This window comes from Nycticebus coucang, chromosome 15, assembly GCF_027406575.1.
Source record: "Nycticebus coucang isolate mNycCou1 chromosome 15, mNycCou1.pri, whole genome shotgun sequence".
Lineage (NCBI taxonomy): Eukaryota > Metazoa > Chordata > Mammalia > Primates > Lorisidae > Nycticebus > Nycticebus coucang.
The window spans coordinates 15,769,358-16,918,760 of record NC_069794.1 but is presented as its reverse complement, the minus strand read 5'-3'; the positions used below and the strand labels follow the sequence as shown (position 1 = coordinate 16,918,760).

Below are 1,149,403 nucleotides of genomic sequence, written 5' to 3'. Positions count from 1 at the left end.
GTGGTGTCACACAGCTCACAGGAACCTCCAACTCCTGGGCTTAGGCGATTCTCCTGCCTCAGCATCCCAAGTAGCTGGGACTACAGGCGCCCACCACAACGCCCGGCTATTTTGTTGTTGTTGTTGCAGTTTGGCCGGGGCTGGGTTTGAACCTGCCACCCTCGGCATATGGGGCCAGCGCCCTGCTCACTGAGCCACAGGCGCCGCCCTCTGCTTTAGTTTTTTAAAGGCGTTTTGACAGGCTGTGGTCCAGATCAAGGGTTTAACATCCGTTTCTTTAAGAGCCCTGTATGAGGGATTTGTTATTAATCCAAAGTTTGGGATCAAGATGTGACAGAAACCTGCCATTCCTAGGAACCTGCACAGTGGCCCTGGGTTCCCTTGTTAATTTGGAATCCCAGGTAAGTAAACTCTATCTGCAAATCTGTCCAATCGAAGGTTCTGCAAGTCCCCCACTGATCTCCATCAAACAGGGAAGGAGAGTCCTTTTAAACCCCTGAGGCAACACAGTCCAGCAGCACAGTGAGGCCACCCAAGTCTCAGGATCCTGCCATTCAAACGTGATGGAGTGGCACCCATAGTCACTTGTATAGTATCATTAATGGCATGTAGATCCTGCACAAATCTGTACTCAGTGTGTGGGGAATTTAAATTCTTTCTACACATTCCAGGGTCCTGTAGGTGTATGGGGCCTTATTCACCTTTGGTAACTTTCTTTTTGCAAATTCTGCAATGATGTGCAGCTCTGCTGAGGCCCCAACGACACAGCAAACTGTCCTACGGTGGCAGCCTCCTGCATGCTTCATCAGGTCCTGGTATACATCCAGCAGGAGTTTGGCTAACCCCTCAGAAGTAAGCTTCTGCTATTTCTGGAACATCTCTCGTTGCTCCCACTGCTCACCCTGGTCCATGGGTCCAGCAGTGAAGTGGTGGTGGGAGCAGCTCCAGGAGCAGCTGTGGCTCTCCAGGGTCCTTCTTCTGGGCCCAGTGTGGTAAGGTGCTCAGCTGCCACTTACTTATGGCTGCCTCACTGCTGCCTGGTTTCCCTACACTGTTCCCTGCCCATCTCCTGGGGTATGGTATTGGGCTGATGCTGGTGTTGGAACCACAGCCAAAAGGGAGGGCCCTGGACTGCTTCTGTCCATGCCACCTAGCAACAATCGAATCCCCACTGTCAACTGCTCCCAGGTCTCCTGTGGGAATATTTTCACTGTAGCCACTAGTGAGGCATGGGGGGCTGGGGCCCCCATTCTTCATTGTCTGAATCCTGACTTGAAAAGAAACATCTGCTGTCCTAGGGGTTTCTTGTTACCTATAGCCCTTTGCAATCTTGGGCAGTGTCCCTGAGGACACCTCAGAAGAACAAGAACAAGTAGAGAAGGAAAGGGGTGTTTATTAATTTGCCAGCAAATAATGAATATGGAAAACTTGTATCTTAAAGTATCACAATCCTATCAAAGCAGAATTATGGAGCTTTTAATGAAAAGATTTTTATCTTCAGGTTATTGCTATTTCACTACAGTTGATGGTTCTGATCCATGCCATCTCTGGAGAAGACAATCTTGTGATTTCTGCCTGGAAATTCTGTTCAGGAATCTCCTGTGGTACAAAGAACAAAGGACACTCCCCACTTTCTCTGGTTACTGGCCTTGGGTGGGGATGCAGGTTTTAATTCTCAAAAAGAGTGGGGAGTGGTTTGAAGAGACAACTGGTAAAACATTTTACCCCTTTTCAGGCCATTCCCTCCCTTACAAATATACACTTCCAATGTATTGATTTATGACTTTCCATGTAATTCCTTCCTCCCTAAAATGTATGAATCCAAACTGTTACCACTTGCTCAGGGCTTCTTGGGTGTAGCTCCAGGCCATGGTCACTCATACTTGGCTCAGAATAAATCTCTTTAAATTATTTTACACAGTTTAGGATCTTTTCCATTGACATGCTTTAAAGAGAGATCATATGTATATGAGGCATTGCAAGGGAGGTAGGGGCAGATTTTCTCAACCTCAGCACTAGGGCCATTGAGTCAAATAGAACAGATGGAATTTGAGAAACAAGAAGATAACTCAATAGCATCTAGATCAGGGGTTCTCAACCTTCCTAATGTCATGACCCTTTAATACAGTTCCTCATGTTGTGGTGACCCCCAACCATAAAATTACTTTCGTTGCTACTTCATAACTGTAATTTTGCTAATGTAAATATCTGATATGCAGGATGTATTTAGGCAATTCCTGTGAAAGGGTCATTCGACCCCCAAAGGTGTCACAACTCACAGATTGAGAACCACTGATCTAGATGGACAGAACCATCACAATGATCCAGTCCTCAACTTTTCTCTCCACTTCCCTTCTTCAACACTCCATCTGTTCTAAGAAAAGCATTTGACCAGTGCAGAGCAAGCCTGTAGTCCCAGCTTGAGACCAGAAGCTCAAGTCCAACTTGGGTAACACAGTAATATCCTGTCACTACCAAAAATTAGCTGGGTATGGGGACACTTACCTTTAATTCCAGCTATTGGAGAGGCTGAGGCAAAAGGATCACGTAAGCCCAGAATTTTGAGGTTGCAGTGAGCTATGATCACACCACTACACTCCAGCCTGTGTGATACAGTCAGACCTTGGCTCTAAAAAAGTATAAAAATAAGGCTTGGTGCCCGTAGCACAGTGGTTATGGTGCCAGCCACATACACTGAAATTGGCAGGTTTGAACTCAGCCCCGGCCAGCTAAAACAACAATGATGACTACAATAAAAAATAGCTGGGCATTGTGGCGGGTACCTGTAGTCCCAGCTACTTGGAAGGCTGAGGCAAGAGAATCACTTAAGCCCAAGAGTTGGGGATTGCTGTGAGCTATGATGCTTTGGCACTCTACAAAGAGCGACGTGTAAGACTCTGTCTCAATAAAAAAAAAAAAATTAAAAAGTATAAAAATAAAATAATTGACAAAACACTTTTTGTTACAGTTTTTGGCCAGGGCTAGGTTTGAACCCTCCACCTCTGGCATATGGGGCTGACACCCTACTCCTTTGAGCCACAGGCGACACACAACAAAACACATTTAAAAAAAAAAAAAGTTCATTTCTACTTTTCTATAGTTGTTGATGTACATTCTTGGAGAGTCAAATTCTAACCAAGGGATTAATTGACTATCAGCCAGACAGTGTGTTTGCAGGCTTATTATTTTTAACTTAATTTTTTTTTTTTTTTCGTAGAGACAGAGTCTCACTTTATGGTCCTCAGTGGAGTGCCATGGCATCACACAGCTCACAGCAACCTCCAACTCCTTGGCTTAAGTGATTCTCTTGCCTCAGCCTCCCGAGTAGCTGGGACTACAGGTGCCCGCCACAACGCCCGGCTATTTTTTGGATGCAGTTTGGCCGGGGCCGGGTTTGAACCCGCAACCCTCAGTATATGGGGCCGGAGCCTTACGGACTGAGCCACAGGCGCCGCCCATTTTTAACTTAATTTTTAATTAAATCATAACTATATACATTTATGGGGTACAAGATGATGATTTGAAATACAAGGTGCAATGTTTAAATCAAACTAATTAACATAACCATCACCTCACTTACTTATTTTTGTGGTAAGACATTTTTGAATAAGGGAAGTGTAGAGATTTGGACAGCAAATCCTGAGAAGTGATGGAGTAGAGAGAAGACTCTGGAATTAAGTTATAGAAGGCCAGTGGCCCACACCTGTAATCTCAGCATTTCAGAAGGCCTGGGCAGCAGGACTGCTTGGGGTTAGGAGTTCAAGTCCAACCTGGGTAACATAACAAGACCCTGACTCCACAAAAAGTACAAAAATTAGTCCCACCTAATCAGCAGCTCTGATGCTTTGGAACTCTCTGAGATAGGAGAAAAGTTTCAGCCCAAGAATTTAAGCTTGCAGTGAGCAATGACTGTTACCACTGCACTCCAGCCTGGGCAACAGATTAAGACTTAGTATAAAAAAAAAAAAGTCATTGGGTCCAGTAGCTCACACTTGTAATCCTAGCACTTTGGGAGGCCAAGGCAAGTGGATTGCTTGAGCTCAGGAGTTTGAGACCAAACTGAACAAGAATGAGACCCCATCTCTACTTAAACTAGAAAAACTAGCTGGGCATTCTGGCAGGTGCCTCTAGCCCCAGCTACTTAGAAAGCTGGGGCAGGAGGAGTGATTGAACCCAAGAGTCAGAGATTGCTGTGTGCTATGACACCACAGTACTCTACCCAGGGCAATAGAGTGAGATGCTGTCTCAAAAAAAAAAAAAGTCACTGCCAACAAGGCTGTACTGGTGAGGGCTACACTTGTCCTGTCTCCTCACAGTCAGCCTATCTTTAAAGGTTCCTTTACTTTCGTTTTACTATGCCTCCTCCTTGATTTTTTACACAAAGAATAACAATTCTCTGTCCCTTGTCTGCCAATGAGAACTATTATGAGGACTGGTGAGGTCCCAATTATGAGAACTCTTCCAATAAAAGATCCTGCCATTCTTTCTCTACCTATAGAATGCAGTTCTCTGTAAGAAAGGAAAGGTTGTGTTTTTCACCCCTATGAAGGAAAAATAGAAACCATAGCCCTTTTCAAATCAAAGTTTAGTTCCTGAATCAAAGTCACCTCCTGAGTCTGCTGCCAAGTCAATGAAAAGTCTTTGTTTGATTATCTAAAGCTATCAGAGTTCATAAAGGTCATCATTTCATTCATACTGAGTGGAAGAAAGTGTTCCTTCTCTGCTTCAGACGTGCTGCTGGAATTGAATGCTAAGTTTTCATCTCATTTCTATAGGCCCGTACTCTTTTATTCCTGACTTAATGAATATAGTCACTCAGAAGGTAGTGGTCAAGCCACAATCTATTTTAAATAAAAGTGTCATCATGTTCATAATCATGTAAGCGCATCAATACCAAAAACTGAACATCAGGGCGGCGCCTGTGGCTCAGTCGGTGGGGCGCTGGCCGCATATACCGAGGGTGGCGGGTTCAAACCCGGCCCCGGCCAAACTGCAACCAAAAAATAGCCGGGTGTTGTGGCGGGCACCTGTAGTCCCAGCTACTCAGGAGGCTGAGGTGAATCGCTTAAGCCCAGGAGTTGGAGGTTGCTGTGAGCTGTGTGAGGCCGCGGCACTCTACCGAGGGCCATAAAGTGAGACTGTCTCTTGAAAAAAAAAAAATTGAACATCAGTTCTTGTTTTCAGGATCAGAAGGCTGCCACATATCCATAGGCCTCCTGATTTCTCCCCTGGATGGAGGTGGCTGTGAATCGTGTGACAAATAACCCGGCCGGAACCCAATCGCACACATTCTCACTTCATAGTGAGCAGAGGACACTTTTGTTACCATAGATTCTAATTAATAAATGTATAAGAGATGACAGAAATTTAAGAACCACCTTGTGGCAAACATTACAGTAATAATAGTTGCAGGCAAGAATAGCTGCTAAGCTTAGTAAGCAAAAGTATAAAGACAAACAGGATATTTGCATAGAATCAGAGTATAACCCCACAAGATCCTTAATAAAGTCGAAGGGAAAATAGTAAGTTCACAGCAGAGAAATCTGTGGTGGGGTTAGTATCACCAATATTGAAACATATCACGAATCTTCTAATATGATATATTACCAGGACACAACATTATTTCTGTGATGTTGCCCAAAACTCATAACCTTGAACTAAATCATGCAAAAACATTAGATGAGCCCCCAAAGTGACTTTTGTTAAAAGAAAAACTTCAGATACATTAAGTGCAATGGAGGCTAATTACAGGACGTTTGGAGAATCTGGTAGCCCCGGAACCAGAATCTGCCTGGGGCTGTCACATGGTTGGACAGTTATTTATTTATTTATTTATTTATTTATTTATTTTGTGTGTGTGTGTGTGTGTGTGTGTGTGGTTTTTGGCCGGGATTGGGTTTGAACTCGCCACCTCTGGCATATGGGACCGGTGCCCTTCCCCTTTGAGCCACAGGTGCCGGTTGGACAGTATTTATGGCCAGAAAAAGGAAAGTGATATACAGAAAATCAAAGTGAGGCACAAGAACAGCTGGATTGGCAGGATCTTATATTGGACGAATTCCAAATCTCTTCTGAACATAGTTTGAACAGCTGCTAGTGATTGGCCGAAACTGTGATTGGAACAGGAGTAGATGACAGCCTGTTTATACGTCCAGTAAGTTACAGTTCATGATGTAGGGAGAAAACTTTAAGTCGAATTTGCAATATGTGAGCAGGCAGTGTTAGGTGTTGAGGGACCAGGTATCAGGTCTCCATGTTCCCAGTACAGAAGAATGGTTACTGGTACCAAGTAGACAGAATGAATGAGCAGAGCAACCAGGTGCGAGCTGGCAAAGCACCAAAGTTTTATTTATTATTTTTATTTTTACTTTTTTTTTGAGACAGAGTCTCACTAGGTCACCCTCGGTAGAGTGCCATGGTGTCACAGCCCACAGCAACCTCAAACTCTTGGGCTTAAGCGATTCTCTTGCCTCAGCCTCCCAGGTAGCTGGGACTACAGGTGCCCGCCACAATGCCCGGCTAAGCACCCACGTTTTATTACAGCACAGCACATTACAGAGAAGGAGCAGGCCAGGACACCGGGTTTGACAAGATTTCTCCTTTTATTCTGATTCCCTAATTTTATGTTAAGTGGGGGGTAGAATATTCAAGATTTTTCTTAGAAGAGGGTAGAGAATTCCTGGAATTAGGAACGCTTACCTTTTTTATCCTTGTAAGGCAATTTCCAGGGGTTGCCATGGTACTCGTAAACTGCCGTGCACTGGTGACTTTTATATTTTTTTAAAATTTCTTATTATCATAAAGGTGCATATGATTGGGTTACATTGTTTGTGTCAGTTAGATAAAGTCCAAGTTATAGCTGAACCCTTCACACAGGAAGCATATACATACCCCTACACTGTGCCCCTTGGTGAGAGCTTGATTTTTACATGTTAATGAGGGTAGGTCATTTAGGAACACTGTCACTTCGACTGTGCACATGCTCCAACAACTCTCTACAGAGGCCTTGAGGATATCTCTGCATTGCAGGTTCTCTACCTCTGATTGGTCAGTCGTTGGAGACCCTCTATTGTAGACTAAATATCTGGTCAGTCCTTAGGGACCCCTGGACATGTCATCTGTTCTTTCTTGAGAGTCCCCACCCTAGGGTCCTAATCAGGCTGTTCCCAAAACAACTCAAGTTGGTATGACAACTCTCTGGCCACCCTCACCTCTAGCTAAGAGTGGCCATGTGGCTATTTAATGTCCCAGGGTCTTTCTGGGACATTGATTAGCCTGTACCTCAGGCAACCCACCTGCAAGGTCCCACACTTTCTGGGCCTCCATCGGCTCCATTCCCATGACAATTCAGGCCAGCCTCACTCAAGCCAGTCCAAAATTACATCCACCATGCCCCCTACTCATGCCTAGCTAATGGCCTAGTGTAACAGCAGCTTTAGACTAAACTTAATTTGATACCTTCATATTGCCAGATTCAATCATCATTCCTCAATCTGCCAGTATTATATAATATTGTTAAGAAGTCATTCTTTTATTTTTCTTGAGACAGGGTCTCTCTCTGTGGCCCAGGCTGGGGTGCAGTGGTATCATCATAACTCATTGCAACCTTGGACTCCTAAACTCAAGTGATCCTTCTGCTTCAGCCTCCCAAGCAGCTGGAAACTGCTTGGGAGGCTGCACCACCATGCCAGGCTGCACCACCATGCCATGCACCACCATGCCAGGTCTAATTTTTCTTTTCGTTTCTTTCTTTTTTTTTTAAGAGACCGGGTCTTGCTATATTACTCAGGGTGGTCTTGAACTCCAAGCATCAAGTAATCTTCCCGCCTTAGCATCCTGAGCATTTCTGGCTACAGGAGTGCTGTAACAAAAGTAAGAGCCTGATAAAGGGCAAAATGTATTACAAATTATCTCTTAAAAATAGCTCCTCTTGTGCTCACTTGGGCAGCACACATTCTAAAATTGGAACGATACAGAGAAGATTAGCATGGCCCCTGCAGAGAAGATTAGCATGGCCCCTGCGCAAGGATGACATGCAAATTCGCGAAGCGTTCCACATTTAAAAAAAAAAAAAATAGCTCCTCTTTTGGGGACTTAAAACCTGCATTCCTGCCCAAGGCCAGTAATCAGGGAGCTAAGAGAATATCCTTTGTTCTTTGTACCACAGGAGTTGGCTCAAGGGAAGTGTATCAGAAGAAGTCAGGAATGATCTTCAACCAGGTTGCTATAGTTAAACACCCATAGCCCAAGGGTATTTGAAAAGTCCCTTGAAAAGCTCTGATCTCTGAAGGGAGAAGAATGGTACTTTAAGAGGATAGTCAGACATTCTCCTCATTTGTTGGCAAGTTAATAAACTTCTCTTTCCTTTTTCTCAAATCTTGTCCTTGTTCTTTGCTTGGCCCCAGGGACAAATACCAAACTTTCTTTTTTTTTTTTTGAGACAGAGCCTCAAGCTGTTGCCCTGGTTAGAGTGCTATGTCATCATAGCTCACAGCAACCTCAAACTCCTGGGCTCAAGTGAGTCTCCTGTCTCCGCTTCCCAAGTAGCTGGGACTACAGGTGCCCACCACAATGCCCGGCTATTTTTGGTTGCAGTCTCATTGTTGTTTGGCGGGCTGGGCTGGATTCGAACCCACCAGCTCAGATGTATGTGGCTGGCGCCTTAGCTGCTTGAGCCACAGGTGCCGAGCCCAAACTTTCAGTAACAAAGCCAACAGTTACATTCTCCTTCAAATCAGTAGGAATGAAAAAGGGGAGGACAAGCCCCCTGCTGTCATACTCACTTTAATGTAACCCTTTTGCTTATATTTCACTAGTGCGAATGGGTCACATGGCTCCTCTTAGCTGTAGGAGAGGGTAGCCAGGTGCCAAGTTGCACACAAAGACTCTATTATTATTGAATAAGGGAAGAACACACATTGGGAAATAACTAATAGACTCTTCTAGGAGTGGTCATTTTTTTTTTTTTTTTTGTATAGATAGACAGAGTCTCACTGTACCGCCCTGGGGTAGAGTGCCGTGGCGTCACACGGCTCACAGCAACCTCTAACTCTTGGGCTTACGCGATTCTCTTGCCTCAGCCTCCCAAGCAGCTGGGACTACAGGCGCACCACAACACCCGGCTATTTTTTTGTTGCAGTTTGGCCGGGGCTGGGTTTGAACCCGCCACCCTCGGCATATGGGGCCAGTGCCCTACTCACTGAGCCACAGGCGCCGCCCAGGAGTGGTCATTCTTATTACGCCCCCAGGGTAGTCAGTGGACCTGGAATAGAAATAGTGGATTATGGCAAGTGGAATCAGATGAGAACTCTAATAACGCTAATCACAGATACTGTTATAGATATTATTCTTTGCTAGAGAAAAGCTGTGCCGCCTTAGCTACCTGTTTGCAGCTACTGAGCTGGCACTTCATTCCTCTAACCCGATAAACAGAGAACATAACAGGCAGTCAGTTCTTTTTTTTTTTTTTTTTGGCCGGGGCTGGGTTTGAACCCGCCACCTCCGGCATATGGGACTGGCGCCCTACTCACTGAGCCACAGGCGCCGCCCAGGCAGTCAGTTCTTATCTGACAAGGTCATAGCCTCTCTTCATAATCTCGTAACAGTATGACACATTTTTTGCCACTGTTTTCAGAGGCCTTTATCGGTTCATTATGATGCAAGACTTTGGTCTGGTCCAATACCCAGATAATATCATGCTGATAGGACCTGGGAACAGGAAGAAACAGGCTGTGTGCAGAATGCTTATCTTAGGGAGAGGTGAATGGCTATGGTATTTATCAGCCACTTTGGGGAGTAGAACTGAAAGAGTTGATGAAAAACTCTTTTGTCCCTGTGGGCAAAAATTTGAGTGATAAAAATGTATCATTACCCATTTTGCCTAGAAGCATGGCCCGAGGTAAAGTTCTATGACATTTTCTTCCCTCCCTCCCTCCATCTCTCTCTTCCCTCTTTCCCTCTTTTTCTTTTTATGTTTGGACTTACTGATCTTACCTTGTACTCCATGACTGCTAAGCAGTTGGTCTTAAAGAAATCTATCAGGGCAGTGCCTGTGGCTCAAAGGAGTAAGGGCACTGGCCCCATATGCTGGAGGTGGTGGGTTCAAACCCAGCCCCAGCCAAAAACTGCAAAAAAAAAAAAAAAAAAAAAAGAAATCTATTGAAAATCTAGTCATGTCCTCAGTTAGAGGCACCATGCATGCGCTGCAGCATTTTTTTTTTTTTTTTTGAGACAGACTTTCACTCTGTTTGCCAGGCTAGAGTGCTCTGTGGCATCAGCTTAGCTCACAGCAACCTTAAACTCATGGGTTCAAGTGATCCTCTTGCCTCAGCCTCCTGTGTACCTGGAACTACTGGTACCAGCCACAGTATCTGGTTCTTTTTTTTATTTCTAGTAGAGCCAGGAGTCTTGCTCTTGCTTAGGCTAATCTCGAACTCCAGAGCTCAAGGGACCTTCCTGCCTCAGCCTCCCAGAGTGCTGGAATTACAGGCACGAGTCAGGTGCCAGGCCCAGGACAAATGGTTTGAGAAGGAAAAAGTTTATTAATTTGCTGGTAAATGAGGGGAGGGAGACCCCTGTCTAAATGCCATCATCCTGTACATTTGCCCTCAGTTCTAGACTATTTGTCCTTCAACTATAGTTAAGGTTTCTAATGTGCTCAGTCTTTGCAGAATATATAGCTGGTGACCTCTAGCCACCTGAGAGCCCCACCCACTCAGACGCACAAAGAACAAAAGAGTTAGTTCCCCTGCCCGTCTAGACCACCTACCCCAGGCAGGGATGGGATGCAGGTCTCAGGTCCCAAGAGTGGGGAAAGTTTTAAAGAGACAGAAAACCTTTTGTGATTTTTTTCCAGGCCATTCCCCACTCTCAAGTATATACTTCTTAGCAATGGGAGGAGGTGTCGCAGCCCCTAGTGGCCCCTATGGCCCTGGACTCGATCACCACAGGAAAGAACCAGGCGTGATGCAGATTAGAAGTACAAGCTTGCAGGAGGTAGGCTACCCTTGTTTGCAGAATAGCCCCGAGCAACCGCCTCAGTAGCCTTTTATTGACACAGAACCAGACTGGTGAGGGGAGTATTACATAATGATTGCGTGCCTAAGGATCACCATGGGCTCAGGCTCTTTCTCCGCAAGGAGCACCTGTGGACAAATCAGCTGAGGGTCCACCTCGCAGCTGCAAATCATCTTGCTTAGAGGTCGTCTGGCTCTTGGCATCCTCTACAAGGGGGAGCAGCTCCTCTGCTACAAAATGGGCGTGAGGCACAGAATCAGCAAACTGGTGTTGGCCTTATTGGAACACAGTTTTGAACTGTTAGTTGGCCACCTATCATTGGCTAAAACTTTTGAGTGGTACCAGAGCAGGTGGCAGCCTGTTTACACATCCAGTTGGGTTGCAGATCACTATGTGACACAGAACCTTAAAATAGGAAGCAGCTTTCTATTACACCTAATAATACCAAGCACTCTTCAAGATACCGGGGACACAGAAATAGATGAGAGAAACAGGATTCTTACTCTGATGGAATTTCTGTGCTAACAGGGAAAAACAGACATAGACAAGTAAACAAATGATACCTTCGGATAATGGGGAGCTGTGAAATAAACACAATAGAGGGGTCAGATAGTATATTCAGTTTCTGGGGCCACCAAAACAAAGTACTACAGACCGGGTGGCTTTAAAGAACAGAAATGTATTTTCTCATAGTTCTGGAGGCTGGAAGTCAGAAATCAAAGCTTCAGGGAAATACCCTCCTTTGCTCCTTTCTAACTTCTGGGGGTTGCCAGTGTTGGGGAGAAGGGAAAGCTTCCCCTTCGCCCCGAGAAGGTTCACTGAAAAGTCAACCCACAATAAAGCACATTAATAAGAGAAAAGCTAACAAATCTATCTCAATGCATATCTGTGAGAGCCCTCAGAAATGAAGATTTAACCCCTCAGTGAGGTTTCTGTAGAGGGTGTCCCCAAACTCGTTTCTCGGCTTTTAAGCCCCTACTCCTGAGGATGTCTCAGAAGTCTTCATACACAGGAAGAATCGCATAACATCAGACATCTTGGAACGTGTGGGAGAGAAGGCTTCCTCTGTGTGTGTGTGTGTGTGTTTGTGTGTGTGTAGAAAGAGGTGGCCACCACGTGGAGAATATTTTGTAAAATTTTGCAATGAATATTTTGTAAATAAAGGTGCATTTAGCTCCAATGTCCTATTTTCTCCATGTATGGTGACATTTGGGACACTTTGTAGTTGTGGGCTGATTTTAAAAATACAGGTGGGAATATAAGGTAGAAATAACATTGCTTGTGTGTTGGCAAACTATCTTGAAGATTCCATGAATTATGCATTCTTCAATACTTGAAACACAGCTGGGTGGACCTGTGGGTTTTTTGTTCTTGAGACAGAGTCTCAAGCTGTCGCCCTGGGTAGAGTGCCTTGGCGTCACAGCTCACAGCAACCCCAAACTCGTGGGCTTAAGCGATTCTCTTGCCTCAGCCTCCCAAGTAGCTGGGACTACAGGCACCCACCACAACACCCAGCTATTTTTTGTTGTTGCAATTGTCATTGTTGTTTTAGCTGACCCAGGCTGGATTCCAACCTGCCAGCCTCAGTACAAGTGGCCAGCGCCCTACCCACTGAACTTTGGGCCACCTGGACCTGTGTTTCTAAAAGGGCCAAAGGTCCTCACTGCTTGGATTAACACTGGGCTGAGGACTAAAGAAACCCTCACCTCTGTTTGCAAAGACCTTTCTGTGTCAGGATCCTCTGCTGAGGAGTTCAAAGTCCTGCCTGCCTTCCTAATCCTGCCTGTATTTGCTTTTCTACCTTCCAGACCTGTTTTTGTCCTGATAAAAACCCCGGAAGTTCTGGTCAGCCAGCCCACAGTTTGCTCAGGCAACTATGGAGGGCTTTCTGGAATTGCTGGTTGTGGGACACTCTGTGTCCCACTTGAAAATATCCAGGTGGTGGTGGGAGGGTTAATGAGGCTCAAACCCCACCTCCCCCAACATACTCCTCTCTGGCAAGTTGATTATTAGTTCTTTGGAGAAGCTGATGGCAGAGAATAGCTCTGAAAAGCTGTCCTTTGGGGTTTTTTTAATTTATGTATATTTTAGAAAGTGCCTAATGACCTAAAAGCTATCCTTTTGTAAAGCAAATTGATATCTACAAAGGAAATTTTCCTCAGTAAAGGCACCTGCACCAGGGAGAAAGCTGTTTCTAAGGCAACTTTTATCACCTGCAAGACTTTTATCTCGGGCGGTGCCTATGGCTCAGTCACTAAGGCAACGGCCCCATATGCCGAGGGTGGCAGGTTCAAACTGCGAAGGCCCCTGCCAAATTGCAACAGAAAAATAGCTGGGCATTGTGGCAGGCACCTGTAGTCCCAGCTGCTCCGGAGGCTGAGATGCCACCGAGGGCCATAATGTGAGACTCTGTCTCTACAAAAAAAAAAAAAAAAAAAGACCTTTATCTGCCTAATAAGGCAACCTTTATTCACTTTACATTTCCTCCCCTCACTCTCCCACAATCTGTCTCCACCCCCAGCCCCAGCATCCACCTCCCCCCAATTCTCAAGACACCATTCCTCTTCGCAGTTCAGGATGTCATGTAAGTGTCAATCCTCTGGTCCTTCTTTGAGACTCATGTTTGTGGGACTCCTGATCACACACATGTAATTAAAATGGTTTTACTCTTGTTAATCTGTTGCATATGGGTTCAATTCATAGCCCAGGCAGGGGTCCTCAAACTTTTTAAACAGGGGACCAGTTCACTATCTCTCAGACCATTGGAGGGCCGGACTATAGTTAAAAAAAAAAAGTATGAACAAATTTCTATGCACACTGCACATATCTTATTTTGAAGTAAAAATACAAAACGGGAACACATACAATTCACATCGCTTCATGTGGCCCACGGGCCGTAGTTTGAGGACCCCTGGGAGTCTCATTCTGTTGCCCAGGCTACAGTGCAGTGGCCTTGTCATAGCTCGCTACAGCCCCAGCTCCTGGGGTCATGCCATTCTCCTGCCTCAGCCTCCTGAGTAGCTGAGACTACAGGCATGGGCCACTGTGCTCAGCTAGACAGGCTGAGTTTTGAACTCCTGGTCTCTAGTGATCCTCCTATCTTGGCCTCCCAAAGTACTGGAATTATAGGCCACTGTGGCCTATTTCTCTGGTTTTTATTTTGTTGCTGTTCTTCCAGGTATAAGGGTAAATCCAGTATCTGTTATTCCATCTTGATGGGAAGCAGAAATCCATCGAAGTTATACTTTTAAAAATTAAATTTTATTCAAAGGTGATAATAGGCAAAAATTAGTTTCCAAAAAAATTTTGGAAAGTGAATCATCAGGCTTCAATATATCTTTCTTCTAAACCCTGAACTTTAAAATGTATGACACATTTAAGACAGGGTAGTAACCTTGTATGAGAAATATTAAAGATTACTGAGAGCTGAGCATGGTGGTGTGTGCCTGTAGTCTCAGCTACAAGAGAGGCTGAGGCAGGAAGATCCCTTAAGCCCAGGAGTTTGAGACTAGCCTGGGTAACATAGCAAGACCTATCTCTAAAACAATTAAAAAAAAATTTTGTAAAGAAAAGATTATTCAGGGCAGCGCCTGTGGCTCAGTGAGTAGGGTGCCGGCCCCACATGCTGAGGGTGGCGGGTTCAAACCCAGCCCTGGCCAAACTGCAACAAAAAAATAGCCAGGTGTTGTGGCTGGCGCCTGTAGTCCCAGCTACTCGGGAGGCTGAGTCAAGAGAATCGCATAAGCCCAAGAGTTAGAGGTTGCTGTGAGCCGTGTGACGCCATGGCACTCTACCCGAGGGCGGTACAGTGAGACTCTGTCTCTACAAAAAAAAAAAAAAAAGAAAAGATTATTCAAAATCTGAATTAATGAGGCCAAGCACAGTAGCTCACACCTGTAATCTTTGCACTCTGGGAGGCCGAGGCAGGTAGATTGCTTGAGCTCAGGAGTTTAAGACTAGCCGGAGAAAGACCAAGACCCCATCTCTACTAAAAATACAAATGGGGAGGGGGGAGGAGACAAGATGGCTGAATGAAGCCAGCTTTCCACAGAGGCTCCCGTCCAGAAGGAGAATTAAAGGACAGAAATTTAGCAAGTAACCTGGAAGATTAGAGCAGCACCAAGAGAGAAGGTTGAAGAATGCACATCAATGCTGCTGAGGCAAGCTGCGATCCCAAGGATAGAAACAAAAGGTACAAAATCCATCACCAAGCGGATGGGAGTCCCCTCCCCCATGAGAATGGCTCGGAGTACCCCATAAACAAATGAGCACAGTTCAAAAGTCCTCCCATTAGGGCGGCACCTGTGGTTCAGTGAGTAGGGCACCGGCCCCATATGCTGAGGGTGGCGGGTTCAAACCCAGCCCTGGCCAAACTGCAACAAAAAAAAAATAGCTGGGCGTTATGGCGGGCGCCTGTGGTCCCAGCTGCCCGGGAGGCTGAGCAAGAGAATCGCATAAGCCCAAAGAGTTAGAGGTTGCTGTGACCCGTGTGACGCCATGGCACTCTACCCGAAGGCGGTACAGTGAGACTCTTGTCTCTACAAAAAAAAAAAAAAAAGAAGAAGAAAAAAAAGTCCTCCCATTATACTCCATGGGAGAGACCCTCTAAAACTGGACCTACTTCCCCTACTAGGGTGCAATGGCACTCTGCTGCCAGGCATAAAACTGTATAAAACTGTATATATTCTCTACCTGCAATTCTGAACTCCCAGCACTCCCCCCCACTCTCACTCTGAGGTCTCGAGGCCTGTCCCTCAGGAGTCCTGATTCTTGGGTGACTTCTCAAGGGGTGTGGACAGGGCCTGGACTGTAGCTGTCAGTGCTGATTCTGCAGCACAAGAGTGAGGAGAGGACAGCTGGCTGAGAGGGAGCTACACCGGAGTGGCAGTGCCCCAAGGTGCAGAACAGCAGCCATTTTTGGCAACAATAGGGCTCACCCCTGGATATTCTGGAGTCACACCCCCTGTCTCTCTGGGCAACCAGAAGAGGCTGGGCATCTTCTCAGCTGGCAACCAACAGCAGAAGATCTGGGACGGAAATGCAGGCCCTGTGAGTAAAGGGTTTACCTGAGGTGGTACCGGCCTGGGTGGAGCGCGGGACTAGAAAATGCACACGCAGTGCCAACTGAGTCCCAGGGTGGGACTGACACAGAGGTCCGCTTTACTGAGCCTAAGACACACCCCACCCCCTGGGGATCATCTGCCTAGACAAAGGCGGGCAGGAGGCTAGGACTTATAGCTAACGGTGCTGCGAACACAAACCTGCAGTTGCAAAGACAGAGCCTGAGGTTCAGGTTCTGTGAACTTAAAACAGCTTCTCTTCTGCAGGAAATTTAGCCAGGACAGAAACAAATTCTGCAAAGTTGTTCTGTTAAGTCAGTAATATCAATCAGGGGCAGGGCTGGAACTGAGTTAACACCCCCCCCACACCAGCCTCCATCAAGCCCCAAAGGGTGTCAGGCCTCATCTCCCCCTGCAAGATAGAGGCAGAGAGCAGCGGCCTGGCTGAGGAGACATAGATTTCTTTGTGATTCAGCTGAGACTTCAACCCAGAGTAACTGTTTCACTAGGATTGGACAGAGATCAGCTGAAAACAAGACAGAGACACTTAGCCCCACCACACCAAATAGGTCCCCAGTTTCTCAGGCCGTAGCACTGTATGGGTCCTCGGCAAAGCTCCAGGGAAAAAGTCAAATGGTGTAAAATAATCATGGGGCGGAATCAGCAGAAAAACATTGGTAACATGAATAACCAGAGCAGATCAACCCCCCCAAGGAAAGATATGGCAGATGTAACTGAAGATCCCATTCATAAACAGATAGCCAAGATGTCAGAAATCGAATTCAGAATTTGGATTGCAAAAAAGATTAATAGAATGGAGGAAAATTTGGAATTAGAAATTCGAGGAGCAATTCAAAAGTTGGAATTAGAAATTCGAGGAGAAATTCAAAAGTTGTCTCAAGAATTTAATGAATTTAAAGCAAGCAAACAGCCCTCAGAATGGGAAAAGATATTCGCAGGTTATGTCTCCGACAAAGGTTTAATAACCAGAATCCACAGAGAACTCAAACGTATAAGCAAGAAAAGAACAAGTGATCCCATCGCAGGCTGGGCAAGGGACTTGAAGAGAAACTTCTCTGAAGAAGACAGGCGCACAGCCTACAGACATATGAAAAAATGCTCATCATCCTTAATCATCAGAGAAATGCAAATCAAAACTACTTTGAGATATCATCTAACTCCAGTAAGATTAGCCCATATCACAAAATCCCAAGACCAGAGATGTTGGCGCGAATGTGGAGAAAAGGGAACACTTCTACACTGCTGGTGGGAATACAAATTAATACATTCCTTTTGGAAAGATGTTTGGAGAACACTTAGAGATCTAAAACTAGATCTGCCATTCAATCCTATAATTCGACTACTAGGTATATACCCAGAAGACCAAAAATCACATTATAATAAAGATATTTGTACCAGAATGTTTATTGCATCCCAATTCATAATTGCTAAGTCATGGAAAAAGCCCAAGTGCCCATCGATCCACGAATGCATTAATAAATTGTGGTACGTGTACACCATGGAATATTATTCAGCCTTAAAGAAACATGGAGACTTTACCTCTTTCATGTTTACATGGATGGAGCTGGAACATATTCTTCTTAGTAAAGTATCTCAAGAATGGAAGAAAAAGTATGCAATGTACTCATGGCTCTACTTTGAAACTAATTTATGGCTCTTATATGAAAGCTATAACTCAGTTATAACCTAAGAATATGGGGAAGAGGGAGAGGGAGAGGAGGGAGGGGGGAGGATGGGCAAAGGGAGGGTGATTGGTGAGATTACACCTATGGTGCATCTTACAGGGGTACATGTGAAACTTAGTAAATGTAGAATATAAATGTCTTAACACAATAACTAAGAAAATGCCAGGAAGGCTATGTTAACCAGTGTGATGAAAATATGTCAAATGCCCTATAAAACCAGTGTATGGTGCCCCATGATCATATACAGCTATGATTTAATAAAAAATAAATAAAAATAGAAAAAACTAGCCAGGCATAGTGTCAGGTGCCTGTAGTACCAGCTACTGGGGAGGCTGAGGCAAGAGGACTGCTCAAGCCTAAGAGTGTGAGCTTGCTGTGAGCTATGATGATGCTACAGCACTCTATCCAGGGGAACAGAGTGAGACTTCGTCAAAAAAAAAAAAAAAAAAAATCTTGATTAATGAGTAGCTGGATAAGCCAGAATAAATTGCATTGAACTTTCCAAACACATTTTTTATTTTGGGGGTTGGGGGGGTGGGCACCAGCCACATGCTCTGGGCTGATGACTTTGAACCCGGCCCAGGCCTGCTAAACAAACAAACAAATAAAAAACTAGCCAGGCATTGTGGTGGGCACCTGTAGTCCCAGCTACTCAGGGGGCTGCTTCAAGAGAATCACTTGAGCCCGAGAGTTTGAGGTTGCTGTGAGCTATGATGCCACAGCACATAGGTGACAAAGTAAAACTATCTCAATTAAAATATATATATATATATTGCTATGAGCAATCTTTATAATGATACTCCAAAATATATCTTTTTCTCCATTTTAGAGAGAAAGAAACAAAGATACAGAGAGTTTAAGAAACTTGTCCAAAGTGACACAATTATTAGGAACAGAGCTGGGATTCAAACCCACTTTGGAATAAATCCCAAGCCCCCACTTTCTCCTGCATTATACCACCTTCATGTTAAGTACCACCCTCAACCTAAAGGCTACTGATACTTTAGAATTTACAAGTGAAAGGATATTAGAATCACTGGGTGAGAAAGCTGAGCATGAGGAACTTGTCTACAAACTACCCAGCTAGCAGAGAAGGGCAAGAAACTGAGAAGTGACTCTTCGGTTCATGGATGTTCTGGTTTGGAGTCAAGGACCTGTACTGTTCGCTGGAGCTTTTTCAGTCAACCCACTTAACCCTGGACAAGTCATTTAATGTTTCTGGTTTTACTTTCTCCCATCTCTAGCTGCAAACACAAATCTGCTCAGTTGCATTGCTTTGAGAATAAAATGTGCTTACCCTTCCACTTTAAAAACTGCATTCTTTTTCCAAATGATGAAATCATTATTCTGTACTGTTCAATTGACACCAATGTCCTAGGCCTCACCTCAAAGGTTAATATTTAACATTTTTTTATTGCCCCTGCCATTTGTAGGAGTTAAATCGTGGACATTGTCCCTGTATTGACTGAGCAAATAAAAGCAGAGCCCACGAGGTAGGACCAATTGTGCCATATTATTAATAATCGAAAACTGAGTAAATATAAACAAGGAAGAATTGAGGCTTTTCTTTCCCAAACAAACAAAAAACTCTGCTACTTTGATTTTAGTAATCCATTTTAGACTTGCTCCCTGCTAGCCATTTATTACTTTGTGGGTTCTGTTACTTAATTTGTTTGAAATCTATAATCGTAGGCCTCAGGGGTCAAAGAGATGACCGACCGGACATATAAACTCACTTCTCCATCGTCCCTCCGGCACCATGTCCTTTAAGATCACAGGGCTGGGAAGGGAACGTTATTGATGGCTTTTGTCTGCAGAGCTTGAAATCCCACTGGGGTGAAATCCCACTGGGGCAACAGTATAAACTTGTAGGAAGATAAATAAACACATGCTAAGCACCGAAAGCTGGCAGAGACATAAAGCACGGGAGCAGCTTGCATGGAGGAGCCGCCTGCATGGCCTCCCTGTTGGGAGACAGATGGTTTCAGACTACAATGGGATCTGCTTCATCAAGTCCAAGTACAAATATAGTCATACCACTTTCATTTTTCCATCAAAAACGTTTGAGTCCCTTCACTCTTCATTAACCAGAAGTCCACATCCACGCCCCCAGCTCCTGCTGCAGTGCAAAAAAACCATGTGCTTTGCCGACTGAGTCTGATCAGACACAGCTGCCAGTTCTCCCCCTGCTAGATGCTATCACCTGGGACCGTGGGAAGTAGGACCACAGAGTGTGACTGCCAGAGCTGCTCCAGGTCTCTCCCGGACTCCACAGTCCACCTCCACTAAAGGTGTGTCCATCGTGCTCCAGCATTGCCCCCAAAGCACATCACCAGAGTGGCTGGAACGTGGCATGCTCCAGAGCTCCTCAGGTCCTCGCACAGAGCCAGGTCGCCAGAGCAGAGTCTTCTTTCCTTTCTTTTCCTTTCTTTTTTTTTTTGAGAGAGAGTCTCACTATGTCACCCTCGGTAGAGTGCTATGGCATCACAGCTCACAGCAACCTCAAACTCTTGGGCTCAAATGATCCTCTTGCCTCAGCCTCCCGAATAGCTGGAACTACAGGTGCCCAACACAACACCTGGCTATTTTTAGAGACGAGGCCTGGCTCAGGCTGGTCTCGTGAGTTCAGGCAATCCACCTGCCTTGGCCTCCCAGAGTGCTGGGATTACAGGCGTGAGCCACTGCTCCTGGCCTATCAATAGCAGTTTAAACAAAGCTGAAAAGTGAATTAGTAAATTGGAAGAGAAAATAGGCAGATTACAACACAGAGAAATGATGAGATGAAAAGTTTTTAAAAATGAGTAAGAGAAAAGGAGAATAGAATGTGTGAACCTGAATGAAAAGTTAGGGACCATAGTGAAGAAAAGTAAGAGCCTATATACCAATACCTTAAAAAGGACATTAAGGGCAGCGCCTGTGGCTCAACAGAGTCGGGCACTGGCCCCATATGCCGGAGGTGGCAGGTTCAAACCCAGCCCTGGCCAAAAACTACAAAAAAAAAAAAAAAAAAAGGACGGGCAGCGCCTGTGGCTCAAGGAGTAGGGCGCCGGTCCCATATGCCGGAGGTGGCGGGTTCAAACCCAGCCCCGGCCAAAAAAAAAGGACATTAAGTTATTGTAAATAGAATGGATAATATATAATACGTATAATATATGTATAATACTCACCAATCATAAAAATAATTTTCAGATTGGACAAGAAAACATTATTGAAATACACGCTATTTAAGCCAGGTACAGTGGCTCACACCTGTAATTCTAGCACCCTGGGAGGCTGAGGCGGATGGATTGCTTGAGCTCAGGAGTTTGAGACCAGCCAGAGAAAGAGCAAGGCCTCCTCTCTAAAAATAGCTGGACATTGTGGCAGACGCCTGTAATCCCAGCTACTTGGGAGGCTGAGGCAAGAAGATCTCTTGGGCCTAAGAGATGAAGGTTGCTGAGAGCTATGACACCAAGGTACTCTACCCAGTGTGACATAGACTCTATTTCCAAAAAAATCAGAAAAGAAATGTATGCTATTTATAAGCAATCCACTCAAAGGATAATGAAATAAAATGAAGGAAAATTCTATACCAGGAAAATATTTTCCCAAATAAAATTGTAGTAATGGTTTTAAATTTGTGCACTAGGTCAGGTGTGGTGACTCACACTTGTGATCTTAGCATGTTGGGAGAATGAGGAGCTTGAGGCCAGAAATTCCAGATCAGCCTGGGCAACATAACAGACTCTACTCTATAAAATAACTGGCATGTGCCTATAGTCCCAGCTACCTGGGAGGCTGAATTAGGAGGATCAGGATTGCCTGAGCCTGGGAGTTGGAGGTTGCAGTGAGCTATGATGATGCAACTATACTCCAGCCTGGGTGACAGAGCAAGACCCTGTCTCAATAAATAAATAGTTAGGGACTGAATGTTTGTGTCCTCCCCAAAATTTATATGTTGAAGCCCTAACACCCAATGTGACTATATTTGGAGATGGGAACTTTATAGTTGTAACTAAGGTTAAATGAGGTCCCAAGAGTTAGGTCCTAATTTGATAAGATTCGCATCCTCGTAAGAAGAAGAAGAGAGACCAGAGTGCTCCTTCTCTCTCTCTCCCTCCTCATTCACAGAAATAAGGCCACGTAAGGAAAGACCACACAAGGACAGACAGAGAAGCAGCTGTCTACAAGCCAGGAAGAGATGCCTCACCAGAAACCAACCACGCTGGCCACCCTGATCTCAAGCATCCAGCCTCCAAAATTATGAGAAAATAAAAGTTCTGTTGAAAGTTTACCTGATTCTAACAATAGATTAGAAAAACCATTCAATAATACTCAACACTAATCTATTATCAAGTCTCTCCATCCATCCAAAAACGTAATCTGTGGTTAGGAAATAAATTCTTAACTTATTAAAGGGAACTTACAAGAAACCTGTATCAAACACCATCTCTAGTGGTTAGAAAAGAGAAGATGTCTCTTCAAAATCAGGAACTAGAGGATGGCCATCATCCGCGCTCTATTGAATATCTCCATCGTTTTGAATAGCATGGGGCTGTAAATCTTTAATGCAGGGAAGACTTACTGAACCCTCAGTATAGATACAACTATGCTTTGACAAGAAGAAAAAGGGATCCAAAAGGAAAAAGTGGAATCCAAGAAGCAACAAGAAGGAACAAACATCCATAAAAGTATTTATCCGAACATGAAGGAGCAAGCTAAAAAAATTAAAAGAGAGCGAGAGAGGGAGAGAAGGAGGGAGGGAGAAAGGAAGGGAGTTCAACATTTTAGAAATGTGGGCAGGAACACAATCACATTTTAATTTTAAACCTTAGGCAATATATTTCACTTACTATTTTGTTTTCAACAAACATTTGTTCATATCCAATCACAGGAACTCTCTCTTTGTATTATAGAAATTTTCTTTTTTTTTTTTGTAGAGACAGAGTCTCACTTTACTGCCCTCGGTAGAGTGCCATGGTGTCACACGGCTCACAGCAACTTCCAGCTCTTGGGCTTATATGATTCTCCTGCCTCAGCCTCCCGAGCAGCTGGGACTACAGGCGCCCGCCACAACACCCAGCTATTTTTTTGTTGCAGTTTGACGGGGCTGGGTTTGAACCCACCACCCTCAGTATATGGGGCCGGCGCCCTGCTCACTGAGCCACAGGTGCCGCCCAACAATTATTAACATTCTGTCCATCCTGTTTTATTAATCACTCCACATTTATATTTAACGCAAATACCAGATACATGTAATTTCACCCTTAGATATTTTAGTATGTGTCTCTAAGAGATGAAACTTAAAATGGCTAGGCACTATGGCTCACACCTATAATCCTAGCACTCTGGGAGGTCAAGGTGGGAGGATCTCTCAAGTTTAGGAGTTTGAGACCAGCCTGAACAAGAACAAGATCCTGTCTCTACTAAAAACAGAAACATTAGCTGGGTATCATGGTAGGCACCAGTAGTCTCAGCTACTCTGTAAGCTAAGGTAGGAGGCTTGCTTGAACCTAGGATTTGAGGTTGCTGTGGGCTAGGCTGAGGCCATGGCACTCTAGCCTGGGCCTCAGCGTGAACCTCTATCTAAAAAAAAAAAACAAAAACAAGAAACAGAACTTAAAAAGAATAACCACAGTAAAATATCACATCTAATAATCAGTGTAACATCATCTACTACCCATTATCCTGGAGCTAATATGGGCAGAGGCAAATACCATATATATAGATATGCACAAACACAGATATGTATATTTATAAATATATGTGTTCAATACTACATATATTCTCAAGAATATCTTGAGAAACTTTTGTTAGATGCCTGCTAAATTTCTTTCTTTTTTTTTTTTTTGAGACAAAGTCTCACTTTGTTCCCCTTGGTACAGTGCTGTGGCATCATAGCTCTCAGCAACTTCACACTCTTGGGCTCAGGTGATCCTCTTGCCTCATTTTTTCATTTTTAGTAGAGATGGGGGTCTCATTTTTGCTCAGGCTGGTCTCAAACCTGTGAACTCAAGCAATCCACCTGCCTTGGCCTCCCAGAGTGCTGGGATTATAGCATCAACTGTAATCAACTACCGTACCCACTTTGCTAAAATCTTAATATAGAATCTCACTACAGTTTTTTTCTAGTCCATCAGCTTTTTAAGCAAATGCATTAACGTGCCGATGTATTTATTTATTTATTGAGCCCACAAGGTTATCCCAAAGACTTCCTTTTCCTAATCTTCAAAAGCCATCAGTTTAATGATGCACACTGGAAATTTACATGATGAGAGTTTCTGGAAAGATTCTTTTCTTCTCTATTAAACATTGGAAAAATACCTTCAGTCTTATCTTGATACCACTCTTTTTCTTTCCTTACTGATATGCAGTTGCTTAATCAGACAGCTTTCCACCCGACATTTTAAATTGAACAATTGATACTAATTTGGAATGGCCGCCTGGTAGAAGGGCTGCACCATAGGCAACATGTCACAATTTGGCGGTGGGGGGGGAGATAGGGGTTACGGGGGAGGGGGGTTTGTCTTTGTTGCACACTTCATACCCTAAGCCCTATTTATTTATTTAGAAACAAATTCTCATTCTGTTGCCCCAGGCTAAGTGCTGTAGGGTCAGTCTAGCTCACAACAACCTCATAACCTTAAACTCCAGGGCTCAAGGGATCCTCCTGCCTCAGCCTCCCTAGTAGCTCCCACCACAATGCCCTCCTATTTTTAGAGATGAGGACTTACTCTTGTTCAGGCTGATCTCTGAACTCCTGAGCTCAGATAATCCACCTGCCTCTGCCTCCCAGTGTGCTAGTATGAACAAGTGTGAGTCACCTTGCTCGGCCTCAAGGAATGTACTTTAAACCACATGTAAGTTTGCTTTAGAATAATTGTGAGTCTGAGCTAGAACTCTGGAGAAGACCTGAATGCAGTTGAGCACAAGCCCAAGGTCACAACACCAGGGCAGATGGGGATAGAAGAGCTGAGAGGATGGCAGATGGAGGCAGCGGGAGGTCAGCCGGGAGCACTGGAAACTCTCATTCACACTCTTTTTATCATCTTCTCTGTGTCTTGGACGTGAGCCTGCCCAGACACAGAGCGCTGGTTATGGAGGCAGAGCAAGCTTCCTCTTTGCTTCAGGCTGACTCTTCAGGCAAGGGGATGGGAGATTCCCTCTATCTCTGTAGAACAAGGGTAAGGATGGATTCCTCAAAGTTAAGCATAGGCCTTGGAGAGTTTCTTTTCTCCATTTTGCTGCACCTGCCAAAACTGTCCTTGACAGGTCCTTCTGGACCCTGAGGTCAAGTTCTTCATTTGTTTGAGTCTCTTCCCTGGGGAGCATCACTGTTCAGATTTTTTTTTTTTTTTCAGACGAAATGAATGATTTATTAAGGGATGGCTGGTGCTCGCTCAGGCACAGCAGTCCAGATTTTTCTTTAACTTCATTTCTCCATGAGAAGTCCCTATACCCTGCCAAATTCTCCAAGAGTCAACCTGGGCAAAGACCAAAGTGGATCTTTAGTTAATTCTGTCCTTTTCATATTCCTTATTTATCACTGAAGTCAAGATCTCTTTTCCATATAGAAATCGGAAGCTCTGTTATTATGAATGAAAACAGAAAGGGCTTGTTAACAACACCAGTTCTTAATGACCTGTTCTTTATTTTATTGCTTGGCAAGCTTTCCTGAAAAAGAAGAAAAAAGACATCTCTAGAAAAGGGGAAAAAACCTAGTTCTCTCAAAAGCCCTGACATGTATTTGGCTGTGAATGCTGGTCTTCTTGGGCATGAAATCATCTGCGCTACTCGCTTTACACTGGCTGAGCTCAGGATAAGGCACCACGGGGACTGGCAGGTGCTTTAAGTGGACAGAATGTAATGCCCACACCTTGTTTTCTTCCTGCTAGTTGATATTTTCTTTGCTACCTATAAAGTGTCTTATCTAGGGTTTCTGGAGAGTCTCCACAGATTTATTTTTTTCTGTTCCTTTGTAAAAAACAAAACAAACAAAAAACTGTAATAAAATTACATCATGTATAAATTTCCATTTTAGCCATTTTTAAGTATATGTTTCAGTACATTTGCTGGTTGGGCAACCCACCATCACTATCCAGCTCCAGAACTTTTCTTTTCTTTTTTGAGGCAGAGTCTCACTATGTTGCCCTGGGTAGAATGCTGTGGTATCACAGCTCACAGCAACCTCAAACTCTTGGTCTAAAGTGATTCTCTTGCTTCAGCTTCCCAAGTAGCTGGGATTACAGGCGTCCACCACAATGCCCAGCTATCTCTTTTTTGTTGTAGTTGTCATTGTTGTTTAGCTGGCCTGGGCTGGGTTCAAACTTGCCAACCTGGGTGTACGTGGTGATGCCCTAGCTGCTGAACTACAGGCACTGAGCCCCCGCTGTGGTTTTGATTTGCATTTCCCTGATGAGTAGTTGAGCATCTTTTCATATGCTTGTTTGGCCATTTATCTGTCATCCTCAGATTTTTACATCAACCCCTGAGTTTTCCTGAGCTTTTCTCTTGTCCTTCACTTTCATACATCCATACTAACAACAGATGAATTTGTTAATGAAAAAATCATTCTTGGCTCGGTGCCAGTAACACAGTGCTTACAGTGCCAGTTTGAACCCAGCCCAGGCCAACTAAACAACTGCAGCAAAAAATTGCCAGGTGTTGTGGCGCGCACCTATAGTCCCAGCTATTTGTGAGGCTGAGGCAAGAGAATCGCTTAAGCCCAAGAGTTGGAGGTTGCTGTGAGCTATGATGACACAGCACTCTCTTGAGGGCAATATAATGAGACTCTGTCTCAAAACAAACAAACAAACAAAGTACTCGTTCTTATCAAGGTTAGCAAGAGACATGAAGATTAATAAAAAAGCATGTTTGAGAGGGGAGCTAGTAAAAGAAGGCAAGTCAAAAAGGTTGGAAAGCAGAGAGTATAGCAGCAGAAACAGAAGGATCAGCAAAGCAGAATGGGAGGTGACAGAGAGGGACACTGGCCACCATGTCCCCAAGAAAATTCTGATGCTGAAGTCTTTGTCAATACCTGTGTCACCTCCAAGCACCTGAAGAGCAGAATTCCCACCCTCTGCTGTCATCACAACTCTATATAAATCTTGTGACCAGCTGGTTAGAAATAAGTTAGGCCTGAAGTCCTGGGCTCACTCAAGATATGCAGGTGTCATTCCCAAACTGCCCAATACACTCTCCGGTGTGATCCAGTTCCATCCTCATCATTCCCAAACCCAACCATTGGAGCTCCTGGAATACCCACTCTATGTCCAGGGAACATTTGTACTCACCCACCTTTTCTCTTGCAGAACCCCCCAGCCCTTTTCCAGGACAAGCGCTTCCCCCATAAGCCTCTCAATAGAGTCTCTTTATTTTCACTCACATACCTGGTAGGCTCGGCACCCTTCCCCCTGCCCTCTAGACTTTTCTCCCTTTCCTTGTTGCAAAATGATGCCAGCTCCCTTATGCTCAACCCATCAGCCCATATGCCCTCTACCATTCCTGCCTTCTGTATCAAGTGACTGAGTCACCCACATTCTGTAACCTTTTTGTGCTAGCCTGTCCTATTCCTAACCCTCTTGGTTATGCAACAGTCACCTCCACCCCATCCATCTAAGTCACCTATCCCATGGCTAAACCTTGACTCTTGTAACCTCCAGCAAGTCCGACACCTCCTCTCCAATCCCATCTTCTCCCTGTGGTTAGTCAGCTCCAGGATGCTCAAGGAAACAGCTCTGGAGCCCCATGGAGACTACTGTCTAGGGATCCCATCATCTCATTATCCAGTGTCCTGCAAGGACGCCCCAGCCCAGTGCTGTAACCAATCCTTGACAAACACTCTCAACTTTCTCTTTATCCCTAATCCTAAATAACAGCAAGCCTGTCTTGTCTGTTTCTCCAGCTGAGCATCACTGCAGAACTGGCCCACATGCGCTCACTGACCTTATTTAGAGTCAGGATCACAAACTTCACATGGACTATAAGTAGCCAGAAATCATAACACGTTTTGCTAATAAGTTCACTCTCCTGCTCCCTAAAATAACTCTCTCAGGTCTTCTCTTCTCCAGCCTTCACACACACCTCCAGCCTTGCCGTACCCCCTTTTCATGACGTCTGTGACTCACACTGGAAAACTCTGATATTACCATGATCTCCTGCACGTGCCTGCTGCTTAAGCTTCATTCTGAGTGTGGTTAGTAACGTGCCTCCTCCCAGGCACAGGGGTTCAACCTTGATTTGGGGAGTGTGAGGAGCCCTGTGGGGAGACAGGTTCACATGCAGGCACCAAGATACACTCTGCTTGGTCTCCAGAAGTTGCACAGCCTCAGATCTCAACACCCCTGCCAGGGTCATCACCACAGCCCCTAGATCCATGCATTGCCTGGGCACTTTCATTCCTGGGCCTTGCCACCCTCCCTCCCTCTCTCTCTCCATGTATCATTGCTCTTTTCGACTGATCACAAGGTTTAAGTGAACCATGAGGGCAGAGACCCCTGACTCTGAAGATGAGTGAAGGTTCTATTCTTTTCCTTACACTGCTGTAACAAAGTACCAAAAATGTAGATGGCTTAAGACAACAGATACTGATCTCACAGTTCTTTCTGGGGGCTCCAAGCCTGAAATCTGGGTGTCAGCAGCAACATGCCCTACTGAAGCCTCCAGGAGAGGATCCTTGCCTCATCCAGTCCTGGGCAGCCATAGTGTGGCCGCATTGCCGGGTCTCTGCCTGCCCCTTCACGTGGTCATCTTCTTCCATCATAATCTTTGAGACACACCACCCCCCCATGGGTATGCACCTGTTGAAAGTGATTCCCTAAAGTATAATTTACCAATTTTATTGTTTTTTAATGGATTATACATTTTTATTTATTTTTGTTAAGGTAAGTATAGAACAGGGGGTGGACACAAGATGGCTGACTGAAGCCAGCTTTCCACTGAGGCTCCCATCCAGAAGGAGAATTAAAGGACAGAAATTTAGCAAGTAACCTGGCAGATTAGAGTTGTGCCAAGAGAGAAGGTTGAAGAACACATATCAACCCTGCTGAGGTGAGCTGCAACCCCAAAGATACAAACAAAAGGTAAAAAATCCATCACCAAGTGGATGGGAGTCCCCTCCCCCATGAGAACAGCTTGGAGTACCCCATAAACAAATGTGCAGTGTTCAAAAGTCCTCCCACTATACTCCACGGGAGAGACCCTATAAAAACTGGACCTACTGGACCTACTTCCCCTACTAGGGTGACATGGCACTCTCCTGCCAGGCATAAAACTATATAAAACTGTATATATTCTCTACCTGCAATTCTGAGCTCTCAGCACTCCCCTCCACTCTCACTCTGAGGTCTGGAGGCCTGTCCTCCAGAAGTCCAGATTCTTGGGTGTTTTCTCAAGAGGTGTGGACAGGGCTGGACCGCTGCTGGTCAGTGCTGATTCTGCAGCATGGAAGTAAGGAGAGGACAGTTGGCTGAGAGGGAACCATGCTGGAGCAGCAGTGCCCCAAGGCTCAGAGCAGCAGCCCTTTTTGGCAACAATAGGACTCACCCCTTGATATTCTGGAGTCACACCCCCTGTCTCTCTGGGCAACCAGAGGAGGCCAGGCATCTTCTCAGGTGGCAACCTCCGGCAGAACAAATCTGGGATGGAAATGCAGGCCCTGTGAGTAAAGGGTGTACCTGAGGCGGTACCAGCCTGGGTGGAGCGCAGGGACTAGAAAACACACGCACAGTGCCGGCAGACTCCCAGAGCTGGGCTGATCCAGAGGACTGCTTTACTGAGCCTAAGACACACCCAGCCCTGAGGGGACCATCAGCCTAGACAAAGGAGGGCAGGAGGCTAGAACTGACAGCTAACTGTGTTGTGAATACAAACTACCAGGCAGCAGCAAAGACAGGATCTGAGGTGCAAGTTCTGTGAACCCAAAACAGCTTCTCTTCTGCACGGGAATTTAGCCAGTACAGAAACAAATTTTGCAAAGTTGTTCTGTTCTGTCAGTAACATCAATCAGGGGCAGGCTGGAAGTGAGGGAACAGCCCAAACCTCCATGAAGCACGCGAGGTTGTCAGGTCTCACCTCCCCCTGCTGGATAGTGATAGCAGCAGCCTGGCTGAGGAAACATAGATCGCCTTGTGATTCAGGCAGGTGCAAACCCTGGAGTATCTGCTCATTGGAGGCAACTGGGTCATAGCCCTGTGGGGTTATCAGTGTGACAGAGGTGCAAGGTGGGAAGGAGGCATGAACCTTCCCAGACTAATTTATTTGCTGGGTGAATCCTCCTGACCTCACGGAGCACTACAGCAAGTCATATTTGAGTTGTCAGCAGACCCCTGTGATCTACTTGCCAAAGACCTTTTAACTCTCCCACCTGAGACAGGTGCTGACTGAGACAATTGATTTGGACCTTGTGAACTGAGCCAATTGCCCAAGGACTATCGAAGTGGTGCCCTGGGTGTGTGGTTTAGAAAGGTTTGATTTTCCTTTTCCAATTGTTGCCTGTGGGGGGCAGGGTGACTTAATTGCTGGTATTTCTCCACAGCTGAGACTTCAAACCAGAGTAACTGTTTTTAGGGTCAGACAGAGACCAGCTGAAAACAAGAAGGAGCCACTTAGCCCCACCACAGCAAGCAGGTCTGCAGTTTCTCAGGCCATAGCACTGTACGGGTCCTCAGCAAAGATCCAAGGTAAAAGATACAGACACCAGTCCCAGCTTTTGGGCAAAGGGCTGATTAATCACTACTTATGGAGCCCCAAACCCAACATTTCTTTATCCAGTCATCTAGTCAAACAGTGTAAAATAATCATGGGGTGGAATCAGTGGAAAAACTCTGGTAACATGAATGACCAGAGTAGATCAACCCTCCCAAGGAAAGATATGGCAGACGTAACTGAAGATCTCATTAATAAATAGATAGCCGAGATGTCAGAAATCAAATTCAGAATTTGGATTCCAAACAAGATTAATAGAATGGAGGAAAAGTTGGAATAAGAAATTCGAGGAGCAATTAAAAAGTTGGAATTAGAAATTCGAGGAGAAGGGTGGTGTCTGTGGCTCAATCAGTAAGGCGCCGGCCCCATATACCGAAGGTGGCGGGTTCAAACCCGGCCCCGGCTGAACTGCAACCAAAAAATAGCCGGGCATTGTGGCAGACGCCTGTAGTCCCAGCTACTCGGGAGGCTGAGGCAAGAGAATCGCTTAAGCCCAGGTGTTGGAGGTTGCTGTGAGCTGTGATGCCACAGCACTTTACCGAGGGCCATAAAGTGAGACTCTGTCTCTACAAAAAAAAAAAAAGAAAGAAAGAAATTCGAGGAGAAAGTCAAAAGTTGTCTCAAGAATTCAACGAATTTAAAGACAAAACCACCAAAGATTTTGACACATTGAAGCAAGAATTTGCAGCCCTCAAAGATCTGAAATATATAGTAGAATCCCTCAGGAACAGAGTGGAGCATGCAGAAGAAAGGATTTCTGACATTGAAGACAAAGCTTTTGAACACTCCCAAACTCTCAAAGAGGAAGAGAAATGGAGAGCAAAGCCAGATCCTTCTCTCAGAGATCTCTGGGATAATTCAAGGAAGGCTAATATCTGCCTCATTGGAATCCCTGAAAGCAATGAAGTGGCTTCACAAGGCACAAAGGCCCTTCTCCATGAAATTATGAAAGAGAATTTTCCAGACATGCCAAGAGATTCTGAAATTCAGATAGCAGACAGTTTCAGAACCCCAGCACAAATCAACCCAAATAAGACATCCCCCCAGGCACATCATAATTAACTTCACTAAAGTTAATATGAAGGAGAAAATTCTGAAAGCGGCCAGACGTAAGAAAACCATAATCTACAAAGGGAAGAATATTGGAATGACTGCAGATCTCTCTACTGAAACCTTTCAAGCCAGAAGAGGGTGATCATCGACTTTTAATCTCCTAAAACAAAATAACTTTCAACCCCAGATCCTGTATCCAGCTAAACTGAGTTTCATTTATGATGAGAAATTAAATACTTTAATGACATTCACATGTTGAAGAACTTTGCCATAACCAAACCAGCTCTTCAGGATGTTCTCCGTCCTATCCTCCATAATGACCAGCACAATCCTCTACCACAAAAGTTAACTCACTCAGAAATTTTTTGATCAAACTTCAACTTCCACAGTGGCAAAAGGATTAAAAGTGTCCACTGGACTTTCAAAAAACTTGATACCCAAAATTTTACCAGACTTATCAATATTCTCCATTAATGTGAATGGCTTAAACTGTCCTCTAAAGAGGCACAGGTTGGCTGCCTGGATACAAAAACTCAGGCTAGATATCTGTTGCATACAAGAATCTCATCTTACCCCAAAAGATAAATATAGACTCAGGGTGAAAGGATGGTCGTCCATATTTCAGGCAAATGGTAATCAAAAAAAAGCAGGTGTTGAAATTCTATTTGCAGATACAATAGGCTTTAAACCAACAAAAGTAAGGAAGGATAAGAATGGTCACTTCATATTTGTTAAGGGTAATACTCAATATGATGAGATTTCAATTACTAATATTTATGCACCCAACCAGAATGCACCTTAATTTATGAGAGAAACTCTAACAGACATGAGCAACTTGATTTCCTCCAGCTCCATAATAGTTGGAGATTTTAACACTCCTTTGGCAGTGTTGGATTGATCCTCCAATAAGAAGCTGAGCTGGGGACAGAGGGTGTCCCAGCCAGCGGGGAGGGAGAGCCCGTGGTTGGGGGATGTGGGGGGCGCAGGAGGCAGGCTCCCAATTCAGTTCCATCCAGTTCTCCCACTGCCCCTGCCACGGGTTTCAGCAGCCAGGGCGGCGGGGTTGCAGCAGTGACCAGGTAGCCCAGCTTCGTGAAGGCTCTCAGCACACTGTGGCCTGGGCCAAGATGTCAAAAAGGAAGGTCAGCTCTGCTGAAGGAGCGGGGTAGGAATAGCCCAAGAGGAGGTCAGCATGGTTGTCAGCTAAACCTGCTCCTGTGAAAGTGGAAACGAAGCCAAAAAAGGCAGCAGCAAGGGATAAATCTTCAGACAGAAAAGTGCAACCGAAAGGGAATAGAGGAACAAAGGGAAAGCAGGCTGAAGTGTCTAACCAAGAACCAAAAAAGACTTACCAGCAGAAAATAGAGAAACTAAAACTGAGGAGAATCCAGCCGGCAATGAAGCAGGAGAGAAAGAAGCCAAGTCTGATTAATATCATAATGTCTTATCGGTGGTCCCTGTCTCCCTTCTTGTACAACACAGGGAATATTTTTATGAACTATTTTGTAAATGCAAGTTTTTTAGTAGCTCTAGAAACATTTTTTAAAAGGAGGGAATCCCACCTCATCCCCTTTTTTAAGTGTAAATTGCTTTTTTTTAAGAGGTGAAATCATTTGCTGGTTCTTTATTTTTTGGTACAACCAGAAAATAGTGTGGGATGTTGAAGTAATTGGAGGCTTTGACTGTCTTGGGTGTGAGCTTAACATTCCATAGATGGGGGTTAGTTTTTATATCCTGTAATACAAAGCATACTAAATGGCAGTATGGAGTCCCAGTCTTGCATTTAATCTGTGAACATTTTTAATTACTTCTCTTCCCATGTTGTTTTGTACTAGAATTGTTTCCTAAAGAAAACCACTCCCGTGATCATGGCTCTCCATGTCAAAACCGTGTACACTCTGTAACATCTTTGGTTGTGGTGCTCCTGTTTTCCTAATAACTTTGTTACTGTGCTGTGAAGGACTGAAAATCTAAGCATGTAGCATATATGGTAATAAAGTGTGAATTGGTGGGACTTACCTAATAGCTTATCAGCATTTGAAGATACTGGCAGTTGGTATCCTCTTAAGGAAAATTTGCCTCCAAATTTTAATCTGGAAAGTCACTGGAATAACTGTTTAAAAAAGAATTACAATAAATGGCTTTTTAGATTTTGGGTACATATGTTAAGAATTGTGTATACAAATTGAAAAGTCTGTACTGATGGTCAACACAACCAATAAAATCTCAACTACAAAAAAAATTTATACATTGCTAGCTCAAGTTATATGCAAATTTAAAAGCATACAGAACAAAAAAAAATTGGGTCATTTGGAGAAAAAGTAGTTCTAGGGCCTTAAGTTGTGTCTCATTTTATTTGCAAAAGCAATGGGCTACAAACTACAATGAAGTTTGAAAATAGTTCCTAAGGCATAGAGGTAAACTACTTAAGACCTCCTTATTTTCTGATATTTTGAACTATCTACTAAAAGCCTTTCCTGAGATATTTCCCTCTGAGTTCGCAAATCAATATGTTTACTCTTTCATCCTCAAGTCCAGGTATTTACAAGGGACATTTAATTTATTTTAACCACAGTTACATGTTTACAATGATTTTAGGTTTTCTGTGGTGAAACATTAATAAAATATAGTGTATATTTAATAATCATTACTGTGTCATCAGACATTATATAAATTGGCTCACTTTACAGTAAATTTGTCACTTTACAGATGACAAAACTGACACTCCAAGAGCTTCATTAATGGCTAAAGTTCACTCAGGGGAGTGGAGCCAGAAAGTCAACCTGGACCAGTTTCACTCTAAAGCTCAAACTCAAGGTCTTCACCACCGATCTACTACAATTCTTGTACTCCATATTATTGGCTGCATACCAGTGAGGGGGGTTTAGTGACTATGAACCCTGTGTTTTTTGTATCATCTTCCCTTTGTGCTTTCACGTGTCCAAATTTCCCTCTCTGTCCACAGATCCAGTCATATTGAATTAGGGACCTCCTCCCCCACTGTAAATCATCTCTTCTTACCTGATGACACCTGCAGGTGATAGGCAGTTAGTTAGACCTGAGGAGGGCCAGGGCAGAGGCAATTAGGCCATTTTAGGCTGGTTTGGGTTGAGCTGACCTGAACTATTATGGGACTGGGGCTAGTCCAGACCCCCCGGGCGGATTGCCTCAAGATATGGAAGTGAGGCTAGTGAACGTCTTATAGGTGGGTTGTCTTGAGATAGAGGCTGATTAACCTTCTAGGAACATTCTGGTGCTGTCATACTGATCTAGTCTGTTTTGGAAACAGAGTTGATTGAAACTCTGGGAGACTTCCAGGAAATAGCTGGTCCTCTACCCCAAAGTTGTGTACAAACTCCAAAACTGCACTTTCCACGGAGCTTGCAGGCACTAGCCCAGGGCTGGGCTTGCTTTATGAGCCATTAATAGTTAAAAAACCTTCCTTTGCTTCTCAAAACTTGACTCATTCTTTTCTATTATTTTGGTGACTACCTGAAGCCACCACTACTGGCTCTAACACAATGACCCTATTTCCAAATAAAGTCACATGGACATTCTGAGGGCTAGGATTTCAATGCATCTTTCTGAAAGACACAGTTTAACCCAATACAAAGGCAAACTCACTCTTGAAGTGCATATGTGCATTCAACTATAGTCAGGGAAAGCAAAAGAATGAACTTAGCTCTATTCTAGGACTGGGTGGAGCTCAGCTCAGAGTGAATCAAAAGAACAGGATTTTGGCTCAGAGCTTGTGGCTCAGCAGCTAGGGTACGGCCACATATACAAGGGCTGGCAGATTTGAACCCGGCCTGGGCCTGCTACACAATGACAACTAAAAAAAAAAAAAAAAAAAGCCAGGCATTGTAGTGGGCACTTGTAGTCCCAGCTACTTGGGAGGCTGAGGCAAGAGAATCACTTAAGCCCAAGAGTTTGATGTTGCTGTGAGCTGTGATGCCATAGCACTCTACTGAGAGCAACATTGTGAAACTCTATCTCAGAAAGAGAAGCAGGATTTGGCAAAAATGCTCAGTAAATATCTAGTAATCCTAAGTCTCTCTTTGGGGCTTCTTCTGATATCTACCACTGGGCTCAAAGGTGCCAGCACAATTGTTAAAGTGAAACACAGGGAGATATTTATATATGCATTGAACATCTATATTAAAAGGGTGTTGGTATTAAGGAATAATTAGGCTCCATATCTTTTAGCCATTACCATAATATAATTCATAGACGACACCCATTGGCATGCTATTAAATGTTATCACAGGGCTGCAGAAGAGTGGGATGGATGCGATCTTCTCTTCTTTGAATGATGCCTGTCAAGTCTGTGTGGAAAATAGCAAGGCAGTTGTGTGAGTTATGCGGCTGGAGCAGGGTCCACAGTAGTAGCTCTGACCCTTCTGGGATGCCACCTGCTTAGGCTGGTCTCAAACTCCTGAGCTCAAGCCATCTGCCCACCTTGGCCTTCCACAGAGCCAGGATTACAGGCCTGAGCCACCAAGCCCAGCCCAAAAACAAACTCATAAAACTACAATCCTCTTTGATCAATGGCGTATGTCTGTTGCTTTTTCCAGAAAAGCTTTTCAAAAGATTAGTCTTGGGCGGTGCCTGTGGCTCAAAGGAGTAGGGCGCCAGCCCCATATACTGGAGGTGGCAGGTTCAAATCTGGCCCTGGCCCCAAACTGCAAATAAATAAATAAATTAATTAATTAATTAAATTAAATTAAAAAAAATAAAAAGTCGTCTCCACTGACTCTTTCTACTTCAATTTTTAGTCACACATGATCGGTCCACTTCAATCTGACTTCCATCTCCACAATGCCATAAAATCTACTTTTGCTAAGATCACCTGGTAACCTCCATGTTGCTAAATTTTTCAGTCTTCTTTTTTTTTCTTTTTTCTTTTTCTTTTGAGACAAAGTCTCAAGCTGCCACCCTGGGTAGGCATCATAGCTCACAGCAACCTCCAACTCTTGGGCTCAAGTGATCCTCTTGCCTCAATTTTTCTATTTTTAGTAGAGACAGGGTCTTGGTTTTGCTCAGGCTGATCTTGAACTGATGAGCTAAAGCCATCCACCCGCCTTAGCCTCCCAGAGTGCTAGGATTACAGGCATGAGCCACCATGCCCAGCCTGCAGTTGTCTTCTTTTTTCGCTCAGGCTGGTCTCACCTGGTGCTGGTGCTCCACCTGCCTCTGCCTCCCAGAGTTCTAGGAGTACAGGTGTAGCCACAGAGTCTGGCTGACATTTCTCAGTCTTTCTACATTGGCCTCTTCACAGCATCCAACGCTTTGTTGATGCCATCCACTGAAATGTTCTCTTCTAGCTTCCTTGACAACACTCTCTCGAGGTTTCCGTTACCTCTCTGGCCACTCCCTTCAGAATCCCTGGTGTCTTCTCTGCTCTGACGCTTCTATCCAGCTGATCATTTGACACAGGCCCTTGGATGTGGAGCAGGCATTTCAAAGTCTCCTTAGATTCCAATTAGAGTCCTTGGCCTCCTCCTAGACCTCATTCACCACCCTGCTGCCTCATATCAATAAGTGGCACTTCCGTGTACACAGACACGCATTCCACACACTCAGAACTTCACGGAGGATGATTAGACAAGACACAGAGAAACCGGTAGATGTTCTACACCCTTCTTCTCAGGGGAAAGGGAGATGGGGGAGCGTGGATGATTTGGGGGTGGCTAGTAAATGATTTTTAGGGGAATTCAATGGGTATGAGGAACATACGATGCCCTATGACAAAAATCTGTTGAGACCACAGAGCAGACAATGATTTGTGACAAAAGTGTGCCCATTTACATGGACAGGCTTCGGTCTTTCTTCCTGTGATACGAATTCAGTTAAAGAAAACTCAGGGAAGAGATCAGAGGTGCTTTGGGATTTTTGTTTTGTTTTGTTTGGGCAGGACTAATCTTCATCATGTGCCTTGCCGGAGACGAAGGGTCGGACAGAGGCAGGAGGCAGAGGAAGGTCAGAGTGAATTGGAGGCTTGTTTGGTGAAGCATGTCAAAGCGCCATATTTTGGGGCTCCCTCCCTGGAACCATTTTATCAAAATAAGCCAGCCATTAGACTGATAACCAGCAAATGGGGCAACTGCCCTCAAGTGACTTTCTATTCTCTTTAATAAAAGATTAACCACGTGGGTTCAAACCCCGTCCCGGCCAAAAAACAAAAAAACCCCGAAGACACAGCACAGTAATCGTGCATGACTTATTGTGATAGTAGCACTTTTCAGAAATATATAGTATTGTGACCTCCCCGTATATATATTCCCCATTTCAATAAAAATCGATGTGAGACAGTGATGACCAACTCCCAAGTGTTGTTGTGGGGCAGGGGAACTCCCAGGTGTTGTTGTGGGGCAGGGGAGACCTAAACCCCAGTCTTCAGCTATTGTGGGGGCTCTTGGTGAATTAGTACCTAGCCCAGCAATGCTTTATCCAGCACTGCTGCTGACAGTGGAAGTTGAGAGAGTGAGGGAGAGAGAGAGGGCAAGCAGAGAAGAGGGACACATTTCAAGGGGCTTCATCAGCTGGCTCTGGATAAATTACTTCAATGGATCAAATAGGGTTTTCTTTCCTCTTCCTACAAAATGAGAACTTTTAGAAATACCAGAGCTAACAGACCCTCTGTCTATACAAAGTCTCACTGTGTTCCCCATGTTCTACACCCCCACGTGTGTTTAGTGCATGTGGGTGCTGTGCTGGGTGCTCAGAAGCATAATTCTATTTATTTCCCATCAAATTACCTACTTCCAAGGCAGGCCCACCTCTGACTTTGCCAATAAGAAAGTAAAAACTAGGGCAGCGCCTGTGGCTCAGTGAGCAGGGCGCTGGCCCCATATGCCGAGGGTGGCGGGTTCAAACCCAGCCCCAGCCGAACAGCAACAAAAAAATAGCCGGGCATTGTGGCAGGTGCCTGTGGTCCCAGCTACTCGGGAGGCTGAGGCAAGAGAATCACCTAAGCCCAGGAGTTGGAGGTTGCTGTGAGCTGTGTGACGCCACGGCACTCTACTGAGGGTGATAAAGTGAGACTCTGTCTCTACAAAAAAAAAAAAAAAGAAAGAAAGTAAAAACTAAACGGCCTAAAGCCAGGGGGCTGGGAGGTGGGACTGGGAAGGAAGTTGTTGGATCCCCAAATCAACATTCTTAACCCCATTCTACAGTCCCTTCATGTTCTTAAGGCATCTTTCGCTTCCTCTGCTTCACCATCCTGTTCCCTTCCCCTCAGCATCCCCATCACTCCACCTGACCTTTCTGGGGCGGACCCAACCCTGCAGAACCACCTGACACGCCCCAGCCCCGTGTCTTACTGGTGCACGAGCGCCACCTCGTGGCAAAATCGGGCAACTATCGGACTCGACGTTACACTTATTTGGAGCGCATCAGTGCTTTGTTTTCGGCACAGAGTTCTCCAGCAGATCCCCACCGGCTTTTCTTCAAATAAGGCAACATTAATTTACATCTGCTCAAAATAATTCATGTTCCTATTACAGCTAACTCACCTGGCAGGAACAGGAAGTGCACGTACCAAAAGAAATAGAAAGGCAGAGGAGTGCAGGAGCAGAGATGGGTTCCCAGGGGCATTTTATCACCAATGCGATAGGCATGCCTTTTTTTCAGCACTAGAAAGACACAGCAGAGGGCGACGCCTGTGACCCAAAGGAGTAGGGCACCAGCCTCATATACCAGAGGTGGCGGGTTCAAACCCTGTCCCGGCCAAAATATGCAAAATAATAATAATAATAATAACAAAAAACGAAGACACAGCAGAGTAATCGTGCATGACTTATTGTGATAGTAGCACTTTTCAGAAATATATAGTATTGGGATCTCCCCAGATATATATTCCCCATTTCAATAAATGTCAATGTGAGACAGTGATGACCAATTCTGGTTTCTAACTTGTACATCTGATAGGATTCTATCATTCCTTTGTAGAAGTGACAGCTGACTTCTCCATCTGCGATGACTTCAGGACACTATTAGGGTGCTTTGTTCTCCCCGTAAGTAAACAAATTGTGAAATATACTCAGAACTAATAGGACATGTTTGATATAGTTAGTAAGTACATTGGTGAGCTGTAAGACATGTTAAGATAAATAGAATAAATATAATATATAATGAGATGGTCAGAATGTTTCTCATAGAAAGATCAAGTCAGCTGTCAGCTCTGTGACGTCAGGTCTGAGTCATGCCGCCCAGTGTGGTCCCATTCTGGCCCCACACATTCTCTGTCCAAAAAAAGTGAGATAAGTGCAGAGCTGCTCAGCTGGCCAAGTAGCCACGTGGCAGGTGTGCACGCCCTGTGTTCTGACGGAGCAGGTGGTGAGCAGGTGGCTGCATCTCTTACCCCACTTCCTTGAAGTTCAACACCAGTCCTCATGTCTGTGCTGCCAGGAGGCTGATGCAGCAGAGAGCCAGCCAGTCCCCCTGACTTCATCAATAAGAAAGCGAGAAAGTATGTGTGTGGGTAGGGGGGAAGAAAGTGATAAAGTGTGACCCAAATTCAGGCAGGATGCTCCTATTAGCCCATTTGCACTCTGTCCTAAGCCTGCTAATCTTTTTTTTTTTGTAGAGACAGAGTCTCACTTCATGGCCCTTGGTAGAGTGCCGTGGCCTCACACAGCTCACAGCAACCTCCAACTCCTGGGCTTAAGCGATTCTCCTGCCTCAGCCTCCCGAGCAGCTGGGACTACAGGCGCCCACCACAACGCCCGGCCATTTTTTGGTTGCAGTTTGGCTGGGGCTGGGCTTGAACCCGCCACCCTCGGTATATGGGGCCGGCGCCCTACCGACTGAGCCACAGGCGCCGCCCTAAGCCTGCTAATCTTTAGGACTGTGAGCCTTTCTATTCCAGGACCCAGGAACATCTCACCTCAGTGGTGATTTGGAGCTCCCACTGCATCTAGGTAAATTTCCACAAAATAAGAACAGGCAAGTGTTGAGCTGTTGGGGCACCAGAAATTCTATGCAGGAGGGGCTTAGGGACAAGAATTTGCTTGGAGAAAGAGGCTCTGGAATAGCCTTGAAGCTGCTTTGCTTCATGTATTAGTGCAAGCTGCCCCTACAAAAGGCCACCCAAAGCCACAGACTGGGTGGCTTACACAAAAGGAGTTCATGTTTTCACAGTTCTGGGGACTAAAAGTCCAAGATCAAGATGCCAGCAGGGCTGATGTCTGGTGAGGGCTCTCTCCATTGACTGCTGATGCTTCTTCTTACCGTGTCCTCACATGCCCTCCCCTGGGGGAGTATGGGTAGAGAGAGGGAGAGGAAGGAAGTGTCTGGTGTGTCTGCTTATGGGGCACTCATCAGCATCGTGAAGGCTCCACCCTTTCAACCTCATCTGCACTTAATCACCTCTGAGAAGCTGCACCTCCCATCAACTTCACCTAAGGAGTTAAGGCGTCAACAAATAACCTTTGGGTCAGTAAGATTCAGTCCATAGCACTTAGCAAACATACTATTTATTAAGATCACAGAGATAGGAGGGGCAGCAGCGTTGTTCACAATAGCCAAAAGGAGGACGTGACATCAATGTCCTTCAGGGGTTGAATGAATAAACAAAACGTGGCACAAGTGTACACACACTGAAATATTATTCAGCCTTAAGAAGAAAGGACATTCTGACCCAAGTTGCATCATGGGTGAACCTTGAGGACAGTGTGCTCAGTGAAATTAGCCAGTCACAAAAGGATAGCGCCCAATGGTCTTGTTTCTCTGAGGTCCTCTACAGAGAAGTCAAATTCACAGAGCCAAAAAGTAGAACGGTGGGAGCCGGGGGCTGAGGACCCGCAGGGGGAGTTAGTGTTTAATGGGCACAGAGTTGCAGTTTTGGAGATGAAAAAGTTCCAGAGATGGATGATGGTGATGTTTGTATAGCCATGTGAAAGTTCTCAATGCCACAGAATGCTGCACTTAAAAATGGTTAAATTGGCCGGGTAATCTGGCCTGTAATCCTAACACTCTGGGAGTCTGAGGCAGGTGGATTGTTTGAGCTCAGGAGTTCAAGACCAGCCTGAGCAAGAGCAAGACCCCATCTCTACTAAAAGGAGAAAAACTGGGCGGCGCCTGTGGCTCAGTGAGCAGGGCGCCGGCCCCATATACCGAGGGTGGCGGGTTCAAACCCAGCCCCGGCCAAACTGCAACAACAACAAAAAATAGCCGGGCGTTGTGGCGGGCGCCTGTAGTCCCAGCTACTCAGGAGGCTGAGGCAGGAGAATCGCCTAAGCCCAGGAGTTGGAGGTTGTTGTGAGCTGTGTGATGCCACGGCACTCTACGGAGGGCAATAAAGTGAGACTCTGTCTCTACAAAAAAAAAAAAAAAAAGGAGAAAAACTAGTCTGGCACAGTGGTGGGAGCCTGTATTCCCAGCTACTCAGGAGGCTGAGACAAGAGGATCTCTTGAGCCCAAGAGTTTGAGGTTGCTATGAGCTGTGACACTATGGCACGCTACCCAGGGTGACTGGGATTCTGTCTCAAAAAAAAAAAGTTTAAAATAATACATTTTATGCTACATGTATTTTACCACACTTTTTCTTTTCTTTATTTTTATTTATTTATTTGAGACAAAGTCTTGCTCTGTCACCCAGACTAGAGTGCAGTGGTTTCATCACAGCTCACAGCAACCTCAAACTCCTGGGCTCAAGTGATTTTCCTGTTTCAACCTCCTGAGTAGAGGGACCACAGGCACCTGCCACAATGCCTGGCTAATTTTTCTATTTTTAGTGGAGATGGATGGGATCTTAAACTCCTGAGCGCAAGTGATCCTTCTGCCTTGGCCTCCCAGAGTGCTAGGATTACAAATACAAGCCACTTACCTGGGCCACAATTATCCTAGAGCTATAACAAAAACAAGCAAACTTGTCTTACATCACACCTGCTGGCAAGTTACTGGCCAATATGTCTTTGCCTGGCTCCAAAGTACCCCCTTGCTCCTTATCACCACCAACATCCTCTCCTTAAAGGCATTGGCTGTCTTAGGCCTCATGGCAGAAGCAGAGGGCTGACAGGGCTGGATCTGTCATTTCTTTCTGTTCACCTGAGTGTCCTCAACCTCTTGCTCATAGTTCCTTGCTGGATGTGCTTTGACAGCGGGACCAGCCTCAAATGGCAACTCAACTCCAAATAAAATGTACTTAATGTTTTTAAATTTCAGGTTAAGCTTTGAATCATTGCAAAATAATCAAGAAAAGGCAGTTGTAGCGCAAAATGATGATATAGTTATGAAATTATCCTTTAAAATCCTGTCTAGAATTGATCACATTCCATTGTAATTCAGAAAGATGTGGAAAGACGATGAGGTTTCGACAAGCGATCCGGGGATGAGGAATCATTCTGGAAGCAGCTGTCGAGAGGTATAAAATACTGCACTAGCATAAACCTTTGCTTCAGATGATATTTAATCTTCCTAAAGCAGCCAGAAAGTTTTTTAAGAGAAGTTAGGGAGGTTTTCTGTGGGCCAGTTGGGGAGCCAGGCTGAGGTAAGGCCCAATGATGTGTCAACCAGTGACAATAAAGGATTCTGGAGGAAAAATCTGGAGTGTGTTAAAAACAAAAGTTAAGCCTAGACTTATAGAGAGAAACAAGAAGCCAACTTCCTGGGTCAGGTAACTAATGCTCATGAAGAACTGTGTGGAGGTGATGGTCAAAGGAGACCAAGTTTCTGGAGATAAACAAGTTCTGGAGATCTCCTACAGCTAACAACATCATATTGTATGCTTAAAATTTGCTAGGAGGGTAGATCTTACGTTAAGAGTTCTTACATAGGGCGGCGCCTGTGGCTCAGTGAGTAGGGCGCCGGCCCCATATGCCGAGGGTGGTGGGTTCAAACCCTAGCCCTGGCCAAACTGCAACAGAAAAATAGCCGGGCGTTGTGGCGGGCGCCTGTAGTCCCAGCTGCTCAGGAGGCTGAGGCAGGAGAATTGCGTAAGCCCAAGAGTTAGAGGTTGCTGTGAGCCGTGTGACGCCACGGCACTCTACCCGAGGGCGGTACCGTGAGACTCTGTCTCTACAAAAAAAATAAATAAATAAATAAAGAGTTCTTACATACACACCCACAAATAATAATAATAATAATAATAGTGAGGACAAGGGAGGGGCATCACTTGAGGACAGGAGTTCAAGGTCAACCTAGACAACATAATGAGACAATAGAGCAAGAACCTGTCTCCACAAAATAATTAAAAATTAGGCTGGGTGCAGTGACTCACACCTGTAATCCCAGCACTATGGGAGGCCGAGGCAGCTCAGGAGTTTGAGATCAGCCTGAGCAAGAGTGAGACCCTGTCTCTACTAAAAATAGAAAAACTAGTTGGGTGTTGTTGTGGGTACCTGTAGTCCCAGCTACTCAGGAGGCTGAGGCAGGAGGATTTTTTAGCCCAAGAGTTTGAGGTTTCCGTGAGCTGTGATGCCACAGCACCAGGGCAACAGAATGAGACTCTGTCTTAAAAAAAATTAAAATTAGCCAGGCTTGGTGGTATGCACTTGTAGTCCTAGCTACTGGGGAGGCTATTGTTGTAGGATCATTTGAGCCTAAGAGTTTGAGGTTACTGTGAGCTCATTGTACCACTACTCTGCAGCCTGGGTGACAGAGCAAGACTCTATCTCTAAAAAAAATAGTCATTATACTAGGAGTGGAAGTTAACTTCAGGAGATGAGAGATGTGTATATGTATAGCCTTGGTGGTGGTGATGGTTTTACCAGTGTATGCTTACCTCCAAACTCATCAAGTTGTAGACACTAAACATGTACCACTTTTCACACTTCAGTCATACCTCAATGAAGTTGTTTAAATTTTCTTAATTTTTTTTTTTTGTTTGTTTCTTTGAGACAGAATCTCCGTCTGTCACTCTGGGTAGAGTTCCTTCCCATCACAGCTCACAGCAACCTCCAACTCTTGGGCTCAAGTGATCCTCTTGCCTCAGCCTCCCAAGTAGCTGGGATTACAGGCACCTGCCACAACACCTGGCTAATTTTTCTATTTTTTAGGAGAGATGGGGTCCCTCTCTTGCTTAGGCTAATTTCAAGCAATTCACCCTCCTTGACCTCCCAGAGTGCTAGGATTACAGGTGTGAGACACCCCCTTGCCTAAATTTGTTTTTTAAAAGAACTATTTGGAAATAGACATGAAATTTGAAAACAAAGGTGTAAATACAAGGCAGCAGGCCATCAATGGGGATTAGCGCAAAGGAGCTCTCCGAGTGGGAGCAGCTGGGACTAGCAGTAAGCAAGCGTTCATGGTGCAAGCTGTGTTTTGGTTAGTCTCCCCCAAGTGTGTGACCTTTCACAATCAAGAGAAGGAGAGTGTGTTGCTTGAGCACAACGACTGGGGCTGGGAGTGTTGATAATGCTGAGCTGGATCTTCCCCATGTTGCCGTTCAATTAGGAGCTGAAGATGAAGGCTGAGGGCTGATTTTCGTTTTTGTTTTTGTTTTTTCTACAAGACACTATTGAAGAGATCTGATGGTTGCTGTTTTAATGTTCTGCCTTCTCTGAAGTTGCAGGGTGGTTATGTTAATGCTGTGGTTTGGGGAAGGAAGCCCGAAATGTCAGCAAAGCTCCTGGGTCCCACCCACCTTCCTCGGGCTGCACAGAAATATACCAGAAGGGTCCAGGTTCTGTGCATTCCTGGGCAGGTTTGGGCAACTTCAAACATCAAGAGAACCAGCGAAGCTCGCACTTGTCTGGACCTACTGAAAGCTCTGTCTGTATTTATGGCAAACAAGAGTGCTTAGAACAACTGCTGCTAATTTTGTTTGTTTATTTATAATATGAGTAGAGAGGCATGAGTCTACCATGCTGGGGAAGAGCCAAATCAGGCAATTTGATTCAATACTCATGGGGCCCACTGGCCAACTTGAAAATAGGAAGTAAGAATTAGGAGAAGACAACGGCTTTCTGGAAAACTCAGTTCAAATCTGTAAATAGGAACATTCTGGTTCTTCCTGTGTGCCTAGAACCACATATCCGATTATTTGATGAATAATTCGGTGGCACTTTTTTATACCACCTCAGTCTTGGATTGGGTTGCTTTGTTAATTTACCCCAGTGCTGGTTGCCTTAGCAGACCTCTGTGCAATCTACCGCCTGTAATGAGTCCATTATACACACGGCATTTGCTTTGAAAGCCACTTTAAAATGAGTGTGCCAAAGTGAAAACACATTTGGCAAGGCAATGCATTTCATAATTTCCTGCAGCAAAACTATAATCATGACTTGTGATTACATTAGCATAATATCAGAGAAATGTATTCAGGGCAGCAATACCTCTCGATGTTAGATACTTTACAGTGACACAGAGCAAGACACACAGTTCCTGTTAATGATGAGTGCCTCTAAGGGAGGCGTGGGGACGTGCCAGCACCGCTTTACCTCTGTGATAGGGGGAGGATGGAGTCTCACTCTGCAGCTGGAACTATAGGTGCCAACAACACGCTGGCTAATTTTTCTATTTTTAGTACAGATGGGGTATTGCTCTTGTTCAGGCTGGTCTTGAACTCCTGAGTGCAAACGATTCTCCAATCTGGGCCTCCCAGAGTGACTCGATTACAGGCGTGAGCCACCGTGCCTGGCCAAGATTTCTTTTTTCTTTCTTCTTCTTCTTTTTTTTAACCAAAATCCAACCACAATCAAGAGAAGAACTTCTATTTCTCCAGGTAATTCAAGACTTATTATTATTTTTTTTTTGTAGAGACAGAGTCTCACTTTATGGCCCTCGGTAGAGGGCCGTGGCATCACACAGCTCACAGCAACCTCCAACTCCTGGGCTTAAGCGATTCTCTTGCCTCAGCCTCCCGAGTAGCTGGGACTACAGGCACCCGCCACAACACCAAGCTAAATTCAAGACTTATAAATGAAAACTTATGTCTAGCAACTTACTTTCTTTCCATTTGTATGGTCCATCTTATTGATGCTCAAAAATGCTAAAATTTCACTGTGTGTGTTAGAGCATTATTGGAAAGTGATAGCCAAAAGGGAATGCCTTACAGGTGTTTTCTTGGTGAATTTGGAGTGTGTGACCCAGAACGAGATTTCAGGAGGCAGAGGGATGGATGGGTAAAGATGGAGCAGTCAGGGAAGAGCTTGGTGCTAGGATTTTGCGCTGAACTAGTAAAGGAGCATAGGGGATTCTAAGCCATTCAGTGCAAGGATGCTTCGCAGAAAGTTACCCTCCCAGGCTTTCCTCGGCTTCTCAGTGGAACTCAGAGCACAACAGCATAGCCAAGTTGTTGTGGTACTACGTACACTGGGGCCAAACTGGGACATCTCTCATCTGTATCCACTTGTCTTGATAGCAAAAGGCAAATTTCCTGAAGTCTCTTCTTGAGCAGAAGCAAGATCCTACATATAACTTTCAAGGCACCCAAACACTTTCTTTGGATGTCCTGAACCCCTCGAACCCTGACCAAAACTAACCATCTCACAAATGTTCACTCTGTTTTAAAAGTTCTGAGCATCCGCTATATTATTTGAACAGCAAACTATGTAAATAAACATTCATTCAACTTAATTTTTTGTTTTGTTTTGTTTTTTTGAGACAGAGTCTCAAGCTGTCACCCTGCATGGAGTGCCACGGCATCCCATCTTGCAGCAACCTCTAACTCTTGGGCTCAAGTGACCATCTTGCCTTAGTTTTTCTATTTTAGTATAGAGAGGGTCTCGCTCTTGCTCAGGCTGGTCTCGAACCTGTGAGCTCAGACAATCCACCCACCTTTGCCTCCCAGAGTGCTAGGATTATAGGTGTGAACCACCTCGCCTGGCATAAACTTAATGGTAAAGATAAATAGAATTTCACACAAAATTAATCTTCTGCGTACTTAATGATTGTTGAAATTGAGGGCAATAGTAGAAAACTCACATAGGAGTAATTGTAGCGTTTTACAGTCATACTACAAATTTGGGAGGTCAGAATAAATAATAAGGAAAGGAAAAATTAAGCAGGAAAAAAAGCTACTTAAACTTGACTCTGAAAATCCAAGAAAGCCAGAGGCTAACAGGTTTCTCTGTGTTTAGGACAGAAACTGCCTGCATAGGTCACGTGGCTAACATGGCAAGGATATTAACTGTTCGCAGTGAAGTTGTTGCAATTTATTTTTTTTAACAAATAAAAGTTTTCCAGCTTAATTTGTGAAGTTCATGTAATTTTTTTTTTTTTTTTTTTTTTTTTGAGACAGGGTCTCACTCTGTTGCCCAGACTAGAGTGCCAGGGTATCAGCTGAGCTCACAGCAACCTCAAAGGTTCAAGCCATCCTTGCATCTCAGCTCCCCAGAGTGCTATGATTACAGGTGTAAGCCACTGGCACCCAGCCAAGCACATGCAATCTTCTTTACAAACCACACAAGGAAATATGGGAAAAGAAAAATTATAGCCCCACCTCACATTATTACACATGTGGATATAAAATTATTCTGTATGCTGTGGCACATCTCTATAACCCAGCACTTTAGGAGGCCAAGGCAGGAAGGAAAATTGCTTGAATCCAGGAGTTTGAGATCAGCCAGAGGAACATAGGGAAACCTGTCTCTACAAAAAAAAATTAGAAAATAAATAAAAAGAAAATGTGTCAATATAATCCATCACTTCAATGGACTAAAAGAGAAAAATCATATGATTAATTCAACTTTTCCAGGACAAACAATTGATAAAGGACATAATTGATGATTTCAAAAAAAGAAACCAAGAACAAACTAAAAACTGAAGAGCATCTTCATAACTCGGTGGCTGGGTGTGGGGGCTCATGCTGGCCAGCCTCACACTTTAGGAGGCTGAGGTTGGTGGCTGGGTGTGGTGGCTCATGCTGGCCAGCCCTACACTTCAGGAGGCTGAGGCAGGAAGATTACTTGAGGCCGAGAGTCCAAGACCAGCCTAGGCAACATAGTGAGACCTTATTTCTCTCTCATAAAATAAAATAAAATAAAATAAATAAATTAGTTAGACACAATTCTCAGCATGCATTACTGTTTCCATGATTTTTTATTTCCCCCCAAAATTTTATTTTTAAAGTTTCCAAACCAGAAAAGTTAAAAGTATAAAGAACACGCAGCCACCTTTGTCCACATTCATCAATTATCAACAACACATTGCCATCTTGGCTTTATACGGACTTATTTTTCCAAACCATTTGAAACTAAGTTGATAATGTCTTGACTCTCCATCCCTAAAATGAATCACCTGTGAACAAGGACATTCTTTCCACATCACAACAACAGTATTATCACACCCGAGGACTTTGACGCTGCTACACTGACGCTATCCGTACAGCCAATATTTAAATCCCCCAATGTCCTAATAATGTCATGTATAGCTTTCAAAAATAAATCAACCCTAGGGGGATGGGGGTCACGGTGTATGACACACCTCTTGGGACTGGGACACAAGTATAAGAGGGACTTTAACAAATGCAACCAATGTAACCTAATTCTTTGGGTCCTCAATGAATTTCAAACAATAAGAAAAAGAGAAAAAAATAATAATCAACCCCATTCAAGATCTAATCAAGAATTATACACTGAATTTAGTTTTCATATCTTCAATTTCTTTTCGCCATCAGAAATGTGCATGAAATTGGATCTGATGTAATTTAAAACAATTTTATGTCTTCAGAAACTAAAGAAAAATTACAGTAAGCTATGATTGCTCCACTGAACTACAGCCTGGGTGACAGAACAAGAAGCTGTTTTAAAAAAAAATAAAAGAGGGGGCGGCACCTGTGGCTCAGTTGGTAGGGCGCCAGCCCCATATACCGAGGGTGATGGGTTCAAACCCAGCCCCGGCCAAACTGCAACCAAAAAATGGCTGGGTGTTGTGGCGGGCGCCTGTAGTCCCAGCTACTCGGGAGGCTGAGGCAAGAGAATCGCTTGAGCCCAGGAGTTGGAGGTTGCTGTGAGCTGTGTGAGGGCACAGCACTCTACCGAGGGCCATAAAGTGAAACTCTGCCTCTATAAAAAATAAAAAATAAAAAAAAATAAAAGAGGGCAGTGCCTGTGGCTCAGTGAGTAGGGCGCTGGCCCCATATACCAAGGGTGGCAGGTTCGAACCTGGCCCCAGCGAATTGCAACAACAAAAAAAATAGCTGGGCGTTGTGGCAGGCGCCTGTATTCCCAGCTACTTGGGAGGCTGAGGCAAGAGAATCGCCTAAGTCCAGGAGTTGGAGGTTGCTGTGAGCTGTGATGCTATGGCACTCTACTGAGGGCCATAAAGTGAAACTCTGTCTCTACCAAAAAAAAAAAAGAAAAGAAAAGAAAAAATAAGAAAAATATCTACAATATAAGAACAACTCTGTCTCTACAAAAAAAAAACAAAAACAAACAATTCTTTGGGCGGCGCCTGTGGCTCAGTGAGTAGGGCGCCGGCCCCATATACTGAGGGTGGCGGGTTCAAATCCAGCCCTGGCCAAACTGCAACAAAAAAATAGCCGGGCGTTGTGGCAGGCGCCTGTAGTCCCAGCTGCTCGGGAGGCTGAGGCAAGAGAATCGCGTAAGCCCAAGAGTTAGAGGTTGCTGTGAGCCGTGTGACACCACGGCACTCTACCGAGGGCAATAAAGTGAAACTCTGTCTCTACCAAAAAAAAAAAAATTCACAAAGAAATAAATGACAAACAATTTCCTTATACGTTTAAGAAAACATTGAACATTTTCTGTAGGAAAAGGCTAATAAATAGCCTTTGCACCACTATTGTGTGCATATGTGTGCATATTGGCTAGACAGAATCCAGTGGCCACTAGCCAGTAGGCTGAAAGAAGAGACATTTTAAAATATTTTTCCCATGAGAGGCTGTGGGAAATAATACCTAGAATAGCACATCAAGTGTACTTTTGTCTTTGAGCATTGCCGTGAACGTATGTTGCTTTAGAAGACATTATCTTTAGCAAAAAGTAATTGATAAATAGGACCAAATGTTCCTATAGTTCTGAAACATGTTGAGAAAAGTTTCACTGGATCCATCCATGCCCCAATCTTGGCTCTTTGATTGCCAAACTACAGTTCTTCAAGATTCAATGAAACAAAAGTATGGAGAGGAACAGAAATACCATGATGGAGTGTTACTGAAAAGATTAAGGGAGGAGAAGCTGATGAATATTCACACAGAAAGAATGATTATTATAAACAAAGCAGCATTAAGGCCTGTCCCCTACGGCCCCACCTCAGTCCTCTGTTTCCTGTAGAACTTAAGCTCCATGAGGACAAGGATTTTGTCTTGTTTTCTGCTTTGTCCACAGTGACTAGAACAATAAATAGTACCTAAGAGGGGCTTGATGACTATCTGTAGAACAAATGAATGAATGTTTCTCATGCATCAGATAAAAGAAATGTTGGATCCAGGAATGAAAACCAAAGAAAGAGAACTTCCTTGCTCCTTCAGTGACTCTTGTGATCCTTGACTTTTTTCTAATGTATGCCATCCATTCATCCATCCATCTGTCCATTCCTCTGTCCATCCATCCATCAATCAGTCCATCTATACATACTTACGTACACACACACACCCATACATACAGTTATTCAGCATGTTTCCTGAACATCTCTTGTTTTCCTGGCACACTGCTATTTGTTGGGTTTACAAAGATGAAAAGGAGAAGGTATGAGGTTTTGAAGAGCACCTAATCTCAATACGAGGAGAGGATTCTAAAGAAAGGTAACAAGAGAAGGGAACGGACTCATTCCAAGTATGAAAAATAAAGCTAGCAGTGTCTCTGAGAGGAAGGAATTATCAAGAATAAAGGTAAGTGAGGTGAACTATGACTTGACTGAGGTAAACTGTTCATCACAGAACAGGTCAAGGAGCAGAGAGTTCTAATTGTACTCCCTCAATCCTCAGAGTCAATCCCCATAATCAATCCCTGGAGTTGAAGACTATAAGTAAGACTATCCCCAAGCTGTAAGAAGTCCTAGTGAGACACAAAGTCATATGAGAAGGAAGCCAAAGGACAAGTCTGATAACTAGTGGAGATGGAAATATCTTCTCTCTTGCTCACTCTCTGCCTTCTGCACTATTATGTCATATCTGACATAGGTAAAATACTATGGGGAAAACAAATTAGAGATTGGATGTTGGGAACCAGTGCAGCAAAGGGGAGTGAACCAGAGTGGAATTGGTGGGGAATGAGGAAAACAGCACAAAAGAAGACACGGAAACAAACGATGGGACCAGGAAGACCGACTGAGCTGATGGCTGCAGACAGCCCCAAAGCACAAAATCAGCTTTATTTTATAGTATCTGTACAGGGTTGTCCAGGGGGAAGTAGCATAGACAAAATGGGGAAATAGCATAAATAAAAGACATAGTTTTGGTCTTACAGTACAACAGGAAAATGTAAATGACTTTAACAAAGACAAACCAACTTGTTAATGGTTTCTGCTTAACTTCATTAACATATGACAAGAAGTAAGAAGGACAAGATCACAAGGATCTCAGCATAGTTGACAAAGCAAAGGAAGAAACCTAGTGGTTACTACTTAACTTCGTTAGCATATGACAAGGAGAAAGAAGGGAGAGATTTCAAGGATCTCTGCCTAGTTAACCAAATAAAGAAAGCGCTATGTGACTTCTGGCCTAGGGAGCATGAAGAAAGGAAAATGGCTGTTTTGGGAACAGAGGAGAAGCAGTTGGGGGTTCATTCTCTGAATGTTCCACAGGCTGTGAGGGCTCTGCCATCTCATAGCCTGCTCTCTACAGTTGGAAGCTGTCAGTTCTGGTAGACCAGGGAGATAAAACATATTCACCCACAACCAGTGTTGTACCCAGGCTCACTTGTCCTAGTTCAGGAATTTTGCATGCTAGGATTTTAACATAGCCATTTAAAAATACATAGTATGTAAACGTAGAATTAGATAAATTATACTGAAAACCAAGCTAACAAATACTCAGACCTCACCACTTCCTAAATTATTATCTATGTTCTTGAGGCATTTAGGTCCATTATATCTATATAATGATGTGCTACTGTGCAATCTCCCTGACTCCACATTCAGTACATCATATCGGTAGCTTCAAGTTGCTATGGTAGCAGTATTTACACCAAGAAATGGGCAGATGCCACAAATCTAGATTTAATTTATTTTTTTCTGTTTTCTAGACTTAAGAAAGAATGGAGAAAATATTAAAAATGCAGATCAAACTTTAAAAGGTGTCTTGCCTATAGCCATTACACTGTAACTAATGTAAAAATTGAGGAAATACTCCTCCAATATTCAAAACTATTATTGAGTACAGCCAAGAAGTCATTCATGTCATTGACTAGGAAGTGATATTCCAACATATGTCTTCATTGTTTTGCTTTCATGCAATTTGTAATATATTTGCCAGCAATCATGTTGGATTACTGGCACCAATTACAACTATTAGTTGGCCATGGATACAAAAATTCAGCAAAAATCAATAAAAACATTCTGTGAAAATCTTTGGCTCTAAGAAATTTATGATAAAAATATTGTCCATTTTATTGCAATCAGCTATTTGCTTAAGAACAGGGATACATTCCCCAAAAATGTATCATTAGGTAATTCTGTCATCATCTGATCATCCAGAGTGCACTTCCACAAACCTAGAGGGCACAGCATAGTACACCTAGCCTGGATGGTATAATACACATGCCTTTTATTGAGCACTGGTTGTTAAGCATCTATTGACCCATCACTGTCCAAAATCATAAAACAGGGTGACAAGGAAGGAATGAACACCACCAAGAGTTGCTTGGGATATGGAAGCAGGTGGACAGAGGAGCAGATTCCCTAGAAGATGAGGCTTCCTGGAAGGGATGAGAGCTGGCAGAAGAGGCCTGAGGTGGAACCATTTCCTTGGAGGCCCTTGGCTTTGCTTGTTTAACCAGTCCCTGGGGAGGACAAAAGTGGCCTCCTAACCTGACAATGAGCCCACTGCCTGACTGCAGTTGTCACTGTGGTCCACCTCCTGGGGACCAGAACCAGAATGTGGCACAGGATCTGTAGAAGCATGAAAAGATTTAAAATAAGCTGGGATGACCCCAGTCCTCATCAAAGCTTCCAGAAATGGCACCGTTCCTCTTCTTGTGTGAGTTCAGGGCCTAGTCAGTATAGAATCCACCATAGAAAGAATGTTTTTTTCTCCTAGCAGAAAAAAAAAGCAACTAGCCAGGGATTTCTGCTAAAGGACTTTTTTTTTTTTTTTTTAAACTAAATCTGAAGCTTGGGATTCAAATGGAATTGTGAAGAGAGTGGGGGAAGCAGGCGCCACACCTCCCCCAAATGCCTAGTTCCATTTATGAAGACTTGGACACACCTTCACCCTCCACATCTCTTCAGATTCACAAATTTTCACATGAGCCAAGGAGTTTTCTGGAAAGGCCCAGGACACTGATATCACTGCCACCCCCACTGCCGCCACCTGCCTCGGACTTCTAAGGAAAGGAGAAGGCAAGAGTGGGTAGAAAGGACAACACTTTCCTTCCCACTCTGCAGTCAACCCTGTAGCAGGGTGAGGCTGGAGGGGAAGGGGGCGGGATGGGTGACACATCTCAGCACCAAGCTTCGTCAAGGCTGGAGAGCAGTGCAGGCTCCAGCCCAGTGGCTCCCTGACCCCTGCACTAAGACATATCCTGACTTGGCCATTCTGCCTGTGGATGTATCTTGTGGGAAACACCTGCCTATAGATAAATTGAAAATGTTCTCATCTTGGGACCTTCGGAGGGAGAGAAACAGAGGAGGGTAGAGTCAGGGCTATCAAGGCCAGTCTGGTGGGAGGTGACTTGGAAGGGGCGACAGCAGCTGGGGAATCCTGAGTGCAAACAGCTTGCACACAGCAATGGTTCCCAGAAAGATGTATGCCTATGGGTCTTTTCTACAAGCAATGTTTGCACAGAACACACAGTTTTTACTCTCCACATGTGTTTATGGGAAGCTGATGAAGTTTGAGGGTGGGGTGTTGTGAGACGAAAACCAGCCTAACCCTGCATCAGAGAGTGAGTTCTCCCCACAGATATGAGCAGGGAGGAGCTGAGGAGACAAGGTCTAGGGAAGCTGAAAGGTGTTTAGGGAGGGAACCCCTGGGAAAGTCTGGAGTTTGTGCCTAGATTCCATTTCAATTGGGCCATAGACATGAAGATGATAGCACTTATTCCCACAGGCTGGTTTAATATAGACCATAATGTTTACACAGAGGAAAAATAGAATAAAAGGCATAAGGCATAAGAGAAAAAAAAGAAAAAATAAAAAGAAAAAAGAAACAGTGCATGCTGATTAAGAGAAGAATCAACAGTTACAAATAGGAAAAGAAGACCTATAAATTGAAGTTAATAATAAAAGGTAATTACAACTATTTTAAGAAGCTAAGGAAGTACAGTTGAGTTGGGATGTGTGTGTGGCTGCGGACAGAGTAACTTAGAGAAATCCTGATGGGAAGAAAATTCAGATAGGAAATAACATTGTTAGAAAATTATTTCCACTTCTCCTCTCAACCATTTGAGTTTAAAAAATAAATAAATAAAGTAAGACACCTGAAAGAACAACTATTTCCAAACCAATCATCCTCGGATCCTCCGACATGTTTTGTCATACAGATAAACCAAATGGTACCAGGCTATCTGGAAGATTATGGCTCGTAATTTAGTCTGCCTTCAGTGAATGGCAGTTTCTGTTTACCTTGCACTTTCCCTGAATTGCTCATAACATTCAGAAACTTGAGCCCTCATAGAAATGTCCATGCAGCCTGGCCACTTTCCTGAATCCAGTAGATGATGAACCAGAGAGCTATTTTTTTCTCCTGAATCCTCATGTGTGGTCGGAGGATTTATGGACAAGACCAACAGCTACTACCTCCATATTGTAAATTCATTAATTACCAAGAGAGGGACTCAGCCCAGAATCGCTTAGAGGATGGAAAAGTCCTCAGAGAATGAATCTGTTCAAACAATCAGAAGAATCAGAGGATTAAAGTACACACACACACACACATATACAGGGTGGATGTAAAGTTCGTGTGCAATTTGAAAATAGTTTAACATAGTAAATTGCACACGAACTTTATGCCCACCCTGTATGTATAGGTGTGCTTGTGTGTATGTGTGTACACATTCTACTATTATCAGGGGCAACTTTCAAATATGGGCTGTTTTCTACTAGCAAAAGGGAAGATCATGAATGTTGATTGAGATTTTTTTATAATGTTAACATCTTAATGTAAAGACCATAGAGTGAAGGAAAACAAGACCAAGAAGAAAACCAGGGGTCAAGAAAATGTCCCAAATTTCAAAAGGGTTCCTTTCATAAATTGCCATTGGTAAGCTTGGTAGCAAACCACAGATGAATTTCTAGAATGGAAGATTGAAGACATGGTGTTTGGGCCCTTAGAGTAGCAAGAGGGTCCTATGGAGAACCAGAGTGAGTCTCTAAGAGCCAGAAATTTGTGTGAAATATTTTCTCTTTTGATAAGCTTACTAGAATGCTTTGCAAAATCTATTACACAACCTTCAACGAACATGAAACAATAAAACAACCTATCATACTATGGTTTTTTTTTAATTTCATATTCATATGGAGACACATACAATTAGGTTACATAGTTTGCTTTTGTAAGATTAAAGTTCAAGTTATAGGAATGTCCTTCACCCCAGAAGTGTGCAACATACCTGTGCAAGGTACCTGTTGGGTGGGAATTTTACACAACTACCCTACTTGAATTTCACTGAATTTTTCTCTTATTTGATCATATAGGTTTTAATCCACTAGTTCCAATTTAGTACTGAGTACACGTGATGCTTGTTTTTTCCATTCTCGTGATGCTTTACTTAGGAGAATGGTCTCCAATTCCCACACTACACTTCTAGACAAGAGGGTGGAACATGAAGGTGACAACCATCCAGACAGACTCAATAATGGCACCAAGGAAGGCAAGCATGGAAAAGGCCTCCATGCCCCATGGTCCACTCCTTCCTGTTATCATTCCAACTCAACAAATAGTCATTCACTAATTCAACATACACTTACAGAGCATGGATTTTATGCTGGGTGCTCTTCCAGGTAAAACATAGAAGTCATCAAGTCCCTGCTCTAACAGCATTTATAATCTAGTGGTGGCAAAGGACAAGTACACAAGGAACCTTAGTGCAAGCCAGATTTTGTGATACACAAAATCACAGTGACAGAAGTACCAGGTGGCATGAGGATTAATGGAGACCCAGGTCCCTCCTGGTCAGAAGATTTTAAAAGGCTTTTCTCAATGCTGTGTGTAGAAACTTTAAGAAGAAAAAAGAAAAAGAAGGGAGAGAGGGAAATAAAAGGCTTTATGTGACAGATGGCATTGGAGTGGAGTTTGAAGGAAGAGAGAATGAAGAAAGGCATTTGTCCCAAACAGCATGAATAGAGGCCCAGAGAAGAAAAAGTTAAGCACAAAGTCCAGTGTGACTTACAAAGGACAATCAGGACTGTTCTGACGCATTCTTCTCACTGGGAACTGGCATTGCTGGAGTCCCTGGTGGGTAGGCAGTAACTTACACAGGACTTTAACACTCTGACATTTGAATCCTGCCATGACCAGGACACTGAGCAAGTTATGTCCTTTATCAAAGCTCTAGTTACCTCCCCTAAAAATTAAGCATGAGTATAGCTCCCCGGCAAAAGGGTCATTTGGGGTCAGTTGAGATTATACATGTGTGTGTACAGTGGTGGGTACAGGGAGTAAATGCTCGCTCAATGCCACAGAACAAAGCCCAGAATGAAAGTGGAAGAAGCTCTGCCTTTGGAAGTCCTGCTTGGCAGTGCTGCATGCCTTGATTCGAGCACGTGGAATATGTTTTTTTCCAGTGTTTGATTCCGATCTAATCAGGCAGTGAGAGAGACCCTGGAAGCGGGAGGCAGGGCAAAACTCCCTCAGGGGAGAATGGGAGGGATGAGCAGTGGGATTCTGCAGGATTTGGTGCTGGCCAGGCTGTGAGGACCAAAGAAACAGCAGGCGGGCCCTATGTGACTCCAGGTTTCCAGCCTGGTTGACCAGGTGACTAGAATAAAGCTGGAAATTCAGAAGCGGGCTGGAAGGAAATGGAAAACAAACAGCATGGAATTCAAAAGAAGAGAAAGCCTGGGGTCAGCAGTCTGGGAAACTTGAGGAGGAGAAGAATGCAGCTGGGAAAGGGAGAAATGGCTCAACCCCCATGGAGGAGTCCTGCAGAGACCTCAGGGTGTATACACAAAGTCATACTCAAAGCAGCCTTGAAAGGCTAGAATTGTGAATTGGAGCCAATGACATCAATAGCTAATTCATGTTTTAATTAATTTGCTTTCTCATAGGGAGATACTATCATAAACCTCATTTTACAGATAAGAAAACTGAAACACTGAGAAGTTAAGTAACAAGGCCAGGGTCATTCACCTGGTAGCAGCAGACTTGGATTTGAACAGGATGTCAGTGATTGTGTTGATATGGTAACAGGATATTTCCTTTCAAGTTAATTTCAGATAGGTAAAATGAGGTAATGGGGAAACTAACAGATACTAGATTGTGTACGTGACTAGAAAGGTATAAAATCAAAACCTTGAATAAAGAATTTCACTACACGCCATCCCATCCCATGTAGTCTGCTTCTTGACTGAATAATTACAGGAGCGGGTTTATACCCACGACAAAGCTGCTGTTCGTTTGCGTCTCCAGTCATGCAACAGTATTCATTCATCTACTGGCTTCATATTAGTATTGAATGAACTGGATACTTGCTTTTCCATTCTTGTGATACTTTACTAAAGAGAATGTTCTCCAACTCTATCCAGGTTAATACAAACAATGCAAAATCTCCATCTTTTCATGGCTGAATAGTATTCCATGGTATACTTGTACCACAGTTCATTAATCCACTCATGGGTTGATGGGCACTTGGGTTGATTCCACATCTTAGTGATTGTGAATTGAGCTGCTATAAACATTCATGTGCAAATGTCCTTAAAATGATTTTTTTTTCGACATTTATTACTTTAACTTCCTTTCTAGGCTGTGAACATCTTCAAGGCAGAGACAAGGTATTTTTATTGCTATGTTCTCAGGTGACCCCAAATTTTGAAGCCAACATGCAAATCAAGAATATTGATTTTATTTTAACATTCCTCGTTCTTTTTATGTGTACATAGAACCTTAGGTCTCACGTGCTTAGATCTCATGACTAGATAACCTAGTCTGTCCTGCCAGCCAGTGCAGGGGTTGCTTCTAGAACCTTTTTAGCAGATGATCACCAACCTCTGGGTACTTCCATCCAGTTCTTTGTGAGATAGCCTGTTCCATTGTGGTAGACCAGTGGTTCTCAGCCTTGCTAATGATGCAGCCTTTTAATATAGTTCCTGTGGTTCATGACCCACAGGTTGCAAACCGCTGTGGTAGACATTTCTGATAGACCTTTTTTATTCAGAGTAACCCTGAATCTGATTTCCTAATGGCATCCACCCAATGACCCTGGTTGTCTTCTTCCACTACCTGTCCCCTGTATATCTTTCCTTTCTTTTAGGTGAAACAATGCCTAGGTGAACTCATTTTAAGACCTCTCTTCCTCCTTAGTTACCCTCCTTTAGAATCAATGAGTACAGTTTATGTTCATGTCCATTAAAATATGGTGTGCAAGGCTGGGTACAGGGGCTCATGCCTATAATCCTAGCCATCGGCGAGGCCAAGGCCAGAGGATAGCAAAAGAGGAATTCAAGACCAGCCTGAGGGTGAGAGTGAGACCCTCTCTCTACTAAAAATAGAAAAATTAGCCCAGTGTGGTTATGTAGTGAACCTGTAGTCCCAGCTACTTAGGAGGCTGAGGCAAGAGTATCACTTAAACCCAGGAGTGTGAAGTTGCAGTAAGCTATGATGATACCATGGCACCATAGCAATCTACTCATTCAAGACACAGTCTAAATCCCTCTGTAGAGCTCACAGTCCATTGTCAACTCCTTTTATCTGCATTTGCAGCTCAAACCTCACCCTCCCCATGTAGACGCCTTCTGTATGTGTAATTCCACTCATGTACTTGCTGTTCCTGATGCACTCTGCTCCCTCCTGCTTTAAGGCCTATGCTTGTAAGTGCCAGGTACTGAAATAAATGATGGACACACTCTTTTAATCACCCTGCAAAATAGGTGACAGTCCCATTTTACAGGTGGGGGAATTCAAACGGTAAGCCTTCTGCCCAGAGTCATGCAATTAATAAGTTGTAGAGCTGGATGATTCCCATAGCCTGAAATGCCCTCTCTCCCTTTCTCCTTGGCAAACTTACAGGAACCGCAGGTTCAGACATTTGGTGTATGTGTTTGGCTGAGGAGCCAATGGGGCAAAGTTACCATCTGTGGGATTGTGACTGAACGCCTCCTTGGCAAACTTCTATCCATCTTTCTAGACAGTTCAAGCACAAGCTCTCTTGTGAAGTCTGCCTGCTGTCTGAAATTAGTGGTCAGACAGCACCTTCACTCTGGGCTTATTGTTTGCTAAATGATTGGCTCTCTCTGATCAGTCTTCCTCTGAAGTGAGGCCTACAGTCCTCAGAATTCCAGGGACTGCCTTCTGTACCAGGAACCTAGTGAATGCTCAAAGGGACTCATTAATAAATGAATGAATTTAACTATTTACAGTGTTCCTTTTCCAGCTGCAATATAGCATCATAGCAATTTGCCAAACTATCATCCTTTGATAATCAGTATTTACTGCAACACCCAAAAATCTGGCAAAAGGTTCATTGCAGACCACCTGGGTTGTAAAAATCAAGCCAGTTAGCCAAAGTTGACTTATGAGCAATGTAGTTTTCTATAACGTATATTACCTAAAAATGCATAGTGGCAGGAGTTTTGAAAGGAATAAAGGTGGCATAGTGATTGCTCAGAAGATGTCCTTTGAACATATCATCTCCTTCAGGATGAGATTTAAGTTATGAGTGGGAAGCGAGGTCCATCTGGCAGAGACAGTGGGCTTGACTTGCCGCATGGCTGGCCAGATGTACAATGAGCAGGAGAGGGGCAATACATCCTGTGAAAGATAAACTTGAACCTTTTATACACTAAATCTTCCCCAGAAGAAAATCACATAAGACTGTAACATCCTAAAGGTGAGAGGGAACAGAAAACCCCATACCTTGCTGCCCTACCTATGTGTCAAGGGAGCCAGCATCCCCATTGTATGAACTCTCATTTTGTTTTCTGTATTCTTGATCTTTGGGCATCTAGGCCTTTGCTGACTAGTGGGGGACACAGCTGCCAGACAGTTAGCCAATTCATAGAGACAACAAATGGCCCCCTACAAGCACATCTTTTGTCTGCCACCAACCAGCTCAAGGTTCACCGGCCCCATCCACCTTCTTTCTCAAGAGCTCACACATCAGGCAGATCCTCCCCTACCCTAATCACCCAGGGCACGCAACCAGACATCTTGGGACAGTCCCTACACCCGTGAGCCTGCTCAAACTGGGCAATCCTACACATACTTAGACAGATTCCTCACCACAAAAAACATAATAAATGTTCTGTTTCTAGGGATCTACAAATATAAAAACTTCTTTCTGAGCCGGACATGGTGACGGGTGTCAGTAATCCCAGCTACTCAGGAGGCTGAGGCAGGAGGATCCCTTGAGCTCAGGAGTTTGAGGCTGCTGTGAGCTAGGCTGACTTCATGGTACTCTAACCTGGGCAACAAAGTGAGACTCTGTCTCAAACACAAAACAAAACAAAACAAAAAAAGAAAGAAACAGAAAAAAGAACATGGTCTATAATTTTTACAATAGCTATGAATGCTCTTTTCCCAAAGACCTACCTCTTTAAGAGATGTAGTCACTGTTAATCCAAAGGCTTCCCTGAAAAGCTGTGGGTACCCTGGGGCGTCCCAGAGGGTTTGCTAAGAGAAGATCGTACTCCAGCAATGAAGTTAAACAACCATGTGGGCGGGGATGGGGGAATACTCTGACAGTTTAGAAAGATTTGGTGCTTTTCTTTCTAAGATATGGCCTAAATCTAAGATAATTTGTCTCAGAGGTATAATGTAAGTTTATATGGTTTATTATTTTAAAAGTTGATATAACCATTTTTATTCTTCATTGACTTCTGAGTTCTTTCTGCCACTTACAATTTGTGCTTTTTTTTTGTTTGTTTTTATGTGGTTGTTGTTTTTGAGACTCTGTCTCACTTTGTCACCCTCAGTAGAGTGCTGTGGCATGATAGGTCACAGCAACCTCCAATTCCTGGGCTCAAGTTATTCTCAAGTCTCTTGTCTCAGCCTCCCGAGTGGCTGTGACTACAGACACACACCATAATGCCTGGGTATTTTTTTTTTTTGCAGTGTATGGCCAGGGCTGGGTTTGAACCCACAACCTCTGGCATATGGGGCTGGCACCCTACTCCTATGAGCCACAGAAGCCACCCCTGCCCGGCTATTTTTAGAGACGGGATTTTGCTATTGCTATTACTCAGGCTGGTCTCGACACATTGAAGCAAGAATTTGCAGTCCTTAAAGATCTGAAAAATACAGTAGAATCCCTTAGTAACAAAGTGGAGCAAGCAGAAGAAAGGATTTCTGACATTGAAGACGAAGCTTTTGAATGCTCCCGAACTCTCAAAGAGAAAAGAAATGGAGAGCAAAAACGGATCATTCTCTCAGAGAGCTCTAGGATAATTCAAAGAAGGCTAATATCCGCCTCATTGGAATCCCTGAAAGTGATGAAGTGGCTTCGCAAGGCACAGAGGCCCTTCTCCATGAAATTATGAAAGAGAATTTTCCAGACATGCCAAGAGATTCTGAAATTCAGATAGCAGACAGTTTCAGAACCCGAGCATGACTCAACCCGAATTAGACACTTCCCAGGCACATCATAATTAACTTCACTAAAGTTAATATGAAGGAGAAAATTCTGAAAGCAGCCAGACGTAAGAAATCCATTACCTACAAATGGAAGAATATTAGAATGACTACAGATCTCATTGCTGAAAACTTTTCAAGCCAGAAGAGGGTGGTCATCAACTTTTAATCTCTTAAAACAAAATAGCTTTTAACTGCGCATCCTGTATCCATCTAAACTGAGTTTCATTTATGATGGAGAAATTAAATACTTTAATGACATTCACATGTTGAAGAACTTTGCCACAACCAAACCAGCTCTTCAGGATATTCTCACACGTATCTTCTATAATGACCAGCCCAATCCTCTACCATAAAAGTTAACTCACTCAGAAACTTTTGATCAAACTCCAACTTCCACAGTGGCAAAAGGATTAAAAATGTCCACTGAACGTTTGAAAAACTCGATACCCAAAATTTTACCACACTTATAAATATTCTCCATTAATGTGAACAGCTTAAACTGTCCTCTAAAGAGACACAGGTTGGCCGACCAGGTACAAAAACTCAGGCGAGATATTTGCTGCATACAAGAATCTCATCTTACCTTAAAAGATAAATATAGACTCAGGGTGAAAGGATGGTTGTTCATATTTCAGGCAAATGATAATCAGAAAAAAGCAGGTGTTGCAATTCTATTTGCAGATACAATAGGCCTTAAACCAATAAAAGTAAGAAAGGATAAGAATGGTCACTTCATATTTGGTAAGGGTAATACTCAATATGGTGAGATTTCAATTATTAATATTTATGCACCATACCAGAATGCGCCACAATTTATAAGAGAACCTCTAACAGACATGAGCAACTTGATTTCCTCCAGCTCCATAATAGTCAGGTATTTTGGGTGGCGCCTGTGGCTCAAGGAGTAGGGCGCCGGTCCCATATGCCAGAGGTGGCGGGTTCAATCCCAGCCCCGGCCAAAATAAATAAATAAACTTTAAAAAAAAAAAAGAAAGAAAACAACATCAAAAAAAAAAAAAGTCAGGTATTTTAACACTCCTTTGGCAGTGTTGGATAGATCCTCCAATAAGAAGCAGAACAAAGGAATTTTAGATTTAAACCTAAATATCCAACATTCGGATTTAGCAGACATCTACAGAACATTTCATCCCAACAAAACTGAATACACATACTTCTCATCAGCCCATGGAACATATTTCAAAATCGATCACATTAGGTCATAAGTCTAACCTCAGTAAATTTAAAGGAATAGAAATTATTTCTTGCATCTTCTTGGACCACCATGGAATAAAAGTTGAACTCAGTAACAAAAGGAATCTGTGTACTCATACAAAAACATGGAAGTCAAATAGCCTTATGCTGCCTGATAGCTGGGTCATAGATGAGATTAAGAAGGAAATTACCAAATTTTTGGAACCAAGTGTCAATGAAGACACAAATGATTGAACCTCTCGGATACCACAAAGGCAGTCCTAAGAGGGAAATTTATAGTACTGCAAGCCTTCCTCAAGAGAATGGAAAGAGAGGAAGTTAACAACTTAGTGGGACATCTCAAGCAACTGGAAAAGGAAGAACATTCCAACCCCAAACCCACTAGAAGAAAGAAATAACCAAAATTAGAGCAGAATTAAATGAAATTGAAAACAAAAGAATTATATAACAGATCAATAAATCAAAAAGTAGGTTTTTTGAAAAGGTCAATAACATAGATAAACCTCTGGCTAACCTAACCAGGAAAAAAAGAGTAAAATCTCTAATCTCATCAATCAGAAACGACAAAGACAAAATAACAACAGACTCCTCAGAAATTCAAAAAATCCTTAATGAATATTACAAAAAACTTTATTCTCAGAAATATAAAAATCTGAAGGAAATTGACCAATACATGGAAGCATGTCACTTTCCAAGACTTAGCCAGAATCAAGTGGAAATCTTGAACAGGCCAATATCAAGTTCTGAAATAGCATCAACCATACAAAATCTCCCTAAAAAGAAAAGCCCGGGACCAGATGCCTTCATATCAGAATTCTACCAAACTTTTAAAGAGGATCTAGGCCCTATATTACTCAACCTGTTCCAAAATATAGAAACAGAAGGAAGACTACCCAACACATTCTATAAAGCAAACATCACCCTGATCCCCAAACCAGGAAAAGACCCAACAAGAAAAGAAAATTATAGACCAATATCACTAATGAATATAGATGCAAAAATATTCAACAAGTTCCTAACAAACAGAATCCAGCAACACATGAAACAAATACATCATGACCAAGTCGGTTTTATCCCAGGGTCTCAAGGCGCGTTCAATATACGTAAATCTATAAATTCAGCACATAAACAAATTAAAAAACAAAGACCATATGATTCTCTCAATTGATGCAAAAAAGCTTTTGATAATATCCAGCATCCCTTCATGATCAGAACACTTAAGAAAATTGGTATAGGGCGGCACCTGTGGCTCAGTCGGTAAGACGCCGGCCCCATATACCGAGGGTGGTGGGTTCAAACCCAGCCCCAGCTGAACTGCAACCAAAAAAAATAGCTGGGCGTTGTGGTGGGCGCCTGTAATCCCAGCTACTTGGGAGGCTGAGGCAAGAGAATCGCTTAAGCCCAGGAGTTGGAGGTTGCAGTGAGCTGTGTGATGCCATGGCACTCTACCGAGGGCCATAAAGTGAGACTCTGTCTCTACAAAAAAAAAGAAAAGAAAAGAAAAGAAAAATAAAATGGGTATAGAAGGACATTTCTTAAACTCATAGAAGCCATCTACGGGAAACCCACAGGCAATATCGTACTGAATGGAGTTACATTGAAATCATTTCCACTCAGATGAGGAAACAGACAAGGTTGCACATTGTGTCCACTGCTCTTTAACATGGTAATGAAATTATTAGCCATCACAATTAGGGAAGAAAAGGTGATCAAGGGTACCCATATAGGGTCAGAAGAGATCAAACTTTCGCTATTCGCAGATGATATGATTGTATATCTGGAAAACACCAGGGATTCTACTCCAAAACTCTTAGAAGTTATCAAGGAATACACCAGCATCTCAGGTTACAAAATTCATAAATCAGTTGCCTTTACACATACCAAACAATAGTCAAGCTGAAAAAGAGTTAAGGACTCTATTCCATTCACAGTAGTGCCAAAGAAGATGAAATATTTGGGAATTTATCTAACAAAGAACGTGAAATATCTCTATAAATAGAACTATGAAACTCTAAGAAAAGAAATAGCTGAAAATGTTAACAAGTGGAAAAACATACCATTCTCATGGCTGGGAAGAATCAACATTGTTAAAATGTCCATACTACCCAAAGCAGTATACAATTTTAATGCAATGCCTATTAAAACTCCACTGTCATACTTTAAAGTTCTTGAAAAAAAATAATACTTTGTTTTATATGGAATCAGAAAAAAACCTCAAATAGCCATGACATTACTCAGAAATAAAAACAAAGCAGGAGGAATCACGCTACTGGACGTCAGACTATACTATAAACCGATAGTGATCAAAACAGCATGGTACTGGCACAAAAACAGAGAGGTAGATGTATGGAACAGAATAGAGAACCAAGAGATGAACCCAGCTACTTACTGTTATTTGATCTTTGAGAAGCCAATTAAAAACATTCAGTGGAGAAAAGATTCCCTATTTAACAAATGTTGCTGGGTGAACTGGCTGGCAACCTGTAGAAGACTGAAACTGGACCCACATCTTTCACCATTAACTAAGATAGACTATCACTGGATTAAAGATTTAAACTTAAGACATGAAACTATAAAAATACTAGAAGAGAGGGCAGGGAAAACCCTTGAAGAAATCGGTCTGGGCAAGTATTTTATGAGGAGGACCTCCCGGGCAATTGAAGCAGCTTCAAAAATACACTCCTGGGACCTGATCAAACTAAAAAGCTTCTACACAGCCAAGAACACAGTAAGTAAAGCAAGCAGACAGCCCTCAGAATGGGAGAAGATATTTGGAGGTTATGTCTCTGACAAAGGTTTAATAACCAGAATCCACACAGAACTCAAACGTATAAGCAAGAAAAGAACAAGTGATCCCAGCGCAGGCTGGGCAAGGGACTTGAAGAGAAACTTCTCTGAAGAAGACAGGCATGTGGCCTACAGACATATGAAAAAATGCTCATCATCCTTAATCATCAGAGAAATGCAAATCAAAATTACTTTGAGATATCATCTAACTCCAGTAAGATTAGCCCATATCACAAAATCCCAAGACCAGAGATGTTGGCATGGATGTGGAAAAAAGGGAACACTTCTATACTGGTGGTGGGAATGAAAATTAATACATTCCTTTTGGAAAGATGTTTGGAGAACACTTATAGATGTAAAAATAGATATGCCATTCAATTCTATAATTCTTCTACTAGGTATATACCCAGAAGACCAAAAATCACATTATAATAAAGATATTTGTACCAGAATGTTTATTGCAGCCCAATTCATAATTGCTAAGTCATGGAAAAAGCCCAAGTGCCCATCGATCCACGAATGGATTAATAAATCGTGGGATATGTACACAATGGAATATATGCAGCCTTAAAGAAAGATGGAGACTTTACCTCTTTTATGGCCTGAGTTTTTGTATCCAGTCAGCCAACCTGTGTCTCTTTAGAGGACAGTTTAAGCCATTCACATCACTGGAGAATATTGATAAATCTGCTAAAATTTTGGGTATCGAGGTTTTCAAAAGTTCAGTGGACATTTTTAATCCTTTCACCACTGTGGAAGTTGGAGATTGATCAAAACTTTTGAGCGAGTTTACTTTTGTGGTAGAGGATTGGGCTGGTCATTATGGAGGATAAGTCTGAGAATATCCTGAAGAGCTGGTTTAGTTATGGCAAAGTTCTTCAACATGTGAATGTCATTAAAGTATTTAATTTCTCCATCATAAATGAAACTCAGTTTAGCTGGATACAGGATCTGCAGTTAAAAGTTATTGTGTTTTAAGAGATTAAAAGTCAATGACCACCCTCTTCTGGCTTGAAAGTTTGCAGCAGAGAGATCTGTAGTCATTCTAATATTCTTCCCTTTGTGGGTTATGGTTTTCTTAGGTCTGGCTGCTTTCAGAATTTTCTCCTATTAACTTTAGTGAAGTTAATTATGATGTGCCTGTGGGCTGTCTTCCAGTTGAGTCATGCTGGGGTTCTGAAACTGTCTGTGATCTGAATTTCAGAATCTCTTGGCATGTCTGGAAAATTCTCTTTCATAATTTCATGGAGAAATGCCTCTGTGCCTTTTGAAGCCACTTCATCACTTTCAGGGATTCTAATGAGGCAGATATTAGCCTTCTTCGAATTATCCTAGAGCTCTCTGAGAGAATGATCCATTTTTGCTCTCCATTTCTCTTCCTCTGTGAGAGTTTGGGAGCGTTCAAAAGCTTCGTCTTCAATGTCAGAAATCCTTTCTTCTGCTTGCTTCACTCTGTTACTGAGGGATTCTACTGTACTTTTCAGATCTTTGAGGGCTGCAAAATCTTGCTTCAATCTGTCAAAATCTTTGGTGGTTTTGTCTTTAATTTCGTTGAATTCTTGAGATAACTTTTGAATTGCCCCTTTTTCTAATTTCAACTTTTCAATTGCTCCTCAAGTTTCTAATTGCAACTTTTCCTCTATTCTATTAATCTTATTTGAAATCCAAATTCTAATTCAATTTCTGATATCTCGGCCATCTGTTTATGAATGGGATCTTCATTTACATCTGCCATATCTTTCCTTGGGGTGGGGTGGGGTTGATCTACTCTGGTTATTCATGTTACTAGAGTTTTTCCACTGATTCCACCTCATGATTATTTTACCCCGTTTGACTAAATAAGTGGTTAAAGTAAAGTTGGGTTTGGGGCTCTAGGAGTAGTGATTAACCAGCCATTTGCCCAAAACCTGGGACTGGTGTCCGTACCTTTTCCCCTCGAGCTTTGCTAAGGACCCGTACAGTGTTACAGCCTGAGAAACTGGGGACCTGCTTGGTGTGGTGGGACTATGTGGCTCTGTCTTGTTTTCAGCTGGTCTCTGTCCGACACTAGTAAAACAGTTACTCTGGGTTGAAGTTTCAGTGGTGGAGAAATACTAGCAATTAAGTCACCGTCCCCCCCACAGGCAACAATTGGAAAAGGAAAATCAAACCTTTTTACAACCACACACCCAGGGCACCACTTGGATAGTCCTTGGGTGATTGGCTCAGTTCCAAAGGTCCAAATCAATTGTCTTAGTCAGCACCTGTCTCAGGTGGCAGAGTTTAAAAAGGTCTGTGGCAACTAGATCACAGGAGGATCTTGAAAAGTCAAATATGACTTTCTCCGGAGCTCCATGAAGTCAGGAGGACCCACCCATTGAATAGATTAGTCTGGGAACGTTGATGCCTCCTTCCACATCTTGCACCTCTGTCACACCCAGTCACTGATAACCCCAGTTGCTTCCAATGAATAGATACTCCAGGGGTTTGTACCTGCCTGTATCACAGGGAGATCTATGTCTCCTCAGCCAGGCTGTCGCTCTCTGCCACTATACGGCAGGGGAAGGTGAGGCCTGACAACCTTGGTCGCTTGATGGAGGCTGGGCTGTTCACTCAGTTCCAGCCCTGCCTCTGATTGATGTAACTGACAGAACAGAGCAACATTGCAGAATTTATTTCTTTCCTGGCTAAATTCCCCTGCAGAAGAGCTGTGTTGAGTTCAGAGAAACTGCACCTCACGTCCTGTCTTTGCTGCTGTAGGTTTGTATTCACAGCACGGTTAGCTGTCACTTCTAGCCTCCTGCCCTCCTTTGTCTAGGCTGATGATCCCCTGAGGGCCGGGTGCATCTTAGGCTCAGTAAAGCGGTCCTCTGTGTCAGCCCCGCCCTGGGAGTCTGCCGGCATTGTGCATGCATTTTCTGGTCCCCACACTCCACCCAGGCTGGTACCGCCTCAAGCAAACCTTTTACTCTTGGGGCCTGCGTTTCTGTCCCAGATGTGTTCCACCAGTGATTGCTATCTGAGAAGATACCCGGCCTCCTCTGGTTGCCCAGAGAGACAGGGGGTGTGACTCTGGAATATCCAGGAGTGAGCCCCATTGTTGCCAAAAATGGCTGCTGCTCTGTGTCTTGGGGCACCACCGCTCCCGTGTGGTTCCCTCTCAGCTGACTGTCCTCTCCTCACTCCCATGCTGCAGAATCAGCACTGGCAAGCATCAGTCCATGCCCTGTCCACATCTCTTGAGAAAATACCCAAGAATCTGGATTCCTGAGGGACAGACCTCCAGACCTCAGAGTGAGAGTGGAGGGGAATGCTGGGAGCTTAGAATTGTAGGTAGAGAATATATACAGTTTTACACCCTTTTATACCTGGCAGGAGAGCGCCATGGCACCCTGGTAGGGGAAGTAGGTCCAGTTTTTAGTGGGTCTGTCCTGTGGAGTATAATGGGAGGACTTTTGAACTCTGCTCGTTTGTTTATGGGGTACTCCAAGCCGTTCTCATGGGGGAGGGGGACTCCCGTCCGCTTGGTGATGGATTTTGTACCTTTTGTTTATATCCTTGTGGTCGCAGCTCCCCTCAGCAGTGTTGATTGATGTGCGTTCTTCAATATTCTCTCTTGGCACAGCTCTAATCCGCCAGGTTACTTGCTAAATTTCTGTCCTTCAACTCTCCTTCTGGACAGGAGCCTCTTTTGAAAGCTGGCTTCAGTCAGCCATCATCTTGTATTCTTGCCAAGAGTATTGTCTGTTTTAAGTCTTGTAAATTGGAGAACACACTATTCCCTTGTTTCACTGTGTTTGTTATACAAAAAAAAAAAAAAGGAAAAACTGCGAATATTTAGCAAGGAAATCTTCAAATTTTTATCGAACGTTAAAGTGACTAGAGATGTTAACTTCTCTTTTGCCAAATCAGACATCCCAATTTCTCAACATCATTTCAAATTGCCAAGGCGAACTATTTGGAATTAAGGAAGCTGATTGCCAATGTCCTTCCCCTTGGCATGGTTACTACATTTGAAAGTAGCAGTAAAACTATGACACTGCTTTCTTATAGTCATTTTGGACACAGTAGGACAGGTTAAAGCAGAATGTTAAGAAAACCTCATGAGGGCTTGGCACCCATAGCTCAGTGAGTGGGGTGCTGGCCACATACACTAAAGCTGATGGGTTCAAGCCTGGCCTGGGCCTGCTAAGCAACAATGACAACTGCAGCCCAAAAATGGCCAGGTGTTGTGGTGGCACCTATAGTGACAGCTATTCAGGAAGCTGAGGCAAGAGAATTACTTGAGCCCAAGAGTTTGAGGTTGCTGTGAGCTATGACACCATGGAACTCTACCGAGGGCGACAACGTAAGACTCTGTCTCACAAAAAAAAAAAAAAAAAAGAAAGAAAAAGAAAACCCGATGAGAAGGAATCAGTTGATTTTCATATTACGACAGTGCATGCCAGAGTAAACTTGGCTGGCACAACATCAGGTATTAATTTCTGTATATTGAGTGGGGAAACGGAGAGAGCCCCTGGATAAAATGGATTTCTACTGAAACACGGAATTTGGGATAATCTACATGGCTTCAACTGCCAATGGTGACACAGGCATCCCTCCTAATTCCTCCATTGTCACAAGATCAGCATTGTCTACTCTGGTGTCTTCCACAAAAACTTTTGTTCACATGGGCAAGATACAGCATTATGTGACTTTTGGAGGTATAGTGATGCCAGATGAAGAAGGCCTGATGAGCCAGACTTCCAGGATGGGATCATTCACTCCGTTGCTGTTGGAGGGAACAGCCACAGGCGGATTGTAGCTGCATTCTGGGTCCAGCTCTGTGCAGCCCTGGACTCCACATGCACACGCCACACAGCCACACAGCTATGCACACGTCTGTGCTTTTGCCTCAAGCTACACGTGAGCCCTTCAGCTTGGAGGAAGCTGCATGAACCATCCCCACAAAGTTAAAACTTGTTTGATTTTTTTTTTTTTTTTTTTCATTTATTTATTTTATTTTATTTTTTTGTAGAGACAGAGTCTCACTTTATGGCCCTCGGTAGAGTGCCGTGGCCTCACACAGCTCACAGCAACCTCCAGCTCCTGGGCTTAAGCGATTCTCTTGCCTCAGCCTCCCGAGCAGCTGGGACTACAGGCACCCGCCACAGGACCCGGCTATTTTTTGGTTGCAGTTTGGCCGGGGCTGGGTCCGAACCCACCACCCTCGGCATATGGGGCCGGCGCCCTACTCACTGAGCCACAGGCGCTGCCCAAAACTTGTTTGATTTTTACAGACCATGTGCAGTCAGCTCTTGCTTATCTAGATGTGGATTCTTTACTGCGTGGCTGAGCTGTGGAAAACTTTGCAGAAAGAATGTGGCATCTTAGCTCATAGCACTCTACCCAGGGTGATAGAGACTCTGTCTCAAAAAAAAAAAAAAAAAAAAGTGGTATAAGTAAATTCAGGAAATTCAACAGATGCAACTCCATCATCAATTATACATTTTTATTTTATTTTCTTGGTCCAGGATCACACAATGCGTTGAATTGTCATAGCTTTTACGTTTCTATCTAATCTGAAACACTTTCTAAACTTTTAAAGGTCAATGACATTTTTAAAGAGTACTGGTCAGTTGTTTTGTGGAATGCCCTCTATTGGGGTTTGTCTGATGATTTGATTCAGGTTTTGCGTTACTGAGGGGTGGACGGGAATATCACAGAAGTGGTATGTCGTTGTCATTGTCACACAAGAGACGGGGTGTCAATTGTTCCCACTGTTGTTGATGCTTACTCTAATCACTTGGCTGGGATGGTTGGTGTCTAGATTTTTCTACAGTAGATACAATTTCCCCCTTATTGATTAATGGGAAGATACTTTCTGTCCATACAAATACACTGCTCCCTCCCAGACATTCACTCGACATTCATTTAGATGCCAATGTTGAATTTAGTCTGGGTTATTTATTCTGACAATGATGGATGGCTTCAACGTGGCACCTTTTCTGCCACTCTTTCTATATGTATTAGTTGACACTGTACTGCAAAAAGACCTTTCCCTTCCATTTCTCCTTCTATCAATCCATCTATCCTTTTACTTGCATATCTACCGACCTGTGTATCTATCCACCTAGTCTTTCCTTATTGTTATCAGTGTGCAATTATAATTATTTTTAATTCATTGTTATAAAATGGGTTTTAAAAACCCTCAATCCTCTTTTGACTCTTCCGGTTTTACTTAAAAGGCTCTACTGTGATATAAGCTCTGTCTTATACTTATTATTATTATTTTTTTTTTTTTTTGTAGAGACAGAGTCTCACCTTATTGCCCTCGGTAGAGTGCCGTGACGTCACACAGCTCACAGCAACCTCCAAATCCTTGGGCTTAGGCGATTCTCTTGACTCAGCCTCCCAAGTAGCTGGGACTACAGGCGCCCGCTACAACGTCCGGCTATTTTTTGTTGCAGTTTGGCCGGGGCTGGGTTTGAACCCGCCACCCTCGGTATATGGGGCCGGCGCCCTACCCGCTGAGCCACAGGCGCCGCCCGTCTTACACTCATTTTAACTTTTGTCTAAGTAATCTACAAAATTTAATTTTATGTTTCTTTTCCACATAATATCCTCCAAAATAAAATATGATTAACTTTTGGGTCAAACACTGTTTTGCAGTACCCACGACTTCCATCTATTGTGATGGATGACTGTGAGTTGTTTAGCTTTATGGTTATGCTTGCTGAGCTAAAGATAGGAATTTACCTAGAACTTTCCAATGTAAGCTTTCTGTAAAATATTCTTAGTGTATCTAAGTCTTAATCTTGGTTCTTCTCAAAAAATCCTACAATGCCAATATTGACCCCAAGGCAAGTTAGAAGGGCCTGGTGTATAAATGGAGATCTCACAGGGCCAGGGCATGTTAATCCCTTATTTATTTTTTTTAGTTCTAAATTTAAATAAATGTGTTTATCTCAGCTTTCAACTGAGATTTTAGTTCTGAGAAAAGGGAAATATTCTCCTTAGAAAATTAAATTTAAGAAGCAAAAGCTCAAAAGCAGAAAGAGGGACTGAGGGAGGGGGGTGGGGCGTTGGTGTGTGTCACACTTTATGGGGGCAAGACATGATTGCAAGAGGGACTTTACCTAACAATTGCAATCAGTGTAACCTGGCTTATTGTACCCTCAATGAATCCCCAACAATAAAAAAAAAAAGAAGCAAAAGCTCAGTGAATTCACATTCTTTCTGCTTTTACAGGAAAATCAATAAACAGCCTGTACATAAGCCCTGATGTTCTCCACTTTTACAAGTGGCCTGATGTGTTCAATATCAGTATTAACTGTCTTCAATATCAGTATTATGCTGTTAATTGACGAATATAGTTGATGAGAACAAATGCACAGTATCATTTTGCTTTTAAAATATTGTTAGACTTGGCTTGGCACCTGTAGGTCAAGTGGCTAGGGTGCCGGCCATATACACCAGAGCTAGGGGGTTCGAATCCAGCCCAGGCCTGCTGAACAACAACTACAACCAAAAAAAATGGCCGGGCATTGCGGCGGGTGCCTGTAGTCCTCGCTACTTGGGAGGTCGAGGCAATAGAATCGCTTAAGCCCAGGAGTTGGAGGTTGCTGTGATACCATAGCACTCTACCCAGGACAATAGCTTGAGGCTCTATCTCCAAATATATATATATATAAAATATATATTTTTTAGACTTAAAAAGTTCCTAAATTGGCGGGGTATAGTGGCTCATGCCCATGTCCCAGCACTCTGGAGGCTGAGGCAGGAGGATCAGAACCCAGAACCCAGGAGTTTGAGGTTGCTGTGAGCTATGCAGAGGCCATGGCACTCTAGCCTGTGGTCATAGAGTGAGACACTAAGGGAGAAAATTCCTAGTAGATATTGAGCAGAATCTTAGCTTATAATGCTATTTAAAAATATTGCTAATGCCAAGATGTGGAATCAATGCAAGTGCCCATCAACCCATGAATGGATTAACAAACTGTGGTATGTGTATACCCTGGAGTAATATTCAGCTCTAAGAAAAGATAGAGACTTTACATCTTTTACGTTTACCTGGATGGAACGGCAGCACATTTTTCTCAGTAAAGTATCTGAAGAATGGGGAAAAAAAATATCCAATGTACTCAATACTAATATGAAGCCAATATATAAACAACTGCAAGTATAGCCTAGAGGGGAGTAGGGAAGACGAGGGGAGGGACAGAAGGAAGGGTGCTTGGGGGATCTCACCTGATGTGCACAATGTGAGGGTGTTCAGCACGCCCCCTGGGTGAAGGGCACAAGCACGACTTGAACTTTACCTTAGAAATGAAAACAGTGTAACCTAAACATTTGCATCCTCCTATCAATCTGAAATAAAAAAATTAAAATATTGCTCATATACATTTTGAAAGCCTAAGTGGTCTAATTTTAAACGTAAAGATCACAGGATGATTTTTCCCTGATGGATAAGGAGGCTAGTGTTTATTGAGTGAACCATATGCAAGGCTTTGTTCTAAAGTGGTGCTTCTCAACTCTCTGGGGTTAAAGAATTGGTTTTATTTAATTATTTTTAATTTTCAAGCCATTGCAAACTATTATAGTCAGCGGATCTACTGTGCATGGCTAGTGTGCCCCACGTCTCACCATCCAAGCTCAACAAACTCTGGTCTGCTCGGAAGGAGTCTACCAATCATGAATGTGGATGTTATGGCAATATCAAGGAGCTGTAAAAGTTTCTACATACTTTATTGAAATTCCCATACTTACCGTGGGCTGGTACAAACTGGTGACTGACCTCTGAACCCGGGTTCTGCTACCCCAACCTGCCTCTTAAACTTTCATATTAGAAAGGTTAGAAGGTTTATCCTCAGTGCTTATTCACTCAGTGAACACTTACCGAGCACCCATGAATTGACCCTGTGCTAGAAGATGTAGATTAAAATATGAACAGGGCACGGTCTAGTCCTCAGAAGCTCATGGTTCAGTGAGGAAACATCCACAAATACTTACAATGAGGACAGACTACATAATTTACAGGTCCCAGTGCAAAATGGAAAAGCAGGGTCCTTTGTATAAAAATTCAGAATTTCAAGATGCTAAAAACAGGGCATTAAACCAAGTACTGGGCCCTTCTAAATGGGGGCCCCATACACTGCAGATGATTCAGTGTTAATACAGGAGGGGCGCTCAAGGTATCACAGAAACACACAGGGCTACCCAATCTGAAGACTGATCTTAAGAACACTTCCTAGAAGAAATGAAACAGTGCTGATTTTAGACAACAAGGATAATGAGGATATTTCTCAGACACGGACCTTCTCTTCTGTTCTTCAGATCAGGTTATTGAGGACACTTAATTAGTCATTTTGATTTAAATGCCAACTGCCAAGAGTCTTCTGTCACTGGACACTCCAGTAACTATTTACCTCTGGAGCTGTGACACATACTAGGTAGACATGGAAATGTGTGCTAGATTTCTGTGTGTTTCTTCATGAGTTCTTTATGTTCTATGGTGCTGGTTCTGAGACTTTATGTTCTATGGTGCTGCATGAGAATCAACCTTCAGGCTTTTGAACACACCAATTACTGGTCCCCACCACCAGAGTTTCTGACTCCGCAGATCTGGGGCAAGGCACAAACATTTGCATGCCAAACAAGTGCCAGGGTATGGTATGCTGCTGGCTCAGGGACCAGACTTTGAGAATCAACATTCTAGTGGGTTACATGTAGCGGTGACAGATGTTTCCTATCAGTTTTGGACAAAGACATCTGAAAAGACAAAAACACAACCCCAAACGTCAACCATTTAATACTTAGTCAAGCCTGAGGCACAAATTAATACTCTCCCTTCCTGGACTTGGTAAAATAGCATCTGCTTTGATCAGTCTGAAACCTACTGAAATCTGTTTGGACTATTTGGTCCATCCAATTGGCCAAGAAAATCAGTGGATTATGAAAGTTAATTTTTTGAGCTCTTTTTTTTTTTTGATCTCAGGAGAACTCATTAGCTTTCATCACTAAGGACCTGGGTCAGTAATCCCTCCAAAAATTGAAGTAGAGATCTCTGAATGGTGATAAAAACTGTCATTTATTTCAAGTGAATTTTGTTTCATTAAAAAACCCTGTAACGTTAAACAGAAATGAGATAGAAACATGTTTATATGATAGCCTTTCCCCTCTAAAGACCAAATAAACATATGCACATTATAAATATGTCTAAAGTTTGAACAATCATTATTATGATTGGCATTTCAGTTGCCTACAATACTAATCATGACTATTCACAAATGCCTTATTGTGTGTGGTTTATATGACTGAATGGTAACCAGATTTCTAAATACAAAGAGCTGAACAGCTACTACACTCGATATATTTTGGTAGTTAGCTGCGTGTGCTTTTCAAGTGCTCATTCTATAAAGTATCTGTTTCTAAAATGCCTGCCACATAAAGGCACATATATTAATATATGCAATTTGAGGATGGTCACCCCTTATTCTGAGAGGTCGTGAGAATCCACTTTAAACCGTGACAGTAAAACCTTTAGTAAACTGACCTCAACATACCATAGCCACCACCATCAAGAAAAACTAAAAACCCATAGTTTAAAAAAGTACAACAGGTCCTAGGAAATATTGCAGTTTGTTGATTCGCTAATTAGAAACCTTAAAAAAAAACCCTGCTATTAGTGGTCAGAAGTAAACTAACGTGGACAAACTCATGAAAGTGAACCTTTTGGATCATCCAATACCATCCTGGGAAGGTATTGCAGAATTACAGTCAATGCTTTTCTTAATCTGGCTCAACAAAAAAGCCAATGCATGCAATTTAGAAAGGATTTCCATAAAGGCAAAGCCAAAGGGCTTATAATCCACAGAGGGTTAACCTTCTGAAAGCCAGAATTCCAGTTAAGAATACGACCACATATTTTTGGAAATTACAGTTAAGAGTTTTGGCCTTTGTGGAAAGTACCATCACGCTGAGCCCAAAACTTCAACACAGTCCCCCTGTTAGAATCTTACAAATGTAAAAGATGAGGGATGGTCACATCGGTGCCAGTCGGTATCAAATCTACCTATAAAGGCTCCCATTTTGAGAAACTGTTACATTCCCTTCTTTTCTTTTTTAAGAACATACGACCAAATATTGTCCTTGTATACTTTAATCTTGTATTGTTTTTGTCATCCTACTATGATGTCACTTAAACAAAAAAGTATTTTTTGTTTTTCCTATTGTTTTTATCTGTACTAACCAGAGGCCTTTGGGGGAAATAATGGATCCCACTTATGTAAAAGAAAATGTGAGACAAAATGTCAGCTTCATACTGTCTTCAAGTAAATAGAATCCCTGATATAAATGGAAATTAACGCGTAATTTGGGGGCAGTAACACACACAAATCCAAACCTGTGACAACTTTTTCCTGTTCCTTAAAGATGAGCTTTGGCTCTGGAGTTTCTTAAGGCACAAAACCTGATAGACAACTTTTGTGGGTGGCCTGCACCTCTCATTAAAAAATAACCACAACAATAACATTTAAATAAAAATAAATCATTTTTTGGTAGAACTTCATACCACTGAATAAGGTGGGGGGGGAATCCAAATGAGCTAACATCATGTCTGTATAAGTATTTGTTGACAGAGTATAAAAGTACAATATAGTTTACACAGTGCAAAAACTATTAGAAAATGGAATAGATGTGACATCTTGGTAGAATCACAGCGCTGTCTCAAAAATAGTTAAGGCTGAGGGTTGTCCGTTGGAAGTGTTCCCCACATGGTCAGTCGGCATAATTTCTGGATAATTCTTTTTGAAGTACACCTGTTCAAAAAAATAGGCAAGGATAAAAAGAATAGGCTTAAAAGTTTTAAAGTCTTCCTAAAACAATGACATTTCTATGTCCACTTCTTCATGTGAAGCACAATTTAAGAAGAGGGATATTCAATTCTACGGAGGAATTAGTCCCACTGAAATCCTCTCAGTGGGGCTGTACCAAAAGCCAAACTACTTTTTGATCGCTCTGATTCATAGATATGTTTTATCACTACATTAAATTGGTAAGCAACAGCATTTTCCCGATTCAAAACCTGGAGATAAATTAAAAACAGGGCGACAAAGGGGCTGGGAAATCCAGTGTCTGCAGGAGAGTTTCTCATTTTCACACATAAAATGAGTACAATAGATTTCGATGTTAATATCAAGTTGTAATCCCTATATTTCATAAACTCTGATTGACAAGCATTGAAATGCTGGCGTGTTATGTATGAAACACCTTGGCGTTTAATTTGTGCAGCAAAGCAGTTATAGGGCCTACAGAAATGTGGTCTCTGGATAGTGGCCCACAATAATGAAAAGAGAAGCAAAAGCTTTAACAATGACTCTACCAAGCAACTTCTCTAAAATGTAAGATGATACCAATAGGACAGTTCCTTGCCAAGCCTTTGAGTTCCTGAATTCTACCAATTTCTAGCTGAACTAGGAGAGATACAGGTTTCCTGATAAATGTACAATAAGAACATAAAGGAAATGAAATGCTGTCAAGTTTCTCTGTTCCACAATCATCAGCTTTTAGTAGCTGTATCGTATCTTGGTTCCTTGACAGATGCGCATTACAAAATGAAATAATGTCAAGACTTGTAAGCTCTTATCTCAAAATGTGCTTGGGTGAAAAAGGACTTCAAATGTAATTTTTTTTTTTTTTCAAAGAAGAATGTGAAAAGTTTTGCTTGAGTCTTTAAAACAGAAAATGTACCATCTATCTGAGGCTGACATGTATCATCAGCTGGGTCTCTTAGTCATATGATTCTGGATCTATTTTATAAAACCTGGCTCCAAGTATATTTGTGGGTACTATCAACAAAGTTATCATTTGGAGATAATGGGCTTCCTGTACAAAGAAAAGTGCCGAGATGTCTACCTACATATTAAGCGTGCTGTGCTTTCTTTTTTCTCTCACTGCCTGAATACCTGTTACTCCAAAAACATCATTATATATAAAACACTATATATTAAAATGGTTAAGGAACATTAGGAACAAATTAAGGAACAAATAAATTGTCCAGTGATGGTTGGATGAAATCTGAGGTTACTTCCATTATAATGCAAGTATTCAAAAATAAGAGTTTTGGGAGGTTAGTTTTCATATGATCTCCACACTTTTTTAAGCTAGCTATACTTTGTGTGGTTAAAAATATATGCACCCCAAAAAGGGCTATTTCTTACTGAAACTAAAAAGAGCCAAAAGGACAAATGGGCATATACTTCACTTTCTACTCCTCCCCCAATAAGCCAGTTCCTTCCCCAAAGCCCTCTCACTGTAATTCTTTATAAAGAAAATTCTGTCATTGCCAATTTTTAAACAAAATGGTCTTAGTTTCATGATCTGAACTACGTTGTTGAAAATAAGCTTCCTGTGCACATAATCCTTGATTTGAGCTTTCTCTTTCTCATCTGTTACCACGTTCTGTAATACACTGTGGATGGGGCGGTGCCTGTGGCTCAGTGAGTAGGGTGCCGGACCCATATGCCGAGGGTGACGGGTTCAAACCCAGCCCCGGCCAAACTGCAACAAAAAAATAGCCAGACGTTGTGGCGGGCGCCTGTAGTCCCAGCTGCTCGGGAGGCTGAGGCAAGAGAATCGCGTAAGCCCAAGAGTTAGAGGTTGCTGTGAGCCGTGTGACGCCACGGCATTCTACCCGAGGGCAGCTGAACAATCTCAGGCAGGGTCACAGGCTAAGCCTAGGATGAAGAGGTCCAATCCCAGCTCTCTCCTGGGAATCCTAGAAAAATTATATAACCACTCTCCATGCTGGCTGCCTCATCTGTACAAGGAGGTAACAATGGTTTATGTCATAGGAACTAATTAATGGCTACGAACTGCAGGTTGAAGACATGCCCAGTTAAGTGCTGGTTGTGATCACGACTGCTACTCAGAGAAATGGCCCCTTAGTACGTGGAAAGTAGCAGCATCACCTGGCTTGAAAGATGAAAACAAAGCAGCTAGCAGCCCCTTTTGTGGGTCTTTTGATTTTCTCTTTACAGAACCCTAAAGCTGTGGTTGAGACGACTCTACATGAGTGAATACCATATCCCAGGAGGCAGGAAGGTAAAGTTGAAAGTTGGAGCATCAACACTTCCTAACTGGTGGCTTTGAGAGGTTACCTAGGCTCTTTGCCCCATTTCTTCATGTGTCAAAAAGGGACAATAATGCCAGATCAGAGGGACTGTGAAGCTTAACGGAGACGGTGCCATATGAGTGCTGGGTATCCTGTCCCTTGCCTTCCTGCTCTTGGTTTGACTCACTCTAGATCCTCTAATATAGGTTAAAGCTGAGTTCAGTATTTAAACTCTGGCTCACCAACCAAGCCACCATAATGATTTCATTCATTAGTAAAGGCAACAAAACAATATAAGCTCCCTTGAGTGGACAAAGGAGAACAACCAGGCTTTATCTGCGTTGCATTCACAAAACACCATTCAAGCCGGGTGCTGTGGCTCACACCTGTGATCCCAGCACTTTGAAAGTCGAGGGGGGTTGATTGCTTGAGGTCAGGAGTTTGAGACCAGCCTGAGTAAGGGTGAGACCCCATCTCTAGTAAAAATAGAAAAACTAGCTGGGCGTGTGTGTGGGGGGGTGCCTATTGTCCCAGCTACTCAGGAGGCTGAGGCAAGAGATTGCCTGAGCCCAAGAGTTTGAGGTTGCTGTGAGATATGAAGATGCCATAGCACTCTATCCTGGGTGACAGAGTGAGACTCTGTCTCAAAAAAAAAAAAAAAAAAGAAAAATTAAAGACACCATTTAATATCTCTACATTGAATTCTAGCCAGAGACTCTGTCAATTCATCCTTATTGAACTGTATGGCCCTAGTTCTCTCAAGGTCTCAAATTCACTCTCGTTAAAGCAGATCTAATTTTGGTGCACGTAATGTACATCATCAAAGTTAAAGAGAACTGAAGTGTCAGACAGGGTTTCAGCTTTTGAGGCAATAATGAATTTTCTCTCCGTATCTTTTCAGAAACCACAAAGAACGTCGAAGATACTGAGAAATAGAAAAAATAAATCAGACCTTTGATAAAACCGGGAGTCAAAGTCCTGAATGGCAAAATACGTGGAAAGGCTGTCATATGCAATTGGATACAACAGGGCCAGGATAAGATAAAGGGAAAGAGAATGCCTACGGGAGCAGGCCTCAGCATGCGGGAGAGCACAGTTCAGCAATTAACTGGAGAACTCTAAGGTCAATAAGAAATCATACAGAAACCTATTTGCCTAAAGTACGCACATTACTGAGGTCATAAGAGAAGAGACATTTTGAAATACAGGCATCACTGTAACTGCCCATCTCTGTAGACAAAGGAGGATGAAAGGTTAAGCAAACATGCACTCCTAATTTCTCTCCCTTGCTCAAACTCTCCACCACTCTGACCTCCACTCATAAAATACTTCCATATTAAGAAGAGAGAACTGTATTTAGTGTAAAACACTATCCTAAAAGCTACTATCCTGCAGATATATGATGTAGGAAAAACTCACTGTATTTATGAGTGAGAAGCAGGAATAATAATTTTTTAAAAGTAGTACAGGATCTGTAAAATACACCAACGAAAGGAAAGGAACAAGACAGTGAACAGATGAAAGACACGACAGTGAACAGATGAAAATTATTAAAAAAAATACATCCAAAATAAATGTTATCAGAACAATCAAACCATGTATAACAGAGATGAAAGACCACAGAAAAATGGGGCAAAACCACAGGAGATACTGAAACATGAGTTGATAGTAGCCGAAGGCAAAACAGAAGAGAAAAATGGAAATACCAAAGAAAGGCACCACAAAGAAGATGAGCCGGTGCTGAAAAAAACAATGTGAGACACACTGAACCTGGTGAAGAGGACTGATGAGTAAACATAATAACTGGAAATTTATAAAGTATTAAAAAGAATTCAAAAGAAGATAGTTCAAGGATGGAGCTGGAACATACTATTCTTAGCAAAGTTATCTTAAGAATGGAAGAAAAAGTTTCCAATGTACTCAGCCCTACTATGAAACCAATTTATATCTTTCATATGAAAGCTACAACCCAATTATAGCCTAAGAATATGGGGAAAGGGGAGAGGGAGGAGAGGGAGGTGAGTGAGGATGGGTGGAGGGAGGAGAGGGAGGTGAGTGAGGATGGGTGGAGGGAGGGTAATTGGTGGGACCACACCCTATGGTGCATCTTACAAGGGTACATGTGAAACTTACTAAATGTAGAATATAAATGTCTTAACATCAGAACTAAGAAAATGCCGTGAAAATGCCATTAATCCACTCACTGTAATGACATTAATCCATTCATTAGGGCAGAGCCCTCATGGCCTCATCACTGCTTAAAAGTTCCATCTCTTAACACTGTTGAATTAGGGATTAAGATTCTAATACAGAACTTTGATGTTAACCAGTTTGATGAAAATATTTCAAACTGTACATAAAACCAATACATTGCACCCCATGATTGCATGAATGTACACAGCTATGATTTAAAAAAAAAAAAGATTGTTTTATAAAATAGTTAAGGGACATACAACATACAAATGAACTGTATTTGTAAAGAGGTCAATGCAATCAAATAAAAAAATTTAAAGATAAAAATTAAGTAAACTTCCAGAAACAAAAGAAAACTTGAGTCTAAAGTGCAAAAGAGGGTGGCACCTGTGGCTCAGTGGGTAGGGCGCCAGCCCCATATACCGAGGGTGGCAGGTTCAAACCTGGCCCCGGCCAAACTGTAACAATGCAGCCCACTTTGACAGCCCTGCCAACCCCACCCTCCATAGTGGCACTAGGCTGCTCCGTCCACTCCCATAGGATTCCAGATCCTCCTGGATTGGAAACCTGCGCACCTGGCAGGCCCAGGCAGGAGAGTGTGGAGGCGCCAGGAGGCCCAACCTCCTCCCCAACTCCAGAGCATACTACCCATGTATAAGGCACACCCTTATTTTTCCCTCAAAAATTTGGGCAAAAAAAATGCATATTATACACAGCAAAATACAGTAATTAATAAAGTATATTTAATTAAAAGTTGTTAAACTCTATACTTCAAATAGACAATATTCCACATTTTTAATGTCCAGAGAACATTTAACAAAAATTGCTTATATACTAGGACACAAAAAATTATTAATAAATTCCAAATGGGTAGATACATTACAGATGACATTGCAATGAAAGCAAAACTGATCACTAAAGTAGAAAACAACACCTCTCAGAAAAAGTTTTAAAAATCTCTCTCTTAAATAATGTCTAACCCACAGAGAAAAGGCAAAAACAAAATTATATATAAGCAGTTGCATGTATATGTAAAATGAACTATAATGAAAGCCACTATATATCAGAACCTATAGGATACAGTTAAAGCAGTCTTCAGAGGAAAATTCATAGCCTTAAAATGTTCACATTAATAAGAAAGAATGGATACAAGTGCATTTAAGAAGCAAGCAACAAAATAAATTCCCAAATTAAGGAATTAACAAAGACAAATGTAGGAATTGATTGAACAGAATATAAGAACTAGTAAATAAACCTGAAAGCTCATTCTTTGGAAAAAAAACATAAAAAATACAACAGCTAATTTAATTGGAATGTTAAAACAGGCTGTAGAGATTTGAGAAAGTATAAATACTAGGTAGCCAGTAAAAATGAGATAAATATATGTACTGCTATAATCTGAATATAATATTAAATGAAGCAAAATAAAAAATAGATATCATTTGTTCTTGAAGAACAGAAAGACCATATATGGACATGGTCTTGTTTAGGCACTGAATATTATCAGCAAAACTATAGAAGATGATTTTGGGTTTGAACCGCCTTGCAACCCTAACCCTCAGGGGCAGAGTGAGACCGGTTTTGGCACACTGAGTAAGTGGATAGCCACTTCAGTAGCGATTCCAGCGAGAAAGCTGGGAAAGCTTCTGCTCAGCAAGTTTACAAGTTCAAAGTGCCTTTTAAGTAGGCTGAAGAGAGATTTAGGGTGTCTACCTGCTGGGGTTTGAGAAATCAGCAGCCTCCAGTCGTATCAGAACTGTGACTAACATCTCGTACCCCAGAAGACCACGTGTTGCCCAGACAATATTCAATAACATATACAAACTGCTTTGTTTTTGGTTGTGTATTTTTTTCTTCTTTTTTATTTGGTTTGGTTGTTTTTTTTGTTTGTTTATTTTGACGTTGCTGATGTTCTTTTGTTTTTTTAATTTCAATCTTTTCCACACAGATCCCTTTTTCTTTCTCAATTTTCCTAGTTTAATTATAATTTCCCATTGCTGCCTTTTTTAATAACTTCAACTTCATTTTTGCTAGTGTTTCTACCGATATAATTTGGTTTTTTCACCCAATTTTATCCCCGTAAAGTTTTCTGTTTGCTTCTTTTGGTTTCATTTATAGCATTTTTGTCTTTCCTCTCTACTTGGTGGAGGTGGGGTACTGTGTCTGATCAGGTTAGCAAAGAGCTGCTGACCTCAAGGGAACCACGCAACTGGGCACCCCCAGAAGGTGGGGTTTTTTAAGGTTGTGTCAAAGTACCCTACTGTACACCTATATTGCCCTGTCTCCCTCTTTCTGTGCCTCTCTTCTTTTTGTCAATATTCCTTATACCCACCCCCTCTCCTTTCTCTATCTTTCTTTTTTTCTTATCACTCGGTCCTCCTTTCTTTCATCCCCTTTTTTTGCTCTTCAACCTTCTCACCCTTCTGGTCCTGTAACCCTTAGTCCACAGGCACAAGAACTTAAAGAGCAAGAGGAAGTGAAAGGAAAATTAGGGCAAGGAAACAGATAAAAGAAATCACTCATGAGGAAGAATCAGCAGAAAACTCCAGGCAACATGAAGAACCAGTCTAGAACAACCCCATCAAGGGACCATGAGGTAGCTACTGCAGATGATTCCACCAGTATAGAAATGTTAGGAATGACAGAAAGGGAATTTAGAATACACATGTTGAAAACAATGAAAGAAATGATGGAAACAATGAAGGAAATTGCTAATAAAGTGGAAAATAACCAAAAGGAAATCCAAAAACAGAATCAAATAAGAGATGAACGATATGAAGAATCTAAAAAGGATATAGCAGACCTGAAGGAACTGAAACAGTCAATTAGGGAACTTAAAGATACAATGGAAAGTATCAGCAACAGGTTAGACCATGCAGAAGAAAGAATTTCAGAGGTAGAAGACAAGGTTCTTGAGATAACTCAGATAGTAAAAGAGGCAGAAAAGAAGAGAGAGAAAGCAGAACGTTCACTGTCAGAATTATGGGACTTTATGAAGTGTTCCAACATACGAGTTATAGGAATTCCAGAAGGGGAAGAAGAATGCCCCAGAGGAATGGAAGCCATACTAGAGAATATTATAAAAGAAAATTTCCCAAACATCACCAAAGAGTCTGACACACTGTTTTCAGAGGGATATCGGACCCCAGGTCGCCTCAACTCTAACCGAGCTTCTCCAAGACACATTGTGATGAACCTGTCTAAAGTTAAGACCAAAGAAAAGATTCTGCAAGCTGCCAAGAGTAAGCGCCAGTTGACTACAGGGGCAAATCCATCAGAGTTACCGCAGACTTCTCTAATGAAACTTTCCAAGCAAGAAGACAATGGTCATCTACCTTTAATCTACTTAAACAGAACAATTTTCAGCCCAGAATTCTGTACCCTGCTAAGCTAAGCTTCAAAATTGACGGAGAAATCAAATCATTTACGGATATACAAACATTGAGGAAATTCGCCACAACAAGACCAGCTCTACAGGAAATACTTCAACCTGTTCTGCACACTGACCACCACAATGGATCAGCAGCAAAGTAAGAACTCAGAAATCAAAGGACAAAACCTAACCTCCACACTGATGCAAAAGATAAAACTAAGCAATGGACTCTCACCAAATAAGACGAATAGAATACTACCACACTTATCGATTATCTCAATAAATGTTAATGGCTTGAATTCCCCACTGAAGAGACATAGATTGGCTGACTGGATTAAAAAACACAAGCCATCCATTTGCTGTCTGCAAGAAACACACCTGGCCTCAAAAGACAAATTAAAGCTCCGAGTCAAGGGTTGGAAGACAATTTTTCAGGCAAACGGAATTCAGAAGAAAAGAGGAGTTGCAATCTTATTTTCAGATACATGTGGATTTAAAGCAACTAAAGTCAAAAAAGACAAAGATGGTCACTTTATATTGGTCAAGGGAAAACTACAACAAGAAGACATTTCCATTCTAAATATTTATGCACCCAATTTAAATGCTCCCAGATTCTTGAAGCAGACCTTACTCAGTCTGAGCAATATGATATCTGATAATACCATCATAACAGGGGACTTTAACACCCCTCTTACAGAGCTGGACAGATCCTCTAAACAGAAATTAAACAAAGATGTAAGAGATTTAAATGAGACCCTAGAACAACTATGCTTGATAGATGCATATAGAACACTCCACCCCAAAGATAAAGAATATACATTCTTCTCATCACCCCATGGAACATTCTCCAAAATTGATCATATCCTGGGACACAAAACAAATTTCAACAGAATCAAAAGAATTGAAATTTTACCTTGTATCTTTTCAGACCATACGGCACTAAAGGCGGAACTCAACTCTAACAAAAATGCTCAAGCCCACCCAAAGGCATGGAAATTAAACAATCTTCTGTTGAATAACAGATGGGTGAAGGAAGAAATAAAACAGGAAATCATTAACTTCCTTGAGCATAACAACAATGAAGACACAAGCTACCAAAACCTGTGGGATACTGCAAAAGCAGTTTTGAGAGGAAAATTCATCGCTTTAGATGCCTACATTCGAAAAACAGAAAGAGAGCACATCAACAATCTCACAAGAGATCTTATGGAATTGGAAAAAGAAGAACAATCTAAGCCTAAACTCAGTAGAAGAAAAGAAATATCCAAAATCAAATCAGAGATCAATGAAATTGAAAACAAAAGAATCATTCAGAAAATTAATGAAACAAGGAGTTGGTTTTTTGAAAAAATAAATAAAATAGATAAACCATTAGCCAGACTAACTAGAAATAGAAAAGTAAAATCTCTAATAACCTCAATCAGAAACGATAAAGGGGAAATAACAACTGATCCCACAGAGATACAAGAGATCATCTCTGAATACTACCAGAAACTCTATGCCCAGAAATTTGACAATGTGAAGGAAATGGATCAATATTTGGAATCACACCCTCTCCCTAGACTTAGCCAGGATGAAATAGACCTCCTGAACAGACCAATTTCAAGCACTGAGATCAAAGAAACAATAAAAAAGCTTCCAACTAAAAAATGCCCTGGTCCAGATGGCTTCACTCCAGAATTCTATCAAACCTTCAAGGAAGAGCTTATTCCTGTACTGCAGAAATTATTCCAAAAAACTGAGGAAGAAGGAATCTTCCCCAACACATTCTATGAAGCAAACATCACCCTGATACCAAAACCAGGAAAAGACCCAAACAAAAAGGAGAATTTCAGACCAATCTCACTCATGAACATAGACGCAAAAATTCTCAACAAAATCCTAGCCAATAGATTACAGCTCATCATCAAAAAAGTCATTCATCATGATCAAGTAGGCTTCATCCCAGGGATGCAAGGCTGGTTTAACATACGCAAGTCTATAAACGTTATCCACCATATTAACAGAGACAAAAATAAAGATCACATGATCCTCTCAATAGATGCAGAAAAAGCATTTGATAAAATCCAGCATCCTTTTCTAATTAGAACTCTGAAGAGTATAGGCATAGGTGGCACATTTCTAAAACTGATTGAAGCTATCTTTGACAAACCCACAGCCAATATTTTACTGAATGGAGTAAAACTGAAAGCTTTTCCTCTTAGAACTGGAACCAGACAAGGTTGTCCTCTATCACCTTTACTATTCAACGTAGTGCTGGAAGTTCTAGCCAATACAATTAGGCAAGACAAGGAAATAAAGGGAATCCAAATGGGAGCAGAGGAGGTCAAACTCTCCCTCTTTGCTGACGACATGATCTTATACTTAGAGAACCCCAAAGACTCAACCACTAGACTCCTAGAAGTCATCAAAAAATATAGTAATGTTTCAGGATATAAAATCAATGTCCACAAGTCAGTAGCCTTTGTATACACCAATAACAGTCAAGATGAGAAGCTAATTAAGGACACAATTCCCTTCACCATAGTTTCAAAGAAAATGAAATACCTAGGAATATACCTAACGAAGGAGGTGAAGGACCTCTATAAAGAAAACTATGAAATCCTCAGAAAGGAAATAGCAGAGGATATTAACAAATGGAAGAACATACCATGCTCATGGATGGGAAGAATCAACATTGTTAAAATGTCTATACTTCCTAAAGCTATCTACCTATTCAATGCCATTCCTATCAAAGTACCTACATCGTACTTTCAAGATTTGGAAAAAATGATTCTGCGTTTTGTATGGAACCGGAAAAAACCCCGTATAGCTAAGGCAGTTCTTAGTAACAAAAATAAAGCTGGGGGCATCAGCATACCAGATTTTAGTCTGTACTACAAAGCCATAGTGCTCAAGACAGCATGGTACTGGCACAAAAACAGAGACATAGACACTTGGAATCGAATTGAACACCAAGAAATGAAACTAACATCTTACAACCACCTAATCTTTGATAAACCAAACAAGAACTTACCTTGGGGGAAAGACTCCCTATTCAATAAATGGTGTTGGGAGAACTGGATGTCTACATGTAAAAGACTGAAACTGGACCCACACCTTTCCCCACTCACAAAAATTGATTCAAGATGGATAAAGGACTTAAATTTAAGGCATGAAACAACAAAAAGCCTCAAAGAAAGCATAGGAAAAACACTGGAAGATATTGGCCTGGGGGAAGACTTCATGAAGAAGACTGCCATGGCAATTGCAACAACAACAAAAATAAACAAATGGGACTTCATTAAACTGAAAAGCTTCTGTACAGCTAAGGACACAATAACCAAAGCAAAGAGACAACCTACACAATGGGAAAGGATATTTGCATATTTTCAATCAGACAAAAGCTTGATAACCAGGATCTATAGAGAACTCATATTAATCCACATGAAAAAAGCCAACAATCCCATATATCAATGGGCAAGAGACATGAATAGAACTTTCTCTACAGATGACAGACGAATGGCTAACAAACATATGAAAAAATGTTCATCATCTCTATATATTAGAGAAATGCAAATCAAAACAACCCTGAGATATCATCTAACCCCAGTGAGAATGGCCCACATCACAAAACCTCAAAACTGCAGATGCTGGCGTGGATGTGGAGAGAAGGGAACACTTTTACACTGCTGGTGGGACTGCAAACTAGTACAACCTTTCTGGAAGGAAGTATGGAGAAACCTCAAAGCACTCAACCTAGACCTCCCATTCGATCCTGCAATCCCATTACTGGGCATCTACCCAGAAGGAAAAAAATCCTTTTATCATAAGGACACTTGTACTAGACTGTTTATGGCAGCTCAATTTACCATTGCCAAAATGTGGAAACAGCCTAAATGCCCACCAACCCAGGAATGGATTAACAAGCTGTGGTATATGTATACCATGGAATACTATTCAGCTATTAAAAAAAATGGAGACTTTACATCCTTCGTATTAACCTGGATGGAAGTGGAAGACATTATTCTTAGTAAAGCATCACAAAAATGGAGAAGCATGAATCCTATGTACTCAATCTTGATATGAGGACAATTAATGACAATTAAGTTTATGGGGGGGGGAAGCAGAAAGAGGGATGGAGGGAGGAGGGTGGGGCCTTAGTGTGTGTCACACTTTATGGGGGCAAGACATGATTGCAAGAGGGACTTTACCTAACAATTGCAATCAGTGTAACTGGCTTATTGTACCCTCAATGAATCCCCAACAATAAAAAAAAAAAAAAAAAAGAAGATGATTTTGGGAGAACGCGGGACAAGAGTGGGAGAATGACTTACTTTTTACTTATAAAAGTTAAAGAAAAGGCTTGCTGCCTGTAGCTCAGCAGCTAGGGTGCCAGCCACATACACCAAGGCTGGCAGGTTTGAACCCAGCCTGGACCTGCCAAACAACAATGACAACTACAATAAAAAAATAGCTGGGAATTGTGGTGGGCACCTATAGTCTCAGCTACTTGGGAGGCTGAGGCAAGAGAATCACTGAAGTCCAAGAGTTTGAGGTTGCTGTGAGCTGTGATGCCATGGCACTCTACCAAGGGCGATATAGTAAGACTCCGACTCAAAAAAAAAACTATATTATTTTTTGAATTTTGTAGCATTAGTATGTTTTAAGAAGATATATAAGCTTTAGTCTCTCTCAAGGCTGGTATTTTTTGTTGTTGTTGTTATTGTTGCAGTTTGGCCAGGGCCAGGTTCGAACCTGCCACCCTCAGTATATGGGGCAAGAATCCTACTCACTGAGCCATGGGTGCCACCCCAGCATTAGTATGTTTTAAATGTTAGGCTGATTACTAAAAATAATTTTGGGCTAGGAATGGGAATGACAGCTCACATTTATAATTGTAGCACTCTGGGAGGCCAAAGTGAGAGGATTAGGACTCCAAGACCAGCCTGAGCTAGAGTGAGACCTCATCTCTACCAAAAGTAGAAACATTTAGTCAGGTACCATGGTGGTCAACTATAGTTCCAGCTCTTCAGGAAGCTGAGGCAGGAGGATCGTTTGAGCCCATGAGTTTGAGGATGCAGTGAGCTACGATGACACCACTGCATTCTACCTGAGGCGACAGCATGAGATTAAAGCTACTTAGAAGAACTCTGAATACTACTTTTTTTTTTGTAGAGACAGAGTTTCACTTTATTGCCCTCGGTAGAGTGCCGTGGCCTCACACAGCTCACAGCAACCTCCAACTCCTCGGCTTAGGCGATTCTCCTGCCTCAGCCTCCCGAGTAGCTGGGACTACAGGCGCCCGCCACAACACCCGGATATTTTTTTGTTGCAGTTTGGCCGGGGCTGGGTTTGAACCCGCCACCCTCCGTATATGGGGCCGGCGCCCTGCTCACTGAGCCACAGGCGCCGCCCTGAATACTTCTTTTGTTATTATTGGGAGCAAGTCTACAGCCTTTAAAAAATGATGACACTTTTATGGTCAATGAGTACAATTGGCTTGTATTTGTAAAACACTTTACATCTCTCTAAGCCCTTAAACATATACTACTTTCTCTAAACCCCATGCCTATGAGGAAGCCAGGGCAATGCTGCAGTCCCTGCACTACAGAGGAGAACCAAGAGGCTCCAAGTCCTCAGGTGACGTGTACAAGGCCACTGGCTGCCAAGTGCCTTCTGCCCCTACCCAAACAGGTCCAGATTCTTAGAACCTACAATGTCAGGATTTCCTAATTTCTGAGTTGTATCGGGGATTCCACAGATGGATGTGCTCTGTGGAGCAAGGGCGTGTTAGAAACCTCAATTAAGTCTCCTTTATCAGGAAAGAGCATGACAGGCATTATTCACCCTTTGTTATGGGGTGAATTATGTGCCCTCCCCAAATTTCTAAGTTGCAGCTCTAAACCCCAGCACCTCAGCATGTGACTGTATTTGGAGACGGGGGTCTTTAGAGAGGTGATTAAGTTAAAATGAGATCATTGGGTGGCCCTGATCCAGTATGACCTGTGTCCTTATGGGAAGAGACAATTAGGACACAGACACAGAGGAAAGACCATGTAACTAAGGCAAGGCTGGAAGGTGGCCGTCTACAAGCAAGAATAGAGTCCCCAGAGGAATTCAGCCCTGCTGATATCTTGATCTCAGACTCCCAGCTTTTAAAACTGCGAGAAAATGAACTTCTGTTGTTTAAGCCACCTTGTCTGTGTCACTGAGTTATGGCAGCTTTATGTATCTACAAAGTACTTCCTCCTGAGTCACCTATAAAGGTCAATCCCAGGGATTCATCTCGCCTGCACCATTTTCAGATCAGCAACTACGTGGTCAAGGACACGTGACTTAGAAGTTCCTTTTCCCAGATGTTGAGTTTTCTTTTCAAACAGATGAATTCTAATCTGTTCGAGTGAAAAGCTTGTTGGTTTAGACTAATCCTCACAGTGTTACAGTTTTGAATGATGCATTGATATGTGATGTTTGTACATTTAAAAGGTTGACAATCTGACAGCTCGTTCTCCTAAGAGGACCAAATGTATGTGGAAAGATATTCGACTCGGATGAGAGTCAAGGTATGTGTTTCCTTGTGTCTTTCTGTAGAGGTGACCTGAGGCAATGTTAGGCAGGACAAAATCCAGGAGGGATGTTCTGCTGCCCTGTGAATTTGGGTGACGGCCTAACCTTAGATACCACAGGAAACAAGGAGCAGTGTTTTCAAACACGGCAGAGAATGTGGTAACCAGGGCAACACATCAGCCTCGCCCAGTGATCTGCCTTCTGTTCCCTGACCGGCTCTGGGCCAATATTGTGACAGCCCTTCACAAAACAGCCTGATCAATAATTTTTTTTTTTTTAAATATAAACTAAAAAGAATTTACAAAAGTAAGGTATTATTAATGATATTGAATTAGATGAAAGACTATTAGCCCAGGAATTAAGAGATCTCTAATTCTGTGACCTATGTGCTTTTTTGCATGTATGCTACACTTGAAGTAAAACAGAAGAAAAGATTTCTACAATGTTAATAACACTCTTTCTGTTGTAAACGAGTCTAACACGAGGTCACCTCATTTCGTGGGAATAAACTATTTCGTAGTTTCCTCATCTATAAAAAAGTTAGAGCCATCTAAAATTCAAACATCCGCTTTTCTTATTCAATGCCTTGGTAATATAAAATACAACTTTAAAATGGGGACTCTGACATGTAGGTGGGGACACACGTTTGCTGTGAAATGCCTGAGGTGTCAAAGAACAAAAAGGGTTTTGAAGATTCCTGGCTGTTTTATAACTAGATTATATACGGAATGGCAATTGATTGATCAGGTTTTATGAGGGAAGCTTTGGGAGATATTCTAGAAGATAAAAAGTATTCCATAAATTTCAGGCATAAAAAAAATATAGTGCTTCAAATACAGCTTCCCTCTTCATTGATACATGAAGTGATTCTTACGAAAAGTTCAGACACAGACTCTGTCCTCCCTGATCCTAGGAGTGAACCTGGACTCTGCCAATTATTCAGCCAGCTATGAGGTCTTGGGCACTTCCCTCCTTCCTCCAAACTTCAGCCTCTTAGACAGGCATAATGAGAAGAGGACCTTTATCATAGCACAGAGCATGGCACGTCAGTCAGCCTCACCACAGTCAGGGACTCAACATATCAATCTGTGCTCATCTCTCTCTTCCTTCGTCCATGTTGTCAATGACTCCAGGCAGAGCTTACACACCTTCTAGAGCCCAGCATGTGATTGTGTGCACACAGGCATTTACTGAACACTTTTGAGGACGCGAGTAGGAACCAAGGAAATATCCTACAGGCGGTAGAAAGCACAGCTCCTTCATTCTAAGGAGGCACGAAATAAAACAGTGATGGAAGGAAACCTAGGCTATATTTTACATATAGCTTTCATTCAGAAGGACCGTTAAATAATGAAATATTTCTTATTCTATTGTCTTTAATAGATATTTAAAATATTACACAAAACAAGCAATTTTATTCTACTCATGGTATTGAAAATCTGGTAAACCCATACCCATATTATAATGCCTAGAGTTAAGCAGCTTTTACGATGAGTGTCACCATGTGCCCTTGGAAATCTCATCCCACCCTCTGTCATGCATATTAAGACTTTCCCCTTCTTCCATCCATGCAACTCCTACCTCACAGAATTTAAAGAGAGAATTAGAGGTGGCCGCATGAAACTGGCTAACTCCCTAAACCAGACTACTGTTATCTCGCCTGTAGAATGAGCTAGTTCTACATCACCACTGTTGGAAAGATATCACAAAACCTCAACATCCTTGATGTTAGGTCAACCTTTAAGCACTATTCAGACGATAGCCTTAAGGTATTATAAATTCTTGATTTGTCCTGATAACAATTTTATCTTCTAGAGGAAGGTAGAGGAAGCATAAAGGGGTATTTAGACCTAACTCTCGAAAACAAAGAACTAGAGAGAAACCGAGGGAGAAAGTGACAGTATCATACAGGAGGTTTCTTTACAAATTATACACACAACAAAACTCAAAAGCGATCCACATTTTTCCCTGGTAGATCTTTCTAGATGAATATTCCCCACCTTTTTCATAAACTTTCAAGTTGTCTGGATGTATCTCAACAGCATTTGCATCTCAAATGTGCTAAGCGCATTGGGTAACAATAAAATGCAAGGGTCTGTAAAATCTGTTGTGTGCCCTATGCCATTTTATATGAGAATCTGAACCCAGAGAGTCTCACTGTGTGAAGAGTCCAGTCTGCCGTCTCACTCGCTCGTGGGCGCACCTGCTTGCACATGTTTGTATGTGCACACTCCACCCCCCGCCTCAGCAGACACTTCGCAGACCTGACTTCAGCCTGGGACATATTGTTAAGGCCCAGTCACGAAGCTTTGGCTCTGGAGGCTTGTAATTGAAAAGGGCACACAGTGCTTGTTACCATACCCATGGTGCCAAATTGTGAGGAGTGAATTGTTGAGACAAACTTTAATTACAACTCCTTGGAGCATGCTCACCTGTTTTGCTGTTTCAGTGAGGGCAGCGGCTTCTGCCTTGCCCAGTTGTTGTACCATCTTGTAAAATAGGCTGTCTTCATTTTGCAGCAAAACATATGGCTCATCATATTCTTTCAATCTTCCTGAATCCAAAACCTGTTAATCAGCAGAAAGAAGCCCATTGAAACACAATTTTTTGCAGTAACACATTATAACTCAGACAATATTTCAGAAAAGGCCAGGAGAGGGAGAATACAGACCATCTATTTGGGTGGTAAGTCTGCGTGGTGTTTAAGTGGTTTGATTACCCAATGATATGAAGCGAACAAAGGCCTAACCTGACCTTTTATTATTATAATGTTATAGGAAAGGAAGAAAATGAAAGTTTTAGACTGTGATTACGGGCACTTGGCTGTCCTGTGACATTTGGGGTTGTTATCAGTTGGCGCTTTCAACTAACTCTCAGATTCTCAGCATTAAGGGCTCATTCTACATATATTCAGAGTTGGAAATGTCTTGATTTGAGAAAATCAAACTCCATTTAACTAAAATGAAGGGTTAAGATCATAAAAACCAGATGGCCAAGACTCGACAGCAAATTAATTGCCAAGCGGGTCTGATGTAATCTGACCGATATTTGGAAGAGAATTAAATGCTTCTGGAATTTCTGTAGGACCCTAGACTATGTCAGCTGCTAAGAAGACTGAGCCTTGTCAGTGAGGTCAAAGTGAGTCCTGAAGTGGGTCCTGGGTGGAGTCTATTATTCCAAGAATGAAATGCTAGCCAGAAGAGCTGCCACCTAAGCTGCTTCAGCATAACCGCTCTCTGCACAGAAGAAATCTCTAGAAGCCCAGTTGTCTCTTTGGATAAAACTAAAGAAGCAATTAAGAAACTGAGCTCCAAATTCCACTGATCACAGGCCCACGTGGCTGGGGGGCAGCCCAATCTGCACTGCGGAGGGTCTGAGTATCTGTCTCCACAATCATCTCTGCCTGCCTCCTTCTCTCTTTCTTCAGCGGCCTGCCTTTTAGCCACTTTATTGCTCATTAATATGTCCACTGGAAACTGAAAGAGAGAGAAGGGGCTCTTAACTCTGCATTTCTGCTTATTAGTGGCTTTGGTTAATGGTTTCAGAGGGAAGAGCCTGAAACAATTGGCCCAAATGACGTACCTAGGAAAATAGTTCTGATGTTAAGTGGTACTTAGTTCTTTACTTAGGCCGTATTTAGAGTAAATTTATCTTAAGAGAATAGGCTGAAACTCAAAGCAGGCCACAGGTTGTTTTTCTACATCTAGATATTGTAGTTAATTCTGAGACTTAATTTATTAAGTCTCATAAAGGGCATTTTCCTGTTAATCTTTTATTTACTACTGTGAATCACTGCAAAGGGCTGCTTTCTCCAAAGAGTGCAAGAATAAATGAATCTGTCCCATCCACACAATAATTAAAATGTCCTATAATTTGGCATGCCAATTTAGGTGCCCCGAATGTGTAATTTTACTTAAGCATAGCATTAGAGGGCATAACCATTCCTCCTGATGTTGAAGGAAAAATAAAATACTATTTTAAAATACAGGTCTCTCTCATGCTAACGACTAAGTAAATAAGTAAACCAAATTTATAAAATGTGAACTTTAAGTCTGCAGAAGCAAAAAGTAGAATTTTAAAACCTCAAAATTGGTAGAAAGTACATTCTTTAAAGGCTTTTTCCATTCCATTTTGAATGGGGAAAAAGTACTACTAGTATTTTGTTCTTGTTCAAATTTCTACTAAATTTATTTACATTTAAGTGAAAAGTAAATCTTTCCAATTTCCCTTATATGTCTGAAAACACATCACAGGTCACTGAAACCGAGAGTTGTCAGTATCGACCTGAATCTAAAAAAGGCAGACCCACAAAAAATTAATGCCCTCAATTAACAATATAAGCCACATGGGCGGTGCCTGTGGCTCAAAGGAGTAAGGCACCAGCCCCATATGCCAGAGGTGGCGGGTTCAAACTCAGCCCTGGCCAAAAAGTACAAAAAAAAAAAAAAAAAAATGTATATATATATATATATATATATATATATATATATATATATATATATATATATATATATATATATATATATATATATATATATATATATATATATATATATATATATATATATATATATATATATATATATGCCACAGAAAGATCATTTTGCTCCAAATATTTTTAAACCTTTTAAGTGTGAACAATGTAATGATTGCATTTTAGTCTGTTAGAAGAGCTTTCCCTTTTAAGGGTGACAGAACTGTGATCATTTGTTACAATGCTTGATAACTTACTAGAACTTCAATTTTAACTTCTATAAGGTAACATTTAAAAAATGCAAAACAAAACAAACGTCTTTATTACTGTTTTGGTATGCATTAAAACAAAACACAGTTATCTTAAAATGAACTGGACTGTCATAACCCCAATGGATTCACTAGGTTTGAGGATGGCATGCCCAGGCACATACCTGTAAATATGATGTAACAAAGAATATAGCTGCCATAAGATCCAGGAAATCACCTTGTAAATAAAATACTAGTTTTTAAACTTGAAAAGAAAACTAAAAATGGCTATGGGTTGAACATTCTCTGTTTTCGTGGTCATCACTCTTAACCCTGCAAGCAGAGCAGACAACAAGACGGATAATTTCCGTCCTCCCTTCCATTGACTCCTCCTATGTCTAAAGAGTACTTAGAAACAAAGCACTGTTTTAGGACCGGGAGATTAAAAGATGAGCAAAAAACAGTCTATCAAGATCCTGATAGCCAGAGATAAGGGCTGAAGTGCAGAGAAATTAAATGACTGGGCCAGGCTACATATGTCAGGAGACAGCAGAGCTGGGATTCGAACCCAGATCTGAACCTGTCTTCTTTACACTTCAGCTTAGTCCCAGATACACACTCTTAGTTTATTAACTATCATTAGTGGGGCGGCGCCTGTGGCTCAGTTGGTAGGGCGCTGGCCCCATATACAGAAGGTGGCAGGTTCAAACCCGGCCCCGGCTGAACTGCAACCAAAAAATAGCCGGGCGTTGTGGCAGGCGCCTGTAGTCCCAGCTACTCGGGAGGCTGAGGCAAGAGAATTGCTTAAGCCCAGGAGTTAGAGGTTGCTGTGAGCTGTATGATGCCATGACACTCTACCAAGTGTCATAAAGTGAAACTCTGTCTCTACAAAAAACAAAACAAACAAAAAAAAACTATCATTAGTAAAATAAGGGTGATAAGAACTTGAAACATGTAATTTTCTAAGATACCTTTCTGTTTGGATAATATACAGACTCTGTGTAACTTTAAGAAAACAGGCCTGTAAAAATAAACATTTCCCCCGTTCTCGTCCCACTGCAATTTTGTTATAATCAGGACTCAAAATTATTTACTGTATGCCTAGTATACTCCCAGAAAAAGAAAATCAATTTGATTAAACTTTGAGGATTAAAAATAAAGAGCAAGTCTCACACAGCCAAAAAACATGGGAGGAAAATTTTCAGTGAACTTTCATGAATTCCTGAATTTGCTCAGCACACGTTTATCACATAATTAACTGTAGTCATGTCATGCTATTCAGCAGGGAAGAGGCAGAGATAGCTAAGTCCTAGCCTCTGGCTTTGAAAGCCTATACTCAAAGCCTATACAGAGGGAAGAAAATATTCAAGTGATTGTAATGCAAGAAAAAAGGCAAAACCAGTAGAAGTTTAGCCACAGCAGAGGTCGCCTCTGGCCAGGGGTTCTGAGAAAGAGCATATAGGGTAAGCAAGCCACAAACGGGGAGGACTTGGCAGAATAGGCAGCTTGGACCTGCAGAAATGGGGGTGGAGAACGGTGGTCATCCCGGACATGAGACAAACAGGGGCCAAGAGGCCTGGAGGCAGGCCTAGCCCCGCTCAAGGCTTCTCTTGTTCACTGGTGCAACTCCAGCGCCGGGGATTATGACCGACAGGTTAGCAGGTGCCCAATGCATAGAGGCTAAAAGTTTAATACAAAGGAAGATAAAGCTGGGGTGTGCCTGGGTGACAGTCCTCACTGGTGCAGTGTGGCAAGACTACAGGGTGATACCAACTGCCTTGGGGAACAGATGGGGAGGGAGTACAAGGATTATAAATGGATATTAGAGTTTAGACTTGGGGGACCACATGCCCCAAGATACTGGCTACGGTAAAAGAAAGAAAAAGTGAGGAAGAAAGAGAGCAGACATGGGGGTCCAGGCTTGAGACTCATTTTTATTAACTATTGGAAAAGAGAAGAAAAAGCTGGAGCAGTCAGATGCCAGAAGACCCAATTTAGGATGCATGGAGAAAAGACACCAGCGTAAGAATTTTACCCATTTACCTTTTCTACAGGTTGAATATCCCTTACCCAAAATGCCTGAGGCCAGAAATGTTTCAGATTATAGCACATGTGTGTAAGTGCATGATATATACTTACCAATTCATTATCCTTAATTTAAAAATCCAAAATACTCCAGTGAGCATTTCCTATGAGTGTTATGTCAAAGCTTAGAAAGTTTCAGATTTGGGAGCATTACAGATTTCAGAGTAGTGACACTCAGCTTATATTCACTGACCTGATCAGAGATCACAGGTCTTTCACAACAAGTAAAAAGACAGAGCAACTCTGGAATTTATTATTTTTTTGTACAGAAAAAGAAAAACATAGATATAATTCATTTTAATCTTAATATATTTCTTATCTATAGGAAAAACCTGAAATCTCCCTCACTCTTCCTGTAACCACCTAAAACTATAAATTAAACCATATTTAGTCCCTGGGCCCCAGGATCTCTCCAGGAATGCCAACCTCAAACTGCTCGCTGCGCTGTCTAATAGGCTAAGGAAAAATATATTATATTGGATGAGTCAGCCAGTGAACTTCCTCAGTGAAGATGTGGTCTTCAGGCCTGTATATCTGCAGATATTTGAGGGAGCTGTCCTGGATACAAAATTAAATGGTTGACCTACAAGATAATCCGTGTTAACTGGCAGAATGCCATCAGCTGTAGTAAGGGGGCCTCCCAGAGAGGTGATGGGCAGGACAGGGTGGAGGAAAAGCCTGACCATAAGAAAAGAAAAGTCCAGGGTGGCGCCTGTGGCTCAAGGAGTAGGGTGCTGGCCCCATATACCAGGGGTGGCAGGTTCAATCCCAGCCCTGGTAAAAAAAAAAAAAAAAAAAGCCCAGAACAGCAATGAAGGGAGACTGCAGTTGGAGACAGGGAGAGAGGTGACAGGAGGATGTGACTTTCAGATCTGCTTTGGACCATCAGGTGACAAAAGGGTATATACACAGTCATCCAATCTTGGAGATTGGGTCCCTCATTGGTAAAACGAACGCCTATGGTTTCTCTGTGACGAGATGCCACAGTATGTAGCAAGTATTACTCAATGTCCTTCCTAGGTCTTAAACAGTAAATCACTCTTCTCCCCTGGGAAAGGTGAAGGCTAGGTTGTGATGACCTACGTAGCCACCCTCAAAGATCCTGCTCTTGCATGTACCAGCTCTTTCGTGAAGAATCTCTGTAAGAGGCGGCGCCTGTGGCTCAGTGAGTAGGGCGCCGGCCCCATATGCCGAAGGTGGTGGGTTCAAACCCAGCCCCGGCCAAACTGCAACAAAAAAATAGCCGGGCGTTGTGGCGGGCGCCTGTAGTCCCAGCTGCTCGGGAGGCTGAGGCAAGAGAATCGCGTAAGCCCAGGAGTTAGAGGTTGCTGTGAGCCGTGTGACGCTACGGCACTCTACCAAGGGTGGTACAGTGCGACTCTGTCTCTACAAAAAAAAAGAAAAAAAAAAAAAGAATCTCTGTAAGGTGACACCCAAGTGACTGTAACAAACTGGTCAACATATGGAGGTGGTCAACATAAGGAACTAGGCCTGCTGTACTGATACATACGTGTGGTGCGGGTCTGTGACAATTAGGTTAGGCCGGTGATGGAGGGTCCACTCCACTCCTTCTCCCAGTTAGTGTCTTTGACCTTCAGGTTAGTTATTTTTCTCCCTGAACATTTGAACTAAATCTCTCTGCATATTTTTGAAGCAGTATTTTTTGTTCTTCCTAAAATGATGTAATTGTGGCCAGTGCAAGCTTATTAAGATAAAGAGTTCCATGAAGGTGAGAACAAGAATTTAGGTGAAACTTGTGAGGTTTGGGCTGCCCTTGTGCTTTTCCAGCTGGGTATGTTCTAGCACTGTCTAGTTTTGTTTTCTTTGGGGAATGACTAGAAAGCGATGGAAATTTAGAAAGAAAGACAAAGATTATAAACACACGAGGTGGTCTATAATCCGTGTGTCTCAGCCTTGGTTTGGTTCTCCAGAATTCATTCAGAAAGAATTCAGAACTAGATTCTCTTCCTTGTCCTTTGCTTGGGCCACTGGGGAAAATCCGGAGTGTTGTTATGATGAGGTTGTGCAGGGATTAGAGGCCGGCTTACTGGAAAGGAAAACAGGTTACGAGTAACCAGCTAATCCTAAAAACTCCAGGGAAGACTTTAATGTAGGTGTATCAGTGAGTATTAAGAAAAAGAGGATTTCTAATTTGTCTGTCTCGCTCTACTGTTTTGTGGGAATTGAGCAAATGAGGAAGATTAAATTAGCTGTCATTATGCCTACACCATGTTTAATAAAGTTAAAATTGAGAGAACATCTTTATACAACAGAATTCTAAGCCTAACATATTAATGGCGCTTAATGAACCAAAACTGCGTAAATCCCTTTGGAGAGCTAACACATAAACAAAGTTATTAATTAGGTCACAGTTGTTTCTCAATAAGCCTTTTGTTTGATTTACTTATAGTAAACAAACCTGTATCCATCCGTCTTTGTGGAGAAATATTCACCAGTGCAGCAAAATGCAATTATTACACCTCACAATTAAAAGACTTTATGATGACAACACTGGTGGTTATGACCATCATTAGCACCTGTCACTACCCCAGCCACTCCCTGAGCCTGGCTGCTGCCCTTCGGAGCATTAAGCTTTATGGCTGATTCATGTGTCTTTATGTTCTCAAAGCTTCTCAAAGCTTCAGAACAACAGAACAGAAAATCCCTGGCTTTCTGGAAAGGAAATGAGTATTTCTAAAGCAAGCTGAAAGAACATAACTGCTTTTGAAATCAATGGTTTGAGAGAGAACATTATTCGTGGTGTTTCCCTGAATTAAAAGCCAGTGGATGATCACAAAATCTAGAATACAATAGGAAGTGTCAACCAGGGATAGAGGGAGTACAGGCAACTGTCTGTCTCTGAAGCTATGAAATTCATGTCTCTTGGGTCCCCTGAGGTTGAATCCTTCCACTCCCTATCAAGAGAAATTAGAAACTAAGTAAGAGTTGTCACAAAGAATTCAGAGCTCAGTATCAAGATTCATTATTATTTAGAAAGGAGAAGGAAGGGGGGGGCAAGGAGAAGGGAGAGACGGGGAAAGGAGGGAAAAAGAGGGGAAGGGAAAGAAGTGGGAGGGGAGGGGAGGGGAGAGGAAGAAGTCAAAAATAAAAGATAGCTCAAGTCTGCACCTCCTGGTGAGACTTCTGTGACGTTACTGAATAGATGACCCTGTGGCCAGGGAGCCCCAAACTGTAGATCTCCCAACACTGAAGCTGGGAGTGGGAGGGACAGCCATATGGAGAAATGCAAGGTCAACTTCATCTCAGTCACATGCTTCCAAGAGAACTCTTGCCTCTTCCTTCTCCCCGGGACTTCCCCATTCATCCAGATGCACAGGCCTCACCCTAGAAATTGGCACTGACTCCTCTCTCCTGGCTCACATCCCACGTTCACTCCATTGCACAGTCCAGCTGCTCTACTTTGCTGGTCACCATCTCCACTGGGCACGCCTGAGCCTAAGCCACCACCGAGTGGTGGGAAGAGAGGACACACACTCCAGGGTGAGAGTGAATGCTGGACTTGAAGACCGGATCACTGTGGCTTTCACTGTTAAGGAAGGGGGAGGGAAGAGTGGCGCAAAGACAGAAAGACAGGGAGGGGCTCAGTGTGAATTGCTTGGTAGAGCCATGCTAAGGGTTTAGACCAGGGGTCCTCAAACTGCAGCCCGCAGGCCACATGCGGCCCGCAGAGGACATTTATCCAGCCCATCGGGTGTTTCTGCCACAGCTGCCTGTCTTGCTTAGCAGCCAACTGGTCCCGGCCCACCAGGTGCTTTTGCCGCCCTGCCTGTTGTGCTTAGCAGCCGACTTGTCCCAAGCCGCACTGTGCAGGTGTGGAATGTGCGCCAACTCTCTGACTCCGCTCCTTTTCTCTGTCTCTCCCTGCCCCTCCTTCTCTCTGTCTTTCCTGGCTGGGTGTTTTTGCTCTTCTGCTTAGCAGCCCACTAGTCCCGGCCCACAGTGTGCATGTGTGGAACGTGCCCCACACTCTCCGACTCCCCTCCTACTCTGACTCCTCTTCTCAGTCTCTGGTGTAATCAGAGGAGTCACCAGGTTGCCTGTGCAGAGACTGCTGCTGCCTAAGGACTGAGGTAAGAACAAGTTAGGATTTATTTATTTATTTTTGAAGTTAAGAGGTCTTTCTTTTCTTTTGCAGATAGGGAGCTCCTTTTTTTTTGAAGTTAGGAGAGCCTTTTTTTTTTAAGTTGGTTAGTTGGTTGTGGGTGGTTTCTAGGGTGGTTGTATTACAGTGATAACGCAAATAGTCAGTGCTCAGTGCTAATGCAAATTGTCAGTGCTCAGAGCTAATGCAAATGGTCAGAGCTCAGAGGTAATGCAAATAGTGCTCAGTGGTAATGCAAATTGTTAGTGCTCAGTGTTATCCCAAATAGTCAGCGGTCAGTGTTAATGCAAATGGTCAGTGCTCAGTGTTATCGCATGGGGGCCCCAAACTGGTAATCTGCCTAGGGCCCCATGGGAACTTAATCTGGCTCTGCAGACAGCTGAGGAGTAGGAAACCCAATTTAATTGACAGTAAGTGCATTTATATTCTGATTGCTATTCAGTTGTGTATGATGTTTTATGTTGTGTGCTGTGTAAACCCCGGTTCACACTTTTGTGATCTCTGAGCAGTGCGAGTTCAGCCATATGCTTGTATGGCTGAACTCGCGTTAGACTTGGAAGAAAAAGGCATATATATGCCTTCTTTTTTCCTTCAGTGGAATCTGATCGCATGGGTGCGGTTCTCACAGGGTAGTGTGAACTGGAAAGGTGGTGGAGGAACCGGCTCTGTAATTGTGCCTGTTCCCATACTGCACCAGTGTGAGCCTGAGGTAAAAGTGGAGTTCGACAATATGGGCACTGGTGAGGTTGAAATGATGTGAACTGGCAAGGCTGCATTGATGGGCACTGATCAGACTGCATTGATGGGCAGTGCAGTCTATATGTCTCTGTGTGGGCAAAGTTATTGCTGGTATATTGTTTTTGGAGCGCTGTATATATATATTGGTATTTTACTAATAGCAATTTGGAATTCCTAGGAAACAATGATATCAAGAAAGAGAAAAATTGGGTGGCACCTGTGGCTCAATAGGTAAGGCGCCGGCCCCATATACCAAGGGTGGCGGGTTCAAACCCGGCCCCGGTCAAACTGCAACCAAAAAATAGCCGGGCACTGTGGCGGGTGCCTGTAGTCCCAGCTACTCGGGAGGCTGAGGCAAGAGAATCGCTTAGGCCCAGGAGTTGGAGATTGCTGTGAGCTGTGTGAGGCCACGGCACTCTACTGAGGGCCATAAAGTGAGACTCTGTCTCTATAAAAAAAAAAAGAAAGAGAAAAATTGACTCAGAGTATAGGCTATTCAAAGAACAGTAGACTTATGATTACTTTTTCATGCAGTACAAGGAAAGAGCTGGGTGTTTGATATGCCAGAATATAGTGTCTGTGTTCAAAGAATACAATTTGCGTCGACACTATCAAACGCAATATAAAGATAAATATGACTGTTTTGTCAGAGAAGTCAGAAAAGATAAAATATTAAAACTGAAATATACATTGACAACTCAGGAAAATACTTTTGTGAAGCAGAAACAGCTAAATACTTCTTCACTGCGAGCAAGTTTTCAAGTTGCCAAGCTAGTAGCGTGCACTGGCAGACCATTCGTGGAGGGAGAATTTGTTAAAGAATGGCTTCTTTCTGTTGCCAAAGAGATGTGTCCAGAGAAGGCTGATTTATTTAGTACTGTGAGTCTTTCAGGACCCTCAATTACACGAATGAATGAAGAAATGGGAGACAATTTGCATCAGCATTTGCAAAACTCTGCAAAAAAACTTTCCTATTTTTCCTTGGCACTCGACAAAAGTAATGATGTTCATGATTCTGCACAACTTCTAATTTTTATTTGTGGGACGAATGACTATTTCAAAGTCACAGAAGAGCTTGCTGCACTGCAAAGCATCAAAGGAACAAGTACAGAAGAGGATATCTATGAAAAGGTTTGCCAAACTGTGAATAGTTTGGAGCTGGACTGGCCAAAACTAGCCAGTGTGATAACTGAAGGTTCTCCTAGCATAGTGGGGTCTAAGAAAGGAGTAATTGCTCGCATTAACCAAGAGATGGACAAACATAACCATTCTCATCCAATAGCCATACACTGCCTCATCCACCAACACACACTGTGTAGTAAATCACTGAAGTGGGACTCTGTTATGAAAACTGTGGTATCTTGTGTTAACTTCATTAGAGGTAATGCACTAAACCACAGACAATTTCAGGAATTTCTGTCTGAGCTAAATGTTGCCTGTGAAGATGTTCCGTACTACACAAAAGTCCGTTGGCTGAGTCAAGGGAGAGTTTTGAAACATTTCTAAGACTTACTTCCACAGATTACAGCTTTTCCGCTTTTAAAAAACAAAGAAGTACCAGAGCTCAATGATGCAGAATGGAAATGGCACCTTGCCTTTCTGACAGAGGTAACAGAGCTACTCAACAGTTTTAGTGTGCAACTTCAAGGAAACAGGAAGCTTATCTGTGATATGCAATCACATGTGAAAACATTTGAAGTAAAATTAGGCATCCTCATCAAACAAGGAGGAAAATTTTTGCCATCTCCCCACAACTCAAAATCTGTTAGCGGAAAATCCATTGGTTGCATTCCCAAATAAAACATGTGTGGATTCACTGAAGAAGTTGCAAAAGGATTTCCAATTTAGATTTAAAGAGCTTCATCTCCATGAACAGGACATACAGCTTTTCCATAACCCATTTTCTATTGACATTGAACTTGTGGATACGATTTACCAAATGGAACTGGCTGAACTGCAGAATTGTGACTCTCTGAAAGATGCATTTAAGTCAAGCAGCCTTCCTAATTTCTATGCATCTCTGCCCCCTAAGACATATCCTAATAACCATGCACTCAAAATGGCAACCATCTTTGGCAGCACTTATGTCTGTGAACAGACTTTTTCCAGAATGAAACATCTGAAATCTCCAACCAGATCTAGACTAACTGATGCACACTTGCATCACTTGTTATGACTAGCAGTGACAAATATGGAACCAGACATTAACCATCTCATTAGCCAAAAGCAGGCCCATAGTTCCTATTGAAATACTGGTAAGTTTGTTGATTTAACTTTACTTGTTCTGCATTTTAAATATTGTATTTGTTCCCATTGTATTTTTACTTCAAAATAAGATATGTGCAGTGTGCACAGGAATTTGTTCATAGTTTGTTTTTTTTTTTAAACTATGGTCCGGCCCTCCAAAGGTCTGAGAGACAGTGAACTGGCCCCCTGTTTAAAAAGTTTGAGGACCCCTGGGTTAGATAAAGATACCAGTAAAGAGAGAAAGAAATTAATATTGTTATGCAAAGCATTAAACCAATGGACACATTTCAATAACTGCAACAGCGTGTATGGGTCAAGGGGATGCTCGTAAACTAGACATTCATACCTGTGGGTCAAATGCTGATAGATCAGTTTTAGAAGCAACCAGCTGCCAGATCTGCCAAATTCTATCCTTCCTTGCTGTCTACCCAACCAATCATACATTCTAAGTCGACAGTATTTCCAAGCATTAGATGGTAAAAGAAGTCACTAGTGTCAATGTTGCAATACTAAAACCCACAAATAAGTCTATGTGGTACATTTAGGAGCAAAGATTTTGTTCTAAACAGGTTGACAACTGAGCGGAAGATTAAACCATCTTTCTGCTGACATATGGCACCTGCTGGAGTACCCTGCTTCCTACTAAGCTATTGTAGCCTGGAAGACTAGCCTCACTGCTTGAAGCTGGCAGCACCTGGCAAAGTGCTTCAAGCAGGGGAACTTTATGGGACCATTTCTTTATTGTGAAAGCAGGATGCTTTCGGGACAGTCTGCAAAATGTAATGCAGAGGGACAAGAACAAAAAGTGACAGGTAAAAAGAAATGAAAGTACAGGTGAGTTCTCTGGGTAGCCTTGGCCTGACCCAGTTCTCCAAACTCAGGCATTGGTGATGCTGCTGCCCAGGGTATGGTGGATGGAATGTCTGGCTCCTTCAACCCGTTACCCTCCAGACCGTGACAATCCTCACTTGGGCCTGGTTTTTAGTGGACCTGCTTCACAGATAGGTTATTTTTCCATTTACTGCCCTGGGCAGGCAAAGCAAAGGAATAAAGGGCTAAGGATGCTAAATGCTAAACAATGCTTTGGAATCTAAGAGTCAGTGTCCTATAATCTGAGATTGTCGCCCCTTCGCTCACAAATGCCTGCTGGAGTACCCTGCTTCCTACTGAGCTATTGTAGCCTAGAAGACGAACCTCACTGCTTAAAGCTGGCAGCACCCTTTTGGTTGGTACGGCCCTGCTCCTGCCGTGAAGCACACCAGAGCTCCCATCCCCATAGACACCCAGCTCTGGGCACTGACAAGGCCAAAGGTACCACCTCAACGCTGGCAGTCTGGTGTTCTCAGATGTCCCACTGGTGATCCCATCTGAAAATGAGACAGGGTGGGAGGTAATACTAACGAAACTGCCCAGGAAGTCAAAAGATAGCACCGTTACTGCTGGACATAAGAAGTCCAACATCCCAGTGTAGATTGCATCTGTCACTCCTCATGCAGTACTATGCAGACCTTCTTTAACCTATTTCCTTCCTTGTTATCAATCAGAGCACCAGTGGACGCCAGAGGTGACAACGGTTAGTGTCTACAAGGTGGATGGAAATCAGCCAAATGCTGAAAATAACTCGTGTGCCTTTAGGCTTATTTGTAGCCAAAGGTTTTTCCTTTGAGGGGTGTTTCCCTTATCATTTGATAAAGCCACATCCTAGGATACACTGAAACTGGTCAAACAAACAGAGAAAAGAGAAGGGCCAATGGGAGAGAGAAGGGTTGAATTAGAAGGGCAAGGAGGGAGGGGAAAGGAAGAAAGAAAGAAGAAAGAGGAAGAGCCAATCAAATCTGGAAGGAAGATACTAGACAGACATTCCCGCACCAAAGTGTGCAGCCCGTGATGTGTGCAGCTTCAAGAGCCGCCCTTTACACCCTCATCTGTGCCGCTGAGACGACTCACTCAGAAGCTCTATGGCCTGTTGGCTCTGTTAGGTCTTGTCTAACTAGGGAGTGTCAGGGGAGACTGACGGTGGGCCCCAGGCAAGTGTTTGCCTGGTTTCTGCTACTCTGGCCAGCACCACCAAGCCTCTACTTCCTTTTTTTTTTTTTCTGAGACAGAGTCTCACTTTGTTGCCCTTGGTAGAGAGCTGTGGCCTTATAGCTCACAGCCACCTCAAATTCCTGGGCTCAAGTGATTGTCTTGCCTCAGCCTCCCAAGTAGCTGGGACTACAGGTGTCTGCCACAATGCCTGGCTATTTTTAGAGATGAGGTCTCACTCTGGTTCAGGCTGGTCTTAAACTTGTGAGCTCAGACAATCCACCTGCCTCGCTCTCCCAGAGTGCTGGGATTACAGGCATGAGCCACCGTGCCCACCCGCCTAGCCTAGCCTCTAACTTCTATCAGCACATTAGAAACCTGCCTCATCTTACTCTGTCATTACAAGTGGGCTGTCCCACTGGTGATCCCATCTGAAAATGCAGGTGAGACGTTCACTTTCCTGGCTATCCAATACTTAGGTAACAATTTCCTATGTTAAATCCTTTCTGTTGGAATCATTTGCTTTTGTGATGAGGCCCTTTCTGGAAATAATTTGTTAAGGGTCTTCTTGTGTCCTCCCCTCTGACCACACACATCTTGTGAACGTCCCAGCAGCTGAGAAACTCTGCAACCTTACCCAGCAACATCCTGGCAGTTTAAATAAAAGGCTTAATTGTGGCCCAAGGGACTCCAACAGGTTCAAATAACTGAGTCTGACAAGCAGAGTGTTCTATGGCTCTGTGAAATGACACTTAGCATCACAAGTTGTATCTGAGGTTTGGGATATTTTCAAACATTTGGAATATTGGCCAATGTAAAGAAAATGACAATTCAAAACAAACATTTAATATAAAAATATGCAAAGATATGCCAGGTATGTTATTTAATAGCATTGAATATGTAGAAAATATGCTGAAGGGAAAAATTAACAGAAATAGCCAGTAAGTTAATTTTCTACCAACTTTTACAAGAAGGGAATTGAAAAACTGAATAGAAATGGAAGCAACTAGAATTCCACAAAAGACTCACCATTATCTTGTCACTGTCAATAATGGTGTTCAGTCTGTGCGCAATGGTCAGCACGGTGCAATGGGCAAACTTCTCCCGGATTTTTTTTTGTATTAACTCATCGGTTCTACAATCAAAGAAGTTTAATTCCATAAAGATGGGGAAAACAGACTTAGAAGATCTAACACACAATGGAGATTTGGAGAAAAAAATCTTAAAAGGATTATATTTTAATAATGCTTTAAAAGTCAATATTTTAAGACATAATCTTATTCTTAAAAAAACTAAATATAAAAAGTCTACTTTGAAATTGACTGTTTTTAGTAAAGCAATGGAAACTATCTTCCCTCCAAATTGTTTAGACTATCAGGAGAACTTAGGAAGTCTAGCTCTCTAAGAATGCGTAATAATGTCATTAACACTATAAAACATGTTTTGGATTTCAGAATTAATGTTATCAAGCTATCTTTGGGACAAACAACATGTGGACACCTTTCTCAGTATCCTTCAATGTTTCTCATTTACCACATTTAAAATCTGGATCCAACGTTACATGGACATCAGCTCTGTACCTTGGATCCACATTTGCTGTCGCTTCGTCAATAATCAATATCCGATTCTTCCTGAGAATTGCCCGGGCAAGGCACACCAATTGTCTCTGTCCAACACTAAAATTGGATCCTGATTCTGCTAATTCAGTATCCATTTTACCAGGAAGATCTTCAATGGCTTCCTTGAGCTGTACCTGTGGATATAAAAGGAAGAATGATATTATCTTAAACTACTACCAAAGTAGACGAACCTTTATAGAACTCTCACGTCCTTTTTCTCGGAAGCTGTATCTTACTTGTACAGCCACGTTATGGCTGAGTTATTTCTAGATAATGCCAAATGAGAAAGATGGTGCATCCAACTCAGACAAAAACCATCCTAACTTAAGAAACTTAATGCAAACCAAGATGCTTCTTTGTCACCATTAATAAGCACAGTCGCTCATGCTGGGTCATGTGTTAACTAACACTGCCTGTGCCGATTTCATTAAGAAATACACAGTAGGTTTCACTCCCGTAGCACAGCGAATATGGCACCAGCCCCATACACCAAGGCTGGTGGGTTTGAACCAAGCCTGGGCCAGCTAAACAACAACAATTGCAACAAAAAATAGCTGGGCCTTGTGGTGGGCGCCTCTAGTCCTAGCTTCTTAGGAGGCTGAGGCAAGAGAATCACTTAAGCCTAAGAGTTTGAGGTTGCTGTGAGCTGTGATGCCATAGCACTCTACCGAGGGTGACATAGTGAGACTCCATCTCAAAAATAAAAGAAAAAAGAAATACATAGTAGGCTACATAAAATTATCCTATTGGTAAAACATGGAAAGACCAGAGACGTCCCTTCTTAAAAGCAGAGTGGTAGTGGCCCTGGGGCAGGAAATTCCTTGGGGTCATAGAAATGTTCTGACACTGGATTGCTGTGATAATTGCACAACTCTACAAATTAACTAAAATCACTGAATCCTACTTACAAGGGGAGCATTTTCTGGTATGTATAAAATTTTGCCATGTATAACACATTTCCATACATAATGCATATCCAATGGTTTTTTCACAAACTTGCAGGAAAAAAAACTTGTAATTTTTTAATTCAAGTTTGTAAGGAATTTTAACATTAATTTTTAAACATATTATGGTAAATTTTATCTAACAATCAATTACAAAACAGATACAGGGTACAAAAAATCTTATGTACTGGTAACAGTACTACCCATGTATAAAATGCATCGTTATTTTTCTCTCAAAAATTTGTGCAAAAAAGTGCACATTACACACAGGAAAACATGGTAAATTATACCTTAATGAAGTTGGTAAAAAAAAAAAAAAAAAATCATCTCCATGTCCCCCAACATTGGAATTCCTTGGTACATTACATCCACCAAGAATCCTTCTCAGGAACTTAACGAAATCTGTCAAAAAATGAAGCTCTTTATATCAATGTAGTTTCTGTAGAAAAGGTCAAAGGATCTTTATGGTTGAGTCACGTTTTCCAATGCATATTTTACACAGGCATCAGTATACTAAAGGGAAAGTTAAAAGAGAATATTACTGTAGGGAGTATGGTTCTCCGAAGATACAAGGGATTTGGCCATTTTGGAAGGTTTTAATCAAATGGAAAAATTAAAAGAGTAAAAATTCAAATAATGGGAAAGAGTACCCCAAGGTGCTAGGAAATCTGGAGCCTATTTTGGTGAAAGTTCTTTTCCAAATTTAATCCCACAGTGCTAAGGCAGTCAAGTGCAGTGCTTCAGTCTCATACACGTTTTGTAGTGAACAAAAACTCATGGAAACCGGAACACAATATAATATTTTCTTACCGAAGACTATGGGGGATAGATGGTGTATTAACTCATTAATTAGTTATAAGATGATCTGAGACTACATTGAATAGAGGTTCAGCTCAATTACTATTTGTGCTGAGGAAATTTTACACAACGAGAGCCGAACTCAGGCTATGTTTCAGACCTATAGAGGAACAGAGAGTCAATACGCCTCAAAGGAAGAGAAGAGCAGGTTGACGAGTGAGGGCCAGGAAGCAGGTATACAGCATTACAGTGTCAAACAGCAAAAAACTAAGGGTAAGTGGGCAACATTGTCATGGCACCCTAACTACGGAAGTGCTTCTATGGATGCGATATTGAATTGCACTCATGATGTAAGTCCAACTCAAACAAATGGGAATTCTGAATTAGGATTAAACATAGTATTGGTATTTAGCATAAGCATGTAAGGTAGGATTATGGTGCGAGACTCTGAACTGATAATTACAGAATATCAACCAAGCCTTTCCAATCATAGAGAAGAAGACTTAACAAGTACTCTTTTTTTTTTTGTTTTTTCTTTTTTGGAGACAGAGTCTCCCTCTGTCTCCTTGGGTAAAGTGCTGTGGTGTCAGATTCATAGCAACCTCAAACTCTTGGGCTCACGCAATTTTCTTGCCTCATCCTCCAGAGTAGCTGGGTCTACAGGCACCTGCCACACACCTGGCTATTTTTAGAGATGGGGTCTTGTTCTTTCTTAGGCTGGTCTTGAAGCTGTGAGCTCGGGCAATCCACCCACTCCCAGAGTGCTAGGATTACAGACATGAGGCCCTAACAAATATTCTTTTAATGAGCCATATTTATAGATCCATACCCAAAGTGATGGAATATGTCAAAAGGTGAGCGTGGCCAGGTGTTTATGAGCTTTTTCTACTGAATTGGTACACACGAATACATCTTTTCTTGAGATAACAGGCGGGCTTTGCCCATGACTAAGGTGGAATCTCATCACCTCTTCAGGGTGCCCGTATCTACCTGAAGGATAAGGCCCTGAGATGAAGAAGGAGAACGACGTTTTCCAGAAAACGGATTTCTGAGACTCTATCTTCATTTATGAATCAGGGATAGTTATGAGAATGATACAAATGAGAAGGCCCTCTACCAGTGTTATCATACATTAGAGTTGTGATTAAGTATTAGAACCAAGAAAAAGACAATGGAGGCAGCAGAACTTAGTGAGGACGTTTGGACATATATTAGAAGACGGCATTACAGGTCAGATGCTATGGCTCATGCCTATAATCCCAGCATTTTGGGAAGCCCCGAGGAGCAGCCTGGGCAACAGAGTGAGACCACATCACCACAAACAATTTTAAAAATTAGCCGAGTATGGTGGTAGTCCTACCTACTTGTGAGGCTAAGACGTGAGCATCACTTGAACCCCGGAGTCTGGGCTGCAGTGAACTATGATCATGCCACTGCAGTCCAGCCTGAGTGACAGAGCGAGACCCTCTCTCTAAAAATTAAAAAAAAATTAAACTCCACTGAAAACACTAATACATTACTATTAAATTTCTTGGGGGAGATAACTACATTATGTTATATAGGAGATAGTGCCTGCTATTACGAGGTATGTATCAACTCATTTCAGGGTGAGTTGTAACTAAATGAAAATGTCTACAACTTACTTTCAAATCATTTGGCAAAATATAGACACAGACTATAGCAAAGAGGAAGCAAATGTGACAAAATACTGCATTAACATCTGGTGAAAACAGGTAAAGGGCATTTTCATGCTCATTGTACTATTCCTTGGACTTTCTACACTTGATCTTAGCCAAAAGGCCAAGAAGCAATGCCTCTGACTTTCTGTGATACAAAGATTTTAAAATAAAAAAACTGGGACCTTGAAACCAGACAGCGAACGTGGGCTTCAGTCCTGCCTGGCTCTGCCAATTGAAGCAAATTCCTGAACTTTCTCTATCCCAGGTTCCTAACTTGAAAATAAGGTCATAATTCCAGCCTGAGCAAGACTGAGACCCCATCTCTACTAAAAATAGAAAAAAATAGCAGGGCATTTTGGTGCATGCCTGTGGTGCCAGCTACTCAGGTGGCTGAGGCAAGAGGATCTCTTGAATCCAGGAATTTGAGGTTGCTGTGAGTTATGATAGCACAGCACTCTACCCAGGGCAATGGGGAGGGAAAAATCTTAATATTATTATAATAAAGATGTCTATTTTGTAACATTTTTGGAATATACAATAAGCCAGTACATATAGTGCTTAGAATAGTGCTTGATATAAAATAAGAGATCAAAAGATACTGCCCATATTAATAATACTGTCATCTAGCTCTCTTTATGAAGGACTGTATTTTTTCATTGCATTTATTAGTACCTAACATTGTATCAAATAAGCATTTCTTTATTTTCTATCTTCTCTATAAGAATTTATGCTTTAAGAGGGTAGTGACTTTATGTCTCCCGATGACTGCCATGTTGAGAATTTATAATACCTATATAAAAAGTTCCCAATAAATATTTGACAAATGAATTCACGAAGTCACAGTATATCTCATTTTTTGATTTATCTGCTCTTATAAATTAGAAAATAAATCCGTATAGATATAAAACTTACATAATACATCATTTAATTATTAAATGTTATTACAAAAAGAACATTCCTCATAAAAATTAACTGGTTCCAAGATAGCATAACACTTTAATATATAGAAAACTTCATGTTTGCTACATTTTTAAACATTTAGAATTTTAGATAAACTGATGAAATACTATTCAAAATCACATTATCTCGGTATAGAGTACTTCGGATTATTTTTAAGCTTAGGACAATAGTAAACTATAGAAAAACTGAAAATAAGAAACTGAATTTATAAGACCACCCCATTTCTATCAACATAGATGTGTTCAAAGAAACCTGCTATGTGCACTATACCTCCCAGGTGCCTGTGCCCCTCACTGGAGGTTCACCTGGATGTCAGAGTCTATGACTATATTTTTCTGGAACTTTCTTTTTAAAAGAAAAGTGTTTTAGGGTGGTGCCTGTGGCTCAAGGAGTAGGGTGCCGGTCCCATATGCCGGAGGTGGCGGGTTCAAACCCAGCCCCGGTCAAAAACCACAAAAAAAAAAAAAAAAAAGTGTTTTGGGCAAGATTGAAATATAATCAAAGCAAATCAACAGATGGGGGCCAGGTTTACTAGAACAAAGCCAGGAAAGGGAGAGCCCATTCCCAGGAATATAAGGCCTGGGGGAGATGGAGGTGGCAGGTACAGAGGACAGGAGGCCTAGAGGACATATCACTGCTTAGGTGCCGATTTCTACAGCATGGTTTCCTGTACACAAGACATACTTATTTCCTAACACAGATGCTATTGAAGCTGAACATAATTGGATGATTTCTTTACTGCCTTGACATTACAGAACCCACTCTTTCTTGATTGTATATCCCAGTATTAAAGTTTTTTTTAAAAAAACAGAAATAACATGGTGCTGTTTTATTTTCTTGAGTTTTATCTACTGTGATCTTTTGACCTTTTTTCTGATGAACTACTTCAAACTTTAGTCACTGCTTCCACATTTACAAAACCGTCTTTACTTTTTAAGCAACCAACTAACACTAATTCTAGCAAACTTTCTTAAGTTCATAGCTAACTATTTTTCAGTAGTCAAGACAATTTTAAGAATATTTTTACAAGAGCTCACAATAAGTTGAGTAACATCTATAGGACTGTCTCCCTTCTGGATGGAAAACTTCCCTCTCTATCTCAGAAACCACCTGCTCTGAGGAAGAATGGAAAGGAAGAAATAAGAGAATGTTAAACCAATGAAAAGAACCTTTTTATTTGAAGTTGTTAAAGAAGAAAAACAAATATTGCCTTCTTAATGAATCTCAAGCCAACACTATTGAGTTTAAGCTCCTCCTTCCAGTTGGGCATCATGTATAAACTATTTCACTGTGGTTTTCAGACCATGTTAAAGGGACTTTCCAAGTAACAACAGGCCCTCTACTACCCATGGAATGCAGGATGGGTCACTGATAGGGTTTGATGTCTGGTCCCTCTAAATCTCATATTGAAATTTGGTCCCCAGTGTTGAGTGTGGGGCCTGGTGGGAGATGTTTGGGTCATGAGGGCAGAACCCTCATGAATGATGTATTGCCCTCCCCAAAACAGAGTGATTCTTGTGTTATTTGTCCCTGTGAGAGTGGCTTGTCTAAAGGAGCCTGCCACCACCTCCTCTCTTCCCACATCACACGCCAGCTCTTGCTTTGCCTTCTACCTTGAATGGAAGTTGCCCAACGTCCTCACCAGAACCAGATGCTGGTGCCATGCTTGTATAGCCTGTCAAACCATGAGCCAAACAGAGCTCATTTCTCTCTTTTTTATTTTTTTGGAACAGTCTCACTCTGCCCCCCTGGGTAGAGTGCCATGGCGTCATCATAGCTCACAGCAACCTGCATCTCTTGAGCTCAAGAGATCCTCTTGCCTCAGCTTCTTGAGTAGCTAGAATTACAGATGCCCGGTTAATATTTCTATTTCTAGTAGCGATGGGGTCTCGCTGTTGCTGAGGCTGGTCTTGAACTCCTGACCTCAAGGGTTCCCACCTGCCTTGGCCTCCCATAGTACTAGGATTACAGGCGTGAGATACCATGCCTGGCCCATTTCTTTACAAATTACCCACCCTCAGGTATTTTCTTTATAGCAATACAAATAGATGAATGTGGTTAACACTGCCCTGATTCAGATATAATGGAAAGCAGAATGCCCTGGAGACAGTAGATCCGCAGACTGTGACAGAGAAATCCAGAGGGACCTGAATGGTGCTAGACTGGCCATGGTGAATCCTTTGACTGATGTCTCCACAGATAAACACACACACACAACTTAATATGTACAGTTCCCAGGGATGAAGTTCTGACACACTCCCCTGAGGTGTCCAGGACTGAGGGGAAGAATCCCTGATCTATCAGAATGATACCAGCCTGCATGCACCTGTGCTGATGAGACTCCAATCACTACTGTGAAAACTTCAGTGTTCCATCTGCTACGAGCGTGCAGCCTTTTCAGTCCATGCAGATAATAAAAGGAGAGAAGTGCACTAGGGAAAACTTTGGAAAATTCGGTAAAACCAAAGGAAAAAAACCCACACCATTTATTGTCTTATTATCCCTAAATAAGTAATGTCTGGTGACTTTCTTAGGTGTAGATTCCAGAATACATCTGTGATTAAGAACAGCTAGAATCACAACATAACCACAAAGTTGTTTAAACCTCACCAAATCCTTCATTGAAAGACCTATAAAGTCATAAGGAATTCCAGAGAAAGACAATGATGGGATCGTCTCTCACTTCTAAGAGGTACCACTAAATCTCTGAGGTCAATTCCAGAGCACTACGTGGAAACCACTGCCTACACTCTGCAGCCAGGCCTTAGAGCACATGCTCTGTTGTCTCCATTGCCAGAAACCTCCCAGTGCAGTCTAAATAAAGGTGCACCTCACCGTTCATTATCTACCTCCATCGCCTCGTCATGTTCAGCATTCTGAGAGGTGATAAAATTTTAATTTTGACTGCCATAGATGACATAAGTGTGAGCCAAGTTTCTACAACGCCTTTTAATAGAATTGTCTTCCAATTAACATTTCTTTACTGTCCACGGTCCGTGGAACAATGTGTTTCTAAGGTAATTTTCCTATCTGAGAATCTGTGGTGAGAAATTTGAAGGTCTGAAGCAAATAGAAAAATACTTTACTAGTAATTCCTGTTCTTTTAGGGTATATCACAATTTCACTATTAAACTTCTCCATCTGTGAGATCAAGTGAAGTGGGTCAAATTATCTTTCCTCCTATTGGATGGTTAATTGTTTTCCCCCTTCTTAACTTTCAGAATTTCACTGCAGAAAGACTCACATGGAATAAAAGGTCAACAGACATTCAAGTACAAGTAATTCACACAATTCAGGAATATAAACTCCCCAGCACTGCTGCAAAGCAGGGTGGCTGTGTGAGGACCTGGCACTGACATGCCTTCAGAAACAAGAATTGATGGCAGTAAACTGTCAGGCCTACAAATCTGCTTGCTCACAGTCACAACTCATCCATAAATTAATGATCGGAGGGAAGGACAACAGTGACAATGACATTGAAAACAATAACAATGGTGAGGAACTGGTCACTGTGGCTGTGACTGTTACTTTTTTTTTTTTTTAAAGAAATAAGCAAAAAAAAAAGGAAATAAGCCACAATTCTCTGAAACGAAGAGATCAACCAATCAATATATGTTTATTTTACTTTTTAAAAGTATAAGACTGAGCTAGGACCTTGCAATAAGGTTTCCATCATCAAGTAGCTGAAAATTTAATTCACAGAAGTAGGGTGAGCATGAAAATTCACCAGTGTCAAATATACAAACAGCACCTTAACAATCAAAATCCTGTTCATGCAGAAGCAAAGAAATTCCAAGAAGTGGCTTAAAGCGAATGATTACACAAATAATAGAAAATCCTCTAGAAATCAATGTATTGGCATAAAAATCTAGCAAAGCCTACAGGATTCTGTTATCTGCATTCACTCTGAATCATTAAAGTTATTTTTGCCAGTTAAGATTGCCAATTGTCACATTCTAAGTGTATAATTTACCTTTATAGAAACACTTCCTTAGGGCGGCGCCTGTGGCTCAAGGAGTAGGGCACCGGCCCCATATGCCAGAGGTGGTGGGTTCAAGCCCATCCCCAGCCAAAAACCGCAAAAAAAAACCAAAAAAACAAAAAAAACAAAAAAAAAAACACTTCCTTACAAAACTTCAAAGCATTTCATAAATATGATCTCGTTTACCTTTCAGTTAATAATGAAAAACTATTATTGTCTTCACTTATGAGATGTTTCCTAAAAAAGAGCTACAAAATCAATGTTGCAGGATAGCATAGTAACCAAAAGAATTTGCCCATGAATACAACTTCTAGTTCAGCATGCTATGGACAAGTAAGAACATCTCTGGCTGTTTTGGAGGAGATATAGAAAGAGAATTAAAATGAGAATGGTTTTCAATATCATCAATATACACACTTCATGTATCTGTATCCTCAATGTTCTCTGGTAGTGAACAGAGTTAGTTTAATCAGTAAGCTCCCCTTAATTACCTACAATGCTATAAATGTACATATACATATGCTAACAAAGTAAAGATAATTATATTTTATAAATTACCTCACTTAAGGCATTCCAGAGTTCCTCATCTGTGTGCTCATTAAAGGGATCCAGGTTTTTCCTCATTGTTCCAGTAAACAAAACAGGTTCCTAAATGCCCAAAATGGTGAATGTCATTACCACAGCCTCTTCATTTTATTCCAATGCTAACTTTCAGAACAGAATTAAAAGACAAAAAACCAAAATTCACAATAATCATTAGGTTATAGAGTTTCAAATGCCTGTTTACAAATTAGTTTTCTATTTTACAAAGTATGCATGAAAATATCTTCTGGGCCATTGAACACTAAAAAAAGAATCTGTTGCAGTGAGCCATCTGAAGAAGGAAATGGGGAGAAAAAGACTTGACTTGTACAAATGCTTTCCTGGTATTATCTGCTTAAACAGGACATACAAGGATGTAATTATTTCAGAAAGTTTTTATCAGGAGAGCTACAGAAACTGTCAGCGCTGATGTGATATAGGAAAATACCAACAGCATGTTTAGTTGAAGTTTGTGCTTCAAAGCAAAATTGTTAAATAGTTTCCAATTTGTACTGAAGAAGAAAATAAGGTATTTTCTCCACAAGTAAAACGGTCCTATAGGATTGGGGATCTGTCCACCCATAAAAATGGGACATTCAGATCTTTGTCCAAAAAAGATATAATTGAATGGGGTCAGTGGCACCTCTATTCATGGAAGGACAGTCACTGTTTTCACATCACCAATTCCTCACGGTATCTTGTCCGTGCAACAGGGTCACATGCCTCATAGGAGATTACGTAACTAAAAGTGCAGTAACCTGATACCGAGAAGCACATCATAATAAAATTATTTTAATTCAAATAGCTGTTCCTATTCCTCCTTTTAAGGAGCCCACAAATGAATGACTCTTGGCCTCCTGATTTCAAGAGAGAATCCTATAATTGGCTTATGCAAGATGTATAAATGTTTTCTTTTAGAAGGTTCCAGCAACACAGACCACAAGGACATGAGCTTTATCTTGCCCAACCAACTATGAAGGTGGCAGGACCATGGGATGCCCAGATGTGGGGAAAAAAAGATGTGACTCTTCCACAGGTGCTGGGATCTTACCTGGCCCTGGGGCAGAACTGTTCCTCCTCACTTCTCAAAGCCAGAGAAGATAGATTAAGAAGAAGGCTCTTCTCTAGCCATGAAGAATGAGACTTATTATCTCAGTTTTTTCTTTAGACAGAGTCTCACTCTGTTACCCTGGGTAGAGTGTCATGCCATCATAGCTGACAGCAACCTCAAACTCTTGGGCTCAAGACATCATCTTGCCTCAGCCTCCCGAGTACCTAGGACTGCAGCCCACCACAATGCCTGACTAGTTTTTCTACTTTTATTAGCGATGGGGTCTTGCTATTGCTTAGGCTGGTCTTGAACTCTTGAGCTCGAGCAATCCACCAGCTTCAGCCTCCCAGAGTGCTCGGCATGAGCCACCACTCCCAGCCTTATTATCTCAGTTTTAAGACTAGTGAAGAGAAAATGGACATAGTAAGTACACAGTGTGACACCAAAAAATACATATCTCTTGGCAAAATCCAAATATTAGAAAGATACTAAAATGGGAACTTTATTTGCACATAGTTGATGAAGAGGCCCATATGCCTAAGAAGCACTGAAAAAAAAAAATTGCTAAGTCACATGATGTTTCCAAATGATGATGGAACAGAACTGAAACATTTAAGGTCTCCCATTAAAATTACTGAATTTAAGATCAACGTCTGAAGAATCATCTAAGCAATGGTGGGAAATTTCAGGGGTGGTGACCATGGGGAATAACCATCATTCCACTTACTCCAGATTTAAAAAACATTAGTCTTTGCAATGATCAACTTAAATATTCCAACTAGCTGGGGAGTTCTCCTCCTGTCATTGTCTATACAAGGTTCACAGGAGCAAATGGCCAGGTGAGGGAAGGCTGTCACCCAAGACACTCACTGTCTTTCTCTCTCTCCCTCTCTCTCTCTCTCTCTCTCAGGCTCCTTCCATCTCCTAAGAGGACTCTAACTGTGGGAAGTCTTCTCTGAGACTCTCTGAGGGGAGATGTTTCAGGAGATAAAGGGGACAAAAGTGAATAGGTTAAGAAATGAGCTTTGAACCCAGCTGGAGCCATGAGAGGTGGTGTCTTCATTAATTTTAATGACAGGTCCAAGCTGGGCAACATGGCCAGCACCTGTAATCCTAGCACCCTGGGAGTCCGAGGTGGGAGGACCACTTGAGCTCAGGAGTTCAAGATCAGCTGGGCAAGAGTGAGACCCTATTTCTGCTAAAAAAAAAAAAAAAAAAAATTAGCCAGGCATTGTGGTAGGCTCCTGCAGTCCCAGCTACTCAGGAGGCTGAGGCAGGAGGATGGCTGGAGCCCAGGAGTTGGAGGTTGCTGTGACTGATGATGATGACATTGTACTTTAGTCCAGGAGACAGGGCGAGACTCTATCTCAGAAAAAAAAAAGACAGGTCCATTTCCTGTCTACGACAGCTTATATCACCTGAACTTTTTTCCCTTCAAGTTCTGTTCATAGAGCAGAATCACACCAGGTAACAGGTCTAGGGTTTGACAGAGTATCTACCTGGCAGCTGGGCTTTCATATTCACTCTAGCGAGATGATGCGCAGGACAATCTCTGAAAAAATTCCTTTGCTGTTTAAAGAATGACCATTCTTCCTTCCCAAAGCAATTAAAGAGGTTATAGTACTGGTATATGTAGGAATATTTGGGAAGCGTGGCTTTGGTGGCTCAAAAGAACACCAGAAGAAGAATACACACTCTAATCCCGTATCCATGACCCAGCCCTCACCTGTCACCTTCCTCACCTTGTTCCCTTTAGCAAAAAGACAAGCCTCTCCTTATCTCCAGAACCTCCCCAAAGACTGGGAACTAAAGTGAGATTCTTCACGTAAGCCTGATTTGCTACTTCCGAGCCCCACCGAGTCTGCGGTGCTTAAGGCTATGCTCTGAACTCTGACCTCGGGCGCTCTGCGGGCCCCACACAGCTTCTGCTCAACATTACCAAATCACTGCTGACCGCCACAAAAAGATAAAATTTAAGTTTCAGCATTTCCTACTGCCATAAGGGTCCCCAGTTAAATCCAGGCTGTCAATGTAAAGGGAAATTATTAGGCAATTACTTGTGTTTATATAGCAGCATTAGACTGAAGAGTTTAGTAAATAAGAGTATTCTTCTTTGTATGACATGCCAGATATACTATATTTCATAATGAGTAGAATGTTAATCAAAACTTGTTGAATGAGGAGAATGATTTAATAAAACATTAACTGACTGAAGCTATATTTTTCTTTAAACCATCAGGCAATTTGTTAACAACGTCTGTTTTTAATATGCCAATGGGTTTTATACCAGGTGTTCGTTTTGGTTTCTGCTCGTCTACTTTCCATTCCCTTGCCAATTAACAAACCATTATATTAGCTCCAAAAGGTAGTAAGAGCGCTCCTAGTGGACACATACTGCAAGAGCAGATAAGAGTCAAATTAATTATCACTTCTGATAGACATTATTAGTTAAAGTACCCACCTCCATGCAATGGAGTTAATAAACTAATCTTATAAATTAAGTGTTGCAAAAATGTTTGCAGGAAGAACAATTCAGAGTAGAGATTTATGGTAGGACATACAACCTTCATGTAGACAGACACAAAATTTACTAGACTAAGTATATTTCTTTTGAAGGTACATATTTAAATCTCATTTAAGAACAGTTTTATTTTAACCTCTAGTGAGCTGGCATGGTACAGTCGGGGAAACAAATGATCTTGTGGAATGTAATATATTAAATGTGGCACTAGGATCAAATCTAGTTTTTGTTTAAAGTTTTTTTGTTTTTTTGTTTTTTTTTCAATATCCTTGTGCCATTTTCCTCTGTTGCTAAATAACAGAAGTTCATATTAGGCAGGTGACCCAGAAATGTTCATTCTAAATAAAAGTATTTAGTGTAGTAAATTGATAATCCCTCAATACAGCAGCAAGACTGAAAACTCCAGTCTTGCGAGAGCTTTTGTATACACCATTGGAAGACAAGCCTCTCCTTATCTCCAGAAGAAACTCTACCCACAAACCTTCAGACACTTAAGACGACCTGGGCCCTGGGACTCGGGACCAAGACACAAACCGTCTGAATAGTTACAAACAGGCGAGATAAAGCGCAACACTCCACTTCACTCTCATCTTTTGGGGTCCCAAACCAGGAAACTTCTATTTCCTAAAATATATATTCTACCATACCCAGTACTGTCATTTTCCAGTGTCCAAAGAGCTTCAGTTTCACTTTCAAAACTTGAGAATCTTATGAATCCCCAAGAATAAAACAAAAACAAAACCTTGAGAATCTTTAATAAAGGCAACTCATCTCCCTATCTCATGATTAAGGGAATCACCTAAAGTCACTTTTAAATCTTGGTTTCCTTCTTTTTCCTTTTTTATTTTTTTATTTTTTAAATCCTGTGGCCTTCAAATGAACAGATCATCATCCATTTTTCAAAGAAAAGAACATTGTCCACCAACAAAGGAAAAGAATTTAGTCAAGTAAAGTCTTCTTTAGATACAAAAAGGTCAGCAGCTCCAGGGAGCAGCTCCATGGGCTTTAATGAAGATTCCACTGTGCAGAAACAAAGGCCGAACTGCATTAGGCTGGAATCCAATTGTATTTCTTTACTAGTAATGGCATACCTACTTCTTTTTCTCTTTGAGTTTTGTTCTCAAAAAGAAAAAGGAAAAAAAAAAGAAAAAGAGAGCAAGAAAAAAATCAAGTAATAAAAAGAAGTCTCAAGAGACACAGCTCGGGTTAACCTTTTCAACCTACTAAAGAAAACTCAGGGAATAAAAATACAAAAACAGCAGAAGACTTGTAGCAGTGAGGGGATGAGAAAGTACAAAAACAATTAAGAAATAAAAATAAAACAAATAAATTACAAATCTATTAAACTTACAAAATTAATCTATTTCATGATAAGAGATTATAGCTGTTGCCAACCCTTAGGATGCTACCAAGAATATTGAATTTCAATTCAATTTTATTGAATCCCATTGAGAATATGGAATTATTTCTCAATTGAAAACATTTTCTTTGTGCCAATGGGATAGGGGCTCTAGATGTAAAATATCCATTCAAAAGTTCTGAAATTCGACTTTTCAGATCTTTCCAGATTAAGCAAGATATTTATTTTCTGACCACAGAATCACCTCAATGTTGGCTTTGGGGACTGCATTTAACCAATTTGGGTGATGTGCCTGGAAGAAGCGTGGATTTCAGCCACCTGCTCTGCTTTCCTCCTTCTTGACATTTTAAACACAAATTGAGAAGAGTACATACTTAAGGAAACAGAATTTGCTTTTTAAAGTGACTCCAGAACTGGCCCATGTCTGGTGCATGTCACAGTTCCTGTGCCCACCCAAGTCTGTGCTGCTACCACCTACCCTTAATTCTGAATTGTGCGTTGTGGGGTTAAGAGGTCTGGCATACTCTGAACCATAACTTAAGGGGATGAGCCTGGGAAAAGGAGAACACAGAAGCTGCTCCACCCAGGAGAGAGCAGTCGCAGGCCCCACTCACCTACCCCTCAAAGAGACAGCACCTGTTGTCCCTCTTACTGTATTTGCTTCAAACTTCCTAAGTCCCCTAAATTAGGGTATGACACAGGCAACCCTGCTTCCCACTCAATACCAGGAAGAGGGATGTGCACTTTCTGCACTGCAGAGCAGTAACCTTCAGGCACCCTAACGTCTGCAGAGTTCTCCCACCTCTGCAGCCAGTAAGACAAGACAGACAAAGGTCTGTGAGCTCCCGCAAGGTAAGGCTTGCACTGTCCCCTCTAGACGCTCATTAGGCCACAGAACATAAGTGAATAGACTGTTTCTAAAATAATTTTATTTTAGGGATATGAATGCCACTTGAAGTCTTTGGCAAAGAAAAACATAAAGCGATTTAGTCTTTCTAAACCACCTAACATCCAAATGAGGGACGCAAGCTGTAGGTCTTGGGACTTTGTTCTGTGTTTATTCTCTTTATTGATGGCTTTTGGGAATGTCTGTTAAGTGGGGTAGACAGAAAACCAGCGGGTAGAGGGCTGGGCACACTTCTACCTTCGTCTCAAGCAGCACAAAGCAATCCATGTAACCTCAACATTTGTACCCCCATAATATTCTGAAATATAAACAACAGTGGGAGGAATATCTGATGAGATGTCATTTTGCTCAACAGACATTTACTGAAAATAATACTTGGAGTCTTGATAGTCCTGAGTTTTGCTTCTAATACTTACTCACTGTTTGCTTTAAAGTAAGTTACAAATCTCTCCAAGCCTTGGTTTCTTTCTTGGAAAATGAGTCTATACTACCCATGTAGCGGGCTGCCATGAGAATTGTTAATATCCACAAGGCTCTTTGCATGGTGGGGCTGACAGAGCAGGACCTGAGCCAATTAGGACAGGACAGAGAGGCACGTGCAGCGTTTTGTAAACTGCAGGTGCAACCAAGGGATCATGAAATCAATTTTGAGGCTTATGGCCATCATCCTGTCTTTTTATGAACTAGAATTGAACGGTTATAATAGAAAACACTAGAGCACAAAAGCACAGGGTAATGCTGTTTTGTGAAATTTTTGTTTCTGTGTGTGTTCATACGCCCATGTGGAATCACATTGCAAAGTTGGGCTGTGACTGCAATTCCTTCCCGCCAGCTAAAGCAGTTTCCAAGTCCCTAGCTGAGTGTGCAGAAGCTCAGGACCTGGAGTTGGGAATCTCCCTGCGTTCACTCCATCTGAATCCTGGTTCTGCTGCTTAGGTGGTTAAGTGTGGTTAAGCCCTGTGGGCCTCAGTTTTTACATCTGTTACATGAGGATGAAATAGAATTGCTGGGGGAATTAAGCAAGAGACGGTAGAAAAAGAAGCTAAAACATGTTAAGGGTTCCAAAAATGTTAGGATTATTACTACTTGTGTAACTTCTACGGGACTGCAACAAGCACCAGGACAACAGAAATGAGAGTGACAGCCTCTGTCTCCACACTGGCAGAAAGGAGCAAGGGATGTGGGCAGCTGCCTGTGTGGAGGACTGCAAGGTATTAGTGGGGCTCAGAGCAGCAGCCAGGTGCATGGGTTAGACCACAGTGGCCCAGAAGCCAGAAAACAGCAAAGCAAAGCAACAGTCTCACCTTTTGTCCCTTCTGAGAAAAACATTAGATTTCTTTCTTTATGTCTCTCCCTATTTTATGTTTGGGTTTTTTTACTGCTTCATTTTTTAAATTTACATAAATAACTTGCTTTAAAGAAAATGACGAAGGATCACAAAAACAGAAATGGAAATTAACGAGCAAAGTCTTCCAGAATGTGCTACCATTTTTACTTAAGGAGTAATAATACCTGAAGTCCTTGATAAGAAAGTTACTATTTATTGAGCATTTATTCCTAACAACCAGGCACAGAGCCACAGACATTTTTCATCCAATTAAACTTTCGCAATGAACCTATGAGGTAGGAATTACGAGACCTGGTTTAAAGATAAGGAAACCGAAGCTTTGGAGGCTAAGTGACTTCATCAAGATCACACACTTCCCCCAGGCAGCATGGAGATAAAAATGTGGGTCATACTGACACTCAGTGTCTGCTCTGAAAGAATCTATCCCAGGCTGCTGCCTGAGTGATTTCCTGGGACACTTTATGCATTGCACAGTCACTCTACACTATGATTCTTTTATCAAGCAACATTGCAACTGGGGACATAGAAATACTATAAAGTTAAAAAATAAAGGTTCTGTGTTTATAAGACTTGGTGACCTTAATCCACGTGCATGCAAAGCTTAGCACTATTCTGTAAATACTCTGTGGAGTATATACACAGAGCATGTGCTCAAAAGCAGGGTGGAAACTTATGGAACAGGACCAAAACCTGGTGATGTCAAGGTATATTTAGTCTTTGCTCAGATGTGCTTCCAAAACATTGCTGGAAGAGCCAAGAATCGTCTAACGTTACTTCTCTATTTAGAGTTCTTTTATGTACACAAGCACACAACCATTTCTTATTAAGGAGCATTAAAAGTAACGCAAGGCCCTCCACATCCTTTCATCCAAGGATATGAAAGTACTTTACAGACACGCCCATTACCTCTACAAAATCTCATTTGGCCCATTTTTGAGATGTGTACAACTTGGGAATATAAACTCTCATTACCTACTATAATCACTAGGTCATGCTTCTAATTGTCAGAGGGAATTCTACATGTTGAAAATCTCTTCTTTCTTTTGTTCCTGAAATGGGTATCTTTAATTGTTAAAACCTGGTGGTAAAAGACATACAGCTTAAAATGTATCACTTTAACCATCTTAGAGACCCTTCAATGGTATGAAGAAGATTCCCATTGCTTCCTGGTCATCATGACCATCCATCACAGGACTTTTTTCATGTTAATGAACTGAAGCCCTGAACCTATCAAACAATGTTAACTCCTCATCCCCACCTTCCCTCAGCCCCTGGTGAACAGCCCTCTACTTTCTGTCTGTGTAAATTGGACAACTCTTCATATTAATGCATCACCTCCCTGCATAAGATCATTTACTAACAGCTAGATTCTAGAAGTTTCCCCAAAGTATCTAAAACCACCTTCATTCTCACAGCTCTGTACATTCCCATAAAGTTCTCAATGGAGATAATCATCCTTGAAAAGGTAGCTTTATTTCCTATGGCAAAATTCCATCAAGACACTTAAAATCTGTGTTTCTCTACAGAAACCCCTTGAGTGCTAAACAATTTATCATTTTGTTCTCAGAATTATGTGGTTATCAGTGGATAAAACTGTGGCACCTGGGGAGATCTGAGTCCAGAAATCCATCTGGGTAAGTTATTATTAAATCAAATACACACATGAAAACAAATAAATGAACAAGGCAACCCTGGTATCTGCTAAAAATATGTTCTAGTGGGGGGGAAGATGAATCCTTTCATTCCAAAAAAAAAAAAAAAAAAAAAGCAATAAAATAAAAGCAATTAAACGTAGCCGCCCTTATAAAAGAAGCACACGATGACACCCTGACTTACATACCTGAGGAATGATGGACATTTTCTTCCTTAAATCGTGAAGTCCAATCTCAGTTGTCAAGATCTTATCAATCCAAATTTTCCCTTCAGGTTCTGACAATCTAAAAAGGGCTGCAATGAGGGAACTTTTTCCAGCTCCTGTTCTTCCTACAATGCCAACCTACAGAGAAATACAGAAGGGGAGGATTAAAAAACAGCAGTAAGCAACAAACTCAGGAGGAAAACCTCCGATTTTTGACAATGAGTGACGTCTAAAAGAGTTTCTTGACCTCAGCACTGCTGCTGTTGTGGGCCGGGTAATTCTCCGTAGTGAGGGGCTACATTCCGTGCATTATGGGGTGTGTGCCACATCCCTGCGCTCTACGTACTTCACGCCAGTAGCACAACCCCCCCTGCCCCCCGCAAATAGTGCCAACTAAAAATGTCACTGAAAAATGTGTTCTGAGGGCAAAAATGCCCAATAGTGCAGATACAACAGGCCAAAGAAGAGTTAAAAAATGACAGAATCAACCTACTGCCAGTTAATAGCCAGCACTACATGGCTGATGAGGAGGCAGCTTTTAAAGGAGCTTTACTTCTAGGGCCTGGGTATTTTGAACTTTGAGAACTTCTCAGATCATTTCACAGGGATCATTTAACAATTCAAATCGGAAGTGTCATACTTAAGTTTTCCTTTTCCCAGACTTGTATCATTTCAGATGAATTAGCCTTTGGCAGACAAACCTTGAATATTAAATACCTCGTTATGTTCTGTCTCAAAAGGAAACAAACATCTTAAAATTCTCAAATGCAAGTCTCAGTGCCTTAAACGTAACCAGTAGCCAAAATATACACAATGAGATTAACAATAACAACATAAATAACATTGGCTGTTTATTATGGGGCCTTTCATCTGAGCAGTTCAAAAGGCGTTTTACAAACCAATTAATACTTACGATTGCCCCCTTGGGAAACATTTATGTCAAGTATCATTTCCCTTATTAAAGTTAAAGCAGAAAGAAAAGGAAGTCCCCTAACAATAAGATCAAAGAATCAATATAACACAGGTAAAAAGGTGGTTGGGAATGAACCTGCACTGCAGAAACCTGCTTGCAGAAGTGAGCATTTAGACCCACCTGCACGACTGGCCTTTCTACCGAGGACCTTCCTTCCTCAACTGCAAATTCCCTGGCAGGAGCTTCCCAAGGGATGGCCGTTGTTCATAAGTGTTATATTTAAACAAAATGAGTTTAATATGAACATATTGTAATCTGTTTTCACTTACTATTTCAGAAAAAAATATTTATTTTAATGGCCACAAAATAGTGCAGTACACATAATCATTTACTTAACAAATCCCCCGTTTGTGGGTGTTCAGGCTGTCTCTAATATTTTGCTATTATAAATAACACCATGTTAAATAGCCTTGAGGCTAGATCTTTGTAAACAACCTTAATTATTTCCTTAAGATAAATTCTTAGATGTGAAATTGCTGAGAAACAGGTACGAACATTTTCAAAGGAGGCTATTAAGTCCTGCCAAACTACCCTCCAGAAACATGATACCAGTTTCCACTTCTACTTGTTTCCCTACATATTCACCAACCTGGGTGTTAGTACTTTGTTTTAACTAACACAAGTTTGATGCTAGAAAGGGAAACAGTTTCCCCGTTACTAAGAGTACTCCTGGCTTGCTGCCTATTACATCTTCTCTCTGGGATCCCTACACATTCAATTTTTAGAATAAATGTCAAAGGATGGCCCTGTGCCTGGTGTCCTCTAAAAAATGGTACCAGTTACCCTTTCCAACCTCAGCTCCATGACTCTACTTCCTTGGGGTAACTGGGTGCTATGAGGACTGACCATGAAAATGTATGCTGCCTATCTAGAAGGATATACTCCTGTGACATCTACAGTTGTCTAACTCTTCACCCCATGGGACCGTGGCATCGTCCCGTAGCTCACGGAGATCTCCACGTGAAGGCCTTTCACATGCACCTCTACCTGCCGAATTCCTAACCACATATTACAAAGTCTGGTATAAATGCCTAATTCGGTGACAGTGCACCACCTGTTCCCTCATGTGGGTATCTCCCAGCTCTGATGGGCAGCATGTCACTTTTTTCTAAGCATCCATAAAACTGGAGACCTCCTTCTGTGTGGAGCAGCAGTTATATATGACTTTGTTTTTACTGCTGGGCTGCATGTGTGGAGGGCAGGGTCTATACTAGATTCACTTTTATATTATTCGTATCACTTATGATGTCTTTGTGAACAATAAAGAGTTTTATAGAGTTGAAGATTTGATTCAGTCTGGAAAATTTAACAGGAAATCTACTACCATACTGTTCAGATACACAATAAACTAAAGAAAAGACAGGTGTGGCAGAAGAATCTCCTAACCACAAAAAGACTACAAGTGGCCCACCACTTGTTTTCCTGGGGGCTACAATTTATGTATGATAAGGGGTGAAGTTCACTGAATGCCCCCATGATAATGACAGCTGGCTTTGATCAAACATTTGTTTGTATTGGTCATTATGCAGGACGTTTTACACCTGGCCTTGTTCAAGTTACATAACAACCCCAGAGGTTTCTCATTTTGCAAAAGAGAAAATTGCGGTTTAGTGAGATTAATTAACTTGTCTGAAGTAACTCAGTCTGTAAGCAGTAGAAAAGTACTCAAACGCAGGCCTATCTACCTCTCACCTCTCCTGCTGACAGCCTCCCTATCACGCAGATGGGCACCTGCTCCCTGTCCAGCTGGAAGGAGGATGGAGGTGGGGGCAGTGTGCAGGTGCGGTTGCATGAACTATCCTATCATACTGGTCCCACCACCAGGCATTTAAAGTATGCTGTGGATGCAGAGAAGGACAATGTGGTATGTGAGACAAGAACCCCATAGATCTGAGCAAGGAGGGTACCTGTCTTCAGGGGAATCAGTTGTCAAAAGGAAGAACTGACATGCTAAACAGAAACCAAGAGAGAAATCTGTAGCTACGTGGGGCATAGGGTAGCCAGAGAGACCTAAAGCCCTGTTTGGGGCAGCGAGGCTAACTGTGAACCTGTCTGGCAGTGACAGGAACTCAAAATCATCGCTGTGCTGCGCCGGCATGGGGTGATGCATGACCTCAACCTCAGGCTGTCCAAGGAAACTTCTTGGAAACCGTGATTATCCATCATCAAAATTTGCTTATGGGAGAGAGATGACTTTACAAGAGGACCTTGTTCAATGGCGATTCTGACTCAAGAGGGCTTGGTGGGCCTGAGAATCTGCATTTCCAGCAAGGTCCCCCAGAGATGGGCACTGCTGGTTTGGGCCCCACAGTTGCAGCAGCCAGGATGGATGAGCGGGCAGAGCCAGTGGGACCTTCTGGGCTCGGGGGGTGTGGGTGGTGGATGCTGAGAAAACATTATGTAAAAAAGGAGAAATGCAAGAGACTAATATATTTTGCACATTATAGGAAGGTCTAGCACACATCTGTAAAAATGTATTATCCAAGTAAAAGCTCTGAGGAAGAAAAAAAAAAATAACAAACCAAAATTAATCTACTGCTAGAGCTGGAAAAGGCTTTAAAATGGCCCAGTACTCTCTAAAATGATCAAATCGACCACAAAATCATCTAAATGAATATGCACCTAGTGTTTAGACTCTAACCTGGAAGGCCACGGTGGTATTTACCTCATTCTGGTTCTTTATTTTTTCTTGCTATTTCATCCATGAATTAGAAACCTGCTTAGTACTGATTACATTTTCCTATTTACTATAATATCCAGGAATCTGAGCAGAGGAGAGGAAGGAAAGAGAATAAAGCCTCATTTCTGCTGTGTTGACACATCCCCAAGTCCTCGCCCGTAACAGTGCCTCTCTCTGAATGGGGTCTGACACCAAGCGGCCTGTAGGAAATGCTGCGACAGGCGTGGAGGAGATGCAACCCGGTACACGCAGGCAGAGGGAAAGCATTTCAGGATGACACTGCCTGGATACAATGTCTAAGTACATACGTGGAGCTAACGGACAGACTGCAAGTGAACAAGACACGAAAGTCAAGTTGTTATAGTTACTGTCATTCAGTCTTCACATTTAATTTACTTTAACGCCCTTTAGATCTCAAGTAAATACATGATTTGGGGGTTTTAAGATCAAACAATGATATAAACCTGCAGTTAGAGGTTATGTTTTCTAAGTTGTCTAACTGAGTTCTCTACATAATTCATACTTTATGGCTTCTAGGATGTGTGCAGATTAACAGAATTAAACTGACAGTGTTCAATCTAATACAAACATTGTGAGTAAGCAGACATCCCTTCTGGTGCTGTCAGGAACAGAATTTGAAAGACACTGCTTTCACCAAGTGCTGTAATTAGTGCTGTCCACGCTGCAGTCCTCACCTTCTTCAGACTCACAGGGAAACCATGGAAATAATTAGGTGCTTCCCTGGGCCAAGCAACTCACTAAAGCTATTCCCTGAGCACCATTTAGGCATGAAGTTGTACACTTACTGTTTCCATGGCATAAGGGTTATGGCCAGAGTCCATTAAATGGGTCTGTGGTGGAAACAGTTGCAAAGAGCACATTTACCACTTCCACCTATGTAACGGGCTGTCTGCAATAGCTGTGTATGCACATGTTTTTGTTACTGGTCACTGGGGCGTGGACAGGGTTGCTGCAGCAGCTAGCAGAAATAAATAATCTGCAGTGGAAGGGAAGCAGTTAGCAGAAATAAATGGTCTGCAGTGGAAGTGTAGGAGTTAGCAGAAATAAATAGTCTGCAGTGGAAAGGTAGGACCTAGCAGAAATAAATAGTCTGCAGTGGAAGGGTAGGAGTTAGCAGAAATAAATAGTCTGCAGTGGAAGGGTAGGACCTAGCAGAAAAAAATAGTCTGCAGTGGAAGGGTAGGAGCTAGCAGAAATAAATAGTCTGCAGTGGAAGGGTAGGAGCTAGCAGAAATAAATAGTCTGCAGTGGAAGGGTAGGAGTTAGCAGAAATAAATAGTCTACAGTGTTAGGGTAGGAGCTAGCAGAAATAAATAGGCTGCAGTGGAAGGGTAGGACCTAGCAGAAATAAATAGTCTACAGTGTTAGGATAGGAGCTAGCAGAAATAAATAGTCTGCAGTGGAAGGGTAGGAGTTAGCAGAAATAAATAGTCTACAGTGTTAGGGTAGGAGCTAGCAGAAATAAATAGTCTGCAGTGGAAGGGTAGGAGTTAGCAGAAATAAATAGTCTACAGTGTTAGGGTAGGAGCTAGCAGAAATAAATAGTCTGCAGTGGAAGGGTAGGAGTTAGCAGAAATAAATAGTCTGCAGTGGAAGGGTAGGAGCTAGCAGAAATAAATAGTCTGCAGTGGAAGGGCAGGACCTAGCAGAAATAAATAGTCTATACAGTGTTAGGGTAGGAGTTAGCAGAAATAAATAGTCTACAGTGGAAGGGTAGGAGTTAGCAGAAATAAATAGTCTGCAGTGGAAGGGTAGGAGTTAGCAGAAATAAATAGTCTGCAGTGGAAGGGTAGGGCCTAGCAGAAATAAACAGTCTGCAGTGGAAGGGTAGGAGTTAGCAGAAATAAATAGTCTGCAGTGGAAGGGAAGGAGTTAGCAGAAATAAACAGTCTGCAGTGGAAGGGTAGGAGTTAGCAGAAATAAATAGTCTGCAGTGGAAGGGTAGGACCTAGCAGAAATAAATAGTCTGCAGTGGAAGGGTAGGACCTAGCAGAAATAAATAGTCTACAGTGTTAGGGTAGGAGTTAGCAGAAATAAATAGTCTACAGTGGAAGGGTAGGAGTTAGCAGAAATAAATAGTCTGCAGTGGAAGGGTAGGAGTTAGCAGAAATAAATAGTCTGCAGTGGAAGGGTAGGGCCTAGCAGAAATAAATAGTCTGCAGTGGAAGGGTAGGAGTTAGCAGAAATAAATAGTCTGCAGTGGAAGGGTAGGACCTAGCAGAAATAAATAGTCTGCAGTGGAAGGGTAGGAGCTAGCAGAAATAAATAGTCTGCAGTGGAAGGGTAGGAGTTAGCAGAAATAAACAGTCTGCAGTGGAAGGGTAGGAGTTAGCAGAAATAAATAGTCTGCAGTGGAAGGGTAGGAGTTAGCAGAAATAAACAGTCTGCAGTGGAAGGGTAGGAGTTAGCAGAAATAAATAGTCTGCAGTGGAAGGGAAGGAGTTAGCAGAAATAAACAGTCTGCAGTGGAAGGGTAGGAGTTAGCAGAAATAAATAGTCTGCAGTGGAAGGGTAGGACCTAGCAGAAATAAATAGTCTGCAGTGGAAGGGTAGGACCTAGCAGAAATAAATAGTCTGCAGTGGAAGGGTAGGAGTTAGCAGAAATAATCAGTCTGCAGTGGAAGGGTAGGAGTTAGCAGAAATAAATAGTCTGCAGTGGAAGGGTAGGAGTTAGCAGAAATAAATAGTCTGCAGTGGAAGGGTAGGAGTTAGCAGAAATAAATAGTCTGCAGTGGAAGGGGAGGTGAACAAAAGGGGAGTGTAGGTTAAAGTCAGACGAGAAAGACTAAGTGACTAAGTAACGGGCCAAGGATGGAGGAGGAGAAGGGCTAGAATGGAAGCTGCTGCAATGCAGAAGAGACAGACTTGGGAAATACAACGAAGAAAGGGTTGATACAACTAGACATGGCAGTGTTAGGGATGAGGAGCCAGGACTGACCTCTCGGGCATACCATGAATAGCTGTCAGATGCAGTATTGTGGGTCAGGACAAATTCTAGCCCTGGAGTCCAGGGGACACTAACCACCAGCTCACAGCATGAATAAAGAAATTATGGCACCCACATTCCACGGTCATTAGCCAGGACAGATTTATTTACATTATCACTAATCTAATTTGCATCTCCAGAAGAACAGAAAATCCCCCTGATGTGCCCATAAGAAAGCAAACGAGCAGATATGGTCCTGAATTTTAGCTGACGTGTTAAAGAGGCAAGATGGTTGAAACGAACCTTTTCCTGTGATTTGATGAGGGCTGTCAGGTGCTTGAGTACCACAGGCCCGTCTAAACTGTACATGAAGTTAACATTATCAAAGATGATCGTGCCTTCATGGGGCCAGGATGCGGGCGGGCGTTTCTGGGTTTCCCAAGGTGCTTCTTTTTCAAGATTTGTATATTCAATAACCCTTTCTACAGAAATCATCTGAAAGAGATAGGGCACCCATATAGGTTAGTAATGGATGGTCTCGTTTATGAATGTTAAGAGACTGTCAATGAAATGGTCACCTTTTGTACCCAGCTGGTTAAGAAAAACTCAGGTCTTTACATCCCAAAGGAGAGGAGGAGGAGACTGCTTAAGACTTAATTTATTCTCACTGTATTACACGCTCACATACAGCTACTTCTCTCAACATTACATTAAAACTAAAAGCATTACAGAAATGAATGTTTGGATTTCATTTATCCACTTTTCACATCTGAATAAAAGGCAAAGACTTTGTGAAAGAAAGACATACTTACAGCCACCGATCAAAATCTTTTGTTATAGAAAGGCCACCTGCTATATACACCAGTCAATTTGGGACTGGGTGCGGTGGCTCACACCTATAATCCTAGCCCTCTGGGAGGCTGAGGTGAGAGGATCGCTTAAGCTCAGGAGTTTAAGAACAGCCTGAGCAAGGAGAGTCTGTCTCCACTAAAAATAGAAAAATAAGCCAAGTGTGGTGGCCTGTTCCTGTAGTCCCAGCTACTTGGGAGGCTGGGTCAGGAGGATCGCTTGAGCTCAGGAATCTGAGGTTGCTGTGACCTGTGATGATCACACTGTACTCTACTTGGGGTGATAGAATGAGACTCCATCTCAAATAAACAAATACATAAATTGGAAGGTCAGCAAACCTTACTATAACCTTCTGCTCTATGAGAAAAGTAAACTACAAAGATTTCAGTTTCATTGTTCTTCTCCCTTTACAAATATTTAAAGTGCTGATGACGCCGTCCTACACAGCCATAACCTGATGCCTAGGACTAGAACACTCCAAAATGGGGCTTGCCCTACCAGGACAGCCTCCTGCCTTCCGTTCATCACTTAAGAGAATAAAAGATAAAACTGGGAGGGAGCTTGTTTACTAATTAAACAAACAACCTCAAAATACTGAATTCCACTTTTACCAGGAATGAGGAAATACCCCTTAAGAGACAAAAATAAAAAGCCTCTAAGAAATTAGCTCATATCCTCTCTAGAATTTCAGAACCTCCCTCCTACAGAGACATTTATTACATTTGAGGACAGCTTGTGAGGAATATGAAACCTGCTGACATAGCACACACAAGGCTGAGAAGAAGATGTATATATTTTATGTTACATTAACTTTAAACAGATGGAGGAAGGATCTTAAAGAACTGTTAGCTACGATCTAAAAATACCAATTTAATATATTACATAGGAATCGCTTTTATGCATTCAGCAGCAAAGAGACTTGAAAGGGCTAAGAATCTTAAGATAAACGTTACCATATTCTCAAGTTCAGCGCTTTGTCTAACACCCCACTGGAACATCCCCGTGAGGGTGAGGGCATAGGACAACACCAAGCCAACCTGCCCAGCATCCAAAGCTAAAGGAAGAAGAAAGGAAAAAAAGTCAGCCTCATTCCAAGCCTGAGCCTGCTCCCTCCAACACACCACCCAGAGGGTCCCACCATAATGATTGGTCCCGCCAATACTTTGCATATAATGAGAGTAAGAATTATACTTTTACTTTCTGTTGGTTTAAATCATGATGCAATGAAAAAATAGCAATTGTAAATTCAGAAAGATTATTGAGCTTACGAATGCCAATTAAGATAAAAGTACACTTACAATAACAGTATAAGATACACGAAGACTAATGTCATTATTCAGACAATCGTCATTATGGTTTCAAAGACTGTGATGTAATTCCACATTCTACCCAATGCAACCACAGCTGGAAACCACTAAAAACAAGGCAATAGGTCCTAAGAGCCAATTATTTTTACGATTAAAATGCTACTCTCATTGTTCCATCATTAAATATGGTAATTCAGTGTTATTACTATGGAAGAGTTGGGGACGGGGAATTCATGCCACGCACAACAGCACCTGTGTTATCTGGTACCCTGTGCTGGTAATGATAATGCCCTTTCTTGCTGAGACTCTTTCTCAACCTAATGCACCAGGTAACTACAACCAACAGATCTAAGTAATCCAAAAGGTAAATCTCAAAGCCCTAAGATGGACAAAATACTTAACAGCAAACAATTCCCAGCCACCACCAGAAATGCTCAGAATATGATTTGAGCATAGTTCAATCCACTCAGAGAAAGATGAAATTAACTCAGCAAGATCCAAATGACTCTTTTAAATGGGTCACACTGCTGAATCATAGCCAAACTGAAAAACAATAAATATGCTGCAGTAGAGCCAAACAGTATATTCACATAATACCAGACAAAGTGGCTACAGGTGGGTGAATTTAATAACTGTGAACCCAGCTATAGTCTATGTGTGGTGTGATCACACCACACACAGTTATTCACATGTACTTACTTTTTGCCAGAAGCAGACAGCCAAAGGCAAGAGCGATCACAAAAATGGTACAGATGGCATCCAAACGCACGGCGAACCATCGGGATGTTGTCAGAAATAAGAACCAAGCCTCTGAATTTGTGAACCATAATAAGCAGGATGAATAAATACAAAAACCACGTTAACTGCACTGAACATAAGGGAGTATTCTACTCCATTGAGCTACAGAGTAGGACAGCAAAGTTGCACACCCAAGCACACGGCAGATTCCAGAGAGCTGAGCGATACAAAGGCGATGCACGGCACATGGAGGACAGTGCCGTGCTCTGAGGAAAGATGCATTTGATGTGCAACACGGAGGCTGTACACCCAAACAGGATCGTGAGAAGCAACACGGCAACGCTCTCATAAGTGCATCTCTTCAAGGTCCTGGGCATTACTGTGAAGTTCACCCACTCACAGAGCTGACTGCTCCCAATTCTCCAACTGCAAAGAGTTTAGCTTCCAATTTACTTTCACCACCTTCTGTCCATACTAAAGGGCCCTGCACACAGAAGAAACTGCTTAGGGGCGAAATCTAAATAACTACCTCATTAACAGGTCTGCATGTGATTTTAAAGTGTCATGTCATCACCAAAATACAATAAATATTGAATTAAAAAGATGGGCCAGAGATTTGTAGATTTAGAAAAAATTCCCAAGTTTCCAAAAGGAAAAAAGCCTTTACAAGTGCCAAGAATAATGGACATTAAGTGGGTGGCAGATCTGACCATTGGGGTGTTGATTTCCTCTGCCACCTGTATGCTCCAAAGTAAAGATTTTCAACCAGAGTTCCATGGCACAGTGGTGTGCTATAAGAGGCTCATAGGTGTGCAGTGAAAATTTCTAAAGATCGTTAATTAAATTATGTTTGAAAGAAGTTCAAAGCACAATAAATATATTCCTTTTTTAACTCTATTTTTGGATGAACATAATTTAAGTGTGCTGCAGAAGTTTAACTTAGAGGTTCAAACGTTCTGTGAGATACAAAAGGTTGAAAAACACTGCTCTAAAGCAAGGCTCAACAAACTATAGCCGATGGGCTGTCACCTGCTATTATAAGTAAAGTTTTATTAGAACACAGCCATGGCCACATGCTGGTGTATCATCTATGCCTGTTTTGGTGCTACAACAGCAACGGTGAATAGCTGTAACACAGACGACATTGCACACACAGGTTAAAACATGTACCAGGTGGCATTTTGCAAGAAAGGTTTGCTGACTCCCTGTCAGGAAGAGACCGAAAGCGACAGGGGGCAGTGATGGCAGGACCACACGAGCCAGTCAGCAGGAAGGAAGCAGGAGAGCACAGGTGCTGGCCTATGAAAGCATGTGCAGAAATGGTACCTGAGTGTAAATCCTGATGTGCATCAAACAGCTCCTGAAGCCTCTCTTCAGCTTTGTATGCCCGAATGATCCAGAGCCCCTGGAGAGAAGACGATAGGTGGGAAAACACCGGACTCCGTGCTGCAGAAGGAGACAGACAAGAGAGAAAACAGAACGAGCTCAGTGAGGCCTCCAAGCTCTGCGGTATACTTCCTGCCACGGCTTCCTAGGGTTTTGTGTTTTGAGAAAAATGTTCCCAGGGGCCTGGAGGGAACCTTGACTGTCTAACCTCAAACTCATCATCAAACCACATTGCACTTTTAGGACCTGGAAATGAAAGTCTCTGTTAGATTGTTGTTCAAATTCGGATCTAGTTATAATTCTCTTTTTGATGACTGATCCTTCAAGGTCCTCCCCTCCATATTCTTACCTGACATCTCTTAGGGCACAAATAATTCCTCAATGATTTTCGAGCCAGTAGCATTTTTAAAAATAATTGTTAGAGTACTCACCATATTGAATTCTAATTAGCCGTTCATGTGTCTGTCCCCATCTTAGGTGATTAATTCCTAAGGGGCTGGGATGCAGCCGTTGCAGCCCAGTAACTAGAATAGCACCTGGCACGGGCAGTGCTCGGTAAGTGAGCTGAACGGACAAGTGGTCACCTCCCTGCATCCAAGGGACTCTGGTGTGCACACTTGTTCAAGAAGTCCCATAAGATCACCTACACCTGCCATGGCACTGCTTTTGTGCTCTCAGGACCTGCCCAGTCAAGACACCTTTGAATGGTGCAGACTTCAGCTCCACGAACCAACAGATGTTTTTATAACCGCCTTGCTGAAAACTTGTCCTGATGTTTGCAGGTGACTGTGGCAAATGCCATCTGTGGCATCAGTGGCTTCAACGACCTCATAGAATTAAGAAGGCTCTTTTATGTAACTCTGTTTTGGCTGACGCCTGATGTCCCATGCTTGGTCATTTGTTTTGAGCACACTGTTTTAGGACCACCTGGCGTACATCCCTCTTGTGGATCAGGGAGATGTGCAGGGCTGGGATGGGCCCTGAGGTGTCAGTCTCCACCATGACAGAGGGTATATCCCAAGGAAGGGCCACACTGGGAGCAGCTGACCCAGCATATCGTCTTTAACATTCTCACCCAGGTGAGTAACTGGGGATGTGAGTAGGAAATGCTGATGTGTCACTTTGTGCGACTCTCAGAGAAGACTGATTAGCAAACCACTGAGGATTTGGGAGAAGGGAAGATTATCTTATAGGAGGCTGTTTATGTTTGATAAAGTAACAGAGGGGAATGAGAAGACCAGGGGAAAACCTCCAACTTATTAGCTTAGTCCGGCCCCTGGGTGCGACACTGGGTCAGTGTGGATGTGCTCACTGTGCACACGTTCGCGGGCGCTGGAGTCCGGAGAAACAGCTTCATCATACCCAGTACCACAAACAAGGAGAAGGCCAGCAGCCACGCAGGACATCCTGGGCTTCCAAGACGGTGGGAAGCCCCGGGGTGAGGAACAAGCCTGTGCTGTGGGCCCACTGACCATCTCCCCTCCTTGGGGCTCTTCCATCAGTAGGATGTCTGACCTGGGAGACTAATTCTGTCCTATGACACTGCTTTAAGAAACAGGACCTTCCCTGAGTGCAAATTCACCACCAGGACACAACCTGACATTTCCCTTGTATCCAATTCAGCCGCTCTAGAGTGGCTCTGCATGCCCGGCTGCATGCTGGTGGTCTTCCTGCGGCACCCACACCACCCTCTCTCTGCAGTTCACTCAGTAACCGTTTCTTTCTTTCTTTCTTTTTTAAGACAGTCTCACTTTGTTCCCCTGGTAGACTGCCATGGCATCGTAGCTCACAGCAACCCTCAACTTTTGGGCTCAAGTGATTCTCTTGAAGAAGGTGTCCACCACAATGTTGGGCTACTTTTAGAGACGGGATCTTCTCTAGCTCAGGCTTGTCTTGAACTCCTGAGCTCAGGTAATCCGCCCACCTCAGCCTCCCAGAGTGCTAAGATTACAGGCGTGAACCATCCCACCTGGCCTCAGTAATGGTTTCTTACTAGTTACTTTAGCTTCGACTTTGCACTTCTGAGACGGCAGGAACGCAGTGAAAGGCCTGATCTCATGCTCCCAACAAGAAAGCCCGCGAGCTCTGCACAGGCCTTTAATTCACACATCACAGCAGATACTCCACCCTGCTCTGGACTTAGAAACAGTGTGCTTCCAGGGACAACCCCAGAAAACTCCAGGCCCCATCACCTGTACCAAGAGTCAGCTCCAAACAGCTCTGGAAACTCACTAGAACTATGTTCTCACTCCCAGCAGGGCAGTTTCATGCCATAAACACTTTTATCACAGACAATGCAACTGTGAAAGGAGATGTGAGGATCATCAGGCAGAGTTCTTGAAGGAAGTTCTACAGCTTGGCTATTGTCACTTGTTTTCCTTATCAGGAGACTCAAGTCGCCACTGTTATCTCTGGCTAAGTTTCAGGGCAGGGTCAGCTGGGATTACAGGTGCCTGCCACAATGCCCTACTATTTTTTGTTGTTGTTGCAGTTTGGCCAGTGCTGGGTTTGAACCTGCCACCCTTGGTATATAGGGCTGGCACCCTACCCACTGAGCCACACGCATCGCCCAAATAAGAACTATGCTTTTATTTTGTTTGTTTATTTTGTGAGACAGAGTCTCATTATGTCGCCCTTGGTAGAGTGCCGTGGTGTCATAGCTCAGAGCAACCTCAAACACTTGGGCTTAAGCAATTCTCTTACCTCAGCCTCCCAAGTAGCTGGGACTACAGGCGCCCACCACAATGCCTGGCGCCATAACCACTGTGCTATGGGTGCCTGGTTAAGATTTCTTAAATGAGGTTGGCACCCTGACTTAACACCTATAACTGTGGTGCTTCGGAAGGCCAGAACAGGAAGATCACTTGAGCTCAATACTTTGAGGTTACATGGTTGGTTATAATCATGCCACTGTACTCCAGCCTGGGTGACAGAGCAAGCCCCTGTGTCCTTAAAAAAAAAAATAAAAGATTCCTTAAATGTCTATGGTTCTTTTTCTTTTTTTTTTCCATTTTTTCTTGCCAGGGTCGGGATTGAACCCTCCACCTCCAGTATATGGGGCTGGCGCCCTACTCCTTAAGCCACAGGCACCAACCAACTGTCTATGATTCTATAGGTAGCTCGGCAGCAAGGCTTCAGTAGGCGTTTAAAGCACCAGGATAAGGTAGGATTGCGACTTCTCCCCATAGTGATCAGACATCTTTCTCTTTGTTGGTCACTCCAGTAGTGGATCAAAGAGGCATGATCAACTGCAGCTTGGAAACACAGAGGAATTGTTACTCATGGCAGCAGCCCCCGACCTTTTTGGCACCAGGAGCTGGTTTCATGGAAGACAAGTTTTCCATGGACAAGGGGAGGGTGAAGGGTAAAGAGGGGGACGGTTTTGGTATGAGTCTGCACGCAACTGATTTATTATAGTCTCTGTGCCGTCAAACGTCTCTGTAGTGATAACCTGAATTGGCTGGCACTGCCCAGTGCTAGCCTCAGCTCCGCCTCAGATCAGGCATGAGACTCTCACCGTGAACGCACAACCTATACCCCGGGTGTATGTACACTCTACAGTAGGGTTCCTGCTCCCCTGAGAATCCAATGCTGCTGCCGATCTGATGAAGGCAGAGCTCAGGCAGCGATGTGAGTGGTGGGGAGCGGCTGTGAATATAGACAAAGCTTTGCCTGCTCCTCAGCTGCTCACCTGCCGCTGGGTGCCCCAGTCCCTAACAGGCAGTGAACTAGTACTGGTCTGCAGCCCAGGGGTGGGGATCACAGATTTAAGGTACAAATATACCACCCAGAAGGATACAACAGAGTTCTAATTAACTGGCCACCAAATTTGGCTACCTGGGGACATGGAAAGGGTAATATCCACATTGAAGTTATTGTTATAGCAACCAGGGTGCAGGAACATGTTCCACAGGAACCACGACAAAGTTGTTAGAATTTCCAGATCGAAATGTTCTCAAGGGCTGGGCACGGTGGCTCACACCTGTAATCCCAGCACTCTGGGAGGCTGAGGCAGGTGGATAGCTTGGGCTCATGAGTTTGAGACCAGTCTGAGCAAAAGCGAGACCCTGTCTCTACTAAAAATAGAAAAAATGACGCAAGAGCATCGCTTGAGCCCAAGAGTTAGAGGTTGCTGCGAGCTATGATGCCACAGTACTATACCCAGGCGACAGCTTGAACTATCTCAAAAAAGAAAAAAAAAATATTCTCAAGCTTTAGATGTGCTAGGATTCAAGAGAGGAACTCTTACACTGCTTCTGGAAAAAAGCCTTAATGCATGGGAAGTGGCCCTTTTACACACAAAAATCTACACCAAGGTGCTCCTTCTGGACCCTTCCTTGAATGCACCCTCCTTTCTAAAATGACTGAAGAACTCATTTCATGAGTGATCCTGAACAATAAGATGTCTGTTGACTTGTTTACATAGGAAACAGGCTGGTACCAACAGAACACATGAAGGAAGGTTTCCCAGCAACCCTGATCAGTTTGCTCCACCTTCCCTATAACACATCAGGTCATCAGAGGGGATCTCGCTATTTCCCCTTCCTGCTGGAAGACCTCACAAACCAAACCCAACGGAAGTTTAGCTAGCTCCCATGAGGACTGGAAAAATTTTTTCTGAAACTGCCACTACTCTCCTTTATGTAGACGCCTATAATAAATACTTCTTCAGAGTTTATTGGAGAAAAAGAAACAAATCCATGCCACAGCAATAAACTTATTTCCCACAAAGTAGATACTGAAAGAACCACGGGACTAAATATGTTTCCTTTCATGGCTTGGCTTCCAGAAACCTGAGCAGGTATTCATTTGCAGTAATTGTCCACAAGTTTTCTGATACAAGCATCTTCCTTCTTTACTTTTTGGCTCTTGTCCTCTCTGGTTTTTTATTTTTTGTTTTTTTCAGTTTGGGGCCAGGGCTGAGTTTGAACCCACCACCTCCAGCATATGGGGCTGGCGCCCTACTCCTTTGAGCTATAGGCACCGCCCTGTTATTTATTTATTTATTTATTTAAATAACAATTCTACTCTCCTCATGATTTTTTTGTTTCGGTAATAATATGTTAATGTGGGCTTCATAATGAGATGAACTGTAGATAATTTCATCCTCTGTGATTACATGTGGAATAGAGTGATTAATCATAAAATGTTTTCCCCATTATCCAGAAACTAGGAGGTCAAATAGAGTAACAGACTAAATGCAATGCAAACTCACCTCTCTCTGAAGGAGATGAACAGCCTGTGGGATGGAGGGTGACTTCAGAATGTAAAATTCCACCAAGTACCACTGATAATAAAGGGGAACAGATAACAACAACCCTTTCCTAGTCAAAACATTTAATGACTGCAATTAATTAGCCATTTTTTCAGTGCACAAAAGTAATATATTTCCCAAATACAGTAGAACCTCTGTAAGTTGACTACCCAAGAGACTATAACAAACTGGTCAACATACAGAGGTGGTTAACATAAGGAGCTAGGCCTGCTGGACTGATACGCACATGTGGTCAACTTAAGGAGGTGGTTGATGTACGGAGGTTGTCAGCTATGGAGGTTCTTGTGTATATTGCTTCTGAAATAAGTGTACTTCTGACCCTTCATTTCCTGTCTGTAAACATTTTTTTCCTTTTCTAGCACCTTCAAGGACAGCAACCTATCTTGATCATTTCCCTTTAGTTCCAATATAATGAAGTACTCTATTTCTCTGAAAAAATGCTGTCAAGTGCCTGCTTTGTGTAAAGAAGGATGCCATGAACAAAACACCTCCCCAGTGTTCACATTACTCTCCTTCATACGCCCTTCACTCCTTCTTAGCTCTAAACTGTAAAGTTGCACCTGGCATGCCCCAGGGGCCACACTGACTCATGGGAGCCAAAATACTCAATTAGCTACTATCAGAGAAATTTTGGAAGATAGAGCCTGCAGAATTTCAGGGGGATCTTTCTAATGATGGCATGAATGGAAGCCAGCTGGCATTGCCACCAACCTAAGAATCTCCATACTCACTTGCAGATTCCAGGCGTTTGACATCTCTTGATGTTTCTAAGAAATACTGCCGAAGAAAAATGAAAGCGATGCCAAGAGGAACCAAAGGTATTGCCATCCAAGGAATCACGGCCACAGACATGGCAATCACACCAACCATTTGAAGAAATATCTGAAATCGCAAAAGTAGACACAGGACCTCCTCATCAAGAATTCTTTCCAAAAATACCTTAACAAGTTGTTTTGTTAGAATTATGCTGTCTTCCTCGAAAGATGTTGAATAGCAAGGAATGCTGTTCCATCTGAAGAAATAGCCAAAGTATAAGTGGTCCTGAAGATATTTATCACATGTGTGCCATGTACAAACACTATGATAAGAATTTTTTTTTTTTTTGCAGTTTTTGGCTGGGGCTGGGTTTGAACCTGCCACCTCTGGCATATGGGGCCGGAGCCCTACTCCTTTGAGCCACAGGCGCCACCCTATGATAAGAACTTTTTAGGGATCATTTCTGTGGAGGCACTAGCCCCATACTTAATGGGCAAGAAAGCTGAGACTCCCAGCAGGACTTGAATCTCTCATGAGGTAGTAGATGCTACCAGGGAAATAAGTGAGCAGGTATCACAGATGAGGAGTCTACAAGCCTCAGCAATATGTAGGAGGAAGACGTGGCTCATTGCAAATTCAGTGCTCAAAAGAGAAGGCAATAATTTAAGTCTTCACCATTGGAGATGGGGAGACCTTGATCTTGATTTCTACCTGCTGTTAACACTGACCAAGGAACGTGTATCTAGATGTATATTAAAGATACTACATGTACCAACTCATTTCAACCTCACAACCCCCCTATGCAGTAGTATTATTATCTCATTTCACATATGGAGAGGCTGAGACACACGGGGAGGAAAAGTAACTTGGAGATCACACAGCATTAGTGACGGAGCTGGGGAGTCCCCATTTCTGGCCATTAGATTTAAGCAAGCGCCTAGTATATGGCCAAACTTTGGTTGTCAGGGTAAAACTTCTCATTTTTTCAGGAAAAACTTTGGACACCTTTGGGTATATAAATTGTCTTCAATTTTTCCACTAAAAACCCACACTTAAGGAATTACGGAGTCTACCAATAAGCTCAATAAGGAAAAGAGAAATGTGATGAAACAAACTTTTTATATTCCTCAGAAACCTGAAGAAGAGTTTTGATAACAAGAAACAACTAACAGGCTCGGCCCCTGTAACTCAGTGGCTAGGGCGCCGGCCGCATACACGGAGGTTGGCAAGTTCGAACCCGGCTGGGCCTGCCAAACAACGACAACCGTAACAAAAAAACAGCCAGGCGTTGTGGCGAGTGACTGTAGTCCCTGCTACTTGGGAGGCTGAGGCAAGAGAATTGCTTAAGTCCAAGAGTTTGAGGTTGTTGTGAGCTTTGACGCCACGGCACTCTACCAAGGGCTACAATAAGACTCTAAAATAAATAAAATGAAATAAAAAATAAAGAAACAACTTACAATGTCTAAAAGGGTTTCTATCTAAATTTTTATCATGTGCATATACATTGCATTTTCTACCACTGGGATAAATATTTGAAATGTTTATTTCAAAGCCACATGATGGTAACAGTAGCAAATAACATTTATCAAGTGTTTCTTGAGTGTAAGGCACTGTGGAATGGCTCTATGAATATTCACTTAATCATCTTATCCTACCAGATGATGTTTTCTTGGGAAATTGCCTTAGTTTGAAAGATTAAAACACCCAAAAAAAGGCAAGCAGAAAAGAAACCCAAGTCACTGGACTTAAGTAACCCTCTCTATGAGGAAAAACATGATATAATGATCTATGGCTCCAGCGATAGGAATGCAACTTAAGCTGGTGTCAACTTGCTGTGAAAGCACAATGCTCACTTCTTGAAAATAGAGGGAATGGTAGGACCATTTGGATTTATACGATGTGATCCAAGGACCCCAAGTTTACAATTTTACATAAAAATACATGACGTCAGTGGAAAGCACTGCTATGAAGATAAGGCAGGAATGTATAAACACTTATTAGAGGGTTCTAAAAAGGACTTATGACATCATTTCACGGGCTGGTTTAACAGACTATCAGAAAGAGCAGCATACATAATCACTGGCTGGGGGAATCACAGGTAGCTTCCCTGGGGGAACACAGGCCATTCTGTGTTCTCCGTGGCATTAACACCTACCCCCTCAGCCCAGTGCCCTGTCCACTGGCCTCTCCCATAAGGTGACCAGGCCCAGATTCCTAGCAAATTAGGGAATAACAGCCTGCTCAGCTCAAAAAGGAGAGGTGATCATCACAAAGGTCTTCAAATTCTTGCAAATAGATCATACTGACATATGTGGATTTAAGAATTACTGTTTGAATTTGTAAAGTTTCATAAAAAGTCTAAGCCTAGAAAGCAAAATAACTTAGGAAAAAAGAGCTAAATTTAATTTTAATAAATATATAAAACATCAGGACAAAAAATAAGGCTGAATACTATACATGTTTAATATCTATATTTGAATGGTGATAAAAACATAAAAACTATTCTTCTAGAATTATCTAATAATATCATAACCCAATATTATGAATTGGAACATAATCTTTTCACAAATGTAGTTTTAAATAGGTCTTGTTTGCCTGTTTGGAATTTAATGGCCAAACCTACAGTCCAATAGGAATTTTTTGCCATCTACCCACAATTTTCTTTAGATCCAATTCTGTGAAATTCTCTTCCTGCTTGTCTTTGTGAACTTTCTGCCAAAGAATATGTTTTCTATAAACAGCAATCAAAATGTTATTTTAATTTTATGCTAATCAATATGCCATCCATACTTTAGACTGAATCCATTCCTAACTTGAACCCTCTCTCTCCCTCATCCTTGAACTAGGCAGAAAGTGAAAAATGTATTTAATCATGAGCCCCCTTAATCAGATGGTACTTTTATTATTTGTCTATGGTATTAAAACATAACAACAGAATCATTAAGACTTCTAACCCTTTGGAGGAACTGGTAAGTTTTTAATTCTGATGTTACTCAGATTCTTAGGAATTATGTTCCAGGTTTTGATAAGTACAAATCATCCAGATTGCTTTAAACCATTATTGACTTTGCAAAATAGATGTCTTAAGAATGAGAAACAAAATAGGATTCTTGTCCCAGCAAGAAAGCACAAGATTTTCTTTTGATTAAGAGAAGACAAAAATTGATGCCCAGGTTTTGATAAGTAAGCTATTTACTGATGTGGGTGTAGAAGAGATTCTTCTACCTATTTATTCTGGAAACACATGAGATAAAAAAAAATTACCTTGATATGAAATGACTATCATAACAGACTGTGCTGCCGGTTAATACAGGATCCTGTGGAGGCATTAACATTCCTAACAGACTGTGACTATAAAAACCTCTAAAAGTATTAAGAAAGAAGCAATGTGTATCAATCCTTCTCATTACCTTTAATTGTATGATAGAATGAATAGAAGCAAATGGAAAATATGGAAGGCTCTTCTGTGTAAGCACGTAAGCCTTCAAACTCACAGCATCAGCACTTATTTCCCAGATGCAAGTTGCATCCTAACAAGACACCTTGTAAGACTCAAGGAAGTCAGAGGTCAAGTCTGGATTCCAGGTCTATTGTCTTCATAGGACCCACGTCAGGAGATCTCTCCTTTATCACCTGTTTCCTTTGACCTCACACAACTCCGTTAACTGTTGAATTAGAACTGTATAGTGTTGGTATTAATTTATTTGTATGAAGACATCTACACAGAAGTTCTCTAAGGTCAAGCTTTCCTAACATTGTCCTTTCCTTGTAGACTAATCAGTCCTTTCAGCCCTCATTTGGATGATGTGATCCTCTCACATGCACACCATCTCTGGGACCTGCGTTATTTTTCAGTTAGCGATTAATCCTGCATCACAGACAGCTAACTGCACTGAAGAGTCAAGAGTGTTTGGGTTACAATCTGGTTAGAAGACAATAGGAAGCATCAGGGGAGAGTGGTACGCCGCTTCCTCCCTCTGCGGTCAGAACACCTCAGTGAGAAACAGCTTCCTTTCCACCTGTTCTCAGCGTCGTGGATTGTGGGCTATGAGGCAGCAAGGCCCCCACAGCCTGAGGAGACGTTCAACGACCCCCAACTGCTTCTCCTCCTTGAACAAAAACATTCTTTTCTTCTCTGCCAGAAGTCACATAGTCCCTGCAAACTTTCCCTTTAATCTTTTGCCGGAAAGCACAGTAGCTTTTCTTCCCTAAAATTAATCTTCATTCCACGTACTAGATTCATGTCAATTTCCCTCTAGTAAGCAACTTTGTTTAAGTAAGTGACCTTGTTTAGATACTACACAATAAAGCTGTTTTCATAGTTCAGTGCTAGCTCCAGTCTCAGCTGCTCCAGTCCTCCTCATCCCATCTTTGTTTCTTGTGTGTTTTATTTCCACATTCCCCATCATTCCCACTCTGGTTTGTCCCCTCCCGCACTGGCTGGTGAAAAGTGTTAATGTTCATCATGAAATTCAGACCTGGAGTCCATGTATACACTACTTTTAAAACACAAGCCTTAAAAATGAAGGCACGTAGGGGCGGCGCCTGTGGCTCAGTGAGTAGGGCGCCGGCCCCATATGCCGAGGGTGGTGGGTTCAAACCCACCCCCGGCCAAACTGTAACAAAAAAATAGTCGGGCGTTGTGGCGGGCGCCTATAGTCCCAGCTGCTCGGGAGGCTGAGGCAAGAGAATCACGTAAGCCCAAGAGTTAGAGGTTGCTGTGACCCGTGTGACGCCACGGCACTCTACCGAGGGCTGTACAGTAAGACTCTGTCTCTACAAAAAAAAAAAAAAATGAAGGCACATAAAGGTGGAAATGAGGGTTGGGAAAAGGCATCCTATGAAAACTTTAACCAAAAGAAAGGTGGACTGTCTGTCTCTAGTACTATGAATATGGAAGCTTTAACTTAGCAAGGATTCCTACAGATGAAAGAAACATTTCATAAGAATAATGAACAAAGATGGAGACTTTAAATCTTTTACATTTACCTGGATGGAGCTGAAATACATTCTTCTTAGTAAAGTATCTCAAGAATATAAAAATAAATATCCAATGTACTCCATACTAATATGAAATCAATACATAAACAATTGCATGTTCCTAAGAACAATAAAATACTATTATAGTCCAGTTTCAGGGTAGAGGGAAGCAGGGTCGGGGCGAGGACATATGGCAGGAGGAGGGAGGGCATGAGGCGGGATCTCACCTGCTGTGCACACTGTGAGGGTGGGTGGTACGCCCCCTGCTGAGGGGCTCTTCTACAAATGGAACCTAAATATTGTACCCTCATATTAATTTCAATAAAGTTTAAAAAAATAAAATAATGGTTCACATTACCCAGAAGATATGAACAAAAAATAAACTTTGATAAAACAAAAAACGTGAGTCCTAAATATATGAAGGAAAAGTTGACAGATTTCTGGAGAAATAGAAAAATCGAAAATCATAGTGAGAATTTTAACTCACTTATTTAAATGACTGGTAGGATAAGCAGATTAAAATTTTCCAGAAATTAGAAAGCATGATTAATAAGTATGACCCAATGGCTACAACAGTATACACATGAGTAACTATAAAATAAATTCTCTTCAAGTGCATCTATACTGTATCACAAAGCAAATACCAAAAGTACCCAAGAGACAGAAATTATACAGAACATAGTCTGTATGAGAATTCCAAAGGAAATCAGTAAAAAGGAACTAGAAAATTATTAAATATTAGAATAATTAGCAATATAATTCTAAATAACACTTGACTTGAATAAAATAAAATTACAAAGTATATTTCAAATGTGAAAACGAGAAAATCTAATGACATTAAAATTTGGGGCCTAAAACTAAAGATGTCTTTAGAGGAAAATTTATAGCTTTACTTTTTTTTAAAAAAAGAGAAATGCTAAAACCCAAGAACATTTAAAAAAAAAAAAAAGCCTCAAATTTTTTTTTTTAAAAAGTATAGCATATTAAACTAAAGTATGCCAGGAATAGATATTAGACAAAAAAAAAAAAAAAAAAGAAATAAAAAACTAACTTAAAGGAGAAAAATCAATGAATCCAAAGTTTGCTTCTTTGAAAATGTTAATGAAAGTAATAAACTACCAAGACTACTTAAGAGAAAAAGAGAGGAAAAAATGCAATTATCATCAATTAACGGGTGATGACACAGGGGTAGCAGAGACATTAACAAGAGGCTGCACTAGAGAATCAGTCACCCCCTCTAAAGAGTCATAATTTCAGATTATTAAATCTGAGAAGTATAAAAATTTTACGAAGAATATAATAAACAATGGGCCAATACATTTAAGTTTCATCATACAAATTTCTTGAAAAATGACACAGGAAAATGACATAAGAAGAAACAGAAATCTGAATGGTTACACACCCACTTAAGAATCTGAATTCATAAATCAAAAATTCCTCAGAGAAAAAAACTTTAGGTTTAAGTGGCATTACAAGCTAAGTTTGCAAAAAAATTTTACCAAACTTTTCTGGAGAATTCAAACACAGCAATATCCTGATATAAAAACCAAGAAAGTTAAATAATAAACCAAATTATTTTAAGAAGACTAAATAACACACCAGTAATCTGAACCTAACAATATAAAAAAAGACAACACTCCCCGAACATTATTCCAAAAGTACAAGGCTCATTTACGATTTCACAATTAATAAATTAATGTTAGAGATTAAATTAACATAATAAAGGAGAAATAATAACATGGTCATTTCAACAGTTGCTGAAAAAGCATTTGATAAAATTCAATGATCACTGACAATTTTTAAAATTACTCCTAGAAAGAGAAGAAAAGAAAGACATTTCCTTAATCTGACATAAGGCATGTGTGAAGAAAAGTCTACTGCAAACCTTATATTTAATGCTGATACAGCAAAATTTTTTCCTGTTGGTCTGGCTGAAAAACGACAATGTTTGCTACCACTAACTCTATTTTTTAAGAAGTACAAGCAACTCTGGCCAGAGAAATAAAGCAATAAAAATAAAATGAAGGTACAATGAATGGAGTGGAAAAAAATAAAGCTTACAGTTCAAAGATACAATGTTTATGCATACAAATAATCTGAAGAGATGCATAAATTAGGAAAATAAAAATTTTTAACAGGGATACTATAGAAAGTAAACACACCAAATGCTAATGTAGTTTTATATCTTTTTATTTTTAATTTTGCTTTCACTCACCTTATTTCAAGTTTTGTTTCTTTTAATTTTGTTTTTTTTCTTTTCTTTCTTTCTTTCTTTTTTATCAAGACAGAGTCTCACTCTGCGGCCCTGGGTAGAGTGCCATGGCATCATAGCTCATAGCAACCTCCAACTCTTGGGCTTAAGTAATTCTCTTGCTTCAGCCTCCCAAGTAGCTAGAACTACAGGCGCTTGTCACAACCCCTGGATTTTTTTTTTTTTTTTTTGTAGAGGTATGGAGTGGGTGGGTCTTACTCTAGCTCAGGCTGGTCTCGAACTTCTGAGATCAGGGCAATCTACCTGCCTCAACCTCCCAGAGTGCTAGGATTACAGGAGTGAGCCACCACGCCTGGCCTTAATATCTTAATAATAAACCACAGCAAGGTGAAATTTTTAAAAACATGCTGTCTGCAGCAACATCAAGAAACATCAAATTTGAGACTGTCTCAAAAAAAAAAAAAAAAGAAACATCAAATGCCTAGAACATACCTAATGAATAATATGCCAACCCCTTTTTATAGAAAACTATAAATATTATTGAAAAGATTTAAAGACCTATAATAAAAGAAATAGCATATTATATTGGAAGACTCAATAGTGACAAGTGATCTGTATGTAGATTCAATATAATCTCAACACAAACCAAGTATGTCTGTAGAAACTGACAAGAAAAATTTACATGAAAAATACAAAGGGCCAAGACATATCGTAAGTCTACAATAATTACTGTACGGCATAATATTATCACAAGAATGGACTAATTCTGGGAACAGAAAGGAGTCCACAAATAGATGCTGCTTCAAGAATTGCTTAAACTGCAACCACAGAGACACTGGGGGAGGGAGGAATAATACATAAATTAATAAAAAAATACAATACATAAATTAAAAAATAAATTAATAAAAAAATAAAAAATATTGGTTCAATGGAATATGCAGATGAAAAATGAATGCTTTACTTGGTGCAACAACCTAATAATAATGATGACTGACTGATCATCAGAACCAATGGACGGAACAGACAATGAAGTGATATATTTACTGTGATGGAAAAAATAAACCTAGAAATCTTGTTTCTGTTGGAAAATAAAGACACGCTCAGACGGACCAAAGCTAAAGAAATTTGTTTCCAGCAGACCAGCCTGAAAAAAAGTTCTCCAGGCTGAAGGAAAATGGTACCAGATGGAAGCCCACACTTCAAAAAGAAATAAAAAGCACTGGAAAGGATAAATGTGTGGATAAATATAAAACACAATTTTTTATAATACAATATGCACACACGTACACATATGTATGTATTTCAACTTCTTTAAAAGTTATTTTGTATTCATTGCTTAAAGCAAATCAAGAGCAAAATATTGTGATGGGGGTGCTGAGCATAATAACTAAAGAGAAACGTCTAGCGATCAACTCTACACAAACACCAAATTCAACAAACTTCCATTCAAGCAAGCTCCTTCAGAAGAATCAAAATTCCAGTGAGCAATCATACTACCTGGTTTTAATACTGTATCAAGGAAAGAGACATTAAAGAGGGCAGAAAAGACAATCTTGCATTGCCCACCCCAGTCCTACTCCATCCCCTGGCATCTCCAGTGGAGAGAGAAATCTGTGTGTCCAGGGCAGGGAGAGTGAATTAATTGTGGGACTTTGCATTGAAACTCAGGGATACCCTGGCACAGAACACAGCACAGGGCAGAATTCTTCCAGTTCCCAAGTAGGGGATATTCAGACCAGCCTGGCCTGAGAGAATCCTCACCCTGGAATTGAGTTCTAGCTAGTCCCATCACTGGCTAACATAAAGCACCCCGGGGCCTGGACTAAATCCGTAAGATAGTCAGGGCATAAGGGCTACAGTCCTTGGGCAATTCCTGCGGTTGTGCTGGCTCAGTGGACCCAGTACTGTGGACAGAAGGAGCAAGTGGCCCAGTGAGACACCAATGGTGGTGAAGAAGCCAGTGCCTGTGTCACTCTCCCCTCCAACTATAGGTAGTAAGTACAGCTCAGGGAGTCTACCTCCACTTGGGGAAAGGAAAGAGAAAAGTTATGAGAACTTTGTTTTGGAACTTGGGTACCAGCTCAGCCACAGTGAAATAAAATACCAAGCAGACTCCTGACACCCCTGAGTCCAGGCCTTATGTCCTAGAAGGCATTTCATGGTGCCCTGAAGGGAAGGACCCAGTCCTGACAGAATTTACCTCTAAGGAGACACTCGGTTTTGAGTAAACATCAGAGGTAGCCAGGCCGCAGTAATGATGGCTTTGGATGAGAATGGGCCAGCTTCAGGTGTGACCATGTCACTCCTCTCCCAATTCCAGCAACCCAGAGAAATTTAACAAAGAGATGAAAATAATAAAAAATAATAATTAAGCAGAAATTCTGCAAAGTAAGAACTCAATTCCAAGTCTCTCAACAGCAGAATTGACCAAGCAGACGAAATACTTAGTGGGCTTGGAGACAGGCTTTTTGAAAATACACAGTCTGAAAATAAAAAAGAATAAAGAAGAATGAAGCACACCCACAAGATCCGGAAAACAGCTACAAAGGGGTAATTCTAAAGTTTTTGGCTTTAGACAGGAGAGGGGAGAGAGAGAGAGATAGAGACAGAGAGACTGAGGCAATAACAGAGAACTTTGCAAACCTAGAGAAAGACATCAATTCTAGTATAAGAAGATCGTAGAACACCAAGCAGATTTAACTCAAACAAGACTACATTAAGGCATTTAATAATCAATCCCCTAAAGGTCACAGATAAAGAAAAGGTCTTAAGGAAAGAACGAAGATAAAAATAACACATAAAAGACTCCTATATATCTGGCATCAGACTTCTTAATGGAAATGTTACTGGCCAGAAGGGAGTGGCATAATATCCTAAAACTGTCCAAGGATAAAAACTTTAACCCTAGAACATTATATCCTGCAAAAACATCCTTCAAACTAAAGAAAAAACAAAGACTTTCTCAGACAAACAAAAGCTGACAGAGTAGCTGTATTTACATCAGATGAAATAGATTTCAAGACAAAAACTGCAAAAAGAGACAAAGAAGGTCATTATATAATGACAAAGGGGATAATTCAGTAGAAGATGTAAAAATTCTAAATATATATGCACTCACCACTGGGACACCCAGATATACAAAAGCAAATATTATCATAGCTAAAAAGTGAGATTGACCTGAATACAATAATTACAGTCTACCTTCAGCATTGGAAAGATCATCCACACAGAAAGCCTATGAAGAAACATTATGTACTTAATCTGCACCATAGACCAAACGGTCCTCATACATACTGACAGATCATTTCATCCAACAACTGCAGAATACACATACTTAAGTACTGTAATGGGAGACGTAAATCCAACCAGATAAAAAAGTTACATTACATATACACGGATTAAATGTTCCAAATCAAATGGCAGAGATTATCAGATGAGATTTTAAAAAAAGACCCAATTAGATATATAGTGAAAGTAAAAAGGTGGGAAAAGATATACCATACAAAACACTAATTATAAAGAAGTCAGTGTAGCTATATTAACGTCAACCAAAATATAATTAAAGACAAATTACTATACAGGGATATTTTATATTGATAAAAGGTCAATTCATTGAGAAGACATAGCAATGTTAAAACATAAAAGAGCTTTAAAATAGATAATGAAAATAATGGCACATATAAAGAGAAAAACAGAGAAATTGCTAATCACAATGGAGATTTTAACACCCCTCAGTCAGTAACTGATCAAACAGTAGATAGAAATTTAGTAAAAACACTAAAGATTTCAACAGGTTGACCAGACACTTTCCGGACACTATACTCAATATCTACAGAATGAATATTCTTGTCTTTCCACTGCATGGGGGGGTGGGGCGGGGATGCTACCTTAGGTAGACTGACTGTTGGACTCTATAAAGAAGTCTTAATTAATTTCATAAGAGAGAGGAAATCTTACAGAATATTTTCTCTGGCTACAACCACATTAATTAGAAATCATAACATTAACTTTTTAAGGAAATCCTCAAATCTTTGAGAAAGAAGGCACATACTCCTTAGTAACTCATTACTAAAAAAGTGACATTAAAAAGTCAACTCAAAAATATCCTCAACTGAATATGTCACATAATGAAAACAACATATAAAGACCTGTGGATGCCTGGCGGCGCCTGTGGCTCAGTCGGTAAGGCACTGGCCCCATATACCGAGGGTGACGGGTTCAAACCTGGCCCTGGCCAAACTGCAACAAAAAAATAGCCGGGCATTGTGGCGGGCGCCTGTAGTCCCAGCTACTCGGGAGGCTGAGGCAAGAGAATCGCTTAAGCCCAGGAGTTGGAGGTTGCTGTGAGCTGTGTGACGCCACGGCACTCTACCAAGGGCCATAAAGTGAGACTGTCTCTACAAAAAAAAAATAAAATAAAATAAAAAGGGTTTCTTTAATAAAAAAAAAAAAAGACCTATGCATGCCATTAAAGAATATTTAAAGGAAAATTTACAGCCTTGAGTGCCTACATTAGGAAAAAAAAAAAAAACAATCTAACATTCAATCTTAAAAAGCCAGAAAAGGAAAAATCAGAACAAGTTTTAAAAAATAATATAAGACTAAAGTTTAAAGATCAGAAAATCTACAGAGAAAAATCAACAAAAACAAACATGACTACATTGAAAAAAATTAAAATTGAAAAACTCCTAGTAAAATTCATTGGGAGGAGATAAACTACATTATCAGTGTCAGAAATAAGAGAAGAAATTTTACTGTAGATCATACAGACATATTAAATGGACAAATATGAACCTATGAATAATTTTACGCAAAAAAACTCTATAGTAAAGACCAAGTAAATTTACTAAAAACCACAATATATAAAAACAGAAAGAGAAAATCCAAATTGTCCTGTATCTATAAAAGAAATTAAATGTACAATAGAAAGTCTTCTCACTAAGGAAATTCCAGGCCAAATAGTTTCATGTAGGTCAATTCTATGAATCATGGAAATAATAAAGAGAGGAGGAGGTCAATGCTAGAGAAGCAGAACTATTACAAGATAAATATTGAGAGACTTATTACAAGAAATTAGCTTATGTCATTTTGGGGGTAGGTGAGGCAAGTTCATCACCCAAAGTGCAGGGTGAAAATAAAGCAGAAACCGAATCCATTATTCACAGGCAAAATTCCTTTTTCCACCTGAAAGATCTTAAGGAATTTTGATGGACTAAAGCAGGCTCACCTTACTGAAAATCAACTGATTATGAACGAAATCCCTTCAAAGCAATACCTGGATTACTGTTTCAGTAACTGGGAACTGTGGCCTATTCAAGCTGGCATATAAAATTGACTATAATACTTTGCAACTCTGACCCTATCCCTTGGGTCATTTTCAGGCAAATGTTGGGCGGTGTTTCTGTACACAGCCGTGGTACCAAGAGGCTATTTCTTTTCTCTTTTTTTCTTTTTTGAGACAGTTCAAGCTATAACCCTGGGTAGAGTGCCGTCCAAGAGGCTATTTCCTTGGATACATTGAGTGTGGAGTGGAAGGGGGAATCAATCGTGAGGGCAAATGGTAACCAGGCGCTGGCACTTACTGTGATGCTTATGCTATACTATCTATTTCATTACTAGATGTAAGTGACAATAAGAGAATGCTAAATAAATGAACCCAAAAAGAAAGGGCCCCAAGAAACATGTGAACTCATAAGCCAGAGACAACCATAGAACAGTATAGCTTACGATCACCATGTTCCACATCAGATTTACATATCCATCCACATATAAAATAACAGGTGTAAGATTTTAATAAAACTAAGGCAAGTTCTCCAGTGTACACTTTCTGGTTCATTGTGCCAAGAAAATTCATTAGGTATGTAAACAAAATTGAATGGTACCAAGAATAGCACATGAAGATTCTCCAAAGGTCCTTATCTAAGTAAACATAGAGAGATTTTCCTCTCCCTAAGAACTGTCCCTTTTATCATTACTAAGGTTATAAGATGACAAGGAGAGAAAGCCCTGTGAAAAGCCACTATTGTTCTGCAAAGGACGTAATGAGTAAAGCCAGAATGTAAAGTTCTACGCTCTGCCGAATACCGCCATGCTAGATAAAATTGAGATCCTTCAATTTTTTTTCTTTCAGTCTTAATTAGCTTCTTGGAAAAAGACAAACACTATCATTGGAGCACACATGCTGGGACAAATCGGAAACACGGGTTGCCAGCCTAGAAAGCCTGGGAGGCTCCCCAGTGATTAACTGTCACCATGTTGATGGTGACGGTGCTGCTTTCCACGTGTGCTATCACACTGGAAAAAACCCATCTCATCTGGCACTTAAAAAAAACAAAGGGAACGAATTGTAGGAGTGGGCCTGTGTAAATCCTATCATCTTGATCTCAGAAATCTGAGGGGCGAGTGTTGTAAATATTCCCAGTAACTCCCCTCATCAACTCTCCTGTCCATTAACAAGGAAATCCACTCTATCTTGGCAGTGGCATCCATCATTATCTCCGGGGCTGGCATAGTCACAGACGAGTCCATCCTTGTAAATGCACTGACTGAAACTCTTTTGTTGACTTTGAAAGCATGAAAACACTGCGATTCAGTGAAAATGGATGAGTTTACTTTGAAAGAGTCAGTGAAACAGAGATCTTTCAAAATGAGGGCAAGAAGACCCAACTAGCAATCTCTTTTGTCCAATGGGGATTTGAGGGTGGGAGTGGGGGAAGGGGTGAACAAACCGTAGAAATCTCAAAATGACAAAGTCATTGTTCGGTGTGCTTTCTACACACTTTCCCTGACATCTCCACACAATGAAATGCAAGGATCAGTGGTACTGAGACAAGGCAAGGCAGTTCCACTCTTTTGCTTCTATAAAAGCGAGTGACCCAACCGATTCTGCAGAGTCTTAGGGCGGCTTTGTTCTCCACATCCAGATGCAGCAGCGTTTTCTCACTCCCCTCATCCAGCCCCCTGCACCCCTCCAGCCCTGGAAGGAATGGCTGAGGACACCCCCTTCACATTTTCTTTTTCTTGGGCATTTTCACTTCATAAAGCTGCAGTCAGTGTGTTTTGTGTGTGGGGAGGTGGGACTGACACATTCAGGGGTGGTCTCAAGAAGCCTCAGGATTAGCCCTTTGTGTCCCATGAAAGGATATGAAAAGTCAGTTATTTAAGCTCAGTCAAGCTGCTGAATTTTGGGGGAGGTCAGGGGTGAGGGGATGAGGGGTGGGTAGGGAAGAAAGGTTTTGCAATTCAGTTTGCCTCAATAAATCACAGCATTTTGCAGCTATGTGCAAGTTTGCACACTTGGAGCAGTCCCAAATTAAAAATAAAATTAAATAAATAATTAAGATGTCTAAATCTCATCTCTGCATCTCACCTTCATTTTCATTTGTTTTGCTAGTACAAAGATTTCTGGGAAGTGACGATTTGAACTACAAGAATCCTAGATGATTGATGTTATCAGGGAAGAAGGAAGTTTCAAAACTAGTATGAAATATTCAGGGTTCAGTGGTCTCTTCCGAAAACAATTGATTTGGATACTGTGATTCCAAATGGGAAAATATCCATTAAAATCTTCAAGGACAACAAACCCAGAATCTGGAATACACACGAAGCAGGTGATATTTATGGGATCACCTGAGTACAACATAATGTCATTATCGGAATGTTTCTGATATTTGAAAATGTGCTATTTTTAAAACAACTACCTGTTGTTTAGTGCTTATGGTATGCTTACATATAATTTTGAATTTTGTTGAAATGACTTCATTTTATCCTCCCAACACCCTTAGGAGGTAAGTATGATTTTCTCCATTTTTACAGATATAGAGCATCTGACTTTTTCAGGACAGTAAGTGGAGGGTCCAGGATTAAACTTAAAAAGGAGAGTTCCAAGGCTTTCCACTCCACCCTACCACTGCATTTTAAATTTATTTACTTATAAATAATATCCAGTCACATATAACCACACTTGTAGCAGCACACTCAAAACTTCATGCCATTAAATCATTAAATCATGACGCTTCTTCTAAAGAACAAACAGCAATGGCAACAGCAATTTTCAGGACTCTAAAATCCCCAGGTAGAATCACACTAAATAGAGGAGATGAATTAGATTTTTTTCTGCTACCTTTCTCCTTTTTGTTGGAATGCATAACAGCTTCAAATTTCCCAAAAACTATAATTTGATGGGAAAGGCAATATATCTCTAAGACATGTTTAAGAGTTGACCCAGTAAAGCATCCATGATATGTGCAAACCTATGCCTGGTCCTCTGAATGACACACATCTCAGGGGATCAACTGTGCTCAGTGAGGACCGACTACTCAGAACCCCGAGTTGTCATGAGCCACAGGTGGCATTCCCACCTGGATGTCCCAAACAGAAGTATGTCCAAACCAATAATCTTTGTCCTCCCTGTGTTGGCACAGCCCCCTCCTTCCGGCCGTCTCCTGTTCCTCTCCTACCCAATAAGCCAAATCTAAAGTTTTGGGATTGAGACACAGGCTTCCCTGTGATCTGGCCCATCGGCTCTCCCCGCTTTTTCTTCTGTAAAGCCTTATCAGAACCTTCACAAATATCCCGTGCTCCTGGGCTCTCTGCCTGGGCCTCCTGCCACATGTGCCACATGCTTCCCTACATGTGGCTCGGGAGTCACTAGGAAGCAAAGCCTTCCCCATCATCCCCTGGCAGGGATACAGAAGAAGCCCTCTTAGCTGGTGCGATCTAAACTTGTAGTTGACCAGCTCAGAAATAAAGAACACAACACCTTAGAGTTTTAACTGAAAAACACGTACAGGTAAGATTCTCTTGGCCTTTCTTCCACAAATCATACCCATAAGGAAGGAAAGGAAAGGAAAGCTCTCAGTACAGAATTCTCTAATATTTGTCTAATTCTCTGTGCTCCATTTATTGTTCACATCCACACTTAATTCGTTAGCAAAAGATTGGGGGTTTTTTGGTTAAAGTGAAGTCTTAACTATTTCTTTCCAAAGGCTTCACCTTGTCAAACAACTCTTCCATCTGACATTCCTGTTTTATTGGTTTTGATGTTAGGTACCGTCATTGTCTAAGTACAAGGATGAGCAGCATGAACACGTTTAGAAGAGTCACAGCTGACTTGGGAGAAGAATAACAAGGCCATGGATCAGAGCAGATTCCCCCAGGGGCAGTGGCTCATTTGAGGAAAGCATTATGTAATTCAGGAACAGGTGAAAATGACTGGATGAAACAAAAAGAGCAGAGACCTTATCAGCAAGGGAAATAAGAACTTAGTAAAGGTTAGCCTTTACCCCTGGGAGTTCAAGGACAAGTTTGGAGTTAATATCTTTCAGCTTCACTGAAATACGTATGAAGATCTGTTAGTAATGTCATTGGGTTCACTGACTTCATCATGAAAGCCTCAAAGAACAAATCTGATCCTGAAACACCGTCAGGTTTCTAAGGACAGGTGTTTAGTTAATAAACCTAAGTGCCCCAGCACTTCTTGGCAATGAATTGAAATGGGGCAAGCAAGCCAGGCATCCGGGCTCATGCCTATAACTCTTAGCACATAGGGAGGCCAAGACCGGAGGATCACTTGAGGCCAAGAGTTCAAGACCAGGCTGAGCAACATGAAGACCCGTCTCTATTAAAAAAAAAAAAAAATGTATATATATATGTGTGTGTGTGTGTATGTATGTATGTATTAGCTGAGTGCAATGGTGCACAACTTTAGCCCCAGCTACTCAGGGGGCTGAGGCAGGGGAATAGCGTGGGCTCAGGAGTTTGACGTTGCACTGAATTATTATCAGGACCCAGCACTCTCCTGGCAGAGAAAGAACCTTTCTTTAAAAAAGGGGGAGGGGAAGAGGAAGAGAGAGGGTCAGGGGAATAAGAAAGGAAAGGGGAAAGGGGGCAGGGGGCAGGTATTACCATCACTGTGTAAGTACAAGGATGAGTAGCATGAACAAGTTTAGGAAGAATCACAACCAACTCTGGAAAAGAATAACAAGGCCAAGGAGCAGAGCAGAGTCCCACCAGGGGCAGTGCACTGGCAGGCTCCTCTGAGAAAAGCATCATGTAATTGAGGAATCAGAGTAAGGGACAGGGGGATGGGTAGAGGGAGAGAGAAAGGAAAAGAGGAAAGGGGTCTAAGTGGAGAGTGAAAGGCCAAGAGAAGCCACTCTGAAGCACAGCATGGAACAAAGTGGCCTTCTGTCCATGCCCCGGATGCTGACACAGAAGCTGACAAGAGGAGGAATCCTCTGCCAGGAAGACTTTTTCAGAAGTCTACAAATTGCAAAGAAAAATCTGAAAACAAGACCCTTTTTAGGAAACAACCATGGGCACAGTTCAGAAGACAACCACCATAGGTGCGACAGGCCCAACAGATTATTAGCCACGCTGTCAGTAAAGCCCATCAACTGAGAGTAACATCTTAAAGGACACATGCGCGCACGCACACACACACACACACACACATACACACACACCCCTTTGTTATCCCTTAAAACTACACGATGCGTTGCCATTGACCTCAAAGACTTTGAATGGGTCCAACTGCCTTCAGGTTCAACTATAAATTCCTCAGACATGTTCTTGCGACTGGATGAAATGTGGATTCAGATTCACCTAGAGCCCTACATAAATCATACATTTTAAAAGTAAACAACATTTTCCTCCATTTATAGTTTAAAATGAGCATCAAGCTACTTGATTTGAAGGGTTACTATTGACAACTGAATTGATCCTTGGGGGTATGTATGTATTTAGGTAAATATATATATGCATATAATAAAGGACTGATAAGCTTTGTTATCTGACATCAAATATATCAGACCTATTTTCACAGAAAGGATCTTATGGCCTAGAAAATGAAATCAGGGGGAGGAGGGTGTTAATATCTTTTACTGATAGTTTGGGAGAGTATTCGAAATTTAAATTGCTATGTGAACATGCCATTTAATTAAATCATTTGAGTTTTTGTTTTTACCTAAAAATGATAGATTTATTCTGTGTAGTTTATACAGTACAGCATTCATTTTTAACATTTAATTTTTAATGTTTGTAAGGCTAGTCAATAAATTTAACTTTTAACTGCCGCACAGTTATGCAGTTTTCTAGAAGGAATGCATTTCCAATACACAGTATTAGTATAGTACAGAATCAGCTCTTGTTCATGCAGTTTTGATATAAAGTTAATTTAGATTTTTTAACAAAACCTGGAGAAATGTCGGGCATGGTGGCTCAAGCCTGTAATCCCAGCACTCCGGGAGGCCAAGGCAGGTGGACTGCTTCAGCTCAGAAGTTTGAGATCAGTCTGAACAAGAGCGAGACCCCACCCCCCACCCCATCTCTAAAAAAAAAAAAAAATAGCCTGGACTTATGGCAGGAGCCTTTACTCCCAGCTACGTGGGAGGCTGAGGCAAGAGGATTGCTTGAGCCCAGGAGTTTGAGGTTGCTGTGAGCTATGATGCCACAGCACTCTACCCTGGGTGACAGAGTGAGACTCTGTCTCAAAAAACCAAAAACAAAAACAAAAGAACCGGAGAAATACGCATTTCCTTTGGTTGCAGCCAATTCCTCTTCCTTGTTTACACAGCACTACAGAGTCTTATCCCAAACAAATATGTGGCAAAATACTATACATGTAAATATAATATCCTCTCCCTCCTGAGCTTGCTGGTGCTAATACCTAAATCATAGTCATAATTTTTCCAGTACCCAGGTTTGAAACCAAGCTTGTCCCAATAGCCAAGGAGAAAGGTTTTAGATAGTGGTAGTTGCTAAATGTAGAAATTTAAAAATCTACCCAAAATGTCCAAAAGTATTTTGGGGGGAGAAAAATATGTTTGTCTACCTTTGATTCTAAACACAGAGACAAATAAAAGGCCAGTACACAATTTCAAAAACATTTGCACTGAAAACAACATGGGTCATGTTTTAGGAACACTCGTGTGACATTTGCTGAGGGGGAGAGTGGGCACTAGGTAATGTAAAATTTAACTAACATAAAGACTCCACCTGGGGATTCCCTCAGTGAGGATACTCTGGTGTAATCAAACACAGGAACCTGCCCCCAGACTGTCTTCGCATCTTATTTTTCGAACTCAGTGTCACCTCGTCCCTGACCACCTTCATCCAAATGGTCTCCCCAGTCACTGTCGCTTGCTGAAGGCACTAGCAGTATTCCAGCTGAGCTGCTCATCTGCCTGTGTGCCTCTCCTGCAGTAGAATATCAATTCCTGGAAACCAATACCAGTTCACTGATCTATACTTCTAGATCCTGGGAAGTGCCTGGCAGATAGGAAACACTCAGTAAATACTGGCTGACTCAGTGGCTATGGGTGTAGTTTAAGTGAGATGAGGCATGTGAAATATGCCCAGCACTGTCCTTGCCTGGCGTCCTATGATCCCTTCTTTTACGTAGGACACAGATTGTCTTATTGCAGAAAGGAGTGGCTGAGAAAGTGTCACGAGTGGGGAAGAGAGTCTTCTGCTGGTAAGAGGAAACATTTGAGGATGTGTTAAGGTGTGCAAACACATACACGTGCACACTGGGGGGGCACCAGCCAGAGCAAGCACACAGTTTCTTTCTAGGGGTTGGAGAGAGATTAGATTTTAAGGGCTAAAAAAAGTTGGATTTTGCTATCAGTCCTTTGTTAACAGATATCACAGGCAAAGCAAAACAAATCTATTCGGCTATATTCTAAGACAGGCAGCACTGTGAGAACAGGGTTCAGAGTCCCTGCTCCAGGACTGGGTGTTCACAGCTGGCCTCAGAGGAAGCTGGGATCTGATTATGATTATCCCTTGGAGAGATTTCCCCTTACAAGACATGCTAAACTCTCTGGTTCAGGGAACAAAATATAATTAAATAGTGAAATCAGCAAAGATGCTGGCATTTTCAAGCAAAGAACAAGGGAATCTGCTGATTTCAGAGGACTCTGGGCAGGTTAATCTCTACGTCCCAGGATTCATGAGGCAAAGGCAGAAGAAATAGCAGCAGACAGGTCCTTCCTTGCAATGACAACATGCTACATAAACTATCTGAGATTTCATTGAAGGGCCTGAGAACAAATTAGCTGAAAAAAAGAATACTGAATAAACACAACAGAAATGATACCAGTGAAAATGACCAAGTGCTTTCCGGATTTCTCAAGTATACCCAGGATGAGCAGAATCACGTAGAGAGTCAGAATGCCCAAGATGTGTTTTAAAAATAGAAACAAAACAACTGCCCGCCAGCTCCTGCCACATCTTGTCCCCACTCACAAATGACAACTGGAAAGAGTGGTGACAAGTGGGAGTGTCAGGCCCACGTGGCCCCACCACCCACAGGGCCTGCCTCATCCTCCAAACTCCTGGACGAGGCTCCCCGACAGCCTCATTTCAGCCTCCTGGATTTCATCAGTGGCTCAAACTCCTGAGGGGAAGAATTTTTTTATGTCTTAGGGGGACTCCCAGCGTACCCCAGTGCATCTGAGGCCCTTCTTTCTCATCCCATGGTTGCTGAAAGGAGGCAAAGACAAAGCCTTCCACCCTCACACTCTACTACTCTGGACCTCACTCCTTCCTCTAAACATATGTAAACCCACCCCACCCCACCCCCACACCCTCCCCCCACCCCAGCACCATTCAAACACTGCACACCCCAACGTTTCTGATGGGACTCTCTCTCCTCTGAGTCAAACTCCTTCAAAGTCTCTGCCGTCCCCTCCACTTCCTCCAGCTGCTGGCACTGGGCTCCCCTTTGCTTCCACCTGCTTCTGCGCACTTGGCACCTCCCAGTCACCAAATGGAAGGGACAACTTTCCTCCTACGCTTCTCCTCCTTTGCTTTCCCCAACACATATCTTCCTCTCTCTTCCTCACTGTTCATTCTTGGCTCGGGTACTCTCTTTTCTTTCTCTATAAATACCAAAGTTTCCATCAGTTCTGACCATGGCCCCTACAAATGCTTTATTCTCTCTGAGTAACTTGGTGCATCTTCACAGAATCAACTACCACCTGCTGGGTGAAGAATACACCAGCTCTACACTCACCCCAAGTCTCCCTCTTGAACACTAGACTCTTATTTCCAACTACTTATAGGACACTTCCTCCTAGAAGTTCCATAACTTCCAAGATAACTAAAAGAGGCAAAGTGGGATTGGGAAGTTGCCTCATGCTAAAGCTTTAAGCACTATCCTACCCGGTATCCCTTCTGCCACACCTCACCACCCCACACAGTGGTTGCTGACTTGCTACATGTCTCTCCCAACAGAGTGCCTCACAGAAGACAGGAATTCAATCCCAGCACCATAGCCCCAAGTCCAGCATGGAGCCTGGCACACCAGAGACACTCAACAAATGCTTGTTGACTGAATGAAGATAAAGGCTGTTCTTCACCTCTGCATACCCAACACATGGGTGGAGCTCTACAGCAGACGGGTGAAAATAATCAAAAGAAAGGCATGTTATAGTAATGAGAAATACTGGAAAGAATTACAGTCTTTCAGTATCATAGGTTTATAGTAGAAACAATATTTTCCTTACGTGAGAAGCTTCAAGGTTTACTATCCTATATCTATTTGCAAGTAAGTCACAAAACAACACAGCTGCCCAAGTATTACAAACATATTTATATTAAGATCTAATTCTAACCATTGATACAATTACATTTTTTTTTTGTAGAGACAGAGTCTCACTGTACTGCCCTCGGGTAGAGTGCCGTGGCGTCACACAGCTCACAGCAACCTCTAACTCTTGGGCTTACGCAATTCTCTTGCCTCAGCCTCCCAAGCAGCTGGGAGTACAGGCACCCGCCACAACGCCAGGCTATTTTTTTGTTGCAGTTTGGCCGGGGCTGGGTTTGAACCCGCCACCCTCGGCATATGGGGCCGGATACAATTACATTTTTAATAATACTGTTAAAATAATACACATAGTATTTAGAGACTGTATCTATGAACTAATCAAATAACTGCTTTAGGAAAATGGGGGGACTAGATTCATGCTGCTGGTATTTATCCTGATATTAGGAAGTCATCAAACACTTAATAGTGTGAATTTTGATCACCATCTTTGTTGGTTTACCCAAATACATTAAGATTGGAAAGTCAAATTCCTATTCAAAGGACACAAAATCTAGGTGAATGAATTTGTTATTTGTATTTCAATTATTATTTTCATAGATATTTTAGTTCAAATCTATTGATGAGATCTCTTAAATCTTAGCTCTCTTGATAGTCAGAGCTGTTATGATTTTTGAAAAAAGTAAACAAAACATGTCTGAACACCTTATAAGCCAGATGTGCACTGCCAGGGGTGGCTAACTTATCTGATCAGCCCATGGCAACCATAAGATACTATGTAACCTACAGACTATCATTTTATTCTCCATTGCTATTTATGTTCAATGACAATCTTATTGCCTTATGATATATTCAAAAAATTTCCTAAATTCTAGCCTACCCTGCCAAACAGCCTCGTCATTTAAAAACTCACCTGTCTTTATTCAACACTGTTCCCCACCTAGGCCAACCTGGGCTTCAACGTCCTACCAACAGCATCCTCACCACCCCTCTGTCGATAGAGAGCAGCAGTAAAGGACACCCAGTCTTAAAATAGCTGTCTCACTGTTTCCTATTAGCATGGATACCAGTATATAAAGACAGGCAAATGAAAATCCATAAATATAAATCTTCTGTTGAAGTCTGAGAGACGAATGAGGTAAATAACCTCTACCTGGCCAGCAAATGTTCTCACATTTTACGCCATTTTCCTTATCTCAGCCATTTCATCAGCAGAACAAAAAAATCTGTCCCTGATTTCTGACTGGCTTGGGTAGCGCCTACACTCCAGGCATACGCTGGAAACGGAGAGCAGTGGGGGAATGTGCTGTGGGTCTCTCCCCTCCTGGACTCAGCACCAGACTCTATTGGAAACAATTCAGTTCTAACCCAATGATCCACAGTTCTGAACTCTAACTTATAAAACCAACAAAACTATTATTATTTTAAAGAAAAGGCAACCAAACATGCAAGGACTGGATTAAAAAGTTCACATGGATAAGTGTAATTACATTCTTTATTCCTATAGCTAGTCAATTTTTAATTCTCCAGAAAAGCACAACCATGTCCATATCTTTTGTAAGAAAAAAACATTAGCATGGCAGTCTTAGTCTGAACATTCTGGTAAATGGAAAGCTTAACTCTTCATAAAGATAGCTCAGCTTGTGCTGGATTTTGATTGTATTTGTTACTACACATCCTCCCAAGTTCTCTGTAGGTCCGCATGTGTCACCTACAGACGGTACGTGGCTTCCCCCCAGACCAGTGACAGCTCCTTCTCCTGCTGGATAACGTCAAGAGGAACGTCCTCACAATTCCCAGTCCTTTTAAACACAACTGCTTCCATCAACTTCAGCTGTTGGGTTGAGAGGACTGTGCTTCCTGTGAGTTTCCCTGAGCATGGGAGGTATTGAGAGTCATCCTCACTATTACCCATAGAATCTGATGAGAGCCATTAAAACAGATGGAGGGAGCCCTGATGCCAGCAGCAGGATTTACTAAGGGGATTCAAAACAAAGGCAGGCAGGAAATTTTCTACTATCTCAGTTTTGAAAGGCAGCCTTTGATGACTTGATGAGCTAGACAAGAGGCCTAAATGTCAACTCCATCTGAGACAACCATGCAATTGAGAGAGTTACCAGATGAAGAGGGTCTGGTCACCTGTCACTATCAGCCATTATGCAGAAAAGGGATAGGTCCACCAAACTTTGTCAGAAGGCTGGCAATTCTGGAGAACAATCAGAGTAACCTCTCCAAGACTGTTCTGTTCTTCCATTTCCAAAATTACAGTTTTATACATTAAAGTTCAAAGTAAAAGCCAGGCTAACCCTTACCTTAAACAATAATCAGCACAACCCATGACCCATATGAACAATAATCAGCATAACCCATGACCCAAAACAACATTCCAATTTAAAAGTTAATCTCCTAAATCAACTGTCCTAAAATACTCAAGAAATACACTTTTTTTTTTTTGCAGTTTTTGGCCGGGGTTGGGTTTGAACCTGCCACCTCTGGCATATGGGGCTGGCACCCTACTCCTTTCAGCCACAGGTGCTGCCCAAAGATATACATTTTTAGTTCAAAACAAGAATGGGCGACATGAGGTAAAGGCCAGGCAGGACCTAAACCAACCAGACCAGCTGCGTCATGTTGGCCCTGGCCTGACCGACTCCATCTTATATTCGCCATATGTGCTTTCAAGAGAGGTCTGTTATTCACACAGATAACATTCAGGCAACCTGCATGGTTTACCTAACCACTACTCAATTTTTTCAAATTTATTGGAAGATGGAGTCAAAGTAGATACAATTTCCTTCGAAAAAGATCCTGCCCTGCCAAAAAAGAGATCAACTACTTAAGCAAAGCCCTTGAGGTGAGCGAAGCTGATTGTCATTTTGACCTTGCCTCCATCTAACTCAGGAGACTGCTTAGAAATGTACTGAGCAACCCCTCACTCGGCTCAGCTAGCAGAGCTAATAGGCTTCTAATTAATTTCCAGAAGATTGCTGTTATAACTAACAGGTTTTAAACATTTGGTTGATTGGGGAAAATGAATTGAATATAATGTATTTGATTTGGAAAATTAGTTTTCATTCTATGTGCTTACCATAATAGTGTTTATTCTAAGTTGACATGATTCTATTAAGAGTCCCAGAACACCACTGGGTTGTTTTCATACTTACAGAGTCCTATGCAACTTAAAAAAAAAATCAATTTACATTTAGATTTCTGTTGCCCTTTATTGGAGGGCAGGTTAAGTTCATTTTTGTGGCTTTAATAAAAATCTTCATTTGCTAATATAGCAATAAGACAAATACTACAAAATGATCTCAGTGATACCACAGTCAAAAGCCCACTCATCGAATGCAAATCCTCTCGGGAATGGCTCTGCTCACAACATAAGATGAACCAGTTACTGCATTGTTTATGAAGTTTCACTTGATTCCTCCTGACAACCACTTAAACAATGAATGTTGAAAAACGTCCCTCCAAGAATCTACAATAATGGCAGAGATCAGAGCTTTTATATTTAGCTAATACTATTTTTAAAAGGAGAAAATATTTCTTCCTGAAGGGATTGTGGGGAGCCTTATTAAAGGCATCTGCAAACAAAAACAAGTGACAATAGACCTTTATCATAATTGATAACTGAAGTTATCATTTATACAATATAAAATTCCTTTCTGGGAAACATTACGGTTAACATTAAGATTTAACCTTTGCTGTAGATTCAAGAAATCAGCTAACTGGGACCAGCAATATTCAAGAATGATATGTTTACCAAGATCACATGAGTGGATAATACAAAAGACCCTTTTCTCTCTGGTGAAACAGAAGTACAACGAGACTAGAATTTTCTCTCCTGCTGCTGAGAATGTTTTATATTGAAATCAAGTAGCATCTATCCTTGTCCCTCTGTATGTGCCACAAAAACACATGATCTAATCATGATGGCTCACTCTGCTAAGCACACAGTGGGCCAGCAGCTTACAGTTGCAAAGAAAAAGAACTTTCCACAAAATTTTCTCAAAGTCAATAACAATCAATGCCAAAAGGTGGATTTACAGTCATCTGCATTCTATGAAAACCATAAACCTGTTTCGGAGAAAGACTGCTTCTGGGGGTAAATAACATAGCTAAACTCAGCAGGACACATTTTGGAAACAAGTTTGCAGCAGCAAAAACAAATAAATAAATAATTAAAAAAAATTTTTCAGAGGCCTTTGTTTGCAGCAAAAATACCCTGTCTATGAGCTTCCGTCAGTAACTGTCTTTGCCCATGGGCTACTGTTTGCAGTCAAATCGTCACTGCTTCTTCTCTGTACAACGAACAGGAATTCCTGTAATCATTTCAGGCCTAAGACTGATTTTCCTGACATAGCTGATTTTGCAAGTTAAGTAATGTGGCTCCTTTTATCACAGTAGCTCAGAGGGGATCTAAAGCTTTCACATGAAGAGCATTTGACCACTGGAAAACAAAAAGGGGGCAGGGGACACAGATCCCAATGTTAGCATTTCTTCTTCTTGGCCTTAAATTCAGTTCACGATGGAAGCTACCCCGTTTCCCCGAAAATAAGACATCCTCCAATAATAAGACCTACTTACAGAAAAGATAAGACGTCCCCTGAAAATAAGACCTAGTGCATCTTTGAGAGCACACCTTAAAATAAGACACTGTCTTATTTTTGGGGAAACAGGGTAGTATAAACCAGAACTCAAGGAAAGTAAAAGAGGTTCAAACTGGGGTTGGCGGCTGTGGCTCAGTGAGTAGGGTGCCGGCCCCATATGCTGAGGGTGGCGGGTTCAAACCCAGCCCCGGCCAAACTGAAACAACAACAACAACAACAACAAAAAAAAAAAATAGCCGGGCGTTGTGGCGGGCGCCTGTAGTCCCAGCTGCTCGGGAGGCTGAGGCAAGAGAATCGTGTAAGCCCAAGAGTTAGAGATTGCTGTGAGCCGTGTGACGCCACGGCACTCTACCCGAGGGCGGTACAGTGAGACTCTGCCTCTACAAAAAAAAAAAAAAAAAAAGGTTCAAACTTATATTTTGTATAGCCTTTGGTAGATCCATTCCATTTCCAAAATAAACAGTTGGAAAAAAAGAAAGTTCCCCAGCCAGAATCAATGAAATACAGACAGAATTAAACAAGGGGAGGGGGATCAAACCCCACATGAGCAGCAATAATGAACGAGGAGATGAGAGATGAGATGACCCAACATTATTCTTTAGAACCTCAAGTTCACAGAGAATACAGATGCTATAAAGAAAGTAAGCTGAGAAAAAAATGAAAAAGACATTTTCTGAGATGACTTTGATCTTGTACTCAAATTGGCTTAACCATCCCTGCCTTTAAAGTCTTTGTATCTGCAATAACTGCTCACTATTGTCCTTGTTAACAAAGTATTATTTTCACCTTGTTATTACTAATCTTTGCTTTGTAAGTAACCATACCTGGCTTTATCCCCTCAAAAAAGGTGAGGTAAATATTTGCTCTTTGTGGTAATACAATGCATAATTTAGTTAATCTAGGCTATCTTTCCGTGAGAGGTGATTGTTTCTGTATTATGAAATCTGTTCACAGTAAAGTGAAATCCCTGCCAGATACCTGGGAGGCAGACAGGGAGGGCCACTTACCTAGCAAGTAGCTGCTGCCCGAGTGTAGCCACTCCCACACACGGGCTGTTACTCACGCTAACTTTGCCTCCAAATCACACCACCACCTTTCTTTGACAAACATGGCCTTTCACTAAGTTAACATTACACATTGCCAGTGAGAAACCCCACTCCCAGTTGCCATGAGAAGGACTTAAAAAAATAAGAACTTTGATTGTCCATGAGTAAGAACTTGTTAACATTACCTGGACAAAATCTAAAAATGTCATAGGCAGCAAATCGTCCAAATGTCCGATGTCTTTGGAGAAACGATTTAAAATTCTTCCTGCAAGAACAGGATATGAAAAATTACTCATTTCCCCACACATACCCTTGAAGAGAAACAATACACGAAACCAATCAAAACAATATTTTCATTGCATATGTGTTTAATATATTATGCATTTATATGAAATAAGCTGATGTCAGTGGTAAAGACAAAGAGAACAGGATGATACCTAAAGAGAAACAAAAATACCATCAAGTGGCAGTGGGCGGACAGTTAAATGTGGCCCACAGCTTGTAAAGAATAGGTGGGGACAGTATAGGAAAGGTTTGGCGTGTTCTAGAATATTTCCCCCTAAACACACAATAGGTAGATGAACCACTGCATAGTACATAAAGTAATCCAACGCATTTCATTAATTTTGCTCTAATTATCAGAATTCATTTTGTTAAGTGGTATACTACATATGATAGTAATCTCTGTATCCCCCACACTCCCCAAATGGAAAAGAATTTCCACTATTAAAAAATAAGCGGAAACTTATTTTTTACTTCTTTATTTTTGAGACAGTTTCACTTGTCACCCTGGCGAGAGTGTTATGGTGTCATCATAGCTTACAGCAACCTGAAACTCTTGGGCTCAAGCGATCCTCTTGCCTAGGCCTCCTGAGTAGCTGGGACAGCAGGCGCTGCCACATCACTCAACTAGTTTTTCTATTTTTAGTAGAGACAGGGGTCTCGCTCTTATTCAGGCTGGTCCGGAACTCCTGAGCTCAGGCCATCGGCCCACCTCGGCCTCCCAGAGTGCTAGGATTACAGGCATGAGCCACTGTGCCCAGCCAGAGCCTCACATTTTTAGGAAAACTTAAAAATCCTGAGATTTTCAAGCTATGAGTTTACTATCGGGGTAAAGAAGTCATTGTTTTTCACAAGTGTACCAAGAGTGACAAACACGAGCTTTTTCTTAACCATCTAAGAAGAGGAATGTACACAGGAAAACAGAAATATTACTTAGCCATTAAAGGCCACTTTTCATCATCAGTTTTTTTTTTTTTTTGGCCAGGTCCAGGTTTGAACCTGCCACCTCTGGTATATGGGGCTGGCACTCTACTCCTTGAGCCACAGGCACCACCCAAGCCCAGTTCATCATCAGTTTAATTTCCCCTCTCAGAATCCAAGAAAATAGTATGTCACAAAGGGCTCAGAAACATTAGATCAGAACTGGTTCCTAAAATATCTAAGACACACACACAGTCTGTTGTGCTGCAGAGCATCCCTTCACAGAGAGGCTCCACTGACCATGCACGGTCAGGCTGAGAACTGAGCTGCCTCTGCGGTCCTCCCGAGGCCCTGGGCTCTGCCAGGAAGTACAGGGTGGGCAAGTCAGAGCTGGGCCTCAATTTTCCTGTCTCAAGTTGAGGACATACAGGCTCCAGAAAGTGTCTTTAGATGATATCTCTGGCAGGTCGGGTGACAGCTTTTCTGGGACTCCAATGACACTTCCTTTAGAGGATTTTCCTGTGGATTAAATGGGCTCATGCCTGTGAAAGAGCACAGTCCAGTGCCAGGTACTTTTTAACAGGTGCTCAACAATAAAACAAACAAACAAAGGAAAGGTGAGATAATGACTGTTCCCCAGTTTCCCCAGCACAGCCTCCAGGGAGGAAGTGCGCCTTGTTCAAATGCAGATTCTGATTCAGCCGCTCTAGGGTGGAGCCTGAGTCTGCTCCCGGGGTGCCCCTTCTGCTGTTTCCCAGACTCTCTCTGCAAGGGCAGGGATTAGGTTATTATTTAATCAGTTGTCATTAAGGAACATTAAAATGAGATGGGCAATTCTTCCACATATTCTCAGGAATTTTGTGGCCTGTCAAGTTATTTTTCTACCTTCTCAAAGTATAATACCAAAACAAGGAAAATACATGTTAAAAAATATCAAAGGCATAATTAAAATGGTTGCTGTTCCCGTAATAATGGAAAAGTTACAACTTTTCAACATTGCGAAAATTCAGAAACATTACAAATACACGAGAATCTTAAAGTCTAGAAGACCAAGGGTAGGCAAACCATAAAATACAAGGAAAATACAAACCAATGAGAAAGGCCATATCCTCACACAGCTTGTCCAATAACCTAACCGAACGTCAAAGATCACCCAAAACCTAACCTCTCATTCCCTGATGAGCTGAGTGCTTAAAATGTGGGATTAAAAGTTCAATAGGGCCTGGCGCCTATGGCTCAAGCGGCTAAGGCGCCAGCCACATACACCTGAGCTGGTTCAAATCCAGCCTGGCAAGCCAAACAACAATGACGGCTGAACAAAAAATAGCCAGGTGTTGTAGCGGGAGCCTGTAGTCCCAGCTACTTGAGAGGCGGAGGCAGGAGAATCCCTTAAGCCTAGGAGCTGGAGGTTGCTGTGAGCTGTGATGCCACAGGGCTCTACCCAGGGAAACAACCTGGGGCTCTATCTCAAAAAGAAAGTTCAATAGGTACTTCCTTCCTCTATGAAACAAGAGGATGACTGAATGGTGATTGCAGAAAGTATTTTCATCAGGGTTTGTGAAAGACTGTCACAATCAGTACAGTTACTTTAACTTCACCGCTCCACAGTTGCTCCACAGTCATTTTCCCAGAGGAACCCAAATCAAACCTTTACGATGAATTCCACAGACATCAACTCTTCATCCAAATGGCATCTGTTGTCCTGCGGGAATATCTCCAGGGGGGTAGGGAGAGGAGGACTTGCTATTTCCTGGGGGAGCCCAGTCCATCCTGGGATGGTCTATTACAAAGGGCTTGCTTAACACTCCACAGAACCCTGCCTTCCAGGAACACCTGACCATTATTGCTTATTCTGCATTTACAACCACACAAAGTCAATCTAATTTCTCTTGACATGACAGCTCTTCAAATACTTGAAGAAAGTTAATGATAGGCTTTCCAGACTTCTCACAAGCAACTGCGCCTCAGGTGCCTCAATTACCCCTTGTAAGACACATTGTCCTGCACTGGCCATTGGCTCAGCACAGAGTCAGGTAGCCAGTCTCATTCGATGCCTGGTGCCCAGGATTAAAACCAATAGCCCAGGTGCTGTCTGTGTATCTCAGAGTGCAGTGGTAACACCATCTCCCTGCTTCTGCACAGAGTATATCCAATGACAAAGCCCATAATTGCAGTAAATTCTACAGCCAGCTCCTATTTTGGACTCAGACTGCATGAAAATCCACATCACTCCAATCCTGCACTGTACAGATAGATGTGGGGAAACAATTGGGTAATATGGATAAACAACTCATCGTGAATCCAAGGTCCTCCTGACTCGTCTGGTTCGCACTTTTCTTTTTTGTCTACAATATAGAATACTACAGAAGACAGTTACTGAAATTCTTGTCAAAATACAAATTCAAAAAAGAATAGTGTTTTACAAACTGATTCTAGAATCTAATCTGAAGTTATTGTCACCTCTAGAATTCTGACAACTCTCCCAGAGCCAAGATGCCTCAGCTTGTTTATGACCAAGACATGATTTACAACCTGGAAATTGGTACATCTGGTCTCAGACTCATTCTTTGCTTAAAAAAATATGTATCCATACATATAAAAATATTGAGATATATTTGACATGTCATAAAATCCACCCATTTTAGGCATACAATTCAATAAATTTTGATAACTTCACTGAGTAATGCAGTCGCCACCAAGAATAAATTTCAAGGCCTTTTTATCTCTCCAATAAGATCCCACATGCTACCCCCTGAACCCACTCCCAACTTCAGGCAACCACAAATCGTCTCTATCAATTTGCCTTTTCAAAACCTTTCATATACATGGAATTATACAATGTGTGGTCTCTCATGCCTGGCTTCTTCCACTTAGCCCATCACTTTTAAAGTTTATCCAAGATGTCACACATGTCAGTAGTTCCTTCCTTTTGAGCCCCATTCTTTTTTTTTTTATAATTTTTTTATTATTTTTTTATTAAATCATAACTTTGTACATCGATGCATTTATGGGGTTCAGGATACTGCTTTGATATACAAAGTGAAATGTTTACATTGAACTAAGTAACACATCCATCACAATTATACTCATTTCTTAATAGTTTTGAAATGTACCATTGCATCATGCACATTAGGTGAGGTCCCCCCAAATACCCTCCCTCCTCCCATATCCCCCTCCCCTCCCCTTCTCCTTTCCCCTTCTACTTTCTGGACTACAGTTATGTTTTCCCATTCATATGAGTATGTAGGTGATTGTATATTGATTTCACAGTAGTATTGAGTACATTAGATACGTTTTTTTTCCATTCTTGAGATACTTTACTAAGAAGAATATGTTCCAGCTCCATCTAGGTAAACACAAAAGATGTGAAGTCTCCATCTTTTTATGACCGTATAGTATTCCACAGTGTACGTATACCACAATTTGTTAATCCATTCATAGGTCAATGGGCACTTGGACCGTTTCCATGTCTTGGCTATTATGAATTGGGCTGCAATAAACATTCTGGTGCAAATGTCTTTGTTGTAAAATAATTTTTGATCATCCGGGTATATACCTAAGTAGAGGTATACAGTAGAGGAATTGCAGGATTGAATGGTAGGTCTACGTTTAGTTCCTTGAGTGTTCTCCAAACTTCTGTCCAAAAAGGTTGTATTAGCTTGTATTCCCACCAGCAGTGCAGAAGCGTTCCCTTCTCTCCACATCTATGCCAACATCGGTAGTTTTGGGATTTTGTGATGTAGGCTAATCTTAGTGGAGTTAGATGATATCTCAAAGTGGATTTTGATTTGCATTTCTCTGATGATTAAGGATGATGAGCATTTTTTCATGTGTTTGTAGGTCATGTGCCTGTTTTCATCAGAGAAATTTCTGTTAAGTCTCTTACCCACACAGAAATGGGGTTATTTGTTCTTTTCTTATAGATTAGTTTGAGTTCTCTGTAGATTCTAGTTATCAGACCTTTGTCAGAAGCAAAATCTGCAAAAATCTTCTTCCATTCTGAAGGTTGTCTGTTTGCTTTACTTACTGTGCTCTTGGCTGTGCAAAAGCTTTTTAGTTTGATCAGATCACAGTAATGTATTTTTGGTGTTGCTTCAATTGCCCGGGGGTCCTCCTCATAAAATATTCTCCCAGACAGATTTCTTCAAGTGTTTTCCCTGCACTCTCTTCTAGTATTTTTATAGTTTCATGTCTTAAGTTTAAATCTTTTATCCAGTGAGAATCAATTTTTGTTAATGGTGAAAGGTGGGGGTTCATTTTCAGTCTTCTACAGGTTGCCAGCTAATTCACCCAGCACCATTTGTTAAATAGGGAGTATTTCTCCCACTGAATATTTTTGATAGGTTTGTTGAAGATCAAATGACGATAAGTAGCTGGGTTCATCTCTTGGTTCTCTATTCTGTTCCATAAATCTACTGCTCTGTTTTTGTGTCAGTGCCATGCTGTTTTGATCTCTATAGATTTATAGAATAGCCTGAAGTCTGGTAACGTGATACCTCCTAATTTGTTCTTATTTCTGAGTCATGTATTTGTTATTTGAGGTTTTTTCTGATTCCATATAAAACGAAGTACTATTTTTTCAAGTTCTTTAAAGTATGAAAATGATGCTTTAATAGGGATTGCAGATTGCTTTGGGTAGTATGGACATTTTAACAATGTTGATTCTTCCCAGCCACGAGCATGTTTTTCCAATTGTTTTGGAAAATTGTTTTCCAATTGTTTTCCCAATTGTTAACATATTTAGCTATTTCTTTTCTCAGAATTTCATAGTTCTCTTTATAGATAGATCTTTCATGTCCTTTGTTAGGTAAATTCCCAGATATTTCATTTTCTTTGGCACTATTGTAAAAGGAATAGAGTCCTTGACTGTTTTTTCAGCTTGACTATTGTTAGCATATATAAAAGCTGCTGACTTGTAAGTATTGATTTTGTATCTTGAGAAGCTGCTGTATGCATTGATCACTTCTAAGAGTTTTGAAGTTGAGTCCCTGGGATTTTCCAGGTATAAGATTATATCATCAGCAAAGACTGAGGGTTTGATCTCCTCTGACCCTATCTGTATACCCTTGATCATCTTCTCTTGCCTGATTGCAGTGGCTAGGACTTCCATTACTATGCTGAATAGCAGTGGAGACAGTGGGCATCTTGCCTTGTTCCTGACCTGAGTGGAAATGTTTTCAATTTTATACCATTCAATATGATATTGGCTGTGGGTTTGCTGTAGATGGCCTCTATCAGTTTATGAAATGTCTCTTCTATGCCTATTTTCTTAAGTGTTCTGATCATGAAATGATGCTGGATATTATCAAAGGCTTTTTCTGCATCAATTGAGAGAATCATATGGTCTTTGTTTTTTATTTTATTGATGTGATGTATTATATTTATAGATTTGTATATGTTGAACCAACTCTGTAATCCTGTAATAAAACCAACTTGATCATGGTGTATAATTTTTTTGATGTGTTGTTGAATTTCGTATACTAAGATCTTATTGAATATTTTTGCATCAATATTCATTAATGATATTGGTCTATAATTTTCTTTCTTTGTTGGCTCCTTTCCTGGTTTGGGTATCAGAGTGATATTTGCTTCACAGAATGTGTTGGGAAGTATTTCTTCTTTTTCTATGCTTTGGAAAATGTTGTACAACATAGGTACTAGTTCCTCTTGAAAGGTCTGATACAATTCGGATGTGAAGCCATCTGGTCCCAGACTTTTCTTTTTTGGGAGATTTTGTATTGTTGATGCTATTTCGGTGATTGATAGGTCTAAGATTTCTATTTCTTTCTGGTTGAGTCTAGGAAGGTGGCGTGCTTCCAGGTATTGAGCCCCATTCTTTACTATGGAAATAGTATAAGACACTACGGACCTATTGCACCGTGCCACACCTGACATTGAGGGTAAAAGTGGATGTGTTTGGTGAACGCTTCAATATTATAAGCTATTTTATATGTACCCACATTTATCTTCACTGATGGTCCTATAACCTAATTTTTAAGATAAGAATTGGCCGTTAGTTTGACATCCCTGCCGCAAGTTAGAAGCCAAAAGTGCTGAGTTTGGGCTGAGAACCATGCTGGTGTGAAGGTGGACTCTCAGGAGCCCCACAGCTGATATGCGGCATGTTAAAGAGGCAGCAGGAGGGTCACAAACAAGAACCACCATCCTGCTGGGCCCAGTGGCTCACATCTGTAATTCTAGCACTCTGAGAGGCCAAGGTGGGTAGATCACCTGAGCTCAGGAGTTGGAGACCAGCCTGAGTAAGAGTGAGACCCCATCTTTACTAAAAATAGAAAAAATAGCCAGCGTGGTGGCAGGCATCTGTGGTTTCAACTACCTGGGATGCTGAGGCAAAAAAGTCACTTGAGCCCAAGATTTTGGGATCAATGTGAGGTATGATACCACAGCATTCTACCAAAGGCAACAGAGTGAGACTCTGTCTCAAAAAAAAAAAAAACAAAAAAAAAAAAACCAACCAAACCTTCCTGTTGAGAAGCAGAATCTAGATCCAAGCTTCTCTCCCAAAGAGAGCTGAGTCCATCCAGAGAAACAGAGAGAATGGACTTCTGTGTTCCATACCCCAAGGCAATGCCAAATGGTAGGGCAAAGACTGCTCCAGAGGGGAGGGTGTTGAGTGAAGCTGGAGATAGCTGCTGGGCTGAAAAGGGACCGTGTGTGTGTGTGTGTGTGATGCCGCAGGCCTGAGAGGGAGAACGTCTATCAGGCAGCTGGGTGGCCAGGACTTTCAGAACTCACTCACAGACTAGCTGCCAGAAACTGACTCAGCTTAGACCACTGTGAGAACAGGCACAGGGACCGGACAGGTCGGCAATTACATACTTCTGGTCAGAACTGACCCCCAGCATGGTGGAGACTCACAGAAGGATGTCATGAAAGAGACAGCATGGCAGAACAAGGCACCACAACGTCCTCGTTCTCCTCTGACACTCAGGAGCAACAGGATTCAGGAGACTCACCCAGCCCGTATTGCAGCTTAAATTCTTTTTTTTTTTTTGTAGTTTTTTTTTTTTTTTTTTGGCTGGGGCTGGGTTTGAACCCGCCACCTCCAGCATATGGGGCCAGTGCCCTACTCCATTGAGCCACAGGCGCTGCCCGCAGCTTAAATTAATTCTTTATCAAACGGAGATGTTAGTATTTGCATCAGCTACTTCGCAGGGTCAAAGGCCCTGAGGATAAAAGAGACCATGCTTACGGACGCATCCCCTATATTCTAAAATAGTGCACATGAGTCAGGCGTTATTCATGTTATTTTTGCAGGATTCTTGATCTTGAAGGGGTGTGAAAGATCACCAAGGCTATAACTGTCAATCTGTCTTGTGAAGATTCTGAGATCAAACCTTCCAGGATCAGAGGAGGAAGTGGGACTGAAGCCGAACTCCAAACACCTGGCTCTTCTCCCCTCCCTCCCCAAACACTCTCAAACTCCTCACATCCACTCAGAGGTAAAGAAAGAAATTGCCTTGGAAGAAATGTTTCTGCAGGCAACTGAAATACTCACAGCACTTTGCAGACCAAGTTCTTCATATTAGAAATGAGAAGACAAAGACCAAACTTGCTCAATAGATGCAATATGGTATAATGTGGGGGAGCTACCAGCCAAACCATGCTAGAATCTTTACACATAGAAAGAAGAGGCAGGGGTAACCCCACTCTTCAGGATAACTTCCTTCAGTATTCTTTCCTGGCTCTTATTTTTGCCTAGGACCATTTTTTATTTTTCTGGTTCTCTTCCTGAACTTTTGTTACAAGAATTTCCTGTTTATGAATCCAAAATCTTAACTCTACCCCTGACCTCCCAACCTGGAGCTTATACAGACTCTCACTTATCCGATAATACAAAGGGAGCTCAACATGTTTAAACTAAACAGAATCCTTTGAAACTGACCCACAACCACCAAATCAAACTTCTCAAAATCTACCTTAGCCCTATGCATAAACACCCAGCATGAAAACTTGTAAATCACTATTTTTTGTAAATCACTTTTTTAAATCACTTTTGACTTATCTTCATCTGACGTAAGTACCAGTATGTCTTCGCTTTTCATTTATCTCATTTGTAACATCACTTATCATTCAGATAAAATCTATCAACTTTACAGGAACAGTGAGGAGAGCAGTTATAGAAGACAGGTATCTGCCTGAGCTCCCATCCACTCCTGACCCTGCCTCGGGGTTCAGATGTTGGGGGGAGGGGCGGGGGGGAACACAGGGTTCTCTCTCCTCCATTCACCTGCCTTAAGGTCCTCACATCCCTTATCGCCCCCAAGGAGCCTGATCTCAGTCTTAGCCCTTTCTCCTCCATGAATCTACTGCAGATCCTTGAACTGCCACTCACTTAAACTTCTTTATCTGCATTGTGACAGCTTACTGAGAACTGTGCTGCCCTCTGTAGGAATCCTCCAAAGCCCTGGCCACAGCTAATGGACCAAAGGTGCCCAGAGCAGCTGGACCAGACATAGCTGCCAAATCCTTCAGCTAGGAGAGTTCTCCATTCAATAACACTCAAATAAGTCCATGAGGTAAGTGGAATATGGAGCAAAAGTACCATCCAGAGCAAAGAACGGAGCAAAGAGCCATGGGCCATAGGCCATGCCCAGCTCTTGCAGGGACCAGCCATTGCCAGCTCCCGTTCCCAGGAGGGTCAGCCTTGCTTCAGCCCAGTGAGATGCCTCCACTGTCTTTTAATCAGCCCCTCCTTATATGAAATGATTTGAGAGGATTCTGCTTCTAGCAGCCCCAAAACCTTGACCAGAACAATATCACGTGTGCAACAAGATGCTGAGTTAATAAAGTTAGTTGGAGAAATGATGACTTTCATAAAGTTAAAACACTGATTTACTAATTATTGCTTTTATGAAAAAAAATAATTTTAAATATTTTAAACTGGATGTGGTGATGCACACCTATAGTCCCAGCCACTCAGGATGCTGAAGCCGAGGGACTGCTTGAGTCAAGGAGTTGGAGGTCAGCCTCAGCAACAGAGCAAGACTCATCAGTTAAAAACAACAACAAAACCAAATTGCTTTGGTCAAGCCCATGTCATGGAATTTCACAGTTCTGACTGTACATAAGTACATCTTTTCTTGACAACCCAGAACTAATATTTTAAGGATCAGTAGTTCAGCTGTTTTTAAACAAGGCCAATTCCTTAGAAACTGCTAGGTGAGCCTGCTTGCTACTTCCATTTTTACTTTTAGTGATACAAAAGGAAGAAACCATACAACTAAATTGTTTTTTTTTTTTTTTGTTTTTTTTTTCATTAAAAAGTGAGTTGAGACTGTGGTTTATTTCTGCTGTCTACAGTTCTTTAAGCCTGATGGGGACTTAGCGCCTGGGCTGGGCCATCCCAGGTTTTCAGCTCGGTGAATGCTTGGGGATTCATCCAGAAATATCCCATGGTCTTCCCTCTTTTTACTTTTTTTTTTACTTTTTTTCTTTCTTTTTTTTATTGTTGGGGATTCATTGAGGGTACAATAAGCCAGTTACACTGATTGCAATTGTTAGGTAAAGTCCCTCTTGCAATCATGTCTTGCCCCCATAAAGTGTGACACACACTAAGGCCCCACTCCCCTCCCTCCATCCCTCTTTCTGCTTCCCCCCCCATAACCTTAATTGTCATTAATTGTCCTCATATCAAGATTGAGTACATAGGATTCATGATTCTCCATTCTTGTGATGCTTTACTAAGAATAATGTCTTCCACTTCCATCCAGGTTAATACGAAGGATGTAAAGTCTCCATTTTTTTTAATGGCTGAGTAGTATTCCATGGTATACATATACCACAGCTTGTTAATCCATTCCTGGGTTGGTGGGCATTTAGGCTGTTTCCACATTTTGGCGATTGTAAATTGAGCTGCAGTAAACAGTCTAGTACAAGTGTCCTTATGATAAAAGGATTTTTTTCCTTCTGGGTAGATGCCCAGTAATGGGACTGCAGGATCAAATGGGAGGTCTAGCTTGAGTGCTTTGAGGTTTCTCCATACTTCCTTCCAGAAAGGTTGTACTAGTTTGCAGGTCCCACCAGCAGTGTAAAAGTGTTCCCTTCTCTCCACATCCACGCCAGCATCTGCAGTCTTGAGATTTTGTGATGTGGGCCATTCTCACTGGGGTTAGATGATATCTCAGGGTTGTTTTGATTTGCATTTCTCTAATATATAGAGATGATGAACATTTTTTCATGTGTTTGTTAGCCATTCGTCTGTCGTCTTTAGAGAAAGTTCTATTCATGTCTCTTGCCCATTGATATATGGGATTGTTGGCTTTTTTCATGTGGATTAATTTGAGTTCTCTATAGATCCTAGTTATCAAGCTTTTGTCTGATTGAAAATATGCAAATATCCTTTCCCATTCTGTAGGTTGTCTCTTTGTTTTGGTTATTGTCTCCTTAGCTGTACAGAAGCTTTTCAGTTTAATGAAGTCCCATTTGTTTATTTTTGTTGTTGTTGCAATTGCCATGGCAGTCTTCTTCATGAAGTCTTTCCCCAGGCTAATATCTTCCAGTGTTTTTCCTATGCTTTCTTGGAGGATTTTTATTGTTTCATGCCTTAAATTTAAGTCCTTTATCCATCTTGAATCAATTCTTGTGAGTGGGGAAAGGTGTGGGTCCAGTTTCAGTCTTTTACATGTAGACATCCAGTTCTCCCGACACCATTTATTGAATAGGGAGTCTTTCCCCCAAGGTATGTTCTTGTTTGGTTTATCAACGATTAGGTGGTTGTAAAATGCTAGTTTCATTTCTTGGTTTTCAATTCAATTCCAAGTGTCTATGTCTCTGTTTTTGTGCCAGTACCATGCTGTCTTGAGCACTATGGCTTTGTAGTACAGACTAAAATCTGGTATGCTGATGCCCCCCCCAGCTTTATTTTTGTTACTAAGAACTGCCTTAGCTATACGGGGTTTTTTCCGGTTCCATACAAAACGCAGAATCATTTTCTCCAAATCTTGAAAGTACGATGTAGGTACTTTGATAGGAATGGCATTGAATAGGTAGATTGCTTTGGGAAGTATAGACATTTTAACAATGTTGATTCTTCCCATCCATGAGCATGGTATGTTCTTCCATTTGTTAATATCCTCTGCTATTTCCTTTCTGAGGATTTCATAGTTTTCTTTATAGAGGTCCTTCACCTCCTTCGTTAGGTATATTCCTAGGTATTTCATTTTCTTTGAAACTATGGTGAAGGGAGTTGTGTCCTTAATTAGCTTCTCATCTTGACTGTTATTGGTGTATACAAAGGCTACTGACTTGTGGACATTGATTTTATATCCTGAAACATTACTGTATTTTTTGATGACTTCTAGGAGTCTTGTGGTTGAGTCTTTAGGGTTCTCTAAGTATAAGATCATGTCATCAGCAAAGAGGGAGAGTTTGACCTCCTCTGCTCCCATTTGGATTCCCTTTATTTCCTTGTCTTGCCTAATTGTATTGGCTAGAACTTCCAGCACTATGTTGAATAGTAAAGGTGACAGAGGACAACCTTGTCTGGTTCCAGTTCTAAGAGGAAAAGCTTTCAGTTTTACTCCATTCAGTAAAATATTGGCTGTGGGTTTGTCAAAGATAGCTTCAATCAGTTTTATAAATGTGCCACCTATGCCTATACTCTTCAGTGTTCTAATTAGAAAAGGATGCTGGATTTTATCAAATGCTTTTTCTGCATCTATTGAGAGGATCATGTGATCTTTATTTTTGCCTCTGTTAGTATGGTAGATAACGTTTATGGACTTGCATATGTTAAACCAGCCTTGCACCCCTGGGATGAAGCCTACTTGATCATGATGAATGACTTTTTTGATGATAAGCTGTAATCCATTGGCTAGGATTTTGTTGAGAATTTTTCCATTAATATTCATGAGTGAGATTGGTCTGAAATTCCTCTTTTTGTTTGGGTCTTTTCCTGGCTTTGGTATCAGGGTGATGTTTGCTTCATAGAATGTGTTGGGGAAGATTCCTTCTTCCTCAGTTTTTTGGAATAATTTCTGCAGTACAGGAATAAGCTCTTCCTTGAAGGTTTGATAGAATTCTGGAGTGAAGCCATCTGGACCAGGGCATTTTTTAGTTGGAAGCTTTTTTATTGTTTCTTTGATCTCAGTGCTTGAAATTGGTCTGTTCAGTAGGTCTATTTCTTCCTGGCTAAGTCTAGGGAGAGGGTGTGATTCCAAATATTGATCCATTTCCTTCACATTGTCAAATTTCTGGGCATAGAGTTTCTGGTAGTATTCAGAGATGATCTCTTGTATCTCTGTGGGATCAGTTGTTATTTCCCCTTTATCGTATCTGATTGAGGTTACTAGAGATTTTACTTTTCTATTTCTAGTTAGTCTGGCCAATGGTTTCTCTATTTTATTTATTTTTTCAAAAAACCAACTCCTTGTTTCATTAATTTTCTGAATGATTCTTTTGTTTTCAATTTCATTGATCTCTGATTTGATTTTGGATATTTCTTTTCTTCTACTGAGTTTAGGCTTAGATTGTTCTTCTTTTTCCAATTCCATAAGATCTCTTGTGAGATTGTTGATGTGCTCTCTTTCTGTTTTTCGAATGTAGGCATCTAAAGTGATGAATTTTCCTCTCAAAACTGCTTTTGCAGTATCCCACAGGTTTTGGTAGCTTGTGTCTTCATTGTTGTTATGCTCAAGGAAGTTAATGATTTCCTGTTTTATTTCTTCCTTCACCCATCTGTTATTCAACAGAAGATTGTTTAATTTCCATGCCTTTGGGTGGGGTCGAGCATTTTTGTTAGAGTTGAGCTCGACCTTTAGTGCCTTATGGTCTGAGAAGATACAAGGTAAAATTTCAATTCTTTTGATTCTGTTGATATTTGTTTTGTGTCCCAGGATATGATCAATTTTGGAGAATGTTCCATGGGGTGATGAGAAGAATGTATATTCTTTATCTTTGGTGTGGAGCGTTCTATATGCGTCTATCAAGCATAGTTGTTCTAGGGTCTCATTTAAATCTGTTATATCTTTGTTTAGTTTCTGTTTAGAGGATCTGTCCAGCTCTGTAAGAGGTGTGTTAAAGTCCCCTGTTATGATGGTATTATCAGATATCATATTGCTCAGACTGAGTAAGGTCTGCTTCAAGAATCTGGGAGCATTTAAATTGGGTGCATAAATATTTAGAATTGAAATGTCTTCTTGTTGTAGTTTTCCCTTGAACAATATAAAGTGACCATCTTTGTCTTTTTTGACTTTAGTTGCTTTAAATCCACATGTATCTGAAAATAAGATTGCAACTCCTCTTTTCTTCTGAATTCCATTTGCCTGAAAAATTGTCTTCCAACCCTTGACTCGGAGCTTTAATTTGTCTTTTGAAGCCAGGTGTGTTTCTTGCAGACAGCAAATGGATGGCTTGTGTTTTTTATCCAGTCAGCCAATCTATGTCTCTTCAGTGGGGAATTCAAGCCATTAACATTTATTGAGATAATTGATAAGTGTGGTAGTATTCTATTCGTCTTATTTGGTGAGAGTCCATTGCTTAGTTTTATCTTTTGCATCAGTGTGGAGGTTAGGTTCTGTCCTTTGATTTCTGAGTTCTTACTTTGCTGCTGATCCATTGTGGTGGTCAGTGTGCAGAACAGGTTGAAGTATTTCCTGTAGAGCTGGTCTTGTTGTGGCAAATTTCTTCAATGTTTCTGTATCTGTAAATGATTTGATTTCACCATCAATTTTGAAGCTTAGCTTAGCAGGGTACAGAATTCTGGGCTGGAAATTGTTCTGTTTAAGCAGATTAAAGGTAGATGACCATTGTCTTCTTGCTTGGAAAGTTTCATTGGAGAAGTCTGCAGTCACTCTGATGGATTTACCCCTGTAAGTCAACTGGTGCCTACTCCTGGCAGCTTGCAAAATCTTTTCTGTTGTCTTGACTTTGGACAGGTTCATCACAATGTGTCTTGGAGAAGCTCGGTTAGAGTTGAGGCAACCTGGGGTCCAATATTCCTCTGAAATCAGTGTGTCAGAATCTTTGGTGATGTTTGGGAAATTTTCTTTTATAATATTCTCTAGTATGGCTTCCATTCCTCTGGGGCATTCTTCTTCCCCTTCTGGAATTCCTATAACTCGTATGTTGGAACGCTTCATAAAGTCCCATAATTCTGACAGTGAACGTTCTGCTTTCTCTCTCTTCTTTTCTGCCTCTTTTACTATCTGAGTTATCTCAAAAACTTTGTCTTCTACCTCTGAAATTCTTTCTTCTGCATGGTCTAACCTGTTGCTGATACTTTCCATTGCATCTTTAAGTTCCCTAATTGAGTGTTTCAGTTCCTTCAGCTCTGCTATATCCTTTTTATATTCTTCATATCGTTCATCTCTTATTTGATTCTGTTTTTGGATTTCCTTTTGGTTATTTTCCACTTTATTAGCAATTTCCTTCATTGTTTCCATCATTTCTTTCATTGTTTCCAACATGTGTATTCTAAATTCCCTTTCTGTCATTCCTAACATTTCTTTACAGGTGGAATCATCTGCAGTAGCTACCTCATGGTCCCTTGGTGGGGTCGTTCTAGACTGGTTCTTCATGTTGCCTGGAGTTTTCTGCTGATTCTTCCTCATGAGTGATTTCTTTTATCTATTTCCTTGCCCTAATTTTCCTTTCACTTCCTCTTGCTCTTTAAGTTCTTGTGCCTGTGGACTAAGGGTTACAGGACCAGAAGGGTGAGAAGGTTGAAGAGCAAAAAAGGGATGAAAGAAAGGAGGACCGAGTGATAAGAAAAAAAAGAAAGATAGAGAAAGGAGAAGGGGTGGGTATAAGGAATATTGACAAAAAGAAGAGAGGCACAGAAAGAGTGAGACAGGGCAATATAGGTGTACAGTAGGGTACTTTGACACAACCTTAAAAAAACCCCACCTTCTGGGGGTGCCCAGTTGGGTGGTTCCCTTGAGGTCAGCGTTTCTTTGCTAACCTGATCAGACACAGTACCCCACCTCCACCAAGTAGAGAGGAAAGACAAAAATGCTATAAATCAAACCAAAACAAGCAAACAGAAAACTTCATGGGGATAAAATTGGGTGAAAAACCAAATGATAGCAGTAGAAACACTAGGAAAAATGAAGTTCTTGTTATTAAAAAAGGCAGCAATGGGAAATTATAATTAAACTAGAAAAATTGAGAAAGAAAAAGGGATCTGTATGGAAAAGATTGAAATTAAAAAAGAAAAGAACATCAACAACGTCAAAATAAACAAAAAACAACCAAACAAAAAAAAAAGAAAAAAATACACAACCAAAAACAAAGCAGTTTGTATATGTTACTGAATATTGTCTGGGCAACACGTGGTCTTCTGGGGTATGAGATGTTAATCACAGTTCTGATACGACTGGAGGCTGCTGATTTCTCAAACCCTAGCAGGTAGACACCCTAAATCTCTCTTCAGCCCACTTAAAAGGCACTTTGAACTTGTAAACTTGCTGAGCAGAAGCTTTCCCAGCTTTCTCGCTGGAATCACTGCTGAAGTGGCTATCCACTTACTCAGTGTGCCAAAACCAGTCTCACTCTGCCCCTGAGGGTTAGGGCTGCAAGGCGGCTCAGACCCCACCCTTAGGCTACTTGGTTGCTGGGTTACCAGCTCCCACCCGTTTCTAGCTCTGCGACCCTGAGGGCGGAGCTTGCCGGGGCAGATCACTGACAATGGTTCCGTGTGACCCACCGCCAAACGCTATTAGCTCCGTCTGGCTCAGCGGCTCAGATTGGGGCCCTAGACAACGGCCAAAGTTCTCTGCACTCCCGCTCAGGCTCTCCCCAAGGCAGTTCAGCTGAGTGCCAAGTCCAAAGACACCAAAACAGTTCACAGGTAAGGCCTTTCTGGTTTGCAGTCTCGCTGCTACTGAACTTACAGTTGTGGGCGGGTTTAGACGGATTGAACTACGCGACCACTTGCCGGTTTTCCACTGTTTTAGTCCTCCTCTTGGGGTCCAGAAGTCTCTCGCTGACTCCCTGTATCCTCATAGGAGTGATGATAGGCAGTTCCCACCAGCCAGAGATGCCTGGAGTCCTATCTCCCCAGACTCACAGTGCCCAGATGCAGGGAAGCTGTTACTCGGCTGCCATCTTGCTCCGCCTCCCTCCCATACAACTAAATTGTTAAAACTGGGCCTGGGGATGGGCACAGTGGCTCATGCCTGTAATCCTAGCATCTGGGAGGCTGAGGCAGGTAGACTGCCTGAGCTCACAAGTTCGAGACCACTCTGAGTCAGAGTGAGACCTCGTCTCTAAAAATATCCGGGTGTTGTAGCAGGCACCTGTAGTCCCAGCTACTTGGGAGGCTGAGGCAAGAGAATCGCTTGAGCCCAAGAGTTTGAGGTTGCTGTGAGCTATGATGTCACAGCACTCTATCAAGAGCCACAAAGTGAGACACTACCTCAAAAAAAAAAAAAAATGTAAATACAAGGCCAGGCATGGTGGCTTTGTGGTTCATGCCTAGCACACCGGGAGGCCAAGGGAGGTGGACTGCTTGAGCTAACAAGTTTGAGACCACCCTGAACAAAAGCGAGACACATACCACACACCCCCATCCCTACTAAAAATAGAAAAACTGAGGCAAGAGGATGCTGGACTCCAAGAGTTGGAGTTGCTGTGAGCTATGACACCCTGTACTCTACCCAGGGTGACAGCTTGAGACTCCGTCTCAAAAAAAAAAAGAAAGAAAGAAACAGGCCCAAAGTAAGACTCAAGTGCACTCTCAGCAACAATGCAGGCAACGTCATGTTTTAAGGCACAGTTTTTCTGACATCTCGCTCAGTGAGAGACGAGTCTAACTTGCTTCCTGGTTTCCCTCGAGTCAGTGTGTGTTCTTTTTTTTTTTGGTAGAGACAGTCTCACTTTGTAACCCTCGGTAGAGTGCCGTGGCGTCACACAGCTCACAGCAACCTCCAACTCCTGGGCTTAGGCGATTCTCCTGCCTCAGCCTCCTGAGTAGCTGGGACTACAGGTGCCCGCCATAACGCCCGGCTATTTTTTTTGTTGCAGTTTGACCGGGGCTGGGTTTGAACCCGCCACCCTCGGTACATGGGGCCAGCGCCGTGCTCACTGAGCCACAGGCGCCGCCCAGTGTGTGTTCTTGTAGCATAATCTAGTGAGCAGCTTACCTGGAGGTCACGTACAGTTGACCCTAGAAAAACAGTGGTCTGGACTGTGCCTTTATACCTGGATTTTCTTCCACCTCTGCCACCTGAGTCAGCAAGACCACCCTTCTTTCTTGTTCCTTCTGTTCCTCAGCCTACTCAACATTGAGAAGGAAGATGACTTTTACAATGACACATGTCCACTTAAAAAAATAACATTTTCTCTTCCTTATGATTGTCTAGTAATAGTTTCTCACACCTGTACTCCTAGCTCTCTGGGAGAATGAGGCGGGTGGACTGGTTGCGCTCAAGGGTTCAAGGCCACCCTGAGCAAGAGCGAGACCCCATCTCTAAAAATCACCAGATGTTGTGGCGAGCACCGGTAGTCCCAGCTACTGGAGAGGCTAAGAATTTGAGGTTACTGTGAGCTATATGACACCACAGCACTCTACCAAGGGTGACAAAGTAAGACTCTGTCTCAAAAAAATAATTATTAAAAAAACAGTTTCTGGGCGGTGCCTGTGGCTCAGTCGGTAGGGTGCTGGCCCCATATACCAAGGGTGGCGGGTTCAAACCCGGCCCCGGCCAAACTGCAACCAAAAAATAGCCAGGCGTTGTGGCGGGCGCCTGTGGTCCCAGCTGCTCAGGAGGCTGAGGCAAGAGAATCGCTTAAGCCCAGGAGCTGGAGGTTGCTGTGAGCTGTGTGAGGCCACGGCACTCTACCGAGGGCCAGAAAGTGAGACTCTGTCTCTACAAAAAAAAAAAAAACAAACAGTTTCTGGGGCTCACCAGACGACCTGGAAGTTGTACTTGCACCCACCCCTTTCCTCCTCCCACAATCCCTCACGTTCTTTCTTTCCAACGTGGGCCCTGCAGAATGTCTCCCGCAAAGAAGGGTGGCAAGAAGAAGGAGGGCCGGTCTGCAATCAACGAGATGGTGACTTAAGAATACACTATCGATATTCACAAGTGTATCCATGGAGTGGGCTTCCAGAAGCGTGCCCCTCGGGCACTCAAAGCGATCCAGAAATTTGCCATGAAAAAGATGGGAACTCCAGATGTGTGCATTGATACCAGGCTTAACAAAGCAGTCTGGGCCAAAGGCATAAGGAATGTCCCATACCGTATCTGTGTGTGGTTATCTAGAAAACGCAATGAAGATGAAGATTCACCAAACAAGCTCTATACTTTGGTTACCTATGTACCTGTTACCACTTTCAGAAATCTACAGTCAACGTGGATGAGAACTAACTGATCATTGTCAGAAACATCAAATAAAATTATAAAATCACACACACACACAAAGTTTCTTTTCTGTAGCTACTCACTGTATAAATACAGTACATAATATACATAACACACAAACTATGTGCTAATTAACTATTTATGTTATCAGCAAGGCTGCCAGTCAACAGTAGGTTATTGGTACACATATTAAGTGTCAGGGAGTCAAAATGAATCCAAGCATCTCAAAGAAGGAAAAAAGCAGGTGAGGAAAGACGCAGCCCCAGGTGTTGAGGGGGGTGGCAGATGGCAGATAAAGGAGGGAGGTTTGGGTGTGCAGCCCGCAGACCCCGGGAAGCTTCTGAGCAGGGCAGATAAGCAGATGCAGGGACAGACAGGGGAGGAAGTGCAAGGCCCGGATAATTCAGAATATCATGCATGATCCGATCCAGAGGTTACAACCTAACCATGGCCTAACCTAGGAACTCTTCCCCAGAACCTAATGAGAAAGTCATATAGAAGAAATTTTATTTAAATGAAGAATCCAAAGGGTACATCCTACCCATTTTATTAACACACTAATGCTGGCACACTGTGCTGAGGAAGAGGCCTACTGTCCCCCAGACAGACCCTCCTAGAGGCGTCCTTTCTTGTCACAGCAAATACATGTTAAGGGGGGGAATGACCTTATGTTGCTTGTCTTTCGCTTCCTACCTCCCGCCCCAGCTTACATGCCAAAGAAAGCCAGAACTGTGTTCTAGGTGGCAGGGCCTGGCCATGTCTCCTGCACACTCCAGCGACAGCAGTGTGGTAGGAAAAAACACACAAACTGATTTGTGGGAAAGAAAAAGGTGGGGAAAGCCACAGACGGGCTAACGGATTAAGAGACACAGGTCCCCGATGTTAGGGCCAGGGGGACATCTAACATTTTGGAGTCTTTGTATCTCTTGGGAGTAGAGACAGAAATCCCTGTAGAAAAGCAACCAGGGATCTTAGTTCTCCTATGGCCACATGAAGGAACAATTATGCTGTGTTTGCAAAATCTGGTAGCCTCTTGCCTTTTCATATAATTAAGACATATTAGGAACAGTACTTTCAATGTTTTTATTACACAACAGATAAACTAGAGAAACTATGTTTTGTAACGTGTATGTGTGTGTTCTTTCCTTTTCTAATGAGATGTTTCTTATTTTTTCCCCACCAAGAAGATACCAGGTGGGACCGTTCAAACTAGATGACTTATAAAAAGGCAAATGCCTTCCAGGTAAAGGGCAACCTCCTAATCTGTTCTCTACATCCAGCTTTAAGTTCTTCTTCTAGGTAACACCATTCTCTGACTTTGAACTCATTCTCTCCTGCTCACCAATTAGGCAAAACACCTTTAACCCCTTATCAGAACTTGCTATTTAGAATCCAAATTTGACTTCTTTGGTGAGTTACAATGGACTTGGGTATCTTTCTGCTATTCTATAATCTATTACAGTGGTAGGACCTTAATAGGCTACAAGTAAGTGAAGACACCGTGCACAGTGACACATCACAACGTGAGCACCCACCCAGCAGCTCAAATTAGAGGCATGGGACACACATGAGACGGGTGGCACTGGGGCCGGCACAATAGCAGGGGGCGTTCCCAGTGATATGAGTTGTATGGATCAGCCCTTTGGGGCACACACAGCCTAAGAATTTGGAAGGAGGGCAGAGAATGCATGGATGAAGGGCACAGAGTTTGTCCAGAGAGATGACATCCAGCAGGACTAGAGGGGGGAAGAGGACAAAGGAATGACAACTACATGTCTAGCTGGCAGGAAAGGCATGACCCACGGTGTGCAGAATAGGGGGAGGGTGCAGTGTTGCAGGGCCTTTCAGTGTTGCTGAAAATGCCCTTTCGTTGTGGCTCTTCAAAGCCGTGCCTGTCAGGAGGAAGCATCGAGTGTGGGCAGAGGGACTTTTGCACGTCTGACCTAGGCTGGATGTGGAGACACACCCTGCCCAGCCTCTGTGAGCACAGACGGACCCCCACCAACCCGTCACTGTGCCTGCACTGCAGGCAGCAGAGATCCAGACAAGCTTTGTTTCTTGTGGGCCTTCTGGTCTCTCATGCATGGCTGTCAAGGAGAACATTCCACATAGCACTAAGGAAGTAAGAGAAACCATGTTCAGTACAGCACACACATCACCTCCAAACCGCAGCACAGAGATCACTGCCCTATTAAAAAAGAGGCAATTGAGCCTCGGAGGTACGAAGAACTTAACTCAAGGGCACCCAGCTGCACAGCAGCCAAGCTGGGACTCACACACAGTCTTAAAAAGATTCGGAGAAGGGTGTTGATGTCCCACATGTCTATGACATGGAGCTACATTACTGGAAACATTTGCAAATTGTATGAAATATCTATTAATCAGGATAAGCCAACAAAGTTCCAGGCAGGGCCAGTATCAGGCTGGCACAAATGGCTGTGGCCAACCCAGCCACAGCAGCCCAGGCTCTCTGATTGGCTAATGCCTGCTCTACTGGGTGCCAAATCTTTTGAATTATCACTCCTGGTTAGAAGAATTTCCAGGAATTCTCTCTTGCCTAACATTAATTAAAGTAAAACATTTAAAAATAACCCCACCTCAAAATTAAATTACTTGAATTACTGTCACATTGCCTCAGGAAACCATTTTGCTGGAGCAGCTATAAATGCTTCGTCACAAGAAGCCCAAATGCCCAGTGACTCACGAATGGACTAGCAAATTGTGGTGCATGTATGCCATGGAATATTATGCAGCCTTAAAGAAAGATGGAGACTTTACCTCTTTCAAGTTTACATGGATGGAGCTAGGACATATTCTCTTAGCAAAGTATCTCAGGAATGGAAGAAAAAGTATCCAATGTACTCAGCCCTACTATGAAGCTAATTTATAGCTGTCACATGAAGGCTATAACCCAACTATAGCACAAGACTATGGGGAAAGGGCCAAGGAAGGGAAAGGGAGGGGGGACGTTAGGGGGGAGGGAGGGTGATGGATGGGGCCATAGCTACGGTGCATCTTGGAATGGGTATAGGCGAAATTTACTAAATGCAGAATACAAATGTCTACATACAGTAACTAAGAGAATGCCATGAAGGCTGCGTTGAACAGTTTGATGAGAATATTTCAGATTGTATATGAAACCAGTACATTGTGCCCCTTGATTGCACTAATGTACACAGCTATGATTTAACAATGAATAAATAAATAAAAATAAAAATAAATGCTTCGTCACAGCAAGTGATCATTATTTTATATTTCCTAAGCATCAAACGGAAAAAAGTTAGGAAGACAGGCCACTTCATTAACCCACAGATCTCACAAATGGCTTAATACCATGCAGAAGTGAGTCTAGCTCACTCCTGACATATCTTCAGGGAGGGTCAGACCATTGCACAGGCATAGGGATGGGGTCTCTGACACGGCAGCTCTGAAACACTGCCAGGAAGGTCAACGCTACAGTCTGCTAGAAAATGCCCACAAATCAGTTTGTGTATGATTTCAGGAGATTCTTAAACCAGGAACCACAGGAAGTCGAGCCCACAAGCTCCAGTTAAGGATCTCTCATGCTGTTCCCACCTAATGTGCACAATGTAAGGGTATATGGCACACTTCTTGGGAGCAGGACTCAGCTACAGAACAAATGAAAACACTGCAACCTAATTGTTTGTGCCTTAATATTAACTGGAAATTAAAAAAAAAAAAAACAAACTCTCATTCTAAAAGAACAGGAAAATGACGATCACTTGACCTCTCCTGCCATAGGAATGTTCTCCTCTCTCTAGCACTCCTCCACGGAATTGATGACTAAATGCTTACAGAATTATCGCTAGAAGAATGAGTATTCGGGGGTGGGAGGGGGTGGGGGCCAGGGGTACAAAGGCCTAGAAATATGCAGCAGTCTGAAGAATGTCTTCCCAGAGTCCAGCAGCAATACCTATGTGTACAGCATTCATCTTAACAATGAATTCCCACTTCCACAAAGACAGAAATCAGACTCAACAACTGAGATTATGCTGAATGGAAACGAATACCATTCATGCGAAATCAGCTCCTTTAATCTCCACTCCACATCCAAGGATACTTAATGTTCAAAAATAGGACAGCAAAACACGTGTATGAGAACGTGACTGAACTGGAAAACAATGGGCCCTCCCGCTCCCCACCCTATGTAACAGGTGCACTGCAAACAGATTAACCAACACCCAAATCTCATCGCCAGTTCCATCTCCAGGGCATCGTTTTAATATCTGGGAACAGACAGTGCACCAAACTGGCTAAGCTGTCTAAAATATAAATTCATGAACCTTTGTTGCAATTTTTTTTTAAGTACAGCAATAATAAGCAGGAGGGGGGGGGCTAAACATTTTCAACTACTGTACTACTTCATTAAAAAGGCACATGAAATTTTAAGAACTAGAAACATTACTGTAAGTGCTACAGTCCTACTTGTCCTGTCAGTTATAAAAAGCTAACGATACATATTATCTCTTATCATGCCATCCACCTCCTCTTACAGGGGATCATAACCTGTTCAAAGCCCTTCCAGGTGGGCTCCAGCTGCTCTCTGCACCAGTGTTCACCAGTCATCTGTTTCTAAAATGAAAAGCCCATTTGTCCCCCATCCTCATAGATCTTGATTTTTCCTGTAGCATCTGACCCTGCTAATTAATTGCCCTCTATTTGAAATGCTCGTGTATACTGGCTTCTGGTATACAATTATTTTCTAATACCTGCCTTTTTTCTTTTCTGCTACCTTGCCCACACCATCCACACAGGTGCCTCCCACTCATATTTCAAATCCCCCTCCACATGATGATCTCATCTCCACTTACACAACCCCTGTCTTTCTTCTCCCTCACCCTTAATTTTCAATGTGTCCAACAGGTTGACCTCACCCCTTGGGTGTCTCTGACACAGGTGAATGTGTAACACATTTCAACTGGGAACTGAGGACGCCTCAATAACTCTTGCCATTTTAAAATAGTTGATGAAATAACTAAAAATGGATTTCAACACTTAAAAAAAAAAGTTTTACAGACCTATGCTATAATAAGTTTGAGTTGTCAAAGCTCTTTTTATATACTGAAAAGAAGGCAAAAGTCCAGGATGTGTCTCGGTTTTAGACATAGGGGACCTCCCATGCGGCACTGTTGGTAACAAGGTGTCCTAAGGACTGAGCTGACCTTCCCAGCCCCATGCATGTTATTACATCAAATAACTTAATCAGAACACAAACTGCTCTTAGATTTCTGCAGAGGTAATTAAATAACAATTTGATGCCAATTAATCACAGTCAAATAAGAGTCCTTCAGAGAAGAACTCTATACACACTGGGGACTATTTAATGGTCAAATACTTGGCAGGATCTTAGTTAAACAATGATTCATTAAACCTCCTCTGCCACACAATGGCTAGGCTAAACTCAACGTGAAAGAATCCAAACTCTTTTGTTCTGCCATAAAAAGACATCAAACCTCTGTGCGTGATATTCTTTTGTCCTGCACTTAGCAGCCTGCTCAGCTGCATGATTCAGCATGTGCTCAGCTGCTCCCATGCACATAGGCATCTGCAAGTCCCCTTTGGCTCTCAACACTGTAGCTATGCAACTCTTTTCTTCCCCACTGACAAAGTAAAGAGCTGGTCAGCTGGCCACTCCCACTTAAAATATTTAGGGGCCACACCTACGGTGCATCTTAGAATGGGTACAGGCGAAACTTACTAAATGCAGAATACAAATGCCTACATACAGTAACTAAGAAAATGCCATGAAGGCTACGTTGAACAGTTTGATGAGAATATTTCAGATTGTATATGAAACCAGCACACTGTACCCCTTGATTGCACTAATGTATACAGCTATGATTTAACAATAAAAATAAATTAAAAAAATATTTATTCACTCTGAGCAGAAAAATGAATCACAGACTTACCTTCTACTCCAAAGGCAAGCTGAGGCCATTTCCTAGCAGCAGACGATTACTCCCTCTCAAAACCTCTGGTCTGCACAAGTTGTCTACCCAGCAAAAACTCCTTCACAATCTGGTTTCCTGAACCCACCTTATAAACTTGGCTCCTTTAAATTAAAGGTCCCTTTATAACACAACTCCCCCTGAAAACCCAGAGATCCACTTTAAGTTCCACTGATAATTCCCAAAGACTTTTAATCCTGCTTCTCAGAAGGACTATTACCTTCCTGCAAGTTCATTTCTTCCACCGGCAAAAGAATTAAGGCAACCGGGATTGCTCTCTATGGCTGGTTTTTTTGCCTACACTAGCACTACATGCATTTCTGTAGCTTCACTAATGCTGCTATTTTTTTTTTAAACTATGATTTTTGCACTTCATAGTGTATTCGAATCTGAATTAGAAAGAGCAGAAGGAGCTGAAAATGGGCTCTCTATGGAGTTATACTGCACATGTTGTAAACCATTATATTTGCCCCCCACCCCCACCCCTCCTTTTTAGACAGAATCTCACTAGGTTGCCCTGGCCAGAGCAGCCTGGCATCATAGCTCATAGTAATCTCAAATTCTTAGGCTCAAGCAATCCTCTTGCCTCAGCCTCCAGAATAGCTGGGACTATAGACACTGCCAGAATGTTCGGCTATTTTTAGAGATCAGGGTCTCGCTCTTACTCAGGCTGGTCCTGAACTCCTGAGCTCGAGCAATCCACCTGCCTCAGCCTCCCAGAGGGCTAGGATGATAAGTATGAGCAAATGAGCCTGGTTACTTGCCCCTCGTTAGAGCAGGGTTACTATTAGCTTTGTTAAATGCTGGGTTGTAACTATTTTTATCATTCATTCAAAAACAAAAATTTGAAAAGGAAATAAATAAAATTAATTGTATTTCTCATCATTTAAGAAAATTTGTTCCAGGCAACATTTTTAGAAGTGGAAGAAATATTTGGTAAAAAAAATTGTAAGGATGAGCTGTATATATATATAAGCTCCCCCTCCCAAACGTATTATACTAGATCAAAGCTAAATATATATGGCATTGTTTTGATTAAACACTTAAGAAACTTCATGGGAAACACATTGGCAAAATGTATTTTATCTCTACTCATACACGGCAATAGGAAATAAAGATTCTCTATTATTGGGTCTTACTGGACAGAAAATACAAAATTCACATGCATACTAAACAGTGAGTGTGAAGATATATTCTTTATTGACTATTTTAAAAGTATATCTAAGCGGTGTATCACAACTGCAAAAAATACAGTAGCAAAAATAAAATATTAAAGAACGGACTTTAATTACCAATATCGAACCTATTTCTATGATCCCTCCGTCACAACCCCCACATTTTGTTTTCTGCTGCTGTGACTGTACAGGATGCTAACTGCCCTGGTGTAGCTATTTCTCAATTACACTATAACATAAAATGATTTTGCGGGGGGAAGTCACACTGAGTCTGTACATAAACATACCATGGCAAAACAAATTTTCCTGCAAATATAAGCAGTTTTACAGTCTATCAAAGTGGTGCCAAAGTAGATTTATTCGCATTAAGTGCTGACAGGAACGAAACATTTCAGCGGTAATAAAGTACATTGTAACCCATCGTCAAATCAATAAAGTCATTAAAATAGACTGCATTCTTCAAGGAAATGGTGAGTTTAGGGGGGAAAAAATCTTTGGTCTCCATAGAGAATGTGTCTCCACACACAGCTTGACAATCACCCATCTGGCCTATCTCTTCCCCTGTGTGCCTACAAAGAAACGTTGGGTCCCTTATCTTTCTCCACGTGTGTTTAGCCGTGTAAACTGCCACGCGGCATTTCTAGCTTCCCCACAGGCAACCTATAAATACAAATAAGAAAATACGTCCCGGTTTCTTCTTCTCCTTCTAGTCCCCAAACTGACAGAATGTTATCACTTTTATAGACTCTTGCAAATCAGTGTGGTCATGTTGGCAGAAATGTGCTGATGTTATAATATCCATTTATCTAAACTGCCAGCATGTAACAAAATTCAGGTGGGGTGCTTGCCACCTAAATTAATTTACTACTTGAAAAGGACTTCTTATGCCAAGCCTGTCAAAAGGAAAACAGGAAGAGAGTTAAGAAACTGTAAATAAATCTGAACGCAGGTTAGCGTTTGATCTAATTTTCAAGTGTAGGATTAAAAAAAAGGAAAAGAAAAGAGGAAGCAGGCCAAGGAAAGGCGACAAGAGGAGACAAGCAACAGAGAAGCCGGCGCTGGGACTCGGGGCTCAGGATCTGCACAGGCTCCTGTGTTCAGAGAAGTGTTGCCCGACGGTGCCAGGGGACATAACACTCCCTGCTACCAACAACTCAGGGTTACCCTGTAGACCTTACTGATTCGAGAAAATAAAGGATTTGCTCACCATCTCTCCCCCTGTAGGATGGCTGCTTTCAAAAGAATCAGAAAACAAGAACTTTTATGGGGAATGTGGGGAAACCAGAACCCTTGTATATTCTGCGTGGGATCAAGTGCAGTTATGATGGAAAACAGTATGGTGGTTCCTCAAAATATGAAACAGAATTCCCATAGGATGCAGCAATTCAACGTCTGGATATATGCCCAGAAATATGGGAAGCAGAGAACTCGAAGAGGTATCTGTATACCCATGTCCACAACATTATTCACAGTAGCCAAAAGGTGGGAGAAACCCAAGTATCCAATCGTGGACAAATAGATAAAATACGGTACTGCTGGCACTCCTGGTAAATGAGGAGACTGGGCCTAGCACCACCTATGGATACTAAACTCCAAAATGCTCAATCCCCTTATATAAAATGGTACAGTGTTTACATATAACCTACACACCTTCTCCCACATTCCTTAAATCATCAAACTTAACATGAAATATCTAAATACAACGTAAATGCTATGTCAATAGTGTTTATATTTTAATGTGTTCATTTGTCTTATTTTTGCCCATTGTCATTTTTTATTTTTTATAAATATTTTCCAACTATTCTATGATACAGAACTTACAGAGGGTTGACCACATACATAAGATGGAATATTAGCCTTAAAAAGAAAAGAAAATCTGGAACATGCTGTGACACAGATGAACCTTAAGCACCTTATTCTAAGTGAAAGAAGTCAGTCATCACGAAATAAAATATATTATAGGATCCCGTTTATATGAGGCATCCAGAGGAGTCTAACTCATAGACACAGAAAGCAAGTTGGTGGTACCAGGGGCTGAGGGAGGGGTGTAGTGAGTATTAACAGCTACAGGGTTTCAGTTTGGGGAGGTGGATGATGACGATGGTGGTCCAGCAACGTCAATGCTCTTAATGCCATCACACTGTAATGTGTGCTATGCTCTAGTGAAAAACGGTGCAGATGGCAAATTTTACGTGCATTTTGCCACAGTTTAAAAACATTTTTGTAAAAGAAAAGAGAAGATTCAAACTTTACACCTATCCTTCCATCAGAATCCATCTCATCCTATCCTGGAACCACAGATCAACTGCAGTTCCACGAGGACACTCAGAACCCAACATGCGAAGGCCACAGAGGATGAGCCTCGTGAGGCAGCTCAGCCGCCATACCAGGTGACAGAGATGAGACAGTAACAGCACTTGGTGGGAACCAGGAGGTTGCAGAGCCCTACCCAGCCCTCAACAACGAAGGACTCTGTAGGGGAAGGAGAGCAAAGTGAAGGAGGGTAACGTCTAAGGCAGAGACTGCCTGCTACTGGCAGAGAGGGACACTGAAGGAACACAAGGGCCACCTGCCGTCAGATGAAGAACAGAGTTAAACATTTTACTCTGGCAAGAGATAGGCTGACTTTGAGAAACACTGCAGTGTTTTACCTTTCTCAGAATTCTCTATCAATACTCTTTACCACCCCCAACTTGCCCCATCGACAATGCCTTCAAAAAACTTTCATGTTACAACATAAAGGAAGAATATAAATGGAATTCCAGCCTACCAGATGGCACAGCCCATCAACACAACTACTGCTTCATTAGAGCCTCCTATTCTCCAATTCAAGTCAAGGAGAGGCCCCATGAGAACCTAACAAATAGCTCCTCCATCAGTCACCAGTGCCCAAAGCTATGGCTGAGAGCCTGTCGTGGCATTTATGGTCCTCTCCCTCTATGAGCACACTAACTTAAGAGCAGACAACTAAAGGGAAGATGGAAAAATGCTCCCCTCCAAATTTTTTTTTAAGGTGGCTCTAGATGGAAGAACATAGTGAATATGAACCTTGTCTGTTCTTTAAGTGGGATGTGTTTTAAAGGGGATGTGTTAATGATAACCTTTTACCATTGCAACAAGAGCAAAATTTCATCCAAATGAAAATTTCACATCTACCATTAAAATTTTTTTTTTAATTTAATTTTACAATGTATTTTTTTCTAAATCCACCAGTAAAAAAAGTAAATAATTCATGACCTCTAAATGTTCTGGGCCAACTAGGCTTCTCTTTGGAGTACTTATTTGAGCTTCTGTTTTGTAGAAGGGATGAAGTCCTGCTAATAGATCTAGAAGGGGTGGTAAGATAAATGCCTGCATGCTGCTCTAAGATTAGGTACCCAAATCCCTGAATACTAAATAAATCAGCAAGAAGAGAAGCCTACAGGTCTTGGCCATGGAGACACTGGTTAACTATAGACACAAGCGTTCGTAGACCTGTGATAACAAAAATGCACTCCCACTTAATGCTCCAAATTTTATGACTGTAGTTTTCAAAGTAACTAGCAAAGAAAAACAACCTTATAGCTATTAATAGTACACACATCTTCCAATCACTTTCTAACTACAGCTATAATCAGAATATACATTTGTGTGGCCTCTGCAACTTAAAATTCTCACACAGTGCCGGGACTAAACAATATGAGCTGTATAAATCTATAAAACATGCTTTAAATGAGAATTATCTTATTTAATCTTCACAACAATCATGTGAAACAGGAAGGACAGCAGTTGTTATTCCCCCAACCCCCCAGGTGAGGAAACTCAAGTTCAGAGATGCGGACGGTAGCAGCACTGTGGCTAACCTCATTAGGCACTGACCGTGTGGCAAAACACTATTTCAAGCACCAAGGATGTATTAATTAACCTATTTAATTCTTAAAATATTTTGATATCGTGAGTAAGAATAGTAGCTCCATTTTACAGATAAGAAAACCAAGGTACAAAGAAATAAAATAATGTACATGAATATGAATGCAACTATAACCAGCCAGCACTCGCACCAGGACTGAAAAGAGGCAGAGGGCTCTGGAGTCCACACTTTGAACCATAACATGTGAGCTGAGATTTGCCTGTCTAATAAGATCTCTGTGCTTTGGCCTTTGTCACATAACTCAGTCAGCGGCCACTTCCAAGGCTCCTCTAGTGATCCATCTGGGTGACTTCCTGCTTCTGTAGGTCCTATCAACTACCATCTGCACAAAGCAAGCCACCCCGGGCCACACAAGTCCACTCCACTGGCCAGGGTGAGATGTATGGTGATAACCAACTATGCACAGGAACCCAGGTCAAAGACACTAGTTTCAGATGCAAGACAAGGCCAAAGGCCCTCACCACCTTGGCAAAGCTCCAAAGCTAGACACTTTTATAAAAGGTGGTGTTTACACTGTATCAACATTGGATTTTAATTAACTCTTAATATCATTTTAAGGAAACCTCACAGTCAGAGTACATACAAGAGTTCTCAACTAATTAAACAAATACCACAGCCTGTCTCACATTAAAGGGCATTCCAGGTAAGCTCTTTCACACAGGTGACATAGCCTCACACTATGTAAATACAGCCAATGTTTTATGCCATAACATTTAAACATGTTTACACAGAATGTGGGGCATTTTAAATGCCTCGCAACAGATTCCTAAATCATTCTGCACAGTGCACATCAGTTCCCCCCCCCCACATAAAATGGAATAAGATTATATGCCCCCTATATTCAGATTTTCTCTGCTAGGAGAAAAATATTAGTGATGCTTCTTATAGGAAATGAATCAACATGCACAGTGATTTTCTTCTAGGCATTCCCTCCATTTTCAGAGACTGAAATGTAATCAGATCTTAAATGTGTTGTTAACAAGACATATTTACTCAAAACCTTGGCGTCTGACTTACCTATCGGATTTCTATCAAAGAATAATACAGGAGCTTTCAGAACTGACTCAAACATTCTGTTGTGCAATGTTTGTGAAGAATTAACAAGGACGTAGAATGACAACAGAGATCTTGCTATGCCGAAGAGGACGGTAGCTACCGTTAAACCTGAAAGAAAGAAATATCACTCAAGACCACAGCGCATCTCTGCATTTTCTTCAATAATGCAAAAGCAAGTCAGGCAGTTTATAAAGATAGTATTTTATTCCATAAAGCGTCTGGATCCTACAAAAGTAGAGGTATTTGCAGAATATATCGATAAAGAATTAAAACAGTTCATTTTTCTCACTGAGAGGAAACTACACAGATAAGAAAAAAAAAAAAAAAGATGTAGAATACAATTTGATTCCAGGCTTTGCTAATTCCATCAAAAGTTTTATTAAAAACTCAGAAGGAAGATAAGCAACCAAAAAAAAATAATGATTCGTCTTCTCCATATTCCAAAACTTATTTTTTACATGATGCCCCATAATCTAAAACTGTAGTATGTTTCGAAACCAACATGTGTTATTAACAGAAAACAGGAGAAATGATTCGCATTTTCCTGGTAGATAATGCCCACGTAGCTTTAAAGAATTTAAAAATACTATTTTAAGTTGTGCGTGAAAAACCTCTTAAATAGTTGAATTGCAAGAAAATACACATTACATTTTAGGATAATCTAAAGAAGCAACTAATCCCCACTAAATATTCTGTACCAACACAAGGCAAATTTAAATAAGTATAATAGTCTACTCTAAATTATAATGTTTTTCATGAGATAATTATATATTTTATTAAGACATGAGAGAGTGCCCACTGGGCACATGAAAATGAAAAGAGCTTTCCAAACGTCTGAACTGACGATGCTAACTAGAGCACAGTAACGTCTATGATAAATATTTCAGCTACAGAAGACATATCCCTGTGGTTTAACTTCCAGAAGGAACTCAAATTCTTAAATTCTATCAACAGGCATTTTCTTTAGCCCACCATCGCAGAACCATTCTCCTCCCCCTGAGTCTTCACATAATCCACCAATTCAGGAGGTAAACAGAATGAATTTAGATTTCTTCGCAAGTGATCAATAAAAATACCAAATTTCAATGAGCGGGTTCTTATAAAGATAATTCACTCTATGTCTGAGGAAAGCCTGTCAGAGCCTTTCCCGTGGAAATATTTAAAACCTGAGATGAAGATTTCCTTTAAACAGTATGGAATGTTACATATATTCCAAGCACTCTTGTGAAAACAGAGAACAGTGTTAATATTAGCCTGGCCAGCCAAATGTAAATTAATCACACAGTTGGGGATGCAATTAACATTCTGATTTCAAAGTCAGAAACAGAAGGAGTCCTAATTCCCAGACACTGCACCTTTCCCGGCTCAGCATCCCTCTTCAGTAATTAGTGAAGCCCGAGAGCTGAGTGGTGTGGTGAAGGGAGCTTTGCATACCTGTGAGGGAATAATGCTTTTATTTGGGGGACCTTGCTGCCAGAGGATTTCATCCAAGTTCAATAAAAGCCAAGGTTTATTCAGACAGACTTGGAACGATCCGAACCACAGGGTGGGGATCCGTTTCTAATCCCCTTGCCCATCCATATAATGATAGAAGATTTAGCTAAAGCAACCTATTAGAATAGACAATAGCCACATATTTCCAGTGGCTGATTTTCCGAACGCTCAATCCCGGTTTAACTTTCAAAATCCAGTACAGAGCAAATAAAGAGTCTTCATTTAATCTCTTTCTTCTGGTAGATTTTCAAAATAATTATTCTAATTAATTCACAGAGTAAATGTGTCTGAGACTCCTAATCTGTTAAGACATTACTGAATTACTCCTGGAAGCCCTAGTTCCTCACACAGGCTCATTGTAAGCACCGCAGCCTCTCACAGAACAGACCAAATGATTAAACTTTACCTGAGTAAATTCCTAAGTACCAGTTAACATCTAGCTTCTCAGTTACGACTTCTCCTCCATTTACAGTGACGTTCAGCATACTCTGTTTGGTTGCCCTGTGGAACAAGGGAGAAAGAAAATACTGTGCTATCGATGGAATTTAGATAAATACCCCCAAAATGCACCTCTACATGGAGGAAATGTTTAATGCCGGGGATGACTCCAGCTCACACAGTCCTGAGGATATCTACTTCTCAGAACCTCAATTTGAATCCTGACTTTCATTTCTCAAAATTGTATACGAAGATGAGGGTGAGGGTCAGGCGTCGCTAGAGATGGTTATGGGTTACACTCCACCAGCAAGGACTTTCATTTTTAAGAGAAGGAGCCACCAACTCCACTTCACCCCCAACTCTGTGGAAGAGGGAGTCCTCATACAGACTGTACAGTACTTCCCACGTCAGACGGGAAGTAACTCACCAGTAAGAAAGCCACCAATCCTGGAGAATATAGGCAACCTGGAGGGGAATAAGAGGGGAAAACAAAAAAAGAAACCGAATGTTCATCACTTAAGTGCACATATTGAAGGAAATCTCAATGAAAACCACTCTAGGGGAGAGGGGAGAACAGATAAATTTATATCTCTCAGGTACAGGGCACAGTATCAGAGTGAAGGGCACACTCACTTGCATAACTTTGACTTAATCTGTTCAAAAACAAAGTACACAAACAAAACATGGGTACCCCTGGGCGTCGCCTGTGGCTCAGTGGGCACCTGCCACATATACCAAGGCTGGCAGGTTCAAAGCTGGCCTGGCCAAACTGCAACAACAACAACAAAAATAGCCGGATGCTGTAGCAGGTGCCTGTAGTCCCAGCTACTCAGGAGGCTGAGGCAAGAGAATCGCCTAACTCAGGACTTGGAAGTTGCTGTGCACTCCACCGAGGATGATAAACTAAGACTCTGTCTCTACAAAAGAAAAAAAAAAGTGTACCCCTAACATTCTGAAATTAAAAAAAATTTAAAAAGACACCAGAAGGTTTTAAAAAAATATCTTAATCAGTGAAAAGGATAATCAATAGAAAGGCTTCAGGCCGGGTGTGGTGGCTTACCTGTCATCCTACCACTCTGGGAGGCTGAGGTGGGTGGATTGCTTGAGCTCGGGAATTCGAGACCAGCCTGAGCAAGAGCAAGATCCTGTCTCTTCTAAATATATAAAAACTAGCTGGATGTAGTGGCACCTGCCTGTAGTCCCAGCTAATCAAGAGGCCGAGGCAAAACGATTGCTCAAGCCCAAGAGTTTGATGTTTCTGTGAGCTATGATGACACCACAGCACTCTACCCAGGGTGATAGTGAGACTCTGTCTCAAAAAAAAAAAAAAAAAAAAAAAAAGGCGTCAGAGAAATGAGATGGTGGTTCCAGGTCAGGTCTGTGCCAAGCCTAACCTCCCAGATAACCACAGATTAAGAAAATGCATACTTGGAGGTGGGGATCATGATGTGTCACACACCTCTTGGGGCTGGGACACAATTATACGAGGGACTTTACCTAATAAATGCAAGCTGTGTAACCTGCTTCTTTGTATACTCAATGATTCCCCAACAATTAAAAAAAAGAAGAAGAAAACATGGATTTGAAGCAGGCAGTCTAAGGCCACTACTGTGCTCCTGCCCACAAGAATTAAACAGGGGATCCATCCCCAGCCCACAGACTGCATTTTCTGACCATACTGATCCTATGTAGCTGCTGGGATCTCTGCAATAAATCTTCATATTAACAACCCCCCCAAAGGAAAGAAAAGAAAATGCATATTACATTCAGAAATCTTTAAAAGCAACCCCATTCCCCCTCCCCCGAGGAGCTCTTTGTAGTTTACATGTAACACCAGGAAGCACCCCTCAAATTTTCCCCCAGAAATAACACAGTTCAACACACATCCCAAGTGATCTGCAAAATGGAATAATATCATAAACAAGGGCGCTGAAAATATAAACCTGAGGGTAACAAAACAAATGTCACTATTTACGTGAGCTGCAATGTTTAGGAGAATAAGGAAAATGATGACTGTCCAGTGTGCACCAGCTTTCAAGTAATTCTTATAGGCCTTAAAACCAACTTTTCCTTCCAATCGGTTCTCTTCCGGTAGTGTTGCCTGTACATTGTCAGTCTAAAAGGAAAAAAAAAAAAGGCAGTTAAAAGACAAAAGAACATATAAAAACCGTTTCAAAAGCTGAACATTGTATTTTGTTTAAAAAGCTGTGGCAAAGGGCGGTGCCTGTGGTTCAGTGAGTAGGGCCCCGGCCCCATATGCTGAGGGTGGCGGGTTCAGGCCCAGCCCCAGCCAAACTGCAACAAAAAAATAGCAGGGCGTTGTGGCGGGCGCCTGTAGTCCCAGCTGCTTGGGAGGCTGAGGCAAGAGAATCGCGTAAGCCCAAGAGTTAGAGGTTGCTGTGAGCCGTGTGATGCCACAGCACTCTACCCGAGGCCGGTACAGTGAGACTCTGTCTCTACAAAAAAAAAAAAAGCTGTCGCAAAACGGCAGCACCAGTGGCTCAGTGAGTAGGGCGCCGGCCCCATATACCGAGGGTGGCAGGTTCAAACCCAGCCCCGACCAAAAAAAAAACAAAAAAATAGCCAGGCGTTGTGGTGGGCGCCTGTAGTCCCAGCTGCTTGGGAGGCTGAGGCAAGAGATTCACATAAGCCCAGGAGTTAGAGGTTGCTGTGAGCGGTGTGACGTCATGGCACTCTACCCGAGGGCTGTACAGTGAGACTCTGTCTCTACAAAAAAAATAAATAAATAAAAAGCTGTGGCAAAACAGGCCCATCTCATACACTGCTGGCAGGAGTCCAGAACGGTACATGTGGAGGAGGGTATGGTGTATCCAGCTGAACCCTGCGTGCATTTACCCTTTGACCAGCTGTCCCACTTCTAAGAGTCTATTAGGTGACGCTGGCTTTGCTTGACATATGACATCAAGTTTTCAGCAGTTTCCTAGCATACCCAAGTTCAAGTATAAATGCAGAAGCTTGTTCCAAAACCAGATACAAAGTGATGTGGAACTCGTGTCACTCTAGATTGTACTCTGGAAACAGTAAACAGAGGAGAGAGTCAAATGTTACCCAAATACAGTAACTGAGGTCACTCCGCCAGTTTCAGTAATGAGAGGAAGGGATAGCATATGACCCAAATCTATTTGGTTCCTGAGTTTTAGAAATTGATTCCTGAGGTTAATCAGAATACTTATAAGAATCAATCAGGCTCCTGGACCTAGACAGTGAGGGTTTGCATGGCAGGGTATCTCTATCTATATTTTCAAGGGAAATATATAGTTAGTGGCATTTCTGCCTTGAGGACTTACAATGCATTCATTACACAGACCCAAGATCTGAGGAAATACTTGGCTCTATGCTGACCAGTGGGCATTTCAAGATGATTAAGATGTAGATGATGATAAGATATAGAACATTCCAATGCCTAGGAAAAGCAGCTGACTGAATGTGATCCACAGTAGACTCTCCCTAAGAGTGTTTTCAAATTAAGCCTCTGAATGCAAAAGAAAAGCCCAGGGCCACAAGAGCAAGTAGGATTTATCCACAGCAAATTTAAGGGCTGTAAAATCAGCAGGAGCCACACACACTGTTGGGACTTCCAGCAGCAAAGGCACCCACCACTGACCTCTAAGACACTGGCCAACACATAAAGATGAAGTATGACAACCAGGCTTGTTTCTCTTGTTCTGTAACTACCAAGTCTAGTGAAATAGGCCATGAAGCCATTGAATCTACTTTGGGACAAACGATGACATCCTGAGAAGAATGCACCAAAAACACAAGAGGCCACTAGAGGTGACCATGCCAGCACGTGCTGTAGCACCAGGTGAACTCACATCTTGAACTCCCTCCAGAGCACCATCCTTCAATGAAGGTCTAGATGACTGCTGAGACCAAATCGAAGACTCTGAGAAGGTCCGACTCCTCAGCGTGAGGGTCTCTGACACTGAGGGCTGTTCGGCATCCTCATTTTCCTTCTTCAAAAGGGAACCAAAATCCACCCCAGATTTTAGAAACTCAGTGTACGTCCCCTTCTGCACCATTTCACCCTAAAATAAAAATTAATAATATCAGAGGAATACATTTGTGGGTAATAATGCCAACCTAATAATTCTAATCAAGAAAAGCTGATTGGTCTTAAATTATAATTATCTGTAGATCTGAAAGCCTGGTTGACAAATCCAGTGCAATTCAACGGCACATCTGACTGACCCTTCTGTTCTCTGCCAGCCCCTGTATTAGGTACCCAGGATATAAAAAAAATGAAATGTGTACTTGTGCATTACAAATGGAGGTCATTTAAGCCAGCACTATGGGCATTTAAGAAAGCAAAAGAGGCTTGGCACCTGTAGCTCAAGCAGCTAAGGTGCCAGCCACATATACCACAGCTGGTGGGTTCGAATCCAGCCTGGGCCTGCCAAACAACAATGACAACTACAACCAAAAAATAGCTGGGCGTTGTGGGAGGCGCCTGTAGACCCAACTATTTGGGAGGCTGAGGCAAGAGAATCACTTAAGCCCAGAAGTTGGAAGTTGCTATGAGCTGTGATGCCACAGCACTCTACCCAGGGTGACAGCTTGAGGCTCGGTCTCCAAAAAAAAAAAAAGAAAGAAAGAAATGCAAAGAGCAGATGTTGGTGGGCATACAAAGTAGTCTTTATAGAAAACATGGAAATTAACCTAAGCCTCATGTGGTAAGAATAAAGGAACAGAGTAAATTGGGGAAGATATTCCAGGAAAGAAACTTAGAGAGGATAGAAAGGTGGGCATGCACAAGTTCACACCTACAGGAGTCAGTCAGCCACACCTCTGCTGGCCGAGCATCGTGTGCCCTGCTGGGACCAGGCACATGGGCACCAGCTGCAGGTTCATGGTCTTCACTTTAAAACTGACCCACAGAGTGGGGGCACAGTGGCTCACGCTTGTAATCCTAGCACTCTGGAAGGGTGAGATGGGTTGATTGCCTGAGCTCAGGAGTTCGAGACCAGCCTGAGCAAGAGCAAGACCCTGTCTCTAAAAATAGCCCGGCATTGTGGTGGGTGCTGATAGTCCTAGCTACTGGGAAGCTGAGGCAAGAGGACCACTTGAGCCCAAGAGTTTAAGGTTGTTGTGAGCTATAACACCATGATACTCTACCAAGGGTGACAAAGTGAGACTGTCTCAAATAAATAAATAAATAAAACTGCCCCACAAGCTCAGGAAGTTCCTAAGTGAAAATTTAACATTCCAGAAGACAACTTTCTGCAGTTCAAATAATGTATAATGTATAAATATCTTTACTATTTTCTCACCCCATGAAATGAGACCATGCTAATTTACTCAAGCAGCAACAAACAAAATACAGTATTAGGTAAAAATCCTAAAAAATCCCCTGGTGCCCATGTGCCTGGTCCCAGCAAGGTAAAATCCCAGGATACAAAATAAATCAGGGGAGCATCTCAGGCTAAGGCAGGACAGGTGGGGGAAGGTGGCCCAGGACCTCACCTGTCAGCCCAGTCCTCCCACCCACCCCCAGGTGGTGTTCTGAGAAGAATCCAGTGATGCCTTTGGGCTCTTTGAAATAGTTTGATAACTAGAGAATGAAAAAATGTTTCATGCCCAGGCACAGTGGATCGTTTCTATAATCCTAGCACACTGGGAGGCCAAGGCAGGAAGATCATTGAGGTCAGGAGTTCAAGATCAGCTGAGCAAGAGCAAGACCCCATCTTTACTAAAAACAGACAAATTAGCCAGGCATAGTGACACGTGCCTATAGTCCCAGCTATTCGGGAGACTGAGGCAGGAGGATCGTTTGAACCCAAGAATTTGAGGTTGCTGTGAGCAACCTAACCTAAGCAACAGAGGGAGACTCTGTTTCAAGAAAATAAAGTTCCTTTATTATGATATGTTGTGGCTTTTTCCACCTAGGAGGGAAAATTCACACACTTTGCTTAATGATATTACCACTCTTCACTTAGTATCATGGGACACACGAGGAAACTGCTATTGGTTGAGCCAAGTCCTGACAAGAAATTCCAAGTGTGCTGAGGGGGTGAGCCACCCCCCACTGAGCAAGGATGGACCCCAAATCATCCAGAAATTCCCAGAATAGAAAAATGTTTTTTTCAAAGTACTAAAATTGGGGGAACATGCCTAAAATGTACAATATAGGAGCCCCAAAACATCTGGGGGCTGGTGAAAACGTTTCTCTACCACCTACGATTTGGTAGCCAGCATTTGGGTCTTACCAAATGAAGGTCTTTCAGCCTCCTGCACACAAAATTGTTTTCAAGTTTGAGGGACCTGAGCTTCCTATCCTGGGAAAGTGGGGAACAACTGACATATGAAAGTGCTTTTGAAGGGGCCACTGTTCCTTCTGAATCCTCCTGGGGCAGGAATTCACTGGACAGAGCTTCAGCAGCAAGGAGGGGCAGTGAGGGGGCTCGTGAAAAACAACTGGCGAGCATTTTGCTATCGGTGTGTATCCTGTTTGTGGCAGTAATGTGAAATTTATCTCTGAGAAGGGCACACACAGATCTTGCGAACTTTAGTTAATATCCATTATTTGTTATTCCCATCATTTAACCAAGAAATTACAGGAGGGGAAACATCTGAGGGGCAGAGAGGGTTTCAGAACCACAGTAAGGGATGGGAATCGGGACCTACTGACACTGACAAGGGCTAACTGAAGGGGTGCTCAGTCGTGGAGACAAACGAGCCTCAGAGTGACCATCAAATCACCTGAGGTCTGAAAAACTCACGAACCTTCACCTGCCCAACCATGTGGGCTGCTGTGGGTTACGTGGCAGACCCCAAAAGATACATTCAAGTCCTAAATCCTGGTACTTGGGAATATGCCCTTTTTTGGAAACGGGATCTTTGCAGGCCTAATCAAGTTAAGATGAGGCCATACTGGTGGGCCCTAAATCCAGTGGGACAGAAGTCCTTATAAGAAGAAACCCTGACAGACACAGAGACGAGGCCATGTGACAACGAGGCAGAGATCGAAGTACCACAGCTGACAGTTCTGAACACTAAGGACAAACAGCAGGACACCAGCAGCCAGGAGATGGGAGGAAGGATCTTCTTCCCAGGGACTTCAGAGCAGGATCAGCCCTGCTGACAGCTGGGAATCAAACACCAGCAGCCAGGAGATGCGAGGAAGGACTCTCCTCCCAGGACTTCGGAGCAGGATCAGCCCTGCTGACAGCTGGGTTTTAAACCCGCAGCCTCCAAACTGTGAAACAATAAATTTCTGTAGTTTTAAGCCACAGGATTTGTGATTCTTTGTTCTGGCAGCTCAGGAAACAGATACATGAGCTGAGGCCCCTGTTTTCTGAACTACTAAGAATTCAGACTGCTTTTGCCATAGCTCCTGCAGCAAACATCAAGAGAAATCTTTTAAAACCACAAATGACCTCATGTCAGTCCTGCCCTGTCCTGTTCTTTGGCTTCTGTCCCAATTCCAAGCTTACTGCCCACCACTCAGAACCCATCTCCTGAGTCTAGGTTCTCCTTGACACACTCAGCTCTAGCCAGGCAGCCACCCAGTGTTTCCTGCAAAAATGCCAGGTAAATTCCTTCTTTAGGACCCCACCATCAGCCTAACTGCCTCAATCTCCTCTCCCAGGTGACAGCATGGCTGGCACCTTCATGCCCCTGTCCCTCTATCCCCCTCACTGGTATCTATCCTGAGGAGGAATGGAAGCCCCAGACAGCGAGGACTTTGTCCTTTTGCTATGAAGGCTCTCACCCCAAACAAGTGCTCAAAAATACCTGTACAGTACGACGAACCAATCACTATACCAGGAAGGAGGGTGCTTGGACCCCCAGGGGGCTGCTCAGCTACCCAACAGTCTTTCTGTTATGAATAGAAGATGCTGTTTAGGCAAATGATGTATGACAGTCACATGGATACAAAACAGGTCTTAGCATCTGTAACATCCAAATAATATACTTTGGCATAGGTCATGGACCAGGGAAGCAAAAAGTTCTAACTAAAACAGCATCATTACCTGTAACAATTTCACTAGAACATTTAAAAGTCAGTTATTTTGATGTAGCAATTTGACACACTGTAGGGTAATATGGTTTAGAACATAACAGTGACATGCCCATAAATCCTATGAATTTATCCTCAAAGCATGACTCTCAGGGCTGAGAAGAAACTTAAGATTTAGGAAGAAGAGGGAGTTTCTCAGGAAGCCCAAGCAGGGCGACCTGCTGGGAGACTCTTCATTCAACACACCTGGGTATCAGAAAGTTCAGGAGACCTCTAGAAATTACTCACATCTTTTAGTATCAGGATCTGACTTGCAGCTTTGAGATACTGCAACTGATGAGTCACCAGAATTGTGATCTTCTCGTGCAAGGTTTGACAAATACACCTGTCAATTGTAAAAGGTACCGTATGAAGAAAAAAAAAACAAAAAAAAACACACCACATAAACGAGGTGCTCCAAATTTGAAAAACATTCATTTTGAAATCATAATGAGATAAAGACAACACAGTAAAGATCTGTAGTTATACAAATACAAATATAAAACAAAGCTGACCAGTTCCTCAAATGTATTAGCAGCAAAGCTATGTCTTGCTCAGGCAAGAAACTCTAGTCTACTGAAGGAGGTAGTGCCTGCATAATTTTTTCCTTATAAAACACAGTTTAACGAGTGTGTATTTCATGATAAAAAAAAAAACAAGTGAACAATAGTGAGATTTCAAAACCTGACTCAACTAAAATACTAATTATGTTACCACTGAATAGAATAGGGGAAAGAGAGTGAGAGAGATAAAGAGATCAAAGTCATGTAACAATGTGGTCGATTTTCTTAGATGTTTCCTAGGTGATTATTTATAATGTACATATTCACCCCCCAAAATGGAGGGGGCTTAAATCCTTGGAAAATTCTGCCAGAGTACATTTTCCCAGATCCCTCTTCCAAAATAATAGTGGATAGAAAACCAAATTCTAGTGAGGCATCAGTTCCCATGATACTTCCAATCTGATCTAAGAAGGAAAACTTTGCTCATTAGGACTAATGAACCTTGAAATACGAAATGAAGAACAGAATCCAAATGGACCAAATCATAGTAGAACTCCACCTCAGAGCACTTTTACAGGAACCCTGCAAGAGCTCCCACACTGTGAAAACAGCCCTGGAACCAAGCCCACTCGCCTCCTACAATGGTCTGCAGGTCCGCAGATGAGTGAGCAGGCAGGTAAGGGGTCTGGGATTCACAAGCAGGAGTCCCAGCAAACACTGGGTTCCCACATCCTTGCAGGGAGCAAATTTCATGAACCTGGCAAAGACACGCCCTGCTGAGGTGAGTCAGAAGAATTCTGGAGAAACACAGGATAGAATTTAATCCTGCTCTGCCTCTTCCTGGCCTGACAATGCTGGTGAATTACTGAATGTCTCCGAACCTCGGTTTTTCATCTCAAAACAAGGCTCATGTCAACTAATATGCATGTTCTGAAAAGCAAAAGCACTACTCTGATAACTCATGCTCAATAAACCAGTACCATCCTCAACTCTTCCCCTTAACCCACAATAAGCCATTAGCTTTCAGAAAGTCAGGGCTTAGAAGTCATAAGGGGGAACACTGACACTTCGCCTATGATCAGAACCCAGACCCCAGCCTGCAGATGTATATGTTATTACTTCATTCTTACCATCCAAAAGGATTAAATTTTCCCTTTTGACAACTCTTAGTTTGGCTTCTTTCAAACCTAAGTTTCTTAACCTAGTGAACCATCTACAGGCTTAAAACTAAAGATTTTAATGGAACTGTCTCTCCTTAATTCAAAATTGTATGCTCCTAATCCCTTTGAAATAAATACCTGAAGGAAGATGTGCCCAATCAAATCTAATGGGTTTGCAAGACATGAATGCAAGAGGGATTTTACCTAACAATTGCAATCAGTGTAACCTGGCTTATTGTACCCTCAATGGACCCCCAACAATAAAAAAAAAAAAAAACTAATGGGTTTGCCATGTCCGCGATCAACCAAACTCCAAAAGCTGCAAGATGTTTTCTTCCTATCATCTTCCATCATAGATGCCATAGTATAAATAATTACATTACCACTGCAATTGACAGCTTTAAATTTTCCCTAAATTATGCTTTCTATCAAAAATCTTTAAAAAAATACTCTGTAAATTTTTAAGAAAAACCTTCAGTCATACGCAGTGGCTCATGCCTATAATCCTCGTACTCTAAGAGCAGATTGGAAGATCACTCAAGCTTTAGAGTTCAAGACTAGCTTGGGCAAAATGGGGATCCCGTCTCTACTAAAAACAGAAAAAGTAGTCAGGTGCAACGAGCAGCGTGTGCCTGTGGCCGTAGCTACTTGGGAGGCCATGGCAAGAAAATGGCTTGAGCCGAGGAATTTGAAGTTGCAGTGAGCTATATTCATGCCAATGCATTCTAGTCTGGGTGAGACAGAGTGACTCTGTCTCCAAGAAAACAAATGAATGAATGAATGAATGAATAGTTTCAAGTCACTCCACAAAACCAAAAAAAAAAGAAAAGAGATGGATTCCATAGCAGTTATTTGACTCTCGTCCTATATATAATAGATGATATATACAGGGGCAGAGGTGACACAAATAAGGACAGAGTCACCACCTGCACTCATGCTGTCAACACGTTAGTCAAGCAGCTGCAAAGTGCCGGGCACTGCTCCACATGCTGAAGGTACAGCCCCTGGTCAAGTGACAGACAGCATCCTGTGTCGTGTAGAGGAGACACACCACATTAACACAGACAACCCGCTGTCGGGTGGTGATGTGAGCCATGAAAAGGCCAGGGGAGGGCTGCGAGTTTCAAGGGAGTGGTCAGGAAAGGGCTCTGCAAGGAGGTGGCATATAAGCCAAGAACCAGCATGCGTTTCACAGCCCAGAGATGGGTGAGGAGGGGAAGGAGCGACCCATTGCGGGCAGTGGGCAGATCGTGAAAGGGCATGGGGCACCCTGGGGGTACAGGAGGGAAAGGCAGGCAGGCAGTTTTGCTTTGCAGCCCCCACCAGGCCCTCAGACAGAAGGGACGAAACTCACAGAGTGTGGCAGAAGTGAGAACAGGCAGGCTGCATTCAGGGTGCCCCACAGAAGTCGGCACGGATAGAGCACCTGGTTTGTGCAGGGAAGTCCTAGAAAGGTGGAGATGGGGGGGATGGATGGCAAAGAACTATTCACTATTCAAGGACCTGGAACCGTACCCACCAGCGGCAAGTTCTGTGAAGGACTCCAAGAGGGAAGGGGAACTAGAGCTGTGGTCTGAACGTCTGTGGCCTTCCCCAAATTCATGTTGAAACCCAACAGGATGATAGTAGGAGGTGGGGCCTTTTCACGGGAATCTGCCCTCAGGAGTGGCATTAGCATTCCTAGGAAAGAAGCGTGAGGGAGCTCCCACCCCTCTCCCCTGAGGTCGCAGCAAGAAGATGCCCAGCTGGGAACCGGCCACAGTGAGCCCTCAGCAGCCGCCAAACTGCTGCTGCCCGATCACGACTTCCCAGCCTCTAGTACTAGGAGAAATAAATTTCAGCTGTTTATAAACCATCCAGTTTGTGGAATTTTGTCACAGCGGGCCAAGTAGGCAAAGATAAGCAAGGAGGCCCCTGTGTAGGAGATATGATTAGAATAGACTTGGAGTACTAATTATGCAGATGGCAGAAGTCTGAGAATTGGGGGATTTCTGAAATATAATACAGCAAAATCCATAGCTTGCAATAAACCAGACTGGCATCAGTTAAACTAAGGCTCCTCACCTCTTACATGTGATAGAATCCACTTAAGACACAAGGCCTCACAGGGCCCTTCTGACCGAGACAAGGCACGTGTTAAGTCAGAGTACACACAAAAATGATTTCAGAGTTGTGGTACCTCAACAGCTAAGGAAGAGCCAAAGAAAACAAATTCCAGAACCACCAAGTGAGATCCAGGAGTTAAGCCAGAGTCTAGACAACTGCTTTCAAACACAACCCGACACATCCATGAATCTTAGGGGTTAATTCTAGTCAGAATCCATGAAGTAACATTAACCTCCTAAAGCCGTACTCTAATACAGAACAAATCATTCTTGAGTTTTAGACTTTACTATTTCCAAACTTCCAGATTAATAAGCATTACCCACTGACTTTCCAGGAGAGTCCGGTGTTAGGACTGAAAACCTCCTTTCCAACGTGCCATCCGCGAACGATACAGGAAAAGAACCAGCAGCCCAATAAATTCCAGGTTGCCAAATCCCACCCTTCAATGTAAGATCTGTATTATCAGCTTTCTTATCCCTGGAGTCTGAATCCATTGGCAGTTTCTGGGTTATTGATCACAAGTAGCAGGTAGAAAAACTTGCACACTTTGCTATGTGCTTCTTAACTCTCTGAAGCATGAACTCGACTCACTTCAACTCGGTGACATCACCTTCTGTATTTTCCTTGCTTACAATTACAAGGTGATCATCGTACAAAAGTTCTCCATAATGGATCCTTGTGGGGAGTACAGGGGCACAGGACACAAGCTCAAGAGAAGATGAATTTTCAGAAGCTGCACAGGCTTTCCTGAGCCAAGTGGCCCAAACCAAAGAGTTCTTGGAAAGGAGAAAGGACAAAACATACAAAAGAAACTTACAGGTCAAACAGATGCTTGCCAACTTCTGCATCTACTGCACTGAGGGGATCGTCCAGGAGGTAGATGTCGGCGTCTTGATACACTGCTCTATAAAATGTGTAAAGAGGCATCAGAAGGCATCACACTTCTAGGAATCGTATCTGTGTTCAACACCTTGGATGGTCGTTCCAAGTGGCAATGGAACACTCGAAGGTAGGTGCTTTCCATGGAACCCAGCCCACAGCAGGTAGATTCAGTATGTTTACCCATCCTAGGGGCACGAAAGACACCAGCAGAGTGGCTGCTGAACTTGGACTTACCTTGCGAGGTTCACACGTGCCTTCTGCCCTCCACTCAGCATGGTTCCCCTATCTCCTACCACCGTCAGATCCCCATCCTCCAGAAGCTGTAAGTCCTACGAGGGGAAAAATAGGGGGGGGAGGGGAAGGCTTAAAATGTGTTCTACTGTCACCCTAAATTTTGCCCATCAATCCTTCAAAAGCATACATGGATTTAATCAAAGCAACGGATGTATTTCATTCATAGTAACTACATTTTAACACTGACCCTTTTGAAAAGCAAAACTCTTGAGGTGTTTTTTCTATTTTAATGTTGCAGTTTTTCACAGCACTTATGTGCTTAACCATTTTAACAGATATTTATTGAGAAATGACTATATATGTCAGGCCTTGTTCTGGACACAGAAATTTAGCAGTAAAGAAAGCAAGAAAACAACATTCCTGGAATTTTCACAGTAGATGGCTGACAATAAAAAGCTACTACGAATGCAAATGGTAAGTAAGTGCCAAGAAGAAAAAGGAACCTGACCTGGGAGGACAGAGAGTGAGGGAGACACAGTCCTTATCTGGGCAGCAAGAGGTCTTTTAAGCAGAGACCCGTTGGCAGGTGGAGTGAGAGGAACACTCTGCAGAAACTCAGTTCCACAAAGATGAGCGAGGAAAAGCCACGGGGCCGCCACCTGACAAGGTGTCCATGGAACCTTCACAGCAGCCACGGCATTCACCTTCACAAGCACTGTCCACAGCAAAGACCCTGTTACAGATCAAGCTTTCATTTGTCATTGTTTTTTCATTTGTTTCTATGCTGACAAACCTGGGGACAAAGGAAATGGCACATTGGGATCTCCATGACAATCAAGTGCTTCAACCTGCCTAAGATCTCATTTTTCCACATCTACAAAATATCTCAGAGAAACAAGAATTATTACACTCAAAGGATGCTGAGAGAATCGCAAGAAAAAAGTGTGCAGGAGGCGGAGCAAGATGGCAGCCGAGTAACAGCTTCCTTGCATCTGGGCACCGTAAGTCTGGGGAAATAGGACTCCAGGCATCTCTGGCTGGTGGGATCTGCCTATCATCACCCCTGAGAGGATACAGGGAGTCAGCAAGAGACTTCTGGACCCCAAGAGGAGGACTAAAACAGTGGAAAACCGGCAAGTGGTCGCGTGTGTTCAATCCGTCTAAACCCGCCCGCAACTTCCACAGGCACGAGAACTTAAAGAGCAAGAGGAAGTGAAAGGAAAATTACGGCAAGGAAACAGATAAAAAGAAATCACTCATGAGGAAGAATCAGCAGAAAACTCCAGGCAACATGAAGAACCAGTCCAGAACAACCCCGCCAAGGGACCATGAGGTAGCTACTGCAGAGGATTCCACCTATAAAGAAATGTTAGGGATGACAGAAAGGGAATTTAGAATACACATGTTGAAAACAATGAAAGAAATGATGGAAACAATGAAGGAAACTGCTAATAAAGTGGAAAATAACCAAAAGGAAATCCAAAAACAGAATCAAAGAGATGAACGATATGAAGAATACAAAAAGGATATAGCAGAGCTGAAGGAACTGAAACAGTCAATTAGGGAACTTAAAGATGCAATGGAAAGTATCAGCAACAGGTTAGACTATGCAGAAGAAAGAATTTCAGAGGTAGAAGACAAAGTTTTTGAGATAACTCAGATAGTAAAAGAGGCAGAAAAGAAGAGAGAGAAAGCAGAACGTTCACTGTCAGAATTATGGGACTTTATGAAGTGTTCCAACATACGAGTTATAGGAATTCCAGAAGGGGAAGAAGAATGTCCCAGAGGAATGGAAGCCATACTAGAGAATATTATAAAAGAAAATTTCCCAAATATCACCAAAGATTCTGACACACTGCTTTCAGAGGGCTATCGGACCCCAGGTCGCCTCAACTCTAACCGAGCTTCTCCAAGACACATTGTGAAGAACCTGTCTAAAGTCAAGACAAAAGAAAAGATTCTGCAAGCTGCCGGGAGTAAGCGCCAGTTGACCTACAGGGGCAAATCCCTCAGAGTGACCGCAGACTTCTCTAATGAAACTTTCCAAGCAAGAAGACAATGGTCATCTACCTTTAATCTACTTAAACAGAACAATTTTCAGCCCAGAATTCTGTACCCTGCTAAGCTAAGCTTCAAAATTGACGGAGAAATCAAATCATTTACGGATATACAAACATTGAGGAAATTCGCCACAACAAGACCAGCTCTACAAGAAATACTTCAACCTGTTCTGCACACTGACCACCACAATGGATCAGCAGCAAAGTAAGAACTCAGAAATTAAAGGACAGAACCAAACCTCCACACTGATGCAAAAGATAAAACTAAGCAATGGACTCTCACCAAATAAGACGAATAGAATACTACCACACTTATCAATTATCTCAATAAATGGTAATGGCTTGAATTCCCCACTGAAGAGACATAGATTGGTTGACTGGATTAAAAAACATAAGCCATCCATTTGCTGTCTGCAAGAAACACACCTGGCTTCAAAAGACAAATTAAAGCTCCGAGTCAAGGGTTGGAAGACAATTTTTCAGGCAAATGGAATTCAGAAGAAAAGAGGAGTTGCAATCTTATTTTCAGATACATGTGGATTTAAAGCAACTAAAGTCAAAAAAGACAAAGATGGTCACTTTATATTGGTCAAGGGAAAAATACAACAAGAAGACATTTCAATTCTAAATATTTATGCACCCAATTTAAATGCTCCCAGATTCTTGAAACAGACCTTACTCAGTCTGAGCAATATGATATCTGATAATACCATAATAACAGGGGACCTTAACACTCCTCTTACAGAGCTGGACAGATCCTCTAAACAGAAATTAAACAAGGATATAAGAGATTTAAATGAGACCCTAGAACAACTGTGCTTGATTGACGCATATAGAACACTCCATCCCAAAGATAAAGAATATACATTCTTCTCATCACCCCATGGAACATTCTCCAAAATTGATCATATCCGGGGACACAAAACAAATTTCAACAGAACCCAAAGAATTGAAATTTTACCTTGTATCTTCTCAGACCATAAGGCACTAAAGGTGGAACTCAACTCTAACAAAAATGCTCGACCCCACCCAAAGGCATGGAAATTAAACAATCTTCTGTTGAATAACAGATGGGTGAAGGAAGAAATAAAACAGGAAATCATTAACTTCCTTGAGCATAACAACAATGAAGACACAAGCTACCAAAACCTGTGGCATACTGCAAAAGCAGTTTTGAGAGGAAAATTCATCACTTTAGATGCCTACATTCGAAAAACAGAAAGAGAGCACATCAACAATCTCACAAGAGATCTTATGGAATTGGAAAAAGAAGAACAATCTAAGCCTAAACTCAGTAGAAGAAAAGAAATATCCAAAATCAAATCAGAGATCAATGAAATTGAAAACAAAAGAATCATTCAGAAAATTAATGAAACAAAGAGTTGGTTTTTTGAAAAAATAAATAAAATAGATAAACCATTGGCCACACTAACGAGGAATAGAAAAGTAAAATCTCTACTAACCTCAATCAGAAATGATAAAGGGGAAATAACAACTGATCCCACAGAGATACAAGAGATCATCTCTGAATACTACCAGAAACTCTATGCCCAGAAATTTGACAATGTGAAAGAAATGGATCAATATTTGGAATCACACCCTCTCCCTAGACTCAGCCAGGAAGAAATAGAGCTCCTGAACAGACCAATTTCAAGCATTGAGATCAAAGAAACAATAAAAAATCTTCCAACCAAAAAATGCCCTGGTCCAGATGGCTTCACTCCAGAATTCTATCAAACCTTCAAGGAAGAGCTTATTCCTGTACTGCAGAAATTATTCCAAAAAATTGAGGAAGAAGGAATCTTCCCCAACACATTCTATGAAGCAAACATCACCCTGATACCAAAACCAGGAAAAGACCCAAACAAAAAGGAGAATTTCAGACCAATCTCACTCATGAATATAGATGCAAAAATTCTCAACAAAATCCTAGCCAATAGATTACAGCTTATCATCAAAAAAGTCATTCATCATGATCAAGTAGGCTTCATCCCAGGGGTGCAAGGCTGGTTTAACATACGCAAGTCTATAAACGTTATCCACCATATTAACAGAGGCAAAAATAAAGATCACATGATCCTCTCAATAGATGCAGAAAAAGCATTTGATAAAATCCAGCATCCTTTTCTAATTAGAACACTGAAGAGTATAGGCATAGGTGGCACATTTCTAAAACTGATTGAAGCTATCTTTGACAAACCCACAGCCAATATTTTACTGAATGGAGTAAAACTGAAAGCTTTTCCTCTTAGAACTGGAACCAGAAAAGGTTGTCCTCTGTCACCTTTACTATTCAACGTAGTGCTGGAAGTTCTAGCCAATACAATTAGGCAAGACAAGGAAATAAAGGGAATCCAAATGGGAGCAGAGGAGGTCAAACTCTCCCTCTTTGCTGACGACACGATCTTATACTTAGAGAATCCCAAAGACTCAACCACAAGACTCCTAGAAGTCATCAAAAAATACAGTAATGTTTCAGGATATAAAATCAATGTCCACAAGTCAGTAGCCTTTGTGTACACCAATAACAGTCAAGATGAGAAGCTAATTAAGGACACAACTCCCTTCACCATAGTTTCAAAGAAAATGAAATACCTAGGAATATACCTAACGAAGGAGGTGAAGGACCTCTATAAAGAAAACTATGAAATCCTCAGAAAGGAAATAGCAGAGGATATTAACAAATGGAAGAACATACCATGCTCATGGATGGGAAGAATCAACATTGTTAAAATGTCTATACTTCCCAAAGCAATCTACCTATTCAATGCCATTCCTATCAAAATACCAACATCGTACTTTCAAGATTTGGAAAAAATGATTCTGCGTTTTGTATGGAACCGGAAAAAAACCCGTATAGCTAAGGCAGTTCTCTGTAACAAAAATAAAGCTGGGGGGGCATCAGCATACCAGATTTTAGTCTGTACTACAAAGCCATAGTGCTCAAGACAGCATGGTACTGGCACAAAAACAGAGACATAGACACTTGGAATTGAATTGAAAACCAAGAAATGAAACTAGCATTTTACAACCACCTAATCGTTGATAAACCAAACAAGAACATACCTTGGGGGAAAGACTCCCTATTCAATAAATGGTGTCGGGAGAACTGGATGTCTACATGTAAAAGACTGAAACTGGACCCACACCTTTCCCCACTCACAAAAATTGATTCAAGATGGATAAAGGACTTAAATTTAAGGCATGAAACAATAAAAATCCTCAAAGAAAGCATAGGAAAAACACTGGAAGATATTGGCCTGGGGGAAGACTTCATGAAGAAGACTGCCATGGCAACTGCAACAACAACAAAAATAAACAAATGGGACTTCATTAAACTGAAAAGCTTCTGTACAGCTAAGGAGACAATAACCAAAGCAAAGAGACAACCTACACAATGGGAAAGGATATTTGCATATTTTCAATCAGACAAAAGCTTGATAACTAGGATCTATAGAGAACTCAAATTAATCCACATGAAAAAAGCCAACAATCCCATATATCAATGGGCAAGAGACATGAATAGAACTTTCTCTAAAGACGACAGACGAATGGCTAACAAACACATGAAAAAATGTTCATCATCTCTATATATTAGAGAAATGCAAATCAAAACAACCCTGAGATATCATCTAACCCCGTGAGAATGGCCCACATCACAAAATCTCAAAACTGCAGATGCTGGCGTGGATGTGGAGAGAAGGGAACACTTTTACACTGCTGGTGGGACTGCAAACTAGTACAACCTTTCTGGAGGGAAGTACGGAGAAACCTCAAAGCACTCAAGCTAGACCTCCCATTTGATCCTGCAATCCCATTAATGGCATCTACCCAGAAGGAAAGAAATCCTTTTATCATAAGGACACTTGTACTAGACTGTTTATTGCAGCTCAATTTACAATCGCCAAAATGTGGAAACAGCCTAAATGCCCACCAACCCAGGAATGGATTAACAAGCTGTGGTATATGTATACCATGGAATACTATTCAGCCATTAAGAAAAATGGAGACTTTACATCCTTCGTATTAACCTGGATGGACGTGGAAGACATTATTCTTAGTAAAGCATCACAAGAATGGAGAAGCATGAATTCTATGTACTCAATTTTGATATGAGGACAATTAATGACAATTATGGTTATGGGGGGGGAAACAGAAAGAGGGAAGGGGGGGTGGGGCCTTGGTGTGTGTCAGACTTTATGGGGGCAAGACATGATTGCAAGAGGGACTTTACCTAACAATTGCAATCAGTGTAACTGGCTTATTGTACCCTCAATGAATCCCCAGCAATAAAAAAAAAAAAAAAAAAGAGGGACTTTACCTAACAATTGCAATCAGTGTAACCTGGCTTATTGTACCCTCAAAGAATCCCCAATAAAAAAAAATAAATAAATAAAAATAAAAATAAAATAAATAAATAAATAAATAAAAAAGTGTGCAAACACCCTCTGATGGATTAGTAAGCAGAAAAAAGATATGAATTTGTTGAAATTTGCTATTGGTGAAAGACACAAATTTTCTGACCCACCCAACAGTGAAATCCCACATGTAGCATGAACCCTGTTAGCAAAGCACACCGCCAAAAGGAAAAAAGAAAGAATATCTCCATCATCACTGCTCCCTGATAGCCCCCAGAGGCACACAGACAGAAACAGGGATCCCTCCACACTCAAAGCTGAACTGGATTGCATCAAATGAAAGGCAACAATTGCCCTGTTGAGAACATTCAGTATTTCACATTATCTCTTTGTTGAGTTCAGAAGTTAATACTGTCTCTTGTTTTCAGTTTCCTTGAAAAGCAATGCACCGTTTTAAGTTCCAAGCCTTTCATACACACACACATACAGTGCACTTGGCTTCCAGTTCACCGCTGGCAGTCCTTTTAATGGATTCTGTCTAGGTTTTATGCCTTGATTTTACGTCATTTGTTTCCTTTCTCAAAATAGCACAAAGCTGGAAGCACAGCAACCTTAGCCATTTTCCAGAGAAGGCATTCACACTCCCACTCTCTCTTTTCCAGTCAGGGAGAAGGAATGGGCTCTGAGTCTGGTGACAGTACTGTGAGTGCTACGACTTGGAGTGTTGTTGACTCAGCAAACTATTTGTGGACACACCTCAGACAGGGAAAATATTTCAAAGGATCTGAAGTAAAATCTGAGTCAGGCAAATTTCCTAGCCATAACTTCTTAGTTTGGTTAAAGGGAAAGCGTGAGTTGAGCAGAAATTATAAACACTCCCAGTGAGAGGAAGGTATTTTCACTCATGTTAATCACAGGCCAGTAAAATTGGCCAATTATTTCATCCACAGAGTGTTTTCACTGGGCAGCACACACACAAACTGGGGGAAACCAAGAAATGGTTACCAGGGTTTGACACATGGAGCCCATTGGATGTCCATTAACGCTGGTGACCCTGAAGGTGACATACCATTGAGGAGACTGTTAGCCAGTTCAGGATGGCCAGTTCTGAGGCCCTGCACAGAGGGACAGTTCCAGAGTCACAAAGCCTGGCCCTGACACCTCTTTGGCTGCATCTTGGCTTCCATTTGGCACTGCCCTACCAGGCGTAGCCTGTCAAACCGACCAATTTTCCAGGACTGGTTCAAACTCTCTCTCTTAGGACATCACTCCTGCATTCCCCCAGTCACAAACCATTTCTCTTTCTACTAGGTTAAGGTTTGGTTTGTATTTCCCCTGCAGGGCCCAGTTTATTCTGCCTCATAAAGTTCACATGTATGCCCAGATTATCTCCCCCTGGGTCAGCTCCTGGATGGCTGAACTATGCACCAACCAGCACTCTAGACGTCTGGAATTATCTCTAACCCTCACAATGATCCACACAGCAAGTACTGTCCCACCTCACAGATGAGGAAACTGAGCCTCAGTGAGGGCATGGCACTGCTCACAGGACTCCCCACCATTAAACGGAAGGATCTGGAAGATGAACCAAGCTCACCTCAGTTCACAATCTGCTGCCCTTTTGCATAATGCTGCCCCAAGAGGCTGCTTAAAGATACACTTAAAACAAAGGCAACAAGAAAACAATGGAGCACTTGAAGGCACTCGGGAGGCTGAGGTGAGAGGATTGCTCAAGCCCAAGAGTTTGAGGTTGCTGTGAGCTATGATGCCACAGCACTCTACTCAGGGTGGATGGAATAGGACTCTGTCTCAAAAAGATAAAAATAAAATAAAGTAAATTCATGATCAAATTTCATCCTAAATAGCTGTATGAGGTAGATAGTACCACTGTCTCCCTATCACAGATGAAGAAAATGAGTCTTTATAAAGTTCAATCAGCTAAAGTGACACGCCTAGTTAAGAAGATCTGAGACTCTAGCCCAGGCTGGTCTGACTACAGGCCTCACAGGGTGAGCAATCCCAACAACAGACCCAACGCTGCTGCTTGGCTTCTGGATGGACATCTGGAAACTCACTGCAACATCAACTGCAGTGAATATGCGATCAGCCTGAATTGATGCTGCTGGATAAATGCGAATCACTGCTTCCTATCTTGTTATCTCATCTCAGAAGTGATCCTAGCCCAATGAACTTAGAAATTTACTTCAATCTGATCTAGTACAATATATCCAGTTGTTATCTAAATATCGACCATGAAAAATTTTGCTTTTTACTGTTTTCCTCTCCAGGATTTGGGGAAGTGGAGAAAGGCAGGGCACGGGGAAACTCTAAGGAGAAATCTTTGTTTGATTTATCTGATCAATTTATTTAGAGCAGTGGTTCTCAACCTGTGGGTTGCGACCCCTTAGGGGGTCGAACGACTCTTTCCCACGGGTAGCCTAAATACATCCTGCATATCAGATATTTACATTTCGATTCATAACAGTAGCAAAATTAGTTATGAAGTAGCAACGAAATTAATTTTATGGTTGAGGATCACCACAACATGAGGAACTGCATTAAAGGGTCGCGGCGTTAGGAAGGTGAAGAACCACTGATTTAGAGGAAAGGGCTACAACAGTGACAGTTGCTGCTCTTTACCAAAAACCTGGCATGTCTACAATTCCGCAGTCATTGCCTTAGAATCACCTCATATCTTCCCCCATTTAATAAGAAAGATGGAAGCAAATGCCTGCAGCTCCCCAGTACTGTTTCTGTCCGACAGCCAAGTCTTTTCACTACACACGAAGCCTCGTATCTACAGGTCAAAATAATTCTGGGAAGCGCCTGTAATCAATGGCCATCCGGTACCACAGTTTTATGGCACAAGATGCCATTGACACATGGATTCAAAAAGAGCAGCAAAGCATCTTATTAAGTGTCTTCCTGGTTCTTAAAAAGTCTTACTGATCTCCTGCAAAACAGAGTCATAAATGATTTTTCAAAACTGCAGCAAAACCTCTTGGAAACCATCTAAGCCAATGTATTCATTTTGCAGCAGAAACATCACGAGCCCAGAGAGGTAACATGATGCATCCAAAGTGACAATAAGCAAATGACAAAGCCAGGCCAGGACTTCTGCTTGTCTGACTTCTCCATCCCGGGGCCTACCATTCTGCCAAGGGAGGGAATACACACAGGGAATACAAACCAAAAAAAATCACCATGCAGCCCAGCCAAGGGCCCCCCATTCCCACTGGAGTCAGCCGCCATGCAGGAACCCTGAGGTGGCTGGAACCCAAGTCACTGTCCACACTGCTGACCAGACCCTCACAGGTGGCTGAGGAAGGTACAGAGTGGCAGCCACTGAAACCTTGTTCTCTTTCAGAGACACTGAGATGTGGAGAGAATGGCAGGGCTGGGCTGACCTCAGAATCAGGAGTCCAACGTGGGTACCAGAAGCTAACCCTGACTCAGCTAAAAAGAAAATGTGTAAGCACTGGTGTTTTTTAAATTCCATCTTCATTGATCACCCAATTTTATTGGGAAGTGGTGCAGCAGAAGGGAAAATGGAACCTGGAGCCATTAAGATATGGGTTTCAACTTGATCTGCAAAAGGGTGGGTCATTTCATCTCTTTAAACCCCCCCATCTCACCAACTATAAAATGATATAAACATTGAAGATAGCAGAAATTGTAACAAAAGATTAAAAAGTCATAGACCTTCTGTGTGCATGTGTTTCACGTGTATGTATGAGAGAGAAATGATTAACACACAGTGCAAGCTATTATCTAATCTATAGTTTTGCTTTAATTTTTTTCTTATATACTGTGAATACTATTTAATACAAATCTAGCTCATCCCTGCTAACTGAATGTCATTTCTGAAAAACACATTAATGATAACCCAGGAGAAAGCAATAAAATCTCTTCAAACAAGCAATTTTTTTTTTTTTATCAACTTCCCCATAAAATGCTACTGTTTGTGCAAAAAATTACTCCTTTCTCCTTAAGCTGCTGGGAAGCCTTCAGCATCCCTACTTTGACATCAAGGGGCAGCCTTCTCCAAATAGTATAAAAGAACAGTCGGCTGTCCAGGCTGCACTGAAAAGATCCCAGGGAGAGCCCTTTACAGCCATTATTTGGCGATCTTCTCCGACCCAAAGAGGGTAACATACCTCTTCAGTTATTACCTACCTTTTTGCTAACTTACATTCTATAGATAAGCTCAGTTTTTTTTTTTACCAATCATCCAGTAACTTTATTAAAATCTCAACGTATAATTAAACATTTCATCGTCTCATTTCCTGCAAAACTCAAATGTCACTTTGGAAAACCATCTCTCTCCTAGTGAAATGAGGCGTATTATAAGGAAATGCTTAACATTCATTTCTCTTAGAAATAAACTGCAAGTCAAAATCGAAGTGGAGAAAGAAACTGATGGTCTGAAAAGGACCTAAGTAAGAACGTCAGCCAGGCACCAGGAGCAGATCTCATCTGCAGTCTGGTTCAGCCCGAGGGGTCTTGGTGGGATAACTAAGGAACTGTGAACACTGAGTCCACAGCTAATGACAACAAGGAATTGTGGCCATTTTAGGTATGATGTATAGTGATGTTTTTTTCAAAGAAGTTCTTATCTTCTAGAAATAAAAAAATGTAATATTTATAGGTAGGACACAATACAGTCCAGGCTCTACTTCAGAGGAATCTGGGTGCAGGTGGGGCTGGCCGACATCAGGGGGCAGATCTGGAGCCAGACGGGCCACAAGTCCACCATGGCTAACGCTGAGCAATGGGTTCTGGAAGCTTTGATGCACTGTTCTCATCACTTTTGCATGTTTTTTCAATTGTCCGTTTAAAAATAAATGTTATCAGTATATAACATGTCACAAACCCAAACCCAACTCACACAAAATTATCCTATGAATATTATTATCACATTAGAATGAAAACAACAGAGAGAGAGAGAGTATGTACCTGGAAGACTGGCTTAAAGTATTAATATTCCAAAATCTTTCACAATTTAAAAAAACATATAAAATTTTTCATAAAATGTAGTTTAAATGAACACTGATGTTAACTTGAAATTCAAAAGTCATCACTCACCTTTTTCAGAGCACAAGCCTTTATGACTTTGTCGTATCGTTCCCTTTCATATTTCTTCCCAAATAAAATATTACTTCTTACAGTTCCTGAAAACACCCAGGGCTGCTGAGAAACATAGGCAATTCTTCCATGCATGCTGACCAGCCCCTGACTCGGGGGCAGCTCCCCAAGCACAGCACTCAACAGGGATGACTGAAACAGATTATACAAAGCACATGTACACAGGACACTCGGGACAGTAAAGGCTGCTGCAATACAGCTTTGCCCCGCCCTGGTTGGATAAACATCATTCATCCTTTCATTTAAAATAAGAAAAAGCACAGCACTGAAAGCCATAATTAAAAAAATGAAAATAATAAATAATGCTACTGGCCTATACCTAAACTAATGACTTCTAAGGAATCTTAACAAAATGCAGTGCAACAATCTGCTCTGTCCGAATGAGTTTCCCCCACATGAAATGGTTCAACATATAAGGAACAAAGAGTAATTAATAATGTTCATAGCAACAGAGCAGCCCGGCATGATACAGTTTTCACTTAGCTGATATTGAATGTAGTTGTTCTAGCATCCAGGTTTCCTTTACTTGACAAAGTACTTGGTTCCAGAAAAGGTATGCATAAATAATACATTCTGTGCACTAGGAAAGACTTTTATTTAAAGGACTCTGGGATCATATTTCTGGAGAGCAAAATTCAACCATAAAGGAAATAATCACCCTATCGGTTATATATATTACATATTGAGGTTTCTGTATCAGGTTGTTTAAGAAAGCATGAGACTAAGGGTGCCAGCACACTCTTCCAAAATCTTCTACCACAGACATAGTGAGATGCCCTTGTCTACCTTTACCAACCTTACAACACTGAACTGTAATCACGTTTGCAGATCAGTCTCACCCCCAGAAACCAACAGCTTCTAGAAAGCAGTGGCATCTGGGTCTTCCTCATATTTTTATCTTTTTCCCCTACACAGGGCCTGGCTATTTATTTACTAAATGTGTGTTGATGTGACTTGGAGAAGTTATATGCAGAAATGAGCCTTCACAGGTTGCAAGTGTCCTGCAGCACCCAGGGCCTCTTCTGATGAAAGAAGTCCCCACTTCCTCAGCCATTCTATCCTGAGTATCTCCCATATAAATAATTTCCTTCACCAAGATGTACAACTTCCAAACAAGGAGTTCTTGACCGTGCAACCTTAAGTACGAAGGAAAATACAATTTGCACTACACAGATTTATATGGCCAGGACACCATCTTGCAAAACTGATGTTTCATGGGACATAGTGAGAAATGCCGTTCCGGGTTTGCCCAAGCCAACATTGCGTTACAGAGCTCTAGGTTCAACCCCAAGAATTTAATGTGGGATTTGGTGCTGCAGCCAGCTGCCAAAAGGCATTATCATCACTTACCTTCCCTGCTCCCACAGGTCCAATCACTGCTAACAATTCACCAGGTCGGACAGTGAAAGAAAGGCCTTGTAGGGTTGGGGTTTCTGCCTCCTACAAATTAAAATTTATAAAAATGTACACATTTCAATAAAGCAACACAAATCACTTCATAATTGCAGGACTGTAACAGTCATTGATATATGAACATAACCCAAATCTTTCTCCTTTTCATCCATCATGGTTCTTGGCAGAGTCTGAAGCAAGTTGGTAATTTTAGTATTTATAGATGGCCCATTCCCTCTTTCCCAATTGCCACCTGAACATAGCTATAATGTCCATAGAATTTAGGTAATAAAAACAACAAGACAACTTGCTTGAAATGGCAGCTTCTTGGTTTACATCAACTTACTAAAACAATTCTGTTACTATATCAATAATATTCGTTTCTGTAAGTTTTCATTATAACCCTTGGTTTTAATCTTCCATTTCATCAATCTCCACAAGGTGGCAGCATAAGTACACAGCACGCCCAGCCCTCAAACAACTTTGAGATCAACAATCTCTCCCAATTTCTTTTGACAAAGAATAAATTTCAGTATGCTCAGCAAGGAAAAAGGCATGTCACTCTTGGCAAATGAACTACAAATTATGGTCAATTCTGTAAGTGCGGCTCTAGTTAAGCACAAAAATAGGAGATAAAGAAATCAAGTGTAAAGTCATGGGTCAAAATCTCAGCATCACACCTGCAGCATGCAGAACCCTGGTGAACAAGGACAACACGGCACTTCTCCTATGAACACCATCGGTGTACACACAGCAGCATACAACTCACCGCAAGGACACGGGGAGGATAAGTCCTCATTATACATACACTATCAGAAATCATATTCCTGGATCATCGGTATAAACTCTTAGATAAAGAGATTTAACAGTATATGGATGTGTTTGACTATATTAAATTTCAAGAAAACAATAACTGCTGATGTTAAAAGTATGTTTTTTAATAGTTCCATTTTTTCTTTTAGAGATAAACCAAATTCATTTCTTCTTCAAAGAACTTCCAGGTATAGAAAATCAATTGAGAGGATTAAAGTGCATTGGCGGGAGAGGAGAGAATTTAGCAGAGCATGGTAAACAAAAATGAGGTTTCCTCTTCCCATTCAGTGACAATCAGTACTTTGGATTAACTATTCTTTTTTTATTTGGGGGGGGACATATTTTCACTCTGTCACCAAGGTAGAGTGCCAGGGCATTAGCCTAGCTCACAACAACTTCAAACTCTTGGGCTCACGAGATCCCCCTGCCTCAGGCTCCCAAGTAGCTGGAACTACAGGTGCCTGCCACAACACACAGATAGTTCTTCTATTTTTAGTAGAGACAGAGTCTCACTCTTGCTCAGGGTGGTCTTGAACTCCTAAGCTTAAGCAATCCACCTATCTCAGCCTCTCAGAATGCTAAGATTACAGATGTGAGCCATCCCATCCAGTCTGAATTAACTATCTTGGTATATAAATAAGGAGAAGGGGTGCTTACAAGTTCACAAAATAAAACCTCAACAGTGATCATCACCTAAAAGAACTTGTGTCCCAACAAAGATATCAACACTTTCAGATAAAAGTTGATAATAACTATTGAAAATAAACAGACTTGCTATTTGAGGATTAATTCTTTCCTCTCATAGTTCGGATCTGAGAGGCTTGACCATGCATTCCTAATGGCACAGGATCTAGCAAATTTATTTGAGCCTCAAACCCATTTCTTTTTTTTTTTTTGTAGAGACAGAGTCTCACTTTATTGCCCTCAGTAGAGTGCCACGACGTCACAGGACTCAGAGCAACCTCCGGCTCTTGGGCTTCTGTGATTCTCATTCCTCAGCCTCCCGAGCAGCTGGGACGACAGGCGCCCGCCACAACGCCCAGCTATTTTTTTCTTGTTGTTGCAGTTCGGCCGGGGCTGGGTTTGAACCTGCCACCCTTGGTATATAGGGCCAGCGCCCTACTCACTGAGCCACAGGCGCCACCCCCCAAACCCATTTCTAAAGGACACTCGTTAGGGGCTATTAAGTCTTCACAACATGCTTCGGGAAATACTCTTCAACAGCACTGAAAATGATAAGAGTAAATCAAAGGCAATACAGCCTACCTGAACTCTAGAAAAGAATTCTGAATCTGGAGTCCCTCAAGGGCAGAAGGACAAAAGCTAACCCAGGCCACAAGCATCTGGACCTTCAACTTTCTGGACACACACTCAGAAACCTCACTCCACATCTGAAGTGGGAATAAATGATTACTAATATGCCCAAAAGACGCAGAGAAAGGAAAAAAGGTCTACATTACCTGTAAAATGAAGTATCTCTCTGGAAATAAGTGGATGGTCACATACAAAAACAATCACAACTATTTTTATAAACGGTCACATATCAAAAAGTCTGTCTATATAAACTGACACCTTATAAATGCACCACATTATAAAGTGATCACAGGTCAATCATAATTACTTTCAATTGCAAATAAACTGGCCCTAAACTTTACAGGAAATTTTTCTTCTTTTTTTGAGATACGAGTCACACTCTGTTGCCCTGTGTAGAGTGCCTTGGCATCATCACAACTCACAACCACCTCAATCTCCTGAGTTCAAATGATCATCTTGCCTCAGTCTCCCAAGTAGCTGGGGCTACAGGCACCTGCCACAACATCCAGCTGATTTTTCTATTTTTAGTAGTGATAGGGTCTCACTCTTGCTCAGGCTAGTCTTGAGCTCCTCAGTTCAATGGATCCACCTGCCTCAGTCTCCCAGAGTGTTAGGATTACAAGTGTGAGCCACCGCACCTGGTCAAGAGCTGTGTTTTAATAGTTGAGAAACATTTTTTTAAGTTTCTCTATTCCTGCCTACTTGCTGAACAACTATTTCCAATACTGATACTTTACTCAGTTGTGACTGCAAGAAAGTGAGCCTACTACAAAAGCCAGCTGGCGGTCACAGCCTTCAGTTTCTGGTGGGGACCTTTCTGCCACACCAGGTGGCTACAGACCTGGCACTGCTCTACTGTAACCAGAAGGGAGCAGCACTTGAACTCTGGGAGGTTCAGCCCCTTCCATCCTGGTCATCCAGGCTATTCCAACACTGAACCACCATCACTGAGCCCCGACTCTGAGCCAGATACTGTGACAAGACTCAGAGATACAGCAATAAACAAAACAGATCAATATCCCTGCCCCCCTGGAGATGTGGGGCTCCCACAAGGCCACACATTTTACAGCTAGAGACTGAGCCCTAGTTCATTTTATAAATGAGACCCAGCTTGATGAGAAGACCTTCCTCCAAATACCTGCCTAACTGTGCCTCAGAGCTACTACTACAGCCGCTATCTTTCTCTTAGCTCCTGGCCCCACATGCTCTGTCTTCCACCTTAGTTTATGTCCCAAACCCCCAGTGTCTGAGCCCCTCCCCACAATGTGCCTCACCAGACATGACGTCACGATCCCCTGGCATGGGGCATGATCACCCCTCTGACCAGGCCAGGGGCTATGTTACAATGCAAACTATAAAAGAAGTCTAACATGCTAAATTCTTAGAAGAACAACAACACAGCCCATTTTACAATGTTGCAGAGTTTGCTACCAAAGAAATCTGGCAATGAGTCCTACGAAGTCTGAATTAGCTAATCCAGTGCTCACGGCAGCGTTCATTGCATTGCGCGGTGTTCACCTGAGTGAGGGCTTTCACCGAACGCTAATGCTGTTTTCTAGCAACACTTAAAAGTGTACTGGGGGCCGGGAGTGGTGGCTCACGTCTGTCATCCTAACACTCTAGGAGGCTGGGGCGGGTGGAGGGCCAAGACCTTGGACCTTGTCTCTAAAATAGCCCGCATTGTGGTGGGTGCTGTAGTGCCAGCTACTTGGAAGGCTGAGGCAGGAGAATTGCTTAAGCCTAAAGAGTCTGAGGTTGCCGTGACCTGTGACGCCACGGGACTCTACCCACAGTGCCATAGTGAGACTCTGTCTTAAAAAAAAAAAAAAAAGTGTACTGAGGTGGGAGGTGCCCAGCTGAGGGGGGACAGCTAGGGCAGGCAATGCACCTAGGGCACAGGTGCAGTGGCGGGATTTTATATACATGGGAAGGAACGCATTATTGTTTGGCTGGTAGAAACACGGAGGACGACTTCAGAACTGGGCAAGCAGGATACAGGGACTCGGCACTTAGACTTCAGGCACGTAAGGAGAGGAAGAGGCACTCCTCTGTGTGCGGAGTGTCCTGTTTTCCAGCCTAACCCAGACTGAGAGAGGGTGATCTGCACGGCACACTGGATGCCGGGGAGGATGGCCCTGGAGTTGTGTGGATAAGCGGGGGCTCTGAGCCTGCGAGTCCGCACGCGTCTCCAGGGTCACCCCTGCTGCTTGTCCTGTCTGCCTGAATGTCAGAAGTACAGCAAGTGATGGAAATCCTTGTGGCCTTGCCAGTTCTCCTTGTCTGCTTGCAACCCAGTGGAAACCCCATAGTCAGGAACCCACCAGGCTTAGGATGCTGATTGCCGCCAAAACAGCTGGGACAACCCAGACGATTCTCATAGGGGGCCCCCACCCCCACCCCACAGCAAAAATCCAAATCATGGGTTTTTCTCATTATGTAATAAGAAAATCTAAAAGCATTAAGGTAAAAACACACTGACACCCCTAAGTCTCCGTACCATTTTATAACGTGCATGTTAGCTAGCCCGCCCACACTGCACCCCTACCTTGTCCTGTCTCAGCCAAACATTACCAGTAACCTCCATGTAGCTGAAAAGGAGGGGACGTTTTGAAAAATTTTGGAAATGACATAAAGCACAACTTGTCAAACACCACAGTTTATTTCAGCCTATTTTCTGTTCATTGCGAACCTTACTCCTAAATTTCAGAATTTTTTTTTTTTTTGTAGAGACAGAGTCTCACTGTACCGCCCTCGGTAGAGTGCCGTGGCGTCACATGGCTCACAGCAACCTCCAGCTCTTGGGCTTACGTGATTCTCTTGCCTCAGCCTCCTGAACAGCTGGGACTACAGGCACCCTCCACAACGCCCGGCTATTTTTTTTGTTGTTGCAGTTTGGCCGGGGCTGGGTTTGAACCCACCACCCTCACTCAGTATATGGGGCCGGCGCCCAGGCGCCACCCAAATTTCAGAATTTTTATAACATGACTTTCAGTAAATAAGCAAGTCACATTTCACATCATATGTATAATCTAAAAAATCTCTATTAAATTGATGTCAACCCATTTTCTTTCAGCAGTAATAATCTTATAATGGTGGATATGTTACCTTATCCCAAAAAGCAGTAAAATCTTGCACGTGGACTATCCTTTTACGATCTGATAGAGGGTCAGGGTTGCGTTTTGATATTTCATCAAGTAATAGAAAGTCCTAAAAAAAAAAAAAAAGACAAATTGTTTAAATTGCAAAAACAACAACAGTACAAGCAAATCATTATTTCCATGAAATTTGCTATATAAGCCTATAGATCATTTTAACAACTGGCCACTGTAATTTTTTTTCCTGAGACAGGGTCTCACTCTATTATTCAAGCTAGAATACAGTGGCACAGTCATTGCTCACTACAGCCTTCAAATCCTGGATCTCAAGCAACCCCCTCACCCCCACACCCCACCTCAGCTTCCTGAGTGGCTGGGAGTATAGGCATGTACTCCCATGTGACATCATGTGCGGCTAATTTACATTTTTTTTTTTTTTTAATAAAACAAAGTCTCACCATGTTGCCAAGGCTTATCTTGAACTCCCAGCCTCAAGTGATCCTCCTGCCTCAGCTTCCCAAAACACTGGGATTAGAGGTGTAAGCCAGGCTCATAGCCATGAGGCAACCATCTCTACCTTTTTTTTTTTTTTTTTGACAAGTATACTGCTTCTTTTCTAAAGAGAAAATAATGCTCCAAAGCTGAACGTATTTAGAACCTGGACATCTGTATCGGTTCTAGGGTTACTAACAGTAAGCTTGACAGTTGGTAGGAAATGACCCATGAACACTGACTGAATCCTGGTCATGTGCCGAGTAGGGCCATTCCCAGGCCTTCTGGAATGGAGCTGGTGCAGAAACACAGGCAGACAGGGAATGCAAGGCCAATGGCAGGGACCCCCGACAGGAAGCCCCAGCTCAGCCTGTCTGTGTCCTGTGTCCTCGGGCCTTTCTCCTCCCAAGTGCATGTCAAATCAACATATCAATATTATTAACTATCACTTGTTATAGTTCTAAAAAAGAAATGCTTGTATTATATTAAGTTTCTATCTCTTAAAAGCATCTTTTCACACCCACTTATCTTCTTTCTATAGGGAATGCCGTGGGCTTGACAGCAGGAGCGGCCATATTGCCCTCTCCTTGCTATTTTCCACATTAGACAGCAGCTATCCAGGCAGTTTAACTGGGTAAGACCAAGTCCTGCTCACCATTACAAAGCTGAGCTAACATTTTAAGGGAAAACTCCCTAATCCTCCTCAAACGCTACATATATTTCAATAAGAACAGTTACAGGGGTTCAGAAATTGAATAATCAACCCAGACAACACTTCCGACCCTGAAATTTTGATCATGTGGAAGAAACAACATTGGTTATCCTCAAATTTGCCCTCAATCTTTTGTGGTTAATAAACCCCTTCCCCTATTTCTAGCTGGTTGGTGACAATGTGCAACAAAGACCACACTTCCCAGCCTGGCATGTAGCTGGGTGCAGCCATGTGACTCAAATTCCAGCCAATGGAAAGAGATCACATGGCTCAGGCCTTAGAAGCTGCCATTCAGGAAAAAAGGGAAAAGGAATTTGGGTCTCTAATGCTAAGGAGCATCACACAAGCCATGGTATGACTGGCCTGTGTCCCTCCAATCCTATGTTTTCATCTGTCTCCTCCAAAATGCAGGTGCAGTGGGTGGCTCCTGTGGCTCAAAGGAGTAGGGCGCCAGTCCCATATTCCGGAGGTGGTGGGTTCAAGCCCAGCACCAGCCAAAAACTGCAAAAAAAAAAAAAAAAAAATCCAGGTGCGGAAACTAACTTAATGGCCAATGTGATGAGGTCTTTCGGAGGTGATTAGGTCATGAGGGCTCCTCCCTTATGAATGGACTGAAGGAGCTTATAAAAGAGGCTTCATGCAGCATTCAGCTCCTCAGTCCCCCACTTCTGCCACCAGCAGACGCAGCGTACCTCCCTCCCCCCAAGACAAATGCTGAGACAAGAAGCCACTAAGGAAGCAGAGAGCAGCCCTCAGGAGGCAACCAAACCTGCTGGTCCTTGAACTTGGACTTTCCAGCCTACTGAACAGTAAGAAATAAATTTCTGTGATGTTTTGTTATAGCAGCATAGACAGATTAACACAATTAATGAAATCCACCCCCCCAAAGATAAAAGTTCTAACTTGTACCTTAAAATACCACTTTATTTGGAAATAGGACCATTGCAGATACAATTAAGATGAAGTCACACTGCATTACGGGGGGACCTAACTGCAGCGTGACCAGTGTCCTTGCAAGAAGAGAGACCAAGAAAGAAAACAAGTGATGACGGACACAGACGGAGGGGGCAGCTGCAAGGCAGGGATGCCCAGGACCGCCAGCACCCACCAGAAGGCAAGAGAGGTGAGGAAGGACTCCTCCTTACGGGTTTCTGGAGGAGCATGCCCCTACCAACACCTTTACTTCAGACATTCAGTCTCCACAACTCTGAGAGATGGGACTTGCGTTGTTTTATGCCACCATGTTTCTGGGACTTTTTTCCAGCAGTCCTAGGAAACTCACACAGAACCTTACAAGGATTTTTGCATGACAGCAAAATAAACTATTGTGTGAGTAGCCAAAAAGAGAAGTCCAGGATTTAGAGACAAAATGAAATCTATAAATAGATGGCTTCAATATACAGGCTAAGCCACATGTTAGGACAAACAAGAGACGGGGATTGGGCAGCGCCTGTGGCTCAGTGAGCAGGGCGCCGGCCCCGTATGCCGAGGGTGGCGGGTTCAAACCCAGCCCCGGACAAACTGCAACAAAAAAATAGCCGGGCGTTGTGGTGGGCACCTGTAGTCCTGGGAGGCTGAGGCAGGAGTATCGCCTAAGCCCAGGAGTTGGAGATTGCTGTGAGCTGTGTGACGCCATGGCACTCTACCGAGGGCAATAAAGTGAAACTCTGTCTCTACAATAAAAAAAAAAAAAAAAAAAAGAGACGGGGATTAAAGAGTATATGACACTTAATTTTACATGTCACTGTGGCCAGGCCACAGTAACCAGACACTTGGTCGAACACTTTGAGGTGTCAATGTGCAGGTACTTTTTAGAGATCAGCGTTTCCATCAGTAGACTTGCAGGGGTGTCCAACTTTTTTTCTTTTCTGCTGCCCCTTCAAAGAATAGTTGTCTTGAACCACACATTAAATACACAAACACTAACAAAAGCTGATTAGCAAAAATACAAAGCAATCCATGCACACTTTTCATGATACCCAACACCACAGATAACCAAAACACAGTCCTCACAAAAGCAGCATGTGGCACACTGGCGGCAGGTTGGACACTGACTGAGAGGAAAGCAGACTGCCCTACACAATGGGACTGGGCCTCAGCCAATTAGTTGAAGGCCTTTAAGAAGAAAAAGACTGACCTCCAAAGAAGACTTCTGCCCCAAGACTACCCTGAAACTCAGACTCCAATATCAGCTCTTCCCTGAGTCTCCAGCCTACAGATCTGGACTGGCCAAGTCTGCCAGTTTTGTCAGCCAAGTTCTTAAAAAACCATTCTATCAATCTCTCTCGGGATCCCCTACTCACCCCCCGTCAGTTCTGTTTCTCTGGAGAACTCTAATATACAAGGCTACCCCAATAAGTGAGGCAGCATGGCAAACGCCCTCTGAGATAACCAGTGCTACCCCCAGAGTTAGAGACAAGAAAACTGAGGCCCTGAGCGGCAGTGAAGACCCCAGGTCCATGCACTCCCCTTCCCCAGCGGGAGCTCCTTTCAAGGGTTCTCTGTGGTGTCTCTCATGGAAAGTGGCACCTGCACTTCAGATACACAGCCGTGACACCGTGTGGGAGTGCACTCTCGAGACACAGACTGCCCACGTGGATGCCCCAGAAAGCCTTTTACTGGCTATGAAAACCTGAAGGTGAGACCTAAGCTCCCTGTGCTTTAGTTCCTCCATGTGTAAAATAGGAATAACAGGGTAGCAGTAAAATTTAAAGGAGCAAATACTCACAAAGTACTTGGACCGCTGCCTGTTACATGCTAAGGGCTCACTAATTATTACCTGTTTGCATAAAGCCCCGTGGTTTTCATCTTCATTTATTTCATGATGGCCAGTAAGACAGTCAGACTAATTTTATTCTAACCAAGACTTTCGATTTCTCTACATGGCCCAAGGAAAGCCCAGCTATCTTCACTGCCTGGGAGCCAGACCAGCAGAGTCTAAATTAGTGCTGGGCACAGTCCCTCTCTTTCAAGAGCAGATCCACCCAGTCTGCCCAGATTTCAGGTACACAGATGGATGCAAAGAACAAGAGGACAACTCAGACTGAGTCTCACTCTGGACAAGATGCCGCTCCCCTGAGTTGAGACACCCCCCACACCAAGTCCTGGTCTTCCGGGAATGACCCATTCGCATCTGCTTCCCCCATCACTCAGCCTTCCTCTTGCTTGTGCTACAGGATGGGCAACCCTGGGTCTCTGCTGGCTCCCAGCCCTCTCCGGTGACTGCTGTTCTGTCAATTCAGTACTGGGTGCCGTGACATGTCCAGAGTACCTCAGCTGCTGAGAGTCTTACTGAGAGCATCCTGGGAGTGGCCAGAGGCCCTGGAAGCATTTAGTTAAATCAAGCACAAAAAGGAAGAATCCCCAAAGGGAAAGACCCAAAAGTAGGATGAATGTAACACAGGCACAGTCCCCCTCCCAGGGACAGGGTATGTGCTGGGAAACACACAACATGACCAGGTGAGACTTCATCTTAGATTTCAAAAACTTGAGTCCACAGGAAACAGAACCTTTGAAATTTTTTGGAATAAGATGAGATGATTAAGCCTGGGCTCAGTGGCTCACACCTGAAATCCTAGCACTCTGGGAGGCCGAGGCAGGTGGATTGCTTGAGCTCAAGAGTTTGAGACCAGCCTGAGCAACAGACACCCCATCTCTACGAAAAGTAGGAAAACTAGCTGAGCATTGTGGTGGGCACCTTTAGTCCAAGCTACTCAGGAGGCTGAGGCAAGAAGATCGCTTGGCCCAAGAGTTTGAGGTTGCTGTGAGCTATGACACCACAGCACTCTACCCAGGATGACAGAGTGAGACTCTCTCTCTCAAAAAAAAAGAGATGACTGAAATAACACTTAAGGAAATATTCCACATGTCAGAATAGGCTCCAAAGCACTAATATTAGAAATCAGGGCACTGAGCTAATTCCTAGTTCTGCCATTTACAAGCCCCGTGAAGATGGGCAAACTGTTTAGCCTATTACAGGGGCTATTTGCTTCGCTGTAAAGGGAATATGTTCATCTCATCCAATTGTTGTCAGGATTAAATGTCACGGCTGCCAAGAACCCTGGGCCATCAGACACATTGGCAGCTGCTATCAAAGCAAGTGGCAGCAACAGTGACAACAAAATCACAGCAACACAATGTACCCATGACACTACCGTCCATAAAAGCTGCGGTGTACAGTTAGGGTGACACTAACGTCACAGTACATTCCTAATTGCTTTCAAGACGCAAAAACTCCATCAAACACGTTTTACTGAACTGCATGGAGCATCTACAACGACGCTGCCCAAAGCCACTGTCAGAATGATAAACTCAGGGGAGCAGAACCAGCCCCGGACAACTGATCTTTTTATAGGTAATTTTTTTTAATAACATAGAATCTTTAGAGTTTGCTTTGGCAGCACATATACTAAAACACAGAATCTTCATCATAAAAAATACAGCACCTTTTCTGACAAGGCAAAAAAAGAAAATCACATCTACTGTCAGCGAACTTCACTGGAATCTCTTCATCGGCATCTATCTCAATTAAGAACCAAGAATAGGCGGCGCCTGTGGCTCAGTGAATAGGGCGCCGGCCCCATATGCCGAGGGTGGTGGGTTCAAACCCAGCCCCGGCCAAACTGCAACAACAACAACAACAACAACAACAAAAAAAAGCCGGGCGTTGTGGTGGGCACCTGTAGTCCCAGCTACTCGGGAGGCTGAGGCAAGAGAATCACGTAAGCCCAAGAGCTGGAGGTTGCTGTGAGCTGTGTGACGCCACGGCACTCTACCAAGGGCAGTAAAGTGAGACTCTGTCTCTACAAAAAAAAAAAAAAAAAAAGAACCAAGAATAAAACAAAGTACATGTTTTTAATGCCTGGAAACCCACCTTCTTGCCAAGCCTCTCACAGAGCCAAGTCCTAATTTAACACCTAGTCATGAACACACACATACTTGAGCACCTAGTATGTGCTAAGCCCTTACCTTGGTGAACACATCATTTGTCCCTAGCAAGTTAGAGACAGCTAATGGGAACAAGTGACAGTGGGTTTGGTGGGTGCTGTGATGTGAATGTATATACCCCCCTCAAAATTCACAGGTTGGAACTTAAACCCCAATGGTAGAGTACTAAGAGTGGTGCTTTTAGGAGGTGATTTGGCTAGGAGGGAAATGCCCTTGTAAAGAGAATTAGTGCCCTTATATCCTTATATCCCTGGCTGGAGGGAACTAGCCAGGCCCTTTGTGCCCTCTGTCCATTCTGTCCTAGGAGGACACAGCATCCAAGGTGCCAGCTTGGAAGCCAAAGCAGCCTTCACCAGACACCTGGACTTCCAAGACTCAAAAATTTCTACTACTGATAAATTACCTGGTCTCAGGTTATTTTCTTATGCAACACTAACAAACCAAGACAATGGAAATCAACAAATTAGACAGAAAGAGGCCTGTCAAAGACAGGGTCAATGACAGGAAGAAAAACTGAGACAAGGACAGGATGTCAAGGCAGAGACACAAAAGGGGCGGCCAGAAATTAATATGAGGACAATATCTAGGGAGAAAAGCACTCATTTTTATAAAGGGGATGACTAAATGGAACTGAGGCCACTCTTCCTGCCCAAGGATCAAGGGGCCTTCTAGCATTTTCCTTTCTAGCCCCAAGAGGAATCCTCCTTGACCTAGGAACTCACAAACTCACAACCTGCTCATTAGGAGATAAAATCTGTTTCCTTCCCCCCGCTTTAGACATTTTAATCACACCTTCAGTTACCACCTGGATATCCACAGCCCTGTGGCACTGCAGTTCACACTGCGGTCCCCAGATGACGGGAATTCTCACATTATTGTCAGCACACACCATCTCGGAGAGTGAAGGAAGCACAGTGTTTGGAATAACTGCACTCTGGTGCTGGGAGACTTAAGCCTCACTAAACTTGAACACAATGACAAGTATTATTTGACTTCGAATCCACCTACAACTCTTAAATATCATTTGACACCCCAAACCTGGATTCTTTGGATGCTGACGATCGACTCTGACACCCTCTCAATGGCAGAGGGGAAGAAGAGGGTGACTGTCAACCGCAAAGCTCCATACAGCGACACTGCCACAAACACTTGGCTGGCCGTGATCACGTTGCCAAGGAGCACATAGCAGGTGAAGGTCACAAACACGATAATTTTGCTTGCACTGAAAAATGATGCCAAATTCATCCCTCTGAGGTAGGAACTTCTCAGTATCTTGGAGATTTCCTTTCTGAAAAGAGAGTGAGTAGAGGTTTTAAAGGAAGCATCAACATGAAAGTCGTGACTTCAAATGCCTGTTGCATGTGGTCCCTTTCTAGGTAGACATAAATTAAGATAAACTGTCTCTTACATCATAGAAATATTTGACAGCTCACCCCTGGGAACAGCTTTAATTCTAGGGCCAGGCAAGACCACTAAATAACCACTCTACTCATAACAGGAAATCATGTTTAATGTCAGGGCTTGACATTTTGGGTAAATCAGACTGGGTTTGAATAATCATTCCAACAGATTGATTCAACAAGAAGCGGTAAACTCAAGTCCTATGCCAGGTCCCTCACTGATGAGTAAGACACAGCCTGTCCCCTCCAGGATCTCTGGAGCTTATAGGAGAAGAGAATAAGCAACCTCCAAATTGTGAGACCCTCAAGACTAGATGTAAGTAGCTGGCACAGTGTCCCAAGGGATCACAGAGATGAGGTGGGTGACGCAAAGTGCCAAGGTCAGGGAGGGTCCCAGGCATGGTAGAGGGCAAAGAAGAAGAAAGAGCACACCTCTGAAACAAAGGGAGGTGCACCTGCAAGGTGAGAGTGGGCCGGGTGCCGAGGAATTCTGAGAAGAACCGTCTGCTGGAGTATAAAAACTAAGCAAACATAATGTATTTAGACCAAAGCCAAATAAATAAAAATAAAAATTCTAAAAATGTAAAGCCAAACCAAAAGTAACAGTTTTAGCACAGCAGTCTAGAATGAGTATTGATTCATATAGTTTGGCCCAATATAGGTATAACCAATCTCTATAATCATACCATTTGTCTACTTCAACATAAATTATAATTTCTACTACTTTGGGAGGCCCAGGCAGGAAGTACACTTGAGGTTAGGAGTTCAAGACCAATCTGAGTGAGAGGCCCTATTTCTACAAAACACAGAAAAAATTTGCCAGTGGCACAACCTTGTGGTCCCAGCTACTTGGAAGGCTAAGGAAGGAGGATCACTTGAGCAGTCTGGGGTTGCTGTGAGCAAGCTATGATGATGCCCCTGTCAGATAGCCAGGGCCAGGCAGATAGCCAAAGTCAGCGCAACAGAGCAAGATCCTATCTCCAAAAAAAAAAAAAAAAAGGCTTATAGAATTGCTAGCATCTAGGCATTGTCAGGGATTTAGGACATGGAGAAATAGGTGGAATTTCATTTTTATATTAATAAAGAAACACATATACTTTCTGCCGTAAGAACATGGAAAATGGAAGACCCGCCTAAAATGATGTTCTATAGGGCGGCGCCTGTGGCTCAGTGAGTAAGGCGCCAGCCCCATATGCCGAGGGTGGTGGGTTCAAGCCCAGCCCCGGCCAAACTACAACAAAAAAATAGCCGGGTTTTGTGGCGGGCGCCTGTAGTACCAGCTGCTCGGGAGGCTGAGGCAAGAGAATCACCTAAGCCCAAGAGTTAGAGGTTGCTGTGAGCTGTGTGATGCCACGGCACTCTACCGAGGGTGATAAAATGAGACTCTGTCTCTACAAAAAAAAAAAAATGATGTTCTATACCATTCTATTTAACCCCCATACCACATGCAAGGGTAGGTCTCACCAAAAGGTTGAAAACATAACAAGAATTCTAAAACCATTCAGTGGAAATAGGAAACAGAAAAAGTATAACAATAGGGTATAACGTATACAAAAACTTACCTTCTCAAATTGGCAATAAGGTCTGCAAATGGCTTTTCCCAAGCATACATTTTAATTATTCTTATGCCAGTTATAACTTCATTCATGGTCCTGATCCTGGCGTCTGTGAAAGCAGCAGTTTTATTCCTAAGAGGGAAGGAACATGGAGATGAACCATAGGGATGACGGCCTAACTTTCCTTATCAGAAATAGGCACAGGCAGACACCACGGATCAAATGATTCCCTACAGCTCTTTTGCTCCAACACAGACAGGTCCTACTCAAACCACAATTGGAAAAGGACTTCAATTATAAAGTCAATAATTAATCCCAACTCAGTAAGTATTATGGAGAATTTGCAGTATCTGCTCAGGAAGACATGAAAAAGAGTCAGATACTATCTGCCCCTAGAGGAGTTCAAAGGTGGGCAGGAAAGACAGAAAAGGACCAAAATCTAACAATAATACAGTTGACAGGGGTAGAATAAAATCAGAATAAAGGGCTTCTAATTCCATTGGACAAGAAGAGAAGCAAAAGGGCTCCAGAGTACTGGGAGCATCTCCAGGGATAAGGTACATTTGGAAGATGGCAAAGAAGGGAAAAGAAATTCCAAGTAGAAGAAACACTATTGTCTACCACTGGGATGTTGAAAAAGAAAAACACTAAAACAAGAGTCTAATATAAAGAAATTAAAGTGCATCAAAGAGCAAAGCTCCATCTACCTGCCAAGCTTGAAAATGATTCACTTCCATTTCTTTTTTTTTTTTTTTTTAATTAAATCATAGCTGTGTACATCAATATGCTCATGGGGCACCATACACTTGGTTCATAGACCATTCGACACATTTTCATTACATTAGTTGACATAGCCCTCCTGGCATTTTCTTAGTTACTTTGCTAAGACATTTACATTCCACATTTACCAAGCCTCACATATACCCTTGTAAGATGCACCACAGGTGTGATCCTTTCAATGCTCCTCCCTCTACCCACCTCCCCCCTCCCTCCCCACCCTTTTCCCCTTTCCCCTATTCTTAGGTTGTAACTGGGTTATAGCTTTCACGTGAAGGTCCTAAGTTAGTTTCATAGCAGGAGTGAGTACATTGGATACTTTTTCTTCCATTCTCGAGATACTTTACTGAGAAGAATATGTTCCAGCTCCATCCATGTAAACATGAAAGAGGTAAAGTCTCCATCTTTCTTCAAGGCTACATAGTATTCCATGGTGTACATATACCACAATTTATTAATCCATTCATGGATCGATGGGCATTTGGGTTTTTTCCATGACTTAGCAATTATGAATAGGGCTGCAATAAACATTCTGGTACAAATATCTCTGTTATGATGTGATTTTTGGTCTTCTGGGTATATGCCCAGCACAGGAATTCTAGAATTGAATGGCACATCTATTTTTAGATCTCTAAGTGTTCTCCAAACATCTTTCCAAAAGGAATGTATTAATTTGCATTCCCACCAGCAGTGCAAAAGTGTTCCATTTTCTCCACATCCACGCCAACATCTCTGGTCTTGGGATTTTGTGATATAGGCTAGTCTCACTGGAGTTAGATATCTCAAAGTAGTTTTGATTTGCATTTCTCTGATGATTAAAGATGATGAGCATTTTTCATATGTCTGAAGGCCGTGCGCCTGTCTTCTTCAGAGAAGTTTCTCTTCAAGTCCCTTGCCCAGCCTGCGATGGGATCGCTTGTTCATTTTTTGCTTATACGTTCGGGTTCTCTGTGGATTCTGGTTATTAAACCTTTGTTGGAGACATAACCTGCACATATCTTCTTCTATTCTGAGGGCTGTCTGCTTGCTTTACTTACTGTGTTCTTGGCTGTGCAGAAGCTTTTTAGTTTGATCAGGTCCCAGTAGTGTATTTTTGAAGCTGCTTCAATTGCCTGGGGGGAGGGGGGGTCCTCCTCATAAAATACTCGCCCAAACCGATTCTTCAAGGGTTTTCCCTGCACTCTCTTCTAGTATTTTTATAGTTTCATGTCTTAAGTTTAAATCTTTAATCCAGTAAGAGTCTATCTTAGTTAATGGTGAAAGGTGTGGGTCCAATTTCAGTCTTCTACAGGTTGCCAGCCAATTCACCCAGCACCATTTGTTAAATAGGGAATCTTTTCCCCACTGAATGTTTTTAATTGGTTTGTCAAAAATTAAATAACGATAAGTAGCTGGATTCATCTCTTGGTTCTCTATTCTGTTCCAGATATCTACTTCTCTGTTTTTGTGCCAATACCATGCTGTTTTGATCACTATCGATTTGTAGTATAGTCTGAGGTCTGGTAGCGTAATTCCTCCTGCTTTGTTTTTATTTTTGAGTAATGTCTTGGCTATTTGAGGTTTTTTCTGATTCCATATAAAACGAAGTATTGTTTTTTCAAGATCTTTAAAGTATGACAGTGGAACTTTAATAGGGATTGCGTTGAAGTTATATATTGCTTTGGGTAGTATGGACATTTTAACAATGTTGATTCTTCCCAGCCATGAGCATGGTATGTTTTTCCATTTATTAACATTCTCGGCTATCTCTTTTCTTAGAGTTTCATAGTTCTCTTTATATAGGTCTTTCACATCCTTTGTTAGATAAACTCCCAAATATTTCATCTTCTTTGGCATTACTGTGAATGGGATAGAGTCCTTAATTGTTTTTTCAGCTTGACTATTGTTGGTATATATAAAGGCTACCGATTTATGAATGTTGATTTTGTAACCTGAGACGTTGCTGTATTCCTTGATCACTTCTAAGAGTTTTGTAGTAGAGTCCCTAGTGTTTTCCAGATATACAATCATATCATCTGCAAAGAGCGAAAATTTGATCTCTTCTGACCCTATGTGAATACCCTTGATCGCCTTTTCTTCCCAAATTGCGGTGGCTAAAACTTCATTACAATGTTAAAAAGCAATGGAGACAATGGGCAGCCTTGTCTGGTTCCTGATCTAAGAGGAAATGATTTCAATTTAACTCCGTTTAATATGATATTGGCTGTCGGTTTGCTGTAGATGGCCTCTATCAGTTTAAGAAATGTCCCTTCGGGCGGCACCTGTGGCTCAGTGAGTAGGGCGCCGGCCCCATATGCCAAGGGTGGCGGGTTCAAACCCAGCCCCAGCCAAACTGCAACAACAAAAAAAATAGCCGGGCGTTGTGGCGGGCGCCTGTAGTCTCAGCTGCTCGGGAGGCTGAGGCAAGAGAATCACTGAAGCCCAAGAGCTAGAGGTTGCTGTGAGCCGTGTGATGCTACGGCACTCTACACGAGGGCAGTACAGTGAGACTCTGTCTCTACAAAAAAAAAAAAAAAAAAAGAAAGAAATGTCCCTTCTATACCAATTTTCTTAAGTGTTCTGATCATGAAGGGATGTTGGATGTTATCAAAAGCTTTTTCTGCATAGACTGAGAGAATCATATGGTCTTTGTTTTTTACTTTGTTTATGTGCTGAATTACATTTATAGATATACGTATATTGAACCAGCCTTGAGACCCTGGGATAAAGCCAACTTTGGGACTTGCTTCAGGTCTAATTTACTTTAGTGTGATAAGACCTTTTATCAGAAGTGATTTTCTGATAACATAAACACTGCTAAGACTATGGGACTTCATAAAGGTATCAGGAAACTCAACTTGGCCCTTGGGAGCTTGTACTTTAGAGAAATATTGAATTAGGAACAAGAAGCACAATGCGTGCATGAAAAGAGCTCTCACACAAGCATAACAGAAATACATGCGGCTAGAATTAAGCCAATAAAACACGGCAATTTGTTATTACTTAGTAACTTCTGCATATGTACTTTCTGCTTGAGGACACTCTCCTTATGGAGAATCCAGCACCTACAAGGCCTGGGGGGCACCCTGGAGAGCCTTCACCTTCCCCCATTAAAGGGGGTGATTTTTTTGCAGTTTTTGGCCAGGGCTGGGCTTGAACCTGCCACGTCTGGCATATGAAGCCACAAGCGCCACCCCTAAAGATCAGTTTTCAGCTAAAGGCTGGAGTCCTCCCCGCCCCCGAAGGCTGAGAGCCTATAGCATATGCAATAGATAATAAAAGGCATTTATTTCGTTTCTTAAAAAAAGCATAGGGCAGACTGTAGATGTTGCTAAATATATACAATGCGTTTTTTTTTCCTAGACAAAATGAATGATTTATTAAGGGATGGCTGGTGCTCGCTCAGGCACAGCAGCCTCTACAATGCTTTTTAAACCAGTATTTCTCTTACCGCAGTGATGAGAACAACTTCCCGATACAGCTTTGCAAAGGCAGAAGAATAATCAGAACTGCCATCCCAGCAAGACACGATACTCCTATCTCCATCCAGAGAAGAACAGTCACTGCAATAGCTTGCAGTGGTCCTGCCCACAGAAAGTGTAAAAAGATTGTGACCTTCAAAGAAAAAACAAAGTATAACAAAATCGGTAAGAAAAAGTATCGAAATAATCTACCTGTAAAAAGAATCTGTAACATAAATGATTTTATAGTAGGTTTTTAACCCGTTAAAGCAGAAATCTAAGTATATACCAGAGAAAGCCATTCTGGAGAAACAAAGGCAGGTCTGGGTACTTATAGAACTTGACTGGCACCATCAGAGGCAAGTTCTTGATCTCATCTCACAGATCAGCTGAGCACTTTCCAGAACTATCTGCCTCAAAATTCTGTCCCCATCTCCCCTGAGCCTCCCTAGCACTCCAGAAAAGTCTTTATTATGTGCCTACCACATTCTCCAGTAAGTACTTGTGAGCAGCCAGAAAGCCCTGGATACCATGATATATCCATTAAGTAAGTGTAAAAGAAAAAAAAAAAAGAATGGTAAGATCAAGGAAATTGAGTTATTTATGACTGGGAATACCCTATCTGGCATTATTTGTCAAAAATCTTCTATGTATGAGGCATTGTACCGGGCAGAGGGAAATAATTATAACCTACCAGGACCTCTTCATCTAAAGGAGAAAGACCATTCAGTTCACAATCCCACCACCATGTGCTATTACGTTAAGAAGGGGCACCCAATTTGTGGACAAAGACGGGTGCAAAAAAAAAAAATAATAATAATTCTCTTTTGCAACCCAGAATTCATTGTTCATTGTGAGTTTTGATATATATAAGAAGGAATATGGCATTCCCTGAGATAGTTTAAAGTGATAGAGGTTGGCAGAGTATAAGTGATTAACAGCAATAATCAGAACCTTGGATTTCCCACTTGAGGCATTTCCCACTGAGTGCCTGTAATCCCAGCACTCTTGAGAGGCCTATGTGAGAGGATCACCAGAGGCCAGGAGTTAAGACCAACTTGGGCAATGTAGCCATACACTTAGCTCCATAAAAAATAAAATATCTACTGAGATGTGGTGGCATGTGCTTTCTATAGTTACAGAGGAGGCAGAGGCAAGAGAATTGCTTGAGCCCAGGAATTTGGGGTTACAGGGAGCTATTAGTATTCTGATTTCATGCTGATATATCAAGATAGATTATTTTCTTTTTTAAAGGCCATTATCTTGTGTTGAAGGTATAGTCATAACCCTCTAATCTGTACTATTCTTGAGCATGATGGCATAGGAACTAATATAATTTGAATGTATTTGTTTTACTAAGACGGTGCAAACTAAGATAGATCAACTTAAAAGACCCTAAAGTAACTTGCTTAAAGAAATTAGATCCCAGAGATTCTTGGTAGGCAATTCAAATTTTCATCAGTATGTCCATATTCAAGTGGAGATGAAAGAAGCCAAAATAAAAGAAATAGAATCATGGCAAGCAACTTTTGGGCTTACAGGACAACTGTGGATTGAGGATCTATTCTGTTAAAAAGGGCTCACTTGAAGGTAAGTCCCCAGTGACTCCAGCCTCTGAGGCACTAAGAGTACCCTTGATGGATGGCAGGAGGAATCGCATGTGAAATTCCTCAAATAAAATTTATTAATTTTGCCTAATGCCATAACAACTCTTTTAAAAAGGCGGGGGGGCACCCAAAGAGTATCAGGTACATTTAACCAAGTTAAGCAAGAAGACTGCTGTCTGTGTGTTTATTACTGAAGTAAGCTGTATAAGACATTAGAAAAAAAAAACTCCCATCTCCAGGCTAGACACATTATTACAACTAAATTGCACAAGGAGGAAGTGAGATTTGGATAAAAAGTACCCTTCTCTGAGGTCTTCAAAGGAATCTTGGCCAAAACCAAAAACAGGCACCGGATATTCCAATAAGGTAAAGTAAATCAAAAGGACCTGGGATGGAAAAGAACCCCTCTCAGAGGGGGCTTACCTGATCAAACTTGTTCACATCATTGGACAACAGATTGACTATCTGGCCTGTGGTTGTCTTCCCCATGGCCATGTTACTAAGACAAAGTGCCTGAAATAAAAAAGGGAAGGAAAGAGTGTTATTCCTATGAGGACACTACGTCATGATCAGCAAACAGCAGGCTCAAGACATTTCCACAGGGTCTTGTGATGCAAAGACCAGGCTGACCCAGCAGCAGCGCTAAGGAACAGCATTTCTCCTTCAACATCTTACCCAGCAGGGACTGTGCCCTGCCAGGACAGCAAAGAGAGAAGCAGAAAAGCCCCCAAACTCATTTTTAAATAAATTTGGACCTGCCACAAGTATAAGAAGATTTACATTTATACTTAAGGACCAACCAAAGGAATTTTGAGCCAAGTTAGATAGATGAGAGTAGAGAGGCTGTCAAAGGAATAAAATGAAGAGACTAGGATTCCAATCTGGGGTCAATCATTGACTGTGTGACATCACTTAAACACATGGGGTCGGGAGGAGGGGCAAGATGGCCGACTGGAGCCAGCTTTCAACAGAAGCTCCCGTCCAGAGGAAGGGATGATGACCAGAAAGCACCCAATAAAACTGAAGCCTGGGAGCCAAGCTGAGATAGAAGAGTGATAACTGCACATCACCTCTGCTGAGACAAGCTGCGACTCCACGAAAGCAAATTTCAACTGAGACTTCAACCCACAGTCACTGATCCACTAGGATCAGACAAAGACCAACTGAATACAAGACAGAGCCACCTAACCGCAGCACACCAAGCCAGTCCCCAGAGCCTAAAACTGTAATACTGTATGGGTACTTTGCAAAGCTGTAGGGGAAAAAGCTACAGTCACCAGTCCCAGATCCTTGGTAAAGGGCTGGTTAACCACAACTCCAGGAGTGCCCAATCCAATTTCACCTTACCTGCCCATCTAGCCAAACGGTAAAAAATAATCATGGGGCGGAATCAGTGGAAAAACTCTGCCAACATGAATAATCAGAGTAGATCAACTCCCCCAAGAAATGACAAAACAGACACATCAGATGATCCCATTCATAAACAAATGGCTGAGATGTCAGAAATCGAGTTCAGACTTTGGATAGCAAATAAGATAAACAGAATGGAGGTAAAGATGAAATTAGAATTTCAAGGAGTAATGCAAAAGATGTCTCAAGAATTCAATGAATTCAAAGATAAAATCACCAAAGATTTGGACCCACTGAGGCAAGAACTTGCAGCCCCCAAAGATCTGAGGAATACATTAGAATCCCTCAGTAACAGAATGGACCAGGCAGAAGAAAGGATCTCTAACATTGAAGACAAAGCTTTTGAACACTCCCAAATGCTCAAAGAGGAAGAGAAGTGGAGAGCAAAAACGGACCATTCCCTGAGAGAATTGTGGGACCACTCCAAAAGAGCAAACATTCACCTTATAGGAATGCCTGAAGGAGAAGAGGTTGCTTGAAAAGGCCCAGATGCTCTACCAAAAGATAATAGAGAACTCCCCAAACATGGCAAGAGATTCTGAAATCCAGATAGCAGTTTCAGAACCCCAGCACGACTCAATCCAAATAAAAATCTCCTAGACACATTATAATTAACTTCTCCAAAGTTAATATGAAGGAGAAAATTCTACAAGCAGCTAGACGTAAGAAAACCATAATCTACAAGGGGAAGAACATTAGAATGACTGCAGATCTCTCTGCTGAAATTTTTCAAGCAAGAAGAGGATGACCATCGACCTTTAATCTCCTAAAATAAAATCACTTTCAACCCAGGATCTTGTATCCAGCTAAATTCACCTTCATTTGTGATGGAGAAATTAAATACTTTAATGATATTCACATGTTGAAGAAATTTGTCATAACTAAACCAGCTCTCCAGGATATTCACAAACCCATCCTCCACAATGATAAGCACAATGCTCTATGACCAAAGTAAACTCACTCAGAAACTTCTGATCAAACTCCAACTTCCAAAGTGGCAAAAAGGATTAAAAACGTCCACTGGACTTTTGAAACACTCGATACCCAAAATACTACCAGGCTTATCAATACTCTCAATTCATATAAATGGCTTAAATTGTCCTCTAAAGAGGCACAGGTTGGCTGACTGGATAGAAAAACTCAGGCCAGATATCTGCAGCATACAAGAATCTCATCTTACCTTAAAAGATAGAGACTCAGGGTGAAAGGATGGTTGTCCATATTTCAGGCAAATGGGAATCAGAAAAAAGCAGGTGTTGCAATTCTATTTGCAGATACAATAGGCTTTAAACAAACAAAAATAAGAGAAGGGAAATACTAGAGATGGCCCAGAACTGGCCTGGCTTTCTGCCTGGGGGCATTTTCTGCCCCAGCTCACCTGAAGCAGAAAATTGCCTGTTTTTTTTTCCCCAATATTGTGGCCAGCTGCTTAGTAATGGCACACCTATTTTCATGATTACATAGTCTCAAACTATTCATCTCTGTTTTTGAGAAGAGTACCCAAGAACTGGCTAATACCTTCCTTCCCCATGAACTTGATGGGTGAATACTCCACAAAGTTAGTCACATCCCTCCTATGGTTATGGAGAAGAAAAGAAATTCAAGGAAATAAAAAACAAAGCCCGCAATAACCTGCTGTTCTCTATAAGCTGGCAGTTCCATTAACTTCTGGGGTGTTTTTGATTTTGTTTTGTTTTTGCCTTATTTTTCATGGCCGGTATGCAAGTCAGCAAAGCTATAAAGAAAATACTGTGGGGCGGCGCCTGTGGCTCAGTGAGTAGGGCGCCGGCCCCATATGCCGAGGGTGGTGGGTTCAAACCCAGCCCCAGCCAAACTGCAACAACAAAAAAATAGCCGGGCGTTGTGGCGGGCGCCTGTAGTCCCAGCTGCTCGGGAGGCTGAGGCAAGAGAATCACATAAGCCCAAGAGCTGGAGGTTGCTGTGAGCCGTGAGCCGTGTGATGCCACGGCACTCTACCGAGGGCAGTAAAGTGAGACTCTGTCTCTACAACAAAAAAACAAAAAAAACAAAAAAAAGAAAATACTATGAACTCTGAAGGATTTGCCATTTACCTCCTGAAGTTACCCCGAGCTCTTTTTTAATCTCTGGCCTCCTTTGACCAGCATCCCACTATTGACCCATTGAAGTCAAGAGGCCAGAAAAACATGACCAAAAATATTCTGAGAACATTAAAAAAATAAGTAAAAAATACTACAAATGAAAAATACAGTACAACTATTTATATATTATTTTCATGGTACATTAGGTATTTTGAGTAATCTGGAGATGATTTAGTATAAAAGAGGATGTTCAGAGGTTATATGCAAATACTATGTACGCTATTTCATATCAGGGACTGGGGCACTCTTGAATTTTGGTATCTGAAGAGGTTCCTGGAACCAATTCTCCTCGCATACCAAAGAATGACAGTACAGAGTTTGATAAGCCAGGTCTGGTCCTGTAGGTAAGTGCGTCTTTGGGCGTAAAAACCGTAATTTTAGAACCTAAGAACCATTCCAAAAAAGAAGGGCTGCTCTGAAGTCAGGTTGAGGATCAGAGCTTACAGATTCAAGAGACCTCAATTCATTTGGAGGAGTTTATCCACATTCCCTGACCTCACCCCATCAGCGGACCAGAGAGAGCACTTGTGTAAGCCAGGAAGCCTTCAGTTCTTGAGGCTGGCTTCTCCAATGCCCTGGGAATCCAAAGGGTCCCTCTACCTGGCTGGATGAATGACAGAGTAAGGTCCCGTAACCTCACAGCTTGCTGGTAAAGATGCCAAATGAACACCACCACTCCCCACCATGGGAGCAAGAATATACTCGGGAACGCTTGTTTTTTTTTTTTTTTTTTTTGAGATAGAGTTCGCACTATGTCACCCTTGATAGAGTACTGTGCCATCACAGCTCACAGCAACCTCAAACTCTTAGACTTAAGTGATTCTCTTGCCTCAGCCTCCCAAGTAGCTGGGACTACAGGTGCCTGCCACAATGCCCGACTATTTTTTGTTGCAGTGGTCATTGTTGGTTTAGCTGGTCCGGACTGGGTTTGAACCTGCCAACCTCCATGTATGTGGCTGGCACCATAACCACTGTTCTACCAGTGCTGTGTTTTTTTTTTTTTTTTTTTTTTGAGACAGAGTCTCACGATGCAGACTTAAGCGATTCTCTTGCCTCAGCCTCACAAGTAGCTGGGACTACAGGTGCCTGCCACAACAGCCAGCTATTTTGTTATTATTGTTGTTGTAGTTTCATTGTTGTTTAGCAGGTCCGGGCCAGGTTCAAAGCCACGGGCCTTGGTGTATGTGGCCAGTGCCCTAACTGCTGAGCTACAGCTGCCAAGCCTCATACTCGGGAACATTTAGAAAACCTGATCATAGCACTGAAAATAGGTCATTCAATGAGTGAAGAGTAGTTAACATATATTGTAAGTAGACTACTACAATTTAATGAATACCCATGGAAAGAACATGTAACGAGACTTGATAGCATGTCTGGAAAACCCAGATTCTTCCATCACTGATTTCTTTGTTCACAGATGCAGCCCCGTCTAACTGCTACACCAACCCACAGGGGGGAACAGAGAGACAAGATATAACTGAGAGGTCAAGAAGAAGAAAACAAATACGCAGAGTGTGAAAGCCCATGAGCCCGAAAGAGGGGAGTTCAAGGACACGGTGCGTCCAAACACATCTTAGGCTTAGGTGAGAGAAGGTTGTCTCAGTAAGAATATAAATGAAGTATAGCCAGGATAGAAGGGAGGGAAAAACAAACCCAATTTTTCAGAAATACTTTTTATCGTGTTTTTCTGCCTTCTGTTTCTAAAAGAAGTCTTTATAACAACTACAGTCACAACTATTTTGCCTATGAAGAAGTTTTTCACTATTTTGCTTAGCACATATGGGCCCTCTTTCAGACTAAGGGTGCTACTTGTGGAAAGCAATATGCCCTCAAAAGACTCACCACTGCACACAATTTTACTGAGAATTAGTCAAAACGAAAATATTTTACTAATGTGGTTTTCCTTTTTTCCTAATGTAAATGTATTAAAAATTCAACTTTAAGAGGTTGGGTACTCAGTAATCCTCAGGTACCAGTCCACCCATTTGCAATACTGCAAAATTAGTTCCATCATTCACTCCCTTTTGAATATGTATTACCTTTGAAGCTTTAAGAAAATGAAGAGATTTGGGCCACAGAAAGAAAAAGGCGACAAAAAGTCCAGAAACACAGTCTACATAATGATTTATTTCACCACATCCATTTTTAGAGCCAAACTTAACCAAAGTCAGCAATGCCCTAATGTCTTGTACTTATGAGTACAAAGGAATCAGGAGAAAGGCCCACAGAGCAAGGAGACCGACACTCCTCACCACGGCCCTGCCTCCACTCTCCATCCTACTTTCTCCACTCACTTGAGCGAAACAGTAAGCATGTCACACGGCAGCTGGGACCTGGCAGAGACGCCCAGAGCAAGACGCCCTGCTCCTTCAGCTAGTGGGTCCCAGAGACAGTAGAAAGGAGGCGATCAAGAGAGAGGTGTTGCTCAGAGCAAGGAGCCAAAAAGGGCAGAGTCTCTAACATTCCTCCCGTTTCCTCTACAGTTAACTGAAGGGTCATCGCCACAGAGGAAGTTCTGGGGAGCCGTAAATTCATCCCCATATATTGAGAAAATAGGCGACCGAATCCCATTCAGAAAATTAAATTAGCCTTGAGGGCATTATACTAAGTAAGAGGGTCACACAAGGACCAGTACTGTATGATTCCATTTACAGGAGGTCCCTAGAGTTGCCAGATTTGCAGAAAGTAGAATGGAAGCTTCCAGAGGTCGGGGGAAGGAGGAGTGGAACATCAGTGATTAATGGGTATAGAGCTGCAGTTTTTCAAGATGCAAAGAGGTTTGGAGATGGATGTGCAGGTCATGTCTGTCCAGTGATGTGAATCTACTTAAGGCCAATGCACTGCATATTATTCAGCCTTAAGAAGGAATTAAATTCCAACATATGCCACACCATGGATAAACCTTGAAGACATGTTGCATGATACAAGCCAAACACAAATGACAGACACTTGACGATTCCACTTACACGAGATGCCCAGATTCACAGGGAGTTAGTGTCTAATAAGGACAGAGTTTTAATTGGGGGAGATGAACAAGTTCTAGACAGGGATGGTGGGGACGGCAGCAAAACAATGTGAATAAGCTTAATGCGTCTGGATTTTACAGTGTGCATATACTACAATTAAGTCAAAGACGAAAAGCCAAAAGCACTTTTACCAAAGCTGTGAGAAGCTAAAAAATGACAAGTCATTTTCTTTTTTTTTTTTTTTTGGCCGGGGCTGGGTTCAAACCAGCCGGGCCTGGGTTCAAACCCAGCCCCGGCATATGGGACCGGCACCCTACTCCTTGAGCCACAGGCACCGCCCGACAAGTCATTTTCATACAGGATACAATCCACAAGGTCATTCAATCCCACAATCTGCGAGTACGAGTTCAGTAGTAATTCCACTGGTGTCACCCACCCCGACTTCTGCCAGAACCAGCGATCACGAACAAAACTGTGATGCTGTGGTACTGGAGGGGACCTTCAGAGCCATGTGGCAGTGCCAACTTCCGGCCTAATGAAGCAGCCCGCCTGTGATAAAGAAGTGTTTGATTTCTGCACTTGGGCAGGTTTCCAGACACAGGCATTGCATAAGGATGTTCATCTTTCCCACACTCCTGGAATTTCAGGTTCTGTCTATGGTTTAACTCAAGCAATTCAGGACTTTGTAAAAAAGACAATTCTTCCAGCATAATCAAGTTGGCATATTAATACCTTTGGGAGATGTCTGCATTCAAGTAAGCAAATGTACCAAGTTAGATCAGATTTCCCAAAGGTTGCTTTCCAAAGCATTAGTAGAAAAGATGAAAAAAAAGCCCAGCACAATGGCTCACACCTGTAATACAAGCACTCTGGGAAGCCAAGGCAGGTGGATTGCTGGAGGTCAGGAGTTTGAGACCAGCCTAAGCAAGAATAAGACCCTGTCTCTACTAAAAACAGAAAAACTAGCCAGGTGTTGTGACAGGCACCTGTAGTCCAAGCTACATGAGAGACTGAGGCAACAGGATCACTTGTGGCCAGGAGTTTGGGGTTGCTCTAAGCTATGATGCCACAGTATTCAACCCAGGGCAACAGAGTAAAACCCTGTCTCAAGAAAAAAAAAAAAAAGAAGAAAAACAGGTGAACAATAACTCCCTTACGCAAAGAGCTTTGTTTTGTGGACCTACCTAGTACCTCAAATCTGACTTTAGTATTTAAGGTTTTCACAGTGGAGTGTTAGTGAAATTTCCTATGTATTTGTTGTAACTAAGGACAGTCTGGGAAGGATAAAAAGCTAGCTAATTTATACAGAAACCTGAGGGCTCTTCTTCCTAGATTGTACAAAGAAGTGCAAGAGAATAACAAAGATGATGATGAGGAAGAAGAAGAAAGAAGAGAGGAGAGAGAAGACCCATTAAGGAGCTCATAGTCAGTTACCATTCTCACATCACAGGACCAGAAGGAACCTGGGGGTGTTTGTTATAACCTACCCTGGACAATACAATACTAGGCCTCCAGGATACACATGACTCCAAGATTAATAAGACTCTACTAAAAGGAAGACATGAAGAGAACTTGCATTTTGCCAAGAAAAGTATTCACAATGGTTTGATTTCATTTTTAAATAAGGTTTAAATGAAAAAGAAGAAGAAAAGAAAAAGATCCAGGGCAAAGAGATACCAAGGATGGCGTTAAATACTGCCAACTCCTTTGTAAAGACATTTGAAGTCCCACTCCTTACAGATTAAGGAGTTAAGACCACAGAAAGTGATAAAGTGATAGTATAATTAAACAGCATTTCTCAATACAAAAAACACTTACTGACCACGTCAAACCAGGTTAATAAACCAGGGAAATAAAATACAGTTGGCCTTTTATATCTGTGGATTCCACATCCCTGGATTCAACCAACTTCAGGTTGAAAATATTTGGTTTTTTTACAAAGGTGGCTGTGACTAAACATGCAGATTTTTCTTTCTTGGCATTATTCCCAAAACAACCACTATTTACATAGTATTAGGTACTGTAAGTAATATAGAGATGATTTAAAGTATAGGGGAGGATGAGTGTTTATGTGCAAATACTACACCAGTTTATATAAGGGAATTAAGCATCCTTAAATTTTGTATCCAAGGGCAGTCTTGGAACCAATGCCATGAAATACTGATAGACAAATATTTTATGCAAAAATTTAACTTCAATAAAAGCAACACAAAATAGAAAAACTAAGAGCTCTCCAAGATTACTAAACCATCTCAAATGAAAATGTTACCCCAAATATCCAACTATCTTCCTTAAATACTATTAAAACAATCATTGTTAGGGCGATGCCTGTGGCTCAGGGGGTACGGCGCCGCCCCATATACCAAGGGTGGCAGGTTCAAACCCGGAACCAGCGAAACCGTAATAAATAAACAGCCAGGCATTGTGGTGGGCACCTGTAGTCCCAACTACTTTAGGAGGGTGAGGCAAGAGAATCGCCTAAGCCCAAGAGCTGGAGCTTGCTGTGAGCTGGGTAACACCACAGCACTCTACCAAGGGTTATAAAGTGAGACTTTCTCTCTACAAAAAAAAAAAAAAAAATCATTGTTAGATTAGGAATATAAAGATAGCCTATATTTATTATGGATTCCATTCATTCCCTTTCTCAAATACATTCCTCCAAGATTTAATTTTACAGATCCAATTTTACTGAATTCTATTTTTAAATGCAACTTTAATGTAAACAAAAGCTTTTAATAAACAAAAAAATTTCCATAAAGACATCTATAAGATTGAGGCACTGCCCCACAAAAAATTATTTTTTAATTACATTTCATTATAAATTTAGTATTTTGCAACAGCCTATTATCAAAGGCAGTCATGACCTAATAAATAGCACTAGAAAACTTTTATTATATATTGAGAAAGTTTGTATAAGAAAAGAAAATTAAGTTGATGCAAATAGCAAGTTTACTTAGTAAAGTTTACATGGGGGTGTCCAACCTTTTTTCCTGTCTACCATATATTGGAAGTATAAGAGTTGTCTTAGGCTACACATTAAATACACAAACACCAATTAAAGCTAATAAGTAAAAACAAGGGCCGTGAATACTTTCTGCCATATCCCAAAGCAAAACAGGCCTCAAACAACCTGCACGCAGCCCAAATGCCAGACAACAATCACCTGTAGTTTAAATGATTCTATTTACATAATTTTTAATTTACATAAAACTTTCCCCAAAACTTCTGATGCTTTCTGGTAAGGTACACAATTGATGCTGAATGTCACTTACCTTCCGATAAATCATATGGCACATGGCTACTCTTAACCTCATCCCAGCACACTGAACGTGATAAAAATATAAGTGGTGCAGTATGGCCAAAATCAGCGCGCAGATAGTCAGTCCTGTGGCATAGGCATAAGCTGTGTGCAAAGCCACAGTATCCGTGGGATCATAATTTTCAAAATAATTAATCATTTTCCCCAAAAATACAGGCTGAATTACTCTGGTGCCTTCCTAAAAGAAGAAAAAAAATACCTTAATTAGACATACAAATCATACTAATTTTTCTTAGCACAAGCTTCACTTTTATTAGCATATCTAAAAGGTATTTTGACAAAGAACAGTTTTAACCTGAAGTCAAAATTGTAGGTTAAAAGATAATAAGCTTTAGTACATTGTGCTTGGGGCACTGTGAATACTCAATAAATATTACAAACAGTACTTTAAAACTTACATGGCAAACTACCAAATAAGACATGGTCTACGGAGAATGGGGGGGGTGGGGGGAATGGCCAAACAAGGATAAGGAATTTGCTTTCATATGGACAGCCCAGCCCTCACTCTGACCATTTCCTCTGTACTCTTGATATCCCAGTCCTAACGACAGTTAAGGTTCACTGCAGGGAGAAACACTCTTGCCATCTCCTTGTCCTTTAAGAGACTTTATGAATTGAGATAGTGGCATAAACACAGGTAAGAAAAGAGAATCCTCCAATCTTCAGGATCCCAAACCCCACATTTCAGTAGATCCTAGGGAACCAAGTCCAGCTTCTGTTGGAATATTCCAAAAGGAATCCCCAATCTGTTGGCCACAGAGGACATTGCATAAACACGTTTCTACCTTCTAGAAGCTGAAATGTACTAAGTACGACTGCCACTGGGGCTCCAGTATTCTGGAGTCAAAAATTAAGCGCAGCAGGAGTTTGCTAAAAAGACGTCATCATCAGTGGTTGGCTATCAGGCGCATGTTGGAGGTTCTGATTTTGCAGCAATATTAATGATCACCTGTTTCCCAGGGCAAAAATTAAAATCCCATGCCAGTGAACAGGGAGATCTGGTGACTTATCTTCTGAATAAGATGTACTTAGGAAAAGCAATTTTATTCCCCAAAACTAGAGGTAAGGAAGCAGCAAACTCCTGCTTACACCATGGCATACAACAGGCCACGTGGCCCTGCCCACCAAACGGTTACTCCATCCCCAAACCTACTTCCTCTCCCTGGGAACCCCTAGTAAGGGACTATCCTCCCCACCAAAGAAAACCAAACAATCCAAATCACCAGAAGTAAACACACAGGCCCTCACTATCATTTCCTCCCATCTTCTCAAAGAAACAAAATGTCGAACAGTTGGAGATCGTTCAAGAATTCACCTTTGAAATAAGCTTTCCCTTTTATTAGTGGAGACATGGTCAACACTTTACTGGTTTGCCCTTGACAGCTGTTTTCTATCTATCTGAAGTGAGGGAAAGAGAATCGATGAAAACCAAAATGAAACAAAACACACACACATTTTCTTCCCAACCAACTAGTGCCCAATTAAGGTATTTACACACATCTCTTGACCCTCAGATGGGTTAGGATATTAAATCCCAATGCTCCTTTCTCACTGGACACATACAGGCACACACAAACTCTCAGGCTTCTCCAACCACACTGCCTTCTGTGAGGTCATGGAAGTTTTCACCTATTATACGGAAGAAACTACTACTTAGTTGAAGAGTTCTGAGTAATATGATCAGACACCGAGGACGCAGCACAGAGGCTTGCTGTTATACTTCCAGCACGCCCGAACATTCACCCCGAGACGTATAAAGATTTCATGGAAGAACCCCTCTACCATGGGCCACCATGGACTGTTTAGGGTTACTGAGATGAAAATGTGGACGGAGGCTTACACAGAGAAGCAAGAATGCCAGTGTACAAAGGCAGCCCCAGCGCAGGAGCAGCCACGGGCACCCAGGTTGGCAGCGTGCAAACCTGGGCAATCAGCCAGAGGCCCAGGAGTAACTCGTGCCTTCCTGCACTTCCCTGAAACTTCTGATGGTCTCTGGGAGTCCCTGTTGCGTATTACACAGTTCTTCATTTTAGTCTTACATGGGTGTGATTCAGACAGAAAGGAAGAGTGATAAGACTTCCAAGTCCAGCTAAAAAGAGTGCAAAATGCAGGCAGGTCACTACCACCTAACTGACTAAAATCTCCTGCTGAGAGATGGCATTAAATAATCCAGTCCAGCCAACGGGCTCAGTCATGAGTGATGCTGGTTTGCGGCCCACACCTTCCTGCACCGAACCCTCCAAGAGTGAGAAATGAAATAAGGAGAACACTCATGATCAAACTTACAACTAACTAAATTTAAACTTTCTGGTAACAGTAACAAGATTAAGGTCACTCACATAAAACCTTCATCTTGGATACCTAGTGGAAAGCCTTTCCACAAACTGAGAATATTGTCCCTACTCCTTCACAGGAACGCGCAACTGTGAAACCACGAGGGACTTTTAACAGTCCAACAGGATACACCCCCATAGCCACAGTTCAAGGTCCTACCAGAGCCTCAGAGTATTAGAAGGCAGATGCTTCCCAACGGAGTATTCGGTACTCAGCCTCATGTCATTTGAGCCCCATCCTTGCTTTTTGGAGTAACAAATTCCATGGCTCCAAGCTAAATGGTCCCCAGTGAGCACAGGGCCTCTACCGTATCCCCCCAGGCACTAGAGACACTCCTTGCCCAAGACCTGATGTGTGAGGAGGAAGGACAACACAGAAAAGATGCTAGCAAAGAAAAACGCGATTGTATGAAAAAGACAAGCAGAAGTGAGCAGATACGGAAAATGAATGAACAGTTTTAAGAATGAGGGAACAGGCGATAAAGACAGAGTTGAGAAAGATCCAGAAATAAGAAAGAAAAACAGGCTCAGTGCCTGTAGCTCAGTGGCTAGGGTGCCAGCCACATACACTGGGCCTATCAAACAACAATGGCAACTACAACAAAAAAATAGCTAGGCATTGTGGTGGGCACCTGTAGTCCCAGCTACATAGGAGGCTGAGGCAAGAGAATCTCTTAAGCCCAAGAATTTGAGGTTGCTGTGAGCTATGACACCACAGCACTTTACTGAGGCCTACGTAGTGAGACTCTGTCTCAAGAAAAAAAAAAAAAAAAAAAACTTAGAAAAACAGTTACAATCTGAGGAAATAATAACCATGAAGATTCCAGATAAGCCTAAATTCCTCAGAATCAGTGGTCTTTGTCCTGACTGTGTGTTAGAATCACCAGGAGGTTAAAGCACTCACTGCCCATAATTCCCATCCCCCAGATGTAGATTCAATTGATTGGAGTGGGGCCTGAAGATTCTGAAGTGCTGGAAGATTCTGGACTGCAGAAACAAACTCCAGATGGGTGAAGCTATCCTCCTCTCCTGCACATCCCTGAGTCAAAGTCTAGAGGGGCTAGGGACCTGCTGTAAACCACAAAAACCACCCAGGGTTTTATCAGAGCTGCTGCTATACAGCACACTTCTAAGAAAAGTCCTTAGGAAAATGTGATCCCGAGGATTCAATGATAAAACTAAGACCCTCCCTTCACACAGTAGGGGAAAGTCCATGTTCAGAAAAGACCACATTTACAAAATGAAAGGATGAAACAAAGTAAAAGGGACAAAGGACAATAGCCTTCTTTAAAAACAACTTCTGGAGATTTGAATTTGGAGCCATAAAAACATTATACACAATTATGTACATAGTGTAATTTTTAAAAAGCAATTCCTAGAACTTGAGTGTAAAGCAAAACAAATGGCCCTAAATATATACATACCCATCCGGTTGTTGGGATAACCACACACAAAAAGGAACTACTGAAAGTGGTTTTAACTGAAATAATTTGAAAATGCAATCTCTGTGGAGGATAATATGAACTGCAGAAAGTAAAAATAAAAACAAAAAGAAAATATTCAATCATGTGCAGAAGTCATACTATGGGAGACAGTGTTGATACTGCAAGGTAGACCAAAGGATTAAGTATGTTGACATCATGAGACCTGGGAGTAGGCATGGGAGAAAAGAACAGATGAAGGGAGGAAAAAGGAAACAGACGTTAAGAGTAGAGAGATAAAGGAAAAACGATGGTATTATGAACCTGTTTTGGAAACACCCACATGCACTCAGAATATCTTTGTCTTTTTTTTGGCCAGGGCTGGGTTTGAACCTGCCACGTCTGGCATATGGGGCTGGCACCTTACTCCTATGAGCCACAGGGGCCACCCAGGATATCTTTGTCTTTAAACACATCTACATTCTTTGGCTTTGCCAAAAAAAAAAAAAAAAATCTAACCAATCCTGCAGCAATACGCACCTCTGGGCCCAGAATACAGTGTCCAGGTAGCATTTCCCATGAGAAAGAGTCAGGGCTGCCTAGAGAAATGGTTGACTCCACAGCTGGGGTAGAAACTGTTCGAGACAAGCCCACAACATTTTCTCACAGCAGAAAGCTAGCGAAGACTACTGGGGCCTGTGCACAAGACTCAGGACCCAACCTCAATAAGACTCCCACTGGCCAAAGATGGCCAAAGATGGCCCAAGTCTGGTATCAGGATAGTAACTGGAATAGACCGAAGCACCTCAGAAGTATTTAAATATATTAGCTCATACTGATACTCATAAAAACAAATAACAAAACTCTTTTTAACACAAGTCATTTGTGTGTCCAAAAACAAACAAATTCTTTAGCCCCAGAGGAAAATGCTAGAGAACGGGTCTTAGTAAAAACTGGGGAAAAAAAAAAAAAAAACTGGTTTTTAAAGTAACAAAATTAATAATTTCTCTTGCCTTTCCTATGTGTACTGCACCTTGGGAAACTAAACAGCAAAATTTCTCTTTATGGAAATATTTCAGCTAATCAATGAAAAAATAAGAATATCTCCATTTTGCAAACTCTGATGAATTAATGCTTCTTACATAACAATGATAAATAGTTCCAAACATCATATGCTCACAGAAGACAACCTGATCTATGTTGAGGCCCTTGTAATGATGGGACAAAACCTGACCTGCGACGTACTCCTGTCAAAAGGGGAGGGGAAAAAAATCTGTGAATCAGATCAAGTTCCCTGATCTAACTACCAACTTCTGGTACCGGGAGAACATGTTAAATGACCTGGAGGTGGGGTGTGTGGATGCAATCAGCCCAATCTAGACTGTGAAACCTTGACAGGACAAGCAATGTGATTTCTTCAATTAAATGGGGTGGGGTGGATATAGATATATCATCCTATATCAACAAGATATAGGCCAGGTGTGGTGGCTCGCGACTGTGATCCTAGCATTTTGGGAGGCCGAGCTGGGTGGATTGCCTGAGCTCAGGAATTTAAGACCAGCCTGAGCAAAACCCAGACCCCGTCTCTCCTAAAAATAGATAAACTAGCTGGACATGGTGGTAAGTGACTGTAGTCCCAGCTACTCAGGAGGTAGAGGCGAGATGATTGCTTGAGCCAAAGAATTTGAGATTGCTGTGAGCTGTGATGACGCGAAGGCACTCTACCCAGGGTGACAGAGGAAGACTCTTGTCTCCAAGAAAGACACAAAAAGGTGAACATTGGCTAGATATTTATGATACTAAAATTAGTGTAAATGTGTATGCATAGTGATTACTGTGATCATAAAGGGCAAAGATTTCTTATCTTTTAAAAGACACATACTAAAATACTTATAGATAAAATGATGTGATGTCTAGGAACTGCTTCAAAACAATTTGGTGGGGGTGGTGACCAGGATTTCAAATGAATCAAGACTGGTCATGAATTGGTAATTCCTGAAACTGGCTTAGGAGTAGAGAAAACTGGCTTAGTATGCTTTTCTATTTTTGTATTTTTAGAAATCTTAAAAACCTAAGAAAGAAAACACCACACGAACCTTGCCCCTTATGTCTAAGAGTTGACTGAGAAATGCAGAGCTGGAGTTATTTAAAACAAACAAACAAAAAATCACCTCAACATACAAAGAAAAGGCTTTGGGGACGATGCCAAGAAGCAGCCGGTGCGGTGGACTGGCCCACGCAGAGGCCGCCACACTCCTCCCTCGGGGCTCCCAGGGGTGGAGACTCGCTTCAGTCCCATCCCAGTCTCAGCAGAGGTGCACTTAGGGGAGAGGCGTGCTGGGAACTCACAGGCTGTTGTGTTCCAATTAGCACTGGCTACAGCACCTGTTCACCATGAGACTAGTACTTGTTTCTCCAAGTCCTGCAACCATCCGTCAGTTCTAAAAGGACAGAAGTTTGCACTACAGCACCTTAAAATCCCAACCTCAAAGCCTCCCCTGCAAAACTCATGTCACCCTGCTTCTTCTGTTGCCACCTTAGTACCCAAGGAAGGCCCCGCTAGTCTATGGCTAGAGAGGCATAGATAAACTTCACAGGTATCGCATACACCAGATTTAAAAGGCCTGAAGGTCATAATGGGAATGTCTGCCTTTTACAAAACAAGGCACACTGGGCTTAAATCTTCCACTACCTAAAATACAAAGACCAACAAGCAGCACAGATACAAGATGACAAAATGAAAAACTGCTCGAGAAAATCAATTAAGAAAATAACATTCATGCTAACTCACTAACTAGCTTTAATGGTTGGAAACCCAAAACAGCACCTGAGATGACTTTTAAAATGTGAGAGACACCCACTACCTTCACCATCGTAAGTTATTTCTAACTTCTCTCCAAACAGCAGAGGGTCAAAAGGCAAGTCTGGGAAAGCAAGAGTATGTCTACTGGAATTCAAGGTTCACCGCGGCGGGGGTTGGAGGGGGAATCCAAGGTTTATCTGTAGTTGAGCTGGGATGATACTTAGCTACCTGAATTTCACTGTGTTAAAATGTAAATTCTACCAGTTATTAGGTGCAAGACATAAAGTTAAAATGAACACCATCTGCTAGTCACCATGATCACCTAGAGAATAATCAGCTACTGTCTGACTTTACATCATAAACCACCAAGATATTGGTCTGAACGCAGCACCAACAAGCAAGCACTCTCTTGGGAAAAACCCAGGCTTCACTGCACCATCAGGTGGACCTGCCACGAGCACTGTATGTGAAGCCTGCCCCACCCAAGCTGCTGTCCTGATACCTGACGCCTGGTGCCCAGCCTGCAAATGGGAAGCTGTGTTCAGACATGAGAAGAGCAGCCTCCAGACTGGTGACTGACCAGGACTCCTCATCTTGTCAAGCAAACACATGTGCACTCCACAATCCGAGCCCTCTAAAAGTGTAGAGATGCAACTGCTCAGTAGGAGACCAAGTGTTCTCCAAGAGCAAAAACACAGAGCTCGACTGCTGCCCAGGGCATAGTGTCATCACCGTCAAAGACAATAACCTTCCCCCATCCATCCAAGGGGACAGAACAGAATGGTGTCTTCACCTCCAGGATGTTTAAGAACTTGAGTCAACAGGGCAGCCATGTCTCATCCATGTGGGACACCTTTCCAGAAGGCTCCTGGTTCATCCCAATGCACCTCGAGGCTCTCACCTGGCCAGCGTCTCAGCTGCTTTACAGCATAGCACTGATTTTCTGCCCACAGGGGACATGGTAACCTGCAGTCTACCCTAATTTACAAGCCCCACAGCCACGGGAAGCTCCAGGGAGCTCTAAGCATCTGATTTACTAATCCTAAACCAAGTTCAAGAAACCCTGAAGACCTGAGACCCTGAAGGCAAAGTTCTCAAGATGTCACTGAACAGCTTATCAGTCATAGGATGGTTAGAGTAAGTCAGAGTACCTGAGGCTGGCTCCGAGCTAGGCCACTTCGGTTTTCTGTGGCCCTGGGCACTCAAGGTGACTACTTGGCACAGAGCATCCTCTTCTCAAAAGCAGGAGTAGCAGCATACCTTCTACCAAACCTGAGTCAGCCAACATAGTATTATATACAAAGTGCTTTCAGAAGTTCCTGGCACCCAGCGTTTGTCAAGTACTTCCTACAACTACTCTTACAGAAGCACCACTGCTCCTACCGAGTCGGAGCCCTCACTTGTGCCAGGCACTCTACTCCCCACCCTTCTGCCATGACTGCCCGACAAGCAGCCTCCTGAAGGGCAGGCCAGCACTCTGCCAGCTGCACCCATTTTATGTCCTCCTCAGTCCTGGCCTCCCTAGACCCTGCCCACCCCCAGCAGTAAGTATTGCCAGGGCTAGCCAGCGTTGACGTCAATGCTCCCAACGCTGTAGAGGGGACTGTCCTCTCTCAGCAGAAAGTCCACTCTCTGCAGCCTCTACTTCTGTGCCTACTTCTCCCAAAAGCTAGCCCAGCAAGACCCACAGCTCCTCATGAGATGAGATCTCATCACTTTCTTGGGGTAACAGACCCCAGCCCAGGTTTCTGGCAGTCCCTGATGGCAGGGACGACCTCTGGCTAAGTTCCTTTAATATAATCAGTTTTCAATGGAAGCAGCTGGTAACAAAAGGGAAAGCAGAGAAGCAGGGGTAGCAGAGGGGAGCCCGTCCCCAAGAGATGACCCAACACCTGCCTATGTGGGCTGCTCATACCCACCCACACCTGACCAGTCACCTGGCATGGGCCACAGGCACACAGCGAGGGTGCACAGCCACTGACATGCAGAATCCGGAGAGCTCTGCTCTCCACAATTACACAGCTGTATCTGGCCAGGAAATCCCACCCACAGTGGCCACAACCACAGAAGCTTGTCACCCTATTCATTTCAAACTGAGACTTATGGTGACCACGTAGAAACACTATCACTAGGACACCCAGGCACAGGCAAGAGATGAGCCAGGAGAGCCTGAAGGGTGTCTGTACCCTCTCCCGCCCCCAGGTCAGAAGTCAATGCCAGCAGTCAGTCCGCACTGCCATCTTGCTATTCACAAAGCCGCAGTGGATACAGGCAGGCAGGTGCCCGCTCAAAGGTGTCACCCCCCCCTGTGGCACCGCAGCCAACACACCTTTGTCACCAGTGAGAACATCCACCCCCTGGACCACCCAGATCTCTGCTGACACATTCCCCTGGTTTTCCACAGGGCCCCAGGGCAGAGCTCACCTACCGTCCTCCCCACTGCCCAAGGTGCCCACCCCCATAAACAGAGCACGTTAACCACAAGCTCCACCTCCCACATGCAAACCCACTGGCCCACGTACCTCACCCCCAACAAAATGCACTGTGACAGCTCCCCAGCTGCTGCATTTAAAGCCACCCTTTCATAGCAATGGCAACTTCTAACCCTGCTTCACTCATGCTCGCAGGACCACCACGTCCCTAAGGAGCACTAACACACCACCGAGACCACACGCCACCCCAGCTGGATTTTCAGCCTCCCTCCAGCAGGCCACAGACAGACAGGGAGGCTGCCTGGCACCATGCCCCTGGGCAGGGCACTGTCACACTGGAGGACTATTCAAGGCCATGGAGCTCATGGCCCTCCCGGCTTCCCACCTTGATTTTCCACTAAACATTCACTTCTGTACTCTTTGCAATGCCAGGCACCAAGACTCTTGCTTCCCAGGAGCAATCCACTAGAACAACCAAGTTCACAGACCAGGTGGTATGCGCATTCCCTGGGATTCCCAGCACAGTCGGACCTCCTTCACAGAGGGGGTAACACTTGGCCCGGCTCGGCGCCTGTGGCTCAAGCGGTTAAGGTGCCAGCCACATACACCAGAGCTGGCAGGTTCGAATCCAGCCCTGGCCCACCAAACAACAATGACGGCTACAACCAAAAAATAGCCGGGCATTGTGGTGGGCGCCTGTAATCCCAGCTACTTGGGAGGTGGAGGCAGGAGAATCGCTTGAGCCCAGGAGTTGGAGGTCGCTGTGAGCTGTGATACCATGGCACTCTATCCAGGATGACAGCTTGAGGCTCTGTCTCAAAAGAGAACACTAGGCCTACACAAAAAAGGCAGCTTGTAGGCACTTGGCCAGCTCCAACCTTTGGGCCCCCCACCCCCACAAATTTGTTTCCCTGGAAGACGAGAGGTGACAATACCTTCTTAGTCATTTGGCATGGCTAAGTTAACAATTATTTGTTGAGCACCTGTCAAATGTCTTATATTATTCTGGGCTCTGATCCAAGTTCACTTCCTCCAAACCACAGGGCACATACGCCCTAAGGTTGTAAGATCCTTGTTTCATCAAGAATGTTTGTTTGTTAGCATTTATAACATTTACAGAGCCTCAACACTGTCCTAGCAGAGTATAAAATGTCTATTCTTTTTAGTACTATCCTTCCACAACTCTGTATTTTAATTACTTTAAAAAAAATAATAATAATACCCTTGAGATTCAGTGACCTAAGTATTTACCCAGATGAAAAGAACTGCTGAACTAAACCCCACTTCCTAGACAGGCTTTATCCTCAGACCTTAATATACATTCAAACCCCATCTAGCTCATTCTCCCCTCGGCTCCCCATCTATATCAATAGTGATCAATAGCAGGCAGGTTTACTCCATGCACTAAAACATAATGAAAAACAATTCCCCATACATAAAAGACTTTACCTCAATAAATGCAAAAATTCCCAAAACTAAATAGGACTTCCAGTAACACTTTATGATTGCTTTTGTTAAAGAAGGCTTCTGTGCATTATCCTCGGCTCTTAAAACTTCTTTGTCCCAGAACCTACAATAAGTAAAAAGCTGGGTTCAGTCAGAGTGTACTCTGCCACAGGGTAAAACGGGGAGGTGGCAGGGTCACAGATGAGCATTGCAGACAGGGCATTTTATGGCCATCCCATAAATGCCGGCTAATCGCTCACAGGGCTCCTCAGAGATTATGTGCTACAGAATCTGTAGCATCAGAAAAACAGGCCTTGAGGAGAAGGCTCCAGGCTCAGGAAACAAGCTCCTGCCAAGCCTGGCTGGGTTTGCAGTATCGTTAACAGAACACCCAAGCCAGACACCTTCCTCAGTGATGCCACCTCCAGGACTCTGGCACAGGCAACACAGGTTTCCCCCAGGCCACAAAGGCGCGCTGCACGGGGACAGCCTGACAAGAGGTGAATGTTCGAGGAAAGTTAGGGGATGTGGGCTGCAGGAGGGCGCCATGGAAGGCTGGGCCAGGAAGGTGGCACCCATCCCAGACGCACGGAGGACTCTCCCGCTCCCTCACCCTTCCTTCCCCTCACTGCCTCTCGTTTACCCTTGCAGCTCTTCTCCGAGGTACTTGGAGCGATCTTCAGGAAGCACTGAGTACATGTCATCTTCTTCTAATCTCCGTTTATAACCAATCTTAAACAAGGGATTGAGCCACCTGTCAAAAATTAAGACAAAAGGAGAGTGACATATATTCGAAATTACACATCTGCATTGAAGTAGAATCCTACTCCGTGGGTCTTATAAAAACTTAAGTTTTTATTGATACATATTAGAGGTACATATTAAATCTACTTTTTGCTGTTTTTTTTTTTTTTTGAGACAGAGTCTCACTTTGCCTCCCTCAGTAGAGTGCTGTGGCATCGTATCTCACAACAACCTCAAACTCTTAGGCTCAAGCCATTCTCTTGCCTCAGCCTCCTGAGTAGCTGAGACTACAGGCGCCCGCCACAATCCCTGGCTACGTTTTAGAGATGGGGTCTTGTACTTGCTCAGGCTGGTCTTGAACCTTAGAGTTCAGGCAATCCACCTGCCTCGGCCTCCCAGAGTGCTAGGATTCCAGGAGTGAACCACAGCGCCCGGCCCTGTTATTTTTTTGTTTTCTTTTAAAAACAGTGTCTTGTTCTGTCTCCCAGTTTGGAGGGCAGTGGCTCTATCAGAGCTCATTGAAGCCTTGAGATCCTGGGCTGAAGGGATCCACTTGATTTAGCCTCCCAAGTAGCTGGGACTAAGGGCTCAAGGCACCACAACTGGCTTTTTTTTTTGTTCAATAGAGATGGGCATCTCACCACATTGCACACACTGGCCTTTAAGTCTTGGTTGGCCTCAAGTGATCGTCTTGACTTGGCCTGTCAAAATGTTGAGATTACAGGCATTAGCCACCACACCCAGCCTAAACTTACATTTGAAATGTATAGACCTACAAAAATAAATTAAATGTTCTCTCTTTCTCTCTTCCTAGCTCTGTCCAATGACAGGCCCTAGAAACAATGACACCTTGGCAGCTGTGATGAGCACACTGGTGGCCAGATCTTGGTTTCTAGTACCATTGTCCCCCCAAAAGGGCTCCTTGAAGAAATAGCTGATTCTAAGGCTGGGGCAGAGAAAGTACAAAGTGAGCCATGAATATCTTCTTGTGCCATAAAATAAGGAGATATTCAAAGAATCATGAGGATGGAAAATGGAGCCAGCTTGAAGGGGTCCCACTAGACAAATCTGGGGTAAATTAAACATTAAAAACAAATAATGATAGCAGTGAGTCATAATCTATTGAATAAGAAAAGAATCCATGAATCCTTACTGAGACAAAAACAGTGTGGGACAATGGGGGAAGCTCTCAGAGAAGGAACAACGGGTAAGAAATTTTTCAATGGGGACAGAGCCTGTGGCTCCGTGAGTAGGGTGCCAGCCCCATATACCGAGGGTGGAGGGTTCAAATCCGGCCCCAGCCAAACTATAACAAAAAAATAGCCGGGCTTTGTGGCAGGTGCCTGTAGTCCCAGCTACTCAGGAGGCTGAGGCAAGAGAATCACCTAAGCCCAAGAGCTGGAGGTTGCTGTGAGCTGTGACTGCACTGCACTCTAACGAGGGCAACAAAGTGAAACTCCGTCTCTAAAAAAAAAAAAAAAAAAAAAAAGAAAAGAAATTTTTCGATGGAAGCTAAAATTAATGGCTGACAGTTTGATGAGATATTTATATAATCTTAAATTGCCTCTCTATAAATCATTGTGAATGATTTATAACAGTAACTGTGCAGAACACAAAAAACTTCATTCAAATATTTAGGAATTCTTTTCATATAAAAAAATTAAAATTGTCATTATCTGGGCGGCGCCTGTGGCTCAGTGGGTAGGGTGCTGGCCCCATATGCCGAGGGTGGCGGGTTCGAACCCGGTCTCAAACAAACTGCAACAAAAAATAGCCGGGCTTTGTGGCGGGCGCCTGTAGTCCCAGCTACTCAGGAGGCTGAGGCAAGAGAATCGCCTAAGCCCAAGAGTTGAAGGTTGCTGTGAGCTGTGACACCAGAGTACTCTACTGAGGGCGACAAAGAGACTCTGTCACTTAAGAAAAAAAAAAAAGGGGGGGAGAGAGAGAGAGATGTTATAGAGATCTCTAATAAGGAGATTCTAATTAAAAAAAATAAAATTCGCCTGTGGTCCCAGCTACTCGGGAGGCTGAGGCAGGAGAATCGCCTGGGCCCTGGAGTTGGAGGTTGCTGTGAGCTGTGTGACGCTATGGAACTCTACCAAGGGCGGTAAGGTGAGACTCTGTCTCTACAAAAAAAAAAATTGTCATTATCCATTATGAATCATTTAAATGATAATTTTTTTTTTTTTGAGACAGTCTCATTTTGTCACCCCAGGTAGAATGCTGTGGCATCAAAACTCACAGCAACCTCAAACTCTTGGGCTCAAGCAATCCTATTGTCTCAGTCTCCTGAGTAGCTGAGACTACAGGCACCTGTTACAATGCCAGCTAGTTTTTCTATTTTTTGTAGAGACAGGGTCTCATTCTTACTCGGGCCCACCTCAGCCTCCCAGAGTGTTACAGGTGTGAGCCACCAAGCCTCATCTAAAGGATAATTATTAATGTGCAGAGATAACCCAAAGATAAAGAGGATGTTACTGATTGTGCCAGAGTAAAGAACTTCCAAAGCCAGACAACAACCCATGAAAGCAGGGATGGTGTTCCTCCTACTGACTGCTTTCTCCCACACACAGTATGAGCAAAAAGGAGGTGCTCAGGGACTACTCGCTGAATAAATAAGTATCTACGAACACTAGGAAAGCAGTAACAGAAAATGAGATTTAGATTTTGTTACCTCTAAAGAACCCTCCCTGGTCCAGAAACTGGAAGATTGGATTCTACTCCCAGCAACGCCACTGCGGACCCCAGGGCCCTCACACCCTCTGTCATTCTCCCTTCTATTTCTACGATCTCAGCACTTCCATCACTTCTGCTAGTCACTAAATATCCCTCTGTCTCAATTTCCTGCCAAAAAAAGTATAAATCCATGAACTACAGAACCAAACAGACTTGAAAGCCTGTGTACCACTTACTGTCATTTTCCTAAGTTCAAGTTCTTGGCCCTGGGATTTGCATAGAGGCTACGGTGCTGAAAAGCCCTCTTTGAAATTCTGTTTGAGCATGCCTCAACCAGAAACCCACGGGTGATGGAGTCTGGACTTTGCCACTTTCTGGTTGTGTGATTTGAAGGAGACATAATTTCTCTCAGTATGAAGTGTTGGGCAAAAGAAGACCTGGAGATAACACCTTTCACAGGTACGGAGACAATCGACTTGTACTGCCCTGAACACTACCAAGTTCGAAGAGCCCAACAGCCACCATCCTGATGCCACTCCTAAGTTCCAACAGACAGTATCAGCCATTGTCATGACAGCACTCACCGAACCATATTTGGGCTCCATTAGAAAAACTCTAATAACATTGACAGATACAATTACTCAATTAAGCAAAAGCCTACAGCATCACTTCCAGCAGGTGGAAGAGGCTCTCTTAGACAAGAGTTATTAGAGGGGTTTGATGCTTTATTTATTGTTTTAGTTGACTGTCAGGGGGTTCCCCTCCCCCAATAATTTGGAAAGTTCTGAAGAGTGGTTTCTCGATGTACAATGGTAAAAACACCAGATCCAGACTCCAATGACCTGGAATACGGTCCTGGCTCTTCCTCGCTCATCCTGACCAAAGTTCTCAATTTCGATGAACTTTCTCATTCCCCACATACACAAGCAGAGAAGGGAGAAGGAAATAGAAGCTAACCTATTTTGTGGTTGCTAAATCCCCTCTGTTTCTCTTTCTCTCTCTTTCTCCTTTTCCCTGTCAGGTCTCTCTTCCAGCATAAACCATCTCCTTGACACCTGATAGGACCTGCATGGTTCTCTTTTTCTTTCCACTTCCTGATATTTTTATAACAACTGACCAAGATGGAACTAAAATATTATTTAATCACTTGATACTCAATGAATCGAGATTGTTCTGTTTTTAATGGTCAAATTCAATATTCTTCAGAAGTCATGCCCAATAAAACCATTTTAATAAAGTTTATTCATTTACATGACCCCGAAATTCCTTTCCATAAAAGAAAAAAAGCTCCAGCATCTTTAACAGAAACAAACAGCACCTAAAAGAACAGATTTGAGAGAGAAGACCACTTCTCTATAATCACTGGGCTCATCCCTGGAAACCTGGGATCGATGAGGCCAGTGAGAAAGCAAGTCTGTGCTCAGTCTCATGAGGGTGATGGCCAAAGCCATAAGCTTTGGATCTGCCTAAAAAAAAGTTTGCTCCTGTTTCCTAACAATAGACTGTCATCCCCCCTCATCTGCAATTTTGCTTTCTGCAGGCTCAGTTACCCACGGTTCACTGAAAATATCAAATGGGAAATTCCAGAAATAAACAGTTCCTAAGCTTTAATTTGCATGCCTTTCTGAGTAACATGAGGAAATCTGCAGCCGTCCCACCCAGGATGGGAATCCTCCCTTTGTGCAGCGTCTCCACAAGTCTCCACCCCCCACTCATTCGTCACTTTTAGTAGCTCTCTCCATTACCAGACTGACTGTTATGGTAATGCAGCATTCAAGTAACCCTCCTTTGACTTAAAAATGCCCACAAAGTGTAAGACCAGTGATGCTGGCCATTCAGATATGCCAAGGAAAAGCCATAAAGGGCAACCTTTAAGTGAAAAGGTGAATGAATGTTTTTGACTTGTAAGTTGAAAGAAAAGAAAAAAATTATAATCACATACTGAGGTTGCTAAGATCTATGGTAGGAATGGATCCTCTATCAGTGAAATTGTGAACAGTATAACTGTTCTGTTTTATTATTAGTGCTGTTAATCTTGTAGGTGCCCGCTTTATAAATTAAATTTTATGTCTCGGTGCCTGTAGCTCAAGCGGCTGGGGCGCCAGCCCCATACACAGAGGCTGGCGGGTTTGAATCCAGCCCGGACCCGCCAAACAACAATGACAACCATAAATTAGCTGGGCTAAACCAAAAATTAGCTGGGCATTGTGGTGGACACCTGTAGTCCCAGCTACTTCGGAAGCTTAGGCAAGAGGGTCGCTTAAGCCCAACAGTTTGAGGTTGCTGTGAGCTGTGACGCCCTGGCACTCTACCCAGGGCAACAACTTGAGACTGTCTCAAAAAAAAAAAAAATTTATAATAGCTATGTATCTGTAGGGAAAAAATAACATATTTAGAGTTCAGTAGCATCTGAGACTTTAGGCATGCATGGTTGGGGGTGGTGTCTTAGAACTTGTTCTCCCCCCACCCCATGGATTCAGGAAACTATTATATAATCTACAAGAGACATTCCAGATACACAGAAGGTATGTAACTACATGGCCTCAATGCTTCCTTCCATGACAATTATCTGTTTTGAAGTCACAAAGTAGTAAAGAACTAAAGTTCTGGTGCCAGGACCATGTATCATATTTCTTAAAACAGTGTCTGCTGGTTCACACCCCACCCTAAACCCTAAACTCCTAACACTGGAGCATCCTTAAGTCCTAATGCCTTCTGTTCTTCATTCAACTCCAGTGCTGTTCCTCCTCCTTCATGCATTTCCAAGTAAAATGTCTGATAAGGTCTTTCACCCGCTCCATACCTGCACAGAACAAAGGTTAGCACACAGCCAATCATTTCCTAAGAAATGATGCTTTGTAAAGTTTCCGTTCAGTATCTACAGAGATGATTCTCCACATAAATGTAATACACGAAAGGTTAAGTGTTCCTTCCAGATGTGCGCAAAACCCTCATGTGAATTTTGATGGAAATGGAATTTTTATAAACAGAACTGGATTATATTTTGCTTTCTACATGGCACTACACAGAGAATTTCTCACGGTAGTATGTTTTTCTCTCAATCTGATGTTTCAACAGCTTTAATATATATAAAATAATTTTCCAAAATGATGGTCATATCATTTCTGTATAATTTCCATTTGTAAACCCTTGGATATAGACATAAAAAGACAAAAAAAAATGATGGTCATAATTTTGCTTTAAAAAACAACGTCTGGTGCCTTAAAACGCCCCCTGACTCATCACCACCTCCAGTTTAATACCTCCTTGTCTTGGGTGTCATCTAAATTAAAGATTATCCACAACAGAACACGTCAGCTTCCTCAGAAAATGCTGTTCCTCCCACAATATTTTCCCTCTCAGTTATCAGCAGTCACATCTCAGATTAAGAAAAAAAGGAAAACCCAGAGGGTCACCCACACTTTGTAGCTCTCATGTCACACACACCTAAGCCATCCAAAAATCCCCGATTTTATTAGTTTATGGTATCAAACAAAGCAACCCTGAGTTAAAGAGAAGTCTGTAGAAGTAAAGTTTCCTAAAGGCATTGGTTCATAGCCTGGAACCTACAAATGGGTTTCTGGAAGATGGTGAAATGGCACAGATGCGTGCAAATGTGCATTTTCTACTCAGATGGCGACTGAGTGCTGGCCACGCTGGGTGGGGGAGGGCTGGTGTAGCCCACCGCCAGCAAGGCTTCTCCTCTAAGACCCCAGCAATTCCACTCAGATCCCGGAGCAAACACAAAAGAAAAAACGCTTTGGGTTCATTAGAGCCACCCTCCTCGCAAAGTTTCCCATGACCCGCTCCAAGGAGAGAGCACCATGCCTGATTACCTTAATCTTCACCCTGTGCTCTGCAGCCCTAAATGGCCATGCTCCATACCCTCAAGTTCAACTCTACTTCAACGCAGGCAAGGATGCTGCAATGGATCCAGTGTGAGATCAGAACACCAACCCTGCTCACCTCCCTCCCAGGGTCCCCAGACCCCTCCATTCCCTCTGCTCTGGTTCCATGTGGCCCCCACCATGCCACGGGCACCTCAGAGATTTCCTATCCCAGAGCTTCAAGGCCTTTCTCTGGCTCATCCCAGCCTTCCCGTTTCCCTGCACCCCCACTGACTAACCACCACCCCCCACTTCACAGCATCCTAGTCTTATCAGCACGTCTCCCTGATATTTCTCCCACACTGAAGTCAACACTGAGAACCTATGGCTACTGTACATGGTTAACTGCACAAGTCCTCTTCATAAAAAAACATGTGTCCATAATTTAGTAAGAGAATAAAATAAGGATATCCAAGTAAGATATTTCTGCAGTCCAACTCAACATGACTGACTCAAGCAAGGATTAAAGCACTCTTCATTGCAACTAGTTAAGAATCATATATTGGGCAGTGCCTGTGGCTCAGTGAGTAGGGCACCGGCCCCATATACCGAGGGTGGCGGGTTCAAATCCAGCCCTGGCCAAACAGCAACACACACACACACACAAAAAAATAGCCGGGCGTTGTGGTGGGCGCCTGTAGTCCCAGCTGCTCGAGAGGCTGAGGCAAGAGAATCATGTAAGCCCAAGAGCTAGAGGTTGCTGTGAGCCGTGTGGTGCCACGGCCCTCGTAGAGGGCAGTAAAGTGAGACTCTGCCTCTACAAAAAAAAAAAAAAAAAAAAAAAAGAATCATATATTAACCAGAGACTCTCTAGAGTTAGCCCTCATGGCCACCTCCCAGGTAACAGTTCATTGTCCACAAGATCCCTCCTAAGCCCATAAATATGTTGACTCTGCTCTGAAAATCTGGCAATTAGTGCTTGTTCAAATCAAAGGCTTTATTCCAAATGATTAAACCTCATCCTCCAAAGAGATGACACAGCATTTGCTTCCAAGTTCAAGGAACCCCTCGTATGACTAAGAAAGATTGTTTAACAAAGCAAGCATGTGATACCAGTCGTTTGAATTTGTGCCCCAAGAAGCACAGATAAGAATATACAGCTGACTCTTTAATAATGCAGGGGTTAAGTCAGGGGCACCAATCTCCTATGCAGTCAAAAATCCAAATATAACTTTTTTTATTCTATTTTTGTTTGTTTGTTTGTTTAGCAGGCCTGGGCCAGGTTCAAACCTGTCAGTCCTGGTGCACGGGGATGGTGACAGCACTCTAACCACTGAGATACAGGGCACCCACCCACACATGAAACTTTTGACACCTGAAAAACTTAATTACTAATAGCCCTACTGTTGACCTTACCAATAACATAGTCAATTAGCACATATTTTGTGAGTTATATGTATAATATGCTGTGTTTTTACAATAAAATAAGCTAGAGAATAGAAACTGTTAGCAAGACGATCAGAAGGAAGAGGAAATCTTATTCCTGAAGTGGGAGTGCATCCTCACTTATCCTCATAAAGGTCTTCATCTTCATCATCTTCATGTTGAGTGGGCTGAGGGAGAGGAAGAGGAAAAGTTGGTCTTGCTGTTCCAGGGGTGGCGGAGGTAAAGAAAATCCAAACCTAAGGGGACCCTCGCACTTCACACCCATGTTGCTCAAGGGTCAAATGTACCTTACAGGGACAAGAATTGTTCTGGATGCTAAATAACATGCATGTGAACCTGTAATTCACTTTTTTTAATTAAAAGGATGCCTACTCAAGGCTAAACAACCAATACAATTTACTCAGTTATCTTAATCCCAGATTGCTCAAAGTTTATCAGCCCCTGGGAAATAAGCCTGCCTTTGCTCCAGCTCAGGAGATGCGTCGCCTCCCTCAGCTTGCTGCCAAGCCTTATGCTCCAGCCCCACCAGTGTGAGCGCACCCAGGCCGCCAGGAGCCCCGACCTGTTTTTCCAGTGGCAGATCTCACATGTCCCAACAAGAACCCTGCCTCACACCTAGGCGGGCTCCCCACTTGTACCCTGAACACACCTTGCTGCTCCACCTCCCTTCCCACCTGGTAAGCCTTCACCTCCTGGTTTTAGTTTGTTGGGATTTGTTTTAAATTTTAATAGACTTTACTGTTTTTAAGAAGTTTTAGATTCATAGCAAAATAAGCAAAAAGTACATGGGCCCCCTCTCCCCCACATACATCTCTACCAACATTCCCCACCAGAGTGGTACTTGTTACACTCTATGAACAAACCCTGACACACCACGGTCACCCAAAGACCACAGTTTATTCAGAGTTCACTCACGGTGTTCCACAGTCTATGGGTTTAGGACAAATATATAAGGACACATGCCCACCACCTTAGTATCACACAAAGCAGTTTCACTGCCACAGAAATCCTCTGTGCCCCTTCTCCAGGCAGACGCTCATCTTTTTCCTGTTCCCATAGTTTGCCCTTTTCCAAAATGCCATATAGTTGAAATTATAAAGCTGACAGCATTTTCCAATTGCCTCTTTTCCCTTCATAATACACATTTAACATTCCTTTGGGTCTTTCCGTGGCTTTATGGCTTCTGAATAATATTTCATAGTCTGACCTACCACAGTTTAGCCATTCACCACCTAAGGGCATCTCTATTGCTTCCAGGATTTGGCAATTAATGAATAAAGCCCTATAAACATTCATGTGCAGGTTTCTGTAGGAACATAAGTTTTAAACTCACTCAGATAAATACCAAAGAGCACACCGGACTGTACACCAAGAGTATGATTAGTTTTGTAAGAAACCAAACTTACAAAGTGGCTACACCATTTTGCATTCTCACCAGCAGTGAGTGAGTGCCGTGCCTCCTTCTCTTTTATCAGACTTAACTGTCCCCTGCTTGAACTTCTAAGCTCTTTCTTGGAATCCTCTCTGACTTCTCTCTCCAGAAAACCACTCCTTCCCTGAATCCACAGGCAATTTGATACGGCTTCTATCAAAAATCCCTAGTACCTAGCCTCATGTCCAACGTTACCCAAAGAAGACCCAAAAACAACCTGGCCCTGGCAGCAAACACATTTGGTGTGGTGCACTTTAATGTTTCAAAAAATAAGAGCTAAAAGAGTAACGGGAATTTCCCATGGAAATCCAGATTGCCAAGACTGGGAAGGTCTGCTGACACTGTCCACACTGCCCCAGGCTATGCCGACGTTTCTACTCAACCCTACTTCAGCCAAAGAGAAATGCCAGCCCTCGTGCACCTGTGTTCACAGCAGTCTATCAGGACGGCCCAAGCCTGGAAGCAACCCAACTGTTCACCAATATATGACATATGAATAGACAAACAAAATATTCCACACAATGGAACATTACTGAGTCTAAAAAGAAATTCTCACAGGCGCAGCGGCCAGAAAGCAACCCCAGCTTGGGGCACAGCAACCCTCGCTGAACGCCTATGGGAGCAGGGAAATGTGCAGGTCAGCTGAGGTCAGTAAATCATTCAACAAATGCTCCAGTCCCCTCAGTAAGTCATTTATTGTTGAAAGAAGGCTGCCCTTAAGAGCACTTTTAGCTGTGGCAAATTATTAATCACTGGTTAGTTTTCCTCAGAGTTGGCCTGCCCTGGCCTCTGGTGGGCCCCACGGACCAGCCCAGTGGCTTCTTCAGGCAGGGCTGACAGTGGGGGTGGGGTGCGGGCTGGGCAAAGCACACAGTCTCACGGGAAGACCCGCCCTACCTCGTTAGAATCCCCATCTGCGTCCTTAAAACCCTCTTCTCCTAAGGCAGGGTTTCTCATTCTCAGCACGACTCACATCTGGGGCTAGATAACTTCTGTAGAGGGCTGTCCTGTGCATGGTGGGTCAGTTAACAGCCTCCCTGGACTCTACACTCAGGAATCCAGTAGCATGGCCACCCAAAACTGTGACATCCAAAAACATCTGCAGACAATCCCTGGCTGGCGAAAATCATACTCATCAGAATCAAGGCACTAAGGTTATCTTGTCCTTCTGGAAAAGCTATAGATTCTCAATTCAGAGACACAGGACAATAGTAACAATCTCTTACCTACCATAGTAAGGATATGAAGCCATTACTATATTCACTCTCCTCCAGGAGATCACCCTTGATCTATGTTAACCATTGCTGACCAGTCCCGAGTTACCTGGTAACATGGATAGTTTCTGGGTAAAACTGCTGGCCAACACTGTGTTAAGATGTTGGAGGCACTGAGTGATTCTATGTTATAAGCAGCTGAGAGATGAGGTGGTAGAACGAATAAAATAGGCTGAATTTGGGACTGGGAATTGAGACTGGGAGGAATGAATCAGGGAACAGCTGCTATGTCAACAGAGACTGATGATCAGATGGGTCAAGCATGGTCACAAGCTATGGTCACAGAAGCTACCTCTTGGCTCCCCAGGTCACCAAGCACCTATCTAATGCACAGAAAAGGTTCTCCAAGAGCGCTCCAACACCAGCGTCCCCTGACCAGTTAGACATGCACATTCTCAGGGCCTGCCCCGGGCCTGTGAATCTCAAACTCTCAGAGCAGGGCCAAGCAATCTTACCAAGTCCTCCAGGTGACATGGGTGCAGGCTCAAGTCAGAGCCCTGCTGTCCAGTGTGCTCTGGCATACCAGACAGGAAGCTCCCATCTGCTGATAGTTCCAACCCTAGGTCATTAGCAAAATCCCAGCCTAAACCTGTGGGGTTTTAAAGAAAACCCCAGATATCCTGAATCCATCTCAAATGACTAAATCAGGTTAAGGCAAAATGGAACCCAATCCCCACCCCAGCAGATCCAGGCCATTGGTCAGGTCTGGGAACCATCTGTAAAGTACAGAGGGTGTGTGTATGGCCACCTAGGAAATTAGAAGTTACATGGTGTTTCCAGAAAGAGACAAAGCTGGAGCAAACTCCAGGAGAATAATCAAGAGTTCACTGAGGAGACAAGGGAGGAAGAGGGGCCAAGTTTGTCAGAAAAATGGAGCCACACAGCCAAGATGCATTGCATGGATACAGCAGAGACAAAAGCAGTACGGAGTTTGGTGTGATAATGGGGTAACCAGAAGGGCCTGCCTTCCAAACTCAGGAATGTGAACTTCATTCTGAATTTAACAAGAAAATGGTGAAAGTTCTTAAGCTACTTTGTAGATGATGGGCTATGGAAGGCAAAGAAACCAATTGGGAAACATGACCCTTCACTCAAGGAAAGTAGATCCACTCACTCTCACAACACAAATTTACCTCCCCTGGCTTGGTCCTAACTCTGGGACTCTACTAACCTACCACAGAAATAAGCCACCTAAACTAGAAGACAGGGTCTAAAACTCAACATCCTGTGTTTAATTTACTCTAAAATATCAAAACAAGAAAAAAAAAAATGCAACCCAAATCATCCTTTCAAAAACTATTTTTAAAGTCTCATTTAATACAAAATGAAGAAGCAACTCTCAAATACTATTCTTAAATTCATTAAATTAGCACAGCAGCGGCCGGGCACAGTGTCACACCTGTAATCCTAGCCCTTTGGGAGGCCAGGGCAAGTCCGATAGCTTCAGCTCAGGAGTTTGAGGCTGAGGTTAGAGGAGCTCGTGAGCCCAAGAGTTTGAGGTTGCTATGAGATATGATGATTCCATAGCATTCTACCCAGGGTGACAGAGTGAGAGTCTGTCTCAAAAATAAATAATCAAATAGCATTAGCATAGCAGTAATATAAAAAACCTACACCTATGAGAGAGCGGTTTTGCTTATCAGCAAAGCACGCATTAAATTCATCCCCATTAAAAGATGCTAGAAAGGGATGCCAATCAATACAGGGTGGTCACATTGCTATTGAAAGAGGAAGAAAAAAACACTTAAAGTAATAAGATTTGTAAGATTTGTACACACATAGTTTTACACCATTACAAAGTCCAACCCAAAATTATTAAATGTGATAAACTAGCACACGAGAGTTATAAGATGTACAATAAACAAACAAAAATAACCGCATTGCTATATTCTAATGGCACTGGGGGAACGGAACGCTTATGTGGATAACTTACTTAAGAAATTAAAGAATAAGTCGTCCAAAAGTTTAAAAACAAAGGAAAAGTGTCCACAAGGTAGAAGACTGCTGTCAGCCAGCATAAGCCCACCTGACTAGGAGCAGCTCTCAAATTCATAAAGGAGCAGCCCGGCAAGCACGTCACTGGGCCCCCTCCAAAGCTCTCACCCACAGCACAAGGCCTGGGAAACTCTGCCTATGAGGGCCAGCGTGTGTCTCAGCGGGGCCAGACCAAGGAACGAATACTGCAAGCTGCAAAGCTGGTACATTATTTGCCTCTGAAATTTAACTTTTAGAAATCTACTTACTCCACAGAACAAGCTTTAACCCCCAAGAAGAGGGCCACTACTTCATCACCCCCCACCCAGGCCAGTACCTGAGCCACAGAAGGTGCTGAAGAGGTATTATCCAGATGAGTGTCGCATGGTTCAGAATTAATGAATCAGTCAAGTTTTATGATTATACTCGTGGTACTATTTTTTAAAATAGCCCCAACAGATAAATAGCTACATAATACAAACATATGGAATATTTCAGTGCTGTTGTAAAATAACCAGCATAGTGCTTATGTTACAAAATGTGTCATTTATATTGAGTAACTGAATTTTAAAAAGCAATGAAAGGAGCCCAAAGCTGCTACTATAGCTTCCGGTGGGGTGGCCATGAGTAAACGAGGCTCTGGAAATTCTGGACAAGATGGGATACTGGCTTTAGGATGTCTCCTGCTTTGCCACCAATAGGACTGGTTTCTGGAGTAACCTGTTTCTTGCTTTGGGACTCTTTGCAGGAATTTGGCAGCCCAGGGACTTGACTGGCATTGACCTGATGGCACCTCAGCCAGCTGGGTAGTCGTGCAGACAAACGGAATCCCCATGCCATCCCCAAACCTTGCAAAAACAGAGTCATCACAAGATATGGCCTGATGGAGGCCGAAGTCTGACCTGGATAGGCACCTTCTCCTTCCCTGCCTGGTTTCCTTGTGTTCCCTGAGTCTACTCAGATATCCGTTCTTAGGTCAGTAGTCAGGCTTCAGCTAAAGCGTTGCCTCTGTTCTGTAAAGTTCTGTACATAATTACCAACTTTCTGCAGGGGTGATCTTTGATCTTACCCTGAGAAATAACAATGGTGTTTAACAAATCCCTAAAATAAAAACTGCACACACATGTGCATGTGCATACACTCTCACAAACACACAAAGCAAGACCTGAATAAAGCCCCGCAAATGTCCACAGACTAATGATGAAAAAGAATTCAATTACATCAAGGAAAATTTAAAAGAACTATAGATCAGGAAGAGTTTGAAGTTGACTTTGTGTTTTGGGGGAAAGGACAGGACACTCAGAGCAGGGGCTGGCAAAATCTTATTTCTTGACCTTGGTGGCAGCTTACCAGGATATTAATATAATTCCTTCAAGTTATGTGTTTGTCTAATATTCTGGTTTTATAATATGAAGGTTAAAAAAAGTGAAGAAAATGCAGTGTGGATTTCAATGGATAATTTAACAGTGTGTATATATAATCATATGTGGATCATTTCCCAGAAATAACTTGTGAAAATTGCATAATGAATGTAAAGTGACTTAACATCAGAGTGGAGTTTTGCTTTTATTTAAAAAAAAAAAAAAAAGGTGGCTCAGCGCCTGTGGCTCAAGTGGCTAAGGCACCAGCCACATACACCTGAGCTGGCAGATTTGAATCCAGCCGGGGCTCGCCAAACAACAATGACGGCTGCAACCAAAAAATAGCCAGGTGTTGTGGCAGGCGCCTGTAATCCCAGCTACTTGGGAGATGGAGACAGGAGAATCGCCTGAGCCCAGGAGTTGGAAGTTGCTGTGAGCTGTGATGCCACTGCACTCTATCCAGGGTGACAGCTTGAGGCTCTGTCTCAGAAAAAAAAAAAAATGGCAATGAAATAACATTCTTATTTCACACATCATATTTGGCTGGGGGTTGTGGGGGGACCCACCTTGCCATCCAAAGCAGGAAGTGAGTACGCAAAGGGTTATGATTGAGAGTTAATACCTGCTGACACACACAGATGGGTACCTAGGACCTCCTTATACTGGTCCCCCTGCTTCTGTATAACATATGCTTATCATTTTCCATCATAAAATAAAGGAGGCTGGGCACTTTGGGAGGCCAAGGAAGGAGGATCACTGGATCCCAGGAGTTCAAGACAGCCTGGACAACATAGGGAGATCCCATCTCTACAAAATAATTTAAAAAGTAGTTGGGTGTGGTGGCTCATGCCTGTAGTCCCAACTAGGGACTACTAGGGAGGGTGAGGTGGGAGAATCAGTTGAGCCTAAGAGTTGTAGGCTGCAGTGAACTATGATTGCACCATTGCATTCCAGCCTAAGCAACAGAGCAAGACTCTGTCTCTTAAAAAAAAAAAAAAAGAAAAGAAAAGAAAGAGAAAAAGAAAGAAGAAAAAAAAATTGGTGAATAAATTTTAAAAAAGAAAATGAGGGAGGAAGATTGGAAGAAAGCCCACATTTCTGTAAGTTTTATATATTCAGTATTTGATAGGCATTGAGTTTTGTCTATGAGAAGAGGGGCAGTCAGGCAACTATTAATATTAATGTCATCTGTGATTAGAAATGAAATTAGTACTTTTTCTCTGATTAACAAGAACTGTACTTTTTTCATCTTTTAATATAGCGACTTCAGAAAAACAAAACAGGAATGGAGGAAGGAAAGGTAAGCATAATATTGACTGCTGAACACCACCACAGCTTAGCTCACCGGATCCTTGGTCCATTTGATCTGGCTCTTCCTTCTCTCCTCATTCCTACTTTGACTCTATTTCCCAGCTCCCCTGGGCAAGCCCCTGTGGCATGAAAGAGGGAGGGAGGTCTACCAGTATCCCCCCATCCCCCACCTCAGAACCTGGAGCACCAGCACACAACAGGGGCTGGCCTGGGCCCGTCATCCCAAGTACTCAGAGACCTCCTTAAACTACAGATTCTGACTCACTTTGTCTGGGGGTGAGGCTTAAGACCAGCACTGTTCCCAAGCCCCAAGTGGGAAATGCTACTAGTCTGCAAACCCAGCTTTGAGTAGCCAAGTTCTCGGCCAGGGATTTTCTTTTTTTTTTTAATTGTTGGGGATTCATTGAGGGTACAATAAGCCAGGTTACATTGATTGCAATTGTTAGGCAAAGTCCCTCTTGCAATCATGTCTTGCCCCCACAAAGTGTGGGGTTTTTTTTTGTTTTTATTGTTGGGGATTCATTGAGGGTACAATAAGCCAGGTTAATTGATTGCAATTGTTAACGGCCAGTGATTTTCTTTTTTTTTAAATTTAATTAATTTATTTATTAATTTATTTTTTGCAGTTTTTGTCCGGGGCTGGGTTTGAACCCACCACCTCCGGTATATGGGGCCAGAACCCTACTCCTTAAGCCACAGGCGCCACCCCCAACGGCCAGTGATTTTCAATCACTGTGCCACTGCTCACTGGTGTGCTGTCACAGGATTTTAGGGGCACCACAAACATTTTTAAAGATCATTAATTAAATTATTTGCGAAAGAAGTTCAAAGCACAGTAAGTCTATTCTTTCTGTTACTCTTTTTTTTTGATCAACATAATTTAAGTGTGCCGTGTAAGTTTAACTATAGGTTCAGGTGTGCCATGAGATAAACAAGGTTAAAAAACAGTGCTCTCGGCAGAGCTGCCACCACAGGCTTCTTCTTGTTTCTGACCCCTCAAAGATGATGGTCAAATGATAAATAGCAGGACCTATACCCCAAAAGACCCAACCAGGAACCAGATGGCCTTTCTTTCTTGACCCATAACAAAAGTTCAACTTAGACCTCCAATCTTCAAGGGCAGCTATCAAATGAATCCAGAGACAGCTGCATAGAGATTACATTGAGCGTGCAACATAATAGGAGTTGGCTAAGTTCTATCAAAAACATCATCTGCAACCCTGAGTCACAGACTTAGCCATAAACTGCGAGCTCTCCAAAGCCTTCAGCGCTCTGAAGCAGAGGATTAAGAAGGTCACACGCCAGCCCATGAATGGCCTTTGGTTCAATAGGCCCCCACTAGCTGCGCCATTACTTACGCAGAAGCCCACAGAGAGGTTGTTTATTCTTTGTGGACACAGCTATGATTAACAGATTACTGCTCTATAACACTTTGCCAAATATTTGCATCACCTCAGCCCCCATCAAGTTAGCTAGCAGTTGTGTTTATAACTATTACCGTATTTGTCCCAAATTTTCCAGAAACATGAGAATTTGCAGCAACCTTAAGAATACTTTCAGAAACTCTGCTTGACAGCAGAACCTTTTGGTTACTTAACTTTATGATCCCTCTCTGTTTACGTAACAGACATTGGTCCTAACAGAAACAGAGCACATAACATACAGCTTCCCACGGTAAGAAGGGAGAAGGATTCCCTCGGGCTCCAATCACCACCAGCCTGAGAAACAGGCTGAACTCAACCCCCAAGAAGTCTGATCACAGGACTCTGCCCACTAACTTTAAGGGAAAGCCAGTTTGGATTCCTGAAAAATCTAAATTATTGAATATACTCTAAGAGGTACAGGCTGACTAATCAAGTACCAAGATAACTTGCTCAGGAGAAATGCTCCAGCCAGTCCTTTAAACATAGCCACTGTCTGGTCAAACATGTTTTACAACAGTCTCCAGGCAACTTAATTTATGTTGTTCCTTTGTCTTAGAAAAACGTGTCACGGCAGGGAAAAAGGTTAATTTTCCAGGCCAGGTTCTGTGTAAAATGACCACAAATTTCATGTTTAAACATAAACTCTAAATAGATCCTCTCTACTTTTAGTGGACTATAAGGTCCACAAAGTCACGAGTTGTTTGTAACTTTTTTTCAATTCTCCAAAGTATCTGATATAATGGAAAACTATTATACTGCTGTATAAACTATCTCAGCAAACCTAAACACTTGCTACTTAACATGAAATATCACTCTCTCTCTCTCTCTCTCACACACACACACACACACACACACACAATGGGACCTTGGCTATTTTATGTCCTCAAAAAAGATAAGAAAGAAAACAAACAGATATTCATCCACAAAAACTCAAGCAGTTGCATCTATGGCAATTGATTTTTCTTCCTAATTAAAAAAGCAATTTATGGCCAAGTGCAGTGTCCCATGCCTATAATCCCACCACTTTGAGAGGCCGAAGTGGGAGGGCTGCTTGAGACCAAGGGTTCAAGACCAGCCTGGGCAACACAGCCAGACCCGATCGCTCAAAAAAAAAAAAAAAAGTGGGCGGCGCCTGTGGCTCAGTAGGTAGGGCACCGGCCCCATATACCGAGGGTGGCGGGTTCAAACCCGGCCCCAGCCGAACTGCAACAAAAAAATAGCTGAGCGTTGTGGCGGGCGCCTGTAGTCCCAGCTACTCGGGAGGCTGAGGCAAGAGAATCGCTTAAGCCCAGGAATTGGAGGTTGCTGTGAGCTGTGTGATGCTATGGCACTCTACAGAGGGCCATAAAGTAAAACTCTGTCTCTACAAAAAAAAAAAAAAAAAAAGGTAAATAAAAAGAAAGCAATTTATGCAGCATTTATGGTCCCCTACTTATCTGGAATCTACCCGGAAGCTTCCAAACCTCTTCTCAAAGTCTCTAAACCAACAGCACATTACCATTACCATTATTCCTGACATTTTCTTTTCCTGGTGGTTATTTCAGCTTTGACAAGGTAGGCCCTCCTGCAACTCAGAAGGGAGTTTCAAGGTGAAGGCCATCTTGCCAGACTTACTGTAGCTTGCGGGCTCCTGAATAACAGCCTCTGCCATTGCTTTCTTTTGTTCCTGGGTCCCTTCCCTTGGGGTTATGACTCTTCAGGTCCACCTAATGGACTCTACCTAACTCAGGTTGTACCTTCAATACCCTGGAGAAGCAGTCATTGACAATGGAAAAAGTGACAATTCTAGGCCACAAAACCACGGAGGCGACCTGTGGTAAATTTCCTCTGTCCCAAGGACAGCATCTGTCCTAAGACTGAGCACCAAGGACCCTCTCGCTCTCTCAAATGCCTCCTTACCCTAACAACTCTGCTTCAGTTCTTTGCACTTCTACCCAAATATCCTTTTCCTATGGCCCTGGGCCATCAGATTTCTCTCTAGACCACCCCACAGCAAGATAATCCTATACAGGGCCTTTTTTCTGTTTACATTTTTTACTTTCTACATATTGTTATTTTGTATTTTATTTTGTTTTATTATTTTTTGAGACAGAGTCTCATTTTGTTGCCCTTGGTAGACTGGACAGTGTCACAGATCAGAGCAACCTCAAACTCTTGGGCTCAAGTGATCCTCTTGCCTCAGCTTCCTGAGTAGCTAGGACTACAGGTGCCCAATACAATGCCTGACTATTTTTAGAGACAGGGTATTGGCCTGCCAGAGTGCTAGTATTTTGACATTTTAAAAACCATTCTGGCTTGGTGCCTGTGGCTCAAGGGGCTAAGGCGCCAGCCACATACACCAGAGCTGGCAGGTTCGAATCCAGCCCGGGCCCACCAAACAACAATGACGGGTGTAACCAAAAAATAGCAGGGCGTTGTGGGGGCGCCTGTAGTCCCAGCTACTTGGGAGACGGAGGCAGGAGAATTGCTTAAGCTCAGGAGTTGGAGGTTGCTGTGAGCTGTGATGCTACAGCACTCTACCTAGGGTGACAGCTTGAGGCTCTGTCTCAAAAAAAAAAAAAGAAAAAAACATTCTGGCTAGAGACTGCCCTTTCTAGGAGCCTGCCTCTGGTAGACAAAACTAACCAATCCAGAGCCATAGCTCCTTTATCTGGCCTGTCCATCCCAGGAAGCAATGTTCCTTTGTCTGAATCATCTGGGGGCCTGGAAACAATTAAAGATCACTCCTGTAGCTCAGAGGCTCTGAGTGAGTATTCAGACTGTTGAGTATGTCCTACCCACATGAATCCAAAGAAAGGCTGTGGCCTAGGCTCTCCCCTGGCACTTGCCCCGCTTCCTCCCAACCAAGGCTGGTGCTACCCACTATGGCCTTTCCAGGTCTGTCATGCCCCCTGTCTCTAGGACCTGTGAGGATGATAAAGTTTGCCTTCCTGAGAGTCTCCTCTACCTCCTCTTATGACCATATCTGACTGACCATGACAAAAAAGGACACAGAACTTTCATTTTAATTTTTAATACATGTATTTAAGGAAAGGAAGGAATACCCTGACAGACACTTCAGCCTCTGACCTTGGTCACCTGGTGGGCCATGACTATTTGTTGGCAAATGGTATGAAGTTTGAAGAGAAGGGCATTTGGTTATCATGCCATGATTTTATTGCAAGCACAGAAAATCGCTGTTTTTCTTTTCTTTTTTTTTTTTTTTTTTTTTTGTAGAGACAAGAGTCTCACTTTATTGCCCTCAGTAGAGGGCTGTGGCCTCACACAGCTCACAGCAACCTCTAACTCCTGGGCTTGGGCAATTCTCTTGCCTCAGCCCCCCAAGTAGCTAGGACTATAGGCACCTGCCATAACGCCCAGCTGTTTTTTTGTTGCAGTTTGGCCAGGGCCGGGTTTGAACCCGCCACCATTGATATATGGGGCCGGTGCACTACCCACTGAGCCACAGACGCCGCCCAAGAAAATCACTGTTAAAGTAGTTGAGCCTAGTTTTTTATTTAATGTCACCACCCTACATTCTTAGGAGAAAAGGTTAAATAAATACTCCCTGTTTCGAGTTCATATTTCTGGCAATTATCCATGAGCTAATAACTGAGATTGCTTACGCTCCATAAACAAAATACACAAGGCCCTCACAGCTCTGTGTCAGACGTGAAGCTGCAAAAACACTCTCATCCTTTCATTGGACATGAAACCAATCTTCCATACCAAATCAGGCCTGTTTCTGACAACTATCCCCACCATCTTTCTTCTGGGCAACTATTTAGAACTCTTGGCAATGACACCAGACCTGGAATATCAACTCTCTGTAGTATCCCAAAAAGCAAAAACCATTATACCTCAAAATACAGAATTGGAGTACCGTATTTTATGCAGGACATTAAGAACTGAGAAAAAACAGCTGTCTAAAATGATAACACTGATTTAAAATGCAGTAGCTTTTCTGCCTGTTACTCAGAGTTATGCGGAAAAAGCTAATTATGAATCATACATTTTTCTAATTGGGCAATACTATGTTAATAGGACAGATTTTAGGAAAATTCCGCTGAACTAGTCCACTCTTTGAAGCATTAGGTCAATTATGAACATAATAATCCTCAGCTTGAATAGCTGCATATTTAGAAAGACCAAAAACATTCTTTGAAAAGCCTCTTCACATAGTCAGCAAAGGGCTTATTTGATAGGAAATAAATCAAAAGGAAAAACCCCACAGCAACTCTCAGGGCACTTTCTAAAGCAGCTTACATATTAAAATAATCTTGCTATCTTTTCTGACTCTGAAAAAATATTTCATATACAACCATGCATGCTCACGGGATGGAAAAACAAAAGCAACTGAAAAAAATACAAACAGACTGTCAGACGGGGGAGGGAATGCTCTGTAGGAGACACTTTGCTCATAGCCTGTCACCCCTGCTCTGACTACCCCTCTGTCTTCTCAGTCCTAGAATCAACCCCAGTGTTCTGAAAGCTCATCCTATTCCCTCCCACAGGCTTTTCTGCACCTTGCTCCCCTACCAAGGTCACTTAGGCCTCATGAGAAGAGGACACAGGGGGAGGACAGATCCCTTCCACTGACATGCAAACCCTACAAGGATCAAGAGCAGTCAAAGAAAGAGCAACCCCAGTGCATAGCTGTGTAACCCAGAAGCAGAGAAGGTGCCATCCCTGTCTCCCTCTCAAGATGCTCTTCCTCCCTCATCCCCATGGAAGCAGCCCTCAATCTCTCTCAAAACCAGAGCATGTGGGGAACAACTTTATTAGGGAAAAACAATACAACCCATAATTCATTTTTTTTCAGCAGGCATCTCAACAACAGGAATAACAACACTCATTAATTCAAACTAACTCTGAGTACTCACCGCAGCAAGCAGTTTAAGTACTCACCGCAATAAGCACTTTTCTATTTCTAGGCTCTAGGCCAGACAGTCTTTTTTACAGAGCTCACATTGGGGAGGATAAAGGCATCCACACTCAGGCCAGGCACAGTGGCTCACACCTGTAATCCTACCACTCTGGGAGGCTGAGGCAGGTGGATTGCTTGAGCTCAGGAGTTTGAGACCAGTCTGAGCAAGAGAGAGACCCCTGTCTCTAAAAAAAGATAGCCAGGCATTGTGGCGGGCACCTGTAGTCCCAGCATACAGGAGGCTGAGGCAAGAGAATCTCTCTTTTTTTTTTTTTTGTAGAGACAGAGTCTCACTTTATGGCCCTCGGTAGAGTGCCATGGCAACAAGAGAATCTCTTAAGCCCAAGAGTTTGAGGTTGCTGTGAGCTGTGATGCCATAGCTCTCTACCAAGGACAACAAAGTGAGACTCTGTCTCAAGAAAAAAAAAAAAATTTTTTTTTTTAATTTAAAAAAGGCAACCACACTAAACAACCACATAGAAAATATAATAGGGATCTATGGCAGAAGTAAGGGGAAGCTACTCCAGATAGGCGATCAGGGCAGACCTCCCTGAGGAGGACCAAGCTCCCAGTGACAAGAACAGGGTCAACATGTTCCAAGCAAGGAAAACAATGAGTTCAGAAGGCCTAAGGCACTTACAGAAAAATCCTTAGGTAGTAAGTACGCCACCTCTGATGGGGTAGAGATCATTGAGTGTCTTGCAGAAGGAAGAGAAGTGGGGAACCAGAGAGAGGGTGGTAGGACTTCAGAGTCTGAAGGAGGGCATCAAAAGCTACCAACATTTTCTTTTGTCCGTTCTACAGGGTTAAGGCTACACCTTCAATTGACTGACAAACCATTTCAGACTGGAACTGAGCTAGACCACATAGCTGTTCCCCATCTAGGACAGTCACTGCAGAGAAGACTCATCCTGCTGGAGGACACTGAGTCAGACCCACCAAGGCCAGACAAGTGCAGGGATCTTTCACACCCACGGCTCTTATGTACAAAGTGCAGGATACAGGTTATTTCTGAGGATACTCCCATCAATGGGGATAGTACTAATCATTACTTTGGGTAAAAGTTTAGCAAATATTTACATCACCCTATCCATACTTCATGCCTATGCTCACGGCTTGGGGCAAAGAGAAAAGGGGAGATCTTACAGAATATGAACTTCAGCTCTGTTAACAGTTGTTTCATCCAAATTGGAATACTCTTAGGAGTGAAAGGAAGAGCTATCAATAATTACCATGTGATAAGGCATAAAAACCAGGACTGTCCTTCCTGGGCCACCAGGGCCACCAGGTACAAGTGAAAAGGATCATTTAATAACACGGAGACTAACAACAGCCCTATGACCTCAGGTAATTAGAAATTCTACTAGTCTAGCATCAAACCAAGGTATGATTTTTTTCCCTCCTCTTTTTGGGAGAGATGGGTGGAAGAGAGGCTCTCACACTGACTAATTTCCTTCCAAAATAAAAGGATGCAAGTTCAACATACAGACGCATAGCTTGATAGGAGACCCAGCTATAAAAAAACCACAAACCCTTTACAACCTAACCAAATGCTAAAATTATCAGGAGCCACAGGATGCTTCAGAAATATTCAGCCAGAACATCAACAGCACACTGTTAAACCTGGAGAATAAAACGCATTCCTGTCGTGTGGCATGCTTCTGGAGGCACACTTCTTAAAGGATTTAAGTACAGGAAAGTGTCTTTCTGCACAAATTAAAACACACACCAGTCGTGACCTCCCCCTCCTCTACCTGCCAAAGCACTTTACATGTGACTGTCAACATTTGAGAATCAGGAATCAGGCCAGCCCCCTCCATTTACCAGTTGTGTTGCTTTGGGCATGACATTTAACTTCTCTGCACCTCTTTTTCCTCTCAGCTGGAAGCTGGAAAGTGGCTGCATTTAGCAAGGCAGTCTGCAAATGTTAATCATGGTTATGGCAGCCTTCTAGCAACCCTTAAAGGAGGTTGCCTAAAAAGGTAGGACAGGGCAGCGCCCGTGGCTCAAAGGAGTAGGGCACAGGTCCGGCCCCATAAGCCGGAGGTGGCAGATTCAAACCCAGCCCCGCCAAAAATTACAAAAAAAAAAAAAGGGTAGAACAAAACTCTTCCCAAAGTCTCAGCAGGCCCTGGAGTGCTCAGATTGTCTGGGCCCAGACAGGGGAGAACAAGACTTCTTACTTGAGACGGGACGGCAGCAGCGGGAGGAAGATGGAGGGCAGGACTAGGCCCTTCCCAGCACTCCTCAATCAAATTCTTCAACACTCCTCAAACCCTCACCTCAACAGATTTTTGTGGAAACCAGTAAATGGGACTAGGGGGCATAAAACTGAGACAGTCAAGAGAACATGCGAACAGGGAGTAAAGGGGACTACGTACACCAGAGGAAGCGCTCAGGGAGGAAGTGGGGGGTGGAGACTTCCGGCCACGCCCCCAGCCCCGGGGCCACGCCCCCAGCCCCAGGGCAAAGCTGAGGTGGAACAGCTCCAGCCCTGCTCAGGAGGGTTAGTCCTTAAACATTAACCTTCCACTTCACTTCTTCCTTCCTTGAAATTCTAGCCAGGAATTCAATTTCAATGCCTGAAGAGAAAGCAGCAGCACAACAGCTTTGTCCTCTGTGCGACCCTGGGCAAGTTACTTAGACCTGCCTGGACCCCATTTTGTGCATGTCACAATTTCTCAAAGTAAAACTCTCCAAGATAAAGGATCAAAACAGCGAGGACTTCCTCGGGTTCACCTACGTTTGCAGTCAGCGTTCAATCTTACGAATAAAACCCTCACTTTCTGCACAGCCTGATCCATTCATTCAGTTTGTTCACTTGGTTCTGCCTCTCTAAAAACTGCCAATTCCCAGAAATCAAAGGCGATTCCTTCCCTTGTTTTGTGTTTATGAGAGGGCTTCTCTGTGGGATTTCTTCCTGCTGCACCTCATCCTTCCTGGAAGGGACTCTCAGAAAATGAACCTCCTCCTTCCAGGAAAGGAATCCTACGCAAATGAGCCGCCTTTGTGGAATTTCCCTTCAATAGATTTCAACTTACTTTCTGTGCAGCTCCTAGCAGAAATTACCAAAATCCACTCAAGATATGGAGTGGAGGTTTTGAGCGACAGAGAGCCTATTTTGGCTTACTCAAATGGATTAATTTCCTCTCTAAAATATCTTTTAAGGAAACACAAAGACTGCATTATAAGGGACAGAAGAAAGTTTTGAGTTTGCATGAGAAAACACAGCCATCTCTTTTTTGAGCTATTAATTTTGGACTTGTGTGGGGTCTTCCCTAAAACAAAACAGCTCAGGTAATTTTCATAAAGATGTAAAAGAGAAAGTTCAGAGCATGAGTCTGAGACAGAGGTACTTTATAGCCTGAAAGAATAGAACAGTTTATACTGGACAGCCTTATGCTAGAGACACACCCCACCTGGCATTGTGGAACTAACACAATGGGTGATCAAATTTCATTATACTTACTTGGAACTCCCAGACTGCTTGTCCAGGCACAGAATGTCACTCTCCTCCTCCGTAATAAACCGTAAGAAAATAAAGCATTTGGAAGGGTTTATGGAGATGGGTTCTAGGGATTTTACCTGAACTTCACAAATACAGAGGAAATGGGGAGAGGGTCTGTAACAAGCAGGTTAAGTAAAGAGTCATAATTGTTGGCAAGTTCATTCTAATAAAAGACAACTTACTACAATACAAAGGCAGCTCTGATACACGACAAAATTGTCATTGATTCCAGGATCTCTGGGTTATATTAGTCTGCCCAAGCTTCCGTAACAAACATTAGTCTGGCCAGGCACAGTGGCTCACACATGTAATCCCAGCACTCTGAGAGGTAGAAGGAGGATCACTTAAGGTCAGAAGTTTGAGACCAGCCTGAGCAAGAACCAGTCCCCATCTCTTCTAAAAATAGAAAAATTAGTCAGGCACTCTGGCAGGAGCCTGTAGGCCCAGCTACTCAGGAGATTGGGGCAGGAGGATCACTTGAACTCAGGATCTGAGGTTGCTGTGAGCTAGGCTGATGCCATGGCACTCCAGCCAGGGGCAACAGAGAGAAACTGTAGCAAAGAAAAAGAAAAAAAATACCACAGTCTGGGTCATTTACAGAACAGAAATTTATTCTCTCACAGTTCAAGAGGCCAGTAGTCCAAGGTCAGGTGTCAAGCCCATCTGCGGGCTGTCAGGGAAAGATCTTACCAGCCCCTCTCCTTGGCCGTAGCTGGTCATCTAAACCCTGCATCTTCACATTTTCCTTGCCTCTGTACCTCATTGTATCCAAACTTCCTCTTCTTATAAGGACATCACTCACACTGGATTAGTATCTACCCTAATGACTTGAATTAACCTTATTTACCTCTTTATAAAGATCCTGTTTTCAAATACAATCCCATTCTGAAGCACTATGGGTCAGAAGTATGAATTTTGGGAGGCCACAATTCAGCCCATAACATGGGTGGATGCAGGAGCCCCAACTCCTGGGTTCAAGCAATCCTCCTGCCTTGGTAAAGAAACAGGGACTCCCTGGAGCTAAGGTCTGGAACTGAAAGGCTTTCTGAGAGGCAGGAAAGCCCCACAGGGTAGATGGGTAGATGGGTAGACATCCGCTGAGGGAGGTTTTGGAGGTACAGCCTTGTAGGACAATAGCCTGCTTAATTTGCTCAAGAGCAGTTGTTCTTAAACTGTAGGTCACGACACCACCAAGTCAGTTTAGTAGGTCATGACCATAATCAGCACTTTTGTTTAATGGAACAGAATAGAAAATATCAGTGTGCTATGTTCCATAAAAGATAATATTGTTTCTTGAAACTTGCCTTTTTATTAAAATACATATATGTTAAATATGTGTGAGAGAGAATGTATGTGTCTTGGTCATTATGTATATAAAACAAAACCTGTAGAATGTGGCTGGGCACAGTGGCTCACGCCTGTAATCCTAGCACCCTGGGAGGCCGAAGCGGGTGGGTTGCCTGACTTCAAAGGTTCGAGATCGGCCTGAGCAAGAGTGAGACTCCAGTTCTAAAATAAATAAATAAATAAATAAAATCCATCTTCTAATTTTCTCTATGTTGCAGCCAGAAGGATCTTTTTTCCTGACGGATATTCTCATGCTGAGAGGCAGCGGAGTGCAGAGATGAAGTGGAGACTCTGCCTGGATTCAAGGCCTCACTTTTCCGCTTGTTAGTTGTGTGACCTTAGGCAACTGTCTTAAGCTCTCTGTAACTCAATTTCTTCACCTTTAAACTGGGGATAAAAAAGTATCAACCTCAGAAGGGTAGTTGGGAGGAACAAATGAGTTAATGTCAGTATGCATAAAATATAACGTAAAGGCTGTACCTGTGTTTGCTGTTGATAATGTCATCATCCCTGACATTCAGTCCCAGGTCCCCTTTTGCCAGGGCCAGCCACCCACTATCACACTCCCAGCCCTTACTGTCACCCCCAGCCCTGACCCCCTGCTGCTCTGGAAGGGAAGGTTAACCATGAGTACATCTGTCTTTGATCATGTTTTTTAAAAACACTTCACTGTTCAGGGATCTAATCCTCTACAACTGGAACATGCTGTCCAGCAGAATTTTCTGAAATGAAGGAAATGTTCTAGATCCATAGGGAAGGGAAGAGGCAAATTAGGAATTTCTTTTTATCACTGTATTCAGCATAACCTTCACCAAAAAGAAAGCAGAAGATGCAGTTAACTCAAAAATGGCATCAAAGTTGTCCTATTTATTCATTTAAAAGACTAGTAACTGAGCCGCTTTGTGCCACCACTGGGTCAGGCACTGGAGACACATATATAGCAATGAGTATGTGGGCAGGGACGCTGCCCTCCATAGTCAATACCGTCTTTGTGGTGGACAAGTCCAGTGCTTGCACACAGCAGACACTCAAAGTGGTTGTGGTCTGACTCCCATGGGAATGTAAGCCCCTTAGGGCAGAGACAGGGCTCCCTCACCACTCTATCCCCAGCACCTGTAACCCAGAGAGGTAACAGTACATTGCAGCTGAGAGCAAGGACTCTGTGCTGAGCTACCTACCTGGTTTGAACCTAGGCTCTGCCAGTCACAGGCTGTGTGATCTTGGGAAGTAACAGTACCTACCCAATAAATCTGTTATTAGGATTAAATAAGTTAATATCTGTAACGTATTTAGAATAGCTCCCTGCCACCAGGAAGTACTACATGAAGTTTTAAAAAAATAAAACAACAAAACCAGCAACTAGGATATACCAAATCTATATTCTTTGAATAACAAGGTAAAAGTTGGTTGATAGATGAGTTTTCAGGGAGGATTTTAAAGCAGAGCTGAGAGGTGGGCTTTCGTGAGTACATCATGAGCTAAGGGCATAGGACAGCAGATACGAGGTGATCAGGGAAAGGTATCACATACTGACTGTCCAGGAATAGGCAGGAGGATAAGCTAAGTTGGGCCTGTGCCAAAGAGCATGCCATGAAAGGCATAGGAGCAGAAGGCAGCAGAGCTGCGCTCTGTGCAGGCGAAGCCTGCGGCGTGCAGGTTAGGCTGGAGTCAGGAATCACTGAGCACCTCCAGTCACGATGGGGCAACTGGCTTCCCACTGTCACTGACCAGACTTCCCCTGCATTCAGACACCTATGGGCATGCAAGCCTAGGTTACCGGGCTGACAGCAGCACTACTAACAGAAAGAGATGACAGTCCACAAAGGCTGACTGGGCCAGTTTCAGCCATAATGTGCTGCTGTGAAACTACTTCCGGAAGACTTCTTGGGATACAGTAACACCACCCTATAATTTTCAAAATACTTCCATAGATAGTGGCCCAGTTCAGAGTATGAGTTAAATTTCCCTTTGTTGCCTTTATTTATTTTTATTTTTATTTTTATTTATTTATTTATTTATTTATTTATTTTTGAGACAGAGTCTCCCTCTGTTGTCTAGGCTAGAGTGTCATGGCCTCAGCCAAGCTCACAGCAGTCTCAAAGTCCCGGGCTCAAGCAATCCTCCTGCCTTAGCCTTCCAAGTAGCTGAGAAGATAGACACCCACCACACCCACCAGCTAGTTTTTCTACTTTTAGTAGAGACAGGGTCTCACTCAGGCTGGTCTCGAACTCCTGACCTCAACAGATCCTCCCCCTTCAGCCACCCAGAGTCCTAGGATTACAGGCATGAGCCATCGCACCCAGCCAATACTTAGAATCATATTAATGCCACATCTGGATTCTGTGATACTCAAACCCCTCCAGGCCCAGCCTACTGTGTTAAGCCATTGATAAACCTCCCTTCTACTATTCAGAATAGGACAGACACCTTTTTCCTTCCTTTCTTTTTTTCTTTTTTGAGACAGAGTCTCATTCTGTCACCCTGGGTTGAGTGTCACGGCATCTTCACAGCTTACAGAAACCTCAAACTCCCGGGCTCAAGCAATCCTCTTACCTCAGCCTACCAAGTAGCTGGGACTACAGGCACCCACCACAATGCCTGGCTAGTTTTCTATTTTTAGCAGAGACGGGGTCTCACTTTTGTTCAGGCTGGTCTCAGACTCCTGAGTTCAAGCAATCTACCCTGCCTAGGCCTCCCCTCAGAGTCCTAGGATTATAGGCGTGGGCCTCCAGGCCCTGCCCCTTCTTTCATTCTGTCCAGAGAGACAGTGTACACTGTCTAGCTGGTGAAGGATCACGTCAATGAAATACATTAGAACTGGTCAATTGAGTTTATCACATAATCTCACAGTCACACTCTGACCAATAAAATGCACCAATAAAGCTGTGCAAATAAAGCAACTGTAAAAGTTGCAAGTGTGAAATTTCCACTCAATTACGCTCAGGAGCTAAATCTCTGAGCCAAGGTGAGGAAGTAAACACAGTGAAACGGAGGCCAAAGCTCATGCTCTGGAATTGGTCAGACCTGACTCAATTCCCAGATCCACCAAGTCCTGCCTGGGTGATCCTCAGCATGTTACCTGGCCTCTCTGGTCTCAGTTTTCTTCACCAGTGACACCAGGAACAGAGCCACCCTCAACAAAGGGATACTATGAGCCCCAAAGGACCCAGTATCTCTAACATCCCCGGTTCAGGCATGAGTAAGTCCTCTTGTGGTGATGTTTCTAATGCTTTGAGATCAGCTAGTCCTTTGAGAGGAACCTGAAAGGGGGTGGGGAAGGGACCCTTGGCCAGAAAAATGGAAATATGCACAGAAATTACTTTGATCTTCCAGAAATAGGCAACGGTTCTTTGTCTTCAGTGTCCAGCAAAAACTCTTAGGGAAATTTTTATTTTTTTTTTCATTGAGACAGAGTCTCACTATGTCACCCTCGGTAGAGTGCCGTAGTGTCACAGCTCACAGCTCACAGCAACCTCCAGTGCTTGAGCTTAAGCAATTCTCTTGCCTTAGCCTCCCAAGTAGCTGGGACTACAGGCACCTGACACAATGTCCAGCTATTTTTTGTTGTTGTTGTTGTAGTTCTCACTGTTGTTTACCAGGCCACGGGCCGGGTTTGAACTTGCCAGCCCTGGTGTATGTGGCCAGCACCATAACCACTGAGGTACAGGCGCCGAGCCAAGGAAACTTTTTAAAATACTAACGCCTACATCCCACTCCCAAAGATTATGAGTCAAACTGGCCTAGTCAGAGGCAAGCATCTCTGTATTTTTATGGCAACCCAAGTTATTCAATCATAGTTAAGGCGAATAAAATCTGTAAATTAACCAGAAAAAAAATAAGACAATATAGAGTTAATAAGCTTAGTAGAAATGATTATCCACATCAACAATCATTTGAAGGAGGCAATTTGAAAGTATTATATACAGAGCAAAAAAAAAAAATGTAGGCACATTTTAAGAAAGGAAAAAACTGTATAAAAATTATAATATTCAAGTCACATTAGACTTATGCAATTACAAGAGGTGTTCAAACCTGATGTATTGATCTTGTGTTCATCTTCTGTTATTGGTATCCATTGTTACAATTCTCATACAGCAGCTAGTGATGTTACTAAATCCTCAATGGACCGTGTCACACCTCTTTTCAAAGCTTTTCAGTGGACCTCCGCTCCATTCAGAGTAAAGCCCAGCTCCTTCCAGCAAAATCCAAAAGATCTGTTCTCTTGCCCTTGCCATTCCGCTCCCCAAAACATCCACGACTCGCTGCCTCACCTCCTCCAGGCCTGCACTCCCGGGCCTTCTCCTGATGCTCTCCCCAACCACCCTCCTCAAAGTGTCATCACCCTTGCCCACACATCCTCTCCTAACCTCCTTCCCTGCCTTCTTTTTCCTTCTTGGCACTTACATAAAACATACTGTTTGGCTTAGAGCTTGTTCTTTTACCAAATTTAAAATGTATGAAGACAGGGACTTTTATGTATTTTGCTCACTACTCTATGAACTGTCCAGCACTGTGGAAGATTGAGGCGGGAGAATTGCTTGAGCTCAGGAGTTCGAGACTTGCCTGAGAGAGAATGATAACCTGACTCCTAAAAAAACGAAAAACCCATAGCCGGGCGTTGTGGCGGGCGCCTGTAGTCCCAGCTACTTGGGAGGCTGAGTCAAGAGAATCGCCTAAGCCCAAGGATTTGGAGGTTGCTGTGAGCTATGTGACGCCACGGCACTCTACCGAGGGTGATAAGGTGAGACTCTGTCTCTACAAAAAAAAAACACAAAAAAACGAAAAACCCAGCCAGACACTGTGGCGAGTGCCTGTAATCCCAGCGGCTTCTGGAGGCTGAGGCAGTTGGATGCCCACAGCCCAAGTCTGAGGTTGCAGTGAGCTAGGACGCCATTGCACTCTGCTCAGGGCATAGAATGGGACTCTGTCTCAACAACAACAAAATAATAATAATAATAAAGAAATAGAATAGGGGTCAAGAAACATTTTCTGTAAAGAGTTCCATAATAAATGTTTTAGGATTTTGCTGCACACACGGTCTCTTTTGCAACTACTCAATTCTGTTACCACCAACCACCAATTCTATTACCGACAATATATAAAACAAATGAGCATGCCTGTGTTTTTTTCAGACACCCCGACTCATAAAAAAACAAAAAAATGAAAAACCCAGCAACACACAGTGGCGAGTGCCTGTAATCCCAACAGCCTCTGGAAGCTGAGGCAGTGGGATGCCCACAGCCCGAATCTGAGGTTGCAGTGAGCTATGAGGCCATTGCACTCTGCTTAGGGCATAGGGTAGGACTCTGTCTCAACCTCCCCCCCCAAAAAAAAAAGCAAAGAAATAAAAATAAAAAATAAGCAAGGAAATAAAAAAAATTTTGAAAAGATGTCATTTACCTCCAGGCACAGTGGCTCACACTTGTATTCCTAACACTCTGAAAGGCCAAGGCAGGAGGATCACTTGCTTGAGTTCAGGAGTTCAAGACCAGCCTAAGCAAAAATGAAACTCCATCTCTATTAAAAACAGAAAAATTGGCTCGGTGCCTGTAGCTCAGTGGCTAGGGCACCAGCCACATACACCAGAGTTGGTGGGCTCAAAACCAGCCCGGGCGTGGCAAACAATGACAACTACAACAAAAAATAGCCAGGCATTACGGTGGGTGCCTATAATCCCACCTACTTGGGAGGCTGAGGCAAGAGAATCACTTAAGCCCAAAAGTTTGAGGTTCCTGTGAGCTGTGACGCCACAGCACTCTACTGAGGGAGATATAGTGGAAGTGTGTCTCAATTAAAAAAAAAATTAAAAAAATAAAAACAGAAAAAGTATCTGGGCATGGTGGCACACCCCTATAACCCCAACTATTCAGAAGACTGAGGCAAGAGGATTGACCGGGCCCAGGAATTTGAGGTTGCAGTGAGCTATGATGATGCCACTACAAAAACAAAAACAAAACATTATTTACAAAAACAGGCAATGGACTGGATTTGACCAGATCATGGATCACCAATCTTTGGTCTAGAACAGTGGTTCTTAACCTTCCTAATGCTGAGATGTATTTTCGATGTTACAAAGGGGTCGCGACCCACAGGTAGAGAACCGCTGATCTAGAACATCTAGAACACAGCAACCACTCAAAACTATTTATAAAATCACTGAAGAAGTTAGTTAAAACACTACCCTATCATCAGAACACATCTGGAATATTCAGTTCCAGATGCCCCATTAGAATAAAGACATTGATTAAGTAAAGAACATTTGATTCAAACAGATGAATGAGGGTCTGAAAACCCTGCCATTTTAGGAAGCCTGGAAACTGGAGAAATTTCTCAAAAACACAGGATTTAATGGGACCATGACAACTGTCTTTGAATGACCTAAAGCAAGCAGAGAAAAAGAGGCAGCCAACTTGCTGTGTGTTGACAAAAAAGACAGGAGGTAAAAGTGGGTAGAAATTGCCCAGAAAGAAAAGTATAACTCAATATAATCTCTGTTTCTTCTAATCTAGAGTCCTAAGAATCAATTCATGAATTTCCCCATTGCCCATTGTGTGTAAGGGATTCCTGTACCAAGTATGGGGCCAGAAGATCTCTCCCTTTCAACCCTGTAATTTAGCAAGAGCAGACAGCGACTAGCCCCATGAAAAGGCCAGCACAGAAGTGAACCTGGAACTAGGAAATGAAATAAGTCACTAAACCAGAAACCATAGAAGGGCTACAAGTATTCTGGCTACAAGGACGGAGAGATGGGAGAAGCAAAGTCTGAACACATCTGGGAGGAAAGAGGGGAGGAGGGTGAACTTAGGTTGATAAAACACCATCAAGCAGGGAGGGCGTAACAACAGAAGATGCCCATCCACTACCCATCACAGAATACACCATCCCAACCTACAGCCTGTGACGTGGACGTACTTGTCTCTTAGGGGGATGATTCCCACCTTCTCCATCCCAGCTCCAACAGCAGGGTCAACAAACTCCCCAAACTCCCCAGCCCCACACCGTTCATCCGTCCCTCTACTCCAGCTCACACAACGGCAGGTCAGGAGATTGCTGGACACATGGAGCACGTGTCCTATCCCCCCCTTGTGGTCAGAGGTGACCATGGGACTGAGACCTGGCCAACAGGATGTGCGTGCAAATGGTGTGTCTCACTTCCAAGCCTGGCACTCAAAAGCCTTCCCCCTACAACCTCTGTCCAGATGAAGAAAGAAGACTCAACAGAAAGAAAACACATACAGAGGGGACAGCCACGCCATGAGACGGAAGAAGCCCAGCCAGGAACAAGGATGTGGGGCAGTTCTTCACCCCCAACAAGCTAGAATGGACTATAGCAGAAGAAGGGGTGGGGCTGCAGTAAGGCCACTGGGATGGGAGGCTGTCCTTCAGCAGCCAGCATTACACTAACTGCCTCCGCCCAGGCTGCGTGAGCTCTTTGAGAACAGGAATGCCATTTGATTTTCATAGATTTGAACCTGAAGACTGAGAATGTACTCAAATATTTCCTGAATGAGTAATCTAAACCACAGAGGGGTCAAATTGGTCACCTCAGCCTCCCAGACACTACCCAGGTAGAACTGCACTCTAAGAGCTGAGAAAGACCTAAGCAAAGTGGCTCCCAACCCTTAGCCTCTGAATCGCCCAGGCAGCACACTAAAAAATGCAGACTTCACAATGCCCCCTCACCCCCAGGAGACTGTGACTCTGCGGATAAAGAATGAGACTCAGAAATTTACATGTTTAGCCTGTCTGGAAATAAACTGTGACAATAAAAAAAAAAAAAAATGACAACATTGGTCTGGCACGGTGGTTCATGCCTGTAATCAGCATGTTCAGAGGGTGAGACAGGAGGATCACCTGAGACCAGGAGTTCAGAACCAGTCTGGGCAATAGAGCGAGACCTAATTCCACAAAAACTAAGCGAAATTATCTCAGTGTGGTGGCAACCCACCTGTAGTCCCAGCTACTCGGGAGCCTGAGTTAGGAGGATCACTTGAGCCCCAGGAGTTCAAGGCTATAGTGAGCTATACTCATTCCAGCCAGGGGAAAAAAATAAGATCTGTCTCTCATGAAAAAAAAAGAAAAGAAGAATGTTAAGTTAATGAACATTAAGTAACAAAATGAAGGTAACTTTTTTTTTTTTTAAAAGAGTCTCACTTTGTCGCCCTGGTCTGAGTTCCATGGCATCACAGCTCACAGCAACCTCTAGCTCTTGAGCTTAGGTGATTCTCTTGACTCAGCCTCCCGAGTAGCTGGGACTACAGGCACCCGCCACAAAGCTTGGCTATTTTTTTTGTTGCAGTTTGGCTGGGGCCGAGTTTGAACCCGCCACCCTCAGTATATGGGGCCAGCACCCTACTCACTGAGCCACAGGCACCGCCCCAGTATTTAATTACTGCTTGCTATTTGCTAGATACTATTCCTACTTATCCTCAGTTTTCAAATAGCTGCAACTCCTGGCAGGAGCCCCCACGCCCAGCTGGCAAACACTCTGCTAAATGTTTGCCTGAGTTTGCTCTCTCTGCCACCTCTATGAGGTGGTTATGATTATTCTTCCTGACTTACAGATGAGAAAACTTGTCCATAGTCAGATGAGTAGCAGAGCTGAGACTATTACCCAGGCAAGCAACAAATGGGCATGTTCCCTGTGGCACCTGGCCAGCGTTAGGGCTCAGTGTTGCAATCACTATGCCTCTGGCATCAACCTGCTTCCCAGGGTTTACTCTTACAACCTCCATGACCCAGGGGCTCACTCAAAGGCTAACACCTTCCAACAGTCAGGGCCCCAATGCTGGCTCTGATGCCCCTGTAACAGCAGAATTGTTAAGGTCTGCCTCATATCTGAAGAGCCCTTCTGCGTGAGAAATGACAGCTTGGACAGCAGATCCTGAAAAACACACTAAAGAAATTTGGTTTACTCTTAAAAATAACAGGAGGCAAAAGAATGGCATGGATTTGTGTTAGGACAAAGACTGGCACCAGAAGGCCCAAGTACAAGATAAGGCCAGAGCCAGAGTATTAATCTTTAAATAGGTTTAAAATTTATCTCTCTACCTCTTGAGGGCAGAAACACATATGCTCCAGGAGGCCGGGGTAGTTGTCCCTTTCTTTACCCACAGATCCCAAACACCAGCATTCAGAAAATGTGTGCTGAATCAATGAATGACTCCAAGGGGCATTTCCAAAATGGAATCAGTAGGTGTCAGTGGCTGAGGGTGAAGGTTGATGCCCTAAGAACAGTGGACAGGCCAGGTACAGTGACTCAGACCTGTAATCCTAGCACTCTGGGAGACCGAGGCAAGAGGATCTCTTGGGCTTAGGAGATAGAGACCAGTACTAAAAATAGAAAAATTAGCCGGCATGGTGGCAGGCACTTGTGTTTTTGTTTTTGGTTTTTTTTTGTGGTTTTTGGCTGAGGCTGGGTTTGAACCCACCACCTCCAGCATATGGAACTGGCACCCTATCCCTTTAAGCCACAGGCGCCACCCTTTTTTAAGCACTATGTTTTTTTGTTTTTGTTTTTTTGTGGTTTTTGGCTGAGGCTGGGTTTGAACCCACCACCTCCGGTGGCAGGCACTTGTGGTCTCAGCTACTCGGGAGGCCGAGGTAGGAGGATCCCTTGAACCCAGCTGTGAGTTAGACTGATGCCATGGCACTCTAGCCCAGGCAACTAGTAGACAATAACACCAACAACCCACACAGCAATCCAATGTAAAGTCATGAAGAGAGGGAAGGGAAACATGCTTCAATACATGCATATATAAAGAGCTTATTCATTCACTAACTTGACTTTCAAAGGTCTGCTGCATTTGGTTCACATGTATGTATTCATTCAGTCAACCAACGTTTATCTGTCTGGAGCTACAGTCAAGCAGACAGGCACTGATCTCTGCTGGCCTTGGCCTGTAACAGGGTACAACCATGGCATAGTCTGATGATCCGAGTGGCATCAGAAAATGTGTGCTGAATCAATGTTATGGCACGGCCATCTCCTGGCCTCGAGGCTCCTGACAAGTTGCCCAACCTCTGTGGACCCTGATGTCTTCATTTGTAAAGTATGATGATGCCTGCCTCATAGACTGAGGATTAAATGAGATAGTACATGCAAAACTGAGCAAACTTCAGAGTCCACCGGATGCGTTGGCAAGGCTAGTGATTATCAGCACTGTTGGCTAAATGAATCCAGCTGGTCCCTGTCTCAAGGTGTGGTCTGAGAACTGAACCACTGCCTGCATCAGTGTTCTGAAATAACCGTTAATTGCAGCGCCTGTATCTGTTTTCAACAGCATACTACAAAATATTGCTGATAGATACAATCACGACCCTTAACTTCCAGAGAAAATACTATGCTAACCCTCTGCCGCCCTCCTTTTGGTTATCTTTATGTACACACATAACACAATCTTGAAAGAATTAATCTTTAAATAGGTTTAAAATTTATCTCTCTACCTCTTGAGGGCAGAAATTTCCCTTTCCCCACACAAAGGTCCTGGCCATCTCTACACAGTGTAAGTAAATAAATGCTAATTAGGCTATGCAATAATGGCCTGGACTTTTCATATCTCTTGAACTCTGCACTTGGTGAGCTGCATTAACTCATCTCCGGAGAGATTCACCTACATGTAGCCACATGGAAATCATAAAGCCAAGGGCAGGACCTCAGTCTGTCCGATTCCAAGTCCAGGTCTTTCCACTGAACTCCTGGCATCCCCCCTCACATGATTTTCATTGACATAAAACTAGTCAAAGAAAACACCTGCAGGTGTTTAGACCCCACACAAACAGACACCTCACAGTAACAGAGACAGGGTTCCTTCATCCCATCAAAAAGTGACAAGACTAGGGCGGCGCCTGTGGCTCAGTGAGTAGGGCGCCGGCCCCATATGCCGAGGGTGGCGGGTTCAAACCCAGCCCTGGCCAAACTGCAACAAAAAAATAGCCGGGCGTTGTGGTGGGTGCCTGTAGTCCCAGCTGCTCGGGAGGCTGAGCAAGAGAATCGCGTAAGCCCAAGAGTTAGAGGTTGCTGTGAGCCGTGTGACGCCACGGCACTCTACCCGAGGACGGTACAGTGAGACTCTGTCTCTACAAAAAAAAGAAAAAAAAAAAAAGTGACAAGACTAAGAAAGACTCACATTGCACACAGTGTCCCAGTCCCACACCTCAACAGAGCAGACACGGCCTGGAGGGAACTTCAAAGAGGGAGGAGAGTTAACAGAACCCCAACAAGGTGGAAGACTCCGAAAGACAAATTACCCATGTAACATATCTGAATGGACATTAATCAACACCTGTCACGCTGACCAGATGCAGACTACAAAAAATAAATCAATCAAAAATAAAGCATAAGAGATAAATTTATAAAATGTGTCACACGATTTATTTCACTATATGGAATTAGAATTATACTACCCCTGTAAAATGTTCTATATCTTTGAGCTGTGGTTATTGTATAAAATTGCAAAACTGGACAGGAACAGTGGCTCAAGCCTATAATCCTAGCACTTTGGGAGGCTGCAGCAGGAGGATCGCTGGAGGCCAGGAGTTCAAGACCAGCCAGAATAATATAGCAAGACCCCATTTCTTAAAAACAATTTTAAATTAGCTGGGCTGGGCAGTGCCTGTGGCGGAAGGAGTAGAGCGCTGGCCCCATATCCCGGAGGTGGCGGGCTGAATTCCAGCCCCAGCCAAAAACTGAAAAAAAATAAATAAATAAATAAATTAGCTGGGCATGGTGACATATGCCTATAGTTCCAGCTCCTGAGGAGGCTGAGGCAGAAGGATTGCTTTGGAGCCCAGGCATTTGAGACTAGTGAGCTAGGCTGACACCACTGCTCTATCACAAGACTCAGCTTCAAAAAAAAGCCGGGTGTGGTGGCTCATGCCTATAATCCCAGTACTCTGGGAGGCTAAGGCAGGTGGATTGCCTGAGCTCAGGAGTTCAAGACCAGCCTGAGCAAAAGTGAAACCCTGTCTCTAAAAAAAATAGGTGGGCATTGTGGTGGGCACCTATAGTCCCAGCTATTTGGGAGGCTGAGGCAAGATGGTCGCTTGAGCCCAAGAGTTTGAGGTTGCTGTAAGCAATGACACCATAGCACTGAACTGAGGGGGAGGTGGTCAGATTCTGTTTCACAAAAAAAAAAAAAAAAAAAAATGCCAGGTGCAGTGGCTCACGCCTGTAATCCTAGCTCACTAGGAGGCAGAGGCAGGTGGATTGCTTGCTTAAGCTATGACACCTGGGCACTCTAGCCAGGGCAACAAAGTGAGACTCTGTCTCAAAAAAAAAAAAAAGAAAAAAGATTAAAATTGACTGACACAGCCAGCCTCTCCAAGCCTTCCCCTGCCCTCAGTCATTTGCATTTGTTTCTGCCCTCATGTCATCAGCTTTCTCCAAGGTGAGTCTCTTGGGCGTTGTCTTGTCACCTATGGCAGTTTCCACAACAGGCTCTCCCTCAAGCCCAGATCAGAGGAAAGGCCCAGCGCTGTTAGTCTCCATCTTGCTCCTAGCCCCAGGCATCTGGGGTGAGGCCTGGGCAGAGGAATGCAGAGCACACCCAAAGGGCTTGCTGGGCACCAGGGGGCAGCAGGGAGCCAGACAGTCCTTAGGAGCCTCTCAAGGATTGGACAATCAATCTAGCGCCCAGCAGGACATTGTTCACAGACAAAGGCACTTTTTCCCAATAACGGAGGAGAGGAAGAATTGCTCAATAAACAAATCATGGGGAAGTGAGTTGCTTTGGGAAAAGTGAGGCCTGCTTACAAAGTCCCCAAAGAGCTACTTGGGAGGCTGAGGCAGGAGAATCGCCTAAGCCCAGGAGTTGGAGGATACTGTGAGCTGTGTGACGCCACGGCACTCTACCAAGGGTGATAAAGTGAAACTCTGTCTCTACAAAAAAAAAGAAAGTCCCCAAAGAAATTCTAGCTGCCTTTATTGTTAAAAATGACAGAATAGCTGTGAAAATGAACATGGAGATTGAAACTGTGACTAAAGATCTGCTAAGACCCAAAGCAACAGGAGCAAAATTGAGAAGTTGAAAATCTATAAAAATACTGTAAGCACTATTACAAGTTATTTCAAAAACACAAATACCTCATAGAAAAATGCAGAAACAAAATGTATTAGTAGACAATTCAATAAAATACAAATAAATTCTGGCCAGGTACAGTGTCTCACTCCTGTAACCTATGACTCTGGAAGGCAGAGAGAGGCAGGAGGATCCCTTCAGCTCAGGAGTTCAAGATCAGCCTGATTAAGAGGAAACTCCATCTCAACCAAAAATAGAAAAACTAGCCAAGCATTGTGGTGGGTACCTATAGTCCTAGCTACTTGGGAGGCTTGAGGCAGAAGAATCACTTGAGCCAGGAGTGTGAGGTTGCTGTGAACTAGGCTGATGCCATGGCACTCTAGCCTGGGTGACAGTGAGACTATCTGAAAAAAAAAAAAGAAATTATCAAATAAATTCTACATAAAACTGTTTGATACTATTCTTAACCTATCAATTTGCATCTTTTTAATTCTTAAAATTTAATTTAAAATTGACAAAGACATATGCATACAACCTGTTTTTTGTTTGTTTTTTTTTTGTAGAGACAGAGTCTCACTTTATGGCCCTCGGAAGAGTGTCATGGCATCACACAACTCACAGCAACCTCCAACTCCTGGGCTTCAGCGATTCTCTTGCTCAGCCTCCCGCCACAACAAAATAGCTCAGCTATTTTTTGGTTGCAGTTCAGCTGGGGCCGCGTTTGAACCCGCCACCCTCGGTATATGGGGCTGGCGCCTTACCGACTGAGCCACAGGCGCCGCCTTTTTTTTTTTTTTTTTTTTTTTTTTGAGACAGAGTCTCACTATGTTGCCGTGGATAGACTGCCATGGCGTCACAGCTCACAACAACCTCCAACTCCTGGGCTCAAGTGATTCTCTTGCCTTGACCTCCCAAGTAGCTGAGACTACAGGTGCCCCCCACAATGCCTGGCTGTTTTTGTTTGTTTTTTGGTTGTAGTTGTCATTGTTAAACCCACCAGCTCTGGTGTATGTGGTTGGCGCCCTAGCTGCTGAGCTACAGGCACTGAGCCCATACAGCCTGTTTTTAAGGGTGGCACCTGGGGCTCAACAGGGTAGGGCGCCGGCCCCATATGCCAGAGGTGGCAGGTTCAAACCCAGCCCTAGCCAAAAACAGCCTGTTTTTAAGAAGGCAACACTCATCTGATGCTGCTGGAAAATTATTTGGCCTCTTACCAGTTATTCTACTTCTGGGAATTTAAACAAAGGAAAGATACATCAAAATATAGGCATTACAAATATATGCTTTATATCACCATTAGAAATAAACCGTGTTCAACAATAGGGAAAGATTGCATAAATTAAAATCATTAAATATCATGCTTTGAAGATTTAATGCATGAATAAGTGTTATGCATAGAAAAGAAAACATCAGGATTCAAAACTATTAACAACGCCTGTAATCTGAGCCCAGAAGTCTGAGACCAGCCTGGGCAACATAGCAAGACTCAGTCTCAAATAAAAAAATATATTTATATATTTACAATTTTACAGAAAAAAATGTGTATGCATAAAACTTGGGGGAAAACCATAAAGTCTAGGGTAAGATAAACAATTAGAACATCAGCAGTTATACCTGGCTAACAGAAATAAATCACCTTTATTCCTGTGCTTTTCTATAGTTTTAAATTTCTTACAGATAGTGAAAAAACAATGTTTTTTAAAAATGCATAACAAGCATCAAGAGCTGTTAAAACTCCTTTTAGACCCCCCAAGTCCAAGTTGTACAACAAATACACCAAAATCCAGTAACCTATTTTGCATAAAAGTCAGCAAGCTAGTTATTGGCATCATCTGGGTAGGTGGCTACCAGTCCACAAATTTAGAATGCAGACAACATCTGAGAAGAAAAGCAAACACCCCACTAGAAGGTGCAAAAGCAGTTTTTTCTCCACAAGGTGGGCCTCGTCTCAGGTGGCCACTTCCTGGCTTGGACCATTTCAGTGTTCCCACTTGCAGCAAGAAGAGAACACAAATGGTGACTGAAAAGCAATAGGCCAAGGCACAAAATAAAAGCATTTACCCAAGCCACAGTGAGGACAGCTGTCAGAAGACTGAGCCAAGTAACCTAACAGAGGATCTCCATTGGCCTTTGCTACTAACAGGTTTTTTAAGGGACAGAAAGTGAGCTGGTCAGGAATTCTCATTGGTTTACAGAAATAATTCTGATTAGGGTCTAGCTAAACGAAGTTAAGCAATAGGCCATGGGTTATGTTATCTGCGGTGACATTCTTAGGCTGATTTATAGCTGCTGGTGCTGATCGCCAGCAGTTCTAAGAGCAGAATACACAGCTCAAGTCAGGAAGTAGAAAATCACCAATGCCTAGCCGGCCCACTACAGGTGGGCGCCTGTAGTCCCAGCTACTTGGGAGGCTGAGGCAAGAGAATCGCTTAAGCCCAGGAGTTGGAGGTTGCTGTGAGCTGTATGAGGCCATAGCACTCTACCGAGGGCCATAAAGTGAGACTCTATCTCTACAAAAAAAAAAAAAAAAAATCACCAATACCATCTTACTTTAATGGATCCGCAAGTGACTCCCATTCCTCGGGTAAAAGTTCTTTTTTTCTTCTCACAAGGAAATCACTTTAAAACACCTCAACTTTAAAAGTAATTTAAGAACTTACTTGCCAGCAGAAAATAAGTAAATACAGGAGGCCATCATTGTTCACACCTGCCCTCTTTTAAAGGAATAAAACATTGGATTAACACTCCAATGAGAGTAGCTTAAAGCACAAACTCTCTCTCTCTCTCTCTCCTCCTCTCCCCCTCCCCCTCCCTCCCCCTCCCTCTCCCTCCCTCCCCCTCTCCCCCTCTCCCTCTCCCTCCCAGATCTGATTTTACTGAATTAGCCAGAAGTGGGTGCCAGAGAACAACCAGTTCACATAATCTTCTGGCTGGTGCTGATGCTGCCAGTCTGAGAACCACACATTAGCTGAGAACAGCTGCCCTAAAGCACAGTATACATGTCGCACATGCATCCTCTCCAACACCAGCAACTTTAAGAACTCATAAACCCCAGCCTGCAAGCACAGGGGCTGTTTGGAATAGCCTTTTCCATGCATTTTTTAAATATGTATATAAGGTCTTGCTCTGTGGCCCTGACTAGAGTTCAGTGATCAAGACTCACGGCAACCTCAAACTCCTGGGCTCAAGCGAACCTTCTGCCTCAGCCTCCTGAGTTGCTGGAACCACAGCCACAAGCCACCACACCGAGCCCTGACCATGCATTTAAGAACGAGCACCCCGGGCGGCGCCTGTGGCTCAGCGGGTAGAGCGCCGGCCCCATATGCCAAGGGTGGCAGGTTCAAACCCAGCCCCGGCCAAACTGCAACAAAAAAAATAGCCGGGCGTTGTGGCGGGCGCCTGTAGTCCCAGCTACTTGGGAGGCTGAGTCAAGAGAATCACCTAAGCCCAAGGATTTGGAGGTTGCTGTGAGCTGTGTGACGCCACGGCACTCTACCGAGGGTGATAAGGTGAGACTCTGTCTCTACAAAAAAAAAAAAAAAAAGAACAAGCACCCCAAAGGAAGCAGCTCAGTACAGCGGCTCCCAACACAGCCTTGGGAGCCAATCTGCCAATGTTTAGACCCTGCTCCACCACTTATTCGCTGTGGGATCCTAGGCAACTTAACCTCTCTCAGCTCCACAGTCTTTGCCTCCAGCAAGGGAATGGGCAGCTATCCAAGTCATCACCTTCCCATTCCCCTGCACCCACACTTTGAAAATTCACAGAAATTGCATCAAGGGTTGCTTGCCCTATCTGAAGTTGAGGAGACCAATTGCCCACATCACTTAATTATTTTTGGTAACCACACCCATATTCCTTCCTCCTCCGTGCCCCTCTCTCCTTAAGGGCTGCCAAACCACAAAGAAAGGTCCCTACACAGAGTTCACTACAATTAAAACAAAAGTAGGTGACTCATCCTCTTAGATTCCCTATGTTTTCCTATAATAAAAGGAAATATCAGAATATGTGGGAAAAGATAGAAGTGCAGAGGTCATGAAACAGAAGATCTACTAATTAGCCAAGTGTAGCTAAAGCCCAAAGATTCAGGCCCACCTAGTTAGTAGTACAGGCTACCAGACGGACACCTTATATGAGAGTGTCACAAAGGTTAGGGCTGTGGGCCCTCCCAGCTCAGGGGATTTTTGATGGTTTTTCTCCTGGTCAGAACTACCAGAATCAGCCAGACATGTAATCTCAGCACTCAAACAGCCCAGGCAGGTGGATTGCTTGATCTCAGTTCAGACCAGCCTGAGCAAGAGCTAGACAGTCTCTACTAAAACTAGAAAAACTATCCAGGCTTCCCAGCTGGTGCCTGTAGTCTCAGCTACTCAAAAGGCTAAAGCAAGAGGACCCCTTGAGCCCAAGAGTGTGAGGTTGCTGTGAGCTATGATGCTGCTGGCACTCTACCAAGAATGACAGAGTGAGACTGTCTCAAAAACAAACAAACAAACAACAACAAAAAAACTATCTGCTTCAAAGCCATTCATGGAGCTCCTCTCTCAAGAGTGAAGATTCCAAAATACCACACAGATTTCCAGGAGACCTCGCCCCTGGAGCAGTCCTCAAAGGTGGAAGTGAAACCATTGAAAACAGGGAAAAGGCTGGCCAAAAAGATACACTCCAGTGGTGGCTAGGCATGTCCCATCAAAAGCAAAACATGAAGCCACACTGGGCAGTGCACTGTAATCCCATAATCCCAGCTACTGGGAGGCTGAGAGGAGAGGATCTCTTCAGCCCAGGAGTTGGAGACCAGGCTGGACAACATAGCAAGACCCCATCTCAAAAAGAAAAAAAGGCAAAATGTGGAAGCAGATCTTGTTCGAATCGCATCCTCATCCACAAATAAAATATAATTATTTTACCCACAGGAAATTTACCATAGATAGGTACCAGGACACACAGGGACACACATACACGGAGAGATAGAGAGAGGTGTACTCAGAGAAAAGCAATAGAGACAACTGGACCCAAAGTGACACAGAGGGAAACCAGGTGGAGTTGGACCAAATTGTCTCCCAAGGAATATCGGAAGAGGTGGGGACACTATTGGGAGATGGCATTAGTCCAGGAGACTAAATTAGGCTTTGGCTGAAATCAGATAAAGGAAGCTAGTCAAAAGCTGCTTACTTAAAAAGAAAAAGATGCCGTTCTAGTTCAGGAAACCGCGACCCCCGGAGCAGTAGGTGGAAAGCCCGCGAAGGGTGGGCGTGTAAGGGGTCCAGTCATTCTCCCGCAGAGCAGTGATTCCCGGCTTAGGCAGCCTCGGTTCTCTGCCTGCCACGCCACCCCGGGCACTGCTGGCTGGCGGGGCCTCCAGAGGCAAGGCAACGGGCCCTGCGCCCCATCAGGTCCCCGTCGCCCTCCCGGCGCGAATGGGCGCAGGCGGGGACCACACGGTAGCTTGAGGGAGGCACAGGTGGCAGCAGGAAACCCCAGCGTGGACCGCAGAGCAGGGAAAGCGCTCCCTTCGACCTACCCCCGCCAGCCGCCCCCGCAGAAGGCGCAGACCGGGGTGACACAGAGTCCCGGCTCCGCCGGAGGCACTCACCAGAAGAACACGCGCGAGCAGAGGTTCGCGTCCTGCAGAGGGTTGGGCTTTGCCTCCGCGTACACAGGCTGCATCTCGCCCCGCGGGGCGGGCACGGGCCGGAGCCGCGCTGCTCGGACCGGGATGGCCGCGGGCTCTACTCCCGCAGACACGAGGATGGATGCTGTAACTGCGGCCGCCACGCCGGTCCGCTCGGCGGGAGCCCGAGAAGAAGCCGCTTCCGGGAGCCGAGCGCCGGCGGCACGCCCCGTCCCCGCCTCCCGGGCTCGCAGCCACCCAGGCGGCCTCGGGGGCGCCGCTCCACGCCGCCGCCTGGAACCCGGGAGCAGCGCACCGAGCGCGAGAGCAGCCGGGGGAGACGGGTAGCGCGGCGGCAGGAGACGCGCGGGGAACCGCCGGGCTGCGCGAAGGTGGCGGGGGGGCGGGATGAGGCCCGGGCAAGCGCGCCCACGTGCTCAGTGCGGATCCTGACGACTGTGCCCAAGTTCAAGATCAGGGTCAAGGCGCCAACCCTGGCGGTGGGTGGTGGGGGCGGGGGGCGGTGCCCGCGCCGGCTCCGCCTGCCCCCGCCGTTCGGAAACGCCTTCTCAGCTGCGGCTTTCTGGAGATCGGGAGAAAGCTACCCTCCCCTGGGCTAGTTGCCTTACTCTAGACCAAACTAGGGTGCTTTGGGAAGTTCTCCAACCCGGGAGCCAAACATTTGACCTCGGACAACGTTAGGGCTTAGCCCAGATTATCTTTCTAGAGCTTCAGGACCTAAAGAAGGGCAGGTAACATGAGAGTAGAAGATCTGAAATGATTTTGGAAGATGAACGAAGGCTGCTGTCTCTGGGGGCGGGCTTTGGCATCAGTACTTGTGTTGTCTTGTGCGGTGACCCTCGGTGAGCTTTTTGCTGACCTCTTAGATTGGGGAAGAAGGTCGAAGAAGAAAGAGACTGCATCGTGATTTTTCGCACCCTGTAACCCGAACAGAGTAACAGTGGAGAGAAAAACACGTGTTACAGAAGACCGGTTAGGCACATTTCTGGGTACTTTTCCTCCCTCTTAACTGGAATCTTGACCCACTCAAGGAGGTTCTTCTTACTTTACAGAGGAGGAAGGTGAGACTCAAAGGCAGAACTTGCTCAAGGTCTTAGAGCCAGTGAAGGATGAAACCTGATTTGTACTCAAGTCTGCGTCTGATCATGGTGTGTCTGGCTGGTCAGTGTACATGAGAAATTTCCTGACTACACTGGTTGAATGATTGTAGGAATGTAAGCACAAAATCTTGTTCCAGGCTTTTTGACTCTCTCCCACCCCTTCAGTTGTTTGTATGCCTACCATCAGAGACAACAGCTTCTCTATCCTTCCACCCTGAATGGAAAAGAAATCAAAGATTACAAGTTCATGGTGTTTGTAACAAATCGCTTTATTATTCTGTAATAATTTCACGTGTGTTTGCTAAAACGGTCTCAAAATATGGCTTTTAAAGAGCCTTGCTGTAGACAAACTTGTATTTAAAAGCCAAGTGCAAAAAATAATAATAAATAAAAGTAAAAAATAAAAATAAAAGCCAAGAGCATAAGAGTGGCAAAATAGTGGTAACTTTTAAAGACAAACGAAGGGTCATGGCGTCTTTTATTTTAGAGACAGGGTCTCACTATGTTGCCCAGTGTTGATTTCATCCCCTAGGCTCAAGCATGCCTACCGCCTCAGCCTGCAAAAAAGGCTGGCAGAGCCATGCCTGTCTCAAATTGGAGATTTTCACAAAAGGAAGATACTAATTTGAATATTGTAAGAAAACTCTGATCATTCAATTACTGTTCTGTTAGCTCTTTCTCAGATAATGTGGTCTATAAACTGAAATAGCCTTCACCTGACTTACCTTCATAGCTCACTATGTGCTCTTTGAAACTCACTAAATTTCTAACCTGATAAAGCTCAGTGATAGGTTCTCTTTGAAAGCTGAAAAATATGTTTCTGAAAGAAGTCTAGTGACTTCCCTTATCAGACTGTCTCAGACATTCTCTACCCACTACTTCTATGTGATAACCATAATCAGCCATCTGTAAAACTGTCAAAGCACTTAGTCCCTCTGTTTCTCCTAATTTTTTAACTAAGCTCTTTGAAACCTAACATTCTTGACTTTTTTTTTTTTTTTTTTTTTTTGAGACAGGGTCTGGCTCTGTCATCCCAGCTAGAGTGCAGTGGCATCTTCATAGCTCATAGCAACCCCAAACTCCCAGGCTCAAGTGATCCCCCTGCCTCAGCCTCTGGAATAGCTGTGACTACACACTGGAGCCACCATGCCTGGCTAATTTTTCTATTTTCTGTAGAGATGGGGTCTGGCCCTTCTTCAAGCTGGTACATTCTTTTTTGAACATGATGAATTTGGTATTTAAAAAAGATATTGAGGGAACTAACCAAGCCACACTCATGTGCACAGGTAGAAGTGAAGCTCAATCTGCCACATGGGAGGGAGGGAAAGAAGATAAGTGAAGTCATACCTGGTGGTATAATACACACTGTCTGGGTGATGGACACACTTACAACTCAAGCCTCTTGTAACTGCAATCCATGTAGGCCATGCATGGTGGCCCACACCTGTAATCCTAGATTCTAGGAGGCCAAGGCAGGTGGATTGCTTGAGCTTAGGAGTTCAAGACCAGCCTGAGCAAAAGTGAGACCCCATCTCTAAAAAAAAAGAGAAAAACTAGCTGGATGTACTGGCACCTGCCTGTAGTCCAAGCTACTCAGAAGGCTGAGGCAAGAGGGTCACTTAACCCCAAGAATTTGAGGTTGCTGCAAGCTATGATGATGCCATGGCACTCTTCCCATGGCAACAGAGTGAGACTATCTCAAAAAAAAAAAAAAACATCAGTTTCAAAAGCCCCTATCAGAGCAACAGAAATTCTAGTAAAATTGAAGCAATAACAAACATCAAATACATGGTGAGGTTTAGGTGGAAGAATGGTGAAATCACTGATGCTTTACAAAAGGTCAGTGGGGACAGTGCCCCAAAGAAATCAGTTTGCAAATGGGTGAATATTTAGGAAGAGACAAGACAGTATTGAAGATGAAGCCCACAGCAACAGACCATCCTCATCAATTTTTGAGGAAAAAATTAATCTTGTTCATGCCCTAATTGAAGAGCACTGACAATTAACAGCAGAAACAACAGCCAACACCATAGACAGCTCAATTGGTTTAGCTTACAGAATTCAACTGAAAAATTAAAGTTGAGTCAATTTTCCACTCAGGTACCAAAACCATTGCACCCAGATCAGCTACAGACGAGTGGAGCTTTCAATGGAAATTTTAAACAAGTGTGATCAAGATCCTTAAGCATTTCTTTAAAGAAAAAGAATTGTAAGAGATGAAACAGCTTTACCAGTATGATGCTGAAGACAAAGCACAATCAAAACAATGACTACCAAGGGGTGGAAGGGATCCAGCCAAAGCAAAAGTAGACCAGTTGGCAGAGCGCCCTGGCTCACGCCTATAATCCTTGCATTCTGGCAGGCCAAGACAGAAGGATCCCATGAGCTCAGGAGTTCAAGATCAGCCTGAGCAAGAGTGAGACCTGGCACCTACTAAAAAAAAAAAAAAAATTATCCGGGCGTTGTGGCGGGCGCCTGTAGTCCCAGCTACTCGGGAGGCTGAGGCAAGAGAATTGCCTAAGCCCTGGAGTTGGAGGTTGCTGTGAGCTGTGTGACGCCATGGCACTCTACCAAGGGCGATAAAGTGAGACTCTGTCTCTACAAAAAAAAAAAATTAGCCCAGTATTATGGAAGGAGCCTATAGTCCCAGCTACACAGGAGGCTAAGGCAAGAGAATCAATTAAGCCCCAGAGTTTGAGGTTGCTGTGAGCTGTGACACCACAGTACTCTACCCAGGGCAACAGAGTAAGACAAAGACAATGTCTCAAAAAAAAAAAAGTCTTATTAGTGATTTTTTTACATTGATTACATGTTGAAATGATAACATTTTGAACATATTGTTTTAAATTATCTTTTCTTTTTTTTTAGAGACAGAGTCTCACTTTGTCGCTCTCAGTAGAGTGCAGTGGCGTCATAGCTCACAGCTACCTCCAGCTCTTGGGCTTAGGCGATTCACTTGCCTCAGCCTCCCCAGTAGCTGGGACTACAGGCGCCTGCCACAATGCCCAGCTGTTTTTTTGTTGCTGTTGCAGTTTGGCTGGGGCCAGGTTCAAACCCACCACTCTCGGGATGTGGGGCTGGTGCCCTGCTCACTGAGCCACATGCACCGCCCTAAAATATCTTCTTAAAATTTAAAATTATAGATATTATTCTTTTTATATTATTATTTCTACAGACAGTGCTATCCTAACCAATAAATCAGCGCCCTAAGCCCAATAATTTCTTTCCTACACCAGAAAGCAAGTGAGGTCCAGGCATACTGGCCCATAGCTATAATCGTAGCACTGGGAGGCAGAGGAGGATCACTTGAGGACAGGAGTTTGAGACCAGCCTGGACAACATAGTGACACCCTATCTCTACAAAAAAATAAAAACAGGAAAATTGTGGTATATGCCTGTAGTCCCAGCTACTGGAGAAACTGGGCAGAAGAATCACTTGAGCGCTGGAGTTAAAGACTGCAATGAACTATAATGATGCCACTACCCTCTAGCCTGGGCAACAGAGCAAGACCCTGCCTCAAAAAAGAAAAGAAAAAGTGAATGAGGGTCATGATATTATACAACTAACCTTGAATGTGCTCTAATTCTGGTAAAGAAGTAATCCTTGGATTTCATAACTTTGTTATTAGTAACAAATTACTTCTGTCATATACTTCCCATTTGACCGCAGTCATATCTGTGTATGACACCACTACAAAGAGCCAACAGTGTAAAAAATTAAGCAGAACAGCTCACAGAGGCCAATTTGGATCAATTTTATTTGGTCATCATTGAAGCTATGGTAATAATACTGGAATAATAATATTTTGCTTGCAGTCTTCTGGGTAACAGTCCACTATTGAGATGACTTATCCAGGGCAGCGCCTGTGGCTCAGTGAGTAGGGCGCTGGCCCCATATGCTGAGGGTGGTGGGTTCAAACCCAGCCCCGGCCAAACTGCAACAAAAAAATAGCCGGGCGTTGTGGCGGACACCTGTGGTCCCAACTGCTTGGGAGGCTGAGGCAGGAGAATCACGTAAGCCCAAGAGTTAGAGGTTGCTGTGAGCCATGTGACGCCATGGCTCTCTACCCAAGGGCGGTACAGTGAGACTCTGTCTCTACAAAAAAAAAAAAAAAAGAGATGACTTGTCCAGAGACCGCTAAAAGTTGATAAAGATGTCCTCAGAAAAGGATATACTGAAGAGACGAAGCCCCTGCTTTCAGTAGGCTCACAATCTAGAAAAAGAATAGGTAAAAAGGAAACCACAGCAAAATAACACAAATAATAAACACGAATATATCAAAATTCTCACCTACTGCATCAACAAAGGTACTTTTATAAACAATATCTAATGCTAATGAAGGCAAAGTGTAGTAGGTACTGTACAATACTATCGGTACAGTATAAATTAGAACAGCCTTTTCAGAAAATAATTTGGAGCCAGTCTGGAGTAAAGGCTTCCAGAAACGGGACACAAAGAGCAATGACCCTAAAGAGACAACAGGGGCCAGGCCATGCGGCTCACACCTATAATCCTAGCACTCTGGGAGCTCCAGGTGGAACTGAGCAAGAGCAAGACTACAAAAAACGGAAAAATTATGGGGGTGTGGTGCTGTGCACCTGTAGTCCCAGTTGCTCAGGAGGCTGAGGCAGGAGGATTGCTTCAACCCAGGAATTTGAGGTTGCTGTGACCTAATAGCTCCAATGCCCTCCTAACCTGGGTAACAGAGTGATATTATTATCTACAAAAAATTAATTAATAAAACCATCACGATTGGGCGGTGCCTGTGGCTCAGTGAGTAGGGCACCGGCTCCATATGCCAAGGGTGGCGGGTTCAAACCCAGCCCCGGCCAAACTGCAACAAAAAACTAGCCGGACATTGTGGCGGGCGCCTGTAGTCCCAGCTACTCGGGAGGCTGAGTCAAGAGAATCGCGTAAGCCCAAGAGTTAAGAGGTTGCTGTGAGCCGTGTGAAGTCATGGCACTCTACCTGAGGGTGGTACAGTGAGACTCTGTCTCTACAAAAAAAAAAAAAAAAAAAAAATCACGATTGCTGAGAAACACACAGCTCATGAAGTACTAACATGCATATGAAATGCACACCAAAACTCCAACCATCCAAGGAATTAGAATCAACATAGAATACTGCTCAGACCAAATGTTAGTATCACATACACAATTGTTTGGCGAAACAGGATTTTGTTCACTCAGCAACAATAGCTACCTTTCATGGAGTGGGAAACAGTACCGTTTTACTATCTCCTAAATCCTCACAGTACTACTGTGAGGTATGTATTATTACTCTTTGACAAATAATGAAGTTTATGTAAGGTGAAGTCAGTTCTCCAAAGTGGAAAAATACAAGGTTTGCCAAAAGGCGTTTGTTTGTTTGTTTGTTTTGTAGAGACAGAGTCTCACTGTACCGCCCTCGGGTAGAGTGCCGTGGCGTCACACGGCTCACAGCAACCTCTAACTCTTGGGCTTACGTGATTCTCTTGCCTCAGCCTCCCGAGCAGCTGGGACTACAGGTGCCAAAAGTCCCTTGTGAACTAAAATAAAATCTTAAGCTCCCTGCCCCCAGCAGCTGACAGACTAGACCCCCTCTTGACCAAGGGGATCCCCTAAGACTGAGTTTGTAGCCCTGGCTTCTTAGCGATGTCTTTTGTGACTTATTAACGCGCCTAAGGCTATGCAAGACACACCTGCAGGTCCTAAATGTATATAACAAACCACTTGAGGCTGGGCTTGTGTTCTGGTAAGTTTGTCTCTGATTTAACAGACCATTATCTTGGCATTTCTTTTACACCAACTCCTGGTCATTAGGTAAAGCCTGACTCTTTCAGCCTATTATCAGTTAAAGAATTTTTTTTTTTTTTTTTGCTTGAGACAGAGTCTCACTTTGTCATCCTCAGTAGGGTGCTGTGCCATAGCAACCTCAAACTCTTGGGCTTAAGCGATTCTCTTGCCTCAACCTCCCAAGTAGCTGAGAGTATAGGCACCCACCCCAACACCTGGCTTTTTTTTTTTTTTTAATTGTTGCAGTTGTCATTGTTGTTTAGCAGGCATGGGCCAGGTTCAAACTCACCAGCCCTGTTGTATGTGGACAGTGCCCTAACCGCTGAGCTATGAGCGTTGAATTTTTAAACTAAAGAATTTTTAAACAACCCTCCCACCCTCACACACTACCCTCTCCCCACCCCCCTCCTGCCTTGAGACATCCCACCTTTTCAGGTCAAGTCAATCTATGACTTTAACTGTAATTCCTGTCTCCTGAAAAGTATAACACCGAACTGTAACCCCACTTGAGCAACTCCACTAGCTCAAGTCTTCTTGGTTGTGGTCCTCAAGTTTGTCTCAGAACAAACCTCTTTAAATTATTTTACAAAGTATGCCGTGTTTTCCATCGACACCACATACTTTCTGCTGCTTTTGGGCTGCCTCTCCATCTACAGACATGTGTTAGAATGGCCAGTTGAAGGTCAAGGAACAGAGTCACTGAGTCAGCATTTTCTGATGTGTTGGCTGTAATCTAGCACCACAAGGCTGGAGGCATATAAAGCCAGATTGCAGAAGCACACAGATGCCACAGAGCGAGTTGAAACAAGGTCACCAGAGCCACCATGGGTGGAATGACTGGCACGAATGCTGTGGCCCTTCAGAACCTACCATGCAGATGTCACAATCCCAACAACACAAAAATGAACTCTTTACGCATCCGTTTTTAAAAGCTGTGCTAAGCACAGGCTGTGCTAAGCACAATTCTAAAGTATACCTGACATTAAACAACTAAAACTGGCATAGATCCCATAAATACCTCTGGTGCAAAAAATTGAATAGAATTAGATTATCCACGCAGAGTTTACATGAGAACAACAGCTCTCATTTACCTCTAGGTAGCAGTGTTATGTACACACGATGCCTTCACTCACAACTCTATTTACATATATAAAATGTAAAGTAATCCTCAGGAGATAAAGCAAAAGATTCTTGCTCCTGTTAGTTCAGTTCACTGCCTTAAAAAATAAATGTGCCAGGTTAGGTGCCTGTAGCACAGTGGTTATGGTGCCAGCCACATACACCGAGGGCGGTGGGTTCAAACCCAGCCCAGGCACTGAACAATTGCAACAAAAAAAATCCGGGTGTTGGGCGGTGCCTGTGGCTCAGTGGGTAGGGCGCTGGCCCCATATACCGAGGATGATGGGTCAAACTCTGCCCCAGGCAAACTGCAACAAAAACATAGCCAGGTGTTGTGGTGGGCAACTGTAAACCCAGCTACCTCAGAGGCTGAGGCAAGAGAATCGCCTAAGCCCAGAAGTTGGAGGTTGCTGTAAGCTGTGTGATGCCACGGCACTCTACGAGGGTGATAAAGTGAGACTCTGTCTCTACAAAAAAAAAAAAAAAAATAGCCAGGTGTTGTGGCAGACACCTGTAGTCCCAGCTACTTGGGAGATTGAGGCAAGAGAATCGCTTAAGCCCAAGAATTTGAGGTTACTGTTAGCTGTGATGCCATTAACTGAGTGAAACTCTGTCTCAAAAAAAAAAAAAAGAAAAAGTGTTATTTCTGGAACAACTATATAAAGTGGGGCTTATACATACTACAGGGGCAAAGGCAAAGCTTCCCCTTCACATTCAGAGGGTTTGCTGAAAAAAATTGGAGAAAAGTCGTACAAATTTATTTGACTGGTTTGATATGACTTGGGAGACTTCAAAATGAAGACCCAAACCTCCATTTGAGTGCAGACTGGGGTACTCCAAGTCTTTCTGTAACCTCAAGATGTATATGCAGGGTGTTTATAAAGTTCGTGTGAAATTTAAAGTAGTTGTCTATTTTAAATTGCACAACTTATATACAGGGTGTCCGTAAAGTTTGTGTGCTATGGACACCCTGTGTGCGTGCGTGCGTGTGTGTGTATGATATATATAATCTTACATTTATATATGTACATTTATATATATAAGACTATACATACATCTTATGTGTTATATGTGTATATATATTTATATATATAATCATATATATAACTTATATATCTTGAGGTTATAGTAGCACTGGAAGCTTAGATCCTGGAAAACAGATTATACATGTAGGAGTACAGAGAAGAGTAGTTCTGTTTAGGGGCAATAAATGATTATCAGGGAGAATTCAATGGGCTTAAAGAACATATAATGGTCTGGGACACAGTTTCTTGGGCTCACAGAGCAAACAGTGGTTTGAGGCTAAAGGCTGTCCAGGTTTGTTAACAAATTTTAGTCTTCTGCTGTCTGGGTTCAATTACCAAAAACTCAGAGAACATCCAAGGTCATTATTATCTTCTCTGGTAGGTCCTTGACATTAGGCAGCAGACAAGGAAACTTGAAGGAGCAATTTCATCCTATACTTTGTAAGAGATGGGTGTGAGTGTGTGTGTGTGTGTGTGCGCGCGCGCACGCGCCCACAGATCTTGAGGCTTCTTTTTCAGTTCAGCATGTACAAAGCATTATATTTTAGGGAATCAGTTCCTGAGCCCCAACAATACAACAGAATATTATTCAGCCATAAAAAGAAAGGAAATTCTAACACACGCTACAATGTGGATCAACCTTTTGGACCTTATGCTTAGTGAAATAAACCAGTCACAAAAGAATAAATACTATATGATTCCACTTAAATGAAGAACCTAGAAGAGCCGGATTCATAGACACAAAATGTAGAGCAGTGGTTGCCAGGGATGGGGGATTGGGGGTTCAAAGCTTCAGTTTGGGAAGATGAAAAAGTTCTACAGTGATGGTGACGGATGATGGCCAATGCACTTAATGCCACTGAACTATATGCCTGAAACCTGTTAAAATAATAAATTTCATGCAGTGTACATTTTACCACAGTTTTTTTTGAGTGTTATTTGTAAAAGCAAGAAGAAAAAGGAATGTCTCCCTCTGTTCCTTCAAGCCTCAGGTGCCAGTGCTGGATCTGTGCTCTTAGTGTGTCACAGTTAATGGCACGAGGGGTATCACGTGCCCCAGTCAGTCCCAGGGGGCTGTGAGGGTACAGGTCCAAACCCTTCCCCGTCTGGGCTCCTCCCTTTTGTACATTAGGGGTCCTCCAGTAAAACGACATGTGAGGTCGCAGGGAGGAGGCGCCATTCTTGAGCAACCCTCCCTCCCTCCTAGCCTGGGTGGGCCCAGCAGTTCCTTGGCTGGTGAGGGGAAGCTGGTGCTGGTGAGCCAATCCATAAAGAGAAAAATTGCCGGATGTGGAGTCTCACATCTGTAATCCTAGCACTCTGGGAGGCTGAGGTGGGTGAATTGCTTGAGCTCATGAGTTGGAGGCCAGCCTAAGCAAGAGCAAGACCCCATCTCTAAAAAACAGCCAGGCATTGTAGCAGGTGCCTATTGTCCCAGCTACTCAGGAGGCTGAGGCAGGAGGATTGCTTGAGCCCAGGAGTTTGAGATTGCTGTGAGCTATGATGATGCCATGGCACTCTACTGAAGGTGACAAAGTGTGACTCTGTCTCAAAATATAAAAGAAAATAAAAAAAAGAGAAAAATTCTGGAAATTTCAGCATCATAGCTCATGGCAACCTCAAACTATAAGGTTTTTTTTGTTTGTTTGTTTGTTTTTGTGGTTTTTGGCCGGGGCTGGGTTTGAACCCACCACCACCGGCATATGGAACGGGCGCCCTACTCCTTGAGCCACAGGTGCCGCCCTACTATAAGGTTTAATATGCAATATTTTCATTCTTATTCAGATCTAAATGTTTACTTTCTATCATAGACCCTGTTTCCCCGAAAATAAGACCTACTTACAGAAAAGATAAGATGTCCCCTGAAAATAAGACCTAGCGCATCTTTGGGAGCACACCTTAAAATAAGACACTGTCTTATTTTCGGGGAAACAGGGTAGGTCTTCCTTGATCCATGAAAAATTTAAAGTCTATGTTTAAATCTCCCAACATAGGGGGTTGATTTAGTCAATTCTGTTAATAATTCTATATCTGTCAGTTAGAAAACATGTATGATTGTGTTCTTTTAATATTCTATATCCTGGCTCGGCGCCTGTGGCTCAAGTGGCTAAGGCGCCAGTCACATACACCAGAGCTGGCAGGTTCGAATCCAGCCCGGGCCTGCCGAACAACAACAACTACAACCAAAAACTAGCCCGGCGTTGTGGCGGGCACCTGTGGTCCCAGCTACTTGGGAGGCTGAGGCAAGAGAATCGCTTAGGCCCAGGAGTTGGAGGTTGCTGTGAGCTGTGACACCATGGCACTCTACCCAGAGTGACAGCTTGAAGCTCTGTCTCAAAAAAAAAAAAATAATAATAATAATAATCTATATCCTTCCTCAGTTACGGTCTGATTGATTTAGCAAGCAGCTCTACCTACATAAAGAGGTGTGCTATACTCTCCCATTAGACATTCAGATTTCTGGGTTTTTCCCTAAAATTCTCTAACTTTGGTTCTACATAGGTGACGCTTGTTGTTAACTAATACAAGTATAGATTTGTTATAATTTCCTTCAGAAATGAAGGCTTCATCAGGCGGCAACTGTGGCTCAGTGTGTAGGGTGCCTGACACATATATCGTGGATGGTGGGTTCAAACCCAGCCCCAGCCAAATTGCAACAAAAATATAGGCAGGTATTGTGGCAGGCACTTGTAGTCCCAGCTACTCCATAGGCTGAGGCAAGAGAATCGCCTAAGCCCAGGAGTTGGAGGTTGCTGTCAGCTGTGACACCATAGCACTCTACCAAGGGTAACAAAGAAAGACTCTCTTCAAAACAAAAAAAAAAGAAAAAGAAATGAAGGCTTTGTCCTTATGTAGCCTCCTTTTAATAATAATGTTTGGGGAATAAAATATATTTTTTTTCTTTTTTTTTTTTGTAGAGACAGAGTCTCACTGTACCACCCTCGGGTAGAGTGCCATGGCGTCACACGGCTCACAGCAACCTCTAACTCTTGGGCTTACGCGATTCTCTTGCCTCAGCCTCCCGAGTAGCTGGGACTACAGGCACCCGCCACAATGCCCGGCTATTTTTTCTTTTTGTTGCAGTTTGGCCGGGGCTGGGTTTGAACCCGCCACCCTCGGCATATGGGGCCGGCACCCTACTCACTGAGCCACAGGCGCCACCCAGAATAAAATATATTTTATTTATTTTTTTTATTTTTTTTTGTAGAGACAGAGTCTCACTTTATGGCTCTCGGTAGAATGCTGTGGCCTCACACAGCTCACAGCAACCTCCAACTCCTGGGCTTAAGCGATTCTCTTGCCTCAGCCTCCCGAGTAGCTGGGACTACAGGGGCCCGCCACAACGCCCGGCTATATATTTTATAACTATTACTAAGCTACTGCTTTAATAGAAATAATATTACTTCTATTTTCCTTCAAATTTATGAGTCCTTACAATTTAGTTGTATCTCTTGTAAACAGCATAGGTCTGGCTTTTGTTTGTCAACCAATATGATAATTTCTGTTTGTCATATTGGTTTCTGTTTGACTAACCTTACCAAATAAGGTAGGATATTTAAGACAGAGGGTTTTTTGGTTTGTTTGTTTTTGAGACAGAGTTTCACTATGTTGTCCTTGGTAGAGTGCTGTCGCGTCACAGCTCACAACAACCTCAAACTCTTGGGCTTAAGTGATTCTCTTGCCTCAGCCTCCCAAGTAACTGGGACTACATGTGCCAGCCATAACACCCAGCTATTTGTTGTAGTTGTCACTATTGTTTAGCAGGCCTAAGCCAGGTTAGAACCTGCCAGCCCTGGTGTATGTGGCTGGTGCCCTAACCACTGGGCTAAGCCAGTTTTTTCTTTTTAAGACAGAGTTTCACTCTGTCACCCTGGATAGAGAGTGCCGTGGCATTATAGCTCACAGCAACCTCAAACTCTTGGGTTTGAGCAATCGTCTTACCTCAGCCTCCCAATTAGCTGGGACCATAGGTGTGTACCACTATGCCTGGTTAGTTTTTCTTTTCTTTTTTTTTTTTTTTAAGACAGAGTCTCGGGCGGTGCCTGTGGCTCAGTCGGTAAGGCGCCGGCCCCGTATACCGAGGGTGGCGGGTTCAAACCCAGCCCCGGCCAAACTGCAACCAAAAAAAATAGCCGGGCGTTGTGGCGGATGCCTGTAGTCCCAGCTGCTCGGGAGGCTGAGGCAAGAGAATCGCTTAAGCCCAGGAGTTGGAGGTTGCTGTGAGCTGTGTGATGCCATGGCACTCTACCGAGGGCCATAAAGTGAGACTCTGTCTCTACAAAAAAAAAAAAAAAAAGACAGAGTCTCAAGACATTGCCCTGGGTAGAGTGCCATGGCATCATCATAACGCACAGCAACCTCAAACCCTTGGATTCAAGAGACCCTCTTGCCTCAGTTTTTGTAGTTTTTAGTAGAGATGGGGTCTTGCTCTTCCTCAAGCTGGCTTGAACTCATGAGGTCAGGCAATCCACCTGCCTCAGCCTCCCATAGTGCTAGGATTACAGGTTTAAGCCGCTGCACCCAGCTGGTTTTTCTATTTTTAACAGAGATGCTCTTGCTCCGACTGGTCTTGAACTCCTAAGCGCAGGGAATCCACCTGCCTCAGCCTCCCAGAGTGCTAGGATTAGAGGCATGAGCCACTGTACTCAGCCCAGTTTTTTTTTTTTTAAGGTAGTCATTTTTAACTTAAGATAATTAATGTATTTGGACATATTTCAATCCTCCTAATGTGGTCCCTTTTCAAAAATGTATTTACTTTTATTGAGACAGAGTCTCACTCTGTTGCCCAGATTATAGTGTCTTATTGTCCTTTTTATTTATCCTGATTGTGCCATGCCATTTAAGAGGGAAAAGGAAACAAAATTAATACGATATGATTATACATTTTCCACACTCCCATGTAAAAGTAAACGTATGTGGGGGAGGGACCGGAAGGAAATACAGTAGAACAAACCTCTGTGAGTTGACCACCCAAGGGACTGTAACAAACTTGTCAACACATGGAGGTGGTCAACATAAGGAACTGGGCCTGCTGTGCTGATATTACCTGTGGTGCATGTCCGGTCTATGAAAATTAGGTCAACTTAAGGAAGAGGTCAATGTAGGGAGGTGGTCAGCTATGGAGCTTCTACTGTATATCTAAATATTACTGGTATAATGGAGGGTTTTTTCCTTCAAGAGGTGTAATTATGGAAATTTCATCTTTTTGTACTTTTATCTTTGAGACAGGGTCTCGCTGTGTTCCCCAGCTGGAGTACAGTGACATCATCATATCTCAGTGCAGCCTTAAACTCCTGGGCTCAAGTGATCCTCTTTCCTCAGCCTCCCAAGTAGCTGGGACTATTGGTACCCACCACCACACCAGGCTAATTCTATTATACTGGTAGAGATGGGTCTCGCTCTTCCTTAGGCTACTCTGAAACTCCGGGTTCAGGCAAACATCCTGCCTCTGCCTCCTACCTGAGCTGCCAGACCTAGCCTATATGTTTGCTAAATTTTTCATAATGAGCAGTTTTTAGATGGGGGAAAAAAAAACACAGGTTGACAAATAAAAATATATCTTACTTAAGTAATAGAACTGATGAAACTAAACACCTTTCTATTGTCTAGTCTCTTTTTCATACTCCCCAAGAAGCGCTTGGGACTTGTGGTGGCGGGAGAGCCGGCTCACCAAGGCCTGGGTTGAGCTTTCCTTTCATGTCCAACGAATAGCAGTGTCCTCACCTGGCCCTGGTGACTGCCCAGGGCGTGGCAGGAAAGGGGCGGGCAGGGGCTTGGGGGTGGCTGGACCTGAGCACTCAGAGACTTATCCTGCCATTGAACTTCCCGGGATATCAGCCGGATGCTGCCCGAAGGTTCTTCCTCCCCTGGTTTCCACAAACAGAAAGAGCCAGGCCTTTGTCTAGATAGTACTTTGATGGATTGTGGATATAACCATTTTAAAACTTTATCTAAACTAGATGAAAATGTCCTGCAGCCACTTAAGATTTAATTTGTGGAGGTAATGTTTGTTCACTCTTGGTTCCCAGCCTAGAAGCAATTTGGCCTCCCATACTTTCTGAAGTGCTTACTTACCCTGGATTTAATTTTGAAACACCCTTATTTTTTGCAATTTCTTGGCTCCAGTTGTAATGCTTTCCATTGTTGGTCTGTGTCCTCAGTTAGTGGGAGTTTTGTCTTTTTATGTGGTACAATACTTCCTCAACTCTTAAAGTCTAGGCTACCTTGTAAGAAACAAAAAAATCACAAATATTTGCACACAGTATCTAAAACAATCCTTTGTAGTGTAAAACAAAGCAACACAGCTCTGCTGTTTTAGAATCAATAGCTCTACCCAGGGCTGTTTTAAAGTCCTTGTAAATTCTGCACAGCACCAGCTCCATAATTTGTAGGGCCTACTGCAAAAAGAAAATGTGAGGCTCACTATTTGAATATTATTATTCCCATGATTACAAGCAGAGCATTAAGCCAATCTCAGGGCCCTTCTAAACATGACAACCTGGGCTAAATGCACATCTCTAACCTACAAAGCCAGCCCTGGCTCTGGATTCTCCCCTAAAACATGTCAAGATGCTTTTATTAATGTATCTTAGATAGGCCAGGCCACACATATAATCCTAGCAATTTGGGAGGCCCAGACAGGAGAATCACTTGAGCTCAAGAGTTCAAGACCAGCCTGAGCAAGAGTCTGACCCCATCTCTACTAAAAATAGAAAAACTAGCTGGGTGTATTGGCACATACCTATAGTCCTAGCTACTTGGAAGGCTGAAGCAAGATTGCCAAAGCTCAAGAGTTTGAGGTTGCTGTGAGCTATGATGCCACAGCACTCTACTCAGGGTGACAGAGTGAGACTCTGTCTCAAAAAAAAAAAAATGCATATATCACTATTAAGGGGAGAAGTTACCTTTGTATTAAAACAAAATTCTGTATGATTTTAGCAAGTTATTTAACCCATTTCAGTCATAGTTTTCTACCTGCAAAGTAGAGATGACGAATTCTTTTGTACTAGATTGATTTTCTTGGTTACAAATTACTGTAACTCAATTAGAGTATATGATTTCCAGAGTTACAATTATTACAGGAATAATCCAATAAGATCTTTGAGGAACCAAGTCCTTTCTTCTTTTCTGTTATCCTTAGAATTTTAGTTACTTGGCCTCTTTATCACAAGAGGGCTGCAAAAGCTTCAAGCACCACATCCACACACACCCAATCCATAGAGGCAGAAAGGAAAAGAGAAAGGAAGGGAAGGGAAGATAAGTGAAAGTGAAAAAAGGAGCCAGTACTTCTGACTCTGACTTGTGTCTCTTTTTAAGAACAACAACAAAAAATTTCTCAGAAGTGTCCCCTGTAACAGACTTATTCTCATATTTCACTTTTTAAAATTAGATAACTTGTCTTTTTCTAAGCCAATCACTAGCAAGAATAATAGCTTTTCTGAAAGGCCTAGATTCATCTTGAGGTAGTTAGAGCTCTCCCTTCTGAAGCACAGGACTCCATGGGCTATAGACACCAGAGCAAAATTGGGCGTCCAGTAGGGAAGGATGGTACCACCAACAGTGTCTTCCCACCTACCTTAGAGGGTTGCTGTGAAAATGACATGAGACTACTTATGACAAGCATTAAGCACATAACAATGGATGCCTAGAACATTCTGAACCAAAGAACTCCTTTAAGAAAAAGGAACCCCTGGGCGGCGCCTGTGGCTCAGTGAGTAGGGCCCCGGCCCCATATGCTGAGGGTGGCGGGTTCAAACCCAGCCCCGGCCAAACTGCAACAAAAAAATAGCCAGGTGTTGTGGTGGGCGCCTGTAGTCCCAGCTACTCGGGAGGCTGAGGCAAGAGAATCATGTAAGCCCAAGAGCTGGAGGTTGCTGTGAGCCGTGTGACGCCACTGCACTCTACCAAGGGCAATAAAGTGAGACTCTGTCTCTACAAAAAAAAAAAAAGAAAAGAAAAAGAAAAAGGAACCCCTTCTCCCCCCAAACCCAAAATTAGCCTTTGGTCATATCCCAACTTCAATTTCCTATAGTGAACTTCAGAATAACCTCACTTGTCCTCATCCTGCGAGGTAGGAAGCCCTTAATCAAGGCCCTCAATGACCTTCCATGTGCAATCTCCATTCCCTGAGTGTGGGCTGGACCTAGTGATTCAAGCAAATGGAAAAGGTAAAAGTAATGGGAGGTCACTCCCATGAGTAGGTCACAGAGAAGTGTGACTTCTGCCTTGCTGGATTGTTTCTCATGTTCTAGCTTAGTACACTTTGATGAAGTAAGCCACACAGTTGGAGAGGCCCACGCAGCAGGAAGTATGTGAGGAACTGAATCCTCCCACCAACCACAGAGTGAGCTTGGAAGCCCATCCTGCCCCCGCTGAGCTTTGAGGTAAGACCACAGCTCCAGCTAACACTTCGTGTGCAGCCCGTGAGAGACCCTGAAACAGAAGACGCGAGTAATGAGCGCCTGGATTCCTGACCCATGAAAAACTACGAGATAACAAATGTAGTTTCAAGCATTGCGTTTTAGGGTAATTTGTTGTGTTGATTGATTTTATATGCCAACTTAACTGGGCTAAAAGATGCCCAGACAGCTGGCAAAATATTACATCTGGGTGCTTCTGTGAAGGTGTTTCCAAAAAGATTAGCATTTGAATCAGTAGATGAGTGAAGAAGATCTGCCTTCACCAATGTGGGCAGGCATCATGCAAGCCATGGGGGAGCTCAAATAGAGCAGTAAGTGGAGAAAGGGCAAATCCACGCTCTCTGTTTGGGCTAGAACCTTCATTGCTTGCCCATAGATGTCAGTACTCCTGATTCCCAGGACCCCTGGACTTGGACTAGGACTTGCCCCATCATCCTCACTTTCCACCTGCTTCAGGCTTTCAGACTCAGTCTAGAACTATACCACTGGCTTTCTTGGTTTGCCAGGTACAGGCAGCAGATTGCGGGACTTCTCGGGCTTCATAACTGCATGAATCGATTCCTATGAGAGAGAGGGAGAGAGAGATCCTATTGGTTCTGTTTCTCAGAGAATGCTTACTAATGCATTTGTCATACAGCAATAAATAATACTAACACATCCTTTAAGAGGAGGAAAACCTCAAGAGTCTGGTGCTAGTTTATAAGAAGAAACAATACTATAACAGTTAAGCTGACTGTGCCCTGATTAAGTCTCAGGCATTGTTGTTGTTGTTGTTTCAATTGGGACAGAGTCTCACTTTGTCACCCTCTGTAGAGTATGGTGGCATCATAGCTCACAGCAACCTCAAACTCTTGGGCTCAAGAGATTCTCTTGACTCAGCCTCTCTAGTAGCTGGGACTATAGGCGCCCACAATGCCTGGCTACTTTTTTGTTATTTAGCAGGCCCGGTCTGGGTTTGAACCCACCAGCCCTGGTGCATGTGGCCAGTGGCCTAACCACTGAGCTACGGGCACTCAGCCACCGGGCATTGTTTTAAGTGCCATAACTTCTCTACTTGTTACAACAGCCATATGAGATGGATGTTGTTATTATCTCTACATTTCAAGTAGAGGAAACTGAAGTACCAAGATGTTAAGTAACTTGCCCAAGGCTACACAGTATGTAACAAAAAACTTGAACCCAATCTGGCTCCCTAATTACCGCTGTTATACACAGATGCCTGTCAAACGTGACTAGAGTAGAAGAAAAATCTAGAGAATTCTTCCTTATTGCAGTCACTGTGGTGCCAAGAGACATTCTGGGCAACCTCTAGGCGAGGGCAGTCTGGGGAAGAGCAGGCCCATGAGCTATATCCGCTGCGTCCCACGGGCCCCCTGTAAGGCTGGCCTGGGGCAAGCAGGGTTCCATTTAGTTTGCTTTGTAAAATAAAAAGTGTGATAAAATATACATAACATAAAATGTACCAGATGGGCACAGTGGCTCACCCCTAGAATCCTAATGCTCTGGAAGGCCAATGCAGAGTATCCCTTAAGGTCAGGAGTTTGAGACCAACCTGAGCAAGAGATTCCATTTCTACTAAAAATAAGATACTTGTCTGGGCACTGAGGTGGGCACCTGTAGTCCCAGCTGCTCAGGAGGCTGAGGCAGAAGGGTCGCTTGAACCCAGGAGTTTGAGGTTGTGAGCTATGCTGCTAGCGTGGGCGACAGAGGGAAACTCTGTCTCAAAAAATAACAACAATAACTTTTTTCCTATGTAGGTGAGTCAGGGTTAGATCCTGTTTCTTATAACTCTGAACTTGACTATCAATCTGTTTTTTCTATTAGAGTTGCCAGGCAAAGCCAGAGTGCTACCTGCGAAAAGGCCACACAGGACATAGATGAGCAAGTGGGGAGGTTGACTTCAGTGAAGCTCTTCCTCAGAGTCCTTGTCTAGGAACGGCTCAGTTTGAGCTTTAACCATCTCGCTTGAATAAGTCAAAGCTGAACTTGGAACTTTCCATTCTGTTTTCATGGGACTTTTGATTTAAATCGTGCAGAAAAAGGAGTAGCCTTGTGCCCTGAGTGAAACGACTCCTTCTTCCTGCTCCTGGATGCCTCTCTCCCTCACAAGGAGGGAAATTTCCGTACTGAAAAAGAGAGTTTCACAGTGGCCAATGTAAGCTTCCCCCATTGTAAAGTAAAGCCACATTCCCCTTGTTATCTTGACCCTGTCCTCACATGGCTGTTATTCAGACATCTCAGTATATGATAATCTGCATATGCCTTGGTGCTTAGATGCTCTTGAGGAACATGTGATAGTACGGACAGACTGAGGACAATGCTGTGCTAACAGGGAAACAAGGTCTCTGGTGACCACTGGTGCTCCTCCATGAGGATCATGGGCTGCAGCCCTGCTTCACTGTCTTCAGGTGACCTTGAGTGAACTTCGTGAGAGTGGGAGGCAACTACTACCCCTGTGAAGAAACATGCATGCGGAATGGTTGCCTGGACCTTCAGAAGCCTGCAGGGCGCCTAAAAGTCTTCAGACCCCTGGAGATTATTATGGGATAGACTTTGCTTACAGGGCAAAGATACCAGCATGTGCTGCAGGGGCAGAGGCCGGGGTCTGTCCAAAGACGCTTCCCTTCCGACTCTTTCCAGGATCACGATTCCTATGCCTGCTGCATGGACGTAGATTTTTCCACTGAAGGACTCTCTGTTAGAGCTGAAATCCCCAAAGTCCATCATCTTTTCCTGTCTTGGTCTGATGCCTGGGAATGGCAGCGTGTCTCCTTGTTGTCTCGGTTCTTCAGCTCCAGAGGAACCACAAGGAAAATCATGGGTGCTGAGACTACAAAGTCACAAGTGCACTCCTTGAGTAAACTGTTTAGAGTAGGTGTCAGGCACGGACACCCAGCAAAGGTTTATTTGGACATTTGTGTAATACAAGTGTTCTCATTCCTCACGTAACTCATTTAGGAGCCTCAGCCAAAAGGAACGATATGATAACATTGGGAAATTAAAGTCAGGAAAAGCCTACAAAAAGCACACACTAAGTGCCCAGCATTGCTATAAATGTGTTCTGTTTGCCAGGGAGATGACAGGAAAGTTTGGAGTGGCTCCTCTAATCTTCAATGTCACGTCCTGCCTTATCTCCTCAGAGCTGACTGGAGCCCTTCAGCACTTCTTTCTTTCTTTAAAACTTAATCTGTTTGGCCCCCACGCACTGTGAATTTGTTCTCTGCTCTCTTCATGTGTCTATTTTTTTTTTTTTTTTTTGAGACAGAGCCTCAAGCTGTCGCCCTGGGTGGAGTGCCGGGGCATCACAGCTCACAGCAACCTCCAACTCCTGGGCTCAAGCAATTCTGACTCCGCCTCCCAAGTAGCTGGGACTACAGGCGCCCGCCACAACGCCCGGCTGTTTTTTGGTTACAGCCATCATTGTTGTTTGGCAGGCCCGGGCTGGATTCCAACCCACCAGCTCAGGTGTATGTGGCTGGTGCCTTAGCTGCTAGAGCCGCAGGTGCCTAGCCTATGTGTCTATTACTGACTAATGATGACATTAAATGACTTTAATGACTTAAAATTCCTTCTGCCGTAACTTGATCCAGATCCAACTAACTTTTACTGACTTCATAGAATTCAGAGAGAGGGCTTGGTTTTCTCATATGTGATTTTCAGTTGATTCCCCAAATATTGTGAGGTAGGAGGTATCATCTGAATTTACGAGAAAAGAATCTGAGGTTCGACCCAGCTGCTTCAGCTCCAGGTCTCTGAGCCTCTGGGTTTCACCATCTCTCCTCCAGCATGGCCCACGACAGCTCTGCTAGCCAAACCAGAGCAACAAATCATAGGCGCAGTCGCACCAAATTCACAGATGATCAGCTGAAAATCCTCATCAATACCTTCAATCAAAAACCTTACCCGGATTATGCCACCAAAGAAAAACTTGCTTTAGAAACTAACACTGATGAGTCAAGAATCCAGATTTGGTTTCAGAATCGAAGAGCCAGGCACAAATTGGAGAGAAAAACAGAACTTGAGGAAACTTTAGAATTGAGCCAAAACCAAGGACAAATTTGCCCTGCAGAAGAGAAGCAAAGAAGAGAAACCAGACGGTGTCGCACCTCCTTCAGTCCCACACAGTTACAAACTCTCATCCAGGCTTTTGCAAAAGACCATTACCCCGGGATTGAGCGCAGAGAACAACTTGCTGAAGAAACCGGGGTTCCAGAGTCAAGAGTCCAAATTTGGTTTCAAAATCGAAGGTCTAAATACTATTCCCAGAAAAGAAAAAAAGAACGTGATAAGTCTTTAGAACAAGACCAAGATCAAGATCTCTGAGGGAGATCAAGGTATAGAAGATATACAATAGGACCAGCCTCACCAGCAACACTATTATTTCTCTGAAGCCAGAACATAGTGGCTTCTTTTATTTATTTATTTTCCATGAGCTGCAGAAGATCATAAATGGTACAGAGTATATCATCAACTTCGGTCCCAAATCTCTCCTACAGTTTTCCTACGAATTTACCTTTCTCCTGAGATTGCAGACTGAGCCTTTTGGAGATTGCAAAGGGTTTCCAGAGGCAGAGACAGACACCAGAGGCACCACACAGCCCTACGGACCTGGACTGGATCTAGTGTTCAGACCTTGAGATGATAAAAATAAACTTAGTAATAACCATTAAAAAAAAAAAAAGAATCTGAGGTTCACTCGAATCTTCCCTTTGAAGAGTTTCTACTCAACTAGACACAAGACAAAATTAGAAAGACAACATAATGTGAAGCAAGTGTCAAGTGACTGATGAGGCAGGTAGGAACTTGGAGGGGTCATTCCTTGTGTCCTGGGTGTGTGTCAAGGAAAGCTTCATGGACGAGAGGACTCCAACAGGGCCTTAAAGAGTATGAGCGAAAGAAAGAAAAGAGGCTTTGTCAACTCCTTCTCCAAGTACCTTGTGTAAACTATGAGTGGTAGTATGTGGAGCACACAATGAAAATAAAGAGTTAAATAAAATTTCTAGTCCCAGCTACTCGGGAGGCTGAGGCAAGAGAATCGCTTAAGCCCAGGAGTTGGAGGTTGCTGTGAGCTGTGTGAGGCCACGGCACTCTACCGAGGGCCATAAAAGTGAGACCCTGTCTCTACAAAAAAAAAAAAAAGAGTTAAATAAAATTTCATGTAATTATACCACATAAAAAAAAAAAAGAATCTGAGGTTCACAAAAGATCCCTGATGTGCTTAAGCCACGTATCCTGTCAGCAACGGTGACAGACCTGGGCACATACCCTCATACTTTTTTTCTTCTTGAGACAGAGTCCCACTTTGTTACCCTGGGTAGAATGCTATAGCATCATAGCTCACAGCAACCTCAAACTCTTGGGCTAAAGCAACCTTTTTGCCTCAGCCTCCCGAGTACCTGAGACAACGCCTGGCTAATTTTTCTGTTTTTTCAGAGATGGGATTTCATTCTTGCTCAGGCTAGTCTCAAACTCAGTTCAAGCAGTTCACCAGCCCCAGCCTTCCAGAGTGCTGGGATTACAGCCGTGAGCCACCCACCCAGCCTACCCTCATGCTTTGATTCAAAGGCAGTCCCTGGGGTTTTCACCTCTTGATAGCCCCTTCCCTGCCCAAATGTGACTGTATTACTTTGGCAAGGATGACTTTCAAATGAGACCAAGTTAACATTAATATCAGAAGGTAAGTCGGTTGGGGAGTTTTGTCAGCTAAATCCCAACAAGGTTCAGAGAGATGAGGATACAGGTAAGAGGAGGGAAAAATGTGGGTCTTGGTTTCCTAGGGCAAGGATAGGATTAGAAATGAAGAAACAGGGCAGCACCTGTGGCTCAGTGAGTAGGGTGCCGGCCCCATATACCGAGGGTGGTGGGTTCAAACCCAGCCCCAGCCAAACTGCAACAAAAAAATAGCCGGGCATTGTGGTGGGCGCCTGTAGTCCCAGCTGCTCGGGAGGCTGAGGCAAGAGAATCACGTAAGTCCAAGAGCTGGAGGTTGCTGTGAGCCGTGTGACGCCACGGCACTCTACCGAGGACAGTAAAGTGAGACTGTCTCTACAAAAAAAATTAATAAAAAAAAAAAAAAAGAAATGAAGAAACAGATCCCCCCTGGTAATCATTCTGCTTCTTTGAGACTACCAGAATGTTGCCACTGCTTACGTACGATTGTACTTTCCTTCTAGCCAGCAGGGTCCTGTGATGTGGCACTCCCAATGGCCTGGGTCTCACATACAGAAGCCCGTCTCCCCCAGGTCCCCTTGTGTTACCTGTGCTGAACTCCAAGTTGAAGATTAGTACTCTGTGCCTTGTGACCGGGGGTGTCTAGAGTGCCATCTTCTATCATTTACAGCTCTTCTAAGTCCAGGTGAACGACCCTAGGAAATTTATTTACATTCTCTGAGCTCAGGGTCTCATTTATAAAATGGGTACAAAACGTAGAACCTGCTTCACAGGATCATTGATTACGTGACAGTATTTTCAGATTGCAGTTTGCTGTGTCTCACACACTAAGACAACAGGCTTCTGTGGGAAAAGGGATCCTCACAGGCCCTGCAACCTCCCAGTAGTGGACCCAAGGGCCTCAGGGTCAATTCACACTTGAATTTGCTCAGCTTGAAAAATTAGCCAGGAGTTGTGGTGCTGTAGCCCCAGGTACTCAGGAGGCTGGAGGCCACTTGATCCCAGGAGCTTAAGGTTGCAGAGAGCCGTGATGACATCACCGCATTCTAACCTCAGCAACAGAGTAAGACTCTGCTTCAAAAAACAAATACAAAAACAAAATTAAAGGGGCGGCGCCTGTGGCTCAGTGAGTAGGACGCCGGCCCCATATGCCGAGGGTGGCGGGTTCGGACCCAGCCCTGGCCAAACTGCAACAGAAAAATAGCTGGGCGTTGTGGCGGGCGCCTGTAATCCCAGCTGCTCGGGAGGCTGAGGCAAGAGAATCACGTAAGCCCAAGAGTTAGAGGTTGCTGTGAGCCGTGTGATGCCATGGCACTCTACCCGAGGGTGGTACAGTGAGACTCTGTCTCTACAAAAAAAAAAAAAAATTAAAGGCTCGGCGCCCATAGCTCAGTGGTTAGGGTACCAGCCACATACACCAGGGCTAGAGGGTTTGAACCTTGCCCAGGCCTGCCAAACACAACTACAACCACAAAATAGCCGGGTGTTGTGGTGGGTACCTGTACTCCCAGCTACTTGGGAGGCTGAGGCAAGAGAATTGCTTACGCCCAAGAGTATGAGGTTGCTGTGAGCTGTGATGTCACAACACTTTACCAAGGGCAACAAAAGTTAGACTCTGTCTCAAAAAAATAAATAAATAAATAAAAGACAAACTGATTCAGGTCAATGGGTGCTTTTATTTCTAAAAATCCTATATTTTCGGGGCGGCGCCTGTGGCTCAGTTGGTAAGGCGCTGGCCCCATATACCGAAGGTGGCGGGTTCAAACCCGGCCCCGGCTGAACTGCAACCAAAAAATAGCCGGATGTTGTGGCGGGCGCCTGTACTCCCAGCTTCTTGGGAGGCTGAGGCAAGAGAATCGCTTAAGCCCAGGAGTTGGAGGTTGCCGTGAGCTGTGTGATGCCATGGCACTCTACCGAGGGCCATAAAGTGAGACTCTGTCTCTACAAAAAAAAAAATCCTATATTTTCTAAAATAAAAAATATTAGTGAGGAGAAGACATTGTTTGACACATTTACAGATCTCTTTAAAGGTTAGTGTAATGGCTGGATCCTCACATCTGCTTTTGGTTGAAGGATATGAGAAAAATCTGGTCTCAAGTCAATGTGTAGTTGGAAAACAGAGAATCTTGAAGACCCCTTGGAAGGGTCTCAGGATTCTCCAGGAGTGCTCAGATGACCCTTTGAGAATTCCTTCAGAGGGCGGCGCCTGTGGCTCAACGAGTAGGGCACCAGCCCCATATACCGGAGGTGCTGGGTTCAAACCCAGCCCCGGCCAAAAACTGCAACCAAAAAAAAAAAAAAAGAGAGAGAGAGAATTCCTTCAGAATTTACTTAAATGTGATTATTTACAACCAACTGTAACTGTCTGTGGTAGACATTCTGATACAAACTTCCTGCTCTCTGAAAAGAGAACATGGAGGTTCTTGGGCAGATATGGCCGACGGGATGCCCTGTCTCGGACCAGTACAGACATCTCTCTTCTCACATTCAGTGTCTGTTGATTCTCCTCTGTGAATCCTGTGCTAGTTCAATGGGTATTTGCTTCCTTCTATCAGAGTCATTCTTACTGGTAGCAGAAAGTTTTGTTTCAGTGTGCAGTTGCTCAAGACTCACACAAAGGAAGGATTTTCATTCAATGGGATGTTAGGGGAAGGTTTGTAACCCTCCAACACTCTGCTGGTAAGCCTGCTCTTATTTTTTAAACATTACCAAGGTATGGAATGTACAGGCCTCATGATCTAGGGATTCTCTTTGCCCAGATCCTTCTGTGCTCACCAGCCTACTGCCTTTGTGCCCCACTGTGATGATGGAATTGGGTTCAAAGTCACAAAGAGTAATTCCCAAACTAGTTTCAAGCTAACAACAAACCTAATGCTTAGACATGGTCTTCAGGCTCTCTGTATATCATTCATTGAACATTGCTTTCAGGAAAAGACTCAAGAATTTACCATTGGGCCATGCCACGCCTCTCCGTGTGCTGGGTGTGCACTCAAGACAGCCGCAGGAAAAAGGCTGCCCAGGGTGTGAGGATGACATGCTGACCTGGTGTCTACGTGCTATGGCAATGACCCACTGTTTATGTACTTGGTCTTACTTTTCAATTTGTGGTAACAGCTATGTCCTGAGACACACCCTTTCTATGAGCAATGACATATAAAGTGAGAGATATTGCTAGTAACTTGGGGGCATTTGTTTTGTCTGAATGAGTCCAGCTATCATACAAAGTGAACCTCACATCTCCACATCAAGGGAATTCTTCTGCCTTACTCCAGCTCAGTGTCAAGTTTTATTTATTTATTCATTCATTCATCATAAATTTACTGAAATAGGGTCTCACTCCATAGCCTAGGCTAGAGTGAAGTGGCATCATCATAGCTCACTGCAATGTCAAATTCCTGAGCTCAAGTGATCCTCCTATCTCAGCCTCCCAAGTAGATGAGAATACAGACACCTGCCACCATGCTCAGCTAATCAACGTCAAGTTTCAACCTTCATCCACCTTTTTACCCTTGAGTTACTATTGGATGTACAGCTCTTCAAAATCTTTACAATACATGGGTTTATTCTCAAGTAAAGGAAAAAAAAAATGCATGTTTAAAATTTTCTTTAAATTGAAAATCTGAACATTTAAAGTAATAATTTGCCTTTGCTAATTTTCCCAATACATAAATGATTCCAAACTAAAAATAAATGTTCCTCTGGAAAAATCTAAGTTTTTGTAAGATTTAAGGAGAACAATTTTGTAATAATTAAAGTAACATATCTTATCTGAAATCTCTTAACACATGAATCGCCCCATTCCAAAGACCTCAATCTGCTATCACAAACATGTGGCTTTTATCACTTATAATCACTTTAAAGTTGCATTGGTCAGCGCCTCATAATCTTTAACATGTCCGTGAATCACCTGGGAATCCTCTGGAAATGCTGCCTCTAATTCCATTAGCGTGGGATGCAGCCTGAGAATCTGCATTTCTTTTTTTATTAAACTATTTAGAGGATACTTTGTTTTTGTAATTAAACCCATGTAGATAAGACATTATATGTTTAATACAGCATGTTACCCCTGTACAAATGGGAAAAAAAATTAAGTTTAATGTTTCTAGACCAATATGGCTGCAAATTTCTATACAATGCCAACTCAACATGGTGCACTGGGTTACTTTTTCCAAAGATGACAGCATAGCTAAAGTTTCCAAAAATTCAAATTTTATATATACATACATATGCATATATATGTATACATACATGTCTACAAAACACCAACAGTTATGCATCATAGCAGCAAGAGATTTTCCCGTTTCTGCAGTCATCTGAACAAAATTATAGAGACATCAGCAGAGTCCATTAAGAAAAAGCAGGGGATGGGGATAAAAAGAAAACCTCCCAAAACAGCAAAGTTTTGTTACTGTTTTGGTAGCTGGCACCAAGAATCTGTATTTCTTTTTTTTTTTTTTTTTTCGAGACAGAGCCTCAAACTATTGCCATGGGTACAGTGCTGAGGCATCACAGCTCACAGCAACCTCCAACTCCTGGGCTAAATCAATTCTCTTTTCTCAGCCTCCCAAGTAGCTGGGACTACAGGCGCCCACCACAATGCCCGGCTATTTTTTTGTTGCAGTTGTCATTGTTGTTTTAGCTGGCCCGAGCTGAGTTTGAACCCACCAGCTTTGGTGTATGTGGCTGGCGCCTTAGCCACTTGATCTAGAGGCTCTGAGCCAAGAATCTGTATTTCTTTTTTTTTTTTTTGTAGAGACAGAGTTTCACTTTATTGCCCTTGGTAGAGTGCGGTGGCATCACACAGCTCACAGTAACCTCCAACTCCTGGGCTTAGGTGATTCTCCTGCCTCAGCCTCCCGTGTAGCTGGGACTACAAGCGCCCGCCACAACGCCCGGCTATTTCTTGGTTGCAGTTTGGCTGGGGCTGGGTTTGAACCTGCCACCCTCGGTATATGGGGCCGGCGCCCTGCTCACTGAGCCACAGGCGCCACCCAAGAATCTGTATTTCTTAACACTCTCCTGGATGGTGTTGGGTGCTGTTTGGTCCACAGACTAAACAGGGTATTGAGCATTTTATCTACTTTCAATCATTACTTCAATTGAATATTGTAAACTCTTTAACAATTAAAATAGGGAGGCTCAGCATCTATAGTTCAGCTGCTAGGGCGCCAGCCACATACACTGGGGCTGGCAGGTTCAAACCCATCCCAGGCCTGCCAAACAACAAGGACAACTACAACAAAAATAAAATAGCTGGGCATTGTGGCAGGCGCCTGTAGTTAAACCCAGCTACTGGGAGGCTGAGGCAAAAGAATCACTTAAGCCCAAGAGTTTCAGGTTGCTGTGAGCTGTGACACGATGACACTCTGCTGAGGGCAACATAGTGAGACTCTGTCTCAAAAGAAAAAAAAAGAAAGAAATTAAAATAGTGGCTATTAATGTTTTCCCCTTAGGACTAGGATGTCTTATTTTGTTTCAATGTATTAAATTATTTGTCTCTATGTAGTTATTGGTCTTCTTGTCTAGATTAATAGTACTTATTAGTACAGAAATCTGGGAACATTCAACCGTCCAATAAAGAGAGCCTTTGTTTACTCGATCTCCAAAAATCAGGCCAGGGTCCAGCATGTCTAAAGCTGATTTAGGTCTCCATGGCAATCTCACAGCTTTGCCACTCTCACTGCTACGTAGGCTAAGAAAACTCCAGAATAAATACTTATGAGGTGACTTCTGTTTTTGTTCTGCTCAGCCCCCGCCTCCATCAGCCTGGCAGGACACACGGGCTGGTGTCCATCCTGGGCTCACACACTCCTGTAGTGGAAGGTGGGCACTAAGACCTTGGTGGGCCAATCTCCTGCTTGGAGGTCATGTGTGTGTGGTTACATCAGAGGAGTCCTTTTCCCTTCAGTAGTTTCCCCTTCAGTCTCTTGAACAGCATCTGAGGCCTGCTGTCTGGTCCCGTGTGACACCCACTCCTCCCTGTGCGTGCGAGTTTCCTCTTGGGCCACAGCAGGAGTGCCCTGATATCCAAATGTAACAGCGCAGTGTTGTTTTTGCATCCCTGTGATTCCTTTGTTCCCATGTCGCCCTTCCTCCTTTACCACTTGGCATGGAAAACACAGGAGGCCACACAAAGTGCCAAACAGAATGAAAGAATGGAGTTCCTAATTTTTAGTTTGAAGGGCAGTGCCACTGGCATAAACCATGGAATTTGCAAGAATACTCTGCCAACCAAGTTTCCCTTCACAGAAGAGAAGCTTAAAACCTTCTTGGGCAGCACCTGTGGCTCAAAGAAGTAAGGTGCCGGCCCCATATGCTGGAGGTGGTGTGTTCAAACCCAGCCCTGGCCAAAAACTGAAAAACAAAAAAAAAACCTTTTCAAACTGGAGGACACCACAGGTTTGGGAAATAAAGGGACAGACATTAGATACTGTTGGGATCCCCATCATCAGAATTGTCACCACCCCCAAACCTTCCAGCTGAAGCCAAGGCAGGGGGAGGAGGGGAACCCTCTTCAAGTATGGGATTTGCCTCACCTGCTGATGGAAGCCAGGTGGGTTGGCAGCTGGGCAGAGAAGATTCCAACGCAGAGTACAGAAGCTCTGATTTCCCACTTGGAATCTGGAAAATTCAGAGAAGGGAAGGTAGCAGGCTCGTGGAGATCTCTGAGCAGGGATGATAGGATGGCATGGAATATGTGGCTTGTACTGTCTGGCTGGGGGTTGGATGACGACCCAGTTATATCTGTCCTTTAAAATTCCACAGCTGGCCAGGCACGGTCACTCTTGCCTATAATCCTAGTACTTTGGGAGGATGAGGCGGGTGGCTTACTTGTGCTCAGGAGTTGTAGACAAGCCTGAGCAAAAGCAAGACCCCATCTCCAAAAAAATAGCTGGGCATTGTGGCAGGCACCTGTATTCCTAGCTATCTGAGGCAAGAGGATCACTTGAGCCCAAGAGTTTGAGGTTGTTGTGAGCTGTGACACCAGGGCACTCTACCAAGTGCACCATAATGATACTCTGTAAAATAAAAATACAAATAAATAAATAAAATAGAATTTCACAGCTGACTTGACTTTGAAAACAAAAGCTATTTATAAACCCACCTGCCTGGGAAAGCTGAAACAATATTTTGCTAAATTTTAAAAGACAATGATAGTAGCCGGGTGTTGTGGCAGGCGCCTGTAGTCCCAGCTACTTGGGAGGCTAAGGCAAGAGAATCGCTTAAGCCCAGGAGTTGGAGGTTGCTGTGAGCTGTGTGAGGCCACGGCACTCTACCGAGGGCCATAAAGTGAGACTCTGTCTCTACAAAAAAAAAAAGACAATGATAGCCTGGACATTGGGTTCACACCTATAATCCTAGCATTCTGGGAGGCCAAGGCAAGTGGATTCCTTGAGCTCGCAAGTTCAAGACCAACTTGAGCAAGTTGGAGACACCCCTCCCCACCATCAGCGGGTAGGGTGCCGGTCCCATATGCCGGAGGTGGCGGGTTCAAACCCAGCCCCGGCCAAATTAAAAAAAAAAAAAATAAAAATAGCTAGGCATGGTGGCAGGCACCTGTAATCCCAGCTATTGGGAGGCTGAGGCAAGAGGATCACTTAAGGCCAGGAATTTGAGGTTGCTGTGAGCTGTGACTTCAGCGCACTCTACCCAGGGTGACACAGTCTCAAAAAAATAAAAGACAAGTATAGGAAGATGAACGAGAGCTCTTCATAAATCTAGATTATATATCTATAATCAGATGTCTAATCAGACTGTAAGCAGTATTCTTCAGCCTGTGGGCCCCACACCATGGAGACACTGTCATGTGGCAGGTTGATGATGCCACCTTAGTCCATCACTGGGAGCCCAGACCTAGGTGTCCATGCACTTTCATATCTAGTCTCTTTCCAATTTAGCTGTTAGACAATCCTCTTCCTCAAAGGAAGGACGACACAGATGCCCTCTTCTTTCAGGAGAAACATCAAGCCCTTACCCGAAGGGAATTACTTCATAGAGTTCCAGAAGAAATCCATTATATCGATACATTTCCTGTATGGAATTTATAGGCACAAATAGAAGAACTAGATCTCTTCTGTCCATCGGGATTATCTCCAGGGGTAACAAACAGAGTCATGACAGGTAAGGTGGACTGAGTGAACTGTCATATGATAGAACAAGAAAGAAATCAAAGTCCCTTTAGCCCAATGATGGGATGTAGGTGACATCTCCTAGAGACTCACGTAAGGAAGAAGCACCATGACCTGTCCCAAGGCACATGGACCTGCCTTTAAAAGCCCATGATCTCCATTAAAGAGATGGATTTGAGGCAGCTTCTGCCATTCTCCTGACAAGATTCTGTCATATTCTGTTGTATTATAATATAAATGTCTTCTTTGGGGCGGCGCCTGTGGCTCAATGGGTAGGGCACCTGCCCCATATACCAAGGGTGGTGGGTTCAAACCCAGTCCCGGACAAACTGCAACAAAAAATAGCCAGGCATTATGGCGGGTGCCTGTAGTCCCAGCTACTCGGGAGGCTGAGGCAAGAGAATGGCCTAAGCCCAGGAGTTGGAGATTGCTGTGAGCTGGGAAATCACAGCACTCTACTGAGAGCAATAAAGTGAGACTCTGTCTCTAAAAAAAAAAAAAAAAAAAAAAAAATCTTCTTTGGCAATCCTCATCATCTCAATAATTAGATCTTTGGGCTCAGCGCCTGTGGCGTAAGAGGCTAAGGCGCCAGCCACATACACCTGAGCTGGCGGGTTCGAATCCAGCCCTGGCCCGCCAAACAACAATGATGGCTACAACGGAAAAATAGCCAGGCGTTGTGGTGGGTGCCTATAGTCCCAGATGCTTGGGAGGCGGAGGCAGGAGAATCACTTGAACCCAGGAGTTGGAGGTTGCTGTGAGCTGTAATGCCAAGGCACTCTACTCAGGGTGATAGCTTGAGGCTCTGTCTCAAAAAAAAATTAGATCTTTGTGCAAGGACCTAGACCCCACCCCTTGTGGTTTTGACAGCAACATTATTCCTAGGCTGGTCAAGGTGGCTCACTAAGCCTGTAATCCTAGCACTTTCGGAGGCTCCCTTGAGCTCAGGAATTTGAGACCATTCAGAGCAAGAGCCAGACCCTGTCTCTAATAAAAATGGAAAAATTAGGGCGGCGCCTGTAGCTCAAAGGAGTAGGGCACTGGCCCCATATGCCGGAGGTGGCGGGTTCAAGCCCAGCCCTGGCCAAAAACTGCAAAAAAAAAAAGGAAAAATTAGCTAGGCATTGTGGTGAGTGCCTACGGTCCCAGCTACTGAGGAGGGTGAGGCAGGAGGATCATTTGAACCCAGGAGTTTGAGGTTGCTGCAAGCTACATTGACCCCATGGCACTCTAGCCTGGCCAGCAGAGTGAGACACTGTCTCAAGAAAAATATTATTTCTTGGGCAGCGCCTGTGGCTCAAAGGAATAGGGCGCTGGGGCCCCATATGCCAGAGGTGGTGGGTTCAAACCCAACCTCAGCCAAAACTGCAAAAAAAAAAAGACAAGAAAAGAAAAAGAAAAATATTATTTCTAAGATATGGGTTTAGTCTGCATTATTCCTTTGAAAAGTACAGTCTACTCTTGGGAATTGTGTCTTACCTCCTAAAAGGAGCCAGGTGAGTTTTGCAGACTGATTTGTTCTAGCACATCAAAGAATTGAAGAATCAGATATTCATGAACAGCTCAGAAGTGACATTCTAGAAGGAAATTCATCATCTGGAGACCCGTACTCACACCAGCCCAGGGAGCAGATAGTACCAGAGCATTTTCCCTTTCAGATCCCCCTACCCAATTGACCTGTGTCCCAAGGAATACCCACCACCTCACATAGTGTGTCTTAGACACAAGACTTGCACAAGGAGGGGTTTCCCAGGAAGGCAGTTAGAGATTCTTACCAAAAGAGCTAAAGGAGGGCCCTAGAGTGAGAAAATGAGGGCAAAGGGAATGATTTGGGTTCTCATAAAGTAATCTTTTTTTGAAAGGTCTAACTCTACAAGACTTCTCTTTTAGGATTTGGGGAAAGAATAGGGGTCAGAAACTTAGCTATTTCCCTCCTTTCCTGCCCTTTTGAATTTATCCCAACTCTCAAGTTAATAGATTAGAATCTATTCCCTGCTTGTGCCCAGTTTGCTATTGTAATTTAGGAAAGCTGATAGGACAGGATGGTGAAATTGGAAGGGGAACAGCCTCCTCCCTGTCACTGCTGACTCACTGGCCTTGTAGAGAGGCAGCAGCGTCCTTTCCAGGGGTCTTTGATGCAGAAAAGTGGGCCTTGACATACAGTTAGTCCTGGGAGGGGTGACAGAGCCACGAGATGAAGGTAAAATTCCACACTGTATCAAGAAACGCTCCTCAGAGGACAACTCAAGAACTCTAGTAAGAAGTTATCTGTTTCTGGGAAGCAATCCACCCTAAGAGACAGGTGGCTTAAAACAATCATTTCTTCATTTATTAGAATTGTGATGGTTGGCTCGGTGCCTGTGGCTCAAGCAGCTAAGGCACCAGCCACATACACCCTGTGGGTTTGAATCCAGCCCAGGCCCGCCAAACAACAATGACAGCTGCAACCAAAAAATAGCCAGGTGTTGTGGCAGGCGCCTGTAGTCCCAGCTACTTAGGAGGCAGAGGCAGGAGAATCACTTGAGTCCAGGAATTGGAAGTTGCTGTGAGCTGTGATGCCACAGCACTCTACCCAGGGCGACAGCTTGAGGCTCTGTCTCAAAAAAAAAAAAAGAATTGTGATGGTTGATTAGACAGTTCTGCTACTGGCCTCATTTAGACTCACTCACACAACTGCAGAAAGCTGGTGACTTGGCTGGGGTATCCAAGATGGTCTCACCCACATGTTTGGCCCTTTGTAGGATGCTGGAAGGGCTGAGATGGCCAAGCCCCTCTCTCCACCTGGCCTTTCATCTCAGGCCACTTCTCAGCATGGCAGGCAGAGAAGGCTTCTCTGATAGAGTAACATTAGAGCCAAGTTCTAATGAAAGGTTAAAGGTAGAAGTAAGAAAGTAAAAGGGAAGAGGCTGGTAAGAGCAAGGGGATTTACAAGAGGGAATAACATGGGTCAAGACTGATAAAGTCAAATGTAGGAACACCCCAAATAGAGCAGACCCCACCTAAATGGATCAACCCCCACCCTCCCAACTGGTGTCCTACCCTGGAAAGGTGGATGGACCAACCCCCTACCCTTCCCCATAGATGTCCCACCTAAGAAAGGTGAATGAGCCAATCCCCAACCCTTCCAACCTTTAAACCCCCACCACCCCACCTTTAAATGTGAGCTGACTTTTTTATGGAACTCAGCTTGCCCTCACCAGGGTAGAAATAAAGACCTTGGTTGCCCACACAGAGCCTAGATTCCATTTTCTTTCTTTTTTTTAAGTGGAATCATAAAGAACTGAAGATTTATTAAATTTATTTATTTATTTATTTATTTTGTGAAAACAAATTTGTACTCTAGTAGCATGAATCGTGGGCATTAAGCATAATCAGCTGAATCAAGTTAAGAAGTTGGAAATCTTACAAATGCCTACATACAGTAACTAAGAAAATGCCATGAAGGCTACGTTGAATAGTTTGATGAGAATATTTCAGATTGTATATGAAACCCGCACATTGTACCCCTTGATTGCACTAATGTACACAGCTATGATTTAACAATAAAAATAAATAAATTAAATAAAAAAAGAAGTTGGAAATCTGCTAAGAAATTTGTGCACACAAATTCTGTGTGTGTGTGCTTCCAAGATTCCATTTTCCTTTTGTTTCGCATCTCAGAATAATTTTTATTTGCAGTCTTTGACCTCTCAAAGACCCTATGAGTTAGGAAAAAGAATGATAGTTTCTACAGGGAAAAAATGGCATAAAGTCAGTTTGGCTACTACATAGAAAGAAATAGAGAGCCTGGAGGCCAGATTATGCAGGTTCAAGGAGATATGGATTTTTTTTTTTTAATTTCACACTAGGAATAGTGGGAAACCATTGTAAAGTTTTAAGTACAGAGAAGTTCAAACTTTCTCTCTGAAGGCTTCAACAAACTGACAATTGGCAGATTAACAGAAGAAAAATATGGCGAGGCAAGGTGGCTGATGCCTATCATCCTGGCGCTCTGGGAGGCCAAGGCATGAGGATCCCTTGAGCTCAGGAGTTCAAGACCAACCTGAGCAAGAGTGACAACCTGTCTCAACTAAAAATAGAAAAATTAGCCAGGCATGATGGTGGGTGTCTGTGATCCTAGCTACTTGGGAGGCTGAAGCAGAATTGCTGATCCCAGAAATTTCAGGTTGCTGTGAGCTAGGCTTTTGTGAATGGCAAAAGCAGGTGACAGAGTGAGACTCTAAAAAACAAACAAACAAAATAACTTGAGAAAAGGCAAACAAATACATTAATGCTCACATGGACATAAAAGTCCTGCAAAGGGGTTCCAACAAGGCCAGATGGTACAGACTTGAATAGGCCCCTCCTCAGAGGGGGAGGGAGAGGCAGGGTGTGAGTGATAGCAGGGGGTAGTAAATGATATTTAGAAAAAAAGGATGAAGCCAAAGAATAGATAATCTCTTGGGACACAATTGTTCTGAGCTCAGTAGGAGGTGAAGGGTGGAAACGCACTGTAAATAAAGGTTGTATTATTATGTAGAAAAGGACTCCCAGGTAATCATTCAGAGCAGCCCTCCAAAGAACAGATGAAAAGTCTGTCTGGAAAAAAAAAAAGAAAAGTCTATCTGATGACGACTTTTTTTTTTTTGCAGTTTTTTGGCCAGGGCTGGGTTTGAGCCCGCCACCTCCCGCATATGGGGCCGGCGCCCTACTCCATTGAGCCACAGGCACCGCCCCCTGAGGATGACTTTTAGTCTTTTCCCGTCTTGGGGTGGTTAATCTCTCCAGGCTATGTGATGTGATTCCTAGGGAAGGGATCTTAAGATAATTGTAATTTTTTAGGGAGCAGCTTTCCTCAGTTTGAGAAGTGACTTCCAGGTGCCCCTCCCTGCACTTGACTGGGGAGAAAAAGAAGAAGGTTGGAAAGTCCTTGGCCTGGAAGCAGCTTCTCAGGCCTTCTAGAGCAATAGAGTGACTGATCTGTTTGCTTTTGTGAATGGCAATAAAACCTTGATTCCTCCAGCTGACTAAATGAACCCCCTCTTGGCCAAGTGGAAGCCAAAAATGCCCTAAAGTTGAGCTGCCAAGAAGAGGGAGTTCAGAAATGCCTTGTCATGACACCCTCTTTTCTTGGACTCATTAACAGACCTAAGGTTCAGCAAGACAAAATTAAACCATTCCTTCAGGTCATCAACTTATCCAACAGATCACCTGAGTCTGGCTTGTGACTTGTCTCTGACCATTGGGCTTCCTTATCTTAACTTAAAACATTCCAAGCCTTCATTGTCATCTGATATAGGACAAAATTTTATAAATTAAAGAAACATTCCAAGCCTTTAGATAAATCTTCATTTCTTTAGTGAATTATAAATGCGAGAATCTTTAAACCCACTTATAACCTGTTTTCCTCCTTCTTCCAAATGTCCTGCCTTTTTGGGCAAAACCAACATGTTACTGAAAGTTTGGCACTTGTCTCTAAGGCCACATCAGGAGAAAAAGGACAGATGGTTTGAGAAGAAGGAAAGAGAAGTTTATTAATTTGCTAGCAAATGACAAGCATGGTGGACTTGTGTCTTAAAGTACTGCAGTCCTAACTATAAGCAGAAATACAGAGGGTTTTTTTTTTTGTTTTAGACACAAAGTCTCACTTTGTCACCCTGGGTAGAGTGCTGTGGCGCCACAGGTCACAGCAACCTCCAGCTCCTGGGCTTAGGCAATTCTCTTGCCTCAGCCTCCCAAGTAGCTGGGACCACAGATGCCCGCCACAACGCCCAGCTATTTTTTGTTGCAGTTTGGCCGGGGCCAGTTTTGAACCTGCTGCCCTTGGTATATGCGGCCAGTGTCCTACTCACTGAGCCTCAGGCACCTCTGTAGGGCTACATAGTGAGATTCTGTCTCAAAAAAAAATAAAATAAAATAAAAAGTATAAAAATAAAATAATTAACAAAACACATTTTTTAAAAAGAAAAAAGAGGGCGGCACCTGTGGCTCAGTGAGTAGAGGGCCAACCCCATATACCAAGGGCGATGGGTTCAAACCCAGCCCCAGCCGAACTGCAAAACAAACGAACAACAACAAAAAAATAGCCAGGCATTATGGTGGGCGCCTGTAGTCCCAGCTACTTGGGAGGCTGAGGCAAGAGAATCGCCTAAACCCAAGAGATGGAGGTTGCTGTGAGCTGTGTGATGCCACAGCACTCTACTGAGAGTGATAAAGTGAGACTCTGTCTCTACAAAAAAAAAAAAGAAAGAAAAGAAAAAAGAGTTCATTTCTACTTTTCTATAGTTGTTGATGTACATTCTTGGACAGTCAAATTCCAACCAAGGGATTAATTGACTATCAGCCAAGCAGTGTGTTTGCAGGCTTATTTTTTTAACTTAATTTTTTTTTTGTAGAGACAGAGTCTCACCGTACTGCCCTCGGGTAGAGTGCTGTGGCGTCACACGGCTCACAGCAACCTCTAACTCTTGGGCTTACGCGATTCTCTTGCCTCAGCCTCCCGAGCAGCTTAACTTAATTTTTAATTAAATCATAACTGTATACATTTATGGGGTACAAGATGATGATTTGAAATACAAAGTGCAATGTTTAAATCAAACTAATTAACATAACCATCACTTCACTTACTTATTTTTGTGGTAAGACATTTTTGAATAAGGGAAGTGTAGAGATTTGGACAGCAAATCCTGAGAAGTGATGGAGTAGAGAGAAGACTCTGGAATTAAGTTATAGAAGGCCAGTGGCCCACACCTGTAATCTCAGCACTTCAGAAGGCCTGGGCAGCAGGACTGCTTGGGATTAGAAGTTCAAGTCCAACCTGGGTAACATAACAAGACTCTGACTCCACAAAAAGTACAAAAATTAGTCCCACCTAATCAGCAGGCTGAGATAGGAGGAAAGCTTAAGCCCAAGAATTTAAGCTTGCAGTGAGCAATGACTGTTACCACTGCACTCCAGCCTGGGCAACAGATTAAAATTTAGTATCAAAAAAAAAAAGTCATTGGGTCCAGTGGCTCACACTTGTAACCCTAGCACTCTGGGAGGCCAATTTGCTTGAGTTCAGGAGTTCGAGACCAGCCTGAACAAGAATGAGACCCCATCTCTACTAGAAATAGAAAAACTAGCTGGGCATTCTGGCAGGTGCCTGTGGCCCCAGCTACTTAGGAAGCTGAGGCAGGAGGATTGATTGAGCTCAAGAGTCTGAGGTTGCTGTGTGCTATGACACCACAGCACTCTACCCAGGGCAATAGAGTGAGACGCTGTCTCAAAAAAAAAAAAAAAAGTCACTGCCAACAAGGCTGTACTGGTGAGGGCTGCACTTGTCCTGTCTCCTCACAGTCAGCCTGTCTGTAAAGGTTCCTTTACTTTCGTTTTACTATGCCTCCTCCTTGATTTTTACACGAAGAATAATAATTCTCTATCCCTCATCTGCCATGAGAAGTATTATGAGGACTGGTGAGTTCCCAATTATGAGAACTCTTCCAATAAAAGATCCTGTCATTCTTTCTCTACCTATAGAATGCAGTTCTCCGTAAGAAAGGAAAGGTTGTGTTTTTCACCCCTATGAAGGAAAAATAGAAACCATAGCCCCTTTCAAATCAAAGTTTAGTTCCTGAGTCAGAGCCACCTCCTGAGTCTCCTGCCAAGTCCAACGAAAAGTCTTTGTTTGGGGCGGCGCCTGTGGCTCAGTGAGTAGGGCGCCGGCCCCGTATACCGAGGGTGGCGGGTTCAAACCCAGCCCCGGCCAAACTGCACCAAAAAAATAGCCGGGCGTTGTGGCGGGCGCCTGTAGTCCCAGCTGCTGGGGAGACTGAGGCAAGAGAATCGCGTAAGCCCAAGAGTTAGAGGTTGCTGTGATGAGCCGTGTGACGCCACGGCACTCTACCCGAGGGCGGTACAGTGAGACTCTGTCTCTACAAAAAAAAAAAAAAGAAAAGTCTTTGTTTGATTATCTAAAGCTATCAGAGTTCATAAAGGTCATCATTTCATTCATACTGAGTGGAAGAAAGTGTTCCTTCTCTGCTTCAGACGTGCTGCTGGAATTGAATGCTAAGTTTTCATCTCATTTCTATAGGCCCGTACTCTTTTTTTCCTGACTTAATGAATACAGTCACTCAGAAGGTAGTGGTCAAGCCACGATCTATTTTATTTTATTTTTTATTTATTTATTTTTTTTTTTTTTATTGTTGGGGATTCATTGAGGGTACAATAAGCCAGTTACACTGATTGCAATTGTTAGGTAAAGTCCCTCTTGCAATCATGTCTTGCCCCCATAAAGTGTGACACACACTAAGGCCCCACCCTCCTCCCTCCATCCCTCTTTCTGCTTCCCCCCCCATAAACTTAATTGTCATTAATTGTCCTCATATCAAGATTGAGTACATAGGATTCATACTTCTCCATTCTTGTGATGCTTTACTAAGAATAATGTCTTCCACTTCCATCCAGGTTAATACGAAGGATGTAAAGTCTCCATTTTTTTTAATAGCTGAATAGTATTCCATGGTATACATATATCACAGCTTGTTAATCCATTCCTGGGTTGGTGGGCATTTAGGCTGTTTCCACATTTTGGCAATGGTAAATTGAGCTGCAATAAACAATCTAGTACAAGTGTCCTTATGATAAAAGGATTTTTTTCCTTCTGGGTAGATGCCCAGTAATGGGATTGCAGGATCGAATGGGAGGTCTAGCTTGAGTGCTTTGAGGTTTCTCCATACTTCCTTCCAGAAAGGTTGTACTAGTTTGCAGTCCCGCCAGCAGTGTAAAAGTGTTCCCTTCTCTCCACATCCACGCCAGCATCTGCAGTTTTGAGATTTTGTGATGTGGGCCATTCTCACTGGGGTTAGATGATATCTCAGGGTTGTTTTGATTTGCATTTCTCTGATATATAGAGATGATGAACATTTTTTCATATGTTTGTTAGCCATTCGTCTGTCATCTTTAGAGAAAGTTCTATTCATGTCTCTTGCCCATTGATATAAGGGATTGTTGGCTTTTTTCATGTGGATTAATTTGAGTTCTCTATAGATCCTGGTTATCAAGCTTTTGTCTGACTGAAAATATGCAAATATCCTTTCCCATTGTGTAGGTTGTCTCTTTGCTTTGGTTATTGTGTCCTTAGCTGTACAGAAGCTTTTCAGTTTAATGAAGTCCCATTTGTTTATTTTTGTTGTTGCAATTGCCATGGCAGTCTTCTTCATGAAGTCTTCCCCCAGGCCAATATCTTCCAGTGTTTTTCCTATGCTTTCTTGGAGGATTTTTGTTGTTTCATGCCTTAAATTTAAGTCCTTTATCCATCTTGAATCAATTTTTGTGAGTGGGGAAAGGTGTGGGTCCAGTTTCAGTCTTTTACATGTAGACATCCAGTTCTCCCAACACCATTTATTGAATAGGGAGTCTTTCCCCCAAGGTAAGTTCTTGTTTGGTTTATCAAAGATTAGGTGGTTGTAAGATGTTAGTTTCATTTCTTGGTGTTCAATTCGATTCCAAGTGTCTATGTCTCTGTTTTTGTGCCAGTACCATGCTGTCTTGAGCACTATGGCTTTGTAGTACAGACTAAAATCTGGTATGCTGATGCCCCCAGCTTTATTTTTGTTACTAAGAACTGCCTTAGCTATACGGGGTTTTTTCCGGTTCCATACAAAACGCAGAATCATTTTTTCCAAATCTTGAAAGTACGATGTAGGTACTTTGATAGGAATGGCATTGAATAGGTAGATAGCTTTGGGAAGTATAGACATTTTAACAATGTTGATTCTTCCCATCCATGAGCATGGTATGTTCTTCCATTTGTTAATATCCTCTGCTATTTCCTTTCTGAGGATTTCATAGTTTTCTTTATAGAGGTCCTTCACCTCCTTCGTTAGGTATATTCCTAGGTATTTCATTTTCTTTGAAAGTATGGTGAAGGGAGTTGTGTCCTTAATTAGCTTCTCATCTTGACTGTTATTGGTGTATACAAAGGCTACTGACTTGTGGACATTGATTTTATATCCTGAAACATTACTGTATTGTTTGATGACTTCTAGGAGTCTTGTGGTTGAGTCTTTGGGGTTCTCTAAGTATAAGATCATGTCATCAGCAAAGAGGGAGAGTTTGACCTCCTCTGCTCCCATTTGGATTCCCTTTATTTCCTTGTCTTGCCTAATTGTATTGGCTAGAACTTCCAGCACTACGTTGAATAGTAAAGGTGACAGAGGACAACCTTGTCTGGTTCCAGTTCTAAGAGGAAAAGCTTTGAGTTTTACTCCATTCAGTAAAATATTGGCTGTGGGTTTGTCATAGATAGCTTCAATCAGTTTTAGAAATGTGCCACCTATGCCTATACTCTTCAGAGTTCTAATTAGAAAAGGATGCTGGATTTTATCAAATGCTTTTTCTGCATCTATTGAGAGGATCATGTGATCTTTATTTTTGCCTCTGTTAATATGGTGGATAACATTTATAGACTTGCGTATGTTAAACCAGCCTTGCATCCCTGGGATGAAGCCTACTTGATCATGATGAATGACTTTTTTGATGATAAGCTGTAATCTATTGGCTAGGATTTTGTTGAGAATTTTTGCGTCTATGTTCATGAGTGAGATTGGTCTGAAATTCTCCTTTTTGTTTGGGTCTTTTCCTGGTTTTGGTATCAGGGTGATGTTTGCTTCATAGAATGAGTTGGGGAAGATTCCTTCTTCCTCAGTTTTTTGGAATAATTTCTGCAGTACAGGAATAAGCTCTTCCTTGAAGGTTTGATAGAATTCTGGAGTGAAGCCATCTGGACCAGGGCATTTTTTAGTTGGAAGCTTTTTTATTGTTTCTTTGATCTCAGTGCTTGAAATTGGTCTGTTCAGGAGGTCTATTTCATCCTGGCTAAGTCTAGGGAGAGGGTGTGATTCCAAATATTGATCCATTTCCTTCACATTGTCAAATTTCTGGGCATAGAGTTTCTGGTAGTATTCAGAGATGATCTCTTGTATCTCTGTGGGATCAGTTGTTATTTCCCCTTTATCGTTTCTGATTGAGGTTATTAGAGATTTTACTTTTCTATTTCTAGTTAGTCTGGCTAATGGTTTATCTATTTTATTTATTTTTTTAAAAAACCAACTCCTTGTTTCATTAATTTTCTGAATGATTCTTTTGTTTTCAATTTCATTGATCTCTGATTTGATTTTGGATATTTCTTTTCTTCTACTGAGTTTAGGCTTAGATTGTTCTTCTTTTTCCAATTCCATAAGATCTCTTGTGAGATTGTTGATGTGCTCTCTTTCTGTTTTTCAAATGTAGGCATCTAAAGCAATGAATTTTCCTCTGAAAACTGCTTTTGCAGTATCCCACAGGTTTTGGTAGCTTGTGTCTTCATTGTTGTTATGCTCAAGGAAGTTAATGATTTCCTGTTTTATTTCTTCCTTCACCCATCTGTTATTCAACAGAAGATTGTTTAATTTCCATGCCTTTGGGTGGGCTTGAGCATTTTTGTTAGAGTTGAGTTCCACCTTTAGTGCCTTATGGTCTGAAAAGATACAAGGTAAAATTTCAATTCTTTTGATTCTGTTGATATTTGTTTTGTGTCCCAGGATATGATCAATTTTGGAGAATGTTCCATGGGGTGATGAGAAGAATGTATATTCTTTATCTTTGGGGTGGAGTGTTCTATATGCATCTATCAAGCATAGTTGTTCTAGGGTCTCATTTAAATCTCTTACATCTTTGTTTAATTTCTGTTTAGAGGATCTGTCCAGCTCTGTAAGAGGTGTGTTAAAAAGTCCCCTGTTATGATAGTATTATCAGATATCATATTGCTCAGACTGAGTAAGGTCTGCTTCAAGAATCTGGGAGCATTTAAATTGGGTGCGTAAATATTTAGAATGGAAATGTCTTCTTGTTGTAGTTTTCCCTTGACCAATATAAAGTGACCATCTTTGTCTTTTTTGACTTTAGTTGCTTTAAATCCACATGTATCTGAAAATAAGATTGCAACTCCTCTTTTCTTCTGAATTCCGTTTGCCTGAAAAATTGTCTTCCAACCCTTGACTCAGAGCTTTAATTTGTCTTTTGAAGCCAGGTGTGTTTCTTGCAGACAGCAAATGGATGGCTTGTGTTTTTTATCCAGTCAGCCAATCTATGTCTCTTCAGTGGGGAATTCAAGCCATTAACATTTATTGAGATAATTGATAAGTGTGGTAGTATTCTATTCATCTTATTTGGTGAGAGTCCATTGCTTAGTTTTATCTTTTGCATCAGTGTGGAGGTTAGGTTTTGTCCTTTGATTTCTGAGTTCTTACTTTGCTGCTGATCCATTGTGGTGGTCAGTGTGCAGAACAGGTTGAAGTATTTCCTGTAGAGCTGGTCTTGTTGTGGCGAATTTCTTCAATGTTTGTATATCCGTAAATGATTTGATTTCTCCGTCAATTTTGAAGCTTAGCTTAGCAGGGTACAGAATTCTGGGCTGAAAATTGTTCTGTTTAAGTAGATTAAAGGTAGATGACCATTGTCTTCTTGCTTGGAAAGTTTCATTAGAGAAGTCTGCGGTAACTCTGATGGATTTGCCCCTGTAGGTCAACTGGCGCTTACTCCTGGCAGCTTGCAGAATCTTTTCTTTTGTCTTGACTTTGGACAGGTTCATCAGAATGTGTCTTGGAGAAGCTCGGTTAGAGTTGAGGCGACCCGGGGTCCGATATCCCTCTGAAAGCAGTGTGTCAGAATCTTTGGTGATGTTTGGGAAATTTTCTTTTATAATATTCTCTAGTATGGCTTCCATTCCTCTGGGGCATTCTTCTTCCCCTTCTGGAATTCCTATAACTCGTATGTTGGAACGCTTCATAAAGTCCCATAATTCTGACAGTGAACGTTCTACTTTCTCTCTCTTCTTTTCTGCCTCTTTTACTATCTGAGTTATCTCAAGAACCTTGTCTTCTACCTCTGAAATTCTTTCTTCTGCATGGTCTAACCTGTTGCTGATACTTTCCATTGTATCTTTAAGTTCCCTAATTGACTGTTTCAGTTCCTTCAGGTCTGCTATATCCTTTTTATATTCTTCATATCGTTCATCTCTTATTTGATTCTGTTTTTGGATTTCCTTTTGGTTATTTTCCACTTTATTAGCAATTTCCTTCATTGTTTCCATCATTTCTTTCATTGTTTTCAACATGTGTATTCTAAATTCCCTTTCTGTAATTCCTAACATTTCTATACTGGTGGAATCATCTGCAGTAGCTACCTCATGGTCCCTTGGTGGGGTTGTTCTGGACTGGTTCTTCATGTTGCCTGGAGTTTTCTGCTGATTCTTCCTCATGAGTGATTTCTTTTATCTGTTTCCTTGCCCTAATTTTGCTTTCACTTCCTCTTGCTCTTTAAGTTCTTGTGCCTGTGGACTAAGGGTTACAGGACCAGAAGGGTGAGAAGGTTGAAGAGCAAAAAAAGGGGATGAAAGAAAGGAGGACCGAGAGATAAGAAAAAAAGAAAGATAGAGAAAGGAGAGGGGGTGGGTATAAGGAATATTGACAAAAAGAAGAGAGGCACAGAAAGAGGGAGGCAGGGCAATATAGGTGTACAGTAGGGTACTTTGACACAACCTTAAAAAACCCCACCTTCTGGGGTTGCCCAGTTGCGTGGTTCCCTTGAGGTCAGCAGCTCTTTGCTAACCTGATCAGACACAGTACCCCACCTCCACCAAGTAGAGAGGAAAGACAAAAATGCTATAAATCAAACCAAAAGAAGCAAACAGAAAACTTTACGGGGATGAAATTGGGTGAAAAACCAAATTATATCGGTAGAAACACTAGCAAAAATGAAGTTAAGGTTATTAAAAAAGGCAGCAATGGGAAATTATAATTAAACTAGGAAAATTGAGAAAGAAAAAGGGATCTGTGTGGAAAAGATTGAAATTAAAAAAACAAAAGAACATCAGCAACGTCAAAATAAACAAACAAAAAAAACAACCAAACCAAAAAAAAAAGAAAAAAATACACAACCAAAAACAAAGCAGTTTGCATATGTTATTGAATATTGTCTGGGCAACACGTGGTCTTCTGGGGTGTGAGATGTTAGTCACAGTTCTGATACGACTGGAGGCTGCTGATTTCTCAAACCCCAGCAGGTAGACACCCTAAATCTCTCTTCAGCCCACTTAAAAGGCACTTTGAACTTGTAAACTTGCTGAGCAGAAGCTTTCCCAGCTTTCTCGCTGGAATCACTGCTGAAGTGGCTATCCACTTACTCAGTGTGCCAAAACCGGTCTCACTCTGCCCCTGAGGGTTAGGGCTGCAAGGCGGCTCAAACCCCACCCTTAGGCTACTTGGTTGCTGGGTTACCAGCTCCCACCCGTTTCTAGCTCTGCGACCCTGAGGGCGGAGCTTGCCGGGGCAGATCACTGACAATGGATCCGTGTGACCCACCGCCAAACACTATTAGCTCCGTCTGGCTCAGCGGCTCAGACTGGGGCCCTAGACAACGGCCAAAGTTCTCCGCACTCCCGCTCAGGCCTTCCCCAAGGCAGTTCAACTCAGTGCCAAGTCCAAGGACATCAAAACAGTTCACAGGTAAGGCCTTTCTGGTTTGCAGTCTCGCTGCTACTGAACTTACAGTTGTGGGCGGGTTTAGACGGATTGAACACACGCGACCACTTGCCGGTTTTCCACTGTTTTAGTCCTCCTCTTGGGGTCCAGAAGTCTCTCGCTGACTCCCTGTATCTTCATAGGAGTGATGATAGGCAGTTCCCACCAGCCAGAGATGCCTGGAGTCCTATCTCCCCAGACTCACGGTGCCCAGATGCTAGGAAGCTGTTACTCGGCTGCCATCTTGCTCCGCCTCCTCAACCACGATCTATTTTAAATAAAAGTGTCATCACGTTCATAATCATGTAAGCATATCAGTTCCAAAAATTGAATGTCAGTTCTTGTTTTCAGGATCAGAAGGCTGCCACATATCCATAGGCCTCCTGATTTCTCCCCTGGACAGAGGTGGCTGTGAATCGTGTGACAAATAACCCAGCCAGAACCCAGTCGCACACATTCTCACTTCATAGTGAGCAGAGGACACTTTTGTTACCATAGATTCTAATTAATAAATGTATAAGAGATGACAGAAATTTAAGAACCACCTTGTGGCAAACATCACAGTAATAATAGTTGCAGGCAAGAATAGCTGCTAAGCTTAGTAAGCAAAAGTATAAGGACAAACAGGATATTTGCATACAATCAGAGTATAACCCCACAAGATCCTTAATAAAGTCGAAGGGAAAATAGTAAGTTCACAGCAGAGAAATCTGTGGTGGGGTTAGTATCACCAATATTGAAACATATCACAAATCTCCTAATATGATATATTACCAGGACACAACATTATTTCTGTGATGTTGCCCAAAACTCATAACCTTGAACTAAATCATGCAAAAACATTAGATGAGACCCCGAAGTAACTTTTGTTAAAAGAAAACCTTTATTTATTATTTTTTTTCAGTTTTCGGCCGGGGCTGGGTTTGAACCCACCACCTCCAGTATATGGGGCCAGCGTCCTACTCCTTGAACCACAGGCACCGCCCAAAAGAAAAACTTTAGATACATTAAATGCAATGGAGGCTAATTACAGGACGTTTGGAGAATCTGGTAGCCCCAGAACCAGAATCTGCCTGGGGCTGTCACCTGGTTGGACAGTATTTATGGCCAGAAAAAGGAAAGTGATATACAGAAAATCAAAGTGAGGCACAAGAACAGCTGGATTGGCAGGATCTTATATTGGACGAATTCCAAATCTCTTCTGAACATAGTTTGAACAGCTGCTAGTGATTGGCCGAAACTGTGATTGGAACAGGAGTAGATGACAGCCTGTTTATACGTCCAGTAAGTTACAGTTCATGATGCAGGGAGAAAACTTTAAGTCGAATTTGCAATATGTGAGCAGGCAGTGTTAGGTGTTGAGGGACCAGGTATCAGGTCTCCATGTTCCCAGTACAGAAGAATGGTTACTGGTACCAAGTAGACAGAATGAATGAGCAGAGCAACCAGGTGCGAGCTGGCAAAGCACCAAAGTTTTATTTTATTTATTTATTATATATATATATATATTTTGAGACAGAGTCTCACTAGGTCACCCTCGGTAGAGTGCCATGGTGTCACAGCCCACAGCAACCTCAAACTCTTGGGCTTAAGCGATTCTCTTGCCTCAGCCTCCCGAGTAGCTGGGACTATAGGTGCCCGCCACAATGCCCGGCTAAGCACCCACGTTTTATTACAGCACAGCACATTACAGAGAAGGAGCAGACCAGGACACCGGGTTTGACAAGATTTCTCCTTTTATTCTGATTCCCAAATTTATGTTAAGTGGGGGGTGGAATAGTCAAGATTTTTCTTAGAAGAGGGTAGAGAGTTCCTGGAATTGGGAACGCTTACCTTTTCTATCCTTGTAAGGCAATTTCCAGGGGTTGCCATGGTATTCGTAAACTGCCATGGCACTGGTGACTTTTTGTTTTTTTGTGGTTTTTGGCCGGGGCTGGGTTTGAACCCGCCACCTCCGGCATATGGGACCAGCGCCCTACTCCTTGAGCCACAGGCGCCGCCCAGCACTGGTGACTTTTATTATATTTTTAAAATATTTCAGATTAACATAAAGGTGCATATGATTAGGTTACGTTGTTTGTGTCAGTTAGATAAAGTCCAAGTTATAGCTGAACCCTTCACACAGGAAGTATGTACATACCCCTACACTGTGCCCCTTGGTGAGAGCTTGATTTTTACATGTTAATGAGGGTAGGTCATTTAGGAACACTGTCACTTCAACTGTGCACATGCTCCAAAGACCCTCTACAGAGGCCTTGATGATATCTCTGCATTGCAGGTTCTCTACCTCTGATTGGTCAGTCGTTGGAGACCCTCTATTGTAGACTAAATATCTGGTCAGTCTGTAGGGACCCCTGGATATGTCATCTGTTCTTTCTTGGGAGTCTCCACCCTAAGGTCCTAATCAGGCTGTTCCCAAAACAACTCAAGTTGGTATGACAACTCTCTGGCCACCCTCACTATAGCTAAGAGTGGCCATGTGGCTATTCAATGTCCCAGGGTCTTTCTGGGACATTGATTAGCTTCTACCTCAAGTCAACCCACCTGCAAGGTCCCACACCTGCCAGGTCTCCATTAGCTCCATTTCCATGACAATTCAGGCCAGCCTGACTCAAGCCAGTCCAAAATTACATCCACCATGCCCCCTGCTCATGCCTAGCTAATGGCCTAGCATAACAGCAGCTTTAGACTAAACTTAATTTGATACCTTCATATTGCCAGATTCAATCGTCATTCCTCAATGTGCAGGCATTACATAATATTGTTAAGAAGCCATTCTTTGGGGCAGCACCTGTGGCTCAAGGAGTAAGGCCCTGGCCCCTTATACCGGAGGTGGCAGGTTCAAACCCAGCCCTGGCCAAAAAAAAAAAAAAGAAGAAGAAGCCATTCTTTTATTTTTCTTGAGACAGGGTCTCTCTCTGTGGCCCAGGCTGGGGAGCAGTGGTGTCATCATAATGATACAGCATTCCAACACTCAGGGCTAGACAGGGAGCCCCCCATTCTCTAGACCCAGGTGAGCTCAGAAGTCAGACCCCCATTTCCAGGAAGAGCAGACTGCCTTTTTCAGGACACACCCTCTGGGCTCTGATATGATCATGAACAAAGCAGCCTGTGATGGTTTTTTGAGTGGTTCCACTTTGGGTAGGAGCATACACCCTCATCCCTTCTCAGGGACAAAGACAGTAAAGGACCAACTGCCAGCCATGTGTAATCCTCTAGACTTAAGATCCCTAGATAAAAGAGCCCACGTGGAGACTCCCGAGAGAGTTCTTCAGTTCTTTTCTCCCTTCCAGAAGCTCTGGTGCTTTTCTGTATTCCTTTCTAACTTCTTTTTTTTTTTTGGTTTTTGGCCGGGGCTAGGTTTGAACCCTCCACCTCCGGCATATGGGACCGGTGCCCTACTCCTTGAGCCACAGGCACTGCCCCCTTTCTAACTTCTAATACAAGTCTATCTTACCACTGATCTGTGGTCCGCGGGTTCATTCTTCGAATCCCCGAGACCAAGGACCTACAGAAGAGTGAAATTCCGGTATCAATACCTCAATGTAACCTTGGACTCCTGAACTCAAGTGATCCTTCTGCTTCAGCCTCCCAAGCAGCTGGAAACACGGGCATGCATCACCATGCCAGGGCTAATTTTTCTTTTCTGCCTTTATTTTAAGAGACAGTATCTTGCTATATTGCTCAGGGTGGTCTTGAACCCCAAGCATCAAGTGATCTTCCCACCTTAGCATCCTGAGCATTTCTGAGTGCAGGAGTGCTGTAACAAAAGTAAGAGCCTGATAAAGGGCAAAATGTATTACAAATTATCTCTTTAAAAACAGCTCTTTACTCTTTTGGGGACTTAAAACCTACATTCCTGCCCAAGGCCAGTAATCAGAGCCCTAAGAGAATATCTTTTGTTCTTTGTACCACAGGAGTTGGCTCAAGGGAAGTGTATCAGAAGAAGTCAGGAATGATCTTCAACCAGGTTGCTACAGTTAAACACCCATAGCCCAAGGGTGTTTGAAAAGTCCCTTGAAAAGCTCTGATCTCTGAATTTTTGTTTAAAGGGAGAAGAATGGTACTAAATTTAAGAGGATAGTCAGACATTCTTCTCATTTGTTGGCAAATTAATAAACTTTTCTTTCCTTTTTCTCAAATCTTGTCCTTGTTCTTTGCTTGGCCCCAGGGACACATACTGAACTTTCAGTAACAAAGCCAACAGTTACATTCTCCTTCAAATCAGTAGGAATGAAAAAGGGGAGGACAAGCCCCCTGCTGTCATACTCACTTTAATGTAACCCTTTTGCTTATATTTCACTAGTGTGAATGGGTCACATGGCCACTCTCAGCTGTAGGGGAGGGTAGCCAGGTGCCAAGTTGCACATAAAGGCTCTATTATTATTGAATAAGGGAAGAACATACATTGGGAAATAACTAATAGACTCTTCTAGGAGTGGTCATTCTTATTATGCCCCCAGGGTAGTCAGTGAACCCGGAATAGAAATAGTGGATTATGGCAAGTGGAATCAGATGAGAACTCTAATAACTCTAATCACAGATACTGTTATAGATATTATTCTTTGCTAGAGAAAAGCTGTGCCGCCTTAGCTACCTGTTTGCAGCTACTGCAATGAAGCTAGCACTTCATTCCTCTAACCCGATAAACAGAGAACATAACAGGCAGTCAGTTCTTATCTGACAAGGTCATAGCCTGTCTTCATAATCTTGTAACAGGATGACACATTTTCTGGCACTGTGCTACAATTTAGTTTGCAGAGGCCTTTATCGGTTCATTATGCTGCAAGGCTTTGGTCTGGTCCAATACCCAGATAACATCATGCTGATAGGACCTGGGAGCAGGAAGAAACAGGCTGTGTGCAGAATGCTTATCTTAGGGAGAGGTGAATGGCTATGGTATTTATCAGCCACTTTGGGGAGTAGAACTGAAAGAGTTGATGAGAAATCCTCCCTGTGGGCAAAAATTTGATCACAAAATGTATCATTACCCATTTCGCCTAGAAGGCAGGGCCTGAGGTAAAGTTCTATGACATTTTCTTCCCTCCCTCCCTCCATTTCTACCTTCCCTCTTTCCCTGTTTTCTTTTTCTTTTTATATTTGGACTTACCAATCTTACCATGTACTCCATCATTGCTAAGCAGTTGGTCTTAAAGAAATCTATTGAAAATCTAGTCATGTCCTCAGTTAGAGGCACCATGCGTGCTCTGTAGCATTTTTCTTTTTTTTGAGACAGACTCTCACTCTGTTTGCCAGGCTAGAGTACTCTGTGGCATCAACAGCTCACAGCAACCTCAAATTCATGAGTTCAAGTGATCCTCCTGCCTCAGCCTCCTGTGCACCTAGAACTGTGCACCTAGAACTACTGGTACCAGCCACAGTATCTGGTTCATTTTTTATTTTTAGTAGAGCCAGGAGTCTTGCTCTTGCTTAGGCTAATCTTGAACTCCTGAGCTTAAGGGACCCTCCTGCCTCAGGCTCCCAGAGTGCTGGAATTACAGGCATGAGCCACTGGCTCTGTTGCATTTAACCATGCATAAACATTGGTCTGTAAACTCTTCAGCCCAATCAGTTAGACTAGATTGGGTTGAATTGCTCAGGGTCCCGACAGTCCCACTATAAGATTTCTTCTAGTTTCACCCCACTGTCAACCAGATCTTTCTTTGTTTTTTTGACCTGGTAGCTTTGCCTCCTTCATCTTTGTTTTGATGCGCCTACCTGCCCCATTCTGAGGACTGCTACTGCTTCTAGCCTCCAGAAACGTGAGACAATAAACGTCTTCTATAGGCTGCTGTTCTCTAACGCCCAGTTATCCTACTCTTTTGTAGTCCTAAGAAACTAATAGTCATTAATTTATTTCAGAAATATTTATTGAGCACCTACCATGTGCTGCTAAAAACTTTAGGCAAATTGGGTGGCGCCTGTGGCTCAGTGAGTAGAGCACCAGCCCCATATACTGAGGGTGGTGGGTTCAAACCCAGCCCCGGCCAAACTGCAACATAAAATAGCTGGGCATCATCATGGGTGCCTGTACTCCCAGCTACTTGGGAGGCTGAGGCAAGAGAATCGCCTAAGCCCAGAAGCTGGAGGTTGCTGTGAGCTGTGTGATGCCATAGCACTCTACTGAGGGTGATAAAGTGAGACTCTGTCTCTAAAAAAAAAAACAAAAAACACAACTTTAGGCAAATTAAATTTAATAGTTTAATTGTACAAAGAAATATTTGCGAATAGGGCAGTCTTCCTAACCAGAATAGGTTGAGAGTGTGATTCTGGGGCTGCCGCTTGGTCAGATAATATTTAATAACAGCAAAAGAAAAGTGATGTACAGAAAATCTTACCAAAAGCTTGGCATTTGCCCTCAAGGCTGCATCAGAAGAACAAGGACAAATGGGATTTTGTTTGTTTTGTTTGAGACACAGTCTCACTCTGTCATCTTGGGTAGAGTGCCTGTGGCATCATAGTTCACAGCAACCTGAAACTCTTGGGCTTGAACAATCCCCTTTCCTTAGCCTCCTGTAGCTGGAACTACAGGTGTTCACCACCATGACCAGTTACTTTTTATATTTTTAGTAGACACGGGTTGGGGGTGGGGGATGTCTCACTTTTCTTAGGCTGGCCTTGAACTCCTTTGCTCAAGCAATCCACCTGCTACGGCCTCCCAGAGTGCTGGGATTACAGGCCTTAGCCAGGCGCCAGGCCCAGGACAAATGGTTTGAGAAGGAAAAAGTTTATTAATTTGCTGGTAAATGAGGGGAGGGAGACCCCTGTCTAAATGCCATCATCCTGTACATTAGCCCTCAGTTCTAGACTATTTGTCCTTCAACTACAGTTAAGGTTTCTTTTTTTTTTTTTTTTTTTTGTGGTTTTTGGTTGGGGCTGGGTTTGAACCCGCCACCTCTGACATATGGGACCAGCACCCTACTCCTTGAGCCACAGGTGCCGCCCGTACAGTTAAGGTTTCTAATGTGCTCAGTCTCTGCAGAAGATATAGCTGGTGACCTACAGCCACCTGAAAGCCCCACCCACACAGACTCACAAAAAACAAAAGAGTTAGTTTCCCTGCCCGACTAGACCACCTACCCCAGGCGGGGATGGGGATGTAGGCCTCAGGTCCCAAAAGGGTGGGGGAAGTTTTATTTTTATTTTTTAATTTTTTTTGCAGTTTTTGGCCAGGGCTGGGTTTGAACCCGCTACTTCCAGTATATGGGTTAGCGCCCTACTCCTTGGAGCCACAGGCACCACCCTCTGATGTTTTTTTTGAGACAGAGCCTCAAGCTGTCGCCCTGGGTAGAGTGCTATGGCATCATAGCTCACAGCAACCTCAAACTCCTGGGCTCAAGCGAGTCTCCTGTCTCTGCCTCCCAAGTAGCTGGGACTACAGGCACCCGCCACAATGCCCGGCTATTTTTTGGTTGCAGCCGTCGTTGTTTGGTGGGCCCGGGCTGGATTCGAACCCGCCAGCTCAGGTGTATGTGGCTGGCGCCTTAGCCGCTTGAGCCACAGGCGCCAAGCCTACCCTCCGAAGTTTTAAAGAGACAGAAAACCTTTTGTGATTTTTTCCAGGCCATTCTCTCTGCTCCATATTCCTCACTCTCAAGTTTATGCTTCCTTAGCAATAGGAGGAGGGGTAGCTCCTCTGCTACAAAATGGGCGTGAGGCACAGAATCAGCAAACTGGTGTTGGCCTCATTGGAACACAGTTTTGAACTGTTAGTTGGCCACCTATCATTGGCTAAAACTTTTGAGTGGTACCAGAGCAGGTGGCAGCCTGTTTACACATCCAGTTGGGTTGCAGATCACTATGTGACACAGAACCTTAAAATAGGAAGCAGCTTTCCGTTACACCTAACAATACCAAGCACTCTTCAAGATACCGGGGACACAGAAATAGATGAGAGAAACAGGATTCTTACTCTGATGGAATTTCTGTGCTAACAGGGAAAAACAGACATAGACAAGTAAACAAATGATACCTTCGGATAATGGGGAGCTGTGAAATAAACGCAATAGAGGGGTCAGATAGTATATTCAGTTTCTGGGGCCACCAAAACAAAGTACTACAGATTGAGTGGCTTTAAAGATCAGAAATGTATTTTTTCATAGTTCTGGAGGCTGGAAGTCAGAAATCAAAGCTTCAGGGAAATACCCTCCTTTGCTCCTTTCTAACTTCTGGGGGTTGCCAGTGTTGGGGAGAAGGGAAAACTTCCCTTTCACCCTGAGAAGGTTCACTGAAAAGTCAACCCACAATAAAGCACATTAATAAGAGAAAAGCTAACAAATCTATTTTAATGCATATCTGTGGGAGCCCTCAGAAATGAAGATTTAACCCCTCAGTGAGGTTTCTGTAAAGGGTGTCCCCAAACTCGTTTCTTGGCTTTTAAGCCCCTACTCCTGAGGATGTCTCAGAAGTCTTCATACACAGGAAGAATTGCGTAACATCAGACATCTTGGAACGTGTGGGAGAGAAGGCTTCCTCTGTGTGTGTGTGTGTGTGTTTGTGTGTGTGTAGAAAAAGGTGGCCACCATGTGGAGAATATTGTGTAAAATTTTGCAATGAATATTTTGTAAATAAAGGTGCATTTAGCTCCAATGTCCTATTTTCTCCATGTATGGTGACATTTGGGACACTTTGTAGTTGCAGGCTGATTTTAAAAATACAGGTGGGAATATAAGGTAGAAATAACATTGCTTGTGTGTTGGCAAACTATCTTGAAGATTCCATGAATTATGCATTCTTCAATACTTGAAACACAGCTGGGTGGACCTGTGGGTTTTTTTTGTTTTTGAGACAGAGTCTCAAGCTGTCGCCCTGGGTAAAGTGCCTTGGCGTCACAGCTCACAGCAACCTCAAACTCATGGGCTTAAGTAATTCTCTTGCCTCAGCCTCCCAAGTAGCTGGGACTACAGGCACCCACCACAACACCCAGTTATTTTTTGTTGTTGTTGCAATTGTCATTGTTGTTTTAGCTGACCCGGGCTGGATCCAAACCTGCCAGCCTCAGTATAAGTGGCCAGCGCCCTACCCACTGAACTTTGGGCCACCTGGACCTGTGTTTCTAAAAGGGCCAAAGGTCCTCACTGCTGGGATTAACCCTGGGCTGAGGATTAAAGAAAACCCTCACCTCTGTTGTTTGGAAAGAGTTGTTTGGAAAGACCTGTGTCAGGATCCTCTGCTGAGGAGTTCAAAGTCCTGCCTGCCTTCCCAATCCTGTCCTGTGTTTGCTTTTCTACCTTCCAGCCCTGTTTTTGTCCTGATAAAAACCAGCGACAACCCCGGAAGTGCTGGTCAGCCAGCCCACAGTTTGCTCAGGCAACTACGGAGGGCTTTCTGGAATTGCTGGTTGTAATAAGGGCCTCAGAGAGAATGACCACTCTGGGGCCCACTTGAGAATATCCAGGTGGTGGTGGGAGGGTTAATGAGGCTCAAAACCCCCCTCCCCCAACAACTTGATTATTAGTTCTGTTGAGAAGCTGATGGCAGAGAGTAGCTCTGAAAAGCTGCCCTTTAGTTTTTTTTATTTATGTATATTTTAGACAGTGCCTAATGACCTAAAAGCTATCCTTTTGTAAAGGAAATTGATATCTACAAAGGAAATTTTCCTCAGTAAAGTCACCTGCACCAGGGAGAAAGCTGTTTCCAAGGCAACTTTTATCACCTGCAAGACTTTTATCTGCCTAATAAGGCAACCTTTATTCACTTTACATTTCCTCCCCTCACTCTCCCACAATCTGTCTCCACCCCCAGCTCCAGCATCCGCCTCCTCGCAACCCCCCCTAAGTCTCAAGACACCATTCCTCTTCGCAGTTCAGGATGTCATGTAAGTGTCAATCCTCTGGTCCTTCTTTGAGACTTAAGTTTGTGGGACTCCTGATCACACACATGTAATTAAAATGGGTTTACTCTTGTTAATCTGTCGCATATGGGTTCAATTCATAGCCCAGCCAGAGAACCTAGGAGGGTGTAGGGCAGGGGTCCTCAAACTGCGGCCCGCGGGCCACATGAGGCAATGTGATTGTATTTGTGCCCCTTATGTTTTGTTACTTCAAAATAAAATTTGTGCAGTGTGCATAGGAATTTGTTCATAGTTTTTGTTTTTAAACTATAGTCCGGCCCTCCAATGGTCTGAGGGATAGTGACCTGGTCCCCTGTTTAAAAAGTTTGAGGACGCCTGGTATAGGGTCTCATTCTGTTGCCCAGCTACAATGCAGTGGCCTTGTCATAGCTCACTGCAGCTCCAGCTCCTGGGATCAATCCATTCTCCTGCCTCAGCCTCCTGAGTAGCTGGAACTACAGGCATGGGCCACTGTGCTCACCTAGACAGGCTGAGTTTTGAACTCCTAGTCTCTAGTGATCCTCCTATCTTGGCCTCCCAAAGTGCTGGAATTATAGGCCACTGTGTCTGGCCTATTTCTCTGGTTTTTATTTATTCCAGGTGTAAGAGTAAATCCAGTATCTGTTATTCCATCTTGACTGAAAGCAGAAATCCATCAAAGTTACACTCTTTTTTTTTTTTTTTTTTTTTGTAGAGACAGAGTTTCACTTTATGGCTTTCGGTAGAGTGCCGTGGCCTCACACGGCTCACAGCAACCTCCAACTCCTGGGCTTAGGCGATTCTCCTGCCTCAGCCTCCCGAGTAGCTGGGACTACAGGCGCCCGCCACAACGCCCAGCTATTTTTCTGTTGCAGTTTGGCCGGGGCTGGGTTTGAACCCGCCACCCTCGGTATATGGGGCCAGTGCCCTACTCAGTGAGCCACAGGCGCTGCCCCCAAAGTTATACTCTTAAAAATTAAATTGTGGGCAGTGACTGTGGCTCAGTGGGTAGGGGGCCGGTCCCATATACTGAGGGTGGTGGGTTCAAACCCGGCCCTGGCCAAACTGCAACAAAAAAATAGCTGGGCGTTGTGGCGGGTACCTATAGCTACTCGGGAGGCGGGCTACTTGGGAAGCTGAGGCAAGAGAATTGCCTAAGCCCAGGAGTTGGAGGTTGCTGTGAGCTGCGATGGCACAGCACTCTACTAAGGGCGACAAAGTGAGACTCTGTCTCTAAAAAAAAAAAAAAAAAAAATTAAATTTTATTCAAAGGTAATAATATGCAAAAATTAATTTCCAAAAAAATGGCGGCACCTGTGGCTCAAAGGAGTAGGGCTCTGGCCCCATATGCTGGAGGTAGCAGGTTCAAATCCAGCCCTGTCTAAAACTGCAAAAAAAAAAAAAAATTACAAAAAAATTTTGAAAAGTGAATCATCAGGCTCCAATATATCTTTCTTCAAAACCCTGAACTTTAAAATATATGACACATTTAAGACAGGGTGGTAACCTTGTATGTGAAATATTAAAGATTATTTAGAGCTGAGCATGGTGGTATGTGCCTGTAGTCTCCGCTACTTAAGAGGCTGAGGCAGGAGGATCCCTTAAACCTGGGAGTTTGAGACTAGCCTGGGTAACATAGCAAGACCTATCTCTAAAAACATTAAAAAAAAATTTTTTTTTAAAAAGAATTAATCAAATTCTGAATTAATAACGCCAGGCACAGTAGCTCACACCTGTAATCCTTGCACTCTGGGAGGCTAAGGTAGGTTGATTGCTTGAGCTCAGGAGTTCAAGACTAGCCGGAGAAAGATCAAGACCCCCATCTCTACTAAAAATAGAAAAAACTAGCCAGGCATAGTGGCAGGTGCCTGTAGTCCCAGCTATTGTGGAGGCTGAGGCAAGAGGACTGCTCAAGCCTAAGAGTGTGAGGTTGCTGTGAGCTATGATGATGCCATAGCACTCTATCCAGGGGAACAGAGTGAGACTTCCTCTCAAAAAAAAAAAAAAAAATCTGGATTAATGAGTAGGTGGATAAGCCAGACTAAATTGCATTGAACTTTCCAAACACATTTTTTATTTTAAAATATTTTTTATTTTTGGGGGGTATGCCAGCCACATGCTCTGGGCTGATGAGTTTGAACCTGGCCCAGGCCTGCCAAACAAACAAACAAATAAACTAGCCAGGCGTTGTGGTGGGTACCTGTAGTCCCAGCTACTCAGGGGGCTAAGGCAAGAGAATCACTTGAGCCCGAGAGTTTGAGGTTGCTGTGAGCTATGATGCCACAGCACATAGGTGACAAAGTGAAACTCTGTCTCAAAATAGACCTGCCATTCGATTCTATAATTCTTCTACTAGGTACATATCCAGAAGACCAAAAAACACATTATAACAAAGATATTAGTACCAGAATGTTTATTGCAGCCCAATTCATAATTGCTAAGTCATGGAAGAAGCCCAAGTACCCATCGACCCACGAATGGATTAATAAATTATTATATATGTACACCAAGGAATATTATGCAGCCTTAAAGAAAGATGGAGACTTTACCTCTTTCATAGTTACATGCATGGAGCTAGAACATATCCTTCCTAGCACAGTATCTCAAGAATGGAAGAAAAAGTATCCAATGTACTCAGCTCTACTATGAAACCAATTTATAGCTTTCATATGAAAGCTATAACCCAATTATAGCCCAAGAATATGGGGAAAGCGGGGGTGGGGTGGGGGGGAAGGATGGGTGGAGGGAGAGTAATTGGTGGGACCACACGTATGGTGCATCTTACAAGGGTACAGGCGAAACTTACTAAATGTAGAATATAAATGTCTTAACACAATAACTAAGAAAATGCCGTGGGCAGTGCCTGTGGCTCAAGGAGTAGGGCACCAGCCCCATACACCAGAGGTGGCTGGTTCAAACCTGGCCCAGCCCAAAACTGCAAAAATAAAGAAATAATAAAGTAGAGTGCCTTGAGTAGAGGGAGCCTAATGAATGTGTGGATCTGTTTATTAAAAAAAGAAAATGCCGTGAAGGCTATGTTAACCAGTTTGATGAAAATATTTCAAATTGTATATAAAACCAGCACATTGTACCCCATGATTGCATTAATGTACACAGCTATGATTTAATAAAAAAAAATTTTTTATTTTTGAAAGCCCTAATATATGCCACTTATTTATATATAACCTCATCTAATCTTTATAATGATACTGCAAAATATATCTTTTTCTCCATTTTAGAGAAAAAGAAACAAAGATACAGAGAGTTTAAGAAACTTGTCCAAAGTGATACAATTATTAGGAACAGAGCCGGGATTCAAACCCAGTTTGAAATAACTTCCAAGCCCCCACCTTCTCCTGCATTATACCACCTTCATGTCCAAGTACCACCTCAACCTAAAGCCTACTGATATTTTAGAATTTACAAGTAGGCAGCGCCTGTGGCTCAGTGAGTAGGGCGCCGGCCCCATATGCCGAGGGTGGTGTGTTCAAACCCATCCCCAGCCAAACTGCAACAACAACAACAACAACAAAAAAAAATAGCCGGTGTTGTGGCGGGTGCCTGTGTCCCAGCTGCTCAGGAGGCTGAGGCAAGAGAATCACATAAGCCCAAGAGCTGGAGGTTGCTGTGAGCTGTGTGACGCCACGGCACTCTACTGAGGGCAGTAAAGTGAGACTCGGTCTCTACAAAAAAAAAAAAAATAATAATAATAGAATTTACAAGTGAAAGGATACTAGAATCACTGGGTGAGAAAGCTGAGCATGAGGAACTTGTCTACAAACTACCCAGCTAGCAGAGAAGGGCAAGAAACTGAAGTGACTCTTTGGTTCATGGATGTTCTGGTTTGGAGTCAAGGACCTGTACTGTTTACTGGAGCTTTTTCAGTCAACCCACTTAACCCTGGACAAGTCACTTGATATTTCTGGTTTTACTTTCTCCCATCTCTAGCTGCAAACACAAATCTGCTCAGTTGCATTGCTTTGAGAATAAAATGTGCTTACCCTTGCCCTTTAAAAACTGCAAGGGTAAGCACATTCTTTTTCCAAATGACAAAATCATTATTCTGTACTGTTCAATTGACACCAATGTCCTAGCCCTCACCTCAAAGGTTAATATTTAACATTTTTTTTTTCTTTTGTAGAGACAGAGTCTCACTTTATGGCCCTCAGTAGAGTGCCGTGGCCTCACACAGCTCACAGCAACCTCCAACTCCTGGGACTAAGCCATTCTCCTGCCTCAGCACTCTTGAGTAGCTGGGACTACAGGCACCCGCCACAACGCCCGGCTATTTTTTGGTTGCAGTTTGGCCGGGGCCGGGTTTGAACCCGCCACCCTAGGCATATGGGGCCGGCGCCCCACCGACTGAGCCACAGGCACGGCCCTAGTAATCCATTTTAGACTTGCTCCCTGCTAGCCATTTATTACTTTGTGGGTTCTGTTACTTAATTTGTTTGAAATCTATAATCGTAGGCCTCAGGGGTCAAAGAGATGACCGACTGGACATATAAACTCACTTCTCCATCGTCCCTCCAGCACCAACTCCTTTAAGATCACATGGCTGGGAAGGGAACGTTATTGATGGCTCTTGTCTGCAGAGCTTGAAATCCCACTGGGGTGAAATCCCCCTGGGGAAATAGTATAAATTTGTGCTAAATAAATATATGCTAAGCACCGAAAGCTGGCAGAGACATAAAGCACGGGAGCAGCTTGCATGGAGGAGCCGCCTGCATGGCCTCCCTGTTGGGAGACAGATGGTTTCAGACTACAATGGGATCGGCTTCATCAAGTCCAAGCACAAATATAGTCATACCACTTTCATTTTTCCATCAAAACGTTTGAGTCCCTTCACTCTTCATTAACCAGAAGTCCACATCCACGCCCCCAGCTCCTGCTGCAGTGCAAAAAAACCATGTGCTTTGCCGACTGAGTCTGATCAGACACAGCTGCCAGTTCTCCCCCTGCTAGATGCTATCACCTGGGACCGTGGGAAGTAGGACCCACAGAGTGTGACTGCCAGAGCTGCTCCAGGTCTCTCCCGGACTCCACAGTCCACCTCCACTAAAGGTGTGTCCATAGTGCTCCAGCATCGCCCCCAAAGCACATCACCAGAGTGGCTGGAACGTGGCATGCTCCAGAGCTCCTCAGGTCCTCGCAGAGCCAGGTCGCCAGAGCAGAGTCTTCTTTCCTTTCTTTTTTTTTTTGTAGGGACAGAGTCTCACTTTATGGCCCTCGGGTAGAGTGCCATGACGTCACACAGCTCACAACAACCTCTAACTCCTGGGCTTACGCGATTCTCTTGCCTCAGCCTCCCCAGCAGCTGGGACCACAGGCGCCCGCCACAACGCCTGGCTATTTTTTGGTTGCAGTTTGGCCGGGGCTGGGCTTGAACCTGCCACCCTCGGAATATGGGGCCGGTGCCCTACTCACTGAGCCACGGGCGCTGCCCCTTTTTTTTTTTGAGAGAGAGTCTCAATATGTCACCCTCGGTAGAGTGCCTTGGTGTTATAGATCACGGCAACCTCAAACTCTTGGGCTTAAGTGATCCTCTTGCCTCAGCCTCTGAGGTAGCTGGAACTACAGGTGCCTACCACAATGCCTGGCTATTTTTAGAGAGGAGGCTTGGCTCTGGCTCAGGCTGGTCTTGTGAGTTTAGGCAATACCCTTGCCTTGGCCTCCCAGAGTGCTGGGATTACAGGCGCGAGCCACTGCTCCTGGCCTATAAATACCCTGTTTCCCCCAAAATAAGACAGTGTCTTATTTTAAGGTGTGCTCCCAAAGACGCGGTAGGTCTTATTTTCAGGGGACATCTTATCTTTCCTGTAAGTAGGTCTTATTTTTGGAGGATGTCTTATTTTTGGGGAAACAGGGTAGCAATTTAAACATAGCCGAAAACTGAATTAGTAAATTGGAAGAGAAACTAGCCAGATTATAACACATAGAAATGATGAGATGAAAATTTTAAAAAATGATTAAGAGAAATGGAGAATAGAATGTGTGAACCTGAAGGACAAGTAAGGGACCATAGGTAAAATGGCAATTTTTGAAATTGAGCATTTTCCACAAGTGAAGAAAAATAAGAGCCTATATACCAAGTAGGATTTAAAAACGACAGTAAGTTATTGTAAATAAAATGGATAATGTATAATATGTATAATATATGTATTATACTCACCATCATAAAAACAATTTTTAGATTGGACAAGAAAACATTATTGAAATACATGCTATTTAAGCCAGGTCCAGTGGCTCACACCTCTAATCCTAGCACTCTGGGAGGCTGAGATGGATGGATTGCTTGAACTCAGGAGTTTGAGACCAGCCCGAGAAAGAGCAAGGCCCCATCTCTAAAAATAGCTGGACATTGTGGCAGACGCCTGTAATCCCAGCTACTTGGGAGGCTGAGACAAGAAGATCTCTTGAGGGTGGCGCCTGTGGCTCAGCGGGTAGGGCACCAGCCCCATATGCCGAGGATGGCGGGTTCAAACCCAGCCCCGGCCAAACTGCAACAAAAAAATAGCTGGGCGTTGTGGCAGGTGCCTGTAGTCCCAGCTACTTGGGAGGCTGAGTCAAGAGAATCACCTAAGCCCAAGGATTTGGAGGTTGCTGTGAGCTGTGTGACGCCACAGCACTCTACTGAGGGCGATAAGGTGAGACTCTGTCTCTACAAAAAAAAAAAAAAGAAAGAAAAAGAAGATCTCTTGAGCCCAAGAGCTGGAGGTTGCTGTGAGCTATGACACCAAGGTACTCTACCCAGCGTGACATAGTGAGACTCTATTTCCAAAAAAAATCAAAAAAGAAGTGTATGCTATTTATAAGCAATCCACACAAAGGATAATGAAATAAAATGAAGGAAAATTCTATACCAGGAAAATATTTTCCCAAATAAAATTGTAGGAATGGTTTTAAATTTGTGCACTAGGCCAGGTGTGGTGACTCACTTGTGATCTTAGCATGTTGGGAGAATGAGGAGCTTGAGGCCAGAAATTCCAGATCAGCCTGGGCAACGTAACAGACTCTGCTCTATAAAATAACTGGCATGTGCCTGTAGTCCCAGCTTCTTGGGAGGCTGAATTAGGAGGATCAGGATTGCCTTAGTGTGGGAGTTGGAGGTTGCAGTGAGCTATGATGATGCAACTATACTCCAGCCTGGGTGACAGAGCAAGACTCTGTCTCAATAAATAAATAAATAAATAGTCAGGGACCAAATGTTTGTGTCCTCCCCCAAATTCATATGTTGAAGCCCTAACACCCAATGGGACTATATTTGGAGATGGGACCTTTATAGATGTAACTAAGGTTAAATGAGGTCCCAAGAGTTAGGTACTGATTTGATAGGATTCGTATCCTTGTACGAAGAAGAAGAGAGACCAGAGTGCTCCTCTCTCTCTCTCTCTCTCTCCCTCATTCACAGAAATAAGGCCACGTAAGGAAAGACCACACAAGGACAGACGGAGAAGCAGCTGTCTACAAGCCAGGAAGAGATGCCTCACCAGAAACCAACCACGCTGGCCACCCTGATCTCGAGCATCCAGCCTCCAAAATTGTGAGAAAATAAAAGTTCTGTTGAAAGTTTGCCTGATTCTAACAATAGATTAGAAAACCATTCAATAATACTCAACACCAATCTATTATCAAGTCTCTCCATCCATCCAAAAATGTAATCTGTGGTTAGGAAAGAAATTCTTTTTTTTTTTTCTTTTTTTTTTGTGGTTTTTGGCCGGGGCTAGGTTTGAACCCGCCACCTCCGGCATATGGGACCGGCGCCCTACTCCTTGAGCCACAGGCACTGCCCAGGAAAGAAATTCTTAACCTTTTAAAGGGAACTTACAAGAAACCTATATCAAACACCATCTCTAGTGGTTAGAAAAGAGAAGATGTCTCTTCTAAATCAGGAACTAGAGGATGGCCATCATCCACGCTCTATTGAATATCTCCATCGTTTTGAATAGCATGGGGCTGTAAATCTTTAATGCAGGGAAGACTTACTGAACCCTCAGTATAGATACAACTATGCTTTGACAAGAAGAAAAAGGGATCCAAAAGGAAAAAGTGGAATCCAAGAAGCAACAAGAAGGAACAAACATCCATAAAAGTATTTATCCGAACATGAAGGAGCAAGCTAAAAAAATTAAAAGAGAGCGAGAGAGGGAGAGAAGGACGGAGGGAGAAAGGAAGGGAGTTCAACATTTTAGAAATGTGGGCAGGAACACAATCACATTTTAATTTTAAACCTTAGGCAATATATTTCACTTATTCTTTTGTTTTCAACAAACATTTGTTCATATCCAATCACAGGAAGTATCTCTTTGTATTATAGAAATTTTCAAACATAACTAGAAGAGAGAATAGTACAATGAACTTACCATGGTTCGGATTTCAACAATTATTAACATTCTGTCCATCCTGTTTTATTAATCACTCCACATTTATATTTAACACAAATCCCAGATACATGTAATTTCACCCTTAGATATTTTAGTATGTATCTCTAAGAGATGAAACTTAAAACAGCCAAGCACTATGGCTCACACCTATAATCCTAGCACTCTGGGAGGTGAAGATGGGAGGATCTCTGAAGTTTAGGAGTTTGAGACCAGCCTGAACAAGAACAAGATCCTGTCTGTACTAAAAATAGAAAGATTAGCTGGGTATCATGGTAGGCATGAGTAGTCTCAGTTACTCTGGAAGCTAAGGTAGGAGACTTTCTTGAACCTAGGATTTGAGGTTGCTGTGGGCGAGGCTGAGGCCATGGCACTCTAGCCTGGGCTGCAGAGTGAACCTCTACCCAAAAAAAACAAAACAAGAAATGGAACTTAAAAAGTATAACCACAGTAAAATATCACATCTAATAATCAGTGTAACATCATCTACTACCCATTATCCTGGAGCTAATATGGGAAGAGGCAAATACCATATATATAGATATGCACAAACACAGATATGTATTGTTGTGCCCAGATCTCAAAATCCCCCACAAAGACCACCAGGGAGCCGAGTCTGATGCAAAAGCAAAAGAGCCTTTTATTGCAAGCTCGAGCTTGGGCTCCCAGGGGCTCCACTGCAACGGATCCGAGCCAGGAGCGTGGAGGAGCAGGGGGTTCTTATGGTCTGGTGTGGCAGGTGGGCGTGCACAGCTTGAAACAAAGGGGGAGCTTCTGTATTGGTTAGGTGGGGGTCCTTAATTGGTGGGCGGTTGTCTCATGATTTGGGGGAATTGCCTGGGCTTGCCTGGGCTTGTCTGGAAAGTGAAACTTACTGGGTGATATGGTGGGGAAAGCACCACTGTGCTACAGGCTATAAGCCTCCAGAACATTTCACATTCTCCTTCCTTTCAGTCTCTGGTAACCACTGTTCTGCTTTCTGTCCCTACGCACCATATAAGTAGAATAATACAGAATTTGTCCTTTTTTGTGTCCTTTTTTATTTCATTTACTGTAATGTCTACAAGATTCCTTCATGTTGTAGCACAAGTTCCATAGATTTTTTTTTAATCCTGGTAAAAACCACATAACATAAACTTACCCTTTTAATAATTTTTTTCTTTTAGAGACAGGATCTCACTCTTGCTCAGGCTGGTCTCTAAGTCCCGAGCTCAAGCAATCCATTCATCTCAGCCTCCCAGAGGCTGTACCCTGGTAGCTCAGGCCTATAATCCTAGCACTTGGAGGCCAAGGCCAAGGCTCAAGGATCATTTGAGCTCAGGAGTTCAAGATCAGCTTGAGCAAGAGTGAGACCCCATGTCTACTAAAAATAGACAAAACTAGTCAGGCGTCTTGACAGGCACCTGTAGTCCCAGCTACTCAGGAGGTTGAAGCAAGAGAATGGCTTGAGCCCAAGAGTTTGAGGTTGCCATGAGCTATAATGACACAGCACTCTATCCACGGTGACAGAGTAAGACTCTGTCTTTAAAAAAAACATGAAGTGTAGGGCAGCGCCTGTGGCTCAGTCAGTAAGGCGCCGGCCCCATATACCGAGGGTGGTGGGTTCAAACCCGGCCCCGGCCAAACTGCAACCAAAAAATAGCCGGGCGTTGTGGCGGGCACCTGTAGTCCCAGCTACTCGGGAGGCTGAGGCAAGAGAATCACTTAAGCCCAGGAGTTGGAGGTTGCTGTGAGCTGTGTGAGGCCACGGCACTCTACCGAGGGCCATAAAGTGAGACTCTGTCTCTACAAAAAAAAAAAAAATGAAGTCTAGAGTACAAGAAAACATCATTGAACAACAGGCCCACTTTCCCCTTCCCACTGGGCCCTGGAAAGCACCATTCTACTTTCCTGTTTCTGAGTTTGATTACTTTAGCTCATGTAAGTGGAATCATGCATTCTTGTAATTGGCTATTTCTTTCTTTTTTTTTTTTTTTTGCAGTTTCTGGTGGGGGCTAGGTTTGAACCTGCCACCTCCAGCATATGGGGCTGGCGCCCTACTCCTTTGAGCCACAGGCACTGCTGGGCTATTTCTTTTAATGTCAAGTTTCATCCAGGTTGTAGCTTATGACAAGATCTTCCTCTTTAAGGCTGAATAACATTCTATTGTATAGAATTGTCTGTTTATTTGTCCATGGACATTTGAGTTGCTTCCACTCTTGGTTATTGTGGATAATACTGCAATGAACACAGGTATTTAAACACCTCTTTGAAATCCTATTTTCAGTTATTTTTGCTATATATCCAGAAGTAGGGTTATTGGATCATATGGTAGTTCTACATTGAATTTTTTGAGGAGACTCCATACCATATTCCACCAACTTGCATTCCCAACAGTGTGCAAGGGCTCTCGTTTCTCCACATTCTTGCCAACCTTGTTATTTCCTATGCTTTTGAAGTGGCCATCCTAAAGGACATGAGATGACATCCTGCTGTGGTTTTTCTTTCTTTCTTTTTTTTTTTTTTTTGAGACAGAATCTGAAGCTATTGCCCTTGGTAGAGTGCTGTGGCATCATAGCTCACAGCAACCTCAAACTCTTGGGCTTAAGCAATTCTCTTGCCTCAGCCTCCCAAGTAGCTGGGACTATAGGCACCTGCCATAATGCCCGGCTACCTTTTGGTTGTAGTTGTCATTGTTGTTTGAACCCATCAGCTCTGGTGTATTTGACTGGCACCCTAGCCGCAGAGCCCCCTGCTGTGGTTTTGATTTGCGTTTCCCTAATGAGTAGTTGAGCATCTTTTTTTTTTTCTTTGTTAAGTCATAGCTGTGTACATTAATGCAATCATGGAGTACAATGTGCTGGTTTTATATACAATTTGAAATATTTTCATCTAACTGGTTAGCATAGCCTTCACGGCATTTTCTCAGTTATTGTGTTAAGACATTTATATTCTACATTTAGTAAGTTTCACATGTACCCTTGTAAGATGCACTGTAGGTGTCGTCCCACCAATTACCCTCCCTCCAGCCAATCCCCACCCCCTTTCCCCATATTCTTGGGCTATAATTGGGTTATAACAGTCACCTCTGCCCCAAGCTATAACCCAATTATATAGGATCGAATGGCAGGTCTATTTTTAGATCCCTAGGTGTTCTCCAAACATCTTTCCAAAGGAATATATTAGTTTACATTCCCTTTTCTCCACATCCATGCCAACATCTCTGGTTTTGGGATTTTGTGATGTGGGCTAATCTTACTGGAGTTACATGATATCTCAAGGTAGTTTTGATTTGCATTTCTCTGATGATTAAAAATGATGAGCATTTTTTCATATGTCTGTAGGCCGTGCGCCTGTCTTCTTCAGAGAAGTTTCTCTTCGAGTCCCTTGCCCACCCTGAGCATCTTTTCATATGCTTGTCTGGCCATTTATCTGTCATCCTCAGATTTTTATGTCAACCCCTGAGTTTTTCCCATTTCCTTCACTTTCTTTTTTTTTTTAATTTTTTTTATTTTTAATTTCAGTGTGCTTGTTCATTCTTCTTTGTTTGAAGTACTCCTTTTTTGTTGATTTTCTTCTTTCTCCTGCGGTGCTGGCTGTTTTTGATGTTGTTGGTACAGACGGGTCTTACTCTGGCTGACTGCTGCTCATATGAGTTTTGAACCTCTGAGCTCAGGCAATCCACACGTCTTGGCCTCCCACAGCGCTGGGACTACAGGCGTGAGCCACCACTTTCACTTCACTTTCATACATCCATGCTAACAACAGATGAATTTGTTAATGAAAAAATGTAATTGTTCTTATCAAGGTTAGCAAGAGACATAAAGATTAATAAAAAGACATGTTTCAGAGGGGAGCTAAAAAAAGAAGGCAGGTCAAAAAGGTTGGAAAGCAGAGAGTACATCAGCAGAAACAGAAGGATCAGCAAAGCAGAATGGGAGGTGACAGAGAGGGACACTGGCCACCATGTCCCCAAGAAAATTCTGATGCTGAAGTCTTTGTCAACATCTGTGTCACCTCCAAGCACCTGAATAGAATTCCCACCCTCTGCTGTCATCATGACTTGAGATAAATCTCGTGAACAGCTGGGTTAGAAATAAGTCAGGACTCTGGTGGTGCCTGTGGCTCAGTGAGTAGGGCACTGGCCCCATATGCCGAGGGTGGTGGGTTCAAACCCAGCCCCGGCCAAACTGCAACAACAAAAAAAAATAGCTGGGTGTTGTGGCGGGCGCCTGTAGTCCCAGCTACTCAGGAGGCTGAGGCAACAGAATCGCTGAAGCCCAAGAGTTAGAGGTTGCTGTGAGCTGTGTGATGCCACGGCACTCTACCTGAGGGCGGTACAGTGAGACTCTGTCTCTACAAAAAAATAAAATAAAATAAAAAGAAATAAGTCAGGACTCAAGTCCTGGGCTCACTCAAGACATGCAGGTGTCTTCCCCAAACTGCCCAGAACACCCTCTGGTGTGACCTAGTTCCATTCTCATCATTCCCAAACCCAGCCATTGAGTTCCTGGAATACCTGCTCTGTGTCCAGGGAATGTCTATGCTCACCCACCTTTTCTCTTGCAGACCCCTCGTAGCCCCATTCCAGGACAAGCTCTTCCCCCATAAGTCTCTCAACAGAGTCTCTTTATGTTCCCACACCCCTCCATTTATCTCAGGTCCCAAGGTGGGCTGGGCACTCTGACCCCTGCCTTCTAGAGTCTTCTCTCTTTCCTTGTTGCAAACTGATCCCAGCTCTCTGATGTTCAGCCCATCACCCCATGCGACCTCTCCCATTCCTGCCTTTTGTATTAAGTGACTTCCTAGTCACTGAGCTGCAGTTTCTCTACCCCACGTTCTATAACATTTTTTGTGCTGGCCTGTCCTATTCCTAACTTTCTTGGCTATGCAACAGTCACCTCTGCCCCATCCATCTCAGTCATCCATCCTACGGCTAAACCTTGACTCTTGTAACCTCCAGCAAGTCCAACACCTCCTCTCCAATCCCATCTCCTCCCTGTCAGCTCCAGGATGCTCAAGGAAACAGCTCTGGAGCCTCATGGAGACTACTGTCTAGGGATCCCATCATCTCATTATCCAGTGTCCTGCAAGGATGCCCCAGCCCAGTGCTGTAACCAATCCTTGACAAACACTCTCAACTTCCTCTTTATCCCTAATCCTAAATGACAGCAAGCCTGTCTTGTCTGTTTCTCCAGCTGAGCATCACTGCAGAACTGGCCCATATGCGCTCACTGACCTAATTTAGAGTCAGGATCACAAACTTCACATGGACTATAAGTAGCCAGAAATCATAACACGTTTTGCTAATAAGTTCACTCTCCTGCTCCCTAAAGTAACTCTCTCAGGCCTTCTCTTCTCCAGCCTTCACACACACTTCCAGCCTTGCTGTACCCCCTTTTCATGACGTCTGTGAGTCATGCTGGAAAACTCTCATATTATTACTGTGATCTCCTGCACGTGCCTGCTGCTTAAGCTTCATTCTGAGTGTGGTTAGTAACATGCCACCTCCCAGGGTGGGGGGTTCAACCTTGACTTGGGGAGCATGAGGAACCCTGTGGGGAGGCAGGTTCGCATGCAGGCACCAAGATACACTCTGCTTGGTCTCCAGAAGTTGCACAGCCTCAGATCTCAACACCCCTGTCAGGGTCATCACCACAGCCCCTAGATCCATGCATTGCCTGGACACTTTCATTCCTGGGCCTTGCCACCCTCCCTCCCTCTCTCTCTCCAAGCATCATTGCTCTTTTCGACTGATCACAAGGTTTAGGTGAACCATGAGGGCAGAGACCCCTGACTCTGAAGATGAGCAAAGGTTTATTCTTTTCCTTACACTGCTGTAACAAAGTACCAAAAATGTAGATGGCTTAAGACAACAGATACTGATCTCACAGTTCTTTCTGGGGGCTCCAAGCCTGAAATCCGGGTGTCAGCAGCGTCATGCCCCACTGAAGCCTCCAGGAGAGGATCCTTGCCTCATCCACTCCTGGGCAGCCGTAGTGTGGCCGCATTGCCGGGTCTCTGCCTGCCCCCTCACGTGGTCATCTTCTTCCATCATAATCTCTGACACCTGGGCGGCGCCTGTGGCTCAAGGAGTAGGGTGCCGGTCCCATATGCCGGAGGTGGTAGGTTCAAACCCAGCCCCGGCCAAAAAAAAAAATAAATAATAAATAAATAAATAAATAATCTCTGACACCCGCCCCGCCATGGGTATGCACCTGTTAAAAGTGATTCCCATGCGGCGCCTGTGGCTCCGTGAGTAGGGCGCCAGCCCCATATACTGAGGGTGGCGGGTTCAAACCCAGCCCCGGCCAAACTGTAACCAAAAAATAGCCGGGCGTTGTGGCGGGCGCCTGTAGTGCCAGCTGCTCGGGAGGCTGAGGCAAGAGAATCGCATAAGCCCAAGAGTTAGAGGTTGCTGTGAGCCGTGTGACGTCAGGGCACTCTACCGGAGGGCAGTATAGTGAGACTCTGTCTCTACAAAAAAAGAAAGAAAGAAAGAAAGAAAGTGATTCCCTAAGGTATAATTCACCAATTTTATTGTTTTTTAATGGATTATTTATTTTTATTTATTTTTGTTAAGGCAAGTATATAGAACAAAATTTATTGAGGCAGAGAAAGGTAGGTTTGCAGAGTAAGAAGATATAGATACAGATGAGGTATAGGCTTATACAGCAAGATACAGTCACCATAGACAGCGAACAGGCCTCCACTGCCAGGGCAAGTAGGCAGAGGACTTTTCTGGATTATTTAAAAACTGCAAACTAGTATGCAATCACAATTTATCCATACTCATAAATGGAAACTCCTATTGTTTAACATCCTTTTCTTCAGAAATAGTTTTTGTAGCTTTAAATTTTACACATTGCTAGCTCAAGTTATACGCAAATTTAAAAGTATACAGAACAAAAAAAATTGGGTCATTTGTAGAAAAAATAGTTCTAGGGCCTTAAGTTGCGTCCCATTTTATTTGCAAAAGCAATTGGCTACAAACTGCAATGAAGTTTGAAAATAGTTCCTAAGCCATAGAGGTAAACTACGTCAGACCTTCTTATTTTCTGATATTTTGAACTATCCACTAAAAGCCTTTCCTGAGACATTTCCCTCTGAGTTCTCAAATCAATATGTTTACTTTTTCATCCTCAAGTCCAGGTATCTACAAGGGACATTTAATTTATTTTTACCACAGTTATAAGTTTACATTGATTTTAGGTTTTCTGTGGTGAAACATTAATAAAATGTAGTGTATGCTTAATAATCATTACTGTGTCATCAGACATTATATAAATTGGCTCATGTATAATATATCATTTTGGACAAATGAAATATTATACACTTTACAGATGACAAACTGACACTTCAAGAGCTTCAATTAATGGGCTGAAGGTCACTCAGGGGAGTATAGCCAGAAAGTCAACCTGGACCAGTTTCACTCTAAAGCTCAAACTCAAGGTCTTCACCACCGATCTACTATAATTCTACTATAATATTATTGGCTGCATACCAGTGAGGGGGGTTTAGTGACTATGAACCCTGTGTTTTTTTGTATCATCTTCCCTTTGTGCTTTCATGTTGCGTGACCGGAGACGCGAACGAGCAGCAGCTTTGCTGTAGGTGTAAACTCGCTCCTGTAATTATTAAGTCAAGAAACAGACTATACACCGTGGGATGGCATATAGCAAAGTTCTTTATTCCAAGTTTAAGTTTTATACTCTTCCAGTCACGTAATTCACCTAAGCTGAATTTTAACTTGAAAGGAAATATTTATCATATCAATGTAACCACTAGTGTAGTAAATCTCTTCCTCTAAACAGTGACTAGTTTTCCGAGCAGGGCACAAAGACGAAAGCAGCTATAGGGGAACAGAGTTAACAGAAGAATATCTTCAAGCATTCACTCAGTTTACTCAGTATGAAATAATGACTGTGTCCTTTTCTCGGGCAGAGTACCTATAGACCTCTGACAATATGTTAACATATGTCAACCCTCTGGCCCGTATCTCTGAGGAAGGGCGGCATGCCCTTGGATCTCAGGCTTCACGGGGTGTACTGCTTCAGAGAAAAGGCCTACGGAATTTTACAATTCCAAAAAAAGCCTAACTCTGCGAGTAACCCAGGGGGCTCCAAGCCTCTTAAGCCTCTGGAAGAAAAGCATGTCATTTTAAACTCACACTGAATTTACTTTGTGTGCTTGATGTAGGATAAGTTTATTTCTAAATATTATCCTACATTTCACGTGTCCAAATTTCCCCCTCTGCCCACAGATCCAGTCATATTGAATTAGGGACCTCCTCCCCCACTGTAAATCACCTCTTCTTACCTGATGACACCTGCAGGTGATAGGCAGTTAGTTAGACCTGAGGAGGGCCAGGGCAGAGGCAATTAGGCCATTTTAGGCTGGTTCGGGTTGAGCTGACCTGAACTATTATGGGACTGGGGCTAGTCCAGACCCCCCAGGTGGATTGCCTTGAGATATGGAAGTGAGGCTAGTGAACGTCTTGTAGGTGGGTTGTCTTGAGATAGAGGCTGATTAACCTTCTAGGGATTTTCTGGTGCTGTCATGCTGACCTAGGCTGTTTTGGAAACAATTGAAACTCTGGGAGACTTCCAGGAAATAGCTGGTCCTCTACCCCAAAGTTGTGTATAAACTCCAAAACTGCACTTTCCACGGAGCTTGCAGGCACTATCCCAGGGCTGGGCTTGCTTTATAAGCCATTAATAGTTAAGAAACCTTCCTTTGCTTCTTAAAACTTGACTCATTCTTTTCTATTATTTTGGTGACTACCTGAAGCCACCATTGGTGGTTCTTTTTTTGTTTGTTTGTTTGTTTGTTTTGCTTTTGGCCGGGGCTGGGTTCGAACCCGCCACCTCCGGCATATGGGACCAGTGCCCTACTCCTTGAGCCACAGGTGCCGCCTGGTGGTTCTTTTTTTTTGCAATTTTTGGCCAGGGCCCTACCCCTTTGAGCCACAGGCACCGCCCTACCACTAGTGGTTCTAACACAATGATCCTATTTCCAAGTAAGGTCACATGGACATTCTGGAGGCTAGGACTTCCATGCATCTTTCTGAAGGACACAGTTTAACCCCATACATAGGCAAATTCACTCCTGAAGTACATATGAGCATTCAGCTATAGTCAGGGAAAGCCGAGGAGAATGAATTTAGCGCTATTCTAGGACTAGGTGGAGGGCAGCTCAGAGTGAATCAAAAGAGCAGGATTTTGGCTCAGTGCCTGTAGCTCAGCAGCTAGGGCACCAGCCACATATACCAGGGCTGGTGGGTTTGAACCGGCCCAGGCCTGCTACACAACGACAACTACAAAAAATAAAGTAGCCAGGCATTGTGGTGGGCACTTGTAGTCACAGCTACCTGGGAGACTGAAGCAAGAGAATCGCTTAAGCCCAAGAATTTGAGGTTGCTGTGAACTGTGATGCCATGACACTCTTCCGAGGGAGACATAGTGAGACTCTATCTCAAAAAAAGAAGCAGGATTTGGCAAAAATCCTCAGTAAATATCTAGTAAGCCTAAGTCTCTCTTTGAGGTTTCTTCTGATATCTACCATTGGGTTCAAAGGTGTCAGCACAGTTATTAAAGTGAAACCCAGGGAGAGATTTATATATGCATTGAACATCTATATAAAAAGGGTGTTGGTATTAAGGAATAATTAGGCTCCATATCTTTTAGCCATTACATGAAGAAATACCATAATATAATTTATAGACAACACCCATTGGCATGCTATTAAATGTTATCACAGGGCTGCAGAAGAGTGGGATGGATGTGAGCTTCTCTTCTTTGTTTTTTTTTTTTTTTTTTGTAGAGACAGAGTTTCACTTTATTGCCCTCGGTAGAGTGCCGTGGCATCACACAGCTCACAGCAACCTCCAACTCCTGGGCCTAGGCGATTCTCTTGCCTCAGCCTCCCGAGTGATGCCTGTCAAGTCTGTGTGGAAACTAGCAAGACAGTTGTGTGAGTTATGCGGCTGGAGCAGGGTCCACAGTAGTAGCCCTGACCCTTCGTGGATGCCACCTGCTTAGGCTGGTCTCAAACTCCTGAGTTCAAGCCATCTGCCCACGTTGGCCTTCCACAGTGCCAGGGTTACAGGCTTGAGCCACCATGCCCAGCCCAAAAACAAACTCCTAAAAATACAATCCTCTTTGGTCACTGGCGTATTATCTGTTCCTTTTCCCAGAAAAGCTTTTCTTTCTTTTTTTTTTTTTTTGTAGAGACAGAGTCTCACTTTATGGCCCTCAGTAGAGTGCCATGTCATCACACAGCTCACAGCAACCTCCATCTCCTGGGCTTAAGCGATTCTCTTGCCTCAGCCTCCCAAGTAGCTGGGACTACAGACACCCACCACAACGCCCAGCTATTTTTTGGTTGCAGTTCAGCCGGGGCCGGGTTTGAACCCGCCACCCTCGGTATATGGGGCCGGCGCCTTACCGACTGAGCCACAGGCGCTGCCCCAGAAAAGCTTTTCAAAAGACTAGTCTCGGGCTGTGCCTGTGGCTCAAAGGAGTAGGGCGCTGGCCCCATATATGGGAAGTGGCAGGTTCAAAACTGGCCCCAGCCAAAAACTGCAAATAAAAAAATAAAATAAATTAAATTAAATAACATAAAACAAAATAAAATAAAATAAAAAGACTAGTCTCCACTGACTCTTTCTACTTCAATTTTTAGTCACACATGATCGGTCCATTTCAATCTGGCTTCCATCTCCACAATGCCATAAAACCTACTTTTGCTAAGATTACCTGGTAACCTCCATTTTGCTAAATTTTTCAGTCTTCTTTCTTTCTTTCTTTTTTTTTTTTTTGGAGACAGAGTCTCAAGCTGTCACCCTGGGTAGAGTTCTGTGGCATCATAGCTCACAACAACCTCCAACTCTTAGGCTCAAGTGATCCTCTTGCCTTAGTTTTTCTATTTTTAGTAGAGACGGGGTCTCGGTTTTGCTCAGGCTGGTCTTGAACTGATGAGCTAAAGCCATCCACCCGCCTTAGCCTCTCAGAGTGCTAGGATTACAGGCATGAGCCACTGTGCCCAGCCTGCAGTCTTCTTCTTCTATTTTTTTTTTTTTTTAAGCAGAGGCTCCCTCTGTCCCCCACCCCCCTGGGTAGAATTCCATGGTGTCATTGCTCACAGCAATCTCAAACTCGTGGGTTTGAGTGATCCTCTTGCCTCAGCCTCCCAAGTAGCTGGAACTACAGGCACCCCCCCATAGTGCCTGGCTAAGTTTTCTGTTTTTAGTAGAGATGGGGTCACACTCTTGCTCAGGCTGGTCTCACCTGGTGCTGGTGCTCCACCTGCCTCTGCCTCCCAGAGTTCTAGGAGTACAGGTGTAGCCACAGAGTCTGGCTGACATTTCTCAGTCTTTCTACATTGGCCTCTTCACAGCATCCAACGCTTTGTTGATGCCATCCACTGAAATGTTCTCTTCTAGCTTCCTTGACAACACTCTCTCGAGGTTTCTGTTACCTCTCTGGCCACTCCCTTCAGAATCCCTGGTGTCTTCTCTGCTCTGAGGCTTCTATCCAGCTGATCATTTGACACAGGCCCTTGGATGTGGAGCAGGCATTTCAAAGTCTCCTTAGATTCCAATTAGAGTCCTTGGCCGCCTCCTAGACCTCATTCACCACCCTGCTGCCTCATATCAATAAGTGGCACTTCCGTGTACACAGACACGCATTCCACACACTCAGAACTTCACGGAGGATGATTAGACAAGACACAGAGAAACCGGTAGATGTTCTACACCCTTCTTCTCAGGGGAAAGGGAGATGGGGGAGCGTGGATGATTTGGGGGTGGCTAGTAAATGATTTTTAGGGGAATTCAATGGGTATGAGGAACATACGATGCCCTATGACAAAAATCTGTTGAGACCACAGAGCAGACAATGATTTGTGACAAAAGTGTGCCCATTTACATGGACAGGCTTCGGTCTTTCTTCCTGTGATACGAATTCAGTTAAAGAAAACTCAGGGAAGAGATCAGAGGTGCTTTGGGATTTTTGTTTTGTTTTGTTTGGGCAGGACTAATCTTCATCATGTGCCTTGCCGGAGACGAAGGGTCGGACAGAGGCAGGAGGCGGAGGAAGGTCAGAGTGAATTGGAGGCTTGTTTGGTTAAGTATGTCAAAGTGCCATATTTTGGGGCTCCCTCCCTGGAACCATTTTATCAAAATAAGCCAGCCATTAGACTGATAACCAGCAAATGGGGCAACTCCCCTCAAGTGAAAGCGTGAATCTTAGCCATCAGACCACCAGGGAGGGGTGCAACTGCCCTCAAGTGACTCTATTCTCTCTCTCTTTTTTTTTTTTCTTTTTTTTTGTAGAGACAGAGTCTCACTTTATGGCCCTCGGTAGAGTGCCGTGGCCTCACACAGCCCACAGCAACCTCCAACTCCTGGGCTTAAGCGATTCTCCTGCCTCAGCCTCCCGAGTAGCTGGGACTACAGGCGCCCGCCACAACGCCCGGCTATTTTTTGGTTGCAGTTCAGCCGGGGCCGGGTTTGAACCCGCCACCCTCGGTATATGGGGCCGGCGCCTTACAGACTGAACCACAGGCACCGCCCCACTCTCTATTCTCTTTAACAAAAGATTAACCTGAGCGGCGCCTGTGGCTCAGTGAGTAGGGCGCCGGCCCCATATGCCGAGGGTGGCGGGTTCAGACCCAGCCCCGGCCGAACTGCAACAAAAAAATAGCCGGGCGTTGTGGCGGGCGCCTGTAGTGCCAGCTGCTCGGGAGGCTGAGGCAAGAGAATCGCGTAAGCCCAAGAGTTAGAGGTTGCTGTGAGCCGTGTAATGTCATGGCACTCTACCTGAGGGCGGTACAGGGAGACTCTGTCTCTACAAAAAAAAAAAAAAAAAAAGATTAACCAGATGTTGTTGTGGGGCGAGGGGAGATCTAAACCCCAGTCTTCAGCTATTGTGGGGGCTCTTGCTGAATTAGTACCTAGCCCAGCAATGCTTTATCTAGCACTGCTGCTGACAGTGGAAGTTGAGAGAGTGAGGGAGAGAGAGAGGGCAAGCAGAGAAGAGGGACACATTTCAAGGGGCTTCATCAGCTGGCTCTGGATAAATTAATTCAATGGATCAAATACATTTTTATTTCCTCTTCCTACAAAATGAGAACTTTTAGAAATACCAGAGCTAACAGACCCTCTGTGTATACAAAGTCTCACTGTGTTCCCCATGTTCTACACGCCCACGTGTGCTTAGTGCATGTGGGTGCTGTGCTGGGTGCTCAGAAGCGTAATTCTATTTATTTCCCATCAGATTACCTACTCCCAAGCCAGGCCCACCTCTGACTTTGCCAATAAGAAAGTAAAAACTAAATGGCCTAAAGCCATGGGGCTGGGAGGTGGGACCGGGAAGGAAGTTGTTGGATCCCCAAATCAACATTCTTAACCCCATTCTACACTCCCTTCATGTTCTTAAGGCATCTTTCGCTTCCTCTGCTTCACCATCCTGTTCCCTTCCCCTCAGCATCCCCATCACTCCACCTGACCTTTCTGGGGCGGACCCAACCCTGCAGAACCACCTGACACGCCCCAGCCCCGTGTCTTACTGGTGCACGAGCGCCACCTCGTGGCAAAATCGGGCAACTATCGGACTCGACGTTACACCTATTTGGAGCGCATCAGTGCTTTGTTTTCGGCACAGAGTTCTCCAGCAGATCCCCACCGGTTTTTCTTCAAATAAGGCAACATTAATTTACATCTGCTCAAAATAATTCATGTTCCTATTACAGCTAACTCACCTGGCAGGAACAGGAAGTGCACGTACCAAAAGCAATAGAAAGGCAGAGGAGTGCAGGAGCAGAGATGGGTTCCCAGGGGCATTTTATCACCAATGCGATAGGCATGCCTTTTTTTCAGCACTAGGAAGACACAGCAGAGGGCGACGCCTGTGACCCAAAGGAGTAGGGCACCGGCCTCATATACCAGAGCATTTTATCACCAATATGATACTCATGCCTCTTCTTCAGCATTACGAAGACATAGCAGAGAAATCGTGCATGACTTATTGTGATAGTAGCATTTTTCTCTTTTCTTTTTCTTGTAGAGACAGAGTTTCACTTTATTGCCCTCGGTAGAGTGCAATGGCATCACAGCTCACAGCAACCTCAAACTCTTGGGCTTAGGCGATTCTCCTGCCTCAGCCTCCCAAGTAGCTGGGACTACAGGCGCCAGCCACAACGCCCGGCTATTTTTTGGTTGCAGTTTGGCCGGGGCTGGGTTTGAACCCGCCACCCTCGGTATATGGGGCCAGCGCCCTGCTCACTGAGCCACAGGCGCTGCCGATAGTAGCACTTTTCAGAAATATATAGTGTTGTGACCTCCCCAACTATATTCCCCATTTCAAGAAATGTCAATGTGAGACAGTGATGACCAATTCTGGTTTCTAACTTGTACATCTGATAGAATTTTATCATTCCTTTGTAGAAGTGACAGCTGACTTCTCCACCTGCGATGACTTCAGGACACTATTAGGGTGCTTTGTTCTCCCCGTAAGTAAACAAATTGTGAAATATACTCAGAACTAATAGGACATGTTTGATACAGTTAGTAAGTACATTGGTGAGCTGTAAGACATGTTAAGATAAATAGAATAAATATATAATGGGATGGTCAAAATGTTTCTCATAGAAAGATCAAGTCAGCTGTCAGCTCTGTGATGTCAGGTCTGAGTCATGCCGCCCAGTGTGGTCCCATTCTGGCCCCACACATTCTCTGTCCAAAAAAAGTGAGATAAGTGCAGAGCTGCTCAGCTGGCCAAGTAGCCACGTCCAGCTGTGGCAGGTGTGCACGCCCTGTGTTCTGACGGAGCAGGTGGTGAGCAGGTGGCTGCATCTCTTACCCCACTTCCTTGAAGTTCAACACCAGTCCTCATGTCTGTGCTGCCAGGAGGCTGATGCAGCAGAGAGCCAGCCAGTCCCCCTGACTTCATCAATAAGAAAGCGAGAAAGTATGTGGCGGGGGTAGGGGGGAAGAAACAAAGTGATAAAGTGTGAACCAGATTCAGGCAGGATGCTCCTATTAGCCCACTTGCACCCTGTCCTGAGCCTGCTAACCTTTAGGACTGTGAGTCTTTCAACTGTTCCAGGACCCAGGAACAGCTCACCTCAGTGGTGATTTGGAGCTCCCACTGCATCTAGGTAAATTTCTACACAATAAGAACAGGCAAGCATCGAGCTGTTGGGGCACCAGAAATTCTATGCAGGAGGGGCTTAGGGACAAGAATTTGCTTGGAGAAAGAGGCTCTGGAATAGCCTTGAAGCTGCTTTGCTTCGTGTATTAGTGCAAGCTGCCCCTACAAAAGGCCACCCAAAGCCACAGAGACTGGGTGGCTTACACAAAAGGAGTTCATGCTTTCACAGTTCTGGGGACTAAATATCCAAGATCAAGATGCCAGCAGGGCTGATGTCTGGTGAGGGCTCTCTCCATTGACTGCTGATGCTTCTTCTTACGGTGTCCTCACATGCCCTCCCCTGGGGGAGTATGGGTAGAGAGAGGGAGAGGAAGGAAGTGTCTGGTGTGTCTGCTTATCGGGGCACTCATCAGCATCGTGAAGGCTCCACCCTCTCAACCTCATCTGCACTTAATCACCTCTGAGAGGTTGCACCTCCCATCACTTTCACCTTGGGAGTTAAGGCCTCAACAAATGACCTTTGTGGGGTGGGTAAGATTCAGTCCATAGCACTTAGCAAACATACTATTTACTTATTTTATTTAATCAAATCATAGCTGTGTATATTAATGAGATCATGGGGCACCACACACTGGTTTTATAGACCATTTGACATATTTTCATCACACTGGTTAACATAGCGTTCCTGGCATTTTCTTAGTTATTGTGTTAAGACATTTATATTCTACATTTACTAAGTTTCACATGTATCCTTGTAAGATGCCCTGCAGGTGTAATCCCACCAATCACCCTCCATCCCCCCATCCTCCCACTATCTCCCCTCCCTCACCCCCTTCCCCATATTCTTAGGTTATAACTGGGTTATAGCTTTCATATGAAAGCCATACATTAGTTTCATAGTAGGGCTGAGTACATTGGATATGTTTTCTTCCATTCTTGAGATACTTTACTAAGAAGAATATGTTCCAGCTCCATCCATGTAAACATGAAAGAGGTAAAGTCTCCATCTTTCTTTAAGGCTACATAATATTCCATGGTGTACATATACCACAATTTATTAATCCATTCGTAGATCGATGGGCACTTGGGCTTTTTCCACGACTTAGCAATTATGAATTGGACTGCAATAAACATTCTGGTACAAATATCTTTATTATAATGTGATTTTTGGTCTTCTGGGTATATACCTAGTAGAGCAATTATAGGATTGAATGGCAGATCTATTTTTAGATCTCTAAGTGTTCTCCAAACATCTTTCCAAAAGGAATGTATTAATTTGCATTCCCACCAGCAGTGTAGAAGTGTTCCCTTTTCTCCACATCCACGCCAACATCTGTGGTCTTGGGATTTTGTGACATGGGCTAATCTTCCTGGAGTTAGATGACATCTCAAAGTAGTTTTGATTTGCATTTCTCTGATGATTAAAGATGATGAGCATTTTTTTATATGTCTGTAGGCCGTGCGCCTGTCTTCTTCAGGGAAGTTTCTCTTCAAGTCCCTTGCTCAGCCTGAGATGGGATCACTTGTTCTTTTCTTGCTTATATGTTTGGGTTCTCTGTGGATTCTGGTTATTAAACTTTTGTTGGAGACATAACCTGCAAATATCTTCTTCCATTCTGAGGGCTGTTTGCTTGCTTTACTTACTGTGTTCTTGGCTGTGCAGAAGCTTTTTAGTTTGATCAGGTCCCAGTAGTGTATTTTTTTTTTTTTTTTTTTTTGTAGAGACAGAGTCTCACTTTATGGCCTTCAGTAGAGTGCCCTGGCCTCACACGGCTCACAGCAACCTCCAACTCCTGGGCTTAAGCAATTCTCTTGCCTCAGCCTCCCGAGTAGCTGGGACTACAGGCGCCCGCCACAACGCCCGGCTATTTTTTTTTTTTTTGGTTGCAGTTTGGCCGGGGCCGGGTTTGAACCCGCCACCTTCGGTATATGGGGCCGGCGCCTTACCGACTGAGCCACAGGCGCCGCCCCCAGTAGTGTATTTTTGAAGCTGCTTTAATTGCCCAGGGGTGTCCTCCTCATAAAATACTTGCCCAGACCGATTCTTCAAGGGTTTTCCCTGCACTCTCTTCTAGTATTTTTATAGTTTCATATCTTTTTGTGTGTGTGTGTGTGTGTGGTTTTTTGGCTGGGGCTGGGTTGAACCCGCCACCTCCGGCATATGGGACTGGTGCCCTACTCCTTGAGCCACAGGCACCGCCCTATAGTTTCATATCTTAAGTTTAAATCTTTAATCCAGTGAGAGTCTTTCTTAGTTAATGGTGAAAGGTGTGGGTCCAGTTTTAGTCTTCTACAGGTTGCCAGCCAATTCACCCAGCACCATTTGTTAAATAGGGAATCTTTTCTCCACTGAATGTTTTTAATTGGCTTGTCAAACATCAAATAACAGTAAGTAGCTGGGTTCATCTCTTGGTTCTCTATACTGTTCCATACATCTACCTCTCTGTTTTTGTGCCAGTACCATGCTGCTTTGATCACTATTGATTTATAGTATAGTCTTAGGTCCAGTAGCGTGATTCCTCCTGCTTTGTTTTTATTTCTGAGTAATGTCTTGGCTATTCAAGGTTTTTTTCTGATTCCATATAAAACGAAGTATTATTTTTTCAAGAACTTTAAAGTATGACAATGGAGCTTTAATAGGGATTGCATTGAAATTGTATATTGCTTTGGGTAGTATAGACATTTTAACAATGTTGATTCTCCCCAGCCATGAGCATGGTATGATTTTCCATTTGTTAACATTTTCAGCTATTTCTTTTCTTAGAGTTTCATAGTTCTCTTTATAGAGATCTTTCACATCTTTTGTTAGATAAACTCCCAAATATTTCTTTCTTTCTTTCTTTTTTTTTTTTTGTAGAGACAGAGTCTCACTTTGTCACCCTCAGTAGAGTGCCGTGCCATCACAGCTCACAGCAACCTCCAACTCCTGAGTTTAGGTGATTCTCTTGCCTCAGCCTCCCAAGTGCTGGGACTACAGGCGCCCACCACAATGTCCGGCTATTTTTTCTTGTTGCAGTTTGGCCAGGGCCGGGTTTGAACCCATCACCCTTGGCATATGGAGCCGGCGCCCTACTCACTGAGCCACAGGCGCCGCCCCAACTCCCAAATATTTCATCTTCTTTGGCACTACTGTGAAAGGAATAGAGTTCTTTTTTTTTTTTTTTTTATGTAGAGACAGAGTTTCACTTTATTGCCCTTGGTATAATGCCTTGGCGTCACACAGCTCACAGCAACCTCCAACTCCTGGGCCTAGGCAATTCTCCTGCCTCAGCCTCCCGAGTAGCTGGGACTACAGGTGCCCACAACAACGCCCAGCTATTTTTTTGTTGCAGTTTGGCTAGGGCTGGGTTTGAACCCGCCACCCTTGGTATATGGGGCCGGCGCCCTGCTCACTGAGCCACAGGCGCCGCCCAGGAATAGAGTTCTTAACTGTTTTTTCAGCTTGACTATTGTTGGTATATATAAAGGCTACCAATTTATGAATGTTGATTTTGTAACCTGAGATGCTACTGTATTCCTCAATCACTTCTAAGAATTTTGTAGTAGAATCCCTGGTGTTTTCCAAATATACAATCATATCATCTGCGAAGAGTGAAAGTTTGATCTCTTCTGACCCTATATGGATACCCTTGATCGCCTTTTCTTCCCTAATTGCAGTGGCTAAAACTTCCATTACAATGTTTAAGAGCAATGGAGACAATGGGCAGCCTTGTCTGGTTCCTGATCTCAGTGGAAATGATTTCAATTTAACTCCATTCAATACGATATTGGCTGTGGGTTTGCTATAGATGGCCTCTATCAGTTTAAGAAATGTCCCTTCTATACCAGTTTTCTTTAGTGTTCTGATCATGAAGGGATGTTGGAGATTATCAAAAGCTTTTCTGCATGAATTGAGAGAATCATATGGTCTTTGTTTATGTGCTGAATTATACTCATAGATTTACGTATATTGAACCAGCCTTGAGACCCTGGGTTAAAACCGACTTGGTCATGATGTGTAATTTGTTTGATGTGTTGCTGGATTCTGTTTGTTAGAATTTTGTTGAATATTTTTGTATCTATATTCGTTAATGATATTGGGCTATAATTTTCTTTTTTTGGCTGGGGCTGGGTTTGAACCCACCACCTCCGGCATATGGGACCGGTGCCCTACTCCTTGAGCCACAGGTGCCGCCCTATAATTTTCTTTTTTTGTTGGGTCTTTTCCTGGTTTGGGGATCAGGGTGATGTTTGCTTCATAGAATGTGTTGGGTAGTCTTCCGTCTTTTTCTACATTTTGGAACAGGTTGAGTAATATAGGTACTAATTCCTCTTTAAAGTTTTGATAGAATTCTGACGTGAAGCCATCTGGCCCTGGGCTTTTCTTTTTAGGGAGATTTTGTATGGTTGATGCTATTTCAGAACTTGATGTGGGCCTGTTCAATATTTCCACTTGATTCTGGCTAAGTCTTGAAAGGTGACGAGCTTCCAAGTATTGGTCAATTTCCTTCAGATTTTCATATTTCTGAGAGTAAAGTTTCTTGTAATATTCATTAAGGATTTTTTGAATTTCTGAGGAGTCTGTTGTTATTTCATCTTTGTCATTTATGATTGATGAGATTAGAGATTTTACTCTTTTTTTCCTGATTAGGTTGGCCAAAGGTTTATCTATTTTATTGACCTTTTCAAAAAACCAACTTTTTGATTTATTGATCTGTTGTATAATTCTTTTGTTTTCAATTTCATTTAATTCTTCTCTAATTTTGGTTATTTCTTTTCTTCCACTGGGTTTGCGGTTGGAATGTTCTTCCTTTTCCAGTTGGTTGAGATGTCCCATTAAGTTGTTAACTTCCTCTCTTTCTGTTCTCTTGAGGAAGGCTTGCAGTGCTATAAATTTCCCTCTTAGAACTGCCTTTGCAGTATCCCAGAGGTTCTGATAATTCGTGTCTTCATTGATGTTTGGTTCCAAAAATTTGGCAATTTCCTTCTTAATCTCATCTCTGACACAGCTATCATTCAGCATAAGGTTATTTAACTTCCATGTTTTTGTATGAGTATGCAGAGTCCTGTTGTTATTGAGTTCAACTTTTATTCCATGGTGGTCTGAGAAGATGCAAGGAATAATTTCTATTCCATTAAATTTTCTGAGGTTAGACTTGTGACCTAAGATGTGATCGATTTTGGAGTATGTTCTGTGGGCTGATGAGAAGTATGCTTATTCAGTTTTGTTGGGATGAAATGTTCTGTAGATGTCTGCTAAATCCAAATGTTGGATGGTTAGGTTTAAATCTAAAATTTCTTTGCTCAGCTTCTTATTGGAGGATGGATCCAACACTGCCAAAGGAGTGTTGAAATCTCCAACTATGGGCAGCGCCTGTGGCTCAGTAGGTAAGGCTCTGGCCCCATATACCAAGGGTGGCGGGTTCAAACCCAGCCCCGGCTGAACTGCAACCAAAAAATAGCTAGGCGTTGTGGTGGGCGCCTGTAGTCCCAGCTACTCGGGAGGCTGAGGCAAGAAAATTGCTTAAGCCCAGGAGTTGGAGGTTGCTGTGAGCTGTGTGATGCCATGGCACTCTACCGAGGGCCATAAAGTGAGACTCTGTCTCTACAAAAAAAAAAAAAAAGTAATCTCCAACTATTATGGAGCTGGAGGAAATCTAGTTACTCATGTCTGTTAGAGTTTCTCTTATAAATTGAGGTGATTCTGGTTGGGTGCATAGATATTAATAATTGAAATCTCATTATGTTGAGTATTACCCTTAACAAATATGAAGCAACCATTCTTATCCTTCCTTACCTTTTTGGTTTAAAGCCTATTGTATCTGCAAATGGAATTGCAACACCTGCTTTTTTCTGATTACCATTTGCCTGAAATATGAACGACCATCTTTTCACCCTGAGTCTATATTTATCTTTTAAGCTAAGATGTGACTCTTGTATGCAGCAAATATCTGACCTGAGTTTTTGTATCTGGTCAGCTAACCTGTGCCTCTTTAGAGGACAGTTTAAGCCATTCACGTTAATGGAGAATATTGATAAGTCTGGTGAAATTTTGGATATCGAATTTTTCAAAAGTCCAGTGGACATTTTTAATCCTTTCACTACTGTGGAAGTTGGAGTTTGATCAAAAGTTTCTGAGTGCATTTACTTTTGTGGTAGAGGATTGGGCTGGTCATTATGGAGGATGGGTCTGAGAATATCCTGAAGAGCTGGTTTGGTTATGGCAAATTTCTTCAACATATGAATGTCATTAGTGCATTTAATTTCTCCGTCATAAATGAAACTCAGTTTTTCTGGATACAGGATCCGGGGTTGAAAGTTATTTTGTTTTAGGACATTAAAAGTTGATGGCCACCCTCTTCTGGCTTAAAAAGTTTCAGCAGAGAGATCTGCAGTCATTCTAATATTCTTCCCTTTGTAGGTAATGAATTTCTTATGTCTGGCTGCTTTCAGAATTTTCTCCTTCATATTAACTTTAGTGAAGTTAATTATGATATGCCTGGGGGATGTCTTATTCAGAGTGAGTCATGCTGGGGTTCTGAAACTGTCTGCTATCTGAATTTCAGAATCTCTTGGCATGTCTGGAAAATTCTCTTTCGTAATGTCATAGAGAAGGGCCTCTGTGCCTTGTGAGGCCACTTCATCACTTTCAGGGATTCCAGTGAGGTGGATATTAGCCTTCTTCGAATTATCCCAGAGCTCTCTGAGAGAATGATCCATTTTTGTCTCCATTTTTCTTCCTCTTTGAGAGTTTGGGAGCGTTCAAAAGCTTTGTCTTCTATGTCAGAAATCCTTTCTTCTGCTTGCTCCACTCTGTTACTGAGGGATTCTACTGTATTTTTCAGATCTTTGAGGGCTGCAAATTTTTGCTTCAGTGTGTCAAAATCTTTGGTGGTTTTGTCTTTAAATTCATTAAATTCTTGAGACAACTTTTGAATTTCTCCTCAAATTTCTAATTTTGACTTTTGAATTGCTCCTCGAATTTCTAATTGCAAATTTTCCTGCATTCTATTAATCTTGTTTGTAATCCAAATTCTGAATTCGATTTCTGACATCTCAGCCAGCTGTTTATGAATGGGATCATCAGTTACATCTGCCATATCTTACCTTGGGTGGTTGATCTATTCTGGTTATTCATGTTATCAGAGTTTTTCTGCTGATTCTGCCCCATGATTATTTTACACCGTTTGACTTTTCCCCTGGAGCTTTATCGAGGACCTGTACAGTGCTATGGCCTGAGAAACTGGGGACCTGTTTGGTGTGGTGGGGCTAAGTGGCTCTGTCTTGTTTTCAGCTGGTCTCTGTCCGACCTTAGTGAAACAGTTACTCTGGGTTGAAGTCTCAGCTGTGGAGAAATACCAGCAATTATGTCGCCCTACCCCCCACAAGTAACAATTGGAAAAGGAAAATCAAACCTTCCTACAGCTACACACCCAGGGCACCACTTGGATAGTCCTTGGGTGATTGGCTCAGTTTAAAAGGTTTAAATCAATTGTCTCAGTCAGCACCTGTGTCAGATGGGAGAGTTTAAAAGGTCTCTGGCAACTAGATCGCAGGGGTCTGCTGACAACTCAAATGTGACTTGCTCCGGTGCTCCATGAAGTCAGGAGGACCCACCCAGCAAATAGATTAGTCTGGGAGTTGATGCTTCCTTCCCTACCTTGCACCTCTGTCACATCCAGTCACTGATAGCCCCACAGGGCTGTGATCCAGTTAACTCCAGTGAGCAGATACTCTAGGGGTTTGCACCTGCCTGAATCACAAGGAAATCTATATCTGCTCAGCCAGGCTGCTATCCAGCCTCTATGCCTCTATCCAGCAGGGGGAGGTGAGGCCTGACAACCTTGGGCACTTGATGGAGGCTGGGGATTTTTCACTCAGTTCCAGCCCTGCCCCTGATCGATGTTACTGACAAAACAGAACAACTTTGCGGGAATTTTTTTCTGTCCCTGCTAAATTCCCCTGCAGAAGAGAAGCTGTTTTGAGTTCCCAGAACCTGAGCCTCAGGCCCTGTCTTTGCTCCTGTGGGTTTGTATTTTCAGCACGGTTAGCTGTCAGTTCTGGCCTCCTGCCTTCTTTTGTCTATAGGCTGACGATCCCCTGAGGGCTGGGTGCATCTTAGGCTCAGTAAAGCAGTCCTCTGGGTCAGCCCCTCCCTGGGAAATTCCCTGCTCTGCACGTGTGTTTCTAGTCCCCCCACCCAGGCTGGTACCACCTCAGTCAAACCCTTACTCATGGGGCCTGCGTTTCCGTCCCAGATCTGTTCCATGGTCGTTGCCACCTGAGTAGATGCCTGGCCTCCTCTGGTTGTCCAGGGAGACAGGGAGTGTGGCTTTGGAATATCCAGGCATGAGCCCTATTGTTGCCAAAAGACGGCTGCTGCTCTGCGCCTCGCGGCACCGGTATGGTTCCTTATCAGCCGACCGTCCTCTTCTCATTCCTGTGCTGCAGAGTCAGCACTGACCAGCTGAAGTTTAGGCCCTGTCCACACCCCTTGAGAAATCACCCAAGCATCTGGACTCCTGGGGGACTGGCCTCCAGACCTCAGAGTGAGAGTGGAGGGGAGTGCTGGGAGCTCAGAGTTGCAGGTAGAGAATATATACAGTTTTATGCCTGGCAGGAGAACGTCGTGGCATCCTAGTAGGGGAGGTAGTTTTTAGAGGGTCTCTCCCGTGGAGTGTAGTGGGAGGACCTTTGAACTCTGCTTGTTTGTTTGTGGGGCACTCTGAGCTGTTCTCATGGGGGAGGGGACTCCCGTCCACTTGGTGATGGATTTTGTACCTTTTGTTTGTATCCTTGGGGTTGCAGCTTGCCTCAGCAGGGTTCATGTGTGTTCTTCAACCTTCTCTCTTGGTGCAGTTCTAATCCGCCAGGTTACTTGCTAAATTTCTGTCCTTTAACTCTCCTTCTGGACGGGAGCCTCTGTGGAAAGCTGGCTTCAGTCAGCCATCTTCAAACATACTATTTATTAAGATCGCCAGAGGTAGGAGGGGCAGCTCTAAAGCATTGTTTAGAGCTTAAACACACTGATCCCAGAGCAGCTTGGGGTTAGGAGGAAAGAAGAGAAGGGAGGGAGGGGAATGCTGATAATGAAGGACCCATTACTGAGAAAATCAAAGCATAAAGAACACAGGGCCACGGTCAGGCTGAGACCTGGGGTCTAAATCAGTCTAAATCATAGCCTTGATTTATGTTGGTCTCGCTAAGCATCTGGACAGTTTTATAAAAGGAAAATATCTTGGGCCTCTCAGCTGGCAGTTTAAAAATGTACATTTTCTGCCAAAGCTAGTAAAAAATGTGTTTCTCATCCCAAAGAGACATGGACATATTCCCGAATTGCAACTACCTGTCACATTCCCTATATTAATCAGAGGGTGTGTACAAAGTGCTCACCCCAGACTCTGAGACTCGCACTGGCAGAGCTTGCTCTATCTGCAGAGGTTAAACATGCTTTTCTGCAAATTCAAGTTGTTCCACATGGGTTAAAAATCTAGCACGCCTCTGCTCAGTGGCCAAGCTGGGAGGAGTCCAGAGCATCGGCAATCTGTTCTCACAGGGAGCAGTAGAACTCCTTCCAAGCCATGGGAAAGGTGCACACACAGACCAGGGCATGCAGCTGGGGGCTTGTAGGTAGGTGGCCAGGACATTTACCTGATAGGAGGCTGATTGCTCTGTGCTCAGTGGATTCCAGGAGGCATCTCTGATCTACCAGCCAGACACGGAGAGATGGGGCCAACTATATGGATACAACCAAGGTGGGTCAGGGAGTGAGGAGACAGGGAACAAAGGGGGGTTATTGGGCATTGATATGAGATGCCCAAGGCTTGCTTTTCACACACACATATTCACTGAGCACCATGAGGGCGGGGTTTGGGCTGCCTTATTCATAGCGCTCTGCACAAAGTATGTGCTGATCAACAAATAATCATCTAAATATCTGGCTGAAGTTTGTATTTTTATTCCTATTTTAAAGAACTTTACAGTTGTTTTTTTTTTGTAGAGACAGAGTCTCACTCTACCGCCCTTGGGTAGAGTGCCGTGGCGTCACACGGCTCACAGCAACCTCTAACTCTCGGGCTTACGCAATTCTCTTGCCTCAGCCTCCCGAGTAGCTGGGACTACAGGCGCCCACCACAACGCCCGGCTATTTTTTTTTTTGTTGCAGTTTGGCAACAAAACTAATCTGTATTGTTAAAAGTCAGGATGTTGAGTGGGAGAGATAGCTGTAATCCCAGCACTCCTGGAGGCTGAGGTGGGTAGATTACTTGAGCTCGGGAGTTGGAGACCAGTCTGAGCAAGAAGGAGACCCTGTCTCTACTAAAAATAGAAAAACTAGCCTGGAGGGCAGTGCCTGTGGCTCAAAGAAGTAGGGCGCCAGCCCCATATGCTGGAGGTGGCGGGTTCCAACCCAGCCCCGGCCAAAAACTTCAAAAAAAAAAATAAAACTAGCGTGGCATTGTGGCAGGCATAGGCAGCTACTTGGGAGGCTGAGGCAAGAGGATCACTTGACTCCAAGAGTTTGAGGTTGCTGTAAGCTGTGACACCATGGCACTCTACCCAGGGTGAGATAGTGAAACTCTGTCTCAAAAAAAAAAAAAAGTCAGGATGTTGGTCATTCCTGGTGGAGGGAGAAAACCGGAAGAGCATGGGGTGCTGGTCAAGTTCTGGTTCCACAGGTGTGCTTGGTTTGTGAAAACTCAACAAACAGCACACTTACATCCATTTCCAATGTATATTGTATTTTCATAAAATATATATACTGAAAAAATAAACATGGGACTATCGTATGATCCAGCAGTTCCACTTCTGGGTATATGTACTCCAAAGAATCAAAAGCAGAAATGTGAGCAGTTCGCACACTCACGTTCACAGCAGCGTTGTTCACAATAGCCAAAAGGAGGAAGTGACACCAATGTCCTTCAGGGGTTGAATAAATAAACAGAATGTGGCACAAGTGTACACACACTGAAATATTATTCATCCTTAAGAAGAAAGGACATTCTGACCCAAGTTGCATCATGGGTGAATCTGGAGGACAGTGTGCTCAGTGAAATAAGCCAGTCACTAAAAAACAGCGCTGACGGTCTTGCTTCTCTGCAGTCTTCTTCAGAGGACTCAAATTCACAGAGCCAGAAAGCAGAATGGTGGGAGCTGGGGGCTGGGGACCTGCAGGGGGAGTTAGTGTTTAGTGGGCACAGTTTCCATTTGGGAGGATGAAAAGTTCCAGAGATGGGGCGGCGCTTGTGGCTCAGGGGTGGTGCCTGTCGCTCAGTGAGTACGGTGCCGGCCCCATATACTGAGGGTGGTGGGTTCAAACCCAGCCCTGGCCAAATTGCAACAAAAAAATAGCCGGGCATTGTGGCGGGCGCCTGTAGTCCCAGCTACTCCGGAGGCTGAGGCAAGAGAATTGCCTAAGCCCAGGAGTTGCAGGTTGCTGTGAGCTGTGTGACACCAGGGCACTGTACCCAGGGCGATAAAGTGAGACTCTGTCTCTACAAAAAAAAAAAAAAAAAGTTCCAGAGATGGATGATGGTGATGTTTGTATAGCCATGTGAAAGTTCTCAATGCCACAGAATGCTGCACTTAAAAATGGTTAAATCGGCCAGGTAATCTGGCCTATAATCCTAACACTCTGGGAGTCTGAGGCAGGTGGATTGTTTGAGCTCAGGAGTTCAAGACCAGCCTGAGCAAGAGCAAGACCCCATCTCTACTAAAAGGAGAAAAACTAGTCTGGCACAGTGGTGGGAGCCTGTATTCCCAGCCACTCAGGAGGCTGAGACAAGAGGATCTCTTGAGTCTAAGAGTTTGAGGTTGCTATGAGCTGTGACACTATGGCACTCTACCCAGGGTGGCTGGGATTATGTCTCAAAAAAAAAAAAAAAAAGTTTAAAATGATACATTTTATACTACATATATTTTACCACAATTTTTCTTTTATTTATTTATTTATTTATTTATTTTTTTTGTAGAGACAGAGTTTCACTGTACCACCCTCAGGTAGAGTGCTGTGGCCTCACACAGCTCACAGCAACCTCTAACTCTTGGGCTTACGCGATTCTCTTGCCTCAGCCTCCCGAGCAGCTGGGACTACAGGCGCCCGCCACAACGCCCGGCTATTTTTTGGTTGCAGTTTGGCCGGGGCTGGGTTTGAACCCGCCACCCTCGGCATATGGGGCTGGCGCCCTACTCACTAAGTCACAGGCGCCGCCCAGCCAGAAAGTTTTTTAAGAGAAGTTAGGGAGGTTTTCTGCGGGCCATTTGGGGAGCCAGGCTGAGGTAAGGCCCAATGATGTGTCAACCAGTGACAATAAAGGATTCTGGAGGAAAAATCTGGAGTGTGTTAAAAACAAAAGTTAAGCCTAGACTTATAGAGAGAAACAAGAAGCCAGCTACCTGGGTCAGGTAACTAATGCTCATGATGATGAAGAACTGTGTGGAGGTGACCAAAGGAGACCTCTCCTCTCTCAAAGGAGACCAAGTTTCAGTTATGCCAGATAAACAAGTTCTGAGATATCCTACAACTAACAACATCATATTGTATGCTTAAAATTTGCTAGGAGGATAGATCTTACGTTAAGAGTTCTTACCACACACACCCACGAATAATAATAATGAAAATAATAATAATAATAGTGAGGGCAAGGGAGGAGCATCACTTGAGGACAGGAGATCAAGGTCAACCTAGACAACATAATTAGGCAATAGAGCAAGAACCTTGGGCGGTGCCTGTGGCTCAAGGGGTAGGGCACTGGTCCCATATGCCGGAGGTGGCGGGTTCAAACCCAGCCCTGGCCAAAAATCACAAAAACAAACAAACAAACAAACAAAAAAAACAATAGAGCAAGAACCAGTCTCCACAAAATAATTAAAAATTAGGCTGGGTGCAGTGACTCACACCTGTAATCCCAGCACTATGGGAGGCCAAGGCAGGAGGATTGCTTGAGCTCAGGAGTTTGAGATCAGCCTGAGCAAGAGTGAGACCCTGTCTCTACTAAAAATAGAAAAACTAGTTGGGTGTTGTTGTGGGTACCTGTAGTCCCAACGACTCAGGAGGCTGAGGCAGGAGGATGGCTTGAGCCCAAGAGTTTGAGGTTGCTATGAGCTGTGATGCCACAGCACTCTACCCAGGGCAACAGAATGGGACTCTGTCTTAAAAAAAAAAAAAAAATTAAAATTAGCTAGGCTTGGTGGTATGCACTTGTGGTCCTAACTACTGGGGAAGCTATGTTGGGAGGATCATTTGAGCCTAAGACTTTGAGGTTACTGTGAGCTCATTGTACCACTACTCTGCAGCCTGGGTGACAGAGCAAGACTCTATCTCTAAAAAAAATAGTCATTATACTAGGGGTGGAAGTTAACTTCGGGAGATGAGAGATGTGTATATGTATAGCCTTGGTGGTGGTGATGGTTTTACCAGTGTATGCTTACCTCCAAACTCATCAAGTTGTAGACACTAAACATGTACCACTTTTTACACTTCAGTCATACCTCAATGAAGTTGTTCAAATTTTCTTAATTTTTTTTTTTTGTTTGTTTCTTTGAGACAGAATCTCCGTCTGTCACTCTGGGTAGAGTTCCTTGCCATCACAGCTCACAGCAACCTTCAACTCTTGGGCTCAAGTGATCCTCTTGCCTCAGCCTCCCAAGTAGCTGGGATTACAGGCACCTGCCACAACACCTGGCTAATTTTTCTATTTTTTAGGAGAGATGGGGTCCCTCTCTTGCTTAGGCTAATTTCAAGCAATTCACCCTCCTTGACCTCCCAGAGTGCTAGGATTACAGGTGTGAGACACCCCCTTGCCTAAATTTGTTTTTTAAAAGAACTATTTGGAAATAGACATGAAATTTGAAAACAAATGTGTAAATACAAGGCAGCAGGCCATCAATGGGGATTAGCGCAAAGGAGCTCTCCGAGTGGGAGCAGCTGGGACTAGCAGTAAGCAAGCGTTCATGGTGCAAGCTGTGTTTTGGTTAGTCTCCCCCAAGTGTGTGACCTTTCACAATCAAGAGAAGGAGAGTGTGTTGCTTGAGCACAACGACTGGGGCTGGGAGTGTTGATAATGCTGAGCTGGATCTTCCCCATGTTGCCGTTCAATTAGGAGCTGAAGATGAAGGCTGAGGGCTGATTTTCGTTTTTGTTTTTGTTTTTTCTACAAGACACTATTGAAGAGATCTGATGGTTGCTGTTTTAATGTTCTGCCTTCTCTGAAGTTGCAGGGTGGATATGTTAATGCTGTGGTTTGGGGAAGGAAGCCTGAAATGTCAGCAAAGCTCCTGGGTCCCACCCACCTTCCTGGGGCTGCACAGAAATATACCAGAAGGGTCCAGGTTCTGTGCATTCCTGGGCAGGTTTGGGCAACTTCAAACATCAAGAGAACCAGCGAAGCTCACACTTGTCTGGACCTACTGAAAGGTCTGTCTGTATTTATGGCAAACAAGAGTGCTTAGAACAACTGCTGCTAATTTTGTTTGTTTATTTATAATATGAGTAGAGAGGCATGAGTCTACCATGCTGGGGAAAAGCCAAATCAGGCAATTTGATTCAATACTCATGGGGCCCACTGGCCAACTTGAAAATAGAAAGTAAGAATTAGGAGAAGACAACGGCTTTCTGGAAAACTCAGTTCGAATCTGTAAATAGGAACATTCTGGTTCTTCCTGTGTGCCTAGTACCACATATCCGATTATTTGATGAATAATTCACCGGCACTTTTTTATACCACCTCACTCTTGGATTCGGTTGCTTTGTTAATTTACTCCAGCGCTGGTTGCCTTAGCAGACCTCTGTGCAATCTACCGCCTGTAATAAGTCCATTATACACACAGTATTTGCTTTGTTTTTTCTTTTTCTTTTTTTTTTTTTTGTGGTTTTTGGCTGGGGCTGGGTTTGAACCCGCCACCTCCAGCATATGGGACCAGCGCCCTACTCCTTGAGCCACAGGCACTGCCCTTTTTTTTTGTAGAGACAGGGTCTCACTTTATGGCCCTTGGTAGAGTGCAACCTCCAACTCCTGGGCTTAAGTGATTCTCTTGCCTCAGCCTCCCGAGTAGCTGGGACTACAGGCGCCGGCCACAACGCCCAGCTATTTTTTGGTTGCAGTTAGGCCGGGGCTGGATTTGAACCCACCACCCTCGGTATATGGGGCCGGCGCCTTACCGACTGAGTCACAGGTGCTGCCCTCTTTTTCTTTTTTTTTTTATTAATATTAAATCATAGCTGTGTACATTAGTGCAATCATGGGGCACCACACACTGGTTTTATAGACCATTTGACATATTTTCATCACACTGGTTAACATAGCCTTCCTGGCATTTTCTTAGTTATTGTGTTAAGACAATTATATTCTACATTTACTAAGTTTCACATGTATCCTTGTAAGATGCACCGCAGGTGTAGTCCCACCAATCACCCTCCCTCTGCCCATCCTCCCCCTCCCTCCCCTCCCTCTCCCTCTTCCCCATATTCTTAGGTTATAACTGGGTTATAGCTTTCATGTGAAAGCCATACATTAGTTTCATAGTAGGGCTGAGTACATTGGATACTTTTTCTTCCATTCTTGAGATACTTTGCTAAGAAGAATATGTTCCAGCTCCATCCATGTAAACATGAAAGAGGTAAAGTACAGCGGCAGCCAGCCCCTCCCCCACAGCCGATTGCAGTTGCCAGTTTACAGGAGAATGTCGGAGCAGAGTGGAAAGACAGTATTTGCTTTGAAAGCCACTTTAAAATGAGTGTGCCAAAGTGAAACACATTTGGCAAGGCAATGCATTTCATAATTTCCTGCAGCAAAACTGTAATCATGACTTGTGATTACATTAGCATAATATCAGAGAAATGGATTCAGGGCAGCAATACCTCTCGATGTTAGATACTTTACAGTGACACAGAGCAAGACACACAGTTCCTGTTAATGACGAGTGCCTCGAAGGGAGGCATGGAGACGTGCCAGCACTGCTTTACCTCTGTGTCTCTGCCCTCAGCCAGCAAGCTAACTCCTCAATCAGACTTCTTTACTCAAGAATATCTGATGGCTGAAATAGTTTGAGTATGGGCTTAAGATATAGGGGGTGGTGGAGTCTTGCACTGCAGCTGGAACTATAGGTGCTAACCAAACGCTGGCTAATTTTTCTATTTTTAGTAGAGACAGGGTATTGCTCTTGTTCAGGCTGGTCTTGAACTCCTGAGCTCAAACAATTCTCCAGTCTGGGCCTCCCAGAGTGATTTGATTACAGGTGTGAGCCACCATGCCTGGCCAAGATTTATTTTTCCTTTCCTTTCCTTTTCCTTCCTCCCTTCCTTCTTTCTTTTCCTCTTTCCTTCCTTCCTTTCTTCCAAAATCCAAGCACAATCAAAAGAACTTCTATTTTTCCAGGTAATTCAAGACTTCTAAATGAAAACTTATGTCTAGCAACTTACTTTCTTTCCATTTGTATGGTCCATCTTATTGATGCTCAAAAATGCTAAAATTTCACTGTGTGTGTTAGAGCATTATTGGGAAGCGGTAGCCAAAAGGGAATGCCTTACATCATGAACGAGAAGGCAGGTGTTTTCTTGGTGAGTTTGGAGTGTGTGAGCCAGAACAAGATTTCGGGAGGCAGAGGGATGGATGGGTAAAGATGGAGCAGTCAGGGAAGAGCTTGGTGCTAGGATTTTGCGCTGAACTAATAAAGGAGCATAGGGGATTCTAAGCCATTCAGTGCAAGAATGCTTCGCAGAAAGTTACCCTCCCAGGCTTTCCTCGGCTTCTCAGTGGAACTCAGAGCACAACAGCATAGCCAAGTTGTTGTGGTACTACGTACACTGGGGCCAAACTGGGACATCTCTCATCTGTATCCACTTGTCTTGATAGCAAAAGGCAAATTTCCTGAAGTCTCTTCTTGAGCAGAAGCAAGATCCTACATATAACTTTCAAGGCACCCAAACACTTTCTTTGGATGTCCTGAACCCCTCGAACCCTGACCAAAACTAACCATCTCACAAATGTTCACTCTGTTTTAAAAGTTCTGAGCATCCGCTATATTATTTGAACAGCAAACTATGTAAATAAACATTCATTCAAATTAAGTTTTTGTTTTGTTTTTTTGAGACAGAGTCTCAAGCTGTCACCCTGCGTGGAGTGCCATGGCATCCTAGCTTGCAGCAACCTCTAACTCTTGGGCTCAAGTGACCATCTTGCCTTAGTTTTTCTATTTTAGTATAGATAGGGTCTCGCTCTTGCTCAGGCTGGTCTCGAACCTGTGAGCTCAGACAATCCACCCACCTTTGCCTCCCAGAGTGCTAGGATTATAGGTGTGAACCACCTCGGCTGGCATAAACTTAATGGTAAAGATAAATAGAATTTCACACAAAATTAATCTTCTGCATACTTAATGATAGTTGAATTGAGGTCAATAGTGGAAAACTCACATAGGAATAATTGTAGAGTTTTACAGTCATACTACAAATTTGGGAGGTCAGAATAAATAATAAGGAAAGGAAAAATTAAGCAGGAAAAAAAGCTACTTAAACTTGACTCTGAAAATCCAAGAAAGCCAGAGGCTAACAGGTTTCTCTGTGTTTAGGACAGAAACTGCCTGCATAGGTCACGTGGCTAACATGGCAAGGATACTGTTCACAGTGAAGTTGTTCCAATTTTTTTTTAACAAATAAAAGTTTCCCAGCTTAATTCATGAATTTTTTTTTTTTTTTTTGAGACAGGGTCTCACTCTGTTGCCCAGACTAGAGTGCCAGGGTATCAGCTGAGCTCACAGCAACCTCAAAGGTTCAAGCGATCCTTGCATCTCAGCTCCCCAGAGTGCTATGATTACAGGTGTAAGCCACTGGCACCCAGCCAAGCACATGCAATCTTCATTACAAACCACACAAGGAAATATGGGAAAAGAAAAATTATAGCCCCACCTCACATTATTACACATGTGGATATAAAATTATTCTGTATGCTGTGGCACATCTCTATAACCCAGCACTTTGGAAGGCCAAGGCAGGAAAGAGAATTGCTTGAATCCAGGAGTTTGAGATCAGCCAGAGGAACATAGGGAAACCTGTCTCTACAAAAAAAAATAGAAAATAAATAAAAAGAAAATGTGTTGGGTGGCGCCTGTGGCTCAAAGGAGTAGGGCGCCAGCCCCATACGCTGGAGGTGGTGGGTTCAAACCAGCCATGGCCAAAAACTGCCAAAAAAAAAAAAAGAAAATGTGTCAATATAATTCATCACTTCAATGGACTAAAAGAGAAAAATCATATGATTAATTCAGCTTTTCCAGGAGAAACAATTGATAAAGGACATAATTGATGATTTCAAAAAAAGAAACCAAGAACAAACTAAAAACAGAAGAGCATCTTCATAACTTGGTGGCTGGGTGTGGTGGCTCATGCTGGCAATCCCCACACTTTGGGAGGCTGAGGCAGGAAGATTGCTTGAGGCCGGCTTGACGTCTGTGGCTCAAGCAGCTAAGGCACCAGCCACATACAACTGAGCTGGGGTTCAAATCCAGCCCGGGCCTGCCAAACAACAATGATGGCTACAACTAGAAAAAGCCAGGCGTTGTGGCAAGCGCCTGTAGTCCCAGCTACTTGGGAGGCGGAGGCAGGAGACTTGCTTGGGCCCAGGAGTTGGAAGTTGCTATGAGCTGTGATGCTACAGCACTCTACCCAGGGCGACAGGTTGAGGCTCTGTCTCAAAAAAAAAAAAAAAAAGATTGCTTGAGGCCAAGAGTTCCAGACCAATCTAGGCAACATAGTGAGACCTTATTTCCCTGTCTTAAAAAAAAAATAAACTAAAATAAATTAAAATAAATAAATTAGACACAATTCTCATCATGCATTAATGTTTTCATGATTTTTTATTTCCCCCCAAATTTTATTTTTAAATTTTCCAAACCAGAAAAGTTAAAAGTATAAAGAACACCCAGCCACCTTTGTCCACGTTCATCAATTATCAACAACACATTGCCATCTTGGCTTTATACGGACTTATTTTTCCAAACCATTTGAAACTAAGTTGATAATGTCTTGCCTCTCCATCCCTAAAATGAATCACCTGTGAACAAGGACGTTTTTTCCACATCACAACAACAATAAATCAACCCCAGGGGGATGGGGGTCACGGTGTATGACACATCTCTTGGGAGCAGGACACAAGTATAAGAGGGACTTTAACAAATGCAACCAATGTAACCTAATTCTTTGGGCCCTCAATGAGTTTCAAACAATAAAAAAAGAGAAAAAAATAATAATCAACCCCATTCAAGATCTAATCAAGAATTATACACTGAATTTAGTTTTTATATCTTTAATTTCTTTTCACTATCAGAAATGTGCATGAAATTGGATCTGATATAATTTAAAACAATTTTATGTCTTCAGAAACTAAAGAAAAATTACAGTGAGCTATGATTGCTCCACTGAACTGCAGCCTGGGTGACAGAGCAAGAACCTGTAAAAAAAAAAAAAGAAAAAATACAGACTCTGAGCTGAGAAATATGAAGGTGAGAGGCTATAAAAAAAAAAAAAAGAAAGAAAGAAAAAATAAGTTACAGAAGAATATCTACAATATAATTCCATTTATGTTAAGATTCAAGAAATAAAGCATGTAAAAATAAAGCAATTGGTCAAATAAGCCTTAACTGTTACTGTATAATTTGTACTTTGTAATATCTGGTAGTTGCACGGTTCGTTAAGCTTCAGGCTAACAGAAAATTAAGCATTAACTATGGTGCCAAGTTAAAAAAAATCTGCAATACCAAAACCTTCAGGATTCATCTACTAAATTTTAGTAACTATCCATGTAGGAAATTAGAGAGATAATTTTAGGCCATCTTTAAAATGCCATTGGTAAATTGTACCTTATCCTAAAACTCCTGTACTTCCTCGGGCCATCTGAGCATGAAATACTGTCACCCACCCAGGTCTGCTGGCTGCAGCAGTTGTCACAGTGTTACCCGACTGCTGCATGCCTAGACCACCCAAGTGTTCTGGACTGAACGGCGCCACCGGAGAAGGCTCAGCGACATGTCCAGGGCACAGATCTCGGCTCTGGTGTGTGGTGTCGGAGGATTTGGAGCTCTCGTTGCTGCCACGGTGTCCAACGAGTGGAAGGTGACCACCCGCGCATCTTCGGTGATAACCGCCACTTGGGTTTATCAGGGACTGTGGATGAACTGCGCAGGTAACGCCTTGGGTTCTTTCCATTGCCGACCGCACTTTACTATCTTCAAAGTAGCAGGTAAATATCATAGCTTTGTTTGGGGAGGGCGTGAAATGTTACTTTTCCCCCGGCTAGGCTGAGGTAGATGTGTACACTGTTAATCTGTGAAGACGGAGTGGTTAACCAAAATGCCAAGATTTGCCTGGGTGGGATGGGGTGCATGAGGATTGGCTGAAAAAAATTAAAGGATTAATTAAATCATTACTTTTATTCGAGAAAAGAAATTTAAGAATAACCTTATGAGCCTTTTAGCAACATTTAATGCGAATTATAGACTCCAAAGGAAGGAGCGGAAGTGTCTGTATTGATTTAAAAGCTAGTTGCAGTTTGCCTGGGGTCATGGAGGCATCTTGATGAGTCACCTACAAATGCTGGAAGAGGTCTCATTGGACTGAACTCCTCTTCCTTCCTCCCTCTGTCTCTCTCGGTCTCTATATGGATGTGTGTAAATCATAGTTTATTCTAAATTCCTGAAAACAAAGGAAGGAATTCTGTTTTCACAGGAGTTTCCATCTTTTTTTTGAAAATCATGTTTAGTGATAAAATAACACAGCAAGAAAATTTTAAAAGTAAAGTGAAAGAAAATGCCACAGACGTTCCCTTTTGGTTGCTTGGTTTTGTTTAGTTTAAAAATATGTGGGGCCAGCTTTCATCTTTGTGCATATTAGAAATTCTATTACAAGTATATGGATATTAAAGAGAGAATTACAAAAAACAAAGACATTTTCCTACCTCAGGATCCCTCCAGGGAAACAATTGTTATTTGCTTTCATGTCATTATGAGAATCGCTGTCTGCCTCTGCTTTCTGCAAATTTGCTACATTTATAGATAATGCCACAAGTTGTGGGTTTATTATGTTGAAAATTGCCCCTGGTGTTTTTTTTTTTTTTTTTTTTTTGTAAAATAAAACAGACTTTTCACAATCAAATGGTAAAACTGTACCTTGGCCCTGGTAAAGAAAATGAAATAAAAAATTAACAAGGAAGTTACTAAAGCATAATATTTTGTGGGATTTTGTGTCAAGTATGCACATCATTAGTCTACAGGCAGTGCCAAGGAATAAAGAGAGGGTACTTACTTAAAGCCAGGGGATTTTCTAATGATGGTCAACAAACACGTTCAAGCTTGGATGCTTCAGTGAGGTCTTCAAATAACATGTACTTTCCTAAGTACCCATTTGAAGTACCAATGCTATGTTTCTCTTAAATCCCAACTTCCAAATGATTTGGGGGGTTCCTTCTACTCTAGAAAATCTCCTTAGAAACACGGAGGTTTTTGTTTTGTTTTGTTTTGTTTTGTTTTTTGGGACAAAGTCTCACTAACTCACCCTCAGAAGAGTGCCGTAGTGTCATAGCTCACACCAACCTCAAACTCTTGGGCTCAAGCAATTCTCTTGCCTCAGCCTCCCAAATAGCTGGGACTACAGGCGCCCACCACAACACCTGGCTATTTTTTTTTTGCTGCAGTTGTTATTGTTGTTTAGCTGGCCCAGGCTGGGCTTGAACCCACCAGCCTTAGTGTATGTGGCTGGCATTGTAACCACTGTGCTACAGGTGCCGAGCCTGAAACGGAGATTTTTTTAAAGGAAAAGAAGAGTGTGTCACTCTGCACCTCTTGTGGCTCTTCTTCCCTGCTGGGCCCTCTCTTGGTCCATTCCCACCTTGGGCAGCACATGCAAGATATGGCATGTGGTAAGTGTGTTTCTTTGTTTTTAACTGGGTTCATTTTTTTTTTTTTTTTTGCAGTTCTTGGCGGGAGCTGGGTTTGAACCCGTCACCTCTGGCATATGGGGCGGCGCATATTCCTTTGAGCCACAGGTGCCGCCCTGGGTTCATATTTTTTAAAAATGTATTTTGTCTTAATGCACTTCATTCTGCATTTCTTAATAAAATCCAGATAATGGGAAAAAACATGTGCTCAACCTTAGCTCTAAAGTGGTTTGTAAAAACATGGTAGATTTCTGTTTGATTTCTATGGCTACTGCTCCAAGCACATCTTAGAAAATAGAGTTCAGCCAGGTGTGGTGGCTCGCACCTGTAATCCTAGCACTTTGGGAGGCTGAGGCATTGCTTGAGGCCAGGAGTTTGAGACTAGCCTAATCAAGAGGCAGCCATGATGGTGGGTACCTGTAGTCCCAGCTACTGGGGAGGCTGAGGCAGGAGGATCGCTTGAGCCCTGGAGTTTGAAGTAAGCTATGATGACATCATTATACTTTATCCTAGGTGAATATGTGTGGAAAAAAAAGAGGAAAGAAAAAAAACACAATTATAAATTTTATTACTAGATAGTATTGATGGTAGTCCAAATAACCTCTCACCCTTAAAACTTTACTTTTAAAGTGGACTTTGCACTTTACATCCTGCACATAAAGGCACTTTACATCCTTTACATCCTTTGCACTATACATCCTGCACATAAAGGCAATTTGAAAAATTGTCCACTGACAACGCTTTCCTTAGAACATATGAAATGAAGTTAACATAACCTTTCCTCTTTCTTCAGCCTGAATCAAAATCTTTATAAAAGTCACAGTTTACTACAGATATCTATTTTCAGCATCAGGAACTCTGATTCATATTTCCAAAGGAAATGGAGACTTACAAATTTGTTTTCCTTATTCTCATGGAGCCATTGCTAACATTGCTGGTTGTTTTTCCTTTTTTTCCTCTTTGAAAACTTAACAATGGGGGAGTTGGGAAAGCTATCTGTGCTAATAATCTCTCAAACAGCACAATTTATTTGGCCGGGTGCAGTGACTTATGCCTATAATCCTAGCACTCTGGGATGCCGAGGTGGGTGGATTGCCTGAGCTCACAGGTTCGAGACCAGCCCGAGCAATAGCAAGACCTCATCTCTAAAAAATAGCCGGGCGTTGTGGCATGCACCTGTAGTCACAGCCACTCGGGAGGCTGAGACAAGAGACTCGAGAATCACTTGAGCCCAGGAGTTGGAGGTTGCTGTGAGCTATGATGCCACAGTACTCTACTGAGGGCAACAAAGTGAGACTTTGTCTCCAAAAAAAACATAAAAACAAAAATCAGCACAAATTTTAAGTGGAGGAAAGAGCTCAGAAGTCAATGAAGAATAAAAATGGTTATATCACCTTTTAAAATAATAAACCATATAAGCCTACATTATAACTTTGAGACAAATTATCCTAGATTTAGGCCATATCTAAGAAAGAAAAGCACAAAATCTTTCTAAACTGTCAGAGTATTCTCCTCCCCCCGCCCCCCATGGTTGTTTAACTTCATTGCTGGAGTTGGATCTTCTCATAGCAAACCCTCTGGGACGCCCCAGGGTAGCCACAGCTTTTCAGGGCAGCCTTTGGATTAACAGTGACTACATCCCTTAAAAAGGCAGGTCTTTGGGAAAAGAGCATTCATAGCTATTGTAAAAATTATAGACCATCTTCTTCTTTTTCTGTTTTTCTTTTTCTTTCTTTCTTTTTTTTTTTTTTTGTTTTTGAGACAGAGTCTCACTTTGTTGCCCAGGTTAGAGCACCATGAAGTCAGCCTAGCTCACAGCAGCCTCAAACTCCTGAGCTCAAGGGATCTTCCTGCCTCAGCCTCCTGAGTAGCTGGGATTACAGGCACCCGTCACCATGTCCGGCTCAGAAAGAAGTTTTTATATTTATAGATCCCTAGAAGCAGAACATTTATTATAATTTTTGTGAGAAGGAATCTGTTTAAGTAGGTGTAGGATTGCCCAGTTTGAGCAGGCTCACGGGTGTAGGGACTGTCCCAAGATGTCTGTTTGCCTGCCCTGGGTGATTAGGGTAGGGGAGGATCTGCCTGATGTGTGAGCTCTTGAGAAAGAAGGTGGGTGGGGCCGGTGAACCTTGAGCTGGTTGGTGGCAGATAAAAGATGTGCTTGTAGGGGGCCATTTGTTGTCTCTAAGAATTGGCTAACTGTCTGGAAGCTGTGTCCCCCCTAGTCAGCAAAGGCCTAGATGCCCAAAGATAAAGAATACAGAAAATAAAATAGAGTTCATACAATGGGGATGCTGGCTCCCTTGATGTTGCCTGCATAGGTAGGGCAGCAAGGCACAGGGTTTGTTGTTACCTCTCACCTTTAGGATGTTACAGTCTTATGTGATTTTCTTCTGGGGAAGATTTAGTGTATAAAAGGTTCAAGTTTATCTTTCACAGGATGTATCGCTCCTCTCCTGCTCATTGCACATCTGGCCGGCCATGCAGCAAGTCAAGCCCACTGTCTCTGCCAGATGGACCTCGCTTACCACTCATAACTTAAATCTCATCCTGAAGGAGATGATATGTTCAAAGGACATCTTCTGAGCAAACACTATGCCAGCCTTATTCCTTTTAAAACTTCCTGCCACTGTGCATTTTTAGGTAATATACATTACAGAGAACTACATTGCTCATAAGTGAACTTTGGCTAACTGGCTTGATTTTTACGACCCAGCTGGTCTGCAATGAACCTTTTGTCAGATTTTTGTGTGTGTTGCAGGAAATACTGATTATCAAAGGATGGTAGTTTGGCAAATTGCTATGATGCTATATTGCAGCTGGAAAAGGAACACTGTAAATAGTTAAATTCATTCATTTATTAATGAGTCCCTTTGAGCATTCACTAGGTTCCTGGTACAGAAGGCAGCCTCTGGGAGCTCAGTGAGGACTAGGACTGTGGGCCTCACTTCAGAGGAAGGCTGATTAGAGGGAGGCAATCATTCAGAAAACAATGAGCCCAGAATGAAGGTGCTCTCTGACCCCTAATTTCAGACAGCAGGCAGACTTCGCAAGAGAGCTTGTTCTTGAACTGTCTGGAAAGATGGATAGAAGTTTGCCAAGGAGGAAGGGAGAGAGGGCATTTCAGGCTATGGGAATCATCCAGCTCTACAGACTTATGAATTGCATGACTCTGGGCAGAAGGCTTACTGTTTGAATTCCCCCACCTGTAAAATGGGAATGTCACCTATTTTGCAGGGTAGTGATAGGATTAAAAGAGTTGATTGGTGTCCAGCATTTACTTCAGCACCTGGCACTTACAAGCAAAGGCCTTAAAGCAGGAGGGAGCAGAGTGCATCAGGAACAGCAAGTACATGAGTGAAATTACACATACACAAGGCGTCTACACGGGGAGGGTGAGGTTTGAGCTGCAAATGCAGATAAAAGGAGTTGGCAATGGACTGTGAGCTCTACAGAGGGATTTAGACTGTGTCTTGAATGAGTAGATTGCTATGGTAGGTAAAGTGCCATAGTATCATGATAGTTCACTGCAACTTCACACTCTTGGGCTTAAGTGATCCTCCTGCCTCAGCCTCCCCAGTAGCTGGGACTACAGATTCACCACACCACCACACTGGGCTAATTTTCTTATTTTTAGTAGAGACAGGGTCTTGCTCTCACTCTCAGGCTGGTCTTGAATTCCTCTTCTTCTATCCTCTGGCCTTGGCCTCCCTGACGGCTAGGATTATAGGTGTGAGCCCGTGTACCCAGCCTTGCACCATATTTTAATGGACATGAACATGAACTGTATTCATTAATTCTAAGGGAGGGTAACTAAGGAGGAAGAGAGGTCTTAAAATGAGTTCACCTGGGCATTGTTTCACCTAAAAAAAGGAAAGATATACAGGGGACAGGCAGTGGAAGAAGACAAGCAGAGTCACTGGGTGGACGCCACTAGGAAATCAGATTTGGGGTTACTCTGAAGAAGAAAAGTCTATCAGAAATGTCCACCACAATGGAACAGGCCATCTCACAGAGAACTGGATGGAAGTACATGGAAGAGGTTGGTGATCATCTGCTAAAAAGGTTCTAGAAGCAACCCCTGCACTGGCTGGGAGGACAGACCAGGTTATCTAGTCGTGATATCTAAGCACGTGAGATCTAAGGTTCTATGTACTTTTGTAAAAAGAAAGAGGAACGTTAAAATAAAATCTATATTTTTTGATTTGCATGTTGGCTTCAAAATTTGGGGGCACCTTAGAACGCAGCAATAAAAACACCTTGTCACTGCCTTGAAGATGTTCACAGCCTAGAAAGGAAGTTAAAGTAATAAATGTGAAAAAAAATCATTTTATCTTAAGGACATTTGCGCATGAATGTTTGTAGCAGCTCAATTCACAATCACTAAGATGTGGAATCAACCCAAGTGCCCATCAACCCATGAATGGATTAATAAACTGTGGTATATATATACCATGGAATACTATTCAGCCATAACAAGATGGAGATTTTACACTTTTTGTATTAACCTGGATAGAGCTGGAGAACATTCTCTGTAGTAAAGTATCACAAGAATGGAAAAGCAAATATCCAATTTATTCAATACTAATATGAAGACAGTAGATGGATGAATACCTGCCCACACAAGAGAAAAACTCAATTTAATTCAAGATGGGGGGAGAGAGGATGAAGAAGGGGGATTGCCGTGCTCTCACCTAACGGGGGCAGTGTAAGGGTATATGGCACCTCCTGGGTGAGAGGCGCGATTACAACAGAGACCTTACCTAACAAACGCAAACATTGTAACTTCATCGTTTGCACCCTTATATTAATCTGAAATTAAAAATTAAAAAAAAAACGTTATAATTAGATGTTATGTTCATGCTATATTTAATCCTATATGTTAGAACCGATAACAAGCAATACATATTTCCCTATCTGCAATTGATATTTGGGAAGATGGTAAGCAAACCCACAGCAGGTGCCTCTAACCTTTGCTCAGGGAGGGAATGAGGATTCTAAATCCAGGCATAGAGCTTGGTGGTGGGGGTGGTGATGCAAGTCAAGTCCTGCCTTTAACTGAATTTCTTTGGGTCGATATTTTTGGTGTAAATGTGCCAAATATAATCCATGCATAAACCCCAGAACAGCCATCTTGCAGGGGGACTGATTTTCTCCAGAATATGAAATCTGGACTTTGGGTGGGAGTGGGCTTGGAGGGGAGGAAAGACAATTTTCTTCTTACCTTACCACAGCCAGAAGTTCTGGCGGTTACGCCCACGTGTAAGCCTTGGGCCAGTCCCGGCTGGGGACGTCCTGCTCAGTAGGGCTCACGCACACGTGTCGCCTGCGCGGTCTCTGCAGTGGCAGCTGCGCTCTACCCCGCGCGCGGCTCTGTGTTCCCTGCACTTCGCTTCAGTCCCCCGGTTTCCGGACTCTCCGGGTTAAAGCCGGACCTCAGACCTCTTCACTTCTTTCTGGTAGCTGAAGCCAGGAGGTCTGTCTGTCTAATGACCGTTCTATGCCCGCGTAGACCCAACGCCTGTCCTGAACACCAGGCTTTGGACTCACCTGACCTCTCGATGGCCAGCGCGTCTCTCCCACGTCGCCCTGGTTCTGCTCCCTCCCCAGAACCTGCTTCTCTCTCCCCTTCCCGCCCCGTGCTTTCAGGAGAACTACGGGACAGGTCTCCAAGCTGTGAGAATTTGGAGGGAAATAAGAAAGGGGTGGGGACGTGCGCGTGCCCGTTTATTTCATGCCCGTGTTAACCTAGTGACTCCTCAATCCCAGCGTCATGTCAGGGACGCGGCGACAGCAGAACCAGGCCTGCGCAGAGCGGGGGAGGAGCACCTTCCCCTGAGCCCGCGCGTCCCAGATGGCCTGTAGGGGGCGCCCGCGGCTCCTCGGCCTCAGCCTCCCGCGCCTCCCGGGGCCCCCCGGGCGTGATGGGCGGCAGAGTTTGCTGCAGTTCCAGCTAGAATTATTAAAGAGATTTACACCAGGGTGCTCACACCACACAGGCACACGCACGCACGCGCATACACTGTTTAGGCTCTGCAGCTAACTACCCACGCTCACCATCTCCCACTGTGCAGACACCTGTACACAACACACACCCGCAAACACGCGCACGTGAGCACACACCATACAGTCGGCACACAGTCAGCACACGGCCACGTTTTCCCCATGCAGACGCCCATTCACCTATATACAGCCATGCAGTTTTCATGCCTAACTACACACACACACACACACACACACCACGTAAGCACGTCGCATGTATAACACATCACACTCATCAGAAGGAAAGACAGACTTAGAGACCAAGTTTTACACCGACAGTTAAAAAAGAACTGTGACTTACTAAACAGAAATGACTGTAGATTGCTGCTCACCAGCGTCCTGCTCAGAAGTCATTCAAGTTGGATGAGTCAGCAGGGAAAATCTTGTTTCCAGCCTCATCCCCTATGCCTCTCCTAAGCCCAGGGAGTGCCTAGGAGCGACCTTCCATTCCCACCATCATCTTTGTCTGCGAGGAAATGCTTTAAATCATCCATCGTACTTCCTTCCATTTCTTCCAGCTTCCTAAGTATTCCTTTGGGTGAAATCTGGGGTCTGGCACTTGGTAAATTCTCCATAGTGACCCGTTTCCCTCCTTCCTTCCAGAGCACAGCCCTGGAAGCCTGACATCCTGTTCAAATCCAAGTCTGCTGCTACCAGCTGAATGACCCCTGCCTGGTTACTTAACTTCTCCGTGTTTCAGTTTTCTTATCTGTAAAATGAGGTTTATGATAATATCTTCCTTATGAGAAAGGGCAAATTAATTAATATATGAATTAGCTATTGATGTCATTGGCTCCAATTCACAATTCTAGCCTTTCAAGGCTGCATTGAGTATGACTTTGTGTATACACCCTGAGGTCTCTGCAGGACTCCTCCATGGGTGTTGAGCCATCTCTCCCTTTCCCAGCTGCATTCTTCTCTTCCTCAAGTTTCCCAGACTGCTGACCCCAGGCTTTCTCTTCTTTTGAATTCCGTGCTGTTTGTTTTCCATTTCCTTCCAGCCCGCTTCTGAATTTCCAGCTTTTTCCAGTCACCTGGTCACCCAGGCTGGAAACCTGGAGTCACATAGGGCCCGCCTGCTGTTTCTTTGGTCCTCACAGCCTGGCCAGCACCGAATCCTGCAGAATCCCACTGCTCATCCCTCCCATTCTCCCCTGAGGGAGTTTTGCCCTGCCTCCCGCTTCCAGGGTCTCTCTCACTGCCTAATTAGATCGGAATCAAACACTAGAAAAAAACATATTCCACGTGCTGGAATCAAGGCATGCAGCACTGCCAAGCAGGACTTCCAAAGGCAGAGCTTCTTCCACTTTCATTCTGGGCTTTGTTCTGTGGCGTTGAGCGAGCATTTACTCCCTGTACCCACCACTGTACACACACATGTATAATCTCAACTGACCCCAAATGACCCTTTTGCCGGGGGTGCTATAATCATGCTTACTTTTTAGGGGAGGTAACTAGAGCTTTGAGAAAGGACATAACTTGCTCAGTGTCCTGGTCATGGCAGGATTCAAATGTCAGAGTGTTAAAGTCCTGTGTAAGTTACTGCCTACCCACCAGGGACTCCAGCAATGCCGGTTCCCAGCGAGAAGAATGCGTCAGAACAGTCCTGATTGTCCTTTGTAAGTCGCACTGGACTTTGTGCTTAACTTTTTCTTACTCTGGGCCTCTGTTCATGTTGTTTGGGACAAACGCCTTTCTTCATTTCTCTCTTCCTTCAAACTCCACTCCAGTGCCATCTGTCACATAAAGCCTTTTATTTCCCTCTCTCCCTTCTTTTTCTTTTTTCTTCTTAAAGTTTCTACACACAGCATTGAGAAAAGCCTTTTAAAATCTTCTGACCAGAAGGGACCTGGGTCTCCATTAATCCTCATGCCACCTGGTACTTCTGTCACTGTGATTTTGTTACTCTGGCTTGCACTAAGGTTCCTTGTGTACTTGTCCTTTGCCACCACTAGATTATAAATGCTGTTAGAGCAGGGACTTGATGACTTCTGTGTTTTACCTGGAAGAGCACCCAGCATAAAATCCATGCTCTGTAAGTGTATGTTGAATTAGTGAATGACTATTTGTTGAGTTGGAATGATAACAGGAAGGAGTGGACCATGGGGCGTGGAGGCCTTTTCTGTGCTTGCCTTCCTTGGTGCCATTATTGAGTCTGTCTGGATGGTTGTCACCTTCATGTTCCACCCTCTTGTCTAGAAGTGTAGTGTGGGAATTGGAGACCATTCTCCTAAGTAAAGTATCATAAGAATGGAAAAAACAAGCATCACGTGTACTCAGTACTAAATTGGAACTAGTAGATTAAAACCTATATGGTCAAATAAAAGAAAAATTCAGTGAAATTCAAGTAGGGTAGTTGTGTAAAATTCCCACCCAACAGGTACCTTGCACAGGTATGTTGCACACTTCTGGGGTGAAGGACATTCCTATAACTTGAACTTTAATCTTACAAAAGCAAACTATGTAACCTAATTGTATGCACCTCCATATTAATCTGAAATTAAAAAAAAACCATAGTGTAATAGGTTGTTTTTATTGTTTCAGGTTCATTGAAGGTAGTGTAATAGATTTTGCAAAGCATCCTAGTAAGCTTATCAAAAGAAAATATTTCATACAAATTTCTGGCTCTTAGAGACTCACTCTGGTTCTCCATAGGACCCTCTTGCTACTCTAAGGGCCCAAACACCATGTCTTCAATCCTCCATTCTAGAAATTCATCTGGGGTTTGCTACCAAGCTTACCAATGGCAATTTATGAAACAAACCTTTTTGGAATTTGGGACATTTCCTTGACCCCTGGTTTTCTTCTTGGTCTTGTTTTCCTTCACTCTATGGTCTTTACATTAGATGTTAACATTATAAAAAAATCTCAGGCATCATTCATAATCTTCCCTTTTGGTGGTAGAAAACAGCCCAATATTTGAAAGTTGCCCCTGATAATAATAGAATGTGTATACACACACACACACACACACGCACACCTATACATACAGGGTGGGCATAAAATTCGTGTGCATTTACTATGTTGAACTATTTTCAAATTGCACATGAACTTTACATCCACCCTGTAAATGTGTGTGTGTGTGTGTACTTTAATCCTCTGATTCTTCTGATTATTTGAACAGATTCATTCTCTGAGGACTTTTCCATCCTCTAAGCGATTCTGGGCTGAGTCCCTCTCTTGGTAATTAATGAATTTACAATATGGAGGTAGTAGCTGTTGGTCTTGTCCATAAATCCTCCAACCACACATGACCACAGTCAGCAGAAAAAAATAACTCTCTGGTTCATCATCTACTGGATTAAGGAAAGTGGCCAGGCTGCATGGACATTTCTATGAGGGCTCAAGTTTCTGCATGTTATGAGCAATTCAGGGAAAGTGCAAGGTAAACAGAAAAGTGCCATTCACTGAAGGCAGACTAAATTACGAGCCATAATCTTCCAGATAGCCTGGTACCATTTGGTTTATCTCTATGACAAAATATGTCGGAGGATCCAAGGATGATTGGTTTGGAAATAGTTGTTCTTTCATGTGTCTTACTTTATTTACTTTTTTAAACTCAAATGGTTGAGAGGAGAAGTGGAAATAATTTTCTAACAATGTTATTTCCTATCTGAATTTTCTTCCCATCAGGATTTCTCTAAGTTACTCTGTCCGCAGCCACACACACATCCCAACTCAACTGTACTTCCTTAGCTTCTTTTTTTTTTTTTTTTAGATTTTTATTTTTATTTTTTTTATTGTTGGGGATTCATTGAGGGTACAATAAGCCAGGTTACACTGATTGCAATTGTTAGGTAAAGTCCCTCTTGCAATCATGTCTTGCCCCCATAAAGTGTGACACACACCAATCCTTAGCTTCTTAAAATAGTTGTAATTACCTTTTCTTATTAACTTCAATTTACAGGTCTTCTTTTCCTATTTGTAACTGTTGATTCTTCTCTTAATTAGCATGCACTGTTTTTTTTTTTTTCTTTTTAATTTCTCTTATGCCTTATGCCTTTTATTCTATTTTTCCTCTATGTAAACGTTATGGTCTATATTAAACCAGCCTGTGGGAATAAGTGCTATCATCTTCATGTCTATGGCCCAATTGAAATGGAATCTAGGCACAAACTCCAGACTTTCCCAGGGGTCCCCTCCCTAAACACCTTTCAGCTTCCCTAGACCTTGTCTCCTCAGCTCCTCCCTGTTCATATCTGTGGGGAGAACTCACTCTCTGCTGCAGGGTTAGGCTGGTTTTCGTCTCACAACACCCCACCCTCAAACTTCATCAGCTTCCCATAAACACATGTGGAAAGTAAAAACTGTGTGTTCTGTGCAAACATTGCTTGTAGAAAAGACCCATAGGCATACATCTTTCTGGGAACCATTGCTGTGTGCAAGCTGTTTGCACTTAGGATTCCCCAGCTGCTGTCGCCCCTTCCAAGTCACCTCCCACCACACTGGCCATGATAGCCCTGACTCTACCCTCCTCTGTTTCTCTCCCTCCGAAGGTCCCAAGATGAGAACATTTTCAATTTATCTATAGGCAGGTGTTTCCCACAAGATACATCCACAGGCAGAATGGCCAAGTCAGGATATGTCTTAGTGCAGGGGTCAGGGAGCCACTGGGCTGGAGCCTGCACTGCTCTCCAGCCTTGAAGAAGCTTGGTGCTGAGATGTGTCACCCATCCCGCCCCCTTCCCCTCCAGCCTCACCCTGCTACAGGGTTGACTGCAGAGTGGGAAGGAAAGTGTTGTCCTTTCTACCCACTCTTGCCTTCTCCTTTCCTTAGAAGTCCGAGGCAGGTGGCGGCAGTGGGGGTGGCAGTGATATCAGTGTCCTGGGCCTTTCCAGAAAACTCCTTGGCTCATGTGAAAATTTGTGAATCTGAAGAGATGTGGAGGGTGAAGGTGTGTCCAAGTCTCCATAAATAAAACTAGGCATTTGGGGGAGGTGTGGCGCCTGCTTCCCCCATTCTCTTCACAATTCCATTTGAATCCCAAGCTTGCAGATCCAGTTAAAAAAAAAAAAAAAAAAAAGTCCTTTAGCAGAAATCCCTGGCTAGTTGCTTTTTTTTTCTGCTAGGAGAAAAAAACCATTCTTTCTATGGTGGATTCTATACTGACCAGTATAGAGAAGAGGAACGGTGCCATTTCTGGAAGCTTTGATGAGGACTGGGGTCATCCCAGCTTATTTTAAATCTTTTCATGGTTCTACAGAGCCTGTGTCACATTCTGGTTTTGGTTCTCAGGAGGTGGACCTCAGTGACAACTGCAGTCTGGCAGTGGGCTCATTGTCAGGTTAAGAGGCCACTTTTGTCCTCCCCAGGGACTGGTTAAACAAGCAAAGCCAAGGGCCTCCAAGGAAATGGTTCCACCTCAGGCCTCTTCTGCCAGCTCTCATCCCTTCCAGGAAGCCTCATCTTCTAGGGAATCTGCTTCTCTGTCCACCTGCTTCCATATCCCAAGCAACTCTTGGTGGTGTTCATTCCTTCCTTGTCACCCTGTTTTATGGTTTTGGACAGTGATGGGTTAATAGATGCTTAACAACCAGTGCTCCAAAAAAGGTGTGTGTATTGTATAGATGAAAAGGGAAATGACATGGATAACATACACATACATACACATAGATACATACAGTATATATACATACATTTGTTTTAAATTTTACCAATAGAAAGAACACATAGTACACAATTTACAAATACAGTATACACTGCATAATGACATTTTGGTCAATCTTATGATCCCAAATGATTATAATGGAGCTGAAAAATCTCTATCGCTGAGTGATGTTTATCATGATGTCATAGAACAATGCATTGCTCACTGTTTTCTGCTGTTGCTGGTGTAGACAAACAGTACACGGTCAGCTATATAACGAACAGTACATATAATTATGTACAGTACGTAACACTTGATGATGATAATAAACGGCCAGATTCCTGGTTTATATATTTACTATACTATACTTTTTGTTATTTTCGAGTTACTTCTTCTATTTACCAAAAAAGAAAAAAAAAGGTAACATATAAAACAGCCTCAGGCAGGTCCTTCAGGAGGTATCCAGAAGAAGGCATTGTTCTCATAGGCAATGACAGTTACTGCCCCTGAAGACCTTCCAGTGGGGCAAGATGTGGAGGTGAAAGACAGATATTGATAATCCTGACCCTGTATAGTTCTGGAAAGTAGGAGAAATTATTATTATTATTATTATTGTTTTATTATTAAATCATAGCTGTGTATATTAATGCAATCATGGGGCACCATACACTGGTTTTATAGACTGTTGAAAGTAGGAGAAATTAAACCTTTTTTTTTTTTTTTTTGGTGAGATAGAGTCTCACTCGGTCACCTTGGATAGAGTGCCATCGTGTCATACCTCACAGCAATCTCATACTCCTGGGCTCAAGGAATCATCTTGCCTCAGCCTCCAGAGTAGATAAGACAACAGGTGTCTGTCACAATAACAGGCTAGTTTTTCTATTTTTAGTAGAAATGGGGTTTTGCTCTTGTGCAGGCTGGTCTCAAACTTGTAAACTCAAGTTAATCACCTGCCTGAGTCTCTCGGAGTACTAGGATTACAGGCATGAGTCACCAGGCTGGTGAAATTAAAATATTTTTAAGTAGAAAGAAATTTAAAAGGCCAGTTGTGAGGCTCAGCGCCCGTAAAGCACAGTGTCACGGTGCTGGCTACATGTACCTAGGCTGGTGGGTTCGAACGCATCCCAGGCCAGCTAAACAACAATGACAACTGCAACAAAAAAATAGCTGGGTGTTGTGGTGGGCACCTGTAGTCCCAGCTACTTGGGAGGATGAGGCAAGAGAATCACTTAAGCCCAAGAGTTTGAGGTTGCTGTGAGCTGTGACAGCCTGGCACTCTACCAAGGGCAACATAGACTCTGTCTCAAAAAAAAAAAGCCAGTTGTGGTGGTTCACACCTACAACCCTAGCACTTTGGGAGTCCTAGGTGGGTGGATCACATGAGGCAAGGAGTTCAAAACCAGCCTGGTCAATAGTGAGATTCCATCTCTCAAAAAAATAATTTTTTTTTAATTAGCTAAGTATAGTGGCACATTCTCGTAGTCCCAGCTACTCAGGAGGCTGAGGCAGAAGAATCACTTGAGCCTAGGAATTCAACAGAGCAAGAACCTGTCTCAAAAAAAGAAAGAAAGAAAGAAAGAAAGAAAAACAAAGCTTATAAAATAAAAACATAAAGAACTATTTTTGTACAGTGTACAATATATTTGTGTTTTTTTTTTTTTGGCTGGGGCTGGGTTTGAACCCACCACCTCCGGCATATGGGACCAGCACCCTACTCCTTGAGCCACAGGCGCCGCCCAATATATTTGTGTTTTAAGTTAAGTGTTATTACAAGAGTCAAAAAGTTAGAAAGATTTTTTTTTTTTTTTTTTTGTAGAGACAGAGTCTCACTGTACCGCCCTCGGGTAGAGTGCCATGGTGTCACACGGCTCACAGCAACCCCCAACTCTTGGGCTTCCACAATTCTCTTGCCTCAGCCTCCTGAGCAGCTGGGACTACAGGGGCCCGCCACAACACCCGGCTATTTTTTTGTTGCAGTTTGGCCGGGGCTGGGTTTGAACCCGCCACCCTTGGCATGTGGGGCCGGCGCCCTACTCACTGAGCCACAGGCACCGTCCAAAAAGTTAGAAAGATTTTAAAGTTTACAAAATAAAAAGGTTACAATAAGCTAAGAATAATTTATTACAGAAGAAAGGAAAAATGTATAAATGTAGCGTAGCCTAAGTGTACTGTGTTTATAAAGCCTCTAGTAGTGGATAGCAATGTCCTAGAGCTTCACACTCACTCACTGACTCCCCAGAGCAACTTCCAATCCTGAAATCTCCATTCATGGTATGCTTCAAATTGCTATGGCAAGAGATAAATCATTTTTCATCTTTCCTATCATACTTCCAGTGCACCTTTTCAATGTTTAGATGTGTTTAGATGCACAGATACTTAGCCCTGGTTACAGTTGCTCGCAGTACTCAGCACAGTCATGTGCTGCTCGGGTATGGAGCCCATCCAGACTAGGTGTGTACTATGCTGTGCCCTCTAGGTTTGTGGAAGTGCATTCTGGGATGATCAGATGATGACAGAATTGCCTAATGATACATTTTTTGGAATGTATTCCTGTCATTAAGCAAATGGATGATTGCAATAAAATGGACAATATTTTTATCATAAATTTCTTAGAGCCAAAGATTTTCACAGAATGTTTTTATTGATTTTTGCTGAATTTTTGTATCCATGGCCAACTAATAGTTGTAATTGGTGCTAATGTAATCCAACATGATTGCTGGCAAATATATTACAAATTGCATGAAAACAAAACAATGAAGACATATGTTGGAATATCACTTCCTAGTCAATGACATGAACGACTTCTTGGCTGTACTCAATAATAGTTTTGAATATTGGAGGAATATTTCCTCAATTTTTGCATTTTTACAGTGTAATGGCTATAGGCAAGACACCTTTTAAAGTTTGATCTGCATTTTTAATATTTTCTCCATCCTTTCTTAAGTCTAGAATACAGAAAGAAATGAATTAAATCTAGATTTGTGGCATCTGCCCATTTCTGTGGTGTAAATACTCCCACCATGGCAATTTGAAGCTACCAATATGATGTCACTGAACATGAAGGCAGGAAGATTGCACAGTAGCACATCATTATATGGATATAATGGACCTAAATGCCTCAAGAACATAGTTAATAATTTAGGAAGTGATGAGGTCTGAGTATTTGTTACCTTGGTTTTCAATATAATTTATCTAATTCTAAGTTTTCATACTATGTTTTTTTTTTTGAGACAGAGCCTCAATCTGTTGCCCTGGGTAGAGTGCCGTGGCATCACAGCTCACAGCTACCTCAAATTCCTGGGCTCAAGCGATTCTTCTGCCTCCACCTCTCAAGTAGCTGGGACTACAGGTGCCCACCACAACGCCTGACCAGTTTTTTGGTTACAGCCATCATTATTGTTTGGTGGCCTGGGCTGAATTCGAACCTGCCAGCTCAGGTGTACGTGGCTTGCGCCTTAGCCGCTTGAGCCACAGGTGCAGAGCCCATACTATGTATTTTTAAATGGCTATGTTAAAATCCTAGCATGCAAAATTCCTGAACTAGGGCAAGTGAGCCTGGGTACAACACTGGTTGTGGATGAATAATATATTTTATCTCCCTGGTCTACCAGAGAGGACAGCCTCCAACCTCTAATTTCTTTTCCCCATAGCATTTTACCTATGTCAGATAGGATATAATAGTGCAGAAGGCAGAGAGTGAGCAAGAGAGAAGATATTTCCATCTCCACTACATACATTATCAGACTTGTCCTTTGGCTTCCTTCTCACATGACTTTGTGTCTCACTATCTCCTGCTTCTTGTAGCTTGGAACTCACTCTTACTTATAGTCTTCAACTCCAGGGATTGACTCCAGGGTTGACTCTGAGGATTGAGAGACTACAATTAGAACTCCCTGCTCCTTGACCTGTTCTATGATGAAAATTTTACCTCAATTAAATCACAATTCACCTCACTTACCTTTGTTCTTGATAATTCCTCCTGCTCAGAGACACTGCTAGCTTTATTTTTCATGTTTGGAATGAGTCAGTTCCCTTCTCTTCTTACGTTTCCTTAGAATCCTCTCCTCGTATTGAGATTAGGTGCTCTTCAAGACCTCATACCTTGTCCTTTTCATCTTTGTAAACCCAACAAATAGCAGTGTGCCAGGAAAACAAGAGATGTTCAGGAAGGATGCTGAGTAACTGTATGTATGGGGGTGTGTGTGTACGTATGTATGTATAGATGGCCTGATTGATGGATGGACAGAGGGATGAACAGATGGATGGATAGATGGATGTGTAGATGGAAGGATGGATGGCATACATTAGAAGAAAGTCAAGGATCACAAGAGTCACTGATGGAGCAAGGAAGTTCTCTTTCTTTGGTTTTCAGCCCTAGATCCAATATTTTTTTTGTCTGATGCATGAGAAACATTCATTCATTTGTTCTAAGGATAGTCATCAAGCCCCTCTTAGGTACTATTTATTGTTCTAGGCACTGGGGACAAGGGGAAAACAAGACAAAATCTTTGTCTTCATGGAGCTCTCTAGAGGGAGCAGAGGAGTGAAGTGGGGCAGTAGGGAACAGGCCTTAATGCTGCCTTGTTTATAATAATCATCCTTTCTGTGTGACTGTTCATCAGCTTCTCCTCCCTTAATCTTTTCAGTAACACTCCATCATGGTATTTCTGTTCCTCTCCATACTCTTGTTTCATTGAATCTTGAAGAACTGTAGTTTGGCAAACAAAGAGCCAAAGTTGGGGCATGGATGGATCCAGTGAAACTTTTCTCAATATGTTTCAGAACTATAGGAACATTTGGTCCTATTTATCAATTACTTTTTGCTAAAGATAATGTCTTCTAAAGCTACATAAGCTCATGGCAATGCTCAAAGACAAAAGTACACTTGATGTGCTATTCTAGGTATTATTTCCCACAACCTCTCATGGGAAAAATATTTTAAAATGTCTCTTCTTTCAGCCTACTGGCTAGTGGACACTGGATTCTGTCTAGCCAATATGCACACATATCCTATTCAGTGGTGCAAAGTGATTTCATTAGCCTTTTCCTACAGAAAATGTTCAATGTTTTCTTAGAAGTATAAGGAAATTGTTTGTCATTTGTTTCTTTGTGAATTTTGTAACTTAATTAAAACACCAATATAAATTGGACTTACGCTATCCAATGACAATTCTTTTTAATAAAAAATAAGCCAGATTCTAAATTTCCAGAGAACAAGTACTGTAGCTTATATTTCTCTCTGTCTTGTCCAGGTACTTACTAAGCTTAGTGCATTGTAAAAATAAGGGCTGTGTAAGTTCATTTGTTGGATGAGTGAATTTATTTACTCATGAATAAATTCTTTATTCATGAATGAACTTATTTATTCACTCATTACATTCTTCCTTTCCTGGCATTTTATCTGCCATTTTCTTCATTCACTGGACTCAGTCACACTTTTCATATCATTTTCAATAACAGACTTGAATAAATGAATATTGACCTGAATTGAAAAGAGAAATGGAAACAGACAGGAAAATCTTCAGCAAATTGGACCCAAAAATCTCCCAGTGAGTTACAAATTAATCCACTGAAATGTTCCGGATGTTTTGGATGAGGGAATTCTATTCCAGACAGGTCACACTCTCTTACTAACCCTGGGCCTGGTTGAAGGAATATTCTCCTAATCCAAAACATCCTGCGATTTTAATTTAATTACAAAACCACATGTCGTGCAAGCTAAATTAGACTTCAAGATGACTTAGCAGAAGTCTCCAGTTGGTAATAAAAACAGATGCTACCCAATGCAATAGAAATAACTGCATCAGTCCAAAAAGTCAAAGCCATTTATAAACACACTGGAGGAGGCTTTTATATACTGTGACGTCAAGAATAGTACATTTGGGTGTCATCTGGGGCTAGACTTTAATTTTCATCCTTTAAGTATAAAGCTACATTTGCTATCTGCACATCTAGGAAATCATCTCGCCATCTTTACTCCCCATTCCTTACCTTCCCAGGTAACTTATTTCAAGGTTCTGCTAACACGTCTTTCTTACCTTGTATACCTGTTCCTTGTCCCCACAATTCTCCCTACCCCTTTCCCTCCTTTATTCTCCTACCCCACCCTGCTTTCCTCTAAGGAACTCCAAGAGGCAAAGGTAAAAGTCCAGTAAGAGCATTTGAGTATGCGTCCACTTTCATGCAACAAATAGCCAGTAAGCATCTTCTACCTGTAAGGCATTTTGCTTGCTTTCTAAGAGCAGATCACAGAAAAACAAGTCCTTGCTTCTGTTCTTCAAGGGAGACTTAAATTTGTAGGCAAGATTGAAGCAGAAGGGTAACAGGAGAAAGATGGAATTGATATGAACCCATGTAAGACAAGTGGAGTCCCAATCAGGTCGTAAACAGAACAGGTCCCAAACCAAACTCATCATGTTCCCCCACAAAAGCACTTCTGCCTGCTTTATCTGGGTCCTGTTCCTCTGTCTTCCAGTACATTTTATTGTACCTATCTTGTGCAACCTCTACTGTTGTCCTTTATGCATTTCCAAGAAGGACCATGTCTTAAACCTGCAATATGATGGCAAAATTGATTCCTAGTCCATCCACATTCTGGACATTACTCCAGTTTTCAGCATAAATAAATGATCAAAAAGTATTTGTCAAAAAGAAAACAAAGCATTTGTTGAGTTTAATTAAATCCTTATAGCTTCATAAGCTTATACTAATAAAATTTGCTTCAGATGAAACAATCACCATCTATATTATGAAGTTCATTTTGTATGTAGAATGGATCCTCTTTTCTTTCCAGGTGTGTAGAAACTCATGGGGGATTAGAACAAGGTGTCTTGGTAATTGACAGAAGAGCCCTGGTTATGTGTTTGGCTTTGTACTTGGTAAATTACATAGTGATGTAGAGGGACTCACTGTTGTTACAACTGCTTGTTTGTTCTCTTCTCTAGTTTCCTCCTCTGGTTTTAAATAATCTGCAGCTAGAAATTACCTTGGTTCCTCCCTATTACCAGAGATCATTTTCTGGCCCTCAATTTCCCTGGTGATGTCACTAGCCTGGCATATGAATGGTTTCCAAAGAAGAATCCCTTCCAAACAGAAGAGGAGCTGGCATGTATATATGGTCTCTGGCCCTGTTCTGGAATGTACTCTCTGGGTTGAGAAGTCAAAACTGAACCAAAGATCTCTCTCATCTGATAAGGGTATGGTGAAAAGGAGTTGGCATATCAGTTAGCCATTGTTAGAAAACTGCCACATTAACAAACAACCGCAGATCCTAATAGTCAATAATAACAATAAACATTCATTTCTTGCACCTGTGAATTTTAGCCAGTCAAGGCTGTGCTCAGCAGGGGGCTCGCCTCATGCATATGGGGTCTGGTGGGAGTTGCCTGATTTTAGATGGGGTTGGCTAGGATGACTTAGCCTTGCTCTACTTGCCTGCCTCCTAGGACTAGTAGGCTAGCCTCACCAAATCCTTTTCATGGCAACAGCACAGCAGAACTAGCTCAGTTACATAAGTGGCTTCGCAGGCCTCTGATTGTGTCATGCCTGAGATATCCCATTGGTCAAAGCAAGTCATATGGCTGAACTCAGGGTCAAGGGCTGGAGAAATGTCTCCTCCTTTCTATGGACAAAGTCAGGTAACCAAGCTAAGGGCTTGGTTACAAGAACAGATATCCATAATCTCACACAGTTGGAGAAACAACATTTACGTAATTACGTCCGTTCATCTTTCCTTTCTTTCTTTTTTGCGTTCTTTGCTCTTCTCAAATAATAGTGTGACCATGACTGAAGTTCAAGTAAAATGCTCCAGTACTTCTATTTCACTCCATTCTATAGCTCTTTGATTTCTACCCCTGATAATGGAGTCATCCAGTCCAGGAGAGGGAAGAACTGATACTTCTTAAAGCCTTTATTTATGCTAAAAGTCACTTTCTTCTTTTCCTTTGCCTTTGATCCCCCTTCATTCTCATCCACAAATTATTTGGCTTTTGTTATTTCACGGTGGTGTCTCCAGAATTCTACTTTAGTGTTCTTTTTACTGTTCCATACCACACTTCATTATTATTGCAAGATTATTTTCCTTACCTACTAATGATTTGTGAAGCCCACAGTTCCCTTGAAGATCTGAATTATTCCAAAGAAGAAAAGAACTTTGAGATAAAACAATTTCAGCTTCTTAAATCAAATTTCTGAGGTCAGTTATGCTTATTTATTTAGTTTTTGAGACACAGTCTTACTCAGTCACTCTGGGTAGAGTGACTGGCATCATCATAGCTCATAACAACCTCAAACTTTTGGGCTCAGGCTGGTCTTGAACTCCTGAGCTCAAGCAATCAATTTACCAGCCTCAGCCTCCCAAAGTGCTAGGATTATAGGTATGACCCACTGCACACAGCCAACAGCTCTTTTTTTTAAATCAAAGCTATCACTTGTTCCTACCACAGTGCAAATGCTTTTACTCCGTGCTCTTCTGTGAGATACAGAATAGCAGAACCTGTTCTTAATAAAATGCTTTCTGTGAAACGCTTGAACTCTATCACAGAATTTTTCCAGACAGTGGCTGTAACACCAGTTGTGGCATCTCACTAGGTCCTTCATGAATGAATAACATTTAATAATAAATAATAAATGAATTAATGATGGTCATTTGTGTATTTGTATGAGAGTCATAATTTTATCTTTTTAAAATTATCTTTTATGGGTGGCGCCCGTAGCTCAGTGGATAGAGCGTGGCCACGTACACTGAGGCTGGCGGGTTCGAACCCGGCCTGGGCCAGCTAAAAAAAATGACAACTGCAACAACAACAAGAAAATAGCCAGGCATTGTGGCGGACGCCTGTAGTCCTAGCTACTTGAGAGGCTGAGGCAAGAGAATCGCTTAAGCCCAGAAGTTTGAGGTTGTTGTGAACTGTGACATCACAGCACTCTACCAAAGGCAACACTCTGTCTCAAAAAAAAAAAAAAAAAATTGTCTTTTAGGGCGGCACCTTTGGCTCAGTGAGTAGGGCGCCGGCCCCGTATGCCGAGGGTGGCGGGTTCAAACCCAGCCCCGGCCAAACTACAACAAAAAAATAGCCGGGCGTTGTGGCAGGTGCCTGTAGTCCCAGCTGCTCGGGAGGCTGAGGCAAGAGAATCACGTAAGCCCAAGAGCTGGAGGTTGCTGCGAGCTGTGTGACGCCACAGCACTCTACCCGAGGGCGGTACAGTGAGACTCTGTCTCTACAAAAAAAAAAAAAAAAAAAAGGGCGGCACCTGTGGCTCAGTCGGTAAGGTGCCGGCCCCATATACCGAGAGTGGCGGGTTCAAACCTGGCCCCGGCCGAACTGCAACAAAAAAATAGCCGGGCGTTGTGGCGGGCGCCTGTAGTCCCAGCTGCTTGGGAGGCTGAGGCAAGAGAATCGCTTAAGCCCAAGAGTTGGAGGTTGCTGTGAGCTATGTGATGCCATGGCACTCTACCTAGGGCCATAAAGTGAAACTCTGTCTCTACAAAAAAAAAAAAAAAAAATTATCTTTTAATACTCTATCACTAAGTCACTCTCAGGTTACAATCTCTCTAGCCACTTCCACATATTTTGTTCATTTAGCCTGTCAAGAAATACAGGGTGGACGTAAACATTCATGTTAGTAAGCTAATTTAAATTGCCCATGAACTTTATGTCTACTCTGTATATTTAAATTTATTAAAACAAAACTGAGTTTGGCTCAGCGCCTATAGCTCAGCAGCTAGGGCGCCAGCCACATGCACCAAGGCTGGCGGATTTGAACCCAGCCGGGGCCTGCTAAACAACAATGACAACTACAACAATAACAAAAAATGGCCAGACATTGTGGTGGACACCTGCAGTCCCAGCCACTTGGGAGGCTGAGGCCAAAAAAATCACTTAAGCTCAAGAGTTTGAGGTTGCTGTGAGCTATGACACCATAGCACTCTACCATGGGCGACAAAGTGAGACTCTGTCTCAAAAAAAAAAAAAAATTGAGTTAATTCGATTAATCTCTAAATATTTTTCAGAAGTAAATGATTTTCATAAAGGTAAAGGCTAAGGTATCAAAGGAAATCTCGAGGTCCAGAATGAGTATATCCACAGCATCTGGGTGTGTGTGGTTCTGTCACTCAGAAGATGGAAGCAAAGAAACAGAAATCAAGGCCCAGGAATGGCTTAGCAGGGGAGTTGGCTTTTAGTGCAGAACACACTGAACTGTCTGAGGCATTATGTATTTTAAAAAGAAGACCAAAACAAAAAGGAAAGAAAGAAATGGTGGTCAAGGTCAATCTTATTCTAAATAAACAGCTGAGTTTTAACTAGATAAAAGAAAGGAAGAACGTCTAAAGGGAGCTGGAAGCAACCAGAAATGGGGAAAATAAAAGCAACTTCAGAAACCCTGTGATGCCATAATTCAGCTTGTAACAGCCCAGTTCCTGCAAGGTATTTATCTCGTTGGAAGGAAAAAGACAATCTCTGGGGTCAGGGAGAAAAAAAGAGAGACACCTAATTTATGCTTGTCCACTAATCAGAGGACATAAGCTGCTTGCCAAGGAGCGGGGCCTTCAGAGCGTTCATGTTTGGGTAGTTGGTGCTTCTGAAATGTTTTGAATGTAAATCCTATTAGACAGAGTAAGCCCTCCAACCATAGGCCTACTTCTCTCTAGCAGGAATACTTTTTTCTTTCTTTTTTTTTTGAGACAGAGTCTCACTTCGTCACCCTGGGTAGAGTGCTGTGGCGTTACAGCTCACAGCAACCTCAAACTCTTGGGCTCAAGCGAGCCTCTTGCCTCAGCCTCTCAAGTAGCCGGGACTACAGGTGCCTGCTACAATGCCCCACTGTTTTTTGTGGCAGTTGTCATTGTTGGTTAGCAGGCCCGGGCTGGGTTTGAAGCTGCCAACTTCGGTATAGGTGGCTAGCGCTGTTAACCACTGTACTATGGGCGCCGAGCCGAATACTTTTTTCCTTCTCTGCCACACATTTGAAGAATAAGAGTTGTCTTAGGCCACACATTAATTATGTAAGGATCAATGAAAGCTGATTAGCAACAAAAGGATCTGTACATATTTTTTGTGAGATCCTGATATCTGATACCACAGATCAACAAAAAAAGTTCTTAGAAAATTAGCATGTGGGCCCACAGGCCACAAGTTGGACACTGCTGCCCAGAATACAGCCCTTAAGGTTTCCCTTGATTGTTTTGCCTGCGAAAGCATTTGAACTCATATATATATATATATATATATATTTTTTTTTTTTTTTTTTTTTTTTTTTTTTTTGAGACAGAGTCTCACTTTGTCACCCTCTGCAGAGCGCTATGGTATCATAGCTCACAGCAACCTCAAACTCTTGGGCTCAAGTGATCCCCTTGCCCCAGTCTCCTGAGTATCTGGCGATTATTAGAGACAGGGTCTTGTTCTGACTCAGGCTGGTCTCAAACTCCTGAGCTCAGGCAATCCACCCATCTCGGCCTCCCAGAGTGCTAGGATTACAGGCATGAGCCACCGTGCCCAGCCTCATAGTTATATTTTTAAGCAATCAGTGAAAGCATCTACCCAGCATTAATGGTGTGACATAATTTACAGCTGCCAGCCAGACAGAGGTAAGTTATCACTCTGCCTCTTCATGAACACAATCACCCCTTGGCTGTGACCCAAAATTCAGGCTGAAGAACTCTTGCAGAACTGTTTTTGGGGGGAATACTCAGCTAGGGCTATTATTTCTTTGTGCCATTTAAGTGTTCCAGGGGTCCTCAAACTACGGCCCGCGGGCCACATGCGGCCGCATGATTGTATTTGTTCCCGTTTTGTTTTATTACTTCAAAATAAGATATGTGCAGTGTGCATAGGAATTTGTTCATAGTTATTTTTAAAAAACTATAGTCTGGCCTTCTAACAGTCTGAGGGACAGTGAACTGGCCCCCTGTTTAAAAAGTTTGAGGACCCCTGCTGCTAAATATAAATTGTTGAAGTTGCCTGAATTAAATTTCATTAGGTGATCAGACATTCGTGTTCAAGGTACTTGGGAGGTCCCAGCTACTTGGGAGGCTGAGGCAAGAGAATCACTTAAGCCCAAGAGTTTGAGGTTGCTGTGAGCTGTGACGCCACAGCACTCTACCCAGGGTGACATGGTGACACTGTCTCAAAAAAAAAAGAAAAGAATAATAGTTCCTTTCAGGTTGGTATTTTGATGTTCTCTAATCTAAATTTACCCATTGAAGGAGCAGAGAGTCCTAAGAGAGACCCCAGGGTTTGCAGCCTTGCCTGCTGTTCATGGAGAGTGCTTCTCCATGGAGATGATCACATGATTTTTGTGTCCCAGGCACTGAGCATTTCACAGATAATTTTTGTTGTTGTTGAGACAGAGTCCCACCCTTTGCCTCTGAGCAGAGTGCAGTGGCATCATAGCTCACTGCAACCTCAGACTCCGGCTGTGGGCATCCTGCTACCTCAGCCTCCGGAAGCCGATGGGATTACAGGCGCTCACAGTGGTGCCTGGCTGGTTCTTTTTTTCCATTTTTTTCATGAGTTGGGGTGTCACTCTTGCTCAGGCGACTCTAAAACTCCTGAGCTCAAGCAATTCTCCCTCCTCAGCCTCCCACAGTGCTGGGATTACAGGCATGAGCCACCGTGCCCGGTGATACTTTTTTTGTTTTTGAGACAGAGTCTCACTACATTGCCCTGGGTAGAGTGCTGTAGCATCACAGCTCACAGCAACCTCCAACTCTTGGGCTTAAGTGATTTTCTTGCTTCAGCTCCCAAGTAGCTGGGACTACAGGTGCCCGCCACAATGCCTGCCTATTTTTTGTTGCAGTTGTCATTGTTGTTTAGCCTTGGTGTATGTGGTTGGCACTGTAACCACTGTGCTATGGGCGCCAAGCCCACAGATACTTTTTAAATACTCACCACGTAGTGTTGGAATTTTTTTTTTTTTGTCCAGGGGTGGGTTTGAACCCACCACCTCTGGAATATGGGGCCAGAGCCCTACTCCTTGAGCCACAGGTGCCGCCAGTAATGTTGGAATTTTTATCCCAATTTTATTTATTTATTTAGCAACAGGGTCTCTCTCTGTCACTCAGGCTGGAGTACAATGGCATTATCATAGCTCACAGTCATTATCCTAATTTCAGAGGTAAAACAATAAACAAGACACTAAGACATAAAGGTTAAGTTAGTTGCTGTGATCGCATGACTCCGAAGACCAAATCTAAGCCTCATGTATGTGCTCTAAACTTCCAAGCTGCTCCATGGCTCCTGAACCATGGTACTACCAAAATTTATTGGTTACCTGGCAGGTGAATAATTATGCCGGTGGAAAAGAAGGAAGATACACATACTTCCTATCCTATAGGAGTTTACACTCTACATTCTATGCTCCTCTAATCTTAGATAAGCCATTCATGCTGGCATGGTTTAAAATCAAGGCAGATTTAACATTCTCCACTAGATTCAAGAAGACCTTTTCCCCCTACCAACCTCTGAGATCCATCTGCTTAACAAAGCCTTCCTGGCATTTTCTTAGTTATTGTGTTAAGACATTTATATTTTACATTTACTAAGTTTCACATGTATCCTTGTAAGATGCACTGTAGGTGTGATCCCACCAATCACCCTCCCTCCACCCATCCTCCCCCCTCCCTCCTCTCCCACTTCCCCTTCCCCATACTCTTAGGTTATAACTGGGTTATAGCTTTCATATGAAAGCCATAAATTAGTTTCATAGTAGGGCGGAGTACATTGGATACGTTTTCTTTCATTCTTGAGATACTTCACTAAGAAGAATATGTTACAGCTCCATCCATGTAAACATGAAAGAGGTAAAGTCTCCATCTTTCTTTAAGGGTGCATAATATACCATGGTGTACATATACCACAATTTTTTAATCCATTTGTGGATGGATGGGCTCTTGGGCTTTTTCCATGACTTAGCAATTACGAATTGGGCCGCAATAAACATTCTGGTACAAATATCTTTGTTGTAATGTGATTTTTGGTCTTTGGGATATATACCTAGTAGAGGAATTATAGGATTGAATGGCAGATCTATTTTTAGATCTCTAAGTGTTCTCCAAACAACTTTCCAAAATGAGTGTATTAATTTGCATTCCCAGCAGCAGTGTAGAAGTGTTCCCTTTTCTCCACATCCATGCCAGCATCTCTGGTCTTGGGATTTTGTGATATGGGCTAATCTTACTGGAGTTAGATATATCTCAAAGTAGTTTTGATTTGCATTTCTCTGATGATAAGGATGATGAGCATTTTTTCATATGTCTGTATGCTGTGCACCTGTCTTCTTCAGAGAAGTTTCTCTTCAAGTCCCTTGCCCAGCCTGCGATGGGATAACTTGTTCTTTTCTTGCTTATACGTTCGGGTTCTCTGTGGATTCTGGTTATTAAACCTTTGTCAGGGACATAACCTGAACATATCTTCTCCCATTCTGAGGGCTGTCTGCTTGCTGTACTTACTGTGTTCTTGGCTGTACAGAAGCTTTTTAGTTTGATCAGGTCCCAGGAATGTATTTTTGAAGCTGCTTCAATTGCCCAGGGGGTCCTCCTCATAAAATATTTGCCCAGACCGATTTCTTCAAGAGTTTTCCCTGCACTTTCTTCAAGTATTTTTATAGTTTCATGTCTTAAGTTTAAATCTTTAACCCAGTGAGAGTCTATCTTAGTTAACGGTGAAAGGTGTGGGTCCAGTTTCAGTCTTCTACAGGTTGCCAGCCAGTTCACCCAGCAACATTTTTTGAATAGGGAATCTTTTCCCCACTGAATGTTTTTAATTGGCTTCTCAAAGATCAAATAATGGTAAGTAGCTGGATTCATCTCTTGGTTCTCTATTCTGTTCCAGACATCTACCTCTCTGTTTTTGTGCCAGTTCATGCTGTTTTGATCACTATCGACTTATAGTATAGTTTGAGGTCCGGTAGCGTGATTCCTCCTGCTTTGTTTTTATTTCTGAGTAATGTCTTGGCTATTCGAGGTTTTTTCTGATTCCATATAAAACAAAGTATTATTTTTTCAGGATCTTTAAAGTATGACAGTGGAGCTTTAATAGAGATTTCGTTAAAATTGTGTACTGCTTTGGGTAGTACGGAAATTTTAACAATGTTGATTCTTCCCAGCCATGAGCATGGTATGTTTTCCCATTTGTTAACATTTTCAGCTATTTCTTTCTTAGAGTTTCATAGTTCTCTTTATATAGATCGTTCACATCCTTTGTTAGATAAACTCCCAAATATTTCATCTTCTTTGGCACTACTGTGAATGGAATAGAGTCCTTAACTGTTTTTTCAGCTTGACTATTGTTGGTATATATAGGCTACCGATTTATGAATGTTGATTTTGTAACCTGAGACGCTGCTGTATTCCTTGATCACTTCTAAGAGTTTTGTAGTAGAATCCCTGGTGTTTTCCAGATATACAATCATATCATCTACAAAGAGCAAAAGTTTGATCTCTTCTGACCCTATATGGATACCCTTGATCGCCTTTTCTTCCCTAATTGCGATGGCTAAAACTTCCATTACAATGTTAAAGAGCAGTGGAGACAATGGGCAACCTTGTCTGCTTCCTGATCTGAGTGGAAATGATTTCAATTTAACTCCATTGAATACGATATTGGCTATGGGTTTGCTGTAGATGGCCTCTATCAGTTTAAGAAATGTCCCTTCTATACCAATTTTCTTAAGTGTTCTGGTCATGAAGGAATGATGGATATTATCAAAGGGTTTTTCTGCATCGATTGAGAGAATCGTATGGTCTTTGTTTTTTAATTTGTTTATGTGCTGAATTACATTTATAGATTTACAGATATTGAACCAGCCTTGAGACCCTGGGATAAAACCAACTTGGTCATGATGTATAATTTGTTTGATGTGTTGCTGGATTCTGTTTGTTAGGAACTTGTTGAATATTTTTGTATCTATATTCATTAGTGATATTGGTCTATAATTTTCTTTGCTTGTTGGGTCTTTTCCTGGTTTGGGGATCAGGGTGATGTTTGCTTCATAGAACGTGTTGGATAGTCTTCCTTCTTTTTCTATATTTTGGAACAGGTTGAATAATATAGGTACTAGTTCCTCTTGAAAGGTTTGGTAGAATTCTGACATGAAGCCATCTGGTCCCGGGCTTTTCTTTTTAGGGAGATTTTGTATAGTTGATGCTATTTCTGAACTTGATATTGGCCTGTTCAACATTTCCACTTGATTCTGGCTAAGTCTTGGAAGGTGACGTGCTTCCAAGTATTGGTGAATTTCCTTCAGATTTTCATATTTCTGAGAATAAAGTTTCTTGTAATATTCATTAAGGATTTTTTTAATTTCTGAGGAGTCTGTTGTTATTTCATCTTGGTCATTTCTGATTGATGAAATTAGAGATTTTACTCTTTTTTTCCTGGTTAGGTTAGCCAAAGGTTTATCTATTGTATTGACCTTTTCAAAAAACCAACTTTTTGATTTATTGATCTGTTGTATAATTCTTTTGTTTTCAATTTCATTTAATTCTTCTCTAATTTTGGTTATTTCTTTTCTTCTACTGGGTTTGGGGTTGGAATGTTCTTCCTTTTCCAATTGCTTGAGATGTCCCATTAAGTTGTTAACTTCCTCTCTTTCTGTTCTCTTGAGGAAGGCTTGTGGTGCTATAAATTTCCCTCTTATGACTGCCTTTGCAGTATCCCAGAGGTTCTGATAATTCATGTCTTCATTGTCGTTTTGTTCCCAAAATTTGGCCATTTCCTTCTTAATCTCATCTATGACCCAGATATCATTCAGCATAAGGCTATTTAACTTCCATGTTTTTGTATGATTCTGTATGTTTATGCAGATTCCTGTTGTTACTGAGTTCAATTTTTATTCCATGGTGGTCCGAGAAGATGCAAGGAATAATTTCTATTCCTTTAAATTTATTGAGGTTAGACTTGTGACGTAAGATGTGATTGATTTTGGAATATGTTCCATGGGCTGATGAGAAGTATGCGTATTCAGTTTTGTTGGGATGAAATGTTCTGTAAATGTCTGCTAAATCCAAATGTTGGATGGTTAGGTTTCAATCTAAAATTTCTTTGCTCAGCTTCTTCTTGAAGGATCTATCCAACACTGCCAAAGGAGTGTTAAAATCTCTGACTATTATGGAGCTGGGGGAAATCAAGTTGCTCATGTCTGTTAGAGTTTCTCATATAAATTGAGGTGCATTCTGGTTGGGTGCATAAATATTAATAATTGAAATCTCATCATATTGACTATTACCCTTAACAAATATGAAGTGACCATTCTTATCCTTCCTTACTTTTGTTGGTTTAAAGCCTATTTTATCTGCAAATAGAATCGCAACACCTGCTTTTTTCTGATTTCCATTTGCCTGAAATATGGACGACCATCCTTTCACCCTGAGACTATATTTATCTTTTAAGGTAAATGTGACTCTTGTATGCAACAAATATCTGGCCTGAGTTTTTGTATCCAGTCAGCCAACCTGTGCCTCTTTAGAGGACAGTTTAAGCCATTCACATTAATGGAGAATATTGATAAGTCTGGTAAAATTTGGGGTATCGAGATTTTCGAAAGTCCAGTGGACATTTTTAATCCTCTCGCCACTGTGGAAGTCAGAGTTTGATCAAAAGTTTGTGAGTGAGTTTACTTTTGTGGTAGAGGATTGGGCTGGTCATTATGGAGGATAGGTCTGAGAATATCCTGAAGAGCTGGTTTGGTTATGGCAAATTTCTTCAACATGTGAATGTCATTAAAGTATTTAATTTCTCCATCATAAATGAAACTCAGTTTAGCTGGATATAGGATCCAGGGTTGAAAGTTATTTTGTTTTAGGAGATTAAAATTTGATGACCCCACCCTCTTCTGGCTTGAAATGTTTCAATGTTTCAGCAGAGAGATCTGCTGTCATTCTAATATTCTCTCCTTTGTAGGTAATGGTTTTCTTAGGTCTGGCTGCTTTCAGAATTTTCTCCTTCATATTAACTTTAGTGAAGTTAATTATGATGTGCCTGGGGGTTGTCTTATTTGGGTTGAGTCATGCTGGGGTTCTGAAACTGTGGTATCTGAATTTCAGAATCTCTTGGCATGTCTGGAAAATTCTCTTTCATAATTTCATGGAGAAGAGCCTCTGTGCCTTGCAAAGCCACTTCATTGATTTCAGGTATTCCAATGAGGTGGATATTAGCCTTCTTCGAATTATCCCAGATCTCTCTGAGAGAATGATCTATTTTTGTTCTCCATTGCTCTTCCTCTTTGAGAGTTTGGGAGCATTCAAAAGCTTTGTCTTCTATGTCAGAAATCCTTTCTTCTGCTTGCTCCACTCTGTTATTGAGAGATTCTACTGTATTTTTCAGATCTTTGGGGGCTGCAAATTCTTGCTTCAATGTGTCAAAATCTTTGGTGGTTTTGTCTTTAAATTCATTGAATTCTTGAGACAAGTTTTGAATTTCTCCTTGAATTTCTAATTCCAACTTTTCCTCCATTCTACTAATCTTGTTTGCAATCCAAATTCTGAATTCCATTTCTGACATCTTGGCCATCTGTTTATGAATGAGATTTTCAGTTACGTCTGCCATATCTTTCCTTGGCGGTGTTCAGTAGATGAATAACCATCTACTCTGGTTATTCATGTTACCAGAATTTTCCCACTGATTCCACCCCATGATTATTTTACAACATTTGACTGGATGAGTGGATAAAGAAAAGTTGGGTTCGGGACTCCAGGAGTAGTGATTAACCAGCCCTTTGCCCAAAAGCTGGGACTGGTGTCTGTACCTTTTCCCCCTGTAGCTTTGCTGAGGACCTATACAGGGCTATGGCCTGAGAAACTGAGGACCTGTTTGGTGTGGTGGTGCTAAGTGGCTCTGTCTTGTTTTAAGCTGGTGTCTGTCTGACCCTAGTGAAACAATTACTTTGGGTTGAAGTCTCAGCTGTGGAGAAATACCAGCAATTAAGTCATTCCACCCCCACAGGCAACAATTGGAAAAGGAAAATCAAACCTTCCTACAACCACACACCCAGGGCACCACTTGGATAGTCCTCAGGTGATTGGCCCAGTTTAAAAGGTCCAAATCAATTGTCTCAGTCAGCACCTGTGTTAGGTGGGAGAGTTTAAAAGGTCTCTGGTGACTAGATCACAGGCGTCTGCTGACAACTCAAATATGACTGGCTCTGGTGCTCTGTGAGGTCAGGAGGACCCACCCAGCAAATAGATTAGTCTGGGAAGGTTGATGCCTCCTTCCCCACCTTGCACCTCTGTCACACCCAGTCACTGATAACCTCACAGGGCTGTGACCCAGTTGCCTCCAATGAGCAGATACTCCAGGGGTTTGCACCTGCCTGAATCACAAGGATATCTATGTCTACTCAGCCAGGCTGCTGCTTTCTGCCACTATTTGTCAGGGGGAGGTGAGGCCTGACAACCTTGGGTGCTTGATGGAGGCTGGGCTGTTCACTCAGTTCCATCCCTGCCCCTGATTGATGTTACTGACAGAACAACTTTGCAGAATTTGTTTCTGTCCTGGCTAAATTCCCCTGTAGAAGAGAAGCTGTTTTGAGTTCACAGAACCTGAACCTCAGGCCCTGTCTTTGCTGCTACCCAGTAGTTTGTATTCGCAGCATGGTTAGCTGTCAGTTCTAGCCTCCTGCCCTCCTTTGTCTAGGCTGATGATCCCCTGAGGCCCGGGTATGTCTTAGGCTCAGTAAAGCAGTCCTCTGGGTCAGCCCCGCTCTGGAAATCTGCCGGGACTGCACGTGTGTTTTCTAGTCCCCATGGTCCACCCAGGCCGGTACTGGGTGGAGCCTGCGTTTCCGTCCCAGATCTTCTGCCAGTGGTTGCCACCTGAGAAGATGCCTGGCCTCCTCTGGTTGCCCAGAGAGATAGGGGGTGTGACTCGAATATCCAGGGGTGAGTCCTATTGTTGCCAAAATGGCTGCTGCTCTGTGCCTCGGGGCACCACTGCTCCTGTGTGGTTCCCTCTCAGCCAACTGTCCTTTCCTCACTCCCATGCCATAGAATCAGCACTGACCAGCAGCAGTTCAGGCCCTGTCCACATCTCTCGAGAAAACACCCAAGAATCTGGACTCATGGGGGACAGGCCTCCAGACCTTAGAGTGAGAGTGGAAGGAAGTGCTGGGAGCTCAGAATTGCAGGTAGAGAATGTATAGTTTTACATAGTTTTATGCCTGGCAGGAAAGCACCATGGTACCCTAGTAGGGGAAGTAGGTTCTGTTTTTAGAGGGTCTGTCCCATGGAGTATAATGAGAGGACTTTTGAACTCTGCTCATTTGTTTATGGGGTACTCCAAGCTGTTCTCATGGGGGAAGGGACTCCTGTATGCTTGGTGATGGATTTTGTACCTTTTGTTTATATCCTTGGGGTCTCAGCTCACCTCAGCAGGGTTGATGTGCTTTCTTCAACCTTCTCTCTTGGTGCAGCTCTAATCCATCAGGTTACTAGCTAAATTTCTGTCCTTTAACTCTCCTTCTGGATGGGAGCCTCTGTGGAAAGCTGGCTTTAGTCAGCCATCTTGTCTCTGTGCCCCCCCCTTTTGTCTTTTTAAATGCAAATCATTGGTTGAAGTACAAACATTTCTGTAGGTCTATAGAATGTCCCATAGCATACTGTTTTTGTTGATTACATCCCTGTGGAGGTGTAGATTAGTTAGAATTCTCCAGAGGGTCAGAACCAATAGAATATATATGTATGTGTGTATATAAGGACAGGGTGGCCATAAAGAGGGAGTGGAGGTTTATTATAAAGAATTGGCTCACATGATTATTGAGGTTGACAAGTCCCAAGATATGTGGTCAGCAACTTGTAGACCCAAGAGATCAAACAGTGGAGTTCCCACCTGAGCCTGAAAGCAGAAAGAACCAGAAGAGCCAAAGTGTATTTCCCATCTAGCTGTGGCAGGCTCAAGACCCAGGAAAGGCTGACATTTCCCTTCTAATCCACAGATAGGACAAATGTTGATGTACCAGTTGGATGGCCGTCAAGTAGGAATAATTCTTCTTTCTTTCTTTCTTTCCTGCAGTTTTTGGCCAGGGCTGGGTTTGAATCCGCCACCTCCAGCATATGAGGCCAGCACCATACTCCTCTGAGCCACAGGCACCACCTCTTTTTTTTTTTTTTTGAGACAGAGTCTCAAGCTATCACCCTGGGTCATGTGCCATGGTGTCATAACTCTCAGCAACCTCTAACTCTGTGGCTCAAGCAATCCTCTTGCCTCAGTTTTTCTATTTTCAGTAGAGACAGGGTCTTGCTTTTTGTTCAGTCTGGTCTTGAACTTGTGAGCTCAAGCTATCCACCAGAGTGCTAGGATTACTGGCAGGAGCCACTGCACTGGCCCCAGGAATAATTCTCTCTTATCTGGACTAGTTCAGACTTTTTATTCTATTCAAGCATTCAACTGATTGAATGATGTCTACAATCATCCAATCAGGGAAGATTTGCTTGATTTAATCCACTAATTTAAATATTGATCTCTTCCAAAAACACTGTCACAAAAACACCCAGAATAATATTTGAGCAAATATCTGGGTACCCTGTAGCCTAGTCAAATTAACAAATAAAATTAATCATTGAAGGATGCATTTTCTACAAGCTTGTATATAGATCCAAAAGTTTGCTTGATCAGATTCAGGGTTTTGTTCTTGTTTTTATTTTTGAAATTGTCTTATTTCTTGCCAATGGCTCTTTGACCTGGCTCCTAATTCATTTTGTTATGATCTTGTGGTCTTTGATAGCTGCCTTGCCTGTTGGTGTGACAAGACGTTCTTGGTCCATCCCTGAGATTTCTCTAGACAACTCTGTTCCTTTTAGTGCAAACAGTATTTAGAAAGCACGATCTGGGGGCTGACAGAGCTAGAAAAATGTACTTTTTTTTTTTTTTTTGCAGCTTTTGGCCAGGGCTGGGTTTGAATCTGCCACCTTTGGCATATGGGGCTGGTGCCCGACCCCTTTGAGCCACAGGTGCTGCCCCCAAAATATATTCTTTTAACACAAAATACATCATGTGCTCTTATTAATATTTACAATTCAAGGTTAGGATAAAGGTATTTTATTTAACTTCACTGATTTGATATTTATATCTCTTTTTCTTGCCCTAAAAATCTTGGCTCCTAATGAAATTAGGTAATTTTGTTCTACTGAGTATATTAATTTTTTTTTTTTGTAATAGTCATACCTTACCATCAGAGAGAAAAAAAAAGTGCTAAAAAGATAATTACTGAAAACCATCTCAGATTTCTTTACAGTTTTCTGGTTTTGTTTTCCTTTTCTCCTTCCTTCTTTTTTGTTTTTTTTTTTTGTAGAGACAGAGTCTCACTGTACCGCCCTCGGTAGAGTGCCGTGGCGTCACACGGCTCATAGCAACCTCTAACTCTTGGGCTTACGCGATTCTCTTGCCTCAGCCTCCTGAGCAGCTGGGACTACAGGCGCCCGCCACAACGCCCGGCTATTTTTTTGTTGCAGTTTGGCCGGGGCTGGGTCCGAACCCACCACCCTCGGCATATGGGGCCGGTGCCCTACTCACTGAGCCACAGGCGCCGCCCTCTCCTTCCTTCTTTCCTTCCTTCCTTCCTTCCTTCCCTTTTCCCTTTGGCATATTCACCACTAGGACTATATGGTCCCATTACTGGGGTTTAAAAATAGAAGCATTTAAAAAGTCTAGATTCAGCTGACATCTAGGTAATTTTAGCAACCTTTTAAAGGGGAAATTATGCACCCCGGAGATGTTATGGTCTGAGTGCTGTAGCCAACAATTTATTAACTCAAGTTTCTGCTAATTCAGGGAAGGATACATAACACAGTTACAATATTTACTTTAACTTAAGTATCTATATTTACTAGGAGTTATATCCTTGCTAATGATAAATGAAGTTTTAGGCTTCAGGAGGAAAGTGCAAAGTCCCAGCACCACTGAGGGTTAGTGTGGTACTAAGCCTTGCAGGTCACTGGGTTTAATCACCTCTGTTTAGAGAAGAGGAATCTAAGGTCCAGCAGAGTCTAGTAACGTGCCTATAGTCACACAGCTAGCTAGTAGCAGGGATATAACTGGAAACCAGTCTGCTGTCTCCCTTGCTTTCCCTGGGTGAATGCTGTGGGATCTGGTCCTCTTCACAGTGAGCAAAGGGGGCCCATTCTGAAAGCCTCATCTCAAGACTCAGCATACTCAAAAAATGCTTGTGAGACATTTGGTCAGTTATTTGGTAACTATTTAGTAACTATTTATAGTACTATTTAGTAACTATTATTATAGTAACTATTTATAGTAAGGTAGTCTTTATTGTCTACTTTTTTTTTTTTTTGGCCTGGGCCGAGTTTGAACCTGCCACCTTCGGTATATGGGGCTGGCAGGTTCACAGGTGCTGCCCTATTGTCTACTTTGAGTCACAGGCACTGCCCTATTGTTTACTTTTTAAAAAACACTTGTCCAGGTAATAAATTGAACATGTGTCTGGTACACTGTGAAAACTGGAGTCTCTAGTTCAATGTTTTTCAACCTTTTTTTAATCTCATGGCACACTTGAACCTATAGTTAAACTCCCACGGCACACTTACATCGCTCAAAAAAAAAAAAGAGTAAAAGAAAGAATATACTTACTGTGCTTTTATCTTCTTTCGAAAATAATTTAGTTAATGATCTTTTAAAATTTTTGCAGCATACTTAAATCCTCTCATTGCACACTGGTTGTAAATCTCTGCTCTATTGCAAATGTCTGACAACCACATCCCAAGGTTGGCCCCATTGGTATGTGACTGTAGAAACCATCTTGCCACTGTATTTTATTCAGAAATAACATAACATTGCCTTCAAATAATTTCTATTGTCTTGATGGTAAATGTCTTTATTCACTTCTCTGATTCAATAAAGCCACTACCAAATAAAGGCTAGAGAGGCTTTTCCAACTATTAAAACTCTCCAGATATGGAACTGGCTGCCTCATAAGTTAGCAAGGTGGAGAACTAACTGAAGGCTAGTGAATCCTTACCAGAAATCTGCATAGATAATTCCTGCAAAGGTCAAAGGATGGGTCCTGATGTCCTTTCTAACCCCCAGATCAGCTGAGAGTTTTGTGTTCTATTATTTATGTGATGCTCCAATTACAGTGGCTTGTTCAGGGCAGAGAGTGGCAAGCATTTATACAAAGAGACACATCATATACTTCCCTCCCCTTTTTCCTCTAAGTCCAAGTTCAGTCTCTGTCAACAGCCTTGCCCACAGAGATCAACATATCAGAGAATAAGCCACAGTGAGCCCTTAGGGAAAGTCTCCATGGCCCTGTCAGCCTAGGGACCTCTCTTCACAAATGAAGGCAATCTCTGTGGGAATTAAAGCAACTTCCTATTGGCCAGATACATCCTGAGTTGCCAAGATCTTTGCTACCCTCTTTCGCCAGCCATTCCTATTTAAGTCATACATTTGTCCCTGCTACCAACACTCCCCTCCCACTCAAGAGTTTTTTGTTTTGTTTTGTTTTGATTTTGGCTTTTTTGAAGATAGTCTCTTTCTGTTGCAATGGCGTCATCACAGCTCACTGCAACCTCGAACTCAAGACATCCTCCTGCCTCAGCCTCATATCTAGCTAACTTCTCTGATTTTTATAGAGACAGGGTCTCACTGTGCTGCCCAGGCTGGTCTCAAACTCCTGGCCTAAAGGGATCCTCCCTAACTCAGCCTCCCCAAGTGCTAGGATTATAGGCATGAGACACCGTGCCTGGCCCAGTGATTTTTAGCAGCTGAATCCTTAGTCACTGAGGGTGAGAGGGAAGTAAGTGGACCAACTGGGGACTTGAAACGTTTTTTACCTAAAGCCTAGATGCTGCTTCATCTAAATCATCCAGCACTCACCAGAGACCCTGTGGTGGGCAGGCTCTGAAATAGCTACTAGGGAAAAGTGAAGGGGATGCAGCTGAAAGTGGAGAGAAGACGAGAAGGGAGCAGTACGGGAAAGTCAAGGAGCTTGAGGACGGAGAGGGTAAAAGTCTAACCTCATGCAGGAGTAGGTAGGTCACCGGGCAAAGTGATATTTCACTTGTGACCCAGGGTAAGAGTTAATTAAGGGAAATAGGGGAGAGGTGTTTCCAGGCAGGGGAAAGTCAGGTCCAAAGGTCCAGAGCAACAGAGAGTTTGATGAATTCAAGGAACTCAGAGAGATGAAGTTCGGCCACTGCAGCTCGGCCTAGAGAGCATATCTCAAAACAAACGAGGGAGGAAGGTGGGGTGAGATGGTATGAGAGTTCGTCACAGGGCCCTCTAAAAGTGCTCACTAGAACTTCCATTTGCTCTCTGGATATATTCTTCAGTCCTAAAGAGGTTATTTCCCAGCTTCTAAAATAACCTGTGAGAGTTTTCCATGGAGTAATCACAAACCCCCATGGTGAGCACCCACAAAGCAGCCATGGTTGTACACCCCAGGAAAAAATCCATTAATAACAAGCAGCTTGCACCTAAAGGGCTCAAGAAATAAGCTTCTGTCTTCCTTTTTAAAACTCCAGATATTAACAATAACAAATATATCAAAAAAACATGAGAAAAAATACAAGATTTAAAGAAACTCATCCTTAATTCCTTTAAACTACATTTTTAAAATAGAATGAAATGCTTGTTACTACAGGTAAAACACAGACTGTAAGGTAACAGGGGCTAATTCCCTTAGCAGAATGGTTTTAATTTGAGAGTGTGGGATGAGAAATCCGGTACCATGACCAAAAGATCTGTTTGCATGTCTCAACCCTGGCCCAAGGGCTGTTCCTGGGCAGTGGGTTTCTCCTTGGATTACTCCTGAGGCCTTCAATATGTATTAAGAATGATACATTCTACAATTTGGGAGGCAGGAGGATTACTTGAGGCCAGGAGTTCGAGACCAGCCTGGGCAACACAGCAAGACCCTATGTCTACAAAAAGCAATATTAGCCAGGTGTGATGGCACATGCCTGTCATCCCAGCTGCTCAGGAGGCTGAGGCAGGAGGACCCCTTGAGCCCAGGAGTTCAAGGCTACAGTGAGTTGTGATCACTGCACTCCAGCCTGGGTGACTGAGGGAGACCCTATCTTTTAAAAAAGCCAAAAACCCACCACAACATAACAGGGGCTAAGGAAGAGATGGCAGTGGCTGAGCAGCCTGCAGGCCACAGGAGAGTTCTGCCCTCCAGCACTCACCACCCCTATAGTAAATCAGTCAAGGTTGAATAATGATAGCAAATTCCATCATATCCCTGGACATTCTCATTTGTTTCATTCAGCTGATCTCTAACGTGAGTGCATCAGACTCCCCTAGAAGCACTGGGCCCACCCATGCAGCTACGACCGGGCAGGTGGGCCACGCGGGGCCAGATGTGCATTTCTCACAAGTTCCTGGTGATGGTGATGCTGTTGGTCCAGAGACCACAACTGGGGAATCGCCGAGGAACTCATGTCCAAAAAAATCACTCCAGGGCCAGTTCTGTGTTGGCTTTTAAGCTTTGCAGGAAACAAACCCCTGCCCTCAAGCAGCGCACCCACACTGGAGGAAACAGACCTAGGAAATAAAGAAGTGGAGTGGGATGCAATAGAACAGGGGTGCAGATGGGGTCAGAAGAGGCTGCCCCGAGCACAGAGACTCCCGGGAATGGCCTCATCAGTTTGGAAAGGCAGCACCAGGTTAGCCCCAACTGTGGCAGGAGGAGAGCAGGAACAGGGGCGAGAAGGCACTGCCTGCTCGGAAAGGCAGGGAGGCGCCCGGGGCACTGGTGAGCGTCTCTCGCCTTGGTGGAACTGAGGACCAGGAATGGAGGAGGGAAGAGGCAAGCAGAGACTGGATAGTGCCGGGCAGGAGTGAGACCTACTTGGTGGATTTGTCTCTTTGGAAGAGCATTCTAGGGGTGGAAAGGAGAGCGATGGAGGCAGGACCAGGTGACTCTAGGCTGGGGAGAGACTGGGATCTGGAGCCTGGTGAGGGCAGACAGGTGGAGGGGGCTGAGGCTGATGGGACCTGAGGAACTATTAGTATAAATCAAGTCTTGGTGAAGAAGAAGGTTCAAATTTTGCAGGTCCCTTGGGTTCTGGTTTTGGAGACAAGGTGAATCAATCACCTCTGCTTAGGGGTCAAGGATACACATGCAGGTGCCACGCTCCAGTGGAAACCTGTAAGCAGGGAAGTAGGAGTCACATTTGATGCTGTCCTGCAGCCTGGATCAGGCAGGAGCAGCCCCCCCGCCCCCATCAGGACACCCCCATGCCTGCACCCTCATACTCCACCTATCTGTAGGGATTGGGTCAGGGAACATCTCTAGTGGGAAAAATGGCCTTGCTTCAAAAGGAGTGCGTCTGGTGCCCAGTGGCTGTAACTGGCCTGATCTCTCTGGGCCCTGACCAGATCTGCAGAGCACGATCTCTACTAAGCTGCAGGAGAGGGAAGATGAGCTGCTTAGCTCCCGGCCTGTTTGCCAAGGAATAGAGTGCCAGAATTCATCCCAGTCCCCCCAGCTGTGCCAACTAAGCCCCCCGCCAACTGTGGGCTTCCCTGCTCCTGCCCTAGGCAGGGAAGTGGCCAGCAGAGTTTGAAAGCATGAAAGGGCTCCAGACGGTCTCTGGGCCTCTGGTGAGGTCTCTGAGCTTCATGCTTTGGCTGCAGCTTTAGGAAGGTGTCTTCTAGGCCCCTCTGTGGGTGACATCTCAGCAAAACCACCTTGTGGTTTATCTTCTCTTGCCCCCAGGTCCCAAGCCCACCTGCACAGGGCAGAGTTCCCTGGATCTCTCTCTCTCTGCCTGTTGGAACTGGAGCACCATGACCCTCTGTGACATGACTTATAATTGACACTGCCTCCTGAGAGTGCTAGGTGGTCTTCTGGGCTTGTCCCAAATCTCTGCCAGCTTATGCCCCTCACACTCTATCACCTCTCCCTCCGGGCAGTAATAGTGAGTGTTAAGATACATGGGGAGGGAGCTGGTTTGGAAGGTGCAAAGACAGGATAAACTTGATGTTTAAGGCGCTGAACATGATGGATAAGATGGAGATGCACATGGGGGATTAGTTAGACGTATCTGGAGCTCAAGAGGGAGTCTGAACTGGCATCTTAGTCTGTTTGTGCTGCTATAACAGAATACTTATTAGGTAACTCATAAATGACAGAAATTTATTTCTTACAGATTTGGAGGCCAGGAAGTGCAAGATCAAGGTGCTGGCAGAGCAGGTGTCCAGCAAGGTTCATTCCACCTGGTCCTCACCTGGTGGCAGGCTGAGGCAGCTTTCTGGGCCTCCTTTATAGGGCATTAATCCTGCATGAGGCCTCCACTCTCAAGATCTAATCACCTCCTAATACTGTCACCTTAGGCCCTAGGATTTCAGCATATGAATTTTGAGGGGACACAAATATTCAGACCGTGGCAGCTGCCGATAAAGATTTGAAGACAGGAATAGATGGGACCTCCCAGGAAGTATGTGAAGAGCAAGGCAGGAACCCTGAGCGATGGTGACCAGCAGGAGATAGAGGGAGAATGGAGGATGCCACTGTGTTGACAAACAGGGACTGTAACACATTATCTCATTTGGTCTCAACCCGATATGACAGGACAAAATAAGAAAAATCAGTGGGTCTCAGGGATGTCATCACTTGGTCAAGGTCTCATGCCTGGCCGGTGGCAGGGCCAGGTCTCAAATTCCAAGCTCAGAGTTTTTCTCACCACATTATTCATTTATGCATTCATAAATGAGCACTGAGCTCTCCTGTGTGTGTGCAGGGTCTGGTGTTCACACCATGAGCAGCATAGTGAGGACCGGACCAAGACTGGGATGAGGAGCAAGATGCAGAAAGATCAGGACCCAGCTCCTCTTCCCCTCTTAATAGAAGGAGTTGTTCTAGTAGGTTCTACTATTATTTCAGGTATGGTGAAGGCAACAGATCAGAAGATGTTTGCCATTGAGAAGACAGTTTGCTACTCTCAGATCCCAAGATGGGGGGTACATTGTGCCACAGGGGACCACAGAGAGAAGCACCACCAGTCAGGAGGCAGGGGCTGGGGACATGGTGGCAAGAGTGTTTACTGTGATTCTCACAGGAAGAAATGAGTGAGGCAGGGTAAGCAGGTTCAGGGCTGGTTAGTTTAAGTCATTTTCAGGGGCATAACAGTCAGGCTCAGGGGCACTGGGGCTATCCCTACTTGTCTGATACCTGGCCTGGGGGATTAGGACAGGTGGCCCAGTGAAAGAGCCTGATTAGAGGGGTGGTTGGGGGAGCAGGCTCCGGGTTGGTTACTTTCCATTTGAAAGGTGTACCCACAATAAAAGGACTCCTTTGCGGGGGCAGAGGGAGGACGGAGGCAGGATGCCAAGGCAAAGTGGCTCAGAAATATAATTGCAGGGGTTCTCAACCTTTCTGGCACCAGGGATGATTCCTGGAAGACAATTTTTCCATGGACAGAGGGTGTGGGAAATCGTTTTGGGATGATTAGAGTGTATTAAATCTCCACTTCAGAGAATCAGGCATTAGATTCTCATAAGGTGCAGGTAACCTGGGTCCCTCACATGCAGTTTATAGGTTCCTGCTCTTGTGAGAATCTACTGGCCCCACTGATCTCACAGGAGGTAGAGCACAGGCATCTTTGCTGTTTGCCTGCCATTCACCTTCTGCTGAGTGGCCCGGTTCCTAACAGATCACAGACACTACCTGCTGGAGTGTCCTGGAGGTTGGGGATCACAGTATTATTGGGTCACCCAGAGCAAGCTGTGTCCAGCATCTGCATGCAGGGCAGTTGTGAAAGCATCAGGTTTACAGAACCCAGAGGCATGGTCACTACAGAAGCAGAAAGGACCACAAAGCAGCTGGAGAACAGCTGTAAAGGGGCATTTCCAGAAACCTCACTGCGCGTGGTCCATGGACCCATCAGAAGCATGGCAGCACCCAGGAACTCAGCAGAAACAAAGAATCTCTGCCCCACCCAGACCTACTGAACCTGGATCTTCATCTTAACAACAGCCCCAGGTAACCTCTCTGCACAGGAAAACATACAAAGCCCTCGCACCAACTACAGACAGCTGGCGGACAGACGGAGAGAAGGAGAACTTTGCAGGAGTCCTCTGCCAGCCTCCCTGGGGGAAGAAACGAGACCTTTTGCCTAATACAGTGGTTCTCAAATTTGGCTGCAAACAGGAATCACCTGTGGCGTTTAAAAAACTGTTGACGCCTGCTTCCCAGCCTCAGAGATTCAGATTTGGTGATTTGAACACGCAGCCAAGTTTAAGACCCACTGGGTTTGGTCAGACGTTAGATATGTGTGCTAGGAGCAGAAAACAGTAAAAGAGGGATTGGGTCATTCGGGAGCAAGACCAAGAGGGCGTGTGTATGGAAGCGGGGGTGGGAGGCGGCAGGGAGTCTGCGCCCAGGGTCCTACCCCCGAACCCTCACCCCACCCCCGCACCCGCATGTAGCCTCCTGGGCCACCTTTCTCAACTTGCCCTTGGTTCTCACGCGGATGTGTGGATTCTGCTTCCCCCTCGTGGTGACTTCCAGTATGGCACAGCTGTCGAAAGTTTCTTCCAGACCTGAGTCCCTGGGTGTGGTCTTGACAGGTGGGCTCATCCTAAGGATTGTGTCCGGTGAGCAGCTTGGCCGTGTGACTTCAGGAGTTGCTTCTTCACGGGGAGTTTCAGGCTGTGACCGGAGCCTACGTGGCTTCCCGCGTGTGCAGTTTAAGGAAATTCATTTTCTCAGCTGAATGCGCTTGCGAGATCAAGCGTCAGAGCATGCGCGGGAGAAGATACCATGCTTCATAAGAAACAGTGGTTTCCACTTAGATTGTCAGAAGGTGTTAGATTCTCACCTTATGATAAGAAAACAAACCTAGAGAAGGAACGTGCTCAAAGTCACACCGCTGGTGACAGATGGTGCTTTGCTCCCAGGTGGGTCAGATGGCACAGTCCTTACGGTACCAGAACCTCAGCAGGTGATGCCTGCCCAGGGATTGCACAGACTTCAGCTGGAATCTGCTGTGGAGTCTGGAGTCTCTCCAGGCAGCTGTGGTTTCTTTTCCTCCCTATATCCCGTCGACTCAGACACTTCCTTCCATATGGGAGACTCCACATTTGTGAGAAGATTTCCCTGCTCCTTTCTGGCAGAAGACTTCTCTCTGAAGCTAACTCCCAAGTCTGGGTTCAGGCCAGATGATGAAGTGAACTAATGAGAGAAGTGGGGCGTGTTCGACGCTCGGTGCCAGTGTAGTCCCCTGACCTGGCTACCCCCACCTCCACCCCACTTCTGCCCTGAAGCTCCTACCCCTGAAGCCGGTTTCTCTCCGCTATACCCTGAGTGATCCTGAAATTCTGGTATGGGCCAGAACCGCGAGGGGAGATGGTTAGAGTGCAGATCCCTCAAGCCCCATCACCAAAGATTCTGATTTGCATTTTATTTTATTTAAAAAAAATTTTTTTATTGTTGGGGATTCATTGAGGGTACAATAAGCCAGGTTACACTGATTGCAATTGTTAGGTGAATATTTTAAATTTTTTTAATCTTTCTTTTTTTATTGTTAAATCATAGCTGTGTACATTAGTGCAATCAAGGGGTACAATGTGCTGGTTTCATATACAATCTGAAATATTCTCATCAAACTGTTCAACATAGCCTTCATGGCATTTTCTTAGTTATTGTATGTAGACATTTATATTCTGCCTTTAGTAAGTTTCGCCTGTACCCATTCTAAGATACACTGTAGGTGTGGCCCCACCCATAACCCTCCATCCACCCTGACCTCCCCCCCTCCCTTCCACTTCCTTGGCCCTTTCCTCATAGTCTTGTGCTATAGTTGGGTTATAGCCTTCATGTGAAAGCTATAAATTAGCTTCATATTAGGGCTGAGTACTTTGGATACTTTTTCTTCCATTCCTGAGATACTTTGCTAAGAAGAATATGTTCTAGCTCCATCCATGTAAACATGAAAGAGGTAAAGTCTCCATCTTTCTTTAAGGCTGCATAATATTCCATGGTATACGTGTACCACAATTTGCTAGTCCATTCGTGGGTTGATGGGCACTTGGGCTTCTTCCATGACTTAGCAATTATGAATTGGGCAGCAATAAACATTCTGGTACAGATGTTATATTGTGATTTTTGGTCTTCTGGGTATAAACCTAGTAAAGGAATTATAGGATCGAATGGCAATTCTATTTTTAGGTCTCTAAGTATTCTCCAAACATCCTTCCAGAAAGAACGTATTAGTGTGCATTCCCACCAGCAGTGTAGAAGTGTGCCCTTTTCTCCACATCCATGCCAACATCTCTGGTTTTGGGATTTTGTTATGTGGGCTACTCTTACTGGGGTTAGGTGATATCTCAAAGTAGTTTTGATTTGCATTTCTCTGATGATTAAGGATGATGAGCTTTTTTTCATGTGTCTGTAGATCGTGCATCTGTCTTCTTTAGAGAAGTTTCTCTTCAAGTCCCTTGCCCAGCCTGAGATGGGATCACGTGTTCTCTTCTTGCTAATATGTTTGAGTTCTCTGTGGATTCTGGTTATTAGATCTTTATCGGAGGTATAACCTGCAAATACTTTCTCCCATTCTGAGGGCTGTCTGCTTGCTTTACTTACTATGTTCTTGGCTGTGCAGAAGCTTTTTAGTTTGATCAGGTCCCAGTAGTGTATTTTTGATACTGCTTCAATTACCTGGAGAGTCCTCCTCATGAAATATTCACCCAGGCCGATTCCTTCAAGAGTTTTCCCTGCACTTTCTTCAAGTATTTTTATAGTTTCATGTCTTAAGTTTAAATCTTTTATCCAGTGAGAGTCTATCTTAGTTAATGGTGAAAGGTGTGGGTCCAGTTTCAATCTTGTACAGGTTGCCAGCCAGTTTACCGAGCATCATTTGTTAAATAGGGAATCTTTTCCCCACTGAATATTTTTAATTGGCTTCTCAAAGATCAAATAACAGTAAGTAGCTGGATTCATCTCTTGGTTCTCTATTCTGTTCCAGACATCTACTTCTTTGTTTTTGTGCCAATACCAAGCTGCTTTGATCACTATTGATTTATAGTACAGTCTCAGGTCTGGTAGTGTGATTCCTCCTGCTGTTTTTATTTCTGAGTAATGTTTTGGCTATTCAAAGTTTTTTATGATTCCATATAAAACTAAGTATTATTTTTTCAAGATATTTAAAATATGACAATGGAGCTTTAATAGGAATTGCATTAAAATTATATATTGCTTTGGGTAGTATAGACATTTTATTTTATTTTATTAAATCATAGCTGTGTACATTAATGTGATCATGGGGCACCATACACTAGTTTCATAGACCATTTGACACATTTTCATCATACTGGTTAACATAGCCTTCCTGGCATTTTCTTACTTATTGTGCTAAGACATTTATATTCCACATTTACTAAGTTTCACATTTACCCTTGTAAGATGCACTGCAGGTGTAATCCCACCAATCCCCCTCCCTCAGCCTACCTCCCCCCCCTTTCCCCTTTCCACCTATTCTTAGGTTGTAACTGGGTTATAGGTTTCATGTGAAAGCAATAAATTAGTTTCATAGTAGGGCTGAGTACATTGGATACTTTTTCTTCCATTCTTGGGATACTTTACTAAGAAGAATATTTTCCAGCTCCATCCATATAAACATGAAAGAGGTAACAATGTTGATTCTTCCCAGCCATGAGCATGGTGTGTTTTTCCATTTGTTAACATCTTCAGCTATTTATTTTCTTGAAGTCTCATAGTTCTCTTTGTAGAGATCTTTCACGTCCTTTGTTAGGTATAGTCCCAAATATTTCATCTTCTTTGGCACTACTGTGAAAGGAATAGAGTCCTTGACTGTTTTTTCGGCTTGGTTATTGTTGGTATGTATAAAGGCTACAGATTTATGGGTGTTGATTTTGTAGCCTGAGACAGTGCTGTATTCCTTGATCACTTCTAAAAGTTTTGTAGTAGAATCCCTAGTGTTTTCCAGATATACGATCATATCATCTGTGAAGAGTGAAAGTTTGATCTCTTCTGACCCTATGTGGATACCCTTGATCGCCTTTTCTTCCCTGATTGCAATGGCTAAAACTTCCATTACAATGTTAAAGAGCAATGGAGACAATGGGCAACCTTGCCTGGTTCCTGATCTAAGTAGAAATGATTTCAATTTAACTCTATTCAATACAATATTGGCTGTGGGTTTGCTGTAGATGGCCTCTATCAGTTTAAGAAATGTCCCTTCTATGCCAATTTTCTTAAGTGTTCTGATCATGAAGGGATGCTGGATATTATCAAAAGCTTTTTCTGCATCAATTGAAAGAATCATATGGTCTTTATTTTTTAGTTTGTTTATGTGCTGAATTACATTTATAGAATTACATATATTGAACCAGCCTTGAGACCCTGGGATAAATCCCACTTGGTTGTGGTGTATAATTTTTTTGATGTGCTGTTGGATTCTGTTTGTTAGGATCTTATTGAGCATTTTAGCATCAATATTCATTAGTGATATTGGTCTATAATTTTTTTTTCTTGTTGGGTCTTTCCCTGGTTTGGGGATCAAGGTGATGTTTGCTTCGTAGAATGTGTTGGGTAATATTCCTTCTTTTTCTATATTTTGGAAGAGGTTTAATAATGTAGGTACTAGTTCTTCTTTAAAGGTTTGGTAGAATTCTGACGTAAAGCCATCTGGTGCTGGGCTTTTCTTTTTAGGGAGATTTTGTATAGTTGATGCTATTTCAGAACTTGATATAGGCCTGTTCAACATTTCCACTTCGTTCTGGCTAAGTCTTGGTAGGTGGAGTACTTCCAGGTATTGGTCGATTTCTTTCAGATTTTCATATTTCTGGGAGTAGAGTACTTGTAGTATTCATTAAGGATTTTTTGAATTTCTGAGGGGTCTGTTGTTATTTCATCATTACCATTTCTGATTGATGAAATTAGAGATTTTATTCTTTTTTTCCTGGTTAGGTTGGCCAAAGGTTTATCTATTTTATTGATCTTTTCAAAAAACCAACTTTTGGATTTATTGATCTGTTGTATAATTCTATTGTTTTCAATTTCATTTAATTCTGCTCTGATTGTGGTTATTTCTTTTCTTCTGCTGGGTTTGGGGTTGGAGTGTTCTTCCTTCTCCAGTTGCTTGAGATGTCCCATTAAGTTATTAACTTCCTCTCTTTCCATTCTCTTGAGGAAGGCTTGCAGTGCTATAAATTTCCCTCTTAGGACTGCCTTTGCAGTATCCCAGAGGTTCTGGTAATTCGTGTCTTGATTGTTGTTTTGTTCCAAAAATTTGGTGATTTCCTTCTTAATATCATCTATAACCCATCTATCCTTCAGCATAAGGTTGTTTAGCTTCCATGTTTTTGTATGGGTATGCAGGTTCCTGTTGTTATTGAGTTCAACTTTTATTCCATGGTGGTCTGAGAAGATGCAAGGAATAATTTCTATTTTTTTAAATTTGCTGAGGTTAGATTTGTGGCCTAGGATGTGGTTGATTTTAGAGTATGTTCCATGGGCTGATGAGAAGAATGTGTATTCAGTTTTGTTGGGATGAAATGTTCTGTAGATGTCTGTTAAATCCAGATGTTGAATGGTTAAGTTTAAATCTAAAATTTATTTGCTTAGCTTCTTTTTGGAGGATCTATCCAGCACTGCTAAAGGGGTGTTAAAATCTCCAACTACTGTGGAACTGGAGGAAATCAAGTTGCTCATGTCTGTTAGACTTTCTCTTATAAATTGAGGTGCATTCTGGTTGGGTGCATAAATATTAATAATTGAAATCTCATCATATTGAGTATTACCTTTAACAAATATGAAGTGTCTATCCTTATCCTTCCTTATTTCGGTTGGTTTAAAGCCGATTGTGTCTGTAAATAGGATTGCAATGCCTGCTTTTTTCTTCTTACCATTTGCATAGAGTATAGATGACCATCCCTTCACCTTGAGTCTATATTTGTCTTTTAATGTAAGATGTGACTCTTTTTTTTTTTTTTTTTGTAGAGACAGAGTTTCACTTTATGGCCCTCGGTAGAGTGCCATGGCATCACACAGCTCACAGCAACCTCCAACTCCTGGGCTTAAGCGATTCTCTTGCCTCAGCCTCCCAAGTAGCTGGGACTACAGGCAAGATGTGATTCTTGTATGCAGCAGATATCTGGTTTGAGTTTTTGTATCCAGTCAGCCAACCTGTGCCTCTTTAGAGGACAATTTAAACTATTCACATTTATTAAGAATATTGATGAGCCTTTTGAGAGTCCAGTGGACATTTTTGATCCTTTTGCAACTGTGGAAGTTGGAATTTGATCAAAATTTTCTGGGTGGGTTTACTTCTGTGGTGAAGGATTACACTGGTCTTTATGGAGGATAGGTCTGAGAATATCCTGGAGAGCTGGTTTAGTTATGGCACATTTCTTCAACATGTGAATGTCATTGAAGTATTTAATTTCTCCGTCATAAATGAAACTCAGTTTAGCTGGGTACAGGATCCTGGGTTGAAAGTTATTTTGTTTTAGGGGATTAAAAATTGATAACTATCCTCTTCTAGCTTGAAAGTTTTCAGCAGAGAGATCTGCAGTTATTCTAATATTCTTCCCCTTGTAGGTGATGGTTTTCTTTCATCTGGCTGCTTGCAGAATTTTCTCCTTCATATTAACTTTAGAGAAATTGATTATGATGTGTCTGGGGGATGTCTTATTTGGGTTGAGTCGTGCTGGAGTTCTGAAACTGTCTGCTATCTGAATTTCAGAATCTCTTTGCATGTCTGGAAAGTTCTCCTTCATAATCTCTTGGAGAAGAGACTCTGTGCCTTGTGAAGCCACTTTATTGCTTTCGGGGATCCCTATAAGACGAATATCGGTTTTATTTGAATTATCCCAGAGCTCTCTGAGAGAGTGATCTGTTTTTGCCCTCCATTTCTCTTCCTCTTTGAGAGTTTGTGAGCGTTTGAAAGCTTTGTCTTCAATGTCAGAAATCCTTTCTTCTGCTTGCTCCATTCTGTTACTGAGGGATTCTACTGTGTTTCTCAGATCTTTGAGGGTTGCAACTTCTCGTCTCAATGTGTCAAAATCTTTGGTCATTTGGTCTTTGAATTTGTTGAATTCTTGAGATATCTTTTAGGTTACTGCTTGGAATTCTAATTCGATTTTATTTGCTATCCAGATTTGGAATTCTATTTCTGACATCTCAGCTATTTGTGCATGGGATCTTGTGTTGTGTCTGCCCCATTGATCCTTGGGGGAGTTGATCTACTCTGATTATTCATATTGCCAGAGTGTTCCTGTTGATTTCACCTCATGATGGTTTTTCACCATTGCCTCTGGCCGTCCTCAGAGTTGTGGAGGTGTCTGTCCAAGATTAGACCCCGCAGGATCACTCTATTGTTGTTGGATCTTTGTAGGGAATGACCCTGTGTAGTTCCTCTGGGGCTTCCCCAGCCAGAGAGTTCTGGTTGTGGAAGCAGCTCCGGAGTGTGACACACCCGGACCCAGCAACAGGGTGGGAGCACAGTTCTGGGAGTGCCTGGTGCCCAGTGATTTTGGCACAGAGAGCCCAAGGCTCCAGCAGTCTCTGGCCAGGAGAAGGGCTCTGCGCAAAGGCAGGGAGGGCTTCAGAGGGCACGTGACTACCAGAGTCCCTGGCCAGACGAGCGGGCTGGTGTGGAGGCAGGGAGTGTACAGGAGGGAGGACACAGGGTTGCGCAGCTCCTGCAGTTCCTGGTCAGGGCATGTGGAGGCCCGGCAGGCAGGGGTCATGGCGCAGCTCTTATGGAGGTCTGGGCAGTGCCAAGCCCAGGAGTTTGAGGTTTGTATGAGCTGTGACACCACGGCACTCTACCCAGGGCAACTGCCTGAGGCTCCAGTGTGCCAAAACTGGTCTCACTCTGCCCCTGAGGGTTAAGGCTGTAAGGCAGCTCAGTCCCCACCTTTAGGCTGCTCAGTCACTGGGTTACTAGTTCCCACTTGATCCTTGTTCTGTGACCCTGATGGTGGAGCTTGCCAGGGCAGTTCTCTCACAATGGCTCCCTGCGGCCCACAGCCGAACACTATTAGCTCCGTCCGGCTCAGTGGCTCAGTCTGGGGCCCTAGACAATGCCCAAAGTTCTCTGCACTCCTGCTCAAGCTCTCCCCAAGGCAGAGTGCCAAGTCCAAAAACACCGAAACAGTTCACAAGTAAGGCCTTTCCAGTTTGCAGTCTCACTGCTGTTTGTACTTACGGCTGCCTGCGGGATTAGGTTGATAGAACACACGCAACCACTTGCCAGTTTTCCACTGTTTTTGTCCTCCCCTTGGGGTCTCTGTATCCTTGAAGGGATGATTATAGGCAGATCCCACCAGCCAGACATGCCTGGAGTCTTATCTCCTCAGACTCACCGTGCCCAGTTGCAGGGAAGCTGTTACTCAGCCGCCATCTTTCTTCACCCTCCTTATTATCCCTGATTTGCATTTTAAACAAACAACCTATGTGAAGGCTGCTGCAGGTGATTCTTGGAACACCCCTTGGCAAGCATTCAAATGACTAACATTCAAGGGCTCCAAGTCAAGAATATGAACTAAACCCCCTAATCTATAAATAAATATTTAAAATTTGTAAATCAAGTGAACAAATAGTCAAATATACCTTTGAAACCACACGACAGGGTGGAGTTCCTGGGCTCTGGAGCCCAAGCCAGAAGGTGATGATGCCAAGATATCTGAGCAGCAGCTCCACCCTCGGCCTTCCCCTTTCTCTTCCCACCTCTGGCTCTGACCTCTTGGTGCCTTGAGGAATCTGTTGCTCAAGAAAGAGGACACCCAGCCAGTCTACACAGGCCTCCCTCCTCCCATCATGTAAACAGCTGCATCTTGATCACCTCTTGGGCCATGGGACGGACCCCAGGAGGAAGGCCAGTGTTGGCCCTGGCAGCAGGGGATTCCTAGGTCCTCAGAGCACAACCTCAAAGGGGAGGAGGCTCCATGGATGCATGCCCTTGAGCTTGCTCTGTGGGGAGGGAGCAAAGCCCTCTAAAGAGCACTCATCGAACTTTCATGTGAGTAAAAACTACCTGGGATCTGAAGATTCCAAATCAACAGGTCTAGGGTGAGGACCAAGATTCCCTGCTTCTGACAACCTCCTAGCTGCTGCCGGTGCTGCTGGCCCCCGGACCACACAGCAGAACAGCAAAGCTCTCAAGCAAGTTTTTCTGTGAAGGGCCAAGTGGTCACTTTTTAGCCTTTGAGGGCCCTATGGTCTTGTCTGCAAATACTCTACTGTTATAGCATGAAAGCAACCATAGATGATATTTAAGTGAATGACTTTATCTGTGTTCCAATAAAACTTTATTTGTAAACACTGAAATTTGAAATTCAGGTAATTTTCTTGTGTCACAAATATTTTTCTTTGGGTTGTTATATCATTTAAAAATATAAAACCATTCTTGGCTTGGCGCCCATAGCACACACGCACCAAAGATGGTGGGTTCGAACCTGGCCTGGACCAGCTAAACAACTGCAAGAAAAAAAAAATAGCCAGGCATTGTGAGACTGAGGCAAGAGAAAAATAGCCAGGCATTAGAAGACTGAGGCAAGAGAATCGTTTAAGCCCAAGACTTTGAGGTTGCTGTGAGCTGTGATGCCATGGCACTCTACCAAGTGTGACATAGTAAGACTCTGTCTCAAAAAATATACACATATATTACATGTATATATATGTATATATATATAACCATTCTGATGTAGGCTGTACAGATACAGGTCAGGAATTTGATTTGGCCCAATGGCTGTAGTTTGCTGACCTCTGCTCTAACATTTAAGGCCCAAATCAGGAGCCAGGCATGGCTGGGTCTGTGCTGCTCTACAAAGCCCATATGCAGCTGCTGTGATTAAAAGGGTCTAGAACAGCAGTTCTCAACCTGTGGGTCATGACCCCTTTGTAACAATGAAAATACATCCTGCCTCTCAAAATTACAGTTATGAAGTAGCAACAAAAATAATTTTATGGTTGGGGGTCACCACAACATGAAAAATTATATTAAAGGGTCTTGGCAATAGGAGGCATTAGGAAGGTGGAGATCCACTGGTCTAAAAACTCATTGGGTCATGACTTGGGGGGTAGATGGGTCTTTGGGGTGGCCATCAAATCACACTTTCTCAGGCCACTTTCTGTGCATACTTAAGAGCTCAATCATGCTGGCAAAAGTCGGGGGGTTCAAATCCAGATCCATCCTGCTGTGTCAGCCCACAAGATTGAATTTAGTCTCAGAACCATCTGGATTTACTTTACTGCCACGATAAGCCTGCTAAACACATCCACAAATTTAATTTGAGATAAAAATTCTTACTGATAAAAATTCAGGATCGTTTGTGGAAGGAGGTGAGGCTGCCTGTCCCCAGGCCTCAGGACCTGTTAAAGAAAGGAGAGGAAGGAGATGGGTTTATGGAAAACAGTGTGGGGCTGGCCCTCTATGCAGAATCCTAGAGCATTTATCTTATTACTGGCTTATTTTTTTATTAAACAGATTTCTCCTCACCTGACCTGTGGGTTCTCTAAGAAGATGAGGGAAAAATTATTCAGGAGAATTACTCCCAGGGTAACAATTATCGAGCTTTCTTATTTCTCCATTTCCTTCTACTACCCTTGTTTTCCACCTTTTAATTTTTCTACAGCATCACAAGTTCCATACCCCAGGAAGTAGGCTCTAAAGTGCACTGAATGAAGGGCTACCTGTGGGAGAGATCACACCTGTGGAAGGTAACGGACAGAAGCAGGAATAGGTGGAGGTGAACCTGTAACAGCCGAGCTGCAATGCAAGGCTGACAGAAGCCTCAGTGGATCTCACCAGGAACTCTGCAGTTAGAGGGGCCTTTCAGCACTCTGGGAGGCCAAGGCGGGTGGATTGCCTGAGTTCATAGGTTCGAGATTAGCCTGAGCAAGAGCGAGACCCCCCCTCTAGAAAAACATCTCTAGAAAAACAGCCAGGCATTGTGGCGGGCACCTATAGTCCCAGCTACTTGGGAGGCTGAGGCAGAGAATGCTTGAGCCCTAGAGTCTGAGGTTGCTGTGAGCTGTGACACCATAGCACTCTACCAAGGGTGACAAAGTAAGACTCTCTATCAAAAAACAAAAGAATAGCCTTTCAGGACCCACCATCCCTATCCCCTGGCATGGCTGAGCTGAGAAGGTCAAGTCCTTGTCCTCCTCCATCCACATGTCATTGGATATGAGCCTCTCCAGGAAGTGATGTGCTATGGTCTGAATGTTTGTGTCTCTCCAACATCCATATATTAAAATCCTAATTCCCTAGCAGGCATGGTGGCTCATGCCTCCCATCCTCATGCCTCCCATGCCTGGGAGGCTGAGGTGGGTGGATCCTTGAACTCAGGAGTTCTAGACCAGCCTGAACAAGAGCAAGACCCCTCGTTTCTACTAAAAATGGAAAAAAATAGGCCAGGATGTCGTGGCAGGCATCTATAGTCACAGCTACTTAGGAGGCTGAAGCAGGATTGCTTGAACACAGAGTTTAAGGTTGCTGTAGCAAATGATGACACCATAACATTCTAGCCTGGGCAATAGAGTGAGACTCTGTCTCAACAATCCTGACCCCCATTGTGGTGTTATCAAGAGATGGGGACTTTGGAAAGTGATTAGATCATGAGGGCGGAGCCCTTATGATGGGATTTGGGCTCTTCTAAAAGAGATCCCTTGCCCCTTCCACCATGTGAGGACATAGTGAGAATGGCATCATCTCTCAATTAAGAAATCAGCTTTTGGGGCAGCGGTGGCAGCCACAGCGGTGGAGGCGGAGGTGCGGTCCCGGAGCAGGAGGACTCGGTGCTATTCCGGCGAGGTACAGGCCAGAGTGATGATTCTGACATTTGGGACGATGCGGCATTGATAAAAGCTTCTGATAAAGCTGTGGCTACATTTAAGCATGCTCTAAAGAATGGTGACATTTGTGAAACCTCAGATAAACCAAAAGGCACACCTAGAAGAAAACCTTCTAAGAAGAATAAAAGCCAAAAAAAGAATACTACAATGCCCTTGAAACAGTGGAAAGTTGGTGACAAATGTTCTGCCATTTGGTCAGAAGATGGTTGCGTTTACCCAGCTACCATTGCCTGGGTTGATTTTAAGAGAGAAACCTATGTTGTGGTTTACACTAGATGTGGAAATGGAGAGGAACAAAATCTGTCTGATCTACTTTCCCCAACCTCTGAAGTAACTAATAATATAGAACGGAATGCTCAAGAGAATGAAAATGAAAGTCAAGTTTCAACAGATGAAAGTGAGAACTCCAGGTCTCCTGGAAATAAATCAAATAACATCAAGTCCAAAACTACTCCATGGAACTCTTTTCTCCCTCCGCCTCCCCCCATGCCAGGGTCAGGACTGGGACTAGGAATGCCAGGTTTAAAATTCAATAGCCCACCCCGCTGCCGCGGCCACCCCACTTCCTTTCATGCTGGCTGCCTCCATTTCCTTCTGCCCCACCAATAATCCCCCCACCACCTCACATATGTCCAGATTCTCTCGATGATACTGATGCTTTGGGAAGTACGTTAATCTCTTGGTACATGAGTAGCTATCACACTGGCTATTCTATGGGTTTTAGACAAAATCAAAAAGAAGGACGGTATTCACATTCCAGTTAAGGAGAAATACTGAGGATAGAGCAACAAGTTAAATGGCACCACTAAAGAAATGATCAGACAGGTCCAGAATGTGGAATGCTGTAGAAGATAACGGCCTTGTTTCTTCAAAATATCAGAGTTGGGAAGGAAAAAAGGAGGTGTGAATGGGTAACTGTTCTGGATTTAAAATTGCTTAAGAGACAAAACCAAATGCAATGTGGTATCCTTGATTGGACCCTATTTTAAAAAACACCTGACTTAAGGTAGGGGAAATTGAGAAAATGAGTATGGACTGGATTTTAAATGATATTAGACAATTGTTGCTAATTGTATGGACTGTGAGAAGGATGTTGTAATTTAGAAGGTTGTGGTTTTCAACCTTCCTAATTCCATGAACCTTTAATACAGTCCAAAGGGGCTGCAACCCACAGGGTGAGAACTGCTGTTTTAGAAGAATGTTTTAATTTGCATACACAAATATTTGTTGGATGAATTGTTACAGTGTCTCCAAAATATTTTGAAATGGTTTAGCAAAACACATGTGAAGCATAAATGGCAAAATGTTAATGACTAACTGGTGTGTATGTGGATGTTCCCTGTACTATTTTTTTCTATTTTCTGTATGTTTAAAAGTATATAATAAAAATTCTTGATTTTTTTTTTTTTTTTTTGTAGAGACAGAGTCTCACTTTATGGCCCTTGGTAGAGTGCTGTGGCCTCACACAGCTCACAGCAACCTCCAACTCCTGGGCTTAAGCGATTCTCCTGCCTCAGCCTCCCGAGTAGCTGGGACTACAGGCGCCCGCCACAACGCCCGGATATTTTTTGGTTGCAGTTTGGCCGGGGCCAGGCCTGAACCCGCCACCCTTGGTATATGGGGCCAGCGCCCCACCGACTGAGCCACAGGCGCCGCCCAATACTTGATTTTTTAAAAATAAAAAAAATTAAAAAAAAAAAGAAATCAGCTTTTGCCAGACACCAAATCTGCTGGTGGTTTGATCTTGGACTTCCCAGCCTCTGGAACCATGAGAACCATGAGAAATAAATTTCTTGTATATTTCTTTACAAGCTACTTGGTTGTGGGATAGAAGCATAGTACAGGCTGGCATTCCAGAGGACTTGCACGGAAATGGTCCCCTGAGCCTCAGCCCCTTGCTGCTCTGAACACCTACGGTAGTGAGTGAGGTCAGAATATTCAGCAGAATAGATAAGAAACTACTCTGGGAAATGCAGATAGAAATCAGCAGCTTAGCAGAGTCAGGATGTCAATAGAGTTAGAAAGCAGCTGGCAATTAACCTCAAGCCATAGCTACCTAACTTGTGAGCTGTAACTTTCCCCCATTCAGTCCCTATCATAATGATCCATAATTTAGTGCTCCACCGCCCTTCACCCTGATACCCCTCTTCCTTGAACAAAAAATCACCTGTTTAAATGAAACATGAAACTGTTAACCTCTCACTTTTTTTACTTTGTATTTGCATACCTCCAAAATCCCAATAAAAAGCTCTTGAGAATTTTGTTCCAGGTGGTGCCTATCTGCCTGGCTACAGGCCAATACAGTATCTGTCTCTCTGGGTCTCTAGATAGAGAAACTTTGTGTGTGAACTTATCACTGCCAGAGCTAGAAGAACTGCATTCATTTGTTAACACACTCATCAACATTAAAGTCTGCCAAGTCCTGGCCAAATGTAATTCTCCAGACCTCTCTTTTTTACAAATGATCCTAATTTTTCCCCTATGTACAAAACCCAGAGAGGAGTGTTTTGGGGTCCCTCAGCAGTGGTGCAATGTGGGGCACATCCAGACAAGAGTCCATCCATTTTGGGCAACTTTCCTGAGCCTGGGAGGACCAGCTTACCATGACCTGTGTGTCCTTGCTACCTAGGCGTGATTAATATAAGTTGCTTTGTTAAACTTGTGTGTGTGAGTTCTATATCACTTGACTCATGCAAGTGTTAGACATCGCAGCCCGAGCTACAGTGAGTGGAAGCGTTTGGGCTCCTATTCCTGGCATAGTGATGCTCTTTGCTGTCCTCCATGTAGGGGGAATCCTCACCTGGGATTGGCAACCAGGGCACAGTGAAACTGCCTCACAGACATCCCAAACTGAATAAAAGCTGTGCTTTCCCCCCTGTATAGTCCTGCAGCCACATTTTGGCCTACTCATTGTGTGTGTGCATCCATGCTGCTATGTTGTGAACCAGTGGTTCTCAGCCTTCCTAATGCCTCCTAAGGCCACAACCCTTTAATACAGTTCCTCATGTTGTGATGACCTCCAACCACAAAATTATTTTCATTGCTACTTCATAACTGTAATCTTGCTACTGTTATGAATCACAATGTAAATAAATATCTGATATGCAGAATGTATTTTCATTGTTACAAAAGGGTCACGACCCACAGGTTGAGAACCACTGTGAACTCTTTGTGGAGGGGTAACTATGATATCTTTGGTGCTCAACATAACACCTGACACTTGGGTGCTCGATGAATGACTTCCAAACGGAAAACTTAAAGAACTAAGATTGGTGGTGGAGAGAGGAGGTTGAAGATATTGGCCAAAATGAAGTGGAGATTTTGCTGTTGTCTTGTCTTATGTTTCACTTGGGATTTGAAGTGCCCACATCCACTCTACTGCTCTTTGATGTGCTTCAAACCTATGTCTGTTGGTGGTCTCCTCATCAATCTCCTCATTAGTCACATGCCATTCTCAGGGGCAATTAGTTCTGGTAACTTCTGATGTAGTTTCTAGAACATTCTTGCCCAATCTCTGCTATCCTAGCATCTTCTTGCTCAAAACTAGAGCTTCCTGAGGTGATTATCTCCTGTTTATGGGATCTACTTTTCTCTTTTTCCCTTGGAGGGAAGAAGAAGAACTTGACACATATATGAGAAGAACTTGACACATATGTAAAACCACCACACACACATACATAAAAAATCACCTTTTTTTTTTTTGAAACAGTCTTACTTTCTTGCCCTTGGTGGGGTGCTGTGGCGTCACAGCTCACAGCAACCTCAAACTCTTGGGCTTAAGCAATTCTCTTGCCTCAGCCTCCTAAGTATCTAGGACGACAGATACTAGAAGGCACCTGCCATAATGCCTATTTTTTATTTTTTTAATTAATTATTTTTTATTAAATCATAACTTTGTACATTGATGCATTTATGGGGTTTAGGGGCCTGATTATTTTTAGAGACAGAATCTCTTTCTTGGTTAGGCTGGTCTCAAACTCCTGAGCTCAAGCAATCCACCCACCTCAGGGTGCTAGGATTACAGGCATGAGACACCACACCTGGCCAAAAAAATAAGTTCTGAATGTTCAGTACCAATAATGCTGGACACTGGCTAAAGCTGCATGCTATTACTCTAAGCTTTGCATTTGAATTCATCAACAGAAGTATAGTACTTGAAATTTCCTCTGCACTTCTCTTAGTTTATCTCTTTCTGCATCTAGAAATGATTCATGCCCACGTTTTCTCTCCCCTTCTAGACTGAGAGTTTCTTTAGCTAAAAAAAACAAAAAGGAGAAGAAGCTTTTCATTTTGGAGAATTTTTAATGCATACAAAAATACAGAGAAGACTACAAATTCTCATGTTCTCCATGTCTCATGGGCTTTCTGTTGTTGCTGTTGAGACAGAATCTCACTCTGCTGCCCAGGCTAGAGTGCTGTGGCATCAGCGTAGCTCACAGCAACCTTGAACTCCTGGGCTCACGCGATCCTCCTGCCTCAGCCTCCTGAGTAGCTAGGACTACCGGTGCCCACCACAATGCCCAGCTAATTTTTTCTATATTTTAGTAGAGACAGGGATCTCATTCTTGCTCAGGCTGGTCTCGAACTCCTGCACTCAAGCAATCCTCCAGCTTCTGCCCCCCAAGGTGCTAGGAATACAAGCGTGAGCCATGTACCCAGTTTATGATCTAGTTTGTCTGATCTGTACCCCAAATTCCCATGGTTCTAATGTTTTTATTGTGGTAAAATATACACAACAAAAAAGTTACAATTTGAATCAGTTTTAGTTGTACAGTTTGGTGGTACTAAATTTGTTGCCATTGTTATACAACCATCACCGCCATCTCCAGAACTCTTTTTTTTTTTTTTTTTTTGTAGAGACAGAGTCTCACCTTACCGCCTTCAGTAGAGTGCCATGATATACACAGGACTCACAGCAACCTCTAGCTCTTGGGCTTCCGCGAGTCTCCTGCCTCAGCCTCCCAAGCAGCTGGGACTACAGGCGCCTGCCACAACGCCCGGCTATTTTTTGGTTGCAGTTCAGCCGGGGCTGGGTTTGAACCCGCCACCCTCGGTATATGGGGCCGGCGCCCTACTCACTGAGCCACAGGCACCACCCTCCAGAACTCTTTTAATCTTGTAAAACTGAAACTCTGTCCCCATTAAACAGTAACATCCCATCTTCCCTTCTCCCAGCTCCTGGTAATCCCATTCTACTTTCTGTCACTGTGAATTTGAATACTCTCATATAAGTAGAATCACACAATAGTTGTCCTTTTGTGTCTGCTTTATTTCACTTGATGTTTTCAAGTTTTATTCATGTTGTAACATAAATCAAATTTACTAACATTATTTTCAAGCATGTTGCACATATCATGTGAGCTCATCCAGAAATATCTCACTATGGATATCTAAAAGGTATTGATTTTTTAACAAAACCAGAATGCCAATATCACACCTAAAAGTAAACAATAATTTCTTATTACCGCAAAATACTCTTTCAGTGTTAAAATTTGTAATTGTCTCATACAAGGTAGACCAGCCACTGTTCTTGAGTACAGAAGAATCCCTGCCTAATCTGTCCCAAGGCCTTCCTCTCCCATGGTAGCTGTGTCTTATGCACAATAAATGCTGTCATGTGACATTTCACCAATAGGTGGCACAAATAATGATGACATTTGCTGAATCCACTTGGTGTTTACCCAAGAGAAAACAACATTTGTGGGCCATTGGCAAAATTATAGGTGAATATATGAACACAGACACTGAACCTAGTTTGTTTGTTTTGTGTAACTAGCATAAAATCTCAATATATTCTTTTTCTAAGGAAAAATTTTGATGTCAGACAAACTTTCTACTTGTTTTAAGTACAGAGAGCATAGAAATTTCATTTCTTGACATTGAGCTTACCTCTATAATAAAAACATTTTCAGAACTGAATAATTGAGGTCATTCATGTTTATATATTCTTCTGCTTAATAAAAGAAAAAGCAAATTGGATCTTCTTGTAAAATTGATTTATGTGTTAAATGCCCATGGCAAATGTATTGTCTGAATTGTATCATGAGCCTATCTCTGAATAAAAGTTTCTTTTCCAAACTTCCTCTGACATGTTCTGATGGATGAAGAATCTTAGGATGGTGGATTGGATAGAATCTTTAAGACCATCTAGTCTAACCCCCTCATCTGACCGAGGAACATTTATGAAATCTCATCATGCGATCATACAGTGACTTGGTGACTTTTTGTGCAATTTTCTATCTTTCTGACATCAATCTCACCTTCTTCCCTTCACCCCTACCCTGTAATAAGCATAAACTATTAGAAATGTCTAACTGCTTAGTAATAATTAATATTTCATTTTAAGGATGCAATACACGAATTGTGCAATCAATTCTGCCTTTTCTGACCTTTAAATGTATTCGGCAAACACTTCTTGGATACTCCTATGGCCAAGCAGGATCTTTTTGTTCTCTTGCTCAACTGGGCCTCTTATTTGAGTTTAAATCTTGTAATTGCCTAGAAAGAAATTAAAACAACTTTAGGAAATCTACCTGTATTGAATTCCTAATAGGTAGCATGTAAGACACATTCCAGCCTGGATGACAGAATAATTCTGTGAGTCATTTGTCATCCTCTCCAACTACATTCAAATTAACACTTAATATTGGAATGTCCTTTCTGTTCCTGAAGTCAACTCCTTTGTAAACTCTACTTTTGAATGTTATTTCTCACCAGATTTGCCCCAAGCACCAAGAACAATTTCCTTCTATCTTCCTCTTAACCTCTCCCAGATCGGGGCCCTTTTCCCCTGCAATGGTGACTTGGATGTAGCCCTCTTCTGCACTACATTTCTCGGGCTCTGCCCATGTTGCTTCTCTCCTTTCAGTCTCAGCCACCAAACCTTTGCCTATACAACCTTCTGACTTCACTGAACATTTACATCCCACCTAGAAAACAAGCACTCAGTCATAGCTGAGTCATATGATTTACTTCCAGTGGTACCTTCCAAGTGTGTTCTTTGATATGTTCATAAAAAGGAAATGTTCCATAGTCAAAATTTTTGAGAAGCAAATGGTTAAGCAAATTTAAATAGCTTCTAATTTTCAGACATTTCAGAATCTTTGATTTCCTAAAAAGCATCATTAGTCCTTTAAGATAGGGTAAGAATACTATCTTGGGCATTTCCCCCCAACAGATATTTAATTCTTACAGTTCTATAGGCTGGAAAGTCTAGGATCAAGAGGCAGATTCAGTTCCTGGTGAGGGCTCTTGTCCTGGCTTGTAGACAGCTGCTGTGTGTTTATGTGGTCTCTCTTCCTCTTTTACAAGGGCACTAATTCTATCACAGGGCCCCACCCTTATGACATCATCTAAATAATTACCTCCCAAAGGCTCCACCTCCAAATACCTTGTGGGTTACAGATTCAACACATGGATTTTGAGGAAATTTAAACATTCAGGCCTGGGAGGCACCTGTGGCTCAAGGAGTAGGGCGCTGGTCCCATGTGCCGGAGGTGGCGGGTTCGAACCTAGCCCCGGCCAAAAAAAAATAAACATTCAGGCCTTAATATCCCTTTTGTTTTTCTCATTGCATTGTCTGGTTCTGTGTTCTATGAAACAGATTTTGAGACACACACCACAGTGCAGTCTCTAGTGTCAGACTGCCTGACTCAGAAAACAGACAACCTGAATTTAATCCCAACTTTATCTCCTCCTAACTGTGGGACGCGGGCAAGCTTCTCCATCTCTTCATGCATCAGTTTCCTCAGCTGGAAAACAATGATAATAAAAGGTTGTAGTGAGGATTAAATGTGTTTACATAGAGCAATATGGGGTGGTGCCTGTGGCTCAAAGGAGTAGGGTGCTAGCCCCATATGCCAGAGGTGGCAGGTTCAAACCCAGGCCCAGCCAAAAACTGCAAAAAAGAAAAAATGGAAAATTTACATCCTTTGTATTGACTTGGATGGAAGTGGAACACATTATTCTTAGTAAAGCATTACAAGAATGGAGAAGCATGAATCCTATGTATTCAATTTTGATATGAGGACAATTAATGACCTAGTACATGGTGGGGGATGGGGGAAAGGGAGAGCAGAGAGAGAGAGGAGGGAGGGAGTAGCGGAAAGGAAGAGCAGAGAGAAGGAAGAAGGGAGAGGCTGGGGCCTCGGTGTGTGACACACCTTTTGGGGGCAAGACACAATTGTATGAGGGACTTTACCTAACAAACGCAATCAGTGTAAACTAGTTTCTTGTACCTTCAATGAATCTCCAACAACAACAAAAAAAGTCAACTACAATCATGAAATGTTAGTATTAATAATTAATTACATAATTAAACTATCAGTTATTGATAAACATATTAATGGTAAATAACACATTGTGTGGCAATATTTAACTTCTCTTTAGGTTGAATATTGAATGCTACAATTGGTTGGGGTCAAGTTTCCATTTTAAGTCACAGGCTCCCAGAGGGCAATGTAGCACCAAAAGAAAACTGCAACTGGATCCATGGCAAGCACAAGCCACGAATCAGAAGTGGTGAGGCTGGGCTTAAGGGAGAAGGGCCCATTCAGTTCAGTACCAGGACTCTGTGCCAACCATCACAGCTTGGCAGGAAGCAGAGCTGTGACTCGGCAGAGGACAGGCCAGTGATGAATAGAGGCGGGCAGGCCTGCCCAAATCCCAGCTTCATGCAGATACATTTGGACTTCTGGTAGTATCATCTTTGAATGTGCATCACAATTTCACATTCAAATCTACCTTACCAAATAATCTCAGCACAGTGAAACTTCAACATAATGTGTCCTGCAATTCCAAGGGCTTAAGGGGTCCCTTTATGTAACTGGCCAGGGATTAGGGCCAGTGGGAAATCAAAGCGTTTACAACCTGTTCAGTGCTTTCGCAGCCAAAGAGTAAGTTGCCAAACATTTTTCTCTCAACAAAACAGAACAAAACAAAACAAAAAAACAGGCCACCGAATTCTAGAAAGGGAAATTCTTAAATGAGTATATTTTAAAGACACAACAAAGAGAGAAAGAGAATACAAGACGATTTTAAAAAGCCAGCCAAGGAAAATTTTTCAGTCTATTAACTTTTGGATGTGAGAACACAGAAACACGGATTCTTTGTTACAGATCCTTGGAGCACTCAAAGAGTTATGCACAAGGATCTGAAAGGGTGAAGTTGTGACCTTTGTCGGCCTGCCTTCCCATGATCATTCCATTGACTCCTTGTGCTAAATTCCACATCCTCCTTACTTTAGATCCTTCCTAGGTAGCCTCGCAGTAGAAAATATTCCAAGGAGAACTTAAGCTTCTAGTACAAGTGCATGTGTGATGTATATGTAAGCAATATATTCTTTTCCTTTAAAAAAAATTTTTTTTTTTTTGTAGAGACAGTCTCACTTTATGGCCCTTGGTAGAGTGCCGTGGCATCACACAGCTCACAGCAACCTCCAACTCCTGGGCTTAGGCAATTCTCCTGCCTCAGCCTCCCAAATAGCTGGGACTACAGGTGCCCGCCACAACGCCCAGCTATTTTAAAACATTTTTCAATTGTGGCAAAATCAAAATATACACAACATAAAATTCACCATCTTCACCATTTTTAAGTGTACAATTCAGTAGTGTTAAGTATATTCACAGGGTGCAACCAATTTCCAGAACGTTTTTTATCTTGCAAAACTGAAACTCTGCGCACATTAAACAACTCCCAACTTCTGCCTCCCTCTGCCCCTGGCACCTACCATTCTACCTTTTGTCTCTATGAATTTGACAACTCTAGGGGCCTCAAAAAAGTGGAGTCATTTAGTGTTTGTCCTTTTGCAACTGGCTTTTCACTTAGCATAATGTCTTTAAGTTTTGTGCACGTTGCAGCATAGGTCAGAACTTCCTTCTTTTTTAAGGCCAAACAGCACTCCATTGTATGGCTAGACCACATTTTGTCTGTCCAACCATCTGTCCATGCCAGGCGATACAATTTAAGAAGTCCGTGAAAATGTGTGGAGCCATGCTTAAAAGGGTTTCACAAGTCATGATTGGCAGCCATTATTAAGTTCCCTCTTCTGTTTGGCTGGCACTGAAAACAGATAGGACTTAAATGACTGTGGTCTATAGTCTGGCAGGCAGACAGACAGGTTCTGCTGTAGACTGAGTGATCAGACCTGTCTGGCACTGCTGTCAGTGGAGGAGAATGGTGCCCAGGAATGCTTGGGAATCTGGGAGGAAAATGCACTGGGTGTTGGGGTGGGGTGGGGAGAGCACAGTAAATGGATCAGCACCAGAAGACACTGACAGAGCAAGCCTGAAGCCCACCAGAAGGGGATTCAGCACTAGTGAAAAGCTTCTCTACATCAGATCTCTCTCCACCCACCTACCATTCATTTATTCTACAAATACTTAATGCTCACTACTATGTGCCAGGCTCTGTTCTAGGATCGAGTATATATCAGTGAATAAAACTCCCAAGATCCTCATTCTCATGGAGTCTATATCCTAATGGGCTGGAGAGATACACACTAAACAAATAAATGATCAGGGTAGTCAAGGCAGGGATGAAAGGTGTGAGGTCGGAGGCGGAGCAAGATGGCGGCCGAGTAACAGCTTCCTTGCATCTGGGCACCGTGAGTCTGGGGAGATAGGACTCCAGGCATCTCTGGCTGGTGGGATCTGCCTATCATCCCCCCTGTGAGGATACAGGGAGTCAGCGAGAGACGTCTGGACCCCAAGAGGAGGACTAAAACAGTGGAAAAACGGCAAGTGGTCGCATGTGTTCAATCCGTCTAAACCCGCCCACAACTGTAAGTTCCGTAGCAGCGAGACTGCAAACCAGAAAGGCCTTACCTGTGAACTGTTTTGGTGTCTTTGGACTTGGCACTCAGTTGAACTGCCTTGGGGAGAGCCTGAGCGGGAGTGCGGAGAACTTTGGCCATTGTCTAGGGCCCCAGTCTGAGCCGCTGAGCCAGACGGAGCTAATAGTGTTTGGCTATGGGTCACAGGGAGCCATTTTCAGCGATCTGCCCCAGCAAGCTCCACCCTCAGGGTCGCAGAGCTAGAATTGGGTGGGAGCTGGTAACCCAGCGACCAAGTAGCCTAAGGGCGGGGTCTGAGCCCCCTTGCAGCCCTAACCCTCAGGGGCAGAATGAGACCAGTTTTGGCACACTGGGTTAAGTGGATAGCCACTTCAGCAGTGATTTCAGCAACAAGCACTTTCCCGGGAAAGCTTCTGCTTAGCAAGTGAACAAGTTCAAAGTGTCTTTTAAGTGGGCTGAAGAGAGATTTAGGGTGTCTACCTGCTGGGGTTTGAGAAATCAGCAGCCTCCAGTCGTATCAGAACTGTGATTAACATCTCATACCCCAGAAGACCACGTGTTGCCCAGACAACATTCAATAACATATACATACTGCTTGGTTTTTCGTTGTGTGTTTTTTTTTTTTTTTGGTTTGGTTGTTTTTTTTTCTTTATTTTGATGTTGTTGATGTTGTTTTGTTTTTAATTAAACCTTTTCCATACACATCCTTTTTCTTTCTCAATTTTTCTAGTTTAATTATTATTTCCCATTGCTGCCTTTTTCAATAACTAGAACTTCATTTTTGCTAGTGTTTCTACTGCTATTATTTGGTTTTTCACCCAATTTTATCCCATAAAGTTTTCTGTTTGCTTGTTTTGGTTTGATTTATAGCATTTTTGTCTTTCCTCTCTACTTGGTGGAGGTGGGGTACTGTGTCTGATCAGGTTAGCAAAGAGCTGCTGACCTCAAGGGAACCACCCAACTGGGCACCCCCAGAAGGTGGGGTTTTTTTTAAGGTTGTGTCAAAGTACCCTACTGTACACCTATATTGCTCTGTCTCCCTCTTTCTGTGCCTCTCTTCTTTTGTCAATATTCCTTTTACCCACCCCTTCTCCTTTCTCTATTTTTCTTTGTTTTTCTTATCACTCGGTCCTCCTTTCTTTCATCCCTTTTTTGCTCTTCAACCTTCTCACCCTTCTGGTCCTGTAACCCTTAGTCCACAGGCATGAGAACTTAAAGAGCAAGAGGATGTGAAAGGAAAATTAAGACAAGGAAACAGATCAAAGAAATCACACATGAGGAAGAATCAGCAGAAAACTCCAGGCAACATGAAGAACCAGTCCAGAACAACCTCGCCAAGGGATCATGAGGTAGCTACTGCAGATGATTCCACCTATAAAGAAATGTTAGGAATGACAGAAAGGGAATTTAGAATACACATGTTGAAAACAATGAAAGAAATGATGGAAACAACGAAGGAAACTGCTAATAAAGTGGAAAATAACCAAAAGGAAATCCAAAAACAGAATCAAATAAGAGATGAACGATATGAAGAATATAAAAAGGATATAGCAGAGCTGAAGGAACTGAAACAGTCAATTAGGGAACTTAAAGATGCAATGGAAAGTATCAGCAACAGGTTAGACCATGCAGAAGAAAGAATTTCAGAGGTAGAAGACAAAGTTTTTGAGATAACTCAGATAGTAAAAGAGGCAGAAAAGAAGAGAGAGAAAGCAGAACGTTCACTGTCAGAATTATGGGACTTTATGAAGCGTTCCAACATACGAGTTATAGGAATCCCAGAAGGGGAAGAAGAATGTCCCAGAGGAATGGAAGCCATACTAGAGAATATTATAAAAGAAAGTTTCCCAAATATCACCAAAGATTCTGACACACTGCTTTCAGAGGGATATCGGACCCCAGGTCGCCTCGACTCTAACCGAGCTTCTCCAAGACACATTGTGATGAACCTGTCCAAAGTCAAGACAAAAGAAAAGATTCTGCAAGCTGCCAGGAGTAAGCGCCAGTTGACCTACAGGGGCAAATCCATCAGAGTGACCGCAGACTTCTCTAATGAACTTTCCAAGCAAGAAGATAATGGTCATCTACCTTTAATCTACTTAAACAGAACAATTTCCAGCCCAGAATTCTGTACCCTGCTAAACTAAGCTTCAAAATTGACGGAGAAATCAAATCATTTATGGATATACAAACATTGAGGAAATTCGCCACAACAAGACCAACTCTACAGGAAATACTTCAACCTGTTCTACACACTGACCACCACAATGGATCAGCAGCAAAGTAAGAACTCAGAAATTAAAGGACAGAACCTAACCTCCACACTGATGCAAAAGATAAAACTAAGCAATGGACTCTCACAAAATAAGACAAATAGAATATACCACACTTATCAATTATCTCAATAAATGTTAATGGCTTGAATTCCCCACTGAAGACATATAGATTGGCTGACTGGATTAAAAAACACAAGCCATCCATTTGCTGTCTGCAAGAAACACACCTGGCTTCAAAAGACAAATTAAAGCTCCAAGTCAAGGGTTGGAAGACAATTTTTCAGGCAAATGGAATTCAGAAGAAAAGAGGAGTTGCAATCTTATTTTCAGATACATGTGGATTTAAAGCAACTAAAGTCAAAAAAGACAAAGATGGTCACTTTATATTGGTCAAGGGAAAAATACAACAAGAAGACATTTCAATTCTAAATATTTATGCACCCAATTTAAATGTTCCCAGATTCTTGAAACAGACCTTACTCAGTCTGAGCAATATGATATCCGAAAATACCATAATAACAGGGGACTTTAACACTCCTCTTACAGAGCTGGACAGATCCTCTAAACAGAAATTAAACAAAGATATAAGAGATTTAAATGAGACCCTAGAACAACTGTGCTTGATAGACGCGTATGGAACACTCCACCCCAAAGATAAAGAATATACATTCTTCTCATCACCCCATGGAACATTCTCCAAAATTGATCATATCCTGGGACACAAAACAAATATCAACAGAATCAAAAGAATTGAAATTTTACCTTGTATCTTCTCAGACCATAAGGCACTAAAGGTGGAACTCAACTCTAACAAAAATGCTCGACCCCACCCAAAGGCATGGAAACTAAACAATCTTCTGTTGAATAACAGATGGGTGAAGGAAGAAATAAAACAGGAAATCATTAACTTCCTTATAATAACAATGAAGACACAAGCTACCAAAACCTATTGGATACTGCAAAAGCAGTTTTGAGAGGAAAATTCATCGCTTTAGATGCCAACATTCGAAAAACAGAAAGCACATCAACAATCTCACAAGAGATCTTATGGAATTGGAAAAAGAAGAACAATCTAAGCCTAAACTCAGTAGAAGAAAAGAAATATCCAAAATCAAATCAGAGATCAATGAAATTGAAAACAAAAGAATCATTCAGAAAATTAATGAAACACGGAGTTGGTTTTTTGAAAAATAAATAAAATAGATAAACCATTGGCCAGACTAACGAGAAATAGAAAAGTAAAATCTCTAGTAACCTCAATCAGAAATGATAAAGGGGAAATAACAACTGATCCCACAGAGATACAAGAGATCATCTCTGAATACTACCAGAAACTCTATGCCCAGAAATTTGACAATGTGAAGGAAATGGATCAATATTTGGAATCACACCCTCTCCCTAGACTCAGCCAGGAAGAAATAGAGGTCCTGAACAGACCAATTTCAAGCACTGAGATCAAAGAAACAATAAAAAATCTTCCAACCAAAAAATGCCCTGGTCCAGATGGCTTCACTCCAGAATTCTATCAAACCTTCAAGGAAGAGCTTATTCCTGTACTGCAGAAATTATTCCAAAAAATTGAGGAAGAAGGAATCTTCCCCAACACATTCTATGAAGCAAACATCACCCTGATACCAAAACCAGGAAAAGACCCAAACAAAAAGGAGAATTTCAGACCAATCTCACTCATGAATATAGATGCAAAAATTCTCAACAAAATCCTAGCCAATAGATTACAGCTTATCATCAAAAAAGTCATTCATCATGACCAAGTAGGCTTCATCCCAGGGATGCAAGGCTGGTTTAACATACGCAAGTCCATAAACGTTATCCACCATATTAACAGAGGCAAAAATAAAGATCACATGATCCTCTCAATAGATGCAGAAAAAGCATTTGATAAAATCCAGCATCCTTTTCTAATTAGAACACTGAAGAGTATAGGCATAGGTGGCACATTTCTAAAACTGATTAAAGCTATCTATGACAAACCCACAGCCAATATTTTACTGAATGGAGTAAAACTGATAGCTTTTCCTCTTAGAACTGGAACCAGACAAGGTTGTCCTCTGTCACCTTTACTATTCAACGTAGTGCTGGAAGTTCTAGCCAATACAATTAGGCAAGACAAGGAAATAAAGGGAATCCAAATGGGAGCAGAGGAGGTCAAACTCTCCCTCTTTGCTGACGACATGATCTTATACTTAGAGAACCCCAAAGACTCAACCACAAGACTCCTAGAAGTCATCAAAAAATACAGTAATGTTTCAGGATATAAAATCAATGTCCACAAGTCAGTAGCCTTTGTATACACCAATAACAGTCAAGATGAGAAGCTAATTAAGGACGCAACTCCCTTCACCATAGTCTCAAAGAAAATGAAATACCTAGGAATATATCTAACGAAGGAGGTGAAGGACCTCTATGAAGAAAACTATGAAATCCTCAAAAAGGAAAGAGCAGAGGATATTAACAAATGGAAGAACATACCATGCTCATGGATGGGAAGAATCAACATTGTTAAAATGTCTATACTTCCCAAAGCAATCTACCTATTCAATGCCATTCCTATCAAAATACCAACATCGTACTTTCAAGATTTGGAAAAAATGATTCTGTGTTTTGTATGGAACCAGAAAAAAACCCATATAGCTAAGGCAGTTCTCTGTAACAAAAATAAAGCTGGGGGCATCAGCATACCAGATTTTAGTCTGTACTATAAAGCCATAGTGGTCAAGACAGCATGGTACTGGCACAAAAACAGAGACATAGATACTTGGAATCGAATTGAAAACCAAGAAATGAAACTAACATCTTACAACCACCTAATCTTCGATAAACCAAACAAGAACATACCTTGGGGGAAGGACTCCCTATTCAATAAATGGTGTTCGGAGAACTGGATGTCTACATGTAAAATATTGAAACTGGACCCACACCTTTCCCCACTCACAAAAATTGATTCAAGATGGATAAAGGACTTAAATTTAAGGCATGAAACAATAAAAATCCTCCAAGAAAGCATAGGAAAAACACTGGAAGATATTGGCCTGCAGAAAGACTTCATGAAGAAGACTGCCATGGCAATTGCAACAACAAAAATAAACAAATGGGACTTCATTAAACTGAAAAGCTTCTGTACAGCTAAGGAGACAATAACCAAAGCAAAGAGACAACCCACACAATGGGAAAGGATATTTGCATATTTTCAATCAGACAAAAGTTTGATAACTAGGATCTATAGAGAACTCAAATTAATCCACATGAAAAAAGCCAACCATCCCATATATCAATGGGCAAGAGACATGAATAGAACTTTCTCTAAAGATGACAGACGAATGGCTAACAAACACATGAAAAAATGTTCATCATCTCTCTATATTAGAGAAATGCAAATCAAAACAACCCTGAGATATCATCTAACCCCAGTGAGAATGGCCCACATCACAAAATCTCAAAACTGCAGATGCTGGCATGGATGTGGAGAGAAGGGAACACTTTTACACTGCTGGTGGGACTGCAAACTAGTACAACCTTTCTGGAAGGAAGTATGGAGAAACCTCAAAGCACTCAAGCTAGACCTCCCATTCGATCCTGCAGTCCCATTACTGGGCATCTACCCAGAAGGAAAAAAATCCTTTTATCATAAGGACACTTGTACTAGACTGTTTATTGCAGCTCAATTTACAATCGCCAAAATGTGGAAACAGCCTAAATGCCCACCAACCTAGAAATGGATTAATAAGCTGTGGTATATGTATACCATGGAATACTATTCAGCCATTAAAAAAACTGGAGACTTTACATCCTTCGTATTAACCTGGATGGAAGTGGAAGACATTATTCTTAGTAAAGCATCACAAGAATGGAGAAGCATGAATCCTATGTACTCAATTTTGATATGAGAACAATTAATGACAATTAAGGTTATGGGGGGGGAAGCAGAAAGAGGGAAGGAGGGAGGGGGGTGGGGCCTTGGTGTGTGTCACACTTTATGGGGGCAAGACATGATTGCAAGAGGGACTCTACCTAACAATTGCAATCCGTGTAACTGGCTTATTGTACCCTCAATGAATCCCCAACAATAAAAAAAAAATAAAGAAAGGTGTGAGGTCAATGAACCAGCATAAGATGTAGTGAGCCAGACATAGGTGTGCCACTGGAATGGGAAGCTAGGGAAGGCTTCTCCAAGAAGAAACCATTGGCCTGAGGCTTGATTAACTCAGAAGAGTTAGTTACCACACAATGATCAAGAAGGAGAAGTGTGCCTGGCAGATGCAAATGGGACCCACTTTGTTGTATTCGAGGCTAGTTGGCTGGAGCATAGAAAGGGAAGAGTGGGAGGGTGTAAGGGTCCATTTTGTGTGCATCTTGTACAGAAGGACTCTTAAGTAACATGTGGAGGAAGTAAAAGAAGGCTACTTTGGGTAAGTAGAGGCAGTACACACAGGCATTGCTTGTTTAGGAACAAGCTGTGAGTGGGGTCCAGTATGAGTGATGCTCTGTGAGTAAAGAGGCTGGACAGGTAGGCTGGGTAAGTCTCTAAGACACCTATTACCAGGTAAGGAAGAGATTCTCACTTTATCCAGCTAGTAACTAGGAACCATCAAAGGTTTTTCATTATAGGAGTAACTTTATTTTTACTTTTTTTTTAAGCTTGATTCTGGAATAGATTTGAATGGAGGGGAGATGTCCCTCTGATGAGGAACCAGAAGAATGGAACTGAGCAAAAGGTGTAGAAGAAGCAGCAAAGAGAAGGTGGAATGTGAGGGATACTATCAAGGCAGATTTTCTTCATCTTCTTGATGAACTTACCTTTTTCACCCTCTTGAAATGACCCTAATCATTTGTAGTAATTCTCCTTGTTTTGATGTCATCTTTGTCTGAGATCAGTACAACTACCCCAGCTATGTCAGGGCCTATGGTGTGCCCATCACCAGAATAGCGTTCATTGTACCCAACAGGTTAAGTTTTTGTCCCAGATCAACCCTCCCACCTTCCCTCTCTTCTTGGTTTCTCATGTCCTTTATACCACTTTGTATTCATCTATTAGCGCCTACTTATTAATGAGATCATATAGTGCTTGGTTTTTCATTTCTGAGATACTTCACTTTAGGCTGACTAGTACTCCATGGTATGTATAGTATATGCCACATTTTCTTTATCCACTCAAGAATTGAAGGGCACTTAGATTGATTTCACATCTTTGTAATTGTGAATTGTGCTGCAGTAAACATTCGAGTGCAGGTGTCTTTTTGATAAAATGGTTTCATATGCTGGGCGGCGCCTGGCTCAGTGAGTAGGGCGCCGGCCACATATGCCGAGGGTGGCGGGTTCAAACCCAGCCCCGGACAAACTGCAACAAAATGGTTTCATATGCTTTGGGCAGATACCCAGCAGTGGGTTTGCTGGATCAAATGGTAGATCAGCATTTGTTTCTTTGAAGAATCTCCATACTGGTTTCCATAGAGGTTGTACTAAATTTCAGTCCCACCAACAGTGTATAAGCATTCTTTTCCCTGTGCATTTATGCCAACATCTATTGTTTGACTTTTTAATAGTGGCCATTCTGATAGGGGCAAAGTGGTATCTCATAGTAGTTTTAATTTGTATTTCCCTGATGATTAGTGATGTTGAGCATTTTTTCGTATGTTTTTGGTCATTTGCCTATCTTCTTCCAAAAAACTTCTGTTCATGTCTTTTGCTCATTTTTTGATGGGATTGTTTGAGGGTTTTTTGCTGATTTGTTTGAGTTCTTTGTAGATTCTGCTATCATTTCTTTATTGAATGTTTATTACAGTTCATAAATATTTTCTTACATTCTGTAGGTTATCTAGTCACTCTATTGATTATTTCCTTTGCTGTGCAAAAGCTTTTTAATTTAATTAAAGTGACATGATCTGATTAAATAAAAGTCACATTTAATTTTGTTGTTGCTATATTTGCCTTTGGGGTCTTGGTCATAAATTCTCTGCCTAGGCTGATACCTGAAAGAATTTTTTCTACATTTTCTTCTAGGATTTTTATGGTTTCATGCCTGAAATTTAGGTCTTCAATTCATTTTCAATTAATTTTTGTATATGGACTCAACAGGATAAGCAGAACTGTGACTAAAATATATACAGGTGCTACAGGAGCAGAGGGCGAGGGGGAGGGAGGGATATCTGATCAATCTGGGTATCATAGAAGACTTCCTTTTAGAGATTATTTTGAACTGAATCCTGAAGGACAAGGAGGGATTAACTAAACAGTGAAGTAGATAGAGATGTCAGGAGAGTCTTGTGGGCTGAAGGCCCAGAATGTGCAAAGGCAGTGAGGTGTGATACAGCAGGGCACATCTGACTGTCCAACTGGGTGGCTGTGGAGTAGTAAGGAATGAAACTGAAGCACCAACATCATTTTGTGAGGCCTTGTAGGTTGACGTGAAGAGTTTGAACTTTCTCAGAAAAATTCTAGGAATCTTTCAAGGGCACATGAAGTGACATGATTCGATTTGAGCTTTATCAATGTGATTCCAATATGGAGCATAGACTGGATGGTGAGGCTAAAGACATCTGCCTAGATAATTAACTAGGAAGTTTTTGTGGCACTACCAGAGGAAAAAAATACTGAGGTCTTGGTAAGCCAGTGGCAGTGGCAATTGGGAACGATACTTAATCGCCAACTAATTAGATGTAGGTGATAGAGAATCGCAAATGACTCCCAATTTTCTATTTTAGATAACTACTTAGATGACAACCAAGATTTATAATGTAGGAGAGAAAACAAATTTTGTGAGAAGAGATCTTGACTAAGATATTGGACATGTCAGATTTGCTTACAATGGCAAGTATATGAAGGTCAGCCACTCCATGTGGCCATAAAAATGGACCTATATACCTTAACAGGACACTGGCCCTGGGAACAGATCTAACGTTCTTCCATGAAAATTGAGTGTACTGGGATTACCTCTATGATTCTTTAATTCAGACATGAATGGCAGGATTATCTACAGGCAGTGTCAAAATTCTTTAAGACTTGTTTTGGATCTGGCCCAAAAACACAGAAATAAGAGAATGGGCAATACAGCAATGCTACAATAATTTTATCTTTATAAAAATGTTGTGGATCAGACAGAATAAAAACTGATTTTTAGCATCTTAATTTAGCACTTACATAATACATAGCTCTAAGCAACTGTACCTTTACTTAAAAGTACTAAGTAAGTGATTCTGCCCCTATAGACTCATCTCTTTCCCCTGAATTCGATCCTCTGAATGGTCATTGGTGGTTTCCTGCCACCATTGTCTTTGTTGCTCCACCTCTGACTCCTTACTTGTTTCTTCTGCCCCACTCTAGGCAAATTCCTTTCTTTTTCTTATGTGCAGCTACCATAAATAGTTTCCTGTTTGTAAAATGTCTTCCTTCCATGTGCACTGGTTAATGTTTAACAGATGCTGAATGGGCATGGGCATGAGGGCTGATTTGCAGTGTTTGCCTATTTCTGTGGTGTAAATACTCCCACATTGGCTGATTCCAAGCTACCAACATGTTGTCCTTCATTTCTCAAAATTAACAATGGAAAAGGTCTCTTGAACCTTTTTTATTGTTGTTGGTTTTTCCGGTAGATTTAAGGGGTACATGTGTTCTTTGTTATGTGGCTGAATTGTATATCGCTGAACTCAGGGCTTTCAGTGCTTTGGCAAGTGGGTGCCACACACCACTCTGCTTCTGAAATGGACATGAGTCACATTTAATGTGGTAATGCTCCTTTTTCTTTGATCCCAGGGCAAAACCTGGAATAAAATGGAGAATCTGGCTTCCAATTCAGGACAGTTGACAAGGGAGAAAATTGGACATTTCTGCCTTTGAGTTTTGCTTAGGCCAGCCAATCTTCCACTGCCCTGACAACCCACATAGTCATCATCTTCCAACCTGACAAGCACTCACGTCCTTTGATAAGCCTGGGTTTGACCTGAGCACTTAGCTTCATTCCCTACTTGTCTTTTTGTAGATCTTTGTATTCTGTGCAAGGACTCTTGTTCTGTGTGGTAGCATCAATTATAGACTGTTTGTTTTCCATTTTCCCAAGTTGATAGTAAACTTCTTAAGAGCAAAGATGTTATTTGTATACATGATTGATTCTTGAACATTTAATTGCCTGTGTATTTATAAAGCCCTTGCCCAATTTGCCTTACCTTAATATTTTCTAGGCCTTAACAAATGGAATTAGTGTAACCTGGCTTATTGTACCCTCAATGAATCCCCAACAATAAAAAAAAAAAAAAGAAAAGAAAAAAAAATATTCTCTAGGCCTTGCATATTTGTATTGATGTTACAGCTTACTTACACATATAATATGTATATATAATTATATATGATATAGATATTCTCTTTTATTCATTATAAAAACTGTTTTTGTAATCACATAAAATGTCTTTGAACAATAAAGAAATCTGTCAATATTGATATATCAAAAATTAGATTGCAAGGAAATCAAAGTGAGAAGAAAATACTGGTTTGTTAGAAACTTACTTCCAGTGGTTTGTTAGAAACTTACTTCCAGGAAACAATTATAAGAGGGACTTTATCTAACAAAAGCAATCAATGTAACCTAATTCTTTGTACCCTCAATGAATCCCAAACAATTAAAAAAATTTTTAAGTCAAAAAAAAAAAAGAAAGAAAGAAAATTACCTGCATTACTGTCTACCAAGTTATGCAGGCCTCTGTCCTCCAACAATAAAACAAAGTTAATACTTGTTTTTAATACTTTCAGGGTATGGGAAAGACTCTTTCAGCCAAAAGATGTACAGCAGTTGAACTCTGCTATAAAAGTATTCTATGGTTTCTGAAGGGGAGACCAGACAGAGAAGGAGGGAGGGTGTGAGGAAAAGGAAAAGAAGAAAAAAAAAAGAAAATAGTGACTAATTTTCACATAAATTGGATTTAATTTTGACCAAAGTACCTTACTTAAACATTAATTTTGAATTCAACTTGTTAATATGTTGTTTAGGATATTGAATCTTCATTTATAAGTGAATTATGTTTGTAATTTCCCCTTTATGATAATATATTTTCTCCAATTTTAATATCAGGTGTATCCAGATTAAGTAGAATGATTTTGAAGTATTTCTTCTTTTTCTATTGTCTATAAGATTTGGCATGATCTGTTTTTTGAAATTATCTTTTACTTTTATTTGTGAATATCAGTTGTCTATTTTCTGAGACTTTGTTTTTGGGGGGTTTTTTGCAGTTTTTGTCCGGGGCTGGGTTTGAACCTGCCACCTCCTGTATATGGGGCCGTTGCCCTACTCCTTTGAGCCACAGGCACTGCCCTATTTTTTGAGACTTTGGACGAAAAAAAATAAGTAGAAGAAGTTAATTGATGACTCCATACTGAACCTCAGAGTCAAAGCATTCTATAATAGACATACTCTTATCTGACAATGTGAATGTTACTTTCTTTGCCTTTATTATTGCTTAATATTTTGAGACACAAAAAAGTATTCTATGGATCTGATGTAGTCATTAAGCATAAGTATTTTCTAGAAAATAAAAGCATTTTTCATTGCAGGTATCGCTTTTTAAAGCTCAGAGATTCTTGGAACATCTACAGAATTTAGGATTTGACAACCAGTTTTACAAGAACCTTGTCCAATCTTTTCCTATGTCGAAAAGTTAGTCAGCTATAAGAACCAAAACCAACTTTAAAATAAAGTGAGATACTATAAATATAGATTTATATCATTTGTTCAAGTTGTGGTGGAATTTCGTTTAGGTGAAAAAGCAAAACCTATGATAAAATGCAGAAAGTAAGAAAAGGAAAGAGTTTACAAAAAAAAAAAAAAGATGCCTAAAACAAAGAGACCTTTCAAACCTACACCTGTTTATTAACAGAAGCATGTGCTGAGAAACTTGTGTGATGTGAAGGGAAGGGGTTTCACAGAAAAGTGTTTCTTTTTTTTGTGTGTGTGTGGTTTTTGGCCGGGGCTAGGTTTGAACCTGCCACCTCTGGGATATGGGACCAGCCCCCTACTCCTTGAGCCACAGGCACCGCCCCAGATAAGTGTTTCTTTGTGAAAGAGCTTTCTGCAGTAGGCAGAGGTGAGAGAAACAGGAGATGAGGACTTTTCTCTTTGGTGTTTTGAACCCAGGCCAAGCACCTAACCAGGAAGAATCATCTTCACTCTCTTTTTTCAGTTTTTGTCTTTGGTTTGTGTGTTTGTGGTGTCCATGTGAACAATGTGTTTGGTCAACTGATGACAAGGCTTGAGAGGGAGAGATGTGAGAATGGGGGCATGGTGAATATTTTAACTTCCTTTGAGGTAGGTGATTTTACTCAAAGACAATAACTTGAGTTTGTGCCACACAAGATGCTGTCCTGAGATCTTTCAGGGGCTCAGGGCAGTTTCAGCTGCAGCCCTCTACCGTCTCTGCCACCTCCACACCCTGCCTGTGCTTTCAGGTGGGCTGAGACACGGGGACTCTGTGTCTCTGTGCCTGGACTTGGTGTCTCCACGGGCTTCCGTAGGAGAACAGGCAGAAACTTCAGTTGTTCACCCAAAGAAAATACCAGGTTTCTTTTGTTTGTTTATTTTTACCACTAACTGGTACACAATAAATGTTTTATTAACTTCAATTCGGAATTTCCCTACCATTGTAACAAGGCCTTCCAATCCAAAGTCAAGAGCATTGCATATCACTTGCTAAATATTTGCATACCCACTGTCTGGCAGACTGTGCTAGCCAGTAGGTCGGATGAAAATGAAAAAACTTTATATTTTACATTACAAAGGGCAGGATGTAGTCGATGCGGAAGACAGGCTTATTTTTTAATTCACATAAAGACCAAAAAATCATTTCACTTGAGGGGTTCAAACTACAAACTTCCACTTCACATCACAGGCATCTGTTTAACTTACACACACACTTTCGGGCCTTTCGTCTTCCACTCTCTTCTTACTCAACATCCTCTCTCCTTCTTGGTCTTCTGAGTTTTAAAAACAGAAAACAGAGATTTTTCTTCCCCCTGAAATAAGAAATTAATTTTTTTTAACTTAGGAAATTTAAAAAAATGAAAAGACTGTGAGGAATACGCTGGTGTGTGGGATGAGCTCCCAAAGTTAATTCATAAGTACTTGTTGGATATGCACTATGTAAACAATTGGACTAGGATTGAGATCAACCTTCCCTCCTGGAGCTTATGATGTCATCTCTGTATGCTTTAAAGGCCAACACAAAAACAAACGCACAATCTGACAGGTTTGCTTGGATGCTGTAAAGGAAAGCAGCACCCCTGAGGGATAGAGAACGGCTGGCCTCAGCCCTCAAGAGCTGACCGTGGCAATTCAGAAATCTTCCCACCCACTGACTTCATGTTGGCAGCTTGAACTTGGCTGTGGCAGAAATATTCACACCACAGAAATGAGCAAACGCTAACCATCAGGGATTCCCTCACCCACCTCGCCAGCCCCCTCTGCACCCCAAGAGAGGGTTGCTAACCATTTCCCAGCACACCACCAATTGCAGTGGAGAGGAAATGGGCTGTCTTTTATGTAGAGTGGTGGGAGATGCCCTGTCTAGCAACCCTTAAACAGAATCCTGTCTAGGGGGATAACTCTTAAACAGAACCTGAAGTTTCAGAAGAGTGGAGTAGAAAGTATTTCAAGCAAAAAGACCCCTTAATGCAAAGGCATTACAGCAGGTGGCCTGGAGGGTTTCCAGGACGCGTGGGAGGTTGAGGTGGTTAGAAAGCAGGGAGTGAAGGGATAGAAGCCAGACCAGTAGCTAACAAGGGCCTCTGTAGCTCAAAGCCATGTATTAGGGTGTCAGGTAAGAGAAGTCAAAGGGTCTCAGGCAGGCGTGGCTGCGTGTGACATGACTTGATTTGTATGCTGAGAGGCTCACTCTGGCCACTGGGTAAGGGATGAATTTGAAGGTGGAAGGGCAAGTGGAGGCCACCGCAGTGTCTCAGGTGTGAGATGATGTCCCATGGACAGTGTGGGTGGCATTGAGGATGGAAAAGAGGAGAGAGACCTGAGAAAATCCACGGAGGATAAAGTGGCAAGCAACTTGGTGGCAACTTGCGATCTTTACTAGTGGTTTTTAAAGGAAGAAAAATGTTATGCACAAGAATGGAATGGCTACCTTTGGGGGCATGAGTGGGTCTTTCCTGAAGATCCTTCCCCACCAATGAAGTGAGACTCAGTCAGCTTTCGCAGCCAAGAGGAGCTCCAGGAGGAGTCTTGGGTTCACCTCAGAGCTCACCTTCTCTCTTTCGGGACATGGGGGACATGGCTTCCTCCTGATCAGATGCCCCAGGTAAGGGCCTTCCTTCGGTGGAGCTTGGATCCCTGCGGGTGGCTTGCAGAAATGGCCCAGAGGAAGGAGTGCCACGTGCTGAAACCCCCGCTCGGGAACAGAGCTTTTGTCTAGTTCTCTGCTGACCTTCTGCCCACTTGGCTCCAAATTGACTTGAACATCCACTCTCTTGTATGCACAGATTTTCCAAGAGAAGCTCGGTTCTTTTTTTTTTTTCCTTAAAAATGTCAGCATTAGGCTCAGCGCCCGTAGCACAGTGGTTATAGCGACAGCCACATACACCAAGGCTGGCAGGTTTGAACCCAGCCTGAGTCTGCTAAAAAACAATGACAACTGCAACAAAAAATAGCCGGGCATTGTGGTGGGCACCTGTAGTCCCAGGTACTTGGAAGGCTGAGGCAAGAGAGTCGCTTAAGCCCAAGAGTTTGAGGTTGCTGTGAGCTGTGACACCACGGTATTCTACTGAGAGTGACATAGTGAGACTTTGTCTCAAAAAAAAAAAAAAAAGGAAGTCAGCATTAAACCCAGGTACTATAAAACCCCCATACTGAGCTAACTTAGGAAACCGATAGAAGTTCCCTGGTCCATTTACCAGAGTGATTTGCAGCCTTTGGTGGCCACACTGACAATGTGTTCAATGCTACCATTGGATACATTTTAAAAATATACAGCTCACGAGAGGTGAGGGCCTGGAGTTTTTTATTTCTATCATTTGTTTTGATTAAGGAGAGTTTGTCAGGATATTATGGGGAAGATATTAAAGTGGTGTTTTGATAGCCAGGAGTGGTGGCTCCCATTTGCAGTCACCTTAGCACTTTGGGAGGCCAAGGTGGGAAAATCACTTGAGGCCAAGAGTTCAAGATCAGCCTGAGCAACATAGTAAGACCTTGTCTCTAGATAAAATACAGACTATCACCCAGGCCTGGTGGCACGTGCCTATGGTTCCTGCTACTCGGGAGGCTGAGACACGAGAATCACTTGAGCCCTGGAGTTTAAGGCTATAGTGAGCTATGATGATGCCATTGCACCATAGCCTAGGTGACAGAGTGAGACCTTGTCTCAAAAAATAAATAAATAAAAATAAAGTGGTGTTTTGATAACCTTTCAGGAATAATAGGGACTTTTCTGTCAAATAAATGCATTATGAATAGATACAGGATAGGGAAAATGGCAAGTATCACAGCTGGATTGTTTGTTAAAGCTGTAAAAAGTGAAGACTGGTGTATATTTCTAAATTATACATGTTAAAATAGTTAATAATTGCTACAAATGTGTACCAACTAAACAGTAGGAAAGGACTCAGACTTCATTTACAGAAGACTTCTCATTTGTACCAGCTGGCCAATGGCCAGGACACTGGTACATTATTCCCCACACCTTCAGACAGATTGAACAGTATTATAAAATATAAGAAACAACACCCAAGTCCAGTACCTTGAGAACTTTGAAGATCATAGTTAGAGGCGAAATGGATCCACAGAGAAAGTGCAGAAGATTAAGGTTTGTAGTGATTGGAGGATTCAGGGTCAGACTAGAAGGACTTAACTGGAAATAAATGATTGTATTTTGCTTTGTGAATTCTTTCAAACTCTTTCTATTTTAGCTTCCTCTGAAATTCAAGAGGATGTGTTTTCACCAAAAATATTTGCAAGGAAATAGGAATCTTAAGTGATCCCCAAAGAAAACCAATTCCTCAAAACCCTTAAAGCCCTATTATTAGGTAAACAAAGACTATACAGAGATTCTGCTCCCTCTGCTCAAGGTCTTCTTAGAGGCAGGAAGCTGAGGAAAGGACTTTGGATTTCTGCAGGTACATAAAAGGGCATGGAGAGGAATTCCATCTTCTTAAGATCTTCATACTTAATATAAGTTTCTAAATTCTTTGCTGTATAAATTAAACCAAGAAAGTCACCAGAATGTGCCAGACATAGGAGTTGATCTGATAGTCGCAGACAATATTTACCCAAGCAAACCCTTGTGACCCTTGTAATGAAGCCATTCTCTATGTTAATAGATCATTTCTTTCCTCCCTCCCTTCCTTCCTCTCCCTTCCTTTCTCTTTCTTTCTTAATTTTTTTCTTCCTTAACCTCCTACCCCTCTCTTCTCTCTCCCTCTCCTTCCCATCTTTCTTTCCCTTCTTTCATTCTGCCTTTCTTCCATGGACATTGCCTGAACTCCTGCACTGTGCTTAGAAGCTAGAGACGTGGACACAGGAGAGACGCAGCCTGACCCTCTGGGAGCTGTTCCCACAGACAAACAAATAAGGGGAGCCTGATGCCGGGAGCACTTAGCCAACTAAGCGATCCATTGATTGGAAAAGGGGGTGATCAAGGAAGAAAAGTTGGCATTTTAATTGAATATTAAAAGCTAAACAGAAAATTATCAGTAAGACAAGAAGGGAATAACTGCTCTGGGAAAAGACTAAAATATGTTCTATTTTTTTCTGGTAGAATTACAAATAAGAATCATATTGATAGCTATATTAATCTCTTTCTTATGGCTAACATTTATTAACAGTTGTGATAGATTTTTGCTCTGTTGAGGATTTGTGATTTATGTTCAGTATTTATGTCATCGGCTACTATAAGGATAACTCATCCTGAAGGAGTTTTCTTTTATACTTAGACCCTTAGTAAATTTCAATTTGATAAATATGATTGGGTGACTAATAACCTTCATCGTAAACATATATTAGGATAAGATCCTGTGGAATAGGGGGATATATTAACCTCTTCTGGGAAGATACTGGCTATTAGAATATTTAGCTTGGGCATTTAGAGAATGTGAACATACCAAAATCAAAAACAGCTTACTTAAGGCTTTATGTGGTTTCTCTTTCGAAAAGAGTTTTCTATATAAAAGAAAACACAAATAGAGGAGGTAAGAAATGTCAATACAAAATAATATTAAGAAAATGTGAGAAACCTTACTGACTGCTTATCATGGGTCTTTGAAAGTTCGTGGAGGTGGCCAGCCTATATGGCTCCACGCCTCTTTCATACCATGTAGGAAACATATCAGGGACACAGTCCCTTACGTCACAGTGTCCATAAAATAAAATCAAGTCAGCATTTCTCCCACAGATATTCCTAAAATGGACTGTAGTGGAGCCTGCTGTTCTTGCTGCGGCGGCAGCCATCTATCCTTACCCTAATAACCAGACCGTTTTTCTTCCGGGGCTCATGCTCTCTTCACCCACGACCTCTGTGCATCTTGTAGATCTGGCTCCAGCGCGCACACCACGAGTAGAACCTGAGACTCAGACCGGACCACTGAGCGCAGTGCATTCCCATGGCCCACAGTGATTGGTTCCCAGGTGAGCATGTGAGCCAATGAGAGCTAATCCCACCTCTTGGGCTTCTGGGAAAGAGATTCTGGACTTGTGCAGGGCAGGACCTGACTCCTGGAGTCGCTGCTGCTGCTGTTTAGAGATCTCAAAAGCAGGGCATACCTGAGAATGGGGTGAAGAAAAAGAGAGATGAATGAGAAAAACTAAATCTGGCTGTCATCATTTGAGCATGGATCAAGCAGCCCTGGAAACACACCTAGACTTTTTCTTTTTCTTTTCTTCTCTTCCCTTTCCTTCTCTCCTCTCCTCTCTTTTCCTCTCCTCTCCTCTCTTTCCCTTTTCTTCCCTCCCCTTCCTTTTCTTTTCTTTTTTGAGACAGAGTATCACTCTGTTGCCCTGGGTAGAGTGCTGTGGCATCATAGCTCACAGCAACCTAAACTCTTGGGCTCAAGTGATTGTCCTGCCTCAGCCTGCTGAGTAGCTGGGACTACAGACCCTCGCCACAATGCCTTGCTAGGTTTTTTTTATTTTTAGTAGAGACTGGGTCTTGCCTTGCTCAGGCTGGTCTGGAACTCCTGAGCTCAAGGGATTCATCTGCCTTGGCCTCCCAGAGTGCTAGCGTTATAGGTGTGAGCCACCATGCTCAGCCTAGACTTTTCAATTTCATGAGCCAATTTTGCTTTTACCAGTTTCTTTGGAATTTTTGTCCTTCGCGCATATAATGGCATTTTGTGTTGGAGCAGAGAACATTTTCAATGAGACCATTACAGTAAACATGAAAGCAAGTTTTGTAGAATCTTTTTTTGTACCATCCCTCAAAGCAGGCCAATTACAAAACATCAAAGCATGGTAAAAATCAATTCTAAAGGAAGCTAAAATGTTGTAGTCCCTAATTATGAACGTGGTGTGAGTCAAGAATATGGATACACCTCACATTCTTCAGACAATTCACAATGAATTCTGTACACTACACTTTATAATATGCAGTGAGAGTTTTCTAACGAGACTCTGAAGTGTACATATTCTATGTTACCACTTAAGAGATTGAGCATATGTTTGATAATCAATGAACAGTTTCTTATAAAGGTTAGATAGGACGTATTTTTAGAACCAGCCTTCCAGAGTTTATATTCTTTTTCTCTCATTTTATAATGATTAAGAAGTATGGGACAGATAAAATAATATTTCCAGGACTTGGTTTCCTCACCTGAATAATGGTGATTATTATATTATCTGCCACAAAGTTGTGAGGACAAAATGAATGAATGGCTAGAAGCATGCCTAGCACATTGTGAGTGCTCAATATACTGTTAGTAACCATTATTTTTGTCATTATCATATCCTCACAGAAATCTTTAGGGGGGGACTAAGATGTTGTTTAAACAGTTCTGGGTCTACTCCACACCCAGAATAAGTAATAATCTAGGTCCCAAAGTTCTGTCATAGATCCTATCTGTAACTGTTTACATGGGACTATTTGCAAAACATGAATTTACCAATTGCAGTCATTAAGGAGAAAACTCCATATATAAAATGTCTACTTTTAGAAAGTAGGACATCCTGATAAATCCTTTAAGAAGAGCTGCTGAGTGGACCCTGAGTAACTCAGTGATGTGACCAGAGCTTAATATTGGCTGATGTTAGTCATAAAAATATTGCAGTTTAGAGTGGAATCTGTATCACCTTTCTGACAATAATTAAATAAATGAATCAATTGTTGAGGCCTCTGGCGGTACATGACAGCCATCAGTAAAGCCATGTAAATAACCTTGGGTAAATTGCTTCCTCTCTGCTCCTCAGTCTCCGAGGAAGGATTAAAGAGCCCAGCACATATCAGGTGCCTAGCATAGCAACAGTGACCTAATGTTAGTGTTCACGGGAACTGAGTTTACTTGCACATACTGAAAACTCAGATAACAGAGGCTTAAACATCCAGTCTTTTTTTTCTTTCATCAAATAAGAAGTCTGAAAGTTTGTGTTCCAGGGCTTGTCCAGAGACCTGAGGAGGCAGATAGATGCAAGGTCTCTGTGACCGCTGGGCCTTTTTCTTGTGTATGTCACTACAGGTTTGCTGCAGCCATGGCATCCCTGCTTCATGCTTTAGTCAGGAACATCAAAATCTGGGCTCTGTTAGTTTTTATAAAAGGGAGAGAATTGATACGGTGGTGTTTGTTGTAGTTAGCTATCGATTATATAGCAGTTGATCATCCCAGATCTTCATAATATTCCTGGAGGTGGGAATGGGAGGTATTTTTCCATTTTACAGATGTGGAAACTGAGGCCACAGAAGGGAAAAAATTAGCTCAAGGCCACACAGTGGAAGTATGGAGTGGAAGAAACAAGCTTCTAACTCATTCCACTGTTCTTTTGACTCTTAGTTCTAAACTCTTAGCAGCACATAGCCTACCACAAGGAGCATCTTTGTAGCAGGCTCAGGAATAAGATTTAAAACAACTAACAAAGGGGTAGGCCAGATGAGATGGCTCATGCCTATAATCCTAGCACTCTGGGAGGCCAAAGCAGGAAGACAGCTCTAGCTCAGGAGTTTGAGACCAGCCTGAGAAAGGCAAGACCCAATCTCTCCTAAAAATAGAAAAATTAGCTAGGTGTTGTGGAGGATGCATGTAGCCCCAGCTACCTGGGAGGCTGAGGCAGGAGGATTACTTGAGCCCAGGATTTTGAGGTTGTTGTGAGTTAGGTGGAGGCCATGGCATTCTAGCTTGGGCTACAGAGTGAGGTCCTGTCTCAAAAAAGGAGATGGGGATAAATAAGTGTGATGTCATCAAATATAAATTAGAATAATGTGCTATAAAATATTGTGATCATCTCACAGTCTGGGTAAAGAGGAAAGCTTAAAGATTAAGATGGGCGTGAATGAGAGTCAGACATGAAAATCACCTATGAAAATCAGATATGGAAATCTAAAGAGCAAAGAAGGGTTGCTCACATAGTAATGACTATGTTTTCCTTTCCAATGTCATGCATGCAGGTAAACATACATCCTCAAGCAGCTGCATCCATAGGCCTGATAATACATCCCATTATGTAACTAAGATCAGAAATGATACCGAGGCAGGAGGATTGCTTGAGCTCAGGGGTTCATGGCTGTCGTGAGCAATGATCGTGCCTGTCAACAGCCACTGCACTCCAGCCTGGCAATATAGAGACCCTGTCTCTTTTTAAAAGTGGGGACAGGGTGCACAGGGGCTTGCCTGTAAACCTAGCACTTTATATGATCCAGGAAGGAAGATTTCTTGAGTCCAGGAGTTTAAGAACAGTCTGAGCAGCAGAGAGAAATCCCTTCCCTACAAAAAAATGGAAAAATAAGTCAGGCATAGTGGCATACACCTGTAATCCCAGCTACTCTGGAGGCTGAGGTGGGAGGATTGCTTTAGCCCAGAAGTTTGAAGTTGCAATGCCACTGCACCAATTATGGGCAACAGAGTGAGACCTGTCTCTAAAAAAGAATGAAAGAGAGGATACCATATTAATCCTTTTAGATTATTAATAAAGTTTATCAGCCCACGTAGATTGATTTTATGCAAAATTTTCTATATTAAAATCATTTCATTTTCCATGTACATTTGATATGATTTAAGGAACATTTTCCTCCTTCCTTCCTTCCCTTTTTCTTTTTTCTGAGGTTGAGTCTTATCTGTCACCCAAGCTGGAGGGCAGTGGTGGGATCATAACTCACTGCAGCCTGGAACTCACACTGCAGTGAAGTGATCCTTCTGCTTCAGCCTCCTGGGTAACTAGGACTTCAGGCATGAGCTGCTATGTCCTGCTATTTTTGGTTAACATTTTTGTAGGGACTGGGTCTTGCTATGTTGTCCAGGCTGGTCTCAAACTCCTGGGCTCCAACCATCCTCCCACCTCAGGCTTCAAAAGTGCTAGGATTACAGGTATGAGCCACTGTGCCCAGCCAATTTAAGCAACTTTCAATATTTAAATACATGTGTATTTTATATGAAATGACTCCATAATAATGAAACTCATTTTTGTGTATTTTTAAAATGGGGGGAGAGGGAGGGAACTATCCTCTTTCATGGGCTTATTAGCTATTTGTATATCTTCTTTGGAGAAACACTTGTTTAAATCCTTTGCCCATTCCTAAATTGAGTTATTTGGGTTTTATTATTATTATTCTTGAGTAAGAATTCTTGATATATTCTGGATGCTAGATTCTTATAAGATTTACAAATGGTTTCTCCTCCCATTCTGTGGGTTGTCTGTTGACTCAAAATGGCATGTAAGTGAGTAAGAAATAAATTTTTATCGTAAAAATGTTTATTGTTGTAATAGATCTTTATTGTTGTAAGCCACTGAGATTCTTGGGTAGTTGCTGAGTACAGAATAACAATAAAAATTGACTAAACAACTTGCATCTACCTTTGTGCACCTGCGCTAACCCATACCCCTGCTTCTTAATATTCTTGAATTATTGCTTTAATGAGTCTTCCATGCTGGGTCCTCTTGGCTAGAAATCCTTTTATTTGGATATCCTGGGTCTTTCCTCTATATTTCTTATCTTTCTCTTTAATTTTCTAACTCTCAATATATATATATGGTTTTTTTTTTTTTTGTAGAGACAGAGTTTCTCTTTATTGCCCTCGGTAGAGTGCTGTGGGATCACACAGCTCACAGCAACCTCCAACTCCTGGGCTTAGGTGATTCTCCTGCCTCAGCCTCCCGAGTAGCTGGGACTACAGGTGCCCGCCACAACGCCCGGCTATCTTTTTGTTATTGTTGCAGTTTGGCCGGGGCTGGGTTTGAACCCGCCACCCTCAGTATATGGGGCTGGCGCCCTGTTCACTGAGCCACAGGCGCCACCCAGTCTCAATATTTTTTCACTTCTTTTTGGGAGATATTTTGAACTTTGTCTTCCAAACCTCCCATTGTTTTTTTCATTGCTATTCTGGATTTTTTAGTTTCCAAGATAGGGGTGTGTGTGTGTGCGCGCGCGCGGCATGCTCTCAATGTTCTTTAACTGATCTTATTTAATAATTGCAATACTTCCCTTTATTCCTGTGAAAATATTAATTATAATTGCTAAATGTTTTCTTCTCCCTACACGATGTTTTTTTCCAAGTTATTTGTTACAGGTTACTTTGTTTATTTTGAGTTCTATGTTGGACATTTCTTCAAAGGCGTGGTAGGTGAGTTGTTAAGCATGAAGCATTTAAAATTTGTTAGAGGCTCTGAGAATACAGATGGGGCTTGTCCACTGAGAATCACACCGTGGACATTTGTAGGTAGTGAGAGGTACTGTCACTGGGAAACTTCAGGGTCAGCACATAAGCTGTTCCCCATGAACTGGTCATATTCCCCAGAGATGGATCTTTTAGTCTAGGGAGGTTAGGCTTGGCTGCCAAAGTTTTAAGAATTTTGACAGCCAGATGTAGAAAAATGGCTAAAAGGAAAGAAGACCTATCTTAGTATTCAGTATGAATTGTGCACTTAATCACACTGTTTTGATGACAAAACTCTTCTGTGCTTGGGACAGTTACTCCACCCCACCCCATACCCCATTCAAAACCCAAAATTTTACTGTCCCTGGAGAATAAGCTTGCAGTTTTCTGTTCGGGTAAAGAAGTACAGACACCACTGAGCAGGTCTGAGTAGGAAACACTGGCGTCAAACTTGTTCTAAACAGACTCTCAACAAATATTCCTGTTTTAGCCACATTTTTGTCACTTTCTTCTAAAGTTGTTAGATGGCTCCTGATTGTGGCAGTTTTGCAATATAATTTGGGTTGTTTCTTGGTTTTCCTTACTGCCAATTTAGGATTTAACCCTCTCAGTTCTGTTAGGCATCTCATAATTTGTCAATCTTACTTTTGGTTTCCGAAACTTTATGTTCTTGAGACTGGGCATGGTGGCTCACATCTATAATCCTAGCACTCTGGAGGCCAAGATGGGTGGATTGTCCTGAGCTCACAGGTTTGAGACCAGCCTGAGCCAGAGCGAGACCTCATCTCTAAAAATAGCTGGGTGTTGTGGTGGGTGCCTGTAGTCCCAGCTACTCGGGAGGCTGAGGCCAGAGAATCACTTGATCCCCAGAGTTAGAGATTGCTGTGAGCTGTGACGCCACGACACTCTACTGAGGATGACAAAGCGAAACTCCATCTCAAAAAACGAACAAACAAAAATACCCCCAACAACTTTATGTTCTTGGTTTCTCTACCATCTCTTTATTCTTGATCATTTTAGGTGATAATTTTTTAGAAACCCATCTACTGTCTAGTCAATGGAATTTTAAGAGGAAACAAATGTAAATATTTATGTCTAGCATCCCTACTTAGAAGAGTGTCTTCTTCTCTCTTTAAAGTTCTGATCTAACAAAAAACAGTGGTCAATACATATCATCCCGTGGCCCAGTGTAATCCTGTGCATTCAAAGGCAAAGCCCATCTTCATCCAGGGGCACTACAGTCATTCACTGTGAGATGGCTGTGGTATTTTGTAGAGGAAAGGTTGTTTGTTTGTTTGTCTTGTTTTTAAGATGAGTGTCTCACTCTGTCACCCGGGCTAGAGTGCCATGGCCTCAGACTAACTCACAGCAACCTCAAACTCCTGGGCTTATGCGAATCTCTTGCTTCAGCCTCCTAAATAGATGGAAGTATAGGCACCTGCCACAACACCCGGCTAATTTTTTCTATTTTTAGTAGAGACCGGTCTGGCTTCTCAGGCTGTTCTCAAACTCCTAAGCTCAAGCAATTCTCCTGCCTCAGCCTCCCAATGTGCTAGGATTATAGGTGTGAGCCACCATGCGCGGCCCACCAGGCAAGTCTTTTACTATTCAACTGCTATGGCTGAATTGGATGTATGTTGAACTACTGACTTCTAAGATCAGTGACAACCTAGAAACTTTCTGATTCTATGATCTGCTGCTATGACCTGACTCCGTGTATTCTGGCTACTTTCCTAGTTTGTTCAAGTATTTTTTCTCCCTGTGTGACTGTATCTCTGTAACACCACCATACGCAAGTGAATCATACATTCGGTGTCAAATATGTCTTCATTTTCCCACATAGTACAGCAAAGAAGATATGAGCCAGGGGAAGCAAAGAACTGGATAAATTATCCAACCATCTGCCCCAAATTAAATTTAAATAAGATATCAGTAACAAGTATAATCAAATAGAAATAAATAAGATGATTTTCTTCTCCTGAAAGACTAATAGCCAAATTAAATGAAACTAACTAAGGCATGGAAGACTGTCCCCACCAGTCATGTATAGAGCTCATGGCAGCAGAAACAAGTACAGATACCAAAGCAGAGCCATTCAAGGAGATGCATTATGGGCCATTTTATTTAATGGGCAGTTGGCAGGGTAAAAAGTCTATTCAGAGTTTTCAAAGAGTCTTTCTGCCGAGCTAAGAGACCTGTGGTTAGGTTCTCGGAGTTTCCTGGCAGCATGGCCCCCAAATGTGAGTCTCTGCTCCCACCTCAGAAGAAGAAATCAAGATTGCCTACTGCTCCCAGACCAGAGGACACCTCAGGCTCTCAGGGATTGCTGATAAAGAAAGGAAAAGAACAGCAAGAAGCAATTGAACATATTGATGAAGTACAAAATGAAATAGACAGACTTAATGAACAAGACAGTGAGGAGATTTTGAAAGTAGAACAGAAATATAACAAACTCCACCAACCATTTTTTCAGAAGAGGTCAGACTTGATCTCCAAAATCCCACATTTGAGAGTAACAACATTCGTCAACCATCCACAAGTGTCCACGCTGCTTGGGGAGGAGGATGAAGAGGCGCTGCATTATTTGACCAGAGTTGAAGTGACAGAATTTGAAGATACTAAATCAGGTTACGGAATAGATTTTTATTTTGATGAAAACCCTTACTTTGAAAATAAAGTTCTCTCCAAAGAATTTCATCTGAATGAGAGTGGTGATCCATCTTCAAAGTCCACTGAAACCAAATGGAAATCTGGAAAGGATTTGACGAAATGTTCCAGTCAAACACAGAATAAAGCCAGCAGGAAGAGGCAACATGAGGAACCAGAGAGCTTCTGTACCTGGTTTACTGACCATTCTGATGCAGGTGCAGATGGATTAGGAGAGGCCATCAAAGATGACATTTGGCCAAATCCATTACAGTACTACTTGGTTCCTGATATAGATGATGAAGGAGAAGGAGAAGAAGAAGAAGATGATGATGATGATGATGAAGGTTTGGAAGATATTGATGAAGAATGTGATGAGGATGAAGGTGAAGAAGATGAAGATGATGATGAGGGGGAGGAAGGAGGAGGATGAAGGAGAAGGTGACTAACACAACACTGATGGATTCCAACCTTTTAAAAATTTTTCTCCAGTCCCTGGGAGCAAGTTGCAGTCTTTTTTTTTTTTTCCTCTTGTGCTCCGTCGCCCTGTTCTTGAGGTCTCTTTTCTCTACACCATGATTCTCAACTTATTTTGGGGGGAAATACCTTGAGCAGAATGCAATGGGAAAAGAAAAAAAAAGTCTATTCAGTAAGTTGGCAACACTAAGTTAAAGAGAGAAATCATGTAGGTCATTTCAGACACCATGCGAACTGATCTTTAGAGCTTGAATGTAGCGTGAATTGATTGTCTACAGAGAATTAGAAAAAGTGCCAACACACATGGCTGAGTGGTAGCTAATCAAAGGTGTTTTGTTCCTTTTTTAAACAAAGCTGGGAACAAAGTTTTTTTGTAAATGTAGAACTGGTTGGGTCAGTAGGATATTACTACCCACATCTAGTATTTTCTTAATATTTTTGTGTGAATATGATCACACGGAGACATGCTATTACCTATGAATTTCTATATTGAAAAGGGGAGAAATCAGGAGAAAAAAATAGCAGATACTACTTAAGATCTTGTCTTGTTTTGCTGATCAATATATTTCTTCAGCCAGCAAGTTAGTGGTGCTTTTCTTCCCCCTTGATTGGCAGTGTTTTACTCAGATTGTGTGGAATATTTCTTCCATGGGAAGTAAGATTTCTAACTAATTAAAACCAAAAACACTTTGAGACTCACTTTCTGGTGATATTCCCTTTACAGCAGTGGTCTGGAACCAAATGCACAATATCCCCATAGTATGCCTGTGCTACACAGCACGTATAAAGGGACCAGACATTTTTCTTCAGTAACTGTGTGTGTTGCTCCCTAGTGGCGTGAAAATAGATTCATACGATGATCAAATATATATATATATGTATATATTTTTTTTTTGTTGAAGTTGCCAAAATGATTATTGAGTAGGGACACACTCTTCTACTTTTTAGGGAAAAGAATGAATGGTGAAGGAAGATGAATAAATTATAATTCAGTGTCCCACCTGTCATTTTGTTTGCCTTATTGCTTTATATGGGAATTCTGAACAGCTTCTGGACCAAGAATTAATACAGATGTCAGGAAAATTGACACATAGGCACTAATAAACATGGGAAAAAACAAAGGTTATTACTTAGATAACAAGCAGCACAAAGTTCCTCCAGAGAGAAGGGCTCAAAATCTGTCTGGAGAGAGATGGAAGTGGATGTCTTTGATATTTAATTGTCTCACTTTCTTGCTCAAATATGAGATAAAAGGAGACACAGGAAGTGTAAGACTTAAAATCTGTCAATGATCAAACATTAAATCTTGAGTTTTTCTTTACTGTACTTATTTTAATATCAGAAATAATTGACATAATATCCATATTTTAAATGCTGAGGTAAAATGATTATTCGGGACTTTTCTACTGAACAACTGTAATTTTTTTATTTTTTATTTTTTATTTCTTTTAGAGACAGAGTCTCACTTTCTGGCCCTCAGTAGAGTGCCGTGACGTCACAGCTCACAGCAACCTCCAACTCCTGGGCTTAGGCAATTCTCTTCCCTCAGCCTCCTGAGTAGCTGGGACTATAGGCGCCTGCCACAATGCCTGGCTATTTTCTTGTTGCAGTTTGGCTGAGGCCGTGTTCGAACCCGCCACCTTCAGTATATGTGGCTGGCACCCTACCCACTGAGCCACAGGAGCTGCTTGAACAACTGTAATTTATTATGCTTTGTTTTTCATAGCATTTCTAAGAGATTTTTGCCTTTGTTACCTTGTTTAATCATCATTAAATCTGATACATACTTAGACCAAAATTATTTTCCTTATTAATTAATTTTTCAGGATTAGTTGTGATATCACGCCATAACTTTCATTCAAAAAATAGAATTTGGTGCTCAATTCATAATTGACAAGTCATGGAAGCAACCTAAGTGCCCATTAACCCATGAATGGATCAACAAACTGTGGTATATGTATACCATGGAATATTATGCAGCCATTAAAAAGATGGAGACTTTACATCTTTTACATTTACCTGGATGGAGTTGAAATACATTCTTCTTACTAAAGTACTGCAAGAATGGAAAGATGAATATCCAAGGTACTCCATACTAATATGAAATCAATATATAAATAATTACATGTTCCTAAGAACAATAAAACTCTATTATAGTCCAGTTCGGGAGTAGAGAGAAACAGGAGGGGGGAGGATGTATGGCAGAGGGAGGCAGGGCATGAGGTAGGATCTCACCTAATGTGCACATTGTGAGGGCGTATAACACGCCTCAGGGTAAGGAGCTCTTCTACATGTGGAAATTAGCCCTGGAAGTGAGAACAATGTAACCTAAATATTGTACCCTCATATTAACTTGAATAAATTAGAAAAAAAGAAAAACAAAACACAAACTAGAACTTGGCAATTATTATTCTCTTGGACAGACTTGATTTTACAGGATCTCTGCTGTTCTTAAAGAATTGTCATAAGGTGGTATAAAGGACACTGGAAACTAAGAAGGGGAGAAGGTGGAAGGAGGGTGAGGGATAAAAAACTTACCTGTTGAGTACAAAAAACTTACCTGTTGAGTATCTGATGATAAGCACATGGAAAGCCCTGACTTCAACATTATAAAATTCATCTATGGAACACAAACACTTATAACCCGTTAATATTTTGACATTTTAAAAAGTGAATATGTTTTTTTCAGAGCAATGTACCATGTTACATAGAAAACAGGACTTGAAATACATTTTTAAGAACCATTAGCCTTATTAATATGTTATTTATTTTTTATTTTTTGCAGTTTTTGGCAGGGGCTGGGTTTGAACCCACCACCTGCAGTATATGGGGCCGGCGCCCTACTCCTTCGAGCCACAGGCGCCACACAATAATATGTTATTTTTGATGCCGTCAAGGGCATTGGGAACTTCAGTCCTTTGCAGTCGAATTCTTAGCTTTTAGGTGAGCCTGCCTCCAGGCTGGAATAATTTAGTCACCTGACTTTCCTGTAACTCCTATTATTTTTGGCTTCATGAGGCAGAATTTATGCACAAGTGGTCCTTTTTCCATTCCCCAAAAGTCTTTTGTAGGACGCTGATAATCTCGTCTCTTTTCCTAGAGTGTTCAAAAATCACTGCTCATATCCTGGGTTTATGTACAAATATGTAGGTTACAGTTGAACTTCCAATCTTCCTACTATTTCAAATAATTTGGAGTTTAACATTATTTCTTGGTTTAGCATTCCCTCAAAACTAGCTTATTAGATGTAATCAGTGGGTATTGTTTTAATAATTATGATGAGGAAAATGTTATAAATTATCCCTGAATTAAACCAAATATAATTGCTATGGAAGGTCATTTTCATTATTTAAAGCACTGAGTTGGCCAGGCACAGTGGCTCATGCCTACTAACACCAGCACTTTGAGGCTGAGGCAGGAGGATCTCTTGAGGCCAGAAGTTCAAGATCAGCCTGAGTGACATAGCGATATCCTGTCTCTAGAAACACAAAATTGAGTTGATTATACTTAGATAAAACAAATATTAGAAGTAAATACATTTCCTATATCAAAATGTCAGGCCAAATGCGTATGTAATGATTGTTAGTACTCACCAATACCAACGAGAAGGTGTGTAATTGGGTTCACATTTTCAAGCACTTACGTTTGCTTCTTCTTGATTTTCATAATCACTTAGACAAGGGGATAAAGGGAGGGGGAGGAGCTTCTGAATGTTTCTGCAATGCACCAGGATTATTTAAATCTACCTCACAGAGTCCATTTCCTGTGCACTGAAAGCCCTGTGACATTTCCAGAGCTAATGTTTATTTTGGGATGTGAGAGATGTTAAAACGCCGTGTGCTGAAACCACAACATTTGTGAGAAGCATGAGACAAAGGCTACTGGCAGGTTGCAAGAAGTGGGGCAAACCCCGCCGGAAGGAAACAGACTATTGAATTACAGGAGCCAAGAGCAGGCAAATCCACCTGGGTCAGAAAACTCAAGGGAGGCTGCCAAGAAGGACTTAACAACTACTGTTCTCTCTTTCCTGCCTAAGGATATTCAATCTAAAGAACCATGCATTTTCTCTACCTTCATAAATGCCGAGAGCTCAAATCCCAAATGACATAAAGGAAGACATTAATACATTGGTGGCAAGCTACCCAGACACGCGAGGAAAAACACCTCGTGTTTATCAGCTACCTTGTCTGTATATTTTGGATTGTATATTTTGGATTGTCTTATCCATATGTTTTACTAAAGCATTTCCTTGAAACTTGCCGATCCTTACAATACCCCATCATAATAACAACAGTCTAAGAATTATTTTTCTTTCTTTACAAATAAAAAAAAAAAGAAGGAAGTCACTTATCTAAGTTCACACACTGAGTGTTACTTTCTAGAAGCACCCCTTAATATTCCACCACACTAGACTCAGTCTTAAGGGGAAACTGATCATCTTTCCTAAATAACAAAATATAATGGCAGTAACACAGTCCTTTATTCTGCATTTTTAGATGTTCACATAATTTTCAAATAAGGATTCCAATACATGTAATTATCAGTATGAAAGTTAAATTCCTGAGAGAGAGAGAAGCTGATTCTTACTTTAAAGTCACAGGGTGTCAATTTTTCTGATAGCCTATCAAAAGTTATGTGTGTGTGTGTATATATATATATATTTATATATATTCTCCTTATCAAATTCTTATCCAGATTACAATGTGTTAAAGTTAAATAAAAAGAGTAAGAAAAGAGTAAGAATGGAATTTGGGGGGTTTTATTTACTTATTTTTCTTTTTTTTTTTTTATAAGAGGAAGGGCTTTATTTCTTTCTTTCTTTATTTTTTTTTTTTATTTTTTTTTTTATTGTTGGGGATTCATTGAGGGTACAATAAGCCAGTTACACTGATTGCAATTGTTAGGTAAAGTCCCTCTTGCAATCATGTCTTGCCCCCATAAAGTGTGACACACACTAAGGCCCCACCCTCCTCCCTCCATCCCTCTTTCTGCTTCCCCCCCCATAAACTTAATTGTCATTAATTGTCCTCATATCAAGATCGAGTACATAGGATTCATGCTTCTCCATTCTTGTGATGCTTTACTAAGAATAATGTCTTCCACTTCCATCCAGGTTAATACGAAGGATGTAAAGTCTCCATTTTTTTTTTTTTTTTTATAAAACCATTTTCTTTTTTTTTTTTTTTTTTTTTGGCCGGGGCTGGGTTTCAACCCGCCACCTCCGGCATATGGGACCGGCGCCCTACTCACTGAGCCACAGGTGCCGCCCTAAGTCTCCATTTTTTTTAATAGCTGAATAGTATTCCATGGTATACATATACCACAGCTTGTTAATCCATTCCTGGGTTGGTGGGCATTTAGGCTGTTTCCACATTTTGGCAATGGTAAATTGAGCTGCAATAAACAGTCTAGTACAAGTGTCCTTATGATAAAAGGATTTTTTTCCTTCTGGGTAGATGCCCAGTAATGGGATTGCAGGATCGAATGGGAGGTCTAGGTTGAGTGCTTTGAGGTTTCTCCATACTTCCTTCCAGAAAGGTTGTACTAGTTTGCAGTCCCACCAGCAGTGCAAAAGTGTTCCCTTCTCTCCACATCCACGCCAGCATCTCCAGTTTTGAGATTTTGTGATATGGGCCATTCTCACTGGGGTTAGATGATATCTCAGGGTTGTTTTGATTTGCATTTCTCTAATATATAGAGATGATGAACATTTTTTCATGTGTTTGTTAGCCATTAGTCTGTCATCTTTAGAGAAAGTTCTATTCATGTCTCTTGCCCATTGATATAAGGGATTGTTGGCTTTTTTCATGTGGATTAATTTGAGTTCTCTATAGATCCTAGTTATCAAGCTTTTGTCTGATTGAAAATATGCAAATATCCTTTCCCATTGTGTAGGTTGTCTCTTTGCTTTGGTTATTGTGTCCTTAGCTGTACAGAAGCTTTTCAGTTTAATGAAGTCCCATTTGTTTATTTTTGTTGTTGTTGCAATTGCCATGGCAGTCTTCTTCATGAAATCTTCCCCCAGGCCAATATCTTCCAGTGTTTTTCCTATGCTTTCTTTGAGGATTTTTATTGTTTCATGTCTTAAATTTAAGTCCTTTATCCATCTTGAATCAATTTTTGTGAGTGGGGAAAGGTGTGGGTCCAGTTTCAGTCTTTTACATGTAGACATCCAGTTCTCCCAACACCATTTATTGAATAGGGAGTCTTTCCCCCAAGGTAAGTTCTTGTTTGGTTTATCAAAGATTAGGTGGTTGTAAGATGTTAGTTTCATTTCTTGGTGTTCAATTCGATTCCAAGTATCTATGTCTGTGTTTTTGTGCCAGTACCACGCTGTCTTGAGCACTGTGGCTTTGTAGTACAGACTAAAATCTGGTATGCTGATGCCCCCAGCTTTATTTTTGTTACTAAGAACTGCCTTAGCTATACGGGGATTTTTCCGGTTCCATACAAAACGCAGAATCATTTTTTCCAAATCTTGAAAGTACGATGTAGGTACTTTGATAGGAATGGCATTGAATAGGTAGATAGCTTTGGGAAGTATAGACATTTTAACAATGTTGATTCTTCCCATCCATGAGCATGGTATGTTCTTCCATTTGTTAATATCCTCTGCTATTTCCTTTCTGAGGATTTCATAGTTTTCTTTATAGAGGTCCTTCACCTCCTTCGTTAGGTATATTCCTAGGTATTTCATTTTCTTTGAGACTATGGTGAAGGGAGTTGTGTCCTTAATTAGCTTCTCATCTTGACTGTTATTGGTGTATACAAAGGCTACTGACTTGTGGACATTGATTTTATATCCTGAAACATTACTGTATTTTCTGATGACTTCTAGGAGTCTTGTGGTTGAGTCTTTGGGGTTCTCTAAGTATAAGATCATGTCGTCAGCAAAGAGGGAGAGTTTGACCTCCTCTGCTCCCATTTGGATTCTCTTTATTTCCTTGTCTTGCCTAATTGTATTGGCTAGAACTTCCAGCACTACGTTGAATAGTAAAGGTGACAGAGGACAACCTTGTCTGGTTCCAGTTCTAAGAGGAAAAGCTTTCAGTTTTACTCTATTCAGTAAAATATTAGCTGTGGGTTTGTCATAGATAGCTTCAATCAGTTTTAGAAATGTGCCACCTATGCCTATACTCTTCAGTGTTCGAATTAGAAAAGGATGCTGGATTTTATCAAATGCTTTTTCTGCATCTATTGAGAGGATCATGTGATCTTTATTTTTGCCTCTGTTAATATGGTGGATAACGTTTATGGACTTGTGTATGTTAAACCAGCCTTGCATCCCTGGGATGAAGCCTACTTGATCATGATGAATGACTTTTTTGATGCTAAGCTGTAATCTATTGGCTAGGATTTTGTTGAGAATTTTTCCATCTATATTCATGAGTGAGATTGGTCTGAAATTCTCCTTTTTGCTTGGGTCTTTTCCTGGTTTTGGTATCAGGGTGATGTTTGCTTCATAGAATGTGTTGGGGAAGATTCCTTCCTCCTCAGTTTTTTGGAACAATTTCTGCAGTACAGGAATAAGCTCTTCCTTGAAGGTTTGATAGAATTCTGGAGTGAAGCCATCTGGACCAGGGCATTTTTTAGTTGGAAGCTTTTTTATTGTTTCTTTGATCTCAGTGCTTGAAATTGGTCTGTTCAGGAGGTCTATTTCATCCTGGCTAAGTCTAGGGAGAGGGTGTGATTCCAAATATTGATCCATTTCCTTCACATTGTCAAATTTCTGGGCATAGAGTTTCTGGTAGTATTCAGAGATGATCTCTTGTATCTCTGTGGGATCAGTTGTTATTTCCCCTTTATCGTTTCTGATTGAGGTTATTAGAGATTTTACTTTTCTATTTCTCATTAGTCTGGCCAATGGTTTATCTATTTTATTTATTTTTTCAAAAAACCAACTCCTTGTTTCATTAATTTTCTGAATGATTCTTTTGTTTTCAATTTCATCGATCTCTGATTTGATTTTGGATATTTCTTTTCTTCTACTGAGTTTAGGCTTAGATTGTTCTTCTTTTTCCAATTCCATAAGATTTCTTGTGAGATTGTTGATGTGCTCTCTTTCTGTTTTTCGAATGTAGGCATCTAAAGTGATGAATTTTCCTCTCAAAACTGCTTTTGCAGTATCCCACAGGTTTTGGTAGCTTGTGTCTTCATTGTTGTTATGCTCAAGGAAGTTAATAATTTCCTGTTTTATTTCTTCCTTCACCCATCTGTTATTCAACAGAAGATTGTTTAGTTTCCATGCCTTTGGGTGGGGTCGAGCATTTTTGTTAGAGTTGAGTTCCACCTTTAGTGCCTTATGGTCTGAAAAGATACAAGGTAAAATTTCAATTCTTTTGATTCTGTTGATATTTGTTTTGTGTCCCAGGATATGATCAATTTTGGAGAATGTTCCATGGGGTGATGAGAAGAATGTATATTCTTTATCTTTGGGGTGGAGTGTTCTATATGCGTCTATCAAGCATAGATGTTCTAGGGTCTCATTTAAATCTCTTACATCTTTGTTTAATTTCTGTTTAGAGGATCTGTCCAGCTCTGTAAGAGGAGTGTTAAAGTCCCCTGTTATGATGGTATTATCAGATATCATATTGCTCAGACTGAGTAAGGTCTGCTTCAAGAATCTGGGAGCATTTAAATTGGGTGCATAAATATTTAGAATTGAAATGTCTTCTTGTTGTAGTTTTCCCTTGACCAATATAAAGTGACCATCTTATCTGGGCACCGTGAGTCTGGGGAGATAGGACTCCAGGCGTCTCTGGCTGGTGGGAACTGCCTACCATCACTCCTATGAGGATACAGGGAGTCAGCGAGAGACTTCTGGACCCCAAGAGGAGGACTGAATCCATGGAAAACCGGCAAGTGGTCGCGTGTGTTCAATCCGTCTAAACCCGCCCACAACTTCCACAGGCACAAGAACTTAAAGAGCAAGAGGAAGTGAAAGGAAAATTAGGGCAAGCAAACAGATAAAAGAAATCACTCATGAGGAAGAATCAGCAGAAAACTCCAGGCAACATGAAGAACCAGTCTAGAACAACCCCACCAAGGGACCATGAGGTAGCTACTGCAGATGATTCCACCAGTATAGAAATGTTAGGAATGACAGAAAGGGAATTTAGAATACACATGTTGAAAACAATGAAAGAAATGATGGAAACAATGAAGGAAATTGCTAATAAAGTGGAAAATAACAAAAAGGAAATCCAAAAACAGAATCAAATAAGAGATGAACGATATGAAGAATATAAAAAGGATATAGCAGACCTGAAGGAACTGAAACAGTCAATTAGGGAACTTAAAGATGCAATGGAAAGTATCAGCAACAGGTTAGACCATGCAGAAGAAAGAATTTCAGAGGTAGAAGACGAAGTTCTTGAGATAACTCAGACAGTAAAAGAGGCAGAAAAGAAGAGAGAGAAAGCAGAACGTTCACTGTCAGAATTATGGGACTTTATGAAGCGTTCCAACATACGAGTTATAGGAATTCCAGAAGGGGAAGAGGAGTGCCCCAGAGGAATGGAAGCCATACTAGAGAATATTATAAAAGAAAATTTCCCAAACATCACCAAAGATTCTGACACACTGCTTTCAGAGGGATATCGGACCCCGGGTAGCCTCAACTCTAACCGAGCTTCTCCAAGACACATTGTGATGAAGCTGTCCAAAGTCAAGACAAAAGAAAAGATTCTGCAAGCTGCCAGGAGTAAGCGCCAGTTGACCTACAGGGGCAAATCCATCAGAGTTACCACAGACTTCTCTAATGAAACTTTCCAAGCAAGAAGACAATGGTCATCTACCTTTAATCTACTTAAACAGAACAATTTTCAGCCCAGAATTCTGTACCCTGCTAAGCTAAGCTTCAAAATTGACGGAGAAATCAAATCATTTACGGATATACAAACATTGAGGAAATTCGCCACAACAAGACCAGCTCTACAGGAAATACTTCAACCTGTTCTGCACACTGACCACCACAATGGATCAGCAGCAAAGTAAGAACTCAGAAATGAAAGGACAGAGCCTAACCTCCACACTGATGCAAAAGATAAAACTAAGCAATGGACTCTCACCAAATAAGACGAATAGAATACTACCACACTTATCCATTATCTCAATAAATGTTAATGGCTTGAATTCCCCACTGAAGAGACATAGATTGGCTGACTGGATTAAAAAACACAAGCCATCCATTTGCTGTCTGCAAGAAACACACCTGGCTTCAAAAGACAAATTAAAGCTCCGAGTCAAGGGTTGGAAGACAATTTTTCAGGCAAATGGAATTCAAAAGAAAAGAGGAGTTGCAATCTTATTTTCAGATACATGTGGATTTAAAGCAACTAAAGTCAAAAAAGACAAAGATGGTCACTTTATATTGGTCAAGGGAAAACTACAACAAGAAGACATTTCAATTCTAAATATTTATGCACCCAATTTAAATGCTCCCAGATTCTTGAAGCAGACCTTACTCAGTCTGAGCAATATGATATCTGATAATACCATCGTAACAGGGGACTTTAACACACCTCTTACAGAGCTGGACAGATCCTCTAAACAGAAATTAAACAAAGATGTAAGAGATTTAAATGAGACCCTAGACCAACTATGCTTGATAGACGTATATAGAACACTCCACCCCAAAGATAAAGAATATACATTCTTCTGATCACCCCATGGAACATTCTCCAAAATTGATCATATCCTGGGACACAAAACAAATATCAACAGAATCAAAAGAATTGAAATTTTACCTTGTATCTTTTCAGACCATAAGGCACTAAAGATGGAACTCAACTCTAAAAAAAATGCTCAACCCCACCCAAAGGCATGGAAATTAAACAATCTTCTGTTGAATAACAGATGGGTGCAGGAAGAAATAAAACAGGAAATCATTAACTTCCTTGAGCATAACAACAATGAAGACACAAGCTACCAAAACCTGTGGGATACTGCAAAAGCAGTTTTGAGAGGAAAATTCATCGCTTTAGATGCCTACATTCGAAAAACAGAAAGAGAGCACATCAACAATCTCACAAGAGATCTTATGGAATTGGAAAAAGAAGAACAATCTAAGCCTAAACCCAGTAGAAGAAAGGAAATATCCAAAATCAAATCAGAGATCAATGAAATTGAAAACAAAAGAATCATTCAGAAAATTAATGAAACAAGGAGTTGGTTTTTTGAAAAAATAAATAAAATAGATAAACCATTGGCCAGACTAACTAGAAATAGAAAAGTAAAATCTCTAATAACCTCAATCAGAAACGATAAAGGGGAAATAACAACTGATCCCACAGAGATACAAGAGATCATCTCTGAATACTACCAGAAACTCTATGCCCAGAAATTTGACAATGTGAAGGAAATGGATCAATATTTGGAATCACACCCTCTCCCTAGACTTAGCCAGGAAGAAATAGACCTCCTGAACAGACCAATTTCAAGCACTGAGATCAAAGAAACAATAAAAAAGCTTCCAACTAAAAAATGCCCTGGTCCAGATGGCTTCACTCCAGAATTCTATCAAACCTTCAAGGAAGAGCTTATTCCTGTACTGCAGAAATTATTCCAAAAAATTGAGGAAGAAGGAATCTTCCCGAACACATTCTATGAAGCAAACATCACCCTGATACCAAAACCAGGAAAAGACCCAAGCAAAAAGGAGAATTTCAGACCAATCTCACTCATGAATATAGATGGAAAAATTCTCAACAAAATCCTAGCCAATAGATTACAGCTTATCATCAAAAAAGTCATTCATCATGATCAAGTAGGCTTCATCCCAGGGATGCAAGGCTGGTTTAACATACGCAAGTCCATAAACGTTATCCACCATATTAACAGAGGCAAAAATAAAGATCACATGATCCTCTCAATAGATGCAGAAAAAGCATTTGATAAAATCCAGCATCCTTTTCTAATTAGAACACTGAAGAGTATAGGCATAGGTGGCACATTTCTAAAACTGATTGAAGCTATCTATGACAAACCCACAGCCAATATTTTACTGAATGGAGTAAAACTGAAAGCTTTTCCTCTTAGAACTGGAACCAGACAAGGTTGTCCTCTGTCACCTTTACTATTCAACATAGTGCTGGAAGTTGTAGCCAATACAATTAGGCAAGACAAGGAAATAAAGGGAATCCAAATGGGAGCAGAGGAGGTCAAACTCTCCCTCTTTGCTGACGACATGATCTTATACTTAGAGAACCCCAAAGAGTCAACCACAAGACTCCTAGAAGTCATCAGAAAATACAGTAATGTTTCAGGATATAAAATCAATGTCCACAAGTCAGTAGCCTTTGTATACACCAATAACAGTCAAGATGAGAAGCTAATTAAGGACACAACTCCCTTCACCATAGTTTCAAAGAAAATGAAATACCTAGGAATATACCTAACGAAGGAGGTGAAGGACCTCTATAAAGAAAACTATGAACTCCTCAGAAAGGAAATAGCAGACGATATTAACAAATGGAAGAACATACCATGCTCATGGATGGGAAGAATCAACATTGTTAAAATGTCTATACTTCCCAAAGCTATCTACCTATTCAATGCCATTCCTATCAAAGTACCTACATCGTACTTTCAAGATTTGGAAAAAATGATTCTGCGTTTTGTATGGAACCGGAAAAAACCCCGTATAGCTAAGGCAGTTCTTAGTAACAAAAATAAAGCTGGGGGCATCAGCATACCAGATTTTAGTCTGTACTACAAAGCCATAGTGCTCAAGACAGCATGGTACTGGCACAAAAACAGAGACATAGACACTTGGAATCGAATTGAACACCAAGAAATGAAACTAACATCTTACAACCACCTAATCTTTGATAAACCAAACAAGAACTTACCTTGGGGGAAAGACTCCCTATTCAATAAATGGTGTTGGGAGAACTGGATGTCTACATGTAAAAGACTGAAACTGGACCCACACCTTTCCCCACTCACAAAAATTGACTCAAGATGGATAAAGGACTTAAATTTAAGGCATGAAACAATAAAAATCCTCAAAGAAAGCATAGGAAAAACACTGGAAGATATTGGCCTGGGGGAAGACTTCATGAAGAAGACTGCCATGACAATGGCAACAACAACAAAAATAAACAAATGGGACTTCATTAAACTGAAAAGCTTCTGTACAGCTAAGGAGACAATAACCAAAGCAAAGAGACAACCTACACAATGGGAAAGGATATTTGCATATTTTCAATCAGACAAAAGCTTGATAACCAGGATCTATAGAGAACTCAAATTAATCCACATGAAAAAAGCCAACAATCCCTTATATCAATGGGCAAGAGACATGAATAGAACTTTCTCTAAAGACGACAGACGAATGGCTAACAAACACATGAAAAAATGTTCATCATCTCTATACATTAGAGAAATGCAAATCAAAACAACCCTGAGATATCATCTAACCCCAGTGAGAATGGCCCACATCACAAAATCTCAAAACTGCAGATGCTGGCGTGGATGTGGAGAGAAGGGAACACTTTTACACTGCTGGTGGGACTGCAAACTAGTACAACCTTTCTGGAAGGAAGTATGGAGAAACCTCAAAGCACTCAACCTAGACCTCCCATTTGATCCTGCAATCCCATTACTGGGCATCTACCCAGAAGGAAAAAAATCCTTTTATCATAAGGACACTTGTACTAGACTGTTTATTGCAGCTCAATTTACCATTGCTAAAGTGACCATCTTTGTCTTTTTTGACTTTAGTTGCTTTAAATCCACATGTATCTGAAAATAAGATTGCAACTCCTCTTTTCTTCTGAATTCCATTTGCCTGAAAAATTGTCTTCCAACCCTTGACTCGGAGCTTTAATTTGTCTTTTGAAGCCAGGTGTGTTTCTTGCAGACAACAAATGGATGGCTTGTGTTTTTTAATCCAGTCAGCCAATCTATGTCTCTTCAGTGGGGAATTCAAGCCATTAACATTTATTGAGATAATGGATAAGTGTGGTAGTATTCTATTCGTCTTATTTGGTGAGAGTCCATTGCTTAGTTTTATCTTTTGCATCAGTGTGGAGGTTAGGTTCTGTCCTTTGATTTCTGAGTTCTTACTTTGCTGCTGATCCATTGTCGTGGTCAGTGTGCAGAACAGGTTGAAGTATTTCCTGTAGAGCTGGTCTTGTTGTGGCAAATTTCCTCAATGTTTGTATATCCGTAAATGATTTGATTTCTCCGTCAATTTTGAAGCTTAGCTTAGCAGGGTACAGAATTCTGGGCTGAAAATTGTTCTGTTAAGTAGATATCCCTCTGAAAGCAGTGTGTCAGACTCTTTGGTGATGTTTGGGAAATTTTCTTTTATAATATTCTCTAGTATGGCTTCCATTCCTCTGGGGCATTCTTCTTCCCCTTCTGGAATTCCCATAACTCGTATGTTGGAACGCTTCATGAAGTCCCATAATTCTGACAGTGAACGTTCTGCTTTCTCTCTCTTCTTTTCTGCCTCTTTTACTATCTGAGTTATCTCAAAAACTTTGTCTTCTACCTCTGAAATTCTTTCTTCTGCATGGTCTAACCTTTTGCTGATACTTTCCATTGTATCTTTAAGTTCCCTAATTGACTGTTTCAGTTCCTTCAGGTCTGCTATATCCTTTTTATATTCTTCATATCGTTCATCTCTTATTTGATTCTGTTTTTGGATTTCCTTTTGCTTATTTTCCACTTTATCAGCAATTTCCTTCATTGTTTCCATCATTTCTTTCATTGTTTTCAACATGTGTATTCTAAATTCCGTTTCTGTCATTCCTAACATTTCTATACTGGTGGAATCGTCTGCAGTAGCTACCTAATGGTCCCTTGGTGGGGTTGTTCTAGACTGGTTCTTCATGTTGCCTGGAGTTTTCTGCTGATTCTTCCTCATGAGTGATTTCTTTTATCTGTTTGCTTGCCCTAATTTTCCTTTCACTTCCTCTTGCTCTTTAAGTTCTTGTGCCTGTGGACTAAGGGTTACAGGACCAGGAGGGTGAGAAGGTCGAAGAGCAAAAAAAGGGGATGAAAGAAAGGAGGACCGAGTGATAAGAAAAAAAGAAAGAGAAAGGAGAGGGGGTGGGTATAAGGAATATTGACAAAAAGAAGAGAGGCACAGAAAGAGGGAGACAGGGCAATATAGGTGTACAGTAGGGTACTTTGACACAACCTTAAAAAACCCCACCTTGTGGGGGTGCCCAGTTGCGTGGTTCCCTTGAGGTCAGCAGCTCTTTGCTAACCTGATCAGACACAGTACCCCACCTCCACCAAGTAGAGAGGAAAGACAAAAATGCTATAAATCAAACCAAAAGAAGCAAACAGAAAACTTTACAGGGATAAAATTGGGTGAAAAACCAAATTATATCGGTAGAAACACTAGCAAAAATGAAGTTGAAGTTATTAAAAAAGGCAGCAATGGGAAATTATAATTAAACTAGGAAAATTGAGAAAGAAAAAGGGATCTGTGTGGAAAAGATTGAAATTAAAAAAACAAAAGAACATCAGCAACGTCAAAATAAACAAACAAAAGAAACAACCAAACAAAAAAAAAAGAAAAAAATACACAACCAAAAACAAAGCAGTTTGTATATGTTATTGAATATTGTCTGGGCAACACGTGGTCTTCTGGGGTATGAGATGTTAGTCACAGTTCTGATACGACTGGAGGCTGCTGATTTCTCAAACCCCAGCAGGTAGACACCCTAAATCTCTCTTCAGCCTACTTAAAAGGCACTTTGAACTTGTAAACTTGCTGAGCGGAAGCTTTCCCAGCTTTCTCGCTGAAATCGCTGCTGAAGTGGCTATCCACTTACCCACTGTGCCAAAACCGGTCTCACTTTGCCCCTGAGGGTTAGGGCTGCAAGGCGGCTCAAACCCCACCCTTAGGCTACTTGGTTGCTGGGTTTCCAGCTCCCACCCGTTTCTAGCTCTGCGACCCTGAGGGCGGAGCTTGCCGGGGCAGATCACTGACAATGGATCCGTGTGACCCACCGCCAAACACTATTAGCTCCGTCTGGCTCAGCGGCTCAGACTGGGGCCCTAGACAACGGCCAAAGTTCTCCGCACTCCCGCTCAGGCCTTCCCCAAGGCAGTTCAACTCAGTGCCAAGTCCAAGGACATCCAAACAGTTCACAGGTAAGGCCTTTCTGGTTTGCAGTCTCGCTGCTACTGAACTTACAGTTGTGGGCGGGTTTAGACGGATTGAACACACGCGACCACTTGCCGGTTTTCCACTGTTTTAGTCCTCCTCTTGGGGTCCAGAAGTCTCTAGCTGACTCCCTGTATCTTCATAGGAGTGATGATAGGCAGTTCCCACCAGCCAGAGATGCCTGGATTCCTATCTCCCCAGACTCACGGTGCCCAGATGCAAGGAAGCTGTTACTCGGCTGCCATCTTGCTCCGCCTCCTACCCTTTCTTTATTTTTTTATTGTTAGGAATTCATTAAGGGTACAATAAACCAGGTTGCACTGATTGCATTTGTTAAGTCTCTCTTGCAATTGTGTCTTGCCCCACAAAGGTGTGGCACACACCAAGGCCCCACCCCTCTTCCTCCTTCCCTCTCTCTGCTCTTCCTTTTCCCATCCCTTCCTCCTTCTTTCTCTCTCTGCTCTCCCCTTCCCCCACCCCCACCGTGACCTTAATTGTCATTAATTGTCCTCACATCAAAATCAAGTACATAGGATTCATAGCTTCTCCATTCTTGTGATGCTTTACTAAGAATAATGCCTTCCACTTCCATCCAGGTTAACACAAAGGCTGTAAAGTCCCAATTTTTTTTTAATAGCTGAATAGTATTCCATGGTATACATATACCACAGCTTGTTAATCCATTCCTGGGTTGGTGGGCATTTAGGCTGTTTCCACATTTTGGCGATTATAAATTGAGCTGCAATAAACAGTCTAGTGCAAGTGTTGTTATGATAAAAGGATTTTTTTCCTTCTGGGTAAATGCCCACTAATGGGATTGAAGGATCAAATGGGAGGTCTAGCTTAAGTGCTTTGGGTTTCTCCATACTTCCTCCCAGAAAGGTTGTACTAGCTTGCAGTCCCGCCAGCAGTGTAAAAGTGTTCCTTTCTCTCCACATCCACACCAGCATCTCCAGTTTTGAGATTTTGTGATGTGGGCCATTCTCACTGGGGTTAGATGATATCTCAGAATGGTTTTGATTTGCATTTCTCTAGTATATAGGGATGATGAACATTTTTTTCATATGTTAGCCATTCGTCTGTCTTCTTTAGAGAAGGTTCTATTTATGTCTCTTGCCCATTGATATATGGGATTGTTGGCTTTTTTCATGTGGATTAATTTGAGTTCTCTATAGATCCTTGTTATCAAGGTTTTGTCAGATTCAAAATATGCAAATATCCTTTCCCATTGCACAGGTTGTCTATTTTCTTTGGTTATTGTCTCCTTAGCTGTACAGAAGCTTTTCAGTTTAATGAAGTCCCATTTGTTTATTTTTGTTGTTGTTGCAATTGCCATGGCAGTCTTCTTCATGAAGTCTTTCCACAGGCCAATATCTTCCAGTGTTTTTCCTATGCTTTCTTTGAGGATTTTTATTGTTTCATGCCTTAAATTTAAGTCTTTTATCCATCTTTAATCAATTTTCATGAGTGGAGAAAGGTGTGGGTCCAGTTTCAGTCTTTTACATGTGGATATCCAGTTGTTGAATAGAGAGTCTTTCCCCCAAGATATGTTCTTGTTTGGTTTATCAAAGATTAGGTGGTTGTAAGATGTTACTTTCATTTCCTGGTTTTCTATTCAATTCCAAGTGTCTATGTCTCTATTTTTGTGCCAGTACCATGCTATCTTGACCACTATGGCTTTGTAGTACAGCCTAAAATCTGGTATGGTGATGCCCCTAGCTTTATTTTTATTACTGAGAACTGCCTTAGCTATATGGGGCTTTTTCTAGTTCTATACAAAACACAGAATTATTTTTTCCAATTCTTGAAAGTACGATGTTGGTATTTTAATAGGAATGACATTGAATAGGTAGATTGCTTTGGGAAGTATAGACATTTTAACAAGGTCGATCCTTTCCAGCCATGAGCATGGTATGTTCTTCCATTTGTTAATATCCTCTGCTATTTCCTTTCTGAGGATTTCAGAATTTTCTTTATAGAGGTCCTTCACCTCCTTTGTTAGATATATTAGGTATTTCATTTTCTTTGAAACTATGGTGAAGAGAGTAGTGTCCTTAATTAGCCTCTCATCTTGACTGTTATTGGCGTATACAAAGGCTACTGACTTGTGGACATTAATTTTTTACCCTGAGACATTACTGTATTTTTTGATGACTTCTAGGACTCTTGTGGTTGAGTCTTTGGGATTCTCTAAGTATAAGATCATGATGTCAGCAAAGAGGGAGAGTTTGACCTCCTCTGCTCCCATTTGGATTCCCTTTATTTCCTTGTCTTGCCTAATTGTATTGGCTAGAACTTCCAGCACTATGTTGAATAGTAAAGGCGACAGAGGACAACCTTGTCTGGTTCCCGTTCTAAGATGAAAAGCTTTAAGTTTTACTCCATTCAGTAAAATATTAGCTGTGGATTTGTCATAGATAGGTTCAATCAGTTTCAGAAATGTGCCACCTATGCCTATACTCTTCAGTGTTCTAATTAGAAAAGGATGCTGGATTTTATCAAATGCTTTTTCTGCATCTATTGAGAGAATCATGTGATCTTTATTTTTGCCTCTGTTAATATGGCGGATAACGTTTATGGACTTGCATATGTTAAACCAGCCTTGCATCCGGGATGAAACCTACTCAATCATGATGTATGACTTTTTTGATGATAAGCTGTAATCTATTGGCTAGGATTTTGTTGAGAATTTTTGCATCTATATTCATGAGTGAAATTGGTCTGAAATTCTCCTTTTTAGTTAGGTCTTTTCCTGGTTTTGGTATCAGGGCAATGTTTGCTTCATAGAACATGTTGGGGAAGATTCCTTCTTCCTCAATTTTTTGGAATAATTTCTGCAGTACAGGAATAAGCTCTTCCTTGTATCTTGTTTGATAGAATTCTGGTGTGAAGCCATCTGGACCAGGGCATTTTTTGGTTGGAAGATTTTTTTATTGTTTCTTTAATTTCAGTGCTTGAAATTGGTCTGTTCAGGGGCTCTTTTTCTTCCTGGCTAAGTCAAGAGAGAGAGTGTGATCCCAAATATTGATCCATTTCCTTTGCATTGTCAAATTTCTGGGCATAGAGTTTCTGGTAGTATTCAGAGATGATCTCTTGTATCTCTGTGGGATCAGTTGTTATTTCCCCTTTATCATTTCTGATTGAGATTACTAGAGATTTTACTTTTCTATTTCTCGTCAGTCTGGTCAAAGGTTTATCTATTTTATTTATTTTTTCAAAAAACCAACTCCTTGTTTCATTAATTTTCTGAATGATTCTTTTGTTTTCAATTTCATTGATCTCTGATTTGATTTTGGAGATTTCTTTTTTCTACTGGGTTTAGGCTTAGATTGTTCTTCTTTTTCCAATTCCAAAAGATGGCTTGTGAGTTTGTTGATGCGCTCTCTTTCTGTTTTTTGAATGTAGGCATCTAAAGTGATAAATTTTCCTCTCAAAACTGCTTTTGCAGTATCCCACAGGTTTTGGTAGCTTGTGTCTTCATTGTTGTTATGCTCAAGGAAGTTAATGATTTCCTGTTTTATTTCTTCCCGCACCCATCTGTCATTCAACAGAAGGTTGTTTAATTTCCATGCCTTTGTGTGGGGTTGAACCTTTTTGTTAGAGTTGAGTTACACCTTTAGTGCCTTATTGTCTGAGAAGATACAAGGTAAAATTTCAATTCTTTGGATTCTGTTGAGGTTTTTTTTTGTATACTAGGATATGATCAATTTTGGAGAATGTTCCATGGGGTGATGAGAAGAATGTATATTCTTTATCTTTGGGATGGAGTGTTCTATATGCGTCTATCAAGCACGGTTGTTCTAGGGTCTCATTTAAATCTATCTTTGTTTAATTTCTATCTAGAGGATCAGTCCAGCTCTGTAAGAGGAGTGTTAAAGTCCCCTGTTGCTATGGTATTATCAGATATCATATTGCTCAGACTGAGTAAGGTCTGTTTCAAGAATCTGGAAGCATTTAAATTGGGGGAATAAATATTTAGAATTGAAACGTCTTCTTGTTGTATTTTTGCCTTGACCAATATAAAGTAACCATCTTTGTCTTTTTTGACTTTAGTTGCTTTAAATCCACATGTATCTGAAAATAAGATTGCAACTCCTCTTTTCTTCTGAATTCCATCTGCCTGAAAAATTGTCTTCCAACCCTTGACTTGGAGCTTTAATTTTTCTTTTGAAGCCAGGTGTGTTTCCTGCAGACTGCAAATGGATGGCTTGCGTTTTTTAATCCAGTCAGCCAATCTATGCCTCTTCAGTGGGGAATTCAAGCCATTAACATTTATTGAGATGATTGATAAGTGTGGTAGTATTCTATTCATCTTATTTTGTGAGAGTCCATTGCTTAGTTTTATCTTTTGCATCAGTGTGGAAGCTAGATTCTGTCCTTTAATTTCTGAGTTCTTTCTCTGCTGCTGATCCATTGTGATGGTCAATGTGTAGAACTGGTTGAAGTATTTCCTGTAGAGTTGGTCAAGACCAACTGTGGTGAATTTCCTCAATGTTTGTATATCAGTAAATGATTTGCTCTCTCCGTCAATTTTAAAGCTTAGCTTAGCAGGATACAGAATTCTGGGCTGGAAATTGTTCTGTTTAAGTACATTAAATGTAGATGACCATTGTCTTCTTGCTTGGAAAGTTTCATTAGAGAAGTCCACAGTCACTCTGATGGATTTGCCCTTGTAGGTCAACTGGTGCTTACTCCTGGCAGCTTGAAGAATCTTTTCTTTTGTCTTGACTTTGGACAGGTTCATCACAATGTGTCTTGGAGATGCTCGGTTAGAATTGAGGTGACCTGGGGTCCAATATCTCTCTAAAAGGAGTGTGTCAGAATCTTTGGTGATATTTGGGAAATTTTCATTTATTATATTCTCTAGTATGGCTTCCATTCCTCTGGGGCATTCTTCTTCCCCTTCTGGGATTCCTATAACTTATATGTTGGAATGCTTCATAAAGTCTCATAATTCTGTCAGTGAACGTTCTGCTTTCTCTCTCTTCTTTTCTGCCTCTTTAACTATCTGAGTTATTTCAAGAACTTTGTCTTCTACCTCCGAAATCCTTTCCTCTGTGTGGTCTAATCTGTTGCTGATGCTTTCTATTGCATCTCTAAGTTCCCTAATTGACTGTTTCAGTTCCTTTCAGCTCTGCTATATCCTTTCTATATTCTTCATATCGTTCATGTCTTATTTGATTCTTTTTTGGATTTCCTTTTTGGTTATTTTCCACTTTATTAGCAGTTTCTATATTCTTCATATCGTTCATCTCTTATTTGATTCTGTTTTGGGATTTCCTTTTGGTTGTTCTCCACTTTATTAGCAGTTTCCTTCATTGTTTCCATCAGTTCTTTCATTGTTTTCATCATGTGTATTCTAAATTCCCTTTCTGTCATTCCTAATATTTCTTTATAGGTGGAATCCTCTCCAGTAGCTACCTCATGGTCCCTGGGAGGGGTTGCTCTGGACTGGTTCTTCATGTTGCCAGGGGTTTTCTGCTGATTCTTCCTCATGGGTGATTTATTTTATCTGTTTCCTTGCCCTAATTTTCCTTTCACTTCCTCTTGCTATGTAAGTTGCCGGCAGCTGCCGGTGGGATTAGGCCAATCGAACACATGCAACCAGTTGCCAGTTTTCCACTGCTTTTGTCCTCCTCTTGGGGTCCAGAAGTCTCTCACTGACTCCCTATATCCTCGAAGGGATGATTATAGGCAGATCCCACTGGCCAGAGATGCCTGGAATCTTATCTCCCCAGACTCATGGTGCCCAGTTGCAAGGAAGCTGTTACTTGGCCACCATCTTGCCTGATCTGCCTATTTATTTTTTATTTATATTTTTATTTCAGATTAATATATGGGCACAAATGATTAGGTTACATTGTTTGCATTTGTTAGGTAAAGTCCAAGTTGCAGTTGAGCCCTTCACCCAGGAGGAGTGCCACAGACCCCTACATTTATCCATTACATGAGAGCTTGTCTTCTCCTGACTCTTACACCCCTCCACTTGAATATAATTGTGTTTTTTTCTTGTGTGGGCATGTAGTTGTTCATTACTAGTTTCATATTAGTATTGAGTACATTGGATACTTGCTTTTCCACGCTTGTGATATTTTACTTAGGAGGATGTTCTCCAAATCCATCCAGGTAAATATAAAAGATGTAAACTATGGGGCGGTGCCTGTAGCTCAAGGGGTAGGGCGCCGGTTCCATATGTCAGAGGTGGCGGGTTCAAACCCAGCCCCAGCCAAAAACCACACACACACAAAAAAGATGTAAACTATAGTTATACAGCCATCTTTCTTTATGGCTGAATAGTATTCTATGGCATACCAGAGTTTATCCATTTGTGAGTTGGTGGGCACTTGGGTTGTTTCCATATCTTGATGACTGTGAATTAAGCTGCAATAAACATTTTAGTGCAAATGTCCTTATGATTCAATTCAATTTGAATTGAGTTTTTCTCTTGTGTGGGTATGTATTAGTTCATCTACTGGCTTCATAGTAGTATTGAGTACCTTGTATTCTTGCTTTTCCATTCTTGTGATACTTTACTAAGAAGAATGTGTTTTGACTCCATCCGGGTTAATACAAAAGATGCAATCTCCATCTTTTTTTAAAGGGCTGAATAATATTCTATGGTATACATGTACCACAGTTTGTTAATCCATTTCTGGGTTGATGAGCTCCTAGGCATTTTGGCAATTGTTAATTGAGTTGTGATAATCTATGGCAACTGTCTTTATGATAAAATGATTTCTTTTCTTCTGAGTAGATGCCTAATAATGGAATTGTGGGATCAAATAGAAAGTCTATTTTCAGTTATTTAAGGATTCTCCATACTTCTTTCCAAAGAGGCCATATTAGTTTGCTATATTAGTCCTACCAACAGTGTAAAAGTGTTTCCTTCTCACCACATCCATGCCAGCATCTGCAGCTTTGAGACTTTGTGATGTGGGCTATTCTCACTGGGGTTAGGTGAGACAGAGTCTCACTATATCACCCTCAGTAGAGTACTGTGGCATCACAGCTCACAGCAACCTCAAACTCTTAGGCTTAAGCAATTCTCTTGCCTCAGCCTCCCAAGTAGCTGGGCTACAGGTGCCTGCCACAATGCCTGGCTATTTTTGTTGTTATTGTTGTCATTTAGCTGGCCCAGGTGGGGTTTGAACCCACCACCCTTGATGTATGTGGCTGGCACCATAACCACTGTGCTATGAGCACTGAGCCCTCAGTTTAGTTTTGATTTGCATTTCTCTGATGATTAGGAATGAAGAGCATTTTTTCATATATTCGCTGGCCATTCATTTGTCATCTTCAGAGAAGGTTCTGTTCATGTCTCTTGGCCAGAGATAGATGGGATTGTTTGCTCTTTTTTGTTGAATTTCCTTTTTAACTCCAATTATATACCCAGCAATTTGGCAACTTTCATTACATAGGAGGGTACAGAGGACAACACTTAGAAAGTGCTGGGTATTTTATTTTTCTTTTCAATAAGAAAGAAGAAGAAAAATAATTACTGTTACAATGATTTGAAGCTACTTCCAGGACAGCATTTTAATAAAATAAATTCAAGAAAAGATTTGTTAAGCTTGAAAGAGGAAAAATATTTGTAGAATCATAAAATGTTAGATGGGAAGGGATATTATGCCTCACTCAATATCTGTCAAATATTTTCTCTTGTGTGGGTATGTAGTAGTTCACCTACTGGCTTCATAGTAGTATTGAGTACCGTGCATTCTTGCTTTTCCATTCTTGTGATTACTAAGAAGAATGTGTTTCAACTCCATCCTGGTTAATACAAAAGATGCAAAGTCTCCATCTTTTGCCTTGCTTAATATCTTTCAAATGTATGCATATCATTAGAAAATAAAATTCTTTTTGAAAGAACCATTTATATTGAATTGTTAAAGAATCGAAACCAAATCAATTCTCTATTCTTCAGAAACTGATTATTATGTAAAGCATTTAGTATAATGCATGAGTCATAGTGATAGTTACAAAAACTCCTACTAGTGGTGATGTTACCAGGAAACCTTGAAGTTCCAGTGCATTATTTTGAAAAGGATTTGGATCATTAAAAAAAAAAAAACAAGATTAAATCACAACTCCACCACCAAATGGGCATACAACTTTAAGCAATTTGCTTAATACCTCCAAACCTCAGTATTTTTCTCCTGGTACTAGTAAATGGTAGTCAATCGTGGTGATAGTATAACAGCAGCAATGAGGATGAATAATAATCTGTGTCTGTTCTCAAAGAGCTCCCAGCCCAGTGAACACACAGAATATAAACTCTGATTCTGTGCGTAAATGCAAAACGGAAACATGTCACCAAGAAGAATGAGAAAGTGACTCTCAGGTCTGACCTGCTGGAGGAGGAAGGAGTTTTGTTTAAAAAGCTAATGAAAAGGCATCTCCAGGCTGAGTAAGAGAAAAGGACATCCTGGGGAGAGAAGTGCATTTGCTATGATCTGAAGATTGTTCCCCAGTGGGGCATGGCAGGAGATGGGCCACAGATCCTGGGGTGCCCTGTGTGTCATAATAGATTACATGGATTTCACACAAAGGGGTTAAGGGTGGGTAAAGGGTTTTAAACAGGGAGAGAAACAATCAGACTTATCCTTTAGGAAACTCACCTGAGGTATCATGTGGCAGATGGGTTACCAGGGGTGAGCCCAGCTAACCTAGAAAACTAAGACCAGCCACGTAATGGGCATTTTTTGGTTTTGTGTGCTCATCCCTCCTTCTCTGCTTTGGGTAACATACTAGTCACATACTTGACCAGTTAGAGTACTTCACTCCCTGCCCCAGGACACAGTCCAATCAGTTCAAGGTGGAGCTTTGTGAGAAGAGCTCCTTTCTCTTTTGATTTTGGAGCTGAAGGGTGAGAGCTCAGAGATGCCTGGTTTCCAGTCTGTGAAAATAAAGAAATAAGCACAGGGAAACAATATTCAGAGCGAGTCTTCCACCCAGCACCGGACACCAGCTCTGGGTTCCACACTAATGCTAGGCTTGTTTATTCATTCTGCTTTCTATTTCACGAGCCACCCCAGGAGCTTTTGTTACCTGTAAGCATTTGGTTAATCTCTCTCTTCTCAACTAGACCATTAAAAAACAAATAACCCCCCCCCAAAAAAAACAGCCTCAACTCAAAAAAAAAAGGGGTGGGCCCAGAGGAAGGAAGACCAGTGAGGATGGTGGCTGGAAGAGGTGAGGAAGGTCTGAGTTGGGAAGAGTAGTGTGGCATGGAGAGGTGAGAATGACTCAAGACATAGTTCAAGGATAACGTCAACAAATTTGGGGGCTGTAGAGTCCAGAGGGAGGAGAGCAGTCCAAGATGACTCATGAAGACTCAGGACTTGCTTGGCAGAGGGAATGGGTAGACAAACAAACATGGTTCATGGTTTAGTGTAGAAAATACAGAAGGGAGAGGGTGGGAAGGCTGGGAAGCTGAAATGAAGCTGAGGGTTTTGGTTGTAGACATAACTGGGGTTGCCATACCTGTGAGCCACCAGGAGAAAGGAGAAGGCAGATACTGGAAATTGAAAGGACTGTCACGGAATCCCATTTTGGAGTTACCAGTTTGTCCAAGGAAAGAGTGTGACATGAAAAGGGATAAGGGACAAGCACAGAATACTGGGGCTACCAGCCCATGAGAAGGAGATGGAGAAGAGCCAGGGAACAGGCCGAGTGAGCAAAAATGAGAATAGGGCTGTGGAAGCCAGAGGAAGGAGTATTACTGTTTTATGAAGAAGAAACAGGGCAATTATGTCAAAAGCTGCAGAGAGAGAAACAATGAGAAAATCCATTAAATCAGATAGCACAGGGCCACCCATCACCTTTGCTTGTGGTGTTTCAGTGGAAAGAGAAAAGTAAGAAAGTGGGTTGCAGTGGATTGAGAAGTGAGTGGGGTGGCAGCAGGAGAGATTGCAATACTCTAACAGACAGCTCCACCAAGATGGTTGGCTGAGAAAGAAAAGGGAGGAAACTTTCAATGTGTCCCCTCAGATAGCTTTCAATACATTTGTATATTTTCTTACATTGGAAAGAAAACAGTCCTTGAGATCTGCTTCATCCAGGCAGAAAGATCACTCAAGGGACAATCTGTCTCTACCCATACAAAACTTATAGCCTCACAAGGAAGATAAGTTTTGACCACTGTTTTCTAGAGAATATGGTTCTAAAAAAAACATTACTTTGTAATTTAACGTTGGGCAAAATTTCCCAACACATTTTGACACAAAGAAAACCATAGATTCTTAATCTGGGGCCCTTCATGTTGCCATCTTTTCGTTGCAGTTGCAAAATCTTGGCTTTGCCCCCTGTTAACGCTTGTTTTGCAACTTCCACATCTGTCCTTTCTCCTTTTTTTCCCCCACGATTTTTACAACAAAACTGTGTTTATTTTTAGGCAACCGAATGCATTTTTTTTCAAGCTCACGCTGGAATGTCTTAATAATCTTTATCCAAAAGAGGGCGCATATTTCTTAAGAAATATAGTACAGTATTTCACAAAATCTGTTGTCACTCAGTGGTAATTAAATTTCACAGTTGCAGGAACTTAAGGCAGAAACATGATTCCCACGGCATGTTTGTATGGATTCAGTCCTGTCACGTGAGTGCTAATGAAGAGCTTTTTGCTTCTTCAGAGTCATTGCAGAGAAGAGCTAAGACTTGCTGACGTAAAGAAAGAAGTTGAAGCTCGTGTTTTTCTATTTCTGGGTAGCCAAATCAAATTAAGATAGAAGATTTCAAAATTAAACATTAAGTGGGGGGGAAAACCTAGTTTGTTTACAATCTTCTAATTTTATATGTATTTCTGTTATACCACAGCTGAAAGAAAGTCTAATGTGTGGGTCATTACGAAAGTTTCGAGACAAAAATCAAGCAACATAAAATCTGCCCAGACAGAAACAAAGGAAGCCCTCTCGGCAACACCGATAAGCCTAGCAAGTCGGAACTTGCACGGGTGAATCAGAAAAGAAGCTGCATCTGTGTTTCTTGAAAGTGAAATAATGGACCATAACACAGTCTGTCTCAAAACTCTCAGAGTGACCCACATAATACAGTTCAAACTTTGGGCAGGGGTGGTTAAATAGTTCATTGATGTTAGGGGTTTGTGGTTTATCTTCTTTTTGCTCTCAGAGCTGGAATTGTTCACATTTCACTGAATACACAGCATGTGTGGCTCCTCTCACATACACGGGACAGTATGAGCAAGGAATAGTGGGGACACTGTGAATTCCATCTCAGCTGTCCCTTTAGTTTGAGTCTCACCATGATGTAGGTACATTTTCTGATGGGAGTGATGTGCCAAGATGGGCTGAAGCACCGCTGTGTGCCATAAATGCAAATTATGGAAATGGAAAGAAATGCAAAATGGAAGCCTTTTTCCAACGGAAGTCATATGCTACAGGTATCTCTTACTGACCAGAAATTCATTTAACCAGACTTCGAGGTGGCTCACGCCTGTAATCCCAGCACTCTGGGAGGCCGAGGTGGGTGGTTTGCCTGAGGTCAGGAGTTTGAGACCAGCCTGAGCAAGAGCAAGACCCCGTCTCTATAGGACATTGTGGCAGGTACCTATAGTCCCAGCTGCTCGGGAGGCTGAGGCAAGAGAATCACTTAAGCCCAAGAGTTTCAGGTTGCTGTGAGTTATGATGCCACAGTACTCTACCCAGGGATACTGAATGAAACTGTCTAAAAAAAAAAAAAATCATTTAACCAAATTTCATACTCAAAATGTACAGGTGAAAGCATAACTTCACTCTGAACAACAGCATTTCTGAATCTGAAGGTCCTGTGCATTTATTAGCTCATTCTTGCTCCTGTGACTGGCTTGGATTCCAGATTCCAGCTTTTCCTGATACCTACCCACCTAGTAATGTGCTGGGGAGTGGTAACCAGGAGTTCTCATGCGGGGAAACAATAGCATTGGGTTGGCTTCTAGCCCCTGAAAATAAAACCAACTATGAGTAGAGAATCCCTAAACTTTATCTGCTCTGGCTATTAACTAAAACCCAGACAACTATGTCCTCTTCCATTGGCAACCTGCAAATACCACTAATGGAGAGAAAGTCCCTGTTTATGCACCAGTCCAAAATGGCATCGCCAAGCTCTGTGTGCATGTTTGTTATAAATCAACATGATAAGAACCAAGCATTATTTCCAGCTTTCATTTAATTACATACAAATCTGTGACCCACTGCCAAACTATTTCTACGAATTGCCCATCAGCACTCATACCTACTCTCCTGATACAGCCACAGAGTGATATAAATTGATTTGTCACTTGTGACTGGCCAAAAAGTCCTTCTTTTTTTTTTTTTTTGAGACAGTCTCATTATGTCACCTTCAGTAGAGTGTCATGGCATCACAGCTCACAGCAACCTCAAACTCTTGGGGCTCAAGCGAGTCTCTTGCCTGAGCTTCCCAAGTAGCTGAGACTACAGGTGCTCAACACAACACCGGCTATTTTTTGTTGCAGTCATCATGGTTGATTTTAGCTGACCCAGGCTGGGTTCGAACCCTCCAGCCTCAGTGTATGTGGCCAGCAACCTACCCACTGAGCTACAGGCGCCTCCCCAAAATGTCCTTCATCATGAACCCCATCCTGCTACAATTCTCACACCGCTTCTTGGCCAGCTCCTTCTTTCCAAACCATAAGCTCTGATCTCATCTTCTCTGGGGTAAAGCCTGGATTTATGTTTTCTTTTCTGGACTTTTGAGGCCCATGCCTCCACCCCTGTCTGCCTCCTGCCACAGCCAACACCATTGTTCTGCTATACACTCCAAATCCTCAGACTCAACTTTGTAGATGCTACTGAGAGGTGATTTTCTTTTTTTTTTTGTAGAGACAGAGTTTCACTTTATTGCCCTCGGTAGAATGCCGTGGTGTCACATAGCTCACAGCAACCTCCAACTCCTGGGCTTAGACAATTCTCCTGCCTCAGCCTCCCGAGTAGCTGGGACTACAGGCGCCCGCCACAACGCCCGGCTATTTTTTTGTTGCAGTTTGGCCGGGGCTGAGCTTGAACCCGCCACCCTCGGTATATGGGGCCGGCACCCTGCTCACTGAGCCACAGGCGCCGCCCCTGAGAGGTGATTTTCAAGTCTCAAGTTGTTTGATGATGCCATGCTTTGTTTCTAAAACATATTATTGGTCTGCAACAATGGAAACCAAATCAACCAACCACCAAATATGTTTGAGGACAGCTATGTAAAAGTGGAGAGCACAGAGGAGCCAAGGACATAGGACATTTTAATACAGGAAAAAGAGTGAGGATGCTCTTGGATACAATCGGATTTTGAATCTGTTTTCACATTCAGCATTTGTTAGAGATATCTGGGAACACAGCCTTGTTTCAATACATCTCTGAAATAATCATTCTTCCATTGGCACATGACTTTAAGAGGCTTGCTGTATTCATTGGTGTAAAATTCGTATTCTAAAACCAATTTACTTAGAAGATGAATCTGATTTTATAGTAAATATTTTTATTTCATTTTATTTTTATTTTTTTTTAATTTTTAATTTCAGTTTGCTTGTTCATTCTTCTTTGTTTGAAGTACTCCTTTTTTGTTCATTTTCTTCTTCCTCTGGCGGTGCTGGCTGTTTTTGATGTTGTTAGTAGAGATGGGGTTTTACTCTGGCTCAGTGCTGCTCATACTGGTCTTGAACCTCCTGAGCTCAGACAATCCACCCACCCCGGCCTCCCACAGCGCTGGGACTACAGGCGTGAGCTACCACACCCGGCCAGTAAATATTTTTAAAGAGTCAATTAGAAATATTCAGCTAGATGAAAACTGTTGCATTAATTAAGGGCTTGACTAACACATAAAAGTAGGTCAGTACTGAAAAGTGAATTATAAGACAGCTTTATTTCTTATGAAAGCTGTATTTTTCACCTTTCTGAATATTGTTAGGAGAACAATTGCATATTCCTTTTTTTCCCCAGAAAAAGTGTGGAACAAAGAATGCTCATTATTTTGTGCTTACGTGGTTGCAATTCTTATGTTTCTACAGAAATTTGCAACACCTATAGACTATGATATTCTGTTCAGCTTTCAAAGGATAATCTTGACCCTGTAAGAAATATTTACCTTTAAGAACCACTGAAACCTAGTAGGATATATAAAAATTACAAGTGACTAATTTTTGGTTGCTAGTGAATTAGATAAATATTTGGTACCTATGTATCCTTTGAAAACATATTTAAAAAGATTAGGCAAATATATTTAAAAAGGCTAAACAAAATCTATTTTAAAAGGCTAAACAAAAAAATATGCTGGCAGTGACTCTGACTAGGAAATGAGAAGTGATGTTAATTCGTAAAGTTGGCTGCTTTTAAAAAAAAAAAACAAAAATAAAAACATAAAAAAAAGTTGGCTGTCTTTGTTACTGTGAAAATACAGGCATTTGCCTTTCTTACCTGTGAAAATACAGCTTGTAGTCCAACTTGAGACAGGAAGTACAGTTGTGTAATGGGAGAGAATATTGCTTTTTCCCACCAGCAGTGACAATACCTGTTTACTATCATGCGACAGTTTTTTTGTTCAGAACTGAAAGATACTTGTAGTATTTTTCAAGTTTTGAGGTATGGACGTTTGGCTCTTGTTCACAACCATGGGCTTAGGGAGTGCCTTGCAGTTGACAAGTGTGTGATTTGGAACATGGGGTGGACTGGCCACGTGGCCCCGCAGCCCAGGGCCCACACTGGGAATTCAGCAGGTGGACATGCTAAATTTGGCTCCATCATTAACCTGCCGAGGGAACTTTTACAAGTCGCTTAATTCCAGCCATGAAAATAAACATAGGTGCCAATGACCGAGAATAGATCTAAAGGAAATTAGGCCATGAGCATAAAGTAAAGGAAACCTGTCCTGCCTTTCCTTTTTCTAACACTTATAGGAAGCCAGGAGGAATTCGAAATGACCACGCCGTAGGTTCCTGTTCTTTGATTCTAATTAAAAGGGCAAATATAAGCAAGCGAACATAATTAGGAGAGGATGGGGCAGTTGGTCCTGTAAAGGCAAAGTTTAAGCAAATTTTGAGAAGTAAAGGTAAATCTCTGGTGTGATGAGAAAGATTGCTCTACCACTCACTCCCCTGCTGGTTCCGAGTGTATGCAACCTGACACACTCTGACCACTTGGGCTCTGCATCTGAGCCTGCTTCTCTCTCCTAGTTTTCTTGGCCTCTGTCTTCCCTAAGGCCTTCTTGCTTTTGCTTTGTTTGCATTGTTTGAAGGGGAGGAGGAACAACATTCTCCCACTGCATTTCTTATTTCTCCCCTGAAATAAGAAATTTTAATTAAAATTTAATTAAAAAATTAAAATTAAAATTAATTTTAAAAATTTTTAAAAATTAAAATTAAAAAATTGTTAGAGCCAGTCAGTAGAGACCTTTCAACTCACTCATTTTTTAGATGGGGAAAAAATAGGCCAAAGTAAATGTAGTTGGACAACCAAGTGGTGGCAGAGCTAGAACAGAGGGCTGGTCCTTTAAATGCCAGTCCAGTAGTATTTCCATAGATTGCACCCAAATTTAAAATAATACTTATAAAAACACTCCCAAGGCTGAATCAACCTTATATCTTTTACATGTAACAATGGTTTTCTGTTTGTTACTTTACCACCATCACAGTTAGGTCACGTGGAGGACGGCATTTAAATGCCACTATTTCATGTATGTAAGGATTACTCTATTTGGAATATAGATATTTGTACTTCAAAAGTAAATGTGATTTTGAAATGTTATCAGAAGTGAGGTTCATCTTTGGCCTAGTTTGCCCAAAAATAAAATATTGCACTAGAAGTATATGTGGGATGCATTCATTAAACAAGAAAACAGTCCAAGTTTATAATTATAGTCAACTACAGCAAAACTAAAACATGGTCAGAAAAGACCCACACTCATATCTGTCCAGTGGTGAGGTAAAGTAAATACCAGCATAAATGGGGATTTTAAAATTCACCCTTTTAAGAAGTCTTCTGCTCCAAGACTGAAAGTCAACCAGAGCTTTCTAGATGCTGAGGGAAAAATAACAGTGCCACTTTAAGTAGGTAGAACTGTGCAGGTGCCTACTCCTAACGCTTAGCTTTGTTTCCCCTAAACCAATGAGATACAAGGGTCTTGAAAGTCAAAATTAATTGGCAATTAGGAAAAAGAACCACTAGAAACTGGTGATCCTAACCTTTGAGGAACTTACCACATAGCTATTCTTGGTAGGTTATAGGTAGCAAAACAAGTGAATTCAAGAATGTATTGGATTTTCCTAAATTCAAATATTTAGTGATAAATATATAATATATATATACACATATACATTTATATATAATGGGGTTTAAAACACAAAAAAACTCACGATTATTTGAGGATTAATTTAATTATTTGAACTATAAACTGATAAAGCCTCATCTTCCTGACAAGATTATAATTTAAACAGCTATGAAATTTCTTCATATAAAAAATTTCTCAAAAGAACAAATAGAAATTGGACATTTATAAACACTTTTTGAGAGTTTATGCTTAATATTGCCACCTGATAGATTGAAGTCATTTATCCCTTTTTACTAACAAAATTAAATGCCTGTATACCCCGTTCTATAATACCTATGCTTTATTTCATCCTCTCAGTCACATCTGGAAATAACATAAAAGAATAGAATTTTATTATTTGTTTTCAACTCTATATCAACTCTAGAAGCTCAGGATAGGTCTGACACAGTGGCATGCACCTGTAATCCCAGCACTTTGGGAGGCTCAGGTGGGAGAATCAGTTGAGGCCAAGAGTTTGAGATCAGCCTGGGCAACATAGTGAGACTCTGTCTCTACAAAAAATAGAAAAGTTATCCAGGTATGGTGGTACCATCTGTAGTCTCAGCTAGTTGGGAGGCTGAGGCAGAAAAATCAGTTGTGCCCAGGAGTTTGAGGTTGCAGAGAACTGTGACATCACTGTACTCTAGCCCAGGTGACCATGAGACCCTATCTAAAAAAAAAAAGGAACAAATAGAATATTATTTAGATTGTTTCACCAAATTTCATTGGCTATTTTTACTAAGTCAAAGAAAGTACGATATAATTGTTCATGTGGAGTTTTTACTGGAAAGAAAACATGGCTTAACTCTAGAAAATTATACATGTGGATGAATTGTTTGGTAGGGAAGTAGCTGACATGGGACATATTTGTTTGTCAGGAAGATTTATGCCTGAAATCCTAGAGGTGTGGCAGTTATAACAATATGTACAGGCAAAACATGTCATCAACTTTGTTTTTTAGATCTTTTCATTCATTCTTCACAAACCCTAAGTCAAACACAGAAACAGCCATTGCTTTGAACCACAAAGAGAGGCGTGTCGTCTTGTCTGTCTACTGTATTATCAGTTCCATTGTGACTTCCTTTCTTTTCATGTTACTATTCATAAGTCATCTATAGAGATGACTCTGCATTAACCTGAACCACAAAGCAACCACTTGTAAATATCTTATTGGCATAAAGGAGGAGGAACTGTATGCAATATGTAAGTTTTCAACTTTTACATATTATTCAAACTTTGCAAAATTCAGATTTTTCTACAGCCCTAACCTCAGATGTTTCAAATTCTTATGTTTTTGAAAAATATATGCAAAACAAGACCAGGTGTGTTGGCTCACACCTGTAATCCTAGCACTCTGGGAGGCCGAGGCAGGAGGATCACTGATCTTAGGTGCTGTAGACCAGCATGAGCACAAGTGAGATCCTGTCTCAATTAAAAAATAGAAAAATTAGCTGGGTGTTATGGTGGGTGCCTGTAGTCCTAGCTACTTGGGAAGCTGAGGCAGGAGGATCGCTTGTGCCCAAGAGTTTGAGGTTGCTGTGAGCTAGCCTGATGCCAGGACACTATAGCCTGGGACAACATAGTGAGACTCAAATATATATATTGTATATATATACACAATGTTATTCTAGTTGATATAATACTCCAACATGCACTTTATGACAAACATTAAGAAGTTATTTTTGGATTCCAGTTTCCTCCTTTGAGGAAATACTGAATTTTAAATAATTTTAAAAAGTATTTTCTAATGTGAGCATTCTGGAATCATAAAACATGTATGTCATATTGGTTTTTAAATGACATGAAATTATTTTAGAACAAAGTCAGACAGACATAAATGTAGGTGGAAACACTATGTCTAACTAGTTTCTTGTAGAATTTAGCCATGTGACTATATGTGGTGGAAGAAAGACAACCATGAAACACTTTCAGGCCACAGCTACACTTTCAGGCCACAGCTCCAGGTGGACTCTGGACTCTGAGTGCACACTCTGCTCTCCAAGCCCAGTGCCCTGGTGTGGGGCTACATCCATACAGAGGAAGCATAACTTTCCTGAATTCACACAGAGTCACCTTACAGGCCAGCAGGAGGCTGTGAAATGTTATCTCTTTAACCTTAAAAAATTATGTTTATAAAAGGAGCTTTTCAGGATCTCACTTTGCCTTCCAGTTTCTGGATCTTTTCTCTCTTCCCTGTGAAGAGTGGTTTCCTCTCATGGTTCCCATTGCTCCCTCCCTTTCACCCTTGAACCTGCTCCCATCTTGTGTCCGTCCTTTCACTGTCATCACGGACCTGCTCCGCAGCTTGGTCTCTATTCTGCAGTCTGGGTGGGCTGCTCTTCTCGCAGGGTTTGATACCATCTTCGCCCACTCCTTCTTCCTTAAACCAGTTTCTTCACGTGGTTTCCAGACGCTTCTCCTACCTAGACAGCGCACCTTTTCCATCTCTTTTGTTGGTTCCTCCTCATCTCTTGAGCTGCGGCCTAAAGGTGGAAGATATCAGGGCTTCATCCCTGGACTCTCCCCCTTCCATCTACAATCAGTCATAAAGGATCTGGTTAGTCTCACAGCTCTAAATGCCACCTAACAACAGGTGATGCCAAAGGTACATTGGTCACCTGAACCTCTGTCCTGAACTCTGGACCCATGGATTCAGCTATCTACTTGGCATCTCCTCCCGGATGTCTCTCTCTTTTCTTTTTTTGAGACAGAGTCTCATTTTGTTGCCCAGGCTAGAGTGTGGTGGCATCAGCCTAGCTCACAGCAACCTCAAACTCCTAGGTTCAAGCAATCCTCCTACCTCAATCTTCAGAGTACCTGGATCTATAGTTGCCTGCCACAACGCCCAGCTAGTTTTTCTATTTTTAGTAGAGATATGACCTCACTTTTTCTTGGGCTGGTGTCAAACTCTTGAGCTCAAGCCATCCTCCTGCCTCAGCCTCCCTAAGGGCTAGGATTACAGGCGTGAGCCACCGCACCTGACCCTGATGTCTATGTGAAGCAGAAGCAGAAGTCAGACCTTGCACCTCTTCTCAAAACTTGCCAATGTCTTCTCTTGGCTCTCAGAGTAAAAGCCAAAGTTGTTATTAGAACTTATAGAGCCCTCTGTGAGCTGCAGAGACCTGCGTATAGTACGCATGCACACACCCCCATGCCCAAGCACGCACAGAGATGCACACATGCACACATGGATGATACACACACAGAGACACTGACTCACAATCACAGACAGGAAGACACTTGGACAGACGCACATACACATACTTATGGGCACACATAGACCACAGCGCACATGAACACACGCACAAAGGCACACACACAGACACACATGAACACACGCACAAAGGCACATCCACATTCACACACACAGTTACTTCCCTGCCTCATTTCACTCCCTTCTGCCCTCCACTGCCTATGCCTCTCCAGTGACGTTGCTCGGACAAGTGTGACCTGCCCTGTTCTGGGAATGCTTGCTTGCTGTCATCCACATGGCAATGCCCTTGCTTCCTTCAGGTCTTTACCCAAAAGCCATCTTCTCAGGAAGGGCTTCCCTGGCCACCGAACTAAAACTTAAAAACCACTCCCCCCACATAAGTACACTTCGTATCCTCCTGCCCCCCGCAGTTTTTTCCTCCTTGGCACGTGTCATCCACTATCCTAAATGTTTGTCCTCCCTGCTCTGTGTCTCCCAGAGGACAAGCCATACTCAGCAGGGATTTTGTCTGCTTTGTGCACTATGCCCTTAGTGTATTTATCAATAGAATTGGTTTAGTGAGTGAATGATGCTGTTCTAGAAATGGGAAGAAAAGGAAATGAACCTTGAGTTGAGCCTTCTTCTCTGGCTCCACCCATCTTTTCAGGTCTCCAGAAGTCAACACAACCCCTGGCCGTATGTCTTTTATAGCACCGTTCCCATAAAGATTGGCCAGTCTTCCTGGGTGCAGGTGAAGTTCAGCAGTCTCTGATGGGCTCTGTTTTCTTTTTTTTTTTTGAAGTTTTTGGCCAGGGCCAGGTTTGAACCCACCACCTCCAGTATATGGGGCCCACGCCCCACTCCTTGAGCCACAGGCACTGCCCGGGCTCTGTTTTCTTAACCCAGTGTTTCTCAGTCTTTTTATCTCATGGCACACTTGAACCTATAGTTAAACTTCTGTGGCACACTTAAATTGCGTTGATCAAAAAAGAATAACAACAACAAAAAAGAAAATACTTACTGTGCTTTGAGCATCTTTTGAGAATAATTTAATTAATGATTTTAAAAAATTTTTTCATGGCACACTGGTTGAAAATCAGTCTTAACCGTTTCCTCATAGGCACTGCCTGCACATTTTTATGGCAGCTGAGCTAGTGTTCCAAGAGGAGACGAAAGTGGGGAAGAAAACTTGCATTTTAAGATCTGAACATGACACTTGCCCTTTGGTTTTCTAACATGGGTCAAAACTTCACCAGAAAACAAAACGAACATGAGAAGAAAAGTCCACAGCACAGTAAACAATGCACATTGCAGAAGGCCCTGGTTTGGGGTGGCAGGGGGAAGGGTAAGTGCTCACTGGGGCAGCGCTGCCTTTCAGGACGGCTGGGCTGGCTCCAACCCGCTAAGAACACAGTCCAGAACTCGGAGCATATAGATTTAAGAATTCTATAACTCAGCGGCCCCTGTGGCTCAAAGGAGTAAGGCGCTGGTCTCATATGGTGGAGGTGGCGGGTCCAAACCCAGCCCCGGCCAAAAAAAAACTACAAAAAAAAAAAAAAAAGAATTCTATAACTCACTCTTTATATTGTGTGTGTTCCCCCCCCCCCACACACACGCACACTTTACAAAAAACATTTCAGGTCCAAACTGTGACATAATGAATCTGCATTGCTCAGGATGCCATTCAACACATGTCAGTGAACTTCAGTTCCCCTACTGCAAGACCTAGCATCATACTGAAATTAACTAAGGAAACAAGGTACCCCGTTCAAATATATTATGTTTTATTATCTGGCTTTATTTACCATGACCATACAATTTATTCTAGTAATACATTAAACTATATAGTTGTCAAAAAGGTTGGGCACTTTTTCTAAGTAAAATATTTCTGAATGTGACCCAGGAAAGAGACTCCCACCTGAAATCCAAGTGGGTACCTAGTTTTGTGCAAGAAAGACTTTAGGAGCGAGTCAATAGTATAAAGTGAAAGTGAGATTTAAAAACTACACAGGTGTTCCAAAGGTCACCATAAATGGAAAAAAAACTCATATTTTATGTTGTATTTTTAGCATTTTTTAATATTTATATATCAACATGTAGTAAGATATTTTATAAAATTTTGTTTATCAGAGAAATTTTCCTGAAAAACAAAGATAAATCAAGTGACCTAAAATTGTTTTAATGTATTTTGTATGTGTCTGTTCACACATTCAATATATTGACTATCTACTCTACACAAACTACAGAGAGTTGCCTTGGTAGGAGGCAATTTCTCTTTAAGAAGTGTAGACTTTAGAAGAGAGCTGGCTAAATTGAACTAAATCTCACCGCCCCCCATAGCAAGTGACTATCTCTGTGTGGTTGAGTTACCTTATGTGGACAAGAGACTAAAAATAGTCCCTACTTCACAGGGTTGTTAGCAAATGAGTGAAGTGCTTAGAATGGTAGCTGGTACCTAAAAGCTACCAGTATCAGGTGTTTACGGGTATGTTTTTGTAAAAATGTGCACTTTTTTTTTTTGAGACAGAGTCTCACTTTGTCCCCTTGGGTAGAGTGCCATAGAGTGCCACAGCTCACAGCAGCCTCAAACTCTAGGGCTCAAGCTATCTTCTTGCCTCAGCTTCCCAGATGCTAGGAGTACATAGCACCTGGCCTTGAGTTGTATATTTTATTTTATTTCATTTTTTTGAGACAGAGTCTCACTTATTGCCCTTGGTAGAGTGCCATGGCATCACAGCTCACAGCAACCTCAAACTCTTGGACTCAAGCGATCCTCTTGTCTCAGCCTCCCAAGTAGCTGGGACTACAGGTGCCTGCTGCAATGCCTAGTTTTTTTTTTAGAGATGGGTCTCACTCTTGCTCAGGCTGGTCTCGAACTCGGGAGCTCAGGCCATCAACCGGCCTCGGCTTCCCAGAGTGTTAGGATTATAGATGTGAGCCACTACGCCCAGCCCTAGAATATATACTTTTAAACCTGGAAGAATTATCTTTTAATTTCCTATAATTTTCCCCATGAAGTGAGAGCCACACAGCAGAGTTGGGGTTCCTGAGTAGTTTGGGATAAACTTTGCTCTATTCTGAGGGCCAGGGAGAGGTGCAAGTTCCTCCATTTGGTAAAAGGCACTAGATTGTATTGCTTCCAACTCCTTACACTTAGTAACTCAGAAGATCAAGGGCTGTAACAGTCATTCTCCATGGTCGCTGTCATAGCCTCCTCCACCCACCTTCTCATCTCAGTGGTGGTTCACATCCGTCCCGTTGAGTCTGTTTCTCCCCGACTTCCCGTCTCTTCTTCTCCTTTGCCTGTGTGTTTTGCCCCTTCCCTTCTTCCTCCCATTTCTGTTTCCCTCACTCTCTGTGTTAAACTCAACTGTCCTCTAGCTTCATTTTGCACTTCCCTTTGGTCCTCCCCACGCTGGACTAACCTCTGCTCTGACTGGGCTTCCCGCCCTCGGCACCAGCCTCCTTGGTGCTGGCTTTCTGCTGGACACTTTCTCCTTCTTTACTTTGAGATTTGCAATGCAGTTCATCCTTATGCACTTACTGCCTGTCGGTCTAACTGAGTTATACCATTTTAATGCAAACTGTAATTTATTACTTCAAAGAGACACAAACAAACGAGAAGCACGAGTGAGTTGAGTAATAGCCATGATTTATTGAGCATTTACCACGACCCAGCCCTTCATATACATTGTCTCTAATCCTCACCATGCCTTTGAGAGAAGCTGTTAATTTAGTCTGGTTTTGTAGTTGAAGAAATAATGCTGAATGAAATGAGGTGACCTGCTCCAGGCCACTCAGCTAGAATTTTAACTTATGTCTCGGCCGTCCCATCTTCTGTCCTCTGTCCATCACATCACCATTTCATAAGTGAGTTGTATCAGAAATGTTTCTGATACATACACACAAATGACAGAAAACTACACAGAAAGACATTTAAAAGATTATCTCCAGGTGCTGTCTGGCAAACCCACTTCTATAAGACCCACTCTGAATCTAGTAGCATAGGGAGGCGGAAAGGAGAGGATGGGGCAGTGAGAACACTGAAGGGAACTGCTGATGTTGTCTGTGAGTGATGGAGTGCATTCATGTTCAGACTCAGAGGCTTTTATAGTTAGACGTGGTCTGCGCTACAGTCCAAAATAACTCCTTCCTTCTACAAATAAAGAAGCTGTAACTGAGAGAAATAAAATGACCTGCCCCAAACATACAGATATTTACTTACTGCCCTGACTTGGGTGGGTAGGTGGGATTAATATTCATCAAGTGGACCAACAAAATGGATCAAGAAAATGCACCTAACACATCCACAGTGCCTGGGAGATTCCAGCATCCTAGGATGAGTCATTCCAGGTTAGAAAGGTATTCAGCTGTGGGCTCTTGAGGCCCAAACTTTACCCCTCCAGAAGCTCAAGAGAAATCTAGATGATCCTAAGATAACTCAGAATTGGGAATGCCTGTGTTTCAAACAAATGGGGGACAAATTCACAAGGTATATGGCACTGACTTGTACTAAGTCCATGGAAATGCTCTAATGCCATACAGCCTCAGAGGCTGCCAAATGCCAAAATAAGGCAACTATCCGTGTACTATTTTGCAAAAAAAGTGTGTGTGTGATATGCATTTATATGTGAACAGTGATGCCATGGTAAGAACAAGTGTTCTTTCTGTAACTATTCCTATCATTCTGTAGCTTTCACGCTAAGTAGACCACAAGTATCAGAGGATTTGTGTAGAGCATTAAGATAAATTAAAAGTGTTAGAGAAAATGGAAGGCAAAAAAGAACACAGATATGCTATTTTAATATCTTAGTATCGGCATTGATGCCTTCTTTAACGTGGTGTAACATTTGGCTTCTGGGCAGTTGTTTTTTTAATTAATAATGCATTTATTAGGGCTTCAGTTTCTTCCCACCTGATTAGCAGCACGCAACCTCACTGGAATCTAGGAAGGAGCTAATATATACTGAAACCAAATTTGATGCTTAGAAAATCCTTGAGCTGTTGAAAGGCACACCTGTGTTCTTTGGCAGATGAATTGAATCTCAAGTAAAGAATTTCTGCAAATCTCCTGTTAAGTTGGACAAACTGGTTTTCACTCCTATTGAACAACTTGGGGTTGGGGGATCCTCTGTTCTTCCTTAACAACCATAATGATGCCAAAGAAAATAACTTCCAACACCAATCCCAGGGATTTAGGCCTCAAAAGTGGAAAAGGTCAGTATATTTCAGGGCATCCTATGTCTTCAGGTTGAATTTACTATTTTTTTTTCAGATTTATTTATTTTATTAAGTAAAATAGATTTATTTCTCCCTCTTGTACAGACCAAACTCATGTGACTATTCAGATTCCCCTCTTACATTCTGAATTTACTAATTTATAGATCCATTAGTAGTTTTCAAATTAGAAAAAAATCTAGTATTTTTTAAGACAAAATTATTGTTAACTAACATGCTTCTTTGAATAATTTAGAGGAAGCAACATTCTCAATGTATTTGCTTTTATATTTAAATTAAGAATAGTCTGTCACAAATGGTTAAATAAAAATTTCAGTGAACTGAATCTTAAAGAAAATAAGGAAGCATTTATCACCTGAAAGATATTCTCTGTAAATCAGCTTGCAGATGAACTGCCAAGGTGGTTTGGGACTCCATAATCTTAAAGTGAAATGAGCCATTTATCCATTACTTCTTTTTAAAAATCTCTCTGCGGTCTAATTTTATTTTTTGGACTTTGGACTATGTGGTACTCTATAACACTTTCAGGATTCTCCTGACTAAATTGGTTTGAAAGCTTAAGATAGACATTCTAAAACAAATGCTTATCCATTATATAATATTCTTTAGGTATAAAAAAAGCTTAACATTTTTTCACTCTTTGGTTAGGCACTCACGGTAAATATGCAGTGCATTCTAGGGAAGAAAAAGAAAAGGGTTTAGGGTTGGTCAACCTCATAGACAGAACAAAGGGTAAAAACTAAAAGAAAAATTAATCAAGTGCACAGGCATGACGACCCTAGTCTGTTTTACCTGGCACAGGAACTAACAGGGCTGCTATCAGGTTTTAATTTATGGATTGTTTGTGGTATTTCCAGCCCCCTTATAGGTTGAAAATGTGTGTCACAATCTTTACAGTAATAGAATATTTCTTTTTTTGAAGTTTCTAAAGAAGAGATTAATATTCTTTCTTCCTGAAACGTACGCCATCTGTTAGGCTAACTTAACTATTTGTACATATATGTGTATACATGCAGTCTGGCAGGTTAATGCTATAGTTCTCAGCCTGGCTACACATTAGAAGTTTTAGAAATACCGCCACCATGGCCACCCACAGTGACTACTGGGGTAGTGACATAGTACAGAGAGAGAGAGAGGAGGGGAATTCCCAAGTTGGAATTCAGAATTTGCTTCCTCCAGAAGCTACCTTGCAATGGTGTTCTGGGTTTATGGATTTTTGTTTTAAGTACAATAGGTACAGCTACATTATATGTTAAATAAACTTGGGGGACTGGTTTAAAACACCAAACCATTCTTCATGGTTCTTTCTTTAAAACAATGGGCCTTTGGATGCAAATGGTAGAATTTAGAACCAACTAGCTGATAAATTAGGAACTGCTTGGGTCTTAAAGTTCACAGTACTACACTTTTGTGTGTGAAAAGTAAGTCAGGGTTTTGTTTTGTAAAAAAAAAAGAAAGACAGAATCAAACAATTTACTGAGTACCTACCATGGGCGAGACACAGCAGATACTGTCAAGCAAGGCCAAGAAATAAACAAAGTTTGTGTAATTTTTTTTTTTGCAGTTTTTGGCCGGGGCTGCGTTTGAACCTGCCACCTCCAATATATGGGACTGGCACCCTACTCCTTTGAGCCACAGGCACCGCCCCCAGTTTCTGTAATTTTTAATTTAGGAAACTTTGTAGGGAACGCTATGATTCTTTAGTTTTTGTGTTTTTCATAAAGTGAATTGGATCAGAAATAGGCAGATGATCCAGAAAGGAACATGGCATAGAAATAATAGTGGAAATATGCTAGGAGGCAAGAAACCAGATGATAAAAGCACTGAAAAAAGGCAAAACGCACAAAAGTATAGAGGACACTTTGTAGTCACTACTCATAGGTGATTGATTTGCATAGCAGGGAGGCTGAGAAGATATTAGGAAGTTTGTTGTTAAGTTTAACCCACCAGTGAACACAACACAACACATCAGGACAGGTTGGGATCGAAAGCAGAACAGTAGGGTACCCATGCCTGCATCCCACCAACCCAAGTTAGGAGAGGAGCGCGCGCACACACACACACACACACACTTGCGGCTGCACACTGCATGAGTCAGACTCACTGCGTGCTGCCTCAGAGCACAGATCACAGCATTTGGGTAGAAGTTAAAGAAAAACATAGGTTTGGGCTCAATATAAATAAAAACTTTCTAAAAGGCTATCAAAACAAAACAAAGAAACAGCATAGATGTTCTTGCAGCGCTGAATGCCTGGCTCTGAGTGGTGGAGCTGGGCTGAATATTATCTCTGGAAATGGGATGATTGTTTTGAGGGTGGAGCATGTCCCTATCCAGCTCCAACAGTTCTTCCAAATCTGAATTTCAACGAGTTTTCAGTCCAGCTTCCTCTCTCTCCTTAGACACCTAGTTGCCTTTAATTTCATTCTGCACCCATTTGGTTATTTAAAAAAAAAAAAAAAGCAAGAAAGCGAGATGAAGAAATTCTTCACAATGAACCTAAGTGTCCCTACCTAAAGATTGTGAAACAGGGGGTTAGCACTAGCTTTACTGCAGCGGACTGATTGATAGGTTTTAGACCTTTGGGAACTTTTGGCAAGAAGTGAATCCTAAAAGTTCATACCAAGAACTGCAAGAACTTTAAGTGGACAAATAATAACCCCATAATAAAGCCAGTGTCTTTGTTCTCTCATTTATGCCCAGATTGACCTCAGAAGCTGGAAGTACACCCTGATCTTTATGTTTACCTTGAGACAGCAATGAAGAAATTCTGAAGGAAGGAGTTTATTTTTCAATCAGGCGTGGGAGATGGAGGTGGTTAAAAAAAAAAAATCAGACAAGTTACAGAACAACATTTCCAACGTGGCAGAAGCATCACTTCAATAGAACAGACAGAACTGGGAGCTGGAAGGGACCTATAGCATGATCAAGACTGGAAGTCTTCGACGGATCCTGCGCCATCCATGGGCTGCCTGGGCCAAGCACCTCTTTACCATAACTTTCCGCATACCACCAGGCCAAAAAAGAGCTGCAGAATTTTGAGGGCAAAGCCGGTTTCTAGCCCAGAACCTGTGCAGAGATCCGTACAGGATCAAGCAAGTTCAACAGGGTCACCCAAACAAGCGTGGCACGCAAACCTTTAGAGTTCAGCAAACCGAGGGCTGCGTTACCAGACCGTGTCCTTTCAGGGCACACAAAAGGCTTTTCCTGCTCTGCTTTTACAAGGGATTGGGGAAGCCAAGCTATTTGCTGTGGGGGAGGGGAGGGAGAGACTGGGTCGAGGGAGGAGAGGTTGGGGTGCCGCAGGCTGTCCACATCCGGCTGCCAGTCTGACCCTGCAAGGATCCCGAAAGCTACTGCCTGCTTTCCTCCCAACCGTGGGCGCGGGCCAGCAGCGGGAAGAGAAGCCAGGCGGTGGCTGTGAACGCCCAGTGGACCCTCGGCGTCCCTCGGTGTCCCCCACGGGGGCGTCCTGGGCTCAGTTGGCCAGGGCAGCCAGGTGCGGGGCCGCGCGTGCCCCCTAGCGTCGGGTCGGCAGGGCGGAGGCGGGTCGCTGCTGGGGCGGGACAGGGGCGGCGGCAGGAGGCGGAGCCGCAGCGCCGGGAGCGCGGGGGTCGCCGAGCCTAGTGGGAGCGCGATCCGGAGCGCGGCTGTAGCCGGCGGCATGGCAAGCACCGCCTCGGAGATCATCGCTTTCTTGGTCTCCATCTCGGGCTGGGCGCTGGTGTCCTCCACGCTGCCCACCGACTACTGGAAGGTGTCCACCATCGACGGCACGGTCATCACCACCGCCACCTATTGGGCCAACCTGTGGAAGACATGCGTTACCGACTCCACGGGTGTCTCCAACTGCAAGGACTTCCCCTCCATGCTAGCGCTGGACGGTCTGCATCCCCTCAGCCCCCACCCTCCCTCCTCGATGCCCAGCCCCCAGGGCGCCCTCTCCACCACACGACCCCTGGTGGGACCCCGGGACTGGTCTCCTCCGGGGCCCGGCTCCGCTCTCCTCCCCCAACCCCAACCCCAGGGCCTGAGGAGCCAGAGGGTCCCCTGACAGCTGTCCTGCGGGGGGCGCCTGTCTGAGTCTGGGAACCCGGGGAGGGGTCCACGCAGACGGGCACGGGCTGGGTGACTTCCCGGCGTCGCGGGATGGGGGGAACTTTGGGGTCCTGAAAGTAGAGGAAACGCTGCCCTCTCATCTCTCGGGAACTGTTAGGACAGAGTTCACGCTGCAGGAGCTTGTCTCCTCCACATCCACCTCAACGTTCCCAAAGAAAGCTGAGTTCTGATTAAAATGGTATCATTGAAAGCCAAATCTGCTTGCCCCAACTCCCTTTAGCTGTTTCGTTGATTCTTTTAAAAGGCGGGGGAAGGGTAGAAGAAACATATTTGCGTGGGGGGAGGGTGTTGTTTCTCTTAAAAACGCTTCTACAAACGCTTCTCAACTTTTAACACTTCTCCAAGTTTTAGGAAAGTAAGCAGCCCTTGATTATGCCGCGCTGAAGCGTCCGCGCGGGGCAGGGAGTCTTGGCCAGAAAGAATTTTGCACCCGGGATTGAGAAATTCTGCGTCCGCGTCTCTGGGGCTCTGCGGACACCCTCGGCTTGTTCCTTTGTAGATGTTCACCTGCCTTGTTCTGCTTAGCCAGGCTTTGTGCTGTATTGTGTAGTAACAACAGGTGACATTCACATAGAACGCTGGCAGCCCGGGTCTCAAAGATTGCTCAAGTTCTAGGTTCTTTTCTTCCAGGATTTTACAGCAAACGGATCCGGGCAGAAATTTAAGAGATGAGTCACTGACATTATGTATTTCTAGATTTGAGGTCTTTTCTTTCTTTTTTTTTTTTCATTACCGCACTTGGAGTTTTTATTTGCATAACTAACAGTAAATAAAAGACAAGATTTGATTCCCCTAAGATGGTGTTTGGCACGAAAGGCAAACTGTTGCTCAACGTGGTATTTGATGGAACCTCAGTATAAGGAATACACGTTTGGTTTTAGAAGGGAGGCACCCGGGGCTGCGTCCTGTTTTGTAAAATAAGTACCTAGGAACTGTTTATTCCCCTGGGTTACTGTTGGATTTCCTGTTTTCCGCAGAGCACACACCCAGGTAGATGAACAGGTGGGCTCTTCTGTGGTTTTCATTCAGGAATATGGGGTTGACAGTTACTGTTTTAGGAACATCCTTCTGTTGTTATTCTATTCTTACCTGAGATAGTGTGCCAGACAGGCACATTTTTTTCTATAGGACAGTTGGGGGACAAGGGAAAGGAGAGGAAATAAATGCCCCAAGAAGATTGTTGAGTGTAGAATAGTTACCTCTTATGCACTTGAGGTGGGAGTGCAGGTGGTATCTTGCTTGTGGACATCATCCTGTTATCAAATTGTAGTCAGCTGGGAGCTGAGAGGAGTGACATTTATATGCCACCCAAATTGCAAAATGGCCTTCATTTGTGCTCATGTGACTGGAAAATGACTTTTAAAAAAATGAATGGTGGCTTGGCGCCCATAGCTCAGTGAATAGGATGCCAGCCACGTACACCAAGGTTGGCAGGTTCGAGCCTGGTCCAGGCCTGCTAAACAATAATGACAACTGCAACCAAAAAATAGCCAAGTGTTGTGGCGGGCACCTGTAGTCCCAGCTACTTGGGAGGCTGAGGCAAGAGAACCGCATAAGCCCAAGAAGTTTGAGGTTACTGTGAGCTGTGACACCACAGCACTCTATCAAGGGTGACATAGTGAGACTCTGTTTCAAAAAACAAAACAAAACCATGAAGGGCATCGCACTATCTATTCTGCAGTGCTTTAAAATTCATACTATATCTTTCCAAGTCAGTGCATACAGAAGTGACTCCTTTTTAATTGCTGTATAGTATCCATTAGTCTGGATAAACTGGTTTATTTAACCATTGGCTCGTTGTGAACACTGGACCTTTTCCAACTTTTAGTTGTTGTGGGCACTCTACAGAAAACCTTTATATCCACCTCTTTGTATGCACATGTATTTCTATAGACTGCTTCGTGGAGAATTGGTGTTGTCAGAGCAGTAGTATACCAGGTGCATTTTAATATTCCGTTCATACTGCTAAATTACTTTCCACTTACACTGTGTGAGAATACCTGCTTCTCATTCTCACCAAGTTTTTCATACCATATAGTAGGTGACAGATATTATCTTGTTATTGCTTTAATTGGCATTTCCCTGATTTCCAGTGTCAAAATCACTGGTTAAAAAAGTGGTCAAAATCCATCCTATGTATTTGTTAACCATTTATCTTTTTCTCTTTTGTGAATTGCCTATCCCCATATCTTATGCTTGTGATTCTGTTCTTTCTTCTTGGCTTAAATGATTTATCCATCCTTGATTTGTTATGTATATTGCAATTTCAGACCACTGCTTGTCTTTTAAATTTATGATGTTTTTTCTCATCTAGAACTTTGACATTTGTAATAATATAACCAAAGTTATTAGTCTTTATGTGGCTGGAAAGAACAGTGCTGACTGCAAAACAATCAATGCGCTTTTCTGTATCTCTCAGAATAACATTTTGGAGGATTAAATCACACAGCTACATTTTCCTGTGGAGGGGATTTGATTCCTCCACCTGCAAGTGGAACTTTTCTGGGCAGGGCCCCTCCTCCTATCTACTTTCTGCCACACATTCCTAGGGGCAGCCACATCTGCTGGGTGCTGGTGCTGATGTTGCCTTTGAAGTGATGGGAGAAAGTGGTCATAGTGACCACAGGCCTGAGCAGACCAATCCTCTCTAGATTGGAAAGAGAACCCAAGAAGGGAGGGAGAAAGCTCATAAGTCTCATGCATCTTGGGTTAGGTGAAAGAACAAGCCTCTTGGACTCAGATGATGGGGCCAATATTCTGAATTTCCTATATGAGGTCAAATCTCTGAGTCTTCACCCTTGGAGGTATCATTGCCACTGGTTTTCCCTGTAAGGAAAATTAGGCTGAGCAAAGCCAAATGCCTGGATTTAAAGGTATGTCATATTAAGAATCCAGCTCTGATCTCTGCTTAGAAGCCACTTTACTAGTTTGGAAGGGATGCTTTGCTTAGTTTCTTACTACTCATCAAAAACTTTGTTCATGTTGTCCTGTGAAGTAGGTGCTGCTATCCCTGTTTTACAGATGAGAAAACCAAGACTCGAATTGAGTGATGTAATCCAGGGCACACTGTGGTTAACAGAAGCACCAGAGCTGAAATTCAGAGTCCTGCCTTCCCCATACCTCTCTTCTTTCAAAGGATTTGAAAAAGTACACAGAGCTATTGGTATAAGAAAAGCACATTTTTTTTAACTACCCCCAATAAATCCAGCCACTAGCACAGGTACTACTATTGAACTGTCTCCACCAGGTATTTTCATTTTTGCTGGTTTGCAATTGAAAATAAGGTACAAAGCCTTTGGAAAACACTTGACTTTTAAGGAGCACCTTGAAGGTTTCCTCCAACAGAATTCATTAATTCAAAGTCACTGCATTTTACTGTTTGAAAATTTCACAGCAAAATGAGCAAGTGACTTTCATTTATTGCTAACCTGTACTCCTTTCAAAGCACCGCTTGAACTTTAGCTGAGAATCATTTTCAGCTATTTTGTTTGCCATTTCTCTCAGGAGATCTAACAATAAATTATACTTCAGAGAAGTTCTAGGTAAATATGTTCATGCCTCAGCACTTTAATGTGTAAATTAGCTATTAACTGTGTCAGTAAATTAGACCTGTCAAAAACAATGGCCTCCTTAACTTGGTTTTTACTACCACTTTGCTTGATGGTGTAACTTATAAGTTCTGCCCTCAGGAGGGGAACTGTTAAAAAGCTAGATTGTAGAGGTCTGCCTTGTGGAAAGATAAACTCTGAAAGAGCTGTTGAAAGTCATCTAAGGCCTAATTCTGTGGGTGTTCTAAGGACTGGTACCCTAATTTACAAACCTCAGGCTTACCAACAACTCAGCTGGCTGGCAGGGGAGTGTATCCTCTGCTCTTTGTTCCCCATTTCAGAAAATCTGGCCAATGATTTTCTTTGTAAGTTGCCTTCTTTTGTACATGTGAAAAGTTAGCAAGTTATTACTGCTATTCTCTTGCTGGAGAGAGGTATCTCACCTTCCAAATTGGGTCTGGTTGGTACAAAAGGACCCAAACTAATCAGACCCTGTTCTCTTCATCTGTCCTCTAAGGCTTGTGCCAAGAGATCAAACCAGGTCCTGCTGCCAGTAGGGACAGGAAATCTCAAAGTGAGATTTCTCAGGGGAAAAAAAAGTTATGGGCAGTAGTTATGTAAAGCTTAAAGATTACTGTTATTTTCCCAGCCATATTAAGGATTGAGTGGGTTGGCCTAGGATTCTACCCACTGTTTACCATCTGGGAAATTCCTTCCCTGTTCTAAATGACCAGATTGTAGAGTTTAACCTTTGGTAAATTCCAGACAACCTGCATTTTCCGTTAATAAAGCTTGCCAGATAACTAAAGTAAATGCAAATTACAGTGCATGTTAACATTTTCTAGGAAAAACCTGTATCTACATGGAGAGCCTTTTACATTTCTATTTGTGTATATGTATATGAGGCTGCCCCCCACTTTTTTTGTTTAATGATTGCAAATAGAGTCAGCTAAAATATCCAAAACTATAGATTAAAATGTATTTCAAGGAAATAATGAAAATGCTCTGTCCTAGCTGCTCTGGTGGTAAATGAGGACCACGTTTGGGTTATCCGTATTGACTCTCTTTAATATTGCAAGGGACGGACAAGCTTCCTGTCCCCTGGGCTCTGGCTAGGGAACTTGAAGGCTGACGTTTAAAATAGAGCTGGCTCAGGATTTGGCAGCGGAGACCCAAATAGCCCTGCAGCACGATTATTGCTATCAAAAGAAGCCTTCATTATTCTGTTTTGCTAAAAATAAGTTCCTTTTGCTGTTTTTGATAGCCGCCGCATTAGCGAAATTATTCTTTGTGTAAGTAGCTCACAGTATACAATGGAAGGTCATTGTTATCACAGTCTTTGTTTGTGGGGGTCTAAAGTATTACAGTTAAGTAGAGCAGCTCCTGTTTGCCCTTCAAAATGGATCCAATGAATAGGAATAAAACTTCAAATTTCATTGTTTCCCCCAAAATAAATGGACTGGAGGCCACCAAACATTTACTCCCTAAATTTATGACTATCATGGTTTCATAATTATTTAGGCTGAACACTAATAACGAATGACTTGCCGTACCTTGGCATTTAGGAGTTTTTTCCAATTAAAAGGTTTTAATTCCAAATGTAAACCTGAGGTAGGTGTATGTTCATTTGCTTAACAAATATTTACTTACACCTAGTATGTGCTGTTATCCCTATTTTAGAGTGAAATATGGCCCTGTTTCAAACTGAAATGAAAATACTTATGTGGTAAAAGTTTATTAGTTTATGCCATTATTAATTTAAAAACTTGGACAAAAACCATGCTGAAGTTTACCATCATCCTAGCTGTGCAAATAAAAATACGTGACCAAGAAAATGAACGGAATAGGAAGGATAGCCAAACAAACCGACAGGACACACTTTTCAGGGTTCTTTAAAGGTATCTGTTTATAGGCAAGCAGTTGATTTAATCATTACAAATTATTTTTCTATAAAACAGGGTTTTAAAAAAACCCCATCTTATTAAATGTGCCCTAAGAATATTATAATACCATGTCACTGAAATACTTTTTATTTTTATTTATTTTTTTAACTTGAGCAGATCTTGGCTTATACTTTTTTTTTTTTTTATTGTTGGGGATTCATTGAGGGTACAATAAGCCAGGTTACACTGATTGCATTTGTTTGGTAAAGTCCCTCTTGCAATCATGTCTTGCCCCCAGAAGGTGTGGCACACACCAAGGCCCCACCCCCTCCCTCCTTCCCCCTCTCTGCTTTTCCTCCCTGCTCATGACCTTAATTGTCATTAATTTTCCTCATATCAAAATTGAGTACATAGGATTCATGCTTCTCCATTCTTGGTGATGCTTTACTAAGAATAATGTCTTCCACTTCCACCCAGGTAAATACGAAGGATGTAAAGTCTCCATTTTTTTTAATGGCTGAATAGTATTCCATGGTATACATATACCACAGCTTGTTAATCCATTCCTGGGTTGGTGGGCATTTAGGCTGTTTCCACATTTTGGCGATTGTAAATGGAGCTGCAATAAACAGTCTAGTACAAGTGTCCTTATGATAAAAGGATTTTTTTCCTTCTGGGTAGATGCCCAGTAATGGGATTGCAGGATCAAATGGGAGGTCTAGCTTGAGTGCTTCGAGGTTTCTCCATACTTCCTCCCAGAAAGGTTGTACTAGTTTGCAGTCCCACCAGCAGTGTAAAAGTGTTCCCTTCTCTCCACATCCACGCCAGCATCTGCAGTTTTGAGATTTTGTGATGTGGGCCGTTCTCACTGGGGTTAGATGGTATCTCAGGGTGGTTTTGATTTGCATTTCTCTAATATATAGGGATGATGAACATTTTTTCATGTGTTTGTTAGCCATTCGTCTGTCTTCTTTAGAGAAGGTTCTATTCATGTCTCTTGCCCATTGATATATGGGATTGTTGGCTTTTTTCATGTGGATTAATTTGAGTTCTCTATAGATCCTAGTTACCAAGGTTTTGTCTGATTCAAAATATGCAAATATCCTTTCCCATTGTGTAGGCTGTCTATTTTCTTTGGTTGTTGTCTCCTTGGCTGTACAGAAGCTTTTCAGTTTAATGAAGTCCCATTTGTTTATTTTTGTTGTTGTTGCAATTGCCATGGCAGTCTTCTTCATGAAGTCTTTCCACAGGCCAATATCTTCCAGTGTTTTTCCTATGCTTTCTTGGAGGATTTTTATTGTTTCATGCCTTAAGTTTAAGTCTTTTATCCATCTTGAATCAATTTTTGTGAGTGGGGAAAGGTGTGGGTCCAGTTTCAGTCTTTTACATGTGGATATCCAGTTCTCCCAACACCATTTATTGAATAGGGAGTCTTTCCCCCAAGGTATGTTCTTGTTTGGTTTATCGAAGATTAGGTGGTTGTAAGATGTTAGCTTCATTTCTTGGTTTTCTATTTGATTCCAAGTGTCTATGTCTCTATTTTTGTGCCGGTTTTGAGATTGTCAAGACCATGCTGTCTTGACCACTATGGCTTTGTAGTACAGACTAAAATCTGGTATGCTGATGCCCCCAGCTTTATTTTTATTACTAAGAATTGCCTTAGCTATGTGGGGTTTTTTCTGGTTCCATACAAAACACAGAATCATTTTTTCCAAATCTTGAAAGTATTTTGATAGGAATGGCATTGAATAGGTAGATTGCTTTGGAAGTATAGACATTTTAACAATGTTTATTCTGCCCATCCATGAGCATGATGTGTTCTTCCATTTGTTCAAATCCTCTGCTATTTCCTTTCTGAGGATTTCATAATTTTCTTCATAAAGGTCCTTCACTTCCTTCGTTAGGTATATTCCTAGGTATTTCATTTTCTTTGAAACTATGGTGAAGGGAGTCGTGTCCTTAATTAGCTTCTCATCTTCACTGTTATTGGCATATACAAAGACTACTGACTTGTGGACATTGATTTTATATCCTGAAACATTACTGTATTTTTTGATGACTTCCAGGACTCTTGTGGTTGAGTCTTTGGGATTCTCTAAGTATAAGATCATGTCGTCAGCAAAGAGGGAGAGTTTGACCTCCTCTGCTCCCATTTGGATTCCCTTTATTTCCTTGTCTTGCCTACTTGTATTGGCTAGAACTTCCAGCACTGTGTTGAATAGTAAAGGTGACAGAGGACAACCTTGTCTGGTTCCAGTTCTAAGAGGAAAAGCTTTCAGTTTTACTCCATTCAGTAAAATATTAGCTGTGGGTTTGTCATAGATAGCTTCAATCAGTTTTAGAAATGTGCCACCTATGCCTATACTCTTCAGTGTTCTAATTAGAAAAGGATGCTGGATTTTATCAAATGCTTTCTCTGTATCTATTGAGAGGATCATATGATCTTTATTTTTGCCTCTGTTAATATGGTGGATAACGTTTATGGACTTGCGTATGTTAAACCAACCTTGCATCCCTGGGATGAAACCTACTTGATCATGATGTATGACTTTTTGATGATAAGCTGTAATCTATTGGCTAGGATTTTGTTGAGAATCTTTGCATCTATATTCATGAGTGAGATTGGTCTGAAATTCTCCTTTTTGTTTGGGTCTTTTCCTGGTTTTGGTATCAGGGTGATGTTTGGTTCATAGAATGTGTTGGGGAAGATTCCTTCTTCCTCAATTTTTTGGAATAATTTCTGCAGTACAGGAATAAGCTCTTCCTTGAAGGTTTGATAGAATTCTGGTGTGAAGCCATCTGGACCAGAGCATTTTTTGGTTGGAAGATTTTTTATTGTTTCTTTGATCTCAGTGCTTGAAATTGGTCTGTTCAGGAGCTCTATTTCTTCCTGGCTAAGTCTAGGGAGAGGGTGTGATTCCAAATATTGATCCATTTCCTTCACATTGTCAAATTTCTGGGCATAGAGTTTCTGGTAGTATTCAGAGATGATCTCTTGTATGTCTGTGGAATCAGTTATTTCCCCTTTATCATTTCTGATTGAGGTTACTAGAGATTTTACTTTTCTATTTCTCGTCAGTCTGGCCAATGGTTTATCTATTTTATTAATTTTTTCAAAAAAACAACTCCTTGTTTCATTAATTTTCTGAATGATTCTTTTGTTTTCAATTTCATTGATCTCTGATTTGATTTTGGAGATTTCTTTTCTTCTACTGACATTAGGCTTAGATTGTTCTTCTTTTTCCAACTCCATAAGATGGCTTTTGAGTTTGTTGATGCGCTCTCTTTCTGTTTTTCAGATGTAGGCATCTAAAGCGATGAATTTTCCTCTCAAAACTGCTTTTGCAGTATCCCACAGGTTTTGGTAGCTTGTGTCTTCATTGTTGTTATGCTCAAGGAAGTTAATAATTTCCTGTTTTATTTCTTCCTGCATCCATCTGTTATTCAACAGAAGATTGTTTAATTTCCATGTCTTTGTGTGGGGTCGAACGTTTTTGTTAGAGTTGAGTTCTACCCTCAGTGCCTTATGGTTGAGAAGATACAAGGTAAAATTTCAATTCTTTTGATTCTGTTGATATTTGTTTTGTGTCCCAGGATATGATCAATTTTGGAGAATGTTCCATGGGGTGATGAGAAGAATGTATATTCTTTATCTTTGGGGTGGAGTGTTCTATATGCGTCTATCAAGCACAGTTGTTCTAGGGTCTCATTTAAATCTCTTATATCTTTGTTTAATTTCTGTTTAGAGGATCTGTCCAGCTCTGTAAGAGCAGTGTTAAAGTCCCCTGTTATTATGGTATTTTCGGATATCATATTGCTCAGACTGAGTAAGGTCTGTTTCAAGAATCTGGGAGCATTTAAATTGGGTGCATAAATATTTAGAATTTAAATGTCTTTTTGTTGTATTTTTTCCTTGATCAATATAAAGTGACCATCTTTGTCTTTTTTGACTTTAGCTGCTTTAAATCCACATGTATCTGAAAATAAGTTCGGAACTCCTCTTTTCTTATGCATTCCATTTGCCTGAAAAATTGTCTTCCAACCTTTGTCGGAGCTTTAATTTGTCTTTTGAAGCCAGGTGTGTTTCTTGCAGACAGCAAATGGATGGCTTGTGTTTTTTAATCTAGTCAGACAATCTATGTCTCTTCAGTGGGGAATTCAAGCCATTAACATTTTTGAGGTAATTGATAAGTGTGGTAGTGTTATATTCATCTTATTTTGTGTGAGTCCATTGCTTAGTTTTATCTTTTGCATCAGTGTGGAGGTTAGGTTCTGTCCTTTAATTTCTGAGTTTTTACTTTGCTGCTGATCCATTGTGATGGTCAGTGTGTAGAAACAGTTGAAGTATTTCCTGTAGAGCTGGTCTTGTTGTGGCGAATTTCCTCAATGTTTGTATATCCGTAAATGATTTGATTTCTCCATCAATTTTAAAGCTTAGCTTAGCAGGGTACAAAATTCTGGGCTGGAAATTGTTCTAAGTAGATTAAAGGTAGATGACCATTGTCTTCTTGCTTGGAAAGTTTCATTAGAGAAGTCCACAGTCACTCTGATGGATTTTCTCCTGTAGGTCAACTGGTGCTTACTTCTGGCAGCTTGCAGAATCTTTTCTTTTGTCTTGACTTTGGACAGGTTCATCACAATGTGTCTTGGAGAAGCTCGGTTAGAGTTGAGGTGACCTGGGGTCCAATATCTCTCTGAAAGGAGTGTGTCATAATCTTTGGTGATATTTGGGAAATTTTCTTTTATAATATTCTCTAGTATGGCTTCCATTCCTCTGGGGCATTCTTCTTCCCCTTCTGGGATTGCTATAACTCGTATGTTGGAATGCTTCATAAGGTTCCATAATTCTGACAGTGAACGTTCTGCTTTCTCTCTCTTCTTTTCTGCCTCTTTTACTATCTGAGTTATCTCAAGAACTTTGTTTTCTACCTCTGAAATTCTTTCTTCTGCATGGTCTAACCTGTTGCTGATACTTTCCATTGCATCTTTAAGTTCCCTAATTGACTGCTTCAGTTCTTTCAGCTCTGCTATATCCTTTCTATATTCTTCATATCTTTCATCTCTTATTTGATTATGTTTTTGGATTTCCTTTTGGTTATTTTCTACTTTGTTAGCAGTTTCCTTCATTTTTTCCATCATTTCCTTCATTATTTTCATCATGTGTATTCTAATTTCCCTTTGTGTCATTCCTAGCATTTCTTTATAGGTAGAATCCTCTGCAGTAGCTGTCTCATGGTCCCTTGGAGGGGTTGTTCTGGACTGGTTCTTCATGTTACCTGGAGTTTTCTGCTGATTCTTCCTCATGAGTGATTTCTTTTATCTGTTTCCTTGCCCTAATTTTCCTTTCACTTCCTCTTGCTCTTTAATTTCCCGTGCCTGTGGACAGTTTTCCACTGTTTTTGTCCTCCTCTTGGCATCCAGAAGTCTCTCACTGACTCCCTGTATCCTCAAAGGGATGATTATAGGCAGATCCCACCAGCCAGAGATGCCTGGAGTCTTATCTCCCCAGACTCATGGTGCCCAGATGCAAGGAAGCTGTTACTCGGCTGCCATCTTGCTCTCCCAGCAATACTTTTTATTTTTGAGACAGAATCTCACTTTGTCACTCTCAATAGAGTGCCATGGCATCATAGCTTACAACGACCTCAAACTCTTGGACTCAAGCGATCCTCTTGCCTCTGTCTCCAGAGTAGCTGTGACTATAGGCAACTACTACAATGCTGGCTATTTTTTTGGAGATGGGGTCTCACTCTTTCTTAGGCTGGCCCTGAACTCCTGAGCTTAAGCAATCCACCCACCTTGGCCTCCCAGAGTGCCAGGATTATAGGCGTGAGTCACCACCTACTAAAACGCTTCTTAATTTAGAATCCTCACAATTCATGATGAAATTCCAGTTAGCTTCACTGATATTGGAAGGCTTGACCCTCTGGGCCCTCTTGCTGCACAATATAAACTTTATAATGTCAAAAACATTGAAACATTATTTAAAAGATGTGATGAGCAAGGAAATGAGAGGGTTGCAAGAATGAAAGGTGTTTCTCATGGTGACAATTGTATAGATTGTGTAGTCTGATCTGAGATGGAAGCTATTTCTACCACTGACTAACTCACGTCTGGTATAGCATGTAACCTTTGCTTGCCTTGGTTTCCTCATCAGCGAATGTGGGGATAACACTCTTGAGATCTATCCTGAGGGTTATTCATAAGCTAAACCTGGGACATAGAATAGGCACTCCACCCAGGGTCACTTGCTTGTCTTTCTTCCTTATCTTGCCTCATGCTTTAACCATGATGGGTTACTTTTTCTTGGGAAAACAGAGCAGTGGTCCAGAATGACAATGTAAAATGAGGATTCCTCCCTGGACAGCCTCACGATTTGTGTTAAGGAAATGACCTACTTTAATTGCAGGTTATATCCAGGCATGTAGAGGACTTATGATCGCTGCTGTCAGCCTGGGCTTCTTTGCTGCCATATTTGCACTCTTTGGAATGAAGTGTACCAAAGTCGGAGGCTCGGATAAAGCCAAAGCTAAAATTGCTTGTTTGGCCGGGATTGTGTTCATACTGTCAGGTAAATTGTAGCTTTCTTCCCAACAAGGTACTTCATTGACATTCAGACATTCATGAAATAGCACTAACTATAGTCCTTTCCCTCTGATAACTTTTAGGGCTGTGCTCAATGACTGGCTGTTCACTGTATGCAAACAAAATCACCACGGAATTCTTTGATCCACTCTTTGTTGAGCAGAAGTAAGTACTCTTCTCATCTGGATGCGTCCAGCTCATAGGAAGTCTATGTAACTTAATGTTGTAAATTAAGAGATGTGAACTTCCTATATGGCTTTTGAAAGTAAGAAATACTGCTAAATGGTATCTGATAACATCATTCAAGATTAAATGTTTTATGTGCCACATAGGCAAAAGATGCATTTAATTACTTCTTTAATGTTCCCCAGTGTCTTGTCTCTAAATAGCTCAAGCCATGATATTTAGAACTATAAACTTTATCCAGTATACATTATAAAATTTGAAGACAAGTAGAGGGAGAGTGGAAGAAAAGTGTAGGGTGGGAAGGAAGGAACGGTGAGGTGTGAGAATAGGAAATTAAAAGCTTGCCTGATTCTTCTCTGCCCCACAGGATATTGCTAGTCTCTGGCCTCTCAGATTGGCTCTGTTAACTAGCACCTTGACAAGCTCTGCCTAATAAACCTTAATAAAGAAACTCTACATGATGTAGGGTTTTTAAAAAATGCCCTGGGGGGAGCATGGCACCAATATCCAGGTGTGTCTGGTCTCTGTTATAGATGAGTGCTTTGGAATGAACAGATCAGTTTGTTTGTTGGTATTGTTTTAAAACTATGGGCTGTTGCTTTTTATTGTTTCTCTAGGCTTATTTCTTTGGATTGGGAAAATGCTAAGGGTACCAAATCAGAAGTAATGAGACATCAAATATTTGGTCTTACATGAAAACATGAACACATGTCTCTGTAGGAAGCTGCTTGTGCCTTGTCATCAACCAAGCTGATAATTTTTTTGCAGACTTCAAATCAAACATTACAGAATTTTTATTATTTTTTTACGATGATTTTTTATTAAGTCAAATATACACATATCATGAATACATTTATGCATATGTGGGGTACAATGTGTTGATTTTTTTTAATACAATCTGACGTGGTTACATCAAACCAATCAACATAGCTTTTGCCTCATTTACTTTTTTTTTTTTTTGTAGAGACAGAGTCTCATCATACTGCCCTCGGGTAGAGTGCCGTGGCGTCACACCGCTCACAGCAACCTCTAACTCTTGGGCTTCCACAATTCTCTTGCCTCAGCCTCCCGAGCAGCTGGGACTACAGGCGCCTGCCACAATGCCCAGCTATTTTTTTGTTGCAGTTTGGCCGGGGCTGGGTTTGAACCCGCCACCCTCGGCATATGGGACCGGCACCCTACTTACTGAGCCACAGGCACCGCCTGCCTCATTTACTTGATTGTTGTGTTAAGACATTTATGTTCTTCACTTGACAGATTTGACTTGTACCCTTGCAATATGCGCCATAGGTGTGGTCCCATCTTTTATATTATAGAAATTTTAAAAGTATATTACTGAAATAGCTGAACATTACTTTTCTAGTAGGTTTAGGAATCGTCAGGAAACTCATTTCTAGGTCTGTCTTTAGTATAGTTTATGCATAAATAGTAAATGCTTGTATCATGCAATACAGTGAAAATAAGGGCTACCACATGATGAACCACTACTGTGTAGCCAAGAAGAACATTACAGATATTGTTTTATTATTTTATTTTATTCTTCTAACATCCTTATGAACTAGGTCTTCTTAGTACTTTCTTTTTTAAAACTGATGAAAGAGATAAAGTAATATGTCCAAAGGAATGGTAGGCTGATTGAAGTATGATTCACACTAGGCATTTTAACTCTTTATAATATTCCACTATTTTATAATTTTTGTGACAATATTCTACATGTACTTTTCATCTCGGGCAGTGGTTCTAAACCTGTGGGTTGCGAACCACAGGAACTGTACTAAAGGGCTGCGGCATTAGGAAGGTTGAGAATCACTGATCTAGGGGATTTCTTTTGTACATTTTAAAATAGTGTTTATTCAGAAAGTTTATTAAATGTAAACAAAAACAACTGTTCTAGACCCCCCTATAACTTTTTATTGCTTGCCTATGTTAGAAAAACATGTCCTGATTTTTAAATTTTCTCCTAACATTCTTGATAAAGAGATTTGCACAGATCTACATAACAGCAAACATTGAGTTGAAAACTGAGACCATAGTCCTGAAGATTAGAAATATTGTAGTGATATTTCAATGAAATATTTTATCAAAATAATGCATTTTTATTTCAGGGTTTGGTGTGGTAAATATCCCATGAAACTGCATTTCTCACAGTTTATTTTATTAAACACATTGCTAATTTTTTCTGGATTATCTTTTGTATGTTGCTCTTTTTATTCTCCTGACAATTATTAAGTATGTCTTTGTACCTTAAAAATCATTTGAATTTTGCCTCAGACAGTCAAGGTTAATCATATATGCATGGTAACATAAACCTGTCTTGGTGTGAGTTTCTTCTGTACCTGCTATATGCTTGGTAACTGAATTCAGTTTAGTACCATCAGAATTTCTTATTCTTTCAGATTTTGATTAAACTTAGTTCAGCCATTATGCACTATGAGAGATTTTTTTTCTTTCTTTTTTTTTTATTATTAAATCATAGCTGTGTACACTAATGCGACCATGGGGCACCATACACTGGTTTTATAGACTGTTTGACACATTTTCATCATACTGGTTAACATAGCCTTCTTGGCATTTTCTTAGTTATTGTGTTAAGACATTTATATTCTACATTTACTAAGTTTCACATGTACCCTTGTAAGGTGCACCAGAGTTTTGTTTTTTTTTTGAGACAGAGTCTCACTATGTCGCCCTTGGTAGATGCGGTGGCGTCACAGCTCACAGCAACCTCAAACTCTTGGGCTTAAGTGATTCTCTTGCCTCAGCCTTCCAAGTAGCTGGGACTACTCTTTTTTTGTTGCAGTTGTCATTGTTTTAGCTGGCGTGGGCCAGGTTCGAACCCGCCAGCCTTGATTTATGTGGCTGACACCGTGACTACTGTGCTGTGGGCACTGAGCCAGATAGAGATTTTTTTTCTTTTCCAAATTCTTCATGCTACATCAAACTATGCCTTTCCCATGATTAGCTTCCCAGCATTCCTTTGCCTACTTTCTCTCTGTATTCTCATCTGTAAAATAAAGGTAATAATAGTACCTCTCTCATGGAATTGCTGTGAGAGTAAAGAGAGGAGATATATATGTATATATGTGTATGTGTGTGTATAAGATGGGCAAAGAGCAAGCACCTTGTACTAGCCCTTATTTTGTTGTAGTAACTATTATTAATATTGCTTTTCAATTCTGTGTAGTATATAGGATGTGGCCTCTCTATAGCGATGTCTTGACTAGCTCGCCTCTACAATGACTTAAAATATAGTTTAAGGTCTTTATTTGCCTCAAGGTCCATAGAAAATATAGACTTTATTAACATTCCTGATACCAGAGAGTGCATTGGCTCCTAGATCTCAGGACATTCCCTTGTCTCTGTTCCCTGTAGGGCCTTGCATAGAGAAAGATCCTCCATGATTTAGATAATATCCATTTGTATCAAAGAATTATCAAGGCCCAAGAATTGTAAATACAGTATGTTCAAATTCTAATAACCTGCAACTCTAGGAAAGAGGCATAAAAATGACATAGGATACACACAGGAACTCACAGGGAGTTTTATAGAAGTAAAACATGCCTCTATAAAAACCAATACATCAACTAATGTGATTTGGGGTTTCCCTTTATTAACACCTTGTCATAGAAGAGAAGGGGGCGAAAATTAGGAAGGTGAATGAGTTACCAATTAGCTGTCAGTAGCCGGGTGTTGTGGCAGGTGCCTGTAGTCCCAGCTACTCGGGAGGGTGAGGCAAGAGAATCGCCTAGCCCAGGAGTTGGAGGTTGCTGTGAACTGTGACACCACGGCACTCTACCCAGGGTGACAAAGTGAGACTCTGTCTCAAAAAAAAAAAAAAAAGCTCCAATTAGCTATCGGCATGAGATAAACTGGTTTCAAAGGTCAGAAATGTCCTCATTATTAACACAAGATTTTATTTATCCTAGAGATAGCCTAGAGATAACAATTGCTAGAATTGAATAATTGATATTTCTGGTTTTGTTTCTACTTGGATTTATAGAGGAATAGGTCAGAAAATTAAAGCTTACGGCGAGGCTTTGGATGTGTTAGATGGGATTTGGAAGATGTCTCTATGGGAAGGTTCTGACTCTTCCGTGTCTTTTTTTTTTTTTTGGAGACAGGGTCTCACTCTGTTGCCCAGGCTAGAGTGCAGGGACATCAGTTTAGCTCACAGGCACCTCAGACTCCTGGGTTCAAGCAATCCTCCTGTCTCAGCCTCCTGAGTAGCCGAGACTATAGGTGCCTACCACGACACGCAGCTAATTTCCTCATTTTTAGTATAGACAGGATCTTGCTCTTGCTCAGGCTGATCTCAAACTCTTGAGATCAACTGATCCTCTTGCTTCAGCCTCCCAGAGTGCTAGGATTACAGGCATGAGCCACCACACCCAGGCTTTCTTTGGTGTCTTAATTGATTGGCAGGAGAATTAAGTAAATTCCTTGAGGCCAAAAAACATTTATTTCAACTCTGTCTTCTTTCTTAGCACAGTGCCCAGAAGTGAAATTCCTATCCATAGATCTAATCCTCTCAGGATTAGTAGAAAAGCAGACAGAAAGAGTCTCTGAGAGGATGGAGCTGTAAGGCTGTCCTCTGTCCCACCATTCTCATATATTAATCTTACAAAAACCAGCTCTCCCTGTAGCCATCGAAGGTATGATGTAAGAAGGGCAGTGAGATACGGCTGCTTGCCACATGCTCTCGTTTAAATTTCTGGTGAGGAACGCAGGAATGGATTAACAAGCTGTGGTATATGTACACGATGGAATACTATTCAGATATTTTAAAAAAAGGAGACTTTACATCCTTCATATTAACCTGGATGGAAGTGGAAGACATTATTCTTTTTTTTTCTTTTTTTTTTTTATTGTTGGGGATTCATTGAGGGTACAATAAGCCAGGTTACACTGATTGCAATTGTTAGGTAAAGTCCCTCTTGCAATCATGTCTTGCCCCCATAAAGTGTGACACACACCAAGGCCCCACCCACCTCCCTCCTTCCCTCCGTTTCCCCCCCATAACCATAATTGTCATTAATTGTCCTCATATCAAAATTGAGTACATAGGATTCATGCTTCTCCATTCTTCTGATGCTTTACTAAGAATAATGTCTTCCACGTCCATCCAGGTTAATACGAAGGATGTAAAGTCTCCATTTTTTTTTTAATGGCTGAATAGTATTCCATGGTATACATATACCACAGCTTGTTAATCCATTCCTGGGTTGGTGGGCATTTAGGCTGTTTCCACATTTTGGCGATTGTAAATTGAGCTGCAATAAACAGTCTAGTACAAGTGTCCTTATGATAAAAGGATTTCTTTCCTTCTGGGTAGATGCCCAGTAATAGGATTGCAGGATCAAATGGGAGGTCTAGCTTGAGTGCTTTGAAGTTTCTCCATACTTCCTTCCAGAAAGGTTGTACTAGTTTGCAGTCCCACCAGCAGTGTAAAAGTGTTCCCTTCTCTCCACATCCACGCCAGCATCTGCAGTTTTGAGATTTTGTGATGTGGGCCATTCTCACTGGGGTTAGATGTTATCTCAGGGTTGTTTTGATTTGCATTTCTCTAATATAGAGAGATGATGAACATTTTTTCATGTGTTTGTTAGCCATTCGTCTGTCGTCTTTAGAGAACGTTCTATTCATGTCTCTTGCCCATTGATATATGGGATTGTTGGCTTTTTTCATGTGGATTAATTTGAGTTCTCTATAGATCCTAGTTATCAAGCTTTTGTCTGATTGAAAATATGCAAATATCCTTTCCCATTGTGTAGGTTGTCTCTTTGCTTTGGTTATTGTGTCCTTAGCTGTACAGAAGCTTTTCAGTTTAATGAAGTCCCATTTGTTTATGTTTGTTGTTGTTGCAATTGCCATGGCAGTCTTCTTCATGAAGTCTTCCCCCAGGCCAATATCTTCCAGTGTTTTTCCTATGCTTTCTTGGAGGATTTTTATTGTTTCATGCCTTAAGTTTAAGTCCTTTATCCATCTTGAATCAATTTTTGTGAGTGGGGAAAGGTGTGGGTCCAGTTTCAGTCTTTTACATGTAGACATCCAGTTCTCCCAACACCATTTATTGAATAGGGAGTCTTTCCCCCAAGGTATGTTCTTGTTTGGTTTATCAAAGATTAGGTGGTTGTAAAATGTTAGTTTCATTTCTTGGTTTTCAATTCGATTCCAAGTGTCTATGTCTCTGTTTTTGTGCCAGTACCATGCTGTCTTGAGCACTATGGCTTTGTAGTACAGACTAAAATCTGGTATGCTGATGCCCCCAGCTTTATTTTTGTTACAGAGAACTGCCTTAGCTATACGGGGTTTTTTCCGGTTCCATATAAAACGCAGAATCATTTTTTCCAAATCTTGAAAGTACGATGTTGGATTTTGATAGGAATGGCATTGAATAGGTAGATTGCTTTGGGAAGTATAGACATTTTAACAATGTTTATTCTGCCCATCCATGAGCATGGTATGTTCTTCTATTTGTTAATATCCTCTGCTATTTCCTTTCTGAGGATTTCATAGTTTTCTTTATAGAGGTCCTTCACCTCCTTCGTTAGGTATATTCCTAGGTATTTCATTTTCTGTGAGACTATGGTGAAGGGAGTTGTGTCCTTAATTAGCTTCTCATCTTGACTGTTATTGGTGTACACAAGGCTACTGACTTGTGGACATTGATTTTATATCCTGAAACATTACTGTATTTTTTGATGACTTCTAGGAGTCTTGTGGTTGAGTCTTTGGGGTTCTCTAAGTATAAGATCATGTCGTCAGCAAAGAGGGAGAGTTTGACCGCCTCTGCTCCCATTTGGATTCCCTTTATTTCCTTGTCTTGCCTAATTGTATTGGCTAGAACTTCCAGCACTACGTTGAATAGTAAAGGTGACAGAGGACAACCTTGTCTGGTTCCAGTTCTAAGAGGAAAAGCTTTCAGTTTTACTCCATTCAGTAAAATATTGGCTGTGGGTTTGTCATAGATAGCTTCAATCAGTTTTAGAAATGTGCCACTTATGCCTATACTCTTCAGTGTTCTAATTAGAAAAGGATGCTGGATTTTATCAAATGCTTTTTCTGCATCTATTGAGAGGATCATATGATCTTTATTTTTGCCTCTGTTAATATGGTGGATAATGTTTATAGACTTGTGTATGTTAAACCAGCCTTGCATCCCTGGGATGAAGCCTACTTGATCATGATGAATGACTTTTTTGATGATAAGCTGTAATCTATTGGCTAGGATTTTGTTGAGAATTTTTGCGTCTATGTTCATGAGTGAGATTGGTCTGAAATTCTCCTTTTTGTTTGGGTCTTTTCCTGGTTTTGGTATCAGGGTGATGTTTGGTTCATAGAATGTGTTGGGGAAGATTCCTTCTTCCTCAATTTTTTGGAATAATTTCTGCAGTACAGGAATAAGCTCTTCCTTGAAGGTTTGATAGAATTCTGGAGTGAAGCCATCTGGACCAGAGCATTTTTTGGTTGGAAGATTTTTTATTGTTTCTTTGATCTCAGTGCTTGAAATTGGTCTGTTCAGGAGCTCTATTTCTTCCTGGCTACGTCTAGGGAGAGGGTGTGATTCCAAATATTGATCCATTTCTTTCCCATTGTCAAATTTCTGGGCATAGAGTTTCTGGTAGTATTCAGAGATGATCTCTTATATCTCTGTGGGATCAGTTGTTATTTCCCCTTTATCATTTCTGATTGAGGTTACTAGAGATTTTACTTTTCTATTCCTCGTTTGTCTGGCCAATGGTTTATCTATTTTATTTATTTTTTCAAAAAACCAACTCCTTGTTTCATTCATTTTCTGAATGATTCTTTTGTTTTCAATTTCATTGATCTCTGATTTGATTTTGGATATTTCTTTTCTTCTACTGAGTTTAGGCTTAGATTGTTCTTCTTTTTCCAATTCCATAAGATCTCTTGTGAGATTGTGGATGTGCTCTCTTTCTGTTTTTCGAATGTAGGCATCTAAAGTGATGAATTTTCCTCTCAAAACTGCTTTTGCAGTATCCCACAGGTTTTGGTAGCTTGTGTCTTCATTGTTGTTATGTTCAAGGAAGTTAATGATTTCCTGTTTTATTTCTTCCTTCACCCATCTGTTATTCAACAGAAGATTGTTTAGTTTCCATGCCTTTGGGTAGGGTCGAGCATTTTTGTTAGAGTTGAGTTCCACCTTTAGTGCCTTATGGTCTGAGAAGATACAAGGTAAAATTTCAATTCTTTTGATTCTGTTGATATTTGTTTTGTGTCCCAGGATATGATCAATTTTGGGGAATGTTCCATGGGGTGATGAGAAGAATGTATATTCTTTATCTTTGGGATGGAGTGTTCTATATGCGTCTATCAAGCACAGTTGTTCTAGGGTCTCATTTAAGTCTCTTATATCCTTGTTTAATTTCTCTTTAGAGGATCTGTCCAGCTCTGTAAGAGGAGTGTTAAGGTCCCCTGTTATTATGGTATTATCAGATATCATATTGCTCAGACTGAGTAAGGTCTGTTTCAAGAATCTGGGAGCATTTAAATTGGGTGCATAGATATTTAGAATTGAAATGTCTTCTTGTTGTATTTTTCCCTTGACCAATATAAAGTGACCATCTTTGTCTTTTTTGACTTTAGTTGCTTTAAATCCACATGTATCTGAAAATAAGATTGCAACTCCTCTTTTCTTCTGAATTCCATTTGCCTGAAAAATTGTCTTCCAACCCTTGACTCAGAGCTTTAATTTGTCTTTTGAAGCCAGGTGTGTTTCTTGCAGGCAGCAAATGGATGGCTTGTGTTTTTTAATCCAGTCAACCAATCTATGTCTCTTCAGTGGGGAATTCAAGCCATTAACATTTATTGAGATAATTGATAAGTGTGGTAGTATTCTATTCGTCTTATTTGGTGAGAGTCCATTGCTTAGTTTTATCTTTTGCATCAGTGTGGAGGTTTGGTTCTGTCCTTTAATTTCTGAGTTCTTAGTTTGCTGCTGATCCATTGTGGTGGTCAGTGTGCAGAACAGGTTGAAGTATTTCTTGTAGAGCTGGTCTTGTTGTGGCGAATTTCCTCAATGTTTGTATATCCATAAATGATTTGATTTCTCCGTCAATTTTGAAGCTTAGCTTAGCAGGGTACAGAATTCTGGGCTGGAAATTGTTCTGTTTAAGTAGATTAAAGGTAGATGACTATTGTCTTCTTGCTTGGAAAGTTTCATTAGAGAAGTCGGCGGTCACTCTGATGGATTTGCCCCTGTAGGTCAACTGGCGCTTAATCCTGGCAGCTTGCAGAATCTTTTCTTTTGTCTTGACTTTGGACAGGTTCATCACAATGTGTCTTGGAGAAGCTCAGTTAGAGTTGAGGCGGCCTGGGGTCCGATAGCCCTCTGAAAGCAGTGTGTCAGAATCTTTGGTGATATTTGGGAAATTTTCTTTTATAATATTCTCTAGTATGGCTTCCATTCCTCTGGGGCATTCTTCTTCCCCTTCTGGAATTCCTATAACTCGTATGTTGGAACGCTTCATAAAGTCCCATAATTCTGGCAGTGAACATTCTGCTTTCTCTCTCTTCTTTTCTGCCTCTTTTACTATCTGAGTTATCTCAAAAACTTTGTCTTCTACCTCTGAAATTCTTTCTTCTGCATGGTCTAACCTGTTGCTGATACTTTCCATTGCATCTTTAAGTACCTTGATTGACTGTTTCATTTCCTTCAGCTCTGCTATATCCTTTTTATATTCTTCATATCGTTCATCTCTGATTTGATTCTGTTTTTGGATTTCCTTTTGGTTATTTTCCACTTTATTAGCAGTTTCCTTCATTGTTTCCATCATTTCTTTCATTGTTTTCAACATGTGTATTCTAAATTCCCTTTCGGTCATTCCTAACATTTCTGTATAGGTGGAATCCTCTGCAGTAGCTACCTCATGGTCCCTTGGCGGGGTTGTTCTGGACTGGTTCTTCATGTTGCCTGGAGTTTTCTGCTGATTCTTCCTCATGGGTGATTTCTTTTATCTGTTTCCTTGCCCTAATTTTCCTTTCACTTCCTCTTGCTCTTTAAGTTCTCATGCCTGTGGATGAGCAGAAGCTTTCTCAGGGAAGTGCTTGTCGCTGGAATCACTGCTGAAGTGGCTATCCACTTACCCTGTGTGTCAAAACTGGTCGGTAGACATTATTCTTAGTAAAGCATCACAAGAATGGAGAAGCATGAATCCTATGTACTCAATTTTAATATGAGGACAATTAAGGTCATGGGGGGTGGGAAGGAAAAGCAGAGAGAGGGAAGGAGGGAAAGGGGTGGGGCCTTGGTGTGTGCCACACCTTCTGGGGGCAAGACATGATTGCAAGAGGGACTTTACCTAACAATTGCAATCAGTGTAACCTGGCTTATTGTACCCTCAATGAATCCCCAACAATAAAAAATATATATATTGAGGTATTTAAAATAAATAAATAAATAAATAAATAAATTTCTGGTGAGGCTCTAGTTTAAATTTCTGGTGAGGAAACCCTAGCTGTCCAATACCCAGACCCTAAAAAGCACTGCAGAACAGTTAAGGTCTACAAGCGGCAGTTTTGTTGTTATTATTTTGCTGCTCCTGTTGTTTTTCTCCAGACTTCCATACTGTATTAGTTGGGTCTTCCTTGTAGGTTTCCAAGGCATCCCAGTATAAGGCATATCAAGGTTGCCTAAATTAGAAAAACACAGCTAAGCTCATGAACCAAGTTCCTGCTACCTTCCTGCTATGTGCAGGGAACGTGACAGGAGCTCTGTTGAGAAAAAAATGAGTGGCTTCTAGTGTGAATTTGTAGTAAAAACACAAAGGTAGAGTATCACGTTTTATGTGCTGTGGCTAGTTATTCTAAGCCTTCAGTTTCCATCACATATCTGGGAAGATTTTTCTTCCCAACCACAATAGTTTGACAGAATTGGCAACCTGTGAAGAGTTTCACTGTGTTCTGCAATTTTGCCCTGTTTTCCCCTTTTGTTTTGCTTCCTTTATGATTATGTTTGATGACTCTAGCATGAGCTGCGGAGCCTGGAAAACTGTTTCTAACTCTTCCCTTTAGGTTATGTCAAACCAACTTCCTCCTTTTTATTAAAATAAAACTGGGGCGGTGCCTGTGGCTCAAAGGAGTAGGGCGCCGGCCCCATATGCCGGAGGTGGCAGGTTCAAACCCAGCCCCTGCCAAAAACTGAAAATAAATAAATAATAAAATAAAATAAAACCTATCTAGCTTGCAAAAAAAAAAAAAAAATCCCCTACAAGCTTAGGGGACTAGGTTCCCCTTAAGAGTGATTCACCACACCTGGGTGTTAAAATTTAATTCCATTATTCCCACCATTCTTTTGTTACCCATATCACTAATTTCCTGAATGTCTTGCTTTGTTTTCTTAAGTAAACTATTCCAAATAAGAATCGATGGACATAAAGAAACTTCTTTTCAGATTGTACTGTTATACCACTTCTGACCGATTGTTTTAGTTGAGGAAATAGAACATAATTATCTTAGATTTACTCTCTTTTTGTGTATCTGACTAATCATTACTATTTTAGCACAGATATTCTCATGTTTAGGTCTTATCATCCTCTAGACTTTTCTAGTTTCAGAACTGGGGAGCAATCTTCATTCCTGACATCCGTTTGGTTTCAACTTTGGGATATAATAAGCTTTACTTGGATATTTCACCATTGTGGTGGCTACTTAGGATTAGGAGGAAATAGCTGCCTATATTCAGACGACCACTCTTATTCTTCTTGTCTATCAAGTTATATGAACAAAGGACAATTCAAAAAGTAAATTTATAGATTACCCAGATTTTTCTGGGTGAGGTTGAAAAGAATAGCAACTTCACCGGGTGACCTTGTCAAGGTATTTAACGTCTCTCTTCTGTCCTTATTATAATTTATTACATTACGGATGTTTGTTTATTTAAGTATACTCCATTCATGAGGTTATTTGAAGAATGTTGGTAAAGGGCTCACAGGTTCTTGGATAGGAGATTCCATATGAGCGCCAAGTGTTAAGAGCTAAACAGAATCCAACTATTAAATAGTGAGAAGTTGTTATTTGGTAACTTCACCTTGTTCAGAAGTAGCTTAGGCCACCTCAGATCACCAGAATTGCTTTGATGTTCTTGTTATGCTAGCATGACTTAAAAATCTGCTTGGAAACCAAGTGTTTGGCACCCGCTCTTGTTTTTACCGTGTAGTATATGACATGGTTATTACTGACATGTCCCCTGCTTTCTGCTCGTTTACTTCCTACCCCCGTAGCTCTTCTCTTCCCCACCTCCTGCCTGAGTTCTGATCATCCTCAGCGTCTGTGTTCAGGGTGAGGTGCCCCTTTGCTTGCTGGGCTTCCTCCATAATCCCACCGGGTGATTAACTCCTGCTTACTTTTTGGCCTGTCTCCTGAACAAGACCAGAAGCATCTTGAAGTCAAGATCACGTGTTGCTCATTTGGGAGTCTCTTCTACTTCCAGGACATTTCTCAGCAAGGGCGGTCCATCAGCAGTGGTGTAGGACAGTCTGTCTGCGTCGCTCCTAGAATGCAGACTGAGCATGGTCGTGGGGATACACTTAAGGGAATGGGGAGAGACAGCATAGCACATTGTGTAAAGGCCCTAGATCAGGCTGATTGGGAGTAAACCCCAACTCTACCATCTACTAGCTGTGTGACCTTGAAGAAGTTGCTAATCTTTTCTGTGCCCTGTGTCCCTCATCTGTAGAATGAGGATTAAAGGGAGGCTGTTGTAGGGATTAAATGAGATAGTACATGTTTAGAATCATGCCTGGCACATAGGAAACACTCAATAAATGTTAGCTGTTATTTTTAAGGATATTGACCCTAAAGCAGAGTATACACGTATTCATGTACAGTATGTTACCATATATCAGTGATTCTCAACCTGTGGGTTGTGACCCCTTTGGGGGTTGAACGACCCTTTCACAGGGGTTGCCTAAATACATCCTGCATATCAGATATTTACATTACAATTCATAACAGTAGCAAAATTACAGTTATGAAGTAGCAACAAAAATAATTTTGTGGTTGGGGGTCACCACAACATGAGGAACTGTATTAAAGGGTTGTGGCATTAGGAAGGTTGAGGACCACTGCCATACATGGTCTATTAAGGTTGGCCATGGAGAAATGTATGTTGAATTATTGGAGACCCAGTAAAAGGGATAATTATTTTATGACACTTGGCATTCAAGTAGAAGAAGGCAGGTGTGAAGTGGATCTGTTTAAAAGCCTTTCTGTTTAAAAGAAAAGGCTTGTATAATTCTTAAATGGCTGTCACTTCTCTCATAGCATTGCAGCAGAGATAAGTCATAATTTAAAGCTGTCAACTGGATGGATACTCTTCTGAGAACTTACCTGCACCTGGTTTGATTATCAAAAGATGCAATTTCGGTTAGGTAGTCCGAATACAATGTAAGATATGCTTTTAATTGACCTGGGCTTTCTGGTTGCAAATCCATCTGTACATTTTTACCTCAACACCAAGAGGCTTACATCCAGACTGGGCTCAGCAGTGGGGGCTGCAGGCTGAGGTTTCTCAGGACAGTGTTAGTTGTTTTAGAAATTTGGTATCTCAAAGCACGGCCCTCTCCATGGTGTCAATTTATTCAGATCTCAACGTGTACATGTGAACATGTCATCCTACTATGAGTATTATGATTCAGCACACTGTTCCCCAATTAAGATCGAGGCCAAGGAAACCCCCAATTATCCACACTGATGAAGGAGCTCGGTGGCATGGATGTTGCTACACATGGTCTTTTTTTTTTTTTTTGAGACAAGGTCTTGCTCTGTTGGCTAGAGTGCAGTGGTGTCATCATAGCTCACTGCATCCGCCACCTCCTGGTCTCAAATGATCCTCCTGCCTCAGCCTCCTGAGTCACTGCAACTGCAGGCCTGAGTTATTGTACCCAGCTAATTTTTCTAGTTTTTGTAGAGATTGGGTCTAGCTGTGATGCTCAGGCTGTTCCCAAACTCCTGGCCTCAATCAGTTCTCCTGATCAGCCTCCCAAAGTGCTCAGATTACAGGCATGAACCACCATGCTCAGCCCAGATTTGTTTTTGAACTGGACTGTGTAACTTTGGGGACATGAGATATTCCTTTTACATTACAATTTAATTTGGCTAATGTCATATTTAGTCATACCATGGATGGTTTTTAAATTTCCATGAATAATTGGTAAGAATTATAGTTCCCATGAAGACATCACTGTTCCCTTTACACACTGTTGGAGAGGCAGGTGTAGAGAAGCAAAGGCTGAGCTTGTAGAGTTGGATCCAGCTCAGATACTGGCCCTGGCTGTGTCTTTTGCACCCTCCGTGATCTTGAGTAAAATGCAGTTGCCTTGACTGGATAACAGAGAAAGGATCTCCCATGCTGGATGTTAAAGAAGATGGAGAAAATAACATATTGGAGAGATGGTCCAATGACATGAGGTTTCAGTGAGGCAGGTGAGATATATATATATATATATACACCAAAATATATAGAGACCTGTCTTTATTTCAGCATTCCTGATTGCCTCAATATGTTTCTTGAATTTATTTGAACAATTTGTAATACTTTTCTGCTTCCCTAATTAGTTAATGAGTTACATCTTTCAGACATGTTCATTTTGAAAAAGAAAAAGAACATCTATGAAGCACCTAGTACAGTGATGATAGTAGCCGATAGATGTTACCTGTTATTAATAGATGTATACCCTGGGATTCTAACCTACCTTAAATGAAAATCATAGCACATGGAAAGATAATGCATGTATGTCTGTTAGAATGCAGGCTCAGAAAAGCAATTTTTTTTATTGGTCCTCTCTTCTCTCCCTCTAATCAGTCTTTAATTTTGAGAATTCTCCTAAATTTGAGAATTCTCTATAAAGGTTCCATATGTAAGTAGACACTGGTATTTAATTTAGCCCCATCTTACTTTAGCCACCGTTCTGGGAGGCACCTCCCACTACTTTGTATATTTCATGAAACACATTGAGTGGGAGTCTTGTGGCACCCACCAGGTATGGGAGAGAACTGTTGGCACACAGGAGGCTGTGGCAGCCTCAGAGATACCAAGGGTGGGCAGGCACCCCAGGTAACAGGGACCCCAAAAGCATGTGGATGATTTGGGGGCAATGTAGCTAACCCCTATAGAAAGCTTATTTGTTGCATAAAATCGATTCATGCACTTACACAGACCTGGATTTTATAAGCTTCTATGTGTTGAAAAAGTTTACATTAGACCAATGGAATTCAATTTTGAAGTGTTAATGTTGATAGTGTATGGTGTACCTGCTAGAATTTGAACTTTTGAAAAGCAGAAACATCTTTGGTTGTTTTAGGGTCACTAGAATACTCATGTTGGCTGTTATCACTCTTAATTAAAATGAAGATGACAATATGTTTGAAAAAAATACCCACTCTGCTGAACGGAAGAAAGACCTGGCTCCTAACTCTGACCTTCAGCAAGTTCTCTTCACTTCTCTGGGGAATCTTAAAAGGACAAGATGCTTTTTATTTGTTAAAACAGTTTTTTGGTAGGGCTACTCTTTCCTTTTTCAACTCCAACTTGCCCCGATTTTAATTAGCACCCTCCCTTCTTTTTGTGCTGGGTGAAAAGGCAGCCTGAGGGCATTCAGGAAAAATTCCATGCCCTGGAGCTTTTCAGCCACTGAGAACTTAATGAACCAGAGAGAAAACTCACAGCTTTCGGAAATGATAATCAGAAATAGATCGCAATGCTTGGGGTTTTTATAGTAATAAAATCTTTTACTTATAGCTAAGGCGTATGTAAGAGGAAGATGGCCCCACAGTTAAGAGCTTGGGTTTTGGCTCAAAGGAGTAGGGCACCGGCGGCTCCATATGGAGCAGGTTCAAACCCAGCCCCGGCCAGAGGTGGCAGGTTCAAACCCAGCCCCGGCCAGAAACTGAAAAAAAAAAAAAAATGAGCTTGGGTTTGAAATCACTGTTACAGATTTTAAGTCCTGGTACTGCCACTTACTTAGCTGAGACAACATGGGATGAGTAATTTGATCTCCCTGAGCAATGAGGACATTAAAACCTACCTCTCTGAAGACTGAATATGGCAATGTATGTAAAAATTCCAGTTCAGCACTGTGTAAAAAAGACCTAGTTCAACAAGCTGACAGTGATAGTAGCTATTGTTACCATGAATGTTTACTTGAATCCCATTTCTGTGGGTTTGGGAGAACTGTGGTAATGTTTACTTTGCAAAAACATACTCTTGTAATTCTTAATTGTTGTTAAGTTTCATCATGTTTTGCTGTAATTGCTTTATTATAATTGCTTACTGTCTGACTCTATCCCCACTAATAAGACCTGTGAGTCAGGACTCTTGCTTCTTTTGTCCATCCTGAACACATGCTTAGCACAATGCCTGGCATGTCATTTCTGTGGAGGTGACCAGGGGAGACTATACCAGCTCCCCACGGATGGCAAACCCAAGTCAGAATGGGAATTTGGGAGCAAAGAAGACAGAAATAAAAGGAGAAACTAAGAGCTGTTCCAAGGATTACTCTGAATGTGATTGGGCTGAAACATGAATGAACATATGAAGTTGAGGTCACTGAGTGTGGTACAATCCTGGCTCTCTCACAAGAACCGAGAGCCTTGGACAGCAGCCCAGCGCACCAGGCACAGCCCAGTGGAGAAGTGACTTCACCCAGCAGTTAGACATCTTAACTCTTTACACGTTTAGGGTTTCTTGAGGGGCAGTTTTAAGTGGTTAATCTGTGTTTTAATTTCTCAGATAGAAGTACATTTGTCCCTCGTTACTCAATTACTAAAGTCACATCCGTGCCATAAATGTCATTTGCGCAGCTTTTGATGAGGTCTATCAGTCGCAATACTCCAAAAACAGTTTTCATCTACCACGTGTAAACAAAGTTCTGTCCTCAATCTTCCAGGTTTAGACCTCTGTGGTGTTAAGGAGATTTATTTCTTTTCAAAATAATGAAGAAACTTGGTGATGGCAATCAAGAACTTTTCCTGAGTAGGAAAGCTGGGCGAGGGATAGGAGGACATTGTTAACAAAAGAAAGATCTGCAACAGATAATCTGGCATTTAGGTGATCTTCCCAAGGTGTTGCAATCAGCTTCTTAGCATTACCAAAAATGAGAAAAGATTTCCAGACAGAGACTGTGTCTCCCAATCAGTGTCAAGTGAAACATGTCTTGGGAACAAATTAGCTGTTTTGTTGTTCTCTCAATCCTGTCTTTCAATAATACAGTCAGGTCAAATGCATTGATTCACACCTGTAATCCCAGCACTTGGGGAGGCCGAGGTGGAAGGATTACTTGAGGCCAGGTCTTCCAGACTAGCCTGGGCAACATAGCAAGACCCCATCTCTAAAAAAATAGAAAAATTAGCTGGGTATGGTATTTGGGTATACCTGTAGTTCCAGCTACTTGGGAGGCTGAGGCACACTGAGGATCACTTGAGCCCAGGAGCTTGAGGCTGCAGTGAGCTATGATGCCATAGCTCTCATGCATAGGTGACAGAGCAAGACCCTGTCAAAATAAATAAATAGACAAGTCACTTTTTACCAGATGACACTCACTGGCAGGTGGACTTGAAGTCACTTTTGAGTAAAACGTACGACCAACGTCGACCAAACGTACAACAGAATGAAGAAAAAGGTCTCTAAAAGAGAACCAGTCGCAAAGCCTTCTTTAAGAATCTGAATTTTTAAAAATACTGGTGTAAACATAGGGTCTCTAAAATCAATTCTAAATGGATACTGTTTATTATTGTCTCTGACATAATTCATGATAGTATTAAAATAGAAATGATATTTTCCTTGGAATAGAGTTGATATGTGGTAAACTTAAAATATTAATATAGAAAAGCAATGTGATAACCAATTGTTAATACCAGCCAAATTCATTATTCTTAAATCCCTTTAGAATAGCAGTTCTCAACTGCTGTCGTGACCCACAGGAACTGTATTAAAGGGCTGCAGCATCAGGAAGGTTGAGAACCACTGCTTTAGAATGTTTCCGGAAGGTTTAAATTAATCTACACAATTCCTGACCAGCCTGGGTGGTCTACCCTGTACTTTGCAGCAATGCTGTGTCCATGTTTGTCACGCTTTTTTCAATGAGTTCATCCTGACGAGCTGTGCTTACGATTTCTATCATCTTCACCCCTCAACTAGAGATAAGTAGGGACTTATTTTTAATCAACTTTGGTATCTGGCACTGGCATCCTCTTTTAGTAAAGCTCAGTTAAAAAAAAAAATCTCAGACCTTTTTTTCAGGGCACGTTTTCACTAAGAATAATGCTAAGGCATAGTTTGGGGAGGGAAGACAGCCTATCATCTGGGGGGAAAATCAAGAAAAATCGAAAGCACCATAAAATTGTAGAGTAGTCATCCTATAATAATGTCTTCCGCTTAGACTTTTTCAGTCCTGCTTTTGTGTGTGTGTGTGTGTGTGTCTGTGGGCCAAAAATGGGTCACTCTTCACTAAAACAAACAGAAAACTCTATTTTTAGGAAGATGATAGACAAACAGAAGAACACACATCGTCCCTGAGGTTTTGGGATCCTTTCTCATTCCTTCTTTGTTTCTCTGGGTGTAAATTCTTCCCCTAAAAGGACTTCCTCTAGTTCTCACTGTAAGTGACTGTTTTATTCTTAGCAGTAGCATTCCTACCTTTGTATCGTGACCTTCCCGGAGGACAGACTGTCTTGTAGATCTTTGCTTATGCTCTAGTCATCAGCAGAGAATCGTGGCTTGCCACCTTAATAGCAGTTAATCACTAGATGATAGCTGTTGTTCACCCATCTTCCCACTACACTATAGTGAAAGGTAAGATGATGCTATTTCTTCCCCTCTTTTTTTTTTATTTTTTATTAAATCATAGCTGTGTACATTGATATGATCATGGGGCATCATACACTCGATTCATAGACCATTTGACACATTTTCATCACAATGGTATCCTGCACATAACAGGTGCTTAATAAACATTTATTTAATTTAACTAAAATGAAAGCAAAAGCAAGTTTGTGTTTTGGAAGTATAATCTGCCTACATAATTTATCCCTCAGAACAGAACAAAGTGACGGAAAGCCTGGTGAGGTTAAGCCCAGAGGAAAGATGCCCTGTGAGTCAGGAGACCCAGGCTCTAACTGGCTTTGCTTCTGTCTTGCCGCATGGATTGCATTATTTCCTTTCTGCCCGTGGGGAGGTGTAATGCTATAAAAACACGTCAGGGGAGAGTTTACAGCATTATCCAGAAGCAAGGTGTTATTTCCCATACAAGTTTCAATAGCAAAAATTATAATGAGCATTTAGTATAAACGTTGGCTAGCAGTGTTAAATACTGTTTACTCCCAAAATAAGTAAGCTGTAATACTTGTGTAATACTTTCTCACAGATATGAATTAGGAGCTGCTCTGTTTATTGGCTGGGCAGGAGCCTCACTCTGCATAATTGGTGGTGTCATATTCTGCTTTTCAATATCTGACAACAACAAAACACCCAGGTACGAAGAGACAAAAGTTATTTCTTAAAAAATATGCTATTCTGTATCTTAATATGTGGGACAAATTACAGATGGTTTATGATTCTTAGAACCTTAAAAAACCCAGAATTGGGAAATGTTAAGAATGTAGTTTTATATAATTTTTTAAAGGGCTCATCATTATTATATTTCCAATCTGTTTCTATGGGGTGTTCCAGTAATCTCTCCATATAGGAAAACAGATACCTTGGAACGTGTTTATCATGAGTAGGAGAGAAGACACGTGTATGTTTAAAGAGGTGGCCAACATGTAGAGACTATTCTGTAAATATTTTGTAAATGAATATATATTTAGCTATAATTTTCTATTTTCCCTATCTACGGCAACTTTTGGGAGTTCCTCTGTATATATTGAAATGTGGGCCTAAATATGAGGGCACATTCTTTACTCTGGACTCATAATTTTCATGTAGGCAGGAGTTGTTGATGAAGGTCACTACTAAGTCTCCTAGGTTCCAGGAAGACGAGTTTTAAAGAATGGTATTGAAAGAGAGTAATTGAACAGACAAGTCATGAGTTTCTTCTACGGAGATTCTTTGTCACACCAGCTGTTCAGGAATGACACTTAGGTGTTTCTTGGGGCCAGAGGAAAGAGAGGAGCTAACCAAGAAAGAGGAACATTTAAACTTAGCTATTGACAGAGACAAGCAGACGGAGTGTCTTCATTTTTTGTTTGCCCTTTGTGTGCAACCAATCTGTGTTTTGCCTTTCAGAATGGGGTACGCATACAATGGGGCCACATCTGCCATGTCTTCTCGGACAAAGTATCACGGCGGAGAGGGAGATTTTAAAGCCACAAACCCTTCAAAACAGTTTGACAAAAATGCTTACGTCTAAAAGAGCTCTTGGCTGGCAAGCTGTAACTTGGGTTTGTTGTGAAAGTGAACTGTTCACAAATTGAGCCCATCAAGGCCCTGCTTTAATACTCCAACTATTTTTGAAATATGAATTTGATTGTATGGATGTAAAGGTTCTTACATAGTTGTATACTAATCATTTTCTGTTGTGGCTTTCTATAAAAAATAAAATGGTTATTTACAGGATTTGTAATATATTTTATACATTTATAGGACAAATGTAAAATATTTAGAACCAAAGTGTCAGTAAGCATTCGTAATCTAGTCTTTAATGATTCATACATAGAAGTCTTTCTCCCCAGTCCTTATAAAGAATGGTGTCTCATAAACGGCATGAGGACTGTCTGAGAATATTCCCCAAAAGGTGTCTATGTTAAACAGACATATTACTGGCTGCAAGTGGACTTCTAGTTCTTGACACCCATCTGTCATGTCTGTAATTCATTCAGATTGCTTGAGAGGGGATTGGGATATGACTGCCCTTTATGTGACACACCCACCTTAAGTGACAGCTCAGGCCTCTCTGGCACAGAAAGCAGAGACACTGGTCGTGGCTGCCTCCAGAGCTTGTGTGGTATCTGCTTCACTTTGAACTGACAGGCTGAGCTCCATCCTGTCACCCAGGTCCTGTTTATGGAACTAACTGGGTAATTGAGACACCTGCCATCTTTTAAGGCACCAAAGTTGCTCCAGGGATTGCTGAACAAAGATAAAGATTTCTTCCTAGCGCCACCCTGTGTAACAGCATGTGAGGGCAAGAGTTACCACAGGTTAGCAGCACAGGTCTCACGTGGCCTGGCTCACGCCCGCGGCCATCCGCTGAGGTCCCTACTGTTAACCACCTATACTCACAGAGGAGGAAATGAGAACAGAGGGCTTAGGTAACTTGCCACGGTAATGACAAATCCAGGCCTGTGAACCAAGATGGTCTGGGATAAAATATGTGGTTTCAAGGTGTGGATAAGCGTTAGAATCTGTGTTATCTTGGAATAAGAAACTATCTGATATGAATCATGACATGGGTGAATGTGACATTTCCCCAAAGTGTGAAAGACTTAAAAGGAAAATCACATTGTTCACAGGAGCTTAATGAAAAAATACAGGAAATGAACATGTTTGCTAAAAAGAAAGTCAAAATAAAAAATTCTATACTATGATAGTACTTGCAATATTTTTTCCAGAGATATTAACCAACTGAAAGACAGAGGGAAGGTGTGCTGCAGGCCAGTGTGGAATGGGGCTGTGTGGCTGTGCATTTCCAACACATGTTCTTTATTCAGAGCTGAGCTGGTGAAGATAGTACTTAGATTCTATTGAAGAATTTAGGAAAAGCAGAGTACGAAGGTACAGAAAAGTTCTGTTAGCGTCCAGAAACATGTATGCTGGGCATCAGTGTAAAGTAACCCTGTCCAAAGAAAAATGAACAAAACAAATGTAAAAGAAAAAAAAAGATGCAATTAACCAAGTAAATTATAGCAGTGGCTTTTATGACACAGATAGAGCAACTTAAACATTGGGTTTACTTGGTAGACGTTGATTGTTTCCCCAAGCCTTTCTTCTCAGGGTCTACTCAGCAGACCCAGAAGAGAGACCTGGTTTAAACCTGCTCTCGGCATGTTCTAGTTTTAGGGCTTGGTCAAGTTCCTCAATAACTCTCAGTTTCTCACATCTTTAGGAAGAGGCTGGTAACAATAACTATGATATAACTCAAAGGTGTAACTCAATGAATGAATGTGTGTCCAAAACAGAACACTGCAGCCTGGGTGACAGAGAGAGGCCCCATCTCTAAAAAGAAGAAAAAAAAATAATAACAACACAAAACCAAGTGGTTCAATAAATATTTGTTGAATAAATAATGAACTGAACCACGTGACCCATGGGTCATCTTAGGCATGGCACAATTTTGTAGGTTGCTTAACTCTGTCCTATTGCATGAAAATCTGAGTCAGCTTTTACTCAAGCTTGTAGAAATATACAAATAATGTGAGTACATTCGCATGAAAAGGCCTTTGGGGAAGAGCTGGAAGGAGTTTTTAGAGTGGGATGCACTACTGAGTAAAACAGACCCTGGGGATTAGGGGTAGAAACAAGATTTGTTCTAGTTAGGTCAGCACATTACATGGCATGAACACCAAGGGAAGCATCTCCCTTAGTAGACCCCCTAATTAGGGGCATTTAACACAGAACTCATCTCTAATAACTCAGCCACAGCCACAATGATGTGATGGGAGGGCTTTACTAAAAAGGTTAACAAATGGAAAGAGACCCCAAATCCAACAAGTTTAGATAAAATGTTACTTTTTCCTGGAAACAGAGTACAGATAGTACCACAAAGTATTTTAAAAATGCAAAAACCAGTTTATACTACTTTTTCGACCTTTGACAATGTCATTGCTCAAGAATATAGCTAAATGGGTTTTGAGGTATTTTATAATATGAGTTGGGTATTTTTAAGAAGTAAAAAAAAATCCTACACACAAATAAAAATTCAGTAATTACTCAATCTTTTCTATTCAAATTCTGGTAAACTGGCATTTAAAATAGCTAGATTTTATTCATGAAAGAGTCAAGATAAAGATTATGCTACAGAAAACAACTTTAATAGCAACATACTAACAGTGGGTTAAAGCTGAAATTGATAAAGGTACTTCAGGAAAATGTATTTAACGTGGACCTACCTGTAGTATATAATTCTAAACTTCTACGTGAAAAATAACCAGTCTAACGCTTAAGATTTCACTGAGTCCACTAACTGAATTTTAAGGATACTAATGGCATTTTAAAATGAAAAACACTTCCAATGTTACAATATACATGAGAACAAATATTTTGAACGTTTTAATAATTCAAATCAAACTCTGCTGTATGTTAAAAAAATCAATTGAAAATTACTTGAAAAATAAAAAACACTTAACACTGTACTGTTCTGAAGAAAAAACTTTTTATGACTTCAATGACAGGTTATTTGTAAGCAGTGGAAGTCTTAAACGCCTTTGTATGCTTCAAAATACTGTTGACAATTTGTTTTTCAATACTGTTATTAGGTGCCATTGAAGAGACCCTTATTCTTTGAATCACCTTCCTTGTTATCGTAGCAGGAGCCTTGGAACCGCGCAGGCAGATTACTGAAGTACGTGATGCTGAAATAGTGTTGGCTTCTGGAAGAACCTTCTGATGTGCGTAATTGTAATTATACATCTGAAGAGTCACTCCAATCAGTCACAGTGACTAGGCTACTTTTTAATGTGCTTACTTCATTATCTTGAAGTCCTGGGTAGGAGGAAGAGGAAGAGAAGGCCCCAGTGGTTAAACAAGCACACTGTCCCTCTAGAAATCTGTAATTTCATATTACCATGTCTCACTCAGTGTCTTGGTCTCAGTCTATTCATGAATCCCATCGCCCAGTTGCCGCGAGCTATGTACAAGGCTACTGCAGAATCCAACCATGATTCTGAATTGGCCACATCTCTAGGCTTCGCTCACAGGACCCTTGGATGTGAGCTTGCACCTTGCAGCCCGCAAGCTCCCGGGCAGCAGAGCCCACACTCTCCTTCTCCAACTTCCCCAGCATTCAGCATGGGGCCTGGATGTTCACTGTGCTCAGTATACTTATGTCATGGTTAACCGACTGAGTTGGTAAAGAGAAAGGAATGAAACTAACGAGCCGAGTAGAGATTAAATGTTAAAAACAGATTTTCTAGGGACTTAAAAGTCAATGCAATTAAAAAGTGCCATGAATTCAAGCCACTTATAGAGTGCAGAGCATTCCATTCCAGTGAGATCCTAGACTTGTTTTCTTTGAGGAGCACAGGGTTCCGGTGTTGGGGGAAGAGATAGGATATGTGTTTGGGGCACCCTCTTGGCCCATGGTAGTTAAGAGATTGTAACACAGACGTAGTCTCTTGGTTTTCAGTGATTAGAGTCCATCCTTGGGCATAGCACAGATAACTTCATGGTGGTACATGACTGCCATGTTGTAATTAGTGTGACGGTCAAGGCACAGTGGGTGTGTTGGTGGGGAGAGAAGGTAGCATGAAGGAGAGAGGTGGCTCATCTCACAAAAGGGGCACAAGAGATACTGCTGAAAATGTTTGGGGCAAGTGTGGGGATATGCATATATTAATTTAAAATTACAAACAGAGGTACGTCCCATCTGCCTTAGCAGGACATCAACGGCTACGTTTCTAGACTAGGTAGATACAAAACTCCTCCCAATGTTTTCATTTGTTAAATCATCTCTCTGACCACAATGCTTCGAGACAATCTTCCCTTGGAAGAAAATAAATGAAAATATTTGATAGATAAATATAAAAATATAGGAAGACTGCTCAAAGAATGGTCTCACTTCAGATATATGATTAGAAATTTTTTTTTTTTTTCTTTGGTCGGGGCTGGGTCTGAACCCGCCACCTCTGGCACATGGGAGAGCCACAAGAGCCGCCCATGATTAGAAATTTTAACTAGGGCAATTCCATCTACAGAATGTTTCTTTCTTTTTTTTTTTTTCTTTTTTGAGACAGAGTCTCAAACTGTCGCCTGGGTAGAGTACCATGGTGTCACAGCTCACAACCACCTCAAACTTTGGGCTTAAGCGATTCTCTTGCCTCAGCCCCCAAGTAGCTGGGACTACAGGCGCCGCCACAATACCAGGCTATTTTTTTTGTTGCAGTTGTCATTGTTGTTTTAGCTGGCCCCGGCCACCACTGAGGTATGTGGGTACTGCCCATCTACAGAATGTTTCTATGGATATATGTTTTCAAAAATATGTTTAAAAGCTGGGAGTGGTGGTTTGCACCTGTATTCTCAGCTACTCAGGAGGCTGAGATAGGAGGATTGATTGAGCCCAGGGGTTTGAGACCATCCTGGGCCACAAAGTGAGACCTTGCCTTTAAAAATAAAATAAAACAGGAGGCTGAGATAGGAGGATTGCTTGAGCTCAGGGGTTTGAGACCATCCTGGGCCACAAAGTGAGACCTTGCCTTTAAAAATAAAATAAAACAATACAAAAAAATTTTAAAGACTAAAGATCAGGCCAAAAATTAAATAAAAATAATTTGTAAATATATAAAAGTCAATTATACATAGCCAACCCTTATTCCTTTTTTTTTTTTTTGAAACAGAGTCTCACTTTGTAACACTTGGTAGAGTGCCATGGCGTCACAGCTCACAGCAACCTCCAACTCTTGGGCTTAGGCGATTCTCTTGCCTTAGCCTTCCAAGTAGTTGGGACTACAGGCACCCACCACAATGCCCGGCTAATTTTTTTGTTCTTGCAGTTATCACTGCTGTTTTAGCTGGCCATGGCTGGGTTCGAAAATGCCACTTTTGGTACATGGGGCCGGCGCCCTACCCACTAGGCCACAAGTGCTGCCTCACCCAGACCTTATTAAAATAACATAAAGAGACTTGACGCCTATAGCTCAGAAGCCAGGGTGCCAGTCACATATACCAGAGCTGGCGGGTTCTAACCCAGCCTGGGCCTGCCAAACAACAATGACAACTACGATAAAAAAAAAAAAAAAGCTGGGTGTTGTGGTGGGCACCTGTAGTCCCAGCTACTCAGGAGTCTGAGGCAAAAGAATCGCTTAAGACCAAGAATTTAAGGTTGCTGTGAGCTGTAACGCCACAGCACTCTACAAAGGGCGACATAGTGAGACTCTGTCTCAAAAAAACAACAACAAACAAACAAAGAAAGCTTCAGGATGTTTGTATCTGACAATACATTACCATAATTAGATATTTATGGAGATGAAACACAAGTAATCAGAATGAAAGTGGCGAACCTTCTCCCTTTGGCACCTTAGGGACAAATGCACCCCAGGCACTTGGCACTTGACTGAAATTTGACTCATGCTTCACAGGTGGTGGAGGTTCCTTCTGTTCTTTCCCAGTTTTTTTCCCCACAGATTTTTCTTCCTCTAAGGACGATATGTCCCAGTCATCGTCATCTACGTCTGCGCACTAGAAGAGAGGCACGGAGAATAATGAACATTTCTTAAAGAAATGGTTGTTGGTCAGACTGAGCAGCTGGCACTGGACAGTAAGATAAGAAGTGGGGGACTACCGGGGATCCCACACCTGGTTATTTCTGCAGGGCAATGAAATGGATTTGGAAGTCAGTGTTTTTAAAACTAAAGCCCATTGTCTCTTTTTCTTTTCTGGCCTTGGAAATGTGTTTCCTAATCGACTAATCATGAATTTAGAAAATTCCAGAGATGCTACGTTGTGGGGACGTGGAGTAGGAATAAGACCTGCTCTGGGCTCTTCCCTCTGTGGGGACATGACACGGAACTCCTAGATAACCTCACAGGGGGGCTCTGCAGAAACAGGCCTGACCGGAAGAGCACACATTTCTACCAAGCCCTTCCTAAAGGAAGTCAGCTCTCTTTGGAATGACACAGGACTTTCTGTCATTTTGGCTTGTGTAGCACAAATAGCACTAACTAATAAGAGCAGTTTGAAAAAATACTCTGGGCTGGGTACAGCAGCTCACGCCTGAAATCCCAGCACTTTGGAAGGTGGAGGTGGGAGGATCGCTTGAGCCCCAGAATTTGAGGTAACAGTTAGTATGATCGCGCCACTGCACTCCAGCTTGGGCAAGTGAGAGTCTGTTTGTGAAAAATAAAACAAACCCTCTGTATTCTACAGATAAATAAGATAAGAACTAAGTATAATTTAAATGAAAAATAAGGAAAAGAGTGATGACTACAGGAAGACCAACACATACAAGCTGTGCCTGGAAATACAAAGGGAGAGCTCCACCCACAGAGACTTTCTGGCACCATGGGTGTTAGGTCTGCTCAGAAAACGTCTGGGCTCTGCTGATATAGGCAGAAGAGCTTAGGCTCCATAGTAGACACTCTCTTTCTGTTTTTTGAGACAGAGTCTCACTTTGTTGCCCTCAGTAGAGTGCTCTGGCATCACAGCTCACAGCAACCTCAAACTCTTGGGCTCAAGTGATCTTCTTGCCTCAGGCTCATGAAAAGCTGGGACTACAGACACCTGCCATGACACTTGAGAGATGGAATCTCATTATTGCTCAGGCTGGTCTCTGAACTCATGAGCTCAAACAATTCACCCACCTTGGCCTCCCAGAGTTCTAGGATTATAAGCATAAGCCACCACACCCGGCCCTCATAGACTTTTTTGACCTACACCTCTCTGAAGCATCTCTCCCCAGTGACTCCAGCTAATCCCTGAAAAGTCCCTAAAGACATGCCAGGGTAATGGACAAGCTCCTGAACTTGGATCTGGAGGCCCTAGATTCCAGCCAGTAACAATTCTTCATACAAGCCATCTGTAAGATTAGCATTTTACATATTACCAGTTACTGCTCCAATATCTTTGATTCTCTATGGAATGGAAAGAAATGCCATACTGAAAACAAGATAAGGTGAAAATCTCACCCTCCACAATACTAATTATCTTTGTTTCATATTTCACTACAAAAACTGCAATCATTTCTTTGTTCGTTAAAAGATGCATTTATGTATGTTTAGCAAGTAAAAGTGATTTCACCTTTAGTTCTTCCTGTGATTCCTCCTTTTTGATAAAGACCTCAGCAACATTAACCCCACCAACTGGTTTATTCACATTTCTGTGAAGTAGACCCGTCTTTTCAACTTTTTCAGTTAGTGTTTTAATAGAGGTTCCTAAAAAGATCAATAAAAATTAGAAACAGAATAGAATAGAAATAGAATTAAAAATTATATCAATCTTCAGTTCCAAAATAACCCAATGGAAAGCTTTGGAAGAGTCTAAGCTTTGCACAAAATTATGTATTTTTAAAATAAAATGAAGTGATGTATTTTGGGGTCGGAAACAAAAGTTAAGTACTTTCAATTTCAAAAAAAATCACGATCCTCTAGATTAGGAGCAACAAAGTTTTCATTTTAAATGAAAGAAGTATGGTCTCATTCAAGTTTGTGGTTAGAAACTTTAATTTCAGTGAGGTAACTTGCATGAATGGCATATTCATATTCATGGGTATTTTCAAAAGCAATATAGATTATTTTTAAATGAGTTATGTTTTATATGATTATATACATGGTATATGCAAATTGCATATATTATAATAAATTAATTATATCTAGTATGTTCAAAATACGTAAATGAAAAACTGAATTGAGCAGAATTTCTTTAAAAAAAAAAAAAGACCAGTTGGAGAACATTCTCTTTAGTAAAGGATCATTAAGAATGGAAAAGCAAGTATCCAATGTACTTGATACTAACATGAAGCCAGTAGATGAACTAACACATGCCCACACAAGAGAAAAACTGAATTTAATTTAAGCTGGGGGGAGAATGGTGTGCTCCCACCGAATGGGCACAGCGTAGGGTACATGGCACACCTCCTAGGTGCAGGACACAACTACAACAGGGACCTTACCTAACAAACACAAACATTGTAACCTAATCGTTTGTACCCTCATATTAATCTAGGGGGTAAAAGAGGCCCGTCACCTCTACTTCTCTTCAGTAGATTATCTGCTGTCACAGATGGGAACCTTGTCTTCCTTTAGAATTACCCAAGCTCCGAGAGGCAGCGCAGTGTATTAGAGCACTTCTAACAGTCACTCACTGCTCTGAGCTGAACTGTGCCTCCCCAGACTCAGATGTTGAAGTCCTTCCCCAGTCCTTCAGAATAAAACCTTATTTGGAGATGGTGCCTTTACAGAGGTCATCAGGGTAAACTGAGGTGGATTTGTGGTCCAACATGACCAGTGATGTTATACGAATGGGAAATTTGGACTTGGTTTTGTACTTCCAGACTCCAGAACTGAGAAAATAAGTTTCTGTCCTTTAAGCCGCCCAGTCTGTGGGACTTGGCTACTGTAGCCCTAAGAAGCCGACACATCAGCTGTCCCCACCTCCTTCCTCTCCTCACCTTCAGCAGAGGTTAGCTGCTCAGCACTGCCCAGCTTGCTCAGGAAGCACGTTTCAGGGCAGCCCTGTCCCTTCCTCACACACTCTCCCAGCTCAGACTCCCAGTACGTGGTGCCCCTGGGGGAGGACTGGTGTCCTCAGTAAGATATCCACAAGGTTTCTCAATGACAAAAGCTCACCGGTGGGCTTAGGAGAAGCATCTGAGTCCTCTGTTTCACTTTCCTCGGTCCAATCCATGTCACTCTTAACGACGTTCTTTACCAAGGTGTGAGGTGGTGGCACAGGAAGCAGGTCTGGGCACACGTAGGTCTGGACGAGGTTGTCATCCTCCAGCTCCTCCTCTGAACTGAAGGGAGGTGTCCTACGTGAATCAAAACCAAGACGGGGTGCTATTTCCTTAAGTTCCAGGATTTATGAATGGTATGCCTCTTAGAAGTAATGAGAACTTTCTCAGGGAATTCCCAGTGAGCCAGGATGGCAGCGAGGCCTGGGAGTTAGATACAGGCTGAAGAACTGCCGAGTGTGGAGTGCACCGAAACAGATTGAAGTTACAACCTTCCTCCTCTAAACTCAAATGTGTGTGCTCTTAACAGTTCTGGTTTTACATACCTGAGAGTAACATTTCTCAGTGGAAGAAATCACTTTCCTCAATAAAACTACTCCATCTTTTAAAATAGTATATTTACTTACAACTTACCTTTATACTGTACCTTAACAAAGTACCCTTATGTACGCAATTTCATTTGTATTAGCCCATGAATTAAATTCTGAAACAGAAGTTCAGAACAAACAGAAATGTTTGTTCATTTCAAGAGTGCTTATTGAACACCTAAATTCTGGACAATGTGTCAGTCATGTAAATGGTGAGTCAGTCTTACTACATCCCATGAAATAAAGTCCTTTCCACGAGATTATATACATGAAGAGAAGTTTTGAGGGATGAACCATTATGTGTTGTCTTTATTATATAATGCTTTAGTGAAGAAATATTTATGGCATCAATATCTCCAGAATAAGGCAATGAGGATTGTAAGGATAAAATTCAATTATAAGAAAATGAGTCTTACTCAGAATTAATGACAAATAATATACCTACAATTTATTGAGTACCCACAAGTACCAAGCACTGAGCCAAGCCCTTTTCATATAGTCTCATTTAATTTGTAGAATTATCCTGTAAGAAAGGCAGCAATATTCCATATTACAGATAAGAAATCTGGTTCTTAAAAGCCATTTGGTTTTAACATGCTTACTGAGAATGTGACCTTGGGGCAGGTGGCAGGGCTAGGGAGGGGGTGACTCAGCTCACTCTGGTCATTCTTGTTAATGGAGGCAACGATGTGGTCAAGGGCTAATGACTTAAGTAACAGCTGATAAAGAAACAAGGACATGGAACGCAAAGGACATGGTAAAACAAGCACATAACAAAAGAATCACAAATTAATTGTGATCAATTAATAATTACAGCTCGGTCAACCGCAATAAGCATATTGCTTCACAATGAAAGGAATGTTCAGCGTAAAGAATGTTTAAAAAAATACCCCCACCCTTGGGGAACTGACTAGTACTCACGTAATAATTGAAGACTTTCTGGGAAAATGATCTTCTGTGAAATTTTTCTTAATTCTAAAAAACAACAGAAAAAATGATGTATTTCTCGACTGTGTGAGTGAATAATAATACAATTTAACATGAATGTCTATAAAATTGATGATTTTTGCTTTGAACATACACTGCAGAGGGAGAGGAGCAACAAGTCTCCCTTCAACAAGGGAACTGGTAGGAACTATAAGTGTGATTTTCTGTTGGGCCAAACACTGTTATGGACCCTTCTGTCTCCCCCAAATTCATATGTTGAAGATCTGACCCCCCAATGTGATGATATCTTGGGAGGGGGCCAATGGGTGTTAATTAGGCTTAGATGAGATCATGAGGGTGGAGCCCCCTTGATGGGATTAGTGCCCTTGTAAGAAAAGGAAGAGGGACCAGAGTTCACTCTATCTTTACCATGTGGTGACACAGCAAGAAGGCAGCTGTCTGCAAGGCAGAAAGAGAGCCTTCCCCCAAACCCACCCTTGCTGGCACCCTGCTCTCCATTTTCCAGGCTCCAGAACTATGAGAAAATAAATTTCCATTGTTAAAGTCACTCAGTCTACAGTATTTTGTTATGGTAGCCTAGGCTGCCTAAGACAAACATTAAAAAAAAAATTTAAGGGTTGAAAATACTCACTTTGGAACAGATGTCTTATCTGTAAAAACAGGTCTTTGTCTAATCAACTGTCTGCTTTTGGGAGGAAGTTGTATCCCTTTGGGTACTTCTCCATTTGAAAGGTTATCCATTTGAGAAACATTGAACTTATCTGGAATAGTAGTGACATTTGTGAATCTCCATTGCCTTTATGAACAGTAAATTAAAAAAGTGAAAGCAAACAGTACAATATTGTTTAGGCTGCCATGGAAACAAACAAGCCATCTCTAGGGTTTGTAGCCCATATTACTCCAGGGATTTGTTTTAACCTAAAAACAAAATCCAAGAATCAGCACTTAATAGTGCAAACAGTAAAGTGAAGTGCCAAAGTTTGTTAATCATTTCAAATCATAAAAAAGTTGTTAAATTAAGTAAGCTCCCATTTGCAACAGTGAAATGGCAAGTGGGTAATAGGCTCACCTGAAGAGAGTAATGTTTTCTCAATTTTACAGCTGACCTGATGTTCAAGGAATTCTCGAATTTGTTGAATGTTAGGTATTTGTCTTTCTAGCTCATATCTGGCCAACTCCACATTTCTCAGCACCTTATTCAAGTGATCACTTGGAATACCACGTATATCCTAGAAAAGTAAGATGTTAAATTAATCAACTATCCTGCGGTGTTTTTCATTCATGGGCATATTTCGGCATTCACTGTGTTAGTGTTTCAATCTGTCCCTACTTGGCTCCAGCTGCATGTAAGGTGGGGCTGCACCAACATATAGCACACTGGACTGGCCCCCAAAGGACCCCACAGTGCAGCTGGGCACATGAGATGTATATATCACTGATCATGACTGGTGATCAACAATGCAAGGCCATGTGATAAGGACCAAATGGGTTCACAGAGGCTAGAGAAAGGCAATCAGTGGCCCCAGTAGCCAGAGAAGGCTGACAGGGAGACTGGGATGTGCCCTGAGCAATGGGTAGAGTCAAATAAGTAGAAACAAGGAGTAATCTCTGGATGGGTTGGGATTAGGGTAGGGATGGTAGGCTCTGAGGCAGATATAGGCAAGGCATATCCTCTATGCTATTGCTACAAAGACTGGGAGATGAAACCTGAAAGAGAGGTTAAATGCCAACTCAAGAAGCTGAAAAATTATTTCACAGGGAAGAAAATGTCATCAGAGACTTTCAGTTATGAAAGTAACATAATTAAGCAGACCATTTGAGAAAATTCATCTGGACTAGATGGTAACCTCGACAGAAGAAAACCAGTTAAGGGCTGTTTGTTTAATAACACTGTCTCACACATACCCCACCACTAATTAGAATAAAAGGAAATGTCCCAATTAAAATTAAAACCCCTAAACCATATGCAAACAACAGACACGAAAAAGTACAGTTTCAAGAAATAATTTGCATAGGAACATTTTGTGAATGTCTTTGATTTCTACTGCTCCTAAGGGTGGTCAAAACCTACCTATAAAGAGCCTATGTGGATTATTGTACTCTCAATGAATCCCCAACAATAAAAAAAAAAAAAAAAAGAGTCTATGTGGAAATGAAAAAGGCTGACGAGATTAAAAGTTGATGAAAGATGTGGAACAACTGATCTCTCATGCTGTAGAACAGTGGGAATGGTATCAATGCTTTGGGAAACCACTGGGCCATACCTATTATATGAAGCATACACCTACCTTTCGACCTAGCAATTTCATTCCTAGATATATATCCAAGAAAAAGGAATGCTCATGTCCACCAAAAGACATGGGCAAGCATTGATAGCTAACAAGAGCCCCAAATGGGAAACCCACATGTCCATAAGCAGAAGAGATAAAGTGCAGGATATTCATATTTACAATAGAATACCACAACGTAATAGAGAAAGAACTACTACTCCATGAAATGACAGGTATGAATCGTATAGACAAAATCAGAAGCAAAAGAAGCAAGCTGCAGGATACCACACCCTGTAGAGGTCAAAGAACAAGCAAAACTAAGTCAGAATATGCTTCACCTCTGGTTGGAAAGTAAAGAGTGACATTGACTAGAAAAAGATGAGAGTCTTCTAGAATGTTGAAAATGTTCTGTCTCATCATCTGGGTGCTGGTTACAGACTCATCTCACACACACACACACACATCCATGTACATACAAATCCATATACACACATGTAAGTATACAAACTTGAACACACAAAAATCCATCCACACACATGCACGCATACTTAGTGTATACTTAGATGCACATCCGTGTGCAAACATACATGCACATCCACATACACACACACACACACATGCATACACACGGGTCATTATGAAACTTTTGAGATACAGAAAAATAAGGAAACATAGAATCCGTGCCAATGGGAACACATGAAACCCTTCCACCAATACCAATAAGCCAAGCAAGTTGAAACTTCTTGAATCAGAACAGCTGAATCAGAAACTGTGTTTCTTGGAAGTGAAATAATGAACGATAATATAGTCTGTCTCAAAACTTTCATAGTGACCTGTGTGTACACATGTATATACAGGTATCTGCCTATACATACATATGGATATATACTCGTCCTCACGTACACATGCTCGCGCCCATGCATGCACATATGCCCACGTATGCATGTGTTCACACGCGCAGTATTCACATACATACATGTACACATGCATATCCAGACACACATACAGTCAAGTATATAAACTCATCAAGTTGTTCAGTTTAAGTTTGGGCATTTTACACATGTCAATAAAAAATGTAAAAAGCAAAAAGGTTATATGTAATATAATATACCAAAATTACTCAATTTGGCAACAACATGAAATATAATTCATTCACCCATTCATTCACCCATAAATGCACGTATTTATGAAGTACTGAAGGAAAGCTTTGCCTGTGTAACAGGCAATGATTTGGGGATTTGGGTCACAGTAAGCAGCGCTGTGACTGCTGAGCTACAATCCTGGCTCGTTCATTCTTAGTCCTGTGACTTTAATCAAGTTATTAACCTTTCTGTAAAATGTCAAGATAATAATGTCACTTATTGCAGAGATTTGTTTCTGCATTTAAACAAGTTAATGTTTATTAAGGTTTTAGATACGTTCCAGGAACACAGTGAATGTGGTCTAAGTGTCTGATAAAATTAAGTAGATTGCATTACCCTTTGGTCTCCAAATGAGCACAGAAGTGATGTGCCTTCTTCTTTTCTCAGATCATTTCTTATTTAGAAAACAAAATATTAGAAAACTAGCAAGTGTTCCAAAAATGAATGAACATACCGCATTAATCCCCAAGGTTTCTAGTTTCTCCACCAAGGTCTGTTCCAAGATTGTTCTTATTTCCTTAGTGAGGGTGGGGTTACTCTTCAAAGCTTTCCTTAAATTCACTTTGTTGTTACTTAATTTCTGTTCATTTTCCCTTCCTAAAATAAGATTTTTTAAAAAAGTATTAAAAAAGAATTAAACAAGTACATTAAATCTCTTAAGCAGAAAATGGCAAAGCACAACTTTTAAGCAGCAAGTAAGCATTTGTAATGCTTTTAAGTTTTCGGATATTTTTGTCATTCAGCACAATATATAATGCGTAAGCAATGTAGGTTTTAAAACAATGTTAAGTCTGCTTCAAAACTTCAGTGTCTTTATAGACTCTTGGTCACCTAACTGAATTTTAACTAGATAAATAATATAAGAAACATATGTGTCTATAGAATATAATGAAAAAATTTTCAAAATTTAATGTTTTATCACTAGAATTAGTTGACTATTTCCTGAAGAATTCATCTGTAAGCTCAGTTACAATTTATGTGTATCATCTTATAAAGAAAAAGCCTAATGAATTTTAAATAACTAAACGTTTTAAAGTAATAAGTTTAGTAGAACCTAAGAACATATAAAACTTCAAAATATCTCAACATATTGACCAAAATGAGGTTAACAAAAAGTCGTAAGAAAAGTATATTTGTTTAAAACAACCTGTAATCAAAAACAAAGGAACCAAAACCCCCCAAAAAAACAACAACAAAAATACCCCAAAGGAACCAAAAACAATAGGCCACATTCTCCCTTTTCCACACTTATTCCTCTTTTATTCCCCACTGGCAAAGTGTCAAGTTCAAGGGAGTTTGGAGAAGGGGAGTGATGAAATGAGCTTTGAAAATCTGAGCCTTTATGTCCAAGGTAAGTAAAGACTTGATTTAGAAGACCCATGCTTGGCAGTTCAGAGCCTTAGTGAATGAACAAAGTCAGAACTAGAGGAAATATGACAACTGAACTACCATTTTGGACAGTCCAGTCTCCAGGGGAGGCATTTTGCCCAGCAAAGGAAACACTGGATGCCATTCCCTAGGAGTGGGGGCTATAGGCCAGCCGAGCTCTCCCTTCTACTGGTCGACCACCTCCATAGATGGGATTTTTAGAGCTTGTAGCACTTAGACTTACAGAAGATCTTGAACAAAATGCCTTTTTATTTAAGATATTTTCTAAACCCGTAGCAAAAAATATTTCTATTAATAAAATTAATAAATGGTTTTACTGAAAGCAAAATTAGTCAAATTACTATTTGTATATCAAATAGAAAGCAAAAAAATCAACATAAAGATACTTTTCTAGGGTGGGCACAGTGGCTCATGCCCATAATCCCAACAACATTGGGAGGCCAAGGTGGGCAGGTCCCTTAAGGCCAGGAATTTAGAAACCAGCTTGGGCAACATGGCAAGACCCCATCTCTACAAAAAAATTAAAAAAATAAGCACAGAATGGCAGATATGCCTATAGTCCTTGCTACTTGGGAGGCTGAGGCAGAAGGATTACTTGAACCTACAAGTTCAAGGTTAAAGGGAGCTAAGATTATGCCACTGTATTCCAGCTTGGACAAGAAAGAAAGACCCTGTTTCAAAAAAAAGGGGAAGGAAAAGAAAGAGAAAGGATACTTTTCTGTATTTTGCTATTAGATTTTGCTAAACAGAAATTACAAAATTACATATAATCATATACGATTAAAAGTCAGAAGTAATCTTAAATTTTATATTCTCAGCATTCATGTTGCTGTTTAACCACCTACATTTGCAAATATTCTGAAACCACTAAAAAAAAGCACTTCTGTCCTAGAAAATGACAATCCATCAAAATCTTAGCTGTAAGCCACCGTGTCACTGGCTTTGGCTTCTGGTGGCCATCACGTCTGCAACTGTCCAGGGCAAAAAATATAAAGAAGCACCAAGAGAGAGCCTGGAAGTCCTGGTGCTTCCATGACACACACACTGCCCTGATTATGCAGAGAGAGTTGTTTGGCTGGTATCTCAAATAATAAAGAAGCATGGCCTAAACAGAGGCTCTAAGCCCTGTTTACTCTGGAACACAGGGTCAAGCAATGTGTAGAATGGCTTGACTACAGTTTAGAAGTGGAATCATAAAGCCTTTGCTATCAGTTGTTGAATTCATTTGCTGATATGTCCATGGCCACCCTCAACCCCAATGACAAGTTCGTTCTGATGACTGAGTTCCTCCAAATGATGGCAGAGTAAACATTTCCTCCTGTCCTCGAATTCATTTCTACATCTACCTTGGTGCTTTCTTTAGGAAACCATTTATGAATAATGAAAACACCCTTGGTAAAGGCTCTTAACAAGGGTAGGGCTGGCTAACAAAAGCAAGAGAAAAAATGTCGAGGAGACAGAGAAAAATAAAGTTTTTATGTACAGGTGGAATTAATCACTTGAAAACCAAATCACAGCTCAAGAGTTTCATTAAAGCACATATCACTCACCAAGACTAGTAAGAAAAACCTTTGTAGAGGTTAGCATTTCCTTCAAATAAAAATCTGAAAACATAACCAAGCAGATGGCCAGGCTCATGCACAAGGGCCCGCACCTGTGGTCACTTACAGCACACATATGACATACCATTTAGGGTAAGCAAATAAGTGTAGTGCAAAGCAAATTAAAAAGTAACAGGAGTTGGGAGGGACTTTATCCATCACCTGGTAATAAACCTCATTTTTCACATGAGGATAACAAAACAGAGAGGTACCAGGGCCCCCTGAAAGGCTGCCTCACTGGCTTCCCTGTCTCTGCTTGTTCTCTGCATTGAGTTAGAGAAAGCAGACCACCTGGACTTTCATTCCAGCCCCGTCACTAATTAAGCTCAGCAACTGGAGCAGGCTCCTAATACATGTGTTTCAAGTTTTTGAAAAATAAAAGGGCCTGAAAGATCCATTCTAGCCCTCACATTTTCATCTTCTATAAAACAGCAGGATCCAGAATGCCTCTGCACAGCTGTCAAAAGCAAGCACACAAAATACACACGTGCGTGCAAGTTACTTCTTAGTAACAGCCACGGTGTTTTTGCAAACCACTGCCAAGTTTAACTTCACAGGCATTTATCTGCAAAATGTTAGCACAAGCTGAGGAATTTATTGATGGCAATTAATTTGCTGCCAGCATGTGGCCTCCAGGGAGGTGCCAGGAGGATGCAGTCATTGGTTTCTGGAGCGGTGGTACACCCAGCCCCCAGGGCATTGTCCATAGTTCTCAGCCTTCTCTAATCTCCCACCAGAGCTGGGTGTGAACACAGAGAAGGTGGCAAGGATTACTGTCTCTTTCAGTCTCCCAAACGTGGCAAAAAGCAATGGTGATTTTGCTGTCAATGATCCCAAATTCCTGTCTCAAATTTGGTGAAGAACTCGAAAAGCACAGGCAGAGTGACGCAGTGTGTGGAGCTGGAGACTGGAAGTCAAAAGACCACTCTCGGTCACAATGTACAAATCACAGTTTCTCTTGGAACCCTCATTGACTTTTTTTTTTTTTGCAGTTTTTGGCCAGGGCTAGGTTTGAACCCACCACCTCCGGCATATGGGGCCGGCGCCCTACGCCTTTGAGCCACAGGTGCTGCCCCATTGACTTCTTTTTTAAATGAGTGTGAACTATCAGGCTTGAAGGCAAGATTAAGTGACCCTTCTTATGCTCCTCCTGAGACATTTCACAGATTCTTCAAAGGATAAGAGACATTTTAAGTCTTGGACATTAATAAATGATACGTATGTAAGAGAGAGGAAGCATGTTACTTGTAAGTAAAATGATGTGCCATTTTTCAGAACTCAAAAAGGGTAAGATTTTTTCATTCTGTTTCTGGGAAACCAACAGGGATTCTTTTTTGGGGGGGTTTATTATTAAATTCTTAAAGACACTATTTGACTTTAAAAATTAATCGATGGGCTGGGAGCAGTGGCTCATGTATGTAGTCCCAGCACCCTGTAAGGCCAGGGAAGGTGGATCATCTGAGCTCAGGAGTTTGAGACCAGTCTGAGCAAAAGTGAGACCCCCATCTCTAAAAATAGCCGGGCATGTGACAGGTGCCTGCAGTCCCAGCTACTTGGGAGGCGGAGGCAAGATGATCAATTGAGCCCCAGAGTTTGAGGTTGCTGTGACCTATGATGCCATGACACTCCACTAAGGGCGACCAAGTGAGACTCTGTCTCAAAATAAATAAATAAATAAATAAAATAAAATAAAATAATGATGGAAAATAATTTTTAGAATTGTCAAATGAGCAAGCAGTTAATTTTAATTATCTTCCTTGAACTTGCAAACAGTTCCCAATTTCTACCACAAAGTTATTATTTAGCATATAAATATTCCACATCCTGAGCTTACACATTATACTCTTCTTGCTATCAAAAATAATCTGAAAATGAGCACTTCACCATTCATTTCAGATTTGGGGTATGAGACACCACTGTGACACAAATATTTTCCTACTATCGGGGTCACAACACAAGTATGTCAACTTGTCATCTGCTCAGAAAATATCTGTGTTGAAATAAAGACTTAAATTGTTTCAAGTTCCCTGACACAGGCAATTTATTTCATCTGTTTGCATAAGAACACATTAAAGCAGGGGAAAATATAACAGAATATTAAGGGACTAAGAAATAATAAATAAAATCCAAACTTAACATGTTTTTCTTAATTTTGATACAGTATGATAAAAACCACGGGCTCTTATTTTCATGGCCTGGATTTTGGCATATAATCTATGCAGGTAAAACCCCATCAAACCCTTTGTTACCTTTTTCTTCCTCTGAAAGTTCTTCAATTGGCTCTAGTATGTGCGATGAGAATGCCTGTTCTATTAATGAGAAAAAATAAGGACAGTATAAACAGCACAACAGTGAAGTAAAATCACTTTCCATTCAAACCATTTCAAAGATATAATTCTATGGTATTTTTGTCATGCCTAAATATCAAAAATTCAGTAGAAAAAAATACTGAGGTCATCAGTTAAAGCTGGTCACTTTTCATGCTATTTCTATGCCTTTTCCATGAACTCCATGCTAAGGATATTATATTTTTAAATTATTGAGTTAAAGTTGCTCACCCATCAACTGAATGGTTAAAGTTAGTCTTTTAAGACACGAGGGTACAAATGCAAAAGATCTTTGTCACTTGTAAAATATTTTGATCAAGTGGCTAAGTAGGAAACTGATGCAAATCCAGTATTTCAATTGTGAAAATAAGAAATTCCTGAGGCCTTAGGGTTCCCACTTACTGCCTGCCCCCAGTGCTAACCCCAGGGTCTTCAAGTGATGGAGAAGATCAATGTGTGAGGACAACAAGGAGCCATTCTCACACACCTGCACATTCCTAGGCTGTCTTTGAAGCCTGGTCTGCTTTGGAGAGCACCTCCCCTGCCCCCCCGCCCCCCCCTCACCACCACCCCGCCCCGGGCAAGGCTGTGGGCTGGAGAAGGCCCTGGCCCCCCAGTGGGGCAGATGAAGGAAGACTTGTTTCAATCTCTCCTCAAACCACAATTGCTGGGAGACGAGGTCTCTGGATGACTTTTCCCAGGGAAATATCACATGCATACACACAGGACCCTGCTGGGAGCATTAAAAAAACTAAACCTCAGCCTGGGCATTAGATATGGGATAAAACACAACCAGCAAGGCTGGCTTACCAGTGCGTGGCCTGCTCACCTTCAGCTTGGAGACTGACATAGGGCATCTCCCCACTAGCTCTCAGCCTTTACCCCCAAAAGTGAGGTCATTTCACTCTGCCACAGACCCCCAAGTGTGTAACAGGCCAAGGTAAAAACAGCCAACAGTGTCCAGCAATAATCAAATACCAGGTCCGGGCGGCCAGACAGGGATCTAAGGGCTTATAAATGCCTCAGATTTAATGCCTCCTGCTTTGAAGTTCTGGATTTTTAATTTATAAAGGGCGTTTTTAGTATTCTATTTTAGATAGATAATAGACAGACAGATAAACAGACTGATTTAGGTATGTATAAATAGGTTCTTATATCTTGGCCAGCAAGCTAGTCAATATGTCTAACCCTGGCTATATGAGAGAAATGCATTTTAAACTACTTTCAGATCAACTTCCAGAACACAGCCATCTCCCCTGCCTGGATACTCTTTGTTATTAATGGTTCTCACCTTGCACCATAACTATAAGCATTTGGTCTCATTTAGAGACTATACATTCCTTGGAGACAGACTCTGTCTCTGATCATTTCTATAGCTCTGTTGTACCCAGCCTTGGCCTTGGCACACAGGGGTGGTTTGTAACTACCCACCACTGCCCAGAGGCATGGAGGTGGTGAAGGAAGGTGGGCAAGAACGGGCGGGACACCACTGGAGAAATGGTGTAATGACACGTGGTATGCTAACGTCTTCTTAAGGAAGAAGAGTTCACTAAAGACTCTCCCAAACTTTCCCAGGATATATACCTAGGATATATACGCCACATCTGAACATTTCCCCATGTGATTGCACATAAGCAGGGTCACCTGACAAGGATCAGCCCCAGTCTCCTTTCGGGGTCTAAGACTGAGACTTCTTTTCAGTGGGCCCCACCCTAGCTCTTCAGCTCTGTCGGGGCCAATGGTGCTCAGAAGGGGAAGCCAGCTTTCTTTCTAATAAGAGCCACAGCACCAGAGCTCTAGAATATAGTACCTGTCACATGTAGGACAATAAACTATTTTTTATACCAAAGAGCTGTATTAACTTTCCACATTTCGAGATGTAAAATATTTGCTTTGAGAATAAACTATAATAATTATAAAGTCTAATAAAAATGTCTCTGCCTTTTGAAAACAAATTATGACATAATTCAAAGGCTAAGGGGGACTTTTCCATTATTAATTTCTGTTTTTCTTGGCTCTTGTTCTACCCTGTTTCCCCAAAAATAAGACAGTGTCTTATTTTAAGGTGTGCTCCCAAAGATGCGCTAGGTCTTATTTTCAGGGGACGTCTCATCTTTCTTGTAAGTAGGTCTTATTTTCAGAGGATGTCTTATTTTTGGGGAAACAGGGTAGTTCCATAACTAAAGTCAGGCATATATAAGCCCATACAATTACAGACCTAATTAAAGGAGAGTTCTATGTGTAGGTAGAACCTAGTGGTGCCCACAGGCTTTGGAAAGTGGTCATTTTGCATCCTCACTGCTAAAAGATGGTCGTTTTGCCTGGCCACTCAAAGGAACGATGTTATCATGCGAGGCACCCAGCATGTGGGTTAGTTTAACAACAAAGTATATGCGATTTTCTGGGCACTGTAATACCCTAATTTAGGCATAACTTGTGAGCAAAGTGTTCTCCAGAGTTAAAAGTACTAGTAAAAATGACTTTGAAGCTTTTACCAGGAAAAACTTGTAGTAGTGGATGGCAATCTAGCACAATTGTTTATTTTCTCCAGAACCCTTGTTTCATCCTATGGATGGCCTTAGCCTCAGAACTCACTGCCTGTGTTGCTCAACTGAGGCAGCAAAGTCGAAAGCAGGAGTAATCAGAACTCCCTTTTTTTACCTAGGCCCCCTCAGGGCAGAAGTGCTGGCAATGCTGGCTCCTGGCAGCTGGCAGTGGTATCCCTTCCACCCGCTGCCCTCAGCTGAAGGGGGCAGCTACCCTCTGCTTGGGGCAGCCCACGTCTCAAAATGGACCATTATGGGGATGATGACAACGGCCTATTGCCTACCTCAGTGGAGGCCAAACTCAAGTGTCCATCCCAGCTTGACAGCTCTCAGGCTGGGTCAGTGAATGTCCTCTGCAACTGTGTCTGGGTCACCCAGTGCTGCTTCCCTCACAGGCACCTCAACAGCAAACCTCTACCTCAGAGTCTGTTTCCAGAAAATCTGATGTTAAGACAGTGAGGAATCACATCTCTCACAGTGAACAGCTTCATCAAGCTTTGAGATGGAACAAAGGATGGATGGTAACCAGCCTAAGGAACGTTAAGCAACCTATGACTGACCTCCCTTCCACAGCGGGGAAGCTGGCCTGGCTGGGCCAGGACCTTGGGCAGGTCCAGGCCTAGCCCCTTCTTAGCTCCTGCTGCAGAGATGCTCACAAATCAGCTTTGATCTCCATCCACGGGCAGTGGGCCCTGTGCCAGGTTTGCCTGGCATTTAAAACCAACATTTCAATCCCAGCAGACGCCAGGAAGGGGCCTGACTGATTCATGCAGCCCTGGGCCAATCAGCGCAGGGTCTGAATGGGACATGTGTTTTAGAAATAAATGATAGATTGGCCAGGACTCTCAAATTAACCCCAAATAGTTTAATGTACCTACTCGGCGTATCCTTTGTTTAGCAATGACAATGTCTGACAAAGAAAATACAGACTTCATATAATGTCATAATAACAACAAAGTGGGGGAAAAAGTAAAAGAAACTAGAACACACTTGAAATACAAAAAAAAAGTGGCTGGCAATGCTTTATAAAATTCAACCTTACAAAACAAGGCAACAGAGAGATTTTGACCCAACATAAAATAATATGAATAGAGAATAATTGCAGAGATGATTTTCTTGTATATTCAATATTAAAGTAACTTTGTCTATGCCCAATGTGCATTTTATCTCTGTTACTGGTCCAAAGAGGGGAAAAAAACACTGCATGCCCTAAAAAACACTTGTAAATAAGAAGATCCAATATGTGGAAAATTTATACAATACGTAATGTGATCACATACTTAAGATAATGATCCACTTCAAATGATCTTAGAAAAAAAGATAAGGTGCAATAAATACTTCAGGGTCAATCATGAGTGAAAAGGATTGGGATCATTACCGAAGACCATCATATCCAGACCACACTATTTAAGAAGACAAGGAATCCTACTAAACTGACCAGTTAGATCATGGATTTAAGTCTAACCTATTAAAAGGCCAAAATGAGAATGCAGTGATCATTAAGAGATTCCAGAGCAACTGTGAAACAGGAGGGAGACGGTCCTCCTCCCATCTTAATTCATTTGTAACATACAGCAGAGTATAGGAAAACTACATGTTTAAGAACATACTATGAAAACTCACAAGAGGTCCACCTGTATAAAAGTGAAGTATCTACACATATTCACGCTGTCTATTGCACCATGCTAATAATAATTATCACTCTTTTGATCTGGTCTAAGAACTGGATCCTGGCAGTGAGTTCATCCAGTGGTTCCTACTTTTTCCCTTTGGTTTTCATCACGTCTTTTCTAGATTTTCCCAACCAATCTTTGAAACTGTTTGTTTAAAGAAGGTGACTTGCTGCCACACTCAAAGTTATAAAAACAACCACATATGCCCTGTGGCAGGTGCTGGTTGGCTGGTCAATTAGCAGGTCACCCTCATTCTTACCGAATACCTGCTATTTTCCATAAAAATCATCATCAAAGTACTACTGAAGGTTACAATTTCTATTTGTAGGAATCTGGAAATATATACATTTTATACTTGATGACTTTTGGTAGAAATGTTCAGTTTACAGAAATAGTCTACACCAGGACTGCAGTTTTAATAACTGTTTTGCAATCCACTAAAATGCTTCCTGTTTTACATAATTAACCCCAGAAGTGCTTTTGGTTAATAAGTTATCTAACTCAGAGCGGGAACTGAACATAAAATGCTGAGTCTATTGCTGAAACTTACCATGTGCCATTGTGAGACTTGATTTAGCTTCCAAGGTCTGTGGGGCTGGAGCGTTCACTGAAACAGCACAAAGAAGAAAAAGCTCACAGTTCCATAATGAAAGCATAAACATCTAAACATGATGACAATAGGACACTCCTTAAATTAGTCAAGATACGTAACGGTCTATGAGGGACAGATGTTTCAAGGGACAAAGAGATTCCAAAACTAACCTAAGCCAACTTTTAATAATAGCTTTATTGAGATATAACTTACCCTTTAAAAATTTTCAATTCAGTAATTTTTGGCATATTTGCAGAGACCTGTGCGATCATAATTGCTTTCGAATTTTAGAACATTTTCATCACCACTACCCCAGAAATACCTGTACACATTTAGCCAATCACATTTCATTTCTCTCCTCTCCCCATCCCCTGGCAACAATTAATCTACTTTCTATCTCCATGAATTTCTTATTCTGGATGTTTCGTATAGTAAATGGTATCAGACCCTATGTGGGCCCCTGTGTCTGGCTCCCTTCACTAGCCTCATGTTCTCAAGGTTCATCCACATTGTAGCATGTTTCAATAGCAGCATGTATTTTCATGGCCAAATAACATTCCTTTCATTGTACGAACAGACCACTTTTTATTTATCTGTTCATTAGCTGATGGACATTTAGGTTGTTTCCATTTTTCCACTAACGTAAATAATGCTGCAATGAACACTCATGCATGATAAACCAATTTTGAAGTATACTCCAATCACTGAGCTGGAAGACACCAGGTGAAGACATTAATTCAGCTACAGCCTTCAAAGAGGGGCTTACCTGAATTAAGTAAGATGAAATACTCTCTATTTTAAATTTCTCCAGAAAATTAGACTCCACCTCCCCCCTTCCAATATTTGGCCATTCTTAATGAATGGCCCTCTGTTTAATCCTATCTCTAAAAATACTGGCCACAAACCTCAGCTACTTCAGTAGGCATACTTTTTTTTTTTTTTTTTTTTGTTATTACAATGCTGGTTAAAATGTTGAGCTCCTAACTGTTGGTAAATTGCTAACAACTTCTGGAAATATGGCTTTCAAACCCATTTGCAACTTGTATAATCTAGAGATCAAGGTTTGGCAAACAACAGGCCCTGGGAAAGACACAGCTCACTGCCTGTTTTTCTTGGAACACAGCCAGGCTCATTCATTGTAGTTTTGTCTATGGATGATTTTGCACTTACGACAACAGCAAAGTTGAGTAGCTGCAAAACAGTCTGTCTAATCTGTGAAGCCTAAAATAGTCACTATCCAGCCCTTTGTAGGAGAAAAGAAAATCCAGAATAAACTGTTTCTGTTAGAGATATTATTATGACTGGTGGAATTAAAATCTCTGATCTTGTTAAAACTGATCACAACCAGGTCTTCTTCCTAAACTATAGAATTCATTCCCTTATGAAGGAAGGGTAGTAAATCAAGGCTGGAATGACTAGTGTCTAAGTCACCAACAGTAAATGGATTGATGGGTCAACAGGTTTGACCACGTCTGCCTCACATTACAGACCTTTCATTTTGCTGGGGACAGGGGCTGGTTTATCACCTATCTCTGCCTTTCACTTTATGATTTGGATTTTCTGACCTTAAACTTCACAGTGTGCGTGCTTTCTCTTAAGGGAAATTTCCCTGCTGTCACCAGGGCCATGGCTGTGCCTTTTAGATCCTTTTCCATGGCAGGAGAAGAAATGGGTACAGCCAGCCAGGCTTTCTTGCCTGTTCATCGCAAAGCACAGAGGCCCCTCTTGTGAAGGGACCACTGTTTATGAGCCCCGCCCCCAACCCGAATTTTCTAGACCCAGTGGTATCCAATTTTTAGACCATATGCTCTAGTCAGTAAAAGTTACCTCCAATAGGCACATGATGTTTATTTAAATTCTACATATACTATGATATAAATAATATGTATATTTTAAAACACGAAAAATATTTGATTTTAATATAGAAAAAGAACTTCTTAATAACTCCTTTCTCTTATCCCAACAGACCATTCTGCATATCCCAGGGGCCCTGAGCACGCCATTTATAGAAAACTGCCCTAATTATAGTTTTGGTATTTTTTTCTTGCTGGTATATTTGAGTTTAGTTGGCTGATGAAGATTTTTTTTGTTTAAATAATCTCTGGACCTCTCCTTCCTTCTCTGAAATGTGATTTTTTCTTCTTTTTTAAAACTTCATAAGATACATGAGTCCAGCTTCTCCTCTCCCCTTAGCTTTACTCTTGGCCTTAAACTCCCCATCACCTCCCAACCTCTTCAGTTTCAAGGTGCAACATCAAGAAGCTTCCAGAGGCCAGGTGTGATGGCTCACACCTGTAATCCTGGCACTTTGGGAGATCAAGGTGGGATGATCACTTGAGGACAGGAATTGGAGGTTGCAGTCAGCTATAACTATAGCCTGTGTGACAGAGTGAGACTGGTCTCTAAGTGAGGAAAAAAAAAAAAAAAAGGAGCTCCAAGAAACATCTGAGAAGACTGAGCAGTTAAAACAATGGTGTTTTCTAATCAATTGTGCCAAATTCCAAAACATGCTTATTAATGTCCTCCAGTCACTATGTGCAGTCCCTTCGTGATTCCCAGCCCATGTGTGTGGTGTCCTCACTCAGTGCCAGCCTCAGTCCAGGCTCCTCCAGCACAGATCCCATCCCCACCATCGCCAGCTCCCTTACTCCCTCCGCCCACAGATCTTTCCTGAATGGAACTAATACTATTTCAACTATCTAACTATTATCTACAAAAGAAAAACATCTGTTGGTTTCTAAACTGTAAAGATTAGGTCTTTTTAGTTTACTGCCGGATCTTGACAGCTCTGGGAGCCAGACCAGAAGGCTGAGCTGACTGCAAGTGATGGCAGACAGAACACCTGTTTAAAGCTTGCAGTGGCAAGAGTCTCAGCATTGCCAAAATGCAGCGGCCACAGCAGGCAGTGACACAGTCACACAGTGTGTCAATCCAGGAAATCTACAAGTATAAACTGGAGCAATGCCGAGGAGTTTTTAGTTATCCCTTTATATGACAAATTGTGACATAATAGCTATGGCTAATCAAAAGCGCCCCAAAATCACGAGGGTATTTGCAGTCTTGGGTTTTAGAATTAGGTCAAAGCCACAAATCAAAAATAAATCATTATGCAATTACTAAACATGCTGGTTTTCAAAGAAAAGTCTCTAAAAATAACAAATAAGTAGAAGTTCTCTTTTGGTTTAGTACTTAAAAGATACCTTTAGAACCCTGAGCCTATTATAGAAACTTACTTGGTATAGCTGGGGCAGTTGGCTTAGAGTCAAAAGTTTGCCAGGCTAAAGCCTTCCCTGAAATGACAAAAAAATGAAGTAGTAACGAAAAATCACAAGGTACAGATTAAATTTTGACAGCCCTTACCCTAATTTTTATCCCCCAGAAAAATTAATAAATAAAATGTACCAATATATACCATCTCACCCAATAGAATAAATAAGTATTAACATAAGCCTGTTTAAAGCAAATTTTTTTTCTAAAATTGCTTTCAAACACTTATGATATCTGAGTAATTATATACAGGTGTCCTTCACTACCTAGGCTCTTGCTATTCAAAGAGAAATTAAGGGTCTGGTAAGGGTCACCCCACAGTGGAAGGCATCATACCCCTTTATTCCACAATGATCTCTCTGAACAAAAGACAAGAAAGCCAGCTCCCACACCGAGCTGACACCCCTCAACTAGATGAAGATTCCTTAATGACCTGAAACGTGCAGGAACCAAGATTGGTAGCTCTGGGAGGCGGAGGAGGCGGAAGGCAGCTTCTGGGCTTCACTGAGACCCTGCACCTGCAGCTCTCAGGCTCCCTCCTGGTCTGGCTCTTGAATGACATAGAGAATTGGCCGGCTACCATTGCTGCAGTTAGTTGGTGGTGCATATATCCCCACTATGCTGGGAACAAACCTTTAACCTCCAAACCACCACAAGTGAGAATAATGCAGCAAAAGCCTTCACAGGACTGCAGTCCCTAGGAGTTTCATAGCACTAATGATAGCTGTCACTAACCAGAGTTTAACAGGCCTGCTTCACATCATCTCACCTAATCCTCACCACAAACCTATGTTATAGTCACCATTTGCTATAGTTTGAATGTCCCCTCCAAAACTCAAGTTGAAACTGAATTGCCATTTTAATAGTGTTCACAAGGCAACAGTGGTGGGAGTGGGTTAGTTATTGCCGGAGCTGATTAAAAAGGATCAGTTTGGGATGGATTTCCTCTCTCTGTCTTGCATGCTAGCTCACCGCATGATGCCTTCCACTGTAGGGTGACCCTGGCCAGGCACAGGCACCATGCTCTTGGACTTGCCAGTCTTCAGAGACTTCAGTTCTTTGTAAATTACCCAGTCTGTGGTATCTACTGTAGCAACACAAAATGGGACTAAGACACTATTAATATTCCCACTATAGACCTGAGGAAACTCAGGCAGGGATTCACAAAGCTACAGAGGACCAGAGACCAGAGATGAATGCAGTCTGTCTCCAGATCCAGTGCTTTTAATCATAACTCTGTCTATAAATTAAGAGGCAAATGAATGGTTACTAGGGAGGTGTTACGTGCATAATAATATTCTGATAAAAACAATGAAATCCCGTTAAATGAGAGCTTAGAGTTTTATAATTCTTCAACTCTCTGGATAGTGGTAAGCAGATCTCTCAAATTAAAATAACAAGAGGAATGCCATCTTAGCACTCATAAACCAGCAGGGCCCACGTTCTGATGCCCAGCACACTTAGGGGGGTTACCTCACCTGAGGTGAATGTGATCCCATTCACTCACCTTTGGGTTCACTGGTGCCATTTAACGGTTTGCTGGTAAACTCTTTAATCTGCAAAGAAGAATAGTCTTCTACTGATACATGTTTGAAAACAGGAACACACTGGATAATGGACTGATAATGTAAGTATATTAACCTTTTCGTTAAATCATCTAAAGACCCAGGGCCCATGGATTTAAAAGCAGAGGCAAAAGTGTTATAAAAGTAGCATTGGGGGGCCAGGTGTTGTGGCTTATGCCTATAATCCCAGCAGGGGTGGATTGCTTGAGCTCAGGAGTTCGAGATCAGCCTGAACAAAAGCAAGGCCTTGTCTCTAAACAATACTTGGGCGTTGTGTTTGGCACCTGTAGTCCCAACTACTCCAGAGGCTGAGGCAGGAGGATTACTTGAACCAAAGAGTGTGAGGTTGCTGTGAACTATGATGCCATGGAGTTCAATCCCAGAGCAACTGAGTGAGACCCTTGTCTCCAAAAAGAAAAAGTAGCATTGGGACTTGACTGCTCCTTAAAATAATTACCAAAAGACATCCTTATCTACTCTTAAATCAAATTAATTTTGAATTGTAACTGAATAAATCTTCTCTATAGGATTTTAAAATACCTTTAAGCAGTTTTATTTTATTGCATTTACTTTTACAAGCAATCACAAGGGGAAAATAGTCTATCTTCTTTACTTTATGCCACTTACAAATGCTCTGACCCAAACAAGCATGTTCTTAGATAAACTGTGTTGCACGGTGTCAGGCTAGCGCCACACATACCTGCTGTCTCTGAGTTATGATGAGCTCATTCTGCTCCTGGAGTCTCTGCCCTAGCTCTTCAATCCTCTTCTTGTAGAAAACATTACTTGCATTTAGATCATCTATCATTGAGGTTCGAAGTTTCTCTATATGTGACAGGAGCTGGGGAAAAAATTAAGAAAGGCACATGTCAGCAAGCTACATGTCAAATCTCTTTAATGCTGTAGAAGTCACGTAGGTGCCCTGTCTTCTTTGCTGGCCTTACGCTACCCACAAACATCAAGTTGTCAAATAGGATCTTCAATGGAGGCCCTGGCTGTTCTGTTGGAGCTTCACCTAGGTGCCCAGGGCACTCATGACCCAAGACAGACCACACTGGTAATGTGAGCCACTGAGCCAAGGTGAGCAGTTACATAGAATAACACACAGCGAGCAATAGGGGAAGATGAATAGCTCCGCCTCTCCAGAGCTATGCCCATCCCTCCATGCCATAGTTTCCATGCAGTCCTGCGTCCCCACATCCACATGTACCACGGCCAGAGAGCACATCTTAATTATTTTTAGGTTCCCAGCAACTGGCATAATCCTTGGCCCTTAGCAGGTTCTCAATAAATATACACTGAGCAAAAGAAGGGGGGTGGCAGGGAACCAAGAGACAGAGGAGAGAGGAGAGGAGAAAGGAGGGAAAGAAGACAAGATGCAAAGACGGAGAGGGCCCAGGGCACAGAAAGACTCATCTTTAAGACATAATATTAAGAGGAACATATATTGGACAAAAAGAGTTCAAGAAGAGTGTTTTCAATAATTTAGGAAAACGCAGTTAAAGCAATTTCAAAAAGTTGCTAAAAAAAGAAAAAGCTTAGGGCTGGATGCAGTGGCTCACACCCATGATCCCTTTGGGAGACTGAAGTGGGAAAGACTATTTGAGGCCAAGAGTTCAAGACCAGCCTGGGCAACACAGCAAGACTCTACAAAAAATTTTAAAAATTATCTGGGCATGGTGGCACATGCCCATTGTCCCAATTACTCCAGAGGTGGGAAGATTGTCTGAGCCCAGGAGTTCCAGGCCGTGGTGAACTGTGATCATGCCACTGCACTCAAGCCTAGGCAATGACCCTGTCTCAAAAAAAATTTCTTTTAAATAAATAAAAAATAAATGAGCTTGGTTATTATGGCAAAGGACATTCCAAATCTAAGGCCTGGGAGTGGATGCATAGTGTGCAGATCAGATAAAGGGGTGGAAGTGTCTGTGTCTGAGATGAGCACGTAAGAGCTCCTAGACCAGCGTTTCCTCATTTGCCTGCTCTTTTTAAATAGATGCCCACTATGTGCTACATGCTGCATAAGCTCTTCATCTTGTTCAATCAACAACACAATGTTGTGGATACAGACTCGGAAACCCGAGTTTGTAGAGAGGCAAAGCGGCCCAGATCCAGACACCTGGATGGGGCAGAGCCCGAAACTGAATGTTCACATTCGGCTCCAAAATCAGCCCTCTCAGCCAACAGCCCAGCCTCTGAAATGCCCTTGCTCTGACGAGGGGATGAACACTGGGTGGAGTCAAGGTAGAAAGATCTTCCAGGTTAAGCCTAAAAAGAACCCTCTATGTCTCAGGGGGTACTAAGAATCTTCCCCATGGAAGACACCGTGAACAACTTTCACTACATCTTTACAGAACCCTGGAAGCAGCCTGGGAAAAGCTAAGCCAGAAAACAGAAGGAAAGCCAGTATGTCCAGGGCTCTGAGTAGGGGGTAAGGTCCTGGATCTGATTGACAACATGGAGAGTTGTACCAGGCCCCAACAAAGGGGGATGTAGAAAAAACTAGGGTATAATATCACTTTGACATAGGAGTTAAAAAAAAGTGCAGAAGAAGAGTTCCCTGGGAGGAAAGAGCCTAACCAAATGACGGCCAAAAATGATGCCAGTGGGTTTGCAGCCCACGAGCCCATTTTTTCTGATCTACCATTTCAAGTCGGACACTTTTTCCTCTGCCAGAGCAGCACATCACCCGTCCTCCACTCCTCCCTTTATGTGACCATTCCACAACCTCCCAAGCTCTTAAGTGTCTTCTGTTGGGTCAAAAGGGCATGCCATCACTTATCTCTGACTCCCTTTGAACTCCTACCAATGTTATTTAAAAAGAAGAAAAAAAAAAAAGACTGCCAAGAATCTAGGTAAAGCAATAAAAATTTGGCGAATGCAACTTCCCCTAAACAGAGAAATACAATATGTGCATTGTGGGAACGGTAGGCACCAATCATGTGGAATAATTAATAGTTAGGTCTCAGGCCGAGATTACTAAACCTGATTGAATTCACCCCTCTGTTAGGGTTTAAGAGAAAGGAAGGGAGACGTAAGCAGCTTCTAAACAAGCCAAACCCACAGATGAGGGAGCAGCGAAGCCTGGCGGTGGCACAGAAACTCCCACAGGTCCGGTGTGGGAACCAGGGAAGGCCTCCCCTTCCTCCTGCGACCACCAGCAGCCTTTCTCTCCATCGCAACTAGTGACGAGGTATAAAAGCTGCAACTACCATTCCACTCCGGCCAGAAGACCGCTGACATTCCCACAGGTGCCTGGCACAGTGGGCTCTAAAGATAATACCACTGCTATAAAGTTGAGCTGAGGAACAAGAGTAGGAACCTCAATGATCTAAGAGCAGTGATTCCAACCATGAATACAAAACAGAATAGCTAAGGTAGTTTCTGGTTTGTTTTTTCCAAAACCCACATTTCTCAGATTATGTCTACTGAATCAGAATCTTAGAGAGTAGAGCTGGGCATGTGTACTTCGGAAAAGTCCCAGGTGATTCTGAAGGGCATGCCTGGTGGGGAGCCACTACTTCAGAGCATCTGGAAGGAAAGATCCTTTGTCTTTATAGAAAAGCAACCTCTCAAAGCTGTCCCTGCCTCTTCTCTCCACTGTGCCAGCTCAGGGTCCACAGCCTGACAGGCCAGCCAGCCAGTGTGGTAGGCCCTCGAGTAGAGAGGGCCTGAATTCAAATGCCAGTGACCTTGGGCAAGGCAGCATCTTCGTAATCCTCACCTGTGGAGGATTATGGTGACGGTGGCTACCTCACAGAAATCTTAGAAAGATTATGTACATGGTAACTACAAATACTAATTTATTTCTGAATGCTGGTTAACCAGCTCTCAGAAAAACAAAACAAATCATAATTCTGATTAAGAAGAAATATGCACATTCACTAGCTGACATAGGCCAGTTTCAGCACACCAGGACAGGGACCGTCATAACGGGCCACTTTTACTTCCACATAACACTGACAGACAACAGAGAACACTGTTTGCACAATGGAGCCACCTATGGTTCAGAGAAAGTACCATCTACGGATCCTGGGATCCTTTATCTTTGCCAGTGTCGATAAAAACATGCCAGGAAGTGAATATCAGTGTCCTAGCTGGTGGCAGTCATTGCCACCAGCAGTAGCTGCCTGGTCCATAATAGGAGCCTAGACGGTATCCTCTAGCAGGTGGTGCTCTGACCCACAACCCTTCCAACCCTGCTCCTCTGAACTCACAATCAGCATTTCTCTGTCTATAAAACAAGGCTGGATAATCCTCTTGTTGGACGTCTAGCCACCCTCCACGTTGATTCAGCAAGTACTTACTAAGGGTCAACCACATTTTCGGCACATTCATAGACGCCAGGAACAATGGAGAGCTAACCAGAGCCTTGTACTCAAAGGGCTGACAATATGGTTGCAGAGACAGACAATAAACAAGTGAAGTGATGAGAACAGGCCAGGGAAGGGACTGCCTACTTAGAGTGACAGCAGGTGACCAGAAAACAGGAGCCAGAGGAAGGTACAGAGGGAAGAGTTCTGAGATGGCCCTCCAGATTGCACCTGCCCTGTGTGACGCAGTCCCCGGGGTCAGGCAGGACCTGGGATGTGCTTCTCACCAGCAGAATACGGCAAAGGTGAAGGTACTTTGCAGATGAAATTAAGGTCTCAACCCTGCTGACTTTGAGTTAATGAAAAGGAAGATTATCTTATGTGGGCCTGTCCTATTCTGAGGGGAGAATGGAAGCAGGAGAGGCACCCTTGGAGCTGGCTGGTCTGAAGGATTGAATAGTCAAGCTGCTAAGGAGCAGGGTGGCCTCTGGGAGCCAAGGGTCTCAATCCCTTGGTTAACTATACCTTTTGTAGCACATTTCTCCAGAGATCTTAAGTAGACAAATACTACCCTTAATGGGAAGAAAATGTTCTTTTGAAAAATGACCTTCTGGGCAGGGCATGGTGGTTCATGTCTGTGATCTTAGCACTCTGGGAGGCTAAGGCACGTGGATTGCTTGAGCTCAGGAGCTTGACACCAGCCTAAGCAAGACCTCATCTCTACTAAAAAAAAAAAAAAAATAGAAAATAACTAGGTAGGCATTGTGGAACATGCCTATGGTCCCAGCTACTTGGGAGGCTGAGGCAAGAGGGTCACTTGATAAAGCAAGCTGACAGCCCTCAGAATGAGAGAAGGTATTTGCAGGTTATGTCTCCGACAAAGGTTTAACAACCAGAATCCACAGAGAACTCAAACGTATTAGCAAGAAAACAAGTGATCCCATCTCAGGGTGGGCAAGAGACTTGAAGAGAAACTTCTCTGAAGTAGACAGCCACATGGCCTACAGACATATGAAAAAATGCTCATCATCCTTAATCATCAGAGAAATGCAAATCAAAACTACTTTGAGATATCATCTAACTCCAGTAAGATTAGCCCACATCACAAAATCCCCAAACCAGCGATGGCGTGGATGTGGAGAAAAGGGAACACTTCTACACTGCTGGTGGGAATGCAAACTAATATGTTCCTTTTGGAAAGATGTTTGGAGAACACTTAGATATCTAAAAATAGACCTGCCATTTGATCCTACAATTCCTCTACTAGGTATATATCCAGAAGACCAAAAATCACATTATAACAAAGATATTTGTACCAGAATGTTTACTGTCGCCCAATTCATAATTGCTAAGTCACAGAAAAAGCCCAAGTGCCCATCAACCCATAAACGGATTAATAAATTGTGGTATATGTATACCATTGAATATTATGCAGCCTTAAAGAAAGATGGAGACTTTACCTCTTTCATATTTACATGGACAAAGCTGGAACATATTCCTCTTAGTAAAGTGTCTCAAGAATGGAAGAAAAAGTATCCAATGTACCCAGCCCTACTATGAAACTAATGTATAGCTTTCATATGAAAGCTATAACCCAATTATAGCCCAAGAATATAGGGAAAGGGAGGGGAGGGTAATTGGTGAGACCACACCTACAGTGCATCTTACAAGGGTACATGTGAAACTTACTAAATGTAGAATATAAATGCCTTAACACAATAACTAAGAAAATGTCGTGAAGGCTATGTTAACTAGTTTGATGAAAATATTTCAAATTATATATAAAACCAGCATATCATACCCCATGATTGCATTAATGTACACAGCTATGATTTAATAAAAAAAAAAAAAAGGAGGTCACTTGAGCCCAAGAGTTTGAGGTTGTTGTGAGCTATGATGCCATAGTACTCTAGCCTAGGGCAAGACAGTGAGACTGTATCTCAAAAAAAAGAAAAAAGATTCACTGATAGGCCATTGGATTTTTAATTTACCCGATCTTTTTCTTTCTTGTGTTCCTGTTGAAGAGCTTGAACTCGTGCTGTCCACTTGCTTTCCTGCAAAATAAAATAAAATAAATAAAAGTAATCTATGCACAATTGTCACAATAAAACCTACCCCAAATGGAAGGCTGCTTTTCAGTGAGTACCTATGAAATCTAAATATCTGGTGAAATATAAGTTGGCATTTTTTAGTATTTTATCTGGTAGAAAATGTTTACATGCAGTTGTACCTGGTTTTAATCTTATATTGTAAGGTAGGGGTCACCAAAGATATTCTATTAAAAAGCTAATAGTAAATACCGTATTTTAGGCTCTGGGGGCAAGTAACTCAGTCTCAATTACTGGTAGTGAGAGAACAGGCATACATAAAGTACAGGCTGGCTATGGCGACTCACGCCTATAATCTCAGCACTCTGGGAGACCCAGGAAGGAGGACTGGTTGAGACCAGAAACTCAAAGCCAGCCCAAAATGAAACCTCATCTCTGTAGAACATTTTAAAAATTAGCTAAGAGTGGTGGCATGCCCCCATAGTCCCAGTTACTTGGGAGGCTAAGGCAGGAGGCTAGCCTGAGCCCAGGAATTCCAGGTTACAGTGAGCTGTGACTGCACTGTGGCACTCCAGCCTAGCCGACAGAGCAAGAGCCTGCCCCCCTCCCCCCACCAAATAAATTAAAAACACACAAAAAGATGCAAATGAGTGAGTACGACTGAGTTCTAATAAAATGTTATTTACAAAAATAGGTGCTAATTTGCTAACCTCAGGGACCAAAAGGCAACACCAAGCTTTCTCAGACCATGGGTTCCGAACTGACAACACAGCTCACAGGAAGGAAACAGAATAACTGTAGGTGGGACCTCAGGATTTCATAACCATGTCCTTTCAATTCATGAGAGACAAGCTATGGTCTCCAGCCTGCTGGGAGCAACCATCGACAGTTTTCAGTTCAGGACACAGCTCTTGCTCTTCCCCTATGTACCAGGCACTCAGCTGGGTGGCCACCAGCAGGCTGGAGACCAGATTAAAAAACAGGCCCTCCTCTGTGCAGGAGGCAAGTGGACACAGGGTTAGAAAATTCCCATGTGGATGGGGTCAGATGCCACGTAGATCACTTGAAAAATGCTACAGTTCAGGAGAAGTCTCTAAAAGAAGCACTTTCCTGGCTCAATACTGGAGACTGAGTGAGAGACAGGTCCCGAATGCTGGGAGATGCATGACAGGCGAGAGAGCGGTGGAGCAGAGGCGAAGACAGAACACCCAGCTGCCCTGCTCCAGCACGAGGAAGGAACGGTGGCGGTCCTACGTGCTGGCCAAGGATTCTGTACTTCCCTTGTGAAATATGGAGATGGTGGCAGGGAGCAACAGAAGGACTTTAGACAGGACAGGGACATGGTCAGCCTGGCTGCCATGGTGAAGGGAGACTTGGCAGGGAACAGCAAGACGCAAGCATGCAAGCAAACAGCAGCAGTCCCTGTTTCTAAAACCCGCTTGCCTTTTTAATAATGACTCAGGCTTATTTTTTAAATGTTAAATACACATTTAAATAAATTGAATAAAATTTAATCTCTGTTTGCTTTCTGGTTTAAAAAAAAAAAAAAGTCCTAGCACTCTGGGAGGCCAAGGTGGGTGGATTGTCTGAGCTCAGGAGTTCAAGACCAACCTGAGCAAGAGTGAGACCTCATCTCTAAAAGTAACCAGTCGTTGTGGTGGGCACCTGTAGTCCCAATTACTTGGGAGGCTGAGACAAGAGAATCACTAGAGCCCAGGAGTTTGAGGTTGCTGTGAGCTGTGACGCCATAGCTCTCTACTGAGGGTGACAAAATGAGACTCTTGCCTCAAAAAAAAAATCGTTCCCCTTAAACCACTTGTGACCAAAATAACCCTTGTGAAGACTGTGCTGACGACAGAGGTTCACTTCCAAATAAAGTCATTTAGTTTGATAAATGTAACAGATCCTCAGTTCATCAATGTAGCAGTGTATTTAAGCTCTGAAAAGAAATGGGGTGCGTTAATATGCCTTTCTGGCCTTTGGAAATGGAAAGCTACATCTCAAATATGTAAGCATGAATACCAAGGCAGTCCTAACTAATTCAAGTTGGCATTACAGTAGGGAAGAAAGAAAACAATTTTGCCAACTCTTGTGAATTCACATCTATTCGTCCACAGCAAGCGTGTCATGAACACCTCTTACACATTTTAGGTGCCAAGAAAAAAGGAGCTAGGTGTGTTCATGGTCACTAAAAGAGACATTTTTTTTCTCTTTATGATGAGAATGATGACGTTCATTATAAATTACTCCATTAAGAAAAGAAAAGCAACTGAGGGCAAGACACGATTGCAAGAGGGCTTTGCCTAACAAATGAATTCAGTGTAATTTGGTTTACTGTACCCTCAATGAATCCCCAGGTATAAAAAAAAAAAAGAAAGAAAGGCAACTACTGCAGCCGGCACCTGCTTCTACTACCTGATTATCAAGAAGCTGCATCACATTTTGGAAATCCTGGGGATATGGAGAACGGTCTTCTTTAAATTCATGTGCATCTTTCAATGTGCCTATGTTGGACTTGATCTGCAGATTGGACTTCTGGATTTCTGACAGTTGCTGTAAGATAACATTCAAGATCACAAACGTTAGGCTTTCGTTAAGACCAGAGCAGAGAATAAAATTGGGGTGCATGCATTCCTCTTTACAGCTGACTTTCCTCCTGGATACTCCTCCTTCCTCGTGGTTCGAATGGCTTGTTTCTATTTTCTGGTTTTCCCATCAGAATATGCACAGGGTGTAAAAGGGAAAGGAACACCTAACCTTCTTAGACAACGGGCCTTAAAAAACTTGACAAGCACCTAGCAGAGGCCAGAAACAGAAAAACCTGGGTGCAGTTTCTAAGATGATTTCATGAGAGGCCAACACGGTCCAGGAATAATATCAGTAGATCCATCAGGGACATAATGTTTTAATTTTACCCTTTGCTTTTGATCTTGCTCCCAAAGTTACTTGTAACCAAAACTCTCAGAAAATCATAGAAGGTAAACTTGAACAACAAAAAGTTAGGGGAGCATATTTCTTCATTCCTTAAATGTGGGCTGCTCACAGAGACTTCATTTTAAAAAAGTATAATATGAGCTGGGCGCGGTGGCTCATGCCTATAATTCTAACACTTTGGAAAGCCAAGGTAGGAGGATTGTTTGAGCCCAGGGGTTTGAGACCAGCCTGGCCAACATAGTGAGAATCCATCTCTGCAAAAAATAAAATTAGCCGGGGCATGGTGGCACGTGCCTTTACTCTCAGTTAACCGGGAAGCTGAGGCAAGTGAATTACTTGAGCCCAGGAGGTGGAGGCTGCAGTGAACTATGATGGTGCCACCTGCACCAACCTGTGCAACAGAGCGTAAGACTCTGTCTCAAAAATAAATAAATAAATAGTGCAGTATGGAAAGGGTGGGAAGAGAGTCACCTTTCAGTGGAGGAACCTAATAGACACCAGCTCAGCAAGGTATCAATAAAGTTTTATGACTCTAGGTCTCAGACAAAATATTCAACTCTACCATTGCAGCACAAAAGTACCACAGACAGAAGTTACCACTTCTGAAATAAATTTACTTAATAAAGAAAAAAAATGAATGAGCATGGTTGTGTCCCAATAGAACTTCATCTAAGGTCACTGAAATGTAAATTTCATTTAATTTTCACGTGCCACTTAAAAGCCTTCTTTTTTCTCAACCAATTAATACATAAAAACCATTCTTAGCTCTTAGGCCATATGAAAACATGTGGTATGCCAGATTTGGTCCACGGGGCTTATGAAGTTTGTCAGTCTCCATGCTGGAGTTTAAAGAGTTTTAGAGAAAGACCATAGGCGAATTCCAAAAATATCTATTTTCATTTATAGAACTTGTTGGACCCTAGAGGGAGCTCAAGGACCTTAGCGCAGGTCCCTTCATCAAAACTGCAGGTGAGCTTGGAATTCCCGTGGGAGGATGCTGATTGGCTGCTCAGGCATCTCTCTGTATGTGACCAGGGCAGGGTGGACCAGGGCTGCTCCCACAGGGAGCAGGGCAGCTCATTCAGCCAGCGTGAGAGGGGCCAGGCAAAGGTTCTCTTTCTGTCTTTCAGGGTCTGCTTCCTCCTCCTCACACAAGACAGTGGGAAATTCCAAAACTCAGAAAGGGGATAATGGTTCAAGGCTAACCTAACCAGACAAGAACAAAAAAGGACCTTCTTCTATGATCTGACCAAATGCACCTCATGAGTATTCAACCAGGGGGGTTGGGCCAAACTCCCACCTTTAGCAAAAGGACATCGCTGCCTTGCTGTGTCTCCTGTGTGGGGGGGAGTCTACACCAGGGCATGGTAAAGTATCCTGTATCCTCTGGCCACAATGCCTACCGAACACCACCTCTCAAGACAACCAAGACCACGAGAATTCCCACCTTTAATTACTTACGTATTCTAAAGCTGAATTCTTAGAAGTTAGTTCTTTAAACTCCTTCATAAACATCTCCTTGACCTTTTCCATTTCATCGAACAGTTTCTCCTTTTCTTCTTCTTTCCATCTATCAAATAACTTCAGAAAGTCTTCCTCTTTTGTTTTCTGCATTTCATATTCCTGTAATTATTTTAATACATGGCTTTAAAAATTCTGGTATGAGGCAAATATGCAATATGTAAAATAAATGATCACAGGTTCACCTCAAATGTGTTGGCCAGCATTGCTTATGTGAGTTTGGCTTATAATAAATAATACTTCCTATAATGACAGATCTGTGCACCATGATTTTTTTAAACTAAAGGCAGCACACACCATCCTCCTGTTCTTACATCCCTTAAAACAATAAACACAGAGGCCGTAGGTCTCCAGCTTCTGTCTTCTGTGAACTTGTATAGAAGTCATACATTAGTACGTGAAATACAAACTACTCTCTTGGGTACAGTAACCCCATCCCACCTAAAAAGACTAGGCTTAGCTTTATGGGCACCAGATTCAAGGCCTAGTCACCCAGCACTTGATTTCACATTGACAAGACTTTGTTAATCTAAATTGAGGACTTGACAACACTATGAACCGACTATATCTAACAAACATACACAGAACACTGTAGCCCCAAACATCAGCATGTGCATTTTTCTTAAATGCCCATGGAACACTCACCCGGAAAGACCAAATATTAGTCCATAAAGTGTTCCTAATATTTAAAAAGATTAAAAGCATGCAAGGAATCTTCTCTGATCTCCATAGAATAAATGGAGAAATCAATAACAGAAAGAAAACTGAAAAACTGGTAAATACATGGAAATTAGTGAGAAAGTCTCACTAAAGAAATTAGAAAATACTTTGAGATGAATAAAAATGAAAATACAATATACTAAAATGTATGGGATGCAGCAAAATCAGTGCTCATAGAGAAACATACAGCTATTAAAGGCTACACTTAAAAAGAAGAAAAGATCTTAAATCAGCAATCTAACTTTATATCTTGGGAAACAAAACGAAGATGAACAAACCAAACCCAAAGCCAGCAGATGGAAGGAAGTAATGAAGATGAGAGCAAAGATGAATTAGAAAACAGAAAAGCAGAAAGAGGGAATCAATGAAACCACAAGTTATAACTTTGCAAAGATCAACAAAACTGACAAACTGTTAGCTACTCTGAGAAGTCAAAGTGAGGACATTACTATTGACCACAGAGAAATTAAAATGATTGTAAGAGAATATAATGAACTTGTACAACAAGTTAGATAATCAGGACAAAATCGACAAATTCCTAGAAACACAAAAATTACCAAAGCTGACTCAAGAAGAAAAAGAAAATCTCAACACATTTTCAACAAGTAAAGAGATAAACTCAGAAATCACAAACTTCCCAAAATAGAAAAGTTCAGGACCTATTTGCTTTACTGGCAAAATTTAACAGATGTTTAAAGAAACTCACATAGAAAGAATCTATAAAAAAAAAAACTATTAAAGTGATAAACATTCAGCAAATCAACATCCAAAAACTAGTTCTTTCTGCATACCACCAATGATCAATCCAATGAATAACCCAAAAAGGAAATTAGGAAAAGAATTCCTTTTCCAATAGTATCCCAAAGAATAAAATACCTAGGAATGAATTTAACCTAAAGGGTGAAAGATTCAAATACTGAAAACTATAAAACATTGTTAGAAAAATTAAAGAACACCTACATAAATGGAAAGACATCCCATGTTTATGTATTGGAAGACTTAATATTGTTAAGATGGCAATACTCTCCAAATCAATGAGCAGATTCAATGTAATCCCATTCCAATAGCCTTCTTTGCAGACACGGAAAAGCCAGTCATCAAAATACAGAACTGCAAGGGGCCCCAAATAACCAAAACAATATTGGAAAAGAATAAAGTTGGAAGACACATACTTCTTAATTTCAAAGCCACTACAAAGCCAAAGTAATCAAAATAATGTGGAATTAACATCCAGAAATAAATCCAAACATCTATGGTCAATTGATTTTCAATAAGGGTACCTAGAACATTCAATGGGGGAAAAATTAGTGTCTTCAATAAACAGTGCTGGGACAATTAGGTAACTACACGCAAAAGAATAAAGATGGACCAGTAGCTCCGTCCCTCGATATGCAAAAACGGACTCAAAATGCATCAATAATCTAAACATATGAGCAAAAGCTATGACACTAGCAGATTATATTAAGAATTCTTGGGCGGCGCCTGTGGCTCAAGGAGTAGGGCGCGGGTCCCATATGCTGGAGGTGGCGGGTTCAAACACAGCCCTGGCCAAAAACCACACAAAAAGAAAAGAATTCTTACAACTCAAGAACGAATAAACAACCCAATTAAAAAATGGACAAAAGACTCAAATATACGTTCCTCTAAATAAGACACAGAAATGTGGTGATGGGCATATATGCAAAAGTCCCAATGTAAGCATTATGCAAGGTATCCATGTAACAAAAATATTTGCACTCCCTTAATATTTTGAAATTAAAAAAAAAAAATTTAAATGGGGGGCTGGGCATGGTGGCTCACAACTGTAATACCAGCACTTGGGAGGCCAAGGCAGGTAGATTGCCTGAGCTCACAGGTTTGAGACCAGCCTGAGCCAGAGCGAGACCTCGTCTCTAAAAATAGCTGGGTGTCATGTCGGGCACATGTAGTCCCTGCTACTTGGGAGACTGAGGCAAGAGAATTGCTTAAAAAAAAAAAAAAAGAGAATCACTTAAGCCCAGGAGTTTGAGGTTGCTGTGAGCTATGATGCCATGGTACTCTACCAAGGGCGACAAAGTGAGACTCTGTCTCAAAAAAAAAAAAAAGTTTTTTTTTAAATGAATACATAAAAATGTTAGCAAAAACAAACAAACAAAAGACATAGGAATGAACAACAGCACATGAAGAGATGTTCAACATCAAGGTTATTAACAAAGTGTAAATCAAAACTCCAATGAGATACCACTTCACACCTTTAAGAAAACAAACTGCCAGGCAGCGTGGCTCACACCTGTAATCCAAGTACTCTGGGAGGCCAAGGCCAGTAGATCCTCTGAGCTCACAAGTTTGAAACTAGCCTGAGCTAAAGGGAGACCCCCACCTCTAAAAATAGCCGGGCATTGTGGTGGGCACCTATAGTCCCAGCTACTCAGGAGGCTGAGGCAAGAGAATCAGGAGTCTGAGGTTGCTGTGAGCTATGAAGCCACAGCACTTTACTGGGGGCAACAAAGTGAGACTCTGTTTCACGCAAAAAAAAAAACAAACAAACCTGTTAAGTGTTAGCAAATATGAACATTATTGGAAATATAAAATGCTGCAGCTAATGTGGAAAACAGTTTGGTGTTTCTTCAAAAAGTTAAACATGGGATTACCACATGACCTAGCAGTTCCACTCCCAAATATATATACATGTAGTCAAGAAAAATGTCCACATAGAAACTTGCACACAAATGTTTGCAGCAGCATTGTTCATCACAGCCAAAAAGGTAGACCCAAAGTCAGTGAGACGACTGGATAAACAAATTATTGTCTAGACATATGCACAATGGAACATGTATTCCTCAGCAATAGAACAGAATGAAATACCGATACACCTACAACTTAGATGAACCTCGACAACATGATAGTAAGTGAAAGAAACCTGCCGTGAAAGGTCACACGTTATGTTATTTTGTGAGTGTGATACATTCAGAATAGGTAAATTCAGAGACAAAAAGATTAGGGGTCACCAGAGGACAGGGATAGTGGGAGTGACTGGGTATAATTTTTCTGAGAGTTGGTGGTTGCGTGACATTGCGAATATACTAAATGCTACTGAATTATACACTGTCAAATGGTTAACTGTGTCTCAAAGACATAGTAGTATGCCCATGTTCATAGCAGCATCACTCACAATGGCTAAGAAGTGGAAACAACTCATGGGTACAACAGCAAATGAATGGATAAACAAAATATGGTACACATGTGCAATGAAACAATATTCAGTCTGAAGGGCAAGGAAATCCTGACACAGGCTATGACAAAGAGAAACCTTGAGGACATTATACTAAGTGAAACAAGCCAGTGACAGATGGATCAAGTCAAATGATCTGCTATTCCCTCTACAAAGTTAACCTTCTTGTCCCCACGGGGGAAACAAGGAAGACTGGGTATGCTATCCCTTCAGCAGGGACGAGGAAAGTAATGCTCTTTGATGGTCTTAGTCTTTGCATTGAGTGTACGGAAGTTAATCTTACTGGATTAGCTATGGCGTACTTGGTACCCACAGCATAGCACAGTGACCACAGTGACCCATAGCAGTCAGAACTAACAGCACGGCCTTCTTTCCCCCTGAGGTCCTTCATTACCCCTGAGTAACTAACTCTGAGCAAGATGCTCCAGGCATCTAACCTGTGGGTCAGATGAGAAGGAAGAAAACAGAGCAGATCTGAGGCACGAGAGGGATGTGGCAGCCAATATGGAGGAGGAAGGCCCAGAACTGAGCAGCACAGGCAGCCTCACAGGGCCGTCAGGAGCAGCCCTTAGCAGACAGCCAGCAAGAAGGTGTGGACCTCAATCCTGCACCTGCAAGGAACTGAATTCTGTCAACAGCCAAATAAGCCAGAAATATCCTCTCTTAGGGCCTCCAGTAAGGAACACGGCCCTCTTAACTCTGTGATTTTAGCCCAGCGAGATGCGGGTCAGACTTCTGACTCATGGAAATGCAAAGTAAGGAAATAGATATGGATTACTTTAAGCAAATGGAGGAAAATGCATAAAGTTGTACATTATGAGAATTTCACCTCAATTAAAAAAAAACACCTCCACAAAAAGAGAGACCAATATTTCCAGTGATATGCTTTGTAGTAAGACACTAAAGAGTACCCTGGAATAGAAAATACAATTGCATTTTATTGAGTTGCACAAACTCCTACGTGTCATCCGTTTATTAGAGTCAGTGGCACAACTGAATGACATACAGCCCACTGTGATTTAAAGCACCATCATTTCCAAATGTCTCCGCCTACCTTGGACAGTCTGACTGCATGGGCGTGCTGGGCCGCCTCTAACTGGGACTGGGTGACCTGCAGCTGCTCCTTCAGCAAGTCAATCTCATTCTGGAGCTTGTCAGTCTGCGCCTTTTTCTTATACTCTGCTGCAACAGAAAATCTCAGTGAGACACCCACTCTTTAAGAAAAGCAGAGGAAAACTTACGGGGTACAATCCTATTGGCAAGACAAAGGAAACTGCTCTTACTTGACGTATTATTACTTCGTCATGCCACATGAGCCAATTTTTGCTCTTTGGTGTTTATTTGAAGCGCTTTGTATTTTGGAGCACTGAATTATTTTTAGCAGATTCTTTCAGCCTCTGTGCTGAGGTTGAATTATCCTAGAGGGACCGTGTGAGAGCCCTGTTCAGGGAGCAATAATGGTGACAAGGAATAATCCTGCCTGCTCTAACCCAGTGGTACCCGGGGCTCTTCTTAGAGATGCCTGTCTCAATCAGAGGAGGGAAGCAACGGCTTCCACTGCAGGAAACGCCATGCTCACAACGCTATGGGCACCATCCTTCTGGCCCCCACCGAACATTCCTGAGGACCCCCAAGGCTGCCAGGCTGGCACTGGCATTCCAAATGCAAACTCGGGCCATAGTCTATCAACTGGGGCAAAAGCGAAGTACCGAAAAGTTGTAAAAGGAAGCAACAAGTGAAGGGAAGAATACTTATGCACATGTACTTACATGCAGATGTACACATGACTGAATGGGTATACATGTGTCTGTGAGTGCAGACATGAAAGGGATGAAAACCAAAGTAGAAAGTCAGAATCGCAAAGATGACCTGAAGAAATAATACTCATTTCAGAGTCTGAAACCGTCTCTGGAATGAGTATGAGATAGAGCAAGATACTGAAACAGAAGAGAAAGAAGGTCAGTTTCATGCTGAAGAATGACAGATCAATTAAAATATTTCATCTGTTCAACTTTTCCAATAGACTGCCAAATTTTGTCAGTGGTCCAAGGCTTATAAATGGAATTTTATCCCATTTACTTTGTTTCTACAAACCTTAGCTATTCTTTAAGTAAAGCTATTTACCTGAAATGGGCAGGAATGGAAACAGACTGGCTCAAAATGGAAGGGAATGCAGGCATTTTCTAACAAGCTAAGTCACATGTCCAGATATTGCAAACATTCCAGATCAGAATGAGAAACTTCTGGGTGTTACTGTGGCAATCCGCAGAAAGCTTTGATTTGCTAGTGGAGAAAGACACTTTACATTCTTTGCTTTGGGGAAATAGTAAGCTACAGAGCCCCCTTCCCTCTTTTCTGCCTTCATCTCTCCTTCTATATTTTGGTTCCTAACAGACCCCAAACACATCTTAGTATCTCCCATGTCAAACAAAACAAAATTTTTCCCATGTTTCTGTCCAGATGATAATGGCTTGTGTCTCTGCTCTCCTTCCCAGCAAATGTTACTGAAATCGATGTCTGGATCCCATAGGCCCAGTCCCTCTTGAATCTCAGTGTGGCTCACTAAAATCAGGCTTCTGTCCCCTGCATTGAGCGTCAGTGTCAAGATCACCAACAGTTGTCTTTACAACACCAGTCAATTCTCAGTCTTCATCTTAATCTGTGAACATTAAATGTTCTGAACCCAGAACATTTAATATAACTGATCACTGCCTCCTTTTTAAAATCCTTTCCCAGTGTTTCCATGACAACACTCTCCCTAGGTTTCCCTCCTGCCTTGTCAGAGGCTATGGCTCACTCTTCACCGCTGCTCTTCCTGAGCTCCTGGTGTTGCAAGAGCCTCGGCCTGGCCTCACCATCTTCTCTTCTCTGTTGAGGTGATCTCGGCCAGCCCAGCTCTACCCGAATGTGCCTTGGATTTTGAGCTGCAGCCTGCTAGTGCCCACATTTGCACACCTATTTTACGTATGATGTCAACCTACTCATGGCATTCTCCATTCTTCTGCCTTCAAATGCTTCCCACCCCAGGAGACATAGCCACCATGCACCCACCCATGGAGAACAGAAACCTAGCACTGTCTGTGCGTCTCTCTCACTGTCACGCTGAGTCACACCTCCATGGGCTCTGGGCCCACACCCATCCTTTCCATCTTCACCTCCCACCTGCTCTGGACCACTGGAGTCCTGGCTACCAACTCCCTTACCTGCAGCCTCCTCACCACTCCTCCTATTTCCACTATCACCTATAGTCTAGTATCCACCCTCAGCCGGGGGTGTCATTTTAAGGTCCATATTAGATCATGTCACCCTACCTAAAATCCTCCAAGAGCCTCCCATTCCATGCACATTCCAGCCCATGGCCCTCACGGCCTCCATGAGCAGGTCCCACCTCTCCAGCCTTACCACATACCATGGCCTTGCTCAACACTGCACTAACCTCCTCTTTGTTCCTCAAACACACAGCCCTGGTGTCCCCTCACACCACTTACAACTGGCAGTCCCTTGGCTTGGGATACTCTTTTCCCAGATTTTCACCAGACAGGAACCTTCTGATCATTCTGGTCTTAGAATAGATATTGCCTCTTGGGTGAGGCCTTACAGTAGACCCACCCTCTACCCTGTTCTTCTGCAACATGATTTTCATCACACTTGTGACTATTAAGAAGGACTCATTTGTTTCCTTAAATGTGTCTCCTTGCCCCACCACCACAATTAGAATGCAAGACTAGGGAGAACAGAACTCCTGTTTTTGCTAACAGCACACAGTAGGTGCTTGATATTCACCTAATGAATGAACAAAAAGTATGATGCTTTCTTTCCAAAGAATTGAGAAATGGATTGGACCGTGTCTCACTGTAAAAAGGAAAAAGGGATTGAGTGGTGCCTGTGGCTCAGTGAGTAGGACACCGGCCCCATATACCAAGGGTTGCAGGTTCAAACCCTGCCCCAAACTGCAACAAAAAAAAATAGCCGGGTGGCTATATTTGGGGGGGGGGGGGAGCAAGGAGACACATTTAAGGAAACAAATGAGTTGTGGCGGGAGCCTGTAGTCCCAGCTACTCTGGAGACTGAGGCAAGAGAATCGGCTAAGCCCAGGAGTTGGAGGTTGCTGTGAACTGTGACGACACAGCACTCTACCGAGGGCGATAAAGTGAGACTCTGTCTTAAAAAAAAGGAAAAAGGGATCAGAAAGATAATAGCTCCAAAACAGAGCCTTTTACTTACCAAAGTGAGAATCTTCAGGGTGGCGCCGCTGAATGTGACTTTGTAGGAAAGCTTGGTTCATAAAGGCCTTGTCACAGAAATGGCACTAAAAAGGAGAGTGCAGCAAATCCAAGTGTCTGCAAGAAGAATCTTTCTACCCAATTTTAATTAAAATTCAGGTACCTGAGGTACTACTTCTTTGAGGCCTTCTCCCCCAAATACACCATCCTGGCAAGAGAAACTGAGAGCATGACTAAAAAGAGAAATATAAAACCAGGGCATTCTCCCCAAACAGGACACAAGGCAGTGAAGACCATCTCATGACAGTTAAAGTAGCCCCTCTAGTGCATTCTGCTAGACTGGTGGCTCTCACCGTGTCACCAAGAACTTGTCCATGACACTCTAGCCATGCTATCCTTCTTTCTGTCCCTGAAGCATGCCAACCACAGAGTGTTTGCATTCACTGTTCCCCCTCCCTGACTTTGCACAGACCCTCTCCCCATGGCTGGTGCTTTCCTGACATTCAAAATGTTGTTTGTGAAATGGTTGGGTACAGTGGCTCACACCTGTAATCTTAGCACTCTGGGAAGCTAAGGCAGAAGGAGGATTCCCTTGAACTCAGGAGTTCAAGATCAGCCCGAGTAAGAGCAAGACCCCATCTCTACTAAAAATAGAAAAACTAGCTGGGAGTTATCTGTAGCCCCAGCTACTCAGGAGGCTGAGGCAAGAGGATCACTTGAGCCCAAAAGTTTGAAGTTGCCGTGAGCTATGAAACTATGGCACTCTACCTTGGGCACAGAGTGAGATTCTGCCTCAAACAAAAAAGTTGTTCATGGAACACCTTCTTTACTGGGGATGATGATGTATCCTAAATTAAGTCTTCCCTGAAGATTCTCCTGCCAGTCACTGTCATGTCACATTGTCTTATTTTCACCATTGTACGTCTTACTAGTTAGTATTTTCACATGTTTTTTTATTTCATTGGTCACCTTTGAGGTACTACTTCCATTGGTCATTGGTGACTGTACTGATTATTCAGCAATGAGTTATGTAGTACTTTTCCTAGGATGAGTTCATGAACTTAACTGTCAGACCACGTATGACAACAGTTCTGATGGGCATTCCAGAAAAAGAGTTCCAGTCAGACACAGTATTTCATGCCTGTAATCCTAGCAGTCTGGGAGGCCAAGGCAGGTGAATTGCCTGAGTTCAGAAGTTACAGATCAGCCTGAGCAAGAGCAAGACCCTGTCTCTACTAAAAATAGAAAAACTAGCTGGGCATGGTGGCAGGTGCCTGTAGTCCCAGCTACTCGGGAGGCTGAGGCAACAGGATTGCTTGAACCTAAGAGTTTGAGGTTGCTGTGAGCTGTGATGACACCGGGCACTCTACCCAGCACAACAGACTAAGACTCTGTCTCAAACAAACAAACAAACACAAACAAACAATAAAGCCCAACTTCTGCAATAGTTATGTCTCTTAACTCTTTTTTAATTTATAGGTTTTCCCTCCGCCTCTTTTTTAACTTGCTGTCCTTATACAGAAGGGACCAAAGCCTGTCGTACAGAGTTTCTCTCTGTGGATTTTGCAGTTTTCATCTCTGCTATGCCATTTAGCATGGTCTTTGTTCACTGTACTGCCTTAATCTTAACCAGTCTAGCTGCATCCAGACTTCAGTCTTCGGTTTCTAAAATCAACATTCTGGCATATTTCTTAGCAAATGCATTTCGGAGAATCCTTAAAGCATTTCTTATATGCAGGACAACTGCTCTGATTCACCCAGAGGATGTCAGTGACTCCCTACACTGACTCCAGGGCTGTGCACAGCACCACAAAGGAGAGGAAGAGGAAGCTCAGCTTTCCTCACTCTCCAGCCCCACCTCAACATACACATGGGGCCAGAAGGAGCCCTAACAACATGCTCCATTTGATACTGGCTCTTCCCAACCTCCAATTCCCTCAGCTACAGCAAACAGGAACTTGGGATATCCAGCCATGGAGCTATGGTACTGCTACTCTCTCAGTAGCACTCTGGGAGGCTGAGGTGGGTGGATTGCTTGAGCTCAGGAATAAAGACCAGCCTGAACAAGAGCAAGACCCCATCTCTACCAAAAATAGAAAAACTAGCTGGGAGTGGTGGTGGGTCCTGTATTCCAGCTACTCAGGAGACTGAGGCAAGAGGAATTCTTGAGCCCAAGAGACTGAGGTTGCTGTGAGCTATGAGGACACCAAAGCACTTTACCCAAGGCAATAGAGTGAGAACTCTGTCTCAAATAAATAAATAAAAAGTTCATAAACATAAAGAGGGAGTACACAGTGATTTCCTCTGGGAATGGAAGGAGAGAAATTATTTCTAAAACTTTTTAAATATTGCATAACTTTCCTAAGAAGAGTGATGAAAATACAGTGTAATACTAACATAAGTTAAACCTAGGAGGTAGGTATACAGTATCTCTTACATTAGTTTATGCCCCTTTTCACATTTATAATATTCCATTATTAGCTTTTATTTAAAAATGAATGAGGTTTTTCTTTTAAAAGCTCCCACATGTCAAAATTCACTATATAGCTGTTTCAATTTTTTCTGTATGTTTTAAATTTCTAATAAGAAAATGTTGAAGGAAAATACCCTATACGCTAACCCCTTACACATTTAAGGCACACATATAACACACACATCCGTAACAATGAAAGAGAAAGACTTTAAGAAGCCGACATCTTTTTTTCAGTCTCAGCTACCTGATTCTTGGGATTTCTTGAAGCAAAGGGGAATGGAGACAAAGAGAAGTGAGATGAGAATGAAATCACGATTTCTAAAAGGTAAAATTGGTAACACAGTGGGCCCCATCAGTGTGCAATGACCAAGTCCAGGGTTTTGATTTTCTGTTTAGGGGGAGAAATAAAAACTGAGATAATGGCCATAATATCACATTAATTTTGTATTAAGTCAGTTTTGGTATCTGTCATGCCATAAAACACTTCTTCCCTCATTCCCAGGTTTTAGCTATAACATTTAACAACTGGCTACATGCCAAGCACTGTTTCTGAAGCATGCACTAACTCATTCAATCCCCACCAAAAGCTGCCATGAAGGTACAATTATTTAAATTCTACAGAGTAGAAACTGAGGCACAGAAAGGTCCAACAACCTGCCAAGGTCTAGCAGTTGAAAAAGTAGTAAGGATGAGATCTGAACCTACTTTTTCATAACCTTTCCCTGCCTAGGCAGAAGCACACGAGCCAACACTGGTACCTGGAAGAGCACTCCCTCACTTCCAGGTTCACAGGACAGCCATCTACCAGTCAAGCCAGAACAAAAACAGGTCACGGATGGAACATGGCCCTCAGTAAATAAGCAATTCACACTGTCTTTCAAACACCTGATAGTCTCTTTTTAAGTTAAGGAATAAATGCTCTAAAAGTGGGCACAAAGACCCTCAAAAAATCTACCTGGTGCCAAGTTTCCTCCCGGGGCCCCAGCTTGCAGTATTTGTATGTGGACAGCCCCCTTTACCAAACTTTTTCCTGCAAAACATGGTTTCTTGAGTGTGACTGCTACTATCAGAAAGGTGTGGCCTGCCTCTTAACAGCAGGGATTCCTCACTCCTGAATCAGAATCTCTGAAGTCGGGGCCCTGGTAGGCAAGTAGAAGACGCTCTGGGGAAGACAGAAGTATGATGGATTGCTGAGTATTTAGCCACCAAACACATCTTCCAGTAAAGCTAAATACCATACAGGCCAAACAAAAATGGTCTGCAGACCAAATTCAGCCTATTGGGTGCCACTGTGCAACCCCTGCTTTGAAAGGTCATAATTTCTACTATGTATTTCTATTAAAAGGTCACTATTTCTACTCAAAAATAGTAAGAAAAACATACTTATTTACTCCTAATTAAAATTGGAGTAGCTAAAATGGAATTGAGAAAAATAAAAAAAAATTAAAAAAATAAAAATGGAATTCTGAGAGCAAACCTAACAGGTAAGCTTCTACTAGTGTCCCCATTTTCCTCATGAGGAAACTGAGGTTTAGAAGTTAAATGGCTTGCTCAGTGGGAAAGCCAGGATCCAAACCCAGGCAGTCAAACTCTGGAATTGTTACCCTAAAGCAGTCACCACTCTAAGATTCAATGGAAATGCAATGACAAGTCACTTAACAGAGAACAGAGTGTAGCTGTATTACACTAAGTAGGAAACGGTGGGGTAGCCACACTTGTCAGTTTGAGGTCACACTCTGAGTGTGACACACAGTCAACACTGTCATTTGCAGTCCATGGAGTTGTCAGGAGTTGGCAAGTGTCACTCACTTTGATAAAGTTGAGTCCTTACCTCTTTATCCTTACACAGCATTCACATTTGAAATCTTCACTTACTAACAGCTATTTCTATGGTAATCAAAGGAATAAAAAAAATTAAATATAAAATTTGTATATGCTAGAGGTTTTAATCTTTCACTAGATGACTACCAAAGCGAGAGTACAATTAACATTTTTAAAATGTCTAAACAGAATCCATTCTATTCATTGTATAAGAGAAGAAAGCCAATTTTAAAACTGCATTTACGAATCAAATAGGCAGTAAGTAACATCAAATATCAGTTGAAGATAATACCTCAAGGTTGTCTATCAAAGGCCAAGCATTAAGCCCTTCTAACACTGTTCTTTCCCAGCTGTTCACCTATCTCACATACACTTTCAGCACTCCTGCTGGGTCAGTCCTAAGCAAGCTAACTACACCATTTTCTTTGCCCTAAACCCAGTTCTCCAGCGATCAGGCATGCTTCTGTGCCACTATTCCTAAATCCACTGAGGTCTTCTTTTTTTTTAATTTTAATTTTTACTTTTACTTTTACTCTGTTGCCCAGATAGAGTGCTGTAGCGACCTAGCTCACAGCAACCTCAAACTCTTAGGCTCAAGCCATCCTCTGGCCTCAGGCTCCCCAGTAGCTGAGACTACAGGTGCTGGCCACAATGTCCAGCTATTTTTTTTTTTTTTTTAGTAGGATGGGGGAAGGAGGAGGCTGTGGTGTCCTCTCTTAGGAGGCTGGTCTGGAACTCCTAAAGTCAAGCGATCCACCTGCCTTAGCCTCCCAGAGAGTCGGGATTGTAAGTGTGAGCCACCACAACTGGCCCACGGAGGCCTTTTAAACCATATTTAGCCAAAATGACTAGAAAGCATGGTGTGAAACTAATCTCACCAATTCATTGCTTACTTCAATATCTTTACCAACAATGTGTACACTTTTTGTACTGGCTCCAACTAATTGATGTAAAGGATATACATTGGTTTCTGTTATATTCAAAAAATTGCAATATTTATCTTAGGTTCAATGTCTAGTCCATAGGCGTTGGAGATTAAGACCAACAAAAATGTCTCATTCTTTAAATATCACTATGTAAGTGAATGTTCTGGTCCTTAGGAAATATACAAATTCAAATGTTTAGGAGGCTGAAATGGTTGAAATGAGTGAAATGGCTGAAAAGCAAACGTAATAAGTATACAGAGATAGAGGAAATGTGGCAAATGTTAATAATTGGTGAATGTGGGTGAAAGGTACATGAAAATTATTTGTACTCTTCTGGTAACTTTTCTAACAGTTTGAAAATATTCCAAAATCGTAAAAAATGAGAAAAGGCCCACAAATTCGAACATTCCAGATCATGTGGGGGCTGACCTCAACGGCAATTGGTACATGACATCGATTAGGAGGAGGAAAAGTTTCAACAACCAGTATTTAGAGGACTTCAATAAAATGCTGCTGACAACGTTAGTTGCTTAATTATTAATCCCCTGTTGGCTGCAGAAGGTACTGAACCATGTCGTTTGTTGGTTAGAATGGCTGTTTTTGCTTAAATACGCTGTGTCTTCTGATACACAGAAATCTTTAAGAAGAAAGAGTGGTGCTACAGGAAAGTCCTCTCAAATGGGAACTGTTATTGTTTAGTGGATTACGAATCATGCGCACAGCGCAGCGTCCCACCTGGTAATAGCTGGCTTTGGCCTCGATCATCAGCTGCTGGGTGGAGATCATCTTCTTCCTGCGTCTGCACTCCTCCTTGAGCAGTTTGAGCTCCCCCGCCTGCTTGGCGATCAGCTTCTTGCTCTGCTCGCCCTCCCCGCGGCTCAGGTGCAGTCGCTCCTCCAGGGCGTGCAGCTGCGCGGTGAGGAACTCCTGCGAATGCAGCAGGTACTCGATGGTGAGCTGCGCCAGGCGGATGAGCTTCAGCAGCACTGGGTCCACGCCGGACTGGCAGTGCGGGCACTTCTCATCCTCCAGCTTGCAGAAGGTGATGTTCATGATGTTCTCCTGCAGCGTCAGCACGTCCACTGCCCCGGCCACCTTGTCCACGTCGATGGCGCTCAGCCGCCTCCAGTCCACGCTCTCCAGCCGCGGCCGAAACTGGAAGAAAGGCATGGGGCCCGAAGCCGCGCTGGGGGGGATAAAGGCCATGGACGAGGCGCCGCCAGCGGCCACGGGGATGTCGGGACCCTCCGGGCAGCCGCCGAGCGGGTAGTAGACGTGCTTCTGGAAGGGCTGCGAGAGAAAGAGAGCGCGGCGGGAGGCGGGGGTGGGAGGAGGCCGGGCTGCGAGCTGGGGATGCCCTCGAGCCTGGGTGGGTCGTCCCCCGCCGCAGTCCAGCAACTCCGCGAAGGCAGCCCAGCCTCCCGCCTCTTACCATGCTTGCAAGCCAATCCGCCGCTCTGCTTGGACCGCAGAAGCGGGGCGGTCTAGTCTACCGGTCGGGTCCGCCTCGAAGGCCGCCGCCGCCACACCCCTCGGGAGCTGGATGAGGCCAGGTACCCGGCGGCGGCGGCGGCGGCGGCCTAAGGTCTGGGCGTCCAGGACGTTGCTATGGCAGCGCCCAGGTCCGAACCCAGCAAAGGGCACTCCGCGAGGTCAGCGTGCGCCCAGGGCCCTGCGGGACCAGAAGAGATCTCGTGGACGCGCCCGAGTGCGCACATCCCCCTGGGCCCTGGCTCCTGGCGGGACCACCCTACCCTCCCTGGCCTTTAGGGCTGGCCACTCTCTGTCCCTAAGGCAGGCGTGGTGAGCCACATCTCCCGGAACTTTCGGTCCTAGATACTATCCTCTGCTTATTCACTCCTGTCCACACCCTAGGTTTTAAAATTATAAATATATGTCCATCCTTAGTTCTTACATACATCTTCGAAAAGGTCAGGAGGTAAAGCCATATAAAATTAAATGGGATGGAGGGAGACTGGCTGCAAATGGACATGAGGAAAGTTCTGGAGTAATAGAAATGTTCTATGTTTCAACTGCGGTGTTGATTACCTGGGTATATACCATTTGTCAAAATTCATCGAATTGTACACTTAAAAATTAAGGGTTCATTTTGTGTATTATACCTCTAACACTTTTACAAAATTGAATTTGTAGTTAACCATATTCGACGGCAGGCTTTGTAAATTTCTTATATCCAAGACACTTTTTAAACGGCGCCCTTCTTCCTCTATGGGTTGGCAGCCTAAATACATTTTGATAAAAGTACAAACCAAAAACCACCCCCAAATGTACAGTACTTGTCTTTCAAAAAGAGTATATTCTCAGCATACTAAAGATGAAAACAGATGGGAACGGGGGAGGGGGATTTAATGACCAGCTTTACCATCATCAAGTGTTACAAGGCCACGATATTTACCTTACAAACTTGGCCGGGCGCTGCATTCTGTTTTCTGTAGAAGCTAAAATATTTTTAGCAGCAACTCGTAGACCTCAGGCCTCTCATTCTTGGGCCTTCTGGGGGTCACCAGTGGTTACCACAGAGATCTGTAAACTGAGGAAAAGCCAGACTTTCCTCAATCCACCGGGGAGTCCCGGCTTGGACCCACCATCAGGAAAATTGTTTTCTTTCCTAACAGTCAAACATATGAACAGAAGAAAGGAAAATAACAATTCAGAGTAACTGGAAGCAAAGTTCTAATATCAGATATTTTTAGCACTTTCCAGATACTGTGAACCAGAAACAAATCCACAGGAAAGTATCTAGGAAATAAAACATGCACTTCCTATGGCTTCTATAAATCAAACTTCCAAATAATTTTTAACGGGCCTTTAAATTAAAAAGAACTATTAACGATTCACTGAAGCCTAACATAAAAGTCCTAAAGACAGAGCTCTTTCAAAGACTGAGTCTTCTTCCATTTACTTGCTGCCTGATGTAGAGCAAATTATGTCGCCCCTAGGCCTGGGTTTCCCCCTCAGAACACTGACCTGGTAGGTCTGTGGACTCTGGGCTCCATCCACTGGGTTGCAGGGTCTGCAGGAGCAAGGGCCGTGGTCTCTCCTGCTCACCAATATATCCCCCAGTACCTATCACAGGACCGGCACAGAGAAAGCATTCAGAATTTGCCGAGTAACCACGTGAATAAAGAACCGTGGAATGAATTAGGCGTTTGGTTAAGGAAATGTCAGCTCCTGGCCCCTTATCCCTCCTATTTCGCTGTCTCTGGCCTGTTAGAAATCATTAACCTATGCTCTGGGCCAAGAGCTGAATGTGCAGCCGGCCTGCGTGTCCCCGCTGCGGTCCTGGGGAGGCGCACAGGCCGAGGCGCTCATCCCGGTTTGCCGCCACCACTAGCCGGGAAAGCCAAACTGTTGGCTACTCTTGCTTCCTTTGGTGGAATCTCGGTCACAAGATGGCGGGAACAGGAAAGAGGGGGCACGCTTTTCCGATCCCTCCACCCCTCATCCCAGGGGCCCCAGCCTTGCGTGGCGCCTCCGGTCCCGGGCGCATGGCACTGCTGGCCAGCCGAACCCGCAGAAACAAAGGCCGAAAGACGCAGGCTCCTCTGGGGCCTGGGCGCCCCTCCTTAGAAGGCAAACAGGGAGTAGGGTCTGCAGTGGCCACGCCAGCTGGATGTGTGGCGGCTCGGCTCGCAGCGGGCAGAGGCGGGTATCTGGGATGCCCAGTCTGTCACCAGCTCCCGCGAGCACCTAGCGCATCCCGGGTCACAGCTCACCCCAGCTGCGCGCTCCTGGCGGAGCCCGGGCGCTGCAGGCGGACGGGGGCGACACAGGGGACCCAGATCCCAGGGAAGGGTGCTGCTGGCGCAGGCAGGGCCCGCGGAGGCCGAGCAGCAGCGGAGCTGTAAGAGGCGGGCCGGTTCCTTCTTGCAGGGCGCAGGATGTAACGTGTCTCGCTAGGGCAAGTTGTGGCGAGATGGGTCGTCTGGCGCAGCTCCTGGTCCTCCCAGTCTCCAGGCCGCGGGCCACTCCAGATCCCCCACCCCCCACCCGCCCCCTTCCCCTCTGTGATCTCCTTCTGGCTTCTTCCCTCGGCTCCCAGGCTCCTTCTGGCAGCTGGGCGGGACCGCGCGGGTCTAGACCGCAGCGCTAAAATGCGCTCCGCCAATCCGGCAGCTGGCGCAGACACGTGGTGCCCGGGCGCTCTCCCTTGCTGGCGCGGGATGCTCACCCCGGGAAGGCTTTTCAAAGAGAAACAAGATTTGCTCCTACACGGCGCTTGACTTGGGCCTCCACAACCAATTCCCCAGCAGGGGCTTTATATGATTTCTGCTGAGAGGCGTTTTAATCGCAGAAGTCTGCAGATGTCAGGGACCTCGAAGAGGCTGTTTAACGCAACCCTGCTTCTGGATGACGTGGAAAATGACATTAGGGACTTTTTATCAAAACACTCCAGGATCTAAACTCCCTCAAGTTTCCTCGTCTCCGTTATGCCCACTTTCGGATGAAAAAGCACAGACCAGACCTCTGCTGATAGAAAATTAGGCAGCGGGAGTTGGTGGGAGATGTCGTCGGCCAGGAGTAGAGTTCCTGTTCTTTTAACCTAAAATTGGAACAAGTGTCCTGACAGGGGGCAAACCTCAGAAGTTTTAAATAACGAGTAATCCACAAAATATGTACTTTAGCAACCACAAAGTTGACCGAAACTGAGAAAATTGAGTATCTGTTTTGCAAAATCTGAGTTTGTATGGTGGCAAAAAATAATTCTTAAATTAGAAAGAAGTGGCTGCAGAATTTTTACTAGACAACATATCACTATTGTCCACAAGGGCCTTTCCTGGTTCTTCTCCCTGACTGAAGCAACCTTATATTAATATACTTCAGCACAAGATTTTATTTAAACATATTTATGTTGAATTCCTTGCTTTAGCTTTATTTGAAATCATAAGGCCTCGGATAGTCACGGTGGGATTTTAAATTTAACTAATTTTAAAATGCTTTGAATTTGAAAGAATATTCAAGATCCCCATAAAAATCCTTTCAATAGTATCAGTAAAAATTTCAAGATAAAAAGTTCAGGCACTAGGAGGTAGATAGGGCCATTGCTTTGCAAAATCTGTACTCATAGCCCTCCCTGTGTGTGACAGTGGCTTACTTAATATTATATGATAACATAACATTGGAATATCATGTATTTCCCATTTCCCCATTGTCAGTGTGTTACTGCACAGATTTAGCCTTAGACTAAGATGAACCAATTTACTTTGGCATGGCCTAGCAGCCATCATACATTCTTGATCCTTTGCATAAACCACTTCTTAGACCAATTGTCATATTAAACACGTTTTTAAATATTGAGGTATTTGTCTTGTCCTATTAGAACTTCATATTCTAGCATGCTGAGAATGTAGTAAATCCTCAGATAAATCTTTGTCTTTTCAAGAAAGAAATGATTCTAAAAAGAGAAATAAAAACGTTGATGGACATTAAGCATTTTGTGTAGTAATTAAAGATCACTATACTAATACTATACTATACTTTTGTTTGGTTTCTCAGTAAGTGCATCAACTTTCACCTACTTTCTAAAGCCAGGGACCTGGAGTTCAGCGCGCTTCCTTACATTCCTCCATCTTCACTATCCAGTTCTTCAGAAAATGCTGTTCACGACATTGCCCAACTTGAGGCTGCCATCATCTCACATCAAGATGCTCCTGTGGCTTTCTAATTGGCTTTTTCCCTCACCTCTGGTTTCACCAAAATCTAGTATAGTAATTATAGTAATATTAAAAAAAATTTTAATTTTATAATTAAAAACTATAAAAATTTTGTGTAGTAATTAAAGCATTGTAGCTGAATTATCTCGTTTTTGTTTCTATTTTTCTTGTTTGAATATAACAAGTTTTAGAAAGTGAAAATTACACTGAGGCAGGAAATTAGATGATTAACATGTTATCTAGTTATTATTAAACGTTGCCAAGTTTTATAGGAATAAAATCAAGATTAGATTTTCAAAGTGGGACTATGAGACAAAATAATTAATAGGTATCGAACCAGATAATACATGGAATTTCTGTCTTTTCTTTATCACCTTCATACTAAAGGACATTAGTGAGGTATTATCTAATTGTTTAATTATTAAATAATTAATAGGTATTGATTGAACCAGACAACACATGGAATTTCTGTCCTTTTTTTTTTTTTCCAGTAACCTCTGAACTCTTTATTGGCATAAGGACATGCTGCTCTACTGCCTCAGTGTCTCACAACTTTGGTGTCATTGGTCTCAGACACCACGTTGCCGTCCACTATCCTGGGAGTCACCACTTGGTGTTTTGGATGGTTTGCGTGGAGTTGCTGCGTTCAGGGCATCACCAAGGTTTTGAAGTCCTCCCCATCTTCCAGCAGGCGGCAGTAGGTGGCGATCTCAGCCTCTAGCTTGACCTTGACGTTCAGCAGTGCCTCATACTCCTGGGCCTGGCATTGCCCCTCTGCCCTGGTCTGTGCCAGCTCTGACTCCAAATGCAGCAGGACCCCATTGAGTTGCTCCATTTGCATGGCATAGGGGGCCTCCATTTTCCTCAGGCTGTCCAACAACCTGGACTTCCGATTTCTCATGGAGTCCAGTTCAGTCTTCAAGGACTGGACTGTACCCGTCAGCTCTGTAAGCATTGTCTTAGCAGCTCCAACCTCAGCAGACTGTGAGGTGACCACTGAGGTGCTCTCCTCAATCTGCTGGGACCATTTCTTGGCCAGCTCTTCTTGGTTCTTCCGAGCTAGCTCGTCATGCTGAGCCCTCATGTCTGCCATGATCTTGCTCAGGTCCTGGGATTTGGGAGCATCTCCCTCCACAGTCAACCCAGAGCTGGCAATCTGGGCTGGTAGGACTTTTACTTCCTCCTCATGGTTCTTCTTCATGAAGAGCAGCTCCTCCTTGAGAGCCTCAATCTCTGTCCCCAGCTGCTGTCGGGTGACATTAGTGTCATCAATGACCTTGTTGTCGCTCTCCACAGACTGGCGCATGGCCGGTTCTGTCTCATACTTGACTCTAAAGTCATCAGCAGCGAAAAGGGCATCGTCAATCTGCAGAACAATGTGGGCATTGTCCACAGAATTTGCACAGATCTGAGCCCTAAGGTCCCCGATGGTCTTTAGGTAATACACCCAGTCTCTGACCTGGGGCCCCTTCTTCTCCAGGTGTTCCCGGATTTTGCTGTCCAGCCTCTGATTATCGGCCTCCAGGTTCCTTACTCTGTCCAGGTAGGAGGCCAGGCAGGCTTTCAGTTCTTGCATGGTCTCCTTCTCAGTTTGGATGCCCCCTATTCCTGCCTGACCTCCAGCCATCCCCGTGGCCAGGCCCCTGGACCCCCAGCCACCCTGGAAGTTGGTGGAGCGGGACACGGAGATCCAGGAGCTCGAGCCTCTGGCACCTGCATAGACGCTGGCTGCACTGCTGGTGGCCGGACACTGTAGCTGGGTGCCTGGACTGAGCCCAGGGACCAGTAATTGCTGGAGAAGGTGGTGGAATGAGTAGTGAAAGACATGGTATCTGAAGAGGAGAGGACAAGACTCGGGCGAGCTCTGGCCTTCTTTCTGTATCACCTTCATACTAAAGGACATCAGTGAGGTATTATCTAATTGCTTAATTATTAACTATTTTGCCTCATATTCTCACTTTGGATATCTAATCTTGGTTTTATATATACATATATAGTTTAAAGAATAATAATAAAACAAACACCTGTATATTAACTCCCAGGTTAAGCCGCATTTTAGAAGCCACCCTCTGCATGTCTACAATCATCCCTTTCCATCCTCCCAGAGATAACTAGCGTCCTAAGTGTTGGGGATATCATTCCCCTGCATTTAGACACTAGGTGTCTATTTCTAAATATTCTGTTACTTACTTTTGAAACACTGAGGAGCAAGCAGCTGTGTAAGGCTGAGTTAGATGAGTATCTGGATTGGTACCACCTTGAAACAGGCCCTTAAGAAAACTCCAAGGAGCTAAGGGACCAGGCTGTCCCATAGCCTGTGCCCTTTTTAGACCATGTTCCTACTACCTGAATTCCAGATTTCCTGTACAAACAATCCAAGCCAATTGCCACAGTCTTCGTGAGCTGCTTCCTCAGGTCCATCTTCTCAAAGGTGGGCTGTGCCACTTCTGGTTAGACCCATGGGGTGGCCACGGTCAGCAGTTTGCTAGAGGTATTCAAGGAGAGTAAACATCTGGGCTGGAGGATACACATCCATGTATCCTCACTGGTTGGGAGGGTGCCAGGGTGGAAGCAGAAGGGGGATGTGCCTGGGAGCCTGACTGAGAGTTCAGGAATTTTAAATGCAAACCTGGCCTTGCAGCTTCAGATTCCTTTGAGTAAGAAAGTAAGATGGGCCACAACTTGCTCAGCCTGGATTGGGTGGCAAAGGAAGAAACCTGGTGACATATGATACGTAGACCTTCATTTGCACTTTTGAGCCAGGTCTAGCATTTGTCAGAGCCAGGCCTATCCTGGTCATAGTTCATGAGCCATCAGGAAAATGTTAGCATGAGCGAGTCCTATTCATGGGGCTGACCATATCAAGGAAGGAGACTGATAACACAACAGAAATATGATGTGAAGAGGCTGCTCTGTTTTTTTTTTGTTGTTGTTGTTTGTTTGTTTTCTGGTTTTGAGTTCACCCTGGCCTATACCAAGTTCTCAGGAGATGGTTAAAGCAGAACTTTCTGTTGGCAAAATGCTCATTTAGTGCTCTAAGCTGTTTCACGCAGCAGGACCTAGAGGGCAGCACAGGCACTGCACCCAGAAATGGTCCAGGCAAGCCCGAGACAAGCTTGAACTGTGTTTTATTCTCCAGTTCAAATCAGCATTATTCACAGTAGCCAAAAGGCAGAACCAACTCAAATGTCCATCAACAGGTATGAATGGGTAAACAAACAGTGGCATAGCCATACAATGGAGTATTATTTAGCCTTTAAAAGGAATGAAATTCTTGTTAAAGAATGCAGCATCTACACATGCTACAACATGGATAAACCTTGAAGATATTACGATAAGTGAAGGAAGTCAGGTGCGAAAGGTCAAATATTGCATGATTCCATTTACATGAAATGTCCAGAATGGGTAAATCTGAAGACTGTTATATTATTGATACATAAATGAGCCCAAAATTGTCCTTTTACATTTCTTATATGTTTTGTACTTCTTAGGCAAGGATCTTCAGCTCAAAAGCCCCAAATGTAAATGTTTTCACATCCAATTGCTTTAAAATAGCCCTAATAAGCATATTTTTAGCCATTTAGAGCTTTGCGTACCCCACACAACTGCACAACACTGACTAGCCATTGATAAGACAACCTTGGGCCTATTAATGACCTAAAGCCATGGCTACCCTTAGAGCTCTTTGACCCAGAGATTCTCCACCTTGCTGCCCAGTGACTTCACCTAGTCACGTGACCCCCTCTTCCCCAGGGAGTTCCCTTGCTTTCCTCCCTCTTGGGTGGTGACCTCCATGTCAGTATCTCTAGAAGGTCCCCTTTTATGGCAGGAAATCCTGTCAAAGTGCTACTCACCTAAAGCTCCTTGGATGCCACTGCCACATTGTGGTCAGGGTCATGTCTTTTTCCTTTTGGTGCTAATTAAAACTCAATAGTGGGCGGCGCCTGTGGCTCAGTCGGTAAGGCGCCGGCCCCATATACCGAGGGTGACGGGTTCAAACCCGGCCCCGGCTGAACTGCAACCAAAAAATAGCCGGGCGTTGTGGCGGGCGCCTGTCGTCCCAGCTACTTGGGAGGCTGAGGCAAGAGAATCGCTTAAGCCCAGGAGTTGGAGGTTGCTGTGAGCTGTGTGAGGCCACGGCACTCTACTCTACAAAAAAAAAAAAAAAAAAACTCAATAGTGATACAAAACACAGATTAGCAGGACCTGGGGGGAATGGGAAGTAACTGCTATAGGTACAGTTTTCTTTTATGATGAAAATATTTTAGAACCACATAGAGGTGGGGGTTGTACAATACTATGAATACCAAATGTCACTGAATGTTTCACTTTAAAAGGGTTAATTTTGATGTTTCACCTCATATTTTATTAAATTCATCTCAATTTTTAAAAAACAAAACAGGTGACAGATTGGCAAAAGACATCTTAGTGATGACAGACTTCAATTTATCTCTTGAGTTACTCTACTACAATCTGCCCCAGTAACCCTTAAGGTCAACCCTGCCCCCCCTCATCCTCTTATGAATTCCTACACCTCTCTACTGGGTTGAGTTCCTGTATCCCATGTTCCTTTTTTTTTTTTCTTCTTTCCTTCCTCCCTCCCTTTCTTTCTTTTTTTAAGACACAAGGTCTCCCTCTGTCCCCAAGCTGGAGAGCAGGGGTATGGTCAGTGCAGTAGTGTGATCATAGCTCTGTAACCTCAAACTCCTGGGTTCAAGGGACCTTCCTGCCTCAGCCTCCTGAGGCTGGCTCATACTACCACACCAGCTAATTTTATTTTTATTTTTGTAGAGACAGGGTCTCTACAACTCCTGACCTTAAATGATCTTCTCACCTCAGCCTGAGCCACCTCCCTCGGCCCCATGTTCTTTTTTTTTTAATTGTTTTAAATTAAATCATAACTGTATACATCAATGCATTTATGTGGTACAATGTGCTGATTTTATATACAATTTGGAATGCTTACATCAAACTGGTTAACATAGACTTCACCTCACTTAATTATGTAGATGTCTTAAATGTGTTAAGACGTTTATACTCTACTTATAATAGACTTGAAATGTACCCTTGCAATATACACCACCAATTACCCTCCCTTCATCCACCTTCTCCCCTACCCTCCCTCTCTTCTTCCCCTGTTCATCGTGGGCTATGGTTGTGTTTTATCTTTTATATGAAAGTGCGGGTGATTATATACTGGTTTCATAATAGTACATTGGATGCTCTTTCTTCCATTCTTGAGATACTTTACTAAGAAGAATATGTTCCACTCCATCCATGTAAACATAAAAGAGGAAAGTCTCCATCCTTTTTAAGGCTGTGTAATATTCCATGGCCCCATGTTCTTATATCTAACTTTATGCTCTCATTTTGGTGTAGCACATCCTTTAATTGTGTCTTAAGAAAGGATGCTTGGGAGATAATTTTCTTGAGATGTCTGAATGTACATTTTACCCTCTTCTTGATTATTAGTTGGACCCAAGTATATACAATTCTGTGTTAGAAATCATGTTTCTTTAGAATTTTGAAAATAGTGTTTCTTTGTTCTTCTTGCTTCTGATGTTAGGTTTGGGAAGTTAAAAGCCATTCTGATTCCTATTCCTTTGTATATGACCTGTTTTCCATTTATGGAAACTGATAGAATTTTCTCTGTACTTATTAAAATTTCATGATGATGGGACTTGGTTTGGGTTGACTTGCATATACTGTGCTAGGTACTCCACAGCCCTTTTCAATCTAGAAGCTTCTTCATTTTAGGAAATTTTTTATTTTGTGGTTATTTTTCTCCTCTGTTTTCTCTGTTCTCCCTTTCTGAAACTTCTTTGGAACTTCAGGACTAGTCTTTTAATCATCCTGCCTTTCCTTTTTTTTCATATTCTTGGCATTTTGCTTAAAATTTTCCTCAACTTTATCAATTCTTCTATTGAATTTTTTCCATTTCTACTGTCATATTCTTCATTTCTAATTTTTTTGTTCTTTATTTCTCTTATAATAACATCCTGTTCTTGTTTCATAAATATCTTTTTGTTTCTGGCTATACATATTAACAATATGTTTTTCAGATGGGTGGGGTGGCTGATACATCCTTGCATTTTGGGAGGCTGAGGCAGGTGGACTGTTTGAGCTCAGGAGTTTGAGACCAGCCTGAGCAGGAGTGAGACCCTGTCTCTCCTAAGAATAGAAAAACTAGTTGGCACAATGGTGGGCAAAGTCCCAGCTATTTGGGAGGCTTAGGCAAGAGAATGGCTTGCGCCCAGGAGTTTCAGGTTGCTGTGAGCTAGGCTGATGCCACAGCACTCTTCCCAGGGTGATGGAGACTCTGTCTCAAAGAAAAAAACTATGTTTTTCAAAATTTTCTTCTTCCTACATAATGTTCCTTCTCAATTGCTTTACTCTGTTGATCTCCAGCTTCTTTTTTTCAGGAGGCTTATTTATATATCTGTTCATCCTTGATTGTCTGCCTATGATTAAGAGTAGTTGGATTTCTGCACTCTAAGTTTCATATACGGTGATCTGGTTGGCCATTTGTTGGAGATCCATACTTATCATTTAGATTATTTGTTTCACTACAGTAGGCTTTTCCAATATACAACCTGGAACATAATGGGCTAGTAACCAGCATTGTGGGTGCTAGGGGGTTAAGAAGGATGGAAGAGGGGCAGTCTTTGCACTCACTAATTACTGGGGAGACAATCCCTTCCTAACCCCTGTTTTCAATATAGTACCCATGCCCTTAATTGTGGCTAGCATCCCTGAGTCCAGACACTCTTTATTTTCCCTTCTCCTAGGAAGAGACCTCCAGATTTCCACAGTATAGGGAAGAGTAGTTTCCCATTGACATAAGTTGGGGTAGGAATTTAGGAATTCAATTGCTTCTCAATACTTCTCAGTTCTTATTTTAGTGCTCCCCATTCCTACTTCTGGAAAAACTTGGTGCTGCCAGTTTGTCAGTGTTTTTAGAATTCTGGCCTACAAATCTAATTGCTTCTCAGCTTTTTCTACTGTCAATTGAAATTCAGCTTTCTCAGGTTCTAAGTCAATTATCATTCTTCCATTTTATTGTTATTGTCTCCCACTCTTGTTTTCTCCATCTTTATTGGATTTTGCCATTATAAATATAACCACTTTCCTTTAGTTTTAGAGGGGTGTCCTTAGATGCCAGTGTTCAATGGTCATCATAACTTAGAATTTGAATGTGGGACCACATATTGAGGACAGTAGAGCAGAATGATCTACGGCAATATCAGTAGCTGCAATATCAGTCTTGAACTGCCTTCCTCTGGATATCTTTTCCAGGTGAGAAATAAATTTAACTTTTTTATCAAGGCATTTATTTGGATGTTATCTTTTAATCCAAAAATCAAATTTTAACTGCCTTTAGACTCTCCCACATCCTGTGATTATTCTGAGATTACAGAGTGCTGTTTGTGGGATAGTTTAACTCCAGTTGCCTTCATTGCCACTCAAGAATTAAGTTCCTGGGAGACAGATGATAGTTGACTTAGACACATGCCCATCCAAATGGTTTGGCAAAAGACAGTGAAAATCACAGCTCCACCAGAATTATATGAAGAAAAGGGTAGCAAGGGAAGGGACCTGCTTAGAGAAAAGTGAAAAAAGAAGTGCAATGTTCATTAAGTCTTACCCCTTAGCTGCCTAGTGTGCACACACATGCATACTCTTTTCTCAATACATGTCTTAGTCCATTTTGTGTTGCTACACAAGAATGGATAATTTATAAAGAATAGAAATTTATTTTCTCACTGTTCTGGATGCTGGGAAGTCCAAGATCAGGGTGTCAGAAGGTTTAGTTTTCTGGTGAGGGCCTCCTTGCAGTGTCCTCACATAGTAGAAGGCTGAAAGGCAAGAGAGCTTGGAAGAGCAAACCAGCTTTTCATGAAGCCTCTTTTATAAAATCCACAGTATTATTTAGTTTTCTTTAAAGTCCAATAATTTTATCTAGCTATGTCTCAGGGTTGATAGCTCCAGAACGATTTTTCCTGGTACAAAGTATTTTATTTTAATCTATAGATTCAAATCCTCCTTTATTAAAAAAAATGTTTTTTTGGGGGGGTTACATATTGAGACATTTTTTCCAATTACTTCAGTTTGCCCTAGGGCCTGCAGAAATGTTTGTGTAAAATTAGAATCCTTTGCCTGCCTTCCATATCAATTATTTTCCTGACAATCCTTCTTTTAAAAAAAAAAAAGTTATTGAAGTATAACATACATACAGAAAACTATACAAATTATAAATGTATACTTCATTGAATCACCTTTTATACTCCCACCACCATGTAGCCACCATTCATATTTTAATTCTCTGTAACATTTTACTTAATTACATTTTGCTTACTTTCTTCCTTCCTATACTCTGTCTCTTACTAGGTTTTCAGCATGACTTTCCTTTCCAATTTTAACTTTGCTGTGTTGACTTTCTTTCCTCTCCATATCTTTCCATCCTTTGCCAATCCTCAATTCATCTCATTGTTTTTTCTCCTCTTTACTCAGTTCTTTATTGTTGTTTTGTTTGTTTTCAGTATTGCATACATACAGCAAAGTGCTAAATATTAAGTATACAATATATAATATATATCCATGATCTGTGTAACCACCACTGAGATCAAAATATAGAACTTTTTGGGGGGGTTCCTGTAGCTCAGTAGGTAGGGCACTGGCAACATACATCGACGCTGGTGGGTTCAAACCCGGCCTGGGCCAGCTAAAACACCAATGACAACTGCAACAAAAAAATAGCTGGGCATTGTGGCGGGTACCTGTAGTCCTAGCTACTTGGGAGGCTGAGGCAAGAGAATCACTTAAACCCAAGAGTTTAAGGTTGCTATGAGCTTTGATGCCACGGCATACTACCAAGGGCGACATAGTGAGACTCTGTCTTAAAAAAAAAAAATATATATATATATATATTTATATAGAACTTTTCAAATATGAAGTCTCCTTTTGCTCTTCACAGACAATAGCCCCTTACACAGAGGTAATTGATAGCTTGACTTCTGTCACAAACAACAGATTTGTGTTGCTTAATCTTGTATGTCATATAAATTGAATTATAGCCTTTTGGTTTACCTTCATTTAATCATATGAATGAATACATGACTTTTTTTATAATGCATTCTCTTGACAGACACTTGAGATGTTTTCCGTTTGGAAAGTACTGTACAAAGCTTTTTTGAACATATGATTTCATTTTTCTATAAGTAATAGCTAGGAGTGGAATTGCTTGGTCATAAAGTAGATAATATGTTTAACTTTTCAATACATTACCAAATAGTTTTCTAAAGTGGTTGTACCATTTAATACTCCCACTGTGTGCAACAATTGATATTGTCAAACTTTTTTAAATTATAAACCATTCTGGTGGATGTGTAATGGCATCTCATATGGTTTAATTTGCATTCCCCTGATGGCTGATCAAGTTGAGCATATTTTCATTTGCTAATTGCCCAATCCTTTCCTTTCTGATTTCATTTTTGAATGTGCTGAATTTTTCTTAAAACTGCTTTTGCAACAAGTTTGTATTGTTAAAACTAAACTCAGTCAGGCTGAGAGAGGTGGTTGACACCTGTAATCCTGGCCCACTGGGAGGCCAGGTAGGAGGACTGCTTGAGCTCAGGAGTTCAAGACCAGCCTGAACAAGAGCCAGACCTCATCTCTACTAAAAATGAAAAATAAAGCTAGCCAGGGATTGTGGTAGGTGCCTATAGTCCCAGCTACTTAGGAGGCTGAAACAAGAGGATTGCTTGAGCCCAAGAGTTTGAGTTGCTGTGAGCTACAATGCCATGGCACCGTATCTGGGGCAACAGAGTAAGACTCTGTCTCAAACAAAACAAACAAACTCATGCAGATTATAGTTTTAAAGAATTAATTTGATAGACAGCAATTCACAAATTGGGCATTTCTAGATGCTAGAAGGGGTAAGGCTTTTAAAAGGTGAAAACAGAAGTAAGGCAAAGAAAATATATGGGTGGTTTAAGTAGAGCAGTAGCTTATTTATTTTATTATTTATAAAATTTTTTAGTAGTTTTATTTAAATCTCTCTAGTGGAAAGTACCTAGTTAGAGGTTAGTTGGTGGTTTATGATTGGTTAAATTTAATTTTCATTTTACTGTTTACACTAAGTTGGGTTTGGTTTGCTTAAGTAGGAACCTATGGTGCTGAAGCTGCCTCAGTCTAATGGTCACCCAATTAATTATTTCAAAACTACAGAGGAAGAGATTGAGACTGTGTCCCTCTGTTCTACACCAGCCATAATTTTATTTATTTGGTTTGTAGAGACAGAGTCTCACTTTACTGCCCTTGGTAGAGTGCCGTGGTGTCACACAGCTCACAGCAACTTCAAGCTCTTGGGCTTATGTGATTCTCTTGCCTCAGCCTCCCGAGCAGCTGGGACTATAGGCACCCGCCACAGCGCCCGGCTATTTTTTTGTTGCAGTTTGGCCAGGCCTGGGTTTGAACCCACCACCCTCAGTATATGGGGCCGGCGCCCTACTCACTGAGCCACAGGCACCGCCCCAGCCATAATTTTATTATAGCTCACATTTTTGAATGAATTTATTTTTATTTCTCTCATACAAAGGGAGACAAGCAGAGGTAAGACTCTTCCTTGTATAAAGTTTCCTTCTGCCAAGGGAATAAATTGCTTCTTGGGACATAATGTATAATGGAAGTATCTTTTAGGCCCATATCTTTTGCCTTTTGGAACCAAGTGTGTTCTGAGTAGCTTCTGTCACCAACCAGTACATCTCATTCTTCTTATTGCAAACAAGATTGGGTTTTACACTACAGGGTGCATCTCTAATCTTGGAGAAATATCTTCCCACCTTTTTTTTGCAGTTTTTAGTCAGGGCCAGGTTTGAACCTGCCACCTTTGGTATGGGGCCGGTGCCCTACTCCTTTGAGCTACAGGCGCCGCCCTCTTCCCAACTTTTTAAAAAGATGTGTGTTAGCAAGCATCCTTTTCTGTTTGTCATCCCTCCCACTTACCTAGGGATTTAGAATTTCAACAGTTTTCTATAGTTTGTAATTTACTTTGCTCTTTCTAATTTTGTTGTTGTTGTTACTTTTGGGTGAATTCAAAGAAACAAAGAGGGAGATGATGACTTGATGCCACCATCCCTAAAATAGAAGTTTTGATAAATAGCACTTACAAAGTTAGAGCAGTTTCCTCTCATTTTTTTTGAGATTATTTTCTTTTAAACATGAATGAGTGCTGTATTTTATTTAAGGTTGTAAAGATCTGTTGAAATGATGATTTTTCATCTACCCATTAATTTGATGTTTCATTAAAAAATGTTTTGATGTGATGTTGAGCTATCTTTGTATTCCTGGATAATGTCTTGGTTACATTTTTTTCCCACCCACTGATGAATTTGATTTGGAAATATTCTAATTAAGATTTGTCTATTCACATAATTTGTTCAATCTTTTTTTCTTTCCAGATTTAGCACCAAACATCTTAAACTGAGTTGGCGAGATCTTCTTTTTAAAAATTCTCTGAAATATTTTTTATAAGGGAGGGTTTATAAATCTGTTAGGACCCGGTGGCTTTTTTAAGAATGAGACATATAGTTCCTATTTTATTTTCTTTAATAGCTTATTAATGACTTATGACTTATTAATGACTTATAGCTTATTAATGACTTAGTGACTTTTGTGACTTATGTATTCTATCATTCTTTTCATCTTCATTTTCATATTTATTGGCATAAAGACATTTAATGTTTTGTCTTATAAATTAAAACATCTCTATATTTGTAATTGTGTACTCCCTTTAAAAAACTTTTTTTCTTGAGACAGAGTCTCACTTTATCACCCTCTGTAGAGTGCTCTGGCTTCACAGATCCCTTTAAAAAACTTTTTTTTTTGAGACAGAGTCTCACTTTATCACCCTCTGTAGAGTGCTCTGGCTTCACAGCTCACAGCAATCTCAAACTCTTGGGCACAAGCAATTCTCTTGCCCCAGCCTCCCAAGTAGCTGGGACTACAGGCGTCCCCCACAATGCCTGGCTATTTTTAGAGACAGGGTCTTGCTCTTGCTCAGCTGGTCTCTAGCCTGTGAGCTCAAGGCAATCCACCCATCTTGGCCTCCCAGAGTGCTAGGATTATAGGGGTGAGCCACCCTGCCAGGCCCTTCCCTTTAAAATTCTAATACACATCTTTTCACTGTTTTAAATCTTGCTCTATTTTCTAACTTCTATCATTAACTTTTCAGTTTAGGTCCTTCACATTTCTTCCTACCCCCAACCAGTAGTACCTCATTATTTATTTCTGTTTCTTTATTCTTGCTCTATAGTTTTTTTACCATCTTGAGATGAATGCATAATTTGTTTGTCTCCCCCCACCTTCTTTCGTAATAAAAGCATTTAAGTCCCTGCCTGGCCCTCTAAGAATTGCTTTAACTGCATTATACAAATTATGATTATATAGCATATTCAGTATCATCTAGTTCTGTATAATTTGGAATTTTCAAGATAATTGTGTCATTATCACAAGTAACTTAGAAATATATTTTTAGTTTCCAACATTTGACTTGGAAAACTTTGTTGCCTTCTAATTTAAGTGTATTATGCTGTAAGAACACAGAACACATGTAACCATTCTTAGAAATTTGTAAAAATCCTCTATGAACTAGTATTTGGTAGATTTTGTCAGTGTTCCATGAGTATTTTGAAAAAGATAAACATTCTTATTTGCTAGGTGGATAATTATTAATCATCCCTCTCTCTCTATATCTACATACATAACTGTCAGATGAAGTATTAGAGAAAGCTTGTTATGGCTAGGCACTCCAGGAGGCCAAGGCAGAAGGATTGCTTGAGGCTAGGAGCTAGAGATAAGTTTAAAGAATTAGTCACGCCCAGTGGCCTGGAAACTGTAGTCCCAGCTACTTGGGAGGATGAGGCAGGAGGATTGCTGGAGTTTGTAGTGAGCTATGATTGTGCCACTGCACTCCAGCCTGGGCAACAGGGCAAGACTCTGTCTCTTAAAAAAAAAAAATACATTATACTTTTGTATTGCAATTAAGTAATCAACTGAATAAAGATAACCTGATAAAATTAAGTATCATTCCCTGCACTAGAAAAAGTAGCATAATCCTTGGAGAAATCTGATTTTTCGGTATTCTTTATTTTTTTTTTCATTAACAGAATATAAAACTTAAAAAAAATTTTTTTTAATTTCAGTGTGTTTTCAGTCTTGTTTGGTATATTGAAAACATGAAGATACAGAATCGCAGATTTGAAAATTACCTGCTAAAGTTGGATTGGGTGGTAATGGTAGTGAAGCATACTATATCTGCTGATTTCCAGAGTAAGTTCCACCTGTTTGGTAATTTACACTAGAGTAGTTTTTTCCTACTACAATTTATTTTTTGTATATTTCCTACATTCTCAAAAACTACTTGTACATTTCATTATAGTATTATTTTGAGAGCAGGAAACAAAATGTATAAACTTCTAATTAGATGATTCAGTAATTTTGTGAAAGTAATTATTACCTACCACATTCCCATTTAAAAAGACTATCAGCTTGGGTTTCTCCCAATCAAAAGGCAGAATTGACTGCCTGTTTCTAGTGCTCTGGGAGGCTGAAGCATGTGGATGCTTGAGCTCATGAGTTTGACACTAGCCTGAGCAAAAGTGAGACTCTGTCTCTACTAAAAATAGAAAAAACCGAGGCAGGAGGATTGCTTGAGCTCAAGAGTTGGAGGTTGCTGTAAGCTATGACACTCTACCCAGGGCGACAGCTTGAGACTTTGTCTCAAAAATAAATAAATAAATAAATAAAATAAAATAAAGAGGCAGAATTGGCCTTTAGTGACCTCTGGTGGCTAAAGATATACATTTCGCATTTTCCATGTCCTTTTATGCTATAGCTGTAAAAATAGCTTGAACAAGTCAGGTATCATTGCTCTGGCTGGGATTAGATGGGTAACTATTAAAGGTTAGCCCCAAGCACCTGTGGTGGCTCACACTTGTGATCCTAGCAGCTAGGAGGCCAAAGCTAGAGGATCCTTTGAACTTAGGAGTTTGAGACTACCCTGAGTAAGAGTGTGACCTTGTGTCTACTAAAACCTGAAAAATTAGCAGGGCATTGTGGTGGGTGCCTATAGTCCCAGCTACCTGGGAGGTTGTTGAGACAGGAGGATTGCTTGAGCCTAGGAGTTTGAGGTTGCTGTGAGCTAGGCTAACATCGTGGCACTCTAGCCTGGGCAACAGAGTGAGACTGCGTCTCAAAAAAAAAAAAAAAAAAATGGTGAAGGTGATCCCAATAGTTATGTTCTGGATTACAGTGCTTCTTGACTTCCCATGAATTGGCTCTCAAAGTTATCATCTTCATCCTGTATCACTGAGGAGTTCTACCAGATCATTGCCATTGTCAATATAAAATCTACCATCAAAAAATTTAAAAACCTTTCCTTGACTCTTACCCTCCTTTGAGTAGAGCCCCATTACATTGCTGTCTTCCAAGCAATACTCTTTTAAAACATTTATTATAGCAATTTTCCAACACACAAATATCACCATTTTGCCATTTTTACCATAATTTAAAACATTGTAGTAAAAAACCACATAAAATTTACTATTTTAACCATTTTTTACATATGCATTCAGGTTAAAAATACTTCAGGGAGACTGTTCTGCAATTACTGTAGTGCCTTTATCAGCTCTCATTTAGTCTTCAACCAGCTCTTGACTTTTGCTCTCAGGCCTCCACTAAAACTATCTGACAAAGTCACCAACCCAGACGTCACTTTTTTCATTCTCATCTTAGCCTCTCTATAGCATTCTTTCTTGAACTACTACTTATGTTCTGTGGTAGCACACTTTTCTGGTTTTCCTCTTACATTTTGGTAGATTCAGTAGTCTCCTCTTCTCTCAGTGTACTTTTCACATTCTCTTTAGGTGATCAAATCCAGTCACTTGGCTCCCAGCTTTATAGCTCCAGCCCATTCTCTTCTCTGAACTACATACTCATAAAACACATCTACTTTAACATCCGGAAGGCATTGCAAATATAATGTGGCTAAAAAGGAACTCTTGGTTTTCATTCTCCCCAATAGCTCCTCTTCCTTCCTCAAACCTCCTAATTGTTCAAATAACTGGTATTTTTGTAGGAATTACTTTTGATTCTTCATTTATTGCCATTTATTAATCTATTTGCTTCTCTTCAACTCTATCTTTGCTGTTACTACTGTAGTTTTTTTTTTTTTTTGTAGAGACAGAGTCTCACTTTATGGCCCTGGATAGAGTGCCATGGCCTCACACAGCTCACAGCAATCCCCAACTCCTGGGCTTAAGCGATTCTCTTGCCTCAGCCTCCCGAGTAGCTGGGACTACAGGCGCCCGCCCCAAGGCCCGGCTATTTTTTGGTTGCAGTTTGGCCGGGGCCGGGTTTGAACCCGCCCCCCTCGGCATATGGGGCCGACACCTTACCAACTGAGCCACAGGCGCCGCCCTACTACTGTAGTTTTAAGTCACCATCATTTCACCTGGACTGCTGCAGTTACCTCCTAACTGGGCATATTATTTATCCTTCTACAATCTATTGTATTATACAGCAGCTAGAATGGTCTCTTTTAAAACTAAATCTAATGATGTTAGTCTTTTGCTTCAAATCTTCTGGTGGCTTCCTGTTTTCAATAAAATAAGTTTAAAACTTCTAATAACAGCTTAAAAGGCAGTATATAATTTGGTTCCTGCCTACCTCCTGACATGTCATACCACTGTTCCCTAAGTTTATTACACTGCAGCATGCAATTCCCAAAATATACGATGATTGTTTCCATTTCAAAGCCTTGTGCTTACTATTTCCTCTGTCAGGCTCCTAAAGTGACTGGATCCTTTTCACCATTCAGGCCCTCATTCACCCGCACCTCCGCCCCTCCCTCCCCCCCCCCCAGCCTTTATCTATCAGCAGCCCTGCTGGCACTGCTCCAAAATATACCAAATACTACAAAGTCTATTTTTACCACGACTGCCCCGGTGAATGATAATCTTCTATTTGTGGCAGATACATTAGTGCTCATTGACTGTGTTGCCCAACTAACTTGGGCAATACTTTGAAGTTATTTGGAGTCATGTCATTATCATTAGTTATACGCAATGGAAATATAAGTCACATGCATCACTTCTGGATCTATGCTATAGTTTTCTTTCCATGCTTGGGGCTTCTCTGGAGAAAGGAGAAGTGACCACAGTTTGAATACATTATTTCAGTACTTGTAAGGAGCTATCCTGTTGTGAAGAAGCTATCCATGAGCCTTGGACTTTGTGTTCTTTTGTATTTTTTGTGTATTTTGTATTTTCATTTTTGTTCAGTTCAAAATATTTTCTAATTTCCCTTGAGACTTCCTTTTTTTGTTGTTTTCCTTTTGTTTTGTGTTTTTAAGACAGAAACATACTTTGTTGCCCAGGCTAGAGTAGCATAGTTGCTCACAGCAACCTTAAACTCCTGGTTCAAGCAATCCTCCTGCCTCAGCCTCCCAAGTAGCTGGGGATACATGTATGCACCACCACACCCAGATGGTTTTTCTACTTTTAATAGAGACAGGGTCTCACTCTTGCTCAGGCTGGCCTTGAACTTCTAAGCTCAAGGGATCCTCTTAAATTGTTCTCCGAGTGTTAGCATTACAGGTGTGAGATACCGTATCTGACCAAGACTTCCTCTTAAACTATGGATTATATAGAACTGTGTTGTTCACAAATGTTTCGAGATTTTCCTATTACTGTTCTGTTGTTGATTTCTAGGTTAATTGCATTATGATTAGAACAAGTATTTCATATGATTTCAATTGTTCTAAATTTATTAATGCTTGTTTTATGATCTGGATATGATGTCTCAGCAAATGTTCCATGTGCACTTAAAAAGAATGTGTACTCACCTGTTGGTGGGTAGTGTTCTATAAGTGTATTTAGAGTCAGTTGGTTGATGATCAGTTCCTCAGTTTTTTGTTGCTGATTTTCTTTTTATTCTACCACTGTGAGAGAAGTGTTGAAGTTTACTTAAAATTGTGAATTTTTCTCTTTCTCCTTTCAGTTCTGCAGGTTTTTGTTTCATGCATTTTTTGAAGCTTCATGTTATATTCGCTTTATGCATATTTTGATGCTCTGGGTGCATATTATTAGGATTGTTCTATCTTCCTGTAGAACTGACTATCAGAAATATTACATAAACTATTTAAAATATACTATTTATTTATTTAGTTCAGTGTAACAAGGTGAAATTTTATTTAAGAAGAACAAAATGAAAGTTTAGAGTACTTCCAAAGAAGTGGGTCCCTCTCATGGTGGAGAGAAGGTGAAAGAGATGGAGACGCAAAGGCCTATAGGGGTATACCCTCTTCATTTGATATTGGCTGCAAGTCTTTTATTGGCCTCTCTGTGCCTTCAGGCATTATTGCCTTTTTTATTGGTCATTGGTGACCTTGGGTTACCTCATACCCACATTGACCTTGTATTTCAGAACCAATGTTAAAGAATATTTAGATTGTGTTTGAAAACTTTTACCTCATAATTAAAACAAGGCAGGCTATTATTTAAATGTACTTGTCCACATTTTAAAAATGAAAGAAAGTACTAGAATTTTTTCTCTTTTTTAAAAGACATTTTGATAATTAGCTGGGCTAAAATATAACTAAAGTATGTATTTAACAACAGGCTGGGTGAGTGGTTCACACCTGTAATCCTAGGATTCTGGGAGACTGACATGAGAGGATTCCTTGAGCTCAGGAATTTGAGACAAGCCTGAGCAAGAACAATACCCTGTCTCTATTAAAAATAGAAAAATTAGTTGGGCAGGGTGGTGCCCACATGAAGTACCAGCTACTCAGGAGACTCAGGCAGGAGGCCTGAGGAGTCTGAGGTTGCAGTGAGGTTTGATGATACCAATGCTCTCCAGCTGGGCAACAGAGCAAAACTCTTGTCTTGAAAAGAAATAAGAGCACAAGTTTTTAAAGATAAATGCAGAAGGATGCATATTGCAGTATTTATTATATTAACTATAATATTACCTATTTTGTTTTTAATTCACGTAAAAAGATGTTTAAAATTACTCTACTTGTTCCTCAACATTTATTTCTTCCCATAGGTAATCCATCAGCAAATCTTATGTCCTTTACCTCCAAAACGTGTTCTAGATCTGTTCACTCCTTTCTACCCATGTTGTTTTTCCTGGTCAATTAAGCATAGATCAACCTATTAAAAAAATCTATAATCTTTTTAAAGTTGGAATATCATAATTCATTTAAATATGCCACCATTGGTTTTAAGTCTTTTGCTGTTGTAATTAATAGGCAATAGAGATTTAATGTTTAATTTCTAAAAAGACTGTGTAAATAAATGCTGAGAAATACAAACAATATTTATAGTAATTTTCCCTACAATCACGGGATTACTTTGGTTTTTGGTTTTATTGGCAAGAGTCATTGGCTGAAAAGCATGCCAAGACAAACACTGGAGGAAACATTCCCAAGCATTATACACATAATTTTAGCTTTGTATGTGTATTTCTGTCTAAAGTAATTTACCTTCGTTGTTGTAACATTAGGTTTTTGAAGGAATACTTTGTAAAGCTTAGTTCCCCTCCTTTTCTTTGGAGACAAGAGTCTTGCTCTGTTGCCTTCCTTGGGTAAAATGCAGTGGTGGGGTCACCACAGCTCACTGTAAACTCCTAGGCTGATGCAAATACTCCTGCTTTAGCCTCGCAAGTAGCTGTGACTACAGGTGGGTACCATCATGCTGCCTAATTTTTCTGTTTCTTTGGTAGAGACAGGCTCTTGCTCTTGCTAGGGCAAGAACTCCTGGCCTCAAGTGATCCTCCTCACTCAGACTCCCAAGGTGTTAGGATTACAGATGTAAGCCTTCGCACTCACCCTGTAAAGCTTAGTTCTACTACTATAGAATTCAGTTATATAACTGATCAATAAATGTTTAAATCATGCAGGACTAATAGACCCTTGTATTACTTGCTGTTCTTATTTTCTAATACAAAGTCGGTCATCTCCTTAATAATTTTTTATTTCCATCCTTAAAACTCCTTCAGCTCTGCTACTTTTTCCTTAAGACTATTGTCATAAGCAGCATTCTGGTGATAATTCATAGTCCAGGAACACTGCATTTTATTTACAAAGTTCTTATCTCACCATGTTCAGCATTTTTGTTAGCTGCCTTGGCCACAGCACCTCATTTTGCATGATGTCTTCACAAGTATACTTGTGGGCAGTGAAATTATCTGCCTCTTTTTTTTCACTCATACTGCCCTGTGATAGCAAGAAAAAAGAGCAAGCAAAAAAAAAAAAGAAAGAAAAAGAAAATCCCAAGGAATTTCTGAAGGGGTCTCATCTTTCTGATTTTGTTATTACCATGAGTTACAAAGGTATAACACTCTACAATTTATAAGAACCTTCATCTGCTTCATGAAATCTCAAACAAACCTTTGAAGCCCACAGTGGCTCATGCCTGTACTCCTAGCCTTCTGGAAGGCCAAGCTGGGTGGCTGCCTTGAGCTCAGGAGTTCAGAGACCAGCCTCAACAGCAGCGAGACCCGGTTTCTAAAAATAGCTGGGCGTAGTGGTGGGTGCCTGTAGTACCAGGTACTTGTCAGGCTGAGGCAAAAGGATCGCTTGTGAGGATGCTGTGAGTGATGATGCCACTAAACTCTACCCAGGGCGACTGTCTCCAAACAAAACAAAAAAAAAACCCCAAACTATCAGAGACATACCCACTTTACAGATGAAGATACCAGTTACGGTGTTTCCTGGATCTGGATCCTCTGCTCTTCCTACTATGCTGCCTTCCCCACAACTAATTAGGAACTCAGTTTTTCTTTTTGGAAACCATTTCCTTTGTATTAGTTCCCTTCGGAATAGATACCTTTCTCCTTTTATCCTCCTTAGTATATCTTCAGGAAATCACTAGTTTGCTATCCTAGTTCTTAGGTTCTGAAGCGTGAGGTAGTAGTACCAAGAAAGCCGATACTTATCAGTAAAGTAGTTTAAGTATGCACTTGGCGGTGCTCAACACATACATACACACACACACGCACAGGAAACATCACTGGTGCACAACACGTGTGGGGGACCCCAGAAGAAATAGCCATAAACCAACTTAATGCTAAAATGAGTAAGTTTAAGTTCATCGTGTACAAGTTCATTTCAATGTCCTCGGGTAAGTCCAACATACAAGACCCTGTTGTACCTGTTGTAACAGTTTTCTTTTTCTCACAGTCCACATTGGCTGCTGTCAAGAATGCCTTGGCTGTCTCTCCCTGGTCTCTTCTTCACAGAGTCTACCAGAATCATTCTTCTTTTCCGGACAGTGGTTTGCTGGACAGTCGGGGGCGGAGAGGGGCTCCCAAATTTCCAAGACTTCGTTACTTACCCGCCTTAGCTCACTTACGTACTTCCCGTTGTCCCTGAAATGCTTTAACTTCCATCGCGCCACCTTAGTAAAATAAACTAAGCCCCAGCTTCTCTTGCCCAAACAGACAGGGTCTCTTCCGCTCAGCGGGACGTGGTGTTTACTAGCTCATTCCGATACCTCAAATCCAGGCGCCTTGAAGCGCCCCTTGGACTTTCTGGGACCACGTGTGGCCTTTCCATCTCAGAGGTGGCACTGCACCTTCCTCTCCAAACACCACACCGGTAAACCTCAGATTGCTCTGCTGGTCCCACTCGCGGACTAGCGCGCCGGACCGGCCCAAAAAGGTTTCGCGGCCTGCGCATGCGGACTGGGCGGCCTCACAGACGCCCGATTGCCTCCCTCAGGCCCGCCGCTGCCGTTTGGAGATAGCTGACAGCACCACGACCGACGGACGCAGCCTAGTGTGGTGCTTCCACGTTATCCTATCAGAGACGGGGCGGGGCGGCGGCCTCCACAGCCTATCAGCGCGAACCACGACCCCGGCGAGCCTAGTAGGTGAGCGGCCAGGAAGAAGGCGATTGGGCGGCGGTAGCGCTCCGGGGCGTAGCGTCGCCCGGGCCCCGCCCACCGCTGCTTTCCTTTGCTAGGCACCATCCTCCGCCTAGGCCTGAGCGAGAGCCGACGGCGGGCGGGCGCAGCTGCATCCTGAGCGCCGGCGCCGGCTGGTGGGCCGCGCACCCTTCCTTCTCTTCACTCCCCGCGCCCTCGGACATGGTGGCCCCCGGCTCAGTGACCAGCCGGCTGGGCTCGGTGTTCCCCTTCCTGCTGGTCCTGGTGGATCTGCAGTACGAAGGTGAGTCCTGCTCTACCCCTGCCGGGGGAGCGGGCTGCCGGACCAAGGTCCTCGGTGCTTCCCCGTCTGCTCTCGGGCGCGAGTCTCGGCGCAGCTCGGGAGGTGGGACGGGAGCCGGGGGAGACGCGGCCGGGTCTGGGCCTGAGCTCGCGCCAGGGCGGGGACCGGCGCCTGGTTCCGGGTTGGTCTGGAGAAGAGGTGAGGACACCAGCGGGCCGCGGGGCCGAGACAGCGGTTTTGGAGTGAGGAGCCGGGTTGCCGCGGTCCGAGGAGGCTGGGGTGGCACGGCCGCCGTGCGCCCCGCGGCGGGGAGCGGGTCCGGGCCGCGACTTGGGAGCACCATAGGACACGAAACTTGGGCAGCTGTTGGGTCCCTGGCAAGGCCTGGGGACGCTGTTGGTCAGTGGCGCTAGGAGGAGGCAGTGAAGGTGGCCCAAAGGGAAGACCTCTTTCGCTTTGGAGTTCCTGGGCGCGGGTAGCGGGGGCATGTCCGGCCGGGAGAAGTGAAGGAGACTGTGTTGACTGTTTAAACAGCGAATAACCATCAGTTTACCGTACGCTGTCGGGTCTAGAAGTTTTGGGTTGATGCTATTGAGGGGCTGGTGTTGGAATTCCAGCCTCAGGAGGGCTTGGTGTAAGTTTGTGGTTTTACAACTCCCAGCATGGTGTCATTCCACTTAGGCTAGCTTTATTTTTCCGAGTTCTCAGAAAGTTCACTTAAAAAGATCTGAGCGCTTAAATTTCATTTCAGCCCTACCGACTGGAATGTAGGCTATTCCAACAGAATAGCGAAAACAGAGGGCTGTCCCAGTTTAGGGGTCAGCGGGGAGGAGTAAGAATTAAAGCTGAAAGTGCCAATTTAATGAATGTTCCTAGCTTGGTTACATGTGTGAAGTATTCGAGTATAGTGACATATCACATGTATTGATATGTTTTCATCATAAAAAGAGCTAGTTGTCAAGGAGGGCCAATTAAACCCTCCTTTCATTCAGAGGGAGTGACAAATGAAAGTGGGGAACTGTTGATGGGTTTGATTCATGGCAGTGTTTTTTTGTTTTGTTTTGGTTCCCATGGTGATCCTAGTTTTTTTGAACCCCAAATCAAAACATGTAGTGTGACAATATTGGGACAAAGAATTTGACAGTGAAGAGGCCCCAGAAAATCTAGGGGATTGGAATTTGAAGGCATGGACTGTTTTAATATTACAGGTCTCTTGCATTTCTCATGCCTAGTTCCTCCTCCTTTTTATAGTACTTATGTCCAGTTATCACTAATGATTTATTTTGGGCACTTAAGAGAAAGTTGCCTATATTCTGTTTAATGGGGATTCTTTTTTTTTTTTTTACGTTATGGAGGTGCACACTTTTTGTGTAATGTGCATTTTTCACTAGCTTGCAGATCGTTTTAGAAATGCTGGCTGTATATAATTCTGTAATACTCTTGAACATTCATTTCCCTCCTGTGGTATATTCTTATAAGAAAATTATCATTAGAGAACTTTTCTGTGTAGGAGGGACGGTGACAATTTTCACATGAGTCCTGGAGTGCTGTCTTCTTTAGGAGCATTGCCTGTGTAAAGTGGTGGGTACTTGGTACAGGTAAGGGAAAAACAGAAAGGAAACTTTCTAGAAGCCATCTCTTATTCATGGAAGTATGTGGTATTATCCTTATTTTACAGATTAGGAAACTGAGAGTCCAAGAGTTTTATTAACGTTCATCTTGTGTATAGGCTGGAGACAGAAGTTAAGTGGCTGACAGTATCATGTGAGTCCAAGTCAGTGGTGGCACAGCTGAGAAAAATCAGTATGTTTTTGTTAGCTGTCACATGGCTTTAGTACGGTGGTTCTCAAATTTGAGTGTGCATAAGAATCTCATCTTTTTAAACGCAGAGGAGGGCTGGGCCCCATTTCCAGAGTTTCAAAGTCAGTAGGTCTAGATGGGGCCTGAAATTTTGCATTTCTAAGAGGTTCTCAAGTGAGGGCACTTCAAGAACCACTGGTGTAAATAATTATATAGAGCAGTTAAATTTGGTGTTACCTATATACTTGATTTGGTGATGGGAATATAAAGATAAGAAAGAACCTGTGACTTGAATTTGCAAACTGTTAGCTCTTGTTTTTCCCTAAATTCTGTGTCTGGCTTCATTAGTCCCGTAGTGTGCCAGCAGGCATTCAGGCCTTCTAGGCCTTGAGGCTTAATAAAATTATATAGTATCAAGGATTTTTGTTAAATAGATAGATTTTAGCTACTCTTGTCACATAAAAACTATTTGAGATGATAGATATGTTAGTTTCTCTATTGTAACCATTTTACTATCTATACTATCACATAATATGATGTTGTGATACACAAATAGATACACAATAATATTTATTTTAAAAAAGGAAATAAAAGAGAATAGGTGTGAGAAGAGTGAGTGTGAAACAGAATAGCCTAGGATGGAGGATATTACCGATAATTAGCTTAGATGGCCTAGTTTTTTTCCTAATTTTGTTTTCTTCTAAACTTTTCTGTTAGAGATGGAAGGCATGTTGCATGAACTGAAAGGTTGATTCTTTTACCACTCCTTTTCTCAAAGGGGGAAGTCTTTTGAAAGAGGGAAGTCCAAAGACCTAGATTAGAGATAGAATTTTTGTAGTAGAAAGAAAACTTGAGTAGTATCTGCTTTAGTAGTAGTCTCATGTTACAGATAAGAAAGTTATTTTCAATTCTATAATAATGGTTTATTCTATATGGTGACTGAAGTAGGAACACAGCCTGGGAACCAAACCTTTTTTCTGTTATAGTTTTATCTCTCTCTTTTTTTTTTAGTTTTTTTTTTTTTTTTTTTTTTTTTTTAATACGGAATCTCACACTCACTTGCCCTGGGTGGAATGCCTTGGAATCATAGCTCACAGCAACCTTAAACTCTTGGGCTCAAGCAATGTCCTCTTACCTCACCCTCCCCGGTACCTGAGACTACAGGCATGGCCACAACACCCTGTTAGTTTTTCTATTTTTAGTAGAGACAGGGTCTTGCTCTTGATGAGGCTGGTCTCGAACTCCTGAGCTCAAGCAATACACCTGTCTTGGCCTCCCAAAGTGCTAGGATTATAGACATAAGCCACTGCTCCCAGCCCTCTTTTTCTTTCTAAAGCATACTGTCTGGACCCAATTTTTCTTTATTTCACCAAATTTAGCTGATTAAACATTATGTTTTGGCCACAGGGGAAAGAATTGTTGAAAATAAATAAATATTTATATATATAAAGAATTGTCATAATTTTTATTTGATCCTAACATACTTAAAGTATGTTTTGTCTTCTCAAGGATTTCCTTGACATTATTTAAATATGGAAAGAATAAATAAATTAGCAAATGAATGACTTTAAGTAACTTATATAGAATAAGCATTATAGCATATGGTCACATAGCTTCTAGAATTATTTTAAATTCTTTGATATTATAGGCTATAGTTAGAAGTAGTGTCAAAGTTCCAGTTCACCTGACTAGTTAGCGTTTGCTGAGATAGTGCCTGGAAACGTGGTTGTTTTCTTTTTGTGGGACAGGAGGAGTTGTTCTAAGAGGAGATACCCTATGGTAATAGGGTTTTATTTTCCCATATAAAGTTCATTGTGGCTGTTTAATTTCCATTGCCATGGTCTTCCTTTGATTAATGCCCAGCAGTTCATCTTTATTTTTATGGAAATATTATGGGAATCTAGTCACCTGATGATTAGAATTCAAACATTCAGCCATATATTTATTTTTCTTTTCATATCTTCAGAAAACTTTTTTTTTTTTTTAATCTGATGAGTTCATGACATTTAGAGTTCTGGAATATGGGGAAGACTCTTTTAACCAGTCAGCAAAGGCTTACACTAACTACATTGCTCTTTGGTGAGGTGTACATAGTATAAAACTCCTGGTTTTTGCTTTTGAGTTTACAGAACAATTGGGGATATAAGATGTACCTTTGTGAGGCAGCCACGTCCTTTTTCCTTTCTTTCTCAGTTTAGATTTAGTGGTCCATCACTATAATCACTTCATTCATTGTAAATGACCTTTCATTTCTTTACCCCTGTAAATTTTCATTTATTCATCTGCTAGAAACCCAACACCTATTAAATCCAGTTTGGCCAGCTTGTGTTTTGTTTTTCACTGCCAAACACGGATAAAGAAAAATGGAGACGACCTTGCTAATTAGTCTCATTATAAGGAAACAATCTCAGTCTTAAGTATGCACTCAATATAGCTAATATTCCTACAATTCCCTAGCATATCTGTTCTTGAAAATCATTATGTCAAACATTCCTTTTTCCTTAAACCTCCAGCTTAAACTCCTCTTTTCTCTCTTCTTTAACTCATTTTTTAAGACATTGTCTTTACTAAGAATATTATCACAAGGTAACTTGGATTGTCTTTTTTTTGCCTCAAAATTCACTAGCTTGCTGAGCACTCTGCTACCTTTTTCTCATATTAAAATTCGTTAGACATCTTTATTCCCCCTTAAATCTAATCTTTGTACTTAATGCCCTGGATTCCATTTACTCTCACTTTCTGAAAATGTTGTTCCTATAGTTGTGCCTTAGTCTTTGCTACTGTAAGAAAACACCATAAACTGGGTAATCTTTAAAGAATAGCAATTTATTTCTCACTGTTTTGAATACTGAATGCTGGGAAGTCCAGGATCAAGGTGACATCTTTCAGTGTTTAGTAAAGCCCTTCTTATACCCTGGTTTGTTAGAGGGATGAATGCTATATTCTCCCATGGAAAAAAGGTCCTAGTTTGTTCCTCTCCAGCAGAGCCCTCATGACTTATTTCCCAAAGGCCCCACCTCTTAACTACAACCAAGATGGGGGAATTTTGGGAAATATTAGCTCCATAGCAAGTTGTTTTTCTTCTGTGTCATTAACTTCCTTTCCCTCTGCTGTATCATTGCCATTAGCATCTATTGTGCTATAGCATTTCCATCTTAAACTGTTCTCTGATGCCATTTGTTTTTGTAGCTACTGACCTATATGTTTGCTTTTCCTTTTTTTTTTTCTTTGATACAGAGTCTTTACTCTTTTGTCCAGACTAGAGTGCCGTGGTGTCAGCTTAGCTCACAGCAACCTCAAACTCCTGGGTTCAACCGATCCTACTGCCTCAGCTTTCCAAGAAGCTCAGACTACAGGCATCTACCACAACACCAGGATAATTTTTCTGTATTTAGTAGAGACAGGGTCGGTCTTGCTCTTGCTCAGCCTGGTCTCAAGCTCGAGAGCTCAAGAAGTCCTCCTGCCTTAGCCTCCCAGCGTTTTACAAGTATAGGCGTGAGTCACCAGGCTGGCCTATTATTGCTTCTCTTGACAGCAGAACTTTAAAGACTTATTAATGGTAGTCTCTTACTTCATCTTCTGGTTTTTTTTTTGTAACATATTTACTCCAATAGTAGTCCAGTTCTTAACATATCACACTCCTCTGTACTTCTCCAACTCTTTTTTTTTTTTTTCATAATTCCCCTGCATCCTGGATTGACTTCTTTTCCTTCCCAATACAAAAACTCAATTTCATTAAGGTTCTTTTCTTTTTTTTTTTTTTTTTGTAGAGACAGAGTCTCACTTTATGGCCCTCGGTAGAGTGCCGTGGCCTCACACAGCTCACAGCAACCTCCAACTCCTGGGCTTAAGCGATTCTCTTGCCTCAGCCTCCCGAGTAGCTGGGACTACAGATGCCTGCTACAATGCCCGGCTATTTTTTTGTTGCAGTTTGGCCTGGCCCTGGTTTGAACCCACCACCCTCGGTATATGGGGCCGGTGCCCTACTCACTGAGCCACAGGTGCTGCCCCATTCATTAAGGTTCTTTATTCTCCCTCTTGCCACAGTCTGTCTCTTCCCTGAGATCTTCAAATGAGCATTAATGTTTCAGAGACAACTTGTCGTGCTTTGTAAAAGCACTCTCTCCTGCAGTTAATATTCTCCCTTTACTAAACTACTTGTATTTTCTTCAGCACTGAATTACCTCATTTATTTTTCTTGTCTGTTTGTTCCCCCTTATGGAAAGGACCCTTGTCTCTGTATCTAAAAGATGTTGACATGAAGCAGATGTATAGTAAATATTTTTTAAATACATGAGCAAAATTGGCTCTTTGAGTTGTTTTTGGCATGGATTTATTTTCCAAGTTGAAATTTGAGCAAGAAATCTCTTCACACCATTTATGCCTATACAGTTAATTGAGCAAAGGATACAAAGCAATCCTGGTGTTATGGTCTGAATTTCATATCCCCTCTGCAAATTTGTATGTTGGAACCTAAGACCCAATATGATAATATTAAGGGGGGAGGCTTTGAAAAGTGATCAAGTTATGAGAGCTTCACCCTCAAGAATGGGATTAGTGCTGTTATAAAAGAGGCTTGAATAAGCTCACTTGTTCCTGCTGTCTAGTGAGAATACATCAACAAGGCGCCATCTGTGAAGCAGAAAGTGAGCCTTAACTTGATACCACATGTGCTGGTACATTCATGTTGGACTTCCCAGCCTCTACGACTGTAAACAACAAATTTCTGTTGTGAGTAAATTACCCAGTCTAAGGTATTTTATTATAGCAGCCCGACCAGACTAAGATGCCTGATTACAGAAGATTTTATTTTCTTAGGAAAATTTTGATGCATTGTTCAAATGTACGTAATTACTCAGCCCTTTCTTCCTTTTACTTTGGCTGCGTAAACTAAACTACTTTTTAGGTAAGGGTAATTGTAGAGAGGTACTTATAAAGTCTACGGTCTTTAGCTCAGTATTTTTATTGAAACTTTTGTCATTGGTCATTGCTTAAAGACACTGTCTTAGTCTGTTTTCTGCAGCTGTAACAGAATACCTGAAATTGGGTAATTTATAATGAACAGAAACTTATTTGGCTCACGGTTCTGAAGGCTGGGAAGTCCAAGAGCAAGGTACTGGAAGTGCATGACACAGAAAAGGGCCAAACTTATCCTTTTTATTAGGAATTCACATGGTAAAAATGAATCTCACAGTGAAGGCATTAATACATTTATGAGGACAGAACCTTTGCAACCTGATCACCTCTTACATGTCTCACTTCTTAATACTATAACAATGGCAATTAAATTTCAACATGAGTTTTACAGGGGACATTCAAATCATAGTAGATGCTAAACTTCTTTCTCTTTCTGTGGCCAGACTCTTCTGTCTTCTGTGTTTATGCTACAAGACTTCTTCCAGACCACTTTGCTTAGGGTCTTAGATTCAGCCCTGTGTTCTTTTGCAGAGTGATGTAAGAGTTTTCCTCATTTTTTACATTCTGAGTGCTTCACCCTAAATAACCATCTCTGGGATTACTACCTGGTCTGGGTCTGCCACCTGGCCTTAACTCGAACCTTAGTGTCTTTGACTACCAGTTCTTGCCTCCTTTATTTTGGTTCTTTCAGTCTTGATTGTGACACCACATCATACCTTTAACCCCTCATCTTTAAGTTTTAAAAATTCTTTATTTTCTGCTCTTCAAAATGTCACAGATTCTAATACTAAACTTCAGTGAAAGATAGTTAGCTATTCCACTTCCCCTCTTGCCCTTCCTGCTTATTTTGCTGACCTTCTATTGATGCTTTTCTAAGGAGAAACCTATTGTTTAATGCTGATTGGTAAATGGGTATGAAATTTGGCTGCCACATCTCACAGAAAAGGAATGAAGAATTGTCTGTGGCTTAAAATAGAGTTGATAGATTGCAAAATCAGCTGACAATTTACAAATAATTTGTTTTTTCAGATATGTCTTTATGAATCATTGGTTACGTTTGATTTGATGATTGTTATATTTTAGATTTTATTCTGATGAATAATAATACATCTAAATAAAAAGGCAAATAGTTAAATTTATTCTACAAGTATTGAGTGCCCAATATATATGAGGTATAATAAGGTGATATAAAGAAGAAGATAGTTCCTGCTCTCAACTTATTTTTAATCAGTATTGTGGGGTTGGGGCTGTGAGAAGAAGGCAAACTGTAAAAAACAATGTATTGAGACAGTGAAATTGCAAAACGAAGTCATGCACTGGTAAACGTGGGGATGCAATGTACAGTAGAAGCATAGAAGGAGCTTTTTTCAAACTCTTTAACAGCAACAGAGTTAGGGAAGTTTTCATAAAGGAGCCAGCATTTGAGTGCAGAATCTTGATGGATCAGTAGGAATTTTCCATTTTCTTGATGGATCAGTAGGCGAATGGGCAAGGCCATATTATGGAACAGCGAAGTACAAAGGAATGAGACATGAAAACATAGGATATAAGGGAAATACAACCAGTTCTTTTGGCATAGGAGTGTAAAATAAGAGTTAGAGAAATGGTAGGTAATGAGATGGGACCACATCCTGAGACCTGACTATGAAGGGTGGGGGTGTATTTACTTTATATTGGAAGGGATTTACTTCGAATCTAGCCAGTGTTATGAAAACACCACAGAATTTTTAGCAGGAGTGCATTTTGGAAGGGTTGCTCTGGCAGCAGCATACGGGCTGGATTTGGAAGAAGTTAAGATGGAAGTTGGGAATACGTCAGGCACGTCTCTTGTGAGGAAAGAGAGACCTGCGAGGTCTGACAATTAAGTTCATGAACTTATCCTAGAAAAAGTGCTACACAAGTTCATTTCTTAATATTATTACGGTCACCTTTGAAGTATTATCCTTGGTAAGCTTTGCATAGACCCTGGAGCCTAATCCACCCTTCAAAGCACTTTTCGAACTCTTTCTCTGAAATGACTGTCAGGGCTGTTGTTGTACTGAGGTCTGATAATTAAGTTCATGAATCTGCCACCATGTTCTTACATTGACAGCACTGTATAAACAACTTGGTAAGGTTTTATAACCTTGGTATAACAATGTCTCACAGCTATGTTTGTGTTGAAGTGTGGCAGTGTCTTGCAGAATGGCATTCATTATTGTTGTTTGTGTTTTTGTGTGCTATACAATGACAGCTGTGATGTTCATTCCAAAAAAAGAGTTCCAAAATTAATTTGAAAAAAAAAAAAAGACAAAATTAATTTGAAGGGTAGACTGTGCATAGCTTCCCCAAGGGAATACTTCAGATGTGACCAGGGTGATATCTAGCAGTGAGGTATGTAGTAGCACTTTTTCCTGGATGAGTTCGTGACTTAATTGTCAGACCTTGTGCACAACCAACTCTTACTGTGGCAAGTTCTGTTTTAGACATGTGACCAAAGTGCACCAAAAAAATAATAATTCTGTGTGGATGATTAGGATGTGTTATGGAAATTTTGGTAAAGGAAGTGATATTGTCATATAACTGAGTGGAAATTATGTTGGATAAAATTATAATAAAGATCGAGATTTATTCTGAAGGGACAGATAAATGCTCCATACTTCTTTTAATCCTGGAAGGCGAGAGAAATTTAGTTTGAAGAGTAACTCAGTCTCTGAGGGTTGAGTATGGTATGATTTGACATAGTAGTTCAAAGGGCATTGTAGATACAGGCATTCTTGGCTCCCACTAGACTTCAGGTTCATCCTGTGAGGTTGGGCATGATTGTAGCTAAAATGTCACATTAAATAATGGGTTGAGTGACTCATCCAAGGCTTAGTAATTGTGGAAAGCTTAGCCAACTTTATGTAGAGAGGAGGATTGTGTACTGTATTGAAAAGAAAACTGAACTTCGGAAGTGGATCTTGTTTTGATGGTCATTGTGAATCCTTGGACAAAATGTGTAACTTTTGTGAGCCTCAGTGTCCTTTGAACCTCAGTTATAAAAGTATGAAATATGTTTACTTTATGCAGTTTTTAAGAAAAATTAGGTGAACCAAGACATATAAGTATCCAACACATAGTTGGTTTTAATTCTTTTTGTGTTGTATCTTTCCTGTTAAACATTTTTATGGATGCATAGACAAAGTGTTTTCCTCTTTTTGACTAATAGTTTATCTCATACCCAATTGTCTTTCCTCCTCAGGCAATCTTCTATTATAAACACATTAATCTGCTTGTCTCTTTGAGAAAATGCACAGGCAGTCCCCGAGTTACAAACATTCAATTTATGTACAACTTTCACTTATTTATGGAGGCTATTACAGTAAATTCCCAAGTTACAAATATCTGACTGATGTATGACTCACACTTACGAACAGAGGCTATTACAGGTAATAGGTAAATGTACCTATTCCAGCTTACATACAAATTCAACTTGAGAATAAACCTACCCTACAAAGCCTATCTTTTTCATAACCCAGACATTGCCTGTAGTAGGGAAATGTTTGAAGTCATTATGCTATTTAAAAGACTTCCCATCTCCCTGAATTTTGACAACACACAGATGCCCATCAACATGCCCCTGTAATTGTCCCTACTGTCATGTCAGCATTTTAATTTGGAACCTAAAGTCTAGGTTATTCCATAGCCCATGTATGGCACTTCACCGTTCTTATTTTATTCCTAGTTTATTCTCTACTATAATTTTATGATTTCTGTACATATCTTTCTCTTTACACAGTTGACACGTAATCTTTTATATTTTACACTAGGAACTCTAAATGTTTATGAGTTTGTGGAGTGGCTATAGTGCTCTCAGTGCTCTAAACTTTGATAAAAGGAATAGGAAAAGGCCCTGGGGATTTCAGACTCCAGCCAAGCGATCACCTTTCTCCCACAATTAATATTCAAAGATTGTCAGTGAGCACTAGTGAAACACAAAGATGATCATAAAACCAACTCTTAAAGAAATTAACATCAGGCGAGAAGTAAGGGAACAAAATTACTTGCTCAAATAGAATCTAAAGATGAATATATTGATAACTGATATTACAGATTCAAAAGAATTCAACATCCATAAAGAACAGACCAGGTATTTATGCACGCTTGTCTATAGCAGTGGGGCTATAGCAGTGGGGATGCAGTGGAGAACTAGACATGAACAAGATAATTTATTTAAGTGTTGTATTTTCGGATGATATGTCCTGAGTCTTGACATTCCCTCGATGAAACTGTCCCAAGAAGTTTTCTAGTTCAGATACAGAATTTATAGATTGTCTCATAACCTGTTAAAGAGGCATTTCTCTGGAAACAAAAGAAAAATAAAAGTTAATGTTGGAAACAGACTATAAACCAGTTTCTGAGTCTAGTAGGCAGCCAGATGAGATTTCAGATATTGGGCTTGAAGTATCTTTTGCAGTTTGAATGTCTATAGCAATATCTGAGTAGCCCACAGGGCAACAGAAATGAAGGTTGTTCATACATGAGCTATTGTGCTGGTTTCTCTGAAGTTCATATCAACTCATCCAGTTTCAATTTACAGGGCTTCAGGAGAAGAGCAGTTTTTGTCTTGGTGATTCTAATTCAGGAAGTTAGAAATTTGAAATCTTAGTTTGGGGAGTCATAGAGGAAGCTAGAAGAATTCAGGATGCTGTTCAGTTTACAGGTAGAATAACAAAAGCTTAAAGAACAGTGTGTGAATCTAATAATGGGTACACTATTGTTTTCAAATGAAACTTTTTTTCTTTACAATCACTCCCATTTCTACCAAAGCAATCATAGTAATACTAATTTGTATGCAAAATAAGTTTAGTCTCATTAAATTTGGCCTGATTATTCATATAAATTTAGTGCAGTAGGAACAGTGAGTGAGCAAATGGGTTCTTTTTAAGTCTGCCTTGCCTGAACTTCTAATAAGGAAATTCAGATTGGGCTTTTATTTATTTTTTTTAAACGTTGAAAAATATGGAACTCTTCATGAATTTGCATGTCATCCTTCTGCAAGGGCCATGCTAATCTTCTCTGTATCGTTCCAATTTTAGTGTATGTGCTGCCGAAGCGAGCACAGATTGGGCTTTTAAAAGCTTGTTGAGGCTAGGAAGCTAAACCAAGGACTTGCCACCAGACTTTTCCTGTCAATAACTATAGATCTGGGTGAATTCTTTTTCTTTACCAAGGTGTCCAACACATCTTAAGGTTCCTGAATCTATCAATGTGTGAAATTCTTTACCTGGAAGGCATCCAAGTAAAGGAACCAGGCCAGTTTTCCCTCCTTCATCCTTTTTTTTTTTTTTTCTCTTGCTCTTTGTTGGCTATATAAGGTCAACCTTAGTTCCTTAGAACTATGTGTTCATATCTGGTTCTGTTGTTCATGGTTCTCAGGCATTACATTCCAGTCAAAGCCTTGGCAATATAACTGGTACTTCCCATTGTGTTTTGTTACAAGTAGAATAGATTCTTACTGAACTTAGGCAAATAACTACTTTGCCATAAAGTATTCTCATTAGTGAGAATACTCACTAATAGTAAAATTCTTGAGGGTTCAGACAGGGGAAAAAAGATAAATGTTTCAATGCTATTTGCAAAAATATACACCATCAGATTGCTTGTAAGCTACAGATAGCTTAAGAGAAAAAGTTTCCTTAAATCTGGGAAATAAAACATTAAAGAACCAGAAATATTTAAAATTAAAATCATTTAAAATGATTTCTCCATCAGTTCATTCAGTCTCATGTAATTAATTTTCGTTCTGTTTGTTCTTGAATTAGCAGTTTTATAAACCAGTTTCTTCGTTAAAGTTTTGGAAATTCTTACTCAGACCAATAGCATGATCTTAAAGTTAATAGAAACCTGTACTTGTCAAAGTCTTTTCTGTAAATCTCCTTGAAGACAAAATACTTTAAAGTTATATTGCTTGTGAAAGCTTTCAAGGAAGTGTCAGGTGGAGCAATTAATTGTCTGTGGAGGTAGAGCAATTAATTGCTCTACACAGTCATGATTTTAGCTGGGCATGGTGGCATGTAGTCCCAGCTACTTGGGAGGCTGAGGCTGGAGGATTGCTTAAGTCCAGGAGTTTGAGTCCAGACAAAGCAACATAATGAGACCTCATTTCTTAAAAAATATTTTTGGTTATTTCTATGGCATGTAACCTTTTAAGATAATATCTAGAATTATGACTGATAATGATATACCAAGACATATCACATTTCTAGGAATATCATGAAATTTCTGAAACAATTTTTTTTTTTTTTTTTTTGCAGTTTTTGTCTGGGGCTGGGTATGAACCCGCCACCTCCGGCATATGGGGCCAGCGCCCTACTCCTTTGAGCCACAGGCACCGCCCCTGAAACAATTTTTAATAACATATATATGCAAGCAACCTAAAGAAGGTTTAGCATCACTTCTTATTTGATAATGCTTCCCATATAACTTATTGAATTAAGCTTATATCAAATAAGACTAATTAGTACAACATCTCTCTTTTCATAAGAAGAGAGAACATATTCTTTTGAGATATTCCAGGGACCCATCTGGAAAATCCCAAAGTTAGTTTGAAGTCAAAAAAGACTTCTTTTAAAATTTAGTTTTGGGAAGTTTGTAGAAAATATCCTGAAATTTAAGATACATGTTTAAGTAGGATCACAGGATTACTGGTCTGCAAAACTGTTGAATATGGTTTGAAAGGCAAATGCAGAAAAGTTACGTACTTTAAAAAAAACCTTGGTTCTTTTAATATTGAGAACTCAGTTTTCAAAGATCTAATAAAACTTAAAGCACAGGAAATTATTTTGATAAAACACAGTTTTTGTTTTCTTGGCAGATTACTTAAAAAGTGAAGAAAAACATTTTGCAGACCAGTAATCTAAGAAAACCTTGTCCTTCAAAAAATTTTTAATGGATAACTAATATATTTTTTAATGGTACAATGTGATGTTTTGGTACGTGTTTACAATGTAGAATGATGATGTCAAACTAAGGAATAAATCCATCACCTCACATACTTTATTTTTTTTGGTGGGAACATTAAAAATTTACCCTTTTAGCAGTTTACCCTTGCCATTTTTAAAAGAGAACATGGAATTCTAGTTTTGTATCAGTATACTTTTGATATTAGAGTTCATATTTTAAAACCCTTAAATAAATTTGTTCAGTTTTAATTAGTTCGACCACATATGATTGTCTCACTTGCTGTATTCAGTTTTTGACCATCTTCATTCATTCGTTCTGAACAGCCTTTATATAACCTCTAAATTGACAAAATTACTCTTTTCCATTACCAAAAATACATTCTCATAGCTTATAACTTTCCTTACCCAAAACATCTTCCTTCCCTTGTGTACTTAGCATGCAGTTGTTTCCCTTATTCCTAGCAGTTTTAAATATATATGTAAATCAGATTTTTAGCCCGTAGTAACAATAATTTCTAGTGAAAAATTAGGAATTGTGAATTGTCACATACCAACATTTTTTGAATATACATTTCATAATTTCTGGAAATACATGCTTTATCGTACGATTTTAGTTTGGCACGAGACATATTTATTAATAGACCCAAATATCTTTTGTCTCTATAAAATTTAAGAAGTTAAAAGTAGAAGAACTTAAATTTATGTTTAGCACTTACTATTTTATCAGTATTTTATCTTATTTGAAAATGATATAGATATTCAGTGGATATCCATCATTTCATTTAACTTAGCACACTAAGGGTGTCAATTACCCTTAGAGGGTGTAAATAGATTTGGGGACCTTTTCAAGTAAACATAAAACATTAATAAACGTTTATTCTAGTTCGATCTATTTGATTCACTAGGTATTAAGTATTATGCTTGGATTACACATAAAAATTTCATGGAGCATTAGAGCTGGCCATTATTTCAAATTATTTTCCTCTTAACTATTTTTAAGCAAATGTATATTAGGAAGTCATAATAAAAAAGCCATAAAAGTTAAATGCATGGGTATTTTTGGTTGTTTTACTGCTGTGCTTGATTTATATGAAGTAATAGATACTTACACTTCCACTCACACATTGGTTATTTGGTTAACCTCGTTGTTTTATAGGATAAATATAAAATACAAATAGGAAAGCAATAGCTGTCCACAGGTGAGAGAGAAAGCGTCTGTAACAAATGGGTACCGCTAACACTGAGTCGCAATTCAAAACGCGTTCTTCCAAATGTTTTTCTTTTGAGCTATAGGAATTTGCTGAGGAAATGGGACTGGATTTTGTGGAGGGGAGTTTAAAGCAGAAGCTCTGAGTTCCAAAAGATCTGGATAGTCAGGGTCAGGGAGGTGGGGGTAAGTGGGAGGGAGGATAAGAGGGCAGAGAAAAGAACATGGTAGGTGTGACTTTAAATTTTGTCGAGTCTGATGTCCGGTGTCAGTCTTGCTGAGGGGGTCTCAAAGGCCAGCAGTTGTACTCCTTTTTGCTCTCTTTTTAGTTAGATCTTCCCATAGGTACCTGTATAACAAGTGTTCGGTTGAGGGCTCTCTAAACTGTTTTTTCAAAGCTAGGATTTTTTTTCCAATTCAAAGGATTCATCATTTTGCCATTGCTGAATAGGATCTTCAATAGTGTATTTATTCTAATATTGACATCCAATATGGCTTTTCATGGAAAAACCCAGGAGTAATTTCTCAGGCTTAGAATAAATCCTCATCATGGACACAGTGCTGTTTCAAAACAGATGCAGAAAAGGCAGCCCCCATGGTCCCAAAAGTTCACTCCCAGAGTTAGCCTAAGAAATCAAAGGCCTTTCTTGCCACAGGTGCTAAGGATAATGTTTGTAAAAACCATGTCTGCGGTCTGACTTGGAAACTGGCCAGTGCTACTGGGATAGGACCTTCCCACTAGCAACCAAACAATGAAAGTTGAGACAACAAACACCCTTATGGACCAGAACCTCTTATTAAGACAAACTCCCAAGAGCTGGCATGGTTGGACAAAGCTAATCTTATTCATCACGTTGTATCTCAGACTCCCACCCTATGTAGTTGGCTGCCTGATGCAAGCCAACCATGTACCCACTGGCCAGCAGAAACCAGAGAGAATATTTTCACTTGTCACAAAGCCAGCCTCTTAGGATATAAAAGATGAAAGGAGAACCTCATCTGGTTATTTTTATTTGGGGATCCATAGCAAAATTTGTCTAAACAGTACCAGTCTGGTAAGAACTGTGAACTCCCAGGTTATGGAGGCTTTCTCAAACAGCAGTTGTATATCGGGGTTATACCTGTCTTCTAGTGTACAATTCCTTTATTTATGACAAATGACATGAGATAGAGACAAAGGAAAACAGTGATCATCTTGGGGGGAAGGGATCAGAAAGCAAGCGTACTCCTACCAAAAACACACCAGAGTTACTATACAAGACTAGTTCACACAAATGTTTTCTTCTGCTACTCTAAATTTAGAAAGGGAAAAAGACAATGAGATTCTTATTACTCTTGACTTTGACCCAACCCTGCAAATGGAGATCCAAGAGACTGACTTGCTAAAAATTCTTACCTTTGGGCCAGGTTCGGTGGCTGACACCTACAATCCTAGCATTCTGGGAGGCTGAGGCAGGTGGATCCCTTGAGTTCAGGAGTTTGAGACCAGCGTGAGCAAGAGTGAGATCCCATCTCTACTAAAAATAGAAAAACTAGCCAGGCATTGTAGTTGGTACCTATAGTCTCAGCTACTGAGAAGGCTGAGGTAAGAGAATCTCTTTAGACCAAGAGTTTGAGGTTGCTGAGGGCTATGATGCCATGGTACTCTACCCAGGTGACACGAGTGAGACTGTCTCAAAAAAAAAAAAAAAGCATTCTTACTTTTGGCCAACTTTATGTCAGGAAGTCCAGAATCCTGAAGCTACAGCTGTCCAGGAGTGAGATTTCTTCATAGTTGTCAAACTGTCTGGGAGGAGGAAATGCTCTCTTTACCCTCCTAGGTTCTTTGGCTGGGCTGTGAATTAAATTGACTTAAGAAAGATTAACAGGAGGAAAAAAGTCATTTTAATTACACGTGTATGTACATATGCTTGGGAGTCCCACAAAAATAGGAGACTTAAAGAAATCTCTATTTGGAAGGGTATCTCCCTCTTTGCACCGGGCAAAGAGGGGTGACTAAATGGAGAAGGCATCTCCATAACAAATCTTACACTGGCTTTCAGTGCTTTTCCTGGCGTATTCTCTGTAACTGGGGTTTGGAGACTACAGGCACCAACCACAACGCCTGGCTAGTTTTTGTTTGTTTCAGCAAATGATGATTCGAATTTAAACTCTTTCTTTGAGATCTCAAAGATTTACTTAGTTCTTTTGAGTAAATTACTGTCAAGATTTACTCCATTCTTTTGAGTTTCCTCCCATGTCTACGTTAGGTGTACATGTGAAAGAAGTTCTGTTTTTCCCTTGTTAATCTGACTTTTGTTATAGGAACTCCCAGTTAAGAACTATGAAGATAGAGAGAAAATTGTTTTTTCTCCCCTACACAAGCCACTAGCTATCAAGCACTTACAACTGTGACTAGTGTGACTGAAAAACTGTTTTGAATATTATTTAATTTTACCTGTAAATATTAAGTTCCTTAAGTGCTGTGCCTACACAGTACCCTATATAAACATTCCCCCATCATAACACTATTGTTAGGGTGGGAACTCATAATGTGGGCTGAGAAAGAATTTTCAACATAAAGATTAGGAGAGGAAGAAGTAAAAAGTAAATTTTACTTAAGAGGAAAGGGCTCGTCATGATAGTGTAAGAAAGGAGTTTGGCATCAAGGTTAACGGGTTTAGGGTTTTTATTTGCATAAAGAGAAAGAAAAAAAATATTTGTTGCCAGCTGATAGTAGAAGGCAGCTGTGAAGTGGCTGTGTTTGTTTTTCCTTCTCTGTGAGGTTGACTTAATCAGTCTCCTTGGAATGTGGTCTGGCAGCTGTCTGTTGAATACTCTTCAAGTGCTATTAAACTCTTACAGAGAACCTGTTAAACCACAGGTGGTTAATCAAACAAAGGGGGCAGTTGTGTGTCTTCTGTTTTTTTTTTTCTTTCTGTTAATTTTCTCTTTTAGATAGTTAATTAGCAAGGCTGTCCTTCTAACTATAGCATATATTTTCCTAACGTTTTATGAAATAGTAAACATATTGTAAAGTTGAAAGTACTTTATAGTGTTTTCACTATATTCATATTCATCACCTAGATTCTTCCATTTATGTTTTATTATACTTGTTTTTAACATATATCATGTGGTCATGAATACCCCTCCTCTCCACTCCCCTTCCCTCCCCTTCCCTCCCCTTTCTATTCTCCCCACCTTCCCCTCCCGACAGGGTCTCACTATCTTTCCAGGCTGATCTCCAGTTTCTGGGCTCAAGTAATCCACCTGCCTCAGTCTCCTGAGTAGTTGGAATTATAGGCACTTGCCACTTGCCAAGTTACCATGTCTGGACATTTCTCTACCCATTCATTAATCCTTTTTAAAAAATGCATGTCAAAATAACACTAGTACATGTAGTCCTAAACACTTTAATGCGCATATAACCAACAAAATCAATGTACAATCAAATGTCCATATTTTAAGTGTACATTTGCTGAGTTTTGATAGCTACATATAGCTGTGTAACCAACTCCTTTAACCCTTCAGTCGACTGCAGAGCGCTGAGAAACAAAATGTGCCAATTGAGGCAAGCAGCAATTTCAACTATTACCATACATGGTGTGCTACTGGAGGTTCTTTGGTTTCTTACTAATGAAAATAATTCACCCAAATTGGTTCGACTTCTAATATTATCCCGGGAGGCCATAAAGTTCATCTGCAATTTAATTTCATGTGGCCACCTTGTCTATTTATGTTTACAAAAAATTATATGAAACAAAAAATAGGAAGTGATAAAGCATTGCCATATCAATAAAAATTTAATAATCCTTTTTCATATAGTACAACTTAAAACATGGTGCAATTCATAATCCAACATTACATCGTATGTATTTTGTTTATTTATTTATAGAGAGAGAGTTTTACTTTGTCACCCTTGGTAGAGTGCTATGGCATCACAGCTCACAGCAACCTCCAGCTCTTGGGCTTAGGCAATTCTCTTGCCTCAACCTCCTGAGTAGCTGGGACTACAGGCACCCACCTCAACACCCGCTATTTTTTTGTTGCAGTTTGGCTGGGGCCGGGTTCGAAACCGCCACCGTTGGTATATGGGGCCAGCGCCCTACTCACTGAACCACAGGCGCCACCCTCATCGTATGTATTGATACCATGTTTTGCTTTACTTTTTATGTTTTGTGTAAGCAACACATCTCTGTTGGGTGTTTTGCCGTATTCTTGTTGGATTGCTATACTTTGATGGAAAATGGCTTTCTGTGAGATAGGATAGATAGTTATCAGAAACAATTCTTCCTCTAGAGTTGTACAATATGATTAACCCAACGCTCTGAGGAGAACAGCTGGAAGACTTCTAAAATTGATGATTTGTTATGAATATTGGCTTTTATTCCTGCTATATTGAGATCAAAATCATATATTTTTGGATTCAAATTGTCTTCTTTCCATTGAAGTTGCTGAGGAATTGGTTTCTTTTAAATTTGAAATAGGTTCTACACTTTTGTTTTCCAAATCAGATTCTAGGGTACTTGACACTTTCTATTTTTGGTGAAAAGTATTTTTAAAGCTACGTCTATATTCACATTCTCCAACAATGGTTGAGTCTTCTGAACTTGGCGAGTCTTCAGATTTATTGGACTGCATATTTATATTTGTATACTCCCTTGAGAATCCACTACTTGTACAAATTATTTCAGGCACATACAGTTGGGTAACATTAACATATATCATCAAGTTTTTGTTTTGACTACAGGTGTCATTGGGACCTAGTAAACATCTTGAATACCTAAAGGTGTCGTTTGCACCAAAGGAATCTCTAGTCTGAGTTCCTGTAGGCATTGCTCTCAATCAAGAGAGCACTCCAAAAGTTTCCCTTCCTAGTCTATCCTTTCTGCTACCTTCCCAAGCAATTACTATTCTGATTTATTTTTTCCTGTAGTGTCCTTTTAGCTCCCTGAAAGGCTTAACATTATTCCCACTGGTAAGCAGAAATACTTTGGCTCCTTAGTTTCTGGATGCACCCTTCTACATATGTTTGGATACCAGTATAATAAAACAACTCTATTTTTGCTCTGATCTGATTGGTTGTGTCTACCCAAAATCCATACGCTGAAATCTAATTCAATGTGATTGTATTAAGAGGCAAGGCCTTAAAGAGATTAGGCAGAGCTCTTGTGTTTGGGATTAATACTCCTGTAAAAGAGGCCTGAGGGAGCTTGTTTTCTCCTTTTACCATGTAAGAACTCAAGGAGAAGGTACAGTGTGAGGAATGGGCCCTCATCAGACACTGAGTCTGCTGGCAGGATGATTTATACTTCTCAGTCTCCAGAGCTGTGAGAAATAAATATTGTTTAAAAGCCATCCAGTTTATGCTATTTTTGTTGTATCAGCCTGAATAGACTGAAAGTTTTCTACCTGGCATGATATAGCTGTCCTTCATACAAGTAAAAAAGTTGTCCTTGGTACCCTAATTGAGAAGACTTGTGATTCCAACAGTCATATATTCATCACTGGCTATGTTAATACACTTGGCCAGGTTTGGTGGCTCTAATCCCAGCACTTTGGGAGGCTGAGGTTGGAGGATCACTTGGGGCCAGGAGTTCAAGACCAAGCTTGAGATTCTGTCTCTAAAAATAAAAACAAATTAGCTGAGTGTGGTGGTGCACACCTGTAGTCCTAGCTACTGGGAAGGCTGAGGGAGAAGTGTTTGAGCCCAGGAATTTGAGGTTATAATGAGCTGCAATTACACCACTGCACTCCAGCCTGAACAACAGAGCAAAAGTTTGTCTCTTAGAAAAAAAAGAAGCAAGCCAAAACAAACAAAACCCTACTCTTATTCCATCACTGTCCCATCAGTATTCGGTTATGTAACAATTAAGTTGTAAAGTTCAACAACTTAGGGGGAAGACTATGGTTAGTACAGTTGATTTTTGTTATTCATAGTAGTTATATTCCATAAAAAAGTCATCATGAGCACTGAATTAGGAAATATTGAACCGCTATTCCTAAGGGAATTACAGAGTTAGGTTCCTACAGGCCTCCGGTAACAGCATTTTTATTAGCTCAACATATTACTTTGTTTTCTGTGTGTTTCTGTTTAAAGACACGTTATTTAATATAGTTGATTCATTAATATTGAACGCACAGTTAACAGCATTATCTTTCATACATAAAGAAAGCTTAATTAACATTTATTTTCTCAGTAAGGCACATCACAGTTTTCCTGTGCATGGGAACAACAATCAGAACTATGCTTGGGAGCTGCTCAAAAAGCTGAAGTCACACCAGGAAGCACAAAAAAAATGTGTAAATGTGACATTATACCTGGGTCACTATGAAAGTTTTTTTTTTTTTTTTGTAGAGATAGAGTCTCACTTTATGGCCCTTGGTAGAGTGCCGTGGCGTCACACAGCTCACAGCAACCTCCAACTCCTGGACTTAAGCGATTCTCTTGCCTCAGCCTCCAGAGTAACTGGGACTACAGACACCCGCCACAACGCCTGGCTATTTTTTGGTTGCAGTTTGGCCAGGGCCGGGTTTGAACCCGCCACCCTCGGTATATGGGGCTGGCACCTTACCGACTGAGCCACAGGCGCCGCCCCACTATGAAAGTTTTGAGGCAGACTGTTATGGTTCACTGTTTCACTTTCAAGAAACAATTGACAGCATCTTCTCTGATTCATCTGGTCAAGTTTCAACTCACCCGGCTTATCAGTGATTCTGGGAGGGCTTCATTTGTCTCTGTCTGTGTGGATTTTATGTTTCTTGATTTTTGTGTATCTCAGAACTTTCATAATGACTCACCTATGTTCTATGGAGAGGACACTTGTTCATAACATGAAAGCTGACATAGGAAGAAGGAGTGAGACGTCATTTGACCTCAGCTGGGGACATTACTGTGCGGGATTCCAGTTGTTGCTAATCTGCACATGTTCCCACAGGGCTGTGAAAGTGCTGTAGTAGTTTGGAGGGTTACAAATGGATTTTAGTGAGCAGGCAAATTCACAAGTACAGAATATGTGAATTGTGAAGATTTGCTGTATATAGAAATATTAATAAACACACATACAAAAGCAGAGGGGAAATTTGCAAAACGACTACAATCCTTGTGTCCATAACTGATCTGAGGTTGTAGCTGGTTCATGTAGCTTCCTTCAACTACCTGTTCCATACTTCTCTTGACCTGAGCTAGAATTTCACTCTCTCTGGCTTTTTTTTTTTTAACTTGATTGGTGACCCATAAACTTTCATTCCTGAAGGATCTGAGTCTTAACTGCTCTCTGCTTTGGTTTCTGTGGTGTTTTATTAACCTTTAGTATTTGGTATGGAAGTATTAAGCCACTGTAGAGAATCCTCTGGGTTCCGTGTAGCCCACTTTGTCTCCAGTGTATAGCAGCAGCCTTGTTTCCCTTTGGTAACTGGGATCAATTTTTCCATCTGGTAGATTGCCAGTTTTTCTTTGCTTGTCGGTGAAAATATTTCAGACTGTATATGGAACCAGCACATTGTACCTCAAGATTCCATTATTGTACACAGCTATGATTTAATAAAAAAACAAAAAAGAAGTATAAAATAACCAGGTGGCGGTGTCATCTTCTAATTCATTGAAAACATTGTTCTGTCCCCTTGGGGAAGAAGCATTTGCCTTTGAGAACTAGGATCTTCAAACCATCAGAGCTCAAAGCCAGGGCTGGAAGCAGGAATTTTACAAGTGCATTTTTGTGCGTAATGATGAGAGAGCTACTCCTGCTTCTACTTCCTGATTCCTGGACCCATGTTCTGGCTGTAGGTGAGATGACACCACATAATGGTCTGTGAGTGAAAGGATAAACTGCAGGTCCTTGTCGCCTAACTACTTCCACTGCTTAGTCTTCAATAAGCCACTCTGGGTGATGGTGTATGTGGTAAATCTGCGTAATCCCAGGAGTGTCCGCACATTATGCACCTCTGAAATGAGTTCCTTGATGAGACATGGTGCCGTGTGGAATGCTTTGATGGTGTGATGGTGCGTAAAGCATTCTGTGAGTCTGAATGGTGCTGCTGGCAGAAGCACTACAGGTAAATTCATATTTAAAATATGAGAATGTGACCCGTTGTGGAAGAGAACCAAATAAAACCAGTCCACCACTAAGTGGCTGGCTGATCCCTCCCCACCCCATTTCCCTGGGAGTGGTGCTGTATTGGGAGCTCAGGTTGGTCTTCAGTATTGGCGAGTTAGACCCTGAGCAGTAGTGTCTTGGCCAGGTCAGCTTTGGTAAGGACTAATCTGTTTTTGAACCCATTCCTAGCCTCCATATCTGCCACCATGGCCATTTTTCTCAAGGAGGTCGAGTGGTATCATATAGTGTGTCATTTTATCCACCTGATTATGAAGTCTCCTCTGTGTTGGATATCTTTACACCTGGTTTCTGATGTATACTTCTTAAGTTTCTGCTACTTCAGGATCCTTTCATTCCTATTGAAATCAGTAAGCTCATCTACGTGGTGACATCCTCCCATAGTTATAAAATAACTGTAGAGTTTTTAAAAGGTGGCGGATGGTCCCTCACCAATACATCTCTCATTGCTTTAGTAAAGGGAGTGTCTTCCAGGCCTTCTTATGGAACACAGTAGGGGTTTGGTGTGTCCGTGACGCATGATAAATCCAGTCCAACAGTCTTATCTCTCTAAGACTTTTGATCCTTTTCTCTTATCATGCCAGGGAAGCTTTTGAATCTCAGCCTAATTAATTTAAGGCTACTCTACTGTTAAGTCTTAAGTTTCAGGCAGCCACCAAGTATGTTCTTAGAGTCACCTCATTGTGTGAGTTAACGCATTGCATGTGAGATCTCTAGTACTGGAGTTGCCAAACCTTTTCTGTAAAGGGTCGGATAGTGAATATTTTAGACTTTACAGCCCATATAGGTTTTGTCACAATTACTCCATTCTGCTATAGTGTGAAAGCAGCTGTAGACAATACAGACCATTCTTTAATACACATGGCTGTGTTCTGGTAAAGCTTTCTTTACAAAAACAGTTTGCTGACCTTTGCTTTAGTTAAGTGTGCATCCATCAATGAATTAGTGTTCATTATAACACTGATGTAGTGTTATATTTCACTCTTCTTGGTCTAGCACCTTTAGAATTCATTCCCATATGTGTTCTGTGGGCTTCTGCTAATTTATCAGCAAAGCCTTGTAATTCTTTTGGTGTGTTAAGCTGTTTCCTTTGGGTTATAGTATATACTTATTCTCTGGAGCTTGCCAAGATTTGATATGGCTTGACAATGGGAGTAGTTAGAGGATGGATCTTGAGAAGGTTGATGACCCTTTTTTAAGGCATCTGCACTAGATCAGGTTGTCCTGGTATTTTTAAGCAGTAGAAGGCTCTCTTAAGACATGGAAAGATAAGCCACTTCTGGTACTGGAAGCTCAGAAGGACTTGCAGGCTTTAAGTTAGTTTCAGTTGAGTCCAAACAAATTTTCTCATTCCAAATTTAAGGGACCAAATTTTTATCAATCTATGCTGTAACTTTCAAAGGAGAGACCTGGTGAGACCATGGATTCAGTTATTGTTTTTTTTTTTTTTTTTTTGTAGAGACAGAGTCTCACTGTACTGCCCTCGGGTAGAGTGCCGTGGTGTCACACGGCTCCACGGCTCACAGCAACCTCTAACTCTTGGGCTTACGCGATTCTCTTGCCTCAGCCTCCCGAGCAACTGGGACTACAGGCGCCCGCCACAACACCCAGCTATTTTTTTTTTTGTTGCAGTTTGGCCGGGGCTGCGTTTGAACCCGCCACCCTCGGCATATGGGGCTGGCGCCCTACTCACTGAGCCACAGGCGCCGCCCGGATTCAGTTATTGTTTAAATTCAGCAAGACTCATAATTAAAATTTTGCATTTGTTTTTCAGCTAAATCGGCTCTCAGACCATGACTTGAGCTGAGAGTTATTCAGCATAGAAATATCAGCTCAGAAATATCTGAGCATATTTTCTCTCTGTAGGTGCTCTACTGTACTCGAAAGAAGCCACCCACATCACAGTCCTTATTGCCATAATTTCAGTCATTGCAGTCAAGTGCAGCAGTCAGTTTGGCTTCCAGAAAGTGCTTCAGTTAGTACTTCATTCCAGTAAACAAGTGATATTTTAATTACTTGTGATTCCAGTACCTACTGTGGATTACGTGCATCTCATTTCCCATTGGAACTCCAGCTCAAGGGCATGACCAAACCAATCTTCAAATCCATCTTTGTTTGCCTCTCCTCAGACTGCTCCCAGTACCAACTGTGTATCAGTCTGGGTTCATTCAGGAGGAAGTTTAATCTAAGAATTAAGTTACTATAGAGTAACTAAAGATGTAAAGAGAACGCTAAAGGATATTCTAGAGCTGAGGGACAGTCCAAAGGAAGGGTCATTTTGGGGGCCTTTCCTCAAGCCTGGGGTTCAGGCCTTATTGGAAGTTGTAGCCCAAGTTAGCTGATGGAGAAGTTTGTGAGTTGCTGGTGCTAGAGCTGGTCCACAGTAACTGGGCAAGCAGAAAACAATCCTTTTTCATATGGCTGAGCCATGGTGGGTCTCCCTGTGTACAAGGGGAGTATGGGTGCTGCTGTGGGTATGAAGCCTGGGGTATGTGGTGACCTCATTGGGAGGTGGAGTCTGGCCCAAGGCTGCCCCCTTGTTTACTACTGTAAGTCCCCCCCACATTGCTGACCCCCTCTCAGGGCTCAATTTTTTCCATAGTACTTTTCACCTAACCTACTGCGTAGTTTATTTTTTTATTATGTCTATCTCCTTTAGCATAAGATCAGGTGCTGGAAGTGTCTGTTGCTCACTTATCCCCAATACTTAAAAGATGTGCTCAACAATTACTTGAATATTGTAGTGGACTATGTAATATTCATTAAGGTGAGATTCTAGCTTAACAAGTCTCATTTTATTGTTCAAAATCTTTTTGCTACTTCTGCGTTAATGTACCTTCGCTTTTATTTTGTAGATGGTTATATTCTTTGACTAGGTCAAGAAGGTTGTATTTTTGAAGTGCTGTTTGTGTTTTATTGTTACTTCATGTAATTTTGAAGCTTCTTTGACTTATCTGAGTAGATCACTGAGCCAGGTAACTGTATTTCTATTTTTTTTTTTTTGCAGTTTTTGACCAGGGCTGGGTTTGAACCCGCCACCTCCGGCATATGGGGCTGGTGCCCTACCCCTCTGAGCCACAAACTTTTTGTTTTTTTAGAATTACTGATTTGTGGAAAGTTAACTGATGATCTTTTAATTCGTTTTTAGGTGCTGAATGTGGAGTAAATGCAGATGTTGAGAAGCATCTTGAATTGGGCAAGAAATTACTTGCAGCTGGACAGCTTGCTGATGCTTTATCTCAGTTTCATGCCGCAGTAGGTTTGTATCACGGAACCAAGCCCAAGCCACTCAGTGGCTTAGTGAATTTTAACTAATAGCTCTTTTTTGGACATTTCAAATAAACAGTATTTTATGTTTAAATAAAACATAAAAATACTTGGGATTCTGGGTAAAATAGATACATAAAGTAAATGTGTAACACTTGAATGCATGTGAATCTAACATGTAACTGAGGCTTACTATTGTAAGTGACAAGCATACTTCAAGATCATTTTGACAGAAAACTTTTCTTAATGTAGTCTATAATTTCTGCTTTAAACAGATCTCACAGAGTGGAGCTTAATTTTCTTGATGAGTAAGGTTATCACTATGTGTACTTGGGAGACCCTGTAGTTCATTGCCTCTTCAGTGTTGGTCAAACTCCAGCTGGCCCATGAACACTGTTACCTTTTATTGTTTACTTGAGTCTGTCTGTAGCATCAGCTGTTACTGCGTGGTAAGTGAGATGACCAGCATAAATGGGTTCAGAGTGGGGTTTAATGGATTTTTTTATGAGTCACTGCATGAACCTTTATGTTGGGCTTTTTGACATTGACTTTCCTCATAGTACCTTTTTATTTACTTATATTTTCTCACCTTGATTTGGGATGGTTACAAGTGATTAATCAACAGCCTAGCAGGTAAGGAGGGTGGTGTTTCGGGGTTTTTTGTCTTGTTTTGTTTTGTTTTTTTGAAACGGTTTCTCACTCTGTTGCCCAGGGTAGAGTGCTATGGTGTCAGCCTAGCTCACAGCTACCTCAAACTCCTGGGCTTAAGCAATCATCCCGCTTAAGCCTCCCAAATAGCTGGCTACAATGCCCAGCTATTTTTTTCTGTTTTTGGTAGAGACAGGGTCTCAGTGTTGCTCAGACTGGTCTTGAATTCTCAACCTCAAGTGATCCTCCCACTTCATCCTCCCAGAATGCTAGGATTACAAGGTGTGAGCCAGTGTGCCCAGCTGGACGATATATATTTTTTTGATAAGATACAGTTGTACCCCCAGAAGAATTATCACCCTGTTTTTATAATTTACTATATAAATAAAATACAGTTAAGTTTTAGTTTGGCAATATTCTTTTTCATAAACTCAGATTTTTATTTTTTAACTAATGTTATTAGTCTCTGACATAATGGGAAACAGATTTTAATCTTCCTCTTGCTACTGGATATTTCTTACACAACATTGTTCCAGTTATGTAAGAAATTGTAGGCTTAAATAAATTACCTGCAAATTCCCAGCAGTTTTCACTGTGCCACCCAAAGGAGGAAATTCTATGAAGAGTAGGTGACAATAATGGTTATAACTATTTGAAAATAGGGCACATTAACACAGGAATAGCACACACAAATCTTAATTTCTGTGCCTCTGAAAATTAAGACTTTTCTACAAACATATTTGATAACAGTTTTCTAACTGTGGAGTTTCTATCTGGAAGTTTGTGTTTCAATGAGTAACTCCTCGAGAAATGGCAGTTATTTGGCACAACCATTTGCACAACTTACTGTTCACCCATTTCCTGGATAACCACAACATTATTAAATCCACACTTTTTTCTGATGATTTAGTGCTGCACCACGGTAATTTAAATTTTTTTCAGTTATTAGAGAAAGCATGTCTTATAACAAAATATTGATTCTTACCTACATACCACAAGAATATTTGCAAAAATATCTATCTTCTACCTGCTTTATATTTTATTATTTGATGTTTTTAGTCTCATATCTAGCAGAAAGAGCAAGGGCTATAGCACATTGTTAAAGCAGTATTAAATGACTGCCTCACTGTTGCAATGTGAGACTTCTTGAAAAGGCCCTTCTCCCAAATACCCAGTAAAACATTGTGTTCACTGAAAGGTGTAAATGAATAATGGTGAAACATGGTAATTTATTGGTGAGATTCAATAAAGGGCAAGTGTGAAACATGGCTAATACATTCAGAATCTGAATAGCAATGTCATTTTGTTCATTATGATTTGGCAAGTAGCAGGAATTCTCAAATAGGGTATGCATCATAATTGTTCTTTCTTTCTTTCTTTTCTTTTTTTTTTTTTGAGACAAGAGTCTCACTTTTTTGCCCTGGGTAGAGTGCCGTGGTGTCACAGCTCATAGCAACCTCAAACTCCTGGGCTCAAGCTATTCTCTTGCCTCAGCCTCCCAAGTAGCTGGGACTATATGTGCCCGCCACAATGCCTGGCTATTCTTTTGTTGAAGTTGTCATTGTTTTAGCTGGCCTGGGGCCGGTTGGAACCCACCGGCTTCCGTGTATGTGGCCCGCGCCCTGCCTACTGAGGACAGGTGCTGCCCTGCATCATAGTTTCTAACGGAGACCACTGCAGCTTGAGAACATTTATCAGTTTATGCAAGTTTATTTCAAATACTATTCATAACAAACTACAGGAAAATAAGTTTAAATTGTGTATGATAGAAATATACAGTAGATGGTGATGGATTATTGCAGTCTTTTGAAACTCTTTTGAGATGTGTGTTTGTCAGAAAAGAACTGTAATCTCGGTGGTACAATTTTCTTTTTTGCACTTTTTGGCTGGGACCAGGTTTGAACTCACCACCTCCGGTGCATGGAGCCAGTGCCCTACTCCTTTGAGCCACAAGCACCACCCTCAATTTTCTTTCTTTCTTTTTTATTTTTAAAGTAAATATTAGATCTTTAATATGGCCACGTTAACTGCTTTAGTGAGTTAGTGAGTACCTGTTACTGTGAGTAACTCACTAGTAGTAAATTAGCGCAGGTCTCCTGACTTTCTAGACTAACAAGTTATGTATTTACTGCTGTTAGGTCATAGTTTTTAAATATAAGTTGGTTCTTTGTGGTAAAATATCATCCACATTTTAATACATTGCTTTAAACCGACTACAAGAACAGTTTATTCATTTGTTAAAACATTTATATGTGCACACTTTTCAAAATAGATATGGTAATATATTTTATTTCTTTAATTTGTTCTCTGATTAGAAAATTGATAAAGTTTGTGAAAGAATTTGGCTAGTACTTGTGTATCAGTAGATCATTTTTTCTTGTACTGCCATGGTTGATATTTATTTACGGTTCTGACACCCTTTCTTCCATTTTCATTTTTAAAAATTTGCTTGGTGTGTTTTGCAAATTACAAAACATGGTATGTTTTATGGTTAAATTTTTCTCAATAAAAGCTTTATGTATCAAATCCAATAGTAGCATAATTTTCACATTATGGTATCAGTGATTTAGTTTAATTTTATTTTGGGGGAGGAATTTTAAGGTTTGGTAGCAATTGGGAAATATTTTTGATCTGTTAGAAACAGTGTAATCTAAGGAAGAAGGTGACCATCACTTTTTATTTTTCTTTTTAAGTTTTAATTATTTTTTCTTTCTTGAGACAGAGTCTCACTTTGTCACCCTCAGTATAGTGCTGTGGTGTCACAGCTCGCAGCAACCTCAAACTCTTGGGTTTAAGCAATTCTCTTGCCTTAGCCTCCCAAGTAGCTGGGACTATAGGTGCCCATCACAACGCCCAGTTTTTTTTTTTTCAGTTGTTGTCGTTGTTTAGCAGGCTTGGGCTGGGTTCGAACCCACTATCCCCGGTGCATGTGGCTGGCGCCCTAACCACTGAGCTGTGGGCGCCGAGCCTGACCATCACTTTTTAAATCCTCAGATGTGGTTATGTCTATTTCATTGTCGTGAAGTTGTCAGATACAAGTTTCCTTTAGATTTATCATTAGCAAAAATTGCAACGTGAGTTGTGAAGTATGCCCTGTCTCCTTCCTGCGGCCTTATCTTTTGGGGATAATGGATCTTAGGGTCTGAAATCATTTATTATATCTCATAGATCTTATGGAGTGTCTTAGGTGTATCTGGCACGAAGGAATGCCCAGAGTGGCAGAGTAAATGGGGGAGGGGGCATGGATGAAATGATAGGTTTCTGCATTTGCTTGGTGAGAAAAGCAGCATTGCACTGTTTTGCTGTTCAAAAACTCAAATTTTATTTTACCCTGATATGTTATTCAAACATGCTGTGGTGCTCTCTCGTCACATTTGAGCCTCACAAATGTGAAATGAGGACAGACATAACTGTTCCTCTTTAGACAGAAGGAAACAGAGTGCTCTAGTTAGTCTCCAGAGGTCATAGTCTAGTTCAGAAGATTGTGAACCTCCTGAGTACTGTGTTATGATTATTTTAATCTTGTATAGGTGATCAGTAAATGTTTGAATAAACAAAGGAATAGAGTTGGATTAGCTGGGAGAAAGAATAAAATTTTTTCATATCCAGGTGTTGTTTCTTCTGCCTCTCTCTACGGCTATTTACAGCGTCATTTATAATTTACTTTCTGGATTCAGAGTCCAGAGTGCTCACCATCACACCATGGAACCACTGTAATCTGCTTTCTGATGTATTTTCTCCAGATAGAAGTGGCATTATCTTTATTAGGGCTAATTTTCTCATATTTGAATTATTTGATGGTTTTAGGATTCCAAATGGACTATAAAACTCTCTCCCATCTTCAAATTTCTAATAAACTAGTATGAGGATTTGAATTCTGTGGTTTTAAATGAAATTTAGTATTTCCATATGTAGGCTTAAAAAATACTTTAGGTAATGAACTATATTATGTATTGGATAAATAATAGGGAAAGTGATTATTTTCACAGTTATCAAATCATATATTGTGGGAAACTAAGCATAAATTTCTTCAACCATTTCTTGTTTCAGTTGCGATTTCATGCACAATGATGTAGGGATGGATTCTGGTTGTAGGAACTGTCAGTATTTTAAGACAAAGAGTGGGGAAGGCTGTTTTACCATGCAAGTGACCTCATGCCTCTAAGAAAATTGATTCTTACTTATGTATTAAACCATTGTTATTTGATTTTTCTGAGGATAAAGGTGAAAAGAAACTCAGCTTCTCCTACTATATTCTTACAATGCAGAAGACTTCTGTGACCTCTGGTCACCAAAATGTATGGATTTCTCCCCTTGGAGCAATACTACAGATTCTCCAGCAGACACCAGCTGGGCGTTCTCTTATTGGTTCAACTCCAATACTGTCTCCCTGGGGTAGTTTCAGACCCCACAGGTTAGTACTCAGTCCCACAAGGCTGCCCTCCATTTCAGAAGCTATTTATAAGTCCCAGATTGTTTTGCCTGTTCTTCTGATCAATGGCTTATAAATAGGGGTTTCTACAACCCCCTCCTTGGGTTTGGTTAATTTGTTAGAGCAGCTAACAGGACTGAGGGAATCACATTTACTGGCTTATTATCAAAGATACTGCAAAGGGTAAAGATGAACAGCCAGATGGAAGAGGCATAGGCAAGACATACGGGAAAAAGCGGGGAGCTTCCAGGCCCTCCCTGGGTGTACTACCCTCCAGGAAACCACATTTTGGGCTATTTAGATGCTCTTCCAAACTCATTCCTTTTGGTTTTTGTGGAGGCTTCATAACATAATTATGGTGGATTACATCATTGGCCATTGCTGACCAACTTAACGTTCAAACCTCTCCTTTCCAAGGAGATTGGGGCATGGGACTGGAATTTCCAAGCCTTTGATCACATGGTTGGTTCTCCTCATAGCCAGTTACCTTTCTGAAGCTATCCAGAGACCCATTCACCAGTCATCCCGTTAGTACAAAAAACTAATGACTCCGACTGCAGGGGTTTTCAGGGCTTTATATCAGGGAACTAGAAGACCAAATGTGTATTTCCCAATATCGCAGCCGAACTCTAATCTTCAAACATGGACCCCTTATATCAAAGGAGACGGACACATTACTAGAATCTCACTCAGTCACTAACTAATAAGTCCAGTTCATCATCATAATGGATGGAAATGTCTCCTAGGGCAAAGCCATTCAGCTTTGCAGGCTTCCATCAGTCTCGTCAGGTTCCTGAAGCAGAGCGGTCTGCTACATAGAGCTAAAAGATGATGCTTTCTCTTGCTCTTTGCCTTTTGCAAGGTATTAATAAAATCTTGATTTCCCTTAATTCATAGCCCATTTATTTCTTCACCCTCAGCTGCTATTCTTCTCTCCATTAATAACCAAACCTTTTCATCTTTCTAAGGGATATTCGGTTCAGCCATTGTGCTGGTCTAGGTTGCAGGCAATAATATTACTACCTCCTCAGTCCACTCCTATTCAGATAGGGTAAGGTTACATCCGTACAAACTAGTAGGCTGTTTGATATGTCAGGCAATATAGCTGCATTCACTGTTAGCCCCAATTTTGCCAAATGGGGTAAAAGCCATAAATGGGCCCCTATCAGGTCCTGAGAAATTCTAACATAAAGTTTAAAAAATACAGTTACAGTTTGCTGCTTAGGAATCATATCTGCTTCTAGCACTTGTGGTTGTAGCTTTAGTTCGTGACTGCTGCATCAGGTAAGAAACAAATGTCCAAGTGATGTGGGGAAGAAAGAATTGTAGCCGTAATACCAGCATACTCCTCCGTTGGCAAGAATTGCATTGTCACACCAGCATTCCTCCCTCCCCTCCCTTCCCCAGATCCACCAGAAAAATAGGGATATTTAGTAGGGACACTCCTTTAGTTCCATCATATTTAGTGTGAGCACACGCTCTTGGGGGTGTATCAGCCAGCCCTTGGTACCCTACCCACAAGACTTCTGTCAAGCCGTTACTATGAGGGGGAGTCCTTTTGCCTGTTACTAGGCATATGGGCTGTGTGCTACGCTCCCTCGTCTGAAGATACAGTGGTCAGCCCTCCAGATCTGTGCATTGTACAATGGTCAGCCTTCCAGATCTGTCCACCATCTTCTGTTCTGGCTTTTCCATGGCATTCCCAGTGTTTGTGTCTTCCAAACGAGTAAGCAAAGCCCAGTGCAGGGTCAGTGTCTGTTTCTATCAGGACCCATTTGTAGTCTTCCCACCAAACTATTTTTGAGCCCTTCTTACCAGGAAATCTGCCACAGACATCTGTGGCCACTGTCTTTTTTTGCTGACAAGGAGATTTCACTGGCATTTTGTCCCTCATTGCGCACGTCCAGCGGCAGCCTGTCTGCCCCACATTCACTCCTTTCCTGGAGCCGGGTGGCCGCCTCACAGGAGCACACGGCAGTGTCTGCTGTGTCAGTGCTAGTCACCTTCCAAACCTGGAAGGGGTTTCTTCTGATGAGCATGGACATAGCCTGCTTTAACACATCCGTTGAATTTTCACAGGGCTCTTCCTTGGAAGGAACTCTTTTTTTATTAGGCCAGTTTTCCTCACCCTCTTCCTTGATTGTGAGGCCAGGCCATTGACCACCGACAATGAGTCAGGAAAAACCCAGGCAGGCTGGCCCTATTCAGTTCTTCCAGCACTCCTGGGAAGGTAGCGTGCATCTTAGCCCACTGATGATGTGTTTTTACCCTCTTTGGCCAGAATGTCATCCTTCTAAATAGGTGTTGTCTGTTCACCTGGGAACTGCCCTCCACAAACTCAACAGCTCTTCTATGTCTGAAAGCTGTTTATAGGGTACTGCAGATTCCAGCAGCTCTTCACATAGTTCCAGAGTCAGACCTAGAGGGAAAGAGGTTCCCTGTTAATGGTACGATCAGTTTATTATGGAACTTTTCAGACCACTGCCTGCCTTATTAGAGTGTTTCTCTGACATCACTCAAGCATGAGTATTTCAGATTTCAGGGTTATTTTATGTCCTTTGGTCACTGAGGCAGTCTCACTGCCTATTAGTGAGCCAGAAATTATCTCTCCGATGGGAATTCTATAGTTGAAGTTCCCAGTAGTCATCAGGGGAGCCCCAGTCTAGGTTCTTCATGGGGCTGTCTAACAGAATTTGTCCATATCAGCACTCCATCTACTTTGTGTGGACTGCAGCAATTCTGCTGGCTCCCATTTAGCATGTCCCAGTAATATTGTTTGAAGGGCGGATTTACAGGCCTTCAGTTTCATAGTAGTAGGCATGAAAAACATTTCTCCGTCAGATAACGATGTCAGTCCCCCATAATACAGCCAGGTAGAAGAGATGGGCCTACTTCACATGAATCTTGTCCAAATGTACCACCTTGACTATAGAATTTTATCTTAATTCTGTCAACACTTATATACCTAATTGTAGCCTCAGTTAGACCTTTATCAGTTGGCTGGTTTTACAGCATAGTAAATCCTCTTGTAGTGTCATCGACCGGTTCTTGGAAACTGACTTTAAATGAAACAAAGTCTAACGAAACAAGTTTTAAATTGGTAATTGATACAAACAAGAGTTAAATTGCTATGACATATTTCTGGTCATAGAAAATCACCAAACTTCTAAATAAAAACCCTAAACACTTCTAAAATTAAACATTGAAAACATGTGAGCTATACTCTATTTAAGAAAGATTAGCAAAAATAACATAATTATTTACCCAGTTTTTGGTGATCAGTGATGGTAGTTATAGGAGTTGTTAGTTTAAGGAATAAATGTTCACAAATTGAAAATCATCATGAGTAATTCTCCCGACCACAGTTCAAAAGCAGTCACACTCAGCAGCTAGCTGAGTTTCATTCTGTGTCTTTTATTGTTGTGCATTTGTATGATTATTGTCTGCTGTATGAGTTTTTGTTTGATGATAATTTGTATTCATTAATCTGTTTTCCAACCCACTTATTCCATTTCAGGGATGTGGGTGGCTGAGCCTCTCCCAGCAGCTCAGAGTGTAAGGGAGGAATCAGCCTTCCCTTCCCAGGGCTCGCTCAGACACAGCACTACACTCACTCAGCTGTGGTTGTTTAGATGGCCACGTATCTCTGGGATGTGGGAGGAACCCCGCATACCAGAGAGAGCACACAAACTCCACATAGACAGTGGCCCTAGCTGGGAATCGATTCCCCCCAACCCCTTATCAACTTTTTTTTAAACCTTATCATTATAATTAAATGATATTGAATGAAAAAATATTGAATTAAATTATGTTATTCAAAGACCTGCTTCCCCAGAAGTAAAAGCTATTCCCATGAAACATTCTGGTAAAGGAGATACAGCTTCTTTGTGTTTTGTAAACATTCCAACTTTCATAATCCTATCAACCCTCAATTTTTATGTTCTATTAATTGGATTGTAGCCTGACTTAGGGTTTCATCAGTGGATCTTGGTCCCATAGTGGGTGGGGCTTCCGTAGCAAGGAGGTTCAGGAATTTCTGTTCACTACCCCTAACCATTTTACCCACTGTTTATATAAGGCTTTGTGTCCCCAACAGGAGGTTGAGCCAAGAGACCTTTGCCTAGTTGTCAATCTTTATTTATATTTATTTATTTTTGGAGACAGTCTCACTTTGTCACCCTTGGAAGAGTGCCATGGCGTCATAACTCACAGCAGCCTCAACAAACTCTTGGGCTCAAGCAATTCTCTTGCCTCAGCCTTCTGAGTAGCTGGGACTATAGGTGCCTGCCACAATGCCCAGCTATTTTTCGAGATGGGGGTCTCACTCTGGCTCAGGTTGGTCTTGAACCTGTGAGCTTAGGCAATCTATCCGTCTTGGCCTCCTGGAGTGCTAGGATTACTCCACATCTGGCCTCAATCTTTATTTTGATTGATCTGCCTCAACATCACCCAACCAGCTTTCTTGTGTAATCTTAGTCTTCTCACTTTTAAGATCTCTTCAGACTTCAGTCGGGACAATAGCAAGACCTATCTATATAAAAAATAAATAGATTAGCCAAGTGTAGTGGCGGCTACTCAGGAGGTTGAGGCAAGAAGATCCCTTGAGCCCAAGAGTTTGAGGTTGCAGTGAGCTATGATGACAACATTGCACTCTAGCCTAGGCAAAAGAGAACCTGTCTCAAAAAAAATTTTTTTTTTCTTCAAATTTAGGTAAAAGCATTAAATTTGTTGGGAGCATTTTACCCCTTTGGTCCACCCATGGACCAAATGGTTCCCATCATGTTGTATGTTAAAACCTTTGTTTTAATCCCATCAGTTTCCATTTTATTCATGACTTTTTTTTTTTTTTTTTTTTTTGTAGAGACAGAGTCTCACTTTATCACCCTCGGTAGAGTGCCGTGGCCTCACACAACTCATAGCAACCTTCAACTCCTGGGCTCAAGTGATTCTCTTGCCTCAGCCTCCCGAGTAGCTGGGACTACAGGCGACCACCACAACGCCTGGCTATTTTTTTGTTGCAATTTGGCTGGGGCTGGGTTTGAACCCGCCATCCTCAGTGTGTGGGGCTGGTGTCCTACCCATTGAGCCACGGGCGCCACCCTATTCATGTCATTTGTAAATAACCATCTAAAGATTTCTACCCTTTTGGGACACATCTGGTGACTCCCCTCTTTCTTTTTCCTCTTTGTTTCTTCCCCTTTCTTTAGTTACTTTATTTCTTATGTAGCTGTTTAAAAATTTCCACTTTGTTGGGAGGAGTATTTAACCCTCTTCTCTGTCTTTCCCCATTTTCTTGTTAATTAACTATTATTAATTAGCATCTGTAAGACTCACTTGGAGAAGGTGAGGCAACAGATTTGATACGGCTTCTTGTACTGTCTTAATTTTGCAGCAACTAGGTTATATGGAGCATCTGCATTAAAAGGGTGCCCTTACACCATTTACCATGACCTGAGTAACGGCCTATCTACAGATGACTGTTCTGATCATCATAAAACCAGGCCCACAAAGCATTAGCTGCTTCCTCTGGGGAGTCCCACTCACCATTTACATAGGGAGTTGGACAGTGCTCCTTCTGAGGGTAACTGAGGGTAAACAGACTTAGTTATGGTGACTTTTATCCATTCTTCCAGGCTAGCTAGGGATAGTCTCCTTACTCCACAGAGAGCAGTGGGTCATGCGTCTGCCCAAATCCTCTTCCACTGGATAGCAGTTTAGAGTAAACACACTGTCACTGAATTAATCACTATTAGAATTCATTTTCATAAAGGTGCCTCAGGAAGTTGACGACATAGCAGCTGAAAATTTAAACAGTTCTTTCACAACCATCCCCTGTGGCTTCAGTAGTTCCTTGGTTTTGACCTCTGCACACACATTATCTTAGTGACCTAGTGACCGTAGGTCCTAAAGGCATTTTGTGTAGTCCCATCATAAATTTTTCCCTTATGGGTAGCTCTGAGGCTAGTGGCCCAATCTCAGACTCACTGAAATAAATCTCAGTCCTTGGATTGGAACCAAGGTCCTGTCCAGGACTCTTAATGTCGTTTTTGCTATTACAAATAACAATAACCAAGGGACTCAATATTTCCCCATTTTCTAATTAGCTTGCGTTTCCATGTGCATCCAGTGAGCCAACGCCCTGGGAGTTGGATTCATCTCTAAATTCTACAGGTAACTTTGTTGACCTAAAACAAGAAACAGAAGCAAAGTTAACATATGGAGAGTTTATTTGGCCCAAGATTGAGGACTATAGTCAAACTCTTGGACGTGCTCCAGAGAACAAAGGAGAGGCTCAAGTTTTTGAAGAAGAAAGGACAAATCAGGAGAGGGGAAGATAACAGGAATTGTTAGGAATTCTCATTAGTTTACAGAAACAACATGATGACTGATTAGCTATGCCTTATTAAATGATAGTATGGGCATTGTTTGGTTAATTTATGGATACTCAGTGAAGAGCACATAGCTGGGGGATTACATAGCTCCAGGGGCTGGGCTGAGACCTGACTGCTGTTGCTTTTCAGTGCCTTTCTGGGCCTGATAATTTAAAGAGGCTTGAATTTCTCCCATTAAAAGCTGCTTTTCTTTTTCACCTTTTACCTTTAGTAACTAAGCATAGCACAGCTGCTGCTTCATATCACGGGTAAGCACTTGGCTGCCCAGAAATCAAAGGTCCCTTTTTATTCCCACTCTTTTTATCATTTGTCTTTCAAAACCATATTTTTATGTGCATTGGGGCCATTCTAGCTAGTCCCACTTCACTGACACAAATGCTGAGGATATAGGAAAAAGTATGCTTCATTGCACCTGCTGTATTCTCACAATACAGAATACTTCTGTGACTTCTCGTCACTGGAATGTGGGTGAAGCAATCCTACAGATTCTGCAGCACAATTTAGCTGGGCGTCCTCTCATTTGACACTGTCTGCTTGGAAGTAGCCTCAGATCCACAGGTTGAGTGCTCAGTCTTACAAGGCTGCCCCTACTTCAGAAACCTTTGACAGGCCCACAGTTGCTTTACTTCTGTTTCTGACCAATGGGCTATAAATGGGGGTTTCACTTAATTTGTTACAGTGGCTCACAGAACTCAGGGAAACACTTTTTTTTTTTTTTTGGAGACAGAGCCTCAAGCTGTCACCCTGGGTAGAGTGCTGTAGCATCACAGCTCACAGCAGCCTCCAACTCCTGGGCTCAAGCGATTCTCCTGCCTCAGCCTCCCAATTAGCTGGGACCACAGGCGTTTGCCACAACGCTCGGCTACTTTTTGGTTGCAGCTGTCGTCGTTTGGCAGGCCCAGGCTGGATTCGAACCTGCCAACTCAGGTGTATGTGGCTGGCGCCTTAGCCGCTTGAGCCACAGGCTCCGAGCCAGGGAAACACTTTTGTTTGCTGATTTATTATAAAGCATGTTGATACAGATAAAGAACCAGATGGATTGATTGGTGAGATTACACCTGTGGTGCCTCTTACAAGGGTACATGTGAAACTTAGTAAATGTAGAATATAAATGTCTTAACACATAACTAAGAAAGTGGCAGGAAGGCTATGTTAACCAGTGTGATGAAAATGTGTCAAACGGTCTATAAAACCAGTGTATGGTGCCCCATGATCACATTAATGTACACAGCTATGATTTAATAATAATAATATTAATAAAAGAACCAGATGGAAGAGATGAATAAGGCAAAACAAATGGGAAGGAGCTTCTTGCTCCCTCTGGGTACACCAGCCTTCAGGAACCTCCACGTTTTTGCCTATCTGGGAGTTCTTCCAAACCCTGCCCTCTTGGGTTTTTATGGAGGCTTCATTATATAGGCAAGATTGATTATATTATTGGCCATTGCTGACCAATTCAACCTTTAACCCTTTTCCCCTCTGAGGAGATTAGGGATGGGACTGAAATCTCCAACCCTCTAATCACATGGTTGGATTAGAGGATTGAACCAACCTTTCTGGTAGAACCAACCAGTTGCCATCTTGAAGCTATCTAGAGGCCCTGCTACCAGCCATCTTGTTAGTATACAAAAAACTAATGACTGGAGGTTCCAAGGGTTTTCAGAGCTGCATGTCAAGAAACTGGAAGAAGATGAAATACATATTTCACAATACTGTGGATTCTTTGCAGGTTCAGTATTACAGATTGGAGTTCCAATCTCCATTCATGTTTTTAAAATACCTAAAAATTGAATAGTAAAATTGGTGAAAGTGAACACTCAAGGAATACTGTATGTAGACACTTTTTATGTATGTGTAATCAGATACTTAATGCAAAAGGTATGTCATACATAGTTCTTTTTGGAGGTTTTTCTTTATGGATTGGAGTGGTCAGGTTCTTCCAAATAGAAATCTATGGTGACTATTACTGAGGGGGCCTTCTTGATAAAATGCCCAAAGCTAGCAATAAGCATTCTTCTTTACTCGAGAGAACTTTATACAGAGTTCAAACTAAGCTACTTCAGTTTTCGAATATGTTGTTGCTGATTTCATGTGGGAGAATGATTTGAATATCATGTAAGACACATCTCTGTAGGAGCCATTTTTTTTAGGTCCCTCGTATGTCCTGGGCAGATCTCAGTGTCGGCTGAAGTTTACATTGGACTGTCGTCATTTTTTGCAGATTATCAGGAGTTTGTTTCCATTTCTTTTCATTTAAGTATTTACCATGGGTCAGGTGCTTTGGAGACACAAAAATGAATGAAACATAAATCTATCACTTAAGGAATTTATTTTCTGTAGGCTGAGATATGTAACAGTTGTCCATGAGAATTTGTGGGCAGTTTCTTCCAGGGCCTTTCGTGGATACCAAAAGTCCATGGATGCTAAAGTCCCATCCATAAAATGCAGTAGTGTTTGCACATAGTACGTACACCCTCTGGCGTACTTTAAATCATCTGTATCATATTACCTAATACAATGTATATGCTATGTAAATACCTGTTATATTATGTTTTTTAGGGGATAACAAAATGTGTGAATGTTCAATACATATGCAATTTTTTTTTTCAAATATTTTCAATTTGAGATTGGTTGAATCCACAGATGGGGAACAGTATAGAGGCCAACAGTATATTAATAAGTCAGTGATAAGTGTTAGGTGGGTGTAGTAAGATATATATTATAAAATGTTATGGAATGTGAGAGAATGGAAGATATATTTTCACATGTGTAATGAAATAAGTCATTGAGCTGTGCCTGAAAGATTGAATGGGATTTGGATATATGAAGATGATGGGGGATGTTTTTAAATAAACTTCATGCTTTAAATCTTTCTGTTTATTTATTCTGAATATTTATTATTCTTTATTTGGCATGAATAAGAGAGATGGAGACTTAATTTTTTAAGTTAATGAACGAAAAGTAATCTATGTTTATTGTGAAATATCTTGGAATATATGGACCATAAGAAGAAGAAACCCAGTGTCCACACCACGGTGGACGTGCAGTGGCTGCCCTGTGCTCTCAGGTGTTCTCATCCTTAGGCGTCAAATCATTCCACGGCCAGTTTGCTGACTAGGCCCATAAAATTTTAATTTACTGTACTTTCCAGATAAAATGTATATTGAACCCTCAAATCAAAAATATTCTCTATCAAACATGCTCTAAACATGCTTACTGTGTTTCTTGCTTTCTCCTTATTGCTTAATACAATACTTTATAAGAAATACCCTATTTACCCTGTTTCCCCGAAAATAAGACAGTGTGCTCCCAAAGATGCACTAGGTCTTATTTTCAGGGGACGTCTTATCCTTCCTGTAAGTAGGTCTTATTTTCGGAGGATGTCTTATTTTCGGAGAAACGGGGTAGATGCTACTGACTTTTCTCTCCTTTCCTTTCCTTTCAAGGGGAATTGATCAGGAAAGAAATTTCAGTGATACTTACTTAGGTGGGATCATATTTTTGTTTGGTTTTAGATTTAAGAAAAAGTTCTTTATTGTTAAATGCCCAATTCTTGTCTTGAAAAAGACCTTTTTCCAATTGTCTGATTCTTTTACTTTTTTATTATAGAAAAATGTATGTAACAAAATTTACCATTTTATTCATTTTTTGTTTGTTTTGGGAGACAGTATCTTTCTTTCTTGCTGGATCTTATGGTAATTCTGTGTTTAGTTTTTGAGAAGTTTTTTGCTACTTCTGGACTCAAGCAATCCTCCCACCTTCGTCTCCCAAAGTGGTTGTACCATTTTGCATCCCATCAACAGTACACAAAGGCTCCAAGTTCTCCACATCCTTGCTAACACTTTTTTTTCTTTATCTTTTTTTCTCTTACCAAATTGTGATTTGATTTTTTAATGGGTGTGCAGTGATATCTCAGTATGGTTTTTTATTTGCATTTCCCTAATAATTAGTGATAGTTGTTATTATCTTTTCATGTACTTATTGGCCATTTGTATATCTTCTTTTATATTTGATTGTGTAGCTTAATCTCTTTGCCCCACCTTCTGCTGGCAGTATTTCAGGGAGTTTTCAATGTCATTGACAACTGTTCAGAACCATAATTTTGAATGGTTATGTATTATCTTGCCATAAATATTTCCATATTATAATGTTTTCCAAATTATAAAAACTTCAAAGGTAGACCTTTACTTTACAATTGTAACTTTTATAATGATGAACATCCAAGTACATAAATGTTTTATTTTATTTTTTATATGTCTGGCTCTCATCACGATGAGTTTTTAAATTCTTGATATATGCATTCTGAATGCATATATTTCCAAATTGCTTTGTAGGAAGATCATTTTACAAAACTTGATATGCTTGTAGTTGAATAGTCCTTTTTCTATTTCATAGGTGCTGAGTAGGATGGAATTAGCTAAAAAACCAGTCTTCCCTTTCAAATGTCAACTCTTCCAGTCTCTGCCTCTAGTCTCACTCTCATTCCATTCTCTTCCTTTGAACTGTGGTTTGTACCTTTATTTCTTCACTGCCATTTGAAATTTGTGAGGGAGTAGAGATTGTACATTCAATAGATTGATTTAGTTGAAAGTCTATAAATTTCTAAAATCTTGTAAATGAGCGCTTAGTCCACATTCTTAGTATTTCATTAAAATCTCAGCAAAGACCTTTGTCTTTTATAGACTGAATTGTATACTTATAGAAGTTATGAGTTGCATATAGCCAGTATTTAGATCTGAGGTTTATAATCTTTTTTCTAAAGGTCCAGATAAATATTTTAGGCTTTGTGGCCATGTAGTCATATTTTTCTTTTCTTTTAACACTTTTTTTTTACTGTTTAGAAAATGCAAAAAACTTTGTTGTTTTGAGACAGGGTCTCACTTGCTCTGTCACCCAGGCTGGGGTGCAGTGGAATGATCATAGCTCATGGCAGCCTCGAAGCCCTGGGCTCAAGTGATCCTCCTACCTCTGCCTCCTGCGTGCTACCAGGCCTGGCTACTTTTATTCTTTTTTTTTGTAATACTAGGTCTCACTGTGTTACCCAGGCTGGTCTTGAACTCCTGGACTCAAGCAATCCTTTCAGTACTAAGCCTCAAGCCTCCTATAGTACTAAGAATATAGGCATAAGGGGCCTCATCTGGCCTAGAAATGTAAAACACATTCTTACCTGAAGTCTGTGCTTTGGATTTGGCTCAAGGGCTATAGTTTGTTATCCTCTATTCTAGATCTCTTTGCAGTGATGTTGCTAGGCAACATTATTTCTTTTTGTTTGCTTGTTTTTTTCATTACTCCTTTTTGGTGAAGAAATTCTTTTCTTTACCCATTTATGCCAGAGGTTGAAATGTTTGCAATATTTGCATGATTTTTGGACAAGCTCTCAGCACACCAGTAACTGCAGCAGTGATTAACTCTGTGCATCACATGGTAACATGTACCCTCAGGAGGCAGACATGCCTGAAAAATCAGATCTCGGCAATGACCTTAAGCAGGAGGATATAAACAACTCCCATGTCACTACCATTCCAATAATGGAACATGAGGCAAAAATCAGTTAATGCTTTTCTTCTAATATTGTAAATTCTAATAATGTTCAGGTGATTTGGTTTTGTCAAATAAATTACAGAGAGCTAGTATTTCTTATTTTCATTTTTAGATGGTGACCCTGATAACTATATTGCTTATTATCGGAGAGCTACTGTCTTTTTAGCTATGGGCAAATCAAAAGCTGCACTTCCTGATTTAACGAAAGTGATTGAATTGAAGATGGATTTCACTGCGGTAAGTATCTCTAAACATTCTTTAAAGGGGAACTTAAGGAGGACTTGGTCACTATGTGGCCAAAGGGACCATAGTGATATTTAGCAATGAGGCATGCAGCACTTTTTCTAGGACCTCCTATGATGATAGGTCTGATGGCCATTCCAGAGGAAGAGTTCCAAAATGCTTTGGAGGGTGGACTAGGCACTGGTGTCAGTGCAGAGCTCCCGAGGGAGTGCTTTGAAGGTAATCGTAGTAATCCGCAATGGGGTAGGTAGCACTTTTTCTAGGATGAGTTTGTGAACTTAATTGTGTGACCTTGTGTGTTTTCAGTTTTCATGGATAGAGCCAAAAGTATTTTTAAGAAAAAGTATACTTGAGGGCGGCGCCTGTGGCTCAGTGAGTAGGGCGCCGGCCCCATATGCCGAGGGTGGCAGGTTCGGACCCAGCCCGGCCAAACTGCAACAAAAAAATAGCCGGGCGTTGTGGTGGGCGCCTGTAGTCCCAGCTGCTCGGGAGGCTGAGACAAGAGAATCGCGTAAGCCCAAGAGTTAGAGGTTGCTGTGAGCCGTGTGACGCCACGGCACTCTACCCGAGGGCGGTACAGTGAGACTCTGTCTCTACAAAAAAAAAAAAGAAATAAAAAAAAAAAAAAAGAAAGTATACTTGAACAAAAATATACATGTTCGTTGGTTCCAGGAATTATTCTCAGTGTAAAGTCAAAACAGGCATTGGAAAAATTAATATATATTAGTAACTTTATTAACTTACTTAGTTTTGTTCTTTGTGTTTAAAGAAAATTTATAAATCTGTAATACTCAGGAAACTTTTCCTTATTCTCCTAGGCAAGATTACAGAGAGGTCATTTGTTACTCAAACAAGGAAAACTTGATGAAGCAGAAGATGATTTTAAAAAAGTGGTAAGTTCAAATTATATTTGGCTCTAAGAAGATGTTATTTTGAGAGAACATATTGGACCTACTTTTTTGTATTGAGACACTAGTAATTTTATAGCTGAGTGAATAGTTTTAGAAAATAAGTAAATAGAAAATAGTCTGATTTACGTATGTAAGAATTGCAGATCCTAAAGTAATATTTGGTGACAGACATCAAAGATTCATCTTAACAGTTAGAAGGTAAAGTATGCACAATAGTTATGTGGTCCTAACTCAGATTACACAGTTTACTTACCCTGCTTTGTCCTCCATGAGAATCTAAGTATGTCGGCTTAGCTGTTCTTAAAAGTCCTTAATTAATCCTTACTGGGCACTGGCTGCATCTTTTTTGGAAACCCTTCACTTGATGTGAGAGGAATAATAAAACAAATTCTTAATGAAATTTTGCAGTCATCCATTATGGCTACTTTACCAAGTGTAAAGCGCTTTGAGTCTGCTGGGGAATATTATAGATTGTGTATCACTGAAGAAGGTATGTGCTAAAATGATTTAGACAGAGACAGGCAATCTCTTTATGGCCTCATTTGGCTTTTTTTAAGAGCAGCATTTTTATTTTACATAGATTTATTTCTGGAGTGATCTAGAAAGGGTATATAACCCACTGTTCATTATTTGTATCTTTTTATAGTTTATCGAGATGCCTAATTACTATGGCGGTAACTACTATGAAAATGAAACTAAAATTTCTAACATTGTTATGACCTTTGTCATAATAGTCATCTGTATATAAATCCAAAAACATTAGACTAAATTGTATTGACTCAGAAGCTGTCTCATGGTCTCAATAAAATTGGTTATAATTTTGGGCATATCTGATCTCCCCTCCTACATGGGAAGGTGCTTGAGAGCAGGATGAAGATGGGGTGATAAATATTTTTGTTACCTCAAACTACTCTTTTCTTCCTTTCTGCATACGTTAACTTATGAAGATCCTGAGTGGCAGACTCACTGTGTGTAGTACCAACAATGCCCGTGAACACAACCGAAGTGTGCTAGACCACTCTTGGCCAAGTACAGTCATGCTGACCAGCTGATGATGAGATTTCAACAGTGTTTAAGATTCAACTGTCTTTGAGAGAGATTTAAATGTGCTTTCTCACCAGTTTGCTCAGCTGTGGGAACAAAGGGCAAGAGGGAGTGGGGAGGCTTAAAAGATGCCAGCAGTAAAAGGGAGTCAAACTGTAAGATCAGGGGAAGAGGGATCTGCCATGACTCCTAAGGTTCGGCTTCAGTAATCAAGTGCAGCCATTTCTTGACGATAGTGATGGGGGGGGGAGCAATGGGTCGCAGGCAGGAAATGGAATTCCATGTTGGCCCTGTTGCTGAGATGCTATTTAGATGTCCCTGTGGAGATGACAAGTAGATAGTTGCATGCCTGATGTTGGAAGTACACGTAAGAGGAATTGTTAAGAATATAGGCTCTGGAAATGACCTGAGCCACTGTTTCCTCCTGTGTAAAGTGGAGATAAACCTTTAGAGTTTTAGGTTTAGTTTTGAGTTGTGCCCAGAGCATAGAAAGCTCTCAATAAATGCTTGCCATCATGGTGATGGTTCTTCATCATCATCATCTAGAAGCATAGGCTTCTAGGCTGTAGAGATAGAGACCTTAGTTTGAATTTAAGCAAGATAATCATATAATTTCTCTATCAGTAAAATGGAGGTAGTAAAACTTGGCCCTTGGGTAATATTCTTAATATTAAATGAGAAAGAGAACACCTTTGGTAGATATGCAAAGTAGATATTAAAAGGGATGTCCTGCTCTTTAGCAGTTTATACTTGTGGGAGAAAATGAGTTCTGTACACGTGCAAGATTATCACCACGGAGAAACTTGTGAGAGGTCGTATAAGCTGTCTAGGTAACAGGATGAGAACGGGAGCCACAGTCAGGAGACCCACCTTAGTTTTCTCTTAACTGTGTGGTTCTGGGCAAGTTGCTTGTCATCTGTGAGACTCAATATTTTCATTTAGAGAGTGGTAGTTGGCCAGGCGTGGTGACTCATACCTGTAATCCTAGCACTTTGGGAGTCAGAGGCAGGAGGATTGCTTGAGGCCAGGAGTTTGAGACCAACCTGAGCAAGAGAGAGATTTCCACTCTACTAAAAATAGAAAAATTAGCTGCACATGGTGGCACATGTCTATTAGTCCTCGCTACTCAGGAGGATGAGGCAGGAGGATCGTTTACGCCCAGGAGTTTGAGGTTGCAGTGAGCTATGATGATGATGATGCTACTGCACTCCAGCTGAGGTGACAGTGATGATGATGATGCCACTGCACTCCAGCTGAGGTGACAGAGATTCTGTCTCCAAAAAAAAACAACAAAGTTGGCTGATAGATAACATAATGGGAAATAATTTGAGCATCTTTTTAATTGTTTATTAGCACTTTTTAGGGTACTTGCTAGTGTTACATAAATATTTTTAAAATTTCTTAATGACTACTCTAAAGGGTGTTAAGTGTTATTATCCCCTTTCTGTTGGCAAAGAAAATGCAGCTAGCTTATAGCTAATGAGAGATTAAATCAAGATTAGTCTAATTAGTTAATTTTTTCATTTAGACTTTATTTTAAAACATTAATAGTCCAAAATCTGCTTGGAAATACAACCTAGCCACTGAGAAATGGCAAAACTTCTGTACTGTGTTCCTACTTTATTAGTTATCTGTTGCTGGATAGCAAATTATTCAGTTATCAGCTTTTTCCTCGCAGTTTATGGGGCTAGGAGTCAGGCCTGGCTTATTTGGGCCTGTGTTATAGGGCTGCAGGCTACACTCATCTAAAGCTCGGCCAGGAGAGGATCTGCTCCTCAACATACTTGTTTGCTGGCAGGGTTCAGGTCCTCCTGAGCTGTTGGGCCACTGGCCGAGGGCTTCTGTTGGCTTCTTCTCACACGGGCCCCTCATATTGCCTCTCACAGCACACCCCTTGCTTCATCAGAGTGGGCAAGCGGACAGGGAAGAGAGAAGGCTAGCAAGGTGGAGGAGGCAGTTTTGTGACCTAATCAAGGAAGTGACATCCCATTTTGTCATATTTTGTTCATTGAAAGGTGTCACTAGGTCCAGCCCAGTCTCCAGGAGGCAGCGTTACAGAAAGGCAGGGGTCCTAGGGAGCCAGGGTCCCTTGGAAGGCTGCTAACCACATCTGCCAGCCACTGTTTTCCTTTGAGGTGCTAGAAGTAGAGTTGCAGTTGTATGAGGGGGCAGGTCACCTTTTTCAATGGGCCCCCATCCCACAGTTACTACGGGTTTTTAATCCAGAGGCTCAGTGACTAGGTTCATGGTGAGAAGTAAGAAATAAAATAGTGTCATGGGAAGAGCTTTGGCTGAAAGGATCAGAAGTGCAAAGGCCCAGGAAAAGCAGGGATGTTAAGAAACATGAAAAAAGGAGGAGGGAGGGACATACCACCCGGGTGCTCTCCACTTGCAGATGTCTTGCAGCATGAGGGCAGAGTCATTGGCCTCTTGGTTGGAGGGAAAATCTCACTTAACCCACTTCTGAACTCTGCAGGTTTCTAAGGAAATCATTAGTTTGTTTCTCCAACTCCTTTCTTACCTCCCGGGAAGACTTCCCCCACCCAACCGCAACTCTCTCCTGGCTCCAAAGAGCCTCCTCCCCCATGACCTGAGCTCCCTCCCTCTCTCCCATTCCTGTTGTCTGATAGGAGTCAGCCTGAGCCCTCAATCCTCACTCTGGAGATTTAGGACCTCTCCCCTCTGCCGCGGACCACCCTGTCGGTGGGCTTCAGTCCGAGGGAAAGCAGGGAAACGGAGTCAGGTTGGTTGAAAGGTCGACGCAGGAATGACAGTCTGACACACAGCACTTGGTGAAGTATGCAGCTGCGCTTTACTGAGTTTTAAGTACGGTTTTTATACAGTTTACACAAAGCATTACAGGTTACACAAAGTATTTTTACAACTTGCTGACCTTTACAAGTTATATTTTAAGTTTGCAAACGTGGGTAGTTATCCATTACTACTTCTCAATGTTCTGTCCTTAAGGGGAACAAAGGTTAGTGGTTATCAGTGAAACCTGCTTGCTTCCTCTTATTTGAGGAATGTTAACATACTGCAACTTCTTATATTTAAACTTAAGTAATAGTAAAGGTATAACTTGTTTAAAAGTTCTTCTATGGTATATAAATGTTAATTTCATGTTGATTATATATATGTTCTTATTTAGTGTTTATTATTAATCATATGTGATTATTCCATTGTGAGTTGATTGACTAAAAAGTAAGTGAAGTAAGATGTTTTTTAAGGAAAGTTTTACTGTGGGTGGTGATGGTGTATATCGTGCTGGAACATCTTGTTTAAACATCTTGTTTGTTGTGCCTGCATTGTCTTAGCCCACTGACATTTATGGTGGGGACGTGCTGTTTGGAGCCACTGAGTCTGGCACAGTCATACTTCTTGTGCTGTTTCTGGATCAACTATCATTGTGTTCATTCTGACAAGACTTATTGCTTACTTATCAGGACAAACAGACATTCAGCTTAACATACACGTACACTGTAACAGAAAGCCATACCTTTAGGTTAATGCGATAGAAAACAGCATGCTGGGCAACATCTCTGTTGCTGCGCACACTGGGGGTGCTGGGGGCTCAGCTCCGGGGAGCACAAACCTCCTTTCCGTCGTCTTACAACGCGGACAGCGCCACCTCGCTGCGGCTTGGTGCCGAGGGTGCGGCACCCCTCTTCTCCCAACAGGGAAGAATTATGTGGAAGAAATTAGACTCTAATGTTTTGGAGGAAAAAAAAATGCAAATTCCATGCAGAAGAGGTAGTTTCTAATACAATCTATACAAAGGGGTCAGTACTATATATACAGTACTCAGTAAACAAGTTCTCAATAAACTTCTATTTTTATGGGGAGAAGTTTATTCTTATACTTTTATTCTCCCCATAAATGTAGAAGTTTATTGCACACACATATTCATGTTGTTTATAGTGTGGTGTGTCAGAAGTATTCAGGAGCACTCTAAGGATGATAAGACAGAGACGACAGGCATGCCAAGGTTCCAGAGCATTCCTTAAACAGAATGATTGAGTCATTCAGGAAAGCTCTCCCCCGGAGCAAGCGGAGCTCACCAATTCCTAATTACCTAGACTACTTGGAGGCCTATTCTATAAAAATCAAGGGTTATAAGACAATAGAATACCTAAAATATTCTAAAAAGCAAAATGGACAGAGCCCTTCCCCAGAAATAATATTCATACATTTTCTCATTTGGAGTGTCTTTCCCACAGGTGAGTAGTGGGAGAATGTTTTAAAAATGAAGCCACCAAAAGGTGATGAAGAACGACTGACTACTGAGGACAGAGATTTCGAGAATTAACTTTACCTTGTCTGCAGCTCACCCCAAATTGGAACTCAGTTGTAATTCCCATCTTAGTATGAATACTAGAGTTCAAGAATTGTTACATATAAACTATAATCTTAGAAGAGCTGCCCCCCAGATGCAGGCACCTGGTTTCTCTGAGACAGTAAGCTTATGATTTTCCATCTGAAGGGAGATGTTAAGATTCCAAGTGTCTAGGGCTGGGGCTGGGAGTAGGGATGAATTACAAGCAAAAAATAAGGGATCTTATTGAGGAAGTGGTTTAAAACTGTGGTGATGGTTATACAACTTGGTAAATTTATTTTAAAGAATCATAGAATTATAGACTCAAAATGGATGAATTTTATGATGTATGAATTACACCTTAATAGAGTTATTTTCAAAAGAGGTAATGTGCATACCTCTTAAAAGCACATCATGAACCTTTGAGTAAGGTGTTAGGCTCTTATATTCCTTATAAATACTTTTTTTCTTATTGTACTTAAAAAGCCCTCTGGTGTCCAGTATTACTTTATCCTATACTCTAAAAAAGCTGCCCCCTTTTTTAGTTCCATTATATTTTTCATTATTTGGTAAAATTGTTTTATGCTTAAAGATAAATACTTAGGAAATACATATAGAAGGCAAAATAAATAAACCTCAAATTAATTTATTCTGCAGAGCTACATGTAATAAAGTGAGAAAGGTGCTTTCCTTACTCCATTCTTCCCTTCCCTTTCACATTCCAAAATTTGCTTCCTGGTAAGTTTGGGTGACCCAGAGCTTTTGAGTCTTGACCACTCTTGTCCATGTCGGTGCAACTAAAGATGCCTTCGCCGATGCTGCATGGCAAAGCAAGTCACGGACAAGCCAGTTTGGCCAGGATCTCTTCACTCTTTTTCCCCAGTGAACTTAAGTATTTGGAATGGTTGGATGTTTGTGTATATTCTGGATAGTAAATGTAAGAGATTAAAAACCCTGCTTAATTTTTTATTATTCTTATAGCTCAAATCAAATCCAAGTGAAAATGAAGAAAAGGAAGCCCAATCTCAGCTTCTAAAATGTGATGAAATGCAACGTCTGCATTCACAAGCACTAGAGGCTTTTGAAAGTGCAGATTATACCGCTGCTATAACCTTCCTTGATAAGATTTTAGAGGTATGTTTCTCAGCTACTATAGCTGACCAGCCTGACACTTTCTGCTTTTTACTGCCAGGCCTGTTTGTACACTTTGACATGTTACATACCACAGAAAACCAATATAGAGTAAAATTCTATTAGTCCTTGGAGCTCTAGCTTTTAAATAAAAGATTATACTTATACAGAACAAAATTTGGACTGAAGTTTTTAATAAATGTACTGACTGTATGGAGTGAGAGTTATATTTTTATAAAGTGCTTGATTTGCTGGATTGGTTTGATTTTGTTAAACTGGATAAAAGATGGAAGAGTTGGTTGAAGAAAAGGGGAAAATGATATTTGAGAGGAAAGCAGAATGTTTAAAGGGAGACGTTTCTAGGGAAGAGGAAAAATAAAAAGTTGATGGGATGCAGAGGGTTCTAAGTCTAGGTTTCCTTGCCTCCAAAGGATTTAATGATAAATGATTTAAGGAGGAAGTCTGCTAAAATACTCAAATGGAAGCTGTCATAATTTGTATTTACTTACCATTTCACAGAGCTTTGATGCACAATTTCAATGAATTTTGGTAATAAACTTGGGATCTGTGTAGAATAGTCATTTCTTTGATGATTTTACAGAGGATATTATAATACAGTACAGTAGAATTCATGTTTCATTAATTGTGTTAATCCTTTATTAATGAAAAATAAAGTTTTACTTTTTACCTTCCAGTAATTAGACTGTTCATTTTGATCTAGTTTATTGTTCAGATTTAACTTACATATAATGTTGATTTTGATATCTTCATGAATTAAAAAGTTGATATCACTTTAGAACAGTTCTAGGAACTACGTAAAGATATTTCTGTAGGCCTTATTGGTGAGTTTTTAGGTTATATTTTGAAGAATACTAGTGTGTTTCCTTGTGGAGTTTTTGATAAAAACAGAAATGGTGAAGCCTCAACTTCTTAACGTTATTTGTCTCTTTTCTTTTTTTGATTTGAGGATTTAATTTCAAGAAGGTGATATTTTACAAAAGAGAATTTCACTTAGTTATTAGTATACTAAAAATATTTTGTGAATTTAGAACGTAGATTTTATTTTTTGACTAGAAATTTGAACTATTGATTAAGCACAAAAATCTGATAATAGAATGTTCTCTTCAATGTGCCTCACTGGAAGCCACCCTCTAATAGTTAACGCTGTGTTTTCTTATTTTTAGCATTTTGGAATTATAACTGAAGAGTTAGGAAAAGGACTTTGGTATACATGAATATATTACTTTTTCCTTTAGTATTTAAGACTAAAGGAAAAAGAGAAATTATTCTGTCACATCATTCTTGTCACATTTAAATTGTATCAGACCTTCAAATACAATTTACACTGTATATCATCACATTAATTGAGGATATCTTATGTAGATAAACATGTGGTATACAACAATGACTGCACAATTTCTTGGTTCTTTCTTAAAGTCTAGTTCTTTTATTTCTCAAGGTTTGTGTTTGGGATGCAGAACTACGAGAACTTCGAGCTGAATGTTTTATGAGAGAAGGAGAACCCAGGAAAGCTATAAGTGACTTGAAAGCTGCATCAAAACTGAAGAATGATAATACCGAGGCATTTTATAAAATCAGCACACTGTACTACCAACTAGGAGACCACGAGCTGTCCCTCAGGTCAGTTCCAGTGACATACTGGTCTTTTTTTACTGTTGCCAGTAAGATAATAATCCCATGTTCTTCTAAAATTTTAACAAATTAATAAAATTATTGTGGTCCAGGTTTTTATATTCTAAATCTATTTATAGATTTTGTTACCTTCCTTACTCATAAGTTACTCTACTTCCACATACTTTATTTTTATGAAACTGCTTATGAAAACAAACAGGATGGCTGTTGCATTTGCAGAAACAGAATGGAGTGTTTAATGTGTAACTCTACGTAAGTCATTTTAATTTGAGTTAATGAATGTAATGAATGTATGCATGGTACAGTTCACATACAAAAGTATATATAGTAAATTATTAAGTCCAGTATGTCTTGTGTAATTGTTACAAACAAAAATACTTTCATTGTGATTTCTGTATTTAGTATAGAAAACTACTCGTTGATTATTTTGACTTGGGATATTTTCCTTTTTTGAAATACATGAGCAGTGAAGTTCGTGAATGTCTTAAACTTGACCAGGAACATAAAAGGTGTTTTGCACACTATAAACAAGTAAAGAAGCTTAATAAGCTGATTGAGTCAGCTGAAGAGCTCATCAGAGATGGCAGGTAAGAATATTCTTGTCTTGACCTTCTATTCTTTCCTTGTATGTCTGGTTGGGGGCACAAATTAACTGAACTTATTGCTCTTTTACTTCTTTTTTTTTAATTTTTATTTTTTTTATTAAATCATAGCTGTGTACATTAATGCGATCATGGGGCACCATACTGCTCTTTTACTTCTTAGCCGTGGGGGGTGGAGTATTCTAGATACTCCTGGACCTTAGTAAAACTACCCTAATTATACATTTTTAGGTTAAGGAAGTATATAAATAATTATAACTTCATAGTGTCCTTAACAGCAGATTTATTCATGTTACACCTAACATACCTTTTCCATATATTATCTCCTGTATCAGGTACCAGGCTATGTACAGAGGGCACAGAAATGAACTTGATAATAATTTTGAACTTAAGTTTATAGCTTATTGTGAGAGACAGACATATAGACTGATTGTTAAAAGATAATATGATAACCAAAGTGATAGAATGTACAGAGTATAACGTGGGTACACAGAGGGGTGTTTAATTCAATTCAGGATGGTGACAATGAGGAGTAAGAGAAGCGAAGCTTTTTGGAGAATGTGATAGATACTTAAATCCTGATTAATGAATAAATAGGAGTTGGCAAGAGTAAGAGGCTGTGTCTGTGTGAGTAATGTTTGTATGGAGTTTGTAGGCTGGGGCGGGAGGGTTGCAGAGAATAGAAGGCATTGCACACAATACTGCCTATGGCAGGCGTCCTCAAACTTTTTAAACAGGGGGCCAATTCACTGTCCCTCAGACTGTTGGAGGGCCAGACTATAGTTTAAAAAACAAACTATGAAGAAATTCCTATGCACACTGCACATATCTTACTTTGAAGTAAAAAACAAAATGGGAACAAATACAATTCACACCGCTTCATGTGGCCCGCTGGCTGCAGTTTGAGGACATCTGGCCTAATGGGTAGGCTCCAACTCCCCTAATCCTAGTAACCTTTGAAAGTTGCCATCATGGGCGGTGCCTGTAGCTCAGTGAGCAGGGCGCCAGCCCCATATACGGAGGGTGGCGGGTTCAAACCCGGCCCCGGCCAAACTGCAACAACAAAATAGCCGGGCACTGTGGCGGGCGCCTGTAGTCCCAGCTACTCGGGAGGCTGAGGCAGGAGAATCGCCTAGGCCCAGGAGTTGGAGGTTGCTGTGAGCTGTGTGACGCCACGGCACTCTACCGAGGGCGATAAGGCGAAACTCTGTCTCTACAAAAAAAAAAGAAAAAGAAAGTTGCCATCATGGGGATGCTTCACCCAGTTCCCCCGAACATCTTGCAAAACTGTAGTACAGTGTCTCAATCAGGACATTGATGTTAGCATAGTTAAGGTACAGAGTGATTGCATCACCACAAGGATCTCTCCTGTGGACCTCCTATGGGCACTTCTGCTTCCCTCCTGTTCCTGCCCGTTTCTTAGCTTCCATCAGTCCCTAATTTATTCTCTGTTTCTATAATTTTGTCATTTCAAGAATGTTATATGAATGGAAACATATAATATGTAAGCTTGAAAGCCTGGCTTTTCTCCTCTCAGCATAATTCTGTGGGGAGTCATCCAGATCGTTGCATCAGTATTTTCTTCCTGTTGGCTACTGCGTGGTTTCCGTTGTATGGCCATGCCACCGTTTCTTTAGCTGTTTACCCATTGAAGGACATCTGGGCTATATCCAGTTTTTGGTTATTATGAATAATGTTACTTTCATGTATGGGTCCTTGTGGGAAAACAAGTCTTCAGTTCTCTGGGATAAATACCAGTAATGCAGTTGCTGGGGTGTATGGTAGTTGCGTGTTTAGTTCATAAGAAACTGCCAACTTGATTTGCAAAGCGACTGTTCCATTTTACATTTCCACCAGTAATGTCTGAAAGATCCACTTTTTGCGTATCCTTGACAGCATTTGATATTGTTACAATTTTTTTATTTTGCCATTCTGATACATTATGATATCTCACTGTAGTTTTAGTTTACATTTTCCTAATGGCTAATGAACACCTTTTCATGTAGTCATATGCCAGGTATATATCTTCATGTCTTTAGCTCACATTCTAACTGAATTGTTTGCTTTTTTACTCTTGAGTTGTGAGTTTTTTAGATTTTCTAGATACTAGTACTTTGTCAGACTGTGGTTTGCAAATATTTTCTCCTATTCTTTAGCTTATCATTGTATCCTCTTAACTGCTCTGTTGTTTGGCATATACACATTTGGGTTTGGTATTTGTTAAATTGGACTGACCTTCTATCATTCTACATGGTCCCTCTCTGATAATTTTCTTTGTTACTTTATGTGATATAGCCTCTCGTGCTTTCTCTAATTAATATTTGTATGGTATGTTATTTATCATCCTTATATTTGAAGTGAGTTTTTTGTAGACAACATTGGGTCACATTTTTTAATACACTCTTCTAATCTCTTTTACCAATGTATTTACATCATTTACTTTTAATGTAATTATGATTGTTAGGGCTTAATTCTGCTATTTTATTCCTTGTTTTCATCTTTGCTAGCACTGATGGGGATGAGGCAGTAATTTTCTCTGTAGCTCTGGAGTAGAACTATTATTGTTAGGCAGTTTTCTCCCTTATTAGACTGCTCTTTCCAGGGCCTTTGCCTAGGGAGAGGAGATTTCTGCTGGTTTTGTTATCACTGTTCCATACCTGTTGGCATTCTACGTTGCTGGAATCCAAGTCTGGGATATTTGAAATGAAAAAGGAATCCAGGGAACTTACAACATTCTGTTCCTCAGGTCCTGAGGTGACTAGCTAGTCTGCCTTCTTCTTTCCCCCTTTTGAATTCTTATATTAAAAATAAAATGTATATAAATGCTATTTTAGATTAATGAGGCGAAAGGAGTGTTGGAAGGCATGTGCTCGTCTAGTTGAATGGAGTAAGCAACATATAGGAAGAGTGTGCTTCCTACAGCTATGGAAGTAGAAAATAGAATTTCATTGTTGCTTACCATGATTTCCTCATTTAATAGATACACAGATGCGACCAGCAAATATGAATCTGTCATGAAAACAGAACCAAGCATTGTTGAGTACACAGTTCGTTCAAAAGAAAGGATTTGCCACTGCTTTTCTAAGGTAACTGTTGACTTGTTCCCAGAAATGAAAAAACTTAACATGTGAAATAACAGCCATAAATCATTTTCTCACATTTACTTTTAGGACGAGAAGCCTGTTGAAGCTATTAGAATATGTTCTGAAGTCTTACAGATGGAACCTGACAATGTGAATGCTCTGAAAGATCGAGCAGAGGCCTATTTAATAGAAGAAATGTACGATGAAGGTAAATCTTGAAGGAATTTGATTTCCAGTTTCTAATAGTGGATTATATGAAATCGTCAGATGTTAAGTTTCCTTTTACTTAGAACAGTTCTATCAGAGTACCTGGAAGTGTTGATAGTTTTAGAAAACGGGTGAAGAACTTGGAAATTATTTGTTTTTCTGTGGATGGAACTTGAAAAGTTTACTGTGTGAAGAAAGGGTTCTGCTACTGAAAGCAGTTCAGCGGAATGTAAGAATAAAAATTTTAGCTTTGTGGCTTGGTGCCTGTAGCACAGTGGTTACGGCGCCAGCCACATGCACTGACGCTGGCAGGGTCAAACCCAGCCCAGGCCAGCTAAACAACAATGACAACTGCAACAAAAAATAGCTGGGCGTTGTGTCAGGCGCCTATAGTCCCAGCCACTTGGGAGGCTGAGACGAGAATCACTTAATCCCGAGAGTTGGAGGTTGCTGTGAGCTGTGATGCCATGGCACTCTACTGAGGGCGACATAGTGAGACTGTCTCAAAAAAAAAAAAAAATTTAGCTTTGTTGTAAACAAGTTAGGAAAGACAACAAAATGGAAAATTTGAAGTATAACTCTCATGTCATCCAGAAGTAGTCATTGTTCATTTTGGATTTGTATCTTTCCAGATTTTTGTCTGTGTACTTCTGTTTCTATATATATTATGTGTATTTATACATACTCTGTACCTAGACACAGTACATGTGATTTATATGTACAGAAAGCATACATATATGTCAATTAGGCATACATATATGCCTAATATAAATGATCCTGTATGATCCCTGGCTGGTTAGTGACATTAGGATAGCTGCTGCCCTACTGTTAAAGTCAAAGTAGCAAGAGGGATTCCTTCTAGATGTTGTAAGATTTGAATAAAGGCAGTACCCCGTTTCTGAAAGATAACTAAGGTATGTATAGTAATACACATCTTTTTGAAAAATAATGTGTATTTGTGTATGTAGCTTTTTTTTCATGTGACATTATGAACATTTAAACGAGGTAGTTTTTTAAAAATGAAAGCCTTAAAAGCCTTATAAACTCTTGTTGCAAAGTTTTTATTTCAAATCAGGCAAGCATTTTAAATAAAAAGCAGTAAGAGTGTTTTTCTTTTATAGTTAAATGGTTTGAGTAGGGAAACTTGGTTTGTGGTACTAATTTTTAAGACAGACTGGTCAAGCACTTTTTTCCTGTTTTCCCCGTATTGAAAAGAATCTTACCTTCAAGCAGTTTCCAGGGAGTGGTGACAACACTTTTTAGCTTACTTATTCTCTTCAGTTTTGAGCTACTGTTTTTGGTCCATGAGATGACTTTACTCTAGGATTTTGCATTCCTATTAGTTTCTGGAACACTACATTGAACGTACTTATCTGTTACGTAAACCCTCAGCTCCAAGTGTGAAGTCAGAGAAGGTGCAGGAAAATATAAAAGCATAGTTTGAAAGATCCTTTGTAATTTGAATATTAAATTGTCTTGCTTTAGAGGGAAACTTGATGACTTAATTCTTCTTCTTATTATTTTTTTGGGGGGGACAGAGTCTCATTTTGTCCTCCATTAGAGTGCTGTGACATCACAGCTCACAGCAGCCTCAAACTTAAGCAATTCTCTTGCCTCAGCCTCCCAACTAGCTGAGACTATAGGCGCCTGCCACAACACCCAGCTATTTTTTGTTGCAGTTGTCATTGCTGTTTAGCTGGCCCGGGCTGGGTTCGAACCTGCCAGCCTCAGTGTATGTGGCTGGTGCCGTAACTACCGTGCTACGGGTGCTGAGCCATGATGACTTAATTCTTGAAGAAAAAGGTGTTTAATGCTAATTTAATATAATTAATGTCTTTGAAGTCTGTTTTTTTCTTAAAAAATTTCCTCCATATGAGTTTACTCTTTGCCTTTTCAATAGGAGGGTTTGATTATATGCAGGGGCTCTTTCTGAATTATGGTTTTAAAAGAGTAAAATGGTTGAGTCATAAGTGTGGATATTAAGTAATTCTACTCACCCGAGAGAGGAGGGGAGAAGAAAGGGAGGGAAGGAGGTAGAATGTATTGCCAAGTCACTAAATATGGGAAAGAAAGAAAAGAAAAAGGCTTTACTGTATAGTGGAAACTGACAGTTATTAGCTGGCTTATATGAATTCAAGTCAAAATCTTATTCACTTATATAATTCACTAGGCTAAATAGTAGTATGTCTTTAGTTGAAACACTGAGATAAAACACAAAGACTTTCCATATACTTCTGTTTGCTGGTTTTATCTTTTTTTAAATTAGCAATTTAAATTGGGGTATAATGAATAAAGAATCAAAAGGTTAAGGTTAATGAGTAATGGAATATGGAGATTTATTAATTTCGGGCTTATAATAGGATTTTTATGAAGCATCGGAATTCCATTCACTGGAAAGTAAAGACTGTTATTTGAGGATGCCTCTGAGATCATGAAAAATGAAGTGAAACTTCAGATCTCTACATGTCTTTTTTTCTTATCTTCTTTTTAATAGCTTTTGAGAAGAACTGATACTGAAGCAATGCTAAAGTTTTGGCCAAGTTCCTTTAAATACAGGGATGACTCTGATGTCCTTATGAGATAAACAGTTATATCTGCTAAAACTTATACTATGTCATCTTAGGGACAGCATTCCTGAATTCTGATACCTTTGCAACCTGTTGGGGAAAAAATAATTTATGACACTTGTTAAAGACAGTATGGCAGCCTTTATTCAAGGAGGCCATGCAATAGGTAGTAGGGCCACTGTAATATGGGGTCTTGCAGTGGGGGAGAGAGATGGGGCTTGACTCTGACTCCCCAATCTCCAACTGGGAATTTACAGCCAAAGAGCAGGGTACGGGTTCAGTGGATGGAAGATTACTAGGAGGAATCAAAGGGAAGGGGGATTCTTGTTAGACCAACTGAACAGACTTCTTGCTGAGGGCAGGCCAGGGTGCTAAGATAAGGAGGGTAGGATGAGGAATATGCTCAGATACTAGGGGTTGGGGGAGGGTTCCTAAGTTAGTTAGCAGAATTCTTTAACTAACTTAGGATTCTTGTCAAACTGGATTCTTCTAGGACAGAAAGGGAAGCCTAAAGTCAGGATCTATAAGGCTTTTTTCATTCAGCTTGTTTTTGAGATTTGTTTATATTTTTACATGCTTTGGTAGTTAATGACTTTTTATCACTGAAGAGTAGAAGTTGGCAAACTTTTTCTGTAAAGAACAAAATAGTAAATAGAGGCTGTGCATGTCCTTGGGTTTCGGTTGTGACTACTCCACTCCACTGTTACCCTGGGAAAGCAACCATAGTGTGCAAACAAATAGGCATGGCTATGGTCTAAAATAATTTTATTTTCAGATATAACTGCTGGGCTTTTTTTCTCTGTTCTCCTATAAAAGAGGAGGAAAGCATTCAGTATTTCATTAATTCTACCCTGTTGATGAATATTCCATTTTATGAATATATCACACTTGATTTACCCATTCTCATATATAACTGTAACTCAGCTGATTATATAGTTATGAAAAAAGCTGACATGAACATTATTATACAAGGCTTTTTAAAGACAATATGTTCATTTATCTTCTGTAAATATCTAGGAATGGACTTGTTGAGTAATAGGATAAAGTGTTTGCTTAGTTTTAAAAGAAACCGCTAGATCCTTTCTAAAAGTATTTATATTTTGCACTCTTACCAATGATGTACAATGCTCTGCATCCTTAAAAACATTAGGTGTTGTCTTTTTAATTTTATACATTTGGCATGTGTTAGTAGCGTCTGATGATGCTTTAATTTGTATTCTTGATGACTTGATACTTTCATGTATCGTTTCTACATTCAAATGTCTTACTTTGTGTTCTTTAAATGCTTGCCCACTTAAATTTGTTATTTCTTTTGCGATTGAGTTGAAATGATTTATATGTTTTCTTCTTTATGTTAATATGATATTTTACACTGACATTTCTAAAGTTACTCTTGAATTATTAGGGTAAATCTTTGGACTGAGGTTTAGATATTGCTGTATTTTATCTGCCAATATTTTGAGAAGTACGCAACTATGTTCATGAGGAATATTGCTCTGTAACTTCTCTTTTGTCATGTCTTTGTCAGATTTTAGTGTTAAGAGTATATTAGACAACAACCAGTGTATGGTGCCCCATGATCGCATTAATGTACACAGCTATGATTTAATAAAAAAAAAAAGAGTATATTAGACTCAAACAATAGGTTAGAAATTGTTACCTTCTCTTCTATTTTCTGAAGATTCGTAGTATTCTTGATCTTGGAGTTTTATTTAGTGGGTAGTTTTTGATGACAAATTATATTTTCTGATCATTATAAGCTTATTAATAGTTTGTTTCATCTTTGTTCATTTTTGTAAGATATGTCTTTTTTTAAAGTTATGTCTGTTAAGGAATTTGTTCATTTCTCTTTTTTTTTTATCACTCTCAGTAGAGTGCTGTGGCGTCACAGCTCACAGCAACCTCCAGCTCCTGGGCTTAAGTGATTCTCTTGCCTTGGCCTCCCAAGTAGTTGGGACCACAGGCGCCCACCACACCTGGCTATTTTCTGGTTGTAATTGTCATTGCGTTTGGCAGGCCTGGGCTGGACTCAAACCTGCCAGCTCTGGTATATGTGCCTGTCACCTTAGCAGCTTGAGCTACAGGCACCGAGCCTGTCAGTATTTTCTTTATGCATTAGCAGCCTACACATTCTATAACTGTTAAGTTCTCCTGATAGGAACAGTGCATAAGGATAAAAGTGAAAACTTATTTATCACTGGTAATACTTGAAGTTTTATTTATTCAATATTAATAAAGTCTCTTCCTTCTTGATCTTATTGCTTATGTGATATATTTTTCATCCATTTATGTTTTCTTTCTTTTTTTTTTTTTTTTTTTTGACAGAGTCTCATTGCTCTGTTTCCCCAGGCTAGAGTGCCATGGCCTCAGCCTAGCTCACACCAGCCTTAAACTCTGGTTACAGGGATCCTCTTGCCTCAGCCTTCCAAGTAGCTGGGACTCAGGCATCTACCATGACACCTGGCTGTTTTTTTTCTATTTTTAGTAGAGATGGGGTCTCAAATGCCTGAGCTCAAGAGCTCCTCTGTCCTAGGCCTCCTAGAAGGCTTGGATCAGGCATGAGCCACCATGCCAGCCTATCCATTTACTTTCAGTGTTGTGGAGTCTTTTTATATGTAAAGTGTGTCTCTTGTAGACATCAGATAGTTGGAACTTGCTTTTTTGTTTTTTGGGATTTTTGTTTTGTTTTGTTTTTAGATTAATTTTGATAATTATAATCTCCATCTTTTGTTTGGTGTGTTTAGTTCATCAGTATTAAGTAATTATGGATATGGCTGTATTTAGGTCTACCATTTTGTTATTGTTTTGGTGTTTTGTTTTTGATTCTTTGATCCTTCCTGCCATCATTTGGATTATATGAATATTTCTAGTATCCTGTGTGAATTTCTGTTTGCTCTTTGTTTTACCTTTCTACATTAGTGTTTTAGTGGTTGCACTAGACAGGTTATACAATACACATCTTTACTTTGCCCATCTAGTTGGAGTTAATATTGTACCACTTGATGTAAAATGTAGAAACCCTCCAACTATATAGTTCCATGTACTTCCTAAATAATTGTCATACATATCATATCATATTCACATATGAATCTACATATGTTATAAGTACCTGTTACATTTTTCACTTATACATTCATATGTGTTTTTAAGAAATGAACAGGGAAGGGTGGCTCCTGTGGCTCAGTGAGTAGGACCCCGGCCCCATATACGGAGGGTGGTGGGTTCAAACCCAGCCTTGGCCAAACTGCAACAAAAAAATAGCCGGGCGTTGTGGCGGGTGCCTGTAGTCCCAGCTGCTCGGGAGGCTGAGGCAGGAGAATCGCGGAAGCCCAAGAGCTGGAGGTTGCTGTGAGCTGTGTGACGCCACACGGCACTCTACCAAGGGTGGTAAAGTGAGACTCTGTCTCTACAAAAAAAAAAAAAAAAAAAAAGAAGAAAAGAAATGAACAGGGAAAAGACTTCTGTTTAATTGTCTGTCATTCCTGATGTTTTTCATTCTTTCTGTTAAGATCTGAGGTTTTATGTGCGTTTCTTTTCTTTCAGCCTACAGAACTTCTTTAGCATTAAGTATAGGCTTGCTATTGACAGTCTCTTAGTTTTCTTTTATTTGAAATGTCTTAAATGGTATTCTTACTGGATATAGAATTTTGCTTTAACAGTGTTTTTCTTTCAGCACTCTCATGATACATTCTGGTGTCCATTGTTTCTGATACAAAGCCAAGGAATTGTTTAAATTGTCCTTCACGTGTTTTTGATGTATCCTGTTTTAGGGGAGCAGTTTTCAGTATTCTCTCTTTCTCAAGTAACTGAAAATGAAAGGTAACATTCCTCTGTGGTGTGATTTCTCTTGGCATTAATTTTGCTTGATCTTCTCTGAACTATTTAAAACTTTCAATTTGGGGAAAGTTTGGTCATTCTTACTATATTTTTTTTGGCTTCATTATTTTCTTCTTTTATGACTTAAGATGTTAAATATTCATATTATCTCATATATTTTTGAGACTGTTAATTTTAAAAATTTTTTTCATTTAAAATTTCTATATAACTTATTTTCCTGAGATTGATAACTTTTTCTGATTTGTTTTTAAATTCACTGACTCTTTGCTCTGTTATATCTATTCTGTTGTTAAGCCCATCAGTAAATATTTATGACGTGGATGTCATTGAGCATAGTATAACGGGGGTTTTAAAATTTCTATCTGTGCTATACCCAGTGAGTACCATGGAAAAAACATTCATGCCTGCCAATTCCAACATCTTGGTGAACACAGGGTTGGTATTTGTTAATTATCTTTTATCTTGATAATGGTCTCATTTTCCAGGGGTTTTTAAGTTTTTTTTTTTTGAGACAGAGTCTAAAGCTGTTACCCGGGTAGAGTGCTATGGCATCACAGCTCACAGCAACCTCAAACTTTTGGGCTCAAGCAATTCTCTTGCCTCAGCCTCCCAAGTAGCTAGGACTATAGGCACCTGCCACAATGCCTTACCCACTGAGCTACAAGTGCTGCCCCAGGAATTTTTAAGAATTTTACACCATGTCCTAATCATTATGATGATATGTTATAAAAATTCTGAAACTAATATTAAATATTATATTACTTGGTCGTGCCACATATGAAACTCTTATTCCTCAGATATACTTTTTTCTTTTCTTTTTTCTTTTTTTTTGAGACAGAGTCTAGCTTTGTCACCCTGGCTAGAGTGCACAGGTGTCATTGTAGCTCATAGCAACCTAAATCTCTTGGGCTCAAGCAATCCTCCTGGCTTCTGGGTGATGGGGACTACAGGTGTGCACCACCATGCCTGGCTGGTCTTTTTCTTTCTTTCTTTTTTTTTTTGTTGAGACAGAGTCTCACAATGTTGCCCTGGGTAGAGTGCTGTGGTGTCACAGCTCACAGCAACCTCCAACCCTTGGGCTTAAGCGATTCTCTTGTCTCAGCTTCCCAAGTAGCTGGGACTACAGGTGCCCACTACAATGCCTGGCTATTTTTTGGTTGCAGTTGTTATTGTTGATTTTGGGGGTAGCCTCGGTATATGTGGCCGGCACCCTACCCACTGAGCTACGGGCGCTGCCCCTTTTTCTTTTCTTTTCTTTTTTTTTTTTTTAAAGAGATGGGTTCTTGCTCTTGCTCAGTCTGGTCTTAAACTCCTGACCCCACAACTCCTGCAAGTGATCCTCCTGCCTCTTCCTCCCACAGGTGTGAGTCTAGAGTAGAATTGTAGCTGTTGAGGCTTTTGTATCCCAGTGATGTTGGAATAATACTGTTTACATTCACTTTCAAAGAACTATTTTAAGGTAGAAGTGCACTATTTTGTAAAATAACCAAATAATATAATTTGACCAGTACCGGCATAGACAGCCAAAAAGATACAGGTAAGAAATGCTGAGAAATAATATCTGCTTGAAATGATCTAACGGCAGTAGTCTGATACATTTAATTCAGTGCAAGAAACTTATATGAGACTATAAACCTAAAATAAAATGATTATTTGTTTTTAAAGCTCACACAATTCTGATTTGGTGTTGGGGTAGGGAGGGGGAGGGCTTGGTACTTGCTAGAGAGAGCGCCAACGGCTCTGGGAACAGGATCTAGACCTCCCTGTACCCCTCTCCCAGTCTGCAAGCCTGCTGTGTGCATGTTCAGCTGTGTTGTCTTCAGACTGAGGCAGGCCGCTCATATGCTGGCTGTCTTGAGGGTTATTAGGAGTTTGGAAGCTTTAAGCTGTCTAGAAACATTCTATACAAATTTCAGTATTCTAGCTCCCCCTGACTCTTAGGGTACATAGGACATAGTATTTTGCAAGTGTTCAGACTCCAGGTACTTGCTCTTTTGGTTTTGTCATCTAGATCTGTTAAGTGACAGTGTTTGTAAAATAACATTTTCTTAGTGAGATGCCTGACTCAGAGATGTGTTAAGCCATGCATGCCAGGTTTATTTATAAATTAGCATTTAAAACATGATTTCTGGATCAATCGGGAGCAGCTTTTATCTCTATTGTCCGATTTTTCTATGATGAATTGTAATTAATGTGATCTGTTTACTATGTAGATACTAACAGTATCAGGGATTACAGTCAAAGTCTATGCTGATATACTACAGTTTTCCTCATCACATATGCTTAATTCGTAATTCAACACAGTGGCTGTTCTTGAAGGGCATTGCCCTGTTAGTAGTGTCTTTCCTGAGGCTAAGAACGTTTACTCACTGTGGCCATTAGATGTCGGGAATGCCTTTCTTCTGAAAAGTGGCCCACTTTGATCACTAGGTTGATAGAATGAACCATGGCAGTTCTGAGCTAGAAAGGGACAGACAGTGCCTCTCTTAGCATCTTCAGGGTATGACTCAAAGAGTCAGAATCAGCCACTGCAGTTTATTTAGCTTTTGAACAGTTAACCTGGAGAGACGTGTGTCAGTGCGGATGGTCCCTGAACCATACTGAGAATTAATTCTAACACCAGCACTGCGGGAAGAGTGCTCTTTCTCCTAAGGCAGGCTGCCGGGACAGCTTCCTGTGTTCCCTCTGGGCCTCTAGTCTGTTCTCACGCTGTCAGCAGCATGTTTCAGGGCCCTTGTGATGGCAGCCAGGCCTCCCTGGATGTAGGTCTGTTCAGCTCCATCTGTTTTTGGCTTTCCCAGCAGGGCATCCTGAGGTACCTTCTCTTTTCCTTAGTGTCAGTTGAACTTTTCCTCTCAATTAGAGAGAAATAGAGGTGCTTCTTTTAGTTCAGCTTTAAAATCATCACTATCACTTCTAGCAGGCTCCCTCGGCCTTCTTTTGATCTCTGATGATAGGTCAACACCAAGTATTGTTTCTAAAGAATTTATTTATTTATTTTAAAAACTGAACCTCTGAGGCATTTTATTATAAAAAGTTGGCACTCATATACATAAACTAATATGAACTTAAAATTCATTATAAGTTTACTTCGTTTTTTAGCTTGACCTTCTAGTAAATCTTTAGCTTCATTGATTTTTAAGCCAAAATCAATGGGTGATTTAAGAGCATAATTAGTCGATGAACATCTCTTATTTTCCCTTTATTTGCAGTAGGGCTTACACCTAGTATTAATGCTGCTTTCCATTTTGTCATTTTGGGTTCAAACCCACTTCTGTAATAGCCACTGTAAAGGCAGATTTTGTCAGACTCTGAAAAATTTGTTTTACTTGAGGCTCCATATGCTTCATGGCTTGCAAAACTTAACGACCTGCAAATCTTCCAGCAGCAATGGTTAGTCTAACTGTTACAACTGAACTGGCCATAGCTCCGGTTCAGCTCCCCCGCCTCCACCGGGAGCACAGATCATCCCAGCCAAAAGGTCGCGGCCAAAACCTGCACGCCTTTACTGGAAAGTGGCGCAGCCACAGGCAGCACACACAAGCCTCTCTGGTATAGGCGCCCTGTTTCTAAGGAATTTATTTACATTCACTTGCTTGGATACTTTTGGGAACTTTGGGCTAAATCAGTTGGGCTTCTGAGGCCAGAAGGCTGCCTTCCATGTTATCTCCTGCTGTCTCTGCGTGTTCCAGTGTGTTGGTATTACGTTTGTTGAAATGGTGCTTGCTTCTTTCTCCCTTTCTCTTGGACAGTGCATTTCCAAACAGAAATCTTCCTTCAAAAAAGTATTACAGAGAGAGCTCTGTTTCCCATAATAGTCAGGAAATGACGAGGATTTCTTATAAGAAAAAGAAACTATTTAAATATATTAACTAATATTTGTTATTATAATTGTCATTTATAAAATTTTTTTGTACACTCTTTTAATTCTTTTACCCTCATTTTTACAAGACACAGACTTTATCACACTAAACATTTTTAGGTGTATAGTTAAGTGGCATTAAGTGCATTTACAAAGTTGTATGACTGTCACCACTAGCTCCTTTGAGAACCCCTCCATCACCCCAGACACTCATGTTGGATACAGGTTGTGCTACCACTTTGCAAATTAGGAAAGTTAGGCTTCTGCAGATGAAGCAGTTAGCCCAAGGCCCATGTATGAGCATACAGATCTACATCTGTTAACATAAAAAGATAATATTACTCAGAGAAAATATTAGTACATCATGATGCCATTGTCACATGCACACGTGTTCCTAGGAGGTGTAAGAGGACAGAAATGTTAAAAGTGATCACTTGTGAGTAGCATCAGCATTTGTCAGTTTATTTCCTACATGATATTTTAATATGTATGTGTTCATCATGACTTTTATTTTCTTTTGCCCTCTGTAAGAGTCATTTAGGGTTGGATGTGGTGGCTCATGCTTGTAACCCTAGCACTTTGGGAGGCTGAAGTGGGAGGATCACTTGAGGTCAGGAGTTTGAGATAAGCCTGAGCAAAAGCTAGATCCTGTCTCTCCAAAAAAAATTTAAGTTACAAAAATGGTTTTCTTTGCTTAGGTTTATTTACGATTAATAGGATCCCACTTCCTTACTCTCTTCTGGAAATTTATCCAAAGTTCTTGTCTGCCATGGTTACATTACTTTTTGTCATTTCTGTGGGAAGGAGGGCAGGCCAACTTCTGTACCTACATCTGCCATCTTGAGCTGCTTGTTCCCATTGCTGCTGAAGAATGTGAAGAGGAGATAGAAGAAAAATAATTTAGGAATTTTTTTTTAGATTTGGAGGATAGAAAATGAATTGGCTAATATCTGATATTATTTATCAAGGACTATAAGATTTCTGGTTTATTCTACTTTTATAGCTTCCTAGTTATAGTGATGGGATAATCATAAGTGGGTGTCACATTACTTTTTTTCTTAAACATTCTCTCTTATAGTGTGGAATCTGAGAAAATACAATTAAAAATGATCTTTCTAGTTTACGTCTATGAAAAGTCTTACATAATCCATATTAAGTTTCCTATTAGTTACTTGCAGTTGTGAATATAGGAAACCTGTAATTTTACATTTTCATCTTATAGTGCAAAAAATGTGTCTACTTTAAATTTTAAAAAAATATAAAAGACTACTTTGGGGAGGTACATTTAAGAATAAAACATGTTTTAAATGTAGAGTTTGTACAGGTAGCAAAATTGTGCCTATTGATTATAGTTCCCTTGTGTTCCTTCTAGGCATATTTCCTTCTGGGCTATAATACTACATGTTGTGGTGTTAATTATAAAGTTAAACCTCACTACTGTTTATGATAGTTTTGTTTGTGAACTAAATTAGAAGTACTATTTTATAATGTCTCTATAGATTGAGGTCATGGTAATATTTAATGTTTCATATTCATATTTAATATTAATGCATTGAGATAGGAATGAAGACTGTTAGGATAATAAATTGAAGGGTTCCCCTCACCCCTGTCCTATGAACCAAAGGTAGAATTGGTTCATCTTCCTGGGGAGCACAGGCTAAATTTCTTAGTCTTCCTCTCTCATTTTAATCTGCCTTCTTAATGCTTCTGCCACAGTTACCTGCTGCCAAGATGAATTGTAGGCATGTTTTCCAGAGAGCTGTTTTCTGACAGTGAAATGCATTGTCATAAAAACTAGAATTTGAATCCAACAATCTACTATTTGAGTTGTCTATCCAGGGAGTATGTTGAGAAAAATCTGTGTGTGGGCTTCACAGTCACCTCCAGATTTGGTGATGTAGTAACAAGACACACAGAACTCAGCATATAGTTGTACTTAGGGCTAAGATTTATTCCAGAGGAAGGACACAAAGCAAAGTCAGCACAGGGAAAAGGGGAGGAATCTGGAGGGAAATGGGTCAAAGATTTCAAGAGTCCATGATGTCACCCAGGACAAACTGAATTTTCTGAGTAAGGAGAAATTCTTCATTACACGGGAAATGCTGTTTACCAGGGGACTGGTTAGAGATGTAGCCCCCCTCCACCCCCCCCAATTGGGCACCTTCTGCCCAGCCTGTACCAAATTCCAGACTCCCAGAAGAAAGATGCTTAGCACAAACTGTATGATTTGTACAGACAGGTCAGGCATAGAGAGCCATTCTTATCAGGGAGTGTTGGGAACACTCCTGAAATCCAACTTTCCCAACACCAGCCAGGGGTCAACCTAGAGAATATTAATTGTATTTTCTAAATACTTTAAATCCTCTGTAATAAAATAAAAGATGTAATGTGGACTGTCACCAGATTTTCCATACCAGGACTGGATATATTTTGTGTTTTGGTTGATGCTTTAAGAACAAAAATTAGGTTTGTATCTCTTGGCGTTGGGGCTCATGAAATCTGAGTCCTTCTGACTGGCGATGCTTCCTCTGGCTCCCTTCCTCACCCTCAAATTCTTCTGCACTGTCATCCCATAGCCCACCACACAGATTTTCTTTGCCACTGCCTGTCTTTTCCTGTGTAACAACCCTTTTGGTCTTGGTAGTGGTAAGATTGCTCTGCGTGAGTGCCAACATTAAAACACCTAGAGGGTGTGAGGAGGGTACGATGGGGAGACATTGTTGGGTAGACAGCAGGGAGCGCTGCTGAGTGGGAGTAATAAGCTACCCAAGCTCAGCCTTAATTATGCCTTTTGTAAGTTTTTGAAGAAAATCATTAAGGTGACATTATTTGGGCTTTTGGCACTGAAGGGAAAAGAGTGAAGGGGTTGGGAATGACGACTTTAGGATCAATTTGCAGGATAAGTAAAGGCAACCAATTATAATTCCCTTTAACAGTATTATCTTAAATATATTTTGACAGCTATTCAGGATTATGAAACTGCTCAGGAACACAATGAAAATGATCAGCAGATTCGGGAAGGTCTAGAGAAAGCACAAAGATTATTGAAACAGTCGCAGAGACGAGATTATTATAAAATCTTGGGAGTAAAAAGGTGAATTATTAATTTAAAACTTACATTGCTGTTTTTAATCAACTGTTTTAAAGCTAATAATTGCTCTTTTTTCCTGATTCATTTTCTTTACTTAAGCAATTTCAGTCATATAGATTAAACCCTAACAATCTTTTTTTTTTTTTTGTAGAGACAGAGTCTCACTTTATGGCCCTCGGTAGAGTGCCGTGGCCTCACACAGCTCACAGCAACCTCCAACTCCTGGGCTTAAGCGATTCTCTTGCCTCAGCCTCCCGAGTAGCTGGGACTACAGGCGCCCGCCACAACGCACGGCTATTTTTGTTGTTGTTGCAGTTTGGCCGGGGCTGGGTTTGAACCCGCCACCCTCGGCATATGGGGCCGGTGCCCTACCCGCTGAGCCACAGGCGCCGCCCAAACCCTAACAATCTTTAACATCATAAAGCTATCTGAGAATGTTACAGGCAGACTTCTTTGGTAGAGACCAGTAATGCAACAGAGAATTAGTAGTTGGTGGCAAAGATATGACAGTGTAGCATGAGCAGGCCCTAGGCCTAAATTTTTAAGGAAGGATAAAGAGGTAGGAGTGAGTTTTGGTTGGGATGGAGCAGGAAAGGGAATGGGTAAAAGAGAAAAGGCCTTCTCTAGGCCTAAAAGTAAAGTAGTACTTTTAGAATCAGGAATTATATAATTTATTCAGTATATGCTTTTCTGTAAGATCTACCTTCCTTGTCAGTCCCTCAATCAAAAGTCTGAAACTTTATTCTTACTGCTAATATTATTAAGTATGCTAGTGCAGAAGGAAAATTGGAAGTGGTGCTCAAAGAGTCAAAGTACTTTTTTTTTTTTTTTTTTGCAGTTTTGGCTGGGGCCGGATTTGAACCTGCCACCCCAGGTATATGGGGCCAGTGCCCTACTTCTTGAGCCACAGGTGCCGCCCTCAAAGTATCTTTTTAATATCAAGAATTGAATCATGGTAGTTTGGAAATTTATACTTAAAAGATTTACCTATGAATTTTTTTTTTTAAAGGGAAAATTATATAGATGAAGAGTACTTCACGTTAGCCCCCATAATCTTAAAGAAACCTGATCAGCTTTACTGAACATCCATAATTGGATGCCAGATCTTTGGCCTTTGTACCATTGGAACTATTAGAAAAAATAGGTTAATTGCCAGTGGATCTTAATTGAGTCTTCTAATTTTTATGGCCTTGTGTTAGACACTTCTTAACTAGTGATTAATTTTATCATCCTTCAGAAATGCCAAAAAGCAAGAAATCATTAAAGCATACCGAAAATTAGCAATGCAGTGGCACCCAGATAACTTCCAGAATGAAGAAGAAAAGAAAAAAGCTGAGAAAAAGTTCATTGACATAGCAGCTGCTAAAGAAGTCCTCTCAGATCCAGGTATTGTTTGGTTTAACATCTTTCTGTTGCCTTGAGTTAGTGGAACTGGTGATTTACTAGTGGGTCCTCTGATCTACTTCTTAAAGTGTCAGAAGTGGAGAGCGTGACGGGTTGTCCCTGTGGGACTGTGTGGGAATGAGGGCGGGTGGCTGGTCCTTGGCCCTTCAGCTTCAGAAGTTGTTTGATGCCTGCCCTTGTCCGACTCTAGGGACAGTCACAAGTGTAGTACAGCGCGAAGACCATCGAATATAGAAATAGAACTTGAACAAGTTCTTAGAATTTTCTGGTTCTCTGTCTTTTCACCACCTGTGATATGAAAGCATAACAGTAAGCATAACACAGCATCTCCTCAGTTCCTTGCAGACTCCCTGGAGCTCGGTGTGGGGACTAGCACAGCAGAGGGCAGAGAGCTAGTCCAGCTCTGCCATGTCTTCTGTGTCACCAGGAATCTTGCCCTGAATCAAGTGATCATTAGGTTGACCGGTTGATTTACATGTTCTTTTGTCAAACACTTAATATGGCCTGGAAAGTAAGAGGAGACAGGCTAAGAATTAAGGTAACACTGGTCAGTGCTTTGGCATTGCCAGAGGGAATTTAATGGTAAGCTGATACTGCTTTTTTGTGGCCTTCCATGTCAGTAGCAACAGATCCTCTGAGTTAGAAAAATGTAACAAAAAGAGATGAAATCAAGTTTTATTCTCAATTGGCAAATCTTTTTTAAGTACTTATTTATGCTATGGAAGTGAAGTTAAATGACCCTTGTTCTCAAGTGATTTATAATCCAGTAAGGGGAACAGAAATGTACTTCCTTATTAAGCAGTTTGGGATATGTACTGCCTTGCTATTCAGTAAATATTAAGCACTTACAATACCTCTTGACCCATTTAATCCCCTTAGCCTGTGCAGTGTCCAGGTGGGGCAGCACCATCCAACTGGGCATCGGGGCTCTTCTTAGGGGAGGGGCACTCTTGAGCTGAGCTTTATGGTAGTAGCAGGGGGCCAGCTGGCACAGAGATGTGCACTGAGAAAGGACTGCAGGCCTGTTCTCCTGGCTCCTGTTATTTTCTTTCTTTCTTTTTTTTTTTTTTTTTTGAGATAAGTCTTACTTTGTTGCCCTTGGTAGAGTGCCATGGCGTTATAGCACTAGCAACCACAAATGTTGGTCTTAAGCAATCCTTTTGCCTCAGTTTTTCATTTTTAGTAGAGATGAGGTCTCGCTTATGCTGGTCTTAAACTTGTGAGCTCAAGCAGTTCACCCGCCTTGGCCTCCCAGAGTGCTAGGATTACAGGCGTGAGCCACCACGCCCAGCCTTCCTGTTATTTTCAGGATGAACTCTTTTTCTGATCCTTCTGAGGACATGAGCTCTTTCTTCCGATACCTGCAGCATTGCTTGTTGTCCCCTTCTCCTGTGTGTGTCTCCCTGCTCAGGGCTGGGAGGTCCAGCAGTGGGGTGCCAATCACACCAGTGAATGGGACAGGTAAGCCACCTCAAGTTGCACGTTAGCAGGCTCCTCTCTCCTCGTGTCCAAGGAACCTTAGTGCCATTTGTGTTGGATAGCAAGGCTCTACAAATTGTAGCTCATCAGATGCTTGATGGGTTGATGAGTCATTGCAGCCTGGCAGACTTCATTTTAGGGGTGAAGGTGGTGATGTGGCTGTTTCACTGGAGAAGCATGACTTTTGGAGGTCTCTTTCTCTGGAATTATTTTTTCTAAAAAATTCCTGGAATAGTTACCAAGCTTGGGTAGCTTCTTCTGGGGTGAGATTTAGGGGACCTGAACTTTCACATGTATCTGTTTTCAAGCCCTGAACCTCACCCCCTGTGTGCCTAGTCTGTTTCTTCTGGGTGGGAATGAGAGAGCCTAGGCTTGTCAGGCACAACTGTTTTGATAACTAAAACATAACTAGCTCCTCCAGCCTAACAGTGCACTCCCCATAGCCCCCAATACCTTAGTTATTACCTGAATCTTTGTTGGTTTCTTTCTAGAAATGAGGAAGAAGTTTGATGATGGAGAAGATCCCCTGGATGCAGAGAGCCAACAAGGAGGTGGTGGCAACCCTTTCCACAGAAGCTGGAACTCATGGCAAGGCTTCAATCCCTTCAGCTCAGGCGGACCATTTAGATTTAAATTCCACTTCAATTAAATCAACTGTTTTTTTGCTCCTCTTCCTTAATTTTTTAAAAGATTAAAAACAAAAAACCTTGTTCTGGGATCCTAATGAAAAAAATAATCTCAAATCTTTCAGTTTGTCCATGACCAAAGAGTTGTTTTAATAGGAAAAACCTATTCTTATCCATGTTAGATGTAAGGTTGACGGGGTCTACAAAGGCAGGGAGGCAAGGATGGCTCTGTTTCTGACAAGCAGCCTGCATGCACTGAGGAATGTCGGGAAGTGGTCGGAGGCAGGCTCTCCTGTGGAAGCGCTCACGTAGGCTGTATTTTTTGACACTGGCCCATTCTTCTCTGGTGGAGAAATTCTTCTGTTCCCAGACTTGCATAACAAGTCAGTGCCTGTGTAAGTAGGAGCTGTAATCTTCAGACTTGGCTATGTTTTACATGCTTAAAAAGAGTATGAACATTTTTAGGGACAAGTATGTTAAGACATGGTCAGCCCAGTCACTTGCAAGCTAGGTCTTCAGTGAACATCTCTGCTAGTGTCAACATTGCTGTCACTGAAGAATGGGCAGAGTCCATCTTTAAGGAAACCTGCCACCACACGATATGGTTAACACTAATCCAAAGTCTAAACCTGGATATATTTTCTTGTTCAGTACCTACCGAATATTGAAAGCCACTTATACATAAATTCAAGTTAACACTTATGGGCCCTTTTAATTTTAAACATAACAAATCTGTAAATAGGTTCAGATAACATAGCAGTGGTATTATTTAAAATACTGCTGAAGTACAGACTGAAATACCTTTTTTCTTGGTTGTTAGAATTTCCTGTAACAGGATTGGCTTAGAAATGGAAAGTTGCTTAGTCAACATGAATAAACACAGAATGCCATGTTTCCTACTCTTACTAGAGTAGGGCAATGTCTCCTTCTCCGCCCCTTCTATGTGGGCCTGACCACCTGGACTGCGGTGACTCCCCTGTGGGACCTGTAGCTGGGGTGTGTCAACCGATTGGCTTCTCTCCCAGATCTCGAGGCCTTCTGTTCTCCTGCCTGGAAGGAAATACAGGCCAAAAATTGAGTCAGCTCTGGCTATATCAGTTCATTTATTAAGATGTCACCTCTTGAGATACCTTTAAGAAGATAAGTATATAGACAATGGTTCTCAACCTCTGGGTCGTGACCCCTTTTTAACAATGAAAATACATTGCAGCATTAGGAAGGTTGAGAACCACTGATTTAAGAAGTTCAGTCTTTGTATACTGGATAATTTTGGCCCAAAAAAATGAGTATTACTTTAATCAAGAACATTGAATATTTATGGAACTACTGATGCTCTGTTTAAAATCTGAGAGAATTACCTTAGAAAAGAATTATTACTTTTATTCTGGAAAGTTTTTTGCTTTTGCTTTGAAGCAGTTTGAAGCATTTTAAAAATTAAAAGGTCTAACATACAGTTTTTCTGAAATCTAGCATTTTAATTAATTGTGGGAGGTATCCTGACCACAGACATCCACAATAGCCAAGCACAAGTCATTTTCTTCTACAGTCATATCCTGAAACATATGCAGAAAGAATATTTTTTAATGGAGGGACAAAAAACGCATAGTTGAATAGAGCAAAACACTTAGGTGTTTTTTGTATTTGAGTCTATTTCCAATAAACTTAATAATGCATTTCGAAAACTAGTGAACAGCTTGCAGCTTTCATTTTGTTTTAATGTCTCATTTCAAGCCAGTGTGAAAATAATTTCCAAGGGAAATTCATTTTTGTCTACTTTTTACTGTTAGTAATCTCATTACTTCACTAGTTGCAGCAACAATATTTTTTTTAAGTCTAGTTCCTTTTATGTATATCTCTGGGATCTCTCTGAAACACAGTAAAGAACTTTCACACAATCAGAAAAACAGAAAATATCAGGTCCCTTGCCCTTCCATTTAGAGGAGAGGATGAAAGGTGCTAAGAGGAAGGAGCCAGAGCGCGCTGGGGATGTTGAGGGCTGGGCTGCGTGGGACACGTGTCCGGGACCTCGCTGTCTACCACCTGCTGCCTGGAGGCTTGTTTGCATTTTCATTTTTTCCCCACTTGTACCAACCATGATTTCTGTCCCTAAAGTCTTGCCATGGAGTTAGGGATCTTAACTGAAACAGTTAGAGAGTTACTTGCCTGTTTTCAGTGAAGAGATAGAAGCAACTCTGGTGCCATGTGCCAATGCCACAGAGGAAAATGACTTCGCTGCAATCTGTCGTGTTGTGATTAATGAAGAACGTAAGGACCCCTGAGTGCCATCCTTGACAGCCACTAGCAGTCTCCTGGTGTACACCCAAATGGAAAGACAGTCACTCCATGCTTTCCTCATAGAGTGACTGAGAAAAATCCTGGATGTGAAAAGGGACAGAAGTCTTTCCTCCTGCCTGCTTGACACAGGATATGATTGGGCCTTATAGAAACGCTCTACTGAACCAGCATTTTACTTTTGGGGGAGGGGTCTACTTCCACTTTTCTTTGGAGACGGCAAATGCAAGGTAACCCCGTGGCTCTTTCAGGACAAGTAAATCATTCTTAAACTCTGCCTTTCCTTTTTGGTGACTTCTACAAATGGAGTTAACATCACAGATATTTTCACAAAAAGAAGTATTAAACATATCAGTCTGGAAGCATTGTAAAAATGTTCTAAAAACAGAGACTAATTCATTTCTCAGTTCTGAAATTTGTGCTTTCTTAACACAAATAGACAAAAACTTGAAAACAATTCTAGTAGTTTACTAATGTGAATCGGATATAACATAATGCCAATTTTAAATGTCTTTAGTCAGTATTAAAAGTCTTTTTAAAATCAGTATGAAGACAAATTTTTGGAGCCCCGATAATGCTATTTAAAAACTGCTACCCAGTTTTTTAAAAAGAAAAATGTTACTGATAACCAGCTAGAAAAGGTAGCCAATAAAATCACAACTTGAAATTGCACCATTTTCTACTCTTGGTGGATAATGAAACATTTCACCTTTCAAGGCATGAAGTCGGCCAGTTGTATTTGACGTTTACCATGGAGAAGTGCACAAGAGGTGTAGTTAACAATGGCTCCATGGTCAGGTCTGTGTTGGAGCCCATAGCCTTACAGATACAGGGTGCTAGCGATAGGCTCTAGGTTTTCACTGAGTGCAAATCAATATGATAACCTAAAGAAAGTCATGCAACATTGCTGAATGCAGTTGACTTTTCCATATTTATAAAGGAAGAAGGAAGACAAATGCTAATTTGTCAAAGAAAAAAAAACCTTTTCCTAAATCAGGTCTTTCCTTTGTTAGTGTTAGTTTATCCTGTGATTTCAAATGATGTTAAGAGGTGGGAGCTATTTGGGTTTTTGTTTACAGATGATCTCATTTGCTGAATGATTTAAGAGTAAAATTAGCCACCACGTGGCTTTGTGTATAAAAGCAAGTTTTGTGGCACTTGTCTGCGGCTGGAACACTTACATGCAGTGGAAAGCAGAGCACGGAGGAGGGAAACATCGGGGCTGTTTTATAAGTTAAAATATTATTCTTACCATACAGTTATAGTTCGTTTTGAATGAGATAAGACTAAGTAACTTAATTCATTTCAACTTAGTGTTTTAATAAATAAAGGAACCTAATAATATTTGAAATGGGTCTCAGACATGTCTACAAATATGGGTACTATTTTTATGCCCGTGTATTTTCACATTTAATAAAAATATTTATGGTCATATCAGTACTTTCTTGCTTTTGATTCATTTTTAGTGTTTTGAGTATGAGAATTCTAGGAAAAGTCCATCTTAGGAGAAGTCTATTTCTACCTTTGTATCACCCAAAACCAGTGACTGAGATGACAAAAGGGTTCCTCCTTTATAGGAGTTGGTAAAGAAGGTCAGAACACAAAAAGTAGAAATGGGTAAAATCTCTTAACCCCCAAAAGTCCTGTTCCGGAGCTTCAGGAGCTCTCACTTAACAAGCACCACCCCCTCTCCCTACCTTAGCCCCAGATCAGTGCTTTGTGATCTTTTAAAAGAAAACTGGTCATTTTCATCTTAACAGTTCACACCCCAGAGACCCTAAACTCTGCAAACCTTTTCTTGCTGAGCAAATCCTTTTTTGGGAAAGGCTGTATGAGATAAATAGGAGCAAATATTGCCTAATGCTAGGATTCCATTTCTAATGGCGCATGCAGGAAGACAAGTCTGCTAACTGTGCTTTGAACACATTTCCAACCATCTCTTTTTCTGATCAAAAGCAGGGGTGGAGTCTTACTAGGACAGGCACCACTCTAGCTCAGATACTCCAGTGAAGAGCTGCCCAGTGAGAAGGACCACTGGGAACATTAGTGCCAAGGTCTTTCTGAGGAAATCGAAATTGAACATTTTTAAAAAGCATAAGGGAGAAACTTATGTGCAGCACTGCTTAGAACATTTCCCTGTTATTACAGGAGATTCCTACAGGTATATCCTTGTACAAAACATGCCATTTGTTGATATGGTTAAAAGGATTTTTTTCTCCTTACACTGGTTTCTGTAAATGGATGTGATTTTTCTTTGAGGGATGCTTCAGAGAGAACACACGGTAACTCTTCAAACTGTTAACAGACATTTCATGTTATCAAGTTTCTCCTAGTTTACTAATTCTCCTTCACTTTATATATACCCTGTATTGCAATATTTTGTTTCTTGCAATGTTTATGCCTTTGTTACCTCAAATTAAACTAGGAAGACTTCATTCTACAATTGTACAATTTTTGTGCAAACAGAATAGTGTCTCTTCCTCTAGCTGGACATACTGTGATATCCCAGCATGCAGAGAGGGCTCTGCCTGTAGGACAGGGCCTCAGATAATGAGAAATTTATTATGGATGTTATACAATGAAAAGGAATGGCATTAGCAAATCTGGAGCTTTTACTAGATACACTAAGTACTGCTGTAATGAATAAATGCAACTATTAAGGAAACAATGCAGGCACTAATAAATGTTCACTGATTTTGGATTTATATTAATGGATTTAGCCCTTCATTGCACTTTAGGATCAAAGCTCTTAGATCATTTATAAATTCCCTTGCATGACCTTAAATACCCACGCTCCATCCCAAACAGGCCTTATTTCAGTACTTGAACAGAACTCCCTTCATGGTCTGTCTTGCCCAGCTAGTGCTTACTCCTTCAGGTTTTGTCCTAGATGTCACCTCTTTATGCTTTTGACACTTGCTTGTCACAGCATCTTCATTTGAATATTTACTGTATGTCATTTATACTTGTCTAGTAACTTCAAAAGGACAGTTCAGCACACAGTACGTACTTAGATTATTTGAATTTGAAATACAGTAGAAACTCCATAGGTGACCATCTCCCTACATTGAGCACCACAGGTCCATAGCAGTATGGTAGGCTTAGGTCTTTATGCTGACCACTTACATCTGTTGACCAGTTTGTTACAGTCCCTTGGATGGTCAACTTATAGGTTCTACTGCAGTTGTTGAATTGTTGACTTATTAGGGAGACCTACTACATTACTGGACTTATTTAGATAAACATTTTTATAAATGTAGGGTATGGGGAAACAAAGGAAGAAGCCACACATCAGTGGTGAAGACATTAAACTTCCAGTGGCAGGTTCAGGGTCTGCGGGATAGCTGAAGTCTGCTGCGTTCTCAGCTGCATAATTAGTTTTGTTGCCTTCAAAGTGTAGCTTACCCAACCAGGCTGGTACTGTATTATTCCTCTTCTCTTTTTTCCTCAAATTTTAAATTAAACATAGAGTTGCTCTGGAGCCTTCACAAGTCATATAGTATTTTGGTTTTTCTTTAATTCTAATAAAAATATTTAATTTTTAAAGTAAAATCACATCAGATAGGATACAAATTATACATATTTGGGCTGACCCACATGACTGAAGTAAGCTTCTTAAATTCAAGTAATTATCAATGGGAGAGGACAAAATTATTTTCCAAATCTGAGATCTTTACAACAGTTGTTAATAAGTTTTAAGATGCTTCACTTTAGAATTTCTCAGAAGATAGTATATATTTGATAATTGGGCTCATTAACTTCAAAATGGGGAACAGCTGTCCTATTACCATAACATTTGGAGACTTTTTACATATGAGTGGCTTGCACACGCGACAAAGCACCTCTACATTACAAAGTTGCCCATAATCTGAACTTTCCCCTCTCTCCCTTTACCACCAAAGGTGAGATTTTAACCAATCAACTGGTTAAAAGAAGTGAGGGGACCCCCTTTAGTGCATTACATAACAGAGGTGGGCAAGACAGTGGCTGGGTTGTTACACTCTGGTTATTGAGCAAAGGTCCATCAACCCCTTTTACTAATCTCTGGAACCATGTATCTGAGGCATGTCAATCCTTTAATGCAGTCTTACTTGTTCATTAGTGGGAAGTTACATTTCACTAACTTCTCTGTCATTATATTTCAGAAAAGAAGATTCTCTTACCCATGCTTTAATCACTGAAGGATGTTCTGATTTACCATCTACCTACTGCCTCTGAAACTATCCTGCTGGGTCCTTGAAGCCTCTTCTGGTAGAGGTAACTTCCTCTCTGGTTGCTTCTCAGGCCTTGGAGTCAGGACTTGGCACAGGAATAAACATTTCTGTGGGCAGTTTCCGGCTCATATGTCAAACTACATTTTTAATATTAAAGAAAAGCCTGATTTAATTTGTTTAACTTCAGGCCTGACATGGCCTCTGGGGGCCTTTTGGAAGTATTTGATTCTATCCCTCTAGAAGCTACATTGTTCTCTAGGAACTTACAGGTAAATGGAGCCAAATGACGGGCAGTTCCAAAATAAGAAGCATCTGAGGTGGTATGAAGACTTTGGATTATTTTCAGGGTCATACTCCGAATCTGCTTCCTACCTAAAACTCACATGTCACTATGGGTAAAGCTCAAACTTTCCTAATTCTTCAGTGTAGATAAGCTGCCTGTTCTGACACTTTTTTTCCTAAGGAGAGAAAAAGAAGAGAGATTATAACTTCTTACAGTTAGAAAATATTTGCCCTCCCGGGATTTGATTTTTGTTAAAACTATGTGATATAGGGCCTGTACTTGAGAACTGGAATTTGGGATCCTGAATGGATTGTTAAAGCCTGCAGATTCATTTGTTCAGCATCCCCAGGTCAACAGAACTGGACAGCTTCCTCTTTACAGGGTACCAGATATTCAAGTTAGACCTATGATTCAGTTACGCAATGTGTCTCTGAGGAGTGTAGATTTTTGTATGGCACAGCGGTTTGTATGCACTGAGAGCTCTTGAAAGAATTATTAAAATGAGCCATTTTATTACAATATCTTCCTATAAAGAAATGCTTTATTTATAATCTAGGTTTTCTCATATAAGGTATCACTCATTTGGAAATAAGACATGTAAATCAGCCATTCAACCACAAGATACAAACAGGGAGGGCAGCCATCAGGACTATGTTTATATTATTCTGCAATTTTAGCTTAGACCCTATGAAATACAGTTATCTACAATACTAGAGAAAGTAGTTGTTAGTAATAAGGGTGGAAATGAGTTGTCTCTGACTAGCTGATCCTTCTTCCCACAAGATTCTCACATAAGAGAAAATAAAAGTTGGTATCAAAGGAAAGCAAAGTACCATGTTACAGACAATTGGGCTTCAGCTTCAACCACCACAGCAGACCTCTGGGCAGCTGGGTGGAGCACCTATCCTGACCCAGAACTTCAGAGTCTCTTACCTTTCACTAAGCTCCAGCGCTACAGCTGACTGCGAAGTGAAGAGAGGCAGAGAAAGCGTGCTCTGGCCACCCTGGGACACCTCAGTACTCCAACCTCTGAGAGCGCTTCGCTTTTCACAGGCTCCTCTGAACCCACAGGAATAACCTAGTTCTACCAGAGCAGACCACAACTAGAGCAATACACAAACACAAGTAACAAAGGGAGGATGGCCAAGAGAGGGAGAGGAAGGGGATCTTATTAGAAATGATGGACTGCTGGGGGAAGAGTACTTATTTTTAAATAGCCTTGTTCTGCAGAACTCAAAGGAGTAAGAGCAGAGACCGTCAGTAGACAGCTTCTGGCTCTTGAAGGAACAAATGTGTGTTCAGAGCTGTCCAAAGAGGGACCAGCCTGTCTGTAGGGGTAGAAAATTCCTCATCATTCCATTCACGACCCCAAATTCTGGTTCTCAGTCTATCTGTAGGGGCAGAGAACTCCTCACCAGATGGCCTGAGCTCCACTTGATAGGGCCTTGTAGGGGGACTGGCACACTGGCTGGGGACTACATTAAATGTTTCTCAAACTTCAGTCATCCACAGAATCATTTAGAAAGCTTTTCAGACAATCATCATTTCCCTAGCTCATTTGAGACCTGCTAAGTCACACTCTTCAGGGGATGGGTCCAAATGACATTGAGGTCTCTTCCAGTCCTGAGATCTTATGATTCTAGAATACTTGGGATAGTTTTTCATCAATTAATCTTCTTTTTTTACTACTGTTAACATACAACAGGAAAACAAATGTTTACATCCTTAACTTAGATTCTATGGAAGTATCCAGTCCTTTTTAAATTTTTTGCTATACCAAATTTAGTAGAAAGGAACCCAGTCCTTTTTTAAAAAGAATACACATATACCCAAGAAGATAATTTTATGAAATAAAATTAGAAACATTAAAAAATACAAATACACCATAGGATTAAAACATCATATGATTTAAGAGAAACAAATGATTACAGTGCAGTATTATTTCCATTTTAAAACAATAGCTAAGATATAAATGGGCTTATTTTTTATTATTCAGAGATGACTTTCTTTTTTCTTTCTCAGAAAAAAATAGTTTTCTCTAATTTTAAATATGTTTTGTGAATAAGGAAATACAGATAGAGCTGGATATAAAAGGATGAAGATGGTTTGATTAAACACCCAGGAGGACCAGCTAGTCAAGTTCTTACTATTGGGCTATCCAGGAAAATGTCTAACTGGTAAAAACCCAGTGTGTTTCAAGCAATCAGGAAAAAGGAACATAGTTTTAAACACTCAATGGTAATTTCTTATATAACTTAAGTTTATTCAATATGTTGAATACATGTGTTTTAAATAATGAAGATTTTTTTTAATTTGAAGAATGTGATCACTGATCTTAATGAAATTTCCACATAGTCTTTAGCAGTGGTTCCACAATTCCCCAGAAGGTTGTAGATTTCTTGTCATACTTTCACTGTCCCTTTCATATAAAACTGTTTAGAGTTCATCGTGTGTCAAAACTGTAGGGAAGAAAAATTTATTTAGTTCTTGAAATGTTAAATATAAAATGTTAAAAATAAAATATAAAATGTCACTGAGGTATAGGATACAGAAAAAGCACTGGTGTTGACTGAGGGTCCTTTTGTTAGTTCAGTACCCATATGCTTCATTATGCAACATGAGAATAGCCCTTCGTACCTTTTGGTATCACACTGTATCCTAAGTAATTGTCCTTCTACTCTCCTAGAATGTGAGCTCTGGTGAGTCTGAAAATAAGGAGCATAACTTGTTTTTCTTTGCTGTCTAGGCTCTAGCACCTTGCCTGGAGGATGAAGGCCCTGATGAACTCTAACAGATGTAATGGAACCATAAACAGAAGAAAACATTTACAGTCCTTTTCTAGGATGGGGGCATGAGTCAGACACAGTTGTAAATACTACACAAATATGATAGCAGCTCTAATGAAGACTCCCAGAGACCAGTATGGTTTCTTCTTCTGCATCACTGTGCTGTCACACATAAACTGACTTAAGAGCACTGAGAACTCAAAACAATTATTTTCAGACAGAAATTAATTAAAATACAATTTAAATGTATCCAGTTTCTCTCTTCACTAAATTTCACTGAAAAGATAATAAACATAAAAGGGAAAAATAATAATGAGAATGAGGGAGATATTTATAAGACATTGTTCTGGCAGAGGTTACAATGAATTTCTAGCAATGGGCAGTAAGAATATAATGACACCTAAATTAACTTCATCCCAGAATATACAGTTAAGACAGTGAGTTGGCTTTCCTGATGGAGAAGTCTGGAAGAACCTACTAACAGTGAACACCAGTGGGCAGTGAGTCAAGATGCGAAGGAAAGAAGTGAAGGACTATCTGTGGGAAATCTCTGCCTGTCAGGGTCCCACTCTCCCTCAGAGAGAAATTGACACCCTGATATTTATTCAGAGATAAAGAGTGGAAGTCTGTAAGTCTATTCTTGGGTGGGGGGGGAAAGGAATAGTCTGATTTCTTTTCTGAATGTATTTATTTTCATTTGTTCTTTACGAGGTTTTTGTTTCTAGCCCTTATCTTAAACATTGTTATTGTTATTAAATTTTAAGCCTTTTTAATTTTGTGAAGGGAAAAGTGGAAACCAAATAAACACATGTATATGTATAGAGAAAATAAAAAAAAAAAACAAAGAGGAATAGTCTGAGAGAGAGAAACAAAGAGTGGGAAAGAAAGATTTTTATGTGTCTATGCTCTTGAGTCAAACACCCTCATTTGGGCTTTGGGGGTGTTGTGTGGGATGGACTTTGATCTGTCCTATGCCTATACATTTAGTCAGAGGCAACCTTCCAGTTGGATACCATGCCCATGTGCCTAGAGCTACTAATTAACCCTCCCATTCAGAGAAGAAGCCTATTGGAGAAACAAACACATTTACACATGGCAGAGGAAACCATGCCAGCTACCTGACTGGATTAATCTAATCTTTTATATTAAAATATATACCAACAGCCAAGAATCTCCAGGTATTCGAGGAAGACTGATAACAAAAAGAGAATCAAGACCAACACACAAAATAACTTTCCCTATGGAAACAAAGGTAACCAAGAAAGTCAAACAGATACTTAAAGTAATTATAATTAGTATTTTCTTTTTACGACAGAGTCTTATGGTGGCACCTGTACTTCAGTGAGCAGGACACCGGCCACATACACTGAGGCTGGAGGGTTCAAACCTGGCTCGGGCCAGCTAAAACAACAATGACAACTGCAACAACAACAAAAATAGCTGGGCATTGTGATGGGCGCCTATAGTCTCAGCTACTTGGGAGGCTGAGGCAAGAGAATCGCTTGAGCCCAAGAGTTTGAGGTTGCTGTGAGCTGTGATGCCACAGCACTCTACCCAGGGCAACAGCTTGAGACTCTTGTCTCTCAAAAAAAAAAAAAAAAGAAGAAATTGTTATGTGGTCCTCAGTAGACTGCCAAGGTGTCCTAGTTAATGGCAACCTCAAACTTTTGGGCTCAAGTGATCCTCCTGCCTCAACCTCCTCAGTAGCTGGGACTATAGATGCCTACGGCAACATCTGGCTAGTTTTTCTATTTTTAGCAGAGATGGGGTCTCACTTTTGCTCAGATTGATCTAGGACTCCTAAGCTCAAGCAATCCACCTGCCTCAGCCTCTCAAAGTGCTAGGATTACAGGCATAAGCCACTATGCCTGCATATAATTAGTATTTTAAAGAGATTTTTGAAAAGTCAATGAAAATATAAATCAACAACAAATTAAAATTTAAAAGAAGCAAGCAAGTAAAAGAGAGGTCTACTGGAAGTGGACCCCCAATTAAGAAGTGATTACCTCTCTAAAATAAATTAACAGCAAGATTCAATATAAAGTCAAAGAATTTTCCTAGAACACAGATGGAAGGAAAAAAATATACAAGAATATAAAAATATAAAAACAATAGAACATACAGAATTTTAAAAATTCCATTTACAATAGCATCAAAAGAAACAAAATAATTAAGAATAAACCTAGCTGAGAAGGTAAAAGACTTGTACACTGAAAACTATAAAAAAAATGCTAAAAAAAATTTAAAAAGACAAATAAATGACAGCCTATTGTTTATGGATTGGAAGATTTAATATTGTTAAATGTCTATACTACTCAAAGCAATGCAGATTCAACACAATATCAAAATTCCAACTTTTCCGTAGAAATAGAAAAGAAAAACATCCTAAAATTCATATAGAATCACAAGAGATCCTGAAGACAATTTGGAAAAAGAACAGAGTTGAAGGACTCAAACTCCTGATTTTGTAACATATTACAAAGTTACAGTAATCAGAACAGACCAACAGAACAGAATTCAGAAGTAAATCCTTGTGTATATGGTCAACTTATCTTCAACAAGGATACCAGGAACAGTCAATGAGGAAATGACAGTCTTCAACAAATAATGCTGGGCGAACTGGATATTCGCATGCAAAAGAGTAAAGTCAGACCCTTATCTTACACCAAATACAAACAATTAAAGAGCTAAATGTATAAGACCTAAAAATTTAAAACATTTAGAAGAAAAACAAGGAAAAATCTTTGTAACATTGGACTTGCCAATGACTTCTTGTATATTACACCAAAGCAAAAACAGATGGAATTATATTAAATCTAAAAACTTTGGTACAATAAAGAATATAATCAACCAAGTGGAAAGGTTAATGTACCAGATGGGAGAAAACAGCTACAAATCATGTATCTGATGAGGGATTAATATCCAAAGTATATAAAAAGCTTCTGTAATTCAAAAACAAAAATCAAACTACCCAATTAAAAAATGGGCAAAGGACTTGAATAGACATTTCTTCAAAGTTGATATACAAATGGTCACCAAATACATAAAAAGATGGTCAACATAACTAATCATCAGAGCAGTGATTTTCAATCAGTGTGCTGTGAGAGGATTTTAGGTGTGCCTCAAAAATTTTTAAAGATCATTAATGAAATTATTTTCAAAAGACGTTCAAAGCATAGTTAGTATTTTCTTCTTTTTACTCTTTTTTTTGAGAAATATAATTTAAGTGTGCCACGGAAATTTAACTATAGATTGAAGTGTGCCATGAGATAAAAAAAGGTTCAACAACACTGCAGTAGAGAAATACAAATCAAAACTACAATGAGATTATCACCTCAGAACCATTAGAATGATGCTATCAAAAACCCAGAAAAATAACAAGTGTTGATGAAGATGTGGAGAAATTGGAACCCTCATGTGCTGTTGGTGGGAATGTGAAAGAGTCCAACTGCTACAGAACATAGAGGTTACCTAAAAAATTAAAATAGACTACCATGTGATTCAGCAATCCTACTTCTGGATATATACTGTGGTGCATCTTACAGGGGTATTTGCGAAACTTGGTAAATGTAGAATGTAAATGTTTTGGCACAGTAACTGAGATAACGCCGGAAAGGCTATGTTAACCATTGTGATAAAAATGTGTCAAATGGTCTATGAAGCGAGTGTATGATGCCCCATGATCATATCAATGTATATAGTTATGATTTAATAAAAAAAAGAAATAAATATTAATTAAAAATAAACAAATTAACTTTTTATTTGCCTAAAAAAAAATAAAAGAAATATAAGTGGGCTCTTAATGAGATATTTGCATACCTATGTACATAGCTGCATTTCTCATAATAGTTAAGAGGTGGAAACAACCCAGATGTTCACTGAAGATGAATGAATAAAATGTGGTGTGTGTGTGTGTGTATATATATATAAATGGAATATTATTCAGCCTCTTAAAAAGGACAGAAATCCTGTTACATATTACAACATGGATAAACCTTGAGAATATTATGCTGAGTGAAATAAGCCACTCATAATAAGATAAACATTATATGATTCCACTTATATGAAGTATCCAGGGAATTCAAGTTTTTACACAGAAAGTAGAATGGTGGTTGCCAGATACTTGGAGAAGAGGAAAGGGAAACTGTTGTTTAACTGCACAGAGTTTCAAATTTGCAACATGAAAAGTTCTAGGGATCTGTTTCAAAACAAAGTGAATATATTCAACACTACTGCCCTTAAATATGGGTAAAAATGGTAAACTTTATATGTTTTTTTAACCACAAAAAAAGCATAAAACTTATTATGTAGGATTAATCCAAGAGGTATAAGAAAATCCAAGTGGTTAGAATTTTGGAAAGGGAAACAGAGAAAAGAGGAAAGCAGGTAGATTATTAGAACAAGCAAACAAAAAAACAATAACAAAAACCTCCAGAAACACAGTGAAAAAATGTCCAAGGCTAAAAAGCCACCTGAGCATTTAAGACAAACTTATAAGACAGATATAATAAAAACACTTACATCAAAGAAGAAGAAAACTCACTCTCATTATACTCCATGGGAGAGACCCTGTAAAAACTGGACCTACTTCCCCTACTAGGGTGCCATGGTGCTCTCCTGTGAGGCGTAAAACTGTATATAGTCTCTACCTGCAGTTATGAGCTCCCAGTACTCCCTTCCACTCTCACTCTGAGGTCTGGAGGCCTGTCCCCCAGGAGTCCAGATTCTTAGGTGATTTCTCAAGGGGAGTGGACAGGGCCTGGACTGCAGCTGGTCAGTGCTGATTTTGCGACACGGGAGTGAGGAGAGGACGGTTGGCTGAGAGGGAACCACGCCAGAGCGATGGTGCCCCGGGGCGCAGAACAGCAGCCATTTTTGGCAACAATAGGGCTCACTCCTGAATATTCTGCAGTCACACCCACTGTCTTTCTGGGCAACCAGAGGAAGCCAGGCATCTACTCAGGTGGTGAACAGACCTGGGACAGAAACACAGGCTGTGAGTAAAGGGTTTGCCTGAGGCGGTACCGGCCTGGGTGGAGTGCGGGGACTAGAAAATGCACGCGCAGAGCCGGGAGATTCCCTGGGCGATGCTGACCCAGAGGACGGCTTTACTGAGCCTAAGACACACCCAGCCCCCAGGAGATCATCAGGGTAAACAAAGGAGGGCAGGCAATGCCTGGAACTGACAGGTAACCGTGCTGTGAATACAAACTATAGCGGCACAGACTGGCCCTGAGGCACGGGTTCTGGGAAATCAAAACAGCTTCTCTTCTGCAGGGGAATTTAGCAGGGACAGAAACAAATTCCCGCAAAGTTGTTCTGTTCTGTCAGTAACATCAATCAGGGGCGGGGTTGGAACTGAGTGAACAGCCCCAGCCTCCCTAGGTTGTCAGATCTCACCTCCCTCTACTGGAGGTGAGTAGAGGCAGAGAGCAGCAGCCTGGCTGAGGAGACATAGATTTCCTTGTGATTCAGGCAGGTGCAAACCCCTGGAGTATTTGCCCATTGGAGGCAACTGGGTCACAGCCCTGCGGGGTTATCAGTGACTGGGTGTGACAGAGGTGCAAGGTGGGGTGTTACAGAGGTACATCAACCTTCCCAGACTAATCTACTTGCTGAGTGGACCTTCCTGACCCCATGGAGCACCAGAGCAAGTCATATTTGTGTTGTCAGCAGACCCCTGCGATCTAGTTGCCAGACACCTTTTAAACTCTTCTATGTGAGAGAGGGGCTGACTGAGACAATTGATTTGGACCTTTGGAACTGAGCCAATCACCCAAGGACTATCCAAGTGGTGCCCCGGGTGTGTGGTTGAAGGAAGGTTTGATTTTCCTTTTCCAATTGTTGCCTGTGGGGGGCGGGGTGACTTAACTGCAGGTATTTCTCGACAGCTGAGACTTCAACCCAGAGTAACTGTTTCACTAGATTCGGACAGAGATGAGCTGAAAACAAGACAGAACCACTTAGCCCCACCACACCCAACAGGTCTCCAGTTTCTCAGGCCGTAGCACTGTACGGGTCCTCGGCAAAGCTCCAGGGGAAAAGCCAAACAGTGTAAAATAATTATGGGTAGAATCAGCAGAAAAACTCTGGTAACATGAATAACCAGAGTACATCAACTCCCCCCAAGGAAAGATATGGCAGATGTAACTGAAGATCCCATTCATAAACAGCAGGCTGAGATGTCAGAAATCGAATTCAGAATTTGGATTGCAAACAAGATTAATAGAATGGAGGAAAACTTACAATTAGAAATTCGAGGAGCAATTCAAAAGTTGGAATTAGAAATTCGAGGAGAAATTCAAAAGTTGTCTCAAGAATTCAATGAATTTAAAGATAAAACTACCAAAGATTCTGACACACTGAAGCAAGAATTTGCAGCCCTCAAATATCTGAAAAAGACAGTAGAATCCCTCAGTAACACAGTGGACCAAGCAGAAGAAAGGATTTCTGACAATGAAGACACAGCTTTTGAACGCTCCCAAACTCTCAAAGAGAAAGAGAAATGGAGAGCAAAAATGGATCATTCTCTCAGAGAGCTCTGGGATAATTCGAAGAAGGCTAATATCCACCTCATTGGAATCCCTGAAAGCGATGAAGTGGCCTTGCAAGACACAGAGGCCCTTCTCCATGAAATTATGAAAGAGAATTTTCCGGACATGCCAAGAGATTCTGAAATTCAGATAGCAGACAGTTTCAGAACCCCATCATGACTCAACCCGAATAAGACAGCCCCCAGACACATCATAATTAACTTCACTAAAGTTAATATGAAGGAGAAAATTCTGAAAGCAGCCAGACGTAAGAAAACCATTACCTATGAAGGGAAGAATATTAGAATGACTACAGATCTCTCTGCTGAAACTTTTCAAGCCAGAAGAGGGTGGTCATTGACTTTTAATCTCCTAAAACAAAATAACTTTCAACCCCGATCCTGTATCCAGCTAAACTGAGTTTGATTTATGATGGAGAAATTAAATACTTTAATAACATTCACATGTTGTAGAAATTTGACATAACCAAACCAGCTCTTCAGGATATTCTCAGACCTATCTTCTACCACGTAACCTCGTAACGACCAGCCAAATCCTCTACCACAAAACTAAACTCACTCAGAACCTTTTGATCAAACTCCAACTTCCACAGTGGTGAGAGGATTAAAAATGTCCACTGGACTTTCGAAAAACTTGATACCCAAAATTTTACCAGACTTATCAATATTCTCCCTTAATGTGAACGGCTTAAACTATCCTCTAAAGAGGCATAGGTTAGCTGACTGGATACAAAAACTTAGGCCAGATATTTGTTGCATACAAGTGTCACATCTTACCTTAAAAGACAAATATAGACTCAGGGTGAAAGGATGGTCATCCATGTTTCAGGCAAATGGTAATCAGAAAAAAGCAGGTGTTGCAATTTTATTTGCAGATACAATAGGCTTTAAACCAACAAAAGTAAGGAAGGATAAGAATGGTCACTTTATATTTGTTAAGGGTAATACTCAATATGATGAGATCTCAATTATTAATATCTATGCACCCAACCAGAATGCACCTCAATTTATAAGAGAAACTCTAATAGACATGAGCAACTTGATTTCCTCCAGCTCCATAATAGTCGGGAGATTTCAACACTCCTTTGGCAGTGTTGGATTGATCCTCCAATAAGAAGCTGAGCAAAGAAATTTTAGATTTAAACCTAACTATCCAACATTTGGATTTAGTAGACATCTACAGAACATTTCATCCCAACAAAACTGAATACACATACTTCTCATTAGCCCACAGAACATACTCCAAAATAGATCACATCTTAGGTCACAAGTCTAACCTCAGTGAATTTAAAGGAATAGAAATGATTCCTTGCATCTTCTCAGACCACCATGGAATAAAAGTTGAGCTCAGTAACAACAGGAATCTGCATACTCATACAAAAACATGCAAGTTTAATAACCTTATGCTGAATGATAGCTGGGTCAGAGATGAGATTAAGAAGGAAATCGACAAATTTTTGGAACGAAACGACAATGAAGACACAAATTATCAGAACCTCTGGGATACCGCAAAGGCAGTCCTAAGAGGGAAATTTATAGCACTGCAAGCCTTCCTCAAGAGAATGGAAAGAGAGGAAGTTAACAACTTAATGGGACATCTCAAGCAACTGGAAAAGGAAGAACATTCCAATCCCAAACCCAGTAGAAAAGAAATAACCAAAATTAGAGCAGAACTAAATGAAATTGAAAACAAAGAATTATACAATAGATCAATACATCAAAAAGTTGGTTTTTTGAAAAGGTCAATAAAATAGATAAACCTTTGGCCAACCTAATCAGAAAAAAAAGAGTAAAATCTCTAATCTCATCAATCAGAAACGACAAAATGAAATAACAACAGACTCCTCAGAAATTAAAAAATCCTTAATGAATATTACAAGAAACTTTATTGTCAGAAATATGAAAATCTAAAGAAAATTGACCAATACTTGGAAGCACGTCACCTTCCAAGACTTAGCCAGAATCAAGTGGAAATGTTGAACAGGCCCATACCAAGTTCGGAAATAGCATCAACCATACAAAACCTCCCTAAAAAGAAAAGCCTGGACAGGATGATTTCACGTCAGTATTCTACCAAACCTTTAAAGAGGAATTAGTACCTATATTACTCAACCTGTTCCAAAATACAGAAAAAGAAGGAAGACTACCCAACACGTTCTATGAAGCAAACATCACCCTGATCCCCAAACCAGGAAAAGACCCAACAAGAAAAGAAAATTATAGACCAATATCACTATACTATAAATTGATAGTGATCAAAACAGCACCGTACTGGCACAAAAACAGAGAGGTAGATGTATGGAACAGAATAGAGAACAAAGAGATGAACCCAGCTACTTACTGTTATTTGATCTTTGACAAGCCAATTAAAAACATTCAGTGGGGAAAAGATTCCCTATTTAACAAATGGTGCTGGGTGAACTGGCTGGCAACCTGTAGAAGACTGAAACTGGACCCACACCTTTCATCATCAACTAAGACAGACTCTCACTGGATTAAAGATTTAAACTTAATACATGAAACTATAAAAATACTAGAAGAAAGTACAGGGAAAACTCATGAAGAAATCAGTCCGGGTGAGTATTTTATGAGGAGGACCCCCCCCAGCAATTGAAACAGCTTCAAAAATGCACTACTGGGACCTGATCAAACTAAAAAGCTTCTGCACAGCCAAGAACACAGTAAGTAATGCAAGCAGACAGCCCTCAGAATTGGAGAAGATATTTGCAGGTTATGTCTCCGGCAAAGGTTTAATAACCAGAATCCACAGAAAACTCAAATGTATAAGCAAGAAAAGAACAAGTGATCCCATCGCAGGCTGGGCAAGGGACTTGAAGAGAAACTTCTCTGAAGACAGGCGCACCACGTACAGACATATGAAAAAATGCTTATCATCCTAAATCATCAGAGAAATGCAAATCAAAACTACTTTGAGATATCATCTAACTCCAGTAAGATTAGCCCATATCACAAAATCCCAAGACCAGAGATGTGGGTGTGGATGTGGAGAAAAGGGAACACTTCTACACTGCTGGTGGGAATGCAAATTAATACATTCCTTTTGGAAAGATGTTTGGAGAACTCTTAGAGATCTAAAACTAGATCTGCTATTGAATCCTATAATTCCTCTACTAGGTATATACCCAGAAGACCAAAAATCACATTATAACAAAGATATTTGTACCAGAATGTTTATTGCAGCCCAATTCATAATTGCTAAGTTGTGGAAAAAGCCCAAATGCCCATCGATCCACGAATGGATTAATAAGTTGTGGTATATGTACACCATGGAATATTATGCAGCCTTAAAGAAAGATGGAGACTTTACCTCTCATGTTTACATGGATGGAGCTGGAACATATTCTTCTTAGTAAAGTATCTCAAGAATGGAAGAAAAAGTACCCAATGTACTCAGCCCTACTATGAAAATAATGTATGGCTTTCATATTAAAGGTACAAACCAGTTATAATCTAAGAATATGGGGAAGGGGAAGAGGGAGGGGAGAGGAAGAGTGAGGGGGAGGATGGGCAGAGGGAGGGTGATTGGTGGGATTATACCTACAGTGCATCTTACAAGGGTACATGTGAAACTTAGTAAATGTAGAATATAAACGTCTTACACCACACACAAAAAAAAAAAAAAAAAAAAAAGAAAACTCCCAAATGAATAACGTAATGTTGTAGCTTAAGGATTTAGAAAACAAGACCAAACTAAACCCAAAGCTAGCAGAAGGAAAGAAAGAACAAAGATAAATAAAATAGAATAGGAAATTAAGAGAAAATAAACAAAACCAAATGTTTGTTCTTTTAAAATATTTAACAAAACTGACAAATCTTTAGCACGACCAATTAAGGAAGAAAGAGAGAAGACTCAAATTACTAAAATAAGAAATGAATGTAGGGACATTACCACAAATTCCATAGGAAAAAAAAAAAAGGATTGTAGGTCTATAACTAGCAAGGAGATGGAAGCAGTTGTGGGAAGTAGATAGAGGTTGACTTCTCAGCGGGGTGCCCTGCTTCAATCCTGGGGTATCCTGGAGAACTCCAGACAGACAATCCCTGGGGGTCAGTCAAAACCACGGAAGATGAAAAGAGCTGGGAGGCACCAGGACAGGCTGGGCTAGGCTGGACTAGGCCTATGTACTCCAGAGTCAACAGATGGGAAGGATTAAACTCTGAATTTTTGATATGTAGTTAGATTAGGAAACCTGGTTTAATTCCCCTGCTGGGAGAGAATTAGCTTGTCCTTCCCCCTTTCTAAATACGCCATCAGCTGTTTGGACTGTTTATCCATACTTCCTGGGGACTTGGGATTCTTTCAACCCTATCTTTTGGTATTTTTACATTTATTTATTTATTTATTTATTTAGGTAGAGACAAGAGTCTCTCACTTTATGGCCCTCCGTAGAGTGTCATGGCATCACACAGCTCACAGCAACCTCCAACTCCTGGGCTTAAGCGATTCTCTTGCCTCAGCCTTCCGAGTAGCTGGGACTACAGGCGCCCGCCACAACGCCCGGCTATTTTTTGGTTGCAGTTTAGCCGGGGCCGGGTTTGAACCCGCCACCCTCAGTATATGGGGCTGGCGCCTTATGGACTGAGCCATAGGCGCCGCCCGGCATTTTTACATTTTATACATGCACCTTTTTTAGAAATCAATAAAAGCCTTCTGAAGAGCCAGAGAAGGGCTGCATTTTCTTGGCTTACTCTGCCAAAGTTAATGTAAGCCTTCTACAGGCATTCTCAGACTTTATGTGTTTTAAACTCACGTACTGTCAGCTTAGTTTTTCCCAGTTGGCTTTCAAACCAGGTCGGGTTCACGCCCAAAGACCCCTGGTAGGCAGTAATCAAAAATCTTCCTATATGAGTGGTGCCCGTGGCTCAGTGAGTAGGGCGCTGGCCCCATATACCGAGGGTGGCAGGTTCAAACCCGGCCCTGGGCAAATTGAAACAAAAAAATAGCTGGGCAGTTGTGGTGGGCACCTATAGTCCCAGCTACTCAAGAGGCTGAGGCAAGAGAAATGCCTAAGCCCAAGAGCCGGAGGTTGCTGTGAGCTGTGATGCCACAGCACTGTACCAAGGGAGACAAAATGAGACTCTGTTTCTTAAAAAAAAAAAAAAAAAATTCCTTCTGCAAATAAAGCTCTGGACTAGATAACTTCAGTGGTGAATTCTAGCAAACAAGGTAGGAAAAGTTCACCCCAAACCTTCTCAAAGTTTTCATAAAACTGAAGAGGAAAGAATACTTCCTAACTCATTCTATGAGGCCAATATTGTTCTAATATTAAAATCAGACAATACAAGCAAGAATAAAAAACTACAGAACAATGTCCTTTATGATGATTGATATAAAAATACTCAACAAATATTAGCAAACAGCATACTGAAATGATTATATACTATTTTCAAGTTTATTCCTGGAATGAAAAGATGGTTCAGTACATGAAAAAGTCAATCAAAGTAATATACCACCACAGCAGAATAAAAGAAGAAACCACATGATCACCTTATTTGAGGCAAAAAAAAAAAAAAAAAAAAAATCTGAGAAAATTCAGCATCATTTCATGATAAAAAACAGTCAGCAAGCTAGAAATAGAAGAAAATTTCCTAAATATGATTAAGGCCATGTCTTAAAAAGCCACAACTGATATCTTAATCAATGGTGAAATAGTGAAAGCTTTTCCCCTATGATCAGGTGCAAGAAAAGTAAGCTCACTGTAAGTATTTCTATTCAAAGAAGTATTCTATTCTATAGCATTGGGCTTCTAGCCAGAGCAATTAGACAAGAAAAAGAAGCAAAATGCATCCAAACTGGAAAAGAAGAATTAAAATTAACTGTTTGCAGATGGTATGTTCTTTTATGCAAAAAAAGCCCAAAGATCACACACACACACACACACACTTTAGAGCTAATTAACAAATTCAATGAAGTTGTAGGATACAAAATCAACCCACAAAAGTTAGTTGCATTTCTATACACTAGAATGAAAAATTCATACAATGAAATGAATGATATTCATTGAATATCAATGAAATGAATGAAAAATTCTCAAAAGAAATTAAGAAGTTAACTCCATTTAAACTATCATCAAGAGTAAAATGTTAATTAACAAACTGAGCCAAAGAGGTGAAAAACCCGAACACTGAAAACTATAAAAACATTGCTGAAAGAAACTAAAGACGACATAAATGAATGGGAAGACAATCCATATTCATGCATTGGAAGACATAATATTGTTGTGCTATTTTATATGTATGTGTCTTTTACCATACACATACATCTAAAACTAAATATATAGTTTGTCCTTGGTTTCTGACCCAGAGTCTCTAAAATGGCTGGAATTTCCTCAGTGATAGGAACTTTTTTTGTTATTCATACCAAGTCCCTTTCAATAATATCAGAGTTATTGATGAGAGGACTCTTGGGTAGGAGTGGGGAGACTAGACAGCTTCAGGATGAGGGCTGATTGACAGAAAGACAAAGGCTTGATTAGAGTGATGGAGGCTTCAGCTCCGCACCACATTTGTGTGTCCCCTCCCTGGACAGCTCCCACCTCTAGGGAGGGGAAGAGAGGAACTGGAGACTGAGTTCAATAACCAACGGCCAATGACTTGATCAATCATGTCTACACACTGAAACCTTCATAAAAATCCCTGAATGACTGGACTGAGAAAGCACCTGGGTGGGGGAATGTATCCATTTGCTGGCAGGGTCGTGTACTCAGAGAAAGCAGGTAAGCTCCATGTCCCTCATCTCAAACCTTACACTACTCAGCCTTCCATTTGGCTATTTCTTTTCTTTCTTTCTTTTTTTTTAAATATACATACTTTTATTACAAAATTTTTAAAAAAACAAAACGCAAAATCTTAAAAAACCCAAAACTTACTATGTAAACTAGTTTCTAAGAGTATGCTGTGCTACCATACACAAGTCAAGAAATTAAACCATTATTAGGAACATTCAATATCAGAAGCTTTAAAATCTAACTGTATGTAGTAGCCTCTCAAAAAGCTACAACCTGCATTTTTTTAAAGTATTTTCTCTACAAAGAATCCTATCAGCTATACAAAAATCTGTACAGTTCTTATACTGAGCTAATGTTGAGCTGCACTTGAATTTACATTCTTAGCAAAACAATTGCCTGAGCATATACACACACTCCATACGCATCATTACAGGATAGCCATTTATTCATCTTCCTCCTCTTCCTCCTCCTCTTCCTCAGGTTCATTCTTCTTCTTTGAACCTGCTGGCCTGCCAGGGCCTTTCTTCCCTGCTTCACTTTTGCCCTTGGCACGGTATGCAGCAATATCCTTTTCATATTTCTCCTTTAGCTTTGCTGCTTTCTGTTCGTATGGCTGTTTATCTTTGGCTGACTGCTCAGACCACATTTCACCCAGTTTTTTTGCAGTATCCCCAATGGGCAGGCCCAGGTGTTCACTTTTAATCTTTGGGCATGTTCTGAACAAAACAGGAAAAAGGCAGATGGGGGCCTTTTAGGAGCACTGGGATCTTTTTTCTTTCCTTTCTTGTCGCCTTTGGGAGGAACATAGTTCTTTCTCTCTCTGTCATAGCGAGCTTTTGTCATTTTTGGCCATATCTTCAAACTTGGACTTTTCCTTTGCAGACATGGTCTTCCACCGCTCGGAACACTTCTTGGAAAACTCCGCGAAGTTGACGGAGGAGTCCGGGTGCTTCTTCTTGTGCTCTTGGCGGCATGTCTGCACGAAGGCGTACGACGACATCTTGCCCAGCGGCTTGTTGGGGGTCTCCCTTCCATTTGGCTATTTCTGAGTTGTTTATTCTTTGTAATAAACCAGCAATACTAAGTAAATTGCTTTCTTGAGTTCCGTGAGTCACTGTGGCATGTTATTGAATCTGTAGGATTATGGAAGACCCCATGAAGAATTATGGAAGACCCCAAATTTTGTAGTTTGCCAGGCAGAAATATGGATAGCGTGGGCATCCCATTTGTGGTGGGTGGATGTGGGACAGTGTCATGGGAATGAGCCTTTAATATATGGTGTCTCAAGGTTAACTCTGGAGTTAAGAGTCAGAACTGAAGTGAATTATTGGACAGAGTTGGAGAACTGGTGACATACACATCACGTACCTGACAGAAGGAAAGAATATCACACAATACCAAAGTGATCTACAAATATAATGCAATCCCTATCAAAGTCTTGAAGGTATATTATGCAAAAATAGAAAAACATATCTTAAAATTCATTTGTAATCTCAATGGATCTTAATAACCAAAACAACCTTCAAAAGAAGAAAAATAATGGATTCACACTTCCTGATAATCAAACTTATTACAAAGCTATAGTAATTGAAGTAGTGTTGTACTGGAATAAGAACAGACATACAGGCTAAAGAAATAGAGAAGTAAATCCTTTATATATGATTTCTGACAAGACTGTCCAGACCATTCAATGGGGGAAAAGATAGTCTTTTCAACAAATGGTTTCAGACAACTAGAAAGCCATACACAAAAGAATGAAATTGAACCCCTAACTCACACCATATTTGAAAATCAATTCAAAATACATCAAAGACCTATGCATAAGACCTAAAAATATAAAATAATAAGAAAACATGGAAATCTTTTTAACTTTAGATTAGGCAATGCAGTTGACTTCTAAACATCTGGGGGTCAGGAGTGTGATCCCCCTGCACAGTATAAACTCTGCACGTAAGTTTTAACTACCCCCAAACTTAATTACTGTTGATTGGAAGACATATTGATAACATAAGTAATCAACTAACACATATTTTGCATATAATATACTATATTCTTCCAATGAAGCGAGAAGAGAAAATGTTAAGAAAATCATAAGAAAGAGAAAATATATTTACTATTCATTAAGTGGAATCAAAAAATCTTCATTTTCTTCATCTTCATGTTGAATAAGATAAGGAAGAAGGGTTGATCTATGTCTCAGGAGTGACACAGACAGAAGAAGTGGTGGTGGAAGGGAGGCAGGAGAGGCAGACAAACTCGGTGTCATTTTACAGAAATACACTGCAATTTTTCTTTTTCTTTTTTTTTTTCCAGTTTTTGGCCGGGGCTGGGTTTAAACCCACCACCACCAGCATATGGGGCCGGCACCTTACTACACTGCAACTGTCTGGCTTTTCTGTGTTTTCATTTTTTTAAAAGTATTTCTTTAATATACAGTAACAATCTTTCTTTTACCATTTGCTTTGGTTTCAGTGCCCATATCACAGAAGGGTCCAAGCAGTCCTGAATAATCTAAACCCTTCTGAATGTCAACCTGTTGTCTGGCACTCCTATGTGTTCTTCCTCACTGTATGGCACTGGTTTGAAAGCACTCATCTCCATCAAGTCAGCTTCTGTTAATTCCTCAGTTCCTCTGGTGAGGTGTCTTATCAGCTCTTAAATTTCTATTTTGAAACCCTTCACTCCCCACCTTTTTTTTTTCCCCATATCCACAGTCTCTTTCATGATTTCCTTGATGGGCTCAGTTGTACATCCTCTGAAGTCATGTACTACATCTGGACACAGTTTTCTCCAGCAGGAATTTACTCTTTGGGGTTTGTTAGCTTTCACAGTTCTTTCTACAACAATGATTATATCATATAATAAGGATATATCCTCTCATAATTTCGTGATATTCTTGCTATCTGAGTTTTCTTCGATAGGCTGACAATCCTTTCCATAGGGTACTTTGTGCAATGAGCCTTAAAGGTTCTTATACCCCCCTGATCTCGAGGCTAAATTTGAGACGCTGAGTTTGAAAGCAAGTAGATTGTTTTGAAGACTTTGTGGTTGAACTCATAGGGTTCTTGGCGGCCAGGGGAAATGTCCAATATCAAAAGAACTTTAACGGTCAGTCCCTTACTGGCAATGTGCTCCTTGATTTCAGGGACAAAGCATCAATGAAAATAATCCAGAAAAAGGTTCTTGCTGTCTAGGCCTTCTTGTTGTACAACCAAAATACTGTTTATCTCAAAGCTTTGGAGTTAGCAACTTTACAGATAAGGGTAGTAGTAATCATAAACCATTTTGCCTTGGCCTTGAATCCTGGCCCGTGCTTCTCTTACTTATAAATACATGTCCTTTGAGGTACTTTTTTTCCCCCCACAGAATAGGGCAGTTTTGTCTGCATTATAAACATGTTCAAACAGATATCCTTTCCCCTCTGATTTTTTTATTAATTTTTTCGAGACAGAGTCTCACTGTGTCTCTGTGGGTAGTGTCCTGTGGCGTCACAGTTCACAGCAACCTCAAACTCTTGGGCTTAAGCAGTTCTCTTGCCTCAGTCTCCTGAGTAGCTGAGACTAGGTGCCTGCCACAATGTCCGGCTATTTTTTGGTTGTAGTTGTTATTGTTGAGGGTGGCTTGGACCTGCTAGCCTTGGTGTATGTGGCTGGCACCTACTCACTGAGCTATGGGTGCTGAGCCTCCTCTGATTTTCTTAATGGTCTGAGAACTCATCTTGGCAAAAGCTGCTTCTCCTATTATTTAGCTCTTTTTTTAAATTAAATCCTAACTGTATACACTGAAGCATTTATGGGGTACGATGTGATTTTATATACATTTTGGAATGATTACATCAAACTGATTAACATAGCCTTAACCTCACTTAATTATTGTCTTAAGACATTTACACTCTACACGTAATAGATTTGACATGAACCCTTGCAATATGCACCACAGGTCTGGTTCCATTGTTTATCCTCCCTCCATCCTTTCTCCCCTCCCTTCCCCCTCTTCTTCCTTCCTTCATCCTGAGCTATAGTTGTGTTTTATCTTACATATGAAACTATGGGTGATTATAAATTGGTTTCATAATAGTACTGAGTACATCTGATACTTTTTCTTCTGTTCTTGAGATACTTAACAAAGAAGAGTATGTTCCAGATTCATCCATGTAAACATAAAAGAGGTAAAGTGTCCATATTTTTTAAGGCTGCATAATATTCCATGGTCTACATATACCATAATTTATTAATCCATTCATGTGTCGAGGGGGACCTGGACTTCTTCCATGACTTGGCAACTACAAATTGAGTGTCAATAAACAATCTGGTGCACAAATCTTTGTTGTAAAGTGATTTTTGGTCTTTTGGATATATACCTAGTAGAGGAATTGCAGGTTTGAATGACGGGTCTACTTTTAGATCCCAAAGTGTTCTCCAAACTTCTTTCCCAAAGGGACGTATTAGCTTGCACTCCCACCAGCAGTGCAGAAGTGTTCCCTTTCCTCCACATCCATGCCAACATTTGTAGTTTGGAGATTTTGTTAATGTGGGCTACTCTTATAAGAGTTAGATGATATCTCAAAGTGGTTTAATCTGATGATTAAAGATGATGAGCATTTTTTCATGTGTCTGTAGGTCATGTGCCTGTCTTCAGAGAAGCTTCTGTTCTGCACCTGTCTTGTTCAAAGAAGTCTCTTGCCCACAATGAAATGGGATCACTTGTTCTTTTCTTTCTTTTTGAGACAGAGCCTCAAGCTGTCGCCTGGGTAGAGTGCTATGGCATCACAGCTCACAGTAACCTCTAACTCCTGGGCTTAAGCGATTCTCTTGCCTCAGCCTCCCAAGTAGCTGGGACTACAGGTGCCTGCCACAATGCCTGGCTATTTTTTGGTTGTAGTTGTCATTGTTGTTTGGCAGGTCTGGGCTGGATTCGAGCCTGCCAGCTCTGGTGTATGTGGCTGGCATCTTAGCCACTTGAGCTACAGGCGCCGATCCACTTGTTCTTTTCTTACTAGTAAGTCTGTATTCTCTGTGGATTGTGGTTATCAAAGCTTTATCAGAAACATAAACTGAAAATATTTTTCCCATTCTGAGGGCTGTCTGCTTGCTTTACTGTGTTCCTGGCTGTGTAGAAGCTTTTTAGTTTGATCAGATTCCAGTAATGTATTTTTGGTGTTGCTTTAATTGCCTGGGTGGGTCCTCCTGATAAAGTAATCTGCCAGGCCAATTTCTTTAAACGTTTCCTCTGCGCTCTCTCCAAGTATCTTTATAGTTCCATGTCTTAAGTTTAATTCTTTTATCTAGTGAGAGTCAATTTTTGTTAATGGTGAAAGGTGTGGGTCTAGTTTCAGTCTTCTACAAGTTAACAGACAATTCACCCAGCACCATTTGTTAAATAGGGACTCTTGCCTCCAATTTATGTTTTTGATAGGCTTATCAAAGATCAAATGACAATAAGAGGCTGGGTTCATCTCTTGGTTCTCTATTCTGTTCCATATATGTACCTATTTTTGAGCCAGTACCATGCTTTTTTGATCACTATAGATTTATAGTATAGTCTGAAGTCTGGTTGTGTGATTCCTCCTGATTTGTTTTTATTTCTGAGTAATATCTTGGCTATTTGAGTTTTTTTCTGATTCCATATAAAAAGAAGTACTATTTTTTCCAGATCTTTAAAGTATGACAATGGTGCTTTGTTAAAATGTACGTACTGCCCAAAATATTGCTTTGGGCAGTATGTTTATTTTAACAATGTTGATTCTTCCCAGCCATGGTATGTTTTTCCGTTTGTTAACATCATCATCTATTCCTTTTCTCAGAGTTTCATAGTTCTCTTTATAGAGATCTTTCACGTCCTTTGTTAGGTAAATTCCCAAACATTACATCTTCTTTGGCACTACTGTAAAAGGAATAGAGTCCCTGACTGTTTTTGCAGCTAGACTATTGTTGGTATATATAAAAGCTACTGATTTGTGAGTATTGATTTTGTATCCTGAGACGTTTTAGTTATTCCTTGATCACTTCTAAGAGTTTTGTAGTTGAGTCCATAGAGTTTTTCAGGTATAAAATCATGTCATCTGTGAACAGTAAAAGTTTGATTTCCTCTGTTCCTGTTTGTATATCCTTGATCACCTTCTCTTGCCTGATTGCGACAGCTAAGACTTTCATTACAGTGTTAAAAAGCAGTGGAGACAACAGGTAACCTTGCCTGGTTCCTGATCTGAGTGGAAATGTTTTCAATTTTACTCCATTCAATATGATATTGACTGTGGGTTTGCTGTAGATGGCCTTATCAGTTTAAGAAATTTCCCTTCTATACCTATTTTCTTAAATAGTCTGATGATGAAAAGATACTAGATATTATCAAAAGCCTTTTCTGCATCAGTTGAGAAAATAATATGGTCTTTGTTTTTATTTTGTTTATGTGATGTATTGTATTTATAGATTTACATATATTGAACCAACCTTGAGACCCTGGGATAAAACCAACCTGGTCATAGTGTATAATTCGTGTGATGTATTCCTGGATTCTGTTTCGTAGGATCTTATGGAATATTTTTGTATCTATATTCATTCATGATATTGGCCTATAATTTTCTTTCCTTGTTGGGTCTTTTCCTGGTTTGGGGATCAGGCTGGTATTTCCTTCATAGAATGTGTTGGGAAGTATTCCTTCTTTTTCTATGTTTTGGAAAAGATTATGTAATATAGATACTACTTACCCTTTAAAGCAGAGGTCCTCAAACTTTTTAAACAGGGGGCCAGTTCACTGTCCCTCAGACTGTTGGAGGGCCAGACTATAGTTTAAAAAAAAAACCTATGAACAAATTCCTATGCACACTGCACATAACTTATTTCGAAGTAAAAAAACAAAATGAGAACAAATACAATCACACTGCCTCATGTGGCCTGCAGGCCTTAGTTCGAGGACCCCTGCTTTAAGATTTGGTAGAATTCTGATGTGAAGCCATCTGGTCCCAGACTTATTTTGGGGGAGATTTCATATAGTTGATGCTATTGCAGTACTTGATATAGGTCTATTCAACATTTCCAATTCTTTCTGGCTGAGTCTAAGAAGGTGGCATGCTTCCAAGCATTGGGCTATTTCCTTCAGATTTTCATATTTCTGAGAATATAGTTTTTTATAGTATTCATTAAGAATTTTTTGAATTTCTGGTGTCTGTTGTTATTTCTCCTTTATCATTTCTGATTGATGGTATTAGGGGTTTTACTTTTCTGTTTCTGCTTAGGTTAGCCAAAGGTTTATAAATTTTGTTAATCTTTTCAAAAAGGCAACATTTTGATTCATTGATCTTTTGATTGATTCTTTTGTTTTTGATTTCATTTAATTCTGCTCTAATTTTCATTATTTCCTTTCTTCTGCTGGGTTTGGGGTTGGAATGTTCTTCCTTTGTCCCATTAAGTTGTTGACTTCCTCTCTTTCTGTTCTCTTGAGGAAGGCCTGCACTGCTATAAATTTTCCTGTTAAGACTGCCTTTACAGTATCCCACAGGTTCTGATAATTCATGTCTTCATTATTGTTTTGTTCCAGAAATTTTGTCATTTCCTTCCTAATCTCATCTATATCCAGCTATCATTCAGTGTAAGATTATTTAGTTTCCATGTCTTTGTATTAGTATGAAGAATCCTGTTGTTTTTGAGCTCAATTTTAATTCTGTGATGGTCTGAGAAAATACAAGGAATAATTTCTATTCTTTTAAATTTGCTGAGGTTAGGCACGTGACCTAAGATGTGGTCAATATTGAAGGATGTTCCATGGACTGATGAGAAGAATGTGTGTTCAGTTTTGTTGGGATGAAATGTTCTGTAGATGTCTGTTAAGTCCATTTGTTGTAGGGTCAAGTTTACGTCCAATATTTCTTTGTTTAGCTTATTATTGGAGGATCTATCCAACACTACCAAAGGAGTACTAAAATCCCCAACTATTATGGTACTGGACTATTATGGTATTATTCATGTCTGTTAGGGTCTCCTTTACAAATTGAGGAGCATTCTGGTTGGGCACATAAATGTTAATAATTGAAATCTCTTCATGTTGAGTGTTTCCCTTGACAAATATGAAGTGATCATCCTTGTCTTTGCTTATCTTTGTTGTTTAAAGCCTATTCAATCCGTGAATAAATTGCAACCCGTTTTTTTCTGATTTCTGTTTTCCTGAATTATAGGTGTTCACCCCTTTGCCCTGAGTCTATTTTTATCCTTTTAAGGTGAGATCCTTGTGTGCAGCAGATATCTGGTCTGAGTTTATGTATCCAGTTAGCCAACCTGTGCCTCTTTAGAGGACAATTTAATTCATTCACATTCATTGAGAGAATTGATGAGCTGGTAGTGTTTTGGGTGTAATGTTTTTCGAAAGTCCAGTTGACTTTTTTTTTTTTTAATTTTTTCTTTTTTTTTTAACCTGGGGCTGGGTTTGAACTCGCCACCTTCGGCATATGGGGATGGCGGCCTACTCCTTTGAGCTACAGGTGCCCCCCCCCCCGCAATTGAAATTTTTAATCCTTTCACCACTGTGGAAGTTGGGTTTTGATCAAAAATTTCTGAGTGAGTTTACCTTGGTGGTAGAGCATTGTGCTGGTTGTTGTGGAGGATAGGTCTGAGAATATCTGGAGAGCTGGTTTAGTTATGGCAAATTTCTTCAACATGTGTATGTCATTAAAGTATTTAAATTCTCCATCACAAATGAAACTCAGTTTAGCTGGATACAGGATCCTGAGCTGAAAGTTGTTTTGTTTTAGGAGATTGAAGTTTGATGACCATCCTCTTCTGGCTTGAAAAGTTTCAGCTGAGAGATCTGCAGTCATTCTAATATTCTTCCCCTTGTAGGTTATGATTTTCTTACGTCTGGCTGCTTGCAGAATTTTCTCCTTCATATTAGCTTTGGCAAAGTTAATTACAAAGTGTCTAGGAGATGCCTTGTTTGGATTGAGTCATGCTGGGGTTCTGAAACTATCTGCTATGTGAGTTTCAGTGTCTCTTGCCATGCTTGGGAAGTTCTCCTCGATTGTATCTTGGAGTACAGCATCTGTGCCTTTAGGAACATCCTCTTCACCTTCAGGGATTCCTATAAGGCCAATGTTTGCTCTTTTAGAGTGGTCCCACAACTCTCTCAGGGAATGATCCGTTTTTTGCTCTCTACTTCTCTGCCTCTTTGAGCATTTGGGAGCATTCAAAAGCTTTGTCTTCAATTTCACAGATCCTTTCTTCTGCCTGCTCCATTCTGTTACTGAGAAATTCTTCTGTATTTTTCAAATCTTTGAGGGCTGCAAAATTTTGCCTCAATGTGTCAACATCTTCAGAGATTTTTGTCTTTGAATTCACTGAATTTTTAAGACAACTTTTGAATTACTCCTTGAATTTCTAGTTCTACCTTTACTTTAATTACTTATTTGCCATCCAAATTCCAAACTCGATTTCTGACATCTCAGCCATTTGTTTATGAATGAGATCTTCTGTTGTGTCTCCTTTTTCATTTCTTGGGGGAGTTGATATACTCTGATTATTCAAGTGGCCAGAATTTTTCTGCTGATTCCATCCCATGATTATTTTTCACCATTTGGCTAGAGAAGCTGGTAAGGTGAAATTGGATTGAGGGATCCTGGAGTTGTAATTAACCAGCCCTTTACCAAAAAGCTGGGACTAGTGACTATGGCTTTTCCCATACAACTTTACAAAGGTCCCATTTGGTACTGCAGCCTGAGTCTCTGGGGACCTGCTTGGTGTGATGGGGCTAGGTGGCTCTGTTTTGTATTCAGCTAGTCTCTATCCAAAGCTAGTAAATCAGTGGCTTTGGGTTGAAATCTCAGCTGTGGAGAAATACAAGCAACTAAGACACCCCGGCCCCCATGAGCAACAACTGAAAGGAGAATCAGACCCTCTCATTTCAATGCAACCAGGGCACAACCTTGGAGGGTCCCCAGGCGACCAGCCCAGGTCAAGAGTTCCAAACCAATTGTCCCGGTCAGCACTAATGCAGATAAAGTGGGAGAGTTCAAAAGGTCTCCAGCAACTAGACAGCAGGCTACTGGCAGCTCAACTGTAACTTGGTCCAGTGCTCTGTGGAGTCACAAAGGCCCGCCTAGTAAAATAGTCCAGAGGTACTGGTGCCTCTGTCCCCACCTTGCACCTCCATCATGCCCAGTAACCTTGCAGGGCTGTGACCCAGTTCCCTCCAATGAGCAAATGTGCCAGGGATTTTTGCACCTGCCAGAGTCAAAGGGGAGTTAATGCCTCCTTGGCCAGGCTGCCACACTCAGCCATCAGCCAGCAGGGGGAGCTACCTCAGGTGCTCAATGGAAACAGGGGAGTATTTCACCTGAGTTTGTTGCAAGCCAGAGGTTAACAAAGCAGCAAATATTTTTCTCCAAGACCACGCCTCTCCCCCAGTCGCATTGCTCCTCTGAATCCCTTCAGGGTGAAATTTGGCTCCTTCTGGCAATCCACAGAATTGGGGAGGTGTATCTCTAAAATTTGACCCTGGCATGATCACTCTACTATTGCTGATGCTGTGTAGCAGGTACCTCCGTCCGCTACTGGTTTGCACTTTTGCAAAGCCAGGCCAGACACCCTCTCCCATGCACCCTTCTGCATTGCTACTGAATTCACTGTTTCAGTGCAGATGTGTTGCTGCAACCCATGCAATGTCCAGTCCTAGCAAAAAACTGCAGACTTTCTGGTCTCTGCAGGGGTTGGGCTTCTAGACCACCAGGCAAGGGGGGAAAGGTGGACTGGGAGTTAAAAATGGCAGGGAAAATATCTGTTCAACTTTCATGCCAGGCAAGAGAATGCCTAGGCTCACAGCAGGGTCTCTCTGGAGAAGGAGCCTCTAGCAACTCTCTCCCGTGGGGTGAGACAAGAGGTCTTTAGTTCACTGCTTGCTTGTAGAGATCATACAGCAAGCCACTCTCTTGGGGGAGGGGACAGACACTTGTCCTCTTTGGAATGGGTTTTGTACCTGAAATTTGCTTACTTGGAGTCGCAGCTTGCCTCAGCAGGGAGAACATGCAGTTATCAATCTTCTTTCTCAGCTCAGATCTGGACCTTCAGCTTTATTGGGTTCTTTCTGGCCACTATTTCTCCCTCTGGACGGGTGCTTCTGTTGAAAGCTTGCTCCAGTCAGCCATATTCCCCCTACCCCCGTAAATTGACTTTTTATGCCTAACCTCTTCCTAAAATTATCAAACCATCCATTACTGTTATTAAATTCTCCACCTTTAGATCCTTCACCTTCCTGTTGCTTCAAATCATCATATAATGACTTTTTTTTTCTAAAATCATATTAGAGTCTATAGGTATGCCTTTCTTACAATAATCCTGCATTTGCATAGCAGTTGCATTTAAATAGGAGATTAAAAGATATTTAGCAAAAAGTAGGTGGTTTTTGTGCCTGTTGACACAGGTGTGGTGATGGCTTCATTAATTTCCTTTCCTTTTTTTTTTACAGTGGTCATTACACTGGATTCATTTATCTTGAGATGGTGGGTTACTTCAGTTGCAGACTGAAGACCTCTTGTAGTGGGCATCTTGTAGTCCCAGCTACTCAGGACTACCTTAATCTACCATACATATTAGGCAATTCAACTTTTTTCCTGGAATGTCATGAATTTTTTCTGTTTCTTAGGGACACTCCCTGCATCACTAGTGGCACTTTAGTCAAAGTTTACAGTATTGTGCTAAATATGACAAAAAGTTCTCTAGAACTGTGAGCTCACTTTTTACTGAGGTACACAATTTACTGGACAGGGGATCTGCTCAGAGGTGTCTAACATTATGTGACATTTTAACTGGATACTCACAATGCTTGAGCTCACTTTGATAGCAACAGGTGGTAGTTATGAAATTATTATAGTAGTACAGTATGCAGTACAGGTAACTTTATGAAGTTATGATTTAAAGCTGCATCATTTCTCCCAACTGCAAATCATGCCACTTACAGTATGGGTAAATTTTGATACATTTTAAACTTTTAATAATAGATTTATGTATGTATATGATAGTAAATGATGAATTAGTATCTCTATATGTTTTATACATTCTATATATCTCTATATTTTATACATTCATCAATGCATTCATGAAATGCCTAGTTTTTTAATTTTTAAAAAATGTTTCTAGGCAGTATGGTTTATCTGTGAGTTTTTCACATTGTTTCAAATCTCCAAATTTTTTTCCAATATATTTATTGAAAAAAATTCATGTATAAGTGGACCTATGAGCTTAAACCCTTGTTTTTTCAGGGTTTAACTGTAGTTTCTTAGCCACAGTACCAAAAGCACTAAAGGAAAACAAACTCAGCATCATCCAAAATTGAAACTTTGGTGTTGCAAAGGACACCATCAAGAAAATGAGAAGACAACCTAAAAAATAGGAGAAAATTTTGTAAATCACATATCTGATAAGCTATTTATTCTAAAATATATAAAGAAGTCCTATAGTTAAACAACAAAAATAACAGAGTTCAAAAATGGACAAAGGATCTCCATAGGTAGTTCTCCAAAGAAGGTATATGTACTGCCAATAAATAATGAGATGGTGAACATCATTTGCCATCAGAGAAATGCAAATCAAAACCATAACTATGTATCACTTCACACCCACTATATGTCCTTTTTCCCTAGGAGAGCCAGCCTGAGCAAGAGCAAGATCCCGCCTCTACTAAAAAGATAGGAAAAATAGCCAGCTATCATGGTGGGCACCTTGTAGTCCCAGCTACTCAGGAGCTGAGGTAGGAGGATAGCTTGAACCCAGGAGTCTGAGGCTACTGTGAGCTGGGCTGACACCACGGCTCTCTTGCCTGGGCAACAGAGTGAGACTATGTCTCTAAAAGAAAAAAAAAAGAAAAGGAAAAGAAAATTATGGAACAATATTCTTCATGAATGCAGATGCTAAAATCTTTAATGAAGTTTCAGGAAGTCAAAACCAGCAATATATAAAAAGGATCCTACATCATGACCAAGTGGACTTTATCTCAGGAATGCCAGGTTAATTCAACAGTATTATCAGCCAGTATAATTCATTCTATTATCTAAAAGAGAAAAACCATACGATCATTTCAATAGATGCAGAAAAAGCATCTGATATACTCCAGTGTCAATTCATGATAAAAATTACTAGTAAACTAGGAATAAAAGGAAGCTTCTTCAAGAACCTAAAGCTAACATCATATATAATGGTCTAAAAGAAATGCTTTCCATGTAAGATGAAAAACAGGTAAGGGTGTCTGATCTCAACTGGGAGGTCATCACTAGTCCAGTGCAAGAAGAAAAAGAAATAAAATACGTCAATATTATAAAAGCAGTAAAACTATTTTTACTTGTCCAAGACATTATCCATTATGAAGCAATCCTATGATCTCAACAACTACAACTGACCGGTTATGAAGAAAATCCTGAGAACCCTATTAGAGCTAATAAGTGAGTACAGCCACAGGACACAAGGACAATAAACAAAAATTAATTGTATTTCTACATATTAGCAACACTATGGGAATTTAAAAAGTACCATTTATATTAGTATTAAGAGATGAACTTCTTAGCAAAATATGTACACTACAAACTATAAAACTTTGCTAGGAGTAAAGACCAAAATAAATTGAAAGATATATTCATGGAGACTAAATATAATCAACACACTGTTTTCCCCCAAACTAACAGTTGAAATAAAAAAATCTTAGCAGGCTTTTTTGTTTTCCAAAGAAATTTTTAAGTCCCATTTAAAAGGGGACAAAAATCTTTTTAAAATATTAACTTAAAAATTGTTTTTTATTAAATCATAACTGTGTACATTGAGGCATTTATGGGGTTCAGTGTACTGATTTGATATACAATGTACAATGCTTAAACTGATTAACACATCCATCACAATTATATTCTTTTAATAGTTTTGAAATGTACCACTGTATCATGCACATTAGGTGATGTTCCCCCAAATACCCTCCCCCTCCCCTTTCTCTTTCTTTTTCCCTTGTACTTTCTGGACTATAGTTATGTTTTATCATTCATATGAATGTGTAGATGCTTATATATTGATTTCATAGTAGTACTGAGTATACTGGATACTTTTTTTTCTCCCATTCTTGAGATACTTTGCTAAGAAGAATATGTTCCAACTCCAAATCTTGATTAGAAATCAATGCAATAAAAAACTGGACAGAGAAAATGACAAAAAAAATCCAACTAAGAAAACTTCACATTCAGTTAGCTTCACTGGGCACTTCATGAAAGATAGCCAATAAGCACACAAAAAGATGCTTAATTAAGTCTATAGGTAAATGCAAATTGAAGCCACAATGAGCTATCCCCATACACCCACTAAATTAAAAGACTGACGGACACCAAGCGTTAGTGAGGATGTACAACAATGAGAACTGTCACATGTTACTTGTTGGACTGTTACAACCGCTTCAGAAAACAACTTCTTTGCCTCTTAGATTATATACATATCTTCCCTACAACATCCCCCTATTCCTACTATTAACAAGAGAGAAATGAAAACATACATCCAGACTAAGATTAGTAACAGCTTCAAACTGGAAACAACCCAAATATTCATCAAATAAAATGGATAAACGGAATATCTATACAATGGAATATTACTCAAGAATAAAAAGGAACAATTGAAAAAAAAAAGAAACAATCTACTGACATATTCAACATGGAAAAGTCTAAAAAGCATTCTTTCAAACAAAAGAATGCCACTTATCATTCAGTTTATGACACTGGAGAAGAGGCACAGGTGTTACTAAAGAAAGTAGACCAGTGACTGCCAGGAAATGGGTGTGGGGAGAGGGTTTCCACCACACAGGTGAAAGACAGAACTTCAGGGAGGGAAATGTTCTTTCACTTGATTGTAATGATAATTGTGAGCGCCAGATAATTCTATCAAAAACTCATCCTAGAAAAAGTACTGCCTATGTATTTAGAAAAAGTCAATGAATTGTAAACTTAAATTGGTGAATTTTATTATATCCCAATAAAGATGGATAAAAACAAAAAAAATCAATGTATAACACAAAACAAGATCATAAACATTTTTGGTACCATCAGCAAGTATAAAAATTATGCTAAGATTGGAGGGGAAAAAAGTACAACAATGTAAACATACAGAATACATACATATCTGATAGCATGGACCTGTAATTCCAGCTACTTGGGAAGCTGAGGTGGGGTATTATTTGGGCTCAGGAATTTGAAACTAGTCTGGGCAATACAGTGAGACTGTCTAAGAAGGCAAAACAAAATGAATAAATATTTGAAACTTACTAATGTTAAAAACAAAAGGATGAATAAACATTCAGAAGTAAATTCAGGCTTGGCACCTATAGTTCAGTGGTTAGGGCACCAGCCACATATACTAAGACTGGCGGGTTTGAACCCAGCCCAGGGCTCCTAAACAACAACGACAACTGCAAAAAACAAACAAACAAACAAACCCAGCCAGGTGTTGTGGTAGGCGCCTGTAGTCCCAGCTACTTGGGAGACTAAGGCAAGAGAACTGCTTACGCCCAAGAGTTTGAGGTTGCTGCAAGCTGTGATGCCACAGTAATCTACCAAGGGCGACATAGTGAGACTCTGTCTCAAAAAAAAAAAAGAAAAAGGTAAACTCAACTAAAAAAAAATGCACAGATCATATCAGAAGCTGTATTAAAGAAAAAAAAAGCCACAATTAAAAACTGAAATTCTAAATGTAGCAAAAGATGACATTCACTGCTCATAATCAAACTAGAAATTAATACCAAAATTAGGGAAAATTCACTATTATTAGAAATTAAAACAAGAAAAGCTTTTCCTTTGATCAAACAGAAGTTTAAATTCAAACTATAAAGTATGTAAAAAATAACAATAAAACCCGCAGTATGTATCGGAATCAGAACCTGAGAGGAAATTCATAGTGTTAAAGATACCTGCAATTTACCTCTGAGGAGACAATAAAACAAAAAAAGACACCTACATTGACTTCTATTTCCAAAACAATATGATGGCAGCTGAATTGTGAACTGTCTCATTTTCCCTCTTGTTAACAATATATAGCAACAAGAAGAAAACAAAACAAAATTCACAAACAGCATTTTCATAAAACTAGGAACAGAGAAAACTCCCAAACTCAAAATTGCCAAATACAAAGTTATACAGCAAATCTGCAAGGGCAGTCACCAAGGTGCTGTGGAGGAGAAAATGCCAGGTGTAAGGTGGTCTAGCGGCTCCGAAGTCTGGAGCACATTCCAGAAGCAGAGAGCTTGACCCTGCTCAGCAATGTCTGTGTTGTAACTTAGCTAGAACAAAGCAGGATTCATTACTGGGGAACAAGATGAGGAGAAAGCTAAGTAAGTCTCAGGTTGGGAGTGAGATCATAGGTACAGATCTCATGAAACACTAGGAAAAGTATAAACTGCATCATTTGGGAAGGCATGAGAATGGGTTTGGGAAATAGAACTGTAGGAAGAAAGAAGCCCTCCTAAACCAGGCTAGGATCTGAGAGCCTGAGATGTGGATGTGCAGAAGCATTACCTTCTTGGCCTTTTCCTATAGCAGCAGTGCAGAAAGCACTGACCACAAAGCTTAACCACTAACCCTGGCTCGTTACACAGAGTATGTCATAATACCCTCTCCCAGGACCCTCTTCCTCCAGAGGGCATGCTAAAATCTTTCATGTAAGGTAAAATTTTTCATTCAAAAATTCATATAAAAATACAAGGAAAAATAAGCTATCATTCTTATAGACCAGAGTAAAACTGGCAAAACATAGATGAAAATGATAATATTCCAAAATAAGCTTTACAAATTTAAAAATATTACCTTTCTTGGTATTTCCTTTTGTTACACTCTTAACTATGTTCAAGTTTCAGTTGTATCTGTCAGCTTTCAACATCATTTGACTCCAAGCTATTACAAATAAAGAAGCAAGTTTATTTCTCCACTTCTTCCCCCTTCTCTTCTATTCTTGTTATTGTATTATTTCTTCATGATCAGACCCTACAACATTTATATACTATTGTTATCTGCAGGGTGCATGTGGGAAGACTTAAGGGAAGAGTCATACCTTCATGTGCTTGCATTACTAGTAATAATGATTTTATAAGCTTGAAGCCAATATTCAATTATTTGTTGAAAGAAGATTAGGAATTAAATTAGGAATATGATTATAGAGCATGGAAAAAAGGAAAACAGAGAAAGGAGATAAGTGATTCAAGAAGAACCTTAATTACAGTTCAAAGCACTGTGGAGACCTGCTCCTTGAAAATTCTGAAGGCTGTCTTGCTGGAACTCCCTGTCCCTGCCCCACAGCTCCATTGGAGCTGCTTGCTCTGGGCATATATATGTTTTGCCAATTTTACTCTGGTCTGTATGAATGATAGCTTATTTTTTTCCTTGTAGTATTTTTATATGAATTTTTGAATGAAAAATTTTACCTAAAATGAAAGATTTTACCTTGTCCTCTAGAGTTGGGAATGTAGAAAGTTTAAACTTTGTTGAACACAGCAAGAATTGCTCTGGACCAGATAAGGAGATGAAATATCTCTTTTCTCTGTCACCTTGATTTGGCCAGAGGAGTCTGTCTGGACATAAGGCTTTTGGAGTATTAAAAAAATCACTTCTGTGATTTGCGAGCTTGGTCTAGATAGAGTATTTCTCTGACATCGTGTTCCTGGACTGTTTCACTATCCAAACTCTGTTTGTATAAAGATCATAAATACCTTAAAACAATAAAAGTAACAAATAAATCCATACAATTAATGTAATTAAAGAAATAGTTTAGCTAAAGAAATGCAGGCACAGCAACAGCCATGACAGGATTGTTTACCTTGCCTTCATGAGATTTATGATTGAAACGCTGGTGTATGAAGTAAATACAAAGCTAGCCTGGTATTTGGGGCTGCATACTGGAAGCTTCACAAAGATGATATGCCGTCTCCCGAATCTCCACTGCTTCAAAAACTATTTCTTTGTTTCTTGTCTATTATTTCCTATTTTCCAATTTTCCGATGGCCTCTTGCCCCACCAAGCCACTGGAAGGGAACCCATGTGTGTTATGGCTGGTACCCAAAATTTATCCTTATGTATATCTTTGTTTTAGTTTGTTGCTCATTACTAGTCTAAAATAAACAGCTCATGGAGCTCAAAAAATATTAAAATGGACCTATAATATAAATAAATAAATATAAATGTGTGTGCGTGTGTGTGTGTATGTATGTATGTATCTGACCTTGGTAAAAAGAACAGATCTTCTTTTCAAGAACTCATAAAACATTCATGGAAACTAATCAGATATTAGGGCACAAAGAAAATATTCATAAATTCTAAATGGCAGAAATAACTCAGAAAACATTCTTGATCTCAACTCAATAGCATCAGAAATAACAAAATTGGAAAAAAAAAGAATATCAAAACTGGAAAACAAAACGACCCTTTCACATAGGCAAACAACATTTTTTATTATACAATTCTTAGGACAAAGGCTAAAAGCAAGCTCAAATTGATTTCTAGAAACCAAAGATAATGAAACCACTATAGCATCACTCATAGGAAAACTAATAGCCATAAAACTTACATCAATGAAAATTTAAAAGTTGAATTGAATGTCTAACTCTAAATGTTGGAAAAACAGTACAATAAAATCTGGCTGACTTACAAAAGATAAAAAGAGATGATATACAAACAGTAGACTTACTACACAACAGGCTCTGATAATTTAAGGGCTAATGAGCTAACTTAACAAAGGACAAGAGAAAAATAATGGGAGAAAGCATGACTACACCAAAAAACCTAAAAAATATGATCACTAAAACAAAGGTATTTTAAAAAACCAAGGCAGTGCTTTTTACAACACTATGTGACATATTTTAAGCCATGAATATATCATTTTCTCGGAAAATATAAAATGCCAAAACTGACCCCAGAAGCTTTGTAAAGCCTAAACAGACTAATTTCCACAGAAGAAGCAGAGAAAGATGACAAAAGGTCTACTCCACTACAAGTCCTGGCTCCCAGAACTATGTAAACTGTCCAAGAGCACAAAAAAGGGATAAAGTTACTAAGCATTTTCATGAAGCGATAGTAACTGTGGTGACAATAGAAAAATAAACCTGAAAAAATTGCATAAAAGAGCCCTACAGACTGTCTTATGAATATTGATGTAAAAATATTTACATATTAAAGACTCTACCAGCACATACAAAGAATAATAGGTCCTGACCAAGTGGAGTTTATTCTAAGAATACAAGGATGATTCAATAATAGGAACAAGGATTAAATATTAAAAAATCTATTAATATAGTTTATAATATTATTCCAAGTTTAAAAATTATATGGTCACCTCTCTGTTAAAAGAGGATGGTCTTAAAATGTAACTAATTCAACTCATTTTTGATAAAAAACATTTATTAAAATAAGAATCAATGGTTATTTCCACATGATAAAAATGTTTTTCTTAACCCAAAGCTATTATCTCATTTAATAGAGAAACACAAAAAGTTGGCCAGCAAAAGTGAAGAAAAAGGTCTACTGCTACCACTGTCACTTAACACTATATTAGATGTATCAGAAAAAGCAATTAGACATGAAAAAGCAATGTGATGTATAAGGAATTATACATCAATTATAAAGAAAAGCTATCTTTATTTGCAAGTAAGATGTATGTATTCTTGGAAAAACCCAAGAGAAGCAGCAGAAATATTGCTATAAGCAAGTATTACTATAAGCATGGAAAATAAAAATCCATGTACAGAAAGCAACAGTATTTTTACGTACAAGCAACAACCAGAAAGAAGATATATTGGAAGAGAAAAATTCCACTTATAATAGTATCAAAAAGACAAAATACCCAGAAATGGGCCTAAAAAGATTTCATATATATATATATATATATCCTCTAAATATATTACAAGATTCTCAACTTCACTCATGTTAATGTGTTCAATTCATATGTTCAAAGACATATGACTTTTTGGTTCCCCCCAAATTCTCATGTTAAATCCTAATCTCTAGTACCTCAAAATGTGACCTTATTTGGAGGCAGAGGTAATCAAGTTAAAATGAGGTCATTAGAGTGGCCTCTAACCTAATATGCCTGGTGTCCTTATAGAACAAGGACAGAGAATAGAAGATAGTGTGAAGGAACACAGGGAGAAAGCAGCCATTTGCAATCCAAAGAGAGAGGCAGGACAAATCCTTCCCTCAAAACCCTCAGAAGGTATCAATCCGGCGAATTCTTTACACTTACAGCTTCCAGAACTGTGAGACAATGTCTGCTGTGTAAGCCATCCAGTTTGTGGTTCTATGTTATAGCAGCTCTACCAAACAAATACAATACATAATAAGAAGAATTTAAGAGTTATAAAAGATATACTACATCCTTAAAAAGGGCTGTCTCTTTAGATTTCAGTAAGTAAAGGACTTCCAATTTTATTCTTATACTTTCAAATAGATCTAATGTTTATAAAGTATATGGCTTGTAAACATGAACGAGGTAAAGTCTCCATCTTTCTTTAAGGCTGCATAATATTCCATGGTGTACATATACCACAGTTTATTAATCCATTTGTGGATCGATGGGCACTTGGGCTTTTTCCATGACTTAGCAATTGTGAATTGGGCTGCAATAAACATTCTGGTGCAAATATCTTTGTTGTTTACATGGATGGAGCTGGAACATATTCTTCTTAGTAAAGGATCTCAAGAATGGAAGAAAAAGTATCCAATGTACGCCCTACTATGAAACTAATTTTTGGCTTTCATATGAAAGCTATAACCATTATAACCTAAGAATTTGGGGAATGGGGAGAGGGAGGGGAGGGAGGGGGTAGGATGGGCGGAGGGAAGGTGATAGGTGGGATTACACCTGTGGTGCATCTTACAAGGGTACATGTGAAACTTAGTAAATGTAGAATATAACTGTCTTAACACAATAACTAAGAAAATGCCAGGAAGGCCATATTAACCAGTGTGATGAAAATGTGTCAAACTGTTTATAAAACCAATGTATGGTGCCCCATGATCTCATTAATGTACACAGCTATGATTTAAAATTAATAATAAAAAAAAGAATATGGCTTGAATACGTAATTAAAAATTAAGATAAAAAAACTAAGAACCTCTTTTGTAAAACTTCTCTCCCTTATTTATACACATACCTTTGTACAAACACATACACACAAATTATTTTTCTTTAATGGAAATGGGATAAATATTATAAATATTGTTTTATAATTTTTTTAAAATTAAAGTATGCTATCAATACAAATACATTTATCTCAATTATCTTGAAAGGCTGTACTATGTTTCATTGTATCAGTATTTATGTAGTCAATTTTCTGTTGATGGTCAGTTAGATTATTCCTATTTCATTATTGAAAATAATGCTATAATAAACATACCAATATACACATTATTTTTCTTCATTAAATGTAAATTTTGTTGAGTGAATTGCTATGTCAAAGGGCATACTTTTTTTTTTCAGTTTTTGGACGGGGCTGGGTTTGAACCTGTCACCTCCAGTATACGGGGCTAGCACCCTACTCCTTTGAGCCACAGGCGTCACTCTGTTTTTTTTTTTTTTTGAAACACAGTCTCACTTTGTCACCCTTGGTAGAGTGCTGTGGCATCACAGCTCACAGCAACCTCAAACTCTGGGGCTTAAGCGATTCTCTTACCTCAGCCTCCCAAGTAGCTGGGACTATAGGCACCCACCACAATGCCCAGCTGTTGGTATTTTTTGGTTGTAGTTGTCATTATTGTTTGGCAGGTCTGGGCTGGGTTCGAACCCACCAGCTCTTGTGTATGTGGTTGGCGCCCTAGCCACTGAGCTACAGGTGCTGAGCCAGGGCATAAGATTTTATACATATTGTAAAATTTGCTTACTTTATACACCTACTGTATATATTTCTTTTAATATCACAAAATATCATCAAACAATACATGTATAGTTATATGAAAGTGCTCACTTGCCAACATCTTCACTAATGCTGGGTATTATTAATCCTTTAACTATCTCTCGATTTGATAAGAGAAATATTTAGTCTTTTTTTGTTTAAAGACAAGGTCTTGCTATATTGCCCAGGCTGTTTTTGAACTCCTGACTTCAAGCAATCTTCCTGCCTTGACCTCCCAAAGTGCTGGGATTATAGGCGTGAGCCACCACACCTGGCCAGAATTTCATCTCTGTTATGCACATTTAAAAATTTTTGTGTGAGGTAATTTTCTTTTCTTTCTTCCTTTGCTTTTTTTCCTTCTCTCCCTCCTTTGTGTCTTCTTTTATCTTTCTCTCCCTGTAAAAAGAATTAGGTCATTCCACTTCCAGATTAATTTTTTTCTTTTAGCTTGAAATGGTATCTTTATCCATACTAGATTACTACATATACATAGGCATGTTTTAAATACTAAAACTCTCACATACCAACACATTTTTTAAAAAAGAAAAACAGTAAGTCAAGATGAAGTACAACTTCCCTAAAAGTAATTGTGAGGAAGATGAGAACTGTATTTAGAACTATTGGAAAGCATTTTTGAGAGGAATAACTAACATAACCTCGTGAAAACCTCTAACATACTGACTGCGACACAAGAGGAACTTGGGATAAGAATAATAGGAAGACAGGTAGCACTGAGAGGGAAAGAGATTAGGAGAGAATCAAGACGTTTATACTAGCTTTAAAAATAAATTCAACACATATTTATTGAACATTTATGTAGGGTAATGAAATGCCGAGCTAACTACAACTTTTTTAATATAAGGAAGGAAAGCACATACAATCTAGGTCACTCTCTAGCCCATGACTAAGGATCCTAGAACCATGAATATGTGGAGAAACCTGTATAATGTATGAGATTAATTTAGGGGATAGGGATAATATTCTTAGTCAGCGACATAAGTCTTTTATTAATTTTCGGGGCTTGCTTAGATTTTCACATTTGGGAAATTCAGAGTATTCTTAAAGACCAGCATGCCTTTTATTTTTCACCTCTATCTTATGTCAGAAGGCTAATGTTATACTATTCATCTGCATAGAGATATGAACTAAAGCTGTATCTGTGTCTTAAATTTGTAATCTTAGTGTACATAAAAATAAAGTTCTCAATCATGCCACAGACTTAAAGAAATCCCAAATTAATCACTTGATAGTGTCACTAAGGAATGAGTACTCTATATTACCCACTCTAATATTAACACAAAAAACACATGGGTCAGTCATCAATGCAGGATGAAGACTTACTTGCATTTTTCTTCTTGTTTTCCAGATGATCTAGTAGTTGTTTTATTTCAGCATCATATTCTACCCATTCTGGGACAATCCTGGCAGCAGCTTTTAGTTTGGGTTCTTTTGTTTTGGGGTTATTGCACTAAAAATTTAAATAAACTTTGTTAATGAAAAATCATGCTCCAAGAAACATAAAGTAAATAATTGAGGACAATGCTGTGTCACTGGAGCAAACAAAAAAACATTTTATAAAAAGCAGAGCCTATTAAATAATTTAATTACTGAAAGTTTAACATAAATAGGATCAAGTAAAATGACAAGTTGCAATTTCTACAAATAATAATTTCTTAAAGAAATATCTCCATCAGAAATTTAAACAAAAATTGTTGAAAGACAATCCCATAGTTCATAATAAGCTTGTTAAACAACTCTGTAAAATTCTCTGACATAAGATCTAATCATATTACTATTCTGTAAAAGAACACAGCAGACTAGTCTGGTTTATAGGCACAATGGGAAAACAATGAGAGTGGAATCTTAGCTCTTAAGGTTCCAACTCCAATAGCAGGACCGGGATCAGGGAGTAACTTCGTGGGGGTAAGGGGTGTATTTTATTTCCTTTATCTGCAAAAGAAATTAAAATAAGGAAATTTATAAAGTTCTACCAATATATGATCAATTTAAACCACTTGGTAACATTGTACTATATAATTTCTTGGAAAAATAATGTTAAAAGGCATCTGGAGACACAGCTGACAGGACTTGCTGATGTATCAGATGTGAGAAAAGCAAGGCCTCAAAGACAGCTCCACCTAGTACCATTGGCTTCAGCAGTGGATGTACCATTTATTAAGACAGAAAAGACAAGGGGAGGAGCATAAAGGTCAAGTTTTAAAGAAAGCCCATTTGTCACTGACAAAGCATTAATGCAGGCTTTTTAAAGCACACCTCTGCAGAACCTCTCCTCCACTTCGATTTATCCCATTGGCTTAGGGGAAAGCTATTAGTCAGGAGCCCCGAGCCTGTAGTCTTAATCCTTTCCTTGCCAAGTATTTTCAACTTCATTATTGTGGATTTTTTTCTAGAGTTGATGTATTCCTGAAGTAAATGTTAAACAGGATTTTCTCGGCAGAAATTAACTTCGCAGGAAATGTTTTTTTAAACAGAGAAGTTAATGGAACTATTAGCTTTCTTTTTAATTTTCATGAACTATTAAAATAAAAATACTATGTTTTACTTAGTTTCTTGGCTTGCAATGTATTTTGGATTTTGTTTTTGTGGTGTGTGTGTTCACGCATGTGCGTTTTCCATCAGTGTTTTTTTTTTTTTTTATTCCCCCACCCCTTATCAGTGGTTCTTCACTGGGTAATCATGCCTCTCAGGAGAGCTTTGGCAGGATGGGGAGTGTTTGGGTGCTACTGCCACCTAGTGGGCAGAGGCCAGGGATGCTGTTGAGTACCAGACGCCGCACAGGACAGTCCCCCAGTTCTCCAGCCCAACTGCCAATAATGCTGACGCTGAGAAACCTTGATTAAAATGGAAAGGTGAGACAGTAACATGACATTCATGAACATTTTCATTCCCACCTTCAATACTACTAATGGCTCTTTTCCTCTCTGTTAGGCCATGTCCTTGGGATTTTTCTGCAAACCCTTAACATTTCCCCCAGATGCTGACCAACAATAGCATGTTCTTTAATTTTATTTTTAAGCATTTCTGAGGAAGAGATAGGTTGAACACCAAAATTTACAATATCCATCTTTTTTCTGTGCACTGCTATTGCTAGGAAGTAGTTGTCCATCCAGGAAAGGCATTTGTCAGTTCCTCTTACATCTATGTATGGTCATGTGACCAACTCCCCTCAAGGGGCCAGGCCTTTAGGATTCAAGATGTGCTTTTTACATTCATTTCCCCCTTTCCTCCAGGTCAGCAATATCCAATAGAAATGATGAAAATCACACATATAATTTAAAATTTTCTAGTAGCCAAATGAATAATACAAATATAAAAGAAGAGGTGAAATAAATTTTAATACATTTAACTCGATTCATCTAAAATATTATTAATCAACATGTAACCAATACAAAAATTAGTGATGAGATATTTTTATGTTCTTTGTATTTACTGTGTCTTCAAAATCTGGTGTGTACTTTATACCTTACAGCGCATCTCAATCAGACAAGCAGCATTTGCTGCTCAGGAGCCACAGTGGCAAATGAGAACTGTACATTGGAAGCAGCTGCTTGGGGAGGAGAACAGCCTCTGAATCACACCTAAGACACTGACAGAGACACCACTTAGGCTTCTTCCTGGGTAAGCACCAAGCCATTGAAATTTTGGGGTTTGTTAGGGAAGCTCATGCTAACCTAAGTACTAAAGATCCACAGGAGACCCATGCCACTTAATCCATCACAACGTGACCTTCACAACATCTTTCTTTTTTCCCCATGAAAAACCCTCTTGTTTATTTGACTAAACAAAAATAAAATAAGCTGCATAGGAACAATTTTAAAGTCCAAAGAGACATCAACGTTATTCTAAGGCTAATAAGGCTCTAGTGGCTAATACAGCATCTCCTTGCATCTTCCAGCCTTCTCCACGGACCACAGTGATGCATTCAGAAGCCTGTTAATCAACATGGGAGTTTTTAAACACCTTTCCATTGGTTCTTCAAACATCTTAATAGTTATGTTCCATAATGTTATTGGCCTCTCTTTACAAAATTCTCTTGCTTCCCTTTTAACAATGCCTTTTTTAGTGTTTTTTTTTTTTGGAGACAGGAGCTCACTCTGTTGCCCAGACAAGAGTGCAGCAGCCTCATTATAGCTCACTGCAGCCTCAAACTCTTGGGTTCAAGTGATCCCTGCCTTACCGCCCAAGTAGCTGGGACTATAGTCAATTGCCAACACACCAGCTAATTTTTTTTGCAGTTTTTTTTGGCCAGGGCTGCGTTTGAACCCACCAACTCCAGTATATGGGGCTGGTGCCTTACTCCTTGAGCCATAGGCGCCGCCCAGCACACCAGCTAATTTTTTCTATTTTTTTGTAGAGATGGTGTGTCACTCTTATTCAAGCTGTCTCAAACTCCCAAGCTCAACTGATCCTCCTGCATTGGCCTCCCAAAGTTTGAGGATTACAGGAGTGAGCCACTGTGGTTGGCCAATAAGTCCATTTTATTTACTTCTGCTATACTCTATCACTTACGATTGATCTAACATGTTGCTGGCACTTATCTGAACAAATGTCTCTACATTTCATTTTCCTGCCTTATTTTGTTCAAAATTATATGAATTCTAATATTTTGGTAGTTTATCCTTCAATGATTTAAAATAATTACTCCACACTAAATTAGTACAGAAAAAAAACATTATGGTAAAAAAAAGAACTATATTATCTTATAGCTATTAAAGACAATATAGTATTGTAATGTTAAGTCCTAATAATCTAGACAGACAATAAATTAGTTTGAAATATTTTATGTTAGAAGAGTTAAATTGCATAGTATAAAGTGCTTAAAATGAAAATGTAAGAAAAATAATCTCTTAAAAATAAGAAAGGGGAGGAGCCTGTGGCTCAAAGGAGTAGGGCACCAGCCCCATATGCCAGAGGTGGTGGGTTCAAACTCAACCCTGGCAAAAAAAAAAAAAAAAGAAAGAAAGAAAAATAGATGGATAATTTAAGTAGACAAAATTATCTTGGTTGCCTTTAATAAGAGAAAATATTGTCAGCAGAACTAAACTAAATGCATGTTAAGACGACAGCTAAGCCATGAATACTTTCAGCCAGTTCACGTCTTCTCTTTCAAAAGCCTTTGATCCAAAAAGAGTTGACATAGTAAGCCAGAGATTGCTAGTCTTAAGAAGTCCTGTTTGCTGGGCGGCGCCTGTGGCTCAGTGAGTAGGGCGCTGGCCCCATATGCCGAGGGTGGCGGGTTCAAACCCAGACCCGGCCAAACTGCAACAAAAAAATAGCCGGCGTTGTGGCGGGCGCCTGTAGTCCCAGCTGCTAGGGACGCTGAGGCAAGAGAATCGCTTAGGCCCAAGAGTTAGAGGTTGCTGTGAGCCGTGTGACGCCACGGCACTCTACCCGAGGGCGGTATAGTGAGACTCTGTCTCTACAAAAAAAAAAGAAGTCCTGCTTGCTAAGGCTGGCCCTTGATTGGCATCTGGATCTTAGGTTTCAGGATAGTTTTCACTGTTCCCTGAAAGGAGAGGCTCATTATGCCTAAATTATTTGTGCATATATTATGGTTTTGCTAAACACCTGCTTTCCTTTTGGGAGTTGGGAATTTTGGTGTCTGTGAGGCATATGGTGCTTATGTTGTGACCTTGTAGTAACAACCCTGGGTACTGGGTTTCTAAAAAGCTTCCTTGGTATGGGAGGTAACAATTCACACAGGTTGCAGGATTTCTTGTGGCTTGAAGAATTAAGTTTGTCCTGAGTGACTTCATAGAAAGAGGACCCTTAGAATTTTGTACTCATTTTTCTCTTCACCCCATGTACCTACTCCCTCTGCTGGCTTTGCTTTGTATCCTTTCACTATAATAAATCATAACCATGAGACGATTATATGCATCCTGTGAACCTTCTCAGTGAATCATCAAATCTGAGGGTGCTCAGAGGGGGCCCCTGACACAGGCCTATACTTCCAACCTAAGTTACATGTATTACAGACTGAATAGTAGGAAAAGCAGGGTAATATGTGTGCCATTCCATTGTAAAATAAAATATTTCTATTTGATCATTTCCATACCTGCTTCTATACAAATGAATACACAGATGCTCACCAGATCAATTGTTTTAGCTCTTTGTTTGGATTCATCATCACACCAGGTTTCACACCATAGCCAGTCTTGAGGAAGAGACTTAATAGCAACTTGGTAAATCATATTATTGGGAAGATCCTACAGAAAAAAACGATTTAAACATAGAGGTATAGAAATCAGAGTCAGAGGGAAAAAAGTTGAAGATGTCATTCAGACTAAACAGATCTTAAAAATATCCAAATCTGAGGTTTCTCTCCACTTTTAGCTTAAAACACCTAATGTGACCCAACCACCTGTGTCACTAATGAACTCATACCCTGAAATTATGCCCATACCTCCCTAGAGTTCACCCCTAGCACCAGGGACAAAGAGAGAGGCCCCAAACCCACCACTCCAATTCCCTCCAGCTGACAGCCACCACCACACTCTCCAGATTCTGAGGTGACCTTTCATCTCCCCACTGGATATTTGAAATCCAAGAATATTTTCACATTTCTGTATGCGTGGGGCTTTTTAAGGTAAGATTTCTGGGCACCTGAGTTAAAGAATGCTTGACTGGCAAAATGAACCTAGTAAGTTAAAGACAGAAACCTCTGTGTTTAATGTGATAAATTTATTTCTAAGAACTGTTCTAGCTGCTTCACATGATATACCTTATCATTCAGTTTGTATGAAAAGAAAAGTAACCTACAGTAGAATACACACTAGAACCTCCATAGCTGACCATCTCCCTATAATGATCACCTCCTTAAGTTGACTTAATTTTCATAGATTGGACATGCACCATATGGATGTATCAGTACAGGCCTACTGTACTGATACATCCATATGGTGCATGTTCCTTTTGTTGACCATCTCTGAATGTTGAGCAGTTTGTTAGCAGTCCCTTGGGTGGTCAATTTACAGAGGTTCTAGTGTATATGGATTCATGAGAAGTGGTGAATGGCTTGACTGGTTGGAGGCCAAGAAAATGAAAAATGAGAAGATTAAAGGCAAGAATTCTGAGGTTGAGGCTTATGGAGGAACCTATGAGGGTGGTACAAACAACATGGCAATATTTGAATGAAAATTTTTAAAAAGTATTTTACTAATAAAACTTCTATGGGAGAACCACAGATGTCAGAGAAGAACCATGAAGATCTGCTATTATGGAAGCTAAGGGAAGTTGACAGAGTGTCAAGAAAGGAGTGGTGGAAAACATTCATGTTGCAAAGCGGACACATAAAAATAAGTGCTCACTAGACACTTCTACCTAATGAAATGATATTTTGACTTTATTGAGAAATTCTCAGTGAACTGGTGGGGTTGGGAGCCAAAGTGTGTAAGAGTGGGGGTAATAATCCCCCAAATATAGTGGTGAAGTATTAGGAGAACCCCTCACATGGTTCCTGGACTATTTAAAAAATGAGTCCTTTCTTGGCCAATTTCACAGACTTTTGCTTATATGTTAAACTAAGGGTTTCTTATAAATAACATATTATTAGTAAGAATTACAAAAATGTATTACTCATAATCTAAATCGGGCATGTTACTGGTGTTTACTGAGGGCCCCAAGTCAGTTTCCTACTAACTGGCATATTGAAAAGATCCTATTTTGTGTGTACACACGTATTTACTTGGACTTTTCCTAATTTTCAAGAATGATTTTTTTTAAAAAATAGGTCTCTTATCAGTGTAAGTCATCAGTATTTTGACCTATGATTTCCCATTTACTAGAATTTTAAACAGAAGGCCTAAGCATTCTCCATTAGCTGGACCCCCGTTACTTCCCTTCCCCCACCTGCACTCCCCTCCTTGTACTCTACTCCAGCCATTCTGGTCTCCTTGAGATTCCTGAAACATGTAAGGCCCACTCTTACCTTGGGATTTTTGAATGAGATTTGTTCTCTTTGGCCTGAAATACTCATAGACATCTTCATAATCAACTTTTTTATGCCTTCATCTGCAATTTATTCAAACGTCACTTTCATAGGTGCACACAATACAACTGCAGACCCTTACCATCTATCCACCATCCACCATTCTCAACTCTCAACCATGCCTTCGTGTCTTTTCTTCAAAACATTAATTACCTTTACACATTGCTTATTTTCAAATTTTATTTTCCTACTAGAATGAATGCATCATGAGCTAAAGGACCCCTGATTTTGTTTCATGATGTCTGGCCACAGGAGGCATTGAGCAAGTACTTGTTAAATGAATGAACAAACATGTATGGTTCTAATGAAAATAAGAAAAAAAGAATAGGAATTATGGGCTGCAGGGTATTTTGCTTCTGCTTAAATTGTCTGAAATGATTCAGATCAGTAATTAGGAAATTAATAGGATATGAGGAAAAAGGTATCTCAGAGGAGAAAGAAAATTTAGTGCTATATAAGGTATCAGGGTGGTGGGGGTACTGGATGAAGGGATTTTGTCTTAAAGATGTAAGAGGAGGGGAGAGAAAGACTTCACCATGCTTAAATGGGGATGGAAGAGAGTAAGAAAAAGAGGTTAACCAAATGAGATAGGGCATAGAGTAGAAATAATAGGTTTAAGAACAGAAAAGTGAGGATAAAATACTATTAGTTTAAAAAACGTTGAGCTTGAAGTGAAAAAAGAAATTATGGGTAAGTAGAGATATCTATTAGACAATTACATAAAGGGTAGGAGTTTGAGAAAGAAGCTCAAAGTGTAAGAATTTAAAGTTGACAAGCAGGGAGCTGTGTATGTATAGGTACTAAAATTATCCTATTAACATTTTACCTACCTGATCGAGGTTTGAAAGACTGTTTGGATCTTGACTAAGAGTTTGGTACTGGCCCCTGAGCCTGTCACCTGCTGCAATTCTTCTGAACTTCTTGAGATCCACTACGTACAAGGCACTGCAAAAATGAATACTTGTTGAAAGCCTATGTTGTTTATATAGTTTTCTTTTCCCCTAGAGAATGTCTACAGGGATAGTAGATAGTAGTAACTGGAGATATTTTACGACCTAATAACAAATTAATCCTTTCATAAATTTGCTCCATAATAGCAGATCTTGCTGGTTCTTCTCTCGACATTTGTGGTTTTCCCATAGGAATTTTAAGAGTAAACTATTTTTTTTATTATTAAATCATAGCTGTGTACATTAATACTATCATGGGGCACCATACACTGGTTTTATAGACTGTTTCACACATTTTCATCACACTGGTTAACACAGCCTTCCTGTCATTTTCTTAGTTACTGTGTTAAGACATTTACATTCTACATTTACTAAGTTTCACATATACCCTTGTAAGATGCACCGCAGGGGTAATCCCACCAATTACCCTCCCTCCACCCACCTTACCGTCCCTCCCCTCCCTCACTCCTTCCTCATATGCTTAGGTTATAACTGGGTTATAGCTTTCATGTGAAAGCCATAAATTAGTTTCATAGTAGGGCTGAGTACACTGGATACTTTTTCTTCCATTCTTGAGATCCTTTACTAAGAAGAATATGTTCCAGCTCCATTCATGTAAACATGAAAGAGGTAAAGTCTCCATCTTTCTTTAAGGCTGCATAATATTCCATGGTGTACATATACCACAATTCGTGGATCGATGGACACTTGGGCTTTTTCCATGACTTAGCAATTATGAATTGGGCTGCAATAAACATTCTGGTAGTAAACTATTTTTTGAGACCAGCCTGGGCAACATAGCAAACTCTCATCTGTACAATAAATAGAAAATGGTTTATGGTTTGCAGTTGTATACTGTGCACCTATAAAAGTGATATTTGAGTAAATGGCAGATGAAGGCATAAAAGTTGATTATGTATGTCTAATACTGTTTCCAAGGAGTTTGAAATTAGTTATAATTTTGGTAGGATCCATATTCTTTTAGGGTGACATTAATATTTCTCAAGCTGTCTGTCATGAAACTCACGGCTCTACAAAAGAATAACAGCTTTGAAGACAGTTATCTTTATTTTACTATTTGACAAACCCACGTTTAAAATTTCTGGAGTAATTAGAGGCATTTACTTGAGCCATATTACTTGAGTTTAACTCTTGGCTTAGCCTGGGCAAGTTAAACAAACATTTTATGTCTCAGTTTCCACATCAACAAAATGGAGATAATAACAGTATCTCAAAAGGTTGTTAAAGATTTTACGAGTTAATATACATAAAGTGACTGGCATGTAATAAGTACTATATTGGTTGCTCTTGTATAACTTCTAAGAAAACTGAATGTTGTCATTCAATACATTATTATTATTATTATTGAACACATACAATATTTATCAATTAGTTCATCATTTTGGGGGGCACCCCCAAACAATTACAATGGTAATATCAAAGATTACTGGTCACAAATCACCATAGCAGACATTATAATAATGACGTAAAAGTTTAAAATATTGAAAGAATTTCTGAAATATAACATAGAGGCACAAAGTAAGCCTCTGTTGGGAAAGTGGCCCTGATAGAATAACCACAAACCTTCAATTTTTTTTTTATTAAACCATAGCTATGTACATTAATGTAATTATGGGGTAAAATGTGCTGGTTTTATATACAATTTGAAATACTTCCATCAAACTGGTTAACATAGCCTTCACTGCAGTTTCTTATTGTGTTTAGACAGTTCAACACATTATTTATTAACTGAAAGATAAGAGAGTATGATTTTTCTTACCTGATATGGTATTTCCTTCTTAGAAGATGTGATGCCCAGTATCCTTTTTTCCAGAAACGGTATCCATCCATTTCAGTGCGGCTATCACAAAATGGAGTGTACCCATAGGGAGCGCCATCCAGATTGAAATCTCGCAGTTCTTTTAGGTCATGTCTCACAATCTAAATAATCAAAAGTTTCTTTTATGAAAACTGTAAAAGAACATGAGCCCATTATATGGGAATTTCAAATCACCATACCCTCTTTTAGAAATACACAAAATTGCATTTTCCTCACAGTGCTTTCATAAAGTGTGAATTTACTAATTTTTTTTTCTGCTTGTCTTTACAGATTAAAGGAAACTTAAAATTTATGTTCCTGGCCTATTAACAGTGATCTTACTGACCAGTAAGAATATTCTGTTGTATTATTTCTAAGCAAAATATTTTATATAACATATAATACATTTGGGGAAGGAGTTAAATGTTATATAAGTGCATCGCTTTTTGTTTCTTATTGTATGAATAATTCAAAATCATTTCTTATGCTAAAACACCATTATTGTATATAGGCAAATATTAGTTTGAATCATAAGGAAAAATCTCTTGATTATTCCAAAAAGTTATAATGAAATAATGTATGCTACATATTTTTAATAGAGTCAAGCCTATTGGGAAATCTATCAGTGTTTATGTAGGGGAAGGTAAGAGAAAAAAAATATTGATAGTGTGCTTAGTAATACTTACTTTGTCATCTATACTTGCCTATTTTCTTAGTTTTATTATTATTTATTATAATGATTCATATTTGCCAATTTAGAACACAGTATACAATCATAGTTTAGAATATAAATAAGTCAAAAGACAAACTTTTTCCTACAAAAATTCTAATTCTAATATTAATTTATAATACAAGGAAGGTGTCAAAAATGTACACACATTTTAAGAAAGGAAAAAAGCTATTAAGATTGTAATGCTCAATATACACCAATAACAAAAGATGAATACAAGTCAGATTTGACTTCTATAATTATGAGGTGTTCAAACTATGTCTATAATAGATAATACATAGATAACATCACTTATAATGTGTATACTTTTTTTTTGTATCCTAAGTACTTCTATGTATCTATTTACTTAAATATAAGGTCTCACACTCTTGCTTAGGCTACAGTACAGTGGAACATCATAGCTCACTGTAGTCTTAATCTTCCTGGCTCAAATAATCCTCTTGCCTCAGCCTTCTGAGACTATAGGTGTATGTCACACTGTTTGACTAAGTTTTTCTATTTATTGTAGACATGGGGTTTTGCTATGTTGCCCAGGCTGATCTCAAATTCCTGGCTTTAAGGGATTCTCCCACCTTAGCCTCCCCAAATGCTAGCATTACAGGTGTGAGCCATCACTTCCTGCTATATTTTAATTTCATATTACTGTTTTTAGAAGTTGTGTACATTTAAAAAAATTCTTTTCACTAATGCTTGAAAAAGCAATGTAAGGACTTTGGTACATACACATTTTGAAAGCTGAGGGCTAAATTTTTTTTTTTTTTTTTTTTTTTGCCAAATTTAGAACATTCTTTTCCTTAAGTGTACAGTGATGAGAATTTGGTTATTGGCTGAATGACAAAAGATGCTGTTGAAGATGGAAGAAAGGGAGTTGTATGTAACTGCTAATTTTTGTAGCAAGAAGAAATACCTAATTATAAACAAATGGCTTGTATTCGTAAGAACTCATGTAACTCCTCTTATTAGGACTAATGTAGATTTTGTTTTACTTTTAATCTCCAAGCTTAACAGCTACTACTTCAGAGAGAAGCCTTCCATGTCATAAATACTAAATGGCACTTCTGAAAATGCCTTCAATTTTCTCCTGGAATTCTGACAGCTTGTTTTTAGAAGTTTTTTGGTCATGTATCACAATCATAAATGTTTAGGTAGGGCAGCAACAATGATATTATACATTATATCCAGTAACAAATTTATTTTGATATAATAATAATTTGTATAATTAATGATATTATACATTATTATACAAGTAACATAAATTTATTCCTTATATTAAGATAGAAGTGAAAGAAGTTTGAGTTCAACTAAAAACAACAGTTAATCTTATTACCTGGTCAGCATCAACAAAAATGATTTTATCTACTGCTAGTGGAAAAAGGACATCAAGAAAAAGAATTTTGTAACCCCAAATAATCCTTTGTTTTTCAGTCTGTGGATGAAGCCAGTGGGGCCACTTATATTGGACTAGTTCATACTGGAATCCATATTCCTTAGCCATGTAAGGAATTATCTCCTAAAAAGATACACATACACAAAATCAAACAATATATAATTTTGTTTTAGAGAAAAAAATTAACATTTAAAAGGCAGAATTTATTATAAATTGTTACAAACTAGTTGGTAAAATGTCTAACTACTACTTCTATAACTTAATAATGAGAAATATGAAAATGCTGATAAATACAAAAATGTAAGTATAGAAAACTTTATTAATTTAAGGTCACTAAAAATAAGCACCCTATATTAATTAGCAAGCTTATTAAAGAAGACAAATGTTGCTATACTTTTATTACTAATGTTTGACTTCAGAAAATTTGACTCTGGAAAGAAAAGCCTTTGGATCTTGGACCACCTTTATACCAAACAATTTATGACTAGGTCAACATATTCATTGGTCAGAGATGCAAAGATTAAAATGTACAAAAAACATAATTGTTAGAAACTGATAAATTAGAGTCTCTGTAAGAGTTTAATGTTTGAGATATATGACTACTTAATTCAAGGATCAAAAATACAAGGTAGGCTTGGCACCCGTAGCACAGTGGTTATGGTGCCAGCCGCATGCATCGAGCCTGGTGGGTTTGAACCTGGCCTGGGCCAGCTAAACAACGACAACTGCAACAACAACAAAAAAATAGCTGGGCGTTGTGGTGGGCACCTGTAGTCCCAGCTACTTTGGAGGCCAAGGCAAGAGAATCGCTTAAGTCCAAGAGTTTGAGGTTGCTGTAAGCTGTGATGCCACGGCACTCTACCCAGAGTGACATAGTGAGATTCTGTCACAAAATAACATAAAATAAAATAAAATAAAATAGAATTGAATAAAATACAACAGAATAGAATAGAATAAAATAAAAATACAAGGTAGTTATTATTCTCTGAATATTTGATATCTAATTCAGTGTCTTACAGAATTAGAAACAGCTTATTCCCTGTTTAAACCGGAACTAGTTAATAAAACATTGTTGGCTAAGTTTGGTTCAAGAGTTCGAAAATAGGATGGTAAAAAAGTAGGGAAAGATGGGTTAGCAAATACAGAGTTTGCTTCCCCCCTTGATTCTTATCTGCAAGTAGTTAATGGTTATGTGCTGGGTTTCATTATTTTCCTTGCTTTTTAAAGCAATATATGTACCCCATGATTGCATTAATGTACACAGCTATGATTTAATAAAAAAAAAATAGATTTAAAATACACTTTTCAACATAAGCATCAATTTTATCTGTGAATTAAAGTGTTGAAATTATGGCTAGAACAGTTGCTGGGAATCACTATTTTGGTTTTGAAACAAAATATTAGGAGAAATCAGAAATACATTTTTTTCTTCTTTTTTCAATAAATATGTATTAAAAATATTCACTGAACATTAACTATGTGTCAGGCACTGTTCTAGACCCTAAAGATATATTGGTGAACAAAAGAAATACAAATTATGGCTTTCCTGAGGCTTACATTTTAGAAGTAGATAAGGCAAAAATAAAACTTAAATTATTTCTAGAAAACAGTGGTATGGAGAAAAATAAAAAGGGAAAGAGAATAGAGTGATAGATAAGAGGGGATTGTAATTTGCATAGTGTAGTCAGGAAAACATTATTCCTAAGTATAATTTTAGCAAATATTTGAAGAGAGGCAGTATTTCCAAAATCAGAGGGAACAGATCTAGAGGACCAGCAATTTTTGTACCTAGCTGCTGGTTACATTAGTATCTGAAGTTGCAAAAATTCATTGAAACTACACTTTATGATTTGTGCATGTACTTAACTAGGAAGTTTTCAAAAAAGATTTTGAGGGAAGGAAACAACGAAAAGAAAGAAAATACTACTTCAGAAATGCTATTACTTTTGATCATACAGTGGAACAAGACTTTATGCAGACATAGCACTATTTTTCTAGTGAATAATATCCTTTCCTGCTGAGAGAATCTTTAGATTGTATTATTTCAATTATGCAGAATTAAACTCCCTTATACGATGTTTTGCATTGTATACATTAAAATTTAGTAACAAAATAGAATAACATGCTAATTTAGTAACAAAATGGTATAATTTCTATATTTATGGGTTCTTCTTTTTTTCACATTGAGCATCTCTTGTAATTGCAGAAGTCAAATGAGACTTGAGTATTACAAACTTGATGAAAAAGATAAATGGTGAGCTAAAGTGATGAGTATTGTCCCATAAAGCAATTTCCTCCTCCTTTCTACCTATTTATGGGTTCTTTTTCAGTTTTTTTGTTTATTGTCAAATAGGCACAGGTGAAGGCACTGTTAGTGGTGGTAGGGGAGATGAGCTTCTATGTAAGGGATAAGTACCTGGGCTTTGAGTTCAGAATGCTTGAGTTTAAGTCTCAGTTATGTTTCTATTTATCTGTTCTCTCTCAGGCCTGTCAATAAAGGATGAAGCTTACCCTGGCTCTTAGGAGGTAACCTCTACACTTGGAATGTCCAGTGTGATAAGAATGTTTTTATTTACTTGCAGACCTTGGTCATACCCAAAGTCTGTGAATATGCTTACAATGTGACTTACAATGAGGACCTTGGGCTATAAGGCATGAACTTAACCTCTGAAGGGGCTAGCTAGATGCTAAGGTCAGCCATGCAGGCTGTCAGCCAGGTCCACATCACTTACCCCCAGTAAAAACTCCAGACACCAAAGTTTGAGTGAGCTTCCTTGGTCAGCAATATTCTGTGAGTGCTGTCACATACTGTTGCTGGGAAGAATAAGTACTATTCACAAGGCTTATGGGGAGAGGTCAACTGGTGACTCTACATCTTGTCTCCCCTACACCCTATCCTATAAACTTCTTCCTTTTGCTGTAATAAACTGCAACTGTGGGTATAACTGCTTTTCTGAGTTCTGTAAGCCCTTCTAGTGAATTACTGAACCTAATAGTGGTCTTAGGTACATACCTTCCAACTGTGCAGGCCAGTTATGTAATTTCTGAGTCTTGGTTTTCTTACCACATGAGATTGTCATGAAGAACTGAATAATGTTGGTAAAGTACTTGGGCAACTTTCCTGCAGACATTAGGGAATTACAGCATGACTGGCTATTTTTACTTCTACTTCTACCAGGGCTTTTAATCTGGAATAAAAGGACTCCTTTCAAATGCTGAATGAGACCCTAAATTCCATGGATTCTGATTATTTCTTAGCGACAGCGGGAAGAAACCAAGCACATTTTGCGGTAGGAGTGAGGGGCTGAGAGAGGGTAACATGCTGGCCACTCGAAAATTTCTACATATAAAACGCCTCAGACTACGGTGCCCAGACTCCCACAGCAATCAACATGCTGCACAAAGACAAAAGAGCTCTGTTGTTTTCAGTACTATAAAACTATTTTCTATAATACAGTTTTTATATTTTCTTGATGTTACTACTGTTCTTGCCTATCTTTGCAAAAATATGACAGAATCCAATTCTCAGAATTTACTATTCAGATTGTAACTACATTATAAAAAGAAAAATATACTTACTTTAAATGTTGGTGAGAGATAATTTTTTAGAAACCAGAATTTCACTGGTGTTTTGGTGTTACGTAAAACAGAAAGCATCATAATTCTGTATAAAAGAATATTAAACACAATGTAAGTTAATATTTAACAGGAGTTCATGCTGCTTTTAAAAAAGTTTTTAAATATTTAAAGGTAAGAATTATAAGTTTTTCACTGTGAAATGTGGAGAGATAAACTGAAATACCTTAAAATATTATCGTTGATCAAGTGTGTAACATATAATAGTGGAAATACACTAGAACCTGCATCGCTGACCACCTCCCTACATTGACCAACTCCCTAAGTTGACCTAATTTTCATAGACTGGACATACACCACATGTGCGTATCAGTACAGCAGGCCTAACTCCTTACGTTGACCAGCTTGTTATGGTCCCTTGGGTGGTTAACTTACAGAGGTTCTGCTATATATACTACGTACCTGATATGGAATAAATTGACTGGCTTTGGTTTGTTCCAGGCAACAGAGAAGCTAGTCTGAAATAGTCTTATTTAGCTGAGAGTCTAATCTCAGCTCTATTATTGTCTGATTAATATTAGGTCTACAAAACAGAATTGAATGTTCTGTCTATATTGATAAATTCACTGGATGGGTCACTTGGTTTGTTATCCTGGACCCCTGAATAAGATATAAATGCACCTACAGCTCTATTTTAAAATATAAATGCTACAACATTTTTGAGGTACTGTGATCCTTCTATAAAGACAGTCCTTTGTGTTTTGTAAAATAAGTTTTTCTCTTCTTATCCCTTGCCTTTTTATAAAACAAGGTATTTTTTTCCCTGGAAAAGTAGAACTTACCATATATATGTATTGTTTTTCTTACCTATCATCGTGTTATAAAATATGTCTATTTTTTAGCCTTGAAGAGGACCAATATTCCAAATCAAATCAAATTCATGAATTTTTTTTTTTTTTTTAAAGACAGAGTCTCACATTCTCACCTTTGGTAGAGTGCCATGGCATCATGGCTCACAGTAACCTTAAACTCTTGGGTTCAAGCAATCCTCTTGTCTCACCTTCCAGAGTAGCTGGGACTACAGCACCCACCACAATACCTGGCTAGTTTTTTTTAGAGATGAGGTCTTATTCTTGCTCAGGCTGGTCTTGAACTCCTGACCTCAAGCAACCCACCCACCTCAGGCTCCCAGAGTGCTAGGATTTCAGGTATGAGACATTGCACCCAGCTATGAAATCTCTCTGTATTTAAAAAACAGACTAACCCCATAATAGTAACTTTAGAAAAAAGGGAGCAAAGTGTAAAGCAGTATATTCTTTGTTACTATGTGAGTACATAGGAGTTAAGAGACAGAATATATATATATATATATTTCCTTGTGTATATACATCTATCTTTGGCAGGATATAAAAATAATACCATTGGCTTCCTGTGAAGAAAAGAACTGAGTATCAAAGAAATAGAGATGGAAAATTTTTTTTTTCATTGAACATTCTTTTAGTTTTCTTAAACCTTGAAACACATAAATCTATTACTTTTTAAAATACTACATTAAAGACCTTAGGCTCAGCGCCTGTAGCACAGTGGTTACGGCGCCAGCCACATACACCAAGGGTGGCAGGTTCAAACCTGGCCCGAGCCAGCTGAACAATGACAACTGCAACAAAAAATAGCCGGGCACTGTGGCAGGCGTCTTTAGTCCCAGCTACTTGGGAGGCTGAGGCTAGAGAATTGCTTAAGCCCAAGAATTTGAGGTTGCTGTGAGCTAGGATGGTACAGCACTCTACCGAGGGCAACACAGTGAGACTCTCTCTCAACAAAAAAAAAAAAAAAAAAAAAAAGAATACTTACCTTAGGGCGGCGCCTGTGGCTCAGTGAGCAGAGCGCCAGCCCCATATGCCGAGGGTGGTGGGTTCAAACCCAGCCCCGGCCAAACTGCAACAAAAAAATAGCCGGACGTTGTGGCGGGCGCCCGTAGTCCAGCTACTCGAAGGCTGAGGCAGGAGAATCGCCTAAGCCCAGGAGTTGGAGGTTGCCATGAGCTGTGTGACGCCACGGCACTCTACCAAGGGCAATAAAGTGAAACTCTGTCTCTACAAAAAAAAAAAAAAAAAGAATACTTACCTTAAAAAGCGTTCATATAAGTGGCCAGAAGCAACTGAAAAAATATTCAGAACATCTTTATCCTTTTTGTCTTCTTTATGCAAACTTATTGTGAAGCTTGGAATAAAAAATTGACAGTTCCTTAATATATGTTACAAACTTTTTATGCCTAAATAAAATACTAAATTTGATAAACAATAAAACCTTTCAAAACAAAGTTATTAAAATATAAACTCTTCCTAATTATCAATTAATATTAAAACATGTGACACTATTATAAGTTTATTAAAAATTTGTAAAATGAAATGCAATTATACTGTCTCTAGGTTAACGAGGTACTATCTCTGAATCTCTGTGATGCCAAAAGTTGTTTTGAGAACAAAGAATGAGTTACAGCCCTCCATGGCCCGTATCTCATGCACTGAAATTTTAAATGGGCCAATAATTAGGAAAGAAACAACAGAGAAGTGTACAACTCTGGCACTGTGAGAATTCTGGGGTAATAGGGTGGGTGTGTGAGTGCTGCTCAGGGAGTTCCCCCATGCTAAAATATTATAAAAACTGCCTATAATTTAGAGCTCAGCTGACCAAGTACATTGTCTACTCCATGCAGGCTATTGAGATCTTAGTACTCTGGATGACCTCCGTTAGGAACAAAGACAGCAGCAGGGAGCCAAGTCCACTTACTGGTTTGTATCATGGTAGCTTCTTAATCTGGGCCCAGTTGTCATTTTCATTACTTTTTAGACCCAGCCGAGACCCATCTCATTTTTGTATAGGCCCTGTCTCATATACATAAAGTACTAAATCTTTTATTTGAGGTATTCAAAATGTAGAATTTCTTCTTTCCTATTTAAAGATTTAATTAAAAATTTCATTTTTATAGGGCGACGCCTGTGGCTCAAGGAGTAGGGCGCCGGTCCCAGAGGTGGCGGGTTCAAACCCAGCCCCGGCCAAAAAAAAAATTTCATTTTTATATAAACATATTTAGAAATAACTAAAATCTGGTAAACTAAGCAACTGGCCTACAAACACACGAAAAAATGATCATCTTTAATCATCAGAGAAATGCAAATCAAAACCACTTTGAGATTATCACCTAACTCCAGTAAGATTAGCCTACATCACAAAATCCCAAAACTGCCGATGTGTGGATGTGGAGAGAAAGGAACACTTCTATAGTGCTGGTGGGTCTGCAAATTAATACAGCCTTTTTGGAAAGAAGTATGGAGAATTGTCAAGGAACTAAAAGTTGTCCTACCATTTGATCTTGCAATATCATTACTAGGTATCTACTAGATGAACACAAATTTTACAACAAAGATGTTTGCACCAGAATGTTTCTTGCAGCCCAATTCACAATAGTCAAGTTGTGGAAGCGGCCTAAATCCCATTAACCCAAGAATAGATAAACAAATTTTGGTATATGTACAGCATGGAATACTATGCAGCCACAAGAGGGAGACTTTACATCTTTTATGTTTACCTGGATGGAGCTGGAACATATTCTTCTTAGAAAAGTATTTCAAGGAAAAAAAAGTATCCAAAGTATCCAATACTATTTTAAAACCAATATATAAACACTTACACATTCATATGAATGATAAAACACTAAGTCTAGAAAGAAAGAGGGGAGAAGAGGAACAGGGGAGAGGAGGGAGAAGGGCTAGCGGAGGGAGGTTATGTGGCGGGATCTCACCTAATGTACACAATATAAGGGTACATTTCAAAACAACCAAGAATATGTTATAAAGGTCTTACCAGAAAAATAAGTGAGGTGATGGTTATGTTAATTAGTTTGATTTAAGCATTCTATATTGTATATCAAATCATATTGTACCCCATAAATATATACAGCTATGATTTAATAAAAATTAAGTGTATAAAAAAAGAAAAGCCAGTGGCAAAAAAACCAGAATCACTCTAAATTAAGACTAAAACTAAGTAAAAAGTGAAAGTATTGTAAGATATACAATACTATGTACCTGGATCGTACAAAACTTACTATCTCTCAGACATAGTACTATTTTGTTTTTGTGTATAGCAAGTGGCTAAACCATAGTTCATCACTTACCGTCATTCTTGTTTCTACCTTCTTGTTTTAATGGAAACTCTTGGACAAATTACTCTTACAATTGCCTGAGTCTGTTTCATTATCTCCTGTGAAACGTACCTACTCTGCAAATAATCTCATAATGAGTGTGTTTGATCATTTCTCCTTCAGTAACTAGATCAATGGCCATACTGGGACAGTAACACGATTCTTTGTACCAAACAAGAAGTAAACTATAGAAAAAGAGGCTTAAGCTGGGAAAAATCCATAAAGATTAAAGGGCTTTTGACTGGTAACATAATCTTTAGGTCACTGAACTTATTTGGTCTAACATTTCTATTTCTTATCTTTGATCAAAGGTTTGCCATCATAATTCAAATGAAGTTCAAATATCTAAAATGGATTTTTTAAAGTTCTCTACAATGTGTATTTATAGAAGATAACTTTTGTTTTTGCCCACATAGTATTCTCTCCGCTTCTAGAAAGAACAACCTGGTTTTTTTTTTTTTAGAAAACCATTCCTCATCTAATTTATTCTATGAGGTTTAGGTAAGACAGGCCTTCACACTAGTTCTACAGGTAGTCACATTGCCCAAGCTTGGTCAATCAGTCACAGTGATTAGTTCAGTTTGGGACACATGGCTATAGTTGGACCAGTGAGTCAGCCTTGGAACTTTTGCTGGTACTATTTGGAAAGAGACAACTTTCCCACTGGAAATAGTAAACTTTTAAAAGCCTATCTGAACATGAAGGAGACATACAGACCATATCACCCAAATGTCCAAAGCCATGTCTACTCTTGGATTCTTTAGATAGGTGAGAATAAATTCCTTTTTTGACTAATAGTGTTAACTAATATAGGTTGCAACCTAACTTACAGATTACCTATATTTAATGCTACAGCTAAGTTAGGCTACTTTCTGTTCTTTGAGGAACATACCTAATCTCTTTGCTTCATGTAAGTAGGTACCTTTATTTCTAACTTTTGAAATTCTGTCTCTAAAACACATCTTAGCCACACACTTCTCTAAGGAGTCTCTCCTGAGGCTCTTCCTAATTGGACATCCCCTATTTTCCCTTTGGTTTGCGCATTATTTTATTTTCAGCTGTCTCACTGCTCCAGTTTCCTGTATCTTGTGTTTAGTAGCAACATTTAAGTATTTATCTTATCCCTCCAGACAGCAGCATTAGCATTTTACTTAAATTTTTATTGTCGGCAGGGTTCTCACATGCTAGACTCCTGATCAATGTAGTTATAGGTTAAAATATTCATTACTAATTACCTTTTAATGGAATCCCACATTCCTTTTTGTTTTTCATCTTTATCAGTAAGGATATCTTCCTTAATTTTGTCTGGTTTTTTTTGCACCTACAGAGTATGGTTAAAAAAATTTTAGAATTTGTCAGCTTTAAATATTATGTTGCATAGTTAGAAAGTGGAAGATTACCCTTGGAAATCTAAGATAGATATCTGTAGTAAACAAGACCAGGCAATATTTTAGTACAGTGTTATAGAAGCAATCTGGTTTTTAACCATCAATTCAATTTCTTTGCTTATTTTTTTAACGGTTACCTCCATACACTGCTAAATAGTGTACTTACACTTGTGTTTACTGATTTACCAACATTAGACATTATCTACTACTATTTCTGAATTCACAGGGTTTAGATATTATTCTCTCTTTGGGATGACAGATGAATACCTTACTTATTACCATCCTTCCCTTTCTTTGGATGTTTTGGTAGTAATATCTTTATTTTAAATTCTTCTACTATTTCTGTAACTTTAAATAATATTTAAATTTATTTTCATTCTAACAGTTTCTCTTGTATATTCTGTTTATAAGACAAGAATTCTAAAATCTCTACCCTTTCCCTCTGCCTCCTAATTTACATTAGTTAAGTCTTTACTCTAGAATTTGTAAATATAGGTAACATTTACATTTAATTCAGTAAACATAAATGTATCTTTTGCATTTGGCTGTGGTAATTCTAAAATTGAAAATCAGTAAATACTGATTATGACAATGTAAATACTAACCATTGAAGTCTGAGAGGCCACTAATATTGTATTTCCTCTGTATAGTTACAATGACATGATCATCATGTATCACTCATAGGGAGATTCTTGCTAGTTCAAATGAATTCTCATTTCTTATATTCCACCAATGCAGAAGTATTTTTTTCTTGTGGAGGATATATATATATATATATCTTCTTTACCACAACCTAATATTTAATATTATCCAGTTTATTACTCATGTTACATAATTGCCTATGATTCCTGTCTTCTTGAAGACATTTTTGTTACAGCTTAACAATTAACTGCCTGTCTTTAGACTTTCTTTACAATGGTTTACTTTCTTTATAATTGGTATTCATCTTCATCATGCTGCCAAATATCTTCAAGAAGAGAGATGAAAAATAATTTTTCTAAATTTTCACATTTCAAGAAATAATTTTACCTTCACATTCGATTAAGAATTTGGCTAGATATGGAATCTTAGGTTCAAAATAATTTTTCTTAAAATACTGATGACTTTGTTTTGCTGTCTTTTAACATTTACATGTTTTGAAAATGAAAAGTCTGGTAGAGTTAGTATCATTCTATTGCAGTGACCTGCCTTTTCTCCCTAGTAGCTATTAGGATCTCATGTGAGGCATTTTCAATCATCCTACTTGGTAATTTGTGAATTTTTCTTTTTTATTTTTTTGAGATGGGCTCTCATTATATTGCCCAGAATAGTCTCAAACTCTTGGTCTTAAGCATTCCTCCCCTGTCAGGTTCTCGAGTAGCAGGGATTAAAGGGCTGCATTGTGGACCTGACTCTTTGTGGACTCTTCTGACATGAATATTTTTCTCTCTTTTTACCTATAGGACACTTTGCCTCCTCCATTTTCTCTGTTCTTTCTTTCTAGAATTCTTAGTTGGCTACCAGTGTTCACATCTTCTATGTTGCTTATCTTTTCTCCTCCCTTTTTTCTGTCATTTTGTTTTAATTCTGAGAGATAGATGGCTCAGATATAAAACTGTGTTATTAGGAAACAACTGAAGGACCTAGATATGCTTAGGCTGTACAATGTTTATAACTGGTATCCTTCATCTATTCATGAACCTTCTTAGCCATTATTGCTTTAAGTATTACCTGTATCTCCATTCTTTCTTTCATCATCTTCTAGAACTCCATCTATCCTGATTTTGTTTATTAAAAAAAATTCATAAAGTACTTTATCTTACCCTCACAAAAGTCTGATAAGTAGGTTCTAAAGTTAACTCCATTTTTATACAGAAGAAAGATAGAGGTTAAGTAATTTGACTAGGTCACACAGCTGCTTTTTAAATCCATGCCTGGTATCTTAGACTTTTCCACTCTGTTCTCTATGTCTTTTATGTCCTCTACTGTATTTTCCTTTTTTCTTGTCTCTATTGCAAGAAATACAATAGGGACAAGGGGGAGGATTGCTTAAGGCCAAGAGTTTGAGTTTCTGGCCTATCTTCCAACTTGCTAATTTTCTCTGCAGGTATGTGAAAGCCGTTCATTGAATTCTTAATTTTGAGATTATATTGTTGAGCTTCTCATCTACTTAAAAAATCTGAATGCACTTTTTGTAGTTTCCTATTCTTTGCAATTATTCTCAAGCTTATTTCTTTAAACACAGTAAGCACAGTTGTTTGAGAGTCTGTATCAATAATTCTAATATCTAGAGTCTTTGTGTATCTGCTCTGTTGTTTCCATTGGCTCTGTGTATTTGGTTATCTTTGAAGATGTGCTGGCATCTGTACTTGAAAAATCTGACTTGCCAATTACACCACTGTAATCCTATTGCAGGGATTTATGGATATTTCTGCTACGTACCCAGATACCTCTATACTCTATCAGTCTGGAAATATTTTAGTACCAATTCAAAGTTAAGGGTTCCCTAGCCTACTTAAGTAAGAAAATATTGGACTAAAAGACTGTGAGGGATAATTTACTATGTTTCATCCTTACCCTAAAGATACAGCCAGCCAGCTTACTGTAGAGGGGTTAGGGTTTTAATGTCTGTCTCCATAGCCTGGCAAACTAAATAGAAATGACAGCTCCGGTGTCTTAGGACAGACAATTGCTCCCAGGTAATAACAGCATTCTTGGACCAAGAGAAGCTGCTGTACTGCATATTTCATTCTTATTTTTCCTTTGATTGTGGTTTTGTATTTCCTTATTATCCTTATTACTGTCTTAATGTCAGCTCTTCATTGCTTTCAAAAGATTTTTAAAAAAAATTTTATTAGTTTTAAGCAGGAAGGCTGGTCCCAAAGAACTACACTCAAAATCATTAAAAATTCCTTTTCTCTCTCTCTTTAAAAAAACAAAAAAGTATCATTTCTTTTCTTAGGACTAACTTTTACACCTGTGTTCTTAATTTAATCTTTGTAACCTAATTTGTAATGTTATCTGGTTAAATATAGTCAGTGTAGTAGATCTATCATAACTTTAAAAAAATCTATTTCTTCTATCTTCAAGCTCTCCTTTCATCAACTTAATCTTTCTTCTTTCACTGTCAGAGTTCAAATACAACCTTTTAGATAGTAAAACTATAAATTTAGTTGTAAAATAAAAAATAATTAGAGACAAAGAAGATAATTCTTACTACTAAGAGCAAAGCCTGTAAGAAGGTTCTGCCTCACGTACTTGTACTTGCAGTATCTTGCTTTTGAAGCTGTTTAACACAACAATGACATCTTCCAGCTCTGGCTGAGAGTCAGTCCCATCATGCCTACAAGTAGAAAAACACATCTATAATTAAAGAACAGACATACAATTATAATAGTATAAAAAGCAGAATAAACTCATTTTACAATAAATATGAGTACAGTATCACTTGTGTATATACCGTATTTGTAGTTTCTAGAGTCAATTAATATATATGATACACTATATTTTTCAAAATTATTCAATAAATTTTAATTAATACAAATTAAAATTGTACAAAAGTAACTCATTAAATTCAATGCTGCCTAATCATTCGGAACATTCAAATTATTGTTTATCTTTGCTATTGGATACCAAGGTTGTCACAAAACTCAAATATTTCACATAACCGATATATTATAATGAAAATTAAAATGTGAACATTTTTAAATTTAAAAGTTGTTTATATATTAAAATAATTCTATACTATCCAACAATTTTGAATATCCATCTGCCATTTTCAAATGTCAATATCTGAAGTACACTGGTAAATTAGTGAGACTGAAACTGTGTCTATTATGTCTATCTGCATATTTGATTAAATATTTATCTTAAATATTTATATTAAATATAATGCAGTTCATGTTCTCATTTTCACAATTGCTTAAACAAACCAAACATGACAGCTGCGTTCACTAATTTTTTGATACTATTCTCACTATGTACTGACTCTATCATAGTAGTTGAGTTTAGTCATATTTGTAACACATACTTTAACCTTTTTCTAAAATGAACACATGGGGATTCTAGCACTGTGATGACTAACACATGCCTTTGACTGCCTCTTATGCCAATTCCCTAGCTGAGGCAGTTAAACCACAGTAGATGGCAGAGCCCTGTCCAACAATTACCAGCAGAAAATAGAAAGCGTTCCAACTTAAATAGCAGATATGTCTAATTTCTTACAAACTCAAATACATGTAGTAACAAACATTGCTCAAAGGCCTTGGCAATTTTCGCTATTTAATCTACTGTCCACTGAGACAAGGTAGAGCTAGCTAGCATAGCACCACAGCTTGATCGAGACAAGATTTAAAACAAGCCTCCCTCAACTCCTACCAGGTGCTAGAGGTAATAGTGATTTTAAATTCTTACTTTATTTTAGGCATTATTTTAAACTCTATAGATGCTAACTCATCTGAGATCCAAATTGAGCCTAATTACTATCTGAGATCCAAATTGAGCCTAAGTAGCCTGGCTCTTCAGTACTGCATGATCAGACTGTTATCAGCAATGCTAAGTAACAATAAACCCTGGGATGCATGTGGAGAATCTGCAGCTTAAATGAAGGGAACAAGCTAAACAGAGCAAATGGAAATCATTGATAATGAATTAATGGGGGAAAGAGGAGCACTCAAATGATTTATATTCTCAGTGAGATCTGAGAAAATATTCTACCTCAGTAAAAGCCATTTACTTTAAAATAAATGAATTTACCATGTGTCAGTTAGCAAATTAAAAAACCCTGTATTACACAGTTCTAGCTTTTTTCTATTCAGACTTTTCCTCCCCTTCCCCTGCCCTGCCTGTGGCTGCTGAGAGACGACTAAGCCAGGGCTTATGGGAACTGCTTTCCCTCTGTTGGTGCAGCCACCACACTGGGCTTCCACAAAGAGTGGGGCTCAAACTTTCCAGACTCTTTGGAATGGAATGGCTTCCAATGGAAGCCTCCATCACACCAAAGCTTTCACAGTGACTGGGATTCAGATCTTTCCTCTAGGGAGTCCTGCAGCAAACTGAGGGGTGCTTGGACTATGAGTGAAGGTTATAAGTGTGCCCCTCACCCATTGAGAATTTCCCCCTCCTCTCCTGCCCCTCCCACCTTCTTGCTTTCCATTGAGTTTTACTCCCAAATGTGCACATGGGTGCTGATAGATAAGTTCACTAATTTAACTTTAATAGTGAGTACATGTGGTATTTGTTTTTCCATTCTTGAGATAGTTCATTTATAAGAATGGTCTCCAGCTCCATCCAGATTATTGCAAAATGTATTCATTCATCTTTCTTTATGGCTGAGTACTCATGGTATACACAGACCACTCATGAACTGACTGGCACTTGGGTTGATTCCATAATTTTGCAATTGTGAATTGTGCTGCAATAAAAGTTTTAGTGCAGGTGTCTCTTTAATGAAAAGTCATTTTTTCCTTTGGGCAAATATCCAATAGTGAGTTTGCTGGATTAAATGGTAGGTCTACTTTTAGTTCTTCGAGGAATCTTCAAACAATTTTCCGTAGAGGTTGTACTAGTTTGCAGTCCGCCAACAGTATGCAAGTGTTCATTTCCCTTCAAATCAATGCCAACATATTTTGTTTTGGCATTTTTTTTGATAAAAGCCATTCTAACTAGGGCAAGGTAATATCTTCCTGTGGTTTTTAATTTGCATTTCTGTGACAATTAATGCCCTTGAGTATTTTTTCATACATTTATTGGCCATTTGTACTTCGAGATGCTTCTTTTGCCACAAAAGACGTGAACTAAAGCTTCTCCTGTCTTTTGCCCACTTTAAAGTCAGTTATCTCTCTTGCTACTGAGTTGAGCTCCTTATACTATATATCTTGGAGATTAACTTCATTATCAGATGCACGGTTTGCAAATATTTTCTCCCATTCTGCAGGTTGTCTGTTGATTGTCTCTCTCATTGCACAGAAGCTTTTTAGTTTGGTATAATCCCATTTGTGTTATTTTCACTTTTGTATCCTGTGTTTTTGATGTCATATCCAAAACTATTGTTGCCCAGGCTAATAGTTTGCTATTGGCATACAGAAATGCTACTGACTTTGTATGTTGATTTTGTATCTTGCAGCTTGTTTTAGTTTTTTAAAATTAATTTTTATTAAATCATAAACATATAGACCATATATACATTAATGCATTTATGGGGTACATTGTGCTGATATCGTATAGAATTAGGAATGCTTACATCACCCCGGTTAATATATACCTCATCTCATTTACTTAATTATTCTGTTAAGACATTTACACTCTATACTAATAGATCCGACATGTACCCTTGCATTATGCACCATAGGTGTGATACCACCATTCACCCTCCCCACCTCCCTCCTATCACCCGTCCTCCCTCCTTCATCCTGGGCCATAGTTGTGATCTGTTCTTCATATGAAAGTGTGAGTGAATGTAAATTGGTTTCATAATAGTACTGAGTACATTGGATATTTTTTCTTCCATTCTTGAGATACTTTACTAAGTAGGATATGTTCCAGCTCCATCCATGTAAACATAAAAGAGGTAAAATCTCCATCTTTTTTTAAGGCTGCATAATATTCCATGGTATACACATACCAGAAATTATTAATCCATTCATGGCTCAATGGGCACTTGGGCTTCTTCCATGAGTTGGCTATTATGAATTGAGCTGCAATGAACAATCTGGTGCAAAGATCTTTGTTATAAAGTGATTTTTGGTCTTTTGGATACACACCTAGTAGAGGAATTGCAGGGTCAAGTGGCAGGTCTACTTTTAGATCCCTGAGTATTCTCCATACTTCTTTTCAAAGGGATGTATTAGCTTGCACTACCACCAGCAGTGCAAAAGTGTTTCCTTTTCTCCACATTCACGCCAACATCTGTGGTTTTGGGATTTTGTTATGTGAGCTATGGATTCGTTAGGGTGTTCTATATACATTATCATGTCATCTGTGAACAGGGACAATTTAACATTTTCCTTTCCAATTTTGATGCCTTTTATTTCTTTCTCTTGCTTAATTACTCCAGCTAGGACTTCTAGTACCTTGTTGAACAGAAGTGATAACAGTGGGTATCCTTGTATTCCTGATGTTAGAGGAAAAGCTTTCAACTTTCATTCATGAACATGATGGTTACTGTGGGCTTGCCTTACATGAGATACATTCCATCTACTCTAACTTGTTGAAAGTTTTTTTAAATCATGACAGGATGCTGAATTCTGTCAAATGCCTTTTCCACATCTACTAAATGATGATATGCTTTTTGCTCTTCCTTCTATTAATATGGTATTACATTTATAGATGTGTGTATTTTAAACCATCCTTACATCCCTGGAATAAATCCCACTTGATCAGAGGGAATGATCCATTGTACGTGTTGTTGAATTCAGTCTGCTAGTATTTTGTTGTGGAATTTTCTGCCCTAAGATTGGCCTGCCAACTTCTTTTCTTGCAGGATTCTTGTCTGGCTTTGGTATAAGGGTATGTTGGCCTTGTAAAATTCCAAAGAATACTTGTGTGGAACTATTCTCTCCATTTTGATTTTTTGGGGAAGAGATTCAAAAGGATTGGTGTTAATTCTTCTTTAACACCAATCTCTCTTTTGTAACAGTTGTGCTTGTACTGTCTTGGGTTGAGGGAACAGTGATGGCAAGTAACATAAAACTGTCCCTCCTTCCCTCTTTACTGTGACTTTTCTTATTTCTGTGCTATGCCATGGTATTGTATTATCTGACCTGGTTTCCTTAGCTCTTTATGAAAGTATTTTCATGCAAGGGTAGTTGTACATAGTAATGTTTCTGTGGTGGGGGTAAGGACAGCTGCTAAGTCCTATTCTGATATCTTGCTGATGCCTGGACCTAACCCAATCTTAATGTTTTAATTGTTGTTTAGATGATCTAGGTTATATTGCACTAAAAATCTATTTACATGTAAAAATTTAAAAGTGGTTTGTATAACTCACCCAACTATTTCATAAATATCTTCTGATTTTCCTTGGCGTAATTTCAGTATCCAAGCACCTGGGTTTGCTTTTAACTGAAAATATCCCTTTTAAGATGTGGGGGAAAAAAAATGATCGAGTTATACGACTGAAAACATATCCAATTGTTCATGAAACGCTATACGTGAATCATTCAAGAAAGTGCTTACTAATGGGTAACGAACAAATTCTATAAATTGATTCCAAGGAAACAGATTTCAAAATAATCTGTAAAAGCTTATTATGAAGGCATCATTCTCCTCATTTTTATCTAATTATTTTATTCCCAGGTTCACTTTTATTTTCGTCAAACTGTTCAGCAATAAAGATTATTGCATTTTACTATTAGGAAAACAGAGACTTTCACCCACAACATCTAATTAAATATCATCAATTAAATAATACTTACGAGATTGGCCATAACTATTGTATCAACCATAACAGGTTTATTTTTTGTGCCTAGTGTAAACTGCAGGCCCTGAGGAGGCTGTTCTGTCATTGTATCGAAGCAATGTCCTTCAAGTAGTAGATATTCCAGTTCATATTCTGCCATCACGGTTCGCTCAGTCTGTGGAAGTGTGTCATTATTTTTCGTATCAATAATCCTCATAATACAAGTTTTATAATAAGTAAATGTGATTATTTTAATATTACTGGTTTACTTCATCTTTCTTTTACTTTTTTTTAAGACACCAAATCTTTCTCTGTCACCCAGACACTAGGACATAGAGGCACAATCAGCTCCGTGAAGTATCGAACTTCTGGGCTCAGGGAATTCTCCAGTGGCCTCCCAAGTACCCGAGACTTTAGGTATACACCACCATGCCTGGCTACATTTTTAATTTTCTTGTGTTGCCCAGGTTGTTCTCAAAGTCCTGGCCTCAAGCAATTCTCTTTCCTTGCCTTGTCCTCCTTAAGTGCTGGATTATGGGTGTGAGCTACTGTGCCCAGCCTTTACTGCTTTTTTTTTTTTTTTTAATTTGGCCGGGGCTGGGTTTGAACCCGCCACCTCCGGCATGCCTTTACTGCTTTTAAGAATAAAAAATAAGTAGCTTATTTGAAGACAGCATTTCATTCAAAAACTTTAGCTGGATTGTGAATAAGTTACTGAATGGAAAGATTTTCATGGAATAGTCTGAGAATCTGAGAATGTTAAAAGTTAGAAGAAGATCATTGAAATCTAGTTCGACACCCTCATTTTATAGACAAGGAAACTATAAGGTGACTGTGATGTAATAATTAATTATAAATTATATATTGAGGAAGAGTTTAAATGTCTAGCCAGTTTGTAACTAATATTTTCTTCACTGTATAATATATTGTGAAAAATTTTCTTGTTCCTATATACTTGTACAAGACTTTAATTCTATTAATGTATTCCAACTAAAACACCAAAAACTAGCCAATTCCTTTTTTGAGAGTTATTTCTAGTGAATATTTTTAGTTTTCTAATAACTTCATAAAGGTAATTTAAGTTAAATTAGTTCTTATTTTCAAGTCTTACTTTTAGTAAGAATATAAAAGCTAGTGATTTTTTTTATGTTTATGTTTCCATCTTTCCTTTTTATTTTTATCAGTTCTAAATATTAACTGTTTATAAAGGACATAAATTTCACACTTTTCAAATATAACTTTGAGAGCATATTAATTTTTCTAAAAAGTACTCTATTATTTTTCTTTAGTTGGATAGTATCCTTTTCTAAGAGAAAAATTTCAGTTTGGTAGTAATTAATGTTAAATCTGTTTCTCTAGTATTTTTGTTGCTATTTAACATAATTTTGTGTTAATTATAATGATACTTCTCCAAAGCAAAAAAAACTTTACATATATCTCTCCTGTGGTCTGAACTGACAAGATGCCTAGCAGTGGAGTGGGCAAATGCTGAAGTATGTCTTTTTCTTCTATGTTGTCTTAAGGCATGGGAAGGCTGAACTTACTGACTTTAGTATAATCTGAACTTTCAGAAATTTGGATTGAGGATGGGCCAGAATCCAAAGAAAAGTGCAAGAAATTGCTTTAAATGATTCAGTGGTTTGAGGACCAAGAGGTATAGCAGTCCTTATCTGTGGCTTCTGAGGTTTCAGCTACCCGTGGCCAACCATGGTCTAAAAACATTACGTAGAAATTCCCAGAAACACACAATTTATAAATTTTAGAAAGGGTGCTGTCCTCAGCAGTGTGCCTTTCTTCTCTGTCCCACTTAGGGTGTAAATCCTCCCTCTGTCCAGCTTATCCACACTGTATACACTACCTGCCCATCAGTCAATTAGCAGCTGCGTTGGTTCTCAGATTCACTGTCACATTACATCGCTTATTTTCAAGTAAACTTTATTTCACTTAATAATGGTCCAAAAGTGCAAGAGTAGTCATGTTGGCATATTATTATGATTATTCTTTTATTGTTAGATATTATTAATCTATTATTGTGCCCAATTTGTAAATTAAACATTATCATTCGTACATATATATAGGAAAAAACCCACATATATAGGGTTGGGTACTATCTACAGTTTTAGGCATCCACTAAAGATGGATGCCTATGTTTAGGGTCTTGCAACATATTGCTTGTGAATAAAGAAGGGACCTCTGTAGTGAAAATCTTCTGATACATAAATTTATAAGTTTGTTAAGGCTTGGTTTAAATTGCTAAGTTTTGCAGAGGAGGCAAAACCCTCCACTAAATAAGCTATCTTTCCCCAATTTTGTTTTTAAGTATGTGAGGGCTTGAGATAAAAATTTCATAAATTGTGCACTTATCCAAATTTCTTCATTCATATTATTATCATGTCTTTGGTAATCAAATAGAAATTCTTTGACAATGTTATTGAAATTGAAATGAAAGCCAAATCAATAAAAGTAATGTCAAAATTATTTATATTTCAGAAGGGGCTAACACATTTTTCTGTGAATGCTTTTAACATAGTCACATGCTATTTTCTGTTAGCAATCTTTTATTCGGTCTACTTCTTTACTGGCTAAACTACTACTGTTGTTTCAGGTATTTTGATATCTTTTGGATATATGCTGTGATTAAGTGTAATTATAGTCTTCAGATGCAGGTTTTTTGTCTTTTTTTGTTTGTTTTTTTGAGATAGGGTCTTGCTCAATCAACCTGGCTAGAGTGCAGTGGGGTCATCACAGCTCACAGAAACCTCAAACTCCTGGGCTAAAGCAATCCTCCTGCCTGAGTAGCTGCGACTAAAGGAGCAAACCACCATGTTCAGCTAATTTTTCTAACTTTTTTTGAGAAGGAGTCTTACTCTTGCTTAGGCAGGTCTCAAACTCCTAACTTCAAGCCTTCCTGCCTTGACATTTCAAAATGGTAGGATTATAGGTGTTGAGTCACCATGCCCAACCTAGATGCAGTTCTAATAATAAGCTCTGAGAAGAACAAAGAACAAAACTTAAACCACATGCAAAAGTAACTATATTCACTTTTAGCTTTCCTATGGCTACTTTTATCAACTTTAATTATGGTATTAATAATGGTTGCACAATAGTCTTTGTACTTACAAACATGCAAACAAAATCCTACTAATAGAGAATTTCTCTGGATTATGTTTTTTTAGGTCCTTATGTAATGTTTAGGATTTAGATGTACCAAGGTATATTTTTGCAAGCTACTATACAGTGGTAAATTTCTCATTAGTCTCATTTTTGCCAGGGTGCATTTCCCCCTTTATCTGAAACTCCTTTCTACTCAAGCAAATGCCTTCAGTGGTTACCTCATATTTTTCTAGCATGGTTACAGATATATGTAATATGCTAAGTAATGGAAAAGAAGAGCCTGAGAAGTGGTTAACTTTTACAGATGCTAGAATTTATAATTTCCTTCAGTTTATTCACTTAATCTATGAAGACATAGCAAATATTTCTCTTTATTTTAGTCTTCTAACTTTGGAGTCAGCTATACTGTTCATGTGAGCAGCTTCTATAGACACTACTAGATTTGCCATTCACTACCGAAAAATGTTTAGTTAATCTCCAATAACTGGCTAATAGGTGCCAAAATTTTCACCATTAGACTCAATTTAAATTCTTTTCTAAGCTATACTAATTCTCCCACTACAAACTTTTACACTTCTGGTGTGAATCTTTAAAGTTATCGCATCGTTACATACTGATGCACTCTCTTCGTGAAGAAACCATTAGATTCTGTTAAGATACCTTTCTGATCATGGAAAAAATGGATTTTCTTTTTTCTTGCCAAGTTAATTTCCAAAATTTTCCTCATATTTCTTTATATTTGCTGCCTTCTTATTCTTTTCCTGGACTGATTTCCAATGATGGTTACAGTTGAGTTTGAGGATCATTTGGAAGGAATAGTGAGTATGTTACTGGGAAGTGATTTAGAATCCCATAGAATTTGACAAGTGAATCAAAATAAATTTACCTAGAAAGAAACTCGTTAGGCAAAAGCTAACACATAAGTATGAGAAATAAATATTATGAACAGTATTAACCAAATTATTATGGGTAAATGTTTATGCCTTGAGAATTAAAAAACGGGTCAGATGGAGAACAATGAGAAGGAAGTATTTTCTCCTCAGTTGCTATCTACCAATCTTAGGCAAACTTTCCTAAAACGCCTCTCTTTCTGAATCTTTCTCATTCTGAATTCAATGTTTTGAAAGACTCAGGTTATTTTAAAATATTCTCCTTTCTCTTTTTGGGCTGAGTACTAAACGGTTAACAGCTGAGAAAGAGGAGTCTGATGACTCGCTAGACAAGGGTCATGTTGGAGGTGATGAGAAGCAAATATACCCAGCCTACAGAATACCAGCAAATTGTGTTTCATACTGTTTGTTCTAATCTAATTAGGAATGTTTTCTCTGTCTATGAGCCATGAGGGGAAAAAAAATTTTGGATGAAACTTCCTTTCTAAGTTAAAAACTAAACTTGAAGGGCAAAATAGGTAGTTAATGGTGCCATCTTAAAGTGCCATGCATCTATCTCCACATTTTCTACATTAGTCATCTTAGAGGAGTCCTTGTGAGCCAGTAATCTGACGCGATAAAAAAGACAAAAGTACCTACAAATTTGAAAGCTAGAGAAACTGCATTTGGAAGTTAGGAAAATTTAATAATCAAAGGAAAGATTGAATTGGGACCCAGAATTATAAGGAAAAAAATTCTGGAGGGCATCCATGACCAGGCGTGGGGAAAATACAGCCTCAAGGCTGCATGTGGCCCTCCAGATCCCCAGGAGTGACCCCTCAACTGAATCCAAGCTTCAGAGGCCTCACCTACAAGGGAAAAACATCCTTCTATCTTTGTTTATAGACTTAATTGTTTTGAAGAGTCATGATCAGGATAAGACAACTAATACCATATTTGATTATTTAACAGAGCTGTTTCTTCATAATACGTTGTAAATATTTAGTATTTGTAGGTACAAAACTATTTTTCTTTTACAAGATGGTATTTTCTCTAAACTTTTCAGTTTGACAAACCCCATGCACCCAGAAAGTTCATTGTAGAAAGTTCTCAATATGTTCCCTTTACACACATTTCTAGAAACAGGTAACTCACTGCAGAACTGGCCATGAGAACACAAGACAGCCAGTGTCAGCATGGGTTTAAGGTCAACACAGCAGAAGTTTAGGAACAAGGGTCCCAGGAAAGGTACATATGGTCTAAGCTCATGGCATTTGCTGTTGAAATCTCACCCAGTCCAGTCCAGTCCAGGAGGGCAGGATGGAGGGAGGACGTTACATTAACAAATCCACATAGAAACATTCTTCAGGCGATAGAGCACAGAAGGTAAAGTCATTCCCAGTCTCTTTAGCTGAGATCTGTGCAGAGGAAAGGTTGGTGACTCCAGGAAGGATGAACCTAAACCACCTGCTCTCAGACGGACCCACGTGGTCACAGACCGTAATGACCACCAGCAGCCTCAGCAGACTGACTGGCTTCAGCCTTAGGTGACAGGGAATGGTCTCTAAATCTGGAGTGCTGGGGTTTTGTTTTGTTTTGTTTTTCTCAAATAAACTCCAGGAAAGAGTAAATAAATAAATACTTAATAAATCCTATTATTAAAAAGGATTTGTACTCTAAAATTTGGATTCAGTCAAAAATCTGCACTCAAGGATCCAGAAGAATGCATGTGGCCCCAACACCCTTGCTATAATTATAATAGCTGATAAGAATCTATCCTGTTCCTCTTTTTCTATGACCTTACACAATACTTACATCCTTTAAGTGAATATTATCAAGGTCACAGTTGCTGTGTACTATTTCAACTAGCCAGCCTTCTGGCGTAATCATGTTGAGGGTTAGAAGGGGTGATTCAGGGATATCCAGGAATTTTGCCACTGGTCCAAGAGAAGGAATGTCATTAGCCCCTGATATCAGTTCTGGTTCCAGAACAAAACGGTAAAAGCTGTTGATAAAATTTAAAATATATATTGTGACAAAAATAAAGATTTCTTTTCTTCTAAAAACATTTTAAAATTGAAAATGGCTTAAAAACATAACCAGAAAGTCTTAAATAAAAAAGATTGAAAACACACTATACAGAAGAGTTAATGTTATATATAGTAGACAATTATTTTGTTGACAGTATTAAAAGACTATGTGTATCATATACCTTTGTTAATTCTTTCTTAATGAACATGACTAGAATCTCTTTAAGATATACCTGACTTATATAGGTTCTAGTTGTTTATGATCTATAGTCACTCCCTGATCCTTCTTCAAATTTGACCATGGTATATTTGTCAGTTGTTTTATTAACTCTTACCACTACTAATAATATGAAGAGAATTGATAGCCAGAAAGTGAGTGATTTCAAGCCAAAATTCTAGTACCAATTTTAAAAGTTAATAGAAACCAATAGAATTAAGTTAAAAACAGTTGCTTAATAGAGCCTTTAGACGTATTTTCAGTTTTACTGTATTTTGACCTTATCCCTCAGTATCATATGAAGTAAGAACTGTTATTGAGAATAGCTACATCTACTATTTTGAGACTGCAATTGAGGTACCAGCTGTGCCATAATCCTCTCAAGGCTCACTGGGGAGGAAGGCAGCAGGAGCTACTTGTAGGCACATCTAGCTCCTCATGGGAGCTGCAGTTCCTTGCTAGTGGTTGGCTAGAGACTGCTCGCTTGCTACAAGACATCTCCAGCACACTTCACCAGAGAAGCACACAAGGAGAGTCACAGAGAAAGAATGTCAGCAAGACAAAAGTTAGTCTTTTATGAACTAATGGCAGAAGAGACATTCCATTAAGTTTTGCCATATTTTGTTCATGAGAAGCACATCATTAGCCTTACTCCAAGACAATTTATAGAATGTGAATCCCAGGCAATGGTGATCATTGAGAGCCGTATCATCCAGATATGCAAAAAGTTAAAAAAAAAAAAGAAAGAAAAACATTAGAAGAAGGGAGGAGGATGGAGGAGGAGGAAGAAGAAGAGAGGTAAGGAGAGACACAGGAGAGAACAGAGTCAGGAAGTAAATGTATAAAACAAGTACTTGGTAAGGTCAATGAAGTGGACATGTCAAAGAAGAAATATCTCATAGATATTGCAAATAGCAATTTCTCTGGGAATTAGTAAAAACAATTTCAGTGGCAAAGAGGAAGTTAAAGCCAAACTGTAGTGGAAGGTACAGTGAATAAAAGAGAGCATGACCACTCTTTGATGAAACTTAGATGAGAAGGAGTGAAGAAGAAAAGTCACAATGCTGGAGGAGAGCAAATTTTAAGTGAGTGAAAAAGAGTGAAATAAAAAGGCTAGCAGAGAGATTAAAGATATGGAACAGAGAGAATATATAATTTAAAAAAGGATTCAGAACAATTGGGAAAGCATGGGATTCAAATAGGGAGGCAATATTCATCTAAAAAAGGGATACTTTTTTTCTCCTCCCTAGGAGGAGGCTAGGGAGGGCTAGGGGGCTAGGGAAGGATAGGAGGTAAGAGCAGAAAGTTGAGGGAAATCCTGCCCATAATCTCTCCTACCTCTGAGAAGAATGAGAGTAAGCTACTTTGCTTGATACTGAACTACTAGTTTAAAAAAAAATACTTTAACTGGGGTGGCAACTGTAGCTCCGTGGGTAGGGCGCCAGCCACATACACCCAGTCTGGCTGGTTCAAACCTGGCCCTGGCCAGCTAAACAACAACGACTGCAACAAAACAATAGCTGGGCATTGTGGCGGGTGCCTGTAGTGCCAGCTACTTGGGAGGCTGAGGCAAGAGAATCATTTAAGCCCTAGAGTTTGAGCTTGCTGTTAGCTATGACACGACAGCACTCTATCGGGGGGATATAGTGAGACTCTGTCTCAAAAAAAAAAAAAAAAACCTTAACTGTCTAGTATATTAATATTTCAGCTAGAGAAGTTAAATCTTTCTTTCCTAGAAGACTGTGCTTGCTTTTATATTCAATACAACTACTCTTTCATATATACAGCTTTACAGAGATACTGTGGAAGGGATCCCCACTCCTGTGAATAAAAATTCTATACTCATGGAACTAACAGACCTTTCAATTAGTAGCCAAAAAAAATTTAAAGCTTTTGTTCAGGTTTAGGAAGGCATGTAGTAAAACTGGAAATACAGAACATAAATGAGAAGCATGAAAACAGAATGAGATATAAGAACCAGTGTCTCGCGGGGTGGGGGGGCAATGAATAAACTGTAAGTTTTCATTTAAGTTTTCTACATTTTCCATTTTATTGTTTTCCAAATATTAAAAATATTTATCATGTTTAAACGGTCTGTTCAATAGGCCAGGCACGGTGGCTCACATTTGTAATCTTAGCATTCTGGGAGGCCAAGGTGGGTGGATTGCCGAGCTCAATAGTTCAAGACCAGCCTGAGCAAGAGCAAGAACAAGACCTTCGTTTCTCAAAATAGCTGGGCACTGTGGTGGGAGCCGGCAGTCCCAGCTACTTGGGAGGCTGAGGCAAGAGAATAACTTAAGCCCAAGAGTTTGAGGTTGCTGTGAGCTATGACACCACAGGGCTCAAGGGTGACAAAGTGAGACTGTCTTAAAAAACAAAAAAGGTCTGTTTAATAATCTACAGTATTCCAACTATGACAAATGCAATTTGAAAAGTAATAAAGGGATTAAGTGAATGCTACTTTTCTCTCATGTGTATGCATATATATATATATATATTTTTTTTTTGTTTAGAGTTATGTAATTAAATTACACAGGGAAAAGTACATTACCAAGCCTTAAAAAACTATACTAGTACAATGGTTCCTGCCCTTTTCTCTGCCTAGTGACACATAAAGGATACTGAATAGTCCTTTCAGTAACCTATCAGTAAGAGTGGCTCATAACAAAAATGATTCCAGTCTAGAAAGAAAAGGAAAGTTATGTTTTTATCTCCTCTTGAGAATCAGTACTATTTCAACAGAACAGTATTAAACAGCAACATCTGTATATAACAATAAACATTTTCTATATCACTGATAGATTATCCTAAACCAATTACATCTTAATATCCATAATATTGAGATGGTGTAATAAAGATTGGTTTGATAATCCGGCACTTAATAAGTACTAAAAATATAGCTAAACCAAAAGTGATTTAATTCAACCTTTTCTCCAATTGATATATTCCTACATAGGTATTTCTAGATCATATTTCCAAACACATGAATAAATGTAAATCATATTCATTCTGCAATTAGACGGAATCAATTCATCAAATTAGATTATTTTAATTTTATATCAAATTCATATCAATTTAGATTACTAAACTGACCTTCTGATCTATTTTAGGTAAGCATCTGGTGAAGGAAAAAATAGGTCTAATAATAATTGCCATTATTTTATTCTTAGCATTTGCAAATCTTTCAAAATGAAATTATGCTTGCTCAGACTTACCTCTTTAAAGGGGCTTCTGAAAGTTTACCCTTACAGTTCATGAACAATTTTATCTTCATGTTAATCATCTTGCCAAGTACCTATTAGAACAAAATTCTCATATTTGACATTCAATATTAGTAACATTTACTGAAGGTTTACTATGCATCAGGCAGTCCATTAACACTTTATATGCATTATCTCATTTGATTCTTAAAACACCCCTCTGATGTAATTTTACAGTTCATCTTAACACAGAGAGATGGTAATAACCTGAACAGTTGATTTCAATGTCCGAGGGTTATTCTGCCTGTCTTTTGGCTAACATGACTTTCATGGTATCTAAATTTCCTCAGTATTGAAGAACAAATAAAATAATCACTACAACTTTGATCTGTAAATACTGATTCTTTTGGAATTTCACCCTACATTTTAAGAGCTATAGAAAGTTCTTGGTTACAGATAAAATACTCTATTTTATTTCCTTTTTATTTCTCTGGAGTATAGGAAGAGTTATTAATTTTGGTAGTCCCCACAGGCAGTAAGTGAGTGAAAATTTGAAAGCTATATATATATTAGACATCAAAGGATGTCTGGGTAAGGCAGAAGCAATAAAACAAATAGATGGAACAGAAAGAATACAGGCATGATGAAGAATAAGAACACACAGACTAAGGATTTAAGAGATTCAAGTCTTAATTCCCATTCTATCACTTGTCATATTTGCTACTATGGAGGTCACTGAACCACTGTTTTTTCAAGTGTTAGATGAAACATCCCTTTTTTTCAATAAATCAATTAAACTTTTTATAAAGTAAGAAATAAAGTTGCTCAGAAATTAAATATGCTACTACTACCAATGATATAAATAGGAATGCAATTCTACATTTTTATATCTCTGTGTAATTCCAAATTTCCTATTTCGAAATTCTACCTTTACATAAAATATTTTGTAATTTTTTTCTATTAATGACTTTCCATAAGAATAGAGAATTTATATACTAAAGAGTATTATACTAGCTACACTCTTTACTACAATTACTGGTTATTGTTTTCTAAACAATAATCTGAATAGCTAATCTCATGAAGTACAAATTTGAAGGTATAATAAATGCCATAAGAATGGATAAGTCAGTTATGGGATTAAGTTTGCCCTTCATTTCATGCACTGAACAGCTAGACAATCTTTCTAAAATTATTTGTCTCCATTAAGAAATACATTCATAACAGATACTTACAATTCCCTTTCTCTAATATGATTGGGCAGTGCAAACTAAATTCTGAGAAAAATTCCATTTCCATTAAAATATATACCCATATCACAGTTTTATCATTTACATTATTCACTGGTCTTTATATCCAATTACTTTTGCCTGTTTCCAAAAGTGAAGTCAAATGTCAAAGACAGTAGTTTCTAAAATTTTGAATATCCCTAGAAAAACACATAGCCTTCTAATGTAACTAGCTTATTCAAATTTAACTACTGAAAGCTACATTATAATTTGAACCTTTGAAATTCTCAGTAAAATGGTAAGCCATATAATGTCCTTTTGGAGACTTAACAGCTGTCTCCTAACATTTGTTTTCCCCCATTTTCTTAGTAAAAGAATTTTCAGGTTTACGCAGGGCTTGTGGCCATAGTTTCCAGCCTTCCTTCTCATTAAGTGTAGCCAGATGATGGCTACATTCTGGTCAGTGAAAAGTGATACAGGACAGAATCTGTCCAACTTGAGGGTTGTACTCTTTTTCTCTCTTTCCTGCTGGCAGAAATACAGAGATGATGTTAGGAGTTTGACCAGTTAGTGATCACAGGCCACTAGATAGCAGGTGCTTCATGATGGTTCAATGGCTGAACAGATCGTGCCTGAGTCCTTCATACTGTGTAGCTGCTTTATCAACTCAAGCCAGCTTACACTTGGACTGTTACATAAGAAAGAGAAACTTCAGTTTTGAAGGTACTGTAAATTGGGCCTTTCTTACAGTGGCCAAAAGCACTGAATACAACCTCTTCCTTTCCCTCAGCTTTGCCTGTTTGGTTAACATTACTTGTTGTTAAGTAACCTTAAGCTTTGGCTTCTCCACCAGGTAGCCCTCACAACATGGGAAACATACCCGTCCTAGTCTTCTCAGGCTGCTATAACAAAATACCACAGACTGAGCAGCTGAAACAACAGAAATTTATTTTCTTACAGTTTGGAGGCTGCCAATTCTAAGGTAAAGGTGTTAACTGACTCAGTTTCTGGTAAGACCTCTCTTTTTGGTTTGCAGGGGACCACCATGTCACTCTTACGACCTCTTTGTGCAATCTCTCTCCTCACTTGCTTCTAAAGCCACCAGTCCTATCACTCCTTCAGACTTCATTTAGCCTTTATTACCTCTTAAAGGCCCTGTCTTCAGATATAGTCACATTCAGGGTTAGGGCTTAAAATTCCCTGAAGCATGTTTCATATGTTGAAATATGAATTTTGTGTGGGGTATAATTCAGTCCCTAGAAACTCCTAGCCTTGGTAAGGTCATAACACCCTGTACATAGCTCTATCATTTCATTTCTGCATTGAAATATGATAATCTATTGAAATGATGAAATAAAATAATCAAAAGAATAAATATTTGACTATACTTGACAAAAGACTTGAAAATATTATAAATTTCAGAATAAAAATATTTAGTCTATATTATCTTACAACCAATAACTGGGCCATCTTCTGTGCTTCTCTTGTCAATGGATCAACAATAGCAATGACATCAAAGACCATATCATTCTCGTGAGGGTTTATCTTTATAATGCTGCAAAAATAGAAAATAAGATGAAAGATAATGGGTTGATACCAATACCTAATAAATCATGATTCTAGTTGTATACATTCTCATAAATTGGTTTCTTTATTACTAGATCGAAAGAAATCCTGGTTATTTCACACAATAAAATGCAAGTTTAAAAGTCTAATGTTTTTGTCTAATAAATCACAAACTGGAAAGAATTAGAGAAAATTTAAAAAATTTCATTTTTATTTTTCATCTTTTTAATTAAGAAGATTTTTATGAACAAATGATTTTTAAAAACTTTCAAAGGATGACAGTATTATAGTATTATAAAAACTCTGATAAATTAGGCCTTCAAAAATTCTCACAGATCATACAGTGTAAAAAAATGAAACCAAGATGCTTTTTTGTTTTAGTTAATTATGTTCCCTCAGATTTCAGAATGTTAAAATTACTCATCCTTTTACTAAAGTCAGTATTTCAGAAAATCAACGTAACAGAGAAGCTTAGGAACAAAACTCAAATTTATCAAGCTTTTTTTTGATCCCAGTCTTCCTCTCTGTACCTCTTCCCCCACTGTCTTCCACTGAGCTAAATTCTAAATTAGAAGATGGACTAATGTTTAAAGGGAAGTGGGAAAATGATTAAAACTACAGAAAAGAAAAGGCCAGAGGGGGATAATCAATCCTACATTTAATATATCTAAAAGTTAATAGTAGGTATTTCATTAAAAGTATAGAATATTCCAAGTGAATTACCCTTTTAACACTATAATCATATATGAAATAATTATTCGGAGATATAGGATGAATGAATTACATATCATACATATTATAATAGAAAAAAGATCACCCAATCAAGTGGTATATATGTAAAATTACAGGAATATTAGTTTTCTTTGGTACAGAAAGGCTTTCTGCAGTGAGAGGATTAATTGCTCAGAAATGAAATAAAAGCTAATATAAACATTCACTTCAAATAAGGGTCCTCTGAATAGAAAGCTGAAAGAAAATTTATTTTATATGCAGTGACATAATTTGTGTTAAAATAAGAGTGGCAGAGTCAGACCACAGACTTGCAAGATGATTACTGCTAGAAATAAGGACTAAAAACTAGATAGTCTGATATTAAAGGGACTCATTACAACGGTTTCTTTCTTTAGTTATCTAGGTGAAAATTTCATAGTTTACTCTCATATTTACAGCACAATTTGAAATAGGTTATTTAATGTGTTTTATGATATGTTATTATGGCTTCAGTATGTATTTGTTTACCACTGCTTTCTTTAAGATTTTTTTCCCAGACTATTGCTAATTCTGTGAGGTTGTATAAATCAGAATTCCATAGTCCCAATGTGTATTGGTGAAGATTCAGGACAGTTTTCTGGGCAGAATCTGGAACCAACTAGTATTATACTCAATGACTTAAGGATGGAACAGAAATGTCCTTTTCCCCCTGCAATATAAACAATAGGTGCTAACTCTACCTCCATCAGCTATTAAAGGTGATGGATTTTGTCTGCAATCACAAAGAAACTGTTGATTACACTTCATGTCATTAGCCAGGAAGAAGAATGCCAAGCATACTGACAGTCAATAATTAAAGCTCAACTCAGAAAAAAATAGTGAAGAACTGCTTGAGGTTCAAACAGGTCATAGCAACACAAAGCTGTGAAATAAATTGTTATGGTGCTATCAATCTATAAAACAAGTCATCTATGTATATTTTAAGGATGTTGTTGAATACACTGTTCATTATTTAGTATCCTCTTTCTGAAGGATCCTGGAAGAAATTTCTTTGCCTTTCTTCTCCTAAGAACAGTTATTTTTACCTAAACAACTAGTTCGTTCTCTTCTCATGAACTTTGAGTGCATATACTGGAAAAATAAGGGCTAGCAAAATTCATGGTATGCTCATGGCAGGCAGGCAGGTCATTGTTAGCAGTCTGCAAGGCCTTCTTCAAGATGCTTGGTACATATCATACACTCTTACCAAACCTGCATTTGCCATTGTAAGCTCCTGGGATGGTGGGGAGACTGGTTAGGACTGCCGTTTTTGCTTGTGGAAAAGACGTTAGAAGCGTATCATATTCACACAGCCTGGGAGTAGGCTACTACAGAGATTTAATAGAGATCCTTCAGAGCTAAGAAAAAAATGTAATTGTGCTTTATCATTATTCACCTTATTCACGATTTCAACTTACCTCTACCCTTTTCTTTCTCCTTTTGCAAACAGTCTAATTTAAGTTATCTTGTTAAATTTCAATATCTTATAAGACAAGGAGGAATTAGAACAATCAAACGTATTAATACAGTAATAGTAGCTTTATAATAACTATTTCAACAAATTTCTTTGGTATTATAAAATGACTTCATATGACACAGAAGCAGAGTGCAAAGATATAATGCTGTTTATAAAAATATGTATGTCTGGCTTGGCGCCTGTAGCTCAGTGAGTAGGGTGCCAGCCACATTCACGGAGGCTGGTGGGTTCAAGCCTGGCCTGGGCCTGCTAAAGAACAATGATAAGTGCAACCAAAAAATAGCCAGGCATTGTGGTGGGTGCCTGTAGTCCCAGCTACTTGGTAGGCTGAGGCAAGAGAATCACTTAAGCCCAAGAGTTTGAGGTTGCTGTGAGCAGTAATGTTATGGCAGTCTATCGAGGGTGACATAGTGAGACGCTGTCTCACAAAAAAAAAAAAAAAAAGTATCTCACTAAAAATCTATAAATGAGTACATATTTTTATAATTATAAAAGCACATAAATGCTCATGATATAATATACAGATATAACTATAGAAATATTGATAATGCATACATTCAAATGAAAAGGGGACTTGAAGCATTTGCTCTTCTTTGTGACATATCAATAATATCAATTATTAGAATAATATCCAATGGTTTACCACCATTTTCTAAAATTAAGTAACAATGTGTGACTTTACGTAGAAATTTATATATAAAACTTACCTGTACTTTTAACTTTCTTTGATAGAAAAGAATCAGAAGCAATTTCTTTGATAGATAGGAGTTCAGAGAATCTTTAGTGGTAGTATAAAGAAAAGCAGTATAACTCCTTTTACAAATAACAAGGCACTTTAACAGAGATATGGGCTTAGAAACCATTGAAGAATCAAACACATAACAGTGAAACTGCCCTTTATTTTTATCTTACCACTTGGGCCTGGCAGAGCAAATCCTTAAGACCTCTGGTACATGCAGTGGCTTTACAATGTGTCAACTTGGCTAGTCCAAATTACATTTTCCAGAGTATTTCTGGTTTAGGTGGGCTATGAGAGAGATTCTCAAGAGATTTAGAGAACAGAAAGGTAGCAGCAGCCATTCTGCAGCTCACAATACTAGCTACTGATCTGCTGATTCACCCTGTTGGCCTGAGGTAGCAGCCCTGCCTACAGATGTTCAATTTTTTTTTTTTTTTGTTAAATCATAACTGTGTTCAATTAAGGGGTACAATGTGCTGATTTGATATATAATGTGGAATGCTTAAATCAAACTGATTAACATAGCCATCATCTCATTTACTTATTTGTTGTGGTAAGACATTTATACACACTCTTAGTAGTTTTGAAGTGTACTACTGCATTGCGCACAATAGGTGAAGTCCCACCAAACACCCTCCCCCTCCTTCTATCCTTCCTCCCCTCCTTCTTTCTGGACTATAGTTGCGTTTTACCATTCAATATTCTTATGAAACCAATATATCATCACCTACAGCTGCTCAACTTTCCATAGACCCTCCCTCCATTCCTCTGACTTTGGTCACACACGTGTGTTTTATGTTGTAACAGGGCTCCCATCTTCTGCACGATGCCCACTATTTAGCCAAGAACAGAGGCAACAAGGGCCAACAAAGGTGTCCATCCAAACCTGTGGGGTTTCACTTGCTCTTGATTCTTCCTCTTTATAGACATCTTCTTAATTGCTTGCTCTGTGAACTTCAAGCTCCAGAAGTTTAAGCTACTGACAGAAGTCAGTAGCCTTACAGAGACTGCTTAACCAGTTCCTGTAACTGTGTAAGGTCAATTCCTATAAATAAATCTTTTACAAACAAAGTCTTATCTGTGCTCCTCATATACATACAAATTCACATATATTTGTACATGTGTGTATACACATACCTGCATGCATACAAATAGTGGTGCTACTGCTCTGAGTGAACCCTGATTATAGAGTCTAGCATTGCTAATGCTACCCTCTCTACTTTTCATAGAGAGCACAATCCAACTAAGTCTGTGGTTCTTTAATAAACTAACATCTTCTATCGGGTTATCAAGTCTTACTGGCTTGCATGCTCCATGTTAGATAGGTGTTTGCATCTCTCTCTTGATTCATGTGTGTTGATTTTGTAATTTATGTTTAATGTTTAATCTTATTTCTTTTATTTCCAAATTGTGACAGGTAGTTCATTATTTATTTAACAAATACAAATAACAGCCATCATGTATTAAATATCTATCTTATACAAGGTAGTAGGCCTTGAACCTTGGAGTTCATAAACCCCCTACACCAGTGGTTCTCAACCTTCCTAATGCCTCCTAATGCCACGACCCTTTAATACCGTTTCTCATGTTGTGGTGACTCCCAACCATGAAATTATTTTCGTTGTTACTTCATAACTGTAATTTTGCTACTGTTATGAATCGTAATGTAAATATTTGAATATGCAGGATATATTTTCATTGTTACAAAGCGGTCCCACAGGTTGAGAACTGCTGCCCTGAACAGCAGGGAACGTCTTCTATATTATAGGCTAAGAAAATGAGGCTAAGAGATGTTAAGACTATTTAAGTGGTAGAATAGAATTGAACTGCTAGGTTTTTTGACAAGAAAGCTCATGTTATGCTACACAACCTAAGCCAATGTAGATAAATATATTACAGTAATAATATGTAAACGTATAGAAAACAAAAGAATGCTTAAATTATATAAGAGTATCCAGAAATGGCAGTTCACTGACATTTCATGTTAAAAGAGGGCAGGCACTAGATGAGTATAAACACAGATGCACTCCAATACACAAATATCCACATACTTCATTCATACTTATAAATATTTATAATGACCCAGAAATAAACAAAAATATTTGGAGAATTGAAAACTACTGTCACCAGCAGTTGGTTTTTCAACCAAAAAAAAAAGTGTTCCATGGATACACAAGTTATCTGATTGTTGGATCAACTAAAAGTGAAGTTTACTTGCCTTTGCTTTCTTTTAATGGCATAAATTCTCAGAGCCATTAATATAATGATACACATTAATCATCTCTAAAAGGGAAATTTACTCAGTCAGAAAAACAGTTTAACCCTCAGACTATATCTGTCAACATCTCAGAGCAGTATTCCATAAAACATGATTTGGGACATGCTGTTGTAAATACTATAAATTTGAAATTTCATAAGATGCATGTGGACAACCTGGCGTACAGGCAACCCTACACTGAACTAATTGGAACTTTCTAGTAACTGAGCCTTTTATACAGTGAAAATATAAAGACAGTATTTGGAATAATTATCCTTGATATTCTGCAAAAGTTACAAGTGACCTTGAACATGACAAAAAGACATTAATAATTAGACAAATCATAACGATGTAAGTTACTTGAAATATCACATCCTACATACAAATCAGGTATGGAACTGGAACTTATTTTCCTAACACTGTTAAATACATTTATTCTCTAATAAAGATCTTTTCATTCTATTTTAAAATTTACGATATTGTTTTTTATTTTATTTATGTGATGTATTACATTTATGAAATTATGTATGTTGAACCAACCTTGTAACCCTGGGATAAAACAAACTTGATCATGGTGCATAATTTTTTTGATGTGTTATTGAATTGTTTGCTAGGATCTTATTGAATATTTTTGCATCAATATTCATTAATGATATTGGTCTATAGTTTTCTTTCTTTGTTGGGTTTTTTTCTGGTTTGGGATCAGGGCGATATTTGCTTCATAGAATGTGTTGGGGAGTATTCCTTCTTTTTCTATGTTTTGAAAAGGTTATATTATATAGGTACTAATTCCTCTTTGAAGGTTGGGTAGAATTCTGATGTGAAGCCATCTGGTCCCACACTTTTCTTTTAGGAGATTTTGTATTGTTGATGCTATTTCAGTGATTAATATAGGTCTATTCAGCGTTTCTAATTCTTTCTATTCTTTCTGGCTAAGTCTAGGAAGGTGGTGTGCTTCCAGATATCGGACTATTTCCATCAGATTTTCTTATTTCTGAGAATAGAGTTTTTGTAATAATCATTGAGGATTTTTTGGATTTCTGAGGTATTTCTTGTTATCTCTCCTTTTATCATTTCTGATTGATGATATTAGACATTTTGCTTTTCTGTTTCTGATTAGATTAGCCAAAGGTTTATCAATTTTATTGATCTTTTCAAAAGACCAACTTTTTGTTTTGTTGATCTTCTGAATGATTCTTTTGTTTTCAAATTCATTTAATTCTGCCCTAATTTTGGTTATTTCTTTTCTTCTGCTGGGTTTTAGGTTGGAATATTCTTCCTTTTCTAGTTGCTTGAGATGTCCCATTAAGTTGGTGACTTCCTCTCTTTCTGTTTTCTTGATGAAGGCTTCCAACACTATAAATTTCCCTCTTAGGACTGCCTTTGCAGTACCATACAGGTTTTGATCATGTGTGTCTTCATTATCATTTTGTTCCAAAAATTTGGTGATTTCCTTCTTAATCTCATCTTTGTCTCAGCTATCATTCAGCATAAAGTTACTCAGTTTCCATGACTTTTTTGAGTAGGAAGGTTCTTGTTGCTGTTGAGTTCAACTTTTATTCCTTGATGGTCCAAGAAGATAAAAGGAATAATTTCTATTCTTTTAAATTTGCTGTTAGACTTGTGTCCTAAGATATGACCAATTTTGGAGGATGATCCATGGGCGTATGAGAAAAATGTGTATACAGTTTTATTAGGATGAAACATTCTGTAGATGTCTGTTAAGTCCATGTGCTATAGGGTCAAGTTTATGTCCAATATTTCTTTGTTTAGTTTTTTTCTTGGAGGAGCTATCCAAAACTGCCAAAGGGATGTTAAAATCTCCAACTATTATAGTGCAGGAATATATCGAATTGTTCATGTCTGTTAAGGTTTCCTTTATAAATTGAGGAGCATTCTGGTGGTACATAAATGTTAGTAATTGAAATCTCTTTGTGTTGAGTGTTTCCCTTGACAAATATGAAGTGACCATCCTTGTCTTTCCTTACCTTTGTTGGTTTAAAGCCTATTGTATCTGCAAATAAAATTGTAACCCCTGCTTTTTTTTTTTTTTTGAGACAGAGTCTCAAGCTGTGCCCTGGGTAGAGTGCTGTAATGTCACAGCTCACAGCAACCTCCAACTTGGGCTCAAGCGATTCTCTTGCCTCAGGTTTTCTATTTTTGGTAGAGACAGGGTCTCACTTTTGCTCAGGCTGGTCTCAAACTCGAGAGCTCAATCAATCCACCAACCTCAGCCTCTCAGAGTGCTGGTATTACAGGCATGAGCCACCACGCCCAGCCACCTCTACTTTTTTCTGATTTCCATTTGCCTGAATTATAGATGTCCATCCCTTCATCTTGAGTCTATATTTATTCTTTCAGATAAGATGAGATGCATGGGTTCTCTCAATTGATGCAGAAAAAGCTTTTTATAGTATCCAGCACCCTTTCATGATCATAACACTCAAGAAAATAGGCTTAGAAGGGTCATTTCTGAAACTATCTGATAGAAGCCCTATACAGCAAACCCACAGCCAATATCATAATTAATGAAGTAAAATTGACATTTACACTCAGATCAGGAATGAGGCAAGGATGTCCGTTGTCTCCACTGCTATTCAACATAGTAATGGAAGTTCTAGCCATCGTAATCAGGCAAGAGAAGGGGATCAAAGGTATTCAAATAGGGTCAGAGATCAAACTCTCACTCTTTGCAGATGATATGCTCCTATACCTGGAAAATCCCAGGGACTCAATTATAAAACTCTTAGAAGTGATCAAGGAATACAGAAGCATCTCAGGATACAAAATCAATACTTACAAATCAGTAGCTTTTATATATGTCAACAATAGTCAAGCTGAAAATATAATCAAGGACTCTATTCCTTTTACAGTAGTGCCAAAGAAGATAAAATACCTGGGAATTCATCTAATAAAGGACATAAAAGATCTCTATAAAGACAATTAAGAAACTCTGAGAAAAGAAATAGCTAAATAGGTAAATAGTTAACAAATGGAAAAACAATCATGCTTATGTTTGGGAAGAATCAACATTGTTAAAATGTCTACACTACCCAAAACAATCTACAGATTTAATGCAATCCCTACTAAAGTACCATTGTCATACTTTAAAGAGCTTGAAAAAATAGTGCTTCATTTTATATAGAATCAGAAAAAACCCTGAATAGCCACTACATTACTCAGAAAAATAAAAACAAATCAGGAGGTATCATGTTACAAGACTTCAGGCTATACTATAAATCTATAGTGATCAAAACACTGCCTGGTACTGGCACAAAAACAGAGAGGTAGATGTATAGAACAGAATAGAGAACCAAGAGATGAACCCAGCCACTTATTGTCATTTGATCTTTGATAAGCCTATCAAAAACATTCACTGGCCTGTAGCTCAGTGGTTAGGATGCCGGCCACATAGTATGGCAGGTTTGAACCTGGCCCAGGCCTGCTAAACAACAATGACAACTACAACAAAAAAACAGCTGGGCATTGTGGTGGGTGCCTGTAGTCCCAGCTACTTGTGAGGCTGAGGCAAGAGAATTGCTTAAGCCCAGGAGTTTGAGATTGCTGTGAGCTATGATGCCATTGAACTCTATGAAGGGTGAAACAGTGAGACTCTGTCTCAAAAAAAAAAAAAAAAAAAACATTCACTGGGGGAAAGATTCCCTACTTAACAAATGGCGCTAGATGAACTGGCTGGTGATCTGTAGAAGAATGAAACTGGACCCTCATCTCTTACATTAACAAAGATTGATTCTCACTGAATAAAAGTTTTAAACTTAAGACATGAAACTGGACCCTCATCTCTTACATTAACAAAGATTGATTCTCACTGGATAAAAGTTTTAAACTTAAGACATGAAACTATAAAAAGAAGAGAGTGCAGGGAAAATGCTTGAAGAAATTGGCCTGGGAGAATTTTTTATGAGGATGACCCTCCTGGCAATTGAAGCAACACCAAAAATATAATACTAGGACCTGATCAAACTAAAAAGCTTCTGCACAGCCAAGAGCACAGTTAAGTAAAGCAAACAGACAGCCTTCAGAATGGGAGAAGATATTTGAAGGTTATGCTTCCGACAAAGGTCTGATAACTAGAATCTACAGAGAACTCAAACTAATCAAAGAAAAGAACAAATAACCCCATTTCCTTGTGGGCAGGAGACTTGAACAGAAACTTCTCTGAAGAAGACAGGCACATGGCCTACGAACATATGAAAAAATGCACATCATCTTTAATCATCAGAGAAATGCAAATCAAAACCACTTTGAGATATCACCTAACTCCAGTAAGATTAGTCCACATCACAAAATCCCCAAACTACAGATGTTGGTATGGATGCAGAGACAAGGGAACACTTCTATACTGCTGGTGGGAATGAAAGCTAATACAGCCTTTTTGGAAAGAAGTTTGGACAATACTCAAGGAACTAAAAGTGGACCTACTGTTTGATTCTTCTGTTAGGTATATACCAAGATGATCAGAAATCATTTTATCAGAATGTTTATTGCAGACAAATTCATAATTGCCACATCATGGAAGCAGCCCAAATGCCCATCAACCCATGAATGGATTAACAAATTGTGGTATATGTTTTATGCAGCCATAAAAAGATAGAGACGTTACATCTTTTATGTTTACCTGGATGTAGCTGGAACATATTCTTCTTAGTAAAGTATCTCAGGAATGGGAAAAAAGTATCTAATGTACTCAATACTACTATGAAATTAGTACATAATCACTTACACATTCATAAGAATGGTAAAACGTAACTATAGTCCAGAAAGAAAGGAAGAGAAAGAAGAGGGGAGAGGGGAGGATAAGGAGGAGGGAAGGTATTTGGGAAGACCTCACCTAATGTGCATAATGCAATGATACATTTCAAAACTATTAAGAATAGAGTATAAATGTCTTACCACAGCAAATAAGTAAGCAACAATATGGTTATGTTAATCAGTTAGATGTAAACATTCCACATTGTGTATCAAATCAGCACATTGTACCCCATAAATGCATTAATGTACACAGTTATGATTTAATAAATGAAAAATAGAATTTACCATATTATTAAAACAAATGGAAACAATGATTAATTATAGCATGCATTCAAAGAAAAAATAGGAAGATACTATTACATTCTTACCTGTGATTCTCTTTAAGAAATGTGACATCATAGCGAGGTGCACGCTTAGGCAAAGAGCAAATAAGAGCATCAACTTTCATAATAAGGTCACTCATGCTAAATAAACAAGATAAACAATGAGTTTTTTGGAAAGGGAAACTTTCATACTTCATTGTACAAATAAGGCCTCTGTACAACAAAGGCTCTCTACACATGAACATGATTAAAATTCCTATAGAAGTAGACTGCAAAAGGAGATCTACAAGATGACAGCATTTCTCTAAAAAAGTCAGAGCATTCTACACAATAAACACTGATAATGGATATTTACATATGAAGCAAAACTATAAACATAAATACGGGAACCATACACACAATCTTCAGGTTAACCCTTAGAAACATGGTTACCTCTTCGGGAGGGAGAAGAACTGAGTGGGTGGGTAGGAAACAAAGAGATCCACAATCAAAGAAAACATGACCATCTACAGTTTGGTAGTGGTGAGGAAATGAATTTCTCTTATTATTTCTTTGTATTTTCTACATGTCTTTTATCAATATTATTACTTTACTTGTCCACATATTTGAAACATTTTCAAATTTTAAAAAGAAAACATCAGACTCAAAATAACAAATCTCAAAATCAATTGCTCTTATGATTTTAAATACTTACTTCTTTGAGTTGATTTTCATATTTTCAACAATGCCTTTTATTTTCTCCAGTGAATTACTAAATGTCATCTTTTCCAACAAGTAAAAATCTTCTGCATAAAAATCTTTATCTAAAGGTCCTAAGAACTTAAAATAAAAATAGTTATTGTATACCCTCCAGAAGATAACAGGTTAGTAAAAACTTTCCTCATCAAACATTTCTTTGTTAAACAAAACTGATTAGATATTAAAAATATGGCAGCTATTTATCCCACTGTTTACTAAATCCACTAGGAAAGAAATAAAAATACTTTCTCATTTTGATGTTACAAGTATCTCCATAAACATCAAAGTGAAAAAATTAAAAAGTAGCATATTATTTCCATTAGAAAGTTTTACTTTGACACATAAATTACAATGCTTCCAAATACCTAAGTCTTTCTAAATCCTATTAAGACAGTAATTGTTCATATGTCATAAACCTTTAGTTTCATAAACTTTTTCCTTCATATTCATCTGTAAATTATAATCTATAGTGTATATGTATGAATTTATAAGCCAGTTATAAAACAGGAAAAGCCAAGAGACAAATCACACAATTACTATAATAATACCGACCAATCTTCTTTTAACTAATATTACATAAATAATTTAGAGTATAGCAAGGTCACCAGTAACTAGAGAGTGAACAAGCTCTCAAATTGCCACATACTCATTTCTCAGGATGGCTACCCCATTACAACCACCATCAATTCTACCATGAGCACTTTCTGAGGAAGCTAATACTTGCAATCATCATATCGCATACACAAAGCTCTGATTTAAATTGACATAGTCTCATATACAAAACAATTATATTTAATGCCATACAATTAGAAAATATGTCAACCAGAATGTTTTTTTTCTTTTAAAAACACAAGAATGTAATGGCTACAGACATATTTCCTTACTCTCCCTTCATCTGCTTGCGCAATTAATAGTTTTTAAAAATTACTGAGGTATAATTCAATCTATCTAATTTGCTCAGATCAAAGGTGACATTAGCTGTAGCTGGAATGATGGCATCTCAACTAAACAAGTATCACATTTTTTATCTTAAGTATAGAATACGAGCTCTTAAAAACATAAAAAATGAGCACTATAATATTAAAAGTACTCATACAAACATTTCATTGCCTTAAGAGTTGACGTTATGTTTTACGGTAACTTTGAAAGCACATTCAATATCAAATTTTCTGAAGTATGAATAGGAAAGCTTGGAAAAGAGACAAATTTTATCTATACTACCTTTAGAGACATGAGCAGTTTTATTAGTAACTTAAAATAAGAAAATAAACCTTAAACTACTTTTTCAAAGTTGGCTATCTTCATTGATTAAATTCACCAGAGAACTGCCTCTGTTGCACATTATCAAAGAGCCAGGAGAAACATGATGCTTCAGTGTCTTAGGTCTTCTATTTAAAGTTGAATGTAATGCTTGTGGAATAAAGTAACTTAAATAGTATAAAAATAACATAATGTCTAAGTTGGGAAAAAGAACATTAAACCTAAAAAATGATATAATAATACAATAAAATCTATCTAATAACATTTTAGAAATGTTATTTTTCAGTTATACAAATAATTGCTAGAACAGAAATAAGTTACTTTGACAGTTCATTAAAATTTTAGAAAACTTAGCTAGATACTCATGCATACTAAACTAAAAATGGAAGTCTGACTTGCTTTGATTCTATACTGACTTTTATCTAGCATAACATAAATTAACTCTACAAATGTACCATTTCCCATGACAGCCTTCATGTATTTGAAGAGAAAAATAGAAGTTTTTTTCAAATTTTAAATTAATATGAGGGTATAAAATTTTAGATTATATTGTTCTCATTTCCAAGATAAAGTTCAAGGTGTAGTGATTCTAATTACCAGACCTTTGTCAGATTCATAACATGCAAAAATATTCTCCTATTCCAAAGACTGTTGGGTTGGTTGTAGTTGTACCTTGGTTGTGGTACTCTTAGCTGTGAAGAAGCTTTTTAGCTTGAAGAAAATCCCACTTATTTATTATTGGTGCTACTGTAATTGCTAGCAGGTCTTCCCCATAAAGTCTTTTTCCAGGCCAGTATCTTCAAATGTTTTCTTTACACTCTCTTCTAGGGTTGTTACTATTTTGTGTCTTAAATTTCAATCTTTTATCCAATGAGAATCAATTTTTATCAGTGGTGAGAGGTGTGGGTCCAGTTTCAGTCTTCTACATGTGGCTAACCCAGTATCATTTACTAAATAGGGATTCTTTTCCCCAGTGCAGGCTTTTGTTTGATTTATCAAAGATTAGGCAGCAATATATGGCTGGGTTCATCTCTAGGTTCTCTATTCTGTTCCACAGATTTACATCTTTTTTTTTTGAGCCAGTACCATGCTGTTTTGATCACTACAGATTTGTAGTATAACCTCAAGTCTGGTAACGTGATGCATCCAGATTTGTTTTAATTTCTAAGACCTGTATTTACTATTTGGGTTTTTTTTCGTGGTTCCACATGAAGGTGAAGTACTTTTTTTTTCAAGTTCTTCAAAGTATGACATTGGTGCTTTGATTGGATTGCATTAAATCTGTAGATTGCTTTGGGTAGAATGGAAATTTTAGCAACGCTGATTCTGCCCAGCAATGAGCATGGTATATATTTCCATTTGTTAACATCTGCTGTTTCTTCTGTCAGGGTTTCATAGTTTTCATTACAGAGATCTTTCACATTCTTTGTTAGATAAACTCTCAGGTTTCATCATCTTCTTCGAAGCTACTATAAAAGGTATAGAGTCTTTGATTTTATTCTCAGCTTGACTGTTACAGAATATATAAAGGCTACTGATCTATGGGCATTTTGTATCCAAGATACTGCTAAAAGTAGCAGTTATTATTTACTAAAAATTTACTCTGTATCTGAGGTCCTTTCAAGTGCTTTATATATAGAAGTGTTTTAATCTCTCTGAAAATCCCATAAAACAGAGTATTACCATTATTACTGTCCAAATGAAGAAACTAAGCCTCAAACTGTTTATATATTAATGGTGCAACGGGAACTTCAATCCAGATGTATCTGGCTGTTAAAAAAAAAAAAACAAAAAAACTTGTTTTCCTATTCCCGGCTACCCCATGTATTTCATCAATTTGTGAATATGTAGTATAATAAAAACAAATATTATGGCATTGGCATTATTTAGGGTTGTATTTATTAAATATATACAAATTTAAATTTTTCAGTGTTTTTAAGAATTTCTAAGATTATTGTACCTTAATTGGTGATAATTTATAAACAATTTTACTTTTGATCATACATTTGGTCTAATTCTAATGTAAACATTAGGACAAGTTCAGAATGAAGATTTATGCTGAAATGTCATACTTATTGCAAGCAAGCATTAAACTATCTGATTCAGAATTACTTTGAGTTGGAGTAATAACCTTAGTATTCCATTATAGCTCACAGTACTTATTTTCCAATACATTATATTTTTCTATTCAAACCATAGTTCTACAAATAAAAGTATAATCAAAATTATATTTTTCCATATAATAGAAAATGTCAACATAATTTAACTTAATATTTACCTCCAGCCTCCAATCTTTCCCCTGAATTCAACTATATTCAATTGTCTACTCAATAGACTTTGGAGGTCCAGTACTGAATTCTCTCCTTCACCTTACACTCCTCCTAAACTACCCCACTTATCCTAGTCTTCCTCACATTGATCCATTATCTAGTCCATTCTGCCAGTTACTTAATCCTCTCACATCTCACACCAACCCTATCAGCAATTCCTCTTTATTCTTCCTGCAAAAATATATCCTCCATCTACTTTTCACTACTTCCACTAAAACCATTTTGGTCTAAGCTACCATAATCCCTCACTTGGGCTTTAATAATAGTCTTTAATTATTAAATAGTCTCTAAACCACCCTGAGAGATCATCTAACCCCAGTGAGAATGGCCCACATCACAAAGTCTGAAAATACCTTCTAACTGGCTTCCTGGCTCCCTTAACCATATTCACAATGTAATAGCCTTTAGTGATCCAAATAGAACATAAACTGATGATGTCAATCTCTTGCCCAGAACTATAAGCTTCCCAATGTATTCAGAGAAAGCTGGAGTCCTAAACTGCTTATAAAACCCTATATATGGTTACCAGCTACTTCTCTGAGCTTCTCTTCTGACTGCTGTCTTCCTACCTGTTATTCCTATGTCAAAATCTCACCTTATGACCTTTCTATTCACTATACCCTCCGCCTAGAACATTCCTGTTCTAGATATTTGACATAGTTAGAGATACTCTCTACTTCTAACGTTGTTCCTTCACCTTCTTTGGTTCTCTGTCCAAATGAGGTTGCTCTAGCCTGAAAGTACTTTTTTTTAAATTAATTTTTTAAAATTATTTTTGATTAAATCATAACTTTGTACATTGATGCATTTATGGGGTTCAGGGTACTGCTTCGATATACAATGTGAAATGTTTACACTGAACTAAGTAACACATCCATCACAATAATACTCATTACTTTTTTTTTTTTTTTTTGTAGAGACAGAGTCTCACTGTACCGCCCTCGGTAGAGTGCCGTGGCATCACAGGACTCACAGCAACCTCTAACTCTTGGGCTTACGCGATTCTCCTGCCTCAGCCTCCCAAGCAGCTGGGACCACAGGCGCCCGCCACAACACCTGGCTTTTTTTTTGTTGCAGTTTGGCCTGGGCTGGGTTTGAACCCGCCACCCTCGGCATATGGGGCCGGAGCCCTACTCACTGAGCCACAGGCACCACCCCAATACTCATTTCTTAATAGTTTTGAAATGTACCATTGCATCACATTAGGTGAGGGCCCCCCAGATACACTCCCTCCTCCCACATCCACCCTTCTCTCCCCTCTCTCTCCTCTTACCTTCTACTTTCTGGACTATACTTATGTTTTGCCATTTGTATGAGTGTATAGGTGGTTATATATTGATTTCATAGTAGTATTGAGTACATTGGATACATTTTTTCCCATTTTTTAAAATTAAATCATATCTGTGTACATTAATGCAACCATGGGGTATGATGTACTGGTTTTATATACAATTTGAAATATTTTCATCAAACTAATGAGTCAACATAGCCTTCACGGCATTTTCTTAGTTTTTGTGTTAAGATATTTATATTACACCTAGTAAATTTCACACGTACCCTTATATGTACGTAGGTGTGGTCCCACCAATTACCCTCCCTCCACCCATCCTTCCCCCTCCCCTCCATCTCCTCTTTCCCCTTCTTCTTGGGCTATAATTGGGTTATAGCTTTCATACGAAAGCTATAAATTGGTTTCATAGTAGGGCCGAGTACACTGGATACTTTTTCTTCCATTCTTGAGATACTTTGCTAAGAAAAATATGTCTGGCTCCATTCATGTAAACACGAAAGAGGTAAAGTCTCCATCTTTTTTTAAGGCTGCATAATATTCTGTGGTGCACAATTTATTAATCCATTTGTGGGTTGGTGGGCACTTGGGCTTCTTCCATGACTTAGCGATTATGAATTGGGATGCAATAAACATTCTGGTACAAATGTCTTTGTTATAATGTGATTTTTGGTCTTCTGGATATATACCTAGTAGAGGAATTGTAGGATTGAATGGCAGGTCTATTTTTAGATCTCTAAGTGTTCTCCAAACATCTTTCCAAAAGGAAGGTAGTAGTTTGCATTCCCACTAGCAGTATAGAAGTGTTCCCTTTTCTCCACATCCACACCAACATCTCTAGTTTTGGGATTTTGTGATATGGGATAATCTTACTGGAGTTAGATGATATCTCAAAGTAGTTTTGATTTGCATTTCTCTGATGATTAAAGAAGATGAGCATTTTTTCAGATGTCTGTAGGCCATGCACCTGTGTTCTTCAAAACTTAGTAAACGTGGAATGTAAATGTCTTAGCACTAACTAAGAAAATGCCAGGAAGGCTATGTTAACCAGTGTGATGAAAATGTGTCAAACCGTCTATGAAACTAGTGTATGGTGCCCCATGATCACATTAATGTACACAGCTATGATTTAATAAAAAAAAAAAAAAGAAGTTTCTGTTCAAGTCCCTTGCTCACCCTGAGATAGGATTACTTGTTCTTTTCTTGCTAATACATTTGAATTCTCTATGGATTCTGGTTATTAAACCTTTGTTGAACCATAACTTGCCAATACCTTCTCCCATTCTGAGGGCTGTCTGCTTGCTTTACTTACTGTGTTCTTGGCTGCGCAGAAGCTTTTGAATTTGATCAGGTCCCAGTAGTGTATTTTTGATGCTGCTTCAAATGCCCAGGGGTCCTCCTCATAAAATATTCACCAAGGCCGATTTCTTCAAGGGTTTTCCCTGCACTCTCTTCTAGTATTTTTATAGTTTTATGTCTTAAGTTTAAATCTTTAATCCAGTGAGAGTCTATCTTAGTTAATGGTGAAAGGTGTGAGTGGTCTACAGGTCGCCAGCAGGTTCACCCAGCACCATTTGTTAAATAGGGAATCTTTTCCCCACTGAATGTTTTTAATTGGCTTGTCAAAGATCAAATAACAGTAAGTAGCTGGTTCATCTCTTGGTTCTCTATTCTGTTCCATACATCTACCTCTCTGTTTTTGTGCCAGTACCATGCTGTTTTGATCACTATCGATTTATAGTATTAATATGAAGTCTGGCAGTGTAATTCCTCCTGCTTTGCTTTTATTTCTGAGTAATGACTTGGCTATTTGAGGTTTTCTCTGATTCCATATAAAATGAATTATTATTATTCATTTTAGTATTATTTTTTCAAGATCTTTAAAGTATGACAGTGGAGGTGTAATAGGGATTGCATTAGAACTGTATATTGCTTTGGGTAGTATGGACATTTTAACAATGTTGATTCTTCCCAGCCATGAGCATGATATGTTTTTCCATTTGTTAACATTTTCAGCTATTTCTTTTCTTAGAGTTTCATAGTTCTCTTTATAGAGATCTTTCGCATCCTTTGTTAGATAAACTCCCAAATATTTCATCTTCTTTGGCACTACTGTGAATGGAATAGAGTCCTTGACTGTTTCTTCATCTTGACTATTGCTCACGTAGATAAAGGCTACCGATTTATGAATGTTGATTTTGTAACCTGAGATGCTGCTGTATTCCTTGAGCACCTCTAAGAGTTTTGTAGTAGAATCCCTGTTGTTTTCCAGATATACAATCATATCATCTGTGAAGAGTGAAAGTTTGATCTCTTCTGACCCTATATGGATACCCTTGATTGCCTTTTCTTCCCTAACTGTAATGGCTAAGACTTCCATTACAATGTTAAAAAGCAGTGGAGACAATGGGCAACCCTGCCTGGTTCTTGATCTGAGTGGAAATGATTTCAATTTAATTCCATTCAATATTGGCTGTGGGTTTGCTGTAGATGGCCTCTATCAGGTTGAGAAATTTCCCTTCTATACCTATTTTTTAAAGTGTTCTGATCATGAAAGGATGCTGGATTAAATCAAAAGCTTTTTCTGCATCAATGGAGAGAATCATAGGGTCTTTGTTTTTTAATTATTTTGTGATGTATTATATTTATAGATTTACATACATTGAACCAGCCTTGAGACCCTGGGATAAAACCAACCTGGTCATGGTGTATAATTTGTTTGATGTGTTGCTGGATTCTGTTTGTTTGGATCTTTCTGAAAAAAACATTTTTTTGAAGGCAGAGAAGAAGCATGTTTAACGCCTGAAGGGAAGTGACCTACAAGTATATTATTGACAAAGGGGCAAAGCTGTCCATTTTCTGGTTATCTTTTTCTCAGAGGAGGCGGGGCAGGCATTAGGAGAAAGAGAAATTGGTATTGAAAAGGAATGGATGGATGTGAAAAGAGAGAGTAGGTCATAGGCACATTGATAGTGCCTATGTTTATATGTACCAACAGGAAAATGACCCTGACCCTGATTACCAAATTCAAAACAAACATTAAAAAAAATTAATGACATTGAAGCAGAAAACCCAATAAACAAAACAAAATTCTAGATTACATTCTCTGAAGGAAACAAAGGAATGTGGATTCTGTGATGATCAGAAGGAATTATCCAAAGCCCAACAGTATTTCTCAGTTTGATGAAGAAAAATCCCAATAGACAGAGTTTAGCACAGAAAACATTTACAAAAATCCCAGGAGATGGTAGAATACAAGTCCTTTTCCAACTGTACATAACATGGTTTTCTTCTGCTGTTTTCTCCTCCTTGAACCTGGTTTGATTTACCACTGTATGACAGGCCCAGATGTCACTGCAATGACAGGAAATGATGGCTTCTGGTTTGGAGCTTCATGACTTTCTGAAGAAACTTTGTCATGACCCCTAAGGCCCTGGTCTCTGTCACTGCAGCTTGTTGAATGTTTTTGCATCAATGTTCATTAGTGATATTGGTCTATAATTTTCTTTTCTTGTTGGGTCTTTTCCTGGTCTGGGGATCAAGGTAATGTTTGCTTCATAGAATGTGTTGGGTAGTATTCCTTCTTTTTCTATATTTTGGAAAAGGTTGAGTAATATAGGCACTAGTTCCTCTTTAAAGGTTTGGTAGAATTCTGATGTGAAGCCATCTGGTCCAGGGCTTTTCTTTTTAGGGAGATTTTGTATGGTTGATGCTACTTTAGAACTTGATATAGGCCTGTTCAAGATTTCCACTTGATTCTGGCTAAGTCTTGGAAGGTGACGTGCTTCCAAGTATTGGTCAATTTCCTTCAGATTTTCATATTTCTGAGAATAAAGTTTCTTGTAATATTCATTAAGGATTTTTTGAATTTCTGAGGAGTCTGTTGTTATTTCATCTTTATCATTTCTGATTGATGAAATTAGAGAGTTTACTCTTCTTTTCCTGGTTAGGTTAGCCAAAAGTTTATCTATTTTATTGACCTTTTCAAAAAACCTACTTTTTGATTTATTGATCTGTTGTATAATCCTTTTGTTTTCAATTTCATTTAATTCTGCTCTTATTTTGGTTATTTCTTTTCTTCTGCTGGCTTTGGGGTTAGAATGTTCTTCCTTTTCCAGTTGCTTGAGATGTACCATTAAGTTGTTAACTTCTTCTCATTCTGTTCTCTTGAGGAAGGCTTGCAGTGCTATAAATTTCCCTCTTAGGACTGCTTTTGCGGTATCCCAGAGGTTCTGATAATTCTTGTCTTCATTTTCGTTTTGTTCCAGAAATTTGGTAATTTCCTTCTTAATCTCGTCTATGACCCAGCTATCATTCAGCATAAGGTTATTTACCTTCCATGTTTTTGTATGTGTATGCAGATTCTTGTTGTTACTGAATTCAACTTTTATTCCATGATGGTCCGAGAAGATGTAAGGAATAATTTCTTGAATTTGCTGAGGTTAGACTTGTGACCTAAGATGTGATCAATTTTGGAGTATGTTCTGTGAGCTGATGAGAAGAATGTGTATTCAGTTTTGTTAGGATGAAATGTTCTAATGATGTCTGTTAAATCCAAATGTTGAATGGTTAAGTTTAAGTCTAAAATTTCTTTACTTAGCTTCTTATTGGAGGATCTATCCAACATTGCCAAAGGAGTGTTAAACTCTTGGACTACTATGGAGCTGGAGGAAATCAAATTGCTCATGTCTGTTCATGTCTCTCTGATATTCTGGTTGGGTGCATAAATGTTAATAATTGAAATCTCATCATGTTGAGTGTTACCCTTAACAAATATGAAGTGACCATCCTTATCTTTCCTTACTTTTGTTAGTTTAAACTCTATTGTATCTGTGAATAAAACTGCAACACCTGCTTTTTTCTGATTTCCATTTGCCTGAAATATAGATGACCATCCCTTCACCCTGAGTCTATATCTTTTAAGGTAAGATGAAATTCTTGTATGCAGCAGTTATCTGGCCAGAGTTTTTGTAGCCAGCAGCCAACCTGTGCCTCTTTAGAGGACAGTTTAAGCCATTCACATTAATGGAGAATATTGATAAGTCTGGTAGAATTTTGAGTATTGATTTTTTTGAACATCCAGTGGATATTTTTAATCCTTTTGCCACTGTGGAAAGTGGAATTTGATCAAAAGTTTCTGAGTGAGTTTACTTCAGTGGTGGAGGATTGAGCTGGTCATTATGGAGGATAGGTCTGAGAATATCCTCAAGAGCTGGTTTAGTTATGGCAAATTACTTCAACATGTGAATGTCATTAAAGTATTTAATTTCTCCATCATAAATGAAACTCAGTTTAGCTAGATACAGGATCCTGGGTTGAAAGTTTTTTTGTTTTAGGTGATTAAAAGTTGATGACCACCCTCTTCTGGTTTGAAAGGTTTCTGCAGAGAGATCTGCAGTCATTGTAATATTCTTCCTCTTGTAGGTTATGGTTTTCTTACGTCTGGCTGCTTTCAGAATTTTCTCCTTCCTGTTAACTTTAGTGAAGTTAATTATGATGTGCCTGAGGGATGTCTTATTCGGGTTGAGTTGTGCTGGGGTTCTGAAACTGTCTGTTATCCGAATTTCAGTATCTCTTGGCATGTCTCGAAAGTTCTCCTTCATAATCTCATGAGGAAGAACCTCTGTGCCTTGAGAAGCAATTTTATCACCTTCAGGGATTCCTATAAGGCAAATATTAGTTTTCTTCAAATTATCCCAGAGCTCTCTGAGAGAATGATCCATTTTTGCTCTCCATTTCTCATCCTCTTTGAGAGTTTGGGAGTGTTCAAAAGGTTTGTCTTTAATGTCAGAAATCCTTTCTTCTGCTTGCTCCATTCTGTTACTGAAAGATTCTACTGTATTTCCCAGATCTTTGAGGGCTGCAAATTCTTGGCTCAATGTGTCAAAATCTTTGGTGATTTTGTCTTTGAATTCATTGAATTCTTGAGACAACTTTTGAATTGCTCCTTGAATTTCTAATTCCAACTTTTCCTCCATTCTATTAATCTTATTTGCAATCTGAATTTCTGAATTCGATTTCTGTTATCTCAGCCATTTGTTTATGAATGGGATCTTTAGTTGTGTCTGCTATATCATTCCTTGGGGGAGTTGATCTACTCTGGTTATTCATCTCACCAGAGTTTTTCTGCTGATTCCACCCCATGATTATTTTACACCACTTGGCTAGATGAGAAGATAAGGTGAAGTTTGATTGGGGGGCTCCTGGAGTAGTGATTAACCAGCCCTTTGCCCAAGAGCTGGGACTAGTGTCTGTATCTTTTCCCCTAGAGCTTTGCAAAGGACCCATACAGTGCTACTGCCTGAGACACTGGGGACTTACTTGGTGTGGTGGGGATAAGTGGCTCTGTCTTGTTTTCAGTTGGTCTCTGTCTTACCCTAGTGAATTAGTTACTCTGGGTTGAAGTCTCAGCTGTGGAGAAATACCAGCAGTTAAGTCACTCCACCCAGGGCAGTACCGCCTAAGGCATACCCTTTACACATGGGGCCTGTGTTACTGTCCCAGATCTGTTCTGCCAGTGTCTGCCACCAGATAAGATGCCTGGCTTCCTCTGGCTGCCCAGAGAGACAGTGAGTATGTCTCCAAAATATCCCCAGGGGTGTGAGCCATATAGTTCCCACTGCTGCTGCTGCTGCTATTCTGTGCCCAAGGGCACCGCCTCTCCCTTTCCCTTATGGTTCCTTCAGTCCAACCATATTCTCCTTACCCACTGTGCCACAGAATCAGCACAGACCTGCAGCAGCCCATGCCCTGTCCACATCTCTTGAGAAAATGCCCAAGAATATGGACTTCTTGGGGGATAGGCTTACAGACACTGGGGTGAGAGTGGAGGGGAGTGCTGGGAGTTCAGGATTACAGGTAGAGAATATATAAAATTTTATATAGTTTTATGCCTGGGAGGAGAGTGCCATGGCACCCTAGTAGGGGAAGGAGGTCCAGTTATGAGAGGGTCTCTACGGTGGGATAAAATGGGAGGACGTTTGAATTCTGCTCGCTCGTTTGTAGAAAGTATATTGTGAGCCGTTCCCATGAGAACGAGCCAACAGAGAGGGATTCAAGGGTCTCCAACAGCACAACTGGAGGCAGGGATGCACATTCCCGCCTGCCAGACTCAGTCCACACCGTTGTCTGCTTCTTTGCTCATAGGCCTAGCTAGAGCCAGGGGCCACACCTCCACCCACGGGTCTCAGTCCACATACAGCTACCCTCTAATTGCCAGACCAGTTGGAGTCAGGGGACCATGCCCCCACCTGCCAGTCTCAGTCCACTGCCTGGCAAGCCTCTTTTCATAGGCTCTGTTGGAGTCAGAACACTGGGCCCTGCCCTACAGTCTCCGTCCACACACAGCTAGCCTCTGCTTTCCAGACCAATTGGAGTCAGGGACCATGCATCTGCCTGACAGTCTCATTTCACTGTCTGGCAAGCCTCTGTTTGCAGGCTCTGTTAGAGTCAGGGCACCTCACTCCACCCACGGGTCTCAGTCCTCACCTCGTAATCCTCTGCTTACCAGCCCTGCTGGAGACAGTGGAGCACGCCCTACCCCTCAGGTCTTGGCTCACACCCAGTAAGCCACTGCTTGAGGGTTCTTTTGGAATCAGAGGACCATGCCCTTGCTCTCAGGTTGCAGTCCACACCTATCAAGCCTTTGCTTGCAGGCCCCGCAGGAACTGGGGACCAGCCCTGTCTGCCAGACTCAATCCACACAGGGCAACCACTCCCCCACTGTGGGTGCTGTCAGAGCCGGGGGTTCTGTATCCCATCCTGCCAGACACAGCCCAAACTGAGAGTCAACACTACCCCTGGCTAGGCATAGTCATAACCAGGGGACTACTCCTCCTCCTGCCAAGTGTCCCTTTCTTCCCACACCCTCTTTCTTCCCTGTTAGTCACAGATTCCGTCCTGATGGTTGGCAATCTACACTATGCCCAGTTCTCTCAGGAGAAGACCAAACCCTCTGTGCTCTGTGGGGGCAGAACTTCAGGCCGCCATGTGAGGGGGGAAAGGGTGGATGGACTGGGAGTTTGGACTTGTGGGGGAAAACATCTGTTCAATTTTATGCCTGGTGGGGTGGTATTTAGGTTCATCAGTGGGACCTCCCTGGAGAAAGAGACCTGGAGTTTAGTGGCTCTCTCCAGTGAGGTAAAATGAGAGGTCTTTTGTTCCCTGCTCATTTGCAGATAGCCTGCAGCAGGCCCCGTGCTTGGGAGAGGGGTCTCCCATCCTCTATTTGATAGGCTTTGTACCTGTAATTTGTTTTCTTGAATGCTCTTGCTTGGAGTTATAGCTTGCCGAACTTCTTTCTTGGCTCAGATCCCTGTCTTTGGCTTCATAGAGTCAAATTCCGTCCAGTTTTTCTTCCTCTGCTCAGGAGCCTCTGCCAAGGGTTGCTACCAGTCGGCCATCTTCCCAGAATTCCCGTGCAACTGTTTGAATGTTTTGGTCTCCTCCAAAATTTATGTTGAATCTTAATCCCCGCAATGCAATATTGTTGGGAGATGGGGCTTAATGGGAGGTTTTTAGGTCATGAGTGCATAGCCCTCATGAATGAATTAATGCCACCATAAAAAAGGGCTTTCAGGAAGTGAGTTTGCTATCTTCTGCCAGTGGGGATCCAGCATTCATTCATTCCCCTTTTTACTCTTTGCCTTCTGGCATGTGAGGATGCAGCAAGAAAGCCCATGTCAGATGCCAGTAACTTCATCTTGGACTTCTCAGCCTCCAGAACTGTCAGAGAACAAATTTCCATACTCTGTAAATCTCCTAGTCTTCCCTCATGGATAAGATTATCCCCCTTGCAATATAAGAGCTCAAGATTGAAGGTAGTGCTCTGTTCTCCTTCCACCTTCCACCATGTGAGGACACAGCATCAAAGAGCAATTTTAGAACCAGAGAGCCCCCCTCACCAGACACCAATGCCGGTACTTTGACCTTGGACTTCTCAGCCTCTAGAATGTAAAAAGTAAGTTTCTGTTCTTTATAAATTCTCTATCTGTGGTATCATGTTATAGCAGCATGTACAGACTTAAGACAGACATCTTACCATTGAGGATACTGCTTTCTGTCTGTCTCTGCCCACAAAAATGTTAGCCCCATGAAAACAAGTTTGTTCACTGCTATACCTTCAGAATGTAGAAGTACATTTGGTTTGCAGTAGGTATCAAATTACTAATTTTTTGTCAATCTGAAGAAAATGAGGACAAAAATAGTTTTGTTTTGATATAAGTTTTATGAGAACTAAATTGAATATAGCTATATCAAATATTTATCATTAATATCAATAATGCTATATGAATTATACTAAACAATGATAAAGGAAACACAGGGTGGCTTTTTCCTAATGTAGGGATGGCAAGATGCCAGATAAAGCAGGTTGCCATTTTTTTCTACTTTATCCCTTAAAATGTTTATCCCAGACAAAGACAGCCATGTATTTAAAAACTGCTTTTAAAAGCAGTTTCCTCCTATGTTTGTTAGCCATTCATCTGTCTTCTTTAGAGAAGGTTCTATTCATCTCTCTTGCCCAGTGATCTAAGGGATTGTTGGCTATTTTTATGTTTATTAATTTGAGTTCTCTCTAGATCCTAGTTATCAAGCTTTTGTCTGAATCAAAATATGCAAATACCCTTTCCCAATGTATATGTTGTCTGTTTGCTTTGGTTGTTGTTGCCTTAGCTGTACAGAGCTTTTCATTTCATTTAGTTCTACTTGTTTACTTTTGTTGCTGCAATTGCCACAGAAGTCTTCCTCATAAAGTCCTTCCCCAGGCCAAAAGCTTCCAGTGTTTTCCCCACACTGGATTTTAACTGTTTTGTGCCTTAAATTTAAGTCTTTCAACCATTTTGAATCTATTTTTGTGAGTGGAGAAAGGTGCAGGTCCAGTTTCAGTTTTTTATATGTGGATGTCCAGTTCTCCCAGCACCATTTATTGAATAGGGATTCTTTCCCTCAGGGTATGTTCTTGTTTGGTTTATCAAAGATTAGGTCACTATAAGATGCAAACATATGAAAAAATGCTCATCGTCCCTAATTATTAGAGAAATGCAAATCAAAACCACCCTGAGATATCATCTAACCCCAGTGAGAACAGCCCACATCACAAAATCTCAAAACTGTAGATGCTGGCACATATGTGGAGAGAATATAGAGAATACTTTTACAGTGTTGGTGGGACTACAAACTAGTACAACCTTTCTGGAAGGAAGTATGGAGAACTCTCAAAGAACTCAAGTGAGACCTCCCATTTGATCCTGCAATCCCATTGCGGGGCGTTTACCCAGAAGAAAAAAAACCCCTTTACAGGGACACTTGCACTAGACTGTTTACCCCAGCTCAATTTACAATCGCCAAAATTTGGAAACCTAAAGCCTAAATGCCCACCAACCCAGGAATGGATTAATAAGCTGTAGTATTTGTATTCCATGGAACGCTATTCAGTCACTAAAAAAGGTGGAGACTTTACATCTTTTGTATTAACCTGGATAGATGTAGAATACATTATTCTTAGTAAAGCATTACAAGAATGGAGAAACAAGAATCCTATGTATTCAATTCTTATATGAGGACAATTATGGTCCTAGTACACAGTGGGGGGTGGAGGGTGAGGGAATGGGGATAGCTGAGAAAGGGAAGGAGGTAAGGGGTTGAAAGGGACAAGGGGTGTGATACACCTTCTGGGGGCAGGACACAATTACAAGAGGGTCCTTAGCTAACAAAAGCAATCAATGTAACCTGGTTCTCCATACCCTCAAAGAATCCCCAACAATTGAAGAAAAAGCTGTTTCCACCCAAAGCAACTGTTACAGAGAAAAAGCAACGCCATTTCTGGGCTTCTACCTCATTCACTATCACAATTCACTAATGTTTTTTACAATAATAAATGGCAGATGTTGTTACAAATTTGTAAGCACTGTATATAGATAAATCCAAGTCTAACATGCAGGTGAACAAAATTCATAAAAACATGGAAAACAAAACATTAATAGTATAGAACTTTCAAGATGATATAGGGATAGAGATAATTCAAGGCAAAAATCTGTCAAACATATTGCATGAATTGATTTCTTAATAAATCTAGACATCAGATTATTTTTTACTTAAATAATTTGTAAGAAATAAGATGATCTTATTAAAAATATTAACCTTAATACATAGATGATATCCACTTATTTTGTATGTGTCTAAAGACTCTAATCAGAAAAATGCTTGTGATATGTTGAGGGAAAGAACCATAATATAAAAAGATTACAATCATGTAGTTAAAATAACCAGACTTATGCATGGTAGATAAAAGAAAAGATTTCAACAATAAACTATAAACATTACATTTTATTAGGATGGTGGGAGTAAGAGTGATTTTCCCTATAGCTTTTAAAGTTTAATAAATATGTGGCCAGTTATTTTATGCTTCAAAATTTATAAAAATATCTAATTATCATTTAACATAATCAGCTAGACAAAAGGCACAAGAAGAGATAACAATGGACTTACCACAGGAACTCCAACAGTGTACAATGTGTACTAAGATATTGTTTTAATACTTACACTTAGAACAAAATAAAGCCAGGCACACAGAGAACCTTCTTCCTCACCTGCATTTATCATTATCATAGAAAGGGGGAAGGGTAAAGGTAGTGTCATGCCCCCATTTTATTTATGCTGAGCCCTGTCTGGTAGGTTCAGCATATGAGCACTGTCCGTTGACAGAAAAACATCTGAGGTCACTGCATTACAGTGTCACTGAGAGAAAGGGCCAATTGCTTTTTCTACTTACTTTCCCATTGCTGACAATACCTAGTTCTCCAGGATGCAGTTTAAGAACATCATGACAGAACAACTGGTGAGTTCGGAAAACATTCACTCCAACAGTGTTGTACTTTTTCTCAAAAGTATTCTTATCCATGCCCTAAAGCAAAAGTTAAGAGAGAGATGACGCTAATCAGAGAACAGTGAATATATTAAATCATTTTCTCAACAAAACCTATTTCAATATTTGTATAAAATTTGAAAATATACTGAATTATGATTTTAGGAGATTTATGCTTAAAATTCCTCAATGGCTTCCAAATACACTAAAAAAATTTCAATTTCTTACCATATCCTGCAAGTGCTTGACATATGTGAGTTCATCTCTCTGATTTCATATCCTATACTTTCCATATCACTCATTCTATTCTGGTAATGATGATTTTCTGACTGTACCTCAGTGGTGGCAAAATTGTTTCAGGCCTTTAGATTTACTGTGTTCCTGAATCCTGGTACACTACACTCACAGACTTTCCCATGGCTTGATTTCTCATTTCATTCAGAGGTCTGTTCAAATTAGAGATGCCTTCCCTGACCATTCCATTTAAAATGGCATCCCTCAAATTATACATGCTATTATGTTTCTTTATTTTTGCCCCACGACCACTTGTTTTGTCAGTCTTTACTGCTACAATGTGAGCTCCACAAACAGTAGTGATTCTGGGGGACGAAGACAAGATGGCTGACTGAAGCCAGCTTTCCACAGAGGCTCCCACCAAGAAGGAGAGTTAAAGGACAGAAATTTAGCAAGTAACCTGTCAGATCAGAGCTGCACCAAGAGATAAGATTAAAGAACACACATCAACCCTTCTAAGGCAAGCTGCGACCCCCAGAATACAAACAAAAGGTAAAAAACCCATCACTAAATGGATGGGAGTACTCTCCCCCATGAGAACGGCTTGGAGTACCCCATAAACAAATAAGAAGAGTTCAAAAGTCCTCCCATCACACTCCACGGGAGAGACCCTCTAAAAAACTGGACCTACTTCCCCTACTAGGGTGCCACGGCACTCTCCTGCCAGGCATGAAACTGTGTAAAACTGTATATATTCTCTACCTGCAATTCTGAGCTCCCAGAACTCCCCCTCCACTCTCACTCTGAGGTCTGGAGGCCTGTCCCCCAGGAGTCCAGATTCTTGGGTGTTTTATCGAGAGGTGTGGACAGGGCATGGAATACTGCGGGCCAGTGCTGATTCTGTGGCATAGGAGTGAGGAGAGGACGACGGTCGGCTGAGAGGGAACCATGCTGGAGTGGTGGTGCCCAGAGGCTGAGATGTAAGAAATCGAATTCAGAATGTGGATTACAAACAAGATTAATAGAATGGAGGAAAATTTGCAAATAGAAACTCGAGGAGCAATTCAAAAGTTGTCTCAAGAATTCAACGAATTTAAAGACAAAACCACCAAAGATTTTGACACACTGAAGCAAGAATTTGCAGCCCTGAAAGATCTGAAAAATACAGTAGAATCCCTCAGTACCAGAGGGGAGCAAGCAGAAGAAAGGATTTCTGATATTGAAGACAAAGCTTTTGAACGTTCCCAAACTCTCAAATGGATGAGAAATGAAGACCAAAAGTGGATCATTCTCTCAGAGAGCTCTGGGATAATTCGAAGAAGGCTAATATCCACCTCATTGGAATCCCTGAAAGCGATGAAGTGGCTTTGGAAAGCACAGAGGCCCTTCTCCATGAAATTATGAGAGAGAACTTTCCAGACATGCCAAGAGATTTTGAAGTTCAGATAGCAGACAGTTTCAGAACCCCAGCACGACTCAATACAAATGAGACATCCCACAGACACATCATAAATAACTTCACTAAAGTTAATATGAAGGAGCTGAATTGAAATCATTTTCACTCAGATCAGGAACCAGACAAGGTTGCCCATTGTCTCCACTGCTCTTTAACATTGTAATGGAAGTTTTAGCCATCACAATTAGGGAAGAAAAGGCAATCAAGGGTATCCATAAAGGGTCAGAAGAGATCAAACTTTCGCTCTTTGCAGATGATATGATTGTATATCTGGAAAACACCAGGGATTCTATGACAAAACTGTTAGAAGTTATCAAGGAATACAGCAGCGTCTCAGGTTACAAAATCAATATTCATAAATCAGTAGCCTTTATCTATACCAACAATAGTCAAGTTGAAAAAACAGTTAAGGACTCTATTCTCCATTCACAGTAGTGCCAAAGAAGATGAAATATTCGGGAGTTTATCTAATAAAGGATGTGAAAGATCTCCATGAAGAGAACTATGAAACTCTAAGAAATAGCTGACAATGTTAACAAATGGAAAAACATAACATGCTCATGGCTGGGAAGAATCAACATTGTTAAAATGTCCATACTACCCAAAGCAATATATAATTTTAATGTAATCCCTATTAAAGCTCCACTGTCATACTTTAAAGATCTTGAAAAATAATACTTTGTTTTATATGGAATCAGAAAAAACCTCAAATAGCCAAGACATTACTCAGAAATAAAAACAAAGCAGAAGAAATCACACTACCAGACCTCAGAGTGTACTATAAATTGATAGTACTATAAATTGATCACACTACCAGACCTCAGAGTGTACTATAAATTGATAGTACTATAAATTGATCACACTACCAGACCTCAGAGTGTACTATAAATTGATAGTACTATAAATTGATCGAAACAGCATGGTACTGGCACAGAAACACAGTGGTAGATTTATGGAACAGAATAGAGAAACAAGAGATGAACCCAGCTACTTACCGTTATTTGATCTTTGACAAGCCAATTAAAAACATTCAGTGGGGAAAAGATTCCCTATTTAACAAATGGTGCTGGGTGAACTGGTTGGCAGCCTGTAGAAGACTGAAATTGGACCCAGACCTTTCACCATTAACTAAGATAGACTCTCACTGGATTAAAGATTTAAACTTAAGACATGAAACTATAAAAATACTAGAAGAAAGTGTAGGGAAAACTCTTGAAGAAATCGGTCTGGGTGAATATTTTATGAGAGGACCCCCTGGGCAATTGAAGCAGCTTCAAAAATACACTACTGAGACCTGATCAAACTAAAAAGCTTCTGCACAGCCAAGAACACAGTAAGTAAAGTAATCAAACAACCCTCAGAATGGGAGAAGATATTTGCAGGTTATGTCTCCGACAAAGGTTTAATAACCAGAATCCACAGAGAACTCAAACGTATAAGCAAGAAAAGAACAAGGGATCCCATCGCAGGCTGGGCAAGGGACTTGAAGAGAAACTTCTCTGAAGAAGACAGGTGCACGGCCTACAGACATATGAAAAAATGTTCATCATCTTTAATCATCAGAGAAATGCAAATCAAAACTTTGATTTGCATTTGATACTTTGAGATATCATCTAACTCCAGTAAGATTAGCCTATATCACAAAATCCCAAGACCAGAGATGTTGGCGTGGATGTGGAGGAAAGGGAACACTTCTCCACAATTAATGCAAATTAATACATTCTTTTTGGAAAGATCTTTGGAGAACACTTAGAGATCTAAAAATAGATCTGCCATTCAATCCTATAATTCCTCTACTAAGCATATACCCAGAAGACCAAAAATCACATCATAACAAAGATATTTGTAGCAGAGTGTTTATTGCAGCCCAGTTCATAATTGCTAAGCTATGGAAAAAGCCCAAGTGCCCATCGATCCACAAATGGATTAATAAATTGTGGTATATGTACACCATGGAATATTATGCAGCCTTGAAGAAAGATGGAGACTTTACCTCTTTCATGTTTACATGGATGGAGGTGGAACATATTCTTCTTAGTAAAGTATCTCAAGAATGGAAGAAAACGTATCCAATGTACTCAGCCCTACTATGAAACTAATTTATGGCTTTCACATGAAAGCTATAACCCAGTTATATCCTAAGAATAGGGTAAAGTGGGAAAGGGAGGGGAGGGAGGGGGGAGGTGAGCAGAGGGAGGGTGACTGGTGGGATTACACCCTCGGTGCATCTTACAAGGGTATATGTGAAACTTAGTAAATGTAGAATATAAACATCTTAACACAATAACTAAGAAAATGCCAGGAAGGCTATGTTAGCCAGTGTGATGGAAGTGTGTCAAACGGTCTATAAAACCAGTGTATGGTGGCCCCATGATTGCCTTAATGTACACAGCTATGATTTAATAAAAAAAAGAAAAAGAAAAAAAAACAGACGAGAAGGAGGAGGATGCCTCGAATTCCTCTGTTCTCGCAGACAACCCCAGAGAACAATTCTCAATAAGAAACATTATAAAAAGCTTACATGCGCACCCTCACAGTTCTGATTTAAAGTGGGGTGCATCCCACAGGGAATAAAAAACAGAACTAAAAAAAAAAACAAAAACCAGTGTATGGTGCCCCATGATCGCATTAACGTACATAGCTACGATTTAATAAAAAAAAACAAAACAGCAGTGATTCTATCTGCCTTGTTTACAATTTTATCTCCATTGTCAGATAAATTGTCAATAGATGTTTTTTGCATGGATAATGAATCTTTCTTCATCTTTCCAATTCTTCCCATAATGGATCTCTGCGGTATAATACCTGAGTTATTTATATAAATTTTCAACCCCCAATCCTACACTTAAGTATATATTCTAACTATAATGCCATCAACTTCAACAATCATAACATGATTAATGAAATATATAAATTTTGATTTGTTCAATGCCTCTGTACAAGTCATATTACTTAATGTTTATCTTTTTCCATTTTAAAATGAATGTTTATTATCCCCGTTAATTACATTTATTTATTGATGTTTGTCAGTAATACATCTCCAAATATACTGACCTATGCTTTTGAAATATGCAATACAAACTTATTTTAAACAAATAGCTACTGACCTCAGTAAGGAATGTTTTCATTTTTTCTCCAGAGTAAATGGCTATAGCAGTTTCTTCCTTGGCCAGTTTCATGAGAAAGCTTCTCAAAAAACTGTTTTTCTGTGTAAGAAAAGCTGCCAAAATTCCTCTAGAAATAGCTGTGTTCTCTTCGTTTATTTTTGATGTAGGATTATAAATAACACCCAGTCGACAATGAATACTTGTTTTCTGCAAAACACATTTATAGGTTTTAAAGACCAGTTTCTTATATGGCTTTTTACAATTGAACATATTTTCTTTCCTGTCAAGTTTGGTCATTATACTATGTACCATCTTTCACTGTCAAAGCCTTTCTATTTTCACTGTACTGAATGTGATATATCATCAAAATAGCCCCCCAATCATTTTTTTTTACTAACTCTAATTGCTTCACATCTTTGCATAGATATTCTTTTGTAATGAAATAGTTTAATCTTTTTTGTGAGAATGTAAAATAACACATATAAAAACATACAGAACAAATATGTAGAGCTCAGTGAACTAACCTGTGAAACTGCCACACAGGTCAAGAAAACAGAGCCCTGGCAAGCAACCCATCATATCTCTGCCAATTATTACACCCTCCTCTTTTCTAAAGACCATCAATATTCTATCATTTATGGCAATAACGTTCTTACATTCTTGCTTTTCTTTATAGTTTACCCCCTAAGCTTGCATTGCTAAATATTTAATCTAGTTTAAATGTCATTTAACTGCAATAAGACTGTATACATTATTTGTACTCTTTTCCCCCCCTCAACATAATGTGAGATTTATCAGTTGTTTTCTGTAGCTGCAGTTAGTTTTTAATACCATACAGAATTCCATGGTATGAACATACCTTCATTATCCATTGTACTCTTGCTGGACTTTTGAGCTTTTTCTAGTTTAGAGCTCTACAAATAGGATACACACATCTCCAGTTTTAGAAGATGCTTAACAGTTTTCAAAATATTTAGTACTAGGTTTTACTCCCACCAGCAAGCTCTAAGAGTTGTGTAACCTCACAGTTTCAGTAGCAGTTTGTATCATCGGACTTATAAATTTATATCATTCTGGTACATATGTAAAGATACCTCACTGGAGTTTTGTTTTTCTCTCATAACTAATGATACTAAAATCTGTCAATATGTTAATTGGTCTCTTTTCTGTCTTGCCTCTTCAATCGTTCACCAGCATTTTATTGGATTATAATTTTTCCCTGATTTATATAAGTTTGATTTGTAAGACATGAGTAATATTTTTGGTTATAGGTGTACAGATGTCTTCTCCCATTCTGTGGTGTGTTTTTACTCTTACTGATGGAATTTCTGATGGAAAGTAGTTGGTTCTTAATTTCAATGTGGTTCAATTTATTGGTATTTAACCTGATGGCTTTTGTTTTAGAAATCTTTCCCTACTCTGCAGTCATAAAAATAATCTTTATTATCTTCAAGAAGATTTATTATTTCATTTTTTGGGTATAGATTGCAATGTTTTTGGAATCAACTTTTATGTACAACATGAAAAATAGGAAGTTTCAAAGACTACCCTACCGTTCCATAAGGTCAGCTTTATAGTATGCTTTATAATACATACAGGGATTTTCCAGATTTTCTATCCTTCTTCCGTCACTCTATTTTTCTATCCTTGTGCTAAAACCCAATTGTCTTCAATTCTGTAGCTTTATAAAAGATCTTGATATCCACTGGAGCAATTATCCCTTTTTCCTCTGCTTTAAGATTATTTCAGCAAATCTTAGTGCTCTGAATCTCTATAAAAGTTTACAAATCAGTCTTGGCGCCTGTAGCACAGTGGTTTCAGCGCCAGCCACACAAAACAAGGCTGGCGGGTTCGAACCTGGCCTGGGCCAGATAAACAACAATGACAACTGCAACAAAAAATGGCCGGACGTTGTGGCAGGCACTTGTAGTTCCAGCTACTTGGGAGGCTGAGACAAGAGAATCACTTAAACACAAGAGTTTGAGCTTGCTGTGAGCTGTGATGCCATAGCACTCTACCCAGGGCAACATCATGAGACTCTGTCTCAAATAAAAAAAAGTTTACAAATCACCTTGAAAATTTCTATAAAAAATACTGAGATTTGTATTGAAATTGCAATAAATTTATCGACCAATTTTGGGAGAATTGGCATCTATATAACATTGAGTCTTCTGATTCAAAGGTATATATCCCTCCTTTCACGTAGGACTTCTGTATTTCTCTCAATACATCATATTGTATAAAGGTCTTAAACATATTTTGTTACATTTATTGGTAGTGTTTGATATTTTTGATACTATTGTAAAAGGTACCTTTATTTAAATTGCATTTCTTAGCAATAGAACCTTCTCCCAACAGGACAGAATGGCTAGCAAACTCATGGAACAATGCTCATTGTCCCTAAGCATCACAGAGATAGAAATCAAAATCACCTTGAGATATCACCTAACTCCAGTGAGAATAGCTCACATCACAAAGTCCCAAAGCTGCAGATGAGAAATGAACACTTATATACCGTGGTGAGATTGCAAACTAATACAACTTTTTTGGAAAGAAGTATGGAGTAATCCTCAAAGAGCTAAAAGTAGACTTCCATTTTATCCCACAATCCCATTATTAGATATCTACATGAAAGAAAAAAATTCATTTTATCATAGGGAAGTCTGCACTTGAATGTTTATAGCAGCTCACTCCACAATTGCAAAGATATGGGAACAACCCAGGTGCCCAGCAACCCATCAATGGATTAACAAACTGTGGTATATGTGTACCATGGAATAGTGTTCAGCTATAAAAAGATGGAGACTTTACATCTTTTGTATTTATCTGGATGGAGCTGATGCACGTTCTTTTCAGTAAAGTATCTCAAGAATGGAAAAGCAAGTATCCCATGCATTTAATACTAATTTGAAACTAGTAGATGAACAACTACAGGCCCATATGAGAGAAAAACACAATCGAATTCATGAAGGGCAGCGGGGAAGGGGCTCAGTAAACTCCTGCCTAACAGGTATAATGTCGGGGTACACAGCACACCCCCTGGGTGAAGGACTCAAATACAACTGACTTTACCTAACAAAAAGAAACAATGTAACCTAATTGTATGCACCCCTATATTAATTAAAAAATAATGCATTTTTTGTTTGTTTGTTGCAACTCTTTTTTTTTGCAGTTTTTGGCCAGGGCTGGGTTTGAACCCGCCACCCCCGGCATATGGGGCCAGCACCCACTCCTTTGAGCCACAGGCGCCACCCGTTTGTTGCAACTCTTAAAAATAGAATTCTTTATATCTTGAATTGGTATTAAACAATTTGGCTAAATCAAAATGTGCTTGACACATTGTACCCCATAATTGCATTAATATACATAGCTATGATTTAATAATAATAAAAATAAGTAAATTAAAAAAATTAATTCTAGTAATTTATGTATGTACAGATGGATATTCTATGTATGGATATTCTATGTAAACAATTTGAGAACAATTTAAATCCTTCCTTTTTGATTTTTATACTGTTTACTATTTTTACTTGTTTAGGATTTTGGCATGTATGGTCATGAGTAAGATTGGCCTATAGTTTTCCATTCTTATATAATGCCCTTTCAGGCATTTGGTTTTCAAATAATGTGGTCTTGTAAAATAAGTTTGGATATATTATTTACTTTTATATTCTATGAAAAAATTTATGTTAGACTGACACCTGGTTTAATTCACTATGATCACATGAGTCTGAGGTTTTCTCTTTTGAAATATTTAAATTATTTAGTTTCTTTGATAATTAAAAATATCTTCTTTTTCCCTCTGCCATGTCCACAGGAAGGTAACATTCCCTCTGATTGGGTTTACTCTTGATAACTTTCTTGACCTGTTTCACCAGGTGTTTTATTATTTTTATTAATACAGATGCAACTTTTGGCTTTGGGGACCATAACTACTAGATGTTTGTCTTCTATTTCCTTATACTTTATGTTCTTAGCTTTATCATATCCTTTTCTTTACCCTCCTTGAGAGAAATTTAAGTTGCTATTGCTTTTAAATTTTAATATTAGCACTTTGATGATGGAGTTTTCAGTCTTTCTTTTTTTTTAATCAAATATGAGGTCTGACAATCAAGTTTGTGAATTTATCCTAGAAAAAGTGCTATCTGTATGACTCATTGTTGAATATCACTACAGTTACCTTCAAAGTACCCCCTTGGGAATCTATGCACTGATGCCAGGGCCTAGTCCACCCTTTAAGACAATTTTGGAATTCTTTTTCTGGAATGGCCTTCACAGCTGTCATCTTACGAGGCCTGACAACTAAGTTTGCAAACTCATCCAGAAAAATTGCTTTAAAGGGTGGACTATTTCACTGGCACATCGCTTCCCAAGAGGAGTACTTCAAAGGTGACCATAGTTACACTCAGTAATGAGGTATGCAGCACTTTTTCTCGTGTACACAGCAAATAGGTTATCTTCTATTCACATTACAATTCCTGGGGAAAGCAGTTTGTGAGCTTCTTGGAGAATATGCTGATAGAACTTCTTAAGAAGGGCAGATGGAAGTCCAATAGGTAGCTATTGTTCCACAGATTCCAAACCACCTTGCTTTGAAATTTGCTGGTCTGTGGGCCACTAAAAAAAGCCCAAATGCATTCTGACCTTGTTTAGTGTAATATAATATGAAAATTATTTTAGCAGATATTATAATATTTAATTTAAAATGTATTTATTTATTCTTCATGTGGTAGCCAGTCTCTAAGATGCCCCCAATGATCCTCTTCCCAGAGTGAACAGAAGTGATCTATGAAACAAACAGGAAATACAGGGTGTGGATTTTGAGGCTAGATCATAAATGACATTGTTCCTGTGGTTCTAATCTCTTTATCATTCATTCTGGAGAAAGCCAGCTACCAAGCTGTGAGGATACTTCAGCAACACCAGTGAAATGCCCTGCTAAAAGCCACTGAAAAACCAAGGACTCCTGCTAACAGGCAGGTAGCAAGCCATCTTAGAAGCTCATCTTACAACTCCAGTCAAGCCTTCAGATGTCTGTAACTATGTGATATAACCAAAATCTTGACTGCACCCTCATGAAAAAATCCAACCCAGAACCACTGAACTAAGTTGCTCCCAAATTCTTGAATCTCAGAAACTGGGGAGGAAAATAAATATTCATTGTTTTAAGCCAAAAAGTTATGAAGTAAGTGTAATAAATTTACATTTAGCTGAAGAAAAAACTTCATAAAATATTAAGGTTTATGTTTCTTAAGTGTTTTTTTTATCTAGATAGACTTAAATGTTCCTTAGAAATGCAGAAGGTTATAAAAGAGTACTTTAAAATAAATATAGAAATGTGTCTTCCTCAAGTACATTGGTAACTATAAAATTAAGATTGACTTGAGGCTTAAAATAGTCTCCAGGAAGATAAATTTAGTCATTCTTAAACAATCAGGGAGAGAAAGTGCTGTTTAATTATGTGACAAAAATTGCTATTAAAAGCTACTGTTGGTAAAAAGTAACTAGGGTCACAGAGGTAAGCTCTAGGATTATTTGCTTTGCCTTAATAGCAATACTTGTAACCAATACTTAGACATACACATCTCTGATCACAAAGACTACCAGAGAATGTATGGGTTACAAGTCTTTTCCTGTTTTACATGGAGACTGAATCTGAACTCCTGTCTTAGTCTCCTCAGTACCATGTTTTAACCAAATTAACTAATATGCTAACATGGAAGGAAATAAAGATTTAATACATGTTCTAAATATTGCTTTCTTAAAATTGTAACAAATAAAAATTTTTGTGGTAAGAATATCTAGATACTCACCATGTGCTTTAATGCATAAAAAAGCAGTTTTCTCCCTGATGGTTTATCAAAATCAGCAATAATCCAGAGAGTGACTGTAGAAATTACATTGTCATCTGAAAGTTTCAAACAGTCTAGTCAAATTAATTCTTTTTGAAATCAAAGTAAAAGCAGGAAAACATTTGTAGTTAACACAAAAATATAATGACAAATATATTAAAATTAGTATCTTCACACATGTATTTACGTGTAAAAATGCCAGAAAAGCAAGCAATTCATTATGTAAGCTTTATACTCGCACAAGAGAAAGCTCCAAGGGCTGATGAGCAAAAATGCCTTCCTTCTAGTTCTATTTGCAAAAAAAAAAAAAATGGATATTTATAACCCACATCTATGTAAAAGCAGATATAATCAAACTTAATAGTAAGTATAGAAAAGAAATATTTTATCAGGTTATAATTCATTTATTTCAAAATGTTTGGCTATCATTAACTCGGTCTAATTCACATCACCTCATTCTATCAGCACTGATACAATTCCCTTGTCAGAAAAGATTGCGAGTCTGAAACCCATAGAAAGAAGCCATCTTCATTCTGAAATCACAGTTAATCTCTCAGGGCTTCAGCCTATAACACCTGAAAGGACACTTGTCTGGCTGTCATCACAACCAGAAAAACTGGTCCTTTACAACAGGTGGCCAATTTAAAATTACTGTAAAAAATTTGCTATGAATTTATTCCTGCATAGATTTGGAACTATACTTATTGCCAGAGTTGGTAGTTTCTAATTATACAAAAACTGGCTTTGGTTAATGAAAAAAAAAAAAAAGGTAACAAAAAGGACAGCATTTACTCCATTTGCAACCTTCAGAAGCAACTTAAGAATAAGGCAGTAGTAAAATATTCTTTTCAAAGAAGAAACAAAGAATTCTGAAGCCTTCTTAATGTCAGCACTTTCACCATCAGTTAGTAAAATAGAAAAATTTCAGAAGTGCTAAGTACATTTCTTAAAGCTCTGTTATTTCGTTATACATTTATAAAAATGCAAATATATAGAAAATAAGTTTTTTAGTTAACATTCTTTTAAATTGCAAGAGATTTAACCAAGGAGCATAAATTGTAGGTGAACGTCTTCTCCTTCCCCTCCTCTCCTCTCCCCTCTCTCCCACCCTGCTTCTTTCCTTCTTTCCATCCATCCATACATCAATCATCTGTCTATAGTAACCTCCCCATTATCTGGCACCCCTGGGGACTGGTAGATTCTGGATAAAAGCAATTTCTGGTTGTTTGAGAGTTACTGTTAAAAATAAGCCTAACTAATTCTATAACCCATACCATACTATAAACTCTGTATTAATTTAACAATATTGAAATACGCTAATTAAAAGCAAATTAAGAAAAATAAAGACAAACTTCATTTACTATAACATAGTTATACCATACTACACACATGTGTATACAATGTATGCACCAATGTGCATCAACAGATGCACAACAGCAATGCAGTACAGTGTATGCAGAATATGACCAGTTAGCAGTCTACTTATAGTCAGATAAACAGACCTGTATTGTATAATCACAATGTTCCACAAATGCACCGGGCAGTATAATGGCAGCAGTGGAAAGACAATCCATACCTAATTGTGACTAGCCAGGAAATCAGCAGAGGTCCTCAAAACAGATGTTTCAGGGTGCTGAGAACCATGGGAGCCATGGAGTGAAGTGCAAAGTATCCGGCTTACTGATAGCACAAGGTACCAAGTTTAAAATCTGATTTTTTTGCCGGGGGTTGAGGGGGAGAGGGAGGCCAGGTTGCATGCCAGTGGCTTGGGAATGCCAGTTGCTGGAGCTCCAGATAACGGAGATTTTAGTGTGTTCTATTTAACATGAGGTCTACTTTGCTCAGGCTGATCTTTAACTCCTGGCATCATCCAGTCCTCTCACCTTAGCCTCCCAAGTAGGTGGGATTATGCATGTGAGCCACCATGCTGGATTAGTGATACAAGCTAACTTATTCTGATGCCCAGATATATTTTGAAATACAACCCAGAATTTGGTAAATGTTTCTATATTTTCTTCCCTATTTTTCTATCCCCTTTTGCCTTCACTTGGCATATACAGAGCTGTAGCCTATCTTAAGAGGGAACTAAATTACATTTTATTATTTAGATTTCCCGTAGACAGACTTATTTTATGAACATAAACCATGGAATCTGTTAGACAGTAATCCAGGGGCCACGTGGTTGAAACCTGAACTTAATGTATAGCATTCATAAAAACTGTTTGTAAGGCCTTTGCTTTAAATCTCTCTCACAATTAAAGTTTCTGACTTAAAACACAGTTCACTTCATTTTTAGATCACTCTGTTAGAATGTCATTCCTTTTATACTGAGACCAAAATCAGTCTTTTTGTTTTCTTGTACTTAATGAGTCTTGTTTTTACCTTTAAAACAAAGCAGGCCAAACAAAATAAAGTAAAACAAAACCAGCCAAATTCTAATTACCTTCATTTATCTGAATATTTAATTGCACCCTAATAAATCTGTGGTCCCACTGCAGACATCTCTTTTTAGACTAAATTCTTACTTCTAAATGTTACTATCTATCCTCTGTCGATTATGACGTCCAACCTAAGCAAACAGATATTTAATCAGAATGCAAAATTATTTTCTTTGAGCTGAGAATTGTACTTTTATTCATGCATTGTATCAGTTTATATAATATTGAAAAGGTTTTATTCCTTTCTTTAAAAGGTGAAAATAGCTTATTTTTTTAAAAGGCAAAAAACCAAGATGAACTCTGCATAATGATGGAAGGCATCATTTTTCAGCATAATCAATCCTTGAATCTTAAAAATTACAAACTCTCAAATTGAACTCTAAGCCTCTCGCCAAATATAGCAATGGATCAAATTGTATTATGCATCCTTTACTAAAATTTATAGATTTTATCACATTAGGAATAAATTTAGGTAAATAATATATGCTTATTACCTTTTGGGGTTAAATAATACATATTCTTTGCAATTATAGCACTCTTATCTTGTGAATCCAAGAAAAAGAAAGTAGAGAAATCTTCAATATCAGCAGTTACTGAAAAAATTCATATTAAATGTTAAACAATGAATTAATAAAGCATGAACAATTCAACAAGTACTTGTAGAGCATATATGGAGGATCATTTTACCTGATGTAGATATTAAATTAAGGTACTGATGTGTAGTGTGCAAAATCAAGGAATTTATACGAGGTACAACATTACTCTTGTCCATGAGAAAATCAATTATATTTGTCATATCATTTAATGTGCCCTAAAATAACAAAAACATTATTTAGATAATATACGTGCTTCATATGCATGTTTTAAGAATATACAATATATTTGAAGATTACTTAGTGTAAAATAAACCAATAATATGCAATTTAGGATTACTGCAATCAATATATTTTCTTATAAAAATTAGAATCTTCTTTCCAATTAAGCAATTTTTGATATAATTATGCACAAGATAAATTTAATTATGCTTTACATTGCTATTAAATGACAAGGATGGAAATTTTTACCAAAACAGTTATGATTACATAAAGCAATAAAAAAAGAAATGTTATCATTTAAAAAAAATTTTTTTTATTTTTACATATACATGTATTTATTAGGTTTCCATTTTTTGCTTTCACAAAATTAAAATTTATATTTACAAATGTAAAATTGATATTTACAAATATTTAAAATATTTACAAATTTTAAATACAAAATGTTTGTAAATATCATTCATGATGTATTTTCTCATAATTGCTTACCTACCATAAAAACTTCTCTTTGTAAATCTACAGATGCATCCATCATTCTATGAAGAATAGCCATTTCTAGTCCTTTAGTATTCAACTCTTCATTGCTAAAGGGTTCACCATTATAAAGAGCTTGAGGCAAAGGACCCAGGCCAGTCATCTTATAAAAGTTTGCTCCAGCCTAGTCAATTAAAAAATATCAGAGTGGTAGATAAAATATGGATGTTTAGAAAAGAAATATAGAAGGAAAAGAGAAATAGCCACATATATACCACAGAGTAAATGTCAGATTTGCTAATTTCATCTGTTCTTTCCAAACATTACTTAAAGGAAAATAATTTATCTACACAGTGTAAGAATCTGAATACTTTTTCTATAAAACATCAGATAGTCCACTTTTGATGCTTTGTGAGCTATCAAGTGTCTGTCACAATGACTCAACTTTGATGTTATGTACTTACACTGCAAAAGTAGACACAGACAAGGAGTAAATGAGTATGATTGTGTCAAAACCACGAGAGGGACTCTATCTAACAAATGCAAACATTGTAACCTAGTCCCTCACATTAATCTGAAAAAACCCAAAAAACCCCAAATGAAAAACAAACTTTATTCATAAAAACAAGCAGTGGCTGGGTTTGCTGGCCCATATATAGAGTAAGACATTTACTTGAAAATAAAAACCAAAACATTTATCTGCATCAGAAACTTATTTATCCCTGTATTTATTTGTTCGATAAACATTTACTCAATCGTGTCACCAGCACTAGGCTAGACACTGAATAGAGAGCTGAAATTCTTCCCTCACAGGATTCATATCTATACAAACAAAATATAGGCATGTATAAAGTTCTATGGAGACCCAGAAGAGAAGCATCTAACCAAGTTTGAGTATGGAGAGGAAGGGGTGAGAGAAGCTTTCTGTAAGGGAGTAATACTGAAAAGCCTTAAAGGATTAATAAAAATTTTCCAAGGAGTTAAAGTGAAAAAAGACATTCTAAGTGAAGAGAAAGCATAGCTAAGACTGGAAGGGAAGATGGCACATTTAGGTAATCCAAATTTGCTGTTTATGGGCTATGATATATGGGGGAAAATTGTCAGATAAAGGGCCAGAGGGGTTTAGACAGATCATGAAGGTCTTTAGTATTTGATTTTATCTTAGGAGAAAGAAATTTCTCTGATATTCAATACTAAGTATTATGATTACTATAGCCAATATTCTCAAAAATACGCCAAGAAGTCAAATACTATTAATTTTACAGGGTGGCGCCTGTGGCTCAAGGAGTAGGGCACCGGTCCCATATGCCGGAGGTGGTGGGTTCAAACCCAGCCCTGGCCAAAAAAAAAAAAAAAAAATTTTACAGACGACAAAACAGAAAGATCAATTCACTTCCCATGTCACATAGCTACTATGTTCTGGAACCACAATTTGTATCCAGATCTGTCTGAACTGGAGTGTGAATGCTGCACCACAGTTCTACACTATCTCTGCATATATTGGGCACTTACTATGTATTAAGCTATGAAAACTCTGTCCTAAAGAGACTGAGTTTAATAGAGGGAGATACGGATACATTAAAAATAAATGCGAATATAGTACCCTGAGGGGTATGAATGAGGTCATGGCCAATTCTACCTAAGGGGCTTTTGACAAACAACATGATCAAATTTGCTTATTTTATTTTTTTGTAGAGACAGAGTCTCACTTTATTGCCCTCGGTATATATACTAGGGATACTAGGTCAGGGATAATGAAAAAGTATGAGAAAGAAAAAGCAAGAGCCAGAAAAAAAATTAGTGGTAATGGACATAGAGAGAATGAGGCAGTTTCTAACATATTTAATATGTTCTGAATATTTAACAGGAAGAACTGACAGGACTGATAACCTATTGTTTGGGAAGGTCTGAGGGAAAATAATTAGTTTAGGATGACTATCAGGCTTCCAACACAGGGGGAGTGGGTGCACAGTGATGCTACCTACCCTTTAGGGTGAGCATGAAGAAGAAAACACCAGTCAAGGGAAAAAAGGAAGAGGATGGGCTTGATTTTAGATTCTTCTGATTTAAGATGTTTATGGGCAATTCACTGAGCAGTTGAATACATAAGTGTGGACCTCAAGAAAAATATACCTGTGAGAAATACAGACCCTCATCTGCTCTTTCTATCTATGATTTTCAATTAAGCAACCTTTGCATTCCAAAGACCAGCACAAACAAGCCAATCACATGAAAATTTATACTTTTAGTCCATACCTCTCTTCTGAGCTACAAAACATATATCTAATCACTTATTTTACATTTTCTTGGAAGTCTCACAGACACCTCAAATCCTACTGAAAAACTGAACTTGAGATTTTAACTCCCCATCTGTATCTCCTCCGCTCCCTTTCAGCTTGGCAATGGCAGCATGACCCTCCCAGTCAGCTGTTCAGCTGAACCCTGGCAGTCATTTTTGATAATTTCTCATCTCCCTTTACTCTACCCAATCCAGCAGCAGGTACTGGATGGCATTTGCCAACTCACACACGTCCATTTTTCCCAGCCTCTACTTCTCCAGAAGCCTCCTAGCCCATCTCACATCTTCACCTACACATTTCCTAATCTCTATCACCACACACACGCTTACCCTTCAGCAAGCCATTCTCAACAATGGAAAATGCTCTTCAAAAAAAAAAATAAAAAGCACATCACTGTCATTTCATTGCTTAGTACTTTTCAGGTTTTTCACTATTGCTAAGGACTTCTGATAAAAGTTGACATTAAATATTGTTCATAAGATCTCATATAAAGACCCCACTCTTACCTCTCCCGCCTCATCTCCTCAACTTTCCCCCATGGCACTAATAGAACGCATGGTTGCAATCTGTACAGTGGCAATACCTGTAGTTCTTTCACATCAGGACCTCTGAACATTTTTTCTGTCTGGAATGTTCATCTCTTACCACTTCCTTTTTTCTAATTCTTCCTACTATTTTAGACTCAGCTTAAATATCACTTCTTCTGAAAAGTATTCCTCTCCCCATCCTCCAGAGCATTCCTCTGTTATTCAAAGTATTGTGCATTTGTGGGTCCCTTCCTGTGAAGGCTCATGTCCATCGATTTTGGTAATTTCTTTGTGCATTATTTCTCCCTCACTTTGGGAATTTGTGTTGTTGCCTGTTTTTTTTCTCTTCTCTCTACATCTCTTGGGTTATGTCTCTAATGTTTACCTTTTTCTCGAAGTCAACAAGTAAAATTTGTATGTATCTAGAGTGTACAACATGAGATTGTGACATATGTATAGGTTGGAGAATGGCTAAATCGAGCTAATTAACATATGCATTACTTCACATGCCTTTCATATTTTTATGGTAAGAACTTTAAAACTACTTTCTTAGTAAATTTCAAGCTTATAAAATATTATTGTTATTATAGTCACGTGATGCGTCATAGATTTCTTGAACTTATTTTTCCGACCTAACTGAAATTTTGTGTCCTTTGAACACTATCTCCTCAATTCCCCCACATCCCTGGTAATACCTACTGTTTCTGTGAGTTCCACTCTTTTTTTAGATTCCACAATAGTGAGATCATGGATATTTATCTTTCTGTGCATCGCTTATTTCCTCTCCCACCATAATATCCCAACTTACCTCTCTTTCCCTATCATATTTAGAATAAATTCCCAAAATATCCCAAATATTAGCATGAGGAAATTTATTTTGGAGAACACTTTTCACAACATCCACAGTGAGTATATTTTGATCCTTCACATTTTCATACATCTGTGAAAACAGAGATACAATTAATTTTTTTCTTATAGCAATTATTCTCTTTCCCCTAGAATGAATATAGATTTGTAAAATAAAGAACATATTTTTTATTTGTAAGTTCTAAGCATATTAATTACATATACATATACCACATAAAAATACATGAATCATTTTAACCAATATCTTCTAATCAAGATGGCTTTAAAAATACTCTGTAGCTCTCAAAAATATTACAACAAATTTATAAGGTATAATTTTGATCGAACTACACAATGATTGTTAATAGTGATTATTTTTCTTTAAAAAGGTATGTGCTACACTTTATGGGGGCAAGACATGATTGCAAGAGGGACTTTACCTAACAATTGCAATCAGTGTAACCTGGCTTATTGTACCCTCAATGAATCCCCAACAATAAAAAAAAAAAAAAAAAGGTATGTGCTAAATATTTTAAAATGACTCAGAAAGGCTTTCCTTTCCTTCCTCCCTGCTTTTCAGTAAATACCCTGACTTGATTTTCTTTGCACCTCCACTCTTCCCCCAGTCTTAAATGTTCTGAAGATACTTGCAGGATGTAAGCTGTTACTCTCCTAATATTTTTTTTTACCTTCTCCTTTAGTAGGTATTTATGTATCTTCTGCATTAGCAGTCCCCAACACTTTTGGCAGTAGGGACTGGTTTTCTGGAAAATAACTAGTCCACGGACAGTATGGTCTGGGGTGAGGAGGAACAGGAGGTGGAGCTCAGGCAGTGATGCAAGCAAGGGGGAGTGGCTGTAAGTACAGATGAAGCTTGGCTCACTCAACTGCTCCACTGCACGCCTCCTGCCTTGTGGCTCAGTTCCCAACTGGCCACAGACAGGAACCTTTTGGCACCAAGGATCAATTTCACAAAAGACAATTTTTCCATGAGGGTGGGGAGGAGAGGAAGAAGAGAGAGGGAAAGGATGAAACAGGAGGCAGAGCTCAGGCAGTGATACTGTCCAGCCCAGTTCTTGACAGTATACAGACCAGTACCAGTCCACAGTCTGGGGGATAGAGACTGTAGCTCTATAACCCAGGTACTGTTTTAGGCTTTATATCAAGAGAGAAGGCATCTCAGTAGATGACTCAGCTCAAACATAAATAATAAACACTGAGCTAGCATTAAGCCATTCTGGGGAATGAACCTTACAAACAGAAGAAACAAATACTAAGTACAAATGCCATTAGGTTAGTTTTGTAAGCTTCTCAATTTAGAGGCAAGTTTTCTCCTCAAAGTAGAACATACTAGAACCATAATAATTTAAAAAAGCTTTAGTTGCTTAACTTATAAAGGCACAATGTTATGTATATCAGTAGAAAACTGCAACAATCAAATTCACCATCTATATTAATCCCAAAGATAGTTTTCATAAACTTTGAAATGTTATAATAATTACAATAGCATAAAAATTATACATTCCAAAGAAATCATATTTCATATATATACTCACATCCACTATAGAAATAAATGCTTCTAATTCATCATATTCTTCTGCAATATAGTTGAAAGCTCGCCAAAGGGCAACTCCAGCATCACTTGCTCCATTAACTTCATCATCTGTATTAAGAATGAACACAAAACCAATTCTGGGAAAAGAAGATGAATAAGGAACGTCACAACTATCTCCTGAATCATAAAACCCACCACTTTTAAATATCAGTAGACTATAACATCTAGATGAAGTGTGAATGTATTAGCAGATAGAGGAAATGGAGAATATTACTTGAAAAGTTTGATTGTTATGCAGATGTGCCAAAGTCCTCATAGCTAATGGATTCCTACAAGATGTGGCACCTTCTCTCTGGTATTGACATGATCAAGTGGACTGTGTGCTGCTGGACAAAAGAGGTAAATGTACTTTTAAGACAATCACAGGGAGATGGACCCTAGTATGAGTATCCAGAGTGATCAGATCATTCTCTCAGGAAAGCAACAGAGTAAATAGATTATCAAATAGTTTTAACAAAGTCTTATCATAAAGGTATATGTGCGTAACACTTAATAACACACAGCTACGCTGCGTCAGGCACTGTGGTTAACCACTGTTTTGAGTTCCACACTAGTACTCTGTGTAACATGTCATGAACATCATTGGGTTTCCTTCAGTTGACAGTTCAGTGTTATAAACTGACAATTACCTAAGAGGAATTTTATGAAAATAGAAAAGTTCAGCCAGTTTTATAAAATCCAAGGCATATTCTTGAGCAGGATCAATAAACAGAACCTAAAAGAAAGATGGTATATAATCACTATTTTAACACTTCAGAATTTGTATGAAATTTGAATTTAATTTTTTAGCTAACAGTGAGATGCAAGTACAAATTTTTAAGAAATTTATAGTAATCTCAAAGAATTTTGAGAAATATGTATAAGAATTTATGAAACATTTCCAAAAGCTGCGTATCTAAATATAATTATACATGAAATTTAATAGCAGATTACTTTTGTTTTTGGAAGCACAACATAAAGTATTTTTTCCCATGAAATTAAATACCTTAATCTAATTTTTCATTGGCTTTTCTGTGATAAAATTTTGAAAAAGGAAATAGAAATTGGATTTTGACCAAAAAAAGCACTAACATAAATGCTTGCTTAACTTTGTCGCAGCAAATAAATATTCTCTTTCTCTGTGGAAAAAAAAACAAAAAAAAAACAAAACCCTAGGTATTTTTTCCCACATTTTGAAGTTCCAATAAGGTCGTTTGGATGTTTAATATTGCAATAATGAGCTTTTATGTATAGATGACAAGGTAGTATTAATGTATTTTTCTCTGAAATACACTACACTTTAATTTTTAGTTATTTTTATAAAGAATGAAGAAAAGTTCTATTATGAATTCCTTTGAGAAATGTAAATGAAACATTAATACTGGCATTATAAAATGACGGGAAGGCTGAATAATAACAGGTAGATTATGTGACACTGCTAGTTTCTCAGACCGTGTCAGCCATGTTACTTCAAGCTTGCTGCATCAGGTAAATCATTTCTTCCTTTCAACTCAGATGCTTATTCACTAACAGAACAGTCCAAAAGAATGCAGACATCTTTATAAGAGATAAATTAGCAAAATATAAAACTCACCAAATTATGAAAATTACGCCTTATATTTGGTATACTTCCAGGAAATATTGGCTTCAGAAGTTCATGGCAACTTGCAGGCCATGTAACATACAAATCATCATTTTCTAAGTCATTAATCCACTAGAAAAAAATCCACAAGTCTGTGAAAACTATAGTAAGATAATACTTTAATCATTTTCAAAGCGAGATTTTCACTATATTAAATGACAAGTGAAAAATAAATATAAAAAGTTGAATATTCTCTAAATTAAGGAATACATTATGTGCAAGAATTTTATACTTTTGTAGTCTTACCTTTAAGCCTTCCCTCAAAACAATTTAACTCATGTTTGTTTTTCATGTTACAAAATCAAATTGTATAAAAATTACTCTCCATAAACCATTTAAGAGAGATGAATATTTATCTTAATTATTGGCAGAAATGAGGCTATTTCCTTGTTCTATTTAAAACCTCGGACATAGGAAAATAAAATGGTTCATAAAGTTAAATTTTAACTATAAAAACTGGATCAAACATATATACCACCATTTTAGAGGCATGTGTGTGGGGGGGCAGCAACCCATAATCAACAAGTGAGGAATTAACAATCCTGGAAAACAGGAGGCACACGAGGCAAGCTCCACTGTCACCTCAATCTCATCCCTGGGACATTTTCCAAATTGTATCCGGGAGGAATAGTGTTCAAACAGAAAGTGACAGTCATGTCGAGCTGAAAGGCAATCAGAGTAGGGCTGCCAAAATGATAGCAGTTGAGGGTGAAGAATTGAGGAGCAAAGAAACCAGGCATATATTCATGCGAAGTCCTCTCTCGCCATCTGCTGACTCCTACCTGCACATACACATGACAACACCCGCCACTCCAAATGCCAAGAGGAAAGAGAAACTGAGAGGTTGAAGCCACATCAACAACAGGGTACTGAGAAGATAGAGATCTGCATTCAAGATGGAGCTAAAGTACTAAATACTGTGGAGTTCTACTTGAGACTCAATGGGGCCAGGCAGACACAAACTAGAACAACCCTCACAAGGCCTAAAAACAAGTCTCAATAGAATCAAGTGAGGACAGCATTTGTGCTGCAAAACAAATCTTAACAATCTCTGTTTCTATGGCTTTTGATCAATTTCTAGCTCTAATCAAAAACTGCCAGGCAGGCTCAGTGCCTGTAAGTCAGCAAGTAGGGCGCCAGCCACATGCACTGAGGCTGGCGGGTTCGAGCCCTGCCCGGGCCTGCTGAACAGCAGTGACAAACTGCAGTCAAGGGATGAGCAGGCGTTGTGGCGGGCATCTGTGGTCTCAGCTGCTCGAGAGGCAAGAGAATCGCTTGGGTCTGATGTCTTACAAAAAAATAGAGAGCATAGAGAACAGATCAATTTCTGAATTACTAAAGAAATGTGAACTACTTTATTTATTCTACAATACTTTTACGGGCTGGACCAGTTGCTATCATAATAAACATGATGAATATTTGTTTTCTGCCCTAGGTACAAGAAAACGTTTGAAAACTCCAAATCCTGTGTACCTGTTATAAGTTAGAAATCTCAGGACAATGCATGAATTACAAGAAGAGATTTCAAGCATGCCTGAAGTCTGTATCCAGCAAGCTGTGATGCAGCTGCAAAATCACTCTTTATAAGTTACGTGCACCTGGGATACAGGTCAGCTAGACAGCTAGAGTTCGCAGAAAAGTTACAGTAGGTCAGGAGTGTAAAAAATGAAACAAAACAAAACAAAAATCTAGTAAGAGTGGACTGTCTCTAACAATCTTCATAGGATCCTTAAGCTAATAAGGTGGTACCACTGGCAATGGGATACAGGGCTATCAGTAACCATAACGATGTATTTTTGTTAGTTGCAAAAATGTAATACCTGTGGGTGTACAAACTGAATAAAAGTGTTCTCCTTTTGTAAGACAAAATACAAAAGAATATAAGCTTTCCTCTTACACAACAGGGTTTGGCCAGGAAAATGGGCTCATGAGTTCACTCCACCCATTCCCCCTGCCAGGTGCCCAAGGGTGGTACATGAAAGCTGAACAATAATATACAGCAGCCCTGGCTGAGCACTTTGGAAACTGAAAGCCAGGGAAGCTTGCCCCTCAGACCAGCAGTGCAATAGTACACTGTACTACTACTGTACAGGCTTGGGTGCTCCCTTAGCTGCCATGTGAGCTTAAGCAACTTTTGAGTCCAGGCCTTGTGATGCATATGTAACTCTCAGGTATCTTGACCTATTATAACCTAATAAAATAACATGGACCCACGGAAAAGCTTTTTTCTAGTGTGGCAGATCTCTTGCCAATGTCTGCTGGTACTTTCTGTTAATTTTCACCCTGGTACAGCCACACTCTGACTTACTGCAAGACAAGTCCCCATGTGCTCTCACATTTCTGTACACTTTACAACCAAAAGCAATGGCCGCCTAAGTTCCAGACTTTTAAGGATGCTTACATAGTGAAGAGTTTCTTTAGTCCAAGGGAAGGCATATTTACTGCCTCCTATAGTTTGGATTCCCTAAGCTCAGTGTTACTCTCTAATGCAAATATCATCTGGCCCTCGTCATCACGCCCTGTGGGAACTGGCTCTCTGGGAACTGGCACAAATGCTGACACTCTGCCTACTGCTATTTCTGTGTCTCTGGCTCCTTTGATTCTGACCAAGGAGTTCTACCTCTTCTGCCAGCATCCATAAAACTGTTCCAGGCGGGCAGCGCCGGCCCCATATGCCGAGGGTGGTGGGTTCAAACCCAGCCCCGGCCAAACTGCAACAAAAAGATAGCCGGGTGCTGTGGCGGGCACCTGTAGTCCCAGCTACTCGGGAGGCTGAGGCAAGAGAATCACTTAAGCCCAGGATCTGGAGGTTGCTGTGAGCTGTGTGATGCCACGGCACTCTACCGAGGGCCATAAAATGAGACTCTGTCTCTACAAAAAAAAAAAAAAAAAAAAAACTGTTCCAGGCTAACTTGTTAGCTTGCAAGAAGAATAGAATTTCACCTCTTCATAGTTGATAACACTACCTATAACTAAGAATGTATTATATAGTTTATAAATAATTTCTTTTTTGGTGTTTCTTTTTTTTTTTTTTTAATAGAGACAGAGTCTCACTTTATGGCCCTTGGTAGAGTGCCCTGGCATCACACAGCTCACAGCAACCTCCAACTCCTGGGCTTAAGCGATTCTCTTGCCTCAGCCTCCAGAGTAGCTGGGACTACAGGCACCCGCCACAACGCCCAGCTATTTTTTGGTTGCAGTTCGGCCAGGGCCGGGTTTAGAATCCGCCACCCTTGGTATATGGGGCCGGGGCCTTACCGACTGAGCCACAGGCGCCGGTGTTTCAATATATGTCTCAACAACATAAGACAATCGGATTGTATATTTGTTCAGAAAATCATTAACAACTTTCTTTAAAAAATTTTAAAAGTCTTTTTTTACAATGTTATCACAATTTACATAGGATATAGTCTAAAGCCATCACCTGAGGGGGAAATGAAAAGTTGTATTTATGCTTGACAATTCCATAAAATATTATAAGTAGAGAATCACATTCATACCTCATGCACGCTACTGTGAGAGTCTCATAAAAGGCACGAGAGAACTGAAATTAAGGAATGACCAATATGGGTCTCTCCTTCCATGCTGAAGAAATTGAACTTAAATTACCTCTCTTTTTCTGTAAAGTGTATGTAGCTGAATCTGCATAAAATCATGTTTTATGTCTGATTCTGCTGTGCATGTAATTACCTACATCTCTAAGATTACAGTAATAGTCAAATACTTAATGATAAAAAATTTCCTTCTACAAAAAGCCTAGGAATATTGAACTAATAAGTTATGTTTTCCCCCAGTTGGGCAGAATGATTTTATTCTTGTTTTCACAAAATTCAATTTTTCCAAAATATAAGGTTGTTCATAGTAGAAGAGCTATAAATAGATGAAATAACATTTCATTACAATGCACTAAAATTTCATTTAGGATGCAATTTTAAATTAAATATCCAACCAATCCAATTCAATGGCTATTAAAAATGAGTAAGCTTTCCTATTCATTCAAAAAACTGCTTTAAATGTGTTTATTTGGTATTTATAAAATGTCTATGTCTAGAAGAAGTGGTTTCTTTTCTTTTTTTATTAAATCATAGCTGTGTACATAGGTATGATCATGGGCATCGTACACTAGCTTCATAGATCGTTTGACATATTTTCATCACAAATTTAGCCTTCCTGGCATTTTCTTAGTTATTGTCCTAAAACATTTACATTCCACATTTACTAAGTTTCACATATACACTTGTAAGATGCACTGCAAGTGTAATCCCACCAATCCCCCTCCCTTTACCCTAAATTAGTTTCATAGTAGGGCTGAGTACATTGGGTACTTTTTCTTCCATTCTTTTTTTTTTAATTTTTATTTTTTTTTATTGTTAAATCATAGCTGTGTACATTAGTGCAATCGTTTTCTTCCATTCTTGAGATACTTTATTAAGAAGAATATGTTCCGGCTCCATCCATGTAAACATGAAAGAGGTAAAGTCTCCATCTTTCTTTAAGGCTGCATAATATTCCATGGTGTACATATACCACAATTTATTAACCCATTTGTGGATCGATGGGCACTTGGGCTTTTTCCAAGACTTAGCAATTATGAATAGGGCTGCAATAAACATTCTGATACAAATATCTTTGTTATGATGTGATTTTTGGTCTTCTGGGTATATGCCCAGTAGAGGAATTACAGGATTGAATGGCAGCTCTATTTTTAGATCTCTAAGTGTTCTCCATATCTCTTTCCAAAAGGAATGTATTAATTTGCATTCCCACCAGCAGTACAAAAGTGTTCCCTTTTCTCCACATCCACGCCAACATCTCTGGTTTGGAGATTTTGTGATATAGGCTAGTTTCACTGGAGTTAGATGGTATCTCAAAGTAGTTTTGATTTGCATTTCTCTGATGATTAAACATAATGAGCATTTTTTCACATGTCTGAAGGCTGCGCGCCTGTCTTCTTCAGAGAAGTTTCTTTTCAAGTCCCTTGCCCAGCCTGCGATGGGATCCCTTGTTCTTTTCTTGCTAATGCGTTTGAGTTCTCTGTGGATTCTGGTTATTAAACCTTTGTCGGAGACATAACCTGCAAATATCTTCTCCCATTCTAAGGGCTGTTTGCTTGCTTTACTTACTGTGTTCTTGGCTGTGCAGAAGCTTTTTCGTTTGATCACGTCCCAGTAGTGTGTTTTTAGAAGTGGTTTCTAAACATAATAAGCAATATAGAAAATACAGGTTTGGGAGTCATGGCACATCAATAACAATCAAAAGTTATAAAAACAGTCAAAATAATTTATAAATGTGTTAATTGTTTTGAAATTGAAAACTGAATGTCTCTAAGTCAGTGACAGAATCAAGAGTCCTTAGTAATTTGGAAATGAGATGGTTTTTACATACCTTCTAAACGAACTACATTCTATCATGTGGTACTAGTAATAAAGAAGATTCTGCTATTCACTTGTTCTTCCTTTCTGGAGACAGAGTTTTACTTTGTTGTCTAGAGTACAGTAGTGTCTTCATAGCTCATTGCAACCTCAAATTCCTGGGCTCACATGATCCTACTGCCTCAGCTTCCCAAGCAGTCAGAACTACAGGCGTGCACCATCATGCTTCGCTATTTCTTTCTATTTTTAGTAGAGGAATGATTTTGCTCTGTTTCGATAGGTCTCAAACCCCTGAGCTCAAGCAATATTTCTGCCTCCCTGTCTCGGAGTGCTAGGATTACAGGTGTGAGACACCGTGCTTAGCCTCTCCTTTTAAATTTCAACAACTCATAATGTGACTGTATTTACGGCTACTGCATATTATTTTAGGGTCAAGATTTGGTAAATATCTCTACAGATGACTAAGAAAAAATCTTCACCCATAATTTTGCCTAGGTGTTATACGAATTACCATGAGTTAATGGATTAGAGGTCCAGTGTAATCCATTAGTATCTCTACAACTGAATTGAATGTGTTTTATCGCAAGTATAAATTTATGTTTAAATCTCCCCTTAGAAGGATATATTTGTGACTTTTGCAATTAGATAAGGCAGGAAAATGATTAAAGTGAAGCAATAACATCTATCTGTAAAGACACATTTGAGAAGAAACTAAGGCGAACTTATGATACTTTGTATTACTCTCAGCATATCTGGGATGCTGTCACAGAATGTGGTTTTATACATTTATTATTTGTACATCTATTCAGAGAATAAATCAATGCACATATTTTTTGAAATATGAAATCATTTTTAATATGTGGAAATTTATCAGAAGGTCAGAAGGAAACAAGAAATGCATATAGGTACATCACAATTATTTGTAATAGTAAAAAAAAGGAACAAATATAAGAATCCAACATATAAGATATTGTTAAAAACACAGAACTATATCCATAAAAGGCAATTTTTAAGAGCATTAAAAAGATGACTATGTAGAGTTTGCAGATATGTGGAAAAAGAGGCAGGATACAAAATATTATAAAGAACCCCCCCCCAAGTGTTATATAGTAATCATACTGACTTTGGATGAAAAACAGATGCACAGAAACGCAACAGGAAAAAATTAACAACATGTTTACAAAAGTTGTCTTTGAATGGTAGGACTTTGGGTGATTGTTTTTCCTTTTCATAATTTTACAACATAATTAGCTATTTCATAAGTAATATTATTTTATTTAAATATAATTATTTTATATCAAACAGAAAAGTTAACAACATACCATAATAAATCCTCCAGTTTTAATTAGTTTCCTACCAGGCTGAATAGTTAACACATGATTTAAATGTATTTTTCATTATTTAGTCTTCAAAATTCAACCATGAAGTAATTATCCACCCATTTTATAGATAGAACAAAGCTCAAAGAATTTCAGTAACTTGCTGAGATAGTACTAACCAGGATGCAGATTTAATTAAGTCTGTCTGACTCTAAGGTTTGAGTCAAGTAAGCTCTTACTGCCTTTCCATGGCAGGTGAGCTGAATTTTCATCTTTAAGAACATTATAAAATTTTTGAACTTTAGGGGACCTCAGAGATTGGAGAGTGAAGATGATTTTCTAAAGGTCACAAAAAACTAGGCATAGGACCTTAAGACTGTGATTATAAATTCAGTATAATTTTCATCATTCTAAGACATTGTAAAAAGGAAAGACTGTTCAATAAGTTATCTAATAAGATACTGTCCCCTAGCTCAAACAACTATGCATCCAGCTACTCAGAAGAAATTTAGCTTTTTGTTTTGGTATATAAATTATAATTCTCCAGAGAGCCCCCTTTGCTATAAGTAAAAAAGATTATTCTTCTTTATGGGATTGTATTTCATGGCATCCTGCCAAAACTAGGAGACATTAAGAAACAAGTCTTGCTACAATTGATTGAAATAAATAATGAGGGTGTTAGCTTCTTGCACAGGTTTGGGAATCTCATACCTTGACTCCTTCTGCTGAAGTCACATCTGAATTTATAACGTCAGTGATGAACCATGTGAAGTATTTAAGCCAGATCCACAAAAATCTACAATGAGGGGCCTTTAGAATACCTCTAGCAAGTATTTCTTCTACGAGTACAGCAACTAACAGAACTGAAAACTCTCAAAGTCATCCATGAGAGTTGGAATTAACTTCTTTCAAACTCCTGTTAATGTTGCTATTTTGACCTTCTCCCATAAACCACAAATGTTTTTAAGATCTTAGCATCTTCTCAGCATCCAGAATGGTGAATCCTATCCAGAAGGTTTTCAATTTACTTTGCCCAGATTTGTCAGAGGAATCATTACCTATAACAGCTACCGACTTATGGAAAGTATTCCTTAATAAGACTTGAAAGTGACCTTTTGATCCAGGTCAGTAGACATGAAAACAACTTTAAACTTGGGTTATCAGCTCTTGAGTGACTATGTATGCTGCCCATAAGGAGTAAGATTTTGAAAGAAATCTTTATTTGAGCAGATCTCAACAGTGAGTTTATAATATTCAGTAAACCATGCTGTAAATGTGAACATGGGCTGTCATCAAGGCTTTGTTGTTCAATTGTAGAGCACAAGCAGAGTAACTTACACTTTTTTTTTTTTTAATGGCACAAAGAAAGTGATTTTTAGAATTATGTAACACCTGGGAGAAGTTTATCTGGTTTAGCAGCTAAGTTCCAAGATAAAGCTGTAAAATCCAATTTGCACCTTCCGTTTTGCTGCCCCAGACCCCAGCTGTGAAAGTTGATGGTATCACAAAGGGACCCTGTGTGATTGATGGGGAGCGCAGAGGCTGGAGCTGGCTTCCTCCGTTGACCAGGTGACCGCCCAGTAAGAGAGAACCTGCCTGGCCACAATTGCAGAAGAGCGCACCATAGAGAAGCGGATTGGACAGTCTGCAGCACTGAGTCAAACTGGAACACTCATTGGATGACTCACCCTTTGTGATGCAAGTCTTTCTCATCAGTCAAGGATATACAATCCGAGGCCAGAAGTCGGGCTGGCTTTAGCTCAGCGGTTCCTTCAGCATTACTTGTCTTCTATGATCCTCTGCAGAGACCTGCAGGTGCTGCCCGGGCGCCTCATGTTTCCTTCTGAGGTCAAGCTCCCTCCCCAGATGGCTAAAAGATCTGATTCCAGCACTGTTCTTTCTTTCTTTCTTTTTTTTATTGTTGGGGATTCCTTGAGGGTACAAAGAACTAGGTTACACTGACTGCATTTGTTAGGTAAAGTTTGTTTCTTTTCTAATGTCCTTTTTGCCTGATGCCCAAAGGATTTTTTGCTTTCGAATCTAATTGATTTTCTAAGCTATACTTCAGAGTTGACCATTCCATATAAATTTTCCCAGGTTCATGGAAGACCTTTTGGAGTGTAGACCTCAGTTTTATTTCGGAAAGTTTTCTAGCATTACAGTTTTGAATGGTGCATCTGTTCCATTATTTTATTCTTTTCCAGGGACTGCAGCATATGTTGCACGTCTGCTTCTGTACTGACCACTTTCTTTCTCTCTGATCCTTATTGCTTTCTTGATTTTATTTTTATTTTCTTGGTTTAGCATTCTTAAGGGCCCTAGGATTTTCAGAATAGTGAACGAGCACTACCCTCAACTGAAAATCACTAGCTGAATTAGCCCCTAACAAGAGTCAGCCTGTCTGTCCTTTGAAGCCAGCCACTGACTTCTCATCTCTAGCTAAAGCCTAGACACCCTCTTCCTCCAAGAGAAGACAGTCTCATGTACGTTGAAAATCTGTTGTTCAATGTAGCTACATTCATCAGTTATTTTGGCATCTTCTGGATAACCTGCCGTAGCTTCTATATGAGAACTTGCTGATTCAAAACCTTGTACTTTTATGTTATGGAGACATCTTGCTTTAAATCTTAAAAACAAACCTCTGTTAGTTTTCAAGTTTTCTTCTTAGTTTCCTCATATCTCTCAGCTTTCATAGCATTAAAAAGAGTTAAAGTCTTGCTCTGAATTAGGCTTTGGCTTATGGGACTGTTGTGGCTGGTTAGATCTATCCAAACCATCCAGACTTTCTCCTAATCAACATTTCACTTTCTTATCATTTTTGTGTTCACTGGAGCAGCAGTTTTAGTTTCCTTTAGGAACTTTTCCTTTGCATTCTCAACTTAGTTGTTTGGCAGAAGAGACCCAGCTCTCGGCCTTATTGGCTTTCACATGCCTTGTCACTAATTTAATCATTCCTAGCTTTTGATTTAAAGTCAGAGATGAAATGTGTGACTTCTTTTTTCACTTGAACACTTAGAGGCCATTGCAGGGTTTTTAATTGCCTAATTTCAACGTTTTTGGGTCTAAGGGAATAGGAAGCCCCGAAGAGAGGGAGAGAGATGGGGGTGGGCTGGCTGGTGGAGCAGTCAGAACACACACATTTATTCACTAAATTTACCATTTTATATGGGCATGTTTTGTGGTACCCCAGAACAACTGTAGCATCAAGGATCACAATTCACTATAATAGATGAAAAAGAAATATGGGAATTGCCAAAATTTGACATATGGATGTGAAGTAAAAGAAAAAGTGTTTTCTAAGCATGAGATAAAAGTGGTGAAAAGAATACTTCACAGTCTAAGAAATAAAAGGTGCAAACAGGCCATACTGAAGACCACCATGTGCTTAAGCAGAAGAGGGTGGTATAATCAGGTTTCAAAAGACAAAATTACTTAGGCTGGTTATACACAGCCCAGAATGTCATGAGCCAATGCAAGTTATTTAGTCACGACTTTTCAGCATATTCAGGTGGCCTAACTTACATTCAAATCTTAACTGTGTAGTTGAGGTTTTATTGTTGCTGTTATTCACATGAATATTCTGTTGCTCTTATTGATTTGTTTTTATCTCTAAAGTTGGAAAGAATATTGAATGAGAATGAGCAGGTGTTCTTGTAAGAAAATACTGAGAATCCAAAGAAGGGAAAGGAAACTGCAAAGGGGAGATGTCTTTATATTTTACTGTTTCTTTTCATTAAGAACTTTTCCAAAATGTGTAAATTTACTGTCAGGCCTGCCAACAGTTCCTTTTATGTTAAACTTTAAATACATTAAAGGTATTTTAGAATAAGGAATAACAAAAGCACTTACCATTATAGAAGAATGCCGAATATCTAATACATAAGTATTTTCCGAAACAGGTGGACTTAATTTAAAAAATTTGCTCATATCTTCCCCATTGATCCCAAGACTGTAAAGGCCATTCATTATTTTTCCTTCTGATTTCAGCATGTCCAAAAGACTTTATGTTCAAAGAAGAGAAATACGTTTTATTTTGATTTTCCAATTGAAAAAATCTTTTAAAGTTTGATAGATTTTTCAAGCATTAGAAATGGGCTTTTCTCGGTATTTTTCTTAATAGCAGGAATATATATTATTAAATTAAACTCAAAAGATAATAATTCAATAGTTCTTTTAATTACTTACCCAGGGTAAAGTTATATACTTTTATTTTTAGTGGTAATAAAATTTTATTATTTAAGAGCTAAAACAACAAAAACATTGTATTCTTTACTAAAGTAGTGAGGATATAATCAGGCCTGAGCAAGTCAAAAATGAGGGAAAAAAATATATGATGATACTGTTTAGATAAGCCTACTACAAAAATGAGATGAGATGAAACATGACATAAAGTATAAAATTTTAGTACAGGGAAGTCCTACTAAAGTATTAAAGTTCACATATGTTTAGATTATAAATTAAAAATTCTTATTACCTATAACAATATTTCTTAAACATGGTATAAAGTATTATAAAGTATTACCACAAACAATAACATCAACAGTAAATAATCTTATTGACAAAAAGTTTGGGAATCTGAATCTACTGAAAGTACTCTTTTTTTTTATTTATTTTTATTAAACCATAGCTGTGTACATTAGTATGATCGTGGGGCACCATACACTTGGTTCATAGATCGTTTGACACATTTTCATCACATTAGTTAACATAGCTTTTATAGCATTTTCTTAGTTATTTTGCTAAGACCTTTACATTCCACATTTACTAGGATTCACATATACCCTTGTAAGATGCACTGCAGGTGTAATCCCATTAATCCCCCTCCTTCCCCCTCCCTCCCCTCCCTTTCCCCTTTCTCCCTATTCTTAGGTTATAACTGGGATATAGCTTTCATGTGAAGGTCCTACATTAGTTTCATAATAAGGGTGAATACATTGGGTACTTTTTCTTCCATTCTTGAGACACTTTACTAAGAAGAATATGTTCCAGCTCCATCCATGTAAACATGAAAGAGGTAAAGTCTCCATCTTTCTTTAAGGCTACATAATATTCCCTGGTGTATGTATACCACAATTTATTGATCCATTCGTGGATTGATGGGCACTTGGGCTTTTTCCATGACTTAGCAATTATGAATAGGGCTGCAATAAATATTCTGATACAAATATCTTTGTTATAATGTGATTTTTGGTCTTCTGGGTATATACCCAGTAGGGGGATTACAGGATTGAATGGCAGATCTATTTTTAGATCTCTAAGTGTTCTCCATATCTCTTTCCAAAAGGAATGTATTAATTTGCATTCCCACCAGCAGTGCAAAAGTGTTCCCTTTTCTCCACATTCATGCCAACATCTCTGGTCTTGGGATTTTGTGATATAGGCTAGTCTCACTGGAGTTAGATGATATCTCAAAGTAGTTTTGATTTGCATTTCTCTGATGATTAAAGATGATGAGCATTTTTTCATATGTCTGAAGGCTGCGCGCCTGTCTTCTTCAGAGAAGTTTCTCTTCAAGTCCCTTGCCCAGCCTGCAATGGGATCCCTTGTTCTTTTCTTGCTAATGCGTTTGAGTTCTCTGTGGATTAACCTTATTAAGGTTGAGTTCTCTGTTATTAAACCTTTGTCGGAGACATAACCTGCAAATATCTTCTCCCATTCTGAGGGCTGTTTGCTTGCTTTACTTACTGTGTTCTTGGCTGTGCAGAAGCTTTTTAGTTTGATCAAGTCCCAATAGTGTATTTTTGAAGCAGCTTCAATTGCCTGGGGGGGTCCTTCTCATAAAAAACTCGCCTAACCCAATTCAAGGGTTTTCCCTACACTCTCTTCTAGTATTTTTATAGTTTCATGTCTTAGGTTTAAATCTTTAATCCAGTGAGAGTCTATCTTGGTTAATGGTGAGAGGTGTGGGTCGTTTCAGTCTTCTACAGGTTGCCAGCCAGTTCACCCAGCACCATTTGTTAAATAGGGAATCTTTTCCCCACTGAATGTTTTTAATTGGCTTGTCAAAGATTAAATAACGGTAAGTAGCTGGATTCATCTCTTGGTTCTCTATTCTGTTCCAGATATCTACTTCTCTGTTTTTGTGCCAGTACCATGCTGTTTTGATCACTATCGATTTGTAGTATAGTCTGAGGTCTGGTAGCATGATTCCTCCTGCTGTGTTTTTATTTTTGAGTAATGTCTTGGCTATTCGAGGTTTTTTCTGATTCCATATAAAACGAAGAATTATTTTTTCAAGATCTTTAAAGTATGACAGTGGAGCTTTAATGGGGATTGCATTGAAATTATATATTGCTTTGGGTAGTATGGACATTTTAACAATGTTGATTCTTCCCAACCATGAGCATGGTATATTTTTCCATTTGTTAACATTCTCAGCTATCTCTTTTCTTAGAGTTTCATAGTTCTCTTTATATAGATCTTTCACGTCCTTTGTTAGATAAACTCCCAAGTATTTCATCTTCTTTGGCACTACTGTGAATGGGATAGAGTCCTTAATTGTTTTTTCAACTGAAAGTACTCTTTATTAAGTACAGGTTGAGGTGACTATTTAGAGGCAAAGATGTAGAAGGAGCTCTTTGATAGGCTCGAATAGAACTTTTTAGTGTGGATAATAAGAACTTGCTTATATACTCTTTATCAGTGCTACCTGCCTTTCCCTTTGTCACTGCCACATGCTCCTATTAGCTCAGCCTCCCAGGGATAAGATCTAGGCTTTGACTGAACCAATGCTGACCTGACCCATGGAGGCTGAGGCTCCTCCCATTACCTCCAGGATCAGAGAAGAAGGGCAGGGCCATGGGTGAGCAGCGGTGTTGGTTCTCCACAACTCAGCAATGCTGTGACTGACAGAAGATGGGAACGCAGCACAAAATAATTTCTTAGTCCTTTCTTTTTCTCAAATAGACAATTCTGAAGTATTCCTTGCCTAAGACTTCTCTCTATATAATACCGCTATAATATAACATTTTCCTTCCTCTATTTCCTTATAACTTTCCTCCATTCATCTGTTCTTTACCTTTATTTTATTCCATATCCTTTGATATTTTTCTGAGAACATACTGTTATTCTCAAAAATGTAAGAAGATATAAATATCCTAACATATTTTCTCTTTCTCCCTTAAGGGAATCATAGTAGCCATAATTAGTGATCATATCAATGTAGATCTGTAACAGCTGGAGAAGCCAGAGGGATTATATTTCTTGAATAAGCTACAGCCTTTCTAAACCATACACGAAATGTTGCTAGGAAAACTTCCTCATACACAGCCATAAAAAACTTTCTAAAGTTTTACATACCACTCTATTCCTTTAAACCTGTTTTCAGTGCTTCTGAGGACAGATATAATTTTTCTTCCCCTGAAATTTACAGGTCAAGACCTAAAAACTTCTCTATTCCTTCCATGTGTAGTATATTATATATAGCTTATGTAATTATTTTTTCAATACTAGGTCCAAGGATTCAACTTAATAAAGAGAAAAGCCCCATTTGAGATGAAATTATAAAACAGTAAGTTCCAAACCAGCTATCTTCATCCTACTTCTTAGTCTTTCAAATATATTTTCTTATACATTTCTAAACTGGCAAGAAAGTAGAAGTTAAATAAATATTTTATTAATTTTGTTCAACAAAAGTATGTTCAATTCAATTCAAACTGTATCTGAAGTGTTATGCTTACTAAATTCACCTTATGTTCCAAATGCTAATTTTTTTTTTTTTTTTTTGTAGAGACAGAGTCTCACTTTATGGCCCTCGGTAGAGTGCCTGATCACACAGCTCACAGCAACCTCCAACTCCTGGGCTTAAGTGATTCTCTTGCCTCAGCCTCCTGAGTAGCTGGGACTACAGGCACCCGCCACAACGCCCAGCTATTTTTTGGTTGCAGTTCAGCAGGGGCCGGGTTTGAACCCGCCACCCTCAGTATGTGGGGCCGGCGCCTTACCGACTGAGCCACAGGCGCCGCCCTCCAAATGTTAATTTTTAAAGTTGGTTTGTATGTCACTATAAAGTAGCTCCTCTGTTTGACTTATGACTTTAATTTGGGTGAATGGCCACTAATAAATAAAAGATTTCAATATATGCCCTATAATTTTGTCTAATTATTTTTTGATTTAAGATACTAGATAGCACCTTGCATTAATTTCAAAATTCCTTTCTGATGGACATGAGCACTTTAAATTATTCTCGTCAATTTCATCTTTTTTTTTTTTTTTTTTTAAAAGAGATAGGGTCTTGCTCTGCTACCTAGGCTGGAATGGAGTGGTGCAATGCAACTCTGAACTCTTGACCTCAAGCAATGCTCTTGCCTCAGCCTTCCACTATAGTGTATACTACAACACCTGGCTAATTATTTTTCTTATTTTTTTGTACAGATGAGGTCTCCTTTTGTTGCTCAGGCTAGTCTCCAACTCCTGGCCTCAAGTGATCCTCCCTCCTTGGCCTCCCAAAGTGTTGGGATTACAGGTGTGAGCCACCATGCTGGCCTTAATTTCTTTCTGCTGAATAAACATCTCAAGTTCCTTTCAGCTCCCTGGTAGAAGGGAGAGGTTCCCTGCTTCTTAGTCCAATCCCAAAGATCTTCCCTGTTAAATCATCAACCTACTCTTCAATGAATAATAGTTTAGAATAATAGGTTAAGTGAGGGATAACATACACCTAAAAAAAAAAATGTCCAAAGGCTCTCCCAGATATGATAGTCTAAGACACTCAGGCTTGCTCATTTTGGCAAGAGTATTCTATCAAAATGGGAGTTATCTGGCACAATCAAAAACATACTATTTTTTTTTAATCTTTAAAACAATTCTTTGCATTTTGACAAACAGTAAATTCGGGACAGTGTATAAATCATAGTTTATATCAATAATTTAATACTTACCTAAAAGGATCATAAACATCCATGTCCACACTAAGGCCATTTATAAATAAATAAGCATCACCTGGCTGAATTTCAAATCTATCTCGAAGATCCTTGAAATAGACCAAAATAAGAGTTAACCAAGTGATATGACAATAGTTCTATATCATGGGTTACCAAACTACTTCTATAAAGGGTAAGAGTAAATATTTTAGGCTTTGCAGCCATACAGTCTCTGTTGCAACTTTAACTCTGCCTTTCAACATAAAAGCAATGTGACCAGTAAACAAAGGAGCATGACTAGGTTTTCAAAAAATAAAATTTCTAGGCGGCAGGTCAGATTTGGCTTACACAAAGCATTAATCCTATCCCTGATTTAAGTGCTGTCTAATATCTTCTATGAGGTTACAGATAGAAGTCTTCTTTTTAAAAATATGTTGGATTAATAAGCATACATACAATTTGGTTACATTGTTTGCATTTGTTAGGTTAACATCCAGGTTGCAGTTGAGTCCTTCACCCAGGAGGCATGCCATATAGTCCTACATTGTACCCATTAGGTGGGAGCTTACTGAGTCCCCTTCCTCTCTTCCCTGATCACCTGTATTTGATTTTCATTGTGTTTTCTTCTCATATGGGCCTATAATTATTCATCTACCAGTTCCAAATTAGTATTGGTAATATAAGAGTGGTTGATTTTCCATTCCAGAGATACTTTACTAAGGAGAACATTCTTTAACTCCATCCACGTAAATAAAAAAGATGTAAAGGCTTCATCTTTTTATAGCTGCATAATATTCCCTGGTATAATGGAATTATACCAATCAATCCATTCATGCACTGATGGGCACTTGAATTATTTCTACGTCTTTGCAATTGTGAACTGACCTGCTATAAACATTCTAGCACAAATGTCCTTGTGATAAAATGATTTTTTTTTTCTTCTGGGTAGACACTAAGTCCTGGGATTGAGGGATCAAATGGAAAGTCTATTTTTAGCTCTTTGAGGATTCTCCATACTTCTTTCCAAAAAGGATGTACATAGTCCCATCAACAGCATATAAGTGTTCCCTTCTCTCCGTGCCACACCATACCAGCATCTGAAGCTTTGAGACTTTGTGATGTAAGCTATTTTCACTAAGATCAGGCAATATCTCGAGATGCTTTTGATTTTCAGCTCTCTGATGACTAGGGACGATGAGCATTTTTTCACGTGTTTGTCCGCCATTCGTCTATCTTCTTAAGAAAAGACCTCCACATGAAAGCTATAACCCAGTTACAACCTAAGAAAAGGGAGAAGGGGGAAAGGGAGGGAAGGGGAGGGGTAGGTGGAGGGAGGGGGATTAATGGGATTACACCTGTGGTGCATCTTACAAGGGTAAGATGTGAATCCTAGTAAATGTGGAATGTAAAGGTCTTAGCAAAATAACTAAGAAAATGCCACAAAAGCTATGTTAACTAGTGTGATGAAAATGTGTCAAACGGTCTATGAACCAAGTGTATGGTGCCCTACGATCATACTAATGTACACAGCTATGATTTAATAAATAAATAAATAAATAAATAATTTTTTCATTAAAAAAAAAGAAAAGGTTTTGTTCTTGTCTCTTGCCTAGTGATTAACTGGATTGTTTTCTCTTATGAATTTGCTTGATTCTTTATAGATTCTGGTTATTAGCCCTTTGACAGATTCATAAGATGTGAATATCTTTTTATTTTTATTTTTTTTGACACAGAGTCACGCTTCGTTTCCTTCAGTAGAGTACTGTGGCATGATACTTCACATCAACCTCAAACCTCTGGGCTCAAGCAATCTTCTTGCCTCATTTTTTTTTTTCTATTTTTAGTAGAGATGAGGTCTTGCTCTTACTCAGGCTGGTCTTGAACTCCTAAGCACAAGCAATCCACCTATCTAGGCCTCACAGAATGCTAGGATTACAGGTGTGAGCCACCGCACCCAGAGTAACATCTGAATATCTTCTCCCATTCTGAAAGCTGCCTATGCTTTCTTTATTTTGTCCATAGCTGTGCAGAAGCTTTTGGGCTTTCTCAGTTACCAATTACTTATTTTTGTTGTTGCTGCTATTGCTAATGGGGTCTCAGAGATAGAATTTAATAAAAGAAATATTCTGAGGCTCCTCCATACTATCTTCCATAATGGCTGTACTAATTTACATTCCCATCAACCCTGTATGAGCATTTCCCTTTTTCTGCATCCTTGCCAGCATCTGTTATTTTGTCTTTTTAATAAAAGCCATTTTAACTTGGGTAAGATGATGGCTTATTATGGTTTTGATTTGAATTGCTATGACTAGTGATGTTCAGCTCTTTTTCATATGCCTGTTGGCCATGTATGTTTTCTTTTGCCCATTTTAAAATTGGATTATTTGCACTCTGGGAGGCCACGGCAGGTGGATTGCCTGAACTCACAGGTTTGAAACCAACCTGAGTAAGTGTGAGACGTCATCTCTAAAAAACAGCCGGGCATTGTGGCGGGCACTATAGTTCCAGCTACTCAGGAGGCTGAGATAAGAGAATCAGTTGAGCCCAAGAGTTTGAAGTTGCTGTGAGCTATGACGCCATGGCACTCTACCAAGGGCAACAATGTGAGACGCTGTCTTAAAAAAAAAAAAATTAAAAAAAACTGGATCATTTGATTTTTTTTCCGCATTGAATTCCTTGTATATATATATTTGGCTATTAATCCCTGTCAAGTTGGATAGTTCAAAATATATTTTCCCCCATTCTATAGATAGTCTCTTTGCTTTGTTTCCTTTGCCGTGCAGAAGTGTTTTAGCTTGATGTGATGCCACTTAGCCATTTTGCTTTGGTTGCCTATGCTTTTGATGTCTTATTCAAGAGATCCTTGTCAAAGACTAATATCTGAAAGTATTTCCTGAATGTTTTATTTCAGCAATTTCATTGTTTCAGATCTTTAAGTCATTAATCTATTTTCCTGTTATCTGTGTATATGGTAAGAGATAGGAATCCAGTTTTGTTGTTTGCCATTAAAAATTTAAAGTCAAATGAGATATAAGTCATACTAGAAAGCTTTTTTAATTTTCAGGATAAGTAATAAGAGAAAATAAGAATATAAGGAAAATGCTTTATAGATATAGTTTTAACCTATAATGTTCTAATATAATTTCTCCAGAACTCTGTAAAATTCTCACACAAAGTAATCTGTTGGAAACAATTAGAAGAAATATGAATGTTTATTTGGTTTGTTTATTTATTTTTTTATTAAATCATAGCTGTGTACATTGATATATTCATGGCGCATCATTCTGAACTTTTATTTGGGTAACGTGTAATCCTTTATTTCAATTTTGCATTTAAATACCTACACTTGCTTCCTTTAAAATTAAGTAACGGAAACAATTTGTTTCACACTGCTGAAGCAAAATAAAAAATTTACTTGACTATATCTTTATTTTTCCAATCAAAAAAGTCATAGGATATAATTTAATAGCTCTTCTAGTAAACAACAAAAGATACACATTGGATTTACACTGAATTCAAAATCACTTAAGGTACATTCTGTACTCAGAGCAAAGTAACAATTACGAACTTTAAAGGGAAATTTGCCATGCTTTGGAGTTAAAACTTGTCTCTTAAAGAAAACCAAACTCAAATTCACTTATACAACTTGAGCAGTCATATATAGTAGAACCTCCATCACTCACAGCTCCCTACACTGACCACCTCATTAAGTTGACCTAATTTTCATAGACTGGACATGTACCACATGTACTTAATGAAGCGGTCCTCAACCTGTGGGTTGTGACCCCTTTGGGGATCTCCTGCATATCAGATATTTATATTACAATTCATTAACAGTAGCAAAATTACAGTTATGAAATAGCAATGAAAACTATTTTATGGTTAGGGGTCACCACAACATGAGGAACCGTATTAGGTTCACAGCATTAGGAAGGTTGAGAACCACGGACTTAATGGAAGACTCACCTCTATATATTGACTACCTCTGTAAAGTTGTATCTTGACACATAACATTAATTACCCTCTATCACATGACCAGTTGATTCCACTCATACCAAGGAGTAGTGGGCTTTACCATTTAGTTGTATTATTTTTTCTTTAGTATAAGTTCTTTGTTCATGTTTTATTATTACCACATGTTGGATTAGGCCTGGTGTTCTACCGTTTTTATCATGTGTTGCAGAACATTTTTTCAACAAGAAGGACTGATCTTAATTGTAAGTACATCCTACAATTACTAAAAAATTTTTACAGCTAATTGAGACATGATGGCCCAAAGAACTCAAAGAGCTAACACTGAAGAAAAAAGTTAATCTTCTATATTTTCTGGAAAGCAGCTGTTAGGTGCAGGTGTTACCAAAATCACAGTTGGCAATCCAAGAATATAAACATGAGTATTTGGACAGATATGGTAAGAAAAGTAGAGACCTGTAGTGGAAAAGGAAGAAAAGTTCCCTTGATGAAGTCAATAAAGCTATATTAAGTTGGTTCAAACAAATGAGGGCAGTTAATGCCTGAATCTCCTGGCCCATGACCCAAGTTGTTGCTAAAATATTCACACAGGAATTTAGGGAGGTAGATGTCTAAGATTCAAGTGGCTTGAGAAATGTAAACTGTGACACAAGATCTCTCAGAAAATCTTGTGCAGTGAATCCAATGAAGTTCCAGTAGAAGTTGTGAAAGAGTTCATCAAAAGTTTCTAAACTTTTCCAGAGGCTTCAAACATGATGACATCTTTAATGCTGAAGAGTGTGGACTCTTTCAAGGTGATGTCTGACAGGAGCTTTATCATGAAGGGTGACAGATGTAAGAGCAGAAAACTTTCCAAAGAATGTTTCATTTCACAGTTCTGCTTTGCACTAGCTCAACAAAAGCCCTTGGTGATTGGTAAACTGGCAAAGACACATGCATTTAAGAACCTAAGGCCTGAAGACCTGTCACTTGGAGATGAAACAAATATGCATGGATGACTGGTGCTCTATTTGAGGAGTGGGTAAGTGGGTAATTGACTAAGGAATGAAGAAGAAAAAATGGTCTATTCTACTGACAGGAGATAACTGTTCTGGCCATACGAGTAAAGCATCTCACAAATGTGATACTGAAGTTTCTGTTTCTAAATACGACCTCAAAAATCCAACCTCTTCACCTCTTTGCTTTTTTTTTTTTTTTTTTTTCCAGATACACATTTGACTTTATTACCATCACTTCATTGTTGGATACCCAAGTACGTGATGAGGTGCTGCTCAGTTTAACACAGCACAGTGGGTAAGGACATCTGGATCAGATGCCCTGCTGTGCAACCAGCTGCTCACAGAATACTCCACACATCTCTCCTTCTTCCTTAGGTCTTTGTCTCATCTTTGTAATGGGAATAATAATGCCTAGCTTTGGGGGCTGTTACAAGGATTGATAGATATACCAAGTAAACAAAATGCTTAATGTCAGCTCCTGGTATTAATGCTATTATTTTCAACCCAAAGACAGAATGGTATGCACTTAAAACATGTAAAATGATGTTTTTTCACTAATTTTTTTTGTTTTGTTTAGGAAATGTTTTCCATAAAAATGTTAACATTATAATGAATTTATTCTTTGTCAATGATTTAAATTTTCAAAAAAATTGTTCTAATTTCTGATGTATTATAATTAAGACTATAAAGGCTTCCCAAGACTAAGAGGTTTGGAAACCTTAAGTGTAGATTATTTCATTTTATAAATGGATTGTACTCTTTGCATTTCTTATTTCTATGTATATTGTTTTCTACTATGTTTTCTTTAAAGTAATTCCTCCCTGGTGTCACTTACATATTTTAGTTCTTATTTCTGAAATGATTTTATCTCTACTTCACAAAGCTTTGCAAAGTTTTTCCAGTGTGGTTTCATATCCTCTTGTTTGGGCATCACTTCCTATTACCTGTCCATTCTAATCTGGAGTTACTGTATTTCTACATTTTGTGTTGCATCATTAAGCTTTTAAGTACACGTCCAAATTGTGTTTTAATTTTCTTCTACTTAATGAAGTTTCCTCATCTACAGAGTAGTTCTGCTGCTTCACCCGCCTCTTATACAGACTTTATATGTATACGGTACTTTTACCTTTTATTCTGATATCATCAGAACTCTGATGATCAAGAATGCTCACTTCAGACTGTTAAATGAACAACAAAAATCTGATTGTGTACAGCCACTGACACTCAGATATTCATTTCTTTTTCCTCTCTCCTTTCCCCCTTTCTTCTTACTGCATGTGCCGTTATACACAGTGCAAACAAATAAAAGGATTCTCATAAGAAACAATCCATCCTGCTTGAAAAATGGTAAAAGTTATTAGAAAAATTATGAAACCCCCCCAATAACATAACTCAGTTTTTTTCTATTTTTCAACCTGACAGGAATATAATTCAGTTTCGAAGGATAAACAAGAATTTGTAAGACAGTCAATGAGGCAAAGAATATCCCAGGAAGGAATGATGTGTTGTGGTTCCTAACTATGTTCCAACATACTATGCATCTTCTTCATTATCACTACTGTGGCTGGCTATCATCATCAAGACAGTGAACATTCACTGATGGCTCGTCCTATCTCAGGGAGTCAAGAACTGGTGGCTGGCCAACCTAGCACCATATCTAGCCCACTTCTCTTTACCAGAAAGAAAACACTAGCTTTTCTAGCCTCCCTTGTAGCTAGGGACAAAACTTGGCCAAGGAGATAGAATGCAAAGTATGCTTAGGACAGCTTGAGTGAGGATGAATGTAGTTGGTACCAGACTTCTTGCCTCTGTAAGGGTTTGAACACAGATAAAAAGTCTGGAGGTCTGGCCACTACAATCATAAAAGAAAGGTCAAGATGTTTTCATGGATGTATTCTCTGACCCTGTGAAGCACTAGAACTATAATGTCCATAGGTATCTACCTCGAGACTTATTTTTTTATGTGAGCAAAATAAACTGATATGAGTTAAAATCAAACCAGTCTCACGTAATAAAGCCAAAATGGTGTCAGCACTTTATAAGAACTAAAAAAATTAGGATCATTTGTGATTTGTATGTTATTTATTTGGCAGAATCTTATCAAACTATTGATCAACTGTGTTCTACCTGCTATAGGATTTTAGTAATGTTCCAATGGTCTAACACCTAATCATCACAAGTTTTTAAGAAAAACTAATTATGAGAAACAGAATAATTAATTCATAGCCTTTATTCTTTACCCTGTGAAGGAAACCATATTACATGGGCAGAAAATCTGCAATATAAAGTAAAATAAGTAGAAGGTATGTCTGGAAAGATCGGGTAGAATTACACGCTACATCCCATACGTCACAGATAATATAAACATAGAGGAACTTAAGCTGTTTTAATAATCAAAAAAACACAAATTAATATTTTCTTTTGTGTGAAAACTGATGATCCAAAGTCAGAAATAGCACTCTTAGTGGGATACATTTTTTAAAAAATGAATTCCAACAAACCTTTTGATTTTCCTGTATTTCCTTCCGCATATGTTGATTTACAGCAATTCTGGTTAGAGATCTGGAAAAGTAAATACAGACATAATTTAATTTTCCTTAAATGTTTAGGACTAATCTATAATTCAATGTAAGATAATATTCTGGATGAGAAACTATAGACCTTGAAGGCTTCATGACTAAACAGTGTACATCCATACAGCCTACTTTGACAATGGTACTATGGCTTTCATTTGACAAGAGTATTTGATTCAGGTGAAACAGAGATGCAAAAAAAATACTCGATTGAAAAAAAAACTGTTTCTGTGAAATTTTGTGTAAAATTACCAATCACTGTGTATGTGAAAGCAAACAAGTTATCTTCACAATATTTGTACCTAAAGAATTTTGGTTAACTTGGAATCTTAACACAGCTAGGAAGTTCTAATACTGACAAAAATGATTGATTTTATATTAATATCTTAAAGACTTTATAACTTTTATAATTTAAAGACAACAGACTTTTTAAACTGTACTTCCTATAAACTGTATTTAACTTGATAAGTCTGAAGAAAGCCTAATTAGTTATATATCTGTCAACTTTATCAATAAAAAAATGATTTAAAAATTAAAAGTCTATTAATGCAAGGTTCTGCTTTAAGAAAAACTTAAGCAGAAAGGTATACCTTGAGACAGGCTAAATAAGTATATATTATATGTGAAAGGTTACCAGCACTGAAAAAAATTACAGCTAAAAATTCAATATTGCAAAATTTTCATTTAGCAAATATTTTATTTCAACCAATATTTAGTGATTGTCTACCAAGTGGCTTTAGAGATATGCCCAAGCCGATCATTTAGCCCCATTAAGCAGAGTTGGCATATTTTGCAAATTTTTCTTTATGATGACTATAGATTAAGAGCATAGTTATACTGACTTAACATCAATAGAATTAATCAACTGAGTAAGGCTAAAATTATTTTACTTTAATTGTATTTATCTAATGATTTCAAAAGCTAGCATTAATGAATAGCAGCGTGCTAAACATATAGAGTACCTGAAAGGGAAAGACTATGATTTGGCAGCACCTTTGACATAGATCTCTTACTCAGAACAACAATTTCAACATTCTCCATAAGGCAATAAAAAAAAAACAAAACACCCTACTTTACTGCTTTTTGTAGAATTTTTTTCCATTCCATCTGCCTCGCACTTAAGAATTCTACCATGTGGAAAAGGAAGAACATTCCAACCCCAAACTCAGAAGAAGAAAAGAAATAACCAAAATTAGAGCAAAATTAAATGAAATTGAAAACAAAAGAATTATACAACAGATCAATAAATTAAAAAGTTGTTTTTTTTTTTAAAAGGTCAATAAAATAGACAAACCTTTGGCTAATCTAACCAGGAAAAAAAGAATAAAATCTCTACTTTCATCAATCAGAAATGAGAGAGACAAAATAACAACAGACTCCTCAGAAATTCAAAAAAAGCTTAATGAATATTACAAGAAACTTTCTTCTCAGAAATATGAAAATCTGGAGGAAATTGACCAACACTTGGCAGCACGTCACCTTCCAAGACTTAGCCAGAATCAGGTGGAAATGTTGAATAGGCTTGTATCAAGTTCTGAAATAGCATCAACCATACAAAATCTCCCTAAAAAGAAAAGCCCGGGACCAGATGGCTTCTTGTCAGAACTCTACCAAACCTTTAAAGAGGAACTAGTACCTATATTACTCAACCTGTTCCAAAATATAGAAGAAGGATGACTACCCAACACATTCTATGAAGCAAATATCACCCTGATCCCCAAACCAGGAAAAGACCCAACAAGAAAAGAAAATTATACACCAATATCACTAATGAATATAGATGCAAAAATATTCAACAAGATCCTAACAAACAGAATCCAGCAACACATCAAACAAATTATACATCATGACCAAGTTGGTTTTATCCCAGGGTCTCAAGGCTGGTTCAATATGTGTAAATCTGTAAATATAATTCAGCACATAAACAAATTAAAAAACAAAGACCATATAATTCCATCAATTGATGCAGAAAAAGCTTTTGATAACATCCAGCATCGTTTTATGATCAGAACACTTTTAAAAATAGGTATAGAAGGGACATTTCTTAAACTGATAGAGGCCATATACAGCAAACCCACAGCCAATATCGTATTGAATGAAGTTAAATTGAAATCATTTCCAGTCAGATCAGGAACCAGACAAGGTTGTCCACTGTCTCCACTGCTCTTTAACATTGTTATGGAAGTTTTAGCCATTGCAATTAGGGAAGAAAAGGCGATGGAGGGTATCCATATAGGGTCAGAAGAGATCAAACTTTGAAGATCAAAACTTCGCAGATGATATGATTGTGTATCTGGAAAACACCAGGGATTCTACGACAAAACTCTTAGAAGTGATCAAGGAATACAGCAGCGTCTCAGGTTACAAAATCAACATTCATAAATCAGTAGTCTTTATATATACCAACAATAGTCAAGCTGAAAAAACAGTTAAGGACCCTATTCCATTCACAGTAGTGCCAAAGAAGATGAAATATTTGGGAGTTTATCTAACAAAGGACATGAAAGATCTCTATCAAGAGAACTATGAAACTCTAAGAAAATAAATAGCTGACATGTTAACAAATGGAAAAACATATCATGCTCCTGTCTGGGAAGAATCAACATTGTTAAAATGTCCATACTACCCAAAGCAATATACAATTTTAATGCAATCCCTATTAAAGCTCCCCTGTCATACTTTAAAGATCTTGAAAAAACAATACTTCATTTTATATGGAATCAGAAAAAACCTCGAATAGCCAAAACATTACTCAGAAATAAAAACAAAGCAGGAGGAATCACGCTACCAGACCTCAGACTATACTATAAATTGATAGTGATCAAAAGAGCATGGTAGTCGCACAAAAACAGAGAGGTAGATGTATGGAACAGAATAGAGAACCAAGAGATGAATCCAGCTACTTACTGTTATTTGATCTTTGACAAGCCAATTAAAAACATTCAGTGGGGAAAAGATTCCCTATTTAACAAATGGTGCTGGGTGAACTGGCTGGCAACCTGTAGAACACTGAAACTGGACCCACACCTTTCACCATTAACTAAGATAGACTCTCACTGGGTTAAAGATTTAAGCTTAAGACATGAAACTATAAAAATACTAGAAGAGAGTGCAGGGAAAACCCTTGAATAAATTGGTCTGGGCGAATATTTTATGAGGAGGACCCCCTGGGCAATTGAAGCAGCTTCAAAAATACACTACTAGAACCTGATCAAACTAAAAAGCTTCTGCACAGCCAAGAACACAGTAAGTAATCCAAGCAGACAGCCCTCAGAATGGGAGAAGATATTCGCAGGTTATGTCTCCGACAAAGGTTTAATAACCAGAATCCACAGAGAACTCAAACGTACAAGCAAGAAAAGAACAATGATCCCATCACAGGCTGGGCAAGGGACTTGAAGAGAAACTTCTCTGAAGAAGACAGGTGCACGGCCTACAGACATATGAAAAAATGCTCATCATCCTTAATCATCAGAGAAATGAAAATCAAAACTACTTTGAGATATCATCTAACTCCAGTAAGATTAGCCCATATCACAAAATCTGAAGACCAGAGACGTTGGTGTGGATGTGGAGAAAAGGGAACACTTCTACACTGCTGGTGGGAATGCAAATTAATACATTCCTTTTGGAAAGATGTTTGGAGAACACTTAGAGATCTAAAAATAGATCTGCCATTCAATCCTATAATTCTTCTACTTAGGTATATACCCAGAAGACCAAAAATCACATTATAACAAAGATATTTGTGCCAGAATGTTTACTGCAGCCCAATTCATAATTGCTAAGTCGTGGAAAAAGCCCAAGTGCCCATCAATCCATGAATGAATTAATAAATTGTGGTATATGTACGCCATGGAATATTATGCAGCCTTAAAGAAAGATGGAGAGTTCACCTTTTTCATGTTTACATGGATAGAGTTGGAATACATTCTTCTTAGTAAAGTATCTCAAGAGCGGAAGAAAAAGTATCCAATGTATTCAGCCCTACTATGAAATGAATTTATGGCTTTCATATGAAAGCTATAACCCAGTTATAACCTAAGAATATGGGGAAGGGGGAGAGGGAGGGGAAGGAGGCAAAAGAGGGGGGATGGGGGTGGCGGAGGGAGGGAGATTGGTGGGATTACACCTACAGTGCAAGGGTACATGTGAAACTTAGTAAATGCAGAATGTAAATGTCTTAACACAATAACTAAGAAAATGCCAGGAAGGCTATGTTAACCAGTGTGATGAGAGTATGTCAAATGGTCTTTAAAACCAGTGTATCGCGCCCCATGATTGCATTAATGTACACAGCTATGATTTAATAATAAAATAAAATAAAAAAAGAGTTCTACCATGTAGTACATACACAAATGTATGCACAAGCCAATATTTTGTTCTTCTAAAAAAATACTTTACAATGAAGAGAGGCCTGATTTCATAAAATCCACATATATTAGAATTAACCGACATCTTCATGTTAAATGAAATCAACTATTTTCATAAAATTTTTTCATAGAGTTCTGGTTACAATGAAACTGATAAACTTTAACATACCTGGCTTTTATGGGAAAGTTCTGTGAAATGTCTTTCATTAATTTAATGGCATCATAAACTGGAGTGGACATTATTTGAGAAGCTGCTTGAAAACTAAGATCTGGAAGGAAAAAATATCATTAGGCAATATACAATAATGTTAGACCTTTATAGACATTTCTATGTAGTTCAAATAATTGACTCAATCTTTCTTTCCATATTTTCACATATAAACATGGTTAATGCTGTTATAGTCAGCATTTTGAAAAGGCTTTAAATAGAAAGCTATCACTTATATCCAATTAAGGTAAGCTTTATGCTTTTATGCACAAGTAATTATCATTTAATGCCTATTATTTTATTTTCACAAATTACAGTATAATTTTAAGAGATATATAAAAAGAAATGCTGACACAAAGCTATTTTTCTGTACTAAACAAAAGTGTTTATAAAAATAACAAAGGAAAAGAGGTTTGAAAAGAAGTCTAAAAGAACTTTAAGAAAAACTCAGTGTGTTTTAGAAACATTCACTTTATCTATCAACACTGTTTTTACCTTTATGCTGAAATAAAAATAATGTATTGCTATACTTAGCAATATTTTGTCTGAAATGAAAGTTCTATATAAAGAAAAATGTGTGTGGCTAATTGTAGTCAGTTTCAAATATGTCAGAAGCAATAACCCTAGTTTCATTACTTTGTCAAGTTTAAAAAGATTTAACATGTTGACTGCTACACTAGAAATTTTTATTCCTTGGGTTCATGGTGTTTTATTAGGTCAAGAGATGTGTTGAGTTACATATGCATCACAATGTCCTGGGCTCAAAACAACGCACATGGCAGCTTATGTTAAAGCTGAGTTTTTCCATTATCAAATAGTGAAACATTTTGTTTTTCTAACATTTGATTAGAGATGGAATCTAGTTTATCAATTACTATTAAAATAGCCAGTTTAACTTAAAGCTAGTTTGGTTCTCATGTTCTCAGTGTGAAATGAGGAAACCACCTAGAGTCAAAGCCTATAAAAAGATGATCTTAAGGTAGCTTTCCATGCAATGGTAGATACTAACAGACTAGGCTTCAAATTCAAGATCTGTCACACACTAGCTGAAATAACTTCAAATAGAATGTCCTCAATCTACCCAAATGTTTCCAAGCCCAATACTGCAGGGAAACTACTATCAGTTCTCACTGATACCTCCTATTGCCAAACACAATGAATATTTTTCAGTTCTTAACAGGATCTTTTTGCAATAGGATCACTTCCTGAAAATAAAGAGTATTGATAATTTTCTCTTTTTTAAAAATCTATTTCCTTCAGCTTTTACGATGTGCTCTCCATTTCTCATCATTCCACCATCTCTTCTTCACGAGCTCTACTTTCTACATGTTGATGAATACCCGGGCACTCTTCCTGGCATAGACTCTGTCATTCTGTATTCTTTAAAAAATATTTATGCTAAGATTTTCAACTCTTTAAATACTTTCATTTCAGCTTAAGGACAGTATATTCACCTTACCACTGGACCTAATCTGGAAATCCTAATCTGGACATCTCACAATTACTTTAAATTATCTTTCAAACACTGGTCTCATTTCTAGGCCCCATATTCAACCTCTAAACCCACTTACAGATTTTACTCATATTACCGAGGCTAATGGCTTGAAATGGTACAGTCATCTTGAACACCTTTTCACCTTCTAATACCTATCAATCCAAGCCTTCCTTTCTCTGCCTTCCACCAGTCATAGTTTAATCTCTCATAACACTATTTCAATGATGTCTAACTAGACTTCCTGTTTCTAATCTATTCAAATACATCTTACAAAGACACCAGGGAGGCAATTAAAACTAAAGTTGACTATGTGTACTCTGCTTTAAGCCTTCAAAAACATCCTATCACTTACAATTTTCTGCAGGAGCCTCTTGGAAAACATTTTGAAGGAAACTTAAAACAATTATAATACAAGAAAACTTATAATACAAAAAATGCTAAGATAGAGGCATAAAGAAGGATCTAAGATAGAGAATTGAGGATATTGAAAAGAAGGCATCTAAAATTATGGATGTGGGCAATATAAACTGAATTAGGACAAGGAATGAAACCAGAAGGAACTGATAGACTGAAACAAAGATTAGTGAGAGTAAAGAAATGGTTGAGCCAGAGTCTAAGTGTTGTTCTCAAGATGAAATACTGGAGTTTTAGATTTTAGAGCTGTGAAAGTTTTTATTGATTATAAACCCCAAAGTATACTCATGAAAAGGAGTTGCTGAATAAATACAGACTAAGGTTTTAGGAAGGAGCCAAGATTAATGACCTGTATGGCTGGAGACCACATGTATTCTGAAGTACTGTAGGATGACAGATTTGAGGTGTAGGAGTTATAGATTCCCTGATGAATGGAAAACAGTAACTTGGAAATGAAAAATGATGGTGAGGGGAACAGTAGAGAATGGCATGGCACAGAAATCACAGATGGAATGGAAATGTCATGAAAGAGGTGTGAGAAAGGAAGAAGCAGATAGCAAGCTTCACTGTAAACGTCATTCCAAAACAAGACATTAGGTTTGTAGGGAACACAAGAATAACTAATCCTTCATGGGAAAGAATTTCAGGGAAAGTCAGACTTAATTTATGGGAGGGAAGTAATATTCAGTGAGGGTATAAATACCAAGGAACTTATAAATTATTTATTTGTTTATATGTTAGCAGGAGAGTCTGTTTAAAATAAAATTCCTAGGGACATCAAAATGGTCTCAATTGGAATTACTGGCAATTTATATATTTTTTATCTCATCACTTGGGGTCCTGTTCATTGTTTTGTCACTTGTCTAAACTATGTTTGCTCCTTACTGTCCTAACAACTTTGTACCCTGAGGCTCTTTTCTATCTGGCTGAATATGGTTATTCCTCCCTGCTCTGGCTAAGAGTTCTAGATTGGTTCACTTACACTCACCAGCTCAGCATTTCTAGTTGAATTCACATTAATGATGTCACATCCCGCTCCCCCATTTTTCCTTTCTTATTTCATAAACAAGCATTTATTAGGTTCTTACTCTGTATGAAACACTATGTTAGAACCTCAAAATATTTTTAGATATAACAAATAATATCCACCTATATTGCTATACAAGATAGTTGCCGTAATAACAAACATATGTACAAATGTTATGGTAGCACAGACACATGAACGTGTAATCCTGACAGAAAGTTAAGTAAATTTCCATAAAAAGGAGATGCTTGAGCTTACTCTTAATGAATAAGGAATTTTTCCCAAAGAAGGTGTGCATGTGTATATATGTTAATCCTTGAGGGATGAGAAGGCTTCTATTCTGGAGGAATCTCCTTAGGTCTTCCCCTGACCCCTTACCTCATATAGCTCCCATGATATCCTCTACTAATATCACAGCACTCTTTATTTTCTTTCTAGCACTTAACAAAATTCATAATAATTTAACTCACTATTTCTTGTTTACTATCTATCTACCTACAAAAATTTAGGCTACAAAAGGGTATGGAACTTATCATATTTTCTTATCACTGTATCTTGAAAAATAAAACATAGTAGGTATTCAATAAATATCTGTTGTGTAAATGAATGAACAATCAAATGAGCAAGTGACCCTAGGGAAGTTATGGAGAAAGCATAATTCATCAAACTGACAGGAGGATCCATACAGGAAACTGACTGTATATGAGCCTGGAGAAGGAAGTAAAAGATTAGAGAAGGGCTTCACAAACCATCCTAAGAAGTCCAGATTTAATAATTTTAACTGATGAACATGACACCAGTCCTTTAGCGAGAAGCACTGATGCAAATGACTTGGCTAGCTAGGTAATCAACCCTTCCTTACATTCAAGTCTCTCCTGAAGTGTTTGCTTTGGATTCAGATAAGGGAACTGAGCTGGATATTTTGTTTGCCTTCCAGACCCCCTTTACTCTAGCCTGCTCTGTGCCCCCAAAGGCTCACCTGTATGAACTACATCAATATGTTTCCCTGCCCTCAAGTTTCTGGTTAGATTCATTCAGCACAAGTCACTGATGTGAGATCAGCAAGCAAGAAAAAAGTAAGGATTGGATAATTACTACCCAGGTCCCTTTTTCCAAAGGTCACAGTGGGAGAGCCACGTCCCCAACCACTGGGGTGGCTACTCTTCTGACAGGCGGCCCTCTCCACGTGCTCTCAAGCTTTTGGAAACCATTCCCTCCTCTTGCTCCCTCAAGATTAGGGGTGGTAATGGTTTTCTTCCAGTTGCTAGTACTGGAATTGGAGCATCAATTGGTTTCTCTTAATGTGCCTATGTCTTTGTAAATTGTCCCTTTATTAAACTTTCTTAGTTTGTGTGTGCCAACACTTTCTTGTGGAGACTAATAAAAGACCATTATTTGAATAGGGCTTTATAACTAACAAATTGTGGTTGACTTTACACAAGGACAAAATTAGGTTTTCATTTTAGAAAGACTGTCCTAGTACCTTTGTTGAGAACAGACTTTAGTCTTTTGCCTCAGCTAGTGCTATCATTATGCCAAACAGAAGAATAGCTACAATGGCTGTGGTGTGACAAAAGAAGGGCCAGTGCCCAGCATGAGGTCTGGATGAGGCCAAATAGACAATAAACAGGAAACTGTGTAACAGAGTGGTTCAAAAAAATAGATTCTATCTGTTCGAAGAAGTAGATTCTTTATAGTGAATTTATCATACAACATTCTTAAACATCTCATTCTCTTGAATTATTTTCAATTAAGTATTAATACACGTAGTATATAGTGCTTAGTTGACAGAATATCTGTATTAGGTAGGTAAAATATAGCAAAAGTTGGAAAGCCTTAATAGACTGAATCTATACCTTCTGCTATAATTTTAAAATGTGGTATTCAAAGCTGTTAAGTATATATAGAGTTCACCTGGACACCATATGGTACAGTATAAGAAACATAACTTGGACCCCCAAACTTTACTTATTTACTATATAGTTAAGTGGCTGATCAAACTACTAAATTTCACTTATTTATAAAATGGGGGTGTTTACTACATCTACTTCAGAATCTTACTGTGAGGGTCAAATAAGTTCATTTATATGAAAGGATCTATAAATTAAAATCCAGATAACATGTAAAATATTAGTTGTATGTTATATGTAAGTTATTCTATCAAGAGTTTCCTGATCAGTCATTATTTTTTTTAAAAGTAGATTGGTGGTTGCCTACAACTGGGAAATTGGAGAAAAATGGGTAGTGACTGCTAACAAGTATGCTAGTTTCTTTTGGGGTGATGAAAATGCTCTAAAACTGTAGTACTAGTTGCAACTCTGAAAATATACTAAAAACTACTGAATGGTAGAATTTAAATGGGTAAATTAAATATTACGTGAATTACTTCAATAAAGCTGTTACATTAAAAAGGCTGATAAGAGATAAGATAAAAATTATAGATTATGTAGAAAAATGACATGTCATTATGACCATCTAAATCATTACAAATAATAACAAAGGAAAATCAGTTCAATCCAAAATAAATGTTGGTCACAAAATATCAGCTTCCATAGTAATGGGATTGCAGAATCAAATGGGAGGTCTAATTTGCGTTCTCTGAGGATTCTCCATACTTCCTTCCAAAAAGGTTGTATTAGTTTGCAGTCCCACCAACAGTGTAAAAGCGTCCCAATTCTAATCTGAAGGCAGTAGATGGTCTAATACTAGATGCAGGGTAGGGAAGTGAGGGAGATGGGAGAGGTGATCGAGGGCTCATGGTGTATGGCACACTTTTTGGGAGGAGGGACACAATTACAAGAAAGACTTTACCTACCGAACGCAATCAGTATAACCTAAGTCTTTATACCCTCAATGAATCCCAAATGATAAAAAAAAATTTCTATGAAAAAAATCAGCTTGTAGATTGTCAATGTAGATGCTGTTCTAAATTTGTAAAAATAGCATGTTTTCTAATTTATGTTTCTAGTAAAAATTTATCAGCGAAAAATGCAATTGTCTAACACGATCCAAATTTTTAGAAAACTAAGATTTAGTTCTGATTTCTTGCCATCTAATGGTCAGGATTTTTAATCAATGTTACACCTAATAATCAGGACTTATAATCAATATTGCACATTCTTTGAAATATAATGTAACACATGAAACTAACTTAAAAAAAACTGGTGTATATTTTTAAATGATTACATAAAGCCAAATAACTATACTTCAAATGATTTTAAGCCTTACAAATATAAAAATATAACTTATTTAGGCTCAATGCCTGTAGCTCAGTGGTTAGGGCACCAGCCACATACACTGGGGCTGGTGAGTTGAAACTCGGCCAGGGCCTGCTAAATAACAATGATAACTACAACAGAAAAATGGCCAGGCATTGTGGCGGGTGCCTGTAGTCCCAGCTACTTGGGAGGCTGAGGCAAGAGAATCACTTAAGTCCAAGAGTTTAAGGTTGCTGTGAGCTGTGATGCCACAGCACTCTACCTAGGATAACAAAGTAAGACTGTCTCAAAAAAAGAAAAAAAAAATATATATATATATAAAACTTATTTGCCAAATAAACTTTTAATATGTGTTCCTACAAAGAATAATGTAATAATTTATATTATTCACATCATTAGTAATTATTGTTTATAAAACAATCTATATCACCCTATATGAAAACTTACTTGACAAAACGGAGATCAGTTACCAAAATGCTTTGTACAAGTAGGTCAAAATACTATACCTTGAAGTTCCCAGACTTTCAGGGGTATCATTTCTTTGTTACTCTCTATCAGGTATTTTTGGAATGCTGTCAGATTATCTCTCAGAGCTGGATATATTTCTCTGTATCAAAACATAAGTAATGTTAATTATTACCATCTATAAGTCATTATACAAACAGTATATTTTTCAAATTAATCCAAATAATTAGAAACAAAGTAATTGTTCAGCATTAAGATAATAATAAATTGTGACCCAGCTATAGGCATAGAACTTAAAAATAAGGAAGATAGGTTTGTGTCCTTTTAAAAATACATAAAAAACAAAACAAAATCTGGCTGGATATATTCTTAATTGTTAACATTACTTACTTGTAAGAGATGCACAGATAAAGACAGAATAATCATTTTTATGTTATATACGTTATTTTTTAATATACTTTTTAATATTTTGTAAACTGCCAAGTGCTGCTTTTGCAATTAAAAATAAAAAGTATTTTAGAAGGCAAAAATGTTTCTTATATAATCTTAGAGTTTACTTTTTCAGAAAAGTTCCATCCCTGAATCTTATAAACCATAGAAATAATTTTGCCCATTATTACATATATCTAAACTTTTTTTAACAGAAAGCCAAATGATAATTTAGTAGAACAGTACTTCATTATATATATAATCTCAATTATAATCTTTCCTCAGTCACTCAAGAAGTCAATACATAGTGCCATTTCAGATTTTAAAAAACTTATCTGGCCTTATTTCTTTATAAGAAATAGCACAACTTATAAAACATGTATTTTCAACAGTCAATACAAATGAAGATTTTCAAGTGAAATAAAAATATACAGAACACATTTTAAAAATGCATAATCTTGTAGTTAAAAATGTACATACTATAGTATCAATATCTTGCAAGTTTACTACAATGTGGGACCATATTTTGAAAACAAATCAAGGCTCTCATAGTGAAAGTACAACAGAATCTCTTTCTAAAAGAAACTCTGAATTTGGCTCAGTGCCCATAGCTCAGTGGTTAGGGCACTGGCCACATACACTGGGGCTGGCACGTTTGAACCCAGCCCGGGCCTGCTAAACAACGACAATAACAACAACAACAAAAAACAGCCAGGTGTTGTGGTGGCGCCTGTAGTCCCAGCTACTTAGGAAGCTGAGGCAAGAGAATTGCTTAAACTCAAGAGTTTGAGGTTGCTATGAGCTATGATGCCACGCACTCTACTAAGGGTGACATAGTGAGACTGTCTCAAAAAAAAAAAAAAAAAAAAAAAGGTTACTATGAATTAAACAAACCCTTTCTTTTTCAATAGTTTAAGCTACAGGATAATAAGTTTCTAAGATACATTATAGTATTTTTCATATTTAATCATAATCTTAGTAATTCTCATTATCAAAATCTTTTACATAATTTGGCAACATATGTATTATTTATTCATATGATACCTTCATGGAGTCACTACAGAAGAACTAACTTTGAGTGTTCCCTCTTTTAAAAAATGAATAGCCCAGAGTTCTAAAGGATTTTTAGAAGATATGCAATTTATTCTTATAAAAAGTTATATTTAAAAGAGAAAAGACCTGTGAATTACAAGATGTTGAGACATAATTGAAACTGGGACAAAAATGTATTGTTAGCTACTAAACAAATAACTTACTTAAAATAAATCCTTTTCATAAAATATATTAGCGTTTTTAAGTTGATAAAGCATACTGGCCAGTCTACATTAAAAATATAACTCAATTACCTGTAGAAATTAGTATGATCTCCAAAAATGTTACCCTTGAGCTATATGGTTATCTACTCATGACCAGAAAAACGGACCTTAGAGTCCTTCATAAATAATTTTAACACCAAAAATGAACTAGTGGTATTAATAAAAACATTCCTTCAATTAATTTTGCCTATGTAAAGGAACCATAAATTTTCCCTTTTTGTAAAAAAAGCACAGATGAAGTTATAGCCATCCCTATTTATGAACATTTAGAAAGCACTCACCATCCTATTCCTTGTCTCCAATCAGCATAGCAGGAGGAAAAAGGGTAATGACAACTTTAGTATTTGAAAGATTACTTATATATGTATACGAAATGGCAATCGGAGGCATAGAAATTTAGGAAAACAGGTATTTTCCTTTCTTTAAAAAAAAAATGAAAAATGTGCACAGGTTAGAAATAAGCAATTTACCCAATATGAAATTCAAAGGGCAATAAAAATGGGGAAAAGTTAATCATTATAATAATAAACTGCCAATCCTATAATTCTTCTACTAAGTATATTTCCAGAAGACCAAAAATCACATTATAACAAAGATATTTGTACCGGAATGTTTATTGCAGTCCAATTCATAATTGATAAGTCATGGAAAAAGCCCAAGTGCCCATCGATCCATGAATGGATTAATAAATTGTGGTATATGTACACCATGGAATATTATGCAGCCTTAAAGAAAGATGGAGACTTTACCTCTTTCATGTTTATATGGATGGAGCTGGAAAATAATTCTTCTTAGCAAAGTATCTCAAGAATGGAGGAAAAAGTAGCCAATGTACTCGGCCCTCCTATGAAACTAATTTATAGCTTTCATATGAAAGTTATAACCCTATTACAGCACAAGAATACCGGGAAAGGGGGAAAGGAGAGGAGGCGGGAAGATGGGTAGAGGGAGGGTAATTGGTGGGACCACACCTACGGTGCATCGTAGAAGGGTTCAGGTGAAACTTACTAAATGCAGAATACAAATGTCTGAAAACAATAACAATAATAAGAAAATGCCATTAAGGGTATGTTAACCAGTTCGATGAAAATATTTGAAATTATATATAAAACCAGCACATTGTACCCCATGATTGCATTAATGTACACAGCTATGATTTAATAAAAAAAAAAAAAAAACTGCCAATAGTTGAATGTTCTTGAATATAAATTACTAGATAGTTTCCTGTGGTCAAGTTGGTAGGGCGCCGGCCCCATATGCCGGAGGTGGCAGGTTCAAACCCACCCCGGCCAAAAAAAAAAAAAAGACAAAGAAATACTATTTCACCTAATAAATAGACAAAAATTTAAAAAATATTATCAATGGTTACTAAAGTTCTGAAAAAATGTATAAATTCACATACTGCAATGATGAACATATTGTAAAATTTAGTACAATGATGTAATATTGTAAAAATTAGTATAATTTTATGAGAAAAATTTGGTAGTATCAAAAATTTCAAGAAGTACATTATACCCTGATTTGTCAATTTTTTGCTGGAATTTGTGCCAAGTAAAATCTGCAATACATGCAAACTGGTGCACAAAAGAATTCACTGTATTAGTAGGAATATAATTTAAAGTCCCAGTCTATGGGACTGTTGTAGTAAATAATGGAATATTCCACAGGATGTGAAGAAAGCAAGTGCACAATATGGTTTAACTATACAAAACAATATGCTGTGTACGCATTTACTGCTATAAAAATATACACAGAAGGACTGCAAAGATACACTATATACATTATGAGAGTAATGGTTATCTCTCAGTTGTAAAACAGTAGTGATTGGGTGGCGACTGTGGCTCAGTGAGTAGGACGCAGTCCCCATATACTGAGGGTGGTGAGTTTGAACCTGAACCTGACCCCGACCAAACTGCAACAAAAAACTAGCCAGGCGTTGTGGCAGGTGCCTATAGTCCCAGCTACTCGGGAGGCTGAGGCAAAAGAATCACCTAATCCCAAGAGCTGGAGGTTGCTGTGATCTGTGACGCCACAGCACTCTACCGAGGGCAATAAAGTGAGACTTCGTCTCTGAAAAAAACAAAACCAAAACCAAAAAACAGTAGTGATTATATTTTAGCTTTGTGCTTTTTTGCTTTTCTTAGTTCTTTGACATTAGATGCATGTTACTTTTGTAATAAAAACAACTGTATGTGTATAAAAAAGAAAGGTGAAACACATGGCAAAACAGCATATCGAATTAATTTCTTTAAAAACAAAAGGGTTTAGTAATACAGCTTCATTTCAATCCATACTTACTTTAGTTTCCCAAAGAGAAATCCTTGAACTTCATTTGCTTCAGTCTCATCTTCTGCAGTAGCATTCATCACAGCTATAATTTTTGGAAACAAAAGTAAAGTATGACAAAAATATTTTCAGACTAAGAAGAGAACATATAATCAAAAATTAGAGGAACTCATAATGAAATGAAATTCCATTTTTTTTTTACTTTTTTTTCTTCATAGACCAGTTTAATACATATATGCACATGTAGATAGGCTTGTATTCCTTAGTGTGCTCTCTTCTTAAGTGCTCTTGAATTATTAAATATTTAACAACCATAACAAGTGCTTTAGAGATTATTTCACAGTCAAATTCTATTTTATAACCAGAAATGATAAGCCAAAGGGCTTATAATAAATGCTGGGTTTAGCTTTTAAGACAGGCAGCAAATCTAAACCCTAACAAATAGAAGTTCTTGTGTACTTCCAACACCTTTAAAGATAATCAAATGATTTTTAAAAGACACCAAAACTCATTACCTCAAAGAATAAAGATTTTTCATAATCACTTCCCATCTCCCTTACTTAACAAGTAAGTATAATATACAGTCTGTAAACAGAATGGGTGAAGGGTGCTGAGACTATAAGAATCGTGACCTCTTACACTATGGAGCTGCTATTACAGAGCTCAGCAAGTTTGCATCCCCCTTCTTATTCTTTGGAAGCTCTGGATCTCTAGGACAACAAACAAAAATCCTGGATACTTTGATCTACTCTTCCTTTTCTCCTGTTCATTCATTGGGCTCACATTTATTTTTGCTCAAGGACTGAATACTGGCCTACAATCCCTACTATGAGGTGTCCATGATGGGACAGATATCAAGAAGAGGGACACAAATGACAAAGATCATACTTGATAGAAAAGGAAACAGACAACTTAAGCAGAGTATGTAAGTCTTTTCTAAAAGAAGCAGAAATATATGAGATAAAACCATCCTATGATGGAGCAGGAGGATAGGTAGCTATTGCAGAGGCAGAGAATCACCTAAGCCCCAAAGCTGGAGGTTGCTGTGAGCTGTGACACCACAGCATCTACCGAGGGCAACAAAGTGAGACTCTGTCTCTTAAAAAAAAAAAGAGAGAGAGAGAGAGAAGGCTTTAGATGAAATGAAAGAGATGGGAAAAGGTAAAAGGGTGGTAGGCAGAAGGAATAGCACGTTAAACAATGAAAGCAGTAGAGGTCATAAAGGCTTCACGTAGAGCACAAGCAGAGTTATCTAGGGAATAGAAAGTTATTCTGAACAGTAGTGTTGCAGGACAAGAGACTGTGAAAAGCTTTGTTTGCTATGCTATAGTATCTGAATTTATGAGGGAGTTTACAGGGAACTGATACAGGATTTTAATCACTGGAGTCAAAAAGTCAGATTTTCATCATAAGAAGTTCATTCTGAAAGCAGTGTGGAGATTAGATTGATTAATATGAGAGCACTGAAGACCAAACATCAGAAAGATGGTTAGTTAAAAATCAGATACCATGTATGCACAGAAGAGAACAGAACTAACTAGAATTGAAAGATGACATATTCCAAGTATACGTAAAAGGTTGACAATAGAATGTGGTGCATAATTATATAGACACTACAGAAATGATACGAGTTTTAACAAATCTAAAGATAGCTAGAAAATGCCTTAAATTACTATCATGACTATAAGATACTTTTATAAATTATAAAGCATTGTAGAGCTATACAGAAATATATAAAATATAAACATTATTTCTACTATAATTTTTAGTATTTCTTTAAAAGTATTGAAATTACAGTAAAATAGATCTTCATTTGAAACACATTCAATAGAAGTCAGAGATGAGTCTGTAATTAAGGCAGGGTGTTTATAACCAAATCCTGAAGAGAAAAACAAAGTTAAATTAGAAGCCACAACTGAGTGCATATAAAAGAATGAATTAAAAACTATTAACTAAGAATCAGGCATAAGTAAATTTCACATGAATGAAGTAATAAAATACTTCCATGAGAGTTCTAAGAGCTTCTTTAGTCTATTCAGGCCTCCAGAGTCTTGTCTAGAGCATGCATTTAGTTCATGGAATAAATAAAGAGTAGTTTTTAGGTTACAATGTAATGACACTATCTCATCTAAACAAACCATTGACAGGCCTCTCCCTCCTATTTCAAAAGAAAAAAAAACCCTTATTACCATAACTTCATTATAAATAAATATTTCAGACAAAGCTTCCTAAACCAGTATGTTACTAATAGGTTACAGATTATGGAGATCCTGATCCCCTCAGTTGCCCCTCAGTGTGGCAGGGCATGGACCAGGCTTTGAGTTCCTGGGCCAGTCACTGTAGCAATTATCAGCCTCATCTACTGCCTCAGTGTACTTTACATATACTATGATTTGTTATGTAATGGTTGGGAAGTCACTGGATATAAGCAAAGTAATGCATCACCCTATTTAAAAAAGTGTTTTTTTTTTTTTTGTGTGTTTTTTTGGCCGGGGCTGGGTATTATGGGTTCATAATAGTAGTGAGTGCATTATGCAGTATATGTGATGTTTTGACAGAGGCATCCAATATGTAAGCATCAAGTAATATTAAATACATTTATTTTAGTTTAAAATTAAATTCCAAAGTAAGGAAGAACATCTCCAGCCTCAAATGAACACATGTAGAATTATAATTGTTAAATTGTTTAAAAACCAAAGGATGTAAACTTGCAACTTTTTCTTTTTTTGTAGAGACAGAGTCTCACTTTACCGCCTTCAGTAGAGTGCCATGACGTCACAGGACTCACAGCAACCTCTAGCTCTTGGGCTTCCGCGATTCTCCTGCCTCAGCCTCCCGAGCAGCTGGGATTACAGGCACCCGCCACAACGCCCGGCTATTTTTTGGTTGCAGTTCAGTCAGGGCTGGGTTTGAACCCGCCACCCTTGGTATATGGGGCTGGTGCCCTACTCACTGAGCCACAGGTACTACCCATAAACTTTCAACTTTTAATTCTATTCAAAGTACTAAGAGAGAAAACTTACTTTTAACTTGGGAATCATCCAATGCTTTGTATTCTGTACTCTTAATCGCTAGTTCCACACCATACCCAGACAAGTACATCTTTCGTGAGCTGGGTTTCTGTTCAAACACATTTAATTTATAAAAAGAGAAAATACTTAGTCAAAAATCTTGTTTTAAATTAGTATGACAGAGCACTAGACATTCGTGCAAATTAGTAATATTAAATGTTTCTAGTCACTGTGAAATATTCGGGGAACACTTATTCTCTGTATATATAGTGTATTAAGGAACCAGAATTTGACTGATGACCAATTCTTTACTTTCTAAAAACTTTGCCAGGATTCTGTATGCAGCTAAACTGAGCTTCATTTATGATGGAGAAGTCAATACTTTAATGACATTCACACGCTGAAGAAATTTGCCATAACTAAACCAGCTCTTCAAGATATTCTCAGACCAATCCTCCATAATGACCAGCACAATGCTCTACCACCAAAGTAAACTCACTCTGAAATTGTTGATCAAAACCCAACTTCCACAGTGGCGAAAGGATAAAAAATGTCCACTGGTCTTTGGAAATGCTTGACACCCAAAATACTACCAGGCTTATCAATAATCTCAATTAACGTGAATGTCTTAAACTGTCTGCTAAAGCGACAGGTTGGCTGACTGGATACAAAAACTCAGGCCAGATATCTGCTGAATACAAGAATCTCATCTTATCGCAAAGGATAAAAATAGACTCAGGTGAAGGGATGGACATCTATAATCCAGGCAAAAGGAAAACTGAAAAAAGCAGGGATGGCATTTTATTTGCAGATAACTTAGGCTTTAAACAAACAAAAGTAAGGAAAGACAAGGATGGTCACTTCATATTTGTTAAGGGAAACACTCACCATGATGAGATATCAATTATTAACATTTACACACCCAACCAAAATGCTCCTCGATTTATAACCAAGATCCTAACAGACACGAACAATTTGATATCTTCCCAGCACTATAACAGTCAGAGATTTTAACACCCGTTTGGCAGTGTTGGATAGATCCTCCAAGAAGAAACTAAGCAAAGAAATTTTGGACTTAAACTTCACCATACAACAATTGCATTTAACAGACATCTACAGAACATTTCATCCTAACAAAGATGAATACACGTTCTTCTCATCAGCCCATGGAATATCCTCCAAAATTGATCACATATTAGGTCACAAGTCTCACCTCAGCAAATTTAAAAGTATAGAAATTATTCCTTGTATTTTCTCAGATCATCATGGAATAAAAGTTGAACTCACCAATAACAGGAATCTGCATTAATACTTGGAAGCACACCACCTTCCTAGACTTACCCAGAAAGAATTAGAAATGTTGAATAGACCTATATCAAGTACTGAAATAGAATCAAATATACGAAATATCCCTAAAAGAAAGAGTCTGGGACTGGACGGCTTCACATCAGAATTCTACCAAACCTTTAAAGAGGAACTAGCACCTATATTACATAACCTTTTCAAAAGCATAGAAAAATAAGGACTACTTCCCAACACATTCTATGAAGCAAATATCACCCTGATCCCCAAACCAGGAAAAGACCCAATAAGAAAAAAAAAAATTATAGATCAATATCGCTAATGAATATGAATGCAAAAATATTCAATAAGATCCTAGCAAACAAAATACAGCATTACATCAAACAAATTATATACCATGACCAAGTGGGTTTTATCCCAGGGTCTCAAGGATGGTTCAACATACGTAAATCGATAAATATAATACATCACATAAACAAAAGAAAAAACAAAGACCATATGATTCTCTCAACTGATGCAGAAAAAGCTTTTATTAACATCCAGCATCGTTTTATGATCAGAACACTTTAAAAAATAGGTATAGAAGGGACATTTCTTAAACTGATAGAGGCCATCTGCAGTAAACCCACAGCCAATTACCATATTGAATGGAGTTAAATCGAAATCATTTCCACTCAGATCAGGAACCAGACAAGGTTGCCCATTGTCTCCACTGCTCTTTAACATTGTAATGGAAGTCTTAGGCATCACAATCAGGCAAGAAAAGGCGATCAAGGATATCCAAATAGGAACAGAGGAGATCAAACTTTCACTCTTCACAGATGATATGTCTGTATATCTGGAAAACACCAGGGATTCAACTACAAAACTCTTAGTGGTGATCAAGGAATACAGAAGCATCTCAGGTTACAAAATCAATACTCACAAATCTGCAGCCTTTTTTATATACCAACAATAGTCAAGCTGAAAAACAGTCAAGGACTCCATTCCTTTTACAGTAGTGCCAAAGAAGGTGAAATATTTGGGATTTTGCCTAACAAATGACGTGAAAGATCTCTATAAAGAGAACTATTAAACTCTGAGAAAAGAAATAGCTGAAGACGTCAACAAATGGAAAAACTTACCAAGCTCGTGGCTGGGAAGAATCAACATTGTTAAAATGTCCATACTACCCAAATATACAATTTTAATGCAATCCCTATTAAAGCACCACTGTCATAATTTAAAAACCTCAAAATCGTTTTATATGGAATCAGAAAAAACCTTGAATAGCCAAGACATTACTCATAAATAAAAAGAAAGCAGGAGGAATCACGCTACCAGACCTCAGACTACACTATAAATTGATAGTGATCAAAATAGCATGGTACTGGCACAAAAAGAAAGAGGTAGATGTCTGGAACAGAATAGAGACCAAGAGATGAACCCAGCTACTTACCGTTATTTGATCTTTGATAAGCCAATCAAAAACATTGAGTAGGTAAATTCCCAAATATTTCATCTTCTTTGGCACTACTGTGAATGGGATAGAGTCCTTAACTGTTTTTTCAACTTGACTGTTGTTGGTGTATATAAAGGCTACTGATTTATGGATGTTGATTTTGTAACCTGAGACGCTGCTGTATTCCTTGATCACTTCTAGGAGTTTTGTAGTAGAGTCCCTAGTATTTTCCAGATACACAATCATATCATCTGCGAAGAGCGAAAGTTTGATCTCTTCTGACCCTATATGGATACCCTTGATCGCCTTTTCTTCCCTAATTGCGGTGGCTAAAACTTCCATTACAATGTTGAAAAGCAATGGAGACAATGGGCAGCCTTGTCTGGTTCCTGATCTGAGTGGAAATGATTCCAATTTAACTCCATTCAATAAGATATTGGCTGTGGGTTTGCTGTAGATGGCCTCTATCAGTTTAAGAAAAGTCCCTTCTAGACCAATTTTCTTGAGTGTTCTGATCATGAAGGGATGCTGGATATTATCAAAAGCTTTTTCTGCATCAATTGAGAGAATGATACGGTCTTTGTGATCATATCAATGTATACAGTTATGATTTAATAAAAAAATGAAAAAAAAAAAAAAAAAAACATTCAGTAGGGAAAAGACTCTCTATTTAACAAATGGTGCTGGGTGAACTGGCTGGCAACCTGTAGAAGACTGAAACTGGACCCACACCTTTTACCATTAACAAGGATAGACTCACACTGGATAAATGATTTAAACTTAAGACATGAAACTATAGTGGGTGGCGCCTGTGGCTCAAGGAGTAGGGCGCTGGTCCCATATGCCGGAGGTGGCGGGTTCAAACCCAGCCCCGGCCAAAAAAAACCACAAAAAAAAAAAAAAAAGACATGAAACTATAAAAATACTAGGAGAAAGTACAGGGAAAACACTTGCAGAAATCAGCCTGCAAGAGTATTTTATGAGGAGGACCCCCCCCCAGGCAATTGAAGCAACACCAAAAATACATTATTGGGATCTGATCAAACTAAAAAGCTTCTGCACAGCCAAGAACACAGTAAGTAAAGCAAGTGGACAGCCTCAGAATGGGAGAAGATATTTGTAGGTTATGTCTCTGACAAAGGTTTAATAACCAGAATCCACAGAGAACTCAAACATAATAGCAAGAAAAGAACAAGTGATCACATCTCAGGGTGGGCAAGGGACCTGAAGAGAAATTTCTCTGAAGAAGACAGGTGCATGGCTTACAAACACATGAAAAAATGTTCATCGTCCTTAATTATCAGAGAAATGCAAATCAAAACCACTTTGAGATATCATCTAACTCTAGTAAGATCAGACCACATCACAAAATCCTAAAACCACAGATGTTGGTGTGGATGTGGAAAAAAGGGAACACTTCTGCACTGCTGGTGGGAATGCAAACTAATACATTCCTTTTGGAAAGAGTTTGGAGATCACTTAGGGATCTAAAAATAGACTTGCCATTTGAGCCTGCAAGTCTTTTAATAGGTATATATACAAAAAACCAAAAATCACGTTAGAACAAAGATATTTGCACCACAGTGTTTGTTGCAGCCCAATTCATAATTGCTAAGTCATGGAAGAAGCCCAAGTGCCCATCAACCCATGAATGGATTAATAAATTGTGGCATATATACACCATGGAATATTATGCAGCCTTAAAAAAGATGGGAGACTTTACCTCTTTTATGTTTAAATGGATGAAGCTGGAACATACTCTTCTTAGCAAAGTATCTCAAGAATGGAAGAAAAAGTATCCACTGTACTCAGCCCTACTATGAAACCAATTTATAAGCACCCAAACTTCCACATGAATGCTATAATCCAACTACAGCCCAAGATGAAGGGGACAGAGAAGGGGGAGGGGAGGTTAGGGTGGAGGATGAGTAGAGGGAGTGTAATTGGCGGGACCACATCTATGGTGTATTTTACAAGGATACATGTTAAATCGACTAAATGTAGAATATAAACACAATAACTAAGAAAATGCAGTGAAGGCTTTGTTAACCAGTTTGATGAAAGTCTTTCAAATTGTATATAAAACCAGCACACTGTACTCCATAATTGCTTTCATGTACATAGCTATGATTATGTAAATAAATAAATAAAAGAGTGGAAAAACAAATACCACACGTACTATTAAATTGGAACTAACTGATAAGCACTCAGGTAAAACTCAATGGAAATCAAGTAGGTGAGAAGGGGGAGAAAGGGAAGGGTGAAATCATGCATAACAGGTACAATGTACATTATATGGGTTGAGTAGAACATCTGTAACTTTAACTTAAGCAGTACAAAAGCAATCCTTGTAGCCAAAACATGTGTACCCCTGGAAATATTCTGAAATAAAAGCAAAAAGAATTAGGTTCAGATATGCAGGCAAGTATTTAATATTTCTGCTTACACTAAAATTTAAATTACTAATTTCTCAGTCACATGTTTTAATGAAAGATAGCATGTGGAAACTGGATTATTTATAATTGTAGTACTCTGACAAAGTTGAAAATCTGGCGTTTTCAATTTTTTACAGCTTTATTTAAAAATACATTCTGGATATCCACTCATAAGACAATCAGTTGGTGGAAAAAGCTATAAGGCCACAAATCTTGTTGCAATACCTAAAAGAAATGCAATTTCATACAACCAATTTCCATTATCAGTTCTGGAGTTCTTACCTCTCAGTAATAAAAGAAAAATGTTTATAAAACTCATATGTACTTTCCCCATTAGAAAATGTACCAATATAAAATTTGAATTGTAGTTTAATAAGGTTGGATTTGCAAAGCCAAATGCTCATAAGCCAAATAAACTGTTGAAAAAATATTTCTTCACTTTTATACTTCTTCTTTCCCCAACAAAAGGTGTATGTTCAAAAAATAACATAAGTGAGTCTATTTTTATTAACTTTACATGTTGACGAGATTTATATGTAGCTATTTTGAACACGTAAGATGTCCATTCATTAAATAAGAAGGATATAATTTGAATCTACTAAAGACCCAGATAGTTACTTATTATGATTTCACATTAAGTATATTTAATAATCACACTCTCCAAAGAATAACTTGGGACAGATTCTTGATACTTGGACATACTCCCCTAGAGAATCACCAGGGGCAGATTTAATAAGATAAAGATATGTAATTGACCCTTGAACAACAGGAATTCAAATTGCACACATTCACTTGTACGCGGATTTTCTTTCCGCCTCTGCTACTCTGAGTCAGCAAAATCAATCCTTTTATTTCCTCCACAGACTACTCAAGGTGAAGATGATGAGAATAAGTTCTTTATGATGATCCACTTTTAATTAATGCACAGTAAATATATTATCTCTTCCTTACGATTTTCTTAAAAACATTTTTTCTCTAGCTTACTTGAATGTAAAAATATAGTATATGGTACATATGTAAAATACATTAATTGACTGTTTATGTTTTTGATAAGGCTTCTAGTCAACAGTAGACTATTAGTAATTAAGTTTAGGGGAAATCAAAAGTTACACACGGGCTGGTCATGGTGACTCATGCCTGTAATTCTAGCATTTTGGAAGACTGAGCCAGAAGCATTACTGACGCCAGGAATTCAAGGTCAGCCTGAGAAACACCAAGACCTCATCTCCACAAAAAAACAGAAAAATTAGCTAAGTATGGTGGTGTGCTCCTATAATCCGAGCCACTCAGAGGGGTAAGGCAGAAGGATCACTTGAGCCTAGTAGTTTGATGTTGCAATGAATTATGATGCGGCCAATGTACAGAGTGAGTGACAGAGCCAGACCCTATATATAAAAAAAAAAAAAAGGAAGAAGAAAGAAACAGTAATACATGGGATTTTCGGCTACATGGACAATTGGCATCCCTAACCCCCATGTTGTTCAAAGGTTGTACCTCCCACTCCCACTCTTAATCTGATGTGCCTCTCCTCTCTGCCCTACTCCTAAGAGAATCATAGTCTCAGGGTACCACTGTTATTGATGGGAATATATTTATCCTTCCGGCAAACTCAGTTGGGAAAACAGATTGAGAATTATTGGTATAAGAGAATTTGACTATATAAAATGTTTTGTGTGTATATTCTAGCCTCAAGACTCTTGATCACTTTTTTCCTTTCATCTTTATTTTTCTTTAAAACATCTTTATTACCATCTAATATATATTTATTTGTTTTATATTATCTGCCACTAAAATCGAAGTTCTCTGAGAATTAAGGAAAGTTTTTGTTTCATTTACTGCTATATGAACAGAGGCATTCAAAATCAAATATATAATCATTTACAATTATACATATACTCAATACACCCACACTTTTCTTTCTATAGATAATCTTTATGTAGATTATGTAAATACCTATATGCCAACATACTCAAGAATATTTATTAAGATTTTCCCCACCTGTATTAAATAGCAATAACTCATCCCAAATTACCAATGAACAACTGAAATAGACAATGGTGAAGAATACTGGGGAAAATAATATTTATATTATGTTATTATAGTACAAGTCCTCAGAAGACCTTGGAAATCTAGCTTTTCCCAGCTTCTTGCTTACAGTTCTAAGAATAACTAGAATGATTCGTCTAGGAATCTAACATCCTAAAATAAAAGAGGAACCAGCCAGACCAGCTGGGCTCTGTTCCTACCACTCCTAGAACAAGACGTCTGGCAACGCTTCTGGCCAGTTTGTCAAGTTGTCCACAGGTATAAAATCCAGGGAAGAGCTGCTTTCTCTCAGCTGCAGTACAACATGGAGTGTGTGCACCTGAGATGCCATCTTTTCTGAGTCCTGGCTTGAGAATTGCTATGAATCTTAGGCATCTATTATCCCCTGCTAACTATCTGTGAATAATAAAGTTATTTTGCTTAACTTGTTGTGTGAGTGTTCTGTGTTACCAGACTCATGCAAGTATATTGATATTGATATTAACTGGTTCATAGAATTGATAAGGTGATTAGAGTCTTCCCCTAGGAATGATACCAGTGTACAATGAACCTGAATTGCAAATTAACTAAAATATAGAAAACAAAACTAAGATACTAAAATGAGCTATTTATTTTCTATCACCCAGTACTCAGCACAGCTCCTGACTCATAGATCTTTGTGAAAGATCATTATAATAATGACCACAGAAGAGTAACTCTTTCCTGTGTCCACACCCCTTTCCAATGTGAACTTACCATTGGAAAGGGGTGTGGACATGGGAAGGAGTTACTCTTTTGTAACTCCCAAGTTACAAAAATTCCCACCAAGCAACTATTTCTCCATTCTTTTGTATCTGGCTGGCCTTGTGACTTGCCTTGCTTGATACAGTGTCAGAAGCTTCACTGTGTGAGTTCTTAGGCCCAGGGCTTAAAAGAAACATCGAAACTTCTACTTTTTCCTTTTTGGAACTCTAAGCCACTATGATGTGAAGAATCACAGTGTAAACTACTAAAAGATGACAGGCTATCTGGAAGAGAACCAAGGAACTCCAGTCATTAGCTAGAGCTGACTACCTTATAACTGTGCGAGAATAACTTGCATCCTCAAGCTCTACCAAGGGTGTCCAACCCTTGCAGATTATGTGAGGAACTTTTTGCTTATCTGTGCCAGATATAAAGGGGAAAGGGAGGGGAGGGAGGGGGAAGAAGGGGGATTAATGGGATTACACCTGCGGTGCATCTTACAAAGGTATATGTGAATCCTAGTAAATGTGGAATGTAAAGGTCTTAGCAAAATAACTAAGAAAACGCTACAAAAGCTATGTTAACTAATGTGATGAAAATGTGTCAAACGATCTATGAACCAAGTGTATGGTGCCCCACGATCATACTAATGTACACAGCTATGGTTTAATAAAAATAAAAAAATAAAATAAAATAAAAAAAGAAAATTATGCATGGGCTTTTTTTTTGCTCATCAGCTTTCATTAGTGTTTGTGTAGTTAATGTGTGGCTCCAAACAACTCTTCTTATAACATGGTGCAGAAAAGCCAAATAAGCTTACACCTCTGTAAGCCTACTCTAATAGTGAATTATTACTCCTGCATGAGTGAGACCAGAGGAAGAAATACACAGATGCCAACACAGAATCAACAGAAATAATGAGTCATTACGGCCTTAAGCCATTGTTCTATAGCAATTCAGACACAGACATAGCATCCAATAAATGTGCTAGGAGGGAGGGAAAAAGGGATGACACATTTTTTTCTCACAAATTCTAATTCCAAGAATGCCGAGCTTCCTCATAAATACTGGTTTTGATCAGCAATCAGAAATTGTGTGAGTGTTCTGTGTTACCAGACTCATGCAAGTATACTGATATACTGATAGAAACCTATCTCCCTTACTTGCCTCAATGATAATACAACAACAAAAAAAATCGCAACATGTCCCAAAGGGCAAGGGAAAAAATACAGTCTGAAGAGACAAAACAATCAACAGTACTAAAGTCAGATATAAAAAAGATTTTAGAACTATCAGCAAAAAGTCAAAAATAACTATAATTAACATGTATAAGGCTCTAATGAAACATGCTTGGTCAGCAAACTAAATTTAGCACATATATGGCAACTCTAAGACAGCCAAATGGCAATGCTCTAAAGCACTGTGCTTTAAAAAGCACAGCAAAAGTAATTAAAAAAAAAAAACAAAAAAACAAACACCTTCCATAGGCTCGTAAGTAAATCTCATGAGCAAACCAGTAAAATAAAAAAAAAAAATCAGTGAACTAAAAGGCAAGTCAAAAGAAATTATCCAAACTGAATTCAAGAGAAAAAATAGTAGAGAAAGAAAAACAAAAACAAACCAAATAAAACACTCAGGAGCCATAAGGCAAGATCAGATGTTTTAATGTAGACATAATCTGAATCATAGAAGGAGAAAATCTAAAGAATAGAAGTGGGGTGGCAGAGAGCAGGGAAAAATATTCGAGGTTGTTGTGAGTTGTGATGCCATGGCACTCTACCCAGGGCAACATAGTGGGACTCTGTGTCAAAAAAAACCCACCTGACATAAAAAGACAGGTGAAAAGTAAAGGGAAGGATAAACAAAGACATACGATACAAACAATAACAATAAGAAAGTAGGAATAAAATGCCAGGAAGGCTATGTTAATCAGTGTGATGAAAATACGTCAAATGGTCTATAAAACCAGTGTATGGTGCCCCATGATCACATTAATGTACACAGCTATGATTTAATAAAAAATAAAAAATTAAAAAAAGAAAGTAGGAATAGATACATTAATTTCAGAGAAAATAAACAAAAAATATTGTCAGGGATAAGAAGGCAAATTACATAATGATAAAGGGCTCCATTCCATAATTAGACATAAAATGTTAAGGTGTAATCATTAATAACAGAACTTCAAAATATGAGATAAAACTGAAAGATCTTAAAGGAAAAAGAGGTAAATCTATTCTCATAGTTTGTGATTTCAACATTTTTGTCACAGCAATTAATAGATCATGATGGCAGAAAATCAATAATATAATCTATAGGCCAACATGACCTAATTAATATTTAGAAAACATTCCACCCAACAAAAACAGAATACTCAATTCTTTCAAGTGCACATGGAATATTCAAAAACTAAAGCATTTTGAGCCATAAAACACAACAATTTTTTTTAAAACCATATAAAGTATGATCTTTGACCATAAAAAAATTAGAACAAACAACAAAAAATCTGGAAGATCACCAAATATATGGAAATTAACTTTTAAATAACCCATGGGAGAATACTCAGGGATCTAAAAGTAGACCTGCAGTTTATCCTGCAATTCCTCTACTAGGTGTATAGCCAAAAGACCAAAAATCACTTTATAACAAAGATATTTGTACCAGAGTGATCAATGCAGCTCAGTTCATAATAGCCAACTCATGGAAGAAGCCCAAGTGCCCATCAACCCATGAGTGGATTAATAATTTGTGGTATATGTATGCCATGGAATATTATGCAGCCTTAAAAAAGATGGAGACTTTACCTCTTTTATGTTTACATGGATGGAGCTGGAACATATCCTACTTAGTAAAGTATCTCAAGAACGGAAGAAAAAATATCCAGTGTACTCAGTACTATGATGAAACCAATTTACAATCACACTTTCATATGAAGAATAGATCACAACTATGGCCCAAAATGAAGGGGGGAGGAGGGTGAATGGTGGGATCAAACCTATGGTGCATAATGCAAGGGTACACGTCGGATCTATTAGTATGGAGTATAAATGTCTTAAAACAATAATTAAACGAGATGAGGCATATATTAACCAGTGTGATGTAAGCGTCCCTAATTCTATGTGATATCAGCACAATTTACCCCATAATGCATTAATGTATACATACTGTTGTGCTGATATCACATAGAACAAGATAGAAAACACATAGAAACATCTATGTGTTTATGATTTAATAAAAAAATATATATGTGTGTAAAATAAATAACCTACAAGGTCACTTTATAGGTTCTAAAAGGCAGGATGGGAGGAAGCCAGCTTAACTTACTCCCAAGGAAAAACAGACCAGAACCAAATTTATAGCACTGAGATTATCAGCAGCAACATCCCCATACTCAAATATGAGAATAAGACAGTACCCAGGGCCGGGAGAAGTAAAAAAATTCAGAGCACATGGTAACAGCAATGGACTTCCATTATCTGCAACACTCCTGCCTAACATCAAATCTGTGGAAAAACTTGCTCAGGAGTTACACTTTATACATGGGAAAAACTGAGATCAAGGTGGACTCCTACACCAGGATACCTGTCCCTGAGCCCATGGGAAGCATCACTTGTACCTGAAGAGAGAAAAATCCCCAAGGATAGCTAGAGTCAAAGGGGGAGGCAGGGCCACCATCCTCAGATCTGGAAACTCTATTCTGCAACCTGAAGAGGAGAGAACATTTCCAAACTCGTTCTATAAGGCCTGCATTACCCTGACACCCCCAAAAGATAAGGACATAACCAGAAAAGAAAACTATAAGCCTGTATCACCAGTGAACACAGAGGTAAAAATCCTTCGCAAAATATTAGCAAATTAAATTCGACAACACATAAGATCATGCCTCTTATGTGAAACCCACTTCGGTGGGTTTCATCCAAATGAAAGATGGTTTATTATATACAAATCAATAAATGTGATACATCACATTAATGTATCACAAGAACAAAAAACCATATAACCATTTCAAGAGATGCTAAAAAAGTATTTGATAAAATTCAAAATATTTTAATGATAAAAACTCACAACAAACTGGGCACAGGCCTCAAAATAGTAAGTGCCATGTATGACAAACCCACAGCAAATACAATACTGAACAGGGAAAAACTGAAAGTATTTCCTCTAAGATCTGAAACAGGACAAGGATGCCCACTTTTACTTTCATTCAACCTAATACTGGAAAGTCTTAGGCAGAGCCAGGAGGCAAGAGAAAGAAATTGGAAGGAAGTCAGATTAGTCTTGGGTAGATGACATGATCTGATCTTTAAATGTCACCAAAAACCTGGTAGAGCTGATAAAAAATTCAGTGAAATTGCAAGATACAAAAATCAACATAAAAAAATCAGTAGCATTTATATATGAGGTTTGACAATTAAGTTCATGAACTCGTTCTAGGAAAAAGTGCTGCATAAAAAAAGCGCTATCTATCTCATTGCTGAGCATCACTACAATCACCTTGAAAGTACTTCCCTTGGAAAGCTATCCCCTGATAACAGAGCCTAGTCCATTCTTCAAAGGCACTTTTTCTAAGATGAGTCTGCCAACTTAATTGTTTGACCTGTACGCCAACAGCAAACAATTTCAAAATCAAGAAAGCAATCCATTTACAATAGTTACAAAGAATATAAAATAGTTAGAAAGAATATAAAATATAGAAGAGTCTAAAATTAATCTCATTAAAGTGAAAAATCTATACAACGAAACTATAAAATGCTGATGAAAGAAATTGAAGAGAATACAAAAAATGGAAAGATAGTACATATTCAAGGATTAGAAGAATTATTATTAAAATGCCCAAACTACCCAAAGCAATTTACGGATTAAATGTAATCACTATCCAAATAGCAATGACATTCTTCAAAAAAATACAAAAGGCAATCCTAAAATGTATATAGAATCACAAAAACTCCCGAATAGCCGAAGAAATACTGAGCTACTTGACTTCAAAATTTACTACAAAGCCATCTATCCAAATCAGCAGGGTACTGGAATAAGAAGACACAAAGACCAAAGGAACAAGTCAAAGAACCCAGACATAAATCTCTATATTTAAAGGCTCCTCATTTTTGACAAACATGCCATGAACATAAAATGGAGAAAAGACGGTCTCTTCAATAAATGTTGCTAAGAAACTGGATAACCATGTGCAAAAGAATGAAACTAGATCCTGATCCCTATCCATACACAAAAAATTAGATAAAAATGGATGAAAGACTTCAATCTAAGACCTAAAACTATGAAACTACTAGAAGAAAACTAGTTGAGGAAACACTCCAGAAAATTAATCTTGGCAAAGAATTTTGTGTAAGACCTCAAAAGCACAGACAACAAAAGCAAAAATAGACAAATGGAATAAAAAGCTTCTTTACAGCAAAGGAAACAATTAACAAAGTGAAGAACAAACTACAGAATGGGAGAAAATATTTGCAAACTATCCATCTAGCAAAGGGATAATAATCTGAGTATATAAGAAACTCAATAGCAAAAATCAAAAAGACCTCCTAATCAAGTTGTAAAATGGGGAAAAGGTATAAACATTTCTCAAAAGAAGACACATAAATGGCCAACAGTTACAGGAAAACATGCTCAACATTACTAATCTTCAGAGAAATGCAAATCAAAACCACTCATCTCACTCCAGTTAAAATGGCTTTTATCCCAAAGACAGGGAACAACAGTTGCTGATAAGGGTGTAAAGAAAGAACACTTTGATATGGTTGGTGGGAACATAATTAGTATAGCCACTATAGAGAACTGTATGGAGGCTCCTCAAAAAACTAAAAATAGAACTATATATGATCCACCAATTCCACTAGTATGTATATATACAAAAGGAAAAAAATCAACATATTGAAGATATATTTACACTTCCATGTTGACTGAAGCCCTATTCATAGCAGCCAAAATATGGAATCAACTTAAGTGCCATCAATGGATAAATGAACAATGTGGTATATATTCACTATGGAATACTAACAAGCCATAAAAAGCAATGAAATCCTGCCATTTGCTGCAACAGGGATGAAACTGGAGGTCATTGTGTTAAGCCAAGAAAAAACCTACAAATATCATATGATCTCATTCATATATGGAAGCCAAAAAAGTGCATCTCATGAAGATAGAAAGTAGATTGGTGGATTAATGGTTACCAATGGCTGGAAGGGTAATGGTGGGTGGGTGTGTGGGGGGGGTGAAGACAGGTTGATTAATTAATGGTTACAAATATACAATTAGATAAAAGAAATAAGACCTAGTGTTTGATAGATCTACAGGGTGACTACAGTTAACAATAATGTACTGTGCATTTAAAATAGCTACAAGAGAATAATCTGAATAGTCCTGGCAGAAATATTTAATGTGATGATATCACAATTACTCTGATTTGATCAGTACACATTATATGAATATATCAGGTTATTACATGTACCCTAAAAATATGTACATATATTATATACCAATTTTAAAACATCAGAAATAACCCACAGAAAGAAATAACCCAAAAGAAAGTCTCAAGAGAAATTTTTAAGTATTTTGATTCAAATAGACATCAAAATACAATATATAAAAAATGTACAGAATACAACTAAACCAGTTTTTAGAGGGATTATATATAATAAAACAAAGAATAAAGAGAATACTGAAAAATTTTTAATTAAAAATAAAAAATAAATTTTAAAAAAGAAAGAAAACAGGTTAAAAAAATACAGATTTAAGGCTCAGCGCCTGTAGCTGAGGTGCCGCAGCTACAGGTGCCGGCCACATACACCTGGGCTGGCAGTTCCAACCCAGCCCTGGCCTGCCAAAACAACAATGACAACTACAACAAAAAAATAGCTGGGTGTTGTGGTGGGAGCCTATAGTCCCAGCTACTTAGGAGGCCGAGGCAAGAGAATCACTTAAGCCCAAGAGTTTGAGGTTGCTGTGAGCTGTGAAGCCACAGCACTCTACCCAGGGCAACATAGTGAGACTGTCTCAAAAAAAAAAAAAAAAAAAAAAAAAAAAAGAAAGAAAAGAATACAGACTTAAACTCAGTAATGTTAAGAACCACCAGAAGAAACTTGATTTACATGAGGAAACTAACCCTAAGCTAGGCAAAGAAAAAAAATAATGAATATTAGAAATATATGACATTAACATAAAAATAAAATACAAGACCACAGTGAATTTCTTCCAGGAAACAAAGGGAAGAACACTTCCCAACTCATTCTATAAGGCCTATAATAACCCAACACCAATACCAGACAACCATGTACAAGAAAATAAAACTAGAACTTACTATCTCTCAGAATCATGGATGTAAAAACCCTGAAGAAAATACAAGCAAATCAATCCAGCAACATATGAAAAGCATAATACATCAAAAGTAAATGAAGTTCATCTAATAAAACCAAGGCTATCTCGACATTTGAGTATCAATGTGATTTATTAATACCATATTAATAGACTGAACAAGAAAAATTTTCTGATTATCTCAAGAAATGCAGAAAAGGTATATACAACATTCGGCATACATTGATAATAAAAATTCTCAACAAACTTAGAGGAGAATTTCCTTAATAAAGCTCACCTTAACAAAAAAATAAAAAACTCAGCATCTAATGTAATATTTAATAGTCAAAGACCAAATATTTTCCTCCAAGATCAGGAAACAGGCAATGACATCTTTTCTCACCACTCCCATTCAACTCTGATTAGAAGTCCTAATCATTACAATGTTAGAAAAATAAATGGCAAAAACACTGAAAAACTGTGGCTCAATGAGAAGGGCACCGGCCCTGGCCAAGCTGCAACAAAAAGTAGCCAGGCGTTGTGGCAGCGCCTGTAGTCCCAGCTACTCGGGAGGCTGAGGCAAGAGAATCACCTAAGCCCAAGAGCTGGAGGTTGCTGTCAGCTGTGATGCCACAGCACTCTACTGAGGGTGAAAAAATAAGACTCTCTTAAAAAAATAAAAAAGAAAAGAAAAGAAAAACACTAACAAAATAAAGGATATATAAATAGAGAGATACCATTTTCATCAATGAAAAACTCAATGTTAAGATGTTAATTCTCACAAATACAATGTACACATTCAATATAATCTCAATCAAAATGCCTGGATATTTTATAGATACAGATGATCTGATTTTAAACTTCATATGAAGACGCGAAGGAACTGTAAATTAATAAACACAATTCTGCAAAAGAATAAGTTGGAGGACTCATGTGACTCTATCTCAAGGCTTATAAAACTACAGTAATTAAACAGTGTGGTACTGATGGTAAGGATAGACATACAGATCAACAGCATAGAAAAGGAGAGTCCAAAATAGATCCACACAAATAGAGTCAATTATATTTTACAAGGAGATAAACGAAATTTAAAGGAAGATAGTGTTTTAAACAAATGCTGTTAAAACAATTGGACATTCATATGCAGAAAGAAACCTCAACAGACAACTCACAAGTTACACAAAAATTAACTCAAATGGATCATAAACCTAAAAGTAAAACATAACCTTATAAAATTCTAGAAGAAAATCTGCATGATCTTGAGAATGGTGACATTTTTAGATAAAACACCAAACATATAATCCATAAAACAAAAAAGTTGATGAAACTGACTTCACCAAAATTAAAAACTTTTGCTCTGCAAAAAAAAAAAGCAATGTTAAGAGGATAAGATGATCCACGGACTGGTAGAATATGTTTGCAAATCACATATCTAACAAATGACTTGTATCCAGAACATACAAAGAATTCTTAAAACTCAACTAAGAAATAGACAGTTCACCAAAAATATACAGATGGCAAAATAACTCCCCAGAAGTTACTCAACTTCATTAGTCATTAGGGAATGCAAATTCAAACCATAATAAGACATCAGTGCATACCTAGTGGAATGACTACAATCCAAAAACTGACACTGACAAATAATAGTTAAGATTTAGAACAGCAAAACTCTCTTCTGACTAGGGCATAATAAGCCTTGGCCTCCAAAAGTGCTGGGAGTTCCAGGTGTTAGCTACTGTATCCAGCCGTCTGCTACTGTATTTTAGTTAGAATACAACTTTCATAAGCCTGTTGGCCATTGCCACAGCATTTCTCCCAGGTCCCAATAGGCCACAGACAAAGGGTTGGCAATCATAGTCATAAGGAATGAAATAATTATAAACATAATATCCTCAGAACAGACAAAATCTCAATATATTTTTTCACATAAAATTCACATTTGTTATGTTAAGAAAGATCTTAAATAACTATTATGTAAATCTAGTAAGAAATTGCCATAATTTTTTTTTCTATAGGCAAAATAATCTTGGTAAAAAACCAAGCATGTACCTGAATATAATGGCGAAAAACATACAAAATTTCCCCATTTTGTGCTTTTTTGGACAATACTTTGTGAAATGCACTAAATGCTCTGGTACCCATTTCTGCATAGAGAATAATCACTGGTACATTCTCTTTGTTTGTAGGAAATTTATGATCTCCTTTAAACAGATAAGGTCTGGGCCTAAAATAAAAACAAAACAAAGTATTAAAAGAATTGAAAGTCAATAGCATATCCAAAATATATCATGACACTTTATAATTTCTACTTATCAAGCAATTCACAATATATAAAATCACAGAAAAAAAACTTAATTTCCTGTGGTGAATTTGTGCATATAACTTTTACTATATGACAGAAAAGGAACAAAAGAATTTGGTTAACCTAAAATTGAATATTAAAAATATTTTCCAAAAAGGTTCATTATCTTTAAATAAGAACATAGAATGGCTACATAATTTTACTGAAATAAAAGTTATATCTTAATTAGAAAGATATAATTTTATTATAGCTCTTATTTCCTGAAAAAAAGCTCCAAATATTAAAAGAAAAAGCAAAAGCACTACATGATGCAAGGTATACAACTTAGGTAATGCAGGTATACTGGAGGTTACAATCCTCCAGTATAATCAAAGAAACCAGAAGTCCTATGGTTTAGTCCTATCATAAACAGAATTTAACCGACATCATCTTATTTACCAGGAAGGGAGGGAGGAATTCAAAGAAAGAAATTCAAAATTAATACAAGTTCTTAAACATACTGAAGTTTGTCACTTTCTACTGACTCCCTCAGGTTTCATACACTAGCTCTGTAGAGAATTCTCTTTGATTTATTACAGTGATTCTCAACCTGTGGGTTGTGACCCCTTTGTAACAATGAAAATACATCCTGCATATCAGATATTTACATTACAATTCATAACAGTAGCAAAATTACAGTTATGAAGTAGCAACAAAAATAATTTTATGGTTGGGGGTCACTACAATATGAGGAACTGTATTAAAGGCAGTTAGGAAGGTTGAGATCCACTGATTTACTAACTCATCACTTTACCAAATTTCATAGCATTCCAGGGAGGAGGGGGATGGGGCAATTGGAGGGGGTTTGGTGTGTCATCGCCTAATGGGCACAGAGTATATGGCACTATCTCCTGGTGAAGGGCTCAACTACAACTTGGACTTTACCTAACATATGCAAACACAGCATGTTTATACCATATATTATGTTTATTATAGTGATTTCTACACAAAGAAAATCATTTTGTAGGGAAAAAAAGATACTCTATTATTTTCTAATTCCTCCACAGTTGCTAAAATATTAACCTATGTATAGTAAGAATTAAAATTCTCAAAATCGAAAATTAAAATGGAAATTGACTGCTTTGATTAAGAAATAAATTCAAAAATAATATTCCATTGCTTATCTGAGCTAAATAAAAACTTCTGATGACAACCACTGTGTTGTACCATGCTATATAGAAACATTCCTTTAATAGTCATCATAGTTTTTTAGAGACATACTTTCTACAATAAACTATGGTAATTAAGGTAATTATATATTCAGTTTTCTGATATGGCTGATAATTTGTACATGTGCAGATTATATGTTCTAAAAGAGAAACTTAAATTTCTGTTTTGTTTAATATTATAGGCTAAGGCTTGATAATGGAAATACATTCTTATATGAAGAATGGCTTAATATTACTGACATACTTTAAAATCAGCCAAGTAATAAAACTGCTAACAGAAGAATCTCAAAGATTTCCACTATCTTCACAAACATCCACTATTTGTGACATTGCTATTAACACAGAGTACTGTGCTTATTTCTAATTTGTAAAATTGTATTATCCAAGCATCTTACCTTACAGTAGTTTACAGTATGGCTCTTAACAGTATGTACATGCTTTTGCTTTTTATTTAACTTTTTATTAAAATATAAAAACTTTATATATTCATCTACTTTTATTTAATTATTGATATTTAACACAAAATATAGTTTTAAAAATATTACTGTCAGTGTCTGGATATTTGAAGCACAAAACAAATAGAATTTTAATAACCCTAAATATGATTTCACTTCACTATTAATTTCTTCTGCAACAGATGAAAGAGACGAATGTGCAAGACAACAGAAATAAATGTTGCCATTCTTCATAGGATGCTATTAAGAAATGCTAAAAAAGAAAAATCATACTTCACATTTGAAAAAAGAGAAGTGAAAAAGATTCTTAAATTGGATGAAACTTTTAAAATCATCCTCATAAATTTTAACTGAAATCTTAGAACTCAAATGCCATGGATTTATCAGCTGAATTACCATTGAATACTAATTTTATTAAATATTAGAGGGCTATCTTTAATATACAGAGTATCATACATTTTAATATTAGCCTGAGAGTCTTTCCTTAAAGAATTTACTATCACTGAAAATTGGAAAGGCTGCTAATGAAACAATGCTAGTAGATAAATCCTGACATTAAATATAAAAGGAAAAATAACAAGAAATGTAATAGATTTTCCAGAGACAAGGGCAAGAGCTCTCTACCATTTGTTCATGGATCTGTAACAGAAGCTTCCTTCCTCATATCCATAGACATATATCTTTCAAACTTTGCTTTTATGATTAAAAAACTGCTTGGATATATCATAGGCAGAAAAATTACACTGAAAAAAGATGACTACATAAGAGGAAAAACAATCTTTAATAATTCAGTAGATTACATTTTAAAAATAACAATTTTCATTTACTGAACTAAGTTTACAGAAGTAAATGGTATAATACAAATTAGCATTGGTTAAACTTTTAGCAATGGCGTATAAAACTTTAGCTTTTTGAAGAACAATTTTGAAGTACAGTACTAATTTTATTTTATTTATTTATTTTTTTATTAAATCATAGCTGTGTACATTGATATATTCACGGGGCATCATTCACTAGCTTCACAGTACAGTACTAATTTTTTTTTTCAGCACTAATTTTAAATGTATACATGTACTAATTAGTGATTCTAGTTCTAGAAATTTATCTAAGAAAATATTTAGGATAACTGCACAAAGATGTACTCACAGGAAAGTACAACTAGATACTGTTTATAAAAGAAGATAACCAGACTACCTATATATCCACCATGAGTGAGATAATTAAATATACTTGCTTGTCTCATTATCGTATCATTTATTCAACAATATTTTTAAGTATCTACTATGGGTCGGGTAGAACTACAATGAACAACAATATATATGGATCTTGCTCCACAATCACAAGGCATGCCCATATTTTAACTTATTTACATGTAGTGATACATAATTTAGTGAGGGAAGATTCTAAGACATTTTTTCTACCATTTATTCCAGTATAAACCAATGTTGGTTAAAAAAAGAATCTATTTATATATGAATATATGCATTAAAAAAGAAAGAAAGAATATACTAAAATATTAACAGAATTGAGAGTCAGTTTCCCTTCCTAGTTTGCATTTTTCTATAATATTTAAATTCCTTTATGATGACCATCTAGGATTTGGAAAACATACTTTTTCATTTTGAACTAAAGTTGTACAACACAATAAAGAGGGTCATGCTAAAGTGAAGTGGCATTTGGAGAATGGTCAGTCCCTGACACAAATTTTATGGCATCTCCAAAAATATTTACAAATATGCATAGAAAGACAAAAATTCTTTATGAAGCTGAAAATTATTCATTTAAATTTGGAGCAAAATCAATGTCATTCAACTTAGAACTGTAACTGATAGTCTACCTTTCACTTAAAACAGAGCAACATGCTAGACAAAAAGAAAGGTAGAATGATTCTTCATCTCTCTCTTACTTCCTATTTCATGATTCAAAGAGTCATGGTCTGGATCCGCCCCCAAACTTCACAGACATGTTTCTAAAATGTAAGTTACAAATCTGAGAGAAAGTGACAGCAATCATCACCATCATAAATGAGTATTATTTTTTCCTATCCCTCCCTTTCCAACAAAAAACTACTATTAAGAAATAAGCATCATAGAAAAATAGGGCAATTAAAATAGTATATAGTAAAGAAAGGCAACTTTGATGATCAGAACATGTTATTATTAAAAAAAAAAGAAAAAATTCAGAAGAAAATATAAAAAGAAAATATAATTAATGTAAAAGTAATAAATTAGAACCAAAAAATCAGAATAAATCACTAAATTCTCTTTTTTAAAAAAGATATAAATCTAATCTGAAAAAAAACTGAAGAAAATTTAGGAATGAGAAACATACCTACAGAGAAAGAAAAAAATTAAAATACTTACATTACTAAAAATACATGTGGAAATACATTATGTACTCAAATAAGAAAAAACACTATTGACCTATACAGGTAAGGTATCATAAACCAAGGATACATGCCTAAGGTTCATAAAAGGAAAAAAGGGACTAACCTAATGCTAGATATATAGAGACAGAGAGAGAGGGGATATCTGTCAGCCTGCAGAATTATTTTACCCTACTTACAAGCTAGCAAGTTAGCTTTTTACTGTTTCATGGGCTCTGGAAGACAGAGAAGACTCCTGAGTCAGAAACAAAGAACTACTTGTAGCATAGCAGGCAGCAGGAGCGTTAGTATATTTGCATGGGTTTGAGCTGAAGCAAGATGTACCTCATAGGAATTGTGTACAGGGAGTAGGTGTGCATACTATCTTACTGATTTTGCTCAAAGACCCACCAGGCAAACAATCAATGTGAAATGCACAATGGGAAGTTATGGTAACCGGAGAACACAGTCCAACACATGTGGCATACTTGAGCAGGCCAGCCAGTGCAGGGTGACAAGAGATGGGAGAGATGTGCAGATTTACAGCAAAAACAACAAGCAGAACTTTCACTGCTTCATGAGCAGCTTTCAGAGCTTCTTGAGGCCCTAGCCTCAAAACTAGCATGAGTTAAATACAGCTCACGTGGCAGTTAATGTGTTCAAAACTTGGTAAGATCCATTCATTATGTCTCCCCTCTTAGCCACTGTAAGAGGATTTGGTGAGCAATGGTTACTTCAATGATCTAGGATCTGTCTTTCCAGCAATACAATGCAGGGAAACTGGACCAAAATTAAAGTTTGAATTTCACAAGCCCCCTTTTAGCTAGCTACCATATGAAGGCTATACCAAAATAACAACCAGGTTGATCTGAGTTGGCTGTTGTGGGGGAAGAAAGATCCATCAAAATGCCCAACAATGGTCAATGTGGAATCCCGAATTTTCAAAATAGGTCTACATAACTTCCTACTTCTTTCTTCCTGATCATTTCATAGGAGATGGCCAAGAGATGAAATCTTTCTGAGGATGGTCACTTTTGAGATTTAATTACCCTTCTAAGGTACAGGGTCCAGGAGGAGTTGAGACAGATAGAGTAAAATCTTTCAAAATTTATTTTTAGGAAGACTATTCCGGTGCTCACAAAACCAGATACTTGTGGATGGCAGACAACATGGACTGCCCACTGAATACTTTTGACTACTGACCTAGTGTTGGTGGCTTTAGTGAAATAACGTGTATTAACTATCACACGGTAGATGATCTGGAAATCCAGAAATAGTAACAGTTTAGTTTCATGGACCACAGTGGTGTGGCAAGAGTTAGCTGACTTGACTTAAATAGTAAATGTATCCTAAAAAACCTATCGATAGCAACAAAGTACCAAGGGTGACACTGAGAGAGAAGACAAAGGTCTAACATAGTCAATTTTCCAGAAGTGGGTACGGCCTCAATGTGGTCTCATTCACTAGGCAACAGAGATGCCAGGTATTTCTATGGTAGTTTTTATATCAGAAACATTTAGTTTTTTATTGTGCTACCAGTCTATAATGGTGATGCTCTTCCATTTCCTATGCAATGATGGATACAGATAGCAATGGAAGTAACTGGGGTGCTACACTCTTGATAATCAGCTTGTCTCCATCAGACTCATCAGGGAATAGGTGCATCTACAGTAGTAAACCAGACTTTCAGATGGGCAGCTACGATTTATGTTCGTAGCGTATAAGCCCCAAAGTGAGGTACTTTTCATCTGTCAGTTTCCCAAGTAGCAGACCAGACAGATAGGGACTGGCAACAGCTCAAGAGTCACTATAAATGTAGCAAGTTTCATCAAAGGAAGAAGATGAAAGCCTTGAGTTCCGTCCAGAGGTAGAGTGACTATTTCACAGCTTTTGGATTTACAAAGTTTGTGCTTGGCTGAATGGTAAGTAGAAGCAGCCTAAAGAGATACCACCAGCTTTTAATTTAGCTTGAACATGTTAGTAACCTATCCCAGGCATTTAGGGAACCATTGTGAACTGAGGGACCCACTGAGTCAGTGACTGTACTTCAGGTACTAGAAAGGGGCATTTAGTTTGCCATGATAAGGGTAGCTGCCACATTTTCATGGATACTTGAGATCATGCTAGGGCCAAACAGCTGTGCTTTTGAATGTATATTTGACCAAAGAGAGAATTACTGGGTCCTTTATACCTTTCTAGGCATTGAGTTATACTTGATCTATGCCAAAATGTAAATGTTAGATGGCAGAGTCACAAGGCCTCCATGGGTTAGGCATTCAGGTTCAGTAAGATCCTAGCAGTGTCTTAAGGGCTGCTCATTTTTATAAAGAGGGGTGTTGTACTTGGTGTCTCAGTCAGGCAGGTGACATTATTGTATTGGAAACAGCCTCTCTGAGTAGTTCAGCAGCTATGAAATCTGTAACTAAAGTTGTGACAGTCATTTCTCCTCCTGGGATTCTTTGTTGTTTCTGTTGGACCACCTGGGAGTAATAGTCTATGTGGTAGTCCTTGAGCGAATCTCCATCTGGGCTTCACTAGCATTCACAGAGTATAAGTATGTAAAATACAAATACCCATTATTTATTCAGATGTGGGAGCCAAAAACAACAGACATTTAAATCAGGCTAGTCCAGTTTCAGTGTCCTTTCTTTTAGGAACACAGACAAAAGAGTGCATATCAGGGGCTATAGCACAATTTTAAGGAGACTGCTATCACATACAAAGGCACAAGGACAAAGAGGTAGGTGGTAAGCAACGGGGAAGAAATTAAGTTTTGACATTTTTTCTTCTCAAGCCACGGTGCTCTTCTTCTATCTCTTCCAGCAAGCTACGTGTCTGTCACCATCTGTCTCTGACAGTCTCCAAAACTATCAAGAACTATAAATAATGTAAGGTTTGATTTTACTTGATTTACAAACTACTAAGTTAGCCTTCTGCTATTTCATGGATTCTGACAGAAGACAGAAGACTCTGGGGTCAAAGACAAAGGACTTTATCACTCATGGCGCAGCCAGGAGCATGAGCTTTATGCTTGCTCCCCAAGTCCCACAGGAGGTGACAAAATATGGATTGAGATGGACACTACACTACACTGGGTGTGTGTTTCAGCTGAGGAACACTGGGCTTGGCAAACTGCTGTTTTATAGCAAACACTAAAACAAGACTATTATTCCTCTCTTATCCCCAAAGGGAAGCATCATCTCATTCTTCAAGGTTGCTTCCTGCAAACACAGGTAAAGAATTGGTAGGGCCTCGCAGTTTTCACTGGTCAGACCAAGAAAGAACATGTAAGGACTCAAGGGGCTCTTAGTAAAGATTGCCTTTCCCAATAGCTTGAGGTTAATTTTTTTGTAATCTTCAAGATAAATTAATTTCTATTAAAATTATAAAATTTGACATCAGAAATTAATGACAATATTAAAAATTATCAAAAATTCTTATTAAAAATGCATTAGAAAAAGAAAAAATACACCAGCACTGACGATTTTAGTCAGTTTCTTAATGATATACAGAAATAGATAGTTCTTATTCTGTATTAACTCAGAATAATGTGGCTACCAAATTCAGTATATGAAGCTAAAATGACTCTGATAAAAAATTCGAGATGTCAAATTGAAATAAATGTATAGTTAATTTCATTTATTAAAACAAACCCATTAAAACAAAACCAAGGCATTCTTAATTTGAAATAAAATAAAAATACTATTACTTTTTTTTAATACTGCAAAGAGGGTATAATATTTTATGATACATCAGTATATTCAGTGAGAAAAATTTTGTATCTATTTCAACAGATGAAAAAATTGATATAGCAATTAATTTTTTATTTTAACTTTAAAAGAAATTATGAACAAAGAGACACACTATTTTATTTGATTAGATATTCAATAATAAACATATAAATTCTTCCTAAATTAACCAATAAATTTTACATAATTTTAGTGAAACCCTACTAGGCCTTTTTGAGGAGATAGTCTCAGTGGGGAAAGAGGATTCTAATGTTAATTTAAAAACATTAACACACGCAAGGAAATAAGAAATTTTCGAGGAAAAAACAGCAGCAATGAAAAAGAAATTGACTTGTCCTCTGGGATACCGCAAAGGCAGACCTAAGAGGGAAATTTGTAGCACTGCAAGCCTTCCTCAAGAGAATGGAAAGAGAGGAAGTTAACAACTTAATGGGACATCTCAAGCAACTGGAAAAGGAAGAACATTCTAACCCCAAACCCAGTAGAAGAAAAGAAATAACCAAAATTAGAGCAGAATTAAATGAAATTGAAAACAAAAGAATAATACAACAGATCAGTAAATCAAAAAGTTGGTTTTTGAAAAGGTCAATAAAATAGATAAACCTTTGGCCAAGCTAATCAGGAAAAAAAGAGTAAAATCTCTAATCTCATCAATCAGAAACGACAAAGACAAAATAACAACAGACTCCTCAGAAATTCAAAAAATCCTTAATGAATATTACAAGAAACTTTATTCTCAGAAATATGAAAATCTGAAGGAAACTGATCAATACTTGGAAGCACATCACCTTCCAAGACTTAACCAGAATCAAGTGGAAATGTTGAACAGGCCCATACCAAGTTCTGAAATAGCATCAACCATACAAAACCTCCCTAAAAAGAAAGGCCCGGGACCAGATGGTTTCATGTCAGAATTCTACCAAACCTTTAAAGAGGAATTAGTACTTATATTACTCAACCTATTCAAAAAGGTAGAAAAAGAAGGAAGACTACCCAACACGTTCTATGAAGCAAACATCACCCTGATCCCCGAACCAGGAAAAGACCCAACAAGAAAAGAAAATTATAGAACAATATCACTAATGAATATAGATGCAAAAATATTCAACAAGATCCTAACAAACAGAATCCAGCAACACATCAAACAAATTATACATCATGACCAACTCGGTTTTATCCCATGGTCTCAAGGCTGGTTCAATATACGTAAATCTATAAGTATAATTCAGCACATAAACAAATTAAAAAACAAAGACCATATGATTCTCTCAATCAATGCAGAAAAAGCTTTTGATAATATCCAGCATCCCTTCATGACCAGAACACTTAAGAAAATTGGTATAGAAGGGACATTTCTTAAACTGATAGAGGCCATCTACAGCAAACCCATAGCCAATATCATAGTGGAGTTAAATTGAAATCATTTCCACTCAGATCAGGAACCAGACAAGACTGCCCATTGTCTCCATTGCTCTTTAACATTGTAATGGAAGTTTTAGCCACCGCAATTAGGGAAGAAAGGCGATCAAGGGTATCCATATAGGGTCAGAAGAGATCAAACTTTCGCTCTTCATAGATGATATGATTGTACATCTGGAAAACAGCAGGGTTTCTACTACAAAACTCTTAGAAGTGATCAAGGAATACAGCAGCGTCTCAGGTTACAAAATCAACATTCATAAATCGGTAGCCTATGATTCTGCACTATGATTCTCCTATCTTAGTTTGCCACAGGCTCCACACAGAACCTTAAGTTGCCACAGATACTATAAATGCTATCTTATCTGTTAGGTGTTGAAGCCCAAATGGCAGGGCAATTTGCACTTCAGCCTGCAACAGCTGTCTTTTCCTTATGCAGCCCACATTCAAAGCTGGTTTCTTTACAGGATGGTTGGTAAATGCATCAAAGAGCTTACCTAAAGATTATTTGCCTGCAAAATCTTACAAAAAAAAAAAAAAAAAGAGTATTATATATATACCAACGATAGTCAAGCTGAAAAAACAGTTAAGGACTCTATTCCATTCACAGTAGTGCCAAAGAAGATGAAATATTTGGGAGTTTATCTAACAAAGGACGTGAAAGATCTCTATAAAGAGAACTATGAAACTCTAAGAAAATAAATAGCTGACAATGTTAACAAATGGAAAAACATATCATGCTCATGGCTGGGAAGAATCAACATTGTTAAAATGTCCATACTACCCAAAGCAATATATAATATTAACGCAATCCCTATTAAAGCCCCACTGTCATACTTTAAAGATCTTGAAAAAACAATACTTTGTTTTATACGGAATCAGAAAAAACCTTGAATAGCCAAGACATTACTCAGAAATAAAAACAAAGCAGGAGAAATCACGCTGCCAGACCTCAGACTATACTACAAATTGATAGTGATCAAAACAGCATGGTACTGGCACAAAAACAGAGAAGTAGATGTGTGGAACAGAATAGGGAACCAAGAGATGAATCCAGCTACTTACTGTTATTTAATCTTTGACAAGCCAATTAAAAACATTCAGTGGGGAAAAGATTCCCTATTTAACAAATGGTGCTGGGTGAACTGGCTGGCAATCTGCAGAAAACTGAAACTGGACCCACACCTTTCACCATTAACTAAGATAGACTCTCACTGGATTAAAGATTTAAACTTAAGACATGAAACTATAAAAATACTAGAAGAGAGTGCAGGGAAAACCCTTGAAGAAATCGGCCTGGGCGAGTATTTTATGAGCAGGACCCCTGGGCAACTGAAGCAGCTTCAAGAATACAGTACTGGGACCTGATCAAACTTAAAAGCTTCTGCACAGCCAAGAACACAGTAAGTAAAGCAAGCAGACAGCCCTCAGAATGGGAGAAGATATTTGCAGGTTATGTCTCTGACAAAGGTTTAATAACCAGAATCCACAGAGAACTCAAACATATAAGCAAGAAAAGAACAAGTGATCCCATTGCAGGCTGGGCAAGGGAGTTGGAGAAACTTCTCTGAAGAAGACAGGTGTGCGGCCTACAGACATATGAAAAAATGCTCATCATCTTTAATCATCAGAGAAATGCAAATCAAAACTACTTTGAGATATCCAGTACGATTAGCCTGTATCACAAAATCCCAAGACCAGAGATGTTGGTGTGGATGTGGAGAAAAGGGAACGCTTCTACACTGCTGGTGGGAATGCAAATTAACACATTCCTTTTGGAAAGATGTATGGAGAACACTTAGAGATCTAAAAATAGATCTGCCATTCAATCCTATAATTCCTCTACTAGGCATATACCCAGAAGACCAAAAATCACATCACAACAAAGATATTTGTACCAGAATGTTTATTGCAGCCCAATTAATAAGTGCTAAGTCATGGAAAAAACCCAAGTGCCCATCGATCCATGAATGGATTAATAAATTGTGGTATATGTACACCATGGAATATTATGCAGCCTTAAAGAAAGATGGAGACTTTACCTCTTTCATGTTTATATGGATGGAGCTGGAACATATTCTTAGTAAAGTATCCCAAGAATGGAAGAAAAAGTATCCAATGTACTCAGCCCTACTATGAAACTAATTTATGGCTTTCACATGAAAGCTATAACCCAGTTACAACCTAAGTATAGGGGGCAGGGGAAAAGGGAGGGGCGGGAGGGGGGTAGTGGGCAGAGGGAGAGGGATTGGTGGGATTACACCTGTGGTGCATCTTACAAGGGTATATGTGAAACTTAGTAAATGTGTAATGTAAATATCTTAGCACAATGACTAAGAAAATGCCAGGAAGGCTATGTTAACCAGTGTGATGAAAATGTGTCAAACGGTCTATAAAACCAGTGTATGGTTCCCCATGATCACATTAATGTACACAGCTATGATTTAATAAAAAAATAATTGTCATAATAATTACTAAAAAAATAAAAAAGAAATTGACTTGTCAGACACGGGAATATGTTATAAAGCACTAATTATTAAAACACTATGGGCAGACAGTATACACCACCTCCATCAAGAAGAACCATAATTATAAATAAACATTCACATCTGAACAACCAGTTTAGGTGAGAATGCTAGGATTAATGAGAAAAATGATGAGAAGCACAGAAAGTAAATAAGGGGAGGGTTTGAGGCATTTAACTAAGCCAGGGACTGGCTGAAAGCTGGAGAAGCTCCTGGATGTGGGATAACAGTAACAGAGAAATCCTTAGGCTTTACACTGTGAAATAAGCTTTTACAATCTTGGCTATGAGAGAACTCCTCAACTGATGTGGGCCTTGGGCCTAACATAGGAAACTGCCTACAGACTCCACAGAGACATTGCTCTAGAAAGGGAAACCATGCAGAATCCCAAAGGCATCCAAGACTAGAGCATCTCCAGATGTGCACCATTCTGAAGACCTAGATATTGTGGAGCTATAGAATCAACTGTTCCACTGCCCTGCTCTGAGGAGGGAGAGGGCAGACTGGAGTCCCCACCCAGCCCTGGGAAGGCTTTTACCTACTACAGGATGCTGTTGAGACAGAAACATGAGCAAACTGCATTTCCCGCAGCTTCCTGCCCATTCAACTTGCCTGGTCACAGACCCAAGGCAACATTTTGAGAGTTTAAGGCTCAACTTGCACTCCACTATTGGGCAGAAGGTGATCTGGCTGAAGCTATAACCTAGCCAGGGAGGTACACAAAAGATTAAATTCTTCTAAGCGCACCTAGGATCATGCCCACTGCCTTTCTATCGATAATAGCAGAACTGGAGACTAGCCTCTCCATCCATCACATCTACCAGCAACACCAACATGGACCGTTTGGGTCCTCGTAGGTTGCTCTGCTGCAGCTACTGCTATCACCCACATGATAACAGTTTCTCAGGGCCTGAGAACCTGCCCATGTACACACTCACTGCTCCCACTACTAGCTTCTCAGAAAATCACTTGAAGGCCCAATTGGCCCTCCAAGATACACTAACATCAGTGCCAGCATAGATGGCCTGCTCTTGGGTCTAACAACAGGCACACTCAGCCCACTGCTGCTATCACGGGGGACAAAAGACTGCCTCAGATGGTAATCTAAGCCCCCAGCAAAACTTCTCCACAGCCTCAACTAATAATGATAGCCTAAGCCACCGAGGAAATCACAGATACCACTGACGCTGTAGACTGCCAAAGAAATCATACTACCACAGGTACCCAAAATCAAGGCCAAAGTGTACTCAACCAACAGCATATATACTTCTATAAAAAACATTCTCCTCTACAAAAGCAATTTCAAAAAACTGAAAACACAGATGCACAGATGTCAATGGACGAACACAGGATACAGGAAACATGAAAATGCAAGGAAATATGACATCACCAAGAAACACAACAATCGTCCAATAACAGATCCCAATCATAAAGAATTCCTTGAACTGTCATATAAGGAATTAAAAATATTGATTTTAAAGCTCAGGGATAGAAGAGAAATCTAAAAACCAATTTAAAAATTGGGAAATCAATTCAGGGTATGAGTGAGAAATATACCAAGGAGACAAATATCTTTAAAAAAAAAATACACAGACATTCTGGTACAGAAAACCTTATTAAAGGAAATAAAAAATACATTCAAAAGCTTCAAAACAGAAGAAATAACCTCAGTTCTTAAAGGTCTTTAAAAATCATCTAGTCATGGGTGGTGCCTGTGGCTCAAAGTAGTAGGGCGCCGGCCCCATATGCTGGAGGTGGCAGGTTCAAATGCAGCCCTGGCCAAAAACTACAAAAAAAATACAAAAAAAAAAAATAATAAATAAATAAATAATATATATATAGTCAGACAAAAATAAGGAAAAAAGAATAAAAAAGAATAAACAAAGCCTTTGGGACATGCAAGACTATGGAAATGACCAAACCTATAAATTCTCAGTATTCTTAAGGGAGAAGAGAGATCAAAAAGTTTAGAAAATCAACTTAAGGAAATAATCAATGAAACTCAAGTTTAACAAGAAAGTTACACATCGAGATACAGAAGGCTCATCAATCACTAGGCAAACAGAGATTATAAGAAAGGATTTTACCATGGCATATTATATTCAGAATGTCTGAAGTCAAAGTGAAACAAAGAATTTTAAAATCTAGTTAAGAGAAAACCAACTAGTCACCTATAAAGGAAACCAAATTAGACTAATAGCAGACTTCTCATCAGAAACTTTCCAGGTCATAAGAGAATGGGATGGCATTTTCAAAGTGCTGAAAGAAAAATCCATCAACCATGAATTTCATATTCTGCCAGAATAGGCATCATAAATGAAGGAGAAATAAAGTCTCTTCCAGATAAGCAAATACTGAGGTAACTCATTTACCACCAGACTGGCACGATGAAAAATGCCAGGTTAATATTTTATACAAATGAAAGGTCAATATTGCTTATCATAAAAACACACAAAAATATAACACAGTCACACTAAGGAAGAGAAAGAAGAAAGTCAAATGGCAACATGATTGAATTTTGTTAAAAGACAAACTAGAAAACAATTAATATGACAAGAGGAGGCAGAGCAAGATGGGGAACTAGAAATATCTCCTTGCCAACTACTTGCAATGAGACAGGAGAAAGAGGACTTTAGCCACCTCTGGCTGGGGGAATCTACCCAAAACATCATGCCGGGGCACGGTGAAGCAGTAGAGACTTCAAGAGCCAACAAAGAGGCCTAGGACTGAGGAAGACCAACAAAAAAGGCAAGTGCCAAGGTATGGGCAAAGGCTGGGTGGCTGCCTCTCCTGCAGAAGACTATGGACAGAAAAGGGCTGTCCTGCAGTTTTGTGATTTTGAACTGAGCTGCTTGCTGGAGCAGTAAGTAAACATGAACTGTGTCTGGTAGTCAGGATTAAACAGTGGGTAGGGTTGTACTCCCATTAGGTTGGTGAATAGCAGGATGCCGCCCCTGTGGGAAGGCCATGTATGTGAGAGGAACAGTCTGCAGGGTCCTAGTGCATGGCTGCCTCTGGTGTGCCTGCTGAGCTTGAGTAAACATCTTTTGGGTGAGCCCCTCTGCATGCCCCAGAAGTCCACTTTGTTGTCAGAAGGCACTGTTTGCCTCCTAAGAAATCTGGCCAGAGCTTTAGGACCCCAATCCCACAGGGACTGAATGACAACGAAGCAAAAAGGCTCTGATTGAGGGCAAGTCAGGAAGAGAGGATCTAGTCTCCACTGCAAATAGAGAGTGGCTTTGAAACTCTAGTAAAACTAGCATGCCTTCTCCATCTCCTAACACCACAGCGCCACCTGGTATCCAGGCAATATATTACTATACATACATACACTCACTCACTCTCTCTCTCTCTCTCTCTCACACACACACACACACACACACACACACACACATACACATACACGTACACTTTTTTTTCATATTTTTTGCTTTTCTCAACTTTTTTCCTTAGTTTTTTTTTCCCCCATTTTTCTTTGTTGTTGTCACTTGTGGTTTTTGTGGGGTTTTTTGGTTTGTTGTATTTTTTTTTTCTATTTTTACTTTCTTCAACACCAAGGGCTCCTCTGTTTTTGTCATAGTTTTTAAGCATCTTTTATTGTTCTTTTTTATTTCTCTCTTTTTTCTCTTCCATGGTAGAGATTTTTCTACCTTTATCTCTTTCCCACATAAATTTTTCATAAAACAGCTAAGGTATACAATTTTTTTTGTTTTTATCTTATATAATTGTATTTTAAATTTTCTTTATCCATTTTTATTATTTTTCCTTTTCGTTTATTTTTTCTTTTCTGTGAAGACTGGAAGGTCACAGCATTGGTCTGGCTCAAGGAGGCCACGAGCTCATGGTCTTGGTTGTCTTTCTAGCTTTAGCCTTTAGAGAGAAGGTATAGGTAGGTCCCCACTGCGACATACTGATATTTTCTTTCTGTATTTGGCAGTGGTGGGGTCTTGCTTTTGCAAAGGCTAATAAGGAACTCCTGACTTTGAGGGACTCACCCACTCTGGCCCCCCAAAATCTTAGAGTTCTGAGTGTGGTTAAAGGACCTGCTGAACACTTCTCTTCTCATTTGCTTTCTCCTTTTCTGTTTTTTTTCCTCTTCTTTTCATTAATTCTTTCCTTCCACACCCCCTTCCATTTGTTTATCTTTTTCTTTTCCTTCTTCATTTTTACTCTTTTTCCTTATCTTCCTTTTGGCCTTTTAGGAAAGGCCAGTTCAACACCTAAGCTCGGAGACAAGGAAATCTAAAGCGAAGGAGGTAGTAAGCAGAAAAAAGTAGGAGAAGGAAGTGAACAAGAAGAAAAAACACAAGAAGAGGAACCAACAGAAAAATGCTGGCAACATGAAAAACCAGAACAGAGCAATACCCACAACAGATCCTGAGGTAGCTACTGCAGAGGATTCCACCTATGAAGAATGGACCCTTAATGAATCCCAAACAATTAAAAAATAAACAAAAGAATTAATGGAAATGACACAAAGGGAATTTACAATAACAAAGGCAAAAACAATAAAGGGAATTGACAAGAAAGTGGAAAAACAAAACAAAACAATGGATAAAAGATATGAAGAATATAGAAAGGATATGGCAGAGCTTAAGGACTTAAAGGAGTTTTCAGGGAACTTAAAGATGCAGTAGAAAGGTATCAATAACAGATTATACAAGGAGAAGACAGACTTTCAGAGCTAGAGAAAAAAGCTCTTGAACTAACACAGGCAGTTAAAGAGGCAGAAAGAAGAGACAGAAAGCAGAATATTCACTCAGAGAATTATGGGACTTCACACAATGTTCAAACATATGAATTACAGGGATTCCTGAAGGGGAAGAAGAATTTCCCAAAAGAATGGAAGTCCTACAGAAGGATATCATAAATGAAAATTTCCCATGTTTCACTAAAGATTCTGGAACACTCCTTTTAGAGGGATAGTGAACCATGGGTCATCTCAACATAAACACAGCATCTCTAAGATACATTGTAATGGATCTTTCTGTCCAAAGTCAAGACAAAAGAGAAAATTCTCCAAGCAGCAGGAATAAGTGCCAAATGATGTACAGGGGCAAATCCATCAGTGTGACAGTGGATTTCTCAGGTGAAACTTTCCAAGCCAGAAGAGAATGGTCATCTACTTTTAATGTTCTTAAACAAAATAATTTTTAGCCCAGAATTTTGTATCCCACTAAACCAGTGGTTCTCAACCTTCCTAATGCCACAACCCTTTAATATATAGTTCCTGTGGATCATGACCCACACGTTGAGAACCGATGCACTAAACTAAGCTTCAAAATCAATGGGGAATTAAAACCTTTTACTGATGTGCAAGCATTAAGGAAATACACCACAGGGAAATACTTAGAACTGTTCTCCATACTGATCAACACAATGGACCATGGAGAAGTAAACACCCAGAAACTTGAGGACAAAACCTAGCTTCCACAATGATGCAAAGGATAAAACTCAGTAACAATCTTTCACAAAATAAAATAAAACTTCACCATACGTATCAATTCTTTCAAATACAAGACAATGGTTTGAATTCCCCACTGAAGGGGCACAGGCTGGTTGACTGGATAAAAATGCACAAGCCATCCACATGCTGTCTCCAGGAAACACTGAACCTTGGAGGACAAATCAAGATTCAGGGTAAAGGGATGGAAAACAGTATTTCAGGCAAATGGAAATCAGAATAAAGGAGAGATCACAACCTTATTTTCAGATACAAGTGGATTTAAAGTAACTAACATTAAGAAAGACAAAGATGGTCACTTCATACTGATCAAGGGAACAATATAACAAAAGAACATTTCAATTCTAAGTATTTTTGCAACAACTTAAATGATCTCAGATTTATGAAACAGGACTTGATTGGTCTGAGCAATATGATACCCCTTAATAACATACTAGCTGGGGAATTTAACATCCCTCTGACAGATACTCTAAACAGAAACATATAATCTAAACAAAGATAGAAGGGATTTAAATGTGACCATAGAACAAATGGGATTAACAGACATATACAGAACACTCCATCCCAAAGTTACAAATACACATTCTTCTTGCCAGCTCATGGAACATACCCCAAAATAGATTGTATTCTAGGACATAAATCAAACCTCAACAAAATTAAAAGAATTGAAATTACACCTTGTCTATTTTCATACCACAAGGCAATACAGGTAGAACTCAACTCCAAAAAAAACTTTCATCTCTACACAAAAGCATGGAAATTAAACAACCTTATGCTTAATGACAGTTGGGTCAAGGAAGAGATAAAGGTGGAAATTGATAAATTCCTCAAACGTAACACAATGAAGGTACAAGGTACCAAAACCTGTGGAAGACTGCAAAAGCAGTCCTCAGAGGGAAATTTACTGCATTAGATGCCTATATCCAAAAAACAGAAAGAGAGCACATCAATAAACTAATAAAACACCTTAATGAAATGGAAAAGGAACAACAATCTAATCCCAAACCTAGCAGAAGAAAAAAAAAATAACTAAAATTAAATCAGAATAAAAGAAAGTGAAAATAAAAGGATCATTCCAAAAATTCATGAAACAGAAAGTTGGCTCTTCAAAAACATGAAATCAATAAACCTTTGTCAACATCATATATAAACAAAAAGTAAAATATCTAATAACCTCGATCAGAAATGAAAAAAGGGAATAACAGATATCACAGAGATACAAGAGATTATTTCTGACCACCACTATAAGAAACTGTATGCCCAGAATTTTGACAATATGGAGAAAATTGACCAATACCTGGAAGCACATCCTCTCCCTAGACTTAATCAAGAAGAAACGTAACTTTTGAACAGAGCAATATCAAACACTGAGATCAAAGAAACGATAAAAAAAATCTTCCAACAAAAGAATGCCCTGGACCAGATGGCTACATACCAAAATTCCATCAAATCTTCAGAAGAGCTTAAACCCATACTACATAAACTATTCTAAAACATTGAGAAGCAAGGAATCTTCCCTAACACCTTCTGTGAAGCAAACATCACCCTGATACCAAAACCAAGAAAAGACCCAACTAAAAAGGAGAACTACAGACCAATTTCACTAATTAATACTGATGTGAAAATAACAAAATCTTATCCAGATTTTAGGTTACAGCTACATGTTAGAAAAATTATAAATCATAATCAAGTAGGCTTCATCCAAGGGATGCAAGGTTTAACATATAAAAATCCATAAATTTAATTCACCATATCAACAGAAGCAAAAAAATAAAGACCATATGATCCTCTGAATAGATGCAGAGAAAGCATTGGATAAGATTCGATATCCTTTTCTAACAAGAACACTTAAGAAAATAGGCATAGGTGGTACATTTCTTAAAATGATTGAAGCCATCTGCAACAAACCCACAGCTAATACCATACTAAATGCAGTAAAACTGAAAGCTTTTCCACTTAGAACTGGAACCAGACAAGGATGTCCCTATTGCTACTACTATTCAACACAGTCCTGGAAGTTCTAGCCAATGAAATCAGGCAAGAGAAGGATATAAAGGAGATCCACATGGGGTAGAGGCAGTCAAACTCTCTTTGCTGATGATACGATCTTAGAGAACCCAAAGGCTCAACCACAAGACTCCTGGAAGTGATCAAAAATCAAAGTAACGGGGAGGGAGACAAGATGGCGGACTGAAGCCAGCTTTCAACAGAGGCTCCCGTCCAGAAGGAGAGTTAAAGGACAGGAATTTAGTAGGTGTCCTGGTGGACTTGAGCCTCACCAAGAGAGAAGGTTGAAGAACGTACATCAACACCGCTGAGGCAAGCTGTGATCACAAGGACGCAAACAAAAGGTACAAAATCCACCACCAGGCGGACGGGAGTCCCCCTCCCCCATGAGACCGGCTCAAGAGCCCCACTATTGAACAAGCAGGCAGAAATTAAAGGCCCTCCCACTACACTCCAGGGAGAGACCTTCTAAAAACTGGACCTACCTCCCCTACTGGGGTGCCGTGGCGTTCTCCTGCCAGACATAGGGCTGAATAAAACTTCGGGAATCCTTTGCCGGCAACCCTGAATCTTCGGCGCTCCCCTCCTGCCCACTGAGGTCTGGAGGCCTGTCCCCCAGGAATTCGGATCCTTGGGTGATTTCTCAAGGGGAGTGGACAGTCCCCGAGTTGCAACTGGTCAGCATTGACTCTGAGGCGCGCGAGTGAGGAGAGGGCACCGGGCTGAAGGGGAGTCACGCCTTGGCGGCACTTCCCTGCGGTGCAGTGCACCAACCCTCCCCAGGCAACATTACGGGGCACAAGACTGAATAAGACTCTAGCTTCCCCGCTGAGAGCTGAGAGCCCCTACTCTCACTCGGGGTCTGAGGGCCTATCCCCCCGGAGTTCGGATCCTTGGGTGATTTCTCCAGGGGAGTGCACAGTGCCTGAGCTGCGTCAGGTCAGCGCTGACTCTGGGACACGTGAGCGAGGAGAGGGCACTCTGCTGAGGGGAAATCAAGCCTTGGTGGCACTTCCCTGCGGTGCAGTGCAGGAGCCCTCCCCGGCCCGTAGTGTTGCGTAAAACTGAATGAAACTCTAGCTTCCCCCCCCCCACTCCCAATCGGGGTCTGGGGGCCCATCCCCCAACAGTTCTGATTCTTGGGGGATCTCTTGAGGGGTGTGGACCCAGCACAAACTGCCACCGCTCAGTGCTGACTCTGGGGCGCGGGACAGAGGAGAAAAGGGTCGCCTGAGTGCCCACACCAGAGCAGCAGTTCCCTGGAGGTAGATCAACAGCCGTTTTTTCTTTAACGGCAGAACGCTCACTTCTGGATATTCTCAGGCCACACCCCCTGTCTCCCTGGGCAACCAGAGGAGGCCACTGGTGAGCGGGGGATTTCCTGACACAGCTCACAAACCTGGGAAACTTCCAGGGCGGGCGACCCAGAGAGGTGTTCGAACGCAAATCTCCAGCAGCAAAGACGTTTGAACTCAAAACAGCCCGTCTTCTGTAGGCGATTTCGACAGGAACAGAGACAGAACCCTGCAAAGTTGTCTGTTCTGTTCTGTTCTGTTAGCAGCATCCATCAGGGACAGGGCTAAGCCTGAGTGAACACCTCCTTCCCATCACCTGCATCAAACACTCAAAGATGTCAGGCCCCATCTCCTCCTGCTAGATAGCGGCAGTCTGCGGGGGCCTGGCAGACTTCCTTGTGATTCAGGCAGGTGCAAACCCCTGGAGTGTCTGTTCACTGCAGGCAACTGGGTTAGCCATCTGCAGAGATACCAGTGACTGGGTCCGACGGAGGGGCAAAGTGGGGAAGGAGACGTCAACCTTCCTAGACTGCTCTGTTTGCTGGGTGGCTCCTCCTGACTCCACGCTGCACTGGAGTGAGCCATGTCAGAGGAGTCACCAGGCCCCTGTGATCCAGTTCCCAGAGACCGCTTGAACTCTCCCACCCGAGACAAGTGCCGATTGAGACAGCGGATTTGGACCTTTTGAACTGGGCTAATAGACTGAGGACTTTTCAGGTGGTGCCCTGGGTGTGCGATTGTAGGAAGGTTTGATTCTCCTTTTCCAACTGGGGCCAGAGGTGGGCAGGCGGGGTGACTTAATTGCTGATTTTTCCACACAGCTGAGACTTCAAGCCAGAGTAGAAGTTGCAATAGGATCGAACAGAAACCAGCTGAAAGCAAGACAGAACCACTTTGCTCCACCACACCAGACAGGGCCCCAGTTTCTCAGGCCACAACACTGTACAGGCCCTCGATAAAACCCCAGGGGAAAAACCAAAGGGAGTAAAATAACCATGGGGCGGAATCAGCGGAAAAACTCTGGTAACATGAATAACCAGAATAGATCAACCCCCCCAAGAAAAGATACGGCAGATGTGATTGAAGATCCCATTCATAAACAACTGGCTGAAATGTCAGAAATCGAATTCAGAATTTGGATTGCAGACAAGATTAATAAAATAGAATTAGGAATTCGAGGAGAAATTCAAAAATTGTCTCGAGAATTTAACGAATTTAAAGACAAAACCACCAAAGACTTAGACACACTGAAGCAAGAACTTACAGCCCTCAAAGATATGAAAAATACAGTAGAATCCCTCAGTAACAGAATGGAGCAAGCAGAAGAAAGGATTTCTGACATTGAAGATAAAGTCTTCGAACGCTCCCAATCTCTCAAAGAGGAAGAGAAATGGAGAGCAAAAACGGATCACTCACTCAGAGAACTCTCAGATAATTCAAAAAAAAGCAACATAAGGATTATAGGAATTTCTGAGAATGATGAAGTCGCCTCCAAGGGCACAGAGGCCCTTCTGCATGAAATTATGAAAGAAAATTTTCCAGACATGCCTAGAGAATCTGAAATTCAGATAGCAGACAGCTTCAGAACCCCGGCACGATTCAACCCCAATAAGTCATCCCCCAGACATATCATAATTAGCTTCACTAAAGTTAACATGAAAGAGAAGATTCTCAAAGCAGCCCGGCGAAAGAAAACTATAACGTACAAAGGTAAGAATATTAGAATAACTGCAGATCTCTCTGCTGAAACTTTTCAAGCAAGAAGAGGCTGGTCATCAACTTTTAATCTCCTAAAGCAAAAAAACTTTCAACCCAGGATCTTGTATCCAGCTAAACTGAGTTTCATCTATGATGGAGAAATTAAATACTTCAGTGACATTCATATGTTGAAAAAATTTGCCATAAGTAAACCAGCTCTTCAGGATGTTCTCAGACCTATCCTCCACAATGACCAACCCAATCCTATACCACAAAAGTAAACTCACTCAGAAACTTCGGATCAAACTTCAACTTCCACACTGGCGAAAGGATTAAAAATGTCCACTGGACCTTTGAAAAACTCGATACCCAAAATTCCACCAGACTTATCAATACTCTCCATCAATGTGAATGGCTTAAACTGTCCTCTAAAGAGACATAGGTTAGCTGACTGGAAACAAAAACTCAAGCCAGATATTTGTTGCATACAAGAGTCACATCTCAACTTAAAAGACAAATACAGACTCAGGGTGAAAGGATGGTCATCCATATTTCAGGCAAATGGTAATCAGAAAAAAGCAGGTGTTGCAATTTTATTTGCAGATGCAGTAGGCTTTAAACCATCAAAAGTAAGGAAGGACAAGAATGGTCACTTCATATTTGTTAAGGGTAATACTCAATATGATGAGATCTCAATTATTAATATCTATGCACCCAACCAGAATGCACCTCAATTTATAAGAGAAACTCTAACAGACATGAGCAACTTGATTTCCTCCAGCTCCATAATCGTCGGAGATTTCAACACTCCCTTGGCAGTGTTGGATCGATCCTCCAGAAAGAAGCTGAGCAAAGAAATCTTAGATTTAAACCTAACCATCCAATATTTAGATTTAGCAGACATCTACAGAACATTTCATCCCAACAAAACTGAATACACATACTTCTCATCAGCCCACGGAACTTACTCCAAAACTGACCACATTTTAGGTCACAAGTCTAACCTCAGTAAATTTAAAGGAATAGAAATTATTCCATGCATCTTCTCGGACCATCATGGAACAAAACTTGAATTGAGTAACAACAGGAATCTGCATACCCATACAAAAACATGGAAGTTAAATAACCTTATGCTGAATGATAGCTGGGTCAGAGATGAGATTAAGAAAGAAATCGCCAATTTTTTGGAACAAAACGACAATGAAGACACAAACTATCAGAACCTCTGGGACACTGCAAAGGCAGTTCTAAGAGGGAAATTTATAGCACTGCAAGCCTTCCTCAAGAGAACGGAAAGAGAGGAAGGTAACAACTTAATGGGACATCTCGCACAACTGGAAAAGGAAGAACATTCCAACCCCAAACCCAGTAGAAGAAAAGAAATAACCAAAATTAGAGCAGAATTAAATGAAATTGAAAACAAAAGAATAATACAACAGATCAATAAATCAAAAAGCTGGTTTTCTGAAAAGGTCAATAAAATAGATAAACCTCTGGCCAACCTAATCAGGAAAAAAAGAGTAAAATCTCTAATATCATCAATCAGAAACAACAAAGACGAAATAACCACAGACTCATCAGAAATCCAAAAAATCCTTAATGAATATTACAAGAAACTTTATTCTCAGAAATATGAAAATCTGAAGGAAATAGACCGATATTTGGAAGCGCGCCACCTTCCAAGACTTAACCAGAATCAAGTGGAAATGTTGAATAGACCCATATCAAGTTCAGACATAGCATCAACTATACAAAACCTCCCTAAAAAGAAAAGCCCGGGACCAGATGGTTTCACGTCAGAATTCTACCAAACCTTTAAAGAGGAATTAGTACCTATATTACTTAACCTGTTCCAAAATGTAGAAAAAGAAGGAAGACTACCCAACACGTTCTATGAAGCAAACATCACCCTGATCCCCAAACCAGGAAAAGACCCAACAAGAAAAGAAAATTATAGACCAATATCACTAATGAATATAGATGCAAAAATATTCAACAAGATCCTAACAAACAGAATCCAGCAACACATTAAACAAATTATACATCATGACCAAGTTGGTTCTATCCCAGGGTCTCAAGGTTGGTTCAATATACGTAAATCTATAAATGTAATTCAGCACATAAACAAATTAAAAAACAAAGACCATATGATTCTCTCCATTGATGCAGAAAAAGCTTTTGATAATATCCAGCATCCTTCATGATCAGAACACTCAAGAAAATTGGTCTAGAAGGGACTTTTCTTAAACTGATAGAGGCTATCTACAGCAAACCCACAGCCAATATCATATTGAATGGAGTTAAATTGGAATCATTTCCACTCAGATCAGGAACCAGACAAGGCTGCCCATTGTCTCCATTGCTTTTCAACATTGTAATGGAAGTTTTAGCCACCGCAATTAGGGAAGAAAAGGCGATCAAGGGTATCCATATAGGGTCAGAAGAGATCAAACTCTTGCTCTTCGCAGATGATATGATTGTGTATCTGGAAAACACTAGGGAATCTACTACAAAACTCCTAGAAGTGATCAAGGAATACAGCAGCGTCTCAGGTTACAAAATCAACATTCATAAATCAGTAGCCTTTATATACACCAACAACAGTCAAATTGAAAAAGCAGTTAAGGACTCTATCCCATTCACAGTAGTGCCAAAGAAGATGAAATATTTGGGAATTTACCTACAAAAGACGTGAAAGATCTCTATAAAGAGAACTATGAAACTCTAAGAAAAGAAATAGCTGAAAATGTTAACAAATGGAAAAACATACCATGCTCATGGCTGGGAAGAATCAACATTATCAAAATGTCCATACTACCCAAAGCAATATATAATTTCAACGCACTCCCTATTAAAGCTCCACTGTCATATTTTAAAGATCTTGAAAAAACATTACTTCGTTTTATATGGAATCAGAAAAAACCTCGAATAGCCAAGACATTACTCAGAAATAAAAACAAAACAGGAGGAATCACACTACCAGACCTCAGACTTTACTACAAATCGATAGTGATCAAAACAGCATGGTATTGGCACAAAAACAGAGAAGTAGATATCTGGAACAGAATAGAGAACCAAGAGATGAATCCAGCTACTTACTGCTATTTGATTTTTGACAAGCCAATGAAAAACATTCAGTGGGGAAAAGATTCCCTATTTAACAAATGGTGCTGGGTGAACTGGCTGGCAACCTGCAGAAGACTGAAATTGGACCCACACCTTTCACCATTAACTAAGATAGACTCTCATTGGATTAAAGATTTAAACTTAAAACATGAAACTATAAGGAGAATGCAGGGAAAACCCTTGAAGAAATTGGTTTGGGTGAGTATTTCATGAGGAGAACCCCCCGGGCAATTGAAGCAGCTTCAAAAATACACTACTGGGACTTGATCAAACTAAAAAGCTTCTGCACAGCTAAGAACACAGTAAGCAGAGCAAGCAGACAGCCCTCAGAATGGGAGAAGATATTTGCAGGGTATATCTCTGACAAAGGTTTAATAACCAGAATCCACAGAGAACTCAAACGCATCAGCAAGAAAAAAACAAGGGATCCCATCGCAGGCTGGGCAAGGGATTTGAAGAGAAACTTCTCTGAAGAAGACAGGCGAAAGGCCTTCAGACATATGAAAAAATGCTCATCATCTTTAATCATCAGAGAAATGCAAATCAAAACTACTTTGAGATATCATCTAACTCCAATGAGACTAGCCTATATCACAAAATCTCAAGACCAGAGATGTTGGCGTGGATGCGGAGAAAAGGGAACACTTCTGCACTGCTGGTGGGAATGCAAATTAATACATTCCTTTTGGAAAGATATATGGAGAACACTCAGAGATCTAAAAATAGATCTGCCATTCAATCCTGTAATTCCTCTGCTGGGCATATACCCAGAAGACCAAAAATCACAACATAACAAAGATATTTGTACCAGAATGTTTATTGCAGCCCAATTCATAATAGCTAAGTCATGGAAAAACCCAAGTGCCCATCAATCCACGAATGGATTAATAAATTGTGGTATATGTATACCATGGAATACTATGCAGCCTTAAGGAAAGATGGAGACTTTACCTCTTTCATGTTTACATGGATGGAGCTGGAACATATTCTTCTTAGTAAAGTATCCCAAGAATGGAAGAAAAAGTACCCAATGTACACAGCCCTACTATGAAACTAATTTGGGACTCTCACATGAAAGCTATAACCCAGCTACAACTTAACAATAGGGGGAAATGGGAAGGTGGGGTGGGTAGAGGGAGGGGGATCGGTGGGATCACACCTGTGGTGCATCTTACAGGGGTATTTGCGAAACTTGGTAAATGTAGAATGTAAATGTTTTGGCACAGTAACTGAGAAAACGCCAGAAAGGCTATGTTAACCACTGTGATAAAAATGTGTCAAATGGTTTATGAAGCGAGTGTATGATGCCCCATGATCATATTAATGTATACAGTTATGATTTAATTAAAAAAAAAAAAGAAATAAAGTTACAGCTATTGGCAAAAAATAAAAAAAAAAAATCAAAGTAACGTCTCAGGATATAAAATCAATGTGCACAAATCAGTAGCCTTTGTACATGCCAATAACAGCCAAGATGAGAAGCTAATCAAGGACACAATTCCCTCCACAGTAGCTTCAAAGAAAATGAAATACCTAGGAATATACCTAACAAAAGATGTGAAGGACCTCTACAAAGAGAATTATAAAACGCTAAGAAAAGAAATAGCAGAAGATATTACCAAATAGAAGAGCATACCATGATCCTGGCTGGGAAGAATCAACATTGTTAAAATGTCTATACTTTCAAAGCAATCTACAGATTCAATGCAATCGCCATTAAAATAACATCATCATCATACTTTGAAGAACTGGAAAAAATAGTTCTTTATTTTGTATGAAAATAGAAAAAACACTGTACAGCTAAGCAAATTTAGGGATAAAAGCAAAGCTGGAGGAATCACCCTATCAGACTTCAGGCTCTATTACAAGTCCACAGTGATCAAAACAGCATAGTATCAGCCCAAAAATGGAGACATACACATTAGGAATGGTATAGAAAACCAAGAGAGTAAACCAGTCTCTTACAGATATCTGATCTTTGATAAACCAAAAAAAAGCATACATTGGTGAAAAGTATATCTATTTAATAAATGGTGCTGGGAAAACTGGATAACAACAGGTAAAAGACTGAAACTGGACCTGTACTCTTCACCACTTACAAAAATGGATTCAAGATGGATAGAATATTTTAATCTAAGGCATCAAACAATAAAAATCCTAGAAGAAAGTGTGGGAATAACTCTTGATGTCAGCCTGGGGAAAAATTTTATGAAGGAGACATCCCCAGAAATTATAACAACAAAAATAAACAAACGGGACTTAAACTGAAAAGCTTCTGCATAGCTAAGGACACAACAATTAAAGCCAACAGATAGCTTTCAGAATGGGAAAAGATATTTGCATGTTTCAAATCTGACAAAGGTTTAATAACTAGGATCTATAGAGAACCCAAATTAATCAACAAAAAAGAGCAAATAATCCCATCTATCACAGAGAAAGAGACATGAACAGAACCTTCTCTGAGAATTACAGATGAATGGCCAACAATCATACAAAAAAATGCTCATGGTCCCTAGTCATCAGAAAAATGCAAATAAAAGCTACCCTGAGATACCACTTAATGCCAGTAAGAGTAGCCTGCATCACAAAGTCCTAAAGTTGCAGACACTGGCACAGTTGTAGAGAGAACACTTTTATACTCTTGGTGAAACTCTAAAGTCATACAGTCTCTTTGGAAAGACGTATGGCAAATCCTCAAAGAACTCAAAAAAATTAGATCTCCCATTTGTCCCTACAATCCCACTATCTACTTCTAGGTAGAAGTAAAATAATATTAATAATAATAATAATTTTATTATAAAGACATTTGCACTAGATTGTTTATCACAGCTCAATTTACAATCACCAAGATGTGGAAGCAACCTAAATGCCCATCAACTCAGGAATGAATTAACAAACATATATATGTATATCAGGCTTCCTCAAACTTTTTAAACAGGGGGCCAATTCACTGTCCCTCAGACCATTGGAGGGCCAGACTATAGTTTAAAAATAAAAACTATGAACAAATTCCTATGCACACTGCACATATCTTATTTTGAAGTAAAAAACAAACCGAGAACAAATACAATTCACACCGTCACATGAGGCCCACAGGCCATAGTTTGAGGACCCCTGATGTATACCAGGGAATACTACTCAGCCATAAAAAAGATATTGATCTTTACATCTTTTGTATTAACCTGGATGGTGTTGAATCATTCTTCTTAGTAAAGTATCACAAGAATGGGAAAGCAAATATCCAATGCACTCAATACTAATATGAAGCCAGTAAATGATCTAAGTCACACCAACATAAGAGAAAACCTTAATTCAATTCAATTGGGGGGAGGAAGAATGAGGGAGAGGTGAAAGGGGCGTTTGGGGTGCTCCCACTTACTGGAAATGATGTAGAGGTATATGGCACACCTTTTAGGTGTGGGACACAACTACAAGGGAGACTCTACTTAACAAATTCAAATATTGTGACCTGGTTGTTTGTACCCTCACATAACCTGAAATTTAAAAAAAATGTGGTACATTGTATTAATAGAATGAAGGACAAAAACGACATGATTGTCTCAACACGAATGATAAAATTCCGTATCCCATCAAGATAAAAATCCTCAAACAAGCCATAGAAGAGGCATCCCTCAAAATAATAAAGGCTATATATGACAAACCCGTAACAAACATATTTAATAAGAAAAAGTTAAAAGTATTTCCCTAAGAACTAGAACAAGACAAGGATGCCCACTTAATACCATTCTTCTTCAACACAGTCCTAGAAATCCTAGCCAGAGTAATCGAGAGAAAAAAATAAAAAGCAACCAAATTGAAAAAGAGAAAGTCATCTTGTCCTTTTTTGGCGATGATATGATCTTATATCTAGAAAACCCTAAGGATTCCACCACTCCACCAAAAAATTCTAAATTAATAAAAATTAAAGTTTCAGGATATACAATCATCGTACAGAATCAGTAGCATTTCTATATGTCAATTAACAATCCAGCTAAGAACAAAATCAAGACATCAATATCATTAATAATGGCTAAAAAAAAAACCTCCTGTGAATATATTTAACCAAACAATAAAATATTTTACAAGGAAAACCAAAAAAACATTTATGAAAGAAAATGTAGATGACACAAAAATGAAGGAACCATACTCCATTTTTCAATATACATCACATTTTTAAATATATAATGTCTTAGACTTTAAGTTTTTTATTTTTAGAAATTTCTATTTCAACTCTTCTCTCTTTATAAACTGCTTCTATCATTATAGGCTATTTTTAATTACCTTGAAGTAGCCTTCTTTAGCAGCTTTCTAATCTCATTAATTTTACAGGTGTGCTTCTTATGGATAACTACAAATGCATTACAACCATCTGGTGGTGGCTCATCAGCTGCAATCTAAGATTTCAAAGATTATATTTAGCTATAGCAGTTGATAATTATAATATGATTTAAAAAACTCACACATTACTTTGATTAAAATAACTCATCCACTACTATTAAGTTATTGCTCTAATTAAAGTAAAAAAATTATATGTGAATTGATTCTAAGAAATATTTTAACAAAATTAACTTTATCTTAGGAAATACGTGCTTCAAACTTATTGAAATTTTCTATTAAAATTATCATTATAAGTCATTTCAATGGTGATTTTCCTCATAATTTCCCAAATAATTATAACAAAAATATAATATATTCAATTATATTATAATCAATGGTAATAATAATATAATCTATGACAGGCTATGGAACCAAGTATTTTAAGTCTGTAGATCATTTTGAACCAAAGATATTTACATTAAATAGCTCTACGTACATTACCAGCATACCTCCTTGTCAAATAGTTTGGGTATTCTTACACACCTGCTGAAACATCTGAATAGCTGGAGAGTATGCCCTTATAGATAAAGCAAACTTTAAGAGGTTGATGTGTAAATTGTCTAAAAACTGTCCAGCTTTCTTCAGGATTAAGCTGTAATAAGAATAATCTGATTCTGTAAAAATAAATCAAAAGAAAATGATGTTAGTATTTTATATCCAACATGTTGGCACATCCCTTATCATAAAGCTAACTTAATCAATGTCATGTAATCATATCTTAAATGTGGTTATGGATAGTGTTAGAGAAAAATAGAAAATCAAGATCTCTGCTCTATTTTAACTTCATTTTGAATCTTTCAGTGATATCTAAGCAATCAATATGAGACCAGTTGAAATAATTTTGCAATTAAAATCTATTTGGAAATGCCAACATTTTAGACCAACTACTCACCTCAAGGTTGTGGAGTTAGAATACGAGGATAATATTATAGGCCCTACCTACACTTTAAGAGGAGATTAAGAATAACACAAAGTTAAATAATATGACTGTTAACAAATTTTAAAGTACATATACGAATAAATTCCACTGAGTTTCAGTGTAGACGGCTGCGTGTAATTAGTATGTCCAAAATAATTTAGAAGACAGAATTTGAACCAGACCTCCAAGAGTAAATGTCATCTTGTCTGCAACTTGTACAAACTAACCTGAGCTGTAGATTCCCTTCTCTTAAACCCATCTACAAAGATTTCAAAGACATAAAGGAGAGGGATGGGTCTTAGAATTTAATTTAAAAACTCTCCAACATCCCTAGCGAGACAGAGAATCACTTGAATTGGAGAGGGTAGAAAGTACTTCAGCCCAGAGCTGAAGGCAGCTTGATGGCACTAATGGAGATAAGCAGGGAGAGAACCTCAGTGCCATTTTACTTTCTCTGTATTTTCCTGGGTGTAATTATTGTATTAGTTGAACTTTAGCCATCAAGTCAGAAAACTGCAATGCCATTCTAGGGTCAGCCAGATGTGGTAAGGCTCTGAAGTCCATTTGGCATAGACATTCATAAATTCATAAATTGGCCCTTGGACATTCTGTGGTAATGTCTTCTCCTGCACATCTTGGTACTCAGTTACCAAATACAGAAACTTCTCACACAAAAGAGCAGAGTTGAACTGGATGCACAGCAATTCCCTATGAATCAGGGTTCCCTGATATGAAAAAAGGATGACAAAGGGGGTGTGGTTGAAATCAGACTGTAAGAAGAGAAACTCTTTCTGAGGAAAGATGTTTTGACTGGAAGGAGATATTTGGGGGGTGGTATGGAAAACTGAATTGTTTGTTGACTGCAAAACTGTTTACTACTTGATCCAAAAGGGCTGAGCCCTTGACTCTTAGTTCTTGTCTTTACTTCACCCTATTTAGGGTACAAGTGTTATCTGGCCATCCACATTGCCCTGTGGGGACTGGAGCTCAAGGAACCAGTGAAAATACATGGACATTATGGTTTTGCTTTTGATGTATGTAACGGAGTATTTTATCTCTGATCCAGGGGCCCCATGTCTTTTGTTAGGATCCATGAAACGAATCTGTTAGCTTTGCAAGTAGGGGAAAATCTTAGATAATTCACAGTACTTAACAGATTTGACAACAAAAAATGGAATGCTGACAAACACATGAATCTATGGAGAACAAAAGACCCAATTCATAGTTCAATTAACAGGATTTGAGGGAAGTCCTTGGGGACTGATAATAACAGTGATAAAACCCTACGATCAGGCAATGAGTAGTATTCCATTTTGTTGCTTTTTAATAAAGACAAAATGAAGAGAGGGTTACAAGCTGAGAAGTGGAAAATAAGTTCAAAAACACCCGTCCAAACAATGTCTTGGTAGCTCCTATGACTAAATTCCTTTTGTAGTCCCCATGCCAACTTTAGCTACTTTCAACGATGACAATAAAAAGTCTCAGAGTTTACTGCAGTTGATTCTGGCTGATATAAGGAAGCCATGGCTCACTCTGGTGACCTCCCTTGGGCAGTTATGAAGTCTGTTAGCTCTAATCCAAGGGTATCATATAGTCTGATTCCTGAAACTGTGACAAGCTAAGTTTTAAACTTGCAAGTAGGGTAAAAATCTCAGCCCCTTCACAATTCTTGACAAAAAACTCAGAAAAGAGGTGACCAAAACAACAGAGGGATATGAAAACATCTCTGAAAAAATAAAAGCAGAAAAAAATAGAAAAAAAAATACTGAATACTGTAGAATAAACTACAAGTAACATAAGCATAAAATAGGCACCATGGAAAACAGAGCAGGACAAATATAGAATACATGGGGGGAAGTGAGGAAAATGAAACAAACTAAAAGAGGAGAAGAGGGAAAAGAATTTAAGAGTAAATGAAAGACATACAAGTCAGGTAAAAAAATATCGATAATATGTATACTTGTAGCCCCAAAGGCAGAAAATCAAGGGGATAAAACAGAAGAATTACAGAAAACTATAATAAAAAACTCTTCATAATTAAAAAGAGCAATGAATCTATACACTTATGAAAAAGACAGAATGGTCAGCATTATACCATTGTCTAGCAAAACCACAGGACTCTTAAGTTAAAAATCACAACTACAGAATTCAGACATAAATAATTATGTGAAGAACTCAAGGACCATTATTTTAAGAGTTAGTTATGAGGCGTCAACTAGAGACCAAATTTTATATACCAAAAAAAAATTCGAGAAATTGCAGCCTAAAGTCCAGCAGTGAGCTCTATAACATCTCTAGATCAGTTTTCAAGGTGTAATTAAAAATTGTTTGTGTAATTGTTTAAATCTGTCCTCCCCATTAGGTTACAAACTGTGAAGCCAGGGATCTTTTCTAGCTTTTCAATTGAACATTTCCACTACTGGAATACAAAACAGGCATTCAATACATTTCTTGAATTAATATGTAATATCATAAATGGATAGGTTTCTTCATTCTAGGCAATATTTTCCTAATGCAATAATTTTAAATAGCTGACATATGAAAATGGGCATGCTTCCCTCCTACTTCTAAAAGTAAGCCATAGGTGATTTGTCAGAACTTGAGCGTTACGATGAGTTTCCCTCCAAAAATCAAAAAATAATGCAAATAAGATCCACCTTCAACAGTAAAGGCTAATAGAAAACAGATCAGAAATGTTATCTTTAAAAATATAAAGGATATAAAAGCAAAAGGCCAATAATAAATAACCAAAATTAATGTAATAACACAACCAAAATATGACTACCATGCGACCTGCAGCCAGCGGTCAGAGACTCCCCCCACTCCACCTCCTGCGACCTTTGGCCTGAGGGCAGGCGGGCTCCTGCGACCAGTGTGGCCCATAGCCTGAGACTCCGCCCTCTGGTTTCCCACCCAGCTCCTGCAACCTGTGGCCAGCGACACCTACCCGGTTCCTGCGACCCCTGAGGTCCCAGAGGCCAAGGCCTGCGACTCCACCCTCTGGCTTCCTGCCAGGCTTCTGTGGCCAGAGGCTGGGGGTCAGCGGCTCCACCCTCCGGTTCCCCACCTGGCTCCTGTGATCCTTACGACCAGTGGCAACACCCTCCAGCTCCCCTCCGGCTTCTGCAACCTGCACACAGCAGTACCCCAGACCAGTGGCACCACCCCAGACAGTGGCAGCATGGCCCTGAGAGTGTGGCAGCTCCACGGTCTCACCCACTGGGGTCAAACTGAGCTGCCAGTGGACCCTTGCTGCCTAGATGCTGAAGACCTTTTGAACTTTCCCACCTGATTGGTGTTTGTGTTCACCAGGACATTTGGTTTGGAACTCTTGACCTAGGCCAATCACACAGGGACCCACCGAAGTCGTAGCATGGCTGTGTTGTGGGAGTATGGTATTCTCCCCCTCCAGTTGTCACCTGGGTGTGTGGGGGGGTGTCTTACTTGCTTACATATCTCCACAGTTGACATTTCAGGGCAAAGCCACTGATTCACTAGGATTGGACAGAAACTAGCTGAATACCAGTCAGCGCCATCTAGCCCACCACACTAAGCAGATGCCCAGAATTTCAGGCAGTAGTTCTCAATGGGACCTTTGTAAAGTTCTAAGGGAAAAGCTGCAATCACCAGTCCCAGTTCTTTGGTAAAGGGCTGGTTAATTACAACTCCAGGAGCCCTTAATTCAATTTCACCTTGCCAGCTTCTCTAGCCAAATGGTGAAAAATAATCATGGGGTGGAATCAGCAGAAAAACTCTGCCAACATGAATAATCAAAGTAGATCAACTCCCCCAAGGAATGACAAAGGAGACAGAACTGAAGATCCCATTCACAAACAAATGGCTGAGATGTCAGAATTCGAATTCAGAATTTGGATTGCAAATAAGATAAACAGAATGGAGGTAAAGATGGAATTAGAATTCCAAGGAGAAATTCAAAAGTTGTCTCAAGAATTCAAAGACAAAATCACCAAAGATTTTGACACATTCAGGCAAGAACTTGCAGACCTCCTGAGAAATATAGTAGAATCCCTCAATAACATAATGTAGCAGGCAGAAGAATCTCTTGACGTTGAAGACAAAGCTTTTGAACACTACCAAATGCTCAAAAAGGAAGAGAGGTGGACAGCAAAAACAAATCATTCCCTCAGAGAATTGTGGGACCACTCCAAAAGAGCAAATATTTGCCTCACAGGAATCCCTGAAGGAGAAGAAGATGGTCCGCAAGACACAGATACTCTACTCCAATAGGTAACTGAGGACTGGATTCACTTCCAAGCATGGAAAGAGATACTGAAATTCAGACAGCAGACAGTTTCAGTACTCCAGCATGACTCAACCTAAACAACGCATCTTCTAGACACATTGCAATTAACGTTGACAAAGTTAATATGAAGGAGAAAATACTGCAAGCAGCCAGATGTAAGAAAATCATAACCTACAAGGGGAAGAATATTAGAATGACTTCAGATCTTTCTGCTGAAACTTTTCAAGCTAGAAAAGGATGTTCATTGACCTTCAATATCCTAAAAGAAAACAATTTTTTTTATTATTACCATTTTTTTATTAAATCATAGCTGTGTACATTAATGCGATCATGGGGCACCATACACTGGTTTTATAGACCGTTTGACACATTTTCATCACACTGGTTAACATAGCCTTCCTGGCATTTTCTTAGTTATTGCGTTAAGACAATTATATTCTACATTTACCAAGTTTCACACGTACCCTCCCTCCGCCCTTCCTTCCCCCTCCCTCCCCTCCCACTTCCCCTTGCCCTTCCCCACATTCTTAGCTTATAACTGCATTATAGCTTTCATATGAAAGCCATAAATTAGTTTCATAGTAGGGCTGAGTACTTTGGATAATTTTTCTTCCATTCTTGAAATACTTTACTAAGAAGAATATGTTCCACCTCCATCCATGTAAACGTGAAAGAGGTAAAGTCTCCATCTTTCTTTAAGGCTGCATAATATTCCATGGTGTACATATACCACAATTTATTAATCCATTCGTGGATTGATGGGCACTGGGCTTTTTCCATAACTTAGCAATTATGAATTGGGCTGCAATAAACATTCCGGTACAAATATCTTTGTTATAATGTGATTTTTGGTCTTCTGGGTATATACCTAATAGAGAAATTATAGGATTGAATGGCAGATCTATTTTTAGATCTCTAAGTGTTCTCCAAACATCTTTCCAAAAGGAATGTATCAATTTGCATTCCCACCAGCAGTGTAGAAGTGTTCCCTTTTCTCCATATCCACACCAACATCTCTGGTCTTGGGATTTTGTGATATGGGCTAATCTTACTGGAGTTAGAGGATATGTTAAGGTAGTTTTGATTTGCATTTCTCTGATGATTAAAGATGATGAGCATTTTTTCATATGTCTGTAGGCCACGCGCCTGTCTTCTTCAGAGAAGTTTCTCTTCAAGTCCCTTGCCCAGCCTGTGATGGGATCACTTGTTCTTTTCTTGCTTGTACATTTGAGTTCTCTGTGGATTTTGGTTATTAAACCTTTGTCGGAGACATAACCTGCAAATATCTTCTCCCATTCTGAGGGCTGTTTGCTTGCTGTACTTACTGTGTTCTTGGCTGTGCAGAAGCTTTTTAGTTTGACCAGGTCCCAGTAGTGTATTCTTGAAAGCTGCTTCAATTGCCTGGGGGGTCCTCCTCATAAAATACTCGCCCAGACTGATTTCTCCAAGGGTTTTCCCTGCACTCTCTTCTAGTATTTTTATAGTTTCATGCCTTAAGTTTAAATCTTTAATCCAGTGAGAGTCTATCTTAGTTAATGGTGAAAGGTGTGGGTCCAGTTCCAGTCTTTTACAGGTTGCCAGCCAGTTCACCCAGCACCATTTGTTAAATAGGGAATCTTTTGCTCACTGAATGTTTTTAATTGGCTTGTCAAAGATCAAATAATGGTAAGTAGCTAGATTCATCTCTTGGTTCTCTATTCTGTTCCACACATCTACTTCTCTGTTTCTGTGCCAGTACCATGCTGTTTTGATCACTATTGATTTATAGTATAGTCTGAGGTCTGGTAGTGTGATTCCTCCTGCTTTGTTTTTATTTCTGAGTAATGTCTTGGCTATTCGAGTTTTTTTCTGATTCCATATAAAACGAAGTATTATTTTTTCAAGATCTTTAAAGTATGACAGTGGAACTTTAATAGGGATTGCATTAAAATTGTTTATTGCTTTGGGTAGCATGGACATTTTAACAATGTTGATTCTTCCCACCCATGAGCATGGTATGTTTTTCCATTTGTTAACATTTTCAGCTATTTCTTTTCTTAGAGTTTCATAGTTCTCTTTATAGAGATCTTTCACATCCTTTGTTAGATAAACTCCCAAATATTTCATCTTCTTTGGCACCACTAGGAATGGAATAGAGTCCTTAACTGTTTTTTCAGCTTGACTATTGTTGATATATATAAAGGCTACTGATTGATGAATGTTGATTTTGTAGCCTGAGATGCTGCTGTATTTCTTGATCACTTCTAAGAGTTTTGTAGTAGTATCCCTGGTGTTTTCCAGATATACAATCATATCATCTGCGAAGAGCGAAAGTTTGAAAAGTTTGATCTCTTCTGACCCTATATGGATACCCTTGATAACCTTTTCTTCCCTAATTGCGATGGCTAAAACTTCCATTACAATGTTAAAGAGCAGTGGAGACAATGGGCAGCCTTGTCTGGTTCGTGATCTGAGTGGAAATGATTTCAATTTAACTCTATTCAATACGATATTGGCTGGCTGTGGGTTTACTGTAGATGGCCTCTATCGGTTTAAGAAATGCCCCTTCTATACCAATTTTCTTAAGTGTTCTGATCATGAAGGGATGCTGGATATTATCAAAATGAATACAATGAACTATTTTAGTTGATGTTTTTAAATAACTAAATCCATGCTCACCAACTAACCTGCTGATATTAATTTGTCTTTTCTACATCTTCATCTTCAACCTTACCTTGTACTCAATTTTGGTCCATTGGCACCTAATATATACGGATCACTCTCATATTTAAAAAAAAGCAGCAAGTTAGTTGCAGGCATGCTAGATCCTGATTTATCTTATTCCATTCATAGTCAAACATCTTGTAAGACTCAACAATAGTCAGATCTACAACTTCTACTCACATATTAACCTACTGCAATCTTGATTACTGTACTGAAGTAATGGTTCTCACCAAAGCCATTAATAATTTTTATTTTGGGCTGGGTGTGGTGGCTCATGCCTGTAATCCCGGAACTCGGGGGTCTGAGGTGGATAGACTTCTTAAGCTCAGGAGTTCAAGACCAACCTCAACAAGTACGAGACCCTGTCCCTAAAAATAGCCAGGCGTTATGCTGGACACCTGTAGTCCCAGCTACTCAGGAGACTGAGGCAAGAGAATCGCTTGAGCCCAAGAGTTTGAAGTTGCTGTGAGCTATGACACCACAGCACTCTACTGAGGGTTACAAAGTGAAACTGTCTCAAAACAATTTTTTTTTATTTTGTTAAAACTGGAGGTGCTTAGCTGAGCATGGTAGCTCATGTCTGTAGCTCCAGCTACCGGAGAAACTGAGGCAGGAGGATCACTTGAGCCCGAGTTTGAGGTTGCAGTGAGCTATGATGACCCCACTGCACTCTAGCCTTGGTGACAGAGTGAGATACTGTCTTTATAAAAGTAGTAGTTGCATAACATTCATATTACTTAATATGTCTATAGTTTTTGCTTAATCAATTTTTCTTCCTTTTTTTTTTTTGAGTCAGAGTCTCACTCTGTCACCTTCAGAGTACTGTGGCATTACAGCTCACAGCAACCTCAAACTTTGGGGCTCAAGCGATTCTCTTGCCTCAGCCTCACAAGTAGCTAGGATTACAGGTGCCTGCCACAATGCCTGGCTATTTTTAGAGACGGGGTCTCTCTCACTCTTGCTGAGGCTGGTCTCAAACTCCTGAGTTCAAGCAATCTAACTGCCTTGGTCTCCCAAAGTGCTAGGATTATAGGCGTGAACCACCCGTCTGGCCTTGTCTATAGTTTTTAGTAACATCAATCACTTCCCATTTAATATTCTCTTAGCTCTCATGATCTCACTCTTTCTAGGTTTCTACCTACCTCTATGGATATTCTTCCTTTGTCTCTATTGTGTGATTTTTTCATCTCGTTGCCCCTTGAACACTGGTTTCTCAGGGTTCTGCCCTTGGCTCTCTTTTATTCTCATTCTATTTTTTCTCCATATAATTTCAATTATCCTCTTGAGGTTAATAATTTCCAAATCTTACCTTTTATCCTGGAAAATTTTTTACCTAAATCTCTCACTCATATGTCAGCCTAGTGGGTAACTATATTTATATGTTCCATAATCATTTAAAATGTGACATAAACTGCAATCATTGTCCTACCTTAAACCTGGTTCTTGGGTACAAGGAGGTAAGGAAATAACATTTTCTGATAATTTTTTCCATTAAAACATACAAGAACTTTATTTGTATAGAAACTATTAAAATCTTCAGGAACTTGCACAATGTCATTCTTACATGCTGAGAACATGGAGAAGTAAAAATAAGGATTGTGAAGTCAGATAAATCTTGGCTGAAATTTCTAACTCACCACGAAAAATTGCATAGGTAAACTAATATCATGCCATTTAAATCTTGACATGTCGATAAATACATAACTCTGATAGAACCATGTGAAATTTTTTGAAAACAGGCAATTCAGTGTTTAAAAGGTCTGTAAAATGTTCTCATTAAATGGTATGAAACCAGTACTGGAATTCAAAAGTTAAATGCTCAATATTTATAATTTTCTTAAGGCAGATCACTGAAATTATTCTTCAGTAAAGAGTATTTAGAAGGTATCATGGAGATTTAATATCTACAAAATCATAAGTAACTGAGGATTTAAAATGTTTCTTCTGGAAAACAAATTTCCTGGAATAAGTGTCTGGAAAACAAATTCAGTAAAATTTGATAGTTAACATTTTTAATTTCTCATTTAGACCATTCTTTCTCACTCTTAAAGTCAACAATAGTATCACACATACAGTAAACTCTTACCATTATAAAAAATTCAACAGTATTATAAGTGTAATTCTTATTTTAATACAATTTTAGATTCAACCCTGAAATACACACTTGAAATACCTTACAACTTATGCTTGAAGAAGAACTGGTTAATGATCTGCCACCAGATTGTCTAGGTATGTTGTTTCATTAAGGTATAAAATATACTGATGTATCTAAGCAATTTAAAATAAGAGTTCAAAATTTAGTAGAGTAATTTTTAAGATTGTTTCTCCAGTAAAAAATAGCACTGAAGAAGACCATAAACCGTGTACTTAGAGCAACATATTTGTAACAGTTATTTTGAGAGACACGGAAAATTTAGTGTTAGGTATATTAACTATCATGAAAACCAGATATATTAATCTAGTCTGTTTTTACTCAATTACCAAAACTAAAAACTACCAGTACAAATCCAAAGACAAACAATAATTTCCCAATGATGTGAAAGTAAGATTACTAAGCAATCCAATTTCCTCCACTCCTTCTACTTTTGTCTCTTCTACCTTCGCTGTTATCTATTTAAATCCTATCATGCACATTCTAATATTCACCACTGGAAATGCTGTCCTGCTTTTCCTGAAGTACTCACTGACTGGGTGCCTCTGTCATGTGTTTTCATGTCATGCATACTCATATTAAAGCTCTTATCACCTAATACATACTTCACTGTTTTGCTGTCTCCAAACTTTTGGCGAACACATATCTGATTTATTCATCTTTGTACTCCCAGTATCTAAAGCAGTGTGCAGCATCTCTTATGACTAAAAAATAATTATTAAATAATTAAGTCTTTTAGGAAAAGTTTTTTTGAAAGGGAAAATTACTTGTTCTTAGAAACATTTTAGTTTAAAATGTCATTAAAGGCATGTCTAACGCTTTTATTTTTAAAACTTATCTTGTGAAATCATAAAATTGTTGAACTTCAAAGTCACCTGAGCCAAACACTTAAAACACCTGAAACTATTGTTTATGTTACACTCAGGGGTAAAATTATAAACTATTTAATCACCCACAGTAAAAACTTTTCTCTATATCTAAGGTGGCTAATGATTTTACTCTTATAAAATTCCATGTTTACGTCATCTGTTCTCTGTAGAGACAGGAAAATAATCAATCTTGCCTTAGAATAATTAACTGTTTATCCTCTGCTGCTGAAACCTAACTTCAATACTTTTAATCTATTGATCTTCCCTAAAAAAGACATTAATAAATGACTGTTAAATCTGAGGAAGGTATATATATATATATGTATGTATCTATACAGATACATACTTTCATATACATATGAAAACAGGGATCACTGACTCTATTTTATAGATAGTAAAATGAAAGCATATTTGTTACCTGGCTTTTGACAGCAAGTATTAAAAATATTTTTAATAGTTTAACAGTATTCTGACAATAAAAATGCAATACACAACCAGTATAAATGTGTCTAAACTCAGGATGTACAACATCAAAAGGGAGTTCTGATATAAACTATGGACTTTGGATAATGATTTGTCAATATAGATTCATCAATTACAACATATGTAGAACACTGTGGGATGTGCTGACAGTGAGGGAGGCTACTGATGTGTGGGAGCAGGGAGTATAGAGAAATCTCTATATTTTCTGTTCAATCTTTCTGTAAACATAAAACTGCTCTAAAAAATAAAATCTATTAAAAATAGAAAAAGTACTATTACTAGATGCAAAATTAATATTATTTCAAAGAAATCTAGGTAAAAAGAAAACCATAACTCAACAATTTTGATTTCTTCTTAATCATAATGCATTATCCAAACATTAATTATACAAGTTTCCCATAATAAAGTATTAAGGCCTTATAGTTTTGGAAATGGATGCTTAGAATGGTCTCCAGCAAAACAGCTTTACAAATTTAATGTTCAGATTTACTGACCCAATTAAGCATTCATGTTTAACTATTACCATTAAAAATAAAAAATAAACATCCAATGTGTACACAGAAATACAAATCTTACTAAGTTAAAATTCATACATTACCTACCTGTTTGCTTATAAATTGCTAATTCTTGTACAGTTTCCAAAAACTGCCAAAATTTTTCATTACTTTCTTCTGCCATAAATTCACTGTTAAAAATACAAAAGCCATCAGTTAATATATGAAAATGAAAAATAGTCTAGATAATATAAATTACATTTTAGATTACATTTAAATTGCCAAATTACATCTCATGGCAAAAAGGGCCCTATAAAAATTAATGTCAAATTACTGACTTTCTTTCACTATAACACATAAAAAGAATAAGTTGGTGAGACTTCCCTGAGGTATCATTCTCATCTATAAGCATATAATCACGTCAGAAAAAGATTGCATGATAAATTACCTTTGGCTTTCCTTATTATTAGCAACAAAAAATGAATAATTTATTGTATCTTTCCATATGCAATATATTTGAGATACATAACCCAATGGTTTGGAGAGCATTACATAAAGATAAAAAGTAAAAAAAAAAAAAAAAAATAGGCTACAGTTCCACCTACTTGCCTATTTTTTATAAATATAAATTGGCTCTATAAACATTTTATGAAAGTCATATTTTAACTACTTGCTTGTATAGACAAACTTTTTTTATTATTGAAAACAGACCTAAATTTAAAAATAGTAAATCATTGTATAGCACTAGATCTTTAGCCTTAAAGTCCAAAGAAGGTCCCATTTTTCCAGAGTTATGTAAGAAAAATGGTCAAAGCTGTTTGAAAGCTTTTAGAGATAATGAAATAAATGAAAGATTTCATTCTGTATAGAACAAAACACAAGACATCTAAAACAGAGTTAACTATTTAAACTAGAAAGAAAACAGCCACAAAACAAATGATACAGATTCTTTGTTACTGCCCACCTTAGCTCTCTAGCTTTGGTAAACTTAAACTAATGCTTAATATAAAAGAAAGTATTAAGACTATCCAAGACACATACAGAATAACTAACTCTTATTAAATTTAAGATGGTCACTTAATGGGAAAAAGAACAACTGTCATTAACATAAACAGAGCATAGGAATTTTAAGTAATAAGTAACTTCATATCAACTCCTGCTATTAATGGTATCCAAATCAACTACTTAAAGAAAAAGGAAGAAAGAAATGCTAAAAGCAGAGGAAACAATGAGAAACACTAATAGGCCATGACCTGAAAAAGATAGGACTGGTACAAAACCTTAAGTAGGGAGCAACACTTAACACTCAGTTCATGTCTTGAGGTATGTTTTTTCTATGCATAGGTTGCTGAAGTTTTTTTTTATCTTGAAGGGGTTTTTAATCTTGAGTTTTATCAAATGTTTTTCTTCTCTATTGACATGATCATATGGTTTTTCATTTTTAATTCCATTTATATGCAAACCACATTTATTGATTTGTGTATTTGAACCATCCCTGGGATGAAACTTATCTGTGGTGAATTATTTTTTTAAATATGCTATTGGATTCCATTTGCTAGTACAGTAGTACAGTAGAACGTCTCTACGTTGACTATCCAAGGGACTGTAACAACCTGGTTAACATACAGAGATGGTTAACGTAAGGAACTAGGCTTACTGTACTGATATATACATGTGGTACATGTCCAATCTATGAAAATTAAGGCAACCTAAGGAGGTGGTCAATGTAGGGAGATGGACAACCATGGATGTTCTACTGTATTTTGTTGAAGACGTTTGCATGTTATGTACAGGAGGGATATTGGTCTGTAGTTTTCTTTTTTGTCGTGTCCTTTCTGGCTTTCAGGGTGATACTGCCTTCACGGAATGAGTTAGGAGAGATTCCCTCCTTCTCAATCTCTTGGAACAGTTTCAGTGGGATAAATACCAAGTCCTCATTGTAGGTCTGGTATAATTTGGCTGTGAATTCTATTCCTAGAGAATTTCTCTCTACTGCTGTGAGATTTTTTTTCTTACTGATTTCATTTCATTGCTTGTTATTAGTCTGTCTTAGAACTTCTATTTCTTCAAGCTTGATTCAAGCTTGGGAGGTTGATTCTATTGATTCATGTTTGGGACGTTGTGTGTTTCCAAAATTTTATTCATTTCCTCTAGATATTCTAGTTTGTGTGCATAGAGGTATTCAAAACTGTGTCAGATGGTTGTTTGTATTTCTGTGCTATCAGTTGTATGTTTCCTTTTTCATTTCTGATTGAGATTATTTGCATCCTGTTTCCTGGTTAGTCTGTTTATTGACTTTCTTATCTTTAAAAAAACAAAAACGATGTTACTGGCTGGGCATCATAGCTCACACCTGTAATCTTAGCACTCTGGGAGGCCCAGGCAGTGGATTGCTTGAGCTCAGGAGTTATGAGACCAGCCTGAACAAGAGTGAGACTCCCCTCTCTAAAACTAGCCATGTGTTGTGGTGAGTGCCTATAGTCCCAGCTACCAGGGAGGCTGGGGCAGAATAGCTTGAACCCAGGAGTTTGAAGTTGCTGTGAGCTATGATTACACTGTACTCTACCAAGTGCAACAAAGTGAGACTCTGACTAAAAAAAGAAACACCTCCCCCCCAAAAAGTTTGCTTTCATTGATCCTTCTTTATTTGGTTTCAATTTCATTCAGTTCTGTTCTGATCTACGTGATTTATTGTCTTTTAACAAAGACTTTGTGTCTATTAAGAATAGAAAAACTAGTTGGGTATTGTGGCAGGCACCTGCAGTCCCATCTACTTGGGAGACTGAGGCAAGATGATCACAAAAAAAAAAAAAAAACACCCAAAAAACTCCTCCAAAGGACTCCTAGAATTGATCAATGAATTCTGTGAAGTTTCAGTTTACAAAATTAATGTAGACAAAAATTAATATACACAAATCAGTAGCATTTCTATAAACTAGTAACAAGAATAAGCTAAGAATCAAATCAAGAATTCAATACCATTTACAACAGCTGTAAAAAATATATCTAGAAATATACTTAAACAAGGAAGTAAAAGATTTCTTTTTTTTTTTTTTTTTTTGTAGAGACAGAGTCTCACTGTACCGCCCTCGGTAGAGTGCCGTGGCCTCACACAGCTCACAGCAACCTCCAACTCCTGGGCTTACGCGATTCTCTTGCCTCAGCCTCCCGAGTAGCTGGGACCACAGGCACCCGCCACAGCGCCCGGCTATTTTTTGGTTGCAGTTTGGCCGGGGCTGGGTTTGAACCCGCCACCCTCAGCATATGGGGCCGGCGCCCTACTCACTGAGCCACAGGCACCGCCCGGAAGTAAAAGATTTCTAAAAACATACACTGAGAAAAGGATGTCCTACTCAATAAATAGTGGTGGGAAAACTGGATAGCCACATGCAGAAGAATGAAACTACAGTCCTATCTCTCACCATATAAAAAATTAACTGGAGATAGATTAAAGACTTATATGTAAGACTTGACACCATAAAAATTCTAGAAGAAAACTTAGAAAAAACTATTCTCAACATTGGCCTAGGCAAAGAATTTATGACTACGACACCAAAGGCAAATACAACAAAAACAAAATAAATAGATGGGATTAATTAAACCAAAAAGCTTCTTCACAGAAAAAAAAAAGTCAACAGAATAAGAAGACAAGCTAAAAATTGGGAGAAAATATTTGCAGACTATACATATGACAAAGAACTAATATCCAGAGTCTAGAAGGAACTCAGACAAATCAGCAAGAAAAACAACCCCATTAAAAAGTGGGCAAAAGGGGCGGCTCCTGTGACCCAGTGAGTAGGGTGCCAGACCCATATACTGAGGGCGGTGGGCTCAAACCCGGGCCCCGGCCAAACTGCTACAAAAAATAGCCAGGCGTTGTGGCGGGCGCCTGTAGTCCCAGCTTCTCGCAAGGCTGAGGCAAAAGAATTGCCTACCCTCAAGAGCTGGAGGTTGCTGTGAGCTGTGATGCTACAGCACTCTACGGAGGGTGACAAAGTAAGACTCTGCCTAAAAAAAAAAAAAAAATTGAACATGAACGGATCTTCAAAAAATGATAGAGAAATGGTCAACAAACATACCAAAAAATGCTCAACATTACTAATCATCAAATAAGAGAAATGCAAATTAAAACCATAATGAGATACTACCTTACCCTTGTCTAAATGATATTATTAAAAAGTCAAGAAATGGATATTGTTGAAGATGTAGTGAACACACCATTAATGGGAATGTAAATTATTAATAGTATAATCTTTATGGAAACAGTTTGGTAATTCATCAAAGAACTAAAAGTAGACCTACCCTTCTAAGCAGCATAGGTACCGGGTACCTATCCAAAGGGAAAAAAAGTCATTATACCAAAAAGACACCTGAACTCATATGTTTATCACAGCACAATTCACAACTGTAGGATATGTATCACCTAAGTGCTCATCAACTGATGAATGGATAAAGAAAATGTGGTACATATTAATATATACCATGGAATACTATTCAGCCATAAAGAGTGAAATAATGTCTTCTTCAGTGACTTGTATGGAACAGGGGGCCAAAAGTCTGAAATCAAGGTTTTATCAGAGTTAATACAAGAAATCCCAAAGGTTACGAGATGGACATAGACTTACTTGGTTGGGGAAGCAGGGGGCAACATTCAAGCTACCCACTGGCCTCCCAAATCAATATATATCCCACATACAAAATATATTCACCCCATTCCAACATACTTCAAAATTTCAACCTATTATAGCATCAACGCTAATTCCAAAATGTCACATGGATATCACCAGCACCAATATTTATAAATCTTCACATCTAATCAGGTATGGGTAAGATTGTGGGTATGATGCATCCTGGAGCAAAATTCTCCTCCATTTGTGAACCTGTGAAATTAGAAAGCAAGTTATCTGCTTCCAAAATGCAATAGTGAGACAGATAATGGATGTTCTAATTCCAATTAAAAAAAAAATAGAAGGAATAGAGGTGTCATTGGTCCCAGGAAGGTATGAAATCCAACAGGGAAAATCCCACTATGTTTCAAAGCCAGACGATAATTCTTTGTAGCCTGATGTTCTACCCTCTGTGCCCACTACCATAGCTTTGCCTCAGTTTCTTTTTTTCTTGGAGGGTAGCGCAATCTTTTAACCACCTAAATCTATTAGTCTATTTCCTGCCTATAGAATTTTACAAGTGCAACAACCTTTTCTCATTTTGTCTTGTCTCTGTCTATATCCCTTTTGATCTAAGCTGGCAGTGTTTCTGCTAATACATTCTCACAAACTTTCTTAGGCTTTTGTATATCTCATTGAGATCATCCTCATTAAGTAAGGATTCTCTACAGATCCTTCCTGGATAACCCAATTTTTACAGAGAACTTCTGCTGATAGTTGAGTACACCCAGGAATCACATGCCTAACCTATTCATCATAAAGTTGTCCAGTCAGACCCTTGCCCTTCTCTCCAGAGCATATATTCCCAACTCTTGAGTTTCCTAGTTTTAGCATCTCGTACAATCTGGATAGGCTGAGAACATTTCCAATTATCAAGTGTTGGTTCCCTCTTCACATTCCTTCCCTCTTTCCTCTTTCATTTTACTAGAAGCAAACAGAACCAGGTGGCACTTTGAACACTTCGTTTGGAAGTCTTTGTAGTAATATGCAAGTTCATCACTTTCAAGTTGTTCTCCACAAACTGCAGAAATCAAGTCAGCCAGTATTCTTTCACTAAATAACTAGGGTCACCTTTCTTTCAGTTTCCAACAACATGCTTCTCATTTCCTTCTGAGTCCTTGCCAGAACTACTTTCACCTTTCATATTTCTACCAACACTCTGTTCATTGACGATGTGACGATGTAAGCATTCTCTAAGATGATAGATGTTTTTTCTTACTGTGCTCCTTAATCTCCTTAACCTTTCAACAGAATCATATTCCATATTTCGACAGTCATCAATAGGCAGTCTACACTTTTTCTACTGTTTCTTGAAATACTTCCAGCCTCTGCCCAACAGCACAGCTAATTCTACATTTTTAGCATCTGTTACAGCACACCCCACTTTTTGGTAGCAAAATCTGTATTAGTTTCCTAGAGCTATTATTACCATACCAAAAGCATGGTGGCTTAAAACACTTATTCTCTCACGATTTTGGAAGCCGTTAAGTCCACAACCAAGCTGTTGGCAGAAGCTGTGCTCCATCTGAAGGCTCTTGGGGAGATTTCGTGCCTCCTCCAGCTTCTGATGGCTTCAGCTTCTTTGGCATGAGGCTGCATAACTTCATCTTTACATGGCCTTCCCTTCCTTGTGTCTTTCCTTCTTCTTTCTTAAAATGACATTGGATTTGAGGCCCATCTAGATAATCCAAGATGAGCTCATCTCAAGATCCTTAATTATGTTCGCAAAACCCTTTTTCCAAACAAGGTGACATTTACAAATTCTGGGTGTTAGGATGTGAACATATCTTTTAAAAAGCTACCATTCAGGGATGCACCTGTGGCTCAAAAGAGTAGGGCGCTGGCCCCATATAACCGAGGTGGTGGGTTCAAGCCCGCCTCTGGCCAAAAACTGCAAAAACAACAACAACAAAAAACAAACAAACTACCATTCAGCCCACTACAGATGCTCTTTAACTTAGATGGAGTTACTTCCCAATAAACCCAACTTTACGTTGAAAACACCAGAATTCAAAAATGCATTTACAACCTGGATAAACCCAGAGACAAGTCAAGAAGTCCTAAGTCAAACCACTGTAAATCAGATACCATCTGTACAAGTGATAAAGGTTTGTAAAATCAGACTGGGGCTAGACAATGAAGGACCTTAAGGATCATCTGACAGGAGTTCCAACTCTAAGCTTACTCTTAAGACAGATATACAGCTGGACACTGCAACAAGCAGTTGGAAGTTAAAAGCTAAGTGTGGAATCTGACCCAGGGAAAAGACTCTGGAAGAAAGTTGGAAAGGACAGAGGAAGGAAACATATTTTAAGCTATAATCATTTTATTCAGTAAAAACTGTTCCGGCATCTAATACATGTAACATAATGTGGAATGACAGAGTCTCCTTTTAGGACCACATGCTGTCGCTTTGGTAAATGGACAGAAGTAGAGCTGGTGTAAAGCTTCATGCTAGCTTTAACTACTGGAATAAGAAGGGGCAAAAGTCATCAATTACATGTTTTATTCCTACAGAGCAAATGACACCTCGTGAACTAATTCCAGGGGGAACAGATACGGGAATACTAATGTCCTACTGGAAGCTGCCTTCCCCACACCAAGCCCGGGAGCTTAGGAAACAAGATACTTTAAGCGCTGCCTGCTGAACCGACCTGCCTGCCTCAGTTGACCGGCTTGCATTAAATACCACAACCCTACCCCACCCCCACCCCCGTACTCTGTTTTCTCTTTTTAAATACTAATAAAAGGGCGGCGCCTGTGGCTCAGTCGGGAAGGCACCGGCCCCATATGCCGAGGGTGACGGGTTCAAACCCGGCCCCGGCCAAACTGCAACCAAAAAATAGCCGGGCGTTGTGGCGGGCGCCTGTAGTCCCAGCTACTCGGGAGGCTGAGGCAAGAGAATCGCTTAAGCCCAGGAGTTGGAGGTTGCTGTGAGCTGTGTGAGGCCATGGCACTCTACCAAGGGCCATAAAGTGAGACTCTGTCTCTACAAAAAAAAAAAAAAATAAATAAATAAATACTAATAAAAGACAAATGAATTAAATTAATGAATTAAATTACAGCAGGAAAGTTAAAAAAAAAAACAACCTGTAGGTGAGGCAAAGTACTGCCGGGTATGTGTGTGTGGGGGGGCGCCAAGAAATTTCCAGTGAGTGCGCCCAAAGGAGGCGAGAGGCTACGCGGGGCGGAGGGGACGAGCTGAGGATGCTCAGAGGGCCCAGGACGGGGAGACGCCCGCCGCGAGAGCCCGGGGACCGGTCCGGGGCCCGTCAGGGGGGCAGCGCGCCCGCAGTCCCGCCCAATTCCCCCTCCACGCCGGGCTCGGCGGAGGGCCCGGCCCGCACCCACCTCGCCTCCGGCAGCAGCGGGGTCTCGGGCCACTTCGCCGCCAAGCGAGCCGTCACTGCCTTGGACGCGGAGACGGTCCCGGAGCCGAGCAGCGAAAGCCACAGAGCCGTGAAGCCCAGGAGCAGCCGCACCGCGTTCGCGGCCTCCATGGCGCGGAGCCGGGAAACGTGAGCTTCCAGCCACGTAGCCCGCGGTCTGCTGCCCCACGTTACAGGCCGCTCCTCCTGGCGCGCCGCCGTCCACTTCCGGCGGGGGGAGCTCGAGTCCGTTACTCGGCACCGGGTCCGTGCGTCCGCCCGGCGCATGCGTGTCCCGCTCCGGCGCGGTTAGATGGGGCGCCCTCTGGGGAGCCCTCGCCGGCCCTAGGCCGAGCCGCTGCTGCGCAGTGTCGCTACTGCTCCGGCGGGTCCAGACCCAGGGCGGGGAGGCGGGCTCCCAAGACCGAACTCAGTAGGGTTAGTTGGGGGATGCCAAAATCTGGAGGCGAAGTTGGGAACCGCTTGGTTACAGACCACTTCTCACATAGGAGGAAAATAAGGTCAGTAAAAGTTAACCCACCTACCTTACGGAGTTTTCTAATTTTATTGCATAGTAGAATCCCCTAAAAGAGCTTAAAAAGATCTGCCCAGATCACGCAGCATAACCATGAGAATCTCTGAGGGTGAGATTCGGCATCAGTAGTATTTTGTCTTTTTTTTAAATCTCAAACAAACAAACAAAAAAACACCAAGTATTTTTTGTTACATGGGCACACGTATCATGCTGAAGTCGGCGCTTTCAGTGTACCCATCACCAGAATAGAGTACCTTGTACGTGATAGGAAGATTTTTTTTATCCCTCACCTTCTCTCTCAGTTTTCAGTGCCCCTTGCACCACTTTTATGACCCTATATATCTCTCCTTTAGAGCAGGTGGTATTTTTCCTTTTCTGAGATACATAACTTAGGATAATGGTCTCCAGTTCCATCAAAGTTGCTGCAAAAGACATTATTTCATTGCTTTTTATGGCTGGGTAGTACTCCATCAACAGTATTTTCAAAACCTCCCGTGACTCCAGTGTGCAATCATGTTCCCAAACCCGTGACTTATGAGTGGATCTCAAACTTTAGCTTCTTGCTTGCGTGTTAAAAAGAGAGCTGGGTCTCACCCCAGTGTTTTCTGATTCCATAGGTCCAGTGTGGGGTCTGAGAATTTGCATTTCATTTGTATCAAGTTCCAAGGTGATGCTGATGCTGCTGGCTGAGAACCAGCCTTTTAGCCTTTCAAACTCAAAAGCATGGTCCTGTACAGACCCCATCTGTGCCTGCAGACGTCCAGGCCCCACCTCATAGGCTATTGAATCAGACTATCAGGGGTCCTCAAACTTTTTCAACCGGGGGCCTATTCAGTGTCCTTCAGACCGTTGGAGGGCCAGACTATAGTTAAAAAAACAAACAATGAACAAATTCCTATGCACACTGCACATATCTTATTTTGAAGTAAAAAAACAAAATGGGAACAAATACAATCACACCCACCGCCTCATGTGGCCCGCCGGCTGCAGTTTGAGGACCCCTGCGTCTAGTTTGACAGGAAACCCAGGTGAGTCTTATGCACATGCAAGTTTGAGAAGAGCTGGTTTAGGGGATTACAGGTGAAAATGCTACCAGGTGATAATTGTTTTCTCAGGGTAAACTATATAAGAAGGAGAAACAGCACTGGAGAAATAGTTCAGAGAGAATGCTTTTCTCCCTGTTGCCTTATAGAGAAACTGGATTTCTGGAGTTGTCAAAACATCGTCATACCTATTTTTTATTTCCTTGCGTTTGCTTATCCTTCCTTAGAAGACTTTGTTTTGTATGTTCACAATGTCAGGCTAAAAAAATTGTCTTTTAATTTTTAAAAAAGGCACTGTTGGGAAAATTCTACTCATACACATCTCATTTCCAAAGGTTAGCCTCCATTTCCTGATTTCTTGTGCTTGGTATGATCTATCCCACCTTTAAATCCCCACAAGCTCTTTATTTTCACTGTTACACAGTACTTAAATTCCCATGTTAGAATTTGAATACAGCACTTCATTTACTTTTTCTAATAGAAAAAGTATATATGGCAGGACTCATACCTTATTCATTTTTGGCATTCTATGCAGTGCCTAGCACAATACTTTGTGTTACTGAGATTCAATAAGTGTGGAAGAGTCCCTGTTTTATGGATAGGAAGGCAGAAAGCAAAGGCAAATGAGCTTCATTCATGTTCATAGTGTATGACAGAAAAATATATTATGAGCCTTTCACAAGTATTTGCTTTAACTCATTTCCACTTATTTTTGGACTGATTTTTGACTGAAATTGTTGAATGGAGAAAACAAAATACTGACAGTGAAGTCATAAATATCATTATATAAGATGGATTGCAAATCTTTTAAGAAATGATTTGCCATATAAAAGCCACCTTAAATACACTATTACTATTAAGAACTCTAATAAAACATATATTAATATACATTCCAGTATATCTGAGGTCAGAGTAGTGGGAATGCGACATTTCCCATTTAAAGAGAATAAAATTAATCAAATTCAGACTATTTATAAAACTGTCTTTATTTAATGTGCATCAGACTCACCTGGGTTTCCTGTTAAGCTAGAGATTCTGATTCAATAGCTTGTGAGGTGGGGCCTGAAAGTCTGCAGGCACAGGTGGGGTCTGTGAAGGAAAAAATACTAATTAAATAGTATTTTCCTAGAAAGTTGTTTGAAACATTACTTAGACTGCTCCTCCCTGAGCTTGTGTCCTCATATGCAGAAGCAAAAGGATAAAACAATGATATTTAAGATTCCTTCTAGAAGTGCAGCACCTGTGGCTCAGTGGGTAGGGCACCAGCCCCATATACCACGGTAGGCCAGAGGGTTTGAACCCGGCCCTGGCCAAACTGTAACAAAAAAATAGCTGGGCATTGTGGTGGGCGCTTATAGTCCCAGCTACTAGGGAGGCTGAGGCAAGAGGATCGCCTAAGCCCAAGAGCTGGAGGTTGCTGTGAGCTGTGATGCTGCCACATCACTCTACCAAAGGCGACAAAGTGAGATTCTCTCTCTCTCAAAAAAAAAAAGATTCCTTCTACATATAATTCCTGCATGCTGATGGAGAGACTAAAATGCAAAAATTGAGTAACTCAGCAAAAGCTACTCCAGTCAAAGGAGCAGCAATGTATTCTCAAATCCATTATCAATAACCCTTTGGCACAGATTGGCTATAAACTACATGTACTTCACAGATACAATTGTGTTTAAGTATATTTTAGCAAAATACAATTCAAAATTATTCAGTCCAGGACAATATGAATAAAAATCGATGATGAGAGCAGTTTCCATTATATGTGGAAGAAGTGATTAATGAGTGCTTTATACTAAGAATTTTGTGTTTAATAGAATAGATCATCTTGAATTTTTTAAATGTACGGCGTAAGCTGGATATACTTAATGATAGTGGTACTGTGTGAATGTAAAGTTACTACCAAATAATTATGTTCTATAATAAAATTTTATTTTTCTAAGCCTAAATAAAGTCCATAGCTGAAATGACTTTAAAAATACTGTTTCCCCGAAAATAAGACAGTGTCTTATATTAAGGTTTGCTCCCAAAGATGCGCTAGGTCTTATTTTCAGGGGACGTCTTATCTTTCCTGTAAGTAGGTTTTATTTTCGGAGGATGTCTTATTTTCGGGGAAACAAGGTAGTATCCTGTAGGTTTTCCAGATTTCCTTTATTAAAAGAAAGTCCGTATTCCCATTTTTTATTCGAATTTATTAAGCACACAAAAAATCCTACTTTTCCTTCCAGTTGGGAAAAATGTAGAGACATCTGTAATTTGTTATATTTCTACTCCCTAGGCAAGATTTCACTAACTTTCATTTATTTATTTATTTTAATTATTAAATCATAGCTGTGTACATTAATGCGATCATGGGGCACTATGCACTGGTTTTATACACCGTTTGACACATTTTCATCACACTAGTTAACATAGACTTCTTGGCATTTTCTTAGTTACTGTGTTAAGACATTTATATTCTACATTTACTAAGTTTCACATGTACCCTTGTAAGATGCACTGCAGGTGAATCCCACCAATCACCCTCCCTCCGCCTACCTCACCCTCATTCCCCTCTCTTTTCCTATTCTCCCTATTCTTAGGTTATAACTGGGTTATAGCTTTCATGTGAAAGCCATAAACTAGTTTCATAGTGGGGCTGAGTACATTGGATACTTTTTCTTCCATTCTTGAGATACTTTACTAAGAAGAATGTGTTCAGCTCCATCCATATAAACATGAAAGAGGTAAAGTCTCCATCTTTTGTCAAGGCTGCATAAAATTCCATGGTGTACATATAGCACAATTTATTAATCCATTCGTGGATTAATGGGCACTTGGGCTTTTTCCACGACTTAGCAATTATGAATTGGGCTGTAATAAACATTCTGGTACAAATATCTTTGTTACGATATGATTTTTGGTCTTCTGGGTATATGCATATTAGAGGAATTATAGGATTGAATAGCAGGTCTATTTTTAGATCTCTAAGTGTTCTCCAAACATCTTTCCAAAAGGAATGTATTAATTTGCATTCCCAACAGCAGTGTAGAAGTGTTCCCTTTTCTCCACATCCACGCCAACATCTCTGGTCTTGGAATTTTGTGATATGGGCTAATCTTACTGTAGTTAGATGATATCTCAAAGTAGTTTTCATTTGCATTTCTCTGATGATTTTTTCATGTCTGTAGGCTGTGCAGCTGTCCTCTTAAGAGAAGGTTCTCTTCAAGTCCCTTTGCCTGCGATGGGATCACTTGTTCTTTTCTTGCTTATACGTTTGAGTTCTCTGTGAATTATGGTTATTAAACCTTTGTCAGAGGCATAACCTGCAAATATCTTCTCCCATTCTGAGGGCTGTTTGCTTGCTTTACTTACTGTGTTCTTGGCTGTGCAGAAGCTTTTTAGTTTAATCAGGTCCTAGTAATGTATTTTTGAAGCTGCTTCAATTGCCCGGGGGTTCCTCCTCATAAAATACTTGCCCAGACCAATTTCTTGAAGGGTTTTCCCTACACTCTCTTCTAGTATTTTTATAGTTTCATGTCTTAAGTTTAAATCTTTAATCCAGTGAGAGTCTATCTTAGTTAACGGTGAAAGGTGTGGGTCCAGTTTCAGTCTTCTGTAGGTTGCCAGCCAGTTCACTCAGCACCATTTGTTAAATAGGGAATCTTTTCCCCACTGTTTTAATTTGACTTGTCAAAGATCAAATAACGGTAAGTAGCTAGATTCATCTCTTGGTTCTCTATTCTGTTCCAGACATCTACTTCTCTGTTTTTTGTGCCAGTACCATGCTGTTGTAATCACTATCGATTTATAGTATAGTCTGAGGTCTGGCAGCATGATTCCTCCTGCTTTGTTTTTATTTCTGAGTAATGTCTTGGCTATTCGAGGTTTTTTCTGATTCCATATAAAACGAAGTATTATTTTTCAAGATCTTTAAAGTATGACAGTGGAGCTTTAATAGGGATTGCATTAAAATTGTATATTGCTTTGGGTAGTATGGACATTTTAACAATGTTGATTCTTCCCAGCCATGAGCATGGTATGTTTTTCCATTTGTTAACATTTTCAGCTATTTCTTTTCTTAGAGTTTCATAGTTCTCTTTATAGAGATCTTTCACGTCCTTTGTTAGATAAACTCCCAAATATTTCGTCTTATTTGGCACTACTGGCAAGGGAATAGAGTCCTTAACTGTTTTTTCAGCTTGACTATTGTTGGTATATATAAAGGCTACCGATTTATGAATGTTGATTTTGTAACCTGAGACGCTGCTGTATTCCTTGATCACTTCTAAGAGTTTTGTAGTAGAATCCCTGGTGTTTTCCAGATATACAATCATATCATCAGCGAAGAGCGAAAGTTTGATCTCTTCTGACCCTATATAGATACCCTTGATCCTTTTCTTCCCTAATTGCGATGGCTAAAACTTTCATTATAATGTTAAAGAGCAGTGGAGACAATGAGCAGCCTTGTCTGGTTCATGATCTGAGTGGAAATGATTTCAATTTAACTCCATTCAATACGGTATTCACTTTGGGTTTGCAGTAGATGGCCTCTATCAGTTTAAGAAATGTCCCTTTTATACCTATTTTTTAAAGTGTTCTGATCATGAAGGGATGCTGGATATTATCAAAAGCTTTTTCGGCATCAATTGAGAGACTCATATGGTCTTTGTTTTTTAATTTGTTTATGTGCTGAATTATACTTATAGATTTATGTATATTGAACCAGCCTTGAGACCCTGGGATAAAACCGACTTGGTCATGATGTAGAATTTGTTTGATGTGTTGCTGGATTCTGTTTGTTAGGATCTTGTTGAATATTTTTGCATCTATATTCATTAGTGATATTGGTGTATAATTTTCTTTTCCTGTTGGATCTTTTCCTGGTTTGGGGATCAGGTTGATGATTGCTGCATAGAACATGTTGGGTAGTCTTCCTTCTTTTTCTACATTTTAGAACAGGTTGAGTAATATAGGTACTACTTCCTCTTTAAAGGTTTGCTAGAATTCTGACGTGAAGCCATCTGGTCCCGGGCTTTTCTTTTTAGGGAGATTTTGTATGGTTGATGCTATTTCAGAACTTGATATGGGCTTGTTCAACATTTCCACTTGATTCTGGATGAGTCTTGGAAGGTGACGTGTCTCCAGGTATTGGTCAATTTCCTTCAGATTTTCATATTTCTGAGAATAAAGTTTCTTCTAATATTCGTTAAGGATTTTTTGAATTTCTGAGGAGTCTCTTGTTATTTCGTCTTTGTCATTTTTGATTGATGAAATCAGAGAGTTTACTCTTTTTTTCCTGGTTAGGTTAGCCAAAGGTTTACTTATTTTATTGACCTTTCCAAAAAAACAACTTTTTGATTTATTGATCTGTTGTATAATTTGTTTGTTTTCAATTTAATTTAATTCTGCTCTAATTTTGGTTATTTCTTTTCTTCTTCTGGGTTTGGGGTTGGAATGTTCTTCCTTTTCCAGTTGCTTGAGATGTCCCATTAAGTTTTTAACTTCCTCTCTTTCCGTTCTCTTGAGGAAGGCTTGCAGTTCTATAAATTTCCCTCTTAGGATTGCGTTTGCGATATCACAAAGGTTCTGATAATTCGTGTCTTCATTGTCATTTTGTTCCAAAAATTTGGCAGTTTTCTTCTTAATCTCATCTCTGACCCAGCTATCATTCAGCATAAGGTTATTTAACTTCCATGTTTTTGTATGAGTATGCAGTGTCCTGTTGTTACTGAGTTCAACTTTTATTCCATGGTGGTCTGAGAAGATGCAAGGAATAATTTCTCTTCCTTTAAATTTACTGAGGTTAGACTTGTGACCTAAGCTGTGATCGATTTTGGAGTAAGTTCTGTGGGCTGATGAGAAGTATGTGTATTCAGTTTTGTTGGGATGAAATGTTCTGTAGATGTCTGCTAAATCCAAATGTTGGATGGTTAGGTTTAAACCTAAAATTTCTTTCCTCAGCTTCTTATTAGAGGATCTATCCAACACTGCCAAAGGAATGTTGAAATCTTCAACTATTATGGAGCTGGAGGAAATCAAGTTGCTCATGTCTGTCAGAGTTTCTCTTATAAATTGAGGCACTTTCTGGTGGAGTGCATAAATATTAATAATTGAAATCTCATCATATTGAGTATTACCCTTAACAAATATGAAGTGATCATTCTTATCCTTCCTTTCTTTTGTTGGTTTAAAGCCTGTTGTGTCTGCAAATAGAATTGCAGCACCTGCTTTTTTCTGATTGCCATTTGCCTGAAATATGGATGACCATCCTTTCACCCTGAGTCTATATTTATCTTTTAAGGTAAGATGTGACTCTTGTATGCAGCAAATATCTGGCCTGAGTTTTTGTATCCAGTCAGCTAACCTGTGCCTCTTTAGAGGATGGTTTAAGCCATTCACATTAATGGAGAATATTGATAAGTCTGGTAAAATTTGGGGTATCGAGTGTTTCGAAAGTCCAGTGGACATTTTTAATCCTTTTGCCACTGTGGAAGTTGGAGTTTGATCAAAAGATTCTAGTGAGTTTAGTTTTGTGGTAGAGGATTGGGTTGGTAATCATGGAGGATAGGTCTGAGAATATCCTGAAGAGCTGGTTTGGTTCTTGCAAATTTCTTCAACATATGAATGTCATCAAAGTATTTAATTTCTCCATCATAAATGAAACTCAGTTTAGCTGGATACAGGATCCGGGGTTGAAAGTTATTTTCTTTTAGGAGGTTAAAATTCGATGACTACCCTCTTCTGGCTTGAAAAGTTTCAGCAGTGAGATCTGCAGTCATTCTAATATTCTTCCCTTTGTAGGTAATGGATTTCTTACATCTGGCTGCTTTCAGGATTTTCTCCTCATGTTAACTTTAGTGAAGTTAATTATGATATGCTGGGGGGATGTCTTATTTGGATTGAGTCATCTGGGGTTCTGAAACTGTCTTCTATCTGAATTTCAGAATCTCTTGGCCTGTCTGGAAAATTCTCTTTCATAATTTCATGGAAAAGGGCTTCTGTGCCTTGTGAGGCCACTTCATCACTTTCAGGGATTCCAATGAGGAGGATAATAGTCTTCTTCGAATTATCCCAGAGCTCTCTGAGAGAATGATCCATTTTTGCTCTCCATTTCTCTTCCTCTTTGAGAGTTTGGGAGCATACAAAAGCTTTGTCTTCAATGTCAGAAATCTTTTCTTCTGCTTGCTCCACTCTGTTACTGAGGGATTCTACTGAATTTTTCAGATCTTTGAGGGCTGCAAATTCTTGCTTCAGTGCGTCAAAATCTTTGGTAGTTTTGTCTTTAAATTTGTTAGATTCTTGAGACAACTTTTGAATTTCTCTTCGAATTTCTAATTCCGACTTTTGAATTGCTCCTCGAAATTTAATTCCAAATTTTCCTTCATTCTGTTAATGTTGTTTGCAATCTAAATTCTGAATTCAATTTCTGATATCTCGGCCAATTGTTTATGAATGGGATCTTCAGTTACATCTGCCATATCTTTCCTTGGGGGAGTTGATCTATTCTGGTTATTCATGTTACCAGACTGTTTCCACTGATTTCACCCCATGATTATTTTACACCATTTGACTTTTCCCCTGGAGCTTTGTCAAGAACCAGTACAGTGGTACGGCCTGAGAAACTGGGGACCTGTTTGGTGTGGTGGGGCTAAGTGGTTCTGTCATGTTTTCAGCTGATCTCTGTCCGACCCTAGTGAAATAGTTACTCTGGGTTGAAGTCTCAGCTGTTGGAAATACCAGCAATAAAGTCACCCTGTCCCCCAGAGGCAACAATTGGAAAAGGAAAATCAAACCTTCCTACAACCACACCAGGGCACCACTTGTCCTTGGGTGATTGGCTCTGTTCAAAAGGTCCAAATCAATTGTCTCAGCACCTGTCTCAAGTGGGATAGTTTAAAAGGTATCTGGCAACTGGATCGCAGGGGTCTGGTGACTACTGAAATATGACTTGCTCCAGTGCTCTGTGAAGTGGAGAGGACCCACCCAGCAAAGAGATTAGTCTGGGAAAGTTGATGTCTCCTTCCCCACCTTGCACCTCTGTCACACCCAGTCACTGATTGCCCCGCAGGGCTGTGGCTCAGTTGCCTCTAGTGAACAGATACTCCAGGGGTTTGCACCTACCTGAATCACAAGGTAATCTATATCTGCTCATCCAGGCCACTGCTCTCTGCCTCTATCCAGCAGAGGGAGGTGAGGCCTGACAACCTCGGGCGCTTGATGGATGCTAGGGGGTGTTCACTCAGTTCCAGCCCTGCCCCTGATTGATGTTACTGACAGAACAGAACAACTTTGCGGGAATTTGTTTCTGTTCCTGCTAAATTCCCCTGTGGAAGAGAAGCTGTTGTGAGTTCCCAGAACCTGCGTGTGCCTCAGGCCCTGTCTTTGCTCCTGCAGGTTTGTGTTCACAGCACGATTAGGTGTCAGTTCTAGACTCCTGCCTTCCTTTGTCTATAGGCTGACGATCCCCTGACGGCCGGGTGAGTCTCAGGCTGAGAAAGCGGTCCTGTGAGTCAGCCCCGCCCTGGGAATTTCCTGGCTCTGCACATGTGTTTTCTAGTCCCCACGCTCCACCCAGGCCGGTACCGCCTCAGGCAAACCCTTTATTCAGGGGGCCTGCATTTCCATCCCAGATCTGTTCTGCGGTGGTTGCCACCTGAGAAGGTGCCCAGCCTCCTCTGGTTGCCCAGGGAGACAGAGGGTGTAGCTTCGGAATATCTGGGGGTGAGCCCTATTGTTGCCAAAAAACGGCTCCTGCTCTGTGCCTCAGGGCACTGCTGCTCCAGCTTTGTTCCCTCTCAGCTGATCTTCTTCTCCTCAGTCCCCTGCCTCAGAATCAGCACTGACCAGCTGCAGTCTAGGCCCTGTCCACACACCTCGAGAAATCACCCAAGAATCTGGACTTCTGGGGGACAGGCCTCCAGACCTCAGAGTGAGAGTGGAGAGGAGTGCTGGGAGCTCAGAGTTGCAGGCAGAGAATATATACAGTTTTATGCCTGGCAGGAGAATGCTGTGGCACCCTAGTAGGGGAGGTAGGTCCAGTTTTTAGAGGGTCTCTCCCGTGGAATGTAGGGGGAGGACCTTTGAACTCTGTGTGTTTGTGGGCCACTCCAACCCGTTCTCATGGGGGAGGGGATTCCTGTCCGCTTGGTGATGGATTTTGTACCTTTTGTTTATATCCTTCGGGGTCGCAGCTCGCCTCAGCAGGGTTGATGTGCGTTCTTCAACCTTCTCTCTTGGTGCAGCTCCAATCCACCAGGTTACTTGCTAAATTTCTGTCCTTTAACTCTCCTTCTGGATGGGAGCCTCTGCGGAAAGCTGGCTTCAGTCAGCCATCTTGTCTCCACCCCCCTTCACTAAAATTTTAATCAAACAAATAATTGTTTAGGTTATTTTTTACACTTAAAAATTAGCAAATATTATATTTACAAATTTATATATTTTATTTAACATAGATTAAAAATGCCTGACGATGTTTAACCCCAAGTCTTTTTGATGAAAATTTTGCAATTTTTTTACTACAATGATTTTAAATAGTGAATGAAGAATATAAAATATATAATAATTTTTTTTTTTTTAGACAGAGTCTCACTACGTTACCCTCAGGTGAGTGCTATGGTTTCACAGCTTATAGCAACCTCGAACTCTTGAGGTTAAGCAATTCTCTTGCCTCAGTCTCCCAAGTAGCTGGGACCAGAGGTAGCCACCACAATGACCGACTATTTTTTTGTTGTCATAGTTGTCATTGTTGTTTAGCAGACCTGGGCTGGGTTTGAACCCACCAGACTGGGTGCATGTGGCTGGCGCCCTAACCACTGAGCTGTGGGCGCCAAACAACTATGTCTAATAATTTTTAATTAATCATTTTGGATGATATAAGAACTGGAAATTTCCTGTTTAATAACAACTGTCTATACTTACATGCATAGTTAATAAGATCAAAATATTTTTTTAATGGCAGTAAAAGACACATAAAATTTACCAATTTATTTGTTTTTAATTGTACAGTTAAGTAATCCATAGTATTAAGTATATTCACATTGTTGTGAAACCAATCTCCAGAACTTTTTCATCTTGCAAGATGGAAATTGTACCCATTACACAAATCCCAACCCATGTCTTGCTGGACCCTGGCAACTACTATTCTACTTTTTGTTTCTATAAATTTGACTATGCTACATACTCATATAAGTAGAATCATATGTTTGTCTTTTTATGATTAGTTTATTTTACTTAGCATAATGTCCTCAAGGTTCATCAATGTAGTAGTATATGTCAGAATATCCTTATTATTTAAGGCTGCTTAGTATTTCATTGCATGTAGAATGTATACCGCATTTTCTTCTCTATTCATCCATCCATGTACACATGGTTTACTTCTACATTTTAGTGACTGTGAATAATGCAACTATGAGCATAGGTAATACAAATTTATATCTCTCCAAAAACCTGCTTTGAATTCTCTTGGATATCTACTCAGAAGTAGAATTGCCAATTAGATGATAATTTTATTTTTAAACTTTTTTGAGGAACCACCAGGCAGTTTTCCACAATGGCTACATCATATAACTTTCCCACCAATAGTGCACAAGGGTTTTGATTTCTTCGTTTCTTCACTAACAATTATTTTCAGTATTGTTTGGTAGTAGCTGTAGCCATCCTAAAGAGGATGATCACATTATGGTTTTGATTTGCATTTTCCTAATGGGTCAAAGTATTTTTGAAACACAAATTTTGGAACTAAGTCTGGGGCTAATTTATGACCTGCTCAAGGGAATAATTTCCATTAGTGTGTATATGCAGACCAGTCTCCTTCGATCTCCATCCATGTTTCACTGAATATATCACTTGAAACAGTATTTTTCAACCTTTTTTTATCTCACAGCATACTTGAACCTGTAGTTAAACTTCGACAGCACACTTAAATTATGTTGATCAAAAAAGAGTAGAAAAAATATAGCTGTGCTTTGAACTTCTTTCAAAAATAATTTAATAATCTTTAAAATTTTTTGAGGCACACCTAAGGTACTCTCAACCACACACTGGTTGAAAATCACTTACCTAAAAGATTGTCTTGGGCTGACATTATAAACACCTCCAAAAGGGTGGCTTAAACTGATCAGAGATTCTATTTTTTTTTTTTTCCTCATGAAACTGCAAATAAGTAGTCTAGAGCTTCTCTGGCAGCTAAAAATATCCAGTCTTTTGTGTCTTTTTGTTTGTCATCTTATTTTTTTGAGACAAGATGAGGGAGCGTTGCACTATTTTAACCAGGGTGGCCTTGAACTTCTTGACTCGAGGGATCTGCCTGCTGTACTCTCCCAAGTAGCTGGGACTAGAGATGTGTGGCACTGAAACTGGCTTGTCTGCCATCTTTAATGTATAGATTTTTAACCTCATCATCACAGATGGTGACTCCAAGAATCATTTCCATATTCCTGACAGGAGGAAGAGGAAAGAATGAGGACAAAAGGCAAAACATGGGTATCCAGTGAGTTGCCTATATTTAATGAACTTTCGCAGAGACCCCCATTAAATGACTACTCCTGACCGTTTATTAACCGGTTCTTTGCATCATGGTCACCCTTTGTACAATAAGAGGCTGGTAAATGTAATTTTGTAGCTGGGAATGTTTTCACTGCCTCCTTCAGTAAAATGGGAGTTCTGTTACTAAGGAATCAGTGAAGTGCATTAAGTGTATTAAGTAGACCCTTAATATTTGCTAAATCCGCATATGCTTTCTACTTTCACTGTCTCATTTGGAAGCTGTAAGATGACCTGGAAACTAGGGGGAGTGAGATTTTAGAAGCCTGAGGACAATTTGTAGAGCAACATCAGGAAATAGATCCTCTACCATAAATAAATATCTTCAAGCCTAATACAAGTACCATAATGTGGTACTTGTTAATTGGTTGAAGAAAGCAAATGCTAATTGCTTGGAAGTCAGATTGCAGTTAAGAAGTGGCTTTATTTCAAAATACTGTAATTTAACAGTGACAAAATATCAAAATTTAGTATTGAATTGTTATCTTGAGTCTGTTATATTTGCAGCTGGAAGTGCTAAAAATCACTTTGTCTAAAATTAGTTGTATCAAGTATCATGAGCCAAGAAAATTTACGTCATTTATGTAATTTTGGTTTAAAAAAAAATCTTCCTGACCCAGCAACTGATCTTAATATAATCAAATAACAATATGTTACATTTTAAAAGCCAAAATTTGATTATTCTTGCCTAGCTAAAGAAAGACCAGAGAAATTCATACTTCCCAGTTATCATCTCATCTGCTTCTGAGAGCATATTTCAGCTCTATAATTAAGAAGAGGAATTCTGGAAAAGAAAGAAACAAGCTTGAAGGCAGTTTATTTATTTATTTATTTATTTATTTATTTTATTATTAAATCATAGCTGTGTACATTAATGCAATCATGGGGCACCATACACTGGCTTTATAGACCATTTGACATATTTTCATCACACTGGTTAACATAACCTTCCTGGCATTTTCTTAGTTATTGTGTTAAGACATTTATAGTCTACATTTCCTAAGTTTCTGAAGGCAGTTTAAGTACCACACCAGAGAGGGTATGTCAGGAGGAGATACTGAGGAGGGGCAAAGAAATGAAGAAAAGGTGAGAGGGGGTCTTTCAATGTTAGCAGACTTGGTAAACTTTTTTATTTATTATCATTTTTATCTCCATTCCACTTTGGGCTCAATATCTTATTTTGTTTTCTCTCCGCTCTTTTTCTCCTTTTCCACTGTCAGTCTGAGATCTAATATCATTCATTTTTAATTTAGTGTGAATGCATTTCTGAACCTAACCAGAATTGCTAGAGTACTATTTGAAGGTGCTGTGTGTTCAATTTCAAGGTCATGCACCACTCCCAGTTGCAACTACCCCAGAAGAAAGTGGGACCTGGAGCATGGCCTAAGACATCAGGTTATTTTACTTAATCACAGAAATCTTTTATCTATCTTTGTCTTCTACATTCTTCTTCCAAGAGCTCAAGGTTATCTCCCATCATCAACACCTCAGCTCAATGGTCCTATTTCCTCCTTTCAAGCTGCATCATTACCTGCTAGCCTAGTCTTTTGATCCATACCCCAGTGATATTTTATTTCAAATCAAGTGGTATCTAAAATATCTGAGACTGAGCCTCCTAAGGAGAGACTTAGAAGGAGAGGTGGGCTGCACATGAATACCATTTTCAGGAACATCCAAAAGGGAGCTAGGTGACAGGCAAATAGGGATCAGAGGCTGCATTACAATTGAGTAGAGAACAAAATCTCCTGAAATCTGGAGAGCTAGGTTCAGGGCTTAGGCATTTAGAGCACTATATTGATAAGTTAATGTTTATGAGGTTGACAGTTAAGTTCCCAAACTCACCCTAGAAAAAGAGCTACATATCTCATTACTGAATATCACTACAGTCACCAGATGGTCAAAGGGAGCACTTCGAAGGTGACCATCGTGCTGTACAGCAATGATATATGTAGTGCTTTTCCTAGGATGAGTTTGTGAACTTAATTGTCCAACTTCATATGACTCTACTGAAGATGAAATTGCCAGTGTGGGTGATTTATGGATACTAAAACACAAGCAGAGAGAGGATAAAAACTCTTAAGAAAAATTTCTCTGAGTTAAATGAACTTCTCACTGTTTTTTTAAATTGTAGTGCATCTCAAGAAGTAGATACGAAACTACATTAAGTAACATAATGTGCATAAAATACCTTATACACAGCTAGTGCATGGTAGGTACTAAACTTTGCAAATATATAATTAATTGTATTAATTGTACATATTATCGTATATATATATCACAATTTATATTTTATTATAATGCATTATAGGCATTTAGGCATTTCCTGATATAATTAATTAATAGATGCTTTATAAGATTATCTCTATGTTTCGTAGTGTTATAACTTTAGTGTTGATATAACAGAGGCTTCTGGTCATAAATTTCCCAGACTGTAGGAACATTGGTATGAATTTTTATCAAATCCTACTGATAATAAACCATATCTTCACCTACGATTTTTGTTCCAGGTTCCTATAATTCAGAATGTCAGAATTTCTGCCACTGATTCAGAAAGGGTCTCTTTGCTTTCCAGTTACTCTGCTGTTTTGTCTGGATTTATATTTAAGCATTTGGCTTTCATTTTAATATCTAATTCAGCCAGGCTGGAAGAGTTGCATAGTAATACCAACTGGCATAGAGTTGAGTCTGTATTAGCATATTGGTGTTCCTGCATCAGCATATTGATGCTGGTGACACCAAAATGTTTCTCACTAAATTGTCTCACATGGGTGTTAAACGAGTGTGGTGACAAAAGAGAGCTGACAGCCACCATCCCCAGAGTGGATGAACGGTTGCCCATTGGAAGAGAGAATGTTTCACAGTGAGTGGTTGCATTATCACAATGACATGAAACAAATCAATAGATCCCAACTATCAATAAAGAAGAAGAATGAGTATGTGACTTTATGCTGGTAGTTGATGATAAGCTGTGGAGACCATACACTTTTGGTTCTGAGTGTAACTAAAAACAAAGCTCACCATGTTGAAGACACTTAGAAAACAAACAAAAGCTGCTGCTCAGTCCTGATATAAAGAATAACTGGCTAATCAAATATTTTTGTTTAATTAACATTTTAGTTGAAGAAAAACATACATACAACAAAGTTCCCACATCATCCTTGCACAGCTCGGTGAATTGTTCACACAGCTGTACCGTCCGTGTAACCTCTACCATCCATCTAACCTCTACCCGGATCATTCCTGTTGGCAGCATCGCTCTTGCCTCCTAACAGCCATTACCCCCACCTTTCTCCCTAAAGCTAAACCAGTAAGCAGAGATCTTACACAATGAATCCATCTTATTTTTATTTTGAACTGTAATCTATGATACTTTGAGAATGGTTTAAAATGGGGCGTATACGGCCAGAAACATGATAGAAAGATCATTCTGCAGCAGTGTGAATGCTGCAAGACACAAAGACTAGGTAAGAGATGATTAAAATAGTGCAGGGAAAGGGGGATGAGGCATCAATAAAGCAGTAGGAGTAGGGCTGAGAAAGAAGAAACAAACATGCATGTCTGATCACTTACAAGTTTGCAGCTTTGACGACTGTACTTCCTTCCAGTCACCAAGAGGATGAAGAAGATTTTAGAGCTAAAGAGATGAGTTTAATGTTGGTCATCCTGAATTTGAGGTGCAGTGTGGCATGGAGATGGGTAAGACTCAAGATTTTAGGATGTCAAACTGCAAATTCTGTGTTGATTGAATGTCTGAGGGAAAGATTTGTTAAAGAAATAAAGGTGTGGGGCGGCGCCTGTGGCTCAGTGAGTAGGGCGCCGGGCCCATATGCCGAGGGTGGCGGGTTCAGACCCAGCCCGGGCCAAACTGCAACAGAAAAATAGCCGGGCGTTGTGGCGGGCGCCTGTAGTCCCAGCTACTCGGGAGGCTGAGACAAGAGAATCGCGTAAGCCCAAGAGTTAGAGGTTGCTGTGAGCTGTGTGACGCCACGGCACTCTACCCGAGAGCCATAAAGTGAGACTCTGGCTCTACAAAAAAAAAAAAAAAAAGAAAAGAAATAAAGGTGTGAGTAATGGTCAGGACTCTGGCCTGGGCAAGTTGGTGAATAGTGTTACATTCACTGAGCTAGGGGAAGTGATGCGTTTCAGACATAATTTTAGGCACTTGGGAGGAATCAAAATAAAGCTACCTTATGGATAACTGGATATATGCACTCAAAATATAGATCTTTTGGGGGGAATATAAAAAAAAACTTAAAGGCACTCTGGACAGCATAGAATGCTCCATAGACTATGATTATTAGCAATTCTTTTTGTTGACTCAGTTTAAAAAGGTCCTGAGAGTGATATCCAACTAGTCCATGATAAATTGCTAGAAGAGAAACATCACTTGTGGTTTTGTGAAGGTAAAAGAAGACATCAGTATTTTGTCACAGAGACAGTGGCATCGTGCCAGTCTCAGAAGCTATTTGCCTGTATTCATTAAAAATTATTCGCCCACTACATTTTTAATGTTGAGCAATTCATTTCTTTAGGAAAGGAATGTTAATTTATTGTTTAAAATTGGTTTTTTTTTTTAATCAGTTATGCTTTTAATTGGGTAAGGAATTGGTGGGAACTAAAGTATGGAACCAAGGCAAGGTAAGAGAAGAATCAACATGAAGACAAATGATAAATGGGCAAGAGAGATCACTGACTTGTTCAATCAGTCATAATGTACATTCATCAGGCACTATGCTGCATATTGAGAACACCATATATACATCTCTTCTTTCAAGGTCCTTATGGAGAGACAAATCTATAATTATCATATAAATATGTTAATTGTGACAGTGGAGATATAAGCAATATCTAATAGGAGAATAGGGGATGGGAGAACTTAATACTTCCAGTAATGAATGCTTCACAGATAAAGTGATATGAAATAGGAGTGGAGGGATGAGTTCGAAATAAACAGGGAAGAAAATTTGATGAGGCACCCACTTAGACAAATTTACAGTAATTTGAAATAAAATATTATTGCACTTAATTGTAGTATACTGAATTAAAAATATGCACAGATATATGGAGGAGAGAGAGAGAAAGGTGATGGAAGAAGAAAAGCTAATGTAGAAGGAACAATACAATTATTTGAAACCTATGTAAAACATGATTCAGACATGACTCATGAATAGATGTTAAAACCACTGGGTGTGATGTTTGGGGCGAATACGACATTTGAGCAGTGCCAAAGTATCACCCTGCGGATTACTTGTTAATTAAAAGGGAAAATTCTATTTTTACAGTAGAATGATCTAGTGGACACTGCCTTAACTGAGTGATCAAATTTAGCATCCCTTAGGTGAGACAACTTGATATCACATGCCTTTTGATGAAGCGCATCACTTAAGAAGTATTTTTGGCCAGAATATTAATCCTGAATCTCTCCAAGCCTCTAAACCTAAATTCTAGTTTATAGGAAGTACAAGAAAGAGAGAGATAAGTTAAACAACATTATGAGAAACAATCACAATTTTTTTTTTATTTTTATCGTAGGATATGGGGGCATTCTTCAATAAAATGATTCTGAGCTTTTATAGGTTAATGACTTCGATGGTGAAGATGATAGGGGTGTCGTAGATTAAGAGATTTATGAGGCAAACAACAAAATGCAAAATATGAACCTTGGGTCTCTATTTTTAAAAAAACTAAAAAATTGGGAAGAAATTTAAATATGAATTAGATATTTAAGAATTGTTAATGTACTTAGCCATAGTAAAGACACTGGTTACATAATGAAGAAAATTTTTAGGAGATGCATGGAGTTTTAGAATGGCTGAAACATACTTTCAAATAATTCAACAAAAAGGGTAGACATGTTAAATTTTGACATGTTAAAATTGTTGTAATTAAATGGAGGATGGATAGTAGTTCATTGAACTATTCTTTCACAGTTTTTGTATGTTTAAAAATTTTCAAAATAAAAAGTAAATATTAGAAGCTAGAAGGGAGCTAAAAATTATATTTTGATCTAAAAATAATTTTGGTGTCATTTCTGTGTCATGTGATGTCTTATAAAGGAATCATAACTCCTATCCATATCAGTTATTTTCCAAATTGTATTTTCACAATTTAATTTTCCTAAACAGATATACTTAATTTTCCTTCTATGATATTAGTTCATGATAGCTTTATGACTAAGTACATGATCTCTGGAGTAAGTTTGTGTCTCAGTTTCTAAATTTGATGGGAATAGACTTTGTTCTTTTCACTTCTACATCCTCTGGGCCTGGTACACCACCTCATTCATAAAGAGTGCTCCAAAAATGTGTTTTTATTGAATGAGTCTGTAGAAACAGCAGAATAATAGCCCTCACCTCAGGCATATACCTTGTATGTGTTTAACTATCATTTATATTTAATAACATCATTATGATTATTTCTGCTCCAATGACAGTTCTAAATTTTCTTCTTATTTTAAGATTTAAAGAAATTTGTTTAAATTTCAATTAATATGATGGTATATTTACATTTTCTATAAGGAAGAGGCAGAAGGACAGCAATTTTGTTGGAAAAACTAGGAGATTTGAAGATGCATTTACATAGCAAGTGATGTTTGTACTTAGGTTTTAGTTTATTATTAGATGCATTTACACAGCAAATGTTGTTTGTACTTAGGTTGTAGTTTATTATTATTTTTTTATTTTTGGGGATTCATTGAGGGTACAAAGAACCAGGTTACACTGATTGCATTTATTAGGTAAATTCCCTCTTATAATTGTGTCCCCAAGAGGTGCATCACACACCATGGCCCCCCCAATACCCTTCATCCTCCCCTTTCTGCAATCCCCCATTCTGCCACCCCCACCATGTACTAGGTCATCAGTTGTCCTCATATCAGAACTGAGTACATTCTCATATCAGAACTGAGTACATTGGATTCTTGCTTCTCCACTCTTGTGATGCTTTACTAAGACACGTTTTACTAAGGATGTGTTCCACCTCCATCCAGGTTACTACAAAGGATGTAAAGTCTCCATCTCTTTTCATGGCTGAAGAGTATTCAATGGTATGCATATACCATAGCTTGTTAATCCATTCCTGGACTGGTGGGCATTTAGATTGTTTCCACAATTTGGCAATTGTAAATTGAGCTGTGATAAACAGTCTAGTGCAAATGTCCTTATGGTAAAAGGATTTTTTTTCCTTCTGGGTAGATGCCCAGTAATGGGATTGCAGGATCAAATGAGAGGTCTAATATGAGTTCTTTGAGGATTCTCCATACTTCCTTCCAAAAAGATTGTATTAGTTAGCAGTCCCACCAACAGTGTAAAGGTGTTCCTATCTCTCCACATCCATGCTAGCATCTGCAGCTTTTGAGATTTTGTGATGTGGGCCATTCTCATCGGGGTTAGGTGATATCTCAGGGGTGGTTTTGATTTGCATTTCTCTGATAATTAGGGACAATGAGCATTTTTTCATATGTTTGTTAGCCATCCCGTCTATCTTTTTTAGAGAAGGTTCTATTCATTTCTCTTGCCCAGTGAGTGAGACAAGGGATTGTTGGCTCTTTTTATGTCAATTAATTTGAGTTCTCAATAGATCATAGTTATCAAGATTTTTTGTCAAATTCATAATATGCAAATATTTTTTACTATTCTTATGGTTGTCCATTTGCTTTGGTTGTTGTCTCCTTAGATGTACCGAAGTTGTTCAGTTTAATTAAGTTCAATTTGTGTATTTTTGTTGTTGGTGCAATTGCTACTGAAATCACATCATCTCCCTAGACTTAACCAAGAAGAAATAGATCTCCTGAACAGATCAATTTCAAGAACTGAGATCAAAGAAACAATAAAAAAAAAAAAACTCCCACCAAAAAAAATGCCCTGGTCCAGATGGATTCACACCAGAATTCTATCAAACCTTTAAAGAAGAACTTGCACGCATACTGCAGAAATTATTCCAAAAATTGAAAATGAAGGACTCTTCCCAACATGTTAATGAAGCAAACATCACCCTGATACTAAAACCAAGGAAAGACCCAACTAAAAAGGAGAACTTTAGACCAATTTCACTAATGAATGTAGATGCAAAAATTCTCAATAAAATCCTAGCCAATAGATTACAACTTGTCATTAAAAAAGTCATATATCATGATCAAGTAGGTTTAATCTCAGGGATGGAAGGCACGTTTAACACATGCAAGTCCATAAATATAATTCACCATATCAACAGAAGCAAAATCGAAGACCATATGATCCTCTCAATAGATGCAGAAAAAGCATTCAATAAAATTTGGCATCCTTTTCTAATTAGAACACTGGAGAATATAGCTATAGGTGACACAGATCTTAAACCTGTTGAAGTCCTCTGCAACAAACCCACAGCTAATATTATACCGAATGGAGTAAAACTAAAAGCTTTTCCACTTAGAATTGGAACTAGACAAGGTTGTCCTCTATCACCACTACTGTTCAATATAGTGCTGGAAGTTCCAGCCAATATAATCAGGCAAGAGAAGGGAATAAAGGGCATCCAAATGGGGGCAGAGGAGGTCAAACTCTCCCTCTTTGCTGACAATATGGTCTTATACTTAGAGAACCCCAAAGACTCAGCCACAAGACTCCTGGAAGTGATAAAAAAAGTAGAGTAATGTCTCAGGATATAAAATCAATGTCCACAGATCAGTAGCCTTTGTATATCCCAATAACAGATGAGAAGATAATCAAGGACACAATTCCCTTCACAGTAGCTTCAAAGCTTTATTTCATTAAATACCTAGGAATATGCCTAACAAAAGAGGTAGAGAACCTCTACAAAGAAAATTATGAAACCCCAAGGAAAGAAATAGGAGAAGATATTAACAAATGGAAGAACATACCTTGTTCATGGCTGGGAAGAATCAACATTGTGAAAATGTCTATACTTCCCAAAGCAATCTACAGAAAATGACTATAGTTTCCAATGAAATCCCCATTAAAATATCAATGTCATACTTTCAAGATTTGGAAAAAAATAATTTTTTTTTTGTATGGAACTAGGAAAAACCCCTGTATAGCTAAGGCAATTCTCAGTAATAAAAACAAAGCTGGGGGCACCAGCCTACCAGACTTTAGGCTGTACTACAAGGCCATAGTGATCAAAACAGTATGTTATTGGTACAAAAATAGGAACTGAATAGAAAACGATGAGATGAAACTAACATCTTACAGCTACCTAATCTTTGATAAATCAAATAAGAACATAAACTGGGGAAAGAATCCCTATTCAATAAATGGCACTGGGCAGCGCCTGTAGCTCAAGGAGTAGGACACCGGTCCCATATGCCGGAGGTGGCGGGTTCAAACCCAGCCCCGGCCAGAAAAAAAAAAAAAAAAAAAAAAACCACAAAAAAAATAAATGGCGCTGGGAGAACTGGATAACCACGTGTAAAAGACTGAAACTGGACTAGCACCTTTCTCCACTCACAAAAATTGATTCAAGATGGATAAAAGATTAAATCTAAGGCATGAAACAATAGGTTTTAATTTATTTGGCACTGCTCTCCTGCGTGCCCCATCAAATTGCCCAGGTCCTGAATCACTCTAGATTTAGGCAGTATTGGGAGCCACTTTTACTGTGTGCTCAAGGGTTCATTCATTCAACATTTATTGACCCCCTGCTACAAGTCCTTAGCTAGCCAATGGGGACTGAATGATAAACCAATCAAACAGTCAAACCAAATAAAAAACTATTACAAAGTTGCTGCCTCTAAGAAGTACAGTCCCATTAGGGTAAAGATAAATAGCTGGTGATTGAAAAGACATAATAACTTCTGAAACAAATGTGCTCACAAAGCCACTTCTCCAAGACACCAACAAAACAAGTTTCAGAAAACCAGGAGTTAACAAGAAGTCACAGAGAAGCTGCCAGAATTCAGAAGTTGTATTCTCATTGCCACCAAGACAAGTAGCACCTTTTAAGCATTATTATTGGTTTAGAGTTCTCCAGAGAAGCAAAACAAATAGGATAGATATTGATACTGAAGAGGAGATTTATTATGAGAATTGGCTCATGTGGTTACAGAGGCCAAGAAGTCCTGTGATCTGCCAGCTGCAGAACCAGGAAAGCTGTGGTATAACTAAATCTGAAGAAAGGCATGGTACCTGGGGATCTTCTGGGGGTCCTAGGATTTGGGAGGATGAGAGCCAGGGGAACTCTGATGTCCAGTGGTAGAAGGTGGTGAATGTCCTACCCCAAAAGAGTGAATTTCCCTTTCCTCTGCCTTTTGGTGCTAGTTGGGCAGGCTCCCAATGGACCAGATGATGCCCACCAACACTGAGGAAGGTGGTCTTTACTCAGTCTACTGACCCAAATGCCAATCTATTTTGGAACACTCTCACAAACACCCAGAAATAATGTTTTACCAGCTATCTGGCATCCTCTAGTCAGTCAAACTGACACATGAAATCAACTCTCAGAGATCTTGGTGGGATACTACCTCAAAGGTTCAAAGTTAGCATCTTAAACAGTCCCATCTCATGCTGTCCCAGTGCTGCCTGTGTCAAAACCAGGCTTGCTTCCTGGATTACCAGTCTAGAATCTAGATGTTGCATGCTGTCCTCAGATCTTTATGGACCTTAGACCAGTGTCAATACTGGCATATACAAAGTGGTTTTCAGACCCTCCAAGAGTTGCCTTATGTTGTTTGAATACATTCCAGGCTCCAAACCTGTGTGCATTGCTCAGTAGTATGCTTAACATGCCACCACAGTGTAATCAGACACTCTCAGACATTCCGTTCTTGTTGTAGGAGACAGCCCTTTTCTTAACTTTCTGTAGATGGCTCTCTCATGCCACATATAAAGGAAGCCAACACCAGACTCCAGCAAAAACAAGCAGTAATATTCTCTATTTGTTGCTATTCAATCCACCACTGCAATTTCTGGGTGCAGAATTTCCAAAGAATTTGGGAATGACATACTGTCTAAGTTCTAATATTACATTTGACTTTAACCAAATTAGAATTGAGGCTTATAACCCTTCCCTTTAAAAATCAAATTCTTACATATTTCAAATGTAGCCTAACAACAATAAAAAAGCTCTTACTAATAGCTAAATCAAACATTATCAGGCAATCAGGATATTTGATTCATGCTTTGGGAAATACAATAAATCATACTCTGATTATAGTATTTCAAATTGGTAGACTAAAAAGTCCCTTGTGAATGAAACACTTGCTTCTCAAAAACATTGAGTCTGTATAACAACTTATCATTTTCATGATTTTAAAGAGCATTTAAGATACAGTCATTTAATCATTGCGTTCATGCAGTTACTTATATTGAGCATAACTATGGTGAACATGTAAAAATTACTTTTCAATAATGCAGATGAATATCTTATATCTTTTTCCATTAATTTTGATATGTAATATTTTCAACTGAGGGAATTACATGGGGTCATAATTCTAAAACGTTGAAGAAACAGCTTTAAAATCAGTGCAAAATATAAAAGGCACACATGAATGGTTATGTATAAGAAATGAATAGCCACAGGCTATCACACATATAATTAAAATGGATTTATTGCTTCTGGCTTTGATTTTTTTCTCCCTGTTATTAAATTATTATAATGATCCCTTGAGTCAATTATAATTATACAAATACACATTATGTTTCATATATATATTTAATATTAAACATACAGTTTTAAAAACTGAACTAATACAATACTATATGCAAATTTAAATGTGCAAAATTCAGGTAATTAAAAATTATGATTCCCTAAACAGCATTAATATACATATAGTTATGAATCACTACATTATATGTTAAATTTACATCACAACATATGCCTCAAGGTGGACTTATGTTGTACATGTGAAGTCTTTAAAATTTGTAACTTACGTTCTTAAGTTTTTAGGCATGTATTTCTAAGTTTTATAATTTTATTCTGTATTTCAGGACTTTCTTTGTGTTGTGGACAAGCCAATCATTCCCTGTATAGGGTTCCCTGCTAAACAAAGTATCCCTTTGTGTAAGTGCAAGTGGCGACAATGATATCTCATGACCCTGTTCCCTTGGCCACAGCAAAGTAAGGGGTAGGTGGTTTCTCCAGCATATAGATTTGAGAAGGGCCTCAGTGGTGATTAGGGTATAGAGCTTAGCACAAGAGAAGAGATGGTAACCCATTAGAATAGTCATACTCTCTAATCATACTCTCAGTGAATTTGAATGTGAGAAATTCAGGAAAAGCTGAGCAGTTGGTAGGTGGAACATAATTTTTTTAAAAACAGAATTTTGCTTTATGGTCCAGGCTGGAGTGCAGTGATGTGATCATAATTCCACTGCAGCCTTGAACTCCTGGGCTTAACCAATCCTCCTGTTTCAGCCTTCCGAGTGGTTGGGACTACAGGCATGCATCACCATGCCCAGCTAATTTTTTATTTTTAGTTTCTTTTTAGAGATGGAGTCTTGTTGTATTGCCCATGCTGGCATCAAATTCCTGGGCTCAAGTGTTCCTCCTGCTTTGGCCTCCCAAAGCACTGGGATTACTGGCGTGTGCTGCCATGTCTAGCCCCCCAAACCCCAATTTTCTTTATTCTTTACTAATAGAAGTAACTATTCTCCCCAAATCAATTAATTAATTTAAGTAATTCCAATAAAAATGTTGCTGGGGGCACAGAAAGTGATCCCCAAAATATCATGCTTCAGTGCAGGGAGTGCTTTGAAAATCGAAAATCCTCAGAAATAAGCCTCAGAACCAGGGTTCTACCTTCTCCTCCCTACACCTGTTTTCTCTTTGGTAACTCTTTCCTGAAGTAGCAGGAGGGATTCTATCTGGAATTTCTTTATCTGATTAAGAAAACTTCTTTCCAATAGAATTTCAATTGTTTTAAGACCCCCTCCTTTTTAGAAATCTCATTGAATAAATAGGAAAAGTTAATTGTGAGAGAAAAAACTGGAAGTCACCAGCTCAGACAGACTTTTCATCTATTCTGAGAACAGCTCTGAGAGATTATCTAAGGGGCTTTATTTGCATAATAAGACAAGCTGTGTTTCTGTGCAGGTTTGTCCCTTTCTTTCCCTTGTCAGTCCCATCCAACTTCCAAAGAGAAATATTTACAAAAGTAATGCCTCCTTCCTGAGTCCATACATCTTCTTCCTACGAAGGTAGTATCTGGCCTCAATCATCTGTCCCCTCTTCTAGTTTTGTACAGTGAGTATTATCCCCCAAATGTTTAAGAATAATGGTGGGACTACATGTATGGAGCATTTTGCAAGGGTACAAGTCAAATCTATCAAGTATTGAACACAAATGTCTTAACACTGTGATTAAGTGAATGAGGTGAAAACTATGTTAATTAGTAGGATATAAGCACTCTAATTTGTACAAATAATCAACACCTTGAATCCCACAAAGGTATAAATGTATTCGTGATCTATGTATATATGATTTAATAAAAAAATAGAAAAAAGAAAAAGATGAGAATAAGGAAGCTATAGTATGTTAATAGAGGAACATTGCAACAGAAATCTATAAAATCTTGTTCTCTAAGGCTAGGTAAGCCAGTTGCCCGAGCTGTCCTGAACATCCTTCTAGGTCAGTCTCTTTCACTCTTTTATGGGTAAAATTGAGTTCCCACAAGAGGTATGTGTTGCAGTCCTATCTGCTGGTACCTGGAATTGTGACTTTATTTGAAAATAGCATCTTCACAGATGTAATCAAGTTAAGATGAAGTCATTATGATGGGCCTTTATCTAATACATATGACTGGCATTCTTATAAGAAGGGAGATGTCATGTGAAGACGCAGATTCACCTGCGTGGGTTCCATGTTGATGATGGAGGTGGAGATTGAAGTGTTCCAGCTGCAAGCCAAGGAACCCTGAAAGTTGCCAGCAAGCAGCCAGAAATTAGGCAGAGGCAAGGAAGGATTCTGTCTTCCTTACAGGTTTCAGAGAGAGCACAGCTCTGCTGACACCTTGATTTCTGATGGCTAGATCCCAGAATCATGAGACAAATTTTTGTTGTCTTAAGCCACTCAGCTGGTGCTGCTCTGTTATGGCAGCTACAGGAAATGAATGCGGTTTCAATGTGTCAGCTCTGCTGAGTTTTCTGTCCTTTCCTGAGGACTGGTTGTCTGAATTCTCCTGGGTTCCCATGTGGCTGAGCTTTGTATTCTCCTTCTATCCATGCAATGTGAAATGAACCAACTCTATCTTCCTTGTAACCAAAATATCAGTACAAATTGGAGCTAGGAGTGTGGCTCAACAGAAGCTCACAGGAATGTGGAACTGGTCATGGTGATGAAGCAGAATCATGGGAGAGTTTCCTTTATAATACCTGCAATGAAACGCTGTGGCCTGCCTCTGTGGTGATGGAAGAATTAATGAAGCCATAGCCTGCTGTCTTTAGATACTTAGACAATACATCTACTAAAGGCGAGTCTTTGCTGGCTTTTATAACTCTGAAGATGATCTCCAAAAGGCCTCTAGAACCATAGGGTCAGCTGAATTCCTGATTAGTTCATGTCTACATATAAAATTTAGGGCATAATTATTATAGTTTGGCATCTAAATAATGAGAACATCTGAGAAATAAGAGAAGTGAAGTGACTTGTTCAAGGTCACATCAATTTTATATGTCCATTTTACCACAATTTTATTTTATTTATTTATTTATATTTATTTATTTTTATTGTTAAGTCATAGCTTTGTACATTAGTGCTATCAAGGGGTACAATGTGCAGGTTTCATATACAATCTGAAATATTCTCATCAAACTGTTTAACGTAGCATTTTACCACAATTTTAAAATACCATAAAAGTTAATAAAAAGCATACAGCATACTGTGAATTAGGAAAAAAAGTAATTATTTGAAATGTAAAAGCATGTATGGAGGATTATATGTGACTATTTAAAATTGAAATTGAAAAAAGTCTATGCCAAAGGCCTCATATTGTATACTGAATGTCATCTGTTGGATCAGTGAAGGACTTTGTCCCTGCAGAGGTTTTATTATTTTAATATGAGCATTTTGCTGAAATGTCTCACTAGGGAATGGGACAAAAATTTAAGATAATCAAATCTTTATGATCCTTGCAGAATGGCTCAAATAAGGAAAGTGTCTTATTGAACCTAATACTTTGGAATTATTCATGGTATCTGTGGGGGAAATAAAGTTATAAAAGATGTAAAGGGGAGTATAAAAGATGTAAGGGAACAGTGATCAAATACTTATTTGCTTTATAAGGAGACTTTGCTAAAAGAATGTACAGAATTTAGCTCCGTAACATTTACCTCAAATATGCAGTCTCACGAAAATCTAACATTTCTAGCCTATATATTAATATATCCTTGGTGCCAATCATGTTCTCTCAATGGAGAATTTCAAACAAAGGTGGAAACCCTTCAGTGCTGTCACAATCTGTCTTTTTCCCATTCTGAATAAGTACAACTGGATATTAGACTTAAGTTTGCTTCCGGAATGAGGGAAAGGGAAGATCAAGGACCCTCTGGTTTTCTTTTTGCAGTTTAAAAATTATACCAATCTTTACCTGCTTTTCCCCAAAACCCAAAAGGTCAATGGGCAAGCAAGCAAACACAGATACTCACATGAAAAGCTCTTGTGCTTCTCCAGGCATCTTCCAACATTATGCAGAGACTAGTTCCACTCCAGAGACAAGTTTTTCAGTCTTCAAGAAAATGCAAATGTTTGGAACATGCTAACTGATCAAGGAAGACAAAAGAGGAGAAGGGGGAGCACGTGTTTTTCCTACCTCTGCCCTTCTAATCCTCTCAACCCTACTGTGATACAGGAAGGACTGTTTCCATTTTATGGAAGCAGAGACCTTTATTCACTCCATCTGTATTACTCCACTAGTGGCAGAGACTGGTTCTGTCTGACTCCAAGCCAAGTTGTTTTCTAGTACATGACCCAGCCTCTGTTTTATTTATGGATTAAATTATGTTTTAGCTTAACAATTTCCATAAAAATCTCATTTTCTTCAGATCTTAACAACAGCTAAGATCCCTTTTGTCAGGTTAGTATCAGTGCATATACAACAGGAGTCATCAAAGTGATAACAGTCCGCTAATTGATGATTCCCAAGCTTACGAGGTATATTTGATATTCTGGATAAGTCAACTCCTACCAATGAAAGCCTGTTTAGGAATTACATCTGGATGAGAAATATTTAAAAACTCCATTGACAACTCATGATAAGGCTTCTATTAAAGCTCTCCAAAATTTGGTATTGTATAAAGCACTTTCTTTGAACTGGGAAAAATACCTATTTCCAAATGGATATGTAGATTATACCTGATCTAGAAAATGGAATAGACCATGTTAATTTCACAAATATAATGCAAACTTTGCTATTTTAATTTTACTATTTCTGATCTCTCTTTTTTGCTTATTAATCAAAAACAATTCTGTTTGTTGGTTTGGAGGAGAGGATGCTAACAAAATGTACTGTAATTGTTTAGAAGTAATATTCTCCAGAGATCTAGAAAGCTTGAGTAGTTGAGTTTCCTATTACTTTTTGCCGTCTGGGTTTTACATTAGTTCTGCACTGACTTTCTCATCTTGTGTATTTGGAAGAGTAAACGATTAGGTAGGAGAGGCTCAAGGGGACCATTCTTGGCAGTAGCAGGTTGTGTTTAACTACCTTCTACTTGCATGCACCCGATGCTGTTGGTTATTAACAGAGTTTGTAGGAATCAATGACACAATATCTCTTTGCTTAATAGGTGTACTGAAAGGGGAAAAAAGATGTAATAACATTTATCTGCAGGTGCATCCTGTGGTCTTGATCCAAGGAACAGAATTTTGTAGTGCTGTTGACAGCTGTTTTACTTGTTCTATGTTTTAGTTGCACAGGTTGAGCCATGAATATTCAAGACATAGTCTGCCTGACTGTGCTACCCTGGGATAAATCAACAAAAAAGGATGTATGTGGTAGGAAGCAATGGACAGCAAAGGCTACTGGAAATGGATTGGTAGGAATAAAACATAAACCAACCAGAATTATGGTTGAAATAATTACTGGAGGATTTAAAAAATGATACAGATGTTGAAGTCATCATAGAAATGAATGTTGCTCAATACGTAGGAAACTGATGACCTCCAGTTCTTCTACATTGTCTGTGTGCTCAAGCTGGTGTGGCTGAGATTAAATCAAGTTTTGCATCTGGTTCAGAGAAAAATATGAATTATAAGTTTTTTTTATCCTTGCCCTGCCATCTTTTTTGGGAAAGGAGTTTCTTATTTTTATTTCCCTCTTTTCCCTACCTTTCCTTCCTTTTCTATTTCTTCTCCACTTCCTCCTCCTCTTTTATTCCTCCTCTTCTTCTTTTCTAAAGCTACTAAGGCTTCTTTGCTGCAGGATAGGAAGAAAACCTGGAGAAACTGAAGCCAGGTAGCTCTTCAAGATAAAAAGAAAAGGAGATATTCAGAACAAAAAAAATCTAGAAGAGAGGTAGGAGACTACAGAGGCAATGGCAAGTGGGGGAAGGGAGAGGGAGAAGCAGGGCAGGTCCAGATTGAGGGGTCTGCAGAGGTGTGGAGCTAAATGGCATGTGGGACTGCCGGAGGAAAAGGGAGGTATAATAAGGATCTTTACGAAGTGTTGCTGTGGGATGCACTGTGTCATTCCCTTGTATGTAATTATAATCAAACTATTGAAAAGGTTCACAGAGGTGTGTGCTCACCTGTGTGATCTGTTACATCAACACATGCGGCTGGATGCTAGATAAGAGCATAGTTGACCCAACTGAGAAACCCAAAGAATAAACAGTGTAAAAATTATTTTAAAATAGGGACCTGTTCTAGAGCCCAAGGAGACCACTCTCGACTTCCTGAGCTTTTTTTCACCCTTCTTACCTCTGTGCCTTTGTACTTAGGCTTTCTCAGCCTTAAAATCCTCCATCACCTCCATTCCACTTGACTGTCAAAATCCTACTAATCTGTCAAAGCTTAAATGCCACCTTTCCCTTAAAGCCTTCTCTGGCTCCCTGACTGGAAATTATTTCCTTTTTAATTCCTATTCCTGCACTGATTAGCTCTTTCAAATCTTTCCTCACCCTCAGTCTTGTTTCAGCGAGTCTCTCTGTGCTGGAGCCTGGGAGCCCTTCCTATGTGGAGATCTGGTTGTATTCATCCTCCTGTCCCATCCAGGTCCCTAACAGGTGCTGAGTAAACATTGATGGAACCATGGATGCCTGGATCATCAAATATAGTGATTTGTTTTATAATTGTTTGTTTTTTAACTTACGTCCTCTCTTATAATTCATGAATTGTTTGTTAAAAGCTCTTTTGTAGTAAAATTTCCTTCCCATAATACAACATTGAAAGGTAAACTGAGCAATAACAAATTTTAATAGTCAATATAGTTCCAAAACAAGCAAGATGGAATAGTAATCCACAAATCCTTTAGACAATACTATTTTTTTATTTAATCATAAACACATAGATCACGTATATATTAATGCATTTATAGGGTACAATGTGCTGATTTCGTATAGAATTAGGAATGCTTACATCACACTGGTTAATATATACCTCATCTCATTTACTTAATTATTGTGTTAAGAAATTTATACTCTATACTACTAGATCCTACATGTACCCTTGCATTATGGACCATAGGTGTGATCCTACCATTCACCCTCCCTCGATCTGACCTCCCCCTTACCTCCCATACCACCCTTCTCCCTCCTTCATCTTGGGCCATAGTTGTGATCTATTCTTCATATGAAAGTGCGAGTGATTGTAAATTGGTTTCATAATAGTACTGAGTACATTGGATATTTTTTCTTCCGTTCTTGAGATATTTTACTAAGTAGGATATGTTCCAGTTCCATCCATGTAAATGTAAAAGAGGTAAAGTCTCCATAGTTTTTTAAGGCTGCATAATATTCCCTGGTATACCACAATTTATTAATCACTCATGGGTTGATGAGCACTTGGGCTTCTTCTATGACTTGGCTATTATGAATTGAGCTACAATGAACAATCTGGTGCAAATATCTTTGTCATAAAGTGATTTTTGGTCTTTTGGATATAGACCTAAGAGGAATTGCAGGATCAAATGGCAGGTCCCTGAGTATTCTCCATACTTTTTTCCAAACGGGACATATTAGCTTGCACTCCCACCAGCACTGCAGAAGTATTCCCTTTTCCCCATACCCACACCAACATCTGTAGTTTTGGGATTTTGTTATGTGAGCCACTCTTATGGACTTAGGTGGTATCTCAAAGTGGTTTTGATTGCATTTCTCTGATGATTAAAAATGATGAGCATTTTTTCATGTGTGTGTAGGCCACTCACCTATCTTCTTCAGAGAAGCTTATGTTCAAGTCCCTTGCCCCAAATGAAATGAGCTTATTTATTCTTTTCTTATTAATGAGTTTTAGTTCTCTGTGGATTCTGGTTATCAAACCTTTGTCAGAAGCATAACCTGCAAATGTCCTCTCCCATTCTGAGGGCTGTCTGCTTGCTTTACTTACTGTGTTCTTGGCTGTGCAGAAGCTTTTTAGTTTGATCAGATCCCAGTAATATATTTTTGGTGTTGTTTCAATTTCCTGGGGGGTCCTCCTCATAAAGTATTCTCCCAGGCCAATTTCTTCAAGTGTTTCTCCTGCACTCTCTCCAAGAATCTTTATACTTTCATGTCCTAAGTGTAAATCTTTTATCCAGTGAGAGTCAATTTTTTTTAATGGTGAAAGGTGTGGGTCCAGTTTCAGTCTTCTACAAGTCTCCAGCCAATTCTCCCAGAACCATTTGTTAAATAGGGGATCTTTCCCGCAATATTTATTTTTGATAGGCTTATCAAAGATCAAATGATGATAAGTGTCTGGGTTTATCTCTTGGTTCTCAGTTCTGTTCCATACATCTACCTCTCTATTTTTGTGCCAATACTATGCTGTTTTGATCACTATAGATTTATTGTATAGTTTGAAGTCTGGTAGTGGTATTCCTCCTGATTTCTTTTTACTTCTGAGTAATGTCTTGGCTATTTGAGGTTTTTTTCTGGTTCCTTATAAAATGAAGTACTATTTTTTCCAGATCTTTAAAGTATGATGGTGGTGCTTTGATAGGGATTGCATTAAATTTGTAAATTTCTTTTGGTAATATGGACATTTTGACAATGTTGATTTTTTTCTAGCCGTGAGCATGGTATGTTTTTTCATTTGTTAACATCTTCAGCTATTTTTTTCCAGAGCTTCATAATTCTCTTTATAGAGATCTTTTATGTCCTTTGTTAGGTAACTCCCAAATATTTCATATTCTTTGGCACAACTATAAAGGGAATGGAGTCCTTGACTGTTTTTTCGACTTGACTATTATTGGTATATCTAAAAGCTACTTATTTGTGAGTATTGATTTTGTATCCTGAGATGCTACTGTATTCCTTCATCACTTCTAAGAGTTTTGTGGTTGAGTCCCTGGGGTTTTCCAGGTATAAAATCATATCATCTGTGGAGAGTGAAAGTTTGATCTCCTCTGTTCCTATTTGGATACCCTTGATAGCCTTCTCTTGCCTAATTGTGATGGCTAAGACCTCCATTACAATGTTAAAAAGCTGTGGAGACAATGGGCAACTTTGCCAGGTTCCTGATCTGAGTGGAAATGATTTCAATTTTACTCCATTCAATATGATATTGGCTGTGGTTTTGCTGTAGATGGCCTCTATCAGTTTAAGAAAAGTCTCTTCTATACTTAGTTTCGTAAGCATTCTGATCATGAAAGGATGCTGGATATTGTCAAAAGCTTTTCTGCATCTATTGAGAGAATCAGATAGTCTTTTTTTTTTAAATGGTCTTTTTTAGTTTGTTTATGTGATGTATTATATTAATAGATTTACATGTATTGAACCAATCTTGAGACCCTGGGATAAAACCCACTTGGTCATGGTGTATAATTCGTTTGATGTGTTGCTGGATTCTGTTTGCTAGGATCTTACTAAATATTTTTGCATCCATGTTTATTAAAGATATTGGTCTATAGTTTTTTTTTTTTTTTTTTTCTTGTTGGGTCTTTTCCTGGTTTGGGGATCAGGGTATTATTTGCTTCATTGAATTTGTTGGGAAGTAATCGTTCTTTTTCAATGTTTTGGAAAAGGTTAAGTAATATAGGTACTAGTTCCTCTTTAAAGGTTTGGTAGAAATCTGATGTGAAGCCATCTGGTTCCAGACTCTTCTTTTTTTGGGAGTTTAGTATAGTTGATTCTATTTCGGTACTTGATATGGGTCTGTTCAGCATTTCCAGTTCTTTCTGATTGAGTCTAGGAAGTTGGTGTGCTTCCAAGTATTGGTCAATTTCTTTCAGATTTTTGTATTTCTGAGAATAAAGTTTTTTGTATTATTCATTAAGGATTCTTTGAATTTCTGAGGTATCTGTTGTTATTTCTGATTGATGATACAGTGGACTTTAATTTTCTATTTTTGGTTAGGTTGGCCAAAGGTTTATCAATTTTGTTGAATTTAAAAAAAAAACAAACTTTTTGATTCATTCATCTTTTGAATGATTCTTTTGTTTTCAATTTCATTTAATTCTACGTAATTTTCATTATTTATTTTCTTCGGCTGAGTTTGGGGTTGAAATGTTCTTCCTTTTCCAGTTGCTTAAGATGTCCCATTAAGTTATTGACTTCTTCTCTTTCCATTCTTGTGCAATGCTATAACTTTCCCTCTTAGGACTGCCTTTGCAGTATCCCACAGGTTCTGATAATTTGTGTCTTCATTATTGTTTTGTTCCAAAAATTTGGTAATTTCCTTCTTAGTCTCATCTATGACCCAGCTATCATTCAGCATAAGGTTATTTAGTTTCCGTGTCTTTGTATCAATATGTAGATACCTGTTATTGGTCAGTTCAACTTTTATTGCATGATGATTTGAGAAAATACAGGGAATAATTTGTATACTTTTAAATTTGCTGAGGTTAGACTTGTGACCTAAGATGTGATCAATTTTGGATGCTGTTCCATGGGCTGATGAGAAGAATATGTATTCAGTTTTGTTAGGATGAAATATTCTGTAGATGTCTGTTAAATTCAATTGTTGTATATAGTGAAGTTTAAATACAAAATTTCTTTGCTTAGTTTATTTTTGGAGGATCTGCCAACACTGCCAAAGGGAGTAAAAATCTACAACTATTATGGTCCTGAAGATATTAAATTGTTCATGTCTGTTAGAATCTCTTTTATAAATTGAGGAGCATTCATGTTAGGTGCATTAATGTTGATAATTGACATCTCATCATGTTGAGTGTTTCCCTTAAGAAATATGAAATGATCAACTTTGTCTTTCCTTACTTTTGTTGGTTTAAAGCCTAGCGTATCTGCAAATAAAATTGCCACTCCTGCTTTTTCCTGATTTCTGTTTGCCTGGATTATAGATGCTCATCCCTTCACCCTGAGTCTATATTTATCTTTTAAGGTAAGATGAGATTCTTGTATTCAGCAGGTATCTGGCCTGAGTTTTTGTATCCAGTCAGTCAACCTGTGCCTCTTAAGAGGACAGTTTAAGCCATTCACATTAATTGAGAGTATTTATAAGGCTGGTAGTATTTGGGGTGTCAGGTTTTTTGCAATTCCAGTGGATATTTTCAATCCTTTAGCCACTGTGGAAATTGGGTTTTGGTCAAGAATTTCAGAGATTACTTTGGTGGTAGAGCATCATGCTGGTCATTATGGAGGGTCAGTCTGAGGATATCCTGAAGAGGTGGTTTGGTTATGGCAAATTTCTTCAAGGTGTGTATGTCATTAAAATATTTAAATTTCCCATCATAAATGAAGCTCAGTTTAGCTGGATATAGGATCCTGGGCTGAAAGTTGTTTTATTTTAGGAAATTGAAGATTGATGACCATCCTTTTCTGGCTTGAAAAGTTTCAGCAGAAAGATCTGCTGTCATTCTAATATTCTTTCCCTTGCAGGTTATGATTTTCTTACATCTGGCTGCCTGCAGGATATTGTCCTTCATATTAACTTTGTCGAAATTAATTACAATGTGTCTAGAAGATGTTTTGTTTGGGTTGAGTCATACTTGGGTTCTGAAACTGTCTTCTATCTGAATTTCAGTATCTCTTGCCATGCTTGGGAAGTTCTCCTCAATTACCTATTGGAGTAGAGTATCTGTGCCTTTTGGACCATCCTCTTCTCCTTCAGGATTCCCATGAGGCAAATGTTTGCTCTTTTGGAGTGGTCCCACAATTCTCTCAGGGAATGATTCCTTTTTGCTGTCCTCTTCTCTTCTTCTTTGAGCATTTGGGAGCATTCAAAAGCTTTGTCTTCAGTGTCAGAGATCCTTTCTTCTGCTTGCTCCATTCTGTTACTTAGGGATTCTACTGTATTTCTCAGATCAGACAATACTATTTTTTATTTCAGTTACTGAAGTACAATAGATGCTCATCTATTTGGGCAATGTATTTACAAAATAAAATTGTATGAAAGTAAAAGACAACAAAACTGACATTGTACAAATTTTTATATGAGTGGAAGGGTGTCCAAATGTTATTTTTGTCTTAAATTAAAAAGAAAAGAATTGTCAGGTGCAAATTATTTAAGAAACGGGAAATGTAAGTGACCTGACATAGTAATTAGAGGTAGTTTTAGATAATTCCCTTGGGAAAAGAATGAATACTAATGCCTATACACATTTCTCAGTTTTCATACTGTCCCTGTGTCCTCTGGCAAAAAAGCAAGAAGTTCATATTTGAGACAATGCTTAGAAGAAATAATAATAGAGTCTCAAAGGAAATTAATGAACAATAGCTACATATACCTACATAGGTTAATCTTAAAAACACTTTAATTAGTGAAAAAACAAATCACAGAATAATATGTACAGGATGTGTCCCTTTACATAAAGCTAAAAATGAGATAAAAACAATATATTTTTGAGAGATATTTGTGTAGTGTTAAAACTACAGAGAAAACAGAATGTTAACATGAAGTACAAGAGGCAAACTTTATACCTAAGGGCTGTAGAGGAAGGGTGGAAGGGAAGGGAAGCTTAGGAGGAATTAACAGGGGCCTGCTATTAATAAGGTATGGATAACATCTTATTTCTTAAGCTGCGTAGTAGATTTTAGACACTGTATATATGTGTTATATATGCTTTTTTGCATATAAGTAACCTTGAACAATGAATATATAGTTGGTTCTTGGTATTTGCAGGAGATCAGTTCCAGGACCTCCATGGATACCAAAATCCATGGATGCTCAAATTCCTGGTATAAAATGGTGAAGTATTTGCATATAACACATGCACATCCTCCTGTATACTTTAGATCATCTCTTGATTACTTATAATACCTAATACAATGTAAATGTTTTGTAAATAGTTATTACACTGTATTGGTTATGGAACAATGACCAAAAAATTCTGTACATGCTCAGTAGCATTGCACTGTTTTTGGAATATTTTTGATTAGAGGTTGGTTAAATCCATGGGCATGGAACCCACAGATATAGAGGGCTGACTACGTACTATTTTAATTTCACAGCCCATTGTAAAACTGTCATATTTATGTGTATGAAGATGTCTACAAAGTAACCAGCCATGTAATGTGAAAAATAATACTAACAATAAATACCTGGATACTTTCTGTACAGTTCTACATATAGTAGTGTGATAACTGTGTCAAGGATTATGTAGAACTACAAGATAAACATACCACTTGGGGTTGTCATTTTTAATCCAAATGTTGTAGGCAAAACATGCTGTAGTATTTTAAGGAATAAAAAAAAACATAGGAATAAAGGTTTTTAGATAAAACACAAGTCTTACCAAGAAGGTTGTTATTTACAGTGAGCCATTTTAAGCTTGGCCCTGAACCACTTAGAGTGTCCCTTGTAATAATGGAAAGAGTCCAGGGAAGGAGTTTGTGAAGCACCGAAGAATTGAGGAGAGGGGTTCAGCTTGCACCAATGTAGAGTCAAGTCATTTCTTGTCTCAGAACACAGCAAAGGGTACGTATGACTAGAGGGTGGAGTCTTGCTCTTGCTCAGACTGGTCTTGAACTCCTGACCTCAAACAATCCACCCACCTCGGCCTCCCAGAGTGCTAGGATTACAGTCATGAGCCACCACGCCTGGCTGCCATTGAAATATTAATAGGAGAATGACATGATTGGATATGTGAAAAGAGTGTTATGACTCTGAGGTGTGGAATAGATTGAAAGAAGTAAAGGCAGAGAAATTAGGCTGAATTGTGAGCTAAAGGAGTGGATAATGGTAGCTTAGATAATCACACTAGTGGAAAGAAAAATGTTTTGACAAGTATTTAGAAAGTCAAATCTATGACGTGAATTGAAGATGAGGGGCGAGGAACATTTGTCAGGGATGACTCAGGTTTTTGGCTTAAGATGAATTTGCCATTGACATGGGGCATACAAAAGGGAAAAATCAGGAATTTGGTGATGGATGTGTTTGTAGGGGACACTGAGCCCTGATCTTTAGCATAAGACTTGCTTCCTGATTGAGAGACCTGGAGAACCATGAGAATGGCATGTGAATTGTGTGCTTGCAGGAGATAAGAGATCTGGCCTCCAAGAGAAAATGTATGTGTGAGATGGGGCCATAATAATTATGGTAAAGATTCTCTATGGGAGGTGCCTATGGCTCAAAGGAGTGGGGTGCCGGCCCCATATACAGGAGGTGGCAGGTTCAAACCCAGCCCCAGCCAAAAACTGAAAACTGAAAAAAAAAAAAAATAAAAAGATTCTCTAGATTCCAAAACTCTCTTGATGCTAGAGGCAGAGGTTGTACTCAAGGTTTGCAGTTTTGCAAAAACAAAGGTGGAGATGTTCTATCTGACCTTCTTCATGTCCTCCCTAATCAGTGCTAATGTCAGGCAAACAGCTTTTGTCTACTTCTTCCTATTTTTTGATAATAAATACTGACTGGAGGTTTACTCAGGAGGGCTCGTTCCTCAGTCTCCTGACAGACTTTGTGTCAAGCCTCTCCATCCCCTCTTCTGGTGACCAAACCCCTTCACATGTTGAGTTGGAGATAATGCAAAACTACCACATTGAAATGTTAAGAAGGGAGTTGGCTACACACAGGTGCATTTGAAGGGAGAGGTTGAACTGTAGATAGAAAGGTCTAGGAGTCACTTGTGTATAGGTAGTATGTCAATGCTAAGGATACAGGTGAAGCTTTTAACAGAGAGGGTATAGAGTGAGAAGAGAGGAGGACCTAGGACCATGCGTTGGGGAGCTCTAATGAGAGTAGAAAGGAGTGGTCACAGAGTTCAAATCATCTATGGCAACTACGTGGTAACCCAGGCTTTATAGTTCTAGTAAATGAGAAAGACCCAGTTTAAAATCACTTATTCATTCAGTTAAGGAAGAAGCCTCAAATGAGTGTTAGTCCTTGAACTAGGCATAAATACTAATCCAGAGAAGAGGAAGGCATAGACTCTGCCCCTGAGTAGCACATTATCCAGTGGGAGAATCAGGCTCTGAGGCTGTAGCTCCTTAATTTGATGAAAACAATAAAAGGCTGTGGAGCAATCCATATCCCACCCAAGAGAAACAAGTACCCCTTCCTAGTAAGCTTTTATATTCCCCCCACAGTGCTGTTATCCACCATGAAAAAGGCCAGCACAGTAGTCAGGTTAGCAATCAGTATCTACTTGGAGAAGACTGGGTCTTTTCCATACAAGAAGGGCCAGCCAGGAGCAGGGCCAAAGTCTTTTGCTTTGCTTGGAGCAGAGGTTCTCACCTTTGGCTTGACATTGGAATCACATGGAGATTTTAAAAATTTCTGATGCCTGGATCCCAGATTCTGATCTATTTATTTATTTAAAAAATTTTATTTCAGAATATTATGAGGTTACAAATGTTTTGGCTACATAAATTATTTTTGTACCATTTCAGTCAAAGTTATAAGTGTGCCCATCACCCACACAGTATGCATTGTACCCGTTAGGTGAGAATTTACCCCTACCCTCCTTCTCCTTCCCACCTATTTGAAATTGATGAGTTTTATTTCTGTTTATGCATAGAAATGTTGGTCGATTTATATGCACATGTAAATCCCATTTATTTCCAACTTAATAGTGAGTTACAATTTAATAGTGAGTACATGTATTGTTTTTCCATTCTTGTGATACTTAGAAGAATGGTCTCCAGTTCCATCCAGGTTATTACAAAAGGTATTAGTTCACCAACTGTTCTTTTTTTTTATGGTTGAGTAGCACTCTTTGGTATACATAATATTGTACCACATTTTATTAATCCACTCATGTATTTATGGGTAGGTTTGTTGTTTCCACATCTTTGCAATTGTGAATTGTGCTATAAACATTCGAGTGCAGGTATCTTTTCCATAAGTCATCTTTTTTTTCCTTTTGGGTAAAACCCCAGTAGTGGGATTGCTGGATTGAATAGTAGGTCTACTTATAGTTCTTTGAGGAATTTCCATACTACTTTCCATAGAGGCTGTACTAGTTTGCGGTCCCACCAACAGTGTATAAGTGTTCCTGTCTCTCCATATATGCCAGCATTTGTTGTTTTGGGATAGACTTTTTGATAAAAAGCCACTCTCACTGCGGTTAAGTGATACCCAGATTCTGATTTAATTGGTCTGGATTAAAGATGCTCATCATCTTTAATCATCAGAGGAATGCAAATCAAAACTACTTTGAGATATCATCTAACTCCAGTAAGACTAGCCTATATCACAAAATCCCAAGACCAGAGATGTTGGCGTGGATGTGGAGAAAAGGGAACACTTCTACACTGCTGGTGGGAATGCAAATTAATACATTCCTTTTGGAAAGATATATGAAGAACACTTAGAGATCTAAAAGTAGATCTGCCATTCAATCCTATAATTCCTCTACTAGGCATATATCCAGAAGACCAAAAATCACATCATAACAAAGATATTTGTACCAGAATGTTTATTGCAGCCCTATTCATAATTGCTAAATCATGGAAAAAGCCCAAGTGCCCATCGGTCCACAAATGGATTAATAAATTGTGGTATATGTATGCCATGGAATATTATGCAGCCTTAAAGAAAGATGGAGACTTTACCTCTTTCATGTTTACATGGATGGAGCTGGAACATATTCTTCTAAGTAAAGTATCTCAAGAATGGAAGAAAAAGTATCCAATGTACTCAGCCCTACTATGAAACTAATTTATGGCTTTCACATGAAAGCTATAACCCAGTTACAACCTAAAAATAGGTGGCAGGGGAAAGGGAGGGGAGGGAGCGGGGAGGTGGGCAGAGGGAGGGGGATTAGTGAGATTACACCTGTGGTACATCTTACCAGGGTATGTGTGAAACTTAGTAAATGTGGAATGTAAATGTCTTAGCACAATAACTAGGAAAATGCCAGGAAGGCTATGTTAACCAGTGTGATGGAAATGTGTCAAACAGTCTATGAAACTAGTGTGTGGTGCCCCATGATCACATTAATGTACACAGGTATGATTTAATAAAAATAAAATAATAAAATAAAAATAAAAAAAATAATTGGTCTGGAATGTAGCTTAGAGATTGGGTTTTTTTAGAGGTCCCAAGGTGAATCTATTGCTCAAAAATACTGAGAATTTCTGGTTTAGAGCACTCAATATCCAAAGACTTAATCTCCCTCATCCCTACCACCTTTATCTTTGCATTTGTACCTGGAACAGAGCTTTGTGAGTTAAATACCTATCTCGAGTCCTATTCACCAAATTTTTACTTGTCTGATTCTCTCATAAGTCTTTATTCTTGGAAAAACCCTTGACTACACTGTAAGTGTTTCTTCAAATAAAAATAAAAGCAATTACACTCCTATCTTTGGCCTTCATCTAAGCCTATGTGGTTTACTCAGGGAATTTCTGTCCCTTTTACCACTTGGGAATGGAGACCAGGTTTGAGCCCAACTCAGATCTGTGCACTTGGGCCTCTGGGAGTAGAGAATTTTGGGGGCTCAGGAATGGAGAAGCACCAAGGGAATCAGAATCTAGACAGTGACTCATGATCATATTTGCAGCAATTCTGACTTGATCCCGAGTCACCACTGTGTTAGTCTGTTGTGTCTTGCCTCTGGTCACTACTGGACTAGAGAAACCAGTTTTCAAGGGTGTGCATTTGTACCTGGAACAGAGCTTTGGGGAACAGAGTACTTGACTCTATGATGCAAATGTTTGTATTCAGTCGTTTCAACTTTGGTGTAACCTAACAATGAACCATTAAACATTCATGGCATTGCATGCAAGAGGTGGTTGACATAGACATCCTCACTACTGTGGAGGCCCATGAAGGCAGAGACCCCTGAGAATACACCTCATGAATTTATTGCTTGTCGCAGCTACAAAGACCACACACCATAGGGAACCATGGATTATCTTGAGAAGAGTGAGTTAGGAGAGACTTACTTTGAGATTTGGGTTTGTGTGGAATGATTGGGGAAGAAGCAGGGGTCTGGATTGAGGGCTGCTAGCAGGCCTGTTAGGTGAATGGGTATCTTAACACTTTTTATTTAGGGGGTAGAAGAAATGGAGCCAATCTAGAATTGTCATTGGAGAAGAAGCACTTGTTATTCTCATACTTTGGGAAGAGATGTTTGGTCATTTTGTGGTTGCAGTGTCTTTGTTTTTATTTTATTTTAGAGACAAGATCTTGCTCTGTTGCCCAGGCTGCAGTGCAGTGGTGTGAAGATTTCTCACTGCAACCTCAAATTTCTAGGCTCAAGTAATCCTTCTGCCTCAGGCTCCCAAGTAGCTAGGATTACAGGTACTTACGTCCAAACACGGTTAATATTTTAAAAATTTATCATAGAGACAAGGTCTCACTGTGTTTTCCAGGCTTGTGTTGATCTCCTCCGCTTGAGTAATTCTCCAGTCACGGTCTCTCAAAGCACTGGGATTACAGGCACTGGCTTTTTGGCCTTGGCCAGCATCTTTATTTTGAACTCTGTTCATGCATAGTATGGAAACTTTGTTTTAGTCTTATTCATAATCATGGAGAGATCTCACCTAATGTCGATATAATGTAAGCTGTTTATATTTAACAGGAAAACACCACAGCCTGGCTGGTAACAATTAGGCCAGCTACCAGCTGACAATTGTCAGGACTGAGTTTTTCTTTTTCACCAGACAAGCTGGAGTCAGCATAGGGATGACAAAAGGGTCAAGGAAAGATTAGGAATCAGGATGGAAGATTAGAATGGGATGGAAATTAGGACACATAGGCAGAAAAAACTAAACAGGCATAACTGCCATGCTTCTTCAGCTCAGAAAGGCCAATCATTCCAAGAAAGTGTCTGCTCATTCACTGAAATTTCCTTTGTACTTGAATGAGCCACAACATAAAGCCTAAAGAAATATATTAAATAGTGTCTATATTATTTTCATCCTCCTGTCTTTCCTTATCCTTCGTTCTTTCCCTCTGTACCTGCACTCATTAATTCAAACAAACCAATCAACAACTTACTAACCAGCCAATATTTTATTAGGTGCTAGGCACTTGGCTAGTGCATAGTTTTCTACTGTAACATAACAAATTAAGAGCTTGAAATAACAACACTTTATTCACCATTATATGATGAATAAATGGTAAATATGGGGCCTATATGGGGCCTAAATCTGGGCATGCCACTGCTGGGCTTTCTGCTTAGGGTCTCACGAAGCTAAAATCAAGGTGTCAGGGCTTACTCCCTGTGTGCAGGTGCTAAGGAAGAAGGCACTTCCAAGCTCTTCTGCTTTGGGCAGAACTGGGTTCCTTGAGGCAGTGTGATTGAGGTTCCTGTTTTCTTGCTGTTTTTTTTTCTTGCTGGTTCTCTTTCAGAGATCCCTCTCAGCTTCTCAGGCTGCCTGTCATTACTTGCCATGTGGTCCCTCTTTTGTCATACAACATAATCTCGGCTTCTGCCCACACTCAATAGGATAGAATTATATAAGGGCAGGATCACGGAAATTCATCTTGGAATTCTGCCCCCCCGACCCCCCCCAGCTGGATCAGTACGGGTGTCAATGACCCACAGTGAGTGCTTCCTCACAAAGAGCTCATGGTCTTTCATAAAAGTCAGTCATATAAAGATAATTTAAATAAGCATATGGTAAGAGAGCTATGTAATTGTAATAAAGCTGAATAATGGAGGGAATAATTAACTTTACCTGCAGTAGAGGGATTATGTTGTGTCACAATCTCTTTACAGCAGAGGAGATGGTTCAGCTGAGCGGAAGGGCAAGCTGAATACTCAGGTGGAGACAAATTTTCCTCATGGAAAGCTGGCAGGAATAGAAAGTGTGTGTGTTGTGAAGTGGTAGGGTGGGAGGCAAGATCTTTACCATTGGAGTGTAGTAGTGTGAGAAGAGGTCTAGACAGATAATATGCAGGGAAAGTGATAGAACAGGAACTGGTAAAATAGACACAGGGAAGAAAGAACAGTAGTCAAAGTTCTAGTAATATTCATTTTCATTCTCCGCAAGCAAATACTCGTCCGTGGGTGGTGTGCTTGATTTGGATAAGTAACCATCCTGTGAAGCACGTGATCATTTTATCTTGCACTGCCATTTTGTGCTTTTTGCAAATAGAACTTCCCACAACAAAGACCCAGAAAGACAGATGTTTCAATTTCCTTTTTTCGGGGGAATGAGATACTTTTGCATTTCCTACATTAGGACGGCACCTTAGAGTTAGACACTTCAGTGATGTATCATTGCCTTATAAAATCACAAGAACAACATTTAACTAACAATAGTTGGGAAGAATTAGCATTAAATGCTTAAGACCGATTCACAGGAAAGAATCATCAGTAGACATCTATAGTCCATGGAGGGAAGAAAAATGAAAGCGCAACTGTTTCAAAATGACTTTTTGTGCAAAAAGTATACCGAGTTTGAGTGTCTGGAGTACAATTAAGAATTAATTGGATAAAATCCCCTGAGTTTCACAACATGATTTTAAAAACAAATATACTCATTAATTGAATAACAATAGATATGCATTGCTAAGGCCGTATGTAGGACCTTGACTTAGATTTTGGTAGGCAGATTTATAGCTACATTAAACTGTGGAATTTTTTAAATTTCAAATATGCTTTTTTTTGCAATAAAATGGAAAACTAGTACAACTAAAACTAGCTTTCTGAAAATGTTCTGAGGAAACTGCCTGATTCCTTAGGGGGGAAAAGAAAGGGAAATAATTATAAAAAGTTTGAAGAGAATAAGATTCTATTTAATAACCATTGTAAGGTAGCAAAAATAATTTTTCAGATAGCTAATATGCTTTCATGGCAAGGTGATCAGTCTTTGACCAAAGTTCTAGTAATATATATATATTTAAATATATATTTATATTCAATATATGTTATATATATTCATATATATGTAATAGAATTTTGCTTTGTGTAGTATATTTCATCAGACATTTCACTAGGAACATCAGTCTAAATAGTAGCAAAAGGTCACACTAAAAAGGTTGTTATCAGTAGTAGGAACACAATGAGCCATTTGGTAGGGTAGTTAGAGCTCACTTCACCTTTGATAAAATATAAGCAAAAAATGTCAGAGTTTTGAAGCGAGGCTTGTATTAGCAAGGGAGTATGTGGAAACTCATCTGGCAGTTTAAAAGGAGAGGATATTTATTTCTTAATATATTCAAAAAACATTTATTCAGGTATTTTTTTTTTTTTTTTTTTGTAGAGACAGAGTCTCACTTTATGGCCCAGCTCACAGCAACCTCCAACTCCTGGGCTTAAGCGATTCTCTTGAGTAGCTGGGACTACAGGCGCCCGCCACAACGCCCAGCTATTTTTTGGTTGCAGTTCAGCCAGGGCGGGTTTGAACCCGCCACCCTCGGTACATGGGGCTGGCGCCTTACCGACTGAGCCACAGGCGCCGCCCTTTTTTATTCAGGTATTTATTAAGTGCAAAGCACTGTGCTAAGTGCCTTAAAGGTAAGAGTTTGTTTTAAAGTCCACTCTTGGGAGATTTCAGACCATCTGTTTTTCTGTGCTGTTGAAAAATGCCATCCTAATGAAGTAAAGAACAGTTCCCTAAAATATCTTGTAGAGCCTACTTTAGATATTGATATTTTATGATTAAAAAATTTATTTATGTATGTATATATATGGATATAAACATATACATCCATAAATATAGGGGGAGGGATAAAACTGCCAATTAAGAAAAGATGAGTATTGTATCCTGATTTATGATATGAAATATTAGGATAGAGAAACAGTTTTTACAAAATGTGCTTCTAACTAGACTTTTCTTTCCAAAGCTGATAATTAGACTAAGTTGGGCTGTCTCACTGCAGAAAGATTAAACTGTATTTTAAAGCTTGCTTTTAAAAAACATATAATGTAAACAGTTTGAAGTTCAGTATCCTCTTGAAAAATGCAAACATTTTAATTTGCTACACTGATTTTCATACTCATCCTAGAAGTTTGACTTAATGACATTCCTACCCATATAATTTTCTAAGCTTGGACACTTTGAGACATCCTCCATTTCTTCCTCTTTTACCTCTTTTTCCTTAGTTGTTAAATCCTATTGATTCTAGCACTAGAATTTTTGCAAATGTCTGTTCTTTTGTTGTATTTCTATTCCTTTTGTCTGAGGTCTTATTTCTCTCTGGGGCCATCATCATTGCTTGCTTAGTCTTTTACAGATTTCGTTAACAAATATATACAGCACTCACTGCTATGTATTACCTATGTTATTAAAACCATCACATTTTCATCTCTTGTCTAGAATTCATAGCAGTGCTCCAGATCCTATATCCAGCTATCTATTGAATATCTCCACTTGGATGTCTTGTTAGTGATTTAAGTCTAACTCATCTGAAACATAACTCAGAACTCACTCCTTTTACCCCTAAAAGACCCTAACCCATTTCTTTTTCATTTTCCACCTTTAAGTAAATTGAACTGTCAATGCTTTCAGGAGCTCAGAAGATAACTCTAGAATCATCTTTGATTCATTCCTTGTTCATGCCCTTTTATTAAACTTTTCAGCAAGTCCTGTTGATTTGGCTCCCAATATTTATCTTGGATCCAGTTACTTTTTTCCATCTCTGTAATCAGACTACCTGCTCATATACTGAGTACTGAGTACTGTACTATATTACTTTGGTTTCAAATGGTGAGTTTCAAAACAAGACTTTTTAAAAGATAAGGAAGACATCATTTTAAATTCTAAAACCTGACTTTCTCTATCAAGAGCCAAAGTCTGAGGACTGAGTGGGAAAAATGTGTACTGACGTGACCTTTTTATCTTCCTCAGGTTGGCTTATTTTGATGGGGGGATAAGCAGGGGAGTTATCAGTTCACAATTAAGGTATTATGAACACCTAGGGGAAGTTTTGTAATCTATGGAGGTGTTTGGTCTACACCTCACAATGAGGGGAAGTCTACTGGCATTTATTTGGTAGGGTCAATGATAGAATTATTTTTCATCCATGTGACTTTCAAATATTGCCCTACACTCGTAAATCAGATTATGATTTGATGTGCAGTACAATTTCAAGATAGAAGGTATTTTTTGAAATATTTTATGTTATAGAGAACATAAAATATTTTGACCTGACATTAAAAAAAAAAAAAAAGCCTAGTTCTTTTATGAGACTATCATACTTCCCCAATTTCTTTACCCCCAAAGTTGATAATTTCCCTTGGTATGTGACTGGTTCAATTAAGGTTATTCTCCTCTTTTTCTTATCATATATCTATTTTAAAGTCAGATCTATTCTTACTTTTTCCATCACTATTTTTAATTCTGGTGTCCACAAACACCTCTGTTCTTTTATTTTATTCTTTAAAAGGAATAGTTTCTGATGTTACTTCTTTTATACCTAAACTTGAGATATTTATGAGACAAAGAATTTAAGGACATCTTTATGTTCTCTATTCTGGTCAGGTCTGAGCATTTACTGTGAAACATACAATATTTTATTAATTACTTTTCATATTTCCAGTACATCACAATTAGGACATGATGTTAGTTTTTGATAAATTATGCATGTAGATAGATTTTATTATTTATGATATTTAATTTGAGATCATTAAAGGGATTTCTTCAAAACATTTGTTCAATAAAAATGAGTGCTGGGTTTGACGGGAATAAAAATCACTAGTTCGATGCTAACAAGCCTCCAAGAAAAGGCCACCAAATTGCTGAAGGGCTGGCAGACAGAAAAGGCCTTGAGCTTCAGGGGAGGAAGATATAGATTGTGTGGACACAACACATGAGGTTCTTATAGGATAGCAGAAGACCCAGCAGAACTTGAGACCTACCCAGGTGGAACTCACTGCGCGTGAGTGGTAGGGGCCCGGGCAAAGAACCCCCTTCCCACAGACCACATTTCCTTCAGTCAGGGAAAATGTGCCTGATAAAATCCCTAGCTTAGATCAGAATAGAGAAGGCAAAGAGGAAGGGGAGGAGAGAACCACAGACTCACGTATTTACCCCAAACCTTCTTCTCTAATGTCCTTTCTATGCTTTGAGCCCTTCAAGTTCTTTCCCATTGCAGACCTTTGCACCCTTTCTTCTTGGAAAGCTGGTTTCCAGGATGTTTGGCATGGACAGTTTATCTAACAGTGTTCAACTGCGGTCCGCTACTGGCTTCAAATGCTTATCTAAGAATTGTCTTGAGCCAACATTAAATACACAAACACTAATGAAATCTGATGAGCAAAAAAAAAAAGGTTCATGCATAATTTTTGTGATATCTGCCAATACAGATAAGCATCCCTAGACCTAGCCAGCTGTGGGCTGTGGCTGGACACCCTGTCTGCATCTACATAACAATATACTCTTTTCAGCTGCCTATCCCAAAGGACTCACTCCCCTTGCCCCACTCACTACAACCTACTATTTTTTCTTTATCATACCACCCTGATTGTTTCCCCTCTTAGCACTCATCATGAACTCAGTTGACATCACAGCTGATGGTAACTTCACCTTTCTAGTTGCTTAGGCCCTGAACCTTGGCATCATCCTTGACCCCTCTCTTCAACTTATACCTCAAATTCAGTCTGCCAGGGAACACGATAGCTCTGCCCTGAAACCCAGGCAATCTGATCATTCCCATTGCCTGCTCTGCGGCTGCTCTGTCTTGGTCTGAGCTACTATCATCTCTCACCTAATTGCTGCAATAGTCACTTAGCTGGTTTTCCTGTTTCTTTCCATCTATTTTCAACAAAACAGTGGAAAGGACCCTTTTAAAACTGTTCAAATTCTCCAGCGGCTGCCCGTTTCTCTTGGAGCAAAATTCTTACAATGACTGGCAAGGCCCAGCATGCCCCTCCTGCCATTCCATCTCTCACTTCCTCCTTACTGCCTCCTAGTATTTAAACTCATAGGAGCAAAAATTACTGTCTTTATTGTTTACCAACATACCTCAAGTACCTAAAAGCACCTGGCATATACATAGCAGGGGTTCAATATGTACCTTCAGATTCAATGAATGAATCTTGTTTACTTCTTCATTGTTTATTTTTCCATTGTAAGAATGTAAGATACATGAAGGTAGGGTCCTTACTGGTCTTGTTTAACAGCAAATCTAAAGCATTCAAAACAGTACTGAGTACACAGTAAGTGTTCAACAAATTCTTATTGAAGAAATGAATACCTACTATGAAACGATTAACGTGTATACTTAACACTATACTGAGTTAATGAATGAATACACTATGCATAGAGATAGCATAGTTTCTTTTCACTCATCACTCATAGGCAGCCATCTATGGTGAATGAAGAGTGTTTAACAATAAAGCAAAGTGTGAACTGTTCTAAATAGAACTTTGTGGTAAGTGGTAGGTAAGGTGATGGTTGCCCTAAAGTTACAATGGTGTAGTGAACTGGAATACATTCGGCATGTACGGCAATTCTTTCTGCAGTTCTCCCTAACTATACAAAGTCTTCCACTTAACTTCCTAAGGAAAGAGAAAGCCACTGCTTTATTTGCAAAACAGCTTACCCCAGGGGCCTTTATAAGGGAGAAGATTGTTTACAAAAATGAAAAAAAAAAGTCATTTTACTGTGTAAGAGCACTTTCTATTATTGTAGGAGAGATTCATGCTGCCAATGACTTACATTATCTATTTTGTTTTTGTCTATATTGAAAGGGGCATTCATATCTATCTATTTCTCTGTGTAAATGTAGGGGATCCAAAACTGTTCTCTGTGATTGTTTGGATTGTTAATCTCTCCAGGGTTTCCTCGATATTCTCAAAGGCAGTTTCTGGCACCAAAGGGAAAATGGAGAAGTTGAGATGCAATTTTATCTCCCAATTGAACTTGATTAAATGGAGGCTGTTCTAATCAAAAGTTTGAATCCTGGGGGACTACAATGTTGTTAACAGGTCTGAGAATATTTGAGAACAGGGAGGAAGTGTACTAAAGGCAAGGAGGAGAAAGAATCAGGCAAGAAAATAATTGTAGTAAAGCTTATTAAGGCATAAAATTGGGTGAACAAATTGCTTCACAGATAGTGTTAAGCTCATTGCTAGACTGGCAACGGAAGTGGAAGAAAGCTCTTTGAAAACATTATTTTTATTATTTTAATAATTTGTGTAGGAATCATAGTAGCTGCAATCTGTTAGCCAGAAACAATTGCCAGCTGGTGTCATCATGGAGTAACTATAGTAGGCTGAATGCAAATATGTTTTCCCTTTTTACCTGGAGAGTATTCAATTTTCGGAAGTTTCTATTCATTTTTGCCTGAATGTGAGGTCTGCCCTTGAAGATAAGGCAGTCTGCTTATTGTGTGATTTAAGAGCTTTGATTAGGTTCACACTAAGTTTCACAGATGTACTAGGGAGACCACACCTGGGTCAGACTGTATTTACACGACCAAAGTTACCTATTATTACAAACTAATACGTGGGCACATTTCTGAATTATATGTGTAGTTGCCTTGATTCTATGCATTGTTTTCCTTGTAGTTACCTCATAGAAATGGCAGCTCTCCATTATCTATTTTACCAAAAGCAAAAGTAGATTTTTCTGGGGTAATGTTCTTCAAGAGTGTTAAAGGTGCACTTATTTACTGAAATACACATTTGGTTAGCAATATATTTGTTATATTTATTTGCTATAATGTTTTCTTTTGAAGTTCTCCAGAATTGTTTCTTTTAGCAATGATATAATCATTTTATAATTGTTATTGTCTTTTTCCTATATCCGGAAGCTCATGGACTAGATGCCAGAATACCACAGGATATAGAATTGCTCAGCTTTGTCTATAAAGCCAGGGGGAGAGGAAAAATAATTTAATTACCCTATTGCAATTTTGTTGTCTCTTCCTGTCTCTTGACTCAAAGGGTCTCAAGAGAGCAGAGAGGAAATTATGGGCTCTGTTGTTGATGTTCATTGGATTTCTTCAGTGGTGATCTGACTGTATTTCAGAGATGTTAGTGGTTTCTAATCTTGGTTTTGCTTTCACCTAGCTTTTCTTGCTTCAGTATCCTCATCTCTGAAATGGGATATTATACTTCTCTTATCTCCTTAGAGTGTTGTTCTAAGGAGTGAGTGAGATAATGGCTAAAAGCACTTTCCACTATACAAATTACCACTAGCACTCTGGTTATCCCTTTGGGTAGTTAACAAGGTTTATTTATCCATGTGATATCAAGCAATTGTATAGTAAATGAGAAACTTTTCAAACAAGGTAATATAAAAGGGTATAATGATGTTTTACTTAACTAAAGTAAGTATGTGTGTGTGGCTTGTATATATAGTTAAATAAGTTAACCAGATGCATTCAGGAAATAATTGTGGACTTTTATTGGGGTTTGGTTGTATTGCAATTTCTGGGAGTGCAGCCTGATACCATTAATAGGATTTTAAACTTAAGGGAGAGGAAAAGAAACAGAATCAAACATGCTTTAAAGAACCTGATTCATCTTACCCAACACCTTTCTTACTAATATAGGCTTCTACGGTATTAGGAAGGCTTTGTGGTTGTGTATAGAGCTGAAAACAGGAAAGGAATCAGAGGAGGGCAGCTTTGTTGAGAAGAATCCCACTTGTCTAGAACAATAAAAATAACTTCCTATGGGGCAAGCCTTAGCATCCCTGAAGGGCATCCAGATCTTAACTGAGGGCTATAGAGGGGACACGCTGATAAGTGTGTGAGGCTAGAAGGGTGTTTCAGGAAGAAACAGGTCCTTCATGGATTCATAAAGAGGCCAGGTAGAAAGGTGAGCTGTAAGAAGGTGTGAAATGCCAAGTGTGGTGGACTGCAGAGGGCAGGGTAGCCATACTCCCGCCTTGCACACACGGCCTCTCTTCACTTGGAAAATAGGCCAAGCAGGTCTCCGGACTGTGGTGGGGCAGTTTCTCTACTGTGACGGGCACCCAGATTCATTATCTGAAAAACAGAAGTTGTTATTAGCAGAGATTTCCTTCTGAGGGACATGCTAAATCTAACTGAAAAATAAAGTCCCCTAAGATATCTGCTCACAAACAAGGGCTTAACTCAGGAAATACAGATAAACAAGCGTATCTCTTATTTTCCACATTGGTGGGAAGGAGTAAGTCCTGAACATGTAGGATACTCAATGCATATTAGTAGAATGTATTTTAGGAGGTGACCCCTAAACTTCTTGTATGTTCTAAGCCCCTGTGGGCTAGGCTGGCACTGAAAGAAATGAAAAGTGCGTTGAACATAGAGCCTGCTACACACACGGTAGGCACTTAATGGATAATTGAAGAATGGATGTTGGTTGAACAAAGTTGCATAGTTGGACACACCAAGTTTGTAGTTAAGGAAGGACTGGAGTAAACTTGAGCACCGGTTAGAACGTTTAGGATAGAAATTAAAAGCAGCGTGGAGCCCGGGCACAGAGGGAACAGCCATCCCGTGTGGGCTGCTCTAGGTAGAGTCTTCCCAGCACTGTGCAGGTGTTATGCGGGCACACGAGGCCGGCCAGGTTTCCGTCCGCTGTCAGACTGAGAACCTGCCGATTTCGAGGTCTCAGATCAGCGCCGGCGACGCTTTGCTCCGGCCTCTTCTCGCTCCACCTTCGCCTTTCTGTCATATGTCTGCTCGCTCCCGGCTGAAGGGATTCCCACCCCCAGCTGCCTCCTCCGAGCCCCGCGGAGTAGCGGACTCCTCCCCTGGAAACTCCTCCGGGGCTGGGGAAGGCTTCGGCGCATGCTCCGTACCTAGGGCAGGTTTTTGCTGCGGGTAGCAGGGCTCCTGTCACACCGGCTGGCAGGTTGTGGCGGTGCCAGCCAGTGTGTGCGAGTGTCGGCGTGCCCGCGCCTGGGCGGACAGACCCGGAGCAGCAGTGCGACTCGCCGGAGAGGCGGCTCCGCAGAGGCGCCGCGCCCGCTGCTGCTGCGGGGGCCGCTCTGCAAACTTGCGGCGGGAGCCGTCCGCCCTCGCGGCTCCGGAGCGCCGAGACCAGCCCGCACAGGCACCGGTGGCCGGCGGGACCGGGCCGCACCTTCGCCCTTGGCCGGCGCCCTGGCGAGCCTCATGCAGCCCCCGCTCTCGCGGCCGCGGCTGTCCGGCTGCCCGGCTGCGCGGGGCAGGTCCAGGACCCGAACCCTGCTCCCCTGCGCCTGAGCGCCCTCCAGCCGGGATGCTGCGGGTCCCCTGAGAGCGCCGCGACGCGCCAGGAGGGAGCAGGGAGCGGGGAGCCGGCCGGGCAGGGCGCCCCCGGGAGCGCAGGGCGCCCACGCCGCAGCCGCAGCCGCCCGCGCCGGCGCCCGCTGTCCCCGCTCGACTCGCAGGCCCCGGATCTGCCAGCCCCGAGAGCCGCGGGGCCGCCAGCCAGCCGCTCGCCTCGGCGTCAGGGGCATGGAGGAGCAGCGGGCTCCGAGCCGCGCCCCGGAGTCCCTGAAACTTGCACGCGGGCGTCGGTCCGCGCCGCCGCTGCCGCCGCCGCTTCGCCTGCCGGCCTGAGAGCGGGACCATGGATGAAAGGTTCAACAAGTGGCTGCTGACGCCGGTGCTCACTCTTCTTTTCGTGGTCATCATGTACCAGTACGTGTCCCCCTCCTGCACCAGCTCCTGTGCCAACTTCGGGGAGCAGCCCCACAGGGGGGAGGCCGGCCCGCCCGCCGCCCCGGCTCCCGCCCGCCGCGCACAGGCGCCTTCCGAGGAGTGGGAGCGGCGGCCCCAGCTGCCTCCGCCGCCCCGCAGGCCGCCCGAGGGGCCTCGGGGGCCCGCGGCTCCAGAGGACGAGGACGAGGAGCCTGGGGATCCCGAGGAGGAGGGGGAGGAGGAAGAGGAGCCTGACTCCGAGGCCCTTGAGAACAGCTCCCTGCCCCGGTTTGTGCCGCGCTTCAACTTCACCCTGAAGGACCTGACCCGCTTCGTGGATTTCAACATCAAAGGGCGCGACGTGATCGTGTTCCTGCACATCCAGAAGACCGGGGGGACCACGTTCGGCCGCCACCTGGTCAAGAACATTCGGTTGGAGCAGCCTTGCAGCTGCAAAGCCGGCCAGAAGAAGTGCACCTGCCACCGGCCGGGCAAGAAGGAGACATGGCTCTTCTCCCGCTTCTCTACTGGCTGGAGCTGCGGGCTGCACGCCGACTGGACGGAGCTCACCAACTGCGTGCCGGCCATCATGGAGAAGAAGGACTGTCCCCGCAACCACAGCCACACCAGGTACTGTTTGCTGCCCCTCTCCCTCGAGTCCCGACCCCGGGCGACCTGGCGCTCCTGCGGGTGGTTCTCTCTCATCTTTAGCGGTTGGTGCAGAGGCTTTGGGAGAGGGACGAGGCACCTCTGGATCGTTCCTAGGTCTTGAACCCACTCTTCCCCTAGTCCCCCACCGCTTCCTTCCACCCCCATTCCACCCTCAAAGGTGCCGGGAGCCATCGTGCCTGGCACCGCATGGCCTCTCTCAGGCGGACGCTCCAAAATCCCATGGAATGTTGAGGGGGTAGGGAGTCTCACTGACACCAGCGAGTCTAAATTTCGTACTTAAGTTTTGCGAGTGGAAACCCAACCCCGGTGAAAGGCAGGGAGAGCTGAGAGCAGAGAGGCAGGGCAGGAGTTTTGCAGGCGCCGTGAAGCTGGAGACAACCACAGTCCCTCTGTAAGTGGCTCTTGGGTGGCGGCTTGCCAGTTCAGGAAACAATCCTCTGGATGATTTGAAGATACACATGCAAATTCCTGCTCTGCCTTGATAACCCTAATTCTGGAACTGATCTTTGTTGTCCAGCAGTGCCAGGATTTGGACTCATGCTGTTCTCAGCAAGATTTCCACTCTCCCCATAGGCCATTCCATCAACTTATTATGAAAATATTTTTTAAATACCTACGGTGTGCCTGGCAGTGACCTAGGAACAAAGTGGAAATAAAAATAAAAAATAAGTAAAATCTCTTGCTTTTGGGATAGAATGGCTCTCTTGCCCGCCCCCTTTAAAAATAGTAATACAGTTGAGAATTAGGAAAAGTTAGAAATCTTAACAGCCAATGAAACTCTTGTATTATTAGTAGCCTTTGAGAGAGGCATGGGCTTAAGAATTTGGTTGAATATTCTTTCTGCCCATAGCAATTTAAAGGTTAATCTGACATGCTTGCTCCAGGGACTGAAATATTAAAAGCTTGGAACACTAGTTTATTGAAGTCTTTTATCTTAGAGGTTTCAAACAATTTGGTGTAGGGAAATAGGAATTTAAAAGCTCAAGCTCAATATGATAGCAGATAGCTTTTCCATTTGACATTATGGAAAAGCTTCCTTTACTGGAAGCTACCCAGATTCTGGAATTCACCACCACTGAAGCATCTAATTCTGCTTCATTTCTCTAAGAATGAGCAAAATTTCATTATGAGAATTTTTACTCTGGCAGTTTTTCAAATACTTTCTCTCCTCCCTGCTCCTTTTCCTATTTCATGGAAATTGGTTAGAATAAGAAACTGGTTAGATTTGGAATAAGGGCATTAGGCTCTTCTGTTAGTGTATTTTAAGGCTCTTTTACTTTTAAATATTCTTAATGGTGTATTATTTTAGATCCTGCTTCTCTGTTTTAGCTTAATACCGTTTTTCAACTGAGTATTACCTCCAAACTTCTTAGCACATAACACCATTATTTCAGTGAGAGACAGTCTTCACTACATTTCATCCATCGTTGTAGTCTTTGTGTTTAGAACACACGTATTAATTCCTAATTGGCCCCACTAGAGTTTGCTAGTCTGCTTCCCAGGTTCCATTTCCCTAAAATCAAAGACTTTGGTTATCACACAGGAACATCTGAGGAACCCCTCTTTAGGACGGGCTGGCATTATTAGTATTAGTATTATTTTACCAATGCACATAAAAGTCTTAGTGAACAGAATGGATGAAGATTTGGGAGGATGTGGAAACTAAAAATGCTTGGGTTTTTGCTTTGTGTTGAAATACTGCTGCTCCTACAGACTCTGCATAGACTACAAGTACTGAGGTCTCACTTCCATAAGAAATACTTAATATCTCTCTACTCTGTGATGTAGGAAAATTCCACTTTGGCTGCTTAACCATGTCATTTCCAGTGTGTGATCAAATTGTTTGCTTTGTTTAGCAATGGACCATAAACCTTAATTTCTTCTTGAATCACAAGTTATTGGATAATCAATCACCCTGGACTAGTTTTATTTTATTATTATTTTTTTAAATTTTGTGGTAGTATTTTGTTTACACCACATTTTATAATCCTTTCTTTTCTTCCTAATCCTCTCTCTCTTCCCAGTAATTCTCAATTACTTTTTTTCCCTAGATACAGAAGGATGGAATAGCTGTGGCAGATGTGAAGTGTCCTGCATCAGGAGCTATAGGGAAAAAGTTGAAGAGATGTGAACGGTAGCATCTTCCTAGCAGAGAAGATTGAATTAGTTGTCTGTCATTGTAATGTCTGTGTACAGCATTCTACAGTCAACTAGATTAGCCTGGATAATGGAGGGTACATTTCTTCAATGCAAAATGGCAGATAATCTATTGCTACATAATGGGAACAAGGTTCTACTTCAAATAGGGCTGACTCTAAGCAAAATTGATAAGTAGACCCGGATTTTAGTTTCCAAGTTTCTCTGCTTTTGGTCGCCTCCAAAGCATCTCTTCCCCATTTTCTCAGGGATCAGCGCCCTTATGGATCACATAATGGATAAGAATAAGGAGTTGGATGGGTATGGCTCTTGTATTTACTAGCTGTGTAACCAGGATTAAGTTACTCTTTTTGAGCCTCAGATTTTTCACCTTTCAACTGTAGATAATAATTAGCACATCCCTCATAGGGAAGTTGTGAGGACCAAATGAGCCAATGCATGCACAATGCTTAGCATAGTGTGTACATACATATATACATATATATGCATAGTATAATATGCTGTTATATAGTATATAATACCTAATATATGTTACAGTAATACTGTGATATCAATTGTTCATTATAACATTTTCCCAATCAAGGCCTTCGTTCCCAAAGAGATCTGAGGTCAGTTTCTTAGAGCAGCTCAGTGTAAATGGATCAATTTAACTTATAGAGATGCCATTTTATGATTACTTGTGCTGAGAGTCCTACATTCCAAACTTAAGCAATAAATTGAAAATTATTGTCATCATGTACTGCAGAGGGCAGGATGAGAAACAGGTATGGGGAGATACAATGTAATTGAATATACATTCTTTTGGTGTCAAGAAAAACTGGAATGGTGAGAGAGGAGGTGGGAACATCTGGAATGGCAAGAGAGGAGGTGGGAACATCTAGGACCGAAGGCAGAAGGGGAAAGCTAATTCGGAAAAGAAATGCATGGTGGAGTTCAAGGAACCATCATATGGATTATATGGACCATGAAGGGGCAGGCTTTGGGCTGGCAGTTTGAATCCAGAACAGAGGTAGTTTCTGATGACAGAAATTGGTTAGAATAAGATTGGTGATGTCTTGTCTGAATGACCTTTTTATCATGTTACTGATGATTTTATACCATTATTTTGTGTTGCTTCCTACCACCCCAATAAGTTATTCTTTGTCACTGTCTTTACACTTTCTGCTTTAATACCATATGTTATCCTCCTTTATCCGCATACCCAGACCTAGAGCTTTGTTTTTGTTTTTATTTGGGAGTGGGGACAGGGAGAGGGTCTCACTCTGTTGCTCAGGCTGGAGTGGTATCATGATAGCTCACTGCAACCTCAGACTTCTGGACTCAAGTGATCCTCCTGCCTCAGCCTCTGTGTGCCACCATGCCAGGCTAATTTTTCTTTCTTCCTTCCTTTCTTTTTTTTCTGAGACAGAGACTCATCATGTCACCCTTTGTAGAGTGTCATCATCACAGCCCACAGCAACCTCAAACTCTTGGGCTTAAGCAATTCTCTCTCCTCAGCCTCCCAAGCAGCTGGGACCAAAGGATATTTTTTTTTGTTGTGGTTGTCATTGTTGTTTAGTTGGCCCGGTCTGGGTTCAAACCCGCCAGCCTCGGTGTATGTGGTCAGTACTCTACCCACTGTGCTACCGGTGCTGAGCCCTTATTTTTCTATTTTTTGTAAGGACAGGGTCTCCCTACGTTGCCCAGGCTTGTCTTGAACTCCTGGCCTCAAGTGATTCCCTTGTCTTGGCCTCCTAAAGTGCTAAGATTGAAGGCATGGGTCACCCTGCCTGGCTTGCAGATCTTTAGAGGATTCTTTTTTCACCATTGTTGAGTACGTGCAGAATAAGAGCATTTTATTGCTATAAGAAAACTTAATTAAGTTCCACACTTTTTATGGGTAATCTAACCTTTAAAAGGTAAAATGATATACCTAAGATTTTTTCCAATGTCTTCATTTTCATAATTTATATTCAATATTTTACTTAAGATGTCTTCTGTTTACTATGAAAAGTATAGTGGAGAGTTCCTTAAGCACCTAATTACTATGTGTTAGGAACTCTGCTAGTTCTAGGAATGGATTTTTGAACATTATTGGCCCTAGGATATTAGAGAAAGTTTACCTTAAATTTTTGGTTAGTGGGTATCATTTCCATTCTTCAATAATGATGGAAAGATATTTTATCCATATTCTTTTGTAGGATGGGGTGACAATTTTTCTTTTTTATGACTCACATTGCATTGGTATGGACCCTGTGGATATTGTATGAAATACAACTTTCTCTTTTGCAAGTGATGCTAACCTAACTCCAACTTATTTCAGCCAGAGGGGAATTATTGGCTTATACAATAACTACTACACATATACCACAGGAAAGATAGGGCAGAGGTGGTTTCAGGAATGACTGGAACTAGAGATTTAGGGTCTTTATCCCCATATTCTTTTGCATATTGATCTCATTCTATCAAATTGGCTCATTCCATGAGATGGGTAAATGGCCTTTACAACTAACAGCCCACAAGCTGAAAGGAAAGCAAGCGTTTCCTAGTTCCAATTTGAAATTCTAGGGAATTCTTCATTTAATTCAGCTTAGAACTTGTCACTATTCTTTAAACCAGTCATTGTGGCCGGGAGATGAGGTTCATTGACCCACCCGAATCATAGAACCTCCCCAAAGATTGGTGTTGTGTGTGAGGTCAGTTATTGGAAGAGGGAGCCAGCATAGAGTTTCTGGTGCACCGTTAGCTTCTGACCAGTCCCTCCAATCACATCAATTCTAGGAGCAAATAAGTGAGAAATAAACAAACCTTCAGATCCCTTCTTTGTGTTCCACGTAGGACAAATTTTAGGTTAAACTTCAACTTGAATTTATTTACATCATCTGGAAACTATGTCAAAGGAGAATTAATTGGCAGAACTGGTAATATTTAACATAGAGATGGGTAAAAAGGAGAGAGCTGAAAATGTTGCCTACAAATATTCAAAGGAGGAAGATGTGAAAAGTAGAGGAGACTTGCTCCTTATTGTACCAAAGGTGTAGGGCAAGGCTAAGAAGAGATGGGATTTCAACTCAGAGCAAGAAAGAACTTCATAAAATTCATGACTGTTTGAAATGAACATGAACTCTTTTGTGAAGTGGTATGCTCTCCAACAGTGAAAATCTACTGGTGGCCAGTTAACCACTGGTGTTGTAAAAGGAGTTTCTTCCTGGGGAAGAGCTTAGTCTGAATGGCCCTTTATTTTAAGGTTCTTTAGTTTTAACCTAAGCTAGCTCAAGATGTCTTTCTTATCCTCTTTCATACCCCATGCATAGAAAAGGAAGAAACAAAAATGAGTTTTGAATGAACCAATAAGTTCTCCGGCCCCTATAAATATATCTACCAAGGAAACTTTTGGTAAAGCACAGTCTGATGGTATAGATGGTTTCGCTCAGGGCCAAAAGCAATAAGTGAGTCCTGTGTATTAGATTGTCTGCTTCTTAATAGTAAGTATGAAAAGATAAGATGAGAAAATATAACACAACTTGCCACAAAAAACCAGAACCACTTTGAAACATCCTCTGGTTATTGCTTTTCCTTTAGACAGCAGCTGAAATTGGATGCTGCAGAGCTCTGTTTCAAAGACTCTAGAATATTATGGCCTGTACCACTTTCTACAGCGTAATCTCTTTGATGTCTCTTCTAATTAGAATTGTTGAACTGCCAAGAAGGTTAGTTTTTATCATAAGGTTTGTGTGTAGTATAAAACTAAGGAGATAAGAGATTGTTCTGTCTGCCATATCCACTTTCTTGTTCATCACAGGCTCTAGAGTGTTGCTTCTGCTCCAAACCACCAATATTTACCATAAATCAGAAAGAGGTTCAATTAAGTCCATTCATTTTTTTTTGAGTGGTGAAGATATAATTGAGGCAGCAAGTGCTACTGCTCTTTGCTTTCTGGTTATCTTGGGGGTTTTGATTAGGTTGATTTTAGAGAAATAGAAATGTTCTTGGACTAATTAGAAGCTAGGTAAATTTAGCCACCAACCATGTGGATTTGCTTAATCTTAGATTCTTACATTATTATTCCCAAAATCTAATTATTATCATCTCATTTTGACTAAAGACAATCAGAAGCGTAAGGCATTTGAAAGTTATTTATGCTTGATAATAAACTGAGCAGTTTAAATGAGACTGGCAAATCCTAATGTGAATTTAAGAGTCCCAAAATAAATTATTGGGCCAAGAAATAGGTTTGATATGAAAACAATTAAGTGGAAAATCCAAATTAATATTTTGTAGTAATCACCTATCTTACTTTTGAGTTTGTTATATTGTGGATATAGTGTATACATTCTCTGTTCATTTTAATTGGCCAATATAACTTTGTTTAAATGATAGCTAAGAATTTGTGTGTTGGAAAATGTAGTAAATACTTGTTAAATTAGATAGCTGTTATTTGTTTATATCTTTTTCTGGCAAATATAGTTATGTAAAGTGCCCAGCATACAGATTAACCTGAAGAAGATGTTCAGCTATTAGATTACCTTTAAAAAATATAAGCATAGGTCAAGAAGATTGTGTTCTTTAAAAGATGGAATTCTTGAATATTTTGTATCGTGACTGTGTTATTGGAGGTGCAAATTCTAATAATTAGGGGTTGCCTTTTGTAACCAGCCAGATGCAAACTTCCCTGATTCTCTAGAATAGGAGGAAAAGTAAGAAGGGAGACCAGGGCTTATTGTATCACTTTAGGAGGTTTCTCTTATTAGACTGTGTACCTCAAGTCAGAAATTCATTTGGATATGAGCAGATGTACTTGTCTCTTGAAAAGGTTAATCTCATCATTCATTTTCACTTGAGGAAAAAAATCAGCCTAAAATGAGAGGATGTGAACTTTGGTGTGGGATGGGAGAATATATACATATATAAGAGCTGTGTATACCCTCGGGTCAAAGCCAGACGGTTGAGGCGGTGGTGGTTGGAGATCACGATATTGGAAAAGAGATGATGCGTTAGGAAGAAAGTTCTTAAGAGAAATTACAGGAAAACAATTATAAACTTACCAGCCGTTGGAAATCCTGGGGAATTGTGCTGATACCTAATTTGTGAATGTAATGAGGGTAATGTCTAAGAGTGTGGACTCTGAAGTCCAGCTACCTGGATTTTAATCTGATTCAACCATTTATTGTCATGTGACCCTAGTTTAAGTCAGTTATCTGCTCTGCACTTCCATTTCCTTCTCTGAAAATGGGAGTACGAAGTGGACTATCTCATAGTGAGCATTGATAAGCTATGTGGATCTCTCAGGACAGACACTGACACAGATATCATCAAAGAGTCAGTTGTTATTTTCCATGGGACTCATACAGGGTGTCCATAAAGTTCATGTGTGATTTAAAATAGTACACATATGTTATTTGCATAAAAATAAAAGGATAGGCAAACCTATACTATCTTTTTGAATCTGGGGCTTCTTATCCTGAATAATGCAAAAATGAACTTGCAAGCTGTGATGCAAAAGAGAAGCTAAGAGTGGTTAGAGATAATGATAACTCTTAGGATGCTGTGGATACTCAGTGGGCCATCAATGAATACTGTTGAATGGAAACTTACAGACTTTCTTTTTGTTTTTAGCATGTCATTTTATTTTTTATGGGAAATTAATGAAACAGCAATAAAAATGTTTAAACATATGCAATTAAATTCATACATGAAGTAGTCCTGCAGTGAAATTGAATTAGTTGCCTGTGGGCACATAAATATTTGTAGTTCATTGCTATTATTAATATCTTACCATGCTTTTATTAGTAAGTACCGTGCCATTTGTTTTCAGAACCTTGCATTTTACACAGTGTATTCACGTTGCCCCTGCCTTCTAGTTACTTTATAAACACAAGAGGGTATAAATGCTAACCACCTCTATTCATTTATTAGATTTACAGATATGTCTTCCAAATAATTAAAGGCTCTGTATATGTAACCGTAAACCTGGAGGATGGTGTATATATTTTGTGGTCTCTAGAAACTTGCAGAATGTAATGGGTTACTTCACATGTGAAAACATAGACCTGGAAAGAAGAGCAAACACAATTTTAAACAGAGATTTGCCATAACTTGTGTATATGGAAACCTGAAGGTAAGATCCATATAATATAGTAAAGAACAAGGTGATGTGCCAGGGAAGAGAGAATAGACAGTGATAATGTAAGGTGTAAATTAAAAGAGTGCTTGAGGGGAGGGAAGGAAGAAGGACAAAGCTAGTCAAGGTGAAGGATGAATTCCTAGAAGAACTGAATCAGAAAGAAGGCAGTATTGCACGTGGAAGATGATAATTTATCTTGTATGCAGTGGTTTGTCTCATTAGTGCATTTATGGGAAGTAATTGACTATCTGGGAGGCTATCTGATTTGGAGTGCTAGTGTATGTCAATGTTATGAGGTACATTTATTTACTTATACATGCTTTTCTGTATCATGTTGCTGTTTTAAAGCATGAACGTTTTATTAGTCAGAATCCTGGCAGCAAACAGAGGGACACTTTGGGTTTTCAAAGGGACTAATTACAGAGGTAAGGATAGGGATGGAGGAACCAACATTGGACCTCAAGGTGCCTGTAACTAGTAACAAGGAGAAACTATTAACCTCACTGCATCTCAGGTGGCAAAGGGTACTATCTATGCTTGCTGTTTGCTGGAGGCAGGCAGGAACTGCAGTCTCAGTGGCAGGCAGGAACCTAAGAAGAGGCTTCTGGATAGGAGCTATTTGTAGAAAGCAGCCACTGCTGCAGCTATGGAGCTGAGACAGAGAGGAAGGGGTGGGGGGAGACATATTTTGACCCCTGTCTTCTCCCACTTGTCCTTCTCCTTTTGTTGCCTTCCACCGAGTGAATCCACTTGGAAGCTAAAGGATTAAGAGAGCTAGTTGATGCATTACATGGCCATTGGCAAGGCAGAGAAAGATGGGGCTTGGGAGTGGGGGGGAGGAGAGTGGAGACTAACATGTACAGTGTCTTAAAATGGTTTGAAATTTCTTCTAATTCATTTCATAGATGCCTTGGTTGTGTTCTACAAATGAAACTGAGAACACGTAACCTATATTTTAGTACCTGTATTGCATATTTTCTGCACGGACCATTAGTCTCCACCTAAAGAATGATGAGTGCATCGAAGGACCCCTCACCAAAGGAACAGTTTCCACAGACAAGTGACTTTTTCTGAATAATAAAGTTACACCAAATTTGGTATTTGTCATCTTACTGTCCCAGAACCAGCAGATAATAGTGACAGATTTTGGCAGTTAGGTCTATATTATGATGCACAGTAGACAACATGCATTTTATATTATATTTATGAATGGCATTTTATAAATTTAGAGTTATATGACAGTATTAATTGAGGCATGACAAGTAGTTTGCAAGAACATTTATGAGATTCGATGCTTTCTGTTGCTTAGAGCATTAAGATCCTTTAGGGTAATACTTAACAAGTCTCTAAAGGTAAAAGGTGAAGGAAGGAAAAAAAATTGTATCACATTTGAGACTATTTTAATGATTTTAGTTTTAATTTTAAAGGACTTTTGAAACAACATTTCCATGTTTATTAGGAAGCAGGATGTGCTATGCTCAAAGTATACATGCATGCATCTTTCTGTGCAAAATATTAAGAAAATCTCCTAATACTTGATATTAAAAATATTTAAATAAAATTGATATCTGACAAAACTTGACACAAGAACCATCAGTTTACTGCTTTAATTCCGAAAGTCAAAATGTCACCTGTGAAACACTATTCAACAAACAATATCTAATGCAATGTCTGTATATAGTATGTCTATTGGAATGGGTCTATGTATGTGAAATCCTTTTCTCCCAGATGTCAAAGGGGATTTTGAGTGCTTGGGAACCATGTCATCCATGGAGAATATGCCAACCTGCATCTTCTTAGTTACTGTTGCCTTTTACACATAGCTAGTCTCTTCTCCCCTCTAGTATACCATTTTATGACATGGCTAAAGATACCAATTGCTTGTTAACAAGGAGATCATCTTCAGGCCCTTGTCTCTGTGTGAAGAGTTACTTGCCATGATAAGATTTCCTTAGGAGTTGTTTTCTACTGGCTATGGAAGTTGTTAGTTCTAAGGAATCTGTATTCTGTTGAACCAGATTTAAGTTCAGCTAACTTAAAAGATCTGGGAGAGGAGTCAGAGAAGATGTTTTTCCCCCAGCTTTATTGCACCTTCCATATATGTGATGAAAGAGATGGTTTAATGGGTATTTCTATTTCTCATATTTCTATTAGTAAACATTGCTGCCATTTCTTCTGTTGATACATATCAAAGATGTGTGTATAAAAACTTCTGAAACATGAAGAAACTTATGTACATTGAAAGTGTCCACTTTATTCTTGGGTATGTTATTTTAAAAATATTTCTGTAGTATCATGGCCTGTTCTTTGTCTTTTAAATTCAGACTTAAGCCAAAAATACCACTACAAATAAATTTCTTTGCTTTGAAGGTTTTATTCTCTAAGTTCCTTATGTGTGCTATAAAGAATAATTAATGTAATGAAAAAATCAATATTGTGTATAAATTATTTAGGTTTTACTATCATTGTAATTTTCTCTTCAACACCTATTGATCAGCAACAATTCATTTGTTCATTTCTTCCTAATAAGATATTCATTGTATTAGGTCTGTGGTAGTGCTGTCCCTGCACTTTCACAGGCAAGGCATGAATTACTAATGATACATGGAACAGGTTAACTTACTGGTGAGTCAAATGAGATGGAAAATGGGAAAAGGGGAGTAATTTCAAATGCTGTCCTATAGAAACCCTGTGTCGGCAGACAACTGCTAATAATTAAATGAGTATGTGCTTGCAGGATATTAATTTGTACTTTAAAACTTTATGGGTATGTATTTTTCCCAGTATATATATATATATATTTTAATTTTAAATTAATTTTCAATTCTTTATTTTCTTTTTTGGAAAGGGGTAGTGGGGGTGTCTTCCTTAATTGTATATGATAGTGCCCTGAACATTGTAATTACTAACTGATGTTTTGACAGTTGACAACTGAATTACTTCAGAGAATGGGAAAAATCTGAGACCTTTTTCAAACTCAGAGAGACGAGTCCAAGAAGAAATCAAACTACCAAATTCATAGCAAAGAAAACTTGCAGTGGGTAATTTGGATGAGGGAGGCAGAGTGGTATTCCGAAAAGACCTCTACATTTGTAATCAGGCAACTAGGTTTTGAATCTAAGTTTCCTCATTTCCTATTTACTGATTTATTGTATTCCTTCCTATCAACATATAAGTTTTCTGACAGTGGTGACTTTGTTTTATTCCAGTCTATATGATCATTGTGCCTGGCACATAATGGCCATCAAATACTTGTTGACTGAGTAAGTGAAAGAATGAAAAAAGCAAGAATAAATACATTTACTAATTTATTAGGACAAGGATATGTGCTCTGTCTCCTTTTTTAAGAGTTGTTTTGGGGTAAGGAAATGACTATGAAGGCACTTTATAGTGTACTGTACTATGTAAATTTAAATTTACATTGACACTAAGAAGTCTTGATATAAAATGGAAAAAGAAGGGAAGTTGGAGTCTGAAAATGCAATGAATATGTAATTCAGCTTTTATAGAGCATTTCAAAACTCTGCAATGACAAAGATGAAGTTGAAAATATGTAAAATACACATGCAGCTCAACAACTTGTTAGAGTAATGAGCAATTTCTTTTAAAACAGGACATAATATATCATAAACGACTTATCTAAGTCATTCCCTTAAAGTCTTTCCCTGAAACCATGAGGATACCTTTTTTCCCCCCAGGGATTTGACATAGATCAAAGTTTGAAAGAGTTTTTCTTTTTTATTGCTTTAACTTTTTGAGAAAATTATCCTGAAATTAATATTTTTAATTTTATGTTCATGACTTAATCTTTATATGACAGATATAAATTATGGCTATAGGTTAATATATCCAACAATTGACCTGAGAATGTGATTTTTTTTTTATTTTAGCTGATTTAAAATGTGATAATCTGCTATACTGTTCTACACGTACTTGGTTTTGCAGTTAATTACAAAGAAAGCAAGATGTTACTTTAGAATAGAAAATAGAATCTTCCAGAATCTTGGGTTTGCATTATAATGTGATCTACTGGAAAAATAATTTTTGCTTAGTAATGAACTTGTTTTTATATGCAAGGCCTGGTCCTGATGCATTCCAGGTTATGACAGATTTGCACAGATCAAGACATAGAAGTAGACCTAACTCCTGGCCTGGGATGCGTCTTGGAGAAAGGTCAGTAAGCTGATGGAAAACCATCTGATTCACAGTGTGATGTTTAATGCTTTGACATGTGGGGCCTTGCTATGAAAAAGTAGGTTTTAAAATAGTGCAGAAGCCAGTGTTCTGATGAGTACAAGTGCAAAGCCAAGACCAGGTCTAGCGTTAGACCAATTAGTGCCCTCACATCCATGATCAGGAGAGAGAGAAGGGAAAGGTGTAGAGCTGTGAAACCAAGCAAAACCAATTCCTTATAATTTAAACAATGTTATAAAAACATTGAATGGTTGACAAGAGATATATAATATTTAATTGCATTTTGAAGTTATTTTCTTTTTATGGCTAGCTAGATTGATTCATTCATGGTTGTACACAGCTCACTACCAGGTACTGTGGAGGATACAAATTGAGTAAAATACTCGGTCCTGGCTCTCGAGAAGTGAAATAGTTATGTAAGTCATGGATAAAATGAGTTAGAAATATTTATGTCACAACATTTAAGTCAACAGTTAAGTCTGGTATTATAATCAGAACTATTTATAAAAGTGCTGAGAAGGTATGCTAAAAGACAGAGTGTGAGTATTTGCAGGAGTGAATGAGGCAGGTAAATAAAGAGTTTGAACTGGGGAAGAGATGGGTCCATACTATGCTAGATATAGGACTGTTTATAGAGGGCTCTGAAAATATGCTAGACTGAGGAAATTAGCTTTGATTCCATATGAAATTTAGCATAACTTAGAGTTCTTAAACAGTCATGATTGTTAAAATATGCCCATAAATTTTTCTAATATACTTCTCTTCGAGAGGTGAAGCTTTATCTGTCCTGTCATTCCCAATATTGGCTTTAATGACTTGATTCTGATGAATGGAAGAGAAAGAGATGAGAGCCACTTCTGAGGTTAGGTTATACCAGGATTGTGGCTTCTGTTTTTGGTGTGGTCGCTCTAGCTTGTGCTCTCTCTCTCCTTCCCCCCCTCCCCTTGCTCTGGGGGAAAGCCCTGTTCTGAGTATAGCACTGCAGAGGAGCCCACCTGGTAAGAAACTGAAAGGTCCTTCCCACAGCAATGTGAGCTTGGAAGGGATCCTTAAGCCGCAGTTCAGTCTTCAGACCCTGCAGCCTGAGTGTCTGAAGACCCTGGAGCCAGGTTTGAATCCTAATGGAAATGAAAAGCAAGGTGGGGTGAGTGTAGCAGTGATTTTTCTTTCTTTCTTTCTTTTTTTTATTGTTGGGGATTCATTGAGAAACAGTAATGTTTTTAAGAAGATGAGAGATGATCTGATTACCCGGCACAGGCTCTTATCTATCTTCTTCCCTTTTTATCAGACGTGAGGGCCGAGTATTTGAGTACAGATCCAGGAAGATTGGTTGGATTGATGGTTGTAAGACAAGGCAAATTCTAATCTGATTCCATCTCTTTTCTCTAGGAAGTATAAAGCAAGGTCATTAGCTAAGAGTGTGAGAAGAGGGAAGGAAGGTTGGAAATTTGAGAAGAGCAGAGATGTGAATAATTATCTCAGAAGTTGAGCAAACACATTTCCTAGGGAAGTAAGTTGTCTGGCAGTATTGAATTCTGTTTTGAGATCTGTGATTATACATTTGAAATCAGTCCAGTTAGAATGGTTCTGCTATTTTCTTCAGCAACATTTAACTGTTTGGGTAGAGACATGGAGTCGGTGCACAACTGGGTTTTACTAGCCTTGGTTTTTTATCCAGGGAGGAGCAAGGGAGTGTGGATGTTTGTGAGGGAATATTTATAGTGCCAGCTTGTGTCCTTTAGTCCGGTTAGTGGATAAGTGAGGATATGAGGGTCTGAGATAAAGAATAAGAAAATTTGGTCTAGGCACAGTGGCTGATGCCTGTAATCCCAGCACTTTGGGAGACTGAGGCATGAAAGTGCACACTTGTAGTCTCAGCTCCCAGGGAGGCTGAGGCGGAGGATCTCTTAAGCCCAGGAGTTCAAGGAGGCAGTGAGCTATGATCATGCCACTGCACAAGCCTGGGTAACAGAGCAAGACCCTGTCTCTGAAAATAAATACATAAGAATAGGAAAAATGATAGGGTCAGTATCACATATGAGGGTTGATAGTAGAGGATCCTAGGAGTGCTGTTTTAACTGTGCTGGACTAGAGAAGATAGTGGTATGGACCTAAACCAAATAGTAATAGGGCGTGTCCTAAGCAGGCAGAGAGAGGGAAGGCCCTGCTGATGGAAAGCTCTTTCTTGATGGGAGATAGTAAAGTAAATCGGTATCAGAGCTGATGTGGGTTCAGGCTAGGCACTGGAAATAGAAAGATGAATCTGGCTTCATCTTTTCTCTCAAGGAACTCACACTGGACAGACTGGAGAATGGACGATCTAAAGCCGGTGTGTTATGGCAGAGGCACAGAGACGCAGGGTACAGGACAGCATAGCCTACAGGCCTGGGAAAGGCTTCTTTGGAGAAAATGGTGTAATTCTAAAGGGTCCTCAGTCCTAGGAATAAAGAATGGTTACTTTTTCCCTGAAGTGAGTGGTAAAGACTTCAGAGGTGGTAATTCAGGAACTGCATACAGCTTACTTAACCTTGTCAAAGAACTCCAAAATCATTTTTTTCACCATTCCTTCCCCATTTGTGTCCTGGATATGTCTCTATGACATGCTGTTTGCTGCATCTTGACCAGTACAAAGTTGTACCATAAACAATTTATTATTAAAAATGTTAGTGGTACCAAAGTTTATGAAAAGTGATTATAGTTTTCTTAAAAATTGAGGCGGATTCAAGGTCACCATGTAGGATCGGTGTCATGTTCAGTAATGCTTTCTTGAGTGGGATGCAGAGGGGCAGGTTTCCAGGGTGTTCTGAAGGAAAAAGGTTGATTACTCCATTTTTAGCACATATAATTAAGAATAGATGAATAATACTATTCAATTATCATATAGCTTAATTACTTGTGAATGTGCATATTAAGGTACTAGGCTAAATGCCTATTTCCAAAGACAATTTGAGGTAGATTGCAGAATTAAAATAGGACAATTAAAAATAAGAGTAAAACCAAAACCAATTAAAAGGAACAGAAAAATGTGTGTGCCAAGCATCTAGGTTTGGTTAATTTTTACAGTTCAACATGAACTCAGGCTTTTAATATCTTATCTGCTAAGACAAAAAATAATAAAATACTTAAAAAGCCCTTGTCATTGGGTTAAGTTTGTCCCAGGGGAAAAATAATCCTCTTTTTCTGACCCCCAGAAGGAATTGATTGCCTTAAAGGGACCTGAGATGACATCATGACCAATGTTTTTGCAATAGTTTTACAGAAGATACAGAAACACTCTTCAAAAGACTGTTACACCAGCTCTATAAAACACATTTTGATGTATCTACAATAAGTAACTAGAGAACATAATGAAAACGTCTCATTCCTTATAGCGACAAAAGTGTAAAATACTTAGGAATCAGTTTCATTAGGGATGACTGTGACCTACATAAAGAGAACTACAGATTTCGTTGGAGATCCAATTGAAGCTTGACTGAATAGACACATGTTTCCTGAATGGAGAAATACATATTGTAAAGATTGTAAATTTTTATTTTTTATTTTGTTTTTTAATTTTTATTTTTAAGGATAAAAAATACACCAGGCCCTTTCTTGACAAAAGTCATTCTAAAACATTTTGAATGATACCAAAAGTGTTGATACCAAAAGTATTACCGAAGAAGAAAAGTGATGAGGGGGAGTTGGTCCCAGATATAAACCATGTTAGAAACAATAATTAAACTGCATTTCTGGATGTATAGCTAGAAGTAGACATAAATAGGACAGAAAGCCCCAGAAACAGATGCAATTATATTTATGAATTGAATGTGTGATATAGTAGTTACTATAGAACGATAAGGAAAGGAATGCTCATTTAACAGCCAGTTTCCCAACAATATTTAGAAACACAGCAAACTCTTTTAGATCTATATCACATGTTATATAACAAACTATGTCCCAGATGAATGCAGTAGTTAAATTTGAAAAAATAATATAAGCTTTGGGATAATATAAATTGGGCATATTCACGTACTTTGGAAAGAATGATCCTTTCCAGTGTATGAAGGGAAGCACAAAAGAAAGCACCAGGGGAAAACTGAAGATTTACCTGTAGTAAAAATATAAGATTCTCCAGGTCTGAGAAATTCATGTCTATGCCCAAGCCTCTTTATACTCAGGGCTTAAATCACCATCCAGGAATGAATTATACAAAGATGAATTCACTTACACCTAAGGAAGTGTTTATAAATATCAAGCTCTCATGGTTTTGTTTTTGTTTTTTGAGACAGGGTCTTACTCTCTTGCCCAGGCTAGGGTGCAGGGCTGTGATCACAGCTTACTGCAGCGTTGAACTCGTGGGTGCAGCTATCCTCCTACCTCAGCCTTCCAAGTAGCTGTGACTAGAAGTGCGTGCCACTATGCCTGGCCAATTTTTCTGTTTTTTTTTTTTTTTTTGTAGAGACAGGTTCTTGCCTTATTCCTCGGGCTCATCTGAATTCAAGTAATACTCCTGCCTCGATCTCCAAAAGTTCTGGAATTACAGATGTGAGCCCGTGCCTGGCCCTCTTAAGCCAAACTCAGGCGTCTTGAGTTCATAGCCTCATCTCTAGGGAAAAACAGGACTCAGAGCGCAGATGTCTCTGAGCAGCATCTCTGCGGCTTGCCTTTCAGGACCTTGGAAAGCTCACACCGGGTAAACAGATTGAGGGAAAAACACAGGAAGTATGACAGGCATGGATTAATGACTTTCTTAAAGGCATTCCTACTGGTAGAAAAAGCATTACATTCTCAATAGATAATTGGATAAAACTTATGTAAAGACAGTTTTCTCATTAAGAACCTTGCTAAGTAAGTGGTTAGAAAAATATTAACCTCATCAGTAAGCAATACAAGTAAAATATAAATTAAAAAAAATAACAACTTACAACTACTAAATGAGTAACCATTAAAAAGTATAGCTATAATACTCAGTTTTCATTAAATGGTGCTAAAATGGGCTCATTTGTGAACTTTCAACCTTCCATTTTTGATTTTTGGAAAATAGTCTGACTACATACCAGGAATCAAAAAACTGCCCTTGGACATTTATACCAGAAGTCTCAACAAAGGAAATTTATCCCAAGGAAATAATTTAAGAGAAGAAAAAAGGAAGATACTTGTACTAACATATTTGTTCTGCCATTATTTATAATGACGAAGGAATGGAAAAACAGAACATACTAGGAATTTGGGTGGTAGGGAAATAGTTAAATCATGGTACAAATTGATGGAATATTATATCCCTGTTAAAATGATAATTATGAAGATCAGCATATTAGGAAATGTTTGAGACACTATTCAATAGGAGAAAAAATAGTATCTAATTAGTGATCAGCTTTGTATCCCTGTGTCCAAGTTATATAAAGGAATGTAATAAAATGAAGAAAAAATTGTTTGTAAAAGTGTGGTTATCTTAACATCAGTTCTAGTTTCCTTACTATTATTAAAAGCAGCACAAAGTAGTGTAAGTATATTGATTCTTACATTACTGGGTATATATCCCAGTTCGCTACTTACTAGCTGTGTGACTAGGGAAAGTTACTCACCATATTTTGTGCCTCAGTTTGCTTGTCTGAAACAGAGGTAACGATAGGGCCTGTCTTATAGAGTTTTGAGGATTACATGAGTTAGTTTTGTAAAGTGGTTAGAAAAGTGCCTGGCATATATAAAGCACTATGCTGGTATTATCTACTAGTATAATGTTGTTTTTAATAAAATATAAATGGTCTAAAAACCCAAAAGTCAACAAAACACTGTTCTTCTCTTAAAACACTATTACCCAAGGCCTAGCAAATAGATATTGACTTCTCATAAATCTTTGTGTTGAGAGCAAAGCCGTTGACATTGAACCACGACTTCCGTTAGTGTAAGGATTCTATTTTTACCCATTTGCATAACATGCTGGTTCATGGTATGTAATCAATAAATGTTTTTGACTGACTTTTACAGATTCTTGATTTTTTTTTTTTGATGATTTGGCTGAATGGTTAGTCTGAGAATAGGTAACCATAGGACTGTATCTTTGGCTTTATCTTACTCCGTTCATTTCCAAGTGTTTGCTTGGCCTACAGTTTTGATGGTGTGCTTCAGGGGTCATTTTGTTAAAGTTGGAGCAGGAACTATTTCTTGGAACAGATGTGCAATCCTGTTGATATATCTGTTATAGTTATCTTGTATTTTAGTTACATTTTTGCATTAGCTGGAGCTCACCTATTTCCAAGTTACAAACATCAATATATCTAGCTCATCTTAAAAGTAGCGTTTGTCGGCTCGGCGCCTGTACCTCAAGTGGCTAAGTCGCCAGCCACATACACCTGAGCTGGCCAGTTCAAATCCAGCCCGGTCCGCCAAACAACAATGACGGCTGCAACCAAAAAATAGCCAGGCATTGTGGCGGGCGCCTGTAGTCCCAGCTACTTGGGAGGCGGAGGCAGGAGAATCGCTTGAGCCCAGGAGTTTGAGGTTGCTGTGAGCTGTGATGTCACGGCACTCTACCCAGGGCGACAGCTTGAGGCTTTGTCTCAAAAAAAAAAAAAGTAGCATTTGTCTTTAAGGATGCTGGCGAGCCACAGCAACATCTCAGCAGAACAGACAGTAGGACAACAGATATTAGGAAGAGTCTTAAGAACCTGGTCAATTTGGGAACTGGGCAGCAGGAATTCCTCTCCTTCTACAACAGGAGCACACATTCTCTTCCCTTACTGGCTTCTTTTACACTTCTACCTGACTTGTTTCTGATAGGCCTGAGTATGTATTTTTGGCAGAGAAATCTGATTGGGCCACCAGACCTTCTTGTGAGAAGAATCCCATGGATTGCCAGGCAGCCTATACTGGGGTGTCTGACCTGATCACCTGGGGGCTGGGGATGGTGGGAGAGAGATTGGCAGTGAGGAGGTTCACATGCTGTCTCCTAATCAGTAGCAGCTGTGTCCTGTGGAAGGTTCTTTGAGAAAGGAACAACATGGAAGACACTGCCAAAAGGTACCTATTGTCTAAAAATCTTCCCTCTCCACTCAATTCCCAAACTGTTAAGTTTTCAACTGCAGATGAGCGTGTCTTATTCATCCAGGTAGTCTCAGCAATTGCTGTGGTATCTGGCATGCAGAAATGCTCAATGTGCATGCTTTAACTTTGACATGTCTGGTAGTTCATTCATGATAGCTAGTGACAAATTACAAGAAAATTTCCGCTGAATGCCTGAACATCACTCTTTTGAACTGTTGATGGGAGTGGAAGGCTAAAGAGGTGCAAGTAGAGGAGCACCATCCTATTGTCATCACGTCAGCATTTGACTTGTGTTCTCATTGTTAAGAGACTCAGGGAGATTTGACATAGTCAAAAATACATTTAAGGAGACATAGGCATTTATATGACATGGTGGGGAAAGCCTGGATTTGGAGAGTATACAGATGAATTTTGACTCTGAGCTTTATCTTTATATATATACTACATATATAAAGTTGAGAAAATCACTGAGTTCTCTGAGCTTCAATTTACTCATCTGTAAAATGAAATAAATAATTTAACCCAGTTTTTCAGATTGAGTATTCAATGAGATTATGAGTTTCTACCATGTAGTAGGTATTAGTAATTTAATTCCCTTCCCTTTCGCTCTCCTTGCTTTTTACCTCAAATGCTTTGAGAATTATTTTGAATGGAGCCCTAAGAGTCCTGATTTCTGTAGCATGAAAGAGACTATTTTGGTCTGAATACTTCATAAGTGAAGGACTTTCAGGAAAATTCTAACACGATTAACATTGTAAGATGCCACCTGTGGTCTAAACACATCAAAATCATAGCAGAGGAATAACAAAATCATAATGAACACCAAAAAGGGAAAATAATCTTTGAAAACAATAAATGAAAATTTAAAATAAAGAAAGACAGATGTAATTGTAAAACGTTTTAACGCCAAGAGGAAGAAAACACTTTCAGGACTAGGCCTTTGGACTAGTGGGGGTGGAAAATAAATATTGAGAATCCCAAAGAGATAAGATTGAATGATGATACCCACTGGAAAAGATACAAAAGAAAATGTAGTATCTATAAAAATATGCAGTAGTGATAAATGACTGTAGCACATGGAAATGCTGCAGAAATACAATAAAAAAGAAGCAACCAAAAAAAAAAAAAATCAAGGCAGGCAAAGAAGGGTAGGCTGAAAGCACTGGACATTTACGTTTGTTGCAAACTGTAACATTAAGTGATTGAGTTAAAAATATAAAATAGACTTGCATGAATTTGGAAAATAGATTGGAATAAATATGTGCATAATAGGAAGATTATTACGAGCTGAAGTGTGTTCCCCCAAATCCATATGTTGTAGTCCTAACCCCTTGTACCTCCAAATGTGACTGTATTTGGAGATAGGGCCCTTCAAGAGGTCCTTAAGGCTAAATGAGGTCATAGAGATGGGTCCTAAGCTGCTGTGACTGGTGTCTTTATGAAAGGAGACTAGGACACAGACAGACAGGGAAAATGAAAACTATATGAACACAGAGAGGAGACTGGCCTCAGAATGAAACCAACCCTGCGAACACCTTGATCTTGGACTTCCAGCCTCCAGATGGTGAGAGAAACATTTCTGTTACTTAAGCTTCTAAGTTTGTGAGGCTTTGTTATGGCAACTAGCAAACGAATACAGAAACCAAAAGAAAAAGTGATGGGCAATCACTGTGGAAACCACAGGAAGGAAGGACAGATTTCCTCTAACTTAGAAAAGAAACACTTTTGAAAGGAGAGGGAGGAAAAATGTTGACATGCCTTGTATCAGAACTCTTAATTAACAGTATTTAAGATATTTGCTGGAGGACTTTGAGAACAATATAAAAGATGAATGAATAGTATGTTATTAAATGCATACATGACTGTGTATTTACAAAGCCCCAAGAAATAAACTAAAAACTGTTATAAGAGCTGAGCACAACTGTAACACATAGAAGAGATCTGTAGTCTCTAATGCTTCATATATCTATAAAATATAAAAATTAATCTCCCTATAAATACTATATGTAGCATAAATAATTTCAATTAATGCAGGATATTAAAGCTATTTAGAGGAATTTAAAATAGTAGGAGACTTTTAAACAAAACTGGGAAAGGAAGAGTAATATTTTACTCTAGAGTGCCCTTATCTGTATGCTGACAATTATAATATCCCTTTATTAAGTAGAATTAAATACAATAATAGATATTGATGTACTTTGTAAATTATAAAATAAGATTTGGATGCTAGATATTGTGGTATTATTAAGAGTTCAAGATAGCAAATTTGAGACACAGGACAAATTTTGGGGGAAAATAAATTGTGGGGGGGTCTAAAGTGCTTAAAGATTGAGATAAACAAAGAATGCCTGTTTGCTCAGTGATCAATCATTTTGACCTCTTGATTAAGTTTGCTTTGGATCTCTCCCATTCCATATGGCAGGACATGATTAATCTTGAAGACTGCCAGCTAGAGGGCTTGGTGGATCTTCTGTTATCTGAGTGTCCTTTAAGCAGCTTCTTTAATATATTTCTGCTCCTCAGTTTTTCCACTCTGTGCAATGGGAATGGGGTTGTTGTAAGGACTAATGAGTCCTGAAATGTTACCTCACAGTTAAAATTACTTTCACAGACTATTTGCAGCATTAACTATAATAGAAAATAAAATAAGAAAAATAAAGAAAACTGTGTTCTAGTGTAGGGGACTCTTCAGGATTGAATTGTGTCTCCTCTTCCAGAAAAGAACTTCAAATACTTCAGAATGTGACCTTATTGGAAATAGGCTGGTTATAGATATGATTTAGTTAGATGAGATCTTATTAGATTAGGGAAGTCCCCTAATCCAATATACTGGTGTCCTTATAAGAACAGAAGAGAGACACACAGAAAGGATGCATATGAGGGGGAAGGCCAAGGTTGGAGTTGCACAGCTGTGCAGGCCCAGGAGCACCCAAGATTCCTGGCAACACCAGGAGCTAGGAAGAGACAAGGACAGATCCCCTTACATATAGGTTTAGAGGAAACAGGGGCCTACTGACACCTTAATTTCAATTCCTGATTTCTAGAACTGTGAGTTAATGCATTTCTGTTGTTCTAAGCTACCTAGTTTATAGTACTAGATAATCCTACGAGACTAACACAAGGACTGTGCAAGTTTTGTAGTCATTTTTTAAGGATATGAAAAAAGGCTCACAATGTGTTAATAACTGAAAAGCAAGTTAAAAGATATTCTGTATGCTCTGACTTAAATAGATAAATGTATGTGTATATTCCTCCAATTTGTTCTCCATACATCATAGACTTAAAACTGATTTTTTCTGGCTAGTGGTATTTTGACTTTATTTCCTTCATCACATTTTTCTGAATTATTCAAATTGTAAAATGAGATAAAATCTAAGAATGGTGATTTTTTTTTTAGAATAAAAAGTATTTCAGGTGGTATTATCTTCTGTGATTTAGGTAGCTATGCCTCCTAATTAAAAAAACAATTATAGGCATCTTTTCATTTTTCAATATAAATTTCTGTGCACAGAACTTGGCAAAACCATTACCAGCTGTGGCACACAAGAAGCCTAACATTAGATAACACTGAAATATGGGAGGCTGACATATTTAAAGGGCATGCATTATAAAAGTGTTAGAAAGTTACATATATATTAAGTGCTAACAGGTCAGTCTTATATGGAAAGTGGATAAAGTGTCATCTGAATATAAGAGGTTCTGAAGCTAATGGAGATACCTATGGCTTGACAGGGACTGGATAGTAAATGTCTAATAAAACTTGGGGTATCACGAATTGCATTTTCCAAATCCCAGACCTCCTAAAATAGATACACAGAGGATTTTAAGTTTATTTGTGCACCTATCTGAAGAATACTTTAAGTTATTTATAAGCATATTTCCAACCATCCTAAGGTTTTAAAAATGCCTTCATTTCCCTTTGGGGTTTTAAAAGTGTACAATTTCAGAGTTACTGATTTACTAATGCTTTGAATTTAGACACCAAATTAAGCTATATCTAAGCAGGTAGGCTTTATGGGTTTCTCGGTGCAGTTTATTAGAAGCTTATTAAGGAGCCAAGCAAATATAAGGTGACTATCGGATGACTGGAGGTGAGGGTGACCCTAAGGGTGGTGGAAAAGAAATGTCTATAGAAAAGGCATGTGCTTACTGCCATTAGTTACAGTACATGTCGACACCTGTGGCCATCCTAGCTGCAGGCAGCTAGAACCTCTGTGATGCTACCAAAGAATGGAGGAAGCAAATGAGACAGCAGAGGGCCACAATAGCTGGTAGCCCAAATCAGTTCATACCGGCCACCCTAAGGGTGAGCTCTACTCTCCTCCTGCTCAAGGTGGCCTTCTGGTAGTGGTGGTTATGAGTAGAGCATTATAGATTCATGAAGACTTGGTTTGTTTTTATTAGCATTGGTGTATCCTTTTGGAGAAGCAGCTGGTTCTGGGCCCCTAAAGATCTCCAGATGCTGGACTCCTGGGTCCCTTTTTATTTACTACTCAATAAACCTCCCCCATGTGAACTCACTCTTGGTCCTATACCCAAGCCCCCCTAATATTCATCTTAACCTTGAAGAGGAACTCCCATAGACTGCTCCATATTGGTTACTTGCCCTACATACTTACTATTACTTACATGCTGTAAGGTCTACCTTCTGTACTGGCATTAGCTTGAGAGGAGAGTCTCATTACCATGGCAATGAAGAGTACTATTTATGCAACCCATTGTCACCTAAGACTATTCCCTTTGTTCATATTCTTTCACTCCCTTTTCAACAGCTAAAAAATTTAAAAGCATTTCCTATGACCTATCTAGTATAAGAGATTTACATTGCACTGATTCCTTTGATCATTAAAATATCCCTTTCACTGAAGTACCATTATTATCCCTATTTTAAAGATGAGGAAATTGAGGCAGAAAGATAGAAAGTGGTAGAACCAGGATTTGAACTCAAGAGTTCTGACTCAAAATCCTGGACACTTACCTATAAGTCTTTACTTCTTCCATCTAGGTCTTTGATTCTGTTATCTTCAGTTGTCACAAAACAATATTCAAAGACATGTTATTCCAATTCCAATAGTATATTGCAGTTATATTTTTATTATCATAATCTCATGATTATATTTTTGTAACCCCCTTAATCAAATATATATATCTTCTGCTTAATCGAATAAGTTTCAATACTCACATTGTTGTATGGGAAATTGTATGGTAGCTTTCAAATATACTACCAGAAATCATTGAACAAAAGGACTCACATGCAAAATTGAGATGTTCCATTCACATGGTTTATTAAATAAATTTAAAATAGGTAATGGGAATTAAGGGGAAAGATAGAGTAGGTAAATACATTTAGGATAGTGTGCAAATGGGATGACAAGAGCCCTATAGCCTGAATGCTGGTTTATACAATGTTCATATGTCTTGCCTCTTTGCTACATCAGCCTTCCAAACAGGTGGTGTGGTCATGAGGATGAGAATGGGGTTTGAGGAAGGGGTCCCAACAGGCAGATGGAAGGTGTCTATGGGACACACTTACTCAATCAGAGAGATACAAGGGCAAGTGAACCTGCAACTAGCTTTAGCTTGCCAATTAGCTTGTGAAATAGCTATGGGTTTTACCTGCATTTTGTGGGTAAAGTGTATATTGGGCTAGAATTGAACGGTGTTAGATAGCTGATTTTAGGATAACATAGCTATCTGCCCAGAATGACCTGGTTTTACCTTAAGGCTTGGTCATTCCAAACTTTCCAATTAAAGAGTAATACTCATTTGTTCCTTCAGACATTCCTTCTATTTTTTTTATTAAATCATAACTGTGTACATTAATGCATTTGTGGGGTATAATGTGCTGATTTTTATATACAATTTGGAGTGCTTACCTCAAACTTGTTAACATAGCCTTCACCTCACTTACTTAATTGTTGTGTTAAGACATTTATACTCTACTCTTAATAGATTTGAGTCTTGTAGGTTACTAACTTTCTGTGTATATTTAACACAGTCTGATGTGCCTGTGTCACAAGCTAATTCTCTCTCCTTAGTATGCCCTATGAATTTGCCTTTTATCTTAAACTGTTAGCTTACTTATTATCTATATTTAACAAGTCTTGAGTTCTATCCATGCTGTTTGTTTTACTTATCTTTTTTGGAAGAATTGAATATTCTTTATCAAGCAAGTATGTATTATTCAAGTCTAATAGATTTCCTCTCTTACCTCAAATGATGAGTGTAGTGTATGTGGATTAAATGGAGTTTTTAATTCAGTTCTTAAGTGAGGATTGGACAAAAAGTTTTATGGGAATGGGCAGTTGTTTGTTTTTTTTTTTTTTCTCTTTTTTTGGTTGAGGGTATCAGAAAAGTTTTTAGAAAAGGGGAATTGGAGCCAATGCTCTAGCTTTTTATAGTGGCTGGTTTGTTTTTGGTTGTTTCATGTCACCTCTTGAGATCCTACGGTCACTCTTACAGAGAGCTAGACAGTTAGAGAAATATGTCAATTGGTTTCTGTTACTGAGCAAAACCACTCCTGGTAATCTGGCATTGAATATGGCTTCAGTAGATACAAATTCTCTTTCCTCAAAGGGGATTGGAATAAAGTAGGGTTTATTCCCAAAGGAGTTTGGCATGATATCTTTTGTAAGAAGGGCAAACCTTGTTCTGGCAAAGATTGCCTTTTGGTCTGAGCTATCCCTTAATTTTAATAATGAGTAGAAGATGCGAGTGAAGGATTTATATGATGGAAAAATCCTTTTGAAACTTCTTCCAGAAAAGCTAGTTTGCTGAGAATTTGAAATAGTACAGTTAAGAATTCCCTTGGAAACATTATAGCAAATAACTACCTTGTTTTAGAAAATTAAAAATACAGAGCTTATTGAGGTGTTAGTTGTATGCATGGTCTGATTAGGAGGTTTGACTGATAACATAAGGGTAAGCCTGTTGAAGATCATGGATTTAAGTGCTCATATTTTTCATATGGGGACTGAATTATCCCAGATATTAAAAAGAAAAAAAAAGTTCAGGAGCTTTCCTTAAGTTTTTCGAACTGGGGCTTATTGCTCTCTTGATGGCAGTTTCTAGCCTGTTGTTCCACTGAATTGCCAGGAACAGTGATTTTAGGTGTGAAGTTAACCATGTCAAGAGGGCTATCTTTTAGGACAAGGAGACCGTCAGGGACTCGAATGAGAACTGATTCTACTCATTAACAGTTCCTGTGGACAAAGTCATTTAGCCAAAGACAGAACCCACCAGTGTGCTACCTGTCTCTGGTACTTCTTGCTCCTGTTTAATGGACTAGATGTGAAGTAAATAACTAACATAAGATAAATAAAGGAAAATATAAAGTAGACATTGTTTTGTTCCCTTTCAGTAAAATGTTTATCAGCATCAAGGATGGATAATTCTGTAGTATGGTGTTTGTGACTAGTCTTGGATGTCTGGGATCAGATGTGTGAGTTACATGCTGAGGATATAACCAGCTAAAGACATATTTTGCTGGTCTAATGAGTCACGCATTAAGACATGGTTAAAATAAACAGTTTTCCTATCTAACCACACATGGCTTTCTACCTGCTATTAAAGATTCTTGCTTTTAATGGCAGAGTACATATAAATAGTGGTAGGTAAGATAGAGTGTTGATAAAGGATACAACTTAATATGGGTTTAATGTATGGTGAGTGATCAATGATACTCCACTCCTGAATACAGACTGATAAATGGAGTGGTATGCTGGACTCATGGAGGATATTTCACCATGTGACATTTTCCATATGTAGAAAAGTAAGAAAAAAGATTTTAGAGTGGGATAACTTGAGAAGTGATTTTCAGGATTTGAAATTAAGTATAGAGCTAGCAATTTTAAGTAAAGCATTGGCTATTTGGACTGCAATTAGGAATGAGATTTCTGAATATTTATTTTTAATCTATGTTCACACTCCATTGGTGAATGAGATGGCTTGCAATTAAAACCTCCAACACCTCATTAAATCAAAGGTAAAGAGCAAGAGCAAGATATAAATAATTAAACAAGATATTGGTTTTTATAGAAAAACTTGGGTTAAGTTAGATAGGAAAACTATATTAGTGGAAATATATTTACTTCCAGGGAAATGGATTAAATAACTTTCCTTGTTTAATAATAGGAAATATACCAGTGTGTATTAGGAGAAGATTTTCTTTCTTTTTTGAGACAGAATCTCACTCTGTTGCCCCAGCTACAGTGCAATGGTGTCATAACAGCTTACTGCAACTCCCAACTCCTAGGCTCTAGTGACTCTCCTGCCTCACCTGCCCAGATAGCTAGGACTACAGGTGTGTGCCATTATATCTGCCTAATTTTTTCTATTTTTTGTAGAGACTTGGTCTCACTCTTGTTTGGGCTGGCCTCAAACTCCAGGCCTCAAATGATCCTCCCTTCTTGGCCCAGAGTGTTAGGATTACAGGCATGAGCCACTGCACCCAGCCAGGAGAAAACTCTTTTATCTGGGATAAAATTCTAGGAAGAATTTATTGCATTGATCTTAACTTAAGGAGCATTAAGCTTCATAAACCAAACTCATTTCCAGTTCTATCTTACTTATTTAATTTTGTTAACCTCATCTCTCTTCCTCATTTTAAATTTATTCTCTCATGCTCCTTTTTCATATCCTTATAAGCCACCAAAATCCTACAGAGCATACGGCATGGTGTAAACAAAGTGAAAAAAAGCAACATGATGAGTAGGGTTTTCCATTACATTTTTTTGTAAAATTTGCAGAATCATTTCATGTGGTAACTTACAACTGACTGTTGAAAAAGTTTCAAAAGCAACAGCATGTGGTCAAGATTCTGTTAGCACATTTTAGTCAATGACCATGGCTATTTAATTTTAGTCCTGTAAGTGCTTGTGTCTCCTTTTCTGTTCTCTCATAATCAATCCCACTTCCACTCTGCCTGCTCATCGAGTTCATGAAGGTCATTAATCCCTTAGTCCTCTCCTTTCTCCACATCTGCTGATCAGTTCCTTTTTGACCTCTATTCCTTTCCAATCTAGTAGGGGCCACAGGCTTATCATCCCAACTCTTCATTCACCACTATCTTTAACAATCTTTAGTTAGTCATCTGCTGCAGCCCCCTCTGCAAATTTGGAATCAGGATTCATGCTACACTTGGCTTCCTCTCCTAACCCTGGTTATTGACCCCTGTTTGAGAAAACCACACAGGGGGTCAGCCTATTGCCATGACATTGGCTGGGCCTGGATGCCCTCAGTTCACCTCGATCTTCAGGCACACCTGTCATTCACTTTCCTCTAAACTTTGCCCCCTCCCACTCTCAGCAGATAGACTTTGCTTCCTGCTACATCAAGAAAACTGGGCCGAGAAAGGTCATCTCCACTTCTGCCCACTTCCACCTAAAATTTTAGTTACCATCTCACCCATTGTTATCCTGTTTTCTCCACTCGAAGATGACAAAAGTGTTTGGCTTACCATTTCATACCCACTGTGGACTGAATGTGTCTCTGCAAAATTCTTATGTTGAAGCCCCACCCCACAATGTGATGGTATTAGGAGGTGGGGCCTGTGGGGGGTAATTAGGGTAAGGTGAGGTCATGAGGGTGGAGCCTCCTATGCCAACGAGCCTATGATGCTAATTCCAGTGGCTACTTGCTATTGTAGGTGATTAATCACTAGTTGAAGCTGTCTGTTGTCATGCTTTCCTGATTTTCCTTTTATCTTTATGTTGCCTTTTCTCTTTCTCAGGTTCTCCTTCTCCTTCCTATGCCCTTTCAATGTTGGAGTTATTTAGATACGTGTTCTTAGTTCTGTTTTTATTCTGTATACTCTACTTGCAAGGTCTCACACATTTTCATGGTTTCATCTATTCCTGTGTGTTTGTGAATTGCTCAGGAATCAGAGTGAGGTCTTCTTGACCTATAATGTTCTGGTAATTAGAGCTTTGTTAGTACTAGGACATTGAGAAGCAGGAGAAGTGACAGCTATCACACTCCTGGAGGTTTTGAAATAAGATTCCCACACCCACTGTAACAGGATCACTTCGATATAAGAACCCAACTCTATCCCTGAATTTCTGAGTCAATATGTTTGGGGTGGGGCTGTATTGTATTGAGAATCTGTATTGTTAAAACCTTTCTGAGTTGAATGTTTATCAAGAATTTACTGTATGTTAGCAAAGCCAACATTTTATTATAAAATTTAAAAACCTTATCTGTTTTCTCCAGTTAATGAGTAAGTTTCCTGGCTGCAGGAGGACCCACAGGCAGGATCAAAACTTCTCAAAACAGCTTTGAATGTGCTCATAACTAATAGAGTTGACCAAGTATTAGGTTCTGTCCCATTAGGCACTAGCAGTGTAGTGGCCTGGAATATTTAGAGGGCAGGAATTTGCTAATTGTCCCATGAATGTCCTCTCATGGACAGTTGCTGACTCTGAGCAGTGCTGTACCAGGATGCACTCAGGGTAGGTTCTCTTCAAAGTGCATGTCAGGATAACTAAATGGAAGAAGTTATGACCCAGATGTCAGCGGAGGCTCTGCTCCCTCACTAGCTCCTTTGGGATTGTACTGAATCGTTTTGCCCCACATGGGTGTAAAGCTCCCCTCCTTTCAAGTTCCCAGAGCCGTCATTTCTATTTGTTAATCCACTGGAGATGTAGAATTCGTGTGTGAATTACATCTGATACCTGCATCCTCTCTACATCCCCAGTTTCTCCGCTTTCCCAGCTTATCTCTCTTCTTCCCTCATCCACATTCTCTCTCTGCTAAGAGCTACACACACACCCCTGTCTGTTTGATATGGAGAGCGAGATAACAGTCATCTTAAAATGGGAATGTGTTTGGGATCTTTTTCTTTATCTCAAGAGGTTTATCAAGGTATCATTTCCCTCTGCACAATTCCTAGGAGAAATCCTGGCCATAAAATTTTCTTTGTCTCACTTTCTACAATGTCTCCATAAAGCTGTTTCTTCAACATAATAATGTCAGTGGTGATCCAGGCAATATTGTGAGTGGTTTATTCTGGCCATGGGTTCTGCAAGAGCATTTCATACTTCTCATGGAGGACGCTCAAGCACTCACCCAGATTATCTGGTAACTGTATTAAGACATGTGGAGTAAGGGAAGAAAGTGGAGCCTGCACCGTAATTTTGCTCTGTGTTAATTTGGTATTGGAGTTTGATTTCTTGAAACATAGTGTATTCTGATTCTTGTGGTTATATTACAGTAAAGTTATTTCAAGTCCCTGAGATCTGTGTCTGTTAGTTTGTGTGAAACCAAGAATGACTGGGAGCAAAGAACAAAATTAATTTGGAGTATTTAGTCCTATCTTTAAAAATTATCTGAATTAAGTAATGGTCCTATGTACAATAGTTTGTATGATGGGTTGAATTGTGTGCTCCCCAAATTCATATATCACAGTCCTAACCCCCAGTACCTCAGAATGTGACCTTACTTGAAGACAAAGTCTTGACAAAGTTAAAATGAGGTTATATGAGGCTGGGCCCTGATCTATTATGGCTAGGATTCTAATAAAAATGAGAAATTTGAAGACAGGGTCACATACTGCTAGAGAAGCCAGGAAAAGATCTTCCCTTCCCAGTCCTCAGATGCACCAGCCTTGCAGACCCTTGATTTTGGACTTCTAGCTTCTTCAACTATAATACAACATATTTCTGTTGATTAAACCAGAGAGTTTGTGGTCCTTCGTTGTGGCGACCCTGGTAAACTAGTGCACTATGCTTCATTGCTTATGCAGAGTATTAACTGAATACAATCTAGCTCTGTAGTTGGAGAGGGGAAAGTAACAGCGAAGAGTTTGACACTTGACCTGAGCCAAAAGGCCAAAAAGTGATAGCAAGGAGTTTGACATATTTTCCCATTAAAAATGAATATAAATAATTTTGAATGTTGGGGTGAAGGATGGTAACTTTTTGGTAAACACAGTAACTCATCCTAGGGTTTCAAACCTTACTTGGCAGGGATTTTTTTTTTCAGGAGTTTTAGAGGAGATGGTAGGAGAATTGCTTTGCTTTGGTTGAAAGGGCATGTGCCTCGAGCTGGTTGCTGTCACCCTCTGTACTTCACCCGCCCCTTGGGTGGCCTCAAACTTTAACTCTTTACAAGACAGTGGGAATATAATTGGCAACAACTCTGAAATGAACTAGAAGGAACTGTGCCTGAGGGGTTAATTAGGTTCTCTGCTGAGATCAGGATTTTTTTTACCATTAAAGTAAGTTATATTGTCCTATAGGTAAAATATCATTTCTGAACAAGTGATAATTATATATGCTGTAATTGGAGATGGTTACTAGTTGGGGAAGGTTTTAGGGTCTACAAACATGGGGTGAATACCATATGGGGAAAATAGAGTACCTAACCTTGTGCACTTGCCTTTCCTTTATTCTTTTCTCTTGATGTGATGCTGTGAACAACTGTCTCCCCAAATCTGCATTCACTCTTGGCCTTGTTGGTTAAGCCTTGGGCTTTTCAGTGAGCTCTGTAGTATTGCATTAAAAAGTGCTTATAAAAGGATTTCCATTTAATGAATTTCTGTGCAGCCTTCTCTGGCATTTTATCCTAGCCTACCTTGTCTGGAACTTCCTCCTTCAATTATCTCTGCTTTCAGATTTTCAACCTCTTCCTCTCTGATGGCTCCTTCCCTGTAGTTATTAGAAACGTTCAAGCCTTACGCATTTTGCCAAAGCCTAAAATAACCTTCTGAAAGCCCCACATTTAAAATGCTGTTCCCTCCCACCATGAAGCAAAGCAAACTCTTTGAGGGCCAGTTGATGTCAAGGATTAGGTGAGCGTCTGCCATGAGAAGTCTGCTGTTTCTGCTTCCCAGGCTCTTCTCAGCCCACTGCCCTCAGCTATCCATTAAAACCATCTGGAAATTCTTTGCCAAGAACTGTTAAGTCTTAGAAGGTCAAATCTTCACATCTATTTCCTTTGTACTGAACTCAGAATAAGTCCTTAACTATACCTAAGAGAAGCATGTATTTTCCTTTCCTAAAGAACCTCTTCTATTCGTTTAAACTGTTTCCATTTATCCTCCTAAAATTGTTTATCTTAGTTTATTAGTTCACTTAATGGTTAGGATATATTTTTAAAAATTCTTTAAAATCTTTCTGGTTTAGGTTAAGACATCCTATTGTCATTTACTTCTTTTTTTTACTGATACTTTTTAAGTTGATAAGCATGACCTTTTTCTGGTGTGCACATGATGTTTTGAAATATGTATACATTGTGGAATGGCTAAGTAAAGTTTATTAACATATGCATTACCTTGCATGCTAATCTGTCATTTGTAGTGAGAACATTTAAAACCTACTTTTCCAGGAAATTTCACATATATGATACTTTTTTATTAATTATATTTGCTACGTTAAATCTCTTGAAATTATTGCTCCTATCTAACTGAAATTTTATATTCTTTTATATTCAACTCCCCAGCCTCTCCCTTCTCTCCACAGGTAACCACCATTCTACTCTGTATTACTGAGTTCAACATTTTTAGGTCCCACATGTAAAGGAGATTGTGCAGGTATTTGTCTTTCTGTGCCTGGCTTATTTCACTAATTTCATAATGTCCTTCAGGTTCATGTCCTTTAGGCTGAGTAATACTCCATTGTGAGTATGTACCACAATTTCTTTATCCGTTCATCTGTTGATAGAATCTTAGGTTGATTCTGTATCTTGGCTCTTGTGAATAACATTGTGATGAACTTGGGTGTGCAGCTATGCCTTCAACACATTGGCTTCATTTCCTTTGAGCATATACCCAGTAGCAGCCTGGCTGGATCATATGGTAGTTCTATTTTTAATTTTTAATTTTTAAGGAACCTCCATATTGTTTTCCATAGTAGCTATATTAATTTACGTTCCCACCAACAGTATACAAGGGTTCCCTATTCTCCACTTCCTCATCAACACTTACCTTTTGACTTTTTGATGATAGCCATATAACAAGCTGTGCAGTGATATCTCATTATAGTTTTCCTTCGCATTTCCCTGATGATTAGTGACACTGAGAATTATTTCTTTTACATGTTAGCCATTTGTATGTCTTCTTTTCAGAAATATGTATTCAGATTTTTTGCCCAACTTCTTTTTTATTTATTTATTTATTTATAAAATCATAGCTGTGTACATTGATATGATCATGGGGCATCATTCACTAGCTTCACAGACCGTTTACCAAGTTTCACATATACCATTGTAAGATGCACTGCTGGTGTAATCCCACCAATCCCATTCCCTCTACCCACCTCCTCCCTCCCACCCTCCCTTTCCCCCTTCCCCCTATTCTTAGGTTGTAACGGGGTTATAGCTTTCATGTGAAAACCCTAAATTAGTTCCATAGTAGGGCTGGGTACATTGGGTACTTTTTCTTCCATTCTTGAGATACTTTACTAAGAAGAATATGTTCCAGCTCCATCCATGTAAACATGAAAGAGGTAAAGTCTCCATCTTTCTTTAAGACTGCATAATATTCCATGGTGTACATGTACCACAATTTATTAATCCATTCGTGGATCGGTGGGCACTTGGGCTTCTTCCATGACTTAGCAATTATGAATTGGGCTGCAATAAACATTTTGGTACAAATATCTTTGTTATGATGTGCTTTTTGGTCTTCTGGGTATATACCTAATAGAGAAATTACAGGATTGAATGGCAGATCTATTTTTAGATCTCTAAGTGTTCTCCATATCTCTTTCCAAAAGGAATGTATTAATTTGCCTTCCCACCAGCAGTGCAAAAGTGTTCCCTTTTCTCCACATCCGCGCCAACATCTCTGGTCTTGAGATTTTGTGATATAGGCTAGACTCACTGAAGTTAGATGGTATCTCAAAGTAGTTTTGATTTGCATTTCTCTGATGATTAAAGATGATGAGCATTTTTTCATATGTCTGAAGGCCGCGCGCCTGTCTTCTTCAGAGAAGTTTCTCCTCAGTCCCTTGCCCAGCCTGCGATTGGATCCCTTGTTCTTTTCTTGCTAATGCGTTTGATTTCTCTGTGGATTCTGGATATTAAACCTTTGTCGGAGACATAACCTGCAAATATCTTCTCCCATTCTGAGGGCTGTTTGCTTGCTTTACTTAATGTGTTCTTGGCTGTGCAGAAGCTTTTTAGTTTGATCAAGTCCCAGTAGTGTATTTTTGAAGCTGCTTCAATTGCCTGGGGGGTCCTCTTCATAAAATACTTGCCCAGACCGATTTCTTCAAGGGTTTTCCCTGCACTCTCCTCTAGTATTTTTATAGTTTCATGTCTTAAGTTTAAATCTTTGATCCAGTGAGAGTCTATCTTAGTTAATGGTGAAAGGTGTGGGTCCACTTTCAGTCTTCTACAGGTTGCCAGCCAGTTCACCCAGCACCGTTTGTTAAATAGGGAATCTTTTCCCCACTGAATGTTTTTAATTGGCTTGTCAAAGATTAAATAACGGTAAGTAGCTGGATTCATCTCTTGGTTCTCCATTCTGTTCTAGACATCTACTTCTCTGTTTTTGTGCCAATACCATGCTGTTTTGATCACTATCGATTTGTAGTATAGTCTGAGGTCTGGTAGCGTAATTCCTCCTGCTTTGTTTTTATTTCTGAGTAATGTCTTGGCTATTCGAGGTTTTTTTCTGATTCCATATAAAACGAAGTATTGTTTTCTTAAGATCTTTAAAGTATGACAGTGGAGCTTTAATAGGGATTGCATTGAAATTATATATTGCTTTGGGTAGTATAGACATTTTAACAATGTTGATTCTTCCCAGCCATGAGCATGGTATGTTTTTCCATTTGTTAATATTTTCAGCTATTTCTTTTCTTAGAGTTTCATAGTTCTCTTTATAGAGATCTTTCACGTCCTTTGTTAGATAAATTCCCAAATATTTCATCTTCTTTGGCACTACTGTGAATGGGATAGAGTCCTTAACTGTTTTTTCAACTTGACTGTATATATAAAGGCTACCGATTTATGAATGTTGATTTTGTAACCTGAGACGCTGCTGTATTCCTTGATCACTTCTAAGAGTTTTGTAGTAGAATCCCTGGTGTTTTCCAGATATACTATCATATCATCCGCAAAGAGCGAAAGTTTGATCTCTTCTGACCCTATATGGATACCCTTGATCGCCTTTTCTTTCCTAATTGCAGTGGCTAAAACTTCCATTACAATGTTAAAGAGCAATGGAGACAGTGGGCAGCCTTTTCTGGTTCCTGATCTGAGTGGAAATGATTCCAATTTAACTCCATTCAATATGATATTGGCTGTGGGTTTGCTGTAGATGGTCTCTATCAGTTTAAGAAATGTCCCTTTTATACCGATTTTCTTAAGTGTTCTGATCATGAAGGGATGCTGTATATTATCAAAAGCTTTTTCTGCATCGATTGAGAGAATCATATGGTCTTTGTTTTTTAATTTGTTTATGTGCTGGATTACATTTATAGATTTACGTATATTGAACCAGCCTTGAGACCCTGGGATAAAACCAACTTGGTCATGATGTAGAATTTGTTTGATGTGTTGCTGGATTCTGTTTGTTAGGATCTTGTTGAATATTTTTGCATCTGTATTCATTAGTGATATCGGTCTATAATTTTCTTTTCTTGTTGGGTCTTTTCCTGGTTTGGGGATCAGGGTGATGTTTGCTTCATAGAACGTGTTGGGTAGTCTTCCTTCTTTTTCTACCTTTTGGAACAGGTTGAGTAATATAGGTACTAATTCCTCTTTAAAGGTTTGGTAGAATTCTGACGTGAAACCATCTGGTCCCGGGCTTTTCTTTTTAGGGAGGTTTTGTATGGTTGATGCTATTTCTGAACTTGATATGGGCCTGTTCAACATTTCCACTTGATTCTGGCTAAGTCTTGGAAGGTGATGTGCTTCCAAGTATTGGTCAGTTTCCTTCCGATTTTCATATTTCTGAGAATAACGTTCCTTGTAATATTCATTAAGGATTTTTTTTGATTTCTGAGGAGTCTGTTGTTATTTCGTTTTTGTTATTTCTGATTGATGAGATTAGAGATTTTACTCTTTTTTTCCTGATTAGGTTGGCCAAAGGTTTATCTATTTTATTGACCTTTTCGAAAAACCAGCTTTTTGATTTATTGCTCTGTTGTATTATTCTTTTGTTTTCAATTTCATTTAATTCTGCTCTAATTTTGGTTGTTTCTTTTTTTCTACTAGGTTTGGGGTTGGAATGTTCTTCCTTTTCTGGTTGCTTGAGATATCCCATTAAGTTTTTAACTTCCTCTCTTTCCATTCTCTTGAGGAAGGCTTGCAGTGCTATAAATTTCCCTCTTAGGACTGCCTTTGCGGTGTCCCAGAGGTTCTGATAGTTCGTGTCTTCATTGTCGTTTTTTTCCAAAAAATTGGCGATTTCTTTCTTAATCTCATCTCTGACCCAGCTATCATTCAGCATAAGGTTATTTAACTTCCATGTTTTTGTATGAGTATGCAGATTCCTGTTGTTACTGAGCTCAACTTTTATTCCATGGTGGTCCGAGAAGATGCAAGGAATAATTTCTATTCCTTTAAATTTACTGAGTTTAGACTTGTGACCTAAGATGTGATCTATTTTGGAGTAAGTTCCATGGGCTGATGAGAAGTATGTGTATTCAGTTTTGTTGGGATGAAATGTTCTGTAGATGTCTGCTAAATCCAAATGTTGGATGGTTAGGTTTAAATCTAAGATTTCTTTGCTCAGCTTCTTGTTGGAGGGTGGATCCAACACTGCCAAAGGAGTGTTGAAATCTCCGACTATTATGGAGCTAGAGGAAATCAAGTTGCTCATGTCTGTTAGAGTTTCTCTTACACATTGACGTGCATTCTGGTTGAGTGCATAGATATTAATAATTGAGATCTCATCATATTGAGTATTACCCTTAACAAATATGAAGTGACCATTCCTGTCCTTCCTTACCTTTGTTGTTTTAAAGCCTATTGTATCTGCAAATAAAATTGCAAAACCTACTTTTTTCTGATTACCATTTGCCTGAAATATGGATGACCATCCTTTCACCCTGAGTCTGTATTTGTCTTTTAAGTTAAGATGTGACTCTTGTATGCAACAAATATCTGGCCTGAGTTTTTGTATCCAGTCAGCTAACCTATGCCTCCCTAGAGGACAGTTTAAGCCCTTCACATTAATGGAGAATATTGATAAGTCTGGTGAAATTTTAGGTGTCGAGTTTTTCAAAAGTCCAGTGGTCATTTTTAATCCTTTCACCAGTGTGGAAATTGGAGTTTGATCTGAAGTTTCTGAGTGAGTTTACTTTTGTGGTATAGGATTGGGTTTGTCATTACGGAGCATAGGTGTGAGAATATCCTGAAGAGCTGGTTTGGTTCTTGCAAATTTCTTCAACATATGAATGTCATTAAAGTATTTAATTTCTCCATCATAAATGAAACTCCGTTTAGCTGGATACGAGATCCGGGGTTGAAAGTTATTTTGCTTTAGGAGATTAAAAGTCGGTGACCACCCTCTTCTGGCTTGAAAAGTTTCAGCAGAGGGATCTGCAGTCATTCTAATATTCTTCCCTTTGAAGTTAATGGTTTTCTTTCTCCTGGCCGCTTTGAGAATTTTCTCCTTCATATTAACTTTAGTGAAATTAATTATGATATGCCTGGGGGATGTCTTATTGAGGTTGAGTCGTGCTGGGTTTCTGAAGCTGTCCGCTATCTGAATTTCAGAATCTCTAGGCATGTCTGGAAAATTCTCTTTCATAATTTCATGCAGAAGGGCCTCTGTGCATAGCGAGGCCACTTCATCTGTTTCTGGAACTCCAATGATTCGGATATTCGCCTTCAAATTATCCCAGAGCTCTCTGAGAGAATGATCCGTTTTTGCTCTCTTTTCTCTTCCTCTTTGAGAGTTTGGGAGCGTTCAAAGGCTTTATCTTCGATGTCAGAAATCCTTTCTTCTGCTTGCTCCATTCTGTTGATGAGGGATTCTACTGTATTTTTCATATCTTTGAGGGCTGCAAATTCTTGCTTCAGTGTGTCTAAGTCTTTGGTGCTTTTGTCTTTAAATGCATTAAATTCTTGAGACAACTTTTGAATTTCTCCTTGAATTCCTAATTCCACTTTGTTAATCTTGTCTGCAATCCAAATTGTGAATTCGATTTCTGACATCTCAGCCAGTTGTTTATGAAGGGGATCTTCAATTGCATCTGCCATATCTTTCCTTGGGGAGGTTGATCTATTCTGGTTATTCATGTTACCAGAGTTTTTCCGCTGATTCCGCCCCACGGTTGTTTTACTCCCTTTGATTTTTTCCCCTGGGGCTTTGTCGAGGGCCTGTACAGTGTTTTGGCCTGAGAAACTGGGGCCCTGTCTGGTGCGGTGGGGCTAGTGGTTCTGTCTTGTTTTCAGCTGGTTTCTGTTCCACCCTAGTGAAACAGATACTCTGGATTGAAGTCTCAGCTATGGAGAAATATCAGTGATTAACTCACCCCACCCCCCACCGGCAAACAATTAGAAAAGAAAAATCAAACCTTCCTACCACTGTGCACCCAGGGCACCACCTGATTTGTCCTCAGGCGATTGGTTCAGTTCAAAAGGTCCAAATCAATTTCCTCAGTCTGCACCTGTCTCGGGTGAGAGAATTTAAGAGGTCTCTGGGAACTCGATCACAGGGGTCTGGTGACTACTCTGGTGTGGCTTGCTCCAGTGCTGCATGGAGTCAGGAGGAGTCACCCAGCCAACAGATGAGTCTGGGAAGGTTGCTGCCTCCTTCCCCGCCTTGCATCACTGTCACACCCAGTCATTGATAGCCCTGCAGTTGGCTGACCCAGTTGCCTGTAGTGAATTGGTACTCCAGGAGTTTGCACCTGCCTGAATCACAAGGAAGTATGCCAGGCCGCTGCGCTCTGCCTCTCTCCAGCAGGAGGAGTTGAGGCCTGACAACCTTGGGTGCTTGATGAAGGTTGGGGGATTTTCACTCAGGTCCAGTCTCGCCCCTGATTAATGTTACTGACAGAACAGAACGGAACAACTCTGCATTTCCCCTGCAGAAGAGAAGCTGAATTGAGTTCCAAATCAGCTTGTCTTTGCTCTTGTATTGTCTATAGGCTGATGATCCCCTGAGGGCCAGGTGCATCTTAGGTTTAGTAAAGCGGACCTCTGGGTCAGCCCCGCCCTCGGAGTTTCCCTGGTTTGCAAGTTGGAGTTGCCTCAGGCAAACTAAGAGTTTCTGGTTGCCCAGGGAGACAGGGGTTATGGCTTCAGAATATTCGGTAGTGAGCCGTATTGCTAGCAAAAGAGGGCTGCTGTTTTATGGCTCAGGCAATTGCTGCTCCGGTGTAGCTCCCCTCCAGCCAACTGTCCTCTCTCTGCTCCCGTACCCCAGAGTCTGCACCGACCGGCTGCAGCCCAGCACCATCTACACCCCTCAAGCAATCACCCAAGAGTCTGGACCCCTGGGGGACAGGCCTCCAGACCTTGGAGCAAGAGCAGAGGGGAGCACGGGGAGTTAGGGGAGTGCTGGGAGCCTGGGGCTGCAGGCAGAGAACACACACAGCTCTACACAGTTTTATGTCACCAAAACACGGCTGTCGCACTGTGCCTCAGGGAACTGCCACTCCGGTGCGGTCCCCTCTCCACCGACCGGGACTGGCCTCCAGACCTCAGAATTCCAGGTAGAGACTATATACAGTTTATACAGCTTTATACCTGGCAGGAGGACGCCATGGCACCCTCGTAGGGGACGTAGGTCCAGTTTTTAGAGGGTCTCTCCCGTGGAGTGTAGTGGGAGGACCTCTGAACTCTGCCCGGTTGTTTGTGGGGCACTCTGAGCCGTTCTCATGGGGGAGGGGACTCCCGTCCACTTGGTGATGGATTTTGTACCTTTTGTTTGTATCCTTGTGGTCGCAGCTCACCTCAGCGGGGTTGACGTGCGTTCTACAACCTTCTCTCTTAGTGCAGCTCAAATCCACCAGGTTACTTGCTGAATTTTTGTCCTTTAACTCTCCTTCTGGATAGGAGCCTCTGTGGAAATCTGGCTTCAGTCAGCCATCTTTTTGCCCAACTTCTTACTGTGTTACTTTTTTCTTGCCACAGAGTTCCTTATGTATTTTGAATATTAACCCCTTATCAGATATGTGGTTAGTAAATATTAATATTTTCACCCTTCTTGTAGGTTGTCTGTTCACTCTGTTTGTTGATTGTTGCCTTTGCTGTGCAGAAGCTTTTTAGTTTGATGTAATCCTACTTCTCTATTTTTACTTTTGTTGCCTGTGCTTTTGGGGTCGTATCTAAAAATTCCTTATCTAGACCAGTGTTGTGGAGATTTTTCCCCTATATATTCTTTTAGTGGTGTTGCAATTTCAGTTCTTACATTTAAGTCTTCAATACATTTTGACTTTATTTTTGTATGGTGTGAGATAAGGCTACAGTGCATATGAATATCCCACTTTTGGCAACATTATTTAATGAAGAGACTATCCTTTCTCCATTGTGTGTTTTTGGCCTCTGTGTTGAAAATCTATTGACTGTAAGTGGGTGGGTTTATTTCTGGGCTCTCTATTTTGTTCCATTGGTCTATGTGACTTTTTTTTTTCTTTTTTTTTGAGCAGAATCTCACTTTGTCGCCCTTGGTAGAGTGCCATGGTATCTTAGCTCACAGCAACCTCAAACTCTTGGGCTTAAGTGATCCCCTAGCCTCAGCCTCCCAAATAGCTGGGACTAGAAGTGCCCGCTATTTTTTGTTGTAGTTGTCATTGTTATTGTTTAGCAGGCCTGGGCTGGGTTCGAACTTATCAGTCCCATTGTATGTGGCTGGCACCCTAACCACTGAGCTAAGGGCACTAAGCCTATGTGTCTGTTTTTATGCCAGGTCCTGCTGTTTTGTTTGCCATTTACTTTTGCTATTATTTTTGTTTTTCCTCTACCACATTAATTTTTTTAAAAGTTGAAAGACCTATTATACTTATCACAGTTATGTACTTAAATGTCTCAGCTTATGGTTTATGTATTTTTAACATTTTTTTCTAATACCACTTGCCTTATATTATAACCCCTCTTTTTGGTGTCATGGTTTTACCCTTATTTATCTTCTTTCAATATTCTCTTTCTATTTTTTTATTTAGCTCTTTTATTCTGATTCTTATTTTTTACCCATTTCTATTTTTTCTCTTTATTTCTGAGCTTTTGGTTTCACCTATTTTATAGGCTTTAATTTTACTACTTTGCATTGTAATCTTCAAAGTCCTTATTTGCCTGTTTCTTGTTTCCTGGTTGTGTTCTATTCCTTAAAGTTTAAAATTATGATTTCTTAAAATTACAGACACAGTGTTTTTTTGTTTTTGTGGGGAGGGAGTTGAGACAAGGTCTCATTTGGGAAGTGGGGATAAGGTCTCATTCTTATACCTCCCCACTTCCCCAGGCTGAAGTATAGTGACATAATCATAGCTCACTGCACCCTTGAACTTCTGGCTCAAGTAATCCTCTTGTCTTAGCATCCTGATTGGCTAGGACTGTAGGCATGTGCCACCATGGACAAGTAATTTTTTAATTTTTTTAATAGAGAATGGGATCTTGATATGTTGCCCAGGCTGAGCTCCAACTCCTGGCCTCAAGCGATCCTCCTGCCTTGGCCTCCTAAACTGCTAGGATTACAGGTATAAACCACCAGGCCTGGCCCACACAACCATTTTGCTGGTGTTAAAAATGCAAGGACATTTTTTTGCCTCTGTAATCAGAGAGGTTAGACATTTTTCTCTTAATTGTCTCTAACAATTGCTCTTTGGTGTTTGCAGACTATTTCCCGTTAGCTTTAGTTTTCTTCAGGAAAAATAAAGTCATCATTAATACCTCTAGAATTGTATATGACAGATTTTTTATCTGAGAATGATAATGATTCCTTTTTAGAATGAGAATTTTTCTTGCATTCCCTATTGGTCATTTGTTTGTTAGGAACAAGATATTTTCACATCTATTCTGTCTGACATAAGTAATGGGGCCTTCAAGTTTCTCACCACCATGCCAGATTACTCAAAGAAATGGTCAGAAGGGGAAGGTCCGGCTTTGCTGAAGAAACTTGTAAATGACAATTCTGGAAGGAGGCTTTATAGTGATATAATAGTCATGCTCGTGAAATCTCTTCTACCTAAGTCTGTTCTGTAGGTTAAGTTTGATTCTGCCACCCCTTTTGGCAGGTTTATGGGAGCATACTGGGCAAGTTGGTCTTTTTCCTTCTTTACATTATAAGGAACACATGGACTGTGATTGTCACTGTAGACTTCTTCTTTTCTTTTTTTTTTTTTTTTGAAACATCAAGTACAAATATGGACGAATAAAAGTGGAACTCAACTGTTGTCTGTTTTGGCTAGACCACATAGGTCTGGTTTGGGACATATACTTTAGTAAAGTAACTTAAAAATTATCCTGTCTGAGGAACAATTGAGTGACACATTTAATTTTAAGAGGAATTTAAAGAAAATTTTCTTGCTATTGGCATATATCTCTAGGGTTTTAATGGCAGAGGGGTTTGCTAAATAGGGCAGAACTGGATGCATTTGTGGAATTTACATGGGGCCAGGTTTGGCTGTGTTTAAGAGAAAAACAATTCAAATGTGAAAACAACCCACACAGCCTTGCTGCTTCAAAGTGGATCACAATGGGTTAATAGGGCCATTGTTAGAGGCAGAAAGTTCTGTGACTCTTTGGCCTTGTGTTCATTTTTACCTCTGGCCTTAAATTGGATTTTTCAAAAAATAAATTTTATTATGTGTATTTAAGGAATATAACTGATGTTATAAGACATATATATATTGTAAAATGGCTAATATAGTGAAACCAATTAATGTATCCGAATAATCTGATTGGTTTATTTGAAAACAGGGCATTTGCATTTGAAATGAGTTTCCTTCTTTGCTTTATTTCTTTTGATAGTGAAAAGGAAATCCTTTCTCCTTGGAGTCATCCTTGATTATATGTCAGCAAGGCATTGGCTATTTTGCTCCTATCCAGTACACTTCATAGATTGAAAATTAGGGTCATGCTAGAGAAAGGGTATGATCATCGAATTGGAATAAGTTTAGAAGCAAATCTTTAGCTTTCTAGAGATTTATTTAATCCCACTTTTCCTTAATAATGTATAAGTACTGTATGGTAAAATGTACAATCTGAAAGTGTGTAGTGTGAGTTTTGACCGTTATATCCACTTGTGCAGTGGGTGTTCCTTTGTGCCCCCTGTTTAGCTGATTTCTTCCCCCTGTCTCCATCCCCAGAGATAAGAGATAAAATCACTTTCTGACTTCCATAACCATTGGTTAGTATGGCCTGTTTTGGGGCTCATATGAATGTAATCATACGTGTACTTCTGAATTTTGCCATGTATAACACACTCCCATGTTTAATGTGCACCCATGTTTTGGCTCAAACTTTCAGGAAAAAAATTCTTTCATTTTAAGTTTTCATCCAAATTTTTATTTGTTTATATTTAGGTACTTTTTTGTATTATAAAGGAACTTTGTAAAAATATTAGCAAAATTGCTAGCTCCTGCCTAAAGTGTATGAAGAGAAATATTTTGCTTTTTGTTGGCAGAAAATGTTCATTATGAGTTTATAAGTTTATAATTTTGTAAGTTTTGCAAAGCCTATTACTCTACTATAGGGTATTATTTTCCATATGAATATCATCATTGCTTTCTAGAGTTACGCTTTAAACACACAAACATAAATGCAAGAATTAAAAACATTTATATAGCTGCAGAATTAGTATACCCATGTATAATGTGCATCCTTGTTTTTCCCTGATAATTTTGGGCAAATAATTGCTCATTGTAGATGGCAAAATATGATAATTTTTACCTAATTTTTTCATTCAGCATAATGTTTTGTAGCTCATAGAAAGTCTTCAATGAATATGAAAACTGTAATGACAGCAATTAATAGTTTACATAATTTGGCCCAGATATGTTTTAGTCCTAAACTTAAGCAGACCAATATGATGCGATAGAGTGCTCTGGAAATCTATGGAAGTTTAATAAAGACGTTATTAAAATTAGTTCTAGAAAATTTTAATGTAATTTCTAAAACTTGTTGTGAATTGAACAGGAATTGAGATACTGCTTCAACAAATCTATGAAAAAGCTTTAAATGTACAAACTTCTAGTTTCTTTGAAATAAGATAGTGAATTATATTTGTTACCTCTTTATGATAGCTAAACATTGGGATCAATATACTATGCAATAAGAACAAATTTTTAAATTCTTTTTATAAGCTTTATTGAGGCATGGTTGACAAGGAATATTTACAGTTTATAAAATTTAATACATTTTCACAAGTTTATGCCATAAAACCATCAGTACATCCATCAACTCCAAAAGTTTCTCTTTCAGATTTTTCTCTCCTGCACCGTCTTTCTCCCTACACCATCAACCAATGATCAGATTTCTCTCACTATGTGCTAGTTTACATTTTATAGAATTTTAGTAAGGGGTGTTAAAATAAATTATGGCACATTTATATTATGTTAACATTAAAATAATGTTTTTGAAGAATATTTAATCTTGAAGTGCTCATGATACAATGTTAGGTGCTCATGATACAAGGTTAGGTGAAAAAAATCATATAAAATTATAAATACAGATTGATTTCAAATTCACACACACAAAATACCTTTAACATATATAGGAAGAAATATGTTGAAATGATATGGTTATTTCTGGGTTATGTGGAATTATGGGTGATTTTATTTAATTTCTACTATTTTTTTATTTTCCATAGTTAGTATAATCAGAATACATTATTTTATAATCATGAAAACGTAAAGAAAGCTGTGAATGAGGTGATCTAAGTATACAACAAACTTTTTATAATGCCTTTTCCACTGAGACGAAGAAATTTTCAATTGGGGATTTGAACTGTAAGTGGTTAAGTATGTGTTCTCTAAACTAAAGGAAAAATTGTGATAAAGAGGCATTTTTTTTTTTTCCCCTGGAAGTGTTGGAGTGCCTAGGATATTAGTATATTTTCTCTGAGTAATCATGTTAATAACTATGGTATGTAAAATAATTCCTGCAGTATCTGACTGCTTATCCTCCTGGAACTGAACTGAAAGCATTATGTGAGCTCTCATGGTAATGAAGGTCACAAATCAAAAGAAAGAATACATGAAAAAAGGATTAGAACAAAAAAAGTAAAGCCGTAACTCTACATCCCTGTTCTAATGAATCCTATAATTTGACAAATGTAAGTGGGTAAAATATGGCACTTAATGAATTAAGGATGAGCTGATCTTCCTTATTATCAGTTGGGAATAAAATCCTTTTTCCTAAAGTATTAAAAGAGTCAGCAAAAAAGAAGCCACATATAAATTAAAATAATTTATTAGGAGAAGGAAATTATAATTTTTTATAAAATTATCATTCATTGTAAAGAGCACATAGTAATTTTTCTTCTTGTGATGGGATTTATAGTGTGTGAAGCATAAACACTGATAAAATTTGTATGTTTATTTTTACTTCTTAATTTAATAAAATAATAATGACCTCTTCTGTGTTCATAGGCCTATCTGAAAAATAAAAAAGAATAAGACATGGTGTCTCTGTTCTCAAGACACCATGTTTAGTGCATTATTTTGGTGTGGTTCTTGGGCCTAAAACCATATAGCTATAGGTGACCCTTAAATAACAAGGGTTTGAACTGACCAGGTCCACTTATCTGCAGATTTTTTCAATAAATATATTAGAAAAATTTTTGGAGATGTGGGACAGTTTAGAAAAAACTTGCAGATGAACTGTATAGCCTAGAAATATTGAAAAAATTTAGGACAAGTTAGATATGTTATGAATGCATAAAATATATGTAGCTTCTATTCTATCATTTTCTATCAAATCACATACACAATTTTAATATAAAAAGTTAAAATCTATCAAAATTTACACTTATAGATCATACATGGGGCTAGTTTTCTCTCTGGTAAATTATGTTTCATAGTAAAAAGTGATCTGTCATGGTTCTTTAGTATTTTACATTGTGTTTAGTGTACCGTAAACCTTGAATAACACCAAGGGACCCACAGAAGTGCCACTAGTGATGCTGGAAGTGTTCCTGAGAAGCAGAGAACATTCACAACAGTCCAAGAAAAAGTTGAATTGCTAGATATTTACAGTAGATTGAGATCTGCAGCTGCAGTTGCCCACTGTTTCAGGATAAATGAATTCAGCCTAAGGGCCAATGTAACAAAAGAAAAGTCACTGAAACTGTCAACCATGACCATTGTTGCAGCTGTACCAAAGGTGTGAAAACTTTGCACTTTTTACAAAATACTTTTTGTGTCATATTGAAAATGCAACCTGTTATGTGGGTGCAGGATTATAGTAAGAAAAGCATACTCTAATATGATTGGAGAAAAAGTAAAGTCTTTATATAACAACATAAAGCAAAAGGAAGGTGAAAGATCTAAAGCTGGAGAATTTAATGCCAGTAAAGGAAGGTTTGATAATTTTAGAAAGAAAATTGGCTTTAAAAAGTCAATATAATAGGAGAAGCAGCTGCTTCTGATCAAGAGGCAGCAAACAAGTTCCCAGATGCCATTAAGCAAATCATTGACAAGAAAGAATGTCAACCTGAATAGGTTTTTAGTACAGGAGAAAAAATGCCATAAAGGATATTTATTAGTAAGGAAGAGAAGTAAGCACCAGGATTTAAGGAAGGAAGGGATTGGCTAATTCCACTGTTTGTGAAAATGCAGTCAGGTTTATGATCAGGGATGCCCTTATCTATAAAGCTGCTGACCTCAGAGCCTTGGAAGGAAAAGATAAACACCAGCTACCCGTCTTTTGGTTGCACAGCAAGAAGTCCTAGACATTGAGCAACATTTTCTGGATTGTTTTGGCTGATGCTTTGTTTCTGAGATCAGGCAGCACTTTGCTAGTTAGTAATGGACTACTTTTTAAAGTTCTTTGATATGGAAGTGTGCCCATGCCACTCAGAACCCCATGAGTTCAGCACTAAAGTTGTCAAAGTAATCTACTTGCTTGTCTGCAAACACAGTCTCTCAAATTCAGCCTTTAGGCCAGGGGGCTTGAGGACCTTTAAGGCTCACACACATGGTCCTTTAGAAAGGATTATCAATGCTAAAGAAGAGAATTCCCAAAGGTAGAACATCATGAAAATGTGAATGGATCATACTATTGAAGATGCCATCTTTGTTACAGAAAAAAAACATTAAAAGCATTGAGCCCAAAATAATAAATTCCTGCTGGAGAAAAACTGTGTCCAGATGTGCATGACTTCACAGGATTTACGACAGAGCTATAAAGGTTATCATGAAAGAGATTGTGGATATGGCAAAAAAACAAAACAAAACAAAAACGTTTCAAGGTAAGAATTTTGGAGACACTGAAGAGCTAATAGGTAGCACATCAGAGGACTTAACAATGACTTGATGAAGATGAGTGCTTTTGGATCAGTGACAAAGAGGAGGAAGACATAGGTGAAGCAGTGCAGGAAACAGGTTGACATTAGACAGTCTGGCAGAAGCATTCTGATTATTCAAGACTGCTTTTGACTTCTTTTAGGACATGGATCCCTCTATGATCTGGGCACTGAAACTAAAGAAAATGCTGGAAGAAGGACTGGGAAATATTTTTGGAGAAATGAAAAACAAAAAAGTCAGGCAGAAATTAAGTTACACTGAGTATGCTTCCCAAACCTTGACCCTTCTACCTCTGCCACCTTTGAGATAGCAAGATCAACTCCTTTGAGAGTTCTTCCTCCTCCTCCTCAGCCTACTTAATGTGAAGCCAAGGAAGGCAGCTGAGTGTGATGGTATGTGCTACTTGGGAGGCCAGGAGTTTCAGGGTGCTGTGATTGGGCCACTGTATTCCAGCCTGTGCAACAGAGTGTGAGACCCTGTCTCAAAAACAACAACAACAACAACAACAGCAACAATAACAACCACCCAGTAAGGGTTTATGACTTTATGATGATTCACTTCCACTTAATGAATAGTATAGTAAATGTGCTTTCTCTTCCTTATGATTTTCTTAACAACAATTTTTCCCTCTAGCTTACTGTATTGTAAGAATACAGAACATAATACAGATAACAAACAAAATGTGTTCATCTATTGGATGCTATTGGTGGCACTTCTGGTCAATAGTAGGCTATTAGTAGTTAAATTTTGGGGGAGTCAAAAAAGTTATACATGGATTTTGGACTACATGGAGGTTTGTACCCCCAATGTCCATGTTGTTCAAGAATGAATTGTATTTTGAGCCTGAGAACAGAAGTATTTTCAATTCTTATTTTCATCCACTAGTATACTAAAAAAATGAGAGTGACAGCATGGATCAATATAGTTATCAGTGTCCATTAAAATTAGTGTTTGGATCATTTTTAACAAAAGAATGTGTTATATAAAAATATAAGATAATTATAAATGTTTTCTCATTTATTTTTAGCAACATTATCAATTAGCACTTTTGGATAGTTCTTTTTCCTGGAAAACACTTTTTCCAAAACATGCTTATTTATTTTCTTACATCCAAATTCCAATATTGGTGAAGGTGAAATAAGATTGACTGAAAAAAATCTGGTATCAATTCAGTGGTTCCTAAGTCAGGTATTTAAGTCCTCAACAAAAGTGTAAATGGATGGTATTAATTCAATATAATATCAATGTAATATTCCCAAGCACATGGATTGTACTTTGCACAGTCAGAAGGGTATACACTGTACTTCCATTTTCCTGTGATGGAAAGGTGTATGAATGGTAGCTAAGAGCAACTCTGATGCAACAGAATGTCTTATCATTGAATTATTCTAGAAATGTATAAAGGTGGTAAATATATGTGTCATAAACTGTGATATATCACAAAAGTACAATTAGTGAAATTATATATTTTATCTTTCTTTTGTGCTTATAGCCTGATTTTCTTCATAAATCCTCTGACTTATTAAAGTGAAATCATTTTAAAGGATACATTAGAAAATCAAGAAACAGTAAGATGATATTTCAGTAATGTCTTTAAAAAAAGACATTTCAAAGTTAAAGTGCTGGTGCTTTCTGAGAGCTTAATTGTATTTAAAAATAAGTAAAATTCTGATGACTTACATCTTTCACCCCCCCAAATCTTTCTCTAATATAAATGCTATTTCATATAAAACTACTTAAGCAGAGCTTGACATCTTTTAAAATCATTCACTATCATAACATAATGTAGTCTGCAAATGTTTTTCACTTCATTTGAAATGTCTCTGTGGATGAACACAGATCCTATTGATAGCAGCCTTTGAATGCCTCACTGTCATTGCATAATGAAGCTAATATCACTATGAAATAAGATAATGGGCTCTCAAAATCTACTGAGCTCCCAAAAACTTTCTGAAAGATCAAAACAAAAACTTGGAAGTAAAAATAATGATACATAAATGCCTCTTAACCACTTTATATTTAGGGAAGTGATCTGATATATAGCCTTAAAGCTCCCATATCTGTTAGAAGCATATTTAAATATAATGTTTGCAAGCAGACAAAATTTTTTTTGGTAAATGATTACCATTTACTGAAAAAAAAATTATAAAGACTTCTTTCTAATTAAAAATGAATTGTTTTTCTGTTCTGGCCATGCTCTAAATTAGTGGTTCTCAACCTTCCTAATGCAGCGGCCCTTTAATACAGTTCCTGTGGATCGTGACCCACAGGTTGAGAAGGGCTGCTCTAAACAAACCATTTAATTCCATTTACTCTTGATTGTTTGGGAGATGGTACCCAGTGTGTAGATAACTCAGGCCCTCTGTTTCTCTTCTCTCTCTGGCTGCTGTCTACCTTCTGTTCCTATCAGTGCTTACCAGCATCCTAATAGGCTTGGGTGATGGAGGGAAAGCATTGGATTAAGCCAGAAGTTAGATGAGTCAATGCTTTTCTTTTTAATGCTCAGAAAATGTTTTGCCCAAGAGCTGTTAGTTAAAATCAGGTTTTCAATGTACTGTTGATTTTAATTTATGGTATGGGTGTCTTTCATTAACTTGGAAAATCCTAAACTTAATTGAAAATAAAGGCAGCATGATAGAGTGAAAAGCTTTGAAATCAGGCACAGCGGGATTCAAATTCCATGTCTTGCTGTTACAACCTTATGACATTGGCAAGATGGTTTAATTTATTAGCCTCTATTTCTTCATTAGTTCATGGAGGATAAAATATCTGTTTGGCAGAGTTGTTATGAGAATTGATAATAATTTACGTTAAAAATCTGGTATATAAGATATTTACAATTTTTGCTCAAGTAGGACTTATAGTTCATTAGAATGTATTTAATACCAGGAGACATTTCTAGAATGTATTAAGATTACTAACTATATTATGAAAAATATTTGTTAGAAATATAAAGGGCTGAAGTTTTGATACATATATGTAATAACCCATTAGCTACATAATTCTGTGAAGCTGGCAATCTCAGCACATAGAAAAGCACTCATCACTTTTATTCAGTACATAGATGATTCCCATCACAATTAGGAAGCAAATGCTAATTCTGAGAGGGCCGTGAATGGGGGCCCTAGAGATCAAAGCTCTTCTTCAGGTTTCCCCTAGCAAATAGTCATATATAATCATATAAGATCTCAATTTGGGTACTTTATGGACTAGATATGATCGTGACATTCTTACAAATATGATTCTTTTTAAAATGTAGATTGTTTAAATATATTAGAAAACTCTGATGTTCAGAGAAACTGAACAGAAGCTTTTGATAGATGCTTCCTAATATATATTTGGATTTCTACAAGATGCAGTTATAAATCATGTCACGAAGATGATGTCTCATTCTTCTCATTCCTGTCTGACCCTGGTTCCCAGGACTCTCATGTTAGCCTGGAACAAAAGCAATTTTATAAATGAATTCATACCCAGGTGTACTCACTTGGAGAATAAATTTCCTGGAAAAGTTGTTTTTCAAGTATGGTATGGTTTATTTAAAGTTATTTAAGAAAATTCAGAGAATACAGGGTTTAATACCTTTAATAAGGAAACATTGTCTTAGCTAGTGCTGAATTGTTAAATGGACTTGAGCCATGAATCAATCAGAAGGTGATATCGACTGTGAGAATTAAGCTGCAGAAGGTTGCTGTACTACCTATCCTCAACAACACAGTGAAAGTTCATTCCAGATAAGGAATTTAGATGCAGAATGATTAAGGAAAGCCAACAAAGTGATTAAGTATGGTTGAAGGACCTTTAAAAGTCAAACTTGCAAATTTTCTCGAATTTATCTACTTCCACATATTTTGGTTGAAAATGAAGCAAACATCTTTTGTTATGCTTGATAGTGATCAACAGAGCACATAGTAAAGGATTAACTTAATAATTAATCATTGTAGGAAGTGTCTTCACAACAAATCCACTTTCTTTTCCTTTTTTTAATTTTTTTATTTTTGAGACAGGGTCTCACTCTGTCATACAGGCTAGAGTGCAGTGGCACAATCACAGCTCACTTTGGCTTCAAACTCCTGGGCTCAAGTGATCTTCCTACCTCAGCCTCCCAAGTACCTGGGACCACTGGCTAATTTTTAAATATTTTTGAAAGACATGAGGTCTCAGTTTATTGTCCTACCTGGTCTCTGTCCTCTTCTGTCCTCCAGAGTCTTTTCATCTCAGTCTTCTGAAGTGTTGGGATTATAGTGGCTACCATGCATGACCACAAATCCGTTTTGATTAATAAATTGAGGCTGTGTTTTTCCTCTTGTTGCCCTGCAGTTTTGAGGTTACCCCAAATCATTCAAATGATAGATAACCCACCCTCTGATGAGCTTATCAACTATCCATTATGGAGTTTGCCAGGTTTTAGCTGTCATGGTAAGAAGTTATCTCACGAGATAAGACTTACCAGCCCTCACTGCATAGCAGGTCCTTGAATAAGTCACTTCATTCGATGTCATTTCATTAGAGCATGGATGAGAAAAAAAAAAAAAAGATTCATGGGTGGGGCCAGTGTATGGAGTTTGCATTCTCCCCATGTCTGCATGTGTTTTCTCCGGGAATTCCAGCTTCTTTCCTCATCTCAAAGCTCTGCATGGCCCCACTCAGAGTGATTGTGGCTGTGTATGGGTGAGTACACCCTGGGGTGGGATAGCATCCTGTCCCAGGCTGGTTCCCACCTTGTACCCTGAGCTGCTAGAAGAGGCTCTGGCCACCTGCCAAGATGAACTGGAGTTGGTGGGTTAGAAAATGAATAAATGAATAAAAATGATTGTAAAATAAAAATTCATGAAATGTACAACAGTCACACAAAAGCACAATAACAACACGATACAAAAGTGCTCAGAGAGCACACTGGTTGTGTTAGTTTTCGTTTTGGAACTGTTTGGTGAGAGCAGGTGCTCCTAACAATTTTTGCTTTGCGAGCATTTATTCCTTGCTTTCATATCACTGCTGTGACCACTGTCACTCACTGTTTCACCAACATTGGGTAAATAATTATCTTTCTTTTTATTATTTATCTTTCTTAAATGTTTACATAGCTCACATTAATTTCAGTGTTTAACATTAGAAGTGTTTAGGTCTTTGTTTAGAAATTTGGGGATGTTTATGACCAGAAATACTTCATAGGAACTCAACTCTTGTTTATATCGATTGTCCTACAATATTGGTTGAGTTAGATGTTATTTTGTTTAAAGTTGCAGTATGCAAGAAATTAAAATTATTGATAATATTAAGTGAGGACTTATTATAAGTGCACATTGGACAAATCTGTATATTTAATGAGAAAATGTTACCACAGTTCATGGATGTAAAGTTTGAAAAGCATATCTGGAACATGGTCAGGTAAAAATATTTGTGAGTAGTGTCGGTGGAGAGAGACAGCAAAGAAGGAGGTGAGATTGTGCTTGTATTTAGCTACTTCTGACTTTTTGACCTGCATTCCACAGCTATTTCTTTAATAAACACTCGAGTTAATTAAGAAAATTCACTTAAGATTGAAGTTTACACAAAGACTACCAAAGAAGTGAAAACAGCAACCTACAGAAGATGCATTTCAGGGAAGTCAAGGCAGTAAGCTTATATATTATTTTATATATCATATATTATAAGAAAATGATCTATAAGTGGAAAGAACAATGAAAATTGTTTTTTTTTTTTTCTTTTTGGAGCAATAGTACTTATTAAGTGGCCAGAGGACAAAAGAAAAAGGACAAAATCTGGGTGGGTACACAGAGCTATGATTTGAAATCCCAGTTAGAGTAAATTATTAAACCAGAAATAAGGCATTTCAGTGATGGAATATAAGGATAAAACCAGGAAACATATGGTGACTAGAGGATGAAATATGCCAAAAAGGGAAAAATATTCTTTTAGTGTGTATGAGATGAAAGGAAGATTGAGAAAACACATCCTCTTTATTAGATGCAAAGGAAGCAGGAATTTGTACCAAAACAAAAATTCATTCTTTTCTTAAGAAAATACATTTTTCCCTTCATAATAAAATATATTGTCTATCTTAGTATAACAGAATAGGAAATAATGTGGTTGAAGGACAGGGAAACAAACTAGATTTGCCAGCAAGTTGATCAAAGATCATTTAAATAAACAATTTCTGATGACTTTCAAATTAGAATGCCAATTATTGATGGTCCTGGCTCTTAGGTGCTAAAAATAACACCTTTTTGTTACGGTAGAAAAGTAATCTTAGTGATTTTTAGATTACTCTGAACTGTTAGTGCTTGCTTCATTATGCTTTATGTCAGAGGATACTAGATGAAAATTTAGTTTTTATTTTAAGAGTAGTTCATGATCATATTTTAAAAGTGCCTTCATTTTTATAGCATTTTTCCTTTTTCTGTATAGCCACAATAATGTGGCCTCCCATTTTCCTGCATTGGGAAAAAATTTTCACTTCATAATAAAGTGACTCACATTCACAATAGGAATTATGGATCTATTTTAAGTGAGAAAAGCCAATGTGTGTGTGTCCCAAACCTGCCAATGATGCCGGGCATCCGTGAGAGAAGAGTAAACTAAAAGATGAACTCATATTAGCACCATCATCTTATTTTTTAAAAGTAAATATTTTATTTGGACCAATTAAAGAAAACATAATATATGGTATTTAAAAATAATTACTCAATCCTTTCCTATTATGGCAACTTTTTATTATTTCTGTGATAAAATACAAGGTACAACTTTACATGTTACAGCTACAGAGACTTGAAGAACTTTGAAAATTTTCACAAAGACCTACAGAAGCCATTTATCAGTAGGTATTCTGAATAATGCCTGTATTTGGAATTTAATATGCATTTTTTTCTTAAGATGTCTCAGAATGATTCAATTCCATGGAAGATAAAATGTGTTATCTAAAGACCATTAGCAATCTGAAGACAACTAGTTTCACTAGTAGTGAAACTTGCAGTGGTAGAATTTTGAAAGAATATTTACATATTTTTTTATAGTTAAACGGAGATCGATTTCCAGTGAAGGTTTACATTTTATCCTGTCTAGCAGCTTGAGAGGAAGTCCATGCCTATTCCTTAAAGTGACTCCTATGTCGTGAAAACAGCACACTGGGCAGGAATACCGTTGTAAATGGGACTGGATTCCTGTCCCAGTGGTTCTCTTGTGACTTCAGGCAGGACACCCTAACTTTCTGGTTCTCCTGTTGCCCTAGACTAGATGTCCATGGAGGACTATCTCTTTTGATTCTATACTCTCTTTTGAATGTGAAGAAAGTTTATGATATAGAAAAAGATCTAAATGTGCTTCATATTCTTAAGGGGAATTTGAGTGAGGAAATGTGAAATCTATCACCATTTCCTTTTGGCATATAGGTTGGTTGAACACATTTCTAAATAGATGCCTCATGGACACTGAATATGACTATTAACAGGAAATTGAACAAGCTGTGGGATATCCATGTGTTATAGTACTAGCAGTTCACTAAATAAGACTATCTTGTTATAAAACACTATGAACAATGTAAATTCCATTTTTAAACACACACACACACACCCACTGAAAGTCTGGATGGATATATACCCATTATTAACAGTGGTTATTCTTTAGTGGAGAGATTATAGTTGACTGTTTTATAAATAGAAAAAGAGAACCTCCAGTAAATATTATTTTAAAAATATCACTTTATTAATTTCTCTGGGGCTGCTGTAATAAAGTAACACAAATTGGTGGTTTAAAGCAAATAAATATATTGTCTCAGAGCTCTGGAAGCCAGAAGTCCTAAAGCAAGGTGTTGGCACGGCCATGCTCTTCCTGAAACCTGTAGGGAAAAACCCTTCCTTGCTTCTTCTAGCTTCTGGTGTTGACTGGGGATGTTCCTTGGTTTTCAGCTACAACACTTGAGTCTGCCTTGACCATCCATGGCTATCTTCCCTCTGTGTGTCTGTGAGCCTCTCTCCCCTTGAAGGGCCCACCCTAATCCAGTATCACCCCTTGTTTCAACTAATTTCATCTACCCTGTTTCTACCTCAAGTTGCATTCTGAGGTGGGTGGGGATTAGGACTTCCTAGGTGGGGCTGGGTGGAACACAATTTAACCCAATCAACCAATATTTAAGATTTATCCAGTTATTTAGAAAATTACTTTGATTCTTCTACCCCTCACCCCCAATCTATCTAGGTAGCACACATCATTGAGATTTCATGTGATAAAATATTTCCCAATTTTTTTTTTTGCTATTATTGTCACTGTATTTCAGACTTGCTATTTCTAGTGAGTTATGAGAGTGTATTTCTTTTCTTTTTACTCTTTTTTTTTTTTTTTTTTTTTAACAGGGTCTCACTCTATCACCCAGGCTAGAGTACATTGGTGTGATCTCAGATCATTGTAACCTCCAATTCCTGGGCTCAAGCAATCCTCCTGGTTCAGCCTCCTGAGTAGCTAGCACTGTAGGAGTGTGCTAAAATGCCTAGCTAATTTTTTTTTTTTTTTGTATTTTATTTTAGAGATGTGGTCTCACTATATTCCCTAGGCTGGTCTCAATCTCCTGGCCTCAAGCCATCCTCCTCCTGCCTTTGCCTCTCGGTGTTTTGGGATTATTGACATAAGCCACCATGCTGGGCCTAGAGAACATTTCTCTTTATTTTTTATTTTTTTTTTTATTAAATCATAGCTGTGTACATTAATGCAATCATGGGGCACCATACACTGGTTTTATAGGCTGTTTGACACATTTTCATGACACTGATTAACATAGCCTTCCTGGCATTTTCTTAGTTATTGTGTTAAGACATTTACATTCTACATTTACTAAGTTTCACATATACCCTTGTAAGATGCACCACAGGTGTAGTCTCACCAATCACCCTCCCTCTGCCCACCTACCTCCTTCCCCCTATTCTTGGGTTATAACTGGGTTATAGCTTTCATGTGAAAGCCATAAATTAGTTTCAATAGTAGGGCTGAGTACATTGGATACTTTTTCTTCCATTCTTGAGATACTTTACTAAGAAGAATATGTTCCAGCTCCATCCATGTAAATATGAAAGAAGTAAAATCTCCCTCTTTCTTTAAGGCTGCATAATATTCCATGGTGTACATATACCACAATTTATTAATCCATTTGTGGATTGATGGGCACTTGGGCTTTTTTCCATGACTTAGCAATTATGAATTGGGCTGCAATAAACATTCTGGTACAAATATCTTTGGTATGATGTGATTTTTGGTCTTCTGGGTATATGCCTACTAGAGGAATTATAGGATTGAATGGCAGGTCTATTTTTAGATCTCTAAGTGTTCCCCAAACATCCTTCCAAAAGGAATGTATTAATTTGCATTCCCACCAGCAGTGTAGAAGTGTTCCCTTTTCTCCACATCCATGCCAACATCTCTGGTCTTGGGATTTTGTGATATAGGCTAATCTTACTGGAGTTAGATGATATCTCAAAGTAGTTTTGATTTGCATTTCTCTGATGATTAAAGATGATGAGCATTTTTTCATGTCTGTAGGCCGTGCGCCTATCTTCCTCAGAGAAGTTTCACTTCAAGTCCTTTGCCCAACCTGCTATGGGATCCCTTGTTCTTTTCTTGCTTATACGTTTGAGTTCTCTGGGGATTCTGGTTATTAAAACTTTTTCGGAGACATAACCTGCAAATATCTTCTCCCATTCTGAGGGCTGTCTGCTTGCTTTACTTACTGTGTTCTTGGCTGTGCAGAAGCTTTTTACTTTGATCAGGTCCCAGTAGTGTATTTTTGAAGCTGATTCAATTGCCTGGGGGGTCCTCCTCATAAAATACTCGCCCAGACCGATTTCTTCGAGGGTTTTCCCTGCACTGTCTTCTAGTATTTTTATAATTTCATGTCTTAAGTTTAAATCTTTAACCCAGTGAGAGTCTATCTTAGTTAATGGTGAAAGGTGTGGGTCCAGTTTCAGTCTTTTACAGGTTGCCAGCCAGTTCACCCAACACCATTTGTTAAATAGGGAATCTTTTCCCCACTGAATGTTTTTAATTGGCTTGTCAAAGATCAAACAATGGTAAGTAGCTGGATTCATCTCTTGGTTCTCTATTCTGTTCCAGACATCTACTTCTCTGTTTTTGTGCCAGTACCATGCTGTTTTGATCACTATCGATTTGTAGTATAGTCTGAGGTCTGGTAGCGTGATTCCTCCTGCGTTGTTTTCATTTCTGAGTAATGTCTTGGCTAGTTGAGGTTTTTTCTGATTCCATATAAAATGAAGTATTGTTTTTTCAAGATCTTTAAAGTATGACAGTAGAGCTTTAGTAGGGATTGTATTAAAATTGTATATTACTTTGGATAGTATGGACATTTTAACAATGTTGATTCTTCCCAGCTATGAGCATGGTATGTTTTTCCATTTGTTAACATTTTCAGCTATTTCTTTTCTTAGAGTTTCATAGTTCTCTTTATAGAGATCTTTCACATCCTTTGTTAGATAGACTTCCAAATATTTCATCTTCTTTGGCACTACTGTGAATGGAATAGAGTCCTTAACTTTTTTTTCAGCTTGACTATTGTTGATATATATAAAGGCTACCAATTTATGAATGTTGATTTTGTAACCTGAGATGCTGCTGTATTCCTTGATCACTTCTAAGAGTTTTGTAGTAGAATCCCTGGTGTTTTCCAGATATACAATTATATCATCTGCAAAGAGTGAAAGTTTGATCTTTTCTGACCCTATATAGATACCCTTGATCGCCTTTTCTTTCCTAATTGTGGTGGCTAAAACTTCCATTACAATGTTAAAGTGGAGACAATGGGCAGCCTTGTCTGGTTCGTGATCATAGTGGAAATGATTTCAATTTAACTCCATTCAATACAATATTGGCTGTGGGTTTTCTGTAGATGGCCTCTATCAGTTTAAGAAATGTCCCTTCTATACCTATTTTTTAAAGTGTTCTGATCATAAAATGATGCTGGATGTTATCAAAAGCTTTTTCTGCATCAATTGAAAGAATCATATGGTCTTTGTTTTTTAATTTGTTTATGTGCTGAATTATACTTCTAGATTTATGGATATTGAACCAGCCTTGAGACCCTGGGATAAAACTGACTTGGTCATGATATATAATTTGTTTGATTTCTTGCTAGATTCTGTTTGTTAGGATCTTGTTGAATATTTTTGCATCTGTATTCATTAGTGATATTGGTGTATAATTTTCTTTTCTTGCTGGGTCTTTTCCTGGTTTGGGGATCAGGGTGATGTTTGCTTGATAGAATGTGTTGGGTAGTCTTCCTTCTTTTTCTACATTTTGGAAGAGGTTGAGTGATATAGGTACTAATTCCTCTTTAAAGGTTTGGTAGAATTCTGACATAAAGCCATCTGGTCCCGGGCTTTTCTTTTTAGGAAGGTTTTGTATGGTTGATGCTATTTCAGAACTTGATATGGGCCTGTTCAACATTTCCACTTGATTCTGGCTAAGTCTTGGAAGGTGATGTGCTTCCAAGTATTGGTCAATTTCCTTCCGATTTTCATATTTCTGAGAAGAAAGTTTCTTGTAATATTCATTAAGCTTTTTTTGAATTTCTGAGGAGTCTGTTGTTATTTTGTCTTTGTCGTTTCTGATTGATGAGATTAGAGATTTTACTCTTCTTTCTCGGTTGTGTTAGTCAAAGGTTTATCTATTTTATTGACCTTTTCAAAAAACCAACTTTTTGATTTATTGATCTGTTATATAATTCTTTTGTTTTCAATTTCATTTAATTCTGCTCTAATTTTGGTTGTTACTTTTCTTCTACTGGGTTTCTGGTTGGAATATTCTTTCTTTTCCAGTTGCTTGAGATGTTGTTAACTTTAAGTTGTTAACTTAAGTTGTTAACTTCCTCTCTTTCCATTCTCTTGAGGAAGGCTTGCAGTGCTATAAATTTCCCTCTTAGGACTGCCTTTGCAGTATCCCAGAGGTTCTGATAATTCATGTCTTCATTGTCATTTTGTTCCAAAAATTTGGCAATTTTCTTCTTAATCTCATCTCTGACCCGGCTATCATTCAGCATAAGGTTATTTAACTTCCATGTTTTTGTATGAGTATGCAGATTCCTGTTGTTACTGAGCTCAACTTTTATTCCATGGTGGTCCAAGAAGATGCAAGGAATCATTTCTATTCCTTTAAATTTACTGAGGTTAGACTTGTGATCTCAGATGTGATCGATTTTGGAGTATGTTCCGTGGGCTGATGAGAAGTATGTGTATTCAGTTTTGTTGGGATGAAATGTTCTGTAGATGTCTGCTAAATCCAAATGTTGGATGGTTAGGTTTAAATCTAAAATTTCTTTGCTGAGCTTCTTGTTGGAGGATGGATCCAACACTGCCAAAGGAGTGTTGAAATCTCCAACTTTTATGGAGCTGGAGGCAATCAAGTTGCTCATGTCTGTTAGAGTTTCTCTTATATATTGAGGTGCATTCTGGTTGAGTGCATAGATATTAATAATTGAAATCTCATCATATTGAGTATTACCCTTACAACTATGAAGTGACCATTTTTATCCTTCCTGACTTTAGTTGGTTTAAAGCATATTTTATCTGCAAATAAAATTGCAACACCTGTTTTTTCTGATTACCATTTGCCTGAAATATGGAGGACCATCTTATCACCCTGAGTCTATATTTGTCTTTTAAGGTAAGATGTGACTCTTGTATGCAACAAGTATCTGGCCTGAGTTTTGTATCTAGTCAGCTAACCTGTGCCTCTTTAGAGGACAGTTTAAGCCATTCACATTAATGGAGAATATTGATAAGTCTGGTAAAATTTTGGGTATTGAGGTTTTCGAAAGTCCAGTGGACATTTTTAATCCTTTCACCACTGTGTAAGTCGGAGTTTGATCAAAAGTTTCTGAGTGAGTTTACTTTTGTAGTAGAGGATTGGGCTGGTCATTATGGAGGATAGGTCTGAGAATTTGCTGAGGAGCTGGTTTGGTTATGGCAAATTTCTTTAACATATGAATGTCATTAAAGTATTTAATTTCTCCATCATAAATGAAACTCAGTTTAGCTGGATACAGGATCCGGGGTTGAAAGTTATTTTGCTTTAGGAGGTTAAAAGTCGATGAGCACCCTCTTCTGGATTGAAAAGTTTCAGCAGTGAGATCTGCAGTCATTCTAATATTCTTCCCTTTGTAGGTAATGTGTTTCTTACATCTGGCTGCTTTGAGAATTTTCCCCTTCGTAGTAACTTTAGTGAAGTTAATTATGATATGCCTTGAGGATGTCTTATTGGGATTGAGTCATGCTGGGGTTCTGAAACTGTCTGCTTTCTGAATTTCAGAATCTCTTAGCATGTCTGGAAAATTCTCTTTCATAATTTCATGGAGAAGGGCCTCTGTGCCTAGCAAGGCCACTTCATCAGTTTCAAGGATTCCAATGAGGTGGATATTAGCCTTCTTCGAATTATCCCAGAGCTCTCTGAGAGAATGATCCACTTTTGCTCTCCATATCGCTTCCTCTTTTAGAGTTTGGGAGTGTTCAAAGGCTTTGTCTTCAATGTCAGAAATCCTTTCTTCTGCTTGCTCCACTCTGTTACTGAGGGATTCTACTGTATTTTTCAGATCTTTGAGGGCTGCAAATTCTTGCTTCAGTGCGTCAAAATCTTTGGTGGTTTTGTCTTTAAATTCGTTTAATTCTTGAGACAACTTTTGAATTTCTCCTTGAATTTCTAATTCCAACTTTTGAATTGATGCTCAAATTTCTAATTCCACATTTTCCTCCATTTTATTTATCTTGTTTGCAATCCAAGTTCTGAATCGATTTCTGATGTCTTGGCCAGCTGTTTATGAATGGGATCTTCTGTTACATCTGCCATATCTTTCCTTGAGGGGGCTTGATCTATTCTGGTTATTCATGTTACTAGAGTTTTTCCGCTGATTCCACCCCATGATTGTTTTTCACCATTTAGTTTTTCTCCTCGAAGCTTTGTCGAGGACCTGTCGAGAAACTGGGGACCTGTTTGGTGTGGTGGGGCTAAGTGGTTCTGTCTTGTTTGTAGCTGGTTTCTGTTTGACCCTAGTGAAACAGTTGCTCTGGGTTGAAGTCTCAGCTGTGGAGAAATACCAGCAATTAAGTCTCCCTGCCCCCCACAGGCAACAATTGGAAAAGGAAATTCAAACCTTCCTACAACCACACACCCATGGCACCACCTGAATAGTCCTCGGGAGATTGGCTCAGTTCAAAGGGTCCAAATCAATTGTCTCAGTCAGCACCTGTCTCAGGTGGGAGAGTTTAAAAGGTCTCTGGCAACTGGATCACAGGGGTCTGGTGACTACTCTGATATGGCTTGCTCCAGTGCTGTGTGGAGTCAGTAGGAGCCACCCAGCAAATATATCAGCCTGGGAAGGTTGATGCCCCCTTCCCTATCTTGCACCTCTGTGACACCCAGTCACTGATAGCCCTGCAGTTGGCTGACCCAGTTGCCTTTAGGGAACAGATACTCCAGGGGTTTTGCACCTGCCTGAATCACAAGGAAATCTATTTCTGCTCTGCCTCTATCTAGCAGGAGGAGGTGAGGCCTGACAACCTTGGGCGCTTGATGGAGGCTAGTGGGTGTTCACTCAGTTCAGCCATGTCCCTGATTGATGTTACTGACACAACAGAGCAGAACAACTTTGCGGGAATTTGTTTCTGTCCCTGCTAAATTCCCCTGCAGAAGAGAAGCTGTTTTGAGTTTCCAGAGCCTGCACCTCATGCCCTGTCTTTGCTCCTGCAGGTTTGCATTTGGTTACCTGTCAGTTCTAGCCTGCTGCCTTCCTTTGTGTATAGGCTGACGATGTCCTGAGAGCCGGGTGCATCTTAGGCTCAGTAAAGTGGTCCTCTGGGTCAGCCCTGCCCTGGGAACTTCCCAAGTCTGCGAGTACATTTTTAGTCCCTGTGCTTCACCCAGGTTGGTACTGCAAACCCTTTACTCATGTGGCCTGCATTTCCATCCCAGATCTGTTCTGTGGTGGTTGCCACCTGAGCAGATGCCCGGCCTCCTCTGGTTGCCCAGGGAGACAAGGGGTGTAGCTTTAGAATATCCAGGAGTGAGCTCTATTATTGCTAAAAGACGGCTGCTGCTCTGTGCCTCAGGGAACTGCTGCTCTGATGTGGTTCCCTCTCAGCTGACCATCGTCTCCTCGCTCCCGTGCTCCAGAGTCAGCACTGAACAGCTGCAGTTAGGCACTGTCCACACCCCTTGAGAAATCACCCAAGAATCTGGACTCCTGGGGGACAGGCCTCCAGATCTCAGAGTGAGAGCGGAGGGGAGTGCTGGGAGCTCAGAGTTGCAGGTAGAGAATATATATAGTTTTATGCCTGGCAGGAGAACGCCATGGCACCCTAGTAGGAGAGGTAGGTCCTTTTTTAGAGGGTCTCTCCCATGGAGTGTAGTTGGAGGACCTTTGAACTCTGCTCGTTTGTTTGTGGTGCACTCCGAGCCGTTCTCATGGGGGAGGGGACTCCCGTCTGCTTGGTGATGGATTTTGTACCTTTTGTTTGTATCCTTGGGGTCACAGCTCGCCTCAGCGGGGTTGATGTGCATTCTTCAACCTTCTCTCTTGGTGCAGCTCAAATCCACCAGGTTACTTGCTAAATTTCTGTCCTTCTGGACGGGAGCCTCTGTGGAAAGCTGGCTTCAGTCAGCCATCTTGTCTCTGCCCCTTAGAGAACATTTCTAATTGGCCTTTTCCCTCTTTTTTTTTTTTTTTTGCATTTTTCTAACACGGGTCAATACTATATGCTTCTGTAGGATTCCCTATGCAAACTTTCCATTTCTAAGGTGTGGTTTTGATCTTATTGTTTCCTTGCTTCAAAATTTCCAGTGGCTTCTCTGAATTAAATCTCTAAACCTTACCTCTTTGGCTAAGGGTCATCGATGACTTGGTTCTCCCCGCTTAATCTGGCCTTAGTTCTTCCAGTTCTCAGACACAAGACCTGTGCTCTAACGTGAGTGCTTGTGCTTTTCCAAAAATACCCTGCATTTTTCTTTTTTTTAAATTTCAGATTGATATGAAGGTACAAATGATTGTTACATTTTTGTATTTCTTAGATACAGTTTAAGGTGTAGTTGAGCACTTCATTCTTTTCTGTATTCTCAGTTTTACTCATTTTGGTTGCTTTCATTAAGAAGCCTTCCCTCTTTCTCCTCCCCCACCTTGCTAAATTATCAACCCCTCTTCCGTGGTAACTGAGATACCATCTCCCTGTACTTTTACTGACTCCTTTATTTGGATACTCTCTCACTCTCCTTTGAACCCTGAGGTGCATGAGTGAGTAGGTGAACACACACACACACTCACACCCATCCCTTCACCCTCTGAACTGGAAAGCCCTTGAAGGCAGAATGTGGTCTTGCCCTTCTTTACATTGTCCTTCATGGCCTAGGATTCATCAAACCTTTTATCCCTCATTCTAGGTGTTGAGTTGTTACTGATCAGAGCATAACACAGGTGATGTAGCACAAGTTCATCAAGAAAAATCAGATTGCAGGTAACCAAATATAGAAAATAACCTATGGGATCTGTTGGAAGTTGGTGCTATTTCCCGAGGCAGCACGCTGGGGCTGCTGAAGGGACAGCACCACAGTTTGCATGTGAGGATGTCTACTCACCACTTGGCCTGGGTTCCTTTACCTCTCTTTCCTGCTTTTGTGTGGGAGACAGGCTGTAGATCCTCTGGAAATGGTTACAGGCATCCTCAAACTTTTTAAACAGTGGGCCAGTTTACTGTCCCTCAGACTGTTGGAGGACCAGACTATAGTCAAAAAAAAAAAAAAAAAAAAACATGAACAAATTCCTGTGCGCACTGCACATATTTTATTTTGAAGTAAAAAAACAAAACAGGAACAAATACATCACACCACCTCATGTGGCCCATCGGCTGCAGTTTGAGGACCCCTGGTTAGAAGATGTGGCAATTGGATCAATTTCCAGGACATACAGTTTATCTCAATTAGCCTGATAATTCTGTATGCAAAATATGCCAAGAGCAAGCAAAATTAATTTGAGAATTTTGTAGTATTGGCGTAAATGCCATTTCTGCTATTTAAATCACCAGTGTGAAAAATTATATTTTAAATTTTAACAAGTTACATAGGCTAAACTTTAATATGGTAAATAGTGATGTCAACCTTTATTAATGGAGGTATCAGTTGAAGAATTTCCAACCATAGTAAACATACTAAGTGCACTTGTGGAAAGTCCTTCTGTACAATTTTTTTTTTTTTTTTTGAGACCAAGTCTCACTCTGTCACCTGCGATAGAGTCAAGTGGGCTCATCATAACTCACTACAACCTCAACCCCTTGAGTTCAAGTGATCCTGCTGCCCCAGCCAGTCCCCCCAGCTGGGGGGACTATAAGAGTATGCTGCCACTCCCAGATAATTTTTTCTGTTTTTTGGTATCTCACTTTTGTTTAGGCTGGCCTCTAAATTTCTTTTAGTCAGCATTAGTTGGTATACAATACTTCCATGCTAATGACTGCTATTGTATGTATAAAGCCAGGTGCTTATTGGCAGGGGACATAGGTCCTAAGTTTGCAGTCTGCTCCAGCACTAACTGATTGACTTTGGATATTTCATTTGTTTTTCTTTTTCATTGAGACAGGGTCTTGCTTTGTTTTCCTGGCTAGTGTGCAGTGGGCTTCATCCTAGCTCACTGCAACTTCAAACTCCTGGGCTCAAGCAATCCTCTCATTTCAGCCTCCAGAGTAGCTGGGACTACAGGTACATGGCACCATGCCTGGCTATTTTTTTCTATTTTTTGTAGGGATGGGGGTCTCATTTTGCCACATCTGGTCTTGAACTCCTGGCCTTAAGCACTCTTCTCACCCTATTCTCCCAAAGTGCTAGGATTACAGGCATGAGCCATCCTACTTGGCCTACTTTAGCCATTCTGAACCCACATTTTTCTCAGTTGCAATGCTGGGAAGCTAATATCTACCTCTAAGATTTTTTGTGAGAATAAAATGAATTAATTTATGTGAAATTCTATCGGGCACTTAGTGATTTTTTTTCAGTGAAAGGAGGTGATTAACAATAATGTTAATATTAAATAATGTCAGATAATTTGAGACTTAGTGTAAGCATTGGCTTTAGAGTGGCAGAATAATCAGTTTTATTTGCATTAATTGAATTGTTTCAACAGATGCATTAAAAGGTCAGGGGAGAAACAGGGAATAAGACAATTCATTTATCCTTAATTGGCTGGCATGCTATGTTTGGAAAAAATCTTTTATTTTAATTTCAAAGGATAACTGTAATTATAACCGATATGTAAGTTTTAGGAAAAGGAAAGACTTTTAAAGCCTTCAACTTATCCTTCAAGTAGTGGCAGAATTCAATGATAAAGTATCCCCACAATATTTTAATTTTCATCTATTGATGACTGTGATTTCACTATTAAGCTTTGTGTAACATCAGCAAAATGTCAAGGATCCTTCTAATATTCTTACTTTCAGTATTAAATAATTTTATGAGTAAAAGTGATGGCCTTACTCAAATCAGTGAAAAAATTGAGATCCTAAGAGATGAATATTCATATAATGAATAGATGAATCACAAAGGAAGCAGAAAAATGGAAAGTGGCCATAGAAATAACCATTCTTTGTAATATGGGAAGTACAGATTTATACAGTGAAGTATTGGTACATATCTTCTTTCTTTCTAGCTAATTGTGATAGGAAAACTTTTTAATATAGTCAGTCAGGATCTAGTGATACTGATTACTCACCTAGAATATTGGTGGTGGTAAAATTGGTGCAAGCCTTTTAGAGTAAGTTTGAAAATATGTATCAAGACCTAGTGTCTATTAAAATAGAACAAATTAGCTGAATGCAGTGGTGACACACCTATGGTCCCAGCTACTGAGGAGGCTGAGGCAGGAGGATCACTCTAGTCCAGGAGTCTGAGGTTGCTGTGACCTAAAATGGTACCACTGCACTCTAGCCCCAGTGACAGAGTGAGACTCTGTCTCCAGAAAAACAAACAAACAAACAAGCACCTGCATAAATATTTCTACTTGCAGACCCATAATTCTACCTTTGGAAGAAAGTCCAAAATGATAAATTATCTCATAGGTCCCTAGGTGAGTATTTCATTGATTACCTAAGAGAGGTGATATGAATTTTTTGCCCTTTTGAACGTTCTCAAGTTTTGTTTGCTGTGGCTTTCTTTTATACAAAATTTTAAATAAAATAATAAGAAGGAAATTCATTCCTCATTGAGATTTACTGCTGGGAAAATATATTCTTGCTTGTGGACAAGTTCATTTTGGCCCCAAGGCAAAAGCTGAATGCTTAAATGGGTATTAATTAGCCCTAGGTTTGGATGAAGATGTCAGAGGTTAATATAAGTTTTGATTGGGATAATTTATACAATGAAAATTCATGTCCATGCTATGCTGCTAAGTTTTCCTTTATAAAAGGTTAAGGATTTTTTTTTTAAGGCTAAGAATGGCAGTAACTTTAAATAATAAAAACCTGATAACAGAAAAAAAGATTTCAATATATACCCAGTACTTCTGGCTTCCATGCCCAGCAACATAAGTGCAATTAGTTTATCTTGATCTGAAATTTATCATAGTATTTCTTTCTGTCAAAATATATAAAATTTAAGGATACATTTAATCTTCCAAAAATGTTTCTCTGAATAAACAGGGAGGAATCATAAATAATTCATGTTATTTGGTGAATAAGTCATAGAGCTATGATTTTTTTTTAAAAGCTCACTGAAGCCCTACTTTTAGCCAAATCCAAGGGTCACTTTATCAGTGACCTTTGAAAGGATCATGCAGGTGATTTCTCCCTCCTGGAAACACGCTCTCCCTTTAGTTTCTAGGAGGCTTTCCTTGTTTCTCTCTCCTCATGATATAGAATCATCTAACAGTCTATCAAACATGTAGCTCATAGTTACTGAACTTATTGTGCAGTAGCCACTGTTCTCAGCACTTTAAAGTATTTACTTATCAAATAGTCGCAGGAGTTCTTTGATGAAGATAGGGCCATCATCCCCATTTTATAGGTGAATAAACTGAGACACAGAGAAGCCACGTGACTCAGCCAGGTCACTTAGTCAGTGGCAGACATGGGACTGGAACCCAGCAGCCTAGTTTCTGAGCATGGGCGCATTACCACAGCACCCTCCTGTTTTCTTAATTTTCCTCAGTGCAGTCAATGGGCATTTCTCTGAGAAATCCAGAGGGCGAAAGGCACACAACTCTCTGGTTAGGTGGCATGATCAGAGGATGTATGTGCCTTAGAACACCTGGAAGACAAGATTGAATGTGACTCTCCACCGAGTTCCAGAGTAGAAGAGCTGAGTCCCTGCTGATGTTCTTAGGCAGGATCCTACTCATTTAGGGCAGCCTCGGTCGTGGTCAGCAAGGAAACAGCAGGTTGGTTCTGAGCAAACTTTGTGTGTCTGTGGGGGGATACATGGTCAGTCAGCTCCACTAACTCTGAGCCCTTGGGTTGGCTTTTTAACTTGAGGTCCTGAGCTTTGTTTCATTATCAGTAAGGCTATTACTACCCTGTTCATAATTCATTAAATAATAACTTAATACATCGTAATGCCTATTGATACCTCACACAGTAATTACATTAATTACACAGTAATTAACTAAAGGCTCATGGCACGGTGCACAGCACAAACATAGGCAGAGTACAGAATTGACATTCTCTTCTGGGAATAATGATACCTGGCCCGGACCTTGCATCAGGGAGCAGAGAGCATCTTCAGGGAGATCAATTTTTCCTCAGAAAATTGTTTTAGGTCTCTCCAGTGTATGGCAGGGGGTACCATTTATTATCTGGGTAACCTTGGGCCATTACTAAACCTCTCTGAACCTCCGTTTATTGATCTGTGTAGCAAGGATAATGACATTTATCTTACAGGGGTTTGATGAGGATTAAAGTTTGATAATAAGGTGTTTAAAGGCTAACCTACTTTCTTATTACTTTTCTACTTGGTGCCATTTAGTAAATGTTACCATAGGAAAAGGCTTTGGCTCTGGTGTTTCCAGTTTTCATTTTTATTGCGATCTTCCTTGGAATTTAGTTTCTTGTCCCTGCCTTTTTTTTTGTGGTTTTTGGCCGGGGCTGGGTTTGAACCCGCCACCTCTGGCATATGGGACCGGCGCCCTACTCCTTGAGCCACAGGTGCCGCCCTCTTGTCCCTGCCTTTAGGTGGGATAATGACATTATAGAGATTTTAAGTCCCCAAGGTTTATAAATGAGGAGAAGCTCATCAAAGAAATTATATCCTGGACAACAAGAAAGGAGGAAAAGAATTATATAAAACAAAAAATATGTGGGCAGGAAGAGATGTTTCTACTGGTTTAAAATGAGGCAAGACTGAGTAGGAATAGGCATTACCACTGACATTTCAGAAAGCAATGAAGTACTTGCCTAGGGACCTATGAGATAATTTGTCATCTTGTACTTTCAAAGTAGGAGTCAAGAAAGCCACTGTAAGCAGTTGGCTGCCTTGGGAAACGTGTGTTCTAAAGAGAATCTGTTACTTATATTTGCTCAGTTCAGGTAAACTTCCTTGGATAAGAACCTTAAAGGGTCATGTTTTGTGAAAACATTTTCTTTTAAGGAAGAAAAAGACAGTGTTACATTAATTACCTCTTGATTTTTTTTTTTTTTTTTTTTTTGTCTTCCATAATGTTTAGTGTTGAAAGGGACTAAAAAACTCACTTAATGTAAGCTCTTATTTCTAACCGGGATTGTAAATAAAGTTGACTAGACAGATGGTTTCGCTCAGTGGGAGAGATACTTTTGGAGACCTACTGTGAGCCAGATGCTTGTTCTGGGCTATGTGAGACACAGAAGGGAATGCAACACAGCCCCTTCCTTTAAGGAACAGTGGAGGAAGAAATAGGACTATAAAAAGGTACCATGGGTACCAGGGTGATAAATGTATTATTACCAGTGTACACAAAGTGCTTTGGGAACATCCTGGAGGAAATGAGTATTCTCAGGAATATTAGAGAAAGCCTCACAAAGTATGTGACATGAGTAGAAATCTGAATGTTGGGGAACAATTGTGTGAGGGGATCAAAGCTATGGGCCATCCAGGGAGAGAACTCTGGTGTAGTTTGATGACCGCTTGGCTACTTATTGAGTAGATAAGAGGTGAGGCTGTAGGGATGGTTGGGAATGGATGTCAAAATTACTGGTGGTTTCTGCTGGGAGTTGGCATAGGTCTAAATCAGGAGGAAACAGAAGTAGTGGGCGTGAGGGAGGAAAAGCTAATGTGTTTAGCTTTTAAGTATTTTTAAGTGAAGCATCTCAAGGTCTACTGGGGAGAGAGGGGCTAAGTAGAGTGAGCAGGATGAGAAACAAGGAGAAGCTAGAACTCTTGGAAACAAGGGCCAAAGAAGAAACCTGTGAATAAGACTGAGAAAGAAGGAAGCTTGGGAGAATAGTGAGAGAGGAAGGAAGAGAGCCAGGAACGTTTTGTGTTAATGAATCCCAGAGAAGGCGTTGGAGGAGAGACAAGATGCCATCAGCACCAGCTAGGGAGAGACAAAGTAAGATAGGAACTGAGAGCTCCTCAACCATGACGGGGAGTGGGGGTGGGGGGTTGATGCTGGCTTGGTGACATTCCCGAGAGTGATTCCAGAAGGGTAAGAGCAACAGCCAGGAGCTTGGGACATGAGTGAGTGGGAGGTGAGATGCACAGGGAGGAGGTATCACCTTGGTGGCAGGGAAGAGAAAAGCAGGAAGGCAAAGAGTTTTGAGGCAAGGGGTTGCATGTATGAGGACTGTCCAGAAAGTATGCATTCATTGTCGATACTGTTTTTCAGATTGTGTAGCTGGACACTTTCTGGACAATCCTTGTAAGTGCACCTGGTACCACCTGACTGTGTTTGTGTGCTGAGCGAAAGCCAGGAAGGAGGAGGCAGGGGAAGATACAGAGACGGGGAGAATTTTCCTTAGAGGGGAGGAGGTTTCCAGTGGCAGGGGCAGAGGCTGGGATAAAGAGCACCAATGGGAGGGTTTATTTTTCAAGAAGCAGAACATGTTTCTGTCTCAGACAGGCAGGGAAGGTGCAGGGGTCAATGAAGATGAAAAGGGGAGTGGATTGCAGGTGTGCCCTGGTTTCCAAACTCCCTTGCCAGGGGGAGCAGTGCTGTCATTTATTTTATTCTTTTTTGTTGGAATTATTTAGTCTTTTTTGTTTTGAGATTTAAAGGAAATAAAGATATGATAGCAGTAAATCATGGCAGGTTTGCAGAAACAAATCATTACCCATAGCTCTCACGTGTGCTGATCTGGAAATGGTTTTCTCTGGGAGAGAATTCTGGGTCACATCTTTCCCATGTGTTTCTCATATAATCAATATTCAGCCCGTGTGAGATCAGAATTGGAGAATTACTTAAAGGGATGACTGCTGTTTATGCCTTACTGGTTATACTGCAATTTGTTGCAATAATTTTAGCAGTTATTAAATAAATTATACAAAACAAAAATAATACATTGATAAGAAGTCAGAAGCTGCAGATGTTATATCTAAAGTTCATTCTATGAGGTTGAACCACTTGAACATTTTTGTATACAAAGATAGTAATTTAATATAGTTCAGCCTGGTAATAACGTCAAACACATGGGAGTAGCTGACTGAATATTTCTGTCCCTAACAAGGGACAGTGGGTAGAAGCCAGGACTGGGACACCAGAAAGAACTGAGAACAAGTCCTAGCTTGGTCTGTGATTAGCTGCATGACCTTGGATATATTATTGCATCTTTTTATGCCCCTAATTCTCTCCTTTCTAAAATGTGTTGATGATAGTACCTACTTCATATTTTTATGAGGATTAAATGAGATAATTTATGTAGTTCTTAGCAACATGTCTGGCACGCAGGCACTCAATAAATAGCTAATAAAATGAATAAAACAGCAAAAATAAAATCTGTATAGTTATGTGAAGTTTTCATAGAAGCATCTTGTTTGTAGTAGAGGACATTGTGTATAATGAAAAATGCTGAAAATGGCAGAAATTAATGTACACTAAATCTGGTGATGTTTATAGCTTTTTAGTCTTTCTGGAGAAGTTAACTTATGTATTCCCTGAGTACCTAGAAATCATTAGGCTGTGTTGATCAGTGTATGGATGACTATTTTGTTTATAATTAGAAGCTCTTTGAATTGAGTGAGGGGGTGAAACAGAACTCTATGGATTATTTAAAGGTCAGTTTTATTCATTATGCTACTGTGACAGTTATTTTCTTTATGTAAAGAGATCTAAACTGTCTGGTTCCTTCATCCCTCGCCCATGGACACTTCATATTATATAGGAGTGTCTAGAGAGGAAGTGACGGATTTTAAGAAGACCTAAATAGTGTTACCAAGTTCCTTTCTCCTATGACCATGAATTCATTTAACTTGCATTTACTCTGGTTTACCTGTTAGAAAATGAGAATAACAACAGCTTTCCTTATAGCTCAGGGCTATTCTGAAGACAAATGAAGGAAAATGGGGTATTTAAGCATTTATTTAGTCAACACACTTTCATTTATTCTGTGCTCCCAGAGGGTATATAGTGTAATGGGCAGATGTAGTACACAGCTACACTTCAGGAAGGCAATGCAGTGGAAGAGGCTTTCAGGCACACAGTGGAGCCCAGAGGGCTGGGCTGGTATTGGAGGCTTATCAGACAGCGAGGGGGGTCCTTGAGGATGGTACAGGTTCAACATTTCAACAGATCATTTCCTTTTCCTACAAACCAGAACTATAATGTTAAGTCCTGGTTTGGCTGTCTCTACTTCCTTGTTTAATTCTTTAATTTCTTGAACTTAATTTTATAAATATACATTTGCCAAATAGCATTTCTAGACATTGGAGCGAAGGCCATCTATATTTTTAAAAAAGCTGTTGGATACTTATTGTATGCTAAGCATTATGCTAGTTGCTGCTTGCAATTTGGAAAGAAATAATAAATAACCTTTTTTCCTCAAAATATAACAACTTAGATGGGCATTCTACCGCATTAAGACAGAATGAAATAAGCACATTAATAGGGATATGGGTACTACCCCTTGTGGAAGCCCAGGTAAAGAAATATATATAACATGTGGAAGGTTTTATAGGAGAGAGGATAGGGGCTCATCTGGATCTTGACAGGTAAAGGGATTATGGAAGTGAAATTGAAACGAGTGGCTTCAGCAAAGATGGGAAATGCATAGATTCATGTCGTTGGATGGCTAGAGGGTGGAGTTTGTTAAGAGATGTGGTAAGAAATAGGTTGGAAAATGAGCTGGCACTGTAGTCTCTGCTAAGATTCCCACCTTAGAGTTCTTTTTCTCTTGGCATAGGGGATCTAAGAACATGTTTTACTACTCTTTAGGAAAAAGAATAATACCAAAATCAATGATAGGTCTTTAGCAAATCCTTTAAGGATAGCACTGGTTGCAGTGTGCTGACTTGAGAGGCTGGGGAAGAGGCGATGAGTCATTGCCAAAATCCCCTGGACAGGTGATGAGAGAGACATTTAGTTCAGGGTCAACGAAGAGAGCATATTCTGAAATGTTTCCTTCCCACACAAAACTCAGAGAAATATGTAAAAGGAAAGATTATAAAACCAATACATTCATATCTGTGCTAAAAGAAGAAAGCAAATGAGGTTAATCAGAAGCGCTTAAGAGCATGAGAAAACATTTTCTCACACAAAATAGGAAGTTAGTAGGGAATTACAAAGACCTGAGGAAGGCCACCATCATGAAAGAGATCACCATGATTTGCTATTTGCTATTTCCTGAGGAAGTGGAGTTAATAAAATAATAAGAGATCACCAAGATATGCTATTTGCTATTTCCTGAGGAAGCAGACATAATAGAATAATATGAAAAAGACTACAAAATGACAATATTTATCTGCAGATAGATGTCTCTACATTTGTAAAATGAGAACAGGTCTTTACAGAGTAAGAATGGACATTGATGAAGACCTACTTAGAGATCTTGGAAATAAAAACAAGAATTATTAAAATTAAAAACACAGCTTATAGGTTATGTCATAGACTGGAAACAGCTTAATATAATAGTAAACCAGTGATTTTTGAGGTCAACTGAAGAAAATTTCCTAGAATATGTCACACTATAAAGACATGAAAAACTTGATGACAGAAAATTTAATTGATGTGGCAGATAGATTCTTAAGTTCCAACTTCCATGTAATGAGATAAAAATAAAAAACAGAAGGTGAAAAAAAAAATGAAAACAAGGGAGGAATCCTAGACTAAGGGGAATATAAAAGAAAGAGTTGAATGTGTGAGAAACTTGGAGCACTCATCAATTGTATGGATATGTAGAGTGTGAAAGAGTTGAAGAGGATGGTGGTACAGAAAAAGGAAGAAAAAGAAATTTGTGGGCAAAGCATTTCTTCTTGTTTTTAAACCTTGTAATTTGGAGATGGTAGAGAAGTATCTATGTGGTCATTTTTATCCAGTACTAGAAACCTTAAGTCTGGAAGCTCAGAGGAGAGGTAGGGAAGAGATAGCACAGAGGTGATACTTGAAAGATTTCAAAGATAAAGAGAGAGGAGAAGGGAGGGGGATAGGGAAAGGAAGAGCAGAGAGAGGGAAGGCGGGAGGCGGGTGGGGTCTCAGTGTGTAACACATCTTGTACCCTCAATGAATCCCCAACAGCAACAACAAAAAAGAAAGATTTCAAGTGCATGATAGAACCAAAAATATGATAAAATATGTTGTGAAGAATTCTATTTGATATACAGTTGTTGTATTATGTTGTTTAACGTTATTAAAGTTGACAGTGATACAAAGAGGTCTTCCCCATTAAAAATTTATCACAGTTATCACAGTTAAGATGAAAGCAATGTGTTTTATGATATCTAGCCATTCTTTTTCATGTTTCGAGTTTGCATTATGCTGTTTAGTTTATATTTGATATGGTAATTATCTATGGTGTTAGTTATTACGAATGTTTTTTCCTGTGAACAGTAATGCATTTTTTTGTTGTTGTTCTGCCATCCTCTTCCCAAAAGAATGTGCCTAAATCATGATGGCTACTAAATTATACAAATAAGAAGTTCCCCCAAATAATCTTACGCCAACACATATAAAACCTTACTTTAGGATCCTACCGCAAGCTTATAACAAGGCTAGAATCATCATAGTTACCAATTCTTATGAAAAAAAAGAAGTTCATGATTTTGTAGAGTTGTTCTTTTGGGTGTGGAATAACATGCTGCTTTCATGGGGTAGTGGGCCATATAAGTATAATATTTTTTTCTGTGTCAGTTTAGTGAATTCTAATGTGTGAGTCTGAAATAGGTTTTCTTTCTTTTTCTTTCTTTTTTTTTTTTTTTTTCTTTTTTAGACTAGACTAGCATACAATATTTTCCTTGGTGCTTGTCCAGGTGGGATGTTGAACTATTGCTTATTCTGTTCAGAAAATGCCATCAATAACATGATACTGGTAGAGTCTAATAACTGGCATTAATAATGGTATTAATGACACTTACAGTGATATTTAATATATCCATAACTTAGATGGGAATATATCATTATTAAAGTACTACTTTCTCTCCCCCTAGCATGGGAATATATCATTATTAAAGTACTACTGCATGAAATGATGTACTTAGTTCATTCTGTGCAGTAAATTCTTCTCGCTAGAAGTTCTGAATCTGCCAGTGTTGACAGTTCTTTATTCAAAAGTGTAGTTGCTAGCAGGGGTCTTTTTAGCAGAACAGTTTAGATATATTACCCATGAGTTCTTAAATATGTATAATATGTATAAAACTGGAGAAACATTTTATGGTCTTGATGACTCTAATACATGATTCAAGTTCTGGAAAACACAATTCTGTCTTCAGTGAGGTCCCAGGATGGTTCCTGGTGCTTTGCTGTAGTGAGGCTCTGTCCCCTGGCCTTGGGGAAAAGTCACGTTAGGTAGGAAAGGCTTTCTGCTCAAGCTTGTTTTGCAAATCCAGAAAGCACCCATGAGAATTAGCCTGCCCACCTGCTTTTTTGTCACATGCATGCCAACTGTGTTTATATGTATATAAAACATCCTTCGAACAGGCGCTTTCCAAGGGTGCTTGTGTGTGGATAGTGCTAAAGATTTGTAGTAATGTAATGCTTTCAAGATTTTCAACTTCCACATTTATTCTTATCTAAAATTGCCTGAGTAAGTGCCTGCTTTGAACATTCCTTCCCTCACAGTAACAAATAATGGCTTATTCTTCACCCATCTGAAGTGTTAATGTGGTACCTTTGCCCTAGGATTAGAAACCGCCCAAGCACCAAAGAAAGGGATGATTAGAAATATTAGTTTTAGAGGAGGACGCCTTTAATGATTAATTAAGGGAGCTTAGACCTGTGGGTTTCCGTCTTTCTGATCTTACATGTATTTCTGATAAGGATGAAGCGGGGCCTTGCAGCATAGATTAGTGGTACTGAATCTTTTAAAAATAACAGCTGTATTTTCTAGGACTAGCACAGTTTAAAAGATATGTTAGATAAAACCATGAATACATATTTCATATGATTCCTTTCAGATTCAGTGAAGTTCTTCAATAAGGTAGTTAAAAATCTATTATATCAAAGCATGCTATAAAATACTGACTTCAGTTAAATTCAATCTTAACCTTATTTTGTCTTATAAAATATTTAATATTTCATACCATCTCTTAACAAAAAATTAACTTTTAAACTTATGAAAAATTTTAGGTGACAATTTAAAAATATGTGAAGAGGTTCATCAATTTCTTTTTTTCAAAGTTCTTCTAGGGGCATGTGAACAGAGTATTTTAAAGAATACCAAAAAAAAAAAAAAAAGTCTTCCTTAAAATATCACCTGTGTTGTCCACAGGCCTTAGTTGGACCCTTGTTTCTGCAGGCTCCCTATTTTGGTGCAGGGCATATGCCATGTTTGAAGCTCCAAGGTTTACCCCATGTTCCTTCTGTGGGGTCTTGTCCTAGGGGATTTCTAGAGGCCTAGGGGACTCCTTAGTTTGTGACACAGACTATGAGAAGGCATGCTTCCAGAAGACATGCTTCATTTCAGAGCTTCTCTGTCTCAGCACCAGATGCCAGGACAGGTGTGTGAAAATTGCTGACTGTGCTGTGGTAACAGTGACCCTCCAAGCTCAGTGACTTCCAGTGGCAGAGATGAATTTCTTGTCCATGCTGTGCATGCACAGATGGGTCGCCTATGCTGTGCTTCTGTTCTCTTCACTCTCGCTAACCCAGGGGCACAGGTTAGCCTATACCTGGGACAGAGATCTGAGGCAGTGGGAAGAGAGACTTGGAAAACTGCAGGCTGGGTCTGAGAGTATTCACCTGGTGACCAGCAAAAGTCCATGGACCAAACCTGTGTCCCTGGGGTAAGAAATATGGTGCCCTCTTATGGAAGGATAGTGAATACTGTCAAAGCAAAAATTGCATGAGATAAAGTTAAACAGGCAGGTAAGATTTGTTCAGGGTTACTGTACTAGTGGACAGAGACCAGACACAGTATGAGCTCCACTCTACTGAAATGAAGAGTGGGTGGGTGGATGGGAGAGTTTGTAAGAGCTAGAACAGGGCAAGTTGGGGGGTTGAGGGAAATAATTTGCTAACTGGTATTGTTCCGAGGAAAAGTAAACTTTCTCATATCTTCATAACAGGGGTAGCTTTATAGTTTGAAGCAAGGTACCTGCCAAAGCCTCTTACCCATCCACAGAGATTAAGGGACAGGGGCCCTGTGTTCTGTGATGGCTGTATTTCAAAGAGATGACTCCTGGGTCCTTGAAAAAGACAGGTCTGGACCACAAAACTGGCAAGGAGCTTTTGAAAGACTTTACCTCTCCAGAGGGGCCAGAGAAAGAATTCACAAAGTTAGAAACCATGTTTGAAAAACACTCAGATGGCAGAGTCCTGAGAAGGTTGTTCCCCATCTTTTGGCAGGTTCAATATACTCAGAATGTTGGATATTGCTAGCCAACAAAAGTGGCTGCCGCTAGATACTTATGGAGCTGCTATGAATAAATGCTGGCTGCTCCTTCAGCTTTGCTCCAGAGTAGAAGTCTGGGATGAAATATCTGATTGACAGAACCAAGACCATATACCCATGTGCTGGCCCCTGTGTAATCGGGAGGGGACAATGCTTCTCATATCTGTGCCCTGGCCCTTAGGTAATAGAGAGGGGGCAAGTTCTTACACACACCTTGGCACTGGCCCCTGGGTGATGTGGGGTTACCTCTAACATTGGCTTTGGTAATGGGAGGCGGAGCAGTGAGTTTCGCCCAGACTAAACATACCAAGAGAACCCTTGACCACCCACTAAAAGAGAAGTTGGATGGACAAAGCAAAACAAAACAAAACACAGAACATGAAACCACTAGTGTCCACTACACAGAAGGTTTGTGAAGGGAGTCCTACTAATTGTTTATCTGCTTCTTCCCTATCTTTACTGTGTGACCCTTTTATGGTCAGCAGACTACTGGATTCCTCTGAGCCCTTGCTTCCTGCTTACTGCTCCAGCATTGCAGGTCTCAAGGGTTCAGACACTAGCACCTCATGGAGGACCCTTCCTCTCTTTTAAGACCTTTTCAAGGAGTGGGGATGAGTGGATGAGTGGATGAGTGAGGCTCCTGAAACCTCTTAGGTCTCTAAGTTAGAAATATAAAAATCTCCCTTAACATATGATAGATTTCATAACCTGGTTCTTTTCTTCCTTTTTTTTTTTCTTTTTTTATTGTTGGGGATTCATTGAGGGTACAATAAGCAAGGTTACACCGATTGCAATTGTTAGGTAAAGGACTTTACATAACCTGGTTCTTTTCAAGGACAGGCAAGGTGGCAGTCTTTGAAGTTGCAAAAGCAAGGGATCAGATCCCTGCCACTCACCTCTCTTATTTCCCATCAGAAAAATGGAGTTTTTCGTACATATCTTATAGGGGTTTGGGGGAATGTATCATATATCTATAGAGTACACAGTGCCGGCGTGCAGTAGGCATGAATAAATGGTAGCCGTTATTCTTCTTTCTCCTCTGCTGGTGTTATTTTCATCTATAGCAATCACAGTTCTAGTATTTGCTCAGGAGAAAGGACACAGATCTATTTTTGAATTGGCTTTTAGGGGCTACAAAGTGCTGTGTGCTCCGGCTTTATCTTTGCTCGTCGCCTGAGGATCTCCCATGCGACTCGTCAGCCCTAAGTCAAACAGGGCTGGAAGAAGCTGGATCTTATGCACAACACATTGCAGTATTATCCATCCGGCCACTGGGTCATTTCACTGGCTGTGGTGCTTTGCAAATATGAAGCATCTTGAGGAAAGGTTTATTAGACGATTTTTACTATGTCCTCACACTAATGCTGCATTAATCATGCTGAATTGTGCAAGTACCCAAGTGTTTCATGAATAGGTGATTAATTTAAATGTTATATGCAAGTGTCATGCAGTATGTGAAGATTTTTTATGGAAATCATTAACATTTTTATGAAAATTTCTCTTTGGGCCTGTTTATAAATATATGCCCAAAGATGTGGTATCTCTATATAAATAAACTCTGTGTGTGAAGTGCTTGATGATGATTAAGATTTTATTGGTGTGGGCTTAGTTAGATTATAAAGCTAGAAGTTAATACTGAAAATTTTTCCAAGTGTCATTAAAACTTAACACTATTTTTTTCAATTTTAAAGAATAACTGAGTTACAAAATTGAACAAATTGGAAAGTTTTATTGGCAATAACATTGTGTTTCTTAAATTCTAGTTGCCTTGGTTACTCCTAGAATATTAAAATAATCTGGGCCTCTAGACAGTGAAGACTAGTCTCTATTTATTTTGGGCCCATGATGGTGCTAATTAACCACTCTCTAGGGCAAGCGGAGAGGAAACGTTCGTGCTGTCTGGAAGGAGAGATGGCAATTGCAGCCGGCAATTTGGGTGATTTCTGAGCCCCTGAAGAAAACAGCATCACTGGTATGAAGAATCATTATCTTTAAGACACACGAGTGCTGCTCTGAATATTTCTGGTGCACAGAGGCACATCTTTGACCAGTTATTAAAAGTTACTATTTTAGAACAGAGAGGAGAGAAGACTTACCGACCCTAATACATGTCCATTATTTTTCCTTTAATTATTGCTCTCCACCCTCCACCCCTTTCTCAGGGGGAACCAGTGCTGAGGGTAGCACAGTCATGGGACACGTCTGGAAAGCTAGAGGTTCTCACGTGTTTATTTGTGGCCTTCTGTTGTACCTAGCATTGTGAAGGGCTGCAGCCTTATCCTGGAATCAGCATTTCTGAGTGGAAATGAAACCAAAGAGTTTGCTGAGCTCAGCCCACATTTTTCAGATCAGGTGACTGAAGGTAGGAGAAGTGGGATTTTCACTTGCAGTCCTTGACGTCCAGTGCAGCGAGCATTTTTCTACTCCTGGTTTAGACTGAGAAAAGTACCATCTTTTCCATGTCAGCCAAAGTCCCTTATTTAAATAATACTGCTGCGGGAAAACTGGTAGCATTGGAATTTTAGAAGTTGTCTTACAGCGACAAGGCACAAAATTACGGGGTTGTTTGGAATCACAGAGTAGAAAGGACCCTGCTGTCTGCAGGCTACGGCAGGGGTGTTTTCAACCCCGCACATGCCTGCTATGATGCCCTTCCACTGGAGAGACTAAAAACATGTGGGGACACAGACATGAAGGGTGCAGGGCTTAAAAGCAGGGCTATCTGTCTAAACAGCCAGTTTGCCTATCTGCCACATCCACCTACCTCAATAGAATTATCACATATTGTTTTGTCAAAGGGTGGGAGGATGGCCGTGAGGAAGACTTAGAACCTGCTTATGATATAAATCAAAACCCTCGACTTGTTCTTTAGAGAGCTTCCACTTAGATTATTTCATGACAGTTACTTACTGTGTACTGAGAAATATTTAATTGATCATCAGTTGATCAACACAGTCAAGAGTAGACAACACAAGACGGGAAGAGGGAAGAGGAAAGAATGACACTGGGTGCTCTGTCCCACCCGTCAGTCACTTGTATTCAATCTGCACCACCCAGTGGAGAAAATGTTCTTGGCACCACCTTATAGATAAAGGTACTGGGAATCAGGGAAGTTCAGTGTCCTCCTTAAGGTGACACAGTTAATAAGTAGTGATGCTAGGATTTGAACCTGGGCTGCTGCCTCCAAGGCAAGAGAAAACTTTAAATAGAGAATAGCAACTTGATATCGGCACAGCTCAGCCTACTTACATTTTCTTCCTCTTGCCTAAAAATAAGTCATTTCATGTGATCCTGTTAGTGAGCTCTTCCTGCAGGGGCAACCAGGCAGCCAAGGAATTTTCTGAAGTTTGCAGATCTCCCAAAGTTTAAAAATGGTGGGAGAGTGGATTTTTTCCTCTTTCCTTTTTTTTTTTTTTCCAAAAGCTAACACCTGGAGAAAGCCGATGAGTAAGGAAAACCTTAGGGCTCATATTGATAAAGATTTCCCTCCAGCTGTCAGGGGGAAGTCATTGCTGTGGAGGAGGGAAATTCGGATGAGAAAATAGTGAACCCATTTAGCTGCATAACAGAGAGTCACAGGAAGGGGTGGAAAAGCTTTTATAATCCGGAAGCCTAAAAACCAAATGACAGCAAGTGAGGCTTTGATACAGCACAGAAGCTTGGTGGCGGCAACTGCATCGAATCTTCAGAAATAGGAACAATAGCTCAAGGAGTTTATATTATTTAAACACTCATCCCTCCTCTCTCTCCCCCCACCATACAAGTAGGCTGATGAGATTGTGTTAAAATTATTAAATAAATGTCTGGGAAAGATTTAATCTCAGGTCAGGCTGATAAGAGGGACTTTTAACTATGTCCACATCTAGATTAGTTGAATGCCTTTTTATACAGAAATGTAGCAGCTAGATTATTTGGTTAAGGCCACACAACCACATAGTTTTAGAATCATCTATGACTGCAAATGCTCAGATGTCACGTTATAAAGTGAATATTATTTTAATATGAAACCTTAGAGACAGTGGTTGGGGACAAGGGACCAGTGAATATGAAATCCTGAATTTCTATAAATTTGTTATCAAACATATCCTATCCCCTTGGTTTACCATTTTTCATCCATTTTTGCATCTGTCCTGCAGGAGTAATTTTGCAGCTCAAAATGTCTTTTCTTCAGTCATGAGGCAGCATGGCCCAAGCTGCAGAGTGGTTCTTAGGGAACAGAATACCCTCAGAGAGTTTTATTTTCAATACTCTTTGATTCAGTGTCCAAGAAGCTAGCTCAGACCCCTCTGATTACTTGGAGACGTAATATTCTCTCAGTGGACCCTCCAGCCAATCTCACGCTATGTTCAAACTTCTTGGCAAATTCTGAGTTTTGTTTTCTGATCTCTATGTGTGATACTGAAGTTTTTCTATACCTTATATGGCAGAGGGTCCCAAATTTCATCCTTTCTCAGAACCCTTAATTTCTTAGTAATTTATTTCATGGTGCCCATAGACAGCAAAGGAAAAAATTTATTTAAGTAGTTATAAATGCGTAGTCATACCTAACAGTTATACCTGTTTGATAAATATAGTATATATAGAGAAAGCGAAAGAAAAAGGTATTTTCACTTAATTACTGAATCACTGGAGTTACTTAATAATGGAATATGTGTACCTATTCAGCTATGCACAATTTCACAAACCTTAAAATTGGATTGGACACCATCACTCTCATTTTCCATTCCATATTGATCTGCATGTGATGTTTGCCTTTTATCACATCAGCTGCCAAGATATGACATCACAAAGCTGGGAATTCCTGGGGTGTCTGTAAGGTGGCATTCTTCTTTCTTTAAGAATTACAAATCTCTTGCGGTTCCCTGTGAGTTCACCAAAGTGCCTTGGCATGCACAATTTGAGAACCACTGCGGCCTTTGTTTCAGGACTTTATCCGTTTAGCACAGGGTCCACTTACTACTTTCCTTTTACTTAATCGCTCTCAACAGTTATACATGGTACTATACCATGATTTCATAACATTTTGTTATTGCTCTTTGCTAGGAACATAGTAACACTTTCTCAATGTTCAGAAATTATTCTTTACCATCACTATTATCTGTATTTTTCAAACTTCCTTAAAATACTCACCATAGAGTCCATAGTGGCTCGAGTACATTTTGTTTTCATTGTTGGAGAAGATCTGATAAAGTTAGGGACGAAAAGAAGAGGACAGAAGAACATGAATTCTTTGTTTTAATCTCTAAATGTATTGCCTACCTTGTCTTTGAATATTAGATAATTAAAGAAGAGTATTGACATTAAACAGACATAGAATAATATTTACCTTTTATCAGCTACTTATTTTTTGCCAAAGCACCAGGCATTTTACGTTATCTCATTTGTATCATCTCAACAATATTGTTCACTCAGCTATACATTCAAGAAACATTTCTTAACACCTGATGTACTAAGCATTGATTTAAGGGCTGCAGATAAGGATGTGAACAAAGTAGGCAGAATCCTATCCTCAAGAATCTTTAATCTAGTGTTAGAGACAGGTAAAAAGGAAGAGAATAGGTATACAGAGTCATAGGTGATAGAGATATGTCCTGTGACTAAGAAACATAAGTCAGATAAGGCAACTGAGAATTATGAAGATGTGATTTTATATAGAGTAGTCTGGGGATAGTAGTAAATAGGAATAATAACCCCTCTGTAAAGTAGGGGAATAATAACCCTACTTTACAGAGGGGTTATTATTCCTATTTTATAAAAGAAGATACTAAATCTTACCAAAGGTAAGTGACTTGTCCATGGTAGCACAGTCAGTAGAGCCCTTACCTGGGATTCAGATCACTCAAATCAGGGAATTTATACTATGCCACCAAGAGTCTTGAATTAATTCACGGCTAAAATTATTAACATACTTTTCAAGGTGTATGAATTGATATATCTTTGTGTCTGTGCACTTGAGAATTTCTATCATTAACTTCCATTTATAAAGCACTTGAGAACTACAGAAAGATCCATCTCATTTACGTATTTATCAAGGAGTAAAATCTGTTACAAGAAAGGTGGAATCATTGAATACTCAAGCAAACATTGCCTAGTGTGGTAGAGCAAAATGATTTCTCTGAAGATAAACAAGATGTGCCTTCTAGAGCAGACTTTGAAGGAACAGATTCTCAGTTTATAAAAGAAACAAAACTGAGGTCCTAGGAACAATAATATTTATTTAGCTTAAGGAAGAGAGATCATTTTCATTTTAATTGGTGGTGAGTAAATAAGAAAAAAAATCAATTGAGGATTGCATTCTAAATCAAGCAACTTAATTTTTCTTTTTGTGAAAGAAAAGTAAATATTTTATTCACCTAAATTTTTAAAAGCAATCATATAATAAAGACAATATGTGAGGGGGAATAGGAATGTATTTGTATTATTATTACATCCAGTTAAATGAAAAAAGAACAAGAGAGTGATAGACAAGGGGCTGAGCAAGTTCCAGGGGGAATGTGTTAGCTATAGGTAAATCATGCTTGTCACGCTGTGTTTTGGGCATCAGAATAATTGTCACCTGTTAACACTACTCTTGGAAGATTTTCAAGAGATAAAAAATAGTAGTCAGTTGTTCACTGCTCTGGGAAACAGGTTGCAAATGAAATCAAATATAAATACCAGCTAACCTTTATTCATTGTCATGTTTTATTTTTAAAGACAATATTATGAAAAAATTCTAAACGTACAGAATGGTGTAAATGAAAAGTACACAGCTTCCTAACTCCTGTCCTACTCCCCAGAAAATAAATCACTTCTAGGTTTTTCTGTTTATATCTTTATAATATTGTATAGGTAATGGGTTATATCTATTATATATACCATATATGTTTATCCTCCGATTTATCAACTTTAGGTAATATCTATTGAAACCCAATTATGAAAGAGAAATCTATCTTCTATATCTTTTCCTCTCCCTCCCCAAATTTTCAAATATGTTATTTAATTTTAATACAAAAAATTCTTTTTGTAAGATGGGGGTCTTAGTACATTGGCTTTAATCTTGGGGACTTAAGCAGTCTTCCCAGTTCAGCCTCCCAAGTAGCTGGGATTACAAGGGTTAGCCACTATGCCTGGCTTGGGTAAATTATTTTATAATTTTTGCTTGGAATTTCTAACTTCAATATAAATTTATACCTCTATCCTACTTTTTCTCTCCCTGTTCAATTAAAGTCTTTTCCAAATGATATTTAAATGGTTAAAACTCAAAACAGCAGTTTTCAGTTTTGAAGTCTTTTAAAGTCTTTTCTAAACTGATATTTAAATGGTTAAAACTCAAAACAGCAGTTTTCAGTTTTATGATCAAATAAATATTATTTACTATAGAATCAACTCTATGATTTGACTTTCAGAAAAGACTGTATTCTTGCAGAACTGAACTTTCGCTTCTTAATTATACTCAAAAGATATTTCTCTCTCTCTCCTTAAAAAAAATATTTATTAGTTCCTAAGAACCAAATTTAGACCATGCCTTTTGTGTACGATTTCTATTTTTCCTAGAGTTTCTAATGGTTTTGCTTTATGCTCTTTGACACAATAAATATAGGCCACGTAAGTCTTTATCAGACCACCACATCTTCACTTTAAAATATTGTGGCTATTGTTAAATGAAATCTATTCTCATCTTGAAGACATTATTTTTGGATTTGCATACTTGCTGTCCTTGAATTATTTTTTTCATGACTGCTATGTTACTTTCACTTTCTCTGAAGAGCTTTGTGTAATTTTCTCATATGATATATGCCAGTGTTCTTACATCGCTGTGTCTTTATTTTGCCCTCTTATTAATATTTAATTTAAAATAAAAGTTTAGGTATGTGGAAAATAGAGACTTGAACTAATTTTCCCTTGGAACTTGTACATTTCCCCCTTATCATCCAATATTGTTTATGAGCATTTTGATCCATGTTTGATCCTTTCCTTTTGTAACAATTTTTTCTCTCTCTTTTGAAGATTTAAAAATATTCGCTTTATCTTTGGCATTTGAAATTTCAAAGGCTAGGTCAGGTTTTGGTTCTGTTTGACATTTGGTGGTCGTTTCAGTGCAATGTCACCAGCCCTGGGAAGTTTTTATCTATTTAAAAAAAATGTTTCTGCTTCTCTCTTTATTCTCTCTTCCTAAAATTCTTATTCAATATTAAAGGAGCTGAATGGATCCTCCAGGCTTGTTAACATTTCTCACATATTTTTAATCTTTTTGTGTATTTGTTCTATATTTTGTAAAATTATTTTGACTTAATGTTCTAGCCTTTTATCTAGAAAAAGGCTAGAATGATGAATTGGTGAATTCGGCTAAAAAATCCAATTTTATTCTTGTTCACTTAATTTTTTAAAACAGTTGATTCTTAGTTTATGGTTGTGGCATTATCTTGATCCTCTCTGAAGATAGTAATTAAGTTTTAACAACTTTTATGATTTTTACTTCCTCTGGAGTTAGTTTTTAATTCCTTCAGCCTTTCTTGTGGATGTTTTTTAATTTTTTATTTTTTTGTAATACTTATTTCTCTGTTTACATTTTAAAATGTAGGGGCTACCTACTTGTAGGACATATCAAAAATATATAAAAAAAAGTATGATCAAAGTTATTCTTCTCAGTACTATTAGTAGTAGCAAAAGATTGAAAATAACCCAAATGTCCATTAGTAGGATGCTGGGTGAGTAAACTTCTATTCTGACATCTTCAGAATAGAGTACTATGGTAGTATAGAAATCATACTGGAGGATTTATTTATTTTTTTATGGTGTGATGTATGGGACACATGGCTAGGTTAAAAAAAGGTAAAGTGGAGAAACATGTTTATAGTATGATATTTACTGATAAAGGGCAGATATTAATACAAATATTTAGGTTGGTGCAAAAGTAATTGTTGGTTTTGCTTTGTTGAAATTCTTATTGTTGACATGGCAATATAATCTTAAATAAATGCAGCTGTGTTATACATTATTTTAATGCACATTTCTCACTTTATTTTTTTTTGCTACTGACTTATTGCTTGCTGTTTATTTTATATTTATTTTGGACTATGGAAAAGATATTAGACAAAAATCATATTTGAGTGATTTTCTCATTCAAGTTCAAAATGGGTCACAAAATCAACACCAATTTGGCCCAGGAACTGCTAATGAATGTACAGTATAGTAGTGGTTCACAAACTTTTGGAAAGGAGACAAGAGCATTGAAGATGAGGAGCATGGTGGCTGGCCATCAGAAGTTGACAATGAACAACTTAGAGCAGTCATTGAAGCTGATCTTCTGACAGCTACAGGAGAAGTTACTGAAGAACTCAGGGTCAACCCTTCTATGATCTTTCAGCACTTCTAGTGAATTAGAAAGGTGAAAAAGCTCGCTAAGTGGGTGCCTCATGAGCTGACTGAAACACAGAACAATCATCATTTTCAAATGTCATCTTCTTTTATTCTACATAACAAAATGAACCATTTCTCAATTTGATTGTGATGTGCAAAAAAAAGTGGATTTCACATGACAACTGGTGGCCAGCTCAGTGGTTTGACTCAGAGGAACCTCCAAAGCACTTCCCAAAGTCAAACTTGCACCAAAAAAGCGTCATGGTCAGTGTTTGGTAGCCTGCTGCTGGTCTGATCCATCACAGCTTTCTGAATCCCGATGAAATCATTACATCTTAGAAGTCTGCCCAGCAAATTGATTAGCACTGAAAACTGCAGCTCCTGCAGCCAGCATTGGTCAATAAAAAGGGCTCAGTTCTTCTCTATGATAATGCCTAACCACATAGCACACAACCAACACTTGAAAAGTTAAGTGTTAATGAAGCAAAAAGTTAAGTTTTGCTTCATTTGCCATATTCACCTGACCTCTCACCCAACCAACTGCCACTTCTTCAAGCATCTCAACAACTTTTTGCAGGGAAATTGCTTCCACAACCAGCAGGATGCAGAAAATGCTTCCCAAGAGTTTGTTGAATCCCAAAGCAGGGATTTTTATGATACTGAAAAAAACAGACTTTTTTCTTATTGGCAACAATGTGTGATTATAATGGTCCCTATTCTGATTAATAGAGGTGTGTTTGAGCCCAGTTAAAATGATTTAAAATTCATGGTCCCAAACCACAATTACCTGCGCCCCAACCTAAATATATGCAAATATGCTTTTATTTTTTAAGACAGAAGGACAAACTATGATTAAAAATAGTTACCTTTTGGAGTAAGATGAAATAAGGTTATGCTATTTAAAAAAATTTGACTTTGGAATCATATACATGTTTTATACTAGTGTGATGTACAAAATGAGGATTATAGGCATGAGTCATCAAGCCCAGCTAATTAAAAAAATTTTTATTTTAGAGAAAGGTTCTTGCTATGTTGCATAAGCTTTTCTCAAACTCCTAGCCTCAGGCAATCATCTTGCCTCAGTCTCTAAAGTAGCTGGGTTTACAGGTACAAGATACCACACCTGGGTACATGTTGATGATAGTCTTGCTTTGGTACTTTGAAACTGTTATTTGTATAATATGTCATAAATAAAACTTGCAATTTTGAATTTTGTTGGTATTATTGAGGACAGGGTTTTTTTGTCATGGAGGGTAGATGTTAGCGATATAATGCCAATGAGGTTAAAATACAGGTAAAGCTATTTAGTCTTGATTTTGAACTGACTGTATAATTATGAACTTGTGGGATGTTTTGTGTATTAATATGTAAATGTTAATATGTAATATATTACTAGCTCTATTCACTGAAAAGCCATAGGAACAATGACTAATCCAATAATGATGAATACCCTCAGCATCCAGGTTACTGTCTCTGAATACCAATTTTCATCAAAACGAAAGAACTCCTTAAAGAAATGGCTGATTCTTGGTCAGCAGTAAGAAATATACAAAATGAACCTATACTATCTTGTCCACTATAAAACAAGCAAGTTAGCAAAGACTGCTAGTGTTATGTCAAATAGATTCAGGAGCCAATTTATATAGGCATCTGCAGTATAAAACTGGGACAACTTGCACATTAAAAAGAATAACTAATATCAAATATATGTAAATTCATTATTTCACTATGAAACAATAATAGCCCCATGTGAAACCAAGACCAACCAAACAAAAACCCAACTCTCCCCTATAAAACTCATGGTTTACCTTTGTAAGATACAAAACTCATTTTTTTGGAAAACATGTTAATAAAGGAAAGAATTTAGTATTTGTTCTGCCTTGCTCATATAAACACTACCTAAGGATAACCAAATATTTGATGACAGGGTGCTTATCTTTATTAAAGTATTCCAGATAATAAATGATGAAGGAATGATTGAAACAGAATATCACTTTGCTGCAACCCTAATGAATTGTTTGTTCTTGACAGTAATTATCAATGGCTTTTGGAAAAAGAGGGACAACCAGGTATTAGGTAACTTATAATGGAAGGATGCATAGCACTTTAGAAGTGGTCTTGCTTAAAACAAAACAAAACAAAACAAACAAAAAAAGTAATTATGAATCTCATCATGCCTAAATAAACCAATGCAGCTTGAAGAAATGTGGACAATGAGGAATAAATGATACCATGGGGAGGCAATTCACAAAGCTAGTGTTTGAGAAACTCTAAAGGGCAAACTTATTTCTTCAGCAAATCTAAATTGCAGGGATGAACAAAAGAGATGGGAAGGAAATCTTTAGATCTATAGAAGAAACCAAAAGACTTATCAGTCACTTATAATGTATGCTCCTTGTTTTGGAACCCAACTTAAACAAATTGTGTTTTTAAAAAGATCACTTATGGAACTTTCATCAGGCAAGATAGTGGGCTAGAGACATCTCATGTGCAGCCACTCATGGTGAGATCAGGGAGGGAGGACTCCAGCCACCTGTGGCTGAGGTGGCCTGCCCAGAAACATCACTTCACGGGCATAGGAAGGCAGGAGGAGAATCCAGGAGCCAACAAAGAGGTTGGTGACAGTGGAGAATCAGCACAGAAGGTGAGGGCTTGCATGCTGGCAGAGGCCAGCTGGTTTGGCGGCAGATTTCAGAGAAGGCCTGCTCTGCAGACTTTTTTTTTTTTTAGAAGGTCATTTGCTGGAGTTACCTAGGGAGAGTTCTGGTGAGCAAGTGATCTTGAACAGTGCTTAGGAACTGGGATTGAGCCACCAGGTGGAGCAGAGCTTTCTTTTAGCTGCTGGCCATGCTCAGCCATTGTGGAAGAGCTGCCTTGGAGTAACAGCCCCTCAGAGTACTAGTGTGAGGACAATTCTGGCATGCCTGCTGAGCTGGGCAGCCACCCATAGGGAGAATTGAGCAAAACACACTTTTCTGGGAGAGCCACTGTATGGCCAAGGAACACTATTTGGAAAGGTCAAGGCATGTCTGTTAAGTAGGCTGATGAAGCTCCCAATCCTGTGAAGAAGGAGGGCAAAGAAATCAGGAAGATAGTACAAGATCTCCTTGGCAAGATAGTGGCTTTTAGCCCCAATTGTATACAGTCATATCAGCATTGTGATTTAGCATCCCATACCCTCAGAACATCATCTGTTGTCCAGGATATATATGTGTGTGTGTGTGTGTGTGTGTGTATACGTATGTGTGTGTATGTATATTTCCTTTTCTATTTTTTCCCCCAGTTTTTTTCTATTTTTTTCTATTTCCCCAGATATTTTTTCTACATATATGTGTTTGTACACACACATACATACATACATACATATACATATATATGTATATTTCCTTTTCTGTTTTTTCCCTTAGATTATTTTTCTATTTATAATTTTTCATTGTTTCTTTTGTCAATAGTAAGGGCTCCATTTTTGCTATAATTTTTGTTCTTTTTATTTTTTTCTAGTTTTTTCCCTTTAGAGTTTTTCTACCCCTTTTATTCTTTATTTCCTTTCCATTTCTTTCCTCTTTCTCTCTTTTTGTAAAGATTTTCTACACTTCTTATCTTTCCCACATAAATTTCTCAAATAACAGCTAATATGTACCCCCCATTTTTACATCTTATGTATTATTATTTTAAATTTTCTGTGTATACTTTTATTATTATTTTATCATTTTTTTCTGATCTGTTTTTTCTTTGTTAATCTGAATTTCATTTATGGGATGGAGCTTTACTCTGAGGCCTGGGCTGGGTTGCCACAGAATTGGTCTGACTCAAGAAGACCTTGATCCCATGGTCTAGTGGGTCCTTCTACCTTTGGCCTTTGGAGGACACTATTGGTAGGTTCCCCCTGAGACATGCTGCTGGGTTTTTTTTGTTTGTTTGTTTTTGATAGGGTTGGGGTCTTATTTCTGTCTAGGCTGGTGAGAAGCTCCTGACTTCAGTGGACCTATCCATCTGAGCCCCCAAATGCTGGGAATTGCAGGTATGGGTCAAAGTACACTCTGAACGCCACTATTACTCCTGTCTCTTTCATTATGTTCTTCTCTTCTTTTTGTCAATCTTTCCTATTACTACCCCTTCTCTTTTTCTTTTCTCTTTTTCTATCTTTTCTCCCTTCTTGCTCTTCATTCTTCTCTTCCTTTTGGTCCTCTACCAAAAGGGCTGTTCAACACCTAAGCACAGAGACAAGGTATTGTAAAGAGAAGAATGAAGTGAGAGGAAAAAGTAGGGAAAGGAAGTGGACAAGAAGAAAATACTCATGAGGAGGAACCAACAGGAAAATCCTGGCAACATGAAAAACCAGAACTACAAAACTCCTCAAGAGATCATGAGGTAGCTACTGCAGAAGATTCCACCTATAAAGAAATGATAGAAATGATAGGAAGGGATTTGAAATGTGGGTGGTAAAAACAAGGAAGGAAATTGCTGAGAAAGTGGAAAATAACCCAAAGGAAATACAAAAACAGAACCAAATGAGGGATGAAAGATATGAAGACTATAGAAAGGATATAGTGGAGTGTAAAGAATTGAAGGAGTGAATCAGAGAACTTAAAGATGCAGTAGATAGTATCAAAAACAGATTAGACCATGGAGAAGAAAGAATCTCAGAGGTAGAGGATAAAGCTCTTGAGCTAACACAGGCAGCTAATGAGGCAGAAAAGAAAAGAGAGAAAGTAGAATGTTCACTCAGAGAATTGTGGGACTTTATAAAACATTCAAATAAACAAATTATAGGTATCCTAGAAGTGGAAGAAGAATGCTGCAGAGGAATGGAAGCCCTATTGGAGGATATTATAAATGAAAATTTCCCAGATATCACCAAAGATTCTGACATACTCCTTTCAGAGGGACATTGAACCCTAGGTCATCTCAACTCAAACATAGCTTCTCCAAGACACATTGTCATGAACCTGTCAAAGTCAAGATGAAAGAAAAAATTCTGCAAGCAGCCAGGAGTAAGTGCCAATTAAGCTACAGGGGCAGATCTATCTGACTGACAGTGGACTTCTTAGTTGAAACTTTTCAAACTGAAGACAGTGGTCATCTACCTTTAACCTACTTAAACAAAACAAAGCTTAGCCCATAATTCTGTATCCTGCTAAGCTAAGCTTTAAAATTGATGAAGAAATCAAATTTTTACTGATATGCAAACACTGAGGAAATTTGTTCCAACAAGACCAACTCTACATGAAATACTTAGATATCTTCTTCACTTTGACCACCACAATGGACCACCAGCAAAGTAAATACCCAGAAACTACATGATAAAATCTAGCTTCTACAATGTTGCAAAGGATAAAACTAAGCAAAGGACTTTCACAAAATAAGACAAATAGAACTCCCCCACACTTATCAATTCTCTCAATAAATGTTAATGGCTTGAATTCCTGACTGAAGAGGCACAGGGTGACTGGTTGGATAAAAAAGCACAAGCCACCCATAGCCTGTCTCCAGGAAACATAACTATCCTCAAAGGACAAAACAAGACTTAGAGTGAAGGGATGGAAAACAACTATTTCATGCAAATGGAAATCAGAAGATAGGAGGGGTTGCAATCTCATTTTCAGGTACGATAGATTTAAAGCAACTAAAATTAAGAAAGACATAGATGGTCACTTCAAACTGGTCAAGAGAACAATACAACAAGAGGACATTTCTTTTTTTTTTTTTATTAAATCATAGCTGTGTACATTGATATGATCATGGGGCATCATTCACTAGCTTCACAGACCGTTTGACACACTTTCATCACACTGGTTAACATAGCCTTCCTGGCATTCTCTCAGTTACTGTGCCAAGACACTTACATTCCACATTTACCAAGTTTCACATATACCCTTGTAAGATGCACTGCTGGTGTAATCCCACCAATCTCCTTCCCTCTACCGACCTCACCCCTCCCTCCCATCACTTTCCCCCTTCCCCCTATTCTTAGGTTGTAACTGGGTTATAGCTTTCATGTGAAAACCCTAAATTAGTTTCATAGTAGGGCTCAGTACATTGGGTACTTTTTCTTCCATTCTTGAGATACTTTACTAAGAAGAATATGTTCCAGCTCCATCCATGTAAACATGAAAGAGGTAAAGTCTCCATCTTTCTTTAAGGCTGCATAATCTTCCATGGTGTACATACACCACAATTTATTAATCCATTCGTGGATCGATGGGCACTTGGGCTTTTTCCATGACTTAGCACTTATGAATAGGGCTGCAATAAACATTCTGGTACAAATATCTTTGTTATGATGTGATTTTTGGTCTTCTGGGTATATGCCCAGTAGAGGGATTACAGGATTGAATGGCAGATCTATTTTTAGATCTCTTAAGTGTTCTCCATATTTCTTTCTAAAAGGAATGTATTAATTTGCATTCCCACCAGCAGTGCAAAAGTGTTCCCTTTTCTTCACATCTGCACCAACATAAGAGGACATTTCAATTCTAAGTATTTATGCTCCCAGATTTATTAAACAGATGTTAATTGGTCTGAGAAATATGATATCCCATAACAGCATAATAGCAGGGGACATTAACAACCCTCTTAAGGAGCTGGATAGATCCTCTAAACAGAAACTAAACAAAGATACAAAGGACTTACATGCGACCCTAGAACAACTGTGCTTAATAGACATACACAGAACACACTATCCCAAAGCTAAGGAATATATGTTGTTCTCATCAGCCTATGGACCATTCACCAAAATAGATCATATCTTAGGACACAAATGGAACCTCAACAAAATTAAAAGAATTGATTTATACTTTGTATCATCTCAGACCACAACTCCAACAAAAAATTTAATCCTCACACAAAGGCATGGAAACTAAACAACCTTATGCTGAATGACAGTTGGGTCAAGGAAGAGTTAAAGGAGGAAATCATTACCTTCCTTGAACATAATAGCATTGAAGACAAAAGCTACCAAAACCTGTGGGACACTGCAAAAGCAGTCCTAACAGGGAAAATTTTTAGATACATCTGAAAAACAGAAAGAGAGTATATCAACAAACTAATGGGTCATCTTCAAGAAATGGAAAAGGAAGAGCAACCTAATCCCAGACCTAGCAGCAGAAGACAAAGAACCAAAATTAAATCAGAAGTAAATGGAATCGAAAAGAATCATTTAGAAAATTAATGAAACAAAAAGTTGGTTCTTAGAAAAAATAAATAAAATTGACAAACCATTGGCTAAATTAACTAGAAACAGAAAAGTAAAATCTTTAATCACCTCAATCAGAAATGAAAAGGTGAAAATAACAACAGATACCACAGAGATACAAGAGATTATCTCCAACTATTGCAAGAAACTCTATGACCAGAAATTTGCCAAGGTGGAGAACGTGGACCGATACCTGGAATCACACCATCTCCATACACTGAACCAGAAAGAAATAGATCTCTTGAACAGACCAATATCAAGCACTGAGATTGCAGAAACAATAAAAAAGCATTCAACAAATAAAGTCTTGGACCAGATGGCTTTATACCAGAATTCTATCAAACCTTTGAAGATGTGCGGCAGAACTTATTCCAAAACATTGAGAAGGAAGGAAGCTTCCTCAACATGTTCTATGAAGCAAACATCACCCTGAAACCAAAACCATCAAAGGACCCAATTAAAAAGGAGTATATCAGACCACTTTCACTAATGACTATCAATGCAAAATTACTCAGCAAAATCTTAGCTGATAGATTATAGCTACACATTAAAAAATTATACATCATGATCAAGTAGGCTTCATCCCAGGGTTTGCAGGCTGGTTTAACATATGCAAATCCATCAGTGTAATTCACCATATCAACAGAAGCAAAAACAAAGACCATATGATTCTCTCAATAGATGCAGAAGAAGCATTTGATAAAATTCAGCATCCTTTTCTAATAAGAACACTTAAGAAAATAGGTATAGGTGGCTATTTCTTAAGTTGACTGAAGCCATCTATGACAAACCCATAGCTAACACTGTACTGAATGGAGTAAAACTGAAAGCTTTTCCACTTAGAACAAGAACCAGACAAGGCTGTCCTCTATCACCACTACTATTCAACATAGTGCTGGAAGTTCTAGTTGATGGGGTCAGACAAAAGAAGGATATAAGGGGCATCCAAATGGGTATATAGGAAGTCAAATTCACTCTTTGCTAATGATGTATGATCTTATACTTAGAAAACTTCAGAGACTCAAGCACAAAAACTCTTGGAAGTGATCAAGAAATACAGTAACATTTTATGATATAAAGTCAATGTCCACAAATCAGTAGTCTTTATATATGCCAATAATAACCATGTTGAGAAGCAAATCAAGGACACAATTCCCTTCATAGTGGCTTCAAAGAAAATGAAATACTTAGGAATATATCTAATAAAATATGAAGTATCTTTACAAAGAGAACTATGAAATTCTAAGAAAGAAATAGCAGAAGACATTTACAAATGGAAGAATATACCATGATTTTTGCCTGGGAAGAATCAACATTGTGAAAATGTCTATTCTACTCAAAGCAATCCACAGATTCAGTGTGATCCCCATTAAAATACCAACATCATACTTTGATGAACTGGAGAAAAATAGTTCTTCATTTCATATGGAACCAGAAAAAAAACCCATGTAGCCAAGATAATTTTTAGTAATAAAACAGCCAGAGACATCATGCTACCATACTTCCGGGTATATTACAAGTCCACAGTAATCAAAACAGCATGGTATTGGCACAAAAATAGAGATATAAATATATGGAACAGAATACAAAACCAAGAGATGAAACCAGTCTCTTAGGGCGGCGCCTGTGGCTCAGTCGGTAAGGCACCGGCCCCATATACCGAGGGTGGCGGGTTCAAACCCGGCCCCGGCTGAACTGCAACCAAAAAATAGCTGGGTGTTGTGCAGGTGCCTGTAGTCCCAGCTACTCGGGAGGCTGAGGCAAGAGAATCGCTTAAGCCCAGGAGTTGGAGGTTGCTGTGAGCTGTGTGATGCCACGGCACTCTACGGAGGGCCATAAAGTGAGACTCTGTCTCTACAAAAAAAAAAAAAAAAAGAAAAGAAACCAGTCTCTTATAGCCATCTGATCTTTGATAAACCGAACAAAAGCATACACTGGTGAAAAGAATCCTTATTCAACAAATGGTTCTGGGAGAACTTGATAACCACATTTTAAAGACTGAAACTGGACCCACACCTTTCACAACTTATAAAAATTGAATCAGGATGAATAAAAGATTTAAATATAATACAGCAAATCATAAAAATCTTAGGAAAAAATGTGGGAAAAACTCTTGATGATGTTGGGCTGGGGAAAGATTTTATGATGATTACTTCAGTGGCAATTGCAACAACAACAGTAATAAACAAATGGGACTTAATTAAAGCGAAACACTTTTGTACAGCTAAGGACATAACAAGTAAAACAAAAAGACAACATTCACAGTGGGAAAAGATATTTACATGGTTTGAATATGACAAAGGGTTGATAAATATTATCTATAGAGAACTCAAATTAATCACCAAAAAATGACCAAACAATCCAATGACCAAAATCTGACCAAATTAATCACCAAAAAAAAATGACCAAAATATCTACCACAGGGCAAGAGATATGAGCAGAACCTTCTCTGAGGCAGATAGATGAATGGCTAACAGACATTTGAAAAAATGATCATCATCCCTGATCACCAGAGAAAAGCATGAGGCATTCCGAGATATCGTTTAACTCCTGTGAGAATAGCCCACATCACAAAGTCTCATAACTGCAGACGCTGACACATACGTGGAGAGAAGGGAACACTTTCATGCTGTTGGTGGGACTGCAGACTAATACAAGCCTTTTGGAAGGAAGTATGGAGAATCTTCAAAGAACTCAAATTAGACCACCCATTTGATCCTGAAATCCCATTGCTAGCATCTACCCAGACAGAAAAAAAAATTGTCATAAGGACATTTGCACTAGATTGTTTATCTCAGCTTAATTTATAATCACCACAATGTGGAAATAACCTAAATGCCCACTAACCCAGGAATGGATTAAGGAACTATGTTATATGAATAACATGGAATGCTATTCAGCCATTAAAAAAGCTGGAGATTGTGCATCTTCTGTTTTTTTTTTTTTTTTTTGTAGAGACAGAGTCTCACTTTATGGCCCTCGGTAGAGTGCCGTGGCCTCACCCAGCTCACAGCAACCTCCAACTCCTGGGCTTAAGCGATTCTTTTGCCTCAGCCTCCCGAGTAGCTGGGACTACAGGCGCCCGCCACAACGCCGGGCTATTTTTTGGTTGCAGTTCGGCTGGGGCCGGGTTTGAACCCGCCACCCTTGGTATATGGGGCCGGCGCCCTACCGACTAAGCCACAGGTGCCACCCTGTACATCTTCTGTTTTAACCTGGATGGGGTTGAAACACATTCTTCTTAGCAAAGTATCACAAGAATTGAGAAGCAAGAATCCAATGTACTCAATACCAATACGAAGCTGGTAGATCATCTAATACCTGTCAACATAAGAGAAAAACGCAAATCAATTCAATGTGGGGGGTGAGGGAACAAGGAATCAGGGAGAGCGGGGTAGTGGGGAGATGGGCACAGTCCCACTTAACGGGCACAGTGTTGGTATGGAACATCTTTTGTGGGTGGAACATAACTATAAGAGGGACTCTGCCTAACAAATGCAAACTGTGTAACCTGATTCTTTGTTCCCTCAAATTAACCTGAAACAATAATTAAAAGGTCACTTAAAGACATAAAGGAATATGAACACTGAGTAATGTTATCAAGGAGTTATTGATATTGGGGGGCTGTGACTTTGGTGTTGTGGTGGTTATTGGAAAGAGGAGGCCTTGTCTTTTATAGATATATACTCAAATGTTTGCTAATGGAATGTTAGGGAACTTCTAAACAATTACGTGGGTTGAGGAAACAGGTTGGAGTAGACAGGGCACAAGATGAATTTATACTTCTCAGGCTGAGTGTTTGGTACGTGTGAGTACATCATATTATCTTTTCTACCTTTGTATATGTTTGGAAGTTTTTCGTAATTGTAAATACGGAAGAATAAAGACTACAAAAATTTGAGTTAAAAGTAGGTAGCCTGCCTGGGTTTCTTCATTGATTCAGTGGGGGCATTTCAGCTACAAGTCCTCTCCTATGTCATGAAAGCTGACTTTGGACTTCATGTTGACTGGTGGGATCTTTAAAATTGTCAGTTTCACTTGAGAACGTTCAGGATATGCACTGCTTGTTCAGATGCCGAAGGTAGGACAGTTTCACTTTGGGAGCATCCACTTTTGCCTGGGAACTCTAATCTGCCAGTACATTCTTTGCAGAGTAGTTCTCATGCTTCTTATTGGGACAAATATCTTGGTTATTTATCTCTAAAAGGATGAGGAGTGGTCCTAAGAACGTCTTTCTTTAAATCAGCCTGATTACCATTCTGCAGATCCCTGGGAATACTTTCTACCAGAGATATTTTAGTCTGGAGTGACTCTGTTTCCAAGCATCATTCTTATCAGATACCCATGGAATGTCTATGTCTTTGCCCTTTGGGAGACCAGGAATAGTTCTTTATAGGTAGAGAGTAGAGAATGGGTAAGGTTGTAATCACCCTCTGGGAAAAGACACTGCTGGCTCATTGAGCACATATCTGATGAAGTGAAAACCAAAGCTAGAGATTTCATTTAGGTTAATAGAAGTTATTGACAAAATTTTATATAAAAGAATATTTACAAATGCTTAATTATATTGACATTGGGCCAAATACTAAGAGATGGAGAGGTTTACTAACACTAAGGAAAAAAAAAATGAGTCTGTCAGTGGATGAAGTCAGAAGATTAATAAAATCAAATAGTTCACAGAACCTCTTAATTTTACATAGGTAATCAGGAAACAGGTTTGGACAGTGAAATTTCCAGACTGGGAAGTAACAAATTCCTAATCAGTTAAATGCTAATATGGTAAAGCTAAATGATGAAAATCTCTCAAGGTAGTGTACAGAAAAGAGAGTTGAGTGTAAGTGTGACTTGGGAAAAGTACTTTTAAATAAAACCACAGACTATATTTTAATAGACTGAGTTCTATTTCATCCAGGTTCTGTCAACACTCTTGTAAGTCTGTATTCTTGAAGGTCACTATTAACCTCTGCGTTCTGCAAAAACATCAGCAAACTCAACTGTATCAGGAACCAAACTCTATCCTTTCCATTCTCCCTGCTGCAACCTGGGATCACCTTTATATTTCCCATTGCAATTCCTAGTAATGCCATCTTTTCACTGCTTGGGCTCATTCCTTTATAGTCATTCACTTCTTCAGTCATTCATTCAGCACATACCTGCAGTCTACCAAGCCCTGTGCTAAATGCTGGGCACCCCGTGGGGAGTGAGACAAATGTGGTTCCTGCATTCACAGAGCTACGAGTTTCACAGTGACCCTTCATGGCTGCTTCCTCTCAATGCGTGGAGATGACTGCTAAGTTCATCTACTCACTCAGGATCTCTAAGATGTATGTACCACGGTGTGTTCCAGATTATAATTGTGTCTATCTCTTCCGTTAGATTAGGAGCAACAATCGTTTATTACATGTTACTCTTTCTACCTTCCACACTTTTATTTATATGTTTTGTGCTTCTTAGTTTTAGGAGAGAATTCTGTGATTCCTAACTACACAGACAGACAGACAGACACACACACCCCAACAAACCAGACAACCAACAAGACTTTCTTCAGGCACCGTCATTTAAAGCAGATGATTAAATGCCTATGATGACACTTGTCCTCTCTGAGCCCATAGCTTGATGCCTCCCTCCATGTTTTGGCAGCTCTTTCTACCAGGAGACTGAAAATTATATCGGCCTTCTTTCTCTCATTCTGAGAATTATTGTCAGAAGGCTTTCACCTTAATTATGAAAGTTTTTGTTGTTGCTTTTGAGAAGAAAAAAAGTAGCTTTTATCTATGAAACTTCAGGGATTTCTGCTAGAAAGATAGCAAAAGAAATAAGAAAGGGCTAATAAATACTTACTAAACTTTTCAGATGATCTTAATGATATCATCAAATCTGGAAAACAGCAAGATTAATTGCTTCATGCAAATGTTTGACATATAAACAATAAGGATGATTGAGTACTTATATGTACGTGGCACTGAGCCAAGTCTTTTATATGGAGTAAATTATTAGAGTCACAACAATTCTGTGAGACAGGTACCTATATTACTTCTATTTTAAAATAGGTTAAGACTCTGAGGCTTAAAGCCATTGAATAATTTGTTCATAGCTATAAAATGGTGAGTCTGAGATTTGAGCGAAGGACAACAATTGTATCAAAGTAACAAATATAATTACTTCTTCCTTCCTTCCCTCCTTTCCTTCCTTCCTTCTTATTTTTTAATATGGATAACTTATAAAACAGGTGTAGGGAACAAGAATGTATGACTGCATTGGTATGCTACTATGGAGAGTTAATTTATCATAACATTTAATTTTATAAAATAACTGCTTAAGGTAATAATTTTAATATTCAGTTATCACATGCAATTCCTATTTAGTGAACAGTAGTGGCTGACTAAATTTAAGTTGTTAAATTTTACTCTGCATGTTGTAGAGTAGACAAAAACTTTATCTTATATATAAGTTGCCTAATGTAATTGAATTTAGCAATTTTATTTTCTACAATATTTAGTACTAGATTAGGAAAATTATTCCTACTCAAAATTTATAGTGCATTTGTAGAACTTTTCTATTAAAACTTGCAACTGTGAGAAACTTTGGAGACATTTGCTCAGAAAAGAGCAATTGGTCTTTGAATATACATACATATATATACATCCATTTATATTTCCTACTGCGAGTCATTTGCATTGACATGTTTTAGCTATTGAGTCGTGCTCTTAAAATGTCAAATGCAATTATCATAGTTAGCAATGACTGGAAAAACTTTTCTCCAAATATTTTCCTAAGGAAAGAAGAGATTGTTTCTGCCTCATTTATACTCAGTAGCCAGCAGCTTCCCAGTTGGGGAGTTGTACCCCAGTCTTCTCACAGCCCTGCCACGGTGGAGTTGCTTTTCAGAGCCTTCCCGGGGGTCTCCATCTTACACCTGCAGAGGAGGCATGAGAGGCTCTGGAAGGCTGAGCCGAGAACCAGAGAGAGGCTTACTTCCATCTCAGCTCTGACTGCCCAACATGCTCCTAAAACAGAATCCACCTTCGTGAGATCTTTTAGACTGAGAATGTTTGGGAGTTGGCTAGAACCCCCGCCCCTTCAAAGCTGTTTCTCTAGACTAAAAAGAGCCTGGTTTGTTTCCGTTTGTCTATTTTATTTTTTAACTGCAGATTATCATAGGATTTTACTCAGTACTTATTTTGATTTAATAATACCTTACATTTTTAGTAATTTCTGGCTTTATAAGCCCATACACCTACCCTATTTTATCTGTTCTCTAAGTCCATGAGTGAGGAGAAGAACTTTTATTAGATGAGAAAGTATAGCCTTAGAAAAGTTCAGGGACTCATGCAATGACATAAGTAGTTGGCAAAAGAATCAGAACACCAGACTTAAGAGTTCGTGACTGTTGGTCCACGCCTCTTGAGACTAGACCATGCTGTTCATATAAAATGTTCTCAAAATAGCACTTTCTGTGAATTCCTCCCTTACATTAATTTGAGTTTCTGAGACTTTGCTGTATTGTCAGCCCTCGACTTTTGCTCAAGTGATGTTGAACCCTGCAATTCATTTTGACTTCTGGGACACAGTGATTCTAGCAGTTGCTAAAAGTATGCTGGGCCATAAAGGCAATGTCTTAATGATTTAAGACAAGAATCCTTTATTCCTAAAATAACTCTGCTCACTAATGTGATCAGGGAGCTCAATTTCAGTTTGACAGAGGTTTCAAAATAGAACTTCAGGAGGGAAAACTGCAATTAGATATTCATGGGCAATATTCTTAAGTTTGTGAAGGAGAATGTTAATGAAGAGGAATATTGATTTTATTTTAGTTTAATTATACTACATTTGATGTTATATCTGCCTCAAATTATAAAGAACTATCTTGTCATTACTTTGCCTTTTCTTCTTGTTCGGTACCTGCTGTGAATAAAGGCGAGGAACTTTTTGCAATCTGTAGCAGACATAGCATTAAATGTAATATACCTGTTGTGAGTAAGCAAATAAAACCCTGAACAAAATTCCTTGTACTAGTACTTAATTGCAAAATAATCTCATAGTCTCACCTTACCTCAGATGGCTCCCTTTTTAAAGATCTCTGTGAGATCAGGAATTGAGTAAAACAAAATATTAGAAAAATAGCCCAGTCACTCAAATCTAAATTGTTAGCTTCCTTTTCAAAGTCTTTTGCAGTTTTTTTCTTTGCTCAAGTATTTGGAGATTAAGGATTTCCATTTCATGGCGGACAGCTGTTGTCAGTAGACTTCTCCTGGGTGAATTAAAGAAGTGATAGAAACCATTTGAAAGCTGATTCTAGATGACAATAGAACTAACCTGGGACATGGCCCTGTTGTTTTTCTGTTACCAAATGTTGTGGATAATAACAATCATTTTGATAACCTCCATTTTCTTGGAAAATGATTGAATTGAAAATATAAGCTTGGAAATTACAGAGTGCTATGTTAAAGCCTTTGGGGGAAAAACTTGTGTAACAGTTGATTTTTCTTCCCCTTTGCTGTCGTCCATGTCCAGTTTTAGGTTTGGTAAGAGAGGCAGCACTGAAAATGTTTATTTCCACTGTCCCCCTCTCTCCCACTGCACCCCCACCCCCGCCAGGGACCTGGAGAGACTTGGATGCTCTCTTTGGATGATCTTTGCTTTGCTCAGTGTGCCTTAGGGGAGATTGCTGTGGGCACCCACAGGTGTTTCTCACCTCACCTTCTGGTATCTAAGAGGTATATATTAGCCTCCATTTCCTTCTAATTAGACCCTTCTGAGAGGATGTCTACTCTCTGCCCCTTTCAATTTAAGGCCAGATAGATTTTGCTTTGTAGTCCAGTGCTCTTTCAATGGCCTCATCATAAAAATATCTCCTTCTAAAGGAAGTTCTGGTCCTTGCTACAAGGTGGATGAGCCTGGAGGACATGATGCTGAGTGGAATAAGCCAGCCACAAAAAGGCAGATACTGATTGAGTCCACTTCTGTGAGGTCCCTAGAGCAGTCAAATTCATGGAAGCAGAAGAAGAATGGTGGTTGCCAGGGGCTGGGGGGAGAGGAGAATGGAAAGTTAGGGATTAATGGGTTTGAAGTTTTGGTTTTGCCAGATGAAAAGAGATCTGGAGATGGAAATGGCGATGAACACACAACAGCGTGAATGTACTTAATGCTTCCCAACTGCACACGTAAAAATGGTTAAGATGGTAACGTATGTATGTGTATTTTACCATAATAAAAAATATATTTTTAAAAAGTCTGCTTCTGTCATTTTGCCTACTGTATCTGGAATTTTTCTCTCCCCAACTAGATAATCTCTCCTGTGGTAATGATCACTTACGAAACGTTCTACCAGGTGCTCCAGTACAAAATTTCGATTCCCCGCCCACACATCCAATCCGTCCTTACATCTAGGTGACCTTACTCCCCCAGTATATCTTTACTTTGTCTGCTGCTCTCAGTTTCTGCCATTCTGGTTATAGGTCTTCTTCTTTCCCTTGGAAACAGTCTCCTGACTGGGCTCCAACCTTGTCCTTTCCAGCCTTTCTCTCGGTCCTGCATCTGTGCGAGTTGTTCTTCCTCCATTATTTCTCTAGGTTGGGCTTCTCATCTTCTGGGTCTGCCTGCAAAAGTCGTATCTCAGAAAGGGTCCTTCTCACCATCTGTTTCAACATGTCCTCCCCTCCCCAGCTGAGCCTCAGTTATTCTCCATCTCACCGCCCTGTTTTTAAGTATACTTACCCCACCGCGTCAGGCCCTTCTATTGTTTGTTTGATCGATTGTTGACTTCCTTTTCCAGGAGGATACAAACTCCATGACAGCAGGGATCTCTTCATATTCCCTGCTCTCTCCCCAGGATCCTGGCGTAGGGTAGAGGACATGGTACATATTTAATGAATTGAGTGACTGAGCAAAAATATGTATATATTTGTATAACTTTGCTCATTTTCACAGTTGAAAAATCATTTTTAAAGTGTCCTGGATATATTACATCTTTCATCACAAGATTGTGAAAACACGGACATGAAGAAATTGTGTATTTGTGGTTTGCCTCAAAGGCATTTCAAAATATAATGATCTCGATAATTTATAATACAAATAAGGAATTGTGCTTTAAGAAGAGCAACCTAGGACCAGCCACCTGCTAGTTTGGGTGCCTCAGAGTACTGTGTTTGTCTGCCTCATAACCACATTGACTTTTTCTGTGAAATTGGGATGATAAAACTTGTTTCATCCTCTTCAGAGTAGTTATGAAGACTGTGTTTTACCCTTTATGGTTTTAGAGTGCTTTGACATGTACAAAATGTTTTCTTATTCATGCCTCATAGTAAGCTGGTGAGTAGCTCTAAGGTGCCTTTCTTAGAGGAGTACCCTCATTTCCAACACCCCAGACCTAATGAGTGGCAAAGTGGGGCCCCGCTGAGGCCCACGGCTGTCTTTAGCATGATGCTGCCTCGTCACTGCACCACAGATGGGGACAGAGACTAGTTCAGACATTCTAAAGGTACATGAAAGTATAAACTCTTATCATTGTGGTTTTTGATCATGATAAGTTTTACCTAAATAAATTTGCTGCATTTTCTAACATGATTTGATTAAGCACTTGGGTGCTAAACAAAAAAAAGAATTAAAAAAAAAAAAAAAAAACAAAAACAAAAAACCACTACACGTCATTTTTTTTTGCAGTAGCAGTTATTTAATTCCAAAACTGTATATTTTCCTTGAATGTAGAGAGAGAGGAAATAAAAGCACTTGAAATAATCTAACTTTCTCAATATAATTGTCTCTTTCTGCTTGCCTTGGATAAACATGCTTTTAGTCATGGGAAGGTATTTACTGTGGGATGTTTGTGATTGGAAACATTTATTCACATGTACAGAGCCTATCTGCTCTTCCTAAGTTGGGTAAAGGTGCTAAAAAAATATGATACATATAAGTAAAGTTATATACTGTATGTATGTGTGTATGTATCTGTGTATAGACATGTATGTATACATGTATATATTTTATGTGTGATAGTACATATGTGAATGTACATTTATGTATTTATATATACACACTCATGTGTGTCTATACATTTATATGCATATACAGAGGGTGCCAGAAAATGTATGCACATTTTAAAAAAGGAAAAAAATCTATTAACATTGGAATGCTCACTATACTGATGATGTTTATTATTTTATACGATGTACCTTCTATCTCTTGTAATTGCAGAAGGCAAATGTGACTTCTTGACATGCAGTTTTAATTCAGGGTTTTCCTTTCTTAAAATGTGTATACATATTTTGGCACCCTCTGTATGCATATTATGTATGTAGTACATATGCACATTTGATTCATATATATATACATATATATTTTTTGCCTCCTGACAGTGAGCTGAGCAAACTGGCTGTTTTTTTTTGAGGCATCACCGTTTGTATGCCCATGAAAACGGATGAGATCTTCTAATCTTCTAAAGTATTTTCCCTTTGCAAAAAACAAAGGAGAGCTGGCTCAGAGCACAAAGAATACAAGCTCCCTCCGCTACGGTTCACAGTCCGAGAAAGGTGGAGCTCTTGGGATTTCATTAGCATTTGCCCTACTGGGTCTCCTCTACTGGCAGAAGTTCTGGAAGACACAGCATATGTGATTCTAGGCAATGACTGGATGTTTTTAACTTGCCCCTTGTATCTTTTCTCCTGCTGAGACTTCTGGCGCAAGTTTAAACTTTGACACTGCATTGTTATGCACCCGGTGTCTGTTCCACCATCAGGTCATGAAAGTTTGATGTGATTCAAAGTAATGTCTGGACGCCTTTCCACTGAGGAGACCTTTTTGTGTGTGCGTATAAAACAACCAGGACTTAAAGCCTTATGGAAAGATACTCGAAAATCCAAGTAAATTGTGTATATCAGGGTCACTATTTTCTATTATTTTTGACTCTGGGCAGATGGGTAGAATGCTTCTCAGGGGGAAGCTATGCTATTTTTCCCTGGAATGTTCCTTCAACTATCTCTTTCTAATCAGACTTATCAGATGGATAAGTTGCTTGTTCTGCTTAGTCTACGTGTGAGCACTCATAACTCTCAGTGTGTGTTTTTTGCCTTTATTCACAATGGGCTGATGGAGCATTTTTTTTATTTTATTGTCCTTCAGATGCTTCCAGTGATGATGCTGGCTAGAGGGTGGATGTGACAGAGGTGGCCGCTGCATGATTAACAGTTTCTGCAATGTAATTTGCTATGAACACTGTTTCTTGGTTTGTGACATGGGACTCTCTTAGCTGTGATCAAATCTGATTTACTGGGGGCCAGGCTTTCCTTCTCATAACCCATTCAGTCCTATTGCCATGAGCGAGGCATCCTAACACACGTCCTCCACCTTGGTGACGGCAGCACTCCTTACCAGCTTTTTGCAAGTAAAAACGTGCTCTTTGAGGTTGTGTTTTACAGTGTGCCTCTGAAAAACTTTTCTGCTCTGTTTACCTTGCTGCATCTTTTGTGATATCACATTTTTAGTTCATACCTGTGTAAGAATAGAGATCGCAGAGCCTCCACAGTTAACCCCCTCCCTACATTGACCACCTCCTTAAGTTGACCTAATTTTCATAGTCTTGGCGTACACCACATGTACATGCCAGTACAGTAGCCTAGTTCCTTATGCTGACTGCTTCCATATGTTGAAGTTTGTTATAGTCCCTTGGGTGGTCAACTTACAGAAGTTCTCTGTATGTGTGTGTATATAATACTCAAGTCATACTTTTGACTTTTGCAATTACAAGAGGTGCTCAAACATGACTTGTATTAATCTCTATCAGTATATATTGAATATTATAATTTTAATACAGTTTTTTTTTCTTAAAATGTGTATATATTTTTTGGCAACCTCTCTTTATATATCCTAAGAATACCACTTCCAAGCTGATCAAATGATTAATCACATAAATATTAATAGTTGCCATTTATTGAGCACCTTTTAAGTCCCATGTATCTTATCTATGCTATCTCATTTATTTTTTGCCAGAAGGTAAGCTGTTATTCCCATTTTACAGATGAGGAAATTGAGACTCAGAGTATAAAGCAGTTTGCCTAAGATTTTCCCAGTCTCTCTGACTCCAAAGCTTTTTCATGTTGTGACCACAGTGCCCTACGGCTTCTTGCTGGGTTATATAATAGGTTCTGGCACTGGATTGTTGATCCTGTGACTCTTCTTGGTGAATCGTGACCGAGTGACTTTATGGCCAATTTTCAAGACTCTAAACATATTATTAATGGCAGATCTCAACCACCTTAATGTGGCATGGATTTGACAACAATAACTACCCCCTTGATTGGTAGATCAATGCCATATTGGTGTTCCATTCTATCTGCCATCCTGTGACAGACACGACAGCTATTCTGACTTAGCTTGCTACTTCTTTATTTGTCAGGTGCTGTCCAAGAGCTTGTTACCCAAGGAGCAGAATTCAGTGATAATTTCTTTCTCTCCACTGATAATGAATCGCTATATATGAGTTTATCGTCTTCTAAGGAAAGGTTGGTGTCTATGTTGGTTCTCTTTGGGACCAAATTTTAGCCATTCAAGTTCTAATCATTTCATTTATAAAATGATGCTGGTTATATGCACAATTACTTATTGTAGATTGCCTATTTCCTGGTGTGTTCCCTCTTCCCCCATAGCCCTGGGGTCATGGGACTCTTATATCTGGCCTATCTCCCTGGGGGGGTGATCACTTAAGTACTATCACAAGTGATGATTACCATGAAATATTCTGTTTTATTTAACAAACCTTACAGAACTTAACAGAGTATGATATCTGGGTATATTGGCTGTAGTTTAGTATGTTTTCATAGTGATTTTTAGATAATGTTGAATATTAGTCTTCTTTATAGTTTATATACAGTATAACCTTGTTTTTGTTTCAAAATCAGGGTAAAATTTCTAGAAAATTAAGTAAAACCTTGGTCAAATTTTTAATCTTTTTGAGGCATTTTTCTCATCAGTAAAACAGAGATAATATACATGCTTCCCCATTTACATACTATTAATGAAAGGGAATATACATAAAGTGCCTTTGGGTGATGTCTGACATACTAGTCCCAGGTTTTCTGTTCCTTATAAACTGTGAATTATTGCAAAGTAATTTTTAACCCATATTTTTGCATTTTGTTTTGTTCTTATAGTTGTCAATATGTAATTGTTATTGATATCAGACAACTACATTTATATTTATTATTCATACTATTATTGTTATATTTATACTATTATTATTCATATTATTCTAGGTTACTTGTGTCTAGGTTACTTGCATGCTAATTTAAAAACTTTCTCCAAATATGCTATTTCATATTTCACTTAATTTTTGACATGAATACTAAGATCAATATTGTCACATTGTAAAAAATATGTAGCTATAGCCAGCAACAATAAGCTTTTAAATCAGGGTATTTATACTCCCTTATTTGAAGGAATAATTTTAATTAAGCAGAAGTGGGAAATGCATTTCAGTTCATTTTTCCTCATCTATAATTTTCTATAAATAAAATTTCATGACTTGATTAAATCTATAGAAATTATAGGACTATAACAAAATGAAAATTGATTACTCTTATTATTTTAATTTTAATGCTCCCGTCTATTTATAGTTTCATTGAGTTTTCTTTAAGAGGAGCTGTGAAGTGGAGTCTCAAAAATTCGAAACAGAGGTGGTGAGCAGAGGCCAAACACAAGATGGGGAAATAATAGTGGGTCATGACAGAGTTGATAGTAGCAGATTCAAAATGCATGCCAATTATAATGAATATAACTCCTGGATTATTCACCTGTCATTTTTCAGCTGGGCACCTTTCACTAGGAAAGGTAAAGATTATAGTCTCTTGGCTTTAACTTCCTTCTAGAAAGGAACGCAGGCCTATCTTTCCACAGAGTTATTTGACATGGATTTTGTCTACCAGGTCCTCATCCGGAGGTCTGTACTTCCTTCTTCCAATCCCAAAGACATTTAGTGTCTTCTCCAAGTCCAGGAATCACTCAACTTTGCTGTGGCAATAAGCCCCCAGTCCCAGTGTCTTATACCAGCAATAATTTGCTTCTTGCTCGTGTTACTTGTGGCTGTGGCTTCTCCGCAGGTGGCTGGATGATTGTGTTCATATTATCATTTGTACCCAGACTGAGAGAAGTTGCTCCAAGCTCACTGCAGCAAGTGTGAACCCAAGAGACTG

General features: G+C 40.2%; 8 protein-coding genes, 1 long non-coding RNA gene, 1 other non-coding gene and 6 pseudogenes across 20 annotated transcripts; 9 read left to right on the top strand and 7 right to left on the bottom strand.

The window, feature by feature from the left end:
• The first annotated feature begins 7,932 nt into the window (after positions 1 to 7,932).
• LOC128567051 (uncharacterized) lies at positions 7,933 to 8,063 on the top strand (annotated as a pseudogene).
• Positions 8,064 to 32,646: 24,583 nt separating this feature from the next.
• On the top strand, positions 32,647 to 32,951 carry LOC128566991 (non-histone chromosomal protein HMG-14-like; annotated as a pseudogene).
• Positions 32,952 to 75,465: 42,514 nt separating this feature from the next.
• On the bottom strand, positions 75,466 to 318,232 carry ABCC4 (ATP binding cassette subfamily C member 4). 4 transcript variants are annotated; one of them, XM_053564119.1, is made up of 32 exons: positions 315,091 to 315,157; positions 272,825 to 272,935; positions 272,185 to 272,305; positions 261,700 to 261,924; positions 252,355 to 252,444; positions 250,315 to 250,478; positions 246,114 to 246,239; positions 244,190 to 244,439; positions 237,011 to 237,112; positions 231,737 to 231,826; positions 230,327 to 230,518; positions 218,824 to 218,918; positions 218,525 to 218,611; positions 214,188 to 214,284; positions 209,755 to 209,967; positions 207,894 to 208,034; positions 206,346 to 206,383; positions 205,887 to 205,981; positions 203,948 to 204,094; positions 172,533 to 172,612; positions 144,927 to 145,077; positions 144,136 to 144,207; positions 138,861 to 138,980; positions 137,496 to 137,606; positions 136,443 to 136,543; positions 134,944 to 135,135; positions 128,023 to 128,178; positions 118,972 to 119,061; positions 110,012 to 110,184; positions 109,461 to 109,566; positions 94,924 to 95,058; positions 75,469 to 78,082 (listed from the first exon to the last, which is right to left on the bottom strand). In XM_053564119.1, exons 1-32 carry the CDS (start codon positions 315,126 to 315,128, stop codon positions 77,978 to 77,980), a joined length of 4,014 nt encoding a protein of 1,337 aa, XP_053420094.1. In that variant the 5' UTR covers positions 315,129 to 315,157; the 3' UTR covers positions 75,469 to 77,977. The 4 variants fall into 4 exon arrangements, with proteins under 4 accessions (XP_053420096.1, XP_053420094.1, XP_053420093.1 ...); XM_053564118.1 differs by lacking the exon at positions 315,091 to 315,157 and adding an exon at positions 318,021 to 318,232 and having other exon boundaries at positions 75,470 to 78,082; XM_053564121.1 differs by lacking the exons at positions 118,972 to 119,061; positions 315,091 to 315,157 and adding an exon at positions 318,021 to 318,232 and having other exon boundaries at positions 75,466 to 78,082.
• On the top strand, positions 251,094 to 251,208 carry LOC128567118 (uncharacterized; annotated as a pseudogene).
• Positions 318,233 to 363,716: 45,484 nt separating the features above from the next.
• On the top strand, positions 363,717 to 381,174 carry LOC128566992 (uncharacterized). The gene is made up of 3 exons (XR_008374680.1): positions 363,717 to 363,804; positions 373,564 to 373,636; positions 381,042 to 381,174. It is a non-coding gene; the product is annotated as an uncharacterized LOC128566992 (long non-coding RNA).
• Positions 381,175 to 415,965: 34,791 nt separating this feature from the next.
• CLDN10 (claudin 10) lies at positions 415,966 to 587,174 on the top strand. Of its 3 annotated transcripts, none has more exons than XM_053563568.1 (5): positions 415,966 to 417,289; positions 566,241 to 566,402; positions 566,500 to 566,581; positions 585,985 to 586,092; positions 586,845 to 587,174. In XM_053563568.1, exons 1-5 carry the CDS (start codon positions 417,133 to 417,135, stop codon positions 586,966 to 586,968), a joined length of 633 nt encoding a protein of 210 aa, XP_053419543.1. In that variant the 5' UTR covers positions 415,966 to 417,132; the 3' UTR covers positions 586,969 to 587,174. The 3 variants fall into 3 exon arrangements, with proteins under 3 accessions (XP_053419543.1, XP_053419542.1, XP_053419541.1); XM_053563567.1 differs by having other exon boundaries at positions 415,969 to 417,346; XM_053563566.1 differs by lacking the exon at positions 415,966 to 417,289 and adding an exon at positions 553,553 to 554,165.
• On the top strand, positions 461,096 to 473,353 carry LOC128566961 (survival motor neuron protein-like). The gene is made up of 3 exons (XM_053564109.1): positions 461,096 to 461,219; positions 472,316 to 472,954; positions 473,044 to 473,353. The coding sequence occupies exons 1-3, from the start codon at positions 461,096 to 461,098 to the stop codon at positions 473,208 to 473,210; spliced, it is 930 nt and encodes a 309-aa protein (XP_053420084.1). The 3' UTR covers positions 473,211 to 473,353.
• On the top strand, positions 508,526 to 509,377 carry LOC128566638 (protein SET-like). The gene has a single exon (XM_053563565.1). The coding sequence runs from the start codon at positions 508,526 to 508,528 to the stop codon at positions 509,375 to 509,377; it is 852 nt and encodes a 283-aa protein (XP_053419540.1).
• Positions 587,175 to 587,311: 137 nt separating the features above from the next.
• Positions 587,312 to 644,056, bottom strand: DZIP1 (DAZ interacting zinc finger protein 1). Of its 4 annotated transcripts, none has more exons than XM_053563563.1 (23): positions 643,773 to 644,056; positions 643,024 to 643,122; positions 642,452 to 642,664; positions 641,468 to 641,707; positions 640,771 to 641,325; positions 634,817 to 634,901; positions 631,647 to 631,774; positions 626,602 to 626,763; positions 624,622 to 624,759; positions 622,150 to 622,212; positions 616,546 to 616,686; positions 615,788 to 615,836; positions 614,247 to 614,303; positions 610,972 to 611,028; positions 606,125 to 606,184; positions 601,340 to 601,482; positions 598,543 to 598,702; positions 598,105 to 598,234; positions 597,447 to 597,500; positions 596,054 to 596,235; positions 594,507 to 594,640; positions 592,716 to 592,949; positions 587,312 to 590,258 (listed from the first exon to the last, which is right to left on the bottom strand). In XM_053563563.1, the coding sequence occupies exons 4-22, from the start codon at positions 641,468 to 641,470 to the stop codon at positions 592,752 to 592,754; spliced, it is 2,499 nt and encodes an 832-aa protein (XP_053419538.1). In that variant the 5' UTR covers positions 641,471 to 641,707; positions 642,452 to 642,664; positions 643,024 to 643,122; positions 643,773 to 644,056; the 3' UTR covers positions 587,312 to 590,258; positions 592,716 to 592,751. The 4 variants fall into 4 exon arrangements, with proteins under 4 accessions (XP_053419538.1, XP_053419536.1, XP_053419537.1 ...); XM_053563561.1 differs by having other exon boundaries at positions 592,772 to 592,949; positions 643,773 to 644,055; XM_053563562.1 differs by having other exon boundaries at positions 592,772 to 592,949; positions 631,647 to 631,771; positions 643,773 to 644,055.
• Positions 643,769 to 666,164, bottom strand: LOC128566414 (keratin, type I cytoskeletal 18-like; annotated as a pseudogene).
• Positions 665,893 to 743,951, top strand: DNAJC3 (DnaJ heat shock protein family (Hsp40) member C3). 2 transcript variants are annotated; one of them, XM_053563198.1, is made up of 12 exons: positions 665,893 to 666,944; positions 693,036 to 693,146; positions 710,280 to 710,404; positions 711,229 to 711,303; positions 717,659 to 717,811; positions 719,268 to 719,449; positions 719,929 to 720,048; positions 723,044 to 723,149; positions 723,234 to 723,354; positions 736,581 to 736,713; positions 737,948 to 738,096; positions 740,085 to 743,951. In XM_053563198.1, the coding sequence occupies exons 1-12, from the start codon at positions 666,863 to 666,865 to the stop codon at positions 740,240 to 740,242; spliced, it is 1,515 nt and encodes a 504-aa protein (XP_053419173.1). In that variant the 5' UTR covers positions 665,893 to 666,862; the 3' UTR covers positions 740,243 to 743,951. The 2 variants fall into 2 exon arrangements, with proteins under 2 accessions (XP_053419173.1, XP_053419174.1); XM_053563199.1 differs by lacking the exon at positions 665,893 to 666,944 and adding an exon at positions 698,071 to 698,216 and having other exon boundaries at positions 693,034 to 693,146.
• LOC128567030 (U6 spliceosomal RNA) lies at positions 678,639 to 678,745 on the bottom strand. The gene has a single exon (XR_008374705.1). It is a non-coding gene; the product is annotated as a U6 spliceosomal RNA (small nuclear RNA).
• Positions 732,451 to 733,272, bottom strand: LOC128566960 (mitochondrial import inner membrane translocase subunit TIM14-like; annotated as a pseudogene).
• Positions 743,952 to 749,230: 5,279 nt separating the features above from the next.
• UGGT2 (UDP-glucose glycoprotein glucosyltransferase 2) lies at positions 749,231 to 985,490 on the bottom strand. The gene is made up of 39 exons (XM_053563306.1): positions 985,186 to 985,490; positions 977,276 to 977,358; positions 965,767 to 965,897; positions 965,188 to 965,300; positions 935,343 to 935,517; positions 918,054 to 918,150; positions 915,043 to 915,115; positions 911,041 to 911,141; positions 904,345 to 904,444; positions 899,731 to 899,791; positions 892,278 to 892,369; positions 887,251 to 887,401; positions 876,663 to 876,782; positions 875,719 to 875,804; positions 875,031 to 875,166; positions 873,437 to 873,568; positions 869,821 to 869,985; positions 869,203 to 869,326; positions 869,010 to 869,108; positions 866,039 to 866,133; positions 860,226 to 860,432; positions 855,336 to 855,467; positions 838,644 to 838,768; positions 837,995 to 838,090; positions 827,517 to 827,619; positions 824,854 to 824,933; positions 821,207 to 821,396; positions 815,425 to 815,583; positions 814,998 to 815,083; positions 810,269 to 810,353; positions 806,879 to 806,964; positions 803,564 to 803,659; positions 801,443 to 801,527; positions 797,804 to 797,986; positions 795,708 to 795,868; positions 793,808 to 793,922; positions 791,080 to 791,196; positions 786,308 to 786,434; positions 749,231 to 749,467 (listed from the first exon to the last, which is right to left on the bottom strand). The coding sequence occupies exons 1-39, from the start codon at positions 985,488 to 985,490 to the stop codon at positions 749,445 to 749,447; spliced, it is 4,695 nt and encodes a 1,564-aa protein (XP_053419281.1). The 3' UTR covers positions 749,231 to 749,444.
• On the bottom strand, positions 763,356 to 773,691 carry LOC128566959 (high mobility group protein B2-like; annotated as a pseudogene). Its single transcript, XR_008374677.1, has 3 exons — positions 773,622 to 773,691; positions 772,083 to 772,165; positions 763,356 to 764,135 (listed from the first exon to the last, which is right to left on the bottom strand). The product of XR_008374677.1 is annotated as a high mobility group protein B2-like (transcript).
• A 53,547-nt stretch (positions 985,491 to 1,039,037) lies between the features above and the next one.
• Positions 1,039,038 to 1,041,982, top strand: LOC128566913 (heparan-sulfate 6-O-sulfotransferase 3-like). Its single transcript, XM_053564019.1, has 2 exons — positions 1,039,038 to 1,039,841; positions 1,041,935 to 1,041,982. The coding sequence occupies exons 1-2, from the start codon at positions 1,039,141 to 1,039,143 to the stop codon at positions 1,041,951 to 1,041,953; spliced, it is 720 nt and encodes a 239-aa protein (XP_053419994.1). The 5' UTR covers positions 1,039,038 to 1,039,140; the 3' UTR covers positions 1,041,954 to 1,041,982.
• Positions 1,041,983 to 1,149,403: the final 107,421 nt, after the last annotated feature.

What these genes read in the sequence shown, in the direction of transcription:
- ABCC4 (XM_053564118.1), bottom strand. Translation starts at nt 318,094, where the DNA reads ATGCAGCCTGTGTACGCGGAGGCAAAGCCCAACCCTCTGCAGGACGCG. An exon ending in GTACTTAGGAATTTACTCAG is followed by an intron (nt 204,095 to 205,886) that starts GTAAAGTTTAAT and finishes TCTTTCTTTCAG; the next exon opens with GTTTAACGGTAGCTACCGTC. An exon ending in ACATCAGGATTTACACTCAG is followed by an intron (nt 137,607 to 138,860) that starts GTACCATTTCTG and finishes TCACAAATTCAG; the next exon opens with AGGCTTGGTTCTTATTTCTG.
- LOC128566961 (XM_053564109.1), top strand. Translation starts at nt 461,096, where the DNA reads ATGTGTGGATTCTGCTTCCCCCTCGTGGTGACTTCCAGTATGGCACAG. An exon ending in CATCCTAAGGATTGTGTCCG is followed by an intron (nt 461,220 to 472,315) that starts GTGAGCAGCTTG and finishes CTCTCAATTAAG; the next exon opens with AAATCAGCTTTTGGGGCAGC. An exon ending in GCCAGGGTCAGGACTGGGAC is followed by an intron (nt 472,955 to 473,043) that starts TAGGAATGCCAG and finishes CATTTCCTTCTG; the next exon opens with CCCCACCAATAATCCCCCCA.
- LOC128566638 (XM_053563565.1), top strand. Translation starts at nt 508,526, where the DNA reads ATGGCCCCCAAATGTGAGTCTCTGCTCCCACCTCAGAAGAAGAAATCA.
- CLDN10 (XM_053563566.1), top strand. Translation starts at nt 553,946, where the DNA reads ATGGCAAGCACCGCCTCGGAGATCATCGCTTTCTTGGTCTCCATCTCG. An exon ending in GATTGTGTTCATACTGTCAG is followed by an intron (nt 566,403 to 566,499) that starts GTAAATTGTAGC and finishes GATAACTTTTAG; the next exon opens with GGCTGTGCTCAATGACTGGC. An exon ending in GACAACAACAAAACACCCAG is followed by an intron (nt 586,093 to 586,844) that starts GTACGAAGAGAC and finishes TTTGCCTTTCAG; the next exon opens with AATGGGGTACGCATACAATG.
- DZIP1 (XM_053563561.1), bottom strand. An exon ending in AGAAAGTCTTCAATTATTAC is followed by an intron (nt 596,236 to 597,446) that starts GTGAGTACTAGT and finishes TGATTCACGTAG; the next exon opens with GACACCTCCCTTCAGTTCAG. An exon ending in AATCACAGGAAGAACTAAAG is followed by an intron (nt 592,950 to 594,506) that starts GTGAAATCACTT and finishes CCTCTCTTCTAG; the next exon opens with TGCGCAGACGTAGATGACGA.
- DNAJC3 (XM_053563198.1), top strand. Translation starts at nt 666,863, where the DNA reads ATGGTGGCCCCCGGCTCAGTGACCAGCCGGCTGGGCTCGGTGTTCCCC. An exon ending in AAGATGATTTTAAAAAAGTG is followed by an intron (nt 711,304 to 717,658) that starts GTAAGTTCAAAT and finishes TTATTCTTATAG; the next exon opens with CTCAAATCAAATCCAAGTGA. An exon ending in TCCTTGATAAGATTTTAGAG is followed by an intron (nt 717,812 to 719,267) that starts GTATGTTTCTCA and finishes TTATTTCTCAAG; the next exon opens with GTTTGTGTTTGGGATGCAGA.
- UGGT2 (XM_053563306.1), bottom strand. Translation starts at nt 985,490, where the DNA reads ATGCGCCGGGCGGACGCACGGACCCGGTGCCGAGTAACGGACTCGAGC. An exon ending in TTCGGCATTCTTCTATAATG is followed by an intron (nt 876,783 to 887,250) that starts GTAAGTGCTTTT and finishes ATTTTTTTCTAG; the next exon opens with TGGATTAATGACTTAGAAAA. An exon ending in AAACAAGAAGAAAAATGCAA is followed by an intron (nt 749,468 to 786,307) that starts GTAAGTCTTCAT and finishes TCTTCCCTACAG; the next exon opens with TTTTGACACACGATGAACTC.
- LOC128566913 (XM_053564019.1), top strand. Translation starts at nt 1,039,141, where the DNA reads ATGGATGAAAGGTTCAACAAGTGGCTGCTGACGCCGGTGCTCACTCTT.